The sequence below is a fragment of the Abramis brama genome (assembly GCF_963993115.1).
Source record: "Abramis brama genome assembly, chromosome: 19".
Lineage (NCBI taxonomy): Eukaryota > Metazoa > Chordata > Actinopteri > Cypriniformes > Leuciscidae > Abramis > Abramis brama.
Genome location: NC_139981.1, coordinates 6,888,200 through 7,735,748, shown reverse-complemented (window position 1 = coordinate 7,735,748; position 847,549 = coordinate 6,888,200). Strand labels below are relative to the sequence as shown.

General features: G+C 37.9%; 15 protein-coding genes and 1 long non-coding RNA gene across 49 annotated transcripts; 7 read left to right on the top strand and 9 right to left on the bottom strand.

Annotated features, from left to right (window-relative positions):
- Window positions 1-52,937: 52,937 nt before the first annotated feature.
- On the bottom strand, window positions 52,938-55,800 carry znf503 (zinc finger protein 503). The gene is made up of 2 exons (XM_084093776.1): window positions 55,204-55,800; window positions 52,938-54,806 (listed from the first exon to the last, which is right to left on the bottom strand). Exons 1-2 carry the CDS (start codon window positions 55,462-55,464, stop codon window positions 53,391-53,393), a joined length of 1,677 nt encoding a protein of 558 aa, XP_083949902.1. The 5' UTR covers window positions 55,465-55,800; the 3' UTR covers window positions 52,938-53,390.
- Window positions 55,801-59,961: 4,161 nt separating this feature from the next.
- Window positions 59,962-343,729, top strand: lrmda (leucine rich melanocyte differentiation associated). The gene is made up of 7 exons (XM_084093122.1): window positions 59,962-60,172; window positions 60,860-60,960; window positions 236,570-236,696; window positions 237,917-238,056; window positions 244,938-245,064; window positions 307,544-307,631; window positions 341,706-343,729. Exons 1-7 carry the CDS (start codon window positions 60,131-60,133, stop codon window positions 341,783-341,785), a joined length of 705 nt encoding a protein of 234 aa, XP_083949248.1. The 5' UTR covers window positions 59,962-60,130; the 3' UTR covers window positions 341,786-343,729.
- Window positions 258,850-260,109, bottom strand: LOC311069736. The gene is made up of 3 exons (XR_014603555.1): window positions 259,975-260,109; window positions 259,351-259,478; window positions 258,850-259,194 (listed from the first exon to the last, which is right to left on the bottom strand). It is a non-coding gene; the product is annotated as an uncharacterized lncRNA (long non-coding RNA).
- Window positions 343,730-355,349: 11,620 nt separating the features above from the next.
- Window positions 355,350-538,013, bottom strand: kcnma1a (potassium large conductance calcium-activated channel, subfamily M, alpha member 1a). 11 transcript variants are annotated; one of them, XM_084092677.1, is made up of 32 exons: window positions 537,087-538,013; window positions 487,312-487,476; window positions 444,567-444,628; window positions 431,511-431,604; window positions 431,230-431,341; window positions 422,325-422,400; window positions 421,275-421,350; window positions 420,697-420,867; window positions 418,427-418,518; window positions 409,486-409,596; window positions 409,092-409,197; window positions 408,816-408,898; window positions 407,230-407,299; window positions 406,335-406,490; window positions 402,097-402,206; window positions 401,642-401,710; window positions 399,759-399,770; window positions 396,353-396,439; window positions 396,142-396,218; window positions 386,256-386,288; window positions 380,918-381,011; window positions 375,948-376,071; window positions 374,845-375,069; window positions 374,184-374,376; window positions 371,085-371,198; window positions 368,409-368,492; window positions 366,795-366,925; window positions 363,993-364,187; window positions 363,520-363,638; window positions 362,184-362,417; window positions 360,838-360,866; window positions 357,929-359,037 (listed from the first exon to the last, which is right to left on the bottom strand). In XM_084092677.1, the coding sequence occupies exons 1-32, from the start codon at window positions 537,369-537,371 to the stop codon at window positions 358,886-358,888; spliced, it is 3,741 nt and encodes a 1,246-aa protein (XP_083948803.1). In that variant the 5' UTR covers window positions 537,372-538,013; the 3' UTR covers window positions 357,929-358,885. The 11 variants fall into 11 exon arrangements, with proteins under 11 accessions (XP_083948812.1, XP_083948813.1, XP_083948804.1 ...); XM_084092686.1 differs by lacking the exon at window positions 360,838-360,866 and having other exon boundaries at window positions 355,350-359,037; XM_084092683.1 differs by lacking the exon at window positions 368,409-368,492.
- Window positions 538,014-542,501: 4,488 nt separating this feature from the next.
- On the bottom strand, window positions 542,502-611,253 carry dlg5a (discs, large homolog 5a). 5 transcript variants are annotated; one of them, XM_084093864.1, is made up of 33 exons: window positions 610,474-611,253; window positions 589,475-589,543; window positions 586,733-586,895; window positions 583,376-583,519; window positions 580,408-580,591; window positions 577,082-577,341; window positions 575,437-575,749; window positions 574,357-574,587; window positions 572,659-572,843; window positions 572,452-572,577; window positions 570,542-570,674; window positions 569,323-569,450; window positions 569,039-569,214; window positions 568,820-568,923; window positions 567,168-567,260; window positions 565,067-565,945; window positions 564,188-564,308; window positions 561,072-561,216; window positions 560,467-560,591; window positions 560,260-560,349; window positions 557,917-558,085; window positions 555,671-555,833; window positions 554,962-555,095; window positions 554,704-554,868; window positions 554,119-554,302; window positions 552,225-552,373; window positions 550,612-550,782; window positions 549,470-549,666; window positions 549,227-549,370; window positions 547,150-547,277; window positions 546,799-546,908; window positions 544,740-544,849; window positions 542,502-544,174 (listed from the first exon to the last, which is right to left on the bottom strand). In XM_084093864.1, the coding sequence occupies exons 1-33, from the start codon at window positions 610,769-610,771 to the stop codon at window positions 544,071-544,073; spliced, it is 5,895 nt and encodes a 1,964-aa protein (XP_083949990.1). In that variant the 5' UTR covers window positions 610,772-611,253; the 3' UTR covers window positions 542,502-544,070. The 5 variants fall into 5 exon arrangements, 4 of the variants coding, with proteins under 4 accessions (XP_083949990.1, XP_083949992.1, XP_083949991.1 ...); XM_084093866.1 differs by having other exon boundaries at window positions 557,917-558,067; XM_084093865.1 differs by having other exon boundaries at window positions 586,733-586,886.
- Window positions 611,254-617,281: 6,028 nt separating this feature from the next.
- anxa11a (annexin A11a) lies at window positions 617,282-636,729 on the bottom strand. 2 transcript variants are annotated; one of them, XM_084093774.1, is made up of 15 exons: window positions 636,589-636,729; window positions 629,942-630,186; window positions 627,035-627,108; window positions 624,822-625,160; window positions 624,635-624,722; window positions 623,587-623,681; window positions 622,148-622,261; window positions 621,604-621,694; window positions 621,363-621,442; window positions 621,116-621,172; window positions 620,931-621,024; window positions 619,615-619,710; window positions 619,080-619,138; window positions 618,095-618,217; window positions 617,282-617,987 (listed from the first exon to the last, which is right to left on the bottom strand). In XM_084093774.1, exons 2-15 carry the CDS (start codon window positions 630,180-630,182, stop codon window positions 617,928-617,930), a joined length of 1,611 nt encoding a protein of 536 aa, XP_083949900.1. In that variant the 5' UTR covers window positions 630,183-630,186; window positions 636,589-636,729; the 3' UTR covers window positions 617,282-617,927. The 2 variants fall into 2 exon arrangements, with proteins under 2 accessions (XP_083949900.1, XP_083949901.1); XM_084093775.1 differs by having other exon boundaries at window positions 624,822-625,022.
- Window positions 636,730-638,042: 1,313 nt separating this feature from the next.
- Window positions 638,043-645,668, bottom strand: mocos (molybdenum cofactor sulfurase). The gene is made up of 15 exons (XM_084093773.1): window positions 645,498-645,668; window positions 645,068-645,157; window positions 644,881-644,947; window positions 643,883-644,533; window positions 643,700-643,776; window positions 643,421-643,620; window positions 643,082-643,198; window positions 641,521-641,916; window positions 641,247-641,409; window positions 640,507-640,591; window positions 640,202-640,326; window positions 638,984-639,080; window positions 638,635-638,776; window positions 638,449-638,553; window positions 638,043-638,328 (listed from the first exon to the last, which is right to left on the bottom strand). Exons 1-15 carry the CDS (start codon window positions 645,625-645,627, stop codon window positions 638,212-638,214), a joined length of 2,562 nt encoding a protein of 853 aa, XP_083949899.1. The 5' UTR covers window positions 645,628-645,668; the 3' UTR covers window positions 638,043-638,211.
- A 2,428-nt stretch (window positions 645,669-648,096) lies between these two features.
- Window positions 648,097-668,462, top strand: LOC311069853 (poly(rC)-binding protein 3). 5 transcript variants are annotated; one of them, XM_084093349.1, is made up of 14 exons: window positions 648,097-648,645; window positions 650,286-650,348; window positions 651,092-651,212; window positions 652,980-653,003; window positions 653,150-653,182; window positions 654,478-654,594; window positions 655,555-655,686; window positions 658,092-658,220; window positions 658,585-658,674; window positions 660,200-660,241; window positions 661,724-661,799; window positions 662,669-662,721; window positions 663,481-663,650; window positions 668,131-668,462. In XM_084093349.1, exons 3-14 carry the CDS (start codon window positions 651,129-651,131, stop codon window positions 668,162-668,164), a joined length of 984 nt encoding a protein of 327 aa, XP_083949475.1. In that variant the 5' UTR covers window positions 648,097-648,645; window positions 650,286-650,348; window positions 651,092-651,128; the 3' UTR covers window positions 668,165-668,462. The 5 variants fall into 5 exon arrangements, 3 of the variants coding, with proteins under 3 accessions (XP_083949475.1, XP_083949474.1, XP_083949476.1); XM_084093348.1 differs by having other exon boundaries at window positions 665,433-668,462; XR_014603564.1 differs by lacking the exon at window positions 661,724-661,799.
- Window positions 668,463-672,797: 4,335 nt separating this feature from the next.
- On the top strand, window positions 672,798-700,751 carry vwc2 (von Willebrand factor C domain containing 2). Its single transcript, XM_084094063.1, has 4 exons — window positions 672,798-672,983; window positions 677,638-678,381; window positions 680,968-681,097; window positions 699,775-700,751. The coding sequence occupies exons 2-4, from the start codon at window positions 677,713-677,715 to the stop codon at window positions 699,924-699,926; spliced, it is 951 nt and encodes a 316-aa protein (XP_083950189.1). The 5' UTR covers window positions 672,798-672,983; window positions 677,638-677,712; the 3' UTR covers window positions 699,927-700,751.
- A 22,781-nt stretch (window positions 700,752-723,532) lies between these two features.
- On the top strand, window positions 723,533-734,360 carry spmip7 (sperm microtubule inner protein 7; the record flags this gene model as incomplete). Its single annotated transcript, XM_084093347.1, has 9 exons — window positions 723,533-724,064; window positions 724,191-724,249; window positions 727,559-727,635; window positions 728,189-728,327; window positions 728,393-728,460; window positions 728,711-728,752; window positions 728,928-729,035; window positions 729,127-729,228; window positions 732,234-734,360. 9 exons carry the CDS (start codon window positions 723,533-723,535, stop codon window positions 732,358-732,360), a joined length of 1,254 nt encoding a protein of 417 aa, XP_083949473.1. The 3' UTR covers window positions 732,361-734,360.
- A 7,496-nt stretch (window positions 734,361-741,856) lies between these two features.
- Window positions 741,857-766,357, top strand: ikzf1 (IKAROS family zinc finger 1 (Ikaros)). 10 transcript variants are annotated; one of them, XM_084093339.1, is made up of 9 exons: window positions 741,872-742,184; window positions 748,732-748,785; window positions 750,594-750,716; window positions 757,961-758,236; window positions 759,373-759,405; window positions 762,024-762,191; window positions 762,362-762,487; window positions 762,954-763,079; window positions 764,811-766,357. In XM_084093339.1, exons 1-9 carry the CDS (start codon window positions 741,887-741,889, stop codon window positions 765,527-765,529), a joined length of 1,923 nt encoding a protein of 640 aa, XP_083949465.1. In that variant the 5' UTR covers window positions 741,872-741,886; the 3' UTR covers window positions 765,530-766,357. The 10 variants fall into 10 exon arrangements, with proteins under 10 accessions (XP_083949464.1, XP_083949465.1, XP_083949463.1 ...); XM_084093337.1 differs by having other exon boundaries at window positions 757,940-758,236; XM_084093345.1 differs by lacking the exon at window positions 741,872-742,184 and adding an exon at window positions 749,674-749,795 and having other exon boundaries at window positions 748,766-748,785.
- A 4,042-nt stretch (window positions 766,358-770,399) lies between these two features.
- Window positions 770,400-774,248, bottom strand: fignl1 (fidgetin-like 1). The gene is made up of 2 exons (XM_084093336.1): window positions 774,114-774,248; window positions 770,400-772,505 (listed from the first exon to the last, which is right to left on the bottom strand). Exon 2 carries the CDS (start codon window positions 772,486-772,488, stop codon window positions 770,488-770,490), a length of 2,001 nt encoding a protein of 666 aa, XP_083949462.1. The 5' UTR covers window positions 772,489-772,505; window positions 774,114-774,248; the 3' UTR covers window positions 770,400-770,487.
- Window positions 774,249-775,539: 1,291 nt separating this feature from the next.
- ttl (tubulin tyrosine ligase) lies at window positions 775,540-783,990 on the top strand. The gene is made up of 7 exons (XM_084092856.1): window positions 775,540-776,206; window positions 777,509-777,587; window positions 777,812-778,044; window positions 778,149-778,284; window positions 778,393-778,662; window positions 779,637-779,780; window positions 780,654-783,990. The coding sequence occupies exons 1-7, from the start codon at window positions 776,038-776,040 to the stop codon at window positions 780,835-780,837; spliced, it is 1,215 nt and encodes a 404-aa protein (XP_083948982.1). The 5' UTR covers window positions 775,540-776,037; the 3' UTR covers window positions 780,838-783,990.
- A 418-nt stretch (window positions 783,991-784,408) lies between these two features.
- klc1a (kinesin light chain 1a) lies at window positions 784,409-825,298 on the bottom strand. 5 transcript variants are annotated; one of them, XM_084092777.1, is made up of 17 exons: window positions 824,919-825,298; window positions 815,627-815,903; window positions 815,453-815,518; window positions 814,726-814,890; window positions 814,543-814,621; window positions 811,393-811,618; window positions 810,472-810,559; window positions 807,415-807,516; window positions 803,044-803,217; window positions 801,947-802,046; window positions 800,807-800,859; window positions 800,603-800,670; window positions 800,360-800,468; window positions 799,492-799,653; window positions 791,398-791,528; window positions 788,199-788,262; window positions 784,409-786,850 (listed from the first exon to the last, which is right to left on the bottom strand). In XM_084092777.1, exons 2-17 carry the CDS (start codon window positions 815,900-815,902, stop codon window positions 786,785-786,787), a joined length of 1,929 nt encoding a protein of 642 aa, XP_083948903.1. In that variant the 5' UTR covers window position 815,903; window positions 824,919-825,298; the 3' UTR covers window positions 784,409-786,784. The 5 variants fall into 5 exon arrangements, with proteins under 5 accessions (XP_083948903.1, XP_083948904.1, XP_083948906.1 ...); XM_084092778.1 differs by having other exon boundaries at window positions 799,519-799,653; XM_084092780.1 differs by lacking the exon at window positions 788,199-788,262 and having other exon boundaries at window positions 799,519-799,653.
- Window positions 825,299-826,455: 1,157 nt separating this feature from the next.
- Window positions 826,456-831,263, bottom strand: coa8 (cytochrome c oxidase assembly factor 8). The gene is made up of 5 exons (XM_084093334.1): window positions 830,784-831,263; window positions 830,095-830,292; window positions 829,826-829,889; window positions 827,279-827,369; window positions 826,456-826,585 (listed from the first exon to the last, which is right to left on the bottom strand). Exons 1-5 carry the CDS (start codon window positions 830,922-830,924, stop codon window positions 826,480-826,482), a joined length of 600 nt encoding a protein of 199 aa, XP_083949460.1. The 5' UTR covers window positions 830,925-831,263; the 3' UTR covers window positions 826,456-826,479.
- Window positions 831,264-832,495: 1,232 nt separating this feature from the next.
- bag5 (BCL2 associated athanogene 5) lies at window positions 832,496-845,395 on the top strand. Of its 2 annotated transcripts, none has more exons than XM_084093120.1 (5): window positions 832,496-832,586; window positions 840,659-840,932; window positions 841,016-841,444; window positions 842,451-842,674; window positions 843,846-845,395. In XM_084093120.1, the coding sequence occupies exons 1-5, from the start codon at window positions 832,564-832,566 to the stop codon at window positions 844,369-844,371; spliced, it is 1,476 nt and encodes a 491-aa protein (XP_083949246.1). In that variant the 5' UTR covers window positions 832,496-832,563; the 3' UTR covers window positions 844,372-845,395. The 2 variants fall into 2 exon arrangements, with proteins under 2 accessions (XP_083949246.1, XP_083949245.1); XM_084093119.1 differs by lacking the exon at window positions 832,496-832,586 and adding an exon at window positions 835,359-835,555.
- Window positions 845,396-847,549: the final 2,154 nt, after the last annotated feature.

Genomic DNA, 847,549 nt, shown 5'->3' with positions numbered 1-847,549 from the left:
AATACCGACTGCTATCTCCTTCCTCCCGCTATGTCTTTGTGCTCTTTAAGACAAAGGGTAATAAAGCTATAAATTGTGTGTCCTGCAGAAGGTATAGACATTCTGTCTCAGAACTGCTGTTAGAACTGCCATAAAGCACCCTCAAAGTCATAGATAAAGATTTAGAGTTATTTAACATCCTCCTCCAGCACTAAATCAGAGTGATAAGAGAATTAAGTGATGGCCATAGGTTCTTTGTCCTTAGTCTATTGATTTTTTACCTCCAGAAGGATCCAGTATGTTATAATTATTGAGCTTTGGATTTGATTCAGGTGTACAGAGCGGAGAGGGTGACTTCTTCGATTTTAACAGGGCTAAATGAAAAAGCACCTAATCTTTCCATTTGCAAATGTGCTTTAAGTGATCCTTTGGGTTTAGATGTTTAATATTATTATTTTTACTATAACAAGTGGCTTGTTAGCAGCTCTGCTGTGAGAATGGCTTCATCCTATCTCAAACTAATTTGAAGACGCAATTGTCCACAAGATATAGAGATTGTGTTGCCCAAAAGTTTTCAATTCTCAAAGTCATTAAAGTAAAATGGAATTGGAATATATAACAGAAGTAAAATAGCCTGGCAAGCCAGACCTACATCAAGATGTTAGGTCTGGCAACTCACCATAGACACGCTCACTCCGAGGGGCGGGATAAACGGATGTCTTTCAAATTCCCTCTGCACGCAATAGGACAGCGCTTCAACCAACCAGAGCGTTTTCCCAACAGCGGAGCTAGTTGATAGATTCAACTTTTGCCATATCTGGCCGGCAAAACGACGAACACATCTTCCTTTTTTTAAGAATAACTTAAGTGCTGTTCATTGCTCTTTTCTCAAAGAAAAACTTAACTCCAAGTCCTCCAGAGTCGCGGACAAAGCCTATTCGAAAGACTGTTCTCCAGCAGCAGCCGTCATTCTTTGTTTTCAAGTCGCAGCCAGGTAACCGTCGCAACTCTGTCGTCATATGTTAAGCCCGCCCCGCCTACTCTGTAAGCGACGTGATTGGCCTGACCCAATTTAGGTTTTTGCAGCTCGAAAGTCTATGGAGAGTTGCTAGACTGCCCTGGCTGCAAAATACATTTTGCTGCCGCTAGGGTGCGTCTAGATTTCTAGGCTAGAAGTAAAACAGTTTGGAGTCAATAAGATTTTTGTTTAAAGAAATTAATACTTTTATTCAGCAAAAATGCATTAATTTCTCAAAAGTAATTGTAGACATTTTTAATGTTACAAAAGATTTCAATTTCAAATAAACACTGATCTTTTGAACTTTATATTCATCAAAGAATCCTGAAAAATAATAATAATTGGTTACCCCCAAGCAGCACGTCTGTTTCCAACATTGATAATAATAATAATAAAAAAAATATTGATCAGCAAATCAGCATATTAGAATTATTTCTGAAGGATCATGTGACACTGAAGACTGGAGTAATAATGCTGAAAATTCAGCCTTGCCATCACGGGAATAAATTGCGTTTTAAAATATATTAAAATAGAAACAGTAAGATTTAAATTGCAATAATATCTCACAATATTACTTTTTTATATAGGCTATATTTAACCCTTAAACGCATACCTTCATTCACTACACTCCTCTGCATTCATTTTAAAGGGATATTTCACCGCTGAAAAGATGAATGTGTATTTAAATTGGGTCATTTATGTAGTAGAAATGTGAAATTATTTTAGAAGTTGGTGCCTTCTAGACTGAGAAAAACCAGAAAATGTATTTTTGGCTCATGTGGATGAAAGACAACAACTCCCAGAATGCATTAAGAGGCCACTCCCAAGCCACGCCTACCGGTTACAGAGGGCAGTATCAGAAGAAATGATACAACAAGGCTACTAGTTGACTCGAAACTGAAAAGACGCCGTTTTATTGTGAGATTATCATGTGAAAACATGCGGAACGAGCTCCTACTACTGGCCTTAGTCTCTAGCCTCTGGCCAAAAAAATCCTCCGATGACACAAAATGACGATTTTTGCGCCATCAGGTTTTTTTTCCAGACACAAAATACAGAAATCTCTTGTCTCAGGTCGACATGAGGGAGGGAAGCACGGTCATTCGAAAATACTGCCGGGTTTCTACTGATACAAAGCTTAATGCTAATCGGTGAAGTATCCCTTTAATTAATCTTTGATGACTGAATAAGTGCAATTCACCTTATTTCCACAAAGTGGCAATGTCTGATACACAATACAGGCAGAATTTCGCAGAAAACAAGAGAAAGAATAGGAAGTATCATCAGCAAAACTTGAAATGTCTCATTGACTTACTGCAGAGCAAGTACTGAACGCAATCAAATATTAGTGTCACTGTCACTTGATGGTGTATCTGGTCAAGAAGCTGTCAGCGAAACTATTGATTTTGAGGATGTTGAAAATTGAGATCGTGAATGCCAGATGCTGAATGTAGGCTACTGGGAAATGATCTCTGACGAGGATGGTGATGATGGTATAAAACATCTGTTCAAACTGAACCCTTCCAAGCTCCAAAAGGTAACAAAATATGCTTTGTTTTATTCTTCTGTAATATTTACTCTAAAACCAGGAGAGTTTTATATTATCGCGACAGAGATCCGTCCATGTTTGATATAGATCCGCGGGTCGCTAAAGACCCGAATATGTAATAGCCTAATGATTGGAGAAACATGTGCTTGTGCATAAGACATGTCTTTCAAAAATATTATAAAGTAGGAGAGAGGCCGCACTATGCATAAATATACTTTTATTTGCACAGACGCGTTTCGGCGCGTGCCTTCTTCAGTGTGCAACAAGGTAACAATGTAGCCAATCTTATATGCCCACACCCATTGACACACCCATATTAACACCAGCCAATGATGTTAAAGTGATATCCAGTCCAATAATGTCACTAATGTTTCAAGCAGCCCATTAATGAAAGACAACAATTGTTATACATATAAAGAAATGAACATACAATACACATATTAGTGTTCCGTTTATAAGAAACAACTTAGTGACAGATCTTCATTCATCCCATTCGGGATACAGTACATGTGTTTAAGTTAAAAATATACCAAGCCTCTCTCGCTTTCAAAAATATTACAAATTCTTACAGATCAAATCTGTATATATGTAGGCTATATAAATATTGTTTTTTAGTTCTAGTCCATCAATGACATCTAAACTTTGTCATAAATTAACCTGAAAACACAGTCATGCGCATAAATGTCACATACAGTAGAAAAGAAAGCTAACTTTGCAAAAAAAAACCACAAAAAAAAAAACCCACATACACACACACACACACACAGGAGTTGAGTGTAGGCATTCAGAGGTCTCCATGTCTCAATAAGTACATACAGTAGGAGTGATTAAGTACACCGGAGGCCCTGCATTTCACATGCCTTTAATCTCCATAAACAAGCCCATTATATGTGATGGCCCATCAATACCAGTAGCACTGAAATAAATCGACACTGAAGAGTGATGTCATAAACGGAAGCCCATGCAGGCGCTCATTGACGGATTGAGGATAGCAGTCACGACGATGACCTCAATCAGAATTAGTGCGCTGACAAACGGAGTGATCAGCAGCGGTCATAAACTCGCGACAGTAAATCACGCGTCACTTCAACTCCACGTCTCCCACACAGCTAGTTTATTGCGTCTACTGTCAAGTGGAGCTCATTGTCTTCAGGCAACAGGGTGCCCGTGTGTTTTCCTGGCTGCAGAATAAAGAGAAAGAGAGCTCTGTTGTTTGGCATTTGGAACTGTCAGCGATGTGCCACTCACAAGAGTGTGTTCACCAGGGAGAGACTGCTATCCAACTGTCTTCATGTACCTGCTAATTCCTGTTTCTCCTGCTCGGCTGAGCAGGACTCCCATCACCGGCGGCCCCGGGCAGCTCTGATACTCAACCCCCACTTAATGCTTGACAGTTGGCTTCTTAACAAAGATGCCAGGAATATAATTAAATCATATTTACCTTTGATTCCGAGCCAGCTTTGTAATTAATTAATTCACCCAGGGTGTGTTTGAATTACATCGCTGTGACAAGCCCGCCATACATTGGGGGGCAAAATTTCGACTTCTGTTTTCGTTTCTGTTCAGAGGATGAATCGGTGGAGCAATAATGACCTCTGTGTGCAGCTCGGGTTGAGTGGCTCTAGCTTAGAGGCTAATGTCTATAGACAGGGGGTTTCTTACAAATTCATGTAGCCTTTAATTTTCTCTGACCTTTTGCTGTGAAGTGGGAAGAGTATTCCAGTTGACGCTGTCATCTCGACCGTCCAAAAATAGCAGGAGAGATCCACAACATCTGCATGATGAGTCCAGACGCAGACCGAGGAGCTGGCCAGACCACCCGCTCCAAGCCCGCTTTCAGTCATTTTCAGAAATGCAGTGTCTCAGACATAGTCCTCGCATGACTATCATTTATTGGTCAGGAGAGAGATCGGATGCTAATTCGCTATACTCACTCAGAATCTTTTTGTGTGGTTTTACCTGTTCTAGATACGGGATTTGAACATAAACTGTACGTAAATGTCCATTTAGCTCTTTTAGATTAATCTCCTTTCAAACACATTAGCCGTGACTTTACAGTATATATTAGATTGATGCTTCTTTCTGCTCTGATATTGAAACAGGGCTGAATCTAGGCATAGACCAATTAGACTTTAGGCAAAGATAGCGTTGATCTTTTTTATGATTTGTGCATCTGAGGTGGGCTGTGTGTTGAGAAGTTTGAGGAAGGGCTGAAGACTTCCATAACCAATCATAACACCAGAAAATTGAACACTGAAAGCAACAGCTGCGGCTTCAGTCTGTAGTGGGAAAGCAGTATATCTGCCAGCCCACGTTCTATAGCAATCAAGAACCAATCCTGCATTGAAAACAAACAATATTGTTAATTATCAGCATGAAGTGAATGATCATTAATCGATTATCATGATGCACGTATGGAATTGCAGCAGTTGGCTTATAATTGGAGGCTGACTACAGTAGGAACTGTCCTGCAATGAAAAAAAAATTGGCGTAAGATTTACTTTGAAACATTTTTCATTCAAAATTTGCTAGTAAATTTCACAAATAATTACAAAGAAATGGCAAGTAACACATTGATAAAACATTATTTTTTGAAGTGGAAAGACTGAAATAGTATTTTCTTGTAAAATGTACTCCAATAATCTTTGTTTTATTTACAACTTCCAAATTATTATAATTTTTTCATGAACACTGATCTTTTCCCATGTAATGCATGAACTGGCAAAAATGTATAACCTGAATGCAATAAGTCGCTTACTCGCTTTAGATAAATATTTTCCTTGACAGTTCATAGCGACCATGACTGCCAAGCTCTATAAAAACACTTTAAAGGTTGTCCATTTTCATTCACTGTATTTTACAAAGCTATCATATGGCTTTAGAAGACTTACGGAATAGAGCATATCACAAAAGCCACATTGCCTTCATGTATTTATCCTCACCAAAGCTGCATTTATTTAATAAAAACTACAGTAAATTTATACAATATTATTACAATTTCAAAATAACTGTTCTATTTAAATATATTTTAAATGTAATTTATTCCTGTGATCAAAGCTGAATTTTCAGCATCATTACTCCAGTCTTCAGTGTCACATGATTCTTCAGAAATCATTCTGATATGCTGATTTTGTGCTCAAGAAACAAATTTAGTGGGACTGCTTAAAAACAGTTGTGCTTAATATTTTGTGGACATTTTAGTGGATATTTTCTGAATAGAAAAGTAAAAATAACAGGATTTATTAAAATAGAATTCTTTAGTAAAATGTCTTTACTGTCACTTTTGCTCAGTTTAATCTGTCTTTTAATAGTTTTCATTTCTTACTGAGCTTTTGAACGATAGTGTATTTTTTTTTGTCCTTTTTGAAGCTTGACAGTCAATAGATTAAGCTCATGTCACCATAATGTAGTTCTGCTAGGTCAGTAATTCATAATCCAATCATAATTTAAAATCTTCTATCTTGTATTTTTATAAAACGTTCATATCATTTGACTTCAGTAACATTTCCACACATTATCTGATTAAAGCGGAGACATATTCGGCAACCCACTCATTAGAAACCGTCCTGTTGGTCGGTTTAAGTACCTCTGGCATCAACACAATAACAAAGACTTCTCTGTAATGGTTAGTGATATTTGTATCAAATGCACACAACAATTAGTCAAGGGTAGAAAGAAGATGAAGCCTTGACTGTCTGCCCTTATCCCGAGGATGTGGCTCCCACCCCCAACGTCTGAGCTCTTGTCTGTGGGCGCTGTGGAAGTGATTTATCTCAGCGTGAAAAGACTTGTGATAATGCCCCAGTAGGATGAGGCCCAAAGCCCTGCGTATTGAATGCTTCAATGCTGTTTGCATGAAGTTCATGGCCCTGAAGCAATGATAAATGTCAAGTGCAACAAATGTCCTGTAAATAAGGGCCTCCAGCACTAAGCCATGGCCCTGCGACTGTCAGAACGAGGGAGATGTGTGTGTCCAGACAGACGCTTATCTTCCCGAGGAAAACAGTAATCCACTCCCTCTCGTACACAACAGATATATTCACTGTGTTATGAAGGCTTTGTCAGAAGAAATCTTGAAGAGTATGTGTGTCAGTGATGGAGGAGAAGTTGCCATCACCTTATATCGTGTAATGCTGTGATTACCAGCAGATAGTATGTGTACTCCAGGGGGTACTTGGAAAGATTTGGTTTTATTAAACCTATTAAACATAAATTGTGACAAAAATAGCATTGTCGAAAGGTTAAAATAATTCACTGCTGTTATGATTCCCACACACAGTTTTTTTCCACCTTAATGCATTCAGGAAATCCTTGACGGAAAAGGATTGGATAACAGTGTTGTAGTGAATTATCTATCTAAATTGTATAATATATAAAGGTAACACATTCTAACTATTAATACATTTGCTACTACATGTCGACTAGTTGTCATTTGAGTAATAGTGGACTGTCTGCTTAATATTGGCTAACACTATACTGATTATTTGTAACTTTGCAAGCACATTAACTTATTCTACAAATCTGAACCCTAACACCTAACAGTCTACTAATAAACCAATGAGAGTTAGTTGACATGTTGCAAAGTTACTTATAGTTAGTAGAATGTCTAAAGCGGACCATCAAAAAAATTGTTCAAACGTTTGGGGTTGGTACAATATTTTTTATGTTTTTGAATGAAGTCTCTTATGCTCACCAAGGCTGCATTTATTTGATCAAAAATACAGTAAAACAGCAGTATTGTAAAATAAATATATATTTTTTTACAATTTAAAATGTAATATATTTTAAAATGTAATTTATTCCCATGATGGCAAAGCTGAAATTTCAGCATCATTACTCCAGTCTCCAGTGTCACATGATTCTTCATAAATCATCCTAATATACTGATTTTATGCTCAAGAAACATTTCTATTTGGTTGATTTAAAAAAAAAAAAAATGTTTGTGGAAACCATGATACAACAAAAGAACAACATTTATTTTAAATAGATATCTTTTTTGTTTTGTTTTACATTATAAATGTCTTTACTGTCACTTTATGGAATTTAAATGTATGGAGTTTAAATATAAATATACATTATATTGCACTTTCATTTTTTCAGTCTAAGACACAGATCTTAATGCTGCCATCTGATGGTTGATATGTGAATGGCACAGGCTCTGTCCTGTCACTAATCACAGTATATTGGCATTCAGTGCAGAATTAGGCTACATGTTGTGCATTCATATCATGCACTGACGGTCTTATTGAGCAGATCCGCATGTAATCCATTTTCATATACAAATTAAATGAAATAAAGTCAGTAATAACAAATTATTTTAAGCAGAACCAATAACCTATCAATCATCTACTTCTAATTACTACACAGCATGCCAATGCAGTGGATTTTTCTAGCCATCCTGGGATTGTGTTGTTACTGGAAGCAATCCAGGCCACTACTATCAGAAGCAATGAGTATAACTTGCAGTAGTTTGTTGTTTTAAACTAGTGATCCCACAGAGTAAAAATTTATTTGTAGGCCTGTTAAAGCGAGTAGACAGAGACAGTTTGTGCATGAGTCAGAACAGTTGGGTTGTGAACATGCCTAACCCATTTGCTCACTAGGCTATAAGGGAACAACTTCAGCTGCCACGTGTCCTGAGAAGACAGATAGTGAATTCTTTCATTAATACCCACATCAAGATATCGCTCTGGTTTAAACAGCTCAAAACTAATTTCCAAAAGAAAAATAGCCCTATTTGCCACAGATTACCCCGGCCCACCCTTCAACCACCCCCCACCCCCCATTTGAGGCGCCTTTATCTAATTTTGAGATGTTATCTAAGGACCTAAGTCGTTTTGGGATTCAAGTGCTCTCACTTCAAAGTATCATTTCATTTATCGATTGGCTCCCTGCTGGCCTTCTGCTCTCGGCTGTTAGAGCTGCTCACGGCTCTTTGCTATTAACCATGTTATCTGCAGATTAACAATGTCATGTTAGGTTTACAAATAAGCTCTGGTGTCGACAAAATAAACTAGAGGTTCACAAAACCTGTCAAGAATATGTGAGTCATATTTTAGTCCAAAATCAAAAGAAAGAAATAAGGAATTATATTTTACTCGAATATGAAAATAATGGCTATTTTTTAGGAGCTTAAACAAAGGCACTGATAAATAAACTTTACAAAAGCTTTTCTTTATAAAATCTTCTTTTACCTTTCTCTGCTTTTCTAAACTTTTACTTACTATTCTAACTTCTTTACTACTTTAACTCTTATTGCAAAACTTGAGTATGTTGATTCACATTTTAGAGTGGCCTTTTATTGTGGCTAGCCTAAGGCACACCTGTGCAATAATCATGCTGTCTAATCAGCATCTTGATATGCCACACCTGTGAGGTGGATGGATTATCTCGGCAAAGGAGAAGTGCTCACTAACACAGATTTAGACAGATTTGTGAACGATATTTGAGAGAAATAGGCCTTTTGTGTACATATAAAAAGTCATAGATCTTTGAGTTCAGCTCATGAAAAATGGGGGCAAAAACAAAAGTGTTGCGTTTATAATTTTGTTCAGTGTATGTTTATGTATGTACTGTATGTATTTATTTATTTATTTGCTAGAAAATGAGACACTGGCTAAAGGAAAAACATATCTATGAAGGAGGAGTACTTACTTATGACATTAAACGGACATGGTGGCAGTATGCAAACATACGCATGCACTCACTTTGTTGGATTAAAATGGTAGCATAAATTATTGCAGAATATTCTGTTGACTACCGTCAATCACATGACTTTGCTTTACAAACAGCCCTGACAGTATTGCCTCTCTTTGGCCGTATAGACTCAGCCGTATATTCATTTCCTCAGTCCCGCTGGTGACTGCGCTCAGCCGACGCAGGCAGGATTTATGGGCCACTGGCTGCTAGCTGATTAGGATACTGCTTGTAAAACGTATTTTGGCATGTACAGAGGTTTTACTGGAGCTCTTCCTGTCAAGCAACTGCAATACATCAGTGGCAGGAGAGGTAGAATGAGAGGCGCTGAAACATCCAACCCGACGCCATGTTTAAACTGCTGCCACTGTTTGTCCCTCCCGGGGCAATACCGCAGACCTCTGATAGTACCCTCTCAGTGTAATATACCCAGCGATCCTGTGCAACTGTCCCATATTTCAGTCTCTTCTGTATTAAGCCTTTGTGCGTTATTCATTGGTGTATATGCACTTAACTGCTGACTCGGTGGCTACATGAGACCTGTTTTTCCCAGAGAGCTTCTCATTCCCATCATCTCCTGTTTCATAGCTAGTGTGAAAAGCAGTTCGGCAAAGAAACATGACGGTGTCTACACCATGTGCAGGAAATGAGGCTGACGTCTGCTACCTGTCACCCCACCTCCACTGTGATTTGTACCATAGTCATTTGAACTAGTGCAATCAGGATCTCACAGCACCAGAAGGATAAAGATGTCACAGTTGCTCTCAGCATGTGAGATCTTTAATTAGACTTAATCGAAATCTCACATACATACATCTCCCACATGAAAAAAACAGTTTTCTGCTTGGGTATGGAGAAGGGTGTGGAAACTGATAAGCTTGAACAAAAAACCTGTTTGGAAATAATTAGATAAGGACAGGGAGACCAGGTCAGAAGCTCAGAAGGCCCAGAGAACCACCACTATCAGTCACTACCACTGCTGGGTAGGACTTAAGACACTTCACTAGATACATTGTAATGGAGTAGATAGGCTACTGATGGGTTAATGATGTAGACAGTGTATACAATGACTTGCATAAATCTCTTATTTGATGAGCATTGAAATAATACTTTATTTCGATAGTCCACTTTAGACAATCAACTAACTACAAGTAACTTTACAACTACATGCCAACTAGCAGTCATTAGAGTATTAGTAGACGGTCTGCTTCATATCTGCTAACACTTTATTTTGATGGACCGCCAACAGACATTCTACTAACTTTCTACTAAGTAACTTTGCAAGTACATGTCAACTTATTCTACTAACCCTAAAAAATCCTGGGTTGTTTCCACCCATGTTTGGGTCAAATATGGACGAACCCAACAGTTGGGTTTGTAACAGTCTACTAATATTCTAATGAGAGTTAATTGACATATGGTTGCAAATGAATGAGAGTTAGTTGACATGTAGTAGCAAACTTTTTACCTTTAATAAAAACAAAACAAATTTTGTTGAAAATAATGATTGATTTTTTTGTGTTATTTCAAGGTGATGTAGTTACATGTACTTACTATAGTATTAACAGTAAATTATGCATAATTACAAGTAACTAACCCTAAACCAAACCCTAACCGTAACTCTATAGTAAGCACATGTAGTTAGACCAATGTAACTACATCACCTTAAAATAAAGTGTAACCTTTTTTTAAAATGGTATCAATAAAGCTCCAAAACCATGTCAAAGCAACATGAATTAATGTCATTGATGGCTTATATGAATTGGTAAAATTGCAATGCTCAGTATTGCAACTGTAGGAATAGAAATCTCGATATGCATGCACATTAGCACTGACCAGCCTGAAAAATACTGTTTCATTGCATTATTCAAGCTAAAGAAGCACAAATACACAACAGAAGCACAACAGTTTTGGACGCAAAGAGCTGAACGGAAATCTTTACCAAAATGGCTGCCAGGTGATCTGACTTGCCTTCAAGGGAGTTTGACGGCGCTCTCAATCCTGCAGTGTAGAGAAGTCGAGCAGAACCTCAGATCAGACCTGCATCCACTACAGCCAAAGCAATCCTTTAAAACAAGGCTGCTGGTTGTTTATCAAGAATATTGTCAAGCATGTCCGCTTGGAAGTGGATAAACAATTACTCTCAGCAATCCACCGAGGTGCATTAAGATTATTTATGGCCAGCATGTAAATATATAAATTGGGCCACACACCAAATCAAGCCCTCTCCTGGGTGCCGTGCAAGCCATGCTGTCTCACATTAAATCACTGATGCAGTTAACAACGGGCAGAGTGGGCATATGATAATGCCCTCACTGTAAAAAATGCCTCCTACTTAGCAGCCTATGAGTGCGTGAGGTGACATACGCTGAGAGGTACAAGCGCTCCTGTAGGATCAATAAACTCCACCAGGTTTTGGGATTTACGATGACGTGCCATCAATCAATTATGAACAGAACCGCTTTAAGTGCTCGGAAAATACCAATGGGTATTATAACCAAATCAGAAGTCAACTATTTCAGACAAATATTTCAGAGGTACGGAGCGGAACTGCAATCCACCAGAGTGAAATGACTACAGTTTGTTACCACATAACTAGCAAGGCCTCTGAGAAAGAGAGAGAGATGGAGGGACACTGATGGCTGTTCGGCGCTAGAGAGAACGAATGGAAAACTGCTGGTGTGGTTGCAGGAGATGAGATTCATAACTCTATGAACAATCTGCAGGACAGTGCGCCGATGCTGCTCTGTGCCGGAGACTACAGTCGTGATACAAACGAGCTCAGTTTGCTGCCCCTGCTCTTCCCTTCCCACCGGGGAGATGGAGTCATTTGCTAGATCACTCTCCCTTCGCTTATCACTCAAAAGAAGTAGCTTTCAGTGTGCCGCAGATAATCATACATATTCTATGTGCTGGCAGGCCATAAATCTCAGTCGCTATTTCGTCTTCCAGTCATTCATCTATCACCCTGGGAGCTGGATAGAGCACAGGCTGCTTCACAATATATCAAATTAGTACCTGGGATGTTTACCAAGATAATGCAAGACACCAGGAACGGGTGAAATATAGCACTGCCGCATTCCTCAAATTAAAAGGCTTCCCGGTCCTGCGTGTGGGAAGATAGTTTGGAGCTGTTAGCCTGTTGTTAGCTTGTGTGCTTTATCCCGAGCTGGTTGTGTTGACACCACTAACACAGGGCCATTGTTTGACACAATGCTTGGGATTGTTCCTTTTATGTAAAAGAAAGAAATATGTGATGAGAAAATGAAATTATATTGGAATTTTTGCAATATGTACAGGGCTCAATAATGCAAACGCGCCACGTTTTCTGTGCATATTATCCAGAATTAAATTTGGTCTAAAGCTGAGGTCGGGGAAGAACTGCTGTGTCTGTTGAACAGACTTAAAATCAATAGCAAAATCCAATATCTAATTTTGTTACAGTCTGGCAATAAATAATATGAAATACTAAATTCAGTTTAGCTAAAGCAGCAGCATTATAAAAAATGTCCTTAATTCATATACATCTCATTTTATCTTCAACTGTGATGTATGAGTTTGCAGTCTTTGTTTGTTTTTGCAGGATTTGTGTCATGGTTTGCAGTGTTTAGCAGTTTGCACTCCTAACCTATATATATATATATATATATATATATATATATATATATAATATATATATGATGATCATGATGACTAATATTATATTTGTTGAATATGATGGTTTTATAATAATTATGATTATTTCTAAGGTGGACATCCAGCTTAATAAATTATTCTGACCATTTGAATCTATCCATGTCATATCAAGAGATGGAAAAGTCAGCCAGCTACTATCACGTCAAATATTGTGCCCCAACAATAGGGGCATTGTTTATTCTAAATACCATACTATTACATATTCAGTTATTGAAAAAACTATTTAATTACCTTGAAGAAAACTGAAAATCATTAACAAGACTCAAAACGTATTGCATTGCTGCTGGAATCGCGTCAAGGATCAGCCAGATTTCCACATGCATAGTGAACCTCCTACCTACTTGAATGGGCTTGACACAAATCACCAAAATTTGGAGTTCAATTGAATTCAGTTCACATTTATGTGTATAGCGCTTTTCACAATTCATATTATTTCAAAGCAGCCTAGGTTTCTATATTACATGTAGAGTAATCTGTTATTGGAGGTGATTGTGTCAATACATAATAATACATTTAATGATACATTTGCATTTTGCCCCCTTTTTTGTTAGTGAAGAAATAGCGTATAGCATTTAGCCATTTTTATAAGCAGCTTGTAGTGTAGCTACATTTTCATCAGCTTGACTGTAGTTTAACCGAATTTGACAAGCTACAGTTTTTAAAATAGCTTCCTCAATGCTGGTGGTTTGTGTACAACAATTAAATGGCAAATTGCCCTGTCACATTAGAGAAAAGACAAAGCGATGCTGTTATGCTGACTCATGACAGCCCTGTAAGTAATGACAGCTATGAGAAGATCAAATGGTTGTCTTGTAATTAGCAAGGCAGATAATCAGGGCAGTGAAATATGGTGGCTAATTGAAAGATTGCCATTTAATACAGTTATGATCTAGCTGATCAATACGTCCTCTCATCACCACAGACATCTTTGTCTTCATATCCACATTTCATCAGACACTGAGTACATTTACTGAATAGCAAAGGTGCGCTATCATTCCTGGCTTCCTTATGTCGCCATGCTTCACTTTTGGATTAAATGGATGCTTTCACTGGCACTGTAATCCATTCTGTCCTGGCTGAATTCATTAGGGGCGGTTAGCCAGCAATAATTTTTGCAGATTACTGTGCATAAATCACAGCGCAGTTCTGCAGTTGATGCTGACACACATTTTTTACCACCACCAACCCCCTTTACTGACATTGGGATGTTTTTTTGATGTATTACACGGAGGATATTTATGGTGAGGGTTTGTGGAGGACCTTGTGCTGAACTGAATCTCTCCTACACCCTTCCTAATGCACTCAAAGTATTCTGCTCTCTCTGGAGGCCGTTCTGTTCGCTTTAATAGTGTTAGCCTAAACCAGAACCGAAGATGAATAGCTGAGAACAGAAGAAAGGATTCCCAATAGAGTGAGAGCACGACATACTTTGAATTTAAAGGCCAAATTGACTGTTTGTTATCACTTACCATAAAAGCTGGGATTCGCCTCTTTTTAAGAACATAATAACATGTTCGAATTTTTGGATCTAAATTTGTGATTCTCAAACCTGAAAAAAAAAAATGCAGACCTAAAATCTGGAGGTGATGTTTTTGTCTGTTAAAATAATTTAATTTGTCTTAGAGACACAGCAACATTGGCATATCCAATGGCGTGAGTTTGAGGAATATCTGTTTTATCTGTTTCCTGACCAATGGCGGATGAGGAGGGTGTTCAGGAAACCTGTTTAAAAAAAACATTAGTTTTGCAATACCGTTTGCCAACACTAGTGGCAGAAATGACACGTTCAGCTTTAATAAGTGGCCTGTTGCTAGTAAGAAATTTCCCTCAGTCAATAAAGGCCCTGCTTTTCCATAACTCTCTCATGAACCTGCACTCGTACTACCTCTGCTTTGACACATACAGAGTGAGTGCTGTTCAATCTGAACTAGCTGTTGCACAAGTCAATGAAAGTCACATAACACTGTGTCTTCTTTCACATTAAGGACACTTATACTATAGGATTCCAATAGATACCCTCGGGGCGCATATTATTTGGAAAATCATTAGCAGCCGACAGCAGAACTTCTTATCCTGAACACACTCTGCTCAGCAAACTGAAAAAGTTAGGATTTAAATGTTAATAGTAACATCATTTGCATGGTCATTTCATAGAATAGCTTTCCTGTGATATTTTTTTCATCTTGAGAGCTCCTCTCATATGCAAACCACCAATTTGCAGTGTAAATTGCAGATGCAGATTTTTGCCTACAGATTTTGTTAATATTATGTTCAGTCCAGTTCATTTTTTAGCTATAGCTCCTATGCAGCCTGCAAGAGAGGACGCGCACTGTATCCCTATGTATTGCTTTTCAGATTAAAAATCTAATTTAGGGAGATTAATGTATTTTATTTTAGCTTGCTGTGATCAGAAATTGCTGTGCTTGAGAGTGGAATCGCCTCTTGATTATTGAATTTTTATGGCCGTGTAATTAATTACAGATTCCCTGTTTTGTTCTATTTCTTTCTCTCTGACATTTTAATTTCGACAAAAAGCCACGCTCCCCATGCAGCCTTTCTCCAGAGATCCCTAATGGCCTATAAAACACAATGACTTATAGATATGGGGCAGACATCAGTTCGCCAATGATTGTTTGAAACCTTGCTGATCACATGAAATTTAGCCCACTCCTCCGTAACCCCTTGGATTCATTCCTCGTCAATTAAACTGTGGCAACAGCGTCCTTTCAGACGGATGGAATCTATCATTGTGTCATCGACCAGGAATTCATTATTGGAGGCAACCTGGAAACTTTTCAAAAGCGTCATCGAGGCCATTATTTCTTAAAGACTATTGTCATTACCTGAGAAAGGGAGTGTCCTTGGTTCTCCTTGCATAGGCTGCATTTAAGAGCCGTGAAAATCAATCCTGCTGTCAGCTGAGCCGTGCTACATCTTTGAGGAGGCAGGTTTGAAAGCTTATATCAAACTAGGAGCCTTAGCTGCCATCAGAGGCAGCAGTTACCATGCCATTTGGTGAACGGGTGATATAAATCAGACATTGCCTGCTGCAGTCACCTCGTCCAGATGAAACCAACTGTGATTGGTCGCTTTAGGTTGCTATTCATCTCTTTGGTTTTGATGCACAGAAGACAGCCTTTGTGAAAGCTTTATTGACTGATTAGATTGTTGGAAATGTGTCATGTAGATCAGAATAAGGAACTAATACACCTTCATACCTTTGTTTCATAAACATCTGAGGATTTTGATTTATCTCACTGAATCAAGTTTTTAAATCTGTTCACTAAAAAGATTTTTCACTGATTCGTTCAGGTTTCATCACGAGTAGGTTCATCATCAGTTCATTGAAAAACAATTCAGTCATTTGAAAGATTTGCTTTCACTAAGAATACACCACTACTCAGCCGGCCTTCAGTGTCATAGTGCCAGGTTTAGTATTGCTTTGAAAACAGTGACTCTATCTGGCAAAGCCACTGAAACAGACCATACATCACATTTATTAACCCAGTCACTTCAAAAGTACTTCCAGCCAAATATTCCTCATAGTTCATTGTGGCATCGCTGGTTGGTTGCCCTAAAGAATAGGTTTTGTCGTGTCACGCATTGATTTCCCAGTGCCCACTTCATCTGCGAGACACTGATCTTTTCTGTTGTATTTGCGAGTGGCGTAATACATTTCCTCAGGAGACAGATCCATCTAAGAGTATTTATTTATTATCCTGCGGCTGTGTCGAACTATCCCTCGTCATTGCGCTCCTTTTGTGCTGTGTAAGCACAAATCAACAAACCACACATCTCTTCTGAAAACTACTCCTTACCTCCAACTTCTCGCACCCTCTTTGTACCCCTTTTGGTACACAATAATAGCTGCGGCACTTACCATATTTCAGGCCTAATTGGATGATGGTTGAAAAGGCAATTTAGGGCACACACTTTAGAGGGAAGAGTTCCTCTGTGACATTGTTAGGCATCGGGATGCCACCTTCCATCTCGAAGAACAAAGTATAATTGCTGTTGAATGAAAAGAGCAAATCTGTTGATGTATGCAATGCAGAGTGGCCTGGGATAGTGAGTGGATAGTTTGTCCAGGTTGCTGTGCATCTCACTAAGGCCTTGGCAGAGTCAGCAAAAAACTGCTCATTGCAAAAGCACAAAACCCCCACTGACAGAGAGTGTTGTTCATGCTAGTGATATTAGCACCATATGCACAATGCTTGCATGACAGAATAAGCTGGCAATATTTACACAGGCTTAACAATAAACACCAGGGGTACAACTGAATGGGCATTCCCATGGTGGTGAAAATGCACTTGTTATCTGCAATTGCTATCGGGCCAATGACATGATGCTAATTTTCTTCCGCTGGATCAAATAGGCTAGTTAAGTTAAAGATGCAATTTATATATACAATTACTTGAATAAACCTCTTCTATGATGAACAATCTTTTTTATTTCTTTATTAATAAATTTAATTTAGAGTTTTTTGACAAGTCAAAAAAAAGAAGAAAAAAAAAAGCTTGAATAGAAGTATGAAATTATAGTTAGGCATGATCTTTTATCATTGTTGAATAGAAACAATCGATTGGTGCATCCATTATACAGAATAAAAAACATAAAAGAGGAAATTATATCATAGACAGCTGAAGACCCTTGTGACTGTGTCAAGATCAGTAACTCTCTTAAAATATAAAATAGTTTGATCTTTATTACAAGGCAAGGTTATTTGGTCAACTCCCCTAAAACATATTGGTGTCTAATTAATAATTCATGATGTTTGTTAACAAAACTTTTTGACAATACATATTAGGATGTGTACACAAGGTATTCAAACTGTAAGAATATTTTTATTTTTTGCTTTAACAAAAAATTTAAATGAAAAAATGTAAGATTAATTTAAATGGAAAAAAAAATTCTTACCCCAATGGCAGACATTTTTTCTTGTTTTAGGCATCACTTAATTTTGATCACTTTTTTTTTTCAGAAAACAAGACTTATGTCATTTTGCTTCTAAAAGTAAATGTATCTTGATTTAAGATGTTTAGATATTTGTACTAGAAAACAAAAACACTGAGGAAGAAAATCATGTTTTGCAGTATATTGGAGTTAGACTTGAGGCATTGAATTTAAACCTTTGGTGAACATGGTAAAAAAGTTTTTCCAAACCAACATGAATGCTATGAGTACGTTTCTAAGTACTTTTCACATGTGCTTTAAAAGATTTTTTATTTTCTGGACGGTGGACGCTCTTATATGTCACTGATCCCTATGCCAGTAAAGAACTTGAATTTCTGATGAATTTCTCTTGCATTTGGTCGTGGATCAATGCTGAATTTATTATTCTTATATCCTCTTTATCAGAGACCTGAATATCAGGCAGGATTCATAAGTCAAGGCGGTAAATTGGATCCGGTCTTTTACTCTAGCACCCCTCCTCAAAAGGGAGATCTATGGGCCGATTTCCCAGCCACCCAGTCATGAAGAACCAGGAGATGTAAATGTCAGTCTGGCTCTCCTTTACACTCAATAAAGGCTGGAATTGGGCTTTGCTCTCCCTCAGTCGATTGCCCATCTAATGAGGAAAGGCTTAACCATAACTCTAAAAGATTCAGTACTGTTTATGTTGCTGTGGGAGGGCCTTGTGGAGTAATAATTCCAAGTGGATAAATGCTTTCCCGATAACAAGCTGAAATAACCTGTCTGGACGAACTTAAAGTACACAAGAGAAATCGCACAATTAGCGATTACGGAGGTTATACCTTAAGACAGAGGCGAAAAGGTGCTTCTGACTCTTCTCAAATATCCTGCTGACCAAAAAGAATTTTCCTTTGTGTTTTTCAGACAGGTCAGACATTAGTCATCGGCAGACCTCTACCTCAGCCGTGGCCCCTGGCCTGTCCTTAACTGTGTTTTAACACTAACATTAAGCTTGTTAATGTAATTGAAGTCACATGGAGGCCCCGGTGATAGATGGCACTTTTGGAATGGCAGAGAGGGGTAATCTCAGTTTATCTTCCCTACGACTGAGTGCTCTTTGGCCTGAGAGTGTAGTGTGGGCCACAGGAGATCTGGGAAGCAGATACTAATGCAATGGATTCAGCAGATGAGACCACCAATCACTATAAGCATGCAGACACTCAATGAGGCCATTTTCTCCACCCTATCCGTTCCTACGGAGATGCTGCGAGAATGTGAATCCGAGCAGGACGGTGGCTGTTTGCACCAAGCAGTGCATGTAGTGTGTGTTTTTCCCCCTTCATGCAATTGGAAGGGATAACAACTATGTCCTATAAATGTGCTCAATACTAATATAGACAAACATACTTAGATGCTTTATTTTACAGTACAGTTCAATTCAATTCAATTCAAATTTATTTGTATAGCGCTTTTCACAATACATATTGTCTCAAAGCAGCTTTACAGAAAGTGCATTTCAGAAATGTACATAGAAAAATACAGTTAGTTAATCATGTATTAATTTAGGGCATAATATATCGCCAGAGGCTCATGGAACCTCATGGAACCTCATACAGGACAGTTTTTGATTTTAGATTTTGTTTTTTCCACATACTGTTTATATACACTCACCAAAATAGGCATGCAGATGCAGTGACATCACTGTTCAGTTATATGGTGAATGATCTTGTTTTGGCAAGATCTTCCCAACACATTTTCCTCAGTGCAAATGCATCATTTAAGCCATTACCAGCCGCAAGCTCTTTCATTAGAATGAACTATATCATACTTTCCCCAAGAGGCCTTGGGAGCGCTCAGCTCGGAGAATATATCTCGCTAAGAGAATGTATCAAAGGTAGCAACATGCCTAGGTAAAGTATTACTTAATTTATACTGCTAATGCATAACATTGATTCTCTGCGGAGAAAATAAAGAACAACATATTTTTGGAGCCTGCATCATTACGTTTAATAATTTAAACCCAGTTTGTGGTAATAAATATACTAAAAGAGCTTTAGTTGGGTTCGTAATAGATGTGCGTAGGAAACCTGGCACTTATATAAAAGAATAATATGAATGCGTGTTGGAATTAATTAAAGTTGGGTCTACGCTGTTTCTTTCAAGGAACAAGGCTAAAAAAGCTCTACCCTAGAACTGAGAGGTAAGTACAAAGCCCTCGTTTTATCACCCAAAATCCACAATGATGCCAGCACCAGACCTTGTTTTTTTTCCATCCAGAGCCCACACATTAATGGACACACATACCGATAAGCCCCATTTCATTATATCGGCTGTTTGGATGCATTACCCCTATATATTGGCTTTGGTGTTCTCAGCGACTCATTAACAGGGACATAATGGGGAAAATAAAAGCGCTGAGGAAGATGGAAGGTCTTTGATGTATCAGCTCTTCTGGGCCAACACAGCGCTCTGCTGGTTTTATTCACTAATTTCTAGTCACGACACCTTGAGGAAAGAAACTGCCTGAGGGGTTACATAGTCATTCTGGCTGCCTTATAAAAAGATTAGTTGTATAGATTGAAAGACTTATTAACATATTTTTTTTCATCTTGCATCCATTTTTGCCAAAGAAGAATATATATTGCTGAAGGATGATGCTTTAAGTTTATCAGTGAACAAGGTTTTCAAAAGCTCACTGACCTCCAGACAGCCTTCAGTGTCATGCTGCCCCTCCCTCGACAGAGCCGTTTCATTTGTGCACTGCAAATCACAAAAGTTTATTAGTACCATAAGTCAGGCCAACAGCTTAACCTAGGCATCTCAGTCCTGCATGTGTAACACAATTGTGTGCTGCTGCATATGAGAGAGAGAGAGAGAGAGAGAGAGAGAGAGAGTAATCTCACTACAAGCCTGACCTCATACTTGACTGATTCTTGTGTGCTTTGTGGATTTGTTCATATTTAAAGCAAAGACCTTGTACCTGTAAACCGTACAATGGGTACAGTCTCTTAAAGAGCTTCCCGGAGCAGGATTTAACATCCTGCCAAAAGATTAATCGCATAACCTTGAAAATTGAAAATCAAACTGGGTGTCAGAAAAGTTGGATTAACTACAAGAGCCTGATATCGGGTTGTACAGACGGTTTTATTATGTCATTTTCTTTTTATAGACGGAAGGTATTGAATGCAATATACATCAGATACTCAGGTTGGTGTAGTCTGCTGCATATGACATAAATCTGCTCCAGTGATTTCCAGAATCTTCTACATGGACAAGGAACTCTCCTTTGAAAAGTGATAAGTGCATCTCTAAACATTTATTGCTGTCATTCGGTCTACGTGCCCCCTGGTTTTAGCATCATGTAACACTTCTACGTGTGAGTGAATGCACAAATGTGTTGGAGATCCTGCTGAGTAAGTTTACGCTGGCTGTAAATCATACTCTGAACCAGCTGACCATCCGTTCTGGGCAGGTGGAGCTGTCATAATGGCAGCTCAAGTCATGCAGATGGGCAACCAGATCCAGGAAGAGGCATGCAGTGGGGTCTTTCAATTCTCACGTCAACTGGTGCTTACAGATTGCTATTTTGACTGATACTTTAGATAAGAGATTAGTGTGTTTAACCTTTGGAGGCGCAAAAAATAAACCCCAATAAATGAAAACATAAATATAAAAGAAGATGTTAGAATTTTATAGCTCTGTTTACATCCATGCTGTCTGGATAAGGGCCCATCATATATTTCCCCCTTGACAAACGGATTGTGTTTCACTCAAAGCATCTCACCTTGCAGAAACACTCGACAGGGACGAGAATTCAGAGGAGAATTTAGAGAGCCAATAAATGGACTCAAGCAATATATCAATATGTTCAACAAATAAGCCTTTAAAAAGCTTTAATGGCAAGATACAGAAGTAATAAACGGACTGAATGGTAATGGCTGATTTATCTTAGTATTATATTTGAAAACAGCACTATTGTTCTGGAACTATGACATGTGGCTCTGTTGACTATTAGAAATGAAATATTACACAATTTATATTTTTACACTCACAATTTGACAAAATTAGAGCTTGAAATGATGCACAATAAAATTACAATGATAATGATATGCCTTGACTTTTCATGAGATTTCTTCACACATCATATAGTTTAAATTTTTGTCTCATTTTAGAAATCTTTTTTTTTTTTAAATACTTAAAAATAAAAATCTGCCTGCCTCTATGGGAATTTAACATAGGGGTGTCCAAACTTATGCACCCTGTATTTTAAGGAAGAACATTTATTTATTTACGATACATTATTCATTCACAAAGAAAATTGGTGTCCTTAAAGGTTGGATTTTTCCTAATTTTTTAAATTAAGGCATTAAGTTCAATTTCCAAAAGATGATTTTTTATTCCTCTTTTTAGTCAACTTTAGCATGGGTGTCTAAACTTATGCATAGCACTGTATATAAAGATTGAAAGTCAAGATTTCTCTCAAGGTTAAACAATAAAATAACAATTTAATGTCACCTTCGTGTAATAAGAAAAAAAAAACTGATATATGTTATCTGTTAGAATTAAAGTGCCTTTAGTTGTTCCTATATGAACTTTATAAATGAAGATAAGACTTCAAACGCTTAACCAGGTTTCTTCAATGATTTAAAATCCACTCTACTCATAAAAAAACTTTTCTAGCAACAGCAATGTCACTTCCACTGAAAGGCAAGCAAGTTCAGCATTTCATATCTCATCCAGACCCTCTTCATTCAGATTTATCCCACACATACAAACACTTAAGTTCTCCTTAAGTACTCTCAAAACAACATAATGTGTTTTTCCAGTGTGATACATGACTGTATCACACAAGCTCTGTGCATTATAAAGCCGCTCTGACAGCTACACATCTGCACCTCTGAGATCTGACAAGCGTCCAGTGAAACAGAGAAGAATACCAGAGCCTTGGATTAACACCCTCACTGAGGCTAAAGGTGCTCCTGTTGGGTTAAAGTTTGGCCGGAACACTGGGAAAAAAATGGACGTGGTCTCTTCTGAGCTTTTTGGAAACCCAGGACTAAAAGGAATCACTTTTCATATCCATCTTGCTCCTTAAACTATCATTTGCTACAGTAAATATTTGATGATCACTGATGTTGACAAACTCTGCCCAAGACTTGCCTCCTCACCAAGTCCATTTGATATATATTCTTCTCTCTCTCCCCCTCTATCCCAATTTCTTTCTTTTTTGAGGAGACAAGAGGCTTATAAAGTGTGTCACCTGCAGGCTTATGCCAACAGCATTGCTTATATTTTCCCCAGATCATCTGTTCACTTGATAAAAGCATATTATCCTTTGGGAACCTCCTGGATTTATTTTGAATGAATGTTAAAGGGAGTCCTAAACACAGCAAGCCAGTGAAAGTCGAAAATTCATGCAGGTGCACAGCTCACTTTCACAGACACATATTTTGCTGCTTTAACAGTCAACATTACAACCTATGTGTTTGTGTTTCCTACCACAGACTGGGTGGTTGTTTGGAATGTTGAGGTGAAGAGTGCTAGGAGATGTAAATATAGTAGTTGGGCCTTCATGCTCTCATGCCAAACAAGTTCTCAACAGCAGCAGACAGATCTGAGGGCCAAAGGGGGATTGGGTGTCGCACCACTGCGAGACTGCAGAATCTGATTAATTATTAGTGAGTGGTGATCCTGCCATCACAATAGATCTGTCTCAAGCCTGCACACAGCCAGAGCAATGAGATGAAATGTAAGAACCAGGGCTCAAACAAGCTATGGCGCCCTCTCCCACAATTTCAGAGTCTCATTCCCTGGTTATCTCTGTCATAAAGTCTTATTCCAGAGCTAATTATTGAAAATCTGTATATTTCTGATATCACTGAAAAATACTGGGCATCATATTTCATATCGTGTCACCTTCTGAAAGTCTGAGGCAGTTTATTTACTGCACGAAAACAAACCAGAATGATCTTTCTCTGGTTTCAGAGGTCAATCAAACTGTCAAGCTGAGTTGTGCCCTGGTCCTCTCCTGTATCCCTGTATTTGGAAACTGTAAATTTTCCCAAGAAGCTATCTGTCGTCTTCACTGCACCTCTTTCATCAGTTTGACAGCCAGCTTGTCTTAGACCCGATCTGTTTCTACTTGTGCAATGATTCCTCTTATAAAAAGCCAACGTGACGTTAATTGGCAAATCAGATGTGGCGGTGACATCTTATTTTAGGACTCTTCTAATGAGTTTTATAGAGTGAGACTCAACAGGGTATTGCGTTTAAAGTTTAAAGAGCTGAAAGTCACTCAACACTACAGGGCTGTTGTTCAAATCCAATATGGCTGCCATCATGTGTTTAGCTACTGCAACGCTGAGGTGAGGCAGAGAGGGCACCGTTTCCCACATCAAGAGTGGTGTCGTGGTGGCAGCGGAAATTACAGTCATATGTTGGTACTATTTTTGGCTAGCAGGGCTCTGTTTTCTCCACCGTTTAATGGCACATTCCTTTCGGCAGGAGTTATGAAAACACCGGTGACAACATGTTCTATCTCCTTTAAAGAAGTGCATGACTGGCTGGCTGTGCAATAAAGCAGTCAGTTATTAATAGTTGGCATGGGAACATGTGTAAATTATTGTCCCCTTGCTTAAAATGACATCCTGATTCTCTGCTTATCAGTCCTGTGACACATAAGAACAACTTGAACTGTCATGTGTGAACGTGATTGATTTGTGCTCCGATTTGGCAGCTCTCTTGAGGGCAGCGTCTTTGTCTTTCAGGAAAACATCCCTTTACGTGCACGCGCTTGGAAAGAGGACAATTTCTTCTGAGCAGTAGTTGTCAGATCGTGTTATTTAAACTGTCACTAAATGTCTAGCAGGGTCATTTTGATCCTGGGTGACCTCGGGGCCTGGCACAGAGACGGAGAAACGCGCCGCGTGAGAGTGCCATGCATGAGTTTGGGCGCTGCTCTCCCCGAGGCTCGTCTGAATGCGTTTTTCCAATGCAACATTACGCCTCTGAGTAGTCTTTTGAGTAATGCAATTCTGTCACATAACTGCTTTTGCAATCTGTGATTCTCATCATTTACGTTTTATTGAGAGAAAATTCGCCGGGCTGTATGAAAGGTTGAATATATAAATATTGCCCAAGGAATGCAATTACCCCCACTAGCACTGCTTTATCCAGTCTGTAGGAGCCAACTGTGTGTTTTAAGGGGTATGGATGACCCCCATGAGGCTCCTTTTATTGAAAATATGATTTACAAAGAAAACACAGTGAACACACAATTGTCCTCTGATCTGAGTTCAGAAGCCACGGGCAAATGGGGGAACGGGTCATAAAGCCGAGGCTGGAGTCCCTGCTGATCTCAGAACATCTGCTCAGCCATTTACCAGTCTAATAGATTAGCCCAGAGAATAGGTGCAGGTGTTTTCTGCCCTAGCCAAAACACATCAAAACCAGATTCCTGTCCAACTCGCGCACCGGCATGCAGCCGAGCCAAAATGAGTCATGGCCCCTAACAGATAATAAAACAAGCATAAAGTTTGCTTAAGATACAGGTGGGGGTGTTTTACACACTTCTGGAGAGAAACAAATAGGAAGCGTGTTCGGGGATACAGTAATTGAATGCAGATGGGAGGAGGTAAATGAACAAATATCTCAGTGGAATACCTAATAAGAATGGGACAGAAAGGGAAATTAAAAATTATTGGAAGCAGATGGACTGTTCTTTGAGTTTTTCAGGGAAATTTATTAGGGCCATGAAAGAAATGTGTCTGTTTATTTTGCATTGCCATGAAATTAATGGCCTGCTGAGTTGTGTTGGTGTTAGTTTATGACTGCTATGCCATTAGTCATAATTTAGCTGGTATTTCTTATTGATTTGTGATTTAGCTTGATTTATTGGGGGCTGTCGGCTTTGATTTTGAACTCCACCACTTTCGTTTCAACAGCGAGAACAGATTTCGGCAAACAGAGAATAATGTGTTCAACAAAGTTTTGATATATGGGGAGTGCTCTTTTTTTGTTATTTTGTTACTTTCACCCCAACTTGTGCCTCTTGTTTGCTGAATAAATGAATTGCCTGCAGTGGATTCTGGCATTATACTACATGTCGCTTTAATTTAGTTACATTTTAATTGCTATACATTTTTACTATTTTATACATATAAAATAGCTAGGCTACCAATTAAAGTAAAATGTAGTATAATGTGAGATTATATTATATTATATTATATTATATTATATTATATTATATTATATTAGACTATATTATGTTGAAATGTATTATGTATCAGTGATGAAAAAAATAGTCTGTATTTTATTTGTTAAATGGATCATTTTATACATATCACACAAAATTGCTGTTGGGGTCAGGCGTTAACTCTCTGTGCAAGCATTTTGTGTCTCTTTTTGTCAATTAAGCTTGAATAAAGCTGCTTTTATTGGTTCGTTAAGCATCGCACTGGCACTGTAGTGGTTTCTGATGCAAAAAACAGAGGCTACATGCTGACTGCAGCGCAGCAGCTGCCCCACTGTAAATACAGGCTCCAGATGGGTATTAATCAGAGTGATGGGTAGTGAGCAAAGAAAATGGAGTCTGATTATTATTCCAGAGGGATCCGGTGAGTGTACTAACATGGTCTAAGAAGTACCGCACTTCCTGTTTCCTCTGATCAATGGCAGGAAGTAGCATGGAAACGTGATGCATGGGTGAAGTACGCAATCCAGGTTTTCTGTCTGCAGAGAGCCAGATGGGTTTTTAAACACCTCTGCAGCAAAGCTTAGACTCCTCCTGCGAACAACACACACTTTTATTTCTCTCCCTCTGTGAGACACAGCTCAGCTAATGTTTGGCCTCAAAGCTGAAAGACAAAAGATGTTGTGTGAATTGTGAGAACAAAAACAATTCTCACCTTGAGGGAGACGCAGCAACATAGGGTCTGTTCAGCTGGGCTACACTTATAGCTTCATCTTTGCTCTAGTCATCTGATGCGCTTAGTGTGAGTTTATATTGTTTGTATTTAATGGGAAAAAAACACATTAAAAAAGAATGACTTGATCAGATTTTATTTTATCATTTTATCTTGAGCAGATTTGAATAAAATAAAATAAAATAATCATCAATAAATAAAACAAATCATTTGATTTATCTTATCAAAGAGAAGGCATGAGCCTATTTTTGGTATTTCTATATTTTATTTTATTTACAAATAATTTCTAACATAAATATGTGAAATATTATTGTTGAATAATTCAATATATTGGTAACACTTTACTATAAGGTCCCATTTCTTAACATTGGTTAACTCCATTAGTTAACATGAACTAACAATGAAAAATATTTTTAAAGCATTTACCAATATTAGTTCATGTTAATTGCAACATTTATTCATATATTTTTTTTAATTAAAAGTTATATCTGATTATATTTGATGGACCTGAGCTAACATGAACTGATAATGAAGAGTTGCATTTTTATTCACTAACATTAACAAAGATGAATAATTACTGTACCAAATGGGTACCTTTTTGTAAAACGTTGCCAGTACATAAATCATAGGCTGTATATATATATATATATATATATATATATATGCTTATTCACCTGGAGCACCACATTGTATGTATACTGTATCATACATGATATCATATATTGTATGTTGTAAACTGAGTTGTAAATTTATACATTGTATGTAATGTCACATCATAAAGAACTGATTGATGTGAGCAAATATCGGAATGACTCACCAAACCAAATTTTTTGTAAGTGTAACAATAATTGAATTCTGATTAATATAATTGCACTCATGGAACTCTTCTAATCAAATTAGAGGACTGGAACTAACTGTTGTATATCATAAAAGTTATTAACATGAACAGCAAAACACAGGGCTGATTTTCTTCAACAAAGAACTTCTTGAAACCTATTATCCCTGACAGCATTGTGGTTGACTCATGTTGTTCATTCTATTTCAGCTGGTTAGGTAGCGAAAGAAAACAAAAACTCCACAAATGGAACTTTGTTTCAACAGGAGTATGTAGTGACACACTTGGAAAGGAAACAGTTGTTTCATTAGTAATAGGTTCAGAGAACCTCACTGCCATGCTGAGCAGTATTAATGGGCTTTGGATTCCTGCTTGGATAGAACTGAATTATGTTAATGGCTGACAAAATAGCTCAATGATGTGGTGAATCTGAAATCTTTATGGTTTCTTGGCACTAAATAAGGGTTTTGACCTTCTCTTCATAAAGAGAGACTCATTATATTTCATTTACTGATTAAGTCCAAAGAAGAATTATTTTGTCTAATAAGATGAAATCTGGATAACATGACATCTTCACATCCACACACCCTGACTCCGGGACCTATTGTGCAATAGTGGCAGTCCTGTCTTAATTCATGCCAATTATGACTTGACCAAAGGAAAAATAAACCTAAAAACGTATTAGTATTAACTTGTATTATGTAGGTGATAATATGTAAATGTAGCATGCTGAGAACCTGGTTTGAAATTAACCTTGTTTTACTGCTCACCAACATCAGATGATCTTCAGATATGTGATTTTTATTCAACAATCGTGCTACATAATTATCAAAGAAATAGATGCTTTTTTTTTTGGATGTTACATGGCTCAACAATCTGAGGGGACACGTTTCCCCTTGGTATGAATGGCCGTGACGCCTCTGTCCTTCTTTCAGCCTGAACGAGAATGTTTCAGTCCAAATGTGCTGGCTGTCTTGTATTATCCAGGGCTAAACATGATAGATCTTCCACCAGCGTGCTGCACTTCCTCTATATTAATGTGCGAGCCTGTGTCGAGCTCCCCCCGTGCCTTTCCCTCAGGCCCCTCTTACCCACACAGCCCTGCTCTCAGGGAGTCACAAGAGATGTTCGGTACCTGTCCAGAAACACCTGCATCTCCACACCGTGCAGCCTCTGCTGGGAATGTGGGTTTTCAAGCAATGCTTGTTAATGCTGTCATACCCCAGAGAGACACTCCTGGAAATGGAAGCGAGATGAGAAAAGAGACAGTGAAGCAAGAGTGAAAATCCAGAGAAAGAAAGCAGTTTTATCATTGTCAAAAAAAGACCCCTCGAATCGGCCTTGGAGAGTTGAATAATTTGGTGGCGAGGAGAGCTCTGTTTTTGCGGAGAAAGTCAATTTGTTTTGATCATACTCCACCTATAGGCCGATAATGCAGGACTCGGCTATGAAATATGGCAGCAACAAGTCATTCCCCATCACAAAAGCTCAGCCACAGTTGTCTTGCTGTACTCACGGATAAGTAACTGCTTTTATTTAAGTCGACTAAGCATCAAAAGGAGCTGGTAAGCTTAGGAGAGGAAGTACAATGTCAAGAGGTTTTGTTGAAATCCTAGTAGGAATTTTTTTGCCTTGGATACTGGGCCTGAAGAAAGGCGCACAGTGTAGGGGTCTACAAGTCCCCCTCCCTTCGGCCTGACAAGCACAGAGCTGCTTAAATTGAATTGACATGTCAGCAGGAGAGTAGCGCTTTGTCCCTGCTCTGGATGCCAGCATACTTAACCTTACCATTTAAAGCATTAGCCACTACCGTTGGCACTCCTGACAAAGAAAGCCCTGGAAGCACTCTTCATACCTCTTACCTCTGCTTTTTTTATGATTTTTTTCCCCATCTTGGCAGTTTTATCTGTCACGTGATCAACTGCTTTTATTTTACATTGTAATCCAGCCTTTCCCTTCTGGGTTTCATTTACAGTTAAGTGCAGGACACGGGAAAAGAGCGGAGAGCGGAGGGCGGAGGGCGACAGAGAAAGAAAGGGATGGAGTGAAGGAGAAAGGAAAAAATGGGGTTTGAATGAGTCCAGCAGTGAGATAAAGAGAGAACCAAAGAGGGAGATGAGCGAAAAGAGGTCTTTCATTGAGAATCGAAGTGAGAGTGAGAGAGAAACAACTATGTTTGAAGTGGGGGCCTAATGTAGTGAAGATGGAATCTGTCACTCAGCTTATTGCATGTTGATGACTCAGGGCTGTTTGAGCTGTAAGCAGCCTATGATTTATGGACAGCAAGTGAACTCCTGCAGGCGAAAAAGCAAGTCGGGGATCAGAGCGGCAACAGGGCCCTTTTTGGGCTGGAGCCCGGCCCTGCATTTTTTTCATTCATGCCAAACTGCTTTGCACGGCAATTAGCTCTGTCCTCATTTAGTCTCCCCAGTCCCAAAGGGTAATGAAAGTCATATATCATCTTCAAGGCTGCTAATTATCCAGCATGGTTGCAGGTAGGCTTTGTAACAGTGAGAAGGGCCTGTCGCCCTGATATTTATTGCTCCTCCAATAAGCAAGTAAAAAATACTCTCTTGAAAGGTTGCCCACAGCCCTTGCCTCACATCCTTGACATACCTTTTTGCAAATGTGCTAGTCAAAGGGGAAATGTCTTCATTCCACATAACTCATTTTTCATGCTGTAACGAAGCGTTCTGCGAGAGCCTCTGCGCAAGTGCCGGAAACTTGAGACGAGACAAGTAGCGCGGGGGTCAGCGTGTCTCCGCTGATTTACACGTGGGTTAGTTAGTGCCAGGACGAGATAGGAAAATCAGGAGAGAGAGAGAGAATGTGCAGTAACCGGAACGCTGGCCGCTCAGTTGTCATTTCCAAAAAAATTGTTGGAATAACTACTTGCCATGTTGTTATGTGTCCAAGTGTCCAGTATACAGAACTGATTTTTAATTATTGTTCCATTTTTTATGCTAAATTTTTATTGTATTTTTTTACTTAATGGTCATTATGCTACAACAATAAAACATAAGTGTTCATAAAATTATAATAATAATTGTGATTGTTGTTGTTGTTGTTGTCGTCATCGCTATCAAAATTATATTGTGTATAATAACACAGTAAACAATGTATATTTTAAATATTTATTATTTTAAATGTATCTATTGAGGGATCTATTATCTATATTAATTATCTATTATCTATATTAATGCAAAGATTCTGTTTCTGGGTGGTATTTTTTAGAAACCTACCAAATTTTGCCAGTTTTGTAATATATTGATGAACTGATAAATTATTAAGTATAAGAAAAATGAATATTGGTAAAAAAAAAAAATGTTTTAATAATAATAACAATAATTATATATATAAGAAAATGTTTACTCTTTGAAAAGCTCTAAAGTAAAAACTCTAAAATAATAATAATAAGTGTTTGAGCACAGTATAGAGCCAGTCTTAAAAAGGTTGTTTTTGTACTGTCCGAAAGGGTATTTATCGCTTGGGTATATAACTTATTGCTAGGGTATATATTTATATAAGGGTATATAAAGGGCAATAAAATACTTTCACTTTTTAAATACAAATATGACAGAGACGTACGCTGCTAACAGTATATACATTACATTCAGCCCCAACTTTGATCTCTAGAAATATATGTAGTGATCATTCAGTGGTGTCTTAACTTTGGTACTTGGTAGGAACATACCCCTACTGTCCATACCCAAAACTACACCCATGTTCACACCACGTCGTCTTCCATGATTTATGAGAGGAACATGGAAAATTCAGCTGTGCACTTTCAACAAACACTTCACCAAGCCAAACTTCCTGGGACTTAATATATTCAAGTTCCCTCTACCCTTATTCTCAGTATAAATTCATCATGGTTGTGACTATAACATACATGAAAGATGTTTGTTGGGGCTTTTGACATGTCGTGTTAGCCTCATCTCAATAAAGAATGACTGCATTTTCCCGAACCTCCCTTCTGATTGAAAACATGTGATTTAATGGCAGATTAAGAGGAGCTATTGGGCTGAGACTGTAATTCATGTAGTCTTGTTAAGCAGCGTTATGAGGCCCCTTGACAAATTATGTTTTGCAGCATGGGCTGCTCCCTCTTTCCCTCTTTCCTTCTTTCCTTCTTTCTCTGAGTCACTAGAACACAAACGTGAGGGGCGTCTCAAATGGAAATATTTATATGGTTCCAAAACGCCTGAAGGGCATCATTAATGCCCATATTCGGAGATCTATAATGTATGCAGGGTACTGCAATGATTTTTGGAGCTCAAACATCCACATATTTTCTCAGGCTAATGACTTTATATTTGTCTCATTCCTTATTGCTTGGAGACACAGGAGAAAAGGAAACAAGCCTGAAAAACACAAGGGGGTATGGGGGGTGGATAAGGATAAATGTACAGCTTATGGAGATCAGATTTTTAATTACACTCAAGGCTATGATGACAATCCCATGCAGCTTAAAGCTTTGTACAGTAAACGAATGCCCAGCCAAACGCCCACTACAACATCACCGCCCTTATGTCTAAGTGAGGAAAAAACAAAAGGAGACAAAATGGCGTCCTGATCTCATCTGGTCTGATGATGATGATATTATTACATGTAAAGATGATCACAAATTTATTTTCACCTTTGTTTTGGTCTATGTCCAAGTGATAAGCAATTTTATTTATTTTTAATTGTGAATACTGTATAGTCTGTATGGGCCCACCAAAATGATCAGTAAAGCCGATATTAAAGAATGAATTATTAAAGGAGTCCTATAATGCCCTTTTCACAAGATGTAAAATAAGTCTCTGATGTCCCCAGGGTGTGTATGTGAAGTTTTAGTTAGTTCAGATATTTTTTATAGCATGTTAAAATTGTCACTTTTTGAGGGTGAGCAAAAACACACAGTTTTTGTGTGTGTCCCTTTAAATGCAAATGAGGCACAGAGGGCGGAGCTTCAATAGCTCATGTGTTAGCATCTTCGATTACCTCACACAGACACGCACTGAAAATTTCAAAAACCTTTAGCTTTTTATGTTCAAACCGGAGTCGGACAAAGATGGAGAGACTCAAGAAGAAGTGACAACATGTAGAAGTGACAACATGTAGAAGCAACAGGACATTTCTGAATGGTTAGTTGATGAACTTATGTGTTGTTATCTTCTAGTCATTGATTTAGCATATTCTGTCTTGATAATCTATAAATTGTGTTCAGGGGGCAGGGTTTATGTACATTTTATGGTTAGTGATGTCACTAACCCGTGAAGAAGCTCATTGTAGTCCCTACCAGCCGTTTGTTGTAGTCCTTAAAAAGCGAACTTTGAGCCTCTAACTTTGCAATGTTGTTTATGCTCAAACAGCAACATTACACACTAACTAAAGTTAAAAAAGTAAAATCAAAGTTATCAGTTGCAAATATCAGTGAAAATATCAGTAAGAGAGATAATCTGTCTTTCTTTATTCTAAAATGTATATAGGATATCGATATATATATACTAAAGATGCAAAGATGATTATGGCAAGTACATAACATTTCCAAAACATGCTTGAAGCGGTTGACCAATCAAAACACACTTTTCCAGCCAACCTATCAGAGCACATTTTACTTTTCGGAAGGAGGGGCTTCACATATAAAGACAAGATCTCTGTTTTAGAAAGTTGATCTGAATAAGTAAGTAATCATTTGTCCACTACCTGAGGCTCTAAAATCTATACAGTACGTACGTATAGTGCAACACCCAGGAGAAAAAAACAAAAGGAGACAAAATAGAGACCCGATCTCATCTGATACACCTCAGATGAGCAGGATCATACCGGGCAAGCACACGGTTAGGCCTAGTATCAGAGAAGAGACTAATTGTCAAGGTTATGCCTCTGTAGATGATTGATGTCAGCTCGGGCTTTTCTGTCAGCCTGTCAGGAGGCAGGAATGTTTAATGTTCTCATTATTGGTTGCGCTGTTGTGTATATTTCTCTGTCAGCGGCGTGGACCCATCTGAACTGCCAAAGCACTTCAAAGGCCTGCAGGTCATTTATCTTCCCCTGACGCGGTGAGTGTTCAGCCTCAGCTGAGTGCTAGTGATTTGTTATGACTTGAGAGCAAGCTGACAGACAGCTCTTCTGGTACAGAAAAAAAGGATTCCTTTTTGTCACACCGTGAAAACATCAATGTCCCTGTAATGGGCTACAACTGTCAATGGAGGCCAGCACCTGACAGTTGTGTGGTCGCACTAATTTGCAGCCCCAGTGGCTCTCTTCCCCAACTTTAGATTTGGTTATGGTGTCACAAACAAACAGGCCACCATCTGCCGCGAGGTGCCACGGGGCCCGGCGAAGGGAAGGGGAGAGGTGGCTCGGCTAATTGAAGTCACGTCGCAATTTCGTATTAATCGGCCGCGCTACGTACGTAGCTCTTCGGCTTTGATGTCGAGCCAGAAGAAAAAGCCCGACGCGACGAGGCGAAGATGGGCCGCGCACCGCGGGCCGGAGTCAGGAGGGAAAAATCAGATCTTTGTTTCCTTTCCCAGGCCATGACATGATTAATCGTTCTCTTCTGATCTAATTTTGGAACATGAAAAACAGCACATTTGTCTTGAAGAAAAATGATGTGCTGTACTGTGCAGATGGAAATTTCCAGCCCTGAAAAAGATTAAAGTGAAATTCCACTCCTTAGACCTAATCATGAGTTGTAGATTATTCTGTCGTTTTAAGCAGATGGTGGGTTTGATTCAGAGGCCCTCTCCTTATATTAATGAATACTAGACTGGTATATTTGACTTAGGTAAGTGAAATGTCTATCACGCCTAATGGACTGCCGGTCGAGGGTGCTCGCGCCCTACCGCCGCGTGCCCTTGCTACATATTTCATGGTTTGTAGCCTACTTATGCAGAGCATTTTGTTTCCTTCGATTTTTCACACTTGTCAACAGTTTGCTAAATATTTTCACACAGGAATGGAGAAAAGAACAAACTTGTGTCCACAGCTAATTTCCATCCATAGGTCACTGCTATAACTCTGCAACTAAAACTGTCGCCATGGGCGAGAAGAGAGCAGAATTCAATAGTAACTTGATTAAGTTCCCAGTCAACATGACTGCATACACAGCAGTATGTTAACCAACCTAATTATAGGAGCGGCGAGGAGGGGTGATAAAACCAGTTGAAAGGAGGTGCCTTCTGAGGCTGATCATGTGACCTTCAATACTGACTTACCCTCAGGGAGCGGTTGGAGCTCTTGTCACACCTCTCTCCTCTCCTCTCGTTCTATCTGTGTGTATTTGATTCGGAAACTCGTGCCATTCTTCACTTAGTCTAAATTAGGTTATGTGATTAAATCCCCAAGGCACACTTACCACACCCACACAGCTAGTAAAAATAGTGTAAGAAATGTTTCAGATTATTGTTACTTTTCAGTGCTTTATTCAATTTGGACCGTCCTAGAATCTCACATGTTCTATATGAATATTCATTGCAAGAATGTTCAAGAATTAGTAATGCTGATTAGCAGTTTGCCTCCCACTATTAAAACAAAGCCACCCTGAAATATGTGTAATGCAATATTTAAGCAATAAATTGTGCAATACATAAAATGCTAAATTGTGAATTTAGTCATGACTAAAGGGAACAATGGACAGTTTAAGCTGTAATTACTATATATTCACAATATAACACAAGTATGAGAGTGCCTTATAGCTTTCAAAAACGATTATAACATAATAATTTACATGATAATTCACAATATGAATAATTTTTTAATTAAAATAATCATATATTTGAAAAAAAATCATTAATTATTAATAATATATAATTTACTATTTAATATTATTAATTTAATTATATTATTTATTTAATTATTTTATGGCTCCTACTTTTATTTTAGTTGTCCTTAACTGCTATGTACATAATACTTATTGTAAATGTACTTATTGTATCCATATTGTATTGCAAAAAAAACAAAAAACTCTTTATTTTAGTGTCCTTGTTACATATTAATGTCACCATTATGTTCAGTTTAGCTTTAGTTTCATTTTCATGGACTTTCAGTTACCTGTTTCCTTTGTTCTAGTTTCCCCACCACTAATCAGTTGTCGTGGACATTGATTTAACAAGCACAACTGTTTATATTTAATTCATTATCTCTGTGTATTTAAGTTCCTCCTTGCATTCAGTTCTGGGTCCTGTATTGTTTGTGTGTTTGTGCTTGCATGCTGTCTTGCATTATTGTGGATTACCTGAGTGTACTTTGTGTTCATAAATACGCTTCTATTTGAATCTTCTTTATCATCATTGGCCTGGAATGTGACTTATACATGTAGTTATTATAGTAATCACTATAAATTGTGCATAATTACATGCAACTAACCATAAACCACACCCTAATCCTAACCCTATAGTAAGTACATGAAGTTAATTATTACTCAGTACACAAATGTACAATTACACTGTAACACGGACACCTTAAAAAAATAAAGTGTAACCAAAAACACTTTTGCTGCTATTGAGGTGGGATACGGGTAAGGTTAGGGACAGGTTTGGTGGTGTGATTAGGTTTAAGGGTGGGTTGGTGTAATAGTGTAATGGTGTAAAAGGGTCAACAGTGTAGTTATATATGTAACCCATTAATTTAGTTTTAAGTACACAATATACACTTAACATAAATTGTATCCAAAGTTATTAAGCAAATTCATTAAGTGCATTCCTTATACAAGAACATCTGCCTAAAAATGGGTCTGTTTTGATAAGGTTGTGGACAGCAGGAGGAAAAAAACTGTGCTAAATGCAAATAATAAAATGCAACTGACCATATAATTGTATACATAATCATATTAGAGAGAGAAAAAAACAGGCTTAGGAGGAGAAAATGCTTCTCACATGTCTCAAAGCTTTCCACAACATTTTGGGTGAATTATTGGCTGCTGAAAGCATGAAACCTTCAAAACTGAATTTAAGACAGTTAACAATTTTTAACTGCATCAAAATTATTCAATTAATTAACTTTAAATAATTAAATTACTAGTCAACAGACTATCAGGTTTTTCACAATCAACATCAAGGACCACAGCTACCCATTTTAAAATGACCATTTTAACTCTGTGCTCATTAATGCCATGTTTACATTCTATCGATCAAGAATATGACGAATGATTACGCCAAAGACACCACAAGGGATCAAATTATACATTCAGCACTGGAACTTGACGTCAAAAGCATGGCATTGGATTGATGCTGGCAGTATATTAGTCTCTGCCCCATCAGTTTGAGTTAGCAAAATAGCCTCTTCCTGGGGCTCCTAGACAGGAGTCTGAATTCCTGTGAGTCCTTTGGACATTTGGACCTGATGAATGCTCCTCGGTCATGCCTTGGCACTAACTAATGCATGATAACATTTATATTTAGAAACATACTGTCCTGGCACTGTCAAAATGTGCCTTGTGCTCATGTTGGGTGCATTTTTAGTCTTGGAGTGATAGAGGTTGACTGAGGTTCTGTGGCTGAATGCTACTGGCTTGTGCAAAAGGATACAATGTAAATGTCTGCTTCCAAAAGAACAATCGACAAGGAAATAATCTTTAGAGCTGTGATTGCCAATGCGTAAGAGTACTCATGAAAATGGCAAGTATAAATTATAAAACAACAGTGCCGAAACGTATCTTGTAAACCAAGAACACAAGTGGAGTGAAAGCAGGAGCGCTGTGCCAATATGTCATACACTAAATAGTTCTAAATTAGAGTCTGTATACGCCTGTTGGAGACGCCATTCATCATACTCAACTTTGGTCTGTTTCTTACAATTTTGGCAGTAAGCGCTTCCACATGCCAAGTTTGTGCAAGAGAAATGGGAGGAGGGGGGAAAGCGCCAAGGAAAAAGAGGGAGAAAATGCAGGTTATCAGCAAAGTTTACATGTCTTTAATCAGTCTGCAGTTAATTAGCGGCTTCCACACAATGTGGCTGCGAGTCATTAATCATACTAGCGTGGAGCAGTCAGCGGCCAAGACATTTGGAAACAAAAGTTTTGTTTTCCATGAAGGGTTTGAGCACGGCCTGGCGTTGGCTTTCTTGGCCATTAGGCTGGAAATGAAAGGCCTTGTCATGGAGCTGACAGACAAGGGCCCACTGTTCAGCTCCCTGTTGGTCTTTCCCTAAACCTCGCTCAACAAAGGATGACTTCACCCCTTAAACAAAGCTTACACACATGCACACACTCACACACATTTGGGCACATTTGTCTGCGTGGAGCACCATGTGAAATGTCACGTCACACAGCCGGCCAAAGCTCTGTGATACTGCGCAGCGATCCTGCCAGGTCCCGAGTCTTTCCTCAGGCTTTCCTGCTCTTGTGCCCAACTTTTTCCTGCTCTTGTGCTGTATATATTTAGGGAAGGGGACGGGGTGGAAATGTAATCCGACGGATAGCTTTAATTCGTCATTCAGCCCAGCATGCATCATTCACCGGAGCTGACCCGAAGGTCCGAGGCTCTCCTTGTTTATAATAGCGCAAAGATGTAGGCTGATCCGTTCCCTAAACTCCTGACATGCACATTTTTAATCTTGGCTCAAGATGGGTAAAACTGTCCATCTACCTGTCTGCGGCAGATAAATTCATTGGCTGAAAATTTTCCGCAGTTACTTCCAATACGAGTTGTAAATCTATTAAGAGGCGAGCCTTCCCAGGCCTGTCACGCTGAATGTTCCGACAGCTCCATTTACCATTCCTGATCATTCTATGACAGGAATATTTCCTGCCACTGACTCTGTTTCCCTTCTCAGCTGAGACGGGAGGCCAAAATGTATGTTTCATTGTCAAGAAACGAGTAAAAAGTCTTAGCAGGCTTGGCAACTGCAAAAAGAGCCTTTCAACTGCTTTTCATGCTTGTGCATAAATGTAGACTTTGGCAATTTAGTGAGTGACTGAGGGGACAGAAACGGGAAAAAACACTCCTGCGGGTACACTAAGAATGTAATTGCCAATCAGAGGCGAAATGCACAAGTAATGTCATTCGGGGGTTAAGGTGTATATCAAGTACTGTTAAAACACATCAAACGCCTATGTGCCGACCGGCCTTTTTGGCGTGCCGTGTTTGCCTGTTAGTTAGAGCACTTCAAAGCTCCACAAAAGGTACAAGTGACATCAAATGAAAGATTGTTTAAAGTCAGAGCTGCTGAAGTTCTCTGGCAATCATTTATCTTGTTACCGATAAATCAAGCTCACTTCATAGTGCAGTCATAAAAATGTATGAGAATGTAAATGCTTGAGTGACCCATTAATCTTGTTTAAAGTGGCAAATGTAACATGTTCTTCACTCGTGGTGATAAAGTTATACTTCGCACCCTTATGAAGGATTGTTGATGGCAGAATGTTCTGCGTATCAGTATAATAAGCTGGAGAGGAATATGTAAAGAAGGGCTGCCTTGAGGAAATCACTCAAGATCTCATTGTGGTGTGAAATTTCAAACTCTGTGTCGAAGCCATTCTGGGGCAGGTGTCACTTAGTAAAGGATCACTCAATTTCGTCTTGTCGTTTTAATATGTGTTTCGACTTATTTTAACAACACAGTGAGGAGTTTCATCGTGGATATGCGGCCCCACACACACCTCTTGTAAAAGCAAACAGTAGGTCTGGCCGCTCTGCCTCCCGTTTCATATGTTTCTCTCAAACATCATTCATCATTTGTCTACTGGGAGAAACGTCCAAGTGACACAAGCCCCGTAGTGAGCGCGGACCTCCCTGCATTAGAATATTTCCGTTGGAAATGAAGAAATGCCTTTAAAAAGTGAGAATGAACAAGACTGTGACCCATGTCAGGAGAATGTAACAAGGCTAGCGCTCTCTGAGTGAGGGGTAAAGTGAATTAAAGTTTTTTTGGGTGTGATTAAGCACACATTCAGCCCTGGCACACTACGGAATTTATTCACCTCGTCTCACAGGGGAAGTGATGAAGTAATGATTAATATGAGGGATGTTTGGAAATGTAAATCCCTGCTGCAACACAAACAAACCAAGGGGCTTTCTCGGGATGATTAAATGCACATTTCACAGTTGATTGAGCATGCAAGAAGTCATCCATTTCCCCTGAACTCTGTAAACAGTGATGCAGGTCCTCTTTCCACTCAAGTATATGACCGTCGTCGTGGGTTTATATGCACATACAGGCCATTGAAGACGAACGACTGCCGCAATTTATATAACCGCCGGGATCTCTTGATTAGGTAATTTATATGGAGGACAGGTTTATAACCACTAACTTACCGTCTTGTCCCAGAACAATTATTTCAGAAATCTGGCTGTAAAAGCAGACGATAAATTCTCAATTTTTCTTTCGCTGTCATCGAATGTCCAATAACCTGGGATCCAATTCTCAGTAAATCGTCCTCTTTGAAAGCGAGAGCAATTAAATCATGAAAGTGATTTTCCTGAACTGTTTTTGGTGAACAACAGGGTTTGCATTCATGGACTGTGGGGAGCCAAACGTCTGGGTCATATGGTTGTGCAAATATCATTCCCTGGTCTGAGGCCGAGGCATGTGCACAAAAATGTAAATATCACAGGAATTAGGACATTAACGCTATATATTCCACCGATGTAACTTCCTAGTGACTTAAATCTGAAACACAAAATGACATACAGCACACAAAGATTCCAGCAAACAATGCCCTGGATTTATGAGTGTTTTGCTGTTAGTGCAAAGCGTTTAGCGGGACACATGAAAGACATGCATCATTGCCATAGTTTGCATATCATTAAACATGTATTACCCCCCTTGGCTACAGTCTTAGAATGACATTGTGTAATGTAAGTATACCTCATTCCTAGTTGCACCGTGACCCAGTGATAAACGAGTGAATAGATTTGTTTTTGATAACTTCATCAAGGATAGTCACATTATTAAGTCTGACTAAATGTGCTACATGAGAAAACACTGGTAACTCGTTAAATGAAAGAATGTAGCCGTAATTCATGGATGGAGTTAATATATTCTAGCATGCGGTGACACTGTTATACATCACAGTATACAATGGAATATTTAGAAGCAGCACACCAGCTTTATACCAGAGAAATGCCAGCACCACACAGAACAGAGATCAAAAAAGGTGGGTTAAAATATTTATTATTTAGCTGATGTTTTTTGGCATAGCATTACACTTCAAATGAGTATATATAAATATACATTTTTGTAATTAAAAATGCTAGAATGAGAGACTAAGTTTAGATTGACTGATAGATAGATCGTTATTGTTATTATACATATTGTGATGAGAGACTATATGTATTTTGTTATATATACATTTAAATAAATAAAAACAATTGTATAAGTTTTTATTATTATTATTATTATTATTGTTATTATAAAAAGGTCCAGTGGCTTGACTCAATTTTAAAGAATGTTTTATGCCAAAAACGTTTCTATGTAAGGTGAAATGTCTTAAAGGATTGCATAATACTTTCATTTTTAATGTGTTATTTCATTTTCTGTCTAACGATAAAGTACATTCACGAGCTGTTTAACTCATATAATTGAAATCAAATAAATATTTAAATTAAACAAAATTAATTCATTCAAACTAAATCCATAAAATGATCCCATGATAGGTTCTATCCCTAAAAGGTTCTACATATGAAGAACCTTGATGGAATCCTTAAAGCTTCTATACCTTTCCTTCTAAGAGTGTAAATAAACTTGCTTTCAATTAACATGACTAATGAGTGTCCATTCATGTGTCATGGTATCCCCCAAAAAACATCAACTAAATGTTAAACTTGAGTGCATTTTTTAAATATAGACTGATGAGTAACTATAGAATCTTTCACATTAGATGAGCTGATGTCTGTCTCCGTAGTATTTGATGGTCGTAGCGTGCTGAGCATCTGGTGCCATGTGGATGGGGCAGATTAACAAGTCCACAGTTTGCAGCCTTCTCCCAGCATGACTGCTTGTAAATGGTACTCTCATAGCAAAAAAAAAAAAAAAAAAAAAAAAACTTATTTGCTCCATTCCCTTTGAAAGAGAGCTAACACTAACAATCTCCAGCACTGGTGACAAATTAATTAATTAATTGTGTGCTAAGATTTTGCCTTTTCAGGTTTTAGCAGTGAACAGTGGTGCTGGTCAATAGCTCAGCTGGTCGAGTGTGCTGGAATGCTGAAGGAGTGTTATCCACTGAGGTTTATATAAGAGATGTATAACAAATCACGGTGTGTTTATGTCTTGACAACATTGGTTAGGATCCCTTTGAAAGATACTGCTCACTGACTGTAAGTTACTCTTTACAAGCTAAAAGTATTCGGAAAATGTTGACCGCTAACCTGGATGAGAAAAACATTTTACTGTAGACAGATATATCTGCGATGTAAGATGAAATGCTGACTTCTACAGACTTATGCTTGATAAAAAGCAACATATTTGATTCACTTCTTAAACGGTAGCATTTTCATTGTGTCGCCTGTATTCTGAATAGCAGTATTCTATTAAGAGTGTTACAAGTTTTAGCCAGTAAGGAGTCTATTTGAGCGTGAGTTGAAAACATTAACACAGTCAGAGTATTCATGATTTCACTCAGTAGGGGCCATTCAGAATTATAAATGTATCTGGACACAGTTTGAGCAACACTGGTGGAGCAAAATGACATTTAAAAACATTGAAATATGCCCTTTTTTTAATGCACCGAATCAGCTGGGTGTGTAAATGCACAGACTAAGATAACTTAAAACAGACATAGTCTCCCCCCATTCGTTTACTCTATCTACAATTGAAGTATGCCGTCACTGAAAGGAAACCTGCTTATGACAATGTGATGAGAAAAAAACATGAAAGGCGGCCCCAGTGGGTCAACCTACAGAACAGTCTAGCAGGTGTGCCTTTCCACTGACTGATGTGTTTATGATCACCTGGTGATTCACTTTGCCTGTTACCACAAGCCATTCCTCATAGCACAACTCCTACCAAGTGAGGTTAAACATTAGCCGAGAATATATGCCATTAGACACAACAACAGCTTTTGACTGACATGTCTATGAAGTACAGAATAAATGAAAAATATCAAATGGCTTTATTAACCAAGCAAACACCACCAGAGTCCTACTGTGAAGTGGCCATATTTTTCTTTCAACCGGCAGACTGACAAAAACAAACATTCACAGAAAACAACCCCATTAATATTTTATGATACGGCTCCCTTGTGAACGCTGAAGGTAAATCATGCATCAAATATTAAAAGAGATGATTTTTATGTGTGTGCTCATATGCTACATCAGACATATCTTTGGTTCTCCGTACGAAAAGTTAACACACATCTTTGGTTTTCCATCTTTGTAATTAGCGATACATACTGTGTTTATGAGGTACGGGACACGTTATTAATCACATCTGAAGTCCACCTCTTCACCTGGCCCTGCCTCTAGGACAATTTAGCACCTCTTACACTCAACAGAAAACAGTCATGCTTCTGGAAAAGCACATACTAGTAAATTATTTAGTAGAATGTTGCAAATTAGAGAGCTTGTCCCATCCATCACTTATATTTAGTGAAACATGTATACAGGGCAAGCGTGCACACTGTTAACATTGAGTGCATTACATGCTAAAAGCCAGAGGCCAGCTAAAACCTCTCTGTATTTTACTGTTCTGTCACAAGTAATTCGTCAAGACTAATTATGAATGATCTTCCGTGTTACGTGTGCTCTCCATGAAGGCTTATTCTGCTAAAGGTTATTGGCATGCTTCATTGTGCCTCGGCCCGCATTACAAGGTACAAATGTCGTTGCACTTTTTGGCTTGGTGGGAATGACACTTGAAAGGGTCCTGTGTTCACCTTTAAGGAAAAATCTGTTTGGCTCAAAGCGGATGAAGACTAAAGCAGAGACAGAGTATATGTGACATTAACACAGGAGAGGCCTCATTAAATTTGCATTAAATTAAATATTAAATTATAAGCAGCAGAACCAAACATTACACTTCACGAATATTATTCTCTTTTATCGCGAGTGTTCAAATATTACATTTATAATTTGCTCTGATTTATTCCCGTACCATGTCAACGCCTCAACATGACAACCTGTCATCATCCGCTCCATTTGAGTGACAGCCCATCAATCTTTTCCACCCACCCATAGGGGGAAATGTGATGCTTGTCAAAATAGAATTTGTCTTTGGACATTTTTCAAATCTGTGCCACTGCAAATGCAAAATAATAACTCTAGACATATGATGTAAGATTGACGTGGTTTTAAATCGAAAAAGAAAAAAAAAAAGCGCATGACTGTGTAACTAGATTAAAATGATTCATGAGACTTGAATTAACAAATATATGTTTCTTCTTTCGCTTCTTTTATTAGATTGCCTAAACGCTTATGTGCTCTGGGAACACCTTAAAAACAACAACAAAAATCGCACTTTGCCTATAGGAGGAGCACCTATGTCACACACCTTATTTACTCTTTCTCCATTAAAACGTGAATTCTAGCAATAAGATGCAATATAAACCTCAAACTACACATATACTCCCATAATGCATTCTTTTCATTACTTCAAGGTTTTATATGCCCATATATGCCCACTTGAGCAGCAATAGAAGCTTCCAGATCCGGCTCCATATGGCATGCAGCTGCAGATGACTGCTCGGAGTGCCTATGAATTGTGGCTGTGCTCTTCAGAGAGACGGCTGCTATCTGTGGGAGGTCATGGTACAGAGACATCCTCTGAGTTCCATGCTGAAGTACGAGGGGTGAGCGGGGTCAAGGATACCATAGCAGGTGGAGGCTCTATCACCTCCCCCTGTGAGGGAGACATGTCAATGATGCATGGAGGGCAGATACTCCCTTCAGGTCATTTTTCAAGCATAAAAAGCTGAACAATTTACTTTAGAAATATTTCGTTTATAAATTAATAATCACTGACTGAAAGTGATTTCCTGAACACTACAGCTCAAAAATTTAGGGTTGGTAAGATTTTTAAATGTTTTCGAAAGAAGTCTTTTATGCTCACCAAGGCTGCATTTATTTGATCAAAAAACAATAAAACGGTAACACTTTACAATAAGGTTTCATTCGTTAACATAAGTTAATGTATTAATTAACATGAACTAACAATGAGCAATACATTTGTTACAGTATTTATTCATATTTGTTAATGTTAGTTAATAAAAATACAACTGGTCATTGTTTGTTCATGTTAGTTCGCAAAGCATTAACTAATGTTAACAAATAAATTTTTTGATTTTAATCATGTAAATGTTGAAATTAACATGAATTAATGAATGCCGTAGAAGTATTGTTCATTCTTAGTTTATGTTAACTAAAGTAGATAACTAATGTTAACTGATGAAACCTTATTGTAAAGTGTTACCAATAAAATAGTATGAAATATTATTACATTAAAAAAAAATATATGATACAAAAATGTGATATATGTTTATTCCTGTGATGGCAAAGCTGAATTTTACTTCAATCCTCCGTGTCACTGGTCCAACTCGACCCGCTCCGAGCAGGATTCGAACTGTGGTCTCCGGCGTAGGAGGCGGCGCTCTAACAAGGACGCTAAAGACTTCAGCCGATAGCATGCCCTCTTGAGGCCTGGGGAGTGAGGTTTAAATGCACAGCTCTTACTGGCCTATGTCTATTACACTCACCCCCTAAACCTCACTCCCATCCTGGTCAACAGCACCAAATGTAACCGGTCCTACTCCACCCACTCCGAGCGGGATTAGAACCGTGGTATCCGGCGTGGGAAGTGGGCTTAATAACAAGAATGCTACAGACTGCAGCCGATAGTGTCAGGCGAGTCCATTATACAAACTAGTGAAATATTTCTTATTAGAAAAACAGTTAATACTTTTGTGGAAACCGTGATACATTTTCAGGATGATTTCATGAATAAAAAGTAAAAAAACAATATATATATATATATTTTTTTTTAAATAGAACTTTACTTTTAGCCAGTCATGTCTTCATTCTTTTGGGCTCATCTTGTACTCTGATGTATTGAGCATATGACCTTTTAGTATACATGTATGCGTGTGAGAGTATGGCTGAGGGCTGATGGATGTGCACATGGAGACACTGCTGGAGTTGTGATCTCCCACCAGATGTGTCCGAGCCGAAGGGAGAAGCTCCACACGGCCTGTCAGAAGCAGACTTCTTTAAGAGGAGACACAGGTGTTTGCCCCCAGAAATCCGAGAGAAATAAACTGTCAGGAAGATGGTCAGAGGCAAAAAGCATGGTAGGAGGAAAGGATCCGACGAGCCAGATGATTCCTTAAAATGGACTGATTTATTCAGTAATTATATGGCGTGATGCTAATTCACTCCATTGACTTTGGTGAATTGACACAAGCAGGATTTTAGTGCTATTATAAAACAGCTTGCTTTAAAGTTTGGCAAAGCCACCATACACTATGATTTCATTTTCATGACACTTTTGATTGATAGACCTAGCTTTTGATGAATTACCACTCATGTTGCTCAAAGTACGGTTATGTATCAAGTGTCAATTTCTTATCCTACGTCTACAAAACACAACTCATACACTAATATTCTCAAGCAAATTCGACCTTTTGAATAGGCATAATACTTTGCCCCAGGAAGCATTGTAACTGCTTTTCATTGCATTGTTGAAAGAATGCATTAACATTTTCTTCCCGGTTGCACACACAGAGCTCTGCCAATTATATTACAAGAGATGAGATAAGTAATAACATATCTAAGTCTTCCTGTACTCATACAATGCTTTTTCACAAAGGTAATTGCTTTATTTTCATGCAAAACACCCGTGTGGCCTGCGTGTTATTTTCATCAAGTTGCGTCTTTGTCTGTAGGGCACAAGCAAAGCAGGACTGAGAGTAATTTTAAGCTCCTATTTTGCAGTTAACACTAAAATGCATTAAAGCAATAAAAATGATGTGAAGGTCCATATTTCCTCGGGCTGTGTTGCTGCGTGTCTGGACCCATTTGTCTCTTGGTCAGATCTATTAGTTTGGCTGTGCAGCGATCAACACGGCCAGCATCTTCAAATATTTCTTTGCAATGTGTGATGTGTAAAGGCATCATAACCAGCCCCATGAAAACAAGCTTAAAATATTGTCTTAACTGTTTCCTTTGAATAGATGCACTGTTAGCATACAAAAGCCATGTCTCGTAAGTGAGGTCAAGAGACTGCCAGAGAAATACTGCTGTTTGTTATAGTTTTATGTCTCACATGGTCTTGCCAGATAAAGCTGTCAGAAATCACTTTAGTCTTTTGAAATCTTAATTCTGCATATATCTGAGCAGATCAGAAAGATCATTCCTCACAACATATCTGATATTAGCATCACCAGCGAGGCCTGTTGACAGTCCATCATTAGGTCTGTCATGGCATCCGTCCTGAATGGAAATTTGGTTGCTAATATTATTCAGTGTCTGCTCAAGAAAATGAACTTTCATCGCTTTGTGCACATGTTTTAACAACCTCACAAAGAGCATGGCATGTAATTTTATTAAAATCAGAAGTGTGCTTAAAAAAGTGCTCCCAAGAATGACAATGTGCATGAGTGCAAAGAACAGATTCAATGAGCTGTTACATTCCTGTTTGAGTGCCTCTACAGTTCACAGGATCATTCCGAAACAAAGATTAATATCTACACTGCACCGTCCAAAGAGTGAGCAATAACATATACTTAGTATGCATATAGCTGTCAGTGTTTATGAAGCCTATATCCTGCTTATTACATGGCTACTCGACAAATATATACCTAAACATAAAATATTGATTTGAGTCATTAATATAAAAAAACAGTTAATTAGAATTTACGAAACAAGCGACGTTGCAACAATACGAACACTGCAACAATATTACAGAAACATTAACATTAACATTAAACATTAACCCAAGTAGCCTGAGTTTTGCGTCTGAATTAAACAAGGGACAGTGAGTCCATGCTTTGGTATGAGTGCTGCTTCTTAGCATTGTGTTTTACGCTTTTATGGACTCGCTTTTTTTTATATATATATTTCAGACAGAACAAGTAACAAACATAGCATAGCATACAATATTACAAAACAATGTGTGGCATTAATTGGTGAATATTGCAGTATTGTTTATTATAATTAGATTTTATTAAAAATCTAATTTATCTCTGATGATGTGTTTACTGGTGCGAGGGCGGGACAACCTGTCACTCACACGATGAACACAATAGCAAATCACAACGATCCAATGAATTCCTGATGGACAAAATCAAGTCCCGCCCTATTTTTGTTGTTCAAAAAGAAGTTTCACTTGGATATACGTCACAATAGGAAGAACAGTCTATCGCAACTTCCATATAATGCCGAGTTTAAGTCAAAACCGCAGGACATCTCGAAACACCCATAAATTCTATCATCCAGTTACTGCGAATTCATTCTTTCAAGGTAGCTACGAAATACAAGTGGATTCTTGCGTTAAAACATCCATGAAAGTTGCTCCACCCAGTTTCGGTTAATCAGCTATACAGAATTGCAATGCCAATGGTTGAATGCAGTGACTGACCAAGGATTCCATAAGTAAATTATTCTAGCTCAAATAGAAGATGGTGTAAGCAATACCAAAAACACAGGTTGAAAAGTCTGGATAAAAATGGCCACCAAATTCATTAATGTGAGTAGGACGTTTGTAGATATTGTGTAGATATTCAAAGTCTAAATTAGACAAAACTAGATGGTACATTTCAGATTATGACATCAAACTATCAATACATTGAAATTAAATGGAAACGTCCAACAGTGTTATATTACATAGCCCACAGCATCACTGAAATATATAACATGCCGATGTGGAATATTCTTGACCTTCAATAATCAGCGAGAACTTGCAGAGGTTTGGTCAAGCAAAATAAAGATATGGAGACTCAGATAATTGCAAACACAAGCACATTGTCTCACTACTACAAGCTCATCTTAGAAATCTCAGCTATTTATCATCGACAGACATCCGAGCCATCACTGGGCTCTTTACGAAAAAAGCCATTAAGTATTCTCAGAGAATGGTCTCATTTCCATAAAATATTCTTTGTCAAAACCCCAAAATGTGCAAATGAAACAGGCATTGAGATATGATAGCAGAGCCCCGAGAGCTGCCGTAAATGACCTCAATTAGGCACTTAAAGCACAAGAAGATGCCTCGCATCGCAGGCCCTTTGAATGACAAGCCGTCACGGAAGCCATTTTTCTTTGGGCCTTTCTCACCTTGATGAGCACTTTGAATTTGTAAATCAATGAGGAGAGAGAGCGTGTGTAAGCGCCAAGAGATACTAGGAGCCCGACGTGTTCAATGAGTGAATTGTTTGCCTGGGTCTCCATTACCACTCTCTCTGGGAGCCGTGGCCGGGATTAATCTGTCAAAAGGGGGCAATTTAGCATTGATGAATATGACATGTGACCATTGATGATGTTGATTTTATCTCTGGAGATTAGCAAGATTTACTTCAGATGGGTAATAACGTCATTGGCTTGATGCAGTGGATCTGTTTATGAGCTGATTAAATCGTGGAGCTCCTGCTTCATTTCATGCCATTTGGTTTATGGCTTCATTACTGCAATCACAAAAGCTGTGGTCATTTCCACCTCCTGTGTCAACATAAATCACTCTTGAAGATAGCTGCTATTTGACTGAGTGGAGCACCTTTGGGTGAAGACGATTATCTGAGCTATGCAAAATAAGTTTTGTACTTTACAAGGTTAAAATAAAGCTGTTTTAAATGGTCTAAACAACTAGAAGGCCGTTTAAACAAAGCTTTCTCATTTGAAAGATTGCAATGATAATTGCCCTTATCGCAGCTAAAAAGGATTTTGCCTCAATCACATAATCCCATAAATCAAGCCACTCTCGTGAGAGAAAGATATAATTGTCTGTGACTTATGTCTAGAAGTTTAGCATTTGCGTGGCACTCACATATTGACACAGCTGTTGCTCAAAGCATAGGATTGCTATGTCAGACTACAGCGTGTCTGTTTATTTTATCACACGCCTAGTAATTACATTGGTGTCAGTAGTAATTTTGTGCTATTTAATAAAAGAGTGAAGTGTAAATCAGCGGTGGCAATCCAGGTGTCCTCTAAAGTCCAGCTTTGAGTGGTAAGTAGGTTTATAGCAGCTCCAGTAAAAGGGTAAATTCAGAGCAGGAAGGCCTTGTGTGTCAGCATACCTTGGCACAGCCTCCTCAGCATGGTCTATAAATCAGCCATGCATCTCTACCAATGCAATTAGTTTTTTAGCACCTCTGGCATGAAACCTGAGGTGTGGCTATGCACTGTACACATGATAATTATTAACCATACTTACGTTTGAAGTCCCAGAGACCCCAGTACTGTGTGTGAAATAATAATGGTATAGTTTTAAAATGAACTTCCAATTATTTAATATGATCCTCTGACTTAATACAATCCTAGACATAGTTTTAAAGACATTGTTCTGTTTTAAAACAAAGCTGTTATTCAGAAAACACTTTGTAGAAAAAAAACAATAACGCAAATCAAAGCAAAGCATCTGGAAATTCCTTTTAAATTGATATATATATATATATATATATATATATATATATATATATATATATATATATATATGTGTGTGTTTTATAGCTGGGGTGTTTGGGGCCCCAAATGAAACGTTTATCATGGAAAATATATGTTAAACTTTATTTAGCTTATTATCAGTTCTTATAAGATTGAAAAAAAAGAGAAAATATACTTTGAATACTTTTAAAGTATGTTTTTGAGCTAGCAAAAGAGCCTTGGTGTCTTGTAGACCCCTAACAAAACATGAGGGTGAACGCTTTCAATTTTATAAAAATCATGTGGCATGTTGTCTTGTTGATCTATGAAATGTTTCCCCTCTCAAATAAAGGAGTCAAATTCATCTCCTATAACAAGCCGTTGTTGTCACAGGTTAATAAGGCATTCCAGTCCTCCTCTTTTCCATATTGTGGTTGCCTGGCACCTTACACGAGACCACTGTGGAAGGTATTCACTTTATTTATCGCCCTTATAAACATGCTCATTGCAGGGCTGATCAGTAGTGTAAGTCATGCTTTACTACCAGGCAGTGGAGTTCTGTTCCTCTTTATACTCCTTAGCCACAGTGAACAGCAGTGGAAGAAGGCATGCGGGGTAATTTATGCACACATGTGCCTGCTAGCTCCTCTGATGACAGGCCTGGGAGGAGGGGCACATGATGAATGGCTTTCCATCGGGGACCTCCTCACAGCCACCATGATGTGGGTAAAAATGGAAATTGCTCTCTTTCACCGTCATTACATCAGTTTAAAGCTTGTGTGGGCCTCCAGAACATAGTCTAGTTGCTCCGCGTCTATGACATTTCTGGGCGGGTTGAAGTTTTCCATCTTTAATGAACTGCTTTAGGAGTGTAAATACAATCATTAATTAATCTTGTGTCATTATTTATAACTTTAGTTAATAAAACTCATGTAGGCCTAGTTCGTAAATGTATATAGGCCTAGCTTATTATTTTAAGTTCCTATATACGGGGTTAATTGTCATCCCTCCCAAAATTTAAATAAAAACATAAATAAAAACAAAATGAATAAATAAACTATTGGATATTCAACTTAAATGTTGTTAAAAACGATATATAGGCTAAGTTTAGTCGATTCATATGTGCAGTTTGTTTCGCGAAACAGTTAGCCTAACAATGGAAAAAAATACGCCTAAAATGTCGTGAGACGATTTGTAGCCTAGGCTACTTTATATTTGATATTGCTATATTAAATTATATGTGTAATGTAGGCTGCTTTGTGAATTTATGTAGGCTAGTTAAAACACGCAGTTAAGTATAGGCCTATTGCCTTATTCGTTACCTGCGCATATTTCAGTTTTCCATGAGTAAAAAACAAACAAACAAACAATATAAAATCACTTTTGCAAGAGTAAAAATCCACGTTTTCTTATTCGTCTCGCAAACAAAAATATCAGCAGCCTACATTTTTTTTTCTGTTCTTATGCGTTATCCTAGTTCTTTTATTAAATTAAATGGAGCATTCGATAAAGATTGCTTATTTTTCTTTTTTACAATCTTATTACAATCGTATTGATGAATTATAATTTCAATTTTTTCAGTTTAAATATAGTATATGGGCTACGCAAATAAAAACAATTGTTGAGGAAATAATTTGGCGATCAAAAGACGGGCCTTTAGAAAACAAACCCTGCTTTTCTTTCTAATCTGGAAGCCGTTAGTGTTTCATTAAATGAAAGATATGATTTACAAGTCTAGTCGAATGACAATGTTTGTGTTTGCTCACTGAATGAAAATATTGCTGACCATTTAGGCTACTCTGGTATTTGACAAATAGTGTGTACTCCTACTCATTGTGTGTAGCCTATCTGTAAAAATCTCGTAAAAAATGTTTCGTTAATTCACATAAAACAGACTTAAACCTGATATTGGGTAATCTATAACAAATAAGATGTCCTACAATTAGGCCTATATTAAATTGAAAATGCATGGTCAATCGTTTTTTTTTTTTTTTTTTTTTTTTTAAATACAGTCTGTTTCCTATAATAGGATTTATAAACAAAGCACTCGCAATGTTGTCTCTTTAGCGTTTCTCAAACATAACTCATTGTCCTCATAAACCCTTGACGGCTGCAGTTATAACTTATCCTACTGCAAACGAGCCTACTATTACAAAATAAAATCTTGTTCAACAAAACCACAACAAATGCACGTTCAGAATTCAGCATAGCCGTTTATATTCTGAAATGATTCTTCGATATATGGTGAGATGATGGACTGACAACATGATAGAGTAGAAGATATTGAAGAAGAAAGTGAACACCGGTCATGTCATTCACCTAAAAGTTGTCCTGAAAACATTTTCTCTTTGTAAAAATATGAAAAAAGATGGTACAACCCCTTGATTAATTTATCGTCGCCCAGTGAGAAGAAATAAAGTGGCAATTTCTACATTTCTTTTTGTATTTAGAAATAAACTATTTTTTATTTATAAACTTCAATGCATAATAAAATGAACCTGAAATTATTTCAAACGTGTTCTGGCGTCATTTATTAACATCGTTATACCAAACTTTCAATTCTGATTGCTGGGTCAGTCATTAGAAAAATAAGAATAATAAAATCTCAGACACCGACGAATGCACTCATAATTTTTTTTTTTTTTTAATCTTATTCGAAGTTAAATCGTTTAGTAGAACTGTAAAACCTGAAAAAGGCTGCAACCATGGAAATTAGCTACATGATTTGTATTTAAAACGGCAAAATCAATATAGGCTACTCAAATGACAGAATTTAGTTTGAGTTGAGTTTTGGTGATGTTTGGTTAATGAATACTGAAGACAGAAATATGGAACAGAATTGTTTCTTATTTTCCAGAATACATACAAAAAATACCAATTCTCTCTCCGTGGTGAACACCTGAAAAATAACGGCAATTTCAAATCATGTGGACAATTTGGGATTTAAGAAACAAACATGCATGTAAATTATCTTCTTTTCAATGAGACATTAAATAATAACGAACAATACAATCATAGCAATTCCAAATCAACATCCAACTGAAGACCCCTATTTTATTAGTACTCTAACATGTGTTTCACGTTATCTACAGAGTTCATGTAATGCACTTTTGAGTTTCTCAAATATTTTCATTTGTATTATTGTCCGCTTTAAGCTGACATAAATAAATACAGTGAGTCCACGGATCCAGTCCTTCAGTGGCGCGATGATATAAAAGTCTTTATATTTCAATCTTTATAATCTATAAATTTGGACAGAGTCTGTTTTTGTTTTTGTTTTTTACTGGTATCCAAGCGCTGCTGCTGTGGTGAGTCTTTGACCGTACAGTGCATAGGGAGAATAATAAGGACCGGTCGCGGCAGGTACTGGAACCGGTGCGCCGGGAGTAGGCAACGGGCTCTTTGAATACGGGTGATAGCGGCTGCTTAGTCCTAACGCATGATGCGGGCTCCTAAGTGCCAATGTCCCGGGGCTCCCAGGGGCTCCTGAGGGCGGCATGTGCATATGGCATGCCATTGCTGCGGCGGCAGCATTAGCTAAAGATGACGAACTGGGATAACCCGATATAAACTTTTCGGTCCCGGTGAACGCGGTGTGCGTCCGCAGGTGGTTAAGAAGTTCTTCGGAGGATGAGAAACGCTTGTCACAAGGTCCGTTAGCTGACACCCAGTTACACACATGCGGAAGAGGGTCGTTGGGCAGCATGAACCCATAGGGATACAAAGGGTGTCCACCAAAAGATGGCGGCGAGGAGTGAACCCCGTGCAAAGGGTGTGTCGGGTACATGAGTTGATATCCGGACTTCAAAGCAGCCGCCGAGTCGTGTGTGCAGGAAGCTCCGGCTGCACCGGCCAAGTGGCTGGCACAGTGGTAACTCAAGCAGTAAGGGTCTCTACAAAGGCTGGCTGACATTATGGATGGAGGGGATGCCCCGGCTAGGGGGCTTGAGCCAGCTTTACTGCAGCCCAGCGAGCTGGCGAGCTGTGCATTGACCAGACTTCCACCGTGGGGCAGGAAGTGTTGGGGATAGCCGGCGTAGGCCCCTGCTAAACTGCCAGGGTACGTCATGCCAGCCGGGGGTAGAGGGAAAACTGTCTGGCCGGGTTTGTACGGAGAAACGGGGGCTACAAGTCCTGACCCCAGGACGGAGGCTGAGGATGAAGAGGTGACACACGAGGACTCCGACGTCGCTGCTTTGGATCCTGATGTGGTCTCCTGGTGCTGGTTGACCTCCACGTTAATTCCCGCACAGCTCACGCTTATCCTGCTATGGCTGATGCTGGTCGGTGCAGATCCATCCGAGGTGCAGTTTTTATTACAATCAGACTCTTTCTTTTCGTCTCTCTCTCCCTTTCCATCTGACGGCATCGGGGAAGCCGAAGTGCTGGAATTCGGGCTGCCAGTCCTGGGAGTGAATGGCTGGCAGGTGGCGCTAGGCACACGGAAACCAGATTTCTCTCCGTTCGACACACCAGAAGACGAGTCCTTCTTATCCGATGGCTTGGAATACGGCTTGAAGCTGGATTTGTCTTCCACGCCGATGTCACTCAGTTTTAAAGGGCCAGATTTCGACTCTTTATCGTTAGATCCGTTTGATGTTACCGAGGAGAGTTTGGAGGAGGGTGGAGGGTCCGGTTTACCGATCTGAGAGCACGTTTGCGCAAGAAGAGCCAGAGGACTTTTCTTGGCATCGAGCTGCGAGGACAGATAAAAATAAAGGACGTAAACACCACAAATATGTAAAAGCACAATCATTACAAGGTATTTGTCTAAATAAACAACAAATAAACTTCCCTAAACGACTCGTCGCCTTTATTTGAGCGTTTTAAGCGAGTCGATAATGTGCGCATCGCGCGAAACGGACTGGAAGCCCGTGCCAAAAGCGCATTTACAATGTTAGCTGGATTAAAGAGAAAATTGGTCAAATTAAAATACGATGTTGGCTATTGGATTTTATTCATTTTATCCACCCAGCCCCGCTACGTCTAATCCAAGATTCTCGTAATGCTCCGTCATTTCTCCGACAAAATAGAATGCGGACTTGTCAAATAGCTACATGAACAGCTTATGAAACAGCGAAAACGCATCTTACCTCAATTGGACTAATCGGGGTGGATGGCAATGGCTGAAGATATTCAGGGTGTAAAATGTGTCCTGTGCGTGCAGTAAGCATTTTCAAAATCTTTATGGGAATTCGGTTAGCTTGCCGTAAAGGGTCCGAAGGAGGGACGGAATGGAGAAAAGGCTTGCAGACGACCGCGGAGTTGTTATTCCGAGAGCTGCTGCTGGTGCTTTCCCAGACTAGATCAGTATCACTATTTCTTGAAGCAGAAGCAGAAGGCGATGTGATCATGACCCAATTCTCATGTATTTTGTTGGTATTTCATTTATCAGATTAATAAATAAAAAAACACTATGCCGTAATCTTCATTCAAATAGTAGAAATAAAGATAAATTGTATAATCCGCATGGAGCAAAGCGCGAGGCTATTGCAGATCCGGAACCGCGTGTGACACCAAAGGCATAGCGCGCGCTCTGTCTCTTCCCGTAGGTCCGCGCGCTTGTCCTCCCAAACCAAGAACTGGTAGAAATTTTCACTTCAAAAGCAGCTGAATTAGTCCGAGATTAAAGCCCTTGCCGCCTTCCAATCAAATGGGACCCCGAGGTGATTGGAGGGTCAAGGGGATGTGACGTTCCTCCTCCTGCAAGCGCCTCTATTTTGACAACTTGGGGGAGGAGATTTTGCACAATATGTAGGTTGTCGTACACGCCGATGTCAAAAATGAGATTTAAACTGCTCGCTATTCATTTTCACGAGCATGCTTCCATAATTTTGCCATTTTTTTTTTAAAAGAGAAAAAGAATTCTCTCATACATTTAGGTTACTCTTCGTCTCTTTTGTAGGCCTTAATAAGATTAAGCTCCATATTTAGCGATGATGATTAACACCATCAACAAAAACAGAATTAAAACATTAAAGTTTGGGATTCCTTTTTATTATTTTTATTATAGGAACCTAGCTCTTTGTAGGCTATAAGACCTACATTTTTAGTAACCATTTTTCCTTTTGATGTTATTTATTGTATGAATTTAAATGTAGCCTAGTCTTTTTTTCTAAGATGTTGTGTGCCTTTAGTCTTTTTTTTAATTTTTTTTTTACCTTTAGCCTACCTTATGTGAACGGGATAAAACATCAGACCATAAACACAAGATCAACTTGTAGTGTTTGAATTCCCCAATCAGACAAGCGTTGACAAGAGCAGACCAATGCAGTGATAGAGGGATGTGAATGTCACATGTTTTCAATATAATATAGACCGCCCTTCTATTTCTATCCCCACCCCTCCGTCAACTGTCAATTCTGCTCGACCACAATCAATCAGTTATTTGTCAGTTGCTGTCAATCCTTTTCTTACTTCACGTCAGCTTTTGAAGCTGATTATGTGCCGCGAGTGACAGAGAAAAGGGCAAAAGAAGCATCCCGGAGAACAGTCACTTAATTTGAGGGGCAGTTTCTCTGTTTGATTCAGTTTGGAAAGGTTTTGTTTAAAACCTGTGGTAAGACAAGAACATTTTCCCCGTGTTTCTTTTTTCTTTCATCTTTTTCTTCAATTGAAGTAGAAATAGAAAATCAACAACTGGACATTAATCATATCCTATAGTTTATTTAGAAATACAGCTGCTGAGTGTAAAGTAAAAAAATAAAATAAAAATAAAAAATTAATATTTTGAAGTACTTTTTGAGAGCGTCATAATTATTTTACTTTTATAGGCCTAACAAAAAAAGTTATAAAAAAACCCACGAGGCAAGCAATTAATGCAAATATTTTGCTTACTTTATAGGCTATAGGTTAGCCTATAACACGTGCGTTAGCTCATTTTATTTTACATTAACAAAACAATTTCACCTGTTGTCATTTTTGTCCATTACCATTTGTATAATTGTGTAAATGTTTTTTCTGTTATTTTACGGATTTATTTTTTACAGTATAGCATATAGGCTATATATATAGCCTAGGCCTATATATGTTTATAACTTATTTTCCTCTGCAAGTAGCCTACTATTGAATTAAAAAGAAAGAAAAGTCGATGTGTTGTGAAAACCAGTTTTAAACATGCCGAGGCTAAGTTTCAGACAGGTGTACATGATATAGCTACTTCAAATGATATTTTCCTTGTCTCACATGCAGTTTCAGGTCTTTCCGGACACTACATGTTTTGCTCAAATGTAAACTTCACTTGTAGGTTATTGCGTTGCCTCAAGCAAAATCCAACAAAACTTGAATGTTTTGAATAATAATAAAAAATAGTCCAGACGTTTTTTTCCATTCATGTCAACTAAATTTTATTTACACACAATAAAATTATTCATTTTATTTGACAATACCAAAATACATAAAAGAAAGAGAAATGATCTGTCAGACCTTTGAGAAAAGAAGTTTAAAAAGCCTTGAACTATTCACCGCTGAGACGGCTAATCAGTATTGAGGCTCCGGGGCAATCGGGCAGCTTTTCAATGCGCTTTGCCTTTCATCTCTCACTGGATGGAGGCGCTCAATTAAAAGCCTATCAGTTTGTAAGTAAATCAACGCCTATCAAAGTTGTCACATCAAACAAAACGATTATTATTGCAACCCGCCTCCACCATTAATCTCTTTCTGCGGTAATCCGCTTGACAGGTCATCTTGGAGAGCAAGAAAACCTGGAGTGGACAGTCATCAGCGTGAAAGAAATGTATATTTTGCTGGAGTATCTCAGACACATGAAACAGATAACCCTGGTCCGTGACAAATAATACATTTTGCTGGTTTGCTAAACTTGGGAATTAAACCCCAGAACGCAGTTTTATTTAATACACTTAAATAAAATAATAGCCTCACCCCCTCCTTTAAAAAATCACATTAATTAAATTAGCCAAGTAGCCTACATCATACTTTTAGAATTAAAAAAAATATATAAAAAAAATATATATATTGTAAAAGTCTATAAACCAATAAGAACGTGTAAGGTAATTATTCATCACAGGCTATCTCGCTCTCTCTTGCACACAGCTCTCTCTCCAGGAATCAATATTTAGGCTACTGATTGCATTTGCCTTTTTAACGTAGTTTACGTGTTCTAATATTTAGAAAAGTTAGAATTATTTAGCCACAATAAGTAGGCTAGGCCTTGCTCAAATGCACATAGGCTAGTTTGATTACAATTCTGAAAACCATAGATAGTCGATCTGAAAAACGTAGGAAAAACCCTTTTCATTATTGATTTACTACATTAACAATAGGCTATTTGTAGGCTGTTTAAGTTTTTGAAAGTGCAAATAGTGTTAAGATTTTGCTGTAGGCTATTATTCCCTTTTCTAATACAACACAGACACTAGTGTTGATACCGGCCATTTTTAAGATGAACGCAGAATCTTTCTTAAGCATGGAAAGATGTGTGATTGTTTTCTGCTGAGGCTGTCAGCGCGTGACACACTGCGTGAGAAATTAGGGCAGAGAAGGGTAACCATAAATTTCAGCATCGGGCAAAATTTTTCTCTTTATTGTCTGCATGACGAATGAGCTTCTGAACCAGACACCAAACACTCGGTATTACCCTTAAATGGGAACATATTTTGGGGGGGGGGTCATAATTGATATTATTTAAATGCAAATGTATTAAATATATTTCACATCGTCATGTTTATGCATGACTATAGGCTACCTATATAGTCATTTATAGAGTTGACTAAAGCGCCCGAAACCCCCGCGTTTGTTCAAAACATTTTCTGTAGTTAAATTTGAGCGCCGCACATTTACTATTTATTAAAATAAACAATAACACTAGGTCACATTTCACACAGTTTTTTTTACCCCTCAAGTTACAAATATATTTGAAAGGGTTGCTGACTAAGTGATGGGTAAAGCAGTTTAGTCAGAGTAAGCAACACAAAATCAGTTAAAATAAAAACACAGTAGGCTATTAATTTTACTTTTAGTGCTTAGAAAAACTCGCACATCAGTACATTACGGAAATTCAGCCAACTCGAATAGTTAAAAAAAAAAAACAGCGTCATAGTCCGCTTCCTTTCATTCAAAGCGTAGGCTAGCATATATACGATATAAATAACAACAACAACAATAATAATAATACAAAAACTCGGTTATTCTTTTACATCTGTTAAACATGCATTACAAAGCATTTTCTATCATTAAGTTTGGCAAAAGAGACCACAACGAACCACTTTACCTTACATTACACACGCGCTCCGATGTGATACGACAGGTATGAACATTTACAGACACAATCCCTTTATTTTCTATAAAGATGATAATATGAAAAGATTTCCAGTGGCGTCTAATGGAGCACATTTTAGTAGCCAAACTAAGTCGTTACATTATTCTAGTATTCGTGCGCTACCGCCTGCATAAGATCAGAAATCCTAGTCGTCTCCACACTGTCTGTCTGCGCGTCCAAAACTTCCGCCTATGGGAGGATCCGTCGTGACGTCATGCTTTCGAGCCCTTTCTGTATGTCTTACAACGATAACAAAAAGCTTTAATGTGTTATTTTAACATAAACTATTAAATGAACACACGAATGTGAAGAAATACAGTAAAATATGATTAGTGAATTTATAATACAGTGAAATATGACTTCTGAATTGTAATACGTCGTATACTATGTTAAACATATTCTTTGGAGATTCTAACTTCCAGTGATTAAAACGGCTGCTTTTTTCAACAGAAAGCCCTCCGCATTTCTACTAATAATGCTACTCATCATTATTTTTATGGCAAAACATCCTTAGGAATACCGTATAACCAGCCAAAACTGATTTGAGAAATTGAACAGTGGCGCGTGCTTCCGTCTAAGATCAGCTGACACGAGCACGCGGAAGAAGTAAAGCTTCATACGGAGCGTAGATTAAAAGTTTATTTCGGAAACATAAAGGAAACTTTCCGGTCTTATGAGCATAAAACCCTTTGTGTTGGTCCTCGTTAGAAGCTTCTTTCTTTCTGAACTGTCATTTGACTGCAATGGCATACAACGAGTCAATGGTTGTAGTGAATGGAAGTCAGGTAAGTGAAATATTGCAAACACGTTATCCTGCTGTGACCTATATTATGGATTCAACCAGTAGACACCAAACGCCCAGAAGTTTTTTGTTTGTTATTGTAAGTCATGAAGTGACATGAAGTTGGATATATTTATAAAATAAAAATACATCTTCTGTATCGCGAGACAATAGTCAAAAATATGAATACAAATATATTATAAACTGCTTAAATAGTTGTTGATTAACATAATAACAGTGGTTTAATTCACACAATAGCTGTGTATGAAGTATTTGCCTTCACATGTTAATGCACAGCTGAACAGCTTCATAACAAACATAAATTTAATAACCTCACCAGCTTTTATGTTTAAGAAGGTCTATTTCTTGAAAGAACATTAATTCAAAGTACCAACTGTGTAATAAAACTGACATCTCTTCCTGGTGACACTTGATTTTACTGTGTCTTTGTTACACATTACATGCAATAACTAATTATTTACAGTTACAATAGTACTTACAATAGTAATAACTGTCAATTATGCATTTTAATTATATTCAACTAACCCTAAACCAAACCTATTCCTAACATTATAGTAAGTAGGCTACATGTTGTTAATTGAGATTACTCAGTACTTATATGTATAATTTTACTGTAACTAAGACACCTAAAAAATGTAACACTCTTCCTCTCTCTGATGCATTGATGCAGGTGTCCTGCATTGGGCTTGATTGGGAAGACATTCCAGATTTTCTTGGGGAAAAATATGGAGAATTGGCAAGAAGATTAGACCTCAGCTTCAACCAACTGAGGTAAGTTACTGTTTTTGTCTGAATGTAACACTTAACAGGCCACGAGAATAGGAGGTCCATGATGATGGAAGACAGCAATGACATGCATGGCACCTATTATGCACATACTGGATTCCCATATGGATCTGAGATGGGTGAGACATCATGTTTTTTCCCCTAAGTTTTGCAACAGGATTATGGTCGACTTTATCCTCTCTGTAAAGATGGAAAATAACCATTATAGGTAGTTTTCACATCTGTTGTGTTTTTGATTTTGTACTTCTGTTTTGAGTACACCTCTGTTAGGCCTTTTAAGATGCTTCTTGACCACAGATGCTGGCAGTGCACATTAAGGAATTCATATCATATATTGCTATTAATATGTAAGATAGACTCCCTTTGCCTAGAGAAAAACGCTTGAATTGGTTGAGAAAATTCTTGTGTGAAGGATGTTTCTATCATGTGAAACATTCTAGAACATTGCCATAACTGACAGGATCCCAACCGCATACAACGTCTCTGATTCAATCTACCTGTCGCGTGGACAGTCACACCTTTGCATTAAGTGCAATTTTATACATGCGTTATGTGCATTACATTGTCAGCCGTGTCATCGAGACATCAGAGAGCGGTGGGTACAGTAGCAGCGTGCCATGCTGTGGCCAGATAAAAAGCCTGATCAATAAATGTGACATGTTAATGCTGAGCAAATAGAATAAAAGAGTCCTTTGACAGGACATGAAGAAGCACCTTGTGGCAGCTGGGGAGGGGGATGCCATTTCACCAGCAGGACTAGCAAAGCTGATCTGACAACTAAAAGAGAGGAGATGATGGTTATAAGGTGCCTTTGTTTCAGACTTCTTTTCTTGACCTGTCAGGCCTTGAAGGACTCTGAATGGGCCTCTTTTTGTCATGTGAAAATTGTCGTCTTGAGGCAGTTATCTGTGCTGAAAATGTGGATTCTTCCATTTAATTGATTCGCTTTGCACTGGAGTCTGTCACATTAATAATGGCCAAATCCTGCGCTGCTTCAATGTGTCGCACATAAATGTACGCTTATCGGCGTATTAATATTCCTAATGAGCGTTTGTGACTGGCAACCTGGCATAGGTTGAACACTGTAGAACCCAGAATTATCTATGTTTATTGTTTAGATATAAAATTTGATGTATTTTTGCATCATGTACTGAATTTGGTCAACCGTCATCATGTGCATAAATTATGTAAAATGCTATACAAACAGATATCTGATCATGACTGAAGGAATCAGTACAACTGCTCCATCCATGGATTTATAAAGTTAATGGTTCAGAGGTTTTTTGTGTTTGTTCTTTAATGCAATGCTCTTTATTGCATCAGTTTCATCCGTAATGCTTCCTGATAGTTTCACCATACACATAGTAGCATTGCTACACTGCTTGCACTGTGGTTTATTGCCTTTGTTGAACCATTATGCTATCATCAAATCGTTTATAACTTTTTATGAGTAAGATAATTACCAGAATAGTTGGGAACATCGATAGCCTATTAATGGGAATTCTTAGAACAATGTCAGGTTTATTGTTTTTCCATTAAAACCCTGCAGGATTTACATTACCGATGCAGTGTCGTACACACAGAAGAGTGAGGTTTCACCACTTATGTTTTGGACTAACCCCAGTCTTGTTCACTCGGATTCACACTTCCAATAAAGATGATATTTGGGAGCAAGGCTTGTCAGCAGACAGCCCCCCTCTCTGACGTCTGTATGTACGTATCAAATGCAGAATGTTAAAGCTGGCTCTGAAATATATTTTTTTTACCACTTCACAGAGACTTTGGGCAGAACAGAAGATTCTGTTACTGGAGCTGTTTTGGTCATATGCTTTGTTGAGGTTAGGGTTACATTCAGTGTGAAATCTAATTTATAAAGAAGCATGTGATCAGAATAAAGTGAGGATGTGGCCTACAGTCAGGATTTCACTGCCTCTTCTGCCATGTTCACACAAAGACCCCACAGTAAGAAGTTAATAGACAGACATCCTGCCCTCTAGCATGAGGACTTAAATATGTGAACATGACAAAGTGATGGAAAGGTTCTTTCATGGTCCTCAGGGCTGCCACAAGACAATTTAGGTCATCAAGAAATGAGCGTTTATTCGGGATGGGTTATCATAGTTAACTAGTCGTCTGTTTTAGATTCATATTTTTTTTTAGATTTCATTTTTTTCATTCGTTTTTTAGTGACAGTTTGCAAGGTACATCCCTTTGTGAGAAGTCTTTTAAAAAGATACTCCACCTAAAAATGAAAATTCTGTCATCATTTAGTCATTTACATGTTCTTCTTTGGAAATAACAGAGAATTGTATCCTTTTTCATTCAATAAAAATCAATGGGCTCCAGTGTTGTTTGGTTTCCAGCGTTCTTCAAAATATCTTTTTATCTTCCATAGAAGAATGCCATACAGGTTTAAAACCACATGAGGGTGAATAAATGGCAGATTTTTCATGGGTGGGATATCCCTTTAGTTCATCCTTTTAATGCACTGCTGCTACAGCCATACATGCGTTGCCATGAATGTTGCATTTTAGTGCTTGTCAACTTATAAAGAGTTCAGATTTAAAAAGTATGTCTTAAGACCTCCGCGTCTTGTTCCTTCTGTCCTGTTCCTTCCATATTGTTCATATTGTTTCCTTCCCAAAACAAGCCTTATTCACTTTTGTAAAGAGATATTTAATCATTTGACAGAATCTACTAATTCTCAGACTGCCAAGTTCAGTGAAAATGTATCATAATATATATTGTTGTACATTAAGGATTACTACATAATATTTTATTTATACCTGTGAAGAGCAATTGATACAATCTAAAGTTTAGTCACCATAAATTTATTTGAGCCATTATTTTGAGAATTCGCAAAATGATGTTCAGTAAGCAGACAAAGTCGTCACAGTGACTTTGCACAAAACCATTGAGTGCACTCACAGGCTATGTTACCTGATGTGAGAGGTGTCAGAGAGAATCTCTGCAAACACGCATGTAAAATCACATTCAGTTTATCAGACTTTTCGCTAGGTGCCTTTTGTGTGGTTTTAATGTTGAGTTGGTGTGAAGGTGAAATGATACCTTTCTCAAGACTGGCCATGAAGTGGTATTAGATCATAGACAGGAGGAGTAATCCCAGGTTGGGGACTGCTGTCAAAGTGTCCCCTCCTGTGTCTAGACATGCATGTCTTTGTGAGAAGTGGATGGTGAAAGCAAAGGGAATGTTATTGTCTTGTCTGGTCCTGTCCAGATGAGGGGTAAATATGATGGCCTTCAGTCATGCAGAGTTACAAAGCATCCGTGAATTCCTCTCTCCGGTGTCACTTTCTGTCTATGAAGTCCGACAGTCTGTCTGTCATCAGATTCAGTTTATTACGCCACCTTTCATATAAGCCAACAGCCAAATCAAGGAGAATATATTTCAAAGGGAAACTGTTATAAGTTGTATAAACCTTGAATGTAACAGCCAAACATCCAACAGAATTTAAAATGATGCTCATAACTACACAGCTGGACTGAAGTTATCGTGAAATCAGAGATTAGCTGTTTAGAGATTAGCTGAGTTTCCACATTAACTCAAACAAAAACCAATGCTCACCTGCGTATACAGTATGTCTTGAAGGCAAATCAAATATGCTAACTTGCATTTTAAAATGGAGCCACTTTAAATGTAGACAGCCTGTCACATTGAGATGCAAGTAGTCTGATGAAAATGGAACAAAGAAGACAAAGTATGGTGGCTGGGTACACCGAGAAATGAAATATAACCTTGTATGGACTGTCAGCAATGTCGTTTTATATTCATATCTAAAGCACATTATAGTATTACACTCCAGCTCATGCTTCACTCATCTGTCTCTCTTCATTCGTCACTGGCGAGACTTTGTCTTTCAAGCCCCCGCGCACCAACACCAGAAGGCTCCTGTTAATTGACAAATGAGAGCCTGCGACATGAAGTGCTCCCTCAACATCAGAGCAAGGTGGAGTCTCCTTTTTGATGGGGCTATTATTGGCATAAGCCAGTAAAACGCATCACTCTCCACCGAAATGAGAAGTGACAACGGTAGAAGGGCCTGTCATTGTCTTCTGGGTGTGTTCAATCTGCGGCTGTGCCAGTATGTAGATAAAATGTCAGTTAAGAGTACGAGGGAGAAACTGTCGAAATGAAGTCGTCAAATCACTTAGCCCGCCAAGGGTATGGAAATTGATGCTTTCGTAGAAATGAGAATTTTCCATATCTGATCTATCAGGCTTATTTAGCACTAATATTTGGGAACAGCCTGGACTGTTTGCCTTGCATTAGAGGAGGATGTTGCCTTCTTTTAGCCCTGTCTGGTTTGTTAGACAGGCGCAAGTGGCAGAAATGGAATTTATGCATTTCCATTCAGGGCGTCGCTCTTATAAATCAACTATGAAGCAATAAAATCTCATTTAATTTCTCTGAGCAAATTTGTACCTCTGTGATTGCTTCAAGAGTGGATGAGCTGACAGGCAAAATTGTGAGAATACAGAGAAACCATTTTGGATGCATTATAGTTGACATGTTTTTTACTTGCTGCTTTTCTAATGGATAATTTAAATAAGTTTAGTCTGCGGTTGTTGTGCGTCTTTGTTCCACTGTGAAGATATGACCCAGTTATGCTAAAGGAAGTTATTTTGAGGTCAAAGCAAACATGACATTTAGGGTGTGTTCACACTTGGCATGTTTGGTTCGATTAAAACAAATCCTGGTGCGATTGCTCTGTTAGTGCGGTTCAAGTGTGAACGCTGCCATCCGAACCCTGGTGTGTACTAAACAAGTGGACCAAGACCCATAATTTCAACTGTCTCGGTCCGCTTGTTTGGTACGCACCAGGGTTCGGATGGCAGCGTCCACACTTGAACCGAATAAACCAAATAATCCAAATAAACTCTGTTGCGGTTCGAATGAAATATGAATGCAACACGGACCAAAGAAATGTAAATGAACCAAAAATGATGTCACGTGATGTCACAAGATGCAACCTTAAAATGGACAGTATGCTCAAGCATACCTGCTTTTTCTCGTCAGTTGTAATGTTGCCTATCCCACTTCGGTACAGGTATCAGAACCTCGTCTCCTCGCAGAAGACCTTCGTTTTTGTGTGTGGCGGAAGGATTCCTGGTGCTGTTTTGACTCCTGTTAAGCTCTTCATGAGTTCTCAGCAAAATACCATACACTCACATACAACGAGTGCATTTAGCCCAGCACACAGCGTTGTTTTAGAAGTTTCGTCGTGAAATCTACGTAAAAAAAGCAGACCAATCAGGTTGTGTACATAACCCTATGCTTAGGGTTCATAATCTTTAGGTTCGGTGTTAAAATTCCAATATGAACGCTAAGCGGGCGCATACTAAATATTTGTTTTGGTCCGGACCAAACGCTAGCTTAAAGAAGCATTTCACCCGTGGGAACATTAATCTTTATTGAAAGTGGGTCATATAGTTGAAATGTAACATAAATTTTGAATTTGGTGCCTTCTTGACCGAGGGAAGACAGAAAGTAACTTTAGGGCGCATTTGTATGGAAGACAATAACTCCCACAATGCACCACATTGCACAGCTCCGCAAGCCACTCCCACTAATCCAGAAACTAGGATGGTTCACAACACAAACGTCCGTGTCCTCGTCTGATTCAGAGATTTCGTCCAGGAGAAATTGGCATCGTTGAAATTCTTTGCAGCAGACGGACTCTATCTCTGTGTCCGTAGGCGCACAGGCACCACCAGTCCGCCCCAGCTCGAGCCAGTCCGGGCTCCTCGTCCGCGACAGGCAGATCTTCTGCCACGACTGCAGAAACCGCAGCAGCCGCCTCCTGTTCCTCCATCAGCCTCAGCTGCTCTTCGCTATATTGTGGCTCGTGAAGGTAGCCACGAACATCTGATTCGAGCATCAGACTTTCGAAATCCTCATCTTCCATATCATATTGAGTACCTTCCGCCATTGTCGTAACTTCACATCTGGCTCCTCAGCACCTGTTAGCTTCCAAACAAGATGGAGGATATTGCTTTTAGTTTCTGCAAGTGAAGTCCCACCCACTGATCTGTAATAGGTATGTAGCGTGAGTGGGTCCCACCCCCTGGAAAAATGAGGAACGAGTGTTTGTAGTCTTAACCCCTCTACAAAGATATTGGACTTCCTGCTTAGAATGATGCAAAATTACGATTTTTACATCATTATAAGCAGGAACTGCAACACTGAAATCGTCTTCATCTTTGCTTTTTTAACAGCAACAGAAAGGCATGTCCTCGTCTTGTCTTGGTATTTCCAGCCGTTTCTAATGTAGGTGGCCTTCACTTGAAGATCCACACATCCTCGCCTTTTTTTGCGTGGCAGTGTTTCCTGCTCTATGTATAAACAGATCTGTACTTGATTGCCCCGGGAAGAATAAAATCCAGTTGATGTGCAATATCTATGCACCGCCACAACAAGCACTGTCATCTGACCGGCCGGCCAACGAAAGGGGAAAATCATCAAGTCCTACCAAATTAGTTTTGAAAAGTTCTTGCGGGCAAATCATGCTTTCTGTATTTTGCTAAGATGACAATCTTGTATCTGATAAAAAACATTTTTCTTCCACACGTTACTGCCAAACCGCAGCAATATGGTGTTCATTTAGAGGTCTGTCCTTCTGTCCCGTCTGGCTGGCAGAAGTTAAAGCACAGGTATGAATGCACAGACTGACGCTAGTGTTTGGATTTGAACCACAGGCTTATGAACCCACTAAATAAAAAAGCTTTCAAGATGCTTTATGGTACATGTTGTTATAATAAGATGTCTCTAAATCTCATTTCTAATTCAACTTTCCAGGAACATTCTGTGTTTGAGTGGTGGAAAGGTCTGTCAAACGATCACTAATCACCCTGTGTTTATCTCACAAACCACCTAGATTGTAAATGTCATTTCTGACTGCTGACTTGTGTACTTTGGTTTTGAAATAATGCTCTCAAGACTGCTTCTCTGACATTTTAAATAAACGAATGGCTTCATTGTTGTAGATGTTTATTCCAAAAATAAATCCAGTTAAGTACGAAATGATTTTATGTGACTTTCCAATTTCGTCTTTACCTATCGGTAATGCCAATAAATATTCTGCAGCCTGATGCCAAAAAATCTTTCTATTCCACGAGTCCAGTCTCAACCTTAGCATATATCACAGTTCCGGAGCAACAAAAGAGACCTGATGGCAAAAGAATTATCTTTAAATCATTATCAACATTTCCATCAGCCAAATATCTTTTCAAACACGCTGTACGGCCCCTCCAGGCACATCTCAAACTGTTGGTCTTGAATTGAAGGGAACATCTTTATGTTCTCTTTTTGTTCAAATTAAATATATATTGGGCACGGGCGTCATTCTCTCTATAACTGCATCCCTGTTTTATTGTATACCCAAAGACGGATGGTGTGCCTGTGACATAGTGATTTACAGGCCCTCAGTTTTCTGTGGCAGGGCTTTAGAGAGGATAGCTGACATCCAGCCAGCACTTTGGAGGGGTAGAATAAAAGCTGACGTTTTATTGGCTTTAAGGAAGAGAGAATAGGAAGGCCGGTCACACAGGGGAGAATAATAGTTTCTGTACTTTATTTTTCTCAGGCCCTGCCAGCTGTCACAGAGCCCCCCAAAAACGGAGGGGAAATTTATAGGGTATTATTTAGAGACATGTCAGTGGTAATGACTACAGCTATGATTTCAATTATCACCCACTAAATGTAGCTTAATTCACTGTGTTGCTGAACTTAATGAGTGAGGTTGACATAACTTTTCAAAAACTCGATACTGTGCTATTTTAATATTTTATGTTGACCGTTGGTTTAATTTTCCTCCCTCACGTTTGGCATTCAGGAAGGGTCGGTCCCTCATGGGTTGTTGTACTGTCAGCGTTATGTAGTTCAAAGTCTTCCCAGGGATATATTTTTCCATTGACAGAAATCCAATTAGTTTTAGTACACAGTCTGGCTGAATAAAAAGGCCCTTAAAATCTACAATATGTTTCCTTAGCGCTTTAGCAGAGCACAAACCCGGTGATGGATTTTTATAGCCTGACCTGATGGGGCCCTGCATGGCAGACATGCCTGACTCCCTTCCTCTGTTTTGACAAGTTTAGAAACAAACGAGTTAGACATCATTCTCTCTTCGCTTTCGAAAGCGGTCCGTCAATATCGCTGCACGTTTAGGTTCTCATTCATGTTGATTGATTATCGTAAAACTTAATCCAGAAATGGCTTTAACATCATGCTAATGAAGAAAGATGTTTAACTCATCGCTGACATGTTTAGTGAAACGGTATTTTCGTTGTGCTGATGCATGGTTGACCTGTGACGGGAGCGCTGGAGTATGAGCAACGACTGGCTGCTGGTATGATGTGGGCTAACCTAGCTACAGGTCTGACGTTAAATCTGTGTTAGTCCGTGGTTCGCTGCCAGTTTATGTCCTTTATCACGCAAAGCCATCTCCCTGATTAATGATGTAAGCAACTCGGAGGCATGGAACTTATTAGTGCTTTGAAGCAAAAAAGAGCCTGCCATACTTTAACTTCCCCCTGGACGTTTCCCAAAGGGAGAGAAGGGGGGGGGGGGAATAAGGTTTGCAGTTTGGAAATGGAACAAAGGATTCCCTCTCGGTACTATCCTCTCATGACACTTGCTCCATGACACTTTGTCTCCCACAGTGTCTCCTAGCAAGCCTGTTCTGAAAAGCGAAGACAGATACGCTGGCTTTATCTTGCCAAGATTTGAAAAGAAGATTGTAGCGCCTTCTTCTGTTTTGAAGTTTAGGGGCAGTTCCTCAACCAGGCGCTGTGATAAATGTTAACACTGTGTGAATTTGTCCAGCCACCATAAAACACACTATGAACCCTGTCATTAGGAATTTACTCTTCCAAGTGCTCATCGTTATTAGAAAATATTTGCCGTAACAGTTTGCGGATAGATGCTGCCCAGAATAATAAGTCAGCCTCAGTGTTATGATTTCTGTTAAACAGTGGTGTGCCACCTGGAGAGTGATGAACTAGAGGGTACTATCCAAATCGCTTGCTTTGCAAACTTGTACCATCCCAGGTTTTTTTTTCTCTTGGCCAGCATACCAAAACCATACAGGGGTTTAAACAGCTGCTGCAGATTTTGAACACAGCTGCAACACATTTTCCCCACACATTTCAGAGTCACTTAGAGCTTTTTCACAGCTAAAGCACGTAACAACTATGTCTGTCCTTAAAAAAGGCAGCTTTGTGCTGCACAGTAGATTGTATGGAAAATAATATGCATTTTTAAATTGGTGTATCATAAGGGTCTTTTTTTTACAGTTTTAAGTTTTGTGATCTTATCAGTTAGCAGCTCACATTTTTCAGATTCACATTCTTAACCTCTGCTGGAATATATTTTTGTTAATTATATTTGATTACAATCTCAGCAATTAATCAGATCAGAATGCTGAATGAATTTTAACATGGATAATGTTAACAATTTTTTTTTGCACATAATATGTGCACAATTATTTTTGTTTTTTTTCTTGACAAGTTTTTTAATTGGTTTGTATTTATTTAAACAGTACAGAACAAATTAATACTATTGCTCTTCATATTTAAATTGACAAATTAATTATAATTTAAAGGATTCTTTTGACTGATGATATTTCCAACTTATTATGAATTTATTATTTTTAAAACGTATTATTTTTTTAATTTAGTTTTATACTGTTAATTAAGTTTTATGTTTTTGTTGTTTCTTTGTAGTTATAACTAAAATCCAGTCAACATACTATGATTTGATTAAGTTATCATACATTATGACATGCAAAATGCAGTCTCATTATAAGATTTAATGTCAATGGCACTTTTATGGCATCATTGAAATCAGCCAGCATCTGAGACGGCAAAGATTTTTAGTTTTTAAATGGCTAATAAATACAAAACGTATGCCACTAAAAAGTATTAATCATGAACATGAATTTAGAATGACTTAACTTTAATAAACTTTACTGGATTAACAATACAAATATACATTGTTGGATAGTGTGCTACCCACATCCTAGTCACATCAATCACCTATGAGGCAAACAGATATTGTTTACATGCAGGCAGGAGTCTGCTATTATCTGGATATTTGGTGATGTTTAAGGCATTTTCCCCTTCGGCTCTTAGACTGCTTTGGTCTTGAGTAAAGAGTTGTCTTTTTGTGTCTGGGTCTGTTGGTCTTCAGAGTCTGTTTCAGAACTGAGAGAGCGTGAGGCTTCAAAATGCCTAACATAGGAGGAGAGGGAGGAGGCGGGATATCCTCATGAGCCTACTTTCTCAGACAGACAGCCTAGACTGCCCCTACACCGGCAGTATGCATCTGATCTGAGGAGAGTTTGTGTGTCAATAAGATAAAGGGGTTCAGGTGAAATCCCTTTACCGGACCTTGCTGCAAGAGCCCTTGCTGGCACTGAAGGAAGGGTTTTTATAGACCTGTGACATGGACCATCTGTTCCGGTCAGCTCTTGGTTTAGAAAGAATTGCATATTCATAGTTTCACAACATAGTGAGCTGCTTGCTACCCTACATAGTCATCTGTCTTCTAAGGCAGCATCCTAATCATCATCATCATCATCAAAAAACAAAACAAAACAGTATTATACTTTCTGGTTTTGCTTCAGAACCCAGATTTTACTTAGGAACCAACACGGTGCCAAAAACATAACCCAAATGTGATCTGAGACTATGTGTTCTAAAGACAAAGACAAAAGAATGTTCTTAGAAATCACCGTAAATAGTTTGACTGCTATTTAGATATTTGGCCCAATATATATTTAATTTGAACAAAAAGAGAACATAAAGATGTTCCCTTCAATTCAAGACCAACGGTTTGAGATGTGCCTGGAGGGGCCGTACAGCGTGTTTGAAAATATATTTGGCTGATGGAAATGTTGATAATGATTAAAAGATAAAAGTTAGAATAAACTCCATCTTAAATGCCCAAAAGTAATAATAATAATAAAAAAAATTAACCATTACAACATAACATTAGCTACAAATACATTTTAGTTTCTATGTGCACAAATACTGTAATGCCTTTGACAAATAATGTAAAATGCAAAAATGTAACCCTTGACTGAATTTGAAATTCTGTAACTGAAATAGGGAGCTCAAGAAAAATGGAGCGCAAATGAATGCAACAGACCGCTCCATCTTGAGGCACATTAAAAACAACTATTTAAAATACAGGGCACATTAAACGCGAACTCCCATCAAGCCAGTCACAACGAAAGTTGTGTGCCTGCTTATTAGGATTATTACGGTAGTCTGCAGGCAGCGGCTTTTCGGATGTTTTTTGAATTGATCAGCAAGTTTTCGGTACCTCCATACAATCAGACAACCAAAAGTTGTCATTTTCCTCTTCAGAAAAACAAATAAGATGTTCTTAATATATTTTAGAACATAAGTTTTAAAGAATTCCATGTATGAATGTTCTTATGAACAAAAAGATTTTCATGAATTTGGCCTCTGGGTCATATTTTCTTTTACTTTGAGAGCTACTTTTCAAGAACTTATTCAGTAGATGTAACACCCATCAAACAGAGGTCTAGGCCTAAGAAAGCTCTACCTCATTGTGTTTGAACTGCACTGCGGTGCTCTCAGCCCTCGATAAGACCATGCTGTGGACATTATGGCTTCAAAGCTTGTCACCCGGTATAAAGAATTGGGTGCTTTGAGCACGACATTGTGTTCAATTCCACGTCATGTCAGTGTGTTAGAAAGTTCAATACATGTTGTTCTGTTTTTTTTTAAATAATTTGTAGAGTTTAATTCAGTGTGCAATATGAAGAATAATAGAGTGGAGTTGCATCTTGATTTATTTCGAAGGCCATTACTGCCTAGAAATAAGTCATGCTGTGCATCACTAGGTCATTTTGTGAAGTTACGCATCATGACCAAACATCTTTGTCCAGTGTGCTAGAGATATAAATGCCATGTTCCCTCTATAGAATTGTAGTCACAACCGGTTGGTGGTGTGTTGCAAATGTGGATCCTTCAACAGACCAGGCAGGCAGTTTAAATTAATTATTAGCTTTATAGCAGCCCCTCAGGCCGTGCTGAGGCAGCTGAGCCCTAAAGGGGGCTAATCCGGCCCTGCTTTACAGAAAATCAATGCTGGCCTTTGGTGTTGGCATGCCATCCGGGTAGGGGGACACATGTCAGATAACTCCTGATTTTTTCATGAGGTGTGTTTTGAAGTTGTAAAACCAATGGGAGGTAGCTGGAGGTGCTAAAAATGAAAAGAATATCCGGAAGCTACGAAACGACGGCCAGATTTCTTATGAAGGCGTGACAAGTATTAATGAAACATGCAGAATTAATAAAATAAAAATGGAATTTTGCTTGAACTATGGGTGATTGGAATTGGCATGGTATTGGATGACAGTATATTGAGTGTCTTTTATATTCCACTTCACTTTGCTCATAAATTCATTTCTTACAACCTCTTATTTTATGTTTAGAATATTTGTACTTCTGTTGCTAAATCATTTATTAAGAAGGAGAGGATCTTTCTCCTCACTTGGAGGTTACTGTTGGATGACTTGTTAGTGCCATTTTGCAGTTGCTAAAGTAACTGTCTGAAATGATAATGCATTTCATAATGTGCTGCATTGCATTACCACTTTCTCTGTGGAAGAGAGTGCTTTCACTGTTTCATCAGAATAAACTTCTGCTGGCATAATCTCTGGATAAAACGTACATGGAAAGACTATTACATCAAACATTTAGTCAGGGGTGATTTGCGATTCATGTGAAAGTCAAACAAGAGACCATGAAAGAGTTCCATTTTTAAAGGGATATTTCCTTTCTTCTGTGGAATACAAAATGAGTTATTTACTGCAGATGTCAAAGCTGCTCTTTTCCATACAATGAAAAATTATATCCTTTTTTTTTGTGGCTTACATTGTAATCTGTTTCTCAATCAGAGCCTATTATATGGCATTAGAAGACTTGGAATATAGTAGTTGAGTTGTATGTACTGTTTTTATGATGCTTTTTGCCCTATGTGGAGCTTGACAGTCAACCTCACTGCTCCCCATCCACTTTCATTGAATGCGACAGAGTAGCATGGACATTCTGCTAAATGTATTTTTTTGTGTTCCACAGCAGAAAGTAAGTCTGGGTATCGCCACGAGGGTGATTAAATGATACTCCCAACCCTTTCAAAAGACCAGAGTATAACAAGAGACAGTTACAACTGTATTCATATGTGTATCACTTTATTCATGAGTCCTCTTATCCAACTGTCCACTTCAGGTAAACAGACTCTCAATCTGAGTTTTAAGCTTTGAGCCCCCACCCTCAAATCTGACTTGTGTTCATTGAGAGGTGTTATTTCTCATCCTGCCCTTCTCTCACCATGCTGAAAGCTTTCTGGCTGTACTGTAGCTCCTGTGGAGGTGCTGTTATCCTTTGGACACATGCGGTGGATGTTTCTCCCAGCGGCTCAGCAAGAGGCCTCTCGTTATCTCAGGGGAAGCCCTCCAGCTCATCTGAGGGGGAGCATCCTCTCAAATCCCAAACGAGGGTTCACTACATCCCCTCCTCACCCCACCTCTCTTCACACTCACTACCCCCACTGCCCTGGACACCTCCTGGATGTCTAATCCCTACACACACTGTTTGGTTTTCCCCAGTGTGTCTTTGCCCATCAGTAGCAAAAATGAACAGAGGGAAATTTGTGTTAATTTTTTCTCCCTTTCTCTTGAGGTGAAAGGTGACATGTTGAAAGTGCGGTTACAAGGCAGGTTGTGCACTATTCCGAATTGCCGTTTTATTTAATTGCCTACAGAGGCATGTTTACAACTGTGTAACATCACCTTTCTAGAAACCACTCTGTTTTAGCCTGTGCAGAATGAGGCATTGTTTTGCTTTCCAGGAAAGATGTCATCTTGAATGGCAATATACAGTAAGTCTCTGTACAATCCCAATATACTCCTCCACGTTAGTGGTACCTTCACACATTTGCAAGTCACCCATGCCGTTTGCACTGATGCACCCCCATACCATGACAGATGTTTGCTTTTGACCTGTCGCTGATGACTGTATGGTCTTTGGGTCTGAGAATCGTAGTCAGTTTTCCCCCCAAAACAAGCTGAAACGTGGATTCATCTGACCACAGCACTCATTTCCACTGTCTTTTCGACCATCTGAGATGAGCTCGGGCCCGGAGAACTCAGCAGCATCTCTGCATTGAACAGATGTTTAGTTTTCTCCTTGCGTATCAGAGATTCAAGTTGCATTTCTTGATGCAGCAACAGACTGTGTTAAGTGACAACAGTTTTCCAAAGTACTTCCGAGCCCATGTGGCTATATTTAACACAGTAGCATAGTTTCTCATGTAGTGCGATCTGAGGGCTCGAAGGTCACACACATTCAACGGAGGTCTGAATACACGGACAGAGATTTCTCTGGATTTCCTGAATCTTTTCACAATATTATGTGTGGTAAATGGTGAAAGATCTAAATATTTAGCAATCTAGCATTGAGAAATGTTATTTTTGAATTATTTGACAATTCTCTCTTGAAATTTGGCACAAAGTGGTGAGCCATGACCCATTTTTGCTGGCAAAGTCTTTGGTGGATGCTCCTTTTATACACAAACATGATCCCCTCACCTATTACCAGTTCACCTGCTAATGTGGACTGTTTCAAAACAGTTTAACTTGCATATTCTATCATCTTTTTATATCTTTTTAATCTTTAACTTTTTTGGAGTGTGTTGCAGCCATCAAAACCAAAATATTTATTACAAAATACAATTAATTTGGCCAGTGAAAAATGTAAAAAAAATCTTTGTACTTTTGTCAGTTAAATAAAGGTTAAAGATAATTAACAAATCACACATTCTTGATTTTATTATATTTTACAAAATGTCCCAACTTTTCCTGGAATTGGGGTTGTATCTTAAAATATTAAATATAAATACTTTTTTAAACAAAGGAATGTTTTGAATATCATTGTAGATTTTGCTTTTGTGACAGAATTGGAAATTCTGTTTATATTATCAGGTACAGTATATACACTATATCAACTAATTAAATTTTGGAATCATGACAACGACAGTTAAAAGCATAGAAAAATCTGAAACAATGCAGTTTCTAAGCCTTTGGCTATCTTGAGCCATTTGCCCACATTGATGGTCTTATATCAATATATATAGGTTATTCTATGTATTCACATTAAGCACATCTAAATAATGTTCCTTTGTTTCAACATGAAGATAAATTTCATCGCCTGCCCTTGTTCATACACATTATTATGTGCTACTCCCTTTAGAGTGGAAAGCTGGAACTGATGCATTATCCTAGTGAATCCATCTTTCACCCAACACAATGAATAATGGAGAAATGTGACAAACGGCCAAAAAAGCGAAGGGGAAAGGCTCATGAATGGAATTAAGGGGAATGATGCAACAAGGCTTTCCATCAAGAGCACTGCGGCCCATAGATCATTTTATATTTAACTGAAAATAGAAGAGCTTTGGATATTAAACAGGACTTTGAGTTTGTTCAGCTGGTCCTCTTCCTCCACATTCAACTGTGGGCAAAAATATGCGCTTGTCCCCTTTGTGCAGAAATATGCCTGAAGAGTGATGTCATAATTATTTTAATATGGTCCAAAGATGTGATGCTTAATGTTTAGTGACTAGAGTCCATTGAGTGAGTGTGAAGGGTGTCTCCAGGCCTCGCTCAGTAACAGAAAGGACAACATTGTTCGCCAGGGACGAGGATAGACACAATAACATATTTCATGACTGCATGTGAAGTGCTCCCTCACAAAAGGAGATTTTCACCAGATTACAAGTAAGATGAACTGGGCATCTTTTGTGCAGCTGTGCAGTATTGATGAGTTGCCTGGAGCGACTGCTTTGCACTGGGATGGAGAGCGAAGAGACGGAATGGGCCTCACTATTTATAGAATGCTTTTGGAAGAGGCGTAGCTCATTGGCTTTTGGATTAATATCTTGTTTTCCAAAGCAGATGTGTGAGATTTAGATGTGTAATCAGATTATTTTAATGGCTGTACTTCATCTGCTCTTCATTTTAATGTTGAAGTGGATAATTTATGCCCTGCTGGAGGCACAAAACAAAATTGCATGAATGATGCCAGTTGAAGTTTCAAACTATCACCAAGTTGCCATTCTTCAGAAAAACAAGTAATCCCACCCCTAAACTCATGACATTGGTTGAGATGATTCTGGCCCAAACAGGTCGCTGAAACAAACAGATGTGACAATTATTTAAAAGAGTAAAAACAAACAAACAAAAGAAAAAATATAAATCATCAATATAGTTTTTATTACTATAAAGTAAGTTTTAATATCTGTGTTAGTGCATTTGTCCATTGCTCTGGATCTCTGTATTTGGAACACCATTACTGATTAAATGCTGTAAAGGAGAATTGTTCAGTGTATTTATAGTGTATTTGCCAGTTTGGCTATAGCCGTAGCATTTAAACATCCATTTACAAGCTTTTAACTGTCAAGATCCATTGAATTATGGATATTTACTTTGCTCACAGTTCTGCAAACCGCTAAAATGACTTTTAATGGTACAAGTGGTAATATTAATGTTTTCTTATGAGCACCATTATTAGCATATCAGTCCGGTGCCTGAAGAGTTGGCTATTGACTTTTGATGAGGAGAGCACGTTAAAGGAGATCCAGTAGTTCATAACTCTCCGCTTTACTCGCTGTCATTTTTTTAAATGCAGCAGTAGATGAATCCAGGAGAGATTTTGCATCTCTGTAAATCTGACGCTATCGGCCTGTCACTGAAAGTGTTGACTTATAACACCTGGTGCATTTCTCAAAGGCTAAAGCGGCTTGTGCTGTTGACTGGGAAGTCATTTAAGAGGGAGAGGGAGACTTGTTCGAGATGTGCATTTTAATCCTGGTCTGTTTAATGTTTGCCCCTGACAGTCTGAGCCAGACATCATTTTAATGGCATGTACAGTGATAAAGCCAATAAAACGTCAAGATGATTGATAATATGAACATTATACCAATATGACTTTCCTGTCCGCCTCTCTGCAGCTAGATGATGGTTTCCAAATTGAATTTGGTGTGTGTGCGAAAAACAGGCAGGGAGTTGTGTATGTATATGTGTGTGCTTATGTGTTTGTGTATGAATATGAAGATGTTTTTCTTTCGTAAGCCTGTACGTTTCTAATATGGAGCATTTGTAGTGGCGTTTCCAACTGTGTCCCTCGGCTTGGAACGAACAGCGTCACTTTGACTTAGCGAATGTTTTCTTTGCATTGCCGCTGATAGACTCAAATCTAATGGAAAGCTTTGCGTGTCACCATATCAAATAAGTGGAGGCCCGGGTCCAAAATCTACACAGACATCCTTATAAATTAATGAACACTCTCAATATTTGTCCAAACTGTTTACAGTGAAGCATGGAGAAGCGCCGGTTGGCTGCGTACCCGAGCGCGGCTTTATGTCACGGCTCTGTGTGATGTCATGAGATCAGTGTGGGAGGGTTGGACATTATACAAGCATGGTAAATCACTCATCAGTCATAGATGGTGTTAAAGTGCACATTCGGCGTGACAAACATCTGAAGCGCTCCACCACAAGTTACAGCCAGCGTGTGTTTCATATCAAATAAGGCTTATTTACAGACAAATGTGAATGGGTTCGAGAGCCTGCAGAGAGCTGAAATATTTATTTCCCCCAACTTTCTGCACTTGTCCAAACATTGTGAGGCAGGTCCTGGCTGAGAGGACTAGGGGAGCCATCTTTCATCCTACGTCTGTGGCTATCTTTAACACTGAGCCTTGTTGGATTCTCTCGAGAGCTTGTGTTGAAACTGCACAGATACTCATGAAGTCTTTCTGAGTGAACTAATCATGATTGGTATAAATTTTTGACATTTGTTAATATGTCATTTTCATCTTTTCAGTCAAGCCCGGTTCAGTTTTTCAGTTCTGCTTTAAACAGTATGACATGTCACCATAAACATTGGGTGAATAAATATAGTTTGTGCAGTTTTCTTTTAGTATGCTTAAAAACCAGCGATGAAAAGCTATTGGCTCAACATAGAAAGCAAACTGACAGTAGTAGTTTCATTGTGAATATACAGATATTTTTTTAAAGTTATATATTGTTGCCCGTGACTGACATTGTTGACAGCATTTCTCAATTTGCTGTCTGTCAGCACATGCTGACCCATGTCCTTAGAAAAGCTTTCCAGGTAAAATCAACCTCTAGCAGCCTTGCCTACGGAGAGCCTTTTTTGCGTTTTATGTAAATAGTGATTGATGGTGCATCTTACCTAGTGTGCAGCTTTTGACAAAAAGTATTGATGGGTGCTCTCAGTAAGTGTTAGTGGAGGTGACAGAGCAATCCATTTTAAGATGAATTGCAGCACAAACCCCCTCCATGGCAAAGTCATGGAGTCAGTTTCATCTGCCGTTGAGGGACTGGCTGCATTCATGAGCGCTTTGCTGTCATTTTCCCAACTCACAGCAGATCACTGTTCGAATTGTGAATCCTACATTTTAAAGTTTGACGAGGACACTGGCATCTGACTCAAATGACAATTTTAGAAAGCCAGACGTCATAAAGGAACATACTTTTAGCTTCTCAAAAATGTGTGATTTGTAAATTTAATCAGAGATCATGTTTTCTTGGCTAAACCCTGACTGGATCATATGGTGGCAACGCACATACAGGAAACATATTACACACTTATTTCATCATTAGTTTACTGAAATCAAACCTTTAAATATGCATAGGTGTTTTTTTATAACGTTTTAAGCTGTGTTTTGACAAACCAACAGTAATTTGCATACCATATGCATTTAGCAGACGCTTTTATCCAAAGCAACTTACAAGAATGCAATTTGTCAACAATATTTGTAATATACAATGCCGGGTTTATATGACAACTATTAGGAAGCAAGAAGAGGAGAAATGCAGAGAAGGATTTTTTTTATGACTGATGACAGGTACAGTATGACTCATCATGACAATTTTTACTGTCAAAACATTGAAATTATTTTTAATTTAATCAAAGTGTTTCATCTTGACATTGGATAATAATAATGGACAACTGGTATCCAAAAACTCATAACATTTAATAGCAAACAGATGTTAGTCAGGATATGATTGAACTATACAGTGTAAAATATGTTTTCGTTGTTACTGTATGGCACATTGTCAAGTTAATGCAACTTTCTGTTAAAAATTATACAAATCTAAATTAAGTTAAATGTTTGTTGCATTTTTATCTATAGATAATATCAAGATATGATCAAGTTGAATATAATGTAAAAACTACTTTTATTTATGTATTTTTTGTGTATATATATAGGCTACACTACGGTTTAAAAGTTTAGGGTCAGAACAGTTTGTAAAAGTCACCTAGGCTGCATTTATTTATAAAAATTATTATTATTTATATTTATATTATAAAATTATTAATGATTAAAAATCGGTTATATTGTAAAATATTACAATTTAACTTTTACAATGTAAAAATTTTATTAAAAAAAAACTTTAAAAAATCTGTCTGCCTACCTTTTTTGTACTTTTAACTTATAAACTCATGTGTGTGTGTGTGTGATATATAATGCTCTTACCTGCTTGTATTAAAATAGCTCACTATACTCTGTCACTGGCTTTCCTCCCTCTTTTTGTTTAAGTGATAAAGTAATAGTCATCTACAGCCAATCTAAATATATATACAGTATAACCTGTGTTGCCATTAAGGCTCATTTAGCCAGTCCACGCTTCCTGCCTGGTGCCTGCATGGTTTGTTTGAGTTGGATGTTGTGAGTGATCCATGCACTGGTCAGTGTTGTGCAAGACTCTGGTCTGGTGATAGATGTACTCACACATTTCCCTAACTATGCGCACCAAGCAAATACATTTGCCCTAATTGGAACAATCAAGTTAAACTGCTCCCCTTTCTGGCCTTTGTTGACAAATGCAAGAGTGGTGTAGGGCTGCTTGTGAGAAAGGCAGAAAGGTAAGCTTGAGGTGTAGCTTAAAAGAAACAAGAAGTTCTCTTATGGATCCAGTGCAGACATGGGGTTGACAGAGGCAGATTTTAACAGATGCTTCAAGGGGACCTCAGCCCATGAAATCATGCTGTCCTGGAACTAAAGCCCCACCCTCTAACTGCTGTATAAATAGATTCTCATGACAGGGCAATTCATCTCCAGCCATAAAAACATCAACTTTAAAAGACAGCTTGTAGAGACCTGGCGCTTGTTAAGGCCAGATCAGCAGTGCAGATGCCTGGGATGTAAACTCATGAAGAGAAGATGAATTTGTCTGTCATCCCTGACTTTGACAGTTGCTGTAAATCTGATTCAGGCCTGTGTATGTTTGTGTGGGGTTGATGGCAGGGTGGATAGAAAAGGGGAATGTCTGTGGACGTAAACATTAAAAACAAGAGGAACATTTAAAGAAATCCCCCTCGTACCCGCTGCTGAAGTCCACCTTGGATGCGTCCAGGCTTCTTATCCAATGATGTGCTTTGAGTCTATTGTTAAAAGGGAACATTTGGCAGTGATTTTAAAGCCCTCTGCTCTCCCCTTCTTTTTCACTCTTGTTATTTTCAAGATGGTGGTCACGTAAGGCGCCCTGGAAAATGAATTGTGGGAGTGTCTGAAGAGCCATTTGCGGCTTGATTGATGGGAGCAGGCGAGCTGTGGTGGCTATTTTCTGTGATCTGCCGCATATGAACCGTGCGTGGCATTCCCCTGGAAACAGTTAAAGTTCTTTAGTGTCGCTGGCTTTTAGCAAAGCGCCACACTTGTCAGTCGATATGTGACAAACTCTCAGAGAAGTAGATTTGATATTATAATGTGACACATTATGAGGTCTGCCTGGAAGCACTAGATTTCTCTTTCTCTTCTGAAAAAGAAGTCTAAGTAATCGTAGAGTTATAAATGTTCATATTATCTGATATATATATATATATATATATATATGTGTGTGTGTGTGTGTGTGTGTGTATATATGTATATGTGTATATTTAATAATAATATATTAATTAATTTAATAATAGTGTTTAATTTATAAATAAAACAGTAATAAAATATATAAAATTAAATTTATAAATTTATAAATATACTGTACAATAATAATAATGAACAATATAAATCAGTGTCTTAAAACTGGTTTTATTCGACATTTTATATATATAAAATGTCAAAAATAAATAAAATAAAACCAGTTTTAAGACATTGATTTATATTGTTCATTATTATTATTATTATTATTATTATTATTATTATACAGTATATTTATAAATTACCTTTCCCAAACTCAAGGTCACTGACCTTGATTAGTAATAATATAATATACACAGTTATTTACCGATTTTGTTTTTTATATCCCTCTTTATTTAACAAACATTAAGGTTAGAAAGTCCTGTTTTGTGTTAACTAATTCTTAACTAGTTAACTAGTTATTTCTCACACAGAAGAAAGGTGCTGAAAAGATGTGGATGTAATTACAAGCTTGTCTGCTGTTCTTGAGGAGATTCTGGACAGATTGCATGTGCTTGAATGTTCTCTTATTTTCATCTGGACATTTTCCACCACTCTCACTTTTAACTACCTTCATAAAACTGAATCACCACAATGAGCAATCCAGGTAGTCTGCCAAAGTAGTCCTCCTAGAATAATTTTAAGGCACTGTTAAATAGTTAATTGGAAGCGATAACATTTTATATAAACTTATCAATACTGCTTATTTAGCATAAGTGAAATTTCTTACAAAAAGGTGACAAACGTGGGTTGAGAGTTTTCCTTTGATCTGAATTTGCATGCAAATAGCTTTTGCCTTGATATGTCAGCCCTTGTCCCGAAGCAAGACGAGGCCTTAAGCCAAAGAGAGAGAGAGTTTTGGGGGAAGGGACAAGTTGGAAGGGGGGTTGAGAGATAGTGGGAGATGTTAATTAGCATGCGGAGGAAAAATGCTTCAGACAAGTGGTAAGTGGCTCCTGATAATGTGGTGACTAAACATTTCCCTCCTCCCTTTTGTCTGTCAGATCCGTAGCTCGGGAGTTAAAACTCCTTTCACCTGAGAGGAAATCAAAGATAATCCAGAGTTTGATGTTGGAAAAAACTTTTCAGTTTCTGGAAAAAGGGGTCACCAAATGTATAGGGCAAAGGGTTTAAGCTGTAAACCCCACACAAAGGCCGCTGACAGCCTGCGTTTCCCTGCGCTTCAGAGGAAAGTCTTTGGGAAGGTCTAAGCACCTTCTCTGTGCATGACTAAACCTATTGAGGGATGGAGAGATAAAGGAAACCAACGGCTTAAAATCAAACTTTAATTTTCTATAAAAATAAAATCCACAGGATCAATAGACGAGAAAATGCAAGCAGGCAAAAGTTGGCTATACAGGTGCAAAAAGAGAAGGAACTAAATTTGATTGATTTTTTTTTCATGGCTGCTATCTTACAAAAGCTACTGTTACCATGGCAATGATGAAAAGAGAGATTATTCAATGTTTACTTACCAGAAATGACATCCTATTCTACTAAACAGGCAGCAACGGTCTTCGATTTATTTTTAAGTTTTTTTTTTTCTATAGTTGAACAGTAAACTTTAGACAGATTTCCAACCCTGTGGTGTAGCCAAATACAATGATTGCATTACATTACAGTTTGAACTGTTTTATGTTTGTCTTTAGTCTTTAAAGGGTTAGTTTATCCAAAAATGAAAATTCTGAAAATGAAAATGCCATCATTCACTCACCCTCAAGTTGTTCCAAACCTGTATGATTTTCTTTTTTTTCTGCTGAATACCAAAGAAGATATTTTGAAGAATATGGGTAACCAATCATTTGATGGACCCCATTGACAAATACTATTGAAGTCAATGTAGCCCATCAACTGTTTGGACATTCTTCATAATATCTTCTTTTGTGTTCAGCAGAAGAAAGAAATTCATACAGGTTTGGAACAACTTGAGGTTGAGTAAATGATGGCAGAATTTTCATTTTTGGGTAAACTTCAAACTTTAATACCTATGATTGGAAGCAATATGTACAATACACCAACATTTGGGGTTTATTTAGTCCATAATGTTTCACATAAAAATTTAATTCTACTTATTTAATTATTTCTCTCTATTCTCTTGTTATGTATGCAGACATCCCACCACTCCCGGAAGTTCCGGGAGTCTCCTGCATACTGATAGCGGCTCCCTGACACCCGCAAATTCACAATATCCTGAAAATCGAGCAAGCGAGGGAGAAGCCCTGTTTACACCCGATGTTAAGATGCGTTTGCAGTGGAGTGTGCGCTGCCTTTCAGAAATGAGTTTTTGCTGGCTGGGATGTCTGTATATGAATGTATGCATGCATGTATGTATGTATGTAAGTACCTAGAGATAGAAACCATACAAAATTCCTTGTGTGTTTGTGCACACTTGGCAGTTCTGATTCTTAAAGGTTAGTAGCTTTTAAAAGTAAGGAAAGGAGAGGCTATAGGTTCTGCATTGCATTAGCTGCTTGTATAACCGTATTAATGTGTAGACATGCATTCATTACATTCGTCTAAACAGACCAGGCGTTTTGACTTGCAGGGTCATTCTCAGAACGAGTCTTCCTTTCCTGACTCTGAATAATGACCTTTTCCAACTTCCTCTCTGATAGATTCATGCAACTTCGCTATTGCTTTACTGCACATTTGCTTACCATAAGAATGCAATTTTCAGCCATAAGGTCCCAGGACTTGGCAGGGGACCGGGGGGAAAATGGTCCATTTCTTGCCAAAGCAACAGCCCTGGATGATCTAGAGGTCTGCCCTAGGGGATGGGTTATCCACATCAGGCCAAAGTGCTGTCACGCTGTGGAAAAATGATTAATTTCCCCATGCTCCCTTTTATCCCTGAAGGATGCGGGGTTACACAGCAGCACTTGTTCGGATAAATGCTTCATTGATGCATATGCAGATCTCCATATGCAGATCTCCATTTGATACCCTCTGATCAATAATTGACTGTGTGATTATCATTTAAAGCAGGGCGGTGGGAAGTGTGCCTCGTGCTTGCGCATATGAGCAGATTGTTTGTCATTTTGGATTGGGTGAGACATAGTCGTCAAAGCAATTTTCAATGAATTTATTGCATTTTATCACCCCCTCCCACTAATTTACACATTAAATTGGCAGCCCCAGTTTAAACCTGTGACTTTGATTGGCTGCACAGTAGACACTGCACTTTCTGAAGTTAGTAATGGTTAGACAATGGGGAAAAAGAGACGACACTGCAGGGATAAATGGGAGGTGCGCAGGTCTGTAACAACACGTTTAATAGCGTAAACTATTCAAATGTCTGAAAGACGGCCGTTCAGGACCCTCTCCTGTACTGTTACAAAACAGAAGACAGTACCAGTTTGACAGCTCCAAGTGTCTGAGGCCAGGGAAATAATTGATAGCAGGCTGCCTGCATCCAAGGTCCTTTAGCAGTAATTGCAAGCAGAATGTGGCTCTCTGATCTCACCAGTGGTATTTGCCATGCCAAAACAGCCCAGATTTGACAGATTGCCTTCCTGCAGTAATAACTTAGGCATGTTCTCCGCTTTCTCACACAAGGCCACGCAGCCTTCTTACCACAGAACATAGCTGAATTATTATTTTATGCTGAGTTTTGATTTCCCTCTTTCCCTGCTTTTGACAGGCCCCTCATGAAATAATGGTTTTATTTTATAACTGCAGCAAATGCTCAAGGCATAGTTTTGTCCCCTCACTTAGGATTTCAGTAGCAACTAGAAGTACTTAAAATCAAAAATAGTGTTTAAGGGAAGTTAAATGTGTGGGTGGGTGAACTTTTTTTCTTTTCTTTTCTTTTCTCTTCTTTTTTAAAACATGTACATATTTATACATGGAAAAGTGATTAACTATAACCATTTTTCCCATAATTTTAATAAACTAGTTCATTTTAAATAATTCTGATAATTCTGCAGTATGACAAATTAAAGTTCAAATTAAATAATTACATTATATTATATTTTCTCCCAAAGTTTCTTTAATTATTAAGAATATTAACTGAGGCACTACAACATTTGGGTGAACACATGCACAATATTTCTATAATTATTGAACCTAATAATTGAATAATTGAGATATATACAATAGAAATACATGTTTATAGTAAAATACATTTTACAACAATGTACATTTATATTTATATATATATATTTGTACAATTTCTGTAGATTTTTTATTGATTTATTTATAGCGGCAAATTGCTGAAATGACTTGAATCTAACATGTCTCATGATCAACATTTAGCGCTATTGCAATGTCACTTTAAATTTTTGACTCTGTTGGACAGGTGGACAGTGACAGTGCCTGCTGAGTGACAGCGTTTGAAGCTGTGAAGATAGTTGGACTCCGCCCCATATCTTCCTCTGTGTCCGCATCAGAGAGCACTCTGGGATTTATTGTCAGCCAGAGTTTCCTTGATGGGGTCTAATAATACTGAGCCTCTTTTCCCCGCCAAGGTGATAGAATCTCCCCTCGCAGGGCTGAGAGGACCCCTGTGTGCTCCTCCGCAGTAGCCTGTGTTCTCTGGCAGGGCTGGAAGCCTGGCAGCTCCACCCTATGGCTGTCCAAACAAGGTTTCACTACAGGCGCCAACATCAAAAAGATCAGCTCAGAGGCTGCTGGAACGCCAAACTGCGGGATGTTAGCTTTATTTATTTACACCCTCCTAAAAAAGCGCACTTGGCGGTAGCTGCTCCTTTTTACCTTCATGGGTATTTTGCTCTCTGTCATTACCCGCTAATTTACGAGCGCGGCCCTGATTAAATGAGCTGGTATGGCCCAACAGACGGCCATTGTGAGCTAAAGAGATGAAAATGTAAGCAAATGAAGGTGTTTTTTGTGATTTGAATAATTAAGGGGTGAGAAATATAAATAGACAAAGATGTGGCCTGCTAGAAGGAATGTACAGGCTGAGATGTTACCTGGTCTGTCTGCAACATTAATCATTAATTTAAGACTAGGGAACATCAACAAAAGAGCACTTAAGATAATTAACATTTTTGTTAGTATTTAAGACTGAAATTAAATCTCGCACAAAGCATGAAAGGCCTCAATGCTTCACTGCTCTGGTTCTGGGCAGCTTAACAACAGAGAGTGAAGAATAATTAGAAAGCCTCCACCAGAGCACACAAAATATAAAAGATCCTTTCAATTCACTATGCAGTTATGGATAAGGATAGGCAAGTCAATAGAGGATAAAGTGTATTCAACCACCTACCCGTACGAGAACCAGACGGATCATTGCTTCACGTCGCTTCAAATCATCTAAACATAGAAGTTTTAGAAGTGGACGCGATGTGAAAATGTAAATAAACTTTATAGGGGCTGTGGGTCAAGCCCAGTTCGATTTATAGTTTTGGCATTCACCCCATGGCCATCAGTCATTCCCCCCTCCTCCGCTAACTCCAGCCAAGCCCCTGATCACAAGACCTTCAGCTGAACTACAGCTGACCTGCTGGATCTGTGACCAGCTGCGCCTCAGATGCCTTAATGAGAACCATTCAGCCTTCTTAATAATTGTGTGACTATTGAGCAAGTTCTTTCTCCATCTCACTCAATTTCTTCGTCTCTTTTTCCCCCGCGCACATACAGAGCTGCTCTGGGCGTTTCTGGCTGCGCAAAAGCATGGCCGTGCGGGACAGCTCATGTTGAGGATGGTGATGTCACCGAAGAGCCTTAGAGAGCATCTGTATTTATTTACGGTCATGCTAATAACCACAAATTCTATACACGCAAACAATTTTTGTCTGAATAAATAACCTTAAGAAATGACCCAGTAGCAGGAATAACAGCTGGATCTGTGTATATTTAAATATCCAAAAGTTCGAAGACTCTGACCAAGAACAAGGGTCCCAAATTAACAGCAGAATGTGAGTAAAAACTGGCTCTGACAACTAAATAAATAATATATTATGCAGCTGTTCCAAATAACAGCAACACTCAACTGGTGAGTAACTCATTTTAAGACAGATTGATAGTATGACCCTCACTGATGTTTCAAATCTGAAACATACAAACCATTTACCTGTTGTGACTTGTGCTGCTTCTTCTTCTAACATGCCCTCGCAACACTAATAATAAAATAATCAGTATACTTTAATATTTCATATTGTTTGTATATAGCCTGCATACCTTCCTTTCAGCAAATCATGCCTAGAATGTTTTGTCACCTAATTAATATTAATGAGACATGGCGATAATGTTCCTATTATACCCTCTGAACTCAGTAAGTTTATTTTTGTGACATTTATACATGTTTTGTTGTGTAGTTTCAGCGAAGTTTGGCTCAACTTGAAGGAAACTGAAGAATCAGCTAAAAATTATAAATAAATAATTATAATAAAATAAATCATTATTAATAATATAAATAACCCAGCTTTAATTATAAATGCAATTATAAATAATAATAAATAAATATATAAATAAATAAACAGCTAAATTTCTTTTTCACAACTTTTTCAATCATCTTTTTAAAATGATTTAAAAATACAAAATAAAGTTTCATGGTTAGTGAAAATAGTATTTATTGACCACAATGTACTGCCATTGGTCAGTGTTTTAATTTTGGACCCTGCCAAAAACTACTCTTAAGAAATAAATATTTCCCTTTGAAGCTTCCTGGCTGCAGCTGTTTTACCCAAACGCTTAAATACTGAGTTTAATATGAGCTTGTTTTTCAATCAACCTTTTTGAAACGTTAACTGTGCTGCATAATCTGTTTGCACATGTTTTTTTTTGTTTTTTTTGTTGATAGGCTGACATATGCCTCATTCTGCATTTCTAATGCTTCACTTATGAAAGTGATTAATGTGTAGAATTATACAGGAAGCTGTGTGAATGTATATTCCTGAAGGGTGAAAATGTGCTTAATGTTGCATAAACATAATGGAGTTGGCAACCTTTCAACACTTCCTTCTGGAGTGTATCATTGAGCTGTATAAAATAATGTGGAGTGCCGCAAAGGCTAAATCAAACCTTTAATAAGGGGTATGGGCCTGTTTAAGCAAAGTGACATTTTACTTAATTTTACTCACACCAGTTGCAATAACATTGCTTCGATAAGTTGTTTGCTTGCCTGACATCTTGATAAATGACCAACTGGCAGGGATGGAAGCCTCACTCTTATAGGTATAGATAGTAGGATTGTGGCTAAATTGGCTAAATCTTATTTGCTTGGATTTGCTTTTTTCCTTATTGAGCTTGATAACGAAGATATCGGACAGATAGATGTGCTGTGGGCATTCACAGTGGTTCACATGCACCACGTTTAATAAGGAGGGAAGCGAATGGGGATGTGGCGGTAACTGCGCTGTCTCTCTGCCGATAAGAGTTCATGCACTTGTCTTGGCATTAGAATAGGAGGGGACACCTGCCCGAACTCCTCTCGATCCCCTGCAGGGCCCTTTGATCTGGTTGACAGTTTGACTGCATTAGTGGGAGTGTCACCCTTAATCCTTGGGCTTCCCACCCTCCTTTTTTGGCCTGAGAAGACGCCTGTCCTGGGAGCATTCAGTGGGCTAAATCTCAATCAAATAACCACACCAAATCACTGAGAGATTTAAGAACCGTTTAAGAGGGGTCACCATTCTGATTGACAGTGGTTCACACAGATAGTGTTTTAGGTCAAAAGTAGAGCATTTTGAAAGGCTTGTGTGTGAAATAAGATCATCAAACAGCCTCACTTAGAGGTTAACTTCTTTTGAAACCTCTGCAAATGTTTTAATGTCACAAAGAATAGTGTTAGAATTAAAGTATTGACTAGTCTTTGAATAAGTGCTATGAGCTATGTTGGTTTAGTGATTTAAGTGCGCTTTCCCATTGATTTTTCCATACATAATGACCAGTCTAATAGGTTGTACCTCAGAGAGCGACATACTCGATGCATTTCTTCACATCTATAATCTTACTATCATTTTCCTGCACATCTCTTTCAAGCATTGTTATTATTATTTCTTTTTTTGCACTGAGAGGAATGCTGGTTCTCCAATCACAACATCACACGGTAGCCACAGGATCATTGTTCACTGGGAGTGTCTCTGTATGTTTACCAAAGTTCAGAGGTTAAGGGTCATGGAGAGAACACACTGGAGCTTGTTTATGAAGCCTGGCTCTCATAGAAGGCAGATGACTTGCATGCACTAACATGTTTATCTCTGCTCTCGTCTTGCCATTGTTTTCCTAAGCGCTAAAGTGTTATCAAGGCCTGAAATAGCAACGCAAAAAGAAAAGCGCCTTTGTTTGGAGTCTGAAGTGTCTGGGTTATGTTCTCAACTCTGGAAATAGTGCAAATAACAGGGTTAGTGAGATTCATCCCATCAACTATCATCTAATGGTTTACTTTACATTGAAAATATGTTATTTATGGCTTCCACATATGCCTTGTGTTATGTTTTACAGAGTAGTTCTCAATGAGACAAAAGGTGCCTGTGTTAAAAAGCCCCTTTTTTCCTCCCAATACACTAAATAACTCTAAAAAAACTTTCCTAAGCATGTGTTTGCATTGCATAGTTACAAAGGTTGATATTTTTACTTATTACTTAAGTTCTAATAGTTATTCATTTAAAATCTTGATTTAAACTTTTTTAAAGTTTACCAGGAACTAGTAATTGAGTAACAATTTAGTATTTTGGATAAAAAATATTCTTAGGTTTCAAAAAGAGCAAAATGCAACGAATTGTTTTCCATAATGGGGAGGGAATTTTTTCTAAAATAGCATTTGGGTAGTTAACTTTCATGTACTGTAACAACTGTATAAAGGAAAGTGTATATTTGGTCCTGTAACTGGCCACCATTTCTCATAGGTTTTCTCTATTTTTAATCAGTTTTTGCATTCATTATTTTATGTGCATACTGTGACAAATATGTTTCTATATGTTTCTAGCTCTGTAGCCTTGTGGGTGTGTTAAAAGTGTTGGGTTTAAAGCCCCATACCTGCCTTTTTATTTTCTAGATTTTTTTATTGAAACAAACTTATTTTACCATTTAAAAAAAAAAAAAACTATTATAATTGTCAGTGCAAATAAATATTGTTTTGCTCATCAAACACTTGAGACCAGAACAAATAAATAAAGGGGCCTTTTTAACATAGGATAAAACTGTTAGAGTTATTTATGTGTGGCATAACATTTACTTTTTCCCCTCTATATTGTATAACTTGAAGCAACTATGATGGGTTGCAGTTTGCAGTTTATTTTAATTTAGGCTTGCAGCTCATATGGCAGCTGATGCCTTCAGATCTTCGCAAACAAGAAGTGAATTTCAGATGTTATGATTTAGAATGCAGATGTCATCCCGACTGCATCCTCATTAATATCAATCATTTTAACGGCCTCCAACTCATACCGATTGACTAACACAAATGAGCCATCAGACACTCAAATGGCAGAGACAACTCAGGCAGAATTATTAACCAGTTTTCTGTTTGTCATTCCCTATTGATTTTTCTACCTGGTAGTTTATTTCTGGCAGTAAAAATACACCCTCGGAGAGGATTTACAGCTTCTGAAGGCCTTGCCTGCCGGGGCTGCCATTATGAACAGATGAAAGCTTGGAGGGAGCTGCAGTCCCGGTGCAGTGTGGGATATTGTTTAAATAGCGTAAAAAAGGGCCCGCTCATTTACACAGCCAGAACACAGGCTGGGAAAAATGATGCTGTTATCCTGCTTGTAGCAGGTGGCGCTGCCTTTAATATCGGGTGTAAAACAAAAGCGATTCTCCGCCTGACCTCAACTTTTTTTTTCCGCTTTAATCTTAAAATGAGAGCATTGACTGCCTGGTGGCCACAAAATCGGAGCGGGGCTTTTATATGAAGTTTAACCAGAGCAAGACTGCAGGAGTTTTCTACCTTATTTTGTGTTTTTGAGGTGAAGCTGAGGACTGATCCAGTGCTGTCGAAGTGGAGCTCTCTCGCTCTATCTCTCTCCCTTTCGTTCGGTCTATCTTTCGAATTACCTGCTGGGTCCGAGCTCTTTTATGCTCTTGTTGTGACAGGTAGATTTATAAGGCTTGAAATTTGTACAAATCAGTTGTCATTCACCGCGAGCTGTCAATGTGTCAAGCTGTCAGGCCTGCTGTGAGGGGCTGTGAGGGGCTGCCTGTGGGAGGGAGGGGGGGGATACGTGAAGGGGGCAACTGCAGAGAAAAGAAAATGAGTTCAAACAGACCTGAAACGGAGCTCCATTCTTCCTTCTCTGTGCCCCTGCGGAGGCGCCATTGATTTTCCTTGATGTTGAGCAACAGTGTGCCGAAAATGACATGCCTCCTTCACCAATCTAGCTTGCTTGCTTATTGTCTTTTAAATGTCAGGAAATCATTTAGAGGAGAATGCCGGGTCCTTGAGTTCTGCGGGGTCTCATTGGTGAGCCGTGAACGCTTCAGAGCCGCATCCTGTTTGTGTGTTTGAGCGTACGTGTGATAGTGGAGTCATGCTGTCGTGTTGATGGGTCTGACTGTCTCCCTCGTTCAGATGTCCCAGCGTGAGACGTGGGTTCCTCTGCGAGGGCGGCAGAGCCCGGCTATACGGTCTCTGACAGGAAGTCTCTCTCTAGCCCTGCTAGATGACTAAAAGCTCCCCTGTTTTCCTGTCTAATCGTGAACGGGACAGTCGCCTGAAATGCGAAACTTCAGATAATTTCCCTTCGGTTTGTTTTCCACTATGCATTTGACAACAGTCGCTTGGCAGATGTTTTTCACGTCAAACTTCAGTCGTGTTTGTTTTCCCCCGTCAGCTGTAACTTATGAAAGCGTCTCTTTGAGTTCACCTGTGTAACGCGGTGAACCCCGCTGCCCCCAAACATAAACACAGTGTGAAACATTTGTCACGTTCAATATGATTTAATTGTCGGTGGCATGTTTTTGCTACAGATTTACAGTAAGAGGCTCAGATTGGGGTCGGTGTTTTGAAAGCCTTAAATCATACAGGACTCTGTTTGACAGCGCCAAGCGTTTCGGTGAATATTAATACTATAGTGTTCTGCCAAGTAAAATTTGTCCTGTCAACGACAGGATCCTTTACCGTGCATGTTTTTCTGTTGATAGAACAAAATCCACCCGGATGACTCCTCAACTGATTATTGACGTGACAGACACTTTATACTATCTGGCTCCTTTGAAAAAGAGCCCTCCGGACCACCTTTGCTAATGTTGTCTGAGAAAACCGACACAAATGTTCACCGAATTTAGTTTGAGAACCGGCTAATTTGAGCGATGAGGTCTTGATTTCCCCCCGCACGCCCAGGTTGGCGAACATCCAGCCTCTCCTCCACGCACACACACACACACACATCTGGGTTCTGTTGTTTTTGCTTTAATTAGCCCTATGATATTCTTTTTTTTTTTGGGATGTGGTTAACTGATCTATCATCGGTGGAAGCGAGTCTAAAAAAGGTGCTGTTCGGGGACAGAGCGGGAAGGTGACACTTGAGCAACAGTCAGTACCAAGAGGTGAAAAATTAATCAAAGATTTCCATATCGCCGTGAGCAGCTGGTCGGCCTGGCCCATGTGCCTTTGAGCGGGAGGTGTCCGCTGAGAGAGGGGCATGACGCAGCCCGAGTTTGTCTTGCAAAAGCGCAGCTGTCCAAAACATGACAGCTACAGCATTAGCGAGGCCATTAAGAGGTGTAGAACATTTCCAGGGAAATGATTTGAAAAATGACAATGCAGGCTCCTGTGCAAAATTAATTACAACAAGCGAGCGCCGCAAATAAGTTAAAATCTGCCAGTGCGGAACATAAAGAGATGGGTTATTTTGTCCCCAACTGCCTCATGTTAGAAATTTGTGGGTAATTTTCACACATTTATCTGTTAAAGATCATTTTGTTGATGGTTGTACTGCTAGATGTTTCTCTTCTTGTTTGGGTTTAGTAGTTTCAGGCAATTCGAGCAGTTGTTATGTAGCGTTACATTTATTTCCAAACTGACATCAATGGTTTTGATCTCATTGATGTATATGCAGTGACCTTTTTGATCTGAGGAAGTTTACCGCTTTTAAAAGGCTCAGTCTTTATTGTCTGAATGCTTTGGGTTGCAAATACCCCTTGTTTTACGCCGAGCTCCCATTTACTTGTTAATGCTTGTTAATTGTTAAGAACTTCATTTACACATCTTAAGTAAAGTGTGTTGCACAACAAGGATGTTTTAGATGTTATACATCTTAGAACTCAGTTTGTTTATCCACTCGCAATAGTTGTAGCAGAAAGATCATATCACAAATGTGGCAGCCCTGTATCTGATTTGGGAATAGTTCACAAACTTTATTTACTCATTCGTATGTAGTTTAAACCCTGTATGTCCGCAGGCTGTCAAGCTCTAAAAAGTAGTAGTAGTCATCCAGTAGTGGTAGTCCATTTTATATTTTTGTAGTCCATTTTATATATACACTACTGTTAAAAATGAATGATTTTTTCAAGAATGCAAGGATACATTAATCTATTTCAAATAAATGCTGTTCTTTTGAACTTCCTGTTCATTAAAGAACACTGAAAAAAAAGTATCCTGGATTCACAAAAATACTAAGCAGGACAATTATTTTCAGCATTGATAAAAATAAATGTTTCTTGTGCAGCAATTCAGCCGATTAGAATGATATCCGAAGGATCATGTGACACTGAAGACTGGAGTAATGATGCTGAAAATTCAGCGTTGCCATCTTATGAATAAATTAAATAATACAAATATATGTTAAAATTGAAAACACTTATTTTAAATTGTAATATTTCATAATATTACTGTTTTCACAGTATTTTTGATCATACAGTTTGTGTATTGTATGTTTGATTTGTGTGTATATTTTAGAATTTGTATATAAAATGTTTGTCTGATCTTTGCTGTAGTTGATGCTTTGAATGTTGTGCTCATTTCAGTAAAATATTAAAATTCAGAATATGATCCACGTGCTGCTTTTCTGTTGTCTCGTGTGTTTGTGAGCGTGCGTGAAAGAATGTAGACTAAAATATGTGGTTATTTAAAAGGGGGAAAACCTCCTGAATGTGAAGTGTTGGGCCATTAAAGTCAGACACCCAGTCTGTGGTAAGTTCTTTAATGGACAGAGAAACACAGTCTGATGACAGACAAGCACTTTAATGAGGTGATATACTAATAAATCAAAATGTCTGCAGCAGGACCATTTGTTGCTCTGTAATTCCTTTAAGTGAGTAAAAGCCAAAGCAAAAACCAGGCAAGATGGCGTAATCGCATTGTTTGTTTCCATCGCACCCTCTGCGAGTTTTGTTTCTTTGGGAACCAGCATCTGCTGTTGATGGGAAATTTATTTGCAAGGCCCCCTTGTAAATCAGCCATGTAAAACAAAACCTGAACACACCGACTAATTAGAATCAAAGGGGTTGAAATCCATAATGGTTTGCCTTCACTCAAAATGGTAACTTTAATTGGTCGTAAATAAACTCTTGCTGTTTTTGTGTGAGTTGTAAACAGCTGAATGCTTCAATTAAGCAGAAATCCAGCGCTGATGTGATAGGAGCAGGGTGAAGGAGAGGCACTGACATATGGAGATGATCTGTGCTCTGCCGTTCGCAGTCAAAGCCGCCTTTTGCGGTGTGCGTGAGAAGGGGAGATAAAACATTTTTTGCCAGTGTAATATTATAGTGACTCATAAATAAATGGTTACCCCTTCGGTACTAAAAGTTTTCATTAAAGTGGCCTGAGTTTCGTTATTGACACTGTGGGTTGCCTACGCAGCCAGAACGAGCTAAAATTTATCAGAGTGCTTTTCTGCACATAATAAATCATCTAAACAGGGGAGCCATATGGCAGATAAGACCTTGAGAATGGGGGCTTCAGCCGAGGAAGAGTCAAGTCGCCTGAAATCGGAGCGCTGTTTTCTCTCTCTCCTCTTTCCTCGGAATATCTCTCGCTTATTTTACACGCCATTTTCTTGTTCACCTTATCACCCCTTTGTCACTTGTTTTTCTACTTTTTGGGCGGGGGGAGAGAGGCAGAGTGCTGTGAGAGAGGGAGTGTTCAGAGATAAGGCGGAGAGAGAGGGAGCGAGGGAGAGAGTGAGAAAGAGGGTCCAGGGAGGTGCTCTGACTGATGGGGAGGGATGATGTATGTAGCGGCTGTGTCCCCGCTCTCCTCTGGCCCTTTGTCATTAATCATGGCCATTAGCTTCTCTCTCAACTGCCTTGTCTGAGCGGCCTATCAAAAGCCTTGCTTTTCTCTCTCACAGCCCACACTAGCAAAGGCCTCACACTTTTGCCTTTCTGTCAGGGGCTTTTTTTCTTCTCTTACTGTGCCTCAGACACTAATTCGAATGTAGAAATAGATTCAGACTGATAATAAAGCAGGGTGTCTCCATCCAAAGTGAAAGAGCTGCAAAAAGGTGGGAATAAATCATCGCCGTTAGTCTCACCTGATTTTTCATTCGCTTGCTTATAGTCCTAGATACATGTTTTAAGCATAGTAAGCATAGTAGTGTGGTTTGCTAAATGATATGTTTTTCAATTCTCGAAAACTCATACATTCCCGTGCATAAAATATTAGATGTACATACATGTTATCTTCTTTTATTTATTTATCTTTAAAAATGCTAAAAATGTAAGTTAACACTGTTCAATTAAATATTTAGCAAATGAATACTATACATTATAATGTTGTGATGCCTAAATTCACGTAATAATTTAAATTAATTGATGTTAAATGTTTAAGTGATATATTTATTTATTTTTGACAAAATAGTGTAATTTTAATATTGACTGTTTATTGGTAATTGGTCATAATGTGAACATACTCATTAGCTTGTCTGTATTATTAATGAAAATTCAAACTATAAACAAACATGTTCATTTCTTAAAAAAAAAAAGTAAAAACAAAATGAAAAAAAACAAATAAACTTCTAAATTTAGAAACTAATAAATAAAATGTATATAGACTATACAGACATCGTTAAATAAACCTAATAAAAATGGCAAAAACAGACAAGAAAATTACTCAAACTTTAAATTTAAAGTGAAAACAGAATATAAAAACAAAATATTAACAACAATTATAATAGTATATCAATGTTATAAAAATAACTGCATTGGCCAATGGATGGTATTGCTTAGCCATTCAGAAAAAAATCTTTATGTTTCACCATAGAGTTAAGACAATCTCTCAGAAATTTCATTTTATTTTATGGGATACAGTGAACTACAGCTCAGAGAATGGGCTGTACACAATACCGACTTCAGTAGGGATAGATATGTGCCCCAGATTGTTCCCATTGTCTGAGCTAATGAGAATAAACAACAGGCCAGCGGAGTGACCATCAGATGTAATAGAGATATATAGCACGCTGCTCCCCGAGAGCCTCTCTTTCGGCCTCCCAAACTGAGACTGACAGATATACTAAAGCTCCATCAGCCCCGGTCCCACTGCCACCTACTTTACCACACCTGACCACCTCTTTCACCATAATATTCCTTCGCAGGGAAATTATAACTGGCCGTGAGTCACCATCATTATCAAGACATGGGGCTTTTCAAACGCGAGATTTGCCGTATTGATTTGTGCACGGCTGACGAAATGCCTCTCTATTTAGGGTGGGTGGGGGTGTTTTATTTACCTCACACTCACTGTAATTGACAGAAAATAGATACAGAATCAGATATTACACTTCAGTTTTAAATCTTGATTATATTTTATTTCTGTTTTTGGGTTTACTGTCATATTTTCCTCAAGTTCATTATTTATTTATTTTATTTTTTTATTTATTACTGCAAAAACTGATTTTAGTAATTGGAAAAGTCTTTGTTCAGCAAAAGCTCAGGTAGCAGTTCAATTACAAAAAAGCTATGTTGTATTTTATCACCGTCCGCAGAGTGAGGCGTCTGTCTCCGAGGGTTTATAAAGGCCAGATCAGCACTCGTACTCGGCATGCATAAAGTGGCTCTTGTTAGGGTACATGCATGAAGATGACTGATTTTGACAACGCAATCTACATTTTTGTAAAAAACAATCTGTACCAGCCTCACCGATTTGGGCCGGATTAAGCTGTTTGTCTCCGTCAACAGATAACCGTTGCAATCTATCCCTGCTCTGAGTTTTCCAATATCGCATCCCTCTGTCCTGCCCAGGGGACTGGGAATTGATCGGGAATATAGAGAGCAAAATTGCCGCTTCAACTTCATAGAGAGCCACAATTACTGAATCATGCAGATGTCAGTAATTCCATAAAACTGATATGGGGTAATGAAAACATCTGACTGCTAGACGGCGCCTGGATTTATGGCTGCATTAGCGGAAAGAGGCTGAGATGACAGTTTTGTAGCATTGCTCCTGTTGTTTCACACTCATAAAGGGCCAGATCAATTAGCGTCTGCAGGCCGACGCAGCCGCTCTGACAATGCTTTTATAGTGGCATGAAAAATGCATGTGTTTCAGAGGGAGATTTTGGAGCCATTAGGCGTCCACATATATGATTTCATGCGAGTGTACATTTACCATGATATATCGCACAAGCGTCATGTTGCTCCATATCAGCAGTAAAACATGGCCTTTCTCATAGTGCCATAATAAAACTGTTCAGACAGCCCATAATGTTTGTCCTCAACTTTTGAACATTAAAATGACCAAAGATTGATCGCCTTTTAGATCCGCGCATATTGAAAGAGCAAGTCGGTGAAACGAACGCCATTAGCGGGCTAAGGAAGTATTGTTACAAGTTAGCCTTATATCTTCTTTATCAAAAAAAAGTCATTTCCTGCTAATGGGGTTTGAGCATGACATTATCTGTAAGGAATATGTTATGAGTGGATATTTCGTTTTTGAGATGTGGATACGGTGAGCTGCACACCCTTATATGAGTGATTTATGTGAAGAGACGGAGTACTCTTTTAATATTAATCCTCAAGTAGTGAAATGATCTCATTGTGTCTCCTCACCCTTCTATTTTCCCTTGAGTCATTACTGTCTTAGCTATCGTCTCCCTTCTTCCTTAAGCCATACGTCTAATTCTAATTAAACAGGCATTATGTCGGCCGCCCCCACCCCCTCCGATGCTATCGGGCCTCTTATTACAGTAATAAGTGTGAGTAGAGTCTCACACTGCCTTCTCATACATGGTCACTGGCAGAATGAGTGGGATTTGCATAACCTGTTAAGGAGATGCGTACGGCCCAGCCTGATTGAATTTCACCTCAGCGTGCTGTTAATTAATAATGCTGTGGATGTGACAGGCCTTTATCATGTGCTGCGAATTGGTGATGATGTCTGTGTTAGCGGGGACTCAGGCGGGCGCTGGCATTATGCCGCCAATGGGCCGTGCTCTAATGAAGTAGTCACTGGGAGAGACTCGCTCCATGAACAAATCATTACTGGAAAGCCCTGTGATCCTGCCGAAGTGGGGTGAAGGAATGGCTACTGGTGATCTTAGAATTAGTAATGCAGCCATGTGGCATATACTACGGTACAAAAGTGTCAACCGATAGAGATCCTGCCGTAATACTTTTTTTAACCACAGCATATGGATAGTACATGGATATTAGCGGGCAGGACTGTTTCACGTTATTTACACGTGAGAGCAAGAAAGGAACATGGAAGAATTTGAAAGTACAGAACACAATGTGCCAAACAAGTCAAGATGATAATTGTTGTTTTTATTTATTTTTATAAGATGACGAAGTTCATCAGGGCTGTTTGTTTGGCTCAAATCAAGTTAATATAAGCAATGTCACAAATCTGTGTGTTAATATACACTTAAACTAATGTGTAGTCACAGTTGTGTGTATATCAGCATCATATGTAACCAATCAGAATTAAGATCTGTTCTATCCTTTTCATAATATTAGTTTTGCTGTTTTATTTTTTATATATATGTAGGTTATATTATGTGAGACCTATTATTCATTTCTTATAAATAATAATTTATTCAGGTTTGTGTACAGTATTCAAGTGCAAAGAGAAAATAATCAAATGCGATTAATTTCAATTTATTTTTTTATTAGTTAAATAAATGAATTGTAAATTCACTGCATATATGCGTGTGTGTGTGTGTGTGTGTGTGTGTGTAAAACTGCAAACAAAATTTAACCCCCAGAGACTGTATAATTTACAAATGTAAGCTTTTCTGAAAACTTATTTATTTTATTTAATCTATCTCATTTTAGTGGCATAATAAAAGTGTTAAGGTCAATACATGATTTGTATAATTTAATTTTCATAATTTAACCTTTGGAAACTCTAGAACAACTCTTAATTAGCCTTAGCTGTGATGCATGCATGTGCTAAAGTTGAGTAGCATATATGGCCAAGTCAAAAGAGCACTCACAAAAGCTATATAGAGAAGTAGTAGTTTCATTCCATCAGAATGGCTACAGCTACAATAACATTTCCTAGACACTAAAAGTTCCTGAAAACACAGCTGGCTTAAAATCTCAGCAAACCAAAGAGGGAGTTGAAAAAAAGCACAATATCATCAAGGGGGAATAAGATGTTTGATCCGAGCTGCTAAGAAAAACTCTGTTTAGTGCCAAATACATACAAGATGAAATGATGATGAAAGGAGGAAAAAACATTTCAATGCAGACTATAAAAAGAACACTAAACAAGAATGGCCTTCACATTCGAACACCTTGCCGAACACCACCCTTGACCAAGAAGGACATAAAAGGCTGACTTAAATATGCTAAAGCAGAAGCAGAAGAACACCATCTCCATGATCAAACGTGGAGGTGGGTGGGTCTTCTTATGTGGTGTTTTGGTGTTGGAAGGGTAAATCTTGACTATATGAAGGACATCATGGATTTTTTTGATGTATCAGGCCATTTTGTCAAAGTTTGTCATGCCTTCTGTGCATAGACTGAAGCTTCACTGGATCATTGGACTTTCCTGCAGAACAATCATACCTAAGTATACATCCAAATCTATTAAAGCTTGGTTCAATTGGAAGCAGAGACCTACTGTAGATTGTTTAGTCTCCAGATTTAAATCTCATTAAAAATCTTTGGTGGGATTAAAAAAAAAAAAAAAAAAAAAAGCAGTGACAACATCAAACCAAAGAAATAGGCCAAGATTCCAGTAGATGTCTTGTGGATCTTTAGAAGCCTTTATAAGCATTGTTGGTGGTTATAAAAACTAAAGGATTCCAAACAAAATTTGAATTTTGTATAAAAATGTTTACAGGCAATTACATTTTTTTCATCAACTTAATGTTCTCATGATCACTCAAATGTGTATTAAACTTTTTGTTAGAGTCTGATGCCTAAGTTGAAGAGTCTTTCACTTCACTGTTTTCAAAATTTTGTTCACGGCAGCAGAATGTCTTTCAAGTCACATGCAAAGCACAAATAAATGTTCGATTTGGGTTTGAATTTTTGCTGCTTTGATCAAGGTTACCTCTGAAGCAAAAAATATGTATGCAAAACATCATCCTCTTCTTTTAATGTCCTAGCTAGCTCCATATGCCTGGGAATGTGTGTATGGGGGCACTGCCAGCTGCCGTTGCTTAATATTCTACCTCTCTCTGCCGTCCCTGTCCTCTTGGCCTCTCCCAGTTTTACAGCCAAATTAGGGACCTGTAATTGGCAATTATGTTGATTCTTTTATGATATGAACTCAATACTGAACTGGACTGAAAAAGCATATTTTATGCTGGCCACAGATGGTTTGAAACATTTAAAGCTGTAATGACACAGCAGTCAGCCAAGTGTTAGAATATAGGCAAATCCACACTTGTCACAGAGGTTAAAAAGATGACACGTCTCTTTTAGAGGGTGGATGTAAGTGTCCTCGACCGGCTATTTTGAGGAAAGTTGTTAGTTCACCCAAAAGATAAAATTGTCATAATTTACGGTATTCACAGACAAGTCATTCTAAACACCTTGTTTTAACTCGCCCTTTATGGTGATTTTTTTAATGCTGCATTTGCTTCCCTTTTAAAGATTGAATGCTTCGGTCTCATTCACTGTAATTTCATGGAGAAGAGAGACCAGGACATTCTTCAGATTTTCTCCTTTTGTGTTCCATAGAAGAAATAACATAATAAGGATTTTAAAAGACATTAATGTTAGTAAATGATGATAGAATGACAGAATGTTTATTTTTGGGTGAACTATCACTTTAACAGTAGGTACTAAGGGTCCTCCTTTCATCTGGTTCCCGATTTCCTCTGTAGGCCACCATGTTTACCCTAAATGACCTCAGATTTTTAACACAGCCAAGCATCACATCAGCTCACATTGTTTTACTGACAATTGTTGTGTTACTAATGATACCCCACAGTTCAGTTGTGAGGAAATGACATGCGTTAAGACCTTCTCGTCGGGCAAATTTCTATGGGATTAGATACTTTTAGTGCATATTGGTTTTGTTTTAGGTCCAAACCACCTTGTGGAACCTACTTAAGATGTTTGTGAATGGAAACCATCTCACTGCAGCTGATCCAGGATTAGATACTGCAGTTCGAGTACTCCTGGAGCCAAAGTTAATAATATTAAATAAGTTATTGCTGCTGTTTTAGCAGCAGATTGCATTGTTGCCAAAAGCAATTACCACAGCAAAAACAACCTAACTATGTGTAAATGACCAGAGCTGCTCTGTGAATATCATATTGCAACGCATAAATTATTTAACCCTCCACCAGACGAATGCAGATGAAAAATGACATGTGTAAGTGTTCTACTGTTAGTGGAATTAGAATTAAATTCCAAAAAACATAGAAATCAGAAATCCTGTGCGTTCATGCTCGATAAATTACAATAAATATTTGCGACTCTGCAGTTTTCACGCCGCCACCTTATTCACTCAAATTAGTCTCAATTTAAATAAATAGAAATGCAATGGGTGTTTTATAAAAGCAGCTTTTTATTTAAAAAAGAAAAAGAAAAAAGAAAACAAACTAAAGCAGGCACTTTAGGATATAGTGATAACAATGCACATCTCCTAGCGTCAGGGCTTGCTAACTGCTTAGAGAAACTTATGTCCAAATATAAGGCACCATTACAGTGTTTTATAGCTTGTTTGCTGACATTATGTAGCGTCTTCAAAGGTAATGTTGGATTCCTCCGGCTTTAAATTGGTTCTACTAAATCAGGTGCACCCTCCATAGAGGACACCGGAGGCTCCTCTACATCTTTAATGTTGCATACCATTCCGGAGCTGAGGATGCCTGAATGCTCTTAATCTTGACTGAAATGGAGGAAACGTCGTGGCGCAATAGCGCTGTCTTCATTTGAGGGTAACTTATGGAAGTAATATATTCCAGCATGCACCAGATCATCTGTGACGATGTAAACATACTCAAGGGGATGGACGGGTACACAAAGATATTTGCTTGCGTTTTCTCAGGGATATAGTTGTTTCCTCTGCAGCTGTTTGCATTTAATACTTGTCATATTTGTTTTAGGTGAATTACAGAGTGCGATTTGTGTTCTTACAAATTTACCTCGGGCCTCGAAGCAGAGAGGAAAAAACAGAGTGGCCGTCTTCCAGTTTGTTGCTTCAGCTGATACAATTAAGAAAGCGCTAGGACTCGCTTGGCTATTGTAGATGTTTTGAGAGTAAGAGTAAGTTAATATGCAGGGATCAAGGGAAATGTTGTCTCCTTTAATACTCTGGTATTATATTGAATTCAAATTGCGGTAATGGTCCTCCCCGTGTGCAATTTGTCTAAATGAGCACGAGTCATTATTCCAAAACCCCAAGCTCTCCTTAAGCTTTTTTCACCATTATTGGTCAGATATCTCTTTAAACACAACAAATAGGTGGCCCGTGACAGAAATAAGGTGTAAGCATTCAATACCGCTTTTTTTCGCTCTTTCCTCTCCCCCGATCCCTTTCTCTCAGCAATACAAAGCCATGCATAATGTGCAGTCTGATAAGTGTTGTGGAGCACGCCAGCCCCCCGTCCTATACATCACGGTGGCGAGCTCAGCTGTGCCGTGAGAGAAGTGAACTCTGGGATTGGGCTGGCTGAAGTTGATTAATCGGTCGGTGCGGGTGAGAGACTCCAGGGCCAAGCAGTAGGTCCATCCTCGTGGCATGTGATGTTGATTGGCTTTGTCCTGCGCGGCCGCGCTGGAGGAGCGGACATTAAGATTAAGTGATGCTGTCGTGTCGGCGAGTGCTGCACTGCATCATTCGGAGGGAGAGACAGCTGCGGTGCTTAATCCTTCATCGCCAGGGGAGGCCTGCCAACCCAGAGATATACAGCCAAAGATAACCCTCCATAACTTCTGCTAAAGATCAGGAAACTTTGAATTCACATCCATCTGCTCCACAAGCTCCCCTTTAAAAATGAGCAATCGCTCCACTGCAAAATGGAAAAGATGGAGAGCGATGGTGGTATTAATCGGGAAACAGTTGGGGACAGTGTGTGTGTGTGTGTGTGTGTGTGTGCAGTGCATGAATAACCTTTACTGCTAATAGCCTTCATTGCGCTCTCTAAACTGTGGCTGTTTTTCCATGTTTAAATGCCACAAGTGCATCCAAGCACATTCGCTACCAATATACAGCAATGGTTCGATGTATGGGATGGCACCATTGAAATCAGCTTTTGTTTCTTGCATGTAATTACATTTATACACCCATTAAGATGCAGTCCATTTGCTTCCACCTCTGACCCAAAGGGCTTCAAATACATGCCGCATGTTCCAAAGTCACCATATATGTCAATATGACTGCGGTGACACTGAGCTTTTCTTTCCGCGAGCGGAACGTTATTGGCTCGCGGGCCTACCTGATTAGTTTTAGTCATCTTCGCTTTTTGCCAGCCGCATAATCGTTAACTCTACGTGTGCCAATCGAGCGGCTTGTCCCGCCAGCGCCCTGCACATTGTTCCAGTGAAATGGATGGTATTTATTTTACAGTGGCTAGAGGAAGAGAGAGGGTCGTATATGAGAAAATAAATCTAGTGTGGAGCTTGAGCTGAATGATTATTTTCTATGCAGCGATGGGTGGCGTCAGCATGTTTCAGACTGCTGGCCTTTGCATGTTTGCAGCTGGCTTGATGCAGCTGTCAGCCAGTGATTGATGAGTATCATCATTTAAAGTGTAAAAGAAAACGTCTCTGTGAAGGCAGACATGATGAACTGCCGCCTGCTGGCTCTCACAGACACGCTCAACCTTTTCTTCCCTCCCCTTTCGCTCTCTCGCCAAGCCTCTCCTGTCTCTCTCTCTCTTTTTAGCTGTCTCGCTTTCTCATGCTTTTTATCTTATTCTTTGGCATGAATAGTGTATACTTTGGTGTCTTATTACTTTTACATAAACAAACTTGTCTGTATCCAACTAAAGTTATAAAGTCTAAAATGTAATAATTTTGACAGTCTGTCGATTGAATCAGTTTTTTAGATTGTAAATTATTTATAATTTCTATATATCAGTTATAACAGCTAATTTCATATTTATTTTGACCTCCTGAAGTTGACGATTATCATTTTTCACCTCCTTTTGTTGTAAATGAGAAAAAGAAAAGAAAAAAGATTTAGATTTTTCATTATATCAGGCCTTATTTTGTACTACCACTATCTATCTCTCTTTTTCACTGTCCTTACCAGAATGTGGAAGACGACAACAGAAGCGGGGCATTCGTAGCCCTCTCAGGCCTTTCTCTTTGATAATTGTCAGATCATATGAAACGTCAAAATTCAGCCTGTGCAAGGGGATATATTTAGTGTCAGCCACTGCATACCTACATAGCACCTCTGACAGTGACATATTACTTGTGCTGTCTCCTGCAATCTGATATCTTTAAATTTGCCACCTTGTTAAGTTTTGATTAATGCGATTCCATTTCGGCAGAGTAATTGGCTGGGCCTGTTGGTTGAAAATACCCGGGCTCTCGGCGGAACAAACGCCGGCACATGCTAATGAGGGAATGAGCCTGTTATATTGATGACACCGAGTGACAGTTATTAATGATTGTTATGATAAACAGACGAGTGCAAATCAGGATGAGTCTGGCAAAAGTGACAGTTTAAAAATAACCAGCATTGGAAAGTACTAACGAAGTAATATACTGTTAGGAAAACAATCATGCAGGTTGTCAAAGGAAGAAGTGTAATTACTAGGCAACACGGGCTGCCAGGGAGGACTAGGACCTGCACTGTAATGAATCAAGAGGAATATGTTGTGACAGTGTTAGCAGATTGATATGCTCTATTAATTGGATCTTTTCTTTTGCTTCAACCATAAAGGACGCTACATCATGAATGGCGCTGCGTTTGATGCCTCTAAACATCCCAAAGGAACCGGAATTACAAGCGAACCGGTTTTGTTTTGTAACAATTGGTCCCGTAGGAACTCCAACTAAAAGCAATATTTTTTTTTTTGTATTTTTAACAATTGCCGCTTTATTGTACATTAAGAGCACGATGTCAACAACACAGATGGAGTATGTGGGTTGGATGACGTTGGGAGGGGAAATGTTAGTTTAGCTGTGGCACATTGTTTGCTGTGACTTATTTGTTGTAGTGCTATGAAACCTTTTTGTGTTGTCTTGAAAGTTGTTTAAAAATTGAATTTGTTAGATCTACCTTAGACCACTTGGCGCTAGGAATCACATAACACACCTAGCAGTAATTACGTGCTCGCTATGGCTGTGTTTACATGTGATTTTTCTCTATGGATGTTCATGAGTGTGTTGTTGGGTTAATCATGCGCTGCCTGGAGAGGTGGGAAAAGGTGCATGTTTGGTCTGTAATCGTGCAAACTTTGCATGACAGGGGGATAGCAGTGGGGAATGACTGTCATGAAGTGGCATCTTCTGGAATGGATGATCAGATGACTCCGCTGACCTGTGTGTGAACTTTGTCTGTAGTTGATTTAGGAGCCTGAGAGATCAAAGCAATCGCCGGACCTTTGCCAAGAGGATGGCGCAGCGTTGGGCTGTCAACAAAAGCAGTCAAAATGAGCACTTTTGGACTGGCACCACCCCTGCTGCTCACAACAACAGCACATTCTGCCTATTATTCACTTCTGTTAGTGTTTTTTAATATTGCTTTTTCAGCCAAAGCTGGTTTAAAGTTATAGTTCACCAAAAGATTTTTGTTGTTCACATGCCAACCAACCCGAATGCTGTTATTTTTTTGATAACATCTATTTTAAGATGATTTAAATCAACTTTGTGTGTGTGTTTGGAACAACAAGAGGGTGAGCAAATAATGACACATTTATCCATGAAGGTCTAAACGACATGTGTCCTTATTATTATTATTTTTTATTTGATTTTTTTTTTTTTTTTGGAAGTGTAAAAGTTGCATTTAAAAGTGCCCACAATATGCTTTCCTTTAACTTCCAGAAGTCATTCGTAGTCCTTTATTTGACTTTTACCTAATCTAGGGCCCATGAACTTTTAAGGTATCATTACTGAAAGGCCTTAATGACACTGAAGAGTAATTTGTAAAGGAACAGCATTAATCTCTTCTCAATTCAGACACTCCTGCTACACTTTTAAGGTTGATTACCTATAAAAATAGATCAGAATGGACTCATAAATCACACGATTATTACAGTGTCACAAATTATAGTGATTAAACTGACTCCTATCTCTGCTTTTAAGTTTAGTGGTCTGGAAACGCACAAATGTATGTTAAATGTGAGTCATTGAGCTCACTCTTATTCACAGGTGTGCTATGATTTCAACAACGGAAATCATCTGTGTAAATTTAAAACATTATTTCAAATGACTCTCAGACTGTAGGATGTTCATCATTCAAACTCATCAGCAATTTATATACACAATCACAAAGTATCTCTCTGGTCTTATAATGAATAGCCAGAGTTTTGTGTTTATGGAATCGGTATATACTGTATCGGTTTGGTATGTTTAATTTTACATGTTCATTTCTCCTATTTATTGTTTTGATTACCATCTTCTAACAATCACTTAAAGTTAACTTTAAAAATATGAATAATTTAATAACACTGTTAAATGTAATCATTACCAAATCCCAAAATAAATATACTTTATATATTATGAAGTTGTGATGCATAAATTCTCTTGTAGCATTTAAATTGATTTTAGTTTTTAGTGTTTTATTTTCAATTTATTCAGTATAAAGTGTCTGCCATTTATCTGTTGACTGGCTGAAACAAATGAAAATAATTATCGGCTTGTCGGGATTGGGCAGAATTTTAATTTCGGTGTATCTCTACTAGTCTTCAGCATGTTTTCTAAAAATTTATTTTGAAATACTACAAAATAAATCAAATCGAAGCAAATTTCGTATTGCCTGATGAATTGCATCATTTCATATTGAATTATAATTATATACAAATATTTACATGCTTCATATAATCTTAAAGACATTAAAGAGATTTACCTAGGCTAAACTGGTTTATTGTTTTTGGTCATCTGAGAGAAAATCATCATGGTGAAGTGCTGACAGTATGCAATACAAACTTAGGCCTCCAAAACTAATACTTTTGGCCCATTTCTATCCGGAGAAAGAGATATTTCATCATCCTGTGATTTTTCTCTCATCTGGGTCGAACAGTTTACAACTCACATTTTATTATTTTAGTTTTCCAGTCCCCCCCATCCCCCCCTCACTGATGACAGGTGCATAATAATTTTTCTCCGGCAGAACAATTGAGCTGACAGCAGTTTAAAAAACTTGGACAGGACAAAAGGACAAACAGTTTTCCAAGTGAGACACCCAGCCAACATTACTGCAGACTTTTTATTAGGAAGTGCAAAGCCCTGGTTTTCATCATCCTTTGGAGCATCGGGGTGATTGCCCCCAAATGCTCCTTGAGCGGCCCTTCTCTTTTGATAAATGTTCTTTGTAATTGTTCCTTTTTTCTTCCCAAATCAGCATCCAAGAGGTTCAAACTGAAACTAAAGCATTTTAGCACAATTATCTCGAGCTGGAGGTGGATCGCATATACTTTTAGTACCGGCGCTAGCCAGAATCCATGGTGCATGTGATTGTTTGCACCCTGGCATCTCTGCGAGGTCCTTTGCCTTGTTTTTCTGCTTTGAATTTTGCTATGATTCCAGGTCATCTGAAGCCTATCTGCTGGTGTCATTGTAGCCGCCCCATTCTTCTCCTCCTAGCGGCCCTTATAAAGACAAAGGCTTTCTGCTTGGTGGCTGTCAGACCTGCTCCAGCTCAGGCCCGTTGATGTGTGGAACAGCACTGGCCTGATGTCTAAACTCACTTACAATTAATGTGAAGCCAAGCTAATTCGAGAGCCGGGAGTGCTGGGAAGAAAGACACTTTGACGGTTCCAACTTGAGCCTGATTTGTTTTTCCTCCCATCATAGGTGTTGTTGATTTATGTCCAGCTCAATCCTGCTTAGATCATGAAAATGAATCAAGATAAATGTGGATAAAAAAGGCCGTAATGAATTTGACATTTGCAGAAATTAATTCAACAAAAAAAAGATATCTGAAATTAAAAATGTAATGCATGTCAGAGCGAATCAGCCCACATGCGTATGTGATCTCCAGCTGGTGAAGCTTTTAATAAGCTTACATATCCAATGCCGAACACCTGTTTCTAATTCATGCTTTCATGTTCTGGGAACAGATTACCAGCGCTGTGAGAATGAAGGAACGGTTTCATCCATATGTAGTGTAAAAGTGGTCATTTTGATGTACACAATGCGTAATGGCAGCCCCCGTTACATCCTCGCCAGGCCTGCGCGAGCCCCCTGTTCTGCACTGACTCCTGCTGGGAGATGTGGGACACATATTGGCCCTGAGTTCACCCAGCTGTTCTTTGTCACTCCTCGCACACCTCCGCACTCCTCTTCCCCAGATCTGTGCTTTGCTAGGGTGCGTCTCCTCTTTCCTGTCGGTTGACGGCTTACTGGAGTTGATTTGTAGAGTGGGATCTTACATGCCTTAGTTTAACTATGCCACTTTAGTGCCAGTTGTCAGTACAGCATTAGAAACTTGGTCAGCTATTTTTCTGGTTGAACTGGATCATTTTGGCACGCCATCACACATCTTACACCATCTTAATTGAGTGTGATGTGATAATGTGTCAAGCCATAAATCATGTCTCTTCCATGGTAATCTGATTATTTGTCCTAATTAGCCCTGATTGTCGACATTGCTGTGTGTCAAAACATTTTTAATAATGCTTTGTTTGAATATTTGACGTCGTACTGGGTATCTCCGCCAACAGTTAAATCTCATTGAAAACGCCAACCAAAAAATAAAACATATGTTCTAAATGGATCTTATTGACTTATTGACAAAACATGAACCTATTTAAAGCTCAAAACTGCACGATATATTGAAATGATCGAAACATTGAAATTGAGGACACGCAACAGGAACAATTGACAATGGAAGGTGACGAGCCTTACACTGTAAGTTGATTTATCTGCGTTTTAATATGCCTCTGGTCATTAAGCTTTTTAGATGGATGCCTATGCTTTTTAGGTCGGGTAGAATCTGCGATCTCTGACCCAGTTCGTTTGTTGGCTTGCATGGCTGTAATACGCTGTGTTTTACACCAACTGGCAACCTGGGTGTCGAAATACTAGTGGGTAAATTGGCAGTGGGTGGGATCACACTGACCAAAACAAAAACAGACATTCCCGAAACGGAACCCGATTTCAAAGTAGAATATGTACAACTTACCGTGTTTCCTAAATACCTGCAAACATATAATGGTATTTTTATGTTTTGTACAGTCCCAAAAAAAAAAACCCCAAAACATACAGCATCTTTAATATTATTTTATTTATTTTTTACAAAAAGTCAGTTTTAGGTCGACGCAGAAAGTAGAGTATAGACTGGGCATGCGACTGTTCTTTGGGGTATGTGTGTAAGTGCATGCGCTCCAGTGACTTATGCGACATTAAGCTATTGTTACACTCTCATAGCAAACTAGTCTGACATGCTCAGAATAGTGCCAAAAATAACATGTTTTGGTTATGTCATTGTCAGGTTTTACATATATTTAATTATAATTAAAATATTATTTATAAAATATAATTAAATATTATTTTATCACATTATGTAACAAGTTATCGCATATTGCGTTTTACTTCAACATTGTGTAGCCTTATTATATCACATAGTTTTGACAGGGTGTTATTCTGAAGGTGCAATCACATTTACCAACGATCGGAAAACTTTTGTGGGGAAAATCCAGTCATTCAAAAGGAATCTATCCCATTGAGATTTAGTTTGAAGATGAACGATTTTCCCACACAGGTTTCACAACTTGTTCAAGTTGGTCACGTGGTTTACTACATTGACCAGCAGAAAGCTGCTTGCTTTAAAAGTGATCACACCTTTAATTTCTGTTTCAATAGTAATGGTGGTATTATTATTGGCTGCTATTAGTATAATTTAAATTGACTAAGTTTCAGCATTTAAGCCAGGCTGATATGGTTAGTTGGACTCCCAGTCTGGCCTAATCTATTTAGGCTTTTCTGTTTTGGTTGTATTAGATGGGTTTTGAGCACAGAAATGACGGCTAACCAGCTAAACACCAGCTTGTCCAGGCTGGGAGACTTTTATTTCAGCTGTGTTTTACATTTTGTACCTCGCTTTTTAACCTTTAGCATTTCACAATATAGTTCTGAAATTCAGCTCAAAGGTCCAGTTTTCTACAGGCAGGACTTCCAGTCCTGTGTTCTGGAGCTGTGATCTTGTGTGATTAAGCCCATCATTGCCTTCTATCAACACACGTAGACCGACAAGGAGCTCTGTTGCTGTCTCAAGACTGACTCTCAGCCTTTTTTCTCTTAAGCACTAACATTTACACGAAGAGACGGTTGAGTAAGTACACACTGAACTTCAAACCCACCATAATTGTGTTTCATGTGGGATGAAACTTGTGAATTGGACGTGGATTGCAAGAGAACAACAGAGCTGATTAGCAGTCGTTAGCTTTGCTTGCTGGAGCGTTTTGACACCTGTCTCCCAGTCTTTCTCTCTACATGCAGGAGCTAATCCCTCTATATTGCTGGTCACATGGCTGAAAGACTGCAGGCGAGACAACGGAGAGAGAAAGAGCGCTTTACGCAACCTACATGACAAACGTCTAGGAAAGAGGGTCAGCGGATGGATCAGAACTGATGGGCCACTGGAACGCTAATGATCACTGATGTGTCATCTACTGTCAAATGCTAGGTAACTACAGAAGGCGCCACATTAAGACATGAAGCATTTCTTGCCTTGACATTTGTTCTCCCTCCGTCCCATCATTACCTGTAAATCCCACTCACCGACGGCTCCGAGGTTAACTTCTCGAAGTGCGTGGTCATATGAAACCAAGGAGGTTCGAGCAGGGGGGGCCTAGCCACATGCTTTCATGTAGGCGGTCTTCCATCTCGGTGTAAGATGCAGTACGTGGCAAACCATCTGGTTGCCTCTTGTTTACAGTACACAGTGTCAGCTCAGGCTTATTAATCATGCTTACACAAATGTCTTAATTACTCCCTATGTAGCTGCTCTGTCTCCAACCCAGAAGTTGACCTTTCTCTCCCTGTTTCTTTAAACCATTAATCATACACAATCAACGCCAGCCGAGCCAAGGAGACGACTGCACTCATTCCCAGGCAAATAGAGGCACCGTACAGCAGCCCAGGCCTGTGCCAGAGTCCATATCTTTATTAATGACTCCCTTCCTGGGCCAGTCACAGGCACATGTGCGCAAAAAAAACAAAAACATTTAGGACGGTCACCCTATGTGCTATTGAATCTGTATGTGAGGGGGAAATAAGTGAAATAACGATTAGAATTTGAATATTTTTTGAATACATTTTAATTTCATTGTTTAATTTCATAAATTTTTGTATAGCTTAATTTTTTTTAATGAAATAAAAATGTAGTTTTATTAAAATTGTATTACATAGGAAAAATAACACGAGTTTCAAACAACATGAGTGATTAAATAATAAATGTATGTATCAATCAATCAATCAATCAATCAATCAATCAATCAAACTTTATTTATAAAGCACTTTAAAACCACCGAAGTGGATCAAAGTGCTGTACAAAAAAAATATATATAGTTTTTTTTTACATAAAATACATACTTTATACCGAGCATATAAAACAAATCAAGAAACATAAAACATAAGAAAATTAGCCATACCATAGAAACAATAAAATAAATAAACAAAATGTATGTATGTGTGTGTATGTGTGTATATATATGTATATGTGTGTGGGTATATAATTTTTTTTTATTAATCAAAATTACATTTCTAATTTTTTATAGAGATTTTCCCATTATTATTCTTATTTTTATTAAATTTCGAATCATTATTTTACGAATTTATATTTATTTACGAATACATTTTTGATAAGTGCACACAGACTATCCCGACCGGATCGCTCAAGTAAGCCACATGTCCTTTCTTCATATCCACCCTTTCCAGGCAACGAGCAGCTTGCAGTCAAGTTTTCCTGGACTTAACAAATTTGTTTCACCTCCAGATGTGATATTCAGGCATTTATTGCAGGCAGTGATTCATGTCTGTCACATGGCTTGGATGTATAGCCATATAGCTCAGTGTGAAGCTCTGATGCAGGAGGGCTTTAACATTTCAGATCTTGTTTAGCCAGGCGCACAGTAGATTGACAAGTGGAGCTTCTTCTATAGCAGGTAACTGACATGCCTGGCTTCCCCCCACCAGACGAAAGCTTAATATATCATTTGTCAGTCAAGGGTAGGCTTTCATTCAATCATGCCATGGTGCTCAGTCAATGCAGCAGTAGAAGCTGTATAGTTTTATGCATAAGAGCACAAGCAAGCACATGAAAACAGGGTGTTGATTCCTTAAACAGCCCCATTGATTACAGTTTTCACTAAATGATACCCTGGAAATTACTTTTCCATATGCTTGATTATAGTTTTTCTGTTATTTACTTGCTGTTATAACAAAAGAATTTATATATTTTATTTTAGGTTTTCATAAGATTAAGTCATCTTGCTTCGCTTAGAGACAAAAGAGCTGAATGCAACTCCAAAGTTCTGTAATAGTTTTATGGCTGCCCACAAATTGCAGTCATAAATTTTTCATTCTTTTTAATTCATGTCCATAAATCAGTCTCTAACAGCCTAAATGGCGTTGCTGCATATTTTTGGCATGTGCGTATCAGCAGATCTCAGAAAAAACACAGACAAAAACAAACTGAAAGCTCATGGAAGGTATTGCATTAATTGAACATCATAAATTATACAAGCTTTTATAATGGCAAGTCATAAATAACCCTGATGCATTGGAAACTGTAACATCTGTGCTGAGATTATATATTTGGAGTATATGCTGATTTCATTATAATTTCTCTTAGCGGGGTTTACTTAAAGCACATTTGACAAGATGAAAGGTGGGCTAGAGCTGTATATTAAATGTTATTGTTCACATAGGCTTTTACTTGATCAAAAACGTGCGACTATAAGTCTTTAACTGCATTTTGAGCCATTCATGATGCTATAATGCATGTTCATTGAAGATACTTCATCACAATTTTTGTAAAGGATAGCAGAAGACTGTATACAGTATATTATATTTTGAACTTCATAATTTAAACATTTTAATATTTTAATAATAATAATAATTATAATATTATCTCTCTATATTTTTTCTGTTTTTCTTTGATGAACATGTTGAGCTAGAGCTAAGCCGAGGTCGTCTTATTAGTTATTTCAGTGCACTCCCAGGAGTGTGAAATGGATGATTAAGTACAGCCTTTTACCGAAGCATTTACAAACACTGTACACATTGAACTCTTGAATATTGTGTATAATCTACCATTAGATGGTGATATTAGCGCTGCTGCCAGAATAATTGAATTGGCTCATATGCTTTGGTTCAATTGCTCAGGGAAAGAAATGCAGGGGAACAAAAGCAAATGCACCAATGGCTTTATTATCGTAAAAACCAAACCAAACCTAGCCGATGATTATAGAGAGGGCCGTATAATTCACATAATTCCAATTTCTGACCAAGCCCAGATGGAATCTGCTTTTGTTTGTTTTTTGTGCTGATATTTGACTAAAATTGTGCAAATTAGATTTGAAAAGTGAAATGTGTTAAATAGAGCTGAGAGTACTACACTCATATTGAGAGCAGAAAGCACAGTCAAAAAATTAATTTTATAAGCACACAAGGGGAACTTTGCGAATGCTAGGCATTTAAATGTAATAGAAATCTGCAGTGCTTTCTGTTCGTACCTGTTTGGGTCTGGTTATGACATACAAGCTCATTATCTCAGTGAATGCAATTGAGAAATGAATTTGTTTTGTGATGATTTTATCGACATGGCTTTCTTTTTCCAAGTGAGGTGAAGAAGTGGATCAATAGTTAGCGTGAGATAGGTTCATCTTGATAATCCCCGCCTGTGAGAACGTGGAAACGGGTGGGAATGGAACTTACAAACAGCATCCACTCTTCCTCATCAATCGGACTATAAAATCTATTTCTATGATTTGATGTGACCATCCTCTCTTGATCCTACATTGTTCCTCTGCCCTGCCTGCCTTTATCTTGGTGCACAATGACCTCTCAATCAGGTCAAACTCTGCAGGTCTTTTGGAGAATGTTTTAGAAGGTTTCCTATCAGGTTTGCTTTGAAGAACCCACACCTGCCTTTTCATCATTATCTGAATGCCATCATCCCCACAAAGACTTTTTGTTTGTCCCCACTGAAACTCTTATTCACACATGTTTTCTGACACAGTACATAACAAGTTGGCACAAGCCACCGAGACTGCTTTGATGTCATTTCGCAAACGAAACGCCCACTTTGGTAATGAGACGTAAGGGACTCTTTTGCCATTGTATTTATCAGATGACAATGGGGTTTGTATCACAGTAAGCTGGTCCTATTCATTTCAGCTCGTTGCATTCATGGTTGCCCTGTGATGTCCTATTCTACAGTCTCAATTGAAACTGCCCAAACTCATTGAAAGGAACAGGACACTCTATTTTTCTTTCTTTTTGTTTTGTGTTTGCGTTCCTTTGGCCTTTCAGCCAATAGCGTCTTGAGAAGGCCTGTAACTTGGCTGTGCATATGAGATGACACATGGAGTTTATTTTCAATATCCAACACTAATGTAGAGTGGTGCCAATTTGTATTAAATTATCAACAGCATAGAATTACAGGATTTTAAAACTGGTGTCTGAAGGTTCTACTGAGGGGAAAATGGGCAAATGCACTGTCCGGCCAAAGAAAAGGTTTCTGTTTGGATTTAAATAGGCAAATGATTCATAGTCTATGATTGGATCATTATTGCAGTGATTATTATGTTTCTAGCATGTTATATGTTTGGCAACAGTTCTTCTAACTCTTAAACAACCATATAGGAAGACACATCGTGGTCATATTCTAGGATGACAATGGCACTATTCCTCAGGCTCAAATTGTAAAAGAATGGTTTGGAGGGAGCATGAAGAATCATTTTCACAGAGTCCAGACCTTAACTTCACTGAAAGTCTTTGGGATGTGCTGGAATAGACTTTACAGAGTGCTGGACTCTTGCATTGTCAAAACAAGATCTCGACCAAAACTTGATGCAAAACTTGATTGAAATAAATGCTTTGATGTTTATTTTATTATTATTATTATTTTAAGTTTTATGCTATTTTTATTGACCAAGGGTCTTGGGTGGAAGTTCATAAAATTATTACATTGATTTAGTAAAAATGTTCTGACTAAGCCTTCTGCATTGACTGGGTGTAATGCATGTCAGAGCATACCAATCCCAGACAGTCAAGGTGTGTTAAAGCGAATGCATATTATGTCAGAGCTGGTTTCGGCCAGATTGTGGCCTATAGGCAGGAATGACCCCTCCAAAGGGTCAACAGGTGAGAGGTCAGAAGTTAAAGCCTCATCTCTGTGATTTAGTGGCACTCTGAAGGGAAGAGGACGAGACCGCTCTGTTCTGAAAGCTGTCACTCCCTGTGTAATTTGCTTCAGTGAGAAGCGAGTCAAACCATGAATAATGAAGGGTTGTTAGCCTCTGAGATGGAACAAGCAAAGCAAAACACAAAACACTCTAGCAAAATAGCTGTAATTACCAACAAGGCAGTGTACTTCTCAACAGAGTGTTATTGTGTGCAGACGACCTCTCAAGTCTTTGGCAAGGGGGACTGTAGCTGAGAAAATTTCACATCCTTGTGGCCTCTTTAAAAGGATCTAGAGGCTTCAGAAGATGTCCTTTCCTGCCGTTCACATTTCATGAGCTTTAAAAATTGGGTACAATAGCCTATGAAGTGGTCTTCCATCTTGTTGGTAAACTACCTACTTATCTTCCTATGTTACCAGCAACATGAGGCAGCTGAAAAGTACGCATGAGGGTTATTAGAGTTTTGAAAATTGGATTTTCAATTGATTGAAAATCAATCCCCCCCCCCCCCCCCCAAGTCAGGCTTAGCAAATTAAGTGCATCAGATAAAAAATAAATTACTTGTAAATTTAGATCTTTTTTAGGTTTAATTTAGTTTCTATTCATATTTTAGTCTGTTTATTGTGGTATTATTTTAGTAGTTTTTTAAACTTCCTGTTTTCATTTTTTTAGTTGAGTTAACACTGCTAGTTTTCATAATAGTTGATGTAGTGTATGACTAAAGTCTTTGAAATAGTCGTAGCCAGAAGAAAGTCATCATCTCACACTCTGTGTTTGAGAAGTTACAGTGAGTCATCTGCAAACTATGCATGCATTAAATTGAGAGTAATAGCTACTTAAATTGCTGGCAATATTTCAGGTTTTATACTTTAAAATAGTCATTAGCTAGAAGAATAATATCATCTTACACTGTTGAATTCATCGGCATTTGTTGAGAAGTTGTAGCGAGTTGTTTCTATTCATGTTTTAGTTTGTTTATTGTTGTATTTTATTTTATTTGTTCTATTATTTTAATACTTCCTTTTTCGTTTTTATTTTAGTTAACTGTTCCACTGCTAATTGTCACATTTTTGTGACAGTTTCCATAACCTTGTTGTGTATGACTAAAAAAGTCTTTGAAATAAAGTTCAGCCAGAACAAAGTCATCATCTCACACTTTGCATTGAATTCGTTGACATTTGAGAAGTTACAGCGAGTCGTTTGCTGGAGGAAATCTACGCGGCAAATGATTATTTAACATTGTGAAGTTTGCATCTGCATGTGAACCCTGCTCCCCACTGATCAAATCTGTGTTTGGGCTCTTTTACGACGGCAGGCTGCGCAGACCACCCAGGGAAAGATGGATGAGCTTAAGCAACCTGTGTCAGCCCCTCTCAGTCCCACCGGCTCGTCCAGATCCTGGGCAAAAAACCGCCCTCTACAAATGGCTAGATTAAACAGTGACTCGCAGATGACAAATAACGCAGAGCAGGCTAAACTGCAGCACGGGAAACAGGATCTCGCCTTGACTTTTCAAGATTTATTTTATCAGTCAACTAATTAACATGATTTATGGCGCGGGCCGGCTGTGACTGAAAGTACAAAGAGACCAGAGCCACTCCCCCTCCCTGAAGGAGATTCTATCAGGTGCTTTCTGCTGTGCTTGCATGGAGTCAGCATGCAGTTGTAAATTCAGGCAGCTCTGCATTGAAGTGCCTGACCTCCCTTCACATTGGGAGGTCAGGAGTTCACATCCCGGCCTTAACCGTTAAAACCTGGGGTTTGAACTTCTGACCCTCCTACTGTAGAGAGTGCTAGTGTTTATCGAGGCTGCCAACTCAGGCAGGGCTGCAAAGCAGACAGGAAGCTTTCTCGTAGGGAGCACGGGCTGGTAATGCAACACTTTCATGGAGGGATCTCATTATGCTGTGAGGAGCACAGGCAGCTCTGAACACGTCAACCCAAAGTACAGAAAGCTTCTTAGACTTAGTCTAATATGTTATGCTTGCATATGAAGGTTATTCAGAGGCCCAGAGGACTGCTTGAACCCATATATACAAAATTAAGCACATCTATCCAGTATGAATTTAAGTCGTTGTTTTCATCTGAAAACCACAGTTATCATTGCGCTGCTCTTGCAAAGTTGTCTTGACTGATCTTTACCTCAGAGAGCTGTTTTTCTGTCTAAACTAGGTGGGGAAAAAACTAAATGCCTACAAGCAGATTTAATCTGATAAAGAATACTGTTTACATGCGTGTGATATACTGCCTGCCAAAAGTTTTTAAGTGGATGCTTCTACAACACTGGGTTATTTATAAGTCTCTGACTGCTTGAGAGGGGTTTTCATTTCTCAGTTTGTCTCCAAGCATGGGTGTTCACCATTTAAAACAACATTACAACCTACATCATGCTGAGAAGCTTCATAGCCATCCAAAAAAAAAATGCACCTCATGGGTTGTAAACAGTCATGAGGAACACCTTGAAAATGGTATTATGTTGATTAAAAAGAGCCAATAAATGTGTGACTTGGGTTATATTTGGCTTTGTTAAAGCACTCAGTGTTCTCCTATTAACACGTTTTTTTCCGTTCTTGATTCAAAACATGTCGATGGAGTTTTTTTTAGCTTTACAATAAAACTTTTACGAATCAAAAAAAAAAAAAAAAAAAAAAAAAAGAGTGAAACGGAATTAGCTAGTAATTGCGTTACGTTGTTATAGTGAAAAAAAAAAAAAAAAAAAAAAACTTTTACGAATCTTAGGTCCTGTTTCTGTTTTTTTTCCCCCCACCATTTTAATAATACATATTATTAATAATAATTTAATAATAAATATAATTTATTCAGCAAGCATGGTACAGTAAATACATTTATAATGTTGCAAAAGATTTGTATTTAAAATAAATGCTGTTTGAACTTTCTTTGAAAAAAAGTGTCACTGATTACACAAACATATTAAGCAGCATAACTGTTTTCAATAATTATTTAAAAAAAATATTCAGCAGCATATTAGTATGAAGGATATATTTCTGAAGGATCATATGACACTGAATGACTGCTGAACATTCAGCTTTGCCATAATAATTTAAACTGTAAAACATATTAAAATAAAAAATGGGTATTTTAAATTGTAATAATATTTCACAATATTGCATTGTTGATTTACTATGTTGACTTGTCTCATACTTTTGAATGGTAGTGTAATAAAAAAGCTAAATGCATAAGTATTATTTTTAATTATTATGTTTCAGATGTTTATTGAGTAAATGTCAACTTCTCAAAAGCAATTCATGTCAATTATCCAGTTGTTTTATTTAAAAATAACAGAAAAGCAAACTCTTGCAAGAGCAAATCCCTTGACATGGATGTATCCAGCTGACACAGAGTGCACCAGGCCGGCATCTGGTATAACACACACAAGTAATTTATCCCAGTCTTTTCCAAATATTAGTTCAGCTAAGCCAGCGTTGCTCAATCTTTAATCGGACAGAGAAATCAGGCTTCTCCATGACAGCTTGCAGCTCTTATAGAAAGCTGTTTACATTTGACTGCAGGATCCTAACATAAATTCCTTTAAGCAAAATAAGCCTCTCCAGCATGTGTGGAATTTAGTTCCCGCTTGCCACTCCAGCAGAGCATTCGAAGAGAGTATTTTAATGAAGGATTTATGAACTAGAGGAAACTTGTTAATTACACATTGTAGAGGGTACTTATGTGTTTCTGATAATAACAGTATGGAGACACCGTTCCTTTGGCTGTCTCATTGGATGCAGTTGTTCTGCAGGTGTTAAGTAGTTGTCCTAATTAAAAAGGGGCTGATGAAGAAATACACAAGTGAAAATGAACTGAAAGGAGTCTCTTTAAGTTATGCGCGTCACCTAGAATATACAAATGAAGTTATAGGAGACAGGCCTATAGTTTGAATGGTAACACTTTACAAAAAGGTTTAGTTCGTTATCATTAATGCGTTAAGTGTCATGAAATAACAATGAACAACAATTTTTCTGCATTTATTAATTCAGATTGACTTCAAATTCTAAATGTAAAAAAATTTTTTTATATATATTTAAATATATTATAAATGCTGCCTTGTTGTGAAGTGTTAGTTTGCACATCTACCTTATTTTTCCAAAAATGTGTCTAGCTTCCGGTGTCTTCCGCTTCCATTTATTTTAGCTGCACAAAACAGCTTGTTATGCTGCTTGATATTGCAAAATGGTATTTCTTACCAAATTATTTTTCTGTATTGTCATCTTAATTGTAAACACACTGTTTGGTAGCGCAAATATTTTTAACGTTTATGGCACTTTGTTATTCTTCTAGTTATTTGAATTGGAAGTCTCACACATTCACAGAAAATCACTTACTTCCGCATGGCAAAATAAGGTGGATATAATGGCAATTATGTGTATATTTCTATTTACAAACATAAATGTAACATTTGGATCAGATCGGGTTACATGGACAAGTATATAATATTTAATACTTGTGGTTAGGACTGTGAGGTTTGATTTCCCCAGAAAATGTAGTCATCTAACAAATAAAGTTGGTTAAAGTGAAGTTCGTTCTGGCCTGGACAAATGTGCATTCAGAAAGGCTCAATGTGTGCCAGCAACTCAATATGGCCTGCTGGGGCACTAAGTGCATATTTTCAGAGACATGATAAGCATCACTTTTGGAGTTCACAAGATGGACGGGGAGCTGCCGTCGGTTCAGTTCATGTTCTTTTTGCTGAAATTGCATTACAGGCTCTGTGAAAGAGAACATTTAGTTCCATGGTTAACCTTTTTAGGCCCTTATATCTGAAACCTCATTGTGTTTCTTCTATGATGGCATACCAGTTGTCGATGTCTATTTGCTGTTTGACGCGTAGTGAGAAGTCAAACAGGGTAACCTTCAATCTAGCCATCTATTGAGATTGGTTTTTCTGATTTGTTTTGCTTTCTGTAATTTCATTTCACTCCGTAGCGGTCACTCCAAACCCTGTGTTATGCATTATAGCGCAAAGTTGAATGATTTGGTTTTGGACCTGTCTACTTACAATTATTCATGGAGATGTTGTAACTCTTTGAATATTTCATATTATGTTTGAAGAGTTGGATATTTTTTGAATCTTCATTTTTGAGCTACACTCTATGACTTATCAAACTAAAACTAGTTGTACAGAAAAGTACTCACCTAGTCGGTTGGTCAGTGTTTGCCTTGACTCACCTTACCCCAGAGTCATAAACAGTGTCATGAACCACTTGCTTATAGCTTCTGTCAGTTTTTGGCTGCCTCTTGATTTGTTTCAGGCTAATTTTGACTTGCATTTGAACACTCCAAATGAAGTCAGACCATCTCAGATGTCTGCAGCGTGGTTCAAAAGCATATGTGCTATAATTTGATTTTCAATTTCAGTTTGATTCCAAGTATATTTGCAGTTCAATTGCAACTGAAGTCATGTGATACACTGGCTGACTAGTTATTGTAAACCCTACACTGTCACTGCTGATTTAAGATACTTCTCAATTGATAATAATGTTTAAGTATGCATGTGTATAATATGAATACAATTAATTCTACATCCGCCGTGTTGGTATTGTCAAGCCCACAGTATTCTTCAGTTTTGATGTGAATGCGTCATGTATACGTACAGCCAAATGCATAGCCTTTCAAAATATATGAATTTTGATAGTATGTACGAACCATAGACTGTAAAAATAGATGGACGACGCACCTTCAAGCTTTCAGTCTAAACTGTCAGTCTCAAATTTCAATCATGACGTCACACCCCCTTTTTTATAGCATCAAATAACGAACTAAAACCAAACTTATGTAAAAAACGAACACTTGTTCTTACATCAGTGTGATACAAACTACCTAAAATGACTGAAACCATATTTAGAAAAAGTTAAATTTGATTGTTTAGTGTGTCTCACGACCCATTAGATTACATGGAGAGGGTGGGGTTTATCCAGCCACCTGGGGGCGATCAGAACTTTTTGGCTTCACTATTCAGGGCGCGTGCGGCACACTTGGCACGAACACATGCTTACTAAAGTTCTTTAACCAGTGTCTGCGCTATTTTTCTTTTGTTATGACCGCTAAAAATGTCTTTGCACTCGTTTTAACTAGAGATGTGTGTACTCACTCACATATGAACTCAACAATGACCATTTCCAGTAGCTTGTTTTTTTTCTACATTTCTTTTTTGAATGTGAAAAAAAAAAAACGAAAAAAAAAAAAAACGGTCTGTGTCAGTGTTGCCACCTAGTGGGCAAAACTAATTAATGGAAAAAAAATGTAAGGCGCATGTGCGAGTTGAGTGTTCACAGTATGCAACTTTAGAGAAATTGGTTTGCACATGTACACTATGTGTGTACTATATGCTGATTACGAAAATTACATCACACGCACAGGCGTAAAAAACGATACCCAAATACTTTGGGCTCATGTGTCGGTCATTTACACTATGACAACTCCTGTCACATGGCCTCATTGGATAGTAAAGTGCCCATTGGATATGCACTTCAGAATCGCAGTAGAATTGGAAGGTCATCTGAATATTTTTCACACAAGAGTTATAAATACCACACATTTGGATGTCATGCTAATTTGAAACTGCTTTTAGGGCAAGTAGGGAAATAGGCATATTGGCTTGTTTATTATTGTACTAGTGTGCCACTATTTAAACATTGCAATTTCTTTTGTTTCGATATTGATTTTACACATTACTCAAACATTTCTGCTTCTCTGAATGTGTGTGACTCTCAACACAGTAGCAAGGCTTTGTTGTTTGACCTACAGGGGGAAGATTGAGGTTGCATACTAATAAACGTCCCAAATTGAGATGATTGATGTCGCTAGCCACTCCCCTGTACTGCCTGTGACCTTCCCTAGAGTGTCCCACTCCCTGTCCCTTCATCATGTCTCCGCATCTCAAATTTAAACGCATTCAAATTTGTTTCACTCGCCCTGATCCGGTAACACAAATGACTAGCGTGAGGAGCTAAATTGTCACTATTAAGCACAGTCTTCACTCTCTCCTGTCTTTGCATGTGGAAATCAAAGGTGAAAGAAGTCACATCCATCCTCTGTTCTTCTCTGTTTACTTTGTTCTACCTTTCTCTCACCCATAACCGCCTCCCGCTTGGTGAACTCTGAACGCACTTTGACTCTTTGACAGGCACTTTTCAGGCATTTGGCCTTTGTGTGTGTGTGTTGAATCCCCTTCGCATATTCCGACAGCATGGTGACTGCCACCCGGAGGTCAGGCAGTTTATGGCCCGGTCTCTACTGCCCTTTGCTGTGATCACTGGGTCGCCCCCGCAGGGTTCCGTCAGCTTGCGGCCCAACCGGTGCTACGCTGTGCTGGAGTCAGTCAGTTTGCAGGATTGATGTCTGTTTTACACAGCTCTGGAAACCCTGACCTCATGCTGCTATGGCCGAGACCCTACCGTTGGGCACTCATTCATTTGTATGGACACAGAACTGTGATTCTGAGGTCAAAAGGAATTTTAAGAATAGAGATTATTGTTTTCGCACTTTACTGGGATTCACAGTTTGTGGTGTACTGTGCGACATTCCATTGTTAACCAACGGAAATTTTAATGTGGAGCATGTAGCGTTCCCTAGATCATGGAAAAGCTGGACATTGCAAGGAGTTGCAATTTTATTGTTCCTATTGTTGTGCAATTTCTATAAAATAATAAAAAAGAAATAGAAAAAAACCCCTCATAAGCAGTCACAAATGACTTTTTAAAATCCATTCTGTGGGAACACTGAACAGGGAAACTTGAAATAAAAACATATTTTGGACCCTGTTTTCTGTTGAGTGTTTAATCTGTTTCCCAACCTTTTTGTCTTATATGCCATCAAGTACCCCTTCACCAATGCCAAACCAGAAATGTGTTCATTTTAACTCATGCTAGATATTTATTGCTATTAATAATAATAATAGGCCTAATCAACAATAACAATACTGTAATACTACTAATACTAATAATGATTACAATACTACTACTACTACTACTACTACTACTACTACTGCTACTACTACTACTACTACTACTACTACTAATAATAATAATTGTGTTTGTTGTTGTATTTCTTAAAGGGAAATCAATCATATTTGCTTTTTTATTAATATTTTTGAGCACCCCCTAGAACCAGGCACACTTGATAGGGATTCACTACTTGGGACTTTTAATGTTTAGGAATGTGAACACATACTAGACAGTTTCACTAGAGTGTTTGCTTGCTCCTTACCACTATTGTTGAGATTGATTAGTGGAACCATGAGTATGTATGCATGTTTATTTTATTTTATTTTATTTTAATTATTTGTTTGGCAAAATTGTCCCTTGACATATTTACCATGAATGAATGAATGAATGACAGCGGCTTATCCAGAAAAATAGCCTCTTTGCATTCACATATTGCCTTCTTGCAGAACTGTTAATATTACCTATTGGATCCTTTCTTGCACTTTAATGAAAGCTGTTGGAGTGGGATTTTGAGTCAATTGGTCTTGACTCTGCCAAAACTGAAGTCTTGACACACAGTGACATTTATTTTCAGGACAGAAATTCAATCATTGGATAAGCACGATCCAGCTAACTCAGTGAAAACTTGTCTGAATATGAATGCCATAATCAGACCTAAATAGCCAGACCTCACCATGTCTGATTGATTGAATCTGAGAATTGATGAGTTGGGTTTGAGGCTGGTTAACGCTTCAAAAATAGTCGTTGTGTTGCGTTAATTAAGAGGTTACAGTACACTTCATTTTTCCTTGTCAGATTGAGGGAGGTCCCAGATGTGCGGGCGGGTTCAAACGCAAAACACCCTACATCCAAACGCAGAAATAATGACTTTCCTTCCTCTTCACCCCTGAATTTCGCTGTGATATACAACTTGCAATTAAGCATGGCTTGGTGATTTAGTGATTAATGTCAGAGTGAGTCCTACAGGAGCAGCACAGGAGTCCTGATCAGCATCTTGTGCTGCCTAACAGCTCTTCTCCTATTACCGGCAAGATGGAAGACTCCATTTACCATTCCCTAACCTTTATGACAGCCAACTCTTTAATCAGGGCTTTATTTCCTTTGTAACACTTCAAGTCATACACAAATGTCAGAGCGCAGGAGAGGCTGCCATGCAGAAGCAGAATGTGGGTTTAGTGATTTATAGGCCTCAGCCTCCTTGCATGTTGTGGGGGGCTTTTAATTTTTATTGAAGGACAACATTAAGTAAATTGTCTAGCGTTTAAGAGCGAGGTAAAATGGAAAAGCATGCAATTTCTGAGTCATGCACGCCTACATGCTAAAACAAGGCCTTTCGCAAAAGGACCTGGTGAAAAATCTCTCGGCTGAGGTGGTTCTAGCTGGTTTCTACTGGTTTATAGAGGGCTTTGGGTACTGTATGTATGACACTCATATTTTGTTTATTTGTTAATTTATATAACACCCGTTTCCCCGGTAACCCCATAAACAAAGCAGCTGCGCTATTTTCTGTTTCTGAACAGTATTTCAATGTTTTAAACAGCCATTCAGATTTTTGTATTCACAGTGGTGTTCATCACAGCACCAAATACTTAAATAATTAGGCTTAGTAGGTTATTTATTTTCACACTTAAACATTTTTACATTTTAAAATTTTACATTGGAATTTATATAAATCAGTGACTACAACATGCCCTAGATATTGTTTGAAAATGTTCTTTATTGTTCGGTCACACTTAACATTAAGGCTCCATTAGTTAATTCATTAGTTAACATAAACTGACGTGAAAAATACTTCTAAAGCATTTATTAATCTTAGTTAATTTCAACATTTAATAACATTATTAATATCAAAAGTTGTAACTGTATTATTTAATGGACCTGAGCTAACATGAACTAACAGTTGTATTAACTAGTTTTTAACTAACATTAACAAAGAATAATAACTTCTGTAACAAATGTAGCTATTGCTCATTGTTAATGTTAGTTAAATGCATAAGGTTAACTAATGAGACTTTATTGTAAAGTGTTAACTATTTTTCTTTATAATTATTTTGCACTTTAATCTGTTTAAAACATTTGTTTACTTTATACATTGTTGCTTTAATGTATTTAAATGTTCAGGTCTTTTTGTTATAAAACCTGTTGCAGTATGACAACTTATTTCAATATCGTGATAATACTAACATGGAAATTTGATATAGTCACATGCCTATTTATTAAATATTCATAAGTTTGTTTTAAAATATATTTAATTAATTTACTTAATATCTGCTTATAAATGTGTGATTATGAGGGCCTTAGTAATATTTGATGTGAAAGTATATGAATTAAATTAGAGCAAGCCCTTGTGATATTCTGAGCCTCCTTTATGATCCCTGCTGACCCTGAATTTGATGTAATGCCTCCAATTTGAACCCACGTTCTCCCGTGAGAGTGGTGTTTACATCCTTAAACCTCTCGTGTGTCCCACAGTTAGATCTCTTAACAGAGTCAATATTTCATTTTTTCATTTATGTTCCCCACACAGTATCTGTTTTATTTGGCCCACATCAGTGCTGCGTTGTTTCGTACGAGTGTACTGAGGGGCTCTTATGTGCATTAATAGAACTATTTGCTTTGGTGGAAATTGAAGGCCTGATAGGGTCCTAAAACGGGCATGTTGTTTTGCTCTCTGTTTGCTGTTTCTGTTTAGCTGTGAAAGCTTTTGATTTAGCCTCGTTCCCCAGGGTGCTATTCAGTTGAATAAGCAACAATGGTTGTGTAGTGCACAAGGGCACCCTCTTTTCTTTCTCTCTCTTAACCCGAGATCAGTAGTGGACAGTAACAAAGTATTTTTTACTTTGCTACTGTACTTAAGTACATTTTTCAAGTGTCTGTACTAAAGTAAAGTTTTACTTTTACTTCACTGCATTGCTAGCATAATGTCATACTTTTTACTCCACTACATTTTATTTAAAAAAAAATTGAACTGAAGAAATCGTCACCCTCTCAGTAGCAATGTCCAAATCGTGAATAAACCTGTTCTTTTCAATGAACCAGTTAAATCGGTTCGCAAATCAACGATTCATTCATGAATTGGACTGATCCGACTGTTGTCGAGTCAACAACTCACTGATTCAATGATCTGTTCAGAGCAAGTCTCCTGTTAACTGAGTACACAAGTCTGACTCAAAATGAGCCAAGAACCGGGAGATCTTCAGAGCTTGAGTGTGCGTGCGACTGAAGGTGCAAAAAATAAGATTCTAATTTTAGGATTGATTACTGTAAATGAAAATCAGATTCAGGTCACAACAGTCAGTTGTTTGTGAACTAAATCTGCTGTAATTGGAGTGTGCTGAAATGCCCACTGAAATGCTTAAAGGAACACTCCACCGTTTTTTGAAATAGGGCTTATTCACCTTCTTTCCTACATTTAGATAGGTGGGCAAATGCATTTTTGTCTCAGTGCATGCATTGTTTTAGTTTGACAGGGTCGGCGCTAGCTTAGCTTAGCATAATGAATGGAATCCTTTGTTGCCAGCTAGCATGTCCTGAGTAAAAGTGATATAAAAAAAAAAAAACCCACCTAATTACTTCTTGTGGCCTGCGTATTCACAACGAGTACAAATAGCGATGCAGATTAACACTAGGCGATTTCCTAGGCAGATATTGACTTATATATTAAGGACTATATTAGGGGGAAGCACAGGCAAAGCACTGCTACTTGGGCGAGATATCTCTGCGCCCAAGTAGAAGTGCTTCGCCTGTGCTTCCCCCTAATATAGTCCCCCTTCCCCAAGTCAGTATCTGCATAGGAAATCACCTAGTGTTAATCTGCATCGCTATTTGTACTCGTTGTGAATATGCAGGCCACAAGAAGTAATTAGGTGGTTTTTTTTATTTTTTATATCACTTTTACTCAGGACATGCTAGCTGGCAACAAAGGATTCCATTCATTATGCTAAGCTAAGCTAGAGCCGACCCAGTCAAACTAAAACAATGCATGCACTGAGACAAAAATGCATTTGCCCACCTATCTAAATGTAGGAAAGAAGGTGAATAAGCCCTATTTCAAAAAACGGCGGAGTGTTCTTTAACATAAATGCAAACATGGCAACATCTCTGTCTCAGTGTAAGCTTTAGGTTAAAAAAAACACATCATAACATTAAAATAACACACATTAATGCACATGCTTTAATATTTTCAAATGATATAACACTTGAATATTTGCATAGCATTCTTCTTAAAATGTTATGCTTTTAGCACTATGTGACGTCTGTTTTTATATTGTTTGGTAACACACATTACATATTATGTATCTGCGTCCACTAAACTTCCTTACTGACTAGTGCTGGCTACTTGAAAATACATAATAATTAATAATGATGTTAGACCCAGCCCCCTCCCCCAGGTATCGTGAGCAGTAGGAGTATATAAAATAAATAGTATATAATTAATAAGTATACAAGTTTATTTGTCAGGGACAATGCAGAATTTGAAGTATTTGCAATGCAGTATTTGACAAGTATATTAAATGACAAAATAAACATTTCAACTATCAGTACTTTTTACTTTTAATACTTGAGTACATTAAACATAAAGTCCTTTTGTACTTTTACTCAAGTAAAATTGAAAAGTGGTACTTCATACTTTTATTTGAGTAATAATGTATTAGCGTATCTGTACTTTTACTAAAGCATTTGATTTGTGTACTTCGTTCACCACTGCCCGAAATCCATCCAGCTCTACCTGGATTGTTTTCCCTTTCTAGCTGCTTTTCCTAGTACAGTGTCATCTTACTCTTCCTCTCTGTGGCCAACACCCTTTTCCTCCTCAGCAGCTTTCATAAGCTCAGTAAAGCATGGCCTTCAATTCCCTTGTTCTAGTGTTTTCACTTAAGATCTGGAGTGATGAGCAAGAGTGTTTCTGGCTCAATCCTTGAGCAAAGGCCTGTGTTGACAGGCATTATTATTTATTTGTCATGGTGGATGTAATAAGCTGTAGGTACAGCATGGAGAGCCCTTGATTTATTGCTCTGTCGACCACCACTAGCGGGACGTCTGCTGTAGCGTGCAGGATGAATACGCCGCTGTCAGCGCTGTCCATCCTTCTCTCGCGCTCCACTCCCTCCTAACACCTAACCCATTTCATGCCAGAATACATAAACAATCTTTCATTATTTTGACACCTTTTTTCATATTTGCTCTTCGCGGAACATGAAAATAAAGGGGTTTTCCTTTTGGTGTTATTTTATTGCGTTTGCACATTTATCTGAATGTGCATCTCAAATCGGCTGACATGTCATGTGGGGTTGGATTGATTTTTGCCACAGTTGTCTTTCCCTGGCCTGTTATTGACTACAGTTATTTTAATGGTATTGTTCAAATAGGGGAAATCGGGGATAGTTATCACATTTTACTCTTTGTGTAGGTTAATTTATGTGGGGCAAGTTGTCACAAGAGGAACCTGCAATTTAAATTGAAAATGTATACAGCAAAACAATTATGCAACCCGAATCCTTTAATGAAACACCCAAAATGTAAAGGGATACATAAAAATGGTCATACTTACAAAATTATTAAATTTGATCAATTAATTTTTTTTATAATAATAGAATGTAATATATAATTGTAACAGTGGTCTTCAGCACGTACAATGATAGAGTTCACACAGTCTTTATTTAGAATAACTAACACTTAGAACACAAACAAGAAAATGCAAACATAAAACTGAAACGAGAACCGACAAGGGACTATAATATAATATAATATAATATAATATAATATAATTAGTGCTTTCAAAACGATTAATCGCGATTAATCGCATAAAACATAAATTTGGTTTAGGGTTAGTTGCATGCAATTATGTATAATTTACTGTTATTACTACAGTAAGTACATGTAACATATGTAACTGACAAAACCAAAATGTACTATACATGTTTAATTGTGCTTGTGACTCAAAAACTTATAGATACTGTGACAATTAACCTACACAATGTCAAATCATTCATTCTTGAATTATTTTACATTATCTATGTATGTATGATCTCATCTGTTGGACGGATATGGATATTTGATCCGGGTGTCTGAGGAACTATAGATGACGGAGGTGAGGGCAGTGTCTTGTGGGTTTCCGCTGCCGTATCACCCTGCATTAGTGTCGCAGCGGATCTGATGTTTGGACTATGAGTGCCATATGAAATATCATGCCCTCGCCGCTGTCAAAGGCACAGCACCAGACCTATTCCATCAACTTAATATTTCATGCTAAACCAATCACATTTGGTTAGTGGCTCAGTGTAATCTTATCGCGTACCATTAAAAAGCGACACCTCCCCCCTTCCCAAGTGCAGGACTCCTGTACAACCTGAAGATCTGGATGAAATCTGAATGTTCTGGAAATATGGCCTAATACGGCTGGTGGAGAGTGACATGCCTTCTTCCGTCTTCACAATGTCCTGTTTTTGGCAGACTTAAAAGCTTTGCAGGGGTAAGAGATTTACTAAAGTGGAACTGACTTGGTAAATAGGGCTTTCGTTTATTAGTGTTTTTTTTAATCTACTAACAGGACAGAGGAAGATACTTAGCTCGCATATCAGGAAGGAGACGGGACCGTAGCAGTGGCGTGGGGTGGGGGAGAGCAAGAGACAAGAGTTAATTAATATGAGAAATTTGTTTTGTGTTCTAATAAAAGGCTCAGCTAGGGCGGCTTGTCACTTAAGCCCGGCTCAGCTGAATGTCTGAAGGGTTTTCTCAGTGTAATCTGTGAATAACATTACACTCGGCTTCACAAACCTAACACCAAGCGTGTAATAGCTGAATTAATGCTGCCGAATGCTGATAATTATACATTACAATCCGGTTTTTAAAGGCACAAATAAGTGTTAATTATGTAGAAAACAAGATCTTCTCAGTCCGCGCTGCTGGAGCCAAACTGTCATTTGTTATTCCCTGCAGGAGGCCTTGCCTTCCTCATGGGTTAATTTTGGTATTTTTCTTTAGCGTAGACTTTAGTTAGTATGTTTTTTTCCCTTCTTGATTATCATCACTAACTGTATGGTTAATAGCAATCATTAGTTGTCTGGCAGGGTTGGGGCGTGCTCAGATGTGGGCAGTGAACTGAGAATACTCATTTGGTCGCTGAATGCAGGTTTGACAGGCCCCATTTATAACTAGCTCATTCTATAATATCCATCCTATTCACAATAACATTTGGTTGCTGTCTAATTAGAAGTGTTGAATCCAAACAGCTCTGGACTGAAGATTAACTGAATCTGTTTATCCATCATTGTGTGTTTTTTTGTTGTTGTTGTTTGTTTTTCATTCAGGTTAACCCTCTGAGGTCTGAGCTGTTTTCTGGGCCCTGGAGGTGTTCTGACATGCTCTGACATTTCTGGTTATTTCTGTTACTTGTGACATTTTCATGGCTAAAGTCTAATTACACTGTATTCAGCACAAACTCTGCTACAATTAGGGATGTCCCGATCCGATCACGTGATCGGAAATCGGGCCCGATCACGTGTTTTCAGACTCGATCGGAATCGGACGTTACCTCCCGATCAGGACTCGGATATATATGTATATATATTCTCATTATTTTTTAACACATCTATAGTTATGCGGTGGCACAGAGTTACGCCGGTTTCACACTGCACGCGTTAGCAGAGCGTAAGCAGCGCAGGAGCAGTGCGTATGGTGAGCAGGAGCAGGACACGCGCGTTTTGCTTTCACACTGGCAGCGTTTGTCACGCGCGGCTGAACCGCGGGTTGTGTAGGCTACAGACACTCTACTACAGGCTACAGTACTCTATAATGGATAAGTTGGCATTGCTTTTTTTCGTTTTCAAATACATTTAAGAAAAAAGACTTGTCAAGAAGCTTATTTTATTAATAATTTCATATAACTTTTGGTTCATCTTTGTTTTTATTGTTCTGGCAACAAGTTTGTTTTTGGACATTTGTTTTCTTTTTAAATTGCTGTTGGTCATTTGATTGACTGTTTAAAACACAATAGATATCATCAATGCACTTTTTGGATAAAACTGCGGTGTATTATGGCCATGATCAATGTATTGTCACTTTAATTCAGCAAAAGTGGCGCAGCAAAAATAGACTCGGCGCCGAAACGATCGCGGCACTTCTGCTCTGCTACGCACTGCCGCGCCACCTCTGCGCGCGGTGTGAATGCTCTAAAGCCTGGTTTAATCTGTTAACATGGGCGGCGAAAAAAATACGCGCTGCACGCTCTGCTGACAGTGCAGTGTGAAACCGGCGTAAGAGTTAGGAGTGCAGTTCCTAAAAGCACATTACTGGCTTTGCAAACACTGTAGCACTTTTATTTTTTATTTGTTTACATGCCTGCCGGGTATTTTAAGTTGAGGTGCCATTTGTTTATATATTAGACTTTTTTATATATTTACTGTTGCACTAAAGTCCAAAAGTGAAGAATTTATGTATTACTTGATTGTTCAAGCTACCTCACAGAAGTGCTCTGTTTGTTAACAGAGTTGTTGAATGTTAAAATAAGGTGAATTAAATAAAAAATAAGGAACATCCTGGATCTGTTTTTTCGCTCTTCTTTATTCTTTTTTTATGTATTAAGTATCGGATCGGGACTCGGTATCGGCAGATACTCAAAATCAAATGACTCGGACTCGGACTCGAGGGCAAAAAAACCTGATCGGGACATCCCTAGCTACAATAATATATCAGCAGCATGTATGTAAAAGTTTGTAGTTTTGAGATAATGACATTTATGCGTGGTTTTTGAAAATACAAAAAAAAATTCTCACTGAAATAAGGCCATGAAACCCATACTGATTATTTCTTCACAAGACTTTTGAAAATTGTATGACGTAGCCTAGAATATTTGCTGCAAAACTATGTGAAAATCACCCTGACTGCTCATTCAGATAAGACAATATATTGATTTAAAAATTTTACGACGTGTTTTGTGTGAAAAAGCCTTATGCGAGAGCTCATTAATATGTAAGCTTTTCTCACCTGAGAAAGACAAAGAACCTCCCCTAACGGCCCTATTAGGAGCTATCAGGCCCCTATCATTCTGAGCAACCTTGCACAATACTGTAAATGAGGAGATTTAAAAAATAATGGCTTTTAAATTGTTTGGATTTATTTACAACACAACATAATCCAAAGATACACAACAAATGCCAAAAAAGCACTTCAAAGACAGAGACCTTTGTGCCATTCCTAAAAACATTGTACATACCTTTCATTTCCAAGATTTTCACTTTACCATGTTCACGTACTGAGACTCATGTGAATGTTGAAGTCCTCAGTGGCATCTGGGACCTGAAAAAAAAAAAAGTGAACATACTGATATCAAGAGAAAGGCCTGCACGATTTTGGAAATAAATATTAGATTTTTCTGGTTAAAATTGCTTTTTAAAATTCCTTTTTAAAATTCACAGAATACACACACACACACACGTTTCCAACGATATATAATATAATGAACACCAGGTTTGTTGTGCCTTGTAGGCATAAGGTATATGCGCAGTGCGGATAAAATAATAATAACAATAAATAACCTATAGCAGCCTATAAATCTTCCAAAAGAAGCTAGAGAAAAATATATTGATTATCATGTTACTTCAAATGTTTCCATCCGTTATGATGATATGAAATGAGATAATAATAAAAACATGAAGCCGTTTGGTGCGTTTTGCTTTCATCCAAAATATGATACATTCAAACGCGATCGCTTGCAAAATATGATACATTCAAACGCGATCGCTTGCAAAATATGATACATTCAAACGCGATCACTCTCAAATATAAAACATTATGGTTACCATAAACATATCTATGTTTGAGCAGATATCCACAAACACAGTAAACAAGGGTCTAAATATTATAATATTCCCCATATATCTAGCAACAGTTCAGCTGCAACGTGACATTTATGCAACAATAACAAACTAGGCTATGTAAGAATTTCTTACCTTATCTTTCTTGTCTTCAAATCGCGTTCTTCTTCTTCTGAGGTAGCCTAAATCCAATGTAAGCTCAGGCACGTCTTTCAAACTCGACGAAAAGTGAAGTGAAGTGTTTTGTTGTTGAGGTAACGAGCGCGTTCGCGTTCCATGTGGAGATTTGCATGTGAATATCTTTTGCGCGAGTAGGCGTGGCCAAATTAACTGTAATGAGCAAGCGTTTGAGAAGCTGGACATCTTGTTGGTTTTATACAAATTACTTAAACAGAGAATATTTGTTTTCGTTTTGAATCCGATCATTTAAAAGTACACACTTAAATGTTTATAAAGGTATATGGCTCATAAATGTGTGACAAGTATTCGCTGAGTTTTGTTTCAGTTTATAGACGTGCTCAAGAAAAAAAAGTTCACCGCGACGGAGAGGCAGAAAGCACACCCTGTTTATTTTCTTTATTTTACAAAAGCACAATGTTTTGATTTGATTGTAAGTGGACACATACAAAAGGAGAAATATCACAGATTCTTTTTTTATATTTCTTTTTTCTGTATGACCATAAATGATGGAGTAATTTAAGTTTATAGTGCTACAATGTGGAGAAAATCCGGCAAAACGCGTCGGCGCGTTTGTCGACCTCAGAGGGTTAAATGGCTTTTCTGAGGCAAATGTAACATTATGTGACATTGTTTACAAGCTGTTTTTGATGTCTTTCCACGGTTAAAACACTGATTGAACGATTACATATGACACAGATGACAGTCAGTTGTACTGTATCTTTCAAAATACCTTCTGACGTTCATTCATGTTTATTTTGTGCTGTAACTAGTAGTAATGCGGAAGAGATTATCAGTTCATGGGCGCTCCACACTGCCGTTTTGCTTGAACTGAGGCGCTACAGTGATCTGTCACGCCACATTAAAGAGCGCCAAAATGGTATTTATCGTTTGAATTTCATAATAAAAGTGTCCGAATTTGAAATCGTTTCATATCAGAAGTAACAAAGCACAAAGTTTGTTGCGATTTATTGGATGGGAGGAGTGCTACAAATTTTGTTCATTCATCAACTGATAACAGCATAGACCGAAAGATTCTTGGGATTTAAGAATCGATTAAAATCGTGAAATCAATATTATTTTTTACCCAGCCCTAGTTCACACTGTCATTTTTAACACTGGACCTAAAGATAATTTGATCATTTGCAAGTTGCAACAGAACTGTCAGAACATCCAAAACAATGCTGTGTGTTGGGCTAAATGCACCCGCTGAAACTCATGAAGAGCTTATAAAATGTGTAAAGGAGTTAAAACAGTGCCAAGAGTTCCTCTGTTAAACACACAAACAAAGATCTGCTACAACGAGATGGTGTTTCCAACTACTGTAATGGTCAGCATGGTCAGCAGTGGTCAAACCTTTGAAAACGGGTTTCAAAATGCAAGTTTTTGAAAAAGATACTGTTATCATCTCAGTGTAAACTACAAAAGCAGGAATTTGTGAAAACATTGACGTCATGCACATGCATATTACTAGTTCAGTCTATAGGCAAGTGTTTCGTTACAAAGTGTCATCGCCAACTACTGGCCAGGCATGCATAATACATTGTTTTTAGTCATTTTCGCAGATCCGAATGAACAGGGATCGTTTTGATGCAAAGGAAAAACTTTTTTGTGTTTAGTACATCGTTGACAGGTAAACATACCCTCGGTCGCACAACAACAGAGTTTATTTGGAAGTGGACCGAGACCCCTAAAAAGGTGGGTCTCAGTCTGCTTGTTTGGTGCTAACCAGGGTTTGGATGGCAGCGTTCACACTTATTCTAATAAACCACACTAAAAAAACAATCACACCAAGAGCAATCACAGCAAGAGTTCATTTTAATTGAACCAAACCTGCCAAGAGTGAACACACCCTTAACTTGTTTTGAGGATAACATGCTTGAAGATCTTGCTGCATGTGCTCTCAGGTGAGAGGCTTCTTTAGAGAGCATTTGTTGAGAATGACGAAGGGCTGTAAAGAAACCTTTGTGCGGAAAAATGTCCTTATATGGAGATGGTTTGGGTGTGTTTTACGCAAATACTAAGCTTAGGCATGTGGTCACACATTTAGAATAATCCAAATTTATTAACATTAAAACAAGATTAAGAACAAAATTCATTTGCGTACACACGTGTTGTGAATTAGACCTTTTTTCTTTTTTTTCGTAAAAAGCTTTCCTGTGCATAAAAATATGAATAATCCGCAAAGATATTATTGAATGAGACCCAATACTTTTTCCCTTTATTAACCTCTTTTTTGTTTTGCAATTACGCTATAAATGTATTCCTAAAATTAGCTGCTGAATGAGATGTCCTACATAAAATTAGTTAAAGATGGTCTATCTTTAAGAACACTGTCTTTACCTTTAAAAAAAATATATCACATGATGTAACATAGTAAAGCTCCAGTCAAAATTATGTTTCATTGTTTGACAAATGGAACTACTGTCTACCTCTACCTTAAAAAGACTATGAAATAATATATTAACCAATTACTAGAGTGCCTGAGTAGCTTCCATTAAAAAGAAATATTATTTCTTCCTTAGAGCAAGACTTCATTAACCCCATATTTACATTTAGAGGCTTAAATGAAACTAAATAAAATGCTTGAAGCTCAGACGAACTATACATATTTTAATATAACGCTAATCATTATGAAAGTTATCAAAGAAGTCATAAATAAAACATCAGGCCACTAGAAAAGTGCAGCAAACCATTTTCATAATGGAACTGCCCAAGATCTATTTCATTAACATGCAGTCTTCAAATAAATGTATTCTTTGCCCTATGAGAGCAAATCCATTTACAGGACAGCAAATGTTAATATCCTGTAGCCTACAGTATAAGCATGATACATCAGCATCAATAGAGACCTCTGCCTTATCCCCCAAACTGTTGTCAAGGAATAAAAAAGGAGCCCATGCTAAACTGCACATATTAGCTGAGCAATGCATGATTGCTTTATATTAGCATAAGCTGCTAGAATTTGACCAAGCTGAATTCCTAAAATAACTCCTGTAGTAGAATCTAGTGGAGAGCAGGGTGAAAATGTTGTTTTACTCAACCCAAAACTAATGATACTACAGTGTATTGTTACACTAATGTGAACCCTGTATCCATGTCATGCTACTGCGCTATTAGCCTCAACACCACTGAGTTAAACTACACTGCTTAGCCGCACATTAATGGCTTCATAACATGAATTTCCACATTTGCATTACTGTTAAATGTTTAGGGCTGGTTAGTTGTTGTTTTCGAAGAACTTCTAAGTTTTATTCAGCAAGGATGCATTCAATTGATCAAAAGTAAAGTAATTTAGAATGTTACAAAATAACTATTCCTGTCTGAATTCCAGCAACACTTAATTAATAATGGCCAGGCAGCACAACAACAACAAAAAATAGCTTTGGTTAGTTTAAAAATGATTTAAAATAAATAAATATATATTTTTTTTATTATTATTATTTGTATTAATAAATAATATCATACCTGACCCTGATACTATTTCTGTTCTCGGACACTAGTTTTTAAATTAATCTTCTTTCAAGTAGGATTCCAACAATACTTGTTTGTCAAAAAGGTCTAAATTAATAATGAAGTTGCACCAGGCATCACAATACGAAATTTAGCTTTATATACTGTATATATATATATATATATATATATATATATATATATATATATATATACACATACACATATTGTGTGTATTTTGTTTAAATGCAATAAGCAGGGAAAAAGAAAGCAACTTTATGCACAAAATTTGCGGGAATGAGTCAAATTATGTGCAATATTTCATTATCGATATGTATTGAATAATCGATATTTTTGACGAAACTACATTGCGCTTAGTTTATTATTTCAGATGCCTACAATTGAAAATGTATATATTATATATAAAATTCAACCCACTAAAGCAGCTAGTAGGAGTGACTGCGTTACACGCCACCCGCATTTGGTGTTAATGTCAAGCCCTGTACATACATACACACAGTCAGTATTCAACTGTTGTCAAAGTGCTCCACAATTTTATTGAATTTTTTCAACTGAGAAACTAGTCCCATCCATTTAGCATGAATAAACTGTATAAGTGTCAAATGTTTGACCCACAAACAAAACATTGTTTCCAACTACATTCATTAAATTATATCATCAAATCAGTCTGCAATCTCATATTTCTTTTTTAGAAGTGGACATAACCCATCATCTGGCTCACCATGGCTCCCAAAATCAATTCACCATCATCGTCTGTACAACTGGCAATTCAACAACTTATTACATTTGTTATATTGAGCTCCATCTGGTCAGGGTCATTTGCCTTTTTAATTTAGTTGTCTTCTGCTCTCTAATTTCACATTTACAAATTGTGTCGACCACAGCACCAAGCTGCACCCTGTCAGCTGTGGGAAATATATTTTCATATGAATATGCCAGCAGTCCATGGCCATAAATTTGTCAGGCAGTGTTATTAATAGATAGTAACAGATGTTTACTGATTGTTGATTACCAGTCATGTTGACCAGAGAAATCTGTTCATAAATGGAGCGGAATATATTGCGCGGCTCGACGCAGTCCTCTTCTCTTTGGCAGGACACACTGCACTGCCAACACGTGTAGCGACAAACTTGCCCATTTTTTCCCCTCAAAGGTACAGAGGCATATGTTCCACCGCTGAGAATGACACAGGCATGCCGAGGACACAACGCCACCGTTTATGACTTATTTGTGCGCAGCTCACCGAGAGCAAGAGGGAACAACTGTTTGGCCACTGACACCTCGTCTAGCAAAACAAATAGTTGGGGAATTATGGCATGCCAGTCACTTGCCACTCATTATCAATGACTGTGGGAAGCACTGTGATTAATCTTTCAGTAAGCAGGATGGCCTGTTCGACTACCGAGCGGGACCTTCCGTATGGGCCGTGGTATGCCAAAACTATCATGCGCAAGGACGGCAAGGTACGTGCTACACATACATGAAGAGCTTGCATGCTATTTCAAAGTCACGGACGTTGTCGCTTTAAGATGGAAATCATAGCTGTCATGCGAGCGACTCATTTGGTGACCTTAATCTCAAGTTCACACAGACAGATAATAAATAAGTGGAGGAAGATGAGGAGCGGGAGCTGAGATATATTAATGTGGTAATGTGATAGCGCACAGACAGGAATTGAGACCTTCAGCCGGGGGCCGAACAAGGCGTACTCATTTAAAACAGACAGAGAGAGGTCTCTTTCCTAAAGGAGCAAACACATAACCAAAAAGCGTGAGACGTATAAAATGTCCAAACGGCAGTACCGAGACAGACAGCCTCTTGAGAGAGCGATCATTTCTGCACACAACTCCTATTTACAACCGCGACACACTCACAGGGAGCTCTGGACAACAAGCTGCAAACACTGACAAGTTATAAAACTTTAAGGGAGCTGTAAATAGCTCTGTCATTCCATCTCCAGTGTTATATTACCAGGACGCATTTATCCAGTCGGCGCTAAATCTTTATTCTTCCCAAAAAGGCAGTGGGAGACAACAAATAAATAGCGAACATATGACTAGTTAATCAAATGAGCAAAATGTGCATCACAGGGGACCGCCGTAAATATTGACAACCGGCATTTTCAGATTTAAGGAATAGAGAGAGAGAGAGAGAGAGAGAGAGAGAGAGAGAAAAAAATTGTTCGCTATTGCTTTCCTTTCACTGTTATGTTTATGTCAGTCCCTGGAAACAGTTTGCATCCTGCAATAAATTTTTACAGTTGCTTCACCTGCCTGATATCCTTCAGCCATTTCCTTCAGATGCTGTCAAACACGCCAACTATAATATATGGCCCTTCCAATGAGAACAGCTGTAGCCATTCTCTCCGCTGCCTCTTGTACCCCGTCCTGCATGAAATAATATATCAAGATTAATTGATTTCCTGTCACTCTCAGAGAAAAGAAAATTAATTTTCATGTATCTTTTCCCTCAACCTAGCATATGAATTTTGAACATGGCAAGTAATTTAAGTTTTTTAATTATTCATGAGAGCAAAGGGAAAAAAAAAACAAAAAAACATGATGGAGTGGGCTGCTCATAGCCCGAAGGCCGTGGTTCAAGTTTGAGTCCGTGCCTAGACAACGCTCCCTAATGCGTGTATTAATAATTGATGTATTTACATATATCTCAGTTCAAATCTGATTCCATTCAGAAAGACCTGAGAGCGCAGGATCAGCAGCTAGCAGTTAGACCCATGTGACTGCTCTGTTAGGCTTACTGGGAAATAATATGCTACACAGCCTGGCAGCCATTTTGAAACACCCTTCAAAGGGGTTTATGTGAGAAGCACAGGCCTGTTCACTCCAATTACCCAGCATTAAACATAAGAGTAGTGGTTAAGACTATAAATATGTAAATGATAAAGCAATATTATGAACTAAAAGTCTGGTAGTAAGGACAGTAAGGTTGTTACAATACTTTTCTCTTATGGTAAGTTACCACTAATTGTATTTGTATGTGTTATTATAGCAAGTATAATAATAGTTATGTTATGGCCCTGTAATAAGACAGAACAATAACATTTTGATCAAAATAATAATAATAATAATAATGTATTGTTATTAGTATTATATCTGAATGTATTTTATCAGGAATAATAATAATAATAATACTATGGCCTATAATTTATTATTATTGTTATTTCTGATAAAATACATTCAGATATAATAATAATAATAATAATAATAATTTATTATAATTATTAAAATATGACTCCTGTCTTATTACACTCAGCAATGCAACACAAGTTTTCTTTGCAATAAAATAATAAGCAAAATTGTTAGAATGTGTGGTCCCACACTCCACACTATACAATACCGACATCACAGCATATTCAAAATATCTGCAGCATGTCAAGATTTTTGACATTTCAGGGGTTTCTAGATTCTGAGTGCTCCAAACGTACCCAGAACACTCTAGAGTAAACCAAACTCATAATAATGTACATTAAGTGCACATAATAATGCATCCTTATATTCCGCTGTTACTATTTCTTGATCGTTGGTACACATGCATCAGATGGACATCTTTAGCCATTTGTTTGCTGTTTTTACCGTATTAATAGTTTGAAAGGCTTGGATCCCATATTCTTACCATATAGCAACCATGCTACATCACGCCACATGACAAGCAGAGATGTGTTAATATAAAATCACACTGGGTAAGTTTTTTGAAACCCCCAGCATGCCTGTGGATGATTGTGAAACTCCCAGGGGTGCCTAAGTAAAATACCAGCTGCTGCATAAGCAAAGAGTTTGAAAGTGCAGGCCCAAGCGGAGGATGCCATCTCCCCGCTGCCGGAGCCCTTTAGAAGACCTGTCAGCCAGCCGGCCAGAGATTGATGCGTGAGCCATGTACTGCTCCACAGCACTACATGTGACATGACAACCATGATGAATGGGAGCCAATTATATTCAGGAATGGGCTGTTTTTTTCTAATACGCTGCCACCAATCACCAGCATGCGATCTGCTGAGGAGTGCATGCCTTAGGAAAATAAACCCCCAGAAAAGTTCACAAACAAGTAACCTGGAAACTGCATTCGGCTTTGAACTTGCAGCAAAAAAAGCTCAGACTCGGCACAGGACGACTCGAATCGAATGGCAAGAACTGCAAATTGATAAGCAATAGTCAAACTACTGGAGCAAACTATGTTTGACCCTTATTTCGCCTGGAACTGTGGTTAGCATGAAGCTAATTACAGAGCAGTGTGTATTTCAATCTTCTTAATGTCACAAATGTGGGACTAGTTAAATTGGTCTGTCTAGTGAGAGGGTCTAATTATTGTGAAAAAAGTCTAATTAGCATTTAGTGGAACACCAAAACAACCGTGGCAAAAAATGTACTAATTCTCCCATAAACAGCGTTCACAGTGTGCAATCAAGCTGCTTTGCAACACAATGAGAATTAATGGCATCGCACCACAATGGTAAATCCTACAACTCCTGCTGAGAGCGTTAAATCATTTCTCACTGCACACAGACTGTTCCCATCAACCGCAATTCCCAGGAATCCTAATAAGCATATCTTTCCCATTAATATCATACAGCCCCAATTATCTGCAATTTCGGAATATGCTTTGGCAAATAATTAGCTAGATGACCCTTAGGATATGGGTGAAATAGCGCTGTGGGGTTGCACGAGACTTGGCCTTTTGTGTTCAACCGATATGCTCCATAAACCGGGCCTGCAGTCATTCTGAGGCCTTGCATCTGAACGCTGATTGCAGAGAAAACAGTGTCGTTTGTGTTGAATTGATGCAAATTCTGCTTATATACACACAATGGAAAGAATGAAGATTAACAAAACGTCTGAATTTATGTAAGCAATCACTTATTGTTAATAGTTTTCTTTTCACCAATCTCTGTGTGATCTGCTCCGCATGTGGATGGATTCCGCTGACCCCAGCTGGAAAATATGGAGGATATCCCGACAACATTTAGACCTGTGTGAATAGTGGAACGGATGGGGAGAAAAAGCACAAGCCTCATTTGCTTCTTCAACACATGGCATTTATTGTCGTCTACTGATAGATTATTTACTTTCTTTGTCATCTGGAGTTAATGTTCCTTGTCTTGGTAACAAAAACAGTTTAGAAAGGCAACTTCCACAAGTCAAACTCTGTAGTTTCCCAGACCGCTCTCTGCTATCTATCTCCATTCAAACACTCTCTATTTATTTTGGATAACTTAAACAACTTTTGTTATGTCAGACCTATGCTGGCACAGACCACAGCAGAAGATTCATCACTATAATACTTATAAGGAAGAAAAAAGAAAGAGGGAGGAATGCTGGGCTAAACCCAAAAGGAGATAACAGGAAAGTTAGTCTTAAAGGGAGAGGTCACCAAAAAAAAAAGTTCTGCCATCATTTAGCCTATTCATGTCATTGCAAACTTGCTTCTTTTTTTTCCTCTGTGGAACAAAAAATAAGACATTAAACATTTTTTTTTAAAGAGTTTTCTTTCCCATACAATGAAAGTCAATGGGGTCCAAAATAACACTGAAAAAAAAAAAAAAAAAAAGAGACATTATAAAAAATATCTTCTTTTTTTGTTTCACAGAAGAAAGAAAGTTTTACAAGTATGGACATAAGGGTGAGTAAATAATGACCATTTAAATTTTTCAGGTGAACAATTCCTTTTAGTAAAGATTTAAACTTCAGACACATGACAGCATGTAACATGTGTGGTGAGAAGGTTAAAGCTGAAGCATTTTATGAAGATCTAAACTCTCAAGCTGTCTGAAAAAGACAGGTAGGCGAGAGTTAATGATAAAATATTATATTCTCTGATCATCTCTTCTGTATTCATCTAAGAATGTGAGAAGAAGCTAAAAGAGTGTTTGCTGTGAAAACTTCATAGGTGCATACTAACAGGGGTCCTAATCAGTGGCCTTCTTTCTTCAAAAGACAACTTAGAATATGTATTAACCCAAAGAAATTTCAATTGAATACATTAGCTGGAAGACCTTCATACTACCGTACTCGCTCTTTAATGTGTTTGAGTGGCCTTGCCAGTTACTATATATATTATATTTATATAGAGGAATGTAGGAATGTATCGGAAGGCACTAGTGTGAAAAATATTCACTTAGCTGGCAGAGCCATAATGTTGTAGATTTATTGTTCTGCACTCTCAGGATATCAATGAGAATCATTTAAAATCTAGTGCAATGGCACAGAGTCCAGAACAAGAGGCAGCATCACAAACCGCAAGTAAATGATTTCATAATGCATAGTCAGTAAATGACATACATATGTCTATCAAATGCGCATTGCTGATTTCAGTGATCATCCAACATGTGCTAGGAGAGAAATTAGACTGGAGCTCTTGAAACATTGAATACCCTGATCCAAAGAGTCTGTAGTGGAGGAGATGGAGCAGCTGTAATGCACATGTTAAAAAAATTCAATACAGGGCCTTAGTTAGCTCGACAATGAGCCTGACTTTCCTCAGGAGTCCAATAAAATGTCAACATTTTCATAATGGACACTCTCCAAGCACCCTGTCACTGTGCTGACATCATCTCTCTCTTTATCCCGTCCCATCTAACTTCTCCTCACTTGTTCTTTCTTTTGCACTTGTGCAGAAAATACATTCTCATTTTTGCATAATGTGCGTGTGTGCTGGTGTGTATGTGTGTGAGGGTGTTTGTTATGTTTTTATCAGTGCCACACTTTGTCATAAATCAAAGTGATATGGTCTGACAAACAATCCAATATCCAAGGTTAAGAAAACAAAGAGAGGATAAATCACCCCAGTGTCATGTTCAATTTTTACAACAGCATTAAGCTGCAATAACCCTAACAGGAGCTAAATTGTTACAAGAACACTATACAATCAACTGTACTCCTGGAAGACATACATCGTCAGTGAGAAACAACTATCATATTCCCCTCTGTGTCCCACTGCTGGCAGACCCTCTCAGCACTGTGCAGATAACACTTCTCATAACACAGGCCGAGCTTCTGGAACTTTCTCTACAGCTGACTACTACTACCAGAACACATCATTGCCAATATCTACATTATTTTGCAATGTGGAAGTATACGATTTTCTTTGAATGTGCAAGCCTTCCAATTTATTGGTCACTATAGGTAAATAACTAGAACAACTACAAAGTGCAGTAAACTGTAAAACTATTTGTGCTACGAAACCAGTGTTTATGATAACGATAATAAATAAAATACAATAATAACAAATACCAGTACAACCAGTTACAAACAAATACTAATATACAACAATTGCAGGTTCAATTCTCAATAAACGACTGAGGTGCCCTTGCCCACCTAACCTCCAATCGCTCCCTGGGCGCCACAGCAAAATGGCTGCCCACTGCTGTGTGTGTGTGTGTGTGTGTGTGTGTGTGTGTGTGTGTGTGTGTGTGTGTGTGTGTGTGTGTGTGTGTGTGTGTGTGTGTCTTTCAATTTCACTTTAAAAATTACGGTTATTTTCATCAGCTACCACTCATTAGATCTAGCATTCTGTCCGCTTTAAATCAGACACAGAGATAAAGTAGTGCAGTAAGGTTACATTTATTTAATTGAATTATAACATTTATTTTAATGAATTATTAGCCTATCGAGAGAGAGAGAGAGAGAGAGAGAGAGAGAGAGAGAGAGAGAGAGAGAGAGAGAGAGAGATGCGTGTGTGCATTACCTGTACATGTGTCTCTCTATTAGCAATGAAGCTGTAAGTTTAATTACTTCAAAAACAGCGACGTAACAACCTCCTTGCAGAGCAACAATGTAGCGACTCAGTAGCCAAATTAATTTAATTTTAAAAGCCGCAGGACAGCATTGACAAGTTTCTGTGTTCCTGTTTCTGTGTGCGCAGCGCAATCTCTGTGTGCGAGTAACGTATGTGTGTGTGTGCCTCAATGAAAGCACTACAATAATGTAGAACGGTGATTAAACTGACTTGGAACTACCTGTGCATTAAATGGTTTTATTGCACACCTTCCAGCCAATCAGAATTGATTATTCAAAAAGACCAAGGTATAAAAAATATATTTGTCTAAATACTTTTGGGGGCCACTGTATCTGGGTACAACATCTGAGGAAAAGAGAATAGTTAAATTCATTCTAGATTTATCATAACTCAAAGTTTATAGGAACTATGAATCCAAAAAAGTCCCCAATGTTTATGATTTGTGTAATATACAAGATGAGTAGTATAACTGAGAGAACATACTCTATCCAAGAAACGGGTCAGTGATTAAACAAACACTTTATAATCTTGTCATATTTACATATTATTATGATTCACCTCAAAAACAGATAATTTCTGTCTCGTTGCCTAGACTGTGTAGCGTGTGGATGGTGTGACACTATTTATGTGCTCGGAGTATCGTGCATAAATGGATAACTGTAACCGTGTCTGTAAATATGTACATATTGTGGATTTATGCACAGTAGGAAATGTAATCTCAATCAGTGCAGCGAACTATACATCAAAATGCTCAAATGGCTGTAAAAGAAAAAGCAAAACTAAACTCTAATTTTCAGCAGCACTATAAATTCTGCAAAAGGGATTAGTTATGGTTAAACAGTTAACATTTCTTAAGGCCATTAAAAGTAGTAGTAAGTATAACTTTTTAAAAGGTTGTTTAAAGTTGTGTTATGTGAGACCATCCGCAATTTAAAATAAAAAGCATTGCCATGCTTTGCTACAAGCACCCTAACTTTACTGCATGAAATTTAAATGGTTAGTTCACCCCAAAATCAAAGATTATGTCATCATTTGTCGTCAGAATTTTGATCATCTTTAAAACACAAATGAATGTCAAAAGATGTCATCAAAAGAAAATTAAATAAAGTATATATATATATATATATATATATATATATATATATATATATATATATATATATATATATATCCAAAGATTATATATATATATAAAATGTAGCTTTATTAATTAACTAATCTTATGTACAAGTCATAAGATACAACTATGTCATATCTTGTTCGTAAGATTTGTTCGCTAAATTCATATGCTGAAAATGTAAACCACACAAACGCACAGACACTCACAAAGAGCTCAAGCTATAACCAACGTGCTTCACACTACACGAAGACACAAGCATTTATAACCTTAAAAATGGCTCCTGGGCAGCAGGTATCCAATTATTTGTTACCCAGGAAGCAGTGCTAAATGGAGAGCCTCGATGATTTACTCGCAACCTCTCCTTTTATTAAAACACTTTGTCTTATTGTTTTATTGATTTACAATCCGTCCTACTTTTTTGGCATCTGAAAACAATCAAGCAGCAGAGCAGCAGAATGTTTGGACATTAATCGTTAAAAGACAGTGTTTTATTCCTGGCCAGGGGTTTGCCGCACCAGCTGCTATGCATTCTGGTAAAAGCGAATGATTTATGGCCTCGTCGCCATAACGATGAGGCAGACTCATTAACATATCGACAGCACCCAAGATGGATCATCAGCATTGATTATTTCATGGCCTGTTGATGCCCATTTGTTAAAAAGAGAGAGGAAGGAAAGAGAGAGAGAGAGAGAGAGAGGAGAGAGGGAGAGGAAGGAGGCAGCTCACCAACGAAAGAGGATTTCTCGCTGTTTTATTACTGTATCTTCAGCACGCTGCCGCAGACAGACAGGCTGACAGGCCTTCTCACAAGAGCCATCATGGAGCTGTCGAGCTTAAATAAATCAACCATTGACAACTATTAAGCAATCTGCAGTGCTTTGTGGATCTATACACAAAGAGAATGGGTCTCGATGGACAGTGTGACACAAAGCTCCCTCTTTATGACAGTAATAAAACATTCCAGCATTTCTGGGGATGCATTAAACTATCAATGTCATGCTTTCTCCAGAACAGAAAAGTAGACTGTCATTTATGTTATGTTAGATTATAATGATATCTAACTAGCTTCGGTTTTACCACCTGCTACTCTACAGATACTATCTGACTACTGTTTTCATCATGTCTCATTATCAAACACAAGATATCGATCCAACCAGACTCTCATATGTCATGAAACTGACATTTGCTCTCACTGTGTGCCATTTTAGAGATGTGGCCTTCATTTCTAAAGAATGCACACTCCAAATCTCAAAAGAGTCATTAATACAATGTAAAAGGGTGTTTCTTCAACTAAATGGGCACTTCTGGCGCAGTGAAACACCTTAAAACAAACATCTGTGCACATTATGCATTTTGTCTGATAAGATTATGTGGTGGAAAGGATGCTCATGGAAATTACATTTTAAATATTTTTGGAAAATGTCCAACTCTTTTTTCTTGTAAAGGCTATAATTGCTACCAGTAAAAAGCTCAGAAGAAGAGACGATCGATCGATATGTTTACATCTCTCAACCAGTGTTTCAACTGTGGAAAGATATCAATAATACAGCTTGAGAATAACATCTCATGTAGCATTACATTTACCTCAGGCATTAAGTGTCGACAGCAGGTTTGTTCGCTAGAGAAATAAACTCTAGAGAGGAGCATTTCGTATATGCACTAAATTAGCCTATTCATTATATTTACTTAAGTAATGTCTTAGTAATGTCTTGATTATTTAATGCATGTTTGAATAAATTTGTCATGAAAACAAGTCGAATGGAGATTATTATATACAAAAATAAATAGCAACTGAAATTGAAATTCAAATTGAAATGTAAGAAAAAAAATATATATAAAAAAATTAAATAATAGAAAATTTAAATCATTTTAAAAATACAAAAAATAAAATAAACAACTCACCCACAGGACATAAAAGTACATGAAGAAACACTCAATAACAAAACTGCACATGACACTCTTACGAAAACAAAAGTTTTGCAACTGAACTGACTTCTTTAAAAAATAAAGTTACGCAGGTGCATATTTGCAACATTTCTAGGCCAATCACACAGAAGAATGACTCTCTATCTGCCTCTGCCCTGTCATTCATTTTCCATCTCATTCTGCACATTGGCCCTGTCAAACTGCCTCGTCAAGGTCAATTGAAGGAAATGATGATATGCAAACACTTGCACAGGCAATTTATCAAACAGCCCAGTTTTACGACTCAAAATTATAAGAGGAATGCTGCTTTTCCCAGACACAATCTGACATTAAGACGGTGCAGCAATTTAGCACGTAGCCGCATCTCTCATTACAATTATAGAGTTTCCACAGCGGCGGTGGCTAATTGATGTCCCGATCATTCATTATTGAATGGCAGGCACCTCACTGCTCCAGCTGATTGTTATTCTTTTGGCTGGCTGTCATCAGGGCTTCACTGAAACCGTAACCTTGCTGTGTGAGAGTGTCGCACACCTTTCTAAAGCGCCATCCCTGACAAACGGCTGACACGTATTGACCACATAATCTTTAGCGAGGGGTCAGAAAGTGAGAGTAGGCTTTTTAAGATCACGTTACATTTGTATCAATACTCCCGTCTTCCATTGCTTCCATCGCTGGCTTTGTGTTCAAAACACCGTTTAGAGTTGCATATGGAAAGCAGCCTGGTTGGGTTCTTCACCCTGATTAAGTAAATGAGAAGAAAAACGCAAAGCAAATTAGGGAAACGGTTGGCCTCAAAATGTCCTTGGTGGAAGCAGTCAAAGTAGTGGGGGAGAGAGCGAGTGTGTGTGTGCGTGTGTGACAGAGGTCTGCCCTGCCCCTTGTACAGTATGGACGAGGCCTTTAAATTGCTTCCGTCAGTGGCGCTGAGTAATGAGTGTGATTCTAATCGGAGTTCCTGAGGCCAGCAGTATTAGTCTTCATCTTGGAATGGCCCTCCTTGCCACCCGTGACATCTAATGTAGAGCAGGTCCAGGCGTAATGAGAATCCATTCCACAGCCCAACCGCTCACTTCTTTTCCCTACACTGCACAGGAAGGGTTTGGTCAGGACACCAAGGTTATCGCCCCCCTAGCTCTGCTTCCAACCACCATTACATATTCAAGGGCTAGATAATGACTTCTATTGTGTGCTGATCCCAAAAAGGTGAAACCTACCTTAAATTAGGGATGCAAATACTAAAATGTAATTGATGACAATTGATCAATCATTTTTCTGCAAAGATTAGTGACATAACTTTGCAAGCCTATATCAGGGTATTTCCTGGGTCAATTTTTTTTATTGTATTATGATTAATAACTTTGGTTAATTAACCTATGCAGCTGCTTCGAAAATGTGATCAGTTTTTGAATTTGAATCTGCACTTTATATTGTAACAGATTAATCAATTAACACAATAGTTGTCAGCTGTAGCCCTAGAGAAAATACTAAGCCATGGATGATTTACCTGAGCTTTGTGATGCACTGCATCACATTTAATATAAAGAGCCATCGAGCTCAACATTGAAGGGAAATGACTCATAAAATACATCATAACTACATTCTTCTTGTTTAGTAATGCAAGAGAATTTCACTCATTTTCACTTCTAGTACCGTTTGCTGAAAATAAACACTTCTCTCTTATACTTCCCACTAATTTAGCATATATAAAATCACATACAGCGCAAATTATGCAAATACCTGTATTTGTTTTCTTTAAATGGATTAAAGCATGTTATCATCCCACACATACACACACACACTCTTTGAAATTAGTATTTTATTTTATTCTATAAAGAAGTGCCATGATTTGTGGCTCCGTATTGATGACTCCATAAAATCCCACGGATACATCCGAGCCTCCATGCTCACCATTAAGCAGAAACATAAAATGCACACTTCTGACAGCCCTGGCTCAGAGTCTACGCACACAGCCGTAAAACAATACTATCTGAAATCATGCAGCCCCTGCTGGCTGTCAAAAGCCCTCATGCACACCGGGGCCAAATCTTTACAGATGCAAAGGATCCTGGGTGCGCTCAGTTAGCAGCGAGTAAATTGCAGTGGAGCTTTGCATGGCTGAATACCTCAACAGGTCATTCCTCTCTGTCTATCCCCGTTTGCCTGCGTTAAACTCGCCCCCCCCCCTCAGCCTCAACCATTCTCTCATCCACTTCCCGGCTTCGTCCATCCATCAATCACTGCACTTTGTCAGTGCCGACTTCATCCAGGATCCCGCAATCACGGCGAGAGGGAGCTGGCGCAGACACCTCGCCGCTAGGGAGCTGCTCAGCCCCCATCTGCATCTGCGACTGACGGGCGGTCGTTCGGGGCCCTGACGCACGTCACCTTCTATTGCACAGGCAAGCAAAAACACTAATGCCGAAGCTCGTCTCCTCACCAAACTACTCACTATCTCTCGCATGCACACTGACACAGACAAACATATGCAGGCAAGCACACACACATGCAAGCACAATAGACAAAGTCAGGTGGAGAGAGAGTAAGCGCGAAAGAACAAGAAAAGACAGGCAGCTAGAGAGAGAGGGGGAGAGAAAGGAGGGAGAGGGAGGTGGAAAGTAAAAAGAAAGGTAAGAGAAATCGAGGGTGGCATTGAGAGAGAGGGGGAGGGAGAGAGATGTTTACTGGATTTTCTGAAACAATTGGTACTCAGGTCAGGCGGCAGCTCAATTTGTCTTTTCTTGCCCACACATCAATAGAAATCACACAGAGAAAATGTATCACTAATTAAGGGCTCATCAGGCCCGTGTCAGCTGTGGTTTAGCTGGAGAGCAGCGGAGCTCTGAAGAGACTTCTAGTGTTCTGCGCTGGCTCCTGCAGAGAAACACCACTGACAGGAGCCCGCTAGACTAGCTATGCTAATGTGCACCATTTACTCAATAGAATGGAAGAAAAGAGTTGTGTTGTGCTTTCAGGAAGATAACGATAATGAAGCTCGAGAAACAAAATGGATTTATTCACCACATAAATTACTTAAAGGAGAACTCCGGTCAATTTTAACATTGAGCTCATTTTTTTGTAAATTTGGAGTGCTGTCAATACAGAGAACAACGACAAAAATTGGTGTTGCCTACACCATGTTATCCTCTTTTTAAAATTTGCACCCTGTTGACTTCAATGGGGCAAGTTTTAAATCTGCTTTTAGCCTCTTAACATCCTTGATGTGTCATTACAAGTGCACAACCAATGTGAGTGATTCCTTCAGAGTGAACACGGGTGAATCTGACTGCAGTAGATGTGAAAGATATGAATAAAAATGATGTTATTTCAGCCAGCGCACATACCTGTATTTACATCCTGTTTTCGGTCGAAGTCCATAGTAATCGACTGTCGAGTTCACGCGCGTGATCAACCTATGCGCGTGAACTCGACAATCGATTACTATGGACTTCGACCGAAAACAGGATGTAAATACAGGTATGTGCGCTGGCTGAAATAACATCATTTTTATTCATATCAACACTGATTTTTGTCGTTGTTCTCTGTATTGACAGCACTCCAAATTTACAAAAAAATTAGCTCAATGTTAAAATTGACCGGAGTTCTCCTTTAAAGAATAATGCACCAATTCACCAGAAAAACTTCACCTGAAAGTGGCTACTTACCAAATAAATAAATAAATAGACATGAAATATTGGCTTGAACTGAATCGACTGTGGAGAGACAGAACATGAGCAGCGGTATAAGAAAAATAGTTTTCCTGAATGAGCAGTCACATTTAGACAACGGTCATTACTCAGAAATATCTGACCACTGAGTGACAATCTAGTCCAGAGATTTGTGTAATATTAGCTAACATACATATACCTGACATATGTACTCTTGCAATGTATAGGCTAATATGCTAAATGCTACATTACATTTGTAAACCATAACAAAAAGTACTATGGTAATATCATAGTACAGTGATGGTATAATATGCTAATACCATGTTACTTCAATATACACAATGGTACTGAATAAAAACCATACTTGTATACTATGGCATCTACTTTTGTACTCTGATGTACTTCAAAGGCTGCCATTTTATTAAATCAAATCAAATCAAGTATATTTGTATAGCGCTTTTCACAATACAGATTGTATCAAAGCAGCTTCACAGTATTAAATTAAAATAAAATAATACAACAAGGTTTGTTTCTAGTGGAATTTATTGATTGATAAAATAAAATTAAATATCCCCAAAATATCCCCAACTGAGCAAGCCAAAGGCAACAGTGGCAAGGAACCGAAAAAACTCCATCAAGTGACCTAATGGTGTCCTAAAACTCCATCAGGTGACCTAATGGAGAAAAAAAAAAACCTTGGGAGAACCCAGGCTCAGTCGGGGCCAGTTCTCCTCTGGCATTTATGAACTAGAGGCCGGATTGTAGTTTGAACTGTAAGATTAAAAATATTATATGAATGCCTGGCCGAAAAGATGCGTCTTTAATCTAGTTTTAAAATGGGAGAGCGAGTCCGAGCAACGAACAGTATCAGGAAGACTATTCCAGTGTTTCGGAGCCAAATGTGAAAATGCTCTCCCTCCTTTGGTGGATCTGGATATCCTAGGTATGACCAAAAGCCTCGAATTTATTGATCTTAAAGAGCGCGATGGATTATAGGGCGATAGAAGATCCGTTAAATAGACTGGAGCTAAGCCGTTTAGGGCTTTATAAGTCAGTAGCAATACCTTCTAATTAATACGAAACTTTATAGGTAACCAATGCAGTGATGATAAAATCGGTGTTATATGATCATATTTTCTTGATCTAGTAAGAACTCTAGCAGCTGCATTTTGGACTAACTGTAGCTTGTTTATTGAGGATGCAGGACAACCGGCTAATAAAGCATTACAGTAATCTAGTCTCGAGGTCATGAATGCATGAACTAACTTTTCTGCATCAGAAACTGATAGCATATTACGTAGCTTAGCAATGTTTCTAAGGTGGAAAAAGGCTGTTTTTGTAACATATGAAATATGATTTTCAAAAGACAGGTTACAATCGAGTATAACACCCAGGTCTTTTACTGTAGAGGATAAAGTAACAGGACATCCTACTATGTTAAAGTTGTATTGTGAGAGGTTCTGTGGGCGGTTTTTTGAACCGATAAGTATTACCTCTGTCTTGTCTGGATTTAATAAAAGAAAATTACGCGTCATCCAATCTTTTATATCTTTAACACACTCTGTCAATTTGGATAATTTAGCGTTTTCATCCGGCCGTGATGAAATATATATTTGAGTGTCATCAGCATAACAATGGAAACTAATTCCATGTTTCCTTATAATATTTCCAAGTGGCATCATATATATTGAGAATAATAGAGGGCCCAACACAGATCCCTGCGGCACTCCATAGTTTACTGGAGTTATGATCGATTTTTCTCCATTCAAATAGACAAAATGGTAGCGGTCAGATAAGTATGATCTAAACCAGCTTAATGCTTGTCCTTGAACACCAGTATAATTTTGTAGTCGATCTAAGAGTATTGTGTGATCTATAGTATCGAACGCAGCACTAAGATCAAGTAAAACTAGTATTGAGATACAGCCTTGGTCAGAAGCTAAAAGTAAATCATTTGTGATTTTAACGAGCGCAGTTTCAGTGCTATGATGCTCATATGATATTACTGGGAAACATTTTTGTAAGTGACAAAGGTACAGTGCATCCAAAAATGAAAATTTGCTGTTAATTTACTCACCCTCAGGCCATCCAAAATGTAAGTGCCTTTAGTAGAACAGTAAAGAAGATTTTTAGTTGAAACTGTGGTCCTTGGTGATTCATATAATACAAGTCAATGGCTACCATCACTTTGAGAGTAAAAAAAAAAAATATACAGGCCAAACTAAAGTAATACCTTTGGCTGCTGACGATACATTGAGGTCTTATGAAGTGAAACGATCAGTTTTGCAAGAAACTGAACATTATTTACAACATTATTACCTGTAATCCACAGCACTGGCAAACGACCCTGAGCGCGTTTATGACAGTCTGGAGCGTGAGCTTCCTGTCACAGTATGACATATGCGTGGGAGCAAACGTTCATCAAAATGGTACTTGTGCTTATCCTGGATCTATATCAAAAATTAAGATTACATTTCCTTGAGGAATCTCACTTGGGAAGATTGGCGATTCCCAACGTTTGAGCCCCTGCGCATACGTCATTATGCGACAAGAAGCTTGTGTTCTAGACTGCCGTGAACGCGGCTGTGGATTACAGGTAATATAATGTTCGATTTCTTGCACAGACCAATCGTTTCGCTTCATAACACCTCGATGGATCATCAGGAGCCACGGATATTTTTTATTTATTTTTTTGCCTGTATATGTTTTTTGACTCCCAAAGTGACAGTAGTCATTGATTTCCGTTATATGAATCACCAAGGACCACGGTTTCAGCGAAAAATCTTATTTACTGTTCTACTGAAGAAAAAGGGTCACCTATATCTTGGATGGCCTAATGAGTATGATGAGCAAATTAACAGCAAATTTTATTTCGGGCCTGGATATCTGCATAAGAGCCATAAACATGGAAATTTATTTTTACTTTTGATGTTTTCATTGAATAATAATCTCCCTAAAGAATTTTCCGAGAACCAAAGTACTTTAATGCATGTTTTTTTTAATGACCAAAAACCAGTTAGTCAGCTAGAAAAAATAACTTAGAGAGGAGCAATTAGCTAAATGCATACACTATTGCGTATTTATTGTTTTTACTGTTCCTGTTCTTCAATATTTAATGTATGTTTGGATAAATCTGTATGTTTGGATAAATCCGTTTTTTGACAGCCATCATTTAAATGTTTTTTTTTTTGTTTTTTTTTTACGAGTAGAAACATAATTATTTATTTAAAAATTATTGTTATTATATGCTCATTAAAAATAATAAGCTCAGACCTTAAAGATTATACCTCTCGTTAGTTTCATATGGATTACTTGAACAGAGAATATTTGTTTTCGATATGAATTACTTAATTTTAAAGTAGACACTTCTAAAGACATATCTCTCATGTCTATGTGGCAAGTATTCGCTAAGTTTCGGTTAATTTTTGTGACGTGCTTCAGAAAGAAGTTCACAGAGACTGAGATGCGGACCCAGCTTGTTTTCTTTATTTTACAAAAGCACAAAGTTTTGCCTTTATTGTGAGTGTACACAAATGAAAGTAGACCCTTTACAGTTTTGAATTTACTCGTTTCTGTATGATAAAAAAACGACGGAGTATTTTAAGTCGATTTAGCTGCTATGTGATAAAAATCCACCAAAACGCACCGCCGTGTTCGTCGACCCCAGAGGGTTTAATGCAAGTAGCCTACAAATCATTTAATTTGACCCTTTAATATTATAATGATGTACCACCAACTGGGGTTCCCTGTATAGTAGGCTATACAGCATTAGTTGAGATATATTTTTTTTAATTTGGCATGTACTGTACCAGATAGGCCCCAATTAATCAATATCGAAATGATTGAAGCAAATTGAAACGTTTGTGAATCGAAATCGAATCATGAAATTTATGTTAATTCCCAGCCCTAGTGTGAATGCTATGTGAACTAGGACTAAATGTATAATTTTCTTTTTTGGTCCGGACCAAAAGAACCACGAGAATCTAGCCAGAATCTATCTAGAAAGTGTAAATACACCCTAATATAGACCCAGATTACAGACCTCTCATTAGCCAGCTGTACATATGCATATCTGCATTTTTATGCAGAGGAACTTCACAGCTCAAGCTATAGTGCACCTTTTCTTTATCTTTTACTGTATATGATGAAATATACAGTGTAAAGATTAAATATCTAAAATTTCATCTTAACATGTTTATAAGGATATCATACTTTTTCCCCATAAATTTAGAATAAATGTTAGTACAAAAGTTATTAATGAATCATGATTTGTTTTTATGATTTCATGCATACATTTTGTCCATATGTTGTTTTTATGAAACTGTCCTACTGCCCTATGCTGTTTTTTTTGGGCACCGCCCTCTTAGCGTCTCACTGCTGGGGGGTAAAAAAAGGAAAATGAAACCCAACCCACGACTGACAGGCTCAATTTGTTGTGTGGATGACACAGGAATGACACATAGTAGATTATAAAATGCAGAGATGTGCAGAGGTCAGATAAACAATTTGCCACCAAACTTGTGTACCCATAATGCTCTCTGCCCCGTCTGCTCAATATCAGGAAGGTGGGGGGTTTCGGAAGCACAAAAGAATGGCTAGGAAGCCTGGGAGCCGATGGCAGTCAGGTTTGCATTTTTTTTCTGGGTTAATTCACTGGATGAAAAGCTGCACTGTGAGATGTGTCATATATCAAAGGCAGGGCATCAGTAATCTTTGCTCAAGGGCATGGATAACAGACAGATAGACATGTGAATGAGATGGAAAAAAAGCAACTCATCCTTTTCTGCTAACACCACAGAGGAGATAAAGGAAGATTTATGAGTCATCTTGGACCACATACCAGCATGCGGCCCCATTTTTCACATGCTCCAAAAATTGGTGCTGGAAAGCAATCTGCTTGTCACTGTGTCCATCAGGTACTTCAGGAGGAAATTGGGTCCTTCGGGCTTTTTACTCCACAGTCAGCTATTTTCTTTATAGCGGTTTTGTTTTTAATGGTATCCATAAATATATGTAGGGTTATAAGTACCTTTATCACCCAAGCTGTTTTTTGTTTTTTTTGCGGGATGGGATGTCCAAATCTGTGCACCTCCTTTTAGAGGCAGCTATGCAGGGAATCATGGGAGCTCACGGCTGCTCAATGCAGTGATTGACACTGATAAGATGGTATGACTACCCTCTTGTTCAAAATGATTGGCAGACATTTCCAGTCGTGCCACGAGGAAAATGTGCGAGTGCATGTTTGCAAGTGTAGAAAGTGTGTGTGCGTTATGATATCTCACAAGCTGAAAGTTTCTTACTGGCATTTGTTTCAGTACTGTGGAGCTTAGTAAAAGCATCCCTGGTTAATTTAATGATGATTCTGTGGCACTTAAAGAATGTGTTTTAGTGTTATAAATAGCCTATTAATGCCAACATTTCTCAGGCTCTGAAAAGACTAACTGTTCTGTGTAATATTAAATGGTTAAGTGTAGAAACTCCAAGCTAATCATTAGGAGTCTTTCTGCTTTATGAGAACATGAGAAAATGGATTGTCAACAACTGACAAATGTTGCGCTAGCGTTAGTCATGTCCCCAACTGAAGCTTCTTGGCCGAAACTCAGAGTAATAGAGCTGCTTGTACACCCAAATTATTGTTCATATTATTTCAACAGTTAGCCCATTTACCATATTAAAAAACAACATGACATTTGAATTCTTAACATCTGGTTCCTTGTTCCAGCATTTCTGCATCTCTTCCCAAATTAAATCTTAATTTATACAGACTTTGCACTGGCCAGAAAGTTATTTTGAAATGATGGTAGTCTGGTTTGCATTTTTGAGACTGTTCAAAAAGTTTGTAGTGTCTTTTATGACAACAACTCATTTTTTTTGACATTCTAAACACCCACACCCACACCCACTCAGCGCGAGTAGAGGGTTAGGAGTGGAGTTTGTTTGAGCCAAAAATGTGTTTAAGTAAAAAATAGGTGTTCAACTTTGCTTTGTCGTTGAGGTGTTATTTTTCCTCGGAATGTGTTAATTGACTGGCAGCTTTAAAGAGGCCTGGAGTTACATCACAGGTGCTTGTGACCAAAGTTCTGAACTGCCATTAATTAGCTGGAAAATATCTGAAGTCTATAACGTAGGCCTATCTGAAACTTGTATAATTTTCTTGTTTAAGTAGAGTAATCTACTTAAACTATTATTTTGGATATGTGAATTTGTGGCATAATTTGATCAACGATGTGGATAGTGCGTTAAATGTTTCACATTTGCAAAGTAACATACAGTGGGGTCCAAAAAATTGAGACAACTTATGAAAATGCTTCTATTTTGCATTTTTTAATACTACTTTTTTCCCACCATAAATTATATTTAACAAATTGTGTGAAATGTACAACTGAAAACTTACTGAATTCTTACTTCATTATAGTAACATAGTGCAGAAACCTAAATATTTAATGTCCTTTTTTTTTTTTTTTTTTTACTTGGCATTTTAATTGTGGTCTTAGACATTTGCAACTCACTGCATTAGTGCTGTGTTTTCACTAAACATGGATGATTAATATTTTATGCCTCGCTCTCCGTTGGCCAGAGTCTTTAACATACATACCCCAAAAGCACTCAGTGTCAGCATCCATGTGTTAGATTTTTTTTCTTCCCCTCTCTTTATCTGGCGTATCGAGTTTCGTGTAAGGGGAAAGCGTCTCATGGCTCTGCTCGGCTCTCGTAGAGCTGCCAGCTCAAATGGGACAGTGGGATTGGGCTTAGCACAACAGGCATATTGACTTTGATATCCTATCTGTTACCACTACTTCCCTTTTACATGGCTGCCAGCAGAGATGACATTAGTGCATCAACCGCAGTGCTAGCAGAGGGATTTCTTAACCCAGCGGTGGGTGGGACATGTGTTCACTCCTGTCTCAGCCCCGGGTAGAGAGGACACGGCCCTCACACCCCTCTCACACTGTTACTCCCACAGTCACACAGACCAAATGAAAGGCGGGTCAAGGTGAAGGCACAAGCAGATGTTTTGATGGTAATTGCAAAGCAAAAAGGGGTGAAGACCGGCAGTGAGATGAAAAAAAACAAAACATGTATTTGTTGTGAGTGTTGTCACCGTCAGGGCCAGGAGCACATGTCTTTCAGCCGTTCGAGCTCCACCGTACCTGCTGTTGCTGTCAGGCCTCCTTGCCAACTGTGACATCTGTTCCTAAGAGCGCCTGGCGAATCTGAATGCCAATATCCTTGCCTTGAACCGCAACAGAGAAGTATTTGTCACTCAGCGACAATCATCCCTCAAATGAAAGGTTAGCAAGACGACGCGGGCCTTTAATCAGCCGGTTGGAGTGCGTCTGTCAGCAGTGCCTTTTAAGCATGCAGGATCCGAGACTAGCCACCAATGAGTCAAGTGATTGATCTGCCCAAATCATTTTCCTTTGCCACTGTCAGTGGAAAGCTGATGGCAAGTTTGCCGTCAGGGGAGATTAAATATGATTCCTCTCTGGCTCCTGATGAATCCTCTTCTTGGAACACTCATTCTTTGTCACCCTGAGGAACTGAGTTTAAGCCTAGTTGAGACTGAGGTCATAAAAAAGCTGTCTGCTCGTCATGTCATTAAGAGCCTCGCTCTAATAAGAGTTTAGATTCGTACGGGTCACGTTCTCACACTTTAATGTCAATCTACAGAAAACAAGAGGCTCGGGCTGTGGTCCAAAACCTAGTGCGCTACCTATGTAGATTGCAACTAAAGGCATCATATAGTTAGCCAGATTACAGAAGTGAAGGCAAATTCAAATAATTACAGTGCCTTCCAAGATACAATACCATTCATTTTGTGGTTGCTAAGATTTTTTTTGTATTTTTGAAAGAAGTCTGTAATGTTTTCAAAGGCTGTTTATTTATTCAAAAATACAGTAAAAACAGTAATATTGTGAAATATCATTACAATTTAAAATAACCATTTTCTATTTTAATACATTTTAAAATAGAATTTATTCCTGTAATGGCAAAGGTGAATTTTCAGCAGCATGCATGCTGAATAAAAATATTAATTTCTTAAAAAACAAATTTGGGCACACTTTAGTTTAAAGTCCATTTTCACCTAAATATTAACTACAACTTATGCCTCAATAAACTCCTAATTACTGCTTATTAATAGTCAAGTCAAGTCATATTTATTTATATAGCGCTTTTTACAATACAGATTGTTTCAAAGCAGCTTTACAGAGATAACAGGAAAATAATGCAAAAAAGTTTGTTTCCAGAAGAAAATAGCATCACAGTCCAGCTTAAGTAAGTTCAGTGATGTTTCATTTTTGTAAAAAAAAAGAAAAGAAAAAGTTATTAATTTAGTTCATTTATATACATATAGCCGCTCTGGAGTAAACCGTGATGTCATCGTCCAGCTCAGTTCAGTTCTTGTATAATAGTGTCAGTGCAGGCAGATCAATATTATTGTTGAATATTAAATTAAATGTTAAATTTAATGTCCCCAACTAAGCAAGCCAAGCCAATGGCAACAAAGGTGGAAAAAGGCGACTAACTACTAATAGTTAGTAAGGTAGTTGTTAAGTTTGGGTATTTGGGATGTAGAAATATGGTCATGTAGATAAAGGCATTAATATGTGCTTTATAAGTACTAATATGTGCTTTATAAGTACTAATAAACAGCCAATATCCTGGTAATATTCATGCTAATAAGCAACTAGTTAATAGTGAGAATTGGATCCTAAACTAATGTGTTACCCAAAAACCGTACTGACCCCCGACTTTTTTTGTGTACCTACTTTTAGCCAAATTCCAAATGAGCCTCAGTATCCCTCATGGAGATGGCAATTCCATAATGCATTGCAATTATATGTTGAAAGACTGTTGATTATAGGCTTACTTATTATCATTTATATAGAAAAAAATATTGATAAAACTATGAAAAAACTATGAAATATCTATGTGTGATATGTAATTTGATTGTTAGTGTATCATGTTTTTAGCTTAGCATCATGCTAACTCCAATACCAATTTTTTTCAGTCTCCCTTGATCTTTATGTGAAAAACTGTATTTTTATGAAACAGTGTTCCATATCAGTCACTAATATGGTTATGCTGACTATATAGACAGCAAGGCAGCTCACTAGGTTTCAGCCACTTTTAGTATCCTCAGTCAGAAGGAACAGTGTATGAATAGTCAGAAATGACATATTTGTGAACTATATGGAAGATATCCGTTTGCTGCCGCTGTAAATACGCATTTAGTATTTTGCTTGTATTATCAGTTAGTAGTTTAGTCAGCTGTAGAGTGAATCGAGAGCTTTGTAACTGGATAAGTAATTGCATAATGAGAGTTTTGCCCGTCATGACAAAATGAAGTGCAGCGTCTTTGCCAAAGCTCACACACACACCCCAAAACTATAAAAATGCTCATGCTTAAAACACTGTTGCATTGAGTGGAAAGGACAGGATTACCACATCATTTGATCGTTCAATTGCAATATGATGTTATTTTAGCAAGTCTCATTCCACTAACTTGGAATTAACTGATTTATGTGGTTATTACTGAGCCCACATCCACAATAGAAATGACACATGAATCAGAGTTTTACTGTAAGACAAATGTTTTTTCAATCAAAGAGCGAGCGCTCGCAGTTAAAGGAATCCTCATTAGGCTCTCGTTATTGGCTAAGTGCTTCTCATTTTCTTGCTGAAAGCTGGGCCTCACTGATCTTTATGCCCCTCTTAAGATTACCTCTAACATCACTCTGTTCATTTGCTCTTTGTGACGCGACAGTTACATTTATTTTTAATGTCCAGACCGTGTCGTTGACCTTCAATTCCTGCTGAGGCTAGCACCTGCTGACCCTGCCCTTAAATCTGTCAGGGTGGAGATATATTCAGGCCTTCTGTATGTTAGGCCGACCTGGGCCTGCCTGTCACGTCCCTCGGATGTTCTACATCTTGTTTGGAAAACATTCCCGACGTTACGTTCTACGACCTTTTCCATTGAGCGAGGTGGCCGTCGAGCGACTCCAAGAGGGGGGAAATTGAGCTGTTTCATTCCTCCCAGAGGAGACTCACATTTCATTCTCTGGCCATTTATTTGAAAGCTATCATTTTCTTGAATTCATAGCTGAAAATTGGCATCGATTTGCTGGATGATGGATGCTGAGAGTCCCTCTATTGACACTGCCATTGACAGTTTTCAGTAAATTCTGCATCTAATTATCACTCTTGGCTAAATGATACTCCTGGATGCTTTGGAGAGATGGTCGATGAGACTGGCTGTATTGTTCCTGAAGGCCCTATTGAGCTGTGTGTCAGGACTGTGTGATGTAGCACATTTCTCTCAGTTAGCAACTATTGTGTAATTAAACCGAATGCTGACAGGCCATCAGTGCTAAAAAAAGATAAGTTGCAGTGATTGATGTAATTAATTGTTTCTTTTTAGTGGTTTTATGAATTGTTTTCAAATTGGAAATGTATTTTTGGTTTAAAGGTTTGCTACATGTATTTGGACACTTAAGACACACCTGATGTATGAATATCAATACACTACTGTTTGAAAGTTAAGAAAGTGTATGTCTGTGTATGTATATACAATATGAATATACAATAGTAAAAAAGTTTTAAAAAAGATAACTTTTTACTTAAAAAAGTAATTGCAATTTTTTTAATGAAAAGTGGTTATATAAATGTTTTTTTTTTTTTTTTTTATACGATCTTATGACTACAAATAAATACCACTCTTAGTTTTAATTTGAACGCTTACAGCTAACACACTCTTTGACTGACACACTTCATTGACCTTGGGTGTTAGATGCCAGGAAATGGCACCTGCTGAAGGAGTCGAGGTGGGACAGGGCTTTCCAGGTGAGCTATGTAATTCAACCCTAAAGCAGCCTTCCTTTTCCCACAGCAGCTATGAATCGACACTTTAGCAGAGCTAATGGCTCACTCCAGCCCTTTCACAGGCAGACTATTGTTCTGTGAAGCGAGCACAGAGGGAGGGGGGGTATGGTGTAATCCTGAACGTGCCCTGGATCAGTCTGTTTGAATTTCACACCGACATTGAAGTGCATGTCCGTCCTCACTGAAGGTCCTCTATGTGTGCCGTTCCCAAGAAGACACGCCACAGGATCACATAACTATCACTGCCCCTACCTCACTGTGTCTGGTCACCCCTGTCAGGAGGTGAGGACCCGCTACAAAGTGTGGAACAAGAATAACAAGAATGCAAACTAGTGCATTTGCGATGCATTTACAGGGGCTCTGTACCAAACATAGTGTCCTTATAAGGATGCATACTAAATGAATGGAACCTCATAAGTGACCATTTTGGAACAAAGGCAGCAACTCGTCAGACAAATACATGTAGCGCTATAGAAATGAAGCCCATAGAAGTCTCTATTTTCAATATATTTCAATGGAGTTGGTGTAGAATCTTGCTAATGCCCGTCAACTTTATTTATATAGTGCTTTGTACAATACAGATTGTTTTAAAGCAGCTTTACAGTGAAAAACAGGAATGATGAAAACAAAATTCAATTGTGCTGTAAAGTTCATTGTTTAGCTGAAGACACTATTTGGACCTCATCGCCGGCTTTTTGGCTAATTGATCATGCTGAATCTGCGTTGGTGAGAGAGAACTCTGATTGGCTGTTTGGCTTAGAGAACCCAGTCAGTGCATGAGAAGAAAAGTAAAAGTGATGAAAGCCAGCAAAGACAAGTCAAGACTGCACTGACAGAAGGCTGTTCTAAAACATTCCAATTCGCAAATCCTTTCATAACATTGTGGCCATATGGAATGAAGAGAGTGATCAACATGATTCATATTCAAAATGGTACAAGAGCCCTGCTTTGTTTACAGTTTGTATATCCGCACAGTCCTAGTTCCGGTTTTCCTTTTTGAATGACGGATATGGACTACTGACACTTGGTGCAATGGTACAATGTGTAAAACAGACAGACAGAGTTTCTCTAATGTACTGTATGTTTCTGTTGATGGACATGTTTCATGTGAGAGTAGCTGTCCAATCAGCTGTTAGTATGTAAATTTGTTGTTGACATCACAGTTACTCATGTGCTGGTGTGTTGCAGTTCAGCATGGCAAGCGAAGGAGTCAAGCCGCTGCCTGCATCATATTGGCCTAAATCTCCTGTCTGAGAACATTCTGACTTCCCGATATGTTACAACAACAATGGTCAAAAAACAGGGCAAATCAATCACTCTTTGTAAACTTTGTAATGCTCCAAAATGACCAGTAATTTACTCTGTCATCACCCGGGTGTTGATAGCGCATGAGTACAGTATATGTGAGACCGAAACATGAGTCCAGCATGAAAATCACTCTGGACAGTTGACAGAACTGTCATTGTCCTTATTGGGTCAGTGCTCACAAAATTTGCCCATGTTTTTAAGCTTTGCCAATTTAAACATTCAAGCGCAAGAAGACGAGAAAGACAACTCTTGCACGCTGTGAGAAGTTTCATGTGTGCACACATCAGATCCGAAGCATGCACCGAAAAGCCACGTCTCAGACAGCTCGTGAATACTAAATTAAGTTCTCATTTAAGTCTTCTTGTGCTTAAATGAACAAATTCACACAAAAATTGTCAACATGTCTGTCTTGGCGAGTATCCTAAACATAGTCGAAAAAGAAATGTCTTAAATGCACGTAAACAAATAAGAAAAACAAAGCGTGTGTATCAGTATATTTGATCCGTGCATTATGTCATAAAGTGACAGCAGCCTAATATTCCTGCTGCTGTCTGTTTTTCATCAAACAAAAAAAAGACAAAGAAACCACTCACTGCTCCTGACTGAATTATGCGCTTGAATGTTTTGTAACTTTAATAGGGATTAATCTTTATTTAATTCTTACAGTGTAGATTAAAGGCAGTGTTATTTTACACTTGTTTACTTTATTCAATTTCTGTACCTGAAAACGACTGTTAGACCTTAGTGGAAAAGCACCTTTTGTTTTATTTATATCTTTGCTCTATTTTAATTATTTGTGCTATTGCTTGTAGTTTGATTATTTGTTCTTATTTTCTTTATTTGTATTTGACAGTAGTCTTTTTTCCCTGAACATAGCACACACCGAACCATACCGCAACTGTGACCCTAAAATGTGATACTGCTTTAGATAAAGGCATTGGGAACATCCTTCTGATACCTTACAATGCCTAGGCTGCTCACTAGGTTTTAGAACCTAGTGTATGTGCTATTTTACCCAAGCAAACTAAATCCATGTTCTACCTCTACAATCTCACTATAACCTGTCTTATTTATGTGGGTTTTTATGTGCCCACAACAGCAGCGCCAGCTGTTGTACGTAGTACTCAGGGCAGACTGGTGAGATGGCAGCAACGTGGCACTAGGCAAGCAGAGACCATATGGCCTGGATGGCGTGACACAGCACACTGAACAGAATGCAATACTGCCATCTCCCCTCCGGGACTGTCACCATGAGGAGCAGCCCTCCAGACACAAATCCAAAACTACATCAGATCAAACTGTATTTGTGAGCTAAGTGCCTAGGGGAGACTTGTCTTCTGAGGTGTAGCTTGGCAAATCGCCTTGAATGGGAAAAAGGGAAAAATGAGAATGGCTCCCCCCCCCCCCCCCCAAGGCCTTATACGAGCACTTTTTTCATTCCGTAAGTGACAAATTATCAAGGTTTTTGTTGTTTCGCCGCTCGAATTGTTTGTTTACTTCATCTGCCTTTTGAAAGGGGTATGTGTGCACTCAAGCACGATTTCACTTTTTTTCTCACTTTGCTAGGTGGTTGGAAAATGTCATAAAGTCAGATCCAAATCTAGTTCATGTTGGCATTCATTGAACTAGACAAACTCAAGCTCACACCAATGACATTGAAATAAATTGATATAATGACACGAGTTTATGCCTCGCTGTTGTATGAAGTGAAAATCTAGCCCTATGATTTCAGGCTTTGCACTTTGAATGGCATGTAATGTGATCCTGGACCTGTCAGGGAAAAATAAATCTACTTTTCCTCCTCCGTTTTATGTATGAGCAGTGCTTATGTGTTGCCATGGGTTATTTTAAGAGGCAATGGAAGAGGGTTGCTGGGGTCACTGGTTCAGAGTCCACCTATGTCACGGAGCACAGATAATTGCTCAATGGCCAGAAGGCTTTGATTGGCTGCGCGGCTGCTGTCTCGGTGGACACTGAATGCGTTCGGTTCAGGAAGACAGGAGTGGGCGGATGGGTTCATATATCAGGATTTTCTTACTCCCTCTCTCTCTTTTTTGTCTTTACCTTCACTGAGGTCATAAAGGCAAAGAGGGTCACTCAAAGTTCAGTTGAAAATGGGTCATTGCTGAACACAACAACTGGTCTGTTTACTGACAGAACAACCTTTAGCAGGCGTGGGTTAGTGCAATAATTCTCAGAGATGCAAGAAATGTTGAAAAGGTGTTTGTGTTGATGCATGTCAAAGAGAGATGTTTGTGAAGGTCTTAGTCTGGTATATTTGTTAAGACCAACTTTTTAAGCACCATATAAGCTGACACTGATGCAATGATTTCCTTTATCTTTCTTTTTTCATTTTTGCACTATAAGTAGGCACAGCCCGAAATCCGCTTTAGTAATTGAATCCATTCTGACACTCTTTCATGTTAGTCTACCCACCAAAGCTTTTATTTTACTCAGTACAAGTCTTATGTGAAGAAACTGCTCCAGGTTACCAGCATGGTGCTTTCCAATATTCAACATCTTTTATACCCCAGCCCCAGTCTGTCTTTTGATTGCATGGGCTTCCTCTCAAACCTCCAGCGAGGCTCCAGGTTGTGGCGTCGTGGAGGGAAAATCGGAGCTGCTGTTAGTGCCAGGTGGAATATTCCAGAAGACCTGAGGCAGATGCGCAGTTTCTCGTTTCGCCCGCAAAGGATCAGATCTTACCTTCGAGTATGCCATGGGTCCTGATATGACGCATGATAGTGCGTTAGTGACAAGGCAAGAAACGCCCGGCTCATGTATGCTGGGGCAGCCTTGTAGTGCCATTACCAGCAGTCGCACTGCAATGTGAGCCCGATCTGACGGTTGATCTGAGTGTCACGCTGCAAAGGCCTCTTTTTCTCCCACTCTCCCTTTCTGCTCTGTCAGGAAAAAGAACAAGCCGAGAGCGGACGCAGAGGTGTTTGCCATGCCAGACGGCTCAGGAGTCTCGGCAACAAATCGCGGCCCCTGGGTTGAGGAGCCGATTGTTTCTCCTTTTTTTCAGAGTCTTTGCCTCGCCTGCGAGTTTACATGACCCTTCAACTCTGTTTCCACACAGGCTGTTGAGTTGTGCTCACAGGCTTCTATGTGTGTTGTAAAAAAGGCAGCTTTGTCACAGGGGTTGCTCTAGTGGGATGTTGAGTTCAACAGTCTTAGCAAAAAATAATAATAATAAAAAAGTGCCTGTTTCTATGCTTGCCGGCTCGCTACTGTATATAAAGTGAAACTGTCAGAACGCCAACTTCATTAATCAGCCTGCAGATGAAGAATTGTGGTTTTGACTGGGTTAGTGCTGTCAGCAGGTCTAATGTTGAATAGTGTGTCCCAATGGGTAGGAATTATTCTGAATGGAATTTTAAATCACACTGCTGTCAGAAGTTAAGATCCTAAAAGCCTCACGTTGCGTTTACGTCTTCATCTTCTGAGTCATTTTTTTTTAAAAAGTAATTGTAATATATTCTGTATTCTGTCAAGTGACCTTTTCTTTTTACTATTATTAGGAATTAAGGAAAATCTTGTGTTATACTCTAGTATGCTCTCATTGTACCGAGCAAAGTGCAATGAATATTTCTGAATTCAATTTGAACAATGAACAATGAATTCAAAGAACTGAATGAAGAAGAATGAATTCAAAGTTCAAACAACTTTGAACAATGAATTCAAAGTGAGCAAAGTGCAATGAATATTTCTGTATGAAAAATATCCTTGGAACAGGGATCAAATTAAAGTTTTGCTGCATGCTGTGACCTCATTTCATGACATTTTCAAGCCAGTTTCTGTTTAATGCCTTAAATATATGGCTTTCTTGCAAGTTGTGATTTATTTTGCTATGAGACATATTTGCGGTCACAGTTCTCTATAAAGAATATACTAGTGTAAATGCAATGGCCATAGATCAAAATAAACAAATCCCTGATGGCTTATCAATGTCCTTCCTGTTGGGGAAAGAATCCCAACTTGCCTTTCCAAAAGGAAAATATATCATCAGATAAATGGTCCCTAGGAATTGGATGCCAAGGACAAGCTAAACCACTTGCAAGCAATGTTCCCCGGTCCGGGCGCGCCCATAGCGAGCAGTAATGAATGGAAAGTGTATTGTGTCAGTGAAAAACGGGAGAACCGTCAGGAAGAAATATGCCTTTCATCCCACATGGCATAATCAGAGCCTGCCATATTTTTGAGCAGTGGTTATAGTGTTCCTTTGAGCCTAGCTTTTATAGTAAGAAAAGTGTGGACAATAATGTAAAGAATAATACAGAGCAGTTTCCATTGAGATGACTGTCAGAGTGCTGTTAGGCTGTCAGGCCCTCCCATGGGGAGGCAGGGTCAGGCTGTCAGTCAGAGCTGATTGACACTTGAGAGGTGTGAGAGATCAAAGCCTCTATCAGCGAGACAGGCTAGAAAATAGGTGCGATGGGTAAAGAATTGCTGAGAGTTTTGGAATGAGTGATGTGACGTGAAGGTGAAGTGTCTGTAACGTGCTCGCTTTATTTCGTATCGTCCACAATCTGCAATGTTACATGCATTCCGGTTCTTAGCAACAGTTACAAAGCAGAATCACTTTAGGTTTAGCTGTTGAATGGGATATCGTGGTGCAGTGTGGGTGAAAGACTTTTCATCGCTTTTGACGGGACGCTCAGAAATGTCAAGAGCCACCCTCCCGTACCCCGCTGGAAAATCCAACTCAAGATAGGGGCTTTGTGTGAACTCAGTGTACATTTCCAATCTGGAAGACCAGGGGTATCCTACCCTCCTCCTAGAGGGCCACTGTCCTTCTAAGTTTAGCTCCAACCCCAGATAATCAAGGTCTTCAGGATGACTAGAAACTACCAGGCAAATGTGTTGGAGCAAGTAAGAGCTAAACTCTCAAGGAGGTTGGCCCTCCAGGAGCAGGATTTAGCACCTCTTTTATAGACCATCATAGACTAGCAAGGTGGTCAAGATGGTTTTGAGAACATGATTGACTAGCTTAACAGCTTAGACCAGCTACCATGTGCCAAAACACAGAGAATGTCTTAATTTACTTACCTTCATGTCATTCTAAACCTGGATGACTTCTTGCGTTGAATGTAAAAGATGTTTAGCAGAATGTCCAAGCCGCTCTTTTCTGTACAATAAAAATGAATGGTGACCACACTTTCACTGTATGGAAAAGAGCAGTCATTTTTGGATAAACACTGCCTTCAGAGCTGGATTTTCCAGCAGGCTAGTCAAATCTGATGGCTTTGTTAAGAGAAATTGCTCTGTGACATTGTTCTGGACTCGCTGTTAGGATGGATGAAGGCCCTAGAAATCGTGATCCAGCCTGTCTTCGCCTCTTAACACCACTCCATCTCTCCTTCCAGTTTTCTGTATGCCTGCTTCTTAATCCACTCTCTTGCTCCTTCTGTTTTATTAGTCTTGACAGAGGCTTGATTCAAATAAGACTGCAGTGTGGGCATTGCCAGCTCACAACGTAAATTGAATCACAAAGGAGAAGGATTTTCTAATAGGGAAACAAATTAGCACCCAGACCCTTCTCTATGCAATTATTTCTATTACTTGTTTCTCAAGGCACTGGGAGATGTAGAAAGCAGGTTTAACCGCCATTTGTTTTAATTTTTCCTTAAGGAAAACCAATTATGAAAGGTTACTGCTTATCACTGGCTCATACAGACACAATCCCTTTTGTCTAAAAGATTAATATCTCGTTTTAGTCCAGTTCTGCATTGTGTGTTGTTTTGAAGGTGAGATGCTTGCTTTCATTGAGCCTAAAAGTGTTTGTAATGCTGTTTTATACTGATGCATTTTTTTCCCATTAAGCTCTAATTGATATTAGGATTTTTTGAAGTCCATTATCAATCTTTATCTGTATGCTTTGCAAAGACATTGATCAATGAAAATGCTTTCCTTTGCTGACTGTATTGGACATTGTGGAACAGTCACTAGTTGGGCCATTAAATAGCCTCTGTAAGACCCCGGCACCAAGATCAATAAGGCATTGAAATGAAAAAAAAAAAGATGAAATTACTTTTTTTCTTTCCTCAATGAAAAGAAGTTGTAAGTCCATACTCTGCATTGCAACTTTTTCTTTCGGCAGAAATAATTCCTTAAAAAGTGAAAACAACCCTTCACAAAGTTTTTTTTTTAATTGCTTGAGCCTTATTAAAATTCCTCTGAAGTTTATACATATCACCACATCAAATACATCATAAATTATAAATGTTTCACATAGCAGTCTTGCAGTTGTAGCCCCCGGGTTCCTTGAAAACTGCTCCTGTCTGAGTAAGTGTGAATGTTTGTGAGTACATGTGCTTGTGTTTGTGAACTTTGTTAGACAGGCCAAGCAAAATTGGAGTAATGCGCTTCTCCATCTTTTATCATTCACATTGCATAGCGCTAAATGAAAACTAATAAACATCTCCAATCTCGTGGTCTACTTTGAAATTGTGAATGTTGTTTCAGTTATTGAATTTACTGATGTAATATTAATGTTGGGGAATGATTTTGTAGAGATCTTTTTAATTTTTTTATTTATTGAAACAAATGAATCAAATCACTGATTTCAGCATACAACAAGAATGCTTCACAGGACAGATATCACATATCCTCAAACAAATTAACAAGTAAAAAAAAAGAAACAACAACAAGCGAGAGAAAAAAAAACTAATCTGGAATGGTAAAGGGGGAAAAAACAAGCTAAATATTTCTTCCCTTTTCCTATTTCCTATATTCAATATAAAGAAGTCCTCCATAAAGTTTAACAACAATTTGTATTTTTAATGAACTTTAATGACTTCTTCAGTGATTCCATCTCTAAAGAATAAATTACATTTAGGTATGCATTTTGCAAATTTTTGTTCATGTAATATTTACCATGCAAAATGTAGAAGTTCACCACATATTCAAACATTTTGCTTCTGCGTGTGAAAGAACATATAATATCTTTTAGAGATAATTTATAATTCACCTTTCTTTGGGCAAAAAGAAAAGAACTAACATCGGACCAAAATTTTAAAGATAAATCACAGTTGTAAAACAAATGAGCCAAGACTTCCTCGTGTACAGTACAAAAAGAACATTTGTTGTCAATGTCCACATGAGTTTTGATAACGAAGCTTTACATGGGTAGATTTTGTAAAGTATTTTAAAATGTACCTCTTTAACTTTATTCAGAAACTTACTTTTGGAAGTTTCCTTTCGTTACTTCCAAAAGTAAGGTGACTTTTTATCAAATGTTTCAACCCATTTGGAATAGCTTTTACAACTTGCTGAAACTCTTTCAATGGAATGGGGAAATTGTAGATAAACATAAAAACTTCGTAAGACAAAATATTTCCATTTTTATCAAACAAATCCATGCCAAAGTATATATTTTTTTCAAACCATTTGTGTAAAAAGATTTATTCCTAGAGGTAATGAGACAATTGTTCCAGAGAAGCATTTTGTGTGGAGAAGAATTGTGATGGAAACCAATTTTCCAAGCTAATAACACTTGCTGGTAAAATTTGTATAGTTTAATTGGTAATTTCCCAGCCAGATAGTTACATCTCAGTAGAAAAGATAAGCCTCCAAGCTTTTTGAAAATGGACTGAGAAATAAAGAACCATAATGAATTTTCATTTCTTTGACAGTTTCTTAACCAATTAAGTTTAAAAGTATTGTTAATATAAAAAAAAATCTCTAAGCCACCATCAACTCTTTTGCCTGATATAATGTCCTTTTTTTAACTTGCAAGGTTTATTTTTCCAAATAAAGTCGAGAAAGGTTTTATTCATTTCTTTGGAAGTTTTATCAGTGACATAAAGGGAGAGAGCTGGGTAAACAAATCTGGAAAGACCCTCAGCTTTGGAAAGCAAAACTCTCCCAAACAAAGTCAGATCCCTTTGTAACCAGTTAGTCAGAATATTTTTAGTTTGTTTAATTTTAGGCATAAAAGTTCAGTTGTTCACGTGTATGTTTATTTTTTAGAAATATGAATGCCAAGGTATTTAACAGAGTCCTTTACTGGTATGCTTTTAACTAATAGATCTATAGAATCGTGTATAAATAATATTTCCCATTTTTTAAGATTTAACATTAAACCAGAGGATTTGGAAAATTTGGATATACATCCCAGGGCCGTTTTAACTTGCTTTTTATCTCTCAGAAATAAAGCAGTGTCATCTGCCAATTGAGACATTTTTATTTCTCTATCAAATTTTTTCAGTCCCAGAATGTTATGATTATTCAAAACGTGAATAGAAAGAAGTTCAGCCACTAATAAAAACAGAAAGGGAGAGATTGGACAGCCTTGGCGTATGCCACAATGGATCCCAAATCTTTTAGAGGTTCCCATATTAAGAATAATCGAGCTATTAATATCTTTATACAACATTTCTTTAATATCAATACAATTATTGCCAAAACCAAAAACTTTCAGTGAGTGGAGTAAGAAGCCGTGTTCGTTGGTGTCAAAGGCTTTACAAAAATCGAACAACACAATAAGGGCCCCTGAATCAATTTTTTTGCCCTAGGCAAAAAAATAGGCTGTATTCCTCTCTCCCTTTTCTATCCATCTAGCTCTTGTACGCACAAAAGCTCCACTAGCCTTGCTAATATACAAGTCATCAAGTTTTAGTTTTAAGGACTGGAGCTCACTTTCCTGTGTTTGAGAGAGTGTCTGAACTTTTCAAAGAGTATCAATTTTGTTTAATAGTTCTGTTTCTATGCAGTCTCTGTCTTTTTTTAATTCCTTACTTCTCCTAATAGCTAATTTGAATTGAAATAAGTCCCATTAAGATGCATAATCTGATTTCTCTGAATGAAAGATATTGGGCCCTATCTTGCACCCAGCGCAATTGGCTCTGTACACCGACACATGGATCATTCCAATTTGCACCCGACGCACGGCGGACTTTTCCCTCCACAGACGCACATCGGTAAGTTAGGGAATGAACTTGCGCTCCCGGGGGCGGTTCAGCGACAAGAGGAGGCGTGTTCTGGCGCAAACGTTCCCTGGTGCTACTTTGCAGTTTCAGAAAACAATTCCGCCACAGAAAAGGAAAAACCTAGTCTAAAGTCAGTGGCGCATTATTCAGATGCTATTTTAAGGGCACATGCTTGGCCATAATGTAGCGTTTGCACAATGCACATACACTTTGCTTCTCTCATCTACACAGACGCAGCAGTTCACATTTTTGCAAACCATACATAATTACAAGGAAAAATATTACCACACAAGGGAAATAATTGTGGTGTCCATGAAGATGTGAAAAAAATAGGCATAAATCTAGCTTACACATTTACCCAAATTATTATACGCCTGTTTAACCGAAGCTAATTTGGGTGGGTTTTTCCCATCCGCATACAATATCACTTCTCTGTCTTTTACGGCCCTGACGAGAACGTCGGTCTCCTCGGCTGTGAACCGCTCCTGGTGTGCGCCTGGCAAATCCGCCGCTATAAGAGCAATCTGCCATGAAACAAGCACGGCTGCTCATAAAGGGAATGTGAGATGACGCTCTGATTGGTTTATTTCACGTTACGCCCAAACCACACCTATGAGTAATGCAGCTACTTCAGACCAACCCATTTTAGATTTGCGTCGGGCGCAAGAGTCATTTATCCGAGATCCGCCAACAAAGTTACTTGCGTTTCGTGTTTGATACTTGCGTTTCAGATCGTTAATATAGGGCCCATTGGTGGCTAACGTTTCAATATTTATGGTAAAAATGTTATCTTCTAAGGTAGAGTTGTTAAGTTTCCAATATCCACAGAGGCAGCTGGGTTTACGAACAGTCTGTAAAGACAACTCAATCAGAAGGTGATCTGAAAATGGAAGCATAATGATGGGAGATATCTTGGACATGTTGTAGCAGACTGGATGAAATAAGAAATAGGTCAATTCCCGATTTTAAAGACTTTGACGCATTGCTCCATGTATATTCAAATTAATTATTATTTGAGAGTGGGGTCTTACTTTCCTTGGAAACCATTAAATCATCAGGGACTTCATTAAAATCTCCCGTGATTATTAACTAAGCATTTGGGGTTGTTTTCAGCAATTGAGATAAAATAAGAGATATGTCAGTGAAAAAAGAATTATTCACAGTGTGTGAGTTAAACCCATAAATATTACAGATAACAAAGATGGAATTATCTAATTTAACAGTTAGAATAACCCATCTGCCTTCAGGGGAGGACACAAAATTAAAAATATCTCCTTTAAACTTATGAATTAAAATAAGAACACCAGCTGAATTATTTTACCCATGACTAAAATAAACCATATTGCCCCATTGAGCTTTCCAAAATTTTTAGTCTCTTGCAAGAAAAATAAAATCTGCATTATAACATCTACAAAACAGAAAAATTGCTTTTCTTTTAATGTCATCTCTTAAGCCCTGCACATTTAAAGAAACAATGTTCAACTGGTTGAACTCGAATTTGTCCATTAACAAATAAAAGTATGATAAAAATTAGGATAAAAAAAGTATGATAAAAGTTAAATTCTAATTCTTAAAAAGAAAGAAAAGGAAAATGACAACCACAAAGTGGTATTGAACACCTAACTTGGAAGTTCTGTAACGCTGTTTCAGGATCAGGGAATCAGTAGAATAAGGTCAAAAAGCCCTTAGAAGAAAGTCGACAATTTGAACTGGGCAAACATGCAGTGATTCTCTTGTTATTGATAACAGCAAAGGGACCGCTGAAACCGGCCTTCTTTCCTCCCTTCCGTGCCGCCAGGACAAGGGGCCAAAGTTTATTCCGACTTTCAATGTCCGCTTTGGAGAGAGATTCCTTGACATAGAGAGCGTTCTCTCTGAGGTAGATAGAATTCTTAGCTTCCATCCATATGATGTTGTGTTACCTCCGTGTGGCGAATCGAATGATGATGTGTTGCGGCGAGCCATCCGGCCGTTGTTTGCCTACACGATGGACCACATCCACAGCCTCGTCCAGTTTGTCTTTGATTTGCAGGACCACCCTGGCAAGAAGATTGATGGTGATCGTTCGGACATTTTCTTCCTCACATTCTTTCACTCCAAGCAATTTCAAACACCATCTGCGGCTGTACCTTTCTAGCTCTTCCACTCTAGACTTGAGAGAAATATGTTGTATCGAAGCTTCGGCCTTACCGATCTTTTCGCCGTGAGTGGCAACATCTGAAAGGAGTCGATTGATGGTGTCAGACAAAGAGTTCACAGCCGCAGTTGTGATCTCAATGGAGCTCTCGATGTGAGTTATCTTTTGAAAAAATGCGTCTTGCTTGCAGTTCAGGGACTGAATACCGTCGAATATCTCAGTAAGCGATACAACACTATCAGCTTTTTTCTTTTTTCCAGTAGGACTTTTGCTGGGTGTAGCACATGCGTCGAAATCCTTTTCAAACTTATCTTGTGATCTAAGGGAGGCTTCTCCGGATTCAGGCACAGAGACATCCATGTTTTGGTCGAGATTCACAAGACATCAGGCTGTCCAAGTTCTACGAGGCACGCAGGTTCCTATTAACTTGTTTTTTGCCCATTAAACATTAAAGGCGGGTTCCAGCTTTTGTTTTTTTGTGAGTAAAACCATCTGCCATAGGAGCAAATTAACGACCCGTTGACCAAAACATTCCTTCTTAACCAGAACAGGTGCAAATAACAGATCTACTCAGCAAGACGCCATCTTGGCCGATCTTTTGTAGAGATCTGTCCTCTGCAGGGATCTTTACACATAATCATAAGTAACATTTGAGCAAAAGAGCAATTTTTCTAAACCTCCAAATGGAAACGGAGTTATGGAAATGCAAGCAAACAGAGACTAATGACATAAAACCAGAGTTAATAAACAAAAGCCTTGGACGAGCATCGAAAGAAAACCAAGTCTTAGTTCTTTAATGGAAACTAAGGCTGTTTCTTAGTGGAATCAGTCTGTTGATGACAACGGTTTTAGGTTGGATTTGTCAATATGACGTGATAACTGCACAAATGAATTATATCGTTATGAATCGTATTTGAAAGACCAGAAGACTAGACGAGTCCCCACTACAGTCCGTGTCCAAACATTTCTTTCTGTTTCCATAACACACATTGTTATTACTATATTATCAACAGATGTTATGTCAGCCATCAGAAGGTTAATGGATATGACATGCCTGGTGTGAGAGTTTCAGGGCCTCCCTTTGTGGAAACATGCTTGCTATAATACACTTAATATCATTTCATTATGTGAGCATATACAGCTTCAGCAGACTAAAAGAGTTCTGACAGATGGATTTGTATGACTCTTAAAGGAATCCAAAAATGAAAAGGGGAAAAAAAGCCTCATGTTGTTCCAAACCCTTCACTGTTAGTTTTATTATTATTTAGAGCAGGAACAGGTAATATATGATGAGTGTGTTTTTATTTTTTTAAATAAAATTAATTTGAATAATATTACATAAATATTAAAATTAAAATAATATTTGAAACTTTTGTCTATCAAAGTTAATATATACATAGAGACCCTCATCACTGTGTGTTAAGGTCAATACGCCTCTTAAAATGACAGATAATTAGACCTTTTTATGACAAGATGATATTAGTTTAGTCTGTAAAATATCATGTGTTGTGACTGTCTAAAAAACTTGTATGGCACCCATGAGACATGAGTGTGAGTTATAGCAGAATTTAAATTTTCTGGGGGAACTATACTTTTAAGGCGGACAGGACACATTGTAAAATCCTGATGAAAAGCTACAATCACTCTATATGCAATGGGAATAATAAACACCTCTCTTTATTTGATTTTCCTTCACAATCCCAGTCAATCCCAACATGCCCTTGCAGTTCAGTGTGTGTTATAATAAATGACTGTAGACACATGACGTCAGTTGACCTGCTCCAGGTCTAGATGGGGCGGGAGGAGTGTGGGGGCTTCTAAAACTGTGAATAAATAGCTGTTCCTCATTTATGCTTGTCAGGAGTTTTAGCTGAGGGCCGGACTTCACACTGTGTCTGTTTTGCCTTGTGAGAGATGATTTATTCGTCTTGGTCTAGCTGAGGTGCTGCAGCTGTTTATTGGACAGATAGTTTTACACAGGCTTACGTTAAATAAGCCTGGCTGGCTGACACGTCCATTCCCACCCTCGCAGATCAGCCACAAGAAAGAACTGCTTAGTATGATCCCTAAAAACAAACTCTTAAGTACAAAGCTCTGTCTACTTGGCCTGGAGTTCAGAGGGAACCATCTCAGGAATACAGCCAAACTGTTATACATTAAGACAAAAGTGTTAGGGTATGTATGTCAACATGCACACTCAAAGCCATTATAAAACCATTGGATCCATTTTGCATCAAATTTATTTGAATAAAGTCACTCATAAGACAAGTCAATTCATTTGGCAGTCATCTTGGCAACACCCTAATCAGTATGAACGAACAAATGTTAGTTTGTTCTATCATTCTATTTTTCGTTCTATCATTGGTTCTGTCTGTCTTTCTGTCATTCCGTCCCTCCGTCCGTCCGCCCATCCATCCGTCCGTCCGTCCGTCTGTCTGTCTGTCAGTCTATCTTCCTGTTTATACCAGCATATGTTGTTAGGCCATCAAATGTTTCGTTTTAGATGCTGTTTCTAGTATTTCTACAAGCTAAGTAGTTAACTAGAAAGGCTACGCTGATCAGGCAGGTTTACAAGACCATGTACAGTCGGTCAACTAGCTTCACCAGAAGAGTTTTGCTGATGAATAGCATGGCTGTGCTACCTAACCAGGTAAACAAGCACTAAACCAGCACTAACTATCCTCAAACAACATCAGAAAGAAATAACTAAATATGCTTTGCCCCCCTTTTTAGTTTTGAAAATGTTTAAAATGAGCAACACAAAGCATAAATTATATTTAATAATGCTTCTAGACAAAGTGGCTTATTTTAACATAAAACATGTGCACACTCACTATTATGATCTGGCCCTTTAAATGCAGCCTATAATTATAGTGTTGGATGTCAGTATCCTCTTCATTGTTCTGAACAGTGTTACCACGGCACTTACCACACTCTTTCTCTGTGGCTGTATCATACCTGCTGCCTCTGATTCTGCCTTTTACTGTAATGACCATATTTATGACTTATTTGCTATTTTCAGTTTTTCCTTGAGCTAATGCGAACGCTTTGATTCTCAAACTCGTGGAAAAAGCAGAAGGCGTGTCCTGGCATTTTAACTTGTGCCTGTTTGAGCCATTCACTCTCTGAATTCAGAACCAGCTGGAGATCAAACACAGCCCCAATTTATTAGGCTCAACTGCAGAGATGATATGTATGACTAATGTGTTGTTTGTTCATGTCAACATGCTCTTGGTCCATACACATACACAGGCCTTTCATGTTAGTCCACAGGGACATGCCTGTTATCTGCTAGTGACAAGTCTTAACTCAATGGAAAAAAACAGTTTTTAGACAGTATCTGTCATCCAGGCTTTGGAAGTCTGCCATTGAGCTCACACTATTCTGGATTGCTCTCCTAAAGACATTACATAATGGATGTTTGAGTGGTGAAAAGGCATTGTGGCCACTTCTGGTTCTCTGATGGCATTTTGTTTTTGTTCTGTTTTCTTTTTCTTTTTTGTTTTATTGTCCAAAAGGCAGATGAGTTTTTTGTTTGTTGGCTAGTTTATTTACAAAGAAAATCTTGAAAATCAGAGATATACACTGCTGTTCAAAAGTTTGGGATCGTAAGATTTTTTTATGAAAAAAAGATGAAAAAAGATATTTTTTAAAAAAGATGTCTCTTATTGATGATGCTTAAAATTCAGCTTTGCATCACTTGAATAAATTACATATGAAATTACTATATTACTGTTTTTACTAAATGCAACCTTTTAAAAACATTTAAAAATCGTACCATTCCTAAACTTTTGAACGGCAGTGTATATAAAGCTAATAAATGTCATCTTGTGAAAAAAAAAACATGTTTGTGTTATACTTTTTTTAAATTAATGCTAAAAGATATTCATACACTTTAAATGTCCATATACACCATATACTCCATATAAATACATATGTATGTGTGCGTGTGTGTATCAACACATTTCTCATAAATGAAAAACATATGGAGAGAGATGTCATTTGTTAAAGTGCAGTAGAAGGAGTGGAGCAGGCCAGCAGATGCCTCATCAAGAACACTCATTCAGAATGATGAATGTGGCCAAATACACATTTGTCCGTAAAACTTGCAGAGTGGATGAGCATCATTAAGCATGAGAAATAGGTGCAGCCCCGCTGAGAAGTGAGCGCAGCAAACAGATGTTGGGAATTTTTGCAGGCATCTTTCATCCGGAGGACCATCATTAATAAACTTGAAGGTGATTCTCTTGTTTCCATTTAATAAGAGCAAGTAAAGTATGAGAGGCTGTGGAAAAAACGCTGAATAAACAATCTTACTGGGCTTTTTAAGTCACTGTCTGCGTCTCTTACGCAAACACAGGCTGGCAACAGACAGTTTGTCTCATTTGTATGGCCACGTTCCTCGCTAGACCAGTAACACCCCCCCCCCAACACACACACACACACATCAGGGTGAGATGTTTTATGGAAATACGTCACCATCAGCCCGGAGCTATATGAATCGGTGTTGGGTCGTACACGCTGTATGCTTCATCCCAAACTCATTTGTCTTCCAGTTTTTGCAGTTGATCTGGAATAAGCACGAATGATCTCTTTATACTGCAACATGACAAACAGCAGGTCATAATGAACTGATGTGTTTGAGAGCGGGAAGCGGGGCCGCTCTATGTAAATGTGAACGGCTTGAGTAAAGGCTGCGTGCTGTCCTACCTGACAAAGTCATTCATCAAGGATCTGCGGAGGGCTTGCAAATCAAGGTGCTGGGAAGGCTGTTGGCGAACTTGGCTCATGTTAAGTGGCACTGGCCCTGTTGTTGAAGCTCTATCACGGCTGAAGCTGTCTCATTTTATAAACAGTCTCAGACGGAGAGGGTCTGCTATGAATAATGCTTAAGCCCTGAAGAATTCTGCAACCAATATATCTTAATACAAGTTCTTAGATTCCAATGGGCGGCCCACGCCTCTCTCTCTATTCCACCTCCCCATGCGTGCCTGCAATTTTCCCTCTGCGAATCCACTGCGACTTGATTTTGCTAGCACCACAGTTTACCTACAAACAGGATTACATGCATATATCCCATGCAAATCAATAAAAGTTGTCAGGAACGTTTAGCCTGTCCTGTTTTGCTAAATGCAATTTATCACACGGAAAAATCAACAAAAGGGAGCAGGTTACAAATGGAGTCTGATCATCAGTGCTGGATGTGTTGTCAAATTCCTGTAGATGGCATTTTTCATCTCTTTACTGTAAATTGTTCTCATTCAGATGCACCGTGTCAAAGAAATACAGCAGTTCCAGGTTATTACGTACTGCTGGGGATTTCTGCACCATGGAGGATATTTCACACTGTCTTTTTTGGCTTTCATAAGATTCAATCTGAATGTATTTCAGTTCACTTTTCTGACCAGCTGAGGCATGAGATTGATCATAAACTGTCATGTTTGTTCTGGAAATGCTGAAAATTGGTAGTGCTTGTGAATATTAACTGTGTCACTCACTCTGGTGGATATGAATGCTTTTAACATTTATTATTTTATACACAGAAAGTATATTCAATGCTCAGATGAATGAGCACATCAGATGTTTATTTATCAAAGAGTGTGATGTCGCATTAGAGAATAGTAATGAATTAATGACTGTAAAATGTAAAGTTAACAACTAATAATACAGAGATATAATGAAAGCTATCATGCTCAATACACACTCCAGATTAACTTGTCGTATAATAGTGTGATGCATGCATGTCATGAGGTGCTTCTACACGTCATTGTTCAGAGGTTATTTGCTTATTTGTAACATTTCATTTGAATGTTGGATTATATGTGAATATCATGTCTCATTTAAAGGTGGGGTATGTGATTCTCTTTTTTGTCCATTTTTTCAAAATCACTTGAAATCCTATTCCTAACCCACTTACAGCCACTGAGTTAGAAGCACTGAAATGAAAATTAAGCAATTTAATCATCTGTGGAACGGGTAGGACTCGAAAAACTCCAGCCAATCATTTACAAGACCACCTAGAATCATTGGACAGTAAGTTCGTCAATCAAATGGTCGTACCATACCCCCCTCCCCCCATCCCCCTCCATGTTCTTCGAATGGGTGGAGTCAGGGCCAGCGTTGGAGGAAAGGAGGTAGGACCATTTGAGTTGTGTATTTTCAAAATCTGCTGGCCGTTTTGCAAATCCCATACCCTACCTTTAAAAGCATGGATTGCTTGTTGTAAATGATCTGCTTGACACCCAATCAATGCAAGCGAATTTGCAAGTGATGAGCTCTATTATGCTGTCCTTTAATCAGACTAAGCGAAGTCTAATTAGATATGGTTTCTGCAGTTTCACAGGAGATATACAGTACATGTGTGTAAACCATCTGTATGTGTAAACCACCTTTAAATGATGATGAGTAGTGTAGGCTATAATCAGCTTCTTCTTTTATTGGTGCTTTTTTGACTAGGCCTGACGTAATATCATTAGTGTGGTGTGTGCCTTTTATGTTTTCTTTTATTAGTTTTTTTTTCTTTGAAAAATGTTTTGCTCCATCAATTTTTTTTATTTTTTATTATTATTTTATTCACAGACATTCCCTGAACTTAATGATTTGTTTTGGTGGACTTGAAATTTTTGATTTACTCCAGACTTCGCACAAAATCCTGCTGGAAAAGGACTTTGTGTTCCACATCTCAGTTTAAAAGGCAATTAATTCTAGTTATGGAAATGTCACTGTGTGCATTTAAAGCCAAGTGCTTCATAGCCGTATGCACTTGATTTGTACGGAGTTGAGTTTCCGTGAGTGTGTCATTCAGGGTACTTCGACCCCGTTAATAGCAATCATGCCTTTAAACTGTGGAGTCATTGGCGTATTTCAGGCAGGGCATCATCTATTCCTTCGCCTTGTTCCAAAGATAAATTAGTAGCTGTTGAATAATGCAGTGAACCCTAATTCTCTTTGATTAGTAGTGAGTTAGATGATACTGACCCATTGAAATTGGTCATCAGCATAAATAATGACTGAATGTACTGATAAAATGCAAACTTGCCGGCCATCATAAATCAAATGAAATCCACTTGCTGTGGAAGTCATTGAAATTAGAAGTCCATGCTCCTATTAATTATGTTGCCTTCTGAAGGCGACAGAGTGATAAATCAGCCCTGAAAGGTACTCCAGTTAGGGAGTTGAGGAAGCGAGACTGCCTGCAAATGGCTTTGTATACCCTCCTAATTGTTTCTTAAACAACCCACCTCTAGAGGCATATCTGATAGCCGGCCTTTGGAGAAGGGCTCACAATATTGAGAATGTCTACATGCAGGTGGACCAGTGTCAGATTCCCCCCTCCCTCCTCCTTTCAGGGAAATTGTATTAATTTTAGGAGCACTTTTTTGTATTACAGTTTTTGTTTTGTTTTTTTTTACAATAATTGCATAGTTTATACAGGATTTCTGAATATACACTTAAAAACAACCCAGTTTAGGCAACCCAGTCCTGGGTGAAAAAGGGACAAACCCAGGTTGGGTTAAATGTTTGAGCCATTATTTAACTCAACTATTGTTTACAAATTACTATCCTGCTGGTTTTAGAACTGCTTTACAGCAGAATTTAATTATGTTTGTATCACTGTAAGGCTGCTTTAAAAAAAATCTGTATTGTGTGCTTAATATAGGCAAAAGTAAAAAAAATAATAAATAAAAAAAACGAGTGAAAAAAAGTGCAGAGAAGAATTACAACTCAAAACATTATTACTTAATAAAAATAAACAAATTTGCATACCATGACATTTGGTATTTGTGACAGTTTCATTATAATTTATGAAAAATGCTATTTTTCTAACATTTCCTACGCAGAGGCATTACAGTATGCTTTTAGCTTAGTAAACTAGAATTCTTTCAGACTTTTTATGTTGTGTGTTTGCATAGCTGCTTCTGATTTCAAGTCTAGCCTTGATACGTCTGCCACCTCAGCCTGTGCGTGTTACTTACAACCTCAAAATATCACCTTTCCCTCCGACGAGAAGCCAAGTGTTGGTATCCAACCCAGGGGGATAAAAAGGCGTTGTTTTCAGATAGGGTGCTCCTTCAGGACAGCCGTGTGCTTTTTGGCGGCAGGATCCACAGCCTCATCAATTACACACCGCTTATTAGGTTGTCCTCTTGCTGAAGGGAGCCATTTTAGAGGGCAGCTATTACAATTATTGCATCCCTGTGTTTTATGTTAGATTTAGTTGTTTTATAACATATGAGAAGTTCTAATGAGGTAAAGTGTGTCTTCTTTGAAACGGTGGGCCTGAACTAGTGATGCCATGGCTTTATAAATGGAACTTCTTTTATGTGAAAAGAAGGATTGTAATGAATCACATAAAATGACTGAAAATCACTCTCAAACTCTTGAGTTACCACTTTGAATTGGTCTATGTGGCAAGCAGGGCGAGGCCGAGAGCCGTGAGAGAGGACCCGGCCTGGACTTGATGTTATGTTTATGTGTGTGCAGCAGTCGTCCATGAGGTGCTGCCGCTTTACTTTCATTTTTGTGTTTGTTTATTTTATAATTAAAGTGTTTGGACGTTCGCCAGTTTTGGACTTGACCTGATGGCTCCACGGATTCCTCACAGCGGCGAGGGCTCTTTGACAGCGCGTTCCTCCTTCCTCCCGCCACCAATGTAACAAAGTTCAAGGATCAGGGAAGAAGGGGGCGGGAACCGGCGAACGTCCAAACACTTTAATTATAAAATAAACAAACACAAAACATAAGTAAAGCGGCAGCCCCTCACGGACGACTGCCGCACACACATAAACATAACAAGTACGGGCCTGGTCCTCTCTCGTCCTTCTCTGTCATTGCTCCTCTTTTATGCCTCCGAAACTCCTCCGTGAGAGATACTGTATGAGACTGGTGCAGCGTGTAGGTGTCGCTCATCATCAATCACGCCACCGACCTCACGCTGTTCTTTCATGGCTCTCGGCCCCGCCCTGGTTGTCACAGTCTAATGACTCACTCTTATTTAAAAAAAAATATTCTTCATGTAATAATTGTTAAAGGTGCTCTATGCAACTTTTTTTACTCTACTAAAGCATAAATACCATAAAATGTTTGCAGATACTGCAATGTGCTAAGTTCACATACTCATTTCTCTGAAAAACACTTCTACGGCAAGTTATTTTACTTATTATTTTACACGTTCTGTGTTGTCAGTCGGTTTTTGTTTTTGTCTGTGTGATCTCGCCCACTGCCAGTTCACCCAATAGTATTTCGACACCCCGGGATGCCAGATGGCAGGAAACACAGCGTATTGCAGCCTTGGAAACGAGCAAACAAACTGGGTCAGAGATTGCAGTTTCCACACAACCTAAAAAGCCTCGATATCCATCTAAAAATCTCTATGAACGAGAGCATATTAAAAAATAGCAAATGCATTTGCGCCCATCTGTGCACCCATGGGCGTGCTGGTCTGAAAACAAGGTGTGTTCTGGCGCATTGTTGGTGCGTTGCTATTTTGAGGCAACAGAAATAGACTGAAAAACAAAAAAAATATTGCGCCATTGACCAACTGAAACCGGGTCTAAAGTCAATGGCGCAATATTTTTGTTGTTATTTAATGAGTGCATTAGTAATGTGCGCCTATAGACAGTTCCACAACGCGCGTACACTCTGCTTATTAAACACAAAGCAGCACACAAAGATGCCAAATATTTAAAATACGGTAAAAGGATTACAATGTAAAAGATTATTATTGTGTACATAAAGATATGGTGGAATCCAGCTTGTCCCGTAGATGGTCTGCTTGCGCACTTTTACCTCGCGCACGAGCAGTTCCGTTTGCGCTCTGGAGACGCGTTCTGCCTTTCCACTATCAAATTCCGTCATGTAAGTAGCGAATCTGCCATGGTGCAAGCGCAAGTGGCATTTAAAGGGAATGGGAGATAAGACTCTGGTTTAACGCACATAAATCCCAAAACACACCCATTACTCATTATGAAAATAGGGACAACCCTTTTAGACCGGCGACCATTTTTCCCGTCGTTAAACTAGCAAAAGTGGATTCGGACACGCCCTAAGTGTACTTGCGTCGTGCGTCGTTAAAATAGGGCCCAGAGTCTGTAAGTCTCCTCGGCTTCCGTTGTCAATTGCGCTCGTTCCTGTTGCGTCTCCTCAAACTGGCAACCCGCATGAGCGTCGAGTCTGAGGAGGAGGCGGCGGGGGAAACAACAGTCTCTGATATTTTGAATTTGAACTGCAGTACCTATTTCGACCACTAGCTGTCATTCTTACAGACAGCACCTTTAATGTAATTTGATACGGAACCAGAATCACAACATTTCTTATAATTCCCATTCTTAGTGATATGTGAGGCCCATGAATATATTTATTATGAAACACTGAAACTTGAGACAGTGTCACAGTCAGTGCTTTTTTCATTATTATTATAAAAATGAGAGTTCTTATAGAGCTGAAATGGCATTCTGGGTGAAGAGCACTTTTTATTGCAAACAGATCTTTGCCTGTGATTAAAGATGTTCTTTCTCTAATAATATATCTGCTACATCATTTTTAAACGCAGACTATTGCTCAAGCCCAGTGGTTAATCCAAATGCCATCCATCAGATCTTTATATCTGGATTCAATCATCTCATTTTGCAGGAGGTTTACTCCCTCATTTTACATCGAGAGTGAATTAATCCAAACGCAGGTCCTTCTCTAACCAATCACCTTCATCCAGGGTCCCAGAGAAACCATTTAAGGGAAATATGGCGGCAGTCCTGGCCTCAGGTGTCAGTGTCGTGGTGATGAATCGCAGGGAAAACATATTAAACCTGTGATGTGTACAACCTGTGTTTGTAGCTCCACACTCCATCCGCACTCTGGCCAAAAAAACGAGATCCTCCAATAAAAAGCCTATAAACATGGCTATGTGCAGTGAACATAAAGACAGGCCTGTCCCAGCAAAATTGATTTATTTGATTCTATGACATTTTAGCTGTGGTTGTTATGTTATATTTATGGGAGAATTGCTAGAGCCTCTCATTATGCTCTCCTAATTTATTTTACATACTTTTATGGCCACACGTGCCTGCTGGGGCTTTATTACAGCCATTTTTGAGAAAGGGAAAAAGGGCGAGTACATATCGATTGAAATGTACGTGTTTATAGCTGGGATAATGATTTATTTGAACTTGGTTGAGCGAATGTGGTCCGAAGCAACAACAACACTACTAAGACAGATGTGGTGTTCACTGGACCCATTTGTCCACTGCTGGTAATCACCTAGCAAAGGATATTAGTCCATCAAATCATCTTGCTTTGAAGATGATGGAAGACTCCATAGTAGCTGATGTTCAGTTATATGTAATTGTGTGGAATGTGGCTGGATAGTAGAGGCCCATTTTCTGCAATGCCACAATGCAATAACTTAAAGTCCATCCATCCATCCATCCATCCATCCATCCATCCATCATAATGTGATTTATTTCTAAGTGACAGGATATTCAAAAATAAATGTATGCTTAGGCAAGGCAGGAACACTATATGTAAACAATTTGCAGCGTGTGAAGTGTGAACATCCTGACCAGCCTGACATTAGCGCAACCAATGGTGTGAGTTTGGGGTGGGACTATCTGTTTGACCAACCATTGGTAGATGTGGCAGTGTTTGGTGATGCTGGTAGCACAGACATTACACTTACAAATATATATTTCTCTGTTTAAACTGAGTTTAAAGTATATGTTCATCTATACCCACATAACTGGGACTAAGCATGATTTCACGTTAGAATGATGCAATTTGGTAAATGATCAAGTTCATAAAATTGCATATTGAGATATATCATCCTGAGGTCTCTCTTTTGCAAGACTCAATTTCTTGGATGTAATTAGGTAATAAAAACAATCAAATTAAATTACTTAAACTTTTGATGCATTACATAATGGCCGGAGATCATTCTTCAGCATAAAGCATCAGTAATTAATGTGTGTGAGGAAGTCGTTACAAGCTCCTGGTTATTAAATTATATTTCTAGCCATAAAAAGGGAGAAAAAAAATCTTTTTTCCTCAAAGAACGTGATAATGTATGTGAATATATCTCAGAGCGTCTCATAGCATGAAATGTAGTGTTTCCAGAATATTTAACATTAGGATGCAGTTAAAATTTATCCGTTGTGCTCTTTTCTGAAAAGAAAGCTGACAAGTAATGTCGATAAATTGTGCAGCAGCAGCGAGAGGTGACAGTAAATCTGGTGCGGGGGCTTTAGGGAGTGTAACTCTGATGTTGTTGTCAGAGGGGTAGACGGGTGAAGATGGATTTGGAGGGGAGGGCAGGGGAAAGGGTGATTTTAAACCTGGACACTGATTAGTTGAGATGAGAGGCAGACTCCGCGTCCTTGCTGTGACATTCGGGCCTGATATTTGTTTGCCTTTAAATAATACCCTGGACAGTGGTAAAGAGTGATGGCCAGGGCCAGGCTGACATTGTGCCTCGGCCAAGGTGACTGACTCCAGGCCACTTCCTCTCCCTCTCAGCCTTGTCAATACACATCCAGGGCACTGATGGGCTTTCCTCTGGATCACAGCACTGACACTGGTGTGTCTTCATCTCCACCTGCAGTTTCACTTAAAATATCCTCTCAGGGCTCATAGTCAACCACAGCATCTCACATCCTGACAGAAATGCACACACAGTACTGCCACTCACTCCATGGCATATCACCAAATACAGTGTGCTGTATCATGTTACAATATATATATGAAGAGTTCAGATGCAAAAGCCTCTAAGTGCCATCTGAAATTTTCTTCTAGAATTATCACTTTTATCAAGCTCGTATATTTAAGTTCAGTAATTTCACTTAAATGGCAATGAAAATTACCTATTAATTGTCATTTAAGTGAAATTACTGAACTTAAATATGCGAGCTTGATAAAAATGATCATTCTAGAAGAAAATTTCAGATGGCACTTGGCATATATTGTATATATAATATATAACATGATACAGCATATATATGTATATATATATATATATAAAGCTACTCTTAATTTAAAGATAAATGCCCCTTGGAAAATGTAGTTCGCTACATGACAATCTACTTAAAGGGTAATATATTTTTGAAATGCCCCAATTATGCTATTAATTGTCGTGCGAGGTTTTCAAATGTTTTGGAAGTCTCCTACAATAGGTTTACATGCATCCAAGGTAAAAAAAAAAAAAAAAAAAAAACTCATATCTCATCATATACATTGCACATTACATAATTTCTCAAAGAGTCTAAGGGTCCTATCTTGCACCCAGTGCAATTGGCTCTGTACACCGACGCATGTATCATTCCTATTTTGCACCCGACGCACAGCGGACTTTTCCCTCCACAGACGCACGGTAAATTAGGGAATGAACTTGCGCTCCCGGGGGTGGTTCAGCGAAAAGAGGAGGCGTGTTCCGGCGCAAACGTTCCCTGGTGCTATTTTGCAGTTCCAGAAAACAAATTCCGCCACAGACCAGGAAAAACCTAGTCTAAAGTCAGTGGCACGTTTTCAGTGGCTTGTTATTCAGATGCTATTTTAAGGGTGCATGCTTGGCCATAATGTAGCGTGAACAACGCACATACACTTTGCTTCTCTCATCTACACAGACACAGCAGTTCCCATTTTTGCAAACCATACATAATTACAAGGAAAAATATTCCACACGAGGGAAATCATTGTGGTGTCCATGAAGATGTGAAAAAATAGGCATAAATCTAGCTTACACATTCACCCAAATTATTATACGCCTGTTTAACCGAAGCTAATTTGGGTGGGTTTTTCCCATCCCCATACAATATCACTTCTCTGTCTTTTACGGCCCTGACGAGAACGTCGGTCTCCTCGGCTGTGAACCGCTCCTGGTGTGCGCCTGGCAAATCCGCCGTTAAAATAGAAATCCGCCATGGAACAAGCACGCCTGCTTTTAAACGGAATGTGAGATTACGCTCTGATTGGTTTATTTCACGTTACGCCCAAACCACACCTTTGAGTAATGTAGCTACTTCAGACCAACCCATTTTAGATTTGCGTCGAGTGCAAGAGTCATTTATCCCGCCGGTATAATAGCAACAGCGCCCGAGATCCGCCCACAAAGTTACTTGCGTTTCGCGTTTGATACTTGCGTTTCAGATCGTTAAAATAGGGCCCTACATACGGTTTGTTCGAAGATTCGGTCTCTCTAAACCCCTCCTTTCTGCCAGCCTACTCTGCTCTGATTGAATCAGTGAATCTTTTCTCTCTCTCTCTCTTCCTTTACATGAATCAGTGGACTTTCCAGCACTACAAATAAGAAGAGGGCGATATTTTAGGAAGCATGTGATTATTTCCAAAATTTTCTTGGTTGTACTTGAAAAGCTGTTCTTTTGAAAACATCTGAACTACTGTCAAGCTACTGAAAAATGGCGGCAAAAATAGTTGTGCTGCTACATTTAGTCAGTCATTCCCCAACACTGGTCCTGCTTGTTGCCAGTTGCATGAGTCATTTAAATATCCTCATAGGAAATCATAACTCAAGGCCCTGGCGTCCGGCGCTGTTGTTTTAAAGGCTGAATGAATAGTTTCCCAGCTAAGTGTAGATTATGTGGTGTTGATTAAACCGGGCTGATCTAACCCAGCCGAGGGCCAGGGAAGGACCGTGATCCTTGTAATTATCGCCTCGCTCTCACAGTGATTTACTCCTTTGGCTGCTTGATGCATCTTCCTGCAGAAATTACTGACTGTACATAAAGACCCTAATTTTCCGTACTGACCCCATTTAATTGGGCCTATTCGGGTGACACCCTGATTTACAGTGAGAGTGGATGGATGACACGGCCAGCGTTACTCACAACTGCACTCAGAGTCGGGGGCGAGCCCGGGCCACTCATTTACATTTACACACTGTCAGCACAGTCTCTCATCCAGAATGACACGGCCAGTCAGACTGCATTTAGCCTTCTGCGTCAGCCGGTGATGAAGTGCAGAAGAAGAGAATGGTCACTCATGCATCTGAGCGAAAAATGTCAGCGTCACCAAATGTCACAATAGGTGGTACAGCCGGTGAGGATGAGTGGCGAGTCTCACATATAAGGTGTCAAAGTGTCAATGGGGAGTGTGAAATAAACAATACACCTTATGAAGACTTTACACACACACATACACACCCTGACAGTAAACACATTTGACTGTCGTTAACATCGAGGCAGGGTACAGATTGTAAACAATTCACAGGAGTCCAAAAAAACGTGACTTTAAAGACTTTATTCTCGTCCCCCATTTCTCTTCCTTATTTTCACAGGCTGTAGTCATTAAAAAAGTGCACGTGAACCAATTATTTCTGCTGTCCTATTTGTTTCCTGATGAATCTGTGCTGGCAGTCTCACCCTGTCATGGTGCAGAAAATATGTGTGAGAAGAGGTGCGCCGCGCAATATCTCCGGGTTTGTCAAATAAGAGTTGAAGCATTGATTTTTCTAATTCATCTTGTCTCGCCGTGAGATAGCGTCTCTCTCACAGAAGTTTGACTCAGAAGCTGACACTGTGAGAAACTACAGAACCTCCTGACGCTAGCCTCGGGGGAAATGCAATTATTTTACCATTTGATGAGGAGAGGAGAAAGACCATGTTCCTTTATCAGGCAAATAATAACAGGAGTGTCATATCCTGTCTGTGTAGATGTGGTTTTATCTGATATAGAATTACAAAGCGCTGTCCCGTAGTATCATGGCATGGCTTGTCTTTGAGTTGAGATTTTGTAGTTTAAACGCGATGCGAACTGACATTTTCCTTGCTTTCTTTCTAATGAAGCTGCCAGTCTAACATAAGCTGCTAACGTACGGCAAATATTCTGACATGCTAATAAAACACTCAATATTATTTACTAGGCTTTTTGCTTGTATAGTGTATAGTGACTATCTTAAAGCTGAAGTTTGTCATTTCTGTCTCCCTAGTGTCACCAAAAAAACTGATTTCTTTTTTAAAAAGGTTTCCTGAAAAACGTTGTCCGACCTAGAGCAACATCTTAGCCTGGCGATTTGGGGGAAAAATTGAATTGTGATTTTTTTCCTGATAAAAATGGTCATTTACTATTTTAAAATGTGATTTTTTTTTCTTCTTCATTTATTTGCTTATTTATTTATTTATTTTCAAAAGCCTCCAGTTCAAAAATAGTATAATAATTATAGTGTCTGTGTTAATTTCTTCATTTTCAAACGTTAATCCAAGCGCTTATACGTAATTCTTATTACAAGTTTGGAAAGAGGGTTGGTGCATGTTGCATTTCCAAATGCATGTTATAAGCACCCAATTTGTTTACTGTGAAACGAGCCACTCTGAGACACAAAAAACATGAGCTGAAACATATATTTATATAATTAAACCGCAGCCTTTGTGATTTAATTATCACGCTAAGCTGATATAGCTCAAATATATTTAATATATTGAAAGCTTTTTTATAAATGTAATGATTGTGTAATGCAGTATACTTATTTTGTACTTGATGGCTATGCAACATGACACTTTTAGAGTCATTTCATTGAAAATATTAAGTTTTTCAGAACCATATAAAAGCAACATGAATACAGATATTTCCTGCGGCCTCTTAAAATGGCTCTGAGCGGTCGGGGTGGGGTCCTCGGTGCCCGTGTGCATGCGCACGTGGTGTTAGGAAATTTACGGCTTTAATTTCCCCTGAAACATGCCCAGGCTGCAGGTGTTGTGGTGGGGTGGCTGTAGGCAGGGGTCACTCTGATTAATGGCCGTCCTTTCACAGGGAATGACAAACCCCTGAAACGTTGTCATCGGGAGTCCAGTCCCTTTTGTTCCTCCTCAACAGCTGTGACAGCCTGGCAAATCAGGAGTTTTCCAGGCTTAAATCTGCCAAACTCACAGACAAAACATAGTCATCATCAGCTGAACAAATACCGCTCCCCTACCCATCCATAGTCTAGAGATTACCCAGAGTGCTGCTTAGTGCTTATAATTAGCCCTAAGTTGCTGATAGTAGGCTCGGGCTGGGTAGAAATTGTTTCATTATGCTTAATTAACACCTACTTGATTATGGTTAATTACTACTGTTTGATAATAGAGGAGCAAAGTTGTCAGTCTCCAGACATGAAGAAGCCATCTGGATCATTGATAACCATATGTTGACACTCAGCTCCTGGTTGAGCTGTCAGGGGCCCAGAGACAGGCAGGTGTCTCCACTGTGTGACTCCACCGCCTTCCACAGATTCACGAGTAAACACACGCATGCAAACACCTTTCTGTGGCTTTTGTACTGTATTTGCATGAAAGCACTCTTCGGAGTAATACCTTATACTCTATTACCACAGCATGGAAAAATAATCCTATTCATTCATATTCACAGCTGGTTAAAACTTTAAACTGCATCTTTTTTGAAAGGTTAGAAGACAGCAGAGCACCACAAAGACTGAACAAGACAAATCAAACATACGGAACCCTGTGGTGCACAAAATAAATGATCCTCGCTATAATGTCTGTCTGTCCTTGTTAATTTGCTCTATACACAATATGAAATTAACTAAGAAGCGACAACACCAAGATGAATTGTTTGTTATTTGGAAGACTAAAATGAAGTTTTGGTGCATATAACATTTGTCATGTTTAATTGCTGGATCAATTGGAATCCTCTGTAATGATGATTTATAAAGATTTGAGTGTAATTTGATATTCATTAGCTCAGCCAGACACATGGCGATATCAGCTTGTTAATTGTGTTTCCTTTTCTTGAAGGGCTTGAAGCTCGGGAACACATTTGGTATAGAGTTAGTCCTTTTTCATATTAATAGCATGTTGTTGTGCAGGAAAATAGATTTTTGATTTGGTAAACACACGTGACTTGAATTAGGTTATACGTTTTATTTGAATTAGGTTTTAAGTTTTAACCAAAAGTTATAGTTAAAAAGTTTAGTTTTGAACAGTTGATTGTATGTATGTATGTATATATACATTTATTATATCATAATTTGTTTACAATTTGTAATGTATTTATACAGTAGCTGGGTTTTTTTGTTTCTTGTTTTTTGGTAAAGATGTAGGATGTGTATTCCAGACTGAATTATTATTAGAAATGAAAGCATTCCTCTACATTAGTATATTAGGCAGCCATGCAGTTATGTGATTACACTATTTATGGTGCTACATAACTGCCATTTATATACTGTTGAGGCCCTGTATAGTAGCTGTACTCAATGTTTATGGTTTATAGCTGTCAGTAGAAAGTTGAGTGTATCACTGAACCTCTGTGCATGAATCATCAGCATGTTCATATATGACACTCCTGTAATAGCCTATGTATTTAGTGTAGTATGGAAGCGTGTCGTTTATGAGGGCTTTCAGTGACAGCTCAGAGCGCTCTTAGCTGCATATTGTTCTAATGGATTCAGTGGTCAAATTGGAGACAATGTCATTTCGGCGGCGTAAGGTAAATAGTTTGTTACGCTCATGTAATTCGTGCAATTTGAGCGCACCAGACAGACATGATTGGAGGATGCCAAGATGATGTGCCCTGCTTTTCTTGCACGATGCAGAGATGTAGGCCAATTGGAGATGCTCCAAATTATTCAGCGGCACAGCAGAATTCCTCCTCAAACAGGAAGGTTCCTTATTCATTTCCTTAGATTATCATCACATTTGTGTCACCAGCAGAAGAGCTTTATTGACTCGCAGAGATGCACCGCCTTCGCTTTGGCTGTCGTTATTGGCCGCGCTGACATATTCATATGTGCCTGCGCTAATGCCTCTAAATTACTCCCTCCACAGACGTCACAATTGAACAGATAATTTTAATAAGATTCAGTTTGACTTTCGACTGCTCTCCTTCCCCACTTTATGGAATACAAATTGTAACCTGTTTTTAAAGCCATGCAAGACAGTGAACTTTAATGGGATTTGACAACATCATATTAGGCACAACAACTCCGCATAATGTACCGAAAAATTGGACGTGAAATTGGAAACATAGCCGAGAACAAAGTAAATTTACATGGTTTGGTAGGTTGGATGTCTGATATCATATTCTCTCATGCGAGCTCTCGGGGAAGCTGGGAAAAAAAAGGCTGGGGCTTTAACAATGGATATCAGCGGAAAGTGCTTTTAAAGTTAAGGCTGATGGATGGCTTGTCAAAAAAAATAATTGCACTGGTAGGAAAGTGGGGCTGCGTGCCGGGGAGGGGGGAGCGCCGAATATACAGAGAGGATGATGGGAAGTGACAGTGGTCTGTCAAGAAGCAGTGGCTGCCCAGAGAAGTGTGAAGCCCTAGCTATAAGGTGGCAGAATAGAACAGGCTGTCAGGGCGGGAAAGTGGCTTTAATACGGCGAAAAGCAAAGGAATCCGCCTGTCAGCCCTGCTCAGCCGAGCCGAAACAGGGAGAGGAAAAACGGCGGGAAAAGGTAGACTGAAAAAAACAGGCAATAGTACTACTGCAGGGAGCGTAGGTGTGTGTGCGTGTCAAGAAAAACGGTAATAGCTGGGCGTGCAAGTGAGCACGTCGAGAAGAAAAGCAGGGGCGTGCGTTGCACAGGACGCGGTCCCGGTCGGTCCGCTCCATTATGTCGGATTCGTCAGCCTGTCCGGTCCTTGTGGACTTTTAAGTGGATGTTGAGAAGTCGCTGATGAGACAGGTAGAACGACTGTACTCCTCCTGTATCCTTCTTACTCCTCGTCCTTTTCTTTGGGGTCCCGTGATGAAAGGAGGACGCAGGAGGATGCAAACGAGTGTCATTTTGAATTTTCTGATCCCGCAGGACGGCTCATTACAGCAGGGGACAGCTTTACAATTATATAGCTGAGCTTCCTAAGGCATTTACATGAATTGGTGGAATAAATTCAATAATGCTTGTCTACATAGCCTTGACCTTGGGTGAAAGGCACTCTAGACTAATTCATCAGGGTGCCGCTGCTGAAGGGCTGATGTGTTGATTGTACCTGAGCGGAATATGTGCTCTGGTACACAAGGCCACCCCGACATGCTCATATTAAAACTAGCCCTTATTACCGCAGCTGTTTCATCATCCCAAAAATTCAAAGTGGGTGGGGTTATGGAGGTATTGTGCCCGCAAAATGAGTTTAATTGAATGCACAAACATTACGTGGTTTCAAATCACAACCGTTTGAAGTTTAATTTATCATGATGCATTATGGGTAATGTATTGAATCTTTTAAGAAGTCTGATATAATGGATAGCAGAGTGTCTTTTTTTTAGGTGATAAATGTACCTCACCCTTTTTATTTTTACAGCCGTGCCATTTGTAGTGCATTGATTGTGCACCTATTAACCATTGTAATGAAAACAGGAAAGAGGGTACAAAATGTAGTCCCTCTCATAAATCACAAATACAAATATAAGGATCAAAATTGTTTCAATGTTCCCACTACTGTTCTTTGTGTGCTCATTAGATCAGGTGAAGTGTATAATTTCACCAAATGCAATTGCAATTTGTTAGTTTAAGCTGCCCGACGAGTTTAGAACTGGTCTGCGTGATGCCCAAAAGATGGCAGACAGGAGTTTTTGAAAGACTATCATTACGTTTGCCATTTCTTTGTAGTGCCGTTAGTGACACAGAGATAACGAACTTCCCTTTAGATTAAAATATTCAACAATAGCACCAGAAACATTACTACAGCATGACATCACCTGGGAATAGCTGTCTAATAATGGCCTAAACCACTCAAGGATGTACTGTATGTTACTGTGATTTTCACCAGGGGAAGGGGCGATCTGGGACACAATGCAATAGCAAAATTAGAAAAAATAAACAGTTACATTTGTAATATTAATTTATTATTATTACTGTTTTATAATGTGGCACACATGTATTGTTTGGTTTAGTCAGTTATATTCCAGTAAATCATAAGCCAATATAGACGTGAAAGTGAACTTAATTGATGAATTCTTAACACTAATTGGAGTGTATTCTTTCAAAACCTCCATGAAATCATTTTCTCTCTCTGCTCTGTGTGTGATGGATCAAAACCCATGATCTGTGTCCTCACATTCATAAGCAATTAGGCCTGGCATTATTCATTCTCCATTTAAAAAAGGGTAATTAAAGTCCTCTGTAGTTTCTTTGAAAGTTGAATTATCTTTTCATTTTCCACAAATATAAACCCTGAAATTTAAGGGGCCACTAAACATTCAAATCATGAAAATGAGCTCTTCAGAAGACTTGTCATTACAAATGATAATATAATGACATGTACACTCATGAACTTTTTTTGTTCATTGCTGGCACAGCATACTTAAAAAGCAATTGCTATGGAAACTGCTCCTAATGAGAATATTATGGGCACTGTCTTGTTTAAAACATAGTGTTGTTACTGTGTCTTGCCACTTTCAAGTACACCGACAAGGTGATTTCTGCACAGAGGATGTGACTGATTCTGATGACAAGCAAGGCCTTATCTCTAGCTCACACACACAGACACACACACACACACACACACAGACACACACACACACACGCACACGCACACGCACACAGACACACTGTTTCTGTGAGGCTAACATAACACAACTGTAATGAGAATGAGAAGTGTAATATTCTTGCGGATCAAGGTTTCTCCACACATTTCGGGAATGATAATAGAACACTGTGCTTTTTGACACACACATCTCTGTGTGCTGGGAAGCTAGCAGGGAAAGTGTGTGCACTTCTGATGTGTGCTGTGATGTATAGACTGACCTAACAAAGAACTGAGTGCTCACAGGAGCCGGACGGCTCTAATGGATGGGGAGAGAGAGAGAGAGAGAGAGAGAGAGAGAGAGAGAGAGAGAGAGGGAGAGAGGGTGTAGAGAGAGAGAGAGAGAGAGAGAGAGAGAGAGAGAGAGAGAGAGAGAGAGAGAGAGAGAGAGAGAGAGCCTCATTTAGAAGAGGAAGGCTGTTTGCTCTGCCAATACGACACAGGGGGAGTGGACAGCCATTGATCTACAGCCGCAAATGACAGCTGAGAATTCAGCAATAATCATGACAAATGAGAGGAAGGGCCACAGGATGGTGGGGGAAAATGTCAATAATTCCAGCCCAAAAAGGAAGCCCAAGGTCGCAGGAATAGGGCACATTTTGTCCGCGTGCTCTGGACTGCACAGAGAGACAGCAGAAGAAAACCTGTCAAATGAATGGCCGTTCAATCAGTGATCCCACTCAAATGTTGCTTGGCCTGTTATCTCAAGTCTCCATTGACATTTACGTCATCTGGAGAAGTGTATGTGTTCTTCATCAGTTTGCATCACAGTTTGTTTTGTACTTGTCTTGGAAAAATCTGCTCTTAAACAAGGTTATCGAGAGTGGGCCATTGAGCATTTTTTACGAACTTGACTGTCATTATTATTATTATTTATTTTATTTTTTTATATGAGCAAAGAGCCGTTTACATACAAATGGAAATGAATTAAGAACTGAACATTTAAAATGCAGCTAAATATTGCTTTCATTGTTTAAATTCACTCACTTGTAACAGAAAGTGTTAGTGTGTGTGTTGCATGTGGAATTAAAAACCATCAAAACCAGAACTTTTAAAACAATGTATGACTTGTTCACTTCATTATTTAGTTTCTTCTTAGAAGCCTATTTTGGGTTGATAAATACACTACATTTCTGCTAATGTTATTTGGGCAGTGTGAATATTGTATTTGTAACCATTTTAAACCAGCCAGAAAAATGCTATTTTTTTTCCAGCCAGTTCAATATTCAGAATATTTTAATGTAGTTCACAATATTTTTTTTGCATTTGAAGTCAAAGTTTACTTTGACACAGCTAATATTTTGTTAAATCAGTTATGTGGTTTGTATGAAATATGCATATTATATTTATACCTGGATTAGATTGGCATATAGAAGAAAAAACCTTCCATGTATAAAATATGGAAAAGTTTGAGGTCAGTATTATTATTATTTTCGTTTTAGAAATTAATACTTTTATTTAGCAACAAAGCATTAAATTAAAAAGTAACAGCAAATAAATGTTTCTTGAGCACCAAAACAGCATATTAGAATGATTTCTGAAGGATCGTGTGACGCTGAAGACTGGAGTAATGAATATATTTTAAAATACATTCACATTTTAAATTTTGTTGTTTGCCAAGTTCAGGTGTGGCACACATTTATTTACAGTGCACATATACGTTTTCTGAATGGTACTAAAGTACTCTGAACAGGTGGAAAAAAATAACTAATGCCATACATTTCGTTGCTGTCAGCACACCCATTGAAGGAGAAACATTTCTCTTTGTAGATTGGACTGAAACAATAATGATTAAATTGCCTGTGCAAATCAATGTGCCCGTGTGATAAGCTGTGATCAGTAATGGGGCTGTGTGTTCTTGCTGGAGGAGGACTGCCTCCTCCTCTCTGCCTCACTGGATGAGGCATTTTCTAATCAGCTTTATCACTCATATCAGAATTTATCTTATTTGAGGAAAATGCCAATATATTAGCCCGGCGTGTATGATACACAAGGTGACCCTGCTGACTTAATGACATAATACATTATCCTTAATGAAGTCAATATCTTGTCTTTTAGCTGTCTGTCTATTGGGGCGATTAATTGCGGTGTCATTAAAGTTAGCTCTCTTTTCATTTGAGCCTGGCAAGTGGCATAAAACTAATGTTCTTAGTTATCAGCCACTGAAATAGAATGGAAGGTAGAGGAAATTACACAGAGGACGAGGGGGCTGCGCACAGCCTACAGCAGAGGCCATTTTCAGCGACATAGAATCCTGACTAATGCAGCATAGCACTGTTCACACGGTCAAGCAGTGCAGGCTGAGAAAAGATTTGTTAATGAATAAGTTTATCGCAAATTAACAAAGAGCTCTTTAAATGATCTGTAATGCTTAAAAAATGAACAAAAGTTTAACAGGCAAAGCATGCATGTTTGTAAAGTGCTGTATTGGCTTAGAGAAGTATTTACAATTAAATGCATTTAAATCTAAACCATGATTTTAGATGATAATTAGTAAGGCATGGAAGTTTTGTAATGTTAATAATGGGTCAACAAAACAAAAGTGATGTTCCTTGGGCAGTACAACCGGTAAGATAATCTTCTCACAGATCCATTTATAAGTGGTATTACATGGAGCATCAGCCCATGTTAAATAAGACGCAACACAGTTCTGTGTTTTTTTTCCATTGGGTTGTTCAACGGTCCAAATCCCAGATGTCAGTGTAATGCCATCAACCCATTTCCATGTGCCCTCTTCATCACTGTCAGTCAGACCAATCCTGAGCAATTTCCTAGCAAAATCTTGTTCCTCTGTGCTATTTATCTTAAGCAGATTTGCTCCTCTCTCCGTACAGTCTCTTCTGATCTCAGTGGAAACATAGTCAAAACTAAATCATCCATCTTGGGTCAAGTTCCACAGTTCATTTTTTTCTCGTTTTAACTGTTCATTTAGTTGAATTAGGTTGGTATTGTTGGTAGCTGGTGTCTCTCTTCTGTGTAGTTTTTGCTCTGTGTATTAATGTGGACACACAGAACTATGACTGAAGAACACACAGCAGCACCAAAAGCCCTGTAGCTGCTCTGTAGCTTCTGATCTTGACAGAATCACTCGTTGTGCTGGAGTCTGTGATTTCTCTTCCAAATGTATCTCTTATAAGAGTGGTACCCTTTACACTTTCAGACAGTTTTGATGTTGTCAAGATGATAACAGACTAATACTAGTAGCTCTCCTGGACTGGACTGCGTTGTGTTCATCTGTGTTTGTGTGGCTAGAATTTATGCAAAAAGGAAGGTTTTTGGTGGAAATGTTTCAAGTATTTATGCATGACTGGAACTTAACAATCCATATTGTTTACAATGTATGGTGAACATTGCAGGTTGTTGCTGTTACAAAAAACAGTCCAGACAGTTTCAATTTCAACATTTTAGCCTTGCTATATTCTGGATTTCCCTGCAATCCTGCAACAATTTTGTTTAAATGTTTAAGTGGCAAATGGATTATCACACCTCTACTTCACCAGTAAGCCGCCTGTGACTTTTCCTTTTCTTTGACACATGAGCATCCTAATCTGGGGTATATTTGGTATATTACTGATAGTACTCTTTGATTTCCTTAATGTCAGTGTTATCCAGGTTAACCAACAGTTGGCTTGTCATACTTTGTTGGGAAAGTAATTTTTTATCAAAAATACAGTGTTGGCTTTTAGCAGCTGGTTGCCACCATGTTTAGTCTAACCTCCAGCTTTTTGTACGTTCACAGCATTGTGTGCCCCATGAAAACTACTTTATATATTTTTTTTTTTCTGTAAACGGCCAGGCTACATTTAACTTCAGTAGATGCTATCGACTGCTTTTTCTTTCCAGAAAAAGGGGTGAGAGGGTGCGCTTCTAAGATTATGTGTTGGAATATCTAGTTTATGCGGTTTATGCTTCGATTTCAAGGTCAGAGCGCCAGTGCTTCATCAGGAAGGATGATTGACAGTCTTCAGAAGGCTGTGGGTATGAAATACAGCACTTGGCCGTGACTGCGCGTGTTAAAAAGGAGACGTGCTGCTAGCATCTTCCTTCCAAAGTCACACCAGACTGACAGCTCTGGACGCAATATTAATCACAGTGCAGTGACAACCACCCCAGGGCACAAACTGGCAGTGACTGACCAAAACAAATCAAGGCCCACATGTTCCGTTGTCATTACATCGCACACACTTGAGTCATGGGGTTTATCACAATGGACGATGAATAATGCTCTTGAAATTATTGACCGTTTATGGCCCCGACAGCCCTGGCGGACATTGTGTCTTTCTGGTGATTAAACATCTATGTTTTGTCGATATGCCTTACAGAGGATACTTTGAGGGTCACAGGGTTTTGTTCTTTGATATTTTGTTCATTAGTTTACACCTAGTGCACAAATGGGGAAAGTCAGCACCAGCACCACGATGACAAAGTAAGCCAACAATCTCACACAGGAGTGTGAACCGTGCACATGTGGCACAGCAGTTTTGAGAAAACAAGCAAATGTGACATGAAGCTCTGCACTCACGCACCCCCCTGCCTCCCCCCTGCCCAGCACTGAAACAAGCAGACTGGATGGGGGTAATTTACAACGTGTTATCTTTGTCTATAGTGGCCAGATGATATGAAGTAAATCAAGGTAGGAGTAATGAAAGACTGAGAATTTATTCCTGCAAGCACATTTTAAGTGTAGTATCCGTTACGGTGGCATTGCCTGAAGACCCTGAAATGAGACTGGGTGGTTGAAGGGCAATAAAGCAGCAGCAGGGCTCATGTTAATGCTGTCTGTCTGGGATTAGTAATTGGGTTGTGCTGATGAGTTGCACTGGAAGACAAAGTGTAAATCCAAACGGTTGCTGTAAATCTGGCATTGTTAGAACAAGGTGCAATCCCAACAACTATTGATCCTGCCCAGCGGCTGGAGAAGGGGAGGGAGATGTCATTACCCACGTAGCTTCAATTACTTTAGTCAAAGTAGCATGCTGCGTGGGGCCCTGTCGCCATGACATCAAGTGGATCGTCCGTCCTGTCACCCACTGTCTCAGTCCCTGTCTGGTATCCTGAAGATCATTTTCTGGTGGTGGTTTGGTTGAGGAAGGCCACAAGTTGGATTATTGCAGAGTAAATGTTATTTTTACCTGTGTTAAAATGCTTTCTAGTTTAGGTCCTTTAAAGCAAGGGTGTTTAAAGCATCATTTCTGGAGGACCATGTCCTGCAGAGTGTAGCTACAACTTGTCCCAACATACCTGCCTGGAAGTTTCTAGTAATCCTGGAGACCTTGATTACCTTAATTCAGTGGTGTTTAATTGGTGTTTAACTCTGCAGAACAGTTGCACTTCAGGAGCAGAACTGGACACCCCTGTTTTAAAGCAAGAATTCACCCAAACAATCTGTGACCATTTACTCACCTTCATGTCGTCCCAAACGTATGACTAACTCTTCTGTGGAGCAAAATAAAATACTTTGTAGAATGTGTCAGTGTTGCAGAATATTCATTCTGAGGGGAACTATCCCTTTAAAACAAAATCCCTTCACTCGTTGGCCATCTTGGAAACTCCCTCGGAAGATATTTCCTACGTAGATCAGGCCAAAACAGCAATATTGACTCAACCAATGTTATTAGTTTGGGGCAAGACAGTCTGTTTGTACAACTGATGAGAGACAGAGACCTGGAACCCTATTCTTTTAATTCTTTTTGCAAATATTGCAAATAACAGTTTGTAACTGTTTGACGTGATAAACCATGGCTCAGTCACATATCAAAGCACACTCTATACATATGAACTTTTGTTTTTAAACTAAATTTCAGACTTTGTTACTCGCATGGCCAGTCTGACTATGTGTGATCTAGTCAGACAGCTTATCGTCGCAGATTTCCTATCTGGTTTGACAAGCTGGTGGCAGGAAGTGCTCCATGCCTTCACAGCAACCAGTGGTGTTGGGCATCAGTGACAGCCCATGTCCTGTTCCAGAATGAATATGTTAATGCGACGGGATGTAGCTTTTCATTAGATGGAAACTTAGCCCTCTCTCCTTGACTGAGGCCTCTGTGTGCCTATTTCATGAGGGAAATGGTTTGAGGAGTAATTTGGAAAGCTGCAGTGACGTGCTGAGGAAATGAAGCCTGAGCGTGTTTGACAAATAGAAAAGGTCATGTCTGTTTCAGTCTCAGTCACCTGGTCTTCTCCTCCCCACCTGTCTGTCCCATGCACTCATCATCACATTCTTTGGACACATGTTATACAAGCCAGCCATATACCGCTAATGTCAAGCAAACAGTATCTAATCTGCATGGTTTAAACCAGATATTACATCCTGATAACTTGTCTGGATAGAAAGAGCTTGTGTCAAATTATTCTTTCGTTGTTTTATTTCGCTTACAAATAATAATCCTTGCTGCAACATTTGACATTATGCTAAATGTTTGTTAGAATTCTCTTCTCAAAGGCGACTACTTACCTGTTGCAGGATCTCCTAAATGTACTGTATATTATGTTTTCCCCCAATATACATGGCTAATTTTTATTGTTTTTTTGGGGGTCCATATGGTGTAATTATGGAAATGTCCAGCAGGGGCTAACAGGTAGCAATGCTAACCATCCAACTTTCGAACCCCTTGGCTACTGTCAATGTTGATATTTTCTTTTGAATCTCTCTCACAATAAGCTATCATTTTAAACCAACCCCTGATGAACTTTGGCATTGTCTAGGCTAATAACCGTTGCAAAACCTATTTTCCTGTGTGCTGACTCAGCTTTTGTTAACTGCACATGTTCCACTTGTACACATCAAACTGTTTAAAACTTCACAGGAGGACACGGCTAGTCAGATCAAGTATGTCTGCACAGCTTACTTCCTGCTTCCTGTGTCTGTCTAGGAGGGGAAAGGGAAGGTGAGGTAAGATGATGGCTGCGGCCTGGCACAAGATTAAACAGCTCGCTGTAGAGACCATTAATAATGCTCATATTTTGGAACTGCTCAGTGCTTACAGAACCAGAGGCATTTAATCTTATTTGAAGAAGAAAAAAAAATTACGAGGACCAGGGAGATAGGAGAAAAAGTAAGGTCAACAGGGAGAAGCTCATCCATTTTTTTCTCTGTGCTGTTCAGAGTGATAGGCCCAGATTTTCCAAGGTAGTGCATTTGTCTGTCAGAAGTGCTGGCTGGCGCTGTGATTTACTTTCTGTCAGATGATGCTCATGTCCAGCTGAAGCTGCTGCCTGGCTGGATATGGGGAAATTTGTTACCTTTCGCTTTGACAGGGAGATAATTGCTGATGGTTAACAGAACTGTGTGGAATTCAAAGGGTTTGGGAGCGAGTAATAGGAAATACACTGTGGCCTTTCACGAGCTCTCTCAAAAAGCCTCTTTCTCTGCAATATCACCTGCTTAACCTCACCTCCTTCCAGGATGAATGAGACTCTTAATAGGCCAATGGTCGCAGTAGAGATTAAATCCTAAATTACCCCTCGAAAAGACAAGTGTTAGGACATCCAAGAAAGCCCCCACTCTCTAGCCTTAATTCAGCTAAAACGCCTAACTTGCTGGCCCTATTTCACTGCTTCATACCTCAGTTCTCTATACAGCAGACCTTCACCTGTCTTTCCTAACCAGCCCATCTGAGCTAAGGATACCATCTTGTGCTCGGATCAGGAGGGTTGTCAATCAGCTGTCCGAGCTGCCAGTGGCATATCACAGGAGGAGTTAAAGAGGAGGCGGAACTGAGCCTGTGATGTGATGGGCCGAAAGGAGAGTGATTGACAGGTTAAGCCTGCATTTAATTGTCAACCCCCCCTTACATTTCAACAGCTTGTAACAGCGGAGGTTAAAAACAACTCTATAGACAAAGACATTGCTTTCGGCTGTGTGTGGAATCTTTTCAAGGACTGCTTCAATGGCAGGCCAGCATGAAAACTGACACTATTTGACCTTGTTTACTTTTTTACTATACTTAGTTCATTGGTGCTTGCTAGTAAATGAAAAGTCTTTGCCTCTTATTGTTCAATATGTAACACCAATCCATTTCTGCTGGATGAAATCAGTCTCCGCTCTCCGCTAATAAAATATTTTTTATTTATTTATTTGATTTGATTGATTTTTGTCATATTATTTTTCATTCTGTCACATTATGTAAATAAAATGGGTTACACACGTCATTTCATGTTGGTTTTAAAGCTAAATTACTTGAAATCAAATCATTTGTCAGTTATCAGATCGATGGCTCAATTGGACTAAAAAACCTTAATGCACATACCTCAGTCAATCAGATGATCTCAATCTAAATGAAATTGTGATGGGATTGGAAGGTGTGGTGTAGACCTAAAAACAAAAGTAAAAGAATAAACAAGGAAACATATTAACCATGCAAATGATGCAATCTGACTATTTTCTCAGTCATATTCAAAAATGCCTTGCACACGTGCATAGTGGCATGATGTGTGTGTTTACATATGTTAATTTATGACTAATGGCGTCTAACTGGTCAGTGGAGGAGACTGAATATTTACTAAATAGTTTTTAAAAAAGCTCTTCTGACTCAGTTTTCAGTTTTAAAAAAAGCTCTTCTGACATGTACAGTGGTGGTCAGAATTAATGGCACCCCTGGTAAATATGATCAAAAATGGTTGTAAAAAAATAAACCTGCATTGTTTATCCTTTTGATCTTTCATTCAAAAAATTAGCAAAATTCTAACCTTTCATTGAAGTAAAATAATTGAAATTTGGGGGTAAATCACATTATGAAATAAATGTTTTTCTCCAAAACACGTCAGCCACAATTATTGGCACCCCTAGAATTTTTTATGAGTAAAATATCTCTGAAGTATATTCTCATTAATAGTTACCTTTATTTAGCACAGCAGGGTGACTAGGAACATGAAATTGTCCAGCTATGACTTCTTGTTTCACAGGAGTTTAAATTAGGGCTGTGAAAAGATTAATCGCGATTAATCGCATCCAAAATAAAAGTTTGTGTTTAAATAAATATGTGTGTGTACTGTGTATAATTAAATTTGTATATATAAATACACACACATGCATGTATATATTTAAGAAAAAATTGTTATTTATATATATAAAAAATATATATTTATATATAATATAAATTATATATAAATATATACAGTATATGTATGCACATATTTCTTAAATATATACATGCATGTGTGTGTATTTATATATACAAAATAATTATACACAGTACACACACATATTTATTTAAACACAAACTTTTATTTTGGATGCGATTAATCGCGATTAATCTTTTCACAGCCCTAGTTTAAATATGATGAATACACGAAGGCCAAATTCCCTTGCTCATCCATCACAATGAGTAAAACCAAAGAATATAGTTCTGATGTGCAGCAAAAGATTGTTGAGCATCACAAAATAGAAAGTGGCTGTAAGAAAATAGCTAAAGAATTGAAAATCCCCATTTTGACCATCAGGGCAATAATTAAGAAGTTCCAATCAACTGAAGATGTTACGAATCTGCCAGGAAGAGGACATGTGTCTATATTGTCTTAATGCATGGTGAGGAGGATGGTTTGAGTGGCCAAAGACTCTCCAAGGATCATAGATGGAGAATTGCAGAGATTACTTGAGTCTTGGAGGTCAGAAAGCCTAAAAAAAATGATCAAACAACCCCTACATCCCCACATGTTGTTTGTGAGGGTTTCAAGAAAAATCCTCCTCGCTCCTCCAAAAATAAACTCCAGCATATTCAGTTGTCAGACACGACTGGATCTTCAAAAGGGACCGGATTCTGTGGTCAGATGAAACAACAAAAAAAAAGGGCTTTTTGGCAGCAAACCCACCAGATGTGTTTGGTGCAAACAGGGATAAAAAGTACCCCATGCCTATGGTTAAATATACTGCTGGATCTTATATGTTGTGGGCCTATTTTTTTGCTGAAGGTCCTGGACTTCTTGTTCAGATACATGGTATTATGGATTCTAGCAAATACCAACAGATAAAAAATCAAAACCTGACAGTCTCTGCTAGAAATCTTATAATGGGCCGTGGTTGGATCTTCCATCAAGACAACGGTCCAAAACAAACATCAAAATCAACACAAAAATGGGTAACTGAGCACAAAATGAAGCTTCTGCCATGACCGTCCCAGTCCCCTAAACTGAACCCCATAGAAGATGAGTGGGCTGAACTGAAGAGAAGAAGCACCAACATGAAATTGTGAATCTGAAGGATCTGGAGAGATTCTGCATGGAGGAATGGTCTCTGATCTCTTGTCAGTTATTCTCCAAACTCATCAGGCATTATAGGAGAAGACTCAGATCTGTTATCTTGGCAAAAGGAGATTGCAAAAAGTATTAACAGGGTGCCAATAATTATGGCCAGCGTGTTTTGGAGAAAAACATTTATTTTATAATGTGATTTACCCCCCACTTTCAATTCTTTTACTTCAATGAAAGGTTTGATTTTTGCAAATTTTTTGAATGAAAGATCAAAAGGATAAACAATGCAGATTTATTTTTTACAGCCATTTTTTATCATATTTACCAGGTGTGCCATTAATTCTGACCACCACTGTATGTTAGTTTTAATTTTAGATATGTCATCAAGGCAAAAACAACTATTTCCTCGCATTAATGCCAGTAGCATTATTGTGGTGGCTTTCTCTTGTTTTGAACATGTCTACTGGGAACTGTTCATGCGCTGAAGTTTTGTTCAGAATACATGTAATGCACATGCAAATAAATATGTGAATCATATTGCAAAGTTTAGGGTTATTATAAAGAGAAATTTCAGAATCTGAAATCAGATTGGATTCATTCTGATTTATGAAAATAGGCGCATGTTCAGAGAAATCAACCTAGAAATGTCTGTGTGAAATGTCTGAAATGTATTTATTGGTAACTGGACTAGAAGAAGCATTTAGAAAATTCCACACTTCAGTTTTAATTGCATTAATTATTTTTATTTTTTTTACATAAAAAGGAAATATTTAAGAAAATCTAATTACATTAGATTAGTTTTTCTTAAGTATTTCCTTTTTAAGTTAAAAAAAAGAACAATAACCAGATAAAAAGAAGATAGTTCTTCATCTGTACAGAAATGTATAATTATTTACCAACAATGCAATGAATCCTTATTTGATCCCTGACAAGCGATTCAGTTTGAAGAAAAGTGCCGCCAATCTCATTTGACCCTGCATTATATTTTGCCTGTGACAATGAGAGTAATAGAAGATATTGATTGGCAGGGCAGTTAAGTTGTCATTGCCGCCATTTAATGTGTCACGGGGAGCAGTTAAATTGTCAAAAATCACTGAAGGACTCCCTTCATGCTTGATATTGCTCCATAAAAGTCTTCCACATGTAAATTGGAGTAAATTTTGAGAATGTCGCCATCTTTGCGGACTATTGCACCTAGTGTCGCCAGTTAAAGTTATATTTGTTGTAGTTCCTTAAATATAATTATTGAAAGATGATTTTTTTTTTTCATCCAGTGTCAGATCATTTTTTTTAAATATTACCAGTTGACATGTACATGCTGGCAGATCTTGCCTAGAGAAGCTTTAATCCATTAGTGTGTGGTCTGTTTCTTAGAATGGGCGGCTGTGCTGCACTGTGTGTATGGTCAGCATTGGGGTTCGTGCTAAAGCGTGGGTGGTAAAGAGCCTCCGGCATATTGGCAATCAGTTGGCCAGTTTGTAGCCAAGTGCGCTGAGCCTGTGGCTGTTTGCTGGGCAGAAGGAGGTCTGCTGTGGCTCTCTTCGAGAAGAGCAGGGTACAGGCCACGCTCCACAAACTTGAGAGAGCGGTTTCTGGTGTTGCTCTTGTCCACTGGCTGTTTGCTGAACCCTTGATAACCTCAGCTCGCTCTTGTGTGGACTCAGTGAATGATGCAATAATCAATACTCACTGGAAACACAGGGTCCGAGGAGAGAAGCCTGCTCAATCAGCAGTTGGTGGGAAGAGACACGGTCGTGAGTGTTTTAATCAGTGTAAACACATTTCACCTCGTCTGTCTTATAATGGATTATTCCAGAGCATATTTTTTTGCTATTGTCAATATTCAGATGACTAGTACTTGCGTGTGATACAGAGCAAAAGGACTGGTTGGTGTCATAACATATACTTTAAAACTGCAGTGTCTCGTTTCTGTTTGCTTGCAGTACCAAGCCATTTTCTAAATAAATTTACCTGTGCAGAACTCACTGCCACTGTAGTATTCTGAGTGGTTGCCAGGGAGTTGCTATGTGGTGGCTGAAGTGTTCTGAGCATATTGCCAAGTTGCTTGGGTGTTTTGGGTGGATGCTTACTGAAAAAAAGAAAAAACAGAATCTCAGAGTCTCTATGATATTTTGTGGGCATTTGCAGCAAACCTCTTTAAGGTTGGAATACGCAGCCCTATCTCATGAAAGTGCGTATCTATAGCACAAATTTTATTTCTCGCCAAAAATAGTTTTTGTATACTTAAATGCATATGATACGCATTTTATGGCGTGTAATACGCACGCACTCCACACCCCAAACCCTACCCAAGGGTTTAACACTGCGTATCATATGCACGCAAAAACTATTTTTGGTGTATAAATGGCACGAGAAATAAAATTTGTGCTATAGATACGCACTTTCATGAGATCGTGTTGGAATACACTACACGACTCGACTAAAATGTAAAGATTGTAAAACACTAGACTTCATACACTTGCCATAAATGGTCACAGTGTAAAATAATGGCCTTCATACACAAAGCGACTGAGGATCACACTCTACCAGACTTTCAGGTTGGTACGACACAACGAACTCGCGCAGAAACATGTGCCTAGTTTAAATCTTGGAGTTTGTGTCAATAACTACACAACGTGATTTACTGTGAAATCAGTCAACTCCATCTACCCAAAATCGGTAGACTAGCCCTGACTCTCCAGACTGAAAATTGTGGCAAGAAACTGTACAAAAGTGGTAAATCTATTCTAGCCTTACATTAAGAAAATCCAGAGTGATAATATGTTTATAATTATAACAAAAGTTATTTAATGTTCTAGCTCAAAAATCACCCAAAAATGAAAATTCTGCCATCATTTACTCACCCTCAAGTTGTTCCAAACCTGTTTGAATTTCTGTCTTCTGCTGAACACAAGAGAAGATATTTTGAAGAATGTTGGTAACCAAACTGTTGATGGGCCCCATTGACTTCCATAGTATTTTTTTTCCATACTATGGAAGTCAATGGGGTCCATTAACTGTTTGGTTACCCATATTCTTCAAAATATCTTATTTTGTGTTCAGCAGACGATATACTGTAAATCCATACAGGTTTGGAATAACTTAAGGGTGAGTAAATGATGACAGAATTTTCATTTTTGGTTGAACTATCCCTTAAAGTGCTTTGTTGCAACTAGGCTCTGGTTTCTAGATATGACTTGGGTTCCTCATACAGTGCTAGCCTGTTGGGATTTTTTAAATACATTTTCTTTCACAAAGTTATACAAAGCTGTATGATTTTAGGAATATTTCATGTCTGTTGCAACCATAGAGCCAAACAAGTTACATGCCAGTACTTTGGTTTAGGGTTCTCACATAAACTCCTGCCTCAAACTCACATGATTGGTCAAGCCAGAAGTTGAAATGTTGGGCTCTTAAAAACACATAAGCAATGTTTTGATTGTCTCAAAAGGTACTTTAATATCATAAAAGATATTCACATCAGTGACCTCTAATTCTTTACAGTATTTGTCTAAAAATGATTGATGAATTGAAACAACAGGAATATGTTTCCTCCTTGTTTGCCAGCCTGCAGAGACTGGCTAAAGAGACAGGTCACATTAGGCAGCCTGAACAGATGTAGAGACAGTGCAGTTAGAGAGTGGGAAATCTGGCAGCCAGAACTGGTCTGGGGATTGGGGAATACGACTCTATAATAGTCGGTCCTGGGTCAGAGAGTGCTAGCTGTTTCTGTCCTCCGGTGTGTTAACTAACAGTCACCACCAGTCCCAGCACCAATGACCAGAGACGAGGAAAATTAGAGCCAAGATGCACAAACCTTTTACCTCTTAACCTCAAACGTGCACTCATCAACACAAATGCAAGATGCGTGATTGCACAACTATCTTTTGAGTGTTGGAATGTTGAGCAGCTCTAGGTCATTTTTAATTTTGTGATGTTATTAAGGTGTTATTCTTCTATATCTCTTGATTTAAAGGAAAAGTTCCCCTAAAAATGTAAATTCTGTCATCTTTACTCACCCTCATGTCGTTCAAAACCTGTTTAACTTTCTTCTACAAAATGCAAAGGTATTTTGAAGAATATATTATTTGTGTTTGTGCATACACACATTGGACCCCTTTAAATTGAATTGTATGTACAAAATAAATGTAAAAAAATCAGGTTTGGAACAACATGAGGGTGAGTAAATGATGACAGAATTGTCATTTAATTTAATTTAAATATACTTGTATAACAGAATAATTATGGGGAAGTTCTTCTGCGCCACTAGCTTTACTAAATGAAAATGCAAAAATGTTTTCCCAAACTCATGTGACTGGTTAAATTAATGTCATTGTGTTGGGAGTTTGGACAGTATCTTTGCAGGCAACTTTCTCTTGCCATCTTTCTCTAGGGAGCAGTATTAACTCATTGCGTGCTTGTATTCAGTCCTTCATCTTTGAGGCACATTTGAAGCATTTAGAGCAGCGGTAGTCTCAGACAGCGAGCTGTCCCTGCGCTTCCTGCGGGGGCCTGTGGTTGGGTTAGCACCATTAATGAAGGGTGCCTTTAAGAAGTCTCCAGCGAGCAGCCAGGCATTACAGATTAGGTCAGTGGAACGGCTAGCGGGTTGAGCATGATGGATGAGGGGGAGAATGAGTTTCTGCCGTGCAGTATTGTGAAATCTTTTCATTGTCACCGACGGGCCTATGAGGTTCTGACGAATGAGGGAGCAAGTGTCAGAAACGCCCTTCCCCTGCTCCCTGCAACGCTTTTAATATCTCCCGGAGCTGCCGCCAAAGTATTGATAAAAGTAAAGTTTAAAAATAGCCTCGGCAACGAGAGGAGAGCTGCAGAGATGATTAAACAAGGGCGCTGTTGTGCTTCTGAGGGCTTTGTCTCTGTAAACACCCGGGCACGAGCAAGTGGACTTCCCGCTTCCAGAGCGAGAGAGGGAGCCTCTTTATGGGAAACGTTTGTGACCGGGGTGACAGCTCAGCTTGATGGATGGGCTGCCTCCATCTGGTTGCAGTGCATGTAATAAATTTCCATGCTCATGTTTGACCTCTCTCACTTACCAGACACATCTTTCACTTTTGGGACGTCCAAGAGGGACTCACAATTACAAGGCGAGATGCCGCCAGGGCGCGCGGATAGTGCTGTTTATGGGCCCCAGCCCAAGGGCAAAGAGTCAAAAAAAATAGATAGCTGTAAACAATGCCTGCACGCCGCCAGGAGAATTCTTCTGCATTCAATAACCTTTCACACCTACTCGGATCCCAGAGTAGCGCGATGCTTCAGCATGTGGACCTCAGATGGTTACTGCTTTAAAGGTTAGCAGCTCTACATAGTGCCTGATACAGCTGCTATGCCATAACACTGCACAGAGATGTGCCAGATCGACAGCTGTAAAAAAGCAGAGTTTGTTCAAATGCACCGTGATTATTTGATTAAATACTACTATTAAAAATATTACTAAGTAAACTATTTCCTGCTTTCAGGGAGCGCATAGTTCATAAAGTTTTACCAGGAAAACAAATGGTTAGATATGATTTGCATTGCATATTCTTAAATCCTACAGATAATTTCTTTTATTTTTTAGTAAAATAATTATACATTTTGTTGAATTTTTTTTACATCCTAATATAAAGTGTGCATTTTTCTGTTTTAGATAACACATTGTAAGTCATAACTGTATAGCCCATATTAGTACGGCAGTTACAAATTAAAGTTTTACATGGCCATCTCTGTACTTGCACACTGGTTGGTGAAATGCCCTTAAAAGTAACACAGCACGTTAAGCAGCAGGGCTTTTCGGTAATAGAAACAGATAGCTGGCCATTGGATTTTAATAAAGTGGGATAATAATGAGGGTAAGAGTGGAGTGAATTGTAAAGAGGAGGCTAATGAAGTGCCTATGTGGGCAGTATGTGCAAAATAACCTATAACCTATTAAGAAACAGTCTAACACACTGGGCTCCAGTCAGACCCCCTGATTGAATTAGCTGGCTCTTTAATTACTGAGCATCTTAGATGGGAGCTTTGAATTTAATTGAACTTTTTCATGGCCCCTGCTCACCCAGCCAAACAATTTGTTCAGAAAAAAATTGAATTAACAACCAGCCTTTTTTTCTTGCATTGCTTATTATAACATTAGGAAAATCCCTGGAGTTTCCAGGCTGTAAGAAACGAAATCGCATAACATTATTCACAATAACGCATATGTTATAATCGCAAAGAACTTACTTAAAATTCAATCCACTTTGGCGTCATTATCATGTATCAACATAATAAATGAGCCCTTCAGAGCATGGTAATTATAATTTGATAAATCATCAGCAGAAAATTAACTGGATGTCAAAACATTCATTGGAAAGGGTGATGAATCGAGGATGATTGTGGTGATGAATTGTGTTAATCTGCGCAGTATGAAGCCAGCGAAATGGCTAAGCAGCCCAAGATGGATGGGGCATGGAAGCAGCAAGGTCAGGACACAGCACTGCAGAACGGAGGGAGGGGGAAAAGGGGGGGGGGGGAGGGAGAGAGAAAGAGAGAGAGAGACGCTAGCTGTGCAGCACTCAGGGCTTTACCTACCTGCACTTTTTACCACGCGGCTTTCACCCTGGGTATCGGGCAGACAGATTTTCCTCCTCTTTTTTTTTCCGAGTGTGACTGTGCTTTTAATCTTTGCCTTCACAGAGTACAAATATGGTCCCCGGTTAAAACAATGGAGGGTGTTTAACTTTTGCTCCATGCTATTACCAGTTAGTTCCTGGGTGAAGTAAAAACTATGAGATCCTTTAACCTTCACATGACAGCCTATTTTATTATGTTCAAAATACATTGTGAGCTAATCATCTATTAAATAAATGTTCTAATGTGTTCATGCATTTAGGTCCTTATTTTATATAATGTTATTTTTATTATGTTAATTCTGAAACTGACTTTACAAAACAACCAATGAAATGTAATATTAGCAGTTTCTGAAGCTGTACACAGCTAATAATCATGTCCACCTGGGCAAATTAGCATGTAAATCCTGATTTAGGTTTGCATGGTTTTATCGGCTCCTTTGTTCGACCTCCCAGCCCTATAGGTCATTTCTAAATGTAGTAAATCCATCAATTGGAGTAGAGGAGCTCTACTTGCCAAGACCTAATGGGGAATGACCTGCAATCTTGATTTCCAACAGTTTGTATGTCAGACCCAGCAGCTATCATCGATTTGTGTGTGTACACAGCCATAAAACATATTTTTCAACAGGACCGAGCTGCTAGATCATCCACGGTGCATATTGATATGCGGAATAATGGTCGGAGAACCTTTGTTCTAAATTATATGTATTTCTGTTGATATTAAACCAATTAAATCATAGCATGTTGTTCTAGAGCAATAAATCAATATGTCATTGGTTTCAAGGCCAGGATTATTTCCACTTTCCTAAACTTTTTTTTTTTTCTAAATAAATATGAGCAGTAAATAAATCCAAGCTGAATAAGGAAAGTGTTGTTTTAAGGCCGTATCTTGCCACAGGCTGTTTGTTTAGTGCCTAAATGGATGCAGTCCACTCGCTGAGGTCGAATAGCACAGCACTTCCTGTAGGCCACATGTATTGATGGGTATCGAAGAGCAGGGGCCGTCCAGTGCAGTGCTGGTGTTTATAGCTAGCGCCAACCTGCAATCACTCTCTCATCAAACTCATCAGAAACTTCCTGCAAATGGTGGAAAACTGCCTGTTTTAATCTTCGCACAGCCCAGCTTCACTGGTTCAAACCTTCACAACACTCACTCTGTGTGTTTAACATCACTCAGCAGTAAACGGAAATTAAGTTGAGGAACATATTTCATGAATTGGGAGAGATTGCCCTACTTTTCCACTTTATAGGCATGCTTTTTGGTTGATGAGGTCTGAAAATAAGTGTACTTGAGGCATTAAAGGAATAGTAAAACAAAAAAAAACAAAAAAAAAATGTTGCTTTATACTAAACCTTATGGCATTCCAAACCATCTCTCTTACATACAGTGACGGTTCATTGTGTCCTTGTCTGTCATGCTACAAAAGGACAAAGCACCACCATAAAAGTAGCCTATGGGACTAAAGACTGCTGCAAAAAATTAGTTCAGATTTACATCCATCACACTGAACTGGTAAAGATGTATTGCAGTTGTGGATAGCTGCGCCAAATCTGTTGGCTCCAAGTCATTGCCATTTTTTTCTGTTCTTTAAAGTAATGTTTTAATGGACATTTCTAGTTATTTATTTATCTACGCTCTTCATAAGTTTGGAGTCAGAATTATTTTTACTTTTTAAGAATTTCATATTTTTATTCCCCATTGTGTCCACGTCTGTCATGCTACAAAAGGACAAAGAAGCACCATAAAAGTAGCCCATGTGACTTATGCTGTATGCTTTAAGTCCTCTGAAGTCATACTGTTGTAAACTCAAATCATTTTTGTGCAAAATAGCATTTTGGTGTCAGTTTTTAAATCTGGACACAGAAGGCTTTGAATATAAAACAAATTCTGTGAACTATTGAACGGAATTGTATGCTTTTGATGCTTTTATGGCATTATTTTTTGACAGATTTGGTCAGAATTGTAGTTGTTAGAGCTTTCTTTAAAACGTTCTACTTATGTTTAAAAAACAGTGTACAGGAGGGTATATAATACATTTTAGGTGAGCTATCCCTTCAAGCAATAACTAAGGTTGTATAAGGTAGTGTGGGCATATTGTTTATACAAGATTCTGTACAAAGAAAATTAGCTGGACGAAAAAAAAAAAAACACACACACAATTGCTAGCAAATCCAACTAAATGGAAGCACTTCTTTTCATTATTTACCCAGCCTACTGATTCTTATTGTAGTAATGAATGTCTTTTCAACAAATTATGATAATTACTTGTCACTGGGTTTGAAATGTGACAAATCAGACAATGTTACTTTTATTGAATTCAATTATCAAGTTGAAAAATGGGTTTATTCATTATTTGTTTCTTTATTTTACATGTGGAGAAATGGATGTGTCATTATCTTATACTCTGCATGTTGGTTGTTTGCTGGGATGGCAGCTCAACTAATTGGTTACAAAATAAATGAATGCATACATTTAAAGAGAGCGAGAGGCATCTGCAGTGTGTTTAGTGAGGTTTCATAGTAAATGTGTGCTTCATTGTGACAATGGTGGTTTACATTTGCTATTAACATCTGTCTCGGGTGGTCAGTCACAATTTGGAATTTACATGCGTTTCAGATTCATCTCTTGGGACCACTTGTGATAAGATAAGAGTTTTTTTGTGACTCCATACATTACATCAAAATATAAATACTGTTGCTCTTAAATATACTTGTATATATGCAAATTAAAAATACTTAGTAATTATTACTTTTTTTTTTTTTAAAGATTTTCTTTGATTGGTTAGTTATTTTCTTATAAATCTGCATGTAACTGGCAAAGTTCAAAGGCCACGTTTTAGCACAGTGGATGATTGACAGGTGAATAAGCAGTACTTCACTGTTGTCCAGGACGCATCCAGACAGATTAGCGTTGACACTACAAATGCAACGTGGCCGCATGTGGATACCTCTGTGTGATTTCAGTGATCGGATCATAAAACAGTTTATACACTGTTGAAACTTACATTTAGCACCATCCACTTGTGAGTCACCTTAAACAGATGGTAATACCGGGTGTACACTGGATAAATGTGTCTGGATGCCTGAGTTCTTTAGTCCATAAAAGCCTTGAATTCGATCTCATCTGATCTGTGTACAGTGAGACAAAATTGTAGACAAAATCTATTTGTTCCTCCAATTTACCTCTTTTACATCACAGTAGTGGAAACTTTTCCTATGTGAAGTTAATACATCTCTCTGGCAAGCAGCAGTAGCATAGAGTGTGACCACTGGACGTGTTACATATGGAAGAAGAGTATCTTTACCTTTCCTGCTATTGGTCTTCTCTCTGTTTCAAGTGCTTTCTCTGTCTGGAACTGATCACTAGTGTGTGTGTGTGTGAGAGAGAAAGAGAGAGAGAGAGAGAGAGAGAGAGGAGGGTGGAGGGTGGAGGGTGGAGGGGTGGAGGGGGGGGGGGGGGGATGTGTCACTTTGCCTCTTAAGTTTCTGATTGTCTAAATAACACAGTATCCCATCATACAGCTGTCTTGCATTTTGACAGTACAATAACCCATAATTCCTTCTGTCACTCAATATTTCAAGGGCAGTATTTTATGGCTTGAACTGAGCGAGAATGCATTTACATTTTGGAGGATGTGAGAGAGGAAGGGGCTGAGGGGGGAAATAGATTTCTTGTCTTGTGTCACTTCAGATTTTACCCTTCTCCCCCTTTCTCTGCAGAATCCATTTTAGGAGGAATCGTAAAAGCGGCTTGGGAAAGATCTGTGCTTTTTCTATTTAATCAAAGCTTTAAAGTAGATAAGCAGAGTCGAGTATTGAGCAAGCGCAGTGAGGGACAACTTTGGCCATGGAAATGTACTGTATACACATTTACTGGCTAATATGATTTACTAAATGCAACTGCAAATTAATTCATTCAGATTTTCTTCCCTCACAAATATAAACATGTTGACTGCAATTGAAGTTGTAGATATAGAGTTGTTGCAGCTAAATTGCACTAAATCTGTTATCTCAATCAAGTAATTCATCCATATATATATATATATATATATATATATATATATATATATATATATATATATATATATATATATATATATATATATATATATATATAATTTTTTTTTTTTTTTTTTTTTTGACATTCCTGGTTATTTATTTACTCTATCATTCAAAGGTTTTGGGTCAGTATTTTTTTTTTAAAAGTATTTGGTACATTTATTCAGCAATTGATGTTTAAAATTGATTTTAAAAAATGACAGTAAAGACATTTAAAATGTAACATCACCGTTTCCACAAAATTAAGCAGAAAAAATAAAAAAAATAAAAAGAATAATAATAAGAAAGGTTACTTGATCAAATTAGAATGATTTCTGAAGGATAACGTGACACTGAAGACTGGAAATAAATAAATAAATAAATAATTAAAAAGTAAATGTATTAAAATTGAAATTATAATAATATTTCACAATATTTGTTGACTGTGTTTTGATCAAATAAGTGCAATCTTGGAGAAGATTCTTATCTGACCCTAAACCGAATGTGTGTGTAGTGTTCATACTTTCATATATTTGATAACAGCTTTCCTTTTCGGCTGACTACACAAAGCTTTGTTATACTTCAAACCTTTCCCTCAATCATAGTATGTGATGCCCACTTTTCACAATCCCATTAATACCTGATGCTTTCAGTCCTGCCATGCTTCTGTTCTGTTTTTGTCACTGAAAACCCCTTTTCATACAATTATCATATCCATTATGGAATATAACATGCATTTCACAAACGTTTCATGTCGTCTTTATAATTTTGTTGATAAATTTGCTCATGATAATTCATGTAAATAACCAATACATTTCTGTATTGTACGTTTAATGTGTTTATCAAGACCTCATGAACTTAAAGTGCCCCTAATGCATCCTTTCACCTTAGTGCTGCATAAAATTGAACTTCAAAGCTGCACATTTTCAAAAAAACAGACAGTGCTGACATGGAAATTGACCTGTAGGCTCGTGTCTCCTCCACAAAACTCTCAGTTGTACTGCATGTCAACGAGATGAAAATGATTCCCATCTCCTCCCTTGACTGGATTTCCATTTGCAAAGAAGATAGAGCTCTATTATAGACCTATTTGAGCTGTGCTGATAGCTGCAGCGATTTAAAGAGCTCTATTGTTTGAAAAAGGAGCCAGTCAGATTAGAGAGGTGTGTAGAGCTCTTAGCAAGGTCAAATATTTCATGACTGCTCTGCTTCCATCTTATTTAATATCAAAGAGTTTTTTTTTTCTCTTAAATGACACCTTCCGCTATGACTAACGTCTGATTTACAGAATACAGCAGGATCTGAGACTCCTGTCAATGTCTGTGAACATGAATCACCGAGATCCCTATTTTGTGCTTTTTGAAATAACAGCTAATAATGTGCGGTGTAAATGCATCAAGTGCACAATGAAATCCAGTGACATCAAGTACACACTAAAACATAAAATCACTTTAATTATCAGTTGACTTTTTTGAACTACAGTTTGGAACCTATCTTATTTTAGCTGTGCATTATAAATTATTACAGCTTTGATTAACAGGCATATTTAGTATGACGTCCCTGATATGCCTGATAATCAGATGGCAGAAATGGATTGCTTTCCCTGGTTTTGGTGTCTATTGTGTAGGTTGTTGTTATTGTTCACTCCATTGTATTAAACAGTCCCCCGGGCAATGTTCCTAAACGTCCCTTTACACCCTTGTGTGTGTGTTGTTACTATAGAGACTGTCTGAGGTTGGTCAATAAAACACAGATCAGATTGTGCACATATAGCACTAGAGCATGCACATGGGGCATTGTGTTGTGCAGCACGTTTTACTGTTTTTCCCCCTTTGCTATTTTTGTGTTTGGTTATACCTTTGAAAAATATAACCATGCATATGTGCATTTTATCATGTATTATAACTGCAGTTGTGATTATTATTTTGAAATACTGAAACTGAAAAGCTGAATTGTCAGCATCATTAGGCTACTCCAGTCTTCAGTGTCACATGATCGCTCAGAAATCATTATGATATGTTTAATCTCACCTAACATGAAAGTTTTTAATGTATTTTTATATTGACATCTTTTTTACTAAGTATTTTGAATGCATGCCCAATATCAATAGAGCTACAGATGTCTCTATTAAATGGATTTATTTTTCAAAATTTCTAGGGTTAAAATTAATAATTATAGCAATTTAACATTACAGTATAATTTAAAGACATCATTTTATATTTAATAGGCTTTAAAAAAATATAACAATTTTTAATTTAAGCACACTTAAAATAATCTTCAAATAGACCCATTATAAGAAATGTCACATGGCCTGGTCGGGGAAAAGAAAATGTTATTTTTCTAAAAAAAAAAAAAAAAAAAAAAAAAATGACACCAACATATTTTGCATACCAGTAAAGAATTCACTGGCCTAACTAATATAAATTAAAAAAAATGTTTTAAAGACAAACAGTCCATAATAAATAAAGAACAAATAAACAAATTGCAAACGATAGCACAAATAAATATTATGCAGAACTGATACAAATGAACAATGTTTATACAATGGTCTAACAGTATTGAGGTAATAAATACAGAAATTTAATAATCAAATGTAAAATAACACTGCATGATCTTCACTGTATGAAATATTGATCCATATTAAACTCATAACAGTTATTTAATCAAGAGCAGTAAGTGTTTTTTTATGTCTTTTATTAATTAACATTAATGACAGTCAACAGCAGGTAAATTAGACTTCTGTCACTTTAAGATCTGATGCACATAACGCAAAGCTGACACACATCAAACTCTGTATGGTCATTTAACACTTTTTTTTGCTCATTTAAGACTGTGCTTACGTGGATACTTACCAAAATTTGACAATTTTGTGTGTTTTTGTCTTTTCAAGCACTATAAGACACAAAAGAGAACTCAAATCGGTGTCTGAGAAGAGACTTTCGGTGCGCAAGTTTCGTTGTGTGCAGACAGCACGCCAATACCCTGGAGGATGCTGAAAAATAACAGAAAATATTAACTGCAGAAATTAAGGTGTTATTTTTGACAGTCATTATAATTATATTATATTGTGGAAAGCATAGGGTTCAGGAAACCTGTTTGAAAATGGTTATTTTTGCAATTCCGTTACGCTAGTGGTGCTGGAATTTCTGTCCATATAAATTGGTTTCTATGTTTATAATTATTATTGGTAACACTTTATTTTGATAGTCCAGTTTAGACGATCTACTAACTTTAAGTAACTTTGCAACTACATGTCAACTACCAGTCATTAGAGTAGACTGTCTGCTTAATATCGGCTAACACTTCATTTTGATGCTTCCCAACAGACATTCTATTAACTCTGCATGCACGTTAACTTATTCTACTAACCCTAAACCAAACCTAGAAGTCAGTGGTAGGGCCAGTAGTATGCAAGTCAAATTTCTGATTAAGAGTGTGTACTGTGCTATTACACTCAGTTTGCTCACATAAACATTTATACGTATTCCCTGTCGCAAACACTCCACCAATGTATGTGATTTCTAGAAAAACATAATACCTTTGTAATTCATTCTGTTTGCTTTCCTATGCATTTACCCTGTTCTCGTCCCCATGGAAATGCCCAATGGTACGATACAAAGCGTGGTGTGTTGAACAAATATGAGCGCTGTATTTATTTAACTACTGGTCGAGCACAAAGCGACCGAGGGGAAAGGAGGTCTTTTTCGTAGGGCAAGCCGAGACTGAAGCGGCCATTCGAGGGGCCCAACCGCACTTGAGTTCACTGGTAAGCCTGTTGGACATTCAGCTTTGTTCCCCTTATAGTCTACTTATCAGAGGGTTGATTCGCTTGTCCCCTCGCATGTTCCTGTCCTATCTCAGCGCCGCCAATTTTCCACAGGCTAAGTGCTCAAATTGAGCCATTTTGTTTCACTTTAAACTAAAGCGGGGACCTATTATGCGTGATTTTTCATTCATAGCTCCCACTGCTGGCACTCTCTCTCTCGTTCTGTCCGCACTCAGAGGAAAGGCCTTGTGAGGCCGTACTGTTCTCACTCCAGAAATGTCAGCTTCAATCTGCCACCCCTGGGTGTGAGGGGCCAGCCGTGGTGTGGGGGCTCACAGGTCAACCCTGGTAGTAATTGATGTTGCTTATTCATCTGTTTTTCCTTGTCTTTTTTCCTGCCGCAGTGGCCTTTTGTTTGTCTAAATTGTTTGAAGATTTACTGTAGGTCCTCGGGCCCCTGAGAAGCATCACCCCTGCGGCACTGCCTCAGCGCCCCTGCTGAGCAGGAGGCTACACACACACATACACTGACAGATAAACACACAAAGCGAGTCAAAATACAGGGAGTATTTTTCATTGTGACCATCTCCCAGGCTAATTTGTCATGGCTTCATGTGTAGCATGTATTTAAGGAATCATTCAATCATTACTCAAACAGCACATGTGGAATCGGCTGAGATACTCGAAACTAGTGGTTATTGACTCTGTTCTGATAGGGACGTGGATGTGTAATTGTGCATAATTAGGACAGCAAGATAAATAGGCTTATCATTATTCAAAAGGCAGAAGCAATTATGGCTTCCCATATATTTTGTTGTGAATGTCAAATGCTGTGCATACAATCCAAGAGAATTTCCACTCAAACTAACAGAAAACTGACTTTTTTCCTGGTTGAACATTTTTGTGTTGCGTCACTGAATCTGTGTACAACACTTTTAATGTTAATGTTTAATTTAATTTTTTAATGTGTTTTGTGTCTGTGGGGTGGGGGGGGGGGGGTATTTGAACGTATTACATATATTATATTATATTATATTATATTATATTATATTATATTATATTATATTATATTATATTATATTATATTAATTTCTGTCTATCCAATTTCATGTCTTTTATTCAAGCATTTTTTTTTTTTTTTCATTTTGTGTTTTATTTTAGTTTTAGGCCCAATCCCAATTCTATTTTGTACCCCTTCGCCTACCCCTAACCCTTCGCCTACCCCTTACCCTTGCCCCTTGAAACAGAGTGGCAAGGCGTAGGGGTGAAAATATTCCCCTAAGAAATGGGACACCACTACTACACCGTTACACGTCATTATACGTCGTTGCTAGCGCCTACGTCACAGGAGATGCGCCAATGTTTATCACAAACTTCCAAGATGCCGTCGTCAGCTGTAGTCTTGCGTGAGTTACAGCAATTTTTTTGCATTTTTCTTCTTTAGTTCGCAGAAAACAACAGAGATGACGATATCTTCGAGTTATCTAGTTATCTACCTTATCTAGTTTTTTGTTTTAGCCTACAGTAAACTAGATGTAAGTTTAAACTTTTGTATGGTAAACAATTTTGTTAACAGGGTTTTGTCACCACTTGATGTCCAGTGTAAAATGTAAATGCTGTAGCCCAACCACTACTTTAAAGTATTACAGCAGGTTTGTCCATGAGCTGTTTTGGTGAACCTCTAAACCTTCACGTGGCCAGTGTTTACATTACGTTCTTCAAGCTCAGCTGTCTGAGATCATTACCCAGTAATGCTTTTGAACTACAAAAGACATCAAAGACATTTTACCTTATTCCTCTGCTCGTTAACACACACTCATTGTTTACGCTCGCTTTACAGCTATGCGACTTTCACCTGAAACTGGAAGTAAACAGGTGACTGTAAGATAAAGAAAAGTACCTAATTACTGCGCTTCATTTGATCTTTGCCTCTGACATGTCGGCAGGCTGCATGGGTGGTACGTCCCAGGGGCCTTTGAAGAGAGTGATTTTGTAAGAGATTTGGATCATTACACAATAAAGAACACTTCATAAGTCATGAAGCGAGTTGGAGAAATGATGGTTAATGATGTTGACAGCTGTTCAACTCTATAGAATTATGCCGAGATTTGACTGGACTTGCCTCTTTTAATGATTCCTGCCTTTTCTAAGGTAATGAAGCAATGGCAGAGAGAACGAGAATAATCTTCCATCAAACTAAACTTCAGTTAAAATTGCATATATCGTCCATCACGTGCCTCTTTTAAAGTGGCATGCCTGTGGATTAGAGAGGGCATCTGAAAATGAAAAAGAGGCCTTCCTATTTCCTCTTAGATCTGACTGATGTAGGAACAAATCAATGTCTAGGATGGTTACACGTAAAAAAGAAAGTGCTGTAGCAATAAGAATATAATGTTCAATAAACATCTATGTCCCCTTTGACCTTCAAGACAACCATGATAGACTGACATGCTACTTGGACAGACACTCACACCTGCTGGTTTAGTGTAGAATATTTTTTACATTTATTTTTATGGAATAGGTCTCCCAGAAATGAAAAGTGTCTTAACAAACCATTATGACTTTTTTATCTGGTGTGGAACAGAAAAGATGATGTTAAACAGAATGTCCGAGCTGCTCTTTTCCATACAATGAAAGTAAATATTGACCACAGCTGTCCCTGGTCCCCATTCAGTTTTACTGAAAAGAGCAGCTTGGACATAACAGCTAAATTACTCCTTTTGCCTTTCCCATATGAATAGAAAGTCTTATAGGTTTGGAATGCCTTGCCTTGCCTAAATGATAACAGAATTATTATTATTATTATTTTTTTTGATGAACTATCCCTTTAAGTTGAGTTATCTGTTGATTAATAGGGATTATGTAATGTTCATAATTAGGTCAAATTTATATTCACAACCTAAAATGGTGATGATCGCTGTTTACCTCCCTTTTTTCATCCTTACGTGTACAGGTTATTCTGAGTCCCAGAAACATTTTATGTGATTTATGTTATATTTGTGACAGGGCGTTGGAGAAGTCAAACTGTATGTTTGATAGGGGAAAAACAGGCTGCATCAGGAGTTTAATTGGTTTGAATATGCGTCTAATTATCACATAGGGTTGGTACTGATGCAGAAGTAATGTAATTATCATTTTGTAGCATTGTATAATGATATTGCCTTTTGCTCGTCAGGAGGAGACATCTTCATACCTGACACTTTACTGAGCTACATAATGATATGGAAGAGCGACAGCTAATTACAACATAATAAGTGAGTGATGATGGAGTCAGGGTGGATATGCCTCATATATTTAAGTGGTTTCAAAGCACTGCCAATGTAGAGAGACTTGCAGTTAAATCTAACCAGTCTTCATTTAATTACAAGCAGATTTATTTGCGTATACTTTTACTTAACAGAAATAAAAGACTAGCCTATATTTAACTGGAATATCTGTACTGGTTATTTGTATGTGAAAATGCTGAATTTCTAAATTGGCTGAGGTACAATTCTTAACTTTAATTCTGTTAACCTGTTCTTCAATGTATACATAAATTCACTGTAAAAAAAAATACATCCCCAAGTCAAAAATTTCAAGTGACCGATAACATCAAAATTTTTCAATTAGTCTGACGTATTATTTCTCATTGAGCCAATGTTAACAGACTATTGCAACAAGAATTTCACTTGGGCCAATTGAAAAATTTAGATGTTATCGGTCACTTGAAATTTTTGATTTGGGAGGGTTAGAAATTTTTTACAGTGTTGTAGACAGGCTGCATTTACATGTGACAGTTATATAAACAAATCCTTTTATAGCTTCAAAGTATTTAAAACATACATTAAGCTGTCTAGCATCATTTCTGCATTTTGCTCGTGAATTAGAGATTGGCGAATTGACTCAAAACCCATAAGTTATGTGTGGCGTGGCTCTATTTTTGTTTATTTTAGTATCTAAGGATTGTGCTTCTATATTTTGCAAATGCACTGTCAGAAGATACCACTCTGGCAAGTTGCCTACATTTAGTTTATAATTTGTTGTTTGCATAGACGTTGCGATAAAACTGTGCGTGATGAGGAAATGTGCATGACATGCAGATCCGTAGATAGGGGAAGTTGATGGCAATTTGGACGGGAGAAGAGCGGCGCTCACTGACTGCTTGAAACCTTTTAATTAGCATTAATTACCCAGCAGAAAATGTTGGGGCTTGAAAGGATTTGTGTCAGCAAGTGAGAGATCAAAGATTGCGGCGCTCGCATTTTAATCTGCCAAGTAAAAACTAATAAGGGCCTTGTAATGGGGCCCCAGAGAGTGACAGCACAGGTGGGGGACCGTAATCCTCCCAATTAGATCATCAGATGATTTAATTTCCCTCTAATATTGAAAAATTACGATTTCTTTTCTCAGTGACCATCGGCTGGATAAAGACTGGTTTTCCTTCCCCTCTCTCTCTCTCTCTCTCTCTCTCTCTCTCTCTCTCTCTCTCTCTCGGATCCCCTCATTTATGGCTTTGAGAAAGTGAAATGAAAGCTTTTTTGGAGGAATGTGTGGTTGGCCATAAGGCACGGAATCATGGCTGTCTCATGTGGTTGTGAGAGGGGATGGGAGTGATGCAGACCACGGGCAGGCCCCTGACAGGGTCATCCATCAAGTGTCATTGATCATTTGCCATGAAGTGACAGCAAGGTAGTGATTATTTGCTATTAGATAGATGCTCAAGCATACAGGGCTGCAGCTTGACAGTACAACGGCCTCAACCCCAGATATCTGTGCTTTGTGCCTTCCAGTCAAATGCTTGATGTTTAGGACATGCACATAAAAAAATTGAATTAATATTGGAATATTTTTTTAGTCTAATAATGAATGTGCCATGTAAATGTGTTAACCCTGATTAAGTCAGTATTATGATTTTTAGACCTGGCATATGACTGTTAACAGAATACCCACTTTTTATGTCCCTGCATGTCCAAACAAAAGTAATAATGGTTACAAATAGTAATTATGAATATTTTTTTTTTCCTTTCAATAATGATTGTTTTTATAGCATTAAAAGAAATGAGCATAGCAGATAACATGTTACAGTTCACTGTGTTTGTGTGCTGTTGACAAGGGCATAAATGACAATTAATGTGTTGATTAAATTACGAGGCAGAATTAATTAAATAAAATCAAAATTAAATTGAAATAAATGGCTCAATCAAGCATATGCAGTATTTCCACAAGAGAGGATGTGTATGGATTATAATGTTTATTGGAATATTGCTATAACTGAAATATGTTTTTATTTTTTTATTTTTTATATAGAATAAAGACTGAACTTTTACTTTTACTCATAGTAATTCCGCTGCTGCAAATGCCTAATGGTTACATGTAGGTTGCCATTCTGTATATTTTAGCCATTGATAGTATTTCCCCCCAGTTTTTCATCATTTTCAAAGTCATTGATTTTACTTTTTGGTATTTATCTAAATGCAAAGTGCCTTAAGATTCATTTCCCTCGCAGATAAACAGTGATGGCAGATGACTATGGTGCCATCTGTAAAGAATAGAATTGATTTTCAGGGCAGCGGTACGAAAGGGAGAATGCATTTGTTTTGCGAGGAGCGGTATAATCAGTCAGTGGTGTCGTTTAAAGAAACTGGGTTGCACCAGAGACAGGGAGGCCATGAGGCATGAAGAGAAATGGTGTCGACCATTTCTCTACCAGGAGACCCATATAAAGTTACGCTGCAGTGCTTCCAAAATAAAGTGGCTGGCTCTGTTTTTACTTTAATCTTAAGAATAGCATCTAGATTTTACATAATGTTAATGATTTTGGTGTAATAATGCTGTTGTTGTTTGGCCTTCAGATTGAAAAGTTTAGGCCTCAAAGTGGGATGCCTTTAACCCCCTAATTTTACATATAATTTGTTTTATATTAATGAGTTGAGGAGAGTATGTGATGAGTGACGTGTAATTTTATGTAATAGCAATATAGAATTTTGTCGGAAATTCAGTGCATAAATGTTTATTATCCATAATTAAGTTAAATACGGTAATGTAAGTTACTTCATCTCATTTATTTATTTATTCGGAACTTCATCAACACAAACCAAAAGATGATGTGAACCAAAAAAATATGTTTGACAACAGTGTGTAAACAGCTGTTTCACGTTACACCTTGAGATAAATTTAAAACAGTAATACATTATAAATCTGACTGGATGAGTTGTGTTTGAAACTACTTATGAAACTAGCCAATGTAAACACACTTGCGATGGCACATAGTTGTTTTGCAATGTTGCTTGGCAACAGTAAACAACCTTTTTTTACACACTATTTACACTGGACACAAGCGGAATGTTGTGATGCGTCAAAACTAAACCAATCCCATTGTAATCCAAGAAGCTGTCTATATTGGATGCACCCATCTGCAACAGTCAATACTTCTCTTACAATTTATACTGTGGTATTTCTGTGGTTGTATAGTCTCTGCAGTGTCTCTGCAATAAACAGTCTTACTGTCAGTCCTGCTCTTTATTATTATTATAAGAAAACGTATCCATTTATTTGATTGTTTTCATTTCCACGATGATAATGAAAAAAAAAAAATTAAAAAAATGGGTACTGCACTGCTTTAGATTTTTGTGTTGTCAATTAAAATGATTTGCTGGTCAATTTAGACAACTTCAATTTGTGTACATTTGACCCAAAGAACACACACGCTTGTTCCAGAAGCTGTCCTTTGAAGTACAGGTTGTGCCTTTTGCATGACTGAAGCGAGGGTAAGTGATTAGACAGCGTTTGGACAGACACCCTCAGTACTCTGTAACACAAGGTGATTTGTGCACGTTGCAGCTCAGCTCATGAAGTCCAGGTTGCCCCTGACAGGGCCCATCAGGTCAGTCAGACTTGGCACTGGAAACAAAGTTTGCCAGGGCCGGGGGTCAAACTCAGCTTAAAGAGTCAGCTCTGTCAAAAGCCTCAGACACATTCTTACCTTACAGCCAACCTCGACTGATCCAGGGCTATTAATCACAGCGGAGCGGCTCTGACCTCAGCCCCTTCTCCCTTTGAAGTGTGCTGTCCTTTGCCGCATGAGGAAATCATTTGCTGCCTGATTCAATGAGCCGTCAGCCGAGCCAGCGGACCTAATGACATGTGAGAATATTAACCTCCTACCACTGAGAGCTGTGAATCTTGAGAGGCAGTCTATAATTCACCAGGCGTTTCATCCCTAGCCTCACTCCTTCTTCTGGTCGAAAACCCCCGCCCGACCCGACTCAACCCCACCCTAGTCTCAGCCTCAGCCGTCACGCCCACGGGCAGTTGGCTGAACGTCTGATGCATATGGCACACAAAATGGGAAACACTTCAGGAGTTTTGAAGTCATCGTCTGAATTCTACAGGATTTCCTGGAGACGTGTGTGTCACGTTCTTTAACGATCCACCTGGAAACAAGCTGTTGTGATGCCAAACCCCCTTATGGAAGAGGAAAGCTTACCAGCTTAATGAGCGCTTACCAGGATCTACTGTAAATGCTAAAGTATGTGAAGTTTATGGTGCCACTGGTGCAGTAAACTTGCACAATGCTCTTGAATGAATAATTTGTTAGATGCATGCTGGTTTGTTAATGTAGGGACATCGACTTTACATTTTCACGCCCCTAAACATGACAGAGAACAAAACAAACTGTGAGTGGTTTACATGTCTTTACATGTCAGTCAAACGTCCTCTTGGGCGGTCCTTGGCCAATGAAAGCTGCGATGAAGTCCAGACCTTCTGCCGTCAGTCTGAAGGTCTGGCTACGCGAGACTAACCCCACCCTAACCCAACACACTACTGCCTGGTCCAGAGGCTGCCCCAAAGGGATAGTTCACCCAAAATTGAATATCATCTGTTATCATTTACTCACCCTTGTTTTGTTCCAAATCTGTATGACTTTTATTTCTTCTGTTGATATTTTGAGAAATGTCTTTTTTCCCCCACAGAGTTAAAGTTAATGATTAAATGAGGGTGAGTAAATGATCACAGATTTTTTTTCCTTCAAAGATGTATTTGACCCTAACATTTTGTCACTTACTTTCTTCCAACCGCATGTTATTTTCTATTTTCTGTGAAATGCAAAATAAGATGTTGCTTAGAACGTACAAGCTGCTCTTACAAAGAAAGTGGATTGTGATTTACAAAGGATCAAAAGCTCCAAAAAGGACAAAACAGAACCATAAAGTTATCTTAAAAGTAGTCCATTCAAGACTTCTTAAGCCATTTTATGATATGCTTTTTTGAAGCTTGACTGTACCATCTACTTTTCTTGTTTGTAAAGCAGAATCTTGAACAAATTGCTTAAGAAAAAATAAAGAGCTGAAACAACATGAGGATGTGTAAATTCCGATATTTCTTTTGCCGCACCATTCCTTTAAGTGACCTTCTGTTATCTTCTCTTATAACCCGATAATTTAGACTAATTAAATACTTCTTATTCATGTCGATTTATTCATGGAAACCCCATGTGGTTTTGTTTTCTTTATCTACAAAACACTAGCATTTAACTCTTTATATAACTATTTGTTATTTATATGTGTAATACGCAGTACTGTAATGAGTGTTGTTAAATGGAGCCAAATTATGCACTGCAGGTTTGTGAATATCCACGTAAATAACAAGCCAAAATGTACATTATATATTGGAAGAAAATCACCCAACCAGTGGGCGTCCCATTAAAACTGCAGGATGACTGCTCCATAAGCCTTTAACACATGTAAATTGCAACATAGCTCAAGCCCATTTCCTTACACATGTGATCTGTAAATTGCTGCCACCCTAGGGCTGGTGACATGTTTGATGTCAGGCGGACTGGAGGGGCTGAGATTAAGCCAGATAATGGTTGCCTAATACTGCCAAATCGAAGATTTATTGTGCCGCCGCATCCGAAGCATCATGTTTTTGAAGATTGAAAACAGAATTTCATGCAGGTTGAAGGTAGGAGTGCATCTAAGCTCCTTTGGCACATATATTATGCATGAAGCTGGTGTCAAGATCATATTCAAGGTTGTAAGGTTGATTAATAAAACTCTGAGAATGACACAATAGGCAGATGTGGCGTTCTACCTCACATTTATCACAACTGCAGATCATCCTCTGAGAAATAGTTGATTCACTCATTTTTCTCTGTGCGATGAGGAGTTTGTCATTTCCTCTGATGGACAGCTTCGCGGTGTCATGTGCATTTTTTCTTTCTTCGTGTTTTTTTACATTTATTCAAACCAGTCCAATCCCTGTTTTTACAGCCCCGCTTCCCTCTTTCATTCATTATAGTTTCTTATCTTGGCAGGCAATCAGAACTGCCAGGCAGCCAGTCCATTATGCACATATGAAGCCCATCACTCCAACCGGATTGGCCAATTCATCAAACATTTATCTTTTGCCCTGTGAACAGCGTGTCAATTTGCCTGTCACTCCCAAGCCTTCGCAGCCTCTTCGGAATAAAAACATTACTTTTCCCGCACCGGAGACCGCTTTGATGTTAAATCTCCACTCTTTAACTTTAAAACAAGGCCTGAAGTCAGATTTCAATCCACACTCAGGAAAAGATCCCAAACAATCCGGGCAGCCATCCACTGTTGACCATACTTTGAGACCGAGCTGTGGTGCTGGTTGCAGATCAGCTGGTAAATATGTACGGCCTAGATCACCCTTGGCTGTTCTGGGACCCAGTTTTGACTCCACACACATGGCATGGGTGACACTGTGGAGCCGAGGATATGAGAGAGACTAATATCAAAGAATGATCAGAGCTGCTCTGTCAAGAACAGACACACTGGGGACTCAAAAAAAGAGAGCAGAGAAGAGAAAGGCCTTTTAAAACCGGCGAGCAAACAAGGGAATTACTGGCCATAGCAAAGGGAAATATCAAAGCTGGGAGTATCATACAGAAGGAGGCTTTTGCTGAATGGGATCACTGCTGGAACGCAGACTCGGAATACAAAGGCATCGTGAGTGTGCTTGAATGAGTGCTGTGTCTAAGAATATGTTATTTGCGGTTAGCGCTATTTGCTAACTTGGTTGTATCAACTCTGCAGGTGTATCTGAATTCTCTTTACTCGTACTCTCTCTGTCTCTCCCTCCCTGGACATGTGACCTGTGAAAGCTGGCTGACTAATGGCTGCAGTGACTGACATTTCAACCAATAATCACAGAGTGTTTTTTCCCCTGTTGTCAGCAGCAGTTTATCAATCAGCATGTCCGCATTAGTATTTGTCTATCGATCCATCCATCTCTGTCAAGCCATCTCTGTGTCATTGTCTGAGCTCTTGTCCTCTTGTTTGGCTTCTTTTGAGGATAGTCTGCATAGTAATTTGTTTTACAGGCCCTGGCTTTGAAAGGTTGACTAACAGCATTTACATGGCGGCCATTTGAAAAGGCGTGGAAGCAGACGTTCTCAGCGAGCGCTTGTTTCACATGTCAGCAAACTGTCACCATCTACACAGGATTTTTTTAACATAACCTTTGGTAATAATCGACTCGTTTGACCTTCTTTTAATGCCATCGACTTTCTCTGTCAGTATTTTTCCTCTCCTCATTCAAGGCATTATGTTTAATAATGGGATTACAAGAGATCCCAATTTGACGAGCAAGAATTACCGTCAGGATGTTATTTGTCCGAATAATTAGCCACATCATATACAAGCTAGTCTCTGTATCTCAGTAAAACTAAACATGTCACAAAAATGTAAAAACACACCATAATGTTGTTCCTCTTTTTATTTTGGTTGGCTTAATGAGGGGAAGATTTCCAGAAATGTGTCGCCACGTGGAGTTATGAAAAGAAATCCTAGATAAAGTTTGGTGGTACAATTTTCATGTTTGTTAGGAGAAAACATCGTTAGTCGTGTTTTTGATTAGATTGTTTGTGCCTATTACATCATTCTTACAGTTTGTCTCAAACAATGTATTATGCTTTGGTTCCTTTTAAAATTTCTCTCTAATTCATTTCATTTACTCACTAGCACAATTGGTGCTTGCCGAGTTTCAATTTTGGACCCTGGCTGTTGTTCAATTGTCCAAATAATGCGATTAATGTGTCCAAAGATCAGATTTATCCAAGCTATTTTAATGTAAACATGTATTTTTATTACAAACACCTCTGAATAAATTTTTTATTGTAAATCACTCAATGGCAGATTAAAAAGGGGTCACTGACACATTGTAATGTCCGCATTATCCACCAAGCCATCTCTGACCTGTCCTAAATTTGTATCATGATCATTTGGTCACCTTATTTATGAAGTGTAATCATGTGTTTTTCCAGCAGCAGTTGTTTAGCAGTTGGGTCTGTGAGCCATTTGCTAACTCAGGCAAGATAGAGCCAGACACGCTGCACTGGCAAACACGTTGAGATATTCACTGTGACAATGAGCTTGATCATAATTATCTTAACAAGGAGTGGGTTCATTGGTGTGGCTCGTTAAATCTATCTCTCTTTCCCACTCTCGTGTCTTCCCATCCATCTCTCTCCTTCTCGCCTTAGATCAGACGGCGCTCTCTGCATTGTGCTATTCTTTCATTGTGGTGTGACTTTGAAGATGGTGGTGAAAATGTGCAGTCGGTTTTGGATTCCCCATGGGGACGAGGTGTGAGTCAGAGAAGTTCCTACCTGAGAGTGTTTTGTGTGTGATTGAGTTTTAGATTGCTTGTGTATTGACATTATTTTAGTTTTCACAAGATTTACTCGCCCTCAAGTTGTTGTTTTTTTATTCTGTGGAGGACAGATCAAAGTGACTAAGGCATTTTTTTTTTTCTGACTGGCATAAAGTATCAGTCTATACGATTTGTACAGTATATTCAAAGAATTTTGAAGTATGACGTAGCCAAATGTTGCATGTTCATTTGAATATGCAGAATGCAAGATTATCTATGAATAAGATAACAGGTAATTAGGTAATAAGTTAACTTTATTTTGTCCTCGTTTCATGTTACATGTACTTACTTTTGTAATAACAGTATATCATGCATAATTACATGCAACTAACCTTAAACCAAACCCTATTTCCAAACCTAACCCTATAACATGTTGGTAATAAACATTACTTAGTACTTAAATGTATAATTACACTGTAACAAAGACACCAGTAATGTGTAAACAAACACCAGGTTTTAAGGCCCGTTCACACCAAGAACAATTACTGTAAATATAACTGTATTATCATTCTGTTTATTCTAAGCGCATGCTTGTCTGTCACTTTAAATGCTCAAGCTCATTATAGCAGGATTGATTCTGATTGGCTGTCAATTGTTCATTAGATGGATAAAATCGTTCTGAAAGTGATTCTAATGATATAATTTCTCCGTGCCGTTCACCGTCTTAGCTGTGGTGTGAACTCTGCTATTCTTTAATGTTGAGAACGATTTTTAGAACTATATCTTTATCATTATCTTTATGGTTATCGTCCTTGGTGTGAACAGGCCTTTAGTCTTGTATTATAGCACACTCTTATGTATAGAATATTAAACTTGAATATGACGTTTTTTTTCTGTTTTTTTTCTGCTCCATCATGGACAAAATAGAAGGATATGCGGTTTGAAATGTATTCAAGCGGTTTCTGCCTCAGATTTAATAAAGAATAAATATATATATATATATAAAATAACACTATTTTAAGGTGACGTAGTTGCACGTTACTACATTTAATTACTATATAAACAGTAAATGTAATAACAGTAAATTATACATAATTACAAGTAACTAACCCTAAACCCTAACCATAACTCTATAGTAAGTACATGTAGTTAGTTGTTATTACTTAGTACTCATATGAGTTATTACAATGTAACTACATCACCTTAAAATAAAGTGTAACAAAAATGATAGTATATATCTTTATTTTTTTTATTATTTTTTATTATTACCTTTTATTTATAAGGCAGAATTGGGCTTCCATAGGAAAGAAATAAGGAGTGAGTAAATAACAGAATGTTCATTTTCGGTGAGCCGTTCTTTTAAGCGCGTTTGGCAATTAATCATTCAGTTACCAACATATTTTGAAAGTTTTCCCCTTCTGCACTGTACAGATGTTGTATAAAACGGCAGCGCAAATGTTTAGGCACAATGTGTTGTGGTTAAATTAGGGTTGAATCCCTGTTTGTTGTTTTGAATGTGATTTGGCCGCTCCCTTGGCTGTGAATTTAACTGATTAAATCACCTTTTGCACACAGCGGTAGTGACACGAAAACAACAATTAATAAGCAACCCCCCTGTGACGCGTGGATGCCTCTTAACTAAGCGGCTAATAACATTACAACCGCCCAGATACAGCTGAGGCAAACAGGTGGAGGGGGCTCACAGAACAGCTTTCATTTATCGAGCAGGGACATTTCTCTGTATGCGTGGAGTTTTGTGCGATTTGACTACACAAATAGAACATATTTCTCTTGTGGTTGGAGTTCTTGGCTCTCTGCTTATATGTTTGCTTTCTTTCTCTTCTAAAGCCCACAACATTTCATCAGCCATGTTCTACAGGATAAGAGTGAGGTATTTGCATAACACAGCAGAGAGTTTTACGAGACTAATTGGCAGGACCGATTTACAATATTTGGGTGTCATCCAAAGACAGAGAGACACCTGGCTAGATATCAACATTTACTCCTGTGAGCTCTTCCCAGATTGCCATGGGATTTTCCACGCAACTGTACCATGAAAAGTCTCACGACAACGAATTCATAAGATTATGAAATGCAGGTGTTATTTTTTCGTCCAAAACTAGCATCATGTTGCCATCTAATTGTTCTTTGCTCAAGGACGCTGACAGACGTAAATGTCAATTAACTAAGGGTGGACACATAACATTGTAGGTTGTCAGCCTCTGCCATTTGAGGGATTAGAAACACACACCCCGGCTTTTATGCACCATCCGCGTCATGAACTTTGCAAGGCCCCGACATTACCCTGAGCACCACCCTCCATCATGTTTATGCCAGCACAGGGCGGGGAAAAGACCCAGACAGAGAGAAAGTCCTTGGGGACGATGTGCGTGCGCGTCTGTGGGGATTAGGTGTCACAATGGGGAATAAAGGGAGAAACGTCCAACTTTTCCCCCCTAAAAGCAATTTTTTTAACTGTAAGCGGCTCATCTGAGAAGTTGTAGAAGTTGTACTCATTCCGTTTGTGGCTAGGCATTATAGTTGAGCCGGGAAAATGATGGATGACGAGTTAAATTTGTGTTGGGGGAGTGAAGGTGAACTGTGACAGAGTTATTTATCTTGGGAATGGAGGGTTAGGGTCAGGCAAAGCTGGGTGCCTGAAGGCACAAGACATTGACAAATTCATCCCGCACACTGCATTTCTGAAGCCCTTTTGTTTTGAATCCTGGCTACTCACGAGTGACCCTCATCACTCACGCTGCCAGCGTGTGAAGGATGCCGCACCATGCCAGGGGATCTTAGCGCCACTAATTCTTATCATTCACTCTCCTGACAGTCCCAAGCCCAAACTATTCCGGCCTGTGAAAGGGCCCGCCTGAAATATTTATTTCTGCACATAATGGCTGCCCAGATTTAGGGCCATATCATTTTTCCTCTCTTGCCTTATCATTGCAGGTCACTGACAGCCCTGAAAGCGTTCAGCCAACTGGAAGAGCTGATTGTGGACAACAATCTTCTCGGAAATGACCTCCGGTTGCCCAGGTTACCACGGCTCCATACCCTAACGCTCAATAAGAACCAAATATCCTTTCTCAAGCTTTGCTTTTCAGTTCATGCTTGAACAACATGACAGGAAATGCTGTGAGTTTCAGTGCAATGCAGTGTATCTCCTTGTGCTACACATTATCTCTTTAAATTATGTTATTGTGTTAAATTGAGCTCCTGTCTAATGGGGTTGCTTGATAAACTCACTTGAGTTTGTGCCATGGTGACCTCTAGTGGAGAAGAGGCAAAACAAAATATCCAGTATACAGACCCATGACTGGAAGATTAAGCCCCATTAGACCATATTCTAATGATGACCCATATCATAGTTACAGTATGTTAGCGTAGAGTCACATGACCAGAAAGCAGAGCAAACAGAGTTAAATGACCAACATACATTTTCCAGTATAGCATTAGCTGTTTAATAAGCTAACAGAGTAATGTAACAGCTACCACACACCAAAAGTAAATCTTTGAAGCCAAACTGGAAATTTCACATTTTCGGCTGTTGACAGTCAGCAATTACATCACTACTACACATTACATTCAGTTTGTGTGATGAGATGCAAAGAGAAATAAATGGCAAAAGTAAATGTGCTAGCCTGACGAAAATTTATGCTCTGCTGTTTGTCGCTGGATGCTATCCATCTACATAATAATGACGCAGCCTTACCCTCTGTTCTCCAAACAGCTCTCCTCCGACAGAGTGTCAGCAGCTCAGACCCAAATTCTGCTGTGAAGTGGTCTGCACATGCTAATGGCCCAATTATTTACATCCTGTAGTGGCCTGCTGCCATTGAAATTCAAGTGCTGCATTAGTGTGGTTGTATTTTGACACGTTTCGGGCACCATTTTCCAATGAAGTGAATGTATTAGTGATGAATTTGCTGTGAAGTGGCTGTTTGTTTCCCTGTGCTGGGTGAAGGGGAGGGGGTGTCCATGGCTTAGGGAGTCACTAACTGTTTTTACCACAAGGCATCCATCATTTTGTCAATGTTTTTAATGTTCTGCACCCAGCCACCCAGGAAATGGGAAGAGGAACGGGGGAAGAGAACAGCCAAACTCGCAGCAAATGCCAAAATCTCGCCCTTAAATTTACCCGCTCTTTGTATTCTCAAGCATAATGCCTATTGAGCTCCTTCAAAGAGTTTCGGTAAATTTGACGGAGTTGTGCTGGCTGGCTAGGCCAGGGTAGAGCGCAGAGTAAATGCTAATGTAATTAACAGCCTGGATTCCTTGACCTCTGCCCCGTGACACTTCACCGACATCGAGGCCCTGCTGGAGCATTTGGTGGAAGTGACGCCAGCCCTGGAATACCTGAGCCTTCTGGGAAATGAGGCCTGTCCCAACCAGCTGGTCAGCATGGACAAAGATGAAGACGACTATCAGAGATACAGGTCAGAACACTGCCATACTGATGAACATGCACAGTAGTCATTTTGAATTATTATTTTTTTGTCTTTTAATAACTGTACTATACAGAAGTATGCAAAAGTATGACACCACATTGAAAATTTGGGATTGTAAACTTGGAAAATTGAAAAACAAAAACAAAGAAAAGTCATGTGGCAAATAAATTAGGAATATTTCAGATTCTACACTACATACACTGCATAAAATTAATCAGAAGTGACAGCAAAGACATTTATAATGTTATAACTATTATTTTGAACTTTCTATTGTTTTCAACATGTAGAATAATACGAGATGTTTCTTGAGCACCAAATCAGCATATTAGAATGATTTCTGAAGGATCATGTGACACTGAAGACTGGAGTTATAATGCTGAAAATTCAGCTTTGTCATCTCAGTAATAAATTACCTTTTAAAATATAATGCAGTAGAAAACTTTGGTGGGTTTCCATGTTTTATGGGGACTTTCCATAGACATAATGATTTTTATACTGTACAAACTGTATATTTTATCACCTAACCATACCCCTAAAAACTTTTTTGTATTTTTATATTTAGTAAAAAACTATGATCTATAAGCTGTTTTCCTTGTGGGGACCACAGTCCCACGCACATGCACATGCACATGCACACACGTTAAAAGTTTTGGGGTTGGGTAAGAATTTTTTGTAAAGGTTATTTTTCTCCCCTCTTTTAAGATTTTCACTAGTGGTCTCGACCTTTGGGCCTCACTGTATATGAAATATGTGGTATCCTGAAGCAAAAAAATACTCGTGAATTTATTTTGTACTCTGGTACTCATGAATTTATTTTGTTTTGCTGGTATGTTTTTATTTCTTCTGGAAAAAAAGAGAAATACCCCAGGAGTGTGTAGTTTGGCAACTTCCAGTAATCTTTTATTTGGATGAACGGCTGTTGCACTACACCATAAATCACATTGCACAAGCAAAGACTGATACTTTAGGCTATAACCACACTCTTCTTTTTTTTATTTTGTAGACTTGCAAAATCGATTTCAGGTGTGAATTGTGATAACCACAAATGAGTGTTTGCTATCCTTTCCTTTCCTACAAGATGAAACGATGCATTCATTATCAAGCCCAGGCCTATGGGAGTGCAATGCCACGCTATGTTACCACCATTTGTCAGGTTTTCAACATGAAACCTAGCGGTGGGAAGAACGGTGGGGAGAAACAAATTCTTTTGTCTACCTTAGACCTAAGTGCCTTTTTCTCAACACTGTTCAGTATGAATCATTTACTATACAGATGAACCCAATAGGCGCCACTCTCGCGCAATGTCTCCCATGCTTCACTTGGTGCAGAGGATGACTATTCTTTCCCTGACTGACAGCAGCTGTGTGTTTGTGATGTAATATTCATAATGTGTCACATAGTAATACATCAATTTGAGCATAATGCAGATTTTATGTCTGACAGGGTTAGCCGAGCACTCAGGTCATGGCAGGACTGGCCTTGGGCTATGCACTTTTCAGACTGCGTCCTGAGAACAAAAAAAACAAAAAAAAACCTCTTCATAACACGGTGAAATATCGCACGCCTCTTTGCGCTCTTTCAATTAGTCAAATGAAATGAACAGGCACAAGTACACTCGGCTGTATTTTACAGCAGTCGCTCGGCTCATTCATCATTGTTTACTTCTGGGGCTCGAGGAGTTTTTTTCCCTCCCTTTAGCTAAAGTAGTTCAGTACTCGACACAGCGACAGCCATCTGCGGTAAAGGATGTATGTCCTGTCTCTCTGGAATGCTCTCCAGCCCATGCTGTCTGTGATTGCATGTTTGTCTCTTGACATCATGACGTGTGTGTGGGCTTAAATATCTGTGTTTGCTGAAGATCACAAAGTTTAGGGCCAGTTTTGACTGGGGTGCTTTAAACAACACTTGCTGCAGAGCTGCTCCAACCATCTGTTAGATCAGCACAAACAATCTCACAATCATCAGGAAAACACCTGCATATTTCCCACTAACAGTCGCTGTTATTATGCTTGTTTGTAATTGAATCACAGCAGTAAACAAAGCATACCAACACCACACTGCTCCTAGTCACTCTAGAGGAATTTGTTACTTAAAGTTATTAGTTGTTTTGCTAAGGCAAGTATAACCGTTCTGTTGCACGTGTTTAGAGTTATGGATTTAAACAAACAAAATAACTCTTAAGCATTCAACTTCAGTGTGTAGCTTGTCCTGCATTGTTTGTTCTACTGGCAGTGATACATTTTTGAGGAGAGTGCGAATTTACTTTTTAAGAAATAGGCAAATAAAACAGGGCGCATAATCCCATATATACAGTATTCCCATATGTATAGGCTTAATTATCATCTTCATTGTAAATCTATATATACATTTATACACACTCTATATACATTTACTTACAAATTGTAGTCTTTTACTGATTCCAAATGACATGATAACAGTTGTAGTTAGTAATGTAATACATTACATTATACATTTTAGGTAATATAATCTGGACACATACATCTAAAAATGCTGTCAACAGCCAGAAAAAAAATAATATTTTTCATCATTTTTTTAGGAATAAAATGTTGTATAAAATTTGGCCAATTATATAAAAACCTTCAGAATATGGATAGGAATAAAACTGTAAAGTTTGGTGTATGTAAGTGCTGCTGAAGGGGAGATTTCTGACTCGGTGCAGGAGGAAAAAAAAAACAACATATTTTAAGATAACTGCCTCTAAAGACATTGTAGTGACATTGTATTGTAATTGAAATCTACAGACGCAAATAGATAAAGTGCAATAAAACCAACACTGAAAAGTGTGATGTTTTCTTTCCATTAGTTTGAAACAACATTTTGTAAAAAGCCAAATAGCCCAAAGTCGCAAAATTGACTGACAAAGGAAAAAACTGTGTGTCTGACCTAAAATCTTAAAATCTGAAGGGGTACTTCAAGTAAATGTATTAGGTTAAAGAGGTTCGGCTGAAAAAAAAAGTTTGTGAATCACAAAATGTAAATACAAAATGGCTATTTGTGCATTTTAATGTGTTTGATTATTTAAAAAAAAAAAAAAAAAAAAAATTTTTTTTTTTTTTATTTTTTTATTCAGTGTTACATTCTCTGTGCAATTATAGCCACCTGACTAGTGGCTGGTCTGTGTGTGCAATTCCACAAAACTAAAGGAACTTCAGGAGAATCAATAAATTTTGAATAATTTTCTGCCATTGTGTGAATAATATGTAATCATGCAATCAATAAAAAAGTAATTGAAGCCTGATAGCAAGTATTTTAAAGTGTAATATTATTAGTACTTAACTTTTTCCCCGACAACGCTTCATCGCCGTTGACAGAATTTTTCCTCAGAATTGAAATGAAGCATGACCACAGTTGTGGCTACACTTTAGTTGTGGTGATAAGTTGCTATCCTAAATTCACATAATATTTTTATACACTTAATAAATATATTCTTAATATTTGTTGTTTTTGTTTTTATGTTTGAGCTTATATATCTCAATATTAATAACAGTCTGGTTAATTTTGAGTCTTGAACTGTAAACTCTCAAGGGTTGGCTTTCTAAATATATGTTGGTTATGTGTCTATTCAGAATTACTTATGAGCAGCAACCTTTTTATTTTGGGTATGTCATGTATGCAGCCCTTGCCAAAATTGGGGGTGACGGGTAAGGGGTTAATGAGAAAACGCTTCCCCGCCATTGGCTGAATTTTCCAGCTTTCTGTGGTTTCACTGTTATACGGTAAGGGGGTGCTATTACGAAACTTCTGAAAGAGTAGAGAATCTCCAGATCAAAACACAGGCAAAAGAAGCAGAAACAAGCAATAAAAGCATTGCTTAAGCACGTTGTAGTCTTTAAAAAACAAAACAAAAAAGAAATGTTGCTTTTTTTATGAAGCTTGCCCACATTCACATTCAAGTGTTGATAAAAAAAGAATGCTTAAAGCTAGTATAAAATTTTCTGTTTTTTTTTTTTTTTTTTTTTTTAAAGCAGAGGCTCTGTTCTTTCAATTTTGATATGTTGCATGTTCAGATATGAAATTATATGATTAAAGGAATAAAGTATAATAAAGTATTTAGGAAAGTAATGTACATTTTTATAAATCTATTAAAATTAAGTTAACATGTGACCTAAATAAAACATAAATTTCGTATTTTTTTATTTAATTTAATTTTTTGCCCTGGTCAGTTATAGGGGCAGTTAAATCACTGACCCTAGACCCTAATTCAAATAAAACTTCACCACATTTGAGACATTGTACAATAGCAATGTAAAAAAAAAAAAATATATATATATATATATATATCTAGATTGCTATATTGTAAATTTGAATTTGCAAAAATGCTGTACACATGCAAAAGATACACACTGGGGAGTTTAACTCTAAAACATCCCCACACGTTTTTGATTCAGGCTTATCTTAATAGAATCAATCTGCAGTCGTGCTCTCTATGATCCATCAGGAATAAACACGTAGCATGGGTTCGCCTTCGTCCTTCATCATTGTCATCATCATGGGTTTGTTGCTGGCTTTTGCATGAGAGCTCGGTTGGGAATCTGTCACTGCCCATATACACATCTGTTCACACCCTCCACTTAGTGTCTCTCTCTCTCTGTCTGTCTGTCTCACTCTCTCTCTGTCTGTCTCTCTCTCTCTCTCTGTCTGTCTCTCTCTGTGTATGCCTCTCTCTCTCTCTCTCTCTCTCTCTCTCTCTCTCTCTCTCTCTCTCTCTCACTCTCTCTCTCTCTCTCTCTCTCTCTCTCTCTCTCTCTCTCTCTCTCTCTCTTTCTATCTCACTCTCTGTTTGAAGTCTTGACATGCCTCTTCCTCCATTCCAGTCAGCCTGTGAAAGAATCTGTTGTCATCTATGTATTCCCGCTATTATCTCACGTCATTTTCTCTCCCTGAATGAAAGACAGAGAGTGTGTGAAAGCGTAAAGAGATATCTGTGAAGCTACCGAAATGACAGCTTGGCAGATTCTGTCAATGTGGGCTTTTTATCTGTTTATATGTTGTCCTTATTTTTTTTTACATGATTTGAAGTTAATTACCTATTTACAAATATTGCTACAGTTAATTTAATGCATTTTGAAGGAAATGTCCGTTTAAGTTTTATTTTGTGTGGTTGTCTTGCAGATTTGAATCAGACTTCCCTTCTTCATTTAAATCTGCTGTACACTTACAGTATTGACACTGCACTGGATATGGATAGTCAAACTTAAGAAGAAAAGGAAAACAGTTCAAACTTTTTGATGCAAAATACGCCCTTCCTAAAATATAAAAGCAGACATATTTTCATGTGTACGGACCCATTTTCTTACTGAGTAAAATAATAATAATAATAAGCATGAAAATGTAATTACTAGCTTTTTTGTCAGTATACTAAAGGCAAAACAAATTACTGAAATATTATCTTTAATATTTACAATTAGTTGATTATATAAGGAACATTTGCTTAAAAAACAAACAAAACAAAAACAAAGCTAGCACATTTAAATATTATTATAAACTTTACATTGGACACAATATGACTGTTTATGTAGCTTGGTTTATTGCAAAGGACATTCTTATTAGGGTTGGGTAAAAAAATATCGATTTCTCGATTTTAATCGATTCTCATTTTTACGAAACGATATCGAATCTTAAATCCCAAGAATCGATTAGTCATCTTGTTTTCAGTAGATGAATGAATGGAATATTGTTGCGCACATCCCATCCAATAAATCGCAATAATCTTTGTGCTTTGTTATTATTGATATGAAACAAAGTCTCAGATTTCAAATTATGTCCATTTTCTTACGAAATTCAAAAACATAATTACCATTTTGGCGCTGTGGCGTGAGATCGCTCTGGCGCAGCTCTGAGCTCAGCTTAAGAGAAGCAGCAGCGCGGAGCGGACATGATCTTCTCTTCCGCCTTAATAATACCAGTTACAGCGCGAAATAAACATGAACGAGCATCTGAAAGTATGTTAAAAGATAGAGTACAACTTATTGAAGTCCGTATCATGTCACATGGAATCGCTCAATCAGTGTTTCAACCGAAAGACGTTAGTAAACAATGTCATATAACGTCACATTTACCTCAGAAAAAACATATCCAGTGACCATAAACTCGTTAGTCAGCTAGAAAAATTAACTCTAGAGAGGAGCATTTTGTTAAATATATGCACCATATTACATAATATTCATTATAATTTATTGTTCTTCAATATTTAATGCATGTTTGAATAAATCTGGAAAGTTTTTTTATGACAGCCACCATTTAAATTTTTATATAATTTCATATAACTTTATTATTATAAAAATAAATAAAAGTTTATTTTAAGTGTTTGTATACAAATCAGTTAATTTTTACCTTCAATATTATAGTACACTGTAAAAAAAAATCTGTAGAAATTACAGTATTACTGGCAGCTGCTTGCCAGTAACTTACTGTAGATTTAAATTGATGTTATTTACTGGCAACAGTTTGTTCAAAGTTAAATGAACATTAAACATTAACAAGTCTTTATCTTTACAGAATAAAACTAAAATAACAGCCTCATGCAAAGCATTCTGGGAACCAAAATCTGAAGGAAAAAAAAAAACAGAAAAAGGTTGATGAAGATTTCTGGTTCCCAGAATGCTTTGCATTAGATTGTTATTTTATAGTTTTATTCTTGTGAATTTGAAATCGAATCAAATTGTGAAATTTGTGTCAATACCCAGCCCTAATTCTTATGATTTTAAATGTGTTTTAAACTAAACTCTGTAAACTGCTTTAAAACAACATAAAATGCTACTTTTGTGACCTGAAATCTGGCATGCTGTCTGGTTAGTAAAATCTGCTTTTTATGTTTGTTTGTTTTTCTCTCTACATTTGATCTGTAGGTACTTTGTACTACATAAGCTGACAAATCTGAAGTTCCTGGACACCAGGAGAGTGACCCAGTGGGAGCGGTCAGAGGCCGAAGCACGTGGAGCTTTCATGAAGGTGGTCAAGCCGAAAAATGACCAAGTAAGTACAGTACTTTGCTATAAAGAAAAAGACAGAGACATATGACACAAACACTAGAAAGACCGAGACGTATGACACATACACATACAGGATCAACAGACAGTTAATATAATCCGAGATTAACTGACCGTGTATTCCAGATAATGGCCTGTGGTTTAGTGTGTAACTCAGTAGCCGGTTAAGTGTCTTTACCTTATGAAATGAAGGCGAATAACTAAACACCCTGACCCTGTAAATGATTTGTGTAACCCTCCTCTTTCTGTGCAGATGACTATAAGAACTTAAAAGGCTAAGGCACCGTGAGCTAATCCATCCCACTCCTTCTTAGCTCCCATTGTTTGTTCATAGCAAATTGTCAGAATCTCTTAAGAGGTTACTTGTACGCTGCTCTTTGAAGACGTGGCCTTTCAATCTCGCCTGGCTGTTTAGAGGAGGGTCTTTTTAATGACCAGGACATGACCTCTTTCCGTATGCATGAGCCCAGATCAAAGTGGACGGCGGCTGTCCGATCGGCCTTGACTCGCACGGCGTGACGGCGCTTTCCATCGGAGTGACAGCTCACGTTCAGAACAGTCACCATCGCTTAATTATCCTTCGCACACACAATTATTTCTCTCTCTGGCTTGCGTTTGAAGGAGGCAGGCAGAGTCGTAATCTTCAAACACATCTCCATTCTCTTCTCCTTTAGATTTTATGAAAGAATGGTTTTAGCAAGATTTGATTTCATGTAGCTGTACAGTCATAAAATATTTAGCTTGTGGTTGAACCAGGTCTTTATCTTTTCTTCTTCCCAAGAGCCATGAGTTAGTGAAGCAAATATGGACGTGGATGCTCATGTAATTCGATGCAGTGTTTTAGATGACAGTGATGCTAATGTCACTTTTTTGTTTCAGCATTAAAGTGACAGGAAAAGTGAAAACCATGCAATGAGTTAACCTCATTCAGGCATGTTTTTAGTTTGGAGGATATTTTGTTGGTTAGAAAATGAGAAAAGATGACTGTAAAGTGGAAAATAAAGTGTTGTGCAACCTGTCTACTCAAATAAGACAAGACAGTTTAGGACATGCCGTTTTGAGAGTGATTGAGATGAATAGATGACCACATGTGAGATAAATAAAACAATTTCAAATAAAACAGTAACATATTGCCACAGTAGACCCATTTTAAGTCCAACCATTGAGCAGTTCCAGCATTTAATACTTAGTGGGCATGCTGTTGAAATAAAGAACTGTTTTAAATATCTGGGAACCGAACTAAATAGTGTTTATAGATGTTGTGCATCTAATCCAAAAGTTTTCCTGAAGTAATCTGGAACCGTTTAGAAACGGTGTAAAAATATTTTACAAAGCATTCTGTCTTTTAAAATGGCGTTGCGTTATGCAAACTTGACATTATTTAACATTATACGTCTATAAAACCTTTGCATCATATTTTTGTTTTTATGTTTCTGGAGCCATGAGTGATATTGAGTCATGAAATTACATGCATAGCTAACTTGTCATGGCTATGTATTTTATTGTATTTTTTCCTTAATGTTATAGTATAATTTTTATGCCTTTTTGTTTTTGCATACTACTGTATAAAGTGAAGCAAGACAATTTTTCACTTTGTGGATAACATCGTTTCAGTCAAGTTTTTTAACATTACGTATCATGAACTAACAATAAACAATACTTAGGCAGCATTTATCATTCTAGATTTATCCAATTTGATATGCAACTTGTTAAAATGTATTAGCATATACAATATGTTAACTTAGTGAATCATGTAGAAGTGTCATTCAGATCATTGTACCTAATGCATAAACTAATGTTAACAAGTTGAACCTTATTGTAAAGTGTTAAAGTTTCTAAAGTCTGAAAGTCTACAGCAAAAAGACAAGAATATCTCTGGCCTGTCCACTGTCATCACTTAAGCAGATTAAATAGACTCTGCTGTCCTCTCCACAATAACTGCTATTGTAGGGGCCTAGTGAGAGGGAGAAAGTTGGCCCGGCTCTAATGTCCCATGTCTGTGCTTGACGTAGCTGTCACGCCAACGTTTCCCTAGCATTTGTTTTGATTTAGATGAGACATGATGTGGCAGCCATAACAAGCTCTGTGGGGCATGTGTACTCTCTGTCTCTAATTGGCTTCATCATCATGCCGATTGTCTACTGACCAATAGCGCAGGTCACCAATTAATGAGCGCCAGCAACAAGCTAGAAGATGATGGCATAATTAGTTATTTGTGTTTGCTTTTTATTCTCCATCCAGTGGGGTGTCTTACGTTTAAAGACATGCTGGCGTTAACATTGTTACAGCAGACTGTAATTAGCTCTTCCTGCTTTTCCAAATTTCCCATCAAACCGGAGTCCTGTACATGACAGCTTGCTGTTGTACCATTGTGGTAGTCTTTGAACGTCTCATCTGTGCCTGTCTGTTAGGTCTTACCCACTGTTTTCTGTGTCTGTTTAGTTTTGCACGTTTAAAGGAAGAAAAAAAGAAAGTACGTTAATAGTACTGTGTGCGTGTAAATGTTAAATTGTGTAAAACGAGATAAATGATTATGTTCAACACAGATTTATGATGTTTGGGTTTCTTTTAAATGAATTTTTTACAAATGAAAACTAATATGATGATTAATGTGCTTTCTGTTTCTTTGAATGTTTAATGGGATCATGTAATGTTTTTCTTTTCCTTTTCAAATTATAAAACGTATATATAAAACCTTGCTGTACTATGAAAACACTGATCCAAGTCCAAAAAGAACATTTATTAAAATCAAGCTGCAAAAACAGCAGATTTCTGTTTATTTACATTTACTCTTAAGTTTTGTGAACTCAAAGGAAAGTTCTAAAAACTCATAAAATTTTATTTGATTCAACAATTGGTTTTAATTTAAGTTTAAAGGGGTGGTATAATTCCCTTTCTCAAGATGTAAAATAAATCTCTGATGTCCCCAGTGTGTATGTGAAATTTTAGCTCAAAATACCCCACAGATATTTTTATATAGCATGTTAAAGTTGTCATTTTTTGAGGGAAGTTTTTGTGTCTGTCCCTTTAAATGCAAATGAGCTGCCTCTCCTCTGGAAATGGAGAGACTCAATGTAGACAACTTTTCTGAATGGTTAGTTGATGAAATTATGTAGCTTATGTGTAGTTATCTTCTAGTCATTGTTTAGCATATTCTGTCTTGATAATCTATAAATCGTGTTCCGGGGGCGGGGTTTATGTAAATTTTAGGGTCGGTGATGTCACTAACCCGGGAGGAATGTCGTGTAGCCCCTACCAGCCGTTTGTTGTAGTCCTTTTTTCATAGTTTTTTTCATATCATACACAATCTTATTTTTTTTAGAGACTGTGTGGCTCAGGACAGGACAGGTTGTCTCATCTCGGGAATTACAATTTAAGGCACAGAAAAATAAACTTAATATATATATATTTTTTAAAATTAATTAATATTGAAATTGTGATGATTGAAATTTGCATTTAGGCTGATAGCATGATATTAGGCTATATGGTACACTAAAACACCACAATTTTTTTTTAATACAACATGAATACCGTAACGGTAAAACGTTTTCACTCTTTCCAGGAGTTTCAAATTATACCCAAAGCATAAGGCAAATAGCAAAAACGACAGAAATTACTCATATCACGTTCAGAGTTTTCACTTTATTGTCTCCCAGAGTGACGTTGCACTTACTGAATGTGTTGAAATGTTTAACGTCTTTTGCAGTTTAGTCCAAGGTGACATTTATTACAGCCTGTTGCAAACCTCTTTCTCTTCTGCATTGATTTTTTTTTCCCCCTCCAACTAGTGGTCCTACAACTATATATTAATGTAAGTGGTTTAAAATGAGCTGTCTCGCTGTTGTTGTGTGGTGTCTCTGCATGGCTGATATGTGCTGGAAGGGAGGGAGGTCGTTTTGCGAGCTATAGTTATGAGGACAGCGTAATTGGGCCTGTGTTTTATTGGATTTCTAGAGTGGTGAAATGGAGTGATCTTCCAGCTTAGAGAGAGAGATAAACAAGGGATAAACAACTACCTGCAGTAAACAAGGAAAAGCAGAAAGGGTATTTAGGATTTTTTTTTTTTTTCCCACATCCTTTCGCAAAGACAGGGTTAAGAAAAGGAAAGTGAAAAGCCTTAAGCTGTACTTTTGGGAAACTGGCCGTGTAGGAATGCCATAATGTGATAATTTTTTAGAGGACTCAGAGGTCATGGAATGCGATGCTGTGAAACCACACTGAGGCAAAAAAAAAAAAAGTTGTGGTTAAATTTAGTCTCCGTGAAGTGCAGCAAAACCCTTCATAGCATTGTTAATCTTTCACTTTAACTAACCATGGTCTACCAAAACTTACTGAGAACTTTGGTAACCTATTTTAGAAGCTCTTTTTATACAGCTAGTGCTCAGCAATATATATATAGGCTATATATATATATATATATATATATATATATATATATATATAATATATATAATTATTTCTCAATCAATAGTATATTAGCAACTGAAGGACTTTTTTTTAATGAGGATGAAGTAGCTGTTTCACAACATAACTTTTGGTAGCTACGTAAGGATATAATGGCTTTGAAATGTCAACTAGATTATGCGTGGATGAAGCATTTGGCTTTTCTCACCACGATACACAATTTCTCCCACATCCTCCTCCTGGGTAATGAAAAACAGACGGCCCAACTGGAGGAGTTCGAGTCAGGGCTCAGTCCCATCAGTTCTAGTCACACAAACTCGACTCTCCGTAATCCATGTTGGCAGAGCCAGGAAAGTTATGAGGTCGATCTCCTTTCTGCATTTTTCATATTAATCTGCCTCTCATCAGAGAAGTTCATATCAAGACAGCGAAATAAAAGAGCCAAACTAAGACAGACCACCTCAGTGAAGCTGCCTGATAGCGTGCGATTATTGTATTTTTCAGTTTGTAAGCTCTGTAGAAAGAGAGATGGACAGAATGCTTCTCTTTCTCTCTCTGTGTCATCCCTCTTGCGGTATGGTGCCTTATTCATCTCTCTATGAGAGAATTATGACTTCCCTGAAGCATTTAAACATAATAAACAGCAGGCTGTAGAACTGAGCGCCAATGCACCTTCAGTGTTTGCTGAATCATTTTATGGATAAATCTTTCCTTGAAGACACCTATAAAAAATATTGTTGCAATGGGAAGTGCAATTGGCCAAACAGATTGTTCGGAAACAGTCATTACTGCCATTTTCTACAGACATCTTGTCTCTGAGACTAACTTGTGATGGGTATCTTAAGTTGTGTGATTCAGTTTTGCTGATCCACAAAGATACCAGTCAGTTTTATTGCATATATTGTCATCAACACTTTGTTAAATTAAACCAAACAGCTAATATTTTGTGCATGCATGCAGGTGTACAGCCGGAGTGTGCATGCTTGTTTTGTTGTTGGTATGTGAACTTTTTTCAGATCACGGGACACATATACATACAGGGCTGTGCGCAGACCTTTTGAGGGGCATGTGTTGAAACTGAAAAAGGGCACCCCCCTCCTTTTTTTTATTTCTTTTTTTATATTTAAAGGGGTCATGAACTAGCTTTTTAAAAAAAATTATATTGTTGTCTGAGGTCAACTTATGACGTTCACTTGTTTTTTTACATTCAAAAACATCAAAATGAATAAGTAATAGGCTATTTTCTACCCTGGTTTTGAGCCTAGCTCCTGAAACGCTCAGTTTTTATGAGCGTGCCGCATTGAAGACTCGGAAGTAAACGCGCACTGCTATGATTGGATAACAGTTTTGCATAATATAATGAGTTTCATGTAATGCAGCACGAATCAGTGGGCGGGGATAAACAGGCAGTGCTGAAGTAGGCGTTGATCTTCAGCTGCGGAGGCGGTGTTTGATACCCTTTGACGTCATAGATCCCCACTTTGAAAAACCTGTCGTTCGCTGTGCCTGGTGTCAATAAATGCTTTTATTGGACTAACAAGGAAGTTTTCAGTTCTGAAACTTACAGGATATTCTTATAGTATGATGACCGCTTATATGTCAAAAGCTCAAGGAAAATTTGATTTCTCAGTTCATCACCCCTTTAAGATTATTTAGTAAGCCTACATAAAAGGACAAATTCAATTACACAAAATAATAGTCTCAAAAGCTTTAGATTTATTCACTATTAATATAACAATAATAATATAGATAATATAGATATACAGGGTTTCAGGGCTTCTTTAGCCCGCTAAAGCCCTAAAAAAAACATGTTTTAGCCTAGGCCTACTACATTTATACATGTGAAGACGAGCGGAGAGTATAGATTCAAAAATTCGCTAGATAGCGAATACATGCATATTAACAGCATTGAATGAACCATAATTTAATATTATTACCATAACATGATTAAATGTTAATAAATTAAGTGTATCAGCAATCATAAATCAAATAAGATATTTCTTAGAAATATATGTTACCTAGGTGACGAGGATCACTTGTCGCTTTGTGTAAGTTCCAGTACGAAACAGCGCGGTGGCGCACCTGTGCTTATGATTTTCCGATGTTAAAAACAAATGATATGTTGTTGTATTACTTATCAATATATTGTTAACATTTTACAAAAGTCAAAATCAAATGTAGTTACGAGGTTTTTGACCAACGAATGTGTGCAAATGTGCATTTTGTCCGTCATTAAAACGGCGCCGGCGGCATCACATTACATTTTCATCAACAGGTTACAAATTAGTTTGTTGTAGCTATATGGGCGCTCCGTTTTTCCTGTTGTAAAATACATTTGGCCAAAATCTCATTTTATAAAAGATGAAATGCTACTGTATGCACAGGCTATTTAAGTGTAGGCTATGTATTGGCTATGACTAGATGGCTAATGCTAGACCTCTCTCTCAGGCCCCACATGTCTCAGTCAGACATCAAATAAAATATGAGCCTTTATAGACATAGGGCCCTATCTTGCACCCAGCGCAATTGACTTTGTACACCGACGCATGTTTCATTCCTATTTTGCACCCGCGCAAAGCGTGCTTTTCCCTCCACAAAAGCACGTCGCTAAACTAGGGAATGAACTTGCGCTCCCTGGGTGGTTCAGCGCAAAAAAGGAGGCGTGTCCCGGCGCAAACAATCCCTGGTGCTATTTTACTGTTCCATAAAACAATTGCGCCACTGGCCAGAAAAAACCTAGTCTAAAGTCAGTGGCGCGTCGCGCGTTGTTCATTATGCTATTTTAAGGGCGCATGCTCGACCACCATAATGTATAGCGTGCACAACGCGCATACACTTTGATTCTCTAATCTACACAGAAGCAGCAGTTTTCATTTTTGCAAATCATATTATTACAAACGATAGATAGATAGATAGATCTGATTGGTTTATTTCACGTTATGCCCAAACCACACCTATGAATAATGAAGCTACTTCAGACCAACCCCTTTTAGATTTGCGCCGGGCGCAAGAGCCATTTATCCCGCCGGGAAAATAGCAACAGCGCCGAGACCCGCCCACAAAGTTACTTGCGCTTTGCGCTTTGACACTTGCGTTTCAGATCGTTAAAATAGGGCCCATAGTGTTTAATACTTATTCAAACAACACGATCTTTGTTTACCCTTGCAAAACTTCGTTCAGCTGCTGTCTGCTGTGCGGCTGCTGCGGAGCTTCAGTTCATTCAGTCAAGATAGAGGGGGCGGGGTTATCAGATAGAGGGGGCGGAGTTATCAGATAGAGGGGGTGGAGTTATCAGTTTACTGACAGTTTGAGGATCGAACAAGATTTATACAAGCTCTTTTTAAGAACTTTCATTGGCTAAATATTTGTAAAACAGACAGACAGGCGTAAAGGGTGACCAATAGCATTGATTTATTGGAGAGGGAAAAAAAACACCACCACCAAAAAAAAAGGGCACTTCGGAGTATAAGGGCAAAGAGGGCATGGGCTCTGCACAGGTAGGGCTCAACATATCTGTCTGTCTATGTATCTATCAAGACTGGAAGATTATTTTTATTTTTTATATAATATATTTTTTTATATAATATTATAATATAAAGTACTAAAATAAACTTCATAACAACAATAATAATAATAATAATGCATATTATTATTATTATTATTATTATTATTAATGACTGAATATTGATCATTTATAATATTAATATAAGGTACTAAAATAAATTTAATAATAATAATAATAATAATAATTTTACAATAAATACAAAATTGGCGACCAATTAATTTGTAATTTATTATTATTATTATTATTATTTTAGTATTTTATATTAATATTATACAATTATATAAAAAAATAAATATTCTTCCAGTCATTGATACTACTACTACTACTACTAATAATAATAATAATAATAATAATAATAATAATGTGTTAATATTATTATTACTATAAAGTTTATTTTCGTACTTTATATTATAATATTATAAAAATGATATTATCAAAAGTAAAATATATTCTTCATGTAATTAATTATTAATAATTATAATACATATTATTATTATTATTATTATTATTATTATTTATTATTATTATTATTATTATTTATTGTTATTATTATTATTATTATTATTATTATTATTAGTTCTGATCAAAATCACAGTCTCTGTCCATCATAGTCTTTACGATCCCTGTACTTCCTGTGTGGAAGAGCGTAGCTATGAGAACACTGTCTCCCCCATGTGTCAGAAAACATGGTTTGGATTTCCCCTCATCTCTCCTGAGGGACACGGGCTGGGACAGATTTTTCCTTCTGGCCTGAGGTGTCCAGCAGCGAAGTGTTTGGACCTCGGCAGTATCAGGCCGCTGAAAGTGCTCTGGCAGCTGGAGTTTTTGGGAGGTCGTCGTGAGGGCACAATCCGCAAAAACAGCCGCAATTAGAGTGAGTGACTCATAGTGTCCACATAAATCATATGACATTGCACATCATAAACAGATTGTAAAACTTTAAAGCACAGTTAATTGTTAGTAATAGCTGCACGATTGATTTATGACCATGTACAAAGCCAAGAGATAGGGGCGGATGACCTCAATGTCACGTCACTCTTATTACACAAGTGATATATTGCATATTTCGGCCTGAAAACAAGCAGATGTTTTTGAGGAGTTTTGTTTGAACAGCCACAATGATGTTTCCCATTTGCATTGCTTAATGGAAATTGAGGGAGAACGGCCCATCTGTCCCTTGCATTTGCTCAACTGCTATGATATGACTAAATGAAGCTGTAAAAATTACAGTATTGAACTTAGATGTTGTCAGGGCTTTGTTCCTCGCTTTACACAAAAACCAAAACAGAGGAAAAATGTCTTGTATCATTGACATCAATATGCAAAACACTTACAAATATGGAGTTTTTTTTCCATAATTTAGATACTGCTTAGTCATAATTAGTCTCATCTAATGTATACAAAACTTGACAGTGCTTCTTGGTCTGTTTAGCTTTTTTTTATTTTTTTATGCCAGTCTATTATTGTGGTATGATCTATTGTGGCATAAATTGCACTTTAAAACAGAACAAACTGGTTTGTGGTGTCTATATGTCAGTAAGACTGTCTCTCTCTGTCTAAGTGGGCAGTTCCTGGCCTGAATAAGTAGGAATGTTGGTCAGAACTTTTTTTCTTCTTCCATTTAGTCAAGGCCTAGCCGAGAGAGAGAGTAATAATGAACTAAGCTGGGATTTCTCTAGCTGACGGATGCCCTCCGTGCTTCCGCTGTTAGCGTGGAAGTGGGCAGCGCAGTTCTGCTATCGCTACTAAGTGAGCTGTTTTTTTTTTAAGTTCCAACACTTATTCAATGATGTTTTTGCAATTACAGAGACACAGACAAGCATGTCCCACAGCGCCAGCACTCATAGTTTAATTACAGTTTAACTTTTCAGTTTTCCTCTGATGATTGTAAGATGTTGCCAGGCTAATTAAACACAGATGGCTTATTCTGAAAGACCTCAGCATGCGTGCATGTTGCCGCTCAGGTCCGTGCCAGTGTTAGCGTTTGGAGATAGAGCAGATCATTAGGCATATATAAAATAATCCTGCGTCTGATTGTATCATATAATGCTAATTGTGTCATTGTGATTTATAAACATATGCAAATAAGCCAGTGCCGCTAATGTTGCAATTGTAACACTCAATTTGTGTTTCATTAGGGTGAGGAGATACTGATGGCGCTTTATCACTCAGTTGATCTGCTCTAAAGGATCCCAGATAAAATGTTATACCTCTGGAGAATGTTTCAGTGAGTATTTAACTTTGATTAAAGGGAAACACTGCTGCAAAAAACACCAAATTCCCAACTATGGAGTATAGAAATGACTATGATTAAAATCATTCATATACAGTGGGTTTTTTAATTAATTGATTTATTTCAACAAAATATTTGTAATATTTTAACAAAACAAAAATCCTAAATAAAAGTTATTTATTTAACACACTTTAGTGTTTAAAAAAAATCCTGAACAAAAGTTATTACAAAATTATCATCATATTTTTATTAACAAACTGCAACAAGAGCTGCTATCAATTAAAGCAAAATACTACAAGTTCTGAAATTTAAATGTCCATTCCATTTTCAAATTGTTATATAGGTAATTTAATTTGTAATGACTTTTTCTTTACTTTTACACTATATGTTATTTATATTTCCTTTTTAAGTAAAAAACAAGTTGTTGTTTTTTTCTACAAACTTTTACCTAAACATCTTCATATTCACACGCAGCAGTGCGTTGCAAGAGCGCCACTAATTGTATGCAGTGCTTGGCGGCAGTGAAAGTGGCCGTGACAGAGATTGAGTGTTTTTCGGTCCCAGGGGGCTCTGAGCTTTTCTCACCCCATGTCAGTGGCTCCCTGTTGGGGCCCTGAATCTCAGACCTGCAGGAGAGCTGGAGCCAAAGAGGCAGCAGGAACTCTTATTACAGGGGCCGGTCGAACCCAAACAAGCCTTCAGACCCAATTCCCACTCTTTTCTGAAGTCACTGCTACTGAAAACAACTAGCAAAGATCACATTACACCTCCCCTTCTCTTATCTAATATGGAGCCATATACTGTATGTATGTGTATATATATATATATATATATATATATATATATATATATATATTATTTCCAAGCATGAACAGGGACTAGGTGCATAAATTCCCATGTTGTGAAGGAACTAGTAATTGAAAACTCTTTGTAGCAGCACTTTGACTGGCCTGACAAAAGGGGCTGAAGTTATGGGAACTCTTCGCTCAGAGCAATACTTGTTGACTTGCAGAATTCAAGGAGGATGCCAAAGGGAAAGTTGCCCTATTCAAGTTTTTGCTTACACAAGGCCTCTTTGTGGTTTTTAAAGCTTGTCAGACACGTCAGGCCCAGTAAGAAACAGTATATTGTTTCCAGCACTTTGGATTCCTTTCCTTCTGACATCTGCCAGTCTGTAAAGATGATAAATTCTTGCCTCATTAGCCAGCGGTGTGGGATTACAGCCTGACAACACATTAATCACTTGCCTCTGTGGCAGGCCCCACTTGCAATAGGCATTGTTAACAAAACTTTTCTAATATGTCACTCTCCTCTCTGACAGGCCGTAATCAATCATCCTGATTGACAGAGCTGATAGATTACACTATTTATGCTCTGTGTAATGAAAGATAGCGTTTCCACCTACTGTCATTCCTGAGATAATGATAGCCCACCTCTGTTAAGCAACATACACACAGTGCACAGAAGAAAGGAGGGAGAAGAAAAGGCAAAGCAGACAAACGCTGGCATGCATTGTGAACTTTAAGCAGACAATGTTCTACTCCTTGGTGGGTGTCTCTTTTTGTCGAGCGGCATTGTTTGGTAATACGGGCTCGCTTTAAGGAAGGCTTCGACAGCGACACCGCCATTGTGCGCTCACCGGAGCTCGTGTTCTGGCAGGGAAAAAGTCGACTTTGTCTACCTGAGGATTCAGTTTCCACTGCCTCATTGTGGAGGCGAAGCTTTTGTAGGGTTTTTGTTTTTCCCGTCGGGAGGGAACGCGAACGACAGCGACGAATCTGTGGGCCGAAACGTAATGATCGCGTGATTTATAGCGCACCTCTTATGTAAATTTTTCAAATATTGGCAAAATTACCAGTAATTTGCGCTTTCTCATTTTCCGTTCGGCATCGTTCGCCTGTGTCTATTAGCGTCTAATAGCAGCTAATACGCGTTCTGGGCTTTGTTTATAATCTGGTTTACTTCATTGCTTGTGCATTTGCACTGAATCTCCACATATTCTTGCTGAAGGGGCTGCTGTGAGGAGTGCCATTTCAAAAAGAGGAAGCGAATGAAAAAGAGGAATAGTCCATCATGCACCTGACAGCTAGCGAATTTGGTGCTTTTCTTGTGAGACAGTGAGCTGTCAGGAAATTAGTTAACTGGAGCATATTGTGGAGAGGCAGGTAATTTAGCCTCATTGATGGCATCACATAATGGCTCACAGGAGTCAGCTCCCTGACCTGCCAGTTCTTTGTGTATAATGCAGAATTTAGTGGCATGCTCAATGCATTCTGTCAGCTGCACGATTGGATTCTCAGCCCACTGTATCTCAGCCTGCAACATATTGGTCAATTATTTCTGAGGCTGTCAATGCTAGGAGGCACTGTTATTTAGTGTGTGTTAACTTTGCATCATTAAGACGCCGCGCGACAGCGAGAGACACTCCCGAGCGTAATTTATTTTGATACGGGCACCGATAACCTTCATATTGTTTGACCTCCTGTTATGTTATGGAGGAAGAGGAAAATTCAACAGCTGTTGACAGTGTTACGTTCAGATTCTTTTTAATCTAGAGCTTAAGTTCAATACTCTTAGAGTCAGTGCCTATTTGTTGTTTTGTTTTGTTTTTGTCGTTAGCCATCAGACAGTTCGCATTTCCCCATCTCCGGTTAGCCTGCTTGTCATCCCGCCATTGTTATATCCATATATAGCAGTGCTTTATGAGATCCGAACAAGAATATAGCAGCTCAGTATGCCATAAAATAATCAATCACCCTCAGCACTGGGTATGCATGCCGCGGCCCTGCCTATATGACGTAATTGCATTAGTCAATTAATATTCTCTATTTACGAGACAAGCCATCGAATAAACCATATTACTGCTTTGACAATGTTGACTTTTATTTTAGATGAGTTTAATGGCCACTAACAAGCCTAGCAGTAAATAAACAGCCCATGTGGGTGGTGAAGAACCAGAGTACAAGAAGCCTCGGGCTGCTGAAACCGAATGAGTGTGTGAACGTTAAACGTGTCCATAAAAGCAGTAATTTAGGCATTTGGATGGAGAAGATTAATGAGAAAGCTGAGTGAATCAAGCAGCATTGAGAGCCATGGCTATAGACCAAGCCTACACTCTAAAAACTGCTGGGTTGAAAACAACCCAAGTTGGGTTATTTTATAACCCAGCTGCTGGGTCAAAAAGGGTCTCACCCAGCGCTGGGTTATTTTAACCCAACATGTTGGGTTATTGATTTAACCCAACATGTTGGGTTATGTTTTCTACCCAAAGTTGGGTAGAAATTACTAAATTGTTGGGTTGAACTGACTAAACAATGGGTTGAAGAATACAACCCAAATTATGGGTCATGGGTATCATTTGGATTAAAAATTACTTTTTTCAATTAACCTTTGCATTATGAAAGCAACTTGTACAGTTATTTTTATAAAATTAAAGATAATATTCAAAACATTATTCTATCAATGCATGTTTGTATTTCTTATTTACCAATTAAAAGATCTTCAATTGACATGAGTTGGTCTTTAAAAATATATTTATTCATTTCATACAATTCATTACAATTTAAAATGAATTCATTAGCAATTGATTAAACATTTAGTTCAAGTTCAAGGATTTAAATGGAATTAAATTGAGCCTGGAGAATTTTGACCTCATTTGCCTCTTGTCCAGGGATTTCAAAGAGCGCTGTTTGGATAAACTCCCAAACTTTGCTGCAAACTTTTGGGTATGCGATGTCAAAAACAAAAAAAGCCTTAAAGCAGACATCTACAGCTCCCAGAAGGGAAGGGTGCTCCAGACCTGTCCCATTGATGACAACAAAGGCCTGGGAGCACTGATGCCCGTCCCCCAACATGAGTACAAAGGGGTACTCTGTGGGTGCCTTTGTCAGGTATTCCGCCAGGTTAGTTCCAACCTGTAAGAAAAACAAAACAAAAGGAAGTTGTTTGAACAGGTCAGGTACTTGTAACAGCAACAGCAATATCACCAGAGTTGTCATGATTTACGTGCTATGCCTTAGCTTCATAATAAGGAAGAAAAATAAATTCAGGTAAAAATCATAGTAACTTACAGGCTTAACATCAATAAAAGCCCTTCTGAACTCAAGGCGGCTGGGGCGGCACAGTTTTCTGCCAACCTTGTATACCCCGGTTGGCAGCAACACCGGGAGCAGCTGCAACGCAACCTCCCCTTGTTTTTCTGTAAAATATATATGATAGATTCATCAGTCAAATACAACAGTAAATGTATCTTATGGTTGGAGGAAGGAAGATTTTTCACAATATAGGAAAAGTGGGTAACACTTATTGTTTTCCCTGGTAACTAACCAGTAGTCCCCTAATAAGGCTGAGTTGGGAGTTCACCAGTAAGTACTGGTTAACTACCCAGCAGTTCCTGATTAGTTCCCTAGCAAGTAACCAGTAGTTCCTGATTAGTTCATCTGGTAACACTTTACAATAAGTGACACAAAGAATGCTTAGTTACTAGGGAACTCCTTAGGGAACTAATCAGGAACTAATGGGTAGTTCCCTAGTAACCAAGGAATTTTTTTGTACCTTATTGTAAAGTGTTACCGAAAAGTGTTCATTCATTAATTGTTTGCAATACAGAAACAATAAACAATGTATAAGCAGAAGAGAAGTCCCAGTGTCCCACAAGCGTAAATCTCAAATCAACATTCTACAAATAACATTACCTGCTGAAAGAAGATCAAAGTTTTTTGTGATCTCCGTTTTTTCCTATTGTGCCAGATTGATGATCCTTGGGGCGAATAGTGTGTTCCAATTTGCTGTCAATTTGTCTGGGGCCTCGGGCTGCAGCACCACAAAATCTTGGGATATCTAAGTCCAGGAAAAGTGCAGGAAAAGTCAATGATTTAGTAAGCAATGGGGCACAAATATTTAACAGGGTCACACATACAAAATACACAACATTCATTTATTCAACCAGTACTTACAATACTATGCAGTATTACACATGAGAGAAAGAGAAAGAAAATTGGCATGGTGTTTAATTCTAACAATGAAATGGATTGTTACATACCTTCAAACGCAGGGATTAAATTAATAAGGTTCCACTCAGACAGTTTGTCCTTCACAAAGTTATCCATCTATTAGAAAGACAAAGAAAAAGGACACTCAATAAATATTTGATTACTTATAGTTGATTGCTTAGAGTTTTGAACTTGTTAAAAGACAAGTTCTGTTTTTTGCAACCTGGACCTTATTTCTAGCATGAAATATGTTAATTTACTCACACAAACAATTGTGAGTAGATCTCCTGAATGAATGCAAGTTACACCAAATTGTTTAGGTGAGTAAATTAACTTATTTCATGCTAGAAATAAGGTCCAGGTTGCAAAAAAATTAACACCTGAACACCTCCTTTAACTCTCTATGGTAGGATGAGGCTGAGAGAGGAGAGGGGGACGTGGGAGAGAGGTAGAGGAGCAGGGGAGGGGTGTGTGGAGGGGAATAGAGCGGGGGGAGAGATGGAGGGGAGCAGGTTTTGCACTGATGTAAAAAGACTGACAGTGACACAATAAGACCTTATGTTAGCAAAATGTTTTAATCTTTTAACTCTAAAAAGAAAAAAAATGAATAAACATGTATGTTCTTTAATGTTTGATTATAATTTTACTGTCTTCACATAGATTGATACGATTTTATCAATAATAATGCCACTGACGATTCTGATTATCGATCCGATTCTTTAACGATTCTCTTATCGATTCTTAATAGCACTGTATGGAAAAATTTAGTCATATGCTTTTAAAAAAAAAACAAGTGGTTTTATTTATTTTAAAGTTTAAGCTTGAGTAAGCAAACTGTACTTTTTTATGTAATTTATGTAATGCATAGAACCTTATTGTAAAGTGTTACTGATTATACACCGATTCAGACGTCTCCTGAGTTCACTGTTGGAAAGATCAGTTGTTTTAAAGTAACAACATGTAACTTTTCAACCTTCATAATATATTTCCAAGACCCTTGTGATGGTACATCGACTTACAATAGGTTGAATGAGACGTCTGCCATAGCCTGACGGGGTCTGTATCGCTTTTACTGGCACTATGTAACTTCGGGGTGCGGGTAGTAACCAGCGCTCAAAAAGAACTACAAAATTCGACTGCTTTACGGCATACGTCACTTTGCCCACCACTTCCTCAAATGTGGCCAACCAGCGCGTTTGTTTTCGTCATGGCTGAAGCAGCAGCGAAACGTAAGAAGTCCAAGGTTTTGTCGGAGTAGAGTCGGAAGAGGAAAAGGGAGAGTGATAATCTGAAAGGCAGGACGAGGATCAATATTGGTCGAGCGTTTGCTCGCTGGCGTTAGCTTATGGAGGAGGAGAGTTACCAGACCGATGCTGACTTGGCCGTCATGCTGTTGAACTAGTAAGTAACTGTAAATTGCTTGCATACTATCTTTAGTTTTTCTAATCTGTTGTCTGCCTGGCTACGTTACGGAAACTATCTGGTCCTCCATTTATTTATCTTCATGAATCAGCTAGTAGATGAGCGAATTATCAATCTGGTAGCTAGTAAACACTAACATGGTAGTTTTAGATGGTTAGGATGCTATCGCTATCATTCTCGTTCAGATTTGAGCATTGCAATCGACATGCAAATCGCAAATGTTTGAGTTAAAATGTTTAGTCTACTAAACATGTATAAATTATGAAAGGGGGAAGATTAATAATATTATCATTGCCCATATGAAAAAAACCTGCATGCTTCATATACAGTAACCGTAAATCGTTTTACGACAGCGGTAATGGACAATTCCGCTTCCAACCTGTAGGGCGACCGCAGAGGAAAATTTCCATGTTGTTGCTTTAACCATTCATGATAATGAATCGGTTCAAAGGAGTCATTAGTTCGCGAATTGGACGTGTCGTGCCCGTTGTGTGATTATCCCAGCATTTAGGACATGGACATCCAAGATTTGTGTCAACACAGAAAACATTTCAACACTGGATAGTTTTTTTCGTTTGATTAAAGTGTTGTTTTATGTCAGCTGAATGTCCGGAATTTTTTTCAGAGAAGATAAGACAACTTATTTAGCACAATTCACACCAGCGGTAATTCAGGAAAAAAAATATATCCGAATGCTCCACATGAAACTTTGGTCTTCCGACCTTTTACCACCGTGTCGATTTATTTTGATTAATATGTGCGAGGGAGAGAGAGCAAGACAGCGCTTAGTTTGGAGACGGTGAAGTCTTGTTTACAGAGTGCGCGCGCGCGCGACCGGCTCTCTCTCTCTGGTGGTTCTTTCAGTTAAGCATACGCCGTCACAAACGCAGCTGTTCATCTACATTACTCACCGATCAAATAAGACTTTGGCGGGCGCTAAAACAAGTTCAATGCAGGAAAATGCATGCGCGAGTTTACATTAGACTCGCACGGAAGCCAGCAGGCCCAGGCGTCTCATGATGAGCTCAGTTGACGCTGTGTGCTTCAAGATTCTGACGCAAGTGCTAAGATTCCGATTGGCCAAGAGAAAAAGTGCTAAGATCTCGATTGGCCCAAAGAAATGTCAATTATAAGAATTATCCAATAATGTTTCGCAATTCTATCCTGCATGGCATGTTACTGTGAGTAACGAGGCTGCCGCTAAGCTTTCATGTTGAACTTCACGAGTGCAAAAACAGGCGATTATCGCCAAATACAGGCTTATGTCAGTAAAATAAAATGCATGGGGTTTATATATACACAGATATATTCGGTCAAAGTAGTTATTTACTCGTGTAATCAAGTTTTTTCCTGTTTTACAGACGGCGTTTGAGACTTAATTAGCTTGTAAACTCGTCACATACATTTCCGAAAATAAGATATAACTAAAAGAAAACTCACCATAACAATCCTAGGTTAGTTGTATGACAAATGAGCGTCCGTCTCAAAGCTGCGCCGGACGGCGGACAGACCCTTAAAAAAACCAGACTGTCCTTATAGCCGGACGTATGGCCATAGCCTATTAGCAGCTAATAGTTAGCTATAGCTTGTTTCAAAACTACTTTTTTCGCATAGAAATTTGAAATAGTTAGGGAACATTTCATACATATCGAAGTGCCATTTACTTAAGCAATGCAAATTCAATCGTAAATATTTGGCGACCTCAATATCAGCGGTTCAAAATGTTATCTGATTTCTAATTTGCGATCGGTAGGCTATTATGTAGTTTAAACGACCCAGGCTCAAAATAGCGTTCCCATCAGTAATCAAGCTAACTACCTATAACTAAGACAATTAAACAAAACTTTATGTGGTATATCTCACCGTTTGATGTTATATAAATCAACTTACTTGGAGCAGGGCAAAGTTGTGTGTCTTGTCCGTCGTCCTCAGCTCTTGAAAGGGCGGGCACGCAGAAGCATCTCCAACCGTTACTTCTACAACCCAATGCGTTGGGTTGACATTTATAAACCAACGTTGGGTCAAACTGACCCAACCCTAGATCCAACTGCCTCAACCCAACATTTGGGTTAGGGAAACAACCCAGCGCTTTTTAGAGTGTACAGTTCTTTTTGTCCTCAGCAGGCAGATGGGTATATAATTCATGTCATGAGGGGTCAGGCAGGGTAAACCTGTGCTAATAGGTAGATGTGCACACATGAGCAGAGTGGTGGAGTTAGGTTGCAGATCTGCTCTGTTTGAGAACAAACAGCCGAGGCCTGCGTGAGATTAAGGGCGTTTTCACACCTGAAAGTCCGCACCAAGGTCCGAACCAAAGTTCATGTTTTGATACATTGTATACATTCGGTTAGTTTTGGTTTGGTTTCACATTGCAATTATGCGAGCGCACTAAAGAACTTTACATGACGTACTTGCGTCCTGTAGTCATCATCTATGTGGGCTGCATCTTGACATTGATTGCTTTGTAAACGGACGTGCGTCTGACGTCAGCGTGTTGTTAATTCGGCGGGTAACTTTGACAACAATGAATGAACAGACGCATATCGTTGCCACTGTACTGTTATTATTACGGCAAATTAATATTCAAATTCGCCAAATGAACGTCCTCGTTGTGCAAACATTTTATCGTCGCCGGCAGGACGCAGGACAAATGTGTGTGTGTGTGTGTGTGTGTGTGTGTGTGTGTGTGTGTGTGTGTGTGTGTGTGTGTGTGTGTGTGTGTGTGTGTGCGCGTGTGAATCAGCTGGAAGAAACGCTGTGGGCAGGACTGACAGATCTGCACATAAATATTCTTCTTCCGTTGTTTAGGCTACACGGGAACCACCGGAAATTCCTGTAAATGGTCTGAAAGTCCGAACCTTACAGAAAATGCTTTCACACTAGAAACTAACCAAACCTTTGTTCAGTTTGATCCGGACCGAGACTACCTCTTTTCATCTGACTAAATTTCGTCTGTTTGGTCCGGACCGTGGTCCGGGGGAGGTTTCACACCTGTAATTTTGATTTTGAAAATCCGGACCAAACAAGGTAGGTGTGAAAGGGCCCTAAAGTGCACTGCACTTTTACTTTGCACTCAGGATAGAGCTGGGCAATATAGACCCCCCAAAAAATCATATCTGCTGTAGTTTTTGGCTGAATGACGATGTGCGATACATCTTGGAATTTTCTACTTTTTTTTTCTACTTTTTTCCGGACACGTTAACATTATCTTACGAGTTATTTTGAAGCCCTTAATATAAAGCATGCCTCATGTTTAGGACAAAATGGATAATGCACTTTCCTCACAGCAGCTCACTATGTATCCTCCTCCAATATCAAACTACTGTATATCTATATAAACGGTATTGCCTTATCCTATATTGTTTATAAAAATATATTGATATATCGTACAAACTCGATATACTGCCCATGGGGGCATATCCAAATCTTTGCCCAGTGAAATGCTCTCTAGAATTAATATGCATTGTTTAACTTTCAGGGATTTTTTTTTTTTTTTTTTAAGACTTAAAGAGTTCTCATAAGACTAGGATGGTGATGTTAAAGTAATGCGACCGTGGTGTAGTCTTTATAGCCTATATTTAGCTTTCTACCTGTGGTGATTGTACCTATGCTTCAAAATTCATAAAAATTGTGTGAAGATTACCATGTTGAACAAAACAAAAATGTAAGAATCATAAACTTTTGTTGGTCACAGAGCTTATTTTCTGCAATAATCTGAAAACCAGTGGAAAATCCTTATAGGGTTTTGTCGAGGGACTTCCTAAAAAATATGTCATCCCTGCATGCACTCTATTAGCCTTACAAAAAACAAACAACAACATATATGGCCAGTTTGAAGAAAAAAAAAATCAGGAAAGAAAATTCTTCCAGTAATTTCATTCATTTTGATAATTTAATTGTTATTAGAACTAAATAGATTTAAAGAGAATTTGGCATTAGCATGTTGCTAAGCTAACGACTCTATACTCTAAAACAGTGGTTCCAAAACTGGGCCCCAAACTGTTGATTTAGTTTAATTTATTGCTTTATTTATTATATTAATAATTAAATTAATGGAATTTTAAGAATTTGACATAGAACACAACACATACATTTAATAAGGTTAGAAAAACATTGCCCTTATAAAGGTAAAAAAAAATGCACCTGAAAATATCGTCCCTTTATGAAAGAGGTGTGACTGCAGTCTAAGTGGAAGAGATGGGGTACGCAGAAGGATGTTAAATGAAGGGTGTACACCACTGTAAAAAGTTTGGGAACCACTGCTTGAAAAGAAACATAGCACACACAAACACACAAAAGTGTGAACACTATCTCAGGTATGTTTGGGACTGTGAGGGTTAATCGTGTTCATTATTCACGGTGCATTCTTAATGCAGCAGCCCTCCACATTGTTGAATGGCCTGTGAGAGGGAGGCCCATTCTCCTCATTCACACTATGAAAGGAGAGAGTCTCTGATCCATCAGAGCACAGGCCTCCTGCAAACCCTGTGTGCCTCTGGGGTCGCCCGCAGGTCAGCAGGGTCAAGTGATACTCACACCACATTCATCCTTTACTTACAAGAGACAGAGAAAGTGATTGAGGGAAAGAGAAAGACCCCTTTTAAAACCTCAAACCCCAAACTATTCAAATTGGCTGCATATCTCACCCTCCATCATTAGTGCCATGTTCATAAATGCTGAGGAGTCAAATGAGTAATTTTGTCTCATTTTCCATTTAAACATCTGATATCTGAATCACCTATGTTGTGTTCTGAAGGATCGTGTGACACTGAAGTAATGTCTGCTAAAACATTATATTAAATACATTTTTTATACAAAATACATTTTATATACAAAAACAACAAACTTTTGACTTTCTTCTGAGAACATATCTATTTTTTCTTACCCCTTTTTATTTTATTTTTTATTTTTTTATCAAACGGCACTAAATCTTGTTAGATGTATGCTTAAATATAAACATAAATTCTATGTTTTATATTTTAATCATCTTAAAATGCGTTCTTAAATTTCTCTAATTTAATAGGTATTTAGACAATTGTGCTGGGGAAAAAAAAGCTATTAATTTTTTCATTTTTATTTTTTATTATTTCATTTCAGTGTTAGCTTTGGGCTGATAAGTAACCACCGAGAACACCCTAGCAACCACATAGCAACATCCAAACAACCACCAGAGCATCTTAGCAACCACACGGAAATCCATAGCAACTTAGCAACCCTAGAACACCCTAGAAGCCACATAGCAACACAAAAACAACTACACAGAACCCCTTACCAACTGTCTAGCAGTGCCCTAGCAACCTCCCAGAACACCATAGCATTGGGCAGCGAGTAAAAAAAAATGTGGTGAATGGGCACTGGCCATTAATGAATGGCAAATAATACATCTTATTTTTAAGCTTGACTGGCATTGTGAACGTTTAAGTCATTTCTTGGATTTCCACATGCTGGTGAAGTAATAAATGAGCATGTTGACGTTTGTAACCAGAGAGGACGCTTTACCCAGTTAAATGTTGGAGTAGGCTTCATCTTGTTTTTTAATTAACAGTATATTGCACAGGTGTTGAGGACAGTTGTGACTTCTGACATTAGTGTCTGGCTATTAATACCCAGCATGTGACCTTCGGGAAGCTGGCATTCACTGTGGAGCTGACAGATTCATGGCTCTGTTGCCCTGAATAAGGTTGTCACATATTTTTAAGTGCTTGAAACAGGTCCAGGATGCCATAAACCTCAGACATTTTAATTCAGGCTGAACTGTAAGTCAGAATTTGCCGTATAAACGTTGGCCCTTGAATAATACAGACAAGGCTAATAGCTAGGATTAAAGCATTACTTGGACTTATTCAAGCATGATAACATCCCCGAGCAGCCATCAAGTTTCACCCTGTGTAAACCATAAATTCCAAATGATGTGAAGTCATGAGGTGAAATCGCAGTAGAAACTCCATTGCGAGCAAAACTCTTAGCTTCCCGTGCGTGTCAGTCGTGTCCCGCAACTCCATCCGTGAGAAGGACATGTCTGGTCATTGTGTTTAATCTGCACGCTCTAGACTGCAGGTTGCATTGAGGGACTGCAAAGGGAGAGTTGGGTTACGGCACCACCAATGCTCTGTTGACAGAGAGAAGGGTGGAGGAGAGCCAGTCTGCCCTCTCTGCAGGTGTTACAAAGGTGCGGATTCCTTTCCAGCTGCTGCCAACCGAGTGCTGAGATACAAACTGACAACAATAAGCTATTATTGAGGCTTCCTTCCTCTCCTAGTGTATAAAAGTCACAGTTGTAACCCTGCGCTCCGACACAGGATAAAATAATATCTCTGAATCACCTGATATTGGCAGTGGGAACAGTAGCCTGCCAGTGGCACAATAGCCACTGCCTTGCCATGTTTGCTCGCCAGCTGGAAGCAACAGTCGACGGGCTTGTTTCAGGTAACGTGATAAGTGGGCTGTTCCTACTTTCATCACACCTCTTCCAAAAGCACAAGGGACCTGGCCCTTTTCTCAGCTGTAAAGCAAGACTCAGCTGTTAAATCAGATCCTGTCATAACTCATCAGACTTCCAGACAGCTCTCCTCCATTCCGCAGACATCGAAACGGTAACATGTCCCTACAAAACGCTTCATGTTTTTCTAATTTAAAAAGTCACTCAAATAAACCTTACTTGATACTCGTCTCGGAGCTGCTTCTAAAAGGTTGCATGTGCTATCAGAGGAGAAAACGAGAAAGAAAATAATGCCACGGACTAGACGTAGACGTTTTCTCTGATCAGAGGGAAAAAAAGAAGCTTCTGACTGCTTTCATCAGTTTGCAGCGCTGTTTTTGGGGCAATCCTGGATGTCATTCATGTCAGGACTGGCTGACACCTGTCTGGTGTGTGGGGCTGGTCTGAGCTCTCTGTGTGTCTGTCAAGCGCTTGAGAGACTGTTTGTTTCCAGGCCGCTTTTGAGCCAGACGCCTTGCTGGCGCTCCAGGCCATGACCAGACTTTGAGCTCATCATGCCAGACATGACAGGCCTCCTTCTCTTTGGTGTTAAGAGTGAGTACGCTCTGTAGCCCAGTGGGGGAACCGTTTCAAAATGGCGGCTGACTTTTTTTTCATCCAGCTTCTCTTGAACTGCACATCACAGGGAAGATCAATATTGTCTTTGCTAATATGATTCTCTTGTAAGTTCAGCAAGAACTTGTAAACATCCACCTTCTCTGTATACTACACTACTTCCAGATTTGTTTACTATGGGAAATTGTTCACTTTATTATCAGAACACAAAGTAAGGACTTGAATTGGTCTAACTGTCCTTTAATCGTTAACATTAACGTGAAATACAGATCGCTGTTATTTTTACTTGTTACTTGATGTATTTCTTAAAATATATATAATAATATATATTTAGCACAGGTCTTGATTTTATCCATCTGGAATTGATTGTATCATGAAAAGTGGCTTTTACCAGAATCAGTCCTGGTGTTAAGGTAATTTGACTTGATTTTAAAGGTAATTTTGATTAATAATTTACGTATTTTACACACACACACACACAAAATGCATTAACAGGTCATTTTGCACAGTTTAGTCAGAAAGCTTCTTGACCTTTCCAGTCTGTCTTTGTTTATTCCATTCATCATTCAGTTTTTATTTACTAACCCGTGCTATCTTTGATTAGTCATATAATCTCTTTAACACTGAGGGATATCTATGTCATGACTTAGGCTGGCAAGCTTGCCATCAGTATCACATTTTGAAGGCATCTGCTTGCCTGTCTTGTGAAATGAGATATAGTGATGGTTTCATATTCTAACTCAAGATTAATGTGGTTTTTTACAGCCTGCTGGGAGCTGCAATTGTACATGTCACTATAAAATAATATCTGGCTTTAAAGACATGACTATTCATTTTAATGGCCTTTTCGACTCACAATTGAACATTACAATGCATACTCGTCTCCGAGCTCACTCATCACTCATTATGATGTCATATCATCATAGTGCGCATATCCATGGAAGTTCATGCCCAGTAGAGCTTGCTGTTAATCAACTTCCTTGTTTAGCTCCTACTAGCTCTAAAGAAATTTGATAAGGCATTGGCACTCCCTGTATGATACTCAGTTCAGAAGTTCATTTTACTTCTTTAATGCCAAATATTTCTAAGTGAAGCTGGTTATTCAATGACTTGATTGACTGATCTCAGTCAACACTTAATAATCAGGTTTAACAAAGATGTTTGCAACAGAGAACACTGCAGAAAGACTTGTTTCACAACCCATCCATTTTCCATTTAGATTTCCATAACTGGTCACTGACTCGACATGTCTTGCCACTTTGAACACTCTTGTTTATCTTCAAATAAACAAATCTTTAACTGAATAATAGGCTTAGACCTGCTTACACGAAATCTCTCGCTCAGATCAAATGCTCTGTGTTATTTTTCTTGCGTTATTGTTGGATGAATGGGGGCCATTGCTGGCTGGTACAAATATTTTCGGTTAGATAATCCAGTAATGTTTCGCTTTGCACTTTGTCCAAACACAGTTCTTTTTTGAGTCCAGCTGCACATGACCAGAACGCTTTGTGGGAGCAGAGTTTGATTAAACAGAGCCGGTAATAGCCATGAGCTCATGACTTGTGGTGTACATCATTTATTTAGACATTCCATCATAGTGGCTGTTTGCTCTTTCACAGTTGTCAGTTGTTTTAACATTAACAGATGACTCAACATTAACTGATTTATTTAGCATAACGGTGCAGTGACTTTATGACATGTCTACATTTTTGTACAATTTCTGATTCTGTTATTTTCTTGCAAAAAAGCTATATGTATTTTTTTTTGTAAATATTTGCATATACACTTAAATGGTTCAAAAGTATGCGATCAGTAAGTTTACTGTTAAATTTATCAAAAGTGACAGTAAAGACATAATATTACAATAAATACAAAATAAATGTTGTCAATTGTACTTTCTATTCATAAAGTAATCATTAAAAAAAAGTGTCATTGTTTCCACAAAAAAAAAAAATTAGTTAGCACAACTGTTTTTAACTGATCATATTAAGAAAGTTTTTTTGAGCCGCAAATCAGCATTTTAGATTTCTGCACATCAGATTTCTGAAGGATCATGTGACACTGAAGACTGGAGTAATGATGCTGAAAATATTTTTACAGTAATAAATGAGACTTTAAAATACATTAAAACATTAATTTTAAATTGTAATACATTTCAAAAAGTTTTTGTTTTTTATACTGTATTCTGATCAAATTGATTTTCAAAAACATAAAAAATTTACTGACCCCAAACTTGTGAACAAAAGTTTATATAAGTGTAGCAAGAGATCAAAATTGTTTACATTTTTAGCTGTCAACAATAAAATATTAAATTAGCTTTTTGCTACAAATAATTGAATAACAGTTCAACAGACTTTATCAAAAAAAGTGTTGTGTGATTTTAATTATTAAATGCATTTGAGACAGCCAAAGCATGTAATGTGTTTAGAACTGAACGCTGTCCATGCTAAGTTCATTTGTTTGTAAAAAAAAGAAAAAAGAAAAATAATATATATATCATTATTTCCTTTATGGCGGATAATAAATCGGAAGTATCGTACATTCATAGAAAACACCTTACTTTTGTGTAAAAAAACAAGGTATAGATAGATAGATAGATAGATAGATAGATAGATAGATAGATAGATAGATAGATAGATAGATAGATAGATCCAACTAAAATGTTGTCCCCTCAGGGCTAGACCACGAGAGCTGTATTTAGAGCATCTCAGCTGTGTGTTTTTGTGTTGTTATGTCACCCCCTCTCAGGCGGTATTTGTTTAACGCTGCCCGCAGGCCCGAGCAGCACGGATTGTGACCTCAGTGAATTTCCGCAGTGCATGTGACATGGAGGCCAGGCCGCTGCAGGTATACATGTGTCCCGCCACGCTGCGTCTCTGATCTATACTCACCCACACAGCTGAAGAGGCCACAGACACTGCTATATCCACTCTCACAGATTACTGTATGCTCCTTGCCCGGGAGAGAAAGATAAGGATGAAATAACCAAGCATATTCTCTAGCATGGTGCTGTGTAAACATCTGTGTTTTACCTGTCATTTCCCCCGAGAGCTGTCTCATTTCCTTTATCTCACAGCGCTCAGCGTTCTGCATGAAATTTGATCCTGCCCTTTCTCCTGCTCTACATGAATGCCATTTTGTCAAACAGGGAAGACATTCTTCATGGGATGAGTCGTTTAACATTTGTTAAATGTGGCATTCACCAGTGTGGTGGACCGCGGTTTAAATCAGTGCTTATTACTGTGATTTGGAGAGGCTTGTCTGCTCGGCTTTGCCGTAGGTGCGAACATGCGCCGTAGCTTTTGTTTTGCTCAGCGGTGTTGTTTACACATTCATTAGCGGGCTTTGGTTTCAGCCAGAACTCAAAGTGACTTATCACGGTGCTTCATCACATATATCCATGACAACATAAGTGCCTTCAGAAAAGTCTGCTGCTCCACCTTCACAGTGGCTGGGTGGTCCACCGGTGGCCTTTCTGAGAGCAGACTCCTGGTTTTGACTATCATTGAGGGCTGTTTATCAGATCACATCAGCGTAGTGCGCACCCCTAACGTGGAGCATTGAAAAAGAACTCTTTTTGGTGTGTTTTTAAGATGCTGAGTTAACCCTCTGTCAGTCAGTCAGTCAGTCAGTCCAACCCTCTGCTACAATCATCATTTTTTAAAAATAAATACAAAACCTATCCTTATTGAAAGAAAAAAAATTGACAAAAAGACTGAACTCAATATTTTTTATTTTTTATTACAAAAAATAAAATTGGGGGGTAGTAGTTATACCCTGCTTAGTAAAGTCAGTAAGTTTTAATCAAATGCGACAATGTTAACTAGCATTCTCAGAGAAAAAAATAAAAAAATAAATCCTCTCTGGTTCAAAATGACTCAAACACAACCTGAGGAAAGAGACACTTCACACAAAAAAATAAAATGATCTCATCATTAACTCACCCTCATGTCTTCCAAACCTGTATAACTTGCTTTCTTCTGTGAAACACACACACAGCATTTTTTGCCCATATTGAAAGACAATGGGGTCCAGTGTTGCTTTGGACACCATTGACTTTCAATCAGTTCTTCAAAACATTTTCTTTTGTGTCCATAACAATCATCAATGCCTTCAGAAAGTGAAGTAAGTCATACAGGTTTGTAACTTTAAATCATTTTTTTGTAAAAAATTACGTGCTACAAAATTAATACACAAATAAAATAATGCTAAATAAAGTCTGTTTGTCTGCCATGGCTGTTTTTGCTGTTGTTCTTCTTTTAAAGAGCCTGCAAAATACGAATCAGCTGCCAATGGAGCTGGGGCTCTGACAGGCTTGTCTCTCTCTCCCTCTCTCTCTCTCTCTCTCTCTCTCTCTCTCTCTCTCTCTCTCTCTCTCTCTCTCTCTCTCTCTCTCTCTCTCTCTTCCTGTCTCTCACCCTCCAATTCTCTCCCCCCTCCGTCTAAGAATGGGCTGTGCCTCCGGGGGCCACATCACTTACCTGCTGACACACAGGACATGATTGATGAGCAGCCTCGGGCGCTGGAGTCGACTTTGTCAGCTGCTCATAATTTATACATCTTATCTCTGTCAAAAGAAAAGACGGAGCATGGCGTATGGAAATGAAAACACGGGCCTTGTTTAGGCTTCCAGTATGCACGGCACACGAAACGAAAGAACTTTGATTGCTATCTGCCGTCTCTCTCATCGGGCCCTAAGTGTCCCGGCCCCATATACTCCCTGTATGTCTCTGCTTTCTGTGCTGGACCAAACCGTGATTCTCAGCTGACAGCGGTTGCCGCCGTTTTCATCCCAAACCAGCTTTAGACATGCTGGAGTGGGCGATACCACAAGATTATGCCCTTTTAGCCTTTTCAAATGAAAAAGGCATGCATTTGAGAACCGTTAAAATGGTTCCTTTCTGTCAAATGTTCATAATATAGAGGCATTTAATCTTTAAACACAAAAATGGAAATCAATGGTTGCAATACTGTATGTGTTCTGGCAGTTTATCATTTTGTCTCAGCCTGTTTTTCCAGTGTTACTGAACACTATGTACAGAGAGACTGTATAGGGCAAAACAGTTTTCAGTGCACCAGTCATCTTCACAGATTTGTTATATAAAAGCATTTATTAATCTGTTGTCAACAAAAGGGAAGCTATACCTGTGATTTTATATAAAAATATTAGCTCTATGATTTAACGTTTGAAAGAAAAGATGGTCATAAATATTGCAATTGTAAATGTAATAATAATAATACTTTTATTTTAGAGAACAACACATTTTATTATTATTCTTAAAAGTTTTTGGTTTACAGTGCAATATTATTATATTTCTTTGTTGATTTAATTTTTATAATTGAAATAACATAAAACTAAAACTAAATATTTTGAACATTCTGAGTTGGCCTTTGATGTTAAATAACAGACGCCTTATTTATCCTCCATTGACTCTAACAATAAATGTATTTCATTTTCTTCTATTCACAAACCAAGTGAGCACACCTAGTCAAAATGAAACCCAAAAAACAGAAGTGCAAATTGCGTCTCCGATGATGTGTCGCGTCATCTTTTCAACACTTGTTTTCTTTAGTTTGTCAGTCTTATTGTCAGATCACTCATCCGTAACTTGTTATTTTAATTCTGATGACAGATGAGTGACGCTCCAGTAGATATCGCAGTCGGGCACCCTTCAAACCCATTGTGTGCTTGTTTGCAAGAGATGCATAAAAATAGTCACAATGTAAATGAAGCCAAACACATTTTTCACATAGGCCTACAGTAGGTATGACACAGCTGACCTGTTCCAATTAAATGAATTCCGCTTAACAGAACAACGTCTCTTAACCGGTCTTTTAATCGTTTGAGGTTGAATGTCATGTCAGCTTTAAACTGACTTGACTTCTCTTGTCTTGTTTATTGGCTAACAGCGTAGCTGAATTGGAAAATTTAAAACACTCAGCTGTAATCATTCTTCACTTCTTGTGCTTATTTATGTTTGCTCAAACCCTTTCTTCTTCAATATTGTGCCCCACCAAAGCTTTTATTTTTTGTTAGCATGACTAGCAAAACAGCTTTGATTTCATAACCCCTTCCTGCTATTGATCTTTTGTCATAGATAAAAGAACTTTCCTGAAATCATGCATTTTTCATGCCGATATCAATGGGTTCAATTGATGTTTTTGTATTTGGCGCTAAGGTTTGCTTAAAGCTATACTTAGCAATGCTGTCTGTTTTGCTCTATTGATTCAGTAGTTTTGTATCTTGGATATTGGAGGCACCAGTCCCTTGACATCACTTTACTTTGCCTTTGATCAACATAATAGCTCTGAGCAACAGTGTAGAATCAAGTAAATTAGACTAATTATGAAGTTTTAGGAAGATAGTGTATTGTGTATTGCATTAAAATTGAAAGAGATTCAAGCAGTCCTCAGAATATTGTTTGAGGCCTGCTCATAACACATGCTTGATGTTCTCATGAACTACACGCTCAACTGAGAAACTCATTTAACCTGCCTCAATATCAAATAGATGATATTATTAGATCATAGAGGTTTTGAGACACATTAATGCCAGTTGTGAAAGATCATTTTCAGTAATGGAGTTATTTTTTGGCATTTTGCAAGAAAAAAAAAACAATCTGAAAGTGTTAATATTGATTGACAGTTACAGTTTCAACTGCCTCCTAATTTGCATGATTAGTTTTTTAGTGTAAATAATGCATAATGTTTCGCATTAATACATCTGTTTATATGGTGTTGAAATATTAGATTGACACAATTAAGTTTTATCTATTTAGTTGTTAATTAACAGACTTTTTTTAGTGATCTTGTATTTTAAGGTAGCCTGATTTTTGGAACGGCACACAACGTTCAAAGACAGCTACTTTTTATTGTAGAGCAGTGAAGCTGTTAATAATTGTACCGTGACGAACACATTGACAATGTTCACACAGAAATACAGTAGGTGACAGACATATCAAAAAGCGTATTGCTGGCACCTTCTGCTCAGTTGATTGAGTTTTTTCTTCTTCTCTTGTTTCACTTGATGATTCTCCTCCCTGCAGAGAAATGTTACATCCAAGATGCTGCTTATGGCCATGTAATTTTTCCTTAATGATTCACTAAATTGTCTTTTGTATGTTATATGAAGAAAACCGGGGCTAGTAGCTAGTTTTTATTTGTGGTTTATTTAGCTGTAGATCGCTAGCAGCAAGATATACATGTATAACAACAAGTTATTGACTGTTATAAGCAGTGGTAGGAAAAGTTGTGTAATGTGTTACAGTACTGTGTTACTTCTTTAAAAAAAAGTACTTACTTTTTGTGGAAATTAATGTTTTACATTACTTTTCTGTTGCTTTTTCTCACCTGGGCTGGGCTTTCTGGTTTGTTTTGTAATAACAAAAAATCTATTTTTTGCAAATGTAAAGGCCCTTTCAAACCAAAAGTGAAATGAATAAGCCTCAGGCTGAAGACAAATGCACATCTGTACAGTAGAAGGCACAGCTCAAACAAACCTTTCAGCTGTGCTGCCATTTTGGATTGCAGACGAATAGGACGCAACATTCTTACTTCAATAAAAAAAAAAAAAAGAAATACAAAAGTGACGTTTAACTAAATTCATTTTTGCTTTTTTGTATGGTTGAATTGGATCATTGAATGTATCGAAGACATTGCAAAGTGAGATTATATACATGGTGTATTTGTATATTTAACATATTTAATTATTGCAGGTTTGCATTTCACTTTTTTTATTCATATTGAGGAATACTAAATCTGTGTGCAAATGAGATGAGTAATTGCATACTCACATTTAGTCTAGAATTACAATAACCATCATGTTTACACAGCGCACACAACGCCTCTGCACTTACTCACAGAATTTACAGAAATTGTCCTAATTCATTAGAGTAGGTGTATGAAGCCAACATATAAAATAACAAGCATTGTTGTAATTGGAGCTATATATATAATGCTGCTGTTGTTAGTTAGTAACTGTCTTAAAGTGTTAACATTTTGGGCCATGTTTATGAGAAAGTCATTGTGCCATATAGGCTTGTCTTCAAGACTACAGGACCAATTTAAGAGTGGCCCCCACAGGAAATAATTCCGAAATTATGTTGTTGCAGAGGCGGCGGCTCCTTTTGTTGTCAGGTGTTAAATAACACTTTGGACCAAGGACAGCCAAATGACAGAGTCCTCTCTGGGAGAATCTAAAAAGAGGAAAAATATAGTGCAGAGAGGCAGGAAGGACTCCTCAAAGAGGTGACCATCAGCACAGCACTGAGATGTTTGGCAGCACACTGATGCCATGGTGTAATTGGAGAGAAAACATATATGGGTGCAAATTACCCCCTGTCAGTGACATTAAAAGGAGAACCGCTGATGTCTGAGCGGGAAAAGAGAACGAGCGGGCGGGCAGGGAGAAAAGTGGAGGCTAAGTAAAAAGCAGATCAAATGGAAACATGGCGGGAACGAGGAGCGAGAGAGCGCATGAAAATATTTCGGATAATTGTTAGCCAGTCGGTCAGACGGTGTGCTGTTTGCAAAACCAGACGAAAAGAGTTAGGAAAACAGATGTTTTGTTGTTTGGAGGTGCTGTGATTGGTTTGTCACATTTTCAATGCATGTACATTTAAAAGGGACAAAAAGGAAACATTAGAGAGGACGGAGGCAGCACCGCCACTCATCTGATGTGTGATGTGTGTACTTATGAGCCGAACATGCATGCTAGTGGCAGGGGCGATCAAAGCATTCCCTATCATTAGAAGCAGATAGCCTGTGCCTTCAGCTTTCAGCTCAGCCCAGTGACCAAGAGCTGTCAGAGAACAAGCTGGAATGTTTGACCATATCAACTTCAATGGATGCTACAGCCATGATCTCGGGCTGGAAGTAGTACCAGACAGAATCTGTGGGCTTTTTCTGCATTTTCTGTGCCCGTTTTAGAGGGAAAATCTGCTAAATGGATTTTAAAATGGTAAACTGAGAATATCATGTTAGTGGCAGGAAGTATTATCAAATTAGCCTAAATGTTTATAACTGGAAATCTGTGGAATTCAGGGCACATATTCTGTGTAGGCATGTTTATAAGTTGTCGAATGAAAAAAAAGAAAAGAAGAAGACTCTTGTAAGGATTAGTTCGTCCAAACATTTTAAAACACATTTCAACTCAAATCAATGATGTCTCTCTGTGATATAATTGCCGTTTTATGATTTCCTTGTCACATGACAACAAAGTGGCTTCCTGCATGTTAGTTATACCACTGAATTCAGCTATTAATATTTTACAACAAAACTGCTTCTTTAAAATAAATAATAGTAAAAGATTATGGCTTTTATAGGAATAATCGTTTTTCTCTGAAAAGGGCTCTTTTTGTAACGCTCGTACAGGATGATAGCGATGTCAGATTCGTAAACAAATTGTTCTTTTGAGTTGGATCTTTTCAGTGAAGTTCAACTCACTGGCTTACTGATTGTAGCAGTTAACAGATCGGTGAATAGCGGCCTACATTTCAGTTTGTTCCTCACACAAAGCGATCATAAGTCTTCAGGAGATTACCATTACCGCACCAATTCTATGTAATACCTTTTATTTGATATGTTTTTAGTCCTTTTTTAGGTTGAAAGGACCGGCCCTGATTAATTATAATTTCATAGAAAGTACTTTATTTCAATTGTATAATGTCTCTAGTGGAAGAATGAAAGCCATACAGGTTTTGAAACCAAATGAGTGTATGTGAATGATGGCAGAATTGTAATTTTTGTGTTATCCGTCCCTTTAAGAGATTTTTTTTTTAAAACTAAACTTCTTTTTCCTGTTTTGTTTTGGGAGGAAAAATCCACACGTCTCATTCTAGGCCCTTCCCATGATCTGAGTCTGGCATGTCCCAGCGAGGGCCCCCTGCTGGGGCATTTACTGCAGGCTCAGTCTTTCTTTGTTTACCCACAAAATCACTCAAAAAGCAAGTCGATGTTTGGCACTGCTCTCGGAGGAAGACTCCAAACTATTCGCTGCAGTGACGTGGGCTTCTCTTTGGCCCCCAGGTTTTTTTTTGGTTTTTTTTTCACTCTCTCTTCTCACACCTCTCAGCAGAACGTCACTGAAGAATGTTTTCCTCTCTCAGCGCATCGGCGCGTCTGAAGGCGAGCCTGACCCCCGCTCTTAGCCGAGCGTGTCAAAATGTTAATGAGGAGCTTGCAAAGCTGTGAGGGGTTCAAATAAAGTCTTCATAAGCTGTCGGTTAACATTTATTTATTTATTTACGTGCAATGTTTTGCCACTTTCCTCAATTATATCCCCGGACAGAGCTTGTCTTGTTTTTTCGGCAGCTGTGCGGGCGGCCATTGTCTGGGCTCAGATTGCTGCTTTAGCTCGCCAGCCACCCTCATTAATCATCCCTTCAGACTATTTATAAAGCGGGAGCCGCCGCGCCATTGGCTTTTGTCATGGTGGCACCCTGTTTGGTGCCGAGAGGAGGCCTAATTATTAACTGTTAAAATGACAGTCAGCGCCGTTCTGTCAGCCACGCAGACTGACAGGTAGACGAAGGGGAAGGCCACAAAACAGCAGCGAGCAACCTGACCCATTTTTTCCCTCCGAACATCCCCGCAAACAGCTTCCTCTTTTTGTCTTTCTCAGCTGTCTGCTATCTAGCGAGCAAACAGATGCCGCCGCACTCTGAGGTAGATGATAGATGGCATTATGTTTCATTTGAGCTTGATGATAGCAAGAATTGTTGGGCTTGTTTATTGTTTGACAGGTGAAAGTAAGAGCGAGTTAGTTTAGAAATGTAAATGGACTGCGTCTCAAAATAGACGCATCGCTGCAATTAGCGCTTGATTCGTCTGACAGTCGCAATTTCGTTCCATTGTATAGACAGTGTCGTATTTGAGCGAGAATGGTGTCATCGTCTCTTGAGCTGCCAATAATGTCACAATAAACTCACAACATCATTTAGACAGCACAATGACTGTCAATCAAACTACAATGACTTATCAAAAACTTGCGACGGTTGCGGCGCAGGTAAATACCGGAATACCAGCTGCGTCCTAACGGTTTTAAGAAACCGAGTGGACCAATGAGTGGAAGATTGCCTGGGAACATGAGCAGGATCTCTCCTCTGCTGGATGACAGTCTTTGTTATTTGTCTTTTGACACCGTGGCAGACAGCTATCAGGAAGAAAGAGAACTCACTGCAAGCTGGTAAAAAAAAAAAAAAAAAAAGAGAGTCAGACTTTTTTCTCTCCTCCCCTCTCTCAAGCTTGAGATCCCCAAATAATGAAAGGGATCAAGTTGCTGTCACTGTCACAGAACAAACATAAACTTTTCTGGCACCTAATAAATAGGCAGCGTGGCATTGTTTTCAGAGCCAGACAGGTGTGTCTGGTACACTGCTGATGCCTTCTATTATTCTGCTGGGGAAGCGTGTTTGCTTTCTTGTCATATATTGTCACACATCTCTCTCCTGAGAGGAGGGCGGCTTGAAAGATGGCCAACAGTAATTATACAGATGCCTCCTGAAGCTGCCTTGTGTTTTGTTTTGTCTCTGTTAGCAGCCAAACTGTTAACTCACAGCCGTATTTCACACGCCGTAGAGTGGAATGGACATATGTTGATCTGTTTTTTTGTTTTTGTTTTTTTGCTCTTCCCGCCTTTACTTTTCTTGTAGCTGTTTAATTGGATGTTGATGGCTAACTCATTAGCTTGTTTTTGCCACGGGGAGGAGGCCGAAGGCACGGGTTACTCATCACTTCGGCGCAGTTAAAAGCCCTGATCCCAATGCGGGTGATGACATTATTTGCACCTGAATGGCAGGTACATCAACATCTCCTTGTCAGCATCTGAAAAGGATGACAGTCGAAGCCTTTGTTCTTCCCACAGCCCACTTGGGGCTTTGACAGCCTGTTGATGGATATTATCATTCTTAATGTCAGTAAATAGTGCCATGCCAGATAGGGGATCTGTTTCCCTTCAGTTCTCCAGCGTTCATTTATCTTGCAGCGGTTCTGGCACATTCCGGAATGAGAGCCGGATGTGGGCGAAGTCTTCACATTGAGGGAATATTTATTCTGCGTTTGTGTTTCGTCTCTAGTAAAACATGGTGACAGACTAGCATAACCATTTTTTTTTTATAGGTTTGGGCCATCTGATAGGCGTTGTTGTCGTGGTTGTTATTCAAGTCATGTATGAAGAAAAACACCAAGAGTGACACATATCTTAGAGAGCTAGATTTCTTCACATGATTGTCCCTCACAAAAATGTATATGTATATATGTATATAGTTTTTGAAAGAAGTCTCTTATTCTCATCTAGGCTGCATTTATTTGATCAAACATACAGTAAAAACAGTAATATTGGGATTCCTTGATGAATAGTATGAATATTTGAAAATATTTTTGAAACAATGTAACAGCACTTTCACACTGAGCCTGACATGATGTAGCGAAGCAAATCGCGGACAAATGGTGCTTTCACACCGAACGTGAAACGTTTGATGGCCATCAGCTAATTTACACCTGCACGATAGGTTGCACTGACTGAGAATGCATTTTTCCTCTTGTATGTATTTTGTAGGTTTTTCCATTTGGATTTAAACTCAGCCACTGCAAAACTTAACAGTAAATTAAGATAATTTAAATTTGGTACTACACCAGAAACTCAAAATATGTATAATGCTTACAAGACCTTACAAGAATTATTTTGACCAAATACATAATAAAATCACTGCTGGATTTGCATCAAGCAACACATCATCATGTATCATGTTATTACTGTATTAGGGGGTAACAGTTTAGGACCCAAGGACCAGATGTTTGAAAGAAGACCCGGAGTCAGAATTATAATAAATTGTAGAAAAGTTTTACTGAAAATAGTTTGCAGTTTCATCAGCAGAAGTCAGCTTCAAGACTCACACAGGAGTTTGTAGGCCGCCCCGCTTACAGTTACAAAGATCACAGCAGTTATACCCTTCTCCAAGGTCTAAGCTATGTCCTTGCTTCAGGTTGCAGTTTCTGATTGGCTAAGAAATAGATAAACATAGTAATTTTCCACACATATACAGATAGACTGAAGCATATCTCCATCGATTATGCAGCTGACACTCAGACCCTGAAGTTAGGCACATCATGACCTTCCTGGTCGCATATTTGGGTTGCTGGGCGCCAGCATCGTCCCGAACAACAACTCAGTCAAACTTCAATAATGCCAGTGGTTCCTTAACCTGTGACCAAGAAGACTTACACACACACCGACACACAGCTTTTCCAAGGTTGGATTTGGCTAGGCTCTAACTATAAACAGGAGAGTCCTCTCAAAACATTAAGATAATGCGTTCTTTCTCTCACAGAGAGCTACACTATAGTCTAACTGGAAAGTAAGGCTTTAACAAAGAAATGGTCCCTTAAACTATTGGCTTCAATGACCCCTATATGTTTTAACACGTTGAAGACCTTTCTCAAACACAAAACAAGTCCCTATTTCATTTCTGGATGCCGGGCTAAATAAGCAAGCACTGTTACTGCATTCAGATATCAAATACAGACATTAAAGAATACATGAAAAGAACATTTCAGTAATCACACTGGTAACTTCTATAACAAAGTAAAATCTCCAGAGAAGTCATTCAACTCATTTGATATTTAGAAGGAAAAATATTGATTAATACCTTGATTATAATCACTCATTACATATACATTGAAGCAGCAGTGGATTCCAATCCACCCCCTTTAACTGTTTTTGCTAAAAACCCACTTTAAATCATCATCGAGTGCTTGTAATAACTTCTGATTTCAATCTAAAGTGGATTTTGATAATATAATGGGCAGACATAAATTATTTGTAGTGTTTTATAATGGACTGAACACTACACCCGCTTAGCATTTCTCATGTAAGCATCCTTTATTGTTATAAAAATAACCTGAGCCGACTGAAAAAAACATACATTATGGTCATGTAACATGATTGACAGATCTAGAGCGAATGAGCGCTCTCTGACTCATGACACATGCGCACCCGGAAGAAAACAGACACACAGTCCTCTGTGTTTCAAGTTCTTCACATAATTCAGTGAAAAATGAATAGAAATGATATTCTGTATATAAAGACATATTAAGTAAACATGTGAGAATAAATCTGTTCAAAGACACCAATTATAACAAGAACTCAACATCCATTCTCTTCTCTCTTGCTGAATACTTTTCTTCTGTTTACACTGGTTTTCAAAACATCACCACCAATCTCGCCCTTTTGTGCAACAGCAGCGACTCCGGGCACATGATCTAAAGCTCAAATCTAATTGGACGGCCTGTTTCATCGCGGAGCGACAGGGAAAAAAAATCCTGTCGCCCCGATGTGATGTGTGAATAATTCAAGAGCGATTCAAGAGCGTCATCGCATCATACATTCACTTCGCTTAATCTAGCTCAGTGACTTTTAAAGGCCCTTAAAAGTCTTTATTGTCACTTATGATCAATTTAGTGCATCCTTGCTGAATAATGTATGAATGCTTTTTTTAAATAAACATCAAAGAAATTGGCATTTAAACAGATATATACATTATATGTAAATGCTTTTCAAGCATAAGTGTTCACTAAAATAATTTTGTGAAATATCAAATAGTGCTGTATTTCAGAGAATGTACTGATGCTATGATACTAGTACTGTATGTGACCAGTCAAAACCATGGTATTATGATACATGATATTACCATAGTTTTTTGTTGCTACTTTGTGTTGTTTCCAGAGATTTTGATCAGTTGTACGTGAGCGTAGGTCAGAGAGTCGTGGAACTTGTCTAGTCTGTCTGCCTGCCATGCAAAACAAGTCTGCTCGGTCCGTCCCGCTGTCGTTCCCTCCCTCTCAATGTCTCTCTTCTTCCTCAACATTAAGTTGACAGAACAGCTCATATCCTGCACAGAGATGATAGATACGTCATGTCTGTGAGAAATGTGTTTGTCTTCCGCAGGTGCTCGGGCGTCCTTTTTCTCCGAGCAGACGGTGCACATGACACTTTTCGACACTCTTCTCAGATAGTGATTTGGCATGAAGGCATTATCAAAGAGGGATCTTTCACATGCAATTATGGCAGAAAATAAAGGTGATGAAGTGTGCAGTAGAGAGGGAAGCAGCGGATCAAAAGGCTCTTGTGAGCTCTGATTAGAGTAAGAGGCCACTGCTCATCCCTGGGAATTCCACAGGTCTAGCTTGAACACCGGCGGACAAGATAATGAAGGCGTCGAGTGACACAGTCTGCTGATGAATGCATCTCATCTGACTCAGTCAGGGAAACAGACGGCATGTTTAGGGTGGAGACGGGAAGAGAAGGCTCCATTATACTGGCCCATTTGGTTTTTGAATCTGCAAACTTATAAACATGACTACACTGTTACTGTAGGCATATGTCCATTCTTGGTACAAAGGCAAGCTCTTTCCTTTTATTAGTGATTATTTATAGATTTCCTTTTGGGTCCTTTATTTTTGATGGGAAAATAAAGGTTAACTGAAAGCAAGAGACAGAAGAGCCTGGAGGAATTTGTTTTATAGCTCTTTCATAGCCCAATGGAGTTTCATTGATACACTTTGTATGAGATTTTCTCCTCAAAAAATCATTTAGAGAAGAAAGACTAGACATAAATGAGATTTTTGTTTCATAAGAGTACAGAGCTTTGAAATGAATGTGGATATACAGTATAGTTCAGATAAATGGTTCTGGCCATTTTTAATGACAATTGTTTGAGTACTGCACATTAAAATCTCTTATGTTTGATTGCAGACTTTTGTCAGATCTGAGCACATGTTGAAACACTGTTCTGAGTGTTTCAGATCTCTTCTGAAACTCTATGCATATCGCCACTATCATTGTTTTGCGGCTCTAATGTTAGCATTGCTGATAAGCAGTACTGCTATATAGTTGGATCTGGTTTGATGTTGGATGATCTCGGTTCCTCACGGGGATCTTGAAGGTGAGTGTCGTGCTGCGGTTCCTCCAGTGATCTCCCCTCCATGCCCTCTCCTTGTTGTGCCCTGAGGCTCTTCTAACTGACAGCTGTCACTATCCACCTAGCTGTCCTCAATATAAACCTGTGCTCACAGTGAAGACACGTGTGAATGATGGATGCTCACACAGCTCTTTTGCGCTCAGGATGAACTCAGCTGGCCGCATTTTTGAAGCATGTCCGTGAGGTTATCTTGCACTCAAGGACAACATGAGACTCACTGAAGGAGGAGCCTAACCTCTTGTAGCCAGACTGCTGACTAAAGCCTGGTCCCCAATGCAGCTAATTCTGATCGATCAATCAATCAATCAAACAAACATGCTCTATCTGTCTATCTATCTGTCTATCTATCTTTCTGTCTGTCTAGCATTCTACATATTGTTCTATCATTCTGTTTAATATCCTGTCTGTCTAACAATCTGTCTGTATGTGTATCTGTCATTCTATCTATTGTTATTTCTGTATCTCTATCCATGGTTATATCTGTCTGTCTGTCTGACTGTCTGTGTTTCTGTCATTCTACATATTGTTCTATCACCCCATCTATCATCTATTCATTGATCTGTCTGTCTGTCATTCTATCTTTCATTTCATTCTATAGTTCTTTCCATTGATCTATCTGCCTGTCTATATTGTTCTATTTGTCTGTCCATTCATCTGTCTGTCTGTCAGTCTGCCATTTTTCCTATCTTTCATTCTGTCTGTTTATACGGCCTGTAAACTTCAAGATGTTTCAAACTTCGTTTTACACTTTTTTTTTCAAACCTTTCAAACAAGGCTTTATACCAAAATTCAGAGTTTCTTTTAACAGAATTTGTTTTTCTAGTTAAAATTAGTTATACTTTATTTTATTACATGGCACTGTGGAATACTTGATTCTGATTGTTCAATCGTGCCATCCAGCGGTACGTTATCCCCTGATAACAACCGGTAAAAACTGATAACACAGGCTCATCCGGGTAACTGATGTCAGCGCTTTATGCTTGCTAGGAAAGTTTGTTCCTCATAGAAGTTAATAGAAATATTAAAACTCAAATCAATAATAGTGTACAGTTATTTAATTATGTCATCTTGTTGTTCTCTCTCTTGTTTCATACAAACACAGCTGCTGCCATTTTGCGACGATTGTTTTGTAATGTAATGTATTGTTTTGTACTGTAATGGATTATAAGATAACAAACAGGTACAATTTTAAAACAGTTTCAACTCAAATCAATATCTCTTATCCCCATAATTATTTATGTGGTGAAATACCATGTAATAAGCATTACTGCATCCCTTAAATGTTCATCTAGTTTGAACTTGCCGCTTGCTAGCAACTTCTTTGTATCCACGAAAACTTTGCATTTAAAAAGCTAATAAAATATTTGGACTATTTCATGTCTAATTAATTACTTATGTTGCAAGTGGCTATTTTATAATAAGCGGGATGATGTACATCCAGCCGGTTGTTATTGCAGAAAAAACCCTTCAGGTTGATGCAAGACCTGATCACTCTGTCTGGGTTAATTCAGTGATAACGACCAGCTGGATGTACATTATTCCACTTATTATTATTGTACTTTTTGATTGTGAATTTCAATTATACCTAAATTGAAATCCAACTGAAATTCAGGAACTGAAATGGAATTCTCAGGCATTATCAGTTCAATTCAATTCTCAATGCTTTGGTTGGTCAGTAAACAGACTGTGAGTTTGCCGTTTGAAGCCAGTACTACTCTACCTATGGATGGGGACCCTCATGATTTATCTCACCCTCTTTGTGTCTACTTTAATGCAAATATTGACAACAACATTCTCTAGTGTTCCTCTGGTAGCTCTAAAAGACATTCGGCATGCGGAGAGACAGTAGAGTGTTTTCCTGCTGCAAAGTGTGAAGATGTTCAGAAGTGTCATCCTCTCAATGTGACTGTCACATGAGAACAAGCTGTCCAACGCGATAGTCCTCGGTCAAACCATGAAAGCTTCAATAAACACTATTTACTCCCCGTCCCCTCTACATATTGAAGGTGAAATATTAGGGAGCCATTTTATGGAGCATGCTGGCAAGAAAGGAAGAAGTGAAAGTAATTTGATACTAGCAATTCAGAATTGAGCACTGAAAGTCATCCTTGTCAGGCTTCTTGAGAAAACTTACCATTTTTCATCATTGCAAGTTAGTTGTCAGAGCAATTCTCAGTCAACAAAAATTATTTGGCTTTTTAAAGAAGGAAGCACACACTGAACAATCAAAGGTAGGTGGCTATGAGTGTATGATGAGGTGAGACAGAGGTTAGAAGTGTCAAAAAAAAATGTGCTTAATTGGAAATGACTCGGCCTTTTAGAAAGCCGATTTCCCCCTCTTTGTCAGCACAACAGAGAATGCGTAATTGTGTTGTATAATCCTTAATGGCATTGCTCTTTCATCTGGGTGAGGAAATCCGAAAAGAAGGATTTGCAGGCCAGACCTCCCAGAGTTGCCTAGGCTGCCTGATCTTCATGCGTGCTGAAGAGATTTCTGCCAGCCTAAACCTGACTCAGGTTAGAAATCCACCTGGGGTCAGTGGCCACCATTCTCTATTTTTATTTGTCTGATAGAGTAAAATAAAAGACTCATTGAGACAAAAGAGATCACAATAGTGTTAATTTTGTCAGCTATTCAAATGTCAAATGTACTTTTTAGTTTTTATCATATTTAGTCTACCTTGTCAGTTTCTTGTCAGACAAATTGCAAAGATTAAGTAAAACACTGGGTATAAATTTTTCCTTTTGTCAACGATATTGCGTATTGATATAGTCACAGTTATCGTTGAATGACCTTGGTGTCGTCTCGTCTTAGTCATTGGAAAAAAAAGCTTGTCGACGAACATTATTCGTCATAGTTTTTGTTAAGAAAATTAACAATAGTTCACACTTAAAGACTCAGTGCCAAACCTCATTGAAAGTGAAGGACTTCTGGTTAATTTACATATACTGTGAAAAAGTAATCTACACTTCACATTTGTCAACAAACCTTAATATAGTTGAGTTAAAGTTTAGAGGAAGCAGGGCTGTTCCCAACATAGTTATTGAGCATTCCCTAACAGCTCCCAGTGTTCACAATAGTGGTTGACAAATATAGGTTTTAACATGACTTTTTTACATCCTTGTTTGGAAGTAAAGCTGTTAATTTTCTTAATACCATTGCAATATTGCCATGCCATTGCCATGTGGTTCAGGACTGTTTGGGTGAATAAACATTGAAAGTATCCTCCAGCTGTAAGGAGTATATACTTCCTGCCACGGGCTGGCTTAGGGATAAACACTCAGCTGTCTCACAAACACACAAAACAGCAAATTTCTCTCACGTTTCCTCAGAACATACATCACTTGTTTGTCCCCAGAGAGAAAGAGGAGAGTGATAGAGAGATGCGGATGAGCAGTATGCCAGTGCTCGGGGGGAGTTTTTCTTGGCCTGCTGGCCTGTGTTTGAAGTGAACCCCAGGTCCTGTGAGCAGCCCTGATCCCTGCATGGGGAATCACACCAGTCTCTGCAGGCTCCAGGCCACTACCAGCAACAGCAGCTGCACAACAAAAAGACGTGAAAAAAGAGAGGCCGTAATCTTAGATGTTCTTTCCTGATGGCTAGCGCTTTGACATCTGACATCGTCAAAGACAATAGACACCCCGGTAACTGTAATACTACCTGATGGAACATGGAGAGGATTATCTGCTTTTATTATAAGTCTAGAGTTGTTGTTTCTTCTCCTCACATTTCAGGTACTTTTTCATTCAACACGGAATGATTACGATGCCTAATCGGCAAGTTGTTTTGCTTAAAAGGGAATGGGTGTTTCTTCACCTGTAGCCCTTTAGACAATTTCAAGCTGTGAACAAAAAAGGACAGCAAAGACTATATTTCCTTAGGAAGATGCTGTCATTCAACATAAGCGTCTGTTTTATAATTCTTTTATTGAAAGTGTTTGGACCTTTTGCATCACCTGCTGGTTTGGAAATGCCACAGTGGAACAAAAGAGTTTGCTTAGGAATGTTTTAAGTATTGCGAGTAAACTACTTGGTATACTTGGTACTTGGTATAGGTCTAGAACAAATTTACCAAACCAGATGCCTTAGCAAAGCCACAACAATTATATCTGACCATAGGCATCCTCTATTTAATGAGTTTGAGGATACCAGTCCTTTTTGCCACAAAATTCTTTAATGAAAGATAGTGCTTCTGAAGAGTTTACTGAGCGGGTCTCGTGATGATGAGTGTGGGGGGGATTGTTTTGTCATTTGATTCTGCAATTTTCTGCGATAATGTATGATTTTCATATATATGTACATTGTTTGTTTTTTGTGTGAACGCATGTTGAATTGAAACAAAACTGGGGATAGTAAAAAAATATAATCTCTCAAAACACATTTACTTTATTAAATGTGTCTGTGTCCAACAGTGGACATACATGCATCACAAGAAAACCACATATATATATATATATATAAAATAGTAGTTAAAATAAAATAACTATTCATTTGAATAAAATTAATAGTTATTCTTCTTCAATAAAATACTATTTTAATAAAAAGGTAAACATTAAAAAGTCTTGTAATTGAAGAAACACAGAATAATCTAATCAAATGTCCCCTTCTCTGTCCTATTCTGTATTGTCTTTACTCCATGTAGAAAACAATATACACTTTCCAGCTTTGTGTCCATCTATTACGCTTCACTGATGAAGAGGGTGGAGACAAATGACAACCAGGTGCTGTCCATCATGGTTAAGTCATGTTGTTTTACTGAACTGTCCATGAAGCTTGACAGCTGTAATCTGTTGCTTATCCCACAGAATACCGTGACCCCACACTCGAGCGAAAAGAGAGAGTCCATCGTGTCAGTGTGAGGTCTGGTCCAGGGAAATGTTTGGGTCCAGATAAGCTTGTGTTTGACAAGAAACTCCAGATGCTTTTATATTACAAACTGTCATGTAGCAGGGGGACAGATAAAACCCAGTGATGGGACTTTGGACCTTCCTCCGGCATGCAAAGACACAGTCTCGTTCGGCAGATAAACGCTTCAGCGCAGATTTACTTTGTTATTGTAGGTGGGCTGTTGGTTGAGGCTATCAGATCTTCATGTGCTTTTTCACACTCTCTGGTCTGTGTTAGCGGACTCTAAAGTACATGACAGACAGGTTACATAGTTTTGCCTAGCCAGACTTTTGACCGTCGGCAAGTCTGGTCCACATTACAGCTTATTTTGGCCAAGAACGTTCTCGGTACGCTCCTAAAAATCTTTGAATGATATCTAATCATCCATTGTTGAATAACAAGTACTGCTTCTGGCTGGGTTATTATCTTTTGCAAAAAATAATGACTTGAAATAAAAATAAACTTTTTATCGCTTTAAGCAGCATATTTAATTTCCGTTTTGTTGGCACTTTTATTAAAAAATTACTTACAAGCGATTCATCAGTTGAAGTACAAAAAAAAAAAAAACGTAAAAAAAATATATTACACATTAAAAAAACTAATTAAATTGTCAAAAAAAACAACACAATTGCTAAAAACTAACTAAAACTTAAAAAGGAGAATTATAAAAATACTACAATAATATTATAAACAGTACTATAGTAAAAACTATGGCATTTCATTGATACTAAAATAATACTGGTTTCAAATTCTAGTAGGTAACACATATAAATTATTTTGAGCCAATGTGAACATTATATGACCTACTGGCTGACAGTAAATCTGACGTGTCTTGCCTTTGTCTGCCCAGTTCATTTCAAGAAGCGAACACACACAGTAAAAGCCAGCTTGTAATGCTGTAATTCATTATCTAAATGCAGTCACCGTCTAGACTCTACACTGATAAAAATACAAGGTAATCCACCTTGACTGCCATGCTCGCATCCAATTCATTAGTCCTCAGTGGTGAGCAGTGGGATCTGACTTCACTCCTGTCTGAATTGGGTTTTCAATCTAAGGAGTCGGACTGTAACGCTCTAACACACTCCATCAGGAGACTACTGCATATGAGCTCAGCACTCAAGCTTCACCTTTACATGCCTTTAATTGTGACCTCTACAGAAGTGGCACCAAGAGTTGACATGTACTTTCTTAGAGAAGTACACGTAAGTGCATGTACTGTAAAATACAGTGCAACCTAATATGCTATATTATTAATAAGTATTACAATATTTATATTAAAATTATTATAAATATAATTATAATAAATATATTTTGTGCTCTGTTCTGTGCTGTAGTCACGGCCGAAATTTCTCTACCGTTGTGTTTTGTGTTAAGAGTGACGAATAAACTATTAGAAATTTGAATTGAGCAGCCAGAGCGTCCAGACTGAGACGCATCTCTAACTGTACGTTCACACCGCCGCCGGCGAGAGCGGCAAAATTCGCTCTCGTCGCCCTGCCAACGACGCCGGAGAAAGATTCGGGGACGCTCTGATGCTCTGATGTAGATCGAAGTAGACCAATGTTTACAGGATTGCGTTCTCTGGAATCCTCTCAGGCGGAGGACTTCTACATTCTGATTGGTTGCCACCGAACCACGTCATAGCTTATTACCATAAAGTTGACCTGACTTCAACTCTCCTCGCCGCTCTCACCGTCCAAGACGCGCCGGAGCTCGCCGCCGGCTCTCATTGAAAATGAATGACTTCTGGCCACTTTGACGCTCTCGCCGGCGGCGGTGTGAACGCACAGTAAAAACCTGATTGGAATCGCGTTTCAAACCACCTCCAAATGTAGTTTGAATCGGATTTTAAATAATCAGATTCCATGTGGCCATGTGTCCATCCCTTTTTGCTGTTCAGACTTTCAAAAACCCATCTGGATAAAATCTGGATATGCAAAAAATCTGATTTTTGTTGGCAGTCTGAACATAGCCTAAGTAACACAATTTAAAAGACATTAACGGTCACATAATAGATCATAAAGCACATTTGTAGGATTTATATAGAGTACATTAAAACGTATTACTTCCAATGACTGTAGGATCTTGGGCAGAATTGATTCCACGAATGGACTGAATAGTACATCACACAACAAAAGCTCTTTTTTTGGTTAACTCTGACTCTCTCATTTAACTCGTTCACCGTCAATCTTGTTAGCCTATATTTGATGCTTTGTCAACTCTCTTTATATATGTTGTATACCGTGAATGTGATTGACGTTGTTATAAATTTCTCAATTTGAAAAGGATGAATGAATAATTGGATATATCCATTTGTCGCTGACTGTAGCATTACCTATGGAAGATTAATTGTGGTGGTTTGGATGTTCTATGGTCTAGTAAGATCACAGTCCAGTGACTGCTTAGTGATGCATTTCTCCAGCAAATGTCATGGGCCTGTAGCTCCACTGTCACACTATTAGGGTAACGTCATTATGCACACGGCCTGTCTCATCCTGAAAAGAACAGAATAATTCCTGCTGAAAATTGACACAAATTGTTTAGCATCATTTTTTTCCCCTTGCTACAACAGCGGCGAACCAATCATTTTGCCACGCTTCAGGTATCCCAGATAAATGAATAGTCTTTTGAGTGTTTGCAACAGCAAGCCTGGTGAATAACACATGAGCTCGGTGCATCTGAGTGCACTTGGCAAAGACAGAAGCGCTCGTGTGGTGGCCACACCTGCTCCGGAATGACGTGACACCACGGACACTGTCCATTCCCAGCTGACCTTCACTGTGACCGTGACCTACAATGCTCCATATTTCCGCTTGGTGTTCCAGTGATTGAGTGGCAGTACACTTGTACGCTGGCTTCTTTTGCCCCCATCTCGCGTGTCCGACTCTGCCGGTCTGGATACTTGCCTAGAGCTTTTGCGCAAATGAGACGTAGTGATGTACTGACAGCTCTGCAGATGAAGTCATGGGTGAATTTGTCCACTTTGATGGAAGTGTCCACACTTGTCTTATGGGCATAATAACTTCACCCTGTCTGATCTTGTACAGTGACAGCAAGACTGCCAACGATTTTATTTGAGAGTTGTTTCTCCTGTCCCCTTCTCCTCAGAGTCGATGCTCATGCTGGTTGCCAGATTGAGGCCACGCAAATGGACAATAGAAGGCGACGAGCCTCAAACTGCAAGTCGATGAGTTGGTTTATCCATGTTTTAATATGCATCTGGTCATTGAGCTTTTAGATGGAAACCGAGGCTTTTTAGGTCGGGTAGAATCTATGATCTATGACCCAGTTCGTTTGCTGGCTTGCATGGCTGCAATACGCTGTGTTTTAGGCCAACTGGCAACCCGGGTGTCGAAATACTATTGGATGAATTGGCAGTGGGTGGGATCACACAGACCAAACCAAAAACAGACATTCCGAAAGGGAACACAATTTCAAAGTAGAATAACTGGCTGTAGCGTTATATATTTCATTCTGATGAGGCCATTTATATTTTAATACTTGAAATTACAGTGTAATCATTCTTCAGTCTTATCCTGAGCAGATTCAAGTCGAAATGAACCTCTTTGTTCTAATTATTTGTCAGTTTCTGGTGAACTGCTCAAAGCTGGAGGGTCTTGATTAACAATGTTAAATTAAACCCTTATACTCTCACACCTTACACACGAGTGAGTGAGTGTGTTGTGCAGTCACACGGGCATTTTAGATTGTCGGGATTGTTAGATTGTGTTATTTTCTCTGTCCTGTCTCATTGAAGCTCTTCTCATTAGTCTGAGACGGTTCTTCAGAGAGTCATCATTTGCTCAACGTAATGAATAGGTTAATAAAATAGAATAGTTTAATTATGTTTTACTCCCTCACTTGTTAATGGTTCCAGAGTAGTTCAATTGAATAATATGATTCCTGTTATTAATTATCTGTAAGTCAACTTGTTTAAATGGTATTTTACAGTGCCTTGATAAAATTACAGCTAGAGGCAAAGTGGTGATAGACAGACAAAGGCCATGGACAAATTATCATACAACTATTAGCTTGTTTCCAAAGGGTTTTATGTTAATCTTTTAGTGCTTAAGTACCCCGCAATTAACATCAGGAGGAGCTGCCTTCCAGCAAGCCTTGCAAATTGAAGTGCTCAGATAAAGAAGTAGTTATTCAGATGTAAACCAGAGGAACGTCGGGCTATCGGACTGAAGTGTACAGGAATTTTTATGTGCGCGAGTGTGCGTGTGATCAAGGAGGTATAACGATATCATTATCTCTCATGGGCTATGACACAAGATGTCTCTTTCAGCCCGCTGAGCTTTTGTATAGCACTAAAGCAGGACGTTAACAGGCAGATGAATGGCTCTCATCGTCAGTGCCATCTGATGAAGAAACACGTTTACATATCAGCACTGGTGGCTTGATATGCAAATGTGGCCCTTTGAGAGGGCTATAGGGGGATATGGCTCATTGTTAGGGTTTCAGAGTCCTGTGTTCCTTTTATGCTAAGCAGAGACATACACATGGTGAGAGAGCGGGCGCCCATCTTCTAAATCAGCCTCCATCTCTACTAGCTTAAACCAACAAAGGAGGCCACAACCCAGTGATTATAGGCTAATTAGCAGTGTTACTATCTGGTCTATCTTGTTTTTCATTTCTGTTTGGAAAAAAAAAAATCTGTTTCCTATCATATTATGAATATACCTGATGTAGTTGAGGGCAAGTAGTAAGAATCATGCTAGTGGTAGTTTCTCTGGTAATAGTTTTAAATGTATCCTATTACAGAGAATGCTGCATACTTAAGGCCCCGATATACAGTACTCACGGTGAAGTTCTTTTTCGTTCTTTGCTTTGGGGTAAAAAGAAGTTCAAAATACTTTTAGCAGCGGTATACTGTTAGCGAACATCCTGACGCCGCCTACGCTGCTGAGAGCGCCGTTTAGATGAATATGTTAATATGTGCTACGCGCTTTCCTTTCAATAACAAAATAAACACACAACAAAAATGACAGCGGGTGAGAAAACAGCAGGTGAAGCATCTGATCATAGCCATGTGGATGTTTGCACAAGCTCTGCACTCCAAACTCACTTTATACAATAGATTGTTTATAAGCAAGCATGAAACATGAAAAAACAGTGTCGCTCTTTCAATTAGAATTACAACTTCATTTTCTGCTATAAAGTGGCTCTCCAGTGTGTTCATGTTTTTACTCATGGACATCCGACCTCGAGGGACTGAACAGAAGAAACAAACCAGAGAAGATTTCCACATCAAATAAGGCGGAGCTTCAGAGCCACACCCGCATATTACGCAATCGCCACGGAACAATGGTAGTTTGAAGGTATTTACTTGCCAGAGCGAACTTTTCTAAAAAATTCGCTTTGGCAAGCTGTTTTGAACTCCAGAAACTAGCACAAAATTAACTTCGTTTTGGCCTGATTTTGTTTGAAATGACGTCACGCCAGTTCGTTCTTTAATTTCACTTGAAGTATATCGAGGCCTTTACTGGCCTTTAAAAATCTGCAAAGGTCTGTCTTTTGTTTAACGAGAGATTTGTGTGTTGTTGCTATAACATTCAACATTCTAAGTAATATACATTATTGCACTATATAAACCTTTTCCTAATTGCCTTGGACAGAAAATGTCAGCCAAGGAACCAAATGGAAAGGGAACCTGGCAACCTGTTTATAGAACAAATAGCAATGATCTCATTAGAATGACAACAAACTTTCAGTATGCTTAAAAGACTGTTTCAATAATTAAAGATTGTGTATTTTAAGTTTGTGTGCCGTCTCAAAACAATAACAGAGAGTTGGGTACGAGGTGCACAAAACTGACTGTGCACAAGTTCTATGATGTGACCATGAATTTAAAAAGGGACGATCATATATAGCTGCCTGTGATTTAGTTTTATTTGACTATAATTGATGTACTATTATAGTATTATTTATTAATATTTTGAATTAGCTTTTATGTTCATGTTTTAGGTCTACAATTTAATTTAAGTTTAAGTTGCTAATTAATTTCTAATTAGCTTCAATTTATTAGTATTTCAAATTTATTTTTAGAAATGTTTGTACTTAGCTTAAACGAAAATTAGACGTTGCTTTGCTTGCAAAAAAAAAGAAGGTTTTTGATCTAACATTCCTATTTTATTTCAGCTTTATTTCAATGAATGAAAGCAATTTTTAATAGTTTTAGTTAACAATAACAACACTGATTAAGATGCACATGGAAAATATTTATTTATTTTCAAAAGTATATATATATATATAGCATAATAAGCAATAAGCATAACAGGCATGAAGCAGAAAATATAATCGCCTTAAGGACAACTTGAGTAAATACTGCCAAAACGTACCCATGTCTTCCCTCCTGAATACTGAGACCTGATTTCATGGGTCCGTCTAGGATCTTTTTCATGAGCATGAGTATTGAAAGATTCATTTCTTTTCAGCCAGGCACCCTGGGTTTCACTCTTTTATTTGCTCGAACCCTATGTCCACAAAGTCATTGTGTTAGTGTCCAGATAGGAAAATAAAACACTTGTCTTTATTCTCATCCCCCATGTAAATACGCTAGATATGGTCTGACCAGACCTTTAAACATGATAAACACTTTTGCCTTCAAACTGAATTCCTCCGTGTCAGACCCCATAACTTATTGCACATGATTACAAAGCTACCGATATAATAAATTAAGCTGATGGACAGAATTATACCCAGTGCTTCCTGCACTCCCCAGTGACGCATACTAGCTTAGTGCTCCTTGACAGCAGCCTGTGATTTAACACTAGTGAGGAGGCCAAGAGGAAAACAGAAAACATTCACAGGAAAGGTCTGAGACTGGGCCTCCGCCTAGTTTACGAACCCTCTCTTATTCACCGCAAACTCACCGCCATTAAAAATCAGGGCGGAGCATCTGGGAAGATAGAAAAGTGTTAATACGTTAGCAGTGAAGTTTATCATTTCAGTCATGAGAGGGAATTGTTTGACACAATAGTCAGTGGAAGACAAGAAAAAGGGATGCTAGCTGAGTCTTGTGCATTAAAACAGATGTGTGGTTTTGACGTTGGCATGTCATGGGCAGAGATAAACAGAGTAAAGCAAAGAGAGGGCGGAACTGGCACGACACCGGCTAATTTATCTCACTGAGAGACAGATTAAAGGCAGGGCCTAGTAAAACAAAGTTGGGCTGCCTTAATCAGGGGACAGACTGCATACCTTATAAATAATATATCAGGCCTGGATATTGAGAGGCCTGGGTGTTATTAGAGAGCATGGCCTTTTAAAGCAACAAATACAAGCCAGTGAGAGAACTATGGGTCTGTTCCAAAACCTTCTGAGCTGTCTGCTGTCTACACGCATATATAGGCTAACTTTATAAGTGACAGATTCTACTCACATGTGATTTCAATAGAGCATCAACATGTTGCTAAGCTAACTACACGTAACAGCAAGCAAGTCACAAATAAATGCTCTTTGAATAGGGATTCTTTTTAGTATTGAATGAATTGTTAAAATATTTATAATCAACATTTCTCTCGTCTTATCGGCCATCTTGAATAGATTTTTTCACTGAGCTGGTGTCTGAAGAATACATGCAATGCTAATTTAGATTTAGATTCTTTTGGCTAAAAGAAGCATATTAGGAGGTTTGAAAAGCCTTAAAATGCTGTCCATAGGCACTAGGTTCACTAGGTTTTAGAAAAATGTGTGTTTAGACATGTAGTGTTTAGATGTGTTTTCTTCTTTCGACTTATGAGACATCTTTTTTAAGATTTTGTTGCTAATGCTACTTTCCATGCTTAAAGAATGTTGTGATAGCATGCCCAGTGCACTCTTTTCATTTCCCAATGTTTACATTTTTTTTTCAGCCTATGTTCACTTTTATGCTAAGATTTTCCTAAACTCTTATTTTGGCTAACCTTCCATTGTGTTGAGATTTTTGTCATAAAACTTTCCATTATGCTAAGACTTTGTTGCTAACGCTACATTACAAGCTCAAGAAATATTGTGATGGCACGCTCAATGCACTCCGACCTCTTAATTTCACCATTGTTATTGTTTAAATTGATGCTCTGAGTATCATTTATTTTTTTATTTTTGTTAGATAACACTGAGGTTATTTCAGCGAGTTATTTGGCATGCAAATGCCCCGCAGGTCAAGATGCAGCATCATTTCAATGCTAAAACATAAAACAGTTTTTTATGTTCCTCTTGCTCCATAGGAGAAGCATCTCTCTTTAACTATGATTAGGGTGAAGTCAGGGGAGAGAAGACAAGATTTAAATTTCTCAGTGTCATTAGTTCGACATGGGGTCACAGCTGGGCCTCTCCCACCATAATTGCAAGGCTTGATTTATCTGTAAAGAAGCTAAAATGCATATAAATCTCCGGGCTCATCTTTGTTGCAGGATTCCCTCTCTGATTAATGACCAGAGCAAAAAAACAAAAAACAAATGTGCTGTGAACAAGTATGAATTATTCATCTCGATGGTCTGTTAAATGTGTATATTTCCTTAAGAAAAGTCAAGGTGTTTCGCGGCTATCTCCCGTTTTGCTGATGATGGAGAATGCGAGGTTGACCGCGTTCTCGGAGCTCTAATAAACTTTATTTCTACCTCAGCCATCAACCGCGGGCCCCACGCATAAATATGCTTTATGTAAATCTGTCAGCACCTGGCCTGTACCGACGCTTCTGTGTAGATATTGGCCTGTCTGGAAGTTTATGACGAAGTTTAAAATCATTCATTAAACTGACCCGCCGGTAAATCCACTTACTGGAAAATTGCCCCCGCTCTTCTATTTGGTTTGTAGATGCGATCATGAGTCCATTTTTAACTTAATTAATTGGCCGTTTCTGTAGACAAGAAATTTATGCAGTAATAATTTGCTGGAAATAGATGCAGAGAGTTGGAAATGAGATATCAATCACCGCCTCGTGTTCCAGCAGCTGCGGCGCGGCTAATATGAAAGTATTTCAGCCACTGACGACCCCGCTGTTTGTGCAGTCAAGATTATATATACCCACGATCCATTGCCTGCCTGAGAGGCGCTCATGGAGGTCTATGATAACAAAGAGTTTGTGATTTATAGCTTGCTGTGAAAGCAGAACTTGATGAGATTAAACAATTCCATAGCACAAGTGTTTCTCAGACCTTCTGATTTGTAGTTGTGAGCCGATAGTAAATCAAGTTTATATATCTGAAAGCCTGCTCAGCAAAGCAGTGCAATTACTGTTTAAGACAGCTACTTTTTATTTAATTTTTATCCAGGGTTTGTCTCCTTTATTTTCACGCCTGTCAGGGAGGCGCTCACCTTCATAAGTCCTTCTCCCAGGGAGGGGAGGATGCTGGGAGAAAAAGACCTCCTGCTATCTTTCCCTCGCAGCTTTTAAAACCGCACCGAAGGAAGAGCTTGGCTTGTCTTGCTCTTGCGGTCACTAATTTTATATTGTAGTGCATTCTTTAATATGACATGTAATGTGATGGATGTTGACATGTAGGGTTTGTTTTTATTAAAGCAATAGTTCACCCAAAAAACAAAAATGCTGTCATTAATTACTCACCCTCATGTTGTTCCAACCTCGTAAGACTTTTGTTCATCTTTGGAACACAAATTAAGATATTTTTGATGAAATCTGAGAGCTTTCTGTCCATCCATTGACAGCTACGCAACTACCACTTTGAAGCTTCAAAAAGTCCATAAAGAGATCATAAAATTAATCCATATGAATTGAGCGGTTTAGTCCAAATTTTCTGAAGAGACACGATCGCTTCATATGATGAACAGATTGAATTTAGGCTTCATCAACACACACATTAGATATGGTAAATGGAAGCTCAAGCATGTTCGCTTGACGTGCGAGATCCAATGAGGTTCATTCTCATGTTATGCAGCACGTTTGAACTTCAGCAAGAGGTTTCTCGCCTGTCAAGCAAGTTCAGTTGAGCTGTTTATGTTCGCTGATCAATGTTTAAATTAGGGATGCACCGATCCGATACTCAGTATCGGTATCGGCTCCGATGCTGCCATTTTTGCCAGATCGGGTATCGGTCAGATGAGGCCGATCCAAATCCGATATTGTGCATATACTATTCTGTGTTATTGTTAAGCATCACAAAAGGCACACAAACATTATAAAGCACCATAAGTTTTCGTGCACAATATTATAAGTGTTCTGAAGCCATTATATAGTATAATGTGAGATATAAATTAATATTTAAGTCGTTAAATTCAAGATCACGTAAACGTTTCCCTCAGCTGCGCCTGTCATTCATTCTTCTTTCAGCATTCAAACAGCACGTCGCGTTCGGTTACGACATTTAACACGATGAAACTCTCTCCAAGATGATTCAATGTTACTATTATTATACTTGATCTGTAGATAAAGGTCTATGGTTTCGCATAAAACAACTTTATCTTGCTGGACTTTATTGCTGTAGCTACCTTAATCATGTTGGGTTAGGGTTAGGGTTAGGGTTAGGGTTAGGGTTAGATCACAACACTGGAGTAAAGTCAGAGCACTATTTGTTCTTCACGCGCACAGTAACTGAAATTTAAAACTGTTAAAAGAAAATGCTGAATAGACTATTGCATAGATAGATACTGTATAATACACTACGCATCAATATGTATTTTCTTTGTGCTTTAAACTTTTCAATGCGGACTCGACGCGCTGCGCGCTGTGACTCATGTTGCTTCAAGCGCATCATTCTGCGCTCGGGATGCGCATAAGCGCCTTGTGCCGCACTGTATTGGAGCCTTTCATATCATAATACAGTGACGAAATGAAAGATTATTAATAGCCGTTCTTGTTCTGTCCTATCTATCATATGTTGCTACCTCATTAAACAGCTGTGCTATACATTTAAAAAATGTCTCAATTTTTATAGGCTATATATAAAATAATTGCTATTTTTGATTTTTATCTTGTTTTTCATTAATGTATTTTACAACAATACAAAGAGCAATGTGTAAAGTTTTGCCAGATTTAGTGTTACACTTATTGTCTCTGTTCCCCACTAAACTTTTTTTTTTTTTCACAAAATGTTCAGATTTTATACAATTATTGTGCACTCGTGATTTTTCTAGACTAAATTTTACTGCTGAATTATTCACTAACCTAGTTTATAAAAGCATTTATGTCAGATTATGATCACATATTTTTTTGTAGTTGTTGTTTTTCTTTTTTTCAGTTCTTATTATCAGTTCAACACAGAGTTATAGAAATTCTACTTGATAAAAAAAAAAAAACTGCGCTGGTATCGGTACGGATCGGTATCGGCCGATACTCAGAATTTTTGGTATCGGATCGGATTGATTCTGAAAAAATGGTATTGTTGCATCCCTAGTTTAAATGTGAATAAAAGACTACATTCAACCTGTTCATCATATAAAGCAATCGAGTCTCTTAAAAAAAATTGGACTAAACCGCTCAATTCATGTAGATTAGTTTCACGATCTCTTTATGAACTTTTTGAAGCATCAAAGTGGTAGTTGCGTAGCTGTCAGTGGAGGGACAGAAAGCCCTCAGATTTCATAAAAAATATCTTAATTTGTGTTCCGAAGATGAAAGTCTTACTGGTTTGGAACGACTTGACAGAATTTAAATTTTTTGGGTGAACTATCCCTTTAATAATGACAAAAAGGGTAAAGGTACACAATTATTATTGAAAAACGTTTTGTTAAAAACAATGTGTGTGTTTGTACAATAGCATCATCCCACTGCCCATGTAACTAATCGATTATCATCATACTGTAACATTTATTTGTTCTGCCTTATACGCTGTAGGCTGAAATAGCACTTTCAAACTAGTCGACAACCTCACCCTTTATCTCTCCTGCAAACATCAAGAGATCTCATTATTTAGACACATCTCAGGGTTTTTTTCCTCCCATATGCCCCAAGTCAAAATTAGTTTTCACTCCCTCTGTGATCTTCTCTGACTGGGGTGTGCTGGAAGTAAAGAAAATGGCTGTCTTCACATCAGGGCTGAGTCAAAGACGCACTTCACAGAGCCGTTCTTCCAGCTTAAGCATTGCTAAGTAACCTTCACATTTCACTCATGTAAGAAGCTAATTTCCTTTAAGTTCGCATGTCACTTTCTGCAGGTCTGCTTTGTGGGTACTCTTCAAATGTCTTGGAGCGTCTAATTGCGTAGGAAACATCCCAGACAACCTGGTTTGACAGTCCTACTCACAGAATCCTCAATAATTTAACATCCCACACACTTGAAAACATCCCTGACATTAGATAAAGAACATAAAGAGCCACCGTGTGTCATACCTTTGAGAGAGACTGTCTGTGAAATGGAAAGATATAGAGAGGAGAAACACATGCATTGGCAACTATAGAGCAGTTGATAAATGCAGAATTTGAAGTAAAATGCAGAAATTATTATTTTTTATTTTTTTTCCAGTTGCTTTATCAAACTATAATTAATCATCTACTAACAATTATATTTAGTTAATAGTGAGTATGGGCTAATAGCATATACATCCATAGAAGAAAAGCGGCTGTCAAAAAATGAAAAGCCGAAGTGTATAATTTCTCGACATTTCAGTTGGTCAAAATAAATAAATAAAAACATTTCATTTGATTTTAATATGAATTTCAGCTATAAATGTTATTTCTGGGGAAAAAGGGGAAAAAAATGTTTATTTTTTTTATGTCTATTGTATGTAATGTGTATATATAATGTTTTATATTTTGTTTGTTTTTTGAGGGGGAAAGTGAGAAACCTTTTTTTTTTTTTATCAGCCTACAAATGTCTTCCATATATTATATGGATACAATTTTAATTGTCTCTAAATGTCATGAATGAGAAACACCCTGCAGTTTTTAGTTTTAACTTAAGTTTTAAGTAAAGTTAGTTCAACTTTTTTCTCCCTTACATTTATGTTCCTGGCAGAGTCATTCTTTATAAAGTAGCTGATAATAAATGTTTTTAAGAGCAGGTTGGCTCTTTTAAGTTTAACCCCTGTAAAGCCATGTAAAGTGTTGTGCCTGTTGATATGGGTGATTAACTTCCTGCTTTTTAAAGCTGAGCTATACATAGAGTCCCGTCTCCGGAGAGAATTTGGGTATATGCTTGAGGCAAAAGCTGTTTCACTTGTGATCACCGATCATATGATACATTTACGTAGCACAAGTGCATTGAAGTAGAACTGGTAAATCATTAAGTACTTGCTCAATGCAGCTCACACTGTGATCACACCACAGTAAAGACTTTAAAACCCTTGGAGGGCAGGCACCATTACATCCAGCCTTCTCTCCTTAGTCATTACCTAAGAAAACAGAATTAATACCGTTTTATGCACACTACAGCCATTTAAAACACATTACTGCCACACATCTGAAAGACAATTATGAAGGTCAAAAGCATTAAAGTGCTTCTTCAGTGATTGGCACACTGTTCTCAGCGTGACATTTATACTGCGTGTAATCACAGTCCGTGCTTCAAATATAATTGACAGGTCTGACCCATATACGATTTAAGTATTTTTACACAAAGCATATCATGTTTAAATGAACTTAATGAGTAAAAATAGAAAATCAATATCAGACTGACGTTTCATTGACTTAAATACACACAAAGATGTTTGTTTTCCCTCTGATCTTGGGCTCATCAGAAGAAAAGAAAAAAAAAGTCTTGCACAAAACACAAGGAAAGTTTCATACCCACAGAAAACATTTTTTTTCTTGTTACAGACCCAGAGAGAAAACATATCAAAAAACATTTTACTACATGTCTTTTGCAAGCACAAAAAGCTGAAATGGTGTCAAGAGAAAACAAAACAGAAAGCTTGTTTCTTCTAACAATTGCTTTAAGCTACAAAATCTCCTTGAATCCCAAGCCTCCCGTTACTGTCGAATTTCCACTCTCTTTCTCTCGCTCGCTCTTAAAGGGAAAGCAGGCCCTTCTGTTGGGCCTGATAGGTTGTAGGCTGATGCTTAGCAACAACATTCCTGTGCCTTAAGTAGCAGTAAGCCCCTGGCTGAACTCTTTGAAGTGGCTGTCAGGCCACATTTATTTCGTTTTAGCACTTTGTCTACTTGTCCAGATATATAAGGAGATAAAAAGCGCTGGTGTTTACACTGATCTTTGCCTCTGTTTCTCTCTCCCTCTTTCTGTCTCACTCTATCTCTGTATATCTCTTTTGCAGCGCTGGTAATTAGATTGTAGTCCTGATCAGGCATCGCAAACAAGAGACGTGCTGCGAGTTGCTCTAGACATCAGGCTCAACTCTTGATGTTCCAGCGAAGGGTATCTCCAGCTTTGGGGGTTCGCACCAAACCAAATCATAGCGTTAACTGCATCTTAGCCACCCGTTCACCTCTTCCCACTCTCTGGGGTGGAGATTTGTTTGGAGTTGATAATCACAAATGGCTGGATTTTTCGTCATTTATTTGTGGGGGAGAAAAAAGGACATGCGAAAAGAAGAGGGAGCATGAGTATGATGTATAATCCAGGAGACGAGTCATATTTCACTGTGACATTTTCAGCAAGCAGTCCTCCCTTTGAGTGCAGAGCCCCTGTTGGGCTGAGAGCTGCTGTGGCTTTCTCTGTTAATGCCATTATTAGAGACTTTTTTCTTTCTCCAGCTTGTAAATTTCTGCTGCATTATCATAAAGTGTAGTGATTACTCAGTGTATAAAGACAATAATGATGTGAGCAGGCAGCATATGCCAAGGGCCTGGAGAACAAGAGCTCGACGTGCTGAGATGAGACGCCTAATGCAAACCTGACGCTGCAGCGCCCCCATCTGACCAGTGCAGGAAAAATGCTCACGGGTGTATGTGAGAGCGTGAGTGGGTGGTGAGAAAGAGAACGAACAAAAGAAAGAACTAATCAAAGAAAGGAAGAATGAACAAGTGCTGAAGATGAACACCGTGTTGAGATTGGAAAAAGTGTCTTGGCATTTGACCTCCCAAAGATCCAGATTTCTCTGAATCAGGGCTGCCAGATTTGGTCTTCATTTAGTGAAGAGGTCTTCTGTCGCCTCAGTGGCATAACTGCGTCTGAAGATTTCTTCTAGACTCTAGATTGCATGCTCACTCTCTCTGTCAGCCTTCTGCCTCTCTATTCAGACTCACAGATGAGTCTCGCTTGCAGCCCGAGCAACCTTCAGAAATATGTGCAATATGTTTATTTCAGTCGCTGATTTATATACGGCCATTTGGTTTTTTTGAACAATTAAACTGCCATCAAATCAGTTAGCAATCAAAATAAAGTGAATTCAAAACTAAGACAAAGGGTAGTTTTCAGACACAGTTAATGTGTTGAACTACACCTGTGGGTAAATGACCAGGTCACGAGAGTGTATTTCATACTAAAAAATCACCGTGACACCAGTTAGTTAAAAGTAATTCAGACATGGCTCATAAATATGTTGATTAGTTAGTTTTCTTAGCCTTTGCATTGTTTGTTTGCAAATGGCACTTGCTTTGATGTTTTATCTAATGCAATAACATTTAGACATTTTGAACTGCCCAAATACTTTTTAAGGGCCACTGTATTATCATTCATTATAGATGGGCAGATCTGAGCTCACAAGTTGCCATTTATTTGATGGATAGTGATGCATATCTTTTAAAAGCAAAACAAAGTGCTTTGTGGAAGGAGAAGCTCTTAACTGCCTGTGCGTGCTCAAAGCTCCCAGACTGAATGAATTCAAAGGGCCCGGGGTGACCCCTTGGCTTGTGATTATGTTTGTGTAAAATCTTAAGGATGCCGATCAAAGCAAGGCTCTTGTCCGCCTGCCCTTTTTTTGCCAAGAAAGGCCCAGATAACAGCTGGCATTCAAACAGAGTTTTCCTTTAACTTTTTTGTTCGCCGGGATTCCCATTATGAGCCAGGCCTTCTTTCTCATCTCGAGGATGGCTCATTGAATAAAGAGAAAGAGAGGAGTGGATGGGAGGGGAGGAAGTGGAGGGAGGGCTCTGATTAATCTTCTTCCAGGGTGGGGGTGTTTGATCAGAGGACTTGGCCCGGGAGGGGTGGGATGGTTAGGAGAGAGGGGGTATCTCTGATGTTGACAGCAGGCGACTTTTGCGCACGGCATGTGATTGACGTGCCTGGCCGCTGGGCTGGAGGGGGGGTGCTCTGTGTCCGGTGGGGCATAGCCGGCCCCTGTCTGTGGGTGGTGGTGTTAATAATGTGGCAACTGGGAAGATTAATTGTAGACAAGCAGCAGGATTACGAGCGGCTTTGTGGCCGGGACAGGGCTATTTGGTGGGGAAGGCCTCTGATCTGTCAGGTCCAGAGGAAATTAGTCAGGGAGGACTGAAGCTGACACTACAAATGCTGCTTTAGGATATTAAAGCCAAATGGCCAGAGGAGATTGAAATGGTAACAAGGAAACTGCTGACATGCTCGGAAACCCCGATGCAACTGCACCCCGCTGGATTCTTGTAATTAGGGCGATAATTAGTCATGTGATAACAACGAGAAAAAAAAGCGGTTTAAAATAAAAATATTTGCTCCATTTTCTGTTGCTGGGCAACGGTAAACAGCCTGCAGATAGTTAACCTTTGGAAGAATGTTTTAGAATGTATTATTTTGATTATCAATTGTTATTATTTGTTAAACATGGGTGTCTATCATAATTGCTGCTATATTTACACTTTTTCCTATTTCAGTCAATATAAGTCAGATTTAGCTTATTATAAATAATATAAATACCTAATAGTGAAAAAGTGACAGTAAAGACATTTGCATTGTTACAAAAAAACAAATATTTGTTTCCACACAAATATTGTTTCTTTAGCAGCAAGCCAGCATCTTAGAATGATTTCTGAAGGATCATGTGACGCTGAAGACTGGAGTAATGATGCTGAAAAAAATACTAAAATGAAAACAGTTATTTGATCAAATTGATGCAGCCTAAGCGAGCATTAGAGACTTCTTTCAAAAACATTCAAAAAATATTACCGACCCCAGACCTTTAAGCACTATATGCATAATACATTCTCAGCACTAAGCTGAGTGTTTCCGATGAATGGAAAAATAAAATATGCCACCTCTACTCTTTATTTGTCATTTTGGTCCTTACAATGATTAAATGCTCTGAGAATTCCTGCCTGCAGAAAAGCACAATATTTTCACAAAGGCATCAGATATCAACACATCATGATATACAGTTTTTTTGGTCCTTGAAAGAAGACAAAGGAGGTTGAAAACAACACTTTTGACCTACCAGAAGCACACAGGCGATCTGTATTCTCTGCAGCTCCTCTCCTGTTCTGTCTATGCGGTGGCCTTTATGTGAATATATTTGTATTTTTAAGGTCGGCCAGTGAGAGATGAGTTTACTTAAACTCAGGTCTGGCCTTTGGAGAGCAGTAATTTCATGCCACCTGTTGGATTGTCAACACACAACAGCGCGTGTGAGTGAGTGGCAGGCTGACCCGGGCCTGACCCGCGGGGCTCTTCATGGCTGAATGGTGGCTGGGGCCCTTCCCCTGGTGGCCCCTTCTCTTAAACAGGCAGGGGACAGGTAATCAAAGCCAGGGCCCCGTCCTCACCTTTCACTCCTCTCCCTGCAAAATAATGAAAGTCGCCCTCGTCCCGCGCCCTGATAAAATAAGAAAGCCGCTCCTAACATTTCCTCTCCTCTGCGCTGATGAAATTTATGGCATTTAGACAATCAGTCATGGAGGTGAAATCTCACCCGCATTCTTTCGTTGTCTCTCACCCCGCCGTGCCTTTCCATTCTCTCTCCCTTTTGTGGCATCAGTCTGGGAAATTATTCCAGATTGCTTGTGACAAATGAGTTCTTTTCATTGAACTCAATTAGGATCATTGCAAACAGAAATCAATAACCAACATTTCTCCTGTCGGTGTTGGATAATGAATCGTCGGAGACGTTATAAATGTTTGCAGGTGTGTAAACTGAGCATGGTGAATTTATGTTTGTCCAAACTCTTTTTTTTTTTAAGGACGCCGCCAGGGATCTGAGGCCCGAATCCGCCACAACGCTGTACACCCCGCTGCCACGAGGATCCAGAGATGCCCAAAACCACAAAGGTAGTGTTATTTGGACAAAAAAAAAGTGTGAGAATGCAGAATGCATACATTTTTGTCTCGGATGACAGTTATCTAAACAAACGTACACTCGATTGCTAAAATAAGCTCTGCAGAAGAGATGGTTGTGATGTGTTAGACTCTTTGCAAGGCTTTCATGCCAACTGCATTTATCATGCTCTTTTGTCTGTGCAATGCAAAGCGCTGTTTTTATGTCACGGCCATGGTGGTGGTACTTTCATGCGAGGTCAGCTGTGTGCTTCTCAACCCCCCACCAAGGACAGATCTATTTCACAAAGGCTGACCTGCACCTCTCAAGTGATGTAGAGGAAAGCCCAGTGCTTTGTCAAAATCATGCTGCTTGAGAATAGTCCATTAAAAGGTGAACGGAGCTGACATATGAAATATTTTTTCTCCCTCTTAGATTTGGGCGAGCTGACACTCTCCATTTGTTATTTTTACGATACTGTACTGCAGCGTTAGATAACACAAGCCCTCATCTTCGTCCTTCGCCTCTTTTTATTCCTCTGCCTTTATCGTGCCATTTTTATTTATCTTGACTTATTGCCTATTCTATTTGCTTAATGCATCGGCTCTGACACTGTAACTCTTTACTAAAACTCACCTTTGGCTGTGCCATGAAAATGCTTTAATAGAATAGCCATGACACTAAAAGATGCAGTTCACCTCCAAGACACTGTCAGTGGAAATTGGGCATTGTGTTTGGATTGGCGATAATTCATGGGGTTCCTGTGTAATCGTAATGCAGTGCAAAAATTACCTGCTCATATATTGTAGTTTATTTATTTATTTATTTATTGTTTGTTTAATTTGAGCATCACCAATGCTTTTAAAGGCAGGTTAGGTGATTTGCCCCAGAAACATTTTTTGTTATGCTGGTTGAACATCTCTTCACATCCTGATAGCAATCATAAGTTAAAGCTGCAGTCGGCAAGTCTGGCAGATTGGGTCGACTTAGCCAAAATTTTGAATGTTTACAACTCTCATGCCCCTCCCCCACTACCAGCGAGCACCCTCCCATCGAGGTCGTGCTCGTCAGTGCGTCACTGTGCGTGTGTACCTGATTTTCTGTGAACGCGTCCGTCTCTTCAGCATCGATCAACACCATGGACTCGGAGGTAGGCTGCCCTGGCTAATCTATCCATAGATAGCAATAACCGAGGAATTGGAAGCTTGTTAGTAGATTTTCTCTCCGCCATCACGCTTCATGCAATCTTCAGGCGAACTTCAGGGGTGTCGTGTGCATGTGATGTGATATTGTAACGTGCGCGAGGGAGGGGGGATCTGTGGCGTGTGCACGACCTGTGATTGACAGTCAGATCTCACACCCCCCTGCGCTGATTGGACCCGATGATCCGGGAGCGGTGGATTTTTGCAAAATGACACGCTCCAGGTGGAGTTAGAAGCTCGGGGTTTTTTTCTAAAACCACCTTATTTATGTCGTTCTGTCGGATTATAGTGTCAATTTCACTGAATATGATAAAAAAAATGTTGCCGGCGGCAGCTTTAAAGGAATAGTTCACTTCAAAATTAAAATTCTGTCATCATTTACTCACCCTCAAGTTGTTTCAAACCTGTATGAGTTTCTTTCTTCTGCTGAACACAGAGGAAGATATTTATAAGAATGTCAGTAACCAGACAGTTCATGTACCCCATTGACTTCCATAGTAGCAAAAAATACTATGGAAGTCAATGGTTGGACATCAACTGTTTGGTTACCGACATTCTTCAAAATACCTTATTTTGTGTTCAGCAGAAGAAAGAAATTTATACAGGTTTGAAACAACTTGAGGGTGAGTAAATGATGAAAGAATATTCATTTTGAAGTGTACTAATCCACTTCAGTGGTCTAGTACACTTCGTGGTCTATATATATATTATCTGTGGAAGGTGTCGTTGACCATCAACCACATTGATTTCGGTCCGAATGCAATTATACGATGTCTGCCTGTCAACGTATGTATTTCCATACCTCCGCGCAGACATCACACATCATCAGTGCGTTTCATGCTATGTAGAGTTAGACAGACGTCAGTCACTGAACACCGCAAACGAAAACAGCAGCCACCTTTTACAGTTCCTCCTGAACCAAAACCACAAGCTTATGCTGCGTTCACACCATAACTACTGTAATTTGGAAGAGATGGAAGCTTGTGACGTTATATTTGGAGCGGTTCGTGACTCGAATTTATGTGTTTCAATGGCAACACTGTCTATGGCGAAATGAATCTGCAGCAGTCACGTGGCACAATTAGAGCTCTTTAAGTTGTTTACGTTCATTATTATTGTAATGTTATGTGCTTTGAGACATGAGGTAGTTTAACGCCGTCTCTCGTGATGCTTTTGTTTGCTCCCTGCTGTACGCGTTCATGTGTTTCGAAGGAGGCATGGCTTTGGAGACGCTCTGAAGGGAGGGTGGGATCTTATGCAAGCCTCTCCGAAAATTTAAAGGAATAGTTTACCCACAAATGACAATTCTGTCACCATTTACTCACCCTCATGAAGATGTTTTTGTCCATAAAATGAAAGCCAATGGGGTTCAAACCAACCCTGACTTTCATTGTATAGAAAAAAAAGTGCTCTGCTGATAAAATAAAAACTGATTTAGAAATCATAAATTCTCATTTAATCGTAAATGATACATTTTCATTTTTGGGGTGAACTATGCCTTTAGGAAACACAGGAAAATTATGCATGAACATATAAATTGAGACAGTTATATGTAAAAAGTGTATCTGTTAACATATATAATGACACCAAATATATTTTTCAATATTAGCTAGACATAGCTCGGATATTGCCATCTTTGCTGTTGTGAACCTAGGGAATAAATTCATAAAATAAAACATTGTCCATCAATCTAAGATTTAGGAAAGTCTATATTCAATAGACATACAGTATAAGCAGATGTCTGGGATAATTTTAATCCTGACTGTTCTGAATTTTACAATATATGCAATATATACAGTACAATATTATTTTTATGCAGAAGAATGGCTGAAATTAGGACATGCTTCCATAGGTAAAAGACTAGTCCAGTCACATTTGCTATATGTTACTTGCTTCCTTGCAGTGGCCGGCAGGAATAGCGACATCTATGACAGCATGCTGTCTCAAACAGGGACCCTCTCTACCTTTTCTCAATATTTTTACAATTGATGTCACCTGCGCCAGGCCCCCAGAGCCAAGGTGCCATGGGTAATTACAGCAGACAGAAGGTCTGAGGAGGGAAACTAGCTATATGCATGGCATGGGAGGTCTTGGCTTTGGGTTACAAGACTCTTGTCTGCTTTTTTGGGGGGAAATTAGGAAGTGGACAAACAGCGAGCAGACAGGAGAGGCTCAGAGGAGAGAAACGGAGGAGGGAAAAGCAGAAGCTAAGAAGGGAGGCTATGTGGCAGGCCCGGCGTGACACGGAGAACCATGAGTCTGGAGATGGAGGGGGGTGGAGTGTGTGGCCGCAGGAAGTAGCGCTGCTGTCAGCTCCCACCAGCTTTAAACTGGCCTGTCGCCTGAACCTAACCCAAAGTTTCTTTCAAGAGACACATGTCGTCTTAAAGGAACAGTTCACCCAAAAATGATATACTCACCCTCTTGTCGTTCCAAACGTGTATACTGTTCTTTTTTTTTTTTAAAGGAAAATCTTCCCGCATAAGTTTACTTACAATGACGGCTCAGTCAAGCTCCATAAGAGCAACGTTTAAAAGATAGTGTCAGGTAAAAAATAAATAAAATAAAATAAACAAATAAATAAAGTAAATAACAACTTACCAAGTAATAATTACACTAGTGTGATTATCCAATCACAAAGGCAGGAAATAGCCTTTTCAGAAGGCTATTCAGAGGACACAGGAGCTCTCCGTGTTTCAGAGTGAAGAGCAGCACTGTGTTCACATGAGCAGCTCATGATCAGTGTCATCACACAAACTCATTTCCACATCTGGGTCGATTATAACTTGCATTTGGGAACGCAAACTATCTTCCTAAGTTTGTAATGAGAAGTGCTCATAAACCGGCTCATAAACAGAAGCTTTAAGGGCTAAAATGTAGTCTAATGTTTAAAAAAGGTTTTGAATAAAGACAGCCATGAATGTTAGTATTGTAATTTTGCAGTTGTACTGTAAAATACAATTATATATTTTTCCTTAAATAATCTATTTTTACAGTGAAATATTACAATAGTAATGTTGCTTATTATTTTAAAGATTTATTTTTTTTATATAATAATAATAATAATAATTATTATTATTATTATTATTTTATAGACATTGTAATATATAATCACAAAATATGTGGCCAAAGTGTGTAGCCCTATACAAGCACAGCAAACAACACAGTTTTTTTATTATTGTAATTGCCATTTTTATCAGAAAAATCATTGTGCAGCCCTATTATATACTTCTTTTTGTTTGACAAATGTAATTTTTTAGATGAATTGTTGCTTTAAATATAGATCTCCACTTCTAACCCAAACGACATAAGACAACGTTTCTCTTTCCTCCACAGGCGCAAATAAAAACAAAAATAAAGTGGAGCCACCGCTCTCACCTCTGTCACATTCTAGATAGCCATTGTAATAACAATCATTATGACGGGTCGCACAACTGCCCTGGAACTTCATACATAATTGAAATGGAAAATATACAAATCCTTTTGTTCGTCTATGGACATTTTAAGGCAGCGACCACCACTTTTGAATTCCCATCATTCATCTTCACCGTGGCGAGCAAACCAGAAGCCATCGAGGGTGAAACCATACTCCTCCATCAGCCGCACACGCACCGACTTTAAACGCTCCTTTTCTGGGCCCTGCTCCAGCTGAGTTGACTGTATTTTAAATGAAACACAACTAAACCCTTGAGGCAGGCAGCCTTCAAAGAGAAAATCTTAACTGAAGACCCCCTAGGGACCATGCACTTTTTTCTTCTTCTTTTTTTTTTTATCGTCATTATGCCATCGCTGATTTGCAGCCCCTAAACAGGACTGCGTATGAAGAATAAATGACTTTACAGTTGTGGTACAACTAATAAACAAACATCTGGAACCGTTCAGAGGGCGCCATTAAAACAGTAAATTTCTTGCCCAAAATGTGAAAATTATGACAAATGTGCTGTCACAGGGGCTGGGAGAGGCCAGATGATGGAGCAGTGGGTGCTAAGCACTGACTTTTAGAGCTCAGCAGGACGGAGAGAGAATTACACCTGCTGTTTGTCTGCCTACCCTCCATTAACTTACATCTGGATAGCGTGCATCACTCAATTACCAAAGTCTGGATCTGCACCCGCATTGTTTAGCTAAAATGCCATGTTTAACATACAGCCCTAGACAGAGATATTTATGCCAGCGATCCTGTGTAATTGAGATAAATTTGATTGGTGTTGGTGATGTGCTGTTGCTTGTCTAGTTTTACAGCCCAATGGATATGCAATAGCCCCAAGCTTTGCCTTTGGCAGAGTTGCCTCTTAATTATGGCCTGTCGAGCAGTTGTTCCTCTCTGCCGTTTTATAAGCGTGAGTCTGCATGTGTACAAACTGCATATAACTGAATCCTGCAGGCCAAACTTGACGGTAAGTTTGTTCAGCTGTCATTCTCTTTTCCATCAGTGTGTCAATCTTTGAATATACCCGTAGCATTTGATATCATAAAAGTGCTTGTACATGCTCAATGAGATTCTAAAGGCTCTCTGGTGATGGTTCTAGCAGTGATGTTTTTCCCTTGACTGGTTTTATTCTCAAACCAGATCCAAGCTTTGGCCCTGTCAAGCATTATGCTGACATTGTGATTAGGGATGTCCCGATCCGATCACGTGATCGGAAATCGGGCCCGATCGCGTGTTTTCAGACTCGATCGGAATCGGACGTTACCTCCCGATCAGGACTCGGATATATATGTATTTATATTCTCATTATTTTTTAACACCTCTATTATGCGGTGACACAGAGTTAAGGCGGTTTCACACTGCACGCGTTAATAGAGTGTAAGCAGCGCAGGAGCAGTGCGTATGGTGAGCAGGAGCAGGACACCCGCGTTTTGCTTTCATACTGGCAGCGTTTGTCACGCGCGGCTGAACCGCGGGTTGTGTACAGACAGAGTCTATAATGGATAAGTTGGCATTGCTTTTTTTCGTTTTCAAATACATTTAAGAGAAAAGACTTGTCAAGAAGCTTATTTTATTAATAATTTAATTTATATAACTTTTGGTTCATCTTTGTTTTTATTGTTATGGCAACAAGTTTGTTTTTGGACATTTGTTTTCTTTTTAAATTGCTGTTGGTCATTTGATTGACTGTTTAAAACACAATAGATATCATCAATGAACTTTTTGGATAAAACTGCGGTGTATTTTGGCCATGATCAATGTATTGTCACTTTAATTCAGCAAAAGCGGCGCAGCAAAAATAGACTCGGCGCCGAAACGATCACGGCACTCCTGCTCTGCTACGCACTGCCGCGCCGCCTCTGCGTGTGGTGTGAATGCTCTAAAGCCTGGTTTAATCTGTTAACATGGGCGGCGAAAAAAATACGCGCTGCACGCTCTGCTAACAGTGCAGTGTGAAACCGGCGTAAGAGTTAGGAGTGCAGTTCCTACAAGCACATTACTGGCTTTGCAAACACTGTGGCACTTTTATTTTTTATTTGCTTACATGCCTACCAGATATTTTAAGTTGAGGTGCTATTTGTTTATATATTAGACTTTTTTAAATATTTACTGTTGCACTAAAGTCCAAAAGTGAAGAATTTATTTATTACTTGATTGTTCAAGCTACCTCACAGAAGTGCTCTGTTTGTTAACAGAGTTGTTGAATGTTAAAATAAGGTGAATTAAATAAAAAATAAGGAACATCCTGGATCTGTTTTTTTCGCTCTTCTTTATTCTTTTTTGCATTATAGAAGTATCGGATCGGGACTCGGTATCGGCAGATACTTAAAATCAAATGACTCAGACTCGGACTCGAGGGCAAAAAAACCTGATCGGGACATCCCTAAATTGTGATGGGGATTTTGGAATCTTGACTTATTGGCTGTTTTATTAGTATTTCTAGGAGATTTGTTTATATAACCTTCTTTTTTTTTTCAGCATTGCAAAAGTATGCTCATTAGAGAAATGGTACTGTATATCCTAAAATAATGCATGAATATAGTTGCTCTGTATTTTCAGTATTTTATTAATTATTTGGAGTGTAAGATACATTAATACCTTATTGGTTATTGGAATTATTACATTTAGATTACATTTGCTGTCATCTAACATTCACATAGAATGTATCCGTTATCAATCATAACATCATAAAATCTATTTGTTAGTATCAGCCAGAATTGTTATATTTGGCCCTATTAATTTAGCATTATAATTGACATTTCTCACCTCTTGGATGGATTTTTTTTTTCTCTAAGCTACAGAGCTTTATAAGATTGCTTTTAGGCAGCATATATATGAATCCTACCTTTTGGAACATCACTGTAAAACCCAACGAGTTATGCTAACTCATTTCAATTGAGGAAACCAATTGCCTCAATTCATTTAAGTTTAGAAACCAAGAGTTATGAGTACTGTGAACTTATTTGAGTTCACTAAAAGAATATTTCCTAATTTACAATTAAACTTCACTCAAATATGTTATGTTGCTGAAACTTCACTATAATTTTTAAAACCACTCGGTTCAAAAACGTTTCTACCTTCTTATATTTGCCTGCTAGCTAGCATGTGACAAGAGACTATTATTATTACACAAGCAAGTGCAATTACTAATTTTAAACAAAGCAGCTTGGATCAGGTCTTGCTTTGGCCCATCCTCGACTTGGAAACCCTTTTAAATCCCATCATAACAACATTAAACCTTTACAGATCTCCCCTTATATTAATATTGTAAAACGCATAACATTTACTCTTCTTACAGAGTCTGAAGCAAAGCATGCTGGGAACTAGAAATATGTTGTAACTGATTCTGCTTAATGTAATCAGTTGAGTTCACATAACATTTTTCTGTTAAGTGCAATGAATTTTCAGTAATATTTGAGTGAAATGAACTAATTTCATTTAATAAATTTTACTGTTATGTTTTACAGTAAGGTTTGGCATAGGGAGGACACCTATGATATCCTGAAGACCTGCCTATAGGCAGTTCAATATGTTGAGGAACAAACCTGAGAGTAGTGATTTTATTTTCTACAAATCATAAATTTGTTCACCGTAGGGTTATGTGTGTGCTTTAACAAGAAGGAATTGAATATAAAATCCTGAAGAGAATGCTGTTTATTCCCTTACATAGTCCTTGGCCAAATGTCTCACATATGTTTTCAATAGATCTGAATGAGGGAAAACTGTCTTACAGATATTTTTGCTGCGTGACAATGTTATGATCCAAAGGGTTTTCCAGCTCTGATGAGGTGTTTAGGATCTCCGTATAATGAGTTTAGGGTGTTTTGCGGCCATCTAAAACCCCTTTATTAAACACACCTATAATTTCAGCTGCAGCTAAGTAATGAGCTCCTATAAAACTTGAATGGCCATCACGCAAGTTTATATTGACTTTCAGATTTACACCTCGGCTCTCCTCAGATCAGGTGCCAAAACATAATGGATGGAAAGTTGCGTGTTTAAAAAAAAATAGGGTAAGTATGATATCGATTCGTATTAGTCATTTGATGTAACTCCCATACATCTGCTTTGGATAACCTTGGTCTTCTACAGCCCTGATTAATTACTTGCAATGGCTTTCAATCCGTCTGTGGGAGACCACCACTTTATATTGACTCCTACAGGCCTGTAGGTTTATATAGGAGATGCCAAGGGCTGTTTTTGGGCCTCTCTTTGTGAGGACTGCTTTTGTTTCCTTTGTCAGAGAGAGATGATATGATATGATTTCTCTCAAGAGGTTGCGGTGGGCCTCCCAGGACTGCTTTGGCACAGGAGCATGAATATCCATTAGTCTGGAGATGGAGATTAATGGAGGAAGACAGAGGAAGAGCCAGACCGTTCCAGCCATTCTTCACCGTCTATCAGAGCTAGAGAGAAAAGAACACAGAGATGGGGTCGGATTCTTCCATGAGGCAGTCAGAGTCCTGTTTATCACGAGTCTGGAACGCACCCCCTTTCTCTCCTTTTCTTTCCTCGGAGCAGGGTAGATTAAAACACCAGGACAGACTTAACTTCCCTGACAGTTTCAACTGCTGAACTCGGGCTTGGCATCCCGAACTCTTCTGAGATGGCTTCTCTGTCTTCAGTGTCATTATCTCCATATGAGATGGCACTGCATTCGTTGAATAATTCTGTTTGTATTGGATTTGAGGATGTGTCATCAACACCATTGGGTTTTTTTTTTCTGTCTTTCTTTCTTTTTTCCCCCTCTTATACATTGCTGTTTGATGTAGTGGAATGAGTCTCTGAAGGCGCAGCTGAAGAAAGGTTTCAACATGACGCTTTCGGGATGGCATTGTGTTTATTTTAATATCATTTAACATATTTGTTTGTACTTTGGTGCAATCATTGGAATATGAAAGCGAGAGATCATTTCTTTTTAATGATTCAAGTTAATAAGGCATGTTAATATCAAATGGTAGCTGTGCTCCTTGGGTTGCTCAAAGAAAAATGCTCTCAAATGTGTTTATAAATTAAAATGGCTTTTAAAGAAGTCCTTCCAACCCTAGTCTCAATCTCTAATCTGATTGGCTGGTTTTGCTCAACTTCTGTGAGTCAAGGCACTCTGATAATTGTATCATTCCGTCTGGAAACAAAGTTGAAACTGCAAACTCTAGGAAGAACTAATCACCGGATTTGCCAGGTTTCTCCCCTGGAGAAAAAAATCAGCTTTGCCATCACAGAAATAAATTACAATTTATTAGAATAAAATAGAAAACAGTCATTTTATACTATTTCACAGTATTGCTGTTTTCTTGATCAAATAAATTAGAGACGTATTTAGAACGATAGTGTATGTTTTTATTAATCCTCAAAATTGGCTTTAAAACAGGGTCCCACCCCCCACAATCCCATGGTATCATTAAGTATCGTGTGCAACGTTCATTATATCACTTTACTATAGTATCACCACATTTATTTCCAGAGCCGATCCTGACCTCCCTGGGGCCCTAAGCAAAATTCTCTTAAAGGAGAAGTTCACTTTTAAAATGAAAATTCTGTCATCATATACTCACCCTCATGTTGTTTCAAACCTGTATGAATTTCTTTCTTCTGATGAACAGAAAAGAAGATATTTAGAAGATTATCAGTAACCAGACAGTTTTTGGGTCCCAATGACTTCCATAGTAGGAAAAAAAATACTATGGAAGTCAATGGGACCCAAAAACTCTCTGGTTACTGATAATCTTCTAAATATCTTCTTTTCTGTTCATCAGAAGAAAGAAATTCATACAGGTTTGAAACAACATGAGGGTGAGTATATGATGACAGAATTTTCATTTTAAAAGTGAACTTCTCCTTTAAGGGGCCCTCCTACCTGACCCATGAGCCATGTAAACCATTTGCCATTGCCACACAGTCACACCTGACACCCCAGTGCTCCCACTCCTTTAACTACTAATGCAAATGTAATTCCTGATATCAGAAATAGACATTGTTACTAGAAAAAGTACATTCTTAATATCAAGAAAATAGTACAAATTTAATGATTGATATCAAAAATGCATCCTGTGAATAATAAAAGCTAAAATTGCTTGTCATAGCATGGCACTGTGTTTTAAATGATAAAAGCAATACTTGATACTTGATGGTTATTATTTACTGAGAGATTTGCATCCATATTGACCAGTATGTCCAGCCAATCAACATTTTAAAACGCAATATAGCCTATAAATCAATAGTCAGTGTCAATACATTGCTTTCCATCTTGCTTTATTGCAGAGTTGTAACTAAACTGACCTGTGGACTAGACAATCATTGTCTTGTTTTAAAAGTATGTGCGCCTATAATGAGGAGTGCCATCACGCTCATATTGTTCTGGTCCCCACAGATGTTTTGCTGGAAAGTGCACGTTTCATTTCGTGTACGCGCATATGGACGCATTTTAACGCGCAACGCGGTTATCTTCTCCGAGCTGCAGTTTATAAACAAACACCATTGCCCTTTGTCGTTTATCAAATGTAATAAATACTTTTTTTTGTCAGGCACAAAGTCACAGAACACAGCCCTGGAAGTGGCCGGCATTAGCAAGCAAGACACAGAAAGACCAAAATATGCACTGCCCAGCTGGGTTAGCAAGACAGACACACTAGAGAGAGATGCACATCAACTTAACTTTACTGTTCTTTGCTGACATCAAACTTGGAGAGGAGAGAACACAAGTCTGCCTGATTGCTGTTCCCGCAATTCACTCTCATGGTTTGTTTTTTTTTTCTCTCTGATCGTGACCAGAAGGATAGTTCCGCTTAATTTTCTCATCGATATTGTAAATTTTGATTGACGCGCTTTGACACGAGGGGGAGCCGGGGCCTTGAGTAATTTGCGGGGCCCTACGCAACTTGCGTAGTGTGCGTATAGGGCTGATCGGCTCTGTTTATTTCAAATGATCAAACATTTGAAAATAGGCAGTCGTGGCCTAATGGTTAAAGAGTCAGACTTCCTGAAGGTTGCAGGTTCAATTCTCAGTACCGGCAGGAAATTACTGAGGTGACATTGAGCAAGGCACCTGACCCCTAATCACTCCCCTGGCGCCACAGCAAAACTACTCACTACTCACTACTTCTAATGTGTGTGCCCTAACCTGGATGGGTTAAATGCAGAGGACAAATTCCGAGTATGGGTTATCATACTTGGCCTTCACATGTGACTTTCACTTTCATTTTTAGCATTGTTTAAAAGTGTGATACAGCATCTCAGTAACTCTGATTTCTTTGTGTACAAAATATGTTTTTTGCAACCCAGATCCTTTAGCACTAGCCCACCAGCAGCAGTTTATTTACTGCTAAAGCCGCTGTCATCACTTCAGAGTCTTTAATCAGTAATGCTTTGCTTCATAAAATTACAGCACTGTGATGATCCGTCCTCCTGGATGATCTATTAATACATACACAAAAGAAACGAGTTAATTGATACCTCTGGACGGAGAATGTGTCAGCATGATGGACAAGGACATGAATTCAAGCCAGTCTGCCCAGCCCACTCGCAATAACATACTTGTGGTTCTTGGGGCTTTGGTCTGCTTCCCAGTCATGCCGGACCATCTCAGGAGACTGACAGCAAATATATCATACAAATGGATACCCCATGCCTGCGTTCTAATCAGCTTTAAAAGTGATTGCTAATGCAGTCTAAGCATTATTCATATTTGTGCGTGATTTGTTACTTGAGTTTGGGACATTTGAGATGCAGGATAGTATTTCCTGTGTGCTTCTAGTCCTGCCAAGAGTTTAGAGCAGGTTAGCGTGGCTTTCACAGTCTCGAACCACAGGACTTTATCATTGTAATTTATGAGGGAAGAGGCAAGCCATATGGTTTAGATATTTTTACGGCGGGATCGATGCGGGGTCCTCGAATTTCCCTCCTCTTGCTTAGGTTGATATGGATGGCTGTGTTCATGTCAGGGGGTTTCACAACCCTCTCAGATGCTGAAACACAGAGTCCTGGCAGATGTTGAGCAACTTGTCTTTCTGATGGCGAAACTGATCTGTGCACAATGAGCTCTGATTGCATTATAATGATCATGTGACGGGCCAATGGAAAAGTTTATGAAGACAAATGCTGCTTGCAGGAAGAGAAAAACACACCGAAGAGTTATAATTCAAAACCGTGGAAGATACATGCTGGAACTATTTATTATTCATTATTATTCATAGCGAGGCCTTTTTTGGCAGCATTTGCTTTTGTTAGTGTGATTCAATATACAATCAATTTACAAATGATAGCAATTAATTTGGTGACAGCTTCCATTTATTCTGTTTTAATTATGTATCATGTGTTTTTCAGGATTATTAATCATCAGGGATAGATGAAAACATGTTATGAAAGATATCTGTCCAAGCCTCTACATAAATGTTGAAAATAATTTTTCAAAAATGCACTTCATACATACAGTAACTAAGCTATTACTTATATGATAAGCATGAGAATGTCAAAAATAATGTTTATATGTTAGGGGGGACATAAAGTCAAACATGTCAAGCCGATACAACGGTCCTGATAACATAATAAAGAAAATGTCAATATAATTTATTCATGTAATGGCAAAGCTGAATTTTTAGCGGCCATTAAACCTGTCACCTGTTTGACTTTTTATTAATATTTGGGGGAAATAATAATAATAATAAGAAAAAACAACAACAACTTTTGTCCTCCAAATCAGTCATGTGATGCATTATGTGAAAAACAAAACTAAAAGCACCTTTACAAAGTCTTGATTTAGTTTTTCGGGTCTATTAGAATCGTTTTTCATGCTTGAATGTTGAAAACACATTATTTTTCACATATTTCACATTGTAGCAGCACCTTATTTCCCAGTCTGTCAGTAACGCTCTGTTTAGTTCCTGTCTCTATGAAACCCCTCATTCCGAAAAGCACGATGTGCTCAGATTGGTCGGCTGGACCAGTGTGTTGTGATTGGTCAACCGCTTTGAGTGTGTTTCCGAATTGTCAAGCCCATTACATTAACCTTTGCAGACCTTTTGTTCAAACATCAACATTACACACTAAAGAAAGTTAAAAATGTAAAAACAAAAAGGAATAATAGGCCCTCTTTAAGATAAATAAGTATCTTACAATATAATATAATTCAACTTTGCCATCATACAGTAGGCATGAATTTCATTCTATGATTTATTTATGAAACAGTTATTTTAAATTGTAATATTTAACAAAATTACTGTTTAACTGTATATGTGATCAAATAAATGCTGCCTTGGTAAGCATAAGAGACATTCAAAAACAATTCTTACCAAACATTTGAACAGCAGTGTATATATGTTTTTACGTTTTACTTGGTTACACCACATGACATTTTTAGAGTCATTCTTGAAAATGATACAAGAGCTCCTTTATTGCTTACACTGTGTGTCATTAAACCATTAGCATAAACAAAGAACAAAGCACAGTGATGATTTAATAAGCAATTTGAATCAATGACTGACACACAGTAACCTGTGACCCCCGTTCTCCTCTTCAATCCACACATATTCTTGGGATGAATTCATTGTGGTGGAAGGGACTGAACTCATCTGTCAGTTAGAGCAAGCTCCATTGGACTGTTGTCAAAACTGTGTTCTTGCTCCCTGGTGAATTTACTGATTTGTTGTCAACTGTACCTCAGCACACCATCACGAGACACCCCCGCCCACGTCTGATGTCTGAACACTGGCTATTACGGGAGGATCAGCATAGCTCAACTTAATGACCTAGCACATCGTTTATTCCATGTGAATGCTGGGAAACGGACAGTTAGCGTTCACTGCGAGGCAGCAGCCTCAATGAGGGCGTATCCTCTCTGTCAGAGACTCCAAGCACAAATTGATGAGAATTTGACATTTACTGTGGTTGATGGCTCGCTCGAAAATGGAGCAGGACTTTTGGCCGAATTTGAGCAGGCACTTGAACTTAATGTCATAATTTATCAAAGTCAGTTGAGGTCAGGTACTTTGAGCTGTGCTGTGCACTCCTTCAGCATATTTAACTTTTCAGCTTGAATAATTGTTGGGTCAGTCAAAATGGTTCTGAAAATAAACAGATAACTAGGTCAAACAAGGCTTCACATCTCAGGCAACTTTTTATATCTGTCAAAATGATTTGCCCATGAAGTCGAATGAAAGAGAGCAGGTTTCCCCATCATATTAATGTAAGCGGACACATTGTTTTACTGTCATAATTTGATTGGGTGATCATTTCTGACATGTTGTGTCGCTATAAGACTGTTGAGTTGACTGAGTCATAGAGGTCAGACACTGAAATGAATTCCAGATTGCTGTCATTTGAATGAGTACTTTCCTAATTTCCCTAGGAAATCATGCCTCTTCAATCTTGCTGCTGGTTTAACCACTCAACATCAGGTCACCTATAGCCAATGTAAGATGTCAGGAACAAGTTCTGCTGCTGTCGTACTCGGTTTAATGAATTCTATGATCTCGCAAAGTCATTTAATGGACTGTTATTTAGTGCACAAAATGGATTAGCACAAAGAATTTGGCTGCTTCGTGTTCTGTTGTAAACCTCACTGTAGCTTTTGCTAATGTGCTGCATTAGATAATATCTGTTTCAGATTTAGTTATTTTGTTTCTAACCAGCTCACAGTTGTGAATTTGGAAAATAACTGCAGAGAGATGTTTCTAATTTAGAGTTTGGCCTTGACATGGACAACTGAAACTTGTGCTATACCCCTCTTTTCTCATAAGTTTGCATAGTTCATGCAGAATCGGTACTGTGTGTTACTTCAAATAAAAAAATGTATTGTACATATTATTTACAATTTAATCTCTTTTATTTAAAATGCTAAATATGCTCAATAACTTGCATATTCTGCAAGGTCTAAACTTATAATAAAACCACGGCTACATTTATTTTATCAATGTGCATGTTTACAATTTAAAATGATTTACTATATATAAAATTGTAATTTATTTTAGTGATGGCAAAGTTGCATTTTCAACATCTTTACTCCAGTCGTCAGTATCACGTGATCCTTCAGAAATCATTTTAATATGTTTATTTGCTGCTCAAGAAACATTTCTTATTATAATCATTGTTGAAAACAGTTGTGCTGCTTAATATTTTGATGAATAGAAATAAGAAAAACATTTTTTTTAATTATTTTTAAAAAATGCAAAAATGTGTTCTTGCTGAACACAAGTATTGATTTCTTACTACACAATTTAATATTTACACAATGTCAATTTCCACAAGTCAGCTGCTCACATGCCTTTGGTTCTTTATATTGTGTTTCCTTCACAGGCATCTCCACTGGCTGCTTGTAGCCTTTTGTGATAGTTGTGTATGATAAACGTCTTGTAGATTCTGCAAAGGCTGTGTAAACTTCTGAACAGAAGTGTATATGTGTGTGTCTCTTAGAGCTCAGATCTTCACAAATACTCTTAAAATACGCCTCTGCACTTGACACCATTAAGCCTCTGTTAACCAGCCTCCCCTGAGAGCAGCTTGAAATTGTACCACCTCCAGCAAACTAGTTTTCCATTCAGCATCGCCTGAGATACAAGCTTAACATGGTTTGTTCTCAGGAAGCAAGAAGCAAATAAAAGACAAAAATGGCATGAAATAAAACGCATCGGAATGAACACACATGTCCTGAAGTGCAATTCCTCCCTCAGCAAGGAAGCAAGCAAAGGCGTGTTCATATCCAGTGACCCGGCTGCCCCGTTCATGTTGTGACTCAGGGCCATACTTTGTGTTTATGCCTTAAAGTAGCCATAGCTTTTCCCCAAGAAAACTAGGAGTGCTACTCTCAGGATATTAAATCTAGTCTTGTAAAAGTAGCAGTCAATGGAACGCTGTCGGCTGGAGGACAAGCCGAAATATCACTTTGGTTTTCACGTATACAGTCCTGTTTATCTGAATACAGCATAATATATGGTGATGATGACCAGTGCGGAGGCTTGGCTGATATTAAGATAACCTTGGAGATGGGAAGGGGGGGCTGGAGAGCCACAAGCTCGGCTTCCAGAATCACTAACTAACAGTGACATTTGGGCAGTGCAACTGTTCAAGTCACTGCGCAAATCAGAACTGATATTTGCTGAACTTTAAGCTCTGTTCAAGGTAGGTTTATTTTCTTTGGTCTAACATGAGCACGCCACAGCTAATAGGTATTATTATGCTCCAAAATCCCATGCAATGGGCAATCCCTTCTTTATCTAGCATGATTTTATGCCTTTACGATATAGATATATGAATGAATGAATGAATGAGAGAGTTTAAGGCGCTAGACGTATATTGGATGATATCTGACTTCATTAGTTCTGATGCCCTTAAAAGGACATCCTGGCTTTCTTATATTTGGACAGCCACCCCCTGTCCTTCCCTTCGTCTGCCCGGACTCACTCATGCAGCCAAGCACATAATGCGCTTGGAGCCCGGTAACATGTACGATTATAATTAGCTTTGTCAGGTCCTAGCCCCTACAACCCCCATGCAGATAATATGATAATACGTCTTCATAACCGACTGACCTTACATGCTCAATATTTCTCCCCTTATGAAGATTACATGTCAATAAAGTAATTGAGTCTCGGGCTGTGTGGCAAGTGAAGATTTAGGTTATTGGACTTTTCGGGGGCAGTGATGTATGACCGTTATTATTCCACCTGTCAGGGGATGTGCAGGGTGCTGACGACGGTCCGAGGATGTCGAGGAGAGAGAATGAAAACGGGGGGAGACGTCCTCTTCGTCTTGAGTGTTAAGTCGTTAATCACCCCCTCATCTTCTCCGCTCCATTCCTCCTGCATCTGCAAACTGTATGTGTCTTATTAATTAGGAAGAGGAGACTTACAGTAAAGCCATCCATTAAAAGGGGGCGAAGAGGGCCTCGACAATCGCGTCTCATCATCGCTGGCCTGCCTTCATGTATCCAAACCTCCTGAGATCATCCATTATAATTCCCCAGGATATTATTTTCTCTTTCTTCTCAAGTGTAAGGTCTCTATCTGTAGGCCCCTGTCAGACGGGAGCGCTTTTGTAATTGCGACTCAAAGCCTTGCGTTGGATTTAGCCTCTGCTGTCAGTTTAATACTATTAGAGTCATTGCAATCCCTATCATTACATTCATGGGCTTCATTACTCATTTTTCAATTTTGGGTTTCAATTTTACTTTAGCTGGCGTGCAGTACTGTGAGGTCATTGAAATCCGCCTGAAATTCATCAGAACACTGGACGAGTTTGGCTGTTTGTTGATATTTACATCCCCTTTTTTAACAAAAAAGGCTTTTTTAACAAAAAAAATGTGTCTATTGTCAATAGTATAGCAATGCATGAAATATCGCTCACACAGAGGTCACTTTCAAACCAAGCAGCTTTCTGTTTTATTTAACGTGACAAATTTGAGTGACCAACTTGAACCTGACATGGGGAAATCTACATGGGGAATTTTTGGGGTAAATTTTAATCACACAGGTTCCTAATTAAATGACCGGCTTTCGAAATCAAAATTTCACCTAGTAATGTAAATGTGACCTCACCTTTAGACCAAGCTGCAACCTTCCGGTCTGTCTCTTGAAACCAACACGGAAGTGACTTAAACTGCAATTTATCAACTGGCCCCTAGAGACAGGCTCCAAAAGAGAGTCAATCCCATAGAACCCCTATGTTAATATGCCCAACTTTACAGCAGAATTTATTTTTTACAGCCTGGAACAAAAAGTGGTTTTGGTCTAAATAGCTAATTTTGCCCTTCATGACAACTGTGAAGGGGGTGATTTTTTTTTATAACTCATCTGTTTAAATTATATTAAGCCTTAAAGTTCTAGATAATTAAGGGCTGTCACTACTAGCGTCTGTCTGCTGTCGGTTAGCTGTCACGTCGCCTCAGCTAATCCCGCCTCTTTGTCCATTTTCAGTTATCCGGGAGTGACATGCTGCCAAGATGGCGACTGCCGGCTCCACCCACTTTGGGCTTCAAAAATGCTCTTTAGAAACCTACGGGTGACGTCACGGACAACTACGTCCATATTTTTTACAGTCTATGCTTTAGATAGATCCCCAGTAGATCCTTCATTTGTAAAGTTTGAAACTACTATGCAACATTAGTATCCATTAGTATTAGAAGGCCTATAACAATAACTGTAGAAATCGTATTTCGGCAGAAACTATCATATATGTTTTGTAAAGTGGACTATGGCAATAACATTACATTAGCATACCATTTCATACAAAAGTGTATTTCTCAAGAATGTAGGTAGCAAATTGCAATACGAGCTGCCACGCTAAAGATCATCTGGCAGTTGGATACTCAGAAAGGGGCGGGAGGCCGGCACACAGTGTTAAAGGATATTTTACCGTGTCTGCTCGCATTAAGGTGGGAGATTGATCCTCTCCAGTCAGATGAAGCTCCGGTCTGACTGATGCCCCTCACCGTCATAGTGACACCAGGCTCCGGGACGCGAGCTGTGGGGCGAGAGGAGCACACCCAGAAGCCACACAGAGCCCAGGCCAGCAGCGGCTTGACTCAGCCCTTGTTCTTTTCCCTTCATGCCCCCTCTCCATGCTCTCTGTCAGGATGTCATGACAAATCACTGTACAACAGCGGGCTCCGCAGCCTCAGGTACCAGACCAACAGGCCTCAGACGCCATGCTGAAATGAATATAATAATGGGCTTTGGAAAATAGCACAAGGCACTCAAACACAGGAAGAGTGAGGTTGTGTGTGTGTGCTCTCTGCAGGGGGAAGTGGCGAGCAGACACATGTCCCACGGTGAGGCAGGTGCAGCTCGTCTCTTCTGTGGCTGAGGTGGCAACAGGGGCTGTCAGATTGGTATTGATATGTGTCACTCCGGGGAGTGTCAGGCGCTTTATTTAAGACAGCAAGAAGGCCGTGTGTCTGTGCGGTAATTGACGGTTGGCTTCGGGAAAGATCAGGCTGTTTGTTGACCTAGCAGAGCAGCTGATGGGAGACCTAGCATGGTTTATTGCTTTCATCCAAACCTTTCCACCGTGCTGTAGATTTTATAAAGTGAGTTAGTTTGAGAGGCGTAGGCAGTGTAATTCCACCTAGAACACAACTATAGCCCAATTTTTACCAAATTCTTTAGAAATAAAGATATTTGGTTTCAAAGCAGTGTTATTTTAGTACCATTGAGATACTATTATATTTTTATTAACATTTTGAATTTTTACATTTACCATTTTCATTTTAAAGTTTAAAAATGTTGTTGTGTTTTTGCCTTTTTTTTCTTCTTTTTTTCTTATTCTTTTTTTTTTAAATATGTCTATAGTTTTATTCATTTTTAGAGTAACTACAACTCTAATAACTTAAGTTATTTCAAAGTTTGTCAAATATTCATTTGAAAATACATTTATACATATTTTAAAAACATTCAAAAATGTTTATTTTTTACATGTTGTTGTTAGGATAAGCTTCGCGGTCTCTTTCTTTGAGTGAAATGAGCACTGTGATATGTTGACATGTCCATTCATTTCCATGGATTGGTGGCCGTATTTATGTTTGACATTAATTCCAAATGGCATTGAGCAAGGAGCTGCACTGCTCACTGATGCATGAGGTCTGTCACATCCTTCATCATTATATTTAGCATCAACACACACCCATGTGACCTATCTGTCCAACTGCCTGCTAAAGTTAGTAATGTACTAAACCTACATCCTCAAGTCAGAGATTTCTGTCATCTCGCTCATAGTTGAGCTTACACTGATTCTTGAGACATGATAGGGGAGAAACAGGCGAAAGAAGTAAAAAAAAAAAAAAAAAAAAATCCTTTGGAGAAACAAAAGTTTATGTACAGAGGAAATATTTTGGATTCATCTATTAACAAACATGTTCTGAGGAATTCATTTAAGCCAAACTTTATTGAGTCTGTAATTAACTGTCATATATGTTATGTCATCAGATATATAATAAATAATTAAGTATAATACATAAATCCAGAGTTAACTGCAATTAAGTATAAAAGGAGAATAAAATGAGAATACTAGAAGATGACTCTGCTTAAGAATTTTTTTTCTTTTTTATCTGAAATTGTTGACAAAAAGTAGAAATAGTTTTGGGAAACTTCATTAAGGTAATGTTTCTAAAATTTTGATTGAAATGGTTAAAAGATTCACATTTATGTTGTTTTTGTATTTTTTCCCTTAAATTTAAATATATATTTATATATCAAGTGTTGAGTTATTTTCTGTTTTAGTAAGTGATAGTGTAATCATTCTAATGGCAGATGAAGTGTGGCTGTGGGACGTGTTTTGTCTCAAGAAACAATGTTATCTAGATTCGACCAGACAATACATTTCATGACAGAGATTTCAGTCACAACCATTTGAAATATTAAACTCGTTTTGAGTCTTGTAATGATCTCACATACAGTCATCAGTCACATTTTGACTTTGAACAGGTTTGTTTTGATAATGACCTTATAGTGTTTCTCACACTCTTTTTCTTCTTCTGGTGTTTGTTGTGGATAATTAACATTTACTGCTCACTGATTTAGACCCTCGTTAACTCGAGCCGACCTCCAGTGTCAAAGCGATTAAAAAGTGCAGCGATCTTTCCGCGATGATTAATTTACCACCACATTGTTATTGAATCATGTCACTTGGATTCAATTTGAAATGAGCAACTTTCCCATCAGCCTTATTAATGGGACCATTACTGAAATCAGCAAACTTTTCACAATTTATCGAGGTCTGAATGACTTATCAGCTTTTCTTTTTAATTAGGAAGCGCTTGCTAATGATGACTAAAGTCAGTCAGCCTCAGAAAATGTTCGTTCTGTAATACTTCATTCTTATCAAATCACACTTAATGTCCTTGACACAAATGGTTATTAAATCATAATGACTAATCAGGTCATATGAAGATTATGGTTAATTAGTGTGTGGCATCTTTCTGTTGTGACCTCACACCCAACGAGACCTTTTCACCGCTCAATGCGATCAACAGCGCCACGCTGACATGTACTCGTACAAATCCGTCTTTTACAGTGGAAGTGCCAAAGCCATCCCTCGTGCTGACACAACCAGCAGGGGAAATTCAGACGCCGAATGGCTGTTAGCCGGCATGTAAGTCTCCTTATGATAGACCATGAGTTGTTCCAAGGAGATTAAGGCTTTGTAAACTGCTGGAGCACCCAACCTCAAATGACTTCCCCTTATCTCCAGAGCCCAGAGCCACTGTGTGCCTTGCGCACACTTGCTCTATGTAGAATAAATGTCATTGAAATTAATTTCACCAGACTTGAATTAGGCTGCTGCTATAATCTCTTTCTTCAGTCAAAATTTATGTCCTCCAGAATTCAATTTCCTCTTGAACTTCATAAGTTGGAGTACAAAGAATGATAGGCCCTTATCAGGTGAGCCGTTTGAGGACTTCATTAATGAATACTGCCGCTTTCAATTCATAATATTTGATTGTGGTAATCTCATGAGGGTCTTGTGCTTTTGCAGTGCTGTGTCCTCTTAAAAGTGAAAGTGTGGAGGTTAACACCATTGAACGGACAGCCATTAAAACTGCATAATGGCTAATGGTTATTTTGCAGGGTGAAATAGAGTACAATCAACAGCTCTGGTTATATGAAAGGCCTGTAGCGCAGAATACTATGGGCAATTCAACAAAATATCAAGATTATGTTTTGCTTGGGTGGAAAAAATCATGTGGCAAATCAAGCTGGTATTGATCAGAGCTTTTGAGGCATGAACTAGCTGCCTTCTCCTGACAGGCCCTCTAGCTAGAGCAAATCTCTCAACCTTTTCTCATTGCCAGACCTCATCCATGCTTGACTATCATGTTTACCTTTGTTGCTTTAGGTTTAGAACTGACTTAAAGATCTTTATTCCAGGGAATTCATGAAAGCCCGAATCTGGTTTTGATAGAAAATACACAGGTGAACCTGTCAAGAAAACAGCGAGGGCAAATTTCGCTCAAATCAAAACATGAAAAACAGAAACATTACGAAGCCTCTTTTAGATCATTTTCTCATCATCATTTTGTTTCAAACCAAAATATGTAAAAATAAAAATAAAAATTTAACAAATATATAATTATAATTATAAAAAATCTTAATTTGTCCCAAAAATGTCCTATATATAATTTATAAATGTGAAATATGACAAGCATTATGAGATTCACCCAAACAGCCAATAATATTCTGAGAACTGGGTAAATATAAAAAGTTTTTTTATACATCTTCTGGGCTTTTTGCAGAATTAATGGAAAAACTCTGGAAATAAATTTGTAATGATATTTCACATCACTTTATTAGCATGAGACCCTCCGGCAGATCGGTGGATGCCATAGACTTGCTACAGTAAAGATAGCAAGGACAAAGAAACTCTGTTCAGACCCCCACCTTCAATGTATCAACCTAACCCTCAGTCTTAAAACTCACAGACAAATGATACAGCAGAATATACTGTATATAATATACTGTTTTACAACAGATGTTCACAGTACTATGTGGAAATGAACATGAAATAGATGATTGTTAGTGTTGGAAAGCTACATATATATAAGTGAAAATCAGTAATGAACAGCAGCATTTAACTACATCGTTGACTATAAAACAAAGAACTATAATATGTTATATGAATCTTGTTATTAACTGTCCAAACTAACTGATTCTCTACAATAAATCAATGAATGCAGACTTTCCAACGCTAAATAAGAAAGAAAGGACAAATCAGGAAGGTGTATTTGTTTATCTGCCGTAAAGCTGTGTGAGCAAACAATATGACGTTAAAAACAGTATTTGCTTGGAAAAGTAGCTTATTACTGGAAAAGCTATTTTAAAACAGCTGAAGTACTGTGACGCTACTGAAAATGCTAGTTAGCTATTTTAGTTACTCACCGATACTGGTTATTGTTATACTCATCACTGCACATAATCCTGTGAATTGGTCATATACACACATTAGACCATGTTTGATCACCATATAATCAACAGTTGTTTTTTTATGCAAAAACACATTTACAGTATATCAGATAATAAGATGTGCACAACATTCAGTTTGATGATAAAGCATATGAAAGTTTCCAATGGCTCAACACATTAAATGAAAGTTTATGGCAATATTCCTGTTCTAAAATGAATATACTAGTAGTGTTCTTACAAGGCACTGTCATGGAGGAAGCATTAGTTTCATTAGGAATACTGGTTCAATTATGTGTTTTTGGCCTTGGTAGCATTTTTAGCTGCTTTCTCTTTCCCTAAGCCACCGGTCTTATTTGTATGCGGTGCAATTTTCAGTTCCCATTCCCAAGACTGAGCTCGAGTGAAAAATGGCCTGCATTTTCTTGATAGCCCATGTGGATGTGGGGTATAAATGGCTAATGAATTACAGATGAACATTGACGCAAATTAATCTTCCTGATGTCCCTGGGTTATATGGCAACCATTTAAAAGTTTAATCAATACGCTAAAGTTGAAAACATGCAGGCGCTGCAGTTGTTTGGCTGTAATAAACATCAGTGGGGAATGGGGAGGCTTGCATCCAGTGCATGCATCATAATGACAGGTATTTATGTTTAATGGACTAAATATTTTTTATTGCATGAGAACAAATGTCAGTTTAACTCGGTAAGTTATGAATTTAGCTTCCCTCGGTTGCTCCCAACAGATGATTGACATTCTCAAAGACACACTCAAGACTTCTTTTTCTCCATTGCTTTGAGTAGAAACTCCTACATTTTTGCAGATTCAGAGCGACGTTCCTTGAGGATTTTTCCAGAGTAAAGTACAGATGCTAAAGTGTTTATTTTATTTCGAAGCTCAGTTGTATTTTGCGAATGAGCACATTTTCCCCCGAAGACAACAAGCCTCTGTCTTAACTTTTGATGCCTCTGATTCTTGACCCATACTTCAGTGAGACGTCTCTGTGTCTCGAGTTTTTCTCATGTCTGTGCTGATGAAAACCAGCCTCATCCTTTCAGTGCCACACATCTGCATGTGTGTCAGGAGTGGTCAGTAGTTTGTGGTTCATCGGAGGCTTTGGGCTTAAAGCCAGTCCACTTTAGCTGCATATGGCTCCATTTGAACTGCGGCCCAGTACACCATCACAACTTCAGCCTCCCTTTTGATTGAATAAGTGACATTATCCAGGGTACTAATTTAATATCCTCCAACATTCCCTTCTTTCTTTCTTTTCTCAGGACGTTGAGCGTCTCTCGCTCCGAGCGGAGGCAGGGGAACGCAGCTGCTCTTTGACAGTGCATGTGGATATTCATCTCTGCTGGTTCCTCATATTTATTATCTGTGTCTTTGACCTCTAAGTGAATGCAGTAACATGCAGAGCGTTGCCTTCAGGATGTCATTAAAACTGTCTTCTGGCAGGCCAGCAGTAGTTTCTTATTTTGGTTAACAGACGTGGCTGTAAAAATCATATAAATACAGCTTCGACTTTATAGCAGTTGTCTCCAATAACAACTCTAAAGATCTGTGGACAAAATCAGCGAACTGTGACATTTAAAGTCATGAATTATCATCAGCAAGTGTTTCAAAGATGATAATTCAGGTGCTATTTACATGTCCAAAAGACTCTTGAGGCTTTTCTATGTTGGTGTAGGTCTGCGGTGGTGGGGAGCAATACTTTTAAAAGTAACATTAATAATCTCTCTCTTTCAGTGCTATGCTTGGCTTGCAGGAATTTTTACTTTGGAAGTACTATTTTTTTCTGTGTAAAAGTTTATTCCAGACAGTTTGCATGCAAAGGAAATATGCTTCTTGACTTTTTAATGCGGCATAAGTGTATTTGCACAACGATTGCAATTGCCCTGAATGTTTTGACCAAAGATTGCCATGATAGTTTTCGTCTTTTTTTTCTGTTCTCGTGTCCAACAAAGAGAAAACAAGATGCTCATTGAAGGCTGCACCAGTGATTTCCAGGACAGAGCACATATCCTGTTATTTTATCAGCTACAAATAGCAAGTACAGCTGAATTCCACTGAAGCACTTGGATGCATTATAGTGTAGATTTGACAAGTAATGCATTACCTGAAAAAACAACCTGATTACGCGTTAGCCCCAACAGCTGTAGGTCAGAGACGGTTGTTGTAAGGCCAGATAATGAGGACTCCATCACAGGATGTTGCTGCAGACTGATAAAGGGACTCAGGCAGATATATTGAGGCTCATATAATAGCAAAAGCTCATGGCTGCAGCTGCTCACAGCCATAACTCAACCTCTCGCACCCTCGCGGATGTCGGTCCAGCTTCCCTTTAGGTGTTATTTCAAGCTTGTAAGATAATAAGGAAAGTTTAATTGCATTGTTAATTGATTTTTTTCCCACAACATTATTACCCTGATTGATTGCAGGGCTGATGAGAGCATGGGATACAGGGAGAGCACAGGAAAACGCTCTGAGAAAGAGGGAGCAGAGAATAGATAACCTTGATGTTAAGAGCTACATCCTTCGGATATGTCTTTCCTTGACATATTGATGGCCCTTGAAAAGAGAGAAGCTGATTGTATGCATATCACTTCAGCAGCCATTTGATGAATTTGTTTTTCCTTGTTTAGAGGAGCTCAATAGATTTTGGATTTTTTTTCTTCAGTTCTCCAAGCCTTTAAAATGTATAGTTCACCTAAAAATGAAAATTATCCCATAATTTACTCACCCTCAAACCATCCTACTGTAGGTGTATATGACTTTCTTCTTTCAGCCAAACACAATCGGAGTTATATTAAAAACCATCTTGGCTCTTCCAAGCTTTATAATGGGAGTGAATACTAACTTATATTTTGAAGCCAAAAAACCGCATCCATCCATCATAAAAGTAATCCAAACGACTCCAGGGGGTTAGTAAAGGCCTTCTGAAGTGAAGCAATGTGTTTTTATAAGAAAATATCCATATTTATAACTTTATAAACTACAATCCCTGGCTGGCAACGGCCGTACGTGAGTCTAGTTCCGGGGGAAGAGTGACCTCTGACCCGATGTAGGAGTAGTGTAAGCTTATGTGAGAGTAGCAGGTTCAAACAAACTGGGCTGGGTAACAAACTCAAGCTCCTCTGACATTTCTTTAGTTTTTTTAGACTTCTAATTCATGACCAGTGTTTTGTTTTGCTCTATCCTCTGCGCTTCCACGTTCATCAATACGTCATGCGTCGGGTCAGAGGTCAATCTTTCGCCGGAACTAGACTACCGGAGGCCAGTGATTATAGATTGAAAAGTTATAAATATGGATATCTCTCTTACAAAAACGCATCACTTCACTTCAGAAGGCCTTTATTAACCCTTTTATGATGGATGGATGTGCTTTTTTTTGGCTATTTTTTTTTACTATTCACTCCCATAATAAAGCGTGGGAGAGTCAGGATATATTTTTTTAATATAACTCTGATTGTGTTTGGCTGAAAGAAGAAAGTCATATACACCTAGGATGACTTGATGGTGAGTAAATTATGGGACAATTTTCATTTTTGGGTGAACTAACCGTTTAAGTGTAATTTTTTGAGAGTAAAAGGTTTTACAGTTTTGTCTCCAGTCATATCAGTAAGCTACTAAAGGCTGATTTATCCTTCATGAAGTTGGTTGCCTTACGGGTGCCATCATTTTAAGAACACAATTCCTGAGTTTGTGAGTCTTTTGATTGATTGATTCACATAACTGACTCATAAGAATCAACGTGTGTTTTTGAGATGTGTGCACTGAACTACTGGTTTTGCTGTGCTTCTGCTTTATCAAGGTCCCTTTAAAAGCCATAAAATGTCTTGAATGATATTTTAAGACTCAAAAGTCTTAATTCTCTATTTAAGAGGGCACAGAAAAACAGGAATCGTGATACGCCATAATGCGTATTAAACTTCAAAAGGCAGTGATTTAATGAAAAGAACGTAAGTGCTGCACGTTCAAAGTAAAAACAGGCTCACGGTTTCAGAGCAGTTTGCTATCAATGAATACTGCGTATTTATGCCAAGTGATTGCTTATGATCTACTTTTGATGAATTATAACAATGTTTATTTTATAGCATTTATATTGTAGTATGTTGTAGATCTCCCTCATCTGTTTGAGTGAGCAACTGGAAGTACTGTAGTATCCCAGCAAGCAATTTTGCGTTTAAAAGACGTCTAATAGCTGTCCAAACACAACCCAGATGTCTAAATCAAGGCAAAATTTGGGCTGTCAGTGAAAATTTAATAGACATCTAAACCATATCTCAAGAATAGACTATTCTTTCCTTTTTTCTTTTTTTTTTGTTATCTTATTGATAATCAGTCTATTCTTTGGCTTTAGACGTCTATTAAGTTTTGCATGCTGGGAAAGCATATACATTTCAAAAGTCCCATTGTATTTCAGTCTTGTTTATAATAATAATTGTGCATAAAATCTTTTTTTCCTGATTATTATTGGTGTATTGGTAAGCGCCACAATTTATTCATTTTACCAGTATCAACACAATATTTTTCCTGTCTTTAAACACATTATTATAGTATCATCAAATTTCATAAAAATCAATCAACCTCTAATTTGTATGCATTGAAATATTCATACAGAAACCAATATAGTTCAACAAATATTAGGCAAAAGACAGACGTGTTGTCTGTTTATTATCTTTGTAATGTTCACAACTAGAATTCCATGTAGTTTTTCTGGCACTGTCAATTCAGCGGTGGCACTGCAAAGGTGCAGGAAACACTCTAGAACTAGTTGTAGTGCAAGTAGTAAAACGAGCTTGTATAGTGTGTGAGTTTTATTCCATTTTTCTCACTGGTGCTGGCGGTGTGATAAATGTTGGCTATTATGATTTCACCGGAGTTTTGCCAGAGGAAGAAAAGCAAAGACAGCAGATTTCCAGGACGTCAGGCGCTCTCCTCACCGCCTGTGATAGTAGGTCATGGAGAGGCTGTGGAGGACTCATGTTGTTTCTAATAAGCTTTGAGTGTGCCGGTCCTGTCTCCACCTCCATCTCTCATGAAAACAACCTCCTCTCCTCACGAAACATCCAGGTATGACAGGACGGGAACTATGCTTTCAACCTTTCCCCTGCCAGAATATGCAGCCTGGAAACATTAGCTTCCTGAAAACTTTTAATCTGTCACTGTAATGGCTGTATGTGAGTGTCTGGAATAAAGAGAAGAACAGGCCCTGACACAGTGTTTTTTTGTTATATTAGCTATCAGCTCATCAGCCGTCCCCACGGGTCCAAGCTAAACTCTGCTTTCCACTAAGAGGTTATGTAAGAAATAGCTGCTTCTGCATTTTACCTTTTCTCCTGCCTTTGTCTCTCGCTCCTCTTTTTTTCCTGATGTAATAAGCGGAGTGTCCAGCTGTGGAAGCTGGCTGCTGTGTGCAAAATTTGCAGAGGGCTGCACTATATCACGCATCACCCTAGCTGCCAGTTTACGCTAAACATTGCTTCCCTGGCCCTGGCAGGCCTATGTGTGTTTTCCTCTCTCTGCTCCCCAAAGAGGTTGTTTAAAGAAGTCAGTCTGCAGGGGGACAGGATGGACATCTCCCAGACCTGCTGCATTCGCTGACCGCTGCGTTAAGCCCCTGAACATGTGAGGAAGCAGTCAGGCTTCAGTCGGCACCAGACATTGAACTGAGCCACACTTTATTAATCTCGTGCTGTTCTCTACTGCTAGATTTAACGCATCAGATGCTGCACTCATACAGGGTCAATGACAAACAATGCCTGAGTTTGTCATTGAGTTTTTTTGTATTCGTGTTTATACCGCACATTATTCATGTATATTTATTAGTTTATACAGTAACATTTTCAACCAAAATTGTCATTTAATAAATTCAAAATATGTAAACAAAAATTTGTAAAATATTTTCCTTCCACCTAAAATACTCTTATACTTTATTGAAATTACAAAAACAAAAAACAAAAAAATGTTTGGATCATTTTGATCAGTTTTCTGGGTACTCAACCTGAAATAACTTTACCTTTTTTTTTAAAGAAATCAAAACATTGAATATTGTTTTCATTCAAAATTTGTATTATGTATTATTTTATTATTCATTTTATTATCTGAAAAAGTAAAAGTAAATAAATAAAATGTGTATGAAATAATAATAGTCATCGTCTTCTTATAATGACAGTCCTGAGGGTCTACAGGGCCCTCTCTGTGATTTTTATTTCCTGTTCTATGGTTGTTTTCTTGTCACATGACGACATATTTGCTCCCTGCATGTTGTCTGCATCAAGTTTTTTTTTTTTTTTTTGTCAGGTTATAATGCTTTTCGATATTAATGTGATCTCTTTCACTGTCACTGAAGGGTTGCTGCAGCATTTAGGATGATATCACTGCGGTTGGGGCTAGTCTTATATCCTGGTGAGGTGAAGTGTACGAGAATCTCCTCAAATCAGCGCTCTGATAGTCAGAATGAGCATACAGGGATCCAGCAGCGGTACCTCCATCCTCAGGGCAACTGCAGCAGCTGGAGTGCAAAAACCCTGTCACCCCCTCAGAACAAGTACTTGCACTGGCAGAGCTGTCCGCAGAGCGAGGGGAGGGGAGGGGGGGGGGGGGGGGGTGCTGACACCGGTGTAGACGTCTGATCTGATGCGAACAGACATCTCCTCACACTTCACAGTTTGGATCACCTCAACTCGTGAGGATGGCAGGGAAAATGAGCGTCGCTCGACTACAAAAGTCCAAATTTAGATTGACTGAGTTTGTGTCCGGGCCTGCGGGCTGACACGAGCGGGCCGCCACTAACTCGTTGCGGAAGGAGAGCGCGGGACTGGAGTGACACGTCAGAGAAGGCTGGTTGCCGATCGCTCGTTCGTTGTGGGGGAAGGAGAGGAAGAGGGGAGGAGCGGCTACTTTGAAGCGACGGGAGAAGGAAAGTGTCAGATTTGGTTAGGATCCAGACTGGTGTTGGAATATGCTTGGCACTAATATGGCACCAGTATCTCTGTCCTCATCTCTGTTCACTGTCAGTACGTGCGATTCCGGGGCCCGTCTCTCTCCGGCTCTGACAGTGTCTTTTCGGATTATGTTAGTGGCGCGCTCGGAGCGCTGCCGCAGCTTGCCCATCACTCACACGCTTTGTTTGAAGCCTGCCCTTTTTTGTCATTAATGCACTTGATGTCTATTTAAAAACGGCGGCAAGCGTGGTATCTGTTTTCCTGTCAGGAGATCATTGACAGCATTAATGCCACTTGTCCTTGCCTCATTTACTAAAGCGCTGACACCTAGCTGCAGTCTGCCACATCCATCAAGCGGCTCTATTTCTCTCTCTCTTTCTCTTGCCAGCATGTCAGAACGATCCTGTCTTTAACACACTCAGACTGGGCTGTCTCGACACATCACCTATAGGCCTCACAGTCAACTAGCATTTTCAGCAAAGCAAAAAGATGTAAACAATACAAACGCTGCGGTCTCGTTCCTATCGCTGGCATATGGTTTGCCAGGACATATATTGTTGATGTATGAGATAAGGGAACGGACACTCGCACGCTCGATGAGTTATGACCCGTCTCAGTGCTTAGAAGGAGAAAGGATGTGGTGTAGCCAGATTAATCTTTGCTAATTTTCCATTAATCACTGCTTGATGATGAGTTTTGTTTTGATTAAGCACCATAGCAACACCTCTAACATCCTGTCTAGTAACATCTTCAGGGATAGAAGATCCCAGAAACCACCTTAGCAACTGTCAAGCAAGGTCCTAGCAATCATCTAACAACACAGGGGCCATCCAGACATCTTTAGCAATGCCCTAGCAACCAACCATAAATCCTTAGCAATGTCCTAAAGTTGCTTGGACGTTGCTAAGGATTTATGGTTAGTTGCTTGGGCATTGCAGTCAAACACTGTAGCGACAAGTTTGGCATGGTCAGGCATCACAGCCATTTTAGTTATGTCATTTTTACGTCATTATGAATGACCATGTGTGTGTGTGTGTGTGTGTAAAAGTAAAACCTGAAATCACTTACATTGTGGGAACCAAATGTCCCCACGTGGAAAATGTATTAATATATACTTCTTTTTTTTTTTGAAAATGTAAAAATACAGAAAGTTTTGTGTGATGGGTAGGGTTAGTGTAAGGGGATAGAATATACAGTTTGTACAGTATAAAAACCATTACGTCTATGGAGAGTCCCCACAAAGATAGTGAACCAGTGTGTGTGTGTGTGTGTGTGTCATAGTGTTCATTTGTTTTAATGAATGAATGAATGGACTTCTAAAGGATCTACAGGAGTGAGTGGTAGGTTCACTACGGAAGCCCTGAACCGCACCGTAAAAATAAAATAAAAATCATAAGAGAATAAAGGAGAATAAACTAAATATTTCGAGATTAAAGACGAAACATTATGAGAATAAAGTCGAAACATTATGAGAAGAAAGTCGTAGCAATTTCGAGATTAAAGTAAAAATTACAAACGTAGCCTAACTGACGTAACGTGAAAGACTACTGCAGTCCTGCGCCAGCCGCCAGTGTAGTATCACACTAGAACAGGGGGTTGGAAACTTTCACCGTCCATCAGGTTGGCTTAGTACTACTATAACTCTTTTAGTCAACATTTACACATTTGGGTAAATGTAGTTTGATGGCATTGCACAAGGTAAATGGTGGTGTTGCGGGTAAAACCATATTGCAATGTCATTACCATAAAGTTTGGACCAGGACTGTGGTACCTCAAGTCTTCGTCTATAGGTCTATAGGTCGCCATCTGGGTCGAGAACACTAAACAGTAACCGTACTGTCTCCCTCTTCACCGTAAATCCTTTCTGGATACATTTTAAGTGCATCATTCTGTATCAATCATTTGGCCGGATCCCGTGATTTCCTCAGATATAAAGCTGGCTACCTCCATCCGGCGCAGTATATTTTGTAATGTCCTAAGACAAATTGTAATGCCATGTTGGTAGATTAGCACCTGTAGAATTTCCTTTTGTTGAAAGCCCAGATAAAAGTAAGAAGCTACTATAATATTTAGATCCATGTCCGAGGCAGTTCGACTTCACAAGCGCATTTATTTACTTAAAAAAAAAAGAAGAAAAAAGAACTTCTACGGAAGACTGTATTCTCGTAGTTTTGAAATTATTCTTAAAATATTGCTTTATTCTCTTAATGTTTTTTACTTTAATCTCTAAATATTTAGACTGTATTCTCGTAATTTTAGATCTAGTATCGTATCGTAATTTTAGTATCTATTTTTTTTTATGTATTTTTTTTTTTTTTTTATGTTGCGGTTTAGGGCTTCTGTAGTTCACACAGTGTATCATATTAAAAATAGTCATCTGTGTTAAACATCTGCGTTCTTGCCTTGTAGGAGTGTTAATGCTCCTTTCAGGGCCTGTCACAGTGTCTCTCACACACCTTCAGAGTGCCTGGACAATGTATGATGGACAATGAATGAAGCAAATGGTCATGTTATCAACCATTGGATCAGTACAGTGAGCTCACTGTTGATCTACACCGTTACAGTTTCATATCTCTCTCTCTTTCTTATTCTCTCTCTCTCTTTCTCTCTCTCTCTCTGAAGAAAGCAATCTCTTGGCTTGTTATTGTCTAGACAATGCCCTCAGGCTAAATGTTGTCTCTCTGGTGTTCTCAGACTTTAGACGGATGCACTGTCTCCCTCGACACACCTTTCATGCCAGAAATTTGAGTGAGAAATGACAGATTCTAGAGACAGATTCTGGGTTTTATATTTGCAGTAGTGTGTGTACTTTACTGACAAACGTTTTCTGATGGATAAATGGTAACAGAGAACTGTAACATATTTTTGGTTCACAGATTCATAAGCATAATACACGTTTTTCAAAAGTATTGATTTGTGTCTAAATAAAAAAAATCACTTTATTGCTGATCTGCTTGTATTATGTCGGCTTGAAATGCAAATGTTGAAATGCAAATGTGGGGTGTTTATGGTTTGCGGTGTGTGTTCACTACTCTCTACTTCTAATGTGTGCACTAACTTGGACGGGTTAAATGCAGATTCAGAGTATAGGTTACCATACTTGGCATTCACATATCACTTTCATAAGAAAAGTAGGAGATGGTAGGGATGGAGGGAAATGATGGAGACAGTTATACTGCTTTGTTTACTGTTTTGTGTCACTCTTTCTTGGATTACTGCACAGTACATCACAACTGTGTATTGCCACTTAGTGGACTCTTCTGTCTCAACATTCATCTTGCGCATGCGCTGTTGTACACCTTTTATTTGCCTTGTTGAAGTCTGCGCGGTGTGTGTAGATGTCTGCGGACTCTCCTGATGACCAACATTGCGTCGAAGTATACTTCAGGCTTAATGAAACATTTATCATGTCATGTAAGTCCTTCATAATCAGTTATCATTCAGTTAGAAGGTATATTTAAATATCAACCTGATAGTTATTTGTATTTTTGTGCTAATAACAGTCCAAACAGGACATGAGGACATCATCTCATAGGTACACCGCAGAATTCACATAGAGTTGTTTTGACATTGACGTTGTTGTTAAATGTCATTTTGACATGCTCTTCTCTCTCACTTTCAGGAGTTTTCACCAAGTGCCGTTATGTCTACTACGGGAAGCACTCAGAGGGCAATCGATTCATCCGCAATGACCAGCTTTGACTGACAGACGGGTCAGTGGATAGACGTGCGAGGGGGCTTTACAAAGATATCCTGCGCATATTATTATAAATATACATGTTGCCACACACATTTTAAGCAGCCAAACACAGCCCTCTAGTGCCGTCTGCTGAGTGTGCCTTCCCTGCCACCTCCCATCGCTCTCGCTCCGTCTGAGCAGTGCCATCCAGATTGACATGATTGCCTTTAAGCAGCCCCGCTATGCCGCGGTGACAGACACACACGCGGCTGAGTGCTCGTCCTGACAGCCGCGGCTCTATGATGGATTGCCTGGTCCAACTGCTGCTCTCCCCAGGTCAAAGGTCCCACCTGAGGCTTCAGGCTGCCCACTCGGAAGCCCAGGATGAGCTCCTCTCAAAGTCAAAGCTAAAGTTAAAGAGAAACATCGGGGAGAAAGTGTCTCTTTTGTTGATGTTTTACACTTAACATATCTGTTATTAAAAGTAAAGCTTATTACATGGTTTTGTAACCATGTCATTTTCTGTCCCTTACTGTAGGCGTAATGTCAGTTTTGAGTCATTGGATGCTTTTGTTCCCCCAAATAAGTGCAAAAATAAAAAAAAAGGCTAATGAATTTAAAGATAAACACAACATTTAATTTTGTTTAAATTTATTTGCCTTTTTTAAGCTTAAAAATTAAAAGGCATGATCGAGGTTTTAATAACATATTTTCCAGGTTTTTTTTATTATTAATATATATATATACAGACAAGGCTTTGGATCATATATAAATCTATGTTATGTGTTAATGATCCAAAGCTCTATTGAATGTTTCCAGCATGAGTCCTATCAGAAACTCAGCTGAGGCCCTGCCAGACTCTTGACTCTGTGGCATGTGTATGTTTGCGTGTTTGTGAGGTGCGTGTGCATGTCGTGTGTGAAGTTTGTGTGTTGCGGGGGCAGTTGCTGCAGAGCCGGAGCCTGGAGGAGCTGTGAAAGAAAGAGGTAATGAGCTTTGCTTTATTTCATTCTTTCTCTGGAGGGAGAGAGCAAAGAAAGACAGCAGCTCTGGCAGTGGAAATGGAGGAGGTGGATGTATGTATGTGTGAGGGGGGAGTCAACAACTTTCTCCAGTCTTTTTGATTGTTTCCTCGTGCAGTTTTTGGGCATACTCACGTTATTTTAATGATTGCTTTTTTCTTTTTTTTATCAATTAAAAAAATCCATAATGGCCTTTGCTGTGTTTGGCAACAGAATTTACTAGCAGTGGGCAAATATTTGAAACATCAACTCCATTAGGTGCAGTGAGGATGATAAATGTTTTATGTTCGTCCAATTTATTTTGCTGCCTCTTGTGTCACACTCTTTCTTTCATTCTTTCTTTCTTTCTTTCTTTCTTAAATATTACATTCCACATTTCAAGCTCAGTTCTTGCGCTGAAGTTTGTATACAGTAAAACTATCCAAAGATCCTCTGCAAACAAAAGTTAAGTTTATATTTAATCAAGTGTTACTGTGGAAATGCAAAAGATTAGCAGTTTTAAAGATGTGATTTAAAATCAATATTATTGATGTGAGATTTGAGATTAGTTTGATTGTTGTATAGATCCTCTTTATATGTCAAACAATGTCCCTCAGTATGACATGCTATATACCATCTAAAACTACTGGAACATTGTATGATTACAAAAAAATGATTATACATATTGTTTTTATGACTTCATATTGATTAAACAGACTATGTAGTATTTGTACTTTTGAAAAAATATTTTGCTTACTGCAAGACTATTTAAGTGAATTGCAAAAAAAAAAAAATTTAAACTACGCATATATATAATTCTATAGTCTTACCGTGTGTACTGGAAATATTGTATTGTATGTAATATAGGATGATGGAAAATGAAGCTACTTTTAGTTTACCTTTTTGATTAAAGATTCCTGTGTTAATCCACTGTCTTTAGCAATAAATAAATTGTCTGGGGGAAAATCTAGTGTTCTTTCAATTATTCAATTTTATTATATTATATACGTGTATATTATTATTATTTCTAAATGACTGAATCTTATTGGTGTTTCATCTTTGTTTTTCTTGTAAGCATTCATTATTAATGTCATAATTTTGCCTGGCACCATCTTGCTTAATTGCCGTGTGTTAAACGGCCTCCCAAGTATGCCATCCAAATTAGCCTGGCAAATGAGAGACGTGGTTTTAGATGTGAAAGAAAGCATGTGTACCCGGAGCAGCGCTCGGCAATGTGAAGCACACAGGGAAAGGTCAAAGATAGCCCAGTGAAATGATTTCGTGTGCACTGGCTGTGTGGGTTTGACTGTGGGTCACAGGTTGAGTGCGTCTGTGCCTTACGCACATGTCGGTCCAAGTGTGTGCGTTCTGTGTCTGAGAGGGACACGATGCAATGAGAATATTCTTCTAAATGTGTGTGTGTTTATACAGTACAGTTGTGTCTTCGGCCCTATGAGACTATGCTTGTGCCTCGCTCCTGTCGTACTGCTGGAGAGCATGGTCACTAGTGCGGGCGTTTCTAAATGACAAGGTTTATTTGTCGGTGTTGTGATATGTTTTGAGAAAAGTGGCACTGACAGCTGGTGGAGGCAGCAAGAAGGAGCCACAACAAGTCCCCCCCACCACCACCACCACCACATAAAATGTCATCTCTTCCCCGGCTGGCTCACCCAACCATCCCCATGAAAAGAACAGACATTTAAAACTTTGTGACATGTGTCAGAGACGCTGCCATTGAGCCACTGCCGCTGATGTAGCCAGAATTGACAGCACCCGAGCCGCTGGAGCTGGCTTGGGGACATACCGAGTTTGGTGAGTGTCAGTTCCCATCCTCGTCAGGGCCTCATCTCAAGCAGCTCCGCAAATATAAACAGCATTAGAAGGCGGGCGGAAGTGCAGCGGCAAGACATATGCTGACACACACACACACGTGTTCGAGAGAGAGATAGGAAAGGCGCACGCCGGGGACTAATTAAGGTGTGAGAAGTCGAGAGCAACCTGTAGGCTCTGACCTGGGACTCCCTTCAGGCAGGGCTTCAGGAAACACTCCTCGGTAGGAGGCCCGAAGGAAAGGGTGGGACCTAAATCAGCATCAACTGAATGAAAAGATGATATTTACACAACGATCATGGTTTACAATTTTTGAAACTGTGCTATTATTCATAGTAACAACACAGTAATAACAAAGTAATAACAGGTCAATTTAGATTCTAGCTGTATCTTTTTTTAAGGAATACAGTAAACCAGTTAAACAAAACATTGTTTTCATCAATGCGGTAAGATATGTGACACCACTATCTGTTTGTCAACCAATGGAAGATGGGAGGAGTGTTCTGGAAAGCTGTTTGAAAACGATCATTCTCTGATATGAATGCCTCAGAAATGACATTTAACAGCAATCACAATAGTAACGAGAAAAGAGACAAAGACTGGGCAGCATGCAAAATGTGTGTTGTATGTAGTTCCCCGAGTTTCATCAAAAAGCCCAGGGCTGTATCAGAGCAGCACACCACTACTATCCAACAGTCAGCACGGATGCCCGTCAAAGCTGCGCGGGAAATCATCTGTAGTCATCAGTTATTAGGCTACTCTCTCAGAATGACTGACGTCGGTGAATGCAAATGAGAATGCGTCCAGCGCGCATATATCCGTGATTGACAGCTGTGCGCTGATAGCGTATGCCAACCGAATGAGTGAGAGGTGAGACGGGGAGCAGATCGCTCTCCAAAAGCTCACGGCTCCATCTTTTACGACAGACACGAGGAGATATTAGCCCGGGCAGACGGGAGAGGGAAAAGGGCAGGCGGGGAGAGAAAGAGCTTTATTTCCGGCGCGGTTTCAGATGAGTAGCATTTGTCATGGAAGGGGAAGATGGTGTAATTAGCTTGTCAGTCTGCTTTAGGCTGAGCTTGCCAGCGCCGGTAAGAAAGATGGACGAACTGCCACGCGAGTTGACAGGCAGTCGATAATGTGGCAATTAATGTCATAAATAATTCCTCTGCCAATTATATTCGAATGGACCCTGCGCTTTAAAAAGAGAATGGTGTTCCCTTATCATTTCCTCTATCGGCAAGCGCATCACCATCATTTCCAACATAATTATTTCTCTTTAAACATCTCAAGAGAGGATGACCCGTACTTTCAAGTGTAGAAAAAAAATACTTCTTTTTTTTATTATTAAATTCTGAACACTATTAGAATTGTGTGTGTGTATGTGTGTGTGAGTGTGTGTGTGTGTGTGTGTGTGTGTGTGTGTTTTGTAAATGTCATGGTCGGGTCCTAGACAAGATTACACGCTAATGTAATTTCAAAATATGGAGGGCATTAGATAAATCAATTTGGCTTATGTTAAAGGTTGCCAAAGCCTTACTAACATGCAGCGTATTGATCCAGCACCACCTTCTACTGTGGGAAAATGCTGGTCCACCTGATCTCTGAAGTCAAAGCAAATGTTTCCCAGAATACATAAATTACTGCAAAAAAAAACTACACATGCCAAACATCCCCTCAAAGGGAATGATATTCAAATATTTACATCAATCATGCAATCACAATCGGTCATGTTTCCAGATGACAGGCTATTTAATATTTGTCTATATTTTGTCTTGTGCATGTTAAATGACAGATATACTGTATGCCTGATTAACAGTGGAATTCATGGAAGTCCATCAACACTATTACTGTCCTAGTGAGCACATAATAAATGGTTATGGCTTCCACTTTCTCACTGTATCAGTGGCTTTGTGATTATTAATTGTCTGTCTGAGGCGAATCAAATGGTGGTGGGGCTGTTGTAAACGGCTTCCCATCCGTTGTTGTTCAACCACTCTTGAAATGAATGACCAAATAAAAGGAGCTCAACTCATGCAAAGCGTCAGTAATGTTGTGTAAAACCCTGTTAACTACGTCAGATGGATCTTGGGTCTGGGAAAGATGGCCGCAGCTGTAATATATATCCCGGGCCGTGATGGCTCAAGGTCACATCAGCCACCTCTACATAATGCATGAACCCCCTCCTTCCTCAGTCAGTGTCCAATCACTCAGACCCAACCTTGGGATGAAAATTTTACTAAGTAAATCAGTGAACATGCTGGCATTTCTATTAACCTCCAATGTGCAACCGACAGCAAGATGAATAATGCTAAATAATAACATGTGGCTGTAAATCAGCTTTACAGCTTGAAGGTGAGCTAAAACTGCACTGTATACTATGTGCCGCTGGCCATTATTTGCAGTGCTCTAAAGCTATAGGCCTTGCTCGGGTACAGCGAATGATCGTACGAAGCTAGTCACATGCTAAATGAAGCTGTTCTGCTGGACGGAAGAATTTAATTTAATATCTCGAAGCCATATCAACAATGCCCACGCCTTTTGCAAAGTATGTCGCACTGATTTTAATATCGGCCACGGTGGGAAAAATGACTTAAATGCAATGTTATTTCTTAAAGGTGCTCTAAGCGATGTCACACGTTTTTAGGCTGAAACATTTTTGTTAGCTAGAGGAGAGATGTCCTAGACAACGACAACAACTAACGTTAGAATTTTATTCCCATTTTTTTTATATAGCCGACACACGACCAAAGAAATGACGGTCTTATTTTGGTCTTGTCTGTCCCTGAAGTTAACTCTTTCCCCACCATTGACATAATTTTCCGGCTTTCCGTGTTTGCACTCTTATATGGTAGGGGGTGCTATTACACATCTTCTGAAAGAGTAGAGAATCTCCAGATCAAAACACAAACAAAAAAAGCAGAAACAAGCGATAAAAGCATTGCTTATGCATGTTGTAGTCGTTGTATATGCATAATGCATGTTCAGATATTTATATAACAAAATATTATGGGGGCCATGCAATTTTTGTGAAAATGTAAAAAAATGCTGGTAGTGGCTGGCAACTTAAAAAAAAAAAAAAGCAGTGGTGGGGAAAAAGTTCAAAAAAATAAAGCTCTTATTATTTTTTATCTCACTGGTATTGAGACTCTTCCTTTTCCTGTTACGACTAAAGGTTTGATTTAACAGTTGGTAATAGTTTTCATATAATGTTTTCAATGATAGACAAAATCTATATTGTACTTCAACCTTTGTCTTAAAGGGACACTCCACCCATTTGCACTAAGCTTTGCATTGTTAGAAACATTGCATTGTCATACTATTGAATGGTCGTGCAACACTCTCTCATGTTCCCCTGAGACGGGAGAAATCCGTTATTTACCTCTTACACTTCCTCCCACAATGACGCAAAAATCGTCATTTTGCGTCATTGTCGGAGGAAGTGTAAGAGGGGGGATTTCTGTTGAGACTACAAGCACTAGTTCCTCATCTCTCCAATCTTTCCCAGGGGCGGGACCCGCTCACGCTACAGACCTATTACAGATCAGTGGGTGGGACTTTACTCTCTGAAACTGAAAGCAATATCCTCCATCTTGTTTGAAGCTAAGCTAACAGGCGCTGTGGAGACAGATGTAAAGTTATGACAATAGCGGAGGAGAGTGCTCAATATGATATAGAAGAAGAGGATTTCGGAAGTCTGATGCTTGAATCAGGTGTTTGTGGCTACCTTTACAAGCCGCATTATAGCGAAGAGCAGCCGAGGCAGAAGACCTGCCTGCCGCGGACGAGGAGCCCGGACTGGCTCGAGTTAGGGCGGACTGGTGGCGCCGGTGATCTCACTATGCAACTACGAACCGCTACGAACACAGAGATAGAGTCCGTTTGCGGCAAAGAATTTCAACGATGACAATTTCGCCTGGACGAAATCTCTGAATCAGACGAGGACATGGACGTTTGTGTTGTGAACTATCCTAGTTTCGCACCGCATATGTTCTGACTGAACATCCCGGTACCATGCAATAATTCACCTTTTCGAAAGAAATAAAAACGAGGAGTAATGCACTAATGAGTTCGCCAACTAACTAGACATTTTGTGTGAAATGAATTTCAAGCTCTGGTGGTAGCTAGCCTTGTAGACGGAAGAGTGATTTCTCTTATATGCAGATATGCGCTGTTCTGGATTAGTGGGAGTGGCTTGCGGAGCTGTGCAATGTGGTGCATTGTGGGAGTTGTTGTCTTTCATACAAATGCGTCCTGAAGTTATTTTTTGTCTTTCCTCGGTCACGAAGGCACCAAATTCAAAATTTATTTTACATTTCGACTACATATATGACCCACTTTCAATAAAAAACAATGTTCCTATGGGTGGAATGCCCCTTTAATTCCTCAGGCCTATTGGTTTACCCTTTGTTAAAGCCTTTTTTTTTTAGGCCTAAAGCTGTTATTTTATATGCTTGACTTGAAAATCAAAGCATTCATAAGACGGTGGTGGAAATATTGGCATTTTCTTACATTTTCATAGCAGGACTAGGAGGGAAGATTACTCAAAACCAGTGATGTGCATGATTTGCCCTATCCACCAGATTTTCACACAGTCTAGATTTATTTTAGGTGTGTAATGTAATGTTCATGAAATGATCTACTCAAAAAAAATAAAAAAAATAATTAACGTTGTTGATTATATTATATGAAAGGAAAAATCTGTAGAGTGTGAAACATACATATATTATTTGTCGTTTGGTTTAGTAACCAACATACTGGCATGCATATTGGCACATATTGCCTGCTGGTGAAGGATGCAATTGTAAAGCATAATCTTGGAGAATTTAGGGTAACCTTTAGGATAAAGTGTTTTAGTTTTTCTTATATAATTTTTTTTCTACAAGTAATTTGTCTAAAAGACTTTGACATTTCCCAAAATATCCTTTTATATAATATCATTTCAAGTTATCTTTTGTTCCACGAAAAAAATAAAATGATGACAGTGTTCATTTAAAAAAAAAAAAAAATCTTAAGAGCAATCTTTTTTTTTTTAAACAACATTTTTAAGTTTTTGTGGGGCAGCTAATAGTGTAGAAAAAGTAAGGCATTTTCACTTGTTAAGACATATGGACATGGAGACAGCTCAAAGTCATCCCATCTGTCAACACTGTAAAAGTGAACTGACTTTAATTTTATGGTAGAGTAATTTTGATGTTCACAATACAGACTTTCATTTTATTTTTCTTTACTCATGTTTAACTACTTATGACATGATATTTCCTCTCATTTATCTTCATGCATGCAGTGACAATTAATATTGTTGTAAATATCACACGTTACAGGGTGAAGCTGCAGAGAGAAATCAAGGTAATGGGTTTCTATCCATGCTGAAGTGTGTGTGTTTGTGTTTTCTCAATAACATATTATTAATGACACAGCGCTGGTAGGGAGAGAATTGGAAGCACACACACGGCTTACACATTTTCTCTTCAGATTGTGTTCAGGAAAGCTTGCTCTACAAGACAATTACATTACTCCCTGTGGATTTGTTTTCTCGCTGCTGTTTCACATGTAGACAGGCAGACTAATGCATGTGGAGAAAGAGCTTGATTGACCATTGCCAACAAACATTTGTTGAGAGGAGAGGCGATTTTTGATGTCATGTTAAATTAGTCATGATTTTCCTCCCAGTCTTCATGCTGAGAGAAATCTTGTAATATTAGCAAATGATAGGCCAGGCGTGTATAAATAACGGCATGGCTTTATTTATACCCATCATCAACATTAATTTGTTTTGAGCATAATAACTTCTGAGTGTAATTTCATGGCCAAACATCCACATGCTTAAGAGTTTTCACATGACCTGTAACATGTTGTTTTATTAGTTCCATTGACAGGTAAATCCCAAATAATGCCATTTTCAACTCATACTGAATCAATGTTAAAACATTAAATTTCAACAACAAGATAATATTTTTGTTGTTGTTGTTTTCTAGCCTTCCATTTTTTTATTGTCATTTGTATACATTCGTGACAAATTAATCTATTGAAGTAATTAAAAATGATTACATGTCAACAACAAAAAATCCATCTATTTATACAAATGTAGATTATATATATATATATATATTATTTGCATTTACATGACATTTATTTTCCCCTTTTTTATTCAACAAAGATTTTAATATATTTAAAAACTGAATGAATGGATAATGAAAAGTGCTTCAACTTTTCACCATTTAGATTGTTGTCCTGTTTTGTTCCAGTTCATTTCATATGGTCCAGTGGTGAGGATGTACAAGGATTTGTATTCTACAATTATTTCATTTAAAGGCAGGATAGGCGATATGTTATGCTGGTTGAAAGTCTCTTCACATCCTGATAGCAATCACTAAGTGGTCTATATCTATATCTATATCTCTATCTATATCTATATATATGGATATATCGTCTGTGGAAGGCATAGGACCACAAAATGTTCGTCCAAACATTGAATTCAATCCGAATGCAATGATACGATGTCTGCCTGTCAACGTATGTATTTCCATACCTCCGCGCAGACATCACACATCATCAGTGCATTTCATGCTATGTAGAGTTAGACAGACGTCAGTCACTGAACACCGCAAACGAAAACAGCAGCCACCTTTTACAGTTCCTCCTGAACCAAAACCACAAGCTTATGCTGCGTTCACACCATAACTACTGTAATTTGGAAGAGATGGAAGCTTGTGACGTTATATTTGGAGCGGTTCGTGACTCGAATTTATGTGTTTCAATGGCAACACTGTCAACGGCGAAATGAATCTGCAGCAGTCACGTGGCACAATTAGAGCTCTTTAAGTTGTTTACGTTCATTATTATTGTAATGTTATGTGCTTTGAGACATGAGGTAGTTTAACGCCGTCTCTCGTGATGCTTTTGTTTGCTCCCTGCTGTACGCGTTCATGTGTTTCGAAGGAGGCATGGCTTTGGAGACACTCTGAAGGGAGGGTGGGATCTTATGCTTTTCAAAGCTTGCCCGCTGTTGCAGCCTCTCCAAAAATTGTAACCCTACCTTTAATAATTCCATGTAGTATCACATTTAATATAAGGTCATATTTATTTATGCTTATTAATTGTAAAATAAGGACCAAAATACTGTTTAAAATGGAATACTTTTGGAAAGTTGACGTGTTATGCTTTGTGCCAATGACCCATTTTTAAGAACAGACTGGTCAAATATACCACTTCAGCTGAAAATGTGTGCCTGAAGTGAAATAATTGTTCTTCGAGACTTCTTTTTCAATAATCCGGGAGATCATTGACTTTTGTGTACATGCTCAATCTCAGTCTTCTTGTCTGATAAAAAGTAAATCAAGATTAGTGAGTATAAGTGCGCTCTATTAACACTAAGCAATTAGGCAGCTCCCAAGCGAGAGAGCTTAATGCCGTGCGATTTCAGCTATCTGATCGCACACATTTGCACAGACCACCAGTCGACTCCACCAGCTCAGCATTGCAGTAACCAGCAGGGCACAGGGGGATGAATCCCAGCTGACAAAATGGATAAGTCAATTGGATGAGGCTTACACAAATCTCACCACAGGGCCAGGGAGAGATGCACGCTAAAACAAATTAAAAGAGCGAACCGAGAGCATATTTTATGCTAGCGATTTATGATGTAGAGGATCCTCCCCTCTCTCCTGTTCCCTTAATGATAAATCATCATCTTCCAGAAGAATGGATGGAGAAGGAAATCAAAATGTCAGTAAGAGAAAGCAAAAAATGGCAAATGCGCCGTGCTTTTGTTGTTCCTCTTAAATTCTGTTAATCGCCTCAGGTAAAGATTAACTGCTGCTGCCAATTTAATTCAGCTTCAAATAATGCAACAAGGTCACTGTTTTCCTTTCGCTCTTTTCTCTCTCTCTCTCTCTCTCTCTCTCTCTCTCTCTCTCTCTAGTGCAGGATTGAGTTGTCATGTAGCTCTAATAGGCAGCACAGGGAATCATTAGTCCGGCTCAGCTCTCTGACTGATGGGCATTTCACTCCAATCATCTGGCCGTGCTCAGACGGCGCGGCACTATTGACACGGTGTCAGAGCTGAGAGAGGATGGCTTAATCAGCCGGGACACTCTCAGCATTGATTTGACAAGCTGCCGTAATGACCTTCTTGTTTTTGTAAAGGATCACTGTTTATCTGAGCTGGCACTGATGCACTGAGCATGCTGCATCGTCATGGAAACTATTATCATGGCCAAGCTGGGGCCTTGGAGGGCTCCTAAAGATGATGTCGAATGTGACTCGAGGGGGGTCGCCGTGGATGGGGGTGTGTTGCCACGGTGATAGCTACTCCTCCTTCTGACTGCTGTCTGTCCGAGACACGCGAAGGACTCCTGGAGAGACGGCGTTTTGAGTCAATATCCGATCCGAGGGGTGACTTTGACGAATAATAGTAGGATTCTCGCTAGAAGAAAAAAAATTGTCATGTTGAAAACAAACCCCATCAAGTGTGCAACACATTGATTGTTAAGTGTTCAATATTAGAAATTTCTCACTTTCACGTTCTCCACTGACAATCCACCCAGAAAATTGTTTTTGATTTTAGCACCTATTGATTTGCTAAATGGCCCATAATGGCCACTCGAATGTATTCATGTGGGAAAATACCCACCTACGCCCGACCTCGTCGGCTTTGATTGTTGAAGCCTCAGCCCTGATGAGACGAAACTCCGACCACCTCTCTGCATTTCAATAACGTGTGTGTTATGCTTTAATTCATAATAAGCAGCCTTACGGCGGCACCCGAGATGTTCTTATGAGTATATTTGGGGAAGGATCCAGGGATGAGGACGCTGTCAGGAGGATGAGTGTAATCAGCCCGTCCGCCCTCCACCCCTCCGCCTCCTTCCCAATCTCCCCCACAGCCCATGTGTCAGACAGTAAATATTACTGGCGTACTGACAGGCCTGGAGCCGTGACTCACCGTGTAAAATCGTTAATAAGCAGCATGATGGGGCCACTACATCCCAAGGTGAGATTGTAGGGGGCTGTTTTCATCCACAATTATCCAAAGGACAGCATGAAGTGTCCATGGCGGGATGATTTGTGAGCTGAAAACAAGAGTGCTTTGTCTCGGCAAAGAGATGAGGGCTTGGGAGCAGGCAAGGGAGATGGAGAGAGGTCAAACGGACAGGAGTGAGTTTCTGTATTACAAATCATTGGTCCTTACTGTTGGTTTGTAATGCTTAAAAAAAAAGTACAGCTGTTAATGCAGTAGGCTAGTATACAACCAGCAGCCATATCACCCTGTAGCCCAAGACTGGTTGCCCACTGAAGCTAAGCAGGGCTGAGCCTGGTCAGTACCTGGATGGGAGACCTCCTGAGAAAACCAGGTTGCTGCTGGAAGAGGTGTTAGTGAGGACAGCAGGGGTGCTCACCCTGTGGTCTGTGTGGGTCCTAACACCCCAGTGTAGTGACGGGGACACTATACTGTCAAAAGAGCACCGTCCTTCGGATGAGACGTAAAGCCGAGGTCCTGACTCTCTGTGGTCATTAAAAATCCCATGGCACTTCTCGTAGAGTAGGGGTGTAACCCTGGTACCCTGGCCACATTCCCTCCAATGGCCCTTGCCAATCATGGCCTCCTAATAATCTCCATCCACTGAATTGGCTCTATCACTCTCTCTCCTCTCCACCTGTAGCTGGTGTGTGGTGAGCGCACTGGCACCGTTGTACTGTGGCTACCGTCACATCATCCAAGTGGATGCTGACACTGGTGGTGGTTGAGGAGAGACCCCGACATGATTGTTAAGCGCTTTGGGTGTACAGTAGTACATTTGAAAGCGCTAAATAAATGCCTCATTCATTCATTCATTCATTCATTCACAACAAACCCAGGTCAGACATTTTGGACCCACTTTATACATAAGCGCAAATAACACTAAGTACTGTGTGTTTGTACCCAAGTGGGAGCTGATTATTTTATTGCCATTTATTAATACATTTTAGATATTAACAAAATATGAAGTGGTTAGAAGCAGTATAGATAGCAGTATAGTTTTGGTTGTGATATGTGGCTTGTTTCTGTTTTATTGTAAGAGACTGGGAGAATAAGTCTTGCATGGTTTCGTTCAGTAAACATACTGCCAAGTTAAATGGCTGATCAATCAATTTCACTCGAATCGATCTGAATCAGTTCAGCTTGCGTGCACACACAGGGAGCCACTTTATTGTAAATCAATCATTTTGAAAACATCTCACAAAGGGGCCAGTCCATACTAACAAGCCATAAATTTAAACCTACAGGGTGCCACCCTTATCAGCCTACAAATCAGGAGCGCAGCCAACATCTGTTCTGCTTCCTCCTCTTTATTTTGGCTTGGTGGGTCGAACTCAAATCTGTAGTTTTCAAAAGACAAGGCACGTAAGATCAGACTAATGAAAGGTTTGATAACACTCATAGTTTTTTCATAATCATAGATTGAGGGGAACACGTTTTGTAACTATAAAAGTGTGTCTTTGTAGATATAAAATGACTTGGAATTGAAATCCTCACATTCTTATGTAGGCGATGTGTGCAGTAATTAAATTGTGAGAGGGGTTATCCGTCATTGTAAGCACTTTTTTTTTTTATGTTAGCAGATGTTTGGGAAAAGGTGTGTTCTCTGCATCCAGTACACCCCGTTTCCTACATCACCACATATTTTTGGATTGTAACAATGTCCATTTGTCAAAGACGGATCGCCTAATTTCGAGTGTAAATCAAGTAATGACGCAATATACCAGTCACCTGTAGAACACAAATACATCAATTTTAATTGAGAAAATACAAAAAGAAACCATGTACAATTTATGTACAAACTTTTTGTACAAGACAGTATGTTTATCAGCAGGTTATATTTGACAGTCAGGTAGATCAGCTTCAGCACCATCAATTTCTTCACGTCTGGTAGTCAAATCAGTCATATTCTGCTATGAGAAACTCCTTTATCCTGTAATGAATATGCCAATAATTACATGTATATATGGATGTTTTGATTATTTATTGAAGTGGAAGAAAAGACAGCAACAAAACAGTAATCCATATGCAAGTTCAGCATGTTAAGACTTAATTCCCCTCCAAGTATTTATTCTGTTACAGTGTATTTTCTTTATACAGTTTCTAAAACTTAAATCTGTCCTTTACAGTAGAATAAAATAGCCAAAATATGACAGTTGTGTATTACATAGCACATCAGTAAGGTTGCTTTATATGTTACTTTAATTAGAACACTCTTGAATACAATGACAGGTGATCGAACTAAACATTATAGTCATTTCTACCCAGCATCCTTCAGCCATGGCTGTCCCCTTTTTTTGACTTTTACAGTATCAATAACCAAGGTGCTTGGATTTCAGCAGCTTGTATAGGCACATATGTCATATGCCTGTTTGAATGCCACTTTTCGCTCTAGTGGGTCTTACGCCGTTCCTCCTTTGGTTTTTTCCTGCACTGCCTGGCACTGTCCTGGCATGGAGGCAAGGATGGCTTGGATGTTCTCCATGCCAGTATTAGATGCCACAATATTCATCCACTGTTACAAACCAATGACTGACTGATGCTGGTAGACAGATACATTTCATGGCACTGTAGAAACTGAGATATGTGTACACTGTAGTATCTTCACAAGATGTACAAATAAATTGCATGATACTAAAACATTGCACATTTGTTGCAGTGGAGAAGAAAATATCAGTATCACCTCATACTACAAAAGGTAACACAAGAAAATGTAAGCCAGCTTTATTTTGTAGCTTTGTCATCAGGATTGCTACCTGAGTATGTGTGTTGAAAGAAAGAAAAAGGTCTGTAAACAAACCAGGTTTGACTATATGTGATTGTAATGGATTGAAATGCTGATGACAAAATGGAATGTTAAAACCTGATGGTTAATAATCCTCGAGAAGAAAGAGCTAGTTTGCTTTCTGCTTCCCTCAACGTGCATCTACACTTTTCTCATCAAATGAAACCTGCTGTCTTTACTGCGCCATCTGCCTTTGTAGTTTCATTACAGGAAAAGGACCTTACATAGAAGAAAAAAATATTTAAAAAAAATTGGACATTTAACTCCAATGGATTCCTTTTTTTTTTCAGGCTAGCAAGTATGTTGACAATCCAATTATACATACAGTTTACTCACATTAGTATTATTCTTTTTTTATTCATTTATTAAGAAATCTACTTGCTACAAAGTGTAACACCAATGTAATCACAATTCAGAAAATCACTTCAGGACCAAGCCTAATTGTCCAATAGACAAACAATAAAGCTGAGATCCTTTTACTTGAGAAAATAAATGTGGACTAGAACGGGCAGAATTTATACACCAGATTTATATTCTTTTGCTCAATGGGTGGACATGTGCTAATGTCTCTTTTCTTGCATCTACAATCATATGGCTATTAGCTCACTGCTGATCTGATCAAATTACGTTTGCACAAGTGCTTCAGCATGCTCTTCTCTTTACAGAGACCTAATTTAGGTCAAACATGGCTAATATCACTATAACTCTACCCTCATTACAGAAAGAGCAGAGCCCCTCCTCATGCACATCTCTGAGTTCATGTCTGTCTGAGGATCAACATCGCTTTACCTGGAATTACAGAAAAGTGTCATCAGTCATTCAATATATGGGTTTTCATCTCTGTTAGCTTATGAAAATGAAAGCATATATGCTGTTTTAGTAGTAGAGCTCAAAGTCCTTCAAAGCAGCCCATGTGAGTATCAAAGAGCACTCCAGATGGAAAGCTGAAATTGTACCGTTTTGAATCGGGTTCACAGATGTTTGACGTGTCCCAGTTGATGGTATGTGATATGTTGTGTTGTCAGGGGTAAAACTGAACTGCTGTGCACTGTAGCTATTACGATATCTTTAAGATACATTTAGAAATAAAGTTCTCTGATATGTATAAAAATAAGTACAAAATGATTACGCTCATGGATAAAAAATAAGTATGTACTTATGTATAAATCTGACAGAGCACTTGAAGCAAAGTTCAAAGGTCTGTGAAGCATATGTATCAGTATACGTTCTACTTTAAAGGTACAACTTAGTCGTGTAGCCTAGATAGAAGTGAGTGACGTTCAAATGCATTCAGTCCACAGCAAGAATCATCCACAAGTTACAACTTTGACTGATAATTGAACATTATGATTGAGCTTATGCATTCGGTCTAGAGTTTAAGGCATCACAGTTGGTCACAGGGAACATCCAAGCACTTTTCAGCCCCTGTGCCAACCCTGTGTCAGGCAGTGGCTACACCCAAAGGAGGAACCAATGATGCCCACTTTTCGCAATATGTGGCATTTTCAATTGTATATTTTTTTTATTTCAGCGTAAAAGCTCAATCATTGTTGAATTATCAGCAGGTGACAGTAGTGTTTCATTCAGTTGTATTAATAGCAGAGCCGCAGACGCAAACAAACATGTTATAAGCCTCGATCACAGACAGTTTCCCACATCAACAGTCATGTATGATGGAAAGACATCAACAGAAGTAGTGCATATCCTCAATGTATTGCCAATTCCGAAGAGCTACGTTGGGGACGACCATTTGCATTAGGTACAGCAAACGTTTCCATCTGTATACGTGCCTAAGTCTGTAGGGATGCAAATGGGCATCCTTTCCTGAGCCAAACGTTCAGGCAGCTTTCGGCACACACCATGCATGAATAAAGTCACGCAAACACCCGTTTCCTTGAACAAAGCCATTCGTTTAACAGCCTCAGCCTGTGACTTCAGCCCAAACTCAGAGGAGAACCGAGGGTAAGCTTTGACTCTTCTGTGAGCAGTGCTTGAGTTGAGTTATTACGCGGTAGTGCAAAATGAAATGGACGACAGATACGCAACTCAATCGGTGGGGCTAATCTTTGGGTAGTGTTTGGATGAAGTGAACGACAGTGACCCTCATCCTCCATTATAGCACCCTCTGCATGGAGTCAGGTCACGGCAGAGGTGAGATATTGCAAAGAATCACAGGAAGTACTATTTGTTTTCTTCTTTTGTTTGCCTGTTAACATAATTTCAAAAAGTGCTAGGGGGCTGTACAATCCTTACTTGATTGTCATTATGTACATCACTATGTATACATATATAAAAGTATGGAAGTAACATTAAAGGTATACACATAGGAAGTCCTTTCCAGTTCTCGATCGCTTCAGACCCTTGAGTCGAACAAGGGAAGGACAATGTGTCTCCATCATCAACAGTCATCATTTCGCAATTAGCGCTCATCTTTTACAGCAGGATGACCCAAGTCCCTCTGTGATGGTAAAGGCCGGGGATTCGTTCAACATTCATCTTCAACTTCTCGAATAGGTGGAATCAGACTGCTAGTGGATTTGTACTGATTTACTTGGTTGGCCATGTGAGTGCTCATGGGCTTGATTTGAATGTTCCTTGGGTATGCATTTTCTGCTTCATCTGTAAACCATCTCTTTTCTGTGAGACAGCCAGGCGGGAGAGAAGCAGAAGGCGAGAGAAACAGTGTTAATATCAGATCTTTAAAGCAATGTCATGCATCATTCTTTCTTTAAAAGAAAAAGAAAAAAAAGAATACCACGCTCTCTTTCTCTCTCTATACATGAACTTTAATTCACATTCAGAAAGACACAGGGTGAAACACACATTGTTGGATCTGGATTTCATCAGGCAGCAAAATGTACGGTATGTAAAAGCATTTACAGCCCTCAAACAAGGGTGTATTGTAGCCAAAAGGAATGACCCTATCAAGCCGTGTACCACGTACCAGTTTTCACGTGATCTGGTCTTTGAAATTAGGTGTTTTATTCTGAAATGTTTTCTACAAGGACTTAAGCAACGCGCAGGGCCAGCATCTGTCCTCATCATATTCACATTCTCCTAGGCGGTGTCATTTTCCAGCACTCCAACATTTCCAACTATTCCTCCAACTTGAAATGTGCTGCACACCTTGGAGTGTCAGGCTGCGACGGGCCACGGGGGGAAGAGTGTCACGGCGAAGTCGTTTGATGTAAGTGGAGCTGTGCCTGAGGTGGTGCAAGGAGTCAGCCACCTCGCTCCGTTCCCCTGAGTTTACTACTGATGCTGGAACTTACATCGCCTCGAGACATCCTGTGGCTCCGCAAGGGTTAAAAGAGCCAATTTCAGCAGCACAGGGACTCTCATCATGGTTCCCCTCTCACACGGATATTTGAGGTGAATTTAGGCTGAGAGCGGAACGTGAAACCACTTTCGCCTGGTTTGAGTGGGGAACTTTTTTAACGGACCAAAACTATGTTTTTCAGGTTGTACTGTATAGTAATCTTACTTCCATTAAAAGATGTTATTAGGAATATAGCAAAGCTGCAAATATGACAAAAGCCACCAATGCATCATTAACAATTAACAATATTGTGCAGACAGGTTAATCAACCAATATCTGGAGATTGCAGATTGATCATTTGTAAAACAAAATCTAAATACATTTAATGATAGAAAATTAATTAAAAATTAAAAATTAATTGAAATGAACATGTATTTCACACAATATTTATTCAAATTTTCAAATCAGAAGAAATATCTACTGTCAACACTATCAATAGATAATGCATTTTTTTTTAGCAAATATTATACAAAATACATGTTTTGTGAATCTTTGCAATAAATTTGAACAAGAATTTTACATTTAATAAACATTCAGATTTAACTAGTTATATTTACATATGTTAAGCTTTTTATGTAACTATTATTAATCAGTTCATTATAGGATTTAATTGAACGGCTTTGAAAATGATTCAGATTATATTATATGTATATTTTCCAAATACCATTTTTTTAATTGGATGACGTAACAAACAAATACATTTTGAGGAACTACCTGCAGAAACAATGTGCAGACACACTGACCTCTCACACAATGCAGTTTGTCTTAGAGAAAGAAAGAAAGAAAAACCTAATGAGAGGTAAATGAACAAGAGGAACTGAAATAAGTCAAGGGGACTACTGAGAGAGATCACTGGAACCTATCAGATGGACGGAGGTATAGAGAGAGGATGATAGTCAACCGCATGCAATGCTGGGATGGTCCTGAGCATGACAAGAGTTAGGCAGTAGCAGCAGCCATTTGCTTTCAGTTAGAAAGCAAAGGTGAAAAGTAGGCATGATTTTCTTGGAAAGTAAAATCAAAATCCCCTCTCATAACAGTGCTCCACAAAGGACAAAGTTATGATTAAAAGATCCCACAACAGGTGCTGTATCATGCAGAATCATTAACTTGCATACCTGGGCCCATTCTATTCATCCTTGTTGCACTTTAGAAAAAAAAGTGGTCTATGTAAGTTTTACAGTGTTTAAGGCAAGTAACAGAATAACTGACATCATATGTCTACATTTTTAGTCTGGTTAACATATTGTAAATTTAAAAAAATCATAACCATCTTCTTTATTTTACACTAATGGGGAATGATTCTTAAAAAAACTAAAACTAAAATGCTACTTAAAATATAAATTCAGTATTTAAGATTTACAAACTATTCAAAATACTTTTTTAAACTTCTTAATTTTTGTAGCTAGTAATAAAGAAAACAATAGATCTAAAGTAATCAAATTTTATCCAGATAGTACTGTAAAACTCTTTAAAAGAACATTTGCATCTCAAATCTCAAATATTAACTAATATAACCTACTTTTTTCTCTCACAGGGGGAATATATTACAAACTCTAAATCTTGTTGAATTACAACTTTTAGGGCACGCATCGTAACAGGCACTGAAATCAATGCAGGGTTTTACAGCATCCCATAATGCCTTGCAGCTCCTCCATTCTGGTGAGAGACAAGTCTCAACAACAGCTTCACGAAGACTGTATATGTAGATGATAAAGATTTCAAAACAGTACATTTTAAATGATCCACAATTAAATGATCCAAAATGCCACGAGAAATACACACCATAAGGGTTTCTGTACCTGCAAGGCATGTAGGGATGGTGTGAAACTATTTATGCTATGATAATGGCTCTATACCCTACCTGGAACATTAAAATAAAATCACTAGAGCATAACTAAAAATAAGCACAGAATAAAAACATGATGATGCAATTTGCAGTTCTCACACACACAAACACACAACAATGATTGGACAAACAGAAATGCAAGACATGAATTAATGCTGTTTCCTCACACAAAATAATCCATATTAACTACAGTATACACAATTAAGCTTAATAATGAATATTAACTAAAATTTTCTAGAGGTCTGCATTGGACCTGCAAATTTCATACCATTATTAATCATTCATATAGTTAACATTCCAAAATTAGGTTGATTGTGTCTGTAAAAGTGCAGCAGCGATATGCAGACTGATGCTGGCATGGTCCTGGCGATGTGGCGATGATCAAATGGTCTTAGAGCTCAGTGTGTGGTCAAGGCAAGGGCCACATGCACATTACAATGAAGCAAACTCACAAACAGTACAACAAACGCTGGGTACAAACGCACACACACACACACGCACACACACACTCACACACACGTCCTTTTTGTACGAAGTGTGCTAAAACCACAAAAGTTAACAAACGCACACATACACACTCTACTGGGTTAAAAAGAGAAATAAAGGCCAACTTACTTCTGTTTGTCACGGGCTTCACGGGCTTCACGTGCTTTGCTGCTGCGGTTCTGTCGGTTCGTGGCGGGGATGGAGTGAACAGACGAACTCTTCTTGCTGGATGAATGAGAGGAATGGGAGGAGTGGGACAGGCTTGCTCGGGACTGGCCCGCGTTGTGGTCGAACTGCATCAGACAGAATATCAGGTCCGTGGGCACCAGCTCAAACTCATAAGGCGGGTTTGTGATGACATATCTGTGCACATGGAAAAATGACACTTCAGGGATATCATGTAGGAGGAAATAAAGCATTTAGTTCACTTGTTTTTATTTTTAATTTTATGATGTTTGCCTTTTTGCACTTACAATAATATTAAACAGGTTTAAATATTAAGTGTGTATTTTTAAAAAACAACAACTTTATCCTACTCCAGCTTTGTGTGGATAAAGAAAAAACAGAAAAGAAAGAAAGAAAGAAAGAAAGAAAGAAAGAAAGAAAGAAAGAAAGAAAGAAAGACCATATACGTAGACCATAGACTCACGACTATCAGATACTATCAAACTATTTGAATATATTCTATAATGTAAAGTATTCCTGTGACGGTAAAGCTGAATTTTCAGCATCATTACTCCAGTCTTCAGTGTCACATGATCCTTCAGATTTCATTCTAATATAGGTGCTTATGAAACATTTCTTATTATTGTCAATGTTAAAAACAGCTGTGCTGCTTAATATTTAGTTGGAAACTGAGATACATTTTTGAAGAGATTCTTTGAAGAATAGAAACAGCATTTATCTGAATCTTCTACTGATTCTCAGTAGCTGGGTAAGCGTGCTATTTAAGCTAAGTAAACACAAGTGAATAAAATACGTTTCTGATCATCCTCCATGTCGCATCAGCCTTATACATCTCATTCCTCAGTAAACTCTTCTGCTACAAAGAGCTCTGTTATCAGCTCCACAGTGGAAAATGAAACCATATCTGCACTGGCTGGGCCGGATCAGCACGGACTAGAACAGTTAAGCAATGAGAACAGTTTGGCACAATGGTGGAAAAGAGGCTATTGTAAATGTCTTTATTGTCACTTTTGAACAATTGTATGTGTCCTTGCTGAATAAAATGATTGATTTCTTTAAAAAAAAAAAAAAAAAAAATTGTGTATCTTATAAGCAAGCATAATCTTGTGAAGATTTGTGTCAGGTGTTCTTCTATGTTGCCTAGGTAGGGAGCTCACTAGGTGCTGGAACTGAGTTTATAGGAATAATGTAGGCTTCACTAAAGCTGGATTACAAGCCTAGTGAAATAAAGGACTAAAACTACTGACACCGAGGTTAATAGGTAAAATGGATAGCTCACCTTTTTGTGCACTGGCTTGGTGCACCTAAATGTGCATCTCGCAATCTATAGATTCCAAAGCACAGCATGTTGTACGTTTTTAATGCTTTACAAAATAAGTCTCCATAGCAACCACCATCCTGAAAAAGAACACAAAATAGTACTTTAAGTGTTCATTCATAACATTTAAATCAACTTATGCTTATTTCAGGCATGACAAAAGCAACTTCAGCAAGTGCAAGAGCAAGTGTTGTTTGTCTCATTCTCAGCATTTGTATCCTAGTACAATGTCTACACTGCTATAATGAAATGTGTTGCATTCTTACTTGGATACAGAAATATTATGATTTAAGGCAACATTATTTTTCACCCACAGACTTTGCGTATTCAGCTCGTTCACTTTGTATTAGCGGGCAGGGGAGGCGTCGGACGGGGAACGAGCCCTGTTGGGCAAAGTGCCAAAACTTGTCAGCTCCTCTTAACCATCCACTTACCCCCAAGTCTGCGAAGGGCCCATCGTATAGGGCCAGCTGGGCGACCCGACACCTGTCCCTGTTAGCCAGCGTCTGTGGCGTGCTGTAGCCACCTCTCAGCGCGTTCTCCTCAGCCAACAGGCCCTCCAGCTCCGGAGTGGCGCCTCCCGTGACCAGCGTCCGGATCAGGGTGAGGATATTATCATTGAAGTATGTCTGCCAAGATAAAGAAGAGGATCCGGACGTGAGCACCATTAGAGTCACAACTCAAGACAGTCAGGAATTTGGAGCTGTCCTGAGCACTGTTATCTAGACCCTGATCTGTCTTTTCGCATTTCACTCCCTGGGAAGGGAAGAGACACGGGAATGCAATTACGCCAGCTGTTGTTGTTGTTGTTGTTGTCGTCGTCTCCTCCCCATGCACATTCATTTTGGTAACACCAGCCACGCTTAACAGGGGAGCGTTTTGCACACGAGGACATTTTAATTATCATTATTGTTGCTAATTGTAGATTAGATACAATGAAGAATAGATAACACAACAAGTCGTGGACATTTTTCTTGTACAGTGGAGTCCAGAGGTCTGAGACCACTGGTGCATTTTTCTAACAGTTTGAGAGAAATAGTTAGATTCAGAGATCTGAAGCCATTCAGCTGCGCACAATTTCAAGATCATTTGCGATTTATAAATTTCACATCTGGAAGAGAGGTTCGTTCTCTGAATCTCAAGTACGCATATTTGAGAAATGATCGCAAAAACAAATGTAGGACGGTTTCTATAGACTGGGTAAACCCAGCCCGATCTGTCGGCGATTTGATTTCACCCTGCAGCTCAGGCTAGAAACCTGTACAATCTTCTATCCTGCTTCCGTTACAAATTTGCGGGGACCAATCACAAACTGGCTTATCCACCTGGCACGCTATTGGCGGGTTTAATCCAATCCAATTCCTTTTAACCTCTCGACGATGCTCAATGGCTACTTTAGTTTAGCAAACAAATCGCTCGAGTGGGTATAAATACCACTCACTTTCATGTTTTTTGGCATCGAGCGATTTTTGTCCAGTATTGCGCCTCAAAATACAGAGCAGACTCCCCAGACTAATGTTCAATCTTAAAAGATTGAGCTTGGTCTGGCGAGAGCCAGACTACGTTTTCTATGCAACATTTTATAAATGAGGCCCCATATGTTTAATTAAAAACTGATGATTCATGATATCTGGCATTGGTTAACATGGTCAATGTTACAAATTGATTAGTGACCTACAAATATTTATTATTCACTTCATTTCATTTATACACTACAGTTTGGGGGTGGTAAGAGTTTTTATGTTTTTAAAAGAAGTTGAAAGAGAATTTGACCAAAAACAGTAAAACATTAATATTGTGAAATATTAATACAATGTTTATAATAACATTATAATAATAAAATGTCATTCATAAAGCTGAATTTTCAGCAGCCATTACTCCAGTCTTCTAATTTCTAATTAAAATAGTTTCTAATTATCAACATATTTTTGTGGAAACCATGAGAGAATTTTTTCAGTGAACAAAGTTCAAAAGACCAGCATTTATTTGAAATTTAGTAGCTTTTGTAGCTTTCGTGTAAATATCTTTACTGTCACTTTTGATTATTTGAATATGTGCTTGCTAAGTGTTAATTCTCACTGACCCCACAATTTTTGACAGTAGTGTGTTCTACATGTTTTAAATCCAAAAACTTTTGGTAATGATTAAAGGTTTAAATAAGATTTTGTATCTTAGACTTTAAAAGCGATCTCTGACTTGTGGACCCCACTGTATCTTGTCCATCAAATGTTCTTCAGTGTCACTGATGATAAAGTTGTTGAATGATTAACGTGTAAAAAATATAAGATTCTACTAGGATCATGAGGTCGTTTGTTTGAGCACCAGAGGGCTGTGTCGCCGTGAGCTTGCGCTAGAGTGACACCTCTCTGGGCCCCTGACAGCAGCATTCAGCCCAATGATGGATGAGAGCTGTCTATTAGCAGGCTTCACCTTTGTCCACAGTGAAATGCACTTGAAGGCTGCTTTGTTCTAGCTTCACTCAAAGTGAAAGCTACTGGAATTAAGCCATCATATGGATAAGGGGATAGCAGCGGTCGTAGGTGGTGAGGGGGTAAAAGCTGTAAAGAAGAAGAGAGAATGAGGGGAAAAGGAAAAAAGGTATCTTTCCTAATCTACCCAAGATGACATTGTTAGGAGATTAGAGCTCTTGGACCCCAAAGCAGCCCACCTTGCGTGTCAAGGCATACCATTAAAGAAAACTTGAGCACTTACCTTGTTAAAAGATCTAATAAGACTCTTGAAAGTTTATTTCATGACACATTATATGAGGAGTCTTGGCAACAACTTTCCTTTTGATGTCACCGCTGCTGACAGTGCTGTCTGATCAATGTGGCATTTCATTTACCAACCTCTGCCTACTGGTAACGTCTGAGCCCTACATCTAAAGCACTGCACAGCCGGAGGATGTCTCTTTCCTATACATTATTTCAGAGGATTAGCTGTGAGACATGCCTTCATGTAATTCTATATGACATGCCATGATGGGAGAGAAATGACTGTGCACCTTTTGACAGGTTGCTTTGTTCACCAAATCACTGGCTGCTTTTGAATGCAAACGGAAAGATCATCTGACGCCTAGTAGATAGTATGAAGGATCCTTCACACAATTAAAGGATCTAAATCGACTTATTCAGCAGGGATAACTTATTTAAAGGATTTATGTATGCTAATCTGTTTAAAGGAACTCAAATCAGTAAATAGGTGTCAACGTGGCAGCTGTTTAGCCACTAACTCACCGCACTCATCAGGGAGTCCAACACGCTGACTGCGAAGGCAGTACCACAGGCAAACGGTTGGGTCAGATACAGCTCCGTATCTGGGTCGTCATCATCGTCTTGGTCCAAAAACTGAACGTTGGAGTCATTTACTGCAGTAGAGAGACAGAAGTTTTACATCTGTGCAGAAGAGACAACCAATGTCCTGCAAATGGTGAAGTGGTGTGTCTCACCAACCATTGGTAAATGGGTCCATGAATACAAATAAACAATGAGCATAAATAAATAAAAAATTGCATGCACGTCAGTGGGCATGCATTCTGGAGATACATATATATATTGAAATATTGATATCTGCACAATGCAGTGCCCAAAAATGGTGGAATCCAACTTGAAATGAAAATTCTGTCTTCAATTACTCATCCTCATGTCATTCCAAATGTGTATTATGAAAAATATTGAAATTTAAATCATTAATCACACAAAAACATTTTTACAACCCAACTACACTTGGCACGTTCACGAGAGAAGTCGTGCTGTTTGATCTACAAATGGATCGTTCTTTTGAGTCAGATCTTGTCAATGACTTGTTTGGTTCTACTTCTCAAAACTGATCTGCACGATTTGCTCATGAATCTGATGCAATGATCTAGTCACAGCCGTTAACAGATCACAAGAGGGGAAGATTATCGGTAGATAATGACTTAAATTTATATCTGTTTCTCAGACAAAACTATTGAATGATTTCAGAAGATGTGGAATATAGTGTACAAGTATTATGACCGAACCTCATTAAGCTTCTTTATCCTTTTTGGAACTTGAAAGCCTTAATCCCTATTCATTGTAATTGCATGGAAAATTTCTCCTTTTGTGTTGCACCGGAAAAAAGAAAGTCATACGTGTTTGGAACAACGTGAGGGTTTATGAATGATGAAAGAATTGTTATTTTTTGGGTATACTATTACTTTAAGTGATGCACAATTGCCAAAATGCCATTGTAGAGTAAGAGAGAACTAGAATTTAGGTCCACTTATATAAAACAGCCAGCTTGGTATCTTTGGTTGGACAGCAGAAGCAGCCAGATTGCTTTAAGGCTATTGTTTATGGTCTCAGCGGCCAATGTATAGAGACAATGCTCTGAAATCCCGTTCGGTTTGAACACAGCCTCACACAATCTTTGTTTCACCCCCTTTCAAAATCTATGCTTCAGAGATTAGGGCCAGCACCAAAATAAATAAATAAAAATAAACAGCTTAAAGCAAGGTTTGATCTGGATGGGTTTTTTTTTTCTAATTTGATTTCTTCCCAGACTTCCTGTGAGCTAAGGAAGAGAAATGTCAGTCTTTCAGACAGGCCACTGATGAAAAGGAGCCCGGGCCAGAGAATTGAACTGCAGGGAGATGCTATGGAAACAGCCACAAGGACAGACTCACATGATCAAAGGCCTCTGAGAAAGAAAGAAAAAAAATCCTTAAAAAGGCCAAAACAAGACAGTCAATTTCAACCAGAACTAAGGATAAAAATGTGTTCAAAGTGATGCCATGGGAGCAGGCCTCAGCTGCAGTGAGAGAAATCAAGACAAGCCGATGAAGGAGGCAGTGCATCAGAGTAGCGGAGGACAAAGGCGCAGCTTACCCAGTTCTGTTATCATTTGTATGTTGGTTCCACTGTTTTTTTCCTGACTGAATGAAACCAAAGGCAGTAGTTTGCCAGGCTTAGCTAATGATGATAAAACAGTGTTGAGGGGAGACAGTTATTGAAACAAGTTCAAAGCCAGAGAAAAAGAAAGCATAAAAGAGAGTATCATGTCAAGAGTGGGATTAGAAATCTAAAGGTACAGCGTCAGGATGAAGCGCTTCTGTAAGAACTCCATGGAACAGTTCAGCCGTGTTTGTTCATGATAACGGGGATGTTGTGCAAGCTTAGGTATCTACTGCACTGCAAATAGGGGAAAGATTACTATGAACCATTTAGAACAGAAAAACGTGTAATGTGTAATCGCACATATTCCAACACTGATACTGCAGGCCTGATTTACCAGGAGCTCCACTGACAGTCAATGATTCGCTTGTGTAGAGAACTGAATATGTCCGGTTTGCTGGCAATCTGCTGATAAAGATGTGTTTAAAAAAGTAACTGTGAATTATGTTTAACTGAATTTTACGCTACCTTTACAAAAAAAAATTCTAACTGCAAAGAACTTCTAGTTAAATTATTACAGCAAAACCTCAGTATCAGTTTGATCCACTGAACCGATGATCCATATGAGTTCTTTAAATGGCTGATGGTGATACCGACTTCTAGATAGTGGCCGATAGCCCATATATTTATTTATAATGATGACAAGAAGACATACATTTTACACAGTGTATTATATAACAACAACGTACGTGTGTGTGTGTGTGTGTGTGTGTGTGTGTGTGTGTGTGTGTGTGTGTGTGTGTGTGTGTGTGTGTGTGTGTTTTGCAGGCTGCTTTTATTTGATCAAAATACAGTAAAAGCAGTAATACTGTTAAATATTATTACAATTTAAAATTTAATTTTTAATATATTTCAAAATGGAATTTATTCTAAATGGAATCATTACTCAGCATCATTACTCCAGCCCTCAGTGTCACACGATCCTTCAGAAATCTTTGTTTTCTTTTATACTTTAAAGAATAGAAAGTTCAAAAGAACAGCATTTATTTGAAATAGAAATCTTTGGAACATTATACAAGTCTTTACTGTCATTTTTGATCAGTTAAATGTGTCCGTGCTAAATCAAATTATTTTAATTATTTCTTTCAACAACAAAAAATTCAACCTAACCTCCCACCTTTGAATGGTAGTATATATTATCCATTGATTTTGATCCATTGATTATCCATTGACAATTATAAATTAAATTGAGTATTAATAAACGACATGTACTTACTACAAGGTTAGGTTTAGAATTGAGGTGTGGTTTAAAGTTAGTTACATGTAATTTATAGTATTTACTATTGTAACTACATGTGACGTGTAACAAGGAAACTTTATTCCATTACTTCCGTTACTGACTTGTTCCTCAGAGTCAGTATGTAAATGCAGTTACACTTTATTTTAAGGTGCCGTTGTTACACTGTAAGTATACATTTAAGTAATGAGCAATATTAAGTAACTACATGTACTTACTATAGGGTTAAGGTTTGGTTTGATTTAAGAGTAAGAGTAATCGCATGTAATTTTGTTAGTTATTTATAATTATTACTATAGTAACGGTATGTAACATGTAAAAATGACACTAAAATAAAGTGTTACCGTAAATGCTAAATGTTTAGGTCTTTTAGTGCTTTAAGAATAACTCTTCTCCATTTTGAGTTCATTTTGAGAGCACTTCAAATTTCCTGTTAGCCATGATTATCTGAGTAGCTTAGGAAAACAATATGTGAATATTTATTTAAGAAATAACCAATTCACATCACGATAAACAAGTGGCAATTTATGTTAACTACACTTTTAGCATGTCTACAATTCTTCTATTATTAGATTGAATATCCAGCATTTGCTTCTTGAGTTACAGAAGGACACTGTCAAGAGGCTGAAAATATCCTCTCAACACAAAGTCAAACTCTAGCTTTTAGATTAGTCATTGTCAAGTATTAGTCAATGTCTTTAAGGACACATGACATGGTGAGCCTTTATATAAGATTCTAATGATTATACTTAAGTAAAATAAAGTTATTTTTTATTATTATTTGTTTCACCTCTACCAATATGGAAATGCCAGCAAACCATTAGTAAACCAGGCCCTGTGTGTCCCAGATGTAGGACTTTGTAACTCCTCAGGGAGGAGGACTTCTGGATCTAATGTATGTCTTAGCAGAACATATGTGTATGTGTGAGGAGCGTGTTTTGAATGAAGTTTTAAGTGTCTGTAAGGCCCATTCTCTTTCGCAGCCTTTCTGGTGTAACACGCTGTAATTGGGTCAGTGGAGAGTTGGAGCGGCCGGTCTCTGGTGCTTTAGTGCCCTCTGAGATCTAAAACTTTCATGAGTCCCCCCCACCATGGGAATAGTGCCACCCTCATTGTTATTTATAAATGAATCCATTTTGCTACTACATGCTTTTTTTCTCTCCCTGTAAGTCTAGGTCTCTTCCAGTGCATTAAAGGCACAACTGGCGAGGACGCGACTTTGACCCAGTCGGTGAAATATTCAGGTGTGCCATTACACACATCACAGACACATACTTCATAAGAAACACATCAGTGTGACTTGATAGGGGAGTTTAGATTCTAATCACACTTGACTTTGACATGTCAGCAGTATGACTGCAGTTGCGTCTCACCGAGTTCAGTTATGATCGGGATGTTTGATCCCGTGGTGACGGATGCCTGCCGCACTAAGCCGTGCACTGGACTGTTATCTGGAGATGACCTATCCATCCCCGGAGGTGTGAAACCTGGAAGAGAAAGAGGAATGAGACTGTCAAATTCTCTACTCTGCTTACAGTGGCAAAAAAAAAAAAAAAAGGTTTACAAAGGTGAGATTAGATTATTGAAGATTTTCTTTGTACGATTCTAAATGTACTGAACATACTGTAGAGTTTGTGGTGGTAGGATACAAGTGGACTGTCATGCTAGTCTAAAACAGTGAAATATAGATCATCCGTTTCTAAGGGTCAGCTCAGGTATATTTAGCATTTGCTGCCTTCCATCAACCAGCAGGTATAAATTTTATATGCTGTTCATTTTGTTACCGTAAAACTGGTGAAGTGGATCCTGAAAACCTTTTATGCGAAATGCCATGAAATACAAGCAGGAGTGACAAGAGTATGAATTCACATGACTTGACACTTTTGCATTTCCTCAAGCTGACAAGTAAACACTTTAAATCAGTAATGCTATATGCATAATGCATTGGCCCTGTTTTGACATCCATCGACTGGAGAAAAATGCAAGCGTATAGTTTTTACAGTGACACACATAATGCAGGGAAAAGATTCAGGTCGAAGTTTTCAAAGGCCTGCAGAATTCTGTACAAGAGGTTGTCCTTTTCAATGGGGAAGTTCAATAGACTAGCTTTCTTTATAGCTCTTAACAAAAGAATACACAACAGAGAGAGAGACTAAGACTTTGTCTTAAATGTGCAGAGAATAATCACGTCTCCTGTTGTGTGAATTGTGAAGACATCAGATATGCAGTGACAGTCAGAGTCAACCATCTGGCATTCTGAATAACATATTTGCTTCAGCTTATAAATAAGAGCAATTTGGATGCTGATACACAAGAGCGATAGTACTGTTGATTGTATTTTTTCAATTCAATGACTGCATATACATGCACGAATATTATTATTATATCAGAATTTGGTCATATTCTCTCATTACCATATTAAGTAAATATTCTGATCTCTATAAAAAATGAATAAGACAGCTGGTATGTGCCTGTATGTGCCAGAATTTTGGGTCAGAATATTCAGAATATCCACTGAAACTAAACATTAATTCATATTCGAGCAACTCCAAACAAAGATAATACTAAGTGATAGTAGATAAAGACAGTTGTGAAGTCAAGCAATAGTATTGAGGAACATCTCCAATATTTCCAGAAGAGATAAATATTGTGCATGTTATAGTTTCTGATTATATTTATACAGGAATATGTCAATAGAATTTAAACACATTAAAACGGTCATATCTTTTAAAAAGTGGAATAAAAAGTAGTAATCCAGCAAATTTTCAAGACCAAGTCTAACCACATCTCACTTGGTCTTGTGCAACTTTGTGTTTATTGTTGCACATCGATCACACTTCATAAAGTTATTCGCCCTCCACTCAGACCTTAAAGTGATGCTATAAATTCTGCTTTAGTTTGTTGTTTTCAACCGTAATGCATTATGTAGCCTGGACTTTGTGTACTTTATTCAAAGACGCCTTAAGCACTGATAGCAGTGTCCTGTGTAGTACTTTCTCCTGGCAAAAGGCTTGCTGATTTATTCAATAACACCTTCTGTGCAAGTTTAACAAGCCGCACTGAAACGGCAAGGAGCTGAGGGCAAGAATATTTACCATGATGTAAATGTATGATGTAATTTATTACACCTGTATCTCATTTTTTTAAACATTTATATGGTTTATTTTATTTTATCAAAGAAACTTTAATCATGATGTGTAATTATGTAACAAACAATAATAATAAAACTACATATTTGCCAAGTTGGAAGTACAATCTGGGGGGAAAAAACATGAATAATTTGTTATTTTTATTGCAGCAAAAGTTTACTTGGGAATAAACGGAGAACAAGAAAATGTTCATTGCGGGATAAATTATGTTCTAATACACTGTTTTAATTAAATAAATCTTTATTACACAACATTGCTCTGCTGTTGATCATGCCAGATGTTGAGTTAAACTAATTGAGAGATTAGTAATGACCAAGCACTCATGGAATTTGTGCACAGACTAGAAATCAGTCACAAATTTCTACACATAATATTTTGGCTAATTTGATTATGCGTTCAGTCACTAATAAGGTTGAAGTACTTCAACTCCACTTTGAAATCAGAATACCTCAAAATCAGCATAGACAATTCAAACAGATTTATTCCAGGCCTGGTAATGACGTTTTCTTCACGTGCACAAAGAGTATGATTACCATCTATTATTATCCATAGCAGAGGGATGTGCTCTTCCTCAACACTACACACTGTTCAGCGCGAGCCTTTGGGACAATATTGGACACATTTAATCTGAAAGCTGTCATTTTGAAGCTTTAAATCCATCTTTCTGTGCAAAAAGTAGATACTCAATAATGGTTGAAATGTTAATTGTTGTGGGCCAGCTTGTGCGGTGTGTATAATTTACGTAATGAAGAGCAGCTGAGAGAGTGAAGCTGCTGATTTGTACAGTCTGTTTAATGATGATGAATCCTGATGGGCACAAGAGGGTTACATGTTTATCTGAATGCATAAACAATCTGTTTGAGTCAATTTGTCGGCAAACAAATCTGCTGCGGTCCACCAATTGGAGGCAAATTTGCAATCTGCATAAAAACGTTAGGGATGTTTTTTTTTTCAGAGCTTTGAATACAGGGGAAAAATATAATTCACGTGCTCAGAATTGCATGCATTTTCCAATAATGGATATACATATGCATGGAATCCAAATTCTTCAATGTATAACAGTCTTTAGTTTCACAGACATTTAATGTTTGCATAAAGCGTCTAAATGACTGTTTAATTGTCTTTCCTAATGCACAAACATTTGAAATGTCAGTCGTGCTTTTATTCTTTGATAATTCATGCCTCCCCTTGTTTTATTAAACCATTTGGGCATATAATTGGACCTTGTTGTCTTTGAAAGCACACAATAAAGTGCTGGTTTCACAGTCTAAAGCTCTTGAGAGGTATTCTCTATGTGCTGAAGTATTCTTGGCCACTCCTTACCTTGGGAATTAGCCTGCAAGACCCCAATGCTGTCATCAAACTGCATAGATTTGATGTTAAGAGACGCCAAGATGCATTCCTTGTCCTGCAGTGAAGCATCGTCGATATTGTTCTGATTGGCTGACAGGATAACGCACATGTCGCAGAGGTTGATGTTGACGGCTCTTAAATCAGCTCGACTTAATGGCGTACCCTTCAGCGGAGAGAGAGGAAAAAGAGTAAGAAAGAGAAAAACAAATTAAAGACGGCACAGAGCTCAGGGAAATTAGTTAACAAGTATTTACTTTTCTAAAGGCAGTGACATTCAGCTGATCTAACTATGCGCTGAGGGAAGAAGAAATGTAGTCTAATCTAAAGGCTAGCCTTTGCTGATGGCAGCTTTTTGGCTTCGTTTTTCATACTCAGTCAAGGCGATGCTAACAAGCACTAGAGCAGGAAGCAAAGCCTGAGATTCACACGACCCACAGGAACCTGCCGCCAGAACATCAACACTTGAAAACAAATTGTGGTGGCGCTATTCCATGCAAAGAGCTTGTAAAAGGGAACATCTGCTGCAAAATAAGGTCTTACTCCTTGAGTCACATGAATGCATAACGTTTAGACAGCTTGTTTTCTCCAGGTGTAAAAGCTCTAGGCTCATTTACAATGCATGTATACTCACAGGTAAGATGGAGACTTTGGGGAAGTTGTGAAGGGTTTCCCACTCTCTCCTCAGATAATCTAATGAGCCCACAAACACAATGGGCTTTAGCTCGTGGTAATGGAAGTTGCTTGCTCTCAAAGGCATCACCAAGTTTCGAAGCCCCACTAGAGCTGACGTGACATCTCCGAATATACAGACTACTACATGCCCACTTAAAACCGTCATGGAGGCCTCGCTGCGTGTCTGTGGTGAAAAAGACAGAAACAAACAAGACAGTTACAATCTCGTCAGCAAGAATGGAATAAGACCTCATATACTGCCACTTGATTACTGGGTAAATATATAATGCACTTGAAAATGCCACTCAAAATGGCATATTGTAATAATGAGCATACATATGCACAATTCTAAAATGTACAATGGCTTTAGTTTCATAGATATTTATTTAATGTTGACTAGTAATTGTGTCTCTAAAAGTGCAAATATATGAAATGTCCATTGACTGTACAACATACACACAAACAAAACATGTCACACTTCTCAAATACATTCAAAACTAGAGTGACCTTGGGTACTTTGAGGAATCATCAGTGATTTCTGTATAATTATTTTCAAATTGTGCTACATGACAAATTTATAATACTAAAAATTATACACATTTTATTAATTGTTTATTATTTATTAATCTTATTATTATTTTTCTTTTTTATTATTATTTCTCATATATATGACGTTCATTTAGTTTTGTGTGTGTAAAAGAACATAATATTATTATGTTTTCCCTTAAAGTAAGTAAAATAAGATTTCATAAATGCGAGATTTAATAATACTTCTGCTTTTGAAACGCTGGATTCAGCATTAAATTTGAACATGATTGATAATGAAATGAGATGTGAACAATTTTTGTGTTTTTTTGTTTGTTTTCAACTGGACAAAATCAGTGCTATCATAGTGCTACAAGAACATTGCATGATCGTATCATATTATATGATGTAAATATGGTATTATTTCACTCTCAATTCTTAAGATTGCACTCAAAATGTGCTTAATTCTGAAACAATAAAGGTAAAATTCTTGTGACTAGGTGATTTATAACACACTGCAGTTAGAAAGATACCTACCAGAATGACCTTCTCAATTTCTTTGGATGGACACCAGTGAAACATTCCAGTAGAGTCGTATCTTTTCACATTAGCATCCATGTTCTCAATCTGCTCGTTTCCCGGAATGAGCAGAGGGTCATGTCTGAAAAGAGCATAAGGAGGAGAAAACGTGTAAGAAGAAAACACGTTCGCTGGCCCTATTTGCAAATGCAGGTTAGTAAAAATGCAACAGTGGGAATTTATCTCCTGGGCTTAATTGTGACATTTGTCAAAGGACAAACTTTCTGCACATCTCAATAGACGTCTATCGACAATAAATAAGCAGTAAACAGCCTTGTGCTGACATGGCTTATCATTGTCAGATTGAATTTGTGCATTGGACTCCATCATAACTGCAGCTCTCTCCGGGCTGCCAAGACTGCGGAGTCATCAAAGTCCGCTCCGGTGACAGCACTGGAGTGGAAGAGATGGAGCCAGAGCACTTCAGTGACTGAGTGGCACCAGAATGGAACGCCAATTACCGGCTTTTACTCCGCATCACTCCTGACGTGATGCGTCCAACGGTAAAAGCTTTAACAGAGGCGCACTTTAAATATTTTAGGAATTTGCCCAATCACATTTTGCTCCCCCAAACTGAAGACCATTAATGTTTCAGCAGCATGTCACGTCTAAACAGGCTAACCTATATCAGCGCGCCCTGCTGAAGCTGATCTGAGGGGCATGTTGACCGTGAAAGAAGTCCCAGCACTTGGGTACAGCTCACATTCATTTTAGTGAACTCCCTTGAAAGCTTTCTAAACTCAGTAGTTGAACTACACAACTGAAAAACAGAATTCACAAACCAAATGTGTGGCCATGTTAATTTGATGCCTGGTCTATGGATGTTTGGTATGAATAGCAAGTCAAAAACATATAGTGGAGTGCTGTTTTGAGCTTGTTATGGTTGCATTCTCTGCCTCAAATACAGAATTATTGGTAGTATTCAATATAGACATGCCTGCACAGTTTAATATACTCAATACAAGAATACCAACAACACCAATCACATTTTTTTTTTTTTATGTATATTATCAGATATATAAAAAAAAAAATTTCTCGCTTTTGACTGAATTTCAAATCCCATTTGTTTTCTGTCAAATTCAAAAACAATGAAACTCAAAATTAATTACTGCAATATAAAATTATTATTATTGTTATTATTCAAACAGACAAATAAAATCTGTTGTTTGCATAAATATTCAGCCAGTTGTAGCAGAAATGTATGCAGATAAAAATATAGCAAAAAAATTAGCCAATAAATTTGAATTATTAAAATAACTACTAGGGATAGGCAATGTATTAAATATTCACAATATCTGATTTAGATGGCAATAATAAATTCATGAAATTCTTGAGTCATTTCTTTGTGCTATGGGTGTATTTTGGTTCAGGTATATTACAATTTGTTTTCCCTCAGTGACTCTTGAATAGATACTCACGATTTCAGGGCAGTTTTTGTGAGAGACCACAGAACCCTTGTAAATGCATAAAACTGTCAACTAAAACCCACAGTGCAGCATGTTACCGGGCCTGAGATGGGCCAAAAAGGCTGCCTTTGAGGAAATGGCCTCGGGGCAGACAACAAAGCCCCATTTCTAAGACACGGCTGCAGGGGAACATGCTCTCTCAGAGTCTGCTCGACCCAGCTATTGTGATAGTATTATCCACAGTGCTAGATTAACAATCATTTACAAAGGATTTCAACAATTACATTTTTTTTTTTTAAACTACTCCTGTCTGATGATGACAGGATACCATTTGATTATGTATATAATATATCTATGATAAATAAAATGTTATTACACGAAACAGCTCAGCTTTATAAGTTTTGATGGTCTGAAGCTTAAATATAGAGCACGGCCAATAAATTACAGGATTTATCACTGTAATGAATAGCTATTTATTTATTAACACCAGGGTGTATTATTTTATCTCATGAATGTGATGTAATCTAACTGACATAATAATACCGTGCCTGTTATGCCTTGTTCTGCAACACCCTGTAATTAACACAACACTAAATGAGGTTTGTAAATTGCATTAGGCCCTTGTTAATCACTCTAATAATGAATGATGGGACCTCTGCCTCACCTTCAATATTTGCATAATGTCAGATAATATTCCGGAAAATTAATTTACACTTAAAATAACTGCACGGTTATGTGAAGCACAAATACTAATTTCAATATTCAACGACTGCACAGACAAAATGCAACAACAGATTTGTGGTAGTAAAAACGTGGAAATTCATATTAGTCATATTACAAACCTCATGATTACTTTTTCCCTCTATTCCTCTCTCACCTTCCTAAGCAGGTTAATTCAGTGAAACGCACCGCTTAGACTGTGTTTGATTGCTAAAATATCACATCAGAAATGTGTCAATTAGTATGCGTGCATGAGATGATATCAGACTGTGTGCAGGTGCTAATAACAGTGAAAGCATTTAGTGCTTTTACACCCCGACTGAATATTTTATTACGTGGCGCATGTTTCACCACTCACTCTACGGACCTCTGTCATTTCAATCTCCCCTCAACATACTGACTGGCGCAGTGCACCTCTGCCAAGATAGCTATCTCTCACCCGCTGTCAGAGCTGCCTGCCAGTCACAAGCACAATCCAACGCGCCATGCCACTCCAGAATAAAATATGTGACGTTACTCGCTGCTGCTAGGGAACCCGACAAATGCATTGTGACTTCCCACAATTAGACGTGTTGTGTCTCCTTTGAAGCGTCCTTTTGAAGCATGATACTGTCATTGTGTAATATTTCAGACATTCTAAATCAACTTTTGCAACTAAAAACACCCAGAAATATATTTATTTCATTTAAAATAGACATGTAAGCTAAAAATAAAAGGTCTAGAGAACTTTATAGGAAATTATCGGGTACCCTAAGCAGGACAGAAAGTTCTTCATTTAATTGGTATGTCCAGAGGAGCGTTCTAGACGTGCATTTGGGGAAAGAGAGAGCGAGAGAGAACAGAAGTTGCCCTGAGAGCCGGGCGAGCTGCTTTTCAAACAGCGTTCAGCTATTCCAGCGCATCACTTGGCAGTCACTGGCTCCCCGAATCCCTCTCCAGCAGCCTATGAAAGCAGCTCCTCGCTTTGAAAATTTTCCCTATCATGCAAACTGACAAAGGCATACTTTTCAAAAACCCACAGCCAATCTGTTGATCATTATTTATTTACGACAGCCTGGAGGCGCAGAAGCCTGTAAAAACCATACTTGATATGGTATACTCTGGCTGTTTTTCGCTTTCCTGCTTGTTGAATAAAGTATCCCTAAGGCTCCCTCAAACAATCGCTTTTCATTTTGCATGAAACGCACCTTGTAAAGGCGAGGTATTCATTGTATGTTGTAATATATTGACAAGGAGGGCACAGGTTGAGGGAGTCCACGGGTCGGTCTTTGGTAATTTTGATGTTTCGCTCCAGGGCTTTGGCTTGAAAAAGCTTACACCTAGAACAGAGGACCTGTCATCCAGTACCCAAGAGCCAGCTGAACACACAGGCACCCTAAAGCACAGAAAACTTTGACACCGCTTTGAAGCGTTTCAAAACAGGGTAAATAACTCCCAAGAATTATTATCACTTGTAGATCAAAGAGCCGATGCATACATTACATGGCAAACGGGGACCTTCAAATCTGCTCAGAAAAACAGTTTTGTGCTGTAAGTTGAGGAATAAAAAAATCCTTCTGAGCAATCGCTGAAAGCTATTTTTTTTCATTCCTCTCGCAGTTTATTGTTTAAAACTGAGAGCGAAAAGAAACAATTGAACATTGATCATTTTCACTTGGAAAGCAGACTAAAGGGCGAGATCCTCTGCAGGGCTGACAGTTTACAGTATGTAAAACTCAACATAATTGCTTCTTTTGGGGAGAGATTCATGTTGGAGACCTCTGTCTGGGTTACTTTTTATACGCTACAGCGAAATGCCTTGTGGGTGGCACACAAATGGAAATAAACAAAATAAAATGAAATAAAAATCTTTATTTTTTAAACAAAACAATAAAATGTTAAATAAAAAAAAACTATAATTAAAATAAAAGTAAAACATTATACAAATAAAAGTAAATATTAGACTGAAAAATAAATACAATTAAAACTGCTGTTTCATGTATAAGATTAATTTAAATATTACATTTTACAACTATTATTAAAGTAATAATAAGCCTGCAACATCATACTGGCATTATATTATATTACAACTGATTTTTTGAAATGCGAAAACAAATAATATCAAGCATGTTGGCTATCACTTTGCAGAAAGTTGCCCCTTCCTCCAGACCTTCAGCAACACTTTCTCACATGATGATGTGCAACGGAGGGCACTGTCTCTGTCTGCATTTTTTACAACCTCTGCATAAACGTCTCCTGGCCACATGGGCGGAAAGCAAGTCCTTTTATCAGTCAAAATCAATTAACAGCATTATAATTCCAGCGGACAGGATAAAAGGAAGGTAATATTTGAATTCATTTTTGATTGCGATGATACATTTCACATATGGCCTTAAGTACGAAAAACACTCCTCACAGGGGTTCCCACAATAGATGAAGAGCCCCGAGGCTAAGTAACCATGCTGGCGTCTCTGATTGGTTGGCACCGTCATTAGTGCCACCGCTGTTTAAGAACTACATGTGGACGGGACTGGGGGGAGATGACAGCTGAGACTTTAAAGCAAGAGTATTTTTCAAACAGCTTTTCATAGCTGCTTTCATGACAGAAATATTTCAGCTCTATCATTAACCGCTGACAGGCTGACAGCTCAAACGCCTCGGCCTGAAAGGCCTGCTCTCCCCTCCCCCCCCCCCTCTCTCTCTCTCTTTCTCTCCCTCCACACTTTCTTTTTCCTTCTCCCACCATCCCAGCACCATCCGTCCTGTCTCTGCCTCTCTTTCCTTTTGAAGGGTGGAGGGAGCGTCTTGAAATCAATGTCTTACCTCGTCATTTTGGGTGAGCAGTTGGGTGAATTTCGCATGCCTCCGTTGCGTTGCTTCTTTTTGGGTGACAGTGTTGACGGATGCTCATCTTCGACTGCAAACACATGCAAAGAGTGTCAGACTGTGGACAGCTGGGATTGTAAAGTGTGCTGGAGATGACATACTAAAGAACACAAAAGCCAACACTCAATCAATCATTGCAAAAAACACTCAAATCTGAGAAGACCTCCAAAAATAGAAAGATAAGAGTGTTAGTATGGACAAAAGTACACTTAAAGATAGCAAGTACAGACCTGAAGGACAACCATTAAGTTTTACACCCTGTTTTCCATGAATTCTTATGAGTTCTGCTTTTCAAAGAGTTGTGCGGATCTATTTCCATCTGTATCGAAATGATCAAACTCTCTTTTACCTCTCTGTCATTGTTTGGAGGGCATGAGCTCGAACAATGACAGAGGGGAAGAAAAAATAAAAAGAAGAGTAATTTGGTGTGTGTTTTTTAATGGGTAACTACATGGCAAAATCAATCCTCATCACTCAGAGAGCCGTGAGTGATGGCTCCGCTGTGAGTCTGTCCCCCGTACCACAAGCACTCTCAGCGCTGAACAAGCACCCTGAACTGAGCCTTCTCATTCTGAAACGCCTCTCCAAGAGGACATTACTGAGGGAACTGTGAATGTCACAAGCTCTCCGTGTTATAAACACATCATGTGTGAGCTTTGAAGCTGTCTGAAGGTTGAGCTCCTTAAACTTTCGGAGATGATATGAACATACTAATCTGAAATATTTGAAAAATATAGCTTAACTTAAAGGAATAGTTCACCCTAACCATGAAAATGTCATCATTCATTCACCTTCATTTTCCAAATCTATATGACTTTTATTCTTCCAGGAGAAATTATGAAAAATGTCCTTGGTCCTCTTTTTTATACGACAATAGCGTCAAATTCTGGCCCACGCATCAAAACGTTTACCATATCTGAATTGAACATGAGCACAAATGGGATTTGTGAGTGTTGGAATAAAATTAAACATGTTAAATAAAATTTTATTTTATTTTTATTTTACAGTTGTGGTCACTTTGAATTGTCACTGCATGAAACAAAAGCATGGACATTTTTAAAAATTTCTCCTTTTGTGTTCAACAGAAAAAGAGACAAAACATTTTTTGGGTGAACTGTTCCTTTAAGTAGGGGAGAAATTATTCAATATGATGCAATAAAAACTAATAAATGTTTTCAGCCCTGGAATTTTGCATGTACCAATTTCCATGTATACCACAGTACATAATGTTTTTTTTGTTTGTTTGTTTGTTTGTAAATTAATTAATATTTATTATGCTGCACTACTATAATTTATATTATACTGTATTATTCAGGTTTTCTGCATAGCAATGAGTATTTGAGTATGATACCAGGTACTGACCACAACATTTTGGTCTGATTTGTATTAGAGACAAACTAGTAATCGAAACCCAAACTCCAAAACACTGCAAACTTGCTACAGTATAGTGTGGCACTGTTAGAAATCTATCAGCAGCACGGCAAAATATTAGAGACAAATACTGCAAACACATTTAGCAATCTAATTGTTCTAATGAAAAAAGACAAATTAAACAAAAAGACGCTGTCTGTGTCTTCACCAAATGCCAGTGCTTGACATTTGAAATTACACTGTGGAGGGAGCAATGTGAGACGGTAATCAACTTTAAAAATATCACTACTGATAAGACAGCGGTGCAGTGGCCCTTTGTTCTTTACTACGGTTGTTGAGCGAGTGGCCTGGCTGGGCCGGACCGCTCTCTTCTGCCCTTGCTCCTCCAAATTAGGCGGCGGAGATTTACGAGCTACAGTGGTGCCCTTCAGTAAGAGGCTTAACAATGAAATAACTCCACCTGCAACACAGCCATTTCAGCAAGTCTCTGCTTGTTCCAAATTACATTACGGCACTTTTACAACCTCAATCAAAATAGGATCAGCCCACCAAAGTGTGATTGCTGTTCCATACCACGGGCACCTATAGCCCTCGCTTTTTTGTGTCGCCGATCAGAACGATTGAGCTAGACATCTGTCTCCTCTGCTTCAGAAAGACAACTGGCTGATGCAAGCTTTAACGCACAACAAAGATACAAGAGAAATAAGAAACACTACAGTCCTGAAGACTTTGTTTGTACAACTTGGGGTGTCTATGACAACGAGTTTACAATGAGGTCTAAAAGTCTGAGATCACACTGATAATCTATTTTAAACCTGGAAATAAACCCAGACTTTGAAAAAATAAATTAGAAAGAAAAAAGAAAATAGAATAGAAACAAACGCACTGGAAAAACATTTTAATTAGTGGTCTTGTATCCCACGGTATATGATGGGTAAACTAGCTATTCTGGTAATTCTATACTCCCTTTGATGGCAGTTGTGGTTACACACATTACACACACACACCCACACATTTAGTGCTGGGAAGGGGGTACATTAGCCACTAGCTGCTCTACATGCACGCGGCAGTGACTGCAGGGACCCATGCAGGAGGAAGGGGTTGTTTGCGGTAGCACTGACTAATGCGTCCTAAAGCACAACCTACAGTGCGTGGAGGACAAGGTGCTGGGGCGGTAGCGGTATTTTCCGGGCAGGCTGCGGGCCCGGTTCAGTCCAGCCAGGCTGAGGCGTGACTGTGAGGGCGGTGCCGGAGGGAGCAGACTTCCTTTCCGGTTATTAACAAGAGGGACGGCAGTCGTGGAGCACCCCACAACCGGCAGCACACTGGGAAGAGTGTTGGGAACAGCCATGCTGTTGGCCAGTTCGATCGAGCGGTTTTGACAAGTCGCTCTAACTTCCTCCTTTACTGTCAAACAGTGGAAGACAAAACAATGAGAGATGACTGTGATTTCGGTCAGTGACATATACCATTAACAGGTTCCACGAAAAAGAAAAGGAATTTTTTTTTTTTTTACAGATCTTAAGAGTTATATTCTTTGTATTCGTGTTAGTTTAATATGGATTTGGAATTTTTTATTTTTTTTATAATGTAATGACTCAATGTAAAAATGTCATGTGGTGTAAGCATCAAACAAAATGTAATAACATATTTACACCTTCAGTGTGACAATCTGAATCATTTAAAAAATAATAATTTTAAAAATACTTTTCAGGATCATTTTTTTTAAATCAATGAAATATTAATGCAAAAACATCATTACGTTTCTGGGTCTGAGTCGAACCACATGACATTAAACTTGTCACAAGAAAAGTTGATTATCTAATATTTATCTAATCGAATGATTTATTATTTTAAGAGACTTATCAACAGACAGTCAGAGGCTCTGCAGGGGTCCCACAAAAATGTATTGCAAACATACTGCTATCAACTTTAAATTAAAACCAAGTGCCTTGTTAAATAATAATAACAAAATGTAAAATAGTTTTAAATAAGATTTAAAATTGCTATACAAGTCGTCTAAAAGCACATGCCATTAGTGCTTCTAAACTAAATATATTATGATTAAAACACTGCAGCATTCATAATTTATCACTGAACTGCATGAGAATCACATAAATATTTAAGTATGAAAATACAAGTTGACATGATTTTCATTGTTGAGCCATTTATTTCACCCTTTCGATTACCATTTACAGACAGATCCACAAATCTGTGTGCTATAAAGGTAACCGCCGTATTTTGAATAATTGACGATGACCCCTCAAGTTTTATAAAACACTACTTAACCACTTGCCAAGCGCTTTAGGTGAAATGTTCAATATGACATTTGCTTTTCCATTGCTAATAAACATTAATTAATTAGAAGCACTTTCTTCCCTGCCTGCTCTGCGACAAGACAGAACAAAGCATGAACATATTATTCCTGATAACCGTCAGAATGAATCAGGTCACAGTGCAGGTAGGAGATGTGCTTGCACAAGGGAACACGGCAATCTCTTTACCGTCTGCCTCAATATACGGCAAAGCAGTGTTAAAACAACATATCTAAAATGTGTGAAAATCAATACTACATACAACACACGAAAATGTCTTAGATTAAGCTGCGAAAAGGACCAAAATAACAAACAATCTGCTGTCTGACAGACGGGAGTATGCAGTGTGTATAAGGGACCTGAAGTGTTTCACACAGGGAGTTATCAAGCTCACCGCCTGCCACCCAAGCCATAAGACTCCAGCCTAATGCTATCTACATAAAAGGCAAGAGGTTAACCAATATCTGGTGTAAGTGGAAAAGCAGTTTCCGCCCGCTCCCCAAACCTTGCTCAGAGCAATAAATAGATGGTTATTTCTGCCGTCAGCTGCCGCATAGATTTAAAGGCCGCCACAGATAACTCCTGGATTCATCTGGCCCCTGTCAAACACGAGTAGCATTATACAGAGAACATCCGCTGTGGCACTTTCACTGTGGATTTACAGTAATCCAGACGGCAACTGTCCCTTTATGAAATGCAAATCCTGTGACGAGCCACAATTGTGCATTCTTATCAAGGCCATTGTTAAATTATAGAAAGCACATCTGTGAGAAAATCCATTTTGAAACTTTATAGAATTTGATGGTGTCTCTAAATAAATAAATTCGCTATACATACACTTGCAATCATTTTACTTCACCTAAATTCTCCTAATTATTATTTTTCTTTTTTTAATATTACTTTGCTATTAAAATCATTTTTTGTCCTTCAGATGCAGAAATATAACACAAAACATTTATTTAAACATTTAAACAATAGCCTATTAACTATGCAAATACATAATGAAACGATTACATATAACATTAAAACACATCGAAACGGTTACATATGAAATGAAACTTAATAGCAATAAAGCTAAACCTCTCTCAGCATTAGTTTGGCGTCGGATTTACCTAAAACAAATTTAGCTGCATGTGAACCGAACCCCAGACTGTGGCTGTGATCCCATTTCCCTGGAGTTGTAGCGCCATCTGCTGTTGATGGCGTCACAACACAGAAACGTATCTAAGACTCCACACATGCGTGCAATACATCATAGCATTTCTAGCTCTTCAATCATCCCTCGCAAGGACACGGAGCTCTTTATGCAACATCTGGATTTCATATGGATGCCTCTATTCAGCACCTGACCTTTCTCATGCACATGTTTTAAAGTCGAGCAGCCCCTCTGATGCATTTGACCAGAACCCAGTGCTGAGAAACTGTCATCACGGCCCCCCTTCCCATCAATCCCCAGTAATCTACAGAGAGCTGAGGATGGCAGCTTTTGTGCTGTAATGCTAGTTGGGGTAAAATCAAAAGCAAAGAGCCAAAGCAGGCAGGTTGCACGAACGAATGGGGGAATGAGGAAAACAGAGAAGTACACTTACGTGATCTGACATATCCGTTAAACTTATATTTGGCTGAGGGGAACGCAGAGACCAAAGTGTGGATACAAAAAGGAAAAGAGAGAGAATGAGTGTGAGATAGACAGCAGAAAGACAGTGCATCACACTTACACAAGGACAGAGAGGAAGAAAAGTCAAGTTAACAGCAGTTAGAAGCAAAAAAAGGATGAAGAAGATAATCATATAAGCAGGAGATGATTAAAGAAATAAAAAAACAAAAGAGGTGATTAGTGAAGGGACTGGACTTAAACGAAGCGATGAAAATCAAGCTGCCTGTTCAGTGTTTCCACATCACGGATCCATTTTAAGAGTCAAATGATGGATTCTCGTCCCAAGACCGATGACGAACATACTGCCCAAATCCGAACAACCTCACAAGGATCATTATGGTATTTGGAATTTGGCTGGGGAAAAGAGAATGCTTTGATAAGTCATCATTTTATCCTTGACACTCAATTTGATGAAAACCAGTGAAACCGATCAAACAGATGTTAGCAATCTTGAGGCTTTACCAAATAGTTAAACAACAAATTACAGATGTCTCCCATCACATAATTGCTTCCGTAAAAATTAAATGCTGCCAGCTGATCATTTTTGATCAGTAATTACTATCTTGTCAACTGCAGATGAACGCCTAACTGTAGGCATAGCATTCTGGGAGAATCAAGATACTGTATGCAACAAATTTGTGACAAGGCAAACAACCTTTAAGCTATTAAAGTGAATATTAACTGATGTTTTGAATGCATGATTTGCCATTTTCTTTCCGCAATGTTTTGCATTTCTGAGTGAAAAAATAGTAACCAATATTTGTGATATACAATATTTTTAATATTACATTTTATTTATTTAACTAATATTGCAGTATTTTAATAATATTTTTTAAATTAACATCACAATATTTCAATAATAAACAAATATTTTAATAAATATTTACAATTATTTAGCCTACTTAATTAATTAAATATATACATTTTTTAAATGTGTGTGGGACTTGATTGGGTTCTTAAAAAGTAGCTATTATGGTATTGGTTAACATTATGCAATAGCCTGTGAAGCCTAAGGATGTTTTCACACTGTGTTTGATTGCCTGGTCCAAACCAAAGTTTGATTGCTTCCCCTCCCCCTACTGGATAGTGTTCACATTATATTTTTTCATCCGAACCATGGTGCGTTTGCATCATCAAGCAGCAGCTGTTTACCCGTTGCATGGTAACGACGATGCAGGAGAAGGCAGCAAAATGCATAGCGTTACTCCCCTAACTTTTATATTTTGGTTTTTGAAATACATTTCAGAGGAAGATCAGGCCATTTTGATGAAACATTATGAGGCCAAACTATTTTTGTCTTTGGAATAAAAAGTGATAAATCATTTAAAAAATAAATAAATAAATAAATTGTGTCAATTTTGATTTCATGTTGACTTAAAACTTGGAGTTTCAGTTTATCTTGCAGACAATCATAATGAGGGTTGTGTTCAGAGGCATGTAGGATGTTCTATACTGCAGCCCCCATCGTTGCAAAGTCTCATCTTTCGTTACAAGTACTGTATCTGATGCCATAAAGGTCACATCGCAGGCCCAGGGCGGGGCGGTGACACAAGCGCTCAAGCAGGGGCCCCGCGCCGGTCCTGGCATATGTCGCTTGCGATCTGCGGGCGCAGGAAGAGTCGGCCGACTCTTTGGCTAGCATCTGTCCTACACGGCGGAGGGGATGACCGGCCCTGCTCCTGCCTGGTGGTAAGGAACTGTCAGGTTGAGTTTAATGACACACCAGCTGAGCTGGGGAAATGAAAATGCAAACATAATTTTCATGTCAGGCTGCATAAGAGCCGACGGTGCTGAGTTCCACCCTGCAAGGAGTGGACAAGATCCACTCTCTGGGCTGCGCCGTGCCGCCCCACCCAGCCACGCTCGGCACATCCTCGGCAAACTCCATAACCATCCAGAGCAGGCAGGACAAGAGGGAAAAAGGAGAGAAAAAAATGCCCCGAAGACTCAAAAAAAGCAGTGACCTCTCTCCCTTCCCTCTCAGTATGCCAGCCTTGCCAGGCGATTGTTGTTTACAAAACAGGCATGTCTAAGATTGCCCTGCTGGAAACTTCCTTGTGAAGGCTCATAAGTTCAAAACAGGAATTAATACCCTTTGCAATGCTGAGCACCTTGAGAGTCTTTAAAGCTCATGTAATGAGGGGATAAGTCTCGGCAGGTGGAGCGGAGGGACTGTTATTGTCATTGTAACTTAGAGCGGAGGCAGCTAACTCACTCGTACAGTATATTTGCTCCCTAAAGCCTGCACTTGCAGAGATAAAGAAAAAAAAAACTCTTCTTAATAGTGTGCAGTGCACTAGAGCTATAATGAGTGTTACATTGCTCCCTACTCCTTGTCAAAGTCTCTCTGGGCATTGACTGCAGCCTAAAGAGTGACAGTGTCAGCTTTTCACACATCTCATTTTCATACTAATAATTCTTTGTCTGGCTTTGGAAGAAAGGAGCATTACCATCCTGAGTGATGCATGCAAAGAATCAGAACAAAAAGTGCATGAGGGCTGTTTGAGAAAGCGCCCACCAGGGAACATCACTTCTGTAAAACAGAGTGCATTTACTGTCACGTGTTTCATGCATTCAGCAAAATTACTGCATCCAGGGGAGTAGTATTTATTTCAGTAATAACTGAGCTACTATAATGTGCAGGTATAAAACCACCATATCATGCTTAGAGCAGGGATGTGGTGATATTTATGCTTTCTGAACACAAGTGGTGAGTGCCAGTAGTTATGTTTCCATTCAAGTTGTGAATGTAATTTATGAAGAAATGTGGAAAAAAAAATTAACAAATAAGGTAGCACTTCCGCCCCACATGCTTAAAAGAACAAAATCATAATCTTTAGGAATGCAAATGGAAGTTGTTGTCACAGAGGAAGCCACTGAGGCTTGCAGTGTGGAACGTGCGATCAAAACAAATGTAAATTAAAATAAAATATATAGAAAGAAATTTTAAAGAAAGAAATATATATGTATATATAAAGACACAAATAACGATGAAGTGCTCAAAATAATTTCATCAGAAAATCATTACTGATTGAGCAAAATCAAAGTCAGATGGAGGAACTCTGTGAATTCCTCATCATAGAGATGCAATGCTAGATCTGAGGCAGAACCGATGGGAGTGAGTCAAGCAAAGCTGGCATTAGCTGTCAGCCTTGTCGAAAACGCACTCAATTCAGAAAGAAAACGGCAGCAATGAAACCAATGAAGGATGACGCTACATGAAGAGATCAGCAACTATGTAATGACCAGTAACTGGTATCCAGGGATATCACCACAGACCAAAACACAAGACACAAAGTCAACCTCATCATAGGGTTTGATGCTAATCTAAGCTGATGTGGCGAACAGTCGGAAGGCAGTTGTAGAGGAAATGCGATCGCCTGAACTGACCCCTGCTTTTATAGTAGGTCGCACCGCTGCCATTCCTAATTGACAGACGCTTTAGTATTTCACATCTGCTAAGGCTTAATGAGAAGACCCCTGTTCAGCGCTGTCCTTTACACAACTAACTGCGTCAGTCATCTGACCTCATCCAATCGCCTGAGTCACCGCCATCTCAATTGAGTTCCTGTCAGGAGATCTCTTTTTAACTTTCCCATTGAGCCTGACAGTCCCACTGTGGTATACAAGGCATTAAATAAAGCACATTGACTTTTTCTCCCCTGATTGCTGGCTAAGAGAAAATCATCGAGGAGGATCAGATCCTGTGGAAAGGGGGAGAGTTTGACGTGTTTTTTCAATTGCACCTAAATGTGGACTTTACTAAAGGAAGAGGTTTTATTTCAGCCAGTGGAAATGGTGGAGGCATTAATGGCTTGCGGTTGTAAAACATGATTGTCCAAGAATAGCAGAAAAGACATTGCCAGTTTATACTTACTCTTTATGAGCAGAAGAAACTCACTTAAGATCCCTTTCAATCACAATCTAGTGTTTGGCATGTGAATTAAAGATGATTTTAATAAATAACAGACATATATAGTTCTGACTGTTTTTCATTTACTGATATCCTTCCAATTTTGCTCAATTACAAATATAATCAAAAGGGATCTTGACCAGTGAGATGGACATTTGAGTTACATTTGCTTGTTTCTAATATTTGAAATAGGAAAAGACGGCATGTGATAATTGAACACATTCAAAATTCAAAGACCAAAACATTTTGGGTACCCAGTGTTTGAACCTGTGGGGAAAAAACAGTTAGTCATTTGTTTGCATGTTTCCTAACCTGAAGAAGGGTCTTCAAAAAAATAAATCACATAAACATGAAAATATTATCAAAACATCATCACTGTCAATGTACACAATTAGCCCATGGATTCGATTAAAAGCACATCATACAGTTCATTTAACAGATACATGTACACCTGCCATGTAAAAGTGTAAACACCAAAACAGTGACTGCAAAATGTCACCAGCACCGCACAAGTGCTCCACTAACACAGCATGCGCCAACACAGTCCTACTGCACCTACTGCAGCACTAACACAGAGAAGCCACGTCACTTCAACTACCACCAATTCACCAAACGAAAAAGAATATGTACTAGTGTACCATCCAATAAGCCACAGATACGGAAATAATGGAGGAACGAAACAGACGTAAAACACAGCATATGAAACACGGCACAGACACGCACACTCACACGCTCACAGGTCACGGACATCGAACGGCATGTGGTTTGTCGATCGAACTTACAGGCACGTAAACTGGTTGAGCAATCATGAACAGAGACAGAAGAAAGTGGGAAGGCCCTCTGAAGACTGTCCATGTTACTATGTACACTGCCTGTCATGCACGAGCAGTCGCGCTCAGAGCGCCCGCAATCAAAACAACATGCCAGTTTCATTCGCTTGTAGACGGACATCTTGGCTACAGTCATGTGTTGGATGAGAGGAGAGGAAAGCAGCAGGTTAATGGCAAGGATCAAAAGAGTTTTTCAACCAGGGAAGTCTGAAGGTAACTTTTTCAAACAGGAACAAAAAGTGCAATGCCTTAGCAGCAAGCTCTGACAGGTTTGACCCGCAAATGGACCACTGCACTCCCGCTTGAAGTACGCTTCGGATAAGCATCCGATTATGTTCCCACTGCACACGTGAAGTTCGATCCAAATTTGAAGGTTAATACCAAATTGGACTTTGAAAACATCTAATAGAGGGCTTGTTTAGGCAGGAAGCAGTCGTCTCATTGGGGTCAAGCCGTGCCCTAAGGCTGATCATGTCATAAAAGGTTAAAAGGTCAGATATGACAATATGATCAGAGGTTGGGGCAAGGAACATTCAGGCAGAGAGGAATGGGTGAATGTGTTCAGCAGCGAAACCTCTTTGGATAACATCCTCTGTATCTAAAGGAGAGGATCACATACCTGTATCCCATCATGCAGCAGCAGGTTATCGGCATCACAACGTGCTACAGGCTCTATCGTGGGAGCTCTATTCTGTTCGTCAAACTACGCTCATCACTGGACTCAATTAGGGATCAGTGGGAGATTTATATGGTAAACATGCCGATAGGCTACTTCTTCATTCCCTGATTAGAAGATGCATTCGCATGCATTGCGCATTTTATTCAAACATACATTACGTGGACAGTATGTATGTGTGTATGCAATTTTTATTTATTTTTTGGTTCTCAAAGGAGCTGTGGTGAGAGACTATAGCAGCATGATTGCTGTGAATCGGACTAAAAACAGTCCCTGGTACACATTCTCCCGGTGCCACCTCGCTAACGGACCGTAATCAAGTCTGGCACCCTCAAAAGAGCAAACAATCCACAGGGAAAAGCCTGCTTTTGACTTCCATCTGAGGTTATGAGCCTGAATTAAGAGGCCAATTTCAGTTGTATGCTGGAGAGATAATACGGTAAATGACTTGGCCTTTAAAGCCATAACCTCAGGGACTGTTATTCTAATAGAACCATGCAGAATGGCTGAAATTAAGGAGAACAGGCATGCAGTGGGAGGCGACCGCGGTCGTATCTCTTGAAACGGCAGCCCGGTCGACTGTTTACGGGGCTGAAACAGATTAAGGCAATGTGGAAACATGCAGCAGCGGGGTTTCTACTTCATTTCATGCTGAAATCTATCGCTTCAGAGTTTGAGGGTTGACATTCATCGGAGCACATAGTATGTGGTTATGTTAGTCAGTGAGACATGGAGGGCGGAAGAGACACAAGACAACATGATGATGTGAGTGACTGAACACGACTACACAGAGAGCCTAATTACTGAAGCCTCTTTAACAGAACAACCCAATTTAGCAAGAATGCTCTCAGCACCCCTATCGTCTTTCCTCGCCCTACAATGTCCTATAATTCAAAGCAGGCTACGTCATGTGTTAAAATACTACTGGAAAGGAATTTATCTGAAGGATTTATAATATGGTCATATATGCACATTATAGCTAACTTTGAGCTTATACTTACCAAAAAATGCTTAAATCAAGAGTTATATTAGATACAGTGAAGCCTTGCGTTCTTAAAATACTTAAAACAAACACACCTCCATCCGTACCGATATAAAGCGAACAACACCCTGGCTCCTTGGGAAGACCTACATAAAGAAACCTAGGTGACAAGTGAGAAGACCCTACAGTGCACATTGGCTGATAGCAATCTTGCTAAATAGGTTTATGAGGACCTCAGTGTTCCCATTCTGTTCCGTTCTCATTTGTAGAACTACAGTGGCATCTAGTGGTCAGCATTGTGTACAGCAGCTAGATCAACACCTCCGTGAGCCTAATGTTGAGAGATGCACCTATCAGTGAGGGCAGTGAGTAAAAAAGGACCCAACTACAGAAAAGAATTGAAATTCAGAATATTTCAATTCGACCGATGGTTCTTGTGTCGTGTATAGAAGCTGGGCAGGGGCCGGATGGTGGAGACAAAGGGGAGGCTGTAGGCAAGAGGGAGACCAGATTGTTTTGATTGTGTTTTGGAGACGATGCTCGTTAAGTCTAAGAATTTGAAGAACTTCCCACAGAACTCTTTCTGCTCTCTGAAAATACAGCAGCATGCGAAATTGTCTTTGACAGCGAGGGGACGGATTCAAGTGGACTCAACCGCCCCCCCCCTTGGCACTGGTGAGGTCCATGACTAATAGTAGCAAAATCAATCGGCTTGTTTGACTTTTTAGATTATCATGACAGGTTACGTTGAGTTTTCGGGAGAGTCAAACAACCTCTGAAATGAATCACCGATTTCAGAATGGTACTGTGAGTAAATCTTTGGGAGGAACTGTTACTGGTCAAGAACTTATTCTTCTATCTTATTAGAGACTGCTTTCTAGGGGTTAGGTCAGGTAATTTTCAGGCCAGTAAATTCTGCTGTATTACTGTTTTGGGCTGAGGACAGTGGAGAGATGAGAGGTGTAGGAAGGATGCAGCAGCTAGACTGATACATGCAACATATATAGATATATATATATATAGAGAGAACTATTATCAGAGTGAGACAGTCAGACTGTACTCTGGGCCACAGGAAACCCGTTTTTACTCACAATATGTCACTATCAGTGAGAGGTTTAAATAAAGAGGCGGTATTCCAAGGCAGCAAGGAAGGAAATACATCAAAAAGTATGTCAATGATCATAAAGAGGGTGAAATAAAAGAACACAAACTTCCATTACAGCAATGGAAACCTCATCTCCCTTACTGTGAGGTTATTGGCCTCATCTCGGATGAAATTTAGTTTTGGGAGAGTGCATATCATCAAAAACATGATTGGGATGACAACAAAAGAGAATAAAGTAATAACAAATTTTAGCTCAAAATGTCACTGTTTTTGCAAGGGTTTGGGGTCAGTAATTTATATAATAATGTAATAAAACTTTTATTTAGCAAAGAAACATAAATGTTGTAAAAAAAAGTTATTATTAAATTGTAATAATATCTGACAATATTACTGTTTGTACTGTATTTTTTATCAAATTAATGCAGTCTTGTTGAGCATAAGAGACTTTCAAAAACATAAAAATCGGTAGTGCACGTGCAATCAAACATAGTTTATCATCTGAAACATCATATATAGTTTTAAATAATTATACTAATGTAAACAAACAATAAATAAACAAGGATCTGCAGTTAAAGGCAGCGGTTTAAAAGTGCACAGTGAAAGGTCACTGGAAATGAAGCTGAATTATTCATCTTGTGGTTAACTGGTTTGGACAAATGCTTATATAGGTCATGTAATAACAATACATCATTTTAATATTAATGTTAATGTATGCTCTATGTAACATTAATATTGCTTCATTCTACCAAGCCAACATTAGCAAATGACAACAAACATTTAGGTGCTGCCACATCTATATATAATTAAGGGTGTTTAAGGAAATGCAGTTCTATCAAATGATGTGAATGTCTGCAGGAGCTGCTCTGACAGTGGACTACACTCTGAGCTATTAATCTCTCTTCTACTTCAGTGACTTCCTGTCAGAAAGTGTTTTTGCCAGGCTGAAGCAGTGGGACATGACAGTGGCGCTTCCAAACGGCAGTTGCGTTGGGCGTTCTGGGTAAACTGGGTGGATATGATTGGTAAAATGATCCTGGGCCAAGATATGTGTTTTCGGTGTGTCTGGCGAGGGTGGGCCAAGCTGCTCTTGCCTTTTGTTTTTCCACCTGACTGATGTCATTACCTCCGCCTCTCTCCCACTGATGCCACTGTGAGCTGACAGCCTCTCTCTTCAGCCCTGCTAATCATGTCATTCCCTCTCTACATCTGTATCTCTCTTCACCATTAGCATACTGATGACTTGCTTTTCTCAAGACTCTCTCTCTTTCACCTTGTCATCTTTCTCCCTCTTTTTCTAGGTCTCTAATTTGAAGGTAGTCTGTTTTTGATGAAGGCACTAGTTTCTACAGTTCATCGCTCTAATATTTTTAGCATTTTTCTTTTTAGTGATTGCAAGGCAGCAATTTGTTTTGTATATAGTTGTAGTCTTAAACGTGACATCAATTTTTTCACACTATCGAAATATGTGATTTTCTTTGCATATATACAATCGTTCAAAGATTTTTTTTTTTTATGTTTTGAAAGAAGTCTCTTATGCTCAACAAGGCTTTACTTATTTAATAAAATCACTGTAAACGCAGAAATATTGTGAAATATTATATTACAGTTTTAATATATTTTAAAATGCTATTTATTCCTGTGATGCAAAGCTGAAATGTCAGCCATTACTCCAGTTTTCAGTGTCACATGATCCTTCAGAAATCACTCTAATATGCTGATTAATTTCTCAACAAACATTTCTAATTATTATCAATAATAATATATTTGCATAATACTGAAGCGCACATTTGATTTAAACTTTACTATCCTAAATGAGAGAAGGGTAGCCATCAGATTCAAAAAGTTGAAAAAGGGCAGAAGGCTGAGTGGCTCTTTTCAAATGTAAGCACTATAGTTAGAAAAATTTAAATTGTACTTTATATGTACTTTACCTACATAATAATTGTAAGGTTTTTTTTTTAAGATTTAGTTTTTGTGAATTGAATAGTATGTGAGCAGAAGAGCAGAACCAAAACCTAAAATCTTAACTTTTTGAATACTATTCTTTTGCTGCCTTGCAAGTGTTTTTTATTATTATTATTCTTTTAAGAGTGAAACTGACATGAGCCTATCATTTTATTTATAATACATAATGAAAGCTTTCAAATTTAACTTAAAAAAAAAAAAAAAGCTAAAATACACACAAAAAAACCTCCAACAATATCTGACATTTTACACAACGTAGCAGTGCCCTACAAAGTGAAAAAGTGTTGGTGGACACTTTCCGATCAGACTGGACACGACAGAAGGGAGGGATGGTCGGGTGTACTTACTTCTCTTGCAGCCACACTTTTTAATCCTTTTGGGATCTGTGATGTCATCATGACATGCTTTGCAGTAGAAAAATGCTCTAAAGAGAGACAGTAAAGAATTGAACATTTTGCTTCAAAGGGTGTCCTTCAAATTTCAGTTTTCATTTGTATTAAAAATCAAAAATCAAACACAAGAGTGCATGTAATTCTGATGGATTGGGGACATATTTACCTTTTCACCTCTTTGGCGTCACTGGCGATAAAGAATCCCAATGTCCCCTCTTGCATCTTAACGTGATTTCCGGGGTTGATGAGAATACTGTTCAATCAGAAAGAGGGTCATTCTCATTACCATGAAGAAAATCAATCTTGCACATGCAAACACTCTAATCAAGAGGAATGGTACACATGTTTTTGGACCTCATTGAGAAACTGGTGAGAAATATACTGCCTCAAATTTTAATACTGGAATTGAACTTTTGTCAAAAAAGCTGCAGGGAAAGGGACCTATTCAAGAAATACTGCTTAGGCCACATGGCTTCACACAAATACAGTACAGCACACAACAGCATGACTTGCCCATTTTAATTCTTTTCTCAAGATGGTCTTAGATTTAATTGTCTGGGTGATGAGACAAAAGAAAGAATTAAAATTGGGGTGTTCAATTGTAACAACCTAGGCGTTCTGGTTGATGGGCCTTCAGAAACACATAGTGTGAGGTCTATCGTCACACAGCAGTGCAATTGAATTCCTGCTTTAGTTCAGTGGAAAGCAAGAGAATGACCAGCCCACCAAGAGTTCAGGATGCATCCTGGGTCTCTGAATCTGCGGTAACAGCGCAACTAAGCCAATACATGCCATGCTGTTTTCAAACAGGACAGGCTAATTCGGAAATTATGTTAAAGACATTCTGAAATCATATCATTTGAAGCTTCAGCTCATGGTTATTATTTTTTCTTTTGTTGTTGTTGTGTGGCCAAATCATTTTTAAAAAAAGCACTGAGGCAGAGGCTGCACTACCAATAATCACTATCTGTCACTCAAATGGACTGTAAAGTTTCTGTCATTGAATATTTTTTCCGTCATGCTTAACTTTACTGACTGTTATATACAGCAGACATGCTGTATGTACTGTAATATCATCTTGCTATAATATTTGTTTTAACTGGGAATAGTTGACCTTCAGTAAACCATGTAACACATATAGGCCTGGTTTTAAAGGAAGGGCTTAGATTAAACCAGGACCAGATTAAACCAGGCTTTTATAAATGTGCCTTAGAAAAAAATATTACTGGTGTGCTTCTTGAGACAAAACAATGGCACTGACATATTTTAAGATATTCAGATTTAAAAAAAAAAAAAAAAAAAAAAGTGATTTGAAAGAAGTCTTTGCTCGCTGTGGTTGTGTTTGATAAAAAAGACAACAGTAATACTGTGAAATATTATTGCAATTTTAATTTGTTAAAAATAAAATGTATTCCTGTTATGCCTTATCTGCCGCCATTACTCCAGTCTCACGTGATTCTTCAGAAATTATTATAATATGATAAACAGATAAAGAAAAAAATGTAAAAATTAATTTAATTTCTTTAAAATTATATTTTCACCCATTAACGTTCGAATGGTTAAAAAAGAATCAATTCAAAACATGTAAAGATGGCAACTGTAAAATGAGAATTCATAGGTTTAAATTGTTCTTTTTATTGTCAAAATGACAAAGCCTTCTGGATCAAATTAAGTAAATAACAGGATTTGTTTGGTCAAGGCAACCTCTGCCTCTAGGTTTGGCTCCCAGCGGTTGTACAATCCCAGGCTATTGTGAAAAATTACTAGTCACTGCCAAACCTAAGCTTGGTGGGCGAGGAAATTTTGCTGATTATGAATTCAATGTCAGCTTCTGCCATATATTTGGGAGAGTCTGGCTTGTAACTGTAGAAGTTCAACAGTGTAGACAGAGCCACTACTGAACCACTGTATCATTCCCCATTAATTAGACAGAGACAGGATGACACAACACAGCCATCAATGGTTGCCAGTTGTTAGGAATCATCAATGAATTAAGTGGTGGCTGCAACACTTGACAACTGCCCAGCCTGACTAGAGAGTCAAGGCCAGAGAGCCCAGACGAAAGGAAAAGGTGCATGACAGACATCCCATTATTCCATAGATTCAAAAAGGTGGCCAGCATCACTGGCTCTCTAAAATCCATATACTTATTTACCGTTTGATACATGTAGTCTATCAAAATCCTTTCCTCTGGGCTCGTCAAATAACCACTTCATTGCAAATGAAGGCCGAAAGAGGGGGATTTAATCCATTATAAAGCGGATGTTGGCTGGTCAGTTAATGAAAATGTCAAAGCTCACTGTATTGCTTGAAATTATTGTGCTGGGTTATTTATCACTGAGCTTTACATCTGATTAAATAGCCCCCTTAGCGAGAAGCAGCATATTTGACATGCTGTTCAGAAGATGAATACAAATGGACTCATTCACTGACATATTCACATACATTGCTCCCCAAATTTGAGATTTTCACAACATTTGACACTAAATCAGACAGAAGCCTTATGCAATGGGTCGATCACAGACTGATTGCATGGAAATGGAGGCTTCCGCTCATATCAAACCTCATATTATGGGAAACAAAGCAAGCATCACACATCACGTGACAGAATACGGGCATGCGGTTACCAAGGCATCACAGCCAAGCACATCTAAAAGAGAGCAGGTGCAGCCATCGCACAGCGACACGTAGATGCAAACTGTTGCAGTAACTTCTGTGCAGTTGGATTGTTGTATAGAACACCAAACTGACAGGAAGTGACCTCACTTCATAAACATCTACTCAGAGACGCACAGGCATTTGGGGACATGATGAAAGTCAGTTCCAGACAAACTTTGACAAACAGACCGACAATTCAGTCACACGCACTCGACAGAATCAACATATCATACGCACATACAAATACAAATCACACTCACTCCGACACACAAATACACACAAACGCAATACAGTGTTAGAGTGGTAATGACAGAAAAGGCAAATATGGTGTCATGAATAGTGTGGCCTTTAATAACCAGTCAGTGTTTAGCGTTTAAAACTGCGTGAAGTAAAACTTGCCATATTGAGACACATCAGTTCTTAATGAAAAAACACTATTTTCTGATATATAATGCACTGAGTACAGTTGTTTTCCGATTAGGGCAATTTTCTCTGTGCATTACGAAATAAGTGAGAAAAACATGAAGTACTGTTGGCATGGAGAGCACAACGCTGATAAAGACACGGACAGAAGTGATTTGCAGCTGATGAAAACTGAAAAGTAATCAAACAGGGAAAAAAGGAATGGAAAGGAGAGGAAGTCTAGAACAAAAAACAATGATGCACGAACATGGAGTGGATAAACGTTGTGTTGATATGTGAACAGCACAGACAAAGAAACAAGTGAATCGAACAATAGCAACTACTCTCTCTGCCTGCAAAGAAGTTAGTGCATTAAGCACAAAGAGAATCACAATATAAGAGATAGCGAGAAATTTTGGCCATTTTTGAGAGGGAGGAGGTACAATATCCTTAAGATTTTCTCCCACAGTTGATCTAAAGTGTAGAGGGGTGAGATAATGAAGAGGGCATACCGCTTTCTGCTTCTGCAAACAACAAGAAAACATTATAAATCAAACATAGACTGGGAAAAAAGGAGGCGAGGTGTCAGTCATCTGTATCTGCACAGTAAGATCAGGACTCTAAAGTAGAGGGCAAAACAGTCACTTTCACCATAAAAAAAAAAAAAAAAAACACTTCGCATTGGTTAACTCATCTGTTCTACAAAGGGAACAATATGGTCTAAATCCCAAAGTGCTCTTCTAAGTTTAGACCAGCCTAGAACACCAAATTGAGAGTTACGCTAAAGGATAATGCTGTGCCCTCTAAAGGTTTTGTCATTATGTGTGGTATGGCAAAGTTATGAACCAAAGTTTAATAGCCATCCATTAGAAAGTATTTAAATAATATGAACTGCAACACACAGAATGACAAATTATTTATTTTTTGTGTGTTGGCACGGATAATACTGGACAAGAGTGGCACTTTTATGTGATATCGGGAAAAAATAAGGTTCTGTTTAAGATTTTCAGTAGGTGAATTAAACGACAAGAAAAAAAAAACTAGTTCATACTGTAACTACTGTAATGGTGGGCGGTATGAGCAAACTCTAATATCACAGTGCGAGTCGTTTTATTATATGGTAACAGTAAATTACAATATTGTTTTTCCTTTGTCTTTTTAACTTTAAACTAATTGGAAAAACTAAAAGATCAACTTATTGATAAAAATGTAAAAAGTATGCCATCAATGTAAAAACATATTACCTGAGTATAACATCATAGAAATTATAAAACTAATATAAAATGGATAGTTACGACTATAAATTCAGATTGGATTACCCGCTTTTAAAGCTGTTATAAAATAGATGGACAATATTCAGTCACATACCTGTGACCACACATCAGTTGAGTTCCATAATAAAAGCACCTTGAAATGTTGCAACTGTGTAAACTGAGTTTTGCCAAACAAATACCATTTAATAAAAACTTTCATATAAAAAAATAAATTCAATTTCTTCCATACACATCCTATACTTTTTCTATACACTTCACTTATCATTCCTCCATGGAATCCTCCATGTTAATGTAAATAACGTGTAGTCTAGCCTAGCCAATACAGTATATCCATCTACATGGATAAGTGGAATAAATGGAAAAGCAGAATGTTTACAGACACATTTCTAGTGTCCCATAATATATTATCATACCGCCCATATACCACTAAAAAACAAAAACAAAAAAAACAACTGAATGCGAGCTGCATATCATGAGTTATTAGAGAACAAACAGTACCAGATTTTCTTCTTAGTATTTGGGCTGTGTGTGTGTTTTCAGGCCAACTTGTATTCTAAACCACACTCATTAGTACTTACTGTGTACATAAAATGCATTAGTAAGAGTTACAGTGTACAGAAACATTGGAACACAGGTTGTGGATGTAGGAAGGGGTGGTGGGGTTTGGCAAAGTCGAAGTTACTGAGACAGAGTACTTCATGTTATTAGTTCCAATGGGTCACTTAACAGAATGCCACAGAAGTGCTATTGATAGAAGGCTCTTTACTCGGAGAGTAAACCCTCATCAATACAGCACAGTGAGTCTGAGCAGATGTCATGGCTCTTTGGCTTCACAGTGACTCTTACAGACAGTCAGTCAAGCTGAGGCGAACTTCCTCCAGTGACAGAACGTAACATGCTGCTGTCTCAATGAGAGCGATTTAAATTTGAAACCAGATTAGATCAGAGAGATCTGCAGAGAGATTTAATGATGAAAACCTGCCAGCCTTTTCTTGCAACATAATTTCTAGCAAGTTAAATAGGAGAACTGTAATGTAGGACCAATGAGGGACACAACTGCTTTGCCCCTCTTTGGTCCGTGTTTTGGGCATGGTGGAGTTGAAGACCAAAAGGGGACAAACCTGCTTTCCCTTTGCTCTGACTTGTACTCAATAGCAATCAACAGCAACTTGAGCTTCACATAGCACAGCCTGAAAAAGAGAACAGACATTTAGTGTCCAGAAGCAGCTATTTAAATTCATAAATTTCATTAAATTAGACCTTAAAAACAATTTCAAGATCATCTATTGCAATCAGAACAGTCTATCACCATAAAATCCCAGTGGTTCAAAATCCTGCCCCATATACTGTAACAGTACATTAAATATCAAATTTGATTGGCTGTAATTGTGTCAAGCAGCTTGACACTGTTGTTGAAAATCACATCATGCGAGGACATGTGATAGTTCAGGTTTGCAGTCAATTTGGCATTTTATTAAAAAGCAAGAATATATGAGAGCCTTTATGATACTTACTATTATGTGTTTGTAAAAAAGTGCTGTAAAGCTCCCATGCTTTAGAGCAGAAGCATACTTACTCACAAATTGTAGGAAATGAAAGCCCCACAAAGGCACTGGACAGGTATTCAGTGTACATTTCATTAGCTACTCCCTCCAGATAATACTTCTGCCAGGTATCCTCCTCAATCTACAAGGCAAAAACAGTTGGATTCAGATACCAACAGTCAGGGAAGACACCATATTTCATTTGATGTGAATGGATTAATCAGCCATAACAACATTAAATACATGATCAAATTCTTTTCAGTGGACAGAAAGCTCTAGAAAATAGGGTGTGACTTAAAAGGATAGTTCACCAAAATGTTTTAATTCTGACATCATTTACTTTACATGTTGTTCCAAACCCATAAAACTTTTGTTCATCTTTGAAACACAAATTAAGGTATTTTTAATTAAACCCGAGTCATTTCTGTCCCTACATTGGAAGTCGATTCACCCAAAACTCTGACAGTTCAAAATGTTCATAAAGAGATAGAAAAGAAATCCATATGAACTGAGAAGTTTTAATCTAAGTCTTTTGAAAAGACTCAATTGCTTTATCCACCGTATTTTGCAACGTGGAAGTAAGCTCTTTTCTTTGAATGTGTGAAACCTCTGATTCATTAGCCGCTATAAATAAATAACTACAAGTATAACAAAGTGCAGTAAACGGTAAAAATATCTGCACTACAAACCAGTGTGTTTTTGATTATGGCAATGCATCTAAAATAATATGATAGCAATTAAAAGTTTTCAAGATAAAGCAGCATAACAGACTGTTTTTGTACAATAAACTAACTGGAAGTGAATGACTGGAAGCCAGACACATTCGAGTTACAAATGGCCACGCCCGCTCGTTCAATAAAAATAAGGTGGATATGATGAACAGATTTAATTTAGGCTTTTATTAATATAGAAACGTTAATCAATGAACATACATAGAGCTCATCACATATGTTAAGTCAACCGTGTTTGCTTGACACACACAACAACCAATGAGGTTTGTTCTTGAGTGTCAAGCAAGTACGGATGAGCTTCTGTTTATCATTGAGGTGCTCTATGTATGTGCATTTACCAATGTTTATCAAGGTGCCTAAATTAAATGTTCATCTTATAAAGCAATCGTCTCTCTTCTCGATTCATATAGATTCGTTTAACCATCTTAACTTTTTGGAGAGTGAAAGTTGGGTAGGTACAGAAAACTCTGTACTCTGTAAGCCTTATGTGCTTGGAACAACATGAGAGCGAGCAATAACAGCCGTTTCAGTTTTGGCTGAACTATTATTTTACAAATGTGTCATTCCCAAAAAATTGCAGAGGACAAAAAGCTGTTGGTTGTGAATATTACATACTACTGAACATATAGTGTTTAATTAAGTCACTAAAAGCGTGGGTTTTTTTTCATGCGCATCAAATTAAATATGGCATGAACTCTGACTAAGAGGCATTGTGTACAGTCTCATACCAGAACACAGCATACACATGTCTTGCACTCTGAAGTTTCTCTCTTTCTCATTGTCATCCTTACACTTGTTTAACTTTTCAATCTTTTTCAGACTTGAGAGTGAGAATAAAGGCCAGGCATATTTGCGTGTCTGAAATCCCAGCTGGTCCCTTCATCATCCTCTCATTACATGCGTCTCGGGATGTGGGGCGGGTGGGGCTGTGATAAGCAGCGGGGCTATTAGGCAAACACTCTGCCATTAGTCAGCCATCTTGCCAAGCCAACGTCTATCTGACAGACAGTCAAGAGAGTTGCTTTCAAAGCCAGGCCCAACTCTCTTTCCCTCTGCCAGGCTAAGAGCACTCGCATTCCGGAGCAGGCATCTTTTAGGGCGGCACTAATGGGTAGACTTTTGTCATTTAGTCCTAAAGAGATGGCAGCCATTTACCATAGGCTCCCTGCCTGTCAGAGCTGATGCAAGTAAGTGTTACGGGCGTGTTCTCTCGCACCGACTGAACAATTATTTCCTCAAGTCCCTCCAGAGAGCCTGATCCGAATCCCCTCTGCTTATTGCTTTTTTGTTAAACCTGAAGAGACCAGATAAAGGAGTCACGCTGAACGTTCTAGCGATATTATTCTTAGTGAACAACACAACACATCAGAAATTTATACTTAGGACAACAGACATAATGCAAATGTGTTTGTGGCTGTGTGAATGTGTGCATCTCTGGGGTGTGGGTCTCATTAACACCTCCCGGTAACACCCTTCTGCTCTGCTTCCTGAATGCCCACTCAAATCAGTCATGTTGCTGTCTACACAAGCGGCCCTCTCTAACCCCACTCCTTCAGCAGACAGACTGGGCCTTACACTCTCACACATTGTCTATGTTGTCTTGTTGTCTCACTGTGCCTTATGTGAAGTTGCTGACAGAAATGTACTGAAGATATTTCAGATGGGAGCCAAAAAAAAAAAAAAAAAACACCTTAAGAACAACAAGAAATATTAGCTAGACATTTTTAATACCACTAGAGATGCTTTGTTATGGTTGCCAATTACATTTAAAGGACCAATCTTTAAACTTGATTATTGAACATTAAAGCGATTCATAATACAATTGATGAATGAAGTAGAAGTTGTGTTTGCACTACAGAACTGAAAATAGTACTTCCCAGTATCAATATATAATAGGGAAGAAGTTTGTTTCAAAAATAACATCTGATATCACATGGTTTCAGTATTAGTGTGTATATATTTCTGTTTTATTAAGCGGTTTTCAAACTGGTGGTTTGTGGGAAAAATGAGAGAAAAAAATTACCGGTAACTGAATTACAAAAAAAGGTATACATCTAACATCAATTGTGGGTAGAAAAAAACAGGATAATTAATCTGCATATGTGACTAAATATTACAGATATTTAACAATGTTTAATAAAGTTTTAATTTTAATACAGTGACAATATAAAAGCCAACTATACTGCCATTCAAAAGTTTGGGGTCTGTAAGATTTAAATATTTTTTTTAAAGTCTCTTATGTTCACCAAGGCTACATTTATTTGATCAACAATGCAGTAAAATAGTAATACGGTGAAATAGTATTACAATTTAAAATATCTTGTTTGTTTTTTATTGATTTTTTTTTATATATTATAAAAAGTAATTTATTCCTGTGATGGTAAAACTGGATTATCAGCAGCTAATCCAATCTTCAGTGTCACATGAACCATCAGAAATCATTCTAATATGCTGATTTGGTGTTCAAGAAACATTTCTTCTTAAATATAACTTGCATATATTTTATGGAAAATGGGACAGAACCAATTTTACAAAGTCCTTTCATTGCACAGCTGATGAAAATAATGGAAGCTTTCCAGCATCTCTATACATTTTATGATCTCACTGCTCTCTATTACAGTGTGTTGCCATCGGACCCATTAAGAAATGATCAGCAACAATATTGATACACTTTCCTTTCTGACAGTTAAAGAAAGTGTTTTGGTGTTGTCTTTTGTTAGTATGGACATGGGTCAGAGAGGTTAGAAATGTGTATTCGTACACTGCACTCTGGCATGGGTGGTCTGGGCTGTCTCTCCTCTGGGTTTTTATGAGAAGAGTGATGTGCCCTGCAGATGTTTCCACACATGCCACATTTACACAGTCATTATAAAGTCATTCCTCATCTCTTTATGACACGAGAATGTTGCTCTCCATGTTGAAAGCCTGCGCAGTCAAGAAGAAAAATCAAAGGGAGTAAAATATAGCCCTTTGCGGATTTCAGAATACGTTTTACAATCTCTGTGAAATTCTTTAGTCTGATCGCTCACTCATGCTCTCTCTTGATCTCTGTTTTTCCAAAGAGCTCCATCCAAATCTGAACCACCTGATAATAACCCACCACCTCACTGCAGCCATTCAGGCCTCAGACCGTTTTATTTAGTGTTTTCTTAAAAAGAGCGATCCATTCGTCTCTGAGCAGTCTGGTTCAGTTGGACGATAAATAAAGATGGCTTTGGGGTGCCGTTCATTGACTATGAAACATGCACATGGTTCGCATTTTCCAGCTCTATCGGCACGCAGGAGGACAGTAAATTCTGAAAGAGGAAAAACCACTAATTTACATCCTCACTTCCACCATGCCATTGACTCATATAAATTACCTCATTATGGCAGCTGCATTGCTGTGTTGCCGTCCCGAGTACGTCCCAAATGAGACCGCCAGGCTCAGAAGATGATTTACTCAATACTATAATGGCTCTGGTGATTGAGCTGAAGTGGGGATGGAGGCTGATTCTACTCTACGGGATTTATCAAAGCACAAGACGGGCTGACGGTACCTTGATGTATGACCTCATGGAGAAGAGATTGGCGAGCATAGTGGACAGGCCCTGTGCCAGGCAACTCTGGGCTATGAAGCCAGCCTTCAACTCGGCCAAGCAGATCGCATCATCACCCTCCTTCCAGTTCCAGCTGGGAATGTTTAGCAGATGGGCCTGAGGACACACGGGACAAGAAAAGGGGAAGATAACAATGTCCCCAGCTGAGATGTCTAACAAGTGTAGTAATGAAAAACACCAGAAAAAAAATTAAATCAATATATTTCTTACAGTTTAGAGAGAAGTTGTAGTTTTCTGTACTAACTTGTAGCAAATAAACATGAATTTATTATATATTATATTAAGGTTTGTACAAAACACTGTCAAAACACAACGTGTTACAACAGCCCCTGGTCTCCACAGCCTTGTTAGATTATATAAATCTGTCAAACTGATAACGCAAATCTCATAACAGTAGCACGTCACTATCATATCTCATTGCTAAAACAGCAGGTTCTCTGACAGTCCTCTAAAACAGTTGTCTACAGTTGACATTCAATTGCTCTCGAGTGAACTGTCCCATGAACAGAAAACATCCATCAAGTCATTAACATCCATCTCCTGTTCCAGCGCTCCCTGATGAATACAAAGCTGTTCATGTTGGTGTAATAGGGCATAAGCACTAAACATACTCTGTATTTGATTCCCTTGAACTTATAAATTTACCATTGCCATGGAAAGCAGAATCTGTGGGCCTGTTCTCATATGGCACATTTATTTGACACAAGTCACGTTTCTGATCACTTTTATAGCCTCTTTGTAACATTGTATGTACTGTAATCTTTCTGCTAAGGTCTTCAACATTTTATTGTTGATTTGACTTGACAGCAACAAAACAAAAAAATACACTTCCTACCTTATTGTGGTATTGCAACATTTGAGTGATTATTCTGATCTTTGGATGGTAGTTCTTGATAGATATTACTCTGTAAAAAAAAAAAAGGAGGGAAGTCAACATGAAACAGCATTTTTGCAGCAAGGGAAATAAACATTTCTGCCTTAAATAGAATATTCAGGGGGAAAATAATATGTAGGACCGAACTTAATTTTATTCATCAGAGATTTGAGAAAGTATTTTGATTGAAGCGCAAATATATATCTAGGGTATATATATAATCAACCAAATGCTGTTCTTTGAACCTTCTAATTATCAAAGAATCTTGAAAAAAAATATATTGGTGCTTCCACAAAAATATCAATCATATATATGTATATATACACACACACACACACATATACATACAATATATATATATATATATATATATATATATATATATATATATATATATATATATATACACACACACACACATACACACACACACACACACACGTTTTATCTTTACTGTTACTTTGAATCAATTTGAAACATTCTTGCTAAATAAAGTATTATTTCTCTAAAAAACCTCAACAGTAGTATATGATATATACTGTGTACATACATATATCATATATACATACATACATACACACACACACATATACATACAATATATATATATATATATATATATATATATATATATATATATATATATATATATATATATATATATATACACACACACACGTTTTATTTTGAATCAATTTGAAATGAAACATTCTTGCTAAATAAAAGTATTATTTCTCTAAAAAAAACCTCAACAGTAGTATATGAACAGCACTTTTGAGAAATATCAACATGACTTACACTCACATGAGAAAACTCTAGACATTAATCATCTAGTAAAATCTGTTTTATTCTGCATGGAGCAGGTCACTCCCACATGTAAACAAAAACGTATTGAGTGCACCTTTAACCTCCAGGACTGTCCCAGTATTCACCATCGTAAGTCACTTTGGATTAAATGCAAGCATCTGCTGAATGAATAAAAAACCAATTCATCTTTTATTTCCATAGAGAAGCCTGTGATATGTGGCAGAACAGTGTGACTTTACTGTGAAATCTAGTCTGGATTTCTCTCCAGTCTCATAAGAGAGGTGCAGAATTTATTTCCATATTAAGCTGCTCTATAACACATAGTTCAAAAGAGCGTTCCAAGACATGCCTAAATTAATATTTCATTTTCCAAACAGGCCAGACTGTGTGCAATTCTGTGCGTTGCATGGCTAAAGAACATCTTCAGCATGAAAAGAGGAAGTGAAATATGTTTGCCCTCCCTTCACACACTCTTTCAGAGCAATATTAGTTGACTCCATCCCAAAGGAAATTCGTCCTGGCTCTTTTCATCAGTGTTCAGGTATATAACGTGTGAATCTGACCTGAGACGCCGACTATCCCATTCACACCTTTCTTTAACAGCACAGGAGGGTGAAAGACATCAGCTTTCAATACATCTGTTTTACAGGAGGATGTCTCTAGTGAGTGTGATGCTGCTGCACAAAACAAGATGTGTTGAAATGTGTCTATAGCCAACTGTAACCCTTCACCGAACTGACCTCATGATATTAGAGGCATCTTCAGCATCAGGGTCTCCACAGTATTTGTTTGCAAGAATCAAGCAGGCATCAGCTGACTCGATCTGTACAAGATGGAAAAGAAAAGGTGAGACGGCAGTGTTCAGAACAGCATCAAAAATGGACACTCCTGCATTATTCTCTACAACATCCCTACGATTCTGTGTCTGTAATAAACAAATTAATTAGATAATGTATCAGTGTTTGACACCATTATTAAACCAAAATGGGAGAAATGCTATGTTTTTATGACGTTACCTTCACTCTTGCTAGATCATGTGGGTTAAGGACAGATCCTTGATAGAATTCCACCTGAGTGAAGTGACGTTTGAACAAGGCTTCCAGCTCAAGATTAGGGGAAATACTAGAGTATGGCAAAAAGAGAAAGTATGTTATTAACCAAGTGATGTAAAGCTCTTGATGTAAAATTTTGAGAATGTTTTCAATTCAAAGGAACAATGTTAGATGTGTGTGTCAAACAAAATAATGTAAAAAAAGATTTAGTTACTGGCTGATCTCCTTGTTATTTAAAAACAGGCAACTATATGTGATTTATTTGTTTTTTTTAGTAACACACAGTCATTATATTCTTTACAGAGGGCAAAGGATCCATCAATCTCATAAAATGTATTCCGAAGGGAATTGTACTTACTTATGAAGAAAAACTATTTCTACATTGACATCATCCCTGTCCTTGTGTAGGAAGTCTTTAAGGAAGTTGGAAACACTTTCGAGCGTGATATGACCACAGACCACAATATGCCTGTAAGGGGGAAAATTCAGCTGAAGAGTGCAACATAAAATAAAACAAAACTCTGGCATATCCTAAAAAAAAGAAAAAAAGTCCAGAATAATAACCAAAAATGTCTTGAAACCATTAAATGTTGTGGCTTTTAAACATTTGCTGTCTGTTATAGTCATAATAGCACATGTTGCTTTACCTCATATTTATAAACATGGTTTAAACACTAAATTAAGTGCTTTGAATTTTTTCAGGGCAAACAAAATTTAATCTTACTTTTTAATGTTGGATTGTCAAATGTTCTTAATAAGCTATGTCTCTGTAGCCAAACCACCCTTGTGCTAAGACGCATGTTGACATGTACATCAGTACTAACTGACATGTATCGGAACCCCTGTCAAAAGCGGTTAAATTGTTTTTGGATCTGTGGCTGCCTTGAACTCTAACCGTGACTTCTCCGGACAGGCACAGAATGAAAAACTTGTGATACATCAGATGGAACAAACAAACAGACTCAAATGGATTGTTCCAGAGGTCACAGTCTTCTGGGGCTCATTTATTCTGCCTCTATAGTAAGATCTAGTTTCATACTCTAGAGCTGTTCCAAAACCTAGTAGTGAGTTGCCTTGACATCTACTGGCTATATAGGCAGCGCTGAAATAGCACGTCTGTGCAGTATTAGCTAAAGTTAAAGATACTAAGCAAATATCACACAAACAAGAGTGCTGTTAACAAACTACTTCATATTGAGTAACTTACATTTTAGACACAACATTGTCAGTTGTCTATTTTTGTTCCACCAATGAAAATAAAATCTTAACAGGATCAACTGTTTCATCTCAGAGTAATATACAATAATGTTGTTTCATTCCTGAATGCATCAGTATTTGGTCAAATTGGTCGAGAAACTGATTCAGTGACTCATAAACACTCTCACTTGTTTCATCTATAAATGTACTGTATCAGTGTTTTTAAACAAAATGTTTTTTGTTTAAAAAAAGTTGTTTAAAAAAAGTGCGATTTAGGTACTACATTTGAATTTACTTTGAGACAGTTATAAAAAAGTATGTTCTATAGTATGAATATGGGTAGTATAAACACAATTTAGATGTATTACACCCGCCATGTTGTTACTGTCACGTGACCTACCAGTGCACACTCCAGAATCTCGGCAGAAACAGTAAGTCATCAGGGTACTTTTCGCCTACCGTTTTTTCGAATACTATGTATTCGGACATGCTATACTTTTGGCGTATTGTTTTTCGCATACTAAAGAAGTATTCGATTTCGGACGCAGTGACTCACTTGTTTAATTTCTGAGTCAATGATTAAGTGACTCAAATATAAAAAGACACTTGATTCATTTTTGAATTAATCTGAGTATGAATGAATCAGTTTAATCAATGATTCAATGTTTCACTCATAAAGACTGTCACATATTTCAGTGCTGAATAAATAAGTGTGTTTCAACAAATAGATTCAGTAAATGACTCAAAGTAAGTAACTTGTCACCACCAACTGGCACAGCGATGTAACTTGCAAAAAGAGTCACTGAGAAATCCCTCAACTGAAGGTTGTTTTCAAGCCTTTAAACTATATACCATACTACACACTAATGCACTTTAAATTACACACCAAAGTTGTTCTCAAGAGTTTTACATGTGCAATGATCTGACTCATATAAAAGATTACGGCCCATCATTACTATCCTAACAACTTAATGGCCACTTCTATTACTGTTGCAGAACAATAACCATGTTTTATTTGTCAAGCAGAGCTTCTATGCAACAGGAGGTTAAAGAGTTGAGCTGTAGCCATGGGGTTTTGCGGATCACTTCACTTCCCATGCTGGATGACTCCAATACTGCTGTGGTCAAAGTCTCAAGAGCTTTAACCGTGCATGGTAATCAATCTAAATCTGTCCAAACTAACTCTCTCCCTTCAGCAGACTCAATGTGTACAAAGAACAGGGGCTGCTGACCTTAATTGTAACTGGGTGTATGTGCCTGCCTGTGCTCTCTCAGGTGCTGGAGAGATGTGCTTATTTGTGCTGAGATCCAGGGCAAACATTAAGCGGATCTCTGTTTGCCGGAGGGACCCGATGAGGCTTTATGAGTGCAGTGTCTGGATGCTATCACACATAATGATCTTCACAGATCTGGCCTCTTGTATTTAATGAGTGGTAGTAATTGCATGCTTGACTGTCCTGGGATGAGAAGACTCTGTTGAGTTGATGGCTTGGTCTAAAGCCAACAGTGTCTGGCAAAGGGGTGGCTTGATGAGAGACATATTATTCATGTTTTCCTATTTCCAAAAATGCCCATTTGTGAGCTTTAGCTAAATCGGAGGGTTTTATATGACAATGCTCTCACTCTTTACTCTAGAACAGCAGAGTCTCTGGCAGGGATACAAATACATTCTGTCTCGGCTTATGTCAGACATCTTGTCTCCATGTTTGGATGAGCCATCAGTGGTGCGTGACTGTGCTACTGATTGTGTTTCACCACTGTGGGGGAGTTTTTTTTTGTTTGTTTGTTTTTTCCTTTATATTTATGGTACTGCCAATGAAAGCAATCCAATTAATAAAACCATGCAAAAGACTATTAGGTAAGACTAATGTCATTATGGGCTGTATTGTATCAGATATAGTTCTGACAGAATCATTTTACTTTTTTTAAATTAAATTATTTATAATATAGTAGATTTGATCAAAGGTCGATTATTTTTTGTTTGTTGTTTGTTTGTTAAAGAAGACAGCAATAAACATAGAGGTAAATATTTAACTAGTGATGTGATCTTAATGTGAGCCTCAATGAGGCCCATTGTAAAATAAAGCAGCTTTTATTAGGCTGCTGATATGACTAGTCTTCATGTGAGTGTACATCAAAATTCTTAATCTTAAATTACTGAGTACACCTTTAAAGACTTACAATAGCACTTGTAAGTCTAGCATTTGTCTTGGCATTTGTTGTACAATTTTAAACTTATGACTGTATAGCCACAATATTGTTCACAAATATGGGAAATAATTAGTTTAAAAATAAATTAATGTTTTTTTTAATCCCTGATTAAAAGTAATATGAATAATAAACACCAGAGCATTTTAACAAGAAAAGAAAACTGTACATTTAAAATATAAAAATGTTTTTTAAAAAAAAAATACTACTGGAAAAACTCCATATCTACACACTTAAGATGTCGTCAACTTAAAATACACACACTAAAAACACTACACTGTGAACAACACACAGTGAAGAGAACACTTGGGTTACAACACAATGTTACGCACGATAAGGTGAAATAAAATGTTAAAATAATATGCACAAACAGAGCAATCAAATGCAGAAGGGCAGTTCCCAGCATGCACTGTGAAACATGCCAAATAAAAATGAAAAAAAATAAAAATAGCAACAGAAATATGGAAATTGTAACCAAAATTTGAAGAAATTAAAAACAACAAGCTCGAACATCAGCCTCAGCAGCGAAACCATTGATACTGCTCTAATCCTTAAACTGATCAATCATTTCAGAGCCGAACGAAAAGCCGGTTTCCGCGCATCAACAACATTTTAGGAACAGATAGCTGTGAGGAGAACGTCACCTGATGAAAGGGGTGAATGCCTGCACTTCTCCTCAAACCAATAGAGAACAGAGCTTGAGATGGACATGTGTAGTCCATATGGAGCCAGGGCTCCATCATCATTATGACTTGATGCAGGAGAACAATAATGAATTTAATTTGGCAACTCTTTAGCCTGTAACACCTCTTTAAACTACTGTAATTATTCAAAAACACTTCATTATGTTATTGTTTTACTGCAATTTCCCAGCATATGCTGTAAGGCTTGGTATCGCTCAATGATAACCAGATATCTAACACTAGGGGGACCAAATGTAAAAGGTTAAGAATCGACCACTGACGCCTATGTTTCTTGATTGGTTAATTGTTACACATCACAAGAGTGGATCAGTTTTAATCTCTCTCATGAGGTTTGTTTCAGAGTGTTTGCTTTGACTACCTGATTTTTCATTAATTAAACTTGAAAAATGAATGTACAAATAAATACGAATCAATGCAATATCCCAAGTGTCCAAGAACTGAAAAGAGGTTTAAGCAGCTTTTATGGCCAGTCAATGTGATTTGTGATGGGCAACATTTTTGCATATGAATTCTAAGTTAAACTATATTTCTGGGACCCAGCAACTCATGTTTTCCTCTGTAGAGGACAATTGGTTTCCCGGTTTCCCAATTTCCCAAAATGGTTTCCTGAGTGTAAAGATACATTCTAGACTTTACAGTGATACCAAATGTTTAGGGGTTTGCCAAAACCAAACTGTTATGGCATTAGGAGCATTAGGACTGTTATTTCGGAGTGTCTATTTACACCAAGTACAAATAGCCTGCCTTGCTGGCAGAGGCTATTTACACAAATTAGACTAACTTTATAATATTATAATAATATATACATTACACTGAAGTGCAAATATTATCTGTCACTATCTTCACTAAGTATAAATAGCATCTAACTACTATTTACACTATTTAGTGCAAATAGCAGCTGCCATATTTTGTTATCATCAATCATAATTGGACAAAGTTGGGAACACCCATTTTTGTCCATGTTTATAAAAATTGTGTAATGAATAATCAGAAAGTGAACGTTATATATATAAACAAATAATTCTATAACATTTTATAACATATTTGAGAACTTGAGAAGATGAACTTTGAGATTTGAGAATTTGAGAAATGGATAGTTCACCCAAAATGTAAATTCTGTCATCATTTCCTCATCCTCATGTCGTTCCAAACCCATATTAGTGTTGTTCTAATATTATTTATATATTCTGTTATTCATATATTCTATTTCAGTTTTAGTTATTTAAACTTGTTATCAGTTAGTTGACAAGGCAACATTTCTAATTCCATCTAATATTTTTATTTTATTTTAGCTTTATTTAAATTCATGAACATAATTTAATTAATGAAAATAATATAATAGTTTTAGTTAATAACAACACACAAGACTTTTTGTGACACAAAAAGGGAAATTTGAAAGTCACTAAAATCAAAAAATTTGTATATTTTAAAAAAATGTTTCACTTCTTTTTGTGCTCCAGAGAAGAAAGACAGATTTGGAATGACGTGAGTTATAACAATTTACATTTTTGGGTGACTATCCATTTAAATGCAAAATCTGGATCATGCATGTTTAGTTGAAGTTGACAAAAAACTGTGTCAAAGTGCTGGAAAACACTAATTTACATTAAACACCTATTAAATTCAGATTCTGCTCATTCATATTTACACTATTGATCATTCAAAGACAATTAAATATATTTTAATTTAATTATGCCTTGATTTATTTTCCTCAACATACTTTTTTATTGTCATATGTTTTTCATGCAGCATTTTTTTTTTCTTCTGCTGGGTCCCAGGAGGTTATACATAAATACAAGTTTCTGTTAAATCTCAGCCTTATACTGTAACTAGCAGGAGAATGTTCAATGCAGTAAGCTGTCCAACATCACAGACTATACATCAAATTGTCAGCTATGCATGGATAGTTCCCCTACACACCTAAGCAGAAGTCAGGAAGCCAGATGACTGAACCTCCATTGATCTCACTCGTTTTAATGCGTTGTGAGAGCCATATCAGTAATGGCATTTCTACATGCCATTTCACCCTCTTTTCAACTCTTACTCCATGCATGCTCCTGCCAACACAGGCCTGGTCTGACTGCTGCGGGGCAAGCGGTGCCGGCTCCACATACTTGGTGTGGCTTCGATTCTGGAGAGAAGCTCAGAGGAGGCGCATGAGCTCAGAGTTCACTCAGGGTTTATGTCAGTTTCATCTGCGCTCTAATAGAAACCACAGAGACCCCGGCCTGATCCAACAGAACGCTGCTCTATATTACAGTCATAGATCCAGATCTGATGGCTAAACATCACCAGAACACGCTGCTGACATAAACAGCCATCACAAACCTGGCTGTGGCATGGATTCAATAGCAGAGATTACACTTCAAACTACTGCAAGCCTCGATACGCCATGACCATAGTGTCAAGGCTCAAGACAAAAAGAAAAAGGAAAAAAAAAAAATGACTAAAGAGCTATTGATTTCTAAACGGAAACATTTAAGCCAAATTACTTTTGTAGTTGACAAATTACAAAATCACTCATTAAAGATAGTTCACCTCAGTTCAGTGAGTGCACAGCGTCTTTAGCTTTTAACAAAAGACATGTGCTGTGTTAAAGGGACTATAGTATATGGACAATGATTATGATATTTTTATATAAACTACTGTTCTAAAGTTTTGGGGCGGTAAGATTTTTTTTAAAATAGGTTTTTGAAAGAAGTCCCTTATGCTCAACCAATTTAAAATCATTTTAAAATGTAATTTATTCCTGTGATGGCCAAGCTGAATTTTCAGCATCATTACTCCAGTTCTAATATGCTGATCTGGTGCTCAAGAAACATTTCTTATTATTACCAAGGTTTTTTTTCAGGATTCTTTGATGAACAAAATGTTTTTGTTTTTGTTTTTTTAAACAGCATTTATTTGAAATATGTAGAAATATTAACAATATAAATGGCTTTACTGTCACTTGCATGCTTAAATTTAACCCCAAACTTTTGAACAGTAGTGTACATATAACTTGATGCTGTCACTCTAGTAATTTGTCCATCACAAACCACACTGATCATAAATACTGTTAAGAATATTTGTTTAAAAAAAAAAAAAAAAAAACTAGTCTTTACTTCCAAAGTTTTGTCACTTCACTATGATAAACAACCAATAATACTGTGATAATGGTTCAGACATGAACAAAAAACTACTTACAGTTCAGTTATTAACATTATCTGGTGATCTGGAAAAAAAACGCATATGGATACACTAATTTTTGCACACTAGATAATTATTATAATTTTACTGTCATATTTGCGACCATTTTAGTCAATCTGGAACCCAGTTATTAAGCTAACAGATGGATCTGCATATTAAATAATTATGCAGAAAAGCAAAATGGAATAAAATAGACCTGGTTTCGCTGCTTCCAGGTTATTCCCACAAATATGATAAGACTACTTTTAGTAATAATAATAATAATAATTAAAAAAATAATCCATAATCTTTAATTCAAGCTAAACTCTACACTTAACATTAGTATAATCAGCATTTATATAACATTTATGCAACTTCCAAAGCTTATTCATAAACACCTACTCATGGACCTTTTTTTTTTTTTTTTTTTTTTTACTTACTTGAGGCTCTTGTACTTTTGTGAGTTTATGCAGAATTAGACTCTAAACGTACGTATTTTGCACCAGCCTGAGCTTGTCGGAAATGTGCTGACAGTTGAAATAAATATCTCGACACATTTATTTCGAGGTGTCGTGATGTGTCCGTTCATGAGCACTCAGTCCCATGCATATTTAAACAATAAGGCAAAGCCTGGTGCCTGTCTCTCTGCTCGGCCAGAGAGCTGGAGCCTACTGTAATTGCAACCAGATGCATGCATAGCCAGAGAGAAAGAAAGCGAGAGAAAGAGAGAGGCTCAGCTCTTTTGACAAGGCCTTCTCTCAACACCAGACTGCGAATCCAAACGTGGGGCCGAGGCCAAACATAACATTTCATCAATCTTGTTTCACTGACAGCGAAACGGCATCAAACAAAGGGGCTCCTAATGACTTTCTCCCGGCTTAGTATTTGCCCTCAAATTCAGATGATGAAAGCCGGACGTGACCGTGGGCCTGTTTCACGCTGCGTAATGGGTTGGGAAATAGTGCGCACGCTAGAAAGAGAGAGAGAGGGCTCTGGAACTTAAGACGCGAGCGTTTGGGAGAATCGCTGTGCTGATGACAGGGCCGTGTTTGAGCCAGAAAACGAGTGGGGGGTGGGTGGGTCAAAATATCCACATTCACATTCAGGGGTCATCTTTGAAAAGGAAAAGAAAAAACGGAACATGATAAAAGTACCAAGCGGGGCAAAAAAGCAAGCCAATTGCAATGGAGCAGCTCCAGTGCGAGAGCTGAGGCATCCAAGCATTCAGGGTGTGCGCTGACTGAAGATCAGGGCCAGAGTCATGTCACACGGAGATGAGGTTATGAGCCAGCAGTGACGCACAGCCAGAGAGGCTTTTCTCACTGCAGCATGCACAACCAAACAAACAAACAAACAAACAAACAAAAAAGCCAACAGACATCCATTCACAGAGAGCATGCCAGAGATGGATCAAGCATGACGAGTAGAACTCAAAGAACAGAAAATTGAATCAAACACAAGACAATGATGACACTAAGTAAACAGCGTCTTGTATCTGAGCATCATAAAACTAGTTCTATGAGCTAATGATTTCATTTTCTATCATTTACTGTGCTCATTTATATTACAAATACGAAACAGACACCCATTCTACAGCAGCACATAACGGATGGAAAACCAACAGCAGTCACTGTAATGAAATTAAAAAGCAGCAGATGTGTTACGAAAAAGAAGCCACGGACACAGAGCAAAGGGCATGGACATGTGGCTTCGATGGCCAAGGTCTCCAGTCACAGTGTGACTTTCATTTGTCCTATAATTTTTTGTCTGCACTAACCCCCTCTCTATCTGAGAAGGGGGCGTTTGAGTCACACAACCACACCTGGTTCTGGATTTTGACTTACTTTCTGCCTCGTGTCGAGTTATAACTCCCTCCGTATTTCTTCCGATTAAGGATGAGAGCAGCAATTTCTGGCACGTAGCGAGCAAACATGGCCTACATGCATGGAACAGAAAAAGAAAAGGGCATGCAAAGAGGGGTTCTGCTGTGACCGAGGCCACAGAGGCACCTTGAATACTTACTTTCTGCCATTTACCGCACTATAGGAACCACCATATTTCTTGCGGTTTCCTATTAACTCTATGATTTCAGGGACGTAGCTGGCAAACATGGCCTAAGGAGAAGATGGGAGACAGAAGCAGAGGCTAAAAAAGAGTGCGGAGAGACCCGTCTGAGTCTGGATTTTTACCCCCAACCTCTGATGTGCAGAAATTGATAGGGACGCGTGTTTTGTCGGGGGAAAAAATGGTGTAGCTTGGTAAAATGTTAATAATTTTTCTTTAAAAGTTTTTTTTTTGTTTAACGTCCATTGTGCTTCTGAAAAGATCTGAAAGGATCTTTTTAATTGAGGGGGAAACAGAATAATGGACAAAAAGCCAACTTTGGAGACACTCCACTTTTTTTCTTTTCTTTTTTTATTGGTGCTGCCCATCTGTTTTCTCTGACAGCACAAAAAAAAAAAAAAATATCTCGTGAAAACGAAGAGAAAGAAGAAAAAAACCTACATGCCATGTTTTGTCCAACAAACACTATTGCAGTGGCAAGTGTATTTGAATAGTCCAGCCTGATCGCCCACAGCTGCAAAGCACATTAAGACTCATTAGTGTGCTTTAAATGAGCTGGATGCGCTTTGCAAGATTGCAGCCTTGACTAAGTTCTGTTTTATCTCCTCGCAGGAGATCTTAATCCCTGAGTTGTCAGCCTGACCTTCCAAAGAGAGTTGTGAGCGGTTCTTCACCCCTCTCTAGGGCCCTAATGAATTATGACATCTGTCTGATCAGACCTGACGGTTTACAACATTTCCATACTGAAGTCATTAATTGAACACCTGATATAAAGCAGAGCAATGATTATTTCCAGTCCTCCTCAAAAACAAAAAGAAATAGCAGATTGCTATGGAAACTTCTGGACAGCTGGAACGTTCTGTCCAGTGATAGGAATGGAGCGCATCTGTCCTGCGTTATGTTTATATGAACTTCACATGAGAGTTATTGAATGCCCGTGGATGATCTATACCCTGATCTAGAGTCTGTTAACCACCAAGACCCTAAGGCTGGACTGTATATATTGATTTTTGAATTTGTATAATTTCCTTGAATCATTTCTTTTTAACTTTTCAAATTGACATCCCCTTAAAAAAACGTATTCACTGTAAAAAGTGAAAATGAGTTACCTTAAAGAACTATTTCTACCTGATCTGACCCATTCATTTCACAAGCGTAACCAAATGTATTCATGTTCACGCAGTAATATGATGAAACTATTCATCTGACATAAAAATAATTTTATAAAAGATGCCACAATATTTATAGGTTCATTTAAAAAAAAAAAAAAAAAAATTTATTTAAAAAAAATCATTATTCATATTATTCTGTTCATGTGGAAAACATCCTTTTTTAATTCCATTTTTATGGTATTTTATGTTTTATCCAATAATTATTATATAAATGAGAACAGGCCTATCTGATAGGATTTGAATGAGTGTTTTTATTATATAATTATATATCTTTTTTAACTACACTTTTTTAAACTAAACTTAAATGTTAATTGCATTTTGAAACCATAAACTGATCAAATCTAATTAAAATCGAACTAAATCTACTAATCCCAGCTGCTTATCTCTCATTTATTTGCCGTTCTCCTCTTCAAAATCAGTTCAACAAAAAATTCCTGCAAAACATACACAGCTAGTCTTCATCGGTGTTATTGCTATGTATATTTTTCTGTATCACCATCTGAAGTTGCGCTGGTGTAAATGCACTCTTTGAGTGTTTGTGGCTGCTGTTGCTATGGAGACGCTCAAGCAGGACTATGGGCCATCCGCCTGCCACTGTGTTTGTTGGAATTCGGGGAGGGAAACAGAAGGATGGGATCTCCTGAAACCGCAAAACTGTTTTAAGAGAATAGCAACAACATTATCGTCAAAATACATTCTTTAAAGACTATTTTAAATGTAATAAACATGAGTGGTAGTGTCATACAGCATCTACAAGAATTTACACAATACATGTATACATTTCATCTTAACTTGGGCTGTAATGTTATAACAAGGTAATGGATTTTAAAGGCAGAGGTGGAAACGTTACAAAGACAGTGGACGTATACAATATGGTAAAAACAGCGTTATAATTTGGGCCATTATGAAGACTGTGGAAAGACGACAGTTATGAGAGTCAAATCACAGGAATTGTCTTATTTTTACATGGTAGTTGGAGCAAGGCATTTGCATGGGGCAGGGGAAGGGGTGCAGGAGGGGTGCATCGAGTGCCAACAAGAGGAAAAGTGTTTTTACCAGACCACCAAGAATGAAGAAGACCATGAACAGGCGTCCAAGAGTGGTTCTTGCATAGACGTCTCCATATCCCACAGTGGACATAGTGACCATTAATAAGTACACACATTCCCAATATGAGAGCGGTTGAGAGTTTTGAAAGTTTTCCCATGGATCCCCTGAGTTTTCCACCTGCAGTGGAGAGGAGAGCAAAGAGAGAATTACTGAGCAATCAAAGCACGATCCTCTACAGCCATCTAGTGTCCATAGAGAAAATCACAAAAATTAATTGTGAGAGAAACCAAACTGAGGATTTAGTGGCAATCAGAGTCTTTACTGCCATCTAGTGGCACAGATGTCCTCTGGCACATCCTGATTAAAAAAATAAATAATAATAATAATAAAAACACGGAAAAGGAACAACAAAACACCAAACCTTTAGATGAACTACAACACAAACCATATACGGCACAAAGGGACAGACGTGACGTTCGTTTAGGAGCTTTTTCCTCCCACGAATCTGCACGTGCACTCCTTTCTTGGTCAGTTTCTCCTGGGGCATAGGGAGAGGGGGGGCGTGTGTGTGTTTTTTCACTCACCAGATGAATGAATCCTGCAGCAGTGAGCCATGTGCTTATGAAGATGGAACACAGGTTCACCAGCTTGATGGAATTACTGTGAGAGACGAGAGTTACATCAAACCTCTCAAAGTGAAACGCATCACACTGACGTACAGATCAGTCAGTCATCTACTGAGCCCAACACACACACGAGCGGGCCGCTTCCAGCCACGCCTTGCCGTAACGCTGCTCACTGGGAGTGAACACACAAGTTATCAGCAAACAAACCAGAAGACAGTGGGATCCCGAGGATGACCAGCGCATATCTAAAGAGGCGTTCACACTGTTGGTTTCTACTCTACAGCGTGTCAGGGGGTGGACTGCATGCTAGTTCTCTCAATGCTAGTCGGCACATCATGTTGCTGTGCGTTTTGCGTAAAGACAACCCCAACTTTATGTCGGCAACGGTCCTGATGCTCGTGTCACCTCAAATTGCTACTCTCACTGAAAATGAAAGACTTCTGGTCACTGCAAAGCACCGTCAATGTGAACACCCCTCCTTTAGCAGCCAATGAGAGAAAATGCAGTGGTGGAAATGTAACGTCCTGTTGACAGCTGTGTCAGTTCAGTGTGATATATCGGAGCAATTTCCCCCGAATGAAAAACGAGATAGCCGCTAAAATAAATGAAACGTCCAGCGGTTTTACAACCACTGAGTTGGGTGCTGACTGCTTTTTCCCCACTTCCTTTCTGATTCATTGACTTTTTTTCTTCTTTTTTTTTTACGAAATACCACGAGATCTGTCATGTGTGTGACAGCCTGCCGGAGGAGGAATCAATCAGAGGCCTGTCTGCTTCATACTCTTGCATTCATCAGGGTGGATGGCGGCCCTGTTCTCTTACCTACAGCACACTAAAAGCGCACACAGTGTGGGATTAATGTAAAACATTCGGAGCAGACTTCTGGGTCAAGTCTGGGTAAGTGAAGGAACGGACATCGGAGACCGTACAGACTGTGTGTTGATGCCAGCGGAGTGGAGCTTTTGAGACGGACAGTGAGAGAGATGCGTGATATGTCGACGGCCTTACCTTGTTTTTAAGATATTCAAAAACTGTAAAATTTCTGAGAACTGTATCAATCTCAAGGCTCTTAGAAATCTCAGACCTACAAGAGAGGAGAAAAGCAGAAAACAATGAATAAAAAATTGTTATTGTAAAGCAATCTGTATGTTCAGAATGGAACACCAACTTATGGCATACTAGATTCTACATTTGTTTTTAAAGACCCCATGAATGGCTTGTCAAGCTCAGTTTTCTTTCTGGCATTGATGTGTTTAAAGTTGGGGTGGAACATATCAAAAGGGATATTTTTTTTTAATTGTTGTTTCTATTATTATTATTATTATTATTGTCAAAAAGCTTTAGTTTAAATCACAGCCATGCACTAAAGATTTGTATTAGTGTTACTTGCTCGTATTTTTAAACCTTACATTTTTATGTATATCCACAAAAAAAGTTCTTAGATACAGTACAAAAAGTCACAATAATAAAAATGTATGAGTCTGAATGTGAATCAACACACAGCAATGATGAACATGTCAAACAGCAGTATAATGCTTCAACGGTCATTGGCATATTACACACAACTATCATCACACAAATTTCGATGTAATGTTAAAATGACTACATTTTAGTAGCTCAGTCATATAATGAGTCATCAATAAAACAGATTTTCAGTCCATTTATTCTTCAGGAAAAGGGAAGGTCAAGCACATTGTATTGTGAGTTACAATAATCCATGAAGTGTACTCTGCATTCTGGCAAATATAGTAGTTTGTTCAGATATTTTCTGCATAGTGTGCAAACACTGCATTCCTAGTAAGAGTAGTATGGTACTTTGCCATTCCTAACAAACAAATTTGCCAATCTGAACATCTCATATTTTAAAATCCCCAACAAAATTTTTAATTTTAGACAGCATGTCTATATGACAATGATGTTTTACAGTAATACTAATCATTACAGTAATATACTGTATAATTATATATATATAATTATTATTATTTTTTTATTTTTTATTTTCTTATTTATTTGTATTTATTAATCATTTTTAGACAATTAATTATGCATATAAACATATTAATTTAGTTTAAGCAAAACTACTGACACAACATGACCATTTATATTAATGGTATATTATTCATATAATTATTATTATATTATTATTTAATGGTATAATAATTCATATTATTTAATTTTATTACAATTTTAAGGAAAGATATTGTTCCTCATACTTTTTAAAAATATCTGAAATATGACCTGGGCATGTCCCTGAGCTTTTTTGGTTGTTGTTATGTATTGCAATCAGTTGTTAAGCATGTATTATTTTAACAATTTATTTAGAGCTTAGAGTAGAGAAAGAAGAGCCATGGAACAATCACACGTACGTGTGTGTGTGTGTATCAGGAAGCAGATTAGAGAACAATATCACCTGCTTCAGCAGACTTCTTACATAAACATAATTTTTTGTCCTGCTTTCAGCCTCAAAAACATCAGAAGCACATCACAACATCTTAGTTTTGTACATTCCAAATTTGTACAAAAAATTACTCAATGTTCTTTAACCTGTTGAACCTTCCTTCTTTTTGAGCCAAAACCATGACAATGTTGAACAACGATGATGTAGGGCAGATCTGGCAAAATCTGACGTAAACAATGGATTATATTATATATTATGTCAACATTTCAAAGATTTAACACTTTTGGACAAAAAGTGCTATTGGATGCTTTTCAGTGGACGATTGACTTGAACAATTTACCCAAGTGTAATGGATTGGATTCATCTCGCGATCACAGTTTCATCAGTCTTATTTAGATTACTCTAGATTATTAGCATGTTTTCATTTGTATTTCTGATAGAAATTACTATATTACTGTTGCTGAAGCATTTCTATCATAAAACATAGAACAGATACTGACGCTAAACCCATGGGCCTTTCAATATATAATTTGTCAACATTTGTGTGAAGTCGGGCCAGAGAGCGGGGATCAGGTCCTGACAGGATTCACGCTTTCTCTTTGTAGAGAAATATTTGACTTCAAGTTTGAGGTTATCTTCAGCAACAGGAAACAAAAACACCTCAATAAAACTTCTTACAGTCATTAAGTGAAAAATTAAAACAGCACAGCTACAGAAAATACAGTCTTAAACTAAAGAGAAGTTCCCCAGAAAGGATGTCTTACCCCATTTAGACAGCACATGGAGGCAGTAAAAAAAAGAGCCCTGACTGTCACTCCTGCCATCTCCAGTCTGGCCTGGGCCCAACTTCACACGGTAACCGTTCTGAAACAGCTCACCACACGACTTTTTGCGCCGTACGCTCTCTTGAACGGTTTCCGTGACCATAGCACCCCGCGGGCCCCGAAAACAGATCATGATTCTGAGATCCTCAGAGTTGATTCTGTGATCCTACTCCTTTATGAATCCAGATACGTAGAATGTGATGTTTCCTCAGAACTTCTAAAATGTGCAATCTCAGATTTACTTTACAAAAAAATAAAATAAATCTAATTTGGACTCAGAGAAAAAGAGATAGAGCGTAGAGCTCATAGAGCGTGAACAGGAATGTGTCTAAAAGACTGTTCAACAATACTAAAAACCCTTCAAGCTTAGACTGAGACACCTGTCATTGGATGAAAATCTGATTGCAGCCACAATCTCTGACGTATTTGGTCTGATCTTTTCAATATTAAATTCCCACGCACGTATCTTGCCTTTGATCCCCTCTCTGTTTAAGCGAGGTGACTAGCTTTTGTGTACACTGAACCCTTCTAGAGATTTAGATCTGTTAAAATGAAAACGGAAATGGAAAGAAAAAAACAATCCTGAATTAATCACTGGGGTTTCACTTGAAGTGTTACTTGAGGTTTTTTATTTGTTTATTTTTATTTTACTGATAACTGTAATGCTGTGCAGTAGGATTGTTATGCTCGAAATTTCATAGCAATAATAGCTTTCTAAATGAAGTGGCGCAATCCTGCTGTTGAGCTCATCTATATTCACTGTACTTCAAAGGTGTCATAAAAGAAGATATTTTGATATGTTAATAACCAAACAGTTTAGGTGACCACTGACTTTCATTACATGGAAGAACACTAATTTCTCAAAATATGTGTTGTTGTTGTTGTTCAGCAGAAGAAAGTAACTCATACAGGTTTGAAATGACATGAGAGTGAGTAAAAGATTAGAATTTTTATTTTTGGCTGAACGATTCATCAGGAACGCTCCTGATACAAAGGCTGCTTCAAAAGTTAGGCTGTTGTCAACATTATGTTGCTGTCTAAGATCTCATGGAACTCTTTTTGACAACATTCTAAGGCAGCTTTGCACATATCCTGTCAAGAGAAAACGATCCAAGAATGTACTGTGACAAGCTCAGTGCTAACAATGAATCCAAGAAACCTAAAAAATTCATTACAGACATACTTTAAATGTATTCAACACAACCAAATATCAAAATAAGTCATTAAAGTATTAAATATAATTTTAAAACCTGACTATTTTACACAATATGTATGTGCCAAGTCTTGTTATACTAGCGGAGCAACATATTATTTCTAATTCTCATGAAGTCTACTGTGCACTTTGCAAGAGAAATGCTATTTTCAATCTGTTCCAAGTCACTTAAAGGGGCAATATGTACGAATTTTAATGTATTCATCGCTTTTTTGTGCCAGTGTGTGAACAGTTTGTAGCGAAACTTAAAAACCGAGACCTTCCTCGACGTCCTAGGGTGTCTGTGAAAGAAATTAAATTGGGCAAAAACACCGTAAAGACATTTATATTTTTACAAAAGATTTGTATTTTAAATTTCAAAAACGTAAAAAAATCTTAGTGATACCAAACTTTTGAAACACACACATATATACATATACACACATATACACATACACATACATATGAATATCATACAAGAATATATTCACATACAATATATACACACATATATATATATATATATATATATATATATATATATATATATATATATATATATATGTATATATATGTGTATATGTATGTATACATATGTATGTATGTGTGTGTGTATATATATATATATATATATATATATATATATATATATATATATATATACACACACACATACATACATATGTATACATACATATACACATATATATACATATATATATATATATATACATATATATATATATATATATATATATATATATATATATGTGTGTGTGTGTGTGTGTGTGTGTGTGTGTGTGTGTGTGTGTGTGTGTGTGTGTGTGTGTGTGTGTGTGTGGTGTATATATATTGTATGTGAATATATTCTTTCTTGTGCTTTATTTCCGAGAAATTAGAATGAGACCATTTTAATTTGATTTTTTTCTTTAGAAATTAGATTTCTGTTTAATCTGCTTGGCAACTATGGCTGCTTGTTTGAGATGATGATTCGTCTAAATTATACAGAAAAAGACCTAAGGCAGCAGCAGACAACAGAGCAAGACACTTGATTTAACTCTACATTCAGCCACACTGGTATCTACGTTGTGCATCAGTAATTTCCCATGAACCTTAGGTGAACCTGATAGCATGTTTCTGTCTCAGCAGCTGAAAGGCCCGTGGCACAGGAACCAGGAGAGTAGGCCAGTGCTGTGCACTGAAGCAGGCTTAATGGACATGTGTAGTATGGACAGATGCTCATTCAGACCATTTCATTCACATCTGCAGGCCCACAGACCAACAGCATGTCACGTGTGTTACAGTCACAAACCACTGGTTCTTTTTCTCAATCAGGGAATACTGAACATGTTTAAAGGGGATAAAGGGCCGCCGGGATTATTCGTCCCTCGTTTCTCCCAGAATGCATCCGTGCAGGCATGTACTGAAGCCTGCCATGTGAGAGAGGGTTTTATATATGAAAGAGGCTTAAAGCACAAATTAGTTTCCTTCACTGATTTTTCTTCTTCTGGCCATGCGACTCTTATTTCTAACCGAGAATCTTCTAGTTCCAGTAGTGTTGCACAATACTGCTTCAAACCACCAGATGGCAGTAGTACTTAATATCCACATCATCAGGGATGGACTGGGACCACTGATGGTGAGAATCAACCACCACAAACTCCATCAGAAAACAAATAACTTTGATACACATCTACTAAATTACATTTGCAGAAATTGATTTATTAAAATGAAAAGTTGTATAGAGTAGACCACTGAGAATGTTACTTGCATATGCAAGTACTCAACTACTGATATGGTATTAGTAAATACTACATTCTTACTTTTTTATTAATCATAATCAGACTCTTACAAAGCATTGAGTACATTTGGTTGGTTGTTTAAACCCTGTTGCAAATGTATCATACGAGCAAACAAAAACAAAGTTACGCATGATGTCCACCTCCAAAGAGAAAAACTTTTGAACTTTCTATTCATCAAATAATAGTGGATTTTTTAGTGGATAGTCAAACTGTTTTTAACACTAATAATAATACAAAATGTTTCTTGAGCACCAAATCAGCATATCACAATGATTTCTGCAGGATTATGTGACACTGAAGACTGCTTTGCCTTGACAGAAATACATTACATTTTAAAATATATAAACATAGAACACCGTCATTTTAAATTCTAATAATATTTCACTATACTAGTGTTTTTACTGTATTTTCTATCAAATAAACGCAGCTTTGGTGAGAATAAGAGACTTGTTTCAAAGACATAAAAAAAATCTTTTGAACAGTAATGTGTATTTAACACAATTCTAAATTAGAATGTTTCATTTTGTTTAAAATGGTTTGTAGCTCCAAGCTATATCACGTCATTCAGGCAAACCACCTTTCAAAAGAGAAGTACGGAAAAGACATCACTGAAGCAGAGCATTTTAATGGCCCTGGAAATAACAATAAAATCTACAGTGAACCTAGGAATCTCCCTCTATATACATACCCTCTATTAATATGCACAAGATCTCCTCACATAAGACACTGTGATTAATGCCTTCTCTTCCCAGAGCGATACAGCTTTTGAAAGAGGAATTTAACTCACAAAACGTCTCTATTTCAGTCAAGTATGTGTTGTTAATTGATTGCAAAGATGAAGGAAGCTAGTGTAAGACTGGAGAAACTGGAAGAGGCTTACACTAGTGTGGTATAACAGCCTCGTGCTAATCCATACACAACACTTGTGTTTAAAAATATTCTCCTGCACTGCTTTGAGAAGATTAATTTCTATTTCCCAGAAGAGGGTCTCTGCATACCCTTCAAATTTTGCGTTAATCAAAACATTGCTTTAATCAAGGTCCAATTTTCAGAGCGGGAATGGTATAGCCAAGGTTCGCTCATGTGCCAGGGTCTTTGACAGTCCCTACAGCAGATTTAATTATGATCCATCATAGTTTCCTTTACAGGCTGGGACCAGAATACAATAGTTCTTGTGAAATGTGTGTGAAATGTTTTAAAAATACAATGCATTAAAATGCAAGCACGGTTAGTGCAATGCATATTTTTTTCAATTAGTGCAGTTCCACAAGCTTTTTTGTTTCAAAAACATTTGTCATTAATTTTCTTCCTTACATTTGGCTTTAGTTTATATGTGTTACATGACACATTTACAACAGGGTTTCGACAAACAACTAGCAATGTACCAAACATTTTATAAAAGGGTCTGATTATGATTTGCCCTGGTGGAAATTTAGTGCAGGATAGTTATCCTTAGTCCGGCAGTGCTTGCTCCCGAGGGCCTGACAATTCCTCAATGTTTATTATGCTGTTTGTTCTCTAAAAGCTCTTTTCGCTGAGATTAATATACCTCTGATCTGCTGTATATCATCATTATGTAACATATGACCACTGTAGTTCCCTCCATTCAAAAGTTTGCTGATGGTGTAGGACACGTGGCTGATGTTGCTCCAGATTTCATATGCCGGCTGTTTCACAGTCTTTCATCATGTCTGAGAATTTGTCTCTTTATTCTGTGAGAGCACTCTTTGGTCTTTGAGATGGCTTTATTCTGCAAGACAGGCCCATACCATGTCCCCAAAAGTACCAGGAGCTCATTCATTCTGTTTCATATCCATACATGTTTACTAGGTATGGTGCAGAGTGTGTTTTGTCCACTGGAGGGCTCTAGCTGAGTTTAACAAGCTTTAGTTTTAAATAAATTTTAAACAGTATCACATCAATGTGCATCAATGTAAATTAAACATTACATGTATTCATGTGATGGTAGAGCTGAATTTTCAGCATCATTACTCCACTCTTAAGTGTCAAATGATCCTTCAGAAATCATTCTGATGATTTGCTCCTCAAGAAACATTATCATCAATGTTGAACACAGTTAATATTTATGTGGAAACTAATACATTTCAGAATTCTTTGAAGAATAGAAACTTCTAAAGAACGGCATTTATTTGAAATAGAAATCATGTAACATTATAATTGTCTTTACTTTAACTTTTAAACAATTTAATGTTTCCCCCAAAAAACCCTGACTCCTTTTGAATGGTAGTATATACTGCCTTTAAAGTTTAGCATAATTGGGACTTGTCCAAATCTCAATTATTTATTATATATAATAAATTCCTTTGATCTTTCACAACTCATTCAGTTGGTTTTGACAGCTTAAAAAAAGGAAAACTGAAGCTGGAGTCTAGTTTCTTCTGATTCAAATTCTACATCCCGTAGATATTTTAATCATGATGCTTCTACAAGCAGCAACACTGTTGTGTAAATAGTAGACGACAATGCCTGAAATTGTGGACGTGTGAAATGAGATCTGTGAAGTTAGGAAACACACTCTGATTACAAAATTGGTCTGCCTCCAAACCGTTATACTCCTAATGGTTTCGAGCTTTTAACGAGCTCAATGCTCAAACTTCCTCAGCGTTTGGACTGCACGGGCAAGTCCTCAGCTGTTTACATATGCCGCTCAGCCAAACAGCTGTTATTAGGGGGATGTTGATAGCAGCTTTTATTTGATTTTCATTTAAAGGCTCGGTAGGGAGGAACACCATTAAAATTACAGATTTTTTTATTATGAACTTCTGCTTTTCTAATGCATTATTCAAACAGCACCATGGCAGAAGATGACAGTTCTCTAAAGCTGGCTACCGAAGTACTTAATTATTAACTACTGTTTTTTGATGTGTATAAGGAAGGGCGGCATTCTTTTTACAGTTGTTTTGGAAAGCACCAATGACACAGGTGGTGTAACGGTTATGAACGAGTGTGTTTACATTGACTGTACATTCATTAGTCTAAAGCAGAGATGCTTTCATAACCTCTTTGGAAACAGGATACACAGGCACACACACACACACACACACACACACACACACCAGTCACTTGATACCGTAGTCGTGTCTTACCTGTCACTCACCCCAACTTTGACACAAACATATTGTGATGGGAAATCATTACCATCGAAACGAGGGTGCTTACTCGCCCCACTGGCTACTCAAAAGTAAGCCTTATACAGGAACGTACACCTTCCCTTTTCCAAATCTCACCTTTTTGTAAAAGGTGAGATTTAAAAAGCTAGTCCATTCTGGCTAATGTTGGTCAGTGTGCCTCTCGCAGGTTGAGCGGTGATGCTATTATCCCAGCATAATTAAAGCCCAAAGTCATCTCACGTTCTTAACACCCTTCTCAGCCTTTCTTCACATAAGCCACACGGTCATCTTTGCAGTTTGCCATATTTCCAAGCCATGACATTTTGTAGCTATTCTTGGGTTTCCCACGACAGAGAGTGACAACAAACCATGGCAGCTTGGCCATGTTCGAACATTTGTATTTTTTAAGCTCTTGTTCGAACATTTGCCCTGGTCTCATCATCAGTTTGGCCTTTGTCTCCTCTATCTGTAGTTTGAGCTGTTTATGTGACTGCTGCCCTGTGGTTCAGGGACTGACAGGAGGGTCAGGAGAGGGAAAGGGGTGTGAGGAGTGTTTAAAGACTTACCCAGCCAGCTCCTGTTCAGATAAACTGACACAAACACGGGCGGTACGGTGAAGAAGTCCACCACTGAGTTCACCTCCAACCAGAACCACAGCTTATCATTGGCTGCTATGAACTGGAAGATGATGAAATGGAAAACGGGTCAATGTTACATTGTTTTAAAGGGGATCATATTTTAGAATGAAAAAAGTCTGGTCAAACATTAAAAGTTATTGGTGACAAAAAAATATGACTGGGTGTGCAGAATGTGATAGAAATATGTTGAGCATGAAATATGTACTTACACGCAGGCCAAAGTAGAGTAAGAAGAACACATTGAATGCCATGTCAATTTGTAATGTGAAGTCTTTGTAGAAATTCTGACAGGATTCTATAGGACTATGGAGAAAGAAAAATAAATAAATGTTAATTCAATTTCAAACAGATTCATGATTTAATTGGCATGGAAATAAAGTCAAAATGCAAACTTAACCTGAATGGTCCTAAAAATAGTTTTGTTTTGTTTTTTAGGCAAAATGTATTTTCTTTTCTTTCTGATTATAAATACATAATCTAATTATAAATATGCACATATAATATAAAATACACCATGTAACATTATCAAACTTGCCTTTTTGTCATACTTTTCCGGACTATATATTTATATATACTACTCTTATATAACCTACATAAAAGTTTGCATAAATAATACAATATTCATTTGCATGATGGTGATATATAGTTGGTTATATCTATATACATTGGTTCTGTACTAAGTACAATGACAATAAAATTTTAAATCAGGATGTCTTGAAAAAACAAACATGAATAGTTTATGACTATTACAATTATTCACAGGAAAATACAACTTATTATGATATAATGTACCATGAATGCATTGCAATACCTTTTTAATACATTATATGTCATTGCATCCCAGCAAGTTAAAAACATCTCTAGAATTTTGACACGCAGTCAAGACATCAGGAACGTTGAAAGACACTGATATGACTCAGGACTGTCTTAAAGCACCAGTTGCCTTTATCAGTTAGAATAAAATATATATAAAATATATAACAGCATTTCTGATTTATTCAGTACAACTGGGATGGTTAACTCGACTGTTGAATGGTTCAATTAATTAAAAGGCTTCATTTCATACCATAAAAGGCACCAAAAGCCTTTGAACTGAGGTTAATGTGGTGCTGCCCTTTCACTGCCATTATCTCATGTAGGAAGTAATTTAGAGACCAGCCTTGAAATTCAATAGACATAAATAATATGAAACTAAAGAAAAGACAGCCAAATTAAGGGAAAAGGGGCCCATAATGCATGTTTAACTAGCTACTTTTGGCCTTAAAGTGATAGTTCACCCAAAAATTAAAATTTGCTATTAATTTACTCACCCTTAGGCCATTCAAAATGTAAGTGACTTTTTTCTTCAGGAGAACAGTAAAGAAGAGTTTTGCCTGAAACCGTGGTCCTTCGCGATTCATATAATACAATATAAGTCAATGGCTACTGTGACTTTAAGAGTCATATTGTATTATACGAATCACAAAGGACCACGGTTTCAGGCAAAACTCTTCTTTAAATTTACAGCAAATTTTCATTATTTTGGTGAACTATCCCTTTAATGGTCAGGAAGAGCTTTCTATCAAGTTACAATTAGCGGCGTCTCAAAATGCACAACCGTCAACACATGTACGCTGTGAAACACAAAGCGCCTGATCCTTGAGCTCACTGTCACTTCACACTCTACAATTACAAGAGATCTCCTGCCATGTGGCATCCATGCAGAAAGTATCCCTGCTCAGAAATCTTAAGACCTGAATGTCATTCTTGACTGCCTGGGCCATAAGATGACACTTTCCCAGGACCTTATAGAGATGTGAGCTGCTCTGAGGTCAGCTGAAAGCATGCTATGCCAACTAATAATGTGGTAAACAGTGCTCAGGCGCTCCTGAGCTTCCATCTAACACTAGGTGGCCCCAGTTTCTAATCGAGTGCCTGCGGAGGACATACAGCAATGTCAATGTGCACAGAACTATGCCGCCCTGAGGGACGAACGCAGTGGGCTATTTCAGGCTAGCTACAGTATCTTCATCATCTTCTTTTACAAAGATGCTGCACTTTGGCACTCATTCAGAAAGAGAACAGAATGAATGTGTATCCTGAAAAACACCCTGTGTGTTCATGGGCCCAAACGTCTCATTATGTCAAAAACAATCATTAATCAGCACCATTAATCACTATCAGTGCACACTAGAGCTCTGCTTAAACAGTACAAAAATTAAGGTTGATGGCAAAAGAAAAAAAGCGACAGATTGAATGCTTGAGCCGTCGGAGTTGGTGATGGTGTGGCACACAGCAGGTCTAGGTTAATACAACAGTAACTGATTTAGGCCAAGGCATCATTTCTAAAATAAGAATGATTTAGCACCTGCAAGGGCACCGGACAGCTAAAACCTCAGTCGGGGGTCTAAAAATAGCGTTTCTGTTTTAATTCCTCCCCTAGGAGCTCTCTGCATGTGCTTCTAAAATAGGAAAACACACAAAGCACTAACCTCTTAATGAAAACAGGAGGAAGTGAAAGCTCTAAGCAAGGAAGATGAGAGACTAAAATTTGTTTAGGAGCTGCAGTTGATATTTGCAGCGATAGTCAAGGCAGCGTGTTCAAACAATTCTCTGTTCAAGCAGGAGAAATGCTCAGAGGACTAGCTAATCTTCAAAGCATCACATTGATTATTTTTGAGAATTTCCATCCGGTTCTACAAAATACAAATACACGCATGGAGCAAACGGCACTGCAGAGCCTGCCTCCCACATTCATAACTCAATTCTCACAAAAAACGAATGGCAAGATAAAGAGAGGCATGCGAATTGAAACGGCATCTCTTATCTTCTTATTGATTAACCCCCCTCAAAAAGAGGTCACACTGGCCTCAGCGTTTTAAACTGCTTTCCTGCCCTCTATGAGAATTCGCCTCTGGAAAACACAGACCCCATCAAGGCTTTCCTTTCAGTGATAAGACCTTATTACTGAAAAAATCTGCAGAGTCATAACTGGGCAGAGAAAAACCTCCATCCCTGTGGAAAGGAATGACATTGACAATGTGGCCACATTAGCAGTGAAAGAAAGCTTGAAGAATCCGTCAGTGTTCTACTTCAGGCCAGAGAGATATAGAACTAATAAAAGGCTCAATTAAATCTGTTCGTCATATAAATCGATCGAGTCTCTTCAGAAAATTAGGACTAAACCGATCAATTCATATGGATTAGTTTTATGAACTCTTTATGATCTTTTTGAAGTGTCAAAGTGGTAGTTGCGCAGCTGTCAACGGAGGGACGGAAAGCTCTCAGATTTCATCAAAAAGATCTTGTGTTCCGAAGATGAACGAAAGTCTTACGGGTTTGGAAAGACATGAAGGTGAGTAAATGCCAAAATTAAAATTTTGGGGCTAACTAACCCTTTAATATTTCGTCAGCTGCTGTAATGCATTTTTAGAGGTCTATATGTTTTTGAAACCTGATACTGAATTTCAAACACAGGCATGTATCACAATCTTGGAGAACATGACCTGCCAATGTCTCTCTTTCTCCTCCTCTCTTTCTATAAAGAACAAGCTGCTGGTGTGTGGGAGATTTTCAAAGCGTAGGGACGCTGCACTAGAATTAAACTGGGTGGATTATTCATCCCTGCAATGCAGTGCCAGGATATTTATTTCTGTGGCTTCTCAGTGAACAGGCCGTGTATTTCCCTGCCCTTTCGCAGCATGGTGTCCTAAAGCTTTTCCAGGTTAATACAGCTCAGCCTACACTGTAAAAAATTGACCGTAAAATTTACAGTAACTTACTGGCAACGATTAGCCAGTAAGTTACTGTGAATACTTTTTACAGTAAGGGTACTGTACTTCTATTTACAGTATTTTATGTATACACTGTGAAATCAAAAACAGTTAAATACTGTGATTTTAGTTGTATTTACAGTAACTTACTGGCTAATTGTTGCCAGTAAGTTACTGTGAATACGTTTTACAGTAAGGGTACTGTACTTCCATTTACAGTATTTTGTATATTTACTGTAAAATAAAAAACAATTAAACACTGTGATTTTAGTTGTATTTACAGTATTGATTGTTTTACTGTAGAAAAAAATAATAAATACTGATTTCAATTGCATTTACATACAAAAAAACAGTTAAGCACTGTTTTTTATGTATTGTATGCAATACAGTACTATAAACAGTAGATAACAGTTAATCACTGTAAATTCAGTTTCTCACTGTACAATTTAAATACTGTATCACTCTGATTTAATATTAGCCATCATTAAAAGAATCACTCATATTCTAAAACATTGCAATCAACTGCAGACAATAAGAAAATTGTTAATAGTTATTTATTTAAAAACATTTGGTGAACAGGAATGACAAAACAGGTACAACATAAAGGGATAATGGACATTGTACAACATGCCATTATACCGTCCAAAGTTAACGCACATTCTATGTTTGTAATGCAGCCACAACGCCCAGCGGAGTGTGTTAACTTTGGATAGTCTAATGGCGGTAAGTCTATTATCACGCTTATTCTACTGTTGCTAAATTTACTTTACAATTGAAGAAGATTTTACAAAACGAGGCTATTTCATTACAAGTTTTGTAAAGTTACAGAGCAAACTGTTACTAGTTCATTCACTAGTTCCGCATGACTGGTTGCTATGACGGAACAATAATGCAAATTGATACAATACGGTCAAAAAATGTAACTACTTTGAAGCCGTGCAAATAACTGATTATTACCACATTCTAAAGAGCAATAAATAACACTATGGCAATATTGAAATAAAATAAAACATTAAACAATAAAATATTTAACATTTGTATGAACATTTAAAACAGAAAGGAAAATAAACTTTCCCTGCCACTTGACAAAGGTCTATGACCTCTTGCATGCCCTGACCTTGGAGACCTAGAATCCTAGTTGGAGCCCTGAAATTAAAGAAGAAAACACATTAGATCAGCTAAACACTGATTTTCAAGTTTTACGGCTGTATGTTAATAGGGCTGGGCAAAAAAATTTGATTTTTCGATTAATCGTTTTTTAAAATGTGGTCGATTCAAAATCGATTCTTAGGGACCACGAATCGTTTTTTTCCATATTCAGGGCTCTAATTTCGGCATGGTATTTTGCGCATTTTAATCATTCCCGTTGGTCTCCCACTTTTGTGCCATCTTTAATAACTTATGCCAATAAAGATGTTCATGTAAGCTTGGAAATTTTGCTGACACATAACGTTAGTTACAACCTTCAACAGAGCAAGCCAAATCAACTCCATCAATTTTCCTTTTAAGTCCTGGTTTAACGTTAGCTTAGCAGTAGGCCTACCACAAGGGTGTGGTACTGAATTATTTTTATTTTTTTTAACTTAACTTTTACTCCTAGTAGTGATGGTAAATGTACTTACTAATTTTCTGGAAGTCCCGATAAGCAGTTGGTGAAGGATCCGCGATTCCAAGATGGAAACTCCAGTAGAGGCCACGGGTGGGAAAAATACATTAACGTTAAAGGCTGTGAAAACGTCTCCGTCGGAGCTCTCACGGAAACGTTTTCGCTGAATTCCTCTCAGGCAAAAAGTGAAAGATATCAACAAAAAGACGAAAACAAAATAAATAGCAGCTACAACCACAAGACAAAGCCATGTATAAAGAAACGTAAATTTAAATAATAGTCTGTTATTAACGGCTGTGAAAACGTCTCCGTCGGAGCTCTTACTGAAACGTTTTCGCTGAATTCCTCTCAGGCAAAAAGTGAAAGAAATCAACACAAAGACGAAAACAAAATAAATACAGCCACAAGACAAAGCCGTGTGTAAAGAAACGTACATTTGAGAATTAACGGAGCTTTTCTGTCACTGACGACGAGTCATAAATTCAAGTGCTGCTTCTTTCGCGCTTTTTTCCAACAGATTCTAGAACTTTCTAGACTGGGTAAACCCCGCCCACTCTGCCGGCGCTTTGATTTCGCCCTATGATTTCGCCCTGCACCTCAGAAACAGCTCTGGAAACATGCACGTTTATCTCTCCTGCTTCTGAAGAAAAAATATATAAAACTGATTTTTGTAAAATAAAAATCCCATGGTACGTATTTATGAGTTAACCAGACATCCCCAATTTTGGCAAGTAATGCACATGACATAGCCTACCCAAAATAAAAGTCATTCTGAATAGACCATAGACTGTAAAAAAATATAGACACATAACCTTAGAAAGCTTGAGAGTTTTGGCTCAAGTTCAAAACTCAAAATTAATCATATGTTATTAATATTGAGATATATAAGCTCAAAAATAAAAACAACAAATATTAAGAATATATTTATCAAATGTATAAAAATATTAATATTTTAATATTAATATACATAATTATGTGAATATACTATTGCAACTTATAACCAATGGTCATGCTTCATTTCAAATCTGAGGATGACATCTCAAAAAATTATATTTATGAAGCCTATATTGTTAGACCATGTCAGGGGAGACTTTGGAGAAGTTTAAGATAAGGCTTATCAAATATTTTATTGCCCTGTTAACACCCATTTACACACAAACACCCATTTACAGTCACAAAACAAACAAACAAAAAATATTATTGGAATCTTATGTGAATTCTTAAAAAAAAAAAAATTGTATGGAATAGAAAGCTCCTGCAGCAGGTGCATCAGAGTACAAGTTACATGACACATTTTAATTGATTAATATTACACTTTTACTTAAAGCTCGCCATCGAGTATTTATATCATATTCCGGTAATGAATTCTGAACAACAATAATCTGGGGGCCGTCCATGTGAAATAGGTACAAAGAAAGATATGATAAAAAAAAAGGAAAATTACAGTAGTTTACTTTACTATTTACAGTACTATAGTGGCTAAATTGTGATTTTTTTACAGTAATGATTTGACTACTGTGATTTCAACTGTAATGCTTGGACTACTGTGATTTTTACGGTCTTACTGTAAACTTTACAATATTCTACTGTAAAAATCTTATACAGTAATGTTACTGTGAAATCTACAGTAAATAACTGTAGATTTCACAGCCATTTTTTACAGTGTAGGAGCTGTATATAGAAGCATCCATTCATATAACCAAGCAAGTCATTTGTTCTGACCTTACCGCATAAATAAATTCATTAAGCCATATCTCTGTCCTCCTTTATCAGTGCTGAGGATTCACTGCGCTAGAGCGCTGATCACCTAAAATGTCATAAGTGGGACACAAAATAAAAGGCATCCCTTGAAGGAGAGCTTCCCCTGTTGTTGCCCTACATATTTCTTGCTTCATTGTTTAGTCCCTAAAAAAAGCCACTGTAGTCTAGGGGGAAAAGTACAGACTGTTCCCATTAAAAATATGACAATGAAACTACAATGTTAAGAAGTGTTGTAACAAACCTACAACACAGCATTATTATATGATGCATTTGTACTTGATCTTCATGTAAATGTATTATAGTATTTGGTTCCTAAGGTCTTCTGAGTGGTTGATAGGCATTTTTAGGTGGTTGCCATGCTATTTTGGGTGAATTATATGCAATTTTAATGTGGTTGCTAAGGTGTTCTGTGTGGCTAATACTGAACAATACTAATACTGAACATTTTTAGGGTTTTCTGGGTGGTTGATAGGTTGCTACTAGTGGTTTACAGGGCATTGTTATGTGGTTGCTAGAATGTTCTGGGTGGTTGATGCAGTGTTTGTAGTTGGTTGTTAGGATGTTGGATGATGCTTGCTACAGCCAACTCCACTAATAATGCCAGGGCATCAGGCACAGGCATTGTGCTATACAGTAGGTTTATTGCAACTGGCTTCTTTCAACACAGTCATGCAACAAAACACTCCGTCTCCACAGAAAAGTCTTTTCACTCAGCGCCTGAACAGCGGATCAGTCTGACCAAAAGAAATAGTGTCCTGAAAAGTTACTCCTTACACAAAAGAAGGATTAGAAACTCAGGGGAGGGTGGTAGTTGGCCACTAGAGAGAGCTGTGCATCTACAGCGTTGAGTGAAATGCCTCCCTGAAAGCTTGACGTGTGCACTAAGGCGATGAAAAAATAACCCCTCCCCCTCTACTCCTGTCTGCAATTGCTGCTTTCACCCTTCATCAAATTTTGAGTTACCTTAGGGAGTAACCATCAGCTCAAAATGTCCCACTTTAGATGTCTACTGATGGCTTTTTTAACAGACGATTACATTGTCTATCTGTGCGAGCATTTGAGAGATGCATTCGACGTGCCGTTGTTCCCTGTTTACATGTGCAAGAGGTCAAATCAAGAGAAAGACGTGTGGTTTGTTCCAGACATTTTTGAACAGTTGCGATAATTAGCAGCGTAAATGAGTCGTAATGATCCATTATCTAGACCATTAACGCTTAAGTCACGCGGTACAGCAGGTCAAATGAGACGCTCAGAGGGCGAGAACTTGTATGTCAGTTGCACACATCTCTCTCTGGTGAGGACAGCAGCAGTGGAGGTTTCAGCTGCCAGGACTTCAGGCGGTAACTCTAGAGCCAAACGTGATGTAGATCATTAAGAGCACATTACAGCACACAACCCTGCTGTCACAACCTGATCTGGACCTGAACCGGGTGGGAAAGACACAGGCAACCAACAAAACACATGCATGCACACACACATTAACAAGTTCAAGTCTTCTATCTATACCAGGGTTCACCAATCTCGGTCCTGGAGGGCCGCTGTCCCAACCAGCTCCAACACACCTGTTTGAAAGTTTCTAGTATGCCTAGTGAGACCTTGATTAGCTGGTTCAGGTGTGTTTAATTGGGGTTGGAGCTAAACTCTGCAGGACAGCGGCCCTCCAGGACCGAGATTGGTGAACCCTGATCTATACCATCTTCAACTGGGGTCATCACTTCAAAAAATCATCACTTACTCACTGTCATGCCATTTTAAACCTGTATGACTTTCTTTCTTCAGTGGAACATAAAATAATAATGAAAGTAATTGGGGTCCAAAACACCACTGGACTCCACTGACTTTCTCAAACATTCAAAGCTGAAGTTACAATGATTTCTAAAGGATCATGTGACACTGAAGACTGGAATAACGGCTGCTGAAAATTCAGCATTACAGGAATAAGTTACATTTAAAAATATTTGAAAATAGAAAACAGTTATTTTAATTTCTAATAACATTTCTCAGTAGTGCTGTTTTACAGTATATTTAATCAAATAAATGAAGCCTCGGTGAGCATAAGAAACATTAAAAGAAATCTTACCCTTACCTTACCTTTGTTTATATATTGTGATGGCGCATATATTTAAATAGAATTGCAAAGTGTGTAAATAAGTATATGTAAATATATTATAAAACCTTTAAATGCAACAAGCATCTTCCATCTTCAGTCTCTACCATGAGAAAAAGCCAGATAAAGGTTGAAGACCAGAAAAACATCCTTCCAGGTAAGCACTTCTATCACTCAACTGCTCAGTCGTGGGTGAACCGCCGCACTGTTTGAGGTGTCACAGCACTGTCTGTCGCAATTTTAACAGAGCCTAAAGTGTCTAGATGACTATCATTCATGCAGCACTGTTCAGCCTCCCTACAGAAATGATTAGAGAGATGTCCAATCTGATAACAACTCCAGTCCAAAAACAGATCTAGATCACTCGGTTTGGCTCTTTGATCTGGAATCCACCCACACTGCAATGCTAGTGAATTCAGGACATCGTGTGTCTGCAAAAAAAACCTGACTGAGACCACGGACAATAGATGTGACAGGACAACTTAAACCGGGCTGTCAGTCAGTTTGCCAAACTGAAGAGCCACCAATTCACAAAACAGTATAGAGTGGCAGTCCTCAACCAGGCAAGCAGCAGCATGATATAAAAAGATTCAAATATATTCATTATTTCCACCCAATGAAAGCCAAACAAACAAAGCGACAGTGTGCAAGCGGTGCTCGTACACCCGAAATCCCGCCACTTGTGCATGCACAGCTCTTCGTAGTGGTTCTAAATATTATAAATATTAATAAATGGCATATATAAATATTACGCACGCAATAAGGTGAGCCACATTACTTCTCTGCCTTCTCACACACACATATACATAAGCCTACCCTTTTAGAAGCATGTGTCAGGCATTCAAATCATTAGTCATCACCAGCAGTAAAAGTCGTCATCTTCTGTTGTCATGTCCGGATAGTTTTATTCATTTTGATGACATTTTTGGATGTACATCAGGGTGTTTTACATGAAGACCGATGCCGCTCTAAGAGTGGGGCGGGGCAGGAGTGGTAGGCTACTCGGTAGGATGAAGGAAAGTTAATTTAGATTTAGAATAACTAATGGAGTGATAACTTGATGATGTAAGATGTAAATTCAAATGAGTGTAAAAAAAAATATATATATTAAATGAAAAAATAAATCTCGTTCGCCTAAAGGCACGCACCGTCTGGACTGTCATGTCCAACTATAAAAAATAAATAAATAAAAAAGGCTTTGTAAGTATTTTAAAACGATCTATTTATATTAAAAAGTGCAGTTAAAACAATATATTTGCAACAGTAAATAATTTTCAATAAAAAAATGTAGCATTGTATATTGTTTAGCTAACAATCAGGTCCAACAAAACTACGAGGGTTTGCAAAAATGTAAAAACAGAATCCTGCAGGAACCCTGAATTCACCTCATCTAAATCTGTCTATCGTCTGTCTCACATATGCACTCAAATGAGGAAGCAGCTGACTCTAAGCTGTAATATGAAAACATGCATTGTAAAAGACGAGCCAGATCAAGGTTTTTCTGAATGATGCATAAACACAGAGGCTTGCCCATCCCTCCGCGTCCTTTACCACCCTGATCCGTGCATTATAGGGATTAAAATCTCCCATCATGCCTCAGCATGCTGTGACAGTCAGTCTAGGCACACACAGGCTGTATTGTAAGACTTATATGCAAGACCGTACACATTTACATTTATTCATTTAGCAGACGCTTTTATCCAAAGCGACTTACAAATGAGACGTACACATGCTCATTTGAGTGCCTAGCTTAGATTTAAACGGCACGTGTTGGCTTTTTACATGCCGCATCATATCGATTCAGTTTCACTTATTATACAACTACTGATGTAAATGTATGCATATTGGTCGGTACATTTGTAACTACTTTGAGCAAAGATGAAAATGAAAACTATGATACCTGGTTGCCTGGGCAACAGCTAACAGCACACCTTTCTCTAGGGAGCATAGTGGAGAAGGGTGGGTGGCAGAGATGCTCTGCTAATGTAACCATGGAAACTGGCCTGCTTAGTTTTCATTGACAAAATAATCCCACCACACTGAGTCTTTAAACTCCAACATTACAGAGGAAAGAAAACAAAACCCTGAATTATATAATGGTACCCTTAACAGTACCAATGAATGTAGAGTTCATTAATATCATATTATTATCTATATGGGAAAATAGTACCTTAACACTATAGTCTGCCCTGCTACCAAAGCCGATCAGCCCTATACGCACACTACGCAAGTTGCGTAGGGCCCCGTAAATTACTCAAGGCCCCGGCTCCCCCTTGTGTCAAAGCGCGTCAATCAAAGTTTACAACATAGATGAGAAAATTAAGCGGAACTATCCTTCTGGTCACGAAAAAGAAAGGAAAAAAAAAAACACCATGAGAGTGAATTGCGGGAACAGCAATCAGGTAGACTTGTGTTCTCTCCTCTCCAAGTTTGATGTCAGCAAAGAACAGTAAAGTTAAGTTGATGTGCATCTATCTCTAGTCTGTCTGTCTTGCTAACCCAGCTGGGCAGTGCATATTTTGGTCTTTCTGTGTCTTGCTTACAACACTGGCCACTTCCAGGGCTGTGCTCTGTGACTTTGTGCCTGACAAAAAAAAAGTGAGAGTGAAATACAACTATTTATTACATTTGATAAACGACAAAGGGCAACGGTGTTTGTTTATAAACTGCAGCTCGGAAAAGATAACCGCGTTACGCGTTAACATGCGTCCATATGCGCGTGCATGAAATGAAATGCGCATTTTCCAGCAAAACATCTGTGGGGACCAGAACAATATGAGCATGATGGCACTCCTCATTATAGGCGCACATAGTTTTAAAACAAGACAATGATTATAGTTGTATCTAAAGTCAGTTTAGTTACAACTCTGCAATAAAGCAAGATGGAAAGCAATGTATTGACACTGACTATTGATTTATAGGCTATATTGCATTTAAAATGATGATTGGCTGGACATACTGGTCAATATGGATGCACATCCCACAGTAAAGAATAACCATCAAGTATCAAGTATTGCTTTTATCATTTAAAACACAGTGCCATGCTATGACAAGCAATTTTAGCTTTTATTCATACACAGGATGCATTTTTGATATCAAAAATTAAATTTGTACTATTTAAAATATGAATTCTTGATATTAAAAATGTACTTTTTCTAGTAACAATGTCTATTTCTGATATCAGGAATTACATTTTCATTAGTAGTTAAAGGAGTGGGAGCACTGGGGTGCCAGGTGTGACTGTGTGGCAATGGCAAATGGTTTACATGACTCATGGGTCAGGTAGGAGGGCCCCTTAACTGAATTCTGCTTAGAGCCCCAGGGAGGTCAGGATCGGCTCTGCCTGCTACCATCTGTGCCTTGTACTCCTAATGATAAACTATTGGAGGTTTATGCATGGCACAGAAATCATGACCTGCAGGTGTATCAATTTTAAAACAAATTTTAGTATTTACTGCATTCTTCAAGCTCAACAGTTAAACCTGCTTATCAACATTTTTGTAAGAAACAAAATTAAAACAATTTATTTAATGTTTGGGAAATTTTAGTTTACAAATCAACATTTGTTCCCTCCTACTGATATCTTGATTTATTAAAGCCAAAGCTAAATCTGCAAGAGTTACAGATTGTAACATATTGTTTTACTTTATGTTTGATTATTATGTTTGAAAAACATTTTTAAGTTTATTTAATGTTTATTGCTAGAGAGTAAAATAATCACAAAATGATATTTAACTTTCATACTTTCAAAGTATCACATTTTAGTAATAAGAATAAATTGCAGACCATACATATACTAGTATCAACTAAAAGATTTCACATTTAAAATGTATTTGGCCTCTTGAGGTGTACAAAATCATTTTATGAAGGATAACCATCCTTTTGTTCAATTTTGACTCCCATTCATGAAAAGTTAATTTAGTGAAATGAGGCAAAGGAAATTACCTATTTCTAAGAACTCATTATTTAATATCTGTGTTTAAGGCTTTTGACTCATAAATAATTCAGGCGAGAGTTGTTAAATCAGAATAGTACTCACTCCGAAGAATCTATGAAGTATATTCCCAGAGCTCCGATGCTGAGTGCAAAGACCAACACCACCTTGAGGGGGAGAGAAAAAGAAAAGAGAGAAAGGGAAAAGATATCATTAGTGAAGGTCCACTGAGAACAGTACCACTTACAGAGAACAGATTAATCCTGGAGCTGTTCAACAATGAGCACAACTTATTTCTGCCCATATTACATGTGTGGATGAGACGTAATAAACAGAAAATGTCATAAAACTGTAAGTGATCGCACCAAATCACGCCGTCTCTCAAACCTGTGTGTCCTTGTTGAATTAATTAATTAATTTAAAAAAATCTTACTGACTCCAAACCTTTGAATGGTATTGGATGCTTTCACACCACACAGGCTTTACAAAGGAAAAGTGTGTATAGGCTTGTGCAAATCACAAGCTTACACTTACTGTACATTACACTTACATAATGTTGATGCTCTGAAAATAGGGAAGCCCCTGTGCTAGCAGGAGAGGGGTGTGTGGAGCACAAAGCTCCTGAGGTCAAAACACTTGATCTTTTCTGGGCCGCTGCATGTGAGATATACAGTACACTATGACCATATCAGGTGACATCGAGACAGCTGCTATCAAATGGCTGCTTTGTTACGGTGTGTGGTGGAGTAGTACACATGCATATACACCCAGCAAAAGTGTAAGACAAGTGCGTTTACTCTCAGACTGTGTGGCAACCACAACCAAGTTGGAAAGAGCAATATGAGATAAATCAAAGAAAGGAGAAAATCTGTCATGCACAAACTCATCACCACCCTTACAAAATAATTACATGATTTTCTGTGCACTAACAATAGCGAACTATATTATTCATACAACCATGACCATATAATACCGTAGCTGCTCTACAAAAACATTAACATTCACTAGTACCAGGGATAATGTCACTATTAGTAGAACTCATTTGTCAGTGAGGCGTTCGGACATTCTACTGTAATCTGACTGTGGAAACAGTAGATCTATGCTGAGATATAGAACGTGCCTAGTAACAATTACATATCACATTTAATGTGGCAGCAGAGTACATGACCCCAGCATGTTCAATTGTGGTGCTTATGAGGAACACAGGTTTGAGTCTTGCATGCAACGTGTCCCAATTCCATCATCCCCCTCTATTCACAATAATTTCCTGTCAGTCCCACTATAATGGTCTGAGAAAAAGCCACTGGTAATCCTGCAGCTAACTTGAACTTGTGGTGGTGTGAGCAAAAGAATTTGTGATTCTACCAATTAGGACCTGTTTGATTTAAAAAAAATATATATACTATGCAAAAGCTATAGTTTTCTTTGAATAACAGACTTGTTATTCTTTAGAACATTCTTTAGAAACTGAACGAAATATGCGGTATACATCTGTCTGAAATATAGCATCTGAACTGCAGACCAAAGAAAAGGCAGAGTTGCGCAACACTTGTGATTCAAGAGCAGAGATGTGGAGTACCCAGTAAGTAGATTTTTGGCAGACTACCATATTAGTTTAAAATCCCTGCACAGAGAAAAAAAAAAAAGCAATATGATGAGATTTATACTGCTGTTTCTTATTGAGTCTACTAAATGAGGTCGCTTCTAAAGCAACTTCTTGTTTCAGATCTCTAATCCACGCTACAGTTTGCCAGTTTCCATACTGAAAATAATGAACAGTCTATCAGTGTTTACAATAAGCAATTAAGAAAAAAAATTAAACAGTCTAGCTAAAGTGTAGTTAAAATCTTATAATAAAATGCATAGTTTCTGTGCTGGCTTCTGACTGGACAATACAGCATTTCAACTATGCAGAAATACACAATTTATGAGAGCTATGACTTGAAACATGTTCACTATCACTGCACGTTCAATGTGATTTTACCAAGTAAGATATGTTAATCCTGGAAAAACATTCCTATTTGAAATTTTAGCCCTAACCCTTGCCCCTAAACCTAACCCTATCCATTACTTATCTCTAAAATCAGAGGGAAATTATAGGTGAATAACTGATGTGTGATTACCTAACCCTTGTTCTAAGCCTAAACTGGTCCCTCAAAACTGATTGGTTGATTGATTGTAATGTTGTTCCAGGATCAACAAAGATGTTGATACAGGAGCATGTTGTACTTGGTGAAATCATGTCCACCCACTGGACACCACGCATAGAATAACACTGTGACCATTTACATATTTGGCACCTCATGAAATTGGCGTAATAAATAATATTTTAATAAACAACGTGTTCTTTTACACAGTAACTGTTTTCAAAAACCAGGCATCCTAAGCCAGGCTAACAACTTAAGCTGTGACTACCAATCGAACACAACCTCTTGTACCGTACTGATTAAATAAAGCACACAATCAAACTTGTCTTGAAAAGCGTGTCAAAGAACACTCTAGGCACTCTAAAACTGGAAATGGAACAAGTCCTGTCACTAGCCGAGGTTGAGTTTCGAGGTGAATGGAAAAGTCTCTTTGTGTGGTGTAAGGTGAATGACCCTTCTTGACCCTTAAGGGCCAAAGGGCTATTGGCCGGAGAGTGGACATCTCAAACATTAAAGACTGGAAACTGCAGCTGCCAGAAAGGGTGTTTGTGTATCCAACAGTGGAGAACTATACTGGCTTACTTCAAGAGTTCAGTGACAGGGGTCTATTTGAGAAGTAATTCTACACACGGCCAGGTTCTGCACCAACGATTAGCTCTTTTTCAGTATTATTAGGCACAATGATTCATTGTGTGCTTGTGCACAAAATAACTGGACCAAACATGGATCATGTTACGTGTCATGTTAACATCACTCAGGCTGTTCATTATTGGGGTTTTCAATTTTTTTTTAAAAAAATAACGTAGTTGTTATGATTTAATGGTTATAATTTTAGCATCTAACAGTGAAATCCAAAACATTAACAAACCAAAAAAACAAACAAAGCCCTAACCCTCCTGTTATTTCTGTTTAATATCTATCGCCAAATACTTTAATATAATTAAGATGACACACATTATTTAACCAAATTAAAACATTATTTAACCAAATTGATCATCGTACAATGGAAACTAATGTTAGTAATTATCTTCTATGTATAGTGTTCAGTGCAGTGTTTTGTCATAGCTGTTACTATTTGGAAAAAAAAGTATTTAAAAAAAAAATTGTATTCAGAATCGATTGTTTGTTTTTTGCATGAATTCTTTTATGCACGTTTCATTTTATTTAACATATTTCACTCTTTTTCAGGATTTGTTGATGATTTTACTCCTTAGGATTCGTTGATGAATAGAAAGTTCAAACAAACAGCATTTATTTGAAATAGACATTTTTGTAACAATGCAAAAATCTTTACTGTTACTTTTGATCAATTTAATGCATGCTTGCTGAATTACTTTTCAAAAAAAGAATTTGACCCCAAACTTTTGAACTGTAGCGTATGTAACTTCTTACCATGCAAATCCAGTAAAGCTGCCAACACACAAAAAAACACTCAAAAAAACTTAAACTATTCCCTGGAAGGACCTAAAAAAGCAGTTGGTGAACCATTTTGTCTCTGCGGTCCTCAACAATGCTCATACTGCTTTACACAGGCCTTCTTTTCAAGTTCATAAAGCAGTTGGCTTAGCTTAACATTATTCTGTCAAAGCAATAAACAAAACCTCTTGAAGAAGCCGGATCTCTGCATCCATTATTGATGACTGGAGGCTGATTATTTTCATGCAGCCTGTATTTGGATTGATATCCCACATTGTCTAGTTTGAAAACACCTAGATGCATTTTTAATTGGACCTCTTTGTCTGGGTGATAGCGAGTTCCAGTGAGTAGCAGCTGGAGAAAGAGAAGCTGTGCAGCTCAAGATAAGCAGAGACACTCCTCCCCCACTGCAAGAGATACTACACACTCCAACATTATTCAGAAGAGCTGCTTTTGATCAAAGATGCTGGTGGAGCACATTAATGCCGTTTTCGTATTTCAAGGCGAATGTCCTCTATTTGACTTCATAGTTAACTTCTTCCACAAGAGGGCACAGTGTGCTTGTTCTGTGGGCGTGTTCAGACTGGCCGAATCAAGGGCCTTCAGTGCTGTGCTGAGTCCTACAGTAGGTAAGACTAAATATCTTGACAATTAAAACAGGAAAAGGCCTTTAAACAGAATTCAGCTATAGCGTTGAATAAATCCATGAAAGACAAATACCACCAAACACTCACTTCCTTGTAGCTGAATAGTGGGATTTGTCACTGTGGCTGGTTACTGAAAAGCTGAGCATTTGAGCTCTCCTGATGAACTGAGACGATAAGAGACAACGTCTTTAAACTGACCCAGTTATTCATCTGGAAATATCAGTGCCAGCACTGTGCCCATCTCCCACACGAGCTCTCTGCAAACCCATTACAACAATTACGGAGGAGCAAAGGATTCGCAAACATATACAAACCCATCAAAGAGAGAGGGATGTTGGGATATGGAGGATTTTGCTGCCATTCCCAAAAAGATAACAACAAACATAAATTTGATTGCAAATGAGTCAATGGCACATAATGCTAACTTTTCAACACACGTGCCAAGTCCTTAGAAATGTACGCTTTGTATTCATTTTTCGTATTTGCTTTCATATGGTTTTTAAAAACAACCATTTTCAACAAGTTTAAAAATAATGACTCTAAAAATGTCATGTGGTGTAACCATTAGGGCTGCACGATTTGGGGAAAATGTCATATTGCGATTATTGAAGTGAATAATGTGATTGCGATATAATAAACAAATGGTTTCATGAGTCAACTTGCTTAGTTCTCAAGGAAAATGCACACACAGATTAGTGATAATGCTGAAATGTGTATTTCTCAACTCAGTGTTTTCAAATTAAAACAATATTTTTTACAAAATTAAATAATTACATCTTTGTATTACTGCAAACTTGTTATTGTCTCAATAGTACAATAGTATAAAATAAATAGAACATTAAATGAGAACATTTGTATGCTCATGAAAATAAGATATTTTGAACATTATGTCCAGACAAACAGGGACATTTAAGAAGGATGTTTATTGTGATTGTCAAAACATTTGGTAACTAAATAGAATTTTGTTAAGTTTAGTGACAATATGTTACAATGACTGGTAGGCTACTGTTTTATTGTTATTGTTCTCCAGCTGTTTTATTGACCTCTTTCCGTGGCTGAAAAACACTGATTGATCGATATTATGTATGAGGCATAAACATTTCGGTAAGTTGTACTGTATCTTTCAGCACACCTTTGTTCCTAACACATTGTTCATTCGTGTTTATTTACTATGAACTATTTACTATTAACTAGTAAAGAGTAAGAGATGTTCGGTTCACGACCACGATCTGTCACGTCCCGTTTACAAGCGCCAAAACGCCATTGTTTGAATTTCGTAATAAAATTGACAGAATCTGAGAGTAATTATAATTTTTTTATATCATAAGTAACCTGCTCTGTCTAGTCTGGCGGTGTCAGTGTCCTCTTTGCTGCGCGATTTTTCTCTGCGTTAGAAAATGGATGTGTGGCGTGAGAGTGTGTGAAAAGTGTCAATTGCGTCAGTCTCACGCTGAATGAGTGAGATTTGGCAGCCCTGCTCTCTCTGCTCAGTGTCGGTTATCTTGTAGCCAAAATATCATCATATAACAGAGGTAGATTTTTTTCTGGCCACCAGTTCAGTGTCCGTCTGCTCGGCATCATCTTCACCTGTTCTCCGTGCTGCCGGAAAAAGTCACGATGCGTCATATAATTGCATAGGCTTGACATCGCGATTGCGATATGATTAATCATGCAGCACTAGTAACCATCAAGCAAAAAGCAATAACATTTTCCTCACACATTGAATGCAGCTTAATTATTATTTTCAAAAATATGTTCAATATAATAAATGGTCTTTTTTGCAAATATTCTAAATTATAAATCATATTATACAATTTAAACAGACCTTGCTATGTCATGAGGTCAAATGATCAGATATCTGAAAGTTTTTCAAAGATGCAAACGAGCATCAAGAGAAGCAGTGCAATTAAAAACAAAAAATCTAAAACTATTTAATAAGGTTTACTTTCCAAGAACTTAATTTCTTTAAATAAAGAACAATTAATAAATGATTATATCAGGAGAGTTGTACCACCCAAAAATGTCCCTCAAAAATCGAAACATTTATTTTCATTTTATTTTATTCAAGTCATTGTATGAATTGCATTTTAATGTATTCAATAAATTATTAGATCCGAAATAAATTAATTAAACATCATGTTACTTACTCAATATTGTATATGACCTTAACAGCTAAGCATATATATGTGCATACTGCTCCTCATGTAACCCATTACAAGAGGGAACACAGGTGCTAAAGAATTATTGTTTTAAATATAGCATGGTGTCTGCTTTGTACCGTTTCAAATTGCATCATGAAACTGGTGTTTACAGACCGAGTAAAAGATGAATCTGGATCCAAGGCTTCTCACATGGCCCAGTACAGTCATGGCCTGAAATATGACTCACAAACACACACACACACTTAACGGTTTACATAGGTTGATCCACTTTCAGAACTAGAACTACACAATGACTCACAAATACAAATAAACACACACACACACAATGGTTTACATATGATGATCCACTTTTCTGATCATATCATTGTGCCTTTCTCAATGTGCAATTTCATGTGACAAATTCCTACACATTTTCAATCGAGTTCACATCCTTTCTCTGTGTCGGTGCAACTGAATTCTAATTAGGGCATTTTGACTTCTCTCTGCCTCTTGACAAGCCCCTTCAAAAGTGCACTTTAACAGATCCCATGAATAATTTAGCTGACAGGTGATGTAGCCAGCCTGCAGATGAGTCTCTTCATATTAGTGGCAGATATTGAGAGAAAAACCAAAAAAGCAAGTTGTGTAGTTCAGATGAAATGGCATGCAAATGAGCCGAAGAAACACTGTTCCCCCGCTACAACGGTGATACCAAGTGATGTACGAGATTCCCACCTTCAAAGCTTTAAAGTACAAATCTAAAAACTGCTGCAAAATCTGAATTTGCGTTCCTCATTATTCCACCATGATTATCTAATAGATACACGGTCTTTCAAAAGACATTCATGAAAGTTCAAAGTCAGGATGACAAGTGCTTTTAAATGTGTTGGCAAAAATGGCCAGCCCTCAGAGAATAATGATACGGGTGTTGTGATGTAAGAGTGATGCAGTGTTTCGATAAGAGTGAAGCTTATATTGTGGTTTGACAACATATAAGAAGTATATTAATAATTTATGTGAACAAAAGGATCTCTACCCTGACAATAAAAAGCATTGAAATTATATTAGATCCATATAATTGACGATCTGATCTGAACAAATTCTTAACCCTATTAAACAACTTGTTGCATGCCAATTAGTCCTCACTTTACTTTACATTATGTGTATCGATACTGAAATATCTGAAAGGGTTCCAATACTCCTTTTCTGCAGCATCGATGCACTATCGGCGCTTTAATAAAGCCGCCTCTCAGACAGCGAGTGCCACATTGGCTTCTTTTTTGTGGCGTATTGCACTTAAATGGTCAAATGCATACAGAATTATGTCAAAATGGCAGTCTTGGTGAGTATTCAGGTAAATACATTCAGTTTTGAAACGTAAATAGTTGAAAAAAAATGTATATTGTGTAACAGTTCACTGGATCCATGCATTAGCTCTTAAAGCAGCCTAATAAACTTGCTGCTGTCTATCATGTTAATCAGACAACAAAATACAGAGAAAATCACTCACTGCTCTTGACTGAATAACTTTTGTAAATTTAATTGTGAGCATTAATCTGTATTTAATTTTTACAATGAACACTATTCAGTGTTATTTTACATTTGTTTACTTTCGTTTTTGTAAAAAAAAAAACCTGAAAAGCTTAAAGCCATGTTTATTTAATTTGTCTATTTATTGTATTGTATTTATTTGTACTTATTGTATCATTTGCATTACTATTTTTATTGTTCTTAATTTATTACTGACTGAATGTAGTTCAACGATTCAAATAAAACCTCCCTGTGCTGTGTGTAAGCTATTACAACAAAATTACCCAAATTATCAAAAGATTATGAGATGATAAATTAACCGTATGGCGGTTTTCCCTGTGGTATCGAAAATGGTATCGAATGTCGATATTTTTTAAGTTGGAAATTCCAGTATTATGACAACACTATACACAACAGATTGTGCATCAAAAGTGATCAACAAAAATATTTTGTTTACTTTCAATTATTTGCTACAAACAATATTCCTCAATGTTGTCAATATTCAGTGTCATGTTTTATTTTGTTTGTTTGTTTTTGTTGTTTTTTAGTTTAAGATTATTGTGAGTGTATTAATGGTATAAATGTTATTGTTTTTAAATGTACTAAACTTTGTTTCTAAATACTTTTCTTTTTACATTTTTCCTTAGTGTCTTGAGTTTTAATGCTTCTGAAACAAAATTATGTTAAGAAACATGTAAGTAGCTACATGCATTACATTGATGGCATTCGACTTAAAATATTTCAAATAAATGCTGTTCTATTGAACTTTCTATTCATTAAAAGATCCTTTTTTTTTTAAATGCCACAATTTTCACCAAAATATTAATCTTCACAAATACAAAAATGTTTCTTAAACACCAAATCAGCATATTAGAATAATTTCTGAAAGGTCATGTGACACTGAGTAACTAAGTAATGGCTGCTGAAAATTAAGCTTTGCCATCACATGATTAAATTACATTTGTAACTATATTAAAATAGAAAATAATTACTTTAAATTATAATATTATTTTACAATATTGCAGTTTTTACTGTATTGTTGCTCAAATAAATGCAGCATAGTAACACCATAGCAACCATCTAGAAGACTCCTGAGTACTCAAGCAAGTTAATAATCTAAAGTTGAACCAGTTAAAATATCATCTTTGTAAGAACATACAGATCCAGAACATGCTGAGCCAAAACATATTTTCAGTTCAGTGCATTTAGAAAAATGCTAACACAACAATATGACTGTGTTTAACGACAGGTTTCCACAGGAGACACCACAGAGCACCTGAGCAACCAACTCGCTTAAAACCACATGGGAGGAACCCTGCAGGAACCTGATGAGGTCCAGTCACGTCAATCAGACAACACAAGCATCAAACTGAGGATTAACAACCTAACCACAGTCCTCACACCGTCCAATCACAACCACAGATATATGTGCATCAATTGGCTATGAGATTAAATTGAAAATGTATATGTTATGTTTCACTTCAATTCTCATTAGCCTGGGTAAACAACCTCCTGGGGCCAATTGAAAAACAACAGCAATAAACAAAAAAAACAAAAAAAACCCCACACAATTAGATAATCAGTTTACCTCAGATCAGCACACCTGACAGAATTCCATATTTATGAGCACATACCGAGCATCACAACACAAATATTATCATTCAGCCAGGCTGCCCACACAAACACAAGCTCCCCGATTCAATGCCAATGCTTTAATTATGTAAATAATCAAGTGGTAAGCCACTGTACACAGCTCAAGGGATAAAAAATGTCTTTAGCATGAACCATCTGATTCAAATGCACAGACGCACAGTCAGGAAGCAATATCTTGAGTGAGCGCACTGTTTGCCGTGTGGACTGGTGAATAATTCACCACCTGACTCCATGGGAAATGGCACCTACTGGACACTGTCTTCCAATTACCCTCTCAGTGGGAAACACAGCATTGATTTGTGAAGACGCTGGGTTTTAGAGCAGAAAGCAGATAGACATATAAACAACATAAATATATTCCTGGGGTGCCGGAGTGAAACCTACCATAGAACTGAATTAATCTGCTCACGTACAGAAAGCAAATTCAACATCGTTGTGTTTAAGAGAGGTGTGCTATTGCTGTTGAAAGAAATTAGACCTTTTTAGCTTTTTAGATTCAGAAGTCAATTCAACAGCTAAGCCACTGCATTAATGGCACACTATGTAACTTTTGGCCCTTTGGCAGAAACTGCATGCATTTTGCAGAAAAACATTGTTTTTTTAAACAGGTGATTATCCAGAGGTTTGAGATTTAGCTGCTTTGTTTACGTTCAAATTTGAAAAATCATATTTAAAAAAAAAAGCATGGTATGTTCTTAAAATCTGTTATATGACTAAAACAATTTGGGGATACAGTACATTACAACTGAAAATCCCATATCGGTCGACCTCTAATAAATACTAATTTTGGCACTGTGCTGGGTTGTTACTTGATGTCTGCAAATCAAATTGCCAGACAGTGTAAATCCTTCGATTTAATTAAGCCCAGAGTTGTTCTTAAACATGTATCCCATCTGTCCCCACATAAAAAGAAACATAAGGGCCAAAACCCTTATAAGTACAAAGTCTCATTCAGGCAAACAGCATCATGACCTCTTGAAGCTCAGCAAGAGGGGCTGCTGTCATTATCTGTCTAGTGGTGAGTTAGCACTATGGACAGGATATTGTACTGATGAGAAAGGCCTTCTGAAGTCAGACCCTCATAACCCCTCAGTGTCCAAAGCACAGAGACACTGAGAGGACCACATCCACGTCAGCTCTCTCATTTCATTCAAGTAGACACATTCGTCTCTCTTATTCTATTTCAATTTCCACCACTCAGCTGCATCCTCCAGATTTAGGACCTGTGAACAACTGTACACTGTGACAAAATGTATTATTCTGTAATGTTGCAAAATGCTACTATTATTACTAGTGTACAGAACACCACACAGTCATATTCCCATCATGCATTCATTATATGTACGCATTAAAGAGATGCTTTTTCCAAAGAAACCTATTAGCATAATTTTTGGCTGGGAAATGAGCCCATAACCTAGACATTGTTAGATTGACTTTTGATTGGTTGCTTAGGTAGCATCAGTTACGACGGGTTGAACATTATAAACCAATCAGTACACACGTTGTAATGTTACGCACTGTCTACCATCTGTTTCTTTTTCTTCATATATATATATATATATATATATATATATATATATATATATATATATATATATATATATATATATATATATATATATGTATAAAATGTTTTCAATGGCCCTTTTATGAAGTTTACCTTTTATGAATTTGATTAATTTTATGTTTCTTTTCTTCATAAATATATAATTTCCTGTTTCAGTGGAAATTACGTCAATGCATCATACAAAGCTGCGCGTTCCAAGGCACTTCAGTGGGCCATTAAAATAATAAATCTTGCCTACTCAAAAAATATTTTTTTAAGAAAAATAAATTAAATGTAAGAAATGTATATTAAAATTAAGAAATGTTTAAATGATAAATGTAAATATAAAGTTAATCAAATTCATAAAAGGTAAACTTCATAAAGGGGCCATTGAAAACATTTTTCTTTCTTTTCTTTTTTAATCTCAGAGGTTCAAACTTAAATTGAAAAAAATAAAGTCTTGCACCATAAGGCATAACACAACACAACACATGAATCCTTTGGCACCAAATTTCCTGTGACTGGTTTTTCATATTGATTTTTTTTTTTCTCGGTTTCCAAAAACTACAGCCTACAGTCATTTGCAGATCATCACTAACATTACATCCTGCACACAGCACTCAAAGCCAAAGTCAATGGCTAACACCTTCAGCAAAATCGTAGTCAATACCGCTCATTTGGCAGCTACATTTCTGAGAAACTGCAAAAACGTTGCTGTAAATAAAGCATCCATCCACTGACAGCTTTGGCCTGACAGATGCAATAAATACAAGTGGCTTCATCGATGTCCTGAAACTAGAGGTGCAAATGGCCCCTGTACAATTAACACTCCAAGTCGGGTGGGACAGACCAACTTTATCGCAGAGACAGTTGATTTATAGCAAGGACAGAAACAACAGATGAATCGACAGCAGTTCAAGGGGAACATCTGGGCATCCGACGGTGGCCCAGGTCCATGGTGTGGAGAATTCCCAGCATTTGGTTCTCACTGCACTGCTGCCCGCACTTAACATGGCCAAGATCCTTCAGGATTAATGGCCTTATGCACATGAAAACAAGAATCGAGTCCAAATAAGCCACATGCCATTTTCCATGTGGCGTCCGGCGTGTCATTTTGAGACGGCACAAATTACATGCCAGTGATCACCATCAGATCCATAGCTCTATTGTGACATGCTTGGGATGCTGCTGATTTAGTTATCTGATCTACAGCATCAGATTCTCCATAAGCCTCAGCACCAAAAACAATCTTCGGATCTCTGACATGCTCAATTTATTGCAAAATATGAGCTTCTAAACAGACCCTGGACCCTTATTTCTCCTTCGATAACGGTTTAAATTATTTGCACCATCCAGACAGATGAGAAACAAGCAGCCGTCAGATGTCCCAGTATTGAGCTTATCTAAAATGCGGGCTGACGGCAGATATTGAAGAGAGCACAGACAGGTTGACATGTAGGAAAATGATGTGTCAAACTGAGATGATCTCTGAAAGAGGACACCGCCGACCTGCAGTTGATAGGATGAGGCACCTTGTCACAAAGATGAAGCGCAGTGTTGTTTTGGTGACCTTGACTGACTTCAAAGCCATGGAATATTAAAGAGGTGCTTCACAAGCCCCAGTCATCAGTGAGAAAGAACGAGCGCTGATGTGATTGGTCCAGCTCAGAGGTGGGAGGATGTAAAAGTATGTGACCAGAATTCAGACTGGCTCCCTGTGGAGCAGCCAAACAGGTCACCCGCTGCCTCACAAGGACGTGAGATCAAGCATGTACATCTCCAAGAAAGATGACGCGAGCTGTGCTTTATCATTGCCAAGGCTTCTAGGGCTAATTGCTCTGGTGTATATACACATATACTGTATATATCTGTATATATATATATATATATATATATATATACATACAGTGAGGAAAATAAGTATTTGAACACCCTGCTATTTTGCAAGTTCTCCCACTTGGAAATCATGGAGGGGTCTGAAATTGTCATCGTAGGTGCATGTCCACTGTGAGAGACATAATCTAAAAAAAAAAAAATCCAGAAATCACAATATATGATTTTTTAACTATTTATTTGTATGATACAGCTGCAAATAAGTATTTGAACACCTGTCTATCAGCTAGAATTCTGACCCTCAAAGACCTGTTAGTCTGCCTTTAAAATGTCCACCTCCACTCCATTTATTATCCTAAATTAGATGCACCTGTTTGAGGTCGTTAGCTGCATAAAGACACCTGTCCACCCCATACAATCAGTAAGAATCCAACTACTAACATGGCCAAGACCAAAGAGCTGTCCATTTGTATGAAAAAGTGCTGCCTACGAACATGTAAACAGTATACACATGATACTATTGTGCCACATTTTTGTTTGTAACTTCACAAAACATTAGTAAACCATAGTAGATCACATATCTCACATATCTCATAACACAGAGTGAGCACACAGCTGAAATGTCGCTGGAAGAGTACATAGTTCTTATGTTTAGTAAAATCACTTGTTTGTAGGGTTTTTTGGAACCTTGGTTAATTATGTATAAAAACAGCTAGCCTACCAAATCCTCAGCATGGCTTGAAGACATTAATACATTTAGACAGCCCAGGCTCATTTCAAAAACTTACCTGTGGCAACATTTTTGCAAAACACAAAATACGTTGTGTCGTGCACGTTTCGCGACAGTTTCAAAGTGAAATGTCAGTGAGTGGCGGTAAAAGCGTGTTTAGTTCTTTTCCGGAACAGATGAACATGAATATGGCAAACGTTTTATTACGTCAGAGTTTGTACGCATCATTGCAGTTCTGAGTGGCGCTAAAAGATTAATGCCTTATCAAGTTTCAAAAATAATGTACACCTACACTAAACCCTAAACCTACCAGATAGTGTTAACAAAAGCAAATGCGACATAAAAACGTAATCTTAACCATGGCATTTTAGCTTGTTTTTGTACTTTGAGCTCTCATATATCGTGACTCGTCTGTCACGTCGATTAATCATTAGCATCCCTATATACTAACAAAGTATACTGACCCTATTTTATGGACTTTTCTTCGAGTGTGGAGTTAGCAGACTACTTTAATTCAGGATGTCAGAAAGTGATTAATTTGTAAATGTCTGCACATCCAGGGAAAGGGCTGTTTCGCTTCTCAGCGCCGGGCTCTGTACGTATTTGTGCGTTCATGTGTGTTGAAATCAGGGAGGGAACGTGTGACATTTCCCTGCTGAGATTTGCGAGCGGCAGTAGCCATGTTTCTCTGGCCTTCTGTCACCGTGTCAGAGCTATTCCTGCCGCAGCCTAGGGTAAGATCCCATAGACACACACACACACAGACACACACACACATTAATGGACACTCTGGCCTATGCAATGCTACAGAGAATATCATCACATTAACTGTCACTTCCTATCTAAAATGACCACCTCATGTGTGGAATTTCTCTCAATGACACTGATATGATGACAGGACATCCCAAATCTCAATCAGATTACACAGAAAATAGTGATTATACTACACATACATACATACATATACATATATACATATACATATACATATATATATATATATATATATATATATATATATATATATATATATATATAAATATGTACACAAAATGTCAATGTCAAAATGTCAATATCCAGGACAAAATGATTTGTCCTGGATACACACCTACAATGTTTTAATAAAAAAATTTAAAAAGTAGTCATAATCCCCAAAATTTATGTAAAAACACTGATTTCTATGCAACGGCTGCAAATGTGAGCTATAAATAACCCAGAAGGTCATTTAAAGGTAAATTGTGTATCCAACGCCAGAGAGAGTGTGTGAGTTTGTAAGATATGAGTGCTGTAGTGTATTCACTGTTAGGAGATTGAGTCACAGTGTCAACTGTCATTAGCGCTTACTGAATTATGAATCATGCATAGCCTAGCGTGCTGATTCTACACTCAACATTCAGCATGAACATCCACACTCAGCATCCAGACCACTGCTCACTTACTCCACATCCAGAAGGAAGGGCAATAAAATGACTTCATGTTCCTTGTGTTCATTCTCCATGAAAACTCTTTACTTAGTCTCAGAGCCAAACCCTTAGAGCTTGAGGTTCAACATGTCCCAAGATATCTGAAGTAGAGGACTACATGGAGGACCCAAGACCCGAGGACCCGTACAGGTTCGGGTCTATATTTTAAATGGCCAGCCGGGTCCAGGTCGGGTCCCAATCTATTACTTCGGGTGCCGGGTCTGTTTAACCCTCTGGGGACCAAAAACGCGCCCGCGCGCTTTGCTCTTTTTTTTTTTTTAGCAATGTAAATTAAGTTCATAATGTACTCACAATAAAAATAAAGTGTTTTGCTTTTTGCCAAATAAAGAAAAATTAACATGATGCGAGTTCTGCACTCTCTCTGTCAGTGAATTCCAATTTGAAACACGTTCGAAAATGATCTGTAACTCCGCGAAAATTCAGTCAAACAGGCAAACATACCCACGGGCATCAAGACTGCAAATTAACATTTATATGCCCTAATATTTCATAAAAACAACGTTATAGTCAGGCGAAATATGAAAGACAACATTTTGTTGACTAGATTTGGGTACAGTTTTTACTGTAGAACAGGGTTCACCAATCTCGGTCCTGGAGGGCCGCTGTCCTGCAGAGTTTAGCTCCAATCCCAATTAAACACACCTGAACCAGCTAATCAAGGTCTCACTAGGAATACTAGAAACTTTCAAACAGGTGTGTTGGAGCTGGTTGGAGCTAAACTCTGCAGGACAGCGGCCCTCCAGGACCGAGATTGGTGAACCCTGCTGTAGAATATACTGCCACATCAAATATATATATATATATATATATATATATATATGAAGAGTTCAGATGCAAAAGTCTCTAAATGCCATCTGAAATATTCTTCTGTAATGATAATTTTTATCAAGCTCGTATATTTAAATTCAACAATTTCACTTAAATGGCAATGAAGATTACCTATTAATTCTCATTTAAGTGAAATTACTGAACTTAAATATACGAGCTTGATAAAAATGATCATTCTATAAGAAAATTTCAGATGGCACTTAGAGGCTTTTGCATCTGAACTCTTCATATATATATACACAGTGAGGAAAATAAGTATTTGAACACCCTGCTATTTTGCAAGTTCTCCCACTTGGAAATCATGGAGGGGTCTGAAATTGTCATCGTAGGTGCATGTCCACTGTGAGAGACATAATCTAAAAAAAAAAAAATCCAGAAATCACAATATATGATTTTTTAACTATTTATTTGTATGATACAGCTGCAAATAAGTATTTGAACACCTGTCTATCAGCTAGAATTCTGACCCTCAAAGACCTTAGTCTGCCTTTAAAATGTCCACCTCCACTCCATTTATTATCCTAAATTAGATGCACCTGTTTGAAGTCGTTAGCTGCATAAAGACACCTGTCCACCCCATACAATCAGTAAGAATCCAACTACTAACATGGCCAAGACCAAAGAGCTGTCCAAAGACACTAGAGACAAAATTGTACACCTCCACAAGGCTGGAAAGGGCTATGGGGAAATTGCCAAGCAGCTTGGTGAAAAAAGGTCCACTGTTGGAGCAATCATTAGAAAATGGAAGAAGCTAAACATGACTGTCAATCTCCCTCGGACTGGGGCTCCATGCAAGATCTCACCTCGTGGGGTCTCAATGATCCTAAGAAAGGTGAGAAATCAGCCCAGAACTACACGGGAGGAGCTGGTCAATGACCTGAAAAGAGCTGGGACCAACGTTTCCAAGGTTACTGTTGGTAATACACTAAGACGTCATGGTTTGAAATCATGCATGGCACAGAAGGTTCCCCTGCTTAAACCAGCACAAGTCAAGGCCCGTCTTAAGTTTGCCAATGACCATTTGGATGATCCAGAGGAGTCATGGGAGAAAGTCATGTGGTCAGATTAGACCAAAATAGAACTTTTTGGTCATAATTCCACTAAACGTGTTTGGAGGAAGAAGAATGATGAGTACCATCCCAAGAACACCATCCCTACTGTGAAGCATGGGGGTGGTAGCATCATGCTTTGGGGGTGTTTTTCTGCACATGGGACAGGGCGACTGCACTGTATCAAGGAGAGGATGACCGGGGCCATGTATTGCAAGATTTTGGGGAACAACCTCCTTCCCTCAGTTAGAGCATTGAAGATGGGTCGAGGCTGGGTCTTCCAACATGACAATGACCCGAAGCACACAGCCAGGATAACCAAGGAGTGGCTCTGTAAGAAGCATATCAAGGTTCTGGCGTGGCCTAGCCAGTCTCCAGACCTAAACCCAATAGAGAATCTTTGGAGGGAGCTCAAACTCCGTGTTTCTCAGCGACAGCCCAGAAACCTGACTGATCTAGAGAAGATCTGTGTGGAGGAGTGGGCCAAAATCCCTCCTGCAGTGTGTGCAAACCTGGTGAAAAACTACAGGAAACGTTTGACCTCTGTAATTGCAAACAAAGGCTACTGTACCAAATATTAACATTGATTTTCTCAGGTGTTCAAATACTTATTTGCAGCTGTATCATACAAATAAATAGTTAAAAAATCATACATTGTGATTTCTGGATTTTTTTTTTTAGATTATGTCTCTCACAGTGGACATGCACCTACGATGACAATTTCAGACCCCTCCATGATTTCTAAGTGGGAGAACCAATATATATATATATATATATACTATTTTTGTCAAAAATAAAGTCATCAACTAAGATGTTAGATGTTCCAATGTTGGCTATATTCAAACTAATGAATACATATGATAAAATGTAGGCCTATAATCATTTTTTTTTTACAAAGAAAGAGTACACTTGAAATATTGTTGAAATTGTAATTATTGTTGTAATTGTAACCTTTTTAATAAAATAGCAAAAGATATTTACAAGATAGATGTAAGCAAAATCTTAAATGGTCAATATAAGTCTTCTTTTAAATATATCTTTTGTCCTTGCATTGTGGCTCAGTCAGTGTCACACCTGAATGAATGGCTCATTATGCAGAGTGGGTGGGACATTGTATTCTCAGGTGTAAACCACTCCTCGTTCACGCCCCCCTCGCATATTGGCTTTCCAAGCAAAACCTGTTTTACACAATTTAAATCAATGTATTGTTTTATGTGAACGATAAAGCAAGACTATTTTCACATAATTTTTAAGCCAGAACTCGAAGCGACAACATCCATTAGTCAAAAGTCTTGTGGACATATTTTTAGTATGTGTTTTGTGGTCTTATTTCAGCAACTTTCATTTTTATTTTTTTCAATAACCACGCATAAACATTATTCTCTTAAAAATACAAACATATACACACATGATGCTCACATATTATGGTAGCCCTGTTTGTGCTATATAGAGTGAATTTACACCTTTGCCATTAACATGTTTATAAATAACTGAAAAAAGCACAAATGTCAAGGCATGTCAGAACATCTCAAGGGCCCCAAAAACACCTTGGTCCCCAGAGGGTTAACATGTGTGTAATACCAGAGTCGATCAGAGAACACCTGGTCGTGATCAGAGTCAGTCAGCGCTGTGAGTGTGTTTTGTAACTTGCAACTTGTAAAATCAGGATTAGAAAAATGTGAGCTGGGAAATAAGGTAAAGAAGAAACACGAGCAACCCCAGCCATCAGAAGCAGAGCAGGCGGAGTTAATGCAAGCGCACGGTGATCATGAGTTTTCCTGTTTCTATTGTGAGCAACAGTAAATGCAAACAAACAATAACCCTCAAAAAATGCTTGCAGCCTTGCACACTCACATTTAAATAACATATTTCAAATCAGCAACAAAATCTGAGATGAACTGTCGCATTAATGTTTTTTATGACCCTCAAATTATTTTGACAGCAATATATTTATATATTTATATTACAGCAATAATAATAATTAAGAGCAAACAGTCAAAGTTTGAATTGACTCAAGATTTCACATTTCACAAAAATTTCACATTTGTCATCCATCACTGTGACAACAAGTGGACTTTTGAAGTTGGAATAATGAGTGAATTAAGCATGCTCTTTCAATCGACAAGAGATGAATAACATGGATGGAGGATGGAATAACTCTTGGCAAGGAGGATGGTATGCATTACAGTCAGGTACAATGGAGAAGGCTACTAACATTAGGTAAGACAAGAGGTTTTATTTTCACAACTTGTTTATTGACTTGTTAATAGCAATTTGCTGTGGAATATGTCTCGATCGGGTCCAGTCGGGTCTGTGTCTTCCCGGCCGGGTTCAGGTCCAGCTTTCAAATAATAGACGGGTCCGTGTCGGTTGCGGGTAGTAAATTTATGGCATTTCTCGGTTCTGCACGGGTCCGGGTCTGTTCCATGTAGCACATTTACGGGTCTAAAATTTTGGAGTCATGAAGACCTCTAATCTGAAGACCAGCATCATACAGTCTTAAATATAAAGGTTGTTTATTGGCATTGATGGTTCCATGAAGAAGATTCATGGACCCTTTCCACTGTTCTAAAGGTTCTTTATTATAAAAGCAGGTTCTTTGGATTATTAAAATGTTGTTCACACTAACAACCTGTCTACACCGGACAAGCGGCACGATGCAACGCAACAAAAGACAATAGAACCCGTATTATCAGTGATGTTGTCTACACTGGATGCGGCGCAACGCGACGTGATACGGCAAATCCCTGACAGTAAACTGATGCTTCATTCTATTTATGACATACGTCAAGCACTCGTGATACTTCTCATACGAAGGACAAATTAATTTGCATCGTTCAACGGTCACATCCGGTTGTAGACAAGGTGTGTAAGAATTAAATGGTTATTTTATGGCTTTGGAACCTTTATTTTTTAACAGTGTATGACAAGAGTTTAGACACATTTACTTTAGTAAGTTTAGGAATTCAACGACAACAACAAATTATCATTGTAATTATTAGGCATTATCATGAACTTCAACGGAGCCTTAATAATTACTGGCAGCCAGTTTTATTTGCCTATTATAATGAGTGAGTGATGTACAGAAGGATCTTCTGTTGGCCACAGCTGTTAATACTGGGTGCCAGTCATGCTGTTGTCATGGGCATTATTAGCGGAAATCATTCTTATTATGCATGAATAATAATTACATAAATCAAACCGGTCATATTTTTCTATACTGCAGCAATAAATACAGTGAGGAAAATAAGTATTTGAACACCCTGCTATTTTGCAAGTTCTCCCACTTAGAAATCATGGAGGGGTCTGAAATTGTCATCGTAGGTGCATGTCCACTGTGAGAGACATAATCTAAAAAAAAAAATCCAGAAATCACAATGTATGATTTTTTAACTATTTATTTATATGACACAGCTGCAAATAAGTATTTGAACACCTGAGAAAATCAATGTTAATATTTGGTACAGTAGCCTTTGTTTGCAATTACAGAGGTCAAACGTTTCCTGTAGTTTTTCACCAGGTTTGCACACACTGCAGGAGGGATTTTGGCCCACTCCTCCACACAGATCTTCTCTAGATCAGTCAGGTTTCTGGGCTGTCGCTGAGAAACACAGAGTTTGAGCTCCCTCCAAAGATTCTCTATTGGGTTTAGGTCTGGAGACTGGCTAGGCCACGCCAGAACCTTGATATGCTTCTTACAGAGCCACTCCTTGGTTATCCTGGCTGTGTTCTTCGGGTCATTGTCATGTTGGAAGACCCAGCCTCGACCCATCTTCAATGCTCTAACTGAGGGAAGGAGGTTGTTCCCCAAAATCTCGCAATACATGGCCCCGGTCATCCTCTCCTTAATACAGTGCAGTCGCCCTGTCCCATGTGCAGAAAAACACCCCCAAAGCATGATGCTACCACCCCCATGCTTCACAGTAGGGATGGTGTTCTTGGGATGGTACTCATCATTCTTCTTCCTCCAAAAACGTTTAGTGGAATTATGACCAAAAAGTTCTATTTTGGTCTCATCTGACCACATGACTTTCTCCCATGACTCCTCTGGATCATCCAAATGGTCATTGGCAAACTTAAGACGGGCCTTGACATGTGCTGGTTTAAGCAGGGGAACCTTCCGTGCCATGCATGATTTCAAACCATGACGTCTTAGTGTATTACCAACAGTAACCTTGGAAACGTTGGTCCCAGCTCTTTTCAGGTCATTGACCAGCTCCCCCCGTGTAGTTCTGGGCTGATTTCTCACCTTTCTTAGGATCATTGAGACCCCACGAGGTGAGATCTTGCATGGAGCCCCAGTCCGAGGGAGATTGACAGTCATGTTTAGCTTCTTCCATTTTCTAATGATTGCTCCAACAGTGGACCTTTTTTCACCAAGCTGCTTGGCAATTTCCCCGTAGCCCTTTCCAGCCTTGTGGAGGTGTACAATTTTGTCTCTAGTGTCTTTGGACAGCTCTTTGGTCTTGGCCATGTTAGTAGTTGGATTACAGAGCATGTAATTAATATAGTGTATTTCTCCATTTATTGAACAAAGCTGTCATGGCAGTGCTGTGAGAAGGTGACAAATCTCTACAATTTAAATAAATTAATTTAGAAAAATCATTACATGTCATTCAGACAGAGACCTTTATGAAGTCAAGTCTGGCTATGAAAGACCCGGCCAAAGGTAACTGTGCTAAATGTGCAATTAAAACTAATTGCCTGTGACCTTTAACCATTTTAATGCTGTTTAGTAAAGCTCCTCAACCCCTGCAAAGCAGAAGGCAGTGTTTCTTGTCCCTCTTCATCTAGGAAATGAGAAATGATGTGTCTGGAGAGACAGAACAGTGACACCCTTCTTTACCTAATTCCAGGTTTCCTGTGTTCTCCTCCTGATTAATGACAGGTGTGCCGCAAACATAACCCCCCCTACAGCTGTGACTAAATATTATTTGCACACAGCACAGAGTATGGTGGATAAATACAGTTTACAGCCTGTGAATTGTGTGTCAGCAGTGTAGCTGAGAAAACAGGGCTAAATCATTACCACTGTTCCTTCCTCACAGCAGAAGAGTGGCAGGCAGACCAAAGCTTGCAGTTGAAATTTCATTATTAATAACCCACAGCTCGTACCACACTGCAGTTTTATTTAATTAAAGCTAACACATACCTTATACATCATTTGAGATTTTCACACAAAAGTGTAATGATTTGTTTTCAGGGATTTAATGTTGAAGCAAACCAGTTGATTTGAGTCAGTTTCATTCTGATAATATTCTGCTCATTGAGTTAAATATTAAATAATGAAACCAAATAAAAAAATTTAAAAAATGATTCAGACCGAGCACCGAGGTAAAACCCCAGGTGACGACAGGCTTTTACGATTCTAATATTACAGACAAGACTTTTACAGAGGGGGGAGCAAGAGGCATAAAAGTGTTACACACAATCATATCGCAGGGCTTTGCATCTACAGTTACTTCCTATGGGAAAACTAACCGAGATTGACAATTTAACGCAGGGAGCAGGGTGCTGTCTAAAGAATCAATCCAACAAAAGCCATCAGAGTGAGCAATCTCCACATCTGTCTCCAGCCTCTGTTTACTCTGAGATGCAACAGTAAAGTTATGACTGTAATCCTCCCCTAGTGCACATATCACTATATCTGAGAATACAATCTGCCATTGAGACAGACTTCAGCGGCTGACAACAAATCAAAACACAGATCTACCAAGTGATGCCAACGTCAAATGGAAATATACAAACAAAAATATACTGATATTTTAAGTAGGACTTTGGCATCCAAAAACAGATAGCACTGATTAGTGATATAACTGAACAAAACAGCAAACATAGCCTTTTTGGCTTATTATTTCATTTTCATTATTTCAAGAGGTAATAGGCCTACATAGTTGCACAAATTAAATAAATAAATTGTACAATAATTTAAAACATTTATGGCTGAATATTGTGTTTTGTTTTACATCATATTTTTTTAAAGTGTAAGGTATACAGTATAATTTAAAGCACATTGTTTAGTATGTAGTTAGCTAATATTTATTTCCATAGCCATTCGTACGTCATCCTAAAGGATGAGATCTTTGAACAAGACAGTTTGAAGAACTGTTTTAGCATGCAACTGACTCACTCTCAAGGCCAACCAAACTGTCAGTGTATAAAGTGAGGTAAACTGACCCTGACACTTGGTAAGCATTTGTCTACCTACGTCTTCCTTTTCAAAAACAAGCAGCCAAAGCCAGAAGAATGGATGCATCTCCAGCTCATCATTGAAAGTCTGATCACACACACACACACACACACACACACACACACACACACAACACACACACTCAATCATATCTGAACCATTCAATATAAACACAGTATTATCTTCTTCCAATGCCACATGCTTTGTGTGCAATGTGATTCAGAATATTGTTTGAATCATCATGACAGTTCTTTCTTCTCAACTTTTTTTTTAATGGCAGAGCTCTCACTTTAATATACTATGTATAATAAAGAAAAAAAGAAAGAGAAATATTAATTTTTCGCTCCAGGCACATATAGTACGCACTCTTCCTCACCCACTCCAGTAAAGCTGCCCACTTCAACTGCCAAAGGCAAAACACCAGTTTTCACTTTCCCAGCATCAGCTAGAAAGAGGCCACATAAGAGTTTTTACTTTTCCACAGCAGTGTTTGATCTGTAATTAACTGAGTTTTGAATGCATTTATGCCCCTTTTTATTTTTTAGTTGCATTAGTCAGCTACCTAGTTTCTTTCGAGCAGTTTTTACTTACAGTACACTAAATTATAAAGATTGGCCTCAGGTTAAGTGCCTTTCTCAAGGGCTCAATGATAATTGTTCCCTTCGTGTAACTGAACTGGATGCTCTCTGGTTGGCAGCCCATATTCCTACCATGACGCAATCATTACCACAAATATATTTATATATTGCATGGAAACATGTTTCTAAAATGCACTGCAAATAAGCTTGTAAGAATTGTTTATACTTCAAAAGATTTCACATCATCCAACAGCTCTCTAGCTCTTGAATTGTCCATGTGCTGGTATAGAGACAGAGCGCATTTAGGCCATGCCCACCACGGGGGGAAAAACAATCCAACCGTCTACATTGACTTTCATTGCGAGAAGCTGTCTCCTTGTCATTTCTGACTTATAACAAAAAACAAAACCATGTCTAAAAGCTGCTATGTGACAAGGTGTACAGCAAACAAGCTAAAAAACCCAGAAATACGTTTTATAAGCTGTCGACTCCAAAAAACGAGCATTTAAGGAGACAAAAGTGGATTTTTTTTATGACTAGTATTTCTTTTGTCATTCTTTTGTTATTTTTTTTGTCAGGCTTTACAGGGTTAAAAGTTCCACTGGCAGAATCAGTCTTTGCTATCTCAAACAGACTGTCTAGTCACAGACCAACATTTCTGTATTGTCTTGGTCCAAAAATACTGGTATTACTTAGGGGTGGGAATCTCTAGGCTCCTCACGATTCGATTACGATTCAGAGGGTAACGATTATCGATTATTAATGATTTTTTTTTTTTTTTTTACTTACTTGGTACTTTTAAAGCAAAGTATTTATGATGACCCATAACAAACTTACTTCCATCTTCCTATATTAATTTTATTAATAAAATAAATGGAAGTGATTTGAACATTGCAAAGAACCAACAGGAAAATAAATGTGTGCCTGTACTAGCAGCATACTTGTAGTAAATTAATACAAACTTCAGCATATTCTGAATCTCTAGCATTTAATAATAGATTTCTAACCAACATCCTCTTGTTCTTTCCAATGAGCAATATAATCCTTCAGACAAAAAAAAACATTTTGCTGTAGCAAAATCACAAACAGTTTTCGTTCAAAAATATAGAATGATGTACCAGCAGCTCTCATACAATGCTTGTGGACTTACGCATATTCTGAATAATTAGTAACATACAAAGCCGCTCTTATACACAACTAAATAATAAAGAGTTATGACTTGAAATGTTTGCTGTATACCACAATCAAAAATAGCTTATACAAAAAAAGTGAATGAACATCTGCAGAGAGCACAGTCAAAATTTAACTTTTTGACTGGCATTGCACATATTGCAGGGCAGTATAACGTACGTATAACAGATCGGTTTACAGTATATTGATGTGAAAACTAAATACTGAAAGCAGCTTTCATACAAAAAATACTAAATAGGTAACAATGAAATTGCCAATTTTCCATACGTTAGCTTTTAACGAAGAGGATGCCGTTCGAATTGCGTCATGCGTCTCTGTTATGTGCGCGCCACAGACTGCACGCGCACTGCACGTCCGCTTTAGAGTTCCGCCTTTTGCGTTCCGTCAATATTACGTTATTAGAAAAAAATATATATATATATATATATTTTTTTTAGAGAATCGATTTTTTGACATTTGTGAATCGATTCAGAATCGTCCACGTCCACATCGCGATGCATCTAAGAATCGATTTTTTCCCCCACCCCTAGTATTACTGGCATACTGAGTTCCCTACCCCAGGTTACTCAGTAAATTCAACAACCTCTTCATAAACATATTGAAGAGTCACTGGTCTGAAGCATATATCTGCTCTAAATGATCTCAAACTCTGGTAAAGCAATGAAAGACTTGAGTGATTTCCACTGAAACAAATCCTCTGTGGTGATCTGGTGGGGTTATAACCTGCTGAAGTGTGTTAACAGATTGAAATGCCAATCAGGCAGTAAATTAGATGCACTCCAGGGCATTCTGGGAGGTGAACTGAGCAAGTATATCTTTCAATGCTGTTTCATATTGAAGTCAATCATAATAATCCCATCTAGTGAACAATGAATCCTACTCCTCCCCATCATATTTGTTTCATTTGAATGTAGATCTTTGCATTGCACTGAGTGACTTATGACATCATGGAAAATTTGTGGTGGTGGAAGGTGACGAGCAGCCCTGTCCAATCTCTGCTAATCTAGAAACAGAATCTTATCATAAGTAAACGGATCTTAAGCAAAGCTAGCACGTTCCAAATGCTGCCGTCTATACAGATAAGCAATTAAGTGTGTAAATGTGACACTGGTGACAACAGCATATTCTGAGCGAATCTTAGACTACAGGGTAAGAAGATCAAAGTGTGACGTCCATCTGGAATGTGGTTCCAGACACACAATCCAGAACCTTGTATCAAGACACACACATTATCTGTAAAACCGCATTTTTCCATCTTAAAAATATATCTAAATTACGTCATATGCTCTCATTGACAAATGCGGAACAATTAGTTCATGACATCAAGGCTAGATTATTGTAATGCTCTAATGGGTGGTTGCCCTGCACGCTTAATAAACAAATTACAGCTGGTCCAAAACGCAGCAGCTCGAGTTCTTACCAGAACCAGGAAGTATGGCCATATTAGCCCAGTTCTGTCAACACTGCATTGGCTCCCTATTAAACATTGTATACATTTTAAAATATTGCTGATCACTTACAAAGCACTAAATGGTTTAGCTCCGCAGTACTTGAGCGAGCTCTTAACGCATTATAGTCCTTCACGTCTATTGCGATCTCAAAAGTGTTGATAATACCTAGAATATCAAAATCGACTGCTGGAGGTAGATCCTTCTCCTATTTAGCACCAAAACTTTGGAACAGTCTTCCTAACATTGTCAGGGAAGCAGACACACTCTGTCAGTTCAAAGCTAGACTAAAAACGCATCTCTTTGACCTAGCATACACATAACACATTATAGACTTCTATAATTCCATATTAGGCTGCATAGATTAGGCCAGCCGGAACCGGGAACACTTCCCATAAATCCTGATGTACTTGTTACATCATAAGAAAAATGGCGTCTACGCTAATACTAGTCTCTCTGTTTATACCGAGGTTTACCGCAGTCCGTCGGATCCAGGCCGTATCCAGATCTGATGAAGGACCAGCACCTGGACAGGACGACAACGCAGTCCTGAAGTGTCAACTAGTCTCTCCTCTTCCGCCGGATCCAGGCCGTATCCAGATCCGATGAAGGACCTGCGCCTGGACGCGACGACAACGCAGTACTGAAGTATCAACCAGTCTCTCCGTTTCCTGAAGTGAGGTGGACCCCGGCCGTATCCAGATCAGATGGTGGATCTGCACCTGGACCCAACCATGACGCATCCCTGAAGTGCCAGCCTCATCAGCCCTGTGAAGGCCTCATCGACACGACCAATCTGACTTCTGACCTGTAATGCTGCCTGGATCATAATCATACTTACATACATAATCACGCTTGTTGGCCAGAGGAGAACTGGCCCCTGACTGAGCCTGGGTTCTCCCAAGATTTTTTTTCTCCATTCTGTCACCTGATGGAGTTTTGGTTCCTTGCCACTGTTGCCTTGGCTTTTGGCTTGCTTAGTTGAGAACATTTAATATTCAACAATATTATTGATCTGCCTTATTAAGGGTGGACGATGATGCAATTTTCTTGTTGTATTATTTTCATGTTATCAATGTGAAGCTGCTTTGATACAATCTGTATTGTAAAAAGCGCTATATAAATAAAGGTGACTTGACTTGACATGCAGAATTCCACAAAAAGCTTGGCAGAATTTTTTAATAAATCTTTTGACTTTTTCAATATTGCTTTCAGCAACCAAAGAGTGCTGTGTTCTCAAACCTATTTAAAACAATGTATTGAACATACAGTACAAAAAAGATTTTTAAATAAAAAGTGGCAAATAAAACAAAAATGTTTTACAAAAGAAAGACTTTGTTCAATTCAAATGTGTGTGTAATTATTTGTGAAATTTACTAGCAATTATTTAAGTGTATGCAGAATTCTGCAGATTTTCCCTCTAATTCGGAGCAAAAAAAATGTGTAGATCTTGGTCCTTTTTTTCTTTTTGTACGCAAACAAAACTTAACGCAAACATTCGGTCTCAGTGTGAAGGGGTTCTGAAACATTTTAAAATCATGAATATTTTGCTGAAAATTGGTATTGGACCTGGTATGAATATAAACTTTAGAGGTACCACACAAAAAAATAGAAGTACAACATAAAAGCAGCAAATATTACAAAAAAAGGTCTGACTAAGAAATGTCGTCACAAACTATATATCTTTATGCATTCAATGCAGGAACTTGAGCCTGAAATCTTACTTATAAAAGTCTAAAAGGAACTGAAATCTTCCACCCACTGCCTCTGACTCAACCTGCCTTAATCTAGCGCAGTCTGCCGGTGAAGAGGCACCTATGTGTGTGTGAGAGTGTGTTTGGTACATTCACACTGAACACTGATATATAATCCCTTCATAGAATTTAAATGAATTAGTTTTTGCTGGTCAACTTTCTTAAAGAGAGCAGAAAGCATAAACTATGAGCAGCCCAGACAGAATCTGGGGACTTTTTCAGCACTTTCTATGCATAGAATCGATTTAAACATGGTAAAATATGTTAATTAGACCTGAGTGTATAGCTTAAATCAGTATGTAACTAGCTAGAGCATCTAATAAATAGAGGTAAGAGAGATGTGTAGAACTTTGTGAATGACCAGCATTCCAGATTCTACAGAAAAGTACAGAGCTTTCTGGGGAATTCTGCAGGTCTAGATTCTGTATGGCATTCCGACAGCCTGAAAAAAGAAGCAGACATTACAACACCAGACAATCTGTATCATAGAATATAACACAAAAAAGCACTATGAAAATGCTTGCAAGCAGGCTGAAATTTAAGGTTAACTCACTACAAATAGTAACTTGAAAAAAGAGAGAGCATGGCCCGAGTCGTCACCTGAGACAAAATAAATATGGAAGGCTGACATCTAAATCGAATTTATTAAGGATAAAACAAAACAGAATGCTAGAGGACTGAGGGTAATTTTCCAGTTCTAGATGCCTGTCTATGAGCTTCCTGGCATCTTTCTGTCTCTATGGATTGATGAGTTCATGTTGAGCTCAGACCCTTCTGCGTCAGTAAGCAGTCTGTGAGTCAGCCTCATCCATTTATCATCTCATGCACTCACACTCACACAATTGTAAAGGCACTCGCTCAACACTGCACTTCTTTCCACATCACCTGTTAATCAGAGGATAAATTACATCATTGTGACATATCACAGATATTCTGGCTGAACACATGGACCAGTAACAGTTAAGACATTTAAGTTTCTTCTTGTTTTGGATCCTGTTCGTAATGTCAGGAATGTTGGACCAGTTCAAAGGAAGAGACTAAAGACTGAGGTGGAGACTCCCCATGGTCTTTATTGTCGATCAGTAGAGAGAACAGAGTGGAAGAAGAAAAGAAGAAGCCAAGAAAGTCTCTCGATCTTTATATAGTATGTGGGTGTTAGGCAAGTAGACCGTTGTTTCCAGTTCTTCGCCTCTGACAGGAAAACAGAAAACAGGTCTTGCAAATTGCATTGTCTGAAAAGTGACCCAAGCCCTTTAGTAAGAAACAGAAAAATAAAATAGAGATACATCTCTCTGTCTCTATACAAAATATTACATTCCCACATGTGTAAACATGAGCTTAAAGGGATAGTTCACTCAAAATTGAATCTTGTCATCATTTACTTGACTTCAAAGTTTTTCGGCCTCTCTTTCTTTCTTTTAAATGAATTTTACTTAAGTCAGCATAAAATTAAAATTCTCCCTATTTTCTAACTGCAAATGCTCTGCCCCTGCATGCTCACGCTTATCTGCCTCCACTTTTGAGCGCAACACCCACATCTCAAAATCCAAACAACAAACGACGGATGGAAACTTCAGAAGTTATTAGAATTTGAATATAGTACTTAAGTCACACTGACTACTTTCATGGTGCTTTTTGGAGCATAACAGAAAAAAGTAGAATCGACATTCTTTTCATTCATCAACATTCTTTTCGTTTTGAATTAGATAATTTAAAAATAGACACTTAAATGTTTCTATAAATATATTGCTTGTGTCAGTGTGACAAGCATTCGCTGAGTTTTGTTTCATTTTAGTGACGCGCTCCAGAAAAAAAGTTCACTGAGAAGAAAGGCAGAAAGCACAGCCTGTTTGTTTTCTATATTTTACAAAAGCACAATGTTTTGTTTTGATTGTAAGTGGACACAACTAAAAGTAGACCCACAGTTTCGAATGATGTATTTCTTTTATCTGTATGACCATAATGACAGAGTATTTTAAGTCGATTTTGCTGCTATGTGAAATAAAATCCACCAAAACGTTTCTCGACCCCAGAAGGTTAAAACGTATTCAGCATTCTACAAAAAAATAAATAAAAAAGAAGGTTGGTTTGGAACAACATGAGCTTGATTAATTCATGAAAGAATCTTAATTTTTAAGTCAACTTTAAATATAGAACAGAAATACTACCATGCTATGATTATCACAGAGCTAATGTCAAATTTGGGCTTGATGCCTAGAGAAATACCATCCAAAATAGCCATTACTTGAGGGTTACTTGACTTATTGAATTAATAATAATTAAAATGGCCTTTTAACCATCAAATCATGTCCGCTTCAATACAACGCCTACAGGATACTTGCACAGTAACCATATATTCATGGGTCAATTGCACTGAATCCTGGATAAATTTAATAGACAGTACCAACTGGCATTACAATTCATTGCCCTGGATATCTTGGCCAAGCATAAATAGCATTTTGAATATGAAAAATCATTATTTTTCTTTAACCGAGAGTCTGAGAGGCTTGTTTTAATTATCTAATAGCCATGGTTTCTTTGCACATGGAAAACCTGAAACATTGCAATTAGCTAAGTGGTCTTGAATAACCACAGAATAAACAATAAAGGGCACGCTGTCGGATTTACTTAACAGTCTCTTGAAACAGAGGGGTTATAAAAGTCTAATTAAAGCACAGCCTTGTGTCCACCTACTCTAAGATAACAGATATTTTAACAGGAAGATGAACTTTTGCACAAATAGACATCTGAAAGATGGATAGTTTATGAGAGTTACCGTCTCCATATGAGAAATTAACACCAAAGCCCCCATTTTGTGAGTAAACACTAATGATTGATTCCCAAAACATTAAGATGAAAAGAAGGGGTTAAATGTCAGATAAACCAGTTCATTTTCTCCTATTTGACATTAGCATGAGAGAGAGAGGGTGTGTGTACGTGTGTGTGTGTGTGTGTGTGTGTGTGTGTGTGTGTGTGTGTGTGTGTGTGATGGGGCTGCAGCTGGGTGGCCCTGAGATGCGTCTTATCTTCTGACCTTTTAAAGGATCAAATGGAAAAGTGGCTAATCTATCCCAGTATGGCTGCCACAGGCTTCAGCTCTGTTCAGAAGAGATTGGAGAGATAGTTGTCTAATGAATCAAGGGATAAATGCTGGAGCATGAGTCACCGCTTCTTAATTACGACAGCTCATAATGAGAGTGGCATGGAAATCATTAATTTGTACAAATTGAGACAAAAAAGCAATGCTAAATTTAACCAACTGAAACTAATGAAGACAACTAACAAAAGTAAGCAACACAGGAGATATCTCTTCCTATCTCGCTGCATATATCTTACGAAGATATGTACATATATGTTTATCTTTATTGTACGATTAAATAATACAATGGATGGATGGATTGCTAGATAGAAGGATGATTTTCAGGGTTATACACTCTATAGCCAATGAGGCAGTCACATGAAGCTGTTTGTGAGCCTGTATTCCTTCCTCTCACATGAACTGCTTTGAACTGACACTGCACTCCAGAGTCTCAAACCATTCCAAATCCCATCCAGCCTGCTTTCATCCTGCAGTAATCCACAGCGGACATGCACTCTATACATACTCTACTGTCCACAGATACATTACATTATGCTTTCATGGACAAAAAGTAGTTAGCACTTCCTTTGATGAAAGTGAGGCTTGTATGTTATTATAATTTATACAACAGTTCTTTCTGGTTCTCAAATCTGATTGGCTGAGAACCTTTTCCAGCCGTGCAATATTTACCCAGTAACAGCACTCGAACCATTTCACCGTTTGTATCACTCCGCGTGCAGCGACTGTCATGGCGGTCAAGCAAATCCACCATTTTTAACAAATCAAGCTTCATTGACTTCCATAATATGGAGAAGAAGAAACAAATACCATGAAAGTCAATGGGGCCCATCAACTGTTTGGTTACTGACATTCTTCAAAATATCTTCTTTTGTGTTCAGCAGAAGAAAGAAATTCATACAGGTTTGGAACAACTTGAGGGTGAGTAAATTATGTCAATTTTCATTTTTGGGTGAACTATCCCTTCAAGTCTTAATTCAGTTCTCTCTAAAACTTACTGCGGTTTAACCAGATTTCACTTCTATGTACGTGAAAATTAAATTCCTGATTTGGTGCTGACTTTTTATGCTGACTTGTTTTGTCAAAAAAAATACAAATATATTATTTGTACTCCACTCATCTCTCATACCTGACTCCAACCGGAGGTTATTGAGGTGCAGTGCGGTGTTTTCACACTAGTCCTTTTCTGGGTTTTGTTTATAGTTACCTTTTCTCTTTTTTCTCCTTTTCTATCTTTTCTCTTTTTCCCCCTTTTTTATAATAATAATAATAATAATAAAAATAATAATAATTAGTATGCTGCTGATGCTGATTATTATTATAATTGAATGTTAGAATTTTACTATTAATCCAAAACAAGATAAGTGGTTTTGTGGGAATGAAAACAAAAATATAATAATAACATCATAAATTAAAGACTGAGCATGACCATTTTGGACCGTGTGAGAGGCTCTAACCCCAGAGCGACTGCAGCACAGGGCTGGAACTGACCACACCCCATCTCTTCTGTTTTCATACACAAACAGCAATTCATCACGGAGAACAGGTCTGAGATCAATGCAGGATTGAATTGCCATCGATTGTTTTGACGAATGATGGCGATACAAATTAATTCTGAGTTTCTCGCATCACGGTGTGAGCAGAAGACTTTGAAATGTCACCGTGTAAGGTTAGCAGTAGCAGCACAGCCTGAAGAGGTTATTTCATCCCATGTCATTCTAAACACATTTATCGAACCAGTGAATTGTAGCAAACATTGGAAACAGAGGATGGGTTTTATTTGTCAAGTACTGAATCTCTTCACTGGGGAAAGCGGAATGCTTTGTGTTTGCTTGCTGTGAGTGGTGTTATGCACAAGGCGTGACTGTGCTCTCTGGAGGGGTGTTATTTCTGTGGTGGGTGTTAGGAGCTCCATTCCTCTCATCCCTCCATCTCAAATGAGATTTTTCATCCAGCCTATAAATTAGTTCTGCAGGAGAAACAAGCGAGTATTGAATTATGCTAACCTGATCCCGTCTGAGTGCTGTCTTTGAAAACCAAGAGAAATGTTTTTTCCCATCCTGGCCCTGGATAACTGCTCTCTATTTTATAAACAATTTAAAAAACGTAATTAGCATTCATTCTCATTCTGTTTAAATTGCTGAAAGGCAGCAAGAGAATAAGATAAACTTTTATTTTAAGTAAATGAAATGCTGGCACAGACCTGCGTTGCCACTGTTCTGACAGCTTTGTATGATGATAATTAACACAAAATATAACATCTTTCCGGATATGTAAGAGAGGAAGACCAATCAATTCAGCATGTAAATAATAATAAAAAACGCAAATTTTAATAATTGATTTCCAAAACTGACTTCCATCCTTGACATTCACGTACAGTGGCAGTCGCAAAGAACTTTCAAATTGATTGTGAAGCAGCTGTTACCCTCTGCTTCTTAACCATGGTAAAATGAATGAATAATTAATGTATAAATATATCCAAACAAAACAAATAACCACTAATATTTTGGTCAGAAAAGCATCGTTTTTTTAGGGCTAATCAACGTAAAAAATTATAACAATTATTGCAGAGGCATTATTTCTGTAAATTGGGCGGTTTAAATTGTATTTAAAGAATAAGGTTGCAGTGGAAGAACATTGGTAATTCTCCCTTTGACCTTTATGTAATTTGATATGAATACACAAACCATCTGTATGGGCAGTCGAATAGGGTCTAGCTGCAAAAGTTCAAATAGTTTAACTTATCCAAAACTCACATCGGATCCCAAAAATTCTACATACACATGATCGAAACTGAATTCATCTCCCGTATTACTCTCCGCAGAACATGTATGAGTTCCAGTCAGTTAATTTAATATATAATTTAAATTTCAAACTTTAATCTGTGTAGTGTAACTTCGTTGATTTTCAACCCACTTTGTATTTTTACAATGTTGGTAGTATATGTAAATAAACAATGTTTACTCGTTCTCCATGTTACCCGAGAAATTCACGTTTATTTATCAGCAAAAGTCTTCCGGTGGATTTTTGACAGTTTCAGGACTTTTGTGAAAACTACAGATTATACTTCTGCATTTTTGTATCCGCACCTACAGACAGTCGGATCGACAGAGGGTTATTAACTGAACTTTTTTGTAAGGATTGGTTATCACTGAAAATTGTATCGTACTATGTCTAGTCTTTAAACAGCATTATGGTAAAAATGGAACACTATGGCACTAACAGCTTTCTGACCTGTAAGCAATGGCGTTTTGTTTCGGTGGGGTTAGGCGGGAACTGACAGGATGGAAGTTTATTTCAGTTTTCCCCTCCGTTTGGCCTAAAACACTGTGTTTGTGGACATCCAGTTTGAAATGTTAACTACACACAGAGGTTTTTCAGATTTTCCGTAACGGCGTTCTCTCCATATTTGCGATTCTTTGCCGCTGCCTACAACGCTCTGGATCCTTCACTAAACATTTACTCTTATTCTTGCACCTGGGAACAATACAAGTCAACACCATTGTGACTAGAACTTTTCTAAAAACTATTTCCCACTAAAGGAAGGCGGTATTTGACTCTGGTAAGCATATCCATAGCAGACTGCTGGGAGTTGCCTTGAATGGCAGCAAGGCCGTAAGCTAGAGGATTCGTGGGCCTCCACCAATATCATATACTGTACAATACATGAGCATGGAAGCCCACATATAACAGAAGATGGCGATGTTGTTGTAAAACCTTTATTTTAAAAGATAAATGTTTATATCAAAATTACAACTAATAAAAACTAACAAAAAGCAAGAAATTGTTAAATAATAATACAATTATTTTTTCCCCATCAGTCTGTTATAATTCATAAATCAAAAAGTAAACATTTAGAAATTGAAAAGAATGCAGTCAAATTTAAAAAATAAAATATGTATTGTCTTATTTTTTAATATAGATAATATGGAACTATATTATTAAATAAAGCTAATAAATGTATTCATCCAAGTGCAGTGTGTTATATTCGTGTTTTCTTGATGTAATAAATACATCATCAGCCAGCAGGTCAGGTGCATAATGCAATGCGTTGTGACTCGTGTCGATTTTTTAACTCCATTTACAATAGTGTAAAAAGACAGGAATTTTGACCACGTAATCATTTGGTCGATTGTAGTGCGCAGCGATAATGAAAAGTAACAGTACCAGCAGGCACGGTAGTTTTCTTATTCGCAGCGAAATAACAATACAACCTTTCTTTAAGAACGTCTTGATCGACTGGGATACAACAACTCTCCTGGCCTCCCTCTCCTTCTTATCATGGCGTTTCTGGTACCTTGATTTATGTTTTCTTTTCCCCGACAGTTTTCAGTCAGTCAGTCTCCTGCTCTTCCACCAAGTTCATCGTTAACTTCAGGCACTGCCGCCTCAACTCTGACTGGTTTTCTCAGGTAGCAGCAATTAAAAAAAAACGTTCTACTTTATAGGCAGTCAAGTTTTATTAAAAGCCTATTTCTCCAGTGGTGAAGTACCCCTTAAAGATTGAAATCTAGTCTGAAGGAGTATGAATTAATTTCTGAAGTTCAATACTTGGGGTTAGGGGTTTAAAACAAACCCTCAATATGTGAGGTATATCCTTTGTGCCGCCATGCAAACACTGTAAAAATCAACCTGTTGTATTAAAGAATAATGAGGACAAAATATGAGGCTTTGTCTTAATCAGAATGTATCCGGACTACAGGTGGGAGGAAAATGTGTTTTATGTGGCAGATAATTACAGAGCAAATTCTCAATGTCACGCTTCACATGGGATTGATGGCTTTGTCATTAATGTTGTTGTTTTGACTCATTTCTTCCTGCAATGACAGCTGTTGCCCCCATTGATAAGTTTTACTGGCAGCAAAAGATTAACTCCAAATTAGAAATGCCCTCCACGGGAACTCGTAATTATGAATCCAGACGCACTCCATCTCTGCCAGTCTCCCGCTACGGAGCCGTATGGGTGTGCAGGCTGAATCTAAAACGATGCTTAAAGTCCAGCATTTGAACCGGGTCTGTGGTCAAGGCCATGTTTGGTAAGTCTGGTGAGTATTTATGTGCAAGGGTCAGAAGCCCAGAGGTCATTAGGCGGATGATGACTGGCACAGCACATTCCTCTGTCTCTCTCTCCCACGCCACATAGTGGTGAAAGTCTGCTCCCTTCGTACGTCTACAGCCTTTCCAGCAGAGGTGGTTCACATAGCCAGTACCCAGTGGGGGGCTGGAGGCATGAGCAAAACACAGACCACATGGCCTCTCTGCACCTGTTAGGGCATCTTGAACAGACTCACAGACAATAAGGCATTTGAGGGATGGGCATTTCTGCCTGCTCAAAGGTTGGAGTAAAATTCCAGGAGAAGCAGGGGGTTCCATCGCTGCTCATGTTTCATTGTTGGCACATAGACACAGAAAGTGTTTGGACACTTAAGTCCAATTTTTTGTGATTTTGATGCCAAAATAGAATGATAGAATGTCATTGCATTAAAAAAAAAAAAAAAAAAAAAATCAAAGCAGGTGTCATCTAAAAAATAAATGATGTAGTACATTTTCTAATTAGAGGTATCTTTGCAATTATTTTTTGTGAATGTATGAAGTCAGTTCCCCTCAAGTTCACATTGATGACCTAGCACAAATAAAGTAAATGTCACTTGGTTTGATGTTGTTGTTTTCATGATAGTTTATTGTGTCACTCAACTTGTAGATCCTGGTACACGCGTCTGCCAGTCACCCCTATGTGTAGCCAGACCAGTCTTTAGATTTCATCTGACCTCTAAAACGCCAGACATTTGCCCTTCATTGTGCTACCATACCAAGTAGCAGCTGGGGATTTAGTCACACTTCCTGTGGGTGGAGACCCATGTCATTTCCTCTGAGGCTAACGTTCTCATATCAGAGTGAGCCCTCTGGTGCCAGAACGAACAGGAAACTTTCAGAGAACGCAAGCCCTGACCTAATCCATGCCTCCCAGAACGATCAATAAAGCTGTCCGGGTTAAAAGAGAGCCACTTAAACCAATAAGAAAAGGTATGAAGCGACTCATTGGGGAGCTGTTGCTAAGCTTCAATTAACGAAATCTCATCTTCTGCCATTAAAAGACAGAAAGCTGAACTGGTCTCTGACCAGCAGCTGCCGAGTCTTTGTTATTCCGGTCCCTGTCGCCCACGCACATGCAGAGAGAGAGATAAATCACATTTACAGACCAAGCCTGCCGCTAAGTAATCCATTATGACAAAACCAAATTCTTGTTTAGGTGTCTGATGATGTTTTAGTGCAATGGATGAGAAGAGGCAGATATATGACATGCTGCATCAGCCATCTGGGAGCCCAGCGTATGGCTTAACACTTCGACGGAAGAAGAAAACTGACAAATACAAAAGAGAGGCTGCTTTTTGTGCGTATGGGGACATTCATCTAAAGTATTAATCCTGCCAGCACCACAAAGGTTATTACTAAGTGTCGCTGACTGATGTGACGGCTATATATTGACAAATGATGCATGATGTGGTGCTATTATGAGGGTAAAATGTTGTTCAAACCATACCACCGTATATACCATCGCCTGGTGTCCATCATTTACATAAGACTGCAAGTGTCAAAGATGGAAGAACGACACTCATTTAGCCAACCATAATCCAGAGCTGCCCGAGCCGACACAGCTAAACTGCAGTAGCTGGATTGTGATAGATTTTGTAATTAAATGATTCCCCTCGGGAAACACCTGACATGTTAGCACCCTCAAAGTCATCAGGCAACCCTAATGAATGAGGGTATGTGCTTCAGGCTTCATTTTCACAATGTCACCCTGCATAATACATTACCTACACCTGCCCAGACTGATGCTCGTCACCCACATCTTTCTTGTCATTCTCTTATTTTCGCTGAGGATCCAAACAGCCTCCCAGTTCTGCACATCACAATCACAGAGCCAAGGTAAACTGCTGTTGCTATGGTTACCAGCCGTGCTCAGCGTCCACGGATGCTCATTGCGATTTTAAGCTGCAAAAAGAACCCTGATAGAGGGCACGAGTCCATACATCCACCCACATAGACACATTCACACGTTATACATACGCACACAAAGCTCATAGTACATATGGGCTCTGAAGCACAGCTGCACATAAACACAGACACCCACACATACTCACTCACTACACTCATACACTCTCACTGGTCCACAATGCAACATGCACAACATCACTGTGCAATTACTCCTGCAATTTCATCATTCAAAAATGCTCACAAAGTCCTTGTGTGTTTTTTTTGTTTTTTTTAATGTTTTTAGTCAAATATATATATATATATATAGTAAAAGTATATTGAGGCTTATTGGTAACTGCATTGTGATAAAAATGATTTAAAAATTTCCTATCAAAAGTGTGAAAAACATGCCCTGATTATTTTTAACTAGATTTGACGATGTTTTACTTCTTGCTTTCAATATTTTGACTCTAATTGGCTACAATGACGATTTGGTTCAAGATGACGGTTCCTCTGACTAAGGGAGATATATTTACAAAACTCAAAAACAAAAAAGAGTGCGATGAGAGAGAGAGAAAGAGAGAGAGAGAGAGAGAGAGAGAGAGAGAGAGAGAGAGAGAGAGAGAGAGAGAGAGAGAGAGGCTGATGAAAGCATTGCTCATTTGCAGAAATTGATCATATTCTCATGGGATATGTGCAGCTCTGGTGTAATGAAGGCTTTGCCTCGTAATAAATTTCCTCCATATTTGAAAGAACCCAACTAAAACTGTCACTTTCACCTGTTTTTGACAGAGAACATCTCTAGGCTATGAACTGTTTGAACATAAAAGATCTATGCAAATCAACATGTATGTAATTATCACGGATATGAATTTAACAAATCTGGTTGTGATTTGAATTCCACTAAACAACTTAATGAACTATTTATTAAACACTAATAAATAAATACAAATTGTATTTTTTACTTTAATATTTTAATGTTTCTTGTTAATTACAGGAGAGGAGAGGAGAGGAGAGGAGAGGAGAGGAGAGGAGAGGAGAGGAGAGGAGAGGAGAGGAGAGGAGAGGAGAGGAGAGGAGAGGATTGTGGCGAGCAGGACGAGGCCGAGGGCCATGAGAGAACAGCGTGAGGCCGGTGTCGTGATTGATGATGAGCGACACCTGCGCCCTGCACCAGTCTCGTATCTCTCATGGTGGAACTACGGAAGCATAAAAGGTGAAACAATGACAGTGAAGGACGAGAGAGGACCAGGCCTGGACTTTAATGTTGTGTCCGCCGGCATTTTGACAGTCAAAAATAGTCGATCTCCGAATGTGAATGAACTGACTCTGAATTTTTAGTAATGCTTCTTATATGAGCATCCTTTTTCAAATACAAGGTCAATGTTGATTTTCACTAACGACCCTAGGTTGCATTTTGGCGAGAGTTACCCTTTAAGGATTAGTATAAACGGACCTGAAGCCTATCCATACAGGCAGGCCTTAGAAAGTTTTTTTTTTTTTTTTTTTTTCAAAGCAGAGAAAAATTAATTGCTCATACAGAAGCTGTCAACTTTGTAAATAGTTTTGGAAATCTGAACATTTCATTATGAAAATATTTGTTCATGCTTGTAGTAAAATTGTATGAATATGAATTTATCCATAATATGAATTTCTACATTATTTCTAAATTATTTGTTAATGATAGAGTATTTTCTGTAATAAATAGAGTTCATAAACCTTTGTTTGACTAGTTTATTCTGAACCCACTCAATAAGCGCCACACCACTTCGCCCTGCCCACCACCACAAGTAAATTCTCAACCTATGGGAAACACTGTAAAGTGTCTACTTTTATTTGTGTAAACTCACAATAACCAGAAAACATTGTGCCTTGTAAAATAAAGAAAACACAGGATGTGCTTTCTGCTGTCTTGGTTTCCTAAACTGGAGCACGTCACAAAAATTAACCGAAACTCTGTGTATAGGCTACTTTCCTTACAGACATGAGAAATATATCTATAGAAAACTTGAAATATCTACTTTTAAACAAACCAATTCAAATCTAAAACAAATAATCTCTGCTTAGGTGATCCATATGAAATGTGCATGTCTCTCTATAGGCGCGTTACCTATACTGCAGAGATGGCTTCAACACCAGTTTATCAATAAATAATTAAAATGTCACCTTGCTATTTTTCCCCGACACATTCATAATAACTTTTACAGGTGCTTTGCGGCAAGCTTTATGTGTGCGCTTGAGCGCGGAATAGGCTATATAACGCCTATATAATAAAACGCTCATTATGGTTAAGTACTCTCCTCAGTATATATTAAAGTAATTAAATTATTATAAATGTGTGATTATTTGAATAATGGCTTAAATTAACAACTAAATAGTTGACAACAAAAATCTTTAGTCGGGGCAGCCCTATTTGATACACACATTTCAAATATGATACATCAGGCTTTTAAGGAATGTTTATTTTTTGAACAAATATGATACTCAACAAAAGACACCACTTTTTTTTCATATGTGAGGCTTTACAGGATTAAAAAAAAAAGTATAATAATAATTTAAAGAAATTAAATAAGTGTGCAGTGGATGCAGGGAGATTCTTGGCCCATGAAAGATTGTGAGTTGATTTACTGCCGTTGATTTGGGACATTATTATTATGGTACAGTCACAGCCCTGACACAACATTCACACTCACACCCACACTATTACAGTATGCTCCAGCTTACAGACCTTCCGTGTTCTCTTAAAGGAAGGGTCAGGAGAAGGACACAAAGCACAAATTCATATCATTCTAGGCAATTCATAAGTCACAATTCAGACTAAGTACACTTTGCCACTTAGTCTCACTCCAAACTCACACAATGGAAAAACCATGTGGAACGACATGTGGAAGCGCTAAAACAAATGCAGCACCATCTGTAGATAAGGACATAAGGGCACAGAAAGCTCAGTTTCATGGTAGCACATGGTCGACTGAGTGGTACATACTGTATGCATTGCTACAGTGTCTCTGAGCATCAGTCTCGAGATGAATTCCAGCCAAGCTATCACTTTCCATCATTTGCCACAAGGAAATATGATCCACTGGTACATCCAACCCATTAAGTTGTTTAGACAGAACTCAATAGCTTAGATGAAGCCATGGGAATACCATTCATTCATATCTGTAGGTCCAAATAAAAGATCCAATTAATTTGTTTCACTTTGCTTTGAGCAAACACACCACCGTATTTGGCTCTACCTGCTGGGATAGAATTGCACAGAAGATTATAACTGGCTATTATATATATCTTTTTCCAGATTACCCAAGTAATTAATCCAGAGCATGAGCGAGGGGAGCGGTGTGACTATATGTCTGTACTAAACGTCATTCTGTTTGTAATGAATTTCTTAAATAAATGTCTTAATTGCAGTAGGCCTATAGATGACAGTTATGATATTTGTGACTGAATCAAACATATCCTCATTGCTATGATCAGATGTTTTCTTTACTGCCGTTTTCACCCAGCTGTCATTTTAGTTGTGTGCTATTGAGAGGAAAGAGGACTGAGAGAGCACACATGGTCTGAATAAATCACGTCCAAACCAGTGACCAATGTCATTCATTTTGTAGCTATATTAACTACATTGTTAAGAATTAAGAGACGAAATGTCACTAATATGACCCCACCATTATTGTGAATGCTCCAAATGAAAACCATATTTAGGAGGTGCTCTGAGTAGAGTTTTATATTTCAATTTTAAAAAAAAGAGCGAAATGGCTGGTAAAACTGGGCATTCATGAGTCTGTTGATACAGTTAGTCACTAGTTGAGTAGGAACTTCTAATGCAGCACTTGGTGACCTTCAGTGATTTAATTGATGTCGCTGTGAACGGCCCATTACAGATCAGTCTACTGAGGGCCCAGCTTCCCAATTCAGTCATGTACAGCGCTCACCCCACCTGAAGGATGAGATGCAGAACTGGGAGAAAAATTCTCAAGTCACAATAAATGAAGGACATAAAGCTACTGGTGCATGAGGTTAAAGCTTTCAGAAATGCAGACACACCAGAGTGGAAACCCACAAAGCAAAATGGATTTCATCCATAATTTGCTGAAGGTTATAAAATTAGGACTGCTCTCATTTGCATAACGTTCCCAAAGTAAATGATCTTCATTATGTGCTAAATTGACTCAATTGTTCATAGTTAATTGACCTGTCCGTGTCCAGGCACTAACAGCTGTGATGATGAGCGCCACCCACACGAGTCACAGTTCAGTATTACTGCGTCCCCAAAAGCCTTTTATTGCGTGAGGCAAGCTAATGAGACCGCATTTAACAAAACATTCGTAAATCATCTGTGTATAATCTTGACCTCTAGAGTCAGATGTATGGCTTGGTCTGACAGACACATACAAAAACAGAAAATGTCATCAGCAGTGTGCTAATTGTGTCATAGCATGTAACATGTTTTGTCAGGCATCAATTCCAAGTAATCAGTGAGAAAACATATCCTTGGTAAAAATGAATAAATATGAGGATCCGGTGCTCTGAATGTGACAGGAGAGATGTGAGGGAGCTTGTGGGCATCGAGTGAGGCTTTAGTGGGTGTCTGTGTGTGGCCGTCTCACCAGAACTCTGCCGGTAAGGGTCTGTGCTGAGATCATGACCCCCGCCCAGTCTTTGACCGAGGTCATCCAGCCCACCTCACTGGCTGGGGCCTCATCTTTATCATTCAGGATCTTCGGTGTGCCATCAGCCTGAATGTTTATCGGGTTATTCACCTTCTGTGCCTCCTGGGAAAAAAAAGCACAAAAGCAGAAAAGTAAGCAACAGTATAGTTTTGAGATACAAACACTGTCACTGTCTAGTGATATACAATTAAGCACCATTGTGAATCTTTTGGTGTTTTTCAAATCAAAACCAGATTTTAAGAAGTTATTTGATTCATCAATCAAAAAAGACTTCACAGAAGTCTAGTAAGGCATTTTTATATATATATATATATAATATGTAGGTGAATATTGATGTTTATCATTGTGTCTTGCTATTAGTTACAGGTATCTATATTGCTGCATATAAATATTTTAAATAAATAAATATAATTTGTGTCTTAATTTATTGACAAACAAGATTCATTTTGCTTTATCTAGATTTTGTCAAAATTATGGTTCCTCCAGCTGAGGTAGGAAAAAAATCTGAATAAATATATCAATATGTCACAAAAAGTTGACAAGTAATTTCATTTTCCAGCTATGCCGCACAGCCTTAATACAAACCCATGGCACTTCATGATAAATTTAATATTTTCAAAATTCATACCAACATAAACTCATGAAAAAAATCTGATAGAACTGAAACAGACATAAATAATATTTCAGTGTGTTACTTTTTTTATGAGGGCTAATTGAATTAGTAATGATGATTTATGCTTTTAAGCTTCAAAAAAGGTAAAGCATTGATAAAGAAACAAAGAAACTTTGAAGTTCAATGTCAGAAACCGCATTCATAACACACTATTTTTGCCTGTTTCTACAGGTTGACTCATGCTATAGTTTGACAGGCTAAAACCTACATCACGTTAGACATCAAACTCGCTGTCAGGTTTCTGACAGCTGGGAGAGGCCTGAGAGGAAGCAGCGAGGAGAGGAGATTTTTGAGGCCCAGTAAAAAAGCATCTCTCAGACTGCCTGACGCATACAGCGGCTGGCGGTGTGTAGGCCGAGGCAGGGACAGATATGATTCACAGGCTCAGGGAGTCGCTGTGGGATTCTGGGGTTACATCCGCAGGGCTAGGCAACACTTCACAGTCAGGTGGGTGGATGAAAATACAGCCATCATGTGCTCAGTGGTGCAGCCTGATGCTTTAGAAGCTGCACTGGAGGAATCACTCATATTCAACTGTGGGGTTGGCAGGGAACTAACGCACTTGGGCAATGATGCATAAATAGTAATACTAATTTCTGCAAGAGCACAACAATCTTTTTAACATCTCTGTCTGCTCAATGGAATCATGCTGGAACAGAATATCAGCATGATGTAAAAAGCTTTCTGTTTGACAACAAAAACAAAGTATATTATCCAGTTTATACCAATGAAAATGGAGTAGAGATCATAAAATGGCTAGTGATGGACTGACATATCACACAAATTGATATCTGACTGGTATTGACATCAGTCATGAAAAAAAAACTATATTTGCCATAAAACCTATATTTGACTTTAAACGTGACTTTCACACTGTTATTTTTTACTTTATATTCATATTATAAGAATCCTAGCTTGCCTCCGTTACACTCACCCCCTAAACCTCACTCCCATCTGGGTCACGGCAACAAATGTAACCGGTCCTACTTTATCCACTCAGAGCAGGATTCGCACCGGCATCTCCAGCATGGGAGGCAGGCGTGCTGAAAAGGACGCTAAAGGTCTCTAGAGTCAGTCCCTAGTGCGCCTCTTGAGGCCAGGGGAGTGAGGTTTACACAACATGAAATCTTTATTAACCGACAGCAGCTTTTATATTTGGGTGGAGAGTGGATCATTTGAGTGACATGTAAAACAAAACCGACGGGAGCCGCTCTGGGTTGCGTTTCCCAAAGCCAACTATGGTCGCAAGTTCCGTCGTTACCAATAGAGTTCAATGGAAATTGCAATCACAGTTGGCCAACGATGCTTTTGGGAAACGCACCCCTGGTGAACAAAAGTGGCTGGATCTAAAACCTTCAGATGACATAAAACACATATCTCTGTTTCTGCAAGTTACCAAAACCACACATGAAAACTTAGAACACATGGTAGACACACGTTTCTGCAGCGCAGAGCGGATCTCTCGCACTGTATGAGGTGACAGACAACTAGTTTTCCGGTCCTGCTCCATTCACACAGTGCAGGCTTCCCGAGAATGCAGTTGTGAGGCCTGAAAATTGAATGCGGTTGTCACTTCTGTGAATAACTGAACTGTATGTGAATGTAACCATATTAAGGACTCAAATACAGGGCTGACGACTGCATTCTGCTGCTGTGTGAACGTTGCCTCAGACATGTAAAATATAAAATCAGGCTTGCACTTGTCTGTAGTAAACAAACAGTTTTGCAGGTGTTGTCTAAGATTCACTTCACAATCAGGCTCTGGGTGGTCAGAGATAAAGATGTGAACACATCCCTAGAGAAGTGCAGCACTCTGGTACTACCACAGAGGATGCTAAGCTATGACGGAAAGATGTATGGTTCAGGTGAGAGCAAAACTAATGAGAGTCTCAGGAGGAGAGAAACTGTTCCATCAACAAAAGGGAGAACAAAACACACGCGTATGTGTTATAAAACTAAACTCCAGGACAAATGAAAACCACTGAGCATTAATAATCTACTGGCTCAATGCAGTCCTAGTTAAGCACTTGTTACAGGTTCTGTTAGCAGAAATTTCCAGGTTCTAAAGATAGCAAGGAAAAAAAGTAATTTTTGGATGTTGTGTGAGGTGGTTTATCCCACGACAGATATATCAGCCAGTCCTCAGGCTGTAGCATCCAGTGAGGTAGTTAAGAACATGTATCAGAGACTGGCATGCAGGTATTTTGAAGAGACTGGCACTGCAGGAGATCCAGACATGACCATCTGGCTGCAGAAGTTGACCACCGGCCCAGGCATACGGAGCAAAGGTTATGCAGAGCCATCGGACAGCCCAGAAACTGACACTATAGTTAAAGCTACAGTGATTCAGAGATACAAGTGGACTTGTAGGTGGACTCAAACCTGTTTTTAGTTGTAAACGTTTCTCAGTTTATTAAAACCTGGTGTTTGAAGCCAAACAGTTTGAAAATAATAATAATAAAAAAATATAATAATAATAAAAAAATATATATAAATAAAATAATAATAATAATAATAATAATAATAATACATGTGTTATTATTATCATTATTATTCTATTGTAATATTGTATATTAATATAACAATATAATAATAATACTGCACTGTAAAATAAATATAAAATAAAAATATATATATTTCATAATCGGTATTTTGTTTTTTTACTTTACAGTAGTAAAATCAAAATACTTGTGTCTTGATTTCACTTGCAAAAAATTATTTGGCAGAAAACTGTACTTTCTGTGTAAACAAATTAGCAGTGTTGGGCAAGCTACTTGGAAAATGTAGTGAGCTAAGCTAGCAGTTACTCTACATTAAATGAAGCTTCACTACACTGAAGCTACCACCCTGGAAAATGTAGCAAGCTAAGCTACAGGAACATGGCAAAAGTAGTTCACTACATCTAAGCTATTTTTTAAAATTACATTTTTATATTGAACCAACTTCATTCCAAATCAATGCTAAGTTAAACAGATAGGCAAGCATAATTGTTCAGTTCAATTGTTTATTCAACAACTGTTCCAAACCAATTTGGCAACAAAAACAAACAAAAAACGTGATCCACATAATAACAAAACCAGGTGTCGAGAGTGTGCGTGTATTCATCTGTATGTGTACGTATCCATATGCACAACATGTTTGCCTGGGTATGCACAATTTAGACTTGGGCACATTTGCAGGACTAACTGTAAGTTCATTTAAAACTCAACTCAGCTCAAACCAAAGTAGCAAAAGAATTAAGACCTGCTCCAAACAGTACCAACATGGCAAAAAAAAAAAAAAAAAAAAAAAAAAAACATGTCCTCTAAATCAGGGGTTCCCAAACTTTTCCATGACAAGGCCCCCCAATTACCACTAGGTTCTGGCCAAAGCCCCTCTTTTGCAGGATGTGTTATTGAACCCATCGTCAATACTACGGCAAATGTAGAAATAAATAAATAAAACATCTAGGTGAACATCAGATTATGTGATAATGTTTGATACCAGCCAATCAGAAAGATTATAGAGATGCACCGATTACAATTTTCTAGGCCGATTCCGATGTTTCATTGAGTTTTACCTGCCGATACAGATTTTAGCCGATTCCGATTTCATTTTTTTAACCACTTTACAGCACACACAAATATTTATTTTTTATATATATATATATATATATATATATATATATATTTTATAAAACACCACTTTTACCCAAACTGATTAATAAAAACAAGTTTAAATGGATACATTTTCTATAAATATTTTTGAGTCTTTCTGATTTCTGACATTGCCTACTCTAGTTCTTGTTAAAACACACTATACATGCAAATTATGTGCATTTTAGGTACTTTTAGTGTGAAATCATATTTATTTTGTCCATCAAAAGTGTGCTTTCACTTTAATTGAGCGTGAGCTCAATGGTGAATGAAAAATAGAATCGCGCGGAAAACCTCCGCTTCACAACTGCTCACGCACTGCTCCGTCTCGCAGTGTGAATGCACTCATTGAACATGCATGCCGAAAACAATTCGCGCTGCTCGCGCTTGCGGTCTGAAACGGCCGTAATTCACAAGGTTTCCTACATGTGCGTTCCGTGTGCACGTGTGATGCTGATGTTGCGCGATGTTAATCATGATCAACAAAATCATGATCTACTTGATCAACAAAAGAGCTTCGCTACTGAAAAGCTATTTGATTCAGAAAACAGCGACGCTACCACCACGCTATTGAGAAATGTAGTTAAGCTAGAAACAACGCTACTGCCCAACACTACAAATTAGTCTAATTTCAAATCTATTAAAATGCTGTAATCATCTGTCCAGAAAAATGTTGGAAATTATACAAATGTGAAAACAAAGTGGTGTGCATGATGCGTTCTCAAATGCACATTAAACTCACACATTCAGACATTGAGTTCGCTTCACTGTGAACCAAGCCACTTTGAGACACCGGACCATAAACCTTATTCACAGCCACACCATCTTTGATTTTTAATGGGAATGAAAGCGAGCCTGTGAGTGATAGACATACATCTCTTCAGTGGGTTGTACTGTTTTTAGATTGTTCTACTGACTAAACACTGCAAAAATATCTTTCCAACAATTTCAGTAGACAATCCAGACAACATGAGCTGTGGAAAATTATAAGTGATCTGGGAGCTTCATGCAGCTTTTTACAGCGGACGCAATTGAAAACACTGTAGGTTTATCCCTCACAGCCTCGCTTTCATATCAGTCATGACGCTGCCCTGAATAAGGTCTATGAGTTACTCAAGTGCCGCGCTTTGCTTTGAAACATGCATCGCAACAGACTACACAATTATTTAATTAAATCGCAGCCTTTTGCATTAGATAATCACACAAGCCATATTGCTATTTTGATTCTGAACTGATTTACAGTGGGGAGAACAAGTATTTGATACACTGCTGATTTTGCAGGTTTTCCTACTTACAAAGCATGTAGAGGTCTGTATTTTTTATCATAGGTACACTTCAACTGTGAGAGACGTAATCTAAAACAAAAATCCAGAAAATCACATTGTATGATTTTTAAATAATTAATTTGCATTTTATTGCATGACATAAGTATTTGATCACCTACCAACCAGTAAGAATTCCGGCTCTCACAGACCTGTTAGTTTTTCTTTTAGAAGCCCTCCTGTTCTCCACTCATTACCTGTATTAACTGCACCTGTTTGAACTCATTACCTGTATAAAAGACACCTGTCCACACACTCAATCAAACAAACAGACTCCAACCTCTCCACAATGGCCAAGACCAGAGAGCTGTGTAAGGACATCAGGGATAAAATTGTAGACCTGCACAAGGCTGGGATGGGCTACAGGACAATAGGCAAGCAGCTTGGTGAGAAGGCAACAACTGTTGGCGCAATTATTAGAAAATGGAAGTTCAAGATGACGGTCAATCTCCCTCGGTCTGGGGTACCATCTCACCTCGTGGGGCATCAATGATCATGAGGAAGGTGAGGGATCAGCCCAGAACTACATGGCAGGACCTGGTCAATGACCTGAAGAGAGCTGGGACCACAGTCGCAAAGAAAACCATTAGTAACACACTACGCTGTCATGGATTAAAATCCTGCAGCGCACGCAAGGTCCCCCTGCTCAAGCCAGCGCATGTCCAGGCCTGTCTGAAGTTTGCCAATGACCATCTGGATGATCCAGAGGAGGAATGGGAGAAGGTCATGTGGTCTGATGAGACAAAAATAGAGCTTTTTGGTCTAAACTCCACTCGCGTGTTTGGAGGAAGAAGAAGGATGAGTACAACTCCAAGAACACCATCCCAACCAGAGCATGTGAGCGGAGTGGAGCGGTGAGAATCTCCGCTCATCGCTCACGGAACTGTTCACCCCTCCGCTCCCCCGCTCAAAGCTACATCAGGCCGCTCCGCTCATTATCGCGAAGCGCTCAACGAGGTTTAAAAAAAAAATAAACGAATAAATGGGCCTAATAATATAAATAAAAATGATATAAACAAAAATATATGATACATTTTTTAAAAGTAAATTAACTATAAGGCCAGAATTTTGATAAGTGAACTTTTGCGCAACGCGAACGATTAAAATTTAAATTGGCTTCCATACACACAAATAGCTGTAAAATTAAACGAATAAATGGGCCTAATAATATAAATATTATTACGGACGACACAAATTCGGCTAAATAAAACGAACCATTAGGTCTACTTGAATGAAAAAACGAATTTCTTTGAATATTACGCTATATTTAATTTACACTTTGTTACAAGTTACCGTATTCAATTTGCTAACCTTTTGTTTTCTTCCCAGCGTGTTCGCGTAGCTCACGTTCATGTTTTCGAGAGATGTGTCTTTTGAGATTCCAAAATGAATCTTTGCTGACTGAAACGATGTCTCCACATTCGTTTTCTTGTACCACATTATCATTGTTAGTTAGTTAGTTATATTAATAGTACACCTGACCTGTATGACTTCTCATTTTCCTTTTTGAAGTAGCCTACTTTTTGAACTCCATTATTGAGCCGAGTTTTGACTGAAAATAGTCTACTGTTGATGACTGTGCAAGACAGATGGATCCTGGTTTAGGTTTGACTGAGCATGCTTCAGACTCGTGGTGTGAGCGGAGCGAAATTGGAGCGGGAAATAAGGCGACGCTCCGTCCTTTTAAAAATGCTGCTCTGCGCTCTGTCCAAGATCCGCCCGCTCCCGCTCCACTCCGCTCACATGCTCTGATCCCAACCGTGAAGTATGGAGGTAGAAACATCATTCTTTGGGGATGCTTTTCTGCAAAGGGGACAGGACGACTGCACCGTATTGAGGGGAGGATGGATGGGGCCATATATTGTGAGATCTTGGCCAACAACCTCCTTCCCTCAGTAAGAGCACTGAAGATGGGTCGTGGCTGGGTCTTCCAGCATGACAATGACCCGAAAACACACAGCCAGGGCAACTAAGAAGTGGCTCCGTAAGAAGCATCTCAAGGTCCTGGAGTGGCCTAGCCAGTTTCCAGACCTGAACCCAATAGAAAATCTTTGGAGGGAGCTGAAAGTCCGTATTGCCCAGCGACAGCCCCGAAACCTGAAGGATCTGGAGAGGGTCTGTATGGAGGAATGGGCCAAAATCCCTGCTGCAGTGTGTGCAAACCTGGTCAAGAACTACAGGAAACGTATGATCTCTGTAATTGCAAACAAAGGTTTCTGTACCAAATATTAAGTTCTGCTTTTCTGATGTATCAAATACTTATGTCATGCAATAAAATGCAAATTAATTACTTAAAAATCATACAATGTGATTTTCTGGATTTTTGTTTTAGATTCCGTCACTCACAGTTGAAGAGTACCTATGATAAAAATTACAGACTTCTACATGCTTTGTAAGGCAGTGTATCGGCAGTGTATCAAATACTTGTTCTCCCCACTGTATATCCCATTATGATTTGCTAATGGGGAGGCTGGTGTTTCAATGATTTGATTTGTCAAAAAACATAATCAAGTAAACTAGTCCTAAAATGTGAGCTTGTTGTTCAGCAGATCAGATTTCTCTGTTGTTCATGGGAACTTAACCTTCAATCCACAGTCCCTGCAGGAATAGGTCAACAAAGGTGTGCTCTGCCTGTCCATCAAACTCCAAAATATATCCCCATCTCCTCAAGCCTCCTCTGCCACATCGCACACATGCTTGGACCTGTCACTTGGTGTAAATACTGTAGTTGGTGTGCTGTGCCCACAGCATGTACACTTGGATCAAGTTTCATTCTGATCGGATATCACCATGTGCTCGGCCTGGCCTGGAAAGTACATCTTTGAGTGTGTTAGCAAAGCCACTCAAGATCTAAATCTATTGAGTTAATGAGAGTTATGCAGGGAAACAAATATAAAATCTATGCACCTGATGACAATCATTTTAAATCAAACGTAAACAAATTAGAAAAAAATATATTTGGACTAAAAGTGGGCTTTATTTTGCTTTTAATTATTTTAATTGATTATAACAACAACAGTAATAATAACAGACCATTTTTTTAACTCCCCAGTGTATGAGTAATCTCTTACATAAAAGTAAACAAGTCGGAGTTTAACAAAAACATGTTTTGTCTCAAATAAGGCTGTTTCATTTTTAGTTTGTCAGCCACGCTCGGGCAATCATGCTGCACACTTGACAAACACAGTGTCAAGAAGTAAATTTGTCAAATTTAAAGCTGATTAATTCATAGAACCTTCATCCTAACTCCAACTAAATCACAGTTCTCAAGCGCCACATGTGAGAGGGAAAGCTGTGAGCTGAGAGAGGTGAGGAGGAGTGAGCCGACTCTTCATGTGGGGAAAATCCATGAATTATACATAAGGTCTCAAACTGATGGCTGTGCAGATTCGAGCAGACAATGTAAACAAGAAACAATTTCTACTTCATTTGAGCGCTCTGTATGAACAAGTAAGAAGAGGGGCTGTGGAACAGTGAGCCATGGAAAACTCCAGCAGCTATTTTTTCACCTGAGCTGCATAGGGCAAATCCAGCCCTTTTCACGATGCAAACTGACAGAAGGTCTTAAGCAGACCAAGACCCAGCAGTCAAAACACTGAATTTAGGGTGACCTTGTTTCCTGATCTCAACATTGTTTTTCTAACAATCTGTTCCAGGTCAGAGGGGGCATTAAAGTTCAGCTAATTAAGAGTTTCCACTGCCATTTTTTGTGGCTTTATGAATTTGATCCATATATCTATATTTATCTATATCTATTCATCCATCTATATCTACCCATCCATCTATATTAATCTATTTATCCATATCTATATACAGTGGCTGGACAACAAAACTGAAAACACTGGCCAATATAGTGTTGGAGGGTTCACGCTATATGGGCAGCGTGGTGGACAATCTTCACTGATTTTTACATTCCATCAGTAAGAGCAGTGTGTGAAGGTTGAAATAGTAGAGCAATAGCACAGCTGTACATAACATATTGCAATCCACGCAACATAATGGGATACATATGGGAGTTCAAAAGAGGACAAATTGTTGGTGCACGTCTGTGACCAGGACAGTAAGTCTTAGTGGTGTATCGAGAGCTATGGTATCTAGGGTAATGTTGGCATAACCCTACGTAGGATGAACGACATCCAGCAGGAGTAACGGTCAATCCAAGAGGAAGCTCTCTGAAATGGATGTCCAGGTACTAACCTGGATTGTATAAAAAATAAAAAAAGTAAAAATACAACCACAGCTGCTAAACTCGCTGGAGAATTAAATACGCACCTTGACTCTGCTGTTTCAACTACAACTGTTTGACGGGAGGTCCACAGAGTCAATATTTATGGTCGGGCTGCTATAGCCAAACCTTTGGGCACTCATGCCAATGCCAAATGTCCGTTTCATTGGTGCCAACAGTGCATCTTGCGGTATGGACAATGTGAAACGTATTGTTCTTTAATGAATCCACCTTCACTGTCTTTCCCACATCCGTGGGAGTTACGATCTGGGGAAGCAACAAAGACGCTTAACACCCAATACTGTTGTGTGCCTAGAGTGAAGCATCGGGGTGGATCAATGATGGTTTGGGCTGCAATATCATGCCATTCCCTACTGTTCTTGATGGGCCAAGCTCCACTGCCAAGGTCACCGAATCATTCAGGGGGACCATGTGCATCTAAAGGTTTAAACATTGTACCCTGAAGGGGTTGCCGTGTATCAGCGTGAGAATGCACCAATACACAAAGCAAGACTTAAGATATTTGAAGTGAACATGAAATTGATGAACATCTCCAATGGCCTGCATAGTCACCATATCTAAATATTTTGAGCCACTTGGGGTATTTTGGAGGAGCAAGTCAGAAAACGTTTTCCTCCACCAGAATCACATAGTGACCTGGCCACTGTTCTGGAGAGGAATGGCTCAAAATCCCTCTGGCCACTGTGTAGGACTTGCATCTGTCATTCCCAAGCCGAACTGATGCTGTATTGGCCGTAAAAAGGAGGCCCTACACCATACTAATAAATGATTGTCGTCTAAAACCAGGTGTTTCAGTTTCATTGTCCAATCCCTGTATTTCTCCATATAAATCCATATCCATCCATCCATCCATTAATTTGTATATACACATTAATACATTTCTATCCATATTATCGATCTATCTGATTTACTGGTATTTGTGAAAAGGTTCTGTTCACACATGATCTCTAAACAGTAATTTACTAGTACATACAGTCTATGCACGTGTGAACAGGGCTAATATCAATCTATTACTATCCATCCATCCATCCCTCCCTTCCTCCCTCTCTCTTACAAACCTTCCATCAGCTCTCTCGCTCTCTCTCTCTCTCTCTCTCTCTCTCTATTTATATGCAAGCAAACAAAACAGATAAATATTGCAGTAAATATAGTAAACTATATGAAAATACTCATTTTGACAGCTGAAACAGGGTCGTCTGTGATATGACCTCACTTGGGAGATGCAGTAATAATGAATGGCAGAGAGCAGGTCATGTGACCAAGGCTGATCTAACAAGACTTGGCTTTACAGCAGCTGTTCCGGTGACTTCCATTTGCATCACTGGGGAAAACTGTACTCCATAGCGAGTGCTATTTTTAGCTTCACCCAGGGAGCTGGGAAAAATAACAGTGAATCTGAACATGCTCTGTTCCCCATTTGCTATTTTAATATCAGTACAATTAACCAATATCACAGTGTGGCCATTTCACACTACAACATTGTAAAAGAGATAGCAGCAAAGGAAGTAACAAAAAATATATACATAATTTGTTTGCTTTTCTAAATTCAGAAGATACGTTTTGAAGGTGTCTGAGAATGTGCCTCACTATTACTAAGTGCTGTATTGACACATTCATTTGGCAATTTAAAAATAGTTGTTTGTCAATTATACAAAAGACAAAGATAAACTATTTCCCTAGTAAGTCATTTATAGAGTATTATTACATCAATTTCAGATTGTCAGATCTCACCAGCAATCAGCACCCTATACAATCAAGGGTCTAAAAAACCCCTGAGAGCAATCAGCACTTACGAGCACAACGCAAAGATGCAGGCAAGACCATCATACACTGACTGACACAACCAGGTCACCCCCTGTGCTAAAAACCACTTAGTCCAAATGGAAAGCTCTACAGAGGGTGGTGAAAAGTTAAAAAAGAAAAAAGAAAGAAAAAAAAAATGATGTAGGCCTAGGTCTCAATTTCAAAAAGGTTTTGATAAGATATGTAGAGATCTTAAATGACAGGAACATAAGCTGGAAGAAAATCAGTAATTGGAGGAGGAGCTATAAAGAAACAAACAAGTCATCATCCTCTGATGGTCCTAAATTACAGCACTAACCATAATTATAATCTACTTCTAAAATCAGAGGGAAATAATAGGTTAAAACACTGCTGTTCAACCTAAAATCTGATTGGTTGTGATAAATATTGACCAACAAGAACACTGATTTAGGACTATGTCCTACTCGGGTAAATCACATTAAGTATGGTGCCATAGAGGATTCTCGACAGAACAGATTAGTAGATGATTTGCAGCCACAAAAAAGAGAATTTATTAGCTATTATTTTTATGTGAACTGCTTCTTTAAGGCAGAATCTTAAAACTCCCTTCCGTCTGATTCAGGTTTATAGCTTAAAGCAGGGATGCCATGGGCTTGATTGGAGGATTACACAGGTATGAGACAACATAATCTATGCCTCTGGTTGGACGTGCCTGCATGTGATGCCAGACTATTTATATTATTATTATTCAAGAGTATCTTATCTCATTTCACACTCACACCAGGCCAGTAAAATAACATCTAGTGCTGAAACATGAAGCCTCAGCACAGTACAAATCCCTGCTTTAACCACAAGTTATTATTATGACCAACATAACCCATCTCTTTCATTATTACACATCTCCCCTAATGGCATGAGATATAACAAGTAGAAAAGAAAAGGGCAGACCTGTGTTAAAAAAGTTATTATTAAAATAATTTGTAATAAAATAAATGTATGAAGTAGGACAGGGCGATAAAATGATAAAGTTAATTATAGCAATAGAATTTTCCTTGATGAAATTATAAGAAAAGTTCATTAAGTGTTCAATATAATGTTTATGCACTATGCAAATAACGCTGTGCATGCATGTTTTAGACCGTCTCACTGGTGCCAATAGACCTTATTCAGAATTTTCATAGACACCGCCTCGCTTTCATTCCCATTTAAAATCAAAGATGGCGCTGCTGTGAATAAGGTCTATACCAATTTGCATATCTGATATGAGCTGCCATTTCTGTTGCTTATGAAAAACTTTAAACGGCAAACTTAATTTTAAGGGACCTTGTAAACAGTGGTAGTTTCTGCCAGAACCAAATTCATCACGTATTCAGGAGAACAAAATTCTGCAACGCTTTGAACACAATTGTTTGGGAGAGCCTGCCCATTTCCATTACAGCTCAAGAACTCTGGAAACAGGTCGTGTCATCCTCTCATATCTCACCTAAAACACAAGCCAAACGCAGAGGATGCACTGCTTGTGCATTAGTGCTACTCTGCAGAGCATCCAGGCCGCATGTACTACTGCTCTCTACATGATTCATAACACCGTCCCATTGATACATGATTATCAGCCCCAGTGCTCTCAGATAAAGACACATTCTCTGATGAATGCTGCTGTTTCCCTAGGTCAGGACTCAGATCTCTGCTTCAATGATGTTCGCTGATGATAAACATGCACTAGTCAACATAAAAGTCTGTTGTCGTGGTCTATGTTGTGGATCCCTGCTGGAGCATCTGTGGTGGAATAATTGAGACCGGAGGGCTTCGGGAGATCTGACCTTGTTTTCCAATGTGTGTTACCTGCCAGCGGCAATGGCAGCTTGGAATATGAGCAGGGTCCGGAGAAAAAGGACAGGCAAATGACGAGAGACTCGAGATACGTGGCTTGGGGAGGACAGGAAAAACCTCTCTCAACCTTAAAAAATACCACCCTTTATGTGATGTTACTGAAGATTAAAGAATAAGAGCCTAAATGGTGCAGGACAGACAATCTGCATCTGATGGATCTATATAAAACTAAGTGAAATCACCCACAAATAACAATAATACAGTTGTAATTTACATATATCTACTCACTCCACTGATGTATTACTTAAATTACTGTCCTCATTAGGAGCTAATGGTGCACTGTGGCTTTAAGAAAACACTGCCTAAAATAGAAGCAATAAAGATCTTCACGAATTCTCCCTGCAATAAACCAACAATCAGGTCATTCAATTATGTTCTTGACAGGGTGAATCTCTTTCCTCAGACACTTTAAAATGAACGTTTCAATGACAAAGACCATTTCAAGCCAGTGGAGTGAAACCATAACATTTAAGAATTTAAGTGAACAGACAGTTCCTCCTCTAAGGGCATTTGACACATGGTATGAACCCAAGGTCACATGTAAATATTATGAGGGTTTTTTTTTTTGAGGAAAGTGTGAGCGGTGCATGCAAAATTTTCTGTGACATTTAATCACATTTACAATCATTTAGCAGATGGATTTTGATCCGACTTATAAACGAGGAAATACACAATTTCAGAAGCCAACAACATAAGCAGTGCCACAAATTCCAGGAGTAAACCAGTATAGAATAAAAGCTAGAGCAGATGGGTAGCTGCATAAATGTATAGAACTGATATTTGTTAATTAATTAGTTGTTTAATTGCATTACAAGTTGATTAAGTGCATAACAAGTCTAATCACATAGAATCAGGGATTTGACAAAACAAAGCCTAAAGCATTTAAACTCTGTGCGGATATCTAAATAGGAAAACACTATCAAATAAGCTCTTGATCAAAATATTTTCTATTTATTAAGTTAAGAATTGAAGGAGTAGAGAACCTTCAAAAGAAAATCTCCCATTGAATTACATTTACTAGCACACATCTGTTGGATTACAAATTTATTAAATGTTTAATTTAGTTTGCAACAGTAAAAGTTGAGTACATTGAAGTTAGCATTTTAAGGTTAGGTTAGGATAATAGTAACAACCGTTTCTGCCAGTCCTGTTTTTCTCTATTGTGTTTTAAATGAGTCAGATCACTGAGATTCTCACCTTTCGGAGCCCAGACGTTGAATCATTAGGTTGATTGACTTTCACCTTTTGTCTTTAATGGCTCTCGGATGGCTCTTGGAATTGGAGTTCCTGGCCAGTATCAGTATGTGAATAGTCAGAATGTGAATTACATCAGAGTGACTCTACGTGGGAAATGGACTCTACAGGAAACAGACTTCACAGCTATTCAGGCGCCATGGACTTTTAAGACTTCCACTCTTATGCTACATGGTTTTCTGTGTAATCATGTGACATTTTACACCCTGCGTCGCAGGTGTCAACAGTTATGGTTTTGAGAAGAACTATGACACTCATGTAAATCAAGGACACAACACAGAATAAGTTATACGTGCCTGTAACTTACACAAGTTACAAGAATGAACTTGCTATGTGCCTGTAACTTACACCAGTTACAAGAATTAACTTTTAAAGGAGAAGTTCACTTTCAAAAAAACTTTTGCTGATAATTTACTCACCCCCATGTCATCCAAGATGTCCATGTCTTTCTTTCTTCAGTCGCAAAGAAATTAAGGTTTTTGATGAAAACATTCCAGGATTTCCCCCCATGTAATGGATTCTATTGGGACCCAAACGGTAGAAGGTCCAAATGACAGTTTAAGTGCAGCTTCAAAGGGCTTTAAACGATACCAGACGATGAATAAGGGTCTTATCTAGCGAAACGATCGGTCATTTAAAAAATAAATAAAAAAGTTTAAGTTTTATAAGCACAAATGTTCGCCTTGCTCTGTTCTGTGATGCGCGTTCGTGACGTCACGTAATACGCAATTACGTTGAAAAGGTCACGCTTGAAAAATTTCTGTCCTGAAGAAAATGTTCTTTTTGGCTTTTTAATATTAAAACACCCAGGATACGCACACGAATGGGCATTTTAAACGATAAACTGACACAAATACATTTGAAAATGTGTATATGGTCCTCCTTCCGCACATTTGTAAACACGTCAAGCGTGACCTTTTCAACGTAATTGCGTATTACGTGACGTCTTCAACGCGCATCACAGAACAGAGCAAGGCGAGCGTTTGTGCTTATAAAACTTAAACTTTTTTATTTATTTTGGAAATGACCGATCGTTTCGCTAGATAAGACCCTTATTCACCGTCTGGTATCGTTTAAAGCCCTTTGAAGCTGCACTGAAACTGTCATTTGGACCTTCTACCGTTTGGGTCCCAATAGAATCCATTACATGGGGGGAAATCCTGGAATGTTTTCATCAAAAACCTTAATTTCTTTGCGACTGAAGAAAGAAAGACATGGACATCTTGGATGACATGGGGGTGAGTAAATTATCAGCAAAAGTTTTTTTGAAAGTGAACTTCTCCTTTAAGTGTCTAAATTTGTATATTATGTGAGAGTTATTAGAACTATCAAAGGGGGAAATGTTGGATTACAAATTTGTCTTTAATGGATCTCGGATGGCTCTTGGAATTGGAGTTCCTGGCCAGTATCAGCATGTGAATAGTTATGCTGATTCAATTGGACTCAGAGTAGGGTGTGTTCCCATTTCATTTGCATGCTTTATTCAGAGTTCCCGCCTCTATGTAATCCCTCCCCCTTGGAATGTATATAACTACAATGCATACTGTATTAGAGTCAGATCATGTTGGAAGTACTACAGCAACGTACAGCGGAGTTCTCAATAAAGAATAACTTCCGTTGAACGCGATTCCAACTGTCTCCTGGTCTCTGCTTCGATGAAAGAAAACTTTACAACACATCTCTGATATGTCAGTGTTCGTGCAATTTCCTCTTGATTTCTCTCTCTCTGTTCCATAACTCATTCATTTTGGAGGGCAACTCCATTTTTCCTATTGCTGGGAGAAAAAACAACACTACTTTCAGCGAAGGGCATGGCTCCAGCAAATGTGTGTATGTGCTTGGTGCAGTAATTGGTTCCCATTTCTCGCAGGGTGAGATTTGTGTCAGGACTGGTTAGCTCTTCTTTATATCAGAAGCCTCAGAGAGCAGCCAAATCTCCACACCATGAAACTCATATCTAGGTTTCCAGCTCCTCTATCAGGATTCAGTAAACACAGTGCTGCATGTCACATGACTTCAGACTGATGTACACTCACATATGTGCAGAATTCGAGCAACTACACGACTATGGTATACACATAGGATTTATTTTTCTTCTTTTATCAGATATGTTATGAAAAAAAATTAAAAACAGACATAACTTCATGTGTCACATGTTAGTTCTGTTGTGAACATTTGAAGACATCTAAACATGTTTTACACAATGTCCGAACTGCATCTTGACACGCATCAGTGTTCTAATCCAAGTTTACCACAAGACGCTTGTGCTGTCAATCTAGGCGTATTGACTGAGTGCTCTTCCCACCAAACACAACAGTCTTTTCCAGCGCTGTCGATCAAGAACAGACACACAAACCCCTCAAGTACCGTAATCAGCCTTTCCTCTGATGTCAGTTTTACCACGATCTGGCCCAACCATCTTCAAGCACCTGTGATGAACCGGCAGTCAGGTCAACCTTAACAACAGCTGAAATGAGGACCTTCTTACAGCCATAGGAAGTTGACCTGACTTCTCTATGAGAAGAGTGCAAGCATGGTGCAAAGCACTCGTCTGCTCACCAAATTGGCTTCAGACGGTCCATCCTTTTCAGATCAAAGACGTTCTCTAAGAACAGCACTTAGAACAGTTTTCTTACTGAATTTTTTTAATTGACAAAGTTTAAAGTTAAACCTATAAATATACAAGCAGCTCAGTTCCCTCTGGTGCGGATACTGTGCAGGTATAAGCTGCCAACAATAACCTATTCCAGGGCCGATTCCACAGCTTTAAATATTTCATGATAACATAAGGTAACATGCAATACACAGAGTAGCCCATCTGTCCTGCAGAGCTTCATTCATAGGCAGAATAAATGTGAATTATTTCAGGTTCAGCTAATTCATTTCTTACTAGATATTCACTATCCCCCGGTTTCACAGACAAGCCTAGTCCCAGACTAAAATGCATGTTTGAGCTGCTTTAACTAAAAGCAACTAGATCTGACATATCTTAAAATATGTCAGTGCCATTGTTTTGTCTCAAGATGCACATCAGTAATGTTTTTCTAAGGCACATTTATAAAAGCTCCTTAAATGTCCTAATTGGACCAAGGCCTAATCCTTTATTGTGAACTGCCACTTAGAAAAAAAAACTAGTCCTCTAAAAATAAACAGCAGCAGCACTTAAAAAATAAAAAGCAAAATAAGCTAACCAAGTTCGATGCATATAGGCTAAAGCAACTGTATCTCTTCAGAAGACTTGGATTACAGTATTCAATTCATATGAAATACCCTTATATTTTATTTTAATTATTATTATTATTATTTTATTTTATTTATTTTTTTTATTCATGACAGTTTTGGTTACATGGACTTTTTAATAGACGGACAAAAATTATGAGAAAATTTAAAAATATCTACGTTTGTGTTCCAAAAAAGAACAAAAGTACATTGTACAGATGGTCAGATATTCCTGGCTTCACTGAAGCACAAAATGCTCTTTGGATCATCTCAAACTTAAGAACATGATCATCAGGTTTCACACAAATACAGCTCCAATACTACACTTATTAAAGCAAATTAGGGACAAACCAAATAAGGCATTCTCAAAATCATGTACAACACAAATTTTCACTCAAATTGTTATGCCAATCATATCATTTGTAATGATTAGAAAAAAGAAAAAAAAATCTATTAAATAAGAAAAATGCTGAAGAACCATTTTCACTTTTGGACAACTGTATTTAATTTTAAATATTGTAGGATACTGTACATTAAATTCAGCATGAAATGGAAGTTGATGATATTTTTTTATTAAAAATATAAAAATTGATAATTTATTAATTAACTCTTGACTAAAACAATTATTTATTGAAAAGTCATATTTCAACACTGATGCACATGCATTCACAGAATACTTAATTTATTCATCATAAGTAATGAAATGCTACCTTGCTAAAGCCATCTATCACGTAAAAGCTGCTACATTCCTCTTAGCCCTTCATCCTGCCAGTCCAATCATAACATACACAGAAGGCAATAATGTGAACATGAAAACAGTACAACTGTGGACGGCCCTCCAGAGAGTCCAGGGCCACGGTGACAGACAGACCCCTGACTACTGCACCAGACCCGAGCAGCTTTCATTACTGCTATGCTGATGCTGCGCTTTCTTCTCTGATGGATGAGCTAAAAGAGAGGCGGATGATTATTGAGGTGAGAGGTGGAGGACAGATATTACTGAGGGACACAGCAGAAGTCCCAAGATCATTAAAACACTAGGTAGTTCCCCAACAGGAGCCAGATGAACAGTTACAATAACTACAATGTTTTTTTGCAACCATGCATTGTAACAGTGTACAGATATTGGCACATTTACCCAGATACTAATGCATGGACAGATTTTTATTTACAATAATAAATCCAAAAATTCTGCATTAATAACTTACTTTTCATGCCATCAGTTGCACACACACATTTAAGGTGCGAGGATCTCCCGTTCTTGGCTCATTTTGAGTCAGACTTGTGAACTAGAAACCTCCTCTAACCGGATCATTTGAATCAGTGAGTTGTTGACTCAAGAACAGATGCAATCGAATTGGTCTGATTCACAAATAAATCGTTCAGTGCGATTTGTGAACAGATTTAACAGGTTATCGCATCTTGGAGCAAGCAAGATAAGCAGGCATTATTCTGCTAATGGGGTAATCAGACAGCCACGGTACCGAGGTGGCATTGCCTCCTTTCATATGAATTTTTTGACATGCTTTTTGTGGTAGCATGCCATTTTTGTCCCACAGACAATAGTTTCAACACTAACAAGCTTGTGTGTGCGTGTGTGTGTGTGCGTGTGTGTGTGTGTGTGTGTGTTACTGCTGATTATTATATTCTACAACTCATTTTCTCCTAGGAGAAAAAGTCTCATTTCATCCTTTTAAATATCCACCAAAGATAAAAAGCTTTTCATTAAACTGACATCTAACATAACAAACAATGATTCCTTCTGCCAGAGGCCGGCTGGAAGCGCAACACAAGATTCAGATAAGGAGCCTTTGAGTCAGAGGATTTCCTTATTTTAAATCGCTTGGTTTTAGGCTGCAAATGTCCTCTACTCCCCCTATTACTGCTTTTGCTTTAATCCATTTTTAAGCACTTTTTTTATGAACTAAAACAGCATAATACATTTTTTGTTTGTTTCATAAAGGGATGGTTCGGAGTAAAATCAAGTCCTTTGCACCATGACAGAAGTGACCTCGACGTCCGGGTTAGCGGTTTGGCTCGAGGTCATGGTGCAAAGGACCCTAGGTTGAAATTACTCCGAACCATCCCTTTAATATCCCGATTTTACATATTTTCCTCTGAATATCACCCTGGACGTGTGCAGAGCATGCTGCCAGTGCGATAGGTCAGTGCTCTGAGGTGAAGTAAGCAGTGCTCTGCGGAGTGTAAACTGGGCCAAGGGGATCGACTGAGGCATTCTGTCTTCAGAACTAACTTCATCACATTAGTTCACTTTCACGCACTCTACATACTGTACACATGAACGACTCACTCAGGCTGTCTCCTTTGCTAATAGACTCATTTGAAGACCCTTACTATTATCGTCAATGCAATTCGACTGCTCTGATTTTTAATAACAGTAGGTCTGCCGTCAGAATATATTTCATTGATATAGCCTACTATTATAGTTTTTGTTAATATTTTGAATTAGAATTTATTTTTGTATTTTCTGTTTTATTTGAATTTAAAGTTTAAGTAATACTGTTGTGTGTATTTGCAGTTTTTATTAAGTTTTATAGTTGCAGTTCATTTACTTTCATTATTTTAGTATTTTGACTAAAAATGAAAGAAAATTAGAAATGTTGCCTTGGCAACTAGCTGAAATAAAATAAGTTTAGTTATATATATATACATATATATATATATATATATATATATATATATATATATATATATTATATGGAGGGCAGACTTTTTTATATAAACAGTATAGCCTATAGTGAAAGCACAATATATATAGTGCTTTAATAAAGATTCAGAAAATAGAGAATAACTGAACTGAAAGATAAGCACAGTTGAACTGCTAAGCCATGACCTAAAGGCAGCTGCCAAAGTGCATTATGGGAAATCTCTCTCTCAGCTGGGAGAGTCTGGCCCTGGTACTGCTGTTTTGAGATAAGAAAACATGGATTCTCCCTCAAGTCAGCAAAATGGTCAGGCCACACTAAAAAGAGCCCGGACTGCCCTGCAATTTGGCCCTCCATTGTCTGAAAAAACAGTTAATAGAGGCTGTGTTAAAGAAAATTATGATAAGAAGTGACGACAACATTCACATGAGATGATCTGAATCAATTCCTTTATAAACCAGCCAACAGCAGAATAGACACACACTAATCTAAATAAACTTTGCTGAGCTGCTAGAGGCATAAACACATACACCAGGGTTCCTCAAATCTGCTCCTGGAGGGCCACTGCCATGCATATTTTATTTTTTGTGCTCATTAACGGGCCCAACGTACTACAAGCAAAATTGAAGAACAAACAGGTAACATCATTCCGAAAAGAAAAAATCAAAACAGTTCTCCAACAAGACCGGCTCACTGGAAAAACATACCCGTGGCAACATTTTTGCAAAACACAAAATACATACAAATGCGTACATTTCCAACAGAAATGAACACTAGAGGCAGTAAAACAGCAAGTTCTTTTAATCTTTCCACACGCAATTATGATTACAGGGGCAGATTATAGATTAATAAAGACTTGTTTTCACGCGGCACTTTGCACAATTATGTTATGACCTCAAAACACTTTTTACCATAGTGCATGATTTGTAAACGAATACACAATATCTTGGAGTTTGCATCACTTAACCAGCTCCATATGTTCGGTTTTACTGATGTACTAAGTTTGCTCAGTAGCTCAGCCGGTACAGAATTGTACTTGTGTCGCGGAGAGCTCGGGTATGAATCCCGTGATTGATGAGTCACGATAAAAGAGCTCAAAGACAAGAGTTCAAAAACAAGCTAAATTTCACTTTGAAACGTGCACGATGCAACGTATTTTGCATTTTGTTAAAATTTTTCCACAAGTTTTTCTAATGAGCCCGGGATGCTAATAGCAGTTGGTCCATGACGATTTCATAATAAGCAGAACAGTATAGCGCTGTACAAGTATTTAAAAATTATTTTTACTCAGAGTGAAGAACATCTTCGCCTTGAGTATATCAAGCCCTTAAGTTAGCATGCCAATTCCAGAAAGGTCCCCTGATTTGTGCCTGAAACGCTCACTAGGTTTTATATCTAAAACAAGTGTAGTCCTTAAGTGCATGCTTATTAGTATTAAACAGATTTGATCAGAAAAACAGGTACCATATACAGTGCAACATGCTATTATTATTATTATTTTTATTATTATTGTAATTGTTGTTGTGACATTATTATGCTAATAAAGTTCGTTTTTTTTTTAATAACATTTAGGGGCTGTTTACACCTGGCCACTTCATGCGTTTTCTCAGATCGGATAGCTATCTGATTTATCAAAACGATTCCATTTACACCTGGTCACATAAATGTGTTTTTGCGAAACAGATTTAAATCCGATCTTCAATTCCCGCGCTGTATGCAGATTTAATGGAGTGCACGTCACCGAAAGCAACAGATGATATGAGCTGCATTTTATTGATCATCAGCTAAAATTTCAAAATCAAAGACCGCAATAAGAGCCGCAACAGCCCTGGTAAGATCATTTTGTTTCTTTACTTTTAATGATGATGATTGTGTGTTAAGCGTCTGCGACTTACTTTCACTTTGATTTGCGATAGTTTGCACGTTGGCTTAATGAACAGCCTAGATGCTTTTCTCATCTGCGGTGATGCGTGTTACAGTAGCGTCGTCATATCTGCCTATAACACGCTCTCACACGTTTTTGTTTTTTTTTTAGCATTTTTGGGAGGAGTACAATTTACATATGTGGTTTCAACCACCAGATGCATTTACACTTGTCCAGTTTTGTCTGGAATGCGGCCCAGACCACCTCCTGAAGTGGTTTGAGCGATCGGATTCAAATCCGTCTCGAATGCGTTTCGGAGGGCATTTACACCTGGTCTTTTCACGATCGGATAGCCATCCGATCTGAGAAAACGCATGATGTGGCCAGGTGTAAACAGCCCCTTAAATAAATGTCTTCTTATTTTTTTCAAAACATCATCAACATGGTTCAGGGTCAATGGTGTGAAAATGATTTAATTTTTTGTCATTTGTTGTCTCAGATTATACACACTATAATCACCATTTCCAATCTGACTGGCTGCCTGCTACAAAACTTCTGTGAGTCAGGCTGCATGGATGTATCACTCTGCCAGGAAACACATTCATGTTTACAAGATTTGCTCAAAGCAGTGCTTTTGAGGCAGAACTAAGCACTAGACTTGCCCTCTGGATTTTGTCAAGTTAGTTGCATCAAATCTTTGACAAATGGAGTTTTGTTTGAGACTAACAACGCTGTATAGACCCACACTGCTGTGCCATTTTTTGAAAGTGTTTATTATCATGATATCAACAATAAAAAAATAACTGACTTTACATGTCAGTCATATGGCCTCTTCCTACCCATAAGTTACATAAAATACTAACCCTTATGCTAATATCACAGTGAAATCATTGTTGTCATATGTAAGTGATTATATGAGGATGTGTGCTGCCAAAAAGCAGCATTACTGTAGGTGACTGTATATCTGTATGTAATCTGTTACGCAAGCAGTTAGCCTACATCACACTGACCTATTTACACTTTTATTGTACATCTGTTCGTTTTGCCGGGTGTATTTTTAACAAGATATTCTGAGTGATTCGTCAGTGTAGTATCACTGCGCTTTACGAAACCAGTCATGCCAGCTATGTTTGTCAGTGTCACGCATTCCCAAAGCCAGAGAAGAGGAGGCCGCTCAAGTCTCTCATGTTAGAAGCCACCCACCAGTGCTGAACTTGAGACAGTTAAGCACAGCCTTTTAACATTACAGTGAGCAAATCCACATAGCTAATCCTGAGATTTATGTCTCCCATATAAAAGAGGGCCACAAACAGGGTTGCTGTAGAATGAACACATCTTCCTGCTGTAGTTAATAGCCACCATTAACTAATCAATACTCAGTAAGTGCTCTTTATCACGCTCATTTGTCAAAATAAAAGCTTGAGATGCTCTGGGGACTGATCAAAGGTGTGACCGGCAGAGACAAATCCTGATGCTGGTCATGTGACTAACACTATTCATACTGCAGAGGCTTTACGTCAGCCGTATCCTTCAGCCCCATCAGCAGCAGTTGATAAAAAGCTGCAACAACATGAAAAGTTAATATGCAAGAAAACAAATAGCATGGAGCATGTTAGGTCAAGTTAGAGAAGCGGTGAGCACTGTAATTTGTTTAAGATCATCAGAAGAGGCAGCTAGGATGGCAAGATTCAGTCACTTCTGAGGATGAAATAACACTGGACAAATGTCACTATCATAAGAGCAGTCCATCGTACTTGGTTTGTCGCTTAGCAACAGAGACTGGGATGGTAGACTGTAGGTGTGTGTGCTAGAGTGTGTGGGAGACACAGAGAGAGAGAGGGAGAGGGAGGAGGGCGGCGTTTGAATAAGCCAGTGAAAGCACGAGAGAAAGAGAGAGAGAGAGAAACAGAAAGAGATGAGGAGAGAGAAAAGGAAGAGCCAATGAGAAAACGGTGGAGGAAATGAAGCAGCTTCTATTTAGTTTGGGTGCTCATAAAAATAATTAAATGATAAGATATTACATAAACACCATCTGTAAACAGTGTTAACTTTCTTATGATTATAAAAAAAAAACAGAAGCAAATATGGAAACTACAGCTGTTGCACAAGACAAAATAGCATCTTGTAGCTCAAGGTAAAATGCATTTGAGTCCATTACATCTTATTTGCCTGAGCTTCTGTTCGGTTTCCGAATAATTAAAGTGGATGGTGACTTATAATGATCAAAAATACAGTGAAAACAGTAATATTGTGAAATATTACTACAATTAAAACAGAAAACGTTTTCTACGTTAATATATTTTAAAATGCAATCTATTCCGGTGATGGATTAATCCAGTCATCAGTGTCACATGATCCTTCAGAAATCATTCTAATATGCTGATATATCAATGTTAAAAACAGTTGTGCTGCTTAATATTTTTATGGAAATCATCATGCATTTTTTCAGGATTTCTGATGAATAAGTTCAAAAGAAAATTGCCTTTACTGTCAATTGTGATCAATTGAATACATCCTTAGTAGGGCTGTGCTCAGAATATCGATACAACGATACATCGTCATGAACTCCTGACGATCTGCGTATTGATAAACTCGTGCGTACATTTTGAATGTAGCCAATTCAGGGCTCGAATTTCGGCGCGGGATTGCGCATAATTTTAATCATTCCTGCAGGTCTCCCACTTATATTGCGGGAAATTCCCGCAAACATTGATTCACTTTAGCATGTAGGTTGTATTAGTAAATTAATCCACACAGATTATAAAATCAAATCAGTCTTTTTAAAACTATCTGGGAGACGCAATTTCACAAACAGCGTGAGTGTTCAGCGGTGCTGAGTCTTCTCTCTCTCGTCTCTCAAATGGGTTGCACAAGACAAGCGTCAAACAGGCGATACTACACTCTCGCGTTTGGGAGTCGGGACATGACGGAATATTCACTCACTCATTCAATCATTCAAGCGATTTTAAACTATTCAGTACTCGTAACAAAAGTTATTTTTCGCGGATTATATCGCTTCAACAGACAAAAAGACGCAAAACGATGTCAAAAATCTTGGTGAGTATCCTCTAAACACAATCGGTTATGTCTTAAATAAGCATAAAACGATCCGTGCACTAGCTCTTAAAGTGACAGTAGCCATATGTGTCTGTCATTAATTTTGTTGTCAAAACAACAAAAGATAGCTTTAATTTTAAGGAATCTGGATTAATGCATGGGCTATGTGTTTAATTTAGTCAGGACTAAAATACTACCCAGTGTTATTTTAGATGTGGTTACTTTATTCAGTTTCTGTAGTATTTCTGAATACTAGTGCTAGACCTATTCAAAAACTTTTCCCTTTATTGGTAGGCTATCTTTATTCTATTGTATTTATTTGTGCTACTTTTTACAATTTAATTCAAAGATTGAAATCAATCTCAAAAGATTTCAAATGCATGAATGCGTTTCATATGTCAGGATTTAAGGAGCGTTAAGCGTTGTCAAGAATAATTGCTTCAGACAATTGCTTCACGAGTGTGAGCCACGCTACACAATACCAACACGTCAGTTTTTAACAGAAACGGCAATTACCCGGTTGTATGATGAAGTTAAGCGAGACGTAATATGAAGAAATGACTTTATTTGGTGCACATTCCAACACTTAAGACCAAATTGTTAAATACTAGGAGTTTGAGAAAACTAAGTTAAATTTAAGTTGTTACAGTTTCTGCTTTTATGGAATATGTTTTAAGTTTTGCTTAGTCATTGAGCATTGTTGACACGCTTCAGTGTCACTATAATTGACACTATAATTGACATTTCAGTAATTGAGGCAGATACTTTAAAAGCAGAAGGAAGAGACATTCTAAGCTTTTTAGTGACAATTTTTTTATTTAATTTAACACATTGTTTTTTTAATGACAAAAACTAAATAGTCATTGCAACTGCAAAAAAGATTTGAGAGCCACGGTTGAAGGGATGATTATCTGTGGAGTAGGCAATGATTTAAATTTCTATTTCTCACACAGACATATCATATAGCTTAAGAAGACTTGAAATAAAGTACATAAGTCACATGGACTACTTGCTTAGAGACGAGATCTTTTGACCATGCAACCACCCATAACACCCTAGTAACCACATGGCAATGTTTTAAAACAAGAACACAGCAGCATCCTTGCATCATGGTAGCAGGTTTTGCACGGCCAAACACATACATTTTATTCAATCTTGTTAGCTTCTTTATATCAAACATTTATTAGATGAGTAGGCCTAAGCTATAAGGATCACTTCATAGGATAACCAAAGGATCACTTCATGACTTACAACTAATTATGAAAGAATTATTTCTCACCCTTCTTGGATAAATGCTTGGCAATATATAGGCTATCAAAGGAAAGGCAGCCATGATCTCTGAAGGGCGATTGATCTGTTTGAGTAAGCCAGACAGCAGAGACTGACAGAGGACATAAGGTGGATAAATTGGTCTGGTCTAAGCAACCAGCTTCTCTGACCTTCATTTTTAATGAGGTAAACACAAGCAGCCCTTTGGGAATTTTAGACACATCGGTGAGATGCAGACATCTGGCAACAACAAACAAACAAAAACAAAAAACTTTCTTGTCCATGACTAAAGTGTGTTAGAAAGTTAAGTGCAATGGGTTTACACCTGATGCCAGGTATTCCCATAGGAAATAAAATTATATTTAAAACAACAATGATCTCTCCTTCATATCTCAATATTTGCTCCTAGGCAGAAATGAGAGTAAATGGAGAAAATTAGCTACAGCCTTCTCAGATGTTTCTCCTGAGAAAAAAAAAAAAAGCTTTCACTTATCTCAAATAACTCAAACTCTTTTTCTTGACTGTTTTGCACGTACACAGCTTTGCACTTTTATGGTCTGTGATAGAAACCTGCACTCCTGCGGGTCCCGACGCAACAGAGAGCGGCGCGGGACAAGATTTGATGGCCGATTGCGGGTGCGGGCAGTAAGGTACTCGTGTGTGGGTTACGGGAGAGTGAAACGATTTGCGGGACAAAATAGAAATATCTGAAAATAAAACATCTAAAAATAAATAAATTGTTATTCATCTATTGCACGAAAGCAACAAGAACAACTAAAATAAAATAAAAACGACTAACAGGCACAAGCATGGGCAGAGTTTCCATTTATAATATGTTTTTGCAGCGTTGTGCAATGTAGCCAATCACGTGTTGATTTCTTGAACGCAATGGCCAACCGGATGCATTCAAGTTAGAATCCACTCACCGCTCAAAACGTCTGAGTTTTTGCAAGCGGAAACGAGAGAAACATGTATTGTTTGTATTTTCATTATTTCCAAGTCAGATTGAAAAGTGCTGCTAAATGAACAAATGCAAACATTTTAAAAACATTCTGTACTCATTTACTAATCAAATCAAGGTGTATTGTATTTTTTTTACATCGTATAGAGCAATACAGAAATAAATGTGGTCTGTAGAATGCAGAAAAATCCAGACAATTTAAATACATTTCGCACAGGCTGAAAATATTTCTACAGTACTCTAGCAGGTCTGGATGACCTTCCATAACATTTCTGCAGCATGACCCCTCTAGTCCGACAATACAAGAGTGCAATGCCCTCTGTACTTCACCTGCCATTTAGAAGCTCTTTTTCTCCTCCAAGCTATTGCCCATTGATAGCAATGACCATACACAATATAATGGGTAATAATGCTGCTGTAAGTAGCATTTATATCACTTGCTTGTGTTTCTATCCAATTGATGTTCATGGAATGAGAGAAAATAATATCACTTTATTTTTCAGTAGATTTCCTGGGTGCCCAAATGATTATTACTCTAAATTGCTGATTGTTCACTTTTTTGTATTTTTTGCCAGATGTTGTGCACATAATCTGTGTCTAGGAATGTTGTGGATATTCATACTGTGCACCAACAATTGTCTCATTTGCATCTATTTTTATTTTTATTAAGGTATTTTAGGAGAAATGAAGTTGATTCTTAAGTGTATCATAATGCAATACAACTTTCCTCGGGCTGACACAATATTTTTAGCAAGAGGGATGAATAAAATGCAACAATGTCCTACTGTAGGCTTTCACAGCGGTTTACAAGGTGCATCTTCCACTGTAGGTCTAATACCACATATCAACAAGGGCGTCTTGTGAAAATGTCAAAGGTAAGTTTAGATCAGACGTTGAAGTGAACATTGAAAGGCTATGTACAGCAAGTGATTAGCTGGGGTATTTTTACACTACTGCTAGTGGAAAAAATGCATTCATGAAAGCTGTTATAATACTGACTATTCATGTACCCAAAAGACACAAAGGTGAAGAGGATAAGTAGTACAAGTTCTGGTAACAAAACATTTCCCTAGCAGCCTTAATGACTTCATTTATACATGTCTGTTATTTGTTATGATTCAATTTCTAAATATAACTGCTCATTCAAAACTGATGATTTCATTAAAACAGGATATGTCCCATATGTCTGTGAAGATCTCGGCAGACGACACAACACTGTGGGCAGGCTCAACGGAAAGTATTCCAGTACCCGGTCACAGAGATCGGATCACTAGCAGACAATGTCCTTCTATCCACTGCTCAGCCTTTCCCAGAAGCCAAAGCATATCAACAATACACTGCATTAAAAAAAAAAAGTGAGCTAAACAACCCATGCTCTTGTTGCTGAAATTTACAGAGTGGCTCAAAAAATAATTGGACACTTAAGCCTCATTGAAGTAGAAATGTCATTTCATAAAGGGATACTAAAGGGAAACACACATTCTTTAATCATTTACTCACTCTCATGCCATCCCAGATGAACATGACTTTCCTTCTTCAGATTTGAACACAAATCACAAATCATTTTTTAGAAAAATAATCCAACTCTGTCCATATAATGCAACTTTTACATCACGCTTCACAATGTGCTGACATAGTGCTTCATGATGGGCTTATGAACACATGAATTGCAGATCCCCAGAAATTACAGTTTATATATATATATATATATATACACTGGGTCAACTGTGGTCATACAGATTACCACTGTGTTTTCTTTTGGGCTTTTCACACTAGAAATAGTTAACCCTGGGTCATTCTGAACCCCTGGGTTATCTTCACGTGTCACACTGTTCATACTTTACCCAGGGTTAACAATTAATCCTGTGTATTCATAAGCTGCTGTTTCACACTGTACATTCCTAACCCCTGAGTTAACGTTCTTATTTGCACTGTCAGTGCCATTGACTAGACAAATGCAGCACTCAACCTGTTTACATAAAAGCTATAGTTATACATTGCCAACTGTCATATCAAGTTTTTCCTCAATTGACTTTTCGGACTAACGGTAAGAATGACACCAAAACCGGCGCTAACTCTTCTCAGGAGGGTTTCATAACCCTGGGTAAAAAGCAGCACTAACCCTGCTCCTAAAGTTTAAGCTCCTAAAGAGTTTAGAACAGCGATAACCCATGGTGTGGTTTTTTAAGGATCAACTTTGGTGGTCCAGTATACTTGCTTAGGTGGACTCATACAGATGGATTATTATCTGAAGAAAGAAACTCATATACATCGGCATGGGGTAAGATGGGGGTAAGTAAATGAGAGAATTTCCATTTTTGGGTGAAGTATCCCTTTAAAAAGCAAAATAGCCAAGTGGAATTTAATTCAAAGATATAGCACACTACAAGCTTTATTTTGTGCCCAGAGATGTGAAAAAGTTGAGAAATGTTTAACTTTATGCAAATAAAGAGCGACTTTCGGGAGCAACAAACAATGGGAGTGAAGTCAGTGGAGCGAAGTGATCCGTCACTACATCCTATAGAGGAGCGGTGGCAGCAAGATGGAGGACAAGTTATTTTAGTGGTCAGCAGCTTTCCTGTAATTTATGATATGTCTCTGTGTACATAAAGACGTAGATAAACAGCCGCGATGGCGAAGAGCACTCGCCGTTTATCGTTCATCTTTAATATCACTGATTCCATTTATATTTAGTCTTGTTTTAGCTGCAAGAAAATTTATTTGTCAACAAAATGGAATAACATCCACGGATATCATTCATAAACGTTACTAGGCAACCACTAGTGGGAACGCCCACTAGCAAGCCAACCATCAGCCACTGGTGACATGCAGCGACACAGGCAGTGTGAATGCAGCTTTACTGATTTAATCCTTCAGAGTTGGATATTTTAGTGACACCACATTAAACCCAGAGATTTGGGCTGGACTCCATTATTTCACTTGTGCTGCAAAAAGGAGATCAAACCTAAAGAAAAGTGTTGTAGTCCATGGTAACAGAACGGACCAGATGGTGAGGAAGTAGATATGATGATAGTGTGTGTTGACAGAGATGCACAGTGCGAGAAGAGAGGGAGGGAGGCCCGGCAGTGCCCGAGAGATCTCAGCTTCTTTAATTGCTGTCAGTTAAAGGTCTATAAAGCAGGGGATGGGCTGATGTTTCACTCCGATTCATAAAACCACACCCATAACAGACCCTGCTTATAAACTGAGCTTTGAGTCCTTCACCTCAATCAGAGATACCTGCATTTCTAGATAAAATATTTAATATATTGATAATATATAAAAATATTGCTTTAATTAAATAAACAGTGAAAAAAACAGTCAATGAAACAAACAAAGAAGCCAATTATAAATAATACAAAAAATGGAAGTCACATTGTTATCTACGTATACAACCAACATAAGTATAGTAAGTATCATAAGTGGTACATAAGTATCAGTACTTTTTACATTCCTAGTACGGACAAATAAAGTCCAATCACTCTATCAGCCTTTATTAAATTTCAATTATAGAGATTACAGATCATTCCCAGGAGTGGGTATTGACATAGATTTCACGATTTGATTTCTTATCAAAAGTAACAAAGCACAAAGCTTATTGTGATTATGGGATGGGAGGTGTGCTACAAATGATATTTAGTGATGTTTTATTTACGCTTCAACTGAAAACATGATACACTAAAAGATTGTTCTTGGGATATGAGAATCAATCTTGATTAGTTAAAATGAAGACTGATTAAAATATTTTCAACACATTTAGTTTTTGTTGGCAAAGACAATATGGCATGGAAGTTTGTGGAGTTGATGGAGTAAACAAGGACAAAAAGACATGAATATGAGAACATTGTTATAGGTCAATCCGATTATATTTTTATTGATGAAATTGCTCAATTGTTGATATCTAAATGTGAAAGGTAAAGGCTGGAAGGGCATGACATTGCACTGCTAAATCACATAAAAGTAGTGCACATGCACAATTAGACCACCATAATACAACTGTAACTGCTTCAATACAATACTAACGAGGTCAGTCTTGATTCAAGTCATTACATGATCACTGTATCTCCAGCTTAGCCTCACATGGGCCATCAGCCTCAAGCATCTGGTGAGAGGAACTGATGACACTGGGTCGGTTAAGTGGGTTTGGTCCTCTCAGCATGCAGTTTACCATTTTAATCTCCTCTTTCCAATATCACTGTTTAAAAAGTCTCACATGTTTAAACTGATAATAAACAGAGTACACGAGCTACTGGCTCTGTTCCAAAGCCTATAGTGAGCTGCCTACGTAGTCAGCATTTTAAAGTAACATTGTTGTGCTCCCGTCTCGAAAGCCGTTCCAACATTACGCTGCCTTCAAAGATGCCTTTCTCTGGCAAAATATAAGACAGCCTCTGTCTCATTTCAAAGGCTGCGTTCTCTGAAGGACGCATTTGTCGGCCGCATACGTCATGAAGGATGTTATTTTTCAGAACAGTGACCATTATAAAATTGACCGTTATTCCTAGTGAAGTGTAAATTGTTGTAATTTCTTCATGAATTTGGAATGTAACGGTCAGTTTACTGAAATGAAACAGCCTCAATGACGTATGCAGCTGACAAATGCGACCTCCGGAGGACACAGCCTTCAAAAAGAGACAGCTAGCATCACATGTATCCTTGTTAGAGACGACAATCCCATAATGCATTGCGACAACCTCAATGGAAAAAAAGAACATTAAAGATGGCAGATGAAGCAATACAAATTGACTTTACATATAATTATAATACATTTAATTTGGACAAGTATCAATAAAGAATCTAATAAAAATATTTGTGGTTACTTGGAATTTTAAACATATTATAGCATCACATTTTTAGCTTAGCAGCAAGCTAACAGCAAACTATTTAAAGCAATTGTGTCTAGTTTCTTATGAGGTCTCTTATGTGGTTTTATTTCAGTTAGGATGCAAACAGCTACCTATGTAGGCAGAAGACAGCAAGGCAGTTCACTAGGTTCAATAAACAAAAAACAAAAACAAAAGTATCCATTCCACATAGTACTCAAACTTGTATTATTAAAAAAATGTATAAGCAATGTTTTGGTCAATCAACATTCTCAGGCTTACAAAAAATGCAGAAGTAACAGCAAATTTAAAAACAACTCATTAAGGGTATTTACAGCTTATAACAATGACAAAGGCCACACACAGACAATATAGAATTTAAAATGAGAAAAATAAAAAGTTCAAATACCCGTTACAAATAATCAAAAGGAAAGCACAAACATAATTCTACACCTAAATGAACAATAATACTAAATTCAAGTGGATATAAAAATATAAGCCATAATGTCTAAGCAGTAAATCATTAAATGGATAAAAGAAAGAAAAAAAAAAAAACTATACAGCATTTCTGTCAAAAAGATACAATATACGTTTTAGCTTTTAAAAGAGAGCCATTGAGTTCCTTACATTATCAATAGTATACACCTGTGTAACTTAACTACATATAATATATAAATATAACATATACTTATCATTTACAGGTTAAAAAAAAACAATGAGATGATAACTTTTTGGGTAGTTACTTAAAATAACTTCATCTGTTGTTGACTACAGTTGGGAGATTACTTGCAAATGCTCTCTTTTTTCAAGGGCTTAGCTCTGCTTCTTTTAAGAGGGAAGCAAATGGGGACCATCAATCGGCTTCTGAGCCAAGAGGGATGAAGATAGTGGGCTTTCCCAGACATCTCCCTCCATGCCATTCCTGAGTGAATTATAATTTGCTCTGAGTTAAAAGTTGATCCTCTTTTAGCAAAGCCGGCTTCTGCCAAAACAAGCCATGGCTTTTGCTAGCTAACTGCCTCTGAAATCATTCCATGTCCCTTTAAGACAAGTTGGCTCACTCATTGGCCATTTTGGCAACATCTTCAGACAAATCATCATGCTAGTGTGTCTTTAATGAGGAATAAACTGTTGTCCAAGCTTACTATTTAATATCATGTCAGTAGCGCACATACAAAACCTGACTAAGTTTAGCAAATCAGAGAGAAAAATAAGGGGGGGCTGGCCTGATCTGCACAAGGGCAGGGTAGTGGTTCAGACATGTTAAAAAAATCAATTTGAGATTTCCTTCCAATTGATTAACACCTAGCCCATTGAATTATACGTATGGGATTCCAATTGTAGCAAGACTTGTAGTGTTTGTTTATTTTTTTTTATCAGGTATTGTAGCTCAGATACACATGAACAGTCACATATACACAGACTCCAGCACCCAGCAGGTCACATTCATCTGAGTTATGAATGACAATTTTCTATTTGTAGGATACACTTAGCACTAATCATTTTTGTCCAATTGAAATATGGTTGCTTTTAAAGAGATTAGCATTGACAGGCAGTAACCTAGAGCTTTTGTGAGCCCTATATTATTGGCGTGTCGCATTCAGTGTATTTTCTTTTAGTGCATGCACAAAACTTGACATAACTAAAAATAATTTTCACAAAATAGGCCAATTTTGACACTATTCACATGATGACATTCAATGGGGTATTATAGACTGAAATATCAAGTTTTTGACTCCCGAACTGCTGTGTCTTATACAGCATAGTGAAGTGAGTGATTTCTTCAAGTATGATTCTGGGCTGAGGAACAAAGCCAGATGCAGCAATTCATCATCCGAAGGCTTTCCTGAGCACTCCTGCAATGAGCATAAAAAAAAATACACCATGCTTCCTGCTGTTTCTACCATGTACCAAGAAAAAACAGCTTGTTCTCTGGGAGTAATGCATCTAAAGGATCAAATGCATACCAATATAAAGCCCATTATTTTCTGGATGTCTAATGTAGTATCTAATGTATTTTCTACAAAATATTAACACACTGGTCTTAAGCCATCTCAAGAGAGACTGTACATCCTAAGCCCTATTCGCACTGTAATTGTTTCTCATGGGGAAGTCTGTAACAATAAATTTGCATGGCACTTCAGTGATAAAACATTCATTCCTATGACAATTTATTAACGGGGGAGGAGTGAGTCAATCACATGATTGTCAGTTGTAAACAAAACATCTGTTATTGCTTGGACAATACATTTAATTTAATAATAAATAAAATCCTACTTGTATAGATCCTTTAAATATCCTATCTAAAATAGAAAAATCTATGCTGCATCTGGAAAAATCTATGCTCACAAAATTCATTTAATACCATAAAATAAGCATAATGAACTACGCAAAAAAAGCATTTTGAACATCTCCAGGAGGTTTTATAATTACCCAAAAATCAAACATAGTTCACCCCTTACGCACGTTATCACGTCCGTCAAACTTAGCCTGGCTGTCAGTTGGAATATTAGAACTAAAAACATTGACATAACACACTCAAAGGCATCAATCTCTTCACTGAATACTTGCGGGTTAAGAAATAGATAATTATTACCTTAAGATCCATCTGTTTTCAAATCCACATCATTTGAAAATCACGACATGGATGTCTGTCAAACAATAACGTGCACAATACACGGTAGTATTTACAAGAAGCAGAGATCTAGCAAGTACACGCATTTCCTGGAAAACCCACACTACCGGATGTTCTGAATGTGTCATTGCTTTCCGAGAGGAGGGTGAAACTGGCGGCCTGATCGGCTTCAACAACGTCTGTCAGAGACAATAACTAACATAATACAAAGCCTAACGCAGGAGAGTATAAATTTGTTCTTCACTCACTGAAATTGAATCAGAACGTTCAGTAAATAGCCTACTTCACACTCCATGCTAAAGAGAATAAACACCAATCCAATTGAAATCGTTCAACGTTGATTTTGACGGATATTTTTATGCAAAAACTACACATTCTTATTCTGACATTCCTGATTTGAATATTTTCAATAATTTTCTATTCTTGACTGATCTTTTTTTTCCATAATTTTGGCAATAGATGAACTTTTAAACGAGTGATCTTGAGATGAGGCCCTTTAGACATCCAATTTGACTCTCTTATGCTGATGTAATATATATTAAAAAAGCAAAGTTCAAAGTTTGATAAAATGTTGGTTAATATTACATTAACTATGTTATTAATCTATTTGTTATATTTAAATGACCTCTTAGCAGATTTTAATACTTTGACACAAATCATATATCTTTTGTCATGCTTGTTTAGTCACTTAAGACAAACCAGCTCTCTTAACATCAATACCTTGGCAAGACACAATTAATCGTTCACACACAGACACATTAATGTCATTAATGGAAGGCAAATATGTCAGTCAGGTAGCACTACCAATACTCTAGAAAGACTGGCATCATTGCATTGTTTTATTTTAGTATCGACTTTGCACCAAAATACTTTTGACATTGCTTGACTCTTTAAAATGACTTTCAATGCAGTCACAGTAAATAACATGTTTACCGCATAAAGCACATATTTTAGGTTATCTGACAAAAAAATTCTACAGTACACGAGGATGGGCTGAAAAAAGGATATCTGATTTTGAAAGACAATAGGCCAGCACAATTTTCCACTAATTTCTCTGGCTGATGAGCACAGTTTGTCATTTAGACTGGATTATTTTGGTTTATTGTTTTCCTGTTACAATGGAAATGAAAAAAAAATTGAAAAGAAATTGGCAGAGAGACAATCACAGTTTGCCTCGAAACACAAACATCTCATCAAAGCCAGGCCGGTGGCGGTAAAGATGACTCTTAGCATCAATTGCAAAGACAAGCAAAAGCTTCCAGTAACACAGTTAAGCTTTTTTGCACACTTTTAAAACGTACTGGGCCATGTAATGCCTTCGAACAGGGCTTAAAAACAGCATTGCCTGTTGTTGGTGGGTTTCTACATCTTGTCATAGTAAATGAGCCCTCATCCCAGGGCATGAATGACAGAGGGGGCATAACCTCTGAGGGGGTGAAGGAAAGGGTACAAGCTCTCAGGCAGTCAACTGACTCACCACTCAATGCCTCAGTCTGCCATTTCTGCTCCAGTGAAATCACTGGATGGAACAAGGAATAAGCTGCTGTCCCATGATTCACACGTCCAGTTCCTGAGAGCCAGGCCTATTCTGCAGGCAAAATAAAGGTTTGCTTGTACATCATGCAGCGCTGGTGCTCAGGCTGTTCGTGAATGAGCTCTGCATCTGTCAGCCGGCTCTCAGCTTGTCTAATCTAGCAGGATACAGCTGACAGTGTCAGGTACATTCTGACATGGCATTATTTTGGCTAAATGTCAAGCTCCTAGAGCTGCAGGTACCTGGAAAATCATAACGGCAAGGACAGGGTGTGCTCTGAGACAGCAATAAATCCCCCATAAAACCTTTTCCTAAATATAGAGCGTTGTTCATTTCATTGAGAGGCTATAGCTTGACTTGTGCATTTAGCTTTTTTGGTGCCTTGCTTGCAGCCACAGCCATCGAATTAGACAAACGAATCAGCGAGTACAACAGGCAGTGCATCTGAACACGGCTATTGAATTATGTCACTTACACAGCATGGCATTATTCATTTAGTTTATGAGCACAAACAAGCAGACAACTGCTACTGCTGACTGTAGAATCTGTAGTTTCGCCCTCCGCATGTATTTTTAAACAAACTGAAGTGGACAGACAGCTCATCAGAAATGGATGTGTGAGTTTGAGGGACAACGAGCACAATCAAAAAGTGCAGCAGGTAATTAAAGAGCATGTTACATGTCTTTTGAGTCAGTGTAACTGCTACGCCACTCCTATCTTGGGTTACTGGGTTAAAAAAATGTTCTGTTCTTGTGCTGTAATTCGAGAGAGGCTGGTTAATTTCTCCAGTGACCTGGGAAACTATGACCCTGACCCTATTTGAAGAGGTCAAAGGTCACAGCAGGCGTCCCACAGCTCAGGCCTAACTCAATGCCTTCTATTTGTGGAGAGCGGACCTTTGTTTCCATAAAGGGAAACAGGTTATACAGTAATAACAAAGAATAAAATGTTACCCACTATGGAGTAGGACTCTCATAAGTAACAACACTTCAGTACCAAGTCGATAATACATAAATAAAAAAGGATATCACTCTTTCTAAAATAATGGTAGTTCTAATTACAGACTATACCGTCTTAACAATTGTAAAATAACTATTTCTGATCAAAATGTCTAGCCTGAGGGGATTTGAATGTTAAGAGAATCCAAACAGACAGGACAAAACAAGTGGAAAGTATATCATCTGTAAACATAGCCTTAACGTAACCTGAAGGCCTTTGAAATACCATTGTATGACTTTAATATGTAATAATAATATTTATATTTATTTCTAAATATTAAATATTAATAACATTAATGTTTATTTTTTGAGGATTTGGGAGAGGCCGTGTTGGAAAAGGCTGCTACTGCTGGAGGCAAAAAAGAAGTTATATAGAGAGAGAGAGCAAAAGAGAGAGAGAGAGCAAAAGAGAGCGGGGCCAAGCTGGGTTTTTTTGAGCCTGTGCCAGTTCTCATCTCTCTGCAGTTGTATTGCTTTGAGACAATGCTCAGCAAAGCAGCTGTGTGGCTTTAGCCCCCTCTACCCCACCAACCAAACCGGAATTAGCAAATCAAATGACGTCCTTGTACAATATAATGCAAAATCATCCTCCATGTCTAGGGTGCATTCAAGGACATTCAAGGGTAGATGCCGGATATGATTCACAGTTCTTTAATACTAAATCAAGGAAGCTGTTTAATCAGTATAAAATCTGAAGAGAGAACAGCAGCTCTCTGAAACATGGTAAAACCCTTAACGTATGCCAGAAGCCATTATCATCCCTGCACTGTGAGTACAGCAAGCACAGTCATCGCTCTTCACGTACCCAACGGGTTGCGCTGAGGACATTTACACTGTTTTAGGCCATCCCAACATTTTCTTATCCACAATTTATTTTAAAGCATGGCTTTATTTAGCTTTTAGTCAATAGTTCACATTCAAGAAAGGCACCAGAACTGATCTTTAATTTTAAATTATTTAAATATTATTGTTAACTTTGAGGGAAGGTAGAAATATACACAATTGAAAAGATGTATGATTTACACAAGTATTTCTCAGGGCAACCGTTTCACAACGAAGAAAAATAGCAATCAATTAGTGGTCTCCACCAGCTATAATTAACAACCAAAACATAAACAGCTGTGCATGTGCACAAATGAAAGCAGCCACATGTGTAAATGTCTAAAAATTGCAGACCATAACGGGGAGAGTGTAAAAGCAGACAAACAAGTCTTCCAAATCCAAGCTGTATAGGGGCATAGTCATTTACTGCCCATTCATATCAAATGTATTTCAACATGATGTACTTGCACAGATGACAAGGTCGCAGCTGCTTTCATTCAGAGCAAACAGATGTTAGCTTTCAATAAAACAATTGCCACTATTTTCACTCTCTTGATTACGACGAGCTCAGATGTTTTGTGTTAAAGTCATCCCAAACATTTTTGTACACCTTCCATCAAAGCAGATGTATTTGAGCATTAGACGGTCCAGTGTCTGGATTGGTGCAGCTGAAACTCTTCCACTGAGCTCTCCATGGTGCTGACGGCCTGATTCTGAGCAGAATCACTGAGGCTGAAAACACTTGTGTTTTATCCAAACCGTGAAAGAGACTTCACACTCACGCAGAATCGCAGAGCTAGAGTGAAGAAAATTATTCTTGCACTTAAAGGGTTAGTTCACCCAAAAATGAAAATTCTGTCAGTAATTACTCACCCTCATGTTGTTCCAACCGCGTAAGACCTTCGTTCATCTTCGGAACACAAATTAAGATATTTTTGATGAAATCTGAGTGCTGGATCACTTCTCCATAGGCTGCTAGGTGACCGAAACTTGCTGGCCCAGAAAAGTTATTAAAGAGATCGTTAATATAGTCCAAGTGACTACAGTGGCTCAATCTTAAGTACAGGGTGGGCCATTTATATGGATACACCGTAATAACATGGGAATGGTTGGTGATATTAAAGTCCTGTTTGTGGCACATTAGTATATATTAGTACACACCACCCATCTTGAGGAGTTTGCCCCCTCACATATACTAATGTGCCACAAACAGGACTTTAATATCACCAACCATTCCCATGTTATTACGGTGTATCCATATAAATGGCCCACCCTGTATATCAAGTGACGAAAATACTTTTTGTGCGCAAAAACAAACAAAAATAACGACTTTATTCCACTATTCATTTCCTTCTCTCTGGGCCTCTAGCTGGTTCACGTAGTGTTTTTGCGCAGCGCGTCTGTGTTACACGTCACCACGTAGGCTCACTATTGGCCGACGCTGGTCATGTGTGTGATGCGTGATGACGTGCAACACAGACGCGCTGCGCAAAAACACTACGAGGCCCAGAGAGAAGGAAATGAATAGTGGAATAAAGTCGTTATTTTTGTTTGTTTTTGCGCACAAAAAGTATTCTCGTCGCTTGATATACTTAAGATTAAGCCACTGTAGTCACTTGGACTATATTAACGATCTCTTTAATAACTTTTCTGGGCCAGCAAGTTTCGCCTAGCAGCCTATGGAGAAGTGATCCAGCACTCAGATTTCATCAAAAATATCTTAATTTATGTTCCGAAGATGAACGAAGGTCTTACGCGGTTGGAACAACATGAGGGTGAGTAATTACTGACAGAATTTTCATTTTTGGGTGAACTATCCCTTTAAGATGTGCAGGACTGCCTGAATGTTAACAAGATTGCTAGTGTGGACCCAGCCCAGATGCCTATTAAGCAGCCAAATTTCCAAGTGTGCTGAACGTGATTCATGAGGGATATAGAGCTCTTCAACAAGGAAAAATTGTGCTTGTGCTATCAGTTGGTCTCACAACCTCTAAAAAAAAAAAAGGGCTAATGTTTATGGGGATCACATATGTTGTGCCTGTGTCTGTTATATGATCTTTAGATAGTAGATAGGTGTTAAATATTTAATGAATGTTGCACAGCTTGAATAATTTGAATATTTGCTATAAGGGATTATATTAACGAAAGAGAATCATGTTTTTGTTTTTTTACATCTCTAAAACAATGACTGGCTTTACATGCAAATAATCACCTTCAAACAACAACAAAAAAATTGACATTGTAAACATGTTGAAATCGTGTTTTCTCCCTTTTTGACATCAAAACATAAAGAGACATGCATACGTGCACACATTGATTAAACCATCAGAGCACTGTTTAAGACATGTAAAGCAAGAACAGGCTGATGGGGGAAAATCGTTGTGCCAATCGTTTTTGCTCACGGTTTATGATCACTGTTTACATGACCTTACATGCTGTCAGGTTATTAAGCATAATTAGTGCAAGACTGTGCATGTTTCTAAAAACACTTTTAATAATAAACCGTGAATAAATACCACTTTCGACAACACTTTGATCTGATGACATCATACAGACCTCACACCCACTGAAGAACAAAATGTATAAAATAATTATTTCTAATCAAAACTATTAAAAACATCCAGTACCATCAACTCAATTTCACCTGTAAGCAGATAATCGGTCCCCTGAGGTCCTAGCTGGGGAAAAACTATAGCCTTAGTTCCACTTTTAGAAGTATTATTAATAATATTATATATGTATGTGCACTATTAGCATTAACATCCTATATTCCGATTTTCAATTTGTATTAAAATGACTTGCTATTTGCAGAGTAATATCGAATTCTTCTTAATATCTAAGTCTTCTTTCAGTAATATTTGTTAGTGCTTGTTCTTCAATATGTTTTACTCAAATGTTATCACATACTTTATTTTTAGAAAAAAGTAAAACACAAGAGTGCAAAAAGTAGCCTACACCTACTTTATTTATAACATAAAGCTGTACTTTTACATTATGCATAAAGTAACTAATGTAGTGAGACAAGATGGGCAGACTACACCAGTTTAAATCACTTTCTTCCAAGACCTACAACAATCAACTCAAGTTTCACTGCGTACAACATATGTAGGCTACATGATGTCGACATGCCATGTCATGAGCAGAACACATGACAGCTTATTTTACAAACACTCATCTCACTTTTCACGAGCCCTATTCCTTCCACTATTACTTTTTAAACAAATGAAACACCCTTAGAGCCCAGTGGAAAAAAAACTAAATGAATGCTTTTACACATCCTTAGGATCGGGTAAAAAATTTGGTTTCATTTAAAAAGCTTTCAACAGTGCAAGCTGAGAAACAGCCATTGAGAGATGCAAATTGTAACATTTCTTCAATTAAACCAGCCTGACATTTGTGGAATAACCTTTGCAGGCACATCAAAAGCACTATCTCATCCCACCAATGTGCTGTAGTGCATGCTAAGAGCCAAGCAGGTTATTAAAATTGCCGCCTGCCATCAGAAGCACAACCTGTTATTAGCTTGCGAGAACACGGGAGAGATGGAGCCAAATCACAGAGCAGCGCAAGGTTTCGGTAGCACAGCCCACATCCCTGAAGGTCACAGGAACGTCCTCTACCCTTCGCTTCTCCTCTCCCCTGCTCACTGCATCACTGCTTCCAATCAAAGCACCAATTTTGATGTTACGCTCATTGAGATGCGGGCGAATCAGAGCTTAGTAGCTGGCAGCAGGGGCCGTGATTAGATAGGCGTCCAGTTAACTCTAAATGAAGGGCTCGGACTGCCCCCATCAGTTATGCATCAATTTTCATCTCACAACGGTGAGTACCAAAGATGTTTGAGAGGAAAGCGTTACCAAAAGTAGAGCCTACTCTCAAGGCTTAAGAGCTCCTTCGTCTCATGCAAACACAACCGTGATTATGAGAGGCCTTGTGATTACTTCATAAGGACCAACAATTCACATTGATGAATCTCTATTAATGATAGTCATTAATTGTAACTCTTAAACAGCTTTCATAAAGCTAGCCTCCACTGAACTCCAAATTGACTATATGAACTGTTAATATAAACTAGTTCCTATTAGCCAGGGGTTAGTGGAGCTAAGAGCACATGGTGGCTTTGACTGCAGACAGATCACACACACACAGATAACACACACACACACACACGAGGCTCTTTAAAGACAACAGCAGCTGAACCAGTCATCAGCGGCTTTCTCTGTGAGCTCCAGCAATGGTCATCCTACTATCTTTTCCCATGTGCTAACGGTTTTGACCAGCCAGCAAGACCTGGTGTTGCCATTCTCCTGAAACAAACACTGGGGGCCAAATGTCTGAGGCCACAAAAATCTGGGTTTCAAATTTTTTGATAAATGGAAAGAAACATTTAAAACAAAGGAACATTGAGAGTGAGATATCAAACGAAGCAGAAATGTTTATGATTTCGCACTATTTCTAGGTCACTAATCAAATAAGCAGAATTGTAACAATGACCTTTCAACAAAACACATAAGCAAGACACAAAAGACATTCTGTTAATATAATCTAATAGGAAAAAAAGTTGTATTTGTATTTAATTGAGCTTTGTCTTACCTTTTTAGTAAAATTTTATGTATTTATTAACGTAACATTTAGTAATTAGTACAATATTAGAAGTACCTGGCAGAGGCTCAGTGCAAAAGTGGGCGAATCCTTATTGTTTTACTTGGATTGGTTGCCATGTCTTGACCACATCAGTGGAAACTGGTCGGTCTTTGCCCTGGGTTTGTAGAGCACGCTCACGTCAGGCCAGTATCAACAACACATGACAGTAATGTCAGGCCTCTATGGCCGGTATGCTAGAAGGAACTCAGAGGCCTAGCACATAAATATCACTCCCATACTAAATCATCTCTGTTCCCAGCAATGAAACACTAACTTTGAATACGGATGAACTGATCTGTAATTTCTTTGTAGCCACACACTGTAAAGCCTGGAACACACCAAGCCGACGGTCGGCCGTCGGGCAGTTTTTGTGCGTCGGCCGACTAAGTTTCCTTAGTGTGTTCCGCACCGTCGGCTGAAATTGGTGCTCGTCTGCTTTTTTTCGGGCCGTCGGTGAAAGAGGGAACTCTGATTGGCTGTTCAGCTTAGTGAACGAGTCAGTGCACGAGAATAATAGCAAAACAGCGAGCAAAGTCAAAACGGTACAGATAGAAGGCTGTTCTAATGTTACGTCATCTTACCTGAGTGTTCCTTAGCGAATATTTCAATATTAACATGAGAGGAGCGGAATAAAGAAAGTGTTTAGCAGGATTGATATCCAAAACGGTGAGCACGCACTGCTTTGTTTACGGTTTGTGTATCTGCAGCCGGCAGCGTCGGTTTCCCTTTTTGAATGACGAATATAGACGAATATATCTGCAGAAATAGACAGTTGTCTCATTTACACGCAGGCGCAGAACGCGCATTCTAGCTGACAGTCGGCAGTAGTTCTCTCGGTGTGTTCAAGTGCAGCTTTTTACCCCGACGCAAGGCGACAACACAGTCGGCTTTCATCAGCGCTAGTTCGTCGGCATTGGCTTGGTGTGTTCCAGGCTTAACACAAACCAATTTTGACGACGTGTCTTTGTCTTCGGTTATTAAAGTACTATGTAAGAATATCAGGGGATAAAATTGTACTGTTCAACACACAAATCCTGTAGTAAATAAACATATTTGACGGTACAACTGTCAGTTTCAATTTCTTCAAACATCATTATCGCTCACTTCAACTATGATCCATCCTAGTGGCTGCAGCAACAAATGGACGCAAATCTGACGTTTTTATATTTTTATACTGCAACATGAAGGCATGAGAAGTCCTCTCCCCAGTTTTATTATGCATACTCGTTTGTCATATTGACAACAGCAAACAGTCAACGTGACATCCTAAGGAGATATGTAATTTAAAAACATTTCCAAATATCAATTCAAGAAGCGTAAAAACACAAACTGTCAGTTGGGATCAATAGCAAATCAATTTCACACCATTCTTATTGAGCTGTTTCAAGATGGAATTTGTTGCAAACCTTTAAAAAAAAAAAAAAAGCCAGAGGAAAAAAAGAACTATACTCGAAAAAGCTTAATTAAAAGCAGAATTACTACTGAAAAGTAACACCCAAGTGTCCTTTGACTTCCACAACATGCTCTTCCACTGCACTCATTTGCATATTAAAAACCTAAGAACCTAAGTATCAACCGACAATTAAAATAATTTGACGTTTCTCTGGTAATAAGAGCTATAGGCGCATATACCGAGCACAGAACTCACAGGGTACATTGTGTTAGAGTGTTAGTGAGAGGGACAGCTGATCTTTGGGTGTGTGTTGTCCGCCTGTTAGCCCAAAGGCAGCTGGTGTGTTGCCAAGCACGAGGGGTTACACAGGCGCACAACAAACCCACTTGCTAGACATCTCAGTAATTCTGAGTGCTTTAATGAAAATACAAAGTTCAGCCTTAGGTCTATAAAAATATCGTTGTATTGTGGTCTCATAACACATGCACACAAAACACACGCCTCATTTGAGACGTAACCCTCCAGTGGGTCAGAGAACGTTGTGAGCTTTAAATGGGAAACGGCAGTCAAGGAGCAATCGGACTAAATCACTGGATGGAAAAGCAAAGGCTCATTTCAAGGAGCAATAGCTTTTGGTAAACACCTTCCCGTTATTTGCCAGTAAAACAAGACAGGAAAATAAATAAAGCAATTTAGAGCAGAAATACAAAACAATATTAAATAAACATGGAATATAAATCAATATCAAACTCCGCTTCTGTAACGGTGTTGAAACCCTGAGCAAAATGTAAATAGAAACTTTTGAAACATAGGCTAGTTCATTAAAAAAAAAGTGTCCATTTAAGGCTAGTCTCTGCCTTAAGCAAAATCATTAAAGGTGCAGTAGATACGCAAGAATTTTTGTGTTGCTAATGGCAGGTAGCCTCGGCTGATTGATAGATGTAATCACACCTACAGCAATATGTGAACAAGGAGCATTTTTCTCCACTGACAGCCAATATAAAATAGCCATGTATTCTAATGTGTCTTGGAAACCTTTCCCGGTTCCCTCCCTCTGACATCACAGCTCATGCACCGGTGGGACGGTTGCCAGTGAAAGGCTTGGGACTGTGCACGATCTTGTGGTGCCATCAACCAATCAGTGTCACAATTTTCCCGTGGCTCTAGAGTGATTAGTCACGGCTCAAATGATTGGCTCAAAAAGGTGAGCACAGAACTGAGTGCCCTTAAGCAAAGATGGCATCATGCAAATACCCAGCTTGATTCAACAAACGTACAAATAAATGTGTGCAAACTGAATTGTACACTGTTAATAAAAAACAATCTTTTTTTTATTGTAAAGAAACAGCATCTGTGGTTGCCAGAGCTTTACCATTACAGAAAACAGAAGAAACATTTTGAGCTTTATGGATTGAACTTAAAATTACAGTAAAAAAAAAAAAAACATTTCATTAACTCATATAAATGTTAAAATACCAAAGTCCTAAAAATGCTTGTATATCTTTATAATATACTGACAACCACCATAAAAACACAGGCGGTAAAGAGAAAGCCACATGTAGAATCAAAGCTCACCACAAGAAGCTTTTTCTCAAGCTGAAGTAAAATGACTACTAATCGTGTCTTCTGTATGCCACACAAATACAAAACATAACCAAGGTAACACATATGATACACACTAATATAATGCAATAAACCTTAATTTGACATAAAATAACAAAATAATGTGCATAGCATTATTTAATTGAAAAAAAAAAACATCAAATATGAAGTGCCACAGGGAATTCTGGGAATGTTTTTGACGTTTTTTGTTTTGTTATTGCCCCCCTTAGGGGAAACTAGTTTTGTAGCAGAAGGTAAAACATATAGACAATACATAATACACAAACAATATACTGTATAATGCACATCGCACAAATCATAGTTCATATCAAAGTAATCTACCTATGAAGAGTTCATTAAACCAACAGCCACCGAATTTAAAAATAAAATAAAAAAATAACTTAAATCTTTTTGTTCTTCCACCTGGCACTTTAAAATGACGCCCAGAAGGCAACAATTGAAATTCTTTATATTATGAGTGATCTATATTTCTTAACATTGAATGTGCCTTACTTAAAATCTGTCTTTGATAAATGTCAAGGCTGTATTTGACTTACTCCTATGACTTTTCTTGCCACATTAACAAGGCTATTCAACCTATTCCTATTCGTCAATGTGGGATTGCCAAACCAAGCAGCGATACAAAAAGAAAACACTGATTCAATAAAAGACTTATAAAATAAAGTCATCATCTTAAAGCATACATTAAATGTTTTATCTTCCTTTAAAAAAACAACTATTTCACAGTAAATTATAAGATGGCTTGTTCTTTTTTTCATCTACTGGTAAATACAACTTGATAGTGGCAATCATATTATGCCCTTGTGAATACCGATCATTTCCAACGTGACTTCAACACCAATAAACCTCCTTGGCTCAAATAAAAAGATGGCAATTTTGTTTATTTCGGACAGTAGTGTTGCTACTGCTACCTGTGCTAGAAATAAAATTCCCACAAAATCTAAAAGTCAGCATCTTTATTACAATTTCCCCCTTAATAAGGCCACAAATTGTTCCCTTAAAGACTCAATAGGTATTGTACTTTAAAGTGCATGCGTTTTAACTGGAGCCTCAGGCAAGGTGCCACAGAGGACAGAGAGGGAGAGAGAGAGAGAGAGAGAGAGAGAGAGAGAGAGAGAGAGAGAGAGAGAGAGAGAGAGAGAGAGAGAGAGAGAGTGTGAGTTCACATTAAGTCACCATTCCTGCCGTATGGCAACTGCACCTTAGGGGCAGTTATTATCACCTAGTGAACAATGGAAAGACACTTTGAATAACCAAACCGTAAAGTCTGATACAAAACCAGGAAGTGCAGATGAACAACTCTAAGATGATGTGCTCTGGATTTGGAGTCTTTTTTTCCAGGTGCATTACTGTATGTTGCGTCTATATGACTGATATAACGGCATGCTTTCAGTCTCACCCACTTGCTCAACATGGCCGGCCTATAATATGCATCCCATTACTGACACCATGCCTGGAAGACCTGCCGTCCGCAGTCAGCTGCACAGGGATAACGTTTCAGCCTCTTAATGCTACTAATAAGCACGTCCCCCTTGCAACAGAGTGTCAATACCCATCCACAAAGTCACCCTCCAGACTCTCCTTCTACATGGAAACACAATTATCCCCAGCGCCATTTTCATGTCTTTTTGGAAACGGGATATGGTGAGATATCACTTGGCAAAACATGCTCATTCCCAATGGCACATAAGTTGTCATCAACCACTGAACTGATTAGGGAAACACTGACGCTGCGAAATAACCGGTTTAACTTATACATCATATCCCAGAGACGACAACAAGGCTTAATCAAGGCTTCCAAACAGCTAGTGATATAAACACAGGCCTGACTGTGTTTTAACAACCTCCATCCGAAGAGGATGAGCTACAGTGTCAGTTTCAGATAGGCTCTGCTTTGCTGGAACGCTTGTACATGTAGGTAATTAAATGATAATGAATACTGGTGACTTCACAGACACCATTAACCCTTTTCATTTAAATAAATAAAAAGATCAACACAGTCTCATCCGAACGAGAAGGAACACGTAATTATTTCATAATGTCAACCATTTAAAAACAAAAACACCCCACAGCCAAGGTTGTTGACAAACTAACAGGGCGACAAACCATCTAATCTGTATTTTAAGTCATTCCCAGACAGATATCTTAGTCAGTAGGTACTAATAGGGATTAAACCGTATGGGTGTTTGAATCCATGCAGGCCTCATGTGGTTAATTATAACTCACTGGATATTGTCTCCTCAAATCCCACTTGAAGCAGCCAAAATGAAGCTTTGGGTAACCAGTCCGTTTTTATGTCTGCAATGAATGAGTCTCCAGAGAAGCAAATAACACTTTTCCATTTACATTGGACTGAAGCCAATCCGTCAAAGATGGACACGCAGAAGATAAGCCACACTTTTGTTGCAATCACACACACAGGGTCCATTTTGAGTGCCTAATGGAAGCCATCACATTACTACTAAATTGAATGGATGTGAAGAATAAAAAAGAAAAACTATATTTCATACTGCACAATTGCAAGCAACAGGTCTGGATTGTTTTCCTACGAAAATCAAACACTAAAATGTGTTTGTAGTTGAGGATGGCTGTTTAGTTAAAGATAATCTGTGTCCCTACATGACCGTGTGCAGCATTATAAACGTGCTGGCTTGCTTTTAATTGTATTGCCCATAATGAACCAAATAGCATATATTTTTAAAACCACTAAGAAAAGTAATCTAACAAATACCCAGTTTAACACCTACACGGCTTTCAAGGCAGTGTATGAATAAATGCTGTCTAATATTAACTTCATGTTGCCTTCATCTTGAGTCTCAACGTCTTGTTTACAGAGTGAACCTAGTAACAGTTCACATGGATTACCAGGTTACTGATTGCAATCACATCTGCATAAATCTCTAATTCTTGATTCACATCAAGACTTGTTTATGCTTTGAATCTTAATCATTTTTATCCATCAACAAACCACTGACATGAAGCAAAAGTATAAAACAAAATTCTACATCATTCAAAACAAAACCATGACCCAAAACACGATTGATACATTTTTACTGAAAGCGTATACATCTAAATAATGTGATTTGTGAAGGAAAATAATAGGAGGCCTACTGTATATGAAAGGCTCAGGTTTGTTGACAAAATGACATGAATTCAATTTCACCACGGTCTTTTATACAATAAATACTGAGATGTTTGGGCTTTGTGCATCATTCTGAGTAGTTTATTCAGAATGACTGCTGCTTGCTGCAATATTGTCATGCAGATCCAGTGTATTCCCAACAATGAATCACTTCTATCAAGGCCAATCCGCTGCCATCTAAATGTCATTTAGTTATTAAGATACGCAGAGAACATGATCATTTAATTCCAGCTAATGGTGCTTTTCATGGAGAGGGAAAGAGGCTTGAGATGCATTACCTTGCTTTTGATGTTGCAATGGCAGCAGACAGTCCACAGGTACTTGAGGGTCCTCCACAGGAGGATGATGAAGAGACCCCCGAAGAACGTCACCATGGATGAGGCAAGGAAAGCCCACCACATGCGCTGACCATTGTTGTCACAGGGTACGTCTGGTGAGAATGGAATGATCACGTCCATCTTCGATATAGAGACAGAAGAGTCCGGATTTTTATTAAAATTGAAATTATTACTCATTCTAGAGCTGCTGCTGCCATGGGATCCGTTGCCATCTGCCACTAGCATTGAGAAGAAGCTTTGGACAGCTCCTGCCAGCGCCCCCAACCCCAGCCATCAGCCATATTGCTTCAAATATCCCTCTCCTTTCTTCTCTCTGTTTTTCTATCCACGTCTGCTCAGTGGAAATAATATTTTTGTGTGAGAAATACAGCAGCTTGGAGAGCGTGAGGAGAAATCGCGCGTCCGTTCCCCTCAGCGCGAGACATTTAAATCCGCATTAATGACGACTTCGTATTTTCATTTTGAAGGGTTTTCCTCGTCTTTTTCCATATCTTCTAAATAAAATGGAGTCTAAAACCAATATTCGTGTAGTCTCTGTTGTTATCAGTGAGAAAGCAGTGGATTCTTGCGAGAAAAACGGACAAGCGACTGTCTCTTCAGGCGGCTTGTGTACGTCCAAGCTCTCTGTTGTCCATCCAGTGACAGGGTCGCCTCAGTGGTGTCTAATCGATATTTCGCTCATAAACGACAACTTAATCAATGTCTCCAAAGCTATCCAGCTGGGAATCAAGCTGCTCTTTGTAGTCTTGCGAGGCTAGGTGGAAGAACCCGTTCAAACATCGGCGTTTCGGCGACTATTCCGCTCTCAATGACACGTCGATGTCCCCATTCACTTTCCTCAGCTGATCCAGGCAGTCCGTCAGACTCAGATCTGCTCCACAGATTGTTGGGGAGATTTACAGGTAGGAGGGCGGAGCCAACCCGTTATAATAAAGATGATAGGAAATATTTTTTATTAAACGTACAACAACAGGTAACATTAGAAAACATCTTCATAACAATAACTAAGAAGGAAACAATTAGGAAAATAAATACCACACGCAGATTAATAATATTTACAAAACACATAGGCTAATATTTTACACTAGACATACTTTTTCCATTCTTGATTTGTTTAAGAGGCTGTATTAAAGAGATGTGCTTACAAAAAGCCTAGATGGATATTATCACACTTGCATGCTGGGTAATGAATATCAGCAGGGCTGTCTGTATCACATAACACTTTGCTAGTGTGAAATCACTTAACTATATAACACTTCTATAAACATTATAGTTTATAATAGTGAATATATATATAATTTAACGTACCATCAGATAAAACGTCCCATTTATTTGTATAGGCTATTTTTCTTCGCATCAAAGATGTGCGTGTTTCCAACGCGCTGTCTGCAAACCGGTCTGGAATCCCTTATGAGTGGAGCGGAGCAAGAGATTCCGCTCCTACGCTCAAATCGTTCTGTAATCACTTCGCTTAACCTCCATTGCGTGTTTTACATTAGCCGCTCCGACAAACTAGTGAGGGAAACCAACAATAATGTAAACATACTTTTGGAGCAACTGAACCTAGCGTTGGGACTTCCCAAAACTATATAATTCAGCGTACATTTGCAATCTGATTAATGGTAAAAATGATATGGATTCATATTTTAGAGCTGCGGGGACGTATTTCCAGGGAAATTGCATAGGCTACTTCCATGCACGTTTGTACGTCGCTCGAAATAATTACGCAATTCTGACTTTTTTCTCAGAATTCAGAATCGTGAGATAAATAAAGTCCAAATTGTGGGATATAAAATCGTAAAGGAAAGAAGCATAAACTCGAGTTAGCTATAAAGATATAGGCTACATGCAATTGTGAGGAAAAAAAACATTATTGTGATGTAAAAAAAAAGTCGAATTAGCTTTTTTATTATCAGTGGCAGAAACAAGCTTCCGTTACGTTTGTAAAAAGTCTGGTTTTCTGTTTTAACCGCCATGGGTCAACATAGTAAGCTTTGACTGAATCAAAATTATAACTTTTAATATGAATTAATGCGTTGTCAAATTTACAATAATAAGTGATGTCTTTAACAGTCATTGTTATAATTCCTTTGTTTTGTCTGAAAAAATATATGCAGTTTTTCCAGAATTTCATAAAACACACAAATACTTTAGTTTTAAAGCGTCTGAACGCAAATACTCGTGGGCTAGATCTTTAAATTAATTTATCTCGCTTTATTTGAGCATATACATGTGGACAGTTAGCGCATATAGCAAGATGGTCTCTGGTGTTTGTGAGGAGAAGCATTTAAATCCTATAAGATCAACAGCAGTGTGTCTTGTGCATTCAGATGTCACATGATACTTCATTACACATCAGTTTATCCTTGTCTTTGTCTCAGTAATTTGGTAGTGGTTTCATCGTTGAGGTCTAAGCTGTTTCCTCAAAGGTCAAGGATAAGAGATAAGCTTAGTAAATTATTGGGAACCTGTAAAAAATAGCTTGCCTAGTTTCAAGGTATAAATATTGATGGTAAAATGTAACAAATAAATGTTGGGTTTTGTTGTTGTTATTACTATTATAAGACAGATGACAAGCTAGACTTGCCTTTACTTCACAGGCTATGAAATGAGACCCTAAAACAAGTCATATTCAAAATATAAACAAACATTACTGGAATGAGGTGTGAAGGAGATTTACTGACATCTATGATTTTTATGTTTGAGATTTACTGTCTGAGAGGTGCTATTACTTGACCAAAATAGCAGCTGAAACATAATCTTCGTAAATAGTTGTCAGCTGGTGTACTGTATGCTGGTATATAGTCATATCACTTTTCCAAAATATTCTAAATTTTTTAAATGGATAAGTTTTAGGTTCAATTTCATCTTTTGTTGTTACACTTTTCCATCCTTTTCAGAATTGTCTGTTAAATACCATGACTTTACCCTATAGCGAGTATCGGTCCAGATGTACAATGAAGAGCTTTCCAACAAATATTGAAACATTAATTTGTTTTTAAAAAGACATGATGTATCAGTGGATAATGTTAACATGTCAATGTTTTTGAGTTTTCATACAGTATCTGTTACTTCTCCTCCTACTGGACAACAGTGAAAGTGCAAGTTTAGTGTAAAAACAGCTTGGTGATTTGATATTTGTGACTGCAGAAACATGGAAATGGTTTCTCAAGCTTTCAGTTCCAGGGTTATCACATAACATCAAGACTGTTACAACACCCAACCCTGAGTGTCACTCAATAGACAACACCCCTACCCCTGGGTGACATGTGACAGAAAATCATATTACCGGGGGGGGGTTCTCTCAATTTTTCTCTATGTTTGTGTGCATTCCATCCTTCTGTTCAGAGTTGAAACTCTACATTGTGAACTGCCTTGTGTAGTGTGTTGGTGTCTTTTTAGTGGTTTTCCATCTCACAGCCCTCTGTCCTGGTAGGTCACCAGTTGGTAGGGCCTGGATCTTGCAGACCTGGCTTCAGTGGTGTTATTTATGGAGGGCAATAGGATCCACGATTGGTCATCTTCCTGGAAAACGTGCCCAGCTGTCAGCTTAGAGGGCTAAAGAACCGGTTCCTGCAAGAGCCGCGTCAAAGAACGGCATCGCTGACAGATGCAAAGCTTAGTTGAGCAGGAGTGTTATTCAGAAGGTGGAGGAAGAGGGTACACTTTCAGAAAGGTAGCGTTTGCATGGTTGACCACATCGATAAGTTCTAGCACTCAGGTTCTAGTACTAGTTCTCAAGTTCAGAAGAGAGGTCAGCAGCTGTCTGGAAACAGATACCCCAGCAGGAGACTCGACCCTTTCTAAAAGAAGAGGAAGGGGACTTGAAGGACGTGTTGCTTTCGGGGTGAAGCCGAAAAGGCATTCTTAGGGCTTCCCGTGGTTTCGGGAGGGAGCTGAGGACAAGTAGTCAGCACGATCTCAAATGAGGACACATGCTCGGGGGAGGAGCTTCAGTTCCTATGACTGAACTGCAATAATCAGCGCTGGCATGGCCGAGGGCATCTTCAGAGCTACACAAATCTCTTACTAAGGAAATGTGCTGTGGGACAGATCGTGACCTCTCTGTCAGGGGGATGTTTGCTAGGGCTTACCTGATGACTCTTCTTTCTTGTTTAAACGCCAGCTGAAAACAAAAAGGAATGTGTCTAGAAGCGCATTATTATTCAATGCCTCTTTAAAGCAGCCTTTTATGATAATTAAGTCTTTGGATAGAGTTTTTCTCAAGCTTGTTTCACAAACAATTAATGTGCAAGTGGCAGCCTTTGCTGCAAATATGTAAATACATGAATTAATGCAATGCATATGCTTCATTATAGTAATCACTTCAGATGTGAAGTTTGGGAATATTGGATCCTAATGGACAGTTAAGACCAAATTATTTAAATGGGTAAAATGACAAAGAACAGTTCACACATACAAAAACAGGAAATTATATATTTTTTAAATATTCTGCACCATTTTACAATAAGGTTAATATTGTCAATATTAATGCATTATGAACTTTAAGAATTTATGAATATAACAATGTTGATTTCATAAACATACATTTGTTTATTATACATTAATGCTAACTTTCTTGAAATGTTAAAAATGTATATGTGGATATTAAATTATCACTATCACTTTTCTATCTATCTCTATCTATCTATCATCCATCCATTCATCCATCCATCAATCATCCATCCATCCATCTATCCATCTCTATATCATCTATACATCTTTTTACATATCTGTCTCCTGTCTCCATCCATCCATCCATCTCTATATCATCTATACATCTTTTTATATATCTGTCTCCTATGTCTATCATCTATCTGTTTATCTACATCAGTCTACAGTTCCATCTGCATTTGTCTATCTTTCTGTCTGTCTATCTATCTGTCTCTCTATACTAGAATCAAGAGAACTTCAGAAAGACATGCATTTTACAGTACTGTAGTGATCTCCTCAGTCAGCTGATGGTCTGACTGGACAAGTTGTCAACATTATTTCCCCCCCAAAACAAGACTCTAAACTCTTTGACAAAAAATTTTTTGGGAGGAAAAAAGTTTTTAAAAAAAATCAAGTCACGTCATACAGAATCAGGTTCAACAGCAACTCTTCCACCCCGAACTGCAGCTGACAGCTGTACAGACGCAGGTATTGTTTGAGAGCTCACCTTAGTTCCAGTAATTAACACCACATCTTCCCCATGGTTAGACGCAGTGCATCAGCTTCGAGGAGGAGCAACAAATAAGACAGCTCCACACTCAATTACAGCACATGTCAATCTGCCGGCGCTGTATAACACCCTTAATATGATGGAGATCTCAGCCCGCAGTCAGATGAACGCGTCTTTCAATCAAACACACACCATCTTCACTCATTTAATCACATTGTGTGGTACAGAAAACAACTTTTATTCTCGCATTAATGACGTTTTCATACAAATCACATTCTTTTAGAATAAAAGAAATCCTGATGGAAACAGTACCTGTGTTCTAATCGTTCTAAATACTCTGTGGTGATGAATCCCTCGTGTAAAACCACACGCTAGCTATTCAGAAAAATAGTTAGATGTTAGATTCACTTTGACAAAATGCCTAATTTCAACCCAACGGACTGATATCTTGCTTCGAAAAGAAAACTGTGCAATAAGAAATCCCTTTTTATGCAGTGTTTCTCTTTTTCTTTAAAAAAGGCAGTTAATGAAATGTATGGAACTGGAGTGATACACATGAATATTATTTTACAGTAAAAATTATAGTACCTATTTCCATTCTACTGGAAACCTACGAACAGTCATTTGTTTAGGGTTCAGAACATTGGAAGTGCAAAACAGAAAAACAAAAAAAAAGTACATGTTTTTGGCACAACATTAATGGGGCTACTGGTCTGCATGAGACATAACGTGCCTCTTGAATAAAAATAAAAAAATTAAATAGCAATGAAAAGCCACTAACATTTAAACAGATTTAAGAAAACAATTTCAGGTTTACCCTGCAACCTTTCTTTCTGTGATGCTTTTTTTTTTAGTGTGTAGTACATATAAAAGTGACTGACAAACATACGCAAACAGAAACATGTGCATTCGCTCTCTCGCACGCACGCGAACATGCTAATATTTGCTAAGACGTGACCACTCCGTCACACTCCCCTAGGCCTATAGCCTAGTAAAAATACAGTAAATATATTTCTATATATTTCGATGAAATTGCATACATACGCATACGTGTACAAGTGTTACGTGGGATATTCTCTTTAAATATAAGCTCTGCTATGAGAATGCTCCGAGATCTCATAGTACACAGTGGTCTGTCTAGCCCTGGAGTGCAATCTGAGAAGTTTTACTGTTTAAATACCAGGCTTTCACCTCATGCCATTGTCATACGCTCAGTAGATCTCCAAAGGCACTTCCATTTGGCCCGTAGAAACCGCTTAGCTGCTGTCTTGTCTCAGCTTGATAGATAAGCACTACGATTCAAAGCAACGCTCACTCACATCTACACAACAAACTTGGCCACAAATGACTCTTAAAGCACAAGACGAGGATTCAGTCCTTGAGCTGATATGTGGGACGTGGGAGGGTGTCGCGCATACGTTTTGGTACAGGGCTGCGTATGGGCGGCCGGGGGGCGGGGGGGATATTCACTGACTGATTGCTCTGTAAACGAGTGTCTTAAATGCAGCATTGCTAAAACTTTACATGTCCGTCAGGAAGACCGATGGAAACGAACAAATACTTCAGTGCTATCATCCTGCTCGCGCACACACACACATACACACACAACATATATACAAATAAGAGTTACAATTAATAACATAATAAAAATTAATATTGACACTAAAAAAAAAAATCACTATTTCAACATGACGCTCGTAACGTTAGTGTACCTTTGAGTGTGTAGTGTATAAAGTCTAGTGTTTGTAAGTCTCAGAGCCCTACGGAGAGCCCAGCGGCGTCCACAGAACTTTGCTCTGTTCCTGATCCACAATAGTCACGATCTGAGTGCAAATGTAAGGGAAGGTGCCTCCTTGAACGATACCTGCCAGGAAACATACAAAAACAGTCATTCATTGGTTTGTTTTTTTACAATACCAGTCAAATATTTGGACTAACCTAATCATTAGCTATTATTAATATTACCCACATTATAAAAAGAAAAAAGAAAACTCAACTGGAGTATGGGACCCCATCCCTAAAATAAAAAGGTGTTTGCATTGTCCTGTAAGTTCACAGCGCAACTGAAAATAACTAAATTCAATTTGTTTTTCACAAAACTACACTGCAATTCAAAAGTTTGGGGTTGGTACGATTTTTATTAAATGTTTTTTATTTTTTATTTTTAAAAGTCCCTTATGATTACCAACGCAATTTTTTTCGTGATCAAAAGAACAGTAAAAATAACTTTTCTATTTTAATATTTTTTTAAATGTAATTTATTCCCTGTTATGTGTCATGTGATCCTTCAGAAATCATTCTAAGATGCTGATTTGCTGCTTAAGAAACATTTCTTCTTCTATTATTATTATTATTAGCACAGTTGTGCTGCTTTATTTTTTGTGGAAAGTACTATTTGGTTAATGTAAAAACAAAAAACAAAAACAAACCTGTGAAAAATTTGCTATACTCCTGCTCTATCTTCTGTGCAACCTCAAACTGCTCCTTGGAATGTTTTTGAGAGACTTTATCCCGCAGATAAACCGGATCTTTTTGCTCTCTACACGGGGAAACAGAAACAGTCATTCACACTTCACACATAATGACATTACAAGATTAAACTGGCACAATGACATTGTTCTTTTGAGACAAACGTGGTTTAAGCAGCAACATTTTGAACAGGTGATTGTACATAATAATAAAAACACGTGTAAAATGAAGACATCAGCTGTTTATCACTAAGATTCCCTTGAGAAGTAGATTCCTGCAGGGCAAAACAACTAAACACCGAACATGTACACACACTGCTGTGGCAGGTGTCGTCTCGTCTGTGTGTGTTAGGGATGGGCAATAAACGTAAAGTAAAATAAAACTAAATAAAATAGTTTTCTTGTTAAAAAATAAATAAATAAATAAACAGTCTGTGAGTGTGTTAGGGATGGGAAATATAACAAAAAATAAATATAAATAAAACAAAAAATAAATAAAATATAGTTATCTAGTAAAAATCAAAATATATATTTAATAATATAATATGCATGTATATATATATATATATATATATATATATATATATATATATATATATATATATATATATATATATATACAGTAGTGGCCAAAAGTGGCCAATTTACTTTCGTCTGGGGACGAAAATTAGTTTGAAAATTTGGTAGACTTAAGTGCTCATGTTAATCGTACATTGTCCCTTTTAAAATAAAGAGTGACCCTACAAGTTCAATTAAATTATCAAAAAATATTTTCTTTGTTTTATATATATAAAAAAATTATATATACTGTGTATATATATACATATTTTTTTTTAATATATAAGGGCAGAACAAAACCCTAAACTTGGTTATGGTATTTATCTGACAAAATTATTTGGCAAAATTTTTTATTTTACTATGCAAAAAATGTGTATAGAAAAACTAAAAGTTCACAGGAAGAGCACACATTGAATACAACATAATCAGTTATTAAGATTTCGTTGGTTCTCTCTTTTTTTGCATATGTTCATAATTTTTTGTATGACAGCCTGGTTTCTGAAGTCTCTGTGTGGCATTTTTTACGTTTTGAAAAGTTTTAGCATGGGGGAATTGCATTAAAAAACACATTAATATTTAATTGTTCCTTCATTTTATACTGGCACAGAATCATGGCAAATAAATCATGAATATGTGTGAGTTTTCATAGAAAGCAAGAGCCTCTTAAGTCATTGTACATGACGTGATGTCACGATCTTGAGTATTAATAATTAACTCGGGTTGCCTTTATATTAAGTAGGTGCTAGTCATCAGGTCAAAGACTGCATTAATCCCCATAGTGATCGAGTGCAGGCTTGCTTTTCTAATCCTTCTGGGAAATCACCAATTTAAAAAACCTCTGTTGGGACGACTTTGCACTATTAGTGCTGACAACTTCGCACAGAAAAGACCTTAAGGCACAGTTATGCAGCACTATCAGGAGAATAAAGCAGGGATTTATTGCTCTTTTAAGTCTCACACCCCTAGAGAGCTATCAGTACAGTATGCTGTGAACCCGTGATATGCATATTAAGGGTCTAGAGTCGGCTTTAATTTTGCCTGTCTGATAAACCGGGTCGGGGATCTCACAAAGCGGTCTTCAGAGGACAACCTTGAGCATAAGCGAAGGAGAGAGACACAGACAGAAAGAGTGAAGCGGCTGCCTACACTGTCATATATCTTGTCCTATTTCTGTGTAACATTATGGTAAAAGTGAGCCAAGATATTCATCCATTTAACAGCAGTTCTTCCAAGTCAAATGCAGCCTACACAGTAAAACTGCTTTCCATTTCCCAAATGTCTCTGGGGCCCTGAGGGAGAGAGCGCACAGGAACTTTTTGAAGTGAAAATGTGCCAGGAGGGCCTTAAACAGAGACTGTGTGTGTTTTTGGAAGGGTCTGCAAGGACACCCAAGAGCTCAGCTGGCTCTTTAACTCGCTGAAATATTCGAGAAGTACGTGTGAAGAGGGATGTGGACACTTACTTTATCTGCTTTGCGTTTTTGTAGCGAATGAAAATGACGATTGGGTAAATGTGAACGCTGTGAAGCCGTTCGATAGCGTGAGGTGCAATGTCAAGCAAACAGTGACAGTCCTACGAGAGAGAACGACACAGCACAGAACAGGTCTGAGTCATGTTACACACATACAGCATGAGCGACTGCAAACAGAAACAAGCTTACAGTCACTGACAGCAATCCTGCAAGAACAACCAAGTAACATGAACCTCATCTCTTGATATTAATCTACTTATTTATCAGATTGCAGTGGTATTATTTCAATTTAACATTACAAACAAATTGACTGAGATGTAGTCAGCAGAAACGTGGACAAACCTTTTCTGTGAACTCCTTGATCGAGGCAACAGTAGTCACATCAAAATGGCCACTCCTCCGCTTGTAGTCGATGAAAAGAAAGTCTTTCACCCCGCGCTCGATGGCCTGCTGAGAAGCCTTCATCACCTCTGGATGAGCAGAACAAACAAAGGTCAGCTCACTCATATTCAACAGCATGATTAAGGCTGAGCCAATGACATTTATCCATTACTGACACTGACAGTATACTCCATTAATACTACCAGTTTTCATGATACCAAAACTATTAAATAGTAATACCAATGAAATTTTCTGTATCTAGGTATCAATTTTGATACAACAGCAAAAACGTATACAACTGAACACACTCCTTAATATAGTTATAATATTACAAATTTAACCAAAAAAATGGATTTTACTCTTAAAGGGTTTGTTCACCCAAAAATTAAAGTTCTGTCATTAATTGCTCACCCTGATGTCGTTCCAAACCTGTAAAACTTTCGTTCATCTCCGGAACAAGTGAAGATCTTTTTTATGAAATCTGAGAGCTTTCTGTCCCTCCATTGACAGCTACGCAACTACCACTTTGATGCTTAAAAAAAGTTCATAAAGAGATTGTAAAACTAATCCATATGAATTGAGCAGTTTAGTCCTAATTTTCTGAAGAGACACGATCACTTTATATGATGAACAGATTGAATTTAGGCTTTTATCCACATATAAACATTCATCAACTCACATCAGTTGTGGTAAACAGAAGCTCAAGCATGTTCGCTTGACGTGTGAGAACCAATGAGGTTCATTCTTGTGTTACGCAGCACGTTTGAGCTTCCTCAAGAACCAATGAGGTTCATTCTCGTGTTACGCAGCGCGTTTGAGCTTCCGCAAGAACCAGTGAGGTTCATTCTCGTGTTACGCAGCGTGTTTGAGCTTCCGCAAGAACCAGTGAGGTTCATTCTCGTGTTACGCAGCGTGTTTGAGCTTCCGCAAGAACCAGTGAGGTTCATTCTCGTGTTACGCAGCGCGTTTGAGCTTCCGCAAGAACCAATGAGGTTCATTCTCGTGTTACGCAGCACGTTAGAGCTTCCGCAAGAACCAATGAGGTTCATTCTTGTGTTACGCAGCGCGTTTGAGCTTCCGCAAGAACCAATGAGGTTCATTCTCGTGTTACGCAGCGCGTTTGAGCTTCCGCAAGAACCAATGAGGTTCATTCTCGTGTTACGCAGCGCGTTTGAGCTTCCGCAAGAACCAGTGAGGTTCATTCTCGTGTTACGCAGCGCGTTTGAGCTTCCGCAAGAACCAGTGAGGTTCATTCTCGTGTTACGCAGCGCGTTTGAGCTTCCGCAAGAACCAATGAGGTTCATTCTCATGTTACGCAGCACGTTAGAGCTTCCGCAAGAACCAATGAGGTTCATTCTCGTGTTACGCAGCGCGTTTGAGCTTCCGCAAGAACCAGTGAGGTTCATTCTCATGTTACGCAGCGCATTTGAGCTTCCGCAAGAGGTTTGTTCTCGCATGTCAAGTAAGTTCGGTTGAGCTTCTGATTATATGTTTGCTGGTAGTTGTGTGGATTTGTCAATGGAGGACTGTCAGATTTCATAAAAAAGACCTTCATTTGTGTTTCGAAGATGAACAAAAGACTTGCAGGTCTGGAATGACATGAAGGTGAATAATTTGTTTTTGGGTGAACTATTCCTTTAAGTATTTTTCAATTAAGTGAACATTAACTATTCAATTAAAACAATCTGACATAGTACAGGTACTTTTTCCACAATTATTTTTAGAGCATTTGACAGTGCTGTTGTTTATAAATGACAACGCAGAGAAATGCAGAGTAATCTCATTTACCTTTTTATTTTTTATGCTTAAGGAAATTGGAAAATTTGCTTGGAGAGTTGATGTACAGTTTATCTTTAAAGTTATAACAAACAGTAGAAAACATTGAATTTGAAAAATTCCTGAAACAGCTCAAGTTCTTTTCTCTCATTCTCTGAAAATGTGTATTTTAAGATTTTATAGCAATTTTTAAAGTATTGTATAATTACAAAGATCATTTTAACAGCATTCACATTGAAGTTAAAAACTAATAGACATGTACCAAGCACACATCTGCTGAATTTCCCTGGAGATTCGTTGACCAGCATGTCTTTAACTGGATCCACCAGCGGGCCGAGGATCAGCACTGGTCTGGGAGACATGCAGTCAATCTTCTGCACTCTCTGATAGGCCAGGCTCACACAGTCTGAGCACACCCCCCAAAAAAACAATACAGAATCAACATCAGTCTCATCAAAATGTTCAGTTCAGCTGCATTGCATTATGGGATACTGGAGAGTCTCACCCTCTAAGAATGGAATAGAGTCTGTGCTGATCGCATCCAAGGCTACCACGTCTTTCCCATCTTTGGAGCTGCTGCGTTTGTGCTTCTGTTTCCTGCGGAAGAAGGATCTGCGCGCGGCTGCGGAGAGGGTCTTACTGGAGCCCGTCTCGTCCTTCAGTTCAGTCATACTGTGTCTGCGGTAGAACTCCTGATCCATCCTGCACCAGAACATAAGTTCAGGCTACACAACTGCCTTTCTGCAGTCTTCTGTACGTTTGGATTCAGTTGCATTACGTTGCTTTTAACTAGAGGTTGAATTAAATCAATATAAAGTTTATAAACATCTAGAGAGCTAGTAAGTGTACATAAAACATTATAATAACAGTGAATTATATGTATTCAAAATTGCTGATATTAAACAAACATTATTCAATTTCTATCAATTATAATATCCATGTAGAAAAATAAAATCTAAAATGATATAATTATAGCATTAGAAAAAATCTAAAATAATATATTTAAAAAGTGGGAACGGTTAATATCTTAAAATAAATAATCTTAAAATGGCCAAATAATGGCCAATTGGCATATACATAACACTTTACTTAAAGCCTTTATGTATAACGCATTATAAAAGTATTTTTAAAGCTTTAAATATGCCTTGTAATGCACCTTATAATGCATTGTATGGTCTCATGAATAATTGTAACCACCGTTATGTTATGCCATTGGAAAGTATAATGCATTAAAACATGACAAACGACAAATTTCAGACGTAACAAGGAATCTGCAAATATTATAATGCATTTGAACTTTGATTACAATTATTTATGTACAGATTTAATGCTTTATAACATACATTATGAATACCTCAATGATGCATTATACATAAAGACTTTAAGTAAAGTGTTACTTATTTCTATTTTAATATACTTAATGTCATTTATTCCTGTGATGGTAAAGCTGAATTCTCAGCATCATTACTCCAGTCTACAGTGTCACATGAACAACTTCTGAACAATCTAACTTTTAACTTCTTGATTCAATGAAACAAAAGACTGTGATGCTTTTTGACTTTTTTAGACATTTAAATTAGACTAACCGTGACTGATTCATCCTTTATAAGACACCATCATTTGATTGAGTCTAAGGATGGGACTCACATATATTTGCTAGGGATCTGCCCTCTTTGAATTTTTTGTGCATTTTCATCAAGTTGCCAGGCCATCCAGGTACCAAAGTTGCCATTTGGTAGTGTGTCATCCACATAGAGGATGTCATCTTTCTTAAAAGAGAGGTCGAGCTCAGTCTCAGCCACTCGGTCATAAAGTGCTCTGCAAGAGAGAGAGGAAATGAATAATTCAACAAGTGACAGCATTATACGTGAGGCAAAGACTGCGGTGCGGCATCTGCAAGAATGAGGTAATACGAGACAAATGAAAAGGGTGCGGGAGACAGAATAATAAGAGAAGGAAAGAACGAATGAAAAATTCAGGAAGAGGCCTGGACAGAACCGATCCTTCATTCCTGGGAGTAGCACGAAGCGGCTTTTAGCAGCCACTCATAACTCCTCGTTCCTGCTCATTCATGACATGCGGATTGACAAAGATTATTTACTGCTGGTGACATCATGGGAGCACATGCAGAAAAAGCGCCTGCAACAGCTGCGGGCCACAGAATTTCATTTGCAAAGACAAACACGGCTATTTCTGAACATCCCTCTTCCATTATTCTTTTTCCACCGCGCAGACACAATGCATCACTGTCTCGAACCGTCTAATTACCACGGCTACTATTATAGAACACAAATTATTGAGATTTGGTGATATAATCTTCACCGCCAGATACAATATCTCACCCTCCATCTTAAACATAATTAAAGAGATTAAAAGATTCCCGTTGCTGCAATTTTTTCACATATCTATATTTAGAGCAGCATGCACAAGGCTCAAACACTGGCATTTGGTTATAGGGAAATGGTAAGTGGCCATGTATGGTGATGTGTCAATGGCAGATGCGCAGACTGTTGTGTGAGACCTTAGCGTTTCCCATTAATTACCTAGACTCTTGCATCCGACCATAGTCTAATCTGTGCCGCCACAGTTTCACAATGAACCGAATATATTTTAAAACTTCTCATAACATAAAATATCTCCAACACTGTTTTGCACCATTGCTCTGGCAAAGTATCTGTAAAACGAACTAAAATCGCTAAAGATTATGATTTAATTAATTAAATATAGTCTGTGTTTCAAAGCGAATTGCGCACTAATCCTATTGATCACGTGATCAGCTCCTGATCCGGTGTTTCTGCGTTTCAGAACGGCTCAGTTCACAATGTAGTGAACGCCAATGAACGCGGTAAACTCCCTCTCCGCATGTTTTGTGAGTTTACCGTACATTTGGGAAAATAGAGGGCACCAGTTATGCATTATTTTCACATTAGCATAGTTTCCAACACTTGGAAGATGATTACAGCATTTCACTAGATTTGTAATGAGACACGTTTGTAAACCTGTTTTCACAAAAACAGTAGCTCTCTGACAAAATAACAGCTCAACTGCAGTTTCCGTCAAAATAAAAGCTCAAGGGTTTATCTCTTGCAAGTGTAGAAATTAGGACACTAATATAGACACTATATCACAACTAAAAAGAAGGTTGAGACCCCTTTAAACTTCAGTTCAATTAACTGATTATTTTCTTTGTTCAATTTGCACACTGAGCATGGGTTGGAGCTCTTATTTTTGAAGTGATATATTGAACTTTTTTTTATTACCTGATATAGAATCCATCTCCAGGAGTGTCTTTCACCTGTTTGAACTCATCCAGACGATTCTGGACTCTGAAAGTCACTGTTTCCACAGGCTTCAGCATTTCCAGGTACGCCTCCTCCACCGTCTTATTCTTCATATTAACTGAGCCATACTGGATGAACAAAGAACAATAGAAAGGATGAAATCAAATTTCGTTTAAATATCCGATTTCATGTCAAAAATATAACTGTACACTTTGTCAACTTTTTGAAGTTTTAGAACTTCTCTGGCCACTGTGCCTGAAATATACTGGACAAAATTATTTTAACATGGGTAAAAAACCAAAACAAACAAAAAAATACATGCATGCATAAATTTTAAGGTTTCCAAATCGATTTCCATTCCAGAACTAATATAAACATGTAGAGAAACAAGATGACTTTGCTTTGTCTTAGTGAAGCAAATAAGTGTGTAATAATGTGGCTGACACAGGTCTGAATATGTCCATGCCAAGAATGGGATATTACCAATTTCACACAATATATGAGAAAGCAAAGAAGTGATCAATAAAAACAATAGTTAGGAATGCATCATACTGACATCTGAATTAGAGGAAAACAATACAGTCAGTGGATGAGGCTGGAATGCACCCTATAGCAAATAAAATGACATTACACAAACTCACAATAGTTTCATTTCATTCTATAACATAAAATACAAAAGTAATACCCCACTCATGCTTTTTACAAGCTTTTATGTATCTTGAAAAAGGTGGTTGCTAAAACGTGGGTAAATGGGACTACAGAGAACATTAAACATCACACCAAAACTCATCTACCCACTAGTCCGCTTTTAAGGCCGTGACAGACCAAACCTCAGCTCGCGTTGTGTGCATTTAGGACAAAACATTGTGCTTGAACACCCAGCAAAGACTTCAGCCAATGGCCAGCTAGCAAATATGTTTTGTATGTGCGTGAGAGGAATAACTGTCTACATCAGCAGGTGACTGTAGTCTATGTTCGTCAGTAAAAACAAAACTGGGACAGCGGATTTACAAACCGTAAAAGTGCTTGCTTACCATTTTAAATGTGAATCAGGTTGATCACTTTCTTCATTGCAGATGGCCATGTCGTTATGAAAATATTCACGTATCGAAAACCTCAGGTAAGATGACAAAATTAGAACAGCCTTCTCTGTGTGCCCTCTGACTTCATTGTTTGCTTGCTTTCATCACTGAACTGCACAGCCAATCGGAGTTCTCTCTTTCACCAACTGATGCCGATTCAATATGACCAATCAGCCAAAAAGCCGCCAACGGGGTCCAACTTGTGCTGACGGTGACGAACACACTGCAAAAACTAAGCTGACAGATGCTCAACAACGGCCTGACACTGATGTTGGTCTATCACAGCCTTCGCAGCCTTGTTGCGTTTATACTCTCGCTCTTGCAAAATATTCAAACTTTCCAACTTGTAAAATTTAAATAAAGACTAAAAGAGTTGTCAGAAGCATAAAAGTTATCATGATAAACATCTTCATAATCAAACTTTTGTTGGTCAAAGAGCCTTATTTTCCAAAAGCCAATGGAAAAATTGTATTGGCTTTTTGTTGAGGGTGAAATATATTATCACTGCAGCACTACATGGAGTAAAGAGTAATGATACATGTTCAGCTTTGGTTAAAAGTCTAACTGCACCAGTGCCAATGCTAAGATGACTCCAGGAACCTATTTGTCTTGACTCTTGATTGTAACAGCAGACAACAGGGTTGTTGCTAAAAGTGTATTAGTCCATTCGTAAAGCATCCATCACCTCCAAAAAAATATTTATTTGTCTTACAAAGAACTGCTGTCTCACCCTTTCTGTTCACAGTAGTCCCCAAAAAGCTTTACACAGACAGAGGAGTTGCTCCATTTACCTCCAGCAGCATGTCCCCAGGCACGAGCCCATCTGCTCCTCTGGCAGGACTGTCCTCCTCCAGCCTCTCCACAAAGATCCCCTGCAGGTTTCCTCCGCACAACTGAACGCCCAGCTCCACCTGAGTCTTCCTCACCGTTACTAAGCGAGGCTCTGGAACCTTCTTGGAACTCTCTGAAGAAATTCTAAATATTCAAGAGAGATACAGAATCAGACTGGTGTTCATGTTGTGTAACCCTGGAGGCTCCAAAATGTATTTGCTCCCTTTTAAGAAAAGATGTACCTAATATGTTGATTTTTTTATTATCAATGTTGAAAACAGTTGTGCTGCGTAATATTTTTGTGGAAACCATGATCAATTTTTTGATTTATGATTTATGAAACCATGATTTATTTTTCTGGACACTTTGATGAATAGAAAGTTAAAAAGAAAAGCATGTATTTGAAACATTATAATAATTATAAAATGTCTTTACTGTCACTTTTCATAAAGTAAATGAAAAGTAATCTTGCAGACCCCAAATATTTGAAGGATACTTTATGTAGGCAGTAGACAGCAAGATCTGTGTATGTATTTGTGCAGTACCTGATGAAGCTGTTGGGGCTGGTGGTGGGTGTCGTCTGTTTGGAGGATGGGGTGAGTGTGCCTTCATCCTGTTCACTCAGGGTGTCTATGGTGGAGTGGTTATCTGGGGTGGCGGCTCCACTGCCATGTGGGGTGGACTGAGTGCTCACAGGCTCCAAGCGGGAACTATGGAACAACATGGCCAAGAATAAACCAAACCTGCTTTTGCGATGAAATCTGCATTCACCTGAGCAAAAATGAATGGGTAAAGGGCTGTACCTGGAGCGAGAGTGGTTGCCGAGTTGATACATGTGTGGGTTGTACTGGGCCATGATCGTGATGGTGTCACACTGCTGGCCAATGATGAGCCGTGCTTGCTGCTCAGTGGCATTGCGCAGATTTATCCCATTATACTGAGGGAAAGAAACCAAAATGAATGTGAGCTACACAATGCATATTAGTATTTGACATGACATGCAGCTTTACTGATCTCAAAAGAAGAAAAAGGACTAAATAAAATAAATAAAAATACATACAACAAGATAACAAATAAATTGCATAGAATAAAATAAGAATAAAGGTAATTCAATTTCTTAAAATAAAACTGCATAAAATTGCAAAGATAAAATGACAAAAGTAACTGCATAATATTGCATAAAATAAAAAGTGCATAATATTGCATAAAATAAAACGGCATACAATAAAATAGCAAATAAAATAAAATAATGAAATAAAATGTCAAGTAAAGTAAAACATGCATTATATTCTGGAGTGTGATGGTCCTCAATATGACGTGAAATTCTCTAATTGGGCAGTATTTAAATAAAAATAGTCATGAATTTACATTTGCCATAGAAATGTAAAAAGACTAAAAAAATATAAAACAAATTTAAAAAACCTTTAATCATTGGCAAACTTTTCAATTTCTTTATTTTTTTCTCTTAAAGCCCATCTGGGTTATGGATGTCAAGTATTGACGTATACTAACCTCCAGTAGCTGGTCTCCATACTCCAGCCCAGCCTGGTGTGCGATGCTGCCCCCGGTCACCTTGGAGACAAAGATTCCACCATTCTCTCCACTCACGATGGAAATGCCGAGAGGCTCCGCCCCTTTGTGCACGATGACATTCCGTGGCTCCTCCAAGTATGGCCTGCCAGAACGATAAAAGTGTGTGAATTTCAAGATCAGAGATAATCAACAGCCGAGACAGAATCTGGTCTGCAGACAGAGGAGAACCATGCAGGTGGAGGTAGAGCAAGAGACATTTACTGAAGGGGCAGTTTGGAGGACTAACTGCCACACAGGCACAAAGACAGGATAGAAAGCGGAGGGAGTGTGCATACAGGACTTCAATAAAAGATCCAGAAGGTTGTACATTGATTCTTCTAACCTAAATATTTAAATATGCCTGTACAAAAGACTGATTTACTGCCCAAACAAGTAAGAACATGCGTTAATGTTACAGCTCCAATATCCAGACAAAATATCAACGCTTCCCTGACAAGTATGCAACATTTCGAAAGAGATCTCTGCATCCCTGAGTAAAGAAATTATTCAAGCTGTTGTAAGTATGACAGCCTTCTTGCTATCATCATAGACAGGTTTGATTTGTCAGACATACCGGTAATAATAATTCCTTACTGCAGCTTTAAACCACCTTTAGTGTTAGTGATTGATTGAGAAAATCTGGATCTTTTCGGGACGAGAGCAGCCAAACTGACATGCAAATCATAAATGTCTCTCCAATCCACAACGGTAAGCACTTAAGACGACATTTACTCAAAAAAAAAAAAAAAGAGCTAAATCTGCTGTGTACAGATTTAACATTCATGAAGAATCTCTTGCTGAGCAGGTTAATCAAGAAAGTAAATTAGTAGCAGCAGGGAAAATTACCCAATAACACCAATTAAACCCCACTTCAAGGAAAATGTTGACAGATTCATAAACTTGATCCTCTCCATGTAGTCTTATTAAAGGGATATTTAAAATGAAAATTATTTCATCATTTACTCACCCTTATGTCATTCGAAACATGATTGACTTACGTTCATCTTTGAAACACGAAAGAAAAATATTTTTAGGGATGAACCAGCATCGGTATCAAGCCAGATTCTGCGCTTCGTAATCGTAAAAGTAATCAATATCAATCCAACAGTTTAATCAAAGTTTTTGATCATTTCAAAAAAATCGAATTATGTATATTTTTTATTCACATGTATGTGCGTTGATCAAAGACTTGGATTAAAACGCTTAATTTATCTGGATTTATTTTTATGAACCTTCTGAAGTGTTCAAGTTTTGGATGCGTGCACTTTCAATAGAGGTGCTAAAATCTCAGGTTTCATTAAAAAAAAAAGATTTGTGTTTCAAAGATTAATGAAAGTTTTATCAGTTTGGCGAGTAAATGACAGAATTATCATTTATGAGGAACTAACCATTTAAAATGACCAAATAGGGACTCTCAAAACTACACATTTTCTAAATCAGCCTTTAGGTTGCTTGAGCAACTAGTTGACTAATTGGTCAGAGTCATGTTAAGTGTCATTCCAACTCATTTTACTTCTGTAATTTGGCATTTCCACGTGGTAAACAGAATTATCGTAGCAGCACTAACACAAAGCCTGGGTTGTATACCAACACAACACAGAGAAGCAAGGATTTCTACAGCCAACCACTTGGAACAAACAAGTACGTTTGTCAGGCATTCCCTGTGCGTAACTGGCAGGGAACAAACCTCAAGCTTCTGAGAGATGAGAACCTAGGCCTAGCAGCCAGAGGGATTCTCAGAAAGGATCTGTTACGGTACAGAGATCTGAAAGATTCAGAGGAGCAAAGAAGAGAGGAGACAAACAGATTGTGAAAGAGAGAGAGACACACACAAGGGACTCTGGAGGAAGACAAATATTTAGAAAAGAATTATAATAAATGCATAAGAACAACTGGAATGAGTGACCTAGTTAACAAATCCCTGCTAAAAGTCGATCAGAATTTTATACGATGGAGCAGATTAAAATAAGTTATCATGCAGTGAGCGACGGTGATATGAACGGCTGATCCTTCAACATACATTATTCTATATTGATGCACAGACCAATTATTCGAGTCAGATAAAGGGATTCTGAGCTTGGCGGGCTGCTGTACGTGGATAAGAGCGAGCTGTTGCTTGGCAACCTGATGAAGGGTCTGGGGGGGGGGGTGCGCAGCAGGAAGGGACTGAGGCAGCAGGAGTGTACCTGTCTTTTCTCCGCTCTCCTGTGGGTACAGGGCTGACGGAGATCCTGGGCAGGGTGGTGATGGAGCTCTGAGACTGGCTGGAGGCGAACGAGGACGTCTCGAGATTGAGAGGAGACAGGGGTGGGGTGATGAGACTGGGACTGCTGCATTCTGAATGAGACAGGGACCCTGATGAGCAACATGGATGAACAACAGTCAGCATGTGTTCTAGAGAGACAACAGCTTGTTTGTACAGCTTTTTGACACCTTTGGACAACAATCAATATAAATCTTTATATTTATGAATTTGCCATAATATATCTTTATGTTATGTATTTGAATGCTGAATGCAGTTAATACAGAACATAAACTTAGTTAATGTACCAATATAACAATACACAGTAATAAACAGAAATTACTCACAGACACTAGTTTCAAAACGTTTTGGAGTCATTTTTTAAAAAATACAGTAAATGTATAATGTTACAATAAATGCTATTCCTTTTGATCTTTCTATTCATCAAAAATTCTTAAATTTTGTATCATGATTCCCAAAAAAACATTACACAGCGCAACCGTACTCAACACTGATAATAATAAGTAATGTTTCTTGAGCACATTAGAATGATTTGTGACACTGAAGACTGAAAATGCTAAAAATGCAGCCTTGTGTCACAAAAATTGAGACACATACATTGCATTTTAAAATACATTTAAATAAAAAACAGTTCTTTGAAATTTTTATATTTCACAATATTGCTGTGTTTTCTGTGTATTTGATCAAATAAATGCAGCCTTAATGTGAGCATAAATGTTTGTTTCTTTTTCAACAAAAAAACCCTGACCCTACTGTGGTGGCAAACAAAATTCTATCACTGAATAAGAGACAAACATCTCCCATTGGTCTTTGATGAGGTTTATTTTCTTGCAAGAAAAGGCCAGCGGTCGTACAGTCACACAGAGTCGCTGCAGAGTGTGACAGTGAGGGGAGGGCATCCTTTCGCCTTTATAGTCTTGACTCCCAGAATGTTATCTTTCTAGGCCAATGATGGTATTTTCAACCATATGTGGAACATTCTTAGACTTGTTCATCATATTGTATCCTTGACAGGAGGCCCTCCTGTCACCTACCAACACTCTTTACCATTCCAATACAATTCCGTATTAGAATAAGGGTGTTTTTGCTTTTACTGTCATATGATGGTCACACACATCTTAAAGATCAAATTTCTTCCACACTACAAGAAAAGATTGTGAAATTATTTGAATGGTATGCTCTTTAAAGCTTAATGGCCAAATACAAAAAAAAAATCACAAAAATATTTGTTGTCTGAACCCGGCATTAAACTTTGTGTAAAGTTAAAGAAAGAAAATGTTATATATGCACTATGTTAAGACTCTTTGCCTCGGGTTATTTATTCAGGCTTCCAATATTTCAGTGTACACAAATGTCAGGCTTGTTTGTGCAAAGTCTTCTCTACTTGACATGTTTTACTTAATTGAGCTTAGTCTGAAATTTTAATTACCTTTCCTGTACCATATTGCTGCTAGTGGTTGTTATTTACAGTTTTACCAACTGCAGTGCGGAAGAAAAACACTGGATTAAAAAGCTAAATTCATTTAGTTAAGAAATATTTCTGAAGTAATTAAAGGGATATTTCACCGCTGGAAAGATGAATGTGTATTTAAATTGGGTCATTTATGTAGTAGAAATGTGAAATTATTTTACAAGTTGGTGTCTTCTAGACTGAGAAAAGCCAGAAAATGTATTTTTGGCTCATGTGGATGAAAGACAACAACTCCCAGAATGCACTTGCTTCGCTGCCCTAAGAGGCCAATCCCAAGCCACGCCTACCGGTTACAGGGGGCAGTATCGGAAGAAATGATACAACAAGGCTACTAGTTGACTCGAAACTGAAAAGACGCCGTTTTATCGTGAGGTCCCACCCCCTATGGGCGGCTTGAAAACATGCGGAACGAGCTCCTCCTACTGGCTGTAGTCTCTAGCCTCTGGCCAAAAAAGCCTCCGATGACGCAAAATGACGTTTTTTGCGTCACCGGAGGTTTTTTTCCAGACACAAAATACAGAAATCTCTCGTCTCAGAGGGACATGAGGGAGGGAAGCACGGTCGTTCGAAAATACTACCGGTTTCTACTGATACAAAGCTTAATGCTAATCGGTGAAGTATCCCTATAAACTTGCACAAAGAGGTCAGCTGACAATTTACCAAACTACATGAAACATGTATCGCTGCATAAAGCCTAAAGTTTATCCTGTGCAGTATGTAGAAAGGAGTACACTAGTACTGCAGTCAGAACGTAAGATGAATTGAAAGATGCTGGATTCATGGGAGGAGGCTCACCTCTGTCTGAGCCCAGTATGGAGCGAGGATAGCGCGGTGTGGAGGGAATCTTTATCCTTTCAGTGCGATACTGCAAGTTGTTTGATGAACCTTCAGGAAACAAAAGGGAGAAGATGAGGAGACCAAAGTAAACACACACTACTTCAAATTAAAGGTTTAGTGTGTGAGAGGAATAGATGACATATATTATTAAAGACACAGACTGACCGAGTCTAGCGCTGGATGGCAGGGAGTTGGTGCCGTGTGAGGCCCGGCTGCTACGGGACGACTCAGAGTAGTCTGCGGTGCGTTTCTGGCTCAGGTCCAGACTTAGATGTCCTTGATGCTGAGGACTAAGATGGAGAGAAGAAAACTGAGCAGGCCAGATCAGCAAACACTGGTTTTGGGCAAAGGGAACAATTATTCTCCTGAGAAATAAAATAATTGTCCTGTTTTTGACTTACAACAGCTCATTTGTTCTTAGTATGACAATGAAAAGTTGAAAATTCATGCATTTAGGATGCACTTTTCCTGTATTGAGATGGTCACTGTGATTTTGTCAAACAAGCAACAAACTCATAACCCTGGTTGTAAGCTTAAACTTGACATTAACTGTAAACCAATCTTTCAAATCTGATTGGTTGACTGGAATGTTGTTCCAGGATCAACAAGGGTGTTGATCCAGTAACATTTTCCACTTGGTGAAATCACATTCACTCTGTAACTCTGACCGAGTTATCATATTTCATGGAGGTAGTCTTCAGTAGAAGTACAGCATATATGTGTATGTGTGTGTGTGTGTGTGTTGGTTGTCTCAGTGGGAACTGTGGTACCTGGGGTGTGTGTGCTGCTGATTGATCTGGCTGGTGACGGAAGGGCAGTTGTTAGTTTGTACTCTGTGACTGCGCACCATGTAAACAGGGTTCTTCATAACGGCTGTTACTGCAGGGCAGGGGGCCAGTCCTCGATGTGCTGAGTCTGAAGTATAAACACAACCAAATAACCAATATTTTATGTTAAAATAATTGTGGCTACTGCTCTCATCACACAGTTGAGTCACCTGAGTGTTTACCCACCACCGGTCAAGCACTGACTATTTGAGCAATATTATGTTCTATTCATTTTCTATCTAGGTAGCAATTTTTGACACTCATCTATAATCTATTATCTATACACTATTATCTATAATAATGAACATTAAATCAAAATTAAAAAGAAATTTAACTAAGGTAATAGGAATTAGTTTTTTCAAATTTAGCCTAAATTATGCTGTATAGAATAGCTAATTTTGGACCAAATGTTGGTTTGTACTTCACAAATTTATATTTCTCTTAAATTAAAGAAAAAATATTGTTGGATTATTTTCACTTTCAATAACTTGTGTATCAGGATTGAAAGCAGTGTTGACTATATTAAGGCGTTTGATGCACTAAACCATAACATACTTTTACCTAAATGATCATATTTAAATTTTTCAGTTAATACAATTAAATGGATCGAGTCTTATTTTACAACAAGGAAATTGAAACATACATTTCCCAAAGAGACTGTTCCACAGGTGTTCCTCAGGGGTCTACCCTGGGGCCCCTACTTTTTAGTTTGTACTTGAATGATCTAACACATGCCAGTCCAGATGTACATACTCAAATGTAGGCAGATGACACTTTGATTTATATGCATGCCAAAATGAAAGAACAGGTGGCACGTAAATTATGAGTTATTTAGACTCTCACCTGACATTCAAAAAGCACAAGTTTTATCTTAGAAATAACAAATTTATATATAATCAACTTTCAATAGAAGCTGCTGAAGTGTTTTTCTGCATTCTATTTTCTTTTCTTTTTTCTTATTGTATTACATCATGGTCACAAGCAGGAAAGTCCACTCTCAGACCTTTACACAGTAAGTTTATATAAATGTGCTTTAAAAATATTTGACAATAAACAAAATAGATATAATCACTGTTATATAACCAAAAAGTAAAATAGTCTACTTTTAATAATTGTGTTATATTTGTTAATAACCTTGTACCACCATCCTTGAAAGAATTTGTCTCTTTGTGTGCTGAGCTCACAAGACAAACATGAGCTTCTTCAAGAGGTGATTGCAAAGAGCACTTTAGAGCTTCTGACTTTGGTTGTTCAGCTTTTTCTCTAAGAGCTGTTAATAACTGCAACAAGATACCAACTAACATCAGACTGTTTTATTCTAGCACATTTGAAGTTACACTTGAAAATATGATTATTGATGAGTCTTTGTTTTAGCTAAGTCATGCGATTGACTTTTTCCTTCCCAGGGACTGCAGATGAAATGTAGCTCTGTAGCTAATTCTGGGGCAGTTATTGACTGTTCATTGTCCCTATTAAGTGTGTGTGTGTGTGTGTGTGTGTGTGTGTCTCTCTCTCTCTCTCTCTCTCTCTCTCTCTCTCTCTCTCTCTATATATATATATAATTATTATTATTATTATTTATTTGTTTTAAACAGTACAGCTAAACCAATTTGTGTAAAACTTTACTTGTCTTCCTGTCATGCATCTTCAGTATCCAAATTTAAGGAATCTTACATTTTTTTTAGGGCTGTGAAATGATTAATCGTGATTAATCGCATCCAAAATAAAAGTTTGTGTTCACATAATATATGAGTGTGTACTGTGCATAATTATTTTGTATATATAAATACACACACATGCATGTATATATTTAAGAAATATTTGCTTAAATATACTGTATATACAATTTGTATTATATATAAATATAAATATTTTATGTATAAATAAAAAAAAAATCTTAAATATATACATGCATGTGTGTGTATTTATATATACAAAATAATTATGCACAGTACACACACATATATTATGTGAACACAAACTTTTATTTTGGATGCGATTAATCGCGATTAATCGTTTCACAGCCCTAATTTTTTTAAATATGAGGTATATCATGTGTTAACAAAGATGGGACAGCCCCTTTATTTTACTTACAGATACTTTTTATCATAGGTTATGTTGGATAATAGATACATCTAAAATATGTATAGTTTTTAGACAATATGTACAATATGTAAAGTTCCCATAAGAAAAAACATGGAATTATGCCATTAACTAAATGCGGCACCAAGTGTAGCCTTTACACATTGATGTAATATGCCTCGCTTTGGCTTTTGCTAGTGTTCAGAATTGAGTTCCACCTTCAAGTAAAGGCAGCTGCTCTTGGAGACAGATGAGCAAACGGCAGGGAAGCTCAGAAGGCAGCCACTCTGGCCAAAGCTTGAACATTCAAATCAAGTAAAAATAGACCTCATTATCACACAAACCCCATGTGAACTGTATAGTCACATGACATAGGCATCAAGCAGCACCCATAGTGGTTTGTCCTGTTTCTACAAAAATCTACAGTCATACAGTAATACATATCATATATTAAAATATATATTTTAGTTAGTGGAAAATACTAGATTATATTACTATAATTAGCAAATTCATATTATAAACGTGCTATGCCTTTACATGAAAAAATTAAATGTAAATACTGTATGTTAATGCATTAAATGAGACCTAATTGACACGTTGCAGGGTTCAAAAATAAGGATGGCCTTATGCTGTGACAAAAGATCAGAAAAAAGATAAATGCATAAAATTGTTGAGACCTGCATTTTCATACTAAGCGAGGACATGAACATTCAGAGAAGAAATAGGCTTTGTTCAACAAGCCCGTTCATACATATTCAGCATGATTATCATAAATGAGCAATTCAATTACTCAGTACTGACTTCACCATAAAATTAAGTAAAACATTAATTTTGTAGGACGCCTTGATCAGAATAAAGATGAACTGCGCTCCACAGAGCAACTGTAGATAGAGAGCATGTAGAAAAAGTTGTTAAAAGAGATACATTGAAATGCACCATGGGTGGCTTAGGTTGTGATTAGGGCAGGTGTAACTCACTGGGAGGCAGGGTTCCATTATAGGCTGTTGGCACGAAACCCACACTGTGTCTATGAGGTCGGTTAGGAGAGGAACGCAGTATTTCCCTCTGCTCCAGAGTGTCACCATCATTTGAATAACTCTGCCAAACACCCACACACACACACACAGTATTAGATAATGCAGTATACAGTTCTATAGAAAGTTATAAATGTTTCTACATATTATAGAATATCCTAATAAATGGCTGGTTAGCTAATAAAATATACTCAACATTTTTCATTCTTTACATCATATTCAAAATATTGACGATTTGCTACTATAATCACTATATGGATATTTTTCTTACAAAAACCCATCGCTTCACTTCAGAAGGCATTTATTAACCCACTGGAGTCGTATGGATTACTTCTGGATGGATGTGCTTTTTAGAGCTTCAAAAACGTGTGCACTATTCAATGCCATTACAAAGCTTAAAAGAGCTAGGATATTATTTAATATAACTCTGATTGTGTTTGGCTGAAAGAAGAAAGTCATATACACCTAGGATGGCTTGAGGGTGAGAAAATTATGGGGTTGTTTTAGTTTTTGGATGAAATATTCCTTTAATATTACTTCTACATTTCTGACTCAATACATATCATGTATTAAAATATATATTTTAGTGAGTGGAAAATACTAGATTATATTACTATAATTAGCCAATTATAAAACATTCATATTAATAAAAGAACGCTAAGCTAGTCTTCTGCACATCATCATCATCGTGTGTCAGCACTTCTAATGTTCTCTTCCCCTCTCTCTTTCTTCCTGGTGCAGTGGGAGATCAATCTCAGGCTGCAAGGCTAATTAAAACTGGGACGGCTGGCTGTGTCAAGCCCAGCGGATCTATAAATTCACCTGGAAGCTCTGGAGAGCAATGGTCTGAGGAGTCATCCTGCGCCTGAGGGCCGGGGCCGATTTGGGCCTTGGGCGCTTCACTTCTGGTTCCTCGGGCCGCATCCGACCAATGTCCTCCTCGCAGGACTTCCTGGAGCTCAAGACCTTGCCCTCGCGCCCCACCTCGGTGAAGTACAGGTTACCGTTGCGGTCCTCCTGCTTGGGTTCGGAGATAGAGATTGTGGTGATGGTGGACTCTGAGGTGGAGCTTCCCTGATGTTTGTGCTTGAACTTGAAGGAGTCGCTTCGTGTGGGTGGGGTTGGAGGCGTTGGGGCGGAGTCTGCTTTCAAAGGTTGAGGCGAATGGTAGTCCGTCTTCGAGGGTGTATCTTGCCTTTTGAAGGCATCGGCTTCAAAGATGGACTTCCTTTGCTTGGGTGACCTGTAGATGGAGAGTTGCGCCGGGCTGTCAGTTGACATGGAAACACCCACCACCATTTTAGGCCAAGTGCCGCCACTGTGTTTCTTCTCTAGGGTGGTTTCCAGGGTAACGCATTCGGGGCCGACTGACTCGGAGCGGGTATAGCAGACCTCCTGAAAGGCACTGCCGCTGTAGCGGGCCAGTCCCAGCTCTGAAGCGGGTCGGAGTGTGTTAGGGTGCAAGGTGGCGATTGGGAAGACCTTCCTTTCGGAATAACCACTCTCCTCTGCGTCTGTCCTGGTCTTTCTTCTTTCGCCGCCCACGTCCCCACTATAAATGTCCGTCTGAGTGGAACTGTTGTGTTTGAGGTTTCTGCTGTTTCGTGAATGAACATCTGACAGGTGGATTCTGCCGTTAGATTTTTCGGCCTCCCTCAGGCTCTCAAAGATGTTCTGCCCCGATGTGCTCCGAGGAAAGAACTGTTAATGGACAGGTTCAGCATGACTGGCATAGTTAAAACACCACAACATCAATAATACAAACATTCAGAGGTACAGTACATAACCTACAGTTACTGTGGCTTATTTCATAAAAGGCCGGTTTTAGTGGCTACACGAGGATTTCTGGATTTCTGGCTTCAAGAAAATGGATTGGTTTAGCGATGTTCATTGCTATGGTAACGTGCACTACATACCTAACCCGATCCAGAACAAGTTTTCATTCAGAATAAGAGATTGCAAACCAAAACTGGACCAATCGGATGCAAGCAAGATGACAAATGACATATAGATGATGAAATAAAGTCACTCCCAATTCACTCTCAACTTTTAAAATTCCTAAACTTACATTTTCATTTAAACTCTTTGTGAACCTATGTGAATTATTAATTAAATCAATTTAGTCGATTCACTTGTATTAATATAGTCTGATCTTTTCTGCTCCCTTCTCAAACTTTAGTCCTGCCTTGTAGTAAATGCATTTAAACTCATGATATTTTTCAGAACGGTCTCTTAATCTTCAGCAGAGAAGTGAATTGTGCCAACTCTCTAGGAAGAAGCAAATCAAACCGACGCTCTTCATGCGTCACGTGATTGGCTGTCACACTTTCAGGTGCACATGTTCTAGATTTGTTAGGTTTTCTCAACTCTAAACCAACTCTGAAACTCAAGAGTTTGTTCAGCTAGCTTTGTGTAACAGGCCACAGGTCTGTTAGAGTTATTTCAACCAATAACAAATTTACTCATTGCCAAGCTCCACCCCAATTCATGTTTCATGTTTATTTGGGAATGAGGGGATTTGGGAATCCACAGAAAATGCTGTGTTTATGCTTTCAGGGAACCTTGTGTAACTATGTTTGAGAAATTATATGTCAGTAAAAAAAAAAGTATATTTTTAGATTTTTTTTGTGTAAAATTCAGTTCAAAACTATTTAAATGCTATCTTAACGGTTAGTATTAGTCAGTAACTTGGCATTACGCAGGAGCTTAGCAAAGGCTCAACTGATTACTGAAAGCAGTAATGAGAACAACTACAAACTAGCCTAATTTCCAAACCTGACTTCCTCAGTAACGCTTCAGAGTTGGTATTCTAACTTAGACACAGCTGTCTCAAATACGACTTGGAATAAATGTCACGGCAGCATCTTGGCATTTGGTAATGAGAGCGGCGCACACGCTCAGACAGCAGTGAGAGAACAATCACCTTCATGAGGGAGAGAGCGAGCGAGTCCCTGCCGCCCCTCAGCAGAGCCTCACATTCACTCAGAGATTTGTTATCCAGAGCGATCCCATTTATCTAGGGAAGAAGAAATTTAGGTCAGCGCTTCACCAAAGAAAAGTGCCAGCAGACTTTTCAATCCTTCTATTTTCAAACTCAGAAATGACTTCGGAAACTTAAGAACAGAGACAATTGATGCCTGGTGAATGAAAGGATGGTGAACTTTTAAGATCTCCAGTTCAGATAAATCCTTCCATCTTTTTAAACGTAAAGGGATTGTTCACTCAGAAGTAAAAATTCTGTCATGGTTTACTAACCATCAAGTCCTTCCAAACCTAAACCGACTGACTTTCTACTGTTAGACAAAAACAGAGGAATGTTGAAGAGTTGTACTAGCCATTTAATGATACTGTAATGAGACTCAGAATGGAAAAAAGAACCCTAGTATCAAAAAAAGTGGTCCATACTACTTGTGCACTATATTTCAAAGTACCGAACTTGTTATTCATCAAAAATAGCTCTCAAATCAAATATGGTGCTATTAGACATCAGGTTTGATGTCGGCAACACAAAAGAACCAATCGCGTCCAATTTCAAAAGGCATTTATGTGATTTTGTAGTACATACAAATAATGTAGTCCATTTGAGCACTAAACATAGGTGTTATTAGTGGACTTTTTTTCAGTCTATCAGTGTTATTGTTAAACTATTAAAATATATTTTGTTAATTGAAATAAAGATTAAATAAATATAAATACATAAAATTTAAACAAAGAAAATTTTGAAATGTTGCCTTGAACTAAAACTGTATTTTTTTATTTTATTTTTTTTACAAAATTACAACCTTTTAGAAATATTTTTAAAACAAAACCTAATAAATGTCAAAAGCACATAAAATTAATAAAATCAAATTGTAAATTGAAAACATAAAAATAAAAAGCTAATTGAGAATATGAATAAAAACTAACACTTCCTCAAATTAAGCTATCGTATGACTATGGCAAACTTTTACGATACCTCTGTTGGTGTTTTTGTGTCATTTTGAAGTTCACAAGTCCCCGTTTACTTTAATTATATGGAAAAAGGCAGCCAGTACATTCATCAAAGTTTCTCTTTTTGTGCTTATGTTTCCTAAATGGCAAACCATGCAGGTTTACAACAATTTGATTACGAGTAAACCATGACACAGTTTTCGTTTTTGAGTGAACTATTCCTTTCATGATAAGATCCAGCAAATGTAGCAGCACTATTGATTGAGCCGTCTGACATGGCCGATACTGGAGCCAAAAGGTTACAGATATCAACTACCTATTATCTAGCATGCGAGTTAAAGTAACACCTGATCTGTTCTCAGGATTAACATCTGTGTTACTTATCACCGGAGTGGCAGCTATCGCTTAGCACATCACCTGTCTTATATTCAGTCACCTCCATTTAGGGAGTGGAGTGGATTTGATTGGCAGTTCGTCAAATGAGCCCCCATGCATTTAAGATAAGTAACTGGATTAAAAATGTGCTTCAGTTAGGAGATTGTGATGAGAGCTAAGGTCAGACTTTTATAAGAGCAAAACGTATCCTTGACATCAGCGATCTTCCTTCAATTTGAGAAAGGATCGCATGACTGCTTGATGACTTACGGCAATGAGGCGGTCTCCGATGGTAAGAGATCCCTCTCTGGCAGCAGGACTGCCCGGTGCGATAGCAGCCACGTACACGCCACCCTCAAGAGTGATACCAGCGTCTGGGAGGGTGCAGACCAAAATTAAAGGTCATTAATAAGAAAATAAAGGAAATTAGCCATAGAAACGGTCAAATGAGTTGGGGAAGATGTGGGAAGATACAGAAGTAAGTGATACCTTTGTGTCCGATGAGATTAATATGGACAGGAGTAACCAGTCTTCCTCCTAAAGATTTTCTCCTGCGAACGACCATATTGATTAGCCCGCCTCCGTTAAGTACGGCTTTGATGACCTGCTTCCTGTCTTTGTGAGTCAGGTCCACATCATTTATCTTCAGCAACCAATCATTCACCCTATTGAGAGAGAGGCACAGCCGGTCAGGACAAAACTATAAGCAGGGAAATGACTGTATAATCATTCCAGAGGGCATTATCTGAAAAACACTCAATATCTGAATTCACCTCAATCTTCCATCCGCGATACTTCCTTTGTCCACCCTGGTCACAAATATCCCACAATCCCCTGGTAAATATGGATCATTCACCCCCTCTGCAATATCAAACCCCATTGCCTTCAAATCCATGTCGTCCTGTTGGGAGGATATTGATGGAGAGACAGATGAGACCTCTCCACATGGAGAAAAAATTAACTAAAATGAAGGTAAAGTGATGTGAATGAGCATCCTGGAACAATTAAAAAAACAAAAAACAGAAACAAAACAATTATAGGTTATACCTTTCTGACAAATACATTTCCTTTGCAGTCATTTGTATTTGCTGGGTTAGTATTTTTAATGAATCATTCACACAAATTTGTGAACAACATACTTGAAAACTCCGGACCGAAAAAAAAAAAAGGGAAAAAAAAAGGCTTTTCTAGGAATCAGCAGTTTAAATTGTTTCAGAAAATTCTTATCTTAGAATAGAAATGCATGTTACTTAGGTAGCAATGTTTTGAAACAACACCAATGTCTGTGGTGACATCCTAAACTGTAAAGTGACTGTACGATTTAAACAAGTTTTGACAGATTTATGAGACATCATACGGAGGTAAGACGAAAAGATTAAAGACAGTCAGTTTCCTTCAGATCCCTACCACCCAAAAACTCTGTGAGTCGCGTGAATGGCCCATTTCAATAATCAAAAAGGCTAAGAGTTCAAAAGTATGAACCAGTTCGACAGATTCATTGAAAATAATCAATGACAAAGAATGCTTCTCTCAAAAATATAACATTTGTAGTTTTGTTCTAAATGAGAGTAATATATAGCTAAAAACACTTTACAACTAAAACTACAAAAATGTGTATTCCCAACAGAAATTTTGGCTACACTTTATACTACAATAGATGCACTTATAATGTACTGCCAAATAAATCACTAGTATCACACAGTAAAATAAATCACACAGTAATATAACCTAACTCCATGGGTTAAGGTTAGGTTCAGTGTTCGCACCTAGTTATTACCCAGTTATTGTAATTACTGGTAATTAATTGGCAAGTACATAATATGTACATGCAGAACAGGCCTGTAAAATAAAGTCCTACTGAAATTTTCTTGCTTTTTCCAGGCCTGGAAAACATATTCCCAGATATGTTCCCTAACTATAATCTACCTTTAAGATCACAATATTTTCCTTCATCCCTTTTAGCTGTAGTGCTTTGGATTTCTGCATTCTTACCCGATCCTTCTCAAACTCCACCACCTCAGTCTCCCACTCTAATGAGTCTGTGTCTATGGCTGAATCATGGGAGCTGTGAGCCATTAGATGGCAAAAACGCGCCTCCTTTTCCAACTGGCTCTCCATCTTCTCCCTTTGTTGGTAGAGAGCACAAAACAAGACAGACTATTTTCTCTCTCATCTCTCCAAACAGTCATCTAATTCATCTCACGCCCACAAAAACCAACACAAAATAGAATGTCAAATGTCAAGTCTTTGTAAAGACCATCACTTTGTTTAAAAAGCTGCTGATGCAAGACTGGGAAAGCCTCTGTCCTACGGGCCAGTTGGATAATACGGCTTGGCATCAGGGCATCTTTTGGCACAGTTTGTGCAATCTAGAAACACCTGTGCTAAATGGAGATGTTATAAAAGCAGCATCAAGGTCACACCTCAAAACTGGGTAGAACAAAACAGGATCAAGTAGTTGGGGAATACTATGATTCATAGACTCAGAGGGAGGAAAGCCTGGAGGGCATCAGTGACGTAAGAAAAGAAAAGTCTAGTGCAAGAGGGTGGGGGTGCTCTGGAGTTTTAATGGCGATGGAATAACCACTAGGGGGCGTTTGAAGGAAGAATTTGATATGACGCATACTGCGTCCCAAATCGCATACTATCCGTCCTAAATAGTATTCGAAATTGGAAATGTCCCAAATCGCAGTATGTTGAAATGAGTATTCCAAAGACACCCGGATGGTCTACTTTTTTCCGGTTAGAATCTGATGTGCAGATCCGTGCATACTCTAATGGCTAATATTGCCCACAACCCATTGCGTGTTGGACGAGGATTCGATACTACAAACACGAATAAAGTGTTAAAAAAACTACAAACTTGACGGATGTGCGAGTCCGAAGGTTAAGTAGAGAGGTAGATAAAGGGTTTGAGTGATTAATCAGTATATAACCTGACAAAAAGATATTTATTTAATGTTATCCACATTATATTTCATATGCAACAGCATTGTGAACTTTTGTAAAGATACGTTTGGTCATCAACTTTGAAAAACCCAGGACTGGCAGATCAACGTGCTACTATATTTCTCTCCGAAACGGCAGGAAATTAAATTGAATGTGGAGGATTTTAACTGTGACAAGATGATAGACAGGGCAGTTTAAACGGTGACAGGATGTGTGTAACTAAGCGACAGAGCTGTCTGTTAAAGACGCAGTTATGGCGAAGTAGTATGTCCCAAAGCTTGCATACTATTCTTCTACACACTCAAAAGTATGTACTTTTTCTTCACAAAAACAGTACATACTTTCAGGGTATAGTATAAGTAGGTGAATTGGGACACAGCGTGAGCCTTGTAACCAATTAACAGACCCTTAATTAATTCCAGCAGGACCATGAATCATTTGCCATAAATTAATATGATTGGCCATTATAAGTGTGAAACAATCTGCTGCTTGTCAGTTCACATGCAAAGAAAAAAAAGTCATCATTATTTTACCTATCAATTATTTATTTAAAGACCCACTCCGATGAAAATCATGTTTTTCTAGGTGTTAACATGTTCTTGTAGCATTTTTCTCATGTTAGAGGACACATCTTGAGAAAAATAAGCTCAAAGTTGTATTTCTGAGTATTTCTGCATTCAAATGTCTGTGAATCAGTAGCACAGGTTTTGTGATTTTGGCTAAAAATGGCATAATCATCATTTAAACACCACTGAGAATGTTTAAAAATAGCTCAAAATATGATCGGAGTGGGACTTTAATGTTATTTTGCATTATGATGTTATCTATTTATCTTATTTATTAATTTATGCATTCATATTTACAAGAGGTTGGGTGTAAATGTAATCAAATGCCTCACATTATCGGTATATTATCTGTCAAAAACTGACTGAGATTGGCAGAAAAGTGTTTACTTGAGCTCTTTAAGTTCCCTTGCCGCATCGTTCCGCTGTTTCCTCATGTCGTCAAGATTACGCAGGGCATCAGCCAGATCGCTGACGGCACGGTCTCTCTCTCTGCGCAGGTTATCACACAACGTCCTGCCAAAACACAGCAAACACGCTTTCAAGCATCAGCACCAACAGTTGCTTATTTTAGATAAACTCAATGTCAAGCGCTACCGTATGCTCTCTCTCTCAGCAACAATCTTGTCTCTTTCCTGAAAGGCCCAATCTCTGCGACACTTGGCCACCTCTGCCTCCTGCACGGCCTCCTTCAGCTCCTGAGACATGGCCTCACACTGCTTCCTCAACACATCAATCTCCTTATTGGCACGCTCCATGTCCAGCGTAGCAGAGTCTTGTTTCTGTAGCAAAAACATCCATGATGAATATGACTGCAAGATAATTTCATCCCCCAAATTAAGACATCTGTAAAGTCATATTAGTGAAATGAGTTATATAAGCTTCACCAGGGAGGTGAGAATAGCAACTTTGAGCCTTACAGCTGTTCTAGAGAAGCTAGAGAGACCTCTAGTGGACTTTAGCAGCACTGCTGCTTCAGCTTCAAGCTGACTCAATAAATCAGCTTTGGGGTTTTTCTACTGGAATAATCCAATGGCTCAAAGCTTATGAGATTTTTATGAGCTTTGTGGCTTGAAGTGTTTGTGTGTGAATACTGGTGTGAAAAATCAAGACAGACAGGAACAAAGGTGAGGATGTCCCTTAGACATTTCTGCTTGTAGAACAGCAGATAACTGCAGTGACAGTGGTTAAACATCTCAAATAAAAAGCTGAATCATAATGGTAAAATACAATATAAAATATCACACTTGTTTTTGAGTCATGGTGCAGCAGAAACACAAGTTACTCTGAATCTAATACATAATCAGTTAAAATGTGTTAAGGGTGATGATACTACTGTTAAAGAGTTTAGGGTTGGTATTGTAACATATTAATGCTTTTGAAAAAAGTCTCTCATGCACACTGAGTCTGCCTTTATTCAATCAAAAATACAGTAAAACAGTAAATTGTCAAATATTACTACAATAATATTTCAAATAACTGTTTTCTATTATAATATATTTTAAAATGTAATTTATTCTTGTGATGCCAAAGCAGAATTTTAAGCATCATTACACCAGTCTTCAGTGTCACATGATCCTTCAGAAATAAGTGTAATATTCTAATTTTGGTATTTAAGAAACATTTATTATAATTATTAATGCTGAAAACAGTTGTGCTGCTTAATATTTTTTGTGGAAACCATGATACCAAACTTTTGAATGGTAGTTTTTATCATATTTATAGATTTCAACCATATAATTTTTTCATAGACGTAAACAGTCAAACATAGAAACAAATGTTGAATCTGAAGATTAGAGAGAGAGAGAAGAGAGAGAGAGAGAGGGTTCCTAAGGCCCTGCGTGCGTGTGTGCGTGCGTGCGTGCCTCTGTGTGTGTGTGTGTGTGTGTGTGTGTGTGTGTGTAATATGAGAGTTGAGATTAAAATTCACGAACATCCCGTCAAAGTCTATTGGGTTTTTTTTGCCCGCTTTTCCGTCCGCTGTGTTGAACATCGTAGGTCCGATTGCTTATAAAAGTAAGAGCACACCTCTCCTCAATCAGCCGGTCGATTTGACACCTCATTCATGGGTGTATAACAAACGATGCGGGACGAGTTACGGAAGCACCACTAAAAATAAATTACTTCACTATAAACATTTCCATGATTAATTTTCCTTCCATTTATCATAGTCTTTTTAGGCCTGGAAAATTCCCTACATCTTCCAGGTTTTCCATAGAAGACTGGATGTAGCTTCAGAATATGAAATAACATTTTTTAATAAATGTCATTAATGTGACCATATGTTGTAAGCACCTGTCTGGCCTGATAGTATTCCCGTAGTAACTGGTCTCTCTGGATGATGGCTTCTGTTCTCTCTTTCCTGGCCACATCTCTTTCCTCCCGCACGGTCTCGATGTCTTTACAGGCCTGACTCAGCTCTTTCTGGGCCTCCGCTTTGTCCTTCACCTCATGGCAGTATTTTTCCAGCAGCTCGTTTCTCTCACAGATGGCACGGTCTCGATCCACCAGCGATGAATTTAGCTCCTACAAAAAGACACCAACGTCAGCGACAGTTATACGCTATTGATTTAAAGTGCTTTTTCAAAACGACATGTTATATTAACTGGCCGCCTAGCACAAACTTGGGAACAGAAAGGTGATTTACAGAACAGAGAGCATATTATAACAAAGCCCAGTCCAACTTAATCTTGAATACTGTATACAGGGATACAGTGACTGCTGACCATAAAGATTGTGTGTGCATTTTGGGATATTGCATTAAAAAAACACTGAATGGAAAAGCCAAGATGCACATAAATTCAAAATATGTTCATAAAAAACAAATACGCTCAATGGAGGCGGATGTTTTTTGTTTTTTTATCCAGTAAGAGGACGAGCATAAACTATGATAGAAACATTTAGCAAATAAATCCCTCAATGCACACCTAATAATTAATGTGACTTTGCCTCAACAGTGGATGTGATTGGATAACTGGACTAACCAGCAGACCAATTTCATTGCACGGCTTCTCAAATGCAAATGCCTGAGCCAAAGTCTGTCATCAGAATGATTTGGGATAATGACCTCCCAGAAGCGTCTCAGACGATTGCATTCCCAAACATCAGGCATCCGACGCAAGATAACATGACAATGTTTATTGCATTTCATCTGCACGCTCTGAGAAGCAAGTCATTTATAATGTAGGACAAAAGAGCCACAGTGGCTTACCCCCATTGCAGCAACTTCCATTTTTATTACAGATATTTTGCACTAATTTCCTAGGAAGTGACAATTTTATTCTCTTGAACAAATGGGATGGAAATCACAAATGTTTTATGATATTCGCAGCTTTGAATGGAAACATAGCTAATATGTTGTCTGACATCAGTTACCTGTCGGAGAGCTTCCAGCTCCTCACTGGCCACCACCCTCTCAGAGGAGGTGTTTTTGAGCCGGGCCTCTGCCGCTTCCAGCTCCGTCTGCAGCTTGTCCACCTCTTTAATGACCTGGTCCCTCTCGCTCATGATCAGTCTGTATTCATTAAACACAGAATCCCGCTCCTCCTTGTACTTCTCTCCATCCTTCACCGCCTTCAGCTGGAAGTTCTTGTAGCGCGTCACCTCCGACTGAAGTCTCTCCATCTCTCTCTGCAGCTCCTTGTTCTGTGCTGAGGCCTTATTCAGCTCCTGCTGCACGGAGTCAAATCTGATGGGGTTCAAATTAAACATGTCAATTAATTAGGAATCATTTTGATCAATGAATGATTTTATTATTATAATGCTTAAGTACCACTTTTATAAGCGGGGCATGTTAATTGATGAACTGAATTGATAGATTGGCAGAAAGATTGGTCATTGACTGTACTGACCGATCAGAAGTCAGGACCATAATTATACGATTTATGTGAAGGATATAAACAATGTATGCATCCTGTATAAAATGTATGACAATATACACTACCCAGACAACAACAATAAAAAAAAAAGAGTCACTGTTTGGATTTAAATAGCAAATGGTTAAAAGTCTATGATTGGATCATTATTGCAGTGCTTATGTTTCTAGCATATTATATGTTTGGCAACAGTTCTTCTAACCCTAAAATAGAAGTAAATGTTGTGATGTTATTTTCATCAAGAGAGATCCCAAAGACTTCCAATGAATTTAAGGGTTGTATTCAAGAGGTGCCAATTCATGTGTGAAAATTATTCTTCATGCTCCCTCCCAACCATTCTTTTACAATTTGCGCCTGATAAATCTTGTCATTCTGGAATATGGCCATGATGTGTCTCCCTACATGGTTGTTTAAGAAATGAAAAGCTACACACTCCATAAATTAGGATTAGAAGAACTGTTGGCAAACATATAACAGGCTAGAAACATAATAATCAATGCAATAATGATCCAATCATAGACTATTAAACATTTACCTATTTAAATCCAAACAGTGACTTTCTGGGGGGCCGGGCAGTGTATTTTATGTAATGCCTGTCATTCACAACTTCTACTCATCCCTCAATCCTTGTGTGAATTTATTAAGTATTTAGGCAAATCTGATTATGCTTTCAGCTGTTTAACATTTTACCACAATTCAATACATTCAGAACTTTTTGTCTCAAACTCAATACAAAAAAAAAAAAAATCCATCAGACTGTGTTTTATGTGATTGCACTGTCTGAAAAAGTTAGAAAGCGGTTGATGTATGACCTTTAAATATAAACAATGTACATGTCTTGTATAAACTGTGTGCTGATTTATTTTATGTTATGTAATGACTGCCAATCAAAACTTCTACACATCCCTAAATCCTTGTGTGGGAATTTGTTTAATAATCAGACAAAGCTCGGTTTAACATATTTTACCATATTTCAATTCATTCCGCACTTCTTGCCTCAGACTCAGAGCATAAAATGCTGCAGATTATGTTCGACATGACATGACTGTAGTTCAAAAGTTGTTGATGTATAATCTTTAAATTTACTCGTAGTGTGTTACACAACACTTAAAGCAGACATTGAAGGCGACTGATGCTGCTCGTACCGTCTCATAGATGAAGACCACTGCTGTTGGTACTGGATGGCTGTGTCGCGCTGTTTAAGCAGAGCGTCTGTTTGTTTTTGCAAGCGCCTGTTCTCCTCCTCCACCTGCTCCAGTCGACTCAGATCAGTGTTGTGACTGGCCACCTTCTCACTGTATCTTTTGCTCAAGACGTCGTATTCCTTCTTCACCCCCTCCAGCTTGTCCATCGCTGTGTCGTAGAGCTTGTTCAAAACCTCTGATGACCCGTTCTCCCTGATTACCTGCATCAAAAAAAGGCTTTCATGAACCTGATTTACTGTGTGGTGTCAAAAAAATATATAAAAAATACAAAAATTATAAAATGAGATTAAAAAACAAAGGTTTAGCCTTTTGACACTACTTATTTGTAAAAAAAAAAAGAAGTAAAGGGTATGTGTTTTTGACTACATTGGCCAGTCCAAAAGATATTGTATTGATATTGATATGCAGGCATTATGCATTAATGTAAAATCCAACTGATTGTCTGACGTCTGAACATACTGCCTATTTTACAATGGTTTTGAATGTGGCTCATCATATCACATTTCAGAGTCTGGACTGTCAATGTTATAAATTTGCTTTTATCATCACTTGAATTAAACTTTTACAATGCAAACACCAGAGGGCGATCATGAGTCTATAAAACATCTACTGTACTCGCATGCAAAATGCTGTCACTGTTTTTTTTTTTATACACAAAAAGGCAACACTGCATTCAGTATTAAACAAACAGCATTAAGTTCACTTGTTCTGCAAAATGCTGACCTATTAGAACACTATATGTCCTAATGACATAATCGAAGGCAATTCCCTGTCCGGGCAATAAACCCACACATCAGTAGGGCCTGACCAAACCACAGTGGGATTGCATATGCCGAGTGATTGGCATCTTTATCTAACTCTCCTCTAGGCCATGTAATCAGTGCTTAGAGTATTGACTAACTACAAAAGCCTCTGTCCTTCTCCATCCGTCAGGCAGCACTTGCCCTTCCAGGCTGACCTTTTCAAGCAGGCGGAGTGTGTTTTGTGCAGCCTGTGGGCAGCGTAAGCACTGCTGACGGGTCAAAACACGCTTCAATCTGTACGCTACAGAACAGATCCTTTGGCATGCCTGATGTAACCACTTTGTGACAATTAAGACCGCTCCAGACACACAAGCAGGAGATATCCTAATGCTCTAAACTTTTCCATTTGTGTTTGTGGGTTTAATCCGGAAAGGAAGCCTGATAAATCAATCCGACAGGAAAAGGTTGATTCCTTCTTGGCAGCAGAAGAGAGCAGACAGTGTGTTAACACGGTGGCATCTGATTGAATAATCTCCTGTCCCCTGGCTTCCTATTTATGTCAAGGTCAGATTTGGTTGCACTACCATGGGATGCCCAGCCTCCGGATTTACAATACAAACGCTGCAGTTCATGATGCAACAGACGCACTAATCCCACAACAGTCTGCGCTGCGGGGGAACGACAAATTCTGCAATTTAATTAACCGTCCCTGGAGTTCTCCGAAAAACTCAGGGATCGATTTTGGCAGACTAACGTCACTTTCTGGCTGACGGCAGTACCATTAGGCCTGTTTCACACTGCAAGCGTTAAGAAGCGCATATGTATTTTGGTGCCCATATTAACAGGTTACATTCACACTGTGTGCATTAGCAGGACGCTGCTGCGAAGAAGAAGCGGTTATGAAAATAGAGTTTTTGCTGCTTATAGCACGCTGAAGTAGCTGACAACATGGAGAAAATTCACCATAAACCTATTCTACCACTCAAAAGTTTGGGGTCAGTAAGATTTATTTATTATTTATAATAAATACTTTTATTCCTCAAGGACGTATTAAATTGACAGTAATGACACAGAAAAGACCATTATAATCTTACAAAACTTTTCTACTTCAAAATAAATGCTGAACAGTTGAGCTTTCTATTCATAGAAGAATCCTGAAAAACGAATGAATATTGCAGCATTACTGTTTTTTTTTAATGCTAATAAGAAATGTTTCCTGAGCACCAAATCAGCATATTAGAATGATTTCTGAAGGATCATGTGACCCTGAAGACTGGGGTAATGGCTGCAGAACATTCAGGAACAAACACTGTCTGTGTCTATTCAGTCTATTCATCTGACTGAACCCAGACAATTTAATAAGTTAATAGCTACACTTTGGATTTAGGGTTTTATTCTAAAGTAATTGGATATAATTTGGATTTAAACACGATCCCCTTCTTCGTTGATTTATTAGATTCTTCCCCTTCTTTATTCAATTTCTCAACTATAAAGTCTGTAATAACTCACAAAGGCACACATGATAACAATTTTACAATTTAAGCCATTATTGAAAGAAATACTCATTGTAGTAACCCAAAAATCACTTGATTTTCTTTATGGAGCCACAGCAGAATGCAGTGTTGGGGATAAGGCATTACAAGTAACACAAGTCATGTAATTAGATTACTTTTTTTCAAGTAACTAGTAAAGTAACGTATTACTTTTAAATTTACAACAAAATATATATTTTTTACTTTTTTTAAATAAGTAGCGCATGTTTTGTTTTCCCATTTATTGACTGACAATATCTCTCATTGAAGCTTTGCAGACTCTGCTGTGTGTGTTGAACTGCGTTCATGTGTTTTGAAGGAGCTGTGGCTTTGGAGACGCTCTGAAGGGAGGAGGGTGGGTTGCTTTCAAAGCTAACTTGTTATTGCTAGCCTCTCCGCAATTGCCTGCCCTACCTTTAAATATGTTAAATAACAAAAATATACTTTATGCATTTAATCTCACTTTATTAACCAATGTCTTTGCTGCTGACTTTCGGTGATCCAATACAACCAAACTAAGAAAAAATGACTTTAGGTAAACCTCACATTTGCATTTATTTATTTAAAAAATATATATATTGCTAAAGTAAGAGTGTTGAACTTTCATCTCCTGTGTCCTGTTCTATATAATGGCAGCACAGCTGAAAGGTTTGCTTGAGCTGAGCCCTCTACTGTACAGACGTAAAGTGGGTTTCCTTTTTCCTTTTACTTTCGGTGAGAAAGGGCCTTTACCTTTGCCAAAAATTAAACTTTGGTGTTTATACCAACCAAGCCCAGCCCAGGTGAGAAAAAGTAATGCAAAAGTAATTTACCGCATTACTTTCCATAAACTGAGTAACTGAGTAACACAATAAGTAAATTTTTTAGGGAGTAAAAACAATTTAAAAGTAACTTTCCCCAACACAGGTCAGTGTGTTTCTGTTACAGCATTTCATTTACACACGTGTATGAAACACATCTCAGTTGTCCCTGGAGTGTGTAAAGTCAGTACCTGTTGTTGCTGTAGTCTCATGTCGGCCACCTCTCTCTGGTCTTCAGAGTGAAGTCTCCTGAGCTCCTCACAGCTCTGTTTCAGATGGTTGTGTTCCCGAACCAGCTTGCCGTTCTCTCTTTTCATAACCTCCATCTCCTCCTTTAACTGAGACTGCTCGCTTAAGAGACGGCTGTGCTGTATGCTGATATACAAACACAAAACAAACAAACGAGGTACGTTACATATTTTGCAACTCCATTTACCACATGAGAAACTGCATCACCCTAGGAACACACTGCATCACCCAGTCTAGGTAGTTACAACCAAAACTCTTGTAAAAACAATCAGAAATGCACTGATCTAGAAAAGTAACTCCACAGTATATTAGCATAGACAGTAAAAGAAATGGACACAGCCACCCCATAGACTTCAACGGAGAAAAGTGAAGCAAATTAGCAGCTCTCATTTCCTGATGGCTGAGCGTACTGTGCAGACTCAAACTGAGCTTGATGACGTAGATGTGACGTGAGCAACCTGTCTGACAGTTGTAAGTCTTCTAGTAGCTGTGCCAAGAGAAATCTGAATCATTCCCTTCCGAATCTTGCAGAGACAGAGAGCGTGAGTAGGAGCTGTCCATGATCTAGGAGCAGGAGCAACTTTATGACTCTCTACGGGCTTCTCCCTTGACTTTATCAGACTTTATGCCTCTACGTCCCCCCGACTGACTGCGAGCTTCTCCTCCTGTCTATACGATAATTTCCAGAGAGTCGCGTGGTTATGACGCAATCGTTAGCCTATTTTTACAAAAACTGCTTCTACGGGGCCATAACGTAAGATACAAGGTAATGGAGCCTTTTATACATTGTCGTGTTTCTTTAGAAATAAACAATGGACAAATAGAGTCTTTAAACGCCTCAGATGTAAAGTTATTCGCTGTCAAAGTGACGCCAAAATGAATGGGAGTCAATGGGTTGCTAACAGCAGATGATGGCTTGTTAGCCAATGGCGGCCCTTGGGGATGGTACGCTTTCCAGGTGCTGGATTACCCCCCTGTATATTAGTAACTACACAGTGATTCGGTTCCAAAATCTAGTAAGCCATCTATGTAGGCATCATTTTAAGGCATCATAGGAGTGCTTTAAAATGTAAGCAACATGATGTTGCTGTTCAAAGACGCTCAACAAGATGTACCTTGTTTTGGACAAATTCTAACAAAGCATCACACGTACCCTTTAAAGAGAACGCAACTCCGTAATGCATGGCAACAAACTCCATCCAAGATAGCAAATGAAAAAAAATTTATATATGAATATAATTCGACACTTAAAAATATCCATTCGATCCATTCTAAATTGAATTAAAATGAACTTTACACAATATTTGTGTTGTGTATTTTATGCTTTTTTAGAGTACAAGTAAAATAAAACATTTAATCAAATTTCAGCCATCATCATTTCTTGATGCGGTACACTGCAGTTCTAAGAGACCTTGTTTTCTGACAAATTCTTAGATAGCATCACTCGTACGTCACAGAGAGAGCAATCCCATAATGCATTGCAACAAACTCATCCAGGATGGCTGACAAAGCGGGGGAAAAAATTTAATTATGCATATAATTCAATATAAAAAAAAATATCAATTATCTATTTTAAATCTAATTAAAATTATCTATTTTACCCAATATTACAGTTTTCATTATGCATTTTATTCTTAAAAAGTACAAAACAAAACAAAAAAATTTAAGTCTTTTGGCGCAGTTCTGATTCTTGTTTTTGGCCAAAATCAATTATGAGTTGTGTCTTGTTGTGAGGAGCGATTTTTATTTTTATTTTTTAATGCACAGGGTTTCTGCTCATGTAGAGTGTTCCAAATCAGTTCTATTTTAGTTTGGATGCTACCAGTGGACAACAAGGAGGCTCAAACTGAATGAATGTTTCCGTTCTCAAGACATCAGTAATATGCAAGCAGCATGACAGAGAATGGCTGTGTGTGAGTGCGTGCTGTAATCACACACTGTTGAGGGAATGGGGAATATGGGATTAATCCCTAGTCAACTCAATCTTCATCTCTTTGTGCCCAGCAAAGATGGGGACAGGAGGGCATGTGTCCTTACATTATAATCAGATTACAGCCGCTGCACATCTGTGTATGGAGGGACGGTATTATGTTGGTGTGTGGATGACCGCACAGTGGCAAACAAGGGTGAGTCAGAGACAACGGAGCAGAACAAACTTCCTTGTGTACACGCTCAGATATTGCCAACTGGTTTAGATAACGAGGCTACATTAAAACAATGTCACTTAATATAATGATGACATATGACAGAGCAGTTTTAAAATATCCTGTGGCTGTGCTTTCTCTATAAGACTTTTTATAGATAAGACACTGAAGGGATAGTTCACACAAAAATGAAAATTCTGTCATCATTTACTCACTATCCAAACCCATCATAAATTTTGTTCTTCTGTTGAACACAAAAGAAGATTTATTTTTTTATTTTTTTTTTTTGTTTTTTTTTTGCTTTTTGTCCAATGTTTTGGACCCCACTGATGTTGATAGCATGGACAAAAACAGTTAAATACTCATCAAAAAATATAACATGAGGGTGAATAAATGGTGAAAAAAAGTTAATTACAAATTTTATTTTATTTTTTTTAATTTAAAAATAAAAATAAAAACTTTTTTTTGTTGTTTTTTAGGTTTGGAATGATATGTGGATGACTAAAAGGCGTGATTTTTTTTGGGTGAATTTCATGTAGATATAAATATGATATAAATTATACGTTTATAAATATAAAACTGCTCCAACGCACATCAATATTGCAACATGAATTGAGCTGTAGAACAAAGTGCTTTAAACATTTAATAAAGCCATAATTAACCTGAAGATGATGCAAGCGCTGATTAAAACCTGTGCTCCACATGCAGCAGATGGCTCTTAGCCTCAACTCTCTGTTTAAGAGGGACGTGTGGAGCCTGTACTCACTGGTAGTAGTCTGCTTCCTTCACGGCCTCCTCGCATCTCTTCAGAGTCTTGGTGTGCTGGTTCTGCAAGGACTGTAGGTCTGCCATGGCCTTCATGCACTGTGTTTTCAGACGCTCGTAGTCATGACCAGGTTTGGAATTTGACCTTTTAGAGACAAGAGTAATACATCAGCACTGTGTCCCTCAGTCTACAAGTGCAGCCCAATGTTAATCGGGATAGCAGATATACACTACTTTTCAAAAGTTTGGAATAACTAGAATTTTTTAAATGTTTTTGATAAGTCTCTTATGCTCACCAATGCTGTGTTTATTTTAAAAATAAAATACAGTAAAAACTGTTAAATGAACATCATTTATTTGAAATGGACATCTTTTGTAACATTGTAAGGGCCAGATTTACTAACAGCTTGCGCCAGCGCAAACCCTATTTTGGTGTTAAAAAAAAACTACCGTCAGGATTTACTAAAGACACACAGTGAAAAATAAGCACTGAAAAGGCTTGGACGGGGTTATTTTTGTGGCTGACCTTATTGCACATGCATTCGGTGGAGTTTCCCTTTCAGACGCAAAATGTATAAAATGTATTTAAATGAATCATGAAAGGTGATTTACTAAGGTTTGCGCTAGTCAATTTATTGATATTTGCGCCATTATTTAACACCCAAAAAAGCATGTCAGACCAGATGCTAATATGCGCTGCTCTTGCTAGATTGCGTTGGTCATTATGGAAATGATCCGGCTGTGTCTGTTCTCTTTAATTTGCGCTTCGTCAGTAAAATTCTGACGCAGAACTTTTTACTACCCTACACTTCAATTACAATTTAACCCTCTGAGGTCGACAAACGCGCCGACGCGTTTTGCCGGATTTTCTCCACATTGTAGCACTATAAACTTAAATTACTCCATCATTTATGGTCATACAGAAAAAAGAAATATAAAAAAAGAATCTGTGATATTTCTCCTTTTGTATGTGTCCACTTACAATCAAATCAAAACATTGTGCTTTTGTAAAATAAAGAAAATAAACAGGGTGTGCTTTCTGCCTCTCCGTCGCGGTGAACTTTTTTTTCTTGAGCACGTCTATAAACTGAAACAAAACTCAGCGAATACTTGTCACACATTTATGAGCCATATACCTTTATAAACATTTAAGTGTGTACTTTTAAATGATCGGATTCAAAACGAAAACAAATATTCTCTGTTTAAGTAATTTGTATAAAACCAACAAGATGTCCAGCTTCTCAAACGCTTGCTCATTACAGTTAATTTGGCCACGCCTACTCGCGCAAAAGATATTCACATGCAAATCTCCACATGGAACGCGAACGCGCTCGTTACCTCAACAACAAAACACTTCACTTCACTTTTCGTCGAGTTTGAAAGACGTGCCTGAGCTTACATTGGATTTAGGCTACCTCAGAAGAAGAAGAACGCGATTTGAAGACAAGAAAGATAAGGTAAGAAATTCTTACATAGCCTAGTTTGTTATTGTTGCATAAATGTCACGTTGCAGCTGAACTGTTGCTAGATATATGGGGAATATTATAATATTTAGACCCGTGTTTACTGTGTTTGTGGATATCTGCTCAAACATAGATATGTTTATGGTAACCATAATGTTTTATATTTGAGAGTGATCGCGTTTGAATGTATCATATTTTGCAAGCGATCGCGTTTGAATGTATCATATTTTGCAAGCGATCGCGTTTGAATGTATCATATGTGTTTACTGTGTTTGTGGATATCTGCTCAAACATAGATATGTTTATGGTAACCATAATGTTTTATATTTGAGAGTGATCGCGTTTGAATGTATCATATTTTGCAAGCGATCGCGTTTGAATGTATCATATTTTGCAAGCGATCGCGTTTGAATGTATCATATTTTGGATGAAAGCAAAACGCACCAAACGGCTTCATGTTTTTATTATTATCTCATTTCATATCATCATAACGGATGGAAACATTTGAAGTAACATGATAATCAATATATTTTTCTCTAGCTTCTTTTGGAAGATTTATAGGCTGCTATAGGTTATTTATTGTTATTATTATTTTATCTGCACTGCGCATATACCTTATGCCTACAAGGCACAACAAACCTGGTGTTCATTATATTATATATCGTTGGAAACGTGTGTGTGTGTGTGTATTCTGTGAATTTTAAAAAGGAATTTTAAAAAGCAATTTTAACCAGAAAAATCTAATATTTATTTCCAAAATCGTGCAGGCCTTTCTCTTGATATCAGTATGTTCACTTTTTTTTTTTCAGGTCCCAGATGCCACTGAGGACTTCAACATTCACATGAGTCTCAGTACGTGAACATGGTAAAGTGAAAATCTTGGAAATGAAAGGTATGTACAATGTTTTTAGGAATGGCACAAAGGTCTCTGTCTTTGAAGTGCTTTTTTGGCATTTGTTGTGTATCTTTGGATTATGTTGTGTTGTAAATAAATCCAAACAATTTAAAAGCCATTATTTTTTAAATCTCCTCATTTACAGTATTGTGCAAGGTTGCTCAGAATGATAGGGGCCTGATAGCTCCTAATAGGGCCGTTAGGGGAGGTTCTTTGTCTTTCTCAGGTGAGAAAAGCTTACATATTAATGAGCTCTCGCATAAGGCTTTTTCACACAAAACACGTCGTAAAATTTTTAAATCAATATATTGTCTTATCTGAATGAGCAGTCAGGGTGATTTTCACATAGTTTTGCAGCAAATATTCTAGGCTACGTCATACAATTTTCAAAAGTCTTGTGAAGAAATAATCAGTATGGGTTTCATGGCCTTATTTCAGTGAGAATTTTTTTTTGTATTTTCAAAAACCACGCATAAATGTCATTATCTCAAAACTACAAACTTTTACATACATGCTGCTGATATATTATTGTAGCAGAGTTTGTGCTGAATACAGTGTAATTAGACTTTAGCCATGAAAATGTCACAAGTAACAGAAATAACCAGAAATGTCAGAGCATGTCAGAACACCTCCAGGGCCCAGAAAACAGCTCAGACCTCAGAGGGTTAAAACAATCAAATAGAAAAGAGTTCTTTTAAATTGACATAATATTTCATAACGTTACTGCTTTTAATGTATTTTTTATAAAATAAATGCAGCCTTGTCAAGTATAAGAGTGTATAAAAGAAGGTTCATGCTCGAAAAGCTTTCACATTTAAATCAAGATGAAACCCTTTTACATTCCAACATGTGGGTGGTTTTATTCTACATAAGGCTGGATGGATGCAGCATTACGAAGGTGTCAGTATACAGTGCAAAACTACACTCACATCGGTTATTCAGGAAGACAAAAAAGAACCAGTGAAACATTTAAGGTTCTGTTTTCCACCCAGGTTTGTACCTGCAGTCATCGAAGGTGGTGCCAGGGGAGGCGAGAGCCAAGCGCTTGCGAAGTTCATCCCGTTCCCTGGTGACCTGTCTCAGCTGGAACAGGATGGTGTCCAGGTTCTCGCTGGCCGGCCGGGTGTCACTGAGCGCAGGTGGAGGTGATGAGGCTTTGGTACCTGCAACAGTGAGCACGTCACCGGAGCACAGACAAGCTCACCCAGCACTAATGCAGGGCTACGGTCAACAGAGTCCCCCAAAAAACTAAGACCACAATGGAGGAATCCAACTTGGAGAATGAGTACTGTATTTTCTGAGTATTTTCTCTTTAAAACTGCAGTGTACCAAAAACAAGGTTTGAACCCGCCCGTCACAAACATCCCGTTAACGTGCGAGGAGGGGCTTTTCCTCCATGAGCACAAGAACACGCATAAAACGGGAAAGGAAAAATCAGGTACATATAGCCATAGATATCATATATAAAGGCTAGATGTCTCGTGCGCGCTGCTGGCCAATGGAGGTCGACGTCCGCACGTGGCGGCCATCTTGCCACAGTGTGCTCGCTCACTCGTTTAATGGTGAATGTACTTTTAAATAACCATAACTTGCTCAATTTTCTACCGATTTTCAAACGGTTTGGTTTGTTATAAACGTCAGAGATGTAGTTACGACACTGCATACATACACTGCATGCATATGAATAATTATAACATACATGTTCAAGCATTCGGAATTATAGCCATGTTAATAACGTTTGTAAGAAACCAAACCGTTTGTAAATCCGTCAAGATTTGTGGAGAGGATTTGTGTGCGTGCTGATCACTCACATTCACAGCTTCACTGTGACAAGATGGCCGAACGGTGATGCCGGAAGTGACTGCGCCATAAGACATCTAGCGTTTATATATGATATCTATGCATATAGCAATATAGCGGGTGAATTATGTGTAATTAGGTGAGTTGTTCAAAGCATTTCTAAGGATATTAATGTTTAGAAGGCAGCTGTCTGACTCTGAGATGGAAAACAGGAACATGGTTTGTGTAACATTAATAACACATTATTAGCTGTTCGATAACATAGTCAAGCCAAAGACTAATCATATAAACCTATGTGTCTGACATTGTAGAGAGTGATACATAAAATGCACTACCATTCTGATACATTGACTTGTAGATGACCCTGTATAATTTGCTCTTCCTCTTCTTCTTCTGAATCAGTTTCTGGTTCAAACCTATATGGCTGAATAAAACCAATATTTCCACTTGCCATTGTGTAGCGTTTACTACAGTTGAACGAGTGGATGTGCAGCTTGTTAGGTTTTAGACAGTATTATTGTAGTTATTATTATTCATATACTATTATTCATTAATATTTTGAATTAGCTTTTATTTTTATATTTTAAATTTTCATTTTAAAATTCAGTTGACGTTTTTGTAATTTTGTTATGTTAGTCATTTTTATTATATTTAGCTTTAGTTTTAGGTTTAAGTTTATAAATCTAATATTTATATTTGTTAAGCTTCATTTAAAAGGAAAGAAAACTATTTTAATAGTCTAATTGTTAATAGTTTTAGTCAATAACAACAACACTGTTTTTAGAGCAGAGCTACTATGACTAAAATAGAAAAAAAAAATACAGGCTTAAAATGAAATCTGACCTTTAAAGCTTGGTTGTACTAAAAAAAACTGCAGAGCAAAAAAAAAAGCTGCATAAATAAGCAAAAAAATGCTTGAGGTCACAATGGCTGACATTCTGAGCACTTTATGTAAATGATGATCTTTCGGGATGAGCAGCAACTAAAATTCCACTATAATCTTTTGGTCTTGGACAATCTGCTGCAGATATTCAGAATGAATTCCGCTGTATGTAGTAACAAAGAGGATAATCTACATTAAAGATAAAAGCAAAGCAGAGAACATAGTATTTGTCAAGATGGCATTTCATTGGCTTTTTTATGGATTTATTAGGAGGTTAACATGATATCTGGATAAACACCAGAAAGCTGTTTTCCACCAATTTTCCAGGCCTAGAAATCATCATTTTAAAATTCCCAGATACTTCTGAAAGCTTGTGGGAATCCTTAATATGGTGATAATGGTTAAATTCACAGTGTAAATTTGTATATAGCAGCTGATTTTAAAACAGAAGTCCAATTTATACCAAGATGAGAAAACATGCATGACAAGATTTTAAAACAAAATAATGCATCTTTATAAATGTCTCTATACAAGTAAAATATAATGTGAAATCATATTCTGTAAAAAAAAAAAAAAATAATAATAATAATATGCAGCAATCGTTCATTGTTTCGGGTTGATTTTAAATTAAAAATTTAAAAAATAAGCATATGATGACTAATAAAGTTGATGTGAAATATTTGCTTTGTTCTGTGTCATTTATTCGCAACTGACTGTGAACAGGCCTTTTGTTGACCTCGTCGTCTCAAACCCACATTGCTCCCCAGCAGACCCAAACAGGCAGAGGGCATTATGGGTATCTCTGGCACAAGAAAACAGCCGAGTCATTTGGACGACAGTCAGCCTCAGAGCACATTCTCCACTGGCACCAAACCAGGAGAACAGGGCTCGGCCTTCAGATAGATCTGCCATGCCCTCCAACACGCGTTATCACTGTCCATCTGAGTCGGCAGTCTGATTTGAGTGACTTTACAAATGCATCATACACACACACATCGAGCAAAGCACGGTGACAATGTGTGCAAGGTGTCAAGTGTAGGAGACGAAACTCTGACATACCGACACTGCTGAGGGAACTGCTGCTCTCAGAGTCTGATGGCATTGTGGACAGGACGCTGTAGGTGGACCCTGCGGAGGACAGAAAACACCGTTAATAACTCAATGCTGACTGTTACAGCTCTTTAATTAACAAAATGCTCAATGCTGGCAGAAAGACAGCACTTCAGAAAATACAGAATACTTAATATGCAACTCTCTACAGCATCACACCTGAACATTTATTAGATATGTCATTTTGAATGATTTTTATTGTCAGGTTTCACACTTTAAATTGGTTCATTCTCAAGGTGACCAACACTCAGCCTTTTAGCAGACTTTGTTTTAGCCCAAAACAAACAATAAATGAAACATGCAAAAACAATCATCATTAATATAAATGTAACATATAGATGATATTATTATTGTTGTTATTTAACCCATAAACACAAAGTGTATCGCCGGCACATCATTATTTAACGCAGAATCTCACAATTTAAAAAAAGAGCCCAAACCCATATCAGCAGTTTCTCAGCATGAGAATGTCCAAACGTATTTGTTTTTCTAAAAAGAAAAAATGGAGTTATGATGTCACTCAGAAAAAAACAACAACTCTAAAAATGCTTTCAGGTCTTAAAATGTTAAAAGTATTGTTATTAATATTATTTGTTATTACATAATAATAATAATAATAATAATAATAATATCATCTAAATGTTATAAATATATTGTAATTATTTTTCTATTGTTGTTAATAATACTACTACAAATAATAATAATCATATATTTATATAATATTATAAATAAATTATATTATACATTTTATATAATTATATATTATATATTAATTTCGTTTTATTTTTATTTTATTAACATTGTTTTTCTTCTAATAATAATTTAAAAAAAAATCAAAATAAAAAATCATGACATAAATATTATAAATATATTATTATAGTAAATCGGATATTCAGAATTAAAATATCAATTATGAATGTTTTTGCTATGTAAAATTGATGATTTTAGACTGTAAAAAAGCCATTTTAAAACCATTAAAAAACAATTCTGTAAATAATGACACTTAAAAATTATCAGTATTGTTTGTAAACAGTATTGTTTGTAAACTTTGGGGCTTGAAACGATCATTCAAAACAAACAGAAAGACATTAAAAAACACTGTACAACAAAACCCTTTACAACTACCGACCCTACAGGAAAACATGAGTATTCCAAAGTGCGTTGCTGCAAGAACACCTGAGCGTGTAAGCAAATATGAACAATAATGAAATGGATAATTGAATCTTTCAGATTGTTTGCAGCTCCTTCACCGCAGGGCTCCTCCTCTTAATGAGCAGAGCGTGTGGTGACAAGGACACGGTTCATTATCACAGGCCTGACTCTACAGTCCACACACACACACACACACTCTCACCCAAATCCAGCCCGGAGAAGATCTCAGTCTCTCGCCTCTTCCTTCACTCTCATCACATCATCCGAGACACAATTCTGCTTTTGAAGAGCAACTTCAGCAGACTTCAATGCCTCCCGTAGCCTGAAATAACTTCAGGGTAGCAATGATTTGAGAGCAAGGTTTTTTTGGTGGGGTGAAAGGCAGATGGAATAAATAGATATTGTATAACGTCTGAAAGCAGACCGAGTCCTGCGAGTCCTGGAAGTAGGCTTCAGAAATAGACACCCTGGTTTTAATGCACTCCAAACAAAAGGTACTTTACAGTGAGAGGATGGATGGAGATACACTTACATGAACACATGGAGCTGCGCTAACTTAATGCATCAATGATTCAATAGCTATAGAGAACAGACATCACTAAAAGGCCTAAGGGAAAGTCACATAAACTGGCCTATTTTCAATCAATGCAAATTAGTAAGCGTCCAATTCTTTGATGGCTATAAGCTAATCAACAAAGTCATGCTGACTTTGATGATCAGCTTATAATAAAATATTGTATTTTGTAGTGAATACTGTCATGCAATTTACCGCAAGTTGGGGGTAAGTTTGTCAACATTAAAAATATGTGTGGCATTCGATTGAAAGGAAAGCAGCTTCAGAGGTGGAGCAAGTTGTTACATTTGGATTAAATTATGTTTTTCATGGGAACATGCAATTTGATACTAAAAACTGAATGTATGACCACGTAAATAGCACATAACAATTTTAAAATATAAAAATTTCATTCAGACTGTGAGGGGTGGTTTAAACCTTTTCTGATCCATTCAGTAGGACATGTGAACACTTGATCATATGTGACCCTGGATCACAAAACCAGTCACAAGTCGCACGGGTATATTTGTGGCAATAGCCAACAATATGGGTCAAAATTATCTAAAATTAGTCTAATTAAATATATAGGCTGTAAGGCCCGTTATATTTGGTCCAATCTGCCGGTCCGCCAATACACGGGGAAGGTTATCACGTGTTCTGTCCTCACTCATGCAAAGTATTGGTTGGTTAAATTTACAATACATTTAGTTATGTATTCTCTCGTTTATTTCATCTGACGCCATAAATGAAAGGGTTTTAATAATATCTGTGCCTCACTAAAAGTGAGTGAATGTTTGACTATTCCTTTTAACCATTAAATGAACAATGTCAAGATCAGTTAGAATAATCACATTAGGATTTATTATGTCAGGTAATGACATGTATGTATCATGCCAATTTCATAATCAATTCAAAGATAATCGATACAAACATCAAATGCTCTGGAATAGAGAGAAGATGCAAACCCAACTTTAAGAAATACGTGAGGCTGAGAGATCTATCTCTCTCAGACTCACGGACCGATCTGAAGTACAGAAAAGGCCTCGATCTCCCTGCTGCACTTCCTTAAATAGACAAACCTTTCACCTGGAACCATGTGCTAACAATAGAAATTTGCATTCAGAGGTACACTGTAGCACCTCTTGGGGGTGTGTGACCATTTGCTTGAGAGACCAACCCCTCCTTGTATGCTAGTTATCCATAAACCTTCAAAAACCTTATTACCTTGTGTTTTACTTATTCTGAAATGAGAGAACTGTACCAGTCGCACTGTGACATTTCAAACGATACCAAACATGAAAATACTCTGTGATAATCATTCACATTAAACTATACATTTTCTTGGGTGAAATCAGGTGATCATCTGAGCATGAGAGAGAGGGGGTGAAGGGAGAGGGAAGGAGATGTAGATTAAGATGACTCAGAGGTGAGACTTTCGTCTCGATGGTGCACGAGGGTAATCTCCAGAGAGGTCCTTTTGTCCTCTCAGGGCCTGGTCACCCCCAAAACAGACTGTCTGGAATTTCCTAATTTATCAATTCTTACAGGCTATTAATCCTGATTCCTTAAACTTAAAGCTATCTTTTGTTGTTTATATATATTATAACATAATATGTAATATTAAAACATTTGGATTTCATACATTCATTTCTTAATCAAACAAAATCCTGTCATCAAGCATCCAAAAATGTGTTTTAGGTGGACAGATCAATACAGTACAAAGAACATAAAAAAAAAAAAAATTAGGATGTAGGAAAATAATGTTAACAAGCAAAATAGGAAAATAACAAGCGCACCATGTTTTGTTGCGTAGTGGCGTGTGTGTTCAAGTAAGCCATGAGCAGATTAAGCGCAATACAATGTATTTAATATAACATGATGACTCACGAGCTGAAATCTGCACAGATTTGGCTAACACGAACTTCCCCAGTAAAGTGAGTAAATATATGTAACCCACCAAATTGGCTAGTGATTTAACAGCGTTACCCGCCACAGTTGATTTTTACCCACATTTGACAAAATTAACTACATCAGAGCATCTATATCTATATCTATATACATACATACATACAGTACTGTGCAAATGTCTTAGGCATGTTAATACAAATCTCACTGTTTTATTACAATTAATGGCAAAAATAATGTTTGGAAATGTAAACTGATATTTCCTACTGACACACTACAGCAAATGATATAAATAACTGACTGGGGGGGGGTTTATTAACATGCCTAAGACTTTTGCACAGTACTGTATATATATAACCTGTGTTCCGGATCCTGTGTTCATTATACTGTCTGCCACACTGTCGCATGCGCTAATGCTTATTTCAGACATAACCGACTGTGTTTAGAGGATACTCACGAACACCGAAATTGACACAATTTTGCGTGTTAAAGCGATATAATCCACGAAAAAATAACTTTTGTTACTGGAGAGTTGTTTTTGAAGCGTCTTTACTGTACGTGTGCACGCAGAGAAAAACTTCTCTGAGAGCGTGCGAGTACTGAACAGTTTAAAATCGCTTGAATTAGGGATGCACCGATCCACATTTTTCCACTTCCGATCCGATCCCGATACCTGAATTTGGATATCGGCCGATACCGATACTATTCCGATACCAGAGCTGTGTTTACTTTAAAATTATTATTATCATTATTGTTTATTTTATATGATGCTGAAATAAACTAGAAAAACAGGAAATATTGTTAACAGGAAAAATCCCATTCCGAAAACAAATATGCAACTATAAGGGTTTCAAATTAATTGTCATGTCAATATTTATTACATTCCCAAAATGTAAAATACTTGAGTGTTTAAATATAAAGAAAAGTGCAAGTGTAAACATCTTACACACACAGGAAGGGTGATCCTCGCTCCGATGCGGTAAGTTAACTCTCTCGATGAATGCTCGATCAAAATCAGCCATCTTGCAAACAGACAAGCGGATTTTCCCTCAGATCTATTTCGCTTCAAACTTTTGCTTTTTATGCGCGTCAATTTCACTCTGGACGCGCAAATAGATTCAAAATATTCAAGCGTCCAACTAGACGTGAATTTGACGCGGTATTCGCGTTTGGTGTGAACGCACAGTAACGTGCTTTTTTAAATGTTTGATTGCTTTCGTTGTGTTGTACGACGCGAGGGAGCTTCAAAGAGCTCTGAATTACGGCTTTGCAAACATTGGATTTTGCTGTCTTGCTCTGTGGTGTTTCCAGTGTGGAGTATTTCCACACAGCGGACGTTGTTGGCTAGCCACAATCTGCAAAATGGATTTCCTGAGCAGGGGCGTGTGTCATAACTCTGTGTCTCATTGAGTCGCGCCTCCGTTCAGGAAATCCATTCCGCAGTTTGCAGCCAGCTAGCAGACTCGCCGGCGGGAATCACTTTTGGAGTCATTTCAGCAGACAACGTTAAAGCGCAGACATGACTCATGGATATCGGATATCTCCGCAGGTTGGATCGGGAAAATCCGATACGTGAATTACGCTGGTATCGGTCCCGATACCGATACTGGATCGGATCGGCCCCATCCCTAGCTTGAATGTTTAAACTGATAAGACTCTTGCTCGTTGGTCATTATGGAAATGATCCGGCTGCGTCTGTGATCTTTAATTTGCTCGTCGTCATAGATCAAGCGCAGATCTTTCCACTCCCATCGGCTCTGATTTGGAATTGCGCTCTCACGCTAATTTGCCCTGTTTAGGTAATCTGGCCCATACTCTTTATTCTTACATTATTCGAAACAAATTATTATAATTATTGGAAATAATTATAGCCGTAATTATTGGAAATAATTATAATAGTTTAAATCTGAACAGACACATTTGGCAAAGTTCATGTTTAACAGATTTCAAAACAATAGCATAGCCCTTTCCCCGTCCTCGTGCATTATGTAGGTCAGAGATGGCATGCTTTGCCCTGGGCATCTTTTGTTGTTTCCCGCTCTGCACACACTTGGTCCAACAGTTGTTTCAGGCAAGTAGACGATCAAACCCCCCAACAACCCCCCAGCAACCATCACAAATACGGCATGACATGCGCTGCTATGATAAATTCAGCTGAATTTTAAATCCTGCTATATGGCAAAAAAGATCCACAGGCAGAGATTGAACATGCTCTGAGTGTCTTCCTGAAAAATGAACCAAAAGCTGAAGGCTGAAGCTTAATAATGGATGAACGCAAGAGCATTCTTCCAAAAAAACACATTTATCCTTTCGCTTTGACAGCCTAGCGGAATCTGTTTGTGTGAAGTTGATCTTGAGTCACAAGATCTTATTACAACCATGATGATAATCTATTCAAACATTGTCTCATAGGCTACATTTTACACAGCAGCAGAATACGGTTGTCTTTTTTAGAGTGCCAAATATGGTTACGTTCACTTCACACACAGTTCAGTTATAAACCAGAGTGACTACCACATTTCATAACCTCCCGCAAACCTTCACACATACAAAAAGCTGATTCATTAACATTTGAAGGATGAACTTGCAATTTAGTGTATAGGCCTAAATCATCATTTTGATCATTTGTTTGTTTTTATGGAGATTGCTTTTATTGATATTTACATTTTTTTTTTTTATACATATACATATATATTCTGATTGGTGCTCACCCTGTACCAATTAAATATAGCTAAACAAAATAAAATTATTAATAATAGCATTATTGCACTTTATTTAGTTAGTTTTTTTTAAATAAAATATTAAACAAAATAATTAAAGTGTGATCATATTTTTTATTTTTAAAATATAATAGTGAGATATAATAGTGCTCTAGTGAGTGTACAATTATTTTATAGTACACTTAAATACAGTGCTAATAAGTATATATTCTTATGTGAATTTTCAACATTTAAACCTAAAATCAGCAAACTTTTACTTTGGCGGGATGCCAAGTAGTAAGTACATGCACTGCCGGTTGAAGCGCGTCAATGAATGTCTCAGCTTTGCGTTTTGCTCTGAAACCGGCAGATTTATTATGCATTCAGTTCAAATGGAAATCTGACACAGTATTACAGTTAGTCGATCTAAAACAGTGATTGGGCTTTAACAGCTGTCAACCATGTATATGCAAATTAAATGAGAAGTCTGAACTTATTTACCCAGTGCATTTTTTATTTTGGCGAGTATGCGCACCCCTGTATAATATATATATGCAAAGAGTACATTTCTAAGAACGAGTATGCGCACCCCTCTGTAATATATATATAAATACGAAGAGTACATTTCTAAGAACTGTTAAACTAGGTTTTTACACGATTTGTTATGTGTTATTGACCCAAATACGGCTGTCAGCCTCAAACACTGCCTGTGTAAACTACGTCTTCGGAGTTTAGAAATCATTTCTGAAGAAAATGTGCAAAAACTGACACCACTAGGGGTGTTGTAGAAATGATGTGCAACAGCGACCTGCCACTACAAAACTGCATTAACTCAAGTCTGAGTGGTTTGTCCCATTCATGATACTGGGCCGGCAAAGAGGGCGTCAGAAAGAGCCTGATAAATGATTCTGTTTACCCACATTTCAGCGGTCTAAATCAGATGACTTTGGCTGTGCTCCTGCTTCTGCTGCAGAAGCTGCTGTTGTCTGATGAAATCTGGAGTCGCCCCAGCACAAGCTGAGAGACAGAGAGCAATGTGCCCCAGGAAAGGAGAAGACACATCACATCACACAGCCTTTGTTCAGTCACTTTTACATGGCGCCACATGGCAAGGCTGTGGTACTGAGGGCAAGGTTCAAAGGAAGCAGCCAATCAAGGCTCAGAATCCGTCATGTGACATGGTGGCAGTGTATACAGTCGGTCTGCTAGTAATGTGCAGTGAGGAGAGAGACATCAGCAGACAAAAATCTGGACTCGCACGTATCAGGTGATGTCACACACACATACACACACACAGATAAAGGGACATTCCCACTTTTGACAAGATTGTGGAAAAATCTGAGGGGATCAGAGCGGTAACCCAACACTCATTCAATACAGTGACTGAATAACCCTGCGACAAGCACTGAAACCGAGGAACCAAAAATCGAATTTTACCACTACAAGTGCTGCATCTGATATTACTTGGCATTTGGTGGGGCTTTTAATCCAAAGCACACTACCAGCAGGAAAAGAGCCCCTGGAGAAAGTTCAGCACTCGTCTCAATGGCAGCACAGTAATAGAGCAAGATTGTGATCGCAGTAACTCTAGTTCTCCGTCACGCCTACTAGAAGCACCAGTCTCAGTGTAACGTTAAGAATCTGGGCTGCCAACACCATTACGCATCTCATCACTTCACATGTCACTCCAACCACAGGCAACCTTTGTGGGTTGTGGACAAATCCGGCTTCTCTCGGCACATCTTACAGAGATTTGTCATCTGATGGCAAAGCAAACCTTAAAGGGATAGTTCACTTTGAAATTAAATTTTGGTATGTTTTAGCTTACCTCAAGGGCATCCAAGATGTAGGTGTCTTTTTTTCCGCAGTAGTTTCAATTTTGATATTTTTAGGTCAAACCGTTCTTGTCTGTCAGTCATTTAATGCAGGTCTATGGTCACTGTCTCAAAGAGCATGCACAGAGTCCAAATTAAAAAAATTCCCCGTCGTCCAAATTAAACAATTCCCCATCGTAAGTACACATTGATGGCCTAAGACACGAAACGAGCGGTTTGTGTGAGAAAACGAACAGTGATGTCGCCTTGTCTATGGCAGTTCATTGGAACGAATGTCTTAAGGCGATATATCTATGCACCAGTCTGCGTACACGTCACACACCAGGATGCGCGCGCCCTCAGATCACTTGGACGTGGCTGTGTATAAGAGGTAAAAACGATATAAATACTGTTCGTTTTCTCACACAAACCGCTCGTTTCGTGTCTTAGGCCATCAATGTGTACTTACGATGGGGAATTGTTTAATTTGGACGACGGGGAATTGTTTTAATTTGGACTCTGTGCATGCTCTTTGAGACAGTGACCATAGACCTGCATTAAATGACTGACAGACAAGAACGGTTTGACCTAAAAATATCAAAATTGAAACTACTGCGGAAAAAAAGACACCTACATCTTGGATGCCCTTGAGGTAAGCTAAAACATACCTAAATTTAATTTCAAAGTGAACTATCCCTTTAAAGCAATTTATTTGTTCCTAAGTGCTACCCTTTTTACTTAACAAAATCATCAGTAGGAAATAAAGCCATACGCACTACAGTTCAACAGTTTGGGGTGGGAACAATTTTTAAATGTTTTTGAAAATGTCTCTTATGTTTACAAAGACTGCATTTATTTAAAATAGAGGAACATTTTTGTATTATTATTTAAATATTATTTAATATCAATTTTAGTTGCTTTCTATTTGAATATATTTTAAAACGTAATTTATTCCAATGAGGGCAAAGCTGAATTTTCAGCATCATTACTTCTTAAGTAGAAACTCTTCACGTCTTCAGAAATCATTCTAATATGCTGATCTGATGCTCAAGAAACATTTCTAATCATTATCAATGTTGAAAACAGTTGTGCTGCTTAAAGAGAGATAGTTCACCCAAAACTGAAAATTCTGCCATCATTTATTCACCATGTCATTCCAAACCCGTTAGACTTTCGTTCATCTTTGGAACATAAATGAAGATCTATCTGATGAAATCTGAGTGCTTTCTGTCCTTCCATATAAACAATGATCAGTGAACATAAACAGAAGCTCAACCGTACTTGCTTGATGCGTGAGAATGAACCTCATTGGTTCTTGCTGAAGCTCAAATGTGCTGCGTAACACGAGAATGAACCTCATTGGTTCTTGCGGACAGTGTTATTTTCGTTGACGAATAATTTGTCATTATTTTTGCCAACGACATTTTTTCACAGACGAAACGAGACGATAACTAAATAAAAACTAGTTTTGAATGACAAAAACTATGACGAAAATCTATTGACATTTTCGTCAACGAATAAAAACTAGACGAAAATGTTAGTGAAGATTTGGGAAGCGATCCAGTCTGATGTCCTGCATTTGTGGTAGATGCGCACATTTGTACTGTGACGTGCTGATCTACCCAGCGGCACACGAGTTGGCATGCGCTGCATGTCTCATAAAACGTTAAAACATGTAAACGTCTGGGAGAATGAGTAGAGCAGACATGTAGATCTGAATAAGAGTGACAATGCAAAAAAAGAGCTATATTTGGTACGGTTTTCTGTGCGCACACACCCGACCCGAAGCGTGCAGCCATTCACATAGACACCTAGGCCTATACAGCGCGCGAGTACAGAATTGAGCTCTCTTTCGTGTCTGAATGGACAAATACACACAACATTATGTCTAAATGTTCGTTTTGGAGAGTATTCATGTAAATTATGTTGGTTATGTCTTAAACAGTTGTGAGTGTATCGTATGTGCATCAGTGCATTGGATCCGCATGTCATTGGACATGATCCGATGTCTTAAAGTGACAGTGGGTAATAAACCTAATGCGGTCTGTGTCCTTAATATTGATCAAGCAACAAAAGAAAAAGAGAAAAGCATTCACTGCTCGTTAATAGCTTTAATAAGGATTAATTATATTTAATTCATACAAATAAATATGCTTGAAAGAATAGAGAATGATGTATGCAAGTAGTTATAAAGAATTCATATATCATTCATTGAAAAAAAGACTGTTCTACTTAAGGAAAAGTGTTTTTATTTAATTTTAAGATTTTTTTTAAGTTACAGTAGTTAAATCTGTATCTGTATTGCACGTTCAAACTTTAAAATCATTCATATTAGCAGGTTAATATATGTTTTCTCCGGGAGAATATGGGTTTGGGAATTTTTGAGAAATTCTAAATAAATGCATTTAAATTTAAACCCATTATATTTTAGTCGACTAAATCTACTGTAGATTTAGTCGACTAAAATCTTATTGTATTTCGTCGACTAAAATCTTATTGTATTTCGTCGACTAAAACTAGACTAAAACTAAAACAATTCAGATGACTAAAATATGACTAAAACTAAATGGCATTTTAGTCAAAAGACTATGACTAAAACTAAATCAAAATTTGCTGTCAAAATTAACATTGCTTGCGGAAGCTCAAACGTGCTGCATAACACGAGAATGAACCTCATTGGTTCTCGCACGTCAAGCGAACATGCTTGAGCTTCTGTTAACCACAACTGATGTGTGAGTTGATGAATATGTATTTGTGAATAAAAGCCTAAATTCAATCTGATAAAGAAATTGTGCCTCGCAAATTATAACAGGACCTTTGCTCACAGCAGGTGATCTAAAGTTTGAAGTCTTAAATTCATTATTGAAGATTGTGAATGTGTTGCAAAAGCATTGCTCTGATGACTGTAGCGGCAGTGCGCTAAAAGGGATGAATTTAGAAACACACCTTATGTGTGTGTGTGAGAGTGAAGATTACTGTGCTGACAGTCTAACAGAACACTAAAATCCTCTCAGGCAGCCATCAGAGAAAAGTAGCAAAAACATACTAAAATTAGAAAAGAAAAACTATTGAAGAAAAATGTGCAAGCTGCATCTTAAGTTCGGATTCTTACTTTCTTTTTTATCTTAACATTCAAAGTCTAAAAAGTCCTTAAAAAAAAAATCACATCTGATTGTGTTGCAGTGACAGGTACATAATGCAGGCTTCCTCTAATATAGCATCTCCCTACGGGACACATGGCCCGTTTTCAGATACCCACTGTAGTGCTTCCTAGAACAAGCTCCATGTGCCAGTCTGATCACTGCCGCTCAGACTAACCGGCATCAAGTCCTCCTGCGGGAAGATTGTACGTACAAGATTTTTTTTCCATTATTTTTACACTTACTGATACAAAGAAAACCTTTTAGTGCTTATGCAACAAAATGAAGTACAAAATATACGCATTATGTGCGCAAATTGTGTTGCATTTATTTTATTATTCTTGTGCAGTCACACGGAAAATGACTGGAAAGGAAACGGTTGCAAAATCCTCAAAGCAGCTAACCTGAGACAGCAGTACACAAAATATGCAAAGAATACTGAAGGAAAAACAAGTATCATGGTTTCTGCAAAACATTACGCAGCACAACTGTTTTCAACATTGAGAATAATAAGAAATGTTTCTTGAGCAGCAAATCAGCATATTAGAATGATTTCTGAAGGATCATGTGACACTGAAGAGTGGAGAAATGATGCTAAAAATTCAGCTTTGCCATAGCAGGAATAAATTACATTTTAAATTGTAATAAAATAGAAAGCAGATATTTTAACTTGTAATAATATTTCACAATATTACTGTTTTTACTGTATTTTTGATCAAATAAATGCAGCCTAGGTGAGCATAAGAGACTTCTGAAAAAACATTCCAAAATCTTAAGAGAGTCTGATAAGACTTGAAGGCAAGATTAGACTATCACATGTCTGTATATTTCCATTACCTCACAACTATCATCCAGACCATGGCACTTCCGCAGTTCCTCTGCAATTACGCAGCTTGGGAACACTTGAAAATGGTAATGAGGTCTTTCTTGATAGCTCTGCCTCTCGTGGAGAAAAAACTTGAAGCTCTGAGTGAAACTAGGAGGCTTGTGTCCTTTTAAAGCCACAGAGACTAGCACACATCTTTGTGGTGCTGACAGTATCATTTTGTCTCCTTTAATTCCAGCGTTAGCAATCATTCATGCGTTCTGCTGCCATTAAACGATCAAGAGCTGCTAGTGAGTGTTCACACCACAAATTGATCTGAGATCAATACCATTTGAGCCAATGTGAAAATGTGTGTGAGAGCATCATTATCAGGAGGGATATTGGATTTATCAAATAGCTTTGTGCCATGTTTAGTGATGACATGTTAAGCTGAAGGCAGACAGACAGAAAGAAATCTGTCTAGATCCAAAAATAAAATGAGAGCTGCAATATTGACTAAAAGCAGTGCAGTCTCAAATGCGTTCGGTCTAGTGAGGTGGATAAAAGCTGAAGCTGACATGAAGAATATAAAAGACAGAGGCTATCCTGTCCTTGAGTGTGACGTTAAGAGGCAGGGATCCTAAAAAAAACTTCTTAGATCTGAAGTGATGGCCTTGAATCAGAGTGGCATCAGTATTAATATTTCATGGCATGAGCTGTGCTTCACAAAGTCATGAGTAGTGCACGTCTACAGACTACACTCAAAACTTCATTCACAAAACCACTTCTGTTCTGAGGGTTCTTTTACACTTTGTTCGACTGCCTGGTCCGAACCGGAGTTCGATTGCTCCCCCCACTGGATTGTGCTCACATTATATTTGTGGGTCCGAACCACAGTGCGTTTGCATCAAAGCAGCAGCTCTTTACCCGTTGCATGCATGGTAATGACGACGCAGGACAAGGAGGCAAAATGCAAAGCGTTGCTCATCTCACTTTTTTATATTTTGTTTTTTTAATCTTTGTTTTTGTTTTTAAAACGTCAGCACATAACGGCACTTGCATCTATCTGCCGCGAATGATGCAAATGCTCTAAAGCACATCGTAGTCAACAATAGCACCATCAATAGCAGTTCACTAGCCTACGATAGTGTTCATATTAGTACGAATGTGTTCATGATTGTGTTTGATACTCTGTTAAAGGGATACTTCACCTCGGGAAAGATGAATGTGTATTTAAAATGGGTCATTTATGTAGTAGAAATGTGAAATTATTTTTGAATTTGGAGCCTTCTAGACTGAGAAAAGCCAGAAAATTTATTTTTGGCTTATGTGGATGAAAGACAACAACTCCCAGAATGCACTTGCTTCGCTGCTCTACAAGGCCACTCCCAAGCCACGCCTACCGGTAAGAGCGCGCAGCTAAACAACAAGGCTAGGCTACTAGTGAGTCTCTGTGACGAATCTGCCCGGGATTTCGAGATCGCCCAAAATGTCCGGGATTCGGCTTTTGCGTTCTACAGTCGCCATTCATTATGTTTACTTTGGCGAGCAGGACGAGGCTAGGGACGCGGGAGAACAATGCGAGGCCGGTGGCGTGTTTACTGATGAACGACGGAGGAGCGGGAATTTTCTTAGCAATGTTAAAAAGCACATCAACCGATCACTTGTTTAGCGCTCATGTAAATTTTACATTCAGATTCACCAATCGGAATGAATTCAGTTAGATTGAAACAAAAGGTGTGCATGTAAACAATGAATGGCGACTGCAGAAAGCAAAAGCTGAATCCCGGACATTTTGGACGATCTCGACGGCCGGACACGTACGGGAAAAAGAGGATGGTAACCCCTACTACTCAGCTTTCTCCACAGAACAAGAGCCTGCTAGCTTAGCTTCCAAAGACAGACGGCTGACACTATGTGTGTACATTCTGTGAGTGAGATCCCACCCTCTATGGAGAACAGAAACATGCAAAACAGCCACTACTACTGGCTGTAGTCTTTAGCCTCTGGCAAAAAAATCCTCCGATGACGCAAAAATCTTTTTTTTCCAGACAAAAAATACATAAATCTCTCGTCTCAGGGGGACATGAGGGAGGAAAGCACGGTAATTCGAAAACACTAGGGGTTTTCTACTGATACAAAGCTTAATGCTAAATCCTGAAGTATCCCTTTAACTGTGTTAAATGGTGTTCAGCCGCAAACCGATTACATCATCACTAAACGCTTCTGCTCAATTCAGCGTGAGCCGAACGAGTCGCAGCAAAGATCAGCAGCAAGAGTCAGATTTCATTTATTAGCATGGTGTATGTTATAGTGAGTCTGTCATTATACTGTTTTGTTGCTGTGTTTTTCATTAAGAATAATAATGAACCCACCATTCAAGCTATTTGACGCCCCCGAATAGTATAGTATTTATCTATAGTAACAGGACAGGTTTAAGTGTCATTGTTTGTCTGGAGCCGCTGGCGACTAACAACCAACTCTTGCTTGTATATAGGCCTACTCTTGTGTACTGTATCCTAATTTTTGTTGTTCCTTGTTGTTTGTTCGTCCTCGTCTCTTTACTTTCGCGAAGCATTATTTTGCTTTGCTTCAGCTATGATAAAGAGACCACTCTTGCATAGAGACAGAGTCATAATCTGAAGACCACGCCCACCAAGGGGGAAAACAAACCAACATTGACTTTGCATTGCGAGAGGCTGCCTCCTTGTCATTTCTTGCTTCTAAGAAAAGACAGAATAATGCCTAAAAGCTGCTATGTGACAAGGTGTACAGCAAACAAGCTAAGAATCCCAGAAATAAGTTTTTATAAGCTGTCGACCCCAAAAAACGAGCGTTTGAGGACATAAAAGTGGATACAGGCTGGAACGAATGGGTAAATTCTGGGATCCTGACACTCAGTATGCACTAAAAATACACTACGTGTGCAGTAAGTTAAACATTTGGTCACTGGTGAGTCAAATATCCAAATGTCAGTTTTATATATTATATTTCTGTAAGATAAACTATCCTGTGTTGCCGATTACGGTCTCCTCCAGCAGATGTACGTTAGTTCTCAGAGTAATGAGACACGTGACGCTCTGTCTCAACTGCCTGTATCCACTTTTATGTCCTAAACACTCGTTTTTTGGGGTCGAGAGCTAATAAAAACTTTTTAAAAACTTGTTTGCTGTACACCTTGTCACACAGCAGCTTTTAGGCATTTTTCTGTCTTTTGTTAGAAGCAAGAAATGACAAGGAGGCAGCCTCTCGCAATGCAAAGTCAATGGGGACGGTTGGTTTGTTTCCCCCCCCCCGGTGTGGGCGTGGCCTAAATGCGCTCTGTCTCTATTGCGTGTTTGTGCATTTTGGGGTCGGAGCAATGAAGGGAGGGCCATTTAAAGGGGTCATGGAATGAGAAATAAAATGTTCCTTGATCTTGTGACACATAAGAGGTCATTGTACTACAAAAATAGCAGAACTCAAAACTTCCTTGTTAGTCCAAACACAGCTTTTATTGAAACAAAGCTCAGAAAACAACCCATTTTGGATTTTGTTATAATGTCATAATGAAGACAATGATCAAATTAATCAACACCTACTTTTACATCATTGCCTCTTTAGCCCCGCCCACATATTCAAACGTCATGTAGTAGTAAACATTCATTCATTCATAATTCCTTTTACATGACCTATGACTGTGGTAACTTCAAGTACTTTATTTGTTACAACCAAGACTTATAAAGCATGGGCCTATGTAATAAGCATAAATGTTTCACATTGTTGGCAAATTTAAGTACCGAGAATCCGAGATATTTTTCAACATTGGAAATTTTCAAAACAATTCCATACGTGTAATGGGGAGGACGTTAAAAAATATTTTAATCTGCAAACCTGTTATCCAATCATAGCAGTAGGCGTTTATTTCCAAGTTTTGAATGCGGCATGCCCATCAAAACAGGAAAGAGAAGGTCAAAAACAGGATAGAAAATAGCCTATTACTTCTCAATTAGGATGTTTTTTGATAACATAATAAGTGGAGTTCAGTTCACGACCCATTTAAGAACTCTTTTTGATATACTGTCACTCTGTAACTTTCCCTGTCCCCTGCACTGATCAACTGGGATCCAAGTGGACAGCCCCCATGGTCAGTAAACAGTGCAAGCTGCTGACGGTGCAGTTTGGGGCAGTTCATTTAAAACAAAAGGCCTGTTGTTTCTGTACTGGCCCTACATTTGACTGCATGAGGGAGTTGTCCACTAGCCCGCTGTGGACAAGCCCTTACCCAAGTGAAACAACTGCACTGCTGCTCATTTGAAATGGATGGCACCATAAAGCCGCAGTGTCTCCTCCTATCCGAGGCGGCCTATAGGTCACAGCAATAACTTCAGATCGGAAACTATAACATCACAAATCTCTGGAATTATGCAAGTCAAACTAAATGATCAGCGATGCGTTTACAGTAATCAATGCGTTTCGGCTCATGGAAATGTGCAAGTCTGCACTAAGGCTATTTGAATATCATCTACAGCACATAAATCTCACCCTCCCTGTCCTGTTATAGAGATTGATCGGCAACATTGATCTTTTGTCTCCCTATGTTGGTTGATTTATGAGGCTGCATACAGGAGAGTCCTTCCATGGAGAGACATGCTGTTTGCAGTTCCTTTAGCCTGCGTGCTGAACAGTTGGAGCTGCCGCTACAATACTATCCTCTGAACCGATACAGCCCCTCCTCCACGACTCTGAGCCCGTCTGTGTGTGTGTGTGTGTAGAGGAAGACCTGGCAATGAAAAGAGATGAAGCCCAACAGCGGCAGCTTGGGAGAATGACTTCAGAGCAGGTTGATGTCAGCACAACTCATCACACATGCATACGGCAGAGTCATTTCAGGCTGTTTGGAGCCTGCAGGGGGACAAGGCTCATCTTTAGCTCTTACTAACACGGCTAAACGTAATAATCACAAGAACTGAATCACTGCACTAAAGAAAATTATGCTTTCGCAATACCTTTCAGCTCAAATCAGCATAAGCCCCACACAGGATATAGAGCATCTTCAGAGGAAGGAAACTAATCTGGAGATGAATAACCACAACTGGAAATAGGAAATATATACAGCTCCATGCTTATGGATTTCTTATACACGTGTGTGGGGGTGTGTGGTTGGTGTACACAAAAGCACAGAGTCAGGTGGGACTGTGCCAGCATGCACAAAGGGTGTGTGTGTGTGTGTGTGTGTGTGTGTTAAACTGACAGTAATGCTCCACAGCAGAGGCGAGTGGGTCGCAGATCTGTTGTGATAAGGTCGTGGGCAAAATGCAAATAATAAAATACAATTAATAAACCATAATATTTCTAATATATTTAATAGAAGGGAGAAAACACTTCCCCAACATTTTGTTGTTAATGTCAAAAGGTTGTGCATTCAGTTAATTTGTGTTTTACACAAATTCCTGTCTGTGTCACCTGATATAAGCCAAATTAAACAGATTCCATTGTTTAAAACTATGATAAAATTAAGTGGATTTACATTACATTTAATCATTTAGTAGCAGATGGTTTTATCCAAAACTACTTACAAATGAGGAGAACAATAGAAGAATAGAATTTTAGAACAACAGAATTTTTATTTTCATTTTTTATTAATGGCGATACATTAGAAAAGAACAGATAGTACACCTATACCTATATATGAGTGTTAGATGACAGCAATATGTAAAAATACAAGAAATAAGCATGCACAATTAAATATCTAACATCAAGTATTTGATAAAAAATACAGGAAAAACTGTAATATTGTGAAATATTATAAATTAAAATAACCTGTGTTTTTGAATACATTTTTAAATGTAATTTATTTATGTGATGGGAAAGCTGCATTTTCAGCGTCATTACTCCAGTCTTCAGTCACCCTTCAGAAATCAATCTGATATGCTGATTTGCTGCTCAAGAAACAATTCATATTATTTTCAATGTTGAAAACGGTTAATATTTCTGAGGAATCCGTGGATTTTATTTTCCTCTGGATTCTTTAATATACAGAAAGTTCAAAAGAACAGCGCTTATTTGCCATTGAAATCTTAATACTGTCACTTTTGATCAATTGAACGCATTCTTGCTGAATAAAATAAAACTTAATTTATTTCAAAACATAAATCTAGTGCATCCCTAAAGGCAGCATGGACAGGTTGTGTGACATGCTCTCATCCTCAAATCCATGAACAAAACTACACAAAATACTAGAAAACACTCAGACTCAAGTCTACATTTAATATACAGGTTCACATAAAACGTCAATAAACATGGTTAATTTCAGTGTTTAATGACCAGTCTAAGGGTGCAGAGAGCATGAAATCCTCAATTCAATTAAGCCAACAGTAATAGTATGTGAAGCTCTCATCAGTACAGTTACTCAGAAGGAAAAATTAACTATATGGTGATTTTACCCTATCTACACCTTTAGTGGGATGTTCTGTCTATCCAAAAGACCCCATAGTGGAGATTAGGGTGGTCACGGTACCAAAATTTTAGCTGTCGGTACAAATGCCAGTAAGATTTCACGGTTCTCTGTACCAATTTCGGTTCAGTACCAGAGCAAGAACTGGTGAATTAGCCTACTTTTTTAAAGTACTTTAAAAAATGTTGTCCCGTTTTGTCTCATCCGTTGGTTATCAATGTCAATCATCGCAGTTTCTGATTCAATAATGCATTTAAATACGGTTGTCAATCCAGAAACTTTAGCAGCATGAAAAACTACATTTGTATTCAGATTGTGAATGGGTAATAAACAGAAAGCAATAGAAGAGCAAATATGATTGTGATTGGCTACTGCTCAAGGCTAGTAAAAACACGCTGTGAATAGAAACATTTGACACTCGGAGAGCACTCAAACAAACACGAACTAGAGCGTTTAAAAGCAGCGTCTATCGGTGAGTACCAAATATAATCCGGTGCTACCAGTACTGCAGAACTGCTGGTACGGTACTGTCAACTTTTATAGTACCGACTGCCTGGTACTGGTACATTTGAAAACCTTAGTGGAGGTTCATGACCCCACACTCATCCTCAAGGACATGATGTACCAATAAAGATGTCAGTAAGCTCACAAATCTTCAACTGTATCATTACAAAATCAATCAATTACAATCATTGCAAACCATTTTTAAGACTCCATCCATTCTTACAGGTCTACGAACACAGCACATGTATGTTCAAATCGATTTGCCATGGTTCCCTGGCAAGTGTGTTTCCATGGAAACAAGTCAGCCCATAGCCTATTCCATAGACGTGCGTAAGGGAAGTATTCGGTTTGAACCAAATTCAAATGGAAATTATATGATCCATGTCATGAGCAGTGAAACTGAAGCACATATGCATGGGCTAATCCAGGAGAAAAATCTTTATTTCAGTTACCCATGATGCCTCTCTCTGATCACTGGTAATAGCTTGAAGACGTAGAGCATTGACTGAGAACCCCATGTGTGATCTTTGCATTCAGGGTCAATCGTTATGATAGTACTTTCATCCTCATCTGTAACACCACATTTCTGCACCCTGGTGGTCTGCTGCCTTCATCTGGTCAATCCCAACAGTTTATCATTGATCCAACACTAAAACCATCATGCAACACCTTTGTTATGTCATAAAACAATTGCACCATTGCTCTGAAACGTCCGCTGCAAAATACTGAATTCAAGATGTGACCGCTTCAGATACAACGGAAAGAACAACACATCATTTATGCAAATGCAAAGATGCATCTTAAAAATAAAGGTTCCAAATGAAGGTCTTCAAAACAATGCCATTGAAGAACCATTTTGGGTTCACCAAAAAAACCTTCAGTAAGTAGTTCTTAATAGAACCCTATTTTTCTTAGTGTTAACTTTTTAATTATGAAGAACCTGGAAAGGTTCCATGGCATGGATGTCAACGGTTCTTCAAGGAACCATAAATGCCGAACAAAAACATGAACGTGGCATGCAAATGAACAGATGGTTTCCACGGAAATAAAGTTCAATCCATTTATGTATATCCAAAAAGAAAAGAAAAAATCCTGTCAACTGCTTCTATATCTCATAGTCATCTAAAATAAGTCAAACATCAGTTTTACACGTGTGCTCTGATCCACATCATGAATCAAGCATGACATGCTCACCTCCCAACTGCTATTTGTCTTGCTAGTGTGACATTGACTGGTCAATTCCAGTGATTTACTATTGATCCAAAGAAAAAAATAACTGAAACCATCCTGCAACATCATTTCATCATGTCAACTCATCACGTTGACATCCACGTCACAATAAATCAAAAACCTGACTTCATCATGAGAAGACATGGTGTTACACACAAATTCTACAGCAATCAGATCACTCACTAATGTCTACTGAAAATACTCCAATTGTATTTGCAACTGCTAGGACTTTCACATCCACCAAGAAACTAAGACCACCAGACATCTGTGTTGTAACTTGCGTGATTCACAACGTGCATCAGATCAGATCACACTTTGAGTGTCCACCTCCCAATCTGGTATCCTTCCAGCCAGAGAGCAATTCCAGAACTTTACTATTGAACCAAAGCTTAAAAAGAACTGAAACCATTGTGCAACACCATTTCACACTTGCTTTAAAACATCTAGGCTACTGCACAATAACAAAGACCATGACCTCATCATCTATGCAATGCAAAGACATGTTATATATGTTGCATGCACATTCAGATTCTACAGGAACCAGACAACACAGTGTCTATTGAAAATACTCCAACTGGATGTACAACTCATTGACAACTTCTGCTAAGACTTTCACGTCCTTCTAGAAGTAAGGCAGACCGCCAAACATCAGTGATGTGAATGTGATTGCACAGCACGAATCAAGCACGCCAGTCTGCAGTGCATCTTACCAGAGTGATCTGCTGGTCCTCCACCGTTGGCGAAGAGGGCAGAGTACAGGTGAGGGTATGTCTTCTCCAGGGCCACACAGAGCTCCAGGAAATGGTCGCTTTGCTTGTTCATGAGCATCTTCAGGAGCTGCTCCACTTTCTCGGCGCTGGAGGAGCAGTTTTGGTCCAGCTCGAAGGTCTCCTGTTCGCTGAGGCTTCCCGATTTACTCAGCAACTCTATCAGCCGGTCCGCATCCGTGATGGACTCCAGTAAGTTCTGGTGGTACTGGTGGAGTAACTCTTTGTGCTTGGGCTCCATTGCAGTTCCTACAGTTCTCTTGCTAACTAGCTAGCTCCGTGCTATCGCCGTAGACCCGATTCCCCTCACACAAACCCGATGAATGCAGCAGCAACTTCTTCCTATCCGCTCACTTGTAGGATTTGAGCCACGGCGCCATGAGATGTGATGGCTTAATCAAGCGGGGTTTCATTACAAACAGCAGAAAGGCACAGAAGCCATGTTTGTTGCCTGAGGCTGTTGACTGCACTAAACAGCGAGACATTTCTCCCGGATCACTTACGCGAGGCAACTTCGTCTATTTTCCCCTGCGCTTCCGTGGAGAGCATGTTCATCCGCGTTTATGGTTTCTTCTTGGGCATTTATTTGGCGCTGTGCGGACTCAAGTGTGAGCAAAAGTAGCGCAACTCTTCTAGCGTTCCCTACTCAAACTGTACGCTCCGCCATGTCTCGGTATCTCAGCAGCTGCTGCCTGCTGTCTATCAACTTCTCGTGCAATGTCCATATTTGGTAAAGTAGGCGGGGATTTGTCCGAGACACACCTGGTTTTCTCCAATGGGCGTGCACTACTTTTCAAAATTTCGGGCAAAAGGGGCTACACAGTTATGAAGATAATGCATCATGACATAACAAGTGCAAGAGGATTTTACGCTGGAACATGTGAAGTACAACGCTGCCTGTTTGCATATGATTTTTATTAAATGTGACTGTGCTACTTTGTGATTTTATTATAGTCACAATATTTAAATACATAAATAAATACTTCTAAAACAAGGTAACTGGGTGCTAGCCAGCCATTGGTGCTCATTGGATAGCCTACATGAGAGGTAAATATCACATGAAGCAACAAAAATATTCCAAGGCACTCACGTCGTTAAACATAAAAAGACTTTAATGAACTTGGCTAAGTCATTAAAACAACACAAATATGGGTTACACTTTATTTTAAGGTGTCATTGTTACAGTGTAATTATATATTTAAGTACTGAGTAATAATAATTAACTACATGTACTTACTATAGGGTTAGGGTAGGATTAGGATTTGGTTGAGGGTTATTTGCATGTAATTATGCATAATTTACTGTTATTACTATGGTAAGTACATGTAACAAGGACACTGTAAAATAAAGTGTTACCCAAATATGTTTTAATGGCTTATCCCAGACCAGTTTAAAATACCAGTTTAATACATTTAAAAACGTGAATTTGGTGTTTTGGAAAATGGTAGCTGATCTAAAAAGGTTGTCATGCCTCAAAGCAACATGAATAGCACTGTAACAATATTCAGATATTGTCTGTCATTTCTGGACATTAGGCAAACAAGTTTTATAGACAAATGTACTCTTTACTTTGTGTCTTTCTTACATGTTTACATAAACCACTACTGCTCTTAATAATAATAATAATAATAATAATAACCACAACATAGTTCATGTTCTTCATTACAGAATAGGCTATGTAAAGGCCTACTGTAAAATAAAGTGTGACCAACATTGCAAAGGGAAAATCCTTACTCAGTATTTTTCTCTGTCCAGTGCAAAAATGTAAAAAGACTTAAATCAAGAGATAATACCTGTGAAGTGAAATGACTCAAGATATTAATAGGCATCAGGAAAAAAAAAAAGGTTTCAGAATTAAGTTTATGCTTAAACCAAGAAAAATATCTGTAAGACAAATAAAGTTAACAAAACAAGAAAACAAGTTTATTTTTCTTATTGTTAATTCTCAATTAATTTTTATAATTTTTTTTAATCTTAAGTCATTTTCCTTTTCAAGAATCTTGATTTAAAAAATCTTTAAAATTATCTTGTTTTTTTTTTTGTTGTTGTTGTTGTTTTTTAAATCTGTAATGGAAAACAAGACAAAATGCAGTAAATTATACATTTTCTGAGATTTATATTTCATGAACAAACCCAAAACTCTATGTTCTTGATTTTTTTTTCTCAGTTCAGGATAGCATGTGAAAAATACTATCTATAATACTATAATTACTATAAAAAAATACTATAAATACTATTCTATACTGTCAATGTTTATTTAATATCAGCCAGAGAAGCATTACATTTCTGATTTATGGCTTTGTGGAACATCCATCCATTCTTGATGCTCAAGGTTCACATTACTGTGCTGAAAGCCAGCAACAGTGGGAGCTGAAAGAGTGTTTACACATCTTCATTAGATGACTTACATCATTAGCAAGCAGCTCAGACCGCTTTATGGATAAAGAACTAAGGTTACGTGGAGTTCACATGCCTATAAGAGTTGCAGCTGGGTTTTTGCATAATGAAAAGAAGATTAGTAAGTAGCCTACCCGGTCAATTATCAGTTAGCTTATACCTCAAACATGCAACGAGCGATAAACGTGGGATTAAAATGGATTGAGACATTTTATTGGACTACCAAGATAACAAGAAAAGGATGTTTGTCTGACACATGCAAACATGATGAACTAATGAACTATCAGTTCTCACGGCACCTCTATAGCCTACTTAAGCAATTGATTTTATTTCTGCAAAGGTTACGCAAGACCAAACAGAGTGTGCCGTAACGTTTGGAGAAATCTGTAATCGTTTAAAGTCGGCACGAAATGGAAGTTGCAATAGTCTTTTCTTCTTTATTGTGACGTATATCCATGTGAAGAAAAAAAAGGACGGGACTTGATTTTGTGCATCGGGAACTGGATGAGTGACAGGTTGCCCCGCCCTTGAGCCAGTAAACACATCATCAGAGAAGAGATGACGTTGCACGAGGGAGGGGAAGTTATTTTGATTAAAGATTACAGGGTCGGCAGCCCAGCACTCCGACATATAGGTGCATTCATGCCATAATACAGTAACGATTCTGAACTGTAAAAAGCCTTCACGTGCTTGAAGAACTTGTAATTACAACGTGTATACTTGTAATTTTCTGAGAGCTACGACTTGTACCACCTGACCACTGCAGACCGATCAGTGTATGACATCAAATTACAGCGAGAGCGATTCGAAATACGTAGTTTTAGGCTATTTACGGTAATTACGACATGGCGTGAACACATCATTTAGCAAAACTGCACCTCCAGCAACTCGGATTGGATTTCCCGGCTCAAGGTCCAGTTCTTTTCTTTCAGTCTGATCCCTACTGTCATCCAACAAAGCCATAAAAATGCCAAAAAATATAGGGTACAATGGGGCTAAAGGCGCACCGGGGTAAAAGGCGCATTTGATTTAATTTTTCCTCTAAACCACTAGATGGCACAAAAACTTGCCGCAGCACTTTCCCAAACATCCGCTTTTCAAGATGCACGTGGAAATTTGGCTGATCCTTGACGTGATCGCGGGCAGCAGCGCAAAGTTGATTCTGTGCTAATTTGATCCAATATGTTTTTAAAATGTTGTAGATTTAAGTAGCAAATGAGAATCGCTTAAATTATTCAATATATGTTGAAACAAAGGTCTTTTTTAAATGATTTTCAGTTTTGTTCAAGGTAATTAAAGCAACAGTTTTTCTATAACGGAAGAATATGTAAAAGTATGGTATTTGGGGTAAAAGGAGCCCCTGCTGTTGGGGTGAAAGACACAATAATTAACATGATAATAAACAACTGGCTGATGTTTCCATTTGTTGACATGGCATGGTTAGATTCAAATGTTAAATATCATATATTAAGTTGGGTGTCCACCTTAGAGATTATGACCATATTTATAATGAAACCATCATATTTAAAATATGATATTAATCATAGCATATTACGGGATCTCACCCAATGCTTTCAGAATTTGTACTTTTTAAAATAATTTTGTTTCTGATTTTATTTTACATTGTAATGACAGTATATTTATTGAACAAAAATGAATTATTTTATTTATCAAAATAAACAGAAAATAGTACAAACTTTTTTGATTTGAACAAGTATTAACTTAGACATTATTAAAAACATATTATTTTAGCTACAGTATTTGTATAAATAACGTGTGCCTTTTGCCCCATGCAGGTGAGCCTTTTGTCCCATGTGTGGGGTAAAAGGCCCAATTTGCCACCTCATAAATGTATAAGATTTTTAAATCATTTTATAATTTATTTTGACACAAAATCTGTTGCTCCATCAATGTTCAATAGAAACACACACACACACACACACACACACACACATATATATATATATATGATCTGCAATCATACACTATGGGAGGAGTGAAAAGCAAACTTTTTTTCTAACTGTTTTTTTATGAGGGCACATGAAAAAAAAATGTGTATGAAGAAAAAAAACATTTATAGCCTAATAAATCCTGCAAAATTACATTAAAAATAACAACAACAATTGTCCATTTTGATTTTATGGGGACGTTAAATGCAGCTGACAGAACGAACAGGACTAAGAACCACAGTAAAGCAGGGTATGTTACTCCCATCTGAGAAACCTTGTGACACTGCAAATTGGTTGTTCTAAATTGAAGCTATTTACACAGCACTCCCACGTGAAGTAGAAATGAGTGTTGTCAAGGTTCTTCTGACGCCACTATAATCAACAACAGCCAATTAGAGAACACGTCTGTATACACACTTCTCCAGAACCGGGAATGATGTTAAAAGATTGATACAGAACATCAGATCTTTGTTTGCATTCCGAACACTATTGTTAACCTTTAACTGTACTGCAATGCACCAGTCAACTTCAAGCCTTATGACTTTTATCACTGAGTCCAATTTTTTGTGCCAAAGTATAGCCACACCTCCTGCTATCCTTCCTCTCACTATTCCCATTGAGAGATCAGTTGTAGATTCACCAGCACCGTAGAAATTGTCTTTAAAAGAGTTCAATTTTCCCAAATCTTGTTTAGGTAAAAAAGTTTCCTGTAAACATAAAATTTCACAGCAAAAACTCATAGAGACCGACACATAAAACAGTTGTTGTGATTGATGTTGTAAAGACTGAAATTACTATGATGGAGTTATTTATAGTTAATTCGATCCAGGCTTGTGAGTATTTCCTGTAAATAGCATGTCGAGGGAAAACAATAAGGTCTCAGAGAGAGAGAGAGAGAGAGAGAGAGAGAGAGAGAGAGAGAGAGAGAGATTAATGCGTATGAACAGATGTTTGGTTTTATCTTATCTTTTAGTGGTTAGATATAAGTTGATTGCTCTTAGTAAAGCCTCGTTTTCTGTTACTTGTAAACCCTGAATAATCAGGACAAAAGGTTTTCATTTTGAATGGATTTTCATTTAATTTATAACCTAAATGCTGAAAGACTGCAGTTTTAGGCAAGTTAAAAAAATAAATGAATAAAATAATCATTTTTTGTTAAAAAAAAGGGGGATAAAAGTGAAAGAAATCACACGATTATTTTCATGTTTTTAATAATACCATGCATTTATTAATGTGATTTGTCCACCTTCACCGTTGTATTTGAAATGGACAGGGCAAGTCTGCCCTCTACTGGTGTAAATAAGAATATAACTCCTACAAATATATGAATGGCAGCTTTGGCTGTCACTGTCTCACCGCCGCAATATTTGTTCTCAGATATTTAATTGCTTATATCCATCCATCCAAGATATTTGCTTTCAAACCTGTAGATTTATGAGCAAACACTATTAATCAATGGAAATGGACGTATATTAATATACAATACATAATACATAATAAGAGTCCACTTTCCACAAAATCGTTCAGGGATTGGGAATGATTTAAAACTGTCCCCGCCATCTTGCGTTCTCGATGAACTTGTCTAACTAAATAACGCTCATGTAACTTGCCGTCCTCAGCAGTTTGCCCTTGATATGAAGAAATGAACAGGCTGTTGGACGGCATTAGATTTGAGCTGATTTGGAAGCAATGACACTTCAGACTCGGGAGGGGGTAGTGAGCTACAAATGATGCATGATTCACACACAGTGAGCTAACCTCCTTATCTATTAAAATATTTGTTAAACATGGTTAATTACAAGTGACATAAATAGTAACAGGATACACGAAATATTCAGCTTTCTTGGCTACTTTTTTTTTTCTTCATTAAAGGGATAGTTCATCCCAAAATGAAAATTCTGTCATAATTTACTCACCCTCAAGTTGTTCCAAACCTGTATGAATTTCTTTCTTCTGCTGAACATAAAAGAAGATATTTTGAAGACTATGGAGATGATGGACCCCATCTGCTGTTTGGTTACCAACATTCTTCAAAATATCTTCTCTTCAGCAGAAGAAAGAAATTCATGCAGGTTTGGAACAACTTGAGGGTGAGTAAATGATGACAGAATTTTAATTCTCTCTCTCTCTCTCACACACACACACACACAGAGGCACAGGTCTAATTATGATTACGATCACTTTTGTCTAGGTAATGTCACTTTAGATATGAATTTTCCTATTTTTATTCTGTTTATTGTAATGGCTGTCATGCCTCATCTAGTAGGATTAATTATATGAATGCATATATTAATATTTATCAGGGTGTTTTGAGGTCACAGTTGAATTAGCTTCAGAAGTCAGCACTGATAATACCAAGGGGGCTGTTGAAGAAATACCAAGTAAATTTGAGTTGAACGCTTGAGTTATAATCTCTTTCAGGCAGGATTTACTTAGCATTTCATATGTGTTTTGGCTCTGTACAGAATAAGCAACTAAGAAACACAAAGACAGCACCATCATCTCTTTTTTTTTGACTCAATAGCGAGGCGGTTGGCAATCATAATGGCTACAACAACAACAAAAAGTTTATAGTTAAAAAAAAAAACAACAACAACAGATTTAATTATGCATAAGATGCAGTAAATATAAATTTCTTTACTATAAAATGCTCATATAATTATGCCGAACATGATGACGAAAACTAACATTTATGGCACATTTTCCCCAGTATATTATGTATTACTTAAAATACATAAATGTGTAAAAAAAATATTTTGGCATTCAGATGTGTGCACAATACTTAATCCAGAATTTTCTTGCGATCAACTTGCAAACTAAGCATACATGGAGGAAACATATGCAACCAAAACACATGCACTCTTTCTGATATAAACAATAATTCGCTAAGCCACCGCTTGCAGCATAGAAGGCACATAAAGAAATAACACACAAGTGCCTTTGCATTGAGTACAGAAAAACATGCAAGTATGTAATAGAGTAAGGCGTAAGATGTGTATAAAATGTGGCGTGGCTTCATGTCCTCTGAGTGTCGCTGATCATCTGTCGCCTCTAATCGCTTCCACCACAGAGCTTCAGCAGTAGTTTCTTATAATCCCCTGAAGTGTCGCCCTATAAATGCACATTAGTTTGATTACAAATATTATTATGGATCTGTCATTTTCAATTCTCAAAAAATGTAAAGCATAGTTTGAGGGGGTGGTTACACAGGAACTCACAGATATGGCTGTGTATAGAGATTTCCCATAAATCTTTGCGTATTCCTGACGAATGTCCAGCATGTCCACCTCAGAGCGGCTCACCATGATGCGAGTCAAAGTGCGATCCTTGGTTCCTGCTCCCTGTGCAACCAAAACAGCAACTTTTTTTTAGTTTTTGAGCGTTCTCTGATCTGAGACCCTCTCGAAACTCTTAGGCCACTTCCACCTTTCATCAAATCAGAATCCATGTACCACCTACTAGCGCCTAGTTATAACCAGTGTTCCCCCACAAATTATTTCAGCATTGAGCAAACCTTATAATAACATTACGGTTAATATTAATAATATTACTGTCGTTATAATTATAATGACATTATATATTACGTTATAATATTAAAATGTTTGCAGTCCAATTCAAATACAAAAAAAATAAAAAAAATAAAATAAAATAATATAATATAATATAATATAATATAATATAATATAATATAAATATAAATATATTTATATTTATATATATATATATATATATATATATATATATATATATATATATATATATAAATTCATTATCAAACTTTCCATGAATTTTCCAAGCCTGGAAATGAGTTGAAAGTTGAGAACATTGTTCAACACTTCAACTCGCATCTTGCATTTCCAAATTAAGAATGGGCTATTCAATTGAGTTTTTATATTAAAACTGACATTAAAACATTTTTAATTAAATATAAATAAAGCAAATAAATGCATAAATACATAATACATTTTTTATAAATATAAAAGTATACAAATGTAAACTAAATATTATTTTATATTATATTATATTTTATTATATTTTATTATATTTTATTATATTATATACACACACATACTTTTATATTATAATTTTATACTTTTTATTTATGTTTAATTAAAAAATAAAAAGTAACAATTCAAAAAGAATGTATTTAATCTTTTTTTAAAAAAGATGGTTTAAAAAACCACAGAGAAGAATGAGTCTCACCTTCATGGCCTTGTAGAGTCTCTCAGCAAAGTAGGCCGGTGTGTTCTTGATGCATTTCACTGCATACAGAAAAACAGATTCAGACTCACCATATGCAAATCACCCTGCAGCTAATAATACATGTACAACACAGCAAGCAAGAGAATCTTGAAACTTAAATGAAAAAAAAATGAAAAATGAAGACAGATCAGGCATTCATCTGAAAGTGAAAGTCATTTAAAAGAGAAAACCTGACTGTTCAGAACAGGAAACTGAAGACACACACTAAACACCTCGTTATGAACATGTCAGACTGAAAGGAAGTCATGCACTATGACACAGCAAGCACATATGTCAGCTACTTTATGTGTTATGGCACACTTATGGTTTATGAATCACGTTGTGTGATTAAAAACATATTACCACATATTTACCCTATAACAGCTTTACTCTTAAACGGGCCAGCAGGATGGAGAGCAAGTTAAAAAATACAATTATGAGGGTTTAATGAGAGGATTTCCTCAAATGATTATAGATGGCAGATCAGAAAGCTCACCGACAGCCAGCATGCCACTCTCCAGGTCTCCAGACATCTCCCTATCGATACTCTTCTCAATGTCTCTGCCACACATGTGCTGGTACTCATTAAACACTGTCAACAGAAACACACATAATGCCTTAATACAATTAATATTTCTGCAAACACAGAAATCACAAACAAACGGTCGTTAATGAGCATGGGAGAGTACAGTAATGAACTTTAAAACACAATCAATACTTTTATAATTACAAAGCAACACCAACATATTGTTCATTAAACTGTGCCCTCTGGATGAATGGAACACTAGCTTACCATTTAATAAATATCGTGCAGTATACACAAAAAATACAAAAATCTGGGATCAGTATGTTTTTGTTTTGAAAATAATTAGTACTTTTATTCAGACAAAAGTATATTTACTGAATAACGACATTTATAAATGTTACAAATGATTTCTAACGGTCTAATCCTGAAAAAAAGTTTAAACCGTTTAAAAAAAGAAACAAAAAAAACATTGATAATAAGAAATGCACCAAATCATATTAGAATGATTTCTGGAGGTTCATGTGACATTGATGCTGAAAAATCCAGCTTTGCCATCACAGAAATAAATTACTTTTTAAAAATGTATCAAAATAGAAAACAGTTTCTTTGAATTGTAAGAATATTTTACAATATTCCTGTTTTTGACTGTACTTTAGATCAAATAAATGCAGCCTTAGAACATAAGAGACTTCGTTCAAAAACAAAATGTCAAAAATGATATGTTAATTGGATACTTGTATGTCCAGTATTGAACATCTTATGTAACTAGACTATAGACAACTATCGACTGTCGTATGGAAAAACAGGGAATGGCATAGTAAGTCGGTTGATTTAGAGGCATATTCAAGTGTTTCCTCTGGAAAACATGTCTAGTCATGAGTCATATTTCTCATAATGACAACTACAGCCTTGGCAAGAGTTGGTTAACTACAAGGCCTGTTCTAAAACTGAAACTGTGGCTGCCCATGTGGCAGAATTTGGAAGTTCTTCACACTTTTAAGGCCCAGATATAGGCCTTAAGATATAGATATAGAACTAATGTTCTTAAGCCGGATTTGAGCTAAAGCAGCAGCGATGTATAATACATCATAATTCAATATGTTACAGAACAGTAATCTTGACAAACAGGTTTGGAGATTTTGGTCTTTCCCTATTCAAGTAGAGATGAGCAGTACCAATTACCTAGAAAGAAAGCAATCTGTGGTTGGCACAGAGTGAACAGCCCTACCTAAAAAAGGAACTTGATAAAAGAACACTACTATTCCAGTCAAAGGGTCATGACGTACCTGCTCTGAGGTGAGCTTTGCTCCGAGCACACAGGATGGCATTGAACTTGGACTCATCTGTGCCAAGTTTATTTTCCCCTGCTTGATACAGGGTCTGCAGGAGAACACAAATAAAGTATAGTAGGCACTCTTCAAAGACTGAGAAATGCATATTTATATATATTTTTTAATATTTCAATAATTACCTGAGCATCCTGTTTGGCTAATGATATGTCCACATTCTCACTCTCGTCACGATTACCCTTTAAGATAATAACAGGAAGAAACACTGATTTGACATTGTCATCTGTCTTTGATGTTGCAATTCAAAATATGAAGTGCACTAACTTGTATGGGTTAACTGCAGAGGACTAATTCTGAGTATGGGTTACCATACTTGGCCCTCACATGTCACTTTCACTTTTATAAAACAAAAGCACAGCATCTGTGTACCTGGGCAAGAGAGACCAGGAGTCTGCGGAAGTGTCCAGATGTGTCGCTACTTATGGCATCCTCCAGTGTTTTCTTATTCTCTAAAACAGGAACATTGAGTGTTATCTATCACAACTCACCACGCTTAACTGTCAAGCTTTAAATTAAAATGCGTATGACATGTACCACATCCTTGATTGGGAAGTAATTAAATCTGTAATTGCAGAGGGAAGGAATTAAGTAATATGAGTCAAGTACGTACCAGCTTTGAAGAGTTGATTGATTTCTCGGATCTCTGCATTAGAGCGAGAGGCCAAGATTTCAATCAGACAGGCTTCATCTGTCCCTGCTCCCTGTGAAACAATCAGCAGATTACTTTTGTATTAATGGCATATCAAAACATCTAATCAAATCTTTTTTTTTATCCGTGCACCGTAAAGGAACAGTTCACTTTAAATGTAAGCTGTTGTAGATGCGTGTTCATTCTTTAGAAATTCTGCGCTTGTGTTTGGTAAACTGTTCCTTTAAGGCCCAGAGAACATTGTTACATATTAACCTATGGTTCAATGGCTAAACGATTATGACTTTTATGCTCACCAAGGCTGCATTTATATGAACAAAAACACAGTAAAAACAGTAATATTGTGAAATATTATTACAACTTAAAATAACTGTTTTATATTTTAATATATTACAAAATGTAATTTATTCCTGTGATGCAAAGCTGAATTTTCGCAAATTGTCACATGATCCTTCAGAAATCATTCTTTTTCCCAGAATTCTGTCAATAAAGTACTTTCACAAACCTTGATTGCCTCTTTGAGCTCACTTGCATCAAACTGAGCTGGAGTCTTCAACATGGCCAGCACCACTCTCTCAAAGTTCCCTGAAAGCTCAGACTTCAGGTCCTTGACCAAGTCCTGTAAACAATGGGTTACACGAATGCACAATGTTGCTTATCTTAAAGACCCCATAACAAAATATGGGCTTTGTTGTTAGTTTGTTAGCCATTTAGTTATTTTCTGCATTGAGGCTTTGATGATATATATGCTAGTGTTGACAAAATTATCTTTTAGTCTTCGTCCTTTAGGAAAATGAACCAAAAATACTGATGTCTTTGTCCAATCATATATCAATATTTGTCCAATCAAATGCTCTCTAGAATGAGAACAGTCCCTCCCACTAATACCACCTGCCTCTTATTCTATAATAGCAAGTAGCAACTCATGATTCACAGCTGTTAAGAAATATGACTAGCTGTTTAAAATAAACCATGTGAAATAAACCAAAGCTCTAGAGCAGTGGTTCTCAAACCTGTCCTGGAGGACCACCAACACTGCATGTTTTTTTTGTCACCCTAATCCAGGGTTCACCAATCTCGGTCCTGGAGGGCCGCTGTCCTGCAGAGTTTAGCTCCAACCCCAATTAAACACACCTGAACCAGCTAATCAAGGTCTCACTAGGCATACTAGAAACCATAGATATCATATATAAACGCTAGATGTCTTATGGCGCAGTCACTTCTGGCATCACCGTTCGGCCATCTTGTCACAGGCAGGCTTAATGTAAGGTGAGTGATCAGCACGCACACAAATCCTCTTATCTCGCTGAAATCTTGACGGATTTACAAACGGTTTGGTTTCTTACAAACGTTATTAACGTGGCTATAATTCCGAATGCTTGAACATGTATGTTATAATTATTCATATGTATGCAGTGTATGTATGCAGTGTCATAACTACATCTCTGACGTTTATAACAAACCAAACCGTTTGAAAATCGGTAGAAAATTGAGCAAGTTTTGGTTATTTAAAAGTACATGCACCATTAAAAGAGTGAGCGAGCTGCCTGTGGCATGATAGCCGCCATGTGCTGACGTCGACCTCCATTGGCCAGCAGCGTGCACGAGACATCTAGCGTTTATATATGATATCTATGCTAGAAACTTTCAAACAGGTGTGTTGGAGCTGGTTGGAGCTAAACTCTGCAGGACAGCGGCCCTCCAGGACCGAGATTGGTGAACCCTGCCCTAATCAAACACACCTGATTCAACTCATCAGCTCATTATCACATGGGTTAATGAGCTGATGAATTGAATCAGGTGTGTTTGATTAGGGAGACAAAGAAAACGTGCAGTGTTGGTGGTCCTCCAGGACGGGTTTGAGAACCACTGCTCTAGTCTAGAGGGAAGCCGCTCCATTTGCTGAACAGCAAATATCGAAAAATCTCCAATGCTCTACATTACCTTTCCATAGGCAGTCTTGTATGACACCAAGAGAGGTACACGCTGCTTGTTGGAGCGACTTCCAAGCAAATTAATGATGGCTTGTTCATCAGTGCCTGTTGAAACATGTGCTTGTGTATTAGCAGCATATAATAAATAGATGAGTCATATTCAGGGAAAGCTCCTATTGAATTCCATGTCATTCTAAAATAAAGCTCTCAGTATTGGAGCATCTGCCATCTGTATCACAAAGCGGTCAAACTTAACAAGATTAATAATAGATAGACATTTTAAAAAAAGAACAGACACCCCCGAGGGAAATTAAGTGACGCTGCTTCCCAAGAGAGTAAAGGCCTCGATTATTCTTCAAGCGAAATCAAAGAAAAACATTTCAAACAAAATCAGGCCAAAATTAAGTTTGTTAACAGTTTGTTTCAGGCTTTTGAAACAGGAAAGTACGCTCTGGCTGGTAAACATTAGTCTATTGGTTTATTACTCTATTACATAATAGGTAGGTTTGCTCTGCAGCTCCGCCTTCTTTGACTTGGAAATCTTCCTCATTTCCTCTGTTCAGTCGAAGTCAGACACAAGCAAAAACATGAACGTACTGGAGAGCTGCTTTATAGTAGAAACTGAAGTTGTAATTCTAATTGAAAGCGACACTGGCACTATTTCTTTTTCATGTTTAATACTGTATAGCTGCTTGCTTTAAGGAAATCTATTGTATAAAATGCTATATAAATAAACACTGTGACTTGACCGGAGGGGCGAATTGCAGAACCCGTGCAAACATATCCATGTTGCCATGATCAGATGCAGTCTTAACTACTGTTTTCTCACCATTTTGTATTTGTATTTGAAGTGTATTTATTTTGTTATTGAGAGGAAAACGTGCTGCACATTTTTACATATTCGTCTCAGAAGCATGGGCAGTGTCGGCATGTTCGCTAACAGTATGGCAATTCTCAGGTATTTCAAACTTCTTTTCATCCGCAAGCGAAAAGCGAGAACTTCGCCGAGAGTATATCAAGGCCTTAAGTGGAAAAAATGAACATGAAAAATAACCCACCGAAACCCTTCATGGCCTTCCTGAGGACTTCCGCGTCCTTTAGCGGATCAGCTCCAGGGAAGTCTTGGATGGTCCCTCTGAATCCACGCTACAAATAAAACAACAGGGAAGTTAGGACAGAAATATATAATGCAATAAATTCCACACAAAAAATAATTAATTATTTAATTGAGTTAATTTACTGTACATTGATAGCTGGAACAGCAGGTGCACCTCCTCCATAACCTCCACCGTATGCGGGCATGGACGGGTTGGGTGAGGGTGCTTTAGGATAGCTAGGCACGGAAGGATTGGGTCCTGGGGCGTTTGGGTAGCCCGGCATCTGCTGACCAGGGGCTGGCCCACCAGGGTATCCCATTCCTGGACCTTGGGGCATACCTCCTCCTGGCTGAGGGTACAGGCCATAGGGCTGGTTAGGGGAGGGGGCTGGTGGGCCCCCAGGTTGGGGGGCAGGATAGCCACCAGGCACTTGAGAGAACATGGATGGATTTGGGCTAAATCCACTATTGGCAGCGAACTGATTTGCCTGTGATGGAAATATTTGAGGGGGGCGAAAAAAGCACAAAGCAAAAAGCAAGCATGACAGTTAGGACAGTAGAGCAGAAGTTTCAGGAAATTAAACATATACAGCCTTGAAATGACAATACTGACGGACAAAGAGATGATTAAGGCCAGGACAGGGAGATAAGGAGGATGTTGAACAAGTGTGGATTCATGGAAAGGTTTGTTTACATAGGGTGGCTTTGCTCTGAAACGTTTCTGTTGACTTAAGCCACTTGCATCGTATTGCACATGGTTGTCACAGAGACACTGTTTTTTAACATTTACATGATGGAAGAACTTCCACATTCACAAATGTTCCCTTGCTGTAACTCTTAAATGCAGAAGTACTGCAGAGGAGTAATGATACCAGTTCTTTTAGTCTAGCAAGTGGTTAACCAATGTGTGTGTGCGCGCGCGTGTGTGTGTGTGGTAGCCGATTGCCAGAATATTTGTGTTTCTTCAACTTTTAGGCACTTTTACGTCCCAGAGGTTGAACTACATCCAAGGGCAGCATACATTTTATCAATTTATAAACCTTCCCTTGTAAAAAAGAAGTGTGCTTAATTGTATTAAATATGCACTTGTAGTGTACTTCAAATATTAAAAGTATATATATATATTTTTTAAACTCTACTTGCAGATAAAATAATAGTATTAAATAAAAGGCCACTAAAATGTACTTAAAAATGACACTTTTTAAACACAAGTACACATTTAAATAGTGCACTTTGTAGTCATATCAAATTATAAGCTTTACTTTAAAGTACATATTAAATCATTGTTTTATTAATCTTGTCAAAAATGTATACTTTTTCTGTTGTGTTGACTAACATACATGTAAAGTACTTGATTATCAATTTACTGTTGTGTGTTGTCCGATGTTGCATTTAAAGTTAATGTTTTAAATATACTGTATCATTACAAATGTGCAATTACAAATATAGATAAATACATACAATTTTCAATAGAAATTATATTAAAGTATATTTTAGTTTACTATAAAGGCTTGTCAGTATATTCAGCAGTGCAATAAATAAATAAATACACTAAAATTCTAAAGTTTGGGGTCAGTAAGACTTTTTTAAGAAGCCTCTTATGCTCACCAAGGGTGCATTTATTTGATCAAAAATACAGTAAAAACTGTAATATTGTGAAATATAATTCCATTATATAAAATATAATTCCAATTCCAAAGTGTCCCAAAACATTATATTCAGTTTGCACTTAAGAATATTTTTTTTAAGTATATTATTTCTGCAATAAGTACTCTTTTTTTAAAGTATGCATAGTGTACTTCCTTTTCACAAGGGTTAACTTCAGTTCAAACTCATTTAAGTAACCCTCCCCGCCAGAGCAAGAAAATCAAACAATTTCCATTCTTAATGATATTACTTAATTAATAATAATTAATTACTTAATAATCAATGCTTTGAGGTTTTGTCTTGGTTTCTTAAGTAATTAGACAATATCTATGCTTTTGTGTACATCACAGTTTTGGGTGAATTATTGCCCTCCCTCGCTGCAATAGTTAAATGGATCCACACTTGTTCACATTTCCTCTGTTGAGTAAATTTGATTACGGAACAAACTGTAAAGAAGCTTGTGCATCAGTAAATTGAATAGGGTCAAATTTGTTGGTCAAAGCACATTTGGATGACAGACAAATTAAAAAAGATCAATGTCATGGTCACAAGAGCACAGTTTTGTAAAAAGCTGATTAAGAAAGGATTTGATGCAATTTCAGCCAAGGCTGTGGATTTCATGCTGACTGGAATCAAATTACCTGCATCTGTTGAGAATTGAGACCAATGTCATTTCTGAGTATGCATTACATCATCGTTTCATTGTAGAACTTACCATTCCTTGGATATTTGATGCATTGAATCCGGCATTCGGCAAATTATCCAGGCCAATAGGAGCACCCCAACCTCCTGCAAATGCATGCATTTAAAAAAAGCAGGAACATAAACAAAAACCTAAAACCCCACACAAATTATGACTGAACAATATCAATGCACTTCACAGTTAACATGACATCAAAACTGACCATATTTACTTATAATTAAAACATGTTCCTGATCTTTTGTGCATGGTTCTCTGGTGCATGTTATTCCAAATAGAAAAATCTAAAAACTTGGTCTGCCTTTTAAATTACTTTTCTTTTTACTTTTACTTTCCTGACTGATGTCTCAGATCTTTCTTACTTTTCAAAGCACCTCCAATCCTCCAATCACCTGACTCCATTCTGCAATATAATGTCTCTTAAACATTCCAGCCTATTTTTCACAATCCCAAAAATTCATGTCGTGCATCTCGTTTATTGACTATCCTGTCTCACATGTCAGATTACAGAAATAAAATGGGCTGTGAACATCACTTCATGCTGACTTGAAAATACAGTGTGTATAGGGGAAATCTGGATACATTGTGTATCACACGTCAGGCTAATAATAATCTAGACATCAACTTTTGATCATTATTCTGCGCAGTACCCTGAGGGCCCTGCATCACCCCATCTTGTAACTATATTTAAATATATATATATTTTTTAGTTTTGAACCTTTTTTGATGTGATATGACAGAGCAGCAGGTTTTGTTATGGTAATAAGAAGGTAACACTGTACTGACACATAATTAAGCTATTTCAACTAGGGGTTTCTACATCTAGGCTACTTTTAAATATAAAACTGAACTCTTATAACTTGTATATTTGGTTAGTTGACATGGAATAATGGACTTTTTATGATTAATTGAGTAAATTACTATACGGGTTACTTTTAAAATTCATTTGCCAAACTACAACACCATTTAAAATGATCGAGTGAAGGCAAAAATAAATAAATACACTACAATTCAAAGGTTTGGGGTCAGTAAGACGTTTTTAAGAAGCCTCTTATGCTCACCAAGGGTGCATTTATTTGATCAAAAATAGAGTAAAAACTGTAATTGTAATGTGCCGGAGAAAGCAGGCGGAAGCGAGGATCTAAACGCAAGGTTTTAATGAAATAACACATAGAACAAATAATAAAGAACTTCAGGGATAAAGAAACAAAACCACGAGAATGAAAAGACTAGAAGCAACCCTTACATGTACAACAACTGACAAAGTAACAAGTGAAACACAAGGGCTATAAATACACAGGGACCAACAAGCTAAACAAGATAGCAAGGGGGTGTGGCTAATTAGAAACACCTGGGGATACTAATAAACTAGAAAAACTACAAAGGACTACAAAACATGACACAGAACAGGAAATAACTAAAGTCCACACAAGACGAGGGAAACACAAGACAGGAATCATTACAGTAATATTGTCAAATATAATTCCAATTTAAATGAATATTTTCTATTTGAATATATTTTGAAATGTGATTTATTCCTGTGATCAAAGCTGAATTTTCAGCATCATTACTCCAGTCTACAGTCAATGTCACATGATCCTTCAGAAATCATTCTGATATGCTGATTGGTGCTCAAGAAGCATTTATTATTATTACCCATGTTGAAAACAGTTATGCTGCTTTACAGAACAGAACAGTTCAAAAGAACAGCATTTATTTGAAATGGAAATCTTTTGTAACATTACAAAAGTATTTACTGTTACTTTTGATCAATTCAATGCAGCCTTGCTGAATTTATATATATAACCACAGAATCTAATTCTGGGAACAAAACTGCAGTCATTTTTACAAAGTTTTTTTTCAGTATGACCAGTCAGATATAACACCAGATAAAACAAAATAGCAAAAACTAGCAATCTGTTTCGCTTTTAATTTGATATGCAATGCATGTGACTTTCATCAAATATGAATACATTCATGTTTGCCAGCGCTTTCATCTTACAGCAAACAATGTGACATTCATAAAGTAGTAAATAATGAACGAATCATCTGTTTGCAATGCACTACATGAATGTGTGCAATACCTCTAGCGTTTATGTTCTCTCATGTGCCTAGGAGTTAAGCACCACAGCGAGACCATGATAGAGCAGAGGCAAAATGTACACACTGACAGCCACTGTCAGTTTCTGTGAGTCACCGCACCGCAACTACTGCAACTGATGGAGATACACCGGATATTGGCTACCCTGTCTGAACAGATCAGATTTCATCTGACAGTGCTAAAGATCAGATCTGAAAATAAAATCAGATTTGTGAGCCTTAGAGTTCAGAATATCCCGATGAATAAAATACTACTGGTAAACAAAACATACGAAGGTCAAAATTGCTAGCATGTATACACACCAAACAAAGCATATTTTGGTATGGAAAAATAGCTAAACCAACCATATTCTGGAAAACGTGTGAGACACGAGCCAACAAGTCAAGGGTCTCCTCCCAAAAGAACATGTTGTGAAGCATTCAAATGTGTTCATTCAATAATATAATCCATGTGGCCTCTGGCACAAAAACCACCCACAGATCTCAAGAGCCTCTAATAAAATGCACATCAGTACAAGACAATGCTAGAAGCCAGCTAGCATTTTTGACAAACTATGTCACTCAATATCTATATTTTTTTATCTCCACCTAAAAATTCCACATTACAACATCACTGTTCAATGAAAGCACCACTAAACAAAGTTGGTTTGTCCACTGACTTTATGACTAAAGTGTCCATAAAAACTTCATAATTCAACATTTCAAACACAAACCACATTGAGTATGATGCAAGGAAATGCATTGTCCACACTGCACATATGGAAATCATCTATTCAGATAACATTCAGATAAGAGCAGTTTCCTGGTTTTACTTTGGCTCACCTGAGGGTGGAGGAGCAAACTGCCCTGGCTGGCCGGGATAGGCACCTGGCTGGCCGGGATAGGCACCTGGCTGTGACGGGTAAGCACCAGGTTGGGGAGGGTATCCACCTGCCTGCGGGGGGTACATCCCAGGTTGAGGAGGGTAGCCCCCTGCAGCAGGAGGGTACGCCCCTGGTTGAGGTGGGTATCCACCGGCCTGAGGAGGATAGCCCGTCTGGGGAGGATAGCCTGGATAGCTCATTGTGCTGTGTGAAATTGAAAAAAGGATGGGTTTCTTTTACCAAAATTGCGTGAAAATGAAATCTTCATAAGCTTGGATTGGAGATCATAATAATACTAATAAAAAAAGGTGCATAAATTGCTTAAAATGCATCAGAGGCTCCATGCATCATCCCAAAGTCAATGGGTAAATGCCTGAAATAAGCAGTTAGCACAAGCATGTTTCATTCGATGGCATAAAATACATCAGTAATACCTCATTCTTGATTTAAGCTTTTATGCTTCTTGAAAAAGGTGGTTGCTAATATGTGGCTAAAGGGGACTACAGATGCTGTCAGGGACATTTTCAGTGTGATGTTCACCCAAGAATGAAAATTCTGTCATTATTTACTCACCCTCATGTCATTCCAAACCCATAAGACTTTAGTTCATCTTCGGAACACAAATGAAGATCTTTTTGATCAAATCTGAGAGCTTTCTGTCCCTCCATTAACACCTACGCAACTACCATTTTGACGCTTTAATTTCTGAATGTGAATAAAAGCCAAAATTCAATCTGTTCATCATATAAAGCAATCAAATCTCTTCAGAAAATTTGGACTAAACCGCTCAATTCATATGGATTAGTTTTACAATCTCTTTATTAACTTTACGTAGCTGTCAACGGATAGACAGAAAGCTCTCAGATTTCATTTGAGTTCTGAATCGTTTGGAACGACATGAGGGCGAGTAACTGATGGGTGAACTTTTGGATGAACTATCCCTTTAAACATCACGCTGAAAACTAATATATTTGCTAATCTGTTTTTACAGCTTGTTAAGTTTATACTCATGCTCTCGCAAACTATTTTAACTCAAACTTTCAAACTTGTAGATTTTAAATCAAGACTGAAAAAGTTGTCAGAAGCTTAGTGGTGGAAGTGTTGAAGCTTAGTGTTGAAGTTGTGCAACCGTGCCGTAGTTTGTTTATTGTATTTAGGTTTCAACATTCATAAAATGCTGTTAAGGTTATCTTGATACACAAAACTTGTAAGAATCAGAAACTATTGTTGGTCATAGAGCTCATTTTCTGCAACAATGGGAAAATCCTCCTTTAGGTAGGCTTTTTTATTGGGTGATGTCAAAGTTCAGATTGGCCTACAAAAATATGTCATCACTGCAGAGCTCCATTTAAGGGGATACATAAGCTTTCCAAACATTACGCTGCATCTGCTCCTGTGCTGCTTGTCAACGAGCCCTCAGAGAGCACAGACTGCTGTACATCTGTGGCTGTAAATCATCATCTGCTTTATATGGTTTCTAATGCATAAAAAGCTTTTGATAAATCACATTGTCCAATTTAAATCAAAATCACCCCAGAATTGTGTGATATTGCTGGCGTTTTAATAAAGTAGCCTAGGTCATTGGCTCATTTTTTAAATAGTTTTGCAAGCATGTTCTATCATAGAAAAACATCACTCATTTCCTTTTAGGTAATTTTGATGACAATATTCAAAACTGACACCTTCTGCTGTGTTTAACACCTGACTTGAGATGTTAAGCTTGAGATGTTGGTCTGCAAAACAGAGCAACATTTCCCTTTAGTGTGCCAACAACTAGCATGAAAATTGCAACACGTGTCAACAAAAAAACTATTTATTTAGCTAAAGTTTATTTCACTTTTTTTTTTACATAAACTTATTTATTTGTAAAATAAAAAACTAAAATATTAAAATCGCAGTCTAATTCACTCTTTTTTTTTTTTTTTCTGACATGACTGCTCAGACTTCTCAACATTTCCTTTGAAATGCACCAAAACATAAACCCTAAGTGGAAAATAGTGGCTAATGGCTATGCTCTCAAATTCAAGCCCTCAATATTTATTTTATACCAAACATTAACAGCAGTCAGTGCGTCTCAACGAGAAGTTCCCGTGTAGTCCAAACCATGGAAACACATTACATAAACCACAGCTGAAGCTCTGCCCTGCTGCTATAGAAAACTACAGTCATGTTCAGGAAGTAAAACTCCCATTCATATTTTCCAAAGGGAAATTGATTTTAAGTGATAACGTATTAACCTTTCAACACTAACGTATCAAGAGCTCTGAGGTTGTTAAATGATGGTACAGTACATGCTTCAAATACATTTAATTTTTGACTATCTAAAATAATAGGCTACACCAGCTATACTTAGGACAGATTGACAAATGAGGCCCATTGTGATCCATAAGTTAGAAAATCTTAACCGTGTGGATTGCATCAGATGTTGAGGTGTGGTGCTTTTTATCTCTAGAAGTCTGTTTGCGCCTTCCTTCTACACAACTTCTTATGTGTTTTATGGCTGGTGTTGAGGTGCTATGACAAACCGCTCCCACACTGAGTAAAGGTGATAAGACTGTATGAAAAGTATATGGGTAGTTGACAAATGGCCAAGAAAAAGTACTTTTTTTGGAAAACAGAACTTTTTAAGAAAAAATACATATATTTATGGAGTATGAAAACTGCAGTTTCAGAAAATAGTAGTGGTCACCCATTTTGTCAATGACTTCACATATTTTTTTCACATTTTCACTCAACAGTACTGTAAATGTGTCCTATGGTGTGACATTTAAAAAGTACTAAGAAATTCTATTAAATAACATAAAAAAATACTTGAGACAGAATTGTTCACATTATTAAAACAGTATTTTCTTAAAGTGATATTTATTTTACATGAAAGTACTAATTAGAATAATTTTCAACATGGATAGATGAACCTGATAAACTTTTCCCTACGAATGTCAATAAAACTTTTTCGCCAACCTTACAAAACTGTTTGAAATTGTACCTATTTAAGAGGAGATATTATTGTAACTCCCCTAATGTCGAACTTGACTCTTTTTTTTAAAGATATTTTAAAATAAGTGTATTTTTCTGTTGTTTTATGTTTGTCACACCATAGGACAAAACGTCACACTAAAGGACAAAGATAGTCATTGCATAAAAAGAGTCAGAATATATAGTGTTTATTGTAACAATAATAAAGGAGGACATTTGTTTTTTTGTTGAAACTTTATATATTCGTTTTAAAAGCTTCTTAAGGAGGTCTTGTCCTATGGTGTGACATCTGTGTCCTATGGTGTGACAGGCCAAAGCGTCACACCAAAGGACATTTCCTGTGACATTTTCTGTCACACCAAAGGACATTTGAGCTTTTGTGGCAGTTAATAACCATGCTAATACTAGCTGAACTGTTATTAGCAATTGGCATGATACATTTGCATAATATTACATAGTCCTGCTGTTAAAAATACAAATTTTAATAAAAAAATTAAATTTAGGAGTGTCACACTAAAGGACAAAAAAACTTAACAATTTCAGTGGTCTGAAAACATAGTTAAATATTTGAACAATTCTGAGAGAAATACTTGCCATGTGCACTGCTCATGGGCTTCATAGGGGTCTTCAGTCACATGACCTTGAATGGGGTCTTCCAACTAAATTTAGTTGTCCATGATATTGTCCAACTTAATATCAGGTTATTGCATAACACCAAAGGACATTTTTTTCTGTGACAAACTTTATTAAATTCCTACACTTTTAGAAATGTATGTATAGGAAAAGTGATGGCCACTTAGTGAAATAGACACTTGCACAATTATGCCAGGAGTGTTCATTAAGATGTTTAAACATTATTTTCTTTATTTATAAAAGTTAATATTTATGAAATAATGTTGTCTACCGTCACACCATAGGACGATTTTGAGATTTGGCTCAAAGTTGTAAAAAAATAAAAAATAACTCGGGTATTTAAACAACAAATTCATGTAAAACAAGAAAATGTTTAACCATTTATAGTATTCTAAATGATGAAAATGTGAAATAAATTATTTTTTAACTTCTGTGACGGTGAAAAAGCCACGTCACGTCAACTACCCATATAACTTTCAAATACATCAGTATTAGTTTCCATGACCACAAATAGAGCATGAACATAGGCTAAATATTATACTGGCCTATTTGTAAGTTTACAAAGTATGGACATCTCTAAGTCGAAGGCAATGTGCCAAGGGTCAATGAGCAATATTATAAAAGCCCATTTTTCATATCTTATCCACTCCTATCATGTTATCCATATAATTTGCGCCCCATGCACTGTAAGTGTAGCCTACTGTATTTTCTCTGCTGCAGACAGCATTGCCTTTATTCACTGCCTCAATAGTTAGTTACTTAGCATAGGCAAAAGAGCATGATACTGCTTACTATAGACCTTAGTCAGGGTAGTGCCATATTTATCTTTTGACAGGGATGAAAATGAGGCTGTGAAAGATAGAAGTACACTGTTTTCAATAGATGTTGTTTAACAACATACCTTACCAACATTGTCCAGCTGACGAAAAATCTTTCAGAAGAAAAATTTCAGTGGACAAAAACAAGTTGTGGGTTATGAAAATTACATAATCTAGGATCTTTCTACAGTTTGTGCCATTGTAAAGACTGTAAGTCTATCCCTTACAGCCTTGTTTACATCAGTGTTAATTTCAATATGGTGTCTAACCAGATTAAGGTCTATAGAATTCAACAGTTGGGTTCCGGGAGTAAAAACTTTCTTCATATGGAAATTGATTTTGTATGTTAACTTAGAAACCTTTAAAGACAGACCTTCTATGAGCTACAAAGTTTTTAATCAATGGTATTTGCCTCTGATGAAGATGTCAGCCCGCGTTATTTCAGCTTTTTTTTTTTAATTATCCTGTTTAACAGTGGAATTCCTGGTGAAAACCACATTACCCATGATGCTGCTCAGATCAAATTACACCAACCAGAGTTGAAAAAAGCAACACACACTAAAAGATCTTATTAGCCCTGTTCACATCTCTCTACTTTTTGTATACAAAAACCGTACATACTGCATATATTTCATATGGAAACGAGTGCAGAAATCATCTTATGACACATTATGTCATCTTATGAAACATTCGTATGCCAACAATCCCATTGTTGTTAATAAATGTGGCAGCTGATTCCAACAATTCCAAGCCAAATTTATTATGCTGAATGCAAGTTCACCCTAACTCAAAAACTTGCGTACACAAGTTGAAACCTGACGTAAGATTTGATTGTAGCCAGCAATCACGTATATATTGATAAATGCCAAGTTTTGCGTGGAAACGAGCGCACGTTCGTTCATACGTTCGTTTCATAAATGAGGGGCACTATGTTGATTTCAGTCAGGCCTTTACAATCACACATTGTTTAGGGCAGAAAAAAAAGTGTTTTGTTTGGCCTAATTTTTAAGAATGTTAATGACATGCTTTAGAATGTCAAACCACCGCTATCTAGCACAATACCAACTCTTTTTGACTAAGAGTTTTACTTTCTCTACAGCAGGGGTCTTCAACAGGGCAAGATTCCACCAATTATATTTGTGAAATAATGAAAATATGTGTTGAAAATATATTACATAAAATTAAAACAAAAAAATACAAGTAAATGACTCTGTACATCTGATTAATTTAATGACTCTGCAAAGTAAACATCATAAAGTATGTAAATAAATGAATATGGTACTATTTACTTTTTAAAACGCAGCTTAAAATGCAACACTTAAGGTTCTTTATTAGCATATGTTTCCACGAAGAACCGTTAACATCCATGGAACATTTCCATGCCAAAAAAAGGTTATTTATAGTAGAAAAAGGATGTTTAGATTATTGAAATGTTCTTAAAACTAAGAAAAATATATTATTAGTTAATTGATATATTTTATTCTCTCTCTCATATATATATATATATATATATATATAAGAACAGCTTATAGCCAACTTCACAATACACCAACAAAGTGGTAATAAAATATCTTGAACAAAAAAATTACTCTTTTATTACAACATGTTATGCGAGAGCCCAACACAGTAACAACATCTGAACACTATTATTATGTGCCCTAATTATTTAAGACGAGACATATTTCCATTGAGGCCTAAATTACAAGTGGCTCAGTCAACAACAAAATATGTGATTAAGTTACCCAGATATCCAAACTTCAATTTTGATCTTACTTATCCTACAAAAGGGATTTCGAGTGACAGTTCGAGTCTATCGCAACTGTATTTAAGACAAAATGTTCTGTCACATTAAAACATGTTTTCGCTCCATACAACATTACACTACAGAATTTACTGGATTTTGCTGGAGAATCTTGAATTAGCTGGAACCTCAAATATGCGAAGCGAAGACAAAAAACATAAGATTATTAATACTCAACATTATGGGCGGATCTCTGAAAATGTTAGCTTGGAAGAAGGCTTACAAGACGCTTAAAATAACGCAGTGGTATGCAGGAATTACAGGACAGAACCCGCATAAACGTTTACATAACAGCTCACTCAATATCGTTATAACTATTTTAATAGTATAAACGTTAAACAGACCGCATTATGGTGTAAAAGAGTATATGTTACTTACAGTTTAACAGAAGGCCGTCACTTCCTAGGTACAGAGTACCTCTGTGCTCGAGCGTGAGACACGCAGCGTAATATTTAATGAGGTGGGTGGGACTCATACTTTCCATGACTGTATCACACCAAACAATCTTTAACTAAATACAAAACATATGACTCTTTCGTTCACCATGACTCACGTTGTTTGTTAATAAAGGAATGACTATTGTAATATTTCCATAAGCCTGTCAAATATGGCATGCATAACCTATTGCAGAATACAGTTTAAAAGAGTAGTTGCATAAAATACGTTATCACTTTTGCGTTCATAGTATAGCCTATTAGGGTTCCTGTAGGTTGTGTTTTTTTCTTTGCTGTAATTTTTAAATATTAATATGTGACAAAAGACGGTGTTAAGATGTCACACAAGATGGACTGGGTCTAAATATGGAAGTCTGCCAAACAAAGCAGGATCACGCCCTAAAGTCAGCCACGCCTACCTGTGCGTGCGTATGACGTCCATGGGCGCGTGTTTACCATGGTGTTTACAGTAGGCTACTTAGGAAAAAGCTCTTCTTTTCCTTGATTCTTCCAAATCCTTTCAGTTAAAGTATATATTCTGTTACTATAAAGGTACAACTAATACTCCAATGAATTACATTTTTTTATTTTGCTTTTTTTATTTTATTCATAAGCAAAAATTATCTTAACTCGCAACCTACTTTTTCACATTTCTTAATTGAAATTGACGCATTTCTTAAATCTCTTGGGTTAGTTAAAAACAAGAAAAGTGACAGACTCTTGAAATATATATATTTTTTATATTATTAGATTAATTTGAACTAATCTTAGATTAATTTCTTGTCATTTCTTGTCACTGATCTGTACAGGTTACTAATAACAATAACAACTTATTTTGCAACCATCTTAAGATAAAAAACAAAACTCTTTTAATGTCTCGTGATTTAAGTACAATACAGTCCCTCTTGTCATCTAAGGATGGGCACCTGAACTGATCACAGAATATGGACTCCCTGACTTACTGTACCTTCCTGTACCATTTAGCAACAGAAGTAAATAAATCTAGTTATCAGAGGCTTTGAACTCAACATGAGTCCAGTTTGTTTGTTTTTGACTATGTGCCATTCACTCCTAGAGTATATGACTGGTTAAACTCAGATTAAACATGCTTTCACAACTTTAAACTTCCTACTGTACATGTAACCTATTGCGTTGTTACTGTATTTGCATGTAAATTGCTTCAGTAAGAAAGTGCCTACTTAGACCATAAATGTGAAGTAATTAATCACTAAAAAATTAGACAGACCACATCCATTGCAGGCCTATTCTAAATATGCAATCATTGCAACATCCTCTGCAGGGAGATTGCATAATAATTATATTGAGGACATGTTCTGTAAAAAGAAGTGTGTACTTTCTCAAAATAGTAATCACTATATATTTATGCAGCTGAACATGTCACAAAAAAATTTGATTTATTTCTTATATTAAATATGCTAAATGTCCGTTATAGTATATAGTTATATATCAATACAAATACAAATGCACCACATAAAATGCTTTAAAATTTCATTAAAATGCAGTTCTTATCACAGTTTAAAAATCAAACTAAAATGACAAAAAACTGTTAAAGTTTCTCAGTAGATTCTGATATCTGTGGAATAACATGGTCCCCTATGGATAAGATGGAGATCGCAGTGGAGTTTCTTGCTGATTGGTGAGCCAAGTAAACACCAAAAGTCACCTTAGAACAAGAGCAGAGGAGAAAAGAGAAGTAATGTGATTTTCATATATTAGACATGTCATTTCTTGTAAAAGCAATCAAAGGCAGAAAATAAGAACAAGAAGTTTTGTTTTTACAGACTTTTCCACTTCTGCATTCAGAAAGCGACCTAAGGGGTTCCTGGGTCCTAGTGGCTGATTTTTGATCAACTCCAATCATCTGACAACGGCCACATCTCCCCATCACCTTAAACAAAGCATAAAGAAGAGACCTGAACATCTGTTTGATTTCTTGCCAATTATGTGTCCATTACATATTTTTACCAACCTGAAACTGGGTGCCTCCTACTGTCAACTGAGACCAGTCGTCCTCTGCAAACGGCTCCTGTCCTGAGATGACCAGATTCGCCCTGAAACGCTGAATGAGCTGCTCCATGTCGCTCCATGTTCCTTCATTCTCACTATCGTGCCTTTAACATGCCAAAGATAACAAAAACATCCTGAAATAATGAAGAAATTTACTTCATATATGCAGAGCACTACTGGCTGACGATTTAAACAGACAGACTGGCAATTTAAAAGTCAGCCATTAGCCATATAATAGACAATAACATTTGGGTAGCCTCAAATTGTCTGGTCATTTGTAGCTGTTGTAAGTGAATTGGACCTTACTATACCTGTTGGCAATGTGCTCTTGTAGAAAAGACACACTGGCTTTGTTAATAAGCAGAAACTGTGCCTCATTCACCAGAGAGAGAGCAGTGGGACAACAGGCTGGATAAGGAGACATCAGGAAAAAAGTGACACAATTGTTGACAGAGTAACTACAGAGATATATAATCATATTTTTCATAGACTTATGACTAAATCTGAGCAGAGTTTGAGACATTGTTGAGGTCTCTTCTGAAACATAATTTCTAGGTTCTTATCTCTGAAGAAAAATCAGAAAAGCAAGTCTCAATTTTCTCTATTTAGTCTAACTGATTTGCAAGAAACAATCAAGATCGATTTTTTTCTGCTTTCTAATGGGAAGAAATGAAAAGAAATTAGAACTTTTATAGAACTATAAATTGCTTTCTGACTTCCATGATTTAAAATTTGAATTCTGGATGCAAGCGCAAGAAATAGATCTAAAATTGAATGACGTTTACTTTAATGCTGTCTTTTCATAATACAGTATACTGAATCTAATGCTGGGAACACACTACACAATTTTTACTACACGAAAGTCATCGGATCTCTGTTCTTCACACACTACACGACTGTGCTGTTGTGTGCACATTGCACGGCGGATCGGCAATGGGTTCACACATTACATTACTCTAAAACAGTCTTTCTAGCGCAGACAAACTCAGTTTAACCTTCATCAATACCACTAACACTTAGTTTACCTATACACATGTACACAGACACATATACACATACACACATGCATACAACACACATACTCAGATTAAGCTGTAACACCTGGGCTTAATGCAATCATGGACTATGTGCAATATTGACTCACACCCACCCCATGGGTAAGACGTGTCTAATAATGGGCTAATGCAAAAATAGACTCTGGGCACCAATGACCTCTGTGCAATGGCTTTTTGTGTTTTATTTGTTGTATATTTCTAGAGCATTTATTTATTTATGAATATTAAGGGTTAAATGTATTTTAATGTAAATTAAAATTTCACACTGCAGGACTCGACATCTGCGCTTCTCTCAGATCGCGTCTTTGATCATACACAAACTGCATGAGAGGCCTAAAATCGTGTGTAGCCGGCATAAATATTAATAAAGATAATATTCCTTTGAGGGATTACATTTAAACTACAATATTAAGGATTTCAGGATTTTGTAGCATTAAAAAAACAACAAATCCAAATGCAAATGTTGTATTTTACATTTCCCTCGTCCAAATTTCATATCACGCAGGAATTCCGGTCTCTGCCTTATAAGACGACAAGGTTTTCCCAGAAACTCAGTAAGCCAGGCTGAAACTTCCTCCCCACAATCCACTGTCTGAACCCTACACCAAAGACAGATTCATATTAAGCTACAACAAGATTCATAATAAGCTGCAGTATTAAGCTACAAGCTATACAAATATGAAATAGTTTATACATTTTAGGCTAAATGCATACTGTAATGATATAAAATAATAGGGCTCAATGACATTTTTTGGTGGGCTTGTGTTTTATCTTCATACCTGTCACCGCAAACTTTGCTTTGGGACGTTCTTAGCTCTGAATTCTCTAGACTGGTCTCCAAGGGTACAGTGACCGCTTCCATGCCTGAGACAAGAGAGAATGCATTATTTTAGCTTATCATTGAACACATTAAAATACATTACTAAAGAATATATTATTAATGATTTGGGTATGTAGTAACATTAAAACTAATAATTTGATACAATGCACATATTGTGTACATACTGTACTTATATTTAAGAAATACTTGCATGTAATCAGAGCTGTAAGTAATTTCTGTAATTACATCTATAATTACACTGTTGACTCTTCCCTTACCCCTTAACCCACCCTTAAACCTATCCATACCACTAAACCTGTCCATAACATCCGCGTATTCCACCTTAATAGCAGAATTTTGCAATGCAACATTGTGGTTAAAAACATCTAATTTAAAGTGTGACCATAATTTAAACTTTGACCTTAAAATGACAGACATGACATTACAGAATAAAAACTAAATAAAAATATGGTTTTCATTGTTTGTTTTATAGTGCCTTTTAGCACATACAAATAAATAACATGGTACCATCTGGTATTGTACCACAGCACTTTCATAGTACTTGAAAAGGCACTGTCTACTAAATTAAAAGGTGTAATTTATTCCCATTATCTCACGAGATGCTGGCAGTTATTGTTTTTTTAAAAGCTGTAGTGATGTTCTTTGTATTACACTACTGGGGAAATGCAAGTGTCTGACCTGAGACCTGCAGCTGCAGTGTGTTGGAGGCCAGACAGATGATAGGTCGGATGAGACACAGTTTTGGCTCCCGTTTCTGGCTCAGACAAACCCCATTCTCATTCACAACCATCCACAAACGGTCATACAACAAACCCTGTGGTCCCAGTGGCCACTCTGTCACCTGTTAGGTCAATCACAACAACTGAGTACTGGCCATGAAAACTGATTTCATTACATTAACATGCTTTTCATTGTCAACATAGAAAGATAAAAAAAAAACATCTTTCTGTACCTCAAATGATGCACATGATTTGACAGGGTAGATAAAGAGGTTGGTTAGAGTATGACTAATGCCATTGTTCTTTCCTTCTTTTGACACAGTGCCTTCAGATGGTGTTGTTATTCTCTCAGGTGAAGGGGTGATAACTTGCTCAATCTCATGCCCTAGTTGACCATTAGTTATTGATGACAGGTGATCAGATGCTGATGACTCCATCGGTACGGCTGACTTTAACCTGGTTATTCTCTTTTGGTCCAGGATTAGTGGTTTGTTCACAAAACAATTCACAACAAACCGAAGAAAGTTCTGACAGTCCTCAAAACTGGACATATATCCAAAAGACACACGGATGGATCCTGTGGGACGTCCATCAACCAGATCAATGTTGTCGCCACAGACATGACCGGCCTTGAAAAGAACCAATCATTAACAATTACTTCAAACATCTTATTATCATCATCCATCCATCCATCCATCCATCTATCTATCTGTATATCTATCCATCTCTCTGTCTATCTATCTATCTATCTATCTATCTATCTATCTATCTGTATATCTATCTGTATATCTGTCCATCTCTCTGTCTGTCTATCTATCTATCTATCTATCTATCTATCTATCTATCTATCTATCTATCTATCTATCTATCTATCTATCTATCTATCTCTGTCTGTCCTCTTCAATCCATCTATCTATCTATCTATCTATCTATCTATCTATCTATCTATCTATCTATCTATCTATCTATCCGTCTATCAGTCTATCCATCTATCTATCTCTGTCTGTCCTCTTCAATCCGTCTATCTATCCTTCTGTATCTATATATCTACTATCTATCTATCCTTCTGTCCATCCATCCATCCATCCATCCATCTATCTGTTGGGTTCCATCTATCTATCTATCTATCTATCTATCTATCTATCTATCTATCTATCTATCTATCTATCTATCTATCTATCTATCTATCTATCTATCTATCTATCTATCTATCCATCCATCCATCCATCCATCCATCCATCCATCCATCGGTCTATCTGTCTGTTAGGTTCTATCTATCTATCTATCTATCTCTCAGTCTATCCATCTATCTATCTCTGTCTGTCCTCTTCAATCCGTCTATCTATCCTTCTGTATCTATATATCTATCTATCTATCTATCTATCCTTCTGTCCATCCATCCATCCATCCATCTATCTGTTGGGTTCCATCTATCTATCTATCTATCTATCTATCTATCTATCTATCTATCTATCTATCTATCTATCTTCATCCGTCTGTCCATCCATCCATCCATCCATCCATATTCGTCCATCCATCCATCCATCCATCCATCCATCGGTCTATCTGTCTGTTAGGTTCTATCTATCTATCTATCTATCTATCTATCTATCTATCTATCTATCTATCTATCTATCTATCTATCTATCTATCTTCATCCATCTGTCCATCCATCCATCTATATATCTATCTATATTCGTCCATCCATCCATCCATCCATCCGTCTGTCTGTCTGTCTGTAAGATCTAATTGCCAAGCAAACATCAAAGTTTGTATTGGCAGACGTCCACTTACTTGTAAATTACTCTTCACATTTTGGTTGCTGATAGCCAGATAATGTTGGCAGGCTCCTGTGTTGCAGAAACAGCCTGTACGAATATGAATGTTGAAGAGACTGGCCATTTTGTCCACCTGGCAAAAAAACAAACAAGCAAACATACAAAAAACAATAAGCAAAGACAAAGTCAATCTTTTCTAATTCTTATGGTTTCGATTTTTTCATTATCTGCACAATTTGTAGTCAGATTTAATTAGAAACCGTTCACGGTATTTGTTTATACAGTAAAAAATACCTTTTTTTACAGGTTAATCTCGTAACACAACCCAAAAAACATTTGGCAATTCCTGACTAACCTGAGAATACCCCACTGTTTGTCCGTGACAGTCCAGTAGACTAAAGTTGAGAATTGCACCCTGTTCAGCAATATTCTGAAAGTCGCTATCACAGTGGATCTGTGCCACAGGTTTTCCATTGCTATGACACAGGCACGAGAGGATAATATAGGTGTAGCGAGCCAAACCAAATGTGTGAAGCTGAATGTTCATCATATTCCCTGAAAACCAAAAACATCCACTTTTAATGTAGGTCATCAGAATGAGAATCCTAAACATGTAAACCATAAACTTATGAACCTGTAAGTTTCCGAAGCGTTTCAAAACCATGATGGAGAGAAATAATGTCAAGGAAGGAGATTGTGCCATCCTCAAACCTAATAAAGGCATTAAAAAAAAAATAATTACACATTAAACAAATATCGTCAGCTACAGTATCATCAACTATGCTGCTTGCCAACAATTAGAGGTCAAATATCTCACCTGCTGACTACATTTGGCTTTGGTACAAAATAGTTCTCTTCTACAAGATACGCTGCTGCTGTCCCTCCTCCAAAGTAACTTTTTCTCAAGACCTTAGCAGCCTCATTCCTCACCAGCAAGGCTCCGAGTCCAGTCGGGAAGCCAAACATTTTGTAGAAAGATATTGGCACAAAATCAGCAGGATACTGGCTTAGATCCAGAGGAGAGCAGCCTATAAAACAGGCAGCGTCGAGGAGAACAAACCATCGACCACGGTGCTCACATGCTGGATAGAGCTGTTGAGACTGAATTCCTTTCACGTAGCTGAGGGGATATTTTCTGCCTGAGAAGTTACTCTGAGCAGGATAACAGAAAAGATGAGGTGTAGAACACTCCTCCTCTCCATTTGTCTGAGTCTGGGTTTTTTTCGCTCTTGCTTCCACTTGGTGAGGTAGAACAGGAATTGTGCCAACTCCCTGGAGTGCGGTCACACCGCGGATGCCCACCACAGAGGTGTGGTTGTCAGTGAGGAAGCAGAACTCACTTCCAGGCTCTTCTTTTGACACGGCCTTCCAGGGGAAAGTGTCCGCCACTAATTTCAGTGCCGCAGTACATCCTGAAGTGAAAATCACTGAGTACTCTTCAGGACATGTATTAAAATGTTCCAGTATCCTGCAGGCATTCAAAACAAAGAGCTATCACATATACACATACTATATATATATATATATATATATATACACATATATAAAATGTTACATTTTTATTTTAGTTTAAATTTTAGTATGTGCTTTTGTCAGTTGTATTAGTTTTTGTTTTTAAATATTTCTATGTATCTTTAATTATAATTTAATTATCATTTTTATTTTAGTTTTAGCAATTATATTGTATTTTATATATGCACATTATTTCATATATATATATATATATATACACACACACACACACTTTTCTCTTTCTCTCTTTTTGGGTTAAACTCTAATGTTTTTTTTTTTTTTGAAGGAAAAAATAGGTCTTACCTGTATCTGATACTTTCCACAGTGTCGTGTGTTAGCCTACTGCTGGGATTATGACTGTGAGGATTGCCTGAGAAAGAAAAGAATGTTACGATCAACAGCAAATTATTATTTTGATGTTATGTAATACGGAGTTGTAAATTCACAATGCATTGTGCATATGATTGTTCATCAGTGTAAAGGAACTCACCATAAACATTCCTAGATATGTCCTCATAAAATTCTTTAATCTGAGATTCAGGAAATAGCGTGGTCCCTGCATGATCAAGGTATGTAACACCTTAAAAAGAGAAGAACATTTCAGCGTCCACTACTCAGCCTCTAGGTTCAATTCACAATCAGACCAACGGAGGGCGCTGCATTCTAACGGTCTAAAGACAAGAACTAAAGAGAAAGTAAACAGTGCAGCACAGGCCCACACTCTCAACCGCTGAACAAACTTAGTAGTAGCTATAATCCAAATATCGGTTATTTACTACACAAACCTTACTGACATTGGTAAATTTTTAAACAGTGAGAGTAGGTAACAGCACCGCATGCCGTTATTGACATGTTACAGAACGGGGAAGGAGGTTTTAAGTACAGTTATTATTATTATTATTATTATTATTATTATTTACCTTTAATCCGTTTAAATTCCCGATCTATCAGCTCTTGTTGATCAACGCCGTAACCATAATAGTGCCAGAAACTCTTAAAACTCTCTAAGGTACACAAATCCTGGAAGTCCTGCATAGACTGAGTCTCCATTTCCGTAAAGTCAGGAAAACACAAGAGCTCCCTCTTTCGCGCATTTAAGTATCACTCACCACACCATGTGAGAGAGGCGAGACCAAAGTCCAGCTGCAGTGTGACTGTTGACTTTTCTGCAGGACAGAGTGGAGTTTCATTAGAACCTCATGCCGTTTCTGAAACATGTCTGATGGACTCACGTGCAGAGGGAAGTTAACTCATCAGATATTAAGAAAAGAATCCCGATCACCAAGTAGACCTACAATTAACTGTACAACATATTATTTTACATACACTACAGTTCAAAACACTGGGGTCAGTAAGATTTTTTGTCGAAGAAATGAATACTTATATTAAATACTTCATTAGTAGGCTACTTCATCAAGGAATACTGAAACAAAATTTATCAGTTTGCACAAAAATAATATTAAGCAGCACAACTGTTTTCACCGTTGATAATAATAAATGTTTCTTGAGCAGCAAATCAGCATATTCAAATGATTTCTGAAGTCTCATCATGTGACACTGAAGACTGGAGAAATGATGCTGAAAATTCAGCTTTACAATCACAGGAATAAATTTCACAAAATTACTTGGTTTGTACTTCTTTCAAAAACATTTTTAAAAAAATCTTACCAACCAAATTTGGATCAAAAACTACATTTCCCTTTTACGAACCATGGTCTCTGCATGTTTTTATTATTATTATTATTATTACTACCATGGTAAATCTTGTGATCTGTTGTAACATAAATTTATTTTTGATTAAATTCAGGTCACAATAGTTTTGATAATGTATAAGCTACTCAGAATGAGACCTGTGAGACCGGTAAAATTACGGCAGCTAATAAAAGATCCAGAGAAGACATAGTAATACATGTTACAGGGGAGGGGGGTTTAAGTATAAAAATAGATAAACAGTCACACTCAATTCACTTTATGTTGTAATATAACAACAGTTCTATTAGCAATTTTGGGATTTATGGATAGAGTGGTGATAGAAGGTATTGTAATTTTAGTACAACTTCAACTTATTTCAGTTAATGCAACATTTCTAATTTTGTTTAGTTTAAGTTTTATTTTATTTCAGCTTTATTTAAATGAACAATAATGTTTGTTAATAGTTTTAGTTTTGGTTTTACTTTTAGTTAAAGGGGACATGACATGACATGCCTTGATCTTTTGACATATAAGAGGTCTTTGTCTGCAAGTTTCATAGCTTAAAACGTCCTCCTCCTTATAAACAAAGCATTTATTTAATCAAGCACCAAAAATGGCTCGTTTTGATATTGCAGGATCTGTGATGTCACACAGGCAAATACATTTGCATATAACTGCCTCCAGAACAAGACACACACACACACATCATGCATTGGCCCTGCCAATAGCATTCAGTTGCTTATTGGCTGATATTTGCCTACACTGGATTTAAAGCAAATAGAACCCATTATAATCACTGCCGCTGTCTACACTGGATACAGATGCGCCAGCAGCTTCTGACACACTCCACGCACTTGCGTCTGTCGACAACAGGACAAATAGAAGTGCGAAAGAATGTTTGCTTTGACGCATCCATCTCTGTACAGACTTCAGAAAGTTCCCAGAGTTGGAAACCACAGTGGATGGTTTAATTTAAGGGTGTCCCAGTTTGCGTCATGTTCGGAGCATTTTGTTTTGTAAACGAGGAAAGTTCGCTAAGAAACTTTAGTTGAAAGATGAAGCAGCCAACTGACTGGATCTGACAGCAGCTGCATCAGAAACCGTAAGTAAATGATTTCATAATGCTTTGTCTGTAAATTACGGTTTTATATGGATAATGTTTTCAAAACACTTACTCGCGTGCAATAGTGAGTGGACGTTGATACTGTTCCATGTAATGACGTCAGCCAATCATAACAGTGGCCATTTACTGACAAGCCTCTAAGGAGCCACTTGGCTTAAAAACGTATCTTTTAAGACAGATGGTCAGAATGAAGGTTGATAATGTATATTTGTTTTTTGTGCAAAAAAACTTACTAACATTATAAAAGAACCTCAAGGAACATATTGACATAATTTTTTTTAAAAAATCAATGTCCTGATCCCTTTAATGATAACAACACTGTCATTTAACACAGTTTTAGAACTTGATTTTACACTATTTATCAACACATATGCAGAGAGGGAAAGGAGATCCACAGAGACCATTGTTCATTTCCATCCCAGACAGCAGGCAGTGATTAAATATGCCACTTCTGCTCCACTAATTCATTCACTTTGAAATTCTGCTGGCGAGCAGAGTGCATCTTTTTCTGTTAAAGGCCCACATTGTTTTCACAGGACTTTGGCCTCATTAGCAGGAGTAGATGCTTGGTGTGGGGGATGGGAATCCGGCCACAGAGACTTTGTGTCTTTCTGTCCATAATGATGTGACACAGTCAATTTGGAGATGCTTATGTTGATTGGGGGTGTCGGCTAAGCATTTTGGGCATATTCGTCTTTCTCTGTGTCCTTCAAATTTCATTGTCCATGCATATTGTCTCACCAAAATGGACAATGTATTTCAAGATGAGTCTCTTGGGACACACAATTAGACGTTTCTGTCTTTTTCCTGTGAATATATTCCCTGACGAGGTCAGCTGTCTGTATTGCAGCTGTACCAAAGTATGGGAAACCTGTTGCCTTCTGTTCTTCTTGGGATTCCTTAATACTATCGGGACCATCCATTCTCGGGATGAAGGTGGCATCAACTACGTAAGTATTAAGTACTGAAAGAGTCTCTGGGCTCACGTAGCCTGGTCTAAAGGCTTATCAGAGGCTAAGCCAGAGGGGGGAAAAAACAGTAAAGCTAGTCTCAGTCGACCAGAGGTACGGGCACAAGGCCATCTGTCCATTCTCTGAATACAACTGACAACAAAGGAGGGCAACTCCGAACTAAGGGAATCATACACACTCTGGATCCACAAACGTCAACTCATCCTGGATTGACAGGGTAAGAAGAGCTGGTGAAGAGTGTAACTGGCATCTTCGCGCCGTCTCAACCTCCATCACTTTCAGGTCAGTTTGCAAACTTCAACCCAAAGCTGCTCATCACGCGCAGGGACTTCCAAAAGAAACAAATAGGCGTGCTAATGCTTTTCTGGCAACAACAGTGTTCTTGTACATCTTTGACTAAGGGAAAACGGTTGTTTACCTCTATCTTTCATATACTTTATGTATATTTTGTCTATATATACATATTATACGATATTCTAGAGCCTAACGCCGAGTTGTTTTTCATATAATATAATATAATATAATATAACACTAATTATAAATGATTTTAATGTTAATAAATACAAGCATAATTTTTCTAAAATATTGTTCTAAATTTAGGCAGTAATATTACAATATTATTGTTGTTGAATGGACATATTCATCGATAGATTTAGTTAAAGATGAGTTTTTTAAAATAAAATTTAGTGTCTGTTTACACTAAACTTTTTAATTTGTTTTAATCATTAATTTACATAACAATGGCAGTGTGGGGGCCTAAAATTGCGAACTTTTGAAAACAGGTTTCAAAGTGCATTTTTTTTAAATCAACAACGTTATCGTTTCCGTGTTTTAGTCGTTTTTGTGTATCAATGTAAACAGGGATTTTTTAACAGCGTTGTCGTCTGTACGCAAAAACTCAAAGGAAAAACGTATCCGTTTTAGTACATTGTTGTCTTGTAACATACTCTTAGTTTGACGTTAAACGCGATGTACTGAATTCACAATATTGTTTAATATAACATAAAACACTGTTCACAAACAACAAAGGCTTAGCCATTGGAATTACGTATTTAAAACAGACAGATCTTTTTTGAACACTAATCTGAGTCACCAATTTCCCAACATTTTTTTTTGTACATCAGCATTTCAATGCCAGTGACATAAATTATTTTAATTCCTGATTCATAAACACATTTGACATGTGAAAAACAGTGTGTGTGATATCTATGTTCGGGCTTATTAGTGCGATGCTATATGATGGCAGAATGTTTTCAGATGCCTGTTGACAAGCTTTGGAAAGACAGAAATGGGTCAAATGGGACTTAGCATTAGCCAAACAAATCCGGGCCTAGAGGATTAGACAGGATGGTAGCATGTTTTATGCATTTACCTGATGAAACCGCACAGAACTATTAGCCACACAAAAGAACCGGCTTTTTAAAAAATGTATTATTAAATTCAGACACCTTATTTTATATTAAGCATGCTGAATCTATAACTCATTTAGTCTTGTTCATGACTGGGAATTGAATTCTCAGTCTTTGAGAATACTTACATAATCATAATTTAACAAATAACCCTTTTATTGGTTTTGATATTTCACAGAAGTAAAAAACAGTAATATTGTGAAATAATGGTTTTCTATTTTAGTATACTTTAAAATATAATTTATTTCTGTGATGCAAAGCTGAATTTTCGTCAGGCATTACCCAGTCTTCGGTGTCACATGATTCTTCAGAAATCATTCTAAAATGCTGATTTGATGCTCAGTTATTATCAATGTAGGAAACAGTTGTGCTGCTTAATATTTTTTTGGAACCTTTTTCAGTATTTATTGATGAATAAAAAGTTAAAAAGAACAGCATTTATTCAAAATGGAAATCATTTCTAACACTATAAATCTTTACACATAACATTTCTTTCTCTTTGAATCTATTCAGCTGTTGTTCCTCAGCTGTTGGAGTGTCATGGAAAGAGGGACCACGTTCCATTTAACAGCTTATGTAAGTCTGAAAACATTTCAAAAGCAGTAGTTTTCAAAGAGGGCTAACAAACGAAAGCATCGGGACTCAATTGGAATAATAGATCTGATAAATAAAGAAAATGCATTCAATTATTTGTCATATAGCTGCAGGGCCTCATTAGATGAATATAAGGAATGAATAAGGCCTCATTAAAGGGAAATTTAAAACAATCCACGAACACTTCCTCTGATCTAATGCTGACTCATTTTTTAGTTTCACCCATGAATGTTCTCTGTGATTTCATCTGGCTTAGAATCGATTTAGATGTAGATGGTAAAAAGCTCTTGTTATAAAGTGCTCGGAGATGTGCGGAATTTGGGAACAGGCGACATTGTCTTCCCTCACTGATGAATTAATGTGCCTTGTTAGACATGGTCACACAAATGTCACTTGATCCACAGGCCTAGAAAGACACAAGTGGCTCTTTTGAGTCTTATCAAACACGGTCACACCACTTCTATTAAAGCAGAACCATTAGAGACGTTAGAGGCAGGTCCTCGCCCACCCGAGTCCAAAAGGGAAATAACACCCAACTTAATGTCAGAGCACAACAACAGGTACCTACAGCTAAACAAAACCAACACACGACTGAATAGACATTTACAGCTGAGACGGTTAATGGGAGAGAATTATGAGTTTTCAAGGCTGTAATGTTTGCACACTGAAATTCATTTCATATCTGCTCTGACTGAATGGGTAAATTTGTCTGTTTGTGTGCACAGAGACAGTCTGTTTGAAGCATCTAGACCCAAGAGAAGAATGAATATGAATGAGAAGGAGGGAGGAGTATCGGAGGGGGGGCTAAATGTCACCCTCACCATCCGCCTGCTAATGCATGGAAAGGTAAGACACGTCTCCAATCCTCACCCAGCTGTACTTGTTTGCTTTCAGCCTTGTGTTTTGCAAGCGCATCCAGTCGAGCAATAAATGCAGTACCTGAGAAAGATTTAGAATTGTATAGGTGACATTTTAGATTACAGATCGTCTATATAATTGATTCTAAAATGTTATTTTAGACGACATATTCAGAAATAGTATGGGCAGCATAAAAGTGGCATTTACGCAATCATCTTTTCTTATGAAAAGAAATGAAGTCACAATATTCCTGCTTATGAACATCTCTGCTTATCTTCATTACCTGTTAAAGGTTTGGAATAATTGCTATTTTTGAATGCCTTTGAAAGAAGTCTTCAAAAATTCAGCAAAACAGTAATATTGTGAAGCTTTATTCTATTTTAATTTATTTTTCATTTATTCCTGTGATGGCAAAGCTGAATTGTCAGTAGTGCTCAAGAAATGTTTCTTATTATTATCAATGTTGAAAACAGTTTTTGCTGCTTAATATTTCGATATTCCTTAATTCCATTCAAAAGTTTGGTTTTTTTCTAAAAGAAATTAATATTTTTATTCAGCAAGGACACTGTCACGATCTGTTGTTTTTTCTGTTTCAGTTTCAAGGGCTTTAAGTTTGCTATCGTCATTTCCTGCGTTTCCTTTCTTATGTTTCTTCTGTTGTCATGGTTGCTCATTGAATGATTACACACACCTGTTTCAGTATAGATTCATTATAAACTTAAAAATGCTGCCGTCGGAGGATGCATTCCAAGGTAGGAAGGCATCAAGGCACATCTGACTGAGATAACTTCATCTGATGGATTTTTGAAGGCAGAATAGATGTATCCTTCACTGCCTTTGATATCCCACAATCCTGTGCTTTCCATTCTGTGACAGCTGAGCTAGAAAAAGAAAGATGGCATCTGAAAGTTACTGGTCAGTTTGTGTGCAAATTAATGTTTTTGACCAACGTTTTCCACTTCTGATGTCATTTCTAGTGAGAAATTACTACTGTAGTAATGTAATATTCGTTTAGTTTTCACCAAAGCTCGCTCTATTTTGCTGTAGATCATTAAACTGTTTCGTAAGGTACCTTCGTGCGCAAATGCCATAGCACACTCTTACGTTTACTCTTCATGTTCTCTAATCTAATCTGGTCTAATCTTTTGTTTTATTTAATAAAGTTACGCTGCATTTAGATCTGCTGCCCGTAATCTCGTCTTCTTCCTCAGCCCAGTCGTGACGCGCATTAAATTGATCAAAAGTGACAGTAAAGACATTTATAATGTTACATACTGCAACAAAAGATACTGTTCTTTTGAACTTTCAAAGAATCCTGAAAAAATGATCAGTTTCCACAAAAAAATATTAAGCAACTGTTTTCATCACTGATAATAATAAGAAATGTTTCTTGAGCGACACATTTCTGAAGGATCATGTGACATTGAAGACTGGAGTAATGATGCTAAAAATTCAGCTTTGCCATCATAGGAATAAATCACATTTTAAAATATATTAAAATAGAAAACAGTAATTACAGTTTACAATATTGCTGTTTTTACTGTATTTTTGCATCCTTGGTGAGCATAATAAATTTGTTTCAAAAACATTAAAAAATCTTATTTTTTCCAAACTTTTGATAGTATATATAGTGTAGAATATGAAAACCCTTTAAGAAGACAGATGAAACACCATAATCCAGTAGTTCTACAGTTTACCATGCAGTCATTTAGATTAACCACGTTTTTTATTTGTTTGCTTTGTGTGTGTTTCTAGGAAGTTGGAAGTATCATTGGAAAGGTAAACAATTTTCAGTCTCAAAGAACTGTTCTTATTGTGTTTAACATGGCTTACACTCTAATCTTAATATACACATTCTGACATAATTAATTTGTTTTATATTCAGATAGTCTTTTAAAATGATTTTTCCCTTGTTTGGTTTTTAGAAAGGAGAGACTGTCAAAAAAATGAGAGAGGAGGTAAGTGCTTCATTGATCTTCATGATTAAATAAGACTAATCTTTTTTAATTTATTCTCGAATATCAAAACATAATTTTATATTTTGCATATTAAAGTGCTGCATAAAGACAGTGCTGGGTAGTAACTTGTTACATATAATCTGAATTACACAATCAGATTCCAAAAATTACAATTATTACTACACTATAATTATTTAGTACTTATAATTAGATTATAATCAGACTACAGTTACTTTTTATTGATTACATAATTACGTATTATTCACACAATGGCAGTGATTACATAATTACATATTCACACAATGGCAGTAAATCATTCATAATATTGATTCTCCATTCATAATTTATCTTCTTCTCATGTTTTAAATGGTCCTTTCTAAAAAATAACATACATCCAGAAAGTCTTCTAGTTTTGTACAATTGCACAGACAGACCAGCCACTAGTCAGGTGGCTATAATTACACGGAAAATTGAGAGGCCACAAAGCATATCGACATTGCATATCAAATCAACTCCTGACAAACACATTAATTATCATTTTAATTATTACTCAGCAAGTCATTTAACCATGTCAACCTTGCCATATCTTTGGAATGCATTTTTCTTTCAAACACATTGTTAATATAATTTTGATTATTTTAAAATTAATTTTTTATTAATTTTACATTTTTATGATTTATTTAACTTAGCTTTTCATTAAATTCAGGAACCCCCTGCAGTTCCTTCACAAACCCCAGTCTGGGAAACCCTGACTAATGTAATGTTTAATGCACTTCATGTTGATAAAGAATGGATTATATTTTCTTTCTTTCGTATTTTTATATCAATATGGCACATATTATCCTATTCAATTCACTGAGATGAATGAGTTAGGTCAAAAGTAATGTAAAAGTAATCCAAAAGTAGTCAGATTACATTTCCTAAAATGTGTAAACGTAATAGATTATGTTACTAACTACTATTTTGTCATGTAATTTTGAATCAGTAAAGAACTACAATTTGTTAGTAATCTACCCAGCACTGTCTATGGACTATTGCTTTGAAATGACATGCAGTTCACACTATTAATGCTGAATAGCTGTATAAAGATTAAAAGTAACTAATTTGGGTGGCCACATGTATTTCAAAAATCAGACGGCAGAAAAATGGGATAATTTTCAGTTTGAGCAAACTCATCTTATTATCTGCATGATATGGTGTTTAACTGGGAGAAGGTGCAATTGTCAGCCCAGAGGCCAGATTGATCAATTAAATGTGATGCAGCACAAAAACTCTGCTTTTCTCTGTGGATTCAGAGTGGAGCCCGGATTAATATATCAGACGGTTCCAGTCCAGAGCGCATTGTCACCATCACCGGACCGTCTGAGGTCATCTTCAAAGCCTTCGCCATGATTGCAGAGAAGTTTGAGGAGGTAGGCGGATTTTTTCCAGCAGTAATGAGCCAATAATGCCATGGGTGATTTTATTCATTTAGATTTTAGTATAGAGTAAAAATATCTATGTGGGCTTACAGTATATTCCTAGTTACTATTTGCTATACCTTCCCATTCATTTTACAGAAGTGGTTGTACAACTGTTACAGTTAAATGATTACTGTAGATGTGAATGATATAGAAGTATTATGCAATTGAATCACAATTGTCTGTGTCAGAATTACAGTGAACTTGATATTTAGATACTAACTTTAATAGTGTGATTTCCATAGTAATATGCCTGCATTCCATGCATAAATTATGCGGTTGCCTTTTTTGTACTATTTGATGGTTTATTATACTGTTGTTCTTGTTTATTTTACTTATGCTTATTTTTGTGATTATATTTGTTGATTGATTGTTAAATGCAGAGAGATCATATTAAAAATAGTATAGTAACTCATCCTGCCTTAATCGTTAATAAAAATGATTATTTCTATAACTTGTTGAAGTTATGATCTGAATTATGAGTCAGTCACATGCTTTATTTTCTCCATGTTGCACAGCGCAACCAATTGTTTTCTGTAACACTATTACACAGGCTTTTAATTAAATGAATTAAAAGTAAATTAGGTCCCAGCCAAGGGGAACACTAATTACTGTAATACTGACTTACAACTATTTACGCTTTTGTCCCACAATGCAGATTGATATGGTTATTTTTTACATTGCTACAGCACAGCAAATGCATTGATCTCATCTAAATGCAGTTTTTTATTGTAAAAAAAACCGAATCTTGTAAAATCCTGTCAATACTTTGTGTGTAGAGCTTTAATTTCAAACACTGTCAGCACGTATCCCTGAAAATTGTCTTATAAACTTGTTTTTATTAAAAAAGGACACAATGACTTGACAGGAGCTGAATTGAGCTGCTTTCTGATATATATGGATCTCTTTCAGGATATCCTGGCATCCATGATAAACAGCACCGTGACAAGCAGGCCTCCTGTGACACTGCGCCTCGTCTTCCCTGCCAGTCAGTGCGGTTCACTCATCGGCAAAGGAGGCTCGAAGATCAAAGAGATCAGAGAGGTAGAAATTCTAGATAGAAGTTTAATTGTTTGCAAAGGCACAGGGTTTGTAATGCAGGTCACAGCGGCTCCCAGATGATGCACCGAATGATCCGTTAAACAATTAGTTTCCGTTGCCTCAGCGGCAGGCAGAAACACTTAACATCAGCATGATTGATTGTCCTCATCAAGACAGAACTTTTTATTCCTGAGCACAGGGGGCCGCTCGGCTCAGGCTTCCGCTAAATCCACGTTATGAGACGGCTGCACCCCTGAGCTGTAATTTCCTAAACTCGTGAACTCCCTCACTTTTCCTCAAACTTATCTATTCATGGCTTTCGTTGATGGAAAACAAAGCGATCCATCTCACAAGCCCAACCATTTGTTGTCATTTAGCTGCTGAAATTGACATGAGGACAGTGGCTTTTGCTTGAAGGCTTTGTTTTTTTATTCGGCTGGTGGATCACATTGAATAAATATAGCTGTCCTCACTGCTGAGGGCTGTGAGGGGTGAACTGGCTGCTTTTATTCCCAGTTGCTATGAATGTCTAGGACAGGACGGCCCACCAAGGCCTAAATAGACTCACATTTATATACAGTATCCAAATAGCTTGACCTAAATAACTGGCCAGACGATAACAATGTCAGTCATGAGAATAGCTGTAATACCAAAAGGGACTGTATAGCACACTTTTTTTGGAAGTGGCTTTGGAAAGCAATCAAAATTTGTAAACCTCCTCAATGCCGAGAACTTACATTATGAAAAATTATAATTGATCATTAGTAGTCCTATTGCAATTGTTTTAATATGTGCAATATGGACACTGTAGTTTAAAAATGCTACTCACCAAACAAAATGAGAAATTCACTCATCCATATTCTCTCATCCATATCAACATCCCATATTACAAAAATATCCATATCACAACTCTTTGGAACAATCTAATATGATTGGTTAATCGCATCATGATATTTTCTTAATACTCCCAAGTGTCTATGAAAATGCTGTATATTATCGACACTACTTTCTGTGGTATAACACTGCAGACTGTTTGAGGCGAAAAACAGTATGTGGAATTAGTAATATACAGTATGTCATAAATCTTTCACATAATTTCAATATGAATCCTTACGATTGTGAATTTCGCATGCAGGTGAAAACTTTCACCTCAAATTTTTTGCGATGGGTTGAAGTCGTTCACATAGATTCACTGCTTACCAAAAGAAAGCTTCTTGGTTTTAAAGTGACTTCAATGGACCTTTTTTGGCCACAAAATTTAGTAGAAATGTACAATGTCACATGACAGTTACAATATACACTGTAAAAAAAATAGATTTTGACTATTGGAGTACATTTTACTAGAAAATACTATTTCAGTATTTCTACTTCAAAGGTTAACATTTATGTGTTACTTGCCATTTCTTTGTTATTATTTGTGAAATTTATTATATATGGAACATACACTGTAAAAAATTTGCTGTAGTTTTGCAGCTGCTTGCCAGTAACTTACTGTAGATTTAAATTGATGTTATTTACTGGCAAGTTAAATGAACATTAAACATTAACAAGTCTTTGTCTTTACAGAATAAAACTATAAAATAACAACCTAATGCAAAGCATTCTGGGAACCAGAAATCTTCATCAACCTTTTTCTGTTTTTTTTCCTTCAGATTTTGGTTCCCAGAATGCTTTGCATGAGGCTGTTATTTTAGTTTTATTCTCTAAAGATAAAGACTTGTTAATGTTTAGTGTTCATTTAACTTTGAACAAACTGTTGCCAGTAAATAACATCAATTTAAATCTACAGTAAGTTACTGGCAAGCAGCTGCCAGTAATACTGTAATTTCTACAGATTTTTTTTACAGTGTACTGTTCACTGAATAAACTGTCGGAAAGAAAGTTCATTCCTCTTTAAATGTAGTAATGCAGTTTTGGATGCACAGCATCTCTCGTTTCATACAAACGCAACTGGTGCCATCTTGTAGTTGTGTCCCAAATGACTCACTGTCCAACATTCCACACTTTGTTTTTCCGGTTAATTCATGCATTCTCCAGGTATCTAAAGTGCACTTTTTCGCACTATTTATAATACAAAACCCAATGGAGTAGTCAAAATAACCACAAAAGATTTTCATAAGTAATGTTACTTTAATATCATTGCAGTGCTAGTTTTGTTGCTAGGCTGATTGTTTTATACATCGCAATGGACTTTTTTTTTTCTTATCAGAAGCTTAAAGATAACATACTGGAAGATTATAAAATAATTACAACTTATTTCAATGGTGACCCGGTACCGCAGATGTGGGGTGGATAATGACCTTCTCCTTTTAACTGTCACTATTTTAAGAAATATGAATGATGCCATTTGTGGCTTTTCTAATCATCCTGTCCAGCATGTGTTGACCAGAAGTGTTGCTGTGTGTCAGAGCACAGGTGCCCAGGTCCAGGTCGCAGGAGACCTACTGCCTGACTCGACTGAGAGAGCCGTGACCATCTCAGGAACCCCCCACGCCATCACACAGTGTGTGAAACACATCTGCACCATCATGCTGGAGGTTTGTGAGTGTGCACGTGAAAGTGCATCCATCTTTTAACTGAAAATCTGTGCTATTTTGCAAGATTTGCCTTGTGCCTAAATGTTATTTCAGAGGTGGGGGAATCTTCTCCAGGTCTTTTTCACCTTCACACTTAATTTGCATTCGCTTTGAGCGCATGAACTAGCCTACATGTTAAATGTCCCTGCTTGCTTCATTAGTTCCCAGAATCCAACCTTGGATGCCTTTGTTTTGCAGGCTTTTCCCTGGCCCGCATTAACTTTAGGCTTTGAACAGTGAAATCCAGTGAGGCTTAACAGAGTTCTAGAAACGTACTGACTAAACGCCTTTGCTTTTGTCCTGACTGTTTATCTCCCTTATTTAGTCGCCACCTAAAGGAGCCACCATTCCATACCGACCTAAACCCTCCGTAGGTGGCAGCCACACAGTGTTGTCGCAAACACATGCTGCGCCGGTGAGTTCTCCATCCATCAGAAACCATAGAATCGAAACAACACTTCACAAGCAGTAATGTTTCATAGTTCCCAGCAGTGCCAGTGGGACACTCTGAGTGTGGATATTTACACTCATTATTTTGTGAGATCAGCTGGCAGAATAAATCTAACCCACAGATGCAATCAGTAATACAGTCACCAATGGGGCCATTGGACCTTTCCAAGTGCTCTTGAACATGCAGATCAGACTGACTTTTAATCATTAATTCAGATCTGTAGGTGTTTGAATTGGTAAGCTTGTGACTAATCTTTGTAAACACAGCTGTACTGTATATAGCTGGACTAAACAATTCATTCATCAGTATTCTATTCTATTCAGATCTTGTGAAAAATACTAATTAATAATATATCTGACCCTTTATTTTTGACATCTCCTCTTGGTATGTCATCCAAAGGGCTTCTGTTGTTCATTTGAGTGATCATGACATTTAGTTTGAGGTGAGGATTGCAAAGGCTAGTTGTCTGTATAATGAAAAATCATGTCAGCTACAAGCTCCATTTGTCTGGAGGATTAAAATGCTAAGAAGCAGTTAAGTTCTGTATTTATTTTTTAATTTTTTGCCATGTCTGGTGATAGCATGGGATGTTCATGTGATGCCCCCTTGTGGTTACATTAGGAAGAATTTAACATAGTTTAGTCATAATTCCACCTGGCACTCTTAAATATGTTAATGACAAAGAAGTCTCACATGGACATACTTTGACTTGTGGTGTAAAGTCTGGTCCACTTTGCAGCTTATTCTGGCCAAGAGCTGCCCACTGTAAAATGAACAAAGCAACCAACCACTGTTTGTTTTACGCATTCTTTAGCGGTGAATTTATGTGAAATTTAGTAATTACAACTATTAAAAGCATCTAAAAAATATGGATCAGCAGTCTCCCCAAATGGTTATACAGAAACCTGTGTAGACTTGATGATCAAAACTTACTGATTATTTTACACAGCAAAATAGGTTTGCTTGTGGATAACTAATATACATACTACTAAGTGTCTCAAGATTTGAAGCCACTAACCTGGCAAACCATGGAAAATCCAATTATTAGTTATTTTACAAAAGTGCTCATAATATCAACCTGTGATACTTTTTAAGGCCAATTCACACTGCGCCAACTAACACAGACAATCACAAGATTACAGTACTTCTCAGGCATTTCACAACCCAACAAATGCCGATTCAACATGTTCAGTCGGCAAAAATGAGCGCCAACAGACGCCGACAGGGATAACGCACTGATCCAACAAAACCCGGCAAAGTGTCTGTCGGCTTCTGTCGGTGCAGTGTGAATTGGCCTTTAAACACTATTTTATTTGAATTCTGATTTACACTTTTGATTTTCACAAAGGTTTTCTAGGTTTTTAATGAAATATGCATCAAATAGACAGCAGGTGGTCCATGGGCATAGCATGTCAACTGCGACTAATGACCAAGGAGCAAATTGGCTGTTATTATTTGCACTAACCTAAATGTGTTACCTGTTTCACAGGCATTTGCTATTCCAGGACAGTTTGCCATTCCACCCCAAGACGTGAGTGTTAGTCCCACTGTCTGATCAGTATCATTCACAGCACACTTCACAACATCACTGCAATGCCTGAGCCACATCCCACCCCTGACACAACCACATTTCTACCACTGCATTCCTCACACACACCTAAGTGCCAATATCCCTGTCCCTCTGGAGCCTCCACTACCTTCCTTCGAGCGAGGATATCAGAGGCATAAGGAACAAAGATGCTCTCTGTCTATGACCTTTAATTTAATATCTTATCTAGCATCACTAAAATCGGTTACTCGAAAATCGGTTTCATATCCTTGGTTAAGACATAAGTAAACAATGTGTTTAATGAAACACACTCACATATGAATGCTGTAATTAAAATGGTTGCAAAGCAGCACTGTATTGATAAAACCCTAAACAGTTACTAATTTCTAACTAGTTAGGGTTTGTTTTAAATCTTCTGCAATCAATTCAGGTCAAACTATTCACCATACAAACTCCATTCTGTGGAAGAACATTTCAGTCTCAATTCAAGTTGCAATTGTGAGATATAAAGTCACAATGCGATATATAGTCAAATTGTGACATACAGTAAAGGTACAATTACGAGACTTAAAGTCAATGCGAGATATACAGTAAAGTTGCAGTTAATTAAAAAAAGTTGCAATTGTAAGATACAGTCACATTGTGAATTATAAAGATGCAATTGCAAGATTTCAAATCAATGCAAGATAAACAGTAAAGTTGCAGGTGTGAAAAACAGTCACAATTGTAAGATAAAATTTCATATTGTGAGATATAATCACACTGTGATATAAAGTAGCAATTGTGAGGTATAAAGTCAATGTGAGATATACAGTAAAGTTGCAGGTATTTTTACTGAGGCACAAACCATAAAATACAGACTTCCAGATCATTGAGACTTTGTTTAGAAGATCATTTCAGGTGTGTTATATATTTTTAGTTTTGTAAAAATTATAATTTTTTTAATACATTTTATATTCATTTGAAAATGTCCCATCGACTTGTTTGGCAATAAAAATATAACCAACGGTGATAACGTAATCATAATATTTGCATAACCAATTGTGATCGGTTTTCTTTTCTTTCATCTATTTGCAATCTGATTTGTGATTGGTCCTGAATGTATGTAACACATGTAACACTACCTCTAAACTGCAAAGCTGGTGTCACGTTGTCTGTTAATTCTCACAGACAGCTGGCAGAAAACCAGACGTGTGTCATGACGACTGCAGAGCCTAAACGTACCTCACACTTTAACACAATCCTTTTCCTACCTTGCAAACACTTGAATTCCCTTCAGGAAATGCAAATCAGGTTTTTCGATCACATTATTCGGAGGGGTGGACGGTAAGTCCAGAGGGGGACCTGATAACTAATCCAATTTTGAGACTTGATATGGGTGCTGTTCTGTCTGTAGATGTGAGTGTCCTCTGAAATAATTCCATTTTGATTGGCTAGTTCTAACCTCCCTTCCTGCCCCCGCAGTTGACCAAGCTTCACCAGTTGGCTATGCAGCATATCCCCCTTACCTCCCTTGGGCAGAGCAACCCCACCTTCCCTGGTACGTACCCAAAGCTCCCCAGGGAAGTCTGTCTCTCCCTTTGTCTGTCTCTCTGCCTGTCTTTCTCTCGATCTGTCTCTTTCCCTCTCCGCTCTTTCGTCTGTCATGTCTGACCACCGCATGTTCTACTTTTCCACTCTGAAGAAAATGAGGGCGAAGCCATTTTGTGGTAAGGCAAAAAATATCATAACACTTCCAGCACAGTGCCGCACATGCCGTGCCATGATACGACCACTAACCAGTCCTGATAGCTCTAGTTAGTCTGTGTTCGGACGCCAGCCGTTGATGGCTGCTTTGAGCTGTCAAAGGAATCTACGACAGCATCATGACGGCTATGTGATGCATATGTGTCACCCCTCTTTCTCCTTATATGTGAACTCATCATGAACATTTAACATTCTTCCCCCCTCATGTCACTCCATACCTCCACAATACCCCTGACCTGTTCAAACCGCCAGCATTTTCCTAAGCAAACCTGAAGCCCACTCTCACAGCAGCCCACATTTATCATGACAAACAGAGTCCACACATTGCAAGTGCCAGCCCATAATTACTACTATGGAAATAGGGAGTTGAAGAGAAACAGCCTCTCCATAGACGTTTCCGATAATGTTCGCTTTCTGGAAAAGCTTTTACGGGTGTTTTTGAATCCCAGGCAAGCATGAATTTACCAGAAATTCATTCATGACTCATGTACTAAAGCAGCATTAATGCTTTTATACATTGTGTAATTTTAATGTGATATTTTGCGATTTTATTTGAGCAGTCTCAGTGGCAGTGTAGCAATGTTAAAATACATATTTTTCTAAATCAAATTTTTGGTCAGCCATTAGGTTGTCTTTTGCTTACCTTCCCATTTCCCTGCATAGGTCTGGAGGCCTCCTTTGCAACCAGTTCTCATGAGCTGAGCATACCCAACGATGTAAGTTATGTGATCTAGATTTAGGATCAAATAATACACTTAGCTTGAGGCATAATGTTTGTTGCAGTTCATGTTGCAGTTATCGTTGTGTACAGTGGCCCCAAAAAGTATTTGGACACTTGAGTCACACTTCAACTGTTTGAATATCATTGCATTATCTAAAATATATGTGCAAATTATTAATACATTAGAATTATAAATTATGCCATGTTTGCAATTACCTAATCAAGGGTATTTATGTTTGCAATTTTTTTATTTGTTTTTAAGATTTAATAATACAATTTGAAAGATTTATTAATGTTTTTGAAAGAAGTCTCTCATGCTCACCAGGGCTGCATTTATTTGATTTAAAAAAAATATATATATATATTTTAGTGTACTAAAATATTTCACTTGACACCTTTTTTGGTGTTTTGCTTGAAAAGTCTGCTTGCCTTATATATCTTACTTTAAAATACAAGCCACTTGGTTTGATATTTGGTTTTTATTGCAAAGAGATTCATTCAGTTGTAAGTGAATCTTAGGTTTTCAAATGGGGCCATTAAAATAAAAATGTATGCTTTACCATCATGCTGTCCCATGACACATTGTTACACTGATTAAAGTATCTGTTATTGTAGAATTTATTTAGTAAAATTTAAGGCATGCCATTTAGTAGAGAAAAACAACTTCCATGTCCTAGAGGTTCAATATCAGCCTCCAGTCTTTTAATGTCCAGATGTTGTTTGCCCCTCACCCGTCTGTCTCTGTGTCTCTCAGCTCATAGGCTGCATCATTGGCAGACAGGGCAGTAAGATCAATGAGATTCGCCAGATGTCTGGTGCCCAGATCAAAATTGCCGGAGCCACAGACGGTTCGGCAGTGCGCCACGTCACCATAACAGGCTCTCCAGCCAACATCAGCGTGGCTCAGTACCTCATCAGTGCAAGGTGAGACCTTTCCCTCTCAAAATTTGAACGGATAGCTCAGTCAAAATGAAATTCTGTTATCATTTACTCACCCTCATTTCGTTCCAAATCCGTATGCTGTTTTTTTCTTCTTCTGTGGAACACAAAATAATTATTGAAGAATCTTCACTTTTCCATACTGTGACAGTTCAGAATGATTATGTCTAACAAACACAAAAAAAGACACACAAAAAAAAACCCCAACTCATTATATAATTTTTTTCTGAAAGAAATTAATACTTTTCAGCTAGGATGCATTACATTGACCAAAAGTGGCAGTAAATACATTTATAATGTTACAAAACATTCTAGTTCTTTTGAACTTTCTATGAATTAAAGAATCCTGAAAAAAATATCATGGTTTCCATCACAATATTAAGCAGCACAACTGTTTTTAACATTGATAATAATAAGAAGAAATGTTTCTTGAGCAGCAAATCAGCAGAGAATGATTTCTGAAAGATCATGTGACACTGAAGCCTGGAGTAATGGCTGCTGAAAATTCAGCTTTAGAAATGTCAGGACCTCACTGTGCCTTATAAATTGTCCAAATGAGATGTATAGATCAAAAACTCCAATTAGGGACACTTCAAAAAAAAAAAAGCCCACACACTCTAACAATGAAGGGGAACCACCAATTGCAAAATAAAAGGACTGCTTTAATGAAGAAGTGACAAATGTTTCGGTCACATGTGACCTTTCCCAATGCCTATAGTTAACTAGGACTGAAACGTTTGCCACTTTTTCATTACAGCAGTGGTTTTATCTTGCAATTGGTGGTTCTCTTTCATTGTTAGAGCCTGTGGGCTATTTTGAAGTGTTTACCTAATTGAAAATTCAGCTTTGCCATCACAGGAATGAAGCACATTTTATTTAATGATTTCATAGTATTACTGTTTTTACTGTATCTTTGATCAAATAAATGCAGCCTTGGTGAGCATACAAGACTTCCTTCAAAAATATTTTTTTTAAATCTTACCAACCCTTTTTTACAGTAGTGTATATTCCAAAACTTCTGAAGCCATTAGAAAGCTCTGTGTGAAGTAAAACGTTATTCAATTAAACCCTTATTAAAATCAAATAGTGTAGCTTTCAACGCATCACATCAGTTGTTTCTAATTAGTTTCATGACCAAATGCATTAATCCCAAATGTAACATCTGCCATCATATTTAATTTGAGAGCTACAGTGGAGGAGAAGAATAACAACTTAAATTTTGGCATTTTCCTCACATTAACTATATGATTCAGAAGACTTATAGGAATACACAGGAATATAGTGTACAGTATATCCTTTCATTGTGAATCTTGACAACCCAAGTCCCCATTCGCTTCATTATATGGTCAAAATAAGAGCAGCCAGTACATTCTACAACATTTCTCCTTTTGTGTTTGACAGAAGAAAGTAAGTCATGAGGATGAGTAAACAATGACAAAACGTACATTTTTGGATGAACTATTCTTTTCCCACAATCTATTTTACATAATGGTGTAATATGTAGGTTGTAGACAGCAGTCATGTGGTCTGTTTCATCTCACCCATTTGGCACTCCTTTATTAATTCTCATCCAGGCATGTTAGACCCTTATTATTATTCCTTCTTGTAACACATAACATTCCCTAAATTGATTATTCTTTTCTCTATTTCTCTCACCCCCGTCCCATGTCACTCTCTCCTCTTGTGTGCACCCGTAACCCCTCAATTAACCACACACTTGTCCTCACGTCCCTCCTTGTTTGCGTGGATCTGAATGTGTGTTTGCAGTTTAGAGATGGCTAAACTGAGCATCCAGGCTGCATCGTCCTCCTCTTCCAGCACACCTATCGACCTCAGCCTGGGCTTCCCCCAGTCCAGCTCCTCCGCCTCCACACCCTCTTCCATGGCCATGCTGGCTGCTCCCTCCTCTATTAATGTCCACTCCCCCTCGTCCATGTCCTCCCTCCCCAGTGCCCACTACGCATTGCCTGTTTCCAGCCTGTTTGGCATGAAAAGCGTCCCCCTGCTGGCAGTGCACGCGGCCACCTCCGCAGGCCTCCCGGCCGGCCTCACCCCCTACACCGCAAAGATCCCCACCTCATCCGGCATCAAAAAATCTGATCGGCAGAAGTTTGCCCCATACTGAGCGGCTATGGTCTATTATCTCACCATTTATGTTGTATCTGTTTGTTATTCCTTCATTAATATCAAGTAGATTGAGAGTGTCTCTCACTGCCCCCTCTTTTTTTTTTTTTTTTTTTTACATTTTCAACCCTCTTTAATCTGTAATGTTGATGTTTGAGCAAAAGGTCTGCAAAGTTATAAAGCACAGTCACTCCAAAAGGAGTTATTCTCCATATCAGTGCACACTGTTTTTGAACTCCCTGAAAAGCCTTGATTGTAGTTTTGAACGTTCTTCCAGGAACAAACACATCTCAGTATTCCTCATTTAAATAATTCCCACCCAAGCCATAGGCCTGGTTGAGTTGCATTAGTAGTGTGTTGAAACTCGTGGTTATGGTAAGGGGCGTGACATTTCCTGAAACACACTCAAAGTGGTTGACCAATCGCAACACACAGGTTCAGTCAACCAATCAGAGCACATCGTGCTTTTCAGAAGGAGGGGCTTCATAGAGACAGGAACTAAACAGAGCGTTACTGACAGACTGGGAAATAAGGTGCTGCAACAATGTGAAATATTTGAAAAATAATTACTTTTTTTGAACATTCAAGCATGAAAACAGAATCTAGTAGACCCCAAAAACAAAATCAAGACTTTGTAAAAGGGCATAATATAACCTCTTTAATGTCTTTAATGTGCAATATTTCACAAACTAGGAATGGTGAGTGCATGACAAGATGAATCGCTCCTCATTTTGTCTTCCATTTTGTTTGCCGTTTCATTCTGAAGTTTTTGAGATATCCATCTCGCTCCATATAATTTATCTGACACTGCTCCTGTTTTTTATTTTTTTTTTATTTTTTTTAAGAAAAGCCAAAGCCAACAAGAACTTGATTTATTGGTACTATGCAGCAGTGTTGTGCGTGTGTGTTTCTTAGATAAATATATCTTAAAGCAATCTGAAATGTGCTGATTAGAATGGCTGTCATCATTGTTATTATATCGCAATGCAATATACAAAGTAATTTAAAAGAGGGTGATGCTCTGCCTCTCATACTGATGATGTTATTCTGACCGTAACCTACTATAACATTGTCAAAACATACATCAATATACTTTTTTGTAAAAACCCTTTTTATTAACACTGCAGAGAAAATTACAGTAAAACAAAGGCACAGCAGGGTGTCAGAGGGGGGACAATGGGTCCTTTTAATACCATGGACCCCCTGATGAGATTGAATTAATATATTTAGCAGCTCTATATTTTCATGTATTAAAACCTATTTATACTGTGTGGGAAAAAATTTGATATATTGTTTTCAAAATTAAATAATTGGTTTTTATATTGCCACTGAATTAATGACAAAACAAACTATTTAAAATAATATCTGGAAAATATTCACATGGAAAAGGATCAACGGTGACTAACTACTTAGATGTGTAAACATGAGGAACAATTTAATTTAAGTTACTGATAGTGATTTGCACAATGAATATTGTTGCAAAGCAGTTTTAGAAGTATAATAAGGGCCATGAAAAATATTTAACATCTTAATTATAACATGTACATGTTGACAGTAACTGTTCAAACATCTGGGGTCAGTATACCTTTTTTAAAAGAAATTAATACTTTTATTCAGCAAGGATGCATTAAATTGATCAAAAGTGATACTAAAGACTTTATAATATTACAAAAGATTTCCATTTCAAATAAATGCTGTCATCAAAGAATCCTGATTAAAAAAGTGTAAAGGTTTCCACAAAAGTATTCTCAACACTAATAAGACATGTTTCTTGAGCAGCAAATCATCATATTAGAATGATTTCTGAAGGATAATGTGGCACTGAAGACTGGATTAATGATGCTGAAAATCACAGAACATTACATTAAATTATATTTTACAACATAATAAAATAGAAAAGTTATTTGAAATTGTAATATTTCACAGTATCACTGCTTTTACTGTATTTTTGATCAAATGAATGCAGCCTGGATAAGCATAAGAGACTTATGAGAAAAAAAAACTCGAAACATTTGAACGGTAGTGTATGTATTTTATATCTTTTTGTTTGTTTTTTTCTCTCTAATTTTCTTTGAACCCCCATAGCACTCCCTTGCAACTCCCTGGTCCCAGGACACCAGTTTGAAAAGCCCTAGTAAAACCTATACTTTGTGTTAAATGTAAAGCAATATCTACTAAAAGGTGTTATTTTTCTCTAAGATAAGATAAAGAATGACACTATGAAACTGTGACAGCAGATCTATATGCTTCTTATGCCCAGCAGGGCTAATTATCAGATGTACAACTGTTTTTAACAATAATTTGATCTGTTGTTCTGTATGATTGTGTGTTTTCCTCCTAGGCTGTCCTCAGTGATAGCAAGTCTGAGGATGTAGTGCAACATTTACAGCTAAACATTAATCTCTGATTGGATTACCCTAAAGACATAGTGGACTCTTATGGACTCAGACACTACTCAAGAAATCCTGGCTACATGATGTAAATTGTTTTCTAACTTGAAAACTATGTATTAAACAGATGCGCTGTAACTGTAGTTTCAACCATTCAATGTGACATGTATTTGTGTTTGATTTTAGATTGCTTGAAATTCTGTACACATTTTACTGTTAAAGTATGACAAATCAATGTGCTTTTGACATTTGACTTTAATTAAACAACAGCTTTTTAATAGTACTCACACTCTTTTGGTTTAATTTTATATCCAAAGATGACTTTTCTTCAAAGAAAATGCCTTGGCATTGGATTTATAAAACTTTAAATTAAATTATACTTTTTTAATTCCCTATTTCCTTGCATTTCAGTGCCTGACCTGTTGTGATTGAAGTTAAAAGGTAAAAGAAAATTGTTTTCATGGTGCTGATGCATATCTTCTGCCGTGAGTCTTTCAATAATACATGCAGTGCTTAAAACAGGGTTATTCTGGTAAAAGTACGCTGGTCTCTAAGAACCTGGAAGTACATTCCCTCATGGGGAAAGCTGTTTTCATGCCCTGTATGTGATTCATGTTTGTCTTTTGGAGAGCTTATTTTGTCCTGCTTATCAACCATTTGTTTCTGGTGGATGTTTGCTTTTTTGTAAATGTCATCATCACTCACTGGTTTACTGGAGAACAGACACTGTGACAGAACATATCATGCCCATAGGAACCGGTGATAATGCTTGAACCAATAATGCATCAAAAACACTGCATGTTTTCTCATGTCATGATCTATTACATGCGCTAATAATTTCCTAAGACATATGAATGCATTATGACATATGCTTTACCTTTGTCTTGGATGTTTCACGACAGACTACTTTCTAGGGTTCTTTGACACAGTTTCCTCCCATAGAAGAAAGGCCTCTATGAATATTAAAGCTAAGGTAGGCAATGTTTTTATAAACACTTTATACTGTTGGTTGAAACTGTCTTGATAGCAATCAATAATAGAAGTGTTCTCAGGATGTTCTACCTGTCAACGTATGTATTTCCATATCTCGCGCAGACATCATACGTCATCAGCGGGTTCCACAGGGCTCCATGCAGAGTTGTAGGCTGCATCCGAAAACGCATACTTCCCTACAAAAGATGTATGTATTGTGACAAAAGAAGTATGTCCATAAAAGAGTAGGCAAAAAGTAGGCAAATTACCTACTACTTCCAGTGAGATTCTGAAGTGTGCTTACGACAGACACTTTACTATCCCATGAAGCCACGGGAGAGGATTTATGAATGGCAGTGAAGCGACGCAACTGACGCTGGTAGGTCATGTGACAATGACAACATGGCGTATGTAGTATGTATGAATTACATTGAATACACATATTCAAACTATATAGAACATACTTTTTTTAGCAGTCGTGAAGTAATTACTTTTTCAAAATAAGTACCTACTCAAGAGAGTATGTGATTTCGGACAAAGCCAATGACAAACAGCAACCACATTTTACAGTTCCTCCTGAACCAAAACAATGTGCTTATGCTGCGTTCACGCCATGTCGTAACCGAGATGGCAAACCGTGGTGCTGTACTCTGAGCTGTATTTCAATGGCGACACTATCAACGGCGAAATAAATCTGCAGCAGTCACGTTGTACAGGTCAGTGCTCTTTAAGTTGTTTACATTCATTATTATTGTAATGTTATGTGCTTTGACACATGATGTAGTTTAACGCTGTCTCACGTGACGCTTTGCTGTGTGTGAGATCATGTATTTTGAAGGTGGCGTGGCTTTGGAGACGCTCTGGGATCTTATGCTTTCGAAGCTAGCTTGCTATCGCTAGCCTCTCCGAAATTGCCTATTCCAACTGTAATAGTTTGATTGAACTTTTTTACCCTTTAGCAGAAATGTCTCCAGAGAGTCCGTTTTTTTTTTCAGAGTCAAACTTTGTCAGGCAAAAATCAGAATGAACTTTTTGTCACCCTTGTTTTAGATACTACCTTTTCAAAGGTTCTGCTGGGACAGGTTTCCCTGCAGGTTGCTCAATCATGCATGTGGTCTGAGTGAACCATTAGCACGCTGTCACTCACTGCACGTAGAGCCCTTGTCCTGTTCTCAGGGAGCAGAGGCCCCATTCAACATTAATAAAATAACTTCCGCTTTTAGAAAAACACTCTCACACTAAGACGTTTTGTCGAGCCGTAAGATTTTGACCTTAACCCTGTCTGCTTGAAGATCTGAATCACGTCTGCATGCTAAATACAGGTTTGGAGTGGATCAATTCTTAATGGGCATGGAAATGTGGTGTCAGAAGTGGACCTCCTCTCCTCTGTATGGAGGGGGTCGTGGTGCCAACAGCGTGTGCTCTGTTGTGAAATGTAATGTTGTGGATATCTATCCCTGCCTCTTTGTTAATGTTGAATTAATGATTTTCGCCTCTCACCCCATCAAAAGTAGATGGTGGAAATGGCTTTGACCGACCCTGAATAATCAATTATATTAATGCAGGCCTGTGCTGGATATGAAGAGCATTCTTTAAAAGGACGTAATCATCTGGCCTCAAGCACCACTGTCGTTCTGTGTTTATGTGTGCGTGTTTCAAAATTGTCCCCAGAAGTTGGCTAAATCTGACAGTGTCCTTTTGGGGACATCTGGGGACGTTCTCATTTGGAAAAACAATATATAAAATGGTGTTGTTGTTTTATTGAAAGAATGTAAAAATATTTCTATGAGAAATCTGTTTAGGGTTTGGGTTAGTTTGTGGTCATTATTATTAACTTTATACAAAAGCAACAGATATCTATGGTATGTTCTCATTTGGATAACGAATAAACGTGTTTAATATAGTTTAGGGGAAAATGTGTCCTGAAATTAGATACAATCTAATCTTAAGAGTTGGGGGTCCGACTCAGAAATCCCTTATGCTAAGGTTGATTTTATTTGATAAAAAATACAATAAAAAATAAAAAATTGTAAAATAATATTACAATTTAAAATAACTGTTTTCTATTTGAATGTACTTTAAAATGAAATTTATTTCTGTGATGGCAAATCTGAATTTTCAGCATCATTACTCCAGTCTTCAGTCACATGATCCCTCAGAAATCATTCTAATAAAAACCGTTGATACATTTTTCACAATTTTTGTGATTAATAGAAAGTTCAAAATAACAGCATTTATCTGTAATAGAATCTTTTGTAACATTATAACGTCTTTACTTTCACGTTTTATCAATTTAATGCATCTTTGCTGAATAAAAGTATTCTTTCCAAAAAAAAAAATCTTACTGTCTCCAAATTTTTGAATGGTAAAGAAAATCTGCCAAAGCTTATTTGAAAAATAAATAAATAAATAAAAAAATCAGTCTAAAAATTTACATTTATGGTTTAGTCTGCAGTCATTATAATCACATTTATGTAAAAACAACAGTATCAACATGTTGAGAACTGACTATTTGAAAGTCATGCTTTAAATCAAACAAAGCTTTCAATGTACTGATATCAACAGGTTTGTGTAGGGTATGTTATGGTTACGGTTTAACAAATATTATCTCATTCATATAAAAACTAGTTGTGTGTGTATTTACTGGTTTGACCTACATTAGGTTTTAGGACACACACCCTAAATTATAAGGACATGCCGATGTCTTCATAATTCAAATCGCTAAATAAAATTTTTATTAAAATTGTAAACATGCAGAAAGTTTTCTATGATGGGTTAAGGGGTAGATAGAGTTAGGGGGTAGAAAATGTCAGCTCAGTATAAAAACCATTACGCCTATGGAATGTCCTCACAATGAGGTGTGTGTGACCTGGTAAACCCTACATTATGGGTACAAAATGTCCCTACAAAGATGGCAATATCCAAAATCCTTGTCCACGTGGGGAAATTTTTTGGTTCCAATGAGGAAAACAGCTTATAAATCATACTAAGTGATGTTTTCTTTTGAAAATACAAATGCAGAAAGTTTTCTGTGATGGGTAGGGGATAGAATATACAGTTTGTACAGTATAAAAATCATTGTCTATGGAAAGTCCCCATAAAATGTGTCCAAGTGTGTGTGTGTTCTGATTTCACTGTTCATAACTGAAGAGATCCCATTACTGTGCAACAAGCAAGCAAATAAAATCAATACAAATCATGGCAGAAAAGTTCGATCCTCATGTGCATTTTCATCAGTTTTATAGTTTTATATATATATATATATATATATATATATATATAGTTTTAAATTTTATAGTTTTAATACCTGCAGTTTTATACCTTATATATATCTTTGTCCTCAGAATCTCGAGATGAATGCCAACACGGCAATCTGGAACACAGACACGTCGCTCATCGCACATCTCACATCTCACGAACAATCTAAGAATGGATAGTCTCTGTCAAAACATCGTGAACAAAAGATTAATCACACAGTGAAATTTGGTGAGTCTAGTAAGAGAATGTGCCACCTGGTGGTCGGAAAGGTGACGCGCTATTTTCATTAAACTCCTCACCCTGTGACGCAAGTCTGCCGGTTTATGGTTTTTTTTTTTTTTTTTTTCACTGGTGCTGAAGAAGAGTCCACTCCTTTCTTTCAGTTCTCAGACTAGAGCTGAGGAGACATTAACAGCCCTGTCGTCCTCGATAGTGGCAACATTTAAATTGTCTTATTTCCTGAGCGCAGTTGTGAGGTGATGTGGAGTGTGCAGAGACTGATGAACGAGCCTCGATATAAACTGTGTGACAACTATCTACAAAACACACCAACAACACCGACGGAAAGATGCAGGTATGGACGTCTAGTCAGTTTTAATGTATCTAAATGGCATTATAAAGTTACAGTTAAACGTTTAAAATGAGTCAAAATAGTGTGTTGCATGACCGATACTTAAATGTGCCCAAAATGAACAGAACTGATATTTACAGTCGAAGAATTAAGTATGACATGGATAAAATAGAGCACTCGCTATGTTTGGTCTTCGTAAATGTTTTTCTTTGGGTTACGTTACGTCAATTAACTTATGTGGGTGGTATGAATATTACAGCTAATAGCGCCAGTGTTACAGCGCAGACACAGATTTAGTGTGTTCTTTATGTCGCATCATTATCTACGCCTCTTTCTCTCATTCTCAGCCTCATGTGAACTCCAAATGATTGCCTCAGTTACACTTTGTATCGTTAAACGTGAAGCTGAAGATGTGATTTTCGAGGGGATATGAATAATGCTTTGAAGAGCACCTGTGCATTGCATCAACAGGCTCCAGCCCACAGGGACTGAAATTCAAATAAATGCATGGCTTTTTATATGCATTATGCAAGTTAATTTTAAAATTTAAATTGAGTATATTTGACATTTTATGACTTGCTGTATGTCTTGTATTTCCACTAATCTTTTTCCTCTTCAGATATTTTTTCTTGGTTAAAGGGTTATTTCACCCAAAAATGAAAATTCTGTCATTAATTACTCGCCCTCTTCATGTCGTTCCAAACCCGTAAGACTTTTGTTCATCTTCGGAACACAAATTTGAGAGCTTTCTGTCCCTCCATTGACAGCTACGCACCACTTTGACGCTTCAAAAAGTTCATAAAGAGACTGTAAAACTGATCCATATGAATTGAGAGGTTTAGTCCAAATTTTCTGAAGTGACTCGATCGCTTAATATGATGAACAGATTGAATTTAGGCTTTTTTATCATTGGTTCTTGCGGAAGCTCAAACGTGCTGTGTAACACGACAATGAACCTTATTGGTTCTTGCGGAAGCTCAAACGCGCTGCGTAACACGAGAATGAACCTCATTGGTTCTTGCGGAAGCTCAAACGCGCTGCGTAACACGAGAATGAACATCATTGGTTCTTGCGGAGGCTCAAACGCGCTGCGTAACACGAGAATGAACCTCATTGGTTCTTGCGGAAGCTCAAACGCGCTGCGTAACACGAGAATGAACCTCATTGGTTCTTTGGTTCTTGCGGAGGCTCAAACGCGCTGCGTAACACGAGAATGAACCTCATTGATTCTTGCGGAAGCTCAAACGTGCTGCGTAACACGTGAATGAACCTCATTGGTTCTTGCGGAAGCTCAAACGTGCTGCGTAACACGAGAATGAACCTCATTGGTTCTTGCGGAAGCTCAAACGTGCTGCGTAACACGAGAATGAACATCATTGGTTCTTGTGGAAGCTCAAACGCGCTGCGTAACACGAGAATGAACATCATTGGTTCTTGCGGAAGCTCAAACGCGCTGCGTAACACGAGAATGAACCTCATTGGTTCTTGCGGAAGCTCAAACGCGCTGCGTAACACGAGAATGAACATCATTGGTTTTTGCGGAAGCTCAAACGCGCTGCGTAACACGAGAATGAACCTCATTGGTTCTTGCGGAAGCTCAAACGCGCTGCGTAACACGAGAATGAACCTCATTGGTTCTTGCGGAAGCTCAAACGCGCTGCGTAACACGAGAATGAACATCATTGGTTCTTGCGGAAGCTCAAACGTGCTGCGTAACACGAGAATTAACCTCATTGGTTTTTGCGGAAGCTCAAACGTGCTGCGTAACACGAGAATTAACCTCATTGGTTCTTGCGGAAGCTCAAACGTGCTGCGTAACACGAGAATGAACATCATTGGTTCTTGCGGAAGCTTAAACGCGCTGCGTAACATGAGAATGAACATCATTGGTTCTTGCGGAAGCTCAAACGTGCTGCGTAACACGAGAATGAACATCATTGGTTCTTGCGGAAGCTCAAACGTGGTGCGTAAAACACGAGAATGAACCTCATTGGTTCTTGCGGAAGCTCAAACGTGCTGCGTAACACGAGAATGAACCTCATTGGTTCTTGCGGAAGCTCAAACGTACTGCGTAACACGAGAATGAACCTCATTGGTTCTCGCATATCAGGCTTCCGTTTACAGCAACTGATGTGAGTTGATGAATGTTTATATGTGGATAAATGCCTACAAAAAAATTAAATCCGTTTATCATATAAAGTGATCGTGTCTCTTCAGAAATTTTTGGACTAAATCGCTCAATACATATGGATTAGTTTTACGATCTCTTATGCACTTGAGTACTAGTTGCGTAGCTGTCAGTGGAGGGACAGAAATCGCTCAGATTTCATAAAAAAAAAACCTTTTTTTTCCAATTTGTGTTCAGAAGATCTTACGGCAGAAGATCTAAGACATTAGGGTGAGTAATTAATGACAGAATTTTCATTTTTGGGTGAACTATAGCTTTAAACTATTTGTTGTTAAACAGAGTGTTTTTAAAAAAAAAACTGCTTCAGAGGGGAATACAAGTTTTTACGACAATCAGTTTTTTAAAAACTCAGACCTTGGGTGTTTTCTCTTCATGAGTGGGTTTCTCTCGCTTGTGAGTGGGAAGCATGACATGCAAAACCCGGAGTGGAGCTGGAGCCAAGTGATTATTACTAACCATTGTAACGGCTCCGATGCACTTACATACACAGTTCCTGTCAGGCTTTCAGTCTGTAAATTGCTTTGTAGATGTTAAAAACCATAGTGGATGTATTGGTTTCTTGTGAAACTATTTTAGTTGGCACACTTGACAGAGAAGAAATATACAAATTAACTGGCCAGTTTTTGTCTGAAACATAAGTTGATTGGTATTAATGACTTTGTTGAAGTGTGTAATTGGAGAACTGTTGTATAAACACAATGGAAATTTAGCATCAGATTAATTTCTGTGGTCCAATCTGTTATTTAAAATGAATGAAATGAAAATTCTTCTTCAATTTTCTAAATGTATGCATGAACTCTATTGTCAAGAGTTCATCTGTGCATTTGTTGCTTTTTTCCCCAATTGTTTTAACCTCATAATGTTTATGTCATAACTGTATCTTCCAGTGAAAACAGACTTTCTCTCTAGTGATGAATGCAGGATTTATCTAGTCATTTAGTCTATTTAAACTCCACCCCTGCAAGCTTGTGTTCATCTGCCTCCATTTTTGACCAATGGATGGAATTCCCACCCTAAATTTTTTTTCGATCCTTTACACTTAGATGTACGCCACAGATCTGTCGATACTTCCGATTCGTTGCAACTTTAATAATAGCACAGCTGTGATTCCCTGCAGCCTTGTACCTACAGCATATGTCTTGTGATTCACAACATAATCTTGCTCATGTGATAGTGCTGAAATATTTTGTTCAACGAGGCCTTTTCCTCCCTTCTAAAATCTATTCCTCGATTAACCTCTTCGTGTCGTTTAACAGATTCAATTGAAGTGAATTGATTGCGCTTAGCTGGACGGAGAATAGGGGAGTTATTGAAGTGCCTGTGACTCAAGTTCCCTTGAGGCAATTTACTTTCGTGTCCATCACCCCCGTGAAAATTGATGCGTGGAGGTGCGATTGGAAGATTGCTGTCGCTATGTGTGATTACACCCGAGCCAGTCAGTCTTCACACATTTCCAGCATAGGAAAGTTGTATAGCTCTTAAAAAAAATAAAAAATAAAAAAAAAAAAAGAAGAAGAAGAAACAATTTAAGTAATTATATTAATTTAGGTTATTTCCTGTTTAAGTGCAGTAAGGCAATATTCTGTTCGTTGTAAAATAACACAGTTTGCTCAATAAAATGATGGCAACAAATTACATACTATATTTAGAATTTAATAAGTATCAATCAAATCAGCTCCTTAAACATGAATAATTCTGCAAATCAACAGAGTGAAAGAAACATTGAGAAACTGCTTATTAATAGTAATTTGTAATTGTAACTATAACATTTACACTGCGCTTGTTTATATTGTACTTCTCATTTTTCTATGTACAAGTGACTGAGAGCCAAGTGTTTGGTGTCTATTGACTACATCACATGGACCCTCACCACACAAACTCATGTAATAAAAAGCATTAATTTAATACTTTAAAATACTCACTGACCTCAATAAGGTTAACAATCAACTAATTGTTCATTGTGGAATAAATCCATTCTGGCAACATGTTACTAAACATGACTATAAACTCAACAACAACAGAAATTAAAACTGTCACACAATGCAATCATATTTGTTCATACTCCACTGCATACTAGGAGGACAGCAAATGGTCTGAACTACAAAACTATTGCAGGAAACTAGATTGTGAGCAAAGGGAACATTTAGTTAGGCAATGCTTATAAATTCAAGATGGATTATTCACATTATTTTGGATTTAGTGAATGATTATACTTAGTAGTTGTTAGTGAACAACTTTTCATGAAATCCACAGAAGCACAGAATCCATTTCACAGCCTGAACGATTAACTCGACTGAAGAATCAGTGTTGGGTGTTTAAACGAGTGTGGTAGATCACTGTTTAGTGTTACACTCCTTAAGAGAATTGATTTTGGGAAGCTGTTTAATATTTGATGTAGCCAAATTCTCTGACTGATATTACATCACCCCTGTCCATGGTGCTGAAACATGTAGTTTGTTTCTTTTACAGATGTGACGACGATTCTGCTGTAATACATGCAATTTAAGGATTGTAATGTGAGTCCAGGTGCATCCCCGTAATTTTATGCTGCTGGAGAGGAGTGAGATGCTTCACTCGGCTGCCATGACAACAGGACTTATCTTTGTTACTTGGCTCTTGTATACAAGCGCACGAGGCAATCCCATTGTGTCGGTGCCGGAGGGTGGGGAGAAAGAGCGTTTGGAGCGCGTTCTGACCCAGGCCAAGGAGGGTGCGCTGAGCCCCAGTGCAAGGCAGCGTTTGGAGGAGCTGAGTAATCTTGAATTGGAGGGGATCAAGGGCGTGAACAGATCCAGTGCTATCAGGGCCCGACCCAACTCGAGCCCCTTGAGACGAGGGTCCAAACTGCAGGGTAAGACCCTCGAAACCTGGAGTGAGCAAGAATCACTCAAGCAAACTGAAGAGGCTCCTACGGAAGAGGCCAACGTCTCCCTCGATGCGACCGATGAGTACGCGTATCCCGATTACAGGGGTAAGGGCTGCATGGATGAGACAGGGTTTGTGTTCGCCATCGGGGAGAAATTCACCCCGGGACCCTCCACCTGCCCCTGCTTGTGTACAGATGAAGGTCCTCTGTGCGCCCAACCAGAGTGTCCAAAACTTCATCCACGTTGCCTGCGTGTTGACACCAGCCAGTGCTGCCCACAGTGCAAAGAGAAGAAAAACTACTGTGAATTTCGAGGAAAGGTCTACTCATCTCTGGAGGAGTTTAAGGTTAGAGCAACAATGCTTGTCAGGAATGCTTTATTTAATGGCAGATTATGTGAAGACTTTGAGTTTAGATCTTCACCCTTGTGAATCTGTTCATTATTGAGTGGAATCGAATTTCTGTGGTCCAGTGAAGTTTTCTGCCCAATTAAAGAAATCTAATGTGTGCACATCATGTCTTGATTATGAATTGATTCCAGCAGGCCAAAAATTAGATTTCGAAATTGCACTTTTTTATTCATTTTTAATCCATCACTCTTTCTCAGCCTGAGCCTTTCCCCCGGGAAGAGGCTCGCAATAAGATAGAATGCTGTTTTTTCCTGCATTTCATGCTGTGAATGTGTGAAGAGTTCAATTATTATGCGAAACTAATGGTGACTTATCTTGCTTAGGCAGTGTTATGTAAGAGAAGACAGGTCTTTTTTTCTGTAAGGCCCTATTATGATGCTCTCTAATTTTGCCTTTGGTGGAAAAACGCTTGTCATCAGCTTCAGAGTTAGCAGCAGGTGCACGAATGATTCTTTTTGAACTGCATGCGTCTCACAAAGCCATTAGCTGCTTCTACAGCTTCTGCTCTTGATTTAATTTTCATTGGTTCCTCCTCCTGTGTCATTGGAGTCCTTATCCAAAGCACCTGAGCTTTATGGTAAGCAGTGAGATTTATTAATGCAGAAGTCAGCATAAGTGCTTTTCACAAAGAGTGGTAATGATGACCAAGCACTGAATTTATTGGTTCTGCTCAACTGTACCTAATACATATGCAGACTGCAAAGGTAACAATTAAACCCTCTGCAGAATGAAATGAGTCCGGTATCATATCTGTTTAGTCCCACAATGTGGGCTTCTCAGTGGGAGCTGCTTTTCAATTTTAGAATTGTGAAATTTTATTTTCCATCACAATTGGACGTGACACATTGTCTTCTGTTTGATTTGTTAAAGATTGTCTCAGGAGAGACTGTGTGGAGAAGGTTCTTTTCACAGAAAATGCTAATGCCAGAAAAGTCATTTGTACTTTATGCTTGGTAGCAGAGAAGAAGCAGCGAGCAAAACTGATCGGTTTGTTCATATATATACAGTATGTGATTTCTGGGACATCTGTAGAGTCACATGAATGCTTCAGAAATCCACTGTGTGACGAGACTCTGAATTTATCACATGAATACAGTTTGGTTTAGGTTCATAAAATGCATATGGACACTTTTGGTGCCTTGGATTTTTATAAAAATAGATTGTATTTGTCTTTTAACAATGTCCAAAAGTTTATATACATGAACCACAGCAGAATTGTGTAATTTCTCTTGTTTTCCCTGAAGCATAATTTTCACCACATCTGAAATCACTATTCAGTGATGGAAATGACATTTTAAACATTTATGGAATAAAATGGCAGACTCTTTTTCTTACTAAGGCTAATTTCATTGTCTCTATTTATGCATTTGCATAAAAAGCAAGCTATCAAAAATAATTACTTACATATTTTTGCACTTTGTCCATTCTCACTTAAGTTGTATTTTGTCGAATTATAATGGTCATACAACTTTATGTAAATTATAAGCACTTTACAATATAGTCCAATTAGTTACCATTAGTTAATGAGCAATACATTTGTTACAGTTTTTATAAAGTTTTGTTTACATTAGTAAATAACAATACAACTATTCATGTTAGGTCAGGTCCATTAAATAATATTATACTATGGGTCTGTTAAAGGCTTGAATCTGATTGGTTGACGAACTTTCTAATCTAAGGTGTGTAATTATTTTCAGGGGAAAGCAATAAATATAGTAAGCAATAAGTTTAAAAAAATCTTCGTTTCGCTTCGTTTCCGCATTACCACCTCGGGTGTGCATTATTTTCTTATAATTCAATGGCCCGTCGTCAATTATTCCTTGCTTAACAGATGCAACTTTTAATAATGTATTGGTAAATGTTGAAATTAACATTAGTTAAGATGATTTAGAAGTATTTGTAATTGTTAGCTCATATTAACTAATGGAACCTTGTTGTAAAGTGTTACCAAACATTTAAAAATAGAAATGGTTCATATTTTACACTTTTTTTATCATAGTTTTAATTTATTGAAAGTCTGTGTCTACATAATAAAATCTATTTATTGAAGGCATTTGAAAAATAGCAAATGTAAATTAAGGCATGGTCAAAAAGTTTCCAAGACAGTTTTAATGTGACCTTTTTAAAAAGTTTTAATAAAAAAAATAACCCTTGGTACATAAAAGTGCCTGTAGCTGAAGAATCACTCAAATAAAGGAGACAGGTATTGATATTCATTCATAATGAATGGGCTCAAGGGTAAGACATGACTCAGAGTTCCCCATGGACATAAATATGGAAAGAAAGGAAGGGAGATGAGCGATGCCAGAGGTATTGCCAGAAGGAAGTCGGTAAGCATTGTTAATATACTCCAAGATTGGCAGAAATGAAGCATGCTCATCAATTAAATTGAACACTCATCAGTTCCCTCAAAGAAGCACTCTCTTGTTTTTCTTGCTCTCATGATTGAACCTCATATCAATCCTAAAAGTATTATAAATGCTGCAACATAGGGTTTTTGTTTCTTGTCTGGTATGTTTCTAGGTGTCTCCGTGCGAGAAGTGCCGTTGTGAGGCCAGTGGAGAGGTTCTTTGTTCTGTGTCCGCTTGCCCACAGACCGAGTGTGTTGATCCAGAATATGAGCCTGAGCAGTGCTGCCCAGTGTGTAAGAGCGGTAAGTAGTCGTGTTCTTCCAGCCTTTCTCTCTTTCTCTGATTCTCCTCCTCACAGCTTTCAAAATGCAATCCCCTGAACTGCAGAACCCCTGCTGTGTCCCCCAAGAGCGAGCGAGTTAGGTTAGAATCGCATCTGTAAAATGACCACTGAGACTCCTGTCCACTACATCCAATTACCACACCACGAAGAAAATTTGCAGAAAGCATGCACAGAGAAGCAGATCTCACCACCTCTTGTATGCCTTACGTGCGGATCCATCTCATTGTTCTATAACAGCCAGTTTACCATCAGTGAGGTGATGCAAACCCAAAGATATTATATTTGTCTGCAGGCCTTTGTTTAAGATAGTTGCCGAGATGCATTATTCAGACAGCAATAGCACTAATGAACCTGCAAAGTTGCTCTGCTTGTTTCCAGGAGGTGAGGTGATTAGCACAGGCAGGTGTTTCGGTTGCAGTCTGCTTTCTCCAGCCCTAGGGCGCAGATGATTAAACTTTTACGCATGTTTTTTCCCTCCATTTGGCTGGAAACACTGAAGTATAAGGTACATAAATGTACTTTCTCGTCAAAGCGCCCGCCGCGGAGAAGGAAGAATTTTCAAAGCCACTCTACATGAAAAGCACCCTTTGCATGGCGGCCTTTTTTTTTTAGTTCTGTTACAAAACCTAGTGAGCTGCCTACAGAAGCAGCATTTTAAGAGATACTGGGCTCGCTCCCGACAAGAAGGCTGTACCACAAGGAATCTGAGATACCTTCTTTTGGCCGAATTCTTAGGCAGTTTATTATGTGTTGCAGAGAAGGCAATGCAGTGGCTGGATCCAAAATCGCATACTTCCCTTCTATTCACAAAAGAGTAGGTAAAAATACCGGGGTGAGCTATCCCATGAGGCCACAGGAGAGAATTTGTAAATGGCAGTGAAGCGACGCAACTGACGCTGGTAGGTCACATGATAAGGACAACATGACAAATGCAGTATGTCCGGATTACATTCACTCTACACACATTCATACTATACAGAACATACTTTTTTAGTGGTCGCAAAGTAATTACTTATTCAAAATAAGTACTTAATCAAGAGAGTATGTGATTTCGGACACAGCTGCTTTGACGAACTTGGAAATGTTGATTATCAATAAACCTTTTCAAAATGTTCATTTAATACTGAAAAAGTATTGATAAAACTCTTTACAGTAAGATATCATTCATTAACATTATTTAATGCATTGAGTATCATAATCAAGATTAAGGCTGTATTTATTCCATCAAACATACAGTAATTACAGTAATATTGTGAAATATTTTTACAATTTAAAATAACCGTTTTCTATTTGAATAGGCCTATATATTAAAATGTAATTTATTCCTGTGATGACAAAGCTGAATTTTCAGCATCATTACTCCAGTATTCAGCAGAAATCATTATAGCTAATATGCTGATGGTGCTCAAGAAACATTTTTTTTATTATTATCAATGGTGAAAACAGTTGTGCTGGTTAATATTATTGTGGAATAGAAAAGTGCAAAAGCATTTATTTGAATAGTCTTTACTGTCACTTTTTTGCATTCCTCGTTGAATAAAAGTACTAATTACTTGGTAGTGTACAGTAATGATCTGTTCATTCATGTCCATTCATAATACATGAGCTAATGCTAATTTATGCATTTTGAAATGTAAAGCCGTATTAGAAGTTAGAAATCAACATTAACCTTGATTAAGACATACTGTAAAAGTATTGTTCATCAATACTTGATACCTAATGCTTTAGCTAATGTTAAAAAAATGTATCCTTTTTATAAAGTACAGGTAAAATATAGTTACATGTTAGCATCAAACTATTGAAATCAATTGAAAGTCAATTAAGGAACCCCATTTGTGTGGTCTGTTATATGACAGTTTAGATGCTGTTTTGAAAGGCTGTTGCCTATGTAGGCAGTAGACAGAGATGCGACTCACTAGGATTCTGAACAGACCTTTTGTCTGCCTTGTGCGTGCTGTTGTTCTCTTTTTGGCCAGAGGAGTGTTTTTCAGGAGGGGGGAGGAAAGAAAAGCTGTGACCTCAGGTTAGTGTGTGAGCGTTCTGTGATTGGAACACATTACAATGTCTTGGGAGAAGTTTTCTGATTCAGTGTGGGTTATATAGAGCTGAGATGCTTTTAGACAGCATGTCCAAGACTGTTGCTTCTTGTGTATGCCTGGATCCTGATCTAATATGGCATCGGCAGCCACGCTGCCTCCTTCAGCAGAAAAGAAATGATGACTTGGTAAATGGATCTCTGACTCTGCAGCTAAAAACTCAGCGTAGTGTGGACAATGGGGGAGGGGTGATGTGGGCCAATTATTTTAAAGAGCACACATGTTTAAATGAATCATCTTGGCATTTGCTGAGATGCTGCCAAGACTCCCTGATCAAATGTCTCAGTTGGTGTTTGGGTGTGAGATGGAATCCAGGAAACAAAAGCGGGCCAATTTCATCAAGTCGTGCCGTTGTGAATTCAAACAGCTTTACAAATGTATGTGCACACTCAAGCAGTCAAGCTGTATGGTTTTATGATGGATTGGAAACTTTTTTGTTCAACGCACAAGATTACAGCCGCCTAGTGATTTCACAGCGCGGCATAATACTGCGGCGCGGCTCAGCTCTGTCACGCTTGCCAGGTAGTCTGCAATTTGATTTCATCTCGGAATTGTTGCGTTAGATAAAATCAGTCTAATACTCTGTTTGTGCTTCCTGTGGTTCTTGTGCATATCTTGTGGGGGTGGATCACAGAGTTGCGAGTGTGATCACGATTTCAACCGAGGGGGACAACCTGTAGGCAGAAACCTGCACCGGGGCCCCGGATACCCCAGCTATGGCACCTCTTATTTGCTGCAAATGTCTGAGGTACAAAGACTCCCAACGCAGATGCAGTGCAAGAAGCAGATGCTCTGACCCCATGAGATTTGCACTCTTCAAAAGTAAGACTTCAAAGCGTTGTGCAGTGACACCGTAGGATGGGTGCCGGCTGTGATTCTAACTTTGCTTCTGATGAGGATAATAATCACATACACAAACTTAACGATGAGAGAACATCAAGGAGGTCCGTTGATGTTCTCAGCGACTGACACTGGAGCACCCCAGAAGTACGTGATTTAAAAAAATGAATAAATCTGTCTATAGAACCAACCACTTTAGCTGGAATAGCCATGACTGATCACTCTGGAGCCAAAATTACATTATGGCAATGATGATTGGCTTATGGCTGCACAAGAACACCAGGGTCGTGCGACATTTGGAATTCCTCAATTTGAATTCAATTGATGTAGAAAACAGGTTGCATAATTGCAATTTGTTTGTAAGAAAGTAGAATACACATTAATTCATATGAAAATGAAAGATTGTTATGACCAGCTTTGAATAATAGCTTGTCAAAGCCTCGAGTTAAAAAAAAAAAAATCTAATTTGAAGGTTTACAGGCAAAAGGGAGGGTGGGATGGATGTTCAAAAGTTTCAGGTCAGTAAGAATTCTTAAATACTTTTATTCAGCAAGGATGCATTAAATTGATCAAAATTGACAGTTAAGACATTTATAATGTTAAAAAGACACTTTCCACAAAAAGAATTTAAGCAACTGTTTTCAAAATTGAAAATAAAAAAATAAAAATGCACCAAACCAGCATATAATGATTTCTAAAGAATCATGTGACACTGAAGACTGGAGAAATTGCCGAAAATTCAGCTTTGACATCACAGGAATAAATTACACTGAACAAGATTATAAATGCAACACTTTTGTTTTTGCCCCCAGTTTTCATGAGCTGAACTCAAAGATCTAAGATTTTTTCTATGTACACAAAAGGCCTATTTTTCTCAAATATTGTTCACAGATCTGTCTAAATCAGTGTTAGTGAGCACTTCTCCTTTGTCGAGATAATCCATCCACCTCACAGGTGTGGCATATCAAGATGCTGATTAGACAGCATGATTATTGCACAGGTGTGCCTTAGGCTGGCAAAAAAAAAAAAGGTTGTTGATTGTGGCCTGTGGAATGTTGGTCCACTCCTTTTTTTCAATGGCTGTGCGAAGTTGCTGGATATTGGCAGGACCTGGAACACGCTGTCATATACGCCGATCCAGAGCATCCCAAACACATTCATTCATGCTGACTGGAATGTCCACCAGAGCTGTTGCCCGTGAATTGAATGTTCATTTCTCTACCATAAGCCGTCTCCAAAGGCGTTTCAGAGAATTTGGCAGTACATCCAACCGGCATCACAACCGCAGACCATGTGTAACCACACCAGCCCAGGACCTCCACATCCAGCATCTTCACCTCCAAGATCGTCTGAGACCAGCCATCTGGACAGCTGCTGCAACAATCGGTTTGCATAACCAAAGAATTTCTGCACAAACTGTCAGAAACCGTCTCAGGGAAGCTCATCTGCATGCTCGTCGTCCTCATCGGGGTCTCGACCTGACTGCAGTTTGTCGTCGTAACCGACTTGAGTGGACAAATGCTCACATTCGATGGCGTCTGGCACTTTGTAGAGGCATTCTCTTCATGGATGAATCCCGGTTTTCACTGTACAGGGCAGATGGCAGACAGCGTGTATGGCGTCGTGTGGGTGAGCGGTTTGCTGATGTCAATGTTGTGGATCGAGTGGTTATGGTATGGGCAGGCGTATGTTATGGACAACGAACACAGGTGCATTTTATTGATGGCATTTTGAATGCACAGAGAGACCATGACGAGATCCTGAGGCCCATTGTTGTGCCATTCATTCACGACCATCACCTCATGTTGCAGCATGATAATGCACAGCCCCATGTTGCAAGGATCTGGAAGCAATTCCTGGAAGCTGAAAACATCCCAGTTCTTGCATGGCCAGCATACTCACCGGACATGTCACCCATTGAGCATGTTTGGGATGCTCTGGATCGGCGTATATAACAGCATGTTCCAGGTCCTGCAAATATCCAGCAACTTCGCACAGTCATTGAAGTGGAGTGGACCCACATTCCACAGGCCACAATCAACAACCTTTTTTTTTTATAAACATATTTGAGCTTGGTCAACATAAGTCACCACAAGTTTGAGAGAGAGAGAGAGAGAGAGAGAGAGAGACATTGATTCTATCTCTATATCTATCCTCAAAATTGACACAGTCCCAAAACCTTCACTAGCAACTATCCTAAACTGTGACGTCAAAGGCAACAGATGGATATAAATGCAGTTCACACTTTTAAGAGTCAGGCACAGTAATGTACTGAAATATTAGTGCTATAAGTTTCTTTCAACAGAATGCACAGCTAATTTCACATGGCTTTAGCAGCGGTTAATGTATCTACAAGAAGGGGCTAAAGGAGCCGTGCTAACCAGCTAAAACTCCTCCCCCCTCTCCCCTTGATCAATACAGAAACTTTCCAACTTTCTGTGCAAGTGACTTGTCCAATAAATCAGAAGGAGAATGATTATTTAATTGGTACCATTAAGAGTCAATTACCATCTGATTGACTATGCCTTTGTATGAAAGACCGGCCCTTTGAGAAAAATGTGGTGTCTAAGGGATGAAATGATAATAGCTGAAGAAGAAATGGGGGCTGTCGTCTTCATTTTGGTTGGCAGACTTGACACTGAATGGGAAAGCAGTGAGGAGAATCGATTTCTAAATGGGTTGCAAGCATTTCTCTCATAATCATAATCTTGTGCTCGGTTCACGCTTACCACGCCATACCCAGCAGGGGCTACAAAAGCCTCCCCCCTCCAACTGTTTTAGCTCAGGTCACAGAAACCACACCATTCAAAGGACGTAAATGCTTGTAATTTGTTCGGTCATTAGAACGCCTCATCACTGAGCTGATTCATCCGTGGCCAGCATCAGCAGCTTGCAGAAAATGCGGTAAACACAGTGCAAGGCCACCTAAACCTCCAAGACAGTGGAGCACATTTCATCCTATTAGCCACAGTTTCATTAATTTTAAGTGGTTGTTAACACATGAAAAGCACAAAGGGTCTGTAAAGCAGTCATGAGTGCTGATATCTCAATGTGTTGCTCATGAAGAGCAGAGGCAAGCACCTCTTTCTTAGCTGCTGAATGAAGTATTATGTTCCCTTGCAGCGCACTGCCTGGGTCTGTTGTTGGAAGAGTATGCTGGGAGACACTTGAGGAAGTGCCATGGGGGGAGATGAAAGTGAACGCTATTGCTAATATCCACCCCAGGCAGTTGTTCATGAATATCAAAGAACATCTGCGAGCAGCAGCAATGTTGGGACTCAAAAAGAAAGGGGGGAAAAAAACATTCGGATTCAGTCACAGCACTGCGTTCTTTTCACTCACTGAGGGACTGTCAGTAAATAAGAAACTTGGCATTGAGTGATTTTTCTGAGTGCTTTTTGCTGCTTTAAGATTCAGAGAGAAAGCTGCACCAATATCTCAAACTCCTAAAGTTACATTTAGGAAAGAATTACTGTGCTATCATCAAGAATACTTGTCATAATTAACCCCATCTGATCGTGAAAAGACCAAGGCTGTATCCGAAATCACCCCCCTATACCCTTAAATAGGGCACTATTCGAGGGGACAGCCATTTGTAGTGGTGTCCGAAGCCATAGTGGACGTTATTGAGTGCACTCATTCAGTCCCACAATGCACAGCAATAACGAATGTACAACCGTTGTACCCAAGGGGTAAATCTTTCAATCAATCAATCAATCATTTATTTATAGAGCACATTTAAAACTCAACCAAGGTTGACCAAAGTGCTTCACAAGCAATCAAAGAAACACAGTAGAACAAATAAAACAGATACAGCATACATATATAATACAAAAAATAAGAACAAGCGAGCAGTAATAATATAGCTAAAAATAGCTATATAGTGTTAAAAGCCATGGAGAATAAATGAGTCTTTAACTGAGTTTTAAAAATGTAGATAGACGGGGCATGCCTAATAAACATCGGAAGGCTATTCCATAGCTTCGGGCCTGCGGCAGCAAAAGATCGATCGCCACGTTTTTTTAGTTTTACTTTAGGGACTGTTAGGAGGCCATGGTCACTGGATCTCAGGTTTCTAGATGGTGTATAAGGAACCAAAAGTTCAGTTAAATATTGCGGTGCCAGATTATTCAAAGCTTTGTAAACAAATAATAAAATTTTAAACTCAATCCTGTACTTGACTGGTAGCCAGTGAAGGGACATTAAAACAGGTGTTATATGGTCAAACTTACGCTTTCCTGCAAGCAATCTAGCGGCTGCGTTCTGAACTAGCTGTAGGCGGGAGATAGATGCCTGAGTACTGCCATAGTACAATGAATTGCAGTAATCAAGCCTACAGGTAATGAAAGCATGAATGGCTATTTCTAAATTATTTCTTGAAAGAATGGATTTTACTTTACTGAGAAGGCGGAGTTGGTAAAAACATGACTTGACTACAGCAGAAATCTGTTTATCAAATTTTAAATTTGAATCAAATAAGAAGCCCAAATTCCTAACACACTTTGTGTTATAAGGGGTGAGAGGGCCGAGGTCAAGGTCAAAATCGCAGTTTTCCTTGGGGCCGAACAGAATAAACTCAGTTTTGTTTTCATTTAAATGAAGAAAATTGAGGGAAAGCCATGCCTTAAGATCATTCAGGCAGTCTAACAGTGGCTGAAGAGAAGAATCATTATTGCATTGCAGGGGAAGGTAAAGTTGGGTGTCGTCAGCATATAAATGAAAGGAGACACCATATTTTTTAAAGATAGTGGCCAGAGGAAGTAAATATTGAGAGAATAACACCGGCCCAAGGATTGATCCCTGGGGGACACCACAATTAAGCGGTTTATTAGAGGATGAATATTGACCTAACTGAACAGTAAAACATCTATCTGACAGATAAGAGCGAAACCACTGTAAGACAGAACCCCGAAGTCCTACACAAGACTCCAAGCGTGACAGAAGAATGCTGTGGTCTACTAAGTCAAAAGCGGCACTTAGATCCAAGAGGATCAGAGCCAATGGTTTACCAGAATCTGTGATAAAATATATGTCATTAAGAACTCTTAAAAGAGCAGACTCAGTGCTATGTAAAGCTTTAAAACCAGATTGAAAAACTTCATTGATTGAATTATTTAACAGGAAAGTTTGTAATTGTACCAAAACTGCTTTCTCCATAATCTTTGAAATAAAAGGGAGATTTGAAATGGGGCGAAAACTGGAGAGAGATGATTGATCTAGATTAGGTTTTTTAATATAAGGAGTTATCACAGCCTGTTTCTTTCAGCTGAAATCTTTCAGCTGGAAACTGAAGCTTCCCCAGGGGCCGCCATTGTTTAGCAGACCATCACCTGCTGTTAGCATTCCATTGACTCCCATTCATTTTGGCGTCACTTTGACAGCGAATAACTTTACATCTGAGGCGTTTAAAGACTCCATTTGTCCATTATTTATTTCTAAAGAAACACGAAAATGTATAAAAGGCTCCATTACCTTGTATCTTACGTTATGGCCCCATAGAAGCAGTTTTTGTAAAAATAGGCTAACGATTGCGTCATAACCACGCGACTCTCTGTCGCACAGTAGAGAGATTACCGTATAGACAGGAGGAGAAGCTAGCAGGCAATCGGGGGGGACGTGGAGGCAAAGTGACAAAATAATTAATCAGAATACTTAGCAAACGTTTCTCCTGCTCCTAGCTCATGGACACCTCCTACTCACACTCTCCGTCTCTGCAAGTTTCGGAAGGGAATGATTCAGATTTCTCTTGGCACAGCTACTAGAAGACAGACAGGTTGCTCACGTCACATCTACGTCGTCAAGCTCAGTTTGAGTCTGCGCAATACGCTCAGCCATCAGGAAGTGAGAGCTTCTAATTGACTTCACTTTTCTCCGTTGAATCCAATGGGGTCGCTGTGTCCATTTCTTTTACTGTCTATGGTTGTACCCTTAATGGCTAGAGAATACCCATAATGCACTATTTTGCCAGATGATGGCACCCGCAGCTGAATCATCCATCCATTCATTTTCCAAACCGCTGGTCGAATGTGGCTACAGCGTAATATCATACAGGTATAAATTCCTTTTTTACTTGAGTATTAAATTGTTTAATTAAGGTTTAAACCTGCTAGTTTCCATTACAGAGTTCAAGATACATCTTTTCATCTTACTACTGGTGCTGTTAGTTTGCCAAGTTTAAAATGATTATTAAACAGCAAGGACAAACTCAGTGTATGAATTCACTAACACGTTTTCATTCACTCATTCAAGTGGACTATAGTAGTGGAGTAATTTAGGGAATAGTGAATGAGGGTATAGGGGGAGATTTTGAACACAGCCCTTGTTGCTTTCATTTATCTCGTTAAATTTGAATATAAGATCGGATTTATATCTGTTTTGCAGAGACACGTTTATATGGACAAGTGTAAATGGAACCGATTTAACAAATTAAATATCCGATCAGTAAAAACACATGAAGTGATCAGGTGTAAACAGACCCAAAGAGAGAAAGTTTTTGAAAAGTGGATGACCAGTGACCATACACAATTATGTAAAATATATTTTTTATTTATTTAATGAACAAACTCCATCGCACACCTGCAGGTGATAAGTGCGTAGGATAACAAGACCAAATAGGTCGTATCAGCAGATAAGGAACTCCCGCACACTATCGTTACTTGCAATTAAAATGAATATTTATTAACAACATTTCGGTCACACGACCTTCATCAGGAATATACAAATGTTCAAATTCATCTGTTTATCTTAAAAGAGATGAATTTGAACATTTGAACAATCTTATTTATTTAATGAACACCTACTGGTATAAGGATATAGCCAGCAGAAAGAATCATCGAACAGATCAGTGAATGAATCTGAACAAACCTTTTTAAGGAACAGACTCAAAAGAGTGATTGCTGTGGTGAATCAAAATCCCTACTAATAGCTTGCATGTGTTACAAAAAGGAATAGATGCTTTTTATTTCCTCTGAAGACCTTTCCTTTTTGTCGACCTCCTCTCATGTGGGCCATCGCCTTGGCAACAAGCAGGGAAACAAGCCCTCTTCTTGAAGGGCTCTGACACTCAGGTCACTGCTAATCTGAGGAGGTTGCAATAAACATTTTGAGCATGAGCCGAAAGCCCTGAAAATCTACGGTGCTGGGAGCAGAAAGGGATCACTTGCATTTTCAAGAAGAAAAAAAAAAATGGGAGAGGGAGAAATATTCATGGCGGCTTAAGAGAGGGCCCCAGAAATCACTTTCAGGCCTCAGCTCATCTTAAATACTTCTTTTTTTCTTCCTCTGCAGAAATGTTCGCCCGGATTTGTTGCGCTGATGGTTTTATCCGTTTGTAATGGGGCTTGATTCTCTGTGATACTGAAGGAGAGAAGTAGAGGACAGTGAATTTATATGCACAGCACCTCCAGCTCTCTTTACATTCTCCTGAAACACTACTTTTCCAGTCTTTTATGCCCAGGAGATGCCCGTAAGTAGGAGAACAGGATTTGAAAAGCAAAGTATGGATAGGAGTATGTTTTTAACAGATGTCTGAAGCAATATGACCAAAATCTTATTTCGCAAAATGAGAAATTTGATTTCACAGTAACGATATATATCAAAATATTAATAACAAATTAATTTATTTTTGTTAAAATAAGAACAAAGAAGCAAATTACAAACAATAGGACACATACAATATTACAAAGATACAAATTAAAATATAGCTTATTTCAATATAACTTGTTCAAGCGGTTAAGACCTTTAAGCTTAATTATAAGATATTACATATGCCCTTAATGTGCTCTTTACAGGACACCCAGGTTGTGACATGTGACATGTATGGTGTCAGATAAATTCTCTAAAATATAATGTCCACTACAGTGGACAAAAGTCTATTCCTGAGTCCCAGGAGTTTATAGCTAGCCTGTAAATGTTTAAATGAGAGCACAACATTGGAGATTAAACAGAAAGTCAAGATAGAGAGTAATCAGGAGGTAAACAAGGTAAAACAGAACAGGTATGTATATTAAAGGCACACTATGCAAGATTTGTACCTTAATATAACAACTTCAAAGTCATTTTGATGGTAAACAAACTCGTAGTATGGCGAATCATCCCGACAGCAAAGCGGCGGTGGGGGGGTGGGGGGGGGGGGGATGCAGGTTTGAGAGGTGGCGCCCCGCCAAATCTCCACGTCAGAATCACGACTTGCTTTACGGCACGACGTCACATACATCAACAACATATGAAGCAGCCTCTATGGAAGACACTAGCACGCATTTCAGACATGAATCAAGGCAGAGTCGACGAAGAAAACGAAGAAAGCGCGGTCGAAAGAGTCAAGGAAAAGAAAACGAGAATCTCTATTCCATCCTACTGGGGGGAGGGGATCAGGCCGTTAATGCAGAGACGGCTCTGCGTGAGGTATTTACGACAGTAACATTAAATACAAGTACTCCACAGCGACTCTAGGGGTCGCTGTTTGACAAAAACAGAAACTGCATAATATGCCTTTAATAAGGAACTATGGAAACTAATAAGCACAGGGAACTCAGGCAAACAAGAACAGGGAAAATTGAACCAAAACACAATGAAACTAAACAGACATGGAACTACACGTTACAGTAAACACCTAAATCATAGATTAAAAATAACCTTTTTGCAATTTCAGGTAATTTACCATAGAAATAGTGTTTTTGTAATACCCAGTTATAGTGCCACCTATGGTACGATCTCCATAAAAGTTTGCAGGCTTGTTTACAATCATATACCATATGTGCTCACCTAATTTTGTGAAGTTCTGAGTTTTCATTTTGGAATTATAGGCTTTTGTGTACACTTGGTCACGCCCGTTTTTAAATGACCCTAGCTATCCAAAGTGTAAAGTTAAAAAAAAAAGTATTATTATTGACCTAAAGAGTTCAGAGAATCGTACTGCAGTGGTTAAGCGAAAAACCTAGGACGAGTTCACAAAAGGTTTTTTTACATTTTTTTATTCTCAAAAATTTAACAAATGATTTGACTGACAGCAGTGGTTCTTGAGGCAAAGTTCAGAATGATGAGATCTATATCATATGATAAAAATATTGGCTGTGTCCGAAATCAAATACTCTCTTGAGTGGGGACATTCTAGATTCGCCATGCTGTTATGTGAGCGACTGACAAATCAGGTCCTCCCTCGAAATCCGGTAGGACCCGGCATCAGTTTTGTCTCTTCACTGCCATTTACAAATCCTCTCCCGTGGCCTCATGGGATGGTAAAGAGTCCATTGTATGCACACTTCAGAATCTCGCTGGAAGTAGTAGGTCATCCGGGTACTTTTTGTCTACTGTTTTAGGAGTATGTGAATTCGGACATTCTTCTTTTGTCACATAATGTTTTTCGCCTATTATATAGTAGGGAAGTATGTGATTTCGGATGCAGCAATATGTGTGAAACACCACTTGATTACAGAGCTGTAAGATGCCCCCAACAGGCTTCTAGAACCATGAGGCAAACAGGCCCAGCGAGTTTTGTTCCGAACGGTCTCCGTTAACCTTGTCTAACAGTTGATCATACTTCATTGGCTGATGGTGCCCGTTTTTTTTTTTTTTTAGATACTCGAATGTCCTCATAAACTATCACGGCACCTTGGACAAAGACAATGCATGCCAATTTTTTAAGTCAATCTGACGGACATTTTTTTTAATACAAATTAAAAACTGTCCAGTCACCGTGTCTTTTTTTACCGAGTTTGGTGAAATTCTCTCATCTCATTGTGTTCAAGAATTAAAGCTGTTTTAGTAAAAGTGGCCACGCCCACATAAAAAAATGTTGGCGTCCCGTCGCAAAGGTGAATGGAAATTTCGACATTATTTTTGGTAATTATTGACAGTGGTTTGGTTCTAATCGGGCAAAAGTTCGCAAAAGTAGGTTTTTTATAAATAATCCAAAATATCGGAAATTTTTAAATCTCTACATCTTACAGTACTTACTACTTATTACTTATGGTCTGCCTGATCACTTTTAGGGCAGAATATTGATCTACAATAGGCTTTCTGTGCTACGCCTACAGTAGGTTTATTTAACATGTAGTAAGAAATACTACAGAAATTAAATAATCAAATGCAATAAACACGGCATAGACTTCACTCTGTGAATGAAAAAGAAATAGATTCTTTAGTGCTGATTTTATCTTTGTCTTATTTTGTTTGATTAACATTAATGACACAGACAGCAGCAGGTTTATTAGGCTGCTGACACTTTAAGACCAAATGCATGGATCTAATTTACTGATACACATTAGATTTTTTTTCCCAACTGTTTAGTTGTTAAAGTGTCAATGACAATAATAATAAATGATAGAGCAAAATCTTTATATATTTTATCGTCGCAGAGATATATTTCCATACTGCCCAGCTCTAATGTAAAGACTTCTTTCTCACACATGAAAATTTCAGGTCTATGTGGAATAGCGTGTGACTTGACTTATTATGAGAATGTTGAATTTGTTCATTAATGTTTCAGTAAAGTCGATCCACAGACACTCCCAGAATAAAATGTAACCTTCTCCATCCATCCATTCCAGTCATCATTTCCACAAAAGTAAGTAAATTTAGTGGGATTTATAATGCATACATACTAAAGAACTGCATTAGAGGGCTTTCTTTTTACTTATTCTCAGAGCAGTGTGAGCTATGATCCCGGCTCTTTTAGAGAGCATCAGCTCTAATGAGCTTTAAAAGATCATGTAATTTTCAGGATCCAAGCTTTTCTTTCCTCCTCCTTTGCTTTTTATCTCAATTACCACTGTACCATGGGGAATGCAATTCATCTCTGAATGGACCAAAGTCTTTAATGGTGCTCTTTCTTGAATTTAGCCTCTACAGCGGCGCTTTGATAGGCGGCGGGGATAAGGGTCTGCTCAGCGTGATTAAACACTCCTTTCCGCTGCCAAAATGCAGCAAGTAGACTTCTCCACCGATTTATTTGCTCCTGCGTGCACTGAACTCGTTTATCTTCCTCCCTATCCTCTTCTTCCTCTTTTTCAGCATTGTCTACCCCCTCTCTTTGTACCAGTGATAACATATAATGTGACAATACATAATCATGTTTGTTTATGTAACAGTTAAACATAAATGGCAACAATATCAACGGACATACAGTACAGAGGCATAGGGTGATCTGAGCTATAAACGTTCACGATGAATCCACTGTTTTTACTTCCACAGTCTTGACATTTGGAGGTAGGAATCTGAAGTGTTTGCTCTGAAATTATTATAAATATAGCTTGGATGATGTCTTGACAGCACCAGCCAAATATTCAAGATGATTGATGTGCCCGTGTTTTATTTATGTAGTCTTCCATCTTCTATGATAATGTCTTTTAGAGGATGAATACCAATTCATCCTTGTTTGGCGAATGTAAAAAAAGGGGGAATTGGAAGCTGCGCCTCGGTAGCATTTCTCCTTAATGGAATAATTTTTTTTTATTAATTATGTTGGCTTGAAAATGTTGTTTTTTTTTCAACATTTTTTAACCTGAGACTAAACATTTAAAATGTAACCTCAGTTTTCAAGCTTCATCCAACAAATTCGCCACAGTCGTGCATCCTGTTCTGGTTTCCCATAGCTGATGAGTAACTTCCATTGAAAAGTCATTTTACACAGCTCGAAAGTTCTCTGTTTATTTTCAGTGGGATAGAGGCAGCAGGAGCTTGCCGTTCATGAGTATCCCGCTGATGCTTACACCGCACATGATCATATTTTTTTATTATCTTTTTGCAGCTGCTGCGTAGGTATTTATCTATTATGTTTAGTTCCCAGCAGAATAGCCATGCACAAAATCGATTCACTGATTTTCTAGTGGCATTCATTAAATAGTAGGGCTGGGCATTGACACAAATTTCATGATTCGATTTTGTTTCAAAAGTTGTACTTCGATTTAATGTCAGTTAATTGGGGCCTATCAGGTATAATACATGACAAATTTTCTCAAGGAAAAAAGCTCTCTCAACTAATGCTGCAAACTATACAGGTAACTCCTTTTGTTACATCACTATAATATTAAAGGTTAAAATTAACTGATTTGTTTGCTGCTTATATGGATACATTTTTAGTGACATAATTATGTTTCTACCCAGATTTTTTTAAATAGCTTATAAACATTTAAATGGTGGATATCATAAAAACAACAGATTTATTTAAACATTAAATATTGATGAACAGTGAAAATACAATGAATATGCAAAATTGTGCATATATTTAGCAAAATGCTCCTCTCTAGAGTTAATTTTTCTAGCTGACTGTTTTTTGAAATAGGGCTTATTCACCGTCTTTCCTACATTTAGATAGGTGGGCAAACGCATTTTTGTCTCAGTGCATGCATTGTTTTAGTTTGGCAGCGCCGCCGATAGCTTAGCTTAGCATAATGAATGGAATCCTTTGTTGCCAGCTAGCATGTCATGAGTAAAAGTGATAAAAAATAAAAAAAACGAATTACTTCTTGTGGCCTGTGTATTCACAACAAGTACAAATAGCAATGCAGATTAAGACTAGGCGATTTCCTAGGCAGATATTGACTTGGGACTATATTGGGGTGAAGCACAGGCAAAGCACTGCTACTTGGGCGCAGAGATATCACACAACACCTGAAATCCCCCAACTTCCGTCAACATACCGGCGTGAATAGTAGCTGGCTATTTTTCCTACAGTAGACATAGTGAATGGCGATGAACATGGCGGATTTTGTGAGAGACGAGGAGGGTGACTTCTCAGACAGTCAAGAGCCAGAACCATACCTCTATGAACCAGAGTTTTCAGAAGAGGAGCTGCGTGCTTTGGAAATAGAACGACAGGGGGAAGAGGTTGTGATCGCTCAACAGCCTGAGGACGTGAGGATGAGAGTCAACACGAACTGGTGGTGAGTGTGATATCTCTTCGCCCAAGTAGCAGTGCTTCGCCTGTGCTTCACCCCAATATAGTCCCAAGTCAATATCTGCCTAGGAAATCGCCTAGTCTTAATCTGCATTGCTATTTGTACTCGTTGTGAATACGCAGGCCACAAGAAGTAATTAGTTTTTTGTTTTTGTTTTATCACTTTTACTCATGACATGCTAGCTGGCAACAAAGGATTCCATTCATTATGCTAAGCTAAGCTATCACTAAAACAATGCATGCACTGAGACAAAAATGCGTTTGCCCACCTATCTAAATGCAGGAAAGATGGTGAATAAGCCCTATTTCATAAAACAGTGGAGTGTTCCTTTAAGTAGGTTGGTATACAGTATTAACATTACATTAATTCATGAAATATATGTTTTTACTGTCCCTTTTTTACCATAAATGTCATGGATTTGTTTTTAAAAGTGTAGTATGGAGTTGAAGCAGTTGCACACAATGTTTCACACACCCTCTCATATGGCAAATGAATGCAAAGCTTGCTGCCTATCGAGTACTGTGTAAAATGCCCTTAATTCCTGCTAGAGCTTTCAAGCTGTGTTCACCAAACTCAACACAATACTTCATGCTGTTCTGACTTAGTAGGCTTTATTTTTTTTCCAAACTAATCAGGCTTGATTGTCCTGTAGTGAAAAACCACCAAATCCATTCAAGCTTTGAACTGTTTTAAAATTTAAAGCAAGGTTGTCTAGACAATGACCAAGTTTGCCGTGACAAATTTTCTTTTTCCAGTTAACGTATGCCTCAGAATGTGACAAGCCATAGTATTTGTCTTGATGAGTCATTTTAGACCTGCATGGTCCAGTGCATGATGTGGCATAGCAGTGCCAATCTATCTTCCACTGAAAGCTGGCCATAGTTGGATTTTTTTGTTGTTGTTGTTCTTTGTCTTTTTGCCTTCACAGTAATGATAAGAAAGTTAAGACCAGACATGAACATGGAAGGAGTTGTTTATATGTCGTGCACATGCATAACCCATTGTATCATGGCTCTGAATACTGTAGCAGGATGTTTACATACAGTACCTATTTATCTATTTTCTATTTTCCAATTTCTATTTATCAGTGTTGGTTTCATCAGTTTCAACAGCTATTTCCAGAGACCAGCTTTACTATTAAAGCAGTATAGCTGGATTCAGTTTTAAACTCATAGGTTTGTATAATTTTTTTACATTTTGTGAGAGCACTTGCATAAAAATATTTAAAAATGTATGCCGTGGAAGGAAGAGCTTTATATATTAGCACACTAAAGGTTCAAGTCTGCACTTGGGGTTTGATAAATGTTTATGGTGCACCATAAGCTCAGCAATTACCTCCTCTCTGAAGTTATGACACACTCATGTTTAATGGAAGGCCGGATATTGAACTGTGCTCTCTAGTGTGAACATCTTTAGAGGTACCATAGTCATTTGAAACCTCTAACACCATGTTGATGAGGACTGATTGTCATCTGTGGGTTCAAGATTAAATGCATAGACAAAATGCCGCTGCCTTGATGAAGTGAGTTGATTGACTGCAACTAAAATGGTCACAAATATGAAAAAAAAAAAAAAAAAAAATCTAGTTGCAATAGGGAAAGAACGACAATTGGTAAAGTTTTATGTGCATCCATATTCAGTTTCATCAGATACCATCTTGTGCACGCTGGTGTTGAATGCTAATGAAAAAAGACACATGAACTGGTTGTTTGTAACAAGTCATTTAAAAAGATTTTGACACAAAACAAGACACAAAAAAGTTCATGAACTGCAACTCATTTTTCATGTCCGATACAAAATGAAGCAAAAATCGTTAACTGGAAGCTGTGCCTAGGTAGCATTTTTCTGTAATGGTATTTACTTTTTCTTTTCTTTTCTTTTTTTAAATGAATCAGATATCATCTTGTGCATGCCAATTTTAAATGCCACTAAAAAAAAAGACTCACATTAACTGGTTGTTTGTAATAAGTCTTTTAAAAAGATTCATGAAACAGCCCCAAAACATGCTCATAAGTTATTGGTTTGAATAAGATTCAGTAAGTGAATCATTTAGAGCTGTTACTGAGCTGTAACTGACTCACTCACTGAACTGTGAGTCATTTTTAATGTCCGATTCAAAATGAACTAAGAATTGTTACTGTTATACTCGTATACAATATATAAGTAGTATATAGGTTCGTAAGACACACATGATCACATGACAATGTGTTATTGAAGAAACATTGTTTATCACTTAACAAATGATGTCCAGTTATACAACTGAATCAAGTGTACGTCAAACACTTGTTGACATGTTAGCATAATCAACAACATTTCACTTTTTTATAAAAACAGTGATTTTGGCACGAATATTATCATAATCACTTGAGTTACAGCAATAAAATGTCAAAATTATTCACTAAATACAACTACAATAACACCTAATTTTATATAACTTTAAGTCATCTTAGTCTATACACAAAAGCTAGGCCTATAGCAATGTGAGCTGAAACACTTCAGGACAACCATCTTAATTAAACAATTTTGTAATTTGTCAACTCAAAAGTCATTTGGCTGTTAAATATTTCATTTGCTTCTTCGTTTCTTTTTATGGCCTCGGCCGCCCTGTACATGCAGGGCAAGAACTGACTTCTGTCGTACCATTGTGTTTTGATTGATTGCTAACTCATAAAACTTACATGAGATCAGCTGACATAATTTCATTTTGATCCCTGACAGTTACTGCCACTCAAAGCCAGGCGTTGCAGTTCTGTTTTCAACAGGCTTTCTCTCAGTTTGATACAGACTCTCCCATCTGTGCACAGGGCCGAACTGCTACGCGGACACGGCGGTGATCCCGGCCGGCCGAGAGGTGAAGATTGACGAATGCACCATCTGCTACTGCACGTACGAGGAGGGCACCTGGCGTATCGAGCGGCAGGCCACCTGCAGCAAGAACGAGTGCCAGCCGAGCTAAGGCGGCGACGGGGGGCTCGAGACCCTCAGCCTTCACCCGGACAGCTGTGGATCTGGATCACCCGTCCCAGCTGTGGTCTGTACGGGCTCAGCACGCCAGCCCTGAGCCTCACACGCAGCCAAGACACCAGCACCGTGTGGCGTAACATCAATCACGGTCATTTGTGACCGTTCATGACTATGAACTCAGAGTGTCCCGTAGCATGCAGCGGACAGGCCAATTAACCTGAGAGTGCGAAGCGCTACATTCCTCTCGCTACGACGGAGCCTCTGAGTTGGCATAGCGTCATGACGAGTGATGAGATTCATACACTAGAGTTACATGTATAGTCTTAGGAGGCATGGAGTTGAATTCAACTATATTAATACTTCAAGTTTGTATTGAGATTTATAACCCATATAAAGGATATTTATTTATGTATGTGCTGGTTCTACGATTATGATTGGATTCAAGTATCTGATTTACAGTGAAATGATATTTTTTATAGCCACTGTATTTTGATATGCCGTAACGTTTAATACCGGATCATCTTATTAGAATGTATAACGCACCTACAGCTGTCAATGTGTCTGGAGGAACGTTTTGACTAGATGATGCCGCTGTCAGGATGCCGCTGACACATAACATCTAACACTATGTCAGGGTAGTCAACAGAGCAGAATGGATTTAATGTCCATTTGAGGAAATCAAAAAAGGAAAGAAAGCTGCTTGCATATATTTGCATTTATGTTGAGTCTCTATCGTGCTCTTATCTGAGGTCCGTTTTGCTAAGACGTGTTTCTATGTGTACGTGTTTTCATGTTCCAAATAAATCATTACACTGTGCAAGCTTGTTTGTGACTAGACGCTGACGCGAAGTCAACTAAGGTTAGTTACCATTTTTAAACGGAGGGCCACGCTTGAAATGTCAAGTAAAAACACGAAAAATGGCACAAATATTGAACCAGGAGGAGTCTCCAAGTCAAGTGGTGATTCCAATAACTCCATATTTTAATTTAGCTGTCAGTGAAGACCTCCTGTATTGGCATTTTGCTTTTAAACCACTAAATCCCAGGTTTTCTGTTCCTGTAGTTTGTGAACTAAACTTTAGGGTAAGGGGACGTTCACACGACAGCGTTTTCAACTAAAAACAGAAAACCTTTTATGCATTTTGGCCGGTCATTTACACAACGGCATTTTTGGGGGCCTGAAAACGAAAACTTTTGAAAACGGGTTTCAAAATGCAAGTGTTTGAAAATGATACCGTCTCGGTGTAAACTACAAAAATGTGAATTTGTGAAAATGGTGACGTCATGCGCATTCGTATTATGTGTTCAGTTTATAGCCGTGTAGTTTCTTTACAAAGGCCAGCTGCTGGCTTGGCATGAATAATAAAGCGTTTTAATTGTTTTCTTGGATCAGTGTGAACGGGAATCATTTTGACAGCGTTGTCGTCTGTAAAAAGCTTCTGCGGAATAGCATGTAAAATTATTGACACTGATTAAAGTCAAAATCAAATTCTTATTTTTTAACAGAATATTGCAGTATTTATTATAAATAATTTATCCATGCACATGTACACTTTTTTAATTCGTGTGGCCTTATAATCTTCAATCGAAAAAAGTTCCCCTCCCTCTTGCATTGACATCTCTTCTCTTCACTGATGACGTGTTTAATGGCGTGAGGACAGAACAAACTGACACTCACAAGAGCAAACTACAATGATCCAATCAATTCCAAAGGAACAAAATCAACATCATTTTTTCTAGTTCATGAAGTAGTTTTACTCAGATATACATGACAATAGAGAAGAAAAGACTATTGCAAACTCCATTTCATGCCGACTTTAATATCAACCATCAAATTTGAGACTGGAAGATATGAAACTGCAGCTGTAATATACATTTCTCATGATCTTACCCCTTTAAAATTACTTTTGCTGATGTGACCTAGATTGATTCTGTCATATAATATATTTTTAAAGCCTGATCAGTTGGTTCATTTTTAGGTTACATGACAAAATATGTTTTACAGTGAGAGCAGAAGTGTAAAAAATCCTGAGAATCATACCCGGCTCTGATTTGCTTATTTTAATCAAACTCCCGCCCTGAGGAAACTGTCTTGTTGAACTTCATCATGCTGAAGAAAGAGCAGAAGCTGAGCAATACTGCTGTTTATGTCAGGAAATGGTAAGGAATATCAACTGCACTACAGTATTTCTCATTTTTGAGAGCTTAAAGGAGATGCAAACATTTATTAATGTATATGAAATAATCATATCTTTCTTTCCAGTTCAGGTCTTGGGGCCACTAATACTGACAAAATGAGTGGAAACATCCAAATGTGAGACGTCCAAAATGTGCAGTTCTGGGCTACTCCAGGACCCCAGAGAAACACTGGTCTAGATGATTCAGTCAGCTCAAACACCTCCCACTGATGTGAGATACATGCAAGACGCTTCATGCCTGAACAATAAGCAACAGTGCCTTGTTACGTAAATAGTGTCACTGCTCATGAATTCAGTCAGTGGGATTAAAATAAGGATATTTTCCCATTAAATTAAAATTAAACATATTTGAGTTACTTAGATATGTTTGAAGACCAGTTTTATTTAGTATACTATTATAGTATTTATTAATACTTTTGTTTTTATATTTTAGTTTCAATTTTAGTACGTACTTTAGTTACTTATTTAGTACTTTAACATATTTCAGTTTGTTGCAAAAGTAATATTTCATTAAGTTCATTTTTCTAAGTTTAAATTTATTTTATTTTAGCTTTATTTCAATTACTGGACCTATTATTTTAATTACCAAAATAGTTTTTTTTTATTTTCAATTTTAGTTAAAGTCACCATGAAATCAAAATGACAATTCTTATTGCAGTATTTATTATAAATGATTTATCTGTGCACTTTGTTTTTTTAATTTATTTTTTTATTCATGTGCCATTTAATCAAAATAATCAAAATAACTTCCCCTCCACAGTGAGGCATTTCATCATTAGTATGCACCAAATATGGTTTTTTATTTTTTTATTTGATTAACCGTTAGATTAAGGTCAATAAGTCAAAAAAAGTGTTCCGTAGCAGTTCACAATGTCACAATGACTACCGTGATTTGGTTTAAACAAAACAAATCAGTGTTAAAAATGTTGATCATTAATTTAATGTGAGAGGATCAAAGTGAAGTTGACAAATCCATGTGACAGGATAATATGCCCCAACATCAGGTGTGATATCAAAGAAGCACACACTGAATCTTGCATCAAAGTAATTCAGTCAGATCCCTCCTGCCATATGGCACCTCTTAAATGCAGTTCGATTTGATGTCAAGGGCTCTGCCGCTAACTGAAAGCTACAAAGAGCATAACGCGGGTTAGCGGAGTAGATTAAACAGTACTAGATTCGATTCTGTTGCCACTTCAGTGTGTTGAAGTTCTCAGCAAACAAACAGCCAGTCTATCTTCAGGATTTTCTGCAGCTGACTCATTTAGGCATAGTAACGGCAATTAGTTTTTAGGATTAAAGATGAGGGTTTACATAGAGAGGTTTATATTTCCCTCATGATGTTTTATCAGCAGTTAGTAATGTGTCCAATCAATTAAATGAGCATAAAATTACACAACATAATTACAGGCAGATTATGGAGCAAAATTATTAAAGTCTTAGAAGGAAATGTTACTGGGTTATACAATAACTCATGTTCATTGAAGATGTTTTGTTTGTTTGTTTGTTTATTAGTCCCCTTCACGCCTACCCAAATAACAGAAATGTTCTGAAAACGTTCTGCTAAAGTTCCCATTAAGCTAGGAAAACGACTTTTCTGAATGTTCAAAACGTCCAGTTAAAAAGAGTTTTTTTTTATATAAAAAACTTTTATACAAATGTTTAGGGAACATTCCATTTTTTTATTTTGCAAACATTATGGGAATGTTACTTTTGAAGGTTCTCTAAACATTCTAAAACAGTTACATTTAAAAAAAAAAAAAAAAAATTTGATGACATCTAACTAAAGGGTTTTCAGAAAGAAGTTCCATGAACCATGTTTAAAATAATGTTTTTGTGCAAATGTTTTGAGAACATTATTAAATGTGCTGTATGTAATTATTATTATTTTTTTATTTTTTTTACTTGTACTAAAGCATAAAAATACCATAATATGTTTGCAGATAGTTAGGAAACATGCTCACATACCGAAAAACAATGCAAGTTATTCTACTTTGAAATGTGCGTTCTGTGTCGGAATGTCTGTTTTTGTTTTGGTCAGTGTGATCTCGCCCACTGCCAATTTACCCAACAGTTTTTCGACACCCGGGTTGCCAGTTGGCGTAAAACACAGCGTATTTCAGCCTTGCAAGCCAGCAAACGAACTGGGTCAGAGATTGCAGATTCTACCCGACCTAAAAAGCCTCAGCATCCATCTAAAAGCTCAGTGACCAGAGGCGTTTAATAGTCAATTAAAACGCAGATAAATCAACTCATCAACTTACAGTTTAAGGCTCGTCACCTTCCATTGTCAATTGCGCTCATTCCTATTGCGTGGCCTCAATCTGGCAACCCGCGTGAGTGTCGAGTCTGAGGAGAAGGGGACAGGAGAAACTCTCTCCAGTGTTTTGAATTTGGTCTACAGTAACCATTTTATCCGATAGCTGTCAATATTACATACTGCGCCTTTAAAAACCAGGTAACTTTGAATTAATGCTCTTTCAAAGTTACTGGAATAATGTTTGTTCAGAAGAGAACCTTGCCAGAATGTTAGCCAATGTTCTTCAGTCCCTGTCAGATGGGTACATGCTCTCTGTCTTCAAACCAGGGTTGCCAGACAGTATCCCTCCTATAGCAAAACGTGCCTTCAGGCAAGACTGGGGGATTATGGGAAAATGAAGCCAGATGAGTGCACATACATGACAGAAGAGCTGATCACCCCCCGGCAACTCTGTGCTTCAATCTATCTCTCTCTTCATCTCTGATCACCTCCAGTGTCTCTTTTCTCCTCTTGACATCTCAGCTGTGGGGCTCAATGGATTTGGAATCATGGATTTCTTCATGCATCCTTTTTGTAAAGTCGGACACCCTGCTGTGCATACACAATTGTCATTAAAGTGTCTCTTTCCCACAGTATCGCTAACCCCTCTCCAGGCTTACTCTTCAGAATTTCCCAGTTCAGTTCTTTAGCTTTGACCTTAAAACATGCTCTAAACATGGGCCAAAAGATCTGGATCCTCCTCTGTTTAATGTTTCCCATGATTCTTTTTTTCCAGATAGTTTCGACTCTATTTGGTTTTTCGTGCTAGTTGAGCTTAATTATTAAAACTAACTCTAATGACTACACAGTTGAGGGTAGCCTGAATTAGTTTGGCCCTTTGAAATGGAATTCCCAATGTGTCTTAATACCAGCAACTCCGTCTGTCTTCAAAGGGAACTTTTAATGAGGGAATCTGTTACACAAACTAAAACCGATTATGCCGCGCTGCATCTAAATTCTCCTATAATATATGATCCTCCCTTGGTCATTCAAATGATAGTAAATGCTTCGTCCTTAACAAGCAATGACATTCATTTGTGGCTTGTAGCTAGATTACTTCATACTTGGCTAATACCCCATTAAACATGTCTGTCAATCTGTGATGATTTCCTCTGGACCAAGTTGCATTCCCACAGGCTGAAATCTGAAGGAGTTTCTGACACAGAAAACACAAACCGCTGTGCAAATGATTAATTGAGTGATTTTGTCTGTAATTGTGTTTGTGTAAGGTATAAAATGAACAATAAGCATTTGGCTGTGTTCCATTAGCAACATGTCCACATTGCTTCCAACCAGATAGAGAGAAAATTTCTCACTCTGATTTCTGCCCTTCTTATGGCCTCTACACACACCACTGCAAATGACACAATTAAATGATAGCAGCGTGTCCAAAATAAATATAACACCCAATTTATTAAGCAATAACATCCAAAAATGAGCAGAATAATGTTGCAGTTCAAGAAATAATGTCTTACCTGCAATAAGAGAAATCAGTGAATTTTTAAGAAATATCACAAGCAAGAGTGTTGTTTTGACTGTGATTTTAGACTTAATATTGCGTGTCTCAGAGCAACACATAAATAAATATGATTTATATAAAAAAAACACAACAGGTGTTCAAACAATAAAAATGGTTTCTGAGCAGTTTTTAGAAAGCAGAATGGAACAAATCTAATATTTATATTATTTATATATTAGTATTAATGTTAAATATCATTATTATTTATTTGTTTGTTTAGCCTATATATTTTTACACCATTTTTTCTCTAAAGCCCCTAAGACCATTTCAATAAGGTTGACTTTATACAAATGCGCTGCGTCCGAAATCGCGTACTGAGTAGATACTTTGAATTTGAATTTACTTTGTGACCATTAATGTATGAATATGGATAGTTTGAATGAAATTTGGATGTACTAGATCCGCCATGTTGTTACAGTCCCGTGACCCACCACCGTCAGTTGCGTCACTTCATTGGCATTCATAAATCCTTTCCCGTGGCCTCATGGGATAGCAGTGTCTATCAAATGCGCACTTCAGAATCTCAGCGGAAGTAGTAGTTTATCCGGGGACTTTTCGCCTTTCTTTTTTTTAATACTATGTATTCGGACATACTACTTATTTGGCATACTGTTTTTCACATACTATTTAGGGAAGTATTCGATTTCGGACACAGTGACTGTCTTTACCTTGATATCTTTTTATTTGTTTAACTTTTGAATGTCATTTAATAGTAAATATGGTAACACTTTAGTTCAGGGTCCAATTCTCACTATCAATAGTTGCTTATTAGCATGCATATTACTAGAATACTGGCTGTTTATTAGTACTTATAAAGCACATATTAATGCTTTATGCATGACCATATTCTGCATCCCTTAATCCTACCCAATACCTAAACTTAACGGTTTCACTTTATTTTGATGGTCCCTTTAACACGTTCTGTTGACTATAAGTAACGCTGCACCTACATGTCTACTAACTCTCATTAGGGTGTTAGTTAAGTATTAATAGACTGGTAGGGTTAGGGTTAGATTAAGTTGACATGTAGTTGCAAAATTACTTATAGTTAGTTGAGTGTCTGTTGGAGGACCATCACAATAAAGTGTTACCAACTTAACAACTACCTTACTGACTATTAATAAGCAGTAATTAGGAGTTTATTGAGGCAAAAATCATGATTAATAATTCGTTAATAGTGAGAACTGTACCCTAATCTAAAGCATGACCGTAAATTCACCAGAATTCTGAAGACATTTCTAGTTCAGTGGTCAATATACATTGCCAATATTCTCCATGAATTCAAATGGGAGGTCAATTCCAGTTCTGTGTATTTTGACCATGGTAACCATGTGATGAGCTATTGTATAACATTCTGTCATATTACTCAGACAACACCACACGATTGAGGCTGCGACCTGCTGGTCTGTTCTGACACATGAGGTATTATCCCATTTAGCACAGTAAAAAAAAAAAAATTACAAAAAAATTGGGCCAGGACAGCTACAGCTGGAAACAGGCGGTAGAAAACAGGGATGGACTGGACTGGAGAGTCATCAGTGAAATTGATAAGCCTGATTTCAAGAGAGAATCAGATATTCTCTGGTCCAGTACGCCAGCTGTGTGTCTGTGCTTGTCATCAGACTGTTGTCTGCAGCGCAGGCGCCAGATGGAAACGCTGCATTAAAAAGGTGTGAGACGACGTGGTATGTCTCCAAAAACACCTCTACCTCCATCAGCCTCTACTTCACAGCTCACATCTGAAGAAATCGTGCAAGAGAAGACACGCCAGTCCCTCGATTAAAAGAAGAGTGAGGAAACAGATGAATATTGGCTATCTGTTTTTGTAAGTTGTGCCAACCACCTGTTGCGTCTCTGTGTGAGTGTGTTATTGATTGACTCGTGTGTAGTTGGAAGGGAAGCGAGTGATTGGGGGAGAAGGCTAATCCTGCTCATCCTCTTTTTCGCTGGAGTTAGTGTGCTGGGGGAAATGCCTCGTCTCCTCTCTTCACTGCTGTGACCTGAATACAGAGCGCGTCTTGGTTCAGCCTGGAAGAGCATTGTTTTGATACGGATGTCTGCATAACTAGATGTCAAGCTGTCTGAGCGTGAGGTCATGTTAACATAAAGAAAACCACTCTGTTCTCTTTGCTTCAAGGAATGTTAAAATCCAGGTATTTGGGTGTCTTTCTTCATCCCTGGGATTTTTCGCAATTGGCAAATTCTTGCTAACAGGGAGACTGTAAGGTTATCTGATGCAAGATACTGAAAAGAAGCGATTCTGTTCTCATTGTGAACTTAGGGAATTAACTCACCCCCAAAAAATAATTCAGTCACCCTCATGTCCTTCCAAACTCATATGATTTTCTTTCGTTCTTCAAAAAGTTTCAACGCTTGCACCTTGGAACCTATTTTACGGTTTGCGTTCTCAAGCCACCAGGCACTGTTGTTATGAAAATGAGAATGCCGGAGCGCATTGAGGGTTTTCTGTTAGAACAGTATCGTGTAAGCAGTAAGTTAATACCTAATGATCTTCGCAACGGAAGTGAATCAATCAAAACTAACTTTAGCTGGACAATAACTTTATTCTAGAGATGCTGTAAAGCCAAAACAATCTCTGTTACTTTAATTTCCTATTATCACTATAAAGCTGCTATAGAATAACAATCTATATTGTTAAAAGGGCTATATAAATGAAGGTGACTTGACTTCAGTGGAGAAATTCTTGATTCTTCTTTTCCATCCTAATACAAATAATGAGGACTTATCTTTCGCAGCGCTTCACTCTTGATACGACATTCTAAAAACAGGGCGCTCAAGTAAAAAGTTCAACGTCTCTAGACCTTGCGCATTTTTCTGTTCCACTGCCCTGTCTCGCATTTTTACCTGCAAAAACAAATTTTTACACTCCACTGTGCTGCTTTTCCATTGTTTTTCACTGTAAAAGTGTGTTAGCCTTCTTTTGCAGCGTCTCACGTATGCCACAGTATTATAAAAACATGGAGCTGCTAAAGTTAAAAGAAGTTCATCTTTTACATTTTTTTCATTCCACTGACCTGTGCCTGGCATTTCTCAACCTCAAAAACGCGTTCTGTGTGAATGGTCCCTAATGCTTTCAAGGTTCAAAAAGCATGATTGCTTTTTTCCAAGTATTGTAAAAGCAGTCCATATGACTGACTTGTGTGCTTCTGTATATTCCAAGTCTTCTGAAGCAGCTTTGAGTGAGGAAAACTGAAAAATCATTATTCACTAAATAAGTTTACTTGTTAATGAATCAGCGCAATTTTTAATAAATCATTCAGATTGGTTTTGTTAAGCTGAATCAACCAATTCATTGAAAAAAAAAAAAAAAAAAAAAATGTATTCGCTAATTGGGCATTGCTAATTCTCCCACAATCTCATTGCAACGGAGTTCGACAACAGGACCAGTACGATTAATGAACAAGGCTGAGTTTCCCGATAACGTTGTCTCTTAGCGCGCTACGAAGACTCTTAAGGTATAACTTAACTGAAGGTATACCATTTCTAGGTGTGTTCCCCGAACTATACCTTAGGAAGCTGCTTAAGATATCCCTTCTAACGTGCGACGTTACCCGGCGCTGTCCGTGGCGATGGTGCTGAATTGGTTGATATCGATGGCTCGAGAATCAATTATTCTCTCGTGCAGGGGCTGTTTATGTGAGAAAGCGGTGTTCTTTATAAAATAAGCACTTCAGAAATAGTTTAAATTGCATTTATTAGGACTCATGGGATATTTTAAAAAATAATCCAAACTATAATAGCCTTACCTACATATTTTAAAATTGTAGGCTATCATATATTGCTGCCATAATAACCATTTTAATTTTGTATGTGCTTTCTTCTCTTTCCCATTTTTGTTCGCTGAGGTGGAGCTGCGATGAAATATTGTTCTTGTAAATACTTTCCAGCATTTCAGTAAATAAAAGTGTAGGTCACGTACGGTGCTCGGCAGTGATCAAAAAGGATTTAAACAGTGGATTTTGAATCTCTTCTTGTAAACTCGGAGATGTGGATTCAGACGGCAATTAAATTACCACACGACCTGTTTGTCAAAAAACAGTAGGTACTAATTTGGCCAGGGATTTTTACGCGGGTTGGGTGAGAAAAAACACTGATATGGATTCGGACGGCACTAAAATCACCGACTTACCACTGTAAATGTTTAAAATACCGGACGAGCCCATGAGAAACAATATTAGCGTCCGAATAGGACTTAACTGACAGTAGCCTATGCTTTCACTGGCCTTTAAAAGCGCTCTTTAATTAAAATATATTTATAAAATTGTATTATAATAATATAATTAAAATTCTAACAACAATCAGTGTAATGACAATTTTATTCTTTGCATGAAAACACTTGAATTAGCCTAACTGAACACTGTCTGGGTGTATTAAAACTTCTGAATTATATTCATATAGACCTGCAACAGTGATAAGGTAAAGCTAAGAGTGGTCCAGACCAACCTTCCGAAAGTATGACTTACAGAAGGTATACTTAACTAAGAACGTTTCGGGAAACACGTATTAACGATAAGGTACAGCTTAAGGTGTAACTTAAGAACGTAGCGTTAAGGTTTCGGGAAACCCAGCCCAAATCATTTAAGGTGCGGTCATATAGCCTATGCGATTGGGAATTTCACATGAGAGCAAAAGATTTCATAGTAAGTCAGTATTCACTAATTATCTGTAACAGACTGCTCCAAGACTTATGTTGAAGATCCAAAAGCAGCTTTATTAGGTAGTGATGGGGAATTTCTAAACACCACTTCATGGACCTTTAAGAATATTTTGTTTTGGAGCGTTTATCAAACGACACGTGGTTACAAGGCTTCGTTACGTCATAAATGTTTCGAAATTTCAATGATTTACCGCTGGGAGAGATCTCTGTAAACCCATGAATCATGCGGATTCACTGAATCTCTAATCAGTTTTATACATTTGTACACGTTTTAATTAGACATTAGTATAATTAAAAGGAATAATAGTAGTTAATAGTCTCTTATTGGCACGTTTACCTGAGCAATCCATGGAACAAACAAAACACGCCCTGAAAATTGACATAAGTGCACAGATTACACAGACACTTGATATTTAATCTTATTAGATGATTAGTTAATAGACAGATTTTACTTTCATTAAAACATTTCCAATGTGTAGGTGAATGTTTGTAAAAGGGGGTCACCAGCATGTGGCGTTTCACACGCTTCAAAACATTTTGCGAAGCAATCGGTTCAGTTGATTTGAAAAGCTTTGCTTTCCCCTTCACTATTATTAGGACAAGCCAGAATCGTAATCCAGTCAAAGGGTCAAACACATGGGCAGAAAATACAGGAAAAAGGGGTAGACTAATCCAGAATACAAAAAAAAATAAAAATCCAGAATACAGGGAGAGAATCAAAAAACCAAGACACAGGAAACCAGGATAATGCTCAGAAATGCAGTGTAACAACATACACGACTTTGCAAAGAATGACTGAAAAACACAGGGCTTATAAAAGGTATAAGATAATGAGACAAAGCTGAAAGTAATGAAGCATAATGAGTCTAAGCAAAGGGTTCTGGGAAATGCAGTTCATGATGAGATTGGATTGGACTAGGGAGGAGTGCCCTCTGGTGGAGATCAAGGGCACTCCAGCTTGTGGATGTGACATTATCTTCTCTCCAGTAGACTTGTTTGTGAACTGAATCAACTGATTTATTGAAAAAGATATCTTAAAATGTCTCATTTTATGTTCCGCATAAGAGAATGAGTCATACAGGTTTGGGAAACTATGAAGGTAATTGAATGATAATATCATTTTCATTTTTGGATGAACTATCACTATATTTTTTCTATAACATGACCAAATCAAATCTGTCTAAAAAGGCTTTTTCAGCTTTTTACCTAAGAGGACACAAGCAGCAGTTAAGGCCCAATGTCGGCCAATTTTTAAACGTGACCCGTTTAAATGTCGAGACAGTTGACAGCAATTAAGGTGCTTAGAGAACGGCATTTACTCAGTCGTCTCTTTCTGTTGCAGTTGGTTTCTCCAGCCCAGGTAATTTCGAACCAGTCTTCGGGAATGAAAACAGGTTGGCTGTGCAATTGTGTGCCGGTCTAATAATGTAATCTCGTAAGTCACCAGGGACAGGCTCATTTTTTCAAAGCAACAGAGAAAGTCCATTACCCTCTGTGTTGCCTACCTTATGGTGCCTTTTATTTCTTAATTGAAACTCTTGGCTGTGTTATAGCGGACAGAAACAAGGCTGTAGAGGAGGGGAGAGACAGCAGACAGCCAGATCCAGAAGCCCTCTCTTCTTTGCCACCTTCGGCAATGACGGGTCTAAAAATATCTACAAGCTTCAATGAGCATGATCTTTCCAGTGAGGACACTATCACCATCCCCACTCATCTCACAGCTGCAAGGGAACTAATAAACAGTGGCACCAATGCAAACAGTCAAATTATTTGCAAATTGTCAAACTGTGGTACGACGGATCCATCATTGCTGTGTAAATACAACAATAACTTGATGACCTCACTGCCTGTTAGAGAGCCCAAACAGTTATTAGTTTGAGGTTTAAGATGCACCGTGTTACAGCAACTGAATTTCAATTGGTATCTCTATCTATCTATCTATCTATCTATCTATCTATCTATCTATCTATCTATCTATCTATCCATCTATCCATCTATCCATCTATCCATCTATCCATCTATCTATCCATCTATCCATCCATCCATCCATCCATCCATCCATCCATCCATCCATCCATCCATCCATCCATCCATCCACACATACTGTACATCAAAATGTGTATATTACTATTTTTATATATGTCTGGTTAAATAATTTTGGTAAACACTGGTATCAGTTATTACAAGTTTTTACAATCTCTAGGACACATTTATCTAGGACACATTTCTCAATACTTAGGTCACTTTTTTAAAACTATTCACACAGTTCTCCTAACCAACTGTCATCTCAGCACAGCAGTTCATTTCACATTCAAAATGCACTAAAACTACCAAAACATTTCATCTCAAATCAACTCATTTTCCAAAAAGTTTTCACCCAACAAGCACGCTTTCCCACTCATTAAACAATGACCTAAATACAGACAACATGTTGCATGATGCATTAGACAATGGATAAAATGTAATTTCTATACAAAGGAATGAAGGACTGTTTCTGTTTAGAATTCAATCAGGCAGTATATTTTCATGGTCCATGCTTACAATACATTACAGTACAAAATGATTCATAATGATTCATGTCCCCTTTTGTATAGACGGTAATAGCATCATTTAATTACTTAGTATTCATTTTTTTAGATTTAGAAAATATTCCAATACGGTATTACTGCAGAAGTATAGCAAACTGTTGTCTTATTCCATTTTGTATTTTGTTAGGTTTCAACGTTTAACAGTTTTGAAAAGAGTGTGGTAGGTACATAGACCTGTAGGTACATCGAGTTTTGGTGGAGGTTGTTTCTGAGTGAGAAAAGATGGTCACACTTTATCACACTTGATCCACAGTTTAGCTCACACAGACTGCTGTTGTGCTCACTGCGTGAAGAGTTTTTTGAAAAAGTATTGAGAAATTGGTCCTAGCAATTACAAAAAAACTGTAATTGTTAACTTAGTGATTACAAATATGGATACATATGTTTTAGTATAGAACGACCCATAAACTTTTAGCCTGTTGTATTGAATCCAAGCACAAATGGGAATAGGCTATAATTTTAGTTTATTTTCACTGATACCCTATAGTGCTTATGTTGCATTTATTCCTTATTGTTTTATTGTTTTGCCCATTTTATTTATTCATACGCTGCTATGCATTTTAAGTGCTCTATAGCTGAACTTCTCTCTGGCGATTAATCAAATCTAATGTTCTTCAATGTGTAAGTGCAGTGACGATGTTTAACAACACATCAGTTTGATTTTTTCCAACACGACAGAGCTGACTAATTCACAAATCAGATTAATGTCTATTATGCATTCGCCTCAAGGTGGGTACATCATTTGGCTGTAATCTCCAAGAGACCCTTCAGCTTCCTGACAGGCTACTGCTATTGTCTGATTTCTTGCCCGTACAAAACACTTCCAGTAAAAGGGCCTGTGAATATGAACCCCCACGTTTCATTCAGTGCCTCCGAGCCCTTTTGTTTTCCATTTCCTATTCAGACGTTCTTTTGTGACAGCTTCTCAGCTGTTGTTTCGGCTCCTTTTAAATTGTTGCTTCTGATTATGCGTGTGTGACAAGCCCAAACATTCTATCTCAAAAATCTCAATTGGCTCTGACTGATTTTCATTTGAGCTGTCTATTCCCAACACAGCATTGATTTTTTAGTAAACACTGCCATCAACATATGTTGATTATAAACTTCTCTATACTGAGGGAAATGACGGCTCACAGATATCTGTCCGCTCTCTGATTCCCTCATGAAAAATATAGAGCGGCAGATTTGTTACTTCATTGGGCTAATTGAGGGTGACAGGCAAAGAGCAAGGAAGAGGGAGGGTGATAAAGCAGCACACAGAAGCTGCCAAAGGCCACACTGGCAGGACAAGCTCACCCCAGGTGCTCATGGGGGTTTCATAGGATGACTAGTGTTTGCATGAGCAGTAATGCTGCTAAGGCCAGCAGGGCATGGGAAGACGGGAGACCGGAGAGAAAGAAAGGCCAATGATCACTCAGACTTTACGAGCTTTGGCGAGGCCACTGCTTGGGGCCGAAACCCACGGCAATGTGACATAAACAAGGCTAAACATTTGCTTTCATTAACTGAGCGTGCATTTGGAATGGCATGCATCCGGTTACTAAAGAAATCAGACTGTTTCGATGAACACTTATGGGGATATTAAAGGGGTAGTGTAGTCAAAAAAGAAAATTCTGAAAATGTTTTCTATGGAACTTTTTTTTTTTCAGTGGAACACAAAAGGTGAGTTTTTGTAGAATCACCATGCAGATATTTTCCATAAAATGACAATTCATAGTGACAATGAGCTCAGGTTTGGAACAACTTGAAGGTAAGTAATGACAGAATTTTCATTTTTGTCTGAACTATCCCTTTAAGACATAAAACTGAGAATCGTGAAGCATTAGAAGTATTTTCACTCTTAGAATAAAAGTTAATATAGAACCTTAAAGGGTTCTGTCAGGCAATTCATATATAGAAACTTTTAGGGCAATGGTTCTTAACCGGCCCAGGGGTCTCAGCAAACTTCAAATTATGTGTACTTCACCGCTGGTAAAATGGGCTTTCAATAAAACTCGGCTGCCTATTCAGTAAAAAGCCGGGGGAACATTTAAATCAGTGCTACCTGACTAGAGAAAAATATCTGTTGTCTTCCCATTTGCCAAATAGGTAGGAAAACTTCAACACCCATAATGCACTGGGCATGTTGCTGCCTAATGCCTCTCCCACCATTCTGCTTTGGATACGCTTACCAGAGTCCCATTTAGTAGGAAATACTTCTTAGCAAACTTTTAGGCATAATGATGTCAACTTTTTGATGTTGACGTATTGTTCCCGGGTGCATGAATTCAAAGAGTAAACGTTTAGCGGAAGTATCGTTGTTACTTTTGGTTTCCAGTGAAGGATCCATTGCGTTGTAGGCAGTGGCTCTGTGAAAAACCTCTGTGTTTTTAGTCAACATTGCAAACTGGATGACCATGAACAAAGGCCAAGCGGAGGGGGAAAATGAAAGAAACTGACGTTTTCACGAACGCAAAGTTGGCAAAACGTCATTCGGCAGACTTTTGCTGACAAATAAACTTTTCTGAATTTACACATTGTTCATACTACCGACCGGTGAAAATCGTCAAAGTTACACCTAGAAGTAGCCTACCACATTTCAGCTTAGTTAGGAGGGTCTTCGAATATTGTCTAATGGAAGTCAAAAAGGTTGAGAACCACTGATCATTTTATGGATTTTGTCTTAAAATTAAAAATAGATTAAATCTAAATTAATTAATTAAGAATTAAACATCTTGTAAACATAATTTATCGGTACAAAAATAACTAATTAAACATGATGCAATATGTTTCATGTTTCATACGTATAATGCAATAATTTAAGACATTTTTCTTTACATTGAACCTTTTTTGTCAAAGCGTTGAGTCAAGAACCTTACGGTTTTATATAGAGCCCCATTTTTTTAAAGTGTTACAGGCTTTTGTCGACATACTGCTGCGAGACATATTACACGGCTCTGTGGAATACTTGATTCTGATTGGTCAATCGCGCTATCCAGCGGTATGTTATTCCCAGATAACAACCGCTGAAAACAGATAACACAGGCTCATCCGGGTTAAGTCAGCAGTGCTAAACGCTTGCTAGGAGCGTTTTTTCTTCGTGGAAGTTTTGCATTTGGTGAGCTAATAAAATATTAAAACTCAGTCAAATCAATATTTTGTGTACAGTTATTTAATTATGCCATCCAGAATCGCTCGCTCTTGTTTCATACAAACGCAGCTGCTGCCATATTGTTTTTTACACTGTTGGATTATAAAATACTAACAGGTATGATTTTAAAACAGTTTAATCTGAAATCAATATCTCTTATCTCCATAATTATTTATATGGCAAAATGCTGTGTAATAAGTGGTATGACTGTATATAGCGTAGGCCTCTCTCTTAAATGTCCGTCTAGTTTGAACTTGCTGCGCTACCAAACTTCTCTCTCCGCGGAAGCTTTGCGTTTAAAGACCTAATAAAATATTTCAACTCAGATCAATATTTCGTCTCTAATGATTTACTTATGTGTCAAGTAGCCGTGTAATAAGCGGGATAATGTACAGCCCTTCAGGCTGATGAGTTTATTCTGAGAGAAAAACCAGCAGGATGTACATCTTATGTATACGCAATTTTGTTATAAATAAATATATAATTGTTGTATCCATATTTAAACCATATTTTTAAACTCTGTAATAATTTAATGTACCAGACAGTAAAAGGCTCTTTAAGGCCTTTAAAGAGGGTACCTTATTAGAGAGGTAATGAACAAGCATCTCTGAGCATTCATTGCTGTCTCTCCCTCTTTCTTTTTCTATTTTTCATTTTGTCACACTTGCACTCACAGTCTCACACTTTCTTTTTCACAGTCCCAGGCGCCATTGCAGGTCTGCATCCATCCTGGACCCATTGTCTAATTAACGAGACAGCCAAAATGGTCCCTGGCCAGAAGGAAAATAAACACATATAGACCAGACAATAAATATCATCAAATATATGAAAAATATATGAAGTCGTGTCTGAAAGTTTACAAAGTTTTAAAACCCTTGATGTTTGAAGGCTGTCATACAATGAAAATCCTACAATGAAAGTCAAGGTCCAATTTTGTTCATTACAGGGTTCGTACACTTTTTCCAAGGTCAAATTCAAGCACTTTTCAAGCACTTTCCAGGTCCATTTTAAAGCTTTTTCCAGCACCTTACACTACCGTAAATTACATACCAATACATAGTTAAAATTATTATTTAGTGTTTTTATCACATCAAAAGAGATAAACAGCCAAATGTTTCATAATAGCAGAGGGCTGCACAATATAGAAGAAAAATTAGATATGCGATAACTCATTAAATAATGCAATATTCAATATGCAATACAATAATGCTTAAAGTGTGTCTGTCAAATTAACTTAAATTATCTTTAAAATATCTTTAAAATTATATAACCTACACATACATGTTTCACATTCTTTTTGTGATAAGAAAATATCCCTACAATTTCAAGACAGTGAACATCAGTGTTTTACTGTAGCATAAGAAGTGTTATTTTAACATCACTGGGGTTTAGGGGGTTCAGGTTATCCTACATTAGGTTTATTTAACAACAGAAACTAATTAATCAAATAAATGTAAAAATAAACACTGCTTAGTTATAAATATACTGATTCTTATTAAAGCTACAAAAGTCAGCCAAAACCAGAGAGTGATTTTTTGTATTTTGTTCATGATCCCAGTTATTGCAAGCCGTTGCGATATGCAAGCATATTGTAATATATACAGTTGCAATATTTTGATATATTGTGCAGCCCTAATATTTAAGCCAATCACAAGTTTTATTCTTCAACATGTATCACTAAGTATATAGCCTAAAGCATATGATTAATATACTTTTCATTATATTAATGTCCAAACATTGCTTACCAGATAATGTGATTTATAGTCTGTAAAACTGAAATAATTTCAAATATGAAGACTTAGGATTTGAACAGAAATATTTGACAGGCCTTCCCGTTTTGGGACACATTCTTGATATAGACAAGGTTTGAACAATATCTGAGTGCACAGGCACCTGCCTGATAAATGTATTTCATTGCCAAGACATAACGTTAGCTAATACATTTACTGTAATAGAGCAGTGTAAATATTGCATAGGGCCATCCTGAACCTTACAGTAACAGTATACTACTTATGACACTGACTGATTTCAGTTCAGCAATCAACGACTGTTGTTATGCACTGGGCTAACGTTTGCAGGTTGCACGTTACACTTCTGTAATTTTGGCAATGTTCACTGCATATGCAAACTGCAAATGAATGTGACATAACGGACATGTAATACTTACATTACATTATCGGACCAAGTACTCTGTCACTAACGGCCCTTTCAGATAGGACGCGGACCGCGCTGCGCTATGAAATGAAACCGATATATTTCAATGGCTTGCGCCGCGCGACTCGGACCAAAACGGAGTTCAGCGAGCTCGCGCGCACACCGCGGTCAAAGTTTAAAATAGTTCAACTGTTGCCGCTGCGTGGCCAATAAAAACGGTGCATCCAAACAACCGCGGAAATCAAAATGAAAACTCCGCCTACTTTTGCTCTGGCCAGCGTAACGCAAATCAATCTGTATCTGATTCTGAAGGGCTACATTTTTTTCTCCGTTTAATAAAGAACTATTTCGTCAGAAAGATATTTCTTGTGAAAGAAATACAGTTACAAATTCAAGCATTTTCAAGCATTTAATCCAAAATTCAAGCACTTTTCAAACCTTGAAAACACATCATCAAAATTCAAGCACTTTCAAGGATTTCAAGCACCCGTACGAACCCTGTCATTAAAATGTCTTCTTTTATGTTCCACAGAAGACAGAAAATCATATTGGTTTGGAACAACATGATGGTGAGTAAATGATGACAGAACTTACATTTTTGAGTGAACTACACCTTTAGGAGCTATACAAGACAGAAAAACAGACTCGGAAAGTGATATAAGAGACATGAAAGTAGTGCCGGTATTTTGCCATTGTGACCCTTACATAAAACAATAAGTATACTTCAAATATATTTTATTACGTAAATTTCTGTAAAGTTGAAGTATACTTTAGTAAGTATACTAATATCAACGTTGTAGTATACTTATACAATAAGTGTACTATTTCAATATTTATTGGTAATAAATTGTCCCACTTTTTAGTTTATACTTTTAAGTGTACTTTAAATGTGACAGTGTAGATTTTGAGTACTAGTTTACTTAGATGTAAGCTAGTTTACATCCAAGTCTTTCTTTTCTATTGCAACTATACTACAAGTGAACCTATACTGTAAGCATACTGATAGTTAACTAGCTATATACTTCTTGCTCACGTTTTAGTTTATCAAAGTACACTTTGATTTAGTCTTAGTAAACTACCAGTTTAATTAAACAAAGTATACTTGCAAGTTTTTTCAAGGAACCTAATACAAGTTATAGTTTAATTATAGGTGTAGGCTACTATAGCCTATATATATATATTTTTTTTTCTCTACTACAGTAACACTACAATAACCTGACAAGAGATATAACCAGTTTAGATGGAAAGGATCACAAGCTGACTAGCTGAAGACGTTACTGTAGCTATACCCATTAATAGATGGTGCTTCCTTAAAAATAAATTCCAGCACAGCGCTACGACAACCATAATGACCCTTCACAATAGATAATGCTTTACAATAATCTCTGTTAGAGACCTACATATGGCAATTTATCTGCTCAATAAAATTCCTTACTCACCTGTTGAGCAATAAAAACAGCATCTCCGCGTCGCTATTTCACCTTTTTAAATCCCTCACTTCTAGCCATCTCTGAAAAGCCAAGCCAATGTTCTTTCTGGTTTTATTACAAGCTCTGTCACGTTCTCTTTTTGCCAACAGATTCTCCTCGGTTCACGTTTATTTTATACAGGTGATTCCCCGTAGGTTCGAGATTTAGCTGCTCCATGTCAACTGTTCTCACTTAATGTGACAACTAACCTATCCACATCCATACACGCGTCAAAGTAGCCGGAGCAACTTTTCTTTATTTACGGATATGACGAGACGTGCATTTACGCAATTTCCTCCAAAGACCATCCTGACAGATCTAAAATATAAACACTTATAATAGGCTTACCATAGTGAATCAGAGAAAAACAAACCATGTTTTGGAAGAAGGATTGATGATGTGTTGACTCATTTTAATTTTGTTAATTTTGAACAACAAAAAAAAAAAAGTTACATAGCTAATAAGTATTTTAAAAGCATAGTTGAAAAAACATTTTTTGTAGCAGTCCTACTGAAATATTCATAGAAATATTCTATGATACTTGAGGTATCATAGAGAACAGTGGAATTCAGCAAATTAGGACAAAACAGATTGAAGGACTGCACAGAGTGTGATGGGTGTGACTTGAAAGCTCTAAAAGCAATTATAATTTTTGGAAAAAAACATAACCCAGGTTTATGCAATGTAGGCTTGACTAACAAACTCCACAGCAGCTGTTCACACTGCTCTCACTCTCTCTCTTTCCCTCGCTTTATTTTACCCTTTATTGTCCCTTCTCCCATGTCATATTCTTAAATATACTGCATTTCTTTTTCCAGAAGAATGAGGCTTACCCAAATTAGCCACTCTGGTGCACGGCTGGGCAGCATGGGATGGGTGTGCGGCTATTTAAATAATGTCAGGGCCTGCAGTGGGAAGGAGGGAGCAGACAAGCAGACTAATAACTAGATTTCAGCAACATGGCACTCTCACTCTGTCTTTCTCTCTCTCTCTGAAGAAGAAAATTATTTCTTGGACTAAAAATACCCATATCCCTGCCAAAAATACTTTCATCTCCAAGCACCAAAGACGTTCTAATTCATTAAGAGCTCCCCCACTGAATGAACCTCAAGCGAAAAAAGAGAACAAATAAATTAAGGATTGAGCATTAATTAGGAAAAGGAATAGCCTCGCTGACGTTAACACAAAGCATGTCACATGTTTTCACCATATTATTTGGGAGGGGGCGTCTATATTGCACATTGGTTTAGTCCTGTTTTGCCCGGGGCGCCGCTCTTACAGATCATGTTTCATCCAAATGCCTGAGGAGCCTTTTACCAATGGTGTTGCAAAAATGTCATCACACTGTTTTGTCAGGGATAATATGGCCAATTAGTGTGAACACAGACCCAGGAAGACGAAAACAACACAATTCGCAGGTCATATTTTGGATGGGGTTCTTTCAGGAGTAGGCTACAATATTTTATAGAAGTGAGCAGTCCTCTATGGCATTTCTAGGCCTGGAGTGAAGCATTAATTCTTAATTGTTTACAGAGGAATTTGTTTATGTCTCTGCAAACACCACTGCAGTTGGCGGTGCATTACTGAATGAAAATGCAAATGGAAGCATAAATAACATAAATGACTGTTAAATGACTGTCAAATAGCCTCAATTAATTTAATTAAACCTTAGAAACCTTTTGATCTGTTTTCACATCTTAACGAGCACCATCTTCGTTGTATATTTTCACAACGCTGAGCATGAGTTTCTAGTCTTACTGGTCACTATAGTTAGCTGGTTATAGTTTGATCGTGCCACATATGATTTTCTGGGCCAGTGCAAGTCATAAAAACAGCTATGCTTTTTGAAAAACAAAAGGCTTTTTTATAAATAAAAAAAAGAAAGAGAGAGAGAGAAATAATGTATAGGATAATGATTAATATTCAGCCTTGAAGCTTTTGCATTGAGTCGAGCAGACCTACAGTCTGTTTTCAGCGGTAAAGAACATAAAGCCTGAGATACATTTATTTTATTTTTTAAACAAAGCAAGCACTACAGAAGGGTGTAAATTATTAAAGGGAAAGTCTGAATTTGAACCCCCCACTGAAAACAGTGTTGACTTAAAGTTTTTGGATGTTATTCTCTCTCTTGAACAAGAGCTTAGATATTTTCCGACAAAATTAAACGGGAGGGCAGGGGTGTTATACATGCAGAGCACCATTGTGAAATAATTCTAATTGGACTATTTTTAACCTGCCGTTTCCAGCATATACAGCTTCCTGAATATTTGTTTGGTGTTTATGTTAACGAAGGCCCGAGATTAACATCGGCTATCAGCGCTTATCACCGTCATCAGTGCCATGTTGTGACACCCAGATATGCAAGGGCATTCTCATCAAGAGCACAAGCACACACAGCCATATTAATGACAGAGCTGTTTTTCTAAACCAGTATAAAGAAGAATATTGCATTTGACCATTTATATCAAGCCAACCATCTACTAATCTTTGGCCACTGAGGCAGACTATATGAGATGCATTTTGCTTCAGTGAACATGCAGAAAAAACAACTATGCACTAAAGAATATTTCTTGGTATACTAATTGTAGTCCAAAGCTAAATATATTTTATTGTAGACTTTTTTTATTTTTACCTTTACCTTCCTCTGACTCTGTTGCTTATGCATACTGCATGATCCCTCACTACTAACAGTGCATAACAAACATTTATGATGCTGAAAATAATACATTCATTATACAGTATACATACACATTGTGTTTGTACCTACATATGTGTGTGTGTATATATATATATATATATATATATACATATATGTACATTTAGTAGAATTGACAATAATATATATATATATATTATTCATTATGGGACAAGACCATTTTAAGCCCCATTGTACCTTATATAACTTATATAAGATATTGGTATGTTACATAAGTGTGTTTGTGCTCTTTTTTTCTATCCTTGTGGGGACCAATTGTTCCTATGATTATAGTATTGGGGGGGACACTGTGGTTCTTACAATATAGAAGATAGCTGCACATAGATATTAATTAATAACTTATTTCACGTGTGAAACTGACAAAAGGTGTATGTAAGAGGTTAGGTTAGGGTGTAATAATTATATTTGGCTTAATATAAGACCTAATACCATCATCATGTGAGACAACATCATAGCCCAAATTGTCTGATCTAGGTCTCCACCTAGTGACCATTGAATGTTATAACGGTTAGTTATTTTGCATTCAACATCCTACATGCATTATAATCATTACTACTTAAACTGTTAATCATCATTCTCATTCAAATTTAGCTGTCCAAAATAGATGACGATCTGTAATTCTTCTCAATAATGAGTTTTAGCTTCATCGTGAGTCTATTGAGTCCCAGCGTGTCAGTTTACAGACACATGCCAGTAATTTGACCTCCCGCTGACTGCAGTGACACAGGAGGCAATCTAATGACAAACTAATGACAGTCAGTCTCCTGGCAACAGCGAACGCTGATGATTACACCTGCGGCTTCCATCTGCATAATCCCACCACATCTAGAAGAGAGATGCTGCGTTTATGGAAATATATTCTATTTATTGGTTAATTGTTTGCTTTTATAAATCATTAATGGAGGTGGAACGAGAACCTTATCGTGTGATACTTCTCAAGACACCCTGTGAGAGTTCAGATGCAGTGAGCAGGTGGCGGTGCAGAAGTATGAATCTGCCCTGTGAGAAGGGTCCAGAGGGAAGGTATGACTTTGAGAGCATGGTCGAGACAGACAGACGTGCGTTCTCCAAATTCAATCCTGGAGCCCAGACGGCAGATGAAAACTCTTCTCTGGTGCCACTGCGTGACTATCTGACTCTAATAGATCCGTGCTCCGGTCAACTGAGTGCAGGGGCACAGGTGCGCCTGGAAGCAAAGAGCAGAACACCATTCATCGAAACTGTTTACACCCCGTCTGATCTGTGGGTTCCGGCAGGAGCACGAGACAGGCCTCAGACTCCTCCAACCAGACCTTCGGCTCTGATATATGACAAGTCTGAGCACAAGAGGTGGAACTCCAGGATGAAACCAGAGGCAGCATTGAAGGCAAACCTTGGAGGTAACTGCAACCTTTTTTGTTACAGGCCTGCGTGTTTGGAATGACTGCAGCAGTGTGTAACAAAAATCAATTTAAGTTTCAGACTCTTACATATTTATTAACGTATTCTGTCTGCTTTGTCATCAGGTTGGACAAGTGCACAGAGTACTGAACACCCCTCTCAGGACAGCCATGAAATAAATGCGGTCAGTAATGCTCAATTATTCATCCCTGCTACTGTAATATTACTCTTGTATGCGGTTTGTTCGAAGCTTTGTCACTTTTACAGCACAGAACATTAACTATTCATGTGAAATGTGCCTTAAAGAAATAGTTCACCCAAAAATGAACATTCTGTTATCATTAACTCACCCTCATGGCTCCAAACCCGTATTACTTTTAACTCTCTGTCTCCCTTGGAACATAAAAAGAGAAATTTTGAAGAATTGTACTGGTCGCTCTTTTACATGCAGTTGTTACAATTAATGGGGACTAAGCTTTCAATCTTCAAATATGACATAAAAGCACCATCAAAAATTATATACAAGTCGTGTTACTATAGTCTGAGAATCTAAATCATAATTTACTTTAAACTAGCTTTAATTTCTGACCTCTCCTTGACCCTATTTACATCTGATGCGTTTTGGTCATTGGATCACAAGTAGACGAGGCAGACGTCCACTTTCAACCACTTCTGTCCAGATTTCTTCAATTGGAGTTTTTTTTCCAGATCTTTCGTTCTGATGGACAAAATAAGCTCGCGCAATTTAAATATGACCGGAGACGACGAAAAAACACTCGGAGAGCAACGACTTTCGTTTCTGGTCTGAAAGCGGTGAAATCAGGAATGGTGAGAGAACATTTTGCTTGGTACGTTTAATTTCATCTTTAAAGGTGCCTTATGCAACTTGGGGCCACCTATAGGCAATTAGTTGAATTACACTGGTAACGGTTACTAACGGAGTTTGATTGACAGCTTTGCTTCCCAGTAGGCGGAGACACTTTTTGCTTGCAGGCTGCAGGGTATTTTTCAATGAGCTCTTTGGTCAAATAAACCACCGATAATCATTCCTGTGCCATTCCGTATGTTTTCCGTCCTACCCCGAGCCAGTGTGTAATCCTAGTAGGCTAATGATTAGCGGCACCTGGGCTGAATTGGGTTTGTAATGAAACCTTACGGACTGACGGAGGAGCAGGAGTAAGTATCACACCACTAAAATGAAATATAGAATGAACGGAAAACAAACAAATCACGCTAACCTTTTCTCAAGACATTCATCATCATTTTCTTCTGTCAACGGTAGAATATCCTCAAACTTCTCCATAATCCCTTTAGTTTTGAAGAGTACATTATTTTGGGGGGCTAGATAGAAGTATGAATCACTAGGATTTGAAACTCGTTACTAACTAAGAATACTAACCTGTCCGAAGCCGAGCCACCTCCAATAGTTGAGCCTGGTGCAATGAACACCGACATTCGTTTGGATGGGGTAGAAGTAGATGGGCCCTTCTCATAACTACGGAAAACAGAATAAACATAAACAGCTCAACTAATCACGACGTCATCTGGATTATCCAGTACTGTACCAGGCATAGGGGATAAACAATATGCGTCTTTTGACCAACTTGCACAAGGCAAAATATAGCTAAAAATTCCGTGCAATTTATTACGTTTGGTCGACCAACCTGAACCCACAAAGCATATTTTTTACTTTCTCTTTTGCAGAGATCACAATGAATGTTTGCGAACTAACTAGCTAACCTGATAAATGAGGTATTACATTACTGTACCTGTCCAATAGAAACGTGGCCAACTCTGCATCGCTCTTCAATCCAAATGCAAACTTCATCTGCCGCCATCTGACAAACGGCAAACCCAGATTTACTCTGGTTTTACTCCGGGCTTTATCCGATGCTCTCTTTGCATTGCTATATTTTCTTTTCTTATTTTTTTTGGCAAGCTCCGTCGCTAGCAGGGCTTGCGTCCGCCATTACTTTAACAAAATATTGGGCGTGTTTGTAACTCTCAGTGTACCTGCCCTCAAAGCCTGTCATTGGCTATCACCTCACACACACCCTTACAAATGTACACGCCCCAAAACGTCCCGACTCCAATATATGCTGGCTACCAAGGCAGTGGGGGAAATGTCAGTTCTGACATATAAGGGTTATTATTGGATATTTTATTATGGAACAAGTTGCATAAGGCACCTTTAAAGCAAACTTGGGTCTCCGACAAAGTTTAAATCCCATCTGAATAATGCGCTTAGTTGTGGGGGAGGGGTTAGGATTAGGGGTGGGGTTAGGGTTGGGGTGGGGTGGGGTTAGGATTAGGGGTGGGGTTAGGATTAGGCAATCAGGTACTGACTTCAATGAGGGGGGTAATAATTTGGCAGGGGGTCGAAATTCGGCACAACACCTGTATTTTGTGGCTGTTCGAACACATTCGACCACATCAGCGTTAACCCAGTTGAAAGTGTTTTCATCTACCTCTGGAAGTGGTCAAAAGTGGACAATCTCAAAATGTTTTAGACCCCGTTTATGTCCACTTGTGATCCGGTCGACCAAAACGCATCTTAATACCAGGTGTATAGGCCTACAGGGACCTTGACGCATCCATGAGAGATGTAGCTATGTTCGATTCCTGAATGAATTAATCATTCATTTGGCTGATTGGTTGACTTCAATTTCGGTCTGTTTTTTTTTTTTTTTACACAAAGCACTTTATGGCTTCAGAAAATGTTGAATAAAGTGCATGCAAAGAGTTGTTTAAACTACTTTTATAACAGCATGCTTTTGCATCTTTTTTTAAACACAAGCCATGCTCCAGTCCCTATTAAATGTCATTACACACAATAGAGCAACAATTATTCTTAAAAAAATCCTTATTGTGTTCCATGGAAGAAAGAAAGAATTTTTAAACTTAATTTGTATGTTATATTTGCCCTATTATGACACACTTTTTGAAATTTGTGAAGAATTACGGGTTGGCGAATTGTTGGGATAATTCCGGTTCGCGTGGCTACGCGGAAGCGATAAAAATTCTGTATTATATATTTTAAGGCCAGACAAGTAGTTTGTTGAGGTTTGGTTTGTAGGGAAGGACTACACACCTGCGCACATATATTCAAACGCGCATACATAGACTGAACTCGTAATACACATGTGCACGCCATCAGCGTTCTCACAGGTTTGCGTTTTTTAAGTTTGTGCAGAAAGAACGAGTTTTCTGTTAAAACGGTGTTGTGTTAGCGGCCCCTAAGTTAATAACTAATGATCGTTGCGACGGAAGTGAATCAATCAAAACTAACTTTAGCTGGACAATAACTTTATTCTAGAGCTGCTGTAAAGCCAAAACAATCTCTGTTACTTTAATTTCCTATTATCACTGTAAAGCCGCTTTGGAACAATCTACATTGTTAAAAGCGCTATATAAATGAAGATGGCTTTTAGACCATAGGACATTTGCTAATAATATGCCACTGTCTTTTTACTATCCCTGATTCCCTTCCTAGGGTCCAGGACCATCTGTTCTTTTTGATAGCAGAGCAACGGCGGCTCGACAATACATCTACACTTCTGCAGCCCAAAGGTCTGAATATGTTTGCTCTAAAAGCTCCCTTAACAGCAGAATTACAACAATTTATCTTCCAAGACTCTCTACTTGACCATTTGGTGTTTTCTGTACAATTTGTCTGTTTACACGTTTGACAGGCACTTTTATCCAAAACTTACAGTGCACTCAAGGTATACATTTGTCAATTTTTCAAACTGGAAGTTGCAATGGTCTTTTCTTGAGACTTTTTTGTCCATCAGGGATTGATTGATGGTTGTGGTTTGCTATTGCCGTGATGTCATGTGATTGACAGGTTGTCCCGCTCTCTTGCCAGTAAACACGTCATCAGAGAAGAGAAATCATTGCAAGAGGGAGGGGAAGTTATTTTGATGAAAGATTACGGGACCACATAAATTAAAATAATAATGTTGTGTACTAATAAATCCTTTATAATAACTACCACAATATTTGATTTCATGGTGACTTCAAACACCCATGTAAAAAAAAAAAGGATATGGTAGATGCTAATATGCCAGCTGAGTGTTCATATGTCTTATGCATGTGACTGTGTGGATATGCTCTGTAATAGAGGTTATGAGAATGTAGACTGGGACTCAAAGTTACCTCCTCGCCACAAACCACCCACAACTACACTGGAAAAAATGGCTGACCCCATGAGTCAACGATTGGTGCTGAAGCGATACCACAGCAGACCTGAGCCGTGGCAGGTGAGTCTGCTGCACTGGAAGTGAGGTTATTCTGCTGAACATCTGAGACATTTCTTTGCTTTCAGGCTATTGGATCCCGTTGGAACAAACATCAGTTGCGTGCCACATTTAACACAAGGAAACCCATCAGCTTGTAAGTGATTTAAATACCCCTGTAATGCATTAGGCAGACACTTTTATCCAAAGCGAGTTACGCTGTATTCAAGGTACACTGTTATCAGTTCTTGCTTTTCCTGGGAATCGAACCCATGACCTTGGCATTTTTAATACCAAGCTCTACTGTTTGAGCTACAGCATTTTATCTGTAGGTTCTGAGTTTATACTGTATAGTGCACTGTGTATAATAAATTGAGTTGTTTCTGACAATTGTTTTCAATTAACAGCACCAGTCCATTTCCAAAATCAGGCCATGTACCTTTATATTGGTAAGCAGATGCAGAGATCTTTAGTAAAGTTATGATCATTTCTATACACAAATGTTTGTTATAAACTACTCAAAACAAATCAGTTGCATACCTGTCAGTGTATTGCTGTTTAGTTATTTTCCAGTACATTTATTAAGCCTTTGAGAGATATTTGTGATCTCTCTGTACTGTACAGCGGTACGGTAGGCTCTGAGAACATGGACAGTGTGGACGTCCCAGAAGAAGACTTCGTCCCTCTGACTGTTCTGCGGACCACAGTGCCTCCTCTCACCCCTGCCAGCTAGTATTAGTCTGATCTGTGTAGTTGTGTATACATCATAAGTTAACCATTCTACAGAGCTCTTTATAAGGAAGATGTTTTGTTTTCTCTGTAGCCGAACTACTATACCTGGTTACACTGGAAAAGCCAAGTTTGACAGACCACAGACTTCAGCTGACAGTCTGCCTTCTTTACCGTACACTCCACAAACAGCAGGGTAAGTCATCACAACATTTCAGATTAAGATAGTTTGCTTTGTCTGCGATGGACTGGCCATCTGTCCAGGATGTTTCCCTGACTATGACCCAAGACTTTGGGATCAACAACATCATCCCGCAACCCGAAATAGGACAAGCGGTTTGGAAAATGAATAAATTGACATTTTGCTTTGTGACGTTATTGTCTTGACAAATAATCACTTATGGTCTTTCTTATAGTCATTCTTGGTCTTTCTATCCTTCTTCATTTATAAAACTCTTAATCAAAATCTCATTAAACATAATGCAACAAATCTCATTCCCATTAATATAATGTCAAAAAAATGGCTAAATAATAAAAAAGTTGTTTTAGTGCATTTATCTAACAGACAAGAGTTACTTTGCATCAGCATTATTATAATAAACTGAACGCAAAACTGCAATAAAACTATTTTAAAAAAAAACATTTTTGATGCAATAAAATAAACATTAACTGAAATAAAATACAAATTTAAGGCAGTATTTCTTATTTTCATTTATTTTAACTTCACTGTAAAAAATATATATAATCAGGTTATGACAACGTGTTTTTACATTGTTTTAACTCATCAAAATAAGTTAAGCAATTTTCAACTTTTTTTTTGACAAGTTATACAAGATTCAACTAATTTTTAAGTCAGTTTAATTTAAGTTTAAATGAAATTACGTAAACATCCAAGTTGATTGTACTTAAACATTTAAGGCAGCAACTATTTTTACAGTGTTGGTACTGAAATAACCTAAAACTGAAATAAAAATGATAACAGTGACAAAAACAAACTAAAATTAAAATGTGAAAATAAAAATATAAAAATAATAATAAAACTAATAATAGTATCTAAATGTCACTAAAATAACACTGCTCTGTATTAGAACCTAATGACAATCACCATTGACAATAATGGGAATTACAAAAAAAGTCCATATAATGCATGTGATATAGTAACTGCAGAATTTGCAAAGAAATTATTGGCAAACTGACAAAAATCTTAAAGGTCCTAAAAGTAGTATGCCTAATCAATTTCTTTATGCAAAAAAAAAAAAAAAAAAAAGTCATTTTGAGACCCATCATTTTCATGACATTCAACCTTTAAGACCTTTACACAGAGAAATGCAATACAGACCTTTTTATTATTATTATAGCCAACATAACACCTCACTGTACCACTTTTATCTCAGTAGGTGGCAGCAGTGCTTTGTATTCAGAGCGTTCTTTTGTAAATCAACTTTTATGGTCAAAACAAACACACTCAAATTCCCTGAAATTAGTTAATGATTTATAATTTTATAAATCAATACAAATATAAAGAATTGAATACTCTAATATAAATCTTGCATAATTATCTGGTCAGAATACTAAGTAAATGTATTTACATTTGCTTAAAATGTAATAGTGGTAAAGTTATGATCTAATGTGTGAATGCTAATAAAATCAAGCCTAGTCTGTGTCATTGCACATTCTAATAGTGCGGTAGTAAACATGCCCTGTAACAGTAAGCACATCACAGGATCACTCTGAAGAGGCGTTTCCCACAAACCATTGCAGTCATTTATCTTCTGATCTCTGTCTTTGTTTCTGTTTCTGCCTTAGTGTGTGTCCTGTCAACTTATTTTTTCAATCTCCTGCATGTTCCCCTTCTGTTTGAGGCTGTGCTCTGTGTCTGCCCTAGTTTTATGCTCTTCAACGCTCTGCCGCATGTGGCTATACGGCTGGAGGTGTGTGAAGCATCATTTAGTAGACCCCAACATGACGTGTCAAGCTGAACAAAGTTCAGATCATCTTATAAAGCAGACAAGATAAGTAAAGAGACATGGAAGAATGTACTTTGTCATATACTAAAGTCATGAAGCACTGTTATTTTCTGTGGGTTTGTGAAGAGTCAAATCAGACAGACACTACCAGGAACACAACCAGCCCAGCAGCGCTCTTCCACCCTCTGTCTGCAACGTAAAATGTCCTCAGCTTTCAGAATGAGTAGGAATCAGGCATCAGCAGCTCGAGTAAAGAGGAAGAAGGAGGAGGAGGTGTTTGAGAGAAGCACTGGAGGAAAACCAAACTCCTCACCCAAGGACCGGGTGGTTTTTTTGAAAACGTGTTTCCTAGCAGGGCCTCAGAAGAGCTGGTTTACCGTCTTTTTGGAACAGACCTCTCCAGATGGCCCTATCCAAAGCTGAGCTGCTCTTGTTGCCGGTGGTAATCGTGGTTTTTACTCAACCCAGATCCATTTTCCTGGAGTCACCGGTGCTCTGAAATCTGTTTCCTTTGCCGATAAAACAGACCTCCCATCTCTTTTCCTTACAGCAGAAAGTCAGCACCTTTACAACTTCCTCTAACTCTCTCCTACTCCTTATTTGGAGATAATTCAAATGTCTCCAAACCGTTTTTATTCCTCTGCAGTTTTCATCGTAAGACAGGCTCTGACATAGTTTGCTTTCTGGAAAATCGGACACAAGCGAATAACTTCATGATACTCCCTTTTTCTAAGCATTAGTAAATTCAATTCAATTATAATAACTAATTATTATTATAGTCTTTTTTAACTACCCACTAATAATTTTTGATTAACTGAATATCTGAATATCCAGGTTCAATACAAGTTAAGCCTGTTCAGCAATATTTGTAGCATGTTGATTACCACAAAAAGTTAATTTGTTTCATTTTAACCTTTTAATTAAAAAAAGAAAATCAAGGTTGGTGAGGAACTTACAATGGAAATGATTTAAAAGCAGAAATGTTGGGCTTATAATTTTATAAAAGCACAAACATGAATTCTGTTCATTTCTGTATTATTGTTACAGCTGCATTTTCACTCTAAAACCAGCATGTTATGCATATTGTTTATGTCGTGAGGCTATGACTAAAATGGGGTATTTTAACATTTACAGATTAAAATTTCATCAAGATTATGCCACAAGTGCTGTTGATTGAACTTAACATGTATTGAACCCAGAATATTCCTTTAATGTGAACCTTTTCCGTTTCTAGAAGCCGTCCTGGTACCTGGAGCTCCCCACACTACGGACACAAGGCCCCTCTATCAGGAATGATCACCACTGTCCCACCGGGAAACCCTTACTTTCATCCCAAAGCCCCAGTACTTTCCGTGAAATAACTCTAAAAGTACTAAAGAGAAGAATAAATTATGAAGAAGTGTGGGAAATGAGAGCCTCCCTTTTCATGAAATCCAATCTGTGTTTGTGAATAGATCTATAATGATGCTATGTCAATGACTGATTCTCTGAGCTTTGAATAATGAGATGTTTTATTAGCATAATTTCCCTTGATTTAGATGAGTGCTTCTGAAAATGTGGAGGATGTGCCATTGTCTTAAACATTCGGTGTCGGTGTGGGTGTGTGTGGCTCACGTATTTGAATATATGTGTGTCCATGCGGATAAATGAGTGCATCATTTTCTCACAGATCCTCTTCTGCATTCTTTTATTGCCTTGGTACATTCAAAAAGCACTTACAAACTTAGCTTGTGGAAAGAGCTACTTTGTGGTTACGCAGCAATGGCAATGCAAATAAAACTTTGCCTGATCTGATCTTAAAAGAAAACAAAAGACATGCATTTCTGAAATGCTCTAGTTTTGCACCCCAAGAACTGTGGTTTGGAGAATAAAAGAAAGAATACCAGTGCAGCTTCACCTGCTAACAGGAAATAGGAACATGCTGGTTTCCTGTTTCCCCCTTTGTCGTCTTTGCACTTCTATGTTGAAAACAGTCCGCTCTGGAAGCAGCTCAGTTGAATCCACCAGTTGAAAAACATAGTAAGAATCAACATGTATTTATGGCTGAAAAGGTGCTAAAAACCAAACAAATGAATTTATAAAAGTCGGTACACAGGAGGAGAGGAAATTGTTAGATGTCATTGTAACTAATGCTTTGCACTATGTTGAACATCATATCTGTTTTTGGGCAGTGGGAAAACTTTCTCTGTTTTCAGTTAGTTTGACAGCTGAGCCATGGTGGGAATAAAACCCTCACTGCGGTATTTCCAGAGATGGAGATGTGGTTAACAGATAACTAACGTCCATCTTGGGGCCAATGAAAGGGATCGGACTTGTCTTTTGTTTCAGGGTCTGAAGCGCTTTCTCTAAGGTGACCTTCAGCCCATCGCTATGAGCCCGCTAGACAAAGTAAAGACCTTTCCAACATGCGACAGACTCAGCACGATAGATGCAAGTTGTTGAAACAGTCTCTTATGTTTCTGAGATGTTCCTAATTCTCTTTTGATATAGAGATCTACATCTTTAGGCACAAGTAATGTCTGAGAATTATAAAGGTGCTGTCACAAGAAAGTTCAGCCAAAAAAAAAAAAGGTCCATTGTCTATTGGCTAATGTCTGAGAAGTGAGAAGTGTTGCGATGTGTGAAGCACAGAGGCTCAAGCAGCATAACAACCTTTTCTGTTGGTCAGCACAGTTAATTTGTGTGACCAACTTGAACCTGTTGAGAAATCTTTTACCCTCTCGCAAAATACCAGATTGTGTGGATTCATATTGAAATAGCTGAATTTCACCCTCAAAACCCACTGAACAATGATAAATGTGACTGCACCTCAACTGTTCTAAACTGTAATTTATCAGATCCAGACAGGATGTTAATCAAAAGTCATTGATCAATTGCATATGAGCCCAGCATTTACACATTACTATTTTAATTTTAATAACTTTCATTATTTTTCATAATTTCATTACAACTAAAAGTGTTAACATGTCCAAATAATTTTTAAATTAATATGATTGACTTTGAATCATTAAATCTATAACTCTAGTGTCATTTTATTAATTATATACAGTGGGAAGATTTGTTGTCTAAGGTATTGTTTTAAGATTGATACAGAAGTAACGGTGGAAGAATAGATTCAGGAGGTTTATTTTCCCTTTCCTTTTATTTTTTGGAATAAGATGCACCATTTACATTTAGTCATTTAGCAAACACTTTAATCCAATGTGACTTATAAATGATGAGAGCAATAGAAGCGGTTTATTGAACAAACTTTATTAAGCTATAAATGCTATTAAAGGGATAGTTCACCCAAAAATGAAAATTCTCACCCTCAAGTTGTTCCAAACCTGTATGAATTTCTTTCTTCTGCTGAACACAAAATAAGATATTTTGAAGAATGTTTCTAACCAAACAGTTGATGGGACCCTATTGACTTCCATAGCACTTTGGTCAACTTGTGTATTTTTTTAAATGTGCTATAGAAATAAATACAGATTGATTGATAGTATTTTTTCCATAATATGGAAGTCAATGGGGTCAATCAACTGTTTGGTTACCCATATTCTTAAAAATATCTTCTATTGTGTTTAGTAGAAGAAAAAAATTAATACAGGTTTGGAACAACTTGAGGGTGAGTAAATGATGACAGAAATGTATTTTTTGTGTGAACTATCCCTTTAAAGGGTTAGTTCACCCAAAAATGAAAATTCTGTCAGTAATTACTCACCCTCATGTTGTTCCAACCGCGTAAGACCTTCGTTCATCTTCGGAACACAAATTAAGATATTTTTGATTAAATCTGAGAGCTGATCACTCCTCCATAGGTTTCTATGTGATTGAAACTTGCTGGCCCAGAAAAGTTATTAAAGATATCGTTAATACAGTCCAAGTGACTACAGTGCCTCAATCTTAAGTATATCAAGCGACGAGAATACTTTTTGTGCGCAAAAACAAACAAAAATAACGACTTTATTCCACTATTCATTTCCTTCTCTCTGGGCCTCGTAGTGTTTTTGCGCTGCGCGTCTGTGTTACACGTCATCACGCATCACACACATGACCAGCGTCGACTAATAGTGAGCCACTGTAGTCACTTGGACTATATTAACGATCTCTTTAATAACTTTTCTGGGCCAGCAAGTTTCAATCACATAGAAACCTATGGAGGAGTGATCAGCTCTCAGATTTAATAAAAAATATCTTAATTTGTGTTCCGAAGATGAACGAAGGTCTTACGCGGTTGGAACAACATGAGGGTGAGTAATTACTGACAGAATTTTCATTTTTGGGTGAACTAACCCTTTAATGTGATTACCAATCTCAACCAACATGTAATCCATAATTTTAACTACCTAAATAAGTCTAGGTTATAATTTATAATTTAGGTTTTGCATTGATAGTACATGTCAAGAGAGCATTACAATTTTTCAGTCTGGATAGAACAAGAGCTTGGACATGGAGTTGTGTAGCATGTTCCAAAAGGAAGGGCCTGATCTTCCTAATGTTGTATAAGGCAAATCTGCAGGACCGGGCAGTTTTAGCAATGTGGTCTGTGAAGTTTAACTGATCATCAGTCACAACTGCAAGGTTCCTGGCAGTCCTGGAAGGAGTTATGATTGATGAGCCTAGCTGAATGGAGAAGTTGCGATGAAGTGTTAGGCTGGCTGAAACCACAAGCAGTTCTGTCTTTGCAAGGTTGAGTTAAAGTGATGGTCCTTCATCCAGCAAGAAATGTCTGTCAGGTAGGCTGAGATGCGAGTAGCTACCGCCAGATCATCCGCCTGGAATGTGTCATCAGCCTAGCAGTGATAGGAAAAGCCATGTTTCTGAATGACAGATCCTAGTGATGGAGAAGAGAAGTGGTCCAAGCACTGAGCCCTGAGGCACCCCAGTAACTAGATGTTGCGACTTAAACACCTCACCCCACCAAAACACCCTGATTGTAGGACCTACATGAGAGGAAATACTTGAACCACTGGAGTGTGGTTCCTGAGATGCCCAGGGTTGACAGGGGGATCTTGTGGTTAACTGTGTCAAAAGCATCAGACAGATCCAGCAAGATGAGTACCACTGACGAATTAAGTAAAATGAAGACAAGGTGCATTTAAAAAAAAAAACCTAAAACTGAAAGTAACACGAAAGTGTTAGCAAGCATGAGATAAGCAACCATGCCAGTTTTGCTTGCATCTACAAATCTTTGAGCTTTTTTATTGAGTGTTGTGACCCTACCTGAGTCCTTCAAGTGCAATGCTGTATCAGATAAGCTATCGAGCAAGTTTACTACATCAGACAATCCATACATATGGAGCTTATTATGTGATGCTAATTTCAAAATGTATTCATTTACAGATCATGCACTACAGAAAAAGTATTCTGAGGTCATAACATAGTATTGTGAAAGAACCACACAAAAATAAGTATTTATTAATTGATAATCCCCTGTAATTATAATTTGTGTGAAAAGGCATGAATAATTTGTGTTTTGTTGTCAATGATTTGTATGTAGGTATGTTTTCAGAGTTATGCAGAAATGTAGAGGCATGTTTTTTAATTGAGTCTACATCAATAATGGTTTGTAATAACTGGATTCAGAATTCAGTAACCTAAGATACTAAAGCTACTGCAGCTGCTGTTTTCAGTCAACTTGAGAGATCCCCAAATCACTAGATTTTGGCTAGTTGCCTTTGACATTTGAGTGTACACAGCAATGCCTCCTCTGATATTTAACCTCTGTCCATTCTAAGTATTAGCATCTATTTTCTTTTCACTGCACCATTCAAAAAGCACCCCCAAAATTTAGAGGATGATCATTAAACTATACTTTTCTCCACTCTTCTCAGTTCCTTGAGCTTAGTCTTTTTCTTGTCTACATCGTATCATTGGCTCAATTTTCAAGATGGGGTCACAAACATAATGACTGATTCAGCGACAGTCCTTTAGGGTCTTCACCATACTCGCTCGGCCGAGAGATTAATTTCTCTCCCGCCGCTTAGCTTTTTTTTTTTTTTTTTTGTCATTTCCACATAAAGAGGCTAAATGTCAAGCATGCCTGACTCCCTCCAGTGACATATCCATTCCCGCAGATAATTACCATAAGGAAATTGATGCTTTAGTGTGCAGAGGGGAATTTAATTTACTCTGACATCCCCTGCATAATACATTCCCAAAGAAAGTGAGATTTTTCAGCCCCAGATTAAGAATTTAAATACAGCAGACTATTAAAGTGATTACCAATCTCGAACATCTCTGACTTATTTAGGTAGTTAAACCAATTATGGATTACATGTTGTTAAAGCCATAAATTCGGGGGTGTGAAAGCTGCTCAAAGATCCATAAAATAAGCAATAAGAGGATGTCTCTGTTCTTTCCTCGTTGGTTTACTTTGCTACTGGATAATTTAAGATAATATGTTTAATAGCTCTTGTTTCTCCAAGGTGAAATTGGTGAATGTTCATCCTATTAACTCCAAGAGTTAGCGCTTAGCAATAAGTGCTAAGAATTTCTGCATTAGGTATCTAACAATGAACTACTTTTTTTTTTTACAGCTTTTATTAAGCTAAGATAACTTTAATTTATACTATTGCTCATTGTTAATTCATATTTGTCAATAATACAAAACTAAGGCTAACATATACTTTAATTAATAACTTTATTTGATATAAAAATGTATATGTAGAAAATTAACATTTACAGCATTTATTTTAAAAATACCATTCATTATTATTTTATTTTAGCAATTGAATTATAATGCTGACATAGATACCTATTGTACAAGACATTTTCTCAAATGTTGTACTTTCACTTGTTATTTACTCCCCAAAATGTATGCCTGCAATTTAAAATCACTTTAGAAAACAAGAGGTGCGTCCCAATTTGCATACTTATGCATTATTCTATGCTGTGTTGTGGTATAAATAGTGTGAGTAGTGTTCACACTGAAAACTCCAAAAAGAAAAAGTGCACTTTAAATACTTAAATATTAACCGGAAAAACTAAGTGTGGAATGTTGGACACTTCATGTACTCAGCTGTCGCAGCTTTCTTTACGTGGCCAAATCAGACTCAATGACAAAATGACCGTATAAAATTCATACACAGACTGCTGAGAACATAGTGCATAGTATAAGTGCATAATCTTCAGAAAATGTAAACTATTATCACACTCAATATATAAAGTAAGATCTACAGTATATTATATCCAACTTTATCCACATACATACACACTGAAAAAAGAAAATGGTGTAGAAACGTAATTATTTGTAAAAACTTACTAGAAAAGAAAAGTAGAAAGACTGATGTATTCCAATAATCTGTAATAAAATAAAAGTGATATACTACTGTATATAGTATACTGTATATTTGTCCCAAAATGTATCGACCAGCTCTCTATGTAAAGTTTGTTAAGTATCCAACTTCATCGGCATACATAGAGTACACGTGTAAAGCAATTTATACTATATAGGCTAGCAAGTCTCAATATACTTAAATTAAGGTAACACTTTATTTCGATAGTCAACTTTAGACATTCTATTACTGACTATTAGAAACTTTGCAACTACATGTCAAATAACTCTCATTAGAGTATTAGTAGACTGTCTGCTTGATGTCTGCTAAGACTTTATTTTATATTATAAAAATGTTTTAATATTATATTTTATATGCTCCCTAACAGACATTCTACTGACTATATGTAACTTTGCAAGTATGTCAACTTATACTTAAAATTCCTTATAAAATCTTTGAATTCTTAATACAACAGAATACTAATTGTGATAGAACTCTATGGATTATAGAACAATATGAAACAATAGTGGATTTAACATCAAAATGTAACATCTAATGATAAATTTTATGTTTTAAATGTAACCTTCTCCCTTTACAAACTTTGGTCAGTTCAATAATAATTTATGCAAATGTGTATTACTTAATGAAAGAATTAAAAGAGCAGTTTCATGTCTATTCTTGTATTGTTCAACTGGTCGAGCTTGGTATGGGATTTAGAATGCAATTAGTAATAAGTAATGCAATACTTTTTACAGAGAGTAATTAATACAGTAATCTAATTACACTGTTGAAGATGTAATTAGCTAGTAATTAATTACTTTTTTTAGAGTAACTTACCCAACACTGAATAGCGGAAAGAAAAATGAATGAATTGAAAATGATAACTTCACTAATTAATGTTTAACACAAAACAGTCCAAAAGTTTATTGACTGAAGAAAATACATTCATTATCATAACCCCCCAAAAGGCTACACAAGCTCACAGCCATAGCAGTTTTGGAGAGTCATCGTGCACCTCTATGGCTCTGCAAGCCTCTTCTCCGCTCTGGTGTGACCGGAGCAAGAACACAGTTTGCTGAGTCACCCTACACCAAAAGCATTCCCTCAACGTCCTCTCTGGAGATTAGACTGTCCATTTGTAATGTCACAGACAGTTTTTACTCCGTTTATTATAATATCAGAAGACGAAAACTTTCTGGCTCTCCAGAGGGTCACTAACTTAAACAACAGGTTGTCCTGAAAAAAACAAGCCACCATAATCCAGGGTTCCCGTTTAACCCCACACCCAACAGCCTGAAAAAGTCCTCCTGGAGACTGGAGATAAGAGTGGCCTCCTGACTCAACATGACTCAGCACCAGCAGCTCCTGAGATATGGCTACCTGGAACAGTCAAACTTTTGGATCACTGGGGGGGAAAAAAACTAATTTATAACGCCAATACCACAGCCATGAGGCAATGTACCGGAAACGTCATTTAAAATATAATGACAAAACATGGGAATTAAATCACCCTATTTGTTTAAGCCAAAATTGCTTTCTAACTCATTATTTATTGACTATTTCTATAAATATTAATGCAAAAATTATATCTCTTTGGATGATTGGTAGCAGTATTGTTAGTACATCCATTCTGATGATATATTTTAATAAAGTAATATTGAACAGGTCAGTTTGTACCGTCACAATCTTATGTCAAAAGAATGAACATTTTAATTGTAAAAAAAAAAAAAAAAATTTACTACATGCAAAAAAGACCTCATTCAGAGGTAATTAAAAGTACAATCAAACTTTATGCACTAAAAGAATAGACTTAGGCCCGGTTTCACAAACAAGGTTTAGATTAAGCCAGGATTAGGCTTTAGTTAAATTAGGGCATTTCAGTCGGTTTTTTAACGTGTCTTAGAAAAGAAATCACTGGTGTGCATCTTGAGACAAAACCATGGCACTGACATATTTTAAGATATTTCAGTGCAAGTTACTTTCAGTTAAAACAGCTCAAACATGCATTTTAGCCTGGGACTATCTTAAGCCTTGTCTGTGAAACCAGGATTTGTTCTGCAGAATGCTGGTGTTTCTCTGAACGTGAAGTACCCTTCAGCCTTCATACGCAACTAAACTGACAGGATGTGCAGCTTTCATATCAAGCAACATCCATTTTATAGCATAAGGTGTTATCTAAAATCTAATTGAAATCCCAGAAGATACAAAACAATCAAGTGCGATTTGACAGTTTCATACACTCTTAGAAGAAATCGTAGAACCTTATTAAAATAAATAAATTATTCATTAATAAATAAAAAATGGTTCTGTCAGGCACTTCATGAATAGAATATTTTAGGGGTTCATCAGTTGTGAATCAATTTTTTACATTATTCAATTTTATGAATTAAACAGCTTGTAAACATACCTTATCACTAGAAAAACTGAAATCCAGTTAAACATTAAAAGTGTTATGTAATCACTTAAGACATTTCTGCTTATATAGAAAATGTTGGCATAATTAAGTCAGAATCATATGTTTCTATACAGAAACTTTTCTTATAAGAGTTTAGTTTAAAAAAATAATATTTAGCTTGAATTGTATGCATGTGGATGCAGAGTTTACATTGGAAGTAGTTCTCACCTTTTAACTCCACCCTCTAAACCCCCATAGAAAATATGCACCATACCTCTTGGATGACGAAGTTGATTTTAGACTTTTCATTTAATTTTCTAATGAATGTTTTGTTCACACTTTAGTTTAGGGTCCAATTCTCACTATTGACTAACTATAAGACTTTTGCCTCAATGCATTCCCAATTACTGCTTTTTAATAGTCAGTAAGGCAGTATTGGGTAGGATTAAGGGATGCTGAATATTGTCATGCATAACACAAGGCATTAATATGTGCTTTATAAGTAGCCTACTAATTAACAGCCAATATCCTAGTGATATGCATGCTAATAAGCAACTAGGTATTAGTGAGAATTGGACCCTAAACTAAAGTGTTACCCTTTTTTAATCTAACGCCAATATTTAACATGCAGTAATGACAACAAAAGAATCAAGCATGCTAGTTCTGGTTCTCAATCTGATTGTTCAAGTGGCATCTGAAGAGTGCTCATTTTTAGTATAACAGTTCTGGGACTTTTCACTGTTTGTATCATTCACCTTATCCATTCACAGCATTCCAGACCAGAGTATGTGTGTGGTGCGGAGCAGAAGTGGAACGGGGAATGGTTTTCCTGGAGTTGGCAGAGGACTGTGATCGCCCATGGCCATAAATGTTTTCACCATGGCTTAGATTGGGCCACAGACACAAGCTCTTGTTATTAAGTTGTTTCTTAAATAATTTTAAAATATTTTAAATCAATCTGGGGCCCCTTGTAAATTTGATGAGGCCCTCTAGTGGGCTCCGGCCTTTTCCCTAAAGCAATCAGGCTAATTAATGAAACGCTGTATAGTGCACTTTTCCGTTTCTCTTTTAAACAGACATCGTCTCACTTCTCATTAAAGAAAAGTATTCTTCCGACATCACTAAAACAGGTGACACGAGATCAAAAGACCCCGTCCCTCTGAGAGAGAGAAATAAATAAATAAGAAATGATCAGTCCACTGTCCTAACCCGCCTCATCCCATCTCATGCATGGCTGCCAGTGATGGTCTACTGGGTGTCAGCTTTTATTGGCACGATACAAAGCGAAGTGCCAAGCTCCGCTGCCTCGATTCCCCGAGCAGACTCGGCCTCTGGAATAAAAGCTTGCAAAATGTCTCGCACGAGCACAGAGACATAGCAATGCTGGGCTGGAAGGAGGAAGTGCAGTGGAGAGGGGAGGGACCGCGCGCAGAGTTCCAGACTGCTGCCGCGGCGCTGAGAACTTGTGCGCATGGAGCGGCGGGGGACAGCTGGAAGAGCTTCATACTGCAAACTCAAGGAATAGCAGGTAAATAACCCGCACGGGCCTTTCCAAGTGACACATGTCAAAGAGTTGATTAAAATGTACAATTTAAGTAAGGGAGAGAGAGAAGAACAGGCGTAATGGAAGTTTTTGTCCTGAACTCTGTAGCAGGTGCAAGAGCTTCATATCCTCTTGACATGGCGCAAGGCGTGTTCGCCGCGCGCGTACGCGTAATTACATTACTTTAGCGCGAGGGCTTCTTCATCAGAAGTTTGAACTATAGATGATATGTTTGACTTTTCTTTCTCTTTTCTTTTCTTTTTCATCTTTTTTTTCTTTCAGTTTTCCATATGGAAAAAAGTTTCCCGATGTCCCAAACGTGGAACTGAGTGGAATTTTTATCCAGTAATTTAATTGATAATAAAACTCAAATATACGAAATATATTACTTAATTGTGTGTGTTGTTAATATTTCGTTTAAATACAACTTTAAACGTTACTTTCATTATCTTAAGATACGCACCTGTTGCTCACTATGAAAATTCCACACTATTTTTAGCAATATGGAGTTTTGAGAACACATTTTTTTCTGAAAAATAAAAAAGCTGTTTTAATAACACACCCCCCTTTTATCAATAATGTCTGAGGAAATGTCTGAAATCGAAAAGTTAGTTTTGTCCCTCCAACTAAGAATGTATTATTCAGATTTTTTTGTTTGTTTTCTTCATTATGTTAGAACAGAATCTTTTCATCAATTTCACTTTCATTTTTCTTCATTTTCTTCATCACTTAATTAAACTCAAAGTGGTTGAAACGGTAAAATGTGATCAGAAAGTGATCACAGCAAGTTTTTACTTAATCTTTTTTTTAAAAAGATACATACTTTTTGTGAGCAGTTTTTATAACTAGGCTATTATTATTTTCAGTGATAGTCAGGCGAAAATGACTTACACGAATTCTTTGGTCATTTCTATCTCCGTTGATGCATGTGTCTCTCGAGTTTCTCTTTTCTACCCTTGTTTGGTTTCGTGTCGACTCGTTAGTGCTCACGGAACGAGTCATATGTGCAGCACAAGAGAAACTATTGATCGATCGTGTAAAAATAGACCGCGCGCGAGAGACAAAAACACACTTCTCACATTATTAGAGAGAATTGATTCATCTAACTTTCTTATTTTGAAACTAATACACGCAAATGTATAGACAACGTTTATTTTACGAATATACGAATAATTAAAAACAATTATCAAATCTGTAATATAGGCCTTCATTTGTAGGCAAGAAAATAATGAAATCAATAACCACTTTTTTAGATTTCAGTACAGTTTTTAACTTGTTGCTGCTTTGGTCTATCTTTTAAAGAAAAAGAAAAAAAGAGAATGGTTTTCACATCCGTGCACTTAAAATAACGGTTTCACAGTTTATGTTTGTAACTTTTGCGCATCTCAAGAGCATAATGCCTCCATGTATGACAGCATCTATTGCACTTTGTTTCAGGCATGTTTTAATATAAAATCTATTGTACATGTTAATGTGGCACATTAAAATGTGCGCAGAGAAAGAGAGAAATGAAATGATGAAGTGAATAAAACTAGTGTTCTCAATGGCAGTGAAGTGAAGTGTGGCCAATGTAATTCAGGCTTCTAAAGTGAGCTTCATTTATTTCTGTGAAAGCCTCAGAATGCAGTTCCTGCATATCATCTTTGAAAGATAGCAATCACTCTATCTTACGCCCTCAAATGTGATGAAATCCTCACTGATGCAAGGCAGGCCAGTCAATGGATATCCCATTTGACAAAAGTTAGAGAAAGCTAAAGTTTATTTCTTTAACCAATACGTAAAAAAATGTTTAGGTTATCCATACTAACTATGCAAAAGAGCCATATTTGTAATTTCTGAAGGCAAGTTTATTTATACGTTTTATTAATGTTTATTTTATCATAAATAAACATATACATCTAAGATAAACCTAATATTTTTATTAAGAAGTGCATGATTTTAGGAATTTTTTAAATAATGTTTGTAACAGGAGAAAAAAAGGAACATGAAGATGCTTGCTCACGGAAAATGAATATTAAATTAAATTAGTGTCACCTGTGTGATCCAGAATATATTAAACATTCTTCAGGTGTCCACAAGGAATACTATTACATTTGTCTCACGTTAGAATATTCATTTGAACTGACCACAATTAAATGAATAAATTAATGAAAAATAGATTGCATTAGGCCTATTATTGTTTGTTGTCGCAGAAAAGACTACATTTGTGTTAACATCAAAATATTTATTTGAATGAGGCATCGGTGTTGTCACAAATTGTATCATATATAGAATGGGGAAAAAACTATTTCTGCTATGACTTAAATCTGTATTGCTCCCACTGAAATCAGGAAAAATTCCCAGAAATATTTTGCATGCTTTTATAATATTGCTGTTTTATGCAAAGGGAAAAATTCCAGCATTTACCCTCTGCAACTCTTCTTGACTCATTACATTTAGATGTCCTTTATGTAATCATCCCTGAGTGAAATGATGAAACTGCAGTTGATGCAAGTAGTTCTATAGTTAAGTCATACTCACCTTTGAATGGCTCTAAACGCTGCTTTGGCATTTTGTCTGTTTAACGGTTTTGCAGTGCCGAGTCTCCACCCATCTCTTCAACTTTTTTTTCACACATAGATCTGTTTCCCTACACTTTACACTCCTTTTCTTTTAACACACACACGCACACAGACACACTAATGGTGTTTTAAAACCCACAGAGCTCTTCCTGTCGCTATGATAATATGCTTGACTATGCTAATCTCCTGTCTTGACTGTGACCAGTGTCCTACACGCACACTGAGGTTTGACAACACAAGCTAAAAAAACTGCAGAAAAAAAGAGGTAGCTGAATGTGTGAATTGAGATAACATTTAGGATACTAACAATTTCATGTTTACTACCTGTATTTATATAAAGTCATCAGGAGAGTGCAGGGAACTGATATGATAACTAGTCCAGAGTGGCTTAAGTGGGAGAATGAAGCAAGCTTTTACCTCTGGTATAAATAACCATACATGAAGCTCAACAGTGAGGAGTATTTTTACTTTTTCTTCCTCCTCTTTGTCTACACCATCACTATTTCCCCTCTCACATCTGCTCAGAAAGGGGGCGCAGGGGAATACCATATACCGCCACCCACCCCGCACTCTACTCCTCCACTCCATGTATCTCAGTTATGAAAAAAACAGTGCATCAACCTTCAAGATGATAGATGGTTAGTTTGTGGTATGAGGAATGCGTCACACATGATGCATTTTATTGCACCTAACCCAAACCAAACCTGACCTGACAAACCTCAATCAACATCTTTTAAAAAGTTGCAACTTTAACCACTATACTTACGAAAAAGAAACAATAAAATAATTGCAAAACACTTCTGCTACTATTGAGGTGGAAGGTAGGTAAGGTCAAGGTGTCAACAGTCAACAGTGTGATTATACTGTAGATGTAATTACAGAAATGAATACAGCAACAATTACATGCATGTATTTATATAAAAACGTGTGTAAGTGCACTGTATCAAATTATACATTTAAATGTTAGTAGGCTAGTCTACATAATATTAACGACACTTAATATAAATGGGACCAAAAATTTACAATAAATGCAAATATTTTTCTCAGGACACTTTGAATTGAAAAAATAAATACATAAATAAAGACATTTCCTCAGAATGAAACACTGGATTTTTTTTACAAATTTATACAAATATTCACCCATGAGTCAAACTTTTAGCTACATTTTTTTTAATTGCAAATGCTCCACCTTAGGATGGCAACTTATACCGACATAAATGCACCATTTCTCAGGTCACAGGTTTCACACTTGGCATGTTTGGTTCGATTAAAACGCACCCTGATGTGATTGCTCTAGTGCGGTTCATTTGAATAGGCCTAAGGGTGCTTTCACACTGGCAGTTTAGTTCGGAACGGGGCACGGTTCCCATGAAAAATCGCTAATGTGAACGCGGCCATCCGAACCCTGGTGCGCACCAAACAAACGGACCGAGACCGCTGAAAAGAGTGTCGGTCCGCTCCCAAACCAACTCAACACGGACCAAAAACATGTAAACGAACTAAAAACAGGATATGATATCACAAGATGCAACCCTAAAAAGGACAGAATGTTCACGCATACCTGTTTTCCTCGCTATAGTCACGATGTGTCCCATCACAGTTCGGTACAAGCGTCAGAACTAGCAGCAGATCTTCTTTTGTGTGTGCGACGGAGGGATTCCTGCCGCTGTTTTGACTCCTTTACACATTTTATAAGCTCTTCGCGAGTTCTCAGCTGGTCAAAATACCATCATATGTAGGCTACGCATATACAACGAGGGCGTTCAGCCCAGCACACCGCATTGTTTTGGATGTTCTTTAAGTTCCGTCGAAATATACGCCATAAAAGCCGACCAATCAGGTTGTGAACATATCCCTATGCCTTTAGATTCGATATCTTTAGGTTTGATGTTAAAATGCCAATGTGACCGCTAAGCGGACCAGGACTGAATGTTTTTTTTTTTTTTTTTTTTTTTTTTTTTTGTTGGTCCGGACCAAATGAACCGAACTACAAGTGTGAACACACCCTGAGTGTTGCTGGGCCACTGAAACAGGGTCTCATCAAGTTTTTGCCTGCATTTACCCAACCCATGTTGCTTTTGATGGTGGCTTTTTGATGCCTCCTGGTAAAAATCAAAGCCAGACCACTGGCAAAGAAGCCAAATGCCTTCCTTCTATCCAGATCGGGCTGCTATCGCACAGTGGCCAATTCTGTGAAGTGTTGAAAAGATTGTTGATGTCCCATTTAGACTGTCAAAGAGGTCTGTGAAGATCCATGAGCTGCTCCTTGGTCTTCATAACAGCTGATCTGATCTGCGGTTTGCATGTAAAATGTCACAGAGCCAGTAATATGACTTACTAGTGATATTGCGCAATCAAAAATTATATTGTATATTTTTAAATATGCATTCAAATGTATTTTACAACACAACTAGAATGAGAATCAATCAATGCAGAGTGATTAAATGAATTTTAGCCAGCTAGTTATCCTGCTAATTAGCTCACTAATGTTACAGAATATATTCAGATGCAGATGTAGGCCTATGTCAGATGCACAGAAAACTTTTTTGAGAATACAGCATTTCAGTCTTTTTAATTTATATATACACACACGACGAAATAAAGATTTGAATTAAAGAAAGCATTCACAGAAAACATATTTCACTTCAGCTAAATCAAATTGAATTGCGATTAGCTTGTCACGTCCACCTGCAATCCTTTACGCACCGTTGGCCTTTAACATTCTCCATTTCACACACACAATGACACCCAGGCACTGGCCCATATGTATCTCACACCAGGCGAAACAAGCCCTCACCAGGGTTTTGGGCGTGCGAGCTGGTCGTGAGTCTTCCGAGAAGTGCAATCCCCAGGAAGACTGGGACATTGCGACAGACGGTGGGCCGCTGTTTTTCCCACTATTTGTTCCAAGTGCGTGGAGCCATCTGTCAGTAAAAACAGGAAGGCCTACGTCCCCCTTCTCCCAGGAGCTCTCTTCAGCTTGCTTGGCTATTTTCAGGAACTTCACTGCTCCCTGTGTGGTTGGCGGGGCCGGGCGCGGGGCCCTAGCGGGAGCGTCTTGAAGTGGCAGTGAGGCCGAGGCTGTTGTGCCCATCTGCTGTGGGCCCAAGTGGCCGCTACATTATTAATGGGGCCACGAGCGCTGGTGACTTCTCAGATATGCAGGCCTGGCCTGAGGAAGTGCTCACCACCAACTCCTTCTGAGGAGTCAAAATAACAAAAAACACTCCTTTTGCACCCCCCCCCCCCACCACCACCACCACACACACACACACATTTTCTTCTCGTCCTATTCTCTCAGTGAGTTATTTCCGCCTAACCTTTCCCTTGTTTCTTTATCTGTTCAATTCTTGTCTCCAATGAACCTGCTTTTTTAATTCGGTATCGTCTTCCTTCTGTCATCTTACTCATTGCACATCTCGTCTGCGTTCTACATCTGTGTGTGTGTGTTAAAGAGAACCGGAGAGATGCAGAAAGAGTTGGGCTGCCGGGCTCACCCATGCATGCTCAGTAAATTAGTGTGAACACGGGCGCCAATCAGCTGGCGATGCCAAACACCCGCATCCTCCATGACCCCGGGCCATCTAATTTTCTGCTTAATTTTGCGGCAGTCAGTTTGCATTTTTGGATGATTATGTGGTAGGAAATTAACAATAAATAACAAATGTGGTCTGAAAGCCTGTTCGTTTCGAGGCTCCCCACCCCATCCTCGGCCTTGTAGTCCACCAAACATATTCTCTTAGTTCACCCCGTCTGTCAGAGCGGTAATGAAAATGTCTGTAGTTCTTTGTAATGTAATGTGGAAGACAGTGGTGTGTGCGGCTGGAACGGGGCTGTTCTTGCCAGGGTGATGGAAATACACAAAGAAAGGCCATTCTCCTTTAATCACCAACCACTTCTCTTATACAGGGTTATTTTTGAGGCAGCGAGCACTGATTATACACTTTCTCTCTTACTTTTGCTCCTGTTAGAATACCTGCACAGGATGGAGACTGAGGAGGCACAGGAAATGTCCCAGATAACAGGTAAGAGCCGCCTCTCATATGTTCAAAGCCACAGTGAGGTCTGGACGATCAAGACAATCAAGCAAAGATAACCGTATTTTGACTGTTCAACAACAGACCATGTGTGAAGGTCTGTCACATATGTGATATGTGTTAAGGCTTCAGCTCACAAAAATGTCTGACTAACTCTTAAAAATATGTCATATGATCACTCTGAACTCTTACCAGTTTAAACGAACAAAATAAAAGTCTATAACTTATTAGGGTAAAATTCTGTCATCATACTCAGCCTTGTGTCATTCCAAACGTATGACTTTATGACTTCTGTGGAACAAAAAAGAAGATGAAAAATGTCTCAGTGTTCTTTTCTTTTTTTTGTCCGTACAATGAAAGTCAATGGGGTCCAAAACTTGTATGGACAAAAATATCTTCATTCTGTAGAAGAAAAAAGTCGTACAGGTTTGGAATGATGTGAACGATATCCATCACTCATCTGAAAGCTCTGTGTTCCAGTGAAATACCAAATCAAGTACATCCAAATGGCCCTATTACTGATATACATCTATACTGATAAACAGATTCAGTTTTAAATTGTACATTCAGAAAGATTTAAACTTGTGACCTCTCGCACTTGATGGTGCGAGCCTCTGGCACAGAGTTAATGCAAACACTTTTCCAGGAAAACAGATAAATGGAAAAAGGGAACACGCTCTGAATGCAGTAACCGGGTCAGAATTTGTGCTCTGTCGACATTTTCATATCTAAATAAAGTAATGAAACTTACACAAGACTCTTTATAGTGAGCTCCAAACTTGCTACATTAGTGAGAACATATTTTCACGAGTTTGTTTGCCCATATAATTTTTAAGCTATTGAGGTTTGGCTTGCTATTTGGCTTGCTGTCTGCAGTGGAGGGGCTCGAGGAAGCAGCTTCAACTCGAGCTTAGATATACCCCCCTCCAGGACTACTAAATTATGTTGGTGGAGTTGGGGAGGTGGAGGGAAGCCGAAACAGCTGATGCCGGAGCAAGGTGAGCTGCTGCTTATATGCTCCAGCAATTGAAACATTAGATGGGTTCACTCCTCCCAAAATTACATTTAGGAACTTCACTAATGCTTCTGAGTGTCAACGATGGGGTACAATACAACCTTGAGCAACCACAATACAAACCTTTTTCTTTAAGGGGAAGTGTTTAAATTCTATCTACACTAATAGTGTCACCAAACGGATTTTCAAAATTAATAGTTGTGTTCAACTTCGGCTAGATTTGCTGCTTGTTCCTGAAGTGACGATCGTAGTTTTTGCATATATTGGAAGTAGATTATCTGCAATATTTGTCAAATACACAGATGTTTCAGATGTTTTCGCCTAGCTTCAAAAACACTCAGTGAATCCGGCCAATCGTGAAACAGCTGTTTCATCATTAGAAGCTATGCAGAATGAGCCAGCCTGCTCTCAAATTTCTGTTGTACTTTTAAGCATACGTCAAAGTAACGTGGAATCAGCACCATCTCTAGTTGGACAAAACTTCCAACGAGCACCTTTTTCAGCGCCTCATGAAGTCGAACACACCCAATGACTGTTTTTCAAACAGGTTTCCTGAACACTTAAACCACCTGTCATTGGTCAGACAAACAGATAGCCCTTCCCCCAACACCAATGCCACTGGTTGAGCCACTGGTAGGGAATCAGCCTACAAATGGCTTACTTATCCCTTATTAACCTGAAAAATGACATGCATCAATTTTAAATTAATCTCCACTAAGATAAAGTAAGCAAAAGGGATGGGCCTGAGTCTATATTGGTAACTTCTCTACTCTCTGCTCAGGAAGGGACAGCCCGACTGCTATTGAGGGGGGAGAGGACCAAGATGAGGCCATGCCTGTTCCTGAGGACTTGTCAGCCAGCACTGGCCTCCAACACAACAACAACCGCACAGACAAACCACTGGGTGAGTCAGACCAGCCTAAGCTGGGACACAACCACAAAACTACCTCATTTACACATGCAATGCTCAGTCTGATATAGCTCCCACTGCAGCCCACATTTAAGGTCAACCCAAGAGAGAAAACTTTGAAAGGCAACATGAAAACCCATGAAACTAATTGTTCACATAACGGCTCTCGTCCTTCCTGCAAGATCACAAAGCGAGTGCACCAGATTGTTTGAGGGTACGCAGGGTCCGAAGCTTTTCAATTTAGCTCATGATGCGCATCTTCAGCTTTTGTAATGAGATCTCTTTCGTTTTTTCTATTGCCACACATAGAAAAGAAAAATAAACATCAAACTGTGTGAACTTTAAGTAACAAATGGATTATTTTCCTCATGTCAGACTAATAGTTACTGGTTCCTGAAACCGTGGGACATTTAAACAGCAGATTGCTAATTTAATACACTGAAACAGTTTTCTCACTGAGCCTACACATGACATGCTCAGTTGTGCCATGAACTCTTAAACCCACACTTATTAGGAAATTTTTCTCTACTGTTTTTAACCTTCTGTTCTTCCTTTTGTACTTCTCTGGTTTTATTCTTGAAATTCTATATTACATTTCTTGTTTTTTTTCCTCATTTTTAAGTCCTTTTGGATAAAAGCATCTGATAAAGTGACTGAATGATTAAATGCAAATTCAAATTTTATTAAAAAACTATTAAAACAATTAGTTTTCTAAGGACAAAAACTAAAAGGTAAGTTTGGGGTCAGTAAGATTTTTAGATGTTTTCGAAAAAAAGTCTCTTATGCTTATCAAGGTGCATTTTCTGTAAACAGTAATTTTGTGAAATATTATTAAAATTTAAAATAGTTGTTCTCTATTTTATTTTAGAATATAGGCCTACTTTATTCCTGTAATGGCAAAGTTTAATTTCAGTTTCACATGATCCTTCAAATATGTTGATCCATTCAAATATGCTGATTTGGTGCTGATTTTATTTTATGTATTTATTCATTGTTGAAAAAAGTTGTGCTGTGGAATGTTTGTGGAAACTATGATACATTTTTAGAAAAATGAATAGAAAGTTCAAAAGAACAGCATTTATTTGACATAGAAATCTTTTGTAATAATTCAAAAGTTTTTTGTCTCTTTTGATCAATTTATTCTGTCCTTGCTGAATAAAAATATTAATTCCTTTAAAAAAAAATGGTAGCATATAAATGAAATATAAATGAAAATGTCATGTTTGAAGGATAGGTGGTCACAGAAAGTGTAAGTCATTATATCAGTAAATATAGTGTTAGCCGTGAAAACGGAAAATGGGTTAACTAGAGGCGAAAATGGGTGGGAATGAATTTGGCTAACCAGAAGTTAACAGATGGCCTGTTTAATATCTTAATGTATTTTAGTTTGGAATTTTCCCCTCCAAAAGTTCCAGATTAACTTGGACTTAATGTGTGACACGCTCACTTTGAAGCTACTGAAAGTGAAAAACAGAGTGAAAAAGAGAGCGAGAGAGAGAGAGAGAGAGAGAGAGAGAGAGAGAGAGAGAGAGAGAGAGAGAGAAAAAAAGATGTGAGAGGAAACTGAAATAGGATGTGCAAGAGTTTCCTAAGAAGAACTTGCCAGAACTCAGTTTCAACACTCACTCAGGGAGATAAAATGTTCAGGAGCAACACCAGATATATAGGCGCAGTATCGCAAAAAAATGTGAGTGTACGCTCTCTTACACACAACTCTGCACCTGCACTTTTGCCATGCTTTCACTTCAACTGCCACGATATTCACACACTTCCACACACCCACCCGCATTCAAATGCAAGTCCAAAAGCGATGCTTTACTCTCAGCAAAATAGCACTTTCATATCTCCCTCATGTGTTACATATATAAAAAGCACAGTCAAAGTCATAACTATAAAGTAATAAGAGACAATAGATGATGACGGAGGCTGTAGCGTGTTCTTAACTGTTGAAGAGACACAACCCCTTGTTAGTCATCTGTTTGAATAGTTAGGATGACATTATGAACACTAATAAGAGTATTAAATGACATTTAACTCAACAAGATCACAAAATGCCACTTGCTTTTCACACACAATTCTCAACTTTATATTATAGAAATTCTCTTATTGAGATGTGAGTGTATTTAAAGAATGCAAAGGAAGACTAAGGCATTTAGGACAAATAGAAAAAAATTAATGGATTGTTTGAGTGAAACAGGGAACTAAACTTCAAACGCTCTGAACTTTTGCATCAGCAGAGGTTTGCGTGAATGTAAGTGTGCATGTGCGTGCATCTGTCTCTCTGCATGTTGTCCCTGAAGATATAATCAGCCAGTGAGTGAGAGGATGTGAAGACAGTATCTTCACTGTGCATCATTGCTTTTCTGATTAAGTGAGTATATGTGCAGACTGTGCAGTATACGCTGCTCAATCAGATGAGTGACTAGCGTCATATCAGGAAATCAAAACATATAGAGATGATTCTCATGGAGCGCTGTGTCTTTGCTTTCTACCACACTGAAAGACCTACAAACTCCTCTAGAGTTATGAAAACATTTGTGTATTAAAATCTGCGAGCAGCAAAAAGAGCCAAACAACATTTTACATACAAGCGGAATGTTTAGTTCAGTAAGAATATGAGACAAGTCTCCCTTGAAAAAAAGGAGTGTGCTTAATTGTACTGAATGTGCACTTGTGTACTTCAAATCGTGAAAGTACTTGCAGATAAAATAATTTGGTTACATTTTATTTTGATGGTCCACTTTAGACATTCTACAAACTATAAGTAAATTTGCAACCACATGTCAACTAACATTAGAGTATGAGTATCCTGTTAGGTTAGGGTTAGGTGTTATAGTTCAGGTAAGTATAAGTTGACATGTAATTACACATAGAATGTTTAAAGTGGACCATCGAAATAAAGTGTTACCTTTACTTTTAGTAAAATAAAAGATACTTAAAGAGAGTACACTTTTATGATTATGTTTACACATTTAAGTACACTTTTAAAAAGTGCACTTTGTAATTTGTAAAAAAGTTTACTTTAAAGTGCATTTTAAATCATTATGTTTAAATAATATTTTTTATGTGTTGACTAACATACTAAGCACATGTAAAGTGTTTTTTACATTTAAAGTTAATATATTTCAAATGTACTAAATTGCAACTTCGCTATTGTGTAAATGTGTGCAAATATATTTAAAAACATGGCAAACCATTTTCAATAGAAATTATATGAAAGCATATTTTAGTTTACCATAATTGCTTGTGGGTACGTAAAAGTACTTACAAGATTACATATAAAGATGTACTTAAGTGTTAATTAAGGGGGTCAAAAAGCACTTTAAAGTTAAATTATTTTAAATGTTCATTTAATTGTAGTTAAATTGTCCATTTCATGCCTTCCCGCTGAGATCTCTCCAGCGCTGGAAAGCTTCTCTAATATTAACACAGGTCCTAAAGCTCTTGCCTGATCATAACCCTTCTTTTTCCAGTGATATTCCTCTGACCTTTTCTCTTTTGTATTGTCTCTCAGCCATCTCTCTTTCTACAGTCTTTCCTCTTGCTCACTCTCTCTCCTCCCCCATCATGAGTGGACACGCCCACAACTGCTGATTGGCTACAAGTGAGTTGTGGTGTGGTCCGATCCACTTTCAACAGCGCTTCTCAGAAATCTGCACCTTTAAAAATTACAAACTATTTAATTCCATTAAATCATGTGCACCAATAAATCATTAACTAGACCCAGAACAATCATTAAGAAAAAAACAGTCCATTTTGATTTCATGTTGACTTTATGTCTTTTTGATAGCATATGTGCTGTTTGGCTTGACTATTTAGTATTTATTAGCACTGCATGGCAAAATTGCTGTCCAGTGAAGTGCACTAAGGCCTTCATAGTGCAGGGCCGATTTTATCATGTAATTCCTCTTTTTAAATGTATGAAGGTGATGGCCTGGCCTTAAACCTGCTGCCATATCAGAGGCAAACATTTCACTAGCAAGTTCCTAAAAATGTAAATGAAAGCAGGTTTTTTTTTTGTCTCATACACATGCATACACAAACATACTCTCGCCCACCCATATGTGGAGCCGTGGTTAACGTAGCCTACATGTAGCTCTGCTGCACCGCATAAGATACATGGTTATTTTCAGCGCCGCGACTGGAGCATAAACGAAAAATTAATTGTACTAACCCATGCAGCGTTACATTCATTTATAGTTCCCTAGATGAATATATCCCTTTGCTTAAGTGCAATGTTGTGATAATTTTGTAATCGATGCGGTAGAGGCTTACAAGTTCAAACCCCAAAAATGACACTCCCTTATCACTAACATGATCCTCAAGGCACTGAACCCCAGACCACTGAGTTTCTCTGGAAATCAAATGTAATCCCATTTAAAATTAGCCATTGATGTTTGTGAGGTTTGCCTGATTTGTCGTTCTGTTCTATGTAGAGCTCTTTTGTTTGTCCTTGTCTGTGGCTTTTGACACTTGCTTCCCAAAATGGGTAAATTAGGATGTGTGACAAACGTTATACAAAGTAAAAGCTCCTCTTCCCATCCCCAGTTTAGTCACAACTTCCCCAAAAAGATCCATGAGAGACTGTATCATGACAACAGGCCTAGTTCCCTCTGCCAAACTCAGGTCACATCAAATCATCATATCATATAAGCAGAAAAGCTGTCAGTGGATCTGCGTGTGTGAGAGGAAGAAATACATCCTTTTATGGGTGCTAATGGGAGATTGCTTTCCTGTATTGACTATGTTATTAACTGCTGTAATTCATTCACACATTGACACTGAAATCCATATAAACCATCCTTAAAGTAAACATAAAATGCGGTTCACGACCTGTTTTACTTAATAGGACATGCTTCATTAGAGTAAAACAGAATATTCAAAAGGAAAAAATGTAGGGAGGGAATTGATTGGATCGTGAAAATATCAATGCAGTCTTGACTAATTAAAAAGTATGAGGGATTCATAATGTAGTCTTAGAGTTTTGATCAAAGTTTACGAAGAAAAACATGTTTTATGTGAAGTATCGTCCACCAGTGAATAGTGCATATTAAGAACAGGAATGTGCAATAAAAAGGAAAATTGTTTGCTTGACTGACATCATTATGTGAAGTTATTCATTCAGGACCTTCTCTGAAATTAAAGATGCATTATGATTCAGTTCTTTTGGTTTCAGTAAAAGTTATCTGTCCTTATCTGTCCAGTTTGGTACTTTGAATTCTTGACGATTATACTGGAAACTGAATCGCTTGCTGTAAAACTCAAGGCAATTATTTCGGAGGTATTTTTTTTAATTGTGTCTGTGTGAACCGACAGAGAGCAACCTAAACACAGTCGGTCGTTCCGTCCGTCGGTACTCTCCAGTTCAGTCACGTGCTTCAGTTGCTGATCCCTGTAGTCTGAACACACACACAAAAAAAAGAAAAACTGTTTCACTTGTTGTGCTTAACAATTCCCTGTCTGTGCTTCCCTTTCTGTCACTTCTCCATAACTCTTGTCCTTTTTTTCGGTTGGGCCGGCTCGGGTGCTGAAGCTTCCCCTTTTCCTTCGGATTCCCATATTTCATTATTTCTGCTTGTTCCTCTTGAGTCTGTGCAAACAGAGGCTGAGGCATGGGGAAATCAGCCTGGCACCACAGCATGTTAACCACAGGGCATTTACTCTGAACTCAAACTGCCTGAAAACCCTCAAAATGTTTACTTCGTTAGGCTGAACGGGCATCTGAACAATCGTCTAGTTTATGATTGGACATTCCATAGATAGAATATTCTGAATATTTAACAAACAGTTTTATCCTTATTTGATTGTGCGCTCTTCTTTTGCATGCTTCTGTAAGCTTGTATGTGTGTATGTGTTTACCACGGTTTGCTGGTCTGGTTTACACCGCTGAGAGTCCTCAGTTTCACAGTGCTTCCTGTGTCTCTGTTTCCTGTTTATCAGTCATTTGTTTCAAAGAAGTGTGATGGTGAATGAGATGGTGAGATGGTTTTTGAGAAGGCAGCCTGATAGAAGAACCCTCGTTTATTCATAAAGAGGAATATTATTCTTCAAATACTCGTTTTTTTATTTTCTTCTTTCCTTTAGGACTTAAGGAAGTTGGGAGCTTTCACACATTATGTAAACATATGTCTTATGTACATTGTCAGTTTATTTGTGATATACTCTATCATCAATTTCGAATGTTGGGGAAGCTACTTTGAAATTGCAAAAGCTTCAAGTTACTCATAATTTCAACTAACGATACAGTTCAAAAGTTTGGGGTCAGTAAGAAAAAAAATGATATGACAGATTAAATCGATCTAAACTGAGAGTAGAAACATTTGTAATGTTACAAAATATTTCTATTTCAAATAAATGCTGTTCTTTTGAACTTTATGTTCATCAGAGATGATATATTACAAATATATTACTGTTTTCAACATTGATAATCAGAAATGTTTCTTGAGCAGCAAATCAGCATATTAGAATGATTTCTGAAGGATCATGTGACACTGGAGACTAGAGTAATGATGCTGAAATTTCAGCTTTACAATCACAGGAATATATTACATTTTAAAATGTATTCAAATAGAAAACAGCTATTTTAAATTGTAATGATATTTCACAATATAACTGATTATACTGTATTTTTGATCAAATAAATCAGCCGTGGTGAGCAGAAGAGACTTCTTTTAAAAACTCTTTTTTTTTTTTTTTATCTTACAGATCCCAAACTTCCTTAAAAAATTTGTAAGTAATTATATGACTCAGTAAAGAAACGTCAATCATTAGAACAATCTGATTCAATCAATTGAGTCAGACTTCATAAAGCTTCACATGAAAGAAAAAAAAACCCATTTGCAAAAGCATGTTGGATTATTGTCTGTTTGCAAAGCTGCGTGTGCTTTTCTTTTTAGCAGCAATGTAGCAGCTGAAAATGTTAAGATAGTCATTACTTTTAGTTAGTTACCTCCCAATTCTGATAGTATCTACAGAAGAAAATATTCAATAAATGCAGTTAATGTTCTCTAATGTCAAGTGGATATTTCAGAAAAGTGTTTAATGCAATAAAAGCTGATGTTTTTGCACGTACACACACAAAAGCTGATAATCAGAAAATAGATAAGAAACTAGTTGCTTTGCAGGTGCACTTTTTGTTGTAGAACTTGGTAAAAGATGGCGGTGTTAGTTACCGAGTCAGAGAAAATAACCACCCAGCCTGCCACTTTACTTAACAGGCCCACTACCCTCTTTTCCAGCCTGTAATATAAAAGTTGAGGCTCGGAGTGACGAGGAAAACGGGCTGACCTGTGAGATGAATGGAGAGGCGGAGGAATGTGCAGCCGAGGACTTGCGCGTGCTCGATGGCTCGGGGGCCAAACTGAACGGCTCCCACGCAGGCCCTGACAGCAAACCGGCCGCCTACCCCACGGCCGGGGGCATCCGCCTCCCCAACGGGAAGCTGAAGTGCGATATCTGTGGGATAGTTTGCATTGGGCCCAATGTGTTGATGGTGCACAAGCGAAGTCACACTGGTAAGCACAACTGCCATCTACTCTTCCCTCCTTATACTATCACTCACAGCTGACAGGGTGCAGGGCTGGGTAGGTTGAGAGCAGGACAGAGACAGACGCTGGATGTGTTTTAAATGTAACCATCCTTTTGTTTATCAGAAGCCAGAGCGAAGCAAACTAGCTGTGTTTTAGATTTGTACTGCTTGACTTGAACGGATGCAAGTTGATGTAAATGACTAATAAAGATGGAATATGCCGTTTGCGATGTGTTTTTAGAACATTAGGACAGCATTTTTTGGCTAATGTCTGCATTAAAGGGATAGTTTATGCAAAGAAGAAAATTCTGTCATCATTTACTCACCCTCATGTTGTTCCAAACCTGTGTGACTTTCTTTCGGACGCACTTTATATCAATTGACTTTAACTATGTCTAATTAATCATTAGATATATTGGACTTATTTAGTGCTGTCAAATCGATTAATCGTGATTAATCGCATCTAACATAAAAGTTTTTGTTTATATAATATATGTGTATATGAAGAGTTCAGATGCAAAAGCCTCTAAGTGCCATCTGAAATTTTCTTCTAGAATGATCATTTTTATCAAGCTTGTATATTTAAGTTCAGTAATTTCACTTAAATGCCAATGAAAATTAACTGTCATTTAAGTGAAATTACTGAACTTTAAAAAAAAAAAAATAATAATAATAATTTTGCAAGAAGGCTTTTGCATCTGAACTGTTTTTTTATATCCATTACAAACTCATATATTATATAAACAAAAACCTTTATGTTAAATTTATGTCGATTTGAAAGCAATTGTAGCCTACACACATGTTTTGTTTTTCATTGGGTCTATACTTAATTACATCTGTGATTAATTTCTGCAGTTACATTTATAATTATACCATTAACCCATTATTCAACCTAACCATACCACTAAACCTGTCCCTAAATTTAACCAACCTCAACTGCAGAAAAAGTGTTTTGCAATACAACACAATTACATAGTCCACAAATGCAGAGTAGTAGACAACTGATATAAAGTGGTCCTTTCTTTCTTCTGCGGGACACCAGTTTTGGTTGCCATTGACTTCCATTGTATGGAAAAAATAAAATGAGACATTTCTCAAAATATCTTCTTTTATGTTCTGCAGAAGAAAGAAAGTCAGATTTGGAACGACATAAGGGTGAGTAAATGATGACAGAATTTTCATTTTTGGCTTAACTATCCTTTTAAAGACTCACCTGTAACCTAATTAATATGGTGATGATGATGATCAATGATGAGATGTGTGTGTATGTACTCATAAAAAAAATGTGACATTTTGTTTAGTTTTCTTTATGACAATCCAAGAACTAACCAAGAAGAAGCCTCTCTCAAATGACAATTATTTCAGCATTCTTTTCTCCCTTTCTCAAATTGATATTCCACTGCAATGCAGCCAAACCAGTGGGTGAGAACATTTTTCAAAAAGGCACTTAACTTCCTCACTTGACAAACTAATGAAACTCAAAATGGAAGAAAGGAACAGTTGGCTAATGTAAATTCAGAAAAGAACGTATAATAAAAGATATAATGAAGTGCTTCCTATTTAAATCAAAATATTCGCAGGAGGCACCGGGCTCCTGAAATGCCTTTTTAATGAGTTTCTTTTTCCGTCTTTTTGCTGCTTCACTGGTGACTCTTATTTTATAGGGCTTTTGAAGAGAGCGCGGTATTAATAGCGTTCTCGGAGAATGCCACAACATTCGGAGGAGCTGGATATTGGTTTATTCCAGGGGCGCTGATCAGGAAGACTGGCTCTCAAACACAAAGTGTTTCCTTCACTTTATTTAAATGAGCTCTGCATTTGCATTGTGATGGGCCGCTCTTATTTTAGAGCTGAAGAAGAGGAAAAAATGAGATTTTCAGATCAAATTGACCCAGGCAGTGGAGCATTACGAAACTGGCAGGCAGCGTCTGAAAGCCTCTTGTTCGATCAGGGCGCGAGCCAGGCAGCGCGCGCGGAGCGGAGAGCGGCGCTCACGTGCGAGATTCCGCTGGCGTGTTTGATTGAGCTTTGGCGCGAGGCGTTGCGTTGTTGAAGATGTAACAGCGCGCTGGAGCCGTGTAGGACAGTGACCCCGCATTCACTGAGTAATAGCGCTACAGCAGCGGAGCTTTGCTTTCAGAGGGACGATATAGCATCTCAGACACTCACCATTTACATGGCCATTTGTCGCTGGCATTCTATGTTTAAATCAAATACAGTTTGATAGAACTATACACGCGTTTATGTTACTGCTATACATGTTAAAGCATGGCGAGAGTCTTATTTTCATTTACTTTATCACACAAATATATAAAGAGGTCATGAAACGTTTTTGTTGTTGTTGTTGCGATAATGCCTACTTTTAAACAACGATTTCTATTTTTTTTGTGGATGTATGAAGTCAGGTTCAAGTCACATTTCAAGTCAATTAATCTATATAATCTACTACTAAACTATAGCCTATAGGCTATACCGCTTTATACAATACAGATTCTGTCAAAGCAGCTTCACAGTAATAAACAGGAAAATAACTGTTAATGTTGCAGATTTCATTATGAAACAAATTTAATTTCAGCTAGGCCTAAAAAGACAGCAGTGTCATTATTCAACTCAAGTCAGTTGTGTTGATTCAGTTCAGTTCAATAACAGTTTCGATGCTACAAAGTTAGCGCCATTATTATAAGTTTAATTGAATTTGAAGAGTTTCAGAGAGGTGTCCCATTAATGTTTAGAAAACTAAAGAATTTACTTTTTATCTTCATTTCAAAAAGTACATCTGTTTTTATAATTTACAACCTTGCTTGAAAAGTGTCCTTCTAGTTTAATATATTGATACTCATCGCAATGACACATACATTTTTGTGGCTTAAGTGTCCAAGTACATTTTGGAACCACTAGAAAGGAGAATATGCTGAATAAAATGGCATTCCTTTATAGGGTTAGTTCAACCAAAAATGAAAATTATGTCATCATTTTGTTTCAAACCCGTAAGACTTTCGTTCATCTTCTGAACACAAATGAAGATATTTTTTAGGAAATTTGAGAGCTTTCTAGCCCTCCATTGGTAGCTACGCAACTACAACTTTGATGCTTCAAAAAGTTCATAAAGAGATCGTAAAACTAATCCATATGAATTGAGCAGTTTCCAAATTTTCTGAAGAGACATGATCGCTTTATATGATTAACAGATTGAATTTAGGCATTTATCCACATATAAACATTCATCAACTCAGTTGTGGTAAACAGAAGCTCAAGCATGTTCACTTGACGTGCGAGAACCAATGAGGTTCATTCTTGTGTTACGCAGCACGTTTGAGCTTCCTCAAGAACCAATGAGGTTTGTTCTTGCGCATCAAGCAGGTTCAATTAAGCTTCTGTTTATGTTCGCTGATCAATGTTTATTTGTGAATAAAAGCCTAAATTCAATCTGTTCATCATATAAAGCGATCATGTCTCTTCAGAAAATGTTGGATTAAACCGCTAAATTCATATGGATTAGTTTTACAATCTCTTCATGAACTTTTTGAAGCGTCAAAGTGGTAGTTGTGTTGCCGTCAACGGAGGGACAGAAAACTCTCTAATTTCATCAAAAAGATCTTCATTTGTGTTCCGAAGATGAGCGAAAGTCTTACAGGTTTGGAACGACATGAGGGGTAATTTTTGGGTGAACTATTCCTTAAATCAACATGCAGTAGGCCTTATGTAGTAATTTTACATGAAAATGTCCTAATTCCAAGAGCACATGAGTTATGCATTATCTTTCTTTCTCCTAGGGGAGAGGCCATTCCAGTGCAACCAGTGTGGTGCTTCTTTCACTCAGAAGGGTAACCTGCTCCGACACATCAAACTGCACTCTGGCGAGAAACCTTTCAAATGTCACCTGTGCAACTATGCTTGCCGCCGCAGAGACGCCCTCACCGGACACCTGCGCACGCACTCGGGTAACTCATCCTTTAGTCTGACGTGATGTAAAGAGACAGACGTGCCTTCTTCATTAACCTACAGCTTAAGGCAGTTCAGTTGTTATTGTGTGATCCTATATTTCAGTTAAAACCACAATGACTAAATTGTATAGTGTGAATGAGCAGATTATTTATTTATTTTTTTACAGTTGGAAAACCTCATAAGTGTGCATACTGCGGGCGCAGTTACAAGCAACGGAGCTCGCTTGAGGAACATAAGGAGAGATGTCACAACTACCTGCAGTGCATGGGCCTTCAGAATAGCATTTATACAGGTATGTGAATGGCAGCATTCCAGCTCTCTCTCTCTCTCTCTCTCTCTAAGTGTTTTCTATTCTTAAATAGATGGAAATGTGGCTGACCCACGACAATGGCTTAAATGTGGTTTATTGTCACCATAATGAAAAGTACAACCCATGATTGCTTTAAAAGTAGAGTTTTTGAGGACGTAAACTTCTGGTTGTTCTTTATGGTGACACTGGCCAAATACTGCCATTCAGATGTTTGGAGTCATAACTGAACAATTGTATGAAATGATTCGCAGATACATATATGCCCGTAAAGTCTCAAGGCGTAAGAAAAAGTGTCACAAAAAAACAAAAACAAACATAAAAACCATGATGTGTGCCTCAGAGATACTGGTAAATGCTTTTTATAGTTAGCACCATGTCAGAGGATGAGCTCAGGTTAGATACGGGCATTTGAATCTTATGCGTGGTTTCTTTGTCTTGCTTCCCATAGTGAAGGAAGAGAACAGCCAGAATGAGCAGAGGGAGGACATGCCTGCATCTGAGAGAGCCTTGGTGCTAGACAGGATAGCTAACAATGTAGCTAAGCGTAAGAGCTCTATGCCCCAGAGGTTTGTGGGTAAGAGTTGAAGTTTGCATTCATTGTACAGTATATATCGCAGAAGTTGTTAGATCATCGTAAAAATGCATTTATGTCTCTGACTAAAAGAAATTGCAGAGACGTACAGTGATGGGCAGCTCCCTCATTTCATTCTCTTTGATAAGCTGACTGTTAAAAAGCAGGAAAAAAGAAACACTATAATAGCATGCAACATGAATTTGACTGTTGCTTGTTTTTTTTTAAGCTTTGATTTAATTTGCTATTATAGCAATAGCTCATGAAGCACTATTAGAATAATGTGGTTTGTTACTAAGCCCATTTCTCATCTTTTCGTGTTGGTGTTTTACTGAAGAGTATTGTAAAAAAAAAATATATATATATGAGGCAGAACACTGGAAGAACACTCTGGATAACTTCTAGGCAACCTGCTGAAGGTGCCTTAAAAAATAAATTACTTTACTGGCATCTATAGTTCCATAAACAGCCTTTAACATCCATGGCGCTTAATAGTGGAAAAATGTTCTTTAGATTTAAAAAAGAAAATGGGAACACTTTAGTTTAGGGTCCAATTCTCACTATTAACTAGTTGCTTAGCATGCATATTACTAAGAGATTGGCTGTTTATTAGTACTTATAAAGCACATATTAATGCCTAATTCTGAATGACCATATTCTGCATCCCTTAATCATACCCAATACCTAAACTTAAAGTTTATTGAGGCAAAAGTCATAGTTAATAGTTAGTTAATAGTGAGAATTGGACTCTAATCTGAAGTGTGACCATAAAAGGTTCTTCACAGTAAGGCCCTGTTTACACCTGGGATTAAGATGCGTTTTGGTTGATGGGATCACAAATGGACGACGCTAAATACAGGTGTAAACGGGGTCTAAAACGTTTTGAGCTTGTCCATTTTCAACCACTTCCAGAGGTAGTTCAAAACGCATTTGACCAGATTGCATTCACAGTGTAAACGCTCATGTGGTCGAATGTGTTCAAACAGCCACAAAAGACTGTCCACTCTCCACCTTCTGACCTAATGTGTAAACACTATAGGAAGCGTGCTAGTCAGACGGGATTTAAACGTTTAAAAATGGTTCTTTTAAGAACTATTCACTGAAAGGTTCTTTCAGGAACCCAAAATGGTTCTTCTAAGGCATTGTTGCAGAAACCCCTTTTTGGAAATTGTATTTTTTAAGAGAGCACTGCTAAATATATTTTTAAGTACATGCACCCTTAAAAATAAAGGTTCATTATTGGCATCAATGATTTCATGAAAAACCTTTAACATCCATGAAATCTTTCCATTGCAGGTTCTTGTTGTGAAAAATGTTCTTCAGATTATTAAAATGTTGTTTGCACTTAGAAACTCAAAGTTATTTGAGGAACCTAAAATGGATCTTCAATGGCATTGTTGCGGAAATCTCTTTTTGGAGCCTTTAATTTTAAGACTGTGTCTCAAAAAGTTTATGAACCATTATGATGGGGTTTTTTATTAGTTCTTGCAGAAGCTCCATTTGGTTCCTCTGAGAACTGTTCATTTTGAAAGGTACCTAGAAGTTCTCCAAAGTGTCTTTCATTTCCACAGTAATAATAGTTAATAGTGTAAAGACAAGTAAAATGTCAGAATTTGTGCCTACCAGTAGTGGTGCAAAAAGACCAGTCCGTTGATGCAAATAAATAAATCAGCTTTTATTTTCCATTTCTCAGAACAGAGTTAAAACCTTTACTCATTTGTCTTTCTCCAACAGGAGAGAATCGTTTGTCGGAGCTGTCGTTCGAGGGCGGCTCAGGTGAGCTCATGCAGCCTCATGTGATCGATCAAGCCATCAACAGTGCGATTAGCTATCTGGGAGCGGAGTCCTTGCGGCCTCTGGTTCAGACCTCCCCTGGCTCCTCTGACATGGTGGTCAGCCCTATTTACAACCTCCACAAGACACAATCTGCTGAAGGCAACGGCGTGTCTGCTAAAGACAGCGCCGCGGAGCACCTCCTTCTGCTGTCCAAGTCCAAATCAGCCTCGGTCGAGAAGGACGGCTCCCCCAGCCCCAGCGGCCAGGACTCCACTGACACCGAGAGCAACGAGGAGCGGGCGGCCGGGGGAGGCGGGGGAGCGGCCGCAGGGGGTCTCATCTACCTGACCAATCACATGGCTCCAAGTATGCGTAACGGAGGTCTGCCCGTGGTGAAAGAAGAGCAGCAAAGGCATTTCGAGGCCTTGCGGGCAGCAGGTATGGAGCTGAGTATGGCAACTTCGGAGGGGTTTAAGGTTCTGAGTGGAGAGGGAGAAGAATTGAGGGCATATCGCTGCATCCATTGCAGAGTTTTGTTCCTGGACCACGTCATGTACACCATCCACATGGGTTGCCATGGCTTCCGAGACCCCTTTGAGTGCAACCTGTGTGGTTACCGCAGTCAGGACCGCTACGAGTTCTCATCGCACATCACGCGCGGAGAGCACCGCTTCTGAGTTAACACACAGAGACGTTCCACATACACTTGACTACACGTTCACATGAGCATACTACACACACACACACACACACACACACACACACACACAAGAATTCTACATTTCAGAATTTTTTAGACACTGTCCAAACACTGGATTTTTAAAAAAAGTTTCATGTAACATTGATTTGGACATATGTACATACAGTTAGCCTATATATTTCACTGTCTTGTCTATTTTTCTACAATGGTGTGATTTGTATGTAAACCTGTGAGTCCAAAAAAAATAGAAAGAACTGTAACTGAAAATAGAAATTAAGTGTTAAAAAAAAGAACAACATTTATAAATGATCCCAAATAAAATTTACGTTTTTAACTGCCCTAAAGTTACTTAGACAAAGAATAATACTACTAATAAAATAATGGGTACAATTGTGATACATTTAAAATATTATTTGCAATAGAAGTGATGTACATTCATCTTCTGATCTCTCACTTCCCTGTGTTCCAACTGTTATGAAAACACTGCATTTTCTTCATTTAATTTTAAATATATTATATTTTTTATATTAAGCAGTCTGAACAAGTTCATATCATTTTATAATTTATTACAATGAAACTGTTTCACAATTTTTCCATTTTATGTAAGATGACCCCCCTATTGAAATGTTCCCCTGTATATTGAACCAAATGGCAGTATGTATTGAACTTGTTTTATTTCACAGCTGATTTCTGCTTGTTTTATATTCTATTTAAAACTTTGGCAGTATTTTACTCGTACATATTTACATCAACATACTAGAATATATATGCTTGCAAAAAAAATAATAAAAGATATTTTACATTTGTTCGTCCTCTGATAATGTGTCATGTTTTGTAAAGCAAATTTTGTTTAAAGGGATAGTTCACCCAAAAATGAAAATTCTGTCATCATTTACTCTTCCTCAAGTTGTTCCAAACCTGTATGAGTTTCTTTCTTCTGCTGAACACAAAAGAAGATATTTTGAAGAATGTTGGTAATTGTTGGAGTATGGGAAAAAAATACTATTGAAGTCAATGGGTCCATCAACTGTTTGGTTACCGACATTCTTCAAAATATCTTCTTTTGTGTTCAGCAGAAGAAAGAAATTCATGCAGGTTTGGGACAACTTGAGGGTGAGTAAATGATGACAGAATTTTCCTTTTTGGATGAACTGTCCCTTTATCGTTATAATTAATTTGCTAATGCAGATTGATAATGTAACAAAAAAATGAATTAATGAAGTTATGTTTATACTTCATAAAAATGTTAAAATAATTAGTACAGAACTTAATTAGAATGGATGTGGCCTCCAAGCATCACACTTCTAGATAATCACTTTTTATCTAAATAATTAAGCTAAATGAACATCAAGCCAAAGATGTCTGTCACCTTTCAGATAAATTGCTTGGAAGAAATTTACACTAGAATTTGAGAATAAAATTTGAGAAAAAATATTGAATACTAACAAATAATATATTCTGAGAACAAAATGTACGGGTCTTTTCTCTGGGATTCTTTTCCTCTTCCTATACATTAAGTATAATAGATCATTTAATGTGTATGGCATTTTCAGAACTCTGGAATTAGAAAAGGAATCACTATTTCTCAGGTGTTAACAATTGAAATTATCTTTCTGAACTATTTGTACTCAGGCTATAATTTGTAAGAGTGCACAATGGCCAAAGGGAGATGGAGTAAACCGAACAAGAGCAGATCTGTCAAGAGAGCATGAGTGACCCCGACCCAAGAACTCACCAGCTCTTCGTAACGACATGCGTGTCCAGATGGCTGCTGTGTGATTGGGTAGAAACGAGAAGCAGCTGTGGCCAACACAGAGCCCCCCACGCTTCACTGGGACCTAACCGTGGAGAGAGTACATTTGCATGAGAGGGATAATCTGGCCAGCTCCCCCCTCACACACACACACACCACCCCATCCCCAACAGCCTCTATCCCAAATCTCACTTCTCTTTTCCGCTTCAACTCAAGATAGTACAGCACAAATAGACCCCACCCATTCAGAGAAACATTAAAGTTGTCTGCCAAATGAGAGACCAATATGAGTCAGGCCGATTAACAGAAAAGTTATCTGCCCCCCAAGTTATCTGTTGTTATCCGAGTAGATGCAATAAGTAAAATGCATGTCTATTGCATTTCAGACCTTTTATGTACAAAAACATCAGCCAATGAACCACCACTTCAAAATGTCATGTCAGCACCAAAGGCTATTTTTATGGTATAATATAATAAATTAACCCTGTAATTGTTTTTGTTTTTTAATTAATGTACTATAGGCATATTTTAGTTTGATAATATTTTTTATTCAATATTTTTAGGGGATTTTATGGTACCAAATTATGTTTATGCAGTAATAATAATCCATGTATTCACTTTTTGAGCATGGAATGAAAATGGAACCTGAAAATGAAATTTACAACTTAAACAGTCATAAATCTTTAATGCTTTGGAGCACCGACCTAAGTTGGGTCTGTTTTTAAAGATGACACTTGGCAGATAATTGCTGAAGTGAAAAAAAGTATTTAAAAAAAGTGAACTTGAAAAATGTAATAAAATTGTATATTTATTGCTATGAAAATCAAAGCCATGAATCTAAACAAGCTGTGTTCCAGATTTGAAGTTGATATCTCAAAAAATCAGCTTTCAGTAAGAATTTGTTTGTGCGCAGTTCAACGTTTCCAATAGATGAAATGCGTCTCCCATTCATTTCCAATGCGGTAAAAAAAATTTACGCAAACAAAACAAGTGTGACTATTTTTCTCAGGACCATTTAACCTTTTCGAATCATGTCCATCATTTTTTTGAGTGTTTACACAACAAGCAGCAAAAACCTTTACCAAGTTTCGTACCATTCCGATGAAATAAATAAAAAAAAATCACAAATGACCAAACAGCACCAGAGGGTTAATAAAGTCAACTTTTAAAAAGTTAATAAAAACAAATCCTACTTTCTCAAATGTTCCTGTGATAAAAACTCTTTCTGCTGACATCGCACTAAATACATTCCACCACTATGAAGTATTAAAACTGATTGTATAAATAAACTATGTAGTCAGGTTAAGACAAACTAGAAAAAAATAATAATACAAACGTTAATGTGTAGTAGATACTGTGTTGAGAAAGGTTGTGGAGGAATTCGGTGTGCCTGTCCTCCTATAGTCCAGCTGTGGGCTACCCCTGTGGTTCTGACAGCCTTCCACCGCTCCTCAGGGATGGACTCACTACTTGCACTGCTGGCTAATTTTACAAAGTTTCAACACTCCGGCCAAACACACAACCCTAAAATATTCATTAACCCGCTTGACAAAAAGATGAAAAATAAATGACACCCTTTTTTCATGGGCTTCCAGTTTTTCTAAGATTGTTTCATGAAAATTACATGACTGATTCATTTCATGTGAGCACAATCTATAATCGGATGCAGATGAAGACAAGCCAAGAGTAAGAGTTTAGAATTGAATTAGACTGTTAAATCCCACTCGTCTTCTGAGGTGTATTAACAGTTCAGCCTGACTTCCTGTGTGAATGGTTTTGCAGTTGCAAGAAAGACGTAACCAAATCAATCAGCCATCTATATTCAATTTTTCCAGACTACAGTCATCAGGTTTCACGTAACACAGACCCTGTTTCACTTCAACACAGATCAGTTGTATTTTGCCAATGAGAACGTAATGCTAATGCAGAGGCATAAAAACACCAAACAAAAAGAACATTTCAGGGAAGCTAGTCTCAAATAAAGTGACAGAATTCAAAAAGTACAACTAAAAATCCAAAAACAAATTAATTCAAAGCTGCATCCTTCTGAGCTTTGCAAAAAAAAAAAATGTTGATTTTGTAACCTGACCCAAACCATTCATTGCTTTGTAATTTGGCCTGGGTGAGTTTCCTCACCACTGCACCAGCAACTTTTATTCCTCATGCCATCTGTGGCCACTCAATTAGAGCTCCACAATGCTCCTTTCCATCCATCAACAGTAAACGCATCAAGCCACAGTTGTTATCTGCTTATTTTCTATAATGCATCATTTTTTTGTGAGGTGCATGGCTGGTGTCAGGGCTGGAACTGATTTACGAAATATTGACAGACAGACAGATAGACAAACTGAAACCAGATCAGATGAACACAGTCCTCTACAGACATGATGTTTAACTAGGGGGGAAAAAAACAAACCCAACAAACTTTCCTCCAGGAGGAGGATGAAGAGTCCACCTTTAAAACCCCTTCCAAGGCACAAAGCTATTCCTCTGGTTTACCAGATGTGGTCCGAGACCGCACTGGCTTAGCAACAGGAAGAGCACTGCAAGAGTTGATCTGTGGGTACTTCTTATCATGAGACCAGAATGCCTGCAGTATTGCCCAACTTCCCCTCCAAATCCATTCACCAAGACAGAACACAATGGGAGAGTTGGCCCTAAGGTGTCTAACACTCTGTCTCTACAGAAGCGAGAGCAGGTAAACATGGAGAGCCGTTGAATTCATTCTGTACACATTGAAGGAAGGGCTGGCTGAACATTGTACTAGCTGACAGTTCCCCTTTGGATAAGTGCATGCATTCAGAGGGAAACGCATTCAAGACCCCATGTTCCTTTTTAGTGCAAACTTGGCACATTTCCTCTATATTACAGGGAAAACAGCTCCACTAAATGATGAAACTATTTTCAGGAAGACACAACTGCGGTATGTTAATTTTGAGGCAATGAATACAGTAAAAAGTTCAGTTTTATCTAATCATGCGTGCTGTTTTGAGTCATAACCATTCTGAAACTGCAACAAAACTGACATTTCTGCAGTCACAATAACAGCTCTCTGAAAAGAGCACGTTCATGAAAAAGATGAAAAAGACCCAAGACAAATCAACCATTTATTTCAATAAATGAACCCAACACCATAGTCATACTAACATAAAACTCAGTTAGTATAATCACAACACATGCGCTCAGCGACCACAGCCAAAAGTCTTGTTCCAATCTTCATATAGCTCCAGATCTTTAGAAGAGACACTGGGCCGCACTGTTTTGAGAGCCTCCTGGAAGTCGCTGAAGATTATTGGCCGAACCTGTTCTGCCGTGATGGTAGCAATGTCACTAAGGCAAATGCTTCGGATGGGGCCAAGGGCTGCTTCGCGACATAGCTGCGTCATATCCGCCCCCGAATACCCCTCTGTTCCCTGCACCACTTTCTCCATCTCATCTGCTACTAGCTGACTTTTCTCACGGGACATGAGGTTGGCCACTATCTGCCGTCGAGCCTCAGCCTCTGGGAGAGGGATGTAGAGTCGTTTAGCCAGGCGACGACGGGCTGCTTCGTCAATCTCTTGAGGCCGGTTGGTGGCACCGACCACAAGGATACGATCTTCTGCTGAGGTGGCAGCTCCATCCAACTGGACAAGAAACTCAGTTTTAATTCGACGGGATGAGTCGTGCTCTCCGTCTGTGCGCTGAGAAAGAAGGGAATCAATCTCATCGATGAAAATGACTGCAGGTTGGTGGCACCGAGCGATGGCAAAGAGCACCCGTACCATCTTCTCGCCCTCCCCGACCCACTTTGAAGTGAGCGACGAGGCGCTGATGCTGAAGAAAGTGGCTCCGGATTGGCACGCTATACACTTCCCGATGAGTGTTTTACCAGTGCCTGGAGGACCAAAGAGAAGGATGCCTTTAGGTGGACCTCTAAGACCGGTGAAGATATCAGGCCTCAACATTGGCCACACTACAATCTCTTTGATTGTGGCTTTAGCAAACTCCAAGCCGGCAATATCATCCCAAGCTACTGGGGGACCGTGGTCCATGATCTCACTCATGATAAGTTCAATGATCTTGGGCTCAAAGTTCTTTAAACGCTCATCAACAGGTTCCGTGTCTTGTGGTTTGTTGTCCTTCGAGTAAGTCTCTTCTTCTTGCCTTGGCATGGGAGAGACGAATTTGGAGGATGCCCCACGAGGCCGTTGTGCCCCAAGGCATTTCTTGGAGATTGACGCAACGTTGGCCCCAGAGCCTCGCTGGCCCTGATGGGAATGTTTTTTTTGCTGGTCAACGATGAACTGCTCTCGTGCTGATCTAAAATTAGCGCTGACACCCTCTTCTCCTCTCCGTCCCCTCCCTCGCGGTTCCTGCTCGCCTTGTGATGGGAATGAACTTCTGTTGCTTTCACTTCCTGAGCTGTAGAAGTTCTTCCTCTTGGATGGGTTCGTGGAAGAAAAGAACACTGGCTGATTATGCACATTGGACCCACTTGTGCAACCCACACTAGATTGAGACACACTAGCATTGCATGTGGAACTGAAATAGTTATGGCCAAACATAGGTGATCCCATTGGAGCTTTTGGAGCATTTTGTGCCAGGGTCAAACGCGGAAGGGCTCCTTCAAGTCCTCTGGCACACTCCGCAGCACCGCTAAGTGGGTTAATGATCCCCCTTCCCATCTCAGCTCTGGGTGGAGGCGCAGAGGGCCAGTGAGACGGAGGCTCTCGTCTAAATCCAAGAGGACCAGAGAGAGCGCTGCCTTTCTCCCCACCCCCACCGACCTCACCACCAACAGTAATGTTAACATCTGCTGGATCTACTGAGAGAGCGCCTTCTTTTGACCCAGCCTGCATCATCCTTTGCACGCACGGCAGATTGAACACATTCTCGGACGTTAGGGATGACTCCCATTTGTCGCTATAGTTCTTTTGATTGCGGGCCAAGTGCAGGGCACTCTCTGCATAGTTGTTTAGCCCGGTGCGTGGGTCGTCTGAGTCCAGGGCAGAGGCGTACCGCTCTGAGTAGGTCCTGAGCAGGCTGGCAGCTCCAGCCGGAGAGAGCTCAGCACTCGCCCATGCATACTGAATGGACAGGATGTGTGCCCGATAAGCATCCGCTGTCTGTTCAGGTGTACAAGAGCCAGACGAAATGTCAAAGGACCTCCTCTGCCACTCGTCCAGGTGTGCTCTACTCATGCCTGGCCTGCTCCAGCCTGCGTAAGAAGTGGGCACAGGATCAATTAATAATGTATAAAAATAGAGAAGTACCACACAACAATAGGGCTATTGAAGGGTGATGATGATAATGCAGGTGAAATAATGATTTTGCAGGCAATATAAAAAGTTAAGCAACATTGTGAATTTCAATATAACTTGAATCCACTTTTTTATGTGCCAATTAGGTTTCCTAAAGCTTGACTTTCCAGTATGAGGCAAAAGCATTTTAATAGTGTCTCTAATTTAAACTCCAGTTACAAAAACAGTGTTACAATCAGTTTGCTTCCTTTAATTAAATTCTGAGATCCAATCAAATTGTGTGTTTCAGTGAATCGAGTCAAAACTCCCTGTCACAGTTTTTATGTATTAAAAAAACTACATAGTAAATGCCCATGTTTATGATTAGGTATAATTGCACTGGTGCATATAATTAAAAATAGCACTCTTCCTTGTGTTCATTTAAGAAATGAACAGTGTGGAAAACAAGCCTTGATAAATTTATACAGTATTATACATTTAATCCCTTTCAGACAAAATACATAAATATTGCTATCAAATATTGTCAAAAGGCAAAAAAGTATTGAGATTTTTTTTTTACTGTATTTCTCAGGCCTACTGTCTTGGTGAATGAGACGATCATTTATAAAATATAAATTATGAGAGTAACCAATAAATTGCACAGGAATTTAATATAACGGTCCTGAATGAAACAAATAAATATACATATATAGCCTCTTTTATTGCCTTAAATCCAAGATAAAGTTACATATTTAATTCCAGTGTAAGTTTTTGTTCCTCTCGTTTTCGTGCATTCAATTTTGTAGAGAGAGACCGCATAAGAGAGAGTACAAAGCGCAGTACTAGTCAAAAATGTGTACATACTTGACTGAATGTTTCTGATGATCTGAGAAAATTTCCATTAAAAAAAAGTTTCTGCTTTAAATGTTTGAAATTAGTTTTGTAGACAACTATGTAATACCCATGTATAAAAGTCTGCAAAACGGTTGTAATTCTTTCCAAAACTAATTTTTTTGGGATGAGTTAGACCAGATAATGAAGAAACAATCAGTCAAGAGTAGAGCATAGATATGAACAACGTAATTTGTGTATAAAACCTCATGAAATTGGTTAAGACAATGGAGTGAGCAGAGCTCAAATGTAAGCTAGATTTTATATGTTGATCTGTACACAATCCCTATAGCCTACTTTTGTGTTATTTCATTGTTTTGACGACTTATTATTTTAAAACGTGAATTGTGTTAAGAACAAAGAATGAGATGTGTGACCAAACTTCTGAATGGTACTTTTACTATTTCACTTCAAGCATACCTATAACAATGTTACAGCATGTGACAGAAACGTGATAGTCGAAATCCACATTATCCATATAATGATCGTAAATAACGATCTTACGAATAATGTCTCAAGGGGTAGCCTATCAACACATATATGGAATATGTGTAACTTAGGACGTTCAGATAGAGAGGACAATGTAGCTTTATCTAAAAACAGAACGTGAGCTGACAAGCTGGAACACAAATCACAAATACAGCTTCAAACACTCACGTGTGCATTTATTTTGGGTGAGGAAAGTTGTAACCTACCTCTGGGTTAAACGTTTTTCTTGTGTGAATGCTGTAAGGTTTAGCAACACCTGAAAGTCTAAACAACGATACGGAACAAAACAACAACCATAACTTTGACTACATCTCGCGCCTCCTATATTTTTCTGAGCCGATGTGCGGCGCGCGCTCCAGCAACTTCCGGCTGCTCAGTAATAAGATCGCGCGCGCCATCGCCTGGAGAAAGACACGCATTGCGTTTATTTAAGGGCCTGTACTAAATGTTCGCGTTTTTCTTTGTATTATATTTTATTCGTTATATTGAACACAGTGTTGAGCCCTACACTGAACAAAAGACAGGTAATGTAAAAAAATATGTTTGTTGCTCACACAGACTTAATAAAACTAGACATTTCAACTGAACCCATGCCATGGTCGTAACATTCCACTTGGTTGACTTTATTTAAATATATTTATTCAAAATATTGTAAAAAATGATGCACAAACAAACCCTTAGAGAACCAAATCTTAATGAACAATTTCATGATTGTGTCATCATACCTTAGTGAGGGTTTAACCACAGCTGACCACGTGCAATACCTTTTTATTGGCAAATATATTTTTAAATGAAATTCAGATGTAGCCATATGTTGACTTCAGATCTTCCCAGGAAAAGGATCCACAGGAAATTATAAATATATAGGCCTATTTACATGAACTGACGAGTATGGCGGAAGCAATTGAACATTTATCCATTTACTTCATTTTAATAGTTACATTTAGGCCTATCAGTCAGTGCCTTAAGTGTGCATTCACTTTGCGAATTAGAAATTTTGTTCTAGCCTTTATCAGGCAGTATTTTATATAATGTATTCTTATATTGCAGCATGTTTTTTTGTGTGTTTTTGTAACTGACATTTTAACATAACTGGTAGCAATTTTGCTTATTTTTTTATGGAAGGCCATTTCTGCCATAAAAGGGGGAAAAAAATCACGTTTTGGTAAATCATAATTCTAACATTAAAGTCATAATTATGAGATAAAAAGTCGAAATTATGTAATAGAAAATCATAATTATGACAATGAATAAAAAATATATAATTATTTCGACTTTTAAGCTCATAACTATGCCTTAGTAAGTCATCATTTCGACTTTTGATGTCATAGTTGACTTTTTTTTTTTTTTTTTTTGATAATTATGATTTACCAAAACTTTTTTTTTCTTACGTGGTCGAAATGGCCTTCCATAATTTTTGATCTGAAAATCATGAAAATTGTTTGAATGAAAGCCAAAACAGGATAAACGTAGTATGTTGCTAATTATTTGTTGCTAACACAGACTATATACTGACTTTATCAGCCGCAATATCAATCGTGCAGTTGAAAATCAGCTCAGCTGTGATATTAGTCCCAAATGTAACATAAAACTACAATACCCACAAATCTGTGCGGCGTGCGTGCGTTCACTCCACTCCCAGCGGTACGTCACATCATGAATGTGTTGGGATAAAAGGCTTCAACTAGGGATTTAAACTGGTGTCTACAGTCTAGACGAGTTCACAGAAAGCGATGAATTAAATGCATAGCTACATATAGTCGACCGCTATTCTTGGACTCTGTACTTGTAGCGTATTGCTGGATTTTGTTTTTTTAATATTTTCTGTTCATAGACAATCATGAAGCTAGCGTAGATTGTTAGCTGCGAGAATTCAGAAGCCAAATCCTACAAGAGTCACACCCTAATATTCAATATCCTCGCGCCGGCCACGCGACTGCGGGTACAGATGCCCGACCCTGCTTTTCGTTCGGGAGTATAGCTAGATCATTTCTTATAAAGATATTGTTTTTATTTGTGCCAAACAACTCAGAAGGGAGGTCATGTATGTCCGGTTTCAGTCTACTTTGCTGGGAGACAGATAACGTTAGTCGGCTAGCTAGTGTGTGATCGTCAGCATAAGACAGGAATATGAGTTCACCAATGTACACGTTTGTTTTGAGAGATGACAACAGTACTGTGTATGCTGAGGTTGCCAGGATCCTCAGCTCTACTGGAAAATGGAAACGACTGAAGAAGGACAATCCTCGGTTTAATTTAATGCTGGGAGAGAGAAATCGGCTGCCTTTTGGACGACTGGGTAAATGATTTCAAGAGCTGCGTATTTGACATGCATTTCCAACTCAAAACGCAATAATTAAATGATTGTTTTATAATCCCATGCTGTTTGCATATTTCTAAATTAAGTCAAGAGTTTCAGCAAGTTAATTAATCTCATCTAACCCGTGCTCATTTTCAGCTTTTTGGAGACTATGGACAGCACAAGCTGTTAAATTTATGATAATGCATGATAAAACAATGCACTGCTGTGTCCAGCAGCAATAACCACTCAGATTCAGCTTTATAATGCATCCCAGTGGATCTGTATCACTGTACCTGTGTAGTAATAACATGTAATAACACTGACATTAACTTTTTTCAACATAAGTTTTAATATCAGTATTTTATAAATATGTATAAATTAATTAATAAGTGCATATATATATATATATATGTATATATATATATATATATATATATATATATATATATATATATATGTATATGAAGAGTTCAGATGCAGAAGCGTCTAAGTGCCATCTGAAATTTTCTTCTAGAATGATCATTTTTATCAAGCTCGTATAATTAAGTTCAGTAATTTCACTTAAATGACCATTAATAGGTCATTTTCATTGCTATTTAAGTGAAATTACTGAACTTAAATATACGAGTTTGTTAAAAATGATCATTCTAGAAGAAAATTTCAGATGGCACTTAGAGGCTTTTGCATCTGAACTCTTCATATATAAAAGATCATTACTAATATTAGTGTTAATATTTGTATTCTGCAAGTATGCATTTGATCAAAAGTAACAGTAAAGACATTTATAAAATTTCTGTTTCAAATGAATGTTGTTCTTTTGAACTTTCTATTTATTTCTAAAAAAATATTAAGCTGCAAAAAAAAAAAAAAAAAATGTTTTCAACATTGATATTAATAAGATCCATTTATAATAATTGAGCACCAATAATAATTTAGCGCCAAATCAGCATATTAGAATGATTTCTGAAGGATCATGTGACGCTGAAAATTCAGCTTTGTCATCACAGGAATAAATCACATTTTAAAACATATTAAAATAAAATAAATAAAAAACAGTTAACTGTAACAGTTAGGCTAAGTAACATAATGGTTTTACTATTTTTGAGCAAATAAATGGTGAGCATAAGAGACATTTTTTCAAAAACAAAAACAATCCAAACATTTAGGGGTAGTGTGTACATAACTGTTGGTGGTGAACTACAAAAATGTTGATTAAAGTATTTTTAGCTGCAGGACAGTGCCGTCACCGCTCAATATTTCGACATTTCAGTGTCCGATACCCTGCTGTGTCCTCTACAGGTCATGAACCAGGACTGATGCAGCTGGTGAATTATTTCAGAGGAGCCGATAAACTCTGTCGCAAAGCATCACTGGTCAAGTAGGGTGTTTATTTATTCATACCAGATGAATGAAGTTTCCTTCCTCCATTCTAATGTACAACAGTAATTGATGTTAATGAGTGCTTTGAAGTGATGTTAGGAGTGATACTGTTAAGCTAATGTCTTCAAAGCACACTTTCCTTTTTCATCCATGCTATTGATTTATAAACTCTGCAGATCTTCAGTTGTGAATTATATTTATATAAGCATGTCTGTTGTTTAGGATTATCAAGACCAGTCCAGAGTTAAAGGACTCCTGTAACTGGTTCCCTGAGTCTTACATCATATACCCAACCAACCTCAACACCCCAGTGGCCCCGGCCACCAATGGCATCAGCCACATGAAGAGCAACCCAAAGACAGATGAGCGAGAGGTCTTTTTAGCTTCATATAACTCCAGAAAAGAAAGCGGAGAGGGAACGGTGTGGATCGCCAAATCTTCGGCAGGTGCAAAAGGTACGAATTTCTATCGGTCCAAAATGGTAAGTTGAAAGAGAGATGCCAGAATGCAATCTTAGTACATGATTTGATAGTATGATAATGTCCCTATCTTTGTTCAGGTGCAGGTATATTGATATCTCATGATGCAAACCAGTTGCTGGAGTTCATCGATAATCAAGGCCAAGTGCATGTCATTCAGAAGTATCTGGAAAAACCACTGCTGCTGGAGCCAGGACATCGCAAATTTGATATAAGGTAAGATGAGCTATTTAATCCTTTGTGCTGAATGTTTTGATGCTATCATGTTCCATCCTAATTTAGTCAAAGTACCTTTAAAGTCGATGGATATTCTCTCGTCTGTAGGAGTTGGGTGCTTGTAGACCATCAGTACAATATCTACTTGTACCGTGAGGGTGTGTTGAGGACATCTTCTGAGCCCTATAACAGCTCAGATCTCCAGGATATGACCAGTCACCTGACGAATCACTGCATCCAGAAAGAGCATTCGCAGAACTACGGCCGCTATGAGGAGGGCAACGAGATGTTCTTTGATGAGTTCAGACAGTACCTGTTGACCACACACAATCTCGCCATGGAAACATCTATTTTACCTCAGATCAAGCATATTATCAGGTGCTCCTATACTGAAAATGTTCAGTCAAATTCACCCATAATGATTGCATGTTATCTGTGCCTGCAAATATGTTGTTGTATAAGAAAAAGGCATAACTTATTTCTCAAACATAATCAATTGATTCTTGTCAGAGATGTCCAGTGGGGGGTCCAAAAGTTTGAGTCTACTAATAAAAATATTTATATTCTGAATTTTTTCAAATTTAAATGTTTTTCCCCATACAAATCAGTGTTATTGTAGTATTATTTATATACTACTATAGTATTTACTGTTAGTTTGAATTGGCTTTATTTGTATATTTTCTGTTTTAATTAAAATAATGTTTTGTAGGTTTTAGTAATTGTTTCGTCATTTTATTATTATGTCAGTTTTAGTTATAGTAATTTTAGTACTTCAACTTATTTTCAGTTATTTGCTAAATAAGCTTTTAATGTAAATTTATATTGTATTTCAGCTTTATTTCAATTAACAAGTTATTTTTAATAATTTTAGTTTTAGTTAACACTGTTGCAATTGTCTTACAAATGAACAATTAAGTGAAGTTAATAATTAATAAATAATTAAAAAACAATTAGATGCATTTTGGCAGCACTCAAGCTGATGTGGAATTCACAAGTTTGTCAAAAACTCTGAACTCTCATAGAACAATATAATGATCTACAATCTTAATATTTGTTTCAAATTTTACGTAATATTTCTTTGTTTTAAATTTTTTAAAAGTAGTGCAGTCAAATCGATTAATCGGATCTAAAGTAAAAAAAAAAAATATATATATATATATATATATATATATATATATATATAAACTTTCATGTTAGATGTGATTAATCGATTTAACAGCACTTTTAAAAACTCTTTCAAGATTTTCAAGATTTTTTAATGCAAAAAACAGATTTTAACTCAGATGTTTGCACCCCAATATATGTGCATTTATGTATGTGTCTAACTGAAATCCTGTGGCTTGTCTCAACAGGAGCTGTCTCACATGCATCGAGCCAGCCATCAGCACAAAGCATCTGTCCTACCAGAGCTTCCAGCTCTTTGGCTTTGACTTCATGCTGGACGAGAGCTTTAAAGTCTGGCTAATTGAGATAAATGGGGCGCCTGCCTGTGCACAGTGAGTACACACTTCTCTTTTGTTATGTCCACAATGTTTTGTTTTGGTATCCTCCAACTGTCTGAAATATTTGAAAAGCAATTATGATTTTGTCCCTCATTTTCACATTTGTTGTGTTAATGCATAAAGTATCCCATATATAGTATGTGTCACCACAATGAGTTTTGGGAGAAAAAAAACCTTTAGGCATAGCTAAATGTATAATGGTGAATCTTACACTGAGGTAAAAGTTGTTTGAAGAAGTGTGAGTTGCAATTACATTTAGGGTCAGACTGTTGTTCTAACAAATCATTTTAAACCATGTAATGTAGCAGTTCCCCATCTGGCAAGTAACTCAGTTTTATTTTATTTCCCAAGTAACATTTTTATTTGTTTCCGTCTGTGTGTCTGTACTGTTTGTTTGTGTGTTCGTATGAAAGCGAGAGCAAGAGAAAGAGAGCTGGCCATAGCAAATAAAGCGTAATTTCATGGGGGAAAACATAGAAATAGTTTATCATTTTTATCCTGTTGTTTGTTATTTTATTTGCTTGCTCAATGTCATTGTAGTTTTTGGTTCTTTTACTGTTGTAGGCTGTAAGGAGGACCTTTGAAATATCTGAAATCATTTGGCGAAGTGATGGAACTTTAATGCGTTCAAGACCTGCCTGGAACTGCTTTGTGCATTAACTAAAATAATTGCACACCTTAGAACGTTCAGAACCAAGAATCAAGCATTTAACAAAATGTGTGTGCTTTGTGCATATTTTGTGTGCTTGATGTCAATTGCATTATATAAGTCACTCCATTAAATGGACTGTGGTTGCACTCGCTAAAACTTTTTGTTGTTATGAAGTTGAAATGTTTAAAACTGATATTAAAGTTTCTCTCTTGTAGGAAACTCTACGCTGAGCTATGTCAAGGCATCGTGGATGTGGCCATCTCCACAGTGTTCTCTCTAAACGCAGATGCTCTCTCATCCTCGCCTCCGTTCTCCACTTCTCCATCTCTTTCCTCCAACTCCTGCTCCTCACCCAAGATCAGAGCGCCGCATCAGTTCGGCCCATTCATCAAACTATAAATTGCTATTGCAGGATGCTGCTGTTGCCATGCAAACCCCGTCCCTATAGTCCTGCCCGAAAACATCATCAACCAATCTGAGAGGCGTAAGGGTCTACACCTGATCTTAGGGTTGAACATACAAGGGTTTCTGAAGGATCTCTGTCTGAAGAGGACAGAAGGTACATGGGGTCACCTCTGTAACTCTTCCCGTTTCCATCCATCATTTCTAAAGCAAACACAGAAGAGTCCACAGAAATACAGAGAGCATGAGTTTCCAAAGTAAAGACTGGAAGGTGAGTAGAATCCTGCACATGCCAGTGTAGCATTACCCAGAAAAGAGTGATTTGTTTCTTAAGCCAAGCATGTACACTTATACTCAAGACTTTGTTTGTCCAGGAGTTTAACACTTGTACGTCACTTAAAGACTTGATTTTGCGAGCACACTTTTGAAGGAGGAGTGGCAACCAAAGAGAAGGGTTTAGCTCCTCTATGGCTGCATCCGAAATCACATACTTCCCTACTATATAGTAGGCAAAAAACAGTATGTGACAAAAGAAGAATGTCCGAATTCACAGTACTCATAAAAGAGTTGACAAAAAGTACCATGATGACCTACTATACGGCGAGATTCTGAAGTGTGCATACGATGGACACTTTACTATCCCATGAGGCCACAGGAGAGGATTTGTGAATGGCAGTGAAGTGACGTAACTGACACTAGTAGGTCAAATGAAAATGACAACAACAACACATTCATACTATATAGAACATATTTTTTTAGCGGCCGTGAAGTAATTACTTATTCAAAATAAGTTCCTACTCAAGAGAGTATGCGATTTCGGAAGCAGCCAATGCCCCAGATCTGTTGCGTCATCGAGACTCCTCAGGACTTTCCCAGGCACCTTGATGTAACGGAGGGTGGATTTGAGACTTTAGTGCCTTACATGTTCACATTCTCTCAACACCCACTTCCACAAGCTAATATGGCCTTTTGTACATCTGTATGTGTCCCATCAACTGTATTATCTATTAGACTCTTGTGTGCGTTTTGTGCTGTTCGCTTCAGTGTACTAAGTGGTTTTAAACCACAAAAGAATCTTTTTCAGATTCAGATATTTATGATTTGCAGTGTAGTGTACATGGTTGTGATGTTATTACAGTATTTGGTAGAAGTAGCAGAAGATAATCTGTTTGCATACTTATTGTCATGTTACTGTTCAATCTAGATCAGATTTAGTCTTCCCACTGATTCTGTTATTGTTTGTAGAGACACATGTTAGGTTCATAATTACTTCGTGACAGGCAATCAAGAACATCTGGGAATTGGGAAGCACTGCCTTCTGCTTGTTTTGTCATGAGCATTCACGACTCAGTAGATAAATGATAATAGTTATTCGCAATAGTTATTTCTTTCATTCCAAACTCTGTCAAGAGTTGCATTTTCTGAATGAGTAAAAAAAAAAAAAGATGTTGCATGTCAAAGCATGTTAAAAGCAAGGCTCTTTATACATACATAGAGAAAAACAGTTGAGTTTTTACTTTTTACATAAAAACATGTCCTAGATATGGATATATGACGTCCTGTATGATGTATATGATTTGCTCAGCCGAAGAAAAATTAAAGCTTTGGAAGATTTTTCTCCATCTAATGCAAGTGAATGGTGCTCAGCTTAGACCATTTTTGACTGTCCAAAATCCATATTTAGGCCGCTTCAAAGGCCTCCACATGCGTTCGAAAGTATATATTTTTTATTTTTCTCAGAAAATTACATCATTTTGCTAGAGAAGACCCTTATTCGTCATCTTGGGTTGTGTGGAGGCCTTTGAACCTGCCTAAATATGATTTTTGGAAAGTCAAAAATGGTCTGCGTTGAGCACCGTTCACTTGCATAGATGAAGAAAAATCCTGTAATGTTTTCTTCCAAAACCTTAATTTCTCTTCAGCTGAGGAAAGAAAGTCATATACATCTTGGATGGCCTTGGGGTGAGTAAATAATAAGGAAATGTTCATTTTTGGTTGAACCATTCCTACTCTTGTTTTATATTTCTGTATACTGCTGAAATGGTTTATGCGTAGCAGAGCACAAAGTTTTCTTTGGATTTTTTTTTAGCACATAATACGGGCCGCTTGGCAATCGGGTTGTGTGCAGCGATAGTCATTTAATGTATTTTCTTAAACCTAATCTGCACAGGTTTATGACCTCTTTCATCTTACTGTGCATGCAGATATGACTGAGTGTTCCTGTGATCGGTGTGGTTCATTAACAGCAGGCTCTGAGGGATTGATCTGTACACTGTCATGATTTAGATGACACATGCAAGTTGATGAAGAAGAAAGCAGCAATTTAGGGTTTGAATGTGTGATATTCTTATATCAGTATTTATGTTGTTTGGCAGAAGAGAAAGGACTTGAAAAGGAGTTTAAACAGTATTGCATCTCTTTGAATTTAAAAGGAAAAGTATTGAAGGAAAGCCATTTTTTTTAAACACTGTAGTCATCAATCCTATTACTAAGAGCAGTTATCTAAGTTTTATTATGCATCTTTGCGTTGCTTGTCTTATTTGTAGTGTCAAAGACTTTGCTGTACCGTCTTTTTTAATAAAAACGAAGGCAGTTGTATGTAGCCTGAATGAGGGAAAACATCATCTAGCCAAAGATCAGTGTGATGAAATATCTTCACAGCTGTTCAGAATATGACAGTCGAATGAACATTACTGGTTTGATTTAAGTTGTGAAATGTGGGAATGCTGTTGTAATTGTTTTCCTCCTGTACCTGAGGAAAGATCAATGCAATGTATGTTATTATTAGTCTAGTTTGCTGTATTTGTTACTGTTGTTTAGACCGATTGAAAATAACAAAATATACTTTTACTATGTTGGATTAGTAAAAGCCCAAAAAGTATTTAAGTTGTTGAAATAAAAGCATCCATCCTGTGCAATAAATTTGTTTCCTATATATTCTACATTAGCATTTAGTCTTTAAAAGAAAGTACATATTGTGAACTTTACTAATGCAATATTTATCTATTATCCTCGTATTTTCATAAAGCCTGTTTATTCCTTACTATTATACTCTACAGCTCTAAAATAGTTTCCCATCCAAGTACCTGTAGCTGTCTGTCATGTGCGATATGTTAATAGTACAATATTTAATAAAATTATTTTCTCTTCTCTGTTGTGTTCCAGGTAAGATGGTCCCACTTTATATTAAGTGTCTTTAACTACTATGTACTAACATTTGAATTAATCATTTGATACAAAGCACTTGTGTACATGCTTTTACATTGTACTTGCATTAAAAAAATACCTGCAAGTAATTAAGTTTTGCAAAACAGCGAACACAGTAAGTACATTGTACCTACCATTTTTTTTATGCAAGTACATAGTTAAAGACACCTAAAAATGTGCCTTGTAAGATTGTAAAGATGTATATGTATATCTATATCAATGTATATTTATTACAATGTATATCTATATCAGCCACACTAATCCCCATAAAGAAGGTACTACATAGACTGACAGGAAAAGGTTATAAAAACCACTCGACTCTCCAACAGGGGGAACTAAAACCCACACAATCTTCCAGTAGTAGAGTACATATGTTGTCTTTATTCAAGTATATGTACACCATATCATACGATATTATAAGTAACACCACAAACACGGCAGTAAATGCAGTTTAGCCAGCACAGCGGCAGCCTGAGAAAGTGGAAGATACACAAGTCCAGTGCGAAATTCAGGATACACACAGAAACATACACGTACAACAAAATACAAAACATGAATGAACACAAGTGGTAGAAGACAGAGACGGACAGTAGAAATGCAACAACAATAACCACAAAAATAAATATGTCAGGGTTATACAGGTCACAGCAGTCCCTGCTACTACACACAGGGTTTGTCCTAAATTTTGAAATATTTTTGATGCTATATTGCCTTTAGTTGAATTCAACTGGAACCTTTGAACCTTATCAAATTGTAAAGATTATGCAATTGCATATGGATTTTAGCATTAAAAACATCTGACTTCAGGGAGTGAGTGCCACGTCAGTAACCCCGTTCTCAAAAAATTGAACATAAACTGATCAACAGTCAAAAAACGCATATAATCACATATAAACAGTCTGAAAATGAAATTCAAACATGTGAAGGGCACATTTAGTCCCACAAGTGTGTAGCAAAGCTCAAATTAGTGACATAACACAACTGGATACTCTATGTATAAAAATACAAATGATATATTTATTAATTTTGAGTAAAGACAACTAAAACACACAAGCCGAGTGGATATTCCAGCTTTTGTCAGTAAAACATTGGATGTGAGATCAAATCCACCCAACACACAGCAGCTACCCTATTGCACAATGTCACAATGCAGAGAATTAACATGCGTTTTACAGACAAAACACACTTATCCACACACACAAGATGAATTAATTACTGCATCAGGCAGTAATATAATATATTACACCAATAGAAAGGTTATAATGAAAGAGTTACATGAATACAGAGAACAAAAAAGTAGAAACAAAGTCAAGAAGGCCAGTTGAGCAGTGCACTATATTAACACAAATCGTTGACATGATACACTGATATATATTGGGCTTTTATTTGACCACAGTATTAAAAAGTATGTATTTAGTAAAATCTTGACTGACATTTGACCTTAAAGAGTTCTGTTCTGTCGTCATACACAAAATCAATAACTTCCACATTCATTAGTACCTGCCCGAGGCACTCACAAGGCACACTTGCTTTCAAACAGGTACTGTAGTTAAACATCTGGGGACAGAACTCATATTCCAGTGCATTTTTATCTGGAGTAGCAGTACTTGTAACTCCATGTGAGATAACATACTGTTGCTTTTACCTCACAAATAACAGAAAGACAAAGGCTTCCTGCTGTTATTGTTCATGAAAACCTTCAATATTCAGTTTACAGACCTCATTAGCAAATATTATGGTGGTGTAAGAACTGAAGTAAAACCAGTCAAAACATTTAAATCAACCGAAAGCGTCTATAAACCAAATGCGATAGATAAAACAGAGGTAAACAACTCAATTTAGTTTCGTAACATTTAATGGCTTGATAAGTGTAACATTATCCTATGAGATCATTCAAAGTGCAGTGTTACTTTGCATACTGTTCTGTTCTTTCAGTCCTGAGATTTAATCCACATTCTTATGAAACCATGGCAGCGTAAACCATCTAAAATCTTTTTCTTTTTACTATGAGGGAGGATTTTTCCTTTTCCTTGTGTTATAAAACCCAATAGAAAAATAAGGCCTGTCCCTCCAACTTCTCAAAAGCAATAAAAAAATGTGCATCATTGAACCATCACTCATGTAAACATAGACCTTCATTAACACGGTGCAGTTCTCACTTTATCAAGGGAATAAGTTTGATTGTATCAGTTCTATACAGAAGCATCATGGTCCTCTGGTGTAACTCAAGGTATAAACAACATTAATCTCATCAATGGCAGAATATTAAGTTGCAAAGAGGGAAAATGGGACATTTTTGTCTATAGACAGTCAAATATGCACACCTATGTTACTCAAGTCACTATGATCATCAATAAAAACTGTCCTATAGTTGTGTATCAACGTACATCTCGAAATAAAACAAAGAAAAATCCAATGAAAGCAGCAAAAAAAAGCCATTAGAGTGTCTAGTCTCAGCCCGAGTCCCAATAGCATTAGCTATTTTTTCATAGATTTTTTTTTTTCCACAAATTTTCATCTTTGCAGAACAATCTCAAATTTGTTGTGCACTTTGGTTCTGGTTGAGCTTTTTAACATAATTTCTACAGCTAACTTGCCAGAAATTAAATACATATACAAAGACTCGAGAGCAAAAGTAACCTCCGGAGAAGGTAGTCCTGTCTAAACACAGCTCACGTCAGCCCGATGATGAGACCTCTTAGTACCTCTCTTCATTGGGACATCCAACAGCAGACCGTCAATGCGCCAGGTCAGTGTGACTGGAACTCAGGTCCCGCGTATTCCTTAGACGATTATTTCGTTCCTGTAAGATACAATAAACTGAGCTCAGGAGATCCTGAAGGAAGTGAACGAAAGGCCGCTCAGGGTGAGTCTATTTTACATTATGTATGATTTAATCCCATTATCAATTCACACATTAAAATTGTATTAGTTGACATTTTGCCAGGACACATTGTTGGGGGCAAAAAGACCCACAATCATGTTAAAAAAGAAAAGAAAGAGCTGTTTTAACTGTTTAGCTTATAAAAGTGTAACATCTTGCAGTCTGGGTGAAAGATGATTGTTCAAACAAACAAACTTTTTTTTTAATTAAAAATCACTGGACAAAAATAGCTGAATTCAGTGTCATTTTGAAGGAACGATTGTCTAAATGAACAAACATCATTATTGCATCTCCCCATGGGGCAGTTGAATGGCATGGTTCTCTCATGACAGTAAATGATGACATACTGGCACGAGAGAAACATGCCATTCTGAATGTAGTATGTCTGGATTCAATTCACAATATATACCAGCTATAAAGTTTATTCCTCATCAAATGTACTTACTTAGTGTACAATATCTGACACACCTGAGGTTTAGTTGACAACTCTGTAAACAATGATTTGCTACTTGCTAATGCTAGCTGGTGACAGGTGGTATTAGGGGGAGGGTCATTCACATTCTAGAAAGCATTTGATTGGACAAAAAGCTGGACACGCCCATGAATACAAATTGAGACATTATTTTACTGATGCATTTTAAACTATCTTCCAAAATGTAATAAAACGTTTAAAAGTATGTTAGCATATAGATAGCTGAAAAGCTAACCTGGACCCCCCAAAAAAAACAAAAAAAAACCCCAAAAACTTTAATTTCATTTCTCTTTCTTTACAGTCCTTAAAGACTGTATAGATTCAGATCAAAGAACTGGGAAAAAAAGGCCCCCCCAAAAAAGATAATGTGAAATACAACTGTTAAGGTGTCTATGAATCTCTTTAGATATTATAAATACACTGAACAATGCATTAGCCGAACGTCAGGATTGTTTCCTAACAAAAAAAGCGTTTATTTTATAACCCAAGACCATCAGTGGTTATTGGGGATTTTAGCAAATACAATCAGATGTGTTAGTCTGTGACCGCCGAGATCTCACACATACAGTTAATTAATGTGTGTTAATATGGTAATGAACGAGCTGTGGGAGTGTTGATAATAGATGCTCCCAAAAAACAGAGTCCAAGAGTATGAGACTGAAAGACAGTAAAGTGCAAGACAGATGGGCCAGAAAAAAAAAAATAAAAAAATAAAGAGAGCAGAAGGAATTGAGAGAAACTGAGGAGAAAGATCTCAGGAGAGAGAAAGAGCAGAAAAGAAAGATGTCGTCTTACTTTGAGTTCTCCCACAGGAATATCCGGCTGGTTGAGAACTCCAAGAGAGCTGGCCCTCTTCATGCTGCATCCGAGAGAGCCACATGCAAGCACGTCAGTTAGGTCAAAGGGCAGGTGTGAGGGGTCACGGAGGGATGGGAATGTGTGGGTTAAAACATGTAAAAGCAATCACTCAATGATGTTACTTTATTACTATGTGGACTAAGATAAAAACACCACAGTGGAAAGACATGCAATGACATACTGGCCATGTACACGCTGCAGCTAAATTCAGTTGTCCATTAGTTTTCTGTTTTGTACACATGGTGTTCAGTAATTTACAGTGACAACCTTATTCTACAACCGAATTAACGAATTAATAAAGAATCTGGTGAATAGTACAGGTCAGAGCTCTTTAAGTTGTTTGTTCATTATTATTGTAATATTATTTGCTTTGAGACATGTAGTTTAACGTGTCTCGTGGCGCTTAATGTGTTTTGAAGGTGGCGTGGCTTTGGAGAGGCTCTGAAGGGAGGGTGGGATCTCATGCCTTTAAAGTTAACTTGCTATTGCTAGCTGCTCCGTAAATTGCCTACCCTTCCTTTAATCAAAAATAGTGTATAAAAATCACTCGAGACGCCAGAATGTTGCTGTGGTTATCACGTGTCAATCATCACAATTTCGCAGTAGCACCTCACTGCGGTACACGAGATCCAGGGGACGGAGTTGGATCCAGATCTAAGGGGTGGAGATGGGTAGGTTTAGGGGTGGGTTTATGGATCAGGGGGTGGAGATGGGTAGGTTTAGGTCAGGGATGGGCAACTTCGGTCCTGGAGGACCACTGTCCTACAGAGTTTAGCTTCAACCCTAATCAAACACACCTGAACAAGCTAATCAAGGTCCTCAGGATTACTAGAAAATTACAGGCAGGTGATTTTTTCAGGATTGGAGCTAAACTCTGTAGGACAGTGGCCCTCCAGGACCGAAGTTGCCCATCCCTGGTTTAGGTACATGTAAGGTGGGAGGAGTTGGATCTGGATCCAACTCCTCCCCCTGGATTTCGTGTTCTGCAGTGAGGACCAATTTCGGGAGCGAGTCTGTTCCATACACACACAAAACATTAATTTTGGGAATTCACGCCAGTATTTAATTGTCACTCCTATAACTTTACAGTGTGTACGTGGCCACTGTGTTACATTAGTCATCTGTCATCTGTTTTTTGACACGAATTCTCTCGTTACTCACAGACATTTTTTTTTTTTAAATGTAATATTACTGCTGAGTTATTTCAGTTGAGTTATTATTAGAAGTCTGTATTTTCTCACCCTCATGTTTTTTTCAAGCCTGTACGCTTCTATTTTTTTTATATTCAAATTCATAAATGGTGAATAAAAGCGTTACACAAAGTTTGACTGATGCCGTCACGCAATTTGTTTTCGCATATTGTAACTGAATATGACACACCCGTTTGAATTTGAAGGACAGAAAATTATATTTTTGAGCGCTGCAAAAATGCGAAAGACTTTCAGTTAATTTTTCACACAAAACTGCTGTACGAATTTAAAATACTTGCAACGAGTCATTTGACCACTTTTGGATTTATTTTTTGTTTGTTTTTGTTGGTGTTAAGAAAATCAGGCTTGGAAAGATATGAGGGTGAGTATATGATGACAAAATGTTCATTCCAGGGTAAACTATTTTTTTAAGACCGAAAATAGTGATTTCTATAACAAACATTGCACAAAATTATATACACTAAACAAACAGACACCAAAAAGGAGCTGCAATGGACCCTTTTCACACTTCTGGATTTCTCAGAAGCGGAAGTCGAACTTCTATAGTAATGAATGGAAATACAAGAAAATTATAGCATTCAAATTTGCGGTCACTGCCTCACACAGCACTATTTACTAGTTTTCTGTAATTTAATGCTAAAAAGTAGGCTATAGTGTTATAAATGTATATTAAATAAAAAATAATTTAAATATATATTTTAAAAAAACCCTTGATTTACAATGTTAACTGTGTAAACGCATCATCACAGTCTGTGAAAAGGGTCCATTGTACAACAGTAAAAAGAAGTAGTTAGCCAAGAAGTTGGTAGACAGAGAGGAGATGATGAAGAAAGGTTAAAAAAAATTGGATAACACAGCAAGTGGGACCAAAAGACAGAAAATGGAGGAAACAGGCATGCAGCAGACAGCAAATTTGCATGGAAATGTTTATTCAATTAAACAAATGTACAACACAGCACAGAGTAATAAAGTCCTCAAATTAAAAAAAAAAAAGAAGATCCAAGCAGACACAAAAAGGCATCAAGAAAATCACCAGGCAAAAAAGGCATAAAAGATGAACAAAGTAATCATAACACACGCAAGAAAGTTAAAATGCAAAGAATAAATAAAAACAAATGGCATTTTACAGGGTAAGGAGCGAAAGTTAGTCACATCTGGCAAATCAGATGCCACAGGAACCCCAGTGAGCCGTCCTGAACACACTCATCAATGTCATCCGTCCGTCACGTTAGATGTCAATATGTCATTCAGGGTTAAGCAGGTTTATTCATGTGCAAAAAATACAGCCCAGTTAATAAAGCAAGCAAATCCCTTCATCCACTTAAAACTGGGCAGTGAAAGAGAAAGACTTGTATACCGGCAGAGGACTTTCCTTCATTATAACGTTATCACAGTGTGCAAAATCACCTGCCTTCCTCACATTAAAGAGAATTCTATAAAACCAGTCCATAAACCCTCTTAAAAGGAAAAGCATTTTCTTTTTTGGTGTCATCCAGTGTTTAAGTAATTCAGATAGGGACATTCACTTCAATTCACTTCATGCTCTCCATATTTACAGTCTATGACTCCCAATGACATTTAAATTATCTTTAGAATGTCTAGTGGCATCATTTCAGACAGAGATACGGATTGTAAATCTGTCCCAGTGGGATCCTAAACTGCTCAATCCTGCTCCTCAAGATCTACTTCACTGCAGAGTTTAGTTGAAACTCTATTTGAATCATTTTAACAATGTCTTCCCAAAAGTGTGATTGAGCATTCTCCTGTCCCAGTTTTCAAACCATATAGCCATTCAAGTTGCTATTCCAGTGCATGGTCATGATGTCATGTTCGCCTACCCATTGTTGAGTCCGTAGTGGGAAGGTTTGGGATTTTGGAAAGGGGAGGTTTGGTCTGAAAGTAGGGATGGAAGTGGTGATAGTTACCCAGGATTTTTGGGTTCGTTTTCTCGTAAGCCTCCTCCTTTGAGCTTGCGGACCAGTTTCTCACTGCTGCGTCGGATAGAGGCCCGCAGTTTACTAAAGGAACCGCTGCGCTTCAACGAGCCCGAGCCGTCCTGCCAACAGAGACGCTGCAGCGTTAAAACCACACAGACGTATTTACATACTGCACATAGTGAAAGAGGGCACTGACACAAGCTCATCCTCAAACACACTCAAGCACAATGATCACTCACCTGGAAATATGGTCCTCGTTATGTTGGTTTAAAGGGATAGTTCAGCCGAAAAAGAAAATCCTGTTATAAATTACTCACCCTCATATCATTCCAAGTCATTTAGTTATATGACAAACAATATAAAGCAATCATGTCCATTCATATGGATTACCTTTATGTCTTTATGAACTTTTAAAGCTTTGAGCATTCAATGGATGGACAAAAATTATGATAATATTAAAAACATCCTCATTTATGTCCTAAAGACGAACAAATGTCTTTTTCAGTTTGGACTGACATAAGGGTGAGCAAATTTCATGACAATTTTCATTTTTGGGTGAACTAACGGTATAAAGTTATCTTACAAAAATATGACCATATTTGAATGACCTAATAACCTTTCATTACAAATGAGATATTTGCTGGTCAGGACAAATTCCAAAGCCAACCACATTTAACATGTCGTTACAAACCCATAAGACTTTCATTCATTTTAAAAACAAATGTGTGTGTGTATATGTATATGTATATGTATATGTATATGTATATGTATATATATATATATATATATATATATATATATATATATATATATATATATATATATATATATAAACAGATTTCTGTCCCTCCATTAACAGCTAAGCAAGTACCACTTTGACGCTTCAAAATGTTCATAAAAAGATCGTAAAACTAATCCATATGAATTGAGTGGTTTAGTCCTAATTTTCTGAAGAGACTCAATCACTTTATATGATGAACAGATTGAATTTAGGCTTTTATCCACATATAAACATTCATCAACTCACATCAGTTGTGCTAAAAAGAAGCTCAAGCATGTTCGCTTGACGTACAAGAACCAATGAGGTTCATTCTCGTGTTACGCAGCACGTTTGAGCTTCCTCAAGAACCAATGAGGTTTGTTCTTGCGCATCAAGCAGGTTCGGTTGAGCTTCTGTTTATGTCCACTGATCAATGTCTAAGTGTGAATAAAAGCCTAAATTCAATCTGTTCATCATATAAAGCGATCAAGTCTCTTCAGAAAATTTGGACTAAACCGCTCAATTCATATGGATTAGTTTTATGATCTCTTTATGAACTTTTTGAAGCATTAAATTGGTAGTTACGTAGCAGTCAATGGTCATCAAGATATTAAAAATATCTTCAATTGTGTTCTGAAAATGAAAGTCTTACGGGTTTGGAACGACATGAGGTCATTTTGGGTGAACTAAAACTTCCATTTCTAAATCTCTTAATAATGGCTTAAACATGACCACAGTTAATTTTCTGTTATTTTCATCTTTAGAAAGAAAATAGTATATTGTATAAATAATTCTCACGCTCTACTCCAAAAAAAATATTTACTGCTATTTCTTAATGACTCTCCATTGCTTTTTCCAGTTATTCATGAGTGCTAGATAAGAATGATTAAACATTATGAAATAATTATTTTCAAATAATTATAGAACTGTATACAGACTGCACTCACAAAACAGCAATTTCTAGCTAATGAAACATTGCTGAGCATTACTAGTAAGATCACTATAGAAATTAAAAAATTCCTTTAAGTTCCCAGATTTGAAATCTTCCCATGAACTTATGAACCCTGTAATATTCTGTAGGTCCTGATACAGTTCGTCCTCCGATCTTTACCACAGTCTGCTCTGCTGCAGTCTCTTCTGCTGCGACCCCTCACCTTTGACCCCCTGAACCTGGCTATTCATCCAGGGGCTTGGAAAAGCGACGAGGGGGTGATGGAGGTGGAAGGGGGAGGAGGAGAGGTTTGAAGAAGATGCAACACTGAGCCAGAAAAATCATGACCATCACCTCCATTTAAAAGACAAGCAGTTACAGCAATCAGCCACAACACATCCAACTCACACACACACCAACATCAGGTTTAAACATTTCACCGGAAAAACACACAAATGCTTTCAAAAACAGATAAAGAGAAGGAGAACACAAGCAGAGGCTGTGGTCAGCAAAGTCAGTTTTATTTAGTTATGAAAGACACAAGATGCAGCAACACACCAGAGAACATGTTAGTAGAAGAAAGAAAACAAGAGCATCAGATTCTACAGACATGCTTCTATTCGTCCCATCTAATCCTTCTAATCTACCCATCTCCCTTTTCTAGTGTTCTACTATATACAATGGTCTCTGAATAATGAACAATATGAAATGGTTTGAAAAAGTGTGTGGAAAACAAGATTTGCTGGTCTATACAAATGCTGAACAACACAACCATGCCACATTAATGCACTGTACAGGAAGTGTGTGTGAGAGAGAGAGAGAGAGAGAGATAGAGATAGCATTACAGGGCTCACTTTCGGACACAGCAGATCAAAGTTCAAATGGCTCCCAGCACTACAAGACATTGAGGGGAACCAATGAGAAACAAGAGAACTGAGTGTCACAGGCCTTGCAGCTTAAATCAATGTTAGCGTCAATACGAGAGAAGCTCTATTTACAGCATTTCTGGCATAATGGTGATTAGAACGTACAATTTTGACTCATCCCTCTGTTTACTCATTATTCATTTTAATATATTATTTTGTTATATAATTTTAAGGAAATAAGAGGGGTCTTTAAGATTTAATTTAGCTTTTTATTTAGCACTGCCCTGAATAAGCTATTCCACATAAGAAATGTTTCCATATATTTCACAAGACAAAATAATAGCTAAATAAAAAGTTATTTTAAAAATAAATATTATAAATTATATATATAAATATGGTTTCAAAACTATGACCACATGTCCAAAGTTCTACACAATTATACTGAATCAAATTGAATTTATTTTAAACTTTCAGGAAGCTTGACAAATTACTGTTATAATAAGTATGATTTTTACCTTTTTTTAATAAAAATTTGAGGAATGAGATTAAGTTTTTTAATATTAACATTATGCCAAAAATGCTTTTGAGTATAACTTATTAATGAACACAGAATATTGTTTTTATGGAGGATGTATAGACATTAATTAGAGTAGGTTTGGTTTTAATTTGTCAAATCGATTAATCTAACAAAAGTTTGTTTATATATACACATATTATATAAAACAAACTTGTATGTAATAGGCCAGCCCTATATTAAAAATATGATTTCTACTCGAAGGTCTCTTTACACAGCTTTCATAGACTTTTAAAAGAGTGCAAGTCATGGACTATTTTTTACAGATATGGTCACTATGAACAAACATTCCCTTTGTGTTCAATGGAGAAAATAACAGCAAATAGATTCAGAGGGTGAGTAAATAATGACAGAATTTTCCTTCTTGAGTGAACATACTGCTTAAACACCAAAGCAGCTGTATTAAGACGAAAATTCCAATCAGTGTTAAAAAGGGGAAGGAAAATGGAGGATAGTCCCTCAGAGTATTTGAGCAGGAAAACAGAGTCTTTACTAAGAAAGAGATTTATACAGCAGGAGACTCTGAGATGGAGCTCTAAAGGAAGTTAATTAGAGACACATACATAGTGGCAGCTTACATTCCAGATGAACAGACAAACAGTTAAAGAGACTGACGGACAAGAAGAGACCTCTCTACAGACATATTACAGACTGACAGATTATTATAGTGCTGCAAGATAGAAGAGAGACTTAGTTCAGCTTTGACAAGAAGGAAAGGCCAAGGAACTTGGCCAGGTCGGGTCTGCTTTAGCCCACTTATGCCCACAGGAGGAGGAGGAGGAGGAGAAGGAAAGGTGCCGTTCGGAGAGAGGAGACGAAAAACATCAAAGCTGGAGAGGGGGGGTGAGGAGGGCATCCATCATGCAGAAGGTAAGTTCAACAACCACAACAAGGCACCTGGAGTTACACCTGCCAACCACACGAGAAAGAAAAAGAGAGAGAGAGCAATGCAAGAGGAGGAAGAATAAGTACACAAGGAGAAGAGAGAGGTTATAGAGAAAGAGGAACAGAGACAAAATGTTATATTATTAGGGAGACTGAAATTGAAAGTGCAGACAATGAAAAGAGACAGATGAAAAAGCAAGAGATATAGAAAGTGAAACACAAAATGTTAAATGGCAGTAAGGCCTGAAACATACTGTACACAAGCAAATGCTCAAATTGTGCCAGCGTAACCCCTCCGGTTCTACTCGTCCCAGTTCTACTCGCTGGCCTTCGTTACACTGACCCCCCTAAACCACACTCCCATTCGGGTCACGGCACCAATGTAATCCCTCTGGTTCTACTTGCACCGCTCCGAGCAGGATTCGAATGGGCATTTCCTCCTGCATGGTAGGCAGGAGCGCTAACAAGGATGCTAAAGACCGCAGCATCTAGCGTCAGTTGCTAGTGCGCCTCTTGAGTCCAGGGGAGTGAGGTTAACTCGCACTCGCTGGCCTCCATTACGCCAGTACACACTTCTCTTCTCTCTGCATTCTCAGAGATGCCACAAGGGGCGCTATAGCATTAGAGCAAACATTTTCTTCTATAGTCAGTTCACTCTTTCAGGTCAGCTGCTGTCATACAAGTAATGTCCAAAATTCAGCAGTTCGAACAGAGTTCTGCAGGAATTAGTCTTAAAGGGGCCCTTGTTGTGATCACATACAGGTTCATAATTTGTTTATGGGGTCTTCTAGAAACACGTTTACATCATAGTCAAAAAACACCTTTGAAAGCACGACTTGAGCTGGGATGAAAAAAACAGCATCTCTTGGATATGACGACAACACACTACTAATGCAACTCAACTAGGCCTCGTCCTTTTTTTTTTTTTTGAGTATGCCTTGGGTGGGAATTATGTAAATGAGGATTATTGTGATATATATGCTCCCATAGGAAAACTCAAGGGTACAATCGAGGGCATTTCAGGGAGTTCAGAAAGAGTGTGCACTGATATAGAGTATAACTCCCTTTGGAGTGGACTTTGTGCTTTGTAAATTTGCATACATTTTTCATGATCAAACAGCAACATTACACACGAAAAAAAAATTTAAATTAAAAAAAAATCATATTGGGACCCATTTAAAACCCAGAAACGAGTTAGCATTTTTGCACTTACGGTTGCTGAAGTCCTAAAGTCAATGGGTTTTTTGAATGAGTTTTTGGTTTAATGTCTGAAATAATGTTTAACACGGGATATGTTTGCGTTTTATTCTATGACATAAAATCTGCTTTTACAGCCTCGTTGTGTTGAAGTTGTTGGAAGCTTGGTGGTGACGTTGAAGTCACACAACTGTGGTGAAGTTCGTATATAGCCAGTGTTTTTGTTTTTTTTTACTTCTGGTGATTGCATTTAGATTTTCAAAAATCATAAAAGTTTTGTTCATTCATGAAGATTGTCTTGATGGACAATGTGTAAGAATCATACACTTTGGTTTCGTCACAGAGCATATTTTTAGCAATAATCCAAAAGCCAATGGAAAAATATCCTATTGGCTTTTTGTCGAGGGAACAAGGGTGATGCTAATTTCTGATTCTAACAAAGTTTACAAGGTACCAGATTGATGAATACGCTTTTGAGGATCAAATCATCAATGTATTTGCCAGGTTTTTTGGCATTGGTCTATATTCAAATGTCATTACTATCACAAAAACATGACCGTGCATTTGCAATTTTCTGCATATGGGTTGAGTCAAGAGGGAACATGTAAATGGATTGCGTTAATAATATACTCCTCAGAAGAACAACAGCAACTCACAGGGGCTTAAACAAAAGCAAATGAAATCTGGAACAAAACAAAGAACACAAATATTGTGCCACTGTGATCACACATGGGATCATGTGGTTGTTTTGTGTAAAATGGCTGACCGAAATAAATTCAGCATAGTAGTCTTGTTTAAAGGCCAAAGCCACAGGCACTTTTCCATGACTCTATTCCTACAACCCTGAGCAATGTCTAAAAATGGCACACTATCAACCCTGAGGTCCTATTGATTTGTGCAAGCTTATACATTATGGATCTCAGATTTGACTGGGAGACGGCTATGAATAGATGAGGACAATAACACAAAATGAGCTGGCAAGAGGTAGAAAGCAAGAGGATACTTTAAGTGTGCAAACAAACAGACATTCACAAATAGGATTAGAGCATGCATTCAATGAGACAAATCAGAAAAACACACCAGGAGTACAGAACACACAGCCCACGCCAACATGTACGTGAATGTAAGACCTTGCTGATTTTATGCTACGTGAGTGCCTGTATGTGTAAGAAAAACAAATGCATGTTTGAGAAAGATTTACAATATAACAATTTAAAGTACTGAGCTGTGTGCGCGAGAGAAAGAGACAAGGACATATAAGCAAGAAAGACAGGGAAGGGAAATTCAGGTGAATGAGATCACAGCCAAACCAGCTCGATGAATCTGATAGGAGCCTCCCACAATCTGAATTGGGGGGTGGGTTCTCGCCATGGGGGATGCTGATTGGTTGTCTTGGAGCTATGGTTACTGTTGCTACGGCAGCATAAAAGTTGTGACTCAGAATTGCAGAGAGACTACAGCAGAGGTGTGATGATCAAAACAGCAGCTACGAAACATCTGCCTTACAGAAGAGAAGCATTCATATTCATCTAATGCTAAGCTACAGAGAGGAAGTTAATGAATGAATGATTTCTGTTTAGATTAATGATGATTTGGATCATTCACTAAACTTGTGGAACATTTTTAAACAATTCATTGTGTCTGGCACGTAAGAAATTCTGTTAATTTAAGGATTGAGTGTGTTTAAAAGACAAGCTGTGATTTAAACTGCAAATGCATGAGATTTATTTCAATAATGCAACCCACCTGCTTAGCAATGTTTTTAGAAAACGCAGGTATATCAATAATTAAAGTTTTTACTCTTGTTTAAAGACATATTTTTCTTTTATATACATATATTTTATAAAATACAATAAAAGACGAAAATGATTAACTTACATAAATGAAACGGTATCAAACATACCGGTATCTTGAATATATCAAATGTGTATGAATACACTACCACTTAAATGTCTGGACAACTCTTATAAAAATAATAATAATTATAATGGTTATTATTAATATTAATACTAGAATATTATTAAAATAATTGTATAAAATTGAATCATAAACATTATTATTGCTATTTTTATATATATAAAATAACATTATTATAATTAAAATCTAAATGCATCTACAACTTCAAGCATTTCAGTATAAGACTCTAAATCAACATTTTTTTTTTTAAATCATACAGAAATTCAATCAAGTGAGTCCAAACGTTTGACTGGTAGTGTATTATGTATAAAGAATGTGTACTAAATATAAACTATGTAAAAAAAAAAAAAACAATCTCTGCAGTCAATGAATATAATTTGAGTTAATTCATGGTTGAAAGGGTTAATAGGGTTTCAAGTCAGGCCACTATAAAGCACTACAGGCAAATAAATTTGACACTCAATCAGCATGAGGAATATGATTACAACGATGTATGGAGTCAGAAAGTATAAAGAGTAACTCCAATCCAACACTATTTGAGCCCCAGAACAGGCCTGCAAATTCCACACGCTGCTCTTTGAGAGCAGTAATGCTGAACTGACTGAGGTTACTTTTAATACTTTTGATTCTAAACTCAATACAAGCCACTGTAATAATATAATTAGCTTTATCTGATTTCAGGTTTGATCTGCTTCCAGTGATTCATGTTCCTGTCTAAAATAGAGTTTGATCAATGCACTGGCACACATCCAAATGCATTTTTCTTCATGTGATTAATTCTGGATGTGAGGTGGGGTGGATGCATGTGGGAATTATTGTGTCTTGTCAGGTCAGAATTACATGCCGGACTACATCACTATCCTCTCACTGAATATTTATGCCTGCCAGGACTCAGAGACCCGTGAGATATTGTAGTGTGTGTGTGGGCCTGGGCGGTGTGTACTGTACTTACCCCGTTCCACTCCACGCTCATACTCACTTCCTCTCCTCCGTCAGGGCCGCTTTCGTACTTCACCGTGTCAGAGATCAGGCTCTCACGGCTCCGCTGCTTCTCTCGTACTTCAGGGTCTCCCAGCACCTCCGCCACACGCTGCTTATGTGCCGTGTCCAGACCCTGCAGGAAGACAGACAACACAAAATTAACAAATATGGTCTGATCAAAACAATCATATTTTTATCAGCTTTGGCCTACAACCTATCTGGCCATTTATAGAAATTTATAGTGACTTTGTATTCTAGAAAAACTTATATGGTTGTTTTTGGAGGTTGTCATTGTCAGTATAAATCAATGCAGTTTGAACATTCTGAATTATAATTATCTTATATATTTCACACATTTTGTTTTTATTTACTTATTTATTTAGATATTTTATAATAAATAAATTATGAATTTTTTATATATATATATATATATATATATATATATATATATATATATATATATATATATATATATATATATATATATATACACGCACCCCCATATATAAATAAATACACACACACATAATTTTAAAATATAACATATATAATATAAAACATTTTATTCGCACTGTGATTCATCTCAAATCTGACGACACATACACATTTATAATATGGTTTGTTGAAAATATGCGTAAAACAGACGGGCAGATGTAGGTTAATGTAGGTTTCAGTCGATGGATACGCATTCTGGCTTCTCACAAACTTTGTTCAATGCGAGTGCCGTATACTCTAATATGACCAAGCTAAACCTTTATAAGACCTTAATAAAAACCTATTGAGCCCTAAATGACAGCTGGCCAATTTGTATTTCACCAACAGACCACACACACACACACCTGTTTTCTGGAGCGCAAAGCCGCCTCCTCCAGGGTCTCTGCAGCCTCAAACTTGCCCTGTCTCTTGTAGAGAGCGCCAAGATTCTTCAGTGTGGTCGTCACAGTGGGGCTGCAGATGGCAGAAGTCAGACAGGAAAACATTTCATTGTGATGCTGCAGAAGTAAGACTGTAAAATCTTGAGGCTAAGCAAATTGTGTATACTTGTGTATACAATGCATGCAGCAGATGAGGGAATATCTGACCTGTCTACTTTACAGGCCTTGTACCAGCCACCATACTCTCCAAACGGAGAGCCATCCTTCTGCTTGCCCTGAAACACAGAAAGCGTTTAGAAACAAGCTCTCAAAAACACTGAAAGTACCATTTGGACAGTGCTGATATTCAACATTAAAACATACTGTAGTATAAACATTACTCTCGTCCTGTGACCCTTGACCTGTTCTCACCTTGCTCTGTTCTTCTCTCTCCTCTGCATGCATCCAGATGGGTTTATTTTCATCTGCAGGGGGAAACAAAGGACATAGAAACAACATCACTTTAAGCCCAAACACACAGACACACGCCTAGCTATTAAGTTCAATATAATGAGTGATGGTGTTTCTAGTGCCTGAGGTGAATAGTGTGCTCACTGACAGAAACAGTAGGAGCTTTTAGCTTACAAATGAGCTCTTGGTTAGAGCTTCACAATTAATCAACATGTCTTCCTGCCAATGTGTGTGTGTGTGAGAAACAGTATGTAAGAGAAGGAGAGAAGATGCATAAACCATTAAGTGCATAAACCACCAAGACTAGTCTTACAAGTTAGTCATCACATTTTTTTCTTTAAAATTTTTTGCTTATAACTTTTTTTAAGTCAGTTATATAAAAATGTAGATTGGCCTAATTTGATACCGAAAAGTAAGGCTAACTGCCCCTTGACTAACTGCTAGTGGGTCATACTAGTTCTTAAGACACTATCTTAACATAATAGCTATGTTTATGCAACTGGCCCCTGAACTGGAGTAACAAAAAGGAGTTTGAAAGTGTGTGTGCATAAGTGACTCCAAACGTGTGCAACCATTTGGACTGGATGATATAAATATTATCTTGATATTTTTAAGACACTGACATTAATCAATACATCTCACAGCAACATTTACCAATATTTACATAAATTTCTAATTAAAATATTTTAATACATACTACTGTTCATAAGTTTGAGGTCCGTAAGAAAGGATGCATTAAATTGATCAAAAGTGACAGTAAAAAACATTTATAATCTTACAAAATATCTGTCAAATAAATCTGCCAATTATTGCCATTTTCACAGAGGATTCATTTTATATCGCCAGCAAAATCATAACAAATATATAATGAATAAATAACATATCTTTCAGCCCTAAGGAGCATGTTAAACTTCACTTTGAATTCTGCAAAACTCCAGTGTGGTAAGCTGTGTCGCTGCTGCTGACTGTATAAAACATGCTTAGAAAGTTTGTGAGGTTTATTTTTAAGCAGAATAGTGTTGAGCACATTTTAATATTCCATAGAGAACAATGCAAAAAGATATTAAAAAAAATGCCTGGGTCAGGAAAAAGCACACATACCATCTACAGAGCCAAATTCTCTCTCATGGGCTCTGGTCAGGATCTCCTTATATAGAGTCTCGGCCTGCTTAAATTTCCCCTGTTTCAGGTAGCATGAAGCCTGAGAAAGAAAGAGAAATGGGTCAGTAACAGGGATGTACTTATTTGTATCAATTTTCTAGATTACATTTGACCAAGTATATTTATTGACTATATTATGTGCAGGAAAAAAGTTAGACCCTACAATACAATTGTACACTAAATAATTTCTACATACATCGACCTTTGGTGCTTGTGCTTGTTTGAAGTTTGATCAATAATTGTCTGATAAATATCAATGGCTGATATACAGTACATCTTATTATAACTGCTATAAACCCTAAACAACGTCTGCTGAATACGGAGCCCCTTAAAGTGACATGGTGATGGAAAAAATATATTTCAATCTTTTTGCGCTAACTTGCTAAAGTTTTGCAATCCCCTGAGAAACTTTGTGTTCATTCGCAAAACTTTCGCATTCCCAAGAGAAACTTTGTGTCCCCTCTCAAAACTAGGGCTACCCCCTAATAGTCAACTAAACGCTATAACCAACATTTATATTAGTCGGTTAGTCGCAAGAAAAATAAAACTCCACAGGAAGTGGCAAAGTAATGGCAAAGAAAACACAAAAGCACTGACATAATTTTTCCTCCCATCTCATATTTTTTTCCTTCACCATGTCCCTTTGAGGGCTCCGTAGCTTAAAGATGTTTCAGTCCGAGCACGACTATTTACTGTAAAAGCTTCTTCCATTACACTGAAAGCAGAATGAGCCATATCTCATGTGTACAATTTGCTGAGACGACAGAAATCCTGCAGTATAAACACTGCAGACACCACACCATATGGATACATTTCTTAAAGTTAATTAAAAAGACTGACCCGACAGAAGATCATTTCAAAATGAATCAGTGTTATTCTAATGGGATATTCGATTACAGTCCATTATTTATTTATGACAAATGTATACTGGAGGTTTTGTTTTTCTCTAAACATGCTCAGAAATGCATAACTCCACAAATGGAGGTCTGTTTGCTAGTTAAATGAATGGGGAGTGTGAATTGTGAGTGTGTTTGTACCAGGTTGTTTTTGGTCTTGGCCACATTAGGGTCGTCAGGGCCCAGTTTGGTCTGGTAGATCTCCAGGGCTCTCTGGTAGTAGTACTCCACCTCTTCATACTTGCCTTGGTTCTGACACAGCAAGGCCAGATTATTCAGCTGCTTAGCAACATCAGGGTGGTCTTTCCCCAGCACCTGACACACAAACACAAACATAGCCCATGTTATTCAGCTGCCTTATCTGTGTTACTCTGATTGTAGTAGTATACAACCACCTACAGAGAGGGGATGACCTGGTTATTCATCCTAATGCTTACTATGGTGGCTGTAGGAACGGTCCCAATTACCAGTTAAAATAGCCCCTCTTAAGAGCCGTTTACACAGAACACATTAGGGGCTTTCACACCAGGTAGTTCTAGAAATTTAAGTTCTAGGAACTAGCCACCAGGGTGGTTCCCCAAGAACTAATGGTTCCCTTAGGAACGTTTTCTTGGTTGCATTCGCACCACCAGTAGGAACTCTGAAGTGACCTAAGCCGCGGTTGTTGTTGTGGCTTTTATTTTGACGGCGCGGCTAGCCTTTATTTTGACGGCGCTGAGAACACCAGCCAGAGCCTGAGCATATAGTGCTCACATTCTCCGTGTTCATTAGTTTATGATCGGTCTAACAGTCCTGTCTAATACGTTATTAGATAGACAGTACATAAAAAGGTATTAGCTTATGCCATGTGGTTGATGTCTAGTGTTGCTAGCTGAACAGTAATACAATAATGTTTCGCTTGGTCACCTCAAAGTTGCGTTAGATTTTCTCCTTAAAGGTTAAGAGGCCCATCTATCACTGTTTTTCATGTTCGTAGAGTTAGTTTCTGGAGTAAATATATAGGCTATAATCTGTGTGTTTACACAGACCCTACTCTGAAGTAGGAGCTAAATTAGTTCCTCCAAAAGAAGTTCCTAGAACTAAAATCGTTCTTAGTTCTGCAAACACGCCAAATCTGGGTACTTCCGCCAATAGCTCTAGGAACTATGAAAAGTTTCCTCCGGTGCGAAAGCACCTATTTTTGCAGTCCACTGCGCTGCTTCTCCATTAGTTTTCTATGTAAACATGGAAGTGTTTGACATTGTATTCACACTTTTTGCAATGTCTTGCACATGACATGGGGTTCTAAAAACGGGTCGCTCAAGTAAAAAGAGGTTCAACTTTTAAACGCAACTTTTGCAACTTTTTATTTTTTTGCAAAAATTGCAAGTTCTAGAAATGCATTTTTTAAGTTTAAATTCTTTTAACTGGAGTGCTTTTAGAAAGCAGTGTCAGACACAAGATTCTGCAAAAGATGTGAGACACGAGCGCAATGGTCAAACACATTTAAAAGAAAAACAATGGAAATGCAGGGCAGTAAAATGCAAAAACACATTCTATGTGAACAGACCCTTTTTAAAGCTTGCAATTTTTTTCCCTGTGTCTCACGTTTTTGCATTCCACTGTGCTCCTTTTACATTGTTATTCTATGTGAGCATGATGGATGTGTTTGAACGTAAACTAATGCCTCGCTCTATTTCTGATGTGCTTCAAGCACTCACGCAACTTTTGACACAAAGGACAAATGAGTTTGCAACGTTTGCTTTGTCGCCTCTAGACAGCCCTCAGATTCACCAGTACAATTGTGGGTAATTAAGAGAAACCACAGTGTGTCAAAATATTAACTTCAGACAGAATGGAGCTGAACAAGTTAAGACGCCACTTAGAGACTTCACATCACGAAGACAAAGAGACGCCAGTTAGAGTTGAGAAGTTGTAGTACTGTATTAATTATAATGTTTAAAATAAATACAAGCAAGGTCATGTCTGAGAGTGTCTTAATATGGGGGCTTGAAAATATTTTTCTATACAAAAAAAAGGGGGCCCGGCAGAAAAAGTTTAGGAACCAGAGATTTACATATTGCATGCAAATGACCTGAGCCAGTCTGAAAAACAAAGATTTTTTTTTTTTTGAGTGATTTGAGCAAAAGCAGCATTTATGATACTAATGCCATTAGATTTTACTGCAGATTTGGGGCTGATTGGGGCAGTTGTGACCTAAGAATCGGACTTGTTACCCAAAGGTCGCGGGTTCAATACTCAATACCATCAGGGAAATGACTGAGGTGACATTGAGCAAGGCACCTAACCCCCAATTGCTCACCAGGCACCACAGCAAAAAAGAAAGCCCACTGCTACGGGTGTGTGTATCCACTACTCAATACCATCAGGGAGCAAGGCACCTAACAGTTTGCAGTGTGTGTGTGTGTGTGTTTCCACGACTGACTGCTCCTAATGTGTGTTCACTATCTTGGATGGGTTAAATGCAGAGGACAAATTCCAAATATGGGTTACCATACTTGGCCTTCACTTAACTTCACCTGATTTGAAATATTATTCCTAATATAATAATTATTCCTGATTTAATTCTAAGCTGTCTCCATCTCTTTTTATAAAACACAGGCCTTAAGGAGGATTTTATTGATTAATTACAATGAGCATCTCTACTTATCTCTTTACCTCTCTGTTGTTGTTGTTCGGCTCATGTTGAGAGATATTGACTGTTCACAGTGAAGGGCTCTGTGACCAATATGATTCAATGTTTTTTGAAGTTGAAAGAAAACCTTTGCCAACTGGTTCACTGCTTGTTCCCTCGAGATTTTCCTATGGGGTTTTATAATGGGGTTTTTCAATTTATGAGTAAAATAAAGACTGTGGTAAACATAACTCAACGATACTTTGAAGTTTTGTTCGACAACGTACACTGCACACACTCACATCACATCCCAATCTGTCTCATCTAGTTACTTATCAAAAACGTACATTTTCAAAAATGAACATAACTGATGCAAATTCACGCTTTCGCTATGGGTTTGTTATAGACCAAAACGACAAAGTATTGTCAAGTTATGTTTACCACAGGCTTTATTTTACACATAAATCGAAAACCCCCATAGGAAAATCTCAAAGAAACTAGCGGCGAATTAGTCTTGCGAGTTCTGATGTCATACAAGCACTACTCTATAGATACCATGTGCTTCAGTTATTCTACCATGGTGATTAAAACCCCTTAAAAGGCTTTTATAAAACAGTGGCAACAGCAATACTATAAAAGAAAAATTTTCAATAACATCTTATAAAACAAACTGATCTAATAAACTATAATATGTGAACAATATATAAACTACATTGTGATATATACCATTATATGTACACTACCATTAAAAACTTTGCTGTCTGTAAAACATTTTTTATTTTTTTATTTTTAAAGTCTCTGATGTTCACCAAGGCTGCGTTCATTTGATCAAAAATACAGTAAAAACAGTAATATTGTGAAATGTTGTAACAAATATTTTGCAGATGAATTTGCAGCATCATTACTCCAGTCTTCAGTGTCACATGATCCTTCAGAAATCATTTTAATATGCTGATTTGCTGCTCTAGAAACATTTCTTCTTATCATCAGTGTTGAAAACAGTTGCATTGCTTTTTTTGTGGAAACCATGATAAAAAAAAGCATTTATTAGAAATAGAATTCTTTTATAATATTATAAATGTTTACCGTCACTTTTGATCAATTTAATGCATCCTTGCTGATTAAAAGCATTTATTTCTTTGAACGGCAGTGTAAGATTTTGGTCATGCTGCAATAGAAAGGAAAATATGAAATGTCTGCAGAAGTTAAGCGATGAGATTTTGAATTCAGGTGGTCTAAGCTATTTCTCTCAGCTCTGCATGTGTGAGACGCAGCACTCTGAGTAAGACTCTCAAGACTTGCAGTAAGAGCTTTATCACACAGGCTTAGAAGAACTCTCTCCATAAAGAGATCAAAACAAATCTGTGACGCAGCGGGAGGGAAGGGGAACAGAGTGTCTAAGAAGCACAACATTTTCATCTGTACGGAAGGTGTGCGGCTGCTGCAGGTGTTATTTTTGGATAAGGGGAAAAGAAAAAAGTGTCCACAGAGAAGTATGGAAAAACATTACCACAATAAAACAGTAAGTCCTAAATGGTAAACTGAAATCGCAAATTCTTTTTAATAGGCAAGAAAAAAAAACGTATTAATGTCCTGATATATTGTAAGATCTCTAAAAAAAGAGGCATGAGTGTGAAATGACTTGAAAAGTTTTAGCCTTTAAAAAAAAAAGGAGGAATGTTGAAGTTGAAGTAGCAGTAGAATAGTATTAAACCCCATGAAAGGAAATAGGGTTTCAGAAGATAAATGTTTCAAGAATGGATGCTTAAGAATTGAGGAGAGAGAGAGAGAAAGGTGAATGTGAGTTGTTTTGAGATGCAAAACCGGTAGGGAAAGATTGAAGATTACATTCATTACAAAGTCATACACATGATTCATTCATTTGACCTCTGACCCACCTTCTCTCTGATCTCCAGTGCTCTTTTACACAGAGGTTCTGCTTCCTTGTACTTCCCTCGTTTGCCATAAAGAACGGCCAGGTTGTTCAGAGTGGCAGCCACCTGCATACACACGAAAACATGCACATATATTTACATACGCAGATACATTTCAAAATCGTTCAACGATGCAACCAATCAATGATTCTGAATTGGTGCAATCATTTAAATACAATTACTCATGTCATCTTACGAAAAATGATTACTTGCTTGAAATCCGATCAAGGTCAAATTTTCCAAGTGTGGGTAGACTAACACGCATACACCCTGTGCATTGTGACAGATGAGTTCTGATCAACCTTTGATTAAGATACTTCAGTGCATGTGAGACACCATACGTGTGTGACAGGCGGCAAAAGTGACAAGAAAAAGAAAAAGGGAAAGGGCAAATTTATATTTTTGGCCTTGTGACGATATTAGATATTTGTATTATATTCAAATCTCTAGATTTACATATTAATTGTGAAATTGTTTAAAAAGTGTTGCTTTTTCTATCAGAGGAACCCTTACTTAATAAAACCAAATTGAAACTAAATACTAGATTCAAACTGTTTAATAAAAGCACTAAAACAAAGTAAAAAAATAAATTAAATATCCAGGGCATGTTTTTCCACACTGTTTTCCACTAAATTAACACCATGAATATTTAATCAATGTTTATATTTTATATAATCAAAATATTGCATATACTATATATATATATATATATATATATATATATATATATATATATATATATATATATATATATATATATATAGTATATGCAATATTTTGATTATATAAAATATAAACTTACTACTTACTATATATATACAGTGAGGAAAATAAGTATTTGAACACCCTGCTATTTTGCAAGTTCTCCCACTTAGAAATCATGGAGGGGTCTGAAATTGTCATCGTAGGTGCATGTCCACTGTGAGAGACATAATCTAAAAAAAAAAAAAATCCAGAAATCACAATGTATGATTTTTTAACTATTTATTTGTATGATACAGCTGCAAATAAGTATTTGAACACCTGTCTATCAGCTAGAATTCTGACCCTCAAAGACCTGTTAGTCTGCCTTTAAAATGTCCACCTCCACTCCATTTATTATCCTAAATTAGATGCACCTGTTTGAGGTCGTTAGCTGCATAAAGACACCTGTCCACCCCATACAATCAGTAAGAATCCAACTACTAACATGGCCAAGACCAAAGACCTGTCCAAAGACACTAGAGACAAAATTGTACACCTCCACAAGGCTGGAAAGGGCTACGGGGAAATTGCCAAGCAGCTTGGTGAAAAAAGGTCCACTGTTGGAGCAATCATTAGAAAATGGAAGAAGCTAAACATGACTGTCAATCTCCCTCGGACTGGGGCTCCATGCAAGATCTCACCTCGTGGGGTCTCAATGATACTAAGAAAGGTGAGAAATCAGCCCAGAACTACACGGGAGGAGCTGGTCAATGACCTGAAAAGAGCTGGGACCACCGTTTCCAAGGTTAGTGTTGATAATACACTAAGACGTCATGGTTTGAAATCATGCATGGCACGGAAGGTTCCCCTGCTTAAACCAGCACATGTCAAGGCCCGTCTTAAGTTTGCCAATGACCATTTGGATGATCCAGAGGAGTCATGGGAGAAAGTCATGTGGTCAGATGAGACCAAAATAGAACTTTTTGGTCATAATTCCACTAAACGTGTTTGGAGGAAGAAGAATGATGAGTACCATCCCAAGAACACCATCCCTACTGTGAAGCATGGGGGTGGTAGCATCATGCTTTGGGGGTGTTTTTCTGCACATGGGACAGGGCGACTGCACTGTATTAAGGAGAGGATGACCGAGGCCATGTATTGCGAGATTTTGGGGAACAACCTCCTTCCCTCAGTTAGAGCATTGAAGATGGGTCGAGGCTGGGTCTTCCAACATGACAATGACCCGAAGCACACAGCCAGGATAACCAAGGAGTGGCTCTGTAAGAAGCATATCAAGGTTCTGGCGTGGCCTAGCCAGTCTCCAGACCTAAACCCAATAGAGAATCTTTGGAGGGAGCTCAAACTCTGTGTTTCTCAGCGACAGCCCAGAAACCTGACTGATCTAGAGAAGATCTGTGTGGAGGAGTGGGCCAAAATCCCTCCTGCAGTGTGTGCAAACCTGGTGAAAAACTACAGGAAACGTTTGACCTCTGTAATTGCAAACAAAGACTACTGTACCAAATATTAACATTGATTTTCTCAGGTGTTCAAATACTTATTTGCAGCTGTATCATACAAATAAATAGTTAAAAAATCATACATTGTGATTTCTGGATTTTTTTTTTAGATTATGTCTCTCACAGTGGACATGCACCTACGATGACAATTTCAGATCCCTCCATGATTTCTAAGTGGGAGAACTTGCAAAATAGCAGGGTGTTCAAATACTTATTTTCCTCACTGTATATATATATATGCAGACATTTTTGAGTGATGATGCAAACAAATAATAAATCCAGGTGTTTTATCTTTTTTTTATTATAAATCTTTCTTAACTGAAATTAATTCACAGAAATGAATTAAATCGGTCAATTCTAATAGCAAGTTTTAATCATAGATGGCAAATATTTAAGGAATAAAATATCATTCTTAACACACTTGCAAGTTGTGAGACGAGGAAGGATTGTGAAACCAGTCGGAAAAGTGCATTAAAATCATTATGATATTCACAATGTTGTTTAATTTCATATCGCCCAGAAAATCATCACAAATATATTGTGAATATTCAGTATTCATCCAGTTTTAGGAAACAGCCAGGTAGAAGATAAAGAATGAAACAGAAGACAGATCTATAAGAGGTGTTAAAGCATCTAACCTCTGCAGAGAATTGTGGGACGCTGGTCCTGATGAGAGGGCAAGACGTGAGCTTCACATGACAAACTCAAACTTCAGCAGTCTGTGCCGCTTATTTCAATACACACACACAATATAGTGGCACACAGCACAGACAGACTGTAATGTGGAGAGCAGACAGATGAGGGCAGGACCGGTTCTTACCGCAGGGTGGTCTTTGCCTAGGGTCTTCTCTCTGATGGCCAATGCATCGTTAAGGAGGTTTGCTGCCTCTTTGTATTTATTCTGGTCCCTGGAGAGCAGAAAACAATTTCACATCAATCTATTGCGACTCGTTGTGCAACAAAGGGCTGTTGCAAAGGTCTATCTCACAAAAAGCGGTTTCCATGGCAACAGGGTGATGGCATAATAGCCTAATATCCCAACGGCTTGCGAGCCGGATATTACCATCGTTTACAACAAAAGCTATGGAGAAGGAGGTTCTCAGCCCGTTTGTTTAAAGCACTTGTTGATACCATACTGCGGTTTAAGATTAACATTAAAATTAGAGATTCACTAGGCAATTTTTCCACTTAAAGCACTGCAGCAAGAAGTATTTTAACATGAAACAAAACATGAATCACTTCTGAATGACACTTACACTAATGTTCAAAGGTGTTTTTTTAAACGTTTTATACTTACCAAGGCTCAATTTATTTGATCGAAAACAGTAAAAACAGTAATATTGTGAAATGTTATTACAATTTAAAATGTTTTCTATTTTAATATATTTTAAAATGTATTTATTTGTGTGATGCAAATAAACTGCTCAAGGAACATTTCTTATTATTAACAATGTTGAAAACAGTTGTGCTGCTTAATATTTTTGTGGAAACCATGATGTATTTTTTCATGATTCTTTGATTAATACAAAATTCAAAAACAGCAATTATTTGAAATAGATTAAATTAATGCATCCTTCCTGAATAAAAGTATGCATTTTTCAAAAAGAAAATACTGAGCCCAAACTTTGGATAGGTAGTGTCCATAAATGAGCAGGACTTGACATGCTTAAAATTGTACATTAAAGTCTTCTGAGCAGACAGTAAACCAATACATATTTCAGAGCTAAAGTTCTTTGCTGACCTGTAAACGAGGGCGAGAATGTTCAGCATGGTGGCTACATCGGGATGATCGTGTCCAGATGTTTTCTCTAGATCCTCCAGAGCCTGTTTGCAGAGAGGAACGGCCACCTCGTACCTGCCCTGTGAGGCGTACTGGATCACCAGGTTGTGGAGGGTTCGGAGACGAGCGGGGATCTCGTAACCACCCTGCTGCGCTGCTGCCACTGCACTGCTGTGAGGAGGCTGGACTGGGGAAAACAAAATCTTTACAAATATCTGCTGTCTATAGCTATGGTCCAAGACAGCATTTGTAAGCATAACAGACCCAAAACTAATGGTGTGCCTCACAGTTTGGAGTCAATATTAAAATGCTCACTGCCATTCACAAATCCTCTCCTGTGGCCTCATGGGATATTAATGTGTCCATCAAATGCACACTCGAGAATCTTGGCAGAAAAAGTAGGTCATCCAGGGACTTTTCGCCTACTGTTTTATTCGGACATACTCTTTTGCCGTACTGTTTTTCAAATACTATATAGTAGGGAAGTATTCGATTTCAGATGCAGTGATTGCATTATGGTATTTCCTTATGCACAAAGACCAAAACACAGTGACAAGCTCAGTGAAAATGTAAAGCGGTGACACTATTTTACTGTCCTTGACACTGTCCTTGTTAAATATGTACTTACTGTACTAATAACAATAAATTATGCATAATTACATGCAACTAACCCTAAACCAAACCCAAATCCTAAAACGAACCCTATAGTAAGTACATATTGTTAATTAAGTTTACTCGGTAATTAAATGAATGATAACACTGCAACAAGTACACCTTCAAATAAAGTGTAACCAAAATAGGTATGATTAAAATCTCACAAAAAAATAAAGGTCGCACTTTATATTAGGTGTCTTTGACTACTATGTACTTACATCAAAAACAAATAATTGTTAGGTACAATATACTTATTGTCTTCATGTTGTATTGTAAAACACTTCTGCTGCTATTGAGGTGGGATACGGGTAAGATTAGAGAGAGGTTTAGTGGTATGGTTATATCGAATTTGAATATTTCAAGGATCCGCCAGTATTTCTGCTGTAGTTATGACAAAGCAGCTTGTTTTCAAACTATTTTTATTAACAGAAACTGGGAGTGCTGAAATTAAAATTAACCGATTCAGTTTAAAAAAACTGTACATTGTACAATACAAGCAATAGTTATTGAGCGGGAAAAAAGAAATGTGAATTCAGTTTAAATCTTGATTTTGTATATTTTTAGCATTTTAGAGTTAGATCATTGTATTACGTTAATAATAATTTTAAATTAATAAATAATACAATGAAATGAATCATTTATTAAAAAAAAAATTGGATTAATAATTTAAATACTTTTAAGTCATCTTGAGCCTCACCTTAAATTTGCTAGACTATTGGAATCAGCATTGGATCTCATGAGTGGTCATTAACCGATCAGTCACTTTTATGATTTAATTTCAGAAGCTGCCAATGTAAATGGAAGCAGACAGTTCATTAGTTTTTTCCTGGAACAAAGCCTATATGTTTGAGTTAAGATGGTCAATTATCAGAAGTCAACATGTAGCTTTCTCCTAAAAGTAGAAAAACATGAACCGAGACCCCAGAAAGCACTTCTTCCTAAGACTGTCACATTTAGGCACAAGATCTAAGAGAGCATATTTTCTGATTAGAAACATGCCTCAGACTTAAAAGACCAAAACAAACTTTAAATTAGCCAACTCAAATAAACTAAGAATTAATCAAAAACATGGCAGAGCAAAATGACAATGAAAGGATTACATCCCCACTACTTCAGGAATGAGGAGAAGAGATTAATGCGATCTTTCTTAGAGCAGATTAATGTCTGTCTTTTTGAAAAACCCTGCTGGAGATCACTTGCTGTAGGGATGCATCACTGACGGTCAAACAGCCATTTGGCATTCATGTGTCAGAATGAGGGCTAATCTGAGCACGGCAGTGTCAGCCTGCGACATATGAGGCTTTAAACACCCGTGAGCTGTTGCGCTCTCTGACACATGTCCCGGGCTGCCCTTTGATCCTCTTCCACAGTCAATGAGGCAATTTTCAGGCAGGACAACAGAGAAAGTGGAAGGGTGGAAAGAAAATGCAAGACGGGTAACCATTCAGCAGAAAATACGGGAAGGAAGAACTGTGGTTCTCTTCTCTTCCCCCAACAATACACTGCTCCTTTTAAGTCTTTCAGAACTGACACTTTTTACATTTTTACTTGGCTAAAAATTACATTAGTGGTAAAATAGTTTGATTCAGAAAGAGTAAGCAGAGCATGATTTTAATATTTTTGAGCTTGTAAGCACATTATATGAAATTTTTGTATCTTAATTTTCATATTCTGGTTGTACCGTGATGGTATCAGATGGTAATACCACCCTACGGTGAAGTACATTGGGGTACAAAATACTGAGACCACAATGAAAATCTTGGAATTTAAACCTGGGAATAAATTGAAAATGTAATTATACAAATATAAACAAAGATATATTCAGTATATACTACCATTCAAATGTTTGAGGTCAGTAAAAAAACAAAAACAATTAGACCTTTTATTCAGCAAAAGGACACATTGAATTGATCAGGAGTGACAGTAAAGGCGTTTATAATGTTACAAAATATTTATATTTCAAATAAAAGCTGAGCAATGTTTGTTTTTTTTAGCAGCAAATCAGCATATTAGAATGATTTTTGAAGGATCATGTGACTCTGAAGACTAGAGTAATAAAAATTCAGCTTTGCCATCACAGGAACAAACTATATTTTAAAATAAATTAAAATAGAAAATAGTTATTTAAAATGGTAATAATATTTCATAATATTATGTTGTTGTTATTTACTGTATTTTTGATCAAATAAATGCAGTTAAAAAAATTCTTACCAACCCCAAGCTTTTGAACGGTAGTGTAAATATTTATTTAAATGTATTTTAAATATATTGATTATATTTACTTATATATTACCAAATTAGAAGTATTTTTACTAATGGCTTCTGACTTTTAGACCACAACTGTATACAATAAGCCTGAATGGTTCGCCCATTCTTATATCATGGTCTTTCTTCTCTGTGCCCTGTGTTTTGCCAGGTCAGAGGTCCAAAGTAGGGGGATGCTACTGGGGTACTTACTGCCAGGACCCGGTTCATCCTGCTCATCTGGGAAAAGATCATCCAGTGTCTCCCTACTGGAATCAGAGTCCTTATCATCCTGATGAGAGTGAGATGTAAAGAGGTGGAGAGAAGTACAGAATGAGACCAAAGAAAGAATGACACCGAGATAAAGGCTCTATGGTAAATAAGACCAAGTCTCACAGATGGGCTGAGGTCCTGGTCGTATTTCTTGAGTTGGTTCATGAACTCCAGATGTTTCTTCTCCTCCTCCAGCTGGGCCACGCTCTGCTCACTCTTCTGCAGCCGCTGCTGGGTCCCTGCCAGCTCATCCCTCAGCCACTGGTTCTCCTGACACAGCCTCCGCACCTGGAGAACAGGAAAAAAAATATGCTTTAGGGCATTTTCACACTACAGCTTTTAAACTAATTTGTTGAAGCGAATAGCACTATTGACAGCAGCCCTGTTTCAGGGAGTATTTTCTCCTTTATTTTCCCCATAGTCATTGAACATTTTATTTAGAACTTAGTAATTGTGTGTAATTTAATTATTAATCAATTCAACAATTAAACAATTGTTCAAAAATTAGATTAAAATCACATTGGTTCATGAACCTGACTCCACTGATTCATTCTTTAGATATACACAAGTGCCATTATGTGTGTGGGGCAAAACCATGAGTTAAAATGTAAAGTGAACCATGCTTCCAATTTTAAATCCTAAAATTAAGTGGTAAACTGTTGTTAGTACTCACGCTGATGAAATAAACAAAATACAATTTGGAGCAAAATAATACAATGTAAAATATATCAAATGGGAGTAGGGGGATGGAATTAAATTTAAGATTGGACTTTGCAATCAAATCAAGTCTGTATACCTATCCGCCAATGAACCTGAGAGCAGAGTTAAATTTTTTATGTGGTGTATGTACCTGTGCTCGAAGCTTCTGTTTCTCAGCCTCCACTGCACTCAGGTGCCCTGACAGAGCCATCATCACCTGCGCCGATCGATAAAAGAAAGAGAGAAGCCATGGTGTTACAATGGTTACAAGCAAATTAATTTTATCGCCATTTTATCCCACTTTGGAAGCATTTCCACACTGCACCTGTGCCTCGCTAAGGCCCAGCTCCAGCATTTCCATGGAGCGTTGAATCATGGCTGTCTTCTCCTCAACAGCACGACCCTCCTGGCTCTGTTTGAGGCAGCGCAAGGTCCCCATCAGCCCCTCCAGGATGGCCTGATGTTCTGCACGGAGCGCCTCCAGCCCCTGCATGACCTCTCGTGTCCGACATAGCAGCTCGTCCTGGGACAGCTTCTCATCGGGGTCGCCCTGCCCCTCCGTCTCCTTCACACACACCACGCTCGACATGTCCTCACGCATCCTACACAGAGATACACAATACAATATGAGAACAGAGGCCTGGAAACATTTCCTGTTAAGGGCAGGGACGAGAGCCTGGGACATTTTACGTTGCTGTCAGGGCTTGACAATAAGGACTGCCTGATGGCCCGGGGTCACCGCAAACGTCGCTCGGGACATAAAGTAAATAGGGTCAATTTTGATTTCATGTCGACTTTAACAATATTTAAAATTTATATGAGTTAGGCTAGTAGTTTTTGGTGTCACAACCTTATTTATTATGGTTAAGGGTCAAAAACAACAAAAACTAGGCCCATTTTATTTATTTATGACTTTTTTTGGTGGGGCCAGTGAAAATTTGGCAGGGCAAGAAACACATTTATCCACTGGTTCAATCAGGCCACTAGAAAAAATCCTTAGCGTTGAGTCTGATTATGCTTATTTGCCACCGTCGGCCGCTGGTGGAGAAAATGCTGTATTACTGTTACTACATATAAAGCTCTTTATGATTATGTGATGTTAGCCACTTGACAAAATAGCATGGTCTCTGAGGCATGGTACAAACATGTTATTCATGGTAAGAAAATGGCAGATTCAAACAATAATCAAATCAAATCAAATCAAATCAAGTATATTTGTATAGCGCTTTTCACAATACAGATTGTATCAAAGCAGCTTCACAGTATTAAAATAATACAACAAAGTTTGTTTCTAGTGGAATTTATTGATTGATAGAATAAAATTAAATATCCCCAAAATATCCCCAACTGAGCAAGCCAAAGGCAACAGTGGCAAGGAACCGAAAAAACTCCATCAAGCGGCCTAATGGTGTCCTAAAACTCCATCAGGTGACCTAATGAAAAAAAAAAAAAAAAAAAAAGACTAACCGTGTTGAGCTATATAACAATGATTAGTTTTCTGTTGATAAAGGTATCCAAACAGTTGCTCACCTGTCTAATGAAACATAATTTATTAAAGCGTCTTAGGTGTTTCCATGGTTTCTATGGAAGTGAAAAGGATAATCAAGGGTAGGTTTTAATCTAAAAATCTTACATATTGTGCCTTTAAGATAAGTGTGTAAAATTTAAATGAAAAGACACCAAAGGCAATTAAATGAGAGTCGTCTCTTGCTTGTTCTTGTGTCTTGAAACCCTAAACAAATAATTCAAGTCACTGTAAATTTGAAGTGGTGAAAATATTCCACAAATGTTCCAACATCTCTAGGCAGAAGAATGAATTCCCTACCAACTCCCATAAAACACCATGGGAACTGGCTTTTAATCTAGATTCACTGAGGCAAACTTGCATGTCTTCAACAACTTATGTAACAGGACTAGGAACCTATAGAATGGCTTGCGTGTAGTAAATCAGCTTAGACCATTGCAAAGCTTTAAACAATGACTGTTTCACTTAACAGTATTCGAGTTAAGGCAATGGACATCAGCGAGAGCAAGATGTTAGCTCAGATTTAACCATGTTATGGTGCTCTAGATGGTTAACAGGGCATTACTATGCAGTTTCTATGGTATTCTAAGACATTTTTAGCATATTGCTGAGTGGCGACTAAACTGTTTTACTGACCCAACCCATGTCTCTATGATATTCTCTAGATACGTCTCAGATCCTTTCTTCAATGTAATGTTCTTTTATGGGATTTTTAAGCAGACAGTATTCTTCCCTTAAACCCTTATCTGCATTAACCCCAAAGTATAGGCTACTTCAGCTTTGATGTGAACGCTTAGCATATGTGTGCAGCCTTTAAAAGTGTCTTAGATTTGATGCTCAAACACAGGCTCAACACATGCGCACTAGAAAATTTCGACCTTGCTCAGTGTCTGTGCTATTTCTTTCCAGAAGTTATGACCAATAAAAATGGTCACTGCAGACATGTGCAAGTGATTTGAGCGCTCCAAAAAAAAAAAAAAAAAAACTCCACTAGTGAGCACATGGCGAATGCATTCATGGTCAATAGAGTATACTTTGAAAGGCTTGCGCTGTGTGGAAAGTGGAAAATCAAGTTTACCCTGGACACATCAAGCCGACGGTCTGCCGTTGGCCCATGTCAGGCCATCATTGACCACACTTTTGGTGTCTGCCTAGTTTTTGCTGCGTTCGTGACCATTGGCACTGATCGGACAACCCGTCGGCAGCTTTTCAGCTGATTTCGCATTTTGAGACCGCCAATGAGAGATATCAGATTGCCTGCACAGCTTAGCGAAAAAAAGTGAACGAAAAGAAATACGGAAGTGACGAAAACAAATAAATCACAGTCAATAGGGCACACACAGTTGCTTTGTTTACGGTTTGTATATTCACAGTCTTAACTCTTTTCTGTTTCCCTTTTTGAATTACAAATACAAAATTCTTTGATGGGTACGTTTGTTCAAAACACTAATCTTAAAGCTACACTGTGTAATTTTTTAAGTTGATTCTTTGCAAAAAACACTTTGTTCTTTCAAAATGATATGTACTCATTAATGTGTAATTACTTCTACCAACTAATCAAGTATTCTCGTAAGCGTAGAATCTGCCATTTAGAATACATACGAGCGAGGCGCTTGAATGGCGGCAGCCATGTTGCGCCTCCATCTTGAAAATACATTAGCCAAAGAGGGACATACCTGGAAATTCAAGCTTCGCCTTTCGCGTTTTTATACTCAGTGGCGCCGTGACGAATGCGAGGGGGAGATTACTCGCGACTGCCGGCAGATTTGAAATAATACGGCCACCGTAGGAGTTAAAACGCCCTTGGAATAGGAGGGGCTAGAAAGTAATATTCAGTTGGTAGTCATAAACAATTTCACCGCTAGATGGGAGAAAATCCTATACAGTGTAGCTTTAAGTATGAGCCTTAGCAAACATTACTAACACGAAATTCTAAAATAAAATGAAAGACACAAAGTAAGTTCACTCAGAGGTGCAATGACAATGCAAAGCTTCTCCAAGAATTTGAGAGGCTCCTCACTCTTCCCAGCCTGCCACAGGGACACAAAGCAGCTGTCTTTGCTGTTGCCAAGACACAACTCACCTGGTAAGGCAGACCACAGTTGCTAAGAGAGTAGGTGAGGCACGATAGCGTAAGAGCACTTGGAGATGTGAAAACCAAAAGAGCAAGAAGAGAGAACCTGAGATTGTTGCCCTTTCAAACGCAATACGTCCAGACTACAGTGAAGATGTTGGGAAAACCCATTCATTAGAAATAAACACGTCTCCTCAGATTTCTTTTCTCTCATGAAAACAACAGTACAGTCTCCTCCCTGCAATGCTGATGTAAAGAGGAGGAGGGTCTACGTGCTGATTCTGAGCTTCGGGCCTGTGCTGTGTTCCTGTGGGAGGGGAATTAGGAAGTGAGACAGCAGAGATTCATGTGACCCATAACGTAGCTCGTCGTCTGGCATATGACAACCATTGGGCAAGAAAAACCAGTGCATGGTGGGAATCAAAGTACTGATGAATCTGATGCACAGACCAATTTCACAGTTCTTTTCCAATGGGGACCAACCACCAAGGCTCTCATCCAACCTAAAAGCAGCTGATATAACAATTTTAGATATTAAATATTTCATTAATAATATTGACAAACATAATTACATTTGGGTATTACGAATATATCACCGAGTGCAAGGCATTTTATTTAGTAGCATAGGAATGCAGCGATATTCTGTCTGTTACCAATAAACTGGGTTTTGGATTATAATAAATTGCAGATATTAAAATTTTAAACTATTTTCTCTGAATAAATTAAGAATAAAACACTAAAAACTAAAATCTATTATTTTAAACTCTACAAGTGTACTGTATTTATATGTATGAACAAATGACATTCATATGGAGACTTTCTAAATTTCAGGATGTTAATTAAGTTATTAGTAGAATTTGCAATTGTTATTATGCAAATGTAATCTAAATATAAAAATGAGGGAAATGAGACTTTGCAGTATCAACAGATGCTGATTAAAAAAATAATAATCCAATACTGGCAGATAACTGATATAGTACCAAATGGTATGCATCCCTACTTAAAAAAAACAAAACAAAAAAAAACCTTTCAACTAATTTAACCAACTTTTGCCTATGTACAATATACGTTAGAGCAGATTAATTTAAAGGGATAGTTCACCCAAAAAAATTTGACTCACCCCTCAAGTCTATATGAGTTTGTTTCTTCTGTTGAACACAAAAGAAGATATTTTGAAGAGTGTTGTTAACCAGACAGTTTTTCATTTTTGGGTGACCTATCCCTTTAACTTGAAAAACTTGAAAACTGACTCCTTATATTACCGTTTAGTGTTTACATGCAAAGAAACCTAGACACTCCTTGTTTTCATCCTATTCTCCATTATCAGCATGATTTGTGTTTTCAGATGCATTAAAGAACCAAAAGGTAGCAGAAAGACAGAGGAAGGGCAAAGGAAAGGTAATCAAATACACGACAGAGACGGAGATGCAAATTTCATGCTGCTGTTTGAAGTGCAAATGTGTGTTTCGGTGTTTTGTGCTGCATGGGGTTATACAATCCCTGTTCTGCAAAGCACACAAAATACACCAAATAGCCTACACATAAATCATAAGGTAACAGATAATTTAATCAGCTTTCAGAAATACTAACGGCACATAAAGGACACAAAGAAGATCGGCAAAGCTGATAAGAGAAGAAAGGACGCACAGATTCATAAATTTCTTCTTTTATACCCAGAAACCAAGGGAAGTACAAAAACATCTGCAGCTACTCTGACTTTAGGGAAAGGGTTTTTATTTTAATTATTACAGCACCAGGACAAGATGTCATAATAGACACAAGCAGAGGGAGAATTTCCAGTTTTCCAAATACAAAAGTGCAGTGAGAACAAGTAAGGAGGACAGATAAATGAAAAAACACACCTCCTACTCAATTACAAAAGATAACGATCAGTCCCTTATTACTCAATGTGGAGATTGAGACAGAGAACGCTAAAGATGCAGTAATAAAAGAGGAAGCTGAGGTTTGAACGCAGAGAGCTGGAGAGATTGAGCAGGTTGGGCGAGAGGCTCATTACTCAGAGCTGTTAAGCCGATAGAAACGACTATAGAATGACTCACAACCCTGTCCATCGGGCCAAAACTCTCCTGTGACCTGGAGGAAGGGGGAGGGGGGCTGAACCTAACGCCTGAAACTATAACAACATCCATGCTGTCGAGTCACAGGAAGAGATATTGCTGACATTACAGGAAGGCCACACACCAAGGGAGAAAAAAACAGGACAGAGATTAAAGGAATAGCTAGCTCACCCCAAAATGATTTACTCATTCAAAATCCCCTCTTTGACGTTTCTTTTTTCGTAAAACACAAAACAGCAATTATACTGTATAAAGTAGCAATCATAATTATTCTTAAAATGATAAGGAATATCCTAGTCATTACATCACTATAATTGACCCATAAACGCATACCTCAGGTCTTTAGTGACTCGGGACATCATTCACTACACTCCTCCTCAGTCATTTTTTAAAGTTAGACATCAACCTTTTTAGTATTCCTCAATCAATTCATTATGAACAATATATAAAAAAAATAATAATTATAATTATGATTCTAAAAGAATGTCTGTTTTCCCATAATAAAATTTGTAAAAATTGTATAGGGTCGCTAACAACCCGAGGTGTGTAACAGTGCAAGTATATTTTTCTGCACAACAATAATTTCATCTTTGATAACTGAATAAGTGCAACTCGCCTTTATTCCACAAGGTTGCAATGTCTTATACACAATGATGAAGTGACGTTCCACTCATAGTTACCGCAGGCAGAAAACAAAAGAATAGGAAGTATCATCAGCAAAACTTGAAATGTCTCAGTGATTTACTGCAGAGCAAGTACTGAACACAATCAAATATTAATGTCACTGTCACTTGATGGTGGATCTGCTGAAGAAGCTGTCAGAGATCAAAATATTGATTTTGAAGATGTTGAAAATGATAGTTTAGAGAATATGTTTGAGATCGCTAATATGAGCAAGATGCTGAATGTACTTGAAAATGAGCTTTGACGAGGACAGTGATAAAACAGCTGCTCAAACTGAACCAAATTATGCTTTATTTTGTTATTCTGTAATTGTTACTCTAAAATCAGGGGAGTTTTATATTATCACAACAGCTAGAGATACATCCATGTTAAATATAGATTTGTGTTGCTAAAGACCCAAATATATAATAATGATTGCCAAAACATTCATGCATTTAAAATGAATGAGAACTGCATGGGGCTGTCAAAAAAATAAAAAAATAAAAAAATAATAATAATAATATGGTAACACTTTACAATAAAGGTCCCATTTGATAACATTAGTTAACTATATTAGTTACCAATATTAGTTACCAATTAACCAACAATTCTAAAGCATTTATTTATCTTAATGTTAATTTTATGACCAAGTCTCAATCTACAGATGACATTGTTTGTGAGAGGTAACATTAACACTGATGCTGGTATGTGGTGTGTGTGTCCTTGCTCGCCTTGGGCTAGAGACTCAGACCACCATGAGAAACTGCAGTGTGGTGCTTCATTTTAATGAACTCTGCAAAAGAGTGTGATTGCCCTGACACTTCAGTCCAACCCACTCAGCTTCAGACGGCACTACCTCTGAATTCTCCAACGCTATGTGTGAAGGTTAGAGCACCATCTTACACTAAAGCTTTGCCCTTTCTCTGTGATATTTTGGGGAATCATCCTGATGTCTGTTTCTTTCTGTTTTAAGTATCAGCTGTGCATGAATAAAGAAGAAACGGTGTTAGTAGAAACAATGAATCAAGAAACCCTTGTTGTGATGTTAGTTTTATTAGAAAACCTACTATATCAGGTCTGATATGTGTCCAAATTAAACCTATCCCATATAGCAAGACACTGACACATTTCCATCACACAAGTCACATCCCTGTTCAATTCAGATGAACGCGTTCAGTATAATCAAACGGAGGCACTTTGCTGCAGCACAAGTGTATGAGTGGCCATAAATTGTGCTTGTGTTCCTGTGCGGAGCCAAATTTATAACTGTCCCATTGATTCCCCAGAGGAGAACCAGCCACCTTCTCATTGAGAAGCCACTGCAGTGGAGCCCGAGCTCACAGCTGGCCACACATTCAAACCGCTCAGAGACTGCATCTCCTTCACTAAATTACAAAAGCTTTCACTGAGCAAAGACGGACTGTATGTCAACCGAGCAGAGCAAGCCATCTGCATACCAACTAAAAAAGAGCCACGTCACACAGCAAGATCGAGCACCTTGCGCTCAGTTGATTCCAAGCAAGTAATCGTCATGAAATTGGTTATTTTTTGCAAATATCTGGGTTACACGTCAACATATCAAGTAGTGAGACAGGGATTATGTGTTTAATTAAATTAAATGCAAATAAACAATTAAAACTAATTTCCTGCAACATACAAGTACTAGTCATCACTTAACTGGTCTAACAAGCTCCTGTATAAAGTCTCCATCTGAGACCAGCAGAACCAGTTCAATAATACATTTATTAGAGAATTAGGCCGTTCTTAAATGGATAGTTATAGATAGATAATTATTTCATTAATTACTCACCCTCATGTCGTTCCAAACCCATAAGACTTTCGTTCATCTTCAGAACAAATGAAGTCTGCCACTTTGACGATTCAAAAAGTTCATAAAGAGATCGTAAAACTAATCCATATTAATTGAGCGGTTTAGTCCAAATTTTCTGAAGACTCGATCGATTTAGGCTATGAACAGATTGAATTTAGCCTTTATATGTGAATAGAGAAGAACTAGAGAGGCGAGTCATGATCAACAAAATAAATTCAAATGGTCACATCTATTGGAATTAGCTGATATATGTCACATGATCCTTCAGAAATCATTCTAATATGCTGGTTTTGAGCTCAGTTATTATGAATTATTATTGGTGCTCAATTGTTAATAATGGTTATCATCAAGTTTGATCTGTCAACAGTTATGCTGCTTAATATTTTTGTGTAAACTATGATGCACGTTTTTTAACGATTCTTTAAATAGAGAGTTAAAACAAATGTATTTTCTGCCAATTTTGATCAATTTAATGCATTTTTGCTGAATAAAAATATTACATTTACTCTAAATTGTTGAATACACCGAGTAGTGCATCACAGCAAAAACAACATTTTCAACAATGATAATAAAAAGAAATGTTTCTTAAGTCACAAATCAGCATATTAGAATGATTTCTGAAGGATCATGTGACACTGAAGACTGGAGTAATGTAATTCCCATCACAGGGATAATTTACATTTTACAATAAATTAAAATAGAAAACAGTTCATTTCTCAATATTACTGTTTTAGTGTTTTTTTATGCAGCCTTGAAGAACTTCGGAGAAACTTCTTTAAAAAAAACATTAAAAATCTATATAACCTATTACTGTAGAAATATGTTAGCACCGGCTGTGAAACAATCTATAGTCTGCTTAGTGGTGCACTGATTATTAACTCAATAAACACAATCTTCTTTATGGATTAGGGCAGTGGTCCTCAATCCTGAAAGACACCCAGCACTGAAACTTATGATATTAATCAGCTATATTCAATAAGGGAGATTTCCAAAATGTGGAGTGCAGGATTTAGTACCACTGCCACGCAGAGATGTTACCCCTACTGAACAGATATCATGGACAGTTCTCTGGAGCAGTGACTAACATTGAATTAACACTGATCTATTGCTGGTTTGATACTGATCTAACACTGATCTTCTGGATGGTTTAGGGCTGTATCATACACAGTTATCTGGTGCAGTGACTAACACTCTCTGCTGCATATCATGGCCTGGCTGGGCTTACACACTCTGTGACTTAATATCACACATCTGACTTTCAATATCATACCTCTGAGTATCCATCCAGCCGATTTACCAGGTCTAATAAAAGTGATAACGTTCTCGAAGTCGTTTAAAGGCGATGTAAACACTCATTTGACAGGTAGACTGACACTCCCAACCAGCCTCGGACGCGAGATGAGCGCGTGAGTTAACGTTAGCTCGTTAGCATAATAAACATCTTACCGTTCAGCGGAACATCCAGATCACACACAACTGTAACAGGGTTTGTTCCTCTGTGTCCCACCACAAAACTCAAGTCAATATAACACTCCGCAGACTGAATGAGAGGGTTTGGGGGTTGGAATAGGGCAGTCGGACCAGTTGTGTGTGTCCTCTCCAGTCTTCCGGAGCTCGATGGGGGAAGTTCCTGCCACTAGCAGTCCGATTCCTCCAGCACGAGCTCAAATCACAGAGTGGTGCAGAAACTATAGATTATTAATCACACAGTCATAATGTGTGCCGCGGTGTTTGCGAAAACAGTCGTATCTCAGCTCAGACGCATCTGTCTGGAGCTGCACTGGGTGAAAATGGCGTTGTGTTTCTCCCGGCAGGTTTACTCCTCCTCATTATGATGTCATCCGAAGATAAAAGGAATTTGGGATTATCGAAAATGTTGATATCAGCTGTTAATTTTACTTTTTATTTCGTTTATTTTCATTAGTAGTCCTATTTGTCTACTACTATTATGTTTCCGTATATATTATACCAAAGTTCGACTAGGTTATTTAAACAATATTAGTAATAAGAATCGTCAGATAAACAATTTATTATTAGCTATGTGGCTAATGATATATATTTAGTCGCAAATACGAGTGATTTATTACTCGCAATGTAGCTGAGAGAGAGTGATATCGCTACTACTGCTACAAAAAAAAAAAAAAGAAGCCAATTCATCAAGCTTTGCCCGTAAATAAACAAAGTACAGAAAGAAAACTGGTCTGGAATGCCACATATGAGTGGAGCGGAGTGAGATTAATTTCTTCGCCTATGCTCAAAGCATTTGATATCACTCTGCTTCTGCTTACACTCCTGGTTTTACATTTCCATACACCAGATCACCCCGAGAAATTATTTTCATTTATTATTTTCTGAATTATTAGCCTAAACCTTAAACTGCATTTTATGTAAGCCTACCTCGATATGACAATTCATGATTTGTATGGTTTGTGTTATATATTTATTATTTGACTGTGATTCATTCGAAAAAATTTATTTTACAGGTACAAAGAGGCAAATTTAGCTTCAATTTAATGCAATATGTTAATGCAACATTTTCCCAAACCACGTTTGATACCAAAGACAGGCCTTTAACCTATCAGTGTTTTAGCTTTAAAAATAAATGTATTTTAGGTGTAAAAGGTCAAATTTATAATTAAGGGATAGTTCACCCATAATTGAAAATTCACACTCCAGTTGTTCCAAATTTGCATTTCACAGAATATCTTCTTTGATGTTCCACAGAAGAAAGAAAGTCATACAGTTTTGGAATGACATGGCGAGTAAGAATTTTCACATTAGATAAGGCTGCTGTAGATTTGGCTTTGCGTGCATCTCTCCTCTCAACGTGCAGCTATTAACATAATAATATTTAGGTTTTGAACTTGGCGAGAAGACTCAGATTATAAAAACCCCCAAAACAGTTCCAGGTTTTGGTGCAATGTTTGGTCTAAACTTTCACTGCTTTCACTTCCACATAGAGATTACACCATAGAGAGCAGTGATTAATTTAGTCTTTATTTATATTTCATGAAGTTTTTCCTCTCTCTTGTCCAGTCAGTGTCCTCCATGTGTTGTGTAGAGCTACTCTTGCCATCAGAAGTGTAATGGTGAAGTTCCGTCTGTACCATTCCCTGAAACACAAAAGGTTTGGAATTAATCCTGTTGTAATAGTCAGAATAATTTTTTTAATGGAACAGTTTTAGACAAAACACCAAAAATGGTCTTTTTAGTTGTTGTTGATTATCATATTTGATACATCAGGCTTTTATGGCTCATATAGTATAATATAGGAGAATATGGAGCTCACACTTGAGGAGAAAGAAAATGACACCTCCGTTTTATTCAGAGACCCAAATAATTTGGTGTAGTTGCTGATATTTATATGGCCAAAAAGTAAGATGAAATTCTGATAGCTTATAAATATCATTTGTCACTCTATTTCTCCCAATAATGTGTTAAGAAGTCAATATTTAAATGCAATGCAATAATGCTGAAGTATGCAGCTTCATTCCAAAGTCATTATGAAATTAAAATTTCACGAGAAATAAAAGGTACATTTATACCTTTACAGTAACTTTATATAACAGTTACTATTCTGAAATATGACATCCTTTATGACGTATGCGGCCGACAAATGTGAGTTTAGCTTCAACCCTAATTAAACACCTGATCCAGCCAATCAAGTCCTTCAGGCTTATTTGAATTCTCAGTACTCATACATTTTTAGAAAATGTAAGCCTTTTCCTTGCTTAAAAAGATGAGAGAATACATGTAGAGGATTGTGTAGCGCAGTTTTTAAAATTATTAAAGTATTTGAATCTCACCTGTTATAACTGGAATGCCTTGTAATGTTTTTGTCCAAGAAGTGTTTGTAGAATACTGCCATTTCCTCACTGCTTAAAGTCCTTTTCCTTCCTGGAACGGTGATAAATGACAGTATACACAAGCACATTTCAGTTAGCAGTGCCAAAACCACCACAGGCATGTCTCCTACGTTCAGACTGAGTCCAAATCTGATCTCTGCATATCCCACTGGAATCCAATCAGATTTAGCAAGTGTGAATGGCAAAGAAAAAAAAAAAGAAAAAAAATCACATGAAATCTGTTTCAAGCTGCATCCATATGTGGTTTGAAATCCTATTCAAATCACATTTCTGGAAATCTGTTTCAGCCTGACTGCTCTGATCGGACTTTGTATGGTTTATGTGACTTTCTCATGCCACGTAAACCGTAAATGTCAGATGTTGTTCTAGGAAACATGCTGAAAGTCGCTGCAGAAACAAGGTTGTGCTATGTTGCTACAATGCTACACGTTGTAATGTTGTAAATAAGACATCATCTGTATTGCAAATTACTCCATGCTGTGGTTGCTGTTTTTGGTGTATGCCTACAAACACAATGTCATTGTCATAGAAACCAATGCAGATGTTTCAGAAAACTAATGGATCTGAACAGTTGCAATACACAAAGTGGACGTCAATAATTTTAGATCAGATTCCAATAGTATACACAAATAATCAGATTTGGACTGACAGTGTGAATTAAATTAAGTATATTGAATGTCAGGGGTGCAAACCTCAGTTCCTGGAGGGTCACAGTCTCATTTCGAAGGCTGTGTCCTCCAGAGGTCGCATTTGTGACGCTGCATACGTCATTGAGGCTGCTTCATTTCAGTAAACTGACCACTACATTCCAAAGTCATTATGAAATTAAAATTTCATGAGAAATAAAAGGTACATTTTATAACAGTTACTATTCTGAAATATGACATCCTTTATGACGTATGCGGCCGACAAATGTGAGTTTAGCTTCAACCCTAATTAAACACTTGATCCAGCCAATCAAGTCCTTCAGGCTTATTTGAATTCTCAGTACTCATAAAAGAGTAGGCAAAAAGTCTCCGGATGACCTACTACTTACAGTGAGATTCTGAAGTGTGCACACGAGACCCTTTACTATCCCATGAGGCCACGGGAGTGGATTTGTGAATGGCAGTGAAGGTCACGTGATAATGACAACATGTCAAATGTAGTATGTCCGGATAACATTCATACTACACACACTCATACTATACAGAACGTTCTCTTTTAGCGGTCGTAAAGTAGTTACTTATTCAAAATAAGTACCTACTCAAGAGAGTATGTGATTTCAGACGCAGCCTAGGGCAGCATACGAAATTTCATACTTCCCTACTATAAAGTAGACCAAAAACATTATGTGAAGTAAAAAGGGAAGGCCAAGTATGACAACCCATTCCTGGATTCTGTCCTCTTTAACCTATCAGAGTTAGTGCACACACACTGGGAGGAGTGAGTAGTGAACACACACGTGCACTGCAAACCGTGGACACACACCCGAAGCAGTGGTCAGCCATTCACTGCGGCGCCTGTGGAGCGATTGGGGGTTAGGTGCCTTGCTCAAGGGCACCTCAGTCATTTCCTGCCGGTATTGAGAATCGAACCCACAACCATCAAGTTACAAGACTCTCTAACCATTAGGCCACAACTAGATATACTACTACTACAAGAGTAGTATATCCAAATTCATAATACTCATAAAAGAGTAGACATGAAAGTACCCAGATGACTTGCTACAGATTCTGAAGTGCGCATATGATGGACACTTTACTATCCCATAAGGCCACAGGAGAGGATTTGTGAATGGCAGTGAAGTGATGCAACCAGAGAAGTCTTATTATTAGGAGATATGAGGGTCAAAGGCTCTACCATTGGATAAAGCATAACGCCTAACTTGGATCACGTGTGCCTTGACTTCATTGGATTTCAACAGTCAACCTCTGTTTGCGGATACCATAGAAATAAATGAGAAGTGCGTAAACTGAATCATAGCTGTCACACAATTGTCCGTGACTTCTCTTATAAAACAGCATTTTTTTGTGTGTAAACTAAAAATAGATCCATCTAAAAATTAGCAAACATGTTGAAGATTAGTCGATCCATTAAATAAGCTATTTGCTCACAAAAGCAGTTTATTCAGCGTTGTGAAGCCTCTCCTCCATTGACATCCATTCAAAAAGAAACAAATGGCCTCTTGTCTTCCCTGATCACTGCAGCATTAGCAGCAGGCGTTACGCCTTTTTAACTATAAGGTTGCAGGCTTGCCTTCAAGTGGCTTTGAAGGAACTGACGCTGGTAGGTCTCATGATAATGGCAGCATGGCGAATACAGTATGTCCAATTACATTCAAACAATATAGAAACACACTTTTTTTTTAGAGGTCAAGATTTCAGACACAGCCTAGAGATGTGTGTGTTGGAGTAGGGTTGGATCTAAACTCTGCAAGGCTGTGGTCCTCCAGGAACTGAGTTTTGCACCCCTGCTGTAGGTAGTGTCTGTATTTAGACAGCTCACCATCATCATCTCTTTCTGACAACCCTTTTGCCGTCAATTGTAATTGAATGTATTCTTCTTTTTCCTGTTGTAAAAAATAAAAAATGGGTCAATATGAATTAACTTTCATGAATTAACTTTTGGAACACAAAACTGCCCCCTAATGGTAAAGGGAGAACTTCATGGAGGATCTCAATAGTTGCAGTAACTACTCCACAAACATATTAAATGTGTTGCCTGCAACACACTGAGGAGTTTTAAAGCTTGCATCATACATCTGTGGTTCACACCTTGCTAAATGAGAAGTTCTGGTTGGTCCAGAACTTGTGGTTCCAGTCCTCGGTCTCCTGTCTCAGATGCCTCAACTTCCTTTCCAGTGGTGTCTCATTCTCTGGGATGTGATATATGATCGGCCTCAGGTTTGACAGTCTATCTGGTGGACCGATCCAGTCATATTTTGATGTTGCTGTTGGACTGAATCCAGACCTCTACATAAAAATAAAAAAAACCAGTCATCTAGATAAGAACAAGGCAGCATGATAGAAAACTTCCAAAAACAAAAAAAGAAACAAATATTAATCTAATCAGTCTAATTAATCTGGGTAAAACTAGGCAACATCAGACAACTAAATCCACAGTTATAACTTAACTTACTTTTTTTAACTTTCACATCAGGTTAAAAAAGAAAAAAGAGAGTATTGAAATAAATGTTACAAATGGTATGTAGTGCTACACAAATTAGCATTTTTGAAATATCAATAATTATGTGCAATTTAAACGTTTTTTAAAAACTAAAAGCAAAAGTATAGACAATTATGCAAGTCCATCAGTTGAAATTCAAAATTCGAATTTAATTGTATGAAATTATATTAATCTAATATAATTTGTTGATACGTGCAACGAGAGCATTTAAATGTTAGACGTGCAGATGAAATGTTGCATTGCTGTTAATTTGACATAAAGGTAGTAAACGACAAACCTCTTGTCGTTTGGCATGTTTTGGTGGTTGGCTTGTGCTTTGTCGATGACCTCGACAGGGACTCCTTAATGACACAGGAGCATGTGTGTAACACGGACGCAGACACCTAGATATTATACAGTTAAATGTTTTTAAATTCATCTTTGATTAAAATAATGAATCGACCTTGACAAATAAAAATCATAATAAGTGCGATTTCTCCGCTGGCTTCCGTAACAGCAGAACAGCACGCATCTATCAGTACATTTTAACATGGTGGATGATTTTAAAATAAAAGTCCTTTACATTACTCATGCTTCAGCGCTTCGTACAAGAGAAGATATATTCTTGTTTTCCAAGGTAAAATGACAACCGTAGCATATCACATTCTGGAGAGAGTGCACTGTGTTTTATTTGAATTATATTTTCAACAAAAATCAAGTATTTTGGAAAGCTCTGGCGCACTCTACTTCCGCTAGTTCTGATTTTATCAAACTGGACGACCAAAACATCCCATGAGTTACGACACAACAACATATGGGCCTGGTTTCACAAACAGTGGTTTAGATTAAGCCAGGATTAGGTTTTAGTTCAATTAGGGCATTTAAGTAGCTTTTATAAATGTTCCTTGAAAAAAAAACTGGTTCCTTAAAAAATTACTGGTGTGCATCTTGAGACAAAACAATGACACTGACATGTTTTAAGATATGTCAGTGCAAGTTGCTTTCAGTTAAAACAGTGCAAACATGCATTTTAGTCTGGGAATAGGTTTACTGTAAGCCTAGTCTGTGAAACCGGGGATAATGTCAATGTTTGACTTAAAATTAAATAAAAACAAGTTTGCACTTTAATTGTGATTCCTAAAGTGGATCAGTAGCTATATGTTGTATACCGGTTAATTTGTACAAGTAACTATTCAGTTAATTTTATAAATTAATACTGCGAATTTTGGGAATTATGTTCAATTGAACAGTGTAATTTCAATTGTGTTGAATTGGAAAAAAAAGTCATTTAAAATCATTGAAAGTGTTAAAAAAAATATAGACAACATGTGCTTTTTGTGATGTCGCTAATGAATCTGAATCACAAAGTTTTTGTGACAAAATATAAATTAAATAATACTTCAAATTCAGCAAGGATGCATTAAACTAATCAACAGTGACTTTCACAGTCACTATATGCTGTTCTTTTTCACTTTTTCTATTCATCATAGAATCTTGAGAAAAATGTATCACTGTTTCCACAAAAATATTAACTTTATATATATTAAATATTAACTAGGCACAACTTTTTTCTATATTGATAATAAATATTAAAATACATTCAAATAGAAATCAATTCGTTTAAATTGTAATAATATTTCACAATATTACTATTTAGCCTTGGTGAGCATAAAATATTTATTTAATAAGCATTTAAAAACCTTTGGACGGTAGTGTGTATATAATTTTATTATATAATATTCCCCCTTAAAACAATTTTAAATGCACGTTAAGCACTGCACATTTTCTCCTATATCAATCACACCCACTTCAGCTCTTGCGGTCTCTACTAATGAGCTAATGAGATGAATCAGGAGTTTTAGATGAGGGAGACATAAAAAATGTGCAGTGCTGGGGTTGCTTCATGCCAGGTTCACGCCACGCCAAAGATTCCAAACATTTATATTAGTTTTGGGCACGTTTAATGAATTTAAACTCCTCGTAACTCTCGCTTGGCCAGCTGGTTTGTCATTAGACATGTATGCCCGGTGGTTGTAAATGAAAAGTACGTCGTTTAATCTGTAAACACAGGGGCACCAATGGCTGTCAGATGGTTATGCAGGTAGGATGGACAGCCCGTTGAACATCATGTTTAATAAGAAATGTATTCATATAACTGTCTTTTTATTTTTTACACATCTCACCTCCACCGCCGTGAGCTCTAAATGAGAGGTGATCAGTGTCTTTGTGTGTTTTATGTGGACGTAATAGCAGCCAGCTAAACGGGCGGATTATTTCAAGTGGTTTATGCCGTTTTAAACAGTTTTACGCAGCACAGCTACTACGTTTACAGCAGATTCCTTGACGTTATTGTGCATGAAAGATGAAACCACTTTGTGTTTTGGAAGGGAGTTCACATTTGACTTCCAGGCTTAAATTGTTTTATCAAAAATACAAAGGGGGGTGAGTCCGTACATTCCGCGCTGTATCAATATGACATGCTTCAGTTATTGGCAAGATGGTTTTATTTACTGATCGGGGTAAAGTGGTCAATTTGAAGATATCGCAGTATTAGGGATCCCTCCTGATGCGAGAAATGGTCTCCCCAGTATGGTGTTCGTTTGTGAACGAATCTGAGTTTTTGAACGAATCTTTTAAGTGAACGAATCATTCTCGTTACCAGCCATACACTGCCACAGACGAAAGGGTATTTTTCTCCCTTTCGAAGCGCTTGGCTGCTGCTCTCCTGCCTTGAGATAGTGGCTGCATCCGAAATCACATAAGTTACCCTACTAGCCTATATAGGTGATAAACAGTAGTATGTGACAAAAGTAGAGTGCAAATTCACAGTATATGGATGACCTACTATTTCGGTGAGATTCTGAAGTGCACATAAGATGGACACTTTACTGTCCCATGAGGCCAGGGGAGAGGATTTGTGAATCGGCGTGTTCGACTTGAAGTGGCGCTGCTCAGGCCGATCGATCAAAGTAAGTTACCGCAAGAGCGATTGAAAGCATAATCACTCTCGCGGTATTTTGATGTCATTCACCAATCGGTATGCGCAGCGAGGCTTCAAGTCGAACACGCCTATGCTGAGTCCGAAATATTTCCCTACTATATAGCATGCGAAAAACAGCACGCCAACAGACTCAGAGCAGTATGTCCGAATACGTATTACTGGAAAAACAGTAGGCGAAAAGTCCCCTAATTCTGAAGTGTGCATTTGATAGACACTTTAATATCCCATGAGGCCACGGGAGGGGATTTATGAATGGAGGTGAAGCGATGCAACTGACGTTGGTAGATCACATGATAATGACAACATGGCAGATGTAGTAGGCAACATCTGGATAACATCCATACTATTTAGAACATACTTTTTTTTTATGGACAATGAAGTAATGAAGTAAGTTCAAGTTCAAATGTAGTACCTACTCATACAGTATGCGATTTTGGATGCACCGCTAGGCTGCTTTTAACTCCTTTGTTAGACATACACTTGCTAGTTAAGCACACCAGGGGAATATCCACCGCTATTTTGAAGTGTGTTCAACTTCATCAAGTGGATGAGGAAAGTTTATTTGAACAGACCCTCGACCCCTCATTTTTATAGGTACAGAGTCTTCTCAACATGTACACTTCAGGTTAGTCATATTCACACTATATATATTCATAATTAATAGCCCAAGCATACATAAAGGCCTATAAAATGGTGTGTAAAATAAATTAATAAGGAAAAAACTGTAAATAATAAATCCGGATTCCACGTGATCAATGTGGTTTTCCATTAAAACACATTTCAAGGGTTCTGCCAGTAGTGGGCACTCGTGCAACATAAGCAATGACGTACATCCAAGTGAATGAGACTGAGGGAAGGGCATAAAAATGGACTTATACTCAGCCCTAATGGCAGTGAAGCTACGCAACTGATGCTGCTACTCAATTCTTACTATTTGTCATATTTTTACATAATAGAAATGTCTTCCATATCTAGGCTATATATTTACAACCATTCTGCTCTTATGACCCATTCACACTAAGGATGATAACTATAAAGTTATAAAGATCGTTCTAATTCAATGAGAATGGGGAAATCCAGAGCATTATATCAATGATGACACAAGGGAATGAAATTGTTGGAATCACTTTCAAAACAATAAAAAACGATATCCAACCATTATTAACTTTTACTTTAATTTACTAATTAAAGTAAAGTAATGTTTAATTTACTAATTATTAACATTAACTTTGTTGGTGTGGATGGTAAAATAAGTATCATTATAATTATCTTTCTAGTTATTGGGCCTTGACTATTACATATTTGCCTTTATGTGTAGTATGCTATTCTGAATTAAGCCATTGTTTTAGTCTAAATGAGATTTGGAGCGACTTTGAGCAAGGTAAGACCTGAATAAACAAACCGAACAAACATTTGTTTACAAACTAATTTATGAACATATAAAGAATGACTATTTACCTTACACAATTTAGATGCATGTAATTATTAAAATTAACTTATTTAGTCTAATACCTTTTTGTTTTGTTTTCTATAGCTTAATGAAAGTCATGCTGAGAAAGCAAATTGAGAAAATGGAGGGAAAATTATACACCTGCTTTGTTGTAGTTTGTGGGGGAAACACTATGATGGTTTCATAATAGATTTGTAGACAAGCAAATTATTTTAAGAAATAATAATTTAAGCCTAATTTCGGTCAAGATCGATTTAAAGTGAACGATTCAATGGCTCATACCACGCAAAATGACACGCATGTGTCGCCTCCTACCGGCGTAACGATGTAACTGCGTAAAGCGTAACTGAATGAGTCTTTTAGTGAACTGATCCAAAAGAGTCACTGAGAGGAATCAAAATCCCCACCACTAGCGCTCATATAGTGAGGGGAGGGGCAGGAATGCAGTCCATACCGACGTGATGGTGCTGCTCTAAATGCCAGTCTCTGCCAGTGTCACTGCAACTCTACGAACCAGAAATTACTGGAGTGTTGCACCGCGCAAAACAGTTCCGTAGCGTAGCTGATGGAAACGGACCCCGTTAGACATGTGCGCGAACGTTTTCGGCGCGTTGAAAAGGTGAGAAATATGCTGCGCATCACAGGAGGTGGTGAGACATGCTCGGATTGTGTCGGAAAGGGTTGGCTTGTGCTCAGAAGCAATAAAAATGTCCTTCTGTGATGGTTTGAGTCATGTAAATTCAGGCACCGCGTTGTCAGATTACAGCAAGGATTACGTTTTGGTGAGGCATCTACAGGCTTGTTATATTCTCATTCTGCCTTATTGTATAGTTCATGGATGTAGCCACATATTCAGTACTGGGGGAACAAATGTAGTAATTTAAGAATCAGCCATTGCAAAACCCATATTTGGGGGACGTGTTAGGTCCCTGTTTAATCTATTAATCTACAGCCATAAGACGCTCTTCATGATGGCATATCATGATGATGAGACGTGTATTGCATTCAGTCTTCATGAACAGAAGATCATTTTAGTTGATACTGCTGGTAAGATGATCATAGCTGCTGTGGACAGTTCCAGAATCTCGACTCCCTCCCTGTAGTGTTGATGCTGAAGTTTGAAGACACCCTGCTATTAGTCTCAGTAGCATAGCAGAAAACAAGACAATTTTATTAATACACTGTTAAAAAACAACAACAACGTGTTGAAGTACTGCACTGGTACATTTTTGTCAGGACATTATTCGTTACATTTACAGACATTTCCTTTAATCCTAAAATGCAATACAATGCATAATTCAAAATACCTGTAAATCACCTGTGAAAAATCAATACCTAAAATTGCTTCATATTAACAAACTACATTAGTTGGGCCCTATTATTATAGTATTTTCTTAGTTTAGTTTGTTTATTGTTTATGCTAATGTTTATTGCATCATTTTAGTGTTGTGTGTTACCCTGATGGTTGTCTTTTTTTCTTCTTTTTTCTTTTTTAGGTCAATTTCTAGCAAGAGCTGCCAGTACAGTAACATTAACAGTATATTTTTACAGTGTACTTAAAGTGCCCATATTATGCTATTTTAAAGGTTCCTAATTTGTTTTGGAGATCTCCTGCAATGGGTTTACATGAATCCAAGGTAAAAAGAAGAAAAAATCTACTTATACATTGCACATCACATAATTTAACGAGTCTGAACGATTCTTTCGAAGATTCAGTCTCTCTAAATCCCTCCTTTCCGAGAGTTTACTCGGCTCTGATTGGTCAGACGGCCTAGTCTGCTGTGATTGGTCTACAGAAACTATATGGCCATTACTATACTTGAATTTCAGCTCCGGAGTTTCCTCAGCACTTGAATACACAGTGATGCGAACAGTAACATTGGCATCTTTTTTTTCTTTTCTGTATCAATTCCAGTCCTCATCCTTTTGAAGTGCATGCAAAGTAGATTTGCTCTCGCAGCGCTGAAAATAGCATTGTCTTGACATTTGTCTTGACAAACAAAACTCTTTCAGGCTTCAGCTACAACTACAATATTTGAGGGAAAGGGGGCAGTAAGTGAAGATCCTAAGCTGGCATTATACAAATATTTGTTACATTGTTACTTAGATATGTAACGGGAAGTGAGACTAGAATTGCTGACGACAGCCATTCCAATTACTGCAGTTCAGAATCGATTCTATCTTATAGGAGACAATAACTTTATTTATTCTGTAATTTGATCATTAAAACTTTGCAGACTTTTACATTCACAAACGGCTATGTTGCACACTGCATTAAAGGTAATATTTGAAAAAGCATAATCGGGGCGCTTTAAAGAAACACTTCATGATTATGGTGATGATGAGACATTGCATGAAGCCTGCATTGAACAGATAACAGCTTTGGTTTAGTCTAGTTTAGTCCTCCATCAATTTTAGAAGGGCCGAATTGTGAATAATCACAATTTTATTTATTTAATTTAATTTTTATGCATAATGACATTGGCAAAAGAATATGTCCTATTTGATCTGTATCAAGTCTGTATCTGTATTGTTGTTTAAAAGAGACTTTAGGGTGTTAAAAGGTTTGTTTTGGCGTCAATTAAGTGGTTCTTGAGCCGTAGCGATTGGGCTGTGGACAAAAGTTTAGGAAAGGCTTTTGGCCATGTGAATTTGAGCAATTGAAAATAATTAATTGACTCTGATGTGGCAGAATTCCATGAGTAGGGAAGGAAGCAGTGATGTATTTAGCAGTACCATACTACCCACTGATAAGCTCTGGCATGGATGGCATGTTGGCTCTTTCGCCCCTCCCAAATTTCATAGTCCATGGTGTTTATATTTACTTGAGAGAGGTTGCTGCAACCCTATAATAAGAGGTCTTCTGAGGCTTAAATGATTGTATATGGGAGTATGAGAGAAGGGGGGAGACGGGATGCTGGGAAGCAGGTGGAGCATCTGGACAGATGAGGGTTCTGACTCATCCTTATCTGACCTGACCCTGTCCTCCTCCTACACTCCCAGCATGACGTCAAATGAACGCTGTACTGCTGCACAACTGGGGAATAACAAGCTTGGTGAACAATTTGTAAGTTTGTAACTCCGATATTTCTTGGGAGTGTTCAAGGAGTATTTATTTTACATTTTTGAAGCTGCTTGTGTTAGATTGTAGCAAATTATGCGTTTTGGACAGAGACTTAAGTGTAGGGTTTATGTTTTGCTTTTAGGCTAGAAATATATATTCATAGGCAACTTGTGTGTATATATGGCCACTCACTGTAATACTTTTTCATTTGAGGTTTCTTCTTCGCAACAGTCTCTCTGTTCACCTGGTTATATAAAAGGACAAAGCACCCAAGGCATGCTTTTTTCTTTTCTTTTCTTTTTTTTGGAGGAAAAAGCTATCCAGAAGTAGTAGAAGATCTCGGATCATGAGGTATACAAGGACTGCATTGAGTCTCACTACACCGTTGTAAAGTAATATTCTGGATTAAATGCAGTATATCACCAGCATCTGTGGCACACTCTCAATTACCACAGAAAATCATTTTGATTCATGCCTCAGTTGTAATGTGTGTGCAGTGCAGCAGTCCACTTTTCTGTCTTTTTCCCAATTTTTTATAGTTCTATTTATTAGATTTTTTTTTTTAGTATAGATCAATATCATATTTTAAATCCTTGTGCAATCTCATCCATGTTTATCAAATGTATTTCATGAACACTATACGGTCTGGGTGCTAATGGACGCTGTCTCTTTAAATCCTGTTATTATGACCTCTCCGTGACATCACAGACACTTCCCTAGGGAACAGCAGCACCAGTCGTCTGCCAAGAAAATCTTTTCTTGGACTTTGAATCTGTAGAGGTAAGACAGCGCTGAATGGGCTGTGTGAAGGGCGTCTGCACTTAAGGACACTTCATTTCTCTAAACATCTTCTGCAGTTCGGTTGGTTGGTGCTGTTGGATTGATACACTTATATAACGGCTGCTAGACAGATTTTGCCATCTTTTTTGTGGTAATGAGTAGGACCACAACTTCTTTAATAGTTATGCTCCCTATCGCACATGTAAATATTTGCTCTCCACCACACATGTAAATATTTGGAAGTATGTTTTCTGAGACCTTCCCAGTAAGTTGGGTTGTCGCAAACGGACTGTTGCTGTCAAAATCAGATGAATGGATTCACTGCCGAAATTCAGACTTGATTGAATTCAAGAATTCACACGGAGTGAATGCTCGAGTTTCAGTTTTTTTCATTGGATGGACAGATTAAGCCAGGTACATGTTCTGAATTTCAGAAACTGAAATATTTCATTGCTATCCTCGAAAGTTTGTTTTTAATTTCTACATGTTTGTTCACAAACGTTGTCCCTACAAATGGAGGTTTGTTTTTGTGATGTGTCATGCATTTAGGCAGCTCCTGTTTCGTGTTGTGGCATGCCGTGTGCCTATTGGGACTGTTTGTTTATGATGGGTGTAGTTGGAAACATCTGGCTGAGTAAGCCTTAGTCATCACAGCTGTGCAACACATACAACCTGTGCTCATTACAGACGCACAAAACCTCTCTCCTGCAGTTTTCTTAGTTAAAGTTTACCTGAGTTAGGATTAACCCTATTTGTTTTTCCCACAATCATACACGGTTCTGAATTTGGTAAAAGTGGCTCATAGCTTACTTTGATTTCTCATACAGGCAGAAAAATGACCTGCTTGTTAAAGTAATTTAGGGGGGGAAATTGTTGGTCACCATATGTTTTCCTGATGTCATTTGGGGATATTTTATATTGATTTAATGCAATGAAATTCATACATTTCAAATTCTTTTTGAGGCTACTGTAAAAGGGTTGTTGAGGCACAATATGTCTGTGATTTTATTTGTGTAATTATTTATGTAAATTTGTATGTACAATACCGTTCAAAAGTTTGGGGTAATAATATATATATATTTTTTTTTCAAAGAAATGAATACTTCTGTGCATTAAATTGAGTGGAAGTGACGGTAACGATTTATAAAGTTATATTTTCTGTTTTGAATAAATACTGTTCTTATGAAGTTTATTTACAGCAAAGAGTGTATCATGCAAAATGCATCATGTATCACAAAAAAATTGAGCAGCAAATCAGCATGTTAGAATGATTTCTGAAGGATCATGTGACACTGAAGACTGGAGTAATGATTTTGAAAATTTAGCTTTGCATCACAGGAATAACATTTTAAAATATATTTAAATAGAAAAGCTATTTTAAATTGTAATAACATTTCACAATATTACTATTTTTCCTGTGATATAATAAATAATAAATGAGAGACTTCTTTCAAAAACATGGCCCCAAACTATTGAACATTATGTATGTTTTAGGAAGTGTGTATTTTAGGTGCTGTCACCATTTATTTAAAAAATAAGTTTTAATCATGTTATTGCTTTCAATAGTTCATTTAAATGGTCATGCAGTGTAACAAATGTTGAATTTTTCACAATAGTTCACAGTCTGTTAATTATTATGAGTTCATAAAATATGCATGCATAATAAAATAATTAGTAAAAAATACTATTTAAAGTATTTTTGGATTTTTCCTGTAAAGTATTTGATGTCAGCTACCTATAAAAATACTCTGTTTAACTTTTATTCCATTTTATCCACTGTATCATCCTCACTTCTCAACATCATACTTTGGTTATTTCCATATCTCACCATATAATTTGGTTATTTGACCAGCTCTCACCTATCTGTTTCTTTTTCAGCCTGTTTGGGAAACCCTTTGATGGTGGGAAGAGGACAATGGATCATGGCAGTCAGCAGCCACAGACTCAGCAGATGCCGGGACCCTTCCCAGGTTATTCCGGACCCCGGGGCCCGTACCCTGGGCAGCACCCAGCCCTGTTACGGCTGGATGAGTTGCAGAGGGAGATCGCCAACCTGGGCCCACAGGTGTGCTCTTACAGCGGCCTGCAGAGCGACAGAGAGTACAAACGACTGGAGCGAGAGCTGACCCGATTACTGCTGGAGGTGGATAAGGTAAGGACAGGGCATCACTGCATCAAAAGAATCTGAAAAGTAAAGTATAATAATGACTAATCATGTTTTATTTACCCACCCAGGTGGAGACGGAGGGCCGGCCGGAGCTTCAGCAGGCCCGGAAGCGTGCGGCGGGAGAGGTCGAGGGTTTGCTTCGATACCTAGAGGGTAATGCTACGCATCCATCTCGGCTGGCCATTGAGGAGCTGACCCAGGAGGCGCAGAACATGCTGAACGAAGGGGTTGTGGGGCCGTTCCGGCAGGGCCAGGCTCAAGATGCCTTTGAGATTAGTGAGGAGCTGGTGGAGGCTGTGCAGGACGTGGCCATGCGGCTGGCTCAGGTCAAGACGGGTGGGAGCGTACCGCTCAGGAAGGCCCGTTACAAGGCGCTGACAAGGGTCTGTGCCGTACAGGAAATACTGGAGGGTCGCATACGCACTCATACGCTGGCGCTGCCGCTGTCCGACGACACGCACGAGGCCGTGCAGCGCATTAATCAAGTTATGGCGCAGGTGAGTGGTATTGCAAATGATTAATATCATGAGGAATCACAAATCCACGTATTAACTAGAAAACTGCTGTTATTCTTTTTGCACATGAAGGGATGTTTCTTAAAGATACAGCTGGAAAAAACTATTTTAATTTTAAGGGTTAGAGAGAGGGTAGAAATGGTCATGAAAATCCCTAATTCTGTTTTTGACCTCAAGTAGAAAGTAAAATGAAATATACACTACAGCTCATAAGTTTACAGTCGGTAAGATTTATTTATTTATTTTTTTAGCTAGGACACTAAATTGGTCAAAATCTCTACATGTTTTATTTTCTATTTCATTTCTATTTTTTTGTCACTACTGTTCAACAGTTTAGGATCAGAATTATATATTTTTTAAATCATACTTTTTTTCAGTAAAATAAAAGATATATTAAATATACACTACAGTTCAAAAGATTGGGATCAGTAAAAAAAAAAATCAGCTAGGACGTTAAATTGATTAAAAAAAAAATCTTCTGAAAAAAGATTCTTTCAAAAATTTTCTTTAAAGAAATTTATACTTTTATTCAGCAAGGACGCATTAAATTGATCCAAAGTGACGAAGAGTTTAACAATGATACAAAAGATTTCTATTTCAAATAAATGCTGTTCTTTTGAATTTTCTATTCATCAAAGAATCCTGGAAAAAAATGTATCACAGATTCTACTGAAATATTAAGCAGCAACTGTTTAACAATGATGATGATAATAGAAGAAATATTTCTTGAGCAGCAAATCATCATATTAGAATGATTTCTGAAGGATCATGTGACACTGAAAACAGGAATAAATTACATTTTAAAATATATTAAAGCAGAAAACAGTTATTTTAAATTGTAATTATATTTCACAATATTACTTTTGTTGCTGTTGAACAGTAGTATATATGATCTCTTTAATACTTTTTGAAAGATGTTCTGATTTTAGCCAAGAGACAATGTTAACAGTAAAGTAAAGAGAACCTGAAATGATTTGATGTCTTGTAGGTGAGTGGTGCCCGGTGCCAGGAAGTGGCTCTGCTGATGGGTCTGAGTGGGCGTGATAGCTGTACCCACCTAGCAAGGATCCTCACAGAGCTGTTGGTTGAACTGGACGCCCTGGATGTGTCTAGTAACGCTGCTGTGAGGAACTACAGAAAACAAGTGGTGGAGGAGATCAATGGTCTGCTAAAACATCTTGACCTGGAGGGAGAAGGATACGACACGCGCAGGTAACACCAAATGGACACATCAACGACAATAGCTTGTGTCTCATTTTGAAGGCTGTGCCCTCCGGAGGTCTGCGCTGCTCATATGCTGAGAGAGAGATAAGACAGTAGAGCTGCACGATTCATCTTTAAAATACTGTGATCTCCATTCAAACACACACACCATTTGTTGGCCGCATTTATATCGTCAAGGATGTTTCATTTCAGAAAAGTAGTCATTATAAGTAGACTGTTTCTGAGGTATAAATAATTGTAAATTCTTTCTTACTTTGGAATGTAATGGTTACTTCTCTAAAATAAGGCAGCCTTTATGATGTACGCAACCAACAAATGAGACCTCTGGAGGGCATAACCTTTGAAATTAGACACGACAAATATGTAGCACCAGTGAAATCCCATTTTATGTTTACTTATGCAACCATTCAGTGAAGCTACTCATGTAAAGATGAAATTTTAATGGTATAGTTCACTCAAAAATCATTATTAACTCTACCTTGCATCATTTCAAAATATATACATACATTACGTACACTGCAGGCAGCATTTATGTGATCACAAATACAGTAAAAACAGTAATATTGTGAAATACTATTACAATTTCAAATGACAGTTTTCCATTTTAATATATTTTGAAATGTGATGGCAAAGCTTAATTTTCAGCATCATTACTGCAGTCTTCAGTGTCACATGATCCTTCAGAAATCATTCTAAGATGCTAAAGAAAAAATGATCAATATATAAAACATTTGCTTCTTTGTGGAAACTGATGCAGTTTTTTCATGATTCTTTGATGAATAGAAAGTTCAAATGAACAGCATTTATTTGAAATAGATTTTTTTTGTCATTGTCATAAGTATCTTTACTATCACTTTAATCCATTTGATGAATCTCAGCTAAATGTAAGTATTTATTGAGCTCTATAATGATATAATCATTTTGTAATATAGTATATTGAGTTATGTAATAATTATATAATATAATATTGTAGTATATATAAAAAATACTTATATATTAAATATATGAGGGGTATATAAAACCTGACCCTCGTCTAAAAATATAACTGCATACAGATTTGGAATGACAAGTAATTAATGACAGAAATTAATTTTTTATGGATTATTAGTTACTTTTTCTATATTGAATATTAATCAACTTTAACCCATTGCACCTCCAGGTATGATCTAGCGCAGAATGACTCGATTCGTGAAATTGAGGCGATTAGGGGGCGTGTCTCAGTGCTGCGGGAGGAGGTGCTCCGTCATGGTGCCACGGGACAGGGGGCGGAGCTGCAAGGTCTCCTTACGCACCTGGATCAGGTGGACACGGGCCGAAATCCCTGCATTCGGGAGGCACGGCGAAGGGCTGTGCTGGAAGTTCAAGCACTCATCACCTTCCTAGACCTCTGGGAAGCCCTAGGACGTCGTAACCCTGGAGCAGATGAGCCTCCTCCTCATGCGGCCGTGTGGCGTGTCTTAGCCAGCCTGGGCCAACTCCAGGCTCAGGTGTTGGGTTTTGATGGCAAGAGGGCTGACAAGAGCTACATGGTATTGGAAGAGCTACTGACCAAACAACTTCTGGCTCTTGATGCTGTGGACCCTCAAGGGGACGAGGGGACCAAAACTGCCCGTAAGCAAGCTGTTAAACATGCCCAGAATATCCTCAGTTACTTGGATATGAAGACAGATGAGTGGGAGTACTGAGAGGCCGATAAAAGAGACTGCAGTATTGCCGAGATTTCCCTGAATAAGGAGCCGCAAGAAAAAGGCAAAAGCTTTTTTGCCTCGTGTGCGACATCAGGACAAGACACGGCCATGCCGAGGATACAGGCCATGGGCGGAATTTTTAATTTGTATATAAAAGACTTTGTGTTTCGCCGTGGGCAGCGAGACTGTTACCCATGATGCTCTGCACCTGCTGCTTTTGTTGGTCCATTACTGGTCCCTGAAAACAGCCTTTTTTTCTGGCAGAAGGAAACCCGGTTTCTACTGCCATGAAGCATTTATTTTCATGACAATAATCCATGATCTCTTTAGTTGAATCTGTGCTGTTGATTGGTGTGGTGTGGTGCTAAACCCTGTTCTGCTGCCAAAATCTGCTTCCCGCTTTACCACATGCCTGTGTGGAACAAATTTCAGTCTTTATCACGGTGTGAGCACATCAGCTCTTCATTCCTATCCAGTTAGAGCCGTGTAGGAGCACATGATCCCCTGCCACGACCACAACAGGTTGTGCAGTGGGCCGTTTTCCCATTAATCACACATAATGTAAAGGTAGCCCAAGCTTAGCGTTCATAGGTTTCATGATATCTTCTCTAAATTGCACTTTCAGAGCCTAAGCTCATCTCACTACAATTATTAGCTGCAAGTAAACAAGAACTGACTATATGTGGGAACAATTGTTTTTACATTTTTGTCTTTTACATGCATATATCCCACTGAGAAAACTGTATCTTAAAATATATAGTAAACAGTGGTTTGTGATTAGTTTAAAGATAAAGTGTGGAATTTTATTTTACCATGAAATTACACACTTCACCTTTTAAAGAAGACTTTTTGACATCAAAGAAGAATGTGAGTGAACGAGTGAGAGAAACGGCTATAAAGATTTCTAACCCTTCCTGCAGTTCTGCCATATTTCAGTGGTCGGAGGCCAAAATTGCAACGAGGTATTGTCCTTGGAGACGTTTCTTTTTGGTATTGATATGGAGGATAAAAATAGAAACTAGATCACAAGTTTCTTGTCTTCATTGCTTTTTTTTTTTTTTTTTTTTGCTTTTAGGCAACAAGTGCCTGTGCAAGCCACCAGGGAATAGAGCGGAGACTGAAAGAGTGTGTCTGTGATTGTTTAAAAAAAAAAAAGGAAGCGGTGCATGCTATTTTGGTAGTGAGACTGATCAAAGTGGACAGGGGCGTTCTAGGACATTTTCATTGGAGCGGCATGGAAAGACAGCAAGCTATCAAACAAGCACTGAAAAACTGTGGCTACATTTACACAGTTAAATGTGAACCAAATCTGATTTTTCTTTTCCTGTCATGTATGACACATCTGGGTTTTTGGGGGGGATGACAGTATGAACAGCAAAAATCACATTTAATATTACTTTACACATTTAATATTACACATTTATTATTTTAACCATTTTAAATATATGGTTCACTTTCATATGTGGGAATAAATTAGTTTAAGTGATTCCCCCATGTGACTTGTGAATTCATAAAAAAACTATTTTTTTCATTTACCCTTGGTTTATAATTCAAACATATATAAAGTATTACACAGAAAGATGCAAAAGTATAAAACTTAATTGTTGTGGCATTATGAACTCTAACAATTATTGGTCAGCACTGTGGGTTTTTCATTGGCCAGTATGAATACAGTTATCTAGAGAGCAGAGTAGCCCATGGTTGATATAGGATAATGCAATGAAGTGCAGTTGGGTTCCGGAAAAATCCCTTTATTTTTCTCCATGGGGGAAATGATTTTGAATAACTTCTTTGAGCTACTTGGTTGTTGATATGCTTTTGTTTTTAAATGGCGTTTAATGGCAGAATTCCTGGTGTAAAAAAAAAAAAAAACTACATTACCCATGATTCTGGTGAGACATCTCCATTCTCTACCAATCAGAGAATTGCGATTATAGTGAATCATGACTAAAGAACTCTTCAGCACTCTACCACTACTATGAAGCACTGGCGAATTACATAATAGTATTCCCTACACTCTCAAACTACTTAAATATTTGTATACATAATATGCATATTTTGCAGTAAACTTAACTTTAACTGAATAATTTGAATTATTTCTTCAAAATAAAAATGATAATTTTATCATTCACAATGCTTCATGCTCCTTAAAGCCGTTAAGTAAACAGTCCTCTGTCTTTTTGTCTAATTTTAAAATAATTTTTTGCTTCAAATCAAAATTTGTAATGTGATTCGCCTAGTGGCTGGTTGGTTTAGTTCATGTTTTTTTTTTTTTTTTTTTTCAAATTAAGCCTTTTTTCTTTTTTTAATCCTCATTGGAAAAATAATTGGGAAAGAAATGCTTCCGGAACCAAGGCCACTGAAAACTGTTGCAGTCAATTGAAACGACACTGAAATTAAACAAGCATTTGTTTACACATTATTTATTTGATTCAATTCTAAAATATTTGAAAATGGAAATTATATATTGTCAAGGCTGTTTGTAGACTCGTGGAAGTAACATAATGGATGGCAAGCAGGGCGTAATCAGTACACATACAGTACATCGATCCATCACTAGTATTGATAGAAAGTGACCAAGTTAAATGTTAGAATTTCATTTAATAACAAAAATTTATCATAGAATATTTTATTATGGTTGTTGAAGAACAGGGTCAGCATGCACACAGTAGTGGTGTTTTGAACAAAAAACACATCAGTTTAGTGAGCAATTTAATGACTCATTCCTAAAGATCATGTTCATTCTTGAAAAGTCACTTTTTAATTTTTGAATGAATTTGTGTTTTTGAACTAATCGTTTGAGCATTGCGTGTTTAGAGCAGTGTTTGATATGGACCACATTTAAAAGGTCATGTAAACAACTTCACAAAAAAAAAAAAAAAAAACGGATGAAAAATTAATTGGGCACTTTAGCTTGTAGTGTGAAGCAGTCTGTTTAAATCCCTCTGAGTCTGTTGAATGTAGGAGTAGCTTGTCTGTGGGAAAAACCGCAGAAGTATCCAGTTTTGCCATTTAAAATCTGACCACGGAGGCCAGGTTATGGCCTAAAACAGATACAAATAATATATGTCATCTGTATCATGCTGGGCACTTGAGCCTCTCTCTGCTCATTTAAGCTGTCTGTGCTGTTAGCAGGTTACAATGGCTTGTTTTGACCTTGAACTGTGACAGTCCT

What these genes read in the sequence shown, in the direction of transcription:
- vwc2 (XM_084094063.1), top strand. Translation starts at nt 677,713, where the DNA reads ATGCTGCTGGAGAGGAGTGAGATGCTTCACTCGGCTGCCATGACAACA. An exon ending in CATCTCTGGAGGAGTTTAAG is followed by an intron (nt 678,382 to 680,967) that starts GTTAGAGCAACA and finishes GTATGTTTCTAG; the next exon opens with GTGTCTCCGTGCGAGAAGTG. An exon ending in CTGCCCAGTGTGTAAGAGCG is followed by an intron (nt 681,098 to 699,774) that starts GTAAGTAGTCGT and finishes ATCTGTGCACAG; the next exon opens with GGCCGAACTGCTACGCGGAC.
- bag5 (XM_084093119.1), top strand. Translation starts at nt 835,524, where the DNA reads ATGTGCGCGAACGTTTTCGGCGCGTTGAAAAG. An exon ending in TACTGCTGGAGGTGGATAAG is followed by an intron (nt 840,933 to 841,015) that starts GTAAGGACAGGG and finishes TTACCCACCCAG; the next exon opens with GTGGAGACGGAGGGCCGGCC. An exon ending in TTAATCAAGTTATGGCGCAG is followed by an intron (nt 841,445 to 842,450) that starts GTGAGTGGTATT and finishes GATGTCTTGTAG; the next exon opens with GTGAGTGGTGCCCGGTGCCA.
- coa8 (XM_084093334.1), bottom strand. Translation starts at nt 830,924, where the DNA reads ATGAATTTAAAAACATTTAACTGTATAATATCTAGGTGTCTGCGTCCG. An exon ending in AACATGCCAAACGACAAGAG is followed by an intron (nt 830,293 to 830,783) that starts GTTTGTCGTTTA and finishes ATTTTTATGTAG; the next exon opens with AGGTCTGGATTCAGTCCAAC. An exon ending in GTCAGAAAGAGATGATGATG is followed by an intron (nt 827,370 to 829,825) that starts GTGAGCTGTCTA and finishes TCACCGTTCCAG; the next exon opens with GAAGGAAAAGGACTTTAAGC.
- znf503 (XM_084093776.1), bottom strand. Translation starts at nt 55,464, where the DNA reads ATGATCACATCGCCTTCTGCTTCTGCTTCAAGAAATAGTGATACTGAT. An exon ending in CCCCGATTAGTCCAATTGAG is followed by an intron (nt 54,807 to 55,203) that starts GTAAGATGCGTT and finishes CTGTCCTCGCAG; the next exon opens with CTCGATGCCAAGAAAAGTCC.
- mocos (XM_084093773.1), bottom strand. Translation starts at nt 645,627, where the DNA reads ATGGAGACTCAGTCTATGCAGGACTTCCAGGATTTGTGTACCTTAGAG. An exon ending in AATCATGTGCATCATTTGAG is followed by an intron (nt 641,410 to 641,520) that starts GTACAGAAAGAT and finishes TTGACCTAACAG; the next exon opens with GTGACAGAGTGGCCACTGGG. An exon ending in GAAATTTGGACGAGGGAAAT is followed by an intron (nt 639,081 to 640,201) that starts GTAAAATACAAC and finishes CTCCTTATCCAG; the next exon opens with CCTGTTGTCCCACTGCTCTC.
- ttl (XM_084092856.1), top strand. Translation starts at nt 776,038, where the DNA reads ATGAGTTCACCAATGTACACGTTTGTTTTGAGAGATGACAACAGTACT. An exon ending in CATCGCAAATTTGATATAAG is followed by an intron (nt 778,285 to 778,392) that starts GTAAGATGAGCT and finishes TCTCGTCTGTAG; the next exon opens with GAGTTGGGTGCTTGTAGACC. An exon ending in CAGATCAAGCATATTATCAG is followed by an intron (nt 778,663 to 779,636) that starts GTGCTCCTATAC and finishes TTGTCTCAACAG; the next exon opens with GAGCTGTCTCACATGCATCG.
- ikzf1 (XM_084093337.1), top strand. Translation starts at nt 741,887, where the DNA reads ATGGCTGCCAGTGATGGTCTACTGGGTGTCAGCTTTTATTGGCACGAT. An exon ending in AGATTTGGAACGACATAAGG is followed by an intron (nt 759,406 to 762,023) that starts GTGAGTAAATGA and finishes TCTTTCTCCTAG; the next exon opens with GGGAGAGGCCATTCCAGTGC. An exon ending in TCAGAATAGCATTTATACAG is followed by an intron (nt 762,488 to 762,953) that starts GTATGTGAATGG and finishes TGCTTCCCATAG; the next exon opens with TGAAGGAAGAGAACAGCCAG.
- dlg5a (XM_084093864.1), bottom strand. Translation starts at nt 610,771, where the DNA reads ATGGAGCCCAAGCACAAAGAGTTACTCCACCAGTACCACCAGAACTTA. An exon ending in TGAGACTACAGCAACAACAG is followed by an intron (nt 577,342 to 580,407) that starts GTACTGACTTTA and finishes TTTTTGATGCAG; the next exon opens with GTAATCAGGGAGAACGGGTC. An exon ending in AGCCCCAACAGCTTCATCAG is followed by an intron (nt 554,303 to 554,703) that starts GTACTGCACAAA and finishes TTGAATATTTAG; the next exon opens with AATTTCTTCAGAGAGTTCCA.
- fignl1 (XM_084093336.1), bottom strand. Translation starts at nt 772,488, where the DNA reads ATGAGTAGAGCACACCTGGACGAGTGGCAGAGGAGGTCCTTTGACATT.
- LOC311069853 (XM_084093348.1), top strand. Translation starts at nt 651,129, where the DNA reads ATGAATATGAATGAGAAGGAGGGAGGAGTATCGGAGGGGGGGCTAAAT. An exon ending in GCCTGCTAATGCATGGAAAG is followed by an intron (nt 651,213 to 652,979) that starts GTAAGACACGTC and finishes GTGTGTTTCTAG; the next exon opens with GAAGTTGGAAGTATCATTGG. An exon ending in TCTGCACCATCATGCTGGAG is followed by an intron (nt 658,221 to 658,584) that starts GTTTGTGAGTGT and finishes TCCCTTATTTAG; the next exon opens with TCGCCACCTAAAGGAGCCAC.
- anxa11a (XM_084093774.1), bottom strand. Translation starts at nt 630,182, where the DNA reads ATGAGCTATCCAGGCTATCCTCCCCAGACGGGCTATCCTCCTCAGGCC. An exon ending in TAGCCAAACAGGATGCTCAG is followed by an intron (nt 621,025 to 621,115) that starts GTAATTATTGAA and finishes GTTCTCCTGCAG; the next exon opens with ACCCTGTATCAAGCAGGGGA. An exon ending in GAGTGGCATGCTGGCTGTCG is followed by an intron (nt 619,139 to 619,614) that starts GTGAGCTTTCTG and finishes TTCTGTATGCAG; the next exon opens with TGAAATGCATCAAGAACACA.
- kcnma1a (XM_084092677.1), bottom strand. Translation starts at nt 537,371, where the DNA reads ATGCTAGTGGCAGATGGCAACGGATCCCATGGCAGCAGCAGCTCTAGA. An exon ending in TCTGAACAGGAGCTGGCTGG is followed by an intron (nt 422,401 to 431,229) that starts GTAAGTCTTTAA and finishes CCTCTCTTGTAG; the next exon opens with GTCTGAGATTTCTAAGAGCC. An exon ending in GATGCCTCTAATATCATGAG is followed by an intron (nt 407,300 to 408,815) that starts GTCAGTTCGGTG and finishes TTTTTTTTACAG; the next exon opens with AGTAATATCTATCAAGAACT.
- klc1a (XM_084092777.1), bottom strand. Translation starts at nt 815,902, where the DNA reads ATGCGTGAGGACATGTCGAGCGTGGTGTGTGTGAAGGAGACGGAGGGG. An exon ending in GGATGAACCGGGTCCTGGCA is followed by an intron (nt 811,619 to 814,542) that starts GTAAGTACCCCA and finishes TGTTTTCCCCAG; the next exon opens with TCCAGCCTCCTCACAGCAGT. An exon ending in CTTTGCGCTCCAGAAAACAG is followed by an intron (nt 799,654 to 800,359) that starts GTGTGTGTGTGT and finishes GTCTTCCTGCAG; the next exon opens with GGTCTGGACACGGCACATAA.
- lrmda (XM_084093122.1), top strand. Translation starts at nt 60,131, where the DNA reads ATGGCATACAACGAGTCAATGGTTGTAGTGAATGGAAGTCAG. An exon ending in GACGACTATCAGAGATACAG is followed by an intron (nt 238,057 to 244,937) that starts GTCAGAACACTG and finishes TTTGATCTGTAG; the next exon opens with GTACTTTGTACTACATAAGC. An exon ending in AGATGCCCAAAACCACAAAG is followed by an intron (nt 307,632 to 341,705) that starts GTAGTGTTATTT and finishes TCTCACTTTCAG; the next exon opens with GAGTTTTCACCAAGTGCCGT.